Source organism: Pelodiscus sinensis, chromosome 8 (genome assembly GCF_052426305.1).
Source record: "Pelodiscus sinensis isolate ZL-2025 chromosome 8, ASM5242630v1, whole genome shotgun sequence".
Classification (NCBI taxonomy): Eukaryota; Metazoa; Chordata; order Testudines; family Trionychidae; genus Pelodiscus; species Pelodiscus sinensis.
Window position 1 is genome coordinate 50,851,741 of NC_143059.1, and position 951,402 is coordinate 51,803,142.

Below are 951,402 nucleotides of genomic sequence, written 5' to 3' on the forward strand. Positions count from 1 at the left end.
GTGACCCAATTTCTTTTTTTACATTATTATATTTGCATAGAATAGATTTGGAGCTTGATGCTAGGCTCTGTAGCACTGGTTTTAGGTCAATACAAAAACTGCTGTCACAAATAACATAATCAGACTCAGGCCCTCTGTTTCCAGCATATGACTTGATTTGTTGTACATGCTGGGGGTGAGAGTCACTTTTTATTTGTTATATTAAACTAGATTGTTTTTGGAAGGTCAGAGATTTCAAATGCAGGTCTCAGAAAAACAGCTTTATAAACATTCTAACATAGGAGTTCCCCTAACAACAATTGAGTCCATTTCCCTTTAGTAGTTTTGCTTACCTTAGTCATTCCCAAAAGCTGTAAGAGGCATTGCAACTGTCCATTTGTGTCTTTAATGAGGCAGCAAGTAAAATATAAAATTACACTAGGGTCACCAGTGTAAAAAGTCGGTATATACCAAGTTTCTGATACATTATTTTTGTAAATGTTGGTAGATCCTGATTTTTAATGGTAACCAATATATGAGTCTTGTATAGTCCTAATGAGGATGACTATATTTTTCTCTTCATGTTTTGTATAATGCATAATTCTTGTGTGAGTCAGAAGGAAATAAGACTATTGAAATGCAACATCTAAAATATAGTAAAGGTGTACTGTTGAAGGGGAAGATTCCAATATCCTTACTCCCAGGCCTGGTCTACATGAAAGGGGAAAGTTGACTTAAGGTACGCAACTCCAGCTATGTTAATTATGTAGCTGGAGTCAAAGTATCTTAAATAATGTTTTCAAGCTGTCCACACAGTGGGAGGTTGATTGGAGCAACCGCTTCTGTCAGCTTGCCTTACTGCTAGTGAGCAGCAGGGTTATTGGTGCCGACAGTGGCACCCTCTCATTTCAAATTAGTGGGACTTTACTAGACCCACTAGTTCAAACCCCTGAAGATTGACTTTGGCAGCGTTGATCTTCTGCATAGTGTAGACATGGCCATAGAGAGTAGCATCTTACTCTTGGAATGATTCCATTAACTTCATTTTGACTGTTCAAGGAGCAAGATACAACTCAACACGAGTAAGAGTTGTGTGAAGAATATTAGCATCTATATCATTAATAATATAGACTGAAATTAGGCAAAACTCCCACTGACTTCAGTGGGGCTAGGGTTTCACCCATAACACATTGCCTATCCTCATAGCACACTAAAAAATTATAATATAGTAAGACAAGTGACGTCCATGTAATACATATCATCATACTTGGTAATACCTATTTGAACACGAAGTCTGCGTATCAGTGAAATAAATATTTTCCTAGTAGCCTTGAATCATGTCAAGTGTAATAGCCCTCAATCATACAGCCCTATACATACTACAGATCGCAATAGCTATAAATGCACTATGGGATTACTGCCAAGATATTCTAACCAGAAGAAAAGAGTCAAAATTAGGGTATATCCGAGCAAATATTCAGGTAAGTAAACACTGATAAAAAACCTGTTTTTCCTTTTATGGGGTTTAATCCCATATGGCAGTTGTCCATTGATCTATACTGAGTGGTAGAAAGAGATACAGTATTTGAAGAATGTGCTGTGAGATAACTTGTACCATGTAATACACTCGATTTAATTCTGACAACTTAGTGGAGATAAATGCAGGTCATTTCATAACTAAAGTGTATAAACAACAATTTAATTACTGATCAGGAGGAGTGATTTGCATGGTTTGAATACTGACAAATATAAACTGGCATAGCCTACTGCATACAAAAGAGCAAAATGCATGCAATTCCTAACTGTAGCTGAGAAATACCTTGCAGTACTATCACATGTTTCTTTTTGTGGCACTGAATAATGCACTGCGCAAGGATTTGACAATAGCACATCGTACAGCATCCTGAGCTCAAAGCCACAGCTTTGCAGCAAAAGTTAGAGAGAGAGAGAGAGAGAGAGAGATTGTTAAAAAAAACCAGAAACCCTGGCTGGAATTTTTTAAAAGTATGTAAGTCACTTGGGAACACAAATTCCATTGTCTTTCAGCTGGAATTGTGCTGTGCTGTCACTTGCATCTACAGTGGAAGAGACCCGTAGCAGTGCTGTGGCTGACCCAAGTCATCTGACTTAGAGACAGAGTATGGGACTAAAAACTGCTATGTAAGTGCCCAGGCTCTGGAACAGGGCTGCCTAGAGGAGAGGGTAAAGAGGGCAGCTGCCTCCAGGCCTGGTGATTTAAAAGGGCCTGGCACTCCAGCCTCTGCTGCTGTTGTGATAGTGGTGGGGATAGCCAGGAGCCCTGGACCTTTTAAATCATTGATGGAGCCTCATGCATCATGGGCCAGGTGACACTGAAAGGCTGGCTAGGGGAGGCTAGCTCCAAAGCCACTCCCCTTCTGCCCAAAGCCCCACCCTTTACGAGAGCCCTGGACTCCCATCCCCACTTTGCCTAGGGCCGTTGGCCACCTTGCTCTGGAATCCTCCCACCTTGCAGAGTCCCAGCCTGTGGCAGAATGTCTACATAGCTATTTTACAACCCCACAGCCTGAGGCCTGCGAGCCTGAGGCAGCACGTCTGGGCCAGCTGTAGGTTTTTAACTGCTGTGTAGAGATACCCTCGGGCACTTTGGGGTATCTCACCCACAGATGGCAAGAAACATACAGCAAAAATCAGTTACATTTGTGTGCATCCAGGCAGGGGCATCAGGTTTATATCATATTGGTGGTACCCAGATTGGATTCAAGTCCTGCCCCTTCCTACCTGCCTACGGGTCAGGAGGGAGGACAGGCATGGAAAGGGTGTGTGGGACATGGGATTTTGGGGTGCAACACGCAGGCTGCCCCAGAGCTGGAATGGGAGGCCTGAGAGGAGGATTCCTCACAGCTCTCTCTCCTCCAACAGCAGTGAGCTTAGGGGGAGGGTCCCCCTCTCCTCCATCTCTTCCTTTCCCCCAGCGCAACACTCACTCAAATCCCCAAGGCTGCTGCTCAGGATGTTCAAGATAAGCCCCCCTGCCTCGCTCCCCTCAGAGTTGACTCAGAGATGCCTGCTGGGGAACAAGTGGAGGGGGAGGAGGAGAGAGGGGGGAGAGAGGGGGAGGGGCTGCCATGCCACTCCTTCCTTCCTCCTTTTGCAGGCACAGCATTCACTTCATCCTGCCTCCCGCACTGTTCCTTTGTAGCCAGCAGTCGCTGGCAAGGGAGCACAAAAGAAAGCTACAGGGGGTCAGTTGCCCAGTGTCCAGAGCAGAAAAAGGACACTCAGGGGAGGCACACAGGGATGGCAGGAGGGGTTGGGGTAGAGACCTGGTCCTGAACATTAGTGAAACTGGGCCCCCTGTGTCCTGAATTTGCTGGAGCCCAGGCACCCATAGCCCATACGGGTCGCTACCCCGGCATTCAGGGATAGTGTGTATTCATCATGTCCATAGATACATAAAATGCTCAGGAATGAGTCTAGTAAATCATCTAAACAGATATAGTGTCAACAATACAACCCTGCCCCAATTTAAAAAAAAAATCCTCTCCCCATTTAACTGCACTCATTGGTATCCTGATTAGAAAAATAGGCCTGAGTAACACAAAGGGAACAGAACGAGGCAAAGAATTTGCTCATAATGAAGGACAAAATCTTCTTTGACTGGCTAAAATTTGCTTATCCCATAAGTATTTCCTTAGCCCAATTATACCCTTTCTGTCCACATGCGTCAGCTACACTTATGTTCCCTTGTTTAAGGTTGCTGATAGTAAACAAAAGGCTTTTCTTGCTGCAATTAGAACAATACTGTGTTCAGCAAACAGGAAGTGGCCATAATTATACTATATCATCACTTCAAGCCAATTTTTCCATGCTTTCGTCAGTGGATATTAGAATATCTACTGTGCACCAAATGCTTAATAAAATAAATAAGCAGCACTCTGTCACATAACCACAGGTGACCAAAGCTTGTGAGATCACATAAATGGTATTTTATGTACAGATTCCATCCTTCAGTTTATACTTTGGTTTATTAAGGAACAGCATGACCCTGAGCAGAGCAGCAGTGTCTACAGAGCTCTGGGAGAGAATGGAAAGAGGCAGGGGGTGCAGACCATGTTCACATTCATCCTGCTAGCTGAGGGAAAAGGTCAAAAAATTTTGTTTCAGAAAATGGTGAAAGTAAAAGAGGGAAAAGCCACTTTAGACTTGATTCTGACAAGCATAAAGGAATTGGTTGTGAATCTGAAGGTGTGAGGCAATTTGGGTGAAAGGGATCATGAAATGATAGATGTAATGATTGTAAGGAAAGCGTGAACACAGCAGAATAAAGGAAAGGACTTTGAAAAAGCAGACTTGAACAAACTCAGAGAACTGGTAGGTAAGGGCCTATGAGAAATTATCAAAGAAATAAAAAAAATCAGGAAAGTTGTCAATTTCTCAGTGAGACAATACTATAAGCATAACTGCAAACTATCCCAAAGCAAAGGAAAGATAAGAGGAATATCTTTCCAATAGGAGTGCTTTAATGACCTTAAAATAAAAAAAGGAGTCAGACAAAACTTGGAAATACAGATGAATTACTGAAGAGGAACAACAAAAAATAGCACCAAGCTTGAAGGGACAAAATCAGAAAGGCTAAGACAGAAAATCAGTTACATGATACCAAAGTACATGAAAGGTAATAAAAAGATGTTCTTTAAATACAGTAGGAAGTCAGCAACAAACAAAAAATGAAAGAAAGTGAAGGTCCTGTGTTTAGTCGGGAAGGAGCGCTAATAACGGGTGCTATTAAGACAGCTCAAATGTTTAATGCCTATTTTGCTTCAGTCTCCACTAAAAAGGTTAATGACGAGGAAATACTCTGTTATACTTAAACGAAGCACATGAGATCTTTTATAGGGGAAAAGGCAGTATGCTGCATTTATTGAGAATACAACAGTTGCATATGCTTTTCAATCGTTCACACACCAACACCATACATACACACAGTCCCGCCAGACGATGTTATAGTTACCAGTCCAGAGTCTGTATCAATCGAGTGGCCAGTTAGATTGATCACAGAGGGAGAGCAGGGCCTTTGTCAGTCATGTGATCCAATGCTCCTCTGGAGTTGGTGGCAAGATGAACCCAAAGTTCCATAGCAAAGCATCCTGCTTTTATAATCCTTTTCTCTGTTGAAGTCTATGGATTCTGCTGTGTCAGTCTGTGACCGGTGTGTTATCTTGTTGATGTCAATCATTCCCAAAATATTTCCAAAGCTCATCCTGTAATCAATCGTCTTTTAGGGGTGCTTGCTTCACTTTAAAGCTGTCAATCTGCCAACCCAATCACTCTTTGGCCAGGGGTACGCACTGGTGGTAACTGATGGTTCTTCTGGTCCCAATCAGTCTGTTTTCACCCATGCTCACCCCTCCTTCTTTGGCCAACTGGTTCTGAGCAAGAACCTTTGCACCTTTATCTAGACACATACATACCACTTCCACACATAAACAATCTTTACAAGACCTTTTGAAGAAAAGCATAACATTAGTATCTCATACTGGGCAAAGCAAGAGGCATTGTAAATCAAACAATTAAAACATCAGCCTTCAACATCTCTCTAGTCTCATTAACAGAGACCCAGTACCGAAACTCTATTTCCTTTGGGTATGTCTACACTACCACCCTAGTTAGAACTAGGGTGGTTAATATAGGCAACCGAAGTTGCAAATGAAGCCCAGGATTTAAATATACCAGGCTTCATTTGCATCTTACCGGGCGCCGCCATTTTTAAAGCCCCGGTAGTTTGGACTCCGTGCCCACGGCTACACGCGGCACGGAGTAGGTAGTTCGAATTAGGCTTTCCCCTGATAAGAATTCAAAATGACTTTGATAGATAGTCTGAAATCAACAAGATGAAATTTAATTAAAGACAAGTGCAAAGTATTTCACTTAGGAAGGAAAAATCAATAGCACAAAATGGAGAATAACTAGCTAAATGATAGTATTGCTAAAAAGGTTCTGGTTGTTATAGTTGATCATTACTGAATGAGAGTCAACAATATCACATGGTTGCAAAAAAGGCAAATATCTTTCGTGAGTTTATTAACAGGAATGTCATATATAAGATACCGCGAGTAAATGTCCCACTCTTCAAACCTGATGAAGCCTCAGATGGAGTACATTATCCAATTCTGGGTGTCACACTTTAGGAAAGATGCAGGTAAATTAGAGATAGTCTAGAGGAGAGCAACAAATATGATGACCTGACCTAGGAGAAAAGCTTTATAAAACTGACATATTTAGTTTTGAAAAACAAAAAACCTCAGGGGGACCTGGTAGTCCTCAAAAACGTTAAGGCCTTTTGTACAGAGGATAGTGATCCATTGTTCTTGTCCACTGGAAGAAGGACAAGAAGCAATGGGTGCAATCTGAAGTAAGGGGACTTAGATTAGCTATTTGGAAAACACTTTAAAACTATAAAGGTAGTTAAACTCCTGAACAAACATCCAAGGGAGGCTGTGGAATCTCCACCACTGAAAATTTTGAAGCACTTGCGAGCCAAATATCTGTGAGGGATGGTCTAGATTCACTTGGTTCTGCCTCAGTGCAAGGGGATGGAGTAGATAATTTCTTGAAATCACTTTGAACCTTACATGTCTGTGATTCTGTGATAACTATAGCATCTGTAATTCTGCTGTACATCTTAAGGGTGGCAGTCACAATCCAGTATTGTTCTGCAGACATTGGCCATAACATATTGTGATAGCTCACAGCTGGCGCATCTTTTGATGCCAAGAGATGAAATCCAGTCAATAATAAGCCATTGGATAGCTTGTCTCTTTGATTGACACATTGGTTCTCTGTGTTGTAGTGAATTCTAGCCAGTTCCAATTGCTGTCTAATTGTGTGAATGACTTAACACCCTAACTGACATGCTATGGTTCTAGCACAACAATAAATTTACCACATTTTGAATGTGAAAATGAATTTAAAACTGTGAAACATGAAATGGAAGTGGCATTTCACAGGGTACACTTTGCTAGGCATCGCTGAGCAGAAGAAAAGACGCTTGTGACTGTGCTGCTCCTATCATCCAGGAAGTTAACAAGCTTCACATTGCCAACAGAAAGGAATAATTTGCAGACCTGGCTAAAACTAAAAAGCAAAAAAGCAGCATAATGAAACACATCACTTGTCATAACACTGGGGAGCTGGAAGGAAGGCTGAATCTGAGGGACCCTTATAGGGAAGCTAGCTCTAGTAGGGCGACTATTTCAGCCTTGCCTCTAGCCTACAGAAAAATTATTTCAGGCAAAGGACAATTATTCATGTTCAGACATGCAGGGAGCATCCCTGCAAAGCTTCACACACCTTCAAACTGGGAATACTTGACAATCTGGGATTGGACCCAATTACACTGATGATGTGCCTATACATCTACCCACACTTGACAAAGGTGCCATAACTTTCACCATTTCCCGCATATGTTATTTATACATTAACACATTTAAGAATTTCATAATCTGAAAGAGGAGTGTACATTATTGGCTCATGTAGGTACCACAAATAAAGCATCTCCAGGATTTACATTCTAAGCTATTGGCACATGACTCAGGTACATTGCAAGTGAACCTTCAAGCAATCAAGTGCATTGTTGGAGTATGAAAACCCTGATTCAGAAAAGCATTTCTATTCAGGATTGCACTGACACGCATGCTATGGGGCTACTTAAGTCAATCAGAGTTAAACATTCATGTAAGGAGATCCCTTTAACCTTGTATAGACAGTATGCCCTCTCCAGCTGTGCCAGCTGGCACATGGGGGTCCCTGGTTCAAGGGCACTGCAGCATCCTAAGAAAACAAATACTAGTGAGATAGCAGAATTTTTATGTGTTTGGTATATTATATTGTCTCTGTCAGCAAAATATAGTTTATTCATCCTCACTTAAACCCACCATCTTATACTAAGACAAAAATATGCAATGCCTAAGAGTAATACATTAGACATCAACTCTAAATACAGTGAAGTATTTTGTCAGACCAATAAAAAGTGTACCTTTGAAACTTTTTTCTTTCTCAACACTATTTAAATGTGTAATTATACAACTCATCAATGATGCATCATATAAACACTTCACTATTAGAAATATTTTTCACAGTGAATCATGTAAGTGCTAGAGCCCACAGAAAGTTACATTTTGATTTACTTGATAATTCAGACTCTTAAAGAGTTGCATTGGCTTCTTTCTGCACTATGATTTTTATCGGTAGTTTATTATGCTAATGACAGCAGCTAATACACTCTCTCACATCTGTCTTGTTCTTTCCTGAGGTCAAAATGATATTTAGAGCTAAATGTGGCAAGAGACTTTTCCTTATTATGCTTACAGTATTTTACTATACTAAATTAACCATCTATATGCATGTCACAGGGTAGCTGGCCCGTTAAATGCAACCGGGCTCAGTTCCTAGTTCTATTCTAGGTGCACCTAGTAGGGCAAATAAAGTGGGTGGGCAGCAGTAGGGGTATAAGAGGCTTACTGCCTGGGAAAGTCAGAGCAGACTGAGTTGCTCAGGAGAAGGACAGGAAATGAGAGCTGCTGGATGCAGAAAGTGGATCCTTGAGAGGGAGAAGGTTGAAGGGAGGAGAGCAGAAGGAAGCATTTGCTGGCTGACACCCCCAAGCCAGAGAAACAGGATCTTAGCAGGGCTGAAGGCAGGAAGTGCCACCATGGCTGCTAGCTGTAGGTCAGAGCACCAGTGATAAGGGCCAGAGATGACTGAAGGGAGGGGAAAAGAGCAGAGGAGCTTATTTGCTGATGTACCCTGGATAGAGAATTGGACCCTGACTGAGGAACAGCCATGGGGATGAGGAGATGCTGTCACAGAAAGCATGTTCCCAGAAGAGAAGCTATAAGACCTGAAAGAGTAGAGTTACACGTCAGTTGGAGGGGCTGCTGTCCTGGCAGTGGGCCAGAGGTGTGGCAGAAGACTCCAGGATATGTGAGAATGAAGCTGGGTTTTAAAGATGATCTGCATGGAGGGGGAGTGATTTGGATTTTTATTATCGACTGTCTGCACTATTTTTTGTTAATAAACTATGTCACTAGATTAAAGGATGAGATGGCATGGAGTTAGTGGGGACCCAAGAGGGAAACAGGCTGATTGTAGGGCTGTCCTGAGGCCTTCATGGAGCACCTGCAAATGGTAGCAAATTAGGAAGTCTAAGCAGAAAAAAAAGCTTGTTTATTTAATACAGGCATGGTAATAACAAAACTCTGTATCAACATGTCATTACAATATCAAATTTTCAATCTTTCAGGTAAATAATGTGCCACTACATTAGGTAATCAAATTGCCTTTATGCCAATAACATCTGAAGAAAAAATTAATTTCACTAACTGTCATCTGACAGAATTCACTTGCTCACTTTTTATTGAATTAATTCTTTTCATTTAAACATAGTACTGAAAATCAGCCTCCTTGTGCCACAGCAGTGCTCAGCATAAAGATCTTTATTAGGGGACTGTATAGCACAAGGGCGGGGAACCTCTAGTCTGTGGCTGGATGTGGTTTGCCGGGGTGCCAGATGCTTTGTTTACCTGAGAGGGATGGCCACTCACAACTCTTGCTGGCCATGGTTCATCATTCCTGGCCAATGGGAGCTGTATAAAATGGTGGCCTGGTCCACACCTTGCTCCTTGACCACACCATCCAAACTGGGCAAACTGTGGCTCTGAGGGCGGGGGAGCAGAAAGGGAGGGCCAGATTATTGGCCGTCTCTGCTCACTGCACGTTCCTAGGAATAATTCCTCCCCTGCTCTGACCCAGCCAATGGGAGCTGCGCCTACTGTTGAGGGATTGGACAGACTCCTCTTAGCAACCCCTAAGGCTAGGAGCTTGCCATGTTGGCTTGGCTGCTTCCCCACAGGCTGCACAGCAGCTAGCAGGGAGCCTGCCAGCCCTACTGCTGCATTGTAAACCTGACATTCAACAGCTCACTCAGCAGTGCTGACTTGAGCCTCCAGGGTTCCTTTTGACCATATGTTCCAGTCCAAAACCAGAGACCTGGCTATCCTAATCCCTCCTTGTCTCACCCCCAGCTCCCTACTTCTTACTGCATCCCTCTCTTATCCCATCCTGTCCCCCATACATATCCGTCTGAACCAGGTACCCCTTTTAGCTCTCTCCCATCTATTCCCTCCATTTCCCAGAGCCACCATCCCCATGTGCGTCACCCCCACAGCCCTTGCACCCCATTCTCCTCCATACTGTACTCCCATTATGTCTCTATACCCCTTCACATCCTTGTGCACCTGTAACCTCTAATTTCCCCTGCCCTGCATCCGCATCCACTCCACATATTCCCTCATACTACCTCCTCTCTCCTTCCCTGCCCCTGCTGGTGCACATTCTGCTTACGTCCTTAGCCTCTTTCATTCTTCATCTTTTCACCCCTTCCCCTATCTTTTCCCCTACAGCCCACCCTCCTCTCAGCTGGGTGATTTAGGCAGCCCCTGGACAACTGTATGAAAGAGTGTCTCTGTGTGGGCAAGTGTGCATGCCTGCACTGTATGTGTGTAAGAGACTGTGTGCCTTAGAGTATGGAGGTCAGTATATTGCTGCTTGTGTAAATATCTGTGTGAATAAAATTTGAAGCCTAATGCTTTGACTTTTATTCCTTTTGCTGGCTTGTGCACAAAAAATGGATCACATAAAATATGTGTGTATTCCTCTCATACCACGAGGAGTAACGGTAGTTCGGAATAGGAAGCCTAGTCTGACCTACCTAGTCCGTGCCGCGTGTAGCCGCGGGGCACAGAGTCTGCACTAGCGGACATTTAAAAATGGCGGCGCCCGGCAACATGCAAATGAAGCCCGGGAAATTCAAATCCCGGGCTTCATTTGCAACTCTGGTTGCCTACATTACCACCCTAGTTTGAACTAGGTAGTGTAGACATACCCTGAGTTCCAAATGTTCACCTCATGCCATAAACCATAAATCTCAGAGGGTACGTCTACACTACAGCGCTAGTTCGAACTAACTTAGTTCGAATTAGTTAATTCGAACTAAGCTAGTTCGAACTAACGCATCTAGAACTAAAAACTAGTTCGAACTAGCGTTTTGCTAGTTCGAACTAGTAAGTCCACATTGAGTGGACTCTGAACAGGGCTTAAGGATGGCCGGAAGCAGTGCCGGCAGGGCATAAAAGGAGGACTTAGAGCATGGAGATACTGTCTCAGGCTAGCCGAGGGCTGCGCTTAAAGGGTCCCGACCCCCACCCCGGACACACAGTTCTAAGGGGTGCCCCGCTTGCAAAGAAGTTCTGGCTTGGAGTGCCCTGAGTGCCCACACTGGGCACATCACACCACTCGGCCATCAGCCCGGCTGCACTTGCCGCAGGCTGCCATCTGGGGAGAGGGAGTAATTGGGGGGCTGCAGGAGAGCTTCCACCCCCAGAAGCCCGCAGAGCCAGCCCAGTCCTCCCCATCGGGGGCTCGTACCCCATTCCTCCCTCACCTCCTTCCACTTGCCCTTCCCTAGCCCCCCTTCTTATTGATGTACAAAATAAAGATAACGTTTCTTCCAACATTGACTCTGTCTTTATTGAAAAAAACTGGGGGAGACTGGGAAAAGGAGGTGGGAGAGGGGAAGAGAAAGGCTGGGAGAGGGGAGGGCAACTAACATGATCAGGGGTTGGGAACAGGTCCCAGATGAAGAGAGGCTACAGAGACTGGGACTGTTCAGCTTAGAAAAGAGGAGACGGAGGGGGGACAGGATAGAGGTCTGTAAAAACAGGGGTTGGGTGGAGAGGGTGCATTCAGAAAAGTTCTTCCTGAGATCCCATAAAGAAGGACTAGAGGACACCAAAGGAAAGGACTGGGTAGCAGGCTTGAAACTAGTAAGAGAAAGTTGTTGTTGTTGACAAAGCAAATAGTTAACCTGTGGAACTCCTTGCTGCAGGAGGCTGTGAAGGCTACAACTAGAACAGAGTTTAAAGGGAAGTGAGATCAAGTCATGGAGGTTGGGTCCATGGAGTCCTATTAGCCAGAGGGTAGGAGTGGTGTCCCTGCCCAAAGTTTGTGGAAGGCTGGAGAGGGATGGCACGAGACAAATGGCTTGGTCATTGTCTTCGGTCCATCCCCTCCAGGGTCCCTAGGGTTGGCCGCTGTGGGCAGACAGGCTACTGGGCTAGATGGACCTTTGGTCTGACCCAGGACGGCCATTGTAAGCTCAGGGCTCAGTGTCGGGGGTCTCAGTGGACCCCCTTGATTTTCATGCACACCTGGTCCTGGGTGGCCAGGCTGGCAGCTCTCCTGCCCTAGACGGCCACTTTCCTGTGCCTAGTGCGGAGATCGTGGACAAGGTCCACGATGTCCGCACTAGCCCAGGAAGGTGCCCGCCTCTTGCGGTCCAGGGCAAGCTCCCGGGAGCCGCCAGCCTGGTCCCGGCAAGAGGGGGTGGGCTGGGGGGCATCGGGTGGGTGGCTCTGTGCCGTGCCAGGTGCAGGGTCTGCTAGCTGGGTGCTGGCAGGCTTGCACCTGGCACGGGCACCGTAGCCAGCCCGTGCCCCTTTAAGGGGTCCGGGGCCGGGAGGGGGGCATAGAGTTTCCCTGGTGTTGGCCAGAGTGGCCACCAGGGAAACCTGGGGAGGGCTAGCCTCCCACTAGTTCGAACTAAAGGGCTACACAGCCCTTAGTTCGAACTAGCTAGTTCGAACTAGGCGTTAGTCCTCGTAAAATGAGGTTTTCCTAGTTCGAACTAAGCGCTCCGCTAGTTCGATTCAAATTCGAACTAGCGGAGCGCTAGTGTAGCGCATAGGAAAGTTAGTTCGAACTAACGTCCGTTAGTTCGAACTAACTTTCTAGTGTAGACATACCCAGATTCTTGTAGCCTGCCCATACAAAATTAAAAAAAAAAACCCACAACAACCCATCAATCCTAGACTCTTCCACGTCACTTGTCAGAAAAATTAATCCGTTCTAGCATCTTCCCTCCTCCTTCCATAAACCCATCAATTCAATCTATTTATTCCCCCTCAGAATTTCTTACGCTTCTCCTGACTATTTCATTAATCCTTCTACCTCCAATCCAGATTCCACCAAGCTTTCCCCACCCTGCAGGTTTTCTAGTTATCTAACTTATCTGGCAGCTGTTCCTCACAAGAGAAATTATGGCAGAACGGGGGGCAATCGTTAGCCTCTACTGGCAGTGATGGTGGAAGCAGAATTGTCTTGTGGCTCCTAGCTGTGTAATTGCTAATCACATGAACCTCTACCATAAGCAGGTTGGGAAATGTGTCCTTTGGTTCTTGATGTGGCTAGATCTTGTCCAATAGTCTTTTATAGTTAGTGAAGAAGGGGAAAGGCCATACCTGGGTGTAGTAGATGGAGGGTACAAGGTGATCATAAACACTCAACTGGAGTTCAGCATGTAGACCTCAGCTATGGTACTTTGCAGTATATTAGCCTTATCTCCTTTGTAAAGCCTTCTCATATGCTGCTTGAGCAACCAGAGGGTAGAATTCATGGACTACATTATATATTTCCTTCAGTCCTTCCTACATTCCTATATGTGTCCAGTTCTGGGCACCACATTTTAAGGAAGATATGGAGAAATTAGAGAAGATCCAGAGAAGAGAAACAAAAATGATTAAAGGTCTAGAAAACATGAACTATGAGGGAAGACTGAAAGAATTGGGCTTGTTTAGTTTAGAAAAGAGGAGACTGAGAGAGGACATGATAGTTTTCAAGTATCTAAAAGGGTGTTACAAGGAGGAGGGAGAAAAATGGTTCTCATTGGCCTCTGGGGATAGGACAAGAAGCAATGGGCTTAAACTGAAGCAAGGGAGGTTAAGGTTCAACATTAGGAAAACTTCCTAACTATCAGGGGGTATGTCTACACTACCCTCCTAGTTCGAACTAGGAGGGTAATGTATGCATACCGCACTTGCTAATGAAGCCCGGGATTTGAATTTCCCGGGCTTCATTAGCATAAGCGGGGAGCCGCCATTTTTAAATCCCCGCTGCTTCGAACCCCGTGTAGCGCGGCTACACGGGGCTCGAACTAGGTAGTTCGGACTAGGGTGCCTATTCCGAACTACCGGTACACCTCGTTTCACGAGGAGTACCGGTAGTTCGGAATAGGACCCTAGTCCGAACTACCTAGTTCGAGCCCCGTGTAGCCGCGCTACACGGGGTTCGAAGCAGCGGGGATTTAAAAATGGCGGCTCCCCGCTTATGCTAATGAAGCCCGGGAAATTCAAATCCCGGGCTTCATTAGCAAGTGCGGTATGCATACATTACCCCGTAGTTCGAACTAGCGGGGTAGTGTAGACATACCCAGGGTGGTTAAACGCTGGAATAAATTGTCTACACTGGCCGCGAGTATTTGCACAAGAACACTGACATTGTAATGTACAAAATCAGTGCTTCTAGTGCAAATACTCTGACGTTCCCGCTCAAGGATAAGTCCTTTTGTGCAAATGTTCTTGCGCAAGAGGCCACTGTAGACAGGTAACATCAATTTCTTGCACAAGAAAGCCCAATGGCTAAAACGGCCATCAGAACTTTCTTGCGCAAGAGAGCGTCTACACTGGCATGGATGCTTTTGCACAAAAGCAAATCTTTTGCGCAAAGGCACATGCCAGTATAGACGCTCTCTTGCGCAAATACTTTTAACGGAAAAACTCTTCCATTAAAAGTATTTGTGCAAAATCATGCCAGTGTAGATGCAGCCCTAGAGTCCCCCATCCCTCAACTACCCCCCAGCATCAGCCACTGACCCCAGAGTCCCCTGCACCCAATCACCTCTAGTGCCAGTCTTTCACCTTCAGAGCCCCCCAGTGCCAGGCTCCCATTTTAAATGCCTCAATGCCAGCTCTCCACCCCTTATAGCACCCCACCACCGGACATCCCTTGTGCCAGCCTCCTGTTTCCAGAATCCCACTCAACCCCCCAGAGTCTCCCCTAGTGCCAGCTCTCCACCCTGGATGCCCCAGTGCCCCTTCCCAGTGTCATCCCCCTGCCTCTTATAGACCTCACTCCCAGAGCCCTCCAGCAATAGCCCTGCTCCTGGAGCCCCTGTGTCTGCTCCATCTCCCTCACCTAGCCCTGTACTGCCTCTCAGCCACCAGCTCAGTGCTGCTGCCTGAGTCACAGCTGCTCTAAGGCTGCCATGCCGGACTCGGCACGGCCTTCCTGCTGCACAGCAAAGCGCTCTTCCGCATCCAGAAAGAGATTCCCGACCCCCCCATCCAGCACTGGTTGGCTGAGAAGTGGGGCAGGGCGTGCCTATCCCAACAACCATGGCGGGAGGGAAGATGCTAGGTTGTGTATCCCAGCCTCAGCTTCCAGAGTTGCCATAGCCCAACTCAGCCAGAGGTCTGTGGCCTGGCAGTGGGCCACAGAATGGTGATTGGGAGCCACTGATCTAGACTGTGCTTGGTCCTGTCATGAGGCTAGGGGGCTGGACTTGATGATCTCTTGAGGTCCCTTCCAGTTCTAGTGTTCTATGATTCATACACCTCTGGCAGGACTGGTGACAATGCAGTAAACTTTGGTCTTGGTCTTAGTCTTTGTGGCTGAAGCAGTATCAGATCCTTCCTTCAGTTTTAACAAATTCCTGAGTGAGCAGCAGCCATCTTAGTTCCATCCTCAAAGGGGACTGAAAACAGTATCAAACAGTAATATTTTTCTATGGGCCTTTGAAACACTTCTCCTCACAAACATAATCTTGCTCTGTCCACATGACCACATGATTGTGCACAAGGCCAGCTTAGACATTCTGGAGACATTTAGTGAGAAGCGTTTTGGGGATACACTGCAAATCTAACTGACTCCTTCTGCATTCAAAGAGGCTGTGTCTAGACTGGCCAGTTTTTCCAGAAAAATCAGCCGCTTTTCCGGAAAAGCTTGCCAGCTGTCTACACTGGCCGCTTGATTTTCCACAAAAGCACTGACGATCTACTGTGCGAAATCAGCCACTTTTCCGGAAAAGCTTTGCCGCTCCCGTTCGGGCAAAAGTCCTTTTTGCGAAAAACTGTTGCGCAAAAAGGCCAGTGTAGACAGCTAGCTAATGCTTTTGCGCAAAAGCAGGCTAAATGGAAAAAAACGGTTTGGACGCCGGGAGACCCCTTAGGTGCCCCGGACTTCCTGGTAACCCGAGCTCTTAAAGCAGTCACAGGGCTGCTGAGTGCACGTGGCAGGAGCGTGCCTCAGACCTCCTGCCACGGCGCCCCTGCCCTGCCCAGCAGCCATCTGAGCCTGCCATGGCAGCTCCGGGTGCTGAGCCACCTGCACCCCCAGCGCAGGAGGCCCCCAGAGGCTGGAAACGATGGGCCCCCTCGTGGTCCCCCAGGGAGCTGGAGACCCTCCTGGACCTCTGACAAGAGGAGGAGGGCCTCCATGACACTAGGTTCCGGCGCCGCAATGCCGACATCTACGGCCGCATGGCCCAGGCACTAGCCCAGCACGGACATCCAGCCCGGAACCTCGAACAGGTCCGGGCTAAGGTCAAGGAGCTGCGCCTGGGTTACGTGCGGGTCAGCGAGGGCAGGGGGGCAGGACCAGACACCTACTCCCACTACGACCGGCTGCATGCCATCCTTGGCCAGCCAGCCTGGCAAGCCCCAGACGTGCCCGTAGACACCTGCGTGTGCCCCCCCGTCACCTGGACCACCGAGGCGGGGGAAGGAGACAGCAGTGCGTCGGAGGAGGAGGCCAGCATCACCACCCAGCAGGCCCCCTCCAGCAGACTCTCCGAGGCCTGGGAAGGATTCACCGGTGAGTCTTGCACTTTGCACTCACAAGGGTGGGGGGGGGAGGGGAGCCAGGTGCCCGGAGGGGGAGGGGGAGAGCATGTCACTCAGGCCACGTGAGCTGCACACTGTGTAGCATTAGGCAGCAAGCAGCACGTGCAACCACGTGCAGCCTTGTGACCGAGTGGCACGTGGCCGCGGCAGGCAGCTGCAGGGCACGCCTGGGACCATTCTGCTCACACATATTTCGGCGGGACAAGGGGGAAGGGTGGATGCCGGCTGGAACCGGCCAGGGCCCCAGGGACTCAGCCCAGAGCCCGCACCTCTGCCAAGGGTGCAGCACAGGGAACGGCACACTGTCCCATGCCTGGCTGTGAGGCACAGCCAGCTGCTCTTGGGTAAACCGCAGTGTCACAGTCCTGTGACCGTGGCCCCCACCGAGCCCATCGCCTGCTCCCGGTGCCTTGGCTGGCTCCCCGAGGGAAGTCCCCACTGCGGCCACACATGTCCCTGGGCTACATGTGTGAGGGATAGCGGGAGCGAGAAGGGGGGGAAGCGCTCGGGCCGCCCTTAGGGCCACCTGAGTTTTGCTGCAACGATGGGACACCCCCCCCCCCCCAGTCACTCTTCTGGTTCCGTCCAAGAGATATCCCATGCAATGGGGATCTGAGAGCCCAGACCACCTCCCCCAGATGTGCTCCCAGGAACTGTGTGGGGATTCATCTCGCTCCCTGTCAAACACCAGTGATTAGCCCAAAGCCTCACAGTCTCTACCGTCAGGGAGTTCCACAGGTTAACGCAACACAAGAGCCCTTCCGCCCTCCACGGGGCCAGGACACAGACCGGTAGTTACAATACACGGAGGAGGATCCTACTCCAGGGGTGGTCCTCCTTGCAAACATACAACACGGGGAGTCAGGGGGGGAACCGAGTGGGCCCAAGCCACACTACTGTGGGGTCACCTGGGCTCAGGGGTGGAGGGCATGAGGTGTGGGGACAGTGGCCGGCCTGCCTCACTGACCTATCCTTTCTTCTCTTCCCTGCAGCGGGACCAAGCACAAGCCGGGGACCCTCTAGTCCGGCAGCAGCGGCACCCACAGCTGCCCAACCACGCAGGCACAGGCTCCGCCACTGGGACCAGCTCCTTCACCGGCATGTGCAGGTGGTCGAGAGAATCGAGGCCTCGATTTGCGAGCGCGTCCAGGGAGACATGTAGTGGTGCCAGGAGGCCTGGGCCACCTTCCAGGCCCAGTGCATGAGCATGGCTGACTCCATCGCCACCCTCACTGAGCACATAGCGCATGCCATACATTATGGCATGGCCTTACCCCATGCCCCCGCCATCCCGCCCCTAGCACTGCCCATGCCCCCTCCTGCCCCTGCAATGCCCCCTCCTGCCCCTGCAATGCCCCCTCCTTCAATGCCCCTGAAATGCTCCCTCCTGCAATGCCCCCTCCTGCCCCTGAAATGCCCCCTCCTCCTGCCCACCTCCCCGTGCAGCCTGCCCCGATGCGGCCTGCCCCGCATGTGCAGGTCCGCCCTCATAGGAGCACTCACAGGGGCCACCCCTCCCAGGAGTAGCTCCTCCCCCTCCCCGTCCCAGTTGAAGGTCTCCTACTCCTCCCCGTCCCAGTTGAAGGTCTCCTCCTCCTCCCCATCCCAGTTGAAGGTCTCCTCCTCCTCCTCCTCCCCCTCCCCCTTGTAAATAAAAATAGACAATTTTTCAGTTGAAAACAAAACTGTGTTGGTTATTGTGTTACTCGAGGTAACTGTAATAAATGATTTGAGATGCCAATTAGCCAACTAAATTTAAGAGGATTACAAAATGCGGACACCAAATTCTGTATCTATCACCGATTGTCCCTTTAAGTGGTCATTGGTTTGTGGTGCATAAATAAATACTGACACTTTTAAGTAAAATTTAAACCACAACTATATTAATATAGATAACAAACAAGCAAGAAAGGTTAAAAGACGCACACAAAAGAATATGTAACATAGTCTAGACGCAGGGGACGATTGTAGTGTTGCTGGCAACCTCAATCCTTTGGTCCTTTCGGGCCTCGGGAGAGGAACAGCCAGGAGATCCCTCGATGGAAGACGACGGCGAAGCTGGCAACCTCAATCCTTTGGTCCTTCTGGGCCTCGGGAAAGGAACAGCCAGGAGATCCCTCGAAGATGACTGGAATCGGGTACACTGACTCGAGCCTTCCGCACGAACCACGAATCCTCTTCCTGTTCTTCGGGACAGCTCAGACAGGTGATGGTGGCCTAAACCCTAGCCTAAACTAAAACGAAAAACCCTAACTACGTCCGACATTCATGATGATGGCCGATGTGCTTGTAACCGACACTTTACAACTGAGGGGAGGTAAGGGGAGGCGGGGGGGAGGGGAAGGGGATGGGAGGGAGTCATATGGGGAGACCCAGGCGACCCTACTATGGGGCTTCTGCGAACAAGTCTGTCAGGGCCTCTCTGATGCACACCCCATCCTGGTGTGCCTGGCGGATGGCAGCTGTGTGGGGATGTTCAAACGTCTGTGCTTTGGCTGCCATCCATGCAGAGAGGAAGGCCTCCCCACTCCACTCCACAATGTTGTGGAGCATGCAGCATGCGGCCAGTACCTCCATTGCATTCTGCTCACCCATCTCGAGACGGGTGAGCAAACAACGGAAGCGGGCTTTTAAGTGGCCGAAGGCGAGCTCCACCTGATTTTGGGCCCAGTTGAGGTGGTCATTGAACCGGGCCCGCTTCTGGTCCGGCTTCCCCGTGTAGGGCCTCATTAGCCAGGGCAGCAGGGAGTAGGCCGCATCCCTGATGACGCAGATGGACATAGGCACATCCCCGACAGTCAACTCCTGCTGGGTGAAGTAGGTGCCCGCCTCCAGCCTGCGAAAGAGTCTGGAGTTGCGGAGGATGTGGGCCTTATGTGCCCTGCCAGACCAGCCCACATAGATGTCCAGGAAGTGGCCCCAGTGGTCCACAAGAGCCTGGAGAACAATCGAGCAGTACCCCTTCCTGTTCGTGAAATGGGCTACTCGATGCTCCGGGGCCCAGACTGGGATGTGGGTTACGTCCAGGGCTCCCCCACAGTTGGGGAACCCGAGGGCAGCAAAGCCAGCCAGCGTAGCATCCACGTCGCGCAGGCGGATGACTCTCAGTAGCAGGACATCATTGATGGCGTGGGCGACCTGCAGAAGGGTGCAGAGAAACACAAGGGAACACATCACATAAGGCAGGGGTGAGTGTGCGCTCCCTTGAGCCCCCCCCCCCGTGATTCCCTCTGTCCTCATGCACGCGCACACACACACACACACACACACACACACACACACCCCAGGACCCCCTCGCCCCACGGCCCCTCCCCCACCAGCAGGCCTGTGCAAGAGAGGGACGGCCCAAACCCCTGGGTGACCCAGCTTGGAGTCTTGGCTTCCCCGGTCATGGAGTGCAGCACCCTCCCCGCACCCCACTCTCCCTGGGACTTACCTCCATCATGATGACACCGACAGTGGGTCTTCCCACCCCGAATTGCTGTGCCACCGAGTGGTAGCTGTCCAGGGTGGCCAGCTTCCATAGCGCGATGGCGACCCTCTTGTCGACGGGGATGGGTGCCCGCAGCTGGGTGGGGGGGTCTCTGTAGCGTGGGGGTGAGCCAGGTGAACAGCTCCAGGAACGTCCGCTTTCGCATGCGGAAATTCCGGAGCCATTGCTGGTCGTCCCATTGCCCAAGGACCAGCCGGTCCCACCAGTCCGTGCTGGTGTCCAATCTCCAGAGTGGCCTCTCCACCCTGGGGTGCTGATGCCACAGGGATGCCATGGCCTCCCTGGTGAGGGAGTCGAAGGCGATCTCTACCTCCTGGTCCTGAAAGACAAGGGCACCGGCCTGGAGCACCAGCCGCAGGCACTTGAAAATGGCCGACAGGGGCCAAAGCAGGCACATGGCCACCCACAGCTCCATGGCAGACAAAGCAGGGCACAAGAAAGCAAAATCAGGAAAAAGCAGTAGGGGGCAAAAGAGTGGTGTCCCCAAAAGTCAGAGGGCAACCACCAAACCTGCTATGGCTGTCAGTCCCTGCCAGAGGTCCTAACGCATGGAGCAGGAGACAAACGGCTGTCCGGCGAGACCCCTTTAAGCACGTGTCTGAACAGAGCTCCAGCCCCACCCCTGGAAAGGTCTGGTGGCCTTTTGCCCTCTTCAAAATGGTTCCGGGCTTCTGCTTTTGCGCAAAAGCGCACCGCCAATCTAGATGCACTTTTCCACAAAAGCGCATCGTTATAACGATAACTCCCGGACCAATCTAGACGCTCTTTTCCAGAAATACTTTTAACAGAAAACCTTTTCCGTTAAAAGTATTTCCAGAAAATCATGCCAGTCTAGATGTAGCCAGACTGTGTCTGCAGGCAAGGGAAAGTGAGGAATAAGGACTTTGTGCTCCTCTCACCTGCAAAACTCCTGCTATAGAAATGGTAGCCAGCTGCTTGTTCCTTTCATATGTAGTGATCTATTATAGCAGCTTACATCAATATGTTTTCTGCTCTAACTTCTCAAAGAAAAAGATTAGAAAGGCTAGGAAAGAGGTCCCAGGCACACACAAGTGGTAGGGCTTAAAAAGTAGTCTTCCCTTTATGGCACACGTCAGAATGGCTCTTCATGTCCTCCTGGGGAAAACTTATATGTGGCAGCAGAACAGGCCTGCCGTTGTTAGGGAAGCCATAATGAAATGTTTGGTATATGACAACAGTGATACAGTGTCTGCACAATGTCCCTCTGTGAATGCACAGACTGACTTCCATGGACCAGAGGAGCCTGAGAAACCAGATATTTGTCCAGCATTCTTGAGATACTTTGACAAGGTGGGTACGGTAATATCCCTTACTGGACCAAATTTGTATATTCTTCTTCTGTGCTATGGTTCATAGACACTTACATATGATGTGCGATAACTATCTGATATGGATTTTTGTTTGAAAATCAAATCTATGAAATTGACTAGCTCTTTGAGGCAAACAACCATTTCCTAGCTGTGTATGTAGTACAAGTATAGTTGTGGTCTTAAAGTACTACTATAATATACATGTTGAGCAGTGCCAATAATTACACATGTAGGTGAGGAGTACTTCCACAGGCCATATTCCATGAGCATATTTGCAGATTGAGATTTACAAGAATTTAAAAACACTGCAGTATTTTAAAATTTTTGTAAATCTTAATCTGCAAATATCATTGCCATCATTATAAAAATCATTTTGAATCCAAGAAAATTAAATAGGACAGGGATTCTGGATACACTAGTTAAAGAGGGTAAATTTGAATTGGTACTGAGTTTTTAAAAGAGTGGATTATATCACCCAGCAAAGAAAAAAGAACAATAATATTTATTTAAAAGCTTTAAAAGCTTCATCATCATAGAATCTGAATGTTTTAGTAATGTATCATCCCCACACCCTAATTTAGGATTTAAATCTATGTTACTGTCCCCCTTTTAGAGGTGTGTAAACAGGCACACAAAGAAATTTAGTGATACTGCATGTCCAAAGCAAGATTAGAAGTCTGTGGCAGAGCTGAGAATAGAACTCACATCCACTGAATCCCAGTCCAGTGCTTTAACTTGGAAGATGACCCCTTCTTTTGCTTAGCACTTATGTATCACTTTTTGTCTTCAGAGTTCTGTAAAAATCAATTAATCCTGACACTGCAGTTTTGAGATAGCTGGATAAATTTAATTACTTATTTTACAGATGGAAAAACTGAGCAGAAGTGAAGGGACTTATCTGAGGCTACAGAAAGAGGCTGAAAGAGGATTGATCTCAGGCTTTCCTGACCCCCTCACCCATTGTACTCCAATCCCTAGATCACACCTCTCTTTCTCTGTCTCTCTCCAAATCTGGCTGTCCTCTCTCTCTCTCTCTCTCCCTCTCTCTCTCTCTCTCATTTTCTCATTTTTGCAACAATAACTAATAAACAAGCGCATTAAATGTTTTGTCACGGAGTAATGAAAAAATATTGATGTCAGTGTACTTTGTTGTTATAATTTAATAATGCTGCAGGCCAAAATTCCTGCATCCTTCATTACGGGTATTTGTGCATTGACAACATAGCCCTCTATATCACATTTTCAAGATAAGAAATCTCTTTATCAATTGGACTGTGACTGCATAGGCAAATGGAGAAAATATTAACATGCTTAGCAATATCACCACTACAGTCTTATTTTCTGACAGAGGTCACTATGGTTACTCTCTCTTCCTTCAAAAACAAAAATCCTACCTTTAAAGCATTGGAAGGATTTTAGCATTCATATAAAAGACAGCATCAGCAATGAGAGTTCTAGTGTGCACTGAATGCAAGATCAGACAACAGATGGCAGAGCCGCTTGTGTAATTCAGTTGGATACCCTGCATTTTTCATGCTTTATATGGCTCAGGCTTTGTATTGTCATGTAGGTGAATACTGGACAGGATGCACTTAAAAGTGATTTAGGCACTTTAGAGCCTAAATTCCATTGACTTTCAATGAGACATAAGTGCATAAGTGCTTAAGAGACTTTTGAAAGTGGAACTTAACCATCGAAGGCACTTAAACTAGATTTTTGTGATAAAGTTGCAAATGTCAATTTCACTGTACACACACACACACACAAACCAATGGAATAATATTTCTAATAGATCAGAATTTAAATTTAAAAGTAGGCAAAGTAAGAAAAATGCTGCATGAGAACTTTTTATGGTTTAAAGATACTTGCTTTGTATATTTTGATGTGATGTTGATAATTCGTGTTTTATTGGCTGTAAAGCTTTAACTTTTAGAATCTCGATGCTTCATGACATTAAATAATTATTGTTTAACCAACCTGCATAATTTCCCACAACCGTGAACATTTAAAGCAATAAAAATTGAAAAAATGATTAAACCCATAATTCTGCTCACAGTTGAACATTTAAACGTGAAAAAAAATTATTGGAAATAAACAGCAATATTAGCCATTAAAATTATATTAAAAAATCAAATTCTGACAACTCAGTTGCTAATACTGAGTAGGGAAACACCATTTAAAAATTGTGCATGTCTGGGAGTGTTTCTACACAACAAAGAAAAGTCTGCAGCTGGCCCATGCTAATCGACAGGGGCTGTTTCGTTGTGTAGACTTCTGGCTCAAGTTGGAGCCCAAGTTCTGGGACCCTCTCACTTCAAAAGATTCTACCCCGAGCCTAGAAATTTGCACAGCAATGAGACAACTCATTAGCCTGAACCCAAGTCAGCTGGTATGGGCCAGCTGCAGATTTTTATTGTTGTGTAGACATACCCTTCATGGCCTCTGGTGATACCTCATGCTTTAGAGATGCCCCAAAGCTGCTCTAAAGTACACGAGGTTCAATATAGCACTGTCCCTGGAATCAGGGAGCAGCAACCCATTATTTTGAACTCCCCCCATCCTCTGCCAACTGTACCCAGTAGGCAATGAGCACAGCTCAGCCGAGCATCTATGCTAAATATTTTCTTAACACAAAAACAATGATTAATGACAATGTTCCTTTTGTGACACGTCAGACAAATAAATACTGTTCCTAGTCTAATAACACCATTTCATTCTTCATAATGTTGGAAATGAGATTTGTGAAATGATCCATACATTGATTTATTAATAGATTTTTTTTGGAATTCAAAATACATCAGAACAAATATATTTTGCTACATTTTTATGCCAACATTCAGAGTTTGTTACATCACTTTTCAGAGGAAATGGCCACGAGGTAAAATTCACACAAATAATGTAACTCAACAGATGACCTTTCCAGCAGACAAAATCTACAATAGTCTGAGATCAAACATCTAACCAGTTACTTTACAGCAAAGAAAAAACAAAAATTAGACCATTGTTTATTACAGCACAAAAATAATAGCAGAAGCTAGATAAGCCTATTTGGAAGATATCATCAGATGTTTGTTGCCTACGTTAATTGATTAATTGAAGCAAAGGGAAGTGCACTGCTACAGTGACTTGAATGATTTCCCAGGACACTCCTCAAAATGAAATGACATCTCAAGAGATTACTTCCTGCTGAAGTCATTTTACATAACTATATCAAAAATAAATTAGAGATGAAACATTGGGCCTGATTCTTTTTTTCACTAATGGCCCTTTACACCTCTAGAGCAGTATAAAGATCCCTTAAATCACATTTTAAGAATCTCTTCATATTACCATAGTGGTGTAAAGTGGTCTTCATGTAAATGAGCAACAGGCCAATTAATGCTTTGCATTAATTATGAGGGTATCTTTTAGACCAAAGAACAGCATATAGGACATAATGCTGCCCTCCTAAAGATTAGTTGCATGTGTGCATTCAAAGCACAGTACTGTACTATTTTTGTGTTAATCAAGAGCAATCTGATTAAATCTGTAGTTTTATAACCCGGGAGAATTAACCAGCTGAAAACACATTTATTTCAATACAAAACTTTATGATATTGTAACTTTGAAAACAATGCCTTCACTGAACAATTTAATCTGCTTCACTTGGCTAGCGCTATTTGAAATAAACATCTGTTTACGTTATGAACATGCTGATACATTTGTCTGTTTTGGTTTTATCACAGCAATGCACTGCAAATTATTTTAAACAGTTAAATGTTAGATGCTAAAGTTGAGGATACTTTCTTGAGCAGTTATTTATGACTTTGCTCTTTGAAAGGAAGTTTTTTTAATTCCTGACCCAACTCCATTGCGAAAGGACCTTTTAATGAAAGACTTCTCCAGGAAAGGCTTTAGAAAAGTCAATTCTTCACTCCTGTCCAGCTTGGCTAAGCAGCTATTCAGCAGGATGAGACAGTAATCAGATTTCCTGGACAGCTGGCAATTCAAATAAAAAGGATTATTGCTCAGAAGATTAAAATAATATATATCACAGATCAGCAAAGCCAAAATTATGGATTTGCATATTTGCTGGGACTTTCCCACTGAGAAAAGCAAAGTTGAAAGATAAAAAAGTCATTTATGCTTAAAATGACAAGGATAACCATTATTTGCTTTGGATTAAAAGTATCCAAATCCAATGTATTTATCATCTTGTTGAAAATGCAAGTGGTGTTTTACCTGTATAAAAAAATCTGATATTTTTACAGTTATATTTATGATCTTGAAATGTGTTATTTTCAATGTGGATCTAATGATGTTGTCTGTTGTGGCAGGTGACAGTCACTTTCCTCTACAGCTCTGTACCCACTTATTATAAAATACAATTTTTATATTAATAATGTAACAGCAATTTCTCTATCATTGATGTGAAATTTCTTTACTTTAAAAGAATAATAGCACCAGAAATGGAAGATCTGTGATATACAGCAGCTTTTTGGGTTTCTTTTTCTCTATTACAGTTACAGTCATGGCTGTTTCTTCATACTGAAAAAATATTTTTGATTATTTGTGAGGTAGGGAGGAATTTAAGTAGATAAGTAGGTTTTTTTTCTCTCATACATACACACAGAGCTTTTACTATATCTTACATTATAACACTTTAAATGTATAATATACACACTAAAGGAGTCAAAATTAATCATAATTAGATATATTTTCTATCCTGTCATATAGTAATTATGTAAACCCTTTCATCCTACTACACTAGCAGTCAATTGGGGGTATATATTGTGCAATATGTATACCACATATGTCTATGTTTAAATATCTTCAAATGTTTCATTGAGAAGTCACTAAATATAAAGCAATAAGTTGCAAATCTAGCCCCACTAAAGTCAATAGCAAAACTTCTATGGAGTATTATTAGCAATCTGATACTAAAATACTTATAATACCATCTACTACTTAATAACTGCTCATTAACAGATCTCTTAATACCTTACCAAATGTTTGTATTATTATTATGATGCGCCTAAGGTCACCCAGCGAATCTGAGGCAAATTCCCAGTAACACATCCCATCTACTGCATCATATGATATCTCTGTTTATGGCTTTTTTACCAATGGAAATTCTCCATTATTATTTTAAAAATATTTAAGAGGTATAAAGCAAGCACACTTCACCTTGAGATTCTAGAGAGATAATTGCAACCGATACAAGGATTCGTGCTAATAGACAACATCATCATTCTGTTAATCTTATTGGAAAGTGAAAGGCATTAGGCCTATATTAAACAATAAAAAAGCATTTGCCATATTATACCATTGCCAATAATGAGAGCTGAAATGAAATATGGTTAGTCTGAAATAGAACTAATCTATATATTATCAAAGATGAAACATTATTAAACAGTTACATACATAAAACATACATATATATTAAATCAGAAGATTGGTTAATGAAGATTAATAGTAACTTCACATCAATATAAAAAGTATCAGCCACACCAGTAGATACTGTGTATGGTAGAAAGATTTCATTAATGAATAGCTGGTGATATAAAATACAAGCCTGAAAGGAAATGAAAAAGGAATTCCAATCAAGACTCCAAGAAATAATTTTCCTATTACAAAGAAATACAGCAAAGGACTCTAAATAAAACTACTTCCTTACATAGAAATTGAACGTTGTACTACTTAATTATCTTCCAAGCAAGATATAAACTTCAGAATATGTTTGCATAATCTTTCTACGTTACTTCATATAAAGTCTAATATTCTACTATGGTAATTTTCCCCATCCCAAACATCAGCTAGTGGTATACACTACTTTAAAATATCCTGTTTACTTCTACTATAAAGAGCTTAATTAAAATAAATAGATACTTAATATAGAAAAAATACTGTTCATTCTATAGCCTGATGATTTTTTCCCCATAGGTTGCTTTTTAGTAGTTATCCTTCTGTATACAAGTCTATTAAGAATGCCTAAAACAGAAGTTTACAAATAACAACTAACAACAACAGTGTGAAGTAAATAAGTCTTGTTATTTCTGTTGCACATATGGGAAGTTAATATAGGAAGATGAAATAGAGAAGAGGTCAGTGTCAGAGCTCAGTGCTTCCTATTCTTAGTCCCATGGCTGAACCACTGCATAAACTTCATCCCATGTTCAAAAGCATAAACGCTTCAACCCTAATATTCTTTTAGTAAGACTCCTGTCTACTTTGCTAGCAACTAAAATAAACATTCTTCATAACCAAAAACATTAGATAGTCATATTTAGTTGACACCTTTAATATAAAAACAAGTTTGATCAGATTAGTTTAAAAATAATCCAACTACATTGAACTAAAATATCTATTTAAAGTAGATGAATGTTCAAGGATTATAGCTTACCGTAGAAGGGACAGTAGGGTAACACCTCCACATGTGCATTGTTGAGATCCAAATAATTAAAATGAAGTTTAACCTGAACAGACTACAAGGAAAACTCAAATTAGTTTAATTTTAAGGTAAGCTTAATATACATTCATATACGCCAATACAAACTTTCCAAGTGCAATATCTTTACCTGATCATTTTTTTCTGTCAGCACTTATGTGCAATTATGCAGTTTTATTGCCAAATTTCTCACATTTCCTATCAGTTCTTCCTTAGATGACCATTTTATACCAAGAGTTCAGGAGTGGAAATGTCATTAAATTCTATTTCAACGTGAGTGACTGTTCCTTGGTTGGCCTTTTATTCTTTTTAAAGGAGAAAATGGCAAGAACACATACTCAGCTGCCATTATAAAACTACCAATTGACTTCATTAAAAGTGCTGGCATTAAAATGTCCTTCAAGTGAGTTTACATCCAGCCACTATTATAATGGCACAAATGGTAAAAGGTCTCAAGAGTCCACAAGCATTTATTTGAACAAGAGCTTCATCAATTACTATGGCAGTCTTCTGCATGTGTATGCACACCTAGTAGCATGCAAAAAGTAGTCAAAATGTATTTTCAGCTCCCAGTACCCCAAATCAGATTATAATTCACGGGATCAGGAACAATAAATATTTCCAAGGACTTTTCTTATCTAGGCAAAAATCTATTTAATGTCTGTCATTAACTTTATTTTTGTTGTATTTGGTACATCAAGCTGCCTTATTCAGCACTTATTACCAAACTAAGGGGATAGATAATATTGATAACACTGTTGAAATTAACTGACTTTCTTACAGCTACAAAAAGCTGCTGGGGGCCAATCTCTTTCTCAGGGTATGTCTACACTACAGAGTTTTGTTGGAAAAACAACAAAAGACTTCACTGGATCTATTGGGTCTCTAGTTTGGCCGTGTCCAGACTCAGGGGTTTTTTCGGGAAAAGTTTGAACAGATGTCACCTGAAATAAAAGTTCTCGGCCTTACAGTGAGTCATAGATGTGACAAAGGCTTCTTGGCCATCATTACTACATGGGAATCCAGGAGCAGACAAGAATCCATAATTTGCAAACACACTTGAAAGCTGAGCACAGCCTTTCAAATGAAGCAGCAGATAGAAACCTGTGGTGTAGCACAGGTTTCTCTCTACTTGCCAGTTATTCCTCTATTTTGTCCAAATTAAATTTCATTGAAATTGCCTTTGTCTGGGCACGTAGAAGTGTCGAGGAGAGTGAATAATTCAGTTGATAACTGTAATAATAGCTCTCAAAGAAATTTACAAAGCAGATGTGTCATTATTCCCATTTTACAGTTTGCGAAACAGAGGCATAAAGAAATAAAGGCACTTACCTAGTGTCCCTGGCTAGCCAGGGGAGTTAGTTGCCTAGGCACTTTTGAAAAGCCTAAGATCCCTATCTGCATTTGCAGATGCTTAAATGCTTTTAAAAATCTGGCCTATGGAGTTATTTTGTATCCCTGATTGGGTTTGCATAATTCCTAGAGTCAGGTTTCTGATGAAACTATTCATATTTGCACATTTAAAATGAGATTGCTTTGCACATTCCCAAAATTCACTTCAAATGCACCGATTTCACTGGACTGTTTGAGAGAGACAACGCAAAAGATGGGTAATAGCTAACAAAGTTGCATTCAATTTCTTTGAATGATACATGTAGGGATATCCCTCCTTAGTTATTCAGTTGGTTTTACTCATATGGGCACCAATGGCAATGTGGCTCAAAATGTAGTTCTCACACACAATTGAAAATGTGATTGGAGAGGGTGACTGAATGAGAGCCTGGGGAGAGGCATGGGGACAAAAAAACAGTTAAGAATTATGGTGAGATTGATTCAACCTACAATCCGTCAGAGCTGCAACATCATAAAGTTTACTGCAGTGGCCCTTTCAGACAAGGCCTGAAAACTTGCAATGACATTAAACATCCTGAGCATTTGTACTCTACGGAGTTTGCAAACAATACGGTCCCTATATGTGGGAAAGCGTCTGGGGAGGAGGGGGCAGAGGGGGTAGGGGAGGAGGGAGAGGGCATAGAGATGAGAATTCTGGATCCTGGACAGGCTGGAAAGATAGGACCCAGAGACGAACATATTTACAAATGAAGGAACTTTGTTACAGAGAAGTTGAGTGATTTTCAGTGTCCTGGACTGAAAATTTCCCCTCCCTTCCCTGTCATGAATTGTAGTACGCCTGATTACCCACTCAACTACTGCCCTCTATGGCAAGCCCTCCTGCAGTCTAGTGGTCTAAAGAGATGTTTGTAATTACTGGTCACAAAATGCCTAACATAACATCCTGCTGTGTAAACTACTTTGGGATCCTTCAGGACTAACATGGTGTAACCCAGTGCAGCTCTGGGAGGGGCTCCTCCCCTTCTGGGTCAATGGGTGGTCACTCTGACCCACTATATGGCTGCTTAATTTCTTTGGGGAATCTGCTGGGCTGGCCATTGGCCTTAATTCAGTCCGCAGTCACAGACAGCTGGCTCAGGCCCTGGTTCTGGGTGACGCAACAAACAACAGGCCCTGGTTCAGGACAGGCTGGCAATAACAGTTCTCAGGCCCAGGCCCTGGTTCAGGATGGGACAGCAATAAACAGATCTTAGTCCCAGGCTCTGGTTCAGAACAAGGCAGCAAACACAGTGACAAGTCCAACTGGAAACAAAAACAGTCGGATCCCCTTGCTCAGGCGGGGATCCAGCAAATGCAGGCTGTCGTTCTGGAACATCCAAGGGGGGAGACTGTCACCCTGAGAAGAGGTTGCAGGAGGGGATGCAGGCCTTCCCACTCCACTGTGACCTAGCCCAGGACCTTACAGCAGCAGAGCAGTCTGCTGCTGGGTTAGCAGGGATCCTCACTGCAACACGCTGACCCTGGATCAGGCCAGCTACTGGTGGCTATCCCTGGGCTACTTCCACTTCTCCCCCATAGCCCATACCTGGCTCCCGTGCAGGTCTGCTATGCTCTCCAGAGCTGGAACCTCTGGCCAGGTAAGCAGTTCCACCCAGCCATAGACTGGGCCAGTCCTCAGCTTCCCTCAGGTCCAGCGCCCCACATGGGAGTGTAGGGGAGGCCTCTGGTTCCTCTGGTGGCTGGAGGCTGACTGGCCTTTCAGGCTGGTCTTTATAGTCCTAGTTCTGCCTCCTGACTTCCAGTCAGGTGGTGCGCTGGGGCCAGCGCTGCCCACTGGGGCTCTGAGAGGGGCTCCTCCCCCTCTGTATCAGTGGGTGGCCTCTCTGACCCACAACATGGGGCGATGGGAATATTTAATGAAATTAACCTGATTTCAAAGCAGTAGCAATCCCCTCAGTTAAAAAGAGTGTTACATGAGCATTTGACTGCTTACATATTCAGAACTTACAGTATTATTCCTGGAGGAAATCCTTTCATTTTAATTGAACATCAAGTTCCAACAGGTACAGCATGCCCAACTCCACTAGATAACAAGATTTAGCTGGATATTTCTGTTACAGTCAAAAATCAGGTTAGTTTGGTTCTGCTTGAGTGAAATGTAGCATCCGTTTTCATCTTGTCCATACCGGTTAGCCCAATTTCAATGCACATTAACCTTCACAGCCTATTGTGTGGAGAAATAAGATGGAAGGATGGGATTGTGAGCTCACCTGTCTTCTGACTGCTTAACCACCTATGTCTATTTCTGCATATGAACACAGTGACATTTGTTATTGTTTTACTCTCTCACTGCCTTCTTTCTCACTCAGGAAGCTAAATTGCCAAATGGCTACTAAAGATCTTTTGTACAATGAAAGTGAGATGGGGCAAAGATTCTTGCAACATCATTATTCACAAATATTGCAGAACACAAAACTCAGCACCCTTTTGCTTGAAAAACTAACCAACCAACCAAAAAACAAACAAAAATTGTTTTTGGAAACCAGCAATATCTGGCCTCAAACGAGAACAGATTGAAGTTAGGAGTCTGAGTGCTAACATGTCTCATGCTCATGTTAATAAATGTTCACATTCAGGATATGTCTAGACTGCAAAGAAAAGTCAGAAAAAGATACGCAAATTTCAGTTTGCAATTTGTGAACCTTTTTCCGCTTTTTTTCCCCAGAAGAGGCTCTTTCAGAACATTCCTGAATACAGGGATGCTGAAAGAATGCATCCACTTTTTCAGAAACTGTTCCGAAAAAGAGGACACATTCCTTGGAAAAACTCTGCAGTGTTGAATTAGCCTCTGACAACATCAAATTGTTTTCCTTGCCTTTTCAAAGAGGTAGCCATGTTAGTCTGTTTCAGCAAAAACAAGGAATCTAGTGGTACTTTAAATTTATTAAGGTATTAGGACATAAGCGTCTATGAACTCACTTCCTCAGAGGCTGAAGAGGGGGAAAAAAAAGGATAGAGAGAAGGCAGTGGGACATCAGTGCTAATTAAATCAGAGTGGATGTGGCTCATCTTCAACAGTGAGGAGGAGAGTACCCGATTGAGAGAACCACTCAATGTGCCTATTTAAACCTTGGTTTAGGGTGTCAGATTTTAATTCCAGCTCAGCAGTTTCCTGTTGCAGTCTATTTTTGGCAGGGGTTTTGCCTGAGAATGGCAGCTTGCACATCCCAAAATGTGTATCCAGAGAGGTTGAAGTGCTCCCCACAGGTTTTTATATGTTGCCATTCTTAATGTCTGATTTGTGCCCATTTATTCTTTTACATAGAGATGTACATGGCAGAGGAGCATTGTTGGCCCGTGATGAGATATATCACATTAGTACATGGGTGGCAAGAATCCTAGGTAGGGGAAGGCACTGCCTTCCCAAACTGCCTCACCTGGTCCTGCCCATGCCCAACCTTGTGCCATGCCTCCTGACCAACTCTCCAGAGCCATGGTAGACTGGAGCCATGCTGCCTGCTGGATCTCTGAAGCACTGGGGCTGGGACCGTGCCACCCATGGTTTCCCCAGAGCTACAGGGCCAGCAGAGACTGTGGCTGCATTGCCTTCTGGCTCTCCAGAGCTCCAGGGCTGGGGGAAGCTGGGGAGCCATACTGCCCACTGGCTCCCCAGACCTTTGTGGCTGGAGCCACGCCACCTGCTGGCTCTCTGGAGCTCCGGGGGTAGAGGAGATTGGGAAGATGCTACCCTAGGGCAGGAGTCACATTGGGAGAATGGGAGGAGCAGGATGGGCAGGGACCAGCAGGCCACAGTGGGGTGGGGAGCATGTGCTCTGGTGGGTGGAACCAGGGGGGCTTGTCTCCCCAAGCCATGGGGTCACCCACTGCACATGCATTCGAAGACGTGCACACGAATGAGCATTTGATGATATAGCTGATGCAATTAGATCCTGTGATGGTGTCACTAGGGTACATGTGTGGACACAGCTGACAACAAGGCTTATTTCAGTTGTTACTTCTAATTTATGTCAGTGTCACTGAAACCAATACCTGGTCCAAGGAACTTGTACAGCTCTGATTCAGCACAGAAACTTTTGGATGCTGATCTAAATAGAATCCATATTCTTGAACTTTGCGATTTGTGCCTATGTTTGTATGTATTTTTCATGTTCTGAATATGTAGGGGCAGTTCATCACTTTGTGCACATTCAAATTTTTCCATTTATATTGTACGTCAGTAGCCAGTTTTAATTGTACAATAGTTCGTGTACACTCATGTTTATATCTGAGCAAACTTAGGATATTGCAACACAAGAACACAATTTCAACTCAATAATAATAGTTGGCAACATACTGTTTCTCTTATCCACTCCTTATATTATGTAAATGCTACAGTTAAAAAACCCACCTGTATTCCAGGTATGTAAAGGAAAATAAAAAGTACTCACATACACATACAAATACTCAGAACCACTGACTCATCAGTAACTCTAATCCTGCCCTTGAGAAAAGCAAGAGGATGTTATATCATTATTGATTTTGTCAATATATTCCAATGAATCTCAGCTACCTAATGGAAGGAGGCTGAGAATAAAATTTTTCAAGAGCATAAATGATTTTGAAATAGGTTAAGTATCTTTACTTCAATGGGAGGTACACTTTCAAAAATCTAAAGGCATAAACTTAATGTGACCTTAAATCCCTTTTAAAAATGGGAATTTGGCTCCTCTGTCACTTAGGCACTTTTGAAAATGTTACTTTTTATCCTGGGTCTGAAAATCTTAAGGTCACATAATTAAAGTCATGTTAAGGGGACATTGATACATGCTGGGAATTTTTGTTTTATTAATTATTTGTGTTTCAGTAGCATCTGGAAGCCTAAACTTAGATCAGGGCCTCATTGTGCCAGGTCCTGTATGGAGTAATAAACAATCCTTACTCTGAAGATCTTACTGGCTTGAGAGCTGGACTTGGATGTACACTGTAAGGCTTTCTCAGGGTTGTACCAATTATAAACTGAGAGGCTGTGTCTAGACTGTCATGATTTTCCGCAAATGCTTTTAACAGAAAAGTTTTCCATTAAAAGTATTTGAGGAAAAGAGTGTCTAGATTGGCACGGATGCTTTTCCGCAAAAGCACTTTTTGCGGAAAAGTGTCCGTGCCAATCTAGATGCGCTTTTCCATAAAAAAGCCCCGATTGCCATTTTTGCGATCGGGGCTTTTCTGTGGAAAACAAATCTGAGCTGTCTACACTGGCCCTGTTGTGCTAAAGTTTTGCACAAAAGGGACTTTTGCCCAAATGGGATCAGCATAGTATTTCCGCAAGAAGCACTGATTTCAGACAGTAAGAAGTCAGTGTTCTTGTGGAAATTCAAGTGGCCAGTGTAGACAGATGACAAGTTTTTCCACAAAAGCAGCTGATTTAGAGGAAAAACTTGCCAGTCTAGATGCAGCCAGATTGTTTTAGTTATTGGGAACTGATGAAAAATCTGGTAGGGGACTCCAAGTATTTTCTGTGGATTGAAAAGTTATAAAAACTATGGATTACTTTGAGGCAGATGGTTCACCCTGGCTCTGAATGTGAACCTTTCTCTTTTCCTGGAACTGAACATGATCATGCCTCTTTTTTCTGCCTCTCTTTATTTTCATTCTCTCAGTTATACTTTTAAGTGGCTTGATAACTGTCTGCATAACTTTATGCCACAATTTCTTGGATATCAATGACAGACAGCCTACGCTGTGGGTGTACCTCAAGAATGGCTCTCCTTCAGCTCAGCAAGGCACAAGATTGTCGTAAGCAAGAGAATCTCCTGGGATAGGGTAGTTTTGCTTACAGTGCTTACATACCTAGAATTTGCAGGGTGTGCCAATTGAACTGTAGCAGCACTCTGATTGGTTGCAGAGGCCGTGCATGGCTCTCAAGATGTTGTGTGCAATCAGCATGCACCTCTCTTCAGATGCCCTTGCTTTAAGTGAGTGTCACTTGTGTAGCATTGTCAGGAAAAGAACTATGCAGATGAAAACCAGCAAAATCTGGGAATCCTATGGGCCACATGCAAATCTTCACTGAGCTGCATGCAGCCCTGGGGCTGCAGATTGCCCACCATTGTCCTAGATTATCCTGGACACAGAGCAAGTCAGCTTCTCTGACATTTCCATCACTGCTCTCTGGCCTTGGGAACAGGCCAAGCACATTACTGGATTCATCTCCTAATCCAGCCTGACTTGAGATGGACCAAGGAACCCTGCTCATCCAATATGAAAGTCATTTTATGTACCTATAATGACAACAACAAAAACCTTCCCTATCTAATTGTCAAAGGAGCATTCTTTTGAATTCCTTTGGTTCTTTTGTGTGGGTTTGTCTAGATTTGATCTGGGACAATTGATTTAACAGAACTTTTAACTAAGTCTATGACTTTTACTATAATATCTCAGTTAATATTTCCCCCGTTTCCCAATCATACTGGTAAATTAAAACATTACAACTGGTTTTGTAACTTGTACACCAATGTTTTTAATATAAAAATTTTGAACATCCAGTACAACTGTTGAGGAATAAAACTAGAAATTGTCAAACACCTCTGTCGCACTCTGTGTAGTCCACAAAATGAACACCTATCAAATCAATAAACCATGGAACTTTGATGGCCTGTGTAGGGGAAAATAAAAAACCAATGTTTCCCCCCTCAAGGGTAGAATTGTTTTGCTCCTTGCTGTACAGTGACAACTGCATTAGAAACTTTGCCTGCTTGCTTTTAGGCATTTGGTAATCAGGAAACTGAAGAGGCAGGATTGTTTGCTTTAACCTCATAGCATAGTGCATAACAGAAACTAATCAAACTATTGCCGGTTGCAATTCTGATACCGACTCAGTGATGATGGAAATCCCAGGAAGAGACAAAGGCAGAAGAAAAACAGAATTGAGAAGGCATCAGTGGGTTTATTCCTCCCACCTGAGATTACTGAAGATTTGCTCAGCTTTTGCTATTAGCAGAGCCTGTCAACTAAGCGAGACAGACAATAAGGCAGATCTTTGCCAGAGTGTCACACAGGGGCTAGACAGTTACCATAAGCAGACCACTGAGGGCTTTTCTTGCCACGCTTCTGTATTTCATACAGCAGGTTAAGAGGTATGTTGTACAGCTAGAGTTAACTATGAGGCACCTCACTGGTTGGACATAACAAATATGTGCAAGCGTTGTGACTGCTCTGATTTGTTCTGGGGGGTGGGGCTGAACCAGTCCCTGGACTAGGATGGTAGAGAAGATGCAAAACTTAAGAATGCCAAGGATTAATCTCAATGAATACAAAATAATATAGAGAGAATTTATATTAGAAGATATTATATATGTGACACTATGGAGTTCTACACATCAAAATCAAATCCAGGTAGCCAATGTGTGCAGCTGTATTTAAAAAAGCATCTCTTACACTTCTGAAGTGTTTTTCCAGCACATTTTGTTCTGCTTCCATCGTTTGGCTGGGCAGCATGACCGAGAATCTGCCTCTTGTCTTAGAAAAAAGTTCCCTTTCCCCCTCCATCTCCTAGAGACTGCCCAGGGTAGCTTTTACTTTGATCTCCTCCCCTCCCCTCCCCCTCCCCAGGTATACAGAGGAGGCTATGACTGTGCCACATTAAGAACTGTGTTTCTGATTTGGATAAATGGCTTTCTGATCCAGTTTCTGCTTGTATCCTTTTTAAAAATGTAGCTACACAGTTGTTTTCTCCTAGTTCACATGCACATGTCCCCATCTGCAGAGTGTAGGTGTGCAGCTGGAAGAAATCCCATTTGGTATAATTAGCCTTCTTCCAACTACTCTAAAATGTTATACTAAAACCATTGCTTTAAAGATATGATTCCTATTTTTGAGTAATTCTACTGTAACATTATTTCCACTTTGTACCAAGTAGCATTATAGACATGTAAATGCTGATTGGATGCAAGCCCCTAAGTGAAACTTTAACATACAAAATGCACCAAAAAAAGAGGGGGGGAGAAAACAAATGAGGGTAGGAAATAAACCTCTGGTATTAAAAAAGCAGGAGCTGATAGCCCTCTTTCACACTTTGCAGTGCCGTGTGTGTGTCTCTGTGTTTTGTGTGGGCAGATTTCTAGGAGCCAGGAAGTGTGTAGCTGTAATAAACTAGCAAAACCAAATGATGTCAGAATGCCTATGGAATAGGATAGAAAAATAATACAGAAAAAATAAGTCTGTTTTTTAAAAAATGTTGCATACCATCATAACTACCCTGGTTTCAAAATGGGCACAACCCAGAATCTCAACTAGAGAGGTTAAGTGATGCTCAAGGTTTCATAGCAGATCAACTACTGGAAGTAGAATCAAAAGTTCTGGCTTCTATGCTGTTTCTAAGCACTTGTGTGCAATAAGACTCGTGCAGGTGCATGCCACTCTGTCATAGGAAGGTGGCTTAAAGCCACAATCTGTCCCATGATGCCAGAAATAGAAATTAAGTGAAAATCACATTTTGTGGCTTTTGTCTCTAAGAGTATGTCTACACTACCACCCTAGTTCGAACTAGGGTGGTAATGTAGGCAACCGGAGTTGCAAATGAAGCCTGGGATTTGAATTTCCCGGGCTTCATTTGCATATAGCCGGGCGCCGCCATTTTTAAATGTCCGCTAGTGCGGACTCCGTGCTGCGCGGCTACACACGGCACGGATTAGGTAGTTCGGACTAGGCTTCCTAGTCCGAACTACCGTTACTCCACTAGCGGACATTTAAAAATGGCGGTGCCCGGCTATATGCAAATGAAGCCCGGGAAATTCAAATCTCGGGCTTCATTTGCAACTCCGGTTGCCTACATTACCACCCTAGTTCGAACTAGGGTGGTAGTGTAGACATACCCAGGCTGATTTAAAAGGTGTCCTCATCAGCATCAGAGCCATGATACTATGTTATTAAAGTTGAAGTCATTATCTAGAATTATATTTTTTTTCCCCCATTATAGTTCAAGCATATAGGAACACCCTGGGCTCATATGGTGAATGTTTTCTCATGCAGTTCCGACAGCTGCATCACTTCTATCTTGCCATCATTCTGGACAGAGACTGCCAATTTTACCAAACTGTGCCTTGATTTTGAGCATAAACCTACAGACTATCATCATCACCTACTGAATTCAGTGTTTAGTACTGCACACCATCGGCCCCTCTGTGGAAGGCATAAAAGCCCATTGGGACCTCTGCTTAAATCACCTCATGCATATTTGTAGCTTAGCACACATGACAAGCATCACCTATTTTATGTAAGACATGGGTGGAAAATCATATTTATAAATAATCTTGATTTTTTTAATCGAGACCCAAGAAAATCTTCCAGAAAAGAATTTACACAGTGCCTAAGGAAAAAGTTAAACGTTGCTGGAGACAAATTTTGCATGCAAAACATCAAATGTGCAAATAATATGAGAACTAGAAAAAGACAGCAGAAAAAAAATTGCACAACAAACTTAGGAGGAGAGTTCAGTCACTTATCAGTTAACAGTTGCTATGCATATTTGACCACACCAACAAAAATTAGGCTTTCAGAATATTCTCAGATAAGTAACAACTTCCTAAAGGGTACAGCTAGACTACACGTTTTTGTCAGAAAAAGGTACGCAAAATGCACTCTGCATTTTGCGTACCTTTTTCTGATTCTTTTGTTAGAAGAGGCTTTTCCGACATTTGGCCCATCTAGATTGGGCCAAATGTTGGGGGAAAAACCCCTCTTTTGGAAGCCCCCTTCCTCCTCGTAGTATGAGGAATACAGGAGCTTCTGAAAGAGGGCATTTGCTCTTCCACCAAAAAAAGTGTTCCCTGGATGCGTTCCCTGGACCCGAGGTATCCTGAAAACCCCCAAAGTTGTACCCTTAGACTCTAAGGAAAGATGTTAGCATTATGCTAAAGACACCTGTAAAAGGTTAAATATAATTTCAGTTCAGATGGAAGAGCTCCCTCAACTGCAAAAATATGATAAATATTTAGTTTCTGATGGAGTAGCAAGGGTGAGTTCATACAAGGAAGAGAAAATGCAGCATAGCAATACCATAAAAATCAATGTTGTAGATAATGGCAAAGACAAAAGGAAATTGAAGAAACATGGGCTGGATTTAAGAAGAAGAGATCTCACTTTAAAGAAACTAACAGAAGCAAATATACATGGTCTACTGGAGCATAGCTTAGTTTAGGGAAAACTTTTGCCCATCCTGAGTCAAGATTTTTTATGAACACAGTCATGTGTATTGAACTATAGCTCAATTGCCCTGGTACAAATCCAGACAAATTTCTTTGACTTCAATAGATTTACACTAAGCTAACAGAAGAGAATTAGGCCTAGTATGTACAAGATATACCTTGTTCTTAACAGATGATTCAACTGTAATTTCTGTCTATCTCTATCCATTGTTATGTATAGTAAATATGTTCCAATTTATTAACATCTAGTCACATTTCAGCTTGTCAAGGTTTCTATGGGGCAGTAGGAGGATATAAAAGAAGAACAGCAGCTTGCTTAATCCCCACACTCTGACAGCTCTCCTGGGTAGGTGGACAGGTGACAGTGTGGGTTTTACATGTCAGAGAATGCAAAGACTAGAATTCTGACCTCCCCAGTGTGTGTGGCTGCTCTGACATCATGTGGCCACAATAGCAGGTAATTGGCAAAGGTACAGCCTGTTTCTTCTGGCTCCCATTTGACTTTTGAACAATGGATGTGAAAACCAAAAACTATGATCTATAGAAGATGTCTCCTCACACTGTACTCATTGTCATCAAGGGAGGCATTGTTCTCTCCTGGTCTTACTCCTTAATGACTGCTCAGCACTAGAACCATTCATCCCACCACTCATCTTCTGTGGTTGGGGAATTATTTTTCCTGCTGGGACATAGTTTCTCCTTTGAGTGCTGGGTCTCACTCTTGCTTCTTGGAGGAAGCATAGCTGTCTTGCTCTAATGCTCAGATGACTTCCACTGTAGCCCTCCCTTTCATTTAGAAGCCTCCAATGCAGTCCATTTTTCAACCCCTTACTCTGTGTAGACAGAGGCAATTTTCCAGTAGGGTTTTTAAAACCTTCTGTGGCCCTGTTCCAGCATCCTGTCTCTTTAATGACATGCTGATGGTGTTTGCCAAGGAAATAATCAGTGAGTGGGAATAGAGAGCTGAGTGGCTTTTAGAGATACAGGTAGTAGTGGTGATGGTTTTTCTAAGGCGTAAGTTAAGTCTTCTGGCTGAAGAGTAGTCAGATCCAAGAAAACTCACCTAGCATAAAACTACCAAAGTCCTTTACTCTTAAAGGGTATGTCTAGACTGCAGAGCTATTTTGGGATACTGGAAGTATCCTGAAATAGCAATGCCGCATCTGTAAACATGCCCGCAATTTTCCATAATAGCGGGTGCATTATTCCGGCGACCCTGTAACCCTCGTTCCATGAGGATTAAGGGATTTGTTGGAATGGTACCATATTTTGAAATTTGGCTCTATCTACACAACACCAAATTTCAAACTAAGTTCTTCCCACCTAGACTCGGAATAAGCTATACAATTTGCATAGTGCAAATTGCATAGCTTATTCCAACAGAAGGGTGCTGTCTAGACACACCCAATGGTACAAGTCTAGCCTAGTGTTACCTAACATTGTAAGGGCATGGAAAAGAAAGATGGGACGCCATTCAATCACTGTATTAGCTATTCAGTCAACCACCATGTTGGGAGACAACCAATCTACCAGAAATCTGCAGATCTTTGGCCATTGGGAGGATTACTTAGGGTATGTCTACACTACAGTGGCACAGTTATGGTGCTACAGCCATGCTGCTGTATTGCCATAGTGTGGCTGCTTCCTGCATCAATAATGTTTTTTTTTCCATTGATGTAGTTAACCAGCAGTCCACAAGGCAGTTGCTAGGTTGATGGAAGAATTTCATCCTATGCCAATGTCAACCTGACAACAGTGCTCAGAGTGCAAAATTTTTCATGGTATTGAGTGATGTAGGTAGGTCAGTTTTAAATCTAGACCAAGCCTTACAGACAGTATTTAAAACAGTCAGCAAAAGGAGGGACCTAGAGGATCAAGCCAAGAAGTTTACACTGAATATTTTTTAAACACTGGATGAGTGGGACTTTTTAAGTAGGAAGGGATGAGTTGCTGGTAATTTGGCATGCTTTTAATTAAAGCAGTGTATCTCAAAGTGAAATGCAGATTAGCAGGCCCATGAATTGTAGGTCCCCTCAAAGACCCAGAGAAAGCCACAGAGGAGTAGGCATGATATTGCAGGCAAGGCCATCTAAGCAGTATGTAAGCTGTATCTTGATGCCCTGAGTCTTTGCTAAATGATTAAACAGAAATTATTTGGACCATAAGTAAGTGAAGGTTCATGGCCTTGTAAATTTCTTTATTTGGGATGCAGTGGAATTCAGCCCTCCTATAGATTAGAGATTGATTAGGCTTTAATTAGGCCTGATAACCAGACAACCCAGATGTCCCATGCAAGAGGCAGACCTGCCTGCATAAGTGACTGGTAATATGGATTCTAGCAACCAGCACATCATTTGTGAGTGGGAAGGGAATTTGGGCAAGCCCCTTCTCCAAAACTCAACTTGCAAGGACTCATTTCTATTAGCCCTGGCCAGTATGTCCCTTTGATTAGCATTTATTTTCTGTCTACTGTGTCCACAGCCGATACGCTTGCACACTGCAACCTGCTCTAAGGGAAACCATCAAATCCTTTTACCTAGAAACGAGTGTCTTACTAAAAGACAGAAAACCTTGGGGATTCTTTAAAGTGGCCACTTAATCCTTGAGCAACTTTCACAGTGTGTATATGTGAATATTTTTATATTATCACTGGTAAAAAAAGATAAAATCCAGCCATTATTCTGCCTTACTACTGCATTCAGTCAGGAGACAGAAAGCCCATAAGTAGGAGGGAGAGGATGAGAGCAGGTAGCTCAATACCTACACAGCTCTAGTCATCTCTTATCAGATGGTACCCTTTGTTAAGTTGATGACTGACAGCAAGGAGCTTTACTACAATTCCAAATGTCAGCCCCAGATCATTATTTGATGACTATCATTGCTGGCAAAAGGTCCTCATGTAGAATAAAGCTAATGTTGCTGTCGTACAATTGAGTGCCCAGCCTGACATGCCTTTTGTCTGAATGTAAGCTGTTGAACCTGATTCCCCTCCATAAAATGGCTCATCGAAGAATATCACATGCCAAGGGACGTCAGCATTTTCAGCTTTCTCACTTAAAAGCTATCTAAGCCGAGTGGGTGCTATCATGTATCCTGCTGAAGTTAATGATGCTAATTTAGCACACTGACATAAGTGTGTCCTTAGGGTATTTCCTATGGGACCACTATTGTTTTGTCACTTACATTAGTATTTAATCTTCTTCTTCCATTGCCTTTTTGGCCTTCTCAGTTCTCATTTTAACTGTAAAGTCCCTATTCATTTGGCTGATGAGGACTAGACAGGATTCATTTTAGAGGCTATTAATGCCACTCTTTAATCAGTAAGATAACCAATAGTAAGAGGAAGACATTCTCCCTGTGGGTAGACTATTCGACAACTGCCTACAGCAGGGTTTCCTTTTTATATTCCACAGAGACAACTGGTACTGACCATTTTGAAGACAGGATAGTCAATAAGATTTATCAGAAACATAAAAACCCATAGGTTGAGGTCTGCAAGACCGTAGCTTAGTTATTGTAGGCCTTGGAGACAAGAAATGGTGACATAAGGGACCAAGAAATAACCCAATGTCCTAAGATTATGGAACAAGAAGTACCAACTGGCAAGATTGTGCTACCCAGATTAATATTAAATCATAAAATACTGTAAAAGCACGTCTTTCTCTGAGATATGGCTCACCCACAGAATACTGGGTGTGCATCAGTGCTAATGAGAAAAAGGGACCTTACCAAGCCTATAAACAATTTGGGTCCCTTAAGTTTCTGGGGTAAACAGACCAAAAAGAATAAAAAGAGTTGACACTTTTATAGATATGTACAGAATATATGTATGGACAGTATCACATTATAAAAAAGAGATGCCCATGATGGGAAAATTGAGCCCTCTATGGGAGACTCCAGCAGAAACCATCCCTCTGTGATGATCAAGCCATGAGACAGCCATCAGACCTTAACACTATTGTGAGTATAACTGTAGTTAAACTTGTGCAAAGGCCTGTATAGCATTTCTATATGCTTGGGTAATCATCTTTAATTGTAACTTGAAAAAAACTTGTAAAACAGTCTAGACCTTGTGAATGTATGTGTGAGTATATTGTCTTTGTGTGTTCCTAGAGACTCTGAAGCAAGCTCAGGCTGAACCTCTGTAAACTGGAACTCTCTGGCCCAGCAACATCCATGGTCTGGCACAACCATGGATGTTCCAGGACCAGAGAATCCCAGTGGAGCACTGGTGCCTAGGAGCCCTGCAGAGCCCTGCCTGGGAGCAGGGCCAGAAGCCTAGATCCCCACAGCTGAGAAGCTGGGCATGCCCCAGCACTACTGTGTGGATGGGTTGGGAGCCCGGCATGCTGCAGAGGGGCCGCTCAGTTAGGCTGCTCAGTGTGCCCCAGCTGGGCTGCCCTGAGGGGCTGGAAGCTGGGCATGCTGCAGAAAAGCTGCCTGGAAGAGCCAAGAGTAGCACTGGGCTGGGCTTCTCAGCAGGTTGGGAGCCTGGCGCGCTGCAAGCTGGGTTGCCTGGCATGGCAGGCAAGAGAGGGAGGGGGTAGACAGGCAGGGCAGCAGGGCCTGCAGCCAGTATAGGGCTGGGCGTGGGGGCAGTAGCAGGGGGCCAGATATCACCTCCCCTATTCTAGCAAAATCCTTCATCCGGAACCGGTCAGGTCACAAGGGTGCTAGACTAGGGAGGTCCAACCTGCAATAGAGGTGATTTTCACTCTGTTAAACTTGGAACTGTAGTCTCCAGAGCCAAACTCATGGTGGTGTAATACTACATTACACAATTCACTTTAAATAAATAAAAGGCTATGCTTCCTAGCAGTGCTCCTTCCCAGAACACCATGGTACAGAAATTCAAATCTCTCCTGTTGACAACCTCCATTCAGCCATGCATTCATCTCTAAGATGATTATGTCCCTGCATGGACCCTTACCTTCAACTTGGAGTTGGAAGATAGATGAGAACACAATCTGCACCCTTTTGATTCCCTCACACTTGTTCCCAGAGCCCTGAAGCCATTGGAATCCACTTAAGGTCCTAACTGGTAGTATCATTAGTGCCCGAGAGGATAAGCAGCATAGAGCAGTCAGTGGTCAGAGGGATGGATGAGCCTCAGCAACCTTTCTGTAACATCTTGGATGCAGGCTCCAGGCATGCAGCACACTTCCGGGGACATCATGTCACATTGGCAGATGGATGTTTCTGTCTCCCTCAGAAGGGTGTTTCAAACATAGCACTCTATGTCTCCTCCTTTTTGGTGTGATGGTTGTGAGCATCTCAGTCTTGGGAGTTGGTGGTTCCTTCTCCTCAGGTGTCAGGATCTGCTCCTAACATCTCCTCCTGCTAGAACTGCATGGAAATTGTTAACCTCAATAGTTGGAGGGCCTGGGTAAGGGCTGGATCATGGTCTACTTCCCAAAGTGATCAGCGGCCAGTTCACCTTCTTTAGCAATCATCAGTTCAAACCACCTCCCATCTCCATGTGCTTCCTGTTGATGAAGCCCATGTGTTGGTGCCGCCTCTCCTGCACCTCCCTTGCCTGCTTGGTGTTCTGCTACACATCTCACACTGGGTCTTTCACTTCATCTGCTTTCTTTGGAGGGCACATGTAAGCTGCATCCCCAGGAAGCCAAGACCAAAATCTGTTCAGAAGCTTCCTGGATTAGGATGCCTGTCTGGCCACGGCCAGGGCCTCTATAGGTTCAGGCAGATGAAGAAAAATGCACCAGTTTCCATTTCCATTTTTTCTTATTATGGATTTTTCCTTGTGTAGTGCTTGCAAGTCAAGGAAATCATGGTGGGGAATCTGTCTTCTCACCTTTCTCTGCTGGGAAACTCAGTTGGATAACTCCTTTAATCTCCCAGCATACCAAACACAGCAAACCAGCCCAGAGTCCTACCAAACTTCATGGCAAGTTCCTGGCATAGAAAAGTGCTTCTCTCTGCCCTCCCCCGCAATTAATTGATTGCAATAAGCCAGGCATGACCTAGAAATATGCACCAGATGGCTAAACCATCCATTTATCTTATGTAATATTATTAAAATTTATATTAAGAAGTGGATAATAATTGGGTCATCTATCTGTGGATATGGTGCACTAGGTACTAATTTGTTATATGCTTGTCTGTCTGTCTCATTTGGTTTAAAGATGCTGCCTTTCACTTATAATGTTATCTTAACTGCTTAAGCAGCATAGTTTAATGGAGGCATAGGCTTTGTCTCTCAGGCTACGTCTACACTGGCGGCTTCTTGCACAAGAACTCTTTTATGGAAGAGTTCTTATGCAAAAAATCTTCCACAAGAGCACGTCCACACTGACGTGCTTTTGCACAAGAGATGTGCTTTTGCGCAAGAGCATCCATGGCAGTGTGGATGCTCTCTTGTGCAAGAAAGCTTTGATGGCCAATTTAACCAGAGGGGCTTCTTGCGCAAGAAATTTATGTTGCCTGTCTTCACTGCCCTCTTGTGGAAGAGCTCTTGTGCAAGAGGGCTTATTCCTCATGGGGAGAGGAATAACTCTTCTGGAAGAAGCCCTGTTTTACAACGCTATACTGTAAATTTACTTGTGCAAGAACACTTGTGCAGTGTAGACTGCAGGCAAGTTTTTGTGCAAGAACAGCTGTTCTTGTGCAATAAGCTGCCAGTGTAGACATAGCCTCAGTGTTTGTCTAATCCTTTGAACCAGAGCACTCCTATATACTTGATTCACTACATTTCACCCATAAAATCACTCAAACCTCTGAGGGGAAAGTTCTGAGTGAGTTCACCAGATTGGCTCCCCCAATATCAACAAAAATAGGAAAGTATACTGTACTAGCAAGAAAGGAATATGGACAAAGATGAGCTCCTGGACCCTACTATCTCTGAAGACATTACTGTTGCCTGGGAAACCACTCCTTTTGTATACATAAGACCACTAAAATATATTCTATATGTTTATCTTTAGATATGAGTTTATCACCTTGCCTATATGCTGCGTCAGGAGAAAATCCTGACATTGGATCAAACTTAGATTGCAACCTGCTAAAACTGATTAACTCCTTTGTGGTGTTAGATGCTTAGTCCTAATGCAATGCAAACCATCCAGGCTCCAATATCAACAAATCTCATCTTCTACAGTAAAGGTGGGCTATTTTTGGAGCCCTTCACATTCCAGGTATAACTAGTGCCAGAAAAGAAAACAGCTCTTAAACCATCTGTTATATTAGTAGCAGTTCAGTGAGGTCTGTATCAGGTGGGGCAGATAAACTGTAATCAAAGGGAGACAGGGTTATTTGGGGCTTGGGATAATTTATTTAGCTTGGCTGGTTGTGAATGAAGAGTGGAATATTGTATGTTGTTGTTGTTTTTTTTTTTTTTTTTTTTTAAAGAACTACACAAGCCAGTTTTCATATGAGCCAAGTTAGCATCAGGAACCTATTAAAAAAAAGAAAAAGAAAAATGAGAAACCACCACTGCACAGTCAGGCCCTTTGCCTATATATCGTTTCCCAAAACAACAAGCACAAGAGTATTTGTACCTAACTGAAAATGTAGATCTCTGAAGCATAATCAGCTTGTTCTCATCTCCTGAGTCTTTCCATCACATCCATATCCCCATGACAATTCTAGAATAAAGGATCTCTAAACAGTTTAGAGCTAGGAGCAGCTGGCAGAGAATACTACTACTGGTCAGGTACAACTGTGAGATAGTAAGCCATAAGAAGTAAAGAAATAAAGTTAGATGGGGTTTTATTAAAATACAATGAGCCATATTCTGCCCTTGAACTTGTGTTTTCACATTCAATTGAATTCAGTGGGGATTGCACAAACTCACCCTTAGGCACATGTCAGCTCTTGGTTTTGTGTTTAAATACAAGGAGAATATGAGGGGCGGTTTAAAGAAGAAAGGAGAAGGAAATATAATAATGTGATGGTGGAAAACTTTATCTCTCTGGAGTTCTCAAATAAACATTGTGCTTTCAAATTTTCTCTGAGTGCTATATTAATTTCAATGGACTCAAAGAGTAAAAAGGTGTTAACAATGACCCTGTCACTGCCCAATATAAAATAATATTAAACAAAGCTTGGAGTTTTGCACATGGACACCTCGGCTTGCTGAATGCCTTGGCAAACATACCATTACATCTTTTTAACCATTTATTAAGGATACTGGAAAGAAAAGGAGGACATATTGAAGCATTTGAAATGAAAAATATTAAGACTTTCCTGTTAATGACTTCCCTTCTTCCATTTCCCTTTAGACGGAAAGAGTTTTTAGAAAGAACCCTCTTCTCCTCCTATACAACCCCATCTGACAGTCTCTTAGCTGGCATTAAAGATGGAATAACTGTCCTTTGAGGGGAAAAGAAAAGTTAGTTGAGCTGTGTTGGAGCAATTTTTGTTGCTGTTAATCCTATCTCCCAGGAAACAACACACACACACACACACACACACACACACACACACACACACACACAAAACAGCAACATAGAAACTGCACACACACACACACAGAGAGAACAAAACAGCAAACATAGAAACTGAAACTTCTTTCTCTGGTGTTGGCACTCTCCCTTATAAACTCACTACTGGAGAAACACAGGAACAGAACATGGCCTGACCCAGTATGGCCAGTCTGATGTTCCTTTTTATGTCTTATCCACCACTGAGAGCCCTGGCAAACGTCTATCAGCATCAAGTTGTTTGGATCATCGCATTTATCTGCCTCCCTGGTGATGAGCTTACAGCAAAGTTGAGTATTATACAGTCCTGGCTAACTAAATCAACTCTTATTAGTCAGAAGGAAAAAAGAATTTGACTGATGAGAAAGTGAAGAACCCATGGGAGGAGAGGGGAATTCAAACAAAGCAGGTGAAGGTGGTGATGTCACCTGGACCTTCTCTCTTGCCTGGTCTGGTCAGCATGATGAAGGCCTGCCATGACTGTAAAGCTCATACCTTCCATTTCTTCCCTCATAATTCACAGAAATGAGATAGAATCACTATCGTTCTTTTACTATTTTGTCCACCAATTAGGCCTAATTTCTGACACACCAATTTTGATTAATTTCTATTCCCACACTTCTCTTGTTTACCAGGCATGATCTTACCACTGTCTTTGAATTATACCAATTGAGTTTTTGTCTATACTAATACAATTTGTCTCCCTTTTGCATTTTCCCATCATTTATTATAAATTGTTTGCAGTTTAAGAACTTTAAACTTATTACACTTATTACAGTTCACAATTTGGGTAAATTGTAGTCCAGTTTTTACAACAGCATGATACAGCTCTTTAGCTGAAATGTGTCCTTTTATCATCTATAAGTTAAGTCACAAACTGGGATCCAAAAATAGGTCTTGTACAGGAAATGTTTTCTTTAGAACATCCATCTCCTTTAGCCAAGAAGTTAAGTAAGGGAAGAAGTAGTAGAGGGAGTAAAAACTGTGTTATTACGTCTTTCAAGAGTTCTGATTCTAATTGGCAGGGCTACTTTACTAGTGCAGCCAGCAAAGAACACGTGATAACCTTAGCTGAGAATACATTGCGCTCTCTAAGCACCTTAACTGTTGGATAAAAGAATACACATACCTTAGAGTTGTAAGCACTTTTTTTTCCTTTTATAAATAGGCTTAATATCAGTGTTAAAGGAATGGTTGGGATCATGCTGTTAGCACATATGGAAAAAGGTGTATATACAACTAACTTGGATATATATATGTTTTAAAAATTGAGGCACTTTGGTAAATGTTCCAGGGTTTCACCAGCAAAATCTACTGTTGCATCTGGCACGCAGCCTATAAGGTAATTTTCAGTATTTCAGATGTGGTTCAGTATATCATTAAAAATACATACCCTTTTAGCTTATCATTCATTGTAGTGTAAATTTCCAGCTTATCAATCCATGTGTAGTGTGAGTTTATTATGCTCACACTACATATAAACATAATTACTTTCCAGCAAGCTATAAGTTCCACCTATTGAAGTACATAATTAGTTTTCATTATATGTTTAGTATAGATTGTTCATCTACAACATAAATGTATAGCAATTCTTTATGAAAATATTATAAACAAATGGAGAGTTGGTCTTCCATTTTTAACACTGCCCTTTTATTGATAAAGGTAAACAAATACATTTAATTCAGGAAGAAAAGCATCTATATACTTTGAAGAATGTAGAATTCTAATATTTTTATTTGCTTTCTTCCTTAGGTCACAGTAAGCCAAATTCAGAGCTGGGGTAAGTGAAAGTCAGTTGTGTCTGTTGATACTAGCGTTACATGTGTCCCTATGATTCTGATCACGTGAACTTTTTAATCTTTCTTAAATGGTGCCTCTCAAAAGGGTCAGTGAGACTAAAGCATTAGGCACCATATATTAATTCAGGTTCTTCATATGTTACCTATGATTTTTACTCTGGTTTGATTTCAATGTGGCTTTAATTATTCTAAGGCTCAAGTCTGATGCTTAGAAATTCATTCTCAGATTAGTCACTTCAGGAATAAAATGTTATTTTATTTCAACTGACATCTGATGTTAGCATAAGACACGATGTCACGAGACCAAGCACATTGGCCCAATTGCAGTCAGGCTACCTCTTCCAGGATAAAAATAAATAGAAGTAAATTACATTTTCTTTAAAAAACAACTGGATTTTACATGAATTTCTAGTAATTTCAGTGCTCACAAAAGATGCCAGACAGACAGACCAGTCAGCAGAGACAAATGAAGTTGCCCCAATTTCCACCCCCTGCCTCAATCTTGGCTTGAAAGGATGACCTCTTGAGGTTGATAGGGTAATTCAATCTCCATGCTCAGTCAAATCTTTGGCCTTTCAGCAGAGACTGCCAATAATGCTGTCAAATTAGTGCTTAGTGAGGTGGTGTTTTTGTGATGTGGGCGCCTCTCCTGTAGGTCAGCAAACCTATTTCATGTAGGCTAGCAAAGAGCCACTATTGGCGTGGGCTGGATTCAAACTAGCCACCTTGAGGTGACTGAATCAATATCCAATTACCACTTGCTAGAGACAGTTTGTTACTCTGCTAAGTTTGTTTTAAGTAGGAACAAAATGCCAAGACATTGTTATGAGACAAGAATGCCATCATTCTTTCACAAGCTTTTATATTTTATATTGTTTTACCTCCTTTTAATAATTTCTAAACACCCTGCTACCACTGCTCACAGTCAAAATAACCAGCACTGGCGGAAGAAACAGAAAAGAAATTACAGTATTTCCAATGCTATTATAAAATACAGCAATAAGATTGTGACAGGGTGAAGTAGCCCTACCCGAGCTCTGGCAGACTAACTCCTTGCCTTGCTGTAACCCACACCACTGCTTTACGGCCATGCTCTTTTCAAAACTTCTTATTCGTGGCATCCAGGTGGGGATAGTAGTTGCATATGTGCAGTGCTGCCTAGGAGCATCCACTGTGCTTCCTGGCCTTGTGGGAGCTCCTGCACCTTCATGCAGACCTGGCTGAGAGTCTACTTGTGACTTTTGTTGGCCAGGCTGCTGGCAATCTGGCCATACACATCCACATTTTGCTATCTGGTGTGGAGATCCTGGAGGTTGGTCTCTCCCCCTCCCCCAAGACCTCGATGAGGTCCGGGATCTCTGCACCAGTTCAGGCCGGAGCTCTCCTGCATTCCTGGCCACTGGCAGCCATGGGTGGCTCTGAGGGAGCATTGGGGTCTGCCATGGCTCCCTGGGATGCTGCTGTGTGACACTGGACTGGCAAGCTCACCACGTGGCACAAGCCTTTCTCTTGTTGCCTATAGTGTTAAGCTCCATAGCAGAAGTGGAGCAGTGGAGATGGCAGGCGTGGCCAGAGCAATCAGAAATGCATCTATAAAAGGCCGCTGGAGGCCACTTATTTCAAATTAGCAGCAGCAGAGCATCCACACTAATGCTATTTTGAAATAACAATTTTGAAATAAGTGTTATCCCAGGAAAGCAGGAGTACAGATTTTGAAATACAGGTTGCATCTCTAAAATCCAGGGATTCTCTGGTCCAGTAACATCTGTGGTCTGACATGGCCATGGATGTTCCAGGCCCAGAGTGTCCTGGCATGCTGCAGGGAGGTGAGGGCCTGGGAGCTGGCCCACAGCTCAGCTGGACTGAGCGGGGGGGGGGGGGGGGAGGAGCTCAGCTGAGCTGTGAGGGGGGTTGGGAGCTGACACGCAGCTCAGTTGGGCTGCAAGGGTATGTCTACACTACAATGTTAGTTCGAACTAATGGACGTTAGTTCGAACTAACATTCATAGCCGCTACACTAGCGCTCCGCTAGTTCGAATTTGAATCGAACTAGCGGAGCGCTTAGTTCAAACTAGGAAAACCTCATTTTATGAGGATTAAGCCTAGTTCGAACTTACTAGTTCGAATTAAGGGATGTGTAACCCCTTAATTCGAACTAGTGGGAGGCTAGCCCTCCCCAGCTTTCCCTGGTGGCCACTCTGGCCAACACCAGGGAAACTCTATGCCCCCCTCCCGGCCCCGGACCTCTTAAAGGGGCACGGGCTGGCTACGGTGCCCGTGCCAGGTGCAAGCCTGACAGCACCCAGCCAGCAGACCCTGCACCTGGCACGGATCGAGCCACCCACCCGATGTCCCCCAGCCCTCCCCCTCTTCCCGGGACCAGGCTGGCGGCTCCCGGGAGCTTGCCCGGGACCGCAAGAGGCGGGCACCCGCCTGGGCTAGTGCGGACATCGTGGACCTCGTCCACGATCTCCGCACTAGGCACAGGAAGGTGGCCGTCTAGGGCAGGACAGCTGCCAGCCTGGCCACCCAGGAGCAGGAGTGCATGAAAATCAAGGTGGTCCACTGAGACCCCCGACCCTGAGCCCTGAGCTTACAATGTCCGTACTGTGTCAGACCAAAAGTCCATCTAGCTCAGTAGCCTGTCTGCCGACAGCGGCCAACCCTAGGGACCCTGGAAGGGATGGACCGAAGACAGTGACCAAGCCATTTGTGTCGTGCCATCCCTCTCCAGCCTTCCACAAACTTTGGGCAGGGACACCACTCCTACCCCCTGGCTAAGACTACTCTATGGACCCAACCTCCATGACTTGATCTCACTTCCCTTTAAACTCTGTTCTAGTTGTAGCCTTCACAGCCTCTTGCAGCAAGGAGTTCCACAGGTTAACTATTTGCTTTGTGAACAACAACTTTCTCTTACTAGTTTGAAGCCTGCTACCCATTCCTTTCCTTTGGTGTCCTCTAGTCCTTCTTTATGGGAACTCAGGAAGAACTTTTCTGAATGCACCCTCTCCACCCAACCCCTGCTTTTAGAGACCTCTATCCTGTCCCCGCTCCATCTCCTCTTTTCTAAGCTGAACAGTCCCAGTCTCTGTAGCCTCTCTACATCTGGGACCTGTTCCCAACCCCTGATCATGTTAGTTGCCCTCCCCTCTCCCAGCCTTTCTCTTCCCCTCTCCCACCTCCTTTTCCCAGTCTCCCCCAGTTTTGTTCAATAAAGACAGAGTCAATGTTGGAAGAAACGTTATCTTTATTTTGTACATCAATAAGAAGGGGGGCTAGGGAAGGGTAAGTGGAAGGAGGTGAGGGAGGAATGGGGTATGAGCCCCCGATGGGGAGGACTGGGCTGGCTCTGCGGGCTTCTGGGGGTGGAAGCTCTCCTGCAGCCCCCCGATTGCCCCCTCTCCCCAGATGGCAGCCTGCGGCAAGTGCAGCCGGGCTGATGGCCGAGTGGTGTGATGTGCCCAGTGTGGGTACTCCGGGCAATCCAAGCCAGGACTGCTTTGCAAGCGGGGCACCCCTTAGAACTGTCTGTCCGGGGTGGGGGTCGGAATCCTTTAAGCGCAGCCCTCGGCTAGCCTGAGACAGCATCTCCACACTCTAAGTCCTCCTCTGATGCCCTGCCGGCACTGCTTCCGGCCATCCTTAAGCCCTGTTCAGGGTCCACTCAATGTGGACTTGCTAGTTCGAATTAGCAGAACGCTAATTCGAACTAGTTTTTAGTTCTAGACGCGTTAGTTCGAATTAGCTTAGTTCGAATTAACTAATTCGAACTAAGTTAGTTCGAATTAACATTGTAGTGTAGACGTACCCCAAGGGAGGGAGAAGGGGAGGGACCTTGCATGCAGCTCAGCTTGGCTGCGGGCAGCAGGGGCAGGGGAAGCTTATGTGCAGCTCAGTTGGGCTGAAAGGGCTGCTGGGAGCTGGCGCATGGCTCAGTTGGGCTGCGGGGGAGAGGAAAGGGGCAGGAGTTGACACATGACCATGGATGTTCCAGGACCAGAATATCTTGATTCACTTCAGGGAGGTCGGGGCCTGGGAGCTGGTGCACAGCTCAGTGGGACTGTGGGGGGGAGGGGTGGGCAGGAGCTAGCGTGCAGCTCAGCTGAGCTGTGAGGGGGCTGGGAGCTGGCACGCAGCTCAGTTGGGCTGTGAGGGAGGGAGAAGGGGCAGGAGCTGGCGTGTGGCTCAGCTGGGCTGTGGGGGGAGCCAGGAAGCCCCTGTGGGAGAGAGCAGTGTGTGTGGGGTGGGGGGCAGTAGGGGTCTGAAATGACATCCCCTGGTCCAGAAAAAGCCCTCATTCAGGGCCAGTCAGGTCTCAAGGGTGCCGGACCAGGGAGGTCCAACATGTAGTGTGGACGCTTCACTTATTATGTCAAAATAAGGAAGGTTATTTTGAAATAACTCCCTAGTGTAGACCAGGGCTCAGTGACTAACATAAGTAAATCCTTTGGGAGTGGGGGGGATGTTTCTGCAGATGAAACATTACAACAGTGTAGATAAAGCCAATAATTCAAACTGCCCATTTATTTAGTATGAATACATGGATCTGAAACTTCTATGTCCTGTACAGGTTCTTCCCACTTAATGGGCTCCATCCTTCTTATTTTAACTCTAAAAGTTTCCCTTACCATACCCTCCTCCTCCTTTACTTGTGCTTTGGGAGCAACTTTGCCATATTACTCTCATATCTTCCCTTCTCCTCACCATCTCCGCCCTCCCCACCCCAGTTATATTTCTCCACCATCACCAAGATAACATTCAGTTTCACAACCATTAGGATAGGGTACAGTTCAAAACTTTCAGTTCCTTTCATTTGTAGCTCTCACTCTCCTTTTCTTATCCACTCAGTTGCTCAGTGGTGACAGCCGCCATCACAGCATCTTATCTCAGGATGTCACAAGTGTGTTCTTGTTAAGTATTTCATGGACTATTGAAAGGACAGGTGGTCTACGTACGAACCTCCACAAGTTCAGCTATGACAGAGATATGCAATTTCTATATGGATGGTGCTATATTGTTCTACTGCCACAATGCAGGACTAATAATTCGACTAGAACCTTTCAAATATTTGTGTTTAAACAAGTATCTTCGCATCTGAACTATTTCCTTGTTTTCTATATTCACCCCTTTGAATGCAATAAACATAACCAGTTCCATGGATAACTCCAGGATCAGTGAGGCAGACAAGGCAATTTAAAAGTAACAATTCTCTTCAATCAAATCAGGTTATTTTCATGGTATCAGAAGAAGCAGAGTTTATTGGACAATATATAGAAATCAACAGTTAAAATACATGTGTAGACATGCTTTTTCCTCATCTAACAGGCAAAATTACAAGTGCATAAGCATGTAAAATACAGTGGCTCTCAGCTGTGAAGTATGGTGTTGTTGTACAGGTATTTGTTGCAATATTGTTGCCCATTGATACTGTAAGGCCTGCAAGCAGGTCCATCTATCTAAGATCCTTATGTGATTTTCATTACTGTAGCTAAGTGCCTCACAGTCATAAATGTATTTCCTCACATTTAGGTGAAATAGGGAAGTGCTATTATCTTCATATTACAGATGGGGAACTGAGACAGAAAGACACTAAAAGCATGTCTACACTGTAATTACACATCCCTTGCTGGCTCCTAAGGAGTCAGGCACTTTAATTAAGGTATAAACATTCAAGTATGGTCTGAAACTTGGGCCCTAGGACTCCATGAAGGGCTAGAATCCCAGACCACAGATGTAGGCTCTACAGTCTGAGCCCAAACATCTACATCTCAGTTAAACATCTCCTTAGCTTGAGCCCTGCAAGCCTAAGTCAACTGGCACAGGCCATCTATGGGTGTTGAATTCTAATGTAGAAACACCTGAAGTTACTTGCCCAAGATCACACAGAAAATTCATAGAGCAGCAAATGGAGCTCAGGTGTCCAGAGTCCCAGGCTAATCACTGGACTAGACCCTTCTTCCTTTCACCTTTACTCACAGTTAGGGTGTGTGTATATTTTGGGACCCGGTCTTTTGTAAGGTCAATATGAAAATTCCTCTTGATTTCAATGGTGCAGAATACTTTAACTCTGGAAAAGTATGCAAATATTATTTATTCAGTATATAAACAAGAAATTACACATGCATATTTACTAACTGTGTTCAAAACTGTGTGCTAAATTATGCTAGGAATTTACAGGGCCAGCAGCTTGCCAGGCTGTGCCATTAAAACAATGCAAAGTACACTGAAAGCAAAATGAGAATAGTTCATGTATACTAATAATCCAGGAAGGCATGATCAGCATGGAGAATCTAATTAATGTCCTTGAATTTCCTAAGCGGGTTTAAGATATTGATAATGACAGCGCATACATAATCATTTGTTTTGATTTTCAGAAAGACATTAATAGACTGTTCCTCATGACAGGGTCTTGCGTAAGAAATGAGCTTAGGGGGTGCAGCTTGGAACTTCAAAACTGATCAAGAGCTAGTTCGTTACATAAAACAGATGTTATTTATCTATGTAAAGGACTAAGTGAAACTTGCCATGGAGCCAGATCAGAGGAACAGTAAATGTAAAGTGCGAATCAAGTGATATACCACAGGTTTCAGATCTCATTAATAAGTAGGATAAGTGGCCCATCTGGCATTAATAAATACAAAGCGCAGTGAAAGCAGAGTTTAAAGCTAATTACATGACATGCAAAATGAAGAAAACTGAAGTAAAACAAACCCCAAACTGATTTCTGGGCAAAACCCTCTCTGAAGAGTTGGACAGAATTCCTAATCAAATTCTAGCTGATTTTATGGACTTGCTGTATCATTGAATGCTTCAGTGTCAAAGATCTAGTCAAGCTCTTCCCCAGGGACGCTCACTAGTCTGCTGTGCAGGCATCAACGCAAAAACCAAGTGTGCTTTAGCCTCCAGCCTCTGAATAGAGTCCAGGCATTGCCCCTGGGCTGGGGTTCCTAGGTTCAGGGGTAGGTCACCTCTATCTACCACCCCTTCTGATAGCCATGAACCTGCAGCTCAGTTGCTGACCCCTTGGGCTGTCCACTCCATATAGCTTATTCACTGCCTTTTCCAGAACTCCGTCTTAGAAAGTTTACTTCTTCAGAGGCATGTGCTATAAAACACATAACACACACACACCCTACATGCACAGCTATTGCTAAGAATTCTAAAACACCATTGCTCTTTACTTAGCAAAATGAGAAATGCACACACTTTGACAAAAATAACAAACTCTGCATGTATTTCTCTGCCTCAGTTTCCTCACAACTCTGAAACATTTTTGGGGTAGGGTCACTTGGGAGCATCCAGCACCCTTCTCCTGCAGTGCATGGCTTATCTTCAGAATCACAGAGCCTCTCTCCAGCTTAGCTTGCTTTGATTCAGTGGTGGGCAACCTGTGGCTCCAAGGCCACGTGTGGCCCATCAAAGTTCTATATGAGGCCCACAAGACATTTTGTTTGCCATTGCCCCTGTGCAGGATTGCTAGATTCTGCTGGTTTCTGCCCATGTAGCTTTTTCCCACTGGCATTACTAAAGTGATATACACGTAAAGCAAGGGCACATGAAGTGAGATGTGTACTGACTTCACACAACATTGACTGTGAGAACCATGCACTCTCCCTGCATCCAGTCAAAGTGCTGCTACAGTTCAATCGGCACAGACTGAAAATTCTAAGTACACAAACACAGCTAGCAAAACTATGCTATCCCAGGAGAACGTCTTAGGTATGACAATCTAGTAGCTCAGTTAGATAAAGGAGGTGCCACTCATGTGGTCCACTCACTAGCCTCGGTTGCCCATTGCTGTTTCGACCTTTGTTGGTCCTGGAATTCATCTGTCCTAACACTCTCATACAAAAGTATGCCCATCTCTTGCTCTCTCCTGCACACGGTTTCTTGTATGATTCTGAAACTTTTCCTCTAGTTCTTTTTAAACAGCAATTTTGCAAGAACAACTTTATAGCATCAGCCAGAATGCATGAATTGTACAGACACAAATCATCACACTCAGTGTCTACTGCATCAACCATTTACTAAGGCCTGGACTACATTACAAAGTTAGGGTGATGTAAGTTGCCTTGTGTCAACTTATTTCACCTTCACCTACATTAAAATTTGTCTCCAGCAGGCCTAAGTGCCCAATGATGGAGATAAGATAAAACCACCTCTCTGAACAGTCTTGAGCATGGCTGACCTACAGAGGTCAATGCGGTGCAAGTTTAGAGATGGGTTGACTTGTGTTGACCCTAACAGTCTTTGGCAATTGCCCCACTATGCATCATTCCATGTATTTGTGACCATTCTATTCACAATTGTAAACGTCACTGCCTAGGAGTCATGGAAACTGGAAACTCTTTCCTGTTTAGCCACTCCTCTTTCCTGTTTTCTTTCAGCATATTGCCAAAATGTTTTTTCCTGATTGTCCACCTGATAGAACACCTAGCAGCTCTCCTTTGTTATGTGAAACTGCCCCACTGATCATTTGGGTTTCCAAGCACTAGATACAGTCCTACCTGGAGTAGACAGAAGGTTTCCTGGAGCTGTGGAAAGAAAAAGCTGTACAAGAAGATCTGTGGCCTAACCCTAGAAATGTGGGCATCTATGAAAAATTTTTATGGAGACAGGCAAATTGGTACAGCTGGGATAAGTAGCAATGCCACAGGAAGGAACTATAGCAGTCATACCATATGGCTAGGGAGGCCAACAGGGATGAGCCCATGCATAGGGCTATCCATTGCATCCGCCTGAAAGGTCCTGATGAAACTTTCATGGAGATACTCTGCAATCCTTTCCCAATTCTGTGACATTCTCCAGGGCTGCTAGGGATGGCTTCCTCATTTCTTCCTCTATGCCATTCCACAGTGAATGCTGCAGACTCTGTGTTAACCTACAAGTCCCAAAAAGCCAAATCTTGTCACCCTTTGCAGTCCTTTGAGAACTCTATGGAAGTAGCTTCTTATACCTCCTAAAATATCACATGGCATAAAGCACCACATCCTTAACCCAACTACTCACACCCAGCAAGGTTGCCGACTACAGCAAGGGAAACCACAGATTTACATACAGTGACCTGTTAGAACCAGAAGATGGTGTATGTGTAGGCACATCTGACTACATCTGTGCACTGAAATGGACAGAAATGTTTGCTGCCTTTCCAATTTCAAAGTCCCATTCCATTAATTCATGTTTCAAATTTGTATTGCATTGCCTGCTTTTTGGGGTTTTGCCACTCAATCTCTGGTTTTAGGAGAATAAAATTATCCATAGTAGTTACAAAGAAAATCTGTATTTATGTGCATGGAAACCTACATAATTTATCTTTACCCACTGATTTTATGCAATGAATCACACTACTAACAGAAGCACGTAGAGGATGATCTTCTAGTCATGGAAATGTGAAGAATCTGTTTTATCTTAGGCAATAGGGGAAATGTGTTGAGACATAATTGTTTTTTGGGTGATACACTCGGCAACCATGCAGTAATAACAAGATCAGCTGATTCAGGGCACGCAACTGATTCCTAATGATCTGTCCAACAAAGAGCAGCACAGAGCGTAATTATTTGGAGCAACATTAGGACTTAGAAGAGCATGTAGGCAAACATATAATGATCCAAAGTAAGATGGGCTCTGCATAGGGCTGGCTGAGGCAAAGGAGTAAGATGTCTTCCTGTCAAGCTACCTCATTGCAACATTTTAGTTCATTCATCCTTGAAGTGGACTGTTGGCCAGGTAAGCATTAGGAGGTAGAACATTTGGTTTGGTGAAACTCTGTCCAGTAATTATAGACTTGTCAGTCTGACATTGATCCTAGGCAAAATAATAAAAGAAAATGACATAGGACTCAATAAATAAACTAAGGGATGGCAATATCACTAATACCAATCAATCTGGATTTCTAGACAACAAATCACGTCTAAATTGATTTTTATCAGATTACAGATTTGGTTGATAAACAGTAATAATGTTGATGAATTAGATTTTCCTAATTACTAAATTAACATAGCATTAAATGTATTGAAAACTGGCTAGCTGATAGGGCTCAAAATGCAACTGTGAAAGGAGAATCATCATTGAGTTAATATATTTCTTGTGAGGAGACTCAAGAGATTGGTTTTTTTGCCCTATGGTATTCAACATTTCTATCAATGACCTCAAAAAGATCATTGTATCATCACTGAGAAAGTTTTCAGATGGTAGAAAGATTGGGGGAGTGATAAATAAAGAATTCAAGTGACTGATAGAGAGTGGCTCACATGATCAGCTGGATATAGGCAAAAACTATGTGATTTAATATAGTCGATTGTAACATTTTGCATCTAGGAACAAAGAATGTTTTTTCATAGTTACAAAATGGGGAACTGTATCCTTGGAAGCTGTGTCTGTGAAAAGGACTTAGGGGTTGTGGTGTATAATCAGCAAGACTACTAACAGATGAGGGGGAAAGAGATCAGCTGCTAAGGGCCCAGTGACTTAAAAGGGCCCAGGTCTATAATCTAGCACTGCTGGAGCCCCAAGCACTGTAAATTTTTGCTGGAGCCTTGCGCAGCATTGTCTAGGTGGTGCTGAGGGCTGGCTGGGGGATGTGCCATGAGGTCTGGGTGATGCTGAGAGCTGACTGCCCTGTTGCCGGCAAGAGTAAGTCTCAGGCCCGACACTGGACTCTCAAAGTACAAACAAACGCTGTACAGGTGTCTGTCAAACACAAGCAATTTATTTTCTGACAGCTGTCAGCTGTGCCCCTTAACTAAAAGAACAACATGGTAGGAAAAGCAGCATTCTTACATTGCTTCTGCTAGCTGGGGAACCCCATTTCGGCTGCGGATGAAGTGGGAGACTGTCTCAGCTTCTGAGGTGTCAGTACCCAAAGCCCATCAGTAAGGTCCAAATTTCTGTGCTCTGGTGCAACTTTAAATACTGTGTCTCTACCTTGTTTGTGGCTTGGAAATTTCCGGGGGTTACTCATCACTTGTTACAGTGTGGCTCAGCTGTACTGCTTGTCCTTTGACTTTGTTTACATGATCAGTACATTTAGGTAAACAAGATTGTTATGTTCCCACCCTTATCTACAATTCGTTCTTGCTACAATGGCGTATGTACAAAGGCTTGCTTCTGGCTCATCAGTAGTAGGCAAGGGGGGGGGGGAAATGGGGAGAATGCAGGCCTCCACACCCTTATACTTCACATATACAGAGTTCTTCCACAATTAACCCCTACATGCACCTACCTCACCCCTTCCACCTGAGGCTCCACCTCTTTCTGGGGCAAAGCTCCCACCACATTGCCCATGGCCCAGCAACATCCAGCCCTGTTAATCAGTTGAACATGAGCTCCAAGTGTTACACTGTGGCCAAAGTGGAAAATTTGATCCTGGCATAGATGAATAAGGGAATATCAAGTATAAATACGAAAGATATATCTCTCTGTAGATGTTACTGATGTGCTCACCGCTGAGATACTGTGTCTAGTTCCAGCTCAAGAAGGATACTGACAAATTGGAGAAGGATCAGACAAGAGCTTCAAGAATGATTAAAGGATTGGAAAACATGACTTCTAGAGAAAGACTTAAGGAGTGCAACCTGTTGATCTTAATAAAGAAAAGGATAAGGGATGACTTGATCAGAGTCTCTAAGTATCTGCATGAAGAACAAAAATTTGAAAATAAAAAGCTCACCTGTCTAGCAAAGACATAACAAAGATCCAGTGGCTGGAAGATGAAGTTAGACAAATCCAAACTGGAAATAAGCAGCAAATGTTTAACCCTGAGCGTACTTAACCCTTGAAACACCTATCAAGAGCTATGCTGGATTCTCTATCACTGGCAACTTTAAATTCAAGATTGGATAATTTCTGAAAAGACATGCTCTAGTTCGAACACAAATTAATTCCTATGCCTATGTTATACAGGAAGTCAAACTAGAGAGTCACAATGGCTCCTTCTGACAAAACAATCTATGAATCCCCATTAAAAAGAAATGAAATAGATTCTGTGTAGACAATGAGATGGGCTTTCTTCCTCCTACATCCTTAAAGATCTACTATTGATGCTCAATAAAATCTATTTTCTTCAGCATCTTCTCTGTACACAAAGAATGACATTTTCAAAAGTGCACAGCATTGGCCAATCTGCTCCCATTAAAGTCAATGATAAAACATACTTTCACTTCAATGGGAGCAGTTAATACAAAGTTAAGTGCTTTTGATAATGCCATCCAGAGGGTTCTTGGAAAAGCACAAATTCAACAAGATTAATAATATTTCACTGATGGATTGACTTTACTGAGGGACAGTCTATCCTCAATTCTCAATCCACATTCCTTGCTCTATTTATTTTACACAAGCTACTTCTAGCACAGCTTTTTCAAAGTGACGTACCGAAATATTTGGGTGCTAATCTGTTAATTTTATTAATTTTAATTTGGAATATTGTAGATTATACATGCTGTGCATTATGTGTCTTTTAAATCAAACTTTATGCTTTTGGATAATTTTAAGCATTATAGCCAGATGTACAGGTGCTCTTTCCTTAAGCTGTGTATTAGATCATGTTAACATTAGTTTTATGTAAAGTGTTCTTTTTTTAAGTCATTTGATCTATGCCACACAGTGTTAAGACATTGTTAAAATGGAGTCATCATATTTAGATCAACTGTTTTATATTAAGTGTATTTGGCATTTATAATGAATGTTAATGGCATTTATATCAGGGGGGATAGGCATATGCAGGTACATGTTTTAAATCACTTGCTTGTTTAATATAAAAGAAAAACAATAGGTACGTATATTACCTGGATATACATATGTATGTAACAGTTTTGTAAATTATATGAAATTATCTTTGCCTTTTGCTTTTCTTCATTATCTCTCTATGCCTATAACATCAGATGTCTACAACTTATACCATCTGGAGCACAGAAATGAGAGAGTTAAATTCAGTCTCAAGCACTTATCTAGTGGTTCTACTGAAATCACTAGAATTACTTGTATAAGTGTTATTCAGTATGAGCCAGGATTGCAGAACAGGGCTTAGGACAGATGATGATGTATAGTTTTGAGCTTCCTTACTTTAATTGATTTGTTGCAGCCTTATCGCTTTTTATCTAGATTTTAAGAAAATATGAACTGCACGTCAGTTGTCAAATTACACAGATGTGATATTTTTCAATCATCCTCAGGCTTTGTGGCTGAACTTCCAACCCTGACACTGGAATATGTCCAAGATTCTATTCCTAATGCCTTGTGCACACTAAGAAAACTCTTTCTGAACAGCTCTGTACTCTTGCCATGCAGCCCTGCCTCCATCTTCTCTTAACAGGATGACAGAGCTGGTGCTGTGGGAGCTGGAATTGTGCATGCTCCCATCAGCATATGCCCAGGATTTAGGAGACCTGGCATGGGTAGAGGCTTGCAAAGCCATCTATTTGGCAGCCTCCTTTGCCCGGATCAAGAACACTGGCCTATTTGTTAGAGATGAGTGGCCGGCGAGCTCCCTCCTACCCACATGCCGCCCTATTTGGTGGGGCACAGATCCACTGCTTTATCTGGGCATGTACCTTTCTGCCACCACCTCCTCCCGGTTGGAGAATTGGATTGATCTCCTACAGGCCAGGGTGGCTGCCCAGTTGGGGAAGTGGATGGGGCTGCTCTGGTGCCTTTTCTCTGCAGAGGAGGACACTAGCTAGTCTGGTCCATGCTCTGGCACCAGTTTAACACCCAGAGCCTGCTCCTATGGAGCCTGATCAAACTCCAGAAAAAGGTCCTGGAATTTTTATGGCTGAGACTGCACTGGGTGTCTGGATTAGTCTGAGGGTGTCCTGATCCCCCCCCGGTTTCTGTAGCCAGATCCATGCCTTCCACCTCCAGGCCCTGCCAGTGGCACTGGAACAGGCTTTGGAGTGGGGGTGCTGAGCTGCATCCCTCCTTATGTCTCTCTTTGTCCCTCACCATCCCTGAGAGCTGGGGCTGGCAGACAGAACCCCAGGGCTGGTGGCACCCCAGGTTGGTGGCCAAGTGGGATCCTAATGCCAGCAGTGGAGCCACCAGGGTCAGCAGCCAAGTGAGATCCTATTGCCAGTAGCAAAGCCCCCCAGGCATAGACTCCACAGTCGAGCAGGACCCAGGCCTGGCAGTGGAGCTTGCAGGCAGCCACAAGCCCAGTGACTGGCACCCTGGGCAACAGGGGTGCAGGGCCAGTGGTTTTGACCCTGGGCATCAGGGACACAGGGTTGGGACACCAAAACATGGGGGTGATGCAGCATTCCCAACCTCCAAATCCCTACCATATTTTCCGGCGTATAAGTTGACTTTTTATACTAAAAAACATCCCCCAAAAATCGGGGGTCATCTTATACACCGGGTATAAACATACTGTAGCTTCGGCTACATACAGAACGTCCCTGTGCTGATACTGTATGTACCGCGCTGAGCCAATCCCAGCAAGCGGTGTCATCTATTAATGCATACAAAGCCTGCTTGGATTGGCTGAGTCAGAGAGGCGGGCTATTACAACCTTTGCCAATCCGAGCAGACTTTGTATGCATTAATAGAATACACCGCTTGCCGGGATTGGCTCGGCGCTGTACATACAGTATCAGCACAGGGACGATCTGTATGTAGCCGAAGCTACAGTACTGTATTAGGGCACATCCAGCGGGCTGGTGTTATTAAATGGTGTTGCCTCAGAAGGGGGGGTAGTCTTATATGGTGAGTATAGGCCAAAACCTATGTTTTAACTGGAAAATTAGGGGGTCGTCTTATACTCCCAGTCCCCTTATACGCCGGAAAATACGGTACTTCCCACACCTATGAGCCCTGCAGAGACTTCTCTACAGTCCATCATGGAGTGTGTTGGCACATGGCTTCCTCCATGGATTCCAAGAGCATTATATCCACACACACGCAATCTCCCCTAAGACCTCTCTGGGCTGCAGGTCTTTCATGCTCAGGACCTGGAATCTAGATACAGTGGTGATATTCATAGTGCCCATTGAGGGGAAGAACCCCCCAGCAGAGTCTCTAGTGTGCAGTTAGTGTGCAGATGGTGTAGTTCTCTCTGGTGCACTGGAGATTGGTACTATCTTGGCTATTATCAGAGAGTCGTCTCACTTTCCTCAAGCAGATCCTGTAGAAGGGTGATCCTTGCTGTAATTCCTGCTCACTTCTCATCATCAGCCTGTGCCTTATGAGCCAACCCTGGCACTCAGAGAACATCTGTACATGCTTGTACTTCACATCATATATTGTGTTGCCCTTATGTCCTACCCCAGCACTAAGTGGTGGGAGCTCTTGTCATCAGAGGAGAGTGATGAACCCCAGTGAGCCAATCTGTGCTCCACTCTGGTTCCACAGCCCACCAGGAATATTAGTTGGGGGCTCCTCCATGGAGTCATGACCCTGAGCTTGTACCTGACAACAGGGCCGGATTAAGGGAGGGAGGGGGGCTAGCTGGGCAGCTACCCAGGGCACCAACCTATGGGGGGTGCCTGATGGCAGCTGTAAGGGGTGTCACACACCTGGCTGTGCAGCGCCCCTTAGAGCTGCCATCAGGCGTCGCGCACCCAATTGCAGCTGTAAGGTGCACTGCGCGCCGGGGGGGGGGGGGGCAGGGCCGCGCATGCGCTGTGCGCTCAGGGACGGAGCTGCGCATGCGTTGCGTGCCCGCTGCCCAGGGTGCAGGAATGGCTTGAGCGGCCCTGCCTGGCAAGGTTCATAATACCTGTCCCTTTTACAGCGAGAGTGAACCCCAGCACAAAGGTCTGCAAAGTGTGTCAGGTTGCAGCCCCTCTTCTGGCTCCTTTGGCACTTCTTACTGGGGTTCTCTCTGCACCTTCTCATGTCTGAGCATCTCATTGGTCCTACCATGAGGGCAGGGGACTGGACTCGATGACCTGTCGAGGTCCCTTCCAGTTCTAGAATTCTATGATTCTATGATTACTAGCCCCACAAAGACATTGGCACAGGCACCCAGAGGGTATGTCTAGACTACAGGGTTTTGTTGACAGAAGTTTTGTCGACAGATACTGTCGACAAAGCTTCTGTCGACAAAGAGCTTCTGTCGACAAAGAGCGTCTAGACTACATCCAGTTCTGTCGACAAAGCAAGCCGCTTTGTTGACATAACAGTGTGGACGCAAAGGACAGTGTAGATGCAATAAAGTCTTCTATCGACAGAACTCTGTCAACAAAAGGCATTATTCCTCGTAGAATGAGGTTTACATACGTCGACAAAACTGCTGAGTTTTGTCAACATTATGTCGACATAACTCAAAGGCATTGTGGACGCAGGTATAGTTTTGTCGACAAAAGTCCACTTTTATTGACAAAACCCTGTAGTCTAGACACACCCAGACAGGCCTTGCTGTCCGGCAGCTAGCCAGAGCACCCGTGCCAACCATGTCCCAGCCTCAAGGCCCCCCTGACCCTTCTCGGGACAGAGACAAGGACCCACCCAGGGGCACCAAAAGGCGGGCACCAGCCTGGTCAGGGCCAGAAATCAAAAACTTCCTGGAGCTCTGGTCCGAGAAAGAAGCTCTGCAGGCCCTGCAAACACGACACAGGAATGTGGACATCTACGAGCACCTGGCCCAGGGACTGGCCATGAAAAGGCATCACCTCCTCACCCTGGCACAAGTCAGGGCCAAGGTAAAGGAGCTGCATCAGGGATATGCCTGGGACCGGGACCAGAGCTCCCGGGACCAGAGCTCCCGCTCTGGGGCAGCCCCCAAGACCTGCCCTTACTACAAGGAGTTGGAGCAGATCCTGGGTGGTGGGGAAGCCCAGACTCCACTGCGTGTGCTGGAGTCTGGGTTACCCCACCACATCATGGACCAACCCCTCCTGAGGGTGGAAAACCAGGCAGGAGAGGCGGGAGAGCTGCACCAGGAGGAGGAGGAAGAGGAAGCAACAGGGACCAAAACCCCAGAGGCCTCCCAGGCATCCGTGGACATCGGGGAGGGAACTCCAGGTGAGTGCTTTGAGGGGTCACCATACACGGACAGGTTGGCAGTGTGGGGAGCCAGCTAGCCCCATTGCCACTGTGGGGCCCCTGTGAGGCTTTCAGGCTACTGCCCAACTCACACGCGGTGTCACGTGTAACACCTGAGTCTCCAAAGGAGAGCCCCTGACAGCCACGGCATGCCCTCGGGGGTGCACACAGACAGTGATTGTAATAAGCAAGTGATGAATATTATTATACTCACCCTTATTACTATTACACATTTTTTTATTAAATTAACACTTTTCTATGCTACAAACTTTTCGAATCAGCAGGTTACAGAGATTACAAGAAAAGTAACCCCGAAATATTTTTTACAGAGCCAGTGAGGGTAAGTAAAAGACACAACAAAGAAGAGCAGCTGCATGCTTATCTATCTTTCTAGGCTGCAAAAACGAAGGGAAAGAGCATATTTATACATCAGAAAGGTTAATACCTGCTTTGGCAGGACTCTTAATCTATCTTTTCAGACTCAGAATGCACAAGCTATGTCTAGACTACAGGGTTCTTTCGAAAAAACTTCACTTGTGTCTAGACTGCCCCCACACTCTTTGAAATGAAATAGAAAGAATGTGGCGGGTTTTCTTGACAATGGTAAACCTCATTTTACAAGGAAGAACACCTTTTTTTGAAAGAGTTCTTTCGAAAAAAGGCGTTCTTGAACACAAACAGGGCTTTTTTGAAAGAGCATCCAGATTGCCTGGGTGCTCTCTTTTGAAAAAGCAGATTGCTTTTTCAAAAAAAGTGATGGCTGTGTAGACGATCTCTTTTGAAAGAATCTTTTTCGAAAGATTATTTTGAAAAAACTTCTTTCTAAAGAAGCGTGTAATCCAGATGTACCCAAAGAGAAAAAAACATGTATAAAGGCAATGCCTATTGTGGCTGACCCCTAACCACTATTCCAGACCCCTATTAATTTTTACATATCCCAATAAAGTTATTCATGCCTATTGACCTATGAAAGTGAAAAAAATAATGTAACCAAATAAAAATAACTGGGGGGAGGGGAAAATCTGGGACTTTTTAAAATTTTATTCTCTAACTTAAAGTAGAGAATAACTTAAAGTAAAAAATATTTTAACCATTATATATCTTGATTCAGAATTTTTTTGCAACTAAAAAACCCCTCCTCTGACATTCAGCAGAGGGTAAAAACACAATTACAAGCTGCTAAAAGAAAATGTATCAGTGAACTGCAAGCTGATTATATGGTACCCAAGGGCAATATGACTGTCACAGAATTTCAAAACAAGATGTGAGAATCTAGGACAGTCTGATGGTTAACTTATCTTCTTAGTTATACTCTCTGGTTTTTAATTCAACATTGAGTTACAACATTTCTATCATCAACACACCCACTATTGCTAAAATGGTCTACAGTTCCTAATGCAGCACATAAGCTTTGACTAAGGATGAAAGGGAATGATGAGGATGAAATAGAAAAAGGAATAGTGGCATATATTGTTAGACACAGTCTCAGAATGAAAAGGATGGTATGTGTAATTATCTACACCCACTGCAACAACAGCACATTGCCTAACTGATGAAAATTCATAGGTTCATGAGATACCTATAGACTTCAAGATACTGATTCAACAGATACTCGCATATTTAGTAGAAATAATTCCATATTTCAATATAAAATTGACAGGTTGCAGATATGAAATGAAATTTAGTGATCTGGTACCACAAGCCTCAACAGAATCCTTTGTTGTTGTTGTTGTTGTTGTTAGTGAATGGGATCCCTGCATAATGCATTCAAGCAAGACTAGGGTGTACTTTCAGTAGTAATGCCACAACTGAAGTTAAGCAGATAGTAAAGTGTCGGTTAAAGGGTTACATACAGCACTTTAAGAGTTTTTTTAAAGTCAACTGTGCACAGTGAGCTTTCTGTGTCAGCAGAAATTCAGCTAATCCTATAGGAAAGAGGGTGATTTCAAAAGGTAATTGATGTCTTTTTAACCTAGAACTGTCAGACTGTGTTGAGAATAATGGCACCTAAAATGTTGAAAGTTAAAAGTGAAATTGTAAAATTGATCCACCTCAGGTTCTGAATTTTAACATATAAGTTAGCATTATACTTGTATTGGAATATTATTCGCCTTCAAAGCTTGGCGTTAAGTATGGTGGGAGTGTTTTCTGGTGGTTAGATCAGAGTTGGGGTGTCTAGACTTTTGTATTTTTCCTACAACGCTGCCAGAATGGCTGATTCCCATTTTGATTAACAGCTATAATACTGTTGATAAGAGTTTGATGCATTGGGAAGAGTTTGGTCATATACAATGATAATAATCTAATCCACTTAAAAGAAAATGCTTTTAAATCTAAAATACACTCACATTTTGCAGGCTTGTTGCTGTTACTGTGAGTCTTTGATCCCAATCAGAGAGGCAGAAGGGAAATCTATATGCAGAATTTGAAGAGCTTTTATGACTAAAAGTGATGAGAAAAGTCACAGAAAAAACTCAGTGAATTTGTACAGATTCTAGAGACCTTGCCAAGATCAAGGATTTGAATGCCCATTTTATGGAAACTCAAAATGCTTCCTTCAGTTATGTTATGAATTCTGCCTATAATGATACATAATCTGTTCTATCATAATATTGAGACCAAAGTCAGACCAAAGTAAGGAGCACAAGAGTTTACCATATTTCTTAGCAGTGTACACTAGATTCTTGCATCCTAAAGTTTCCCAGAGTTGTAGTTCTGCTGATGATAGCAACAATGGGAATTCTAGGGTAGGCAAGGCACCAGCAGGTCCCAGTGTTTTAGCCACTGTGCTATACATATCTGCTCAGAACAGATCTAGATCAAATGGCAGCTCAAACTGAGCTAAAAATTCTGATGATGCCTTATTTTCACCAACATTTCCACCACCAGCAACACTGCATGAGCGGTAGGGATAGTGATATATTTTAAGGAACAAATGCTAGCACACATGGGCTTCAAGAAACATTTGGCTGAGATGACTAATTCAGTTAGTAGGCTTTGAAGAGTTGTTATGGTCAATTTATGGTACAGAACTGCCATCAATTGAGGTTTATGCACTACATTCCTGGCATCTGTTTTCATCAGATTTTTATTCCCTTTATTGTGAAAAATTTAAGATAACAATTTCAAAAATAGGTGCTTGAGGTAGGTTCCTAAATCCATGTTTAGTTATCTAAATAGGCCCGAGTCTCAAAAACGCTGAATATTCTGCAGCTCCCATTAACATATAGCGTAAAAATGTGTCCTTTATACATAAAATGCTCAGACTTTATGCTTTGTCAAAAACCCATTCGCTTTACATAAACAAATATTGAAGAAAATTATGTAGCAAAAGGAGGACAAACAGCTAATTAAAGCAAAATGTAAGCATAACTGGTCAGTAAAACCCTATCTTCAGTGAGGCCGATGGCAAACTCTCATTGATTTCAATGAGGCCTTGATCTCATCCAAAGGTAGGCTCAGTTGTGTTCTGTTATATGAAACCTTGTGTGGTTCAAGGGCCAATTTTATGTATTTGGTTTTGGATGAAACTGGATTATGTGAAAGCGGCGAGGATTATGTGATATTATGTGGGATCTATACAACCACTATCTACGATAATGGATTATATGATGTCAGATGTGAATGTTTACATGCTAAGATCTGGATGCACATGCATCAGAGAAATCAGAAAACGATTAACTCTTTTCTATATTCTATCATTGTTTCAATGCCAAAATATTTGAACTTAATCATGCAACCCTTAGTCATACAGTAAACTTCCGATAATCCGGCACCTTTAGGACCCAGAGGGTGCCAGATTATTAGATATGCTGGACTATCGGAAGGGGGGGGCTATGAGGGGTCTGGGGTAGAGTGGGGGAAATGTGCCTCTTGGTGCTGCGGGACAAACCCGGCAGCACCCCAGCTGCTCTGCCCCAGACTTCCCCAAGTCAGCCGCTGCTGAAACTGACCAGCAGCTGACTCCGGGAAGCCTGGAGCAGATCAGGTAGGGTGCTGGTCAGTTTCAGTAGCGGCTGAATCGGGGAAGCCGGGGGCAGAGCAGCTCCAATTGTTCTGGGTTCCAAATGGTGCCGGACCATCAGGAGTGCCGGACCATTGGATGCCGGACCAGTGGAATCTTACTGTATAAATAATGCCACTGAAGACAATGGGACCACTCATGTCCCACCCTTTATATTCTCTGCTAGGAGAAAGAGGGATGTATTCTAGTAGTAGATTTTTGACAGCCATATGAGACATTCTGTAGTTGCAGTAGTTTATTTAGCTTTCATCTGGATGGATTCATTGAAACACTATACAAAAAATGCTAGTATATTAATCAAGAAAATTATTCCATCACACAAATAAAAACCATAAAATTTAGTATACATCGAAGTGATTTCAGAAACTTAAACATTACTATAATTTCCCCGCTTATACACAGAGCATGCCAAGTATCTAAGTATCAAGTATCTAAAAGGGTGTTACAAGGAAAAGGGAGAAAAATTGTTCTCGTTGGCCTCTGAGGATAGGACAAGGAGCAATGGGCTTAAACTGCAGCAAGGAAGGTTTAAGTTGGACATTAGGAAAAACTTCCTCACTGTCAGGGTGGTTAAACACTGGAATAAATTGCCTAGGGAGATTGTGGAATCTCCCTCACTAGAGATATTTAAGAACAGGTTAGACAGACACCTGTCAAGGATGAACTAGACAGTGCTTGGTCCTGCAGTGAGAGCAGGGGACTGGACTTCATGACCACTTGAGGTACCTTCCAGTTCTCTGATTCTATGTTTATAGTATTTTTCTCCTATAATTTAATCACCAACCATTAATTTCTTTATTTCATATTTACTTGCGGGTTACTGAGTGTATAAACCTTAATAAAGAGTACACTCAAAGATCAGTACCTGGAATAAAACACATTTACTGAATAGCAGACTTACAGCAAGAGTGCATGACCCTCTGAGATGGCCTGGAATTGAGAATTACTTCAAAGAAAAAACATATTTCTTAAAGAGTTTGTATATTTTGTGAACTAAATGTTACCCTGCTTTTTTTGGTTGATCAGTGCTTTTAAAATCAAGTCCTGTATTAAGATCCCTAAATAAAGATTTAGGAGTATAAAAGGCTATTAGAAACACCAGTAGCTTGCAGGAGCATACCTACTGGGAGCTTACATGATGGTTTTCTTAACGCTTTAGGAATAAAAGAAAGATCACATTAAGGGAACATATTTCCTGACTAAATCTTTTGTAATCCTAGATTTTGTTGTTTTCATAGTTATATATCTGTGTGACGGGCCGTCACTGACCCGGGGGGAGGCTGGTCAGAGCCACCCCCCACCGGGACCCGGCGGCCAGTCCCGAGCCCCTTGGCGTTACCCCGGTGTAAGCCAGAGGAGCCAGCAGGACCACTTGCTGCCGTGCCTGCGCCGGCAGGGGAGCGTTGGCCCCTCCCTCGAGGGCAGGGTGGAGCGAGGCGGGCGTGTGGTGGGGGCGGAGGCCGGCACGCGACCGGAAGGGGAGGGGCCCTGGACAGCGGCCGGCGCAGCGGGCCACTTTGAAAAGGCTCGCCACTGGCGTGGTTGGGGGTAGCCTCCCTGCAGCGGCAGAGGAGCGGCCCCCCACCGAGGACAGACCCCGAGCGCCACCCAGGCCTGCAGGCGGCCAGACCTTGGCCCTGGGGCCATAGGGACAGCCGTCACCACCCGCGGTCGGCCAGCCCCTTCCCCGTCAAGAGCCGAACCCCACCGCGCCGGACCCGGAGGGAACGGCCAAGCCGAGAGTGAACCCGGCCAAGGGAACTCTCCCCGGCGACTTCCCCCGGATGACCCAGGATCTGAGCAACCGAGCCAGGGTAAGTTCTGGGGGTTGGGGCGGCGCTGCCAAGAGCCGCCAGGAGGGAGGAAGGAGCCCGGGGCAGGACGCTTTTGGCATCCATGGGTGGACGGGTTACGGAGGGAGTGACCCCCCATCCACCGTGCCGGGGCGCGAGCAGGCCCCGACACTCAGGGTCCCGGGCTGGGACCTGGAGAGAGGGTGGGACCGGGTCCCCCTCCCTCTCCTAGAGGAGCATCCCGCTCCCAACGACCATAGCTATAGCGAAGTGCAAGTCGGGACCCCGCGAGGGGGGAGAACCCGGACTAGGGGCTTCGGCCCCATCCTGCAGGGATGGGTAACTATTTTAGGGTTCGCTGATCCCCCTTCCGTCCGGGAGAGGGTGATCGCACCCAAGGACTCGGGCCCCATAGCAGAGACCCGGGGTACAACGAAGGACCAAAAGAGGACAAGAGGGTCCGCAGACCCCCCCTCCTCGGGCTGAGAGGGGGTGATCGCACCGCTCACCCCTCACAATCTGTAATAGTTACCATTAAAAAGGTCAATTTTTACATTTAAAGATCATAATTGCAATTGCAATATTTCCAGAACTACTTTGGTATCTAATCCTAGAGATCTACCCCCTGCTCACTTTGCTCACCAACCCCCTATCATTCTGTCACGCAGCAGGAAAAACTTTTTTCTATATAGAGAGATATTACTGAGAGGTAAATATTGGCTTTTTAATGGTGGCCACTATCTGAAGATAATATGTATGAACTCATATCACTGATCATCAGGGAACTGCTACAGTGAAAATGGCAGTCACCTGAACCAGCAAGTTATTCATAAAGATGAAATCTTGGCCCTTTTTAGTCAATAATAAATCTCCTTTGATTTCAATAAAATGAGTTCACCCTCAAACATAAACACACACAAAGAGAATTACTTCAAAGAAAAGAACCATATTTCTATTTCTGGGCAGACACTGACTCTTCCAGAAAGAAACACTCTTTTAGTAAATGGTGGTTCCTTTCACAGGGTGTAAGATTCAGGTATCAGAAAAAAACATGCAAGAAAATAAACAGAGGCACTCTTAAGTGCTGCACCTCATGTGAAAATTTACCACATTGCAGAAGTCCCTTTTTGTGTGGCACAAGTATTGTCTCTTAAAATTTACTGCACTGATATATTACTCACCTTGTAGCAATTTTCTGACCTTTGTTCAGAAAAATAACTCCAAGTGTCTGAAGTATCACAATGTACTGATTAAATGATTCAGGTGGGGAAAAAAAGACTTTGAGGGGACATACTGCAAATAAATAAAATCTTAACCAGAGATATATAACAGATTTGTTTTCCCTACCAGAAAATAATTCATGTGGTCAGCAGAGATGGCTATAGTAATTCATTTTTCTTTTTCTCTTTTCTTTTCTTTTTTTTTCTTTTGCTACCTACTGTTACTTAACAGCCCCCTTATTTAGAATATACAGATGTCACAATATTTTACTGGGAGATGCAGAATGCTTTCATAATTTTCCAGGAAACAGAATGCTAACATGTGTTCTGTTTTGTTCTTAGCCAGTTCTGCTCTTGTCAGAAGGTGCCTTGGGCAGCTCCATCAGTCTCTTTTACAATGAAGGAGAGAAATCCAGGAGACATTTATTTTATAGCTCAAACACAGGTAAATTATCTAGAAATAGGTAAGCATGGTTTTCATCTCCCTAGTTTTTCTTACCATAGAAATAAAACAGAATGGATTTATTAGTTTTATAATAGTGAAAATGACTAATGCATTGTTTCCTCTTCTGTAAAATATAATTATTAATATTAGTTATTATATTTAGTATAGGTTTTGCTATTCTGTTTAAATCAAAAGCCTATGCAAGATATAGCTCAATGAGAAAAAAAAAGTAATTTTTTTGGGTGGGGGAGGTTAAAATGACGAACTTCTCCCTTCTAGATTTTTAGTTTAGAATGGGATGGAAATAAATTTGGTGGCCCACCGAACGACCAAATAATTCCCTCAGGCTGTGTTTGAATATGTTTCATCATATCAGGGAACAAGAACTATGGTCCAAATATGTCCAGTTTTGGGGAAAATTGTGGAAATTAATTAGTGTTACTTTGTACTTGTTCCTGAAATTAATCAAAATCTAAATGTAATCAAATTGTAATGAAAATTCAGGTTCTTACTCCTGCTGAAGAACTGTGTGAAACTATGACCCCTTCCCCCAAAAAACCTTGTAAGGTGGGACATTAGACTACCATCAGGTTCTCTGTGTTATCAGAGGCTTCATTTTCCACATATACTAATTGCTTAGTAAGGTCTAAGAAATCTAACAGGGCAGAGTAGAGGGCAGGGAAGTCTAGCTGATGTCCAACAGCACCTGAATTTCCACACTGGCTTAATGTGGTATTTGTCTGTCCTTTATTTCTTTGCAACCAAGTTAGCTTTGATTTCCAAACTTTGATTTCCAGGCAGATCTGGGCTTACTTCATGGTTGTTGCCTGAGAATCATACTCAAAAGCCTCCAAGAAGCCAATACACAGAGGGATCCCATAATTCATGCAACTAGACCATGAAGAAATGTTAAGTTGCTTCTAGATAGAAGCTAGATTCCAAGAGACAGAGTTTTTTTTTTTTTTTAAATGGGATGGATATAGGAAAGCCCATTAGGCCTTGCTCGACCACAAATGCAACAATCAGGCTTCCTTTTAAAACATAAGTAAAAAAAAATGTTTTTACAATAAGCTGACAGGGGAGGTGGACTGTCAGTCACTAAATGGGACATTCATAGGGATTGGAGAATTTTCTTTGTCCCCTGAAGATCTTTGTTGATAGAAAAGAGGGAATAACCCTTTAGTATCCATTCCCTGATGATACCTTCTCTCAATACAGTCTAATGACATGTCACATGTGGAACTTTAAGGGGGCTTGTGAACATCAGGGATGGTGCAAAGAGTCCAACTGAAAGGGCTGACCCAATTTTGGGACTTCACACACCTTTTTGCAAATCAGCCTGTTTATGAATGTAATGTTACTCTGGGGAAAATGTGAATGTATTTGCCTATAAAGTAATGGAAGTGTTGGTCTTCTTGCACAGATCTGGGGGCATATCTGACTCTGTCCCAACGCACCACAAAAGACCCTGGATACAGAGGAATCAGGGCAATTCTGCTGTGAGAGAGGTCATGATAAACGAAACACATGGACATCATTTTTTTAGGGATGCAAGGCAAGATAAACCTCTGCAGTTGCTGTGCAAGAATGGCTCATTAGAAGCTAAAATAATGAGCCGTGGAATAAATGCTTAGTTTAAATACATTATAGTAAATTGATTAAGCTTCCTTACTTTTTTGCACTATTGCTCACAACTTTCAAAATATTCCCCAGTATGCCCCACTCAGAGTGCGGACACAGCAATATACCATGAACCAGATACACTGGGAAGCTAGGATGCTGCCACAGTTGCCACGTAATTTGTCCTCTTCTGGATATTGGGTTGAAATAAGAAAAACCCATTATGCAGTTTGATGCAGTGGCCAATCTGGTGCTGAATGGATCCATATGATTGAACCATAGTAGGAAAGGCTGTATATCAGACCTTGTAAAATGTTCTAAGGTAACAAGCCATAACATTGCTATAGCATCACTGTAATATTTTAGACAATTACTGTAGAATATTACACCATTTTAATTTAATGGGAGGATAATGGCTTATTGGCAGAGCTGTGATTGAAAGCATGAAGAAAGCCAGCACACCGTCTACTTTGGGTACTTATATGGCCCCATCAACACACTGACTGAGCAACTCATAAGCTGTAAATATATTTATCCTCATAACATCCCTATAGTGTGTGGGAGTTCTACTATTCACAGTTTACAGATGAAGATCTGAGGCACGGAATGGATAAGTGGCCTTTCTCTCCCACAGCCAATACTTTTAAATCCTCAGGCATATGAGAAAAACTTCACGCAGCATTCTGCTGATTAAGTATGGTCCACTGCTAAATTAATGGCAATTCTATATTACTTTAATATGCTTATACAACATTTGTATATCGTACTGTAATTTGGTGGTTACAGTGCATTTGACAATGTACTGTTCTTTCACAGATTAGAGAAAGGGGGAGGAAGAGATGGGAAAAAAGTATCTTCAATAGAAAAAAAAATGTTAAAGGAAGAACTCCCACACAAGATTTTGTGGTCACTGGTCACTTCCAATTATATTGCTCCATCAGCTAATGTTTGTTGTCAGACAGAAACAAAGAACAATGAAGAAAAATAAGTTGGAAGCAGAGAAATTGTTTCTTCAGTACTACAACGGCCTACAGAAAAAGAAAACATTTCTGCTGAAGTTACATAATTATATGTTAGATAACCCTGTCAGAATCTCAGTGAAAGCATGGCAGTGTTGCTTTATTCCCATTAAAGATCAGTGCCCTACTGTCAATTACCTGCCAACTTGAGGTCACACTGCTCTGGGGATATACTTTTCCCATACTAAAATGGAGCAAACATTTATACTGTAGTTCCTTTAAAATAATACTCTATGACTACTGAATGCAGAAGATAAAATCATTTTAACTACATGTAATTGAACATAACCAAGATGCATAATGATTAGAAAGGCTCCACTATTTTTGCATCACAAATGCAGCCTGCATCTCAGGTTGACAATATTATCTTTTTGTAATTCTGATCACTCTAAATGCAGTGTTAAAGCCTACAAAACTCTTTGGAAATTGATTTAAAATAATTTGGTAAGGTTCTAAGCAAATGTCAAAATCATGCCATCAAGATTATAATAAATAGTGCATTCTGGGTATAGATTGCTTTTGACCTAACATCTGGCTCTAGCCTCGAAGTTCAGATACTGATCCAAACACATCTACAGGAATTTATTTTAATCCCTTATAGAGGAATCAGCCAGAAACAGCGCATTTAGATCAGAACTTACTTTGTCTCAGCTTTTGCGTTGGGCCCATTGTTACATAGCAAAATGTTCAAGATCAGCAGTGGGGAATCCTGCACTAGGGAATGGACCTGAGGCATCCTAACAATAATTACCTGAACCTGACCTTTCTCTCTCAGTGGCCTAGTCTACAAACTCTAAACTGCTGGAGGCGGGAAGAAAAAATGAAGTAAGGTTACAGCAAAGCAATGGTAGCACATTCTGTAACTTTCAAAAACTGACACAGTCTTTGGAGGCATATATGCCTGTGAGTGGGAAAGTCCTTGCTCCCAAAATGCAGCTGCGAGAATTTTAGTGGGACAGGCTAGCCTATGACATTGTGGGCTCCTGTTCAAAGGCACATGTGCAAAGTCCCATCCTCACCATACCTACCATACACTTTCACTCAACACAGGGCTGCCAAAAGTCTGCTGGTGTGTGTGTGTGCATTTTATATGAAATCCAGTAAGCATGCAAGGAAGATAAAGTGATGCAGATATAGAGAAAGCAGGACGTCTACTGGCAGTTATATTTATTGGAACTGTTGGCAGTGTGCAGGGTCCTGGCAACCAAACAGAAAACATAAGAATGTCAGGGTAGTTTATCCTTTTGGTCAATATTTTTATTCTCCTTTGTTGTGCTCTGTACACAACTTATGCAATATGTGGGTGTCACAGAGTGGGAAGTCCAGCTCCCTGGAAAGCCAGGCAAGAGGCCCTCTTGAGCCCCATCTGCTTGGCCTCAACCCATAATCAGCCCCCTATCCATAGCCTCTTGCAACAGGGCAGCACGGCTCAGTGGCCTAGTCTACAAGACAAGTCAGTAAGGCCCAGTGGCCAAATCTATAGTAACCCCAGTAAACAGAGCAGTGAGGCCCAGCGGCCTAGACTATAACCTCCAGTCTAGGCCAGTAAGACTCGGCAGACTAGTACATAGTAACGCCAGTTCATGGGACAATAAGGCCCAGTGGCCAAGTCAGTATTACAATAGGCACACCCCCTTTTGGGAGTCAATGGAGGGAGGTAGGGGGACCCAGCCCCTCCCTCTCCACTAGGCCCCAGCCCAGGGCCCTGTCAGTGGTGGGTGTATCCCACCACTGGCTCTGCAGGGAATACACCTAAAACATGCTGAGAAGCCTCCAGCTTCCCACCCTGAGCTAATTCCTACCCTGTCCGCTGGCTAGCGTCTTCCCCTCCTGCGTCCTCCTGGTTAGTTGTGCTTCCTGGAATCTGTTTACTGCGGTGGAAGTGGCTGCTGCTGCTGCTGCTGCTGCTGCTGAGGTGGCTGCTCTTATGTTTGGGCAGGAGCTCCTTCCCCTCCCATGATCAGCCCTGTCTGAACTACTCCCCAGGCTTTTATACTAGGCCCGCAGTTGGAGCATGCCCAGCAGGGCTGTGGGGGAGGGGCCTTCTCAGCCAAGCGGGCCTGGTTAATCCGTCATGGGCCAGTAAGGGGTCGATACACCCCATCACAGTGGGGAACCACATGAGCTGAGGAGAGTCCATAGAACCTTATTTACTTACTACAGACTGCAGAATGATGATGGCTTCTGAAACACAGATGACAATGAGGTCTACTTCATGGCTCCAAAACTATTTAACATGATACTACTCGATTTCTACACACTACATACGTCTCTACCTGCAGAGTGAAAAGATATTTAAACAAAATTAGACACACATTTCTATCATTAAAGCTATTTAAATGAATGTAATCCAATTCCTGTATATTACATCCTTTTCAAGTTTGTATGAAATCCTCCCTTCCCAAAGTTTCCTGCTAGCTCCTTTAATTATTAAGGATTTTTTTGAGAGCCTCTTACCGAAGGAGCAAATGTGAGCGTTCTTAAGAGTTTCCTGGGAGTAAAACGTGCTTACTTTAACCATCTCTCTGACTCTAACAAACTTTTCCCATGGTACGTATGTATATCATGCAGATGGTGTGTGCACGAGATAGACTTGCTGCTTTCTTTACCTTAGTGGTTGAATATTCTGGTAGATCATTGCTTCTCCTTCCTCCACCCCGAATCCTACTCAGAACAGACACACCTCCACATTTCTCCTAGTTAAAGAGTTGTTGTTACCTTAAAGAAGATACTGCAATTCCTCTCTTTGCTTTTGGTCCCAAAGGGCCAGGATTTATGAAGTGGATAGTCACCTTCTCTGAATGGGAATGTCTTAGACAGAGGTCAGCCCAGCTAATTTTATAAGTTGCAGGTGTGGCATTTTGCAGCTAACTGGAACAGTTGTATAACAAAACAAACTTTCTCTTTAGGAATCATTGCTGATTAGAGATTGAGAGAGGAAGATCCGGTTAAAGAAAGAGTCCAGGATCACCTCAAGGGGTACAAGATAGGGATGAAACATTATATAAAGAATCTGAAGTAGAAAAACCTCTGCTTTGTTAATAAACATTTCATTTGTTTGACTCAAAATGGAACCAGTCAGTTTTATGTGAGTGTATGCCTTTCTCTCAGACCAGCAAACTTAAGGTTACCAAAGCTAGTAGGCTTTTTTTGTGTCCACAAAGTGAAGGACTGCATCAACAACCCTATAGTCCTTTTCATAGAATCATAGAGCCGGAAGAGACCTCACAAGTCCAGCCCCCTGCCCAAAGCAGGACCAATCCCAACTAAATCAACCCAGCCAGAGCTTTGTCAAGCCGAGACTGAAAAACCTCTAGGGATGGAGATTCCACCACCTCCCTAGGTAACCCATTCCAGTGCTTCACCACTCTCCTACTGAAATAGTTTTTCCTAATATCCAACCTAGACCTCCTCTACTGTAACTTGAGACCATTGCTCCTTGTTCTGCATCTGTCACTAATGAGAACAGCCTCTCTCCATCCTCAAACATTTAGATCACAAATGTTACGAAGCTGATGAGGGCATTTGTTCTGCAGTGATTAACCCTCAACATATTTTTTTCTTCTAATCATGTGCTGGACACGGATAATAGCATAGCAGACATCTTGTCTCACTTTAATTCAATATAAGGATCCAGAGCGTGGGTCACCTAAACGGCCCAGTGTGGAAGGTGGTTGTTGTAGTTAAGGATAGCACAGCTGCTGGTGCCCTTTGATGATCCTGAAAGGGATAATGGACAAGGAACGCTTCACCAATTACTGCTGCTAGGCAGGATGCCATTGGGAGATGTCTGGGAACCCAACCGGATTAGGAGGGAGGCAGCCAAGCAAACCACTGGCGTTTCCTTGTGGCAGATGTCCAGTGTAGGTACACCATAGGGAAGGCATCCAGTGATCAGATAATGGCTTGGGAAAGGACTTAAAAGATTCTGGATAAAGGAACAAAATGAAGGAGGTGGGGTGGGTTGGCTCCCTTCCCTTCCAATCATTGGAGTCCCTCAAAGGAGGTTGGGGACTCCTATGATTGGGAGGGCAGGGAGCCAACCCACCCCACCTTCCCCATTCACATAGCCCACCTTTAGCCTCTTATGAGGATGGTGGATGGTAAGGTTCAAACCATGGGTCAGCTGGAAGGACCTGGATGTAAATGAAGAAGGGCTGGTGAAAGTCCTGAGTAATGATTCAAATAAACATGGATTTGCCTGTACTATACTTATTAACTGCTGGGTAGTTCCACACATTTACATTAGAAAGTTGAGGCCCGATTAAAATCCCTATCAAGTTTCTTCTGTCCTTCGTTCAGTATACCCAGACAATGCCCCTGGAAACCAAGTTGGTAACCATCTTGTTCACTACCATGGCAAATGAGATGAGAGAGATACTAGAAATTAATCTCCTGACAATAGTGGAACAAAGGAATTTGAACTCTTCCCTGAAAAAGAAATGAGGAGGAAAGAGATACATATCCATGTCCTGCAGTGTCTGCTTATTTAGGGCCAATTCAGCAGCCCTGAAGCAGACAAAACTCTTGCTGACTTTAAGCACTGCAGGACTAAACATTTTAACTGACATTTAAAAATAACTATGATTTAGAATGAAAATATATTCATATTTTAAAAGGCGTTCAAATTCTCATCTATTGGCCTTTGGAAAAGATCAACAAAAGCTGAAACAATCCTAAAATTCACTTTGGGAGCAAGAGTATACATAATATAGAATCAGAAAATAAGAACATTTTGTAACTTAACCATCTTATATATAAAAAGAAGTAATCTTGTTTGGCATCAGTCTTTGCCACTCTGCATTCATTATTGACTTTTAAGATAGACACAATTTGTACTAATTTTTTATGTCCTATTGTAATTTGCTCTAGGGTTTTCTTACTTGATAGATAAACAATAACATTTTATTTAAAATAAAGCCAGAATGAAGATAGCAGACACTATGTTGCAGATCTTGACATCAATGGCAATTATGTCTAAGACTTGAGTAAAGACTGCACGATTTGTCCTATGTTTTCTATAACTACTGAGCAGAATGGTGATTTATTTTAAAAAAATGGAAAGTAAACAATATTGTAAAACCATTTTTGACATGCCACAGCAGGAACAAAATAAGCTTTTATAGCAAGTGTTCTACTTCCTAATGTTACCGAAGTTTAGAATAGTAATCACATTCCCTACAGCAAAAGTGTTACATCTGTACTAGGAAAAATAATAATGCAGTGTAGATATTATGCGTGTAAGTACTATGGGCATAAACTCGGTAGTGGCCTTGCAATTTTATTATGCTGAAGAGGTTGTTACATAGTTTAATGGATACATATGCACCCAGTAAATCTTAAGGATAGGAAGCTGCACTCAACCTTTAGTTATACCTATGAATATTGACTTTGATGGCTTTGCACAGTTGTACTATAACTGAGGAAAGCCCATTGTGTTCTCTCTCTTCTTGCCCTTTAAAGATGAGTTACAAAGCTTGTGAGATGGAGACTACATTTGCCACCAAATAAAGCAAAGCTTCTAAATGTAAATTTTTTAAGAGAAATGGCCTATTTTAGGACAGGGGTTCTACTCTTCCCTGCTTTGCTCCCTCTTTTTTTAAGTTTGTTTAAAAAAACCCTCAGTATTCTGCACAGAAATCAAGCCAGGAAGGACAGAGATATAACCAGTTTTTCAAAGATAGCCAGTTTTCACCACCGTTCATTCCAGAATCCCCAGGCTACGTCTACACTGGCCCCTTTTTCGGAAGGGGCATGCTAATTTTGAAAGTGGGAATAGGGAAATCCGCGGGGGGAAAAGCCGGAAAAAAAGCGTCTAGACAGGCCCGATCCTCCAGAATAAAGCCCTATTCTGGAGGATCTCTTATTCCTACTTCAAAGTAGGAAAAAAAGCCGGAAAAAAAGCGGCGGCCATGTTTATTTAAATCCGTGGGGGATATTTAAATCCCCCGCAGATTTCCCTATTCCCACTTTCAAAATTAGCATGCCCCTTCCGAAAAAGGGGTCAGTGTAGACATAGCCCCACAGAATAGGTACTGCAAAAATGAAGTCTCCCCCCCCCCCATAGTGTTACTTTTTGACACAAGATTAAAAAATTGATTGGCTTTTTTGTCTAGTTAAAATTTTTGCTAATATACTTGACCTTTTGGGCTCGATAGGTCTCCTTGAGTGAGGAAGGATTTCAGTTCTAGGAATACCCAAATGAAAGCACTCAACAATCCTCCACAAATGTTCTCATCTCTGCAAGCATGATGAAGTTATTCATGAAAAGCACAAATTTGACATTTGGATCTCCTATTTACATTTTTTCTAGCTATTTTCCCTTAAAGATGGATTCATCAACAAGATACTGAAAGACACCACACTTGGATAGTACCACTTAGTAAAAATTTAAGAAAAGGCCATGAAGAACTATTCTAAGACCTTGTGAAAAACAAAAGATTCAACTAGGTCATAGATACACTTCAAAACAGACTGCTTTTCAATGCCAGTCTGTAGAGTATAGCTACTGAGGGTTTTTTCAAAATTATTTATAATTGTATTTCTTTATGTTATTATTGATATTTTGTTGATTTTTCCACATGTAGTTTTTGAGCACATGCATCAAAAAATAAGTATATATATAACTGAGGCCATGTCTCCACTTGCTGTGCTGGATATTGATCTTCTGACATTCGCTTTAGTGGGTCTAGTTAACACCTGTTAAATTGAACACCGAGGGTGGCGCCAGTAGGCACCAGTACTCCTTGCAGTCGTGAAGAGTAAGGGAAGCTGACAGGAGCATTCGCTCCCGTAGGTCTGCCACTGAGAAGTCAGCATCAAACTCAGCTTAATGTAAGCAGACTCCAGCTACGTATTTTATGTAGCCAGAGTTAAGCCGACCTTCTGAGTCCACTGTAGACCTGCCCTGAGAAACATGGCCTAGAAGTACCAGTGTATGAGGCAAGTGCAATAAGGCCAGACAAAGGGATCTGGGGCAAAGCTGTCAGGAATGGTACTTGGTCCTGCCTTGAGAGAGGGGACTGGACTCAATGACCTCTCAAGGTCTCTTTCAGTTCTATGAGATAGGTATATCTCCATATAAAAGCCGAAGATGGTTGTTATTCACAATTGCCAAAAACAATAGCAGGATCTTCCTTTGTTTGAGAACATAAAACCCCATTCATGGAATGTCACGGAAAAGCTGAGGCATTGGGAGCTTCACTGTAGTTGAGATACATCAACTCTCCCAAAAAAGCATGCTTATTTTGATAACAAGAAAGAAGAAACTGGGAATATTCAATAATGGGAGGATTAGAATGAATCCAACGTTTTCTGAAACTACACAAAAGACAACTGCCACTGTGTGGACCCTGGAATACAGAAATGATTGTGGACTGGAAGATTATGTATTTTGTACTAATTTTGAATGTTGCTTGAATATTTGTTTATTTCATTTGCAGTGTTTGCATTTTTGTTCACAGATGTTTTATGGAAGTCAGTATAGAATGAGAAAGCACTGTCAGGGGTTTATGAGCAGCGTATGTTGATGCATTGAGAAATCTGCCTGAAGCCCCACAGTGGGGAAGGATACAGCCTACAGGAAAGTCCATTAAAAAAAGCTTAGAATGAGAATAGTAAAAAAGTTATATGGCAAGAAAACAAAGCTTTATCACTGATTGTGTAACACCATTACATCAAAGGCAGAATATCACTGTCCAGTTCCCCCCAAAAGCATAACAAGTATATTTACCCTGAAATCAAGCCCTTCTCCAGACAACCTGCTTAGACTCCAACAGTTATGTAGGATAGCATACATGAATAAAAAAGTAGAAGTAGCTTGGCAAAACAGAGTTTTATGTAGTCCATGGCCAGGCCAGGTCCCACCGGGTGATCTTTTAATGACTAGAGCCTGAGGAACCCATGAGTTCATGCAAGTCCTTCAAAACCCTCTCTGACTAAATCAGAGGCAATTTCTTTAATTCAGCTTTTTTCATTGATTCTGGAGTTCAATATTATAGTATATGTATGCTATAATATGAAGAAAGTTACATTTTAGAAATTGGAAAAGAAATAATCTCTACAGAAAGCATTTCACTTTCTGATGGACATATCTCATTTACAGTAATTACTGAAGTCTGCAGTATATTCATGAGGAGTGTTTGGAAAACCAGGAAAGAATTAAAATCACAGTCAATGGTATTACTGCAAAATAGCTACTGTATTACTGCAGCTAGTTCCCTTTTACTAAGAGGTTATTTATTCCCCAGCCTCCATTCTTCAGCATCACCAGAAAAAATGGCAATTGTAAGCCTGAAATTAAGTTTAAATCCATGAAAAATACAAAACTGGAATGAAAGGAAATTGAAATGTCAGAGCAACTGGACCTCGCAGCTATAATGTACTATATTCATGCTGAAAGCCTGAAGATAAAGAAAAAAAACACACCTTAAAATAGGCTTTTCAACACACATACACATTCACATCTAGCAAGCTCTATGCGTATGTTCTCTATGGAGTACAATTTGTAGCACCTATCAGCAGAATATGGTCTGGATGTAAATTGAAAAAAATGCTTTAATTTTTTAAATTCTCTAAATACAGGACACTATCTTGTCCTAGCACAAAGTGGCCAGCAGCTCAGGGGCAAGAGAACCTTCCAAAGTCACAGTTTTGTCCTATGGCAATTAAATGTTAAAGTAAATTCTCCACTCTCCCTGTGAACTGAGAGTGGGATGGAGCCTCCTGTGAAGCCATCCCCTTCCTTCAGAGCTACCCGAGGAAGGTCCCACGCCCAAACTGATCCACAGAATGTGTGGTTGTTGTATTTATAACATGTACATGTGGCAGTTATACTTTTCATGGAATTTAAAAGTATAGAACAGATACATTATCAGAAGTGTATATCAAATGGCACAATAAAAATGGGTAAACTACATGAAAATAAAATTAATGTACAGGCAGTCCCCGGGTTACATGGATCCGACTTACATCGGATCCCTACTTACAAATGGGGTGAGGCAACCCCGCACTAGCTGCTTCCCCCCAGCAGACCAAGGAGACGCGAAGCTAGTGCCCCCGCTCCCCAGCAGACCAGGGAGACGCGGAGCGGCTTTTCTCAGCAGACACCTCAGCTTGAGAATAAAGGACTGAGGGAAATGAGGTGTGGGAGAATAAAAGTGAGCTCTGGAGAAATGTTTGGCTAGAGTTTTCCCTACAATATGTACCAGTTCCGACTTACATACAAATTCAACTTAAGAACAAACCTATAGTCCCTATCTTGTATGTAACCTGGGGACTGCCTGTAATATTTTGTAAATTGAGGGAATGGAGAATTTTACAAGAGAATAAAAAATAGCTCAAAATACAAAATTAAGGCAGAAGGATTTTCATCATGAACAAAGGGCAGGTGCAGTTTTTGTAACAGAGGAGGAAAGCCAAGGAGAATTTGTGATAGAGCAAATGCCTCTTCCTCCATATCTATAAAACCAATTAATTTTGGTAAGAGATTAACATTCCATGATCTCTCCCTGGAATTTTTTTTATTTTGTCTTGCTCAATAGCATCCAAAACTCTTGAGTTTAAGCACCATATCACTTGAAACATAATGGGATGACTCCCAGATTACCATAGGGCTATTAAAATGGTCTAAGCAGATTTAAATATTGAATTGTAATCTTTATAAAACCCTTATTTATAGTTATTTCATCTCATTGCATCAAATGCTTATATTAAAACTGACTTATGTCATTAAATTTGGTTAAAAGTAGCTCATCACGTAATAGCTTCCTTCAAAGTTGCACCAATTTTCTTGGGTAGTACAGTCCCACACTTAGCCATAAAATTCTTGGGAAACATAACTTGTATGAAGCAAAACATGGTGGACTCTTCCTTATCCTGATACTGAAATAAGTGAAGATGGAAAAACACCAATGAAAACCTATATTTTGGTTTCAATCCTATTGAAGGTAATCAGCATTTAACCATTACCTTTAATGGGAACATGATCAGGACCTTTACATTTCTCACCACTATTAAGAGGGCTGTCAGCTGGCCCAGTAGTTTTAGGATCATCTTGGTTTTATCATCGTGAGCTGACACCTTGCAATGAGAGTTTGAATGCAGCTCACAGATCCTGAAATCAATTCTGAAGCCTACAAAATGTCTTTCAGTTCTTGATACTAGAAAATGGCAATTTTTTTGTTAAAAATATAGTATTCTCGCATTTCATTTGGATGTTCTAATGCAACATCGCTAGAGTGTGAAGCAAGAGTTTATACTGCTGGGAAAATGGCAATCCTACCAGCATGATCAATGGGTAATGGGGTTGTTGTTGGATGAGTTCCTGAACTTGATGAAATGTAATTTATCAGCAATAATGTGGTGAGAAGAGGAATTCTTGATTGCTGAGTTTTGCATAAGTTACTAGAAACTTTTGGGTAATAAACACAGTGACTAATCGGGTTTCAAAAGCCTGATTTTCAAACTCCACCTATGTGTCTGCAAAGCTGTGGATACATATATAAATATATGTGCAAGTGTTAGAATTTGCACTAGTCATACTGCAAGAACCATGTATGACTGCAAATTTTACTTGTCCTAAATAGTCTTGCAGGACCAAATCCTAACATTTACACAAATATTAGAATTTGCAGATTGCAAGTACAAGTATTTGTTGCTGCAAAAAGTATACACAAGCACTTGTATGAAATTTCACGTGTGAACAAGTAGAGGCTGTGTAATAGGGATGTAATAGTGTAGACAAGTAACCAATAAGCAAAAGCTTTTTGGTTAATGCTCTCAACTACACACATCCCTCCTTTCCCCCCTCACAAAAGTTAATTTTTTAAAAGGCTGGCCAGCAGCATGACTCAGTCCTGGTTGGTGCTGGATCCCCGGAGCTACCCCCACTGTGGCTCTGCAGGGAAAGTAATTTAGGAGCAAGGTGGGCAGGCAACCCAGCTCAGTCCTGGCTCACACTGGGTCTTGGGAGCTACCACCAAATCCTGGCACCTAAATTAGTTTGCATGCAGAGCTGCAGCAGATGTAGCTCCCGGGACTTGGTGTGAGCGGACTGAGCTAGACTGCCTGCCTGCCTGGGTCCTAAATTACTTTCAGTGCAGAACCACAGAGGGGGGTAGTTGCTGGACATGGCATAAGCTGGGACTGAGTGATGTCCCTTATTGACTGATCACGTGCTCCACAAAATGTTTATGGACTACACTATTAGTGAATTACACACGTCTTAACATCCCTACTGTGTAAAGATCCAGATGAAAATTTGGCTCTCTGAGGCCAGCTCTTAACTGAAATTAAGTGGAATTAAAATGACCATAAAAATTACCATATGCAGTAACATTTAGGAGACTTCAGCACAGTTACTTAAAACCAGAGCAGGGACAAAACAAACAAACAAAAAAATCTGCAATTTAAATTTTACATTACCTAAACCAAACCAAACCAAACCAAACCAAACCTTTTCTGATTGACTATAGCAGGGGTGCCCAAACTTTTTTCAAAGAGGGCCAGATTTGATGAAGTGAACATGCGTGAGGGCCGACCATTTTGCCTGACATTCTTTGAACCATCAAAATTAAATGCAAATTAACTATTTTATGCAAAGTTTATTGCAAACGGCATACTTTTCATTTCGTCACATGGATGACAAATCTAAACAGGTGTTAAATCACTCTGCCTTTCATATCTGAAGGCCAGATGAAAAAAAATCCAGGAAGCTGAAATATATGTCAGGAACATTGTAAAGTACATTACATATTATTGGTAATAAAGGTTGTCTGTCAACTTTTAAGTTCAAAAAATATGAACAGGAACATAACGCCAAGTATACATGTTGTGTCCAAATATATTTATAACTGATTTAGACCAACTGACATTAACTGAGATTTTACAATGTATTCATCTCAATACATATGGATTCGTTGGGGGCCATAAAAGATAGATATTGCCAAATTACCTGTGGGGCCGTATTAAACCGGAACACGGGCCGCAATTGGCCCCCGGGCCGGACTTTGGACATGCCTGGACTATAGCCTGGAATCATTTCTGCTTCAATGCCTTGACTCAAACAACATATTAATTAAAAAAGTGAACTGGAATGTAAGGACAACTTGTAACTTGCATTATAGAAGTTTGGTTTAGTTGTACGGAGAAATTCTTTCTGTTGTAACAATAATGCTTGGTTATGATCCAAAACTACATGGTGCTTAAAGGCAAAATAATTTGCATATTTATCTGACCAGTTAAGCTGTTAGAGTGACAAGGACTATCTGCACAGTTAATGAATTTGTTGCTTTACTGCTCCATAAGTCATGCCTCTGCCTTTTATTTTTATCTGGTAGACACCAAGTAAGCATTAAAGTGCCATGTAAAACTAAGCTATTTTATGTGCTGTTTATACAACAATTGTATTAAAATTGAAATAGGCTGTCAACTGCAGTGTGAATGGCATATAAAAGATGCACCCTCAGTGTTGAAATTCATATTTATTTCAACACTATATAGAAACATCATGAACAAGTTATGTAACTATAAGATAATAAGAATAGGGATGTTGGATATATCAGAGGCAGTTACAAATTATTCTTGTTATAAATCTACTTTTCAGAAAATTAAAAGTACAGGCATTTATTAAAACAGCTCACAAAATTAATAACACTTCCATTGAAAGGATGATAAATATATAAAGTAATGCATTTAATTTTCTTAGTCAAATCTTTTTTTAAAATAATCCTTTATTTTTTGAGTCAGTGATGTAAAAATAATATAGTGTGAAGGCAATCAAAACATTGAGGAATAAAAAAAAGTTAGCTTCCTTTTGTCTTTCCTTATCATTGTCCAATATTTTCAGATGCCAATTTCTGAAAAAAAAGTTAGCTATTTATACATGTTCTGCAGTTAAAATTAAAAACATATAAGAATCATTTGCAGATACATTAAATTGTTATTACATGAAAAACAGGCAGCAAAAATTAAAAACATTCTAAGAACCATCATATATACAAACTTCTGTACAGAATGATGACACAGGGACAAAAAGATAACATTCAATTTGTCCTAATCCTCCTAAAATATTACACATTAAAAAAAGTTCTTCCTGGTCTTTTGTTCAACTGTTTAGTTTTAGAATCACATCGGGTCCCGTATTTGTTTACTTGGTTTCTTGTCCTATAAATTAGCGCCTGTTCAATTGCTAAAAAGTTATCTTATTTAAAATTGTATTAGACAGAAGGAGAATGGCCAGCCACTAATTAAAGTTTTTAAAAAAGCCTCATGAAAATATTATTTATAACACAGAGCAAAGTTTAAAAACTACAGGAATAATCAGGTTTCGGAATGTATGATATGCTGAACATGTTTATTTTTGAAGCTGTCATAATGCTACTTCTTAGTATTGTTATTAGGCCCAACCCCATGCCTACTGAAATCAATGTGAGTATTTGCACTGACTTCCACTGGTGTTGTGATCAGGCCCTTAGTGCCCAACTGTCATTTTACACACCAGTATAAATTTCTATTTTCTGTTAAGTAGTTTGAAATGACAAAGCAACATTTTCTGGACTAGGGAATAGTATATTGTCAGCTGACAAATATCCCCTTGCTTTGAAAATAGGTCACAGGCTCCTCCCAAGCAATAGATTACCATTATTTTGTGACAGCTTTAATTCCAGTGGTATGATTTGCTTAGAAAATTGATTTACTGTTACAAATGAGTTGTTTTCAGAATTATAATCATTGCACTAAATGTTAGACATAGCAGGCCTGAATGAGGTAACCATTATATACCTTAAAATACTTAGGAAAATGAAATATTACAGCTTTATCTTTGGAGAAATGCTTTCTTGTTCACTGGACAATCCCAGAGTCAACAGATGTTTGCTTTCGAGTCGTCTTTGGAGGAGGCGGTGGTGGAGTTTTGCTGGGTAATGGAGGAGGCAGGTGCTAGAAAAAAATGAATTTTGAATAGAACATGTTACTGATGAACTGATTTTGATAAACTGGTTGTTCATGTGACAAACGGAGGAATCAATCTTTATGTGAAGTCTTGAAAACTTCTAAAACTTTGCCATTATGAATATAGTTTTTCTTCTGGCTTTTCACTTACAACCTTTTTTTTTTTTTTTTTACTGCTGACAATAACAAGTCTCTCTATAGTTATTGATTAACTATCTCAACATTTCAGAAAAAGTCTACTGAAAGAATTTGTAAAATTTTATATCCCTATATTTTAATTCATATTAACTATCAGCGTGTACCAATTGCTCTTGCCAGTAAACACATGGTTTAAAAAGCACATCGAATTACAGATATATTTTTGTCTTTTCTTTTTTCTTTTCATATTTTACATATTTAGAAAAAGCACCATGCTTGCCATCAGATATTTGATAATCTTTATTATTCAAAATAATATTCGGAGTTGATGAAAAACTTTACAAAAATGTTGCTTGCTCTAAGATTGCTTATGAATTTTCAGGTACCATCTTTAGGATTGATAGGTCCTTTGTCCCAGGATCAGGCCCAGTATTCATTTATTCTATTATTGTGAACCCTGATGTGCACAGATGCAACACGCACATTATAGGAACTCTTATAATTTGCAAATATAGTTTATTAATACATTTAGCAGTCATAAACACCATCATAAATAGGGAATGTACATCTAAATTTTCATGCCATATACTCACACCATTCCTTCTAGAACGATTCGAGGTGTAAGCCATCATCTTCCTCATCTCCTGCACCTTCCCCATCATTGCCAGTGGCTATCATTCTGGCACCTCCCAAGGACTACATCTCCTTCTCCTACCACCCGTAGGCTGGAATGCCACTTTTATACTGTTATGCTGACATTGTTATGTTTGATGAATATTCAATAGGGGATGTTTCCTCTTCTCCTTATTTGTATTTTCTCACCTTACTAACAGTGAAGTGTTTTTTTCTAATAGGTCAGTATATCATTGATCGTAACATATTATCTAATGTGTCAATTCGTTACCATAGGCCTTTTGTGGTTGTCTATCATATTTATTATTTTTCTACTACCCGGTTATTTGGTCTGGTCCCAACTGATTATTTTGGGTTTTTCTAAGTAGTGATGTATCTGTTGAGGGTTGAGGGTATTCTTGGAAGCCCATACACCAAGGAATGTCACCCTGTCTTATCATCATCTATCTAAGTGAAAGGTCCTGAACATATGTGAGCGAACTGTGCTATCTGAGTGAAAAGTTTCAGAAAAAATACTAACTTTGTCTTAGCTCAACATACATGACATGGCCTGTAAGTCTCTTGTGTTACAGCCAAACTGCCAATATAAAACTAACATAAGGTATTATAATGAACATATAATCAAAACCATAAGGAATAATAAATTTATATAGCTATAGGCAAGCAAGCAGGTTAGCCCTATAGGGTACACAAATATTCCCCTAAATTATAAGAAATCATACAAGGTAACAGAACTGTTGATTTGCTTCACAAGCTAATTGAAGGGCAAATACAAGCAAATATTCTGTTGACCATCCAGTCAAATGATTTATTTTCATAAAATTGAAGCTACATGTACGATGACAAAAATCCGTACTGCTGAAAGAATACAAGACCACTCCAGGCTATCTTACACACTATTTACAGGTTACATTTTTAAAGCATGTTGACTATGAAATCATTGCAGCTTTTCAATCGCTGCAGTGGAATTTATTTTGCAGTATTACATCCACTAAATATTGTTTTTCAGTTCATAACATCCTTCCACTGCTGGCGAAGGTAACATCTGCCTTTCTTTTTGGTTTCTCAGTAATTTCATATCCCCTTTGCCATTGACACTAACTTTATGTGCCTCCTTTCCTTAATCCATTCTTGTTATACTATATTAGATTGCTATCGGATGCACTTCCAAACAAAATGTTAGCCACACACTAACTCTTTAAATTATAATACATGCTGTGAGTTTGCCAAGTTTCCTGATCACCGCCATGGGAACAATTCAACAGTCTGAAATAATTTAGCCTTTTATTGCACATTCTGTACATGGAATCTTGACATTGATGTTTCATTCCTACTTCACATGGCTCCATTTACAGATTGTTTACTTTACTAGACTTTATTGTAAATAACACCTTGTTTTTATTAGCATCTTGGAAGGCAGTCTATTATTTCTAAATCACATTCATGTTATTATGAAAACATTATGGATAGACCATGTGAAATTACATTACTTGAAAAGAAACCCTACGTTGTGATACAACAACCTAAAGCTTCTGGATCACTCTCTGACATTTTGAATAATTTTCTCCATTCATTTGGGCCAGAGTAAGCCCTAGAGCTATGCTTGATATGTTTGCTCATATTAAAACATTCCATTTATTTCTTGAGAGCCAGCAGAAATGTCAGAGAGTAGAGGAAAAGTATAAAAGTATTCATAGAAATCAAATGATCAATCATCATTAGAGTTGAAGACCTAACCGGGAAGAATATATATTGAAAACACAATGAGGATGGGCTAAATACACTAGCCATAAACAACATGCATATTATTTGGAAGTGCTCACATTCTGCAAGTAAATTAGCCAGAAAAGAAATAACAGAGGTAGTGGATAATTAATGTAATTGAATTTACAAATTCCATTATAATAGGGACTAAATTTAGCACTCCTTCATTTATATATGCAACCACTGAATATATTAGAAGAACATTTTACGATTCCAAAGCAGCACTATTGAGAAATCAGCTGGACAAAACTTAACAGCCAATGTGAATTGGTACAAAAACAAATTTGGTCACCACGCTAGGGCCTGGTCTATTCTAGACCAGGCAGGTCGGTTTAAGGTATGCAATTCCCGCAAAATGCTTACCATAAGCTGAGCTGTGGCAGCATCCACACAGCAGAAGGCCGACAGGAGCCCACACTCCTGTCTGTTTCCCTTCCTCCTGAGAGAATGAGAAGTTCTGGATACTGCTGGGGGCTGCCCTCAGCATTCAGTTTATGGGTCCACATTAGAACACAGAAGATTGACATGCCCTAAGAGCTTATCAGTCTTTTCTTTTTCTCAGCTATTTATTTAATGGCTACATCTAGACTGGCATGATTTTCCGCAAATGCTTTCAAAGGAAAAGCACTTTTTGCGGAAAAGCATCTGTGCCAATCTAGACACGCTTTTGCGCAAAAAAGCCCAGATCGCCATTTTAGACATCGGGGCTTTTTTGTGCAAAAAGGTACTGTGCTGTCTACACTGGCCCTCTTGCGCAAATGATTTGCCCAAATGGGAGCAGCATAGTATTTCTGCAAGAAGCACTGATTTCTTACAGTAGGAAGTCAGTGTTCTTGCGGAAATGCAAGTGGCCAGTGTAGACAGCTGGCAAGTTTTTCCGCAAAAGCAGCTGATTTTGCGGAAAAACTTGCCAGTCTAGACACAGCCAATATGAAATTAGGAAAACAATCATTAAACTCACAAAGCTGATATCAGAAGTACGTAAAACCATTCCACACAGAACATTTCTGAAATTAAAAAAAATAAAATTTCCCTTGCATTTATATTCATATTAAAGATGATCTGCAGAGTTCATGTTTATGTTTCAATAGTAATACTGAGTCCTTCAGTTTTTAGAGATTGCTTTTCTTTCTGAGATATAGTCTGCCAGTGCACATTAGAACCTATTTAAGGCAGATTCCCTGACACATGCGTACCTCAGGGGAAATGATAACCTTATAAAAAGGCACATCTGAAAAATACAAGCATTTTTTTCTTTCCATTTCAAATATTAAATTGCCCCCATTTGTTTGATTTTCCTCGGTAAAAAAAGAAGTTATCAAATTTAAAAATCTCTCCTTTCTTCTCACCCTTTTGTAGAAATAGAGCACAAAACATTGTACACACAAAATATAAGAATTAGAAACGACAAAAAATTCTTAATCTACAGAAAAGAAGAACATGATGGATAAAGAGTTTTTGTGAGTCAGAAAGCAGTACAAAACACACAAACTGAGTTCTACAATGAAACCTGGTGGCACTGCAAAGGAGATGACTTCCTGGCTGTGTGAAGACTGGCCAGCTTTCCGGAAAATCAGCCGCTTTTCCGGAAAAACTTGTCAGCTGTCTACACTGGCCACTTGAATTTCCGCAAAAGCACTGACTTCCTACTGTAAGAAATCAGTGTTTTTTGCGGAAATACTATGCTGCTCCCGTTCGGGCAAAAGTCCCTTTTGCGCAAAAGGGCCAGTGTAGATAGCTCAGATTTGTTTTCCGCAAAAAAGCCCTGATCGTGAAAATGGCGATGGGGGCTTTTTTGCGCAAAAGCGTGTCTAGATTGGCCACAGACGCTTTTCCGCAAAAAGTGCTTTTGCGGAAAAGCGTCCGTGACAATCTAGACACTCTGTTCCGAAAATGCTTTTAACGGAAAACTTTTCCGTTAAAAGCATTTCCGGAAAATCATTCCAGTCTAGACGTAGCCCCTGTGTTCCTATTTTATTGGAGCTCATCAGCAAGATATATGGTTAGCTTCAAAGATCTGATGCAGAATACATCACTTTTCAGAAGAAACTGATTTCACTTAATAAACCATAAATTATGCAATGAAAAGTAATCTGGCCACAAGCTACATTAGTGCTGTGCAACTATTTTCCAGCCCTGTTGTCCAAAATTCATTCTCTTGTTTTACTATTATTATTAAAGTGCCATTGAGTCACACAATCTATAAACAGCAGCATGTGTGTTATTTATCTATAGAGACTTACAGAAAAAAATCATCAGTATACAGTACTCACATAATAAAAATGTCACAGTGTGTCAAATGTTCAGCTGGTATAACTCTGTATAGCTCCACTGATTGCAATTCAGCTAGATCAATTTACACCAACTGAATATATGGCCCAACATTTGTAAATCTGTTCTGTTTAAAATACTGTATAGTGCTGATTTGGCCAGTGATGGTAGTATTCATGGCCAATAAGGGTAGTCACTAAGAAGATTATTTTGTCTCGGATAGGTAAGAACAAACAAAAAATGGCTACTTATCTATATAACTATTTTTGTTCTTAGAGATGCACATGTACATTGTAATGAAGGTGTACATGTACCCAATCATGTACAGGCAGTCCCCGAGTTACGCGGAGGCCCTTCCTCTCCCTGGTCTCCAGCAGACCAGGGAGAGGAAGCAAAGCGGCGGAACACGCGGGCAGCGGACAGGGCTGTCCGCTGCCCACGCGCTCCGCGGCTTGACTCTGCTTTGCCCCCCGTCTCCCTGGTCTGCAGACCAGGGGACCGGGGGGCAAAGCAGAGCAAAGCAGAGCCAAGCTGCGGAGCGCGCGGCCAGCTGACAGCCCAGACACGTCTGGGCTGTCAGCTGGCCGCGTGCTCCGCGGCTTGGCTCTGCTTTGCCCCCCCCTCTTCCTGGTCTGCGGACCAGGGGTATGGGGGGGGGGACAAAGCAGAGCAAAGCAGAGGCAAGCCGCGGAGCGCGCGGTCAGCTGACAGCCCAGACGTGTCTGGGCTGTCAGCTGGCCGCGTGCTCCACGGCTTAGCTGACCGCGCGCTCCGCGGCTTGGCTCTGCTTTGCTCTGCTTTGCCCCCCCCCCCCCCCGTCCCCCTGGTCTGCAAAGCAGAGCCAAGCAGAGCCAAGCCGCGGCGCGCGCGGTCAGCTGACAGCCCAGACGCGTCTGGGCTGTCAGCTGGCCGCGTGCTCCGCGGCTTGGCTCTGCTTTGCCCCCCGTTCCCCTGGTCTGCAGACCAGGGGGATGGGGGGGGCAAAGCAGAGCCAAGCCGCGGAGCACGCGGCCAGCGGACAGCCCAGACGTGTCTGGGCTGTCCGCTGCCCACGTGTTCCGCTGCTTTGCTCCCCGTCCTCCTGGTCTGCAGACCAGGGGGACGGGGAGCAAAGCAGAGCAAAGCCACGGAGCCCGAGGGCAGCAGGACAGCTACAGCGCGTCTGGGCTGTCCTGCTGCCCCCGTGCTCCGCGGCTTTGCTCCGGACACCTGTGGTACAGCAGCTGGGACGCTGCCAGTTGGTCCCGTAGCGCCGCTCTGGGAGCTACTGGACCAACCGGGCAGCACCCCAGCTGCTCTGCCCCAGGCGTCCTGATTCAGCCACTGCTGGTCAGTTTCAGCAGCGGCTGAATCAGGACGCCTGGGGCAGAGCAGCTTGGGTGCTGCTGGGTTGGTCCAGTAGCGCCGAGGAGCGGCGTCGCTACTGGAGCAACCCAGCAGCACCCCAGCTGCTCTGCCCCAGGCGTCCCCAAGTCAGCCGCTGCTGAAACTGACCAGTGGCTGACTACAGGAAGCCCCTGCCCCGGGCTTCCTGGAATCAGCCGCTGATCAGTTTCAGCAGCAGCTGACTTGGGGATGCCTGGGGTTCTTAAGTTGAATCTGTATGTAAGTCAGAACTGGCGTCCAGATTCAGCCGCTGTTGAAACTGATTAGTTTCAGCAGCGGCTGAATCTGGACGCCAGTTCCGACTTACATACAGATTCAACTTAAGAACAAACCTACAGTCCCTATCTTGTACATAACCCGGGGACTGCCTGTACTCTAGTTAGAGACTTTTGCCAGCATGTGCCTTCACTATCCTCGTGCATTGAGCCAAAAGTATAAAGAGTATGATTGTTGCTTTCCCCTCCATTCTTTTACTCCATCAGAAGCTTCATATTCTAAATAGTGGGGAAAGTAGGAGGGTCATAGAATATGCATAACACATCTTGAACAGTAGTTACTGTATTTGTGATGTTTTTTCCTTTCAGTGACTGTGCACAGATACATTCCACTTCAGGTGACTCACCAGCAATTTCCTAACAGATAGTGAGACTTTGACTTATATGGAGACGACAACACTGACTTGATGAAATTGGCATCATCTTGGGAAACTTTACTGAGAGCGTAGAGTCTGGAAAAGGCATGTACAGATGTCCATATTGTTTTGGAAATGTCCAATATATTTGAAAATGTCCAATACAGGCAGTCCCCGGGTTACGTACAAGATAGGGACTATAGGTTTGTTCTTAAGTTGAATTTGTATGTAAGTCGGAACTGGCTCCAGATTCAGCCGCTGCTGCTGAAACTGACCAGGGGCTGACTACAGGAAGCTGGAGGCAGAATTGCTCTGCCCCCAGCTTCCTGGAATCAGCCACTGATCAGTTTCAACAGCGGCTGAATCTCGAGCCTGGGACAGAACAGCTGGGCTGCCAGGTAGGTCCCTGCAGGCCCAACCCGGCAGCACCCCAGCTGCTCTACCCCAGGGTCCACAACAAAAGACTGGTCTGCTGGGGGGGGGGGGTGCACTAGCTGCGCCCCCCCCCCCAGCAGACCAGGGACACAGGGAGAAAAGCTGCAGCAGCGGCGGAGTGCTGCGCCTCTGAGGCTTTACTCTGGCAAAGCCTCAGAGGCGCGGGACCCGGTTGCCGCTGCGGCTTTGCTCCCCGTGTCCCTGGTCTGCTGGAGACAGTCCCCAGCAGACCAGGGGCACCCGGAGCAGCTTTTCTCGCCCCTGAGGTCGAGGTGGCGGGACCGCTGCGCTCTGGGCGGTCCCGCTGCCTGTGAGCTCCCGGGCGAGAAAGCCCCGTCCGTAAGTGCGGATCCGACATAAGTCGGATCTGCGTAACTCGGGGACTGCCTGTATATGAATGTGGCTCAGAAAAGCTGTGAAATGGATTGAACCCCAACACAGCCATTATCTTTGGTGGAGGAGAAACCTTAGCAAGACTGTAGCAAAGCTTGGGGAAGTGAAATATGCTGGGCTGTAATAGATTGAACCTTTCAGCTTAGATCACAAAGTCCAGGAGAGGATCTGTATGGTTCAGGTAAAATGCCAAAGACTTGTAAACATCAGGTTTAGAGGCTTTCCTTCAGCCCTGGAAGAGAATTCTGCGAGGACGAACTGTCTCATCAAGGGCACTGCTGATACCATTTTAGACATAAACTTAGGATGTGGTCTGAAACAGACCTTGTTTTTGTGAAAAAGTTAGCCGACCCGTCAGTCACAAAGTGCCTGAAGCTCTGAGACTTTCCTCACAGGGATAATCACAACTAAGAAAGTCATTTTAATTGACAATAGCAACAGAAATGATGTTTTCAAAGGTTTAAAAGGGAGAAGAGTACCACTGATTAAGCAGGGCAGTACTAAATTTAGGTCCCATTAAGGTACTGTACTGGACACAAGAGGGCACATGTTAATAAAGCCCTTAAAAAACCTGGAAACCAACAGATTAAAAAAGATAGAAAATTAATCCAATGAAGGTATATGGCAGAGAGGATTCTCAATGACCTGGCTGAGAGACCAGAGGATTTCATATACAGCAAGTTGTCTACTATATGTCTAATCACTGTATAATCTGCAGATAAATGATGAAACTCCATCCAGACTGAAAACCTTTTCTATTTCACTGCATATGTGGCTTTACAGGAATACTTTCTGTTGTTCATCAAAATGACCTGGGCACCTCGGAAGCTTCATTGCTCAAACAAGCGGGTGAGGTTTTTGGCTGTGAGGTGGAGAAACTGGGTTGCAATGTAGATATGCCTGGGTCTTGGGACAGAGTAGAATAATATGACCAAATGGAGAATTAATATAGGTCTATAACCCTAAACCTCTCTTGGCTAGACAGGCCTTACAAAAATTAAGCTTGTTTTGTCATTCATTCTCAGAATGAAAAGATTGGAAGGAATGCATACAGCAGATCTGTCCATCATGACATGAGAAAAGCATCTATCATGGAACCCAGACTGTGATCAGCCCTGGAGCAGAATCTCTTGCACTTATTGTTTACACTGGATACAGACAAGGTCTGTAACTAGGTATCCCCACAGTTGGAAGAACTGCTGCAGATTGTTTCTTCTTACTGACTCCTCAGAGAGTCTGTAAAGTTCCTGAGGAGGATTATCCACAATAGTGTTCCTCACTATTGGAAGTCAAAAAGCTTTTAGTGAAATATTATTCTTTATACAAAAGCTCAACAAATGAATCACTTGCTGACACAGCTGATATTATCTTATGCCTCCCTGCTTGTTCAGTTAAAACATAGCTATCGTATTGTCTGTGAGAACTTGAACCACTTGATCCCTGATGGCAGATCTCTAGACCCAACCAATACCTCAAAGCTCTAACACATTTATACAGAGTAAAATTGCCTGATGCTTAACAGTGAAGTTGACCCAGATAAACCACTACTCCCAGTCTTTAGTGGGCATGTCTGTTACAACAGTCACAGTTGTTTCCAGCCAAAAAGGAACCCACTTGCATTTGTGCAGAGGATCCAACCAACCCAGGGACTGAAGTATTTGTGGAAGTATGCAAATCAGCATGTCAGAAACCATGTTCTTGGAAGGTATACTGAGTGATGGCAGACCTACAGAAATCTGAGGTGAAACCTGGCATACTGTTATATATATATGCACTAAGTTGGTATAGCATATGGTGATCTCCTCCCACATTGAGATTCTGATGCAGATCTAGATGTTCTTAGCACAATCCAAAATGCTCATTAAGGCCCAGAGGCTATTCCTATCTTTGTACTTTTTATGGTTGAAGATGCTGTACTGGAGCCTCTTTGCAAGGATTCAGTCCTAGTTTCATGGTCTGCATATCTGTAGAGTGTAACCTTTTGGGAAAGCTGAAAGACCATGGAGGAAACATAGATCTGTCATGGTCAGAGTCTGATGAGGAGAAGATGTAGCTCTCCTAGGGCTTGTCTATACTACAAAGAAGATTGACGCTGCTGTAGTCAATCTTCTGGGGTTTGAATTAGTGGGTCTAATGAAGACCTGATAATTCAAACTGAGCGGGTGCTTCCATCGGTGCTGGTAGTCCTACTCTTCACAAGGAGTAAGGGAAGTCGACAGGAATGTGTGCCTCCCATGGACTGCCTGTTGTGTGGATGGCACCAAAACACGAGTGAAGTTACTTCGACTCCAATTTTGTAATTAATGTAGCAGAAGTTGCATATCTTATGTTGACTTTCCCCTTTAGAGTAGACCAGGCTCTAGTGAATAGAAGAGGAGCTCCAAATAGTGTTAGTGGAAGTTTTGGTACTGACAATACCGGTCAGATCTCTAAAGGTGGGAAGCAGACAAGGTGGTTGGAAGACAGAATGCAAGAGCTATTGTTGAGGGTTGCATGGAAGATGCAAGAAGAACCAAGGGATCAATGATAGTAGATGATGTTGTTGGCATCAATTCAGTGAAGGCTAATGCAGTCAGTGCCAGATATAAGAGATAGAAGAAAGTCTGCAGTATAAGAGAGTCTGGCAGAGAGAAATACAGAAGGCTCTTCACTACAAGGAAAACCTGTGCTATAGACAGCACTGAAATTGGAGGCAAGCATTCCTTTGCCATACACTAGGTAGGAGAACATGTGTGCTAGTTCGTCACTTTCCCCTAGTTCCTTTCAAAAGCAAGACAAACAGAACCTGAAAGTCAGCTATTCTGAGCTATTTCAGGCCAGGGAAGAACTCCAGAGTGATTATAGAGACTGCTCTCCCAGAAGCCCACTATGCTGAGAGAGATGTAGCATCAGATCATATGCAGTGAATCACAGAGAAAAAGAGAACCTTTCAGATAGGCCAGTGCAGGCTATTTAGAGTTCTGCATCAGATCCTTGGTTGATGTATATTGTCATAGTTTTATTGACTTTAGTGGAGCTATGGCAAAACTGCATCAACTGAGAATCTGCCCTTAATATTTAACTCAGCTTCCAGCTGAATCTCACCTGTTTTTCTGTGGCTAAATGAGGAAAACACACAGTGAAACCTTCTAATAATAATTTTCTGTCACAGAGAGACTTTAACCTCAGAGAAGCAAGATGATATGCAACATGCAATCTTCACTATATTCAAATTCTACTCTGAATGTTCCTCATGTACTAGACTCTCAAAAAGTCAAAATAAATATTACTATCATCTTCAACAAGTTTGTTTTCATTCTTTTATTATGCTCCTTCTTTGCCATACTCTTTATCAAGTTTTGTATCTGCTTCTGAATTTATGGAAAACTTCTCATTAAAACTATTATCCTGTGAATAGTAAGTATTATAGACAATATTTATAAATATAAGTGCTCCTTTGAGTGTCCTATTTGACTATGCATGCTAAGCAGGCAGTTGGTTTTGTATGCGAAGATGTACACGAGCCTGTGAAGGAGCACAACAGTCTAGAGGAATGCCTTGATGTAATAACAATCCTTTCAAGAGTCCTAGTATTCTTTTTCATGTTCACGTATGTTACTAAGAATTCTTTTAGTAGAACAAATCACACAATGCAAGAATGAATATCTACCCACATGGCTTTATTAGTTAATATTTTAAAAATGACAATGAACAAGATAAAAATCAAAACATTATAGTTGGAAGATTATTGGGATAAAAAGACTTAAGTCCATAAATAATTATTGATAGTTGTTAGACCTAAAGCACTCAAAATGATATGGCTATTTCTTGATACATTTGTCCATGTACCTTTTTCTGTTCACTGAAGCTTTTTTTACCTGTCTGACTTCAAGGCAAATAGTATTGAGCCAGTATTTCAGTCTAATACAGGGAGAGCTTTCCCATTCTGTAATGTCATTTTAAAGCAATCGGGATAAGATTATCTACAGAACTTTTCAATGGTTTGTTCTTATTGATGCTAAGAATACATAATTTAAAACTAGCAAATTTATTACAAAGCTAATCAAGAAAGTTAGTTGTTCCATTTATGAAATACCATAGACTGTAACCATACATTGTGGGGGTTCAGACATAAAAGTGCTAAGAGCATACCTGATTGATCTTTTTCATGCCCTGCACTAGTCTTCACATTATGCTTTTGATAATCTCACTGGGGTCCAAGTACAAAGTGAAATAAATGCAATCATTGCTATAAAATTGGAAGCCTTTCTAAATTCTATGAAATATAATCCCTCCATCTTTGTGTCAAATCTGTTTTCAGATCCACCTCACAGACGTTGTCACTATTCATAAACTCTTCAAGAGTAAAGAATCTGGTAAATGAAGTCTAGATAAAGAGCCAAATACTCATTGTATAACACTTCAAGAGCTTATTATCTAAGGATTTAGAACATATTTTTGATTAACTTTTCAGGTAGTGTTCAAATCCTCAGCTCCCTCAGAAATTGGTTGTTAGGGATCTGTACATTTTGGCAAAACACACTAAAATAAAGGGCTATAAAAATGTGTAAAACCTCAGACCGTCCCAATGAAGCATGGTATTACGATCCCCAATGCAAAGATGAAGAAACTGAGTCAAAAAAGTTAACTGAATTGTCCAAGATCACTAAGCAAGCCAGTGCAAAATTCTCACAATAGAACCCCTATCTTCTGAATCTGCACATGGACACATTTCTAAAAAAGTTAAACATTTAAAGCCCAAAATTGCTGAAGATTTTTTTTTGCAAATCATATTTTTATAGCTGTACTATAGTCTAGTGGTTTTGGGGAAATCTAAAAAATATGCTCATGATGAAAAATATTTCAGAGGCAACTGTGCTTGACTATATAGGAAATGACATAGAATTAAAAAATGTAAAGTTGTCAGAAAAACACTTTGTTTTCTCTCCTGAAATAGAATTGAAAGATTATAAAAAAACTAATTTGCTGCTGGAACTAGATCCTATCACTTTAACTCCCCTTGCTAAAAACTCTAACACGGTATTTTATTTTATATTTAGTTTTCTTGACTTAGAATGCATCTAACTTTACTTACATGTCATTTAGAATGAATCATAAAATGCCTCCATATCCTGATGAAGTCACTGTTCTGTAACTGTGGAAATCATTTGGATTGGCGTACATGTCTGTTACCAGCATAACACAGAACTTTACATTCTTGGCCAGCATAGTGTTGCAAATAAACTAGCAGAAAATCATTTGTACCTCTTAGACTTACCCTTTGATGTGTAGTGGGGGGTGTTGTAGGACTAATTAATTCTTGATTTTCCATGAGATTTCCATAATCTGCCATGCTACCTTTGAGAGGCAGAGGAGGAGGAATGTCTGCCATTTCCAAACTAGATACGCCATTCAGTTCCAGATCTGAAAAAAATTAACATTTCTTTAAGTCTTTGGATCACTTAAATCAAAGCTGAGATGCAGAATGCTTCTTTCCAGCATTAATGATGTGACAAAAATAGTACCCATGCATCTGTTTGCCCACTTTACATCTTGTAGACTGTATAATTATTTGGTGCTCATGGAACAATGGCTTTTAAATTTTTAAAAAAATCAACTGCTAGAATCATGAAAGTGAGGATCATTGTGTCAGGGTAGGTCAAGTTTTAAGTGTACAGTCTGTATCAACACTGACAAGGTCTCTAAGTGTTTAATAAAAAAGGAAACTGTAGAACATTATCATCTGTCTCAGATTTCACTCGCTGATATTCACAGATCATTTAAAACAAATAAAAATTTCTCAGCTGTAAGCTCTGCTTCTATGTGTTGTATCATACTGAACTGCGATGCTGCAAGTAATTTACCAAGAAACACACAGAATATAACATAGCAGAGCTTTATTTACTTTTCTGCTTTGAGAAATTTAGACTTTTAAAAATTAAATATACTGAAGAAATACGTAATTAACCATAAATATCTGTTGATATCTTTCCAAATCCAGAGCACATTATTATATTAAATGAGGAGTCATTAGGTGCTTAAATAGCTAATATTATAAACCAAGAGAATGTACAACAGACTTTTTTTTTTTAATTTACTCTCAGAAGGTAGGGAACAATCATTAACAGGGTGAAATTTATTCCTGTGAAGAAGACTAGAACTAGGTCTATGCAACATTTAATTTCCATTGAAGTCTTGTTTTGAAGGCCTAAGTGGCATATAAATTTGATGCTGGTCCTCGTAACGGATAAATTTCACTCTCATGAACTTATTTAGCTATTCTTCCACAGGCAAATCTTCCACTGATTTAAGCAAGAGCTTTTCCACAGGACTGAGCACTAGTAAGGCCCTTTTTAAATAATATGTCATTTTGTTTATAAATTGGGGAAACAATTTTCTCTTACAGGCTGATTTTTTTTTGTAGGTGGAGGGTTTACTTACACTGATTCTTTTTTAATGGAGAATATTTGACACTATCTTACATTGTGTATCTTTTCTGGTTTTTCTAAATGGCCCAACTTACTATTTTCTTCATTAGTACAACTTTAGCTTCAAGGCAGTTGCACTGATTTATCCCTGAAATCTTTTTGCCATTTCATCTCTATTTAGTCTATTCAGGATATATCAGCTAAAAGAATATATCTCATCCATCACTTTCAAATTCTTCCAATGGCATTCTCAACTTCTCCTTCAAGGACCTAAGCCATTCCATGGCTGCCTATTTCACTATTCTCATTTCTGTTTACCTCCTCCTCAATGAACCCTGCCTCACTTCTCCCATATTTCTTTTTCCCTCATTCTCATCCTTCCTTTCATTCTGTTCCCTACTTTCCTTTCCACGTTCTAAAGTAGCAGGCACTCCTCTTACAAATTCCTCAAACTCACTTTTACAAAGCCTACACACACTTAACACTTTATGAGAATATAGCATTACACGCTCATTAAAAAAAACAAAACAAAACAAACAAAAAACACCTCCAACAGGCTTCTCAGGTTGCTCAAGGTGCTTGGTCTTGTGTGTCTATTTAGAGATTTAAAGTCCTGATAAAAAAGACTGTCTCTTCATGATTAAAATCAAGATCCATAATGTTCATATTTAGTACGTCTTCTTAACAACATTTAATAAAATAAAATAGTAAATGAAATAAAATGATACACCCATAGCAATTTAATGGAACATTTGAAGAACATTGGCAGAAGATTTGCGTGCGTATACAATTTTGATAATTTTCGATTTTTTTCTTTGGTTGATGAGGGAAGACAGAAAATATGGGAGAATTTGCCTTTTTTGATAAACTTAAGAGTAACAAATCACCAGGACCAGATGGCATTCGCCCAAGAGTTCTGAAAGAACTCAAATGTGAAATTGTGGAACTATTAACTGTGATTTGTAACCTATCCTTTAAATCAACTTCTGTACCTAATGACTGCAAGATAGCTAATGTGATGCCAATATTTAAAAAGGGCTCTAGAGGTGATCCTAGCAATTGCAGGCCAGTAAGCCTAACATCAGTACCAGGCAAATTAGTTGAAACTATAATAAGTAATAGAATTGTCAGTCACATAGATGGACATAATTTTTTGGGGAAAAGTCAAATCATGCCTTACTAATCTACTAGAGTTCTTTGAGGTGGTCAACAAACATGTTGACAAGGAGGATCCAGTGGATATAGTGTACTTAGATTTTCAGAAAGCATTTGACATGCTCTCTCACCAAAGGCTCTTAAGTAAAGTAAGTTGTCACATGGGATAAGAAGGAAGGTTCTCTCATAGACTGATGACTGGTTAAAAGACAGGAAACAAAAAGTAGGAATAAATGACCGGTTTTCAGAGGTAAGTAGTGGTCTCCACCACAGGTTTGAACGGGGATCAATCCTATTCAACATATTTATAAATGACCTGGAGAAAGAGGTAAACAGTGAGGTGGGAAAATCTGCAGATGATACTAAACTGTTCAAGATAGGTAAGACCAAAGCAGACTTTGAAGAGCTTCAAAAGGATCTCACAAAATTGGGTGACTGGGGAACAAAATGGCAAATGAATTTTAATGCAGGTAAATGTAAAGTAATGTACACTGGTAAACCTAATCCCAAGTATACATACAAAATGATGGGGACTAATTTATCTATAACCACTCAAGAGAGAGATCTTGGAGTCATTGTGGATAGTTCTCTGAAAACATCCACACAGTGTGCAACAGCAATCAAAAAAGCAAACAGAATGTTTGGAATCATTAAAAAAGGGAGAGAGAATAAGACAGAGAATTCCTTATAGTCACTATATAAATCCCGCATCTTGAATACTGCGTACAGATGTGGTCGCCTCATCTCGAAAAATATATCCTGGCATTGGAAATGGTTCAGAAAAGGGCAACAAAAATGATGAGGGGTTTGGAATGGGTCTCATATGAAGAGAGATTAAAAACACTTGGACTTAGAAAAGAGCTTAGGTGAGTAAGAGGAGATATCCTAGAGGTCTATAAAATCATGACTGGTATGGAAAAAGTGAATAAGGAAAAGTTATTTAATTGTTCCCATAACATAGGAACTTGGGGGTGACCAAATGAAATGAATAGGTATCAGGTTTAAAACAAACAGAAGGAAATTTTTCTACATGCAGCACACAGTCAACCCATGGAATTGCTTTCCAGAGGATGTTGTGAAGATTAGGACTTTAACAGGGTTCAAAAAAGAACTAGATAAATTCATAGGGGTTAGATCCATCAATGCCTATTAGTCAGAATGTGTAAAGGAGTTGTCCCTGGCCTCAGTCTGTCAGAGGCTGGAAATGGATGACAGGAGAGGAGCACTTAATGATTACTTGTTCTGTTTGCTCCCTCTAGGGCATCTGGCATTGGCCACTGTTGAAAGAGAGAATACTGGACTAAATGGACCTTTGGTCTGGCCCAGTATGGCCGTTCTTATGTTCTTAAAAAGTCAGGACACTTCCAGTAGGGCTTAAGTATGGGACAGTCCCTTTAAAAATGAGATGTCTGGTCACCCTCCAGTATATTAAATGATAATATAGTACATATTAAATCCTTGTGTGCTATTATGGATAAACTACTGAAAGCTACAAGAAGATAAATAGTCAAAAAGCTGATGTCAGTTACAATGGTGAAATTCCAGTGACTGTAACAGAGCTCAGTTATTGTAACTGAGAACGGAATTTGACACATAAAATGAGTTTAATTCATTTGACTCGATGTGACTCATACACAATCTGAATCCCTGAGTTAAGGAGACAGAAATAAAATATTCCTACAATTTAAGTTTAAGAAACACTTTGCTGAATGAAGCACATACTTATTTTAACTTGGGGTGCATCTACACAGCACCCCAAACTCGAAATAAGGTATGCAATCTGTACTAAGCAAATTGTGTATCTTATTTTGATTGTATTTCAAAATAGTTTATTTTGAAATTTGGCACACCTACACAGTGCCAAATTTCGAAACAACATGCTATTTTGACACATCCCTTAATCCTCATGGAATGAAGGTTACAGGGATGCCAAAATAATGTGTGCGTTTAGAAGACGTGAGGTAGTTATTTTGAGATACCTCTGGTATCCTGAAATAGCCCTGCTGTCTAGATATACCCTTAGATTAACATAAAAATAGCATGGTTTATAATTTCAGTGATGTCATAGAAGACTAAAATCTTAGAGGTGAGGAAAATTTTTTCAATTCAATATCAAATTTACTTTGAGTAGAAAATGAAACTATTCTAGTAAATAAAGCACATATGTAATGATAATTAAACAGATGCCATTGATGTTAACATTTTTTAATAGCTATATGTATTCCGGAATTTCTGGGAAAGTATTTTAGTGTATTTGCCCAAAGTATGAGAAGACTTGCTCTGTTTCTTTAGGGCCAAATCTACTTCCCCATGTTAAGCCCATGCATTTCAGTGAGGCACTGGGGAGATCCATGGAAAATGTAGAAAAGGAATCTTTTTCCCAAATAAAGGAACGGCAGAAATGAAGACCAGTGGAGTCTACTTCATTTTAATAGATGGAATAACCTTGACAATTCCTAGTGGCCCTCAGCCACGGTTGGAACTTCACAATAGTTGATTTTCTCCTAGGCACATTCCTGTTCCACTTTCAGATAACTCTGCCATCCCCCTGTAGTTCCCAAGCTTCCACTGTGCATGGTGTATGAATCTCTTGCTGAGCCTCCCCAAAGTCAAAACCCAGATGCAAGATAACAATGCTCAATTATAGAGAAGAAGCAGGATATATTCCAAAGTGAAGGACTTTGATGTATGCAGTATTTGTAACACTCTCTCTTTTTCATTTAAAATCAAAGTTCATATTTAGCCATGGACCAAGTCCAGCACTTCACTTAGCAGACCATTAACACACTATAAAATAAGGATCTGGCCTGAATGGCCAGTCACAAATATGTCCAAAAGTCATATACTGCAGCAAAAAGTTATTTAAACAAAATGAAATAATTTCACTGATATCATTTAGGGAGGAACTGTATGCCCCAATATTGCATGTCTATTTGTGATATCCTGACAACAATGTACCCATACCAACTATTTCTCGGAACCCAAGAGCCTGAATCCATCTTGATTTCTGATCATTTAAGTGTAAATAAGTCTAATAATTTCTTTTGCAATAGTTGTGTAAGGCACTTTATCAGAGATGACAATCATCCAATGTTGTCTGTATATCCCTTAACTTTATTGACTATATGCCATTGGGAACAATTCTCAACTGGCAGGGATCAACAAGATGACTTAAGCCTTTTTCATTTCTACTTTCTTAGATTCTGTGGAGCAGATTATCAAATTGTACTTTACATTCTCCTAGACTGTCAAGAAACAAGCACTATTCTTATTGCTCAATATAAGATTAGCTCCTTTTAGACAGCTTGCTTCACAAAAAATATCTATTATCCCAGAATTCTTTAAAAATGTTAGAGCTAGAATTCTTTGAATAATTAAGGTCAAGGCTCTGTATACTCTAGCAAGCTGGTTCTAAATTATGCAGCAAGGCCCTAGAGTCTGCAGCAGACTGGAGAAAATTTTTTAAAAACTGTTATAGCTTCAGATAACTTTTTTTAAATGGAGGTTTTCATTAAATATGAAAATGAATATACAATTAGCACTATAGTCCTTATGACGTTTATTTTAGATTATGTTATGTTTCCAAATTTTCAGCTTCCAATATGCCTGACTGTCATTTTTGGATTTCAGAATCTAAAATTAATGGAGCAGTTTAAAGCTGTCAGAATTATTGTTGCAGGCCAGCTAGAAATTCAGGAAGGCCACTCTGCATTGATTTACACCTTGTTCACCTTTTTCAGGTTATCTTTCCAACCAGGAGGTCTAGAAACACTTAAAAAACCCCAAACAAAAAAACCTCCATCTGCCTCCCCCTCCTTCTCAATCTAAGATTCTACAACACACTTCTATTACACAGAGCGAATTCTGTTGATGTGGATATGTGGAATAAAGAAGTCTCTGATTATGGTTTATACATTTGTTGTGTGTCAACATTCTTTTCAATACGCTTTGCTTATCTAAAAATAAAGCACTTTAAATATCAAAAGAAAGAAAGAAAGCAAACATGGACTTGCCAGATCTGTAATACTTGCTAACTGTAATAGAAGTTAGGCATATTCATTTTAAAGGACTTAATTCTTAAATTTTGTTTCTTTACTAGTTTAGTGCCAAGTGAGATTTTTAGCTAAGTGTCTACAACTGGAAACTTTGCAAATCAATTTGTGAAAGCTAATTTTGTAAACAAAATGGGAGTTATACTCTATTCAGTTAAATAATATGAGTTCTTGAAGAGTGATGAAGCCAGTATATGAAAGTTTATAGAAGAATTCATTGAGAAATGCAGGGAAAACACAAGCCAATCTCTGGTGTATATCTACTTCACACAAAAGAAAAGTCCATATCATGCTCCACAACTTTTGCATTCTGCAGAAGCCAACACAGCATGAATCTTCAGGCACTTTAAAAAATATTTAAAAAAAACTTTTTAAAAAAGAGCAGAAAATTATTTCTTGAAGCAGTTTTTCTTGGTTTAGTAAAAAGTCAAAAATAGTTTTTGTCACTTGAGAAACACAAAAAGTGTACCACAGCACAAGCTAAAGGTTTATTTGCAAGCTACAACTTATGGTCAGTGCCAGTAAGACACGCAGAGAGAATTCAGAGCACACTGGTGAGAATCTTTGTCAAACTGTGTTGACGAAATATTTCACAGTAATAGTTACAAATCACCTGAAATGCTTTGCAGGATTAGGGTCTAAAGTGTCTTGTTAGGGGAAAAAAAGTGGTATTTTTCTCCTATGTACATAGAGGTAGAGAAGATGGTATTAAATGAAAGTAATCAAGAATTCAGTCAGTGAACTTAATACTCCAAATCATAAAGAGTATGTCTACACTACCACCCTAGTTCGAACTAGGGTGGTAATATAGACAACTGGAGTTGCAAATGAAGCCCGGGATTTGAATTTCCCGGGGCTTCATTTGCATATTGCCGGGCGCCGCCATTTTTAAATGTCCGCTAGTGTGGACTCCGTGCCGCGCGGCTACACACAGCACGAACTAGGTAGTTCGGATTAGGCTTCCTATTCCGAACTACCATTACACCTCGTGGAAATTCAAATCCCGGGCTTCATTTGCAACTCCGGTTGCCTACATTACCACCCTAGTTCGAACTAGGATGGTAGTGTAGACATACCCAGAGAGATTTGGGTGCACAAAGAGGTAGGAGCCTATCTTCATCAATGATTTAGATGATGGCATAGAAAGTATGATTATTAAGTATGCAGATGATACCAAGCTGGGAGAGGTTGCAGCTTTGGAGGATAGGGTCATAATTCAAAATGTTCTGGATGAACTAGAGAAATAGCCTGAGGTAAATAGGATGAAGCTTAATAAGGACGAATGCAAAGTACTCCACTTAGGAAGGAACAAACAATTTTACACATACAGAATGGGAAGCAACTGTCTAGGAAGGAGTATTGCAGAAAGGACTGTAGGGGTCATAGTGGACCACAAGGTAAACATGTGTCAACAGTGTAACACTGTTGCAAAAAACCCAAACATGATCCTGGGGTACATTAACAGGTGTGTGTTAGTGAAGAAATAGGCAACCCAGGAGTGGATGGGGTAGAGGGAACAGCTTTATTGCCCACGCACATTTATTTCAGACATTCAACACAACATCCGAGCGGCAACAAATTGGCAACAGTTATACCCTTTTATCTATTTTAGTATGCTAATTCACGTCTATCACTACTTTCCCTAACAAAATTGTTCTCCTTGGCCTCTGAGGATAGGACAAGAAGCAAGAGAGGTTTATGTTGGGCATTAGGAAAATCTTCCTAACTGTCAGAGTGGTTAAACACTGGAATAAATTGCCTAAGGAGGTTGTGTAATCCCTATCACTGGAGATATTTAAGAGCAGGTTGGATAGAAATCCATCAGGGATGATCTAGACCAGTGGTTCCCAAACTTTTTGGCATTATGCCCCCTTTTTGATTTTTGAGAAACCCTCACGCCGTCCCCCCATCTCCCTCCAAAAAAATAGCAGCAAAACTTGTCGAGAAAAAAAAGGAACTGACCAGACTCAAGCTGCGCATGTTTCAGCGGACGCCCGAGCCAGGAAAACACGTCTGGTATTTTCTGAATTTTTTTTACTGAACAGACCAGGCTCATTCTTGGTGGGGGAGGGGGAGGGTACATTTGGTTACCTTCCGCCCTCCCTGGAATTTCTTCATGCCCCCCCAGGGGCAGTGGCGGCCCATCAATATAGGCAAACTAGGCAGTCACATAGGGTACCAAGATAAACGGCTGTTGAGGGCTTTGGAGGCGGGGGCGCCGGTCGCGTGTTTCACCTAGGGCGCCAGTTGCCGGCAGCTCGTCTAAGGCTGCTCCTGCCCAGTGGGGCATGCCCCCCAGTCTGGTAACCTATGATCTAGACAGTGATTGGTCCCGCCGTGAGGGCAGGGGACTGGATTCAATGATCTCTTGAGGTCCCTTCCAGTTCTATGATTCTATGACATGTGACAAATATAGTCACGAGAGAGAGAGTCAGTTAACAATATTTCCATAATTTTAAATTAATTCTTATATTAAAATATGTATAACAAACATAAACATTACCAAGTAATCAGGTCATTGAAATTGTCTGTAATCATATAGCTTAAACAACCACATCTCTGTTAACTCCCAAAAATGCTCTTATGTCTCACAATGTGAATGTACAACTGGATTATCCTCTTGATGGTCTATATGGTTCAGTTGGTTCCGAAGCATTTCAGATTAATGGAGATGAAATGTAATTAATTCTAAACAAAACATTTTAGGAAAATAAAGTTTCATTAAAAAACTTACTAGACTGTAAACTGAAAGAAAGTTTGGTCCTTGGAGTGACTGGAGGTGGTGTTGACTGAGAAGCTGGAGGTGACGGGGAAACAGAAAAACGTCTTTCACTTGCAATGACACTGATAACTTGACTTTTTGGTCTTTGTGGCCTCAGTGGACTGATCTGCATTAGGACAAAAACATAAAATCATGATGGTTTTTCACCACGTGTCACACAGCCTTAGCAAAAAACATACATTATTAAAGTGGGTTACACTGTAAAAAAAAAAAGCACATTTTATTGAGCTTTTGACCTTGTGATAAGACATTTTCCTAGGTGTAGAATATAATATTGCAATGGTAAGATACATGATTCAGATTTAATGAGTATTATTCTAAGCAATATTGTGGATTTCTTCTTTCCTGCACAGGTTTTCATCAACTAGAGTATATAGTCTGGCAATTTTTTTTTCAGTGTTTGGAGTTATTCCTGGTCTTTTGTGACTGTACTCTGATATTCAACAACTTCCATCGTAGTAAAAATATCTGTTATAATTTAAAGAACATTTAAAAATTAAAAGTCTGTGCTGCAGAATAGGTTGTTAAATATGTTACTTCTTCCTCACTCCAGCAGTCACACATGTATTGTTTTATTTAATGTATACTTTTAAAATGAAATTACAAGAAAAATAACTTGAAGTCCTTGATGCTAGTAACAAATGCCCAGAGACAAACATCATGAAACATAGTTAAGTTCAGTTTCTTGCAAATACATTTTTCTTTGAAAATGTTTTTTTCTATCCATTCAAAGTTTAGATGTTAAATTAGTCCTCCCATAAGTCCTCAAAATCATTCTAAATTGAATAGGTGTTCAGAAATACACAGTAGCCCCAGATTGATACATTGGCATACTATCTTCAGTTCCATAACCTACAAATGTCTCCTCAAAACCTGCGTACTTCAGGATGTATCAATTCCCTCCAAGACCTTTTCTGCTCAGCTTATCCAGAACCCCATGTCCAGTTCTGAAAGCACAGTTCTCTGCGATGTAAAACACTTAGCTTGACTCCAGATTTTTCATTCAGGTTTCCTTTATTTGTCATATAGCAACACTAAGCTGAGTTGATTAGATTCAAAGACAGGGATGCAGGGTAAATCACAGCTCCAAAATTACACAGAAACCCTCTCCCTTTACATACATTTTCACATCTCATTGCATTTTTATTACATTATATCAAATATTTTTGGACTGCAGACACAAACACTCAACCAATGGGTGTTTGTAAGAGGTGGGTGCTTTTCCGTTATGCTCTTTCTAATTCTATCTTTCAAGCAATGAGGCCTTCTTTTAGGTGTTAATCATCCCAGGCAGGTCAGGCCTGAGCTGCAGAGGACTATCTTGTTTTTAGACTCAGAAGGGACCATCATGATCATCTAGTCCCGTGGTCCCCAACACGGTGCCCGCGGACACCATGGCGCCCATGGGGGCATTTCAATGCGCCCGCCAGGTGTTCGGGGCTGGCCTGGCCCCGGGCACATGGCACACGGGCGCTTGCGGGGGGAGAGCGCTTGGCGGGGGGAGCACCGGGCACGCGGCACTCGGAGGTAGGGGGTGGGGGGAGCGCCGGCCCCGGGCGCTCGGCGGGGGGAGCGCCGGCCCCGGGCGCTCGGCGGGGGGAGCGCCGGCCCCGGGCACGCGGCGGGGGGGGGGGAGCGCCAGCCCCGGGCACGCGGTGGGGGGGGGGGGGGGCCAGCCCCGGGCGTGCGGCACTCGGCGGGGGGGGGGCCCCGGGGGCGGCGGGGGGGAGGGGAGCGCTGGCCCCGGCCCCGGGCGCGCGGCACTCGGCGGAGGGGGGGAGTGCCAGCCCCGGGCACGCGGCCCTTGGAGGGGGCCCTGCCCCCTGGCGCGCAGCTATGGGGTCCCCCGCCCCCGGGCGCGCGGCTAGGCGGGGCCCCACCCCCCGGGCGCGCAAGTGTCCCCGCCCCCTGGCGCCCGGCGGGCAAACGGCCACGCCCCATGGCGCCCGACAACCTCAAAAGGTTGGGGACCACTGATCTAGTCTGACCTCCTCCCACAATTGCAGGCCACAGAACCTCATTCTTGTAATAGACCAATAATATCTGGATGAGCTACTGACATCCTCAAATCATGGTTAAAAGATTTCTTGCCAATAATTTCATCCATGTCTCCCTTATCCTGAACTGTTGTCTCAAACTTCATCTTGGTCTTTTTTGCCTATCTCAGCATCTAAGAACAGAACAATCACATGCACGAGTAATGTTATTCTTTTGAGCGATTAGCCTATGTCAATGTGAGAAAGTCATATAGGTTTAATTAAAGGCATGATTTAAACTGCTTTAGTTAAAATAGTGAGACTATTTTGTTGACACACTTATTTTACTATAACAGTGGCCATTTTTACATTATGACCTACTTACCCTCTTTCTCTGGCTGGACCTTGATGGTGGCCACTACCTATTTCCCCATGGTTTCAGGTATGTATCAGAGGAAAATCTTTCCTTCTTTTCTTGTTCAAGTGTTTTGTGATCCAAAGGCATGCACCTTTTCTTTGAGTGTGGATGAAATTTATGATGGACATGGGAAGCTTGACCTCCTTTATGCTAACTCATCCCTTTAACTCTTTCAAATTACAGTTGGAGTGTCAGAGAAAACCTCCAGTTCTGCCTCTTGGGAAGAATAGTTTCCAAGAGAAAAGGTGGAAGGAAGCAAGGTCCCAAACTCTGGGCCCTTTTCTCTGATGCTGTGAGAGTCTATGAGTTGGGAGCAATTGTGCCTTTCTTTGGCTCCTGGAAGGGTCTATTTATACATACAAAGGGTAATTCAATGGGTATGGTGCCAACCTGAGACTTAGGTGGCCAATATTCAACTTCCTGTTCTGCTACAAGCTTCCATTGTGGGATAGTCATTTAGTCCCTCCATGCCTCAGTTCCCTATCTGTAAAATGGTGACAAATACTACCTTACAGGATTGTTGGGAGGATATATATATTGAAGATGTGAGATACACAGATACTACCCTAATGAGAGTCATGTAAGTACCTAACATATCTTGCTCATCCGCTTTCTCCATTTGGCCTGCTCCTCCTGATAAGGGATGGAGAGAATCATTTTCCCTGAGGAGAGAGTGGGGAGAAGCTTTTCCCTAGCTTATCTCCCAAAATCAGCTTTAAAAGGTGTAGTTGCAGCTCTGCTTGTACCTCTGGAGACAGAGAAACTGGTACAAAAGACAGAAGAAATGTGTGTCAAGTGCAGCAGCCATTTGGACAAGTCTGATATACCTCAAACATTTCTCAATAGAGTAGCACAGCCCAATAGCTTCAGTGTGGAGGAGAGATCTGGATTCAGAAAGACTGACTAAGGCAGATAAACAACAGTGATAGCTATATTTGGCTATTTGCAAGTATCATTCAGTGTATACACTGGCTCAGCTCATTCTACAGCATGTGTTCCTGTACTGCCAAATGTGTCTGGAAAATATGATTTGACAAAGGAGAAACAATAAGTCCTTGCAAAATAACTGACCTTTTCTTTTAAGACACAGCAGGTTAATGTCATTTTAAATGAAAACTGATTTCCATTTCAAGGAAAGCAAATAAGGTGAAGTTAAGCCCACCCTTTCAGAAGATGGATAGGTTGATTCAATTAGCTAAATGAAGATCTGTTATCTGAAAACAGAAAATTCTACTTGGAAGGATCTTAATAACAAGGATGTAGTTGTCAGGGGTCCTAAATGGCAACACCAACTTTTACCTGTACCACTAAGTGAAGCTAAGCGAAGAATACTAGGATTTTGCTCAAGCTGCTGTGCTCACTTTGAGACACTTCTGGATATTTCTCTGCAAAGGTGTGCCAAGACCTAGACCATTTGTCCCAAATCATGTACCTTAAATTTAAAATTTAACTGTCTGTATTCTCATGCAAGACTATATAATATATAAAGTTTTCTTCCCCTCACATTTTTTATTCTTCTCATCTCTTTCCCTTTCTAATGTTTCTCCTCACCTAGTAAATACTTCTATTCTAAGTTTCTCTTTTACCTATTATGGCAAGGAGTTCTCTAATAGGTCCCTAAACTCTTTGCTTCATGTTGTATGCTAGCGTTTGTTTGGGCAACTGGCATGTCCCAGCAGAGCTGGTCTGCCCACTCCATAATCCTCTTTCAATTTTCTGTCAGAATCTCTTCAATGAGATATTCCTAATCAGACAGAAAAACAGTTAGCTTCCTTCAGTGTGCTCTCTTTGCTATCTTTAATTTTCAGATCTAATGTTTCTGCCTAATCCATTGTTAAAAATACTTACCACATACTAATCATAATGAAAAACAGAATTTTTACTCTCAGAAAATGGTACAACATGGAATAATGGCCTGAAGCTAAGAAAAGAAAAATGTAAGCAAGATACAATATAATGGGAAAATGGGGATTACTTGCCGGGAGTAATTCTTTGTTTTCTGCACTTTCAGGAATTGTGTACCTAGCCTTAAAATATTTTTAAACAGTAATGAGCACTTAGGCCTAGTCTACACTAGAAAATTAAGTCAACTTAACTCTATCACTCCAGGGTGTGAAAAATCCACACATCTTAGTGGCACAGTTAATCTGACCTAACCCCCCTCCTTCCCATGGTGCTACTATACATGGTCAACTCCCTGACTACTACACTGGACAACAGAGTCTAGGGGATGGGAGGGAGGACAGCAGCCCTCAGTAGTGAAAGAACAGGTTAAGGACTATTTAGAAAAGCTAGATAGGAACAAGTCCATGGAACCAGATCTAATACATCCACTGGTGCTGAGAAAGTTGGCTGATGTGATTGCAGAGCCATTGGCCATTATCTTTAAAAATTCATGGTAGTCAGGAGAGGTCACAGAAAACTGGAAAGAGGTGAAAGTACTGCCCGTCTTTAAAAAAGAGAAGGAGAATCTAGGGAACTACAGATCAGTCAGCCTCACCTCAGTCCCTTGAAAAATGATGGAGCAGGTCCTCAAGGAATCCATTTAGAAATACTTGGAGGATAGGAAGGTCGTCAGGAACAGTCAACATGGATTCACTGTGGGCAAGTCATGCCTGACCAACCTAGCTGCTTTCAGTGATGAGATAACTGTCTCATCGAAGATATGGGAAAAGTGGTGGATGTGATATACCTTAGAATCAGAATCATAGAATCTTAGGGCTGGAAGAGACCGTAGGAGGTTATCAAGTCCAGCCCCCTGCCCAAAGCTGAACCAATCCCAATTAAATCATCCCAGCCAGGGCTTTGTCAAGCCAAGATTTAAAACCTCTAGGGATAGAGATTCCAACACCTCCCTAGGTAACCCATTCCAGTGCTTCACCACCCTCCTAGTGAAACAGTTTTTCCTGCTATCCAATCTAGACTCTCTCACTGTACCTTGACTTTTGAAAAGCTTTTGATATGGTCCCACACCGTATTCTTGCTAGCATATTAAAGAAGTATGGCTTGGATGAACGGACTATAAGGTGGATAAAAAGGTGGCTAGCTAGTTGGACTCAATGGCCAGTGATCAACAGCTCGATGTTTAGTTGGTAGACAATATCAAGCAGAGTGTCCCAGAGGTTGATCTCAGCAAATTTACACATGACAATAAGCTGAAGGAAGAGCTAGATACACCTGAAGGTACGGACAGGGTCCAGAATGACCTAGACAAACGGGACCAAAAGAAATCTGATGAGGCTTTACAAGGATAAGTGCAGGGTTCTGCACTTAAGATAGATGAATCCCATGCATGGCTGCAGGCAGGGTGCCAATTGGCAATGTAGCAGCTCTGCAGAAAAGGACTTGGGGATTACAGTAGACAAGAAGCTGGATATGAATCAACAGTGTGCCCTTGTAGCCAAAAAGAGCTATATTAGTAGAAGCATTGGGCTATGGGTACATCTAGACTACATCCCTCTTTTGACATAGGGATATAAATTAGACACTTCAAAATTGCAAAACTGCTTCATTTGCATATTCGTGTCATGGCTCTCTTTTGAAAAAGCACTATTTCGAAAGTGAAACCGCAATCTAGACATAGTCAAATCCTGGCTTCATTTGCAATTTCCAAGTGTCTCATTTACATCCCTCTGTCAAAAGAGGGATATAGTCTAGACACACTTTATATTAGTAGGAGCACTGCCACCAGATTGAGGGAAGTGATTATTTGGCACTGGTGAGGCCGCATCTGGAGTATTGCATCCTGTTTTGGGCCCCCACTACAGAAATGATGTGGACAAATTGGAGAGAGTTCAATGGAGGGCAATGAAAATGATCAGGGGGCTGGGGCATATGATTCATGAAGGGAGGCAGAGGGAACTGGGATAATTTAGTCTGCAGAAATGAAGAATGAGTGGGATTTGATAGCAGTTTTCAACTACTTGAAGGGGGTTTCAAAGAGGCTGCAGCTAGACTATTTTCAGTGGTGGCAGATGACAGAACAAGAAGCAATGGTTTCAAGTTGCACGTGGAAGGTCTAGGCTGGATATTAGGAAAAACTATTTCACTAGGAGGTTGGTGAAGCACTGGAGTGGGTTCCATGGGGAGGTGGTGGAATATCCATACATAGAAGATTTTAAGGCCAGGCTTGATAAAGCTCTGGCTTTAATGATTTAGTTGGGGTTGGTTCTGCTTTGAGCAATACGTCCAACATAACTGGAATTACATATGAAACAAGGTGCCTGTCTCCAGCAAAAACCTTTTTTCAGTTTCAATCAGCAGCATAACACCTCCTACTGAAAGGCTTTCTGGAATCCAACAGGACTGCCTCGGTCTCTGTGAAGAAGTACAGGATATGTCCTAGATGAAGCACAGAGGCCATGCTGCCAGCTAAGGTTAGCTGCTGGTACTAGAGTTCTCAATGTGGGGTAGATATTCATAGATTAGAAGGCCAGGAGGGACCATACTGTTTGTCTAGTGTGATCTCTTGTAGTGTGTAGACTGACCACAGGACTTCTCTGAATTCATTTCTTTTTGAACAAAAGCTTATCTTTTGGTAAGACATCCAATCTTTAATGAAAAATATGGAGTGATGGTCCATCTAGATTTATGAAAAAGAGAAGAAGTTCTAATAATGAGAACTACAATATCTAGAGTACTGCAAACACAACCAACTTGGATCTGTCTCTCCAATATTTGGCAGTGCTCTTAGAATGAGAGGAGATGGAAGAAAGACATAAAAAAAATCAATTTCCCTCGTTAACTTAATAAATTTGCAGACTGCCCTTTAAACACATCCCTGTGTCTATCATTCACTTGTGTGTAAAGTTTCCTTTCCTTTCCTTGTAGGCATTTCTAAGGTACCCATCATTGAAACATCTGTTTTCACACTTCATTCCGACTTACCTTTCCCCTTTTAACTTTTCTTATCTCTTTTCAGCAGGATGCATAATGCCAGAGCCACTGGGTGCAGGCACTAGGAGAGCAGACTATCTCTGCAGCTGCCAGCACTGCTTCTCATGTGCAGATGTGAACAAATACACCCTCTGAACTACCAATCTGTGGGCGCAAGGTACAGACCAGCAGATTCTGAATGCTGGTGAATTCCAGTTCCAAAATATGTCAGATGTGTGTTGACACATTCTCTATCTTAACAGCTGAGACGAGACCATCAATATCTGATAGAGTTTTCAGTTCTGATCTGAACTCTTAAAGTCATGTATAAAGAATGAAAAAAGATTAATCCAGAATTTGAAGCAGTCACTTAATCCATGTTGTTGTCATCCAGAAAACAGCAAATCAAATTAAGTAAATTGCTATTATACCTTCACAAATAAGTACTTATATGGTGTTCACTGCTGTGCATCTCCAAAATCATATAATAAAGATCTTTGGTAAGAACTAGTTTAAAAATAAAAAAAAATCTACTCTAACGATCCCATTCTGATATCAGTAGCAACAGCTAAGATGAGTTGCTGATCCCAACAGCTAAGACAGTGCAATAGTAATATGAGTTATGTCAAACACATTGTTTAGATTCAGTCAAAACATGACTTCTAAGAGAGCCTGATATCCACACAGTTGACTGCACTGTGTCAAATAAGGCACATTGGATATTTATTCAAAATGTGCCTTCTAATTTCGAAGAGACTTCTAAAACTCCTCCAGGTTGCACTGGCAGAGAGAAGCTCCCTTTTTACAAACCCATAGGCTATGTCTACATTGGCAAGATTTTGCGCAAATACTTTTAACGCAAGAGTTTTTGTGTTAAAGTATTTGCGCAAGAGAGCGTATACACTGGCATGTGCTTTTGCGCAAAAGCATCCGTGCCAGTGTAGACGCTCTCTTGCAGAAGAAAGCTCCGATGGCCATTTTAGCCATTGGGCTTTCTTGTGCAAGAAATTAACGTTGCCTGTCTACACTGGCCTCTTACGCAAGAACAGTTGCGCAAGAGGGCTTTTTCCTGAGTGGGAGCATCATAGTTCTTGTGCAAGAAGCACTGATTTCACACATTAGAACATCAATGTTCTTGCGCAAGAACTCCCTGCCAGTGTAGACAGGCAGCATGTTTTTGCGCAAAAGCAGGTGCTTTTGCGCAAAATCATGCCAATGTAGACACAGCCATAGTATGACCAAAAACCAAATGAAGTAAATGGAAAAATGTTTACTATATTAGTCTCTGTGTCAATCCTAGGGAGAGCACAAGCATTCTAATTTAAGTATTTGCTGAGTTCTGATTCAAGGTACACAGCAGGCACCAGAGAGAGATTCTGCTAACAGGGAAGTTTTCTCCATTTGACACTAACACAGAGACCATTTTATGTATTCTTTGAGGACGTTTTAAAACAACAGCATCAAAATAGATGCTGCTTCTGAACTTCCAAGGCTATGGTTAGAAGTATACGTAATTACTATTCTGTCAAAAATGGATAAACTTCCAATATAAAAATGTTGGTATTTACCTAAACCAGTGAGGTGGACCTGGTAGACTGGAATATTTGCAAAGAAGGTGGGTTCAAAGGGGAGATACACTATGATTAATATCTTTACAAATAGCCACCAGTGGAATGATGAACATATATGCATGTTTCTGTTAAAAATGGCTTTCTAAGAATTAATCCTGGTGGAATTCTGTGACATTGCACAATGCAGAATTTTCACATAAATGTTCTGTGCAGAATCTACCCCCTCCCCCAAACATAGAAATGGGCTGCAGAGCTTTTGGTTGCCACTAGGAACTGCTGGACCTGGAATAGCCCAGTTTACAAACAGAAGATGCTGCCAGTGGCAGAGGGACAGAGTTGGAGGGCTCTGAGCAGCTGCAGTTCCCAGCATGACCCCCAAAAAGGAAGACACGTGCAGAAGGCTCCACATAAACCTGGACTTCAGCATCAGGCTGTTTCTCTGGGTGGATTCCTGGGCTCTTGCAGGGTTGGTGGGTGCATGTGTCTGTCTGAACTGCGGGTGACTCCACAGCTGGGGTGTGTAGGTATCAGGCTGGGGAGTATCCTACATCTGGGCTTTAGAGGTGAAAGGGTGTGGGTGTCTGGCCTGGGGGAGTGGTCGGGGTCTGGATGGAGGTGTGGGCGGCTGACCTCCTGGTTATGCTCTGGGGAAGAGAGGGCAGAGAAACAAGAACTGGATTGTTGTAGGGCAGTGGTCTCCAACCTTTTGAAGCATGAGATCACGTTTTGAATTTAAGTGCAATCTAGGATCTACCTCAAATCCAAACACCCAGGCTCCACCTCCTTCCTGATCCTTCTCCATGGCCTGGTCCCTATTCACTCCATCCTCCCTCCCTCCCTCTCTATCCTCACATTTTTCAGGCTGGGGACAGAGGGTTTGGGCATGGGGGAGGGGGATGCGGACACTGATCTTGTGCTACAGGATTTGGAGTGTGGGAGGGATTCAGAGTTGAGCTTTGGGCAGGGAGCTGAGGTGCAGGAAGGGGTTCAAGGTGCTGGCTCTGGGAGGGAGTTTGGGTGCAAGGGGACTCAGGGCTAGGACAGAGGTTTAAGGTGCAGGAGAGGTTCAGGACTGGGGCCGGCAGTCAGAATGCAGGCTCCAGCTGGGCACCGCTTACCACAGTTGGCTTCTGGATGGTGGTGCAGGTGGCTAAGGCAGGCTCACCCCTACTCTGGCCCTGCATCACTCACAAAAGCAGCCAGCAAACTCTTTCCATCCCTGTCCTCCCTCTACTCTGTGGAGATAGGGTATAGGGTGAGGGGAGGGGCACCCTGACATCAGCACCCCTCCTCTTCTTTCCATGCATTGCACAGCAATGAGGAGGTTCCTAGGGGTGGAGGCACCTCCAAGGCAGAGGGCACGAGCAGCACGGCAGTGCTGAGAGGGGCAGATGAAATGCCAGAACTTGATAGCCTCCTGGCCAAACCTGTCAGAATCACCTGTCAGAGGTTCCAAGATCTACCAGTAGATCCCAATCTACTGGTAGGTGACCACTGTTGTAGGGGTTTCTTTAACTCTACTTCTGAGGAAATTTTTGTGCATATATTTTTGTTACAAACACGGCTGCTAAGTATTTTGAAATAAATTTGCAAAGTAATTGAAACTGGGGTGATTATATAATGTTATTTTGAAAAATAAAATATTCAGAATTTTAAAAAATATTGCATATGGAATTTTTCATTTTTTTAGAGCCAAAGTCCCCCAGGAATAAAAAAATATGTAACTGCCGTATATAAAATGACTGCACAATATGTCCACCAATTATATCTTTCAGAAGATAACTAAAACTACATGGAAGAACTATCAGAATCTCACATGACTAGCAACTAGAAGAATCCATGCTATGAATGGTGTAATTGAATTTTCTAAAACCAAAATAAACTGACTGTAAAAATGACACTTCTAGAGTGAAAAATGTCAGTTATGCCAACAATTAAATAAAAACTCTTCTACATAAATAAAATTACCGTTTCTGAAAGGATCACCGCTTCAGACTGTTGCAGAGAAATATCAGTAGATTTAAACTCTTTATCAAATATTTCTTGGTGTTTGCTGTTCCTTTTTTCCTTCTTCTTTTCCTTCTTATCTTTATCTAGGTCATCCTTGTCCAACTTATCTTGAGACCTAGAATGCATCTTTTTTGGCAGAAGGGGTTCGAGCACAAACCTGAAGGAAAATTTGGTTTATTTAGACCAAACTGTCAAAACAACAAATTTTGTTTTTCCCAGTTCCAGCAACAGAATAATTTTAGTTGAGAGACCTTTTGTTAACCAAGTAATGCTCACTATACAATGACAGGAAAAGAAGACAATAAAAAAGTGTGATTGATGCTATAATTTAATGCAGAACTGTTAATGAATCAGTATTTCATATCTCCCAGTTCTGAGGTAGATTTACTGATAGATTTTACACACACATGAACATCCCTTTGTGTCAAGTATCAGAGGGGTAGCCGTGTTAGTCTGAATCTGCAAAAGCGACGAGGAGTCCTGTGGCACCTTATAGACTAAGTGCAGTGTAGGAACATAAGCTTTCGTGGGCAAAGACCCACTTCGTCAGATGCATGCAGTGGGTCTTTGCCCACGAAAGCTTATGCTCCTACACTTCAGTTAGTCTATAAGGTGCCACAGGACTCCTCGTCGCTTATCCCTTTGTGTGTTTATAAATCATCACATTTATAGATCACACCATCATCCACTACACATGTCCAGCCTGCCTCATCCACTGCAATTCTTAGCAATTTGCAAATGATCATAATGCAAACTGATGAAGTTCTACTTCATGAATATGTGTATGCCACAAATGTACACACAGGCAGTACTTGTGCATATATTTTACAGGCTCTCTCTCTCTCTCTCTCTGTCTCTCTCTCTCTCTCTCTCTCTCTCTCTCTCACACACACACACACAATCACAATACACATACGGCGTATACATGTATACAAAAAAAATAAATATTATCATTAAGGTTGCTAGGTCAAGCACTGAAAAGTCAGGAAATGCCAGAACTAGTGTTGCCTCAGCAACCATAATTCTGCACCCCTGTGCATATGCATGATGGTTGTGACTTTAATTACATAATCACACACTATTTTCTCCATCGGACTTCTGCCTGATTCACTACTCAGGACAAACTTGCTTTGGGTATGAACCATGGCTGCGCAGAGAAGTAGGCTGTTATCTGCTGGCCCTCTGCTTCATTTGTTCCAGAAGTTTAAAGGTGTATTGGTACTAGAGCTAACAGGACATTTTCCAGAGCAATGGTTTTCAGGTTTAACTAACAAGTTCCACGTCAGCTTGCCTTGAACCCAAAATGCTTGCTCTTAGTTCAGATGCTCAAACATGGACCCAGGACAATCCACAATAGGTCAGAGCTGCTGCAAATGCAAGGAAATTACTGCTCTGCCCAATTGCTCTGCAATTTTTCAAAGGTTAATAAATTGGCCAACTCGGGATGGGTGGATTTTCATAGGCACAGCAAAACAGTCACCTCGTTGCCAAATTTCAAGTATTGGCTGCAAAGAATAGATGCATCAGAGACTGTCAAAGAAAAGGTCTCCAGAATTTTTTTTAACATAGGCAACACATAACAATGTATTTTCCTCTAGTTCCATTCTCAGAAATCTGATCTGTTTCAGCTGAAATTTCCATAGAAAATTCAACCTGAGGCACACATCTGGCATGGAAAATTCAACCCACATGGGTTGAAGGTTGGCAAAGTTATAAGCAACTGAAGACACAGTTTATAATAGGAAGTGTCAGGCAATCTTAATAATAAACGATGCTACCAGCTCCATGCATAATAATACAATGCATAATATGTTAAATGTGATTAGCTAGAATTGTGTATATGTATGAGGTGTATGCATATATCTATAGATCATGATATATGTGTGTACAAAGTACTATGAAGATAACAGAGCAACACTAAGCTTTTGATGCTATAAAAAAGATCGAAGAATGACAAGTTAGTGAAAGTTTTTAGGTTAGGTTTTTATTGCCAATAACTAAGGGCAAGGTTGATTTCTGAATAGTAGATGAATTTTCATAACTGGAACGGTACAAACCTCAGGCATTTGGAAAACAGACATGTGCTTTGAGTGTGTGAAAATATGCAAGGCTGGTATCTGACTACCATAACCTCTCTTTGAAAAGATACAATTTTTACCCTTCACAGTTGACTATTTTTTGCTCCAAATGCACAGCAGAAGCCTTTAGGGTTTTAGTGAACTTTTAAAACATACTTTTAAAAGAAAACAGTAAACAGTTCAATATTTAAATTTGTTTTCTTAATTTTATTATGTAAATACACCAAGCAAAACTCCAAAGAATATGTGAATGATTTTTTTCTGTTTTGAGTCCATTGGCTTACATTTCCAGGATATTAAAGATCTAAACATATGATGACTCCTTTTGGGCTAGCTTTTCATTATTAACGTGTAACATAAAAGGTAAATTTTTCTACAAAATTGTCCTTAAAATAAATTTCAGACTAAAAATTATTTTGATATGTATTTGCTCTTACGAAAGTTGGAGAATGCAATCTAAAAATAAATTAAAATGATCACATCAGAAAGACAAACTGTGTAATATGAAGTCAATCATCATAAAAAAGGCTTCTTCATTGGAAAAAAATATATACAGTGAAAACTTTGTTATCTGGCACTCTATTAACTGGAAAATTTTGTTAACGGCATCGACTCCAGCTATAGTACAAGGCTGTGTCTACACTGGCATGAATTTCTGGAAATGCTTGAAACGGAATACTATTCCGTTTTCAGTTTTTCCGGAAAAGGAGCGTCTACATTGGCAGGCTGCTTTTCCGGAAAAGCCCTTTTCCGGAAAAGCGTCTGTGGCCAATGTAGACGCGCTTTTCCGGAAAAGAGCCTCGATCGCCATTTTCACTACCAGGGCTTTTTTCTGGAAAAGACTACTGGGCTGTCTACACTGGCCCTTTTCCAGAACAGTGTTCTGGAATAAGGACTTATGCCTGAGCGGGAGCAGAATAGTTTTTCCGGAATAGCGGCTGATTTTGTACAGTAGTGCATCGTTGCTTTTCCAGAAATTCAAGGGCCAGTGTAGACAGCTCGCAGCTTATTCCGGAAAAGCGGCTGATTTTCCGGAATAAGTGGCCCAATGTAGACACAGCCCAACAGTGTCTTCAGGTGCATGCACCTAACTCCTATCTGTCCAGCCAGCCATTAAGGTGTTTCTAACAGTTGGCACTGCCAAATGACATCACCAGTAGGCACCTCCTTCCCTCTCAGTCTGCCTCGAACTGCTGGGAGACAGAGCAATGAGCTTTGTTATCGGCACATTCAATTAATCAACAACCCCCATTCTCCATGAGTCCTGACATACAAAGCTTTCACTGTACTGCACTATAGAGTTGCTGTATATCGGTAGACTCTGTTCCTGTATTGTTATCCACTGAACTTGTAAAATTCAGAGGTATTTTCTAGGGTTCAAATGTTCAGGAATGTGTATTGGAGGCTTCCAGTGTAGAATCAGGAATTACATTTTCATAAAATATACAGTACATTGAAATATTTAAATATGGGTGACTGTGATGGGATGGTCCAAGACCGTTTGAGGCCTTTCAGAAGGCCCTGCAAACATAACCTGTCATAGAAAAAGGGAATAAAGTGGGATCCTCCAAGTTGCATAGAGAGGAGGTATCTTTTCTCCATAAAAATTCATTTAAATAGTGGTGGTGGGGAGGGGAGAGGAATGTTTTCCACCACACAAAAGACATTATATACGTATATAGTATAATTTTTAAACAAGTTATAATCAGAGAATTGTCTAGGGACCTGCTCAGAGCTCCCTGAGTTTCTCCCAAAGCAACTGTGTTGTTATCAGCTGCAGCCTCCTATCCCAAAATGGTGACCTTAGATATTCCCCAGGATATCCTTATTGCTAAATGATGAACTAGCATTCGGCTGGTGAACTGAGGAACTAACCCTCAAGGCTTTATTGATAATGTAACTTGATGTGCTATAAGGCAGTATCAAGGAAGCCAGGAGGAAGGAGACACCATAGAGACATGGCAGTAGTTGAAAACATGTCCCTGTTGAAACTGAACCTGGTTATGAACTGACTCCCTCCGCCTCATGGTGCATGCACGGCTGCACAGATGCTGACTTTGCAAAGTGCTGGGAGGTGCTCAATCCACAGCTCTGCCCCAGATCTACCTCACTTTCCCTGCTCCGCAAGTGCATTCTTGCTCCTTCGCCCACCCCCATGAGCCTCCTGAATCCTGCCAAACAGCAGATTGCTGCAAGTAGGAGGCGCAGAGAGAGATGGGGGAAAAGTGAGGATGGGGTATACAGCATCCTTCTGCCCTCCTCACAGCAATCAATTGTTCTGGGGAATACAGGAGACTCTGGGGAGGGAAGGGAAAGTTGCATGCTGAGTCTTCACTCTCTCCCTGCCAATGAGACTCCTGAATGCCAACAACATCTGATTTCTGTGAGTAGGAGGTGTGAGAAGGAGAGGGGAGTTGCTCATCTACAGGGCCTACCAGAGAATGGGAGGCCTGGGGGAAGATAAAGGAGGCCCACCCAGGTTCCAAGCTCCAACCTGCTAGCAGGATGACAAACAAGGTTATAAGCAGAATTGCACAACTTTAAATGAGTATGTTCTCTAATAGTTCAGTGATAGAATCATAGAATACTAGAAAAGGAAGAGATCTCGACAAATCATTAAGTCCAGTCCCTTGCCCTCATGGCAGGCCCAAGCATCATGTAGATCAACCCTATAGATGTCTGTCTAACCTGCTCTTAAATATGTCCAGTGATGGAGATTCCACAACCCTCCGTAGGCAGTTTATTCCAGTGTTTAACCACCCTGACAATTAGGAAATTTTTCCTAATGTCCAACCTAAACCTCCCCAGCTCCAGTTTAAGCCCATTGCTTCTTGTCCTATCCTCAGAGGCCAAGGAGAACAATTTTCCCCATCCTTCCTATGACACCCTTTCAGATACCTGAAAACCGCTATCATCTCCCCTCTTAGTCTTTCCTTTTCTAAACTAAACAAGCCAATTCCTTTAGCCTTACCTCATAGCCCATGTTTTCTAGGCCTTTAATCATTTTTGTTGCTCTTCTCTGGACCTTCTCCAATTTCTCCACATCTTCCTTGAAATGTGGCACCCAGAACTGGACACAGTACTTCAAATGAGGCCTAATCAGTGCAGAGTAGAGCGGAAGAATGACTTCTCAAGTCTTGCTCACAACACTCCTGTTAATGCATCCCAGAATCATATTTGCTTTTTTTGCAACAGTGTCACACTGTTGACTCATAATTAGCTTTTGGTCCACTATGACCCCTAAATCCCTTTCAGCAGTACTCCTTCCTAGACAGTCACTTCCCATTCTGTATGTGTAAAATTTATTGTTCCTTCCTAAGTGGAGTACTTTGCATTTGTCTTAATTAAACTTCATCCTATTTACCTCAGACCATTTCTCTAGTTTATCCAGATCATTTTGAACTATGACTCTATCCTCCAAAGTAGTTGCAACCTCTTCCAGCTTGGTATCATCTGCAAACTTAATAAGTGTACTCTCTAATGCCATCACCTAAATTGTTGCTGAAGGTACTGAACAGAACCGGTCCCAAATAGAACCCCCGTGGAATCCCACTTGTTATGCCCTTCCAGCATGACTGTGAACTGTTAATAACTACTCTCTGAGAACGGTTATCCAACCAGTTATGCACCCACCTTAAAGTAGCCCCATCTAAGTTGTATTTGCCTAGTTTATTGATAAGAAGGTCAGGCAAAACTGTATCAAATGCCTTAATAAAATCTAGGTATACGACATCCACCACTTCTCCCTTATCCACAAGACTTGATAACCTATCAAAGAAAGCTATCAGATTGGTTTGACATGATTTGTTCTTTACAAATCCATGATGGCTGTTACTTATCACTTTATTTTCTTCCAGATGTTTGCAGATGAATTCCTTAATTACCTGTTCCAGTATCTTTCCTGGCACAGAAGATAAACTGATTGGTCTGTAGTTTTCTGAGTTGTTCTTATTTCCCTTTTTATAGAAGGGCACTATATTTGCCCTTTTCTAGTCTTCTGGAATCTCTCCTGACTTTCATGATTTTTCAAAGATGATAGCTGAAGGCTCAGATACCTTCTCTATCAGCTTCTTGAGTATTCTAGGATGCATTTCACTGATGACTTAGAGACATCTAACTTTTCTAAGTAATTTGTAATTTGCTATTTTTTTATTTTAAATTCTAAACCTACCCCATTTCCACTAGCCTTCACTGTTTTAGGCATCCCTTCATCATCAAACTTATTGGTGAAGACCAAAACAAAGACGTCAATAAGCACCTCTGCCATTTCTAAGTTTCCTGTTATTGTTTTTTCCTCTTCACTAAGCAATGGGCCTACTCTGTCCTTAGTCTTCCTCTTGCTTCTAATATATTTATAGAATGTCTTCTTGTTACCCTTTATGTGTCTAGCTGAATTGAGCTTGTAACAATGATCAATGATGTAACAAGGAAACCCTGTTGAGCAGGACGGCGTTAAGAGAGGAGTTATTGTATTTGTTTCACATACAGACTATCACATAGCCACAAATTCATTGAAAATCCATCTGAAAAGAGAAGCTACGAATGGAGGACATTACGAAAACAGAGAGTACAGGCATGCACTTGGAGGTGAGTGGCCACACCTTTGGAGTTATAAAGATATATACAGTAAGCAGTACAGGCAGGATTACTCATACTTATTAGCAGGGCTCGACAAATAATGCAATCTACTCGCCTGTGGCGAGCAGACTGCGACCCGGAAGAGCTGGGTTCAGGCGATCTGCACACGCGCATATCGCCGGACAGCGCAGCTAGAGAGCGGGGCTCACCGCAGTTCGGCGAGCCCTGCTTATTAGTATTTCCAAAGAATGGGGAAACAGAAAACTAACAGAATAATATGTATTTATAAATCAGCTACTGCCCACTATTAAATATTCGGTATTGCAGAAAATGCATAGGAAATTTATGCAGGTAACTTTCATTTGCATTGAGGATAATAGACATCCCTTGCAGTTTATCTTCTTAAGAGCCTACTTCCAAAATTACTGGGTCCTGTTAATTAATTTTTGTTGTTTTGCTTTTATATTAATCTTTCAAGTACATTTGGCAATTCTGAAATCAGAGCTACTGATTTCATTGTCAATATGTAACTTTTATCAGCAACAGTGTGTATTTTTAAAAGGATATTTTAAATCTAAACTAACACTATAATGAACTTCCTTTAATATGTTAACCCATTCAAAACTCATATCAAACTTCTTACAGAAAAGGTGCTAAATAATTATGTAAAACAATGACCTGATTTTAAAAAAAGAACCAGAACTGGCTGGAAATCTTCAGATGTAATATTTTTCTATTGGAGAATACCAATTTTTTAACTTCAAAATATTCCATGGGAACGTGACGATTAAGATGAAATTCCAGTAGAAACCATGGACACCAGTTGCTAGCAGAAAAATCATTTCCTACCAGCTCAACTGAATACTTAGCAGCCCAATTGGAAGTCTGGGAAGCATGAGCTTCGAAGCTGCTGGCTCTCTGAAGGCCTGGGGTCTCAGGGCTTCCAGACTTCAAGATTGTTGGCAGCCCTGGCTCCCAGACAGACTACCAGTTTGACTGCTCCCGAGTCAGGGCTTCCAAGGCTGACCTGTCAGCTCCATATATGTTGGATTGCCACATCTCTGGGCATCTGTTGGAGCATGAGAATATTTTGAAAAGGTTGAAATAAAATGTTATTTTTTCAAAATGAATTCCTACCCTGTGGGAAATTTTGAAATTTCATTTTTTGTACCATGTGAGGATTTTTCATAAATTTCCTACAGAGCAGAAATTTCACTTTCTGGCCAGTCCCTCTTACAACTTAAATTCATTCAACAGACATCTGACAAAAGATATTAAAATCAGCACTTTGTAGAAGTAGGCCTGTGACAGGATGGATTAGGCCCTGAGGCCTCCTGATTAAAGCCTTGTAGCTCTGCCACATTCTGTCTCAGGCTATATCTTCTACACTATGGGGCTTTATCGGAAAAAGGTACGCAAATTGTGCTCTGCAATTTGCGTAGCTTTTTCCGATAGTTTTTTGGAAGAGGCTTTTCTGGAAATTTGGCCCATCTTCAGTGGGCCATATTTTAGAAAAAAAACGACTTTCAGAAGAGCTCTCCTTCCTTGTGGGAGGAGGAAGACAGGGCTTCCGAAAGAGCGTGTCTGCTCTTCCACAAAAAAAAAAAAAGCGGAAGAGCAGACACGAGGTATCCCAGAAAAAAAACATAGTTTAGACATAGCTTCAGAAAAGAGCAGCAGAAAGGTCATTGAAGCTGCCTAGAATGGGTGCGTGGGAAGCTGCCATTCACGGCCTACTAGGTTAGTATAAGAAGAGCTGAATGACCAGAACAAGTTCAGTTCCTTGATAGAGTTGGAAGAGTGTGGATGGTGTATGGATGGTGGAAAGAGCTGAAAGACCTTGTACGAGGTAGTGCTGCCAGAAGCCAGGGAGAGTCAGAACGAGCCTTAAACTGTTTTCAGGGACTGCATTAGGACAAGGACCTGAGATAAGGGTGATGATGGCATAGGGCTGTGGTGAAATGGCCTCATGAATCAGAGAAACATCAGAGTTTAAAGGGACACAGCAACAGCTGCTATCCACAGGGTCTGTGGCTGGGACATGGAGTAGTAGGTGTGACCGTGTCTCCCTCAACTGTCCATTAATCACTGGAGAAAATGGACTGGATACTGATGCACCCTAGTAGGGAGAACTAAACTCTTTTAGTGGCCTAGCTGAAGAGCAGAGGCCAGAAAGGTCTTGAGAAGGCAAAGACATTGCCTCCAGAGAAGTTCTGAGGTACCGCTCTATTTTGGAGATGGGACAAATTGAAAGGGAGAGAGTTCAGACATATGCACTGACACAAGGGGCCACCTCATGAGAGATGAGTGCACCGCTTATAGGACCCTTAGGGTGTATCTAGACTACATGGCTCCGTCAACGGAGCCATGTAGATAAGGCAGGACGACAAAGGGAAATGAAGTTGTGATTTAAATAATCGCCGCTTCATTTAAATCAAAATGGGCACCATACTGTGCCAATCAGCTGTTTGTCAGCACAGTACGGCAGTCTAGACGGGGATCTGCTGACCCCAGAACCCTTTGTCGTCAGATCCTGTAAACCTCATTTCATGTCGACGGAACCATGTAGTCGAGACACACTCTTACTAATTAACCTTATGAGTAGGAGCTGATGCACAAAATGGCTGCTGGGGTCGAGTGCTGAACCGGAATTGCATAGCATAGAGCCACTCAGTGCGTTCTTGTATATTGACTGGGAGTGTATCCAGACAAGGAGCTATGGTGTAGAGCATTTTTAAAGCTCTTAGAGTTACAGGACAAGAGGTGACACAACCTCTCACTGGTCTGAATTATAGCCCAGAATGTGATAGATGTACTTCTTAGTGAAAGTGAAACCAAGAGCTTTGTTAGTGCAAATAAAACTGCAAGCACTATTTGCCTGACACGAAGTCCATTCAAATACACTGAGAAACTCTCATTAATTTTAATGAGCCTTGGATCAGGCCCTATTTCACAATGAGCTTCAAAACTCAAATTTTTTTGTGGTGACGAAGTGTAACCAGTATGTTGTCATGATATTTATTATAGCTGCCTTGCTGCTTGCTTCACTGTTTCAGCTGAGCTGCAGAATGAGCCTGTTTTACTTTACTGTTCAGGCTTAATTGACTTCAGGGGAAGAGGGCAGACCAACCTACATGGCTATAAAAGCAAATTGACTAACTGTATTTCTTCGTAACAGCTCCATATGTAAAAAGCTTGCTCAAGGACTTGTGTTATAGTTTCGTTCTGCAAAATGGAACTAAAAAAGAAACAGATTGAAGGTGGAGGACAAAGGAAAACTGATTCCAGTGGAACAATCCCAGTCTGATTGGCCTCTACATGTGCTGCGCTCCCCCCCCCCCAGCCTGCCAACTAGTATGTACAATGGCAGAGCTGGGGTAGAGGAAAAAGACAAATATGAAGAAATGAAAAAAAGTAGCATAAGGAGTGAGAATGACACTCTGATGATGGCAGCACACACATATTTTCACATTAGCCTTGTATGAATATACAATTTTCTTTTAAGTCATTTTCTGCTGATGAAGAGCAATCCTACCAAAAAGCTTCACCTGTTGGCACCAGAAGTGAGAATGAACGATTAAAAAGTCAGCTAAACCCTGCATTACGCCAATCTGTACTTGCTCACCACCTCAAGGGTTACCCAATATGATTATATGGAAGGACCTCGCCAAATGTTTAGTGAAAGCCACTTGGAATAAACACATTCTTAATCCTCTCAAAGGATTACATTCACCTTAGGCTTTTTACAAGCTATAAAACATACATCATATTTATCTTGGTAACATGATATAAAAATCAAATAGTGTTTCTTGAAATTAGCATTAAACAAGATTCTTAAAAGAACAAAGTTATTTTAAGAAATGATGGTATTCGTTAAAAAACAATGCTTTTCTTCTGAGTGGTGGCCAGTGGTAGCAAGATGTAAGTATCACTGCTGGAGAGGAGGCAAAGAATTTTATAAAATATCTTCTAAGAAGACCTACATTTCCCCCACCTACATATCCAAAACTGATTTCAGTACTGAAACAGTTTGCTCAAAAGAAATTTACTTGAGCTTTATTTGCTCATATTGGTAACTTTATAAAACAAAGAATTAAGATAACAAATGCACTATAATAGACATTTGTAATTAAGGAGATTTTTAGGTGCTGAAGGCTTCTAACAATCCTGAAGGATTAAGGATTTGTATGCAGAATCTTTCTCCACAATCACAAGGTCATAATTATTATACTTTACTTACCCATCAGAGCCAGGTCTAGAAGGTGTACTGTCCGATGAGACAGAAGATACTGATGCAACAGATAAAGGTCTTGAAGATGAAGGCATTGTGAATGATCTAACCATAGATCTTGGCCGACTGCCTCGTCTATCATCCAAGCTTGAGGGCTAAAACAAAGAAAAATATGATTGTACTCCTTTTAGAACACAACCTGAAATTTGTGATTCATGTTCATATAATGCTGAATGATTAAATGCTTCCTGTCCACCTGGAATTTTATGCTATTTTAGTAACAAATCATCTATAATCACATAGAGATTTTGTTACTAAATTAGGTATATTTAAGAAGAAAATGCAAACAGGTCATGATTCAGGAAAATACTTAAGAATATGCTTAATTTTAAGCATGTGTATGGCTATAATTCCTAATAGCTCTCCCTCTCCTTATTGCACTTCTCTTTCTTTTGGTTACAGAAAAGGGGAAAGTCCCTGAACCAGAGCACTATTATGCCTGAAGAGCCCTGATTCTCAATTGGACTGACCCCTACGGACTGACACATTTACCATTTATTGCACAATTATTATTTGCAGTCATTCCCTTTTCTGCCAGTTCCAATAAAATAACCTTTCCCATAGTACTTACTGGGAATCACAAAGGCCACCAGCCCCTTATAAGGCCTACCTCTTGAAGCACCTACAGTTTCCTCCAAGATGTGGTGAACATGGCTCGCTACTGGTACCCTAGTGTGCTCTACCACTGAGCAACAGGAATTATGAGCCTAAGTTTTTAAAAACCAAGAATACGCTATTGCTGTTAACAGAGCCACTTTCACGGAGTGACATTTAGGTTGAGAAGAAAATATTTAAAAGTTGTTTTTATGCAGATGCTCTTTTATAGTTCTGAATATTTATATAAGCTTTGTTAATCATTAATAACTGATATATGCATAAAATAATTGAACTCTTTCAGACAAAAATAAGACTCTCATGCCATTTAGTCACAGGTAGCTTTTCCACTCTGTCAACTTCTGGCAAGCTGGTACTGTACAAGAAAGACAGAAGTGATAAAATTCCATCAATTCTTAGTAGCGGATCAGAGTGACACGGGCAAGATAACACCAACTAGGTCTGAATTTCCAGTCATCTCTTTGACGATGTAATGAATATGACTGAAGCAAGTGACACATAACTGTAGTCAATGTCAATATCTTGTTTCTCCTTGGGAATAAATTATTATTTAGAAGCACAGTGCATCAAATACATCAAGTAGGGATTTAAGGACTATAAAGTGAACAACATTTACAAGGATTCTATCAAGGCTGGTAAGCTTTAGATAGGATTTCTATCTTCTTTAAATATGTCATCATTACCTTAACATCACCACCACTGAAAAAACTGAAAATGAATTTCTGAAGTCTGGGTTATCAAAGTCAAATTCATTGGTTCATTTTGCTCCCATTGTGTATCTGGGGATTCCCTGGTGTACTGGCTCTCATGCCACCCATCCCACAGATTTCCAGAGTAGGCTGTTTAATCAGGTGGAGAGGTGGTATAGCTAATGTGTGCTATGTTCTTCCTATTTTCTCTGAGACTTGTTGGCACCTGGCCCAGGATGCTCTAAGCTTCACTGACACTGTAAAGAGAATTAGAGAGCTATAACTAGATCACTGTTGTCCCACTCTGCTGTGTCCAGTGGAAACCTGTCATAGCAAAGATTCTGACTTAGTGTGTTTAAAAATACACATTCTAAACCCTTTGGTCCTATAGCACCTTAAACACTTGTGTGATCCCCAGTAAGGGCATATCTAGACTACGTGGAATGGTCGAAAGAGGATATGCAAATTCTGCGTGAATTTGATATCTTCTTCAGATTGCACTTTCGAAAGTGGAACTTTTGAAAGGGAAAGTAATTAAGATGCGGCTTTTTCCGTGAACTGCCCCCTTCGTTAAAAAGCTGCTTTTCCTCAAAAAAGGAGGTTTATGCGGCTTTTCGACAAAGGGAATTTGCATATCTTCTTTTAACTGTTCCCTATAGTCCAGATGAGCCCTAATAATAAGAGAAATTCAGTTCCAGATCTTGATCCCAGTTACACAAGTTTCAGTTTGGAGTAACACAGTCACTGGACATAGAATGCAATAAATCCATCGTAATTGTGAACACAATTTGGTGCACTGAGTTTTGGATATAATGAATTACAGGGTTTTGTCTTTTTCTTACAAGAGATATAATGTCAGGCATAAACAATGAGAAGTCCTGTGGCACCTTATAGACTAACAGATTTATTGGAGCATAAGCTTTTGTGGGCAAAGACCCACTTTGTCTTTGCCCACGAAATGTTATGCTCCAATAAATTTGTTAATCTATAAGGGTATGCCTACACTACAAAGTTAATTCGAACTAACAGACGTTAGTTTGAATTAACTTTAATAGGGGCTACACATACAAACCGCTAGTTCGAATTTAAATTGAACTAGTGGAGCACTTAATTCGAACTAGATAAACCTCATTCTACGAGGACTAACGCCTAGTTCGAATTAAGTAGTTCCAATTAAGGGCTGTGTAGCCACTTAATTTGAACTAGTTGGAGGCTAGCCCTTCCTAGGTTGCCCTGGTGGCCATTCTGGGCCAAACCAGGGAAACTCTTCTGCCCCCCTCCCAGCCCCGGAGCCCTTAAAGGGGCACAGGCTGGCTATGGTGCCCGTGCCAGTTGCAAGCCTGCCAGCACCCAGCCAGCAGACCCTGCACCTGGCACAGCATGAACCAGCCACCCGCTGCCACCCAACCCGCCGCCTCTTCCGAGGACCAGGCTGGTGGCTCCCAGGAGCCTGCCCAGGGCCGGAAGAGGCGGGCGCCCGCCTGGTCTAGTGCGGAGATCGTGGACCTCATCGAGGTTTGGAGGGAGGCCTCCAACGTCCACGATCTCTACACTAGGCACAGGAATGCGGCTGTCTAGGGCAAGATAGCTTCCAGCCTGGCCACCAAAGGCCACATGCAAACCCAGGAGCAGGTCTGCATGAAAATCAAGTTGGTCCAGTGAGACCCACAACCCTGAGCCCTGAGCTTAGATCATAAGAACATAAGAATGGCCGTACTGGGTCAGACCAAAGGTCCATCTAGCCCAGTAGCCTGTCTGCCGGCAGCGGCCAGCATCAGGTACCCCAGAGGGGATGGACTGAAGACAATGACCAAGCGATTTGTCTCATGCCATCCATCGCCAGCCTTCCACAAACAGAGGCCAGGGACACCGTTCCTACACCCTGGCTAATAGCACTCCATGAACCCAACCTCCATGAATTTATCTAACTTCCCTTTAAACTCTGTTATTGTTCTATCCTTCACAGCCTCCTGTGGCAAGGAGTTCCACAGGTTGACTACGTGCTGTGTGAAGAAGAACTTTCACTTATTAGTTTTAAACCTGCTGCCCATTAATTTCATTTGGTGTCCTCTAGTCCTTCTATTATGGGAACTAATGAATAACTTTTCTTTATTCACCCTCTCCATACCACTCATGATTTTATAGACCTCTATCATATCCTCCCTCAGTCTCCTCTTTTCTAAGCTGAAAAGTCCCAGTCTCCTTAGCCTCTCTTCATATGGGACCTGTTCCAAACCCCTAATCATTTTAGTTGCCCTTTTCTGAACCCTTTCCAAGGCCAAAATATCTTTTTTGAGGTGAGGAGACCACATCTGTACATAGTAGTGAAGATATGGCGTACCATAGTTTTATACTTCCCCTCCTCCTTCTTCCCCTGGCTTCCCCCTTCCAGCTCCCTCCTCCCAGGTTTCCCCCTCTCCCACCCTCTCTCCCACCTCCTTTTCCCAGTCTCCCCAGAGGTTAATCCCCCCTCCCCCAGTTTTGTTAAATAAAGAGAGTTTCTATTTTTGAACACGTGTCCTTTATTTTGTACATCAGGAAGGGGGGGCTTAGGGAAGGGTTAATGGAATGAGGTGAGGGAAGAATGGGGCACAAGCCCCCGATGGGGAGGATTGGGGTGGCTCTGCGGGCTCCTCAGGGTAGAAGCTCTCCTGCAGGGCCTCCTGGATCCTGACAGGGCCTCCTGGATTGACCCCCCCCCCCAGATGGCAGCCTGTGGCAAGTGCAGCCGGGCAGATGGCCGAGTGCTGTGATGTGCTGAGTGTGGACACTCAGGGCACTCCAAGAAAGGACTGCTTTGCTGTCCCTCATCGAGTTAGACAAGCAAGCGGGGAACCCTGAGAACTGTCTGTCCGGAGTGGGGGTCGGGTCCCTTTAAGCACAGCCCTCGGCTAGCCTGAGGCAGCTGCTCAACACTCTAAGTCATAACCTGATGCCCTGCCGGCACTGGTTCCGGCCAGCCTTAACTTTGGTTCAGGGTCCACTCAATGTGGACATGCTATTTCGAATTAGCAAAACGCTAATTTGAATTAGTTTTTAGGTCTAGATGCACTAATTCGAATTAGCTTATTTCGAATTAAGTTAGTTCAAATTAGTGCTGTAGTGTAGACATACCCTGAGGGTATGTCTACACTTGCACCCTCTTTCAAGAGAGGGATGCAAATGAAGACATTTGAAATTGCAAATGAAGCCGGGATTTAAATTTCCCGTTTTGGCGCTATTTCAAAATAGCACTATTTTGAAATAACAGACGCTGTTAAGATGTGGTTAGTTCGAGAGAAAACCCTTCTCTCAAAATAACCCTTATTCCTCATACAATGTGGTTTACCAGTTATTTTGAGAGAAGGGTTTTCTTGCGAAATAACCATGTCTTAACAGCATCTGTTATTTCGAAATAGCGCTATTATGCAAATGAAGCAAGGATATTTAAAACCTGGCTTCATCTGCAATTTCAAATGTCTTCATTTGCATCCCTCTCTTGAAAAAGGGTCAAATGTAGATATACCCTAAGGTGCCACAGGACATTTCGTTGTTTATGCAGATTCAGACTAACACGGCTACCCCTCTGATAATATCAGGCAGCTCTTCCTACTATTGGAATCCATCCTAGAATTAATCTTAACAGACTTCTTTATCTTTTTACAAACTTTTCCTATTTGGATTTCAATTGTCATTCACTAAGGACTAGACTGTGGCTAGTCTTCTCATGGGTATGCAGTGAGGTGAGATTAATGAACCACATCTTCCATACTCTTGTGCTGCCTCTGGTAAAGGCTACCTAAAATCTCAGACCTGTTGGGAGCTCCTGCCCGATTAATCTTACCTTACAGGTCTACAGAAAGTTCATGAATGGAATAGAAGGGATCCTACTTATTCTGTGATTCTGCAGCTGTAAAATTCATCCAATATTGCAGAACAGTATTCCAAATTCTGGCTGCATCCTGAAGGGTGGCCAAAAGTGATTTGTTCATGCTGGGAGAGTGCAAATTAAAGTACTGAGGACCATCTATCCCTGCTCTCCTGAAATACAGTTTGTAGAGTTATAGTAGCAGGAGATTTACAAGTAAGGTCAAAGATGCAATTTGTACTTAAGAGTAGCAAGTCATTTCTGAGAATCTGTAGTTACAGGACCCTGACTTACTGAAAAAGCATTTAAAACAGCCCCAGAACTGGAATCTAGCTTTGGAAGCGATACTTCATGACATGAACCTCTGACTTCAAAGAATGAATGCTTCAATGATGTCAGAATTTGAGATTGTAATCTATGTTAAAGAGCCTTAAAATTAATGTTTTAAGGGACTATCTTGACTTCCAACAAGTTGATAGTATCAGAGGGGTAGCCGTGTTAGTCTGAATCTGCAAAAGTGGCGAGGAGTCCTGTGGCACCTTATAGACTAACTGAAGTGTAGGAGCATAAGCTTTTGTGGGAAAAGACCCACTTCGTCAGATGCATGTAGTGGAAATTTCCAGAGGCAAGTATAAACATGCAGACCAGAATCAGGCTGGAGATGACGACGTAGATCCAATCAAGGAGGATGAGGCCCACTTCTAGTAGCTGATCTGGAGGTGTGAATTCCAAGAGAGGAGAAGCTGCTTCTGTAGTTAGCAAGCCATTCGCCGCTTTAACAAGTTGATAAGGGATCTTGAATGTTTTTTAGGATATTTGGTGACTTCTCCTAGGCACTGACAATTTAAGTGATGTACATGTATGGGCCCCATGCTCTAAGCTATAATTGCCAGTTCAGAGGTAAATTAACCAAGTAGATCTATTCATCTATCATAGTTACAGAGGAAGATATCTGTTGAAGCCTTTGACATACATTTATGCTTAGAAGACAATCTTCTGATGGGACTATAGTACAGGACAAAAAACTGGAAACCAGAAAGATCTAGTCTAACCTCAGAAGAGATACTCATCTGATGTGCAACACAAGCAAGTTACTACACTTTCATGTGGCTACCCACGTGGACAATTTTAGGAATGTTAAGAAAAATAAACCACTATCTAAAAATGAGTTTAAATCTACCATCACCTCCACAACAACAAAACACAATGAAAAAAACCACTTACTCTCTGAAGATTCTTAATCAACTATCTATTAAAAGTGTTTTTTCTATATATTCATTTCATCTCTGAAATAAGAATTTCAACAATTCTAAAAACAAACTTTTAAAATTTCACGTTTAGAGACAACTTACAATTGTTCTTATACCATATTGCTTTTCCACTTTTTCTTTAAGCTGCTTAAAACAGGCTTCCATTCTCTCATGAAACGGCCTTAGTGCTTCAGTTACTTTCTCTCCATGAATTCGGATACCTTCTGACAGGAATGGAATCTAAATACAATTAGATGACAATGAATTTTCTGGTCTTCTCTCATGAAAGGGAGTAGAGCAAGGGGATCACTACATATACTGTAAGGCTTCTAAGAGTAATATGAGATTTCATGGCATAGCAATAGCATCTAAAGCAGAACATGGTAATTTTTTGTACTATATATGCTTTTATTTTCATTCTGAGATGCCCATAATAATTTAAAATTAATGTATGCATAATTCTGCCCAGCAACTGTGAAGTACAGCTAAATGTATCAGGTTGAACAAATATCCTTTACTTCATGCATAGCCCCCCTACCCCCCGCAAAAACGTATTATAATTTAAATTTGTGTCAAAAGCTAACCAGTGATACTCACACCTCATTGGTTCCAGATCCAAAATAGCGATCACTATTATCCAAGTGAGCCACACTAGTATGAATTCATTTTTCTTTTTATATTGTTTATATATATATATATATTAGAATGCATCTGTGAGTCCGTCTGCCAGTCGTTTGTTCAAGAACACCTCCTAAATGGCAAGAGCTAAGACCACCAAATTTGTTATGCAGCTTCTTCTTATCCTAACTTAAAGCACGGTCAGGGTTTGATTGTGCCAAGAAAATGAGAAGTGCATGAAATGGAACCGTTTTCCATGACATCAAAAGGGAGGGGGCTGATCAGAGTACAGCAATACTACAGAGTGACTAGTGGGGGCAGTAAGTGCAGAGGACAGATATATTGCAGAGTGACCAGAGGGGTGGATATACCAGCTGGACAATGGCCTGCTAGGGAAAGGACTCTGAACATTGCTGGCCACTGGTCCCGGTAAGCGCTGGACGAGAGCAGGAGAGAATTTTCCCACTGGTCCTGCGACAGTGGCCCTGGTGGGACCATCCCTGGAGCTGGGCAACACAGATTGGATCCCACCTAGGGAACCCAGGATGTGTGTGGGGATAGCTGGAGGCTAGGGCCAGACCACAGACCCTTGATCCCCACCGTACCAGCTGCGGGCGGGGGGAGGGGGAGCAGCTGTAGTGTTATCCCTTCCTCCAGACAAACTTTTCTCACTGCAGCAGCTTGGAGCCAGGTGAGAAGCGCCTCTCCATGATTGCTGCAGCTCCCGCAGGCAAAGCTAGGGGAGGGGGAGCATGGCTGGGGCAGGTCCAGGTTTGTCTGCTTCCTGTACTCTTTAGCAAATTGTGCACTTTTGCCTTGCTCCCTGACAAAGGGGAACAGATAACAACGTTCTTGTACAAGTAGAGGGGAGAGTTGCAGCCCCCCCCCACCTGTATGGTGGGACGTTTGGGGCTAGGGCACTCTGAACGGGGAGTGTCCCCAGCCAGCCCCTTTGACCTGCCTGGTGATTCTGTCTCTTTTCTGTATGGTTTTATGCATCTCTGTATAATCAAACCCTTGCCTTGCTCTAGATTATGATAAGAAGAAGCTGTATACTGAATTTAGTGATCCTAGCTCTTACTATTTAGGAGGAACTCTTGAACAAACAGACAGACTCACTCACTCACTCACTCACAAACTCTCTCAAATGTATAGTAGATTCTCACAGCAAAATGATTGGCCAAGTATTATTATATTATTAGTTACAGTCTGTTGATAATACAATAAAAGCATACTGACTGGTTAATAATTTAGGGCACATCTACACATCAGGGCTAAACTTGATATAAGCTACGGAACTTGAGCTATGCTAATTGTGTAGCTTAAATCGAAATAGCTTATTTTGACTTTTGGTGCTGACTACACAGCAGTTATTTCGAGACAGAGCACTCCGACTTCCCTTACTCCTCATACAATGAGGGTTACAGGAGTAGTAGTAAGCAGTCCTCCAGCTCGACAATATTTCAACATTATGTCAAAATAACTGCTTGTCTGTAGATGTGGACTATGTTATTTCAGAATAACATTAGTTATTCTGAAATAACGTTGCTGTGTAGACATAGACTTAGATAGTGTTTTAATATCATGTGCTGCAAAAAGCTCCGGGAGACATACTAAACAGCCACTTACGGCTCTTGAACCTGATTATGTTGGAACTAGACTATTAATATCAATCCTAACAGATTTCATGACAATAAACAGAAGAGAAAAACAACCTTCATAATCTGCTTCTGTTTAACAAATTCTACTTATGAAACCCTGTGTTATGAAAAAAATACCTTAGATACGATACACACCATATTTGTTAAGTAAACATACAGTTCTACACAGCAAAAGCTACAATATTTTTCATCACAAATTGATTTTGGATTTTTAATAGAGAGTGAGGTTGGGATAAGGTGGTAAGAATAAATTAATCCTCTCTTATAGCTGAAAATAATAATTTATCCAAAAGGCTGCAGTCACAAAATATCCACAAGGTTATATAATTAGTTCATAGTGTGGAGATGTAGCTGACCTTTTAAAATGTTTTGAGAGAGACATTTTCATTCCCACAGCTACACAGGCCTACTATCAGCTTCCTTTATCTCATGTTTAAGAAAAATATTTGCTCTTCCAGATCAGCTCCAGCCTACACAGTGCTCTGGTTCTGAGTCAGATATTCTTTGCAGCAATCAAGCTAAGAGGTTTGTCTTTAATAATTAATAATTAAACTGTAATACTGATTAAAACAGATTTTTCTAATATAACTGATCAGCAATCTAAATGGGCAGACTTATTACTAAGGAGGATAAGAAGTGCACAATTAAATTACATGTGAACAAATTTAAGAAATCTTATCAAGATGAATCCATGAATAAAATGCATTTTGTGCCATTTAACAGAACATGGCTGTTGCTTCTCTTGGCACTCTTAATAATATTTTTACTCTAGCTACTTTTATTCATAATCCATGTGGATTTGTACACAGTAGCAAAAATTAAACATTAGTTTGGTCTTCTTCCTGATTTTCTGTCAATAATAAATGAATCTCGGTTTCCATAGGTCTAAGTTCTGACCTTCTTGTGTGAGTAAGCAAGCAGAGCATTGGCTCCTTTGTTTTTCCTTGTTATAAAAGAATGAGAAGGCTTGGGCAACATATCTTATGGTTTATAAATCTATTTTTTGTAGGTTGGTTACTGCTGTTTGCAGGGGGTGAGGGCTACAGCAATGGTCTATTTCATTGATGTGTTTTGAAGGATTGTCAAGGAGCATCAGAAGCATGAGATGGGCACTTTTTTACTGTATGTATGTATAAAACAAAATAAATTAGATACATTAATGAGAACACTGCAGCAGCTTGACACTCCTGAGAACAATCAGAATGGCATACAGTGCCTCTGCAGCAGCTCTGCAGAGACACCCCTCTGGCACTAATGGGACCACTGTCTTGTGCTGATCCCTCCAATATCAAGAAACCAGCCAGCAATGCTATTTGACTTATCTGACTTCTTTACATTTGACTTGACCCCAGCCAAACCTCATAGCCCCATAAAGTTGAGGAAGCTCAGTAGGGCCTCCCTGGTGCCATCCCCAAGGGCCTGGAAGAACCATTTGTTTTTTTTCCCTTTTGACAATTGGACTGGGTCAGTTACAGCTCCTGAGTGGGTGCAGCTCATTTTCCTTCCTACTTTCATTTCCATGAATACAGAGGCAGGCTGAGCTCATAAATTCAGCTGGTTCTGTGGGGCATAACTAGGTAGGGCTGAATTCTCCCCTATTTGACAGAGGTGTTAATGAAATGCATGTTATGAATTAATGATAGAAATGCATGATATGAAGCTCTGCACAGAAAGTGAAACATAGGCCTGGCCCAATGGATCTCAATAGGACTGGCTATAGCAATGGCAGCTGGAATGGTCATTAAGAAGATTGCATGGGTTAAGCATTCTCTTTAGTCATAATGGAGACTAGCATATGAGCTGGCACTAGTACATTCAGTTAAACCTATGTGAAGTTCCTTGATGTTCAAAAGCAGCTGCACAAGGCAAATTAGTGGCCAAGCGTATCTGAACTAGTCCAGGTTAGTTGTGACAAAATGAGCAGTATGCACCCATAGTCTAATGATTTTGGATGAAAGGATTTGCTAAGCAAAATTGATAGGCACAGACCAGGGAGAAATGCTTGAGAGCTGTTTTTAAATGAATAGGGCTGAATTTAAGAACTTGGTGGTATCTTTAGTTTGTATTTCTGAAAGTGGAATTACTGTGTGACCATCTCTTTTCAAGGTAACGAGCACCCGTGTACATTTTGTGCATGCACAAACTATACAGAAAATACCTTCTGACTAACATCAGTTTCTCTTCCCAGGGAAACTGACCTACCGCAGAGTCCCAAATCCTTCACTGTATAGACCATCTTTTCTCTCATCCCCCACCCCTGCCAAAGGAGACAAGTAGGTCTGGTTAGCAGTGGTATAGAATTTTGATAATGGGGGTGTGAAAAAGAGAGAGAAAGAGTATGCGAAGGAGGGGCAAAGGGGTAGGAGTTAATTGAATGCTATGTTGTTGCCAAGTTATTTGACTTTGGAGTAATGATCCATTTGCTTATTTATTGATATATTTGAAAAGATTGGTAAGGGTTGCCAGAGCTTTAGATAGTGGTCTTATTGTAATCTAATAAATGATAAAATAAATGTATATTTGAAATTTAAAGAGGGTTTGGGAAAGAAGCAAAAACCAAACATAATACAGGTTGAACTTCTCTAGTTCAGCAACCTTGGGACCTGACCGGTGCTGAACCAGAGAATTTGCTGGACCACGGGAGGTCAATATTGTCTAGCAGCATTACCAAACACTTCCACTGCTTACTGGGCTCTTAGAAGACATTTAGAGGTAAATTACAGCTAAGTAACAGCACAGAACAATGAGACCCCCGGACTAGTGTCTATAAACAAACTTTATGGGACCGTGGGAAACTTGGCCACACCCCCATAAGTGGACATCCAGCTAACTACAATCTTGCTGGACCACAGATGCTGCTGGATCAGAGAGTGCTGGATTAGAGAGATTCAACCTGCATATTTTCCTTAGCCTTTATTTCAAGAAGTTTATCATGGCTCTAGTTGTCTTTATTTCTCAATATCACTCCATGATATACAATCAATAGGGATTCTGGGTTTTGGGTTAAATGGAAAACTACCAAAAAACCCCATGTCAATTCTATTTTTAAAGTAATTTAGCACCTATCAAATGGAAAATTTTACATGAAAGGGATTGTTTTTAAACTTTTCATGTTATATGCCATAATTTACTTTCACCATGATGGAAATGGTATAGAAATAATTCTTTGTGCTGTGTCCTAGTCTTGGTGTAGTCTAAGTATGATAGCTAGAAGTTGAGTAACTACTGCACTGACATGAATTTCATTATAGTCATGTGCTTATGAAACAGCCTATTTCAGATCAAAATGATATAGTCAAAACTACAGGATCTGATTTTTCTAGGATGTGAAAAGGCATAAAATTAAATAAAAATAAACACCAAAAATGAATAAATAGATATCAGAACTATTTACTAAATGTTGACCAGTGCAGTCATTTCCCGTGAAAGACATTTCATAGGATTTTCATGAATTTAAAACAATGTTCAAACCCCAAAGTTTGGATTTTTTTTAAATTTTGTTGTGACTGTTTTACACAGTAGTAATTTGGATTAGTAGCTTGAAGTACACATTAACAGAAGACATCAGATTAAATGAAAACACTGAAAAGTGAAGTTTTCGTCCAACATTTAAGTAAAGCATGGGATGCATCACTGAATTTTTCCACACATATTTTCATCTCTCTATATTTCCACCCTGTTCTGTAAAGTCTTCTTCAAAGAGTAGAGCCAATTTCAGACTCACCCTAGAAGGTGTTTAGGAATGAGGCCTTAATCTTTGCTCCCACCCAGAGCAAAAATTATCCTTCAACTAAAGAGTGTCCATTAAAAAAATTACTTTGTTTCCAGTGGAGCCTATTCATACAAATTACTTCAAATACAAATTACTTCAAAAGATAATCATCCTACTGCCAACACTTACATTTAAAAAAATAAATACTATACACATTTTTTAGTTTTCACTTTCCAAATGGAAGGCACCAACCCTCCCCTGAAGAGGTTAATTTCCAAAAGACAAATGAGACAAAGGGAAGGGGAAGGGATGTAACAATACATACAAAATGATCATGGAGGTAACTGGAAATATTCAGTACCATAATGTTTTAGTAACACAATCATCTACATCAAGATATCAGATTTCTAAGCATCTAAAATACACTCAACTGAGATACAGAAACCTATTTTTTAGGAATTGGACAGGGATTGCGAGCTTACTGTTTCATATTGGCCAACAGATACCGATTGCTGACTTGGAGATGAAGTCAAAGCAGTGACTTAGTGACAAAAGACTCTATGCCAATGGTGGGCATGTAGCCCATAGGAGTTCTATGTGTGGCCCACAAGACATTTTCTTCACCATCGTCCATGTGCAGGGTTACTAGATTCCACTAATTTCAGTCCCTGTAGTGGAAGAGCAAACGTGTTCCCTGGATGAGGTGGAGTTTTTTCGGGATACCTCTGGTATCCCGAACCCCCTCCCCCCCACAATCTAGCTGTACCCTTAGTATTTAAAAGTTTTCTTTAACTTGCCACATTTTCTATTAAGTTATGCTATTTGAAAATATTTTCAGAAGTGTTTTAGGTATCATGAACAATTTAATTTAATCTGGTAGTTTCAAAATTATTCCTTTAGCTTTTTGATTTGTATCACTTAATGGTAACAGCTTCAAAAATGTTTGTGTAATCTCTTGTCTTTAAGTTGCTTAACTTGCATTACACTTGTAACTAAATAATACAAAGAAGATTGTGAGTATTTTTAAACACATTGACAAAACAAAACTTGCATATTTTAATCCTGCATTTTCCAGTGCTTATTCTTATGTTAACTAGCCAATTAGCCCGTCATAAGACGGGATTTTCAGAGGTCTCCTCTACGTCGGTCTTCTCTTCTGAGCCTCCTGTCTCTCACTCCATCTCTCTCTCTCTCCTTCTCCTATTGCCTCCCCCTCTCTCTCTCTCAGCTCTCCTCCGTCTCCTGCCTCTCTCTCTCACTTCTCCTCCCCCGCTTGCCTCTCACCTGGGGGACCGTGGAGCCCAAACAAGTGTTTGGGCTCCACACTCCCCGTGCTGCATGGGGAGCGTGGAGCTCAAACTGTCGCTTTCGCCACTTGCTCCCACGCGGCAGCCTGAATGAGCGGTGCAGAAGTCAGCCGAGCACCACGGTGGGAGGCAAAGGGGGGCAGTGTGGTGATTTTCACGGCTAGAGGGCGGTGCCTGGAGCTGCTGTCACACCACACGTCACTGCCCCACCCCCTTTCGCCTCCCGCCGTGACGCTCGGCTGACTTCTGCGCCGCTCAGCTTGGCCGCTTTGGCCCCACACTCCCCATACAGCATGGGCTGCCCAGAGGGAACAGCCAGCATTTCAGGCAACAGTACCCCCCAGAGGGAATAGCCAGCATTTCAGGCAACAGCGCCCCCCATAGGGAACAGCCAGCATTTCAGGCAACAGTGCCGCCCAGAGGGAACAGCCAGCACGTCAGGCAATAACTCTGCCCAGAGGGAACAGCCAGCATTTCAGCGTTACAGACTCACAGACATTGGGCTACTATATATATATAATTGATATGCTATGTACTTGTTTCAGCAGGATGATCCTTGTTTGGAATAAAGTGTGTTCATGAGCACCAATAAAATTCATTTTTAATATAGTCATTAGGGGCAATGATAGTGTGGGAATGAAGTTACTCTCCTGGGATCAAATTATTTTCCTCTCTAGAGCCTGAACCCGCTAAAACCCAATCTGCTGTAAAACCTTAGGGTATGTCTAGACTGGTGTGCTATTCCAGCGTCCCTGTAACCCTCATTCTATGAGGGTTAAGGAATTTGTCAGAATAGTGCCAAATTTTAAAAATAGGCTCTTTTGACTTAGACTCCGAATAAGCTGTGCAATTTGCATAATGCAAATTGCGTAGTTTATTCTGACAGAAGGGTGCTGTCTAGACCAGGGGTGGGCAAAGCCACACTGTGGGCTGAATCTGGCCCACCTAGGGCTTTGATCTGACCCCTTAGCGCAGCGTTTCCTAAACTATGGTCTGCGCCGCAGAAAAAATATGCCTGGCCTCTGCGTGCCTGGTGGCTGCCGGCCCTTAGGCCGATTCGACCCATTCGGTTGAATCGGGGCCCACGCCCCTGCACCCGGAAGTGCCGGCGAGTTAAAAGCCGGGGTCCTGCTCCACCACTATGTGGAGCTGGGTCTCTCCCCGGCTCTGCCTGGAGCGGGCCCTGGATGCCCGCCCCCCCTGCCAACTCTCCCGCACGTCCTCCCACCCCGCCCCCAGAGCATTCCCCTCAGCCCTGGACGTCCCTGCTGCACGCAGCTCCTCCTCGCCGCCTGCCACCCATGCGCGGCGTTGCACGTGGGCGGGGAGGATGCCCGGGCATGACGTGACGTCATGGCCTGGGGTTTTGAAACCTGCGGGAGGCACGTTGCGGGGCCTGGATGGCTCTGGGTTCGGCCTCCGGGGCCTGAGTGTGGACTCTGGCCCCGCAACGTGGAAGAAGAAGACAGGGAACCGGCTCATGCGGCGGCGGAGGCGAGGAGAGGGAGAGGGAAAGGGAGGGGGGGGGAAGAGGTAGAAGGAGAAGATGCTTGGGTGGGTGCTTGGGGGAGTGAAAGGCACCAAAGGACAGAGGTGCAGGAGAGAGAGACAAATGCCAGGGGGCGAAGTGCAGACAATGAGGGAAAGGGCAGGAGGGGAGGTGTCAGTGGAAGGGGGGACAAGTGATGCTAGGAGAGGAGAGGAGAGGGGAAGGCCACCGGGGGCTGGAGGGGGAGGTGCTGGGAGAAGGCTTGAAAGAAGGGGTGGGCATAAGGAAGGTCAGGATGGAGCAAATCATGTGTGAGGGCACAGAGGGGCAGGAGGGGAATGGGGCAGAGACTGGTGAGGGTGTCGGTATTAGGGAAAAAGAGGGAAAAGGGAGGCACCTGGGGGGTGCAGGGCTAAGGAAAGGTGCAGGTGCCAGGGGATTCTGGGGTGAGGAGGAGGGGAGAGTTGGCCACCGGAAGCAGCACTGGATGGGGGAATCAGGGCAGGCTGGGGAGATTGGGGGACTGGTGGAAGCAGGGCTGCCAGGGGGTATGAGGGTGGGGGCAGGGAGCTGGCTGGGGAAGATGTGGGCGGGGTGGGAGAAGCGGCCGCTGGAAGGAGGGCTGGACGTAGGCAGCGGGGCTGGCCAAGGGAGATTGGGAGGAGAAGCGGGGGAGAACTGGCTGCCTGGGAGGGGGTTGGGGGAAGTGGGGCTGGCCAGAGGCGCAGCAAGGGGAGCAGGGGGGAGGAATGAATCGGCCTGTGGGGAGTGGCACTGACCCGACCCCGTTCCCCCCTCCCCTCCCATCCACAAAGCATGAGTTAGTCCGGCACAGGGATTCTGCTGCCCCCTCCCCCCCACAACCCTCGAGTAGTTGCGAACTGTCTGGCTGGTAGACACACTCATGCAGTCTGAGCACATTTACCAGCCAGGCAGTTCGAAACTACGAACTGATAAATCTAGTAATAATACAACTTACCTACTGAGAAAATACCAGACATGTTATATGTCTGGTATTTTCTCGGTTTGTTTTTCATGTGTTTATATTTTTTGGCTGCAAAAAGCAGAACTGAAAAAAAAGGGTTCCAATTAAAGTAAAAAGTTTGGGAAACCCTGGTCTAACCAGCTTTCTGTCTGTCATACAGCCTATTTATCCAATCCATATTCCTTAACTTGCTGGCAAGAATATTGCGGGTGACCATATCCAAAGCTTTGCTAAAGATGGCACTGGGAGATTTGGGAGGACCAGAAACAACTTATTTGAATATGCATCATTTGATTAATGAATATGCAAATATGCAAATGAACATTACTGGTTCTCCAAAAGTTCGTGAATGGATTTACTGGTCCCTGTGTCAAAAAGTTTGGGAACCCCCGCCTTAGTGCACTGTCTGGCAGCCGGAGCCGTGCGAGCCCTTTCAATTACTTCTATTTAAAGGGCTCATGCCTTTCAGTAAGAAGCCCCAGGGAAAGTGCAAGCCCATTACATAGAAGCAGTTGAAAGGACTCCCATGTCCTCAGTTCCAAGCAACCCACTAGCAGTGAGTCCTTTAAATAGCAGGAATTGAAAGGGCTTGCAGCTCCTGTCTCTGGCTAACGTGATGCCTGGGAGCTGCAGGGGATGTGCAAGTCCTTTCAACTCCTGCTATTTAAAGGCTCCACCCCTTCTGTCCGAGGCTCTGCCCTTTCCTTCCAAGGCCCTGCCCCTTCTGGGGCAGGCTGCAACCACTTCAAAAATTTCTGAAGTGGCCCCCGCACAAAAATTATTGCCCACCCCTGGTCTAGACACACTCTTAAAGGAGACACACAAAATCAATACAACTTTCCCAGACTAAACAAGTGTTTGTTCTGCAATAGTTTTCTGGCCTTCCAAGGATTCTGAATTTATATCTTTGGTTTCTACTACATCTAAAATTGAATCCTCTGGAAATTTAAACTATTCTATTTATAAGAAAGACAGAGCTGAATATAAAACACTATAATACACTTTATTCAGAGTGAAAACATCTTTAGTCACATCTCTGGATTTTTTTATCATAAAATTATTCTGAGGCCAATGAAAACTATCAGAGTATAGCCTTATAAAAAAACTAGACTTTGGCTTCCTATTTTTCCTGAAATTTATACTTTGGAATACATAAATTCAGCTCTTCATAGAGGTATAATGGTACTACATTTAATGCATAGGAATTAGATATGTGTGTCCTTTTCCTGGTTCATTATAGATATCTGTGTGACTTCTTAAGTTATTTAATTGTGTTTCTGCTATGAACAGTTATTGTAAAAATGGAATTGTGGAACTCTACCATATCTATATCTATCTATATATTATGATATACAATGTATCGTGGTAATGAGGCAAAGGCTTTACAGAAAGCATTGTCTCATGTATTATGCACTTTGTATATACATGACTTTAATTGACTGACATGCACAGTACTACAAGACACTACATAAGTACATCTCTGGTTGCAGAAAAATGATATGCTATATAAGTTATTATCTGACAAAACAATAAGTGATTATGTAAATAGATTACATTACAACATATCTGCCAAGGGGCCAGACTTGCATTTGAAAAAGTAACCTAGCCATTTAAATTCTGCATATTAAGCTGTTAGGCTTTCATACTCTCAGCTTAGTTTTTAATAGAATTTTTTATTAATTTAGCACCATATAGGAAAAATTAGAACTGACCAACACAGTCCTAAGTTACTGAGTCATTTGAAAATGAGGGTGTATTTGTAGCTGTAAATTGGTAAGAGGCGAGACTGTAATATAAAAAATGGGTTAATAATGTTAGTCACTTGTGGGATTATCAAATGACAAACTATGTCAGATTTCAAAAGATGAACTTTAGCTCATGTTCCAAGACAGTCTAAATGCCACAGATATGTATACACTAGGGTAAATGGTTTGATGTCTGAATTTTGTCAAAAGTGACAGCAGGCTGCCTTTGTATGCCACTTGGCCCAGGAATAATTTGAATTAGACAATATACCTGCCATGCTATGAGGTCCTTTAATTTTTCTATCTTTTCTTGATCTTCTGGATGATCATACATGTATTTTTCAGTAAAGAAAGCCTAATGAAGACAGAAAATTACCAGTTATTTCAGAAAATGATTGAACATTTACTGTCTAAAAAGGCTTTTAGTTATGGCAAAGGAAAATGAATCAAACCAAGATTTTGCTACAAAATATCAGTAATAACACATCTACAAATACATAATTAAAATAAATTAATGACAAAGAATTTAATAGTGCCTGAGATCATGACATCCATCCTTCGGAGGTAATAAAGTAAGGGAGGAATATTATTATATTTTGCTCAACATCAAACACTCTGGTCAAGCAAGAAGTACTGCTGAAGGCGCCTGCTTAGTTTTCTTCATCTAGACTTGTGGGTATTATGTCCAAGTGTGGCTTTTGGGGGTCTCCAGGAAGATTAGTTAAATCTTGAAGACTACGGACATATTGCAGCACTACATGATTTAGATTTCCCAATATTATACATCAGTGTCCAGTGGTTAAGTGTCTTATGTAAGTAAAGTAGAACAGAGATATTAGCATTTGGAAGAGTTTTTCCAATCATAGGTCAAAGAGTGCAAACCACATGCTCTCTGTTATCTTACATAAACTTTATTGCTTATGTACAGCAGTTTGTAATGAATAGGCACCAATACAGTTTTACATTTTCACCATTTTATGCTAAGCCGTTATGTGTATATCTTTATCACACTATGTCTGTGATAAGCACTTGAAGTCATTCAAATATATTTGGGATGGACTGTATATTTAATACATCATAATAATGCACTTCCACTAAATTAATCCCAATTACTTTTTTAATCATAGATTTTAAGGCAGGACGATCATCCAGTACTACCAGTTGTGAAACATAGGCCATGGGATTTCATTCAGTTATTCTTGCATCAGTTCCAATAAATCTCAATTGAACTATAGCATGCATTTTATAAAGTCATTAAATCTTCATTTAAATCTTTCCAATGATGGAATCCATCACAACCCTCAGAAAATTGTTTCAATGGTTAATAATCCTCACTGTTAAACCTTAGAGTTGTTTCTTGTTCTTCAACCCCCAGAATTCCTTCATAAATGTCACCCCTTCCTAACATACTCAAGACATGGAAAACTTTAGCTTTTCAAAAATAAATCTATAGCGTTTGAGTTTACACATGCATACCACATACACGTGATTAGATTCCATGACCAAACAGATATAGAAATCAAGAACACAGGTAATTTTGAACCTACCTTTTCATAGTTTGTGAACCCTCCCATGACAGCAGGATCCACAATGCCATTAAGTAGCATAGACAGGGGATTAATAGGGAGATCTGCATCATTCAAATGTTGTTGAACCATATTATTGATCTTATCATTTGTTAATTGCATGGTTTCTATTGCATTTTCCAGGGGACTGATTTCAACCTAAAAGAACAGCACAAAAATAAGTTTTAATTACTACTCCGATAGTCATGTAGCAGGTCCCACTTGTAAAGTTTGCTTCCCATCAAACTGTCCCAAAGATAGCCAATAGATTTTAGAGCACAGGCAAAATTTTAGACAATTGTTACAAAAAGGTACTCTTTATACTAAACAAGATACATAGTGCCAAAACTGCAGTAACTGATATGACATAAACAGATAAAACATTTACTATTTTTCACTGTTATAGCATAATTGCTGTATAGGCCAACGCTCTCAGAAAGATCAAGCAAGTTTAAAAATCCGGCATTGCTTTGATAGAGCCCATGTGAACTTCAAATGAGATACTAAGGAATATTATGCACATGAACAATTATGAACAAACAGCTCTTTGTGGAAAAACAAGAATGATCCAGTTAACGTTATGGTATAAACTTCTTGGATTGGATTGTTCTTTCATAGTGGACTTTGATGACATGCTCTTCAGAAATTCAAATATTATATGGGGAGAAGGCACTACTGCCTGGCTAATGCAGTAACTGTTTTGGTAGCCTCTCAGGAAGTTGTATTAAAATATGTTGTAGAAAAGCCATTTGTAGTACAGGCAGTCCCCGATTTACGCGGATCCGACATAAGTTACGAACGGAGCTTTTCTCACCCCGGAAAACTGGAGCGGCGGGATGCCCAGATGCGCTACAGTCCCACCGCCCCCGTCCTCCAGGGCGAGAAAAGCTGCTCCCTGTCTCTCTGGTCTGCAGGGAGACCGGGAGCAAAGCCACGGAGCACGCCTGCAGCGGGACAGCCCGGACGTGCCCGGGCTGTCCCACTGCGGGCGTGCTCCGCGGCTTTGCTCCCCGTCTCCCTGGTCAGCAGACAAGGGAGACGGAACAAAGCCATGGAGGACGCGGGCAGTCCCACCACCCGCATCTCCCTGGTCTGCTGGGAGGGGGGGGGGGAGTGCAGCTAGTGCCCCCCTCCACTCCCAGCAGACCAGGCTTTTCTTGCCTACACCTGGGGTAGAGCAGCTGGGGCGCTGCCGGGTTGGTCCCACAGCGCCGCTCCTCGGCGCTACTGTACCAACCCGGCAGCACCCCAGCTGCTCTGCCCCAGGCGTCCTGATTCAGCCGCTGCTGGTCAGTTTCAGCAGTGGCTGAATCAGGACGCCTGGGGCAGAGCAGCTGGGGTGCTGCTGGGTTGCTCCAGTATCGCCAAGGAGCGGCGCTACTGGAGCAACCCAGCAGCACCCCAGCTGCTCTGCCCCAGGCATCCCCAAGTCAGCCGCTGCTGAAACTGACCAGGGGCTGACTACAGGAAGCCCGAGGCAGAGTTGCTTTGCCCCGGGCTTCCTGGAATCAGCCGCTGATCAGTTTCAGCAGCAGCTGACTTGGGGATGCGTGGGTTTCTTAAGTTGAATCTGTATGTAAGTCAGAACTGGCGTCCAGATTCAGCCGCTGTTGAAACTGATCAGTTTCAGCAGCGGCTTACGCCAGTTCCGACTTACATACAGATTCAACTTAAGAACAAACCTACAGTCCCTATCTTGTACGTAACCCGGGGACTGCCTGTATCACATTAGTCCAGCAGGTAGCACGGTCTTCATCCTATCTTAGGTAATTAAATCAAAAGCATGCTTTCTTCCATGGTCCAAAGCTAGTGCATTTTTTAAAGCAGGGGTCCTTAATAATGTGAATCAGTTCTTAATATAGAGAGATTGCCTCCCACTGAAATCAACTCCCATCATTTGGGATCAGATACCATCCTTTTGGCAACTGCAGCAGTTACATATATAAGTAATATCTGGAAAATATTTAAAATGTAACTAAAATACATACTAATGTGATTTAATACAATTTCTAATGAAAGCAAGCTTTTTGCAGACCACCAGCAGGTCTTATGAGTACCCGAACTGATCCACTCACCACAACTTGGAAGTCTCTCAATTAAAGAGTGTTCCAAAAATATTGTGGTGGGAATGGAAAGGGTAGGGGGAGCTTAATTGGTACCTGTTAGGAAAATGCAAGAGTAGAGTTGATTACACTCTAATTTACATAAACTCTACATAAATGAAGCACTTCTAACTAGCTATCAGTTGCTTAAAATGCTTCTGAGAGCCACTTATAATCAAATTTCTTTAGTTGTCACTCTTACACCTGCTATTTGATTAAATCAAGTCTGTTTTAATTATTTTTAGAAGTGCGTTTTGAGCATTATTTTAGAATTCAAGATTTCATGACAAGTGACTCTATTTGTCTGCTACATTTGTGCACATAAACTTTTAAAATGAACTCTGAAGTTGTATTCAAACCCAAAACCTCATTTTCAAAGTTATGTTCATCCATCATTACTCAGAAACACCAGTATAGGATCTGAGATTCCAATTAGGATTTCAGAGAACAAATTCAAAATATTTAAATACAACAACCTGCTTGCAGATAATTTATGGACCAAAAAATACTAGTAAGAGTGAAGTAAATCATTTCAAATAACAAAGGAAATCATAAGCTGTTATTACTTTTTCACAAAAATAATACATAAATAAATGTATCTATTAAATCTCTCTAATTAATGGTATTTTTCTTGTTCTATCAACAACCTATAAAATGTTCATTGTGTTCTATAATATACCCCAGGAATTTATATCAGGAATTAAAATGTTGTGTTATGCAGTTGCAAAATTTGTAGTTATGATGCTAGAGTTTTACCTGATATGAATGTTTCTGAATAACTTATAACTGCTTTTATAGTAAATATATCCTACATAATAGGTCAAAAAGTCATCCTTTGCTCTCCTCTAACATTAAGTCTCAGAGGGATAGCTGTGTTAGTCTATAATTAAAAAAACTTAAAAAAAACAATGGTCCTATAGCACCAGGGGGTATGTCTACACTACAAAGTTAATTCGAACTAACGGACGTTAGTTCGAATTAACTTTGATAGGCTCTACACTAGCGCTCCGCTAGTTCGAACTTAATTCGAACTAGCGAAGCGCTTAGTTCGAACTAGATAACCTCACTTTACGAGGACTAAGCCTAGTTCGAACTTACTAGTTCAAATTAAGGGGTGTGTAGCCCCTTAATTCGAACTAGTGGGAGGCTAGCCCTCCCCAGGTTTCCCTGGTGGCCACTCTGGCCAACACCAGGGAAACTCGTCTGCCCCCCTCTCGGCCCCAGACCCCTTAAAGGGGATCGGGCTGGCTACGGTGCCCGTGCCAGGTGAAAGCCTGCCAGCACCCAGCCAGCAGACCCTGCTCCTGGCACGGCTCGAGCCAGCCACCTGATGCCCCCCAGCCCTCCCCCTCTTCCCGGGACCAGGCTGGTGGCTCCTGGGAGCTTGCCCAGGACTGCAAGAGGCGGGCACCTGCCTGGTCCAGTGCAGACATCGTGGACCTCGTCCATGACCTCCGCACTAGGCACAGGAAAGGGGCTGTTTAGGGCAGGAGAACTGCCAACCTGGCCACCCAGGAGCAGGTGTGCACGAAAATCAAGGTGGTCCAGAGACCCCCGACCCTGAGTCCTGAGCTTAGAATGGCCGTACTGGGTCAGACCAAAGGTCCATCTAGCCCAGTAGCCTGTCTGCCGACAGCAGCCAACCCTAGGGACCCTGGAGGGGATGGACCAAAGACAGTGACCAAGCCATTTGTCTCGTGCCATCCTTCTCCAGCCTTCCACAAACTTCGGGCAGGGACACCACTCCTACTCCCTGGCTAATACCACTCCATGGACCCAACCTCCATGAATTGATCTCACTTCTCTTTAAACTCTGTTCTAGTTCTAGCCTTCACAGCCTCCTGCAGCAAGGAGTTCCACAGGTTGACTATTTGCTTTGTGAAGAAGAACTTTCTGTTATTAGTTTGAAGCCTGCTACCCATTCCTTTTCTTTGGTATCCTCTAGTCCTTCTATTATGGGAACTAATGAAGAACTTTTCTTGATGCACCCTCTCCACCTCACTCGTGCTTTTATAGATCTCTATATCATATCCCCCCTCTATCTCCTCTTTTCTAAGCTGAAAAGTCCCAGTCTCTTTAGCCTCTCTTCATATGGGACCTGTTCCAAACCCCTCATCATTGTAGTTGCCCACCCTCTCCCACCCTCTCTCTTCCCCTCTCCCACCTCCCTTTTCCCAGTCTCCCCCAGTTTTATTCAATAAAGAGAGATTCTATTTTTGAACACAATTGTCCTTTATTTTGTACATCAGGAAGGGGGGCTAGGGAGGGGTAAGTGGAAGGAGGTGAGGGAGGAATGTGGTACGAGCCCCCGATGGGGAGGACTGGGCTGGCTCTGCGGGCTTCTGGGGGTGTAACCTCTCCTGCAGCCCCCCAATTGGCCCCTCTCCCCAGATGGCAGCCTGCGGCAAGTGCAGCCGGACTGATGGCCGAGTGCTGTGATGTGCCGAGTGTGAGCACTCCGGGCACTCCAAGCCAGGACTGCTTTGCAAGCGGGGCACCCCTGAGAACTGTCTGTCTGGGGTGGGGGTCGGGTCCCTTTAAGCACAGCCCTCGGCTAGCCTGAGACAGCAGCTCCACATTCTACATCCTCATCTGATGCCCTGCCGGCACTGCTTCTGGCCATCCTTAACCCCAGTTCAGGGTCCACTCTGTGTGGACATGCTAGTTCGAATTAGCAAAACGCTAATTCGAACTAGTTTTTTAGTCTGGATGCGTTAGTTCGAATTAGCTTAGTTCGAATTAACTAATTCGAACTAAGTTAGTTCGAATTAGCGCTGTAGTGTAGACATACCCTTAGAGACTAACAAAAGTATATAAATAGTATATATTTATTTATATGTATATACAAATCTATAAATAATATCATGACCTTTCGTGAACTTTGTGCCCACAAAAGCTCATGATACTATTGTCATATATATATTTTTATTGCTACAGGACCATTGTTGTTTATTAAGTTTTTTTATCCAACATTAAGTTAATTTTGTTTTTGCCTCCTTCATTCAATTGTGACTAATACTTGCTTACAAAAGGTTTATAGAAAGAGCTCCATTAGAAAGATGCAAGCACACTTCTCTCAGGTGCACAACACACGTTCAAAGTGGATGAAATGGCCTGCTGTCAGACTGTGTTCTTAACTCAGGAGGTGAAAGAAATTTCATCAGATATGCCAGGTTTTACAGACAACAATTTTTGCAACAGAGAAGGTAAATGCTATCATTTTATCAATACAAAATTCATAATAAAAATTCAAAATGGTTTATTCAGTTGCCTAATACTGTCAAACATCACATTCATATTCTGTTACTATAGATACCATAGTCATTTTCTCCATTACTTTTGTTCATCTAAATACAACTGTCCAACAGAATCTCAATGGAGCAATAAAATGGTTTTTAATTAATCATATGCAAATTGTTCTTTCCTGAAAAAAAAAAAAAGAAGCCTCACAAGGGAGATTTAAAAACTGCAGCAAGTAACTATGTTTTCATCGCAACTTAAAAATTACAGCTATCTAACAGTAATTTAGTATTTAAGGTATTTTATAGATATATTTTATATACATATTTTTAGGGCATGTCTTCACTATGGGCTTGATCGACAGAGCAGTGATCGATCCAGTGGGAGGGTCAATTTATCGTGACTAGTATAGATGTAATAAATTGACTGTCTATCGCTCTCCCATTAACTCTAGTATTTCACCAAAATGAGAAGTGTAAGGTGAGTAGATAGGAGAATTTTTTCTGTCAACCCAGCGTAGTATGGATCCCATGGTAAGTAAATCTAAGCAATCCTGATTTGAGTTACAATACTAATATAACTCAAATTGTGTAGCTGAGATCCACCTGTCTTGTAGTGTAGACCTGCCCTTAGGTATAAGCTAGAAAAAAAAAAAGAGGTACACTTTTTTTAAAATTTTTGGTGAAGATTTTAGGTCATAATTTAGCTATCTTTAATAAAATATATTCAGAGACAAAAAAAAAATTAATCACAAATAATATTTACAGAAGAAACTTAGCACAAATACTTTAAGTACAGGCAGTCCCCGGGTTACGTACAAGATAGGGACTGTAGGTTTGTTCTTAAGTTGAATCTGTATGTAAGTTGGAACTGGCGTCAGCCGCTGCTGAAACTGATCAGTTTCAACAGCGGCTGAATCTGGATGCCAGTTCTGACTTACATACGGATTCAACTTAAGAAACCCACGCGTCCCCAAGTCAGCTGCTGCTGAAACTGATCAGCAGCTGATTCCAGGAAGCCCGGGGCAAAGCAACTCTGCCTCGGGCTTCCTGTAGTCAGCCCCTGGTCAGTTTCAGCAGCGGCTGACTTGGGGACGCCTGGGGCAGAGCAACCCAGCAGCACCCCAGCTGCTCTGCCCCAGGCGTCCTGATTCAGCCACTGCTGAAACTGACCAGCAGCGGCTGAATCAGGACGCCTGGGGCAGAGCAGCTGGGGTGCTGCCGGGTTGGTACAGTAGCGCCGAGGAGCGGCGCTGCGGGACCAACCCGGCAGCGCCCCAGCTGCTCTACCCCAGGCGTAGGCAAGAAAAGCCTGGTCTGCTGGGGGTAGGGAAGGGGGGGCACTAGCTGCACTTCCCCCCCCCCCCAAGCAGACCAGGGAGACACGGGTGGCGGGACTGCCCGCGTCCTCCACGGCTTTGCTCCGTCTCTCTGGTCTGCTGACCAGGGAGACGGGGAGCAAAGCCTTGGAGCATGCCCACAGCGGGACAGCCCAGGCGCGCCCGGGCTGTCCCGCTGCGGGCGTGCTCCAAGGCTTTGCTCTGCGTCTCCCTGGTCTGCAGGGAGACGGGGAGCAAAGTCTTGGAGCACGCCCGCAGCGGGACAGCCCAGGTGCACCCGGGCTGTCCCGCTGCGGGCGTGCTCCGCGGCTTTGCTCCGCGTCTCCCTGGTCTGCTGGGGGGAGCTCCCCCCCAGCAGACCAGGGAGACGTGGAGCAGCTTTTCTCGCCCTGGAGGACGGGGGCGGCGGGACTGCAGTGCATCTGGGCGTCCCGCCACTCCAGTACTCCAGGGCGAGAAAAGCCCCGTTCGTAACTGCGGATCCGACATAAGTCGGATCCGCGTAACTCGGGGACTGCCTGTACATATCTTCCGTTAGATAAGTTACAGTTAATATATCCAATTCCTACTTTTAAAAAGCAATATTTTTGTGGTCTTTATAAATTAGGGTTCTCTACATAGACTTGACAGAATTTTCTCTTTTTTTCAATAATTACAACAGATAATATTTTTATTTTTAAAACTTTTTATCAGCATTTTTATAATTGTGCAAAATCCTTGGTTTTAAGCATTTATTGAAGTTTTACTCTTATTTAAATTTTCACAGTTGTGGGATGCTATGGAGAAGTCAGAGAACAGGACAGGTCAGATTGAAAAGCTTCGCAACTGTTAAAAAACAAATTATCAGCTTCATATCAACATATACAAAATAATACTCAAAAAAGTTCTCAAGTAGCATTTTTCTTACTTTACCTATGTGTAAATTATTATTATAGCTGGAAATAATTTTCACCTACTTGTGTGTTTATGGTGAAACTGACATTTAATGATAAAAATTTAATCTTTCCAAGCCTACTTACACTGCAGTGAACTTACAGTTCATTTTACCTGCTTATAGTTAAGTAAAATCAAAGAGACAATTTTGAAGAATTTTGCTGAATCAGGGCCTGGAGAGTTATACGATTCATCATTAATATTTTTGTGCTAGTGATGGTACTCTGGTACAGAAATATGACTACTTTTTCTGTCTGAGCATTCACCTTAGTCAAGAAACAATAGTATTCCTTGGTTAGAAGGGTTGTTATGTAAGTCCTCTTTGCTTTTGCAGATCACGTATGGTTCATATGATTAGACTCTGAGGATAAGCAGTTATATATACTCCATATAGTCAGCAAATCGGGGGAAATGTGGGGGGGGAGGGGAAATGGTTCTGATTAAGTAGTCTCAGTAAAGACATCCTGATTTCTCCTTACCATGAAAACTGATTTGACTTCAAACCATCTTAAAATCCCTGGTAATTTATATGCTGTCACATAGATGGTTCTCTCAATCCACATATTCTGCATAAAACATAAAAAGGTTAGAAATAGCATGTGAGCAAACTGATAGTCTTTATCCTAACCAAAGATTTATAAATTCGTTGTTTAAAAAAAAAAAAAAAAAGAACTGCAGCAGTACAGAGATTACAAAGATACAAAAAATCTGTGTGTTATTTCAGGGGCATCTCTGTGGTTAGATTAGTCTCAATATGTTAGCTGATGTGCTATTTAAAAGCCAAATGCCGATCTTTTTAACTAAAGGGTAACATTATGTAAAGGCTACACTAACTTCTGTTGAATGGTCATTTTCCAAATAATCTGTGTTTCATATGAAAAGCACATTAAACAAAAAGGGATCACAGCCTTCAGAAACCAACTTATCTCAACAGAAATCTACAGGAATAGAAACCCCAACTCCATTTTATGAGGGGCAACTTTAAATATAGCTGAAAACAATTTTCCCAGGTGTATGTTTTAGGATTCTCACATTAACACCTAAAAAGTGCTCTTACAGACTATATCGGTCATAAAAAAGTAAGTTTAAGGGCAAGACGCAGCCTAATCTTAAAATTTCTTCATCTTCCCTTTTAAAAGAAATTATTCCTCTTTCATGTCTGCACATTTTAAAGTTACAATGAGAATATTTCTTTATGAATGTTGTTTTATCTGGCCTTGTCTCTCCATTTTAAATGGGGAATATATTGGTATGGCTGTCTTTTTTTAGACCTTAACTCACTTTGAAGCTTGAGTTCCACTGAAAGTCAAGAGGACACAAGAGACCAGGATAGTGGGATTTTCAAAAGCAACCAGATGCCCATAGTTAGGCACCCAAGTGTTTTTGAAAATTGCATTAAGTGCCTCCATGCCTTTCAAAATCTGACCCAGGACTCCTAAGTGGTTTAATTCATTTTTTAATCAGAAATCAAGATGTACGATATATTTTAACACTTTTTCTCGTCAAACATCTTTGTAAGTTTTTGAACCAGAATCATTCATTGACGCAGAAAACGTTTTCTCCCATTTCATCTGGGATTACTTTGATTAGAAGACATATTTACTTTGGGAAGCAGAACACGCAGTTATGACCCACGGCATTTCAAGTTAATCAGGATAACCTGGCATGGTAGAGGGAAATCCTCAGTGAGTATCCTTTGATTGGAATACAGCAGGGAGTTTTGCAAAAGTCCAGACTCTCAAAGCATGGCAGATCACAGTTGGTTAGCTTGTATGGAGGTGTATAACTGCAGCTCTCTATTCAGAGCAAATGGTGAAGCAGACAATGAAAATGGGCAGGCTATTCACAGTTTTCTGCTCTAGTAAACCAATTCCTGCCTATTCAAAGGCACAAGGAACCTAGTATTCTAAAGAAAATTGAGATCTACAATTGACAAATCATATATAAGTACAAAGTACACCTCTTCTTATGCCATGAATAAGTTGGATGTGGGGAAAGAGAGGAAAAGAATTTTATTTTTTAACCAGCTTGGTGGACACATGCTGTGATAAGAGCATGACTGACCATATGATGAACCATATGGCTTAATAAAATATTTATTGCTGCATCCAAGACTGGGTTTAAAGGATGCTTGACTGGGATCCTTAAGGCAGCTTTCAGTAAAAGATGGTTACATTCTAAGGCCTGACATTGTTGTATTTCTCCTGCAAAGTGGTCAAGTGTTGAACAAACAAAAGACAGCTTTGCCCATTTTTCTTAGTGCTATAAAATAGTAGTTTTTATTGCATTCATAATAAATTTGGTCCTGTTTTGCTGGAGTTATAAAAATCAATCAATCACCAATTAAACAAAACATAACAGCTGTCTTCCACTCACAAAACAAAACAAAACAAAATTACCGCAAATTCATTATCTGGGTTTTTCTCTCCTTTTCGGACAGGCCGTGAATACTCAAATCGTTGGACCTCATTTACCCTATAGAAGCTAAATTAAAACAAACAAACAAACAAAACCAAAAACAGATTGCATAACTGCAAGCATTTTTTGTATTAATACATTTAGTGGTTAGAACATTAAATAAAATCTTGTGGAACCTCTCATTAAGAAGGAACAAGATTCAAAGTTTGCCGCATGGCTCAGAGTCTGCAAACATGTATGGATGCAATGTGGCTGTAGCCATGTTAGTCCCAGGATATTAAAGAGAGAAGATGGGTGAGGTACCAGGCCTGCACGCAGGAATTTCTGTGGGGGAATGTGAGCTGTGGGAAGGGCTAGTAGCTGCTCTCCCACCCCAACACCAATCCTCCTCCCCCACAAGAACTCAGCCCTGCCCTCAGCCTCACTCCTGGGTGAGGAAGGGGAGAATCAGCCCCAAGTCTTCCCTGGCTGGCTGCAGCATGGGGAAGGAAGGCTGGGGCATGTGCCTCCTTGCTTTTCCCCAGCCAGTCAAAGCATGGGGGAGGGAGACTGGAGTAATACATTGCCCCTGCCTTCCCTAGGTCAGCTGGAATTGGCTCCCTGGGGTAGTGTGTTCGCACCCTTCACACACACCATGCATATGGGCAAGGGTACTTTTATTGGACCAACTTGTGCTGGTGAGAGAGAGGAGAATTTTTCTGGTCTGGAAAAGAATCTCCCAGCACTACAGCAAAATGCAAGGTGGAACATTGTTTAGTATAAGTAGTTAGCACATATGTGTTAGCACGTAATGACCCATTAACACCTCTGCAATAACAGGACTAAAAGAGGAGGTTAGCAGCTTAGAGAATGTTGTAATGAGCCACAAATCCATAATGAAAGTATTTAGACAACAAAAGTCACTGACTCAAAAGAAGCACCGGATTTATTGTTTACTACAAAGATCTGGAACCCACTAACCTTCTCTTTTTCTCCCATAACTGCAGAGGGGCTAAATATAGGGTACGTCTAGACTACAGGGTTTTGTCGACGGAAGTTTTGTCGACAGATACTGTCGACAAAACTTCTGTTGACATAGAGCGTCTAGACACATTCAGTTCTGTTGACAAAGCAAGCTGCTTTGTCGACAAAACCCTATAGTCTAGACGCAACCCTACAGGCAATAACACCTTCTGTCGACAGAACTCTGTCGACAGAAGGTGTTATGCCTCGTAAAATGAGGTTTACCAGCGTCAACAAAACTGCTGAGTTCTGTCGACGTTATGTCGACAGAACTCAGCGGTAGTGTAGACGCAGGTATAGTTTTGTTGACAAAACTCGGTAGTCTAGACACACCCATAATCCGCAAAGATTAAGTAAAAGTCCTGGTAACTTTACAAATCTAGATGGAAGAACCATAAGTAGCCCAGGTAAAAAGGAAAATTCAGCATTATATAGTTTAAAATTAATACTTTACTTTTCTCCTTTTTGTTCCTGTCATGTCTGTAAATACAATGGCTAATTGGTTGCCCCTGTGCTACCATATCACATCATTCACGCTACCGTGATGTCACAACTAACATTGTCCTCTGAGACATGGAGTCATCCCAAAGGAGTAAAGGAACTATAGTAGAGCCTCAGAGTTACAAACACCAAAATTACAAACAGATCAGTTAACCAAACAACTCATTTGGAACCAGGAAGCAGCAGAGACACAAACATCAAACCAAAACAAAAATCAAATATAGTATAGTACTGTGTTAAAAGTAAACTGCTTAAAAATAAAAACAGCATTTTTCTTCCTAATAGTAAAGTTTCAAAAGGTGCATTAAGTCCATGTTTAGTTGGAAACTTATAGACACTTACTTTTAAATCATATAAACACTATAACAGCGAAGAAGCAATATTGCAATTTACAAGAGGTTATGTTAATTTAAATGTTCTATGCAGGCCATTCATTCAGATTGGTAAAAAGATAGAAATAAATGAAAACTCACCTCACAATTTGCTCCGATACAGGCTTGTGAAATTTAGGTGGTAAATCAAGCTTTGGTTTTACTGTAAAACACTGAATATCTGAATTGACATGTTAAGAATTGACAAGAGACAGAGTTTAAACTATGCAGCAGAGATGGTTCAACTGAGAAATGTCTTGAAGAATTTTCCATCAAAATTGGCATAAAGACAGTAATATATCAATAAAAACATAAAAAGTTCAGTGAACTTCTGTGCAATCTTAACAACAATAACAAATTGTCAGTCTGATTAGATTACATGAGCATATGCATATAGTAATTTCCAAGGATACACTGACCAGTGGAGTTTTTAATATCATCGCCTGGTGGAGATGTTGTCTTCATTTTTTCGGCATTTGGAAACTGGGTTAATAACCTTGCTTCAAAGTCTTCACGACGTTCATATTCCTTTCCTCGGTAAATGAACACTTTGTTCTGGAAACAAATTAAGCAGTGAAGTTCATATAGTAATATTCACAGTCAGTTCACTATAAAATAATATCCCAGTCCTCTGAAAGAGTATCTGCACGCTTTTTCAAATGCTGCTAGTAATGGTAGAAATATAAAACAGCCGATTTACAACAGAATGACATACAACAATTTACAGGTATTATGGTCAAAAATCAGCAAAGCACTGAGGCACTAATTAATCCTTTAAGCTTAAATAATCCACATTCTGTAAAGCCATTAGGCACATATTGAACTTCAAGCACAGGCTTAAATCCTATTGAAGTTAATGGGACTTTAGTATGTAGTTAAATAAGGACCAATGGCAAATAATTAAGGCCTCGATTCAAAAAAAATTGAGCATCTCTTAACTTTAAGTGCACAAGCAACCTTTCTGAATAGCTGAAAAAAATATTAGCCCAATTTATCCTCTTCATTGCACCCACAAATTGTCCTCTGAAGTTAATGGTGTTTGCATGGTGTATCAGAACAGATTTTAGCTATTATGGCTAAACATTTACAAAACCAATTCTGATGAAATGAGTATTCAAGCAGGATTAGAGGTTCCTACTACATCTAACAGGGCAGTTCCATAGAGACTGTAGTTATAAAATGACATCTCTTTGTATCATGTCTCAACTCTAGTGCACAGCACTTTGTATACATCCAAAGACAATATATCTAATTGAACTTTTCTAAAAAGAGTGAGAAGTGAATTTCATTTTAGTTTTCTTAAACATGTTTCCTTTCATATTTTACAGTTACCTGAAAAGAACAGATTCTATATTACTATTTTAATGCTACATCATTTCTATTTATTGCTTTGTGTCATTGACAGTGACACAAATTAAGATAAATTTAATTTTATCTGAGTTATGCATTTAACAAATCTTAATTCTAAAGATAAGTATATTCTATAATAGGAAGCACATAAATGTAGAGTGCTAAAGTGATTGTGACACATTAAAATTAATGTTTATATGAACGTACAATCCAATATGAATTTTTATCTTATTATTCATTTCAGAAGTAAAACTTGTTAAAAAATATAAACAACTTATTATAAAAATAATGATTTATGGAGTATAATGCTAATAATTTCTGTAATAGTCAATTAAGTTTGGTTCTGCAGTGCTGCTGCTTGAAACTGACAACAGCTGAAAAATATCTGTATTTGAGAATATTAATATGAAGATAGATACATTAAAAGTGAATCATTCATATAACTAAAGCAAAAACTGAAAGACAAGGGATATCTTGTCCTGAGAATCTTCTCTATCAGCAACACATTTAATAGACAAACATTATAGTTATATATATAAAAACTGACAAACTGACCCTTGACAAACAGTTTTTGAAGCATAATAAATATGCTGCACTATTCATTAGTGAAGAAAAAGAAGAAAAAGATCAGTCCAATATTAGTAAACCTGTTTAACTCTCTATTATTACTTTCCATTATATCCCTTTGCATACACAGATAACATGGCTTCAGGGGGTAGCCAAGTTAGTCTGTACAGGATAACCTTAAAAAGCAACAAATGGTCTGGTAGCACTTTATAGACTAACAAAACCGGTCCATCTGAAGAAGTGGGTGGTGCCCACGAAAGCTCATGATACCATCTACATGTTTTGTTAGTCTATAAAGTGCTACCACACCTTTTGTTATTTTTTAAGTTTACAGATAACATAGTGCTTCAACTGAAAAATTGTGCATACTATCTGCACATTTCCTGAATGCAAATTTATTAATGGCTCAGATGCTGGAACATGTGAATATATAGTGAAAGTTATGTTATCTGGTACTTTGTTAACTGGAAAACTTAGTTAACTGGCATTGTGACACTGCTGGCTGACGTCATCAACAAAAGCCATCTTCCCCCTCAGCCTTCCTCAAAATGCCTAACCCTTTTCTGGAGTGTCAGATATCAGGACTTTCACTGTACAGGCAGTCCCCGACTTACGCGGATCCGACTTATGTCGGATCTGCAGTTACGAACGGGGCTCGTCCCGGAGGACACGGACTGCGGGACCTCGCGGTCCTGCCGCCTGTGTACTCCGGGGCTTTCTCCGCGTCTCCCTGGTCTTTCCAAAGCCTCGGGGAAGCCAGCAGCGGGACAGCCCAGACGCCCCGCGGCTGTCCCGCTGCTGGTGTCCTCAGAGGCTTTGCTCCCCGTCTCCCTGGTCTGCTGGTCTCCAGCAGACCAGGGAGACGGGGAGCAAAGCCGCGGAGGACCCAGGCGGCGGGACCGCGGTGCGTCTCGGTCCGCCGCCCGCGTCTTCCTGGTCTGCTGGGGTGGGGGGGTGCAGCTAGTACGCCCCTGCCCCCCCCCCCCAGCAGACTAGGCTTTTCTCCGGACTCCTGGGGCAGAGCAGCTGGGGCGCTGCCGGTTGGTCCCGCAGCACTGCTCTGGGCGCTACTGGACCGACCCGGCAGCACCCCAGCTGCTCTGCCCGAGGTGTCCCCAAGTCAGCTGCTGCTGAAACTGACCAGCGCTGACTACAGGAAGCCCGAGGCAGAGTTGCTCTGTCCCGGGCTTCCTGGAATCAGCTGCTGATCAGTTTCAGCAGCAGCTGACTTGGGGATGCTTGGGGTTCTTAAGCTGATTCTGTATGTAAGTCGGAACTGGCAGTCAGTTTCAGCAGTGGCTGAATTTGGACGCCAGTTCCGACTTACATACAGATTCAACTTAAGAACAAACCTACAGTCCCTATCTTGTACGTAACCCGGGGACTGCATGTACTGCTATTGCACTCTGATATTCAAGAGAGCTTGCTGTCTCTCTTATGATCCCAGTAGAATTATTTGCAGAAAGTTGTATTTAGCATCTCTAAATCACTGACAGATAACTCATTCCATAGTAGGAAATGTATACTATATTGTACATTAATATACATGTGGAAAGACTCATAACAAGTCATAGACGTAATACTCTGTGTGAAGTTACCAGCAACTGTATGATATCTTCCAGTTTTGAAGATTACTGTTATTCTCCCCATTTTCTGTGTTCTGTTTTTCAGGAACTTTATAAAATGTTTATGCAATTATTTTCTGGGGAAGCAGTCAAATTTCAGATCATCTGATATCTCACAAGAACAGACTAATCAAAACTAGCATTTATAACTATGTAGACAAAACACTAGAAAATATATGATGAACACAAATCCTGCACTTACTAGCTATCAGGATTGTATGTACCAATCAGAGCTTTTCATTTACATATTTTATAGTTCTAACAATTGGAATAGGAAAAATCTGCTTCTTTTAATCCCTGGTTAGCTAAATATTATATTTACATAATCATTACAATGCAGCTATTTTCTATTCCTCAATCTTCTATGCAGTTTTTGTTAAGAAAATCTATGACAAAATGTAAGCAAATATCACAGTGTCACAATTAGAACATACTTATTATATATTTTTAAATGTAACTACAGTTCAGACAAAAATAGTGTATTAAATTTATCAGCCCTTCACAACCTTCTAATATGCTAGTGAAAAACTGTTCCGTCTGACAATCATTAGTTACACTGTTTTAAAGGAACAGTCAAAAGGAAGACAGTAATTTAGATTTAAAACAGATTATACATGTTCATTTCCAATTAAGATTGAGATTTATAAAAAACTGGATGTGCTGTAAAGAATATCTTCTTTCACTACAGTTTTACTATGTCATAAGTGCAAATAAAGTGATGACATCTGTTTCATGTAAGCAGAAAAAGATTTGTATGTATAAATCTCTCCAACATGAAAGGAGAATTTTTGCAAACAAAAGTGATCTACCCATAACTATTGAAAAAAACAAACACCTTAATATTTACCCGTAGAAAAGTAGGGAATCCTTGACCATAGTATCCAACAGCAAAGTAATCTGGTTTAGGTCTTATCACTTTCACAATGTTTTCATAGAACTGCGCTTGTTTTTTCTGTAAAGTAAATAGAACAACATTTAACTTAAAAGTTTCCTTCTAGATTTCACCTGGAGATAAGATTCCAAGATAAGATTCCAAAGTTTTTCTATTAAAACCATTCTCTCAAGTGTTTTTGTCTTTATTCATTTTTCTATCAGCTATCTATTCTATCTGAAAATGCCCATTATTTATCCTCCATATTCTTTCTGTTTTTGGTGAATGTTCATGTTAATGGACACAGGACATAAATAGAATAAACACATACTTCCCCAAAGGAATTTTTCAAAGCAGTTGAAGTCTGATGTGCTACAAACCTTGTTGTCCTACTCTCTGGACATGTCTCGAGTAAATATGACCAAGGGTGCCAAATTCCATATTGGACTCAGTGATATAAATCAAAAGCTTTGAAATTGAATCCTGCTGAAACTTGCTGGTCTTGTAGTACTGACTCACCTCATTTTTTTTGCAGCTACTAAATGGCATTAAAATATGCTAATGTGAACAACTGCTGTAGTAGCAACTGGAATCATTTGCAACTCTGAATGGGAGCGAAGGTGATCGTCAGGAATCTACTTTATGATGCCATCTATAAAACTGAAATGTTTGTGAACTCCCTGACATAGGCCAATGTATTGGGAACTATTAGGCCTCTCCATTGATCCATATTTGAACTCAGATTCTGCTTTCTTTTTCAAATCCATTTTAAATTATGAGAATGAGCTGTGAGATAAGAGAACAGAATTTGTAACTTTACAATATGTGTTCATTAACATAATTTCAGTCTACAACATTGGGCATGTGGATGTTGTGTGGTTCTGGGTAGCTTTATTACTGCAAGCATATGACAGAGAACAATTGGTTTCTAAGGCATCAACGTAACAAGTGCATCTTAATTCATCTTTGGAAAAGTGAATTTTCCAACTGGTAGTAAAAAAGATCATTTTGCTAATGTCTTAAAGTCCAACGTTTAGCATTTGAATAATAGCTTCTGTATAAAAAGTATTCAGAGGTGCGGTGAGATCCAGCTTTAAAAAGGCTCCCAGTAGACAAGCATTGTCGAGACTCTACATGCCTTTAATTATACATTAGGAATCTAAACCTCAGGACTGCTGAAGTCTGATTGCTGCACAACCAAACTATGCTCTGTGCAGGGGTAGGCAAAGTTGTTGTATGTTACCTGTATTCCTCTGTAAACCCTGCCTGAGGTAAAGCTGGTCTGGGAGCTGGGGATTGCTAAAGCACAGTAGGCATGCTCTGAGGGCTGTAGGGCTGGGTATATTGCCTCAGAGCCACTGGAGAAATCCTTAACTGGCCATATAGGCAACCCGTACCATTCCTTATATCTAAGGCATTTTGGTGATCCCCGTTACACCTTGCTATTTTAGCACCTCATAATCTTTTAGGCTATGTCTAGACTGCAGGCTTCTTTCAGAAGAAGCTTTTTTGGAAGAGATCTTTCAGAGAAACTTCTTTCGAAAGAGAGCGAATACACAGCAAAAGCACAACGAAAAAGCGATGTGCTTTTTCAAAAGATAGCATCCACATTCATTGGACACTATCTCGCATTTAAGTTCTGATGGCTGTGGACAGAGTGATCACCATGGCACCTGTGCTTTTCCTGGAGGCCTCTTCTTTCTAAAAAAACCCTCTTCCCCATCCACACATGCTTTTTTCCCGAAAGAGCTCTTTTGGAAAAAGGCTTCTTCCTCATAGAAAAAGGTTTACCGCTTTCAGAAAAACCCCTGTGTTTTTTCGTCTTTCTGTTGAAAGAACGCAATTGCAGTGTGAATGTAACTGTACTTTTTCTGGAAAAATGGCCATTTTTCCGGACAAACTCTACAGTAAAGATATAGTCTCAATTTATGTTTTCCCTCATGTACTGCTATGATGCAGGAAGTACTTTTATCCTTATTGTGGAGAGAAGAACTGAGGCAGTCCGTGGTGGAGCACAGATTTGAACCCAGGACTATCATAGGGTAGTATTATATGCACTGGATCGTACACCCTTTAATTCTGCTTTGCACCACCAAAGCATTGCAGAACAAACATAACAGGACTGAGAATTTAGCCCTAGAAGTTTACACAGATGGTCAGCTCCCACTAAAACCAATTTTAGAGAGTGTGAGCTGCACACCTGGATTGGTATAAACAAGAAAGACCAACTGAATCTAAACCTGCCTTGCCAAGAATAGAGTAAACATACATTAGCTATGAGGATTGGAGAGTAGAAGTAGGTAGCCAATGTTATGGGTACTCTTGTATTGAATGAGTTCTAAAATGCCTCCTACGGAAGAGAATTTGCCCATATCTCTCTGAAATCTAGAGATACAGCAGACAGCTTGCAGTGATTCACTGATTCAAATGATTTTATAATTTCTATATAGCTTCTATTTGACCTTTAAATTGAAGATGAAAATCTTATGTGTTCTTGATAAAGTTATGTACACATTTCTCTTTTGAACCATTTTTAGCTATGAATACTTATACATGCTAAACTATTATTTAAAAGTTATTCTCTGGGGGTATGTCTATACTACAGAGTTTTTTTTCAGAAAAACTCTGGAAGTCATGATCCAAGTTAAATTAGCCATCCATGGGATGACAGAATATATGCAGAATCATATAAAAGGAGGGCTGGGACAGACAGAGGTCATCTACTCCAACTTCTTGTGCTGAGGCAGGACCAAGTATGCCTGGACCATCCCTGACAAACTTACAAACCTACTCTTTCAAACTTTCACTATGGGGATTTCTTCACTTGGAAGACTTCTCCAGTGTTTAACTATAAGGATAGTTAGACAGTGTTTCCTAACGTCTAAAGTAAAGTCTCTCTTGCTGTAAATTAAAACCATTATTTCTTGTCCTTCCTTTGGTCGATGTGGAGAAAAATTGATCACCGTCCTTTTTATAAAACCGTTAAGTCCCCCATAGTCTTATTTTCTCAAGACAAAATGTGCCCAGATTACATAAATGGGGATCTCACCAATGCTGAGTGAAGCAGAACAGCTATTCTCATGTCTTAGAATGAGACTCCTGTCAACACTTCACAGAATATTAGGTTTTTTTGCAAATGCATCAAATTATTTTTTGATATTCAAATTGTGATCCATTATAACCTCAGATCCTTTTCAGCACTGCTACTGTTTATAGTGCATTTGATTTGCCCCCTTCCCCATTTTAAGCACAGTTCTTTGTCATTATCTTTAATCAAAGATGAAATTCACAGAATCACATAATCATAGAAGATTAGGGCTGGAAGAGACCTCAGGAGGTATTCAGGTTCAACCTCTTGCTCAAAGCAAGACTAACCCCAACTAAACATTAAAGCCAGTGCTTTGTCAAGCCTGGTCTTAAAAACTTTGCGTCATGGTAAATGTTCAGAATGGAGAGGAGTAACTAGTGGTGTTCCCCAAATGTTAGTCCTAGGACCAATCCTATTCAACTTACTCATAAATGATCTGAAGAAAGGGGTAAACAGTGAGGCTGGAAAGTTTGCAATTCATACTAAACTGCTCAAGATAGTTAAGACCAAAGCAGACTGTGAAGAACTTCAAAAAGATCTCACAAAACTAAGAGTACGTCTAGACTACATGCCTCCGTCGCCAGAGGCATGTAGATTAGGCTACCAGACAGAGGAAAATGAAGCGGCGATTTAAATAATCGCCGCTTCATTTAAATTTACATGGCTGCCGTGCTGAGCCAACAAACAGCTAATCAGCTGTTTGTCGGCTCAGCGCGATAGCCATGTAAATTTAAATGAAGCGGCGATTATTTAAATCGCCACTTCATTTTCCTATGTCTGGTAGCCTAATCTACATGCCTCTGGCGACAGAGGCATGTAGTCTAGACGTACCCTACGTGATTGGGCAACAAAATGTGTAGCCAGACAGAAACCCCCCTTGTAACATCCATTTTTGCTTGCCTAGAGCATACAGGGCACACAGAACAGAAGGCCCAGGCTGCTGTGACCATGAATGGCTGTAAACAGAGATATGCCAATTGCTGACCAAGAGGCTGCCAAAGAGTGCCTTTGACTCAAACCTATATTGATATGAACACACATCCATCCGCGGGGGGGGAGGAATCTCTCGCCCAGTAAAAAAAAATGTCTAGCACTCACAATTTAGTTATCTCTCTTGCAAGTGTAAATTCATTTGAAACTTGCTTGTAAGAACTAGCGCCACAAAACAGACCAGTAGAATTTGGCCTCTTAGATAAGAAAGAGGATATGGGCCCCCAGGGGTATATAGATAGGTCCAGCAGCACATTTTCTCTGAGTGTCAATCTACCATCTATCTGCTGGTCGGGTTAGGTGTTTGATCTCCCGAGGTTCCAGAGGAGACGCCCACCTCGTATTCGTCTTTCCTAGGAATTGAGAGACCGGCCCTGGCCTGACACGCTGGAGTTGAGAAGCACAGAAAGAGGTAAAAATTGTACCTAGATGTAGTCCTTTGCTTAAGTATATATATATACATAGTGTTAGAGCTCTTTAAAGATTAAGCTGTCATTTGGTACCATTATTTCTATTTTCTATCTTTACCTTTTTCCTGTGATCATTTTTAAGACCCCCCCCCCCTCTCTCTCTCTCTCTCTCTCTATATATATATATATATATATATATATATATATATATTTGTTAGCATTTAAGAAATAGAACAATAGCCATTGTAGCTTTTATAAGTCTTTTAATAAACCTGTAACTGTTTAAGCTTTAACCTGACTCCTCCAGTTGCTGTAACAGAACCAAGCACAATTTAAAAGAACTTCAGCCGGTCATAAAGGGACAGACATAGGGAGAGCTTAGGCATTTGGATCTGTGTCACTCCCAGGTGACAAGATCCGTTGGGGCACCTTTTCAGCCTTTCCTAGGCTGCCCGCTGCGAAGGAACCCCTGTGTTCTAGCAGCTAAAATCTAAAGTGTAATAAGCTCTTCCTATATAACGGGGCGTCTGTTGGCCTGCTGGCCACCCTCTGCGATGGGACCCCGGTCCTAGCAGTAAAGACACGGACGTTAAACCTTTTCTCGGAAACACACACACACACACACACACACACACACACACCCACACTGCCCTGACCGTCGGCTGACAAAATGGCAATTTAAATTTCATGTGGAGAAATATAAAGTAATGCACATTGGGAAAAAAACCCAACTATACATACAATATAATGAGGGCTAATTTAGCTATAGCTAATCAGGAAAGAGATCTTGGAGTCATAGTGTAGTTCTCTGAAGACATCCACGTTGTGTGCAGTGACAGTCAAAAAAGCAATGAATGTTAGGAATCATTTAAAAAGGGATAGAGAATAAAACAGATAATATCTTATTACCATTATATAAATCCAATGTATGCCCACATCTTGAATATTGCATACAGATGTGGTCTCCTCATCTCAAAAAAGATATACTGGCATTAGAAAAGGTTCAGAGAACCAACTAAAATGATTAGGGGTTTGGAATGGGTCCCATCTGAGGAGAGATTAAAGAGACTGGGACTTTTCAGCTTGGAAAAGAGGAGACTAAAGGGGGATATGAAAGAAGTATATAAAATCATGAGTGGTGTGGAGAAAGTGAATAAGGAAAAGTTATTTACTTGTTCCCATAATATAAGAACTAGGGGCTACCAAATGAAACTAATGGGCAGCAGGTTTAAAACAAATAAAAGGAAGTTCTTCTTCACACAGCACATAGTCAATCTGTGGAACTTCTTGCCTGAGAAGGATGTGAGAGCTACGACTATAACAGGGTTTAGAAGAGAACTAGATAAATTCATGAAGGTTAAGTCCATTAATGGCTATTAGCCAGGATGGTTAAGGAATGGTGTCTCTAGCCTCTGTTTGTCAGACGGTGGAGATGGATGGCAGGAGAGAGATCGCTTGATCATCACCTGTTTGGTTCACTCCCTCTGGGGCACCTGGCATTGGCCACTGTCGGCAGACAGGATACTGGGCTGTATGGATCTTTGGTCTGGCTCAGTATGGCCACTTTTATGTTCTTATGTTCTTAACTTCTGTATATGGAGATTTCACCACCTCCCCAGGGAACCCACTCCAGTGTTTCATCAGTCTCCTAGTGAAATCATTTGTCATAATATCCAACCTAGGCCTTCCCTACTGCAATTGGAACCATTGCTTCTTGTTCTGTCATTTGTCACCATGAAAACAGTCTAGCTCCATTCTCTGCTGACAGTGGCCAATGCCAGGTACCCCAGAGGGAGTGAACTGAACAGGTAATGATCAAGCGATCTCTCTCCTGCCATCCATCTCCACTGTCAGACAAACAGAGGCATTGCTGGTGGTATCTCTCTAGACTCTTGAGGAGTTGATAGGTCACACAAAGAACATTTTTTTTTAGATGGATAGCTGAAAAAAGGTGAAGAGATCCGGGCTGAGGAACTCATAGTTGTTTAAGGGAAGACTAAATGATTGGATGAAGAGAGCTCATTCCCTTTCTGCTTAGTATAAAGACTTACCTTGCTTGTTAGAGTTGATGGCTCTCTGTAATATGTTGCCCACCTCATGCAATCCCAGGATAGGTTAATATGGACCAGGAGGAGCCAATTACATTTACATGCTGCACTGGAGGACAGATAGGGCTTGATCAGGCCTAATTGCGGAGGAAGCCCAGCTGTGGAGGAGCAAGGGTTCCCCACTTTCTAATGGCAGAAAACTGAACCTATCCCAATACTGAGGCTCCCCCGCTACCCTGCCCCTTTTCAATGCCCTGCCCCTGCTCACTCCACTGTCCCTCTCTCCGTCACTCACTCTCCCCTACCCTCACTCACTTGGGGTGTGAGAGGGAGTTTAGCTGTAGCTGGGGATTCAGGCACTGGTATGGGTCTGGGGATGAAAGGTTTGGGGTACAGAAGAGGCTCTGGGATGTTGGTGAGGGGTTCAGAATGCAGAAGAGGGCTCAAGGCTGGGTCAGGGGAGAGGATGTGGAGTGTGGGCTCTGGGTGTAGGTGGGGACTCAGGGCTGGGACAGGAAGGTGGGATACGTGAGAGGGCTCAGGCGTGGGAGAGAGCTCAGAGATGGAGCAGGGTGCTGAGATGTATGAGGGGGTGAAGGCACTGACTGGTGGCGTAAATTCTAGGATGGAGCTGGAGATGATGGGTTTGGGGTGCTGGAGAAGGCTCAGGGATGGGGCAGAGTATTGGTGTACAGGTTGCAGATTAAATTAGGGTTAAAATTAGTAAAGGAGAGATGCAAAAAAGAGAAAATGAGAGAACTAAAATTTTTATTTGTAGGAAATCAAATTATAGCGGAGAGTTATTTCCTCAGCGGTTGACTTGGAAATGTATGACAAAACTAAGAGAAGGGAAAAAACCCACTATGACAAATGAAATTTCTGAAATTATTTATGAAAAGCAGATCCAGCTTTGCCAAGTCTATACAGACAGATCAGAAGACGACAGAAAAGGTTGAGTTTGAACAGTCTTCTGTGTTCCCAGACTTGGAATCCAGAAATTGAAAAGACTATTCAATTATGTGACCATTCTGATGATTGAACTAATAGGGAGATTGTTGGCAGAAACATGCATAAAAGATGTGTGTGCAACTGTAATTTTATCTGATTCCTTGTTAGGCATTATGGCAATCAAAACAGGGGCTTCAGAAAGCAGAAATGACCTAAAGTGAAAATAATGTTCCTAACCTAATGCAAGCAGGTATCTGTGTGACAATAGCATGGAATCTAGCAAATATCAGAATACCTGAAAAAGGGATTGTTAAAAAAACAGCAAATCAAGCTCTAAAAAGTTAGAAGGTGGATATTAAGATGCTCTTAGGTAGACAAGAATTTAAAAGGGTAGTCACAAAGGAGCTTAAGAAGAAATGGCAAGAACTATGGACTAAGGAAACAAAAAGACAAAGGTTTGACAATGTATGCCCACAAATCAAAGATAATACTATACTCAACAATTATGATAAAGTGAACTAGTCTTTTTCAGGAGAAAATTGTGGCCTAAATGGTAAGTTAAACTTACTAAAAATACATAAAAGTGGGCTGTGTAATGTATGCCAAACTGAAGAAACAGTTGATCCAACTTAATGGCATCATGGACAATAGTCCATACAAAGGTGGTTTTGTTACAAAAATGTAAGGGATATGGAATAGTGCAAAAAGTTTTGCTATGTTTCCTTAAGGATGCTAGACTGAGTCTAATAACGGTTTAAAAAAAACCTCAGGCTAAAATAACGAAGAATGTGGCAATCATAGCCCTATCTAATAAGGCTACTATGCCAAAAATAAAGACAAAAGAAGAGGCTGAAGGGAGGAAGTCTGCAGTCCTTAGAGGTAAAGAAGTTGGCTAGGGACTCGGAGGAGATTCAAGTGGAGAGTAAGGTTGTTAGTTATCTGGTAATTGAATAGTTGAGTAACCGCATGAATTTTTGACTATTTTATAGTCCCTATAAACAGTGCACTGGGAAGCCCCCTGCCACCCTGCTCTGCTGCTTCTTTATCAGAGGCAGCAGCCGGAGGTGCCAGGCAAGAGCTGGTCTGCGAGGGAAGGCAGTTTAAATACCACCTCCCTGCGCGGGGTGGGGGGGTGTCCATGGTGATCCTGGGCTTGCCATGGACAGAGACTGCTCCGGCAGCAGCCCCTGTTCACTGGGGAGTCTGAACTCCCCAAGCTCTGATACAGAGACAGCGGGGGGGGGGGTGGGAGCGGGGGGAAATGTGTGTAGTTGACAGGATTAACCGATAAGCCTAGCCTTAGACTACACGTCAACATCCCTAGTGGAGAGAGTAAGCCCTGGGATCTTGCGTTGGACTAGGGAGTCTGAGAAGAAGCCACAAGTGGTAAAGTAACCACACAGAGTGAAGGAAGTGCCATGGGTAAATCCAGACACAGAAATAGAGGTAGAGAGGTGGGATAGGAAGGAACAAGGGAATCAACAACAGAGACTGAGCAAACCTAGGTTGCTAGTCACAGGGTCCCTTTTCTGGAACTCAGAGTAGCTGGTGGGCCCAGGTTCCCACACCAGTCCTAGGGGAATTAGCACAGGACCTGGACCCCTGAAACAGGAGACCACCTGAAACAGTATTCCACTGAGGAGGCCCAAAGGTCTAGTTACAAAGACAGAATATTCCAAATCCCAAAGACAGAGGGGCCACTGAGCAAGCAAGAAGCACAAGGGGGTGCCAGATGGGCGAGAGTTAATTCTCAGACCTAGCCACAATTCTCCCCTGCAGTGAGTGAAACCTCTTCACATTCATAAAGACAAATGCTGCTCAACTGTCAGGCTAGACCAGAATTAGATTACTGGTAGAACCTGTTCTACACATAAATATAGTGGTAGTAGAAGTGTCCTTCATATAGCTCTTAAGTCTAGAGTATTTCAACAGAGCTTTATCACTTTATATGACTATTTCACTGGAGCCATATTACCATCTCCACATGCAACTTTTAACCACAGACCGATTTGCAAGTGTAGTGAGAACAGTTAAATGGACATCAGATGTACAAGTTGTCTTAACCAATGCTGAGTCATGGAATCAGCATATGAGAGAAAATCATCTATGGAATGATACCAAAAGCTATATATGCAAAGGATTACACATCACTTCAGTCATCCTCTATTCATAGCTGGATATGATGCACAGAAGGAACACTGATGGATCTGAAGCCAGAAGCAGGCCAAGGATATACTCTCAAGGCAAGCAACCAGGCCAAGAAACTGCATTCCGCAAGAAGAGAACATAACATCTGGATAGTTGCTTTTACACTGATCAGTCTCTTCACTGATATGAACTATTCCTGACGTCTGTACATGGTAGATTCAGGATGAGATTCCAAGAAGGAATCCCCAAGCTTTTGTTGGGATTAACAATGAGATCAAGAATTCAGAGCATGGTTACAGTCTGGAACTCATAATTATATCTCTTGCAGTTATTCCCACCGACCAGCCACTTTTTAGGAGAGGAAATTATTGTGATCCTCTGTTTCTATATTTCAAAGAATATTTTTTTTAAAAAGGGATTGATGACAAGCTCAATTGGAAAGTGCATATATGCAATCAAGATTTCCTGAGGCAGAATATAGATACTGCTATTGCAAAGGAGAAATCAATGTATACTGTTTAGAACAACAGTGATTCACAACTTTTTGTGATGTATCAGGCCCTGCCTTCTCTTCCCCAGTATCTTTTCAAGCCACACCTTACTGTGCCCAATAATAAGCCTAGCATTACACAGTCAATTCTGAAAGTAAAATAACACTTGGAGAGACTTTCTGAAGAGTAAATAGTAGGTCAGTGACAGAGATTAAAAGAATTCAATTTCCAGGTTTTCAGTTCCTATTCTCTGTTCAGTAACTCCATTGCTATTAATGAGCTACAAGCTCTGCAGTTGTAGGTAACGTTATTATACAGTTGCCCTTTGAAGTAAGTCTTTACATACAGTTTATTTTTTAAAATAAATCTATCAAAGTCTGAGCTCTCTCTATCTTTAAATTTTAATGACTGGAAATTTTCATGTACGCATCTTACTAAGATATAGCCCTCTGGTTTTTTAAATCTCTCACTTTCTTTTGACCATAAGCAAACTATATTCTGAATGTCTTCCCTCCAACATAAAAAAATAAACATTTTCCACTTCCAAAGATGATCATTTAATTAATCTGCCAGACAATGTCTGCCCAAGGAGGCCAAATAATCATTCTTCCCATTGGGCTAGTACTATATAAGCAAGGTAAAAGGAGTTTTCAACATTACTTTAAAAACTTTAGAAAGTGAAATTCCAGAAAAACTAGTTTATCATGTTTGTTAATTTAAACTGAATGGAAAAGAAACCTACCAGCAGTTCACTGAGTTGTTCATAATCAAACATTTCATTTTCATACTGTTCTGCCAGTTCTTTGCCCAAAGCAATGGCCTCTTCCCACATCTGTTAAAAAAAAACACAATTGAATTATATATCTTAGTCAAACAATGAAATTAGATTAAAATAAATTGTAACAAAACATAGCAAAATACATTCTATTATGCCTGAAAAGTACTGGGCATAAAATATGACAAAGTCAAATGTTTGTGGTAGCTTCTTTCAGGTGTCCATCCTTTTATTTACTGAAGATTTAATAAAAGTAAATCCTCTTTCTACTAACCGGGCCAGGTAACCCAACCTGTGAACAACGTTTACTATCTATTCGGGAATCCTAAAAATCAGAGCTTCTGATAAACACCAGAATCTATTTGTAATCTACAAATCTAAAGTAGATACAGGCAGGCTATACGTGAAAGGTACTTCTTTTGATTTGTGCACACATTCACTATATTTCTATTGTCTCATTTTTGTCTCCTTCAAGCATGAGATTCAAGAGCCTTCTGAACTGATACAAAATAATTTAACAATAACTAGCAATATCTTTCATCTATTCAGGATGCAGAGAATCCTGAAGAGTAATAGCAACAATGTTTTTAAATGTGTATTTTTCATTTTCACTAATGTACATGTGAAGAGTCATGTTTAAATTACCATACCAAGAAACCCAAGATCAAGCCTTACACTCTGTCTTTACAGGTGAAACTTGGCTGGAATTTCACTTAACAAAATCTAAGCATCAGAATGAATTTGATGCCAATTTTTTCCATATTGTGCTTTATCTTAAATTTGAAATTATAATTATATCCCTCCATGAGACACCTAATTTCCTTCTCAACAAAGTGCTACTCCTTGCCATGCTGTAAAACAGACACACAGCTACTGCTTCAAATGGAAGCAACATTAAAAAGGGGTGCAAGTGAAGGGGTAAGCACTTGCTTCCCTGTCACTCCTCAAAGATATCTGCCTTGCAGAGAAAGAGTTTGAGATGTAACTACACAAGCTTCCTAATGATGTTGAAACTGGCTGCAGAGAAGGTATAAGAAGAAAGTGCACTCATGACATTTGTGTAGCTGGTAAGTGTAGACAAGAAGCTGCTGTCAGATTTAAGAGAGATGGAATGGAGGAAACAATAACCAAGAATCCTCAAAGACTGCCACTGGATATGGTGGTGGGGAAAAGGATGATGGAATCTGAAGCCTTTAAAAGCAGTTGTGAGACATACAGAACAAAGGCTGCAGCTCCCCAGAGATAGGCCCTGGACATCAGGGAAGGAGCAGGGCCTTGGAACATCATTCTGACATTTTTTTGAGAAAGAGCTGAAATGATGTTCTGGCACTGTTTTGGGGGAGACACTTATGAGTTTCAACCTGCCTTTTTTCAGGACTCAAGCACTGGGAAGCAGTGGACTAGCACTATTATGTGGAACAGAGACTGTGTCACCAATCTAATGTCTGCTGTTCAGCTGCCTAGACTGGGACTAATGGGAGCCAGGAATTCATGAGGCCTAAAATTTGTTACACTCAGTCCCCTTTGTAATTGTAGGAGAAATCGCTTAACCTCGTTGCCAAAGTTTCTGCCTCTGAAAAATGGGGATACAACATACTCACCTATTACACAAGGATGGGATTAGTACTAGTTAATGTTTTTAAAGTGCTTTGAAGAGAGACAATTTCTCCTGCCATTAACAATTCCACATCAAACAGTTGTATATGAGACACATCCAGACCATTTAATTAGCCTTATTAACACAGATCTTACAACTGACAGGTACTTCTGCTGATATATTAGTTTCTGATATTTCCACTCCAATTCGTCTGATGAGGTGGGTTTTGCCCATGGAAGCTCATGATTCTATATATTTTGGTTAGTCTCTAAGGTGCCACAGGACCACACATTGTTTTTGAAAATGGACAATGCAATATAAATGCTTGCTACGCCCATTATAAGCATATAATGGAATTCAAAAAGGTTCAGACAAGGCAAAAAAGGGATGCAGCAAACAGAATGATTTGCAGATGATGACAGACTAAAAGATATGGGCTGTTCATCTTAGAAAAGGGATAACTAAAGGTGATATGACAGAGCTGCATTGAATCATCAATGGTGCAGAGAAAGGGAATAGAAAAGTGTTATTTACTCTTCACACAAAACAAAAACCAAGGGTCACCCAATGAAATTGACAGGAGCAAATAAGAGGAAGAAGTTTTCACCCAATGCACAATTAACCTCTGGGACTCTGCCTAGGCATGATGTGGTGGGTTAAAAAAAAACCCGGACAAGTTCATGAGAGACAGGACTAGGATGCCACTCCTTGCTTGAGCTGACTCTAAACCAGAGTACCAGACGACAGAAGGGGAAGATAGGATGGATCACTCCATCACTGACCTGTTCTGTATACTACCCTTGAAACTCTGGTATGAGTCACTGCTGGAGAGAGGATATTGGGCAAAATGGACCATGCTCTGTCTCAGTTTAATAGCTCTTCTATTTAATGGAATTATTAATTACTATTTTGAAAACGATGCCGCCAGGCCTGATGAAAATTATATAACAATTGCTAAAACAGGAAAGAGATTTTTTGCAAATGTAGGGCATTAATTTCTAGTACAAACTACATATATGAAAAAAACCCCCACCTTTAATCTAGACTGGGGAAAGAAAAATGTTTTAACTTTATATAAAGTGTAATATGGCTAAAATAACTGAGGAACAATTAGAAGAAATCTAATATACTCTTATAGCTATGATTTAGGCTAAATTTCTTCTGGCTCAAAGCAACAATATCCTGCAAATGTATATAAACCAAAACTAATATCTGCTTTGGTAAGTCAGCAAGTATAGAATTCTTCATAAAGCATTGAACCTTTCTTAATTTTTAATGCATCTTTATAACTTCAGTCATCCATAACATCTTTTATACAATTCTGCTCCAAAGAAAATATCTTTACTTTAATTTTCATCGCACTGGGTTTTGTGGGTTTTTTTGGGGTGAGGAGGGTTGATTTAGACTCAACTAGTCAATCTCAAAAATGGAGTAACACTAGCTTTCCTTGTGAAAATATTTTAGTGATAGATCTAAAATAACAGATGAACTGTATCACATAGTTTTAAAAAAACTTCTTGTTTAAAATAAATGTCACTCTAAATTTTGGAATCATACCATCACTGTAAACAAGCACATTTTATTGCATCAGTACAATTTTAGCAGCATATTCCCAGTCTACCTTTGGTAATTAAAAGAGTTGCTTTAGTATAAATGCATGATGTCACTTAATATAAACTCTTTGGGCCAGATCCTCAGCTGATGTAAACTGGTACAGCTCCTTTGAATGTGGTGCTTCTGTTGTCAATTCCTGGGATAAAACTCTCTACAACTGAAAACGAGTCATTCTCAGTAGAGGATCTTTGCCTGGAGAATTTACTCTCTCTCTCTCTGGCAGCTCACCAGAGCTAGACTTGGTGGCCTTTCGGGCGAAGAGATAGGCCTACTTAATTAACCAAGCTTTTGGAAAAATAATTACTTTACAATTATGAAGTGATCACTGACAGATGGATGTTTCTATTTAGACCAGACAGTAGCATTATATTTGATATTAGAGAATATCAAATATCATTATAAATACTGGATTTTAAGGATTTGATTAATCTAGATGTGATTACAATGGCCAACTTATACAAAAAAAAATAAAAATATGTAAAATAAATGTTTTTAAACACTCATCACTAGAGATACATGACAGAAAAATGAATTTCAAAAGATTTCAACTATGACAGAAAAATTAATTCTAAGGTTACTAAAGTTAGTCCTTTAGTATATTTTATATTGAAAAAATAAGGAATAAAAATGACATGAAAAAATAAGCAAATGTATTTTTCATGCAATAATGAAGATTTATTAAAAATCTCAAGCTTTAGTTTGGCAAATTATTTCTGGTGTAAGAGAGGGTAGTAACCAATTTCTGCTCCATCGTACATTACCATTTTATTATTGATACTAGATTTAGCATCATTGCTCTTTTTATTGTTATAATGCCTAGAAGCCTATCAAGATTGAGGTCCCACTGTAGGAGGCACTGTATAATATAAAAGCTGCAAAGAAAGAGGGGTGCTGAGATCGCAGCATCACACAGACAAATGGAGTAATTAATACTGAATATGCTATTTCAAGTAAATGTGAGACAGCATCATCTAGTGCTAGATGTCAGGAGAGTTTAGAGTCTTCTCTGCTACTGAGTCTCGTGTGTGTCTTTGGCCAGCTTACAGTTCCTTGTGCCTTTGTTAGTTGAGATGATAAACACTTCAGGGCAGGGACTCTCTTACAATGTGTTTGTGCAGTGTTTAGCACAATGAAGCCCCAAACTCAGTGGGGCCTGTAGAAGGCACTGTAATATAAATCATATCCATAATACAGTTTGAACCTCTGTGGTTCAGGAGTCTCTGATCAGGCAACATCTGTGGTGAGCCCTGGGGAGAGGAGCCTGGAGTCCGTTATTGGGGCTGGCAGCAGAAGCAGCATGGGGGCAGGGAGCCAGCAGCGCAGAGCCTGGTGGCCGGGGCTGGATCCAGCAGCAGATCCGGGCCAGGGGTTCAAAGCCCGCCCAGCAACTGGAGTCAGGAGTAGAGCCTGCCTGGGAGGGATAGCTGGGGCCAGGGTTGAACCTGTGCAGCCTAGCTGGGGGCACAGAGCCTGCCCGGTGGCCGAGGCCAGCAATACAGCCCAGCCGGGGGGCATGGAGCCCACCCAGCAGCTGAGGTGGGGAATGGCAGTGCAGTCTGGCCGGGAGTGCGGAGCTGGCAGCCAGCTGGGCTGAAGGCATGGAGACTGCCCAGTGGCCAGAGTTGACAGTGCAGACCAGTGGGGGGAGCAGGAAGGGAGCCCGGCAGCCAGGCCGGTGGCCCCAGGACAGAAGCTGGACTGGCTTCAGAGGAGGTTGGTAGGGGGTGGAGTAGAGGGGAGCCCGACTGTCTGCAGATGGACCCCAGGAGAACCCAGAGTCCATCAGCGGAAAGGCTGGAATTGACCTCCCTTAGTCCAGCAAAATCCCTCATTCAGGACCAGTCAGGGGTCCCAAGGGTGCTGGACCAGGAAGGTCCAACCTGTATTCTTTTATTAATAATAAGTTATTGTTACTTCATGGAAAGTTTAAACATGAGTCCCAAACTTCAATATGATATAGACTATAACAGAGACTCTCCTTTACATATGCAAACAACCTTAGCCTCCTTCCATTCGGTTGAAGAAACTATTCACTTAATTACAATTTTACCATAAGGGAGAAACAAAATCTCAGACACAAACTCATTCTCTGATTTGAAATGTTAAAACTACTTTAATAGCATCCTTAACTCCCCCTTCTCTCTGCCTTCACTAGAGAAGTGTTAATGGACCACTTCACCTTGAATATGTTACACCTTAAAATATGTTAACTACTTATACTGAACAATTTGTTTCACCTTGTACATTTCTCAGACCTGAACAAGAGCTCTCTATAAGCTTGAAAGCTTATCTCCAAATCTAACAGTAGTCCAATAAAAGATATTACCTCATCCTCCTTGTCTCTCTAAACATTCTCCTGTCATACTAAAAATAAGTTTTGCTAAGTTTTCTCATTAAAGCTGTGTAACAGTTGGACAAAATTCTTTTTACTTCCTTCCCATGTACACTAGGACCATCCCATGGAAGTAATTTGACGGAAAGGAAAGAACTTGCTGCTGGTCACTGGAACCTTTCTATAAATGCCAGTATACCACAACCAGGGCTGGCCTTACCATGAGGTGAATTGAGGCAGCCGCCTCAGGGGCCAGAGTGTGAGGGAGCGCCACTAGGACCCAGAGTGTAGAAAATTGTGTCTGCTGCTGGTGCATATGTTTTCTCCTTGCTCTAGATGCACAGAGATGGTGGAGTGCCATGAGAAGAGTAGAACAGGAAGAAGGCAGAATTGAGACCTTTCAAAGTTTTGGCCCAAGCGAAGGGGCATGGGGAAGGCATTTGAGCTCCCTGCCTCAGGTGCCAAAATGTTGTGGGCTGGCCCTGGCCTCAACATGCTCAAGTTTGACCTGATAAGAAAATCCAGTTGTCATAAGGTGAGGGTGTAAGAAAAGCTTTTAACTACAAGAATCAGTCTGTGTGTTGATGCATGTCCTCAATTGCTGTGCCCATAGTCAGTTAGCCTTTTCACCTCTGATTTCTCAAGAACAATTGAAAGATCTGCCATCATGGCAGGGAAAAGAAAATTAAAGCATAGAACTAATCCTTACCATTTTTCTAACACTGAGAGGGTATGGTATGTCTTCACTACCCTCCTAGTTCAAACTAGGAGGGTAATGTAGGCATACCACACTTGCAAATGAAGCCCGGGATTTGAATTTCCCGGGCTTCATTTGCATAAGCGGGGCTCCGCCATTTTTAAAACCCCGCTCGTTCGAACCCTGTGCCGCGCAGCTACATGGGGCACGAACTAGGTAGTTTGAACTAGACTTCATAGTTCGAACTACCGTTACTCCTCATTCCACAAGGAGTAACGGTAGTTCGAACTAGGAAGCCTAGTTCGAACTACCTAGTTCATGGCCCGTGTAGCCACGCGGCACAGGGTTCGAATGAGCGGGGTTTTAAAAATGGCGGAGCCCCGCTTACGCAAATGAAGCCCGGGAAATTCAAATCCCAGGCTTCATTTGCAAGTGCGGTATGCCTACATTACCCTGCTAGTTCGAACTAGCGGGGTAGTGTAGACATACCCTGAGTGCTTTAGATATCTATCTTCAAGTCAAGTGTGTACCTAAAATCCACTGTACACTCTCAAAAAAATTCCCTAACATATATAGCACGAGGGCAGTATGGGTGTGGCAAAGGATTCTGTTAACAGAAATTTATAAATATTCTTGAAGGTCAGTAATGCCCAATCTGCTGCTTCACAGACATCTTGCTTTGGAATTTTTCCCAGCTTTGTCTAGGACACGGAAAGTATTTTAGAGAAATGAGCTGCAATGGGAAAGAGAGCAAGTATATAGTACTTGTTTGATGCATGATTCCTTAATGCAAGAAACAAATGATCTGAATAGCATACAAGTGAGAATGGGTTGTGATTTTAAAGGGAAAATGCCTCTATTCTCTGAAAAAATGAGAAAAAAGTGAATTCAGTTGTGTGGGATACACAGGACTCTAACTGCATCCATTTATGAGAAAGCCTTTGAGAATCTGAAAGGATATTCTTTTTAGGGAACAGCCTATAAATTCAATTAATTTTGAAGCTCACGTGAAATAGTCACAGCCTGAAAAGAGTTATGAAGTCTGGTTTTATATACTTTAAAATAGTTCCTTAGCAATAGAAATGATAGAAATATCAGTTATGATATTATTTAACTTCTGGCTGAATTAACGATAAGTAAAAAATATAATGTTCCAAGATAGGAATTTTAGTTCACAATACTGCTAAATATTAGGAGAGTCCTAATGACCATATCTAAGCTCCAGGTTTTATTATAAAACTACTAAAAAGCCTTACATATGGGCTACGTCTAGACTGGCATGATTTTCCGCAAATGCTTTTAACGGAAAAGTTTTTCATTAAAAGCATTTGCGGAAAAGGGCGTCTAGATTGGCATGGATGCTTTTCCACAAAAGCACTTTTTGCAGAAAAGCGTCCATGCCAATCTAGACATGCTTTTGAGCAAAAAAGCCCTGATCGCCATTTTTGCGATCGGGCTTTTTTGCGCAAAACAAATCTGAGCTGTCTACACTGGCCCTTTTGCGCAAAAGCTTTGCGCAAAAGGGACTTTTGCCCGAACGGGAGCAGCATAGTATTTCCGCAAGAAGCACTGATTTCAGACAGTAGGAAGTCAGTGTTCTTGAGGCAATTCAAGCAGCCAGTGTAGACAGCTGGCAAGTTTTTCCGCAAAAGCAGCTGCTTTTGTGGAAAAACTTGCCAGTCTAGATACAGCCATGGAGTACAATGATAAAAGTACATTGTTTGTCAATTCTTAACACTGGATTTAATGTGTGTCAGAGACACTGATGGGAAGGTGTCTAAAAAGCCGCTAATAACCTGACAGATTCATTTTAGAAGAGTTTCAGCAACTGGTCTGACTCCATAGTCATTCTCCTCCTCAATCTGTTAAAATAGTCAATCACCCTTTCTCCTCATCTGCATGTTTCTCTCCCTGGGCTTTAGTGATTCTGATGCCCTCTTTCTTCTTCTACCCTCTACCTAATACTGTATTTCTTCTTCATTTTTTCTTTATTTATCCATTGGTATGCATAGTTCTGTCTTTAGACCCATCTGCTTCTACCCTATCCCAAGGAAAATTAATCTGCTCATGCTGAATCAATGACCAATCTCTGTAAAATTACAATTTAGCAGATTATATAAAGTACTATTTATTGTATTATTGTTAAAACATTTAATACATGTTACTTCAGTAGAGCACACAGGAATCTGCTATAGTCAGTAATTAGAGATTATCTCCTGCTCCTGTTACTCAACAGGAATTTAATTAGCTCTCCTATGAATGGCTATCTTGAACACTAAATATCTCTGTCTTCCCAAACTATCTTTGCACAGTGATAGAAATGTAGCTGAGTTAGTCTGGTGTAACTGAAACAAAATACAGGACTATGTAGCACTTTAAAGACTATGGTTGTGACAATTTTCTTCCACTATTTGATCTGAGGAAGTGGGTCTGGCCCACGAAAGCTCATCACCTAATAAACCATCTTGTTAGTCTTTAAAGTGCTACATACTCCTGTATCTTTGCACAGTGTTGGATTGCTTACTCCCCTTCTGTTGTTTTCTGGATTATTTTTCAACTATGACAACCTCAAAAGAGCAAAAATTGTACTTCTCCACTTTCCTTCAAAAGCTTTTTGCTCTTTTTTCCTTCTGCATAAATTTAGGGTATCGCAGGTTCTTTCTAAATACTGTTATTTTCTCCCCTACATCAACTCTGAAGTCCTTCTATTTTGGCACAGGAATATAGGGGTCTGGGATAGACAGGTAATGAGGGAAGTAAAAATCTAGTCTTGAAGAAATAAAAAACAGTGGGTTTGAGACAGTGAAAGGAGGATGTGTCCATCTAGTTATTGACAGAAAGCACATCTTTTCTGTTGCTTATGGTACAAAGATTATAAAATGTTTAGTGGGACAGACAGAAGTTGTGTTCCTAATATATTGTCATAAGCTAGAATTCATCCCTTGTAAAAGGCTAACATACGGGGTTTAGGCACCACTTAATCCCTATTTAAAACCTTAAGGCTACGTCTACACTACAGGCTTCTTGCACAAGAACTGTTTTGTGCAATTCTTCTTGTGCAAAAGATCTTGTGCAAGAGTGCGTCCATACTGCCATGTGCTTTTGCACAAGAGATATCTTTTTGCCCAAGAGCATCCATGGTAATGTGGACACTTTCTTGCGCAAGAAAGCTCTGATGGTCATTTTAGCCATCGGGATTTCTTGTGCAAGAAACCCCTGTTGCCCATCCACACTGCTTTCTTGCAAAAGATCTCTCGTGTGGAGAGGAATAACTCTTGCGCAAGAAGCCCTCTTTTCTGATGATTTACTGTAAATTTTCTTGAACGCGCGAGCAGTGTAGATGCTCAACAAGTTTTTGTGCAAGAACGGCCATTCTTGTGCAAAAAGCCTGCAGTGTAGACATAGCCTAAGTGTAACTGCATTGGCCTTGCACTGGCCATATACATAGGTATAAATTTCACAAAGAAAGGCAATTTCAGAGCTGCAACAGACATTTGAGCTTTTTGCCATCACAAGATATTATTCAATGCAAAATACCACTTATGCTTTAATTACTGTGAATCCAGCAAAAACTTGATTTTTTAAATCAAATCAATTATCAGTGTGAATTTATTTATTGCTCACTTCTGAGGCCCACAATTTAAATGTATGAAATAGTTGTGAAAAATGTTTATTGGTTTGTATACCAAGGTATTCAGCTATAACCTTACATAAAAACATAAGAACGGCCGAACTGGGTCAGACCAAAGGTCCTTCTAGCCCAGTATCCTGTCTGCCGACAGAGGCCAGCACCAGGTGCCCCAGAGAGGGTAGACCAAAGACAATGATCAAGCGATTTGTCTCCTGCCATCTCTCTCCAGCCTCTGACAAACAGAGGCCAAGGACACCATTTTATCCCCTGGCTAATAGCCTTTTATGGACCTAATCTCCATGAAATTATCTAGCTTCTCTTAAACTCTATTATAGTCCTAGCCTTCACAGCCTCCTCTGGCAAGGAGTTCCACAGGTTGACTACACGCTGTGTGAAGAAGAACTTTCTTTTATTAGTTTTAAACCTGCTACCCATTAATTTCATTTGGTGTCCTCTAGTTCTTCTATTTAGGGAACTAATAAATAACTTTTCTTTATTGGCCCTCTCCACACCACTCATGATTTTATAGACCTCTATCATATCCCCCCTCAATCTCCTCTTTTCTACACTGAAGAGTCCCAGTCGCTTTAACCTCTCCTTAAAACATGTTAAAGAACTTGTACATTTTACTAAAATGGAATGGGAATAGGTACTATTGAAAACAGTTGCAGAAACCACATAAATTGGGTTATAAAATATATATTATTTTTGCTAGTGTCTCTAGCCTGTTTCTTGGCTTCAGTAGGTTTTTAACACTGACTAATATCAACTTCTCCACATGGACTACATTTTTCTTTTATTACCACCATTCTATTTTCTACTCTCATCATGCTACACAGCAGCCTACATTTTCAGGAAAGTTCTTGGATTAACAGCTTTATGGAAAATTGCAAGACCTTAGTCAAACATTGTATGTCCAGACAATTCAGGGCAGATTCAGTGGATAGGTCAGACTGAAATGATAAAGCTGAACACAAGGACATTTGGGGGAAAAGCCAAAAGATGATAGCAAAAAGTACAAAACAGGTGAAAGGTAATTATCTAGGAGAGAAAGAAAAAGATATGAAGGCTCCTAGGAACCCTGCAGGAAATTGCATTTTACTTTGGAAAGGACAGATATTAGCAGAGTAATGGGAAGGTTAAGAAGAAGAAAAAACAACATAGAAAGAAGAGACACAGAGCAAAACACTATAATTATTTAGAAAAAAATCAGTAATAATTCTAAAGAATAAAGAACAACTATTCAGAAACAAGAAAATGTTCACAAAAGATGTCAAACAGAAGAAAAAAGCAAATCTATTGGTAACTTGAAAAAATAATTTCAGAAATGCTAATCTTGTCTCAAACTACAAAAATAAAGACATCCAAAGTTAAAGACGACATTCTGTTTTAACCTGCTATACTATGCTTAAGTAGCATAGCTAACATGGCATTTAGTGAAACCCTCCATAAGCAAGCAGACATTTGGCACTCTCTCACATCTGAGGCCATATCTTCACTTGCTGCCTTGGAGATCGATTTTCTGGTGTTTGATTTAGCGGGTCTAGTTAAGATCCACTAAATCGAACACTGAGGGTGGCTCTGCTTGGTGCCGGTACTCCTTGAAGTCGTAAGGAAAGACTCCTTCTGTGAAGACGGTGCCAAGTTCGGCTTAAAGTAAACCAACTCCAGCTATGTATTTTACATAGCTGGAGTTGCATAGCTTAACCTGACCTTACTGTACAATAGACAGTATAATATCTTCTAATTAAGTGTGGTTATTCTATCCAACAGTGTTCTCTCAAACTTTAGATGCCTGACCCTGAGTAATGCTGCACATAATGAACATTTGTAAACATCGGGTATTTTTGCCTGCTGTTCATAAACAGCTTATTAGTGATAAAACCAGAAATGGGCAAGTACAACTTTAAAGCAGCATGTCTGTTTCACATGTAGCTGAGGAGAAAGGACACTACATGTTTCTGGTTTCATTTAAAGTTAAAATCCACAGCTTGGTTTTTCAGAAGTACAGCTCTCTTTGAGCCTGGGGGGAATTGAAAGTATTCAATTATGGAGGAAATTAGGCCACTGGGGGGGGGGGGGGGGGAATTATTTAGGAACACAGGTGATATTAAAAAAAAAATCTTACTACTTGCTACAAAAAAAATGTATACTGCCAAGAAAATGAAAAAATATTTTTGATCATGCTTTGTATTAAAGTTCAATTTATTAATGGTTGATAAAGGGTTAATAACAATTTAATAGAAGATACAAAAATGTTACATGCATGAATAGTGTGCATTACAGATGGCTATAATCATACCTGGAGGCTTATATAACAATCTAGAAGGTTCATATTTTATTAGAATACCTATTATCAATTATTAACTATTTATAAGCCATTTATAAAGGTAACATTACTATAATGTGATTATATTTGGGTTTTTCAGTGCACAGAATATTGTTGAGTTTCATTGAAACCAATATGAAGCCATTTAAAAATACACCTGCATAGTGCTGAGCTGGATAGACAACAATGCATTCCTACAGACATTATTAATTATTTGTCACCATTTCTGTAACTGTGACAATATAGATCTATATCTGTAACATTCTGATGATGAGTCTGCCACCTCTATTGTACACCCTTTTAAACATTTTCTGCCAGAAAGGCTTAACCAATGGTGGGCCGCCAACTGTCTCTCTGCTCTGTCTTCCTCCTCTCCTCCACTAATCAAAATTCGGTACCTTGACCAAACTGACAGACAGACAGACAGACAGACAGACAGACAGACAGACACAAAACCTTGCCGATGTCAAATCCATATTCCTCCTAGCTAAAGTAGCAATTCCAAAGAAATATTCCCTTCTGGACCTCTCCCTTCTCCACCTCTTTCAAACACCAACTTGACATGCATCCATCCTTCTAGAAGATAATTAAGTTGATTGTTACAAAGGGGGAAAAACAAAGCTAAGGAACCCCCTCAAAATAAGGGGGTTAACTTTTCCCAATAGCATGTACATAATCATTTACCGTTTTCCTATTTACACTTAACATAGCATTTATAAAAGTACCATTGATTTTTTTAAAAGTATTATTATCTGTAAGTGCTAGCTGGCAGATTGTTTACATAAAACATTCCAAATTACAATTTATAACAAGTTTAAAGCTCCTTGAAGGTCACTTGATGCAAGTTTACTACTTGGCATTCACTTAGCAAGAGAGAGAGTGAGTGTAAGAGAGAAAAGCAGTGCAACGTCCTTTTTTATTTATTTTTTTTACCTTGCCCTTGTCAAAGTAATGGATAATTTCTTGATACAGCTGATCTTTAAGTTGTCCTTGAGTAGTTGCCTGGTATCCATCTCGCTGAGTAAGGTGTGCTGCACATGCCTCTTCTGACCACTAAACCAGATATGAAGAGTGAAAAAAATGAAGGCAATAAAAGGTGATGTCACGTATCAATGACATTGGGCTAATGCAAACATTCAATCTTGGTTTATTTTTAAAGTGCCATCAGGGCTGGCCTGACATCTAAAAGATTGTACATCACCTATGATGCTGTATTTTGATTTCCACGGCAGTGGAGTTACTTATCTGAATTATACTAATTAGAGGATGGTTTATATATCTAAGGGATAGGCCTTTGTAGTGGTTACCTTTCTCCTTGATCGAAGGAATTTGTTTGTTTATGTAACTGCTCCGGTTTGTTAATGTAAAGACTCTGCAGCCATGGAGTCTATATCACGTCACTTCTTGTGGCTCCCCTTGGCTGCAAATGGCAAACCACAGCCAAAGGGAGCCATGAGACACTGTGGCTGTACAGCCTTTAAGTAAACAAACAAGAGCAGCCCATTAGTAGCTTTCTAAAAGTGGGTCCACAGCCCACTTTGAGAAACACTGCACTATTAGATTAGAGAGGCCTTTGATACCTAGTGATTCTGCCCATGAAGATACTTATGCACTGTAATCAAGTCAACTTCCTATCTTCTGATAAATAAACAGATTTAGCTATTTAAGTGTGTCATTGCTCCTAGATTTATATCTTTGCATTTTGCTTTATTAAATCACATTTTGTTTGAATTGGCCCAGATTACCAATTGACCTGGAGCACTCTGTATGGCAATCTGTTTATCTGGGCTAGAACTATTTTAGTATATACTCAATAGAATGAGTTCAATCAGAAGTATGTTACATCTGGAAGGAAGACTAAATGTGTTCCTAAAGACCCTGTGATAATTTCAATTTCTAAATCTCAACTGCTCAGCTACAAGTAACCTATGTTTATGTAGCTGGGTTGCTAAATTACACCAATTCCAAAAAGGAGTTTAAAATGCAATTACATTTTTCCATACACAAGGTCTCCATGAGGGAGTAGTGTTTGTGTACACAGGGCCTTGAGTAATTCTAAGAACTAGACAGCTGTTCTCTCTGCACAGAGGCATAGTTCTAACAGATTTAAAGGTGGGATTTTCAAAAGCACTCAGTACCGACCTAAATCTCATCCCATTAATACCAATTTGTGTTTTATCATTGACTTCAATCTGAGGACATTTATTCAAGGGCTTAGTGCCATTGAAAATCCCATCTTCAAGGTCCAGTGGGGAAAAAAAGAGGCTTTGAAGTGTAAAGTTACATGCTCCTCAGTAATGAAGAGACAGAACATGAACAGAAAAAACAGTAAATAAAGTTTAGAAATTTTGACATAATCCAACCATTCACTGAAGGATTTAGAAGAAAACATTTCTCAGGGCAGGTTAGCCTATAAAACTTATTGATGGATTTCTTGAACCTTTTTCTGAAGTATTTGGTCTTGACTACTATTAGAGAGAAGCTAGCAGATTAGAGAGACCACTGGTCTCATCTAGTAAAGCTTTTCCTATGGGAAGTAATGTAGACTATTTACTCTTTACTAAGTGAAAAATCACAACATATCTGACTTATTTGGAAGATAAAACAAATGCTACTTTTATTTTTGCCATTTTTATTGTCTTACATTGTGCAAGCAGAAAACTGATTATATGATGGATATATCATTGCAAGTAATTAACAGCTGTAAATTAAAATATTATCTGGTATCTGAAAATATATTATAAGGGAGAATAATAATATACTTCAAAGTGTAGTTAATCGAAATAGTTCAAATTCTAAATTAAAGCCACATAAAAACATATTGATTAAAAACTGTAAAATCTAATGATTAAAAGACAGAATGAAATTATATTGCACTCTGAACTCCATCATCTTCTGGAAGATGCAGCACCTAAGTAGAGGGAAATGTTTTATCTGGTCTTCATATTTAGGTGTAGAATGTATGATCAAGCAAGTTATGACAATCTAGACATCATTTAATAACTCCAGTAAGAAAATATTATCTAGACTGTCAATCCCATTTAATTTCCTTGATGGGAATAACAGATTCTTGTTCACAAAATCACTTAGTTATTCTCTCAAAATTGAAATCAAAGCCCCCTGGAAAATTCAGTGTGACTGAAGGTGTCAGAGTCATCTTCTGAAATCTTTATCTTCATAAATTATGTCTCTGTATAGTATATTTCACAATGAAAGCAGTAACATACAAAAAACTCCATTTAATAAAACCACTTTAGCAATCGCTTTATCTTTTAAGTGCCAGCTGATTAACATTTACATTTTCATTTTTATATAATCACCAATCAGGTTTGAAGTCAAGTATATACTTTTGAAAATGTCTTCATACAATTCCACAAAAATGCTCTGAACTTACAGACCTTACAGCTACAACAATTTTGGCACAATTTATTCACAATCCTGAGGTAAAAAATAAGAAGGTATGCAGTGTAGCCTGTAAAGTGTCTTATTCAACACTTTCAATTGTCTCTCTCTAAATGTATGCATTTTTATTCTTTACTCCAAACATTTTTCTGTGTTCCCCAGATTAAGACTACTAAAACTACTTTGCTGCACATTATCAGTTAAAAATCCTTAAGACATCAGTAGTTGTTAGAAAGGCTGGCTTCTATCTTACAAAGGACCACCTGGCTTTCATATCTCTCTCATTGGTAGGTTTTTGTCCTTTGGCAAATAGCATTGACAAGGGATTTTTGCAGAACTTTCTACTACAGGATACTGCATTATACAATACACAATTGTAAAAGCTGTAATTTATACATCTGTTAAAATTACATGTTTTTAGCTCCTTAAATACACACACATACATATTTACATAAATGCATGCCCTCTAAATTGATGAATTATTGTGACATACAATTAAATATTATAGTGAAAAATTGCAAAAATTAAACTACTTTGTACTCACTGCTGTCTGCCTGAAATTGCAATTTTTACAAAGTTTGGATGCAAAACTTAAGCATCAAACTTACAAAATGTAATCTTTGGATACTTTGCATATCAGTCAATTCCTTGTGGAATTCAGGATTACCATTCTAATTCTCACATGGGAGTTCCCAAGACACTTTTAATTTCCATTTCTGAAAGCAGTGATTTCACTATACTTTCCTATTTTACTATAAACATTGTTTTTCATCAATTACCTATCCTCATTCTTTAAAAAACAAAACAAACAAACAAACAAACAAACAAAACCCTCAGGGCTGGGCTTGAATGAAAACTTTTTTCACTGTTGAAAATAGCATTTGTTCAAAACTGAAATTTCATGCTGGCATTTTGTATTTTTTGTGAAAATTTCCATTATATGTTTATTAGAATTTCTACCAAAACTGTAATTAAATATTTTTCAACATTGTTCTGGAAATAATTGTGCTTAGTATTATGAAAATAACTGCAGTGAAAGTTTTCATTAAAATATCATGAAAGATTCTACAGAAAATAGCAGATTTTGAAATTTACCTAAACAGAAATAAATTTCAAATTTTTTCACCAAATCATTTCCCTATTTTAAATGATTTAATTACCATAACAAATTTAAGTCTATAGTAGGATGTAATTCCCGGTACATACTTTGCACGAACACAAGCTCACTAAGGAAACTCTCATACACTGAAGGCCAAATTCTGCTCTCAATGAAGTATATGAAATTTCCACTACAGTCTATGGGAAGAATGATCAAAAGAATGAGTATCTTGACACATCTACCACACTGAAGTATATGAACTATCCAAAGTCAAGTTCCAAATTTAATTCTTTCTGCTACCTTTCTTTCTACATTGTTTGAGTCACTTTCAGTGACCAGAGCAGCCAACTGACTTCATCAGGCCCTGGGCAAGGTAACAGGAGGAGAGGACAGTTTTGGGCTCCCAGATGGGGAAGAGCTTCAGGTGGAAGAAGCACAGCTGGGGGCTAGTTTCTCTCAGCCAGTCTGTCAGTGCTGCCCGGTGTGCATTGCCCAAACCTCCATCAACAATTTAAAGGGGCAGGGCTCCATCCACTGTCATTGCCACCGTAGCAAATTCTACAAAATGCTAAATATATTTCAAGTACTTTACCTTAAGAAGCTTTGCATGAAGAAGTAATGTGTAGGCAGCTTCAGTGTAGTTATCACACTCTTTGTGCAGGTCACATAGTTTGTACAAATATCTATGGTAATAAAAAAGGAGAATCAGTACTTAAAATGTCACAAAATAATTTGTGTTGAAGACTAACAGCTAAATTTTATGTTCAAACTGTAAAACATATCTCAATTTTTAAAAACTCATATTTCACTACTTCAGACAAATTTTTAGGATACAGCATGCCAAGAAAATCAACGGCAACATCAACAAAATATATTAGTATGTTTTAGAATAGCTATAAAACTGTTACTTGTTTTGATGTCCTATTTTCTGGAGATGAGAGAAAAAAAGATAAGCAAATAATACATTATAAAAGTGCAATTCTCTTTAAAGAGGAACACTAGGAATGTCCAGTCCTCACTTTATTTTCTCAAACTGCTCACGTTGGATAAAAATTCAGATTAAAATACATGAAAATAAATACAAAACACTAATTATAGGATACAGAACAATAACTTTGCACTTCTATAATGCCTTTCTTCCAAGATCTGAAAATGCCATGCAAACTTTAAAGAATTTAACTTCACATCACACCTTTGTGGTGGGCGTTGTTATCCTAATCTTACCAGGGATGTAAACAAGCAGTCGACTAGTTGACTACCCAATAAGCCTAGGCTTATTGGGTAGTCAATTTGTCTTCTTGCATTTCCCCCCACTTGCTGCCACTGAATCAGAGGCAACGAGTAGTGGGGGAGGGAAGAGCAGGAGCCAGAGCTGGGAGAAGCTGGCTTAAAAGCCGGTTACTCACAGCACCGTCTTCACGGTGCTGCCTGCTCCCCGTCCCACTCCCCCCATGCTGCTGTAGAGAGGAGGATGCTGCGAACAAGTCTCTGCCTGTGGCAGGCCCAAGCTCACTCTGGGCAGAGACTGCTCTGGCAGCAGCCCTGTCTGCAGCCAGCCCAGGCCACCATGTCCCATCATGTCATGTCCGGTCCAAGACCTACTCCCACTGTGGCTCTTATCATTCTTAAATCTTACAGATAGGGAAACAGACACAAGAGAACAAAATAATGGGCTCAGCATCATATGGGATCACTGCGGGAGAGCCAGCAAATTAAAAAGTCATTCTAACTTCCTCTTTTGTCTGAACCTGCAGCTCGACCTACATCCTGAAATAATTCTATTTTCTTTTTTTTGCAGCTATTAACAAAAAATAGATTAATCATATATATTAAAAATTAAATTAAGTACAAGCTTCAGTGTCCATACTAAACTGATCCAGCAGTTTCTGCTTACAGAAACAGGGTTTGATCCTGTTCCCATTGACTTAAATGGGTTCTGTGCTGGTCTCGTACATATGTTGTATCAAACATACACACGAATAATGCTCTTGAATGCATTTTCATAGTCATCAATCCATCTGTCTGTTGCAAGAACTAAATTTAGCTTTACTATAAAGGCAGGTACACTGAAGAGAATTATGCTACTCTTTCTGCCAAGATGAGAATAAGTGGCTGAGAAGGAATGCATGAAGGATATGCAAATACTCATAATATAGCAATGAGAAAATCTATTTCTTCATTTTATCACAACAATACAACAGATGGAGGATCTCAAATTGATGTAAAAACATGGGAGTAGTAACACTGTAAGTTCCCTAGAAAGGCAATCAGAAGCCTTCTTATAATGTTACCATTTTGAAAGTTACAGAATAAAAGGAAAATTTTATATGGGCTCCTGAAAGCTTTACACTTAAAATAAACATTTGGCATATCTTCAATTAGTTCTTTGCTTTTCTTTGTCTTTATTGTCTTCTGTATGTCATAATAGTTTTAAGTATTTAAATATTTATAACAATGAAAGTGAAGGTGATACAGTAGGGTTACAAGAGTTTAGGCGTCTAATTCTAATGCCTATTAAACTCATTCTGCTTAAGTCTCAGTACAGGTATGTGTCTCTCATAATTGCCTTTGTTTCCCCTCTAAATCAGAAACTTAATAGACAAATCATTATCTCCAATTACAGCAAAGTGAGCAGGGAAAAATATGTCAAAGGGCATGCTTACACACCTTATGTACATTTCTTCTCTTTCAATTTCTTTGTAGAAATTCTGAAATATAAAATTATAATTAGGTTTTTAAGGACTTTAATTTCTGAGTGTGTGAAGTACACAGAATATATACCAAGTTAAAATTCATAATTGCACAACAGTAACTTCAAAAACTGCAAAAGGAAATCTGCCTCTGGTAGAGAAGCCTATAAGTTACTTTACTATAAAATCTAAAGCCAAGATGATGTTTTACTGTGTAACATTTTAGGGCAAACGTTCCACTGCAAAGGTTATGAATCAAAAGCACAGTACTGTTAGAAATACAGTTCTGGCAATTGCAAGTCACACACCATTAACTGCTTTCAGTTAAAAAGTGGTAATCTACAAAAACATATTTTTAAAATAACTGTTGATCTATGGTTTTTAAAATCTCAACCTTGAGTAATAAGCCAGTCATTCTTGAATTCTAATATTTTCTTTAAAAATATAAAGTTTAAATTATTCAATTTTTCAGTTTTTATACAACACATCTCATCTTACAGCAGCAAATTCCAGAAAACTACTGGCCTTAAGACAGAAAGAGATAAAGTATTGCAAATACTGGAAACATGTAGGGAAGATATTAAAGATGCTAAGATTTACCATTTTCCCTCCCTCAGCTGTCCCAGGAAGACACAGGTTCTTTAACAGGAAAAAGGCTAGTGCACCTGTGACTAATCAGTTGCTTCTTACCTGGGATTAAAGGAAGGCACCTTTGCCATATAAGTGGTAGAGGCTGAGAAGGAGTCATTAGAACAAGAACAGGTAAGGTAAGGGTTGCCTGGGAGTGCAGAATTGATAGGCACTGAATCATAGAATCATAGAGCTGGAAGAGACCTCAGAAGGTCATCAAGTCCAGCCCCCTGCTCTAGGCAGGACCAATCTCAACTATATCAACATGGCCAGGGCCTTTGTCAAGCCGACTTAAACACCTCTAGGGTTGGAGACTCCACTACTTCCCTAGGTAACCCGTTATAGTGCTTCACTTCCCTCCTAATGAAATAGTTTTTCCTAATATCCAACCTGGACCTCTCCCACCACAACTTGAGATCATTGCTCCTTGTTCTGCCATCTGTCACATCTGAGAACAGCCTCTCTCCATCCTCTTTGGAACCTCTCTTCAGGTAGTTGAAGGCTGCTATCAAATCCCCCCTCACTCTTCGCTTCTGCAGACTAAACAGACCCAACTCCCTCAGCCTCTCCTCATAAGTCATATGCTCCAGCCCCTAATCATTTTGGTTGACCTCCGCTGGACCCTCTCCAATGCGTCCACATCCTTTTTGTAGTGGGGGGGGGGGGGCCCAGAACTGGACACAATACTCCAGATGTGGTCTCACCAAAGCCGAATAAAGGGAATAATGACATCTCTGGATCTGCTGGCAATGCTCCTCTTAATGCAACCTAATATGCCATTAGCCTTCTTGGTTACAAGGGCACACTGTTGACTCATATCCAGCTTCTCATCCACTGTAACCCCCAGGTCCTTTTCTGCAGAACTACTACTTAAATGGTTGGTCCCCAGCTTGTAACTTTGCTTGGGATTCTTCCGTCCCAAGTGCAGGACTCTGCACCTGTCCTCGTTGAACCTCATCAGATTTCTTGTGGCCCAATCCTCCAATTTGTCTAAGTCACTCTGGACCCTATCTCTGCCCTTAAGCATATCCACCTCTCCCCCTAGCTTAGTGCCAGAGCTTAGAAGCTCCTTAACAGGAGATTCAGGTGGTTCCAGGGGGAAAGCTGGAAGAAGGGGAGGAGCAAGAGAGGTTTGCTGGCTGAAGGTGCAAAGTTTGAGAATGAAGACCAGAGAACTGGAGAAGGCTAAAGGTTAGAGAGTAGCAAAGGGATTTTCCTGCTGATTTTTCAGACAGAGAGCCATCGCAAAGAGTACTGACAGCAGGATTTTACCTACTTAACATCTCTAGACTAGATGGTTGAACACAAGGGAACATTGACAAGTACACCCCTGGTAAGCGCAAACTCCCTATAGAGCGGAGTTCATTTCAGCTGGAAGGGCTGGGGTGGCTGTTCTGATAAAGGTCAGTACTAGAAAGGACTGAAAAAGAGCACATGTGTGGTGGAAGTTGCCAGAGCATGCTATATGCTATGTCACGGACGGGCAAATACTGGTCTGCAAGCCGGATTTGGTCCACTAGTGGTAGCCCCTGGCAGGCTGCCACTGCTATATTTACCATTGCCTCCGCAGGTACAGGCAATCACAGCTCCTGATTGCTGCAGATCACTGCTCCCAGTCATTGGGGCTAATCCTGGTGAACCTCCACCATTTTCTTGCCCACCCCCATGCTATGTTGATGTATTAGATGATGTGGGAAGTACTTACTTTGTAATAAAATAGGTGCTACCCCAGAGCTGCAGGGGTTTGGAACTGTCATATCTAGAGCTGTTGAGGCTTAGCCCTGACTTAATTAAGCACTGAGGGTATGTCTACACTGCAGTGTTTTTCTGGAAAAACTATACTTACATCCACTCTGCTATTGCATTCTTTCAACAGAAAGTTGAAAGAATGGATAGGTTTTTTTGACGGGTAAACCTCTTTCTACAAGGAAGAAACCTTTATCTCAAAAAGCTTTTTTGGAAAAAGGCATGCGTGGATGCAGAAAAGGGAGTTCTTTCGAAAGAAGAGGCCTCTGGAAAATAACACAGGTGGCATGGTGGCCACTCTGTCCATACTAATCACAACTTAAATGCAAGATAGCGTCCAATCAATGTGGATGCTATCTTTCAGAAAAGCATATAGCTTTTTTTGTTGCACTTTTGCTGTGTGGACGCTCTCTTTCTAAATAAGCTTTTCTGGAAGATCTCTTCTGGAAAAGCTTCTTTCAAAAGAAACTTGCAGTCTAGACGTTGCCTGAATGTGGGATTTTAAGGACCATCACAACTGGATATGAGAATTGGACTATAGATGGGACTTTTGTTGTGCATTATTTGTGGCAAGAAACCTTGCGTAGAATTACAGGGAACTCTGAGGGAGTGAAAGAGTGGGAGGATTTCTGTTTCTGTTGCAGCCTGCCAATGGAGAGCACTGCAAGTGGAGCAGCACTATGGCCCCAATTTAATTTCATGTTTATATCTTTAAAAAGTTAAAATCTATCAAAAATCATAGAATCCTAGGGCTGGAAAAGACCTCAGTCATCGAGTCCAGCCCCTTGCCAAAGCAGGACCAATCCCAACTAAATCATCCCAGCCAGGGCTTTGTCAAGATTCTACCACCTCCATAGGTAACCCATTCCAGTACTTCAGTACCCTCTTTGTGAAATAGCTTTTCCTTATATCCAACCTAGACCTCCCTCACTGCAACTTGAGACCATTGCTCCTCATTCAGTCATCTCTCACTGCTGAGAACAGCCTCTCTCCATCCTCATTGGAACGCCCCTTCAGGTAGCTAAAGGCTGCTATCAAATCCACCTTCACTCTTCTCTTCTGTAGACTAAATAAGCCCAAATCCCTAAGCCTCTCCTCATAAGTCATGTACTCCAGCCCGCTAAACATTTTTGTTGCCTTCCACTGGACTTTCTTCAATAGGTCCACATACTTTCTGTAATGGGGGGGGGGGGGGGGGAGGGGAAATGGGATACAATACTGCAGATGTGGCCTCGCCAGTGATGAATAAAGGGGAATAATCACTTTTCTAGATCTGCTGGCAGTGTTCCTCCTAATGCACCCTAATATACTGTTAGTCTTCTTGGCTAAAAGGGCACACTGCTGACTCATATACAGCTTCTCCCAGGCCTTTTTTGGATGAACTGCTGTTTAGTCAGTTGGTGCCCAGCCTACATCAGTGCTTGGGATTCTTCCATCCCAAGTGCAAGACTCCCAAGAAAAGAGAACAGATAAAATTACCCATCACTATTTATGTTTTAGCATACACACGTACCGCAATCATAATAAGAAACACTGAGAAAAGCGAGTTGAGCATTAATGTCTCCACAGAGGCAACGCAGAAAAGCTGTGTTTGAAGCAAGCCTGAGATGGATTGGAAACTCCATGGTTTGCAGGATGGGTGGGTGATTGAGTGAAATTTTTCAGAGTCCATTTCCATGATCGTGTATCCCACATCTTTTGCTTTGAGTTCTGTATTCAAATAACACCCACAATTGGGTTCAAAAGCATATGAAAATTGCTGAGTTGCCACAGAAAATCATGTGCAGCCACCAAATCCAGCTGCTGCGAGCTTCTCTGCTCTTTACCCTTTCAGGGAGCTCAGAACTCACCAAAGTATTACATAATTGGCATATAGGACGTGTTTCCTAGCACTAGTCTGTACAAACAAAATACATCCTTGCAGGAAAGTGCAAGTGCAAGACCTATGTCCCATTTAAGCCCTACTTTGAGATTTTAAGAAGCAATTAAATGGTGAATTGACGTAAGGCTGGCCCTTTGCATAGGGATGAATTTTGCCCAGGGTGCCCTAAGAGGGATGAAAAGATTATGTTAAACCCAAAGGCTGAATACATCTTTAAAATGAAACCATGTCATAAAATATGATTCAAAAATCTATGAGTCAAATACTGCCTTAAGATTTTCTTGGTATCTCCCAGTGACTTCAATGGGAGTTTTGTGTGAGCATCTGAGGGCAACTTGGCTCAATGACAATAAATCCCCCACAAAAATTTACCATATGCAAATATTTGTAATATTGAGATCACATCCAGTATAAGAATCCGCAGGCACTATTACAAAAATTTGCCTCTCTATAGATGAATAAAGAAGAGTATATTAACTGAAAGATAAGATGTGGTTAGAGAGACTACCAAAGGCACATTTAGATGCCCATGTAGCGGATATGACAAGTTTTACCAAGAAGAATGTTCAGAGTTGATATTAAAGGAAAAACAACAAGCATAGGGTACGAAGAAAGGAAGGAAAAATAAATGTTTCTTTCCTACTAGATTATTCCAGTTCTATAAATTACTATAACTTGTTTCAGATTTCCTTGAAAGTCACTGCAAATGCCTCTGTTTTTTAATGTCTTTGTCAGTTACCAGCAGGCAGCCTCTTGTCACTCTAATTCTACTCAGAAGGGCATGCTGCCTCTTACACAAGCAATCTAAGAGTCATTCCTTGGATCACTGATCAATGGCAACTTCAAGAGTTCTCTACTCCTCAGATTATAAAGTGCTCACTCTCTGTTGTATAGACACTAGAAAGGCAAACCTTAATGTAATCCTCATTTCTAAATTGACAGATTTGTATGCTCCCCATTCTGTCACATGAGTGTGGCAAATGGACAAGTAATGCACTGTCTGTGCAGTCTTCCTAATACAAACAATAAAATTATTGCCTGTAGATTGGTTGCAGAATAAAGCTGGTAATTGGTTGAGTTATCTCTGATGTCACAATGGTTTAGAATTCTTTGCATGACATATTACACCTGACTTTGTGCAGGCATATACCACTCAATTTAATTCATACAGTCAAAATGGCTGGTAGCACCCTTATCATGAAACCCAGTGATGAATGAACGTGATGATATTCTGGATCAAAAAAGTACTCAACCATTCTTGTAGTTGATTCCATCACTTCACACTGACTCAAAAGACATTTTAGGCTTCAGAGAAACAAAGAGGTGACAAACCTGGTAACCAACTGCAGACATAATGATGAGTTGTATATAGTTTAGGATGACCACAATACTCCATTCCTAAATTCTTCCTTAAAGAATAAAAAAACTAAATGTGATAAGAAACGTTTTTCAAGAACTCCCTCTTTAAATCAGATTCATCAGCCTTATTTCTAACAGCTGGGTGAAAATCATACAATCTTTCATTTAGAACAAAGAGAAGCTTGCTTATAAATTAAAAACTCAGCACCCATTCTAAATTTGACCAACTCATTTCCTCTCACTCACCAGTACATTGACAGTGCAGCTCATACGATTTTCTTTGTTTTCATCGTGCATTATAGTTCTATAATCCAGCAGTCTTTCCATCAGACGCACAACAAGTTTGACAAAAGTTTCTCCACTTTTGGCAAGATATTTATGTTTTCTGCAGTGCTCCAAGAGACTGAAAAATGATTAGACACTTTGTTAATTGCACTCAAACAGAAGAATTTTAAGGTGTAATTTTAAATATTTGCATAATTAAGAGATTTAATTTTTTTCTGGGTTATAAAGTTTGTTTTTGTCCCAACTTATTCTGACATAAATCCCACTGCTGATCAACACTTACATTTTGTCAAATAACACTTTGTACTGTTCATCTCCTCTGCCTCCTTCCACTTCATGATCCAGTTTTGTGATGATCTCGTTTTCAAACTATAATAAACAGAGAAAGCATAAATAATCAGTATGGCAAATATTAATTTTATTGCTGTAGCACTAATGGCTCATAGATTGATTGGGTATCTCTACGAGATGTTTAACCACCATTTAAGCCTGACTGACTTTAAAATTGTGCAATCTCTGATATCCATTATGATCTGCTGCCCAACAAGGATTTTCATTTGACGAAACCATTGGCTAAGTTGTTAAATGAAGCTTAAATATATACAATAGTGAAATTTAAATAAAGTGGTTGCTGATGGGGCGTGGGGATGGAGGGGAGGAAGAACATACAGAGCAGGACACAAAATGTCCCCTACAGTGACTATAATAGCAACAAATATGAACATTTTAAAATCCCTGTTACTGATATAACACCTAAGGCTGTTCAGACAATTGGAACACTCAACTGGATGATCATCGTAACATCTCTTTTTGGCTCAAAATGTGACACACCTAATAGTTTCAATGTCATACCTGAGGGGAAGAGAATTCTTTTGAATGGTTTAAGATCAACATTTGTATTTAAGAAGTAATAAGTGTACACACTCAAAGGGGTATTAGCTACTTTAATAGTGGATTGGATCGTTTCATGGATTTTTAATGTTGTATGGAGCCTTTTGCCACCAGTTGCCAGGCCATTTTGAATCTGGCCCAGGTTGGCCATAGGATTTATGACTGGCAGCCAAACATACACAGAATGAGTGATGTTGTCTATAATATCTAGGGTACAAGTGTCCACATACAAATACATATTCTATTTAGTATCAATTGTCAGAGGGACCAATACCAAGAGCAGCCAGACCAGAATGGGCCAATAACACTGAACTGCCCTTTCACAATCAGAGGTGGCTCCATTAGGTCAGAGAGGGAGCTCTTTACTAGAGCAGTGTCTTGAGACTTTAACTTCCACTTGCCCATGCTGTACCTAGTCAGTGTTAAAATAGATTCCATTCTCCAAGACTCTCCATCTAACATATTTCACAAGAACTAAAATGTACTCGATTGTTTTAAATGTAGAGAGATGTATTTTCCCTCTACACTTTGTATCTCTTTAATAATAGAATACACAATAATATATTTTGGCGAAAAAGAATTATCTTCAGCCTGAAAGCCTTAGTCTAATTTAAGTAATCCACTCACCAATAGCTTAATTCTCAGTTAAACTATGGCTCATTTATGCCACTCCTATAGCAAAGAGGGGCCTTAAAGTAGAACTAAATTACATCTGCACCTACTTCAAGGCCTGTTTATACTTCCAGAACAGCATAAAGGGACCTTACTGCAACTGAAAATTCAGTCCTTAGACTCTACTATTACAGTGACATATAATAGATGCCTTTCAGATGCCTTTACTACTATGGACAATGGAAATGAGACAAAACCAAGCATGACTTTAAACAAGTGTAAAATAGATGCCACTTGCAAAAGATTTAGCTGAATTCTAACTTCTAGACAAATTTTCCTTGTCAAATGCCCAAAACCAAAATATAGTGAATCTGTCATGAAGAAAAATTCTTCCTAATCCCACATATAGCAATCACATAACTATGTGCCGAAGGACAAAGATCAACTCACACTGCAATCATTCAGTAATTTAACTTCAATATGCACATGACCTGTGGCACACCAAGACAGGGAGGGCCTACTGATATCAGCGCTTACCAGGGAAAAGCTACAGGAAGAGATGGTGAAATGATCTGTAGTGGCAAAAACAAACAAACAAACAAAAAAAAAGGATGTGTATGGCTGCTTTCCATTAGTAGTCTTTCATTCATGGCCCCTTACATACCTAAAGCAGCCTTAATCAAGAGTGGTTTGGAAACACAACAGTCTCGGGCCAGCAAAATTCAAATACAAATCCTGGCTGAACAGAATGTGTGGGAGCATGGCTATGGCTAGACTGCAAAACTTTTCCAGGAAGCTCTGCTGCATCCAAGGAACACGTTGGCTTTTCCAAAAAAAAGTCAGAAAAGTGGACACATTTTTTCGACATCCCTGTAAACCTCATTTTACGAGGAAGGAGGGATGTTCTGAAAGAGGGTTTTTTTCTGAAATTTGTCCCTGTGTAGACAGGCCAAATTTTGGAAAAGCTTCTTTTGGAAGTATCGCAAATTGCGTTTCTTTGTCCGATTTATCTTTGTGGTCTAGACATAGCCCATATGTCCTGCTCCTAGTTGGTCTACAGATGGCAGGTCTCTATTTCTGAATAGCTTAATAGCAACAAAGGAGGTCTAAACATCCCCTCTTTAGAGTCAAATTCCAGCAACATTTTTTACATAGCTGGAACTGCCCATCTTATGCTGACCTTCAGCTGAAAATATGAACCTGGCCTCAGAGCAGAAGAGAACCAATCTCCCTACTCTGAGTTCTGATGTCTGGTGCTGCAGAGTGGCGAGCAACAACCGTCAGAAACAGCAATTGCGTGAATCCCCCAATCCCCTTCTTTTCGTATATCATGAGAACCATGACAACTATATTTGCAAAAAACCAGGCAACAGTTATTTTGGACTAATTTTTACGTTTTGTAAAAAAATCTCTCTCTCTCTCAGCTTATTTTAGCTTTCTGTAAACCTTGCTGCATGAGGAATAAGGAAGGTGCTGGAATAGTGCTCTATTTCAAAATTTAAAACCGTGTAGGCAAGTGCCAAAATTTGAAATAGGTTATCTCGAAATAAGATGCGCAACTTGCGTAGCCTACATTGCATGGTTTATTTCTAGCTACACACAACTGTGTAGATGTACCATTTGTGAATATTTTAATTTTACCTATTATGGCTCTTCGTGGTTAAATGATCATTTATATTATTATAATCCCAAATCTAGATTTTAATAAGGGGAATTGGAACCAATATGGATGAAAAATGAGTCTTATCCAAACACCCATTAAATCTGGGGAATTCAGAGATGCAGTTAGAGCCCATCTGTAATTGTGATGAAATGAAAACTTCATTAGTTCCTTTATCCAAAAGAATACAGTAGTAGCAAAAAGTTGAGTTAATTATTAAAAATAAGGAGTGGTGGTGGTAATTTGAGTTTGATAACGTTCTTCCTGGCTCAAGCGAGGGGAAGAAGTAGTGTTGAAATATTACTCAGAAAGGATATTTTGCAGTATCTAGGGCCATCTTGGGATTAAAAAGCCTGTCTGAGATTTTTTCACATCATTTTTGTTGATGTTTTGCAGGTTCTATTCCTGCTGATTTAATTCACATGAATAGGGGCTGTAGGATTGGCCCCACAGTTTAGATAAACGTTTACATTTTGGGTGATATTCTGTTCTACTTGGAATTAAATTGAATATTTTGTGGCATGTCCAATGATATCATTATAATGCTCTGTTTTTAGGATCTGACTAAAGTTATTTAGGTGTTCAGAATGGAATAAAGTTCTGCTACCAAGTTTCTACCACAGAATCTTGTTCCAATATTTTTCATTATTTTGAAAACTTTACACTAATTTCTTGCTGGAACTTATATTGATTATCAAATCACTCTTTAACCTCTTAGCATTATCAAACTGTCCAAGTCAATTAAATGAAAAGGTGTTCCTTATATGCACTTGTGATTTATTGATGTGGTGCCCAGCAGTGAATCTAAGTTTAATATTTTACTTATGATTTTGTAAAATGCCTTGAGATATGGCTTCATGAAAGGTATACCCATTTTATACAACTGTGTTTTCTTACCTAGGCAGATCTGATTGTTAAAATGAAATTCAGATAACTTACTATTAAATATAAAATCTGATTTTATTCCTATTAAATCAGCAAGGCTCCTTGTGTGTTTATATGATTCTCTACCCCACACATTAGATAATTTATATAATCTTAAAATGGAAAGACAAACTAGCTTTACTATAACGCTATTATTTTCATGTCAAACTTTTAACATGAGCACAGGAATTGGAAAATTAATCATCATTAGCAGCGGGTGAACCACACAAGGTTCAGAATACTTGCTGAGGTCTGAATTGGAAATCTCATGATTGAACTTTTTCTACAGAATCCTTCATGGTGTAAACCTAGATGGAAAGTCCAGATACATCAATATATCATGTTTGTTTCTATTCTGGCCCATATCAGGAAGCACAGAAAGGTTGACTGACTGAAGTTCAATTTTATTGGAGTCTCACAATTTTTTCTCTTTTATTCAGTTCATATTTGGAATGAAGCTACAAGTCTGTTTTTATTTTAATCCAGGCTGGTTCATCTAGCATTAATTACACTACTTTAACCCTTAGAAACTAGCTAGCCCCTTAATGAAACAATTCTAGTTGGCTCTTTTCTCAATTGTTGGCAGGTTACACTGAGGGGCTTACATGCAGTAGGTCTGGATGTGATTTCTGCCTTCTAGGTGGTATCAGACTATTTCACCCCTTCGCTGATAGAAACTCTCACTGATCTTCAGAATGAATTCTCCAATGTTCCTTCTCCCACTTCTTATCCCCATTCCCAATAAGATTCTTTCTCAACTTCAGAGAGATAAGACGGGAGTTAGGGAAGGAAAATCAAGGAGATGAGCAGAAGTGAGGAGAGAGAGGAAAGCAATAGGATGTGTCCAGGGAATGAGAGCTAAAACTCTGTGTGCACACAGAGGGGCAAGAAAATTAATGGGAAGTGGGTCCAAAGAAGGCATCCAAAAGAGGAGAAAGAGGAATCAGATGGTACAGTTATAGATCAGGGGTGACTAAACTTTTCGTGCTATGGACCACCTTTCATAATATGGAGATCACATGGACTACCTTCTGTCCTGGTGCTACCACTTGTCCTGTCACCACTTCCTGACTGGGATTGGGACTCTGACAGTGAGGAGAATCACTTTAATTATCTTTCTCTGTCTCTGACATTCCTCTGGTTTTTGGACTGTGGAGTACAATGATGGAAGGGAGGCAGGGAAGGAGGAGAGAAAAGAAAGCAGCTTCTGTTATGGAGAAGCCTAGTGATAATTCCATGTTCCTTGTTCTGCAGTGTGTCCTAGCTGGAGCTAGAGAGGGGAAGTGGGCAGTAACGTTTGATTACCCAGATCTCCACATATAATAATTTGGCAACTCACAACCTAGTTCATTAAAGACATGGAGCAATTTTACTGATATTCTGTTTTTTCTCTAGGCTGTAAGTAAAGTAAGGATAAATACAGTTATGCTTTCTAAAACTGTTTTCACCAAGTAAGAAGAATAGATACTCAAATTAAAGTAGATTTGTTGAGGGCTGCCTGATGATAATATAGGCCACATGTTCTAGTATTACAGGTCTGTGAAAAAATCTATATTCTTCCCACATGTTATAGGTTTACACATCTGCTGGGGAAATGGAGCCAATTTAAACCCTTGCTGATGTGACTAATAAGGTTAGATAATTGGATTTCTGGCAGATTAGTTAAACAGCAGCCAACCATTCAATTCTAAGTTCTCTTTGCAAGCAAAGCAGGACAATACCTGGCAGTTGCAAGCACATAATATAATGCAGCACCCACACACAAAATAAGGATGAAAGCCTACCTAGATATTGCTAATGTTTTTGGAACAAAATATGAATACCTCTCTCATAATGCATACATTTTTTTTGTTATTTGGAGCAGGCCACTCACCATGAACAGTAAACAGCAAACCGGCAATGGCCTGCATGACAAGACAAGAAAACCTCAGTCTGCTCAGCATAAGAAAGCATCGGGGAGCTGAAGCTGGCTGCCTTGTTCTCCAGGCAAGAGTCAGCTCCAGCACTGACTAAAGGCTCTGAGTACATTCTGCAGTAGTGGAGTATTGCCAAGGCAGTGCAGAGCTCTGCAACACCTAGACAGCTTGCTGGAGAGGAAAAGAGGCAAAGGGTCTGGCTGCTGTGCAGCTGTACCAGTGAGAACATCTAGCTCAATGGAATTCTCTATTGGGCATATACAATCGTCTTTCTGCCTCTTTGGGGTGCAATCTAATTACAAGAGCAACCCTCTGAGTTGGGTGTTAAAAATGAAAGAATCTTTTTAGTGGGGTATAAGGTGGCACACATACTGTGAGAGTTGAAGTTACACCTGTGTATTTTAAAACACATTTTCACTATTTAAATGCTGCGGCTACATTGCATTCTATGCTAAGTCTTGCTCAATTGCTCGAGTTTAACCACAGATGTGAATATAGTGATGGGCCTTGCAAAGTACATCTCTCTTGCACTTATATGTGAAACTAAGAATGGACCGATTGGATATTCCCTTTTAGATATAAATATGCATTCCAAATGTATTGAATAAGGGGTTTAGGATAGTATATACAGAAGTACTAATGTTGCATTCATAATGAAGCAAGCTGTTGTGACATGAAGATATAAATATATAGAATATTTCTATGTAATGCAAAATATTTGTGATTTAAGCATAAAACATATTTCTTCTCAAAAAGGGAAGAAAGTTTACATTAAATATTTAAGTTGTTCATCTATTAAAATCACCAGACTATTCTATGCAAGGAAATATAGGGCCATAAATTAAACTGTAATACTATCCTTATATAGTTCATGATCCATATAGTTGCACAAATAACAAAAACATTCTCTGAGATGAGAATGTATAAATGGGACCCCATTGAGCACTTCTGGTTTTTATTCTGTTCCTTTTTATTACAGCAAAATTATATACAATGTTAACATACTACATCATAGATTACTTAGTACTGCAGTAACATCAGAGAAAAATCTAAAAACTGATTATTGAAATTGAATTGAATCAAAGTACTGATCAAAAGTTCCTCAGGTATTGCAATACAACAGAAAATTAATTCAGCAAGTCATGTTATATATGTTGAACTCATTCCTTGTAGACATTCATTTCTTTTGACTATAGACATGTTAGAAGCTTGTTATGAATACTAACTTATGAAAAATAAGCCCTACACAGAAACATAGAAGTTCCCATCCAAGAAACTTAAACCTCAATTTAAATGAACAAATGGTTAAAACAAATTTAAAGCTTCAGAACTAAAGCTGGACAAATAAAGGATTTTTTGATTTGCTGGAAATTCTAATAAATCAGGTTGAACCACAAATGCATTTTATATTTTTTGGAGAATTAGAAAGTTGAAAAAAATAGCATCAGGTCAAATAAAATGTTCTCAAAACGAAACATTTGGTTGGGATTTTGAGCATTGTAGGGTAAACTGAGGCAGCCCTAAATGTGCTAGTAGGCCTCTAAACAGCATAACTCCATTCTAAGATTAAGGCCTGGGAACACCACAGTCAGGATAAGAACTGCAGACAGTCAAAGACCCTGGGCACCATAGCAACCACGTTCTAAAACACTCGGACCGGGTCTCAGTTGGTAACGTAAGACATTTTGCTTGAGATAACATTCATAAAATTTGCTTAAACTGTCTTGCTTCACTCCTAGATAATAAGCCTGAGAACCAAGCGCTGCACCAACTCAAGGCCATACCCGCCTGCTATAGCAACATCATCATCTATGCAGACTAAAATGTTATTACTGTTTTGCTGACATGTTTTGGCATTTGAACAATAACCACCTGTATATTAATTAATGAGCTGTTACTTTGCAATGGGCGGAGATATTATGTAATCTTTAGTAGTTCTATTGGCTTATGTGCTCATTTCGTCTTGCTGCTAGACCTATCAAATCATTTTTCCTCTGTCCACCTGCTGACTACATAACCTATTGTATTGTGTTAATTAACCAGTGTTTACCAGGGTAACCCCTGCGTGTCACTCCATCAGCTGGTGTATAATAAATCCTCCACTTGTTTTCACCTGCATCCAGAGTGTCCTGGATTATTTCCAACAAGCATATTCGAGGATCACAGTAACTCCATTTCTCTGCTTTTTACTAAAGGGGATCAAGAGGTCATTGGATCATGCTGACAAACCTAAAATATGTGTAGCTATACAATGCTTACCATTTGGAAGCTTCTGGTAGAATGAAACTCGCACTGCATCATGTCAAAGAATATTGGGATCGTAGCTTTTCGAAGTTCAGTTTCAGGAATCAGTGTCATTTCTAACATAGGCCCAACCATTTCTGGGATAAATTTGATCTTATGTTGACCTTTTGGGGGAAAAATGTATTTAAAAATTAATGTACCTCCACTAACAGTGCTATAAGATTACCTTAAAAAGTTTTGCTTTGAATATCCAGAGCATAAGAATTCATTTCTTCATTTTGGGCTCAATTTCTTAATTGGAATTTATGTCCTAATGTAAGTCACTAATCCTCAAAAAGAGATGTGAACTCTCTTCTCAAGGTGAAGAATAAAACTATTAAAGAACAGCTCAAGATAAAACCAAACCAGAGCTTGCTATACATCCATAAACCAAATTTACACACATCCATGTAACATATTGAGTACTTGAGTTACATCATGCAAATAGGATGGAAGGGGGGGGGGGGGAATTTCTTTAAATTATTTAAAATTCCATACCTTTCTCAGTGTTACAAAATGTGACACTATCAAAATGTTATTATAACTGCATACTTACAGCCTCAAGATATGAAACTACATCTGAGGCAGATCTAGATTATGTCTTCTTTCTTCTAAAGTTGATTTGACTGGCTAATTTTATTTTACATTTTCATCCCAAATGGAAACTGTGCCTCCCCCAGTTTCTGGCCCTCGCAGATTCAATTTCTTAACAGCAAATTGAATATTTATAAAAATTAGACCATTTAACTAAAAACATCTACTGTAGTTACTGTAAGCAGCATTGGCCAACAGAAGAGATAATTTATTCAGTGAATGATCAATTCTGTAACATTAAGGAAGGAAGAATGAATATCATGTACAGAATATGAAATGTGTGACAGATTTGGGGACACTGATATATATACGTCTTAGAAACATGACTGTACTCCAATCTCAGCAATAGACTTCCTGGAGTGACTCTTGAAACAAAGCACAACCTCTCTAGGCCTTAGTTTCCACATCTGGGAACTGGGGTAAATAATGATTAACTAATTTAGAAGATTGCTGTGACATGTAATTTCTTAATATTTGTAATGTGCTCTGAGATCCTTGTACGGAAGTTGCTATAGAGACCCAGTATATTATAATACTGTACAATGCATGGAACATAATATATCCTCTTGATTTTTAAATTAAATGTAATATCTATATGCAAGAAATTTGCACAGTACAGCATGAATTCAATCATTTCTGAAACTTCACACACACATAACTGTGGAGCAGTATGTAACAGTATATTCATTAGCATGGCTGGCCTCATAAGACTACTGTAGGAATAGCTGAGATAGTATTTATATTTATTAGCAATTTTAGTTATGATTGCAATGAACATAAGATCATTTAATATACGAGGTGATCAAGAAGAAAGTCGTTATTAACAATATAGGAACATAATAATCATTTTATTTCTTTCAACAAATAATAAAATGTTAAGTTGCTTTATTTACTATCTTAACTGTGAATTTAAATAGAAAACAATGGCAGCAGCAATGGTAGATATATGCCTGGAGGATTAAGGGATGATTACTAGCAGCCAGCATGGATTTTCTTAAAAACAAATCATGCCAAACTATCTTGATTTACTTCTTTGATAAGGTAACTGGTTTGGTGGATATGGAGAATGTGGTGAATAAGATATCTGGACTTTAGCAAGGCATTTGATAAAGTCACACATGAAATTCTCTTTAAGCAAGCTGAAGAAATGTGGGCTCAGTAGAACTACCATAACCTGGATACATAATTGATTAAACAAATGCAAACAAAGAGGAACTATTAATGACATCAGACTGGAAGGAGGTCTCAAGTAAGGTTTTATAGGGATCTGTTCTGGGTCTGGTATTATTTAACATTTTTATTAATGAGCTGAATATAGGAAACTGATAGAAGTTTCAGAGGACACAGAGCTGGGGGAGGAGGGCTGCAAACACTCTGGATGACAGAGCCAAAATTGAAAGTGATCTTGATAATTTGGAGAACTGGCTATAGACATAAAAATGAAATTTAAGAAAGTCAAATGTAAAGAGAAATGCTTGAAGACGAACTAAATGCACAAAACCAAAAATGGGAGATAATCGGCTTAACAACAGCACTGCTGAGAAGGGTCTGGAAGTTGTGGTGGACCACAGTCTCATCAAGAGTGAAAAATGCAGTGCAACGTTGCAAAAAAAGGAAATGCAAGGGTGATAGGACCTCTCTACTCAGCACTGGGTAAGCTTCAACTTGAACTGTGGTGTCCAATAAGTTCTGAAGCAGTAGCTACTACAATGGCAACTGCTATAGACTCATAGGGCTGGAACAGACCTCAGGAGGCCATTGAGCTCAGCCCCCTGCCCAAAGCAGGACCAACTTTAACTAAATCATCCCAGCCAGTAGCGAACTAGCCACACTCCACCGGTCAAAGAGCCACATATGGCTAGTGGCGAATGTGTTGGACATCACAGAACTAGAGTAACGTGTCCAATTTTGGTCATCACTATACAGAAAGTATGAAGAGAAACTGGAAAGGATCTAGAGGCAAGCCACAAAGATAGTCAAAGGGATGGAATGCAAGCCATATGAACAAAGGCTGCAGGAACTGGGTATGTTTAGAGTGGAAAAGAGAAGATTAAGAAGGGACATGTTAGCAGTCTTCAAATACTTGCAAAGTTGCCATAAAAAGACGGAGAAAAATTGTTCTCTCTTGCTAAAGAGGGCAGGACAAGAGGCAATGGGTTCAAATTATGACATAGTAGATTCAGATTAAAGCTTATAAAAACTTTCTAACCGTGATAACAGTTAAAACTAGGGAAGTCATGCAAGCTCCAAGGTTTTCAAAAAGAGGCTGGATAGCCATTTGTCTTGACATGGTGACAGGGGGTTAGACTAGATGACTTTCACAATCCCTTCTAACTCTATGGTTCTACGCATCTTAATAGAATGTTAGTTTGATCCTGCCATATGATCCTGCCAATGTTAAATGTTTTTGAGGACCATACAAGTAACAGCTCTAAAGCTTTCTTTTCTTTTCATGTTATATCCTTCAACCTCTCAGGTGACAGTTTTCTTGTATCATTCCTGAAAAGTGTCAGAGCTAATATTTCAGAGAACAAATGATAGTGTCACAAAGTTATTCATCAGGCGCAACATCAATGTCATGAAGTTCTCTATCTGTCACAATGAGTTTTTCATTGTTCCAAGATTAAGGATCTATAGCAAAGAATAACTAGTATCCTTTGAGGTCTAGATGTGATAACTAGCAAAATTAATAAATAATGGATTTCAACTCTTTGATTTCTCTTCTTTTCTTATAACAGAATATATTGCTTCTGCCCAAACAGAAAGGTACATAACATCTCAGCTGAGTGACAAACAGCTACATATCTTGACTATGGAGCTACGAGTCCAATGTTATGAGGTGCTGAGCATCTCATACAAATTGGTGAGCATCTCATACAAAGTGCTGACATTTATGGGAGCAGTGGGCACTGTCAGAACTTGCTCCATACCTCATATGTTCAGTTCCTTTACAGGTATCAGCAAAATGTAGGAAAATTGCTGTTGTAAGTTTTGCTATTCAGAGTGTATTACATTCCCAGCAATCCTCTCTCACAGGTAATGATTAATGGAGTTTTTAAATCAATGAGGACAAAGGAAGGTTTTCAGCAAGTGAAATACAAAAGAAGAACATGGGGGAGAAAGAGTGTAGAAGAGACTAGACAAATATTAAAATTATTTGTAAACTTTGGTATAATTTCTTCTGAAATTTGAAGCCCATTTAGCTCTTCATCTCATCTGCAGAAAATGTAGGCGACTCCCACCAGAATTTAAACTCTATGCTGCATAGAAAAACAAGTAAAATAATCAGCAAGAACTCTGGAGTCAGCATTCTCTCTGTTTTGGATGCTAAGCATATTTTTGTCTCATGAATCAGATCTACTGTACCCACCTGAGATTTAAGATACAATGTGGATTTTCATATAGGAAGTTGAAGAGGACTACAAGATATCAGGGTAGAGCAAATGAAAATGTTAAATAATCTTCATCATTATCCCAAATTTACATTACACAAGGGCTGTGTCTAGACTGGCAAGTTTTTCCGCAAAAGCAACTGCTTTTGTGGAAAAACTTGCCAGCTGTCTACACTGGCCGCTTGAATTTCCGCAAGAACACTGACTTCCTACTGTCTGAAATCAGTGCTTCTTGCGGAAATACTATTCTGCTCCCGTTCAGGCAAAAGTCCCTTTTGTGCAAAGCTTTTGCGCAAAAGGGCCAGTGTAGACAGCTCAGATTTGTTTTGCGCAAAAAAGCCCCGATCGCAAAAATGGTGATCGGGGCCTTTTTGCGGGAAAGCGTGTCTAGTTTGGCACGGACGCTTTTCCACAAAAAGTGCTTTTGTGGAAAAGCGTCCGTGCCAAACTAGATGCTCTTTTCCACAAATGCTTTTAACAGAAAACTTTTCCGTTAAAAGAATTTGCAGAAAATCATGCCAGTCTAGACGCAGCCAAGGAGAAAGAGATATTTGGCTCATCCAGCAAGATGATGTGAGCAAACTGTTCAAATGGAAGCTCATATAAGCACTAATATATTCTTAACCAAAGCTAATTTAATATACTATATGATGTATTTCAGTATGTCAGCAATGTACAGAAACACACATGTGTATTTGCCACGATAACATGATCCAATGTAATGTTGTGCCATGACATAAAATCTTACAGAGAAAATACAGAAGGAAATTATTTTATTCTGGAACCAACAGCATCTACTTCTGCTGTCTGTCACATACAAAGCATAACCTGAGATAGACAAGTGAACGATGAATTCACAGGTTTTTTTCCCCCTGGAGCGTGAGAGCTCCCATGCATGGATTCAAAATGTGACAGGTTGGAAGAAAATGTAGGACTCTGTCTTTGTCAAGGTGGCAAGGTAATATAATGTTAAGCTGCTTTAAAACTATAGGTAAAAAACTATAGCATTTGTTTAATCAGCCTGCAAATTCTTGCTTTATTTTGGCCACTTCTTTCTGTTGTGTACACTGCCTCTTTTAGAGTGCTTTCATCATAGTGCCATATGATAGATAATAAAATAATAGTACCAAAAATAAAATATAGAAGATATTAGATAGTTATGTGTTTTTCCTCACTTGTATGATTATCAAATAATCAATTAGAATATAAATATTATACTTATAGTACACTTTAAGTATATAATATATAAAGGAGTATAAACAAGTTATTGTATGAAATGTTAGTTTATATTGACTTTGCTAGTGCTTTTTATGTAGACTATTATAAAGTGGCGAATATCTAGAAGAGTTGATGTAATCTAGAAATACAGGAGCTGACTCCGTGGATGCTCCAGGCCTGGAGCAGCCACACAAAAATGTTGGCAGATTCTTAGCAGCTAATCCTACACCCAGTACTGCCTGCCCACCAGCAGTCAAACATATCAATTCCTCCTTTTCCTCCCAGCAACTCCTTCCTGCTGCAAATCAATTGAAAAGGTAAGATGGGGGAGAGGGCTTGGAGGAAAGGGTGGAATGGGGCAGAGGCAAGGGGCTGAGCAGAGCTTGAGAACTTCTGGGGAAGAGCAAAGCCAGTGCCTATATCTAGAAGATCTCTGCACGCCCCCGGTTGAGAACCATTGCTCTAACATTAAATATTGAAAATAACATCAATTATCCTGCATGAGGGGAGAGCAATATGGAGAAAACCTTTGCAATCATGTAATTAAAGACTATTAAATTAAGCTTGAATGGGGAACTTTAATTCTGACATTGGCTGAATTCTGAGTGCTTGACTTTGTAACTATTCCATTATTTTAGGAATGTTACTCTTAAAAGTACTACATAGGTTTTAATGAATATACACACAAAAAGAGTGGTCAAAAGAAGAAATGTACTCACCTAGGTTATACCACATATCTCTGATCTCAAAACCAATTTGCCTCCTCATGTCACCATACCTAAAAAGGAACACATTTCCTTATAAACGGTAGCAGGCAAAATGAATTTGATCAACAATTTGAGTATCATTGAATGATTCTACTTGAACTTTTAAGAAATATGCTGTGTTTAATGACTTGTCCAAGCCACCCAGAAGATGCATGGTAGCAGTCAGGAACTCTGGCTCCCAAGACTGTGTTCTAATCTCCACACTATTCATTCTACCCTGAAGGAAATATATTGCAATTTCTACAAGAGAGAGCACACACACAAGTCACCTGTGGGAATCTCTCTTTTGCCACATCTGCATATTACATAACTATCCGTTGGGAACATGGGGGTGGTTGTGTAGATTAATGAGAGTATTTTCAGTTTTTCATTTTCTAGTGATAAAAGAAAGCACACTGAACAGCTTTACAGCCTAAAGGATATTTTATTTTTATACATATTCTTAGTATACATACATTGTCTTGGAAAAATAAAATGAAAAACGCCTCACAAAATCTTATACGTTACAGTTGCCAGCACAAAGTCAAAATGAAATCAGATTTTTGAATCGGAAGTTTATGCTGGGATGCAGTGATGCCCTGAAATGGGGCTGATGGCACTAATGCTTCACACAAATAGCAAACTGTCATGGATCCTCTGTACAGCAGTACAGATCTGGATCTAATCCAGCTCCTAGAAATCCACATAAAGCTTCCCCCCAGACTTTGACTGGAGCTAGATCAGAGCCTTAGTGAGTTCCTAGAACATATTTGCTTGAAGGAGTATAATTTTTTTTTACAAATCATCGCTTTTCTTATATTGGCAAAATCACAACATTTGATAATTGGCAAAAGGTCGCCCTGATATTAGTGTGGATTAAAGAGATCCTACTGTATTTTTAAAACATCTGTTGCTATTTAACACGAACATAAAACACCAGATAAATAAAAGTGATATTTGTTATACAACTAAATAAAATCTTATGCTTCAAAACCCATGACTTTATTGGTTGCCAAGCAATTTCCTTTCTCATTTTATTGCCTAGAAAAATATAATTATATTAAAATTATAATTTGTAAAGCTATTATCACAGTTTTACAAATCAGCAAATGTTAAGTCTGTCTAAGACCTGGTCTATTTACCCTTTTTATCAGACTTGAAGAAAAGGGTGAAAGTCTGTTGATCTCTTACATTTCTTCCATAGTGCAATGAATAGAACAGTTTTATGCCCAGGTTGATAAAAAAAGAAGCCCTTACAAGGTTCTCATAATCTCCATCATAATCTCTTCCGTGACCCCCCCTTTGTCAAAAAAGCCGCGTAAACCTCATTTATGTGGCTTTTTGATGGGAGGTACGGGGGGATTTCACTGAAAAAGCCGCGTCTAAACTACTTTTACTTTCGAAAGCTGCACTTTCAAAAGTGCAATTGGAAGAAGATATGCAAATTCCTGCAGAAGTTGAATATCCTCTTTCGACTGTTCCTGATAGTCTAAATAAGCCCTAAGGTACCACAGGATTGCTTATATTATACATATCATACACTTTTTATATACACACACAGAAAAATATATCTCTATACACACACACACACACACACACACACACACACACACACATACATACACATGCATACATTCAAACAGACACACAAATATATAACACTGATGTGATATCTGTATAACTTGGAAAGATATGTGAAATTGCATGGGCATGTGAGAATTAAACATAACTTACTATATGTTAATGACAACATTGTTTACCTACTAATCCAGTGTTTCCCAAATGGTGCTCCGCGGAACCCTGGGGTTCCGCGAAGTGAACGTAAGGGTTCCGCGAGGACCTGAACATTCCCCTCCCCCCGCCCATAAAGAGACAGATGAGCCCGGTGCGCAAAGACGCTGGCTCCTTCCCCACTGCCCTTTCAGACATCTCCCGTCCCCCGCTGCTGCTCTGCTTTTACCCCGGGACCTAGCAGCAGCAACAGCTGCTTGTCCCGCTTCTGCCCCAAAGATCCCTCTCCCGCGTCCCCCGCTGCCGCTCTGCTTTTGACCTGCTAGGTCCCGGGGTAAAAGCAGAGCAGCAGCGGGGGACGCGGGAGAGGGATCTTTGGGGCAGAAGCGGGACAAGCAGCTGTTGCTGCTGCTAGGTCCCGGGGTAAAAGCAGAGCGGCAGCGGGGGACCCGGGAGAGGGATCTTTGGTTAATGGGGCAGAAGCGGAACAAGCAGCTGTTGCTGCTGCTAGGTCCCTTGGTAAAGGCAGCATGTGTGTGGGGGGGGGGAGGAGTACTATCAGTGAGTGGAACACCGGAACTCCTACTCACTGTGAGGATCGGAACAAATCCCCATACATGCTGTGAGGACACGTGGCTCCTGTGTGTGACTTTAAGTTTAAGAATTCAATCTAATATCAAAATTCCCTATGGATCGTTGGTTAAAAGACGGAACTTTAAAGAGAAAAGTGAGTACTTCAAACTCCAATATTTTTACTGAAACCAGCAAGGAAAATACTGAGGCAGCTCAAGTTAATTATGAAAAATTTCAGCTGACTAATAAGAAATGCAGGTATTGTGAGGACTATTTGGCATTTGGATTCACAAGCAATGGAAATGAAGATGCTCCAGGTGCCCAGTGTGTAGTGTGCAACAAAATATTATCTAATAGTTGTTTAGTACCTGCTAAATTGCGAAGACATTTTGAAACAAATCATCCAGAATACAAAGATAAAGACATTAGTTTTTTTAAGCAAAAGCTTGAATCGCTTGAAAAAAGTAAACTCTTCATGTCAAAAACTGCCAAATCTGATAATGAAAATGCAACAGAGGTGTCTTACAAGGTAAGCTATCGTATATCGCTCGCCGGAGAAGCACATACTATTGGGGAATCACTCATAAAACCATTTCCAAAAGATATTGTAATGTGTATGTTGGATCAGGATTCTAGTAAAAAAGTTGAGGCTGTGCCACTATCCAACAATACTGTTACACGTCGTATTGACGATCTTGCTGCTGACATCGAGAAGGAGCTTATTTTTCGGCTGCATTTATGTGATGCATATGCATTACAATTAGACGAGTCCACTGACGTTGCAGGTCTTGCAGTTCTGCTTGTATTTGTCCGTTATGATTTTAATAGTTCTATTGAAGAAGACTTACTTTTATGTGAATTTTTGCAAACCAATACAACTGGTGAGAATATATTCAATTGTCTCAATAACTTTATGAAAATACATCAAATAAGCTGGGAAAAATGTGTTGATGTGTGCAGTGATGGTGCCAAAGCAATGGTAGGAACAGTGGCTGGTGCTGTAACACGAATAAAAAATGTAGCACCAAACTGCACCAGCAGTCACTGCATTCTCCACAGACACGCTCTGGTAGTTAAGAATATTTCTCCCTCTCTTAAAAATGTGTTGGACGAAGCAGTACAGATTATTAATTATATAAAAACTCGACCATTACAATCAAGACTGTTCAAAATTATGTGTGAAGATATGGGTAGTCAGCACACAGCCCTGCTTCTACGTACAGAAGTCAGGTGGCTATCACGAGGAAAAGGGCTGGTTAGATTATTTGAGTTGTGTCATGAGCTCTCCGCATATCTGATGGATCATAAATTCCAACTGTCTGATCATTTAACAGACTTTTTGTGGTTATCGAGAGTTGCGTATCTTGCAGACATCTTTACAAAACTAAATGAAGTAAATCTGTCGCTGCAAGGAAAGAATGTAAATATTTTTAATGTGAAAGACAAAATTTTGTCATTGTCACGGAAGCTACAGTTCTGGATCTCATCTGTAGGATGAAATGATTTGGATTGTTTACCAACTCTGAATGATTTCCTTGAAGAAAATGGATACAAACTTGATGAAGATATTCGCAGTGACATTGCAGATCATCTCTGCGATTTATACATGAACATCATTAAGTATTTTCCAAACATCAATGACAACAATAACTGGATTCGAAATCCATTAAGTTTAACAGAAAAGCCAGTCAGTTTTTCTACACAAGATTATGAAAACCTAATTGAAATCGCTTCAGATGGCCAATTAATACAAAAATTTAAAGAAGTTTCTCTGATTACATTTTGGAGCGATTTATGTCAAAGTCAAGAATATTCATCTTTATCAAGACGCGCAGTTTGTCAGCTGTTACCCTTTGCCAGTACATACTTGTGCGAAACTAGGTTCTTGAACTATGCAGCAACGAAAATGAAATACAGAAATTGTCTGAATGCTGCACCAGATATGCAAATCCAATTTTCTAGTATTAAACCAAATATAAAAAGAATTTGCCAAGAAAAGAAGAAAAACCACTGTTCGCATTGAAAACTATGAATATAATTAATATTATTTGATAGTTTTATTTATTGTACATATTTAATATGATTTTTGCTGAATATAAATGAATGGTGTTATATTCAATATGTTGAATTTAAATGAATGGTGATCTCATGACCGTATTTATCATCTTATTACTATCAATTGTGGTGTACTGGCTCTGTGTGTGTTTGGGCTTTTTTTTTTGCTCGACAAACTTAATCCCTGGCTAGGGGGTTCCTTGAAATGTTTCTGAGTTTGAAAGGGTTCCGTGGTCAAAAAAAATTGGGAAACACTGTACTAATCCATCTGAGACTTATTCTAACATTCAACCCTCACTCTCTCAAACAGCTTTAGACTGGTACATTAAAAATCAAAATAAAAAATACAAATACAAAATCCTCAGCCCTCCAAAGAAGCATTTACTCCGCCTCTTTCTTCTCCTTCCGAAAGTTACCCTTGCCTGAGGCTTGGGATGTGTAATATTCAGTCCTACGCCAGTAATTACCCTTTCAATACATAAAAATGTCATGATTTTGAAATTTCCTATCTTACAGCCCTGCGGGGCTAGTCACAGGAAGGCACCCAGCCTCCTCCATGGGGTCCAACTCCCCTATATAGCTCTGGATAGGTGTAAGAGTATGGATTTTAAGGCTGTAACATTTTCAGATTTTTAAAAAATCTCTTGTACTTTTTAGTGATTTTATAGCCCCCTGTATAGTTGGACTTTGGGTTAATAATCTAGCTTTCCTAACACAGAGATATGACAAACAGTCCCAATAAAAACAAATTAAAACTCCGAGTTTGCTACATCTGTAACATATGTGACACACAGAGAATACACAATAATGTGGCATGAAGGTTTTATCAATGTGAACTTTGAGAGCCCAGTGTCGGACCTGAGACTTACTCTTGCCGACTACAGTGGTGATCTACATAATTCAGCTGTGACTCCATCTTTCATAAGTAATATCAGCACTCCAAACTCATTATCACCACATCTTATATTTTTTCTCTAGTATGTGTGGGTATACAGAATTATACACACACACTATGGCTCAGATTTCAAAGCTATCACATAGGGCTTTGCATGTCCAATTTCCACTGGTTTTTACTTCAAACTGTGTGTCCAAATCCCTTGGGAACCTTTGGAAGCCTCAGCCTATATGAATATGTAAGCTACTCAGATTCTTTCAGACTGCAGTAAGGCAAATCATGGGACATGTCTATCTCAGCATAATTATCACGAGTCTTAAAATAAATAATGCTGAAATGGTGCTGGTGGCATAACAGACCTCTCTCCACCTGAAGATGCAGCACTCTTCTGTTGTGATATGCTTGCCTATGCAACAACTGCCAATCCCATTGTGTTCTTTAATTGCTTTGTGAACTCTGTGGCTGTGTCTACATTGGCACCCTTTTCCGTAAAAGGGATGCTAATGAGACACTTCGGAATTGCAAATGCCGCGGGGGATTTAAATATCCCCCACGGCATTTGCATGAACATGGCTGCCGCTTTTTTCCGGCTCGGGTTTTTGCCGGAGAAAAGCGTCAGTCTAGACGGGATCTTGTGGAAAATAAAGCCTTTTCCGGAAGATCCCTTATTCCTACTTAAAATCCCCCAGTGGGTTGCTGGGGGATTTTATTTGTCTTTTACTAGGGTGGGTAGGTGGCTTTTGTAGCATTGTCTGGACATCATTATTTAGATATCTAATTGCTACAGATACATTCTTTCAGGGCCTACATAGTTTTCATGCCCCAGTCCAAAACTGTATAATATTCAGAAAACATGCCTCATTTGAGAGAACAGGCTTTACTGTATTATGACACAAAGAATGTACCTCTGAAAGTGGCCTCAAACATCTATCATATATGCAGCTTGCAGTATTTAGTCAATGTACTCAATTAATGTTACCCTGTGGTCTTAGCAGAGATCCTCTAAAGAGGAAATGTTTTTATAGCATTCAGGAGATGGTTATCACTCTAAAACCAGGTTTGAACTAAAAGACTTTTTCCTGATCCGCTACAGCGGGGACAAAAGGGAGACAGGGAATAGAGAGGGGAAATCAAATCAGTATCTTAGATGTCTTTTTATACAAAGGATTACTAGTGGTTTGGAGACAGGCATGAAATTTAAAATAAATGTAAACAAACTGCAAAAATGCTCTGAAGTAAATAGGATGAAAATCAATAAGCAACAATGCAAAATCCTCCACTTAGGAAGGAACAATCTGTGAAAGTAAGCAATTTGCCCAGTGTGGCATACTGGAAAGAGAGTGGCCAGCTGGCATTGGGGCTGTACATGTTGCTGGCCATCATACACAGGTAAGGTTCCCATGTTGCTGCTGGGCATCGTTGGCTCACTTCTTCCATTCCGTCCCCCATCCTCCGCAGCCAGAGTCCAAACCACTCCCTCCTGCATGGCACTCTGTCTCAGTGCTGGACATGTGAGGATTGGGAAGGTAGGCCTCACCCCTGGAGGGCCCAAGCCAGCACTCACAGCTCCTGGGTGGCCATAGAGCACCCAGGCTGCAGCCCTGAAGCTCAGGCGACTGAGCAACATGTTCGCTGTCCTAGCCCCAAGTATCCAGCAGCCAGGCAATACGGCTGCTGTCCCAGCCAGCCTCAGGTATCCAGCAGCCAGGCCAGCTGCCTAGGCCAGCCCTGAGGATCTGGCAGTCAGGCAGCGTGGTAATCACACTTCCAGCTCTGAGCCCCACCCCCATTACCTTGCCCTGAGTCCCCCACACACCCAACCTCCTGCCATGACTCCGGCACCCTCCCCATCTCCTCACTGAGCTCTCCACACGCTACTCTGATTCCTGCACCCTCACAAACCTGTCCTGAGTGCCCCCCTACCCCACACCTCTCTCCTGCTGCCCTGACTCCTGCACCCCCCATATCTCCATCTCTTGCCTGAATTCCCACACTCACTGCAACACCATCCTCAGAGCCCCCAGCACTGCAACTCATACTTAATCACAACCTCCTCCCCTCCTGCTCTGAGGGCCCTCCAAATGGTGTGGGGGAGGAGAGGAGTTTCACAATAAGAAAGTGCTTGTAAGAAATTTAAGTCACTTTCACCCCTGGTTGCACACATACAAAATGGGAAATGACTGCCTAGGAAGGAGTACTGCAGAAAGGAATCTGGGTGTCACAGTGGACCACAATCTAAATATGAATCAACAGTGTAAAATTATTGGAAAAAAAAGAACATCATTTTGGGCTATATTAGCAGGAATGTTTTAAGCAAGACATGAGATATACTTCTGCTTAGCACAGATTTGGCCTCAACTGTAGTATTGTGTCTAGTTCTGGGGGCCACTTTTCAGGAAAGAAGTGGACAAATTGAAGAAAGTCCACAGAATAACAAGAAAAATAATTAAAAGTTAAGAAAACATGACCCCTCCGAGGCACAATTGAAAAAAAATGGGTTTATTTAGCTTAAAAAAGAGAAGACAGAGGGGACATGATAACCATTCTTAATAAAAGGATGTTACAAGGAGAAGGGGGGGAAATTGTTCTCCTTAAATGCTGAGAATAGGACAAAAAGTAATGGGCTTACATTGCAGCAACACAGGTTTACATTGGACATTAGGAAAAATTTCCTCTCATGGTAGTTAAGCACGAGAATAAATTGCCAGGGGAGATGGTGGAATATCCATCACTGGAGATTTTTAATAGCAGATTAGACACCTTTCAGTGTGGTCCAGATAATGCTTAGTCCTACAACGAGTGCAGGGAACTGAAGTAAATGACTTCTTGAAGTCCCTTCCAGTCCCATGATTCTATGATTGTTTAAAAGCACTAAATTGATTTTTATTATCTCTAGCTTATTCACTCAATGAAGGGCACACTACATCTGAATTAAAAAAAAATGGAGGCAGAAATAGAGCGGACAAATCCTCTGTGTTCCCAAATATTTGTGTCTTCTCCTTTTGACAGGTTTTATTTGCTGTGAAAGTTAAAACTTAATCCAGACCTTTCAAATTCCCTGTCCAGAGGTAGGCAATGTAATCCCCTTTAACCAGGAAACCATACAAATCTGCAGCTATGCAACAAAACATTCTTCTGGGATATCACAGTGGCACTGACTGTAGTTATGAAGTTTTACTGTAAAAGGCCTTTAGGAATTAAGCAATAAAGAGTACAAGTGAAATGAGATTAGAAAAAGCAAAACCTAAAGAGGCTTTAAAAATCTACTTTTAGAATTTGTGCATACTTTTGAACACGATAAGCCAATTCAGGTCTTGATTCAACAGTAAGACTATATACAGTAAAACTCCACTGGTCCGGCATCCAATGGTCCAGCACTCCTGATGGGCCGGCACCATCTGGAACCCAGAAGTGCTCCGGGCAGCCGGACAATTGGAGCTGCTCTGCCCCCGGCTTCCCTGAGTCAGCCGCTGGTCAGCTTCAGCAGCGGCTGACTTGGGGAAGTCTGGTGCAGAGCAGCTGGGGTGCTGCCGGGTTGGTCCCGCAGCGCCGAGGGGCGCATCCCCCCGATTCCACCCCAGATCCCTCATAGCCCCCCCTTCCGATAGTCCGACGTATCTGATAATCCAGCACCCCCTGGGTCCTAAAGGTGCCAGATTATCGGAAGTTTACTGTACTACATTGATTCTCAATTTTAAAACAACATTTCATTACATTATGATTACATCTAAATGTGCAATGGATTTGTCTATGGGACTAAAATAAAAGTATGTTAATAGTTCAAGTTCTTGCCACAATTTTATATTGGGAATAGGACTTACTTGTTAAGTATTTTGGCTCTTTTAGCACTTGAAAAATTCTCCAGTTGCAAAGATTCTTGTGTAAGAAAAGCAACAGCCAGGTGGAAGTAGTTGTTCCAAAGCTGAAAATCAGATAGATGAGAAGAATAAATAATATTGAATCTTTGAAGTGTTCTTCTGCACATCCACAGAACATCTTAAAATACAGTTTATGTGCATTTTAATAGAAAAAAGCAATGGACATCCTCTTCTTGAAGAGCTCTTAGACCATCTACATATTGTTTATATTTTTAACAAAATTGACTGTTTACACAAAATCAAAGGTATTTTGATTATTCAAACACAATGAAATATGAATGCATGAGTCTCTGTGAGTGTGTGTGTGTATATATATATATAGAGAGAGAGCGAGAGCGAGAGTCATATATATAGATATAGATGTATATAGTCATATATATAGTGATATATATTTAAACATCAATAATGGGGATGTTAATTTGGATTAATCAACTAATTGAGCAGTCGATGGAATTTCCATTGTCTACTCAATTTGTCGATGGGGGGGGGGGAGCGCTCCCTATGCTGCTGTGCTTCTCCCTTTGAATTGTACAAGAACCACCTGCAGCTTTTGTACCTTTCAAAGGAAAAGGCAGCAAGACTGCTTAGGTGATGGGGGGAGCCAGCTTTTAAGCTGGCTCCCCCCAGCACCATCTCCTGCTCCCCCCCTTGCTGCCTCTCTCTAACAGAGGCAGCGCAAGGGGTGTGTGTGAAGCGACTAGTTGAGTGACTACTCGACTATCTGATAAGCTCATGCTTATTGGTTAGTCAACTAGTCGCTTACATTCCTAATCCATAATTTCATTTATATATGAATGAGTGTGTGTGTGTGTGTGTGTGTGTGTGCGCGTGCATGAGAGAGTGACAGAGATTTAAGTTTACTGAATGTCCATATAAAAGCTTGTTGAGGGACAGATAGGGCTGCCTGTTCCATATACAGTTATTTTTGGATATACTTTTAGGAACATAAGTCTGGAAGTGACCTCTGAGTCATTGAGTCCAGTCCCTTGCTATCGTATCATGTTTCTCTTGAGGTGGGTGACAGGGAAGGGATCACGTGAGGATTACCTGTTGTGATCCTTTCCTCTGGGGCATCTGGTATTGGCCACTGTCGGCAGACAGGATACTGGGCTAGATGGACCCAGTATGGCCGTTCTTATGTTCTTATAGGCAATCTCATTCCCTCATCTCATTCATAAACGTGTCACACTATCTCAGAACTAATTAGGTTGTTTGCTCCCATTGCTATTGGAAAGTAACATGTTCCAGAACCTCACTTCTTTAATGGTCAGTTTATACCCATTTGTTCTTGTATCAACTTTTTTTTTATTTTAAATAATTCTTCTCTCTTTTTCTGGTGTCCTCTCCTGCTCTTCATATACTTATTCAGAGCAATCATCTCCCCTCTCACCCTTCATTTTACTAGGCTAAGCAATCCAAGCTCTTTTAGTTCTTGTCCTAAAACAGGCTCTCCCTCTATTCACCTGTTCATCCTAATAGCCCTTCTCTGCTACTGTTCCAGTTTGAAGTAATCTTTCTTGAATGTGGGTGACTAGAACAGTACACAATACTCCAGATGCCTTGTATTATAGCAGTACCATTCCCTTATCTCTAATGGAAATACCCTGCCTCATGCATCCTAAGATCCCAATTGACTTTTTATGGCTGCATCACATTAGTAGTTCACAGTTACCTCATGATCAACAAATACACCCAGATTCTAATCCTGCTCTGTTGTTTGTAATTGATGAGCCTGGAGTTTATAGCAGAATTTCTTGTTATTAGTCCGTAAACTCATGAACTTGCACTTTGTACTTTTAAATATATTCCCATTTCTCTTACTCCAATCTTGTAAAGCAGACAGTTCTTCCTGTGAAATATTCCTGTCCTTCCCTCTATTGATGATGCCTCCCAACTTCATGATGTCAGGAAGTATCATTAACACGTCTTCTTTTTGTGCCAAGGCCATTAATGGAAGTATTAAATGTAATCAATTCCAAAACTGATTCTTGAGGAACTCCGCTGGAAACTATCAAAGGAAGTTTCCTATAATGAATCTAAACAAATTACAACACTGTGATAATGTTAACAGTCTCCAACCCACATTCCACTATATGGCTACCTCAGAATTCGGATTCATAAGAGCATTGCTAGTGTTCTCTCCTATTGCTACAATATCCTCTGTAGACCTCAATGCATTTCCAATATATTTTCTGAAGCACTCTGCATACTTACAGTGAAAGAAAGAAAGAAAGAGTGTTTCTGATTAAAAATTACATTTATATGTAAATTAGGTACAACCCTCAAGCTCTTGGGAAGTTGTCAACAGGTCTTCCAGGGCTGCAAAGGTTGTACAAGATCAATGTATTTATTTTTTTGCAGTGACAGACATAACGCACAGCTTACTTATTGGAAATATAATTTTTCAATACTCTATAAAATATTTAATCATATTTTAAAAGTCTACTACCCTAAAGAAATCCCTAGGTGACACAAACAAAATCCATTAATATATGAGATACTAGACTAAACTGTATCCTAAACTAGAGCAACATGCAGAGCAAGAGAGAGGTGGAAAGCAGTCCAGTTATGGCTTAGTGATTCTCTGAGCTAGCTCCAGATCTAACATGACATTCAGCAGCAACTAGCATAGGATTTTGAATGGGTCCTTTGCTAGTGGAGGATAAGCATAAATGAACTCTGCTGTGTCACACCATCAACTTTTCCCCCAGACCAAGAAGGGAAAGTGCTACAGGTGGAGGACCTAGTCGAGACATGTCTGTGCCAGCCAGGAGCTCCCTGAAAGCACAGGGCTGCACATTAGTCACCAGATTATGGACTTAATGCCCTGTAGTTTAAAAAGAATCTGGGCCACCATGTTATTGAGGCTTTGTTGACTCAACAGTAAAAATGACTGCTGCACTGAGAAATCCCTGAAATGAAACTTCATACGTTTAAATCTGGCAGAGCTAGCTGGTCAATTGTCAAGCCAGAACAAAAACAGAAGAGCAGTCTTTAAGATAGCCAGTCCCAAGATCAATGCAGAGCTCTACATATCAACAGTTATATACTTAATTGAGCTTGGAAAGAGTGTACTCAATACTCAACACTAACTCCCATGTGTGAACACTTTTACTGTGTACAGAAAGTTCCATTGTGCACATTTGCTTAATAGACTTCGGAAATGTGCTAAATTACATCACCTGAGGGCACCTTCTGTGCATTATAAGGGTATGTCTACACTGCCACCCTAGTTAGAACTAGGGTGGCTAATTTAGTCATTCGAACTTGCAAATGAAGCCTGGGATTTAAATATCCTGGGCTTTATTTGCATGTTCCCGGGCGCCGCCATTTTTAAATGCCCCGTAGTTCGAACTACCTACCCGCGGCTACATGCAGCACAGACTACATAGTTTGAATTAAAGCTCCTAATTTGAACTACCGTTAAACCTCTTGCAGGAGGAATAACAGTAGTTTTAATTAGGAACTTTAATTCGAACTACCTAGTCCGTGCCACATGTAGCCACAGGCAGGTAATTCAAACTACGGGGCATTTAAAAATGGCAGCGCCTGGGAACATGCAAATAAAGGCTGGGATATTTAAATCCTGGGCTTCATTTGCAAGTTCGAGTGCCTACATTAGCCACCCTAGTTCGAACTAGGGTGGCAGCGTAGACATACCCATAGGCTGTGTCTACATTGGCACCCTTTTCCGGAAAAGGGATGCTAATGAGACACTTCGGAATTGCAAATGCCACGGGGGATTTAAATATCCCCCGTGGCATTTGCATGATCATGGCTGCCGCTTTTTTCCGGCTCGGGGTTTTGCCGGAGAAAAGCGCCAGTCTAGACGGGATCTTGCGTAAAATAAAGCCTTTTCCGGAAGATCCCTTATTCCTACTTGAAAAGGCTTCCGGAAAAGGCTTTATTTTCCGCAAGATCCCGTCTAGACTGGCGCTTTTCTCTGGCAAAACCCCGAGCCGGAAAAAAGCGACAGCCATGTTCATGCAAATGCCGCGGGGGATATTTAAATCCCCCGCGGCATTTGCAATTCCGACTGGTGTCATTAGCATCCCTTTTCCGGAAAGGGGTGCCAATGTAGACACAGCCTTAGAGTGTCCACAGAGGGAGTTACTGCTGTATAGCTAGTGCACTTTAAATTCACACCCCAGGTTACTGAACACTAACTTACTCAATGCTTAAGTGAGTAGATTTCACTTCAAGTTCTTTAAATAGCTCTGGAAATCCCATAGGTCATAAGAACATAAGGATGGCCGTACTGGGTCAGGCCAAAGATCCATCTAGCCCAGTAGCCTGTTTGCTGACAGTGGCCAGCACCAGGTGCCGCAGTTGGGGTGGACCGAAGACAATGATCAAGCGATTTGTCTCGTGCCATCCATCTCCAGCCTCTGACAAACAGAGGCCAGGGACACCATTTCTATCCTCTGGCTAACAGCCTTTTATGGACCTAACCTCCATGAAATTATCTAGCTTCTCTTTAAACTCTGTTACAGTCCTAGCCTTCACATCCTTCTCTGTCAGATTCACTAAAACACCATGGTGAAGTTGTATCTTCTCTCATGCCCCACAAATGTAGGACAGCGAACCACACAAACAGTGAATTTGGTCCATACATAAGTATGAGTCACAAAGCAGGCAGAAGTCTCAGAGGGGTAGCCGTGTTACTCTGTAGCTTAAAAAAGCCCCTAAAAATCCCAACGAGTATTCCTGTAGCACCTTAAAAACTAACAAAAGAATATAGATAGTATCACAAGCTTTTGTGAGCACAACCCACTTCTTCAGATGTGAAGAAGTAGGTTGTGCCCAAAAAAACTCATGATACTATCTATATACTTTTGTTAGTCTCTAAGGTGCTAAAGTAGGTAGAAAACTGTTCAGAGCTAAAACACTTAACTCTGAATTCAAGTGCAGACAACCTAGATTCACCTTGCTGTTTATTAGCCAGAACTGTTCCACTGAGACCTTTTAGAAGCTAGGGTGGGAAAGAGCGATTTTGTCTTCATCAACATTATGCTAATGGCATAAGAATATAATGCAGTAAGTTAATATGGATGTGTTTACACAGAATCATTAGCTTGAAATAAACTATGCAATTTGCAAATTGCATAACTTATTATAAGTGTACTTCAAAATAGCTTATTTTGTAATTTGGCATTGTCTACACAGCGCCAAATTTCAAAATAACTCACTATTCTTAAATGCCCCATAACCCTTGTGGAATGAGGGTTACCGGAAAGTTGGAATAAGCTGCCCGTTATTTCAAAATCTATTTCGAAATAACAGGCTACTTCAATAGACAGAGAAGAGCTATTTGGGGATACTTCCAGTATCCTGAAATAGCTCCAGATTGCAGACGTACCAATACCGAGTGCAATTTCAGACTTGTATAAGAGTGCAATTTCCACTATAGACATTTTGCTTTTCCCCTTTCACTTTCATCTGTTGCAATGCTATTTGTGAATTATCTCATTGCAACTTACCCTACCAAAATTAACCTAATGAAAATGTCAAAAATGGCATTTCCAACACAGCACAAGATTTTTCCTGTTACTCAAAACAAGAAGCACTCTTTCTGTTATACTGGTTTAAGTTCTCACAACAATTTTCCAGGCAAAAATAAAGGCAGCAGAGTGAAACTGACTGGGACCACCTGGAAGAACTGATGATGCGTGAATTCAACACAGTTAGTGCTAAGAAGAAAGGGAGTGGGAAACACTCAGGCCTTTAAGGCTTTGTGATGAATTTCAGGAATAAAATATAGTGAACTCTTCTGAGGCCTTTCACTCTGAGAAAACCCCCTACTATTTTAGCATTTGAGACATTTATTATTATGGGGATGAGTAGACCACTGAAAAGGGAACTGGCAGAACAGATTTAACAAGCCAAAAACTAAGAAAAGAATAAAAAGGATTATAAAGAAACATCAAAGGTGAACGTGTGTGCGCGCATATACTGTATTCATATAAGAAAGAGACAGGAGAGAACCTAAGGCAAGAATAAGATAGCGGAGATCAAGAAAACAAAGTGTGTTTTAATATGGTGAAATATAAAGTCATAAATCTAGGATCAAGAAGATAGGCCATATTTACGCGATGGGAAAATCTACCCTGGGAAGCAGTGACTATGAAACAGACTTAGGGGTCATGGTAGATAATCAGCTGAACATGAGCTCCCAGTGCAATACTGTAGCCAAAAAGAGCTAATGCAATCTTTGGACATGTAAAAGAATAATAAAATCAAGAAGAAGTTGAAAGGTTATATATTACCTATGTTTTTGGCACTGGGGAAACCACTAATGGAACACTGTTTCCTATTCTGGTGTCCGTGATTCAAGAAGGATGTCAATAAATTGGAAACTGTTCAAAGAAGAACTATGAGAACAATAACTTTATTTAAAATCCGGTCTTTTAATGACTGAAGTCTTTTGATTAAATTTATTTTAACAAAGAGAAAGTTAAGTGTTGGTACAGTGGAGAAGTACCTTTATGGGGAACAACAATTTGATAATAGACTCTTCAGTTTAGCAGACAAAAGTACAAGATCTATTTGTAGGAAGCTGAAGCTAGAAAAATCCAGATTAGAAATAAAGAGCAAATTTTTTAAGTCAGAGTAATTAACCATTGGAACGCTTTACCAAGAAGAGTGGTAGATTTTCCATCACTGGTATTTTAAAATCATGATGGTTTGTTTTTCTAAAAAGATTTGTTCCAGTACAAACACAAAATAGTTTAATTAATGAATTAATTCATTCATTCAATTAAGGCCTATGGCTTAGGTTGTAGAGGAGAAAGGACCAGATGATCACAATGATTTCAAGAAATTTATGAATGATGTATGACACCATTTTTAAATCAGTCATTGTTTCCAAAACCAGATATCTAACATGAAAAGTAAGTGGCAGCCTAGTGCCCAAGTCAGACAGCCACCTAAATCAAATTTTGCTGTCCTTAGATGACATTTTTGGAGACCCCATAGGACACCTCTAAATCAGAATATAGCCTACAATTCCTAACCTACAATGCTTCCATTCTTAAAGGAGGAGTTCAAATAGGGTATATCTACACTAGCCACTCTAGTTCGAACTAGGGTGGCTAATGTAGTCATTCGAACTTGCAACTGAAGCCTGGGATTAAAATATCCCAGGCTTTATTTGCATGTTCCTGGGCGCTGCCATTTTTAAATGCCCGGTAGTTCGGACTCCATGCCTGCGGCGACATGCGGCACAGGCTAGGTAGTTCGAATTAAAGCCCCTAATTCTGACTACCGTTACTTCTCATTGCAGAAGGAGTAATGGTAGTCCGAATTAGGGGCTTTAGTTCGAACTACCTGGCCCATGCCACGTGTAGCTGCGGGTAGGGAGTCTGAACTACTCGGCATTTAAAAATGGCGGCGCCCAGGAACATGCAAATAAAGCCCAGGATATTTTAATCCCGGGCTTCATTTGCAAGTTCAAATGACTACATTAGCCACCCTAGTTCGAACTAGGGTGGCTAGTGTAGACATACCCATACATTACGAGTTTGTATGCTCCATGCTATTCACACTAATCTGATAGTTTGATTCATTAAATAATTTTAAAATCTTCTCAAACATTGAATTATTTTTAAATGTGATCTCACAGCAGAGATCCTGTTGTAGTTCAGATTTCAGAGGGGCCTGAGTTGCAAAGTTTGCATCTGGTCGTTTAAACATTCTTCTATAAGGCTAGTGGTTATTATGATAAATGCATTATAGACTCCTTGAATCATATAATTAGCTAAAAATCACAGCTTTTATTTTTGCAAGTAAGTTTCTTATCTTCATGGATGGGAAGAAAAACTTGAAATTTGTGTACAGCGGGTAACTGATGCAAACATATACATCTGAGTCTGCAGACAGCCTGAAACAAGGTCTCTAAAACAGGGAATTAATTCCATGAATTTCAATGAAATGTTAACTCCAAAACTGAGTGCTCTGGGGAACCTCACCAACATAACATAAGGAGAGAATTAAGTACACGATAGGAGGGAAGGGAGTGCAATGGCTTGGCCCAGCTGCCCAAGCAGATATACCTCAGCTGCTGAGGTAAATAGCAAAAAACCCTATGTGCTGCCAGGAATGAGAGGAATCCTGCTGCCACCCATGTTTCTTTTGAAGGGAGAGGGGCCTCCCTTGTTTCTGCTGCTAGAGCCCTGGAATTCCAGTATCCTCAAAATATGGAGGTGTCTGGGCTATATATTTGGTTTAGCATGACAAAAAACATACTATATAAATTCAGTATTCACATTCTTGGGAAGAGCTGTGCAGTAACAAATACATATATAAACACACACCACTGGCCATCATCTACAGTCCTCAGCTAAAACCTTACCAACGCATCATCAGTGATCTACAACTCATCCTGGACAATGATCCCTCACTTTCACAGGCCTTGGGAGGCAGGCCAGTCCTTTCCCACAGACAACCCGCCAACTTGAAGCATATTCTCACCAGCAACTATACACCGCACAACAGTAACTCTAACTCAGGAACCAATCCCTGCAACAAACCTCGGTGCCAACTCTGCCCACATATCCATACCAGCGACACCATCACAGGACCTAACCAGATCAGCCACACCATCAGGAGAAGCTGTTCTGGATTTGGTTTTAACAAATAGGGAGGAACTAGTTGAGAACTTGAAAGTGGAAGACAGTATAGGGGACAGTGATCATGAAATAATAGAGTTCATGATCTTAAGGAAAGGTAGAAGGGAGACCAGCACAATTGAGGTAATGGATTTCAGGAAGGCAGATTTTGATAAGCTCAGAGAACTTGTAGGTAAGGTCCCATGGGAAGCAAGACTGAAGGGAAAAACAACTGAGGAGAGTTGGAAGTATTTCAAAGGGACGTTGTTAAGGGCCCAAAAGCAAACAATTCCACTGTGTAGGAAAGATAGAAAATATGGCAAAAGACCAGCTTGGCTTAACAAGGAGATCTTGCATGATCTCAAAATAAAAAAGGAGTCCTATAAAAAATGGAAACTAGGACAAATAACAAAGGATGAATATAGGCAAGCAACACGGGAATGCAGGGGCAAGATTAGAAAGGCAAAGGCACAAAATGAGATCAAACTAGCTACAGGCATAAAGGGAAACAAGAAGACCTTTTATAAATACATTAGAAGCAAAAGGAAGACCAAGGACAGGGTAGGCCCACTGCTCAGTGAGGAGGGAGAAGCAGTAACAGGAAACTTGGAAATGGCAGAGATGCTCAATGACTTCTTTGTTTCGGTCTTCACTAAGAAGTCTGGAGGTGTGCCTAACGTAGTGAATACAAGCAGAGAGAGGGTAAGTTTAGAAGATAGGATACACAAAGAACAAGTTAAAAATCACGTAGAAAAGTTAGATGTCAGCAAGTCACCAGGTCCTGATGAAATGCATCCCAGGATACTCAAGGAGCTGATAGAGGAGGTATCTGAGCCTTTAGCTATGATTTTTGAAAAATCATGGCAGACAGGGGAGATTCCAGAACACTGGAAAAGAGCAAATATTGTGCCCATCTATAAAAAGGGGAATAAGAACAACCCAGGAAACTACAGACCGGTCAGTTTAACATCTGTCCCAGGTAAGATAATGAGCAGGTAATTAAGGAAATCATATGCAAACACTTGGAAGGTAATAAAGTGATAGGGAATAGCCAGCATGGGTTTGTGAAGAACAAGTCATGCCAAACTAATCTGATAGCTTTCTTTGATAGGATAACGAGTCTTGTGGATAAGGGAGAAGCGGTGAATGCCATATACCTAGACTTTAGTAAGGCATTTGATACGGTCTCGCAAGATATTCTTAACTAGGCAAATATAACTTAGATAGGGCCACGATAAGGTGGGTGCATAATTGGCTGGATAACCGTAGTCAGAGAGTTGTTGTTAACGGTGCTAAATCCTGCTGGAAAGGGATAACAAGTGAAGTTCTGCAAGGGTCTGTTTTGGGACCCGTACTGTTCAATATCTTCATCAATGATGTAGATATTGGGATAGAGAGTACGCTTATTAAGTTTGCAGATGATACCAAACTGGGTGGGGTTGCAACTTCTTTGGAGGATAGGGACATAATTCAAAATGACCTTAGCAAGTTAGAGAAATGGTCAGAGGTAAACAGGATGAGGTTTAATAAAGAGAAATGCAAAGTGCTCCACTTAGGAAGGAACAATCAGTTCCATACATACAAGATGGGAAGCGACTGTCTAGGAAGGAGCATGGCGGAAAGGGATCCAGGGGTCATAGTGGACCACAAGTTGAATATGAGTCAACAGTGTGATGCTGTTGCAAAAAAAGCAAATATGATTCTAGGTTGTATCAACAGGTGTGTTGTAAGCAAAACTCGTGAATTCATTCTGCCGCTCTACTCTGCACTAGTTAGGCCTCAGCTGGAGTACTTTGTCCAGTTCTGGGCGCCACATTTGAAGAAAGATGTGGAGAAATTGGAAAGGGTACAGAGAAGAGCGACAAGAATGATTAAAGGTTTAGAGAACATGACCTATGAAGCCAGGCTTCATGAACTGGGCTTGTTTAGTTTGGAAAAAAGAAGATTAAGGAGGGACATGATAGCGGTTTTCAAATATCTAAAAGGGTGTCACAAGGAGGAAGGAGAAAATTTGTTCCTCTTGGTTTCTGAGGACAGGACAAGGAGTAATGGGCTTAAAGTGCAGCAAGGGAGGTTTAGATTGGACATTAGGAAAAAATTCCTAACTGTCAGGGTGGTCAAATATTGGAATAAATTGCCAAGAGAGGTGGTGGAATCTCCCTCTCTGGAGATATTTAAGAACAGGTTAGATAGACATCTGTCAGGGATGGTGTAGATGGAGCTTGGTCCTGCCTTGAGGGCGGGGGGCTGGACTCGATGACCTCTCAAGGTCCCTTCCAGTCCTATTATTCTATGATTCTATCACTGGCTCATTCACCTACACATCTACCATTGTAATATACGCCATCATGTGCCAGCAATGCACCTCCTCTGTATACATTGGCCAAACTGGACAGTCCCTATGCAAAATAATAAATGGACACAAATCAGATATTAGGAATGGCAATATACAAAAACCTGTAGGAGAACACTTCAGTCTCGCTGGATTCATACAATAGCAGATTTAAAGGTAGCCATCCTGCAGCAAAAAAACTTCAGGACCAGACTTCAGAGAGAAACTGCTGAGCTGCAGTTCATCTGCAAATTTGACACCATCAGCACAGGATTAAACAAAGACTGTGAATGGCTAGCCAATTACAAAAGCACTTTCTCCTCTCCTGGTGGTCACACCTCCAGATCAGCTGCTAGAAGTGGGACTCATCCTCCCTGATTTAATTTACCTCGTTATCTCTAGCCTGATTCTTGCCTGCATATTTACACCTGCCTCTGGAAATTTCCACTACATGCATCTGATGAAGTTGGTCTTTGTCCATGAAAGCTTATGCTCCAATAGATGTGTTAGTCTATAAGGTGCTACAGGACTCCTTGTCGCTTTTGCAAATAAATATATGGAAACTACTGTTCTGTACTTGAAATTTAAGAAAACATTAACATTACTACCAAAAAGACAGTTTATAACTTCTCTTACCTGTAACTCGAAGTTGGCTTGGTCAAGAAATTTTTTGTTTAGCATATCTGCGTACTGATTAATTGCTCGCAGGAAGACTCTGAAAGATCAAGAGAAAATTACATAATTACACACTTGTACTTTGGCACCTTTGTAAGTGTGGCATCTCAATTAGATACAAAACTGAGACTATCTGGAAAGTGATAGCTGTAGCAGTTATTTGAAAAGCAGTGTGATCTCACCCCTGTTAAGCATACCGAATTATATGCAGATGTTCTCAAAATTAATCAAGTAAATTAGCATATGCAGAATAAAGAAATAGAATCAATGTTTTGGATAAAATCACTTCTCTTTAAAATACAAGATAATCAAGTGAACATTAAAAATTCATTTATAAAAAGTGCAAATTCATTACTTTTTAAAATCCAAGTGTTTTAATGTTACATATTTAGAATTAAACTGTATCTTAACTATTAGCTCACATGACACATTTTAAACTAATTATTAACCATTCACTATCTTAGGGTGTGTCTGGACTACAAGGTTTTTTCGAAAAAAGTAGCCTTTTTTCGAAAAAACTTCACCTGTGGCTAGACTGCAGCTGCGTTCTTTCGAAAGTAAATCGAAAGAACACAGTGATTTTTTCGATCGTGGTAAACCTCAATTTACGAGGAATAACGCCTTTTCTCGAAAATACTCTTTTGAAAAAAGGCACTATTGAATGCAAACTGTGCTTTTTCGAAAGAAAGCATCTAGACTCTCTTTCAAAAAATCTGCTTGTAGTCTAGATGATCTTTCGAAAGAAGCTTTTTTGAAAGATTCTTTCGAAAAAGCCTCTTTCGAAAGAGGCTTGTAGTCTAGACGTGGCCTTACTGATGGCACAATGGCCCAACGTACATATCTGGAGCTTGAGAAAAATATTTTCAGGCTGTCTTGTCCAATGCTGTACTTTAAAATGAGAAACTTCTTAAATAGTGGTAGGTTTTGCTTTGAGAAGCTTTAAAAATAAAAACTTTTAAGTAGGATAAGTAGATCTCTACATATTCATAATGTGAAAGAATAAACACATTATTCTTTAGCCTCTTCGTTTTTATTTTTGAGGCAAGCATTACATTCCAGGTGTAAATTTATTCTAGCTGTAAATTGCTTAATTGATGCTATTAGACTGTCAAACTAAAGCCTGGGTAAAGGAACATGTCCTTTGAGCAGACTGTACATACTGCAGATTTTATTACTTTTCAAAGCACGTGCAATAAAAAAGGCAAGTTACAATGCATTGATCTAAGGGCCTCTCTCTTTTAGCACAATAACAATCTGTCAAGGAGAATCCACATTAGGATACTGATGATAAACTTAATTATTCTTTCTATATTTCAACAGCAAGCAAGAGAAAATTTAAGAAAGTTAGGGAGGGACTCATGATATACTGACATCTGGACATTTCTTTCATGGGAATTAAGAGCCTTACCAACATCTGAATAAAATGAAAGACCCACTCTCTTTGCCACATCTCTCTCACAATTAAAGGAAATTACTCCCCAAGTGGCACATACATAGCAAGACAGGAAAGAATATACAGATTACTTGCTTGGATTTACTTAATTTCTTAAGACTTTCTGATACCATTCTGATGAGCATGATACAAATACCTGTATATATGATAGACAGATCAGATACCTGATGTAATATTATTATTTAAAAATTAAATATATTGTAATATATATGACAGTTCATGGGAAAGATTCTTATGACAGACAATTATGCCTAAAAACTACAGTGATATTCCATTTGCCTACTAATCTTTAATAGTAGAATAAAGTTCAAAATTACTTTAATGTTATTTTTCTTTGGTCTTACACTAAACTCTTTTTCTCCACTTTTCATATGTGCAAATTTTGCACCAGCACTTTTCAAAAAAACACAGAAGTATATGCACGTGCATTCCCGCTATGAAAATATACATGGGAATATTTGCACGAACATGTATGTCTGCATTAGATATAATATTTTGGGACAAATTTATGTAATGGATTTTATAAGTGGGATGAATTTAGTGCAGACTGAAAATAAAACTGGAGAAATATATGTAGATTGTACAATGATTCAATTACTGTTCTGGGATATATACAAAGACTGATTATCTTTCCAAATAATTTAATTATGCTGTCTCAAGATATCCCATAGCCATCTGTTGGGTAAGATGAATTGGGGCAACTAGTCTGGGCCCCTTGTTGTAGGGGGCCCTTCAGGCCAGTGCAACTGGCCATCATGTTCAGTCTTGGAAGATGAATCTGACACTTCTGCAGGGCCCACCATCTTTTTGGCACTTAGCAGAGACAGTGTCCAACTTGGCTGCCCACACTTTAGTGCTGCAAGTCCCCTGACCTTTGAACTGAGAAAAAAATGGAAGCTTTTAAAAATTAGGAGCAAATGAAAATACTGGTTGAACTTCTGCGGTCCAGGACTCTCTGGTCTGGTATCATGACCGCAGATGTTGTGGGTCTAGAGGCTCCCAGCAGCAGAGGTTGCCAGTGGCTAGGAGTGGAGCCAGCCGGTGGGGCCAGTGGAGCCTGCGGGGCAGAGAAGCTATCGAAGGAGCTGGCGGGGCTGCTGCTAGGTCAGCTGGGCTGCTGGAAGCTTCCGTGGTGCTTCCACAGCTTGTGAAGTTGGGAGCACTGGCAGAGCTGCTGCAGCTTGCTGGGCCGGGAGGCTGGAGAGAGGAGTCCAGTGGGGAGGCTGGTACCCTCCCCCCTCCAAGACATCCTTTTGTCCAGAAAACTCCCTTGTCCAGGACCAGACAGATCTCAAACGCGCCAGACCGTGGAGGTCCAACCTGTAGTGGCTATAATGAAGTCAAGTTGCAAACTTAATCATATTGTTTGTTCCAGCCTGTTTCTCAGATACCACTCTGCTTTTTGGTAAAACTGTAACTAAGTTTGCTTTTGTTTGTGGACATTTTTGTACACAAACACAAAAATGACTGTCAGTAAACAAAAATGTTATGTTTTAGGCTAAAAATAGGAAACTTAAGGTTAGTTTTCCCATTAAGGTAGCAAATTTAAAATAAGAGGCATATAATGTGAAAGTTATGTATGTATCTTTATCAAATGTGGGTATAGAGAGACTTTATACATATTTAAAATCTTGGTCAAAATACCAGACAACAGAGAGGGAGGGAAGGAAGGAGGGAAGAGTAAATTTAGACGTGGTCTACCCAGAGATTTACACAAGTGCAATTTTTAATCAATTTAGTTCAATTGGTACAACTCTGTATATAGACAAATAAAATATTATTTAAACTTGGTTTATATTGATGTAGGTTGCTGTAGGGACAACCACTGATATAACAATAACAGTGTCCATAAAAGGGCTTTGTACTTCAACTGGAACAAGTTGCATATAAGTAAGCACATCACTGAGACCTACTGCCCTTATATCTGGCCTTTTGTTTTGTGTCCCATCTCCTGACCCCGAGTATTGACCAGTTCAAAACAGAATAGTCTTCTTGCAGCCGTGTCTCAATTTTACTATTTTAGTGCTTGAGTCTATTACCATCTCAGTGCCTCTCTTCACAGCTGTCCCCTTACTTATTAAAATGTTGCCATTTTCTGCTATCCCACCACCCTTTTTGGAAGTAGAATTTCTTCAGCTGATGTAACTGGCACTTAGCTTCATGGTCAGACAAAGCCCAGGGATGTTAGGATGGCTGCCATGGAGCTGCTGAAGAAAGCTGCAGCAGCAATTATTTAAGGACTAAAGCTGTCTGGAAAATGACAATTCCATTTCAAGGCAACTTTCAAGATTTCAAAATCTGTTTTTGTTCCATATTGGAACAACACCAAAACTTTTAGAGCATTCATTCATTAAATGGAATTGTGTCAAAATGTCTGTGTTTGGATCGAAACTGGAGCTTTTCGATTCAACACTGGAATAGTGACAGAACTTTTACTGTGGCATTGTGGAAGGATGATGATGTCAGATATTTAGCATAAAACTATTCCAGAATACAAAAGTACTGCATAATGAAAAGCAATATCTGCAGTGCAATAAAAGTAACATCCTCCCTGAATAATTATGAGTTAATTGAGGAAAGAGGAAGTTAGAAAGGGGAATAATCAGAAACCAATTTAACTGCTATTGCCTCCTGGCACAGTTAAAGTTACTAAAATGACATTTGTTATGATCAAGCCCACAGCACTTTCTAGCATATCTGTTACCAACTGTTTGGTGCCAATAAAACACAATTTTTGATGATACATGATCCTATAAGAAGCAGAAAAGATCTAACTTTGAGTAGAAATGCTAAAGCCAAATTTTGTTTTTTATTAAGCTTTGGGACAGAGGATAGTTGAATTCTGCCAAGTATTTCCAGGTGTATTTTGGCTGACTGTAAAATGTACGCCTGAAGCAAATTCTCACATATATGTGTGTTTTTCACAAATATTCATCAACGTATGTCTTATTTGCAAGAATGCTCACAGAAAGTGGAAGTGTTCACATCACAAGTGGTGTTCTGCATAGGGTGGAATACCAGTTGGTATGGCAGGATCACTGGGGACTTGATTCACCACTGCATTACTTCCGTTTTACCAAAGTGTAAATTAATTTTGCAATAGATTTATATAAACAGAAATCATAAAACTGGAGGGATGCAATGATAAATGAATACCGTGTTTTTCAAAACCCCCAAACAACAGCCATAGTAGAGAGGCAAACATACCTGGCTAGGATCTGAGCAGAAACTTCACAGCTAGTACCATGAACATATACACAATTATTTTGTGTAAATGTGATATGGAAAATTAACTTCCAATACTGTACCAAGTCAATGCTTTTTTTTTTTTAAACAATAACGTAGTTCTTCTAATACTAATGTCTGATAAGAGTCCATAAGCTAGAAAGGAAAAAGTTTATAGTTTTCTTTAAAAAAAAAAAAATGCCTAAACCAGCTTGTCTGTTCTCTTTTCCATGAGCTGCTACCGGTCCTTGGCAGTTTTAAAACTTTACTGTCTTCTTCAAGACCTTCTCCTGGTTTTAAGAGTTATATTCATCCAATAAGGAATTAGAAACTATACAAATAAATATGTGATTTATGGGACCAATTTCAACTAACAACTTGAATTTTGAATATTGAGCTCTGAACACATACAAACTGTTTGCAATCAATCTGTTATTAAAAAGTGCTGTCACCATGGACAGTTCTCAGAAAATATCTGCTGTCAAAAAGGATAAGTTATTTTAGGAACTATTAGGAAAGGGCTAAAAAATAAGACAGAAATATTGTATCACTATAAGAATCCATGATGTACCCATACCTTGGATACTGTGTACAGTTCTGGCCGTCCCATCTCAGAAAGGATAAATTGGAACTAGAAAAGCTTCAGAGAAGGGTATAGAACAGCTCCCATATGAGGACAGACTAAAAAGGAGGATTCTTCAGCTTAGAGAAGAGATTAAACAGAGGATCTGATAGGGCTCTACAAAATCATCGATGATGTGGATGAAGTAAAGCGTTAACTACCCTTTCACATCATACAAAAACCAGGAGTCACCCAATCAAATTAATAGGCAGCAGATTAAATATAAACAAGAGCAAGAACTTTTTCATGCAACAAAGCACAACTCACCTCTGGAACTCACTGACAAGGGCTGTTGTAACGGGCAAAAGTATACTTGGGTTAAAAATAACTGACTAAGATTATGGTGCATAGATCCCATCAGTGGTTGGTACCCAAGGTGGCCAGGGACACAAACCTAAATCTTTAGCAACCAGAAGCCTGAGTAGATCACTCTATAATTGCCATGTTCTGTATACTCTCCTTGAAGCTCTGATATAGGACACTGTCAGACATAGGATACACAATCAGACACCATAGGTTTTAAAAAGTCCTTGTGCTCTGTCTTCCCTTCACTCAGTCATTTTTGTTCCCAGGGGGGTTTGCACAACTGTTTTTGCGCAAAAACCTTGCAGTGTAGACATAGCCAGAGTGTCACAACTAAATACAATGTGGAGTTTATTGTTTAGCATAAATGGTAAATATATTGTAAAAGACCATTCGAGGTGAAGTGACTCATTACTGGGTTACAGATTGTTATAATAAACCATGAATCCATTAAATTTTTACTTACGGTCTTTTGCGAAGTTGGAATCCTACTTTTATATTAGGATTATACCCTGTCTTTAATCTTTGTGCAAACCTGCCATTGTTGTCAGTGGAAAATGGATTGTTCTGGATAATACTGCCAAGAACAACTCTTAGCCATCATGAGCGAAGCCCACAAACACATCATTTTGATTTAAAAATCATGAGTTTTAAATACACTTTAAAATGCTTTCTGTTTGCCAGCTGGTTTTCCATGCTTTTCTGCATAACTATAAGGACTAGAAACTTAAATAGAAACAAACAAACAAAAATCTTACCTAATCTCATATGTACAGGAAATCAAATGTTAAGTGAAACACCAAATATCACAAGAGTTGGCAGCACTCTAGTATATGGATCTATCTAACTTTTTATTCCTGCCCCACAAACCCCAAATACAAATGCAATTTGACCCTGTCCATAGACTATGTTTTACATTCCTGAAATAGCAGGAGCAAAGTATGAATATTAAATATTTTCCTGCTCCCAAACAACTTTGCCAGTTTTAAACCCCCTCCCCCAGCAATCTTCATTAAAATCCTCTACTGTAGGATAAACTATGAAAGGCCTGTGCTCAGATGCATATGCTCTCCACCTTACCTTAGTCGTATTTAGACTTTTGAACATTTTTCTCCAAATAAGTCTTTTAAAACCACCTTTTGTCCAAGCCACATTGCAGCAGCAGAGCCACTCAGTAGCTGTCACTCCAATCACAGGACTTGTATAGCCTCACCAACCCTTAGGCCTCTTCTGCTGGGATCCACTGGCCCCTTGCACCATCTCTCACAGGTTTTGTCTACACTGCGGGATTTTTGCACAAGAAGCTTTTTGTGGAAAAGAGCTTCCGCAAAAACTTCTTATGCAAAAGCGCGTCCGCACCACAAAAGCAATGTGCTTTTGCTCAAGAGAGCGTCCACACAGCATGGATGCTCTTGCGCAAGAAAGTTCTGATTGCCATTCACAGAATGGCCATCTGAGCACCTATGCTTTTTATTATAGACTCTTTTTGCACAAGAAACCCCTGTTGAGCGTATACAAACACCTTTTTGCGCAAGAACTCTTGCGCAAAAAGGAGTTATTTCTTGTAGAAAGAGGTATACTTACACCACAAAAAAACCCTCTGTTCTGCCATTTTACTGTAAATTTTCTTGCACAAAACTACGCTTGAGGTGTGGATGCTCCACGGGTTTTCATACAAAAATGGCTGTTTTTGTGCAAAAACACTGCAGTGTAGACATAGCCCAAAGAGTAGCAATATACAAGTGCAGAGATAGCCCTAATAATTCTTTCATTTGCAAACAGCAGGGCTGTGTCTAGACTGGCCAGTTTTTCCGGAAAATCAGCCGCTTGATTTTCCGCAAAAGCACTGACTTCCTACTGTAAGAAGTCAGTGCTTCTTGCAGAAATACTATTCTGCTCCTGTTCAGGCAAAAGTCCCTTTTGCACAAAGCTTTTGTGCAAAAGGGCCAGTGTAGACAGCTCATATTTGTTTTCCGCAAAAAAGCCCCGATCGCGAAAATGGTGATTGGGGCTTTTTAGTGAAAAAGCGCGTCTAGATTGGCATGGACGCTTTTCCGCAAAAGTGCTTTTGCAGAAAAGCGTCCGTGCCAATCTAGACGCTCAGTTCTGAAAATGCTTTTAACGGAAAACTTGTTCTGTTCTCATGTGGGACTCACAGTTTAGACTGTCAGTCCTGGAGGCAGAGAGTGATCCCACTGCTGCCTCCCAGTGAGGGATGGCATAAAGGAGAGGAGAGGAAAGGGCTTGAACTTCCCTCTCCCCCCAGCCCCATGTCTGACTGGGAGGCAGCAGCAGGACTCCAAGTTCTGGACATTAGCCAATGAAAGTAACTACCTGGATATAAGCACTACGTCTCTCTCATGAAGGTGGAGTTATGATGTTGAGGTAAGGGGCACTCAGGCTGTATCTACACAATACACCTTACAGCTGTGCCACTACAGCCAGGTCACTGTAAGGAATGCTGTGTAGCTGCTCTTTGTCAGCAGGAGGGAGCTCTCCTTTCAACAAAATAAAACCACCTCCAACGAGGGGCAGTAGATTTGTAGGCAAAAGACGCTCTCTCACTGACGAAGCACTATCCCCACTGGCACTGAATATCTGTAAAACGTTTGTCAGTCAGGGATGTGTTTTTTCACACCCCTAAAAGTTTTCCCCAAAAAAGTGCTGTGTAGACATAGATTTATTTTGGCAGAAGTAGCACTGTAGTGTAGACACTGACATAATTAGGTCAACATAAGCTGCCTTATGTCAACCTAACCCTGTAGTGTATACCAAGCCTTGATATTAGCAAAGATACAGAACTTAGCAGCAATTTATTAACCATTTGCGATTACACTGTACCCAATTTTTATATAAACACAGATACTACAAGAAAAAAAGAAAAAGAAAATTAAATGATGTTCTGGCACACAAAACAAAAATTGCACCACCAATCCCTTCTGTCTCAGCGGTTTAATTTACATTTCATTACTAGTTAGTAAAATGTATCAACACAAAATAGGGAAATGTAGAAAATTCAGTTCAGCTGTTTTATCTTTCATAACAACAGAGTAAAATAAAAGTAAGAAAAAGATTGACAATGTGACGATCTCTATCAAAATGCAAAAGTCTGTTGTATATTCATGTAACTGTATCTGAAGAAGGTACTAAGAGTTGCTGGGCTTGTGTTCTATAACACTAGCTAGAAATTACCAGTGCACTACTTGGAAAGGAAACTAAGTTCTAAAAATAAATGTCATTGAAAAAAATTAATAGATTTGTGCATACTTTAGGAATATGAGTTGTAGGCAAATTTCTCAACAGTATATCAGCATTGTAACTACACACGTAGCAAAAAATTTACAAATATGTTTCTGTACCTCACAGACTATATCTTTGAATTTTTGCTGACAGCACAGGGTTTTGTAAATTTAAAACTTCTAACAGTATATCAGCTTGAATACATGTAAAACTTACTTAAGATAATTATAGATAAAAACAACCTATTTAATGAAGTCAGTTCTCCATGTCCCAAATTATTTGATAGTTCCAACAATGTTACAATCAATTGTTAAGGCAATTGTGGATAACTGAATAAAACATGTAATATAATTAGAAAAAAACCATCCTTTACCCTTTCAAGCATTCAAATACCTTGTCAAATGTCCATCATAAAGTGCTAATAAGGTGTAACAGAATAATCTGCAGATGAAGGAGGCATCAAAAGGTCAGTTTAACACTTCTTCAGTGTTGTTAGGTATAAATTAGGCATGCTTCAGCAGCAATTTAATTCTCTGGAAAGGTCTCTTTCTCTCTCAGTTACCAAGACCGCAAAGCTAATCATGAAGACTGAAAGAATTGGGCTTGTTTAGTTAAAAGAGAGGGCTTAGAAGAGACTGATAGCAGTTTTCAAGTATCTAAAATGTCGTTATAAGGAGGAGAGAGAAAAATTGTTTTCCTTGGCCTCTGAGGATAGAACAAGAAGCAATGAGCTTAAATTGCAGCAAGGGATGTTTAGATTGGACATTAGGAAAAACTTTCTATCAGGATGGTTACACACTGGAATACATTGCCTAGGGAGGTTGTGGAATCTCCATCACTGGAGATATTTAAGAGCAGGTTGTACAGACATCTATCAGGGATGATCTAGAGTAGATAGTGCTTGGTCCTGCTGTGAGGACTCAATGACCTCTCGAGGTCCCTTCCAATTCTAGGAAGTCAGATGGGCAAAACGTTTTGCAGAGAAAATAAGCTAAAAAGAATTTTGTTCTCAGCCCTAGATTTTTGATGTAAGCAGCAGGGATATGAGGACAGACCATTTATTAAAAAAAAAAAAAAACCACAGAGGAAGAGAGCTACCTGCCCATCATCCAGACTCTCCTATACCAGGTATTTAAGGGGCTCCAGTGACAGGGTCCAGGGCTCTAACCGGACAACACATAATGTGGGGTAGGCTCTCCTCAGCCTACTCCTAGCACTCAGGCTGGAGGAGTGGAACAGAGGGTACACAAAAATAGGACCCTCCACAGTGTTCCCTCTAACCTGTGTGGCAGCACAGCTTCACAGGGGATTAATCAGCCCCACCCAGCCAGAGGCTCAGGGCTCCGTACAGGGAGCTGACTGACTGGGCAGGGCTGAGTAATCACCCGTGAAGCTGTGCTGCCATGCAGCTTAGAGGGAACACTGACCCTCGGCCTACAAGGTCTCACTCTATCCCATAAGCCCAACACCCACCAGCAAAATCCCAGGTTTTTGCCGCTGGCTTCCATTCATTTTATATTTTTAACCACACTAGAAACCAGCCACAGGGGGCGCTAGCTTGGTCACACCCCAATGAGCAATGCTGCCTGGTATTACAACTCCTCCCCATTCATTCCTTCACATTCCATAGCCGTACTTCAGTGCCTCCGTCTGACATAGACAATCATCCCTGAAAAATTCAGGCCAATTGTGACAGAGAAAGAGACACCTACATAGATAAAGAATGCCCCAAGTGGTATGAAAATTCAACCGCCAATGTAATGGAAGAGAATGATACAACTGTTCTGTTGGCTGAGAATGTTTGTGCTTTGAATAGATCACTAATGCCGGTAAAGTGACAAACCTTACTGCAGCTTTAGATAAGCTTGATTTGAATGGCCAGTAGTCATATTTTAATATGAAACATTATATTTTTAAAAGGCACTGGTGTGTGTAGAAAGAGGTAGGAGAGACCAGGAAGAAGGAATACTGGTTAGCATGCAGAGAACATTGGTAGTACATGGATTAATTTGAATGGTTAACCCTTGGTTGACACCAGTTTCAGCTCTTATGTGTTGGTGCTAGCCTGTAGCAAAGAGGCAGGATAGCCTATGTTTCTTGGCAAGAATAAATGCCAGCTTGTCCTCTAGTGCAATGGGAGGGCTAGAGAAACCCAGAGTCTGGATTGCATACATGACTATCTTGGTTAATGTACTGCATAAACTGATCTAATTAGTTTTTGAACCCAGTTACATTTTTAGCCTTCACAACATTCTATGGCAATAAATTCCACAGATTGACTGTGTAGTCTATGAAAAAGTATTTCCTTATATTTGTTTTAAACCTGTTGCCTATTATTTTCATCAAATGACCTCTGGTTCTTGTTTGATGTTGTGACAGGGCACTGGGCTCCAATCCCTCGGAGCCCCACATTTCGCTGCTGCTGGGGGAAGCGCTCATCGGCGAGCACGCCATGGGGAGCACCGCGGTGGAGGCGCCGAACCCTGAGGCAGCCGGATGCCCGGCCCCCTGCGCTACCTGCCGGCGGTCTTGCCCACAATGCTCCGGGGCTGTCACAGACCCGGCGGGAACAGGAAGGGGAGAGACGTTAGCTGACGTCATCAGGAAGTGCCAGGGGCAGAGCCATGGGGAGCTGAGCGGGGCCGCATTTGGCAGTGATTTAAATGGCGCCCCAGACCCGCTGAAGGGGAACGGAGTGAAAGGTGGCCGGGGGAAAAGGAAAAGCTGACTCAGGAGGAGTCCCGGAGATGGAACCGGTGAGGACTCTGCACTGATCTGCTCCAAACCAGCTACCACAGAAGAGAAGAGGAAGTGGCCCAGGACAAGGGCGGGAGGAGGAGACTTCACCCCCCGAAGGTTGGTGAGTTACAGGGAAATTCCCCACCAACCAGACAGCGAAACCAGTTCACTGCCTTTAGGGTCCTGGGCTGGGACCTGGAGTGGGGGCGGGCCTGGGTTCCTCTCCTTCTCCGCTAAACTCCGGGCAAGCGATTCTCACTGAGCCAGGGAGGACTCATGGGGACTAACAGTAGACTGTTAGCAGAAGGGATTTGAAGAGGGAGAGCACTGGGTTTTGAGCGAAGAGGGAGCGAATGTTTGCAGGTAACCCCGATGATGATAGGGCTGTAAGCCTGAGGAGGAACCCGCTGTGTAACAGATGTGAAGTAGTAAATAACATTTCCTTCTCCACGCCATTCATGATTTCATAGCCCTCTGTCATATCTCCCCAAGTCATCTTTTCCAAGCTCAACAGTTCCAATCTTTAATCTCTCCTCATGTGAAAGCTGTTCTGTAACCATAATAATTTTTGTTGCCCATCTGTATTTTTCCAGTTTCAATATATCTTTTTTGAGAAGAAACCATCAAAATGTATTCAGTATTCAAGGTGCATCAGGCATTATATTTTCTTCTTTATTATCTATCCCTTTCCTAATAGTTCCTCACATTCTGTTAGCTTTTTTTGACTATCACTGCACACTAAGCAGATGTTTTCAGAGAACTATCCAAGATGACTTCAAGATCTCTTTCTTGAGAGTAACAGCTAATTTACATCCCATCTCTTTTATATGTATAGCTAGAATTATGTTTTCAGATGTGCACTACTTTACATTTATAAATAATGAATTGTGCTTGTCATCTTCATGTCCAGTAACCTAGTTTTGGAAGATCCCTTTGTAACTTTTCATTCAGTTTTGGACTTAATTACCTTGAGAAATTTAACATCATCTGCAAACTTTGCTTCTTTACTGTTTATTCCTTTTTCCAGATCATTTATGGATGTGTTGAACAGCACTGGGCCTGGTATAGATCCTTGGGGGAAAAGGACATCATACTATAGGTGTTAGATGGCTAGGTAAACGAAAGGACCTGTCACATGGGCATGAAATAATTGTAGTTACAATAAGGAGAAAGAAGTGTTTGAGCAGGGAGAATTGGGGAGCTCATAATGCCTTTGAGAGTGGGGGTAATTTAAGATAGGAGAGGGCTGAAAAACTGAGAAGCATTCACCAGCTGTCCACAATGCTAAAGATTCTTAAGCCATACCCTTTCAGAAATGTACAAATTGTTATGAATCTACATTTGGGTGTTTTTTCTACAAGTAAAATCATTCCCAATGCATTTTTCTTTTAAAAATAAGTTTGTAATGAGCATAAAGGCTAAATAAATGTTAATATTGCAATTTAAAGAACAGATTTTTTTTTAAAAAAAGTGTTTGGTTTTATTATCATATTAACAATAATAATTTAAATATTTCACCATGGAGTAAACAGAATGAAGCTGTATGCCAAAGAAAAGAAACACCTGTTACTAATTTTGTTTGTAGCATAATCCAATTTGTGTTCAGTGATTATTGTTTGTCTTTGCTGGATATGAACCTCTGAATAGAATATAAAAATATCTTATTGGAAAAAATAATCTCAAGGTTCCATTCTAATTATGGGTCTGATCCTACAAATACATGCCATTACCCGTGCTTGTTTACAATTATGAGTACTTTAATATCTACTATATGTTTAAGTTTGTGTGTCTATCTGTCTATCCATCTGTGAGTGTGTTTGTTCAAGAACTCCTCCTAAATGGTAAGAGCTAGGATCACCAAATTTGGTATGCAGCTTCCTCTTATCATAACTTAAAGTAAGTTAAGGATTTGGTTGAGCCAGGACAATAGGATGTGCCTGGAATTGGATTGTTTCTCATAAAATAGAAAGGAAGTGGTCTGGTAGAAGGGACAGTTATACTGTAGAATTACCACAGCGGGGCAGCAATTTTGCATATTTGGATCCTATGGATCTGTCTAAGTTGCAATGAAAGATCCATGGCTGCCCCATATGGCAGGGCTATAAAACTGTAGTGCAGAGGTTAAGCCTTGTACTGGCTCCCCTTGTACTGATCCTCCCCTTTTTTGGGGTCACAGAACCCAGAGGCCAACCTGAGCCCAAACCTTTTCACTGCAATATTATCGCCTTACAGCTAAAATCTTGTGAGCCCAAGACAGCTGACCTACACCAGGCACTGGTATTTCATTGCAGGATACATGTAACCTAAGACTGCCCAATGCAATTATGACATTTTGATAAAAAAATCTATATTTAAGCAGGTGTTTGCCAGTTGAGCTCATGCCACATACCATGTGATAAAATGATAGCTGAAGTCTTGATATTTGGGGAAAAAATCATCTCTTCCCACAAAGAAATGAAGACAGGCTCCAGATTTTTTACCTGCTGCTGTAAGTTTTGAAGTGCTACAACGAAGTTCTTCCTCTTACATTTTCTCCTACTATCTCAAATACGCCAAGTAATTTTGTTACTCCTCCCTTTATTTGAGAGAGTTCCAGAAAAGAAATTGTCATTACTTTGATAGGCAGATTCCTTGAGCAATCATTTAATTGCTGATATTTGTTTTAGTTTGGTTTAGCAAGGCTAAATTATGTTCCAGATAAAAATTATGTCTTCTAATTATAAAAGAGTGTAATGAAATTGATTAAGTGAAAACACATGTTTGCTATTTCAGAGACCATTCTATATTTAAATAGAATTCCCAAAGGTATAGACATGTTTGTAAGGCTTTAGATTTAGAAAGAACATTTTCCCTATGAAAAATGGCGTGTTCATAAATTAGATAACCCAAGGTAAAATCCTAAGTAGTCTGTAGTTTTAATAGTAGGCTGAGTTAAAGACTATAGGGGAGCTAAGCATTTATCTTTCACGCATGTGAAATCTATGAACTGGCTTGTTTTCACTAGGATTTTACCTCATGCTAGTTACCACATATTAGCTAATTTGAATTATCAACATGCCTTTGTTCTAAGTGAAGACAAGCCATTTGGGGTGATGTAATATATTTTGAAAGGGAAATAATAGACAGGGAATTTAGATATCACTATTTAGTGTCCCCAATAGTGTTGTGAAAGTTGATTATGGGTATGTCACATCTGACTTTTGGTTAAGAGGTTTAAATTAATTTTCTAGGCATTTATGCTGGAAGATATTAAATTCCATTCTCTTTCCAGATTTTGACTGTCATATCTGAAAATGTATACAGCACATAAGAACTGTTCTACAAAAGAACAAACACATGCAAAAAAGATTTATTCCCAAAGCTTTCTAATCTCTCACCAGAGCCTTCTGAAGTATAAAGCTGCAAAGTGCCAGCAGGAAATACAGTCATTTTCTAGTGGACTGCAAGTTGCTTTGCTAAGTTAGAAAATATTGTTTCTAATTGGATGTGATGGGCAATTTTTCTAAGCAAATTAATTGAACTGATACATTTTACTGCTTGATCCTATAGCATGAAACCTGGTTCTGAAAGATCTCGCATGCATACACAGCAATCTTAAAATCTCTCCTTTTATTATTTAAGGAAGATTTTGCGGTCATCAAAATATAAAATGAATTGATAAAAACACACATTAGAAATTATCTTGCTTCTGCAGTGTAGATGTGATTACAAGGAACCATTTCTTGGAACACCTTGAGCTTGAAATTATGCTCCAAATAGCTGAGTTTGCAAGACTGTTATAAATCTTTGCAAATGGTGGCTGCAGCATCTGGGAGCAAGTCTTTACCTTAGGCCCTGCTGAACCAGCACTATCTACATTGTTTTTGGTTAAATGCGGACATGAGGAAGCAACATGTCAGCAGCACTGGTCCTCCTAAAGCAGCGATGGACAACCTAGGTTAGTGAGTGGGCCACAAGATAGTCATAACCAAGATGGCCTCCTAGGATAGGGTAGTTTTGCTAACTGCACTTGAGGTGTCCCAACTGAAGCATAGAAACACTTTGATTGCAGGTAGAGGGAGCATACAGCTCTCACGATCAATGTTGTGTGCAATTCACCATGCATCTCACTTCACGTGCATGTCACGTTAGTAATGCTGTTAGGGGGAAAAAAAACTACATCGATGGAAACCAGCAGAATCTGACAACTCTGCATGTGGGCAATAGTAAACAAAATATCTCATGGGCCACATGTAGACACCTGATGGGCCCCGAGGGACCTTAGGCTGCAGATTGTCCACCACTATCCTAAAATCATCCACCATGCATTACCCTGACTCTAATAATGCTAGGAACTGTAGGATTAAAATGTCTTAAATCCCACAATGCACTGGCACATATATTGAAAGACACAGTAAGAGGACATGCCAAAAATGTTGTATCAGAAACAATGCTCCTCTGTTATGTACTAAACCATTGCAAGGACAACTGAAACAGCTAATCATTTCATGTAATCAATTAATCAATGGCATTGTATTTGCTTAGGATGACATTCACCCTGGGAAAAGGGACTGCACAAAGAGCAAGGCCATTGCCAAGGGATTGAGGGGACAGCTCACAGAGAAATCCATTTCCCTGCCTGCCTCCTCACCTTCCACCCACTTGCCATTTGCCTCCTCACCCTGCTTGCCCACCTGACGATTTTATCGAAGAGCATGGGCCCCCCAAAGCACAGAGCACTAGGTGGTTTTCCTGATTTGCCATACCTAAGGGATAGCTCTGACAAAGAGTATGGCTTTGAGATACAGAATGTACCACTGAAGTCCCATGTAAGCCCTATGTGACCTGAATTTCACCCCAATGGCTATATCTAGACATTTGGTTTATAATGCCAAGTTACATTCTAGGTAGCTTCTCTATGAATATCTGTAGTAATTTTATGAGCCCATAATATAAACATTTATGTAATTTCCATATGTCTGAACCATCTGGTATCTGGAAGAAAAAAAGAATCCACACTGCTTATTTATATTATCTGCAAGGGATGTTCCAACCCTAAGAACCATAGCACGGAAAGCAAACCAATCACTTAATCTACAGTAAAACCATCCTAGGCTTGCCAGATTCAAACGTTTATTGAAAATTGGGATAGAAAACTAGCAAATCAGGAAAATAGATCTGCTCTGTGGTAATAATGGACTGTATGATTGATCCAGAAGAGAGCTGAGGTTGTCTATCCAAGGACACTCTTGCTAAACCCTGCTAGGACTCATAGGGTATGTCTAGACTACATGCCTCTGCTGACAGAGGCCTGTAAAATAGGCTACCCGACATAGTCAATGAAGTGGGGATTAAAATATCCCCGGCTTCATTAAAATAAAAACGGCCATCGCGCTGTACCGGCTGACGATCAGCTGAGCTGGCACAGTGCAGCGGCTATTTTTATTTTAATGAAGCCGGGGATATTAATCCCCACTTCATTGACTACGTCGGGTAGCCTATTTTACAAGCCTCTGTCAGCAGAGGCATGTAGTCTAGACATACCCTATGGGCTCGTCTACATTGGCCCCTTTTCCGGAAGGGGCATGTTAATTTCACGAGTCGTAATAGGGAAATCCGCAGGGGATTTAAATATCCCCCGCGGCATTTAAATAAAAATGTCCGCCGCTTTTTTCCGGCTTTTAGAAAAGCCGGAAAAGAGCGTCTACACTGGCCCCGATCCTCCGGAAAAAGCGCCCTTTTCCGGAGGATCTTATTCCTACTTTGAAGTACTTTGAAGTAGGAATAAGATCCTCCGGAAAAGGGCGCTTTTTCCGGAGGATTGGGGCCAGTGTAGACGCTCTTTTCCGGCTTTTCTAAAAGCCGGAAAAAAGCGGCGGACATTTTTATTTAAATGCCACGGGGGATATTTAAATCCCCCACGGATTTCCCTATTACGACTCATGAAATTAACATGCCCCTTCCGGAAAAGGGGCCAATGTAGACGTAGCCCCCGAGTCCTAGCAGGGTTTAGCAAGAGTGTCCTTGGATAGACAACCTCAACTCTCTTCTGGATCAATCATACAGTCCATTATTACCACAGAGCAGATCTATTTTCCTGATTTGCTAGTTTTCTATTCCAATTTTCAATAAAGGTTTGAATCTTCCCCTCTTCATTGACTATGTCGGGTAGTCTATTTTACATGCCACTGTTGACAGAGGCATGTAGTCTAGACATACCCATAGGGTGTGTCTACAGTGCATCTGGGAATGAACCTTCCAGTCTTCGTTGACATACTTGTGTTATCCACATAGACATAACTTTTGTGTGGCAGCTCAGACTGGAATTTAGACACTGGAGATGGAAAAGTGGAGACTTGGCAACTGCTACTCATCTATTTTTATATCACAGTGATGTGAGTCTTTGGACCTGGATCAGGAGACCTATCCCAGAGGAGGTGTAGACATCCCAATAAGACCATAAGGGATCACTTGAAAAGAGGCTAATTTTAGACTCCAAGGGAATGAGAAATGATGTTATGGAAGGTATGATGAAAATAAGAGACTCCAGTGAGTACTACAATGCAATGTCAGACTCTGAGGCTTTCTGTAAGCTAGATGACAACATTTTTGGTGTCACTAGGTACAAAATTAGCAAATAAAAAGTTATAAATAGAATAGCATATGTAGAACATTTTAAATAATGTTTCAGTTTTTCTGTTTTTAAATAAGCTTTGTAAAAGGTTGCACTGAATGTCACAATGGGTTTTGGGGTACCAAAATTGAGTACATGTACTGTTTTAATATCTTGACAATGTCCCTGTCTAAAGGGGAAATTAATGCTTTTAAGAACAGTTTTAAAATGTTTTTGATACTTCCATTATTTTTACAATTCATAATAGTGCTATCTTCACAAACATCTCAACTTGAAGATAAACATTTCTTCAAACTTTTAGGATCTTTTCCTATGTTCTAGTTCTATTTTAAAAAGTAACACACACATTGTTATTTAGGTCAGTTAATTTAAATTTTACCTTTTAAAAAAATCTACCTATCTTAACACTTAATCTGCTACATTGCAACTGTGAAGTTAACAATTAAAGTCTATATATTTTTTCCTTATGCTCCAAACATAGTAAGTTAAGGTGACAATGAACCTAAGAGGTTATAAAGTGATTCAATTAATAATCACTCTTAAACAGCAATGACTCCACTTTAATATAACTCCTGTAATTGGTGTATATCTACATTAATGTACCATTTCTTCAGATATATATGTGATTATAAACAAATCATAAGAGCTGATTAAATAAAAAATTAAGTACTCAGGACTCCCTCACATATCACAAAAAGATGACAAAGGCTTCAACAGAGGCCTCAAGTAATTACCAGAAAATGTTCCTCTACATGGAAAATTTCAGTTACATCTCCCATAACACTCCATGGTTTCCTCTCTAGGGCCATGTCTATACTAGGAAACTATTTCGAAAACAGTAATTTTGACTTAACTCTTGATTTAACAAATTTTAACAAGTGTGTCCAAACTATGAGGAAACCTCAAATTTAGTCTGAGACAGGCTCCATTAATGCTGGCTGTGCTACTTTGGACTTAAAGCCCTGGGAAGTAATTAGTTTGGATTACTCTGGGTAGTAATTATTTTGTAATAGTAGCACCAGCGCATTCACACTACCATTATTTCAAAATTACTATTTCAGAATTGGTGTTATTCCTGAAGAAAAGCAGGAATACAGATTTCAAATTCCACAGCCCATTATTTTGAAATAATGGCTTGATTGTGTGGACACTCTGCATATAAATTCGACCTTGGGGTGGGGCTATTTCAAAATAAAGTCCTAGTGAAGATCAGGGTTTGGTGATGGGTTACAATGAATTATGGAATACTTAGATGCAATACTCTCGGAATGGAGACAAGAAGCTACTCTAGTGAGGAGCCCAGAGTGGCATACCAAAAATCAACACAGTTTTCACACAAAACTAACAAAAAAATTGGCGGTTTGGGTTCTCAGTTTTTTGATTAAGAAACAAAAAATTATCCACAGAAAGCAAATACTCACAAAAATAGTTTAGTTGAAAACTCAATAATCCACTGAAAAATAGTTTTGAGGGATAATTTATAACCAGTCCTTATAGACACCATGTAAAAGGATATTTTGATAGTTTACTTTAAGTCCAGGTTTTTTTTTATTAGACAGTTTTTTACTCTATTCAGAAAAGGAGGGCAGGACTGGTGGGCTTACCAGTTAATGCTTATTCTGAAAATGTATTAATAAGAAATCCTCTATTCACATGCAAAATCCTATTGACATCAATGGGGATGCTAGCACACTGCAGGATAGTGGACTTTTAAAACAGATTACAATATGAACATTAAAAGAATCAGACTAGGTCAAACCAAATGTCCAGTTAGCCCATTATCCTATCTTACAATAGCGGCCAGTGTCAAGTGCCCGAGAGGGAATGAAAAAAAAAAGTCCAGGTAATCATCGTGTGATCCATTCCATGTCGCTCATTCCTAACTTCTGGCAAACAGAGGCTAAGGACGTAATCCCCAACTATCCTGGCTAATAGCCATTGATGGACCTATCCTCCATGAATTTATCTAGCTCTTATCCTCTTGACCTTCACAAAATCCTCTGGCAAAAAGTTGCACAGGTTTTGTGCTGTGTAAAGAAATACTTCCTTTTATTAGTTTTAAACCTGCTGCCTATTAATTTCATTTGGTTCTTCTGTTATGAGAAGTGGTAAATATCACTTCCTTATTTACTTTCTCTACATCCATCATGTTTTTATAGTAGACCTCAATCATATCTCTTCCAGGTCATCTCTTTTCCACGTTGAAAAATCCCAGTCTTATTAACCTCTCCTCATACAGAAGCTCTTCCATATTCCTAATAGTTTTTGTGGCCCTTTTCTGAATCTTTTCCAATTCCAATATATCTGAGTTGAGATGGAGGAATTACATCTGCATGTAGTATTCAACACGCAGGCATACCATGGATTTATATAGAGGCAATACAATATTTTATGTCTTCTTAGTGATCTCTACCTTAATGATTCCCAACATTCTGTTCATTTTTTTGACTGCCACCATACACCATACACCAAGTGGATGTTTTCGGAGAACTATCCACAATGACTCCAGGATCCCTTTCTTATCTTAAGATGCCAAATTGTACTGGTCCGTTTTGTGGTGCCAGTTCTTACAAAGGAGTTTCAAATAATTTACACTTGTAAGAGAGGAAGATAGCTAAATTAGGAGTGCCGGATATATTTTTACTGGGAGAGAGATTCGTCCCCCCGCGGATGGCTGTGTGTTTGTATCAATATGGGTTTCACTCAAGGGCACCCCTCGGCAGCCTCTTGGTCAGCAATTGGCGTATCTCTGTTTACAGCCATTCAGGGTCGCACAGCAGCCTGCATATCCAGGCAAGCAAAAATTGATGTTACAGGGGGGTTCCTGTCTGGCTACAGGACTCAGATCCTTTCGCTGCTCCATTCACCAGAGTAGTATAGAAACCAGGAAAGTTCCCCACAACAGTGGGGCCCCCTCCACTTACACACAGAATGCTTACAGATTTTTTATAAGAAAGAGTAAGGATGCAAATTATAGTGCCTAAAGTAATAGCACGTGTGGCACCTAAGGGAACAAAACAGGACATACGATACATGAAGAGTAAGACACGTATAAATTTTAGCATAACATATTATACATAGAATCAATACACACATTTGTACAAGTCTGGGAGTGATGTACAGGGAGTTGCATGCCAGTGGTACCCATAAAACGCAAAATAAATTTCTAAGGTGTGTATGTGTGTGTGGGTATGTGTATTCCAAATATCTGCATAGCATAAATACTGACTATTCCTATAACAATGTCCAAGATCTGCTGGGGTACTATTTCCATTCCATTAAAAACATTAAGTGACAACCCAATACAAAGTCAATTTATTGTGCAGAATTATGCTTTCACATCACAAAAGGGTAATTTAATGGAATAAAACAGAACAAAAAACCTGGGTCCAAACCAAACCTGCACATATCACCTCTCTAATAAAGCATCATGAGTGCAATAAGCATTTATATGGGAACATAGAACTTTATTGTTAATTTGTATGCAAGTACAGTAAACTTCCGATAATACGGCACCTTTAGGACCCAGGGGGTGCCGGATGATCAGATATGCCGGACTATCAGAAGGGTCTATGAGGGGTCTGGAGTGGGGTGGGAGGGGATGCCACCCCAGCCCCCTCATAGCCCCCCCTTACGATAGTCTGGCTCTGCCCCAGGCGTCCCTGATTCAGCTGCTGCTGGTCAGTTTCAGCAGCAGCTGAATCGGGGATGCCTGCAATAGAGCAGCTGCGGTGCGGCCGGGTTGGTCCCGCAGCGCCGAGGGGCGGCGCTACGGCACCAACCCAGCAGCACTCCAGCTGCTCTTGGGGATGCCTGGGACAGAGCAGCTGGGGTACTGCCCGGTTGGTCCCGTAGCGCTGCCCCTCGGGGCTGCGGGACCAACCCAGCAGCACCCCAGCTGCTCTTGGGCAGAGCAGCTGGAGTGCTGCCGGGTTGGTCCCACAGCGCCAAAGGACGGCGCTGCGGGACCAACCTGGCAGGACCCCAGCTGCTCTGCCCCAGGGGTACCCGATTCAGCCGCTGCTGAAACAGATCAGCGGCTGATTCCAGGAAGCCCGGGGCAAAGCAGCTGGGGTCCTGCCGGGTTGGTCCCACAGCCCCAAGGGGCAGCGCTACAAGACCAACCCAGCAGCACCCCAGCTGCTCTGCTCCCGGCTTCCCCGATTCAGCTGCTGGTCAGTTTCAGCAGCAGCTGAATGGGGGAAGCCTGTCCGGCTGCCCCAGCACTTCCGGGTTCCTGATGGTGCCGGACCATCAGGAGTCCCGGAGCATTGGATGCCGGACTAATGGAGTTTTACTGTACTTTGCTGTTAGTTTGTATGCAAAATAGTAAATCTCTTAAATTAGTGAAAAAGTGATTATTCTGTGACAAGTTACTTCTGGAAGATCATTTAACTGTATAAATACATTTATTAATTTCTAATTTGTTTTCTCTTGTGATAAATGTAGGGTGTGTCTAGACTACCTAGTTTTGTCGACAAAAGTGGACTTTTGTCGACAAAACTATACCAGCGTCTACACTACCGCTGAGTTCTGTCGACATAACGTCGACAGAACTCAGCAGTTTTGTCAACGCTGGTATACCTCATTTTACGAGGCATAACACCTTCTGTCGACAGAACTCTGCTTGCTTTGTCGACAGAACTCAATGTGTCTGGACGCTCTTTGTCGACGGAAGTTTTGTCGACAGTATCTGTCGACAAAATTTCCGTCGACAAAACGCGGTAGTCTAGACGTACCCATAGTTGTGAGTTCATGTTCAGCAAAACGCTGTATTGCACCACACAGTTGATAGGACTTCAATTTGCTTAATTCATCTTTACTTATATAGACTCGTGTACATTCAAGAAAGTGTAACCCTCTTTCATCGACAAAGACTTTGAATGTGGCCTGCTGAATTCTGTGTAAGAAATCTTACAGCTAGATTATACTTGGCTCTTTCCTGAGAGAAATGATGGTTATGGAGGCTTTCATGTGTCCCATAAGGAGGGCCCAGTAGGGCTGCCAGATGGTTTCAACAAAAATACCGGACACACTTCACATTACATTACAATCTATATTACATCTTATTTAGAAAATACCGGACATTTATATTTTCTCATTTTGTTTCCCAAACAGAAAGCTTAAATACTGGACTATCTGGTTCAAAACTGGACACCTGTTTTAAAGAGAAGCTGGATAAATTCACGGAGGTTAGGTCCATAAAAGGCTATTAGCCAGGGGATAAAATGGTGTCCTTGGCCTCTGTTTGTCAGAGGCTGGAGAGGGATGGCAGGAGACAAATCGCTTGATCATTGTCTTTGGTCCACCCTCTCTGGGGCACCTGGTGTTGGCCACTGTCGGTAGACAAGATACTGGGCTAGATGGACCTTTGGTCTGACCCAGGACGGCCGTTCTTACGTTCTTAACCCTAAGGGCCAGCTAAAAGGGGGAAGGATACTTCAGTGGTTTGAACATTGGCCTGCTAAACCCACGGTTGTGAGTTCAATCCTTGAGGGGCCCATTTAGGGATCTGGGGCAAATCTGTCATGGGTTGGTCCCATGAGGACAGGGACTGGACTCAATGACCTCTCAAGGTCACTTCCAGTTCTGCGAGATAGGTATATTTTTATTTTATATTTTACAATTAATTTCACACTCTGTGTTCAAAGCATTATATGTCTGCAGCCTCCATGTGCCTCTAGGGAACACAGTGTCATCAAAGGTGGAGGGTTGGGAGGGAAAGAGGCATGGCCAGATCCAACCTTCAAAAACGAAGGTACAGCCAAGCCTTCTTATATACCAGAGATTTTAAAGACACAAACACCCTTTCTGAATTTTCTCAAGCAGTGCAGCACAGTATTGTCCCAAACCAAGGTGCCACCTTAAGGCATAGACTAATCCAAATGAGTATACAAGGGCAGATGAGATGAATGTAGCCAGAAGTGGAAAAACAAACAGAAAGATAAAGACAGTCACTCTTACTTTGATATATACATTCTTCCAGGTCTTCATGTAAATTACATTAATGTCCCTTCCTTGGATTTGCTACTGAGGTGTGAGGGAGCATATATAAGACTAAGGAAGCCTAAGTTATACCACCAAAAAATGACATTATGATTGGTAAGCTCACCTCCAGATATATTACTGTTATTTCCCTTTAATACCATCAATGCATAAATAATGTGCAACAAGATCACACTGTGTACACAGTATGGCTGCCTCTATACTGGCAAGTTTTTCCCCAAAAGTAATTGCTTTTTTGCGGAAAAACTTGCCAGCTGTCTACACTGGCCGCTTGAATTTGCGCAAGAACACTGACGATCTAATGTAAGATTGTCAGTGTTCTTGTGCAAATACTATGCTGCTCCCGTTTGGGAAAAAGCCCTCTTGCACAAATGTATTTGCACAAGAGGGCCAGTGTAGACAGCTAAAACGTGTTTTGCGCAAAAAAGCCCCGATGGCGAAAATGGCGATTGAGGTTTTCTTGCACAAAACCACGTCTAGATTGGCACAGATGCTTTTCCACAAAAAGTGCTTTTGCACAAAAGCATCCATACCAATCTAGATGCTCTTTTCTGCAAATGCTTTTAATGGAGAACTTTTCCGTTAAAAGCATTTGCAGAAAATCATGCCAGTCTAGATGTAGCCTATATGTCTGCTCCAGCTATGCATATAAATTAAAAGTCTCATAATTAGTATATGTGTATTCTTGAACTCTATTTGCTTGCTTCAGTTTGTTTGTAAAGAGAAATATTACATCAGAAAATATTTTTTAAAATTTATCAGCATTAACAAGTCTAAAAAATAGTAATTTACATACTTTGCCCTTTGCATTGCAAAGCTGAACTATAAATAGATGTCATTGCTATGATAACATCAAGACATTTGGGAGTTTCATGTCAAACTGTCTTTTCGACCCACTGAAAAAAACAGGTGTTTACAGAAACCATTTCAGTTATGGGGAAAGTTTTGCAATAAAAATATTAGGTCCTAATTCTGTGCAGGTGCACAGCTTTGTCCTACCACATTGCAATTCAGAATCTAGCCTTAAATAGGTGAGAAATGGTGATCTGTGGTAATAGCAACACCATGCTGCATTTCTTAGCTCCAATATACATTGTATCAGAGAGACCGTTTGCTCATCAGAGACCCAGCTGAGACCCAAATTACTTTCCATCTTAAAGAGACCAGAGTTCTCCGCTATATGAGTCAAAAGTTTGGCTTCACTACTTGATAAAGACATTCTGCTCTGAAGTGAAACTTGTAGATAACAGAAACAGAAACCTACAAACAACCATGGCATAAATTCATTCAGTACATATGAAATACTATAATGCACACCTGAGAGAAAAAATGTTTAAGATTTTTATCCTTGCCTATTAATAGAGAACACATGATAATCTTCCTTTAGCCACAGCTAATTGAAAATCTAATCTTTGGTACTATCACTGAAAATACTACAGGTCTATTTGTATTTGAACAAGTTCTGCCCCCAAAACATGGGAATCTGTTTGAACAATTAAGCAAAGCTGTCTCTTCATGTATCTTCACCCTCAGTTGAACTTAGTGTTTTCTTGGAGTTTATGGGTAATGAATAATACATTCAGAATGCTCAAATCTTGCAGAGTCAAGGCAGTACAGATGTAGAGTACAACTCCTGCCTTTCAGGTGGTTCCTGATAGTTTTTAAATTGAGGCTTAGCAAAAAATACCAACAAGACAAAAAAGATTAAAAACAACTTTTTCCAAGGAATGTGTGTGCATGGTCCCAATATATTAAGCTGATCTTTGCACACACAGTTTTAACAGAAATTAGTATCTCAAAGTAAACTCTAAATTCCCCCATGTCTTTACCTTGACCTGTTAATGGAAAAACCAAACAAACAAACAAACAAAAAAAAACACCACCACACCAAGAGAGTGCCTTGTCTACAGTAGGGTTTTACTTTGTGTTATGTCCAGGTCAAGGCACATCTTTCTTCCTAGTGAAGACTCCCCCTCTAAGGACAAAGCACTTCTGCTGGCAGAAATATTGACTCAAAATTGTTGAACACAGACCGATTGGCTGCAAATAACCTTCAGACAGCAGCTGTTGGAAAAGTGGTCTACAATTTACACTTTTGCTGTACACTGGAACTATCTGCAAAGCATATGAGAATGATGATTCTAGAGAAATAATAGTTAAATTGGAGTATGTAAACTCTATTTCATAACATACTGAAATTCCTTCAAATAAAAACATATTGATCCATATGCTGCTGAACAATTGCTGCTTCTAAACATTTTTTTTTAAAGAAACAGAATTAGCATCTACCTTTCTTCCTTAAAATATTCTTTTAGGAGCCCATGTGAATGCAATCTACTGGAATAAAAATACACACCTGAGAGAAAAACCCACATGATGAGATATCGTAAATAGAACATGACAGCTTGAGAGCTATCCCTTTCCTTGCCAACTACTCCTCTGTAACACAGTATTCATAACAGGGAAAGAGTCAGATAAAAAGTGGCATTTATTGTGACACAGTAAATGATGTGTTTATTTGTTCTAGATTCTAAATGTGTGAAGCAATGTCATCAGAGTTCCATCTCTCCTGAATAGATAATTTTATATAATCTCTATATACCAGTTTATGTGTATATTATATCTAAGGCTAAAAAATGGAATTGGATACAAGAATATAAGATACTTGACCTATATTTTATTTCAAATTAACATCCAGCTACAGTAATTCTTACTTTCCCCTGCTCTGAATAACATCTAATAGGTGATAAATTAGTTTCCTAGTTTTGGACATTATGAGATTGTAGTTAAATGTTCTGTTAATTCACTGGAGTTTATATCATTCTGTTTCACAACAACTGGGGCATTAAATAGTCTTAAATCAAAAGTCAGTGCTTTTTTTTCTGCTCTGTGGCCACTCCTGTGGCTTTGAAAATTCAGTATGAAAAATCATTCTTCATAGCAACCTTTGTAGCTCCAAGCAAAGCAATTTAGAGAACATTTTTACGAGAGCAGTTTTCTACATACTGCTTCTGTTATAAATTACTTTGCTTTGACAACAGTTACAAAATATGCTGTTTAAGTAATACAAATGGGTTATCAAATTACCATGATGTAAACAGATAGAAACGTTGTTTCCTATCATCAAATCCATTATAAACTAGCAACATAACAGGAGTATTTACTCACCATCTATTCATTCCTGCTAATTTAATGCGACATTATTAGAGATTAAACTTTAAATGCAATTCACTCAAATCTTTCAGAGTAATTTGCTAATGGTGTTCGTGTTGTCTAATCTATCTTTTTCTATTAAAAAGGTGGGACAAACATCTTTGCTAAGATCAAAAATCATTATTCAATTCCAATCACAATATTTATAATTATTACTAGGGCTGTCAATTAACTGCAATTAACTCATGCGATTAACTAAAAAATTAATCGTGATTAAATGAGCTGTAAAAAATAGAATACCAGCTGAACTTCATTAAAATTTTTGGTTGTGTATCTACATTTTCAAATACATTTATTTCTTTTATAGCAGAGAATATAAACCGTACAGTGCTCACTTTATATTATTTTGATTACAAATATTTGCACTTTAAAAATAAAAAAATAGTGTTTCAATTCATTCATTTCATACAACTACTGTAGTGCAATCTCTTTATCATAAAGTGTAATTAACAAATGTAGATTTTTTTTTTGTTACATAACTACACTCCAAAATAGAACAACATAAAACTTCAGAACCTTCAAGTCCATTCAGTCTTACTTCCTGGTCCTGATACTGCTGCCTAAAAGTGAGAACAGGCATTTGGAAGCACTTTTGTAGCTGGAGTTGCAAGGTTTTTACATGCCAGATAGGCTAAACATCATTATTCCCCTTCATGCTTCAGCCACCACTCCAGAGAACATGCTTCCATGCTGATCATGCTCATTAAAAAACAACATGTTAATTAAATTAATGACTGAAATCCTTCGGGGGCGGGAGGAGGGAGGGAGAATTGTATGTCTCCAATACATCCTGTTCTACTCACATTCTGCCACATTGCATGATATAGCAGTAATGAATGATGATCCATCATGTGTTCATTTAGGGCACGTCTAAACTACATTCCTCTTCCAAAAGAGGAATGTAAATGAGCCCGATCGAAAATGCACATGAAGCACGGATTTACAAATCTCGCACTTCATTAGCATAATCACATGAAAGTGCTTTTTCGAAAAGGGTTTTTCTAAAAAGAAACCATAGTCTAGTTGGGGTTCTTTCGCAAAAATCCCCCTTTTTCAAAAGAACCCATAAACCTATTTTTTTCAGGAGTACGGGTTCTTTTGAAAAAGAGGTTTTTTTCTGAAAGAACACGGTCTAGACTGCGGTTTCTTTTTTTAAAAAGTGCTCTCACGTGATTATGCAAATGAAGTGCGAGATTTTTGATCGGGCTCATTTACATTCCTCTTTCGGAAGAGGAATGTAGTTTAGACATAGCCTTAAAGAATACTTTCACAGCAGATTTGACAAAACACAAACAAGGTACCAATGTAAGATTTCTAAAAATAGCTACAGTACTCAGGTCAAGGTTTAAAAGTCTGAAGAGTTATCCAAACTCTGAGAGGTAAAATGTGACCATGCTTTCAGAAGTCTTGAAACAGCAACACTCGGATGTGAAAACTATAGATCCTAAATTACCAAAATAAGAAAATCACTTTTCTGCTAGTGTCATCCAGCTCAGATGTTGAAAATCAACATGATTCAATCTGCTCTGCTTTGAATCTTTATCAAGCAGAACCATCATCAGCATAGCCACATGTCCTATGGAATGGAGGTTGAGGCATGAAGGGGCACATGAACCTTTAACGTACCTGACACAAAAATAACTTGTGACACTGGCTACATTTCCATGTGAACACCTCTTCTCACTTTCAGGTGACATTGTAAACAAGAAGCTGGCAGCATTATCACATGCAAATACAATCAAACTTCAGCAATTGGCTGAACAAGTAGAACTGAGTAGACTTGAATATTCTAAAATTTTACATTGTTTTAAAACTTTCTCCAGTTATTTTTAATATAATTCTAACACTGTAAATTCAACTTTCATGATAAAGAGATTGTATTATAGTACTTCTGTGAGATGAACTTTTTTTAATAGTGTAAGTATTTGCAATAAAAAAATATAAAGTGAGCACTGTACACTTCACAGTCTGTGCTGTAACTGAAATCAATATATTTGAAAGTGTAGAAAATACCCAAAAATATTTAAAGAAATGGTATTCTATTGTTTAATTTTTATCACATGATTAATTTAAATTTTTTACTAATTATTACTAATAGAAGTTGGAATAAACTTGACATTTAAGATGTTTTTGGCACATTATGCACTATGTCTACACTCCATGCTCTAAAAGCTCTAAGCTGTTAAAATGCTATTAATACTTCATTTAATTGCACTTAAGAGACCCTATATACCTATACATTTAACATAATTATAACATTTTCATACAAATTATAATTTTCATAACAGCCAAGATTTTAAAACTGAGCTGAATAAAACAAAATTTCAAACTAAAAGTAAACTATTTCACTACCTGATAGCCATTTTTTTGCTAACCTTGAATAATTTCTCCAGTTATTCAGTGAAAATAAGATGCATGTTCTTTTCAACTAAAACTGCTAAGGCCTGTTATTCACATGCATAACAAATATACAGGGAAGTGACACTGATGACAGAAGAAAACAATAAACCTGAGTTCTAGTCGAGACTGCCTCACACTGTGAACATAAGGAAATAACTTTACTTCCTTGTGCTCAGTTTCTTCATTTGCCACGCATCTTCTTAAAATGCTCTGAAATTTGTGGATGACAGATTAAGTACAAAGTTGTAGGGGTCAATTGCGGAAGAACTCTATACGTGTGAAGTATAGGGGTGGTGAGGCCTGCATCCTCCCCCCCCCTTTTCCATTCCCCCTACCCCTACTACTGATGATCCAGAAACAAGCCTCTAGGACAGTGGTCCCCGCCATGGCGCCCGCGTGGGCATTTGTGTGCACCTGCCAAGTGCTTGGGGCTGGCCTGGCCCCGGGTACGTGGCGCACGGTGAGTGCCGGCCCCGGGAGCGCCGTGGATTGGCCGCCCACACTCTGGGCGCGCGGCGCATGGGGGGAGCACTGGCCCCAAGCGCGCGGCGCTTGGGGGAGGCGCCGGCCCCGAGCGCGCGGCTATTGGGGGGGCCCCGCCCTCTGGTGCCCGGTGGGTGAATGGCCATGCCCCCTGGCATCCAGCAACCTTAAATAGTTGGGGACCACTGCTCTAGTAACATACGCCATTGTAGCAAGAATGAACTGTAGATAAGGGCGGGAACATAACAATCTTGTTTACCTAAATGATCATGTAAACAAAGTTAAAGGACAAGCAGTACAGCTGAGCCATACTGTAACAAGCAATGAGTAACCCCCAGAAATGTCCAAACTGCCACAAACAAGGCAGAGACGTATTTAAAGCTGCACCAGAGCACAGCAATTTGGACCTCTCTGATACGCTTTGGGTACCGGCCCCTTGGAAGCCGAGACAGTCTCCCACTTCATCTACAGCCAAAACAGGTTCCCTGGCTAGCCAAAAGGATGTAAGAAATGCTGCTTTTCCTATCATGTTGTTCTTTTAGTTAAGGAGCACAGCTGATAGCTGTCAGGAAATAAACTACTTGTGTTTGACAGACACCTGTGTAGCATCCATTGTACTTTAAGAACCTAGTGTCGGACCTGAGACTCACTCTTGCCGGCAATAAAAGTATTGTTGTTATTATTCTTATTATATCTTAAAGTTCCTGTAAAGTCCATTTTCAGCCTGCACAAATCTAATAAAATTATGGCCCTTTTAATAACAGCAGCATTTTAACAACAGATCACTTGCACCCACCACTAACACCAATTGTCAACAATGGAAAAATTCCCCTCCTGGAAATATTCACAGGAGAGATCTGAATATGTTTTGTACATCACTATGATTGATCATAAAAACATATACCCCATTATTACTACTTAATGTACTTGAGAATTATTTTCCTATATCAGGAAAATTATGCAAATATTACCTTATACTTTCCATACAGAAGTTATTTGATTCCTTTTCTTGAAAGCAAATAAAGGAAACTAAATATAGCTATACCAAGGTGACTAAACCAGAAGCAAAATAATTTACAGAATCAAATAAATTCAAAGTTAAGTTTGATTCTCTGGCTTTAGGTCGATTCTCTGGCTTTAGGTCAACAGATTTGCATGTGGGAAATGAAAGATGGAAAGTATATTTTAATTTTTAATGTATTAGATTAGCATTTTTTTTATGAAAACTTAATGTTTAAGGACTTATTACAGTGGTGCCCAAACCTTTGGGGCTGCTGGGCACCTGGGGGCAGGGCTACTCACGCACCCGGGAGCAGGGCCGTGCACATACCTGGGGGCGGGGTCACCCATAAGGCATGCGCCCGGTGCTGGCGCCACCCATGTGCCACATTCCTGGGGCTGGCACCAGTGCCCATCCTGTGCTATGCGCCCAGGGGTGGGGCTGCCCATACGCTGTGCGCCAGGGCTGGAACAGCCCATGCGGCGCACGCCCGGGGGCGGGGCCGCCATCGCCCATGTGCTGCATGCCCGGGGCTGGCGCTGCTCCTTTGCTGCACGCCCGCAGCCGGGGCCGCCCCTGTGCCATGTGCCAGGGGCCAGCAACGCCCATGTGCCACGTGCCCGGGGCTGGCACAGCCCTTGCTCTGCACAGCCGGGGGCAGGGCCACCCAAACACTGCGCATCCGGGGGCGGGTTCGCTTATGTGCTGCATGCTCGGGGCCGACACTGCCCATACGCCATGTGCCCAGGAGGCTGGCACCGCCCATGCACCATGTGCCTGGTGGCGGGGCCAGCCCCGTTCACTCAGCGGGCGCACAGAAATATATGCTATAAATTACTCCCAACATGAAAGTGACAGGTTATGGAAAACTGATCTTCCTGTTGCTACTCTTTTACCCACTCTTCTGCATAACAATACTACATCTACAAACTAAAAGATCTGATTCTCATTTACACAAGGGCCAATTCACATGATTCTCAGAGTGTAAAAGAGACTTTACAGTGAGCATAAAACCTTGGAATAATGTAAAATGACATTACTGTAAATGAAAATCAGGACTCAGAGAATTTACTGAAAATCAAAATTTAGCATCTGTGATGCTACAATTTAATTTGTGAAGACTATATAATGAACTAAAATTCAATATGGTTTTGTGGTTTTGAAACAAATTGCAGTTTAATACATTACAAAATTCACTGCTGTTATTTAACTGAAAAAAACTGAAGTGATCATAAACATGTTAAGAAAAAAATTTCCAGTCTTCTTACAGAGCAAAACCTTTCAAAGTATCCTATAACCGCCCCCCCCCCTCCATTTGATGTATCATACAATATATAAAATAGTTCATGTACTCTGAAAACTCTATGCTGCAACCTCTCTGATTTGGACAGGATTTCTACCACCTGACTTCTACCTCTACCGCCTTCTTTTCTCCCAAATGATCAGTCATAGGATCAACCAGAGTGACCTGTGAGGAGGAAGCTAAGGTAAAGGACATGCATAAGCTGTTGTATCAATCATCAAGGATAGCAAAATACTGACAACCCTCAGTGTTGCAGGGTGCAAAAAATGCCGGAGCACAGTAATTATGCGCTTTTGAGAGTAAGGCTTTAATTCTGTCACTTGGTTGGAGGTTTGGATTTATTATTATCATTATTATTATTATTATTTGCTTTTTAAAATACATGAACTATCCTAGATAAAGTATAAATAAAATACCAATATTTTCCCTTTAAGTCAATGGACAACATTTTCAATGACTCTTCATACAATTTAACAATGTTCAGCTTTGAGGCAGACCATCAACCTTTACATATCCTGGTCCTAGACAGACATCTACCAGACAATTTATTTTTCCAGTGGAAAAAGGAAAGGCTTAAGGGAACTGCTTTATAGGTTGACAATGGTCAAAGCAATTGCTTGGTGCAGCCAAGGAGAACTGAAGGATACCACAATACATTTAGAAACCAAGGGAAACTCATTAATTGAATTACAAACTGAATCATATAAAAAAATTGTAATTTTAATAAACATGAGATTTTTACAAACCGGTGGATGCACAGATACTGATCAGAGTCCTTAACAAATTAACATTTGACTTTTCAGCGAGTAATCTACTAACCAAGAGATTAAAAAAAACAGATTTTTAATTTTTAACTCTCAATATTAGATTTTTGTATTTATAAATCTGGGAAAATCAGTGCATACTTTAATTAATATTACTATGAATACACAAAAGATTAAGAATGCTGAATAACTAGTAATATGCTCAGGTATTCTAAAATGTATAGTGCTTTGAAACTGTTAAAAAAGAAATTACACTACTATTCATAATGGGTGTAAAGCCTGCTTTTACTGAAGTAAATTTTGCACTTTGCTTTAGTCTACAGAGGAAGCAGAACCATGCCTACCATGTTATATTCAAATCAGTGATTTCCTAATAGTTAAAACTTTACACTACAGGTAAGGCACATATCAGTGATATGCTTAGAGGGATGTTTCCTCTGATATTTCTTTTTTCCTTATGCCAATACCCCAGACTGCCTCAGTGGCAAAATCTGTACAGAGGGTGCAGATATTATTCAATAATTTGATGCTGCTTAGTTTGCTTTTATAAGCCACTAAACTAGATTGTAGTTTCAATGTCATGCATCATAATAAACAGTGGCTTACAACACACTATGAAACAAACTTGTGTACACAAATTGTATACATTTTCGGCTGTAGATGTGAATTTCAATGCAATAGGTTTTTTTTTTTTCATATTAAAACCTCAAGTGTCCAGTTAGTGCACTATTTACTAACAGAAGCTTCAGGGGATAGCCAAGTTAGTCTGTACAGGATAAACTTGAAAGGCAACAAATGGTCTGGTAGCACTTTATAGACACGTAGATGGTATCATGAGCTGTCGTGGGCACTTCGTCAGATGACCGGAGTTTTGCGTTTAGGATGTGCAGACCCAAAATAAATAGGGAAGAAGGAGAGAGGGGAAGGAAAGAAAAGAAAGGGGACAGGGAACAAAGAAAGTATGAAAATATCAAAGGGAAGAACAAGTAGGCAGAACTGGTAACCTATAAGCACCTAAAGATTGGGTAGTTAAAAGAAGCAGATGAGGATCATAGGATAGCAATTAGACAGGAAAGGTACTAACACAAGAATCTACAGACAAAAAGCTGTTGGCACCTTCACTGAATGTTTGGCTGATAATGTCCCAGCCATCCGTTATCTCGATTGAGGAGGTTATCAGTGTGAGAATTGAAATTCCAACATCTTTCTGTGGGTATGTCTACACTAGCCCCCTAGATTGATCTAGGGAGGCTAATGAGGGCAATCATCTAGAGACCAGACCCTACCTTATTTTCTAATGTCTTAGCATTATACACAATCTATAACCCATCTTGGAATATGATCCCTCACTCTCAGAGGCCTTGCGGGAAAAGCCTATTATCACTTTCAGAAAACCCTCCCAACCTGAAACAATTTCTTTCCGGTCACCACGTTACACAACCACATCATAAACATCCAGGAACCCAGCCCTGCAATCAGCTGTTGTGCCAACTCTGCCCACATATCTATACAAGCGAATTCATCAGTGGAGCCAACAACATAAGCTACCATATCAAAGGCTCATTTAACTGCACATCCAGTGATTTGATCTATGCCATCAAATGCCAGTAATGCCCCACTGCTATATATATTGGACAAAATGGACAGTCCCTATGGGAAAGAATCAATGGGAATAAATCAGATATACATAAAGGGAACATACAGAAACCTGTTGGAGAATACTTCAGTCTACCTAATCACTCTTTAAAAGATCTCCAGGTGGCTGTCTTGTCACAAACCAATTCTACAAGCCAAATATACAGAGTACGTCTACACTAGCCCCCCCAGATTGATCTAGGGAGGCTAATGAGGGTGACCGGAATTGCAAATAAAGCCCGGGATTTAAATATCCCGTGCTTGATTTGCATGTTCCTGGCCGGTCGCCATTTTAGAAATTGACTAGCCCGAAGTAATTGCCCACGTCTACATGCGGCAGTGAAATGGGATTCCGGAATAAAGCCCTAAATCGAATTAGGTGGTATTCCTCATGGAATGAGGCAACCAGCCAACAGGGGAAGCCTTTGTCGACCGCTCCCTTATGCCTCGTGAAACAAGGTTTACAGGAGCGGTCGACAAAGGCTTCCCCTGTTGACTCATCCGCGTCTTGACTGCCATGCTGTGCCAACAATCAGCTGAGCCAGCACAGCATGGTGGCCATTTTTATTTTAATGAAGCTGTGGATATTTAAATCCCCACTTCATTGACTATGTCAGGTAGCCTATTTTACATGCCTCTGCCGACAGAGGCATGTAGTCTAGACATACCCTTAAAGTCCTGTATTGTTTTCTTGCTCACTGAATCTTTCATCAGAGATCAAGGTCTGAGACACAAGGGCTGAATATCAATTACATGTGTATCTCTTTGCATTGTATTGTTCAAGGCAGGGGTGGCCAACCTGTGGCTCCAGAGCCACATGTGGCTCTTCAGAAGTAAATATGCGGCTCCTCGCATAGCCAAATCCAGGACTGGAGCTACAGGTGCCAACTTTCCACTAGGCCGGAGGGTGCTCACTGTTCAACTCCCAAGCTCTGTTCCCTCTCCCCTTTCCCCCCTAGGATCTTGCTACTTCCTACCCTCTCCACTGAGTCTGTGACACCCTTGCTTCCCCTCTCTAGTGTGTCTCACTGAGAAAGAGCTGATCACAATGGGCAGGAGGAAAAGGAGAAGGAGGCACTGACTAGTGGGGCTGCCAGTGGGTGGAATGTGCTGAGAGTGGTGGTGGGGAGATAATCAGGGCTGGTGACATAAAACTGTGGCTCTTTGGCAATGTAAATTCTATTTCCTTCTCAGGTTTAGGTTGGCCACTCCTGGTTCAAGGCATACTGGAGGTTCACTCTTTCCTCCTAAGAAACATGGTTCCATGTGATATAAAAACTCCACTTATGTTTCTGTGATACATTCGTTTTCCTGAGGACTGGATACAGAACGATTTGGTAGAAATGTGTCGCTGGTGGCATTTTAGTTTTCTGCTACAGATGTAACTATCTGTCTCTGGTTAATGCCTATTTCAACAAGGCATTAAAAGTCTCCTGAGATGGGCTGAGTACCCTAAACTGCCATTCATGTTATTGTGAATTAAAAGTGTAGCACTTTGCAGGCTTTTAACCTACTGTCCAATGTTCACATTAACCTGCATAACCAAGAGTCCTGCTTTTTCTTTTCTAACAGTTCATATTACCAGCTTTGAATCTGAAAAGTTAGAATTTTATTTTCCAATTGGATGAGTTAATCACTCATGATAGTACAAATCCTTCATGGGTACAGCCTCATTTCACATTATTCATTGTCTTTTTCACAGGGACTAATATAGGAGGACACCAAAAATCTGGATCTAATTTTAAAAAATCTGTCAACATTACTTAGACAAGCAGATATGATGTGTGATCATCACTCGCAGGCATGTATAGTCATACAAAGAAATATGTAAGAATGCTTTTGTAAATAAGGATACTTCAAAATTCATAATGACCGCTGTGAATTGCCAGTTACCAATATTCTTTTTTTTACACTTTGAGCATTGTTCTTTCCAACACTCATTTTCATCTTGTGATTCCTTTAGGTCTTCATATTCTATATATATCTGTTTATAAACTCAGATGTGTTTACAGACCATGCTTTGTTTCATTTCTGCACAGAATGGGAAATACTTGAGTTTTTCACTCTCTTAAATTTATCTAGTAAATAAGTTATAGTACTGGAAAAAGGGAAATGCTTCTTTTAATGTAGTGACAGATGACAGAACAAAGAACAATGGTCTCAAGTTACAGTGGGGGTGGTCTAGGTTAGATATTAGGAATATCTATTTTACTAGGAGGGAAGGGAAGCACTGGAATGGGTTACCTAGGGAGGTAGTAGAATCTCCATCCCTAGAGGTTTTTAAGTCCTGGCTTGACGAATCCCTGGCTGGGATGATTTAGTTGAGGTTGGTCCTGCTTTGCGCAGGGAGTTGGACTTGATGCTCTCCTGAGGTCTCTTCCAACCCTATGATTCTATTAACATAAAGAACCAATCTGAAATTCTGCCTTACATTGAAATCAAATCATTTAAGTAAGAGATACCTTCTTGCTCCACCCACAAATGAACCAGGCTTAATTTTCTTTCCCAGGAGCCTCACTGCCAATCCTAAAACTCCCCCTCTTTCAATTTGCTAACTATTCTCTTTCCCAGCAGAGTCCTAATTGCTATCATCCAGCCAAGATACTCTTGCCGCTTATTGCCACACCTTTGAAGATCCATTTGCTACTTCTACTCTTTAAGGGAAAGGGCTATGACTAACAGAGTCAGGAGGAGAGGTCAGTGAAAATGAAGACTGAGTAGAAGCCTTAAGAAAATGGTCATTAGAAACTCTGGTGATAAAACTTTCAATGGAATGGAGAGTGTACAAAAAAAACCTAAAGGGGATCTATGACAGAGTCAGAGAAACCTGACACAACAAATGTGAACAGTGTATCCAGTAAGGCTAGAGATGAAAGGAAGATGAGAAACGGTGGGAGGGAAACAGCAAATTGAATCAATGGTTGATTTTTTGTGTGTGGAAAGAGACCAGAGCATGCTTTCATTTTGAGGGAGAATTGCCTGGACAGTGTGACTAAATCCCTGACCCTGATACTAAGGATTTTGTAAAAACGAATCTGACCATTTTGAGATATGACATTTCATTTTTATTTAGTTGCTTTTTTACTATCCTAAATTCATCCATAGCATATTGGGGCTCTCACAAGCCTAGAAAAATCAGACAGAGAGCCATGGAAAATGGGAAAGAGTCATGCTATCTTAATTTCCCTGGCATTGATATGAAAAAGCCTAACTGAAGCAACTTTGGTTGAGTAGAAAAGGCTGATTTGCAACCCAAAAGAGACATTACATTAGTGATGAGAACAAGAGTTTTCATTTAAACTAGAGGTTTCATTTAAACCATAATAAAAACTATTTTTTGGAGGGGGAGAATCAGCAATGCATTTTGTTCTGCGTCACCTCATATTCAGAGGTGTCAAATCTGTAACAATCAAATCTAGTCTAAGAGTGAGCAGAAAACTTGGAGGCAATAATCCCTCACTGTAGAGCTCTGATGAGACTGCACCTGAATGATGGCATTCAGTCCTGAGCACTGTTGGAACAGAAATATATGGATAAACTGGAAAAAAATCTATGGAATAGTTTCCTAAACAAACCAGTGGGTGCTGCAGACAAACTAGACCTTGCAAACACTAGAAAAAGGTATTGTACAGAAGAGAATCTTTTTCTGGCAAAGGTTAGCCAGAGTGTCCAAGAATGCCTTTCCCATCACTGATTCCTTTGATTATGTATGGGAAAGTAAAACACCATCATACAGTCGCAGTGGTGAAAGAGTATAGCATCTGTTATGCACCACCAATGTGCTGGATTCTGTACAAAGCGAAGAGGACAAATGAGTCCCCCAGAACTTGTATTCCAAATCATGGATGCAATACTCTAGATGAGGAAATAGAGGTCAAATCTCAAAGTGATATAGATTCCCCATTAAAATGTCTCTTTTCTGGAGGAGTATCATTGAAGGGGGCTGTGGAAGAACGATACAGTGTGATTTGACTGAAGAGTGAGTCATGTTTTATAGGCAAGGAGGAATGATGTCAAACATTTCTGCGGATTTGGATACTCTTCATTTTTTTCCTCTTTTTGTTTTTGTTTAAATGTGATTCTGCCTCATTGATGCTGTCTCTGGCTGACAAACTACAAGGAAATCCAACAGAGATCATGTGGGAAAAGCAATGACAAGAGGGTTATTTGTAAGAATGAAGCACTTCTTTTATGTGTCCATGAGAAGAATATTTATTAGTGATTTGTTATTTCTATGTGTAAAATAATCCAACAATGCTTATCTTTTTTATTTATAAACCCTTTATTTATAAACAAAGGGTTGGCACACCATTCACTACTTCTCCTCATCAGGCTTCCAAATAATATTATTAATACTTTTTGTATGCTTAACACATTATGGACACCATGGGAATACAAATAACAATAAAAAAAAACCAATTGTAGTTCTTTTGATCACTGGAACATGATGTGGGGAGACATACTACTGACAAGATACCTGACTGACTGTAGGGGTACTTTGAGTCTGACAGGAAATAAATAATACCACACAGAAATTGTTTTTATTTTCTGCTGCTAACACCAGACCCACCTGCCACTACCAAAGAGGTATCCTGGAATGACCTCAGTGAGAACAGAATTGCCTGTCATGTGAGACAGCAGGTGAAGTAGTTTAGCTGTAGGGATAATGTAGGAAGCCTTTTAATACTTACAAAAACAGTCACAAAGAGACAGACACACACAACCAGGTGGGAATGGAGACAAAGGGGGCAGATAAGTAAAGAGAAGGGAGTGTAGGTAGAATTGTTATAGCCTCTCCCATTTCATCTTGTGAGCACTACTCCATTTAATCTACATTTAATTCATCTTTGCAAGTGAAGAGTCTGATAGGCATTCATCACTATGCATAACACCATCTGGTGGACTAAATTCCAAATGTTTTTGAGAATAAGTTAACTTGCAGCATGCTGCAATGCATGCTAATGTATAAGCATTAACAAGACACTTTTCAATGCCCTATATGTTCTCTTGTATCTATAACTGTACCTTGACTCCAAGTCTCTCAATGGAATTAAATTGGTTAGTAGTTTAAATTGTTTTAAAAAGTGCTTTACAGCAATGTTAAGGATTTGATCAGAATCTATAAGAGCAAGAAACTAAAGTCACAAATCTGGACTCAGAGGTATGCACTTGCCTGGAGCCCCTTGATGCATATTCGGGGCTAACCAGCTGTCTGTGCTACCCAGACAACACTGCTGTTTCAGGGCATTAGCCTGAGCAGAAAAAGCACACACATAGTGTGTAGATGCACAGAGTTCATCTACAATGATGTAGGAGTGTGTGATTCTTACCTTGTGTAGATGTATGCTGTGCATATAAAAACTGCTGTCTCAGAACATGATGTGTCCCCCATATGTATTGCAAATCATACTGAAGTACAATGTCACAATTTTAAAAAGGGTCAAGAGTCCAGATTTTCAGTTTGGCTTTCTATTCTAGTCTATGTTGTTTCTTACCTCACTCTCCTCATTGTAGTGGATGAGCACCTACTGTGGACTGTCATTGTTCTTATTAGCTTAAAGAAGTACTTCATTTTAGGATGACAGCATTAAGTCTGAGAGGAAGCAAGAAAGACACTTCCTACCATAAGTTTCCTGAGCTCACAGGCTCCCAAACTCAGAAGCTAATGCTTCACCTGTGTGAGCTAGAGGAGCTAAATCTTTTTGAGCAGTGTAAAAACAAAGCTTGATAGTGCCTCTTTAGATCGGGGTTCTTACAAAAAAATTCTGGGTGGACTCAACGTGAAAGGCATGAAGTGGAGCCTGAAGTCTCACAGCCAAGACCAGAGCTTGACACCTTGTCACCCTGTAGCCAGGGCCAGAGCCCAAAGCCTCCCCAGCCTATAGTTGGAGCTTAAAGTCTCACCGGTCCGAGGCCAGAGCCTGGGACCAGAGCCCAAGCCCCACCATCCCCAGGATGGTTGGTCAGGAACTCATTAGCTGCCTGTTAGAGATGTTAAATTTAGATTAATTAACTAATCGAATAGTTAGTGAGATTTTCATCAAAAATTCAATTAGTCTATAAGGGCGCCTTCGCCTTTGAACCGTAGAGCTCTTGCAAAAGCAGAAGCAGCGCAGGGAGTGTGGGACCAGCCCCCTGTGCCACCTAAGCCTTTGAAATGTACAAGACCCCTGGTGGGAATCTTCTATGTTTCAAAAGGAAGCCCTGCCGGGAGCACGGGGCCAGTGAGGGAGTCCCTGATCTCACCGTTTACGCTGTGCCTTTTAAGCTGGCTCCCCCCAGCACCGGTTCCTGATCCCCCCTGTTGCTGCCTCTCAATGATAGAGGCAGCAAGCAGGGCGGAAGCGACTAATTGCATCACTAGTTGACTAGTCTCTTACATCCCTACTGCCTGCTCGTCTGGCTGTGTCTATGTGTCTCTATAGGCAACTCTGCAGTCAACCCCAGCAACCAACACCAATGCGGTACATCCAGGATCAACAGGGAGGGAAGAGACTGTTGCTACTCCCACCGCCAGCACCACCCACGAGGCTATCGTGCCTGCAAGAAAAGCCACTAATGGCTGCATGCAGTCAGAGTGGACACATTTGAGAAACACAGCTTGAGATCACTGTTTCCTTGCCTTTTTGAGCAATCACTTATTTAACTGCATTGCAAAAGGTTACTGAAATTTTGAACAATCAAGACATAACACCCACACAGGATGGATTCTAATACTACCCCACAACTAACAGTCTTGAAAAGATGCAAAGTGCTGACAGACAAACAGTGATACAGTAGGGTCAGAAAAGGTAACTGTAAATATGTTTGTAAAGGCTACTACTTTCAAGATACATCTAGACTGCAAGCCTCTTTCAAAAGAGAGCATCCAGACTGCAACCACTTCTTTCGTAAAAGCAAGCCGCTTTTTCAAAAGAGAGCACCCAGGCAGTCTGGATGCTCTCTTTCGAAAAAGCCCTGTTTACGTTCAATAGCACTTTTTCGAAAGAGGACTTTCGAAAAAAGGTGTTATTCCTCATAAAATGAAGTTTTCCACAGTCAAAAAAACTTCTTTCGATTTAATTTTGAAAGAACGTGGCAGCAGTCTAGACGCAGGTGAAGTTTTTTCTAAAAAAAGCCACTTTTTCGAAAAAACCCTGTAGTCTAGACACACCCTCAGCGGTCAAAACAGCTGTCACTAGCTTAATCAGTGCCAGGTTGTTGTGATTTACAGATAGCCCAAGGGTACGTCTAGACTACAGGGTTTTGTCGACAGAAGTTTTGTCGACAGATACTGTCGACAAAGCTTCTGTCGACAAAGAGCGTCTAGACTACATTCAGTTCTGTCGACAAAGCAAGCTGCTTTGTCGACAAAACCCTGTAGTCTAGACACAACCCTACATGCAATAACACCTTCTGTCAACAGAACTCTGTCGACAGAAGGCGTTATGCCTCGTAAAATGAGGTTTACCAGCATCGACAAAACTGCTGAGTTCTGTCGACATTATGTCGACAGAACTCAGCGGTAGTGTAGACGCAGGTATAGTTTTGTCGACAAAAGTCCACTTTTGTCGACAAAACTCTGTAGTCTTGACACACCCCAATAGAGGTAGCCTTCACACAGGGCTATGGTGCTAGCTTTTTACAGTTTGATGAGATGTTCTTGCCAGATATAAGGCACTGCATGAGAGAAAGTATAAAGGGGTTTGTAGCAAAAATGGACAAGTGGATGATCGAATCTAGTCCAGAAGCGTGAAGGTGGTGGTCTTTATATTGTGGACACATATCCTTTAGAACACATATCATTATCATTTGTACAAGAGCCTGGAGGGCCAGATCACACTTTACTATACAAACAATGAAGTTATATCATAAAGGAAAACAATGGTATTTTATCATGGTGCATATAAATGACTACAAATTCAGAGAAAATTAATGTCCAATTCCCTCAAGGCCCACATCCACCAACTTCAGTGGGAGCTGTGGAAGTATGTGAGGGCTCCTTATGAATATCTGACAATATTAAAAATGATAATACAAATATGTTCCTATAATTTTTATAAGCATAATTTTAAAATGTCTGTTCCAATATTTACCTGGCAAAATGGAGTTATCTACTTACTGGATTATTAAAATGATCTCACTACTATCCATCATTGCAGATTTGGAGCTATTAAATCTGCTGATGTAACACTGTAAATATCAACTTCTACAAATGTCAATGGTGACAGCAATTTAAATGCTATGTTTTTTAAAATGTAATATTCTATAATGATTTAGGGCAAAATAATAGAAGAGCTGATACAGGTCTTGATTAATCAAGATTAAAGAGCTGGTAATATAATTAACATCAGTCAATATGTGTTTCAACAACATGTCTTTTTATGCAAACTTGATACTTTTGATAAGATGTCAAGTTGGGTTGACAAAGGTAGCAGCGTTGATGAAATATACTTTGACTTCTGTAAGGCATCTAACTTAGTATTGCATGACATCTTGATTAATAAACTAGAATGATAGGAAATCAACATAGCACTCATTAAATGGATTTAAAACTAGTTAAATGATATGTCTCAAAATGTAATTATAAATGGAGAATTGTTAAGGGCCTGTGATTCTAGCAGGGTCTCACAGGAATCACTTCTTAGCCCTGAACTATTTAGCATTTTTATTAATAACTTGGCAAAATATGAAAATCATTACTGATAAGGTTTGACAAGAACACAAAGATTGAGAGAGTGGTAAATAGTGATGAGAACAGGTCACTGATACACAGTTATCTGGATCACTGAATAACACAGTTTCATACAGTCAAGTATAAGGTCATACATCTAGGAACAAAGAATTTAAGTCACACTTAAAATGGAGAACTCTATCCTGGGAAGCACTGACTCTGAAAAAGATTTGGGCTCAAGGTAGACAATTGGGTAAATGTGAGCTCCCAGTGAGATGCTGTAGTCAAAAGAGCTGTAGGAGGATGGTCCCTTCTCAAATTCCCTTCTGTGCACACCTGATGACAACCAGTCTCATCCATAAAAAGGACAATTTCAGTGTCCAATACAAAGTCCCCCCATTGGGCATAATTTATTCATATAAACCACTGGAGTAATTCCTCAAAAAACTTTTGTAGAAATCCATTCTCAAGTTGTCACAGTAATACAAATGATATACAGCCAGTCCCCGGGTTACGTACAAGATAGGGACTGTAGGTTTGTTCTTAAGTTGAATTTGTATGTAAGTCGGAACTGGTACATATTGTAGGGGAAACTCTAGCCAAACATTTCTCCAGAGCTCAGTTTTATTCTCCCACACCTCACTTCCCTCAGTCCTTTATTCTCAAGCTGAGGTGTCTGCTGAGAAAAGCCGCTCCGCGTCTCCCTGGTCTGCTAGGGGGAAGCAGCTAGTGCGGGGTTGCCTCACCCCGTTTGTAAGTAGGGATCTGATGTAAGTCGGATCCATGTAACCCGGGGACTGCCTGTAGTGGTTTTCCATTCTTCTCTTCAGGGACTGCATTTCCTTTTTTACCCTGACAGAGTTCACCAACACTGCCCCCTCTTCCAGGGCTGACTCTCCAGGTCTCCATCTGACAGTGAACAGTCTTATGACTCCTCTATCATAGGTCCCAAGTCAAGTCTTCCAAAAGAGAGCACCCCACTGTGTTCCATTACCCAGGTCTTCCTGCCTCTGAGTCCAACCCCTGCTCAAGCAATGTCTCTTCAGGACCAACCCCTTGTTCCTGGCTCTACTGCAGCCCTGATATTGCCCAGAGGGCTTCACTTTCTGCAGGGTCCCACACCCCAAGCCTCTTCTTGCCTGAGAGATCTACATCTGTAGGTCTACATCTTCTAACAATATGCAACACAGAGGTATGAATTCCTTTATCTCTCCTGCATTACCAGACTTACTGCCAAAAAACCTTTTGGCAATGAGAGTCGTAGAACCTGGATCAACTGACTCTGGTTCATGGGACTTGCACTATAGGGCAAGGTTGAAGTGTGACTGCTCTTGTGGATCTGGATTTAAGGCTCATAGTTAATTGCAGATCAGGCTTCACATATACATCGACATTTGCCAATGTACTACAACAACTTTCTTTCGAATAAAAAGCTAACCTTAGGGGAAACTAACCTTAGGGGCTTTTTGTTTGAGTTCACTGCTGTGCATTTTGTGAGGTTTTTGAGAGAGAAGGATGTTCTAGGATATTTCGTCACAGAGCAGAACTCAGATATGTAAAACTCTTCTTTTTAGGGCTCTTTCATTCAAGTGTCTTAAATGAGTCCCACCAAATAACAATACTTTCCTCTTATCTGAAATTCAGCAATGCCTAACGTAGAAGCTTTCTTTTCAAGCAGAGAGGCAGAAATATAGCCCACAGACAATATTGTGTGCAGAAACAGTAAGTAAAATGTTTCCACAGAAAAAAAATCTCCATTGTTAACAAATATAATATCCTCTGTTCAAAAATAATTATCACACGACATAACAGCTTTTTATGTCAATAAAAAGAATATGCTAAAGTATTCTTTTTAATTTAACACCTCTGACTTTTTTAATTACCTACTTCACACTCTTGCTTTTATAAGGAACAAATATCCACACATTCTTGTTCCTAACACATCGCTCTGTGAAAGAGAAAAATAGTGAAACTTGGTATTTTGATATATGATACATCTCATTGGATTGCTTTAAATAAAGAGCCTAATTCTGCAAGTCTTATTCTTGCAAGTTGCAAAATGGAACAAGTCACCTGAGGTTTTCCAGGATGGGGCATCAAAGTTGTAATCATTACATGATATGATAGATTTGTGGAGGGCAGGGTATTTTTCCTCCAATCACTTTGTTTTACAATGTCGCTTGGCACAGTTATAATGCCAGCTTTCTGTGTAACATACATATTTTCTGAAACAAAGTTTTATGCAAAACATTTTCTTATCAATATTTATTTGGAGCTAGATTTTGGTGTGTAGCTAGTCCTTAGAAGTGAGCCCTGCTAAGTTGCACAACCCTAGAAGATCTGTGGGACTGATTTTGCTTCAGGATGCAAAATACCTCCTGATGCAGGGAACACAAAGCTACCTCCTCTCTGCCCTATATCAGCAAGGTGAATCGGTGAGGACGGGACTGAGCAAAGTGCTTGGCTCCATCCAAGCCATTTGGAGAGATCTGCATTGTAAGAAGTGCATAGAGGGACAAGTCCCTGCTCCCTAGCAAGCATTGGGATTTTAATTACTCTTGGCTTTTGTGTGAGGTGGAGAACAGCCTCTATGAAAGAATGCTCATAATAAGAATTTTAAAAACAACAAATAGTCTTGCAGCACCTTAAAGACTAACAAAACATGTAGATGATATCATGGTATCATGAGCTTTCATGGGCACAACCCACTTCTTCAGATGACTGGAGTATTAGAAGGTGGGGGAAAAGGACAGTGGAAAAGAAGAGAAAAAAATAAGTGAATTAGATTGTTTAAATCACCTCTGTAGCCTAATACTTTACCTACATTTACATTTGTTATTGTTACTGCAAGGATCCTAGATCACGCTGCATCACAAAATTATTTTATCTGCAGAAATGTAAGAGTAAAGAGTCAGAACAGTTAAAATTAAATATAAACAAAGAAGGGGATATAATTACATAGAGCAACAATCATCATTTAGAGAGTCCCAGTGTTTCCACAGTGAACTCCTTTCTACTCTTGTGATTTTTTTAAAGCCATCAGGTGAAACTTGTGTGACAGTGGTTAACCTGAAGGTTGGGACAGATTTGATTCCCACCCCAACAGAATTGTCAGCTGTCCCATTCAGATAACTTCCCAATGCCTTCACTCAGAAGTGAGTGATGGCCTGGGTCTGGCCTCTTACTTGTAAGATTAATGACAGTACCCAATAAGTTCATAGGACACAGAAAGTGGATTTCTCTCATCTAAAGGAAAACACAGACCTACAAGTGAGAGATGTGAGCTTGCTAAGAATAGTTGTTGTTGGATCCAAGTGATACCGAAGTCCAGGGCTTTGTCTTTGTTAATTGTTTTTTTTTTCCTATTGCTTGTCCGTAGTTATTTCTGTATATAATTTTGAACTGCCACATAAAACACTGTCAAAAAAGGTTAAGCTCATTACCATTCTATGCCTTCTGGCACAAACCCTTAACAGTAAGGAAATTAACAGTTAAAAGTACCTCAAGATAAGAGATCTGCACACACTAGGGATATAAGCGACTAGTCGATTATCTGATAGCAAATACTTATCGGACAGTTGACTAGTGACTCAACTAGTCTCTTTGCCCCCTCCCCTGCAGGGGGACAGAGAGAGAGGCAGCAAGGGAAGGTAATAGGATCCAGTGCTGGGGGGAGCTAGCTTAAAAGCCAGTTCTCCCCAGCACCATCTCGATGAGGAGAACAGGTAGGGATGCAGCGGGGAAGTGACAGTGCTTCCGCCTTTGAAACGTATTTCAAAAGCAGAAGATTGTGGGGAGCCTGGGGCGAGCTGGGGACTCAAACAGCCCCCCGCTGGCCCCAAGCTCCATACGTTTGAAATGTACAAGAGCCCTCCCGGGGCTCTTGTAACATTTCAAAGGTGGAGGAGCCCTTATCAACTAATCTAATATTAGATGCAAATTACATTGATTATTCAATTAGTTGATTAATCTAAGTTTAACATCCTTACCACACAAAGAACTGCTCTAGTACTGCCAACCTCAAGCTTTCAAAAATCATGAGTTACCCCCGTCCCCCAACATCATGAGATTTTAAAAAGTAATCGATTTTGGGTACTTTTTCTTTTACTTCTCATTTTTTATCTTTTAGGGAGGGCTCAGGTCACATTTTCAAGCTTTTCTCTACAATGACAAGGCCTAGAAACTTCCTTTTTAAAAATAAAAACAGAGAAATTCAAACAGAATCACATAACTCTAACAGCTGAGTTTTTTTAAAACACCAGATATTATGAGACTTCTGATAAGTTGGCATACTATAAAAATCAACTCTTTAGCTACTATTCAACACACATTAGTCACCTTCAGCTTATTTCACAACAAAGAATGTTAGCTACCACCATCATATTTGTGTTCCTTCCACCTACAAACACCAACTTTCTTAGCATTAATATTTTCTCATGTTCACTTGTGAAATATTTATAGTAGAGAGATAGGAGGGAGACACACATATGGGGCAACAAATACAGGATCTCAGAGCTGATCAAGAAATGGTCTGACTACATTTGCCTATCTGGAAGGAGGAAAGACTCATTGTTTCAGCAACTTGTGAGCGAAGTTTTGCAATGTTTTGCTAATTTATCATATGAGTGAAGAGCACAGGAACAGCCTCAGGGACTCCTAACACCTGCACAAAAGGCAACCTGCAAAGGGTGAAGAGTTCAAGTGAAGCCCCAGAGACTACTCTACAGTGTCCTTCACAATGCAATACACCCTGAGCTCAGGGCATTCAAGTTTCTGTTTAAACAAAGGGGATACGTCTAAACTACATGGCTCCGTCGACGGGAAATGAAGCCGCGATTTAAATAATTGCGGCTTCATTTAAATTTAAATGGCTGCCGCGCTGAGCCGACGAACAGCTGATCAGCTGTTTGTCGGCTCAGCGCGCTAGTCTGGATGCGCCCCTGCCGACATGAAAGCCCTTTATCGACCTCCCCGGTAAACCTCATCCTACAAGGTTTTCTGTTTGTTTTTAAGGGAATTAAACAGGCTAGATAGAGAGGTCACTGGGGATTATTTGAACGAATTGGGGGAAAATAAGATGCGAGTTCAGGGTTTTTTTTTTTTGGGGGGGGGGGGAGAGAAGAACATGAGGCCAGTAGAAAGTGTTAATGAGCATGAAGGTTGTATAATTACACACCGAGAATCTGAAATTAGAGTGTTTAAAGTGGATCTAACCAATTTTGCACATAGTTACAATTAAGCCACTACATGACTAACTATTACTTTCCTTTTTCCATATAGCAAGATTGCTTTTTATGCAAGGTCCTGCTTGCCAAGCAATTAACACAAAAAGGCCCAATTCTATGTAGGTCTTCGGGCACTCCCGTTATTCACAACCCTAACTCTCCCTTTTCCCGACTTATGAACCTTCTCTTATTGTCTCAGGTCTTTTTTAAAAAACAAAACAAACAAACAAAAAAGACCCCAATAAAACCCCATGGAGTATCTGTACATTCCAAATTATTATTTTTTATTAGTGATAGACTAAATGGACTGAGATTTCAGTGGCAGATGATTTAAGAGCATGAAAACCTCCTTCATCTGAAAGAATTTATGAAATTCATATTCATTTGTAATTACCTAAAATGCTTTCTAAGAAAGGGCTAGAGCTCACTAAAACACTACATAGTGGAAACAAGGAACTCTTGGGTTTACTCCAACAAGGTCACAAGAAAGTGAACAAGTTTTAAAAGGGTATTCTGGAGAGACATAGATCTGATGTGAAAAAAGTGTAAAAGAAAGACCTGTTAAAATACTCTGGAGAAGAGTTCTGTGTATAGTAGTATAGGCATCATTTATTTTTCTGATTAAATTTATGAAATTGGCTTTGTACTCGTTACATATATACATCTTTCATTATTACCGCCTACTCTGACATTGAGTGTAGTATAAACAGACAAGCACGCATACTGCTAATTTGGGAATCCTTCAAAACTTAAGACAGTAATCTCTGAAAGCACAGCCTGCCAATTCTGGTGAAGACTGTATTATTAGTCAGTTTCATTTGCTAGCAGCATAGTAGGGAGCTCTCTGTTCTTAAGTGTAATACAGTTGCTTCATCCATTTCAGCAGATGCTGGAAGAGTGTGAAAGCCCTTCAGGGCAGTCTTAGGGAATGTGGTAGTCCAGGCAGATCAACTGGTCTGGCACAAAACTCAGATATAAAGAGCCAAGCAAAGTTAAATTAAGCAATAAGGCATAACAAGGTATATGTCACAGCAGGATATGACCACACCTTGGGTGCATTATGGAACATGACTGCCATGAAGCTTCCAGAGATATGACAGCATCACATGGCTGACATGTGCCCTGAAGGGCCTTAATGAAATGAAAATGAAATCTACACATGTTGTTCGTCTCAAACACGCATACTGTTAAAATATGCATTCGCATTTTATAGTTTGGGCCTGTCTCTATTTTGTATACAGCTAGGAAACTTAAAATTTTAACAAGAAATGGTAGACCCCGACAGGCTACATCTAGACTGCACTGTTAAATCGGAAAATTGCGTATCTTTTTCCAATTTACTTTCAAAAGAGGCTCTACACAGCACCATACTGCAAAAGAAAGTGCTCTTTCGAGCCATCTCTTATTCCTCGTAGAACAAGGTTTAAAGGGATGGTGAAAGAGCACGTCTGCTTATTCAACATTTTTTCTGAAAAAGCGGACATGTTCCTTGGATGCGGAGTTGCTTTTGCAATGCAGTCTAGGCGTAGCAACATGTGTGTGTGAATAAAACTGAAATCACATGTACCTAACTCAGCAGGTGGATTACTCACAGCTAATAGTCAAATCACAGGAAGTGAGACTTGAGCCTCAGGATCCTCTGGTATTCTGTTATGCAACATCTAAAATAATATTAGGACTGTATAATCTACTTCTGAATCTAGAAAAAAAGGGAGCTCTGAGTATTAGAAAACTTAAAAGTTGGAAGTAAATCTTCCACTGAAACATCCATTTTTACTTAAATGCCATATGTTAAGTGTTCCTATCACCTATAATGATATTAATTATATCTAGTGTGATTCATAGAGGAAGAAAAATAAGGAAGAAAATATTTCAATCCTCCTACTCAATCTAGAATATTTGAGGTCCTTTTTCGATTGGGCCATTCATCAACCAAAAAAAAAAAAAAAAAAAACCCATAAAGTAAACTACTAACAAATGTGTTGCTTAGTCTTTGTACTACTTCTGGTGCAACTAGTCACATAATATTTTAATATCAGTGTTTAGCTACTGGGAAAACCCTCCAAAATATCCAATAAAAAACTAATTTATATTAAATTTTTCACGGATCATTCAGATGTCACCTACTTAGTTTTACCCCTGTAACAAAAAAGCACATAGAAAACTTACTAGATACTCAAATAACATTATTTGAAAGATACATACCTGAATTTTCTTTCTAAAATTAGTTATGTTCTCAACTGAATGCAGGGAGGGTGGAACAATTTTTATAGTGAGGATTCTGCTGATAGAAACTATGTATTTAGTGTTTTACATTACTATTTTAAGTGAAGGGGTGCAGCAGCACTCCATACACCCTTAGTTTTAGTACCACTGTATATATGGAAGTTTGAAAAAATACAGGGAGAAATATACAAAATACTGTATTTAGTTTTATTCCACTTGGGATCCTGTTAAAAGAATCAGGATCATAAGACTCTTTGGATGATGACTCAGAAAGTCATCTTGCAGCAGAATACAGAGTAAAAATAACAGACTTCTACAATAATGACACCTAATCTTACCTTTGCTGAATATTTCCGTATTGAGTAAAGTTGGTATGTATTTTTAAGTTGACTCGGCATAACCAGCATATCAAATTTTTCTCTTAAAAATAATTCCTGAACTACAAAAGAATGGAAGGAAAATATTTCTTTGACGATTTTTCTTGCTCTTCAATTTACAGCTGGCTCTTACTTTGTTCATTACCATTTTGGCAGAATGAGGCATTACAGAGCCAGTAAAATGTATTCAAGAAGGCAAACAGCAGCACAAACTGTTAGCACTGCAGCTCTCCCAGCAGTGAAATCACAAGAACTACCATATGAATTAAGAAAGGAAGGGGTTTCATGGGAAGTTCACTGGACTAAATAATACTATAATCTTATAAATCTCTTTACAATTGTCATGCTTCATAGGATGCATTTAGTATTAAAAATGTCTTGAAGAGATTAGATCTTCCATCACTCTTGGAGGAAGATAACAAGGATATTTACAGCTTCAACTCTCAGGCTGCCCTTGTTAGGTAATGCTTTGCAAGAAAGTAAAAGCAGCAGCTTATGTAGATTAAAAATACAATCTGATTTTATTTATTTATTTATTTATTTCATATTATTTACTTGCTTTTGAAAATGGGGAAAACTTTTTCAAAAGATAGCAGGTTGGATCCTTTCTATGGCTTTTCTCATAGGTGCTGGTATAAAGAGTACTAGGGACACTGTCAACCTTCTGACAAAGTGATTTCCATCATAGGTAGGGTTCACAGTTGGGTTCAGTGAGGGTGTGTCTAGACTACAGGGTTTTTTTTTTAAAAAAAAAGTGGCCTTTTTTTGAAAAAAAAAATTCCCCTGCGTCTAGACTGCTGCCACTTTCTTTCAAAAGTAAATCAAAAGAACGTGGCAGTTTTTTCGACCATGGAAACCCTCGTTTTATGAGGAAGAACGCCTTTTTTTGAAAGTGTATGCAATGCAAACTGTGCTTTTTCGAAAGAGAAAATCCAGACTGCGTGGGTGCTCTCTTTCAAAAAAGCGGCTTGCTTTTTCGAAAGTACTGGTTGTAGTATAGATGATCTTTTTCGAAATCCTATGACATAGAATAGGTTGAAATAGCTAAAAGCTCATTCAGAAAGCATTAATTGCTAATGAATGGTGAAACTCTGCATATTTGCCTAATAATGATCTGATATTTTTGAGGCACACATTACATTTCTGAGATCTTGCTTTCTACATTAGGCAGGCATCAATGGGCCCAGATCTCCATGTGTCCCCAAGCTCCTGCCATTAACTCCACCCCCAAGCATCCAAAATATATTGTGGCACCAGCATTGTCAAATTTAATTTTTGTTGTACAACTGAAAATCGTACAAAATCAGTTACTTTTATGTTTATCCACTGGAAGCAATGAATCAAGAAACGAAATAAGATGGTCAGGATTAATCAGTAAAGCAACAGTACTCTTTAAAAAAAATCTAATCTGTACTGGCAAACTTAACTTAATTGATTCAAGGGATTGTTGTAAAATTTCAGTACTTCCTTAGTAAATCAGAGATCAAGGAAAGTGATACGATGGAAAACTGATCTATTACACGTAATGGTTTTCTATGGTTCCAAGAAAAACAAATATCCCTAAATATTCACATGCACTATCATTATCAATATGATGCCAATGTCAAGCACAAAACAGCTCTTCTCCAGAATGGCTCAGCTAAAATAACCCACAGAGCAACTGTTTCTCCTTTACTATGGAAATACATCCAACTGAAAAGAGCATTCTGTCAAAGAACTGTCCTGTGTACAGAGTAAGAAAAAAATAATTGTATTTTAAAACTGATATGTTCTATTTAATTTAAGTTCTAGTTAATAAGACAGGTACTATATTAAGTAAAAACATCCTGCAAGGCCTTTGTTGAAAAGGTCAAAGCACTATGCAACTACCTTCAAAGGACACCAGAACTCCCTTCTATTTGCAGAAAAGTAGCCCTGTGATACATTAATGTAGCTAATCAATATCCACTTCATGCTTTGTATTATAAGTGAAGATTAAGGTTCTATGTGCCTACGTCATTTTTGAAAAGTGGCTATCAACTCACTTACACACTTTTGAAAATTATATCATGATCTGTAAATAATTAGACTTTCCCTCTGTGTATATAGGAAAAAAATAGTATTCAGGAAAACATGGAATGGCTAACATCAATAAGTAATATCTCATTCTCACCTCAAAATGATCCCATTCTTCTCAGTAGGCAGTCCCTTAACAGGACAGCAAAAGAAAAGGGGTAAAAGAAGTATGCTGCAAGAAATATAACAGGCCACCATTACTGATGTCACTTCCTTCTAGCTGAAGGCCTCTTTACTGTCCAGACTCAAAACTAATCTAATACATTTGTTGCATATAATACATGTCTATATATTGCAATTTCTTGTTTAGACATGTGAAAGTGTTACTGCTTAACATCAACAAGTAGATTGTATCTTGTGAACGAACTGTACCCGTTATCCCAGCTGTGTCCTTGAATAGAACATTACCAAATTTATTTGGTAAAGTGGCTCTTAACAGTGAAGTTCCTCCTTTTTATAAAATAAATAAATTAGAAATTACTTGTTGCCTTTGAATTTCTGGCAGTTTCCTTTCAAAAAATGTCTGCATCCCCTGCATGATTTTCCACTATTCAGACTACTGATCCATCAATAACCAATTAATGACTCAGACATTAATTCTCTAATTCTACCTATTACAGGATAGGATAGCTCAGATCTAGATACCTTTCTGAAACAGACAAAGTAGATCTCCCAAAAGATGAGCAATAGAATGAGTGTTCTCTCTAAGATTTTCCACCTGTGAATGGAATGAGTTTTGTCTTGTGCACCAATACTGATGTCATGTGTGCTTATTTGGACATGTGCCACTATGGCACCCACTGGTTACTAACACATTTTGTGTGTGTGTGTGTGTGTGTGTGTGTGTGTGTGTGTGTGTATTATGGAAGAAAAAATGTGTGTGACTTATGGAAGATAAAAATACTAAAACAGCCCTTTTCCAGTCACCAGAAATAAAAAGAGCTATGAAATCAGAACTTTCAGCTAAGCATCCTTATTATTACGGCTGACCTTAAGAGTCAATGTATTGTATCATGCCATCAGTTACAGATAAGGTCAAAAGATATTACTCCCTCCACCACCACCACAGTTTGAACAACACCTGCAAAGTTTGAACAATAAACTGTTTTTCTTAAAGACCTGTGCTGCATTGAAAACTTGCATTGTTACCTCCTAGAGCCTAATACTCTAACTCTTGTGAGGGGCTTAATTTCCTGCAAGTGATTGAATTTTCATACCATTGTATTTCTTGCAAATAAAAATTCCAGTTTCAAGTTTTTCAATTATTGCTCCTAATGCCTGCTAGTCTCCGATTATGACAGTTACAAATCAAGCAGCCACCGTCCCCAGCCCCGGGGCTCCAGCCCTGGCGACTCAGCAGCCACTACCCCCCCAGCCACAGAGCCAACCTAGCAGCTGGGTTGCGTCCCACCATCCATAGCTGGAACTGGGGCCAGTGAGACTGGGACAGCCTCACCTCACATGCTCCACTGGAGGAAAGCAGAGCTGCATGTGGCCTGTTCAGGTGCGGCTATCCCAGCTGGTCACCCCCCCCCCACCTCACACCCTACTTCCCTGCTCTCTCAGCCACTTGAGCTGCCACCTCCACGACCTCTCAGACCTCCCACCTCCCCCCCCACAGAAAGGGCAGCTGCACAATGCTGATGCCAACGCCAACGCCACTCACCTTCTGTTCAAGCAGGAAGACGAGCGGTGAGATTTACTGTGGGGCTCTGAAAATTAAGGGGGCAGACCTAAAATTTTAAGTGCATAGCTGCACAGGCACACAGCTTAGAGTGAACCCTGGTTAGAACTGAACTTTACACTGAAAGTCAATTTGATTCACTATATTTGAATTTGCAACTATTTTGTAATTTCAAAAGGTGGTTTTCATTCATTTATAGAAAACAGATGTGTTCAATAGATTGTGGAGCAAATGTCTACCAACAGAACACATGTTTAATATTTTAAAAGTCATTTTCATTTGGCTTTGAGTTGCCAACAGGTATAATTCTCTAAAGCAATTTAAGTGAGTATTGTATTATAAATTTTAAGATTGAGATCAGCTTGTTTTGTTCAGAATGAGACATTGTGTTGCGACGTTTCCAAAATGGTGACAGACACACAGTAGACACAGCTCTCGAATTACATTACCGTTTGACATATGCTGATATGACAACAGTGTAGTAACACACCCCCTTTAGTTCACGGACAGTTTCAAACAACCAAAATAAAGCAGTATGTACAAACTATGCCGGTTAAAACAAAATACCAGAAAACAAAATGAATTTCTGAAATATGTGCATTTTCTGATGGTACATTATTGTCACAATGTATTTTTCAAAGGTATTTCTTTATCCAGTTTGATTTCTTTTAGATAAGTGAGAGGGGAAGACGATAGGAGGAAAATAGGACAAAATGCAGAAGAGACCTTGACAATGACCTCAAAAGTAATTTATTTATCCAGTTTTGTAGAATGTTTATAAATGTTGATATTGTGTGTAAAATATAGAGGATATTTAATTACATTTCTCATACAAATTACATACCACTTAACAACAAAATGAAGTATTAGTTAGTTGAATGTTCCCAAAGATACTCCTCAAGCTCAAGAGTGCTCTCTTTTGTTTTTATAAGATTTTTTTTTTAACAGAAACAAAAATTTCATGAAAGTGCTGGACTGTCAGCAATGGAAAAATGAACAACTCAATTTGTCTGCAGAACAGATATATATCTGGTAGTAGCAGGGTAAAATTCCACACATTGTCTTGCTGATGTGACCTCACCTATGGGGGCAATATTTAAGCATGAGAAGCTTCAGTCTCCCTATCTACTTATGTCTTTTGTCTCAGTGACAAGACTGCCAAGATGATTCCAACTGTGGAGGAAATATTTTATGATGTGGACATCTGCCAATGAGAAGTAGGACTCATACCACCAAACTTATTTTACATAGGCAACTAAACATCCGTGACTATTGATGTGGACCAAATTATTGGTAGAGATTAATATATCTCAAGATCTGCTATCACAACTAAGTGCTACTGCTGCCAACAGAAAATCTGAGGATTAAATGAGTATGGAGATTGAACTGTCCTTTCATCTACAGACATGATCCCTCAAGGTCAGAGTTGTGACTTGTGTGTAGAATCATGTGGAGAAACTTGCATTAGAGAAGACTGTCTCATTTTGTGGAAAATATACTTCATTTTCTAGTGCTATCAATTGTGCACTAATCACAAGCACTGGGGAAGAAATCACTAACCTCTGACTTCTAGAGAGAAAAATTCATGTTAAAATCTGTCCAGATTGCCAGTGCCTTTGATGATAAAGGAAGAAAAGGAAATGTAATAGGCAGCACTTCTTTAAAACAAACAAAAGGAACCACTTTATATAATACACAGTCTACCTGATACTTATTGCCAGTGGATGTTGTGAAGCCAAAACTAAAACTGAGTTTAAAAAAAATTAGGTACATTCATGGAGAACAGGCTCATCAAAGCCAATTAGTAAAAAATGGTCAGTGATACAATCCCATGCACTATGGCTGTGTCTAGACTGGCAAGTTTTTCCGCCAAAGCAGATGCTTTGGCGGAAAAACTTGCCAGCAGTCTACACTGGCTGCTTAAATTTCCGCAAGAACACTGACTTCCTGCTGTCTGAAATCAGTGCTTCTTGCGGAAATACTATGCTGCTCCCATTCGGGCAAAAGTCCCTTTTGCGCAAAGCTTTTGCGCAAAAGGGCCAGTGTAGACAGCTCAGATTTGTTTTGCGCAAAAAAGCCCCGATCACGAAAATGGCGATCAGGGCTTTTTTGCGCAAAAGCACGTCTAGATTGGCACGGACGCTTTTCCGCAAAAAGTGCTTTTGCGGAAAAGCGTCCATGCCAAACTAGACGCTCTTTTCCGCAAATGCTTTTAACGGAAAACTTTTCTGTTAAAAGCATTTGCGGAAAATCATGCCAGTTTAGACGTAGCCTAGGTGTTCTAAGGCTCTCACTGCCAGAGAGGATGATAGAGGATGGTTCACTAGATAATTGCCCTGTTTATTCACTTCCTCTGCAGCACCACACAATGGTGTTGCCAGAGAGTGATCGTTGGTCTGTCCCTCTATAGCCACTCTCATGTTCTTATTGCCTAGTCCTCAAACTCAATTTTAAGAGTTTGAAAGGTTGGCCCATACTACCAGATCACAACAGTATTATAACAAACAAATGAATGAAATAGTACATATTTTTAAAGTAGTGGTGTAGTACTGTGTATTCAGATTCAGTTTCTACTGAAGGCAGAAGCTGTTTCTGCCAGACAGATTTACTACTTGTTACCAGATGTTTTATGAATCTTTTCCATTAATAGGTTGAAAACAAGCTAAACAGAAGAAGAAATGTTCAAAATATAGTTTTCTGTTTTTGGAAGCCACAAGCTACTTTAGACGTGATGGAGTTCAAACCATTTCAGAATGTCAATATAAACAAGCTTGTGGTTACAACATTATTTTACAGGCTACCATCCTCAAATACTGTCTCTAAAAGTATGGAGGTGATAGCACAGAAGACGCTAACATTGTAACAATATAGCTAGCTTTTCTGTGTTGTCAGGAAGCAATGTCTAGTATAGGAAAATACATGTAAGCTTCACTTTGTGGATAGGGTTGCCAGATGGTTTCAACAAAAATACCAGACATACTTGACATTACATCACATTCTACACTACATCTTATTTAAAAAATACCAGACATTTATATTTTCTCATTTTGTTTCCTGAACAGAAAGCTCAAATACTGGACTGTTCGGTTCAAAAGTGGACACCTGGCAATCCTATTTGTGGATACCAGAAGATCAGGTAAGAATCAAAATACATCACTCATCTGCACACCTCTGCACAGATGTTTTCAAAGCTATTCTAGTTCAGACACTATTTTCATCACATATCTACATTAAGATGTTGCAGACGTTTATTCAATTTATTGTATCAGGTTACCTTCCATAATCCTGAGATCAAAATACTAGGCTTGAAAATTCTCCTAAATTTACTGTACCAGGAACTGTGTTTAAACCCCCATCTTCCTAAAAAAGTAACTTTTTTGCTAGTATATATTCAAATTGGTATCATTAAAACAAACAAAAAATTCTATCAAACAATAAAAAACTACAAACATTTACAAGGCATTTGGGCCAGCCATTTGAGAAATGTGGGGGTTAATTCCAGGACAAGTATTTCATTCTTAGCAGCGGCTGAATCCTGGGGAAGCATCACACTCATAATTGTCAAGTCTGGGGGAAACAAACATATCAAAATCTCTTAACAATAACTGCTGTTTGACTTGTAATTGGGGCCAACAGGCTGTAAACAGAACCCTTTCCAGAGCTGTCCAAATACTTCTGAAAATAATGGTGCTCAGAGTAAAACAGAAAAAAGTAGAGGGGGGAGAGAAATTTTGGATATAGGATAACATATGCTGCAAAAGTTCTCTCAGTGATCTCGGCATATTATAAATTTGCAGTAAAAAACTCAAAATAGCTGGAGTATATGAAAAAGGGCCCTATTTAAGACCTCAAAAAATCCAGTATGTTTTAAATCCACATTAACAACTAATTTTAAAAAGATCTTTATTCAAATGCAGTGTTTTTTGAGTTGTTGAAGAATAAATGTGCTTGATCATAGCCACTATACATAAAATTCATGAATGGTTGAATTCATTTTAATGAATAAACATAGTAAAATTCATTCTTGAAAGGAGTTCTCATATGCCAACATTCAAGTTACAGTCGATTTTTTATGGCAAAAGTATAACCCCCTATTTATGGGTTAATAGTGTAAAAACTGACAACTTTATATACATGATTGCTAGCAGCAAGCACAAAATATTTTTCCAAGCAACATGGAGACAAGATGCTTTTTAAAAAAATCACATCAAACTGCACAAAAATGTGTAGAAGATGTATATTAAAATGGTAAATGCAAAATATTGCACTGAAACCTTTTAAATAATAATTAAATAATAAAACAGAGAAACAATGACAAAGCAAAAAACATTGTTTGAAAGATTTCTGGCCCGTCACTTCATTATCAAGTTGATGGGAACTGTTTTAAAATCACTGCCCTTTTAATCAGGATGTAGGAAAATGCATTATCTACATGTTAACAACATCAAAATAATCTCTTGGCAGATGCTGAACCCTGCACAGTAGCTATTTATTTCTGAAAAATGTGATGTAGAAACACATTTATTCAGATTGGAATAAAATTGGAAATTCAATTAACTAAATTAATAACAACAACAACAACCATAATAAAATGTTGGTTTAATTTTCTTCCTCCACAATCTGCGCTAAAATTGTTGATCTACATTTCTTAAAAATGCCACTTTCCCTTGATTTGTGATGGTCCTGAAGAGCAATGCTTTACTGCTTCTGTTTCAATAACAGGTCTACAGCAATCTCTAGAGCCAATTTTTCAAATAATTATTTGCATTACAGAAAAAAAATCTGTCTGCTGCATTGTGTGTATGATTGTTTCTAAGCAACACAGCTGTTTCAGATCAAACATGAAATAGTCATCTCAGTAAAGGTTCAGTGCTTTTTCTCTGTACTTACTTATTCTGCATCATGTTCATTATAACCCAGTCGAAGGGATAGACATTCTTCCCAATGAGATTCTTGAACATGATGAATGTTTCCATCAGAAAGTCCTAAAATAAGAGGGAAAACATTTGAAAAGGCCACTCTTTCTGATAAAAAATGATACCATGTGGATGATGAAAACTCACTTGATTAATGACTAAATTCAAAAAGGTATCTCTTGTTTTATTGAATGAAAAAAAGTACAAACTACTGTTAAGGTAAACAGTACATTAATTCTGTGATATTGATATTATTTATTCCTTTCACAAAATCTACATAAGAAGTATTTATTTTTATTTTTTAAACTAAATAGTTAAGCAGTGTAATCAATCAATTCATTATATTATTCTGTGAAAGAGTACAGAAGATAAAATTCATCAAATTTAATTTTTTGCCAAAGGGGATCGAGCTCTCATTAATAAATATGTGGTTACGGATAAGCATGAAATCTTACAAAATGGACTTCATAGTACATACAATATAACACACCAATCAAAGAAGAATATAGGTATAGAATTGAGATCTGCCAAACATGTTTTGAAGATAAATGTTAAAACAAATTATTTGTATATGTAAAAAGGGAGAGGAAGAAAGCTTTAAAAATATTTCGTAAGTTAAAGTAATAATGCTTATTAACATTAGTCCTGGGGGAATTCTACAACTGTTAATGTGAAGCCATAGTAAAATTGCAGAAATCCCCTAAGACTGTAACATGTAATACTTTACAGAGCAGCAAAACTGCAAAAAGAGTCAGAAAGGGCTTATGCAACAGTTCCTCATCCCATAGAAGGTGCCATCTAGTCCAACTGAACTATTTATAGACTTTGTAGAATTGTCTGTTATTCTAGACTAAGGCTATTTCCTTTGCTGGAGTTTATATGGAATCTTGCCCAATGCCATCTCTTCAAAATTTCACATTTCTCCAACATAGAAAAAAATGATAGCCCTCTGTCTTTTCAGGCAAGACGGGGGTCTCCCATTCATCTGTCCATCCAACGTCTTAATGGACCTCCATCCTTATCTGAGTTGATCTTTCTTGCTCATTGTCCTGCTCATGAGTCCTGGTCCTGCATATATTATGGGAACGTTATTGCTTTCCCTAGAACTCTAGAATAGGTACATGTTCCCAGGATATACAGCTCTCCCTTGTTAATATTAAAGAATACTGCCACTGACCAGCCAGGGAATTTCTCACCTCCAAGAGCTCAAGGAGCTCCTAGGGATTCAGCTCATCAGAAAGGATGATTGCTTTCTTTCGAATGTCTAGTACAGGTTTCAGAAACAACCAGAGAAGGAAATATTTCACTTTTTTTTTAAATCTGATTAATCATAATTTGGTGCAGTGGCTATACAGACAAAGAGGCTCACAAAACATCAAATGGCACAGAATATATGTTTTACAGAAACATCAATAGGTGAGTAAAACAGATAATAGTAAAATCACTCTCCATAGCACATCAGTAATAGAAGCCTTTCTGACATTAAAAGAATTGACTTCCCAGACATTCAGACTTAGCAACTGCTTATAGTTAATATGAGATGCTACTGTTGCATAAAGCAAAATTAATTCTGGACAAAAACTTTACTAGTTCAGTAAATGTGTCCTCAGTTTAGTGATCAAACTGAATATTCACTGCTTGTTTTTCATATATAAGTTACACATTTTTAATGATCATACTGCATATTTTGCTGACTGGAATCATGCAGTATTTCTCTCATTAAACTGCATGTTTTTACTACATGAAATGGTTGATTTCCTTGTTGATCCTGTTTCATAGCTTAGTAACTGAGACTTCAGTGGGAGTTGTACTCATGTGAATGAGGGCAAATTTGAGCTCACTGAGTTTATCTTTTTGAATATTTTATGAGTGAAATACATACTTTCCTGGTTTCTAATAGCAGATTACATTTTGTATTTTATTAGTTCTGCTGGATGCTTCAGCTGTGGAGTTTTTGCACACTTTGCTGATCAAACTGCATGTGGCGGCAGATAAATTTTCAGGCATTTTGCTGATCAACTTGCACACTTTACTGACCATGAAGATGGTGTGATATCTGATTGTGCTAATTTGCCACACATTTAATCTATTGACATTTACATTTAATAATCCAGTTTTCACAGAAATACTTTAATTATCAACACACGTAGTTTATGGAATAGAATTTATGCCCTCTGAAGTTTACTTATTCATTATGAATTTATATCACTACTTTCTGGACAGTTTAGATTTTATACTTCTGATACAAAAAGTGTCAGGGGGTAACCGTGTTAATCTGTAACTTTAAAAATAACAAGCAGTCTTGTGGCACCTTATAGACTAACAAATATATAGTAGCGTGAGCTTTTGTGGGTAAAACCCACTTGATCAGATACAAAAAGTAGTTGATTTTGAATCTTAATGGTATGCATTATGAGCTCAAATCTGGATTTTATTTTTAATCACCAGCTCATGCTATTTTTCCTCAGAGACTTTTAAGGTAAGAAACTTTCAGTGATATTTTGAACCAGTACAAACTACTCCAATTATAAAAAAAGGCTAGAGAATCAAATTGTAGGAGCAAACCATGCATCTCTTCCTTTCATTCTAGCACAGCCTCTGGCCTCTGCCCTCCTGCGAAGCCTACTGGATATGCCACTGGGGACAAGAAAAGGCTGAAGTCCTCCTGGTTGCTGACCCAGTAAGCTTTTCACTGACTGGGGCGGGGGGGGGGGGGGGGGGGGAGAAAGGGGGAAGAAATCAGCTGAGCTCCCAGATGGATGGATCCATTTGCAATCTTTCTATTCCTTTTAGCTAAGGGAAAGGGCAAATGGACAGTGTGTAGACAGACAAATAGGACATAAAAAAGATCAAGGTGAGGAAAGGGAATGAAGAGCAATTGAGTTCTCTGTCTTTTAAACACAGTGTTTAGCTGGGATTGGTGTGAAAAAAAAAATGAAGAGGCAATTTTCCTTGGTTCACCTAACTCTCCAGAAAGCCCAATAACCAAAGACCACTAGACGGTGGATTGCAGGATTTCAGAGTGACAGTTTCTGAACACAGAAAGAACAAAGGATACAGGAGAGGGAAGAGAACACTGACATTGCATGTCTGCTGTGTGATGGCCTCTTTCACTGCCTCACCTGACTACTTCTATCAGTCAAACTATGTTTTTTCAGGGACACTTGAAGAGAGGGGACTGGGGCTGCTCTGTGGTATTCTCACTTTGTCCTAATAAATCTGAAACTCTGAAGTCAGGCAAAGAACAGAGAAGAGAATCCCCCTTTGCATCCCTCAGGCCTCCAACCATCACACACCATGTTGCACAAGCTTCTCCAGTAAATCCCCATGCTTAGCCAGATCATTTGTCACTCTCTAGTGAGCACATAAACATGGGAACTCAACATAAAGGGGATGCAGGGATGTTTTCATATAGTATGCAAGATTTTTTTTTAAAGAGTAAAATCTTCAAACTCCATTGGCTTTTCTGAGATAGGAAGCAAAGTGGCGGTCAAAGAAAGCCAAAGAGCAATTGCTTTAAACCATAAAGCAGCTATGAAAGTAATCTTTCACTCTCCCAATAGTGTTAGTTCAAAATCTGATTTTAGATGAAATACTTAAATCAGTTAGTAGATAATTAAACTTCCTGAAACTGAACCAGCAAACATACTTTGTGTTCTCCAGACATGGTCTATATGAATCTTCACATTTAATATCCCCACATCCCCCCTCATAAAATGGAGGGATGCAATTAGCATCTACGTGTCTCACGAGACATTTTGTTTACCATTGTCCACACACAGAGTTGCCAGATTCCGCTGACTTCCATGCATGTAGGTTTTTTCCTACCAGCATTATTAAAGTGACATGTATGTAAAGCAAGGGCATGTGAAGTGAGGTGTGTGCTGATTGCAAATATTGACTGTTAAGAGCCATGTCCATCCTCTGCATCCAATCAAAGTGCTGCCATGGTTCATAAGCACTCCCCACAAATTCTAGGCAGTCATGCGCAGTTAGCAAAACTACCATAACCCAGAAGACAACCTTGGCTACAACAATCTTGCAACCCACTGAGATGAAGAAGGGACACTCATGCAGCCCATTCACTAGCCTAGATTGCCCATTGCTGTCCTAACCCTTTCAACCGGGGTTCTCAAACAGAGACAGAAACTGAGGGAAGCAGCGGAGCACCTAAAGGACACAAATCAAGTGGCTGACTGAAGGAAGAGGCTTTCAGTGAATATGCATGTCAAAAGTATACTGCCTCTTCACAAATAAGGTGACAGCTACATAGTTTTTATTTAATGTTTGTACATAAGTGTGCACTGTGTTATCATATAACCCCTACATTCTTATAAGCCATATTTATAGGCACTTCTAGTTACATAGCATTGTATGTATATTTATTATTTTTTCATGCACAAGTCTTTTCTTATGTTGTATCAAATGTACACTATAGCGATATCAGGTGTCTGAGGCTCGGGTTCTAGGAAGTCAGGCCTGGTGGTTGGAGTAGTGGCCAAAGCCAGATGTACAGTAGGTCCTGGGCTCAGGACAGTGCTGAACTTGGGATTTGGGACAGGCAATGGGTCCAAACCAAGGTCAGTCAGTAGACAAGATAAATAAGTATCACAGATGGAGTCCAGATGCAGGCCAACCATCAAATAAGATGGCCAGAGTCCACAGAAAAGCCAAATGAATCCAGATATAGGCCCAAAGTTGAAACTGGGTTGGAGTGAGTCAGTGTCTGGAGGTGAGAATGTAATACAGGGCTGGCACAGGTCACTAAGGGTATGTCTACACTACCACCCTAGTTCGAACTAGAGTGGTTAATGTAGGCAACCGAAGTTGCAAATGAAGCCCAGGATTTGAATTTCCTGGGCTTCATTTGCATCTTGCTGGGCGCCGCCATTTTTAAATGTCCGCTAGTTCAGACTCCGTGCCTGCAGCTACACGCGGCACGGACTAGGTAGTTCGGATTAGGCTTCCTATTCCGAACTACCGGTACACCTCGTTCCACAAGGAGTAATAGTAGTTCGGAATAGGAAGCCTAATCCGAACTACCTAGTCCGTGCCGCGTGTAGCCGCGGGCACGGAGTCCAAACTAGCGGACATTTAAAAATGGCGGCGCCCGGCAAGATGCAAATGAAGCCCGGGAAATGAAGCCTCTGCCCTGCACCCCTGGCAGGAAAGTCTACCCCTTGCTCTCTGAGGGTATGTCTACACTACAAAGTTAATTCGAACTAACGGACGTTAGTTCGAATTAACTTTGATAGGCACTACACAAGTGCTCCGCTAGTTCGAACTTAATTCGAACTAACGGAGCACTTAGTTCGAACTAGGTAAACCTCATTCTACGAGGACTAAGCCTAGTTTGAACTTACTAGTTCGAATTAAGGGGTGTGTAGCCCCTTAATTCGAACTAGTGGGAGGCTAGCCCTCCCGAGCTTTCCCTGGTGGCCACTCTAGCCAACACCAGGGAAACTCTATTGCCCCCCTCCTGGCCCTGGACCACTTAAAGGAGCACGGGCTGGCTACGGTGCCCGTGCCAGGTGCAAGCCTGCCAGCACCCAGCCTGCAGACCCTGCACCTGGCACGGATCGAGCCACCCACCCAATGCCCCCCAGCCCTCCCCCTCTTCCCCGGACCTGGCTGGTGGCTCCCAGGAGCTTGCCCGGGACCGCAAGAGGCGGGCACCCGCCTGGTCTAGTGCGGACATCGTGGACCTCATCCACGATCTCCGCACTAGGCGCAGGAAAGTGGCCGTCTAGGGCAGGAGAGCTGCCAGCCTGGCCACCCAGGAGCAGGTGTGCATGAAAATCAAGGTGGTCCACTGAGACCCCCGACCCTGAGCCCTGAGCTTACAATGGCCATACTGGGTCAGACCAAAGGTCCATCTAGCCCAGTAGCCTGTCTGCCGACAGCGGCCAACTCTAGGGACCCTGGAGGGGATGGACTGAAGACAGTGACCAAGCCATTTGTCTCGTGCCATCCCTCTCCAGCCTTCCACAAACTTTGGGCAGGGACACCACTCCTACCTCCTGGCTAATACCACGCCATGGACCCAACCTCCATCACTTTATCTAACTTCTCTTTAAACTCTGTTCTAGTTCTAGCCTTCACAGCCTCCTGCACCAAGGAGTTCCACAGGTTGACTCTTTGCTTTGTGAAGAACAACTTTCTGTTATTAGTTTGAAGCCTGCTACCCATTCCTTTCCTTTGGAGTCCTCTAGTCCTTCTATTATGGGAACTAATGAAGAACTTTTCTTGATGCACCCTCTCCACCCCACTCGTGCTTTTATAGACCTCTATCGTATCCCCCCTCCATCTCCTCTTTTCTAAGCTGAAAAGTCCCAGTCTCTTTAGCCTCTCTTCATATGGGACCTGTTCCAAACCCCTCATCATTGTAGTTGCCCTCCCCTCTCCCACCCTCTCTCTTCCCCTCTCCCACCTCCTTTTCCCAGTCTCACCAGTTTTGTTCAATAAAGAGAGATTCTATTTTTGAACACAATTGTCCTTTATTTTGTACATCAGGAAGGGGGGCTAGGGAAGGGTAAGTGGAAGGAGGTGAGGGAGGAATGGGGTACGAGCCCCCGATGGGGAGGACTGAGGTGGTTCTGTGGGCTTCTTGGGGTTGAAGCTCTCCTGAAGCCCCTTGATTAACCCCCCCCCCCCCTCGGATGGCAGCCTGCGGCAAGTGCAGCCGGGCTGATGACCGAGTGCTGTGATGTGCCGAGTGTGGGCACTCAGGGCACTCCAAGCCAGGACTGCTTTGCAAGCGGGGAACCCCTGAGAACTGTTTATCCGGGATGGGGGTCGGGTCCCTTTAAGCACAGCCCTCGGCTAGCCTGAGGCAGCAGCTCCACACTCTAAGTCCTAATCTGATGCCCTGCCGGCACTGCTTCCGGCCATCCTTAACCTCAGTTCAGGGTCCACTCAGTGTGGACATGCTAGTTCGAATTAGCAAAATGCTAATTCGAACTAATTTTTTAGTCTAGATGCACTAGTTCGAATTAGCTTAGTTCGAATTAACTAATTCAAATTAAGTTAGTTCGAATTAGCGCTGTAGTGTAGACATACCTTGAGAGATTGTGGAGCGCACAGCAGGCCATAGGGGATGTTGTACTTGATCATGTCCAAGTGGGTGATGAGACTCTGGAATCTCCCCTTTAGGTGGCCAAAGGCACATTTCACAACCATGCAGCACCTGCTCAGCCTAGTGTTGAAGTTCTCCTTAGTGGGGTCCAGACTGCCTGAGTAAAGCTTCATCAATCAGGAGAGCAAAGGGTAGGCTGTGTCGCTCAGGATGCAGACTGGCATGTCCACATCCCCAACCCTGATAGTGTGGTGGAGGAAAAGAGTGCCAGTGTATAACAGGCAGGAGTTCAGGAAGATGCGGGTATTGTGTGCCTTCCCCAACCAGCCAACATTAATGTCCATGAACCATCCCTTGTGGTCCACTAGGGACTGTGGCACCATAGAGAAGAACCCCTTTCTGTTTATATAATCTGAGGCACGGTGATCGGGATTCAGGATGGGGATGTGAGTGCTGCCTATGGCCCTCCTGCAGTTGGGGAAGCCCATAGTGGCAAAGCCATCCACGATGTTGACGTTTCCCAGAGCGATGATCCTCCACAGCAAGATGTTATTAATGGCCTTGACTACCTGCAGGACCACGGCCCCGACTGTGGATTTCCTCATGCAGAAATGGTTCCCCATAGAGCAGTAGATGTCCCGTGTGGCAAACTTCCACAAGGCGATGGCAATGAGCTTCTATAGGGGGATGGCGTGTCTGTTGCGGGTGTCCTGTCACCTGAGGGCTGGGGAGAGCCACTCGCAGAGCTCCAGGAAGGTGGCCTTCTGCATGCAGAAGTTCTGGACCCACTGCTGGTCGTCCCACCAGGGTCCCATCTGTTGGAACTGGTCTCTCTCCACCAGAAGTGGAATTCCATCATGTGCAGGGGATTCAGGGTCATTTGCAGAAGCAGAAGTGCCAGAACCTGAGTGAAGAGGTCCTCCAGTTTGGGTTGCTTGTCACTTAGCAGCATGTGGGCAATGTGGATGAATTGTGCCACGAAGCACAGCACAAGGCCCATGAGCCTGGCACTGCTTTGCAGTAGCTCTGGTTCCAAACTGTGAATGCTGCAGTGTCCGCAAGGGCAACCAGAGCACACTGCACAAGTCTGGTGTCCCATGAAGGCAGTGGAGGAGTGGTGTGAGGACGCGGCTATAAAAAGGAGCCCCTATGAGCATGTCTCAGCTAGCCTAAACAAACAGCTATAGGAAGTGTCCACCCACCAGGTATCCTCCCTAGAATGCTTCTGGGAGCTTTAAATCCTATGCACGCTCCAATCAGTGTGGATGTGCTATTTCAAAATAATTCTGAGCTATCTCGATGCTGCCTTATAGTATGAATGCTCTATTTCAAAATTATTATTTTGGGAGTTATTATTTTGAAATAAGTTATTTCAAAATCATTTCCTAGTGCAGACTCACCCGTACTGATCTTACTTTCTTTCTCTATCTAATACCTTCCATGCTCTCCTTCCCTTTCTTCATCTAACTGTAGATTCCTTCTCTTTTGCCCCCATTCAACATCCAGTGCTCCTGCCTCTCTCTCCCCTTGCTACTTCCATCTGTCTGCTTTTAACTGAGCTGTACCTGGAATTCAGAGGAGAAGCTGCTGCTGGGCATACACATTCAGCTGTTTGGCTGTTACAGGAATACAAAGAACAAATAGCTAAGCACACACCACCTATATACAGCTGAGCAGAGCAGGGTTGACAGCAGCAGCAGCAGCAGCAGCAGCAGCAGCAGCTTCTCTTTGAAGGCTTGCTATAAGATAGCAAAAGGTAGGCAGAGGAGAAGGGGGAAAGGTGAAGAAACTGGATGGTAATGGATTTTATTTATATGTTTGCTTGATACACAAACATAATACACTTAACACTGAAAAATGTATATGACACTGTAGTGAGCAGGGGTAGCCACTCACTGACCTTGAGGGGGAAGAACCCCTCTCTGAGCCTGAGTGGGCTGACCTGGGTCCTGTCCCGTTAACTCCACAGAGGCCAAAGAACAGGGCAGACAGCATAAAAGCCCAGCCCAGGAGCTTAGGAAGGCCCCTGCCACCCTGCCTAGGGAACTGTGTTTGTCTGCCTGCCTGCCTGCCTGCACTGCCCTGCCCTGCCCTGAACCAGGGCCTGAGCCTTAATAACTGGAACTGTGTTTGTTTGCTGACCCGCTCTGAACCAGGGCCTGGGCCGTATTAACTTTGGGACTGTGTTTGTTTGCCTGCCACACCCTGAAACAGGGCCTAGGTGTTAATAACTAGAACTGTGCTAGTTTGATGGCCTGCTCTGGACCAGGGCTGGGCCGTACTGACTATGGAACTGCATTTGCTTTGTTGCCCTTCCCTGCCCCAAGGCCTGGGGCCTTATTGACTGGGGGTCTGTGTTAGCATTGCTGCCTGCCCTGCCCTCAGGCCCCGTGGTTTGAAAGGAGCTACTGGACCTTTACTTACAGGCCTGAGCCTGTCAGTGGCCCAGACTAAGCCAGGTCAGGGCCCAGGTCAGGGGCCCAGGACTAAGCCAGCCAGTTTACAGACACTAATAACAGAAATCAGCCTTTTTAAACTTTCTCCAAGGCATCCAGAATTTTACAGAAATTATAGCTCTAGCTGTATCACATCAAGTGAACACCTCACCATGGAGCTACTCTCTTTATTGGATTAATACTTAATACACTGTTTAAAAAAAATCCATAAAAAAGCAAAATATAAGGTCAATAATGTACTCCAGGCTGCGTATCAGTCAGACAAAATATGTACAACTTGACTATGTAAAGGAAACACATCCATTGCCCTTGTTTACCTAGCAATGCATGACCACCTAGAATTATGAGCCAGCGTGCTTGGCCTATTGATGACTGTTTAAATCGTTAAGTTCTCTTGGGTGAAGTGAAAGGATATTTGAAAATGGCATCTCTCATAGCTAAATACTAACATGGAAACTTTTGCTAGCCTGAAAAAATACAGGTGAGATCCCCACCTCATTTAGAGTCTCACCACTGACAGCTACTATTTTCAGGTGGCGAGTTATGTGTGTCCTTGGTGCCCAGGCACCAGGAATATTTCTGGACCAGGGGCCCTGTTCCACCAAAGTTCAGAGCTGAGTCTCTCCCCCAGCCCTGCCTGCTGTCTCTACATGCTCCTGCTCTGCATACCCCCTCCCCCATCCTTGCCTCCTGCTCCCAGGCAATTTGAAATTGCTTGGTTCATTCTCCCACCGCCCCCACAGGCAGTGCAGCAGAGTTCAGACAAACATGCAGGTAGCAGTGCGGAGCCAGTGACCAGAAGCTGCTCTAAACCCACTGCTGGGGTGGGGGCAAGGCAAGAGCAGCGCCCTCCTCGCCTCCCCCCTCCAAACCATTCCATGCACTCCACTTCCTCCCAGAGCCTACAATCTCATCCCCAACCCCTTCCCCTCCCAAACTCCCTCACAGAACCTACACTTCTCACCCCACCCAACATCCTCACTCCCTAATCCAGGCCTGTACCTAGCACCCAGATTCCATCCCAGAACCTGAACCCTCACCCCTCCTACATCCAAACTCCCTCCCAGAGCTTGGATTCCCTCCTGCACCTCAATTTTCTGCCCCAGCCCATAACCTGCACCCAGTACCGAAACTCCATCCCAGAGATTACTCTACCATTCTCTGTATTGACACATACTATTAGAAATTATCTCTGTATGCAGATAAACTGTGATCAAGTCACCTCTTCATCTTTTGTAATCCCAACACTCCAAAGCATGAGGCTAAGGGCCCTGACAGAAAAACTGCCAAAGCCTTGAGCTAGAAGGGGGGGAAAGAACCAGGAGTTCTAAGAACTTGGAACATGGGAAAGGCAAAAAGGGCACCCAGCACCAGGGTTCCCTCCATGGTGCAAGCCGGAGCCAGAGCCATGTAGAGGGTGGCTGCTCCTCCAGAGGCCCCAGCTAGGGCCAGAGCCCAAGTCGCATGTGTAGCTGTGTGGCAGGGGACAGCTGCTCCAGGGGCCTTGGCTGGAGTGGGAGTTAATCATTGGAGGTTGGAGCATCTCTGCCTGTGGCATGCCAGGCCCCACAGAGCGGAACAGATTTTAAGTAAGAAAATTTTATTTTATTTTAATTTTATTTTATTTTATAGGAATACCTATAATTGTTTTAAAATGTTTATTTTAATGATAACATTTATTGTTTTAGTTGCTTTATTGTTGACAAATAGGGTTGCCAGATGGTTTAACCAAAAATACTGAACACTGCACCCAAAAAAACTCAGCACACTGGGAAAAAAATTCTGTTGAGGGGGGGAAAGGAGGAGAGAGGGAGAGACCAAAGTTGTTGAGTGCAAAAAAAAAGAGGGGGGGACCCCCTGACAGAAGTTAAGCAACAACAACAACAACAACAACAAAATTAAAAATTAAAAAATCAGCATGGCCCCTTTATGAAGAGGCTTTCTTGCCAGCGGCCATTTTGTTTTCTGTTTCAGCCACAAACCCAAGGTTGTGAGTTCAATCCTTGACGGGGCCATTTAGGGAGCTGGGGAAAATCAGGGATGGTACTTGGTCCTGCTGTAAGGGCAGGAGACTGGACTCGATGACCTCTTAAGGTCCCTTCCAGTTCTATGAGATGGTATATCTCCATATATTATATATTATTATTATTAAGTCAAGCCCCTGCAGAATCAGGTAAGCAGGGGGCATAGAGAGGGGGAAGGGGTGTCCGGTATTTTCTGAATTTTTTTTACTGGGCAGGAAGCAAAAATACCAGACTGTCCGGGTCAATATCAGACACCTGGCAACACTACTGAGAAAGGGATTTAGGGTGTTTATTTTGGGTTTCTCTTTTTATTTTCACTTATTTTATGTTTAATATTAATCATTTAAGGGGAAAAAAAGTAACCTTTGTGAAAGCATCAGGACACTTGAAGAGTTAACTAACAGTGTTAAGGCTGTCCATAAATGCTTGCTGCCAGATAAAGAGTAGCTGTCAGTTTTGCAACCTTGAATAAAATATTTTAATGGGTTTTTAGAGGAATTTTTAAAAAGATGATTTATTATATATATATATATATATATATATATATATATATATATATATATATATATATATGGATTTTTTTTGAAAATTTGAGGTTACTATGTTTATTACAAGAAACTAAATATTTTAAACTTTCTTGACTTACCTTTTACTAACTGAAGTTTTAAACTTTTTTATTTTTAAAATGATTTTAGACTTTCAAAGAGTTTTAGGAGGCACGTGTGTAAATTGTAAGTTATGAACAAATGACTCATTTAAGTTGCTTACATTTTTAAACTGCTATTCATTTTTATATTTAAGCTTTGACCAAGGTGTTTTCCCCTCTAGCAGAGATCTTTTGGCCTGGGCTTTGATAACTTCTGTATTTTAGCAATCTTTAGTTCCATCTTTCCCTTCCTGTTTCAGCCATCTGATCTTAACTAAATGTTGTATAGTTAAACCTGCTACAATCATCACAATTAATTATTTAGAGGCTCATTTGTTAGGAAGCACCCAATTCCTTCAGAATGACTGTAAGGCCTCCCGTGTTGTGTGTGGTGACAAATCACATAGTGTAGGGGTGGTCAATAGGCAGACTGCAGGACAAAGAGCCAAGAAGTACATTGGCACTTAGGGTCAGCCACCATAGTAAAGATGTGTGGGTGGAAGCGCTGATTTAACAGCTCATTTTATTCTTTGTGACTGGGAAAGGGCTGTTTTAGTATTCTTTCTTCCATAACATGATAGATAGATAGATAGATAGATAGATAGATAGATAGATAGATAGATAGATAGATAGATAGACAGACAGACAGACAGACAGACAGACAGACTGATTTTTGGTGGGTGCCACAGTGGCATATATCCGAACTAGCGCATATGACCTCAATATTGGTACACAAGACAAAACTCAGTCCGCTTGTGGACAGAAAATCTTAGAGGGAACACTGCTCAGCACTTATGATGCCATGGTATGCATTTCTCTTTATATGAAATCTAAGCTTTGCTATTGTGTGTTCTATCTTAAAATTTGTTTTAAAAGAATAAAAGATATCTGAGTTAGATGTAAAGAAGTTCTCAAGAGTTCATTCTGAACATAACCAATACAAATACCATTTTTAATTATAGGAACATGATTTTTCCCTCTCACTAGCAAGCAACTTGAATGTTTTCCTTTGAACAGAAAATGACACAATTTAAATAATGAAATACTACTAGCCATGTAAAAAACGAAAAAGCACTCATTTATTATTGCACTTTGAGTTACGTACTGTAATTTCATGCTAGTATTTTGAACTGATAACTCTATTAGGTACTGTGCACATTAAAATACTAATCAGTTTATTCATTGTCATTACCATGCCATTAATTTGCTATTTTCTCTTTTCACCAGAGGAATTATGATCCATTACTACTACACATTCAATTGTATAATTTAATGTTAATTTAACTTCTAATTATTTACCATTAACATATTACAAATTTAACATGTTACTATATTATCATACATATTACTCCCTAGCAGCATAAATAATCATTTACAGATCAACAGTTGTATCACATTCTTAAGAAGTTACATTTTAGTTCAAGGCAAAACAAAGTATGTCAAAACTCACAGAAACATGTGTATTAGCATTTTTGCTAGTTTATAAGAAATTTTGGAAATCTATAATGGTGGGAGAAAGCTGAATGAAGTTTTCTTAAAAAATAATCTAAGATAAAAAATTTAGAGCAGAGTAAATTCTGATATAAAATCTAAGATCATATTCACCAGAACTATGTATGAGGTCAAGACACAAGAGAGAATATGGGAAAAGAAGGGGATTGCTGAGTGAATGACATAACAGTGGCAAAAGCAAGAGAGCTTGCTAATTCTTCTAACTAGTGATTACAATTTGATGTTGCATTGTAAAGCCAGTCTTCTTGCATTTAACACCTCTTTTTTACATCAAAACCTGAGTATGCAACAAGTCCAGCCCACTTAATTAACCTCATTAGCACTGATCCTACAATTGAGAAGTATCTTCTCCCCCACTTCTTTTTCGTTCTTTTCCCCTTTCTTCTTTATATTTCTTTTCAGAATATAAATTCTGGGTTTCTGTTATCCCTCCCCAGCTCATCTGAGGGAGTGGTTTTCGCCCAGGAATGCTCATGATACTATATACACACACACAGGGATCGACAAATTATGGAAAACCCTACTCGCCAGACAAAAAAGGGACTCGCCACCCTCCCCCACAAAAAGTGTTTTTTTAATGGCATAAATTCCTAATAAGAATAAGAACAGTAATTACTAATAAGTTATTAATAAATATCACCCAGATTATTAATAAATATCTTATAAACCTCTACCTTTTCTCTCTGCTGCCATGTCTCCTCCCCTTGCTCCATCAGCTCCCCTGGTGCCTGCTGCCCCCCAACCCCTCACCCTCCTCTGCTGTCCTGACTCCTGCCCTTCTCACTGCCCTCAGCCTTCCTGAGACCTGCCCCCCTCCACCAGCCCTTCTCTCCCCACTGTGCCCACTCCTCCAGTAGCCCCACTCTGATCATGTGAGCTACCCCTCCTCATCCCCTCTCCTAAAACCTCCCTCTCACACCTGCCCTGCCTCTCTCCTCTGGTGCTGGTCCCTCTCCTGCAGGTGTCTGCCCTTCTGCTTCACCCCCAGAATCCCTTGGCACCTGCACTCTCCTAGTGCCTCCCCCTTCCCTCACTGCCCCTGCCCCCTTTGCCCTCTTTTTCCCTGATATCCACCCCCTCACCACCCTCTGCCCCCATTCCCCTCATGCCCCTGTGCTCTCACACATGCCTTGCTCCATCCCCACCTTCCTCATGCCCACCTCTTCTTTCAAGCCTTCTCCCAGCTCTCCAGGCTCCGAGCTGTCCAAGGAACAAAGTGTTGAGGAAAAAAACGAAGGTGGAAACAACTCTCCATAGGTTCAAATGGGGTTTCCTTAGAGCACTGAGAACTTAGCTGAGGTCCACAGAGGAGCTGGCTCTCAGACAGGCAGGAAAAGACTGAAAAAGCCCTTGATATAGATCTTGTGTTAGTGGAGTGGGTGAAACCTGAAAACCCTTTGCTTAAGAATGCAAAATGTTTAGGAACTTGAGTAACAGAAGCACTGGAAGTACGACACATAGCCAGATAGTGACTAGGGCACCTGCAGTCAAGTAGTGCCCTCACCAGCCTTTGAACAGAAATATTTACACTTTACATTGGAAAGCATTGTAATGAGATCTATCCCCAGATTACTCCATCTATCAGAATACCTCATTGTTCAGTTCCCCATTCATGTCTGATGATGAAATTTCTGCTGAGGGAGTTCACCACACTGTTCTGTAGAAATGCAGATAAGCCACAGAAGTGTATATGTGATGTAATATGCAACTACTACACAATTTTATGGATTCAGTGCATAAGGACTGGGATCTTCCACCTTTTTGTCAGTGGTTCTAATAAATTGCTGCCTTGTTGACCAGAATTTATTCTGATTGGGTCCTTGATATGGAGCGGAACATGTAGGCAAGTATAAGCAACCACTCTACTCACCATTTTTTTAATATGGAGGGTTACCACAAGAAGGGTTCATTCACCCTGAGCTGTGAGGTTCTGGGAGTATGTACCTTAACTTATCAAGGAAGCATCTGTAGTGATAATCCTCATTGGAGGAAGCTGTAGAAACAGAATTCCCACACCCAACTTTTGTGGGGCCTTCCATCAACATAGAGAAATAAGGACATTGGATACTATGTTTGCTCACGAGGGACACAGTTCTCAACTAGGCCTAAAGACACCGAGCATATCTTACTAATGGAGGAATAAATATAGAGGCTACCATATGACCCAGAAGTTGTAAGCATTCTGTGGATTACAGGCTCTGCTGAATTGTTGAAATAAATCTGGTCAATATGGGAAATCCGTCCTTGGATAGATATGCTCTGCAAGAAGAAGACTCTATAGTGACCCTGATTAAATCTCTATGTTGAATGGGCATGAGGGTAGACTTTTCCACATTGAGGCAGACATCCATTAAATGAAATGGAGATAGGACTTTTCTTGTTTTTGTCTGTCAGCAACATTTCAGAAGCCAGTCATCCAGGTAGAGGAAAACAATTGTACCCATATGGTGAAGATAGGCTGCTGAGGGACAAAGATATGCGAAGAATAGTAACTCTTCCCAACAAAGTCTAGTGGAACATGTTTGATTGCTCCCAGAGCTAAGAGGGACTTTCTCTGCTAACTTAAGAGGTCTTAATGAGAAAGGTTCCTTAAGAGGGACAGGTAGGGGAAGTAGTAAGAAGCTGAATTGGATGGAGTAGATTGTAGAAGAGCATCTGTATGAGGCTGTGTTCCAGAAAGGTGAAAAAGGGTGGAGACAATCCCCATAAGGTTGGAAGGGTAGGGTAACAGCTGCAGCTATGCCAGCAGCATTGAGTAGAGAGATACCTTGGCAACAGTCTAGTCTTCCGTAAGGAAGTTTTGAAATTTTTCTCTCTAATGCAGAAGCAGGCATTCAATAAATGATGAGAATTTTGAACACGCTGTAAAATCATATTTTGCCACCAGTACTTGAGAATTGGCTACTGCAAGAAGTCCAAGGAGTAGCTCTTGTAATCCCAAAGGTCCAGTAGTTTTGGCTCCCTGTTAGGTGGTGTCGACACAGATATTGCATGTTCTATTCTTAATAGCCAAACCACCACAGAGTTGGGAACAGGATAGGAGAAAAATGCTCCAAATCTCTGGGGGAATGTAGTATTCTGTTGTTGTTTTTGTTGGCTCATTTACATGTGGATGGGTTAATAGCTGGAGTTTGCCACACTGCATACTTGCACTGAGAAGGTATATGAAGAAATGTTGGGGATCCTCCAACAGGATTTGTAAGGAAATTGCTACCCTTTTTATAAGATCTTGAAGGCCCTTAAAGTCATCAGAGGTAAGATGGTGGGGAGAGGCATGTCAGTCTCATTCAGTAAGGAGAAGGACTTCTAGGAGGGTAGTGTTTCTTCTGCTGGTTCCTACTCTGAGGCTACGTCTACACTACAGGGATTTTGCACAAAAACCTGCGGAGTGTCCACACCCCAAGCGCATTTTAGCGCAAGTAAATGAACAGTAAATCAAAAGAACAGAGAGGTTTTTGTGGTGTCGGTATTCCTCTTGCTACAAGGAATGACTCCTTTTTGTGCAAGAGTTCTTACAAGAAAGGTGTGTGTGGATGGGCAACAGGGATTTTTTGCGCAAAAAGAGCCAATCAACAAAAGCACAAGTGCTCTGGTGGCTATTCTGTGAAGAGCAATCAGAGCTTTCTTTCGAGAGAGCATTCATGCTATCTGGATGCTCTCTTGCGCAAAAGCGCATCACTTTTGTAATGTGCTTTTATAGTGTGGACGCGCTCTTGTGCAAGAAGTTTTTGTGGAAGATCTCTTCCGCAAAAAGCTTCTTGCACAATAAGCCTGAAGTGTAGACATAGCCTGAGAGATGTATCTGCGGAACTGGGACGGAGTGGATCAGTTAATGCTCTTGGTGAATCCTCTTTTGAAAAAGTTACCCTTTAGAAAGGATTCCAATAAACTCACCATGGTGGATCAAATGGGCAAGGAGCAGGGCAGCAAAACTGTCCTTGTGAGTATAGCTAGGCGCGTTTCCTGGTAGCAATCTCCCTTTCAATATGAACCTCCATGGAGGTAGACTGGAAGGAGAATTAATCTTGTACATATACCTCAAAGTGGGATGATGCATCATCCCCTGTATCCATGGGGGGCAAAGATATAAGGTCTGAGACCTAGATCATGGAGGTGACTGTGATGCGTCTCCCCCAGTGCCAGCTGGAATTGAGGTATAGATGAGCCCCCCTCTCTCATTAATCTGGCTTCACTCTTGCACAGTGATGCAAAGCTGTAAAACCCTCCACACTTGCACTCACACCAGCATCCACAGGGAGGGACCCATATCTAGCAGTGCCGGGAGTGGCCACATGGGAGTCTGTCATTAAACAGTGCCCCTGCCAATATTAAATTACACAATGTTGAAGTTGTCATACATCAAGAAATCTGTTTCTTCTGTATTGTTTCTAACTCACTACAGTGAATGAAGAGACAAGGTGCGTGAGGTAATATTTTTCAATGGACCAACTTCTGTTGGTAAGAGACAAACTTTGGAGTCATACAGAGCTGTGACAGTTAATCCCTATATCAGCAAGATGAAGATGGAACAGATTGTATAGCATAAGTAATGAGCACAAACTGTAAGGTATCGTTCAAGGTAAAGTGGCCTGTTAACATCTCTGCAGCCACTGCATTCTGTAAGTAAAGGCTGTTCTGAAATTAAATACATCTAAAAACTACTTAAAATCTATAACATGGGAATCTACATTGCCTAGGTAACAGAATTTGCAATATAACAGAAAATCAGGTCTCAGCTTATCTGCTGCTTGATGGATCTCAGCCAACAAGTTTGGTTGCTACTCTGTCTTATGCACTTGCCATATGGCAACGATAGTTCCAGGTCATTAGAGTTATCTGTTCAGCAATAAAGCCCTTTCTGTTATGCTCTTTCTAATTAAGTTGTATCATAGTTGGCGTTAAAGAATGATTACGAAAAAATTGATGAGCTTCAATCATTATTGTTGATTATAAAATGAGTACATCTTTACACTTAAATGTTCTGGATAAAGCTTAAGAATGGCAGTTGTATAAATAAAATTAAAGTCAATGTATAAAGTTGGGACATTTAGGCAATAAAACTATTTATAATCAGAAGTGTAAAATATTTATTTGTTAAGGAAATATCCTACCATAGAATAGGTCTTTAGGAAAACCATGGTAGTGTTATAGCCTAAGATTTAATTTGTGTTACTTGGCCTTAATCCATATTTTAGAGGCACGTTCATCAAAATTAAATTTTAAAGATAGCTTGAAAGTTCAGTTACTTCATCATTTGCTATAATAATATTAAAGTTTCATATGGCCTTTCTGGATTCAGAGGGTGGGTAATGTTGCTTCATTGATCCTTTTTTATGTCAGGACATAGGAATCAAATACTATTTTTTTTCAAATCTGTAACTGCATTTATCATATTCTAACAGAAACTAGGACAAATGTTACACGGGATAAAGATGTTAAAGTTAAACTTACCACAACATCTGACCTCATCTTTCCAAAGGTCTTGATTAAATGAGCATAATGATAGTCTTCCATTTGCCTTAAAATGGCTGTCATACTTGCAACGAAGTTCCCCTATTAAAATAATAATAATAATAATAATAATAATTTAGTAGATTGAACTAAGCATGCCTGATATCAAAACACTGTGTCACTGGGCTCCAACGATTTCTTTTGGTGTGTCAATGAAATAGATAAGTCAAAGTAAAACTTTATCATTTATGGAAATCCATGCACAATATGCTGAACAGGCACTGAAACATACCTAATATAAAATGTAAAACAAATATTTATTTGTTTCATACTTTATCAGACATTTCAGTCTTGATTTTGGACTATTTTTGATACAAAAACTATTTGGAGATATCACCCTTTTATGCATTACAGACTCTAAATTCTAACAAATACATTACAATTTCGGTATCCAGATCTGTGCAAATAGAGTATGCAATGAAAACATCTCTTTAATAATCATTAAAATGGATATTGTTAGAATGACCAAATTTATGAAAAAAGCACTCTCGTATAATCAGAAAAATCTAACACATCATATCTTTAAACTCATGAAAAAAGTTCTGCAAGCCTTTCGGCTAAGAAAAAAGCCCTATTGAAACTAGAAAATCTAGGGTATTGTCAATGACAGTTCTTGTTTAATACACTTAGTCTACTATCCCTTGTTTAAAATATGTTAAGTGGACTGGTTGTTATCAAATAGAACATAAACCTTTGCAGTGATTCTCAATAAATCAACAAATAAGTCTAATATTTAGGAAAGTTTCAAAATTCAAAGGCAAGCTAGAGAATAAGCAGATAATGATCTGATTTCCATACTGTCTTACACAAAATTTCAAATTAATCTTTTATTTTGCTAGTTTGAAGATTATTCTATTCCATGCATAGTGTGATATAAATTCAATTTGAGTAGTAACAGAGCACTTGAGAAAGTAGTTTTTGATCAAACACTGTTTCCTTCTAAGCAGGATGTTGATTTAAGGCCTTCAATACTGATCACTTCAATCTGCATTGCTACAGAAAGCTCATGTAATTGAGGTCAAATTTCAGACCATGGAAGAGGTTTGGCCTTTTCATCTGTGTAATTGTCAATGCACCACCCACTCACCCTGTCCCCAAACTTCCTAACATGGAACTGGCAGATTCTTGCACTGCAGTTCTGCATACCCTTCCTTCTGGGTAGCAGGCTTTGTCTGTGCTAGAAGGCATTCCTTTTCCCTTATTAGTTTTTCTATACTACACAAATACAGATCAGAAATATTAAGAGATGCAAACAGTGGAAAAAAAAGAAAAGGAAGCAACTAGCTAACTGGGTGATTGCTATGTCAAAGACCTTTATAGTTACTATTTCTTTTCAATAGGAAGAGATGGGGATTTAAAATGATGTTAGCTAAAAGGAAATTTATATAATAGGGGACCCACTCACTGGAAACAGGAAAGAAAAAATATTAATGGTCAAAAGAGAATGTATAATAAATATGTACATAAAGAAAGACATAAAAAGGGTTGGAAGCCAAACCTAATAAATATTGAGCCTATCTCCATTAAGGATCCAATGTTATAATCAGTGGAGTGTTCTGAGCCATAAAGGCCAGAGTTGCGGAGTAGGAGAGAAGGGAGTTTGGCGGGTGAAAGGGTGTTGTTGTCTTAAACTGGCCAGTTAGGGCTACATTCAAAATATAACATCAGGCCTTACCTCCCCCATAAATTCCTGGTTCATATAAATTCAGAAAAGGTGAAGAAGAGAAAGGAGATTAGATAGGCTTTCTTAAATCTAATTTCTGTATTTGGTGATTTAAATAGCTAATCTTAACTCCACTCTTTTTGGTCTTAGTCCTTCAAACATTTATTTACATGATTAATTTTATTCATGTAATTAAAGTTAGGTATGTGTATTATTTCTCTATTGAATCAGGACCTTAATAGGGTTGCCAGGTGTCTGGTTTTTACCCAGACAGTCCGGTAATCGCATCTTCCATCCGGTAAAAAAAAAAAAAAACAGATTCCCCTCACCATCTAAAAATCTGTTAATTAATAAAGAACATTTGTAGGGCACAAACTAGATGCTTATAAAATGAACTCAAGTGACAGTAATGAAATTATCTGAATGACAGCCGTTGAGTCATATCAGCTGACCAGGATGTGTTTTCATTACAACACTTTCTCCTGAATGCAGAGTAAAAAAAGAGTTAACCTTTATCCTCATTCAGAGGGTGTAGGGTTGTGAGAGGGAGGGCCAAAGGAGGAAAGGGCCTTTGCAAAAGTATTTCATCTTCAGACTGTTAATACCATATTGAACTATAAGGAAGAAAACCATACAAAAGTTAAAATTAAACTATAAAGCTGTATCTATTTCCATTTACTTTTCAACTTAAGGACCATGTATATTCCAACTATAATTTTCTATGCAGTTTTAATTTAAATAGCCATTCCTATAAATGCTTCAGATTGAAAATATATCATTAAACTTATTTTTTCTTTACATATCTTTAGATTTAGTAATTTAAGATTTTCTTTCATTCACAGCCTACACAGTATGCTCTCCTTTACAAAACTGTCTAAAATTGTAATGTTATAACTGAGACATAAGGTGAGTGAGGTAATATCTTTTATTGGATTAAAGTGTAACTTTAATATCCTAGGACCAACATGGCTACAACAATGCTACAAACATAATTTTTAAGCCTATTTCATATGGCCTATTATCTATTTAGCAATCGCTAGGAATATTAAACACTTGTCTTACGCTACATTTTAATGTTTAATTAGATTCAGAAAAAATATTATCATCTCATATATCAGATGACTCCAGGCAATACAAATAAAAAAATCTAATTTTCTAGAAAATCAATTTCAATTTTACTGTAGGAGTAATTGCAGACCTATATTTATGTAACAAGTACAGCATAGGGCAACATATTGGACATACTGGTGCCCTTTACAATTATTAGCTATTCATTCAGTGTCAAGGTTTTCACTGCAAGTGCTTCACATACTTCCACAGTTACAAAGCAAGAAAACAACACTATAAATGAAATACCGTATTTTCCGGCGTATAAGACGACTCTTTATACTAAAAAACATCCCCCAAAAATCGGGGGTTGTCTTATACGCCGGGTATAAACATACAGGCAGTCCCCGACTTGCAGGTACGAATGGGGCTTTTCTCGCCCCGGACGACACGGACTGCAGGACCTTGCGGTCCTGCCGCCCGTGTACTCCGGGGCGAGAAAAGCTGCTCCGCGTCTCTCTGGTCTGCAGACCAGGAAGACGCGGAGCCCCTCCGCGGCTTTGCAAAGCCTCGGGGGAAGCCGGCAGCAGGACAGCCCAGACGCGCCGCGGCTGTCCCGCTGCCGGCGTCCTCAGAGGCTTTGCTCCCGGTGTCCCTGGTCTGCTGGAGATGGTCCCCAGCAGACCACGGGCACCGGGAGCAAAGCCGGGGAGGCGGGACTGGGGCACCGGGAGCAAAGCCGCAGTGGCGGCGGGGTCCCGCGCCTCTGAGGCTTTGCCAGAGCAAAGCCTCAGAGGCGCGGCACCCTGCTGCTGCTGCGGCTTTGCTCCCCGTGTCCCTGGTCTGCTGGGGGGGGGGGCGCAGCTACCTCCCCCCCCAGCAGACCAGGCTTTTGTTGTGGACCCTGGGGCAGAGGAGCTGGGGCACTGCCGGTTAGCCTCTTAAGGGGGAGTAGTCTTATACGGCGTGTATAGGCGAAAACCTATGTTTTAACTAGAAAATTTGGGGGTCGTCTTATACGCCCAGTCGCCTTATATGCCGGAAAATACGGTACTCATAAGTGACTAATGTAATCACTATATACAATATAAGTAAAGTGCACTTCATGTATTTTTGTATCAGCTTCTTAATATAATTAATTTCTTTCCGCCACAAAATCATGGGCCAGCAGAAAAGCTGCTAACTTAATAAACCAGGTACACTGAGGCAACAGAGAGCTTATGATTAACAGAACAGTATTAGGAATGTTAGATCGTGCATAATTGAATAGTCATGTAACCACATGAAATTTTAGTGGTTATGCAACTATTCAATAGTCCCTGGAGGCAGGGCAGCAGGCAGTGTGCTCCCAGCCCCACTCCTGGGGTGCCCCCTGCTACTCTGCGCTGCTGCCTCCCTATCAGAGGCAGCAGCATGGGTTGGCAGGCAGGAGCCAGTCCGCGAGACAAGACAGTTTAAAAACCGGCTTCCCGCACAAACCGGCTCCCGTCTGCCACCTTGCATTGCTGTCTCTCGTAAAAAGGAAGCAGCACGGTGTGCAGCAGCCCCTTTCCTTGGTGTGTGTATGTGTGTGTGTGTGTGTGTGTGTGTATCCGAGTTTCCCACAGACAGAGGCTACTTTGTGGTAGCAGCCCTGGCTGCAGAGAGTTCAGAGACCTTGCGGACATGGACTGCTGCCATGGGTGCAGCTTCTGTCCGTGGTGGGCCTAGGCTCACTGGGGACAGGGGAGGCTGCTTTGGCAACCCACAGAGCAGCATCTCTCTATGGGCAAAAAAAAGTGGAAATTGCATATGGGTTTTAATGAAGTAACAGAATGCAGCAAATACTACATTTCTTTAGAACTCAATGTCCAAATTATTGCTAAAAGTGTTAATTCAAATTTAATTAAACAAAACTTGCCTGTTCACCTGTATCTCTAGAAGATTGCAACATGAAAGTAACATTAAGAGTTTTCTTTACCTAAAGGATCAGGAAAAACATACAAAGTGGGGATACAAGTAGGCCATTATGTATTGCACCTGAAAACTGGCCTTTCACATGTAATTTATCCATCAATTCAGAGCAGTTACCAAATCAGCTACTAAATAAAGTCCCACCTACAAAAAGAGAAGCAGCATTTTTTTTTAATTATTTTCTTGTGTCAAAACACTCTGCTTTAAATAGCCTCTAGTGATTCCCAGAGAAAAACTGAAGCTGGAATCATTAAACTATTTATCTACAATGAGAATACTTATTTGAAAGTAATGGAACAGAATGGAGGGCTGCTCCATTATTATTACATATGAATTTATTATAATAATTAGATTGTAATTATTATAACAATTATTACAACTTGTATTACAATAGTGACCAAAGGCCCCAACTAGGATCAGTTTTTAAAACACCTGAGTTTTGTTAGATTCTCCCAAAAATTTACCACTGGTCTCAAACCTCTATAAGTGTCTCTGTAAGCTAGCATCTATGCAGAAATTTACAAACAAATGAAAACATGAAACTAGAAATAAAGGGACATTTCAGTTTTAATTATAGTGTTGCTACAGTGATACTATTTTCTAATTGATGTCTTTATCTACATCTGTGCAAAATGAGTGAAAAGTAGATATAAGATGATTCTAAATAATAAATCCATGTATTTGAAAGCAATGACTCTGCTTTCCAAAAGTAAAGCTGTCTAGACTGCTGAGCTTTTCTGGGATACCGGAAAAGCTGTGCCACGTCCAAGGAACGCGTCTGCTTTTTCAAAACAATTTCCGAAAAAGCAGACGTGTTCTTTCACCATCCCTGTAATTCTCATTCTACGAGGAAGAAGCAATGTGCCAAAAGAGAAGGTTTTACTGAAATTTGGCGCCATGTAGATGGGCCAAATTTCGGAAAAGCCTCTTTCGAAAGAAAAGCATAAAAAGATATGCAAGCTGAGGATCACAAGTTGTGTATCTTTTTCCGACTTTTCTTTGCAGTGTAGACCTAGCCTAAGTAGTGAAATTGCCTCTCAGTTTTTGGTATCATAGCTGAGATACCTGAAAGAGGACTGAATTGCATGCACTGTAAATTCCCTTTAAAGTTCAGTATTAAAGTATCACATTCAGCATCCAATAATCATTAGCTGCTTTTGAAAACCTGGCCAGTACGTAAACTTGAACTGAAAGACAAGCTTTCTGTAGACGCTGTCAAATAAGTTAACACATCATTTTACTTAAGCAAACAAAGTGGCAATCTAATATGGATGAAAGCAGAGGATCTCTGGCATTTTGCATACTTTCATAGCACCCTAAATTCAAAATAAGCTACACAATTTGTGCTGTGTAAATTGTGTATCTTATTTTGATTCTATTTCGAAACAGCTTATTTTGAAATTTGGCATGTCTACGCAGCACCAAATTTCAAAACAACAAGCTATATTGACACATCCCTTGGAACAAGGGCTATAGGGTTGGCGAAATAGCGTGCCTGTTATTTTGAAAAATATTTCAAAATAATGGACGGCTTGTTAAGATGTGGGGCAGCAATTTTGGGATAACTCTGGTATCCCAAAACAGCGGTGCTGTGTAGACGTACTTAGAGAAAGACCCTTTCATCTTCCTGTCTGGAACCTCTCTCCTGCTTCGCTTCAGAATGCTTCATTTTGCAGTTTCTTAGAAAGGGGTCCAAGTAACCACTCTTTAAGAACCATTAGTACAAAGTATGTGCTGAAACACACACAAAGAAATAGCATGCTGTTTTTGCAAGACAAATAATGCCATTTTGGTTACACACAATATTCTCGTTAATCTAATAAACACATATATGCTATTTATCACTAACTCGTGGAAAAAAAACATTAGTGTGGACTTCAAGTAATAATAGATTCCTGTAATCTATCAAAATATGTTGCAAAGGTTAAGACAAAACTGCAAAATATGGCAAAAAGCAGGGACTCAAATCATTCTGTATGCACGTAATTCAGGTCCCGAGAAGCATAAAAACTCATTTCTGCTAACAGGCTTTTCATAGCGTTTGAGAGAACATTATGCTCAAGTACTCTCCACTGGTCAGTGCACAGTAGATTAGAATCAATGCTATTATTTTGTCATATTAGTGCCTGTGCAGCATTTAAAATGTTTTTGACAGAACTTTCCTCAGCTTCCAGTAGCAAGACATCAAAATGTATTATAATATAAAGGGGAACTGAGGTAAAAATACATATATGTTCTCAGTATTAAAAGATAGATAGTGATTCCCCAAATATAAAATCTGAGAGTAAACTGAATAGCATCTTCAGAAGAGAAAGTAGTTTGGAGACACGGGAGCATGCTTTAAACAAGAATAAACTGTTAATATTTGTCATCTCTTTACTGGTAATATACTGCTCAGATATTTTGGGGGCCCATTCCTGCCATCCTCAATAAAAAACAAATAGAACCAATACCACATTTGAGCATATCACTATGAAATAAAGGTAGCAGCACTTATAATAATTCAAATGATAAATATTTGGTCTTGATGTGGCTGGAAACATAATTACAACACTTCCTCCCCTCAGACAATTGCTTATCCAGATCCAGTAATGGTAGGTGTTCCAAAAGTTTGACTCTGTGTATCATTCTCCTTTACAAGTTACCTGAACAATATATGCTTTTTTCTTTTCTATACTAACCTGAAGCAAATGTCTCACCATTGGTTCTCAGTTAACAACCCTGCCTGCCTCAATTATAAAAAGCATATGAAACAGTCAGGTTTCTAAAGACTGGTGAGAAAAGAATTTATAGATGATTAATTCATTCAGTGATATATACACTCCTTTTTGCAAAGATGATTCACAAATCCACATTTGGTCTGTGAATGCTGAATCTCTGAGCTAGCAAAAATATATTTAGAAAGCTCCTTATATACCCTGGTCTTCATACAATTAGCCCTATCCTCTGACCAGTAGACATCACTGCAGTATTTAACACTTTTGTCAGCTGGTTATTAAAGACAAAAATAATATCTGACATAGCAATAAATAAAAGTCATTTCCACATATTTTCATTTCCACATATTTGTGCTGTAGAAGAATGAGACTATATTTATGGGCTTGGTGTCTACAGTGATATTTATATCCTCAAATCACATTTACACCAATGTTAAAATTAAATGTATTGTTCACATTTAAAATGGAAGGTATACTTTCACATTGGACCTTTTTGGGGAACTTTTCACTGTGATTCTTAAATTGACAGCAGTGCAAATCTGGAAAGACCTACCCCAAATGAACAAAAGAATCTAAAATACTAATATGCTGCACCTATGGTAAACTGAAGGATCGCTAATAACAGAACATACATGGATGCAAACCAAAGAAACATGGTTGCAAACACATATCACATATATGTTTCTCAGTTTCCTAATCTCTATTGCATGCATATTGGTCCTCATCCTCTGTTGTAGAAAGTTTTGAACTCCACTAATAAAAGTTATACGCAGGCGTTAAGCGCTACTATTAAGAAAAAATTTGAATCCATACGTGGGAAATATTTTAATGAACCATACATGTTTTCTTTCAAGGTATGTCCAGGCCAACATATTTTCAAACTAGTTTGCATGAAAACATGGCATTGTTATGAAATATTATTATTACTGATATAACTAAGTTCCATCTTAATGTTTGTCACAGAGTCATAGTTTATAAAGCTAAAAGATATACCATCTAATAGAACTGGAAGGGACCTTGAGAGGTCATCAAGTCCAGTCCTCTGCCCTTACAGCAGGACTAAGTACCATCCTGACAGATTTACCCCTGATCCCTAAATGGCCCCCTCAAGGGCTGAATTCACAACCCTAAGTTTAGCAGACCAATGCTCAAACCACTGAACTATCCCTCCCATCATGGTGGACTTCTAGTCTGACTTCCCCTATGATATGTCATTGGACTTCCAATAATTCCTATTTGAACAGAAGCATATCTTTAAAAGAATTAAAGCCATGATTTAAAAATTGCCAGAGATAGTTTCCACCACAAACCTTGTCAATTGTTCCAATAGTTTGTTACTCTGTTAAAAATTTGCCCTTTTATTTCTAAACTTACTGGACATATGTACCCTGGAACTGAGAGTGCGCCTGCCAGCTGGATAGGCAGACACAATAATGGCTCTGCTGAAGCTAGCATGGAAAAGCTAGCAGTGCAGTTTGGGTTTACATGGGGCTTAACACGTGGCCCACGGGTGGAAGCCAAAATAAAAAAATAGTCAATATAATGGTCTTCTGTTGATATGTGTTTTAGTAGTTACATTCCTGGGCTGTCATTGTTCATTAAAAGTGCTGTCATATGGGTGGAAGTCAGGTAGATGTTGCATTTTATTAATATCAGCAGAACTGACTTAAATGGAGCCTGCGTGTTGTGTAGTCTTGCCTTAATCTTTGTATTCATGCCCTTGAAAGAGGCTATTTGCATATATTTGCACGTATATGCAACCACACTTAAATTGCTGTCTTCAGCATGTGCTGTGAGTATCATTGTGGCCCCCGGGGCTTCCAAAGTTGAGTAGCCCTGTTATAGACTGTAATCAAATGCACGCTTAACATGCTCTTGGTTAAACTAAACAGATTGAGTATCAGGAGTCTATCACTATAAAGCATGTTTTCCAATTCTTAAATCATTTTTGAAGCTTATCTGTGAACCATTCCAAATGTATCAACATACTTCTTGAATTGTAAACCTCAGAATAGGAAGATAGTATTTCAGTATTGTTCACACCACTGCCAAATACAGAGGGAGCCTTCTTACTACTACTCAAAATTTTCCCATTTATACATCCAATAATTGTAGCCTTTTGGTCACAGATTTGCACTAGAAGCTCATTTTCCGGTGATTATCCAGCCCAAATCTCTCCCCCCCATCTTGTAAATATAGTATACTTTCTTTGTTACTTATTGAATGACTTTACATTTGGCCTTATTAAAATGCATACTTAAACCCAGTTTGCTTAAACCCAGTTTGCAAAGCAATTTTAACTGCTTTGTACCTGAATGAGCAACATGTCCTCTTTATTGTTTACCACTGTCCCAATTTCTGTGTCATCTGCATACTTTACTGGTAATGATGTTAAGTATTAACTGATGAAAATGTGAAATAGCACATGGCCAAGAACCAATCCTTCTGATACCCGACTAGAATTAAAATGGTTCTCCAGGATTCCCATTTGCAGTTACATTTTGAAACCAATTAGTTAGGCAGTTTCGAATCGTGTGTGCGTGCATGCGCTCACACAAAATCCCATTTAATCCATTAGCAGGTTAACTGCTTAAATAGGAGAGGGTGGGGGCCTGCTCTGGCCAAGCCTGCCTCGGGCAGAGGGCTATTCTAGCAGGGCTGGAGTGCCCTAGTCAGTGATGCATTGGCCTGGGTCCACCATGGGTAGGGACTGCTCTGTCCAGGCAGAAGCACCTTCCAGCTGCAGTGGGCCCTGTGGCAGGCAGAAGGCTGCTCCAGTCTCTGCCAGTTAACTATAACTGGTAAGCATTGCCCAGTAAGGGTGATGCTTACCGGTTAACCATTCACGTCCATAGTTTTTAACCTCCTGTAACAGCTGTTCCACTGTATTGCCAGGGATCAATGTCAAAGGTGTTTAATTTATTTCTTGTTAAAATACATTCCTAACCAACTTTATTTATAGCAGACCCAGAATAAAGCTTCATTTGTCTATTATGATCTCACAGTTGCTCTGTTCATGCATGAACTGAGTGTTAGCTGCCCATACAACTGGAGCAGTTGCAACACATATACTGATTCCAAGGTTTGTGATATGGCTGTTTCAGTAACCAAATCTACCACTTTTACTTGCACAAAGATAGGCATATCCAAGACATGAGAAAGGGCTGTTTATATTTTTTAGAGTCATCATGATATAAGAATAGTGTTAAATTTTTGTATATTGTTATTAGTTGAAAGAATTATTTTACAAAAGTAATTTACAAAGGGAAGATAATACTCGGGAGTTTTAACTGCTAATGTACTGATAATCTGAATAAAAGCATGTAGCCTAACAAAAGAAAAAGCAGATTGTGCTGTATTTTATAGAAGACGACTTACCATTCAGAGGTCATTTCTGCTTGCAAAGAACCAAGATCTATGACCACTTTCCACCTCATTTCACTGACAGTCTGTTCCCATTTAGTCTGTCTGGGGAAAGACAAACTGACAGATTCCAATCCCTCCCCAACAAGTCACAAAGGTAAGGATACTCAACCAGCTCTACTCTCATATGTCTACTAATATAAAAGATCCGTGACTGACTCTGATCCCTCCCCTTTACCCACAGAGACTACCTTTCCAGAATAAGCTTCAGGCACAAATCCACCTTCTTTGACTGCAAGTAACAATCTTTATTTTCCCTTGTAAGAGACAGAGTTATTCTAAACTGACAAGTATAAGTGGGGTAGCTGTGTTAATCTGTATCTGCAAAAACAACGATGAGTCCAATTCACCTTAACATTGGTTTCCTTTTCACAGGGAACAGAATGGAATAATTTTACATTTTTGTGATATTTTTATTGTTATTTGTGATGAAATCACTACTTACACTGACCAAAACCCACTGCTCTCAACGAAAACAGCATTTTTGAAGACTAAAGTTTTGCTAACAGTGCTAATGATTGTGAATGATATGCTGGACTACCATTTCTGATTTGGGGACAATTTACTATAGTGGCAATGTTATGGGTACCCTCATGACTCCACAATATACCCACATTTTTATGGCTTTCCTCAGATCCCATCCCCTAAAACTGCTCCTCGAAGGAGGCCCTTGAAGAATTGCACTGGGATTTCAATAATTTTCATCCCACCATCAACTTTAGCCTGGGAAAATCCACACAAGAGATCCACTTCCTGGACACTACAGTACCAAAAAATGATGGTCACATAAACACTACCCTATACTGGAAATCTACTGACCCCTATTCTTACCTATATGCCTCTAGTTTTCATCCAAGACACATCACACAATCCATTGTCTACACACAAACCCTAAAATACAATCATTTCTGCTCCTATCCCTCAGACAGAGACAAACACCTACAGGAACTTTATCAAGCTAATGAAGGCCACTGACAGTATGCAAAGAATGTAATGTCCCAGTACTCATGACAATAATCTGTGATTAATCTTGGTTTTCCTGTAAAACTAGACTATAGTTGGTCCTGCCAAGGCAAACTGTCGGGACACCTGATGTTAGAACCCATTTTGGATGCGGTACTTTTCCGCTGGGGCATGAAAGAGTTGAAACTGAACACAGAGGATCCCCAATTTGGGCAAAATATATTTATATAGGCAGGAAACCACAGGGACAGTTTCCAGATACCAAGACACCCCTGTTTACCACCCAGATGAGTACTGGAAACATCTAAGACTGAACGGTGGAGGCTAGAACTCAAGCTAGGAGGCTGCCTAGCTTGAGAGTAAAGATAATCAAAGCTACTATCAGGGTAAGAAATTGCATGTAACAAGTTTCATGGAGTATTTAGCTCTAACTTATTTTGAGCTGTCTGTTATCACTTGCAACCACTTAAATCTTATTTTTTATATTTAATAAAAATCATTGTTTATTATTAACCGCAGTATAAGTAATTGTTACTGGGGAGGGAAGAGAAAACAACAGCTGTTCATATCTCTCATTGATAAAGGGAGCAAACAACTCGTGAGCTTGTTTTGTATACAACTTTTAAGAAACTAAGAAAGATTTATCTGGGGTTCTTGTCCCAGTGGGGGCTGTGCACTGTCCTATGACTGAGTCTTCCCAGACCTGAGTGATTCTTAGTATATGCATGTTGCTCTGCTGTGGGCTGTGACCCCCTAAGTCTGCGCCTTTGCTGAGGGAACCTGAGGTTCCGGCTCAGCAGGACAGGATGGTGGGGAGCTCCAGAGGACACCTAGATGGGTTCAGTGGTATGAGCAGTCCATCAAGGGGATATCTGGGACCCAACCCATCACACATACCATTCAGTCTCATATCAGGAGATGCAGCGAGACATGGTCAAAGCGACAGAACAGCAGATATCATTTGTTTTCTACAAGTCGCAGAAAGGGTCCACACAAAAACATGTAGGAGAAGGAGGAACCTTTGATTATAGCTTGATCGATACATGCTCATAGGAGAACCACACACACAGAATAGTTTTCATTGCAGGAAAAGAGAGGCAACTAAAACAACTACTTCTTCCTGTTTATGCTTTGATACAAGAAAGAGAAAAAATTTCTTTGGAATGTTCCAAAAAATTGTATTAATTACACCTCCATTAAAATATATTGTATCTCTTACAGTCAAACTAGGATTCAATCCGGAGCATGATCAAAAGCCCATCGTCAACAAGAAGTGTCTATTGCATTGATTTCAATGACTATGAATCAAGCCCTCAGATCAGCTGCTAAATCTGAAATGTATTATGGAAAAAAACCCCTACTGTGTGTAAGCCACTTGCTAAAATTCTGACCAAATTACCTTTATTTCTAATACTATGTGCATCAGATTAAAGAGCAGCTATTTCAACCTGTCATCAATTGCTTTTAACAATTTCACTTTGCTAAAAGATAGTAAATATACATTAGAAACTACTACAAAAAAGATTGCAAATAATTAAAATCACTCCCATTAAAGTTTCAAACTGAAATTCACATAAATCCTTGAAAATAGAAACACAACTGCTACAAATTTTATTACAGGATTGAAAACAAGGAACTATAAAAAAGATTATTTCACAGCCTACAAAACTTACATATAAAAATGAATGAGCTGTACATAAAAACACAGTGTTAGGTATTTGGAAAAGACACAGCATTTTTGTCCTCTGGGGTTGCTATTGTGCTCTCTGTGATTTTTCTTTTCTTGCTTTAAATGAAGATTAAAAATAATAATGACAGTTATGTTTATGTCAGTGAAAAGTATTTTCGCAGTTGAGATAGATAAAAGATACTGACTATAGTAAAACTGAGAGTATGCACACAATTCTTTTCAGATCATTAGTGACTTCTAGTCCTCTAAAATATAAAATATGATTACTAAAATGGGCTGATACTTTTCACTCTTATACAACTTATGATATGTACCCCACAACCCTGCATATGTAGTTTAACAGCTTGGATTTTTCTCGTGCAAATTACAAATTACATCTAAAAAGTAATGTTGATATGAAAACTGTTTTACTGATGGCACATCCATTAAACTAACATAGCCAGTTTGCAAAATATAAGTTATAATAGCACTTTCCTAAAACAAAGTCTGTATAATGTTTAAAATAATTTTGTTTGTATTTTATAGTATATAGAATAGTTCCATTATAGTAATTTTCCTCTCAGAAAGCTGAACAATTTTATTTGAAGATGGCAATATATCTTTTCTCAAATAGTTACAGTTAATCTTTTTGGGCCTAATTCTGTAAAGCTCTGAGGCTGTCTACAAAGTTTTTGTGGCAGAGAGTATGCTAATGACGGACTCATTCACACGAGTCGCGATGTCATTAGCATATTTTCTGCTGATGCTTTTTGTGTAAGGGATTTTTGCGCAAAAAGAAGCAGTGTAGCCACTTGTTTTGTGCAAAAAAACCCTTTTGTGCCAGATCCTTATGCCGGAGAGGATAAAGGGTGGTGTATCGCTAGTTTTGCCAGCTCTGCATCCCCTGAAGTATCCTGCCAGGGAATCCTCAACTGCCACTACAGGTCAGTTTACTACTTACATTGCATTGCTAAGGCAACACAAATCTAGAGGAGTTCAGGGATGACAATCTGATCCTAGATTTGTTGCTACACTCTAATGCTGGCAATGCTTAGCAAACAGTAACAAAACTCACATGAACTGAGACTTGGGTTGATCTTTCAAAGTTTTACTAAGGCAGTTACTTTTTCTAGAAAACTTTGCATAAAAAAATTATCTCCATCCCACAGATTGCCTGCCATTTGTAGTCCACTCTATATTAATGGTGGAAGTTCTTATATAAATTCTCTTTAGAATTCTTCTATGTGATATATTTTCAATCACATGAACAGTAGGATAGGTAAACAGAAGATGTTGGATTTGGGTACAAAGAAATAAACAGGATGGGGACCGAGACATGTTGGTCTGAGTACAAGACTTGGAGCCAGACTTGGAGCTAAGGACTTGAAGCCAGAAACAACTAAATTCTAATCCTATGATATGACTTTCGTGGATCTGGCAAAGTCCCTTGCCCTCTTTGCCTTGGATTCTCTGTTGTTAAATTCAGATGACAACACCAACCTCACATTATAAGAATTGATTAATTATAATTGATATGTATCTGAAGTGCTTTGAATGAATTGAATGAAAAACACATTGGACAGAGCATACAGAACCCCCTGAGCAACAACATGGAATTTACAAAGATACTGAAAATACATCTATACAGAACAAAATGTGGAATACAGATGAGGGAGAGTCACATACATAAATATTACAGTCAAGTGTCCTCTCTTAACATTGCTTTTCACTAATGCATGTACTGGATGTTCTTATTGTGTATTTAAAAATACCTGCTAATAATTCATCGTTATTGCTGGAACATCATTTGAGACTTTAACAAGCAGGAGAATCTGTTTGAACTAAGTGGCATAGTAGGTTCTATTTTTTAATTCTCTCTCTGTCACTTACACTGAAGTGCTGGTAAACTTGCCAATGGTTTTGAAAAAAGTAAACTAGATTTAGCAATAATTTTGTTTTCCTTTGAGTGTATGATTTGTTGCATGATTATCACAAAAGAAAAACAATACAAAAAAACAGAAACACGTTAAGATCTCAGAGGTAGATCTTTCCACTTCCAGAAGACAGCTTTTTCAGTGATACAAGTATCAGCATGAAAGCAGAAAGTACAATAGCATAATAGCATATTTTGGGGGTGTTTGAAGCAAACGTCAGTCTCAGGCTTCACACTTATTTGAGACTTGCTGCAATTTTACAAAAAAGATACTTCTACTGCACTAATGGATTGTCAAACTATGTACACAAACCTAGCATCATGATTAAGTAATGACAATCAATGTCTGTAAGCAAAACAGAAAGTGAAACCTCTGTGGTCTAATCTTACATGGCAAAATTTTACCTGTGGCTTAACACACTTGTGAATAGCAGTGTTAGCTGACATAATTCTCGACACAGTTTAGCAAATAATGTAGCTCAGTGATGAACACTGTGTCAATTAACTGTGATTAAACTCTTCTCAACCCAGATAAAGAATATGCCTACATCTAAAACTTACAGAACACTAAACACACCAAGACAAAATTACGTACTGTACACAAAATTAGCAAGGGTTTGATGGGTGGCAACTATATTAAAAAGGATTACACTCCAGTAATTCCAATATTTGTGATGGCCTTCACATGTTACAAGTACTGTTTCCATAGCGAAACATATTATAACATGCTGCAGTAAAATATCAGCATAATAAGTCAGAGGGATGTTATTTTTAAAAAAAAATTAACTGCACCTTCCGTTGAAACACGAATATTCTTCTTAATAAAGATCAAATAATTATGTTTGGAAATATTTGCTTTTCAGTAAAATGCTGTCCAAATAGTAATTGATCAGAGGTACTACAAAGGCATATGAAAACAAATGTTAACACTCCAAATATTATTACATTTACACCTTTCAAAAGTGATCTTGCCAGTATTTCAGATAAGGAAATATGTCGAGAATTAAGTATTTGAAAACTAGAAATATAAAGCAGAATCTTTTTCTCTGGGATGAAAAAGAAAATTATGTTTATAATCTAGCATTTCTAGAATTGGAATACATTTCACAAACATACAGCATGCAGAGTATACAAAAAACTTCTCCAGCTTCAGGAATGAAATGTGTTAATGGATTTTAGTAATTAGTTACAGAATACCATACAACTAAAATAAACCTTGCAAGGGCTTTAATCTGCTCATATTATGAAATTTTATACCATCAACAGCTTATCAGATACCATAGCAAAATTCATGCAACTATTCATTTGTATAGTATTTCAAAATACAGGTTTGCAATACTATTCTGCATTACATATGATTGTAACATTATGTACCTCAAAGCCAAGGGTGTTCCAGGATATTATTCCTCAGGAATATATAGGAGGGCATGAAGGAGAAAAGGAATGTGGTGAGTAGGCCATTTAGCCCTTGTCAACCCTAGGGCTTTATTTTGAAAACCCCTCCTTAGGTTGAATTTATAAGCGGAGCATCCATACTATCTAGCCCATTATTTCAAAATAACGAGCTGCTTATTTAGCAACTTGTACTCTCCTTTTCTCAAGGAATAGTGCTAATTTCAAAACAGTTATTTCAAAATAATGGTAGTGTGGATACTCTGGTGCCTCTATTTCAAAATAACTACTCCCCAGAGTCATTCAAGTAATTACACTCCAGTACTTCCTGGGCTCTGAGTAGAGGTAGCATGTCCACATTAACTGAGCCTGCCTCAGACTAATTTTCAGACTTCCCATGTTATTTTGATGTTGTATAATCGGGAGGAATTAAGTCTGATTTAGTTATTTCAAAATAGTTTCCTACTGTAGACATGATCTTAGTGATAGGAAAATGGCCAGTGGATGCAAAAGCCACAGAACATATGCATGGCGAGGAAAGTGCAAGTATCCCCTGTCCTAACTGAAATTTGGCAGCTGAAATAAGTATGGGTTTACACACCTTCAGGGCATGCTGTTAGTACCGTCTTTAGGTTTCTCCGGAGAAACCTGAAGTGATGTGTTATGTAAGAGAAGTTAGTCTCTGGAAGGGAAAGTTCTTTTACATTCTAGGCTGAAGTTCAGTTTTGTTAAGGGTTGGTTGCTAGTTACAACTTGGATTACATTTTCAAAATTCTGTAAAAGGTTCCTACAATAAAACAAAGAGGAGCTATTTCATATGTTTATATAATATCAAAATAAAAATGAAGAGTACTCTGGAATCCCATTATAGATAATCAATTTTTTTTTCAAATCAATGTGTAAGAAAATTAATCCAATACAAAATTCAGACATAATAGAAAGCACTTTGTTCATTGGTTTTGACTTGTTTAATTTAGTTTTAATTTACTATTATAATATTTCACAGTATGTTAGCAAATGAACTTTATTTATACAGAGCTGCAGCTGATCATGGTAGTAAAAAGATCCTATTCCCCAGTTTCATTACAGATCCTTATTTTCACTACAGAGCCTTATTTTCCATAATAAAGGATGGCAAAAAAGACAGTAAAAAGAGAGCAGTATTAGTGACTAGTAGATTTCACAAGAGGATCTGAAAGAAGAGCAGCATTCATGTGGAAGCTTTTATTCTCCTTTTCCCATCAATTTCTTAGCACCATACTGTATTTCATCTCCCATGTGATCATTATGTTCAGGCTATGTCTACACTGGGGAGGTTTGGCAACAAAAGAGCGGTTAACATGCAAAAGTCACCAAAAGTGAAAACTGGTCAAACAGTTTTTCTGCCTCCCTTTGTCTGCATTTCCTGGCCATATTGCTAGCACCCTGTCAGCAGATAGAGCAAAGCAATGTGATTAAGCATCCCACAGTGCAGTGTTGTGGGAAGGCAGAGCTGATTGCTGCATTTCTTGGGATTCCCTTGTAGCTCTGTGAGCTCTCCATGCTGAGGAATGTCAAGCAGCACAGCAGTCTGTCAAGCCTTCCTCCTGCAGCAGAAGTCTGCTTGCTTTCATGTTCTTGCAGGGCATAACAGAAGCATTCCAATGTTTTGCTTTTCTTTTTTGGGCGGGGGGAGGAGTTGTTGTTCCCCAAATGGAGCAGCTCAGAAGGCTGTCAGGTATTTCCCAGAGTTTTGAAAGGGGAGGAACTCATGCCTACAGGGCAGCAGCAATCACAAAACACTGAGCACAGCCATCAGGGCAGGCATTGTGGGGTACTGGTGGAAGCCAGTTCTCTCGACAAAACATACAGCAGAGTCCACACTGGCTCTTTGTCAACAATAAAAAGAAGGGAAAGAAGTCTCTGAGAGGGATGGAAGTTTTTTGTAACCAAAATGGTAACCAAAAGTCACATTGCTCTGTAAACACTTTCACTGTTTTGTCACTAAAAGGCAGTTTTCAGCAACAAAACATGCCATTGTAGACAAGCCCTCAGATATTCATCAGGACATATCTAGAACTGATGGTTGGAGGAGGCTAGTATTAATAACAACACTTCTCTAGCAATTTTCATCAACGATTACAAAGTACTTTACAAACATCAGTAGATAAACCTAATCTCCATTTCAGCAAAAGGGAAACAGAGGTACAGAGAAAGAAAAGAGCTTACAGAAGGTCACACAGTAAGTCAGTCAGGTATGTCTACGCTATGTCCAAGGGGCCATTTTTCAAGAAAACCTTCAATTATATCCACACTGCAATCGTGTTCTTCCGAAAGAAAATCGAAAGAACAGAGGGTTTTTTCCAACATTGGTAATCCTTATTCTTTGACGAAGAAGCCTTTTTCCGAAAGAGGTCTTTCGGAAAAAGGCGTGTGTGGACGGGGAAGAGGCAGTTCTTTCAAAAGAAGGGGAAAGAGGAAAACACACGGGTGCCCTTAGCAATAGCTTACATGCAAAACAGTGTTCATTCAGTGTGGACACTATCTTTCGAAAAAGCAGATTGCTTTTTCAATGCGCTTTTGCTGTGTAGACGCTCTTTTGGAAGAAGTTTTTTCATAAGATCTCTTCCGGAAAAGTTTCTTCTGAAAGAAGCCTGCAGTCTAGACATAGCCTCAGTCACAGAGTTGGGATCAGAACCATATCTCCTGTCTCATGCCCTATGTGCTACACAATACTGACTGCATGAACTGAACCAGAATAACCAAAGAACAAAAAAAGGACATAGATCATATTGATGTTTGTAGCAGTGAGGAGAGCGGAGAGCTCATAGACTCTCTGAGGGGAATTTTGAGCTGACAATGATATTAGTATTTGCTTTTGTATTTGTCACAAGGTCTGAATTTTTATATACTGAATATACAGCATGGTTTACTTTCCAAAAAGAGAAGCATGTGGCTGAATTTGGGGCAGAATAGGTCTTGCAAATAGAATAATTCAAAATTTCCATTTTGACAATTAACACCACAATGTTCCTCCTTAATTGCTTGCCTTAGGACAGTGCTAGAAATTATTTTATTTTATTTTAAGCCATTCTCTGTCTATAGTTATACCGGACCAAATAATTGGACTTCTGATTTAACTAAATGGAATGTGTCCTCGAGAGTAGCAATGTATTAAATAAGCTCATTGCAGTTGAAACCAGGATAGATTTGGCCCCATTATTTATCTGTAGTGACATTTGGTGGTTTCTGCAAAAATGATATATGCTCCTTTCCTATAACAGTATCAATTACATTTGAATTTTATTTCTTATTAAACAGAACTACTCAGAATACTAATAGGGATTATTTTAAATAGCCTATTATTGAACAAAGGATAGTTACAGGAAGAACTTCAAAAGCTTACAGTGCATTTCAATTAAAAGAATATGAGGTAAATCTACAGTAACAAATATGGATAAAATAGCTAAACATTTATACACTGAAAAAATAACTTCATTAAACCTTTTCCAAGTAGGTTAAGAAATCAGATGATAAAATATTTCAATACAGTATTTCCAACCAAACTCTTATAGGTGAAGTAATTTCTTTAAAAGTTTCCACATTCCAGACTAAAGAAAACAGATAGTGTAAGTGGACTTGGCAGAGGTAAGGTGTGGCTTAATTAAAAGAGGTAATTACTCCCCAAAGGACTAAGAGTGAGTTAGACCAATAAGTGGTCAGCTGAGAATTTTTGCTGAATTTGAACCTTGTGCGCCATACAATGGTATCTTTGAAATAGTGACTTAGAAAGCAAAGCCTAAGGAAAAGCAAAACACACTAGAGGGCTGTGATTTGTAGAGCACTCTGGGGATACATCCACATAGCAGGGTTATTTCCGAATAACTGATGTTATTCCAAAATAACATAGTGAGCATCTACACGACAAGCCTTTATTTAGAAATAATGTCAAGCTGGAAAACTTCTTACTCAGACTCCTGTAACCCTCATTTTATGAGGAGTAAGGGAAGTCAAAGGAAGAGTGTTCTTTCTGGGTATGTCTACACTACAGCACTAATTCGAACTAACTTAATTCAAATTAGTTAATTCGAACTAAGCTCATTTGAATTAGTGCATCTAGACTTAAAAACTAATTCGAATTAGCGTTTTCCTAATTCAAAATAGCATGTCCACATTGAGTGGACCCTGATCCGAAGTTAAGGCTGGCCGGAACCAGGACTTAAGAGTATGGAGCTGCTGCCTCAGGCTAGCCGAGGGCTGTGCTTAAAGGGACCCGACCTCCCACCCCGGACAGACAGTTCTCAGGGTTCCCCGCTTACTGGTCTACCTCGATGAGGGACAGCAAAAGCATTTGTGTCTCGGAGTGCTCTGCTTGCCCTCACTTGGGGCACCACGGCACTCTGCAACATGGAACCAGACCTGCCCCTGGAGATTCTGCTGCGTCTCGTGGACAAGTTGCCGGCAGCCTGGCTGCCCTTTCTGCAGGCTGCCATTCGGGAGGACCATTGAGGGGATGTAAGGATCCAGGGGGCCCTGCAGGAGAGCTTCCGCCCTGAGGAGCGCTAACAGTCTCCCCCAGTCTGCCCCACCAGGGGCTTGTGCCCCATTCCTCCCTCTCCTCCTTCCACTTCCCTAGCTCCCCCTTCCGGATGTCAAATAAAAGACACATATTTTCAAACATAGAAACTCTGTTTATTCAACACAACTGGGGAGGGGGAATGAAACTGTGGGGAGACGGGGGAAAGGAGGCGGGAGAGGGCAGGAGAGAGGGTGGGAGAGGGGAGGGGGAAAACTGGGAGGGGGGAGCTGGAAGAGGGAAGCAAGGGGAAGGAGGGGGAGGGGAAACTCAGGGATCGGGGTGGGGGTCTCGCCGGGCCAACCGCCTCCCAGCACGGCAAGGGAGGGGGCCTCGGCATCCCCGGGGGGATGGGGTGGAGGGTGCGGAGGTTGGGGGAGGTGTATGTGGACGTTGAGGAGGAGGGTGTGGGGGTTGAGAAAGAGGTGGGCAGGAGTGGGAGGAGGGACAGTTGTTGCGGGGGGCAGCAGGTGCAGGACAGGCACGGGCCACCATGCTCTGCAGAGTAGCGTTTCCGGCTTGTTCCTCAGCCAACTGCTCCTGGAGGAGTTGCAGGTCTGCCCGCATCCAGGCCTCCATGGTGCAGTTCAGGGCCCGCAGGGACCCCAGGTGCTGGTCCCAGTAATCCTGCTCCGTGGTGGTGGTCCCGAGCAGGCCGCGGGTGCGGGAGCATGTCCCGGGCAGGGTGGTGCGCCCTGCACGAGCAGCTGGTGCAACTGTAGAGAAAGAAGAGAAGTGGTCAGTTCTCCCTGGGGACACAGTGGATGATGCCCAGGCCCCCCCCCCCCCGCGATGTGAGGGCGACCATGCCCTGCACCGTCAGAGCCGTTGTGTTTGTACAGAGGCCATGGTCAAGATGTCTGGCTCTCTCTGGGACTGGGAACTGCCCCAAGACCACACCCATGTTCCTGTGCCGTGTATAGTGTGGCTGGGGTAGGGGGGAGATGTCCCCTGCCTCTGTGTAGAGGGGGTGTGTGAAGGGAGAGCATCCTGCTGGGTCCCACCCCGAGGTTGGGAGCGTGTCAGGTCTTTTCACACACGCAAGTGCCTATGGGGCCATGGCCCGAGTGTCACGCAGCTGAATCCACCTGCCCAAGGGTGGCATGGCATGTGCTCACACATTCACAGGTGGCTGCATGATCCATGGGAGGCATGGCCCACGTGTGTGGCCCTTGGTCTCCCTCCCCACCTCCCCCCCCGGGCAGGGGACAGTGCTGGCACTTACCCGGTATGGCCTCCCTGGACGACCCTGCCAACTCCGGTGCTGGAACTGCTGGCGGTGGCCCCTCCGGTGCGCCCGGGTCAGGGCCCTCTGGTCCCGGCTTGCTGTCTCCTGAGCTGGCACGGACCGCCCCACCACCCAAGAGTCGGTCGAGGAAGTAGGGGCACCACCCCCGGTGGCCCTGGCTTACGCCTGCTGCAGATGTTTTACTTTCAGGCACACCTGCTCTTGGGTGCGCCTCTGTCACTTTTGGGCCATGGCGGCTGCTATGCGGCCATAATCGGCCGCATTCCTCCACCTAGTGCGGAGATCATGGAGGCTGGGGGCATGCCCCCAAACCTCAATGAGGTCCCTGACCTCCGCACTAGTCCACGAGGGCGTGCGCGTCTACGGCCCCTGGCTGGCCCCTGAGTGCTAGGGGACTGAGCGGGGGATGGCTGGCTGTCACTGGCTCCCTGGCTCATCGTGGGGCCACTGGGTCAGGGGCAGAGACTGCTGGCAGGGCTGTCTCTGGCAAGTGACGTCTGGCCAGAGTCTACCCCTTTAAGGGCCCCGGGGCTGGGGGAGAGGAGAGTTTTCCTGGTTTGGCCCAGAATAGCCACCAGGGGGAACCTGGGAAGGGCTAGCCTCCAACTAGTTCGAATTAAGTGGCTACACAGCCCTTAATTTGAACTACTTGATTCGAACTAGGTGTTAGTCCTCATAGAATGAGATTTACCTAGTTCGAATTAAGCACTCCGCTAGTTCGAATTAAGTTCGAACTAGTGGTTTGCATGTATAGACGCTATGAAAGTTGATGCTATAGTGTAGACATACCCTCTTTGACTTCCTGCTGTATAGACAGCACCAAAAGCCCAATTAAGCTATTTCAACTTCAGCTACACCATTGACGTAGCTGAAATTACAGTTTAATTCGACTTTAGCTCTGCTGTGTAGATGTGCCCTAACTGTCCCATGCAGACCCTACTAGAATGAACCTGGTATCTTTTTAGTTCACGTCATCAGGGTCCACACAGGGAGGTTTGAGTGAATCATACCCTCCACTGCACTTTGCGTTTGCCATGTAGACAAGCCCTGGCAACGTAAACTTCCCAAAAAATTGCACTGCTCAGAAAATAGCAATTCACATTTTCACTGTTGCTGGACTACAAAGTTAAGAGAGAATGGCTCATCTTAGTTAGGAGGAGAATGTGGGAAGTAATGACAAGCAGCATGATCCTGTAATCTGACGCTTACTCTGTAAACTGACAAAAAATAATGCACACATAAGAATATACCATACTGGGTTAGATCAAAGGTCCATATAACCCAGTATTCTGTCTTTCAACAGTGGCCAATGTCAGGTGCCCCCGAGGGAATGAACAAAACAGGTAATCATAGACTCATAGACTTTAAGGTCAGAAGGGACCATTATGATCATCTAGTCTGACCCCCTGCACAGTGCAGGCCACAGAATCTCACCCACCCCTCTTAGAATAATCCTCTCACCTATGTCTCAGATATTGAAGCCTTCAAATACTTTGAAGGCCCCAAGATGCAGAGAATCCTCCAGCTGTGATCTGTGCCCCATGCTACAGAGGAAGGCAAAAAACCTCCAGGGTCTCTGCCAATCTACCCTGAAGGAAAATTCCTTCCCGACCCCAAATATGGTGATCAGCTAAACCCTGAGCATGTGGGCAAGACTCACCAGCCAGACACCCAGAAAGTTCTCTATAGTAACTCCATTGAACTATTTCCCACTGATAATGAATGGTCAATTAGTTACCAAGATCATGTTCTCAAACCATCCCCTTATCATAGAACTGGAAGGGACCTCAGAAGGTCATCAAGTCCAGCCCCCTGCTCTAGGCAGGACCAATCCCATCTAAATCAACCCGGCCAGGGCTTTGTCAAGCCGGGACTTAAACACCTTTAGGGATGGAGACTCCACTACTTCCCTAGGTAACCCATTCCAGTGCTTCACCACCCTGCTAGTGAAATAGTTTTTCCTAATATCCAACCTGGACCTCTCCCACCACAACTTGAGACCATTGCTTCATGTTCTGCCATCTGTCACTACTGAGAACAGCCTCTCTCCATCCTCTTTGGAACCTCCCTTCAGGAAGTTGAAGGCTGCTATCATATCCCCCCTCACTCTTTGCTTCTGCAGACTAAACAGACCCAACTCCCTCAGCCTCTCCTCATAAGTCATGCGCTCCAGCCCCCTAATCATTTTGGTTGCCCTCCGCTGGACCCTCTCCAATGCGTCCACATCCTTTTTGTAGTGGGGGGCCCAGAACTGGACACAATACTCCAGATGTGGCCTCACCAATGCCGAATAAAGGGGAATAATGACATCTCTGGATCTGCTGGCAATGCTCCTCTTAATGCAACCTAATAGGCCATTAGCCTTCTTAGCTACAAGGGCACACTGTTGACTCATATCCAGCTTCTCATCCACTGTAACCCCCAGGTCCTTTTCTGCAGAACTACTACTTAGCTGGTTGGTCCCCAGCTTGTAACTATGCTTGGGATTCTTCCGTCCCAAGTGCAGAACTCTACACTTGTCCTTGTTGGACCTCATCAGATATCTTGTGGCCCAATCTTCCAATTTGTCTAAGTCACTCTGGACCCTATCTCTGCCCTTAAGCGTATCTACCTCTCCCCCCAGCTGTGTGTCATCCGCAAACTTGCTGAGGGTGCAATCCATCCCCTCATCCAGATCATTAATAAAGATATTGAACAAAACCGGTCCTAGAACCGAACCTTGGGGCACTCCACTAGAAACCAACCACCATCCTGACATCGAGCCATTGATCACTACCCTTTGGGCCCGGCCTTCTAGCCATCTTTCTATCCATCTTACTGTCCATTTATCCAATCCACATTCCCTTCACTTGCTGGCAAGTATATTGTGGGAGACCGTATCAAAAGCCTTGCTAAAGTCAAGGTATATAACATCCACTGACTTCCCCATGTCCACCAAGCCAGTTACCTCATCATAGAAGCTAATCAGATTGGTCAGGCACGACTTTCCCTTTGTGAATCCATGCTGACTATTCCTAATCACTTTCCTCTCATCCAAGTGCCTTAGAATGGATTCCTTAAGAATCCCTTCCATGATTTTTCCAGGAACAGAGGTAAGACTGACTGGCCTATAGTTCCCTGGATCATCCTTCTTCCCTTTTTTGAAGATGGGCACTACATTTGCCTTTTCCCAATCATCCGGGATTTCTCCCGATCTCCATGACTTTTCAAAGATAATAGCCAAAGGCTCCTCAATGACATTTGCCAACTCCCTCAGTACCCTCGGGTGCACTAAGTCCGGACCCATGGATTTATGTACATTTAGCTTTTCTAAATAGTTCCTAACCTGTTCTTTACCCACCACGGGCTGTCCATCTTCATCCCAACTTGCGGCACTTAGCGCAGAAGTCCAGGAGCCCACCTTGTCCGTGAATACAGAGGCAAAGAAAGCATTGAGTACTTTCCCCACATCATCTGTCACTAGGTTACCTCCTTCATCCATTAGGGGCTGCACACCCTCTCTGATCACCTTCTTCTTGTTAACATGCCTGAAAAACCTTTCTTTTTATCCTTCACACCCTTAGCCAGTCGCAATTCCATTTGCGCTTTCGCCTTCCTGATAACCCCCCGGCATTCTCGAGCTATACCTTTAAACTCTTCCACTTTTTGTAAGCTTCCTTTTTGTGCTTAAGTTCACCAAGGGTTTTCCCTGTAAGCCAGTCCGGTCTCGTACCATGTTTGCCTCTCTTGCTACGTGTCGGGATGGTTTCTTTCTGTGCCTTCAAAAAGGCTTCTTTAAAATACTGCCAGCTGTCTTGGACTCCTTTCCCCTTCATGTTAGCATCCCATGGGATTCTGCCTATCAGATCTCTGAGGGAGTCAAAATCTGCTTTTCTGAAATCCAAGATGTGTATTTTACTACTCTCTTTTCTTCCTTTGGTCAGGATCCTGAAATCTACCATCTCATGATCACTGCTTCCCAGGTTGTCACCCACCTCTACTTCCCCTATTAGTTCCTCCCTGTTTGGAAGCAGAAGGTCAAGCTGAGCACGGCCTCTGGTCGGATCCTTCAGCACTTGTGTCAAGAAGTTATCCCCAACATTCTCCAAAAACTTCCTGGATTGCCTGTGTACTGCCATATTGGTTTCCCAACAGATATCATCAAGTGATCCACTCCCTGTTGGCAAGTCTCATCTTCTGATTGTTCTCATCTTCTGACAAACAAAGGCTAGGGACACCTAGGGATGTAAGCGAGCAGTCAAATACTCAACTACTCAGTAAGTCTAAGCTTATTGGGTAATCGAGTTGAGTGCTCGACTACTTGCTCACCTCCCACTTGCTGCCTCTGCATGAGAGGCAGGAAGGGAAGGGGGGAAAGGAGCTGGTGCTGGGGAGAGCTGGCTTAAAAGTATCTATTAGAGGTAGAAGCAGTATTGGGGGATAGATAGGGGAGGCAGCAGTAGTCCCAGCTCTGTCTTGGCTCCCGCAGGTCTGGAACCTACCCCTGCTGTGGCTCTGCAGCTTATATGTAGTAGGAGCTGAACTGCCAGCGCCCCTGGCTCCTACTACATTTAAACTGCAGAGCTGCAGCAGGGGTAGCTCCCGGACCGGCACAGGCTAGGACAGAGCACCATCCTTTATCGATTAATCACGTAATCAATACAAATCGTATAGACTATACAAGGAGTGGGGAACCTCAGGCCTGGGGGCCAGATGCAGCCCACAGCTTGCCTGGATCTGGCTCAGGAGGCTCAGTCCCCCCACTCCCAGCATTGGGGAGCCCATGCCTACTGCAGAACTGGAGCACACAAAATCTACTAGCCTGGGCCCCACTAGGTTCTGGTATGCAAGGGTAATATGGGGAGTGTCTTTCTCCTCAGGGGCCACGTCAGTGGAGGGGTTTTTTTGCTTCTCACTTGTGTGCGACCTCCGACTGATTTTTCTGTGGGTCACAAGCCCCCAGCACAAAAAAGGTTCTCTACCCCTGGACTATACAGTTAGTCAATTATCCACCTCTTAACATCCTTAGGGACACCATTCCTGCCCATTCTGGCTAAGAACCATTGATGGACTTACCCTCCATGAATTTATTTAGCTCATTTTTTGAACTCTAGTCTTCACAACATCCTCTAGCAAGGAGTTCCAAAGGTTGACTGTGGATTGTGTGTAGAAGTACTTCCTTTTATTTGATTTAAACCTGCTACTTATTAATTACATATGGTGACTCTAGTTCTTCTGTTAGAAGAGTAAGTAAATAACACTCCCTTATTTACTTTCTCCACACTAGTCATGATTTTATAAATGTCTAGCATATCCCCCCCTTAGTCCTCTCTTTTCCAAGCTAAAGTCCCAGTCTTATTAATCTCTCCTCATGTGTCAGTCATTCCATACACCTAATCATTTTTGCTGCCCTTTTCTGATTTTTTTCCAGTATCACAGTATCTGAGATAAGATAATCCACATGTGCACATAGTGGATCTATCTAGAGGCAATAACATATTCTTTGTCTTATTCTCTATCTCTTGCTTAATGATTCCTAACATTAGGGATGTTTGAGTGTAAATGACTAACTGGTGTTGGTTACACTCAGCTAAGCCTCCTCCCTAGGAATCTGGTAGGCAAGGGCTGCCTGCTCTTCTCTGGAGCTGCCAGCTCCACTCCAGTGGACGAGGCTTCATTGCCACAGTGAAGCCACCTTTCTGGGAATGCAGCCAGGCAGAGGCTTCGTGGCCTACGTAATGTTCCGTTTGCTTTTTTGACTGCTGCTGCACTTGGAGTTGATGTTTTCAGAGAACTGTCCACAATGACTCCAAGATCTCTCTCGTGTGGTAACAGCTAATTTAGTACCCATCATTTACTAAATATAGTTGGGATTATGTTTTCCAATATACACTACTATGCATTTATCAACATTAAAATTCATCTGTCATTTTGTTGCCTAGTCACTTAGGCTATGTCTAGACTGCAGGCCTCTTTCGAAAGATCGCGTCTAGACAGCAGGCGGATCTTTCGATAGAGGAAATCCGCTTTTTCGAAAGAGAGCACCCAGCGAGTCTGGATGCTCTCTTTCGAAGACGGCCTCTTTACATTGAAGAACGCCTTCCTTCGAAAGAGGAACTTTCGAAGGAAGGCGTTCTTCCTCGTGAAACGAGGTTTACCGCCATCGAAAGAAAAGCCGCGTTCTTTCGAAATAATTTCGAAAGAACGCGGCTTGAGTCTGGACGCAGGGGAAGTTTTTTCGGGAAAAGGCTACTTTTCCCGAAAAAACCCCTGAGTCTGGACACGGCCCTAGTTTTGTGAGATTCTTCTGAGGCTCTTCACAGTCTGCTTTAGCTTAACTATCTTGCTCAGATCTGTAACATCTGTAAATTTTGCCACCTCATTGGTTACCCCTTTCTAGATCCCAGTACAGACCCATTAGTTGCCTCTCTCTTCATTCTGAAAACTGGTCATTTATTCTTACCCATTGTTTCCTATCTTTTAAACAGCTATCAATCCATGGGAAGACCTTCCAGCTTATCCCATGACAACTTATTTTGCTTAAGAGCCTTTGGTGAGGGACCTTGTCAAAGGCTTTCTGGAAACCTAAGTACATTATATCCACTGGATGCTTGTTGACCCCTTTTAAAGAAGTCTAGCAGATTGGTGAGGCATGATTTTTTTTCACAGAAACCATGCTGACCCAACAAATTATGTTCATCTATGTGTCTGACAATTCTGTTCTTTATGATAGTTTCGACAAATTGCTTCAACAATTAGGTCATGGTTTCTTCATGTCTTTTTCATAGCTTTTAATAAAAGAACACATAGCAAGTGAGGGTGCAGTCAGTGCAGCATGGTAGAAAATAGCTGTGTGGGCTAGGAAGCGTGCAGCAGAAAGGGTAAGAAACATGCAAAAGGATGTCATATATTTCTGGTGACTCCCTGGACTCAGCGCCACTTGCAGGCCACACATTCTATCTCCTATCCCCTTTCATATGACTTGCCTAGAAAAGGGATGACTGTGTTTTATATGCATATTTTATTCTGCTGCAAAATACAAGCATATTACTATTATTATTAGATATTATTTTAAGAAGCCTGCCACTTTCTATTAGAAGCTTGTATGATTTATTTTATGCATTTCTATGTGTTAAGAATTATGTTCTTTATATTGTATATGCAGATTTTTCATAATATTTCTTTTTAATATGATAGCAATAGTACACATAAAATAAGACCCACAAAGACAATCTTATGGTTTTAAATGGCCAATATAACTTTAGGGTATGTTCTGTGCCCATCAGGGCAGAGACATTATTAAAGTAACTTGTTATTCTCAAATCCAGTAAAACAATTGTTTGTACTGAGGTCTCTCATCACGTAGTCCTGCCTCAAGGAAAAAGAAAGGAATTGGGCTTGTAGGTTCCACTACTTAGTGTCCTAAGGGGCTCTGATTCACCACACGGAGAGGTTTTTGTAACATTCCTTACATTAAAATGTATTCCCCGCCTGTATTTAAAAAAGAAAACAAAAAACATGCTGACATACAGTTTGTCTGGAATGAGTTTTCATATAGGAGTATAGTTGTTGTTCTTTCTGCTGGCAAGTCACACATTTGTGTAATCTAATTTTCACAGTAACCCACATATTTACCTACATGAAATCTTTTCACCAGGTGTTAAGATGACAACAAAGACGAGAACAGATACAAATTAAACTTAAATTCATTTTGTTTAATGACCTGTACATTTTCATAGCCCAACTGATGTTTATGGAGCAATGATAATTTACACCAGCTGAGAATATATTTCTCTCAGGACATGTGGAATGAAAGAAGTGGTGGAAATTCTATTCTTGGACTAGTGTTATTTTATAGCTCAGATTGTTTTCTTCTCAAATATACCATGAGATTGCATTGCAAATGGTGGAACTGATTCCCCTCTCTCAAACCTGTGTAACTCTACTGGGCTTCAACAGAGCTACTCCTAATTTACAAATACACAAGTGTGGAGTGAATAAGGCCCAGTGTTTTTAGCTATTGATCCCCCAGAGGAAAAACTAAAGCATCAGTACAGAGAATAAGTAGAATTGAAGACAGATTAGATATGAAAGGACTATTAAAATTTTTCATTGTTGTCTTAGCAGGGAGAGACGCAACGTTCATTTTGAGAATCAAATGGAAAAAATAGTCGAGAAAAATAAATGGTATGTAGTGTCACCTGATCTATCCCTCACAAGTATGAGCATGTAGAGAAGACTTGTTATACTAAAAATGCTCTGTTCTGAAATCATAACAGAGATGCTTATTTTATATCCAGCCAAACCTTTGGTTATTTAGAAAAGGTTTAATCATTTTATTTTTTAGATAATGCAAAGAATATTCTTGAAACAATTTCACACACCTCTCTAAGGAGACCAAACTAGAAAATTCAAATGAGTATAAAAAAGTATTTTTGTTGCTGTTTGTTTGTTTGTCCAGATTTTTAATCATAAGTTGAGTTCCATACATTATGCATCTGAACTAAGAAAAAAAGATACAGAAGGATAGAGAAAATAATATTTATTTTCTCAGTCATCTGATATAGTATTTAAAATATTTTAAAAAAATCTGAAATCATTAAAACAATAAACCTCCACTTTCTCTTCCTTTAACTGCCCCCTGAAAACAAAGGCCACAGTTCAAGAGGATTTATCAAGCCTTTCTCATGTATCCAATTTCTTCTAGGTATGAACATTTCCATTTTTACCAACAGGGGAGTTAACAAAATGTAGGTTTATTAATAATAATAATAATAATAATAATATCTTGCTCTTATCCAGCATTTTTCATCAATACATCTCAAAAAAATTTACAATAAGAATCTGTATTATAACACCCATTTTACAGACGGAGAAATTGAGGCACAGAGCGGTGACACACTTTGCCCACAGTCACCTGCCAGAACTCATGTCCTGAGTTCAGTTTAGCGCACTACACACTGGGCCACATCACACCCATGCTTTCACCTTCCTAAAAAAATTAAAATGAGTCGTTGACAGTGTACAATATTCTCAAAAAATACCTATGCAATAATAATACCATGGAGAAACAAAATTGCAAAATACTTGATTCCTATATAAAACCATGCAGGCATACCTAGAATACAGGGCATTTGAAGATTGAACATTAGAGAAAGTAAAGTAACCACCAATGAAAAGAGCAAGGAAGCATTTCAAATGCACTCTTGTTATGAGTATTACAAAGATACAGTCAAGATTTAAAAAAAAAAAAAACCTGCTGATTTTAAGAACCTCTCATTAGTTTGAAAATATTTTCCCTTATTATCCAGCTATACACCAACCCAAAAGTAGCCCCCTGATGGAGGAAATTTTTTGGAGAGGTGGCTGGGAAGAAAGGGGTACACTTAGGGCAAGTCTACACTAGGAAATCATACTGAAATAATAACCCCTAAAATAACTATTTTGAAATAGCATGTCCACACTACAGGGAAGCTTTGAAATTAGCCCGAGGCAGGCTCCCTTTATGTGGTCATGCTACCTCGACTTAGAGCCCCAGGAAGCACTGGAAAGTAATTACTTTGAATGACTCTGAGAATAGTTATTAAGAAATAGCAGCAGTGGAGCATCTATACTACCGCTGTTTCAAAATAACCATTTTTAAATAAGCGTTATTCCTCGTGGAAAGCAAGAGTTATTATTTTGAAATAACTAGACCCTTATTTTGAAATAACGGGATTGGTAGTGTGACTGCTCCACTAGTTATTTGAAATAAGGGGAGTTATTTCAAAATAACTCCCTAGTGTAGACCAGGGATTAGAGTACTCTCCAGCTGTTGCCAGCTAACAAAACTGAGTCCTGAACATGTTCTAAATTACACTCCAATCCAAACTGTTATTCCAGTTAAGGAGCTGAGGAGTTTAAAGCCACCTTTTCCTTTTGCTCCCCTCCCATGAACACCACAAAACCTGAGAAGAAAACAGATTGCCCAGATCCAAAGATTGGGACCTCAATCTCTGCATACAGGAAAATTAAAAACTTGATCCTCAGAATGCTGACAGTCCCTTAACTTAATAGCCAATACATTATTCTGTATACATAGGCTGAGAGTCACCTATTGAGCAAATAAATTCAAAGGTAATTTCTTAAAATAATGCCTCAGAAAACACTACTTAGGTAAAGATATAAAGTTGCTTTCAGTGTTAGAGAAACAAATAAATCTACCACCTCTTAATTATCTTTCCCTTGATAAATAATTGTCAAGAATATGGACAATTTCTGCACAAAGACAGCTGAAGTATTACACACCAAGCCATTAACTTGTCAGAGGGAATTAATACTTTTACAATTCAAGCAAACTGGTATAAATATGTACAAATAAAAGCAAAAAAGTTATTGCATCTACCTGAATTATTAAAACATTTCAGTTCACTATTACACAGGAAAATTAATGTGCCCAATTACCCTCTTTCCTTCCCATCATTTTCTAGCCAGCAATCCTCACCCAATATTTGCCAGACACATCTACAATTAAGAGTTTTGTTCTGCATTCCATTATTTTCAATTATAAAAAATATATTTTTTCTCTCTACTAATGGTTTAGGGCCAAACTGCCCCTTCCTGGAGGTAAGAGAGGATCAGGGGTTAAATGGGAAAAAACTATGTGCAGTTCTCATCACAAAGATTAGCACCGGGGTCTTCAGCCTTGCTGGGCCCATGGGCAAGAGAGGGGGTGGGTCCCTGCTCCCAGAATGGGCAGGATCTTGGGGACAGAAGGAGTAGGGCTGGGGGCAGCCAGCCCTCAGTACTACTGAGAGTGCACCACACTGCACCTCCCCCCTAGACCTCTGAGCCTCCCAGAGCACACTGCCTGATTGCTCCAGAATTGCCACGTCCGAGGGCAACTGCCCTCTTTGCCCCCTCTCTTCTGCCCTGATTGGTGGGCCTGGATTAAAACAATTGTTCTGTCAGAGGGAGGCATGCAGAGCTCTCTCCTCAAAGCAGAACCTAGTTACAAGACAAGAGAACCTCCTTGGAGAGGAGCCAGGCATGTCTATGAAAAGGCTCTGTGGCTTCACAGCATCTCTGTGTCTGCTCCTGGCTGAATGGCTCCACTGGCTACTCCCTGACCCCCAAGGCGGATAGGAGCAAGGTTGCCATTGGGTACACATTTAGCCTCATGCACAGTTGACCAAGAGAGTGTGGAGAATGAAAAATACTGAGATGGAATTACCTCTACTAAGCAGGAGGGAATGACTAATGTGGGGGTGGTTCCTGCCCATGCGTTGATCATGGGAACACAATCAAGTCCCTGTTTTTTTATTCACTTGTTTTAAAGCATATTTTACACCCATAAGGCAATATTTTACACCATATTTCACACGAAAAGGCAATCCGTTGACTTGCTGATAGCCATAAAAACTAAGTCCTCAGCTGACTGACAGAGCAGGTATACAGCAGTTTCCTCTGAAGAGTTTCCCTGTACTTCGCAGACTACACGCATATCTCTGTTAACAGAGGTGAGCAAAATACAGCCTGAAGGGTGAATCTGGCCCATCCAACATTTCTGTCCAGCCTGCAATGACTCCCAGCAATTGAGGAAACTACTAGAACTGGAGTCTGCATCCTGCAGCTTTGGAACCACATTCAGCTCATTGGCTACCCCCTCATGATTTGTGGCTGCCAGAAGTCCCACGGCAGAGGGGGTGTTCAGGCAAGTTGCCCACTTGCTGTTGTATGCAGCTTCCTCTTAACCTAACAAAGCAAGTCAGGATTTGATTGTGCCAGGACAATGAGATGTACTTGGAATTTGACTTGTTTTCTACAAAATGGAAAGGGGGAGGGTCTATTAAGATGTACAGTTATATTGTAAAATGATCACAGGGAGGTAACAAGGGGCCAGAGATGGGGACCAGGGCAGCTGTCTACTATATATTTCAGAGAGTTTGTGTATCTGTTTGTGTGTCTGTCCCTCAGCCAGGGGACATGAACCCTCCCCTGGTTGTGCCTGCTGTAGCTGCAGTGGCCATGAACAGGTGCTTCTCATCTGGCCCCAAGCTTCTGGGGTGAGAAAGGGCTGGGGTTGTCCTCTCTCCCCAGGGCAGCCTGCATACTGAACCCCTCATCCCCAGTCAAACCCCAGAACAATTATTTAAATGAAGAAAAATAAAATTTATTTAAGGACCTGAGCAATGACGAGTAAATCTTCTAATCCATCATATTCACAGATGACTAAGGAAAACAAAACCTGACTATATACAACAAAATTTCTCTTCCTTACCTCTACATTCTTGCACCCAACTGTGGCACTAAGTATTTTTGGATGCATTACGGAATATATGAGACTTGACTTCATCCACTGATCACACAGACTTAAAATTAAAGAAGCCTTTTTTACCATATCTAGAACACTCGGAAATAGATTTTAAAAGTTATTTTAAGGGACTTGTCATTGATCTGTATTATGTTGTAGAATTATTAGTAATATGACAAAAAAGTACAATTTTTTTGATCAACATTACTAGAAATAGAGTTTACCACCAGCTTTGGGCTGCATTCCCAAGCAACCCGACTCCAAGAGGTTTTAGGTCTTATTCAAAGAGAAGGTTATCCAATGTAGTCTGCACCTCTTTCAAGAATTCCGAGAAGTAAAGCCACGATGCCTGCCTCATCACCACAGCAGTGCAGATAGCCCTGGCAGCTGTGTCAATGGCATAAAGAGTTGAAGACTATGATGTTTTTGCCATCAGGTGCCCTCCTACATGATGGCTTTGAAGAAATCCCAAGAGCTTTCTGCAATTTTATGAGTGAAATCATTCACTGAAGTCATATTGTAATTTTTGTAGTCATATTTTGATGTGAATGCCTAGTAGCTGCCAATTCAAAAAACTGTAAGATGGGTGAGGACTGTGCTTCCGGTCTCTATTATATGGTATTGTCCTGGAGTGATGCTGTTGGCCATGAGAGTTCATAACATCCACCACATTGGAACTGTGTAGTGGATGGATGAATACGAAGTCTTATTCCTTCATGGGAACATTATATTTTTTGTCCATCCACTTACATGTTGATGCTTGTATCCAAAGTCCATGGGCCTATCAACAGTACTAAATGTTAACAGTCACCAGGAGGCATAAGTGCCAGATGACCTCAGTGCCAGTGGCGCAGAGAATACTGAATGAAATGGTGTTCATTTTTGACTATCCCTGGACTTATTGAGGGGATTTCCGGTTCTCTTTTATAACTTGTAAGAAAAAACTTCTAGCGGTTTCTTTGACCCACTATTCTTTGAAGTCAAAGTTTGAGGGGAAGACTCATGCCCACCAGCTAAAATTTAACCAATAAAAGGGTGAGTTAATGATGTGCTAATGGACAACTAAAAGTTTTGTCTCTAGTCATGAGCAGGTGAGAAGGAACTAAGGACAGTTAGCCCTTGCACGCTGGCTAGCCTCATGGTGCAGCATGAGCAGAGACTGTGCATGTGAAGGCCCAACAGACACCTACTGTAGAGCACTCATCAGGACTCTATTTGAAGAAGGTTAGGCTCCTAAACAGAACTGTTCTGATTTTTAAGTTGTTGCACATTCCACCGATTGAGTACAAGGTGGGGTTGCTCAGCATTTCTGAAAATCAGGCCAGTTCCTTTTATGTGCTTATATATGATTTTGGAATCTAAGCACAGGTACACAAGTCTGAGAATATTGGCCAAATATCATGCTTAATTATGATTTTTTTACCTTGTTCAAAATCAACATGTTGACAGAAATAAATTTACATATTTGATTGACCTGTCACTCTTTATATTGTTTAATTTTACTGTATTGTTCATCTCACAAAACTACATATTCTATTCATCTTAGATTGGTCTAATTCACTTCACTTTTGGTTTGTTTTTTCCTTTCAGGATCTTCTGCATTAGCATCAGGCTGCTGTGTGGGTTTTCAGCATTCTATAGGAATAAGTAAAAATATGAAGACTCACTATTCTTATATAATAGTTAAATTAAAATAATCTATATAGTAGAATCTGAAATAATCCAAATATTGTATTAAATAAACGCTAAATTGGGACTATGAAGAGTGTATGAACTGCTTTATAAAGTTCAATAATTCCCTACTTAAATAGAAAGCTCATATCATTTTATCTGTCCAATTAAATCTATATTTTATGAAGGTGCGGTTCCCAGCCAAAGAAAAAAATGTGACAAGTGAAAATATGCATATTACTGACAAACAAAATATGAAAAGTTACCAATAGTTTGGAATGCTAAGATGGCAATGGAAACTCATTCCAACTTTCACATACTGTATGAATCACAAACTATTTGTCTACGAGCAGTCAGAACCATAATCAGAGATTTTCTTAAAATACACTTTTTCTTCCTTCACCCTTAGAATAGCTTCAGATATGTTCCTATGATTCTAAAGGATGACAAAATAGGCCAGACTCCCCCCCCAAAAAACCCCAATATTCATATGCCATAGCCCTAAAAAGTAAATTTTACAATACTTACACGTTTTCAAGATATCTTAAAAAAGTATCTTTTACATTTGCTCATACTGAAAAAAAATTGAGTAAGGTATTTTATTATTCAGATGGACACAAAAGATTTCTGAAGTGCAAAGAGAAGATCTATAAAAGGTACAAATCATTGGTAATGATGACAAGTTATACCGCCTTTCAAATATGAACAAATGCAAGCATTTAGGGTATCATATATTATGGTCTTACAGACCCTCATTTATTTTCTAACCATAAAGACTGCCTGATAATTTAAATGGTGCTGTATTTCACATGTGTTAAGAATCTCTTTATTAGGTAAGTGTTTCTTCAACTTGTAAACAGAATAGAGGATTCTTTCAGGAATTCAGCCATTTGAAATTGAAATGAATAAATCTGTGTATATAAACCTTTTCAATCAAGAGGATTATTTCCTTCACAACCACATTTGCACATTTAAAATTGGTTTTTGCAGCCTTGGCGCCACATAGAAAACTAGTGATAATATGAAAAAACCTGCCCTTCACACCTGGAAGATTATAAGAATTCCTCAATCCATATCAGTAACAAAAGCATTAACATTTACAGTGGTTTGGATTCCTAATGTGATAGTATGCAGCGGAACACAATCAGTTTTAGCTGGTGGGATTTGTTGTTTTATTGTGCTTTCAATGGTCTGTGCAAAGTAAAATTAACATTAAGAACCAAATTCTACCCTGTAACACCAGTAAAAATATCTATTGGAATTAATGGAGTTACTCCATGCTTACACTGTCAAAACCCAGTAGAATTTGGTGATAAAAACTGATAGCCTTAACTAAGCTATTTAATTTTCATATTTTATTGAATATTTTATTTACTATATTTTTCAGTTATCATTACATTCTTGAATCTTAATTCTTAACCATATGACATATGTTAAATCAATTTAATTCCGACCCTGCAAATAAGATGTGAAGTGCAGATTTCAATTGAGCCACTGCAACTCTATGTGGATCATATGATCTTCACCAGGACATCTGCTTCAGAAATGGGAGGTTAGTGAGAATAGCTATAGTACATTAAGATACTAAAGCATGTGCTTATATTGAAGTATATATTTATCTGTGGTACCTACCTAGCCTGTAGCATGACCAAGTGTCCTGATTTTATAGAGACAGTCCCAATGTTCAGGGCCTTTTCTTTCAAAGGCACCTATTACCCCCACACACTCTGTCCTAAGTGTTCATACTTACTATCGGGTCACCCTCATAGCCTCCCAATACTACAGAATCTGACTCGCAATTATATTTTCACAATATACCTGTAAGGGAAGTGCCATTGTCCCTGTTTTAGAGATGGGGAATTGAAGCCTGGAGAGAGTAAACGACTTGTACCATAAAAGAAGTGTGGGGTAGAACAGAGAACTGAACCCAACTTTCTCAAATGCCAAATCAGCACCCTAACCACTAGACCACCCTTTCTCTTTATTGAGGTTGATGGGACTCCACATGTTTCTTGAAACAACTACCTTATAGAATCATGGCTGATACAAAAAGCAATCAATAGTTAGATTCACCTTAGCTAATCAAAACATATGACAAAATTGAAGAACTGCATGTGTAATATTTCTTCTTCTCAATTCCATTGATAGGTAAATAGAGCAAATTTAGAATGCAAAGCTAAGCAACTATCACAGTGCAGGAACTAAAGTAATGACCTATTTAATTTCAGTGAAGATTCAGCAATATGAAAATAATTGCTTTTAGCAGAACATCTAATGATGGTGTTGGTCCCAAATGATTACATAAATGAACAGCTCACAATCCACATCTGCATGTTTCAAATGAAACAAAACTAACTCTCTTTTCAATTGAATAAGGAGAAAGCAGCTAAAATTCTGATATAAAATCAGGCTAGTCTTAAACAATTATGTAGTCACCATAATCCAGATTGCACATTTAATGCTAGCAATTAAATTTGCTTAATAAAAATATTTAAATTGTATCAAAAGGCAAGTATACAATTTCAAAGATTAGAAAAAGAACCACTAAGTTTTATTAACTCATTAGAAATGAAGGGTAAGTCCTCTGCAAATTGTTATTTGATATATTTCAATTTAATTGAGATATAAATTGGAACACAACACTAGGCATTTCAATCATAAACACAAGGCAAGTATGACAAATGTTTAAGGCGTAAACCATGACAAGAACACATATTTGACAAACTGAACAAATATAGACTTGTGAAATTAATTTTTGATGTCTCTACAATTTGCATTATGAGGAGAGCTTGACACACGCTTCATAAAATTTTTTGACAAAATTTGACAAATTTCCCCTCTCACAAACTGTTCAGGAGCTTTGATTTATATCAACTTGAAATTTTGTTTTCAGTGTAATTTTGAAAGGACTTTGAATTATGCAGGAACTAAGTTTACTCTATACATTTGCTATTTATTACACCCACTCTGACTGATCACCACAGTCACAAAGTATTTTTGATTGATGAATATGTAATGTAATCAAATAGCTGAAAATTAGATTCTCTCAGAGAGGAGGTAGGCCCATTTTTTGAATTATACTTAGCTATGCTACCAGGATTAAAGAATCAGAACATAATAAATCTTCTTCCTTTGGGTCCACTGGCGTTAAGTCTTATCACAAATATCGCACCCCCCAAAATCTGTCTATTATAACATTATTGGTTGAATTAGGTAAAAGCAGTTTTCTTTTAATAGTCATAATATAATTGCATGTGAGATATGTGTGATGGTCTAAGCTTTGATAGGTGCTGCCCAATCATTTACATACATCTCAGGCAAACATTAACAGAGTTATAGGTTAATGCTGTATGTTTCAGGAGCAGCAGGCAGGTCATGATCTTTGGTATAAAGACCTGCACAGGGTCAATATAATTTTTGAGCTGTCTACATGGAGAATCTATATCAATGAGTAAGTTTTTTCTGGGAGCAAGATTTCCTGCTTTGTTTGAGAATTTCCTGAACTTGTAGGAAACAGCCTCACTCTGTATTGCATAGTTAGCCAACATCCAAATCTTCAGAGGCAATTACCTTAGTTCTGAGATGTTATATCCAGGCAAGTCACAACATGTATGGGCGGATGTGTGTAACAAGTCTAACATCAAAAACTGGCCATATAATCATAAAAGTCATGTCCCCTCTGATCTTCTATATTATTCTGTGGATTACGGGATTCAGTAGGAAAGCATATAGGAGCCTGCAAGACCACCAAATGAGAAAGCCATCTGACAGGGAACTCAAGCTCATGCTACCCTAGCACAGACATTCAAACATTTCACATTGTTGTCATCTGCAACAAACAAGTATACGACAAGAATACTGCCACTAACAGAATATTCTAAAAGTTGATGTTTCAGACTCATGGCTTGTATGTTCTAGTTTAGAAGAACAAATATACCAAGCATCTACTCAGACTATACAATTCTCTAAGACCAAAGAGACACTTGTGTCCATCCTTCAAGGGGACTACAGGATGAGTACGATTAACATCTGGTAAGTAAGAATCCCTGTTCAGGGAATCTATATGGGGGTGGGGTATACGGGGAAGCTCTAACAAATAGAATTCAGTCCTGATGGGTTGGATTAATTTGTGGTGGTTGAATAGAATAGTTAAGAAAGTTGTTCTGGAGACTTTGGAATGTTTCAAAAAAGTTAGTTTAGCAAAAACACATACTTTGTGCCCTAATTTAAGATCATAAAGAGATACAGAACCCCTTTATAACCGCAAAGATTACTGCTATGCTATTAAAAAAAACCCTATGGTCTTGTGCTCAAAGCATGTGGACATTCAGACTTAACTGTAACTCAAAGAAGACATACTCAAAGAATAAAGGAAAATTCACATGCAAAAAGTTTTGTTAACATTGATTTAAGATAGCAGGCACTTACCAGTATTCTGTGCTACTATTACATTCCCAAACTTGAGTTCAATTTAAAAAAAAAAAAAACCTATCAAATCATGAAATGCTGATTTGAAATTTCCTTATAAGAACATTAGTATTGCAGATAACCCACCACAATACAACATAACACAAACATTAGAAAATCAGGAAATGGGGAGTTACGATGATACAATCCTCACACCACCACCACCTAAACTGTACCCTGGAAGGGATGCCAAGAAAAATAGAGAACATTACAGCTGGAAACTTTGGTTTGGCAGGTATATATACACACATAAAAAGATGGGTGATTTACATTACTATGGGGAGGACCAATGCTAACAAGGTCAATTTCGTCAGTGTGAATATATCCCATTAAAAGCTCTTAAAACACTAAATTGCAGTAAAAGTCCAAACAAAAAACTGTTTCAAATAAAAAAAAAAACATAGCTGTTTGTTTCTGGTATTCCCAACTAAAATAATTCAGCAAATTTGACCAATGAGCCTAAATCTGCCAAAAACGCAAACCCCAAAAGAACTTTTGCACAAAAAAATTCATTAATCTCTTATGGGAAAAAAAAAGTGCTAAATAAAGGGTATGGCTCTTTGAATTTCCTGTGAGACTGCTCAGAGAAGAGTCAAGGTTGTGTGATCTTTTCACACATAGGGAATCTCTAGACTACATTGTTTTTTCAAAAAAACTGCCCTTTTTCGAAAAAAACTTCACCTGCGTCCACACTGCAATCGCATTCTTTCTAAATTAAATCGAAAGAACGCAGGGGTTTTTCCAACTTTGGTAAACCTTAAATTACAAGGAAGAACGCCTTTTTCAAAAGAGTTCTTTTGAAAAAAGGTGTGTGTGGACGCAGAACAGGGACATCTTCTTAAAGACAAGGCAACTGAAAAAAGCACAGGTGCCCTGGTCGCCATTCTGTGAATAGCAATCAGGACTTTCTTTCGAGAGTGTGTCCATGCAGTCCAGATGCTCTCTTCCGAAAAAGCAGATTGCTTTTTTATCTGGTTTTGCGGTGTGGCTGCTCTCTTTCGAAAGAAGCTTTTTTCGAAAGATCTCTTTCAAAAAAGCTTCTTTTGAAAGAAACTTGCAGTCTAAAAGTACCCATAGTTTCACTGTTAATTTGTTCTATCTGCTTTCCAAGTTATTATCAGAATGATTGTATTTCTCTCTCACATATCACTGTAATTTTTGTTGCATATTAACACAGTGGTTGCACTCATTAACGTCTCTCTTAGGACAAAGTATTTGTGAATGGGATAATAAGAGTGTCCACATTTATTTTAACATGTATTTGTGGCAATGAGAATAGCTACTTATTGTCATTTACTTGTGTTGTCACTTACACTCATGCAGAGAAAGGTTAAAATGCTCCTATTTTTATTTAGTAGAATTTTATACCCACTATGGACTGGGGTTAATGACTGCACAATGTGAAGGATAACCGAGAAACTGGTCCATGATCTATAGTGGGTAACCTCTTCTTATTCCCACAAACTTCTGTAAAAAAGGGTATTTCCTCCACAGGCTAGTGGTGCTTCTTAAGAGTACTTAGCACTGGGGGAACAGCCAATAACTGACTGAGAGAAAGACAAGTATGCTGTTCCAACTGCTACTTTTGTCAGAGGGATCTATAATTTAATCTGTGGGCTTCAAGTTATATGGCAAAAATATTTTCCTTTAGCACCAAATATTACATTTTTGCTATGATGTTTGTGCAATTCACATCTTATATGTGAGAAGAGGGATTTGCTTCTGTTATTGTTGATGCAGCTGCTGCTATCACAAAGTTCTATAATTTAATTCGTGGGCTTTAACTTTATATATAAAGATTTGATTGTCATATTATGTAATGTTGCCAGTGCCTATGTGTCAAGTACAGCTGGACACAACTTTGCTTTGGTACAAACAGAAACACAATGTGGGATAGGGAAACACAATGAGGGGTAGGGAAACACTGTCATTACTGAAAAAGAAAAATTTGAGGATATTTTGGACAGTGGAAATTTTTCCCATCCATTTCTTTGGAACTTACACTGTGAAAAACACTGTTAGACCACAAGCTTTCTTAGTGTTGCTAGACCTTAAATAATCAAGGTACAATTCCAGCCACAGTTTTGGTACAACAAAGTTACATGCACCCAATCAGGAGAGAGTTTTCTACTATGGCTGAATTGTTCTGAAAAACCTATCAAAAAGGTTTCTCAACTTTAACCAGGAATCCGCTTACATTTAATTTAAGGACCAATAGTTTAATGGTGTTTAATTATTTTTTGGTGCAGCAGAAGGTGTGAAGGAAGGTGAGGGAATGAGCCAGAGATATCAAAAAGCAAGACAATGCAATATCACAGAGGAAGTGGGAAATCATACAGGCAGGCTCCAGCTGTGGGACTGTAACGGGATACCCTTACCCTGCACTTTCCGCTCCGCCATACCGGCCCTGTCTGGGATGCCACGAGCAGGACCACGTGCATGCGCTGCGTGCTCGGCGTCTGCAGCCCAGCTGAAGGGGGAGGTTGACGGGAAGAGAGTGAGGGAAGGCAGGCCAGATGGGCATGCATGCGCAGAGGCTCAAAGAGCCGCTGATCAGTTGAGAGGGGAAGGCAGACCAGATAGGCACGCATGTGCAGAGGCGTAAAGAAACACCGGTCAGTTGGGAGGGCAGGTGATAAAAGGCACAGGCGCGGCGTGAGTAGGGGGAGGAATGGCTGGAGAAAAGGCGGGAGTTTCAAAGCAGAGGCTGGCAAGTAAATGGTACAGACGGGGAGAGGAAGCAGTCCAGGGCAGGGCAATTTGGAAGCCCGCGGGCTGGTGAGTTTCAGCGGGACTCCCCATCAGCCAGCAGAAGGTCTGTGTCCTTAGGGCCCTGGGCTGGCATCCGTGAGTGAGGGCGGGTTCGGATTCCCCCCCTCCCCTGCAACCTCTGTAACCAACGGTAGGAGTGATTCTGTTTTATTAAAGAAGATGTAAGCCATTGGCTTGGAACTAGAGTAAACAAAGACTCAGAAACTCAGGACAGAGATTGGTGGGAGTGGGATACAGGCTGGCTCACCAGGCGAGCCCCCAGTAAAGAGGTCACAGGGATAATAAGCGGGTAAATACCTCATTGTGGAGAAGATATGTTCTAAAATAGGAGACTATAAAGACAGTGCTTAAAGTGTGCTTCACTAGAACAAGCCACAGACCCAAGAAATACCATTTTTAAAAAGCAATAGAGGTTGCCGAGAGAGCCATAATTTTAGTATTCCCTAGGGAACTCTACCTTGCATTGGCTGTTTTCCCCACTTACCTGCATCCTGAAAAAGAGCGGCCAATCCAAGTTACTGCAAGAAAGAGACATAGCTCTTCCTCTCTCCTGCCCCCTACCATTCTCATAGGGTGTGTCTAGACTACATGCCTCCTTCGACGGAGGCATGTAGATTAGCCAGATCGGAAGAGGGAAATGAAGCCGCGATTAAAATAATCGCGGCTTCATTTAAATTTAAATGGCTGCCCCGATCTGCCGATCAGCTGTTTGTCGGCAGATCGGGGGAGTCTGGACGCGATGCCCCGACAAAGAAGCCTTTCTTCATCGACACAGGTAAGCCTGGTTTCACGAGGCTTACCTGTGTCGATGAAGAAAGGCTTCTTTGTCGGGGCATCGCGTCCAGACTCCCCCGATCTGCCGACAAACAGCTGATCGGCAGATCGGGGCAGCCATTTAAATTTAAATGAAGCCGCGATTATTTTAATCGCGGCTTCATTTCCCTCTTCCGATCTGGCTAATCTACATGCCTCCGTCGAAGGAGGCATGTAGTCTAGACACACCCATAGGAGGAGAGCAGGGAAGCAGAAGCAGCCCAGAATTTCAGGGCAGCTTCACTAGTGGATCCTTCTGCTCCTCTCCCTCCCATCCAACCCGGGAAGTGGAATAAGGAGACCTCACTGAAACTGCCCCTCTTCCTTGGAAGAACAGAATGAGAGCTCAAGAGGTGTAGTGGAGGTTGGAGGAGGCAGAACAAGTGAGAGAGCGGAACTGACTAGGTTCTGAGAGCAGAATTAATTACAGTAAAACTCCGGTGGTCCGGCATCCAGTGGTCCGGTACGCCTGATGGTCCGGCACCAACTGCAACCCGGAAGTGCTCCGGCAGCTGCTTCAAGCTGTTAGAGAAATTGATTAACTGCGGCTGGATCCACAGCAGACACACAGTTAATGTAACTTTCCTCTCTACTGCCGGGAGGGGGGGGGGGCAGGGGAAGGTAGGGGTCGGTGGGAGAGGGGGAGGGGGAGGAGGAGGGTGCGAGGGTGTGCCAAAGCAGCCGCATTCAGGACGTTCTGGTCAGTTACAGTCACTCCGGCTAGATCCACAGCCAACACGCAATTAATGTAACTTTCCTCTCTATTGCCGGGGGGAGGGGGGAGGGGGCAGGGGAAGGTAGGGGTCGGTGGGAGAGGGGGAGGGAGAGGAGGAGGGGGCGAGGGTGTGCCAAAGCAGCCGCATTCAGGACGTTCTGGTCAGTTACAGTCACTCCGGTTGGATCCACAGCCGACACGCAGTTAATGTACTTTAACTCACCCCCTCCTGGATTAACTGGGGAGAGCACATGACTCAAATGGATATCACTGCATGCATATGTTTTAACAAACCCCTGCCCCCTCCCCATCCGGAGAGGTGAAGAGGACCCACCAGCACCCAGAGGTCCTTCCACTGTTGGCTACCACCCGCCGGCTGCTGCCGCTGCAACACCTGTGCCCCATTGAGGAGGAGCAAGAGGAGGCCCACCAGTTGGACTGTGGAAGGAGTTTGTTTTCTGGAACTGAGACTTTTAATACCTCTGCTCCAGGAGTAGTTGTAAATTGAGAAATTGCAAGGTGGGCTGAGGGAGAAGCACAGAGCTCTCCCTCCAGTCCAACTCCTCTCCCCTTTTCTACTGCCATACCCCCCCCCCTTGTACCACCAGGACCGTCTCCTAGCCCCTTGGCGAGGCTAGCTGCCCTTGTTTCCACCTTGGGACTGTTTGCGCAGCAGTGGGTGAGAGACTGAGCCTTACAAGCACTTGTGGGCACATCCTCCCCTTCTTGGACTTAGCCCACTCCCTCAGCTACATTTTTCTGGGGGCCTCCTCCCACCCCTTGTCTTGCCCTCCTCCCCCATTTCCCCACCCAGAAGCTTGCCTCCCTGCCTTGCCCAAGCAGCTCAGTTTGTTTCTCCTTCCTTCCTGCTACAGCCCTCCCTGAGACTCAGTTTGTTGCCTGCCCGATTCCACGCAGTTCCCTGGTCTGCTGCTCTTCCCCCACCACTGGTCAGTTTGCTGTGTTTGCCCTGTCCTCTGAGCCTCCGCCCTCCTCAGTGCCCCATCAATCCCAGCCCCTCATTGCTCCTGCTTGCTCCCTCCCCACAGCCTCCCATTAGTTCCCCGTCCTGGCTGCCTCCCCGAGCGCTCGTGCTCCTTCCTTTCTCATTTTGTTAGTGCCCCCTGTTCACTATACCCACCTTACATGTTGCCATAGACAACCCCCCGTTCCCAGTACAGCCGGAGGAGCCACCCCCACCCTCCCGTCCAGCACCTGCAATCACATCCCCTGTCCCATCCTGCCAGCGCCCTCCTCATCTGCCTCCAACCTTGCAGGGAGGACCCCACTCCCGCGTCCATGCCCCCTTCTCTCGTGCCCTTCCCCTCTGCCTCCTGCCTCACAGGGAGGAGTGGCCACCTGCTCCCCTTTCCTCAGTTTCCCATCAGCGCCCTTCCCCCGCTAGCGCCCTCCCTCCATACAACACTCCACCAGGAGGGAGTGGTTGCTTTCCCCATCCCCCCTCCCCATCGTGAACCCCCTCTTCCCAGCCCCCTTGCGTTCCTCCCCACTTCCCAGCGCTCTCCTTCTCTGTCTTGCTCAACAGGGAGGAGGGGAGCCCTTCCCTCGGCTGTCCCTGTCCTCCTCAACCTCTTGTTTAGCAGGGAGGAGTGGTTGCCTGCTCCCCTTGATTCCTAGTTCCCCCCCCCCGATTCAGTACCCTCCTCCTGAACTTCCACTGTCATAGGGAAGAATGGTCAACCCATCTCCCTCTTCCCCCACCTCCTTCCCCCATTGACGCCCTCCTCCCCTACCTGCTGTTTGGTGGGGAGAAGTGGTTCCTTCCTTGCCTCCCAGTTCCTACCCTCGCCCTTCCCCCCGAACACCACCTGCGCTCCCTGGCCCTGCCCCTGCTGACCAGCTGTCCACTTCCACCTCGGAGGCCTGGACTCTCATTCAGGGGAAGTACAGAGTCTGCGGTTCATGGGCTCAATCTCCCCCCTCTGATGAGGAGGGTGGAAAGGTTCCCTGCAAGGTACCATGGGGGGGTCACTGCTGCTGACATCACCCTCGACAAGGAGGTGCTGGCTGAGAAAGTCATGGCAATGGAGGGGGACAGTCCCATCCCTCTCGTGGAGCCTATCCCAGAAGAGGCCTAGGATGGAGCTACCCTGGCCCCTTTACCATCCGTAGCCCCCATCATCACTGCCAGGGCAACTGTTGCTTCAGCAGCCAGCGGGGAGGACTCTGGGGCCATGGGGATGGACTTCAGATCCATCTTCGAGGAGATTGAGGCCCTGGGTCTGACCGCAGTAGTTCAGAAGGAGGACCTGTTGCTAGTGGGCCTCAGTCTGGGCAGCAACTCAGTTGCACCGCTCTCTCCTCCTCCTCCCTCTCCCATGCCTCAGGCCTCCACTCTCATCCTCGGGGTGCCCCTAATATTCCCTGCTAGCCCGGCCGCTATAGGCACTGCATCTGAGGCTGCTGAGCCCTTAAGGGAGATGTAGGGTTCCAAGCGGCTGGGCCTCTGGACTTGTGGGCACCACCTCTACCTCTGAGGTGGAGCAGTCACCCTTTCTCCCTGTTGGGGGCTCAGCAATCATCCTAACAAAAGTTCCATCCAAGCATCGGAGCCCGGCGTCGGCATAATCCCCCTTTCCACCTCCATCCCCTCGGTCCCCAACCCCATTCTGGAGGCACCGCAGCCTGGTGGCCCAGACCTGAGGGACTGTCCCCTTGTCCCTTTGTAAGCCTTGGCCCTTCTCCCTGTCCTGATCCCTCCCTTATTCCCATCTAAACCCCCGGTCCTGATCCCACCCCTATTCATGGTTCCGGCCCCAGTTCTGCCCCCATTCCTAGTCCTGCCCCCACCACCACCCAGATCCTCATTCCTGCTCCCAGCCTGACATCCGTTCCCGGTACCGACCCTATTCCCCCTTTCGCGACACCCATTCCCCCTCTAGCGCCTCCCATCCCACTATCCCACTGCTATTGCCACCCCTGGGGGGGCCATCTTCTTCCCACTATGTGCGAGCAGCCCTCAGGCGGTGGTCTTTGTGTACCCCATTCCCAGTTCAATAAGGGCTGCCCTGTTCCCTCACTAGAGAGGGGGACAGATAGCATGGTGCCACAGCTTTTGGTGCTGCGCCGAGATCAGAGCCCTGCTTGCCCGTCTCCGTGGCCCATCTGGAGGAAAACCCCTCTGCTCTAACCCCCTCATCGCTGAGGGCTGACCTGTGCCAGTTCCTCATGGACACCCGCGGGGCTAAAGGCAAGGTGCAGTGCTCCCTGCAGGGATGGGGGGACTTTCACTCTTGTGGTCCTCCGAACCACAAGAGCCCTCTTGCAGGAGGGAAAAAGGATCAAAAGGCAGGACATTGCAGCCTACCACTGGATCTGAAAATTTTGCAACGCTCTCCTGGCCTTTAGGTCAGGGAGCGGTTTGTTGCGGGTCCTTCGGGAGGCTGACGATCAGCCTGCACGCAAGGATGCACCCCAGCCCTCACTATGAGGTACACAACCATCACGACGAGGTACACAACCATCACGACAAATGTCTGAGGCTGTAGGGCAAGTCTCTGCAGGATCCAGGTGCTCTCCTTCAGAAGGTGGGGTACTTGGTGGTTTTCCTGCAGAAGACACACACAACTCCAACCACTGAGGCTGGCTGGTGGCTGGCGTGGGGAAACGGTGTGTACTCCAGCCACCTCAGCACTCATGTGGCTGGAGTGGTCAAAGTATCCTCCCACCCTACGGAGGTGCTGGGGTTTGCCAAGTTTGTCCCAGGCTGCCTGCTGCATATCCGGGCCCGCGGAGGGGCTGAGATTGAATTTGTGAACGTCTATGTCCTGAACGTGGGCCCAGAAAGGGTAACCTTTTATCAGCAGGCAGCTACTGTCATTGGCACCCTGGATCCTCACGAGTATTTGGTCCTGAGCGGGACTTCAACACCACCTTTGAGGACCGGGACTGCTCAGGACTTGAGAACTGCCAGGCTATGGCCGACATCCTCACGGAAATAATAGATCACCACTCCCTGGTGGCCATCTGGTGCTACCACCACCTGGACAACACCACCACCTTCACCTATGTCTGGGTGGGGGACAATTGGTTGCACCACTCCGAGCTGGACCGCATTTATCTATCTTGATTCCACCTAGCATGAGCCCACTGCTCTAGCGTCCGGCCGGCCCCATTCACGGACCACCATTTGGTGGCCGTGAAGGCCTCTCTTAGCCAGGAGAGGCTAGGGCTGGCCTATTGGCATTTTAACAATAGCCTGCTGGAGGATGAGAGCTTCCAGGAGTTCTGGCTCATCTGGCCGGGACAGCGATCTGCCTTTCCCTTGGCGCAGCAATGGTGGGATGTGGGGACGGTGCGCGCCCGGCTCTTCTGCCGTGACTACTCCCAGGGCACCAGCCAGCAGAGGGATGCGGCGATAGAGCAGCTGGAGTGGGAGGTTTTGAAGCTTGAGAGGTGCCTGGCATCTGACCCCGAGGATCCACCCCTCCACGAGGCATGCCAGGAGAAGCGGGAGGAACTCCGGGCCCTCAAAGACCATCGGGCCCTGGGATCCTTTGTTTGATCCCGCATCCATTTCCTTCGGGAGATGGATTGCAGCTCCCGCTTCTTCTATGCCCTGGAGAAAAGGAGGGGGACCAAAAAGCACATCACCTGCCTTGTGGCAGAGGACAGCTCCCCCCTCACAGATCTGGAAGAGATGCGTGGAAGGGCCAGGGCCTTCTACACTAGTTAATTCTCCCCAGATCCGACCGAAGCGGACGCCTGCAGTGCGCTCTGGACCGAGCTCCTGATGGTAGCGCGGTCGACTGAGACCAGCTAGTGCTGCCCATCGATAACTTTGAGGAGCAGTGGGTGCTGGCCGGGGTTCTCTGTGCAGTGTCCCCATCTGGCTCCCTCATTTTAAACCACTGACCCACACCCCCTGACCGTGTTTTTCATTATTTGTCCCCTGGAATCATTTGATCCCCAGATCCAGTCGTCCCTCCTCCAAGGCTGGGGGGGGGGGGGGCTTTTTGTCCCCCTAAGGTTTCCAATAGTGCCCCACTACACTGCCCCACAGAGTACCACCAGTCCAGACTTCACCTCCAGGGGCAAGGAGGCCTGGGTTCAAAGTTATTGGTATTAGCTGCATGGGAGGGACAGTGGGTCAAGACACCACACTCAGAGCTTCCAGCCCCAAAGGGCTTGTTTGAGCTTTTAGCCTGGTGGAGCTGAGGGAGGAGTGGCCCAGAGCTTCTAGCTCCATGGGGCTTCTGCCTCTGCTGGGTGGGGAAGGGGGAGGGTTGGGGCTCTAGTCTTTAGCCTATCTGGGTAGGGAGGCTGGGGGGGGGGGGGGGGGAGAGCACCAACCTTTAGCAGTGGGGTACCAGCATTGGAGGACTCTGCTTTGCAAACCCTGACACTGCTCACAGCCCGCCCCCCTTCAGAACAGCTGTGTTACACTATACTTGTGTACATGTTCACACACACAAGCCCAAAAGATGCTAATTCCACTCAACACACTGGTACAGTCTCGGGTTTAGCTCCGGTGCAGCTTTGTTTACACTCAAATCGAGACAGGCTCCTGGCAATAAAGCAAATGCGCGTAAAATTCCAAAACGTTGGGAGAATTCTTCCCTCGCTGAGACTCCCCCTCGTGTGAATTACAAGCCAGCACCACGGCTCCTCCCCGCTCCTCCGTCACTGGACCCACGATATCAACCATTATTTTAAGATCTGCACGTTAAACTCAACAAGTTCCCTGTCACAGCCCGTCCAGATCAGAGTGAGTGAACACGAGAACTCTCCCTAGTGGAGAGCCGGCGCCAGTGGCTGCTTGCTGCCTGCCTCCCACAGCCTGCCTGCGAGACACACACACGGAGCTCTCGTCCTAGCGCCACAGCACACGCCACGCTCTCCATCGCTCATGCATTTCCAAAAGTAGCAGGGAATTCAGCTTCATCAAAGCATCTGCCTGCGAGACAGGAACACTACAGAGACTGCTTCGTCCTGACCAGCTTGGAAACGGTGGCTGCTGAAGCGACCCCCTCCCTTTCTACCCCCTCCCCCTTCTCCCTTGGATTCGAGATCTCAGTGAAGACAATTGCAGTAAATGAGGACATTTCAGGAGTGCGTGGCTGCCGCCGCCGCCGCTGCCTCTAGCAAACGCTCTCTTGGTCACAGCTGAATAAATGTCTCAGTGTGATAGCTAAAGGGGTGGTGGTGATCAAGTCTCCGGAAAGCAAAAGAAAATTCCCAGCCGGTGTATCTTGCAGCAGATGCTCTACACCAGTGGATCGTTTCACTGCAAGCTTGCAGAAGTGAGCGGAGAGAAATGCATCACAAAGGAATTGCACAGACTTTTAGTTATTTTTAAGGCAGCCTAAGGTAAGCTTTCCACTGCAAATAGACATGTTACCCTAAACTGTAATGCTCCTTACAGAGCCAGAGGGATCAGAATCATAGAGTCTGCTTTGCTACCTCCCTGAGAGAGGATTCATGCAAATAGTGAGTTTCCAGGTTTTCATAATTAAAACTTCATGGTGAAAAGTGTAAAGCTGCTAAGCTAAAATGTTTGGGGAGGGACTGTTATGCAATAGTATGTGGCTGCCTGGGAATAGGTACTGTGTCCTATAACTTTCATGACAGATAAGGGAAGAAAAGGATTGAGGAAATATCACTATGTATGTCCAAACCATGTCTTTGTTCTAGAAAAAATACCATAGCTTCAGCTAATAAAACACCTTGCCAGGGGATTAGCAGTTAAAGAATTTTCGGAAGATGCATAAGGTGCTTCAGCCTTATAGGATTGATTACAACTACCATGGCTTATTAACTTTTCTATTATAAAGCACAAATATAGTCCCAACAAAGAGACTGTAATTATACCTACCTATAAAAACATGGTAATGAAATTATTACCAAGCAGATTTCCCTCCCAGTAACTTGCTGTAAAGTAGTGGGGGCAAGGGAACACACACCTTGCTCCAGCTTTGAAGCTCCTAGCATTTTGTCAACTGTTATTATAGTTGGAAAACAGTGGCTCTCACCATTTAATATCCCAAACCAATACACATTTCAGCTGGAGACAGCATGAAAATTAACAGACAAATGGGACAAAGAATAGTACACATCAAACACCAAAGTCAAAGAGATAGCCTGGGACCTTGCATCTTGCTGCTTCATGCAGAGGGGTTTCCGTCTTGCGTCGGTATCACTCAAAAATCCTCTCCTGTGACCTCAGTGTCTCTATTTAATATAATGCTACAGAGAGCTCCAACAATAAAGGGAAACTCAGATTGTGATTAGACTTGGATTTGTGGGGAGTGGAGAACCATGACAAAATAGGGCATCTTTGCATTCTGCAAAGCAAGAAACAAATTCTCAGCTTGTGTCAATGTCTCCCAAGAGGTCTGTCCCAGAGGAACTGCAGCTCCTCTCTCTGCCAGAGGAGCCAGAATAGGCAGTGAAGCAGTTTAATTCGACCTTGTATGTCTAAACAGCTTAAATTCTGCGTAAGCATCACAGAGAGAAATTTAACTCATTAGACTCTGGGATGTGGAAGTTTGAAAAGATCCATTTTTTAAAATCTTTCCATGATTATATTATTTTACTTGAAGGCAGCAACAGTAAAGGAGCACATTAGTATTAGAGATTTATTTCCTCTGTTTAAGTGTTTCATTGTGGTTACCTTTCATATTTACTATCAGTGTCAGGGATGCTGTGCTTATGAAGGTTAAAATCAAGATGCTGAGGGAAAACCTAACCATTAAATCAAATACCATGACCATTCTAATTTTTATGTACATTTTTTAAATTAATACAATATTAATTTCAAACTACAAAAGATATGTCTGTTAAAATTCTCAGCTTGAAGAATCACAAGCCTTATTCTTACTCTTGGTGTTATATAGATTGTATTCCAACAATTTGCTAATGTTTCACTATCTTCACTACAACAATATTATTCTCTGGCCAGATGGGCAATTACAATTTGAAATTAAAATTTGGTGTTTATTTTAGTATATCTTTTATAAATATATTCAAGCGGCTCAAATAATGGTAACACTGTCATCTGAATTTTAACTAGATATTATTAATTTAGCATCAGGGGTTTACAGATTATAGATAACATTTTTACTTATGCTGCTTCTATTAAAAGCAGATTATGAACATTTCTAATGAAACTATTCACACTAAACAGCTTCTTAAATATAATTACCAGATATAGTTTTACTTCACTTCTGCATTTTAAGCATATTAAATCTTGTAATGAGGTCAAGGCTGCTAAAGCTTAGAATACAGAGAAATTTTTTTATTGTAGTAATCACATCATTACGTCCAGGATGGGAAAAAAAATGTGTTCCAAAAAGCCATGTTCTCACTGTTTTTAATGTTAACATGATTAACAAAACAATTCTAACATTTAATAAAACAGAAACCCTCCTCTTCAACACATAGAAGAGAAGTCAGATGGGCAACAAGCTACCTGATAAAGAAAGTATTAGTTACTCATCTATGGGAACATTTAAACTGTTCAACAATTGACATTCAATTCACAGGTCTGCTCGTTAAGTATCTACTTCACAGAATCATTTTTGTGGTTTACAATTAACTATTTCACTGACAGAGGCAGCTTTCATAACAGAATAACATAATATCTAACAAATTTGGAGAAAATAAGTCAATTAATTTGCACTGAAAATATTATATATAATGAAAACATGAGCATGAGAACCACAAACACAGGAGACTGATCACAAAGTGTGTATACTCCTCCTAACCTCTTAACACACACCACAGTGGACAAAATAGTATTGCTCTCTAAAACACATTGTGATGTCAATTGAAAATCCAAACTCGGCAACAGACTGTATGCATTATTAGAATATTAGACTAAGACTAGAGCAAAGTTATGCAATAATATCATAAAACAATAGCTATGATACTGCCCCTATACTGATCACTGTGGTAATGAATGTCAACGAAATCGATTAGCTTGCCAAAAATCCATGATAAAACATAAGCAGAGCCCCGCAAAGCAATAGAGCTGTGAAATCTCAAGGCAATTCCTTGATAGGGACTAGTTAGCTTGGGTAATCATACACATTGTACAGACCTTAAGAAAATCACAGTAAACCTTAAAAAAAAAAAAAAAAAGAACAAAGACTCCCCAGACAAAACTTGCTTAATTATTTGTTAAGACTGCGTTATTTCATGCCTTTTGATAACCACAGTTTAGTTAACCAGCTGAAATCCCACTGAGACATTAAACAAAAACATGGACGCAACAAAGCTGCTTTACAGCACATAAGTCCTTTATATTTCACCTTTCATGGAGTACAGTAATTTGTTCTGAAGCAGTGGTGGGGAACCTGAGGCCCCCATCTTGCCTGAATATGTCCCCTGAGGCTCAGGACTCCCCTCCCCCAGCATTGGAGAGCCTGGGCTGGCACTCAAGCCCCCCCACCGTCTCCCCATGGGGCTGGAGCACTCAGAATCTACCAGGATTGCCCCCTTCCCCCCCACTGCTCTGGTGCATGAGAGGAATGTGGGGAGTGTCTTTCTCCTCAGTCAGGGGCCACATCAGTGAGGGTTAGGGGCTTTGGGGGGGCACTTCTCACTTATGTGTGGCTCATGGCTAATTTTTCTGTAGGTCAGTAGCCCTCAACCAAAAAAGGTTCCACACCCCTATTTTAGAGAATGAGATCACACATATTTTAGGGTGACATCCTGAAGTCGTGAATTCAATGGAAGTTGAAGATACGAATCTGTCAGGAATTGGTTCTTCAATTTTTTTTTGGGGGGGGGGGGTCATTGGATAAACACAGGACAACATGGCAACACAGAAAACAAGAACTAATCTGGTATACAAATACACATGTGTGAATTCTTTAGATTCATTATTAATTAAGGAATATGGTCAGACGCTTTTTTATTAGAGTGGAACATCTCTACTTTGAAGTCTATTTACTGCATTTTACTACATACAGAAAGAGAATGGAATCTCTACTGATCCCTTAATGCTTTCAGAAAGTATTACTACTTTTTTCGCGTATGCACAGCATAAAGTCATGGGCTTTGGCTTAAAATCAGCTGCTTTTCAGTTTTACATTGAGCACAAATCTCACAGGCAAAGAAAACTGGTTGTAAAAAAATTACAAAGACCTACAAGCTCATTTTGATCTCCTTTCTAGAGCTACAGAGAGATATTAGGCCTGATTTTGCATTCTTGCCAATTTTACAACATGCCCACAGACTTCAATACAATTAGTTCTTATTTACACTCAGTGCAAAATAAAAAGGGGGCAGGATCATTTCACAAGTGAAAGATGGACAGAGCCAAAACCTCAGGTCTGAATATTCCCATGTTTTGGAAAATTTAGATCTCAAATTTGTGGCTTGGGTCCTTTCTAATTATAATGGACTTTGTTATAATTGTTAAGAGTGAGCAGAGGAAGTAGGACAGGAACGTGTGTTCTCATTGGGAAATGTTAAACTATTAAATACAATACTAAATCTTAATTTCAAGCTACAGTATATGCCAATTCCAGTGGTATCCTACATCAAACGGTCTCCAAACCCACCTTAATTGAGACAAAAAACTACATAATGTCTCATCAGTGCTGTGAATATATGTGCAAGTACAATTTACTATTAAGAAGAATTTGCTGAATCAGGACCTTTATCAGTAGTGCAGTTGAAGTTACCGAAACATAGTAAAGAATTACAGAGCCAGGCTCTAATGTACTCTCTGAAATAATATGGTAATTAATTTTCAATGTATTTACTTGCGTGGCTGAAAGCAGATATACTTTTATAAGGAAGTCTCTATGGAAAAACTGATAGACTCTTAAATCCTTTACTCCTAAGCTTAAATGCATTAAACCAAGGATGTATTTGGTAAAATAAATAACCTATGAGGTGGCCAAGAAATAAACATCAACCAAAAATATTCACCCATCTTTTTGCATGTACTTCCTGCCTAAGAGAGCTGCCATTCCAGTCACACGTCATAACTAATAAAATGTCTACACAACTTTACCACGAGGTAAGAAAAAGTCCACATAACCTGTGCAGTGTAAAGAAAAAAAAAACCTTTCTGGAGTTTGATATTATTTACAAAACAACATAAAGACCAATTCAAGGCTTCTTCACAAGCACGGCACTCCCTACAGTTTCTCCCTGATATAGTTGTTTGACCCCTGAGTCTTCTGTGTCAGGCCACTGATTCTTCTTCTCAGGGGAGCACTTGCTCTGAGGTTTACACTTCCTCCCTTTTTAATTCCCTTCCAGCAGGATAGTCTTTTCTTTAGGCTTGATCTTGATGGTTAGCGTTACAGGATGGGGACAACTTCAGTCCATCAATCCCTTCTGCCATGGTCCATCCTATCACAAGATGGCTTGTCTGTCTCTAATTCTTCATGTACTTTAATTTTTTCTTTATCCAGTTTTTCTTTACTTTTACACCCATTATTATAATTTATTTATATTGTGGTAGCACTTAGAGAACCCCAATCCTATCTCTGTTATTATATTAGTTTCCGCATCTATAAAACGGGGATTGTGGTATGTACCTACTTCGGTAAAGCTTTTTGAGATCTGCCAATGAAAAGAGCTAGGCATTTTTATTATTATTGTTGTTGTTTGGAAAGGGGAAAACTGATTTTGATATTTTGTCTTCTCCATGACCAGTACAGAGTATTTATAAATATCAGAGTGTATCTACACAGCAAAGTTATTTCGGAATAATGGCTGTTATTCTGAAATAACTATGCAAACGTCTACACAGCAATACTGTTATTTTGAAATAATTTCGAAATAACAGATGGTTTATTCTGACTTCTATAAACCTCATTCTACAAAGAATAATGCCTATTCCGAAATAGCAATTTCAAAATAAGGCGTGTGTAGATGCCCCACTGCTGCTATTTTCAAAATAGCACCTCATAAGTTATTCCTCGTAGGGCTTTAAATCAAGATAGCACGTCTACATTAGAGAAGCCTGTCTCAGACTAATTTTGAGACTTCCCTTTTGTGTAGACTTGCTATTTTGAAATAAGCTATTTTGGAATAGCTTATTCTGGAATAACTGTGCAGTGAAGATATAACTTCAGTGATCAAGTTTCAAAAACAGATCCTAAAATCTAATTTTGTAAAATTAGCCTAAGAGAGATCCACTGTCATGGTTTAAAAGATACAGGGAGAGGGGAGATATCAAAAAAGAAAGGATGTGAGCTATCCAAATTTCAAGATTATTCTTTCACCTCCCTATCCTCCCACATTTATGACAATTGTTAAGAGTACCAATTTGTAGAACTCTTTCAGAAAGTCATGGATCTTTGAACAAACAGTTGACATCATGCATAGAGGACTGCTTGTATTGTATCTTCTCCTCTTCTTTTCATTTTCTTATAACTCTCAGGAAGCCAACAGAGTTTATAAATAACAAACAAAAAAAAGTATGACCAAAGATTCAAAACAGCCATAGCTTATATATAAAACAGTGAAGGATTTAAGCAAGCACATAGAAAATAAAATGCTACTTTTACAAAATGGGTATATAAAAATTAATATTCAAAGATGTAACGACGCATTATTTCCATGTCTCAAATACTTCTAAGTGTGTCTCAAGCATATTTCAGTCTGATGACAAATGGATCATTTTAAATAAGAACAAACTTTTTAATTTCTGAATAAAGATAAATATCAAGGAGGTAATGACATCTGCATAGGTTGCACTCAACAGGTTGGCACTTCTGATGTTAAAAGTATTTGATAACAAGCTTCAAAATCAAAACAACTAATCAGTAGTTCAATCATGTGAGACATCTGCCTTGAAACAAATCCTAATTGTATATTTTAAAGAAATAAAACTTTTTGCTAATAAAAAAAAAAAAAGCTATTGTTTTGGTCTCACACACACACACACACACACACACACACACACACACACACACACACAGAGAGAGAGAGAGAGAGAGAGAGAGAGAGAGAGAGAGAGAGAGAGAGACCTTTATGAAAGCAGTGTAGAATTTCAGATCCAATTATTGTGATTGACTCCTAACAGTAAATTAGATTACACCAAAAATCACTGATTCTCAACCAACCCCAACTTTGGAGCAGTATCAATCAATCTAGAGGTAAATACTCATTCAACGCCATCTCTCAAAAATCCCCATCAACATCTAGACCAGACAATATATTTAAACAAAAAAGCATGCTCTAGAAATAGTTCTGCAAACTATATGATTAATACAACATTTAGCTTTAACATCTCTAAGATAGAGAACTGCAGAAGCAAACGAGATGCTGGCCAAACATAGATCCATCTCTATTTAGCCATTGCATAGAAATGTGCTTATTTTATTTAATTCCATGAAAATCACTTACGGTGATTCTCAATACCACTAGGCCCTGTCTGCACTGAGACCCATGTTAACATACAGTGGAAACAGAATTCATATTGAACCACTTTCTAACACGGCTTGATTAGGCAGCATGGGAAAGGCCAAAAACTTTAAGAAAAACCTATTTGGAATTAGGTTCTCAGCTAGTCTGGAGCATTTAAAAAAATCTTTTATTATGGTTTGGCTCATTTTAGAATGGCTGGATTATTAATATTTATATTAATCACCCCACAGGTCTTAATCAAGATTGAACCTCCATTATGATGGCATGATACAAATATACTGGCCCAAATTTTTAGAGGTTGTTAGTCATTGCTCTCTGCTCTTTTGAAATTGGGAGTAGACCTTGCGATCCTAACTGAAGCAGTTATTCAATATCTAAGGAGAGGGAGACAGAAGTAAATTAATCCAATATCTACATTTTCAATTTCTGTTTCCTTCATTGGTTATTTTCTTCATGACATTCATTCCACCACATATGAGTGAAGAGAATATGTGCAAAAGAGACTAGTGCTCTTATGAATCAAGACATTTTCTGTGCATAAAGGCCAGCATCAAAAAAGTACAAAGATATTTCTGTGAGAAGCTGACAACTGGACAGACAAGACTGGAATTGCTGGAATCAAAATACATAAGACAGAAGATCAACAAGAACTCAATATGGTTAACTGCTCAATATGCTGCTCCATTCTGAGTGTAGACTAGGGCTGAGTTCCCTGAATTTTAAATGAAAGCTGTAAACTTTAAATAGCTTGTTATAATGTCACAACTCAAGTTACAAACCTGAGTTCAAGACTTTTGTCACATTGCTAGGTTCATATCTACCAGTGCTGTTTAAGCACAAAAAGCCACATTAAAAATAACACAGACTGCCTACCTAAAGTCTGACCTTGATGGCTTTAATATTCAGGCCACTGCTATTAATGCATGTGGGAGTTCTCAGCTAAAATCCTATACAGGTAGATAAGCAGAGCTTATCATTCAAGCCAACAAAGGGAGGAAATTGAGAGTTCTAAGGAACATACACTTGCTCATTCATTTCAACATTTGACATTATTTTCCATGTCCATAAACTCTGCAGGCAATTTCCAATATCAGTTCACCTCAACACTTTACCTGATAGTTTAACACTGGCTGCTTCTTTTACTCTGCACACAATCCTTCCCAATGTTAGTGAGAGAACCTTCTCCTCTGCAAATCATGTTAGCTGCAACAAATCTTCCTGTATCTGTGTCCCCCATTTACTGTCCATCTTATTTCAAATTTGATATGACAATATCTGATTCCCTTTGTCTATATCCATGAGTTTGCTTTACTATTAACCTAAAAAGTATCTGGAAATGCAGTTTTTATCAAAGATACTTCACTGCATAGAGATATCCTGTAACATATTCTTGTATTGTAATACCTTTTAGCTGTTGTACCAAAGTGTATTTTCACTACCCATTTTGTTCTTTTCCATTTAGCTAACATTGATTTTTGTACTGTCTTTGCAGTGTGTTGTAGAAGCCAGTTTTGCTTACTTGTCTTTTTTTTGCAGTAGCATCACTAAGCAAGAATATGCACAGGACTTACAATACTTTTTGCTAGTTAACAGTTACTGCAGAGCCAGCACAGGAAGCAACTGAGGACAGAAATTGCTTACATATAAGAGAGAGAGAGAGAGAAAGACACTATTGCTTTTATTTTCTGGTGATTGGTAAAATTCTGGGTGCAGACAGAGATATCTTGAAGTAATTCATCAAGTAATATTCTATTAAAAACATGTAAGATGTCAGATTACCTGACTGCATTCTTTTGCTCTTCGCATTCTTATCTCATCATCTTATTATTACAAGTGGCTTTTGACTAGCATCATATCATACAATACATAATGATAACCGTTATCCAAACAGAACGAGGAGATGATATTTGGATGCCTTAACTCTGATACTGACCTCAGGATAGTCATTGATGCTTTTGTCACCTCCTAGCTACAGTGGACACTAAAGAAGGCTACCCTTGAAGATCTGTTTGAAGCGTCAGTAGAATGAGATCTGCTTGTTTAGTGCAAAAGGTTAGCTTTAGAGCACAACATATGTGTTCAGTGTATTGCAAGGGCTTCCCCCTATCAACTCCAAGATGAAATTCAAGGTTTTGGTTTTCGTTTGTGTATGTTAGGACCCTGGTAATCTTTCTGACTCTACATAAAACAGGTAAGATCAATCATCATAACTGCTAAAATCAAACATCTGAGGAGTAATTCTTGCTGACAGATGCTATATGTTCACCCTCAATAGAAGGTCCCCATCTTGCTCTTTCTGGGGGGTTGTCAAACTGGGAGTTCACTGGCCTTCAGTATCTGGTATGGAATCATATTTACCAATAAGCTTTTTCTATTTCTAAACAAATGCACTGTCTTTTGGTAGTACTTGATGTTATCATCATGGATACTGATACTGAGTTAGTATTGCTGGCTACTGTAAACAATTTAAAATTCATAGTAAATAACAACACAACTTGCAGAAGAGGAACTGACATAATTCAATTTTTATAATTTACTATTTGAATTTTAACATGCAGCCAAATAATAAAAATGAAAACCCAATCCAGTTACTGTACACTCAAATTTGAGGTTCTTTTGATCCAAATATAAATGGAGCCATTTGCATTTGTAATGGCAATCAGAATTTTTATAATATGAGTATTAGATATAACCTTGACAGATGGAATAACTACACAGATCACATTGCAGAAAATTCTGGTACATTTTTACTGATAACATTTCCATGTTACCAATATGGCACATTGCACAGTAGAAAAATAAGCAAAATTTCTAAACCTGAGCAATGTTGGAGAGTGTAACAACTCCGTGAATAATATAAATTGACATGGAACTTTCTTTGACATTTTATTTGTCCAGTGTCAAGTAAATATTTATTAATTTGAATCTCAGGTATCTATTCACCTCTTGATGCAAATACCTAACTCCTAGTCTTAACATGGTTATACAACCCTTAAGGGAACATAAACCCCTACTATACAGAATTTGACCAAGATAAATAGGCTTATATTCAGTCTTGTGCATATAATGCAATATATAGGAGGTAATAAAGCAGAAATATCACAAAAGACTGTGGCAGCATCTCTTTCAATCTTACAGAAGATAAGTTTAACAAAATGTTTATTCAGGGAATATTTTAAGGAATATTTGCAAATTTTATTTTTCAACATACTGCTGATTTGCCCCAGGACTGCTCTATCAATGTATGTACATCTCATGAATTTTGTTTTTGTAAATTCATCCTTAGATCTAATCATATCTACAAAACCACGTTTAAATAAGAGAGACTTTCACAGTGGTAACACATGTTCTTTTTTTCTGTGTGATGCAATTATTGTAAATGCATTCCTACTCTACCTATAAAAAGAGAAGATAACCAGAAGCCACAACATCCTTTCGTTATTCACAAGGAAACCTTCACATTTTTAAGGCAATGAAGAAGCAGTCAAGTGAGTTGTCATCGGTTATCATAGTAACTGTGGTGCTGCTGTGTCTGAAATTTAAACGCATCACATTTACTGATTTTACTCATAATCACAATAGTGATGGCTCTATAATAGTTTAAAGCACATTCAAAATAATACATGCTGCAGCGATTGTCTAAAGCAACTTCAAAAATGAAGAATCACTCTGGGCTCACTATGAGATTGCTCTGATTTCTTGCCATGATACACAGGTATCGAGAGAGGGGAGGTACATGGCTAGAGAAGTTTGTACTTTCAGTGGTGAAAAAAGGGATCCATAAAAGAATAACTTTGATAAAAGATGAAAAATGATGTCTGATATACAAAGTAGGAGTCATTAAGCAAATGCATAGGTCTCCAAAACAGATTTCTTAAAAAGTTTAATTTGGCAATTACTGTCATTGTTGCTCCATTATTCTAGGTGGGAAATATAGTAAAAAGTTAAGAGACTGGGGTATAAAACTGACAATTTTCAACTATGTATAATATCAGCTAAATGTACTCCTTTTCTTAATAATACCACTTTGAGCTTTTTAACCACAAAAACTAAACATCTAAAAGCATCTGATTATGATTTGAAATCAAACTATAGCAGTGTGCCTGTATTTTAAAACTCAATTAAAAATGTGTATTACACAGGAAAAGTTTCTGCAAATAATTGGCACAGAAAATTAGTATCAGCAAGGAAAATTCTCCAGAACAGTTTTGTTTGCATGTGAGTAATCCTCAGTTCCATATTCAAGAGATGAGTCTCCTGATTTGTAAAGTTTTTTTTCATAGTAATATAGACTTAACTATAAGAGAGGTGGAGGAGTGGGATCTCCAGTGAACTCGATTGCACCACACTAAAAAAATTCCTAACTATGTCTACTGGAAGACCATAATGCATGAAATTGGAAGAAAAAGACATAGTATTTTGTAAACAATGTAAACAGAAATTCAAGGCACTTTTAGAAGAATACTAGCCATATGGTACTTAGAGTGAGGTGGTGATTTGCCATCAATGAGTTGATTAGTCAATAAGCAGGGAGCCACAGCTGATGGACTCTTAATCCATTTAAAAGGCTGGTGCTCAGCAGGGGGGACCCACCGCAAGCCAGGAATCAGTTGTCCCGGCTTAAGATGGGTCCCCCTGCTGAGCTTTAGTCTTTTAAATGTAATAAGAGTTGGCTCTTAATACATTTAAAAAGCAGAGGTGTGTCTGGGACTAGGAGTGAGCGAGGAATGAGCTGATTCCCTGCTTGCACCCGGTCCCCACTACCCCTCTGCCTGCCCTGCCCTCCCGCAGAGATGGTGCTGGGGGAATCTGCTTTCAAGCCAGCTCCCCCCAGCACTGGCTCCTGCTCCTCTACCCCCTTGTGCCTCTTATAGAGGCAGCCGGGGGGAGAGTGGGGGAGTAACTAGTGGAGGGCCTAGTTAACTATCCAATAAGCAAAAGCTTATTGGATAGTCAATTAGTCACATCTCTAGGTGAAAGTAAGTCCTGTGCACATTGGTGAATTTCACTCTAGGCTATGAAATATAATCAGAATCCTTGGTTGTGTGCATATAACCTTAGAGAGGTTATTCATGCAGTCTTTCAATTGTGTGTGAAAATATACCATCTGTAAATTTACATCTTAAACTGTCATAAAAAAATAAGTTAAAAATATATTTTATTAAACCCACTTTTTGTAAGAAGATTTTATGTATACGTGTTTCTACACAGCAAACAATATAATTCAATTTTAAATTTGAATTTAGTATTTCTTTCAGACTATGAGGCTATTTTTTCCTCCCCATTCACAAACCAATGTACTGTATATTTCAGAGTTTGTGCATCACTCTCTCTATCTGTGTATGTCTGTTTGTTCAAGAACTCCTAAATGGTAAGAGCTAGGACCACCAAATTTGCTATGCAGCTTCCTCTTATCATAACTTACAACAAGGTAAGAGTCAGGACAATGGGATGTGCCTGTAATTAGATTGTTTCTCATTAAAAAGGAAAGGGTTGGGTCTGATACAAGTGGTTGTTATACTATAGCATGACCAGAGTGGGTATAAAAGACCAGAGATAGGGACTGGGAAAAGCTCTAACCCCAGCCTAACAAAGAGTAGGGGTGGAGAAAGGGAAAGCTATCTACTACTTACTTCAGAGAGTTTTGTTTGCTGGTGCACCTGCTGTTCCCCAGCTGGAGGCACATGCACCCTTCCCTCAGATATGCCCACTACAACTGTGACAGCCATGTACAGGCATTTCTCACTGGCCCCAAATTGCTGCAGTGAGAGAGTGCTGATGCAGCCTGCATACTGAACCCCTCATCAAGAGCCCCACCTCAGAATAATGGTTTAAATGAAAAATAACAACACTTGAGTTAAGGACCTGAGCAATGCCAAGTGAATCTTCTAGTAATTTATAAAACCGCAGTAATATAATTTATATTGCAAATAGGTGAGTGACTTCACTGAGCTTTGACTCAAGACCCTGATCCTAAAAAGGCTTATACATATTTAACTTTACATATTGACATTAACAGGACTAATTAATATGCATACATCTTTGCAGAACTGGGGCTCAAATAATATCGGATAGGATCCTTTGCGGGATTTTCAAATGCCAGTGCTGAAAACTAGATGTTGACAAATCTGGATTGTCATCAGAGGATTAAGAATTATAGGGACAGCATTATCCAGTTTAATATGCTACAGAACACTTAAAAAGCTACTGTGACTTCCCATGAAGACGGTCTCTTTCAGTACTTTTGACATCACATTCTGATACAGTTTAATAAACTACTTCAATATTCAGACAGAAAGTGAAGTCTTTTTCTCATGAGCTATCTTCAATAAAAAACAAAGAAATCAAGGATTAGGATTTAGCTTCTAGAAGAATAAACTCTGTGATCTCTTTAATATTTAACTTGGCAAATCATGACATTCAATCAGTTAATCTCTCTAAATGTTGTAGCTACCGCACAAGACGCTATAATGCAGTATCTAATATGGACACCAGCAAACTATGAACTTCTGCAGTATTTATGCATATTGTGATCTCAGTAGTTATGGAAATTTCTGAACAAGGGCTCATGCGCACACATTTTATATAATTTAATGTTTATTTCACCCTTTGTCTTGTATACCAAAAACTCTACAGAGTAAGTAATGGCAGCAGAATTACAGAGAAATAACAACAAGGGAAGAAGGACGATCCAGGGAACTATAGGCTGGTCAGTCTTACCTCGGTTCCTGGAAAAATCATGGAAGGGATCCTTAAGGAATCCATTTTAAGGCACTTGGATGAGAGGAAAGTGATTAGGAATAGTCAGCATGGATTCACAAAGGGCAAGTCGTGCCTGACCAATCTGATTAGCTTCTATGATGAGGTAACTGGCTCGGTGGACATGGGAAAGTCAGTGGATGTTATATACCTTGACTTTAGCAAGGCTTTTGATACGGTCTCCCACAGTATTCTTGCCAGCAAGTTAAGGGAATGTGGATTGGATAAATGGATGGTAAGATGGCTAGAAAGATGGCTAGAAGGCCGGGCCCAGCGGGTAGTGATCAATGGCTCAAAGTCAGGATGGCGGTCGGTTTCTAGTGGAGTGCCCCAAGGTTCCGTTCTAGGACCGGTTTTGTTCAATATCTTTATTAATGACCTGGATGAGAGGATGGATTGCACCCTCAGCAAGTTTGCGGATGACACTAAGCTAGGGGGAGAGGTAGATACGCTTGAGGGCAGAGATAGGGTCCAGAGTGACTTAGACAAATTGGAGGATTGGGCCACAAGAAATCTGATGAGGTTCAACAAGTCCTGCACTTGGGATGGAAGAATCCCAAGCATAGTCACAAGCTGGGGACCAACCAGCTAAGTAGTAGTTCTGCAGAAGAGGATCTGGGGGTTACAGTGGATGAGAAGCTGGATATGAGTCAATAGTGTGCCCATGTAGCCAAGAAGGCTAATGGCATAATAGGTTGCATTAAGAGGAGCATTGCCAGCAGATCCAGAGATGTCATTATTCCCCTTTATTCGGCTTTGGTGAGACCACATCTGGAGTAGTGTGTCCAGTTCTGGGCCCCCCACTACAAAAAGGATGTGGACGCATTAGAGAGGGTCCAGCGGAGGGCAACCAAAATGATTAGGGGGCTGGAGCATAGGACTTGTGAGGAGAGGCTGAGGGAGTTGGGTCTGTTTAGTCTGCAGAAGCGAAGAGTGAGGGGAGATTTGATAGCAGCCTTCAACTTCCTGAAGGGAGGTTCCAAAGAGGATGGAGAGAGGCTGTTCTCAGTAGTGACAGATGGCAGAACAAGGAACAATGGTCTCAAGTTGTGGATGGAGAGGTCAAGGTTGGATATTAGGATAAACTATTTCACTAGGAGGGTGGTGAAGCACTGGAATGGGTTACCTAGGGAAGTAGTGGAGTCTCCATCCCTGAAGGTGTTTAAGTTCCGGCTTGACAAAGCCCTGGCCGGGTTGATTTAGTTGGGATTGGTCCTGCCTAGAGCAGGGGGCTGGACTTGATGACCTTCTGAGGTCTCTTCCAGTTATATGAGTCTATGAATGGGAAGGGAGATTATGTTATATTACAGTTTCTCATCCTCTGTTGTCCAGTGGCACAGATTAAGAGCTGCAATCTGGCAAAAAACCTGCTACTGCTCCCAGTGAAATCAATGTGAGTTTTGGCTTTAACTTATGTGAGAATGGAGCAGGCCTGTGAGCTTCCATATCCTTTGATCTCACTCTAATAATAAGGAAAGTCTTCTGCAAAATTGCTCATTCAGGTTTCCAAATACAAGTGAACTATTTATCCCTAACTCTTGATCAGGCTTTAGTCTGGACAGTAGTGTCTGGCTAAATATAGCATATGTTTCCAGTCTCTCGCTGAAAACAATTCACATTCAAAAAAACAAAACAAGAACCAAAACTCCACTCAATCATATGGCACCTTAGGCCACAACTCCAGCTACGCTGATTGACTGTGGCAACTATAGTGTAGACAAGCCCTTAGAGACTAACAAATTTATTGGAGCATAAGCTTTAGTTGGTAAAACCTATTTCATCATTTGAATTAGAGTGGGGTTTACAGAGACATGGGTTTATATATAAGGACAGAAGAAAGAGAAAACTTGTGTAAATGAGGCTAACCAAGTCAGGGTGGAAATGGCTAGTTCACAGCAGTTGATGTGGCAATGTAGATATCAAGAGAGAGAGGAAACTGCCTTTGTAATGCGTTAACCAGTTAAGATCCTTATTCAATCCTAAAATGATAGTGTTGAATTCCAGTTCACCTGTCTACCTTTGTAATCAGGTGTTGAAATTCGTTCATAGAAGGATGGCTAGTTTTAAATCGATTACTGAATGTACAGAGAGATTTAAAATGTTCCCGAACAGGTTTATGTGTTACTATTCCTGATGTCTGAATTGTGTCCATTTGTCCTTTGGTGTAGAGACTGTCCAGTTTGGCCAACATACATGATAGAGGAGCATTGCTGGCACATGATGACATATATCACGTTGGTGGATATGCAGGTAGATGAGACCTTGATGGTGTGGCTTTTGTAATTAGTTGTAGATTGTCAATGATGCATTGCGAGTTTTAGCTGGGGTCTGTAGGGGTACGTCTAAACTAAATGGCTCCGTCGACGGAGCCATGTAGATTTGTTGTTTTGGCAAAGGCAAATGAAGCCGCGATTTAAATGATCACGGCTTCATTTAAATTTTCATGGCTGCCGCGCTGAGCCGACAAACAGCTGATCAGCTGTTTGTCCGCTCAGCGCGCTAGTCTGGACGCTCCCCTGCCGACATCAAAGCCCTTTGTCGGCAGCCCCAGTAAACCTCATCCCACGAGGAATAACGGGGCTGCCGACAAAGGGCTTTGATGTCGGCAGGTGAGCGTCCAGACTAGCTCGCTAAGCAGACAAACAGCTGATCAGCTTTTTGTCAGCTCAGCGCGGCAGCCATGTAAATTTAAATGAAGCCGCGATCATTTAAATCGCGGCTTCATTTGACTTTGCCTATGTGTCTAATCTACATGCCTCTGATGACAGAGGCATGTAGTCTAGACACAGCCTAGGTGACAACCTGTGGTGTTCTGATATTTTCCTTTTGGGCCTGTCCTGAAGTAGGTAATTTCTGGGTACTCATCTGGCTCCGTCAATCTGTCTGAAGTCACCTACTTTGTTGTCCTTATATATACCCATGCCTCTGTAAATTCCATTCCAATTCATCTGATGAAGTGGGTTTTATCCATAAAAGCTTATACCCCAATAAATCTGTTAGTCTCTAAAGTGCCGAAGGACTCAGATTCAGATTAACCCTCTGAGTTTTGCAGATTCAGACTAACCCTCTGAGACTTATTAGATAAAAAATAAAAGTTTAAACACTTAAAAAGTTTTACAATACGTCAACTGTTGGGCATTTTGTTGGCAGATATGCATTTGCAATGCTCACTAAATAGAAATCAAAGTAAGGCTAAGAATTTACAGTTATCCTTTTTGGTTGCAATTACCCCTAATCACAGATATCTAGAAAATTATTAGTTCAAGCTGCTACTGGAAATAAAAGTCTCTCTAACTGAATTGCTCAGGCAAATGCAATTGGGAAAGGGAAATAGCCATTTTTGAAGTATCAATTTACTCACTAGTAAAGCCACATTAAAATTAACTGCATCACAAAATATACTACATCATTTATCTAATTCCTATTTCATAGAATATTATCAGATTCCTGGATACTACTGTATTATGAACAATTTAAATTTTGTTGATTACCTCATTCCAAAATAACCTAATGTACAGACATTCTTGAAGCATATGGAACAAAGCAGTGGGAAAATTAATCTGGAAATTGAACAAAACCTCACACACCAATTCTTTTGAATCTATCGCTTGCTAGCAGACTCTAATGCTAAATAGCAAAATCACTGAAACACTCAGCGTGCATATACTTAACGTTACTAGTAACTATTATAATAAGTTTTCATTATGAGTCTTTCAGGGCTGGACTTTGAACACAAAGTTTTGTTTTGGGGATTTTTTTTAATTGTTTAAAGTGCCCCTTAAGGCATACTTATTCAATGTTCGACAATTTAATAAATGTAGCATATTCAGTTTCATAGTTCGGTTTTTATCCAGTGGTGCAGTAGGTTACCGAATTGATAATCCACAGACAAAGTATTTATTTCATAACTGTATTCACTTACATTTCCTGGTGGGTCATTGATTTAAGAGATTGCAATGGAAAACTTGGTTTCTCGTAATTTTGCAAATGAATAACTGGCTACCTGACAGGTTTCAAAAAGTAATCATAAATGGGGAATCATCATCAAACAAGCACATTTCTAGTGGAGCCCCCCAGGGAAAAGTTCTTGGCCTACAAAATTTAACATTTTTAATTCATGACTGAAAGAAAACATCATTACTGATAAAGTTTTCAGATGACTGGAGGAATAGCAAATAGCTAAGAGCACGGGTCACTGATACGGAGCATTCTGGATCACTTGATAAGCTGGATGCAAACAAACATGTGTTTCAGTACAGCCAGACAAAAAGTTGTATCTACAAATAAAGCAGCACTGGGAGAAGCAGTTGGGGGTCATGGTAAATAATCAGCTTAACATAAGCTCCCAGTGAGACACTAGGACCAGAACGGCTGATGTTGTGCTCAGATATATAAATAGGGGAATCTCAAGTGGACTAGGGAATGTGTATTATCTTTGCGTATGTCTAGACTACATGCCTCTGCCGACAGAGGCATGTAAAATAGGCTACCCGACATAGTCAATGAAGTGGGGATTTAAATATCCCCGGCTTCATTAAAATAAAAATGGCTGCTGTGCTGTGCTGGCTCAGCTGATCGTTGGCACAGCGCGTGAGTCAAGATGCAGATCGGCCAACAGAGGCATGTAGTCTAGACATACCCTTTATGTTTGGCTCTGTTGTGACCACTTCAGGTATACTATATCCAGTTTTGGTTTTCCCAATTCAAAAAGAATAAATTGGAGAGGACTCAGACAAGAGTTTCTAGAGCGATTAAAAGAATTGAAAAACATGTCTCATAGCAATAAAGGACTTCAGTCTACTTGGCTTAAAGAGAAACTTTGGGGTGCCTTAATAAAGGCTTCAAAGTACATGAGGTAAAAAATATGATACTGGCTCTTCAACCTATAAGACAAACGAGCTGACAAGATCCAAAGGCTGGAAGTTAAAGCTAGACACATTTACACTGTAAATAGGGCATACATTTTAATACTGAAGGTAATAAACTATTGGAACAATTTATCAACTATTATGCTGGATTTTCTATCACTGGCAATTTTAGAATCAGGATTGGATGTTTTTATAAAAAGATATGCTCTAGTTCAAATAGGAATTAACTCAGGGAATTTCTATTGTTTTTGTTACACAGGTGGGTCAGAGGGGATAATCACAATGGTCCCTCTTGGTTTGATAATCTATAAATAAATGATAGGAGGATAAAAATGCAATTGAGTGTACTACTATGTTTTTTACCTACTTCAATGAAATCTACTTCTGCTCTCTCCAAGTTGGCTTGTTTCCATATTGTATTTTACCAAGCTTTACATAACTTAACTACCAGCTTTCTGAAAACCCATCTTTAGCTCAAGTTTTTTTATTTTTGGGAGCTATGAAACAGATGGCATTTAGTATACAGAATCCATGTAACAGAAATAGACACCAATCCAATGAAGCAGATATGGATGAATATGAGTTAAAATAAAACTGGAACTAGCAAGCACAGTATACTAATATTTTGTTCCATAACAAACATGGTCAACATTTTTGTGGCTCATTAAACTATTTGCCATAAGTCCCTATCTGGTTCTCAAAGAATGCTCAAGATGAAATCAATGGGAGTTTTTCCCATTGACTTTTTCAGAGAGGTGAGATTTTCCCAGAATCCCTGAGTTAGACTCAAACTTTAAAGCCAGAAAGGTCCACCATGATAATTCAGTCTGACCTCATGTATGTTGCAGGCTACAGAACCTCACTGACCCAACTCCAATAATAGCCCTATAACCTCTGGATGAGTTACTAAAGTCCTCAAATCATTATTTAAAGCAAGTTACAGAGAATCCACCATTTACAGTGGTTTAAATCTGCAAAAGCCTGTGCTTCACGGTGGAATAGAAGGCAAAAACCCCCAAGGTCTCTGCCAAGCTGATGTGCTGAAGAATTACGTCCCAAATCCAAATTTGATAGTCAACTAGATTTTGATCACAGGATAAGGGCTGATGCTAGCATTTTCTTCCAGGACTTCCTCTATCCTAGCTCCCTGTTACCACTGCATAGAGGAGTACTGGCATCTTTATATATTCAGGGTTGAGTTAAGAAACTACACTTTCCACAATGAATCAGCAGAATTTCAGCAGCTTTATGCAGCATGCCAACATCTTTGAAACAGGTGTGTCAATAGATGAGCCTCTTACTATTTTAATTGCATGTCAAGGCCTTATAATATTGAGCCTAGAAATCTAGTACAGGGCAGCAAAATCTGTGATCATCTGAATGCTTTGACTCTGCTTCTCTGTCTCTCCCCCACACTCAGGGTGTGTCTAGACTACAGAGTTTTGTCGACAAAAGTGGACTTTTGTCGACAAAACTATACCTGCGTCTACACTACCGCTGTGTTCTGTCGACATAACGTCGGCAGAACTCAGCAGTTTTGTCGACGCTGGTAAACCTCATTTTACGAGGCATAACACCTTTAGTCGACAGAGTTCTGTTGACAGAAGGTGTTATTGCATCTAGGGTTGTGTCTAGACTACAGGGTTTTGTCAACAAAGCAGCTTGCTTTGTCGACAGAACTGAATGTAGTCTAGACGCTCTTTGTCGACAGAAGCTTTGTCGACAGTATCTGTCGACAAAACTTCTGTCGACAAAAGCCTGTAGTCTAGACGTACTGTCAGTTTGAACATTTCCCTTGCAGACTCTTGCAGAAATTTCTCTTTCTACAGTGACTCTATTTCACCCACAGCCAGCTTGAGGTAATGGTGATAAATATAGATTTAGACTAGACAGAATATGCTTTGGCTTCTAGAAAGTCTTACTTTAGGTGATTGCTAATAGTTGATCAGATCTACAGAATTTAGGGATACAGTTCATTACAATTAATGGGAGCTGTGCATGAGATTTTCAGATGCAGTAAAGTGGTAAGAAGCACAAGTTATTGAATGTTAATGCTCCTAAACCAGTTTGCTATCTCTGAAAATTCCACCCTATATCTAAATATCCTCAGTGGCTCTGAAAACGTCATCTATAAAATGATATTCAAATATACTATTGCATTTCTGCACATCTCTCATTGAACTATTAAATTTTGCTGCTTCTAGACGTCAGGCTTTACCCCATACAAAGCACCAGAGAGAGAGAGAGAGAGAGAGAGAGAGAGAGAGAGTATGATTTAGGGCAGTGGTTCTCAAACTTTAGCAACTTGAGGCAGGGCCGACTTATCCAATAGGCACAGTGCCTAGGGCCCACGATACTTTTAGGGGCCCACGAAAATGTTTTAATTTATTTTAAAATCAGAAGAAAAAAAATGAAATTTTAGGGTCAAAGAAAATGTTTTAATTTTTTCTCACATCAGAAAAAAATGAATCTTTTAGGGCCCACGAAAATCTATTAAATTTTGCCTAAAACAGAAAAAAAATAAAATGTTGAAGTACTTAAAGTTATATCAAAAATAATTTTTAATATTGATATTATTATGGTAGAAGGGGCCCACAAAGGCAAAAGTGCCTAGGGCCCACAAAAGTCATAATGTGGCCCTGACTTGAGGATTCCCATTTTGTTTTTTGCAAATCTCCCCTCCCCACTGGCTTCTAATTTCGACTGGGGGAGGGGCCTCAGCCCCTGCTCAGCCTAAGGCCCTACTCCCACTCCACACCATCCCAAGGCCCCATCCCATCTTTTTTCCCACCTCCGCTTCAGCCCTTCTCAAGGTCCCACCACTATTCCATCCTGCCCTCCTTCTTCCCTGCCTCTTTCCACCTCCTACTGCAAGTGCTTTCTGTTCCCACTCCTACCCCTTCCTCCCAAAACTTACTTCATGCCGCTGAACATATTCTGCAGCATGCAGGAGGCACTGGGAGGGGAAGGAGGAGGAGGAATTGATCAGCAGGACCAGTGACCTCAGACATGACTTACAGTTTAAAACCACTGATTTAGGGCTCTTGTAAACAACAAATGAAGTGTGACTGAAGCACCCAGGGAGAGACATTTGCACTAGTTTCAATCTAGTTAACATGGGCATCAACAGTAGTGAAGATATGGCAACAAATTTCAGCATGGGCTCACTGCAGCAGTACAAGCCCACTGGTACGGACTCTGGTGCCACCACATCTTCACTGCTATTGTTACAGTGGCTAGCTAAATTAAAGGTTCTGTAGGCATGCCCACCGGAGCTGCAATCAGACCTTCATTCTGCTGTGAAGAGCAGAATGGGGATCAGTATTCTGCCCTGTTCATAGGCAGCAGCTGACTTACATGACTTCAAAGTGGTAAGGGGTGAAGAGGAGTGATCCAACAATTAACACAAGAAAAAAAAAAGCAACAAACAAACAGAGAGGGCATGGGGCTGGCAGTGCCTAATATACCGACACATGAGTGCAGCCTCAAGGGGGAAACGCAGCCGGCCCCATGGACACTGCTAAGACAAAAATCTCCAATGACACGTTGGCACATGCAAACCTATAATGGAATTGATATGAGCAAATAAATGAAGAATATAAAGTTTTAGTCTGATTATTTTCTTTACATCTTATCCTAATTATATATAGATATATGTGAAACACTTTCATAATGATGAATTAGTACCATCACAATCATGTAATAACGAAATTTCTAATGGTTTGAGCAGGGGGATGGGAGTAAGAACTACTGGGTACAATTCCAGCCTGCTATAAGGACTCTCAGATTCTCTTCTCAATTGTGTCATTGGCTTGCTTTGTGACCTTGAGGAAGTCACTACCTCTCTGCCTGTGCTTCCCCTTCTATACAATGGGAATAATAACAATTTATCTTCTTAGGAACATAAGGAGGCTTTAATGATGTTTGTAAAGCACGTTGAGATATACAGATTTCACTATAAGTAGAAGTCTTTCCATGGCAACAGACTGGTATTCAGGATTATGACTTCATTTCAGGATCAAGCAGAAAAGATTGTGTGGGATAGAAATCTCATTCCAATATAAATGCTTAAAAATTGGAGGAAATACAATGAAAAGGGATTAGTTATGTAAACAGCTTTTTAAAGAAAACACTATTTTCCACACATTTGTCCCCTGTGAAATTCTTGCTGCCAATACATATATTTATTATTATTATTATTTTATTATTATTATTGTATTTATTAGGCTCAAATGCATGTTCTTACTTCAGCAATCATGTAAACTTTCCCATGCACATAAAACTGCTGTGAAACAGCATAATAAGTTAAGGTGTTACCTCAGTGGCATTCCTACTGTGGAATAATCAGCCACTTGTATCATAGCTACACTTAATTCACCATATAACAAAAACTGAATGCTCAAAACAGCTCCATGTTTTACTATTTCTTTAAGGCAGAATTTCCTGTTTTAATAGCTATTTAAAAAACAGGCTATCTGAATAAAAAATTACAACTCTGGTTTTCTGTCTTTCAGATATAAAAAGTTCTGATGAATCCATTCAGGCCGTATTTTCACTATGGGGAAGATCGACACTGTCGCAATCTATCTTCCAGAGTTAGATTTAGTGGATCTAGTAAACTGAACATTGAGGGAGCCCCCCATCGGGGCTTTTACTCCTGCTCCTTGTGAGGAATAAGAGAAGCCAACATTTGCTCCCATTGGCCTCCCACTGTGGAGACTGTGCTGAAACTCAAATTAAGGTATATCAACTCCAGCTATGTAATTAATATAGCTGGAGTTGCGTATCGTAATTCAACCTTTCCCTTTAGTGTAGACCTTATCTCAGAGAAGCAGTAATGAGAATGCCCTCCAACATACTCATTGTACTTGCTTGCAAAAGGCTATGAATATGTTTTTAAAATCTGGATGTCTTCTCAAGCAGAGCAACACGTTCCAAATATTTAATCTGTCAATATGATCTAATATACAAACAAAACCTATTAAGCTCTATACCAACTGCACAAATTACTAATCCTTTCAAATGTTCTGATCTTAGATACATGCATACACTTCTACCCTTGAACTACAAAAGCTGGATTATATAGCCAGGGGATTTAAAGACAATTGTTCTTTAAATCTAATCAGAAATTAATTAGGCAATGTTTAAAAAAATTAGTAGAGCCAAAAATTAACTCAATGATAATAATGGGGGGGACTATGAAGCATTCATAGAACTTAAATTTCATGATTCTTGCAAGAACGGGGCATCGTTCATGAAAACCCAGCAATGTTCATTGGCAGTCACCCTGCCTATAAGTATTTTCAAATTTTGGATTCTGAGAAATGTTGATTATAATAAAACATTCAGCAGAGCAATACACAATTTTCCCTAGGGCAAATGAAATAAAACTATTTCAAGTTATCACGAGGCTCTAGTTTTTCCTCAGACAGCCTGTTTTCCCCCAAACATAAAAGGAAACTACTTGAAAATATTTTCTACAAGTTTATAGTATTTGAATTGAAAAAAACATTTCTGTGTTAATAAAAGACTTCTTAACCTGTTTTTAAATACAGGCATCATGGTGAGTAAGGAATCCAGCAAATGCTTACTCACAACCACTGAAAGTGAAGTTGAGCCAGCAGCTTCACTTGCTTTGGAGATGAAATATGCATTGGATCCCAACCGACAGATTAAGAAAAGAAACAAAGCCCTTCAGGTGAGATTTAAAGATATCTGCGAGGCCCAGAATGAACAAAGGGAGAAACAACTATCTACAATACAGCATGCAGACAAAAAAGAAACAAAACCCATCTCTTATAAAGCAGCTTATCGTAAATATATGACGGTCCCTGCACGAAGGTCAATACCTAATGTCACTAAGAGCACAGGAGTTCAGACCTCACCAGATCTTAAAAAGTGTTACCAGACATTTCCTTTGGATCGCAAAAAAGGGAATATTATTAAAAGCATCTCAGCTGTTGACACCTTTAAGAGTGAAAACAATGGATTTTTAATAGATATTAAGGATAAAGATAATAAAAACTCAGGGGAGGCTGCTCATAGTAGCAAAATCAGTGACCTAAAGACAGCAGAGTTTATTTCCCATACTAATGAACGCATGAATGCAGTAGAACAGCCTTCTAGTGACAACTGTTCAGAGGCATGTAGAAGCACTGATTTGCACAGCTGTACTAAAGAACCTCCTTCTCTTCAAAACTCAGCAGACTCTACTTCAGAAGAGCCTGATTACCAGCTGCATGATAACGCAAAACATGATACAGGACCACTGGATATTGAGGAATCTAATCAATCAGCACATGGGAAAGTGTTTAAGACGGAAGTAGCTACAATTTATTTACCTGCTTCCAGTTCACATGCCACACAGCCTGACCTGCAAAACTCTGCAGCAGAGACTGAGTGGTCACTCTGCCCAGCAATAGAGGAGGAAAAAAGGAGAACTGTGCATCTTAATGGTCTGCAATCCCAATCAGTGAATGCTCAGGCCTACTCAACACAGGCACAGTGCCCATCAGCCGAATGTAATGAACAGACCCTTCAGATAAATGTTTCACCTATGGAAGAAAACCAGCCTTGTCAGACAGCAGTTGCTGTGAGTGAAGAATGCCAACAAATTGTGCCTCGTACAGAAGTGGTAGACTTGAAAGCACAGCTTCAGATGATGGAGAATTTGATCAGCTCAAGCCAGGAAACCATAAAAGTGCTGTTGGGTGTCATTCAGGAGCTAGAAAAAGGAGAAGCTCATAGAGAAGGGTAAGTATAAACTAAAATATTTTAAAAAGATTTCTTAATATGTACTGTCATTTAAATTTGTTAATTTAATCTACACAAGGAGCATAAACCTTAAGTAGATTCCAGTACTGAACCAGTTTCATATTGCTAACATATACTGAATGTTTTTGCTTTGGAAATATGTCCTAGATTAACTTCTTAAAATATAAGTTATTTAAATTCCGTAGGCTGAATATTTACTTGATTCATATATGTATATGTATATGTATTTTTGTGAAGGAATTGAATCTATTAGTGTGAGGATTAGTGCCTGAAATGACACGGAAGCTATTTCACTTTTCCAAATATGCACATAACAAAATACCTTTTAGAATATGAATTATTCAGTATGCTTTTTATATCAACAACTTGTATGAACAATAATTCTCTGTTTGGCATTAAAATTAGAAGAAAGACCTCATTCTATAATAGATTTATCTTTTAAGAGTAAGGGATATTAATACAACTGAACAATCTCATTAACTTTACAATCTTGATTGTTTTATTCTTTAAACTTAAGAGTTTTTAATACTATATATATTACTTCAGATATTTAATATAAATTAAATATTTGAATAGCCAGTCTTCTGCACAATGCTGTTACTGTCCAAAATATGCAAAAAATGTCATTACGACCAAAAGGAAAATAATTTGTACTTATTTATGTTTTCTTCCAGAAACTTACAAATTTTCTAAAAGAAGTACTGCATGAATGGTACAGGTGTTAGTTATTTAACCAAATGCAGATAATTTAGTCTTTATCTGATCATTGCAATCCTGATGTGCTTTTGGCCTCCCATATACATTATCTTCAACACTATAAGGATTCATGGTCATTTGCTAGTTTCTACTCAATGACTGCATTTTAGAAACATTTTTCTAACAATTGCTCACTCATTTTTAACACTATTATAATATATAAAGTTTGGAGTACATTGTATTTTTCCTCATCAGCAAAACAGGAACAAGACACTTTAATTTGTTCATTCTAAAGAATGTTCAGTCCTTAAATCTCGAAATAGAATGTTTATAAATAATTTACATGTCAAGTCATGTATTGGGGAAAACTGGCTTTATTTTAATTTGTACTTACAGATTAACGTTATAGTACATTCAGGATAGACTAGTAGTGTTTAGTCTTTCAGACCAAGCATTTACTCTCTCAAGCAACAGCTGAAATAACGAACTCAAAGATACACTTTTTATTTAAAGGGCAACTCCTCTGACCACCTACAATTCTGCCCTATATTCCTCCTCAAACTGATGATTCCATTCAATACACCCAGTATTAAGATTCCATCCATTCCAACAGCACTGATGAATTGCCTTCCCAAAACCACAACTCCTATTATAATCAGTAAATGATCCGTTATAAAGTTTTGCAACATGACAAAGTCCTTATCCTGCTTTTCCTCTCATTGATAACAATGAAAGTCTTCTTTCAAAATAATAACAAATCCTAACAATATTAGCATTGAAAGATACAAGATGGATGAAGATGGATATTTTGTTGAGCAACTTCTGGTGGTGTAAGAGACAAGCTTTCGAGATAAACAGAGCTCTGTGTAGCTCAAATGTTTATCTCTTCCACCAACCAAAGATGGTCCCATACAATATATTACCTCACCCACCTTGTTTCTCTTGTATCCTAGAATCCATACACATACAATAAGATTCCAAATAATATTAGTATTGGCTGTTACTCCCATCTTCCCCATACCTTGCAAACTGATCAAGAGAGTAAGGCCTTTTTTCATTCTGATCACTAATATACGAGATATTAGAATTCCATTTTCTACTGTGTTTTTTTCCCCCCTGACATACCCTACCACTTCCAGCACCCCTTATCTGGGCTCAAATTGTTTAAAATAGGTGAACTGCAACAGGTTCAAACAGTATGCACTTGCAAGCCAGGAATAATGTAATACTTCTGGACAATTGAACCACTTGATACCTGGACTATTGTGAAAGTTCCATTAGCAATTACATTTTAAACCCCCTTGGTATGGGCTTTTATGCTGGCCATAACATATGAATATAAGATCACATACATCTTGTCAGTCTGAATTCACTCCCTTTTGTTGATCAATAATTGATATTTTACTATCAATTATAAGATACAAAATGGTCTTCATTTTTAAAGATTGGGGTTTCTTAATCTAACATGAGGACTGTTAACTAATGATGTTTGTCATTATTTATAATAGCTGAAGAGTTTAGTTTTGAAAAAAGGCCTGCTGTGTTTATATTCTTTCCTAATATAATGGTATATTAAGGAGTTATAAAACAAATCTGTTGCAGTATAAAATATAACTAGACACAGACCACAGAATGTGGCATCTTTATGGTAAGATTACCTCTTCAGTGTAATATTTATTAGGATGGCAAGATGGAATGTAGGGCTGCTTTAAGCTACACCAGATGGCAATAGACTTTGTGTGCACCAGGCACACATTCTCTTGGCATATCTTGATGGATTTGGGGTGCCCAGGACACTCAGTCACCTTGTTACCCCCCCTCCCCCGCCTCAGCAAGAGAGTGACTCGTGTGGGCTTAACTGGAAGTCACCTCTAAGATGACTAGATAGTGGGGGTTGGGGATAATAGGCACTCACATAAGACGAAGCCCCACATATTGGGACCGTCCTTATAAAAATCACTCTGCTCAGCTCCCTGATATCACCGGTTTGTTACTTTACCACACAGGTAACAATAAGTATACTCTAGCCCTAGAGTGTCTCTGACCATATCTCCTATAATTGTTGGTTGTCTCTTGGGAGCCAAGGAAGACATGTTGTGCATTTCATTTGTGGAAACGCATGTGGATCCGGAGCCCAAAGGTCAAAGCATACAGATAGGGCATGGGACGCCGGTTGTCAGGACAGGAGAGAATGCAGCTCTATGTCATCTTCCACGGGCCGCTGCGAGGCGTGGGTGGCGATCATCCTCAAACTTTGTCACTGCTTTCCTTGTAAGGGAACGCCTATTAGTCCTGTCTGCAGCAGCTATTTCAAATTGTGAAGGCTGAAGGCCTGTCCACTGTGAGTTGGTCTTCAGGTTATCCTTATATCTCTTCCTCCGGCGTCACTGTTTGCGACTACCACATACCAGCTCCTCGTAGAACAGCTGCCTTGGGATCCTGCTTTCATCCATGCGGAGAACATGGCCAGACCATCGAAGCTGGGTCTGGAGGATCTTGGCTTCGATGCTTGTGGAACTAGCTCTATCAAGCACTTCTTGGTTAGTAATTCGGTCCTGCCAGCGTACTTGCATGATTGATTGTAGGGAACGCATGTGAAACTGCTCCATCCGCTTGATGTGCCTATGATACAGGCCATGTTTCACAGCCATACAGGAGAGAGGTGAGGACCATGGTATTATATATACACTTTGAGTTTAGTTGAAAGGCGAATATCTTTATGATGGAGAACTTTAATACGCAATCTCCCAAGTGCCCGACTGGCTTTCTGGATCCTCACTGTAATCTCTTTGTCAATGGACCCATCACTTGTTATCGTGCTGTCCAGGTACATTAAGCTGTCCGCTATCTTCACTTGTGTGCCATCGACAGTGATGCATGGCTGTGGAGGAGAACTATTTGGTGCAGTTCTGGAAGAGGACTTCTGTCTTTCCGAGGCTAATTGCAAGACCAAATAGTTTGGATGCTTCAGAGAACCTGTCAGTGATGGTCTGCAGGTGGTTCTCTTGGTGTGTCATAAGGGCGCAGTCATCAGCAAACAGTGCTTCGGTGATAAGCCTCTCCAATGTCTTGGTCTTTGCAGTAAGGCGTCTCAAATCAAACAGTGAACCATCCAAACGGCATCTGACTGTCCTTATAAAAATCACCCTGCTCAGCTCCCTGATATCACCAGTTTGTTACTTTGCCACACAGGTAACAATAAATGTACTCTAGCCCCAGAGTGTTTCTGACCATATCTCCTGTAGTATCCAGCTACTATCACTAGACACTGACAGAAGTTACCATGTTTGCTGTCCCTAAGGGAATAGCTTATCTACATCCTGTCTGAAACATTTCAGAGTCAGCACCTTTATAACATTATAGCCTTGAGATAAGTATTTAAGAAATACTAAGTAAGGAAAATAGAAACATGAATGATCACATATAAAACAAATGCTTCTTAAGAGTCCGAACTTAACTTTAACAGACTCTCACCTGAAACAATTTCCCAGCGTCCACCTTTCATGAATGCAAAAAGTGCTATCCATTTTGCTCCCTTGGTGATAGATAAAAATGTCCTTTTTGCCTTCATATAATTTTTCATTGTTTTGCCTGCAGAGTTGAAATATCCCTTGTGATTTAGTCTCCGGTGTCCTCCCTATGCCGTTTTCTCCATATGCAGATTAGCCTTCATTGTGTTGACTCACAATGCTTAATTTACATATCCAGTAGTGAGACAACTTCCTTTGTCTAACTCAAAGCCTGTTTGTCAGCCCTGCCTTTATTTAGATATCTATTTAGTACATATACACAGCTTCTTAAATATCATCTATACATACATCACACAATGGTTATGAAGATCAGTATGGTCCTGGATTAATTTAAAATCCCAGATGACATTCTTTATAAATAGTATGTCAGCAATATGTTTGGTGTCATGAGTTTATATGGTGTTTCAGGGGAGACTGTTACAGAACCATGAACCCTCTCCCAGTTAGTATAAGTAGTTTTTAGGGTCCCATCCTTGCCTACTTAAAAGTCAGGGTGTTATGCAAAAGCTGGAATCATTACCTGACTGCCTATGCCAAGGAAATTCTCAGAATGCTAGCTCTTGCTGCTTGCCAAACCAATTGCATTAAATGAGCTACACAAAGAGACTAAAAAAGAATCTGACCCTATGCTTGGAGTGTGTCCATGCTCCATTGATCAGATCCCATAGGACTGGCTGAAAGAGCATTCAGTTCGTTTAGAAAATGTCTACCTCATGATGTTCATCTGTATCTTAATAACACTTTTCCCCCAAAAGAGACAAATCTCAAATATGTTAATTCCTTGCACTGTTCTAGGAGTTTTCTTCCAGAACTTATTCATTTCCACAACATTTTTTTTCTACGGTGACTCCAAGTCAGGGGTCCTAAGTATTGTGGAAGTGTTCAGTGGAATAATGTTCACAGGTCTTGAACTGCTATGATGTGCCACTCATTACTAAATGTATCTGTGCCAGCAACAGCTATATCAACATCTCCAGAGCTAGTGGCATCAGCCTCTGGGTGACAAGCATCCGTGTTTACTTTTTAAGACTGTCATTTTTACATTTTCTCTACTCATATTTGTTGATACAGTAACAACACGCAGCAATACTTGACTACATGGAAAATGAATTCTGAACAAGTGCTACAAAGAGTGCAGCTGTAATACTTGATAGCAAGTAGAGGGCTCTCTTTGGCTCTTTCTGGTTTACATGCAGAAACTGTACATTGGTCACATTTCCTTCTCCCAGAGTCAGAGAAATGCAATCTGATGTCTCTCTTGCCTTTAGCCTGGTTTCAGATCCTTGTATGCTTTTCACACATTAAAATTGGACCATGAAGAAACACTACTGTCCATGCTGAATGTTTGAGGTTTTATTTTTTAAAAAAACACATTAAATAAAGTTAAGAGAGTAAATGTCTGAACATTTTGTAGGATTTTCCCAGAGAAACTAAAATTTGGTATGACAACTATAGTCAAATTTCAAAGAGGGCACTGTTAACAAGAAAAAGTAAAGGGGGGGGAGGTGGTGGGTTGAACATTCTAGGCAGCCTTTAGAAAATTAAAGCTTACAAGTGACATATGTAAAATACCAATTATATAATCATTGTTTAAAATTTGGTTAGCAATTCATTTTAGAGAAAAATTGTAACTTTTTTGTAGTACAGCAAGCCACTACAAAAGTGATATAGGAAAAACAGGATTGTGCAAAAGGACATTTAAAATATGTACATATTTAGGTTATGGAACATGGTGATGGATTTAGACTTACACTGTTAGTGAAACCTGACAGTGTATAAGATACTGAGTAATCTCTCTCGAAATTAAAGACACAAGATGTGGCTCCAAAAAACACCCCACAAGCTCCCTACTGGCAACTCTGGGCAGATATCTGGAATACCTCTTAGTGAGCTGTCATCATCATGTAGTCTGCAATGGATACACATTTGTTGAGCCAAATTCTCCTGTTCCATCTGTGCAAACTTAGTTATGCCAGTGAGGATGCACAGAAGCCACTGAAAGCAGAATTTGAAGCAATTTTTGCCTTAAAAATGTTAACCGTGGTACTGTGCATTAGGAGGATTTGCAACATACTTAAGTGATTTGTTAAATTGTGGAACACTGGTCAGTCCTTTGAAACTTGTAAATATGACTAATGGCTATGAGCTAAGCCCTTTCTACTATATAGTCAAGTAGACTGAAATTCTGTAGATAGGATCTCTGATTTATGTTGCCGAGCTGTATGGGATTATATGGCTGTATGGGATTATATGGCTATTTCCTCAAACATTTCTTTTACTTATAGAGCCCTTTTCACTGTCTCTCATATCTTTCCATCAAACATTTTTTCTTATCCTCTGTGACACAGCCATGCTACTACTAGTAGCAGTTGTGTTTTTAATTTTCTAGGTTATCTAAAAGAAACGCAGCATCTCTGTCTTTACTCCCCTTACCCTCTACACACACCCTCTTTTGGGAACATCCAACATATAAAGTTCATTCAACTCTGATTCTAAAAATTAATAGTCTGTGTCTGAACTGTCAGACTACTTCTCTCATTTCTTAAAGCAGTAGTAATCTTGGTCCAAACATTGTTTGCCTTCTTGCATAGGGTCACATTCTGACATATAACACATCCGCTTTACTCTACTATAGCACTTCTGTGGCTAATGCTTTTGTGGGAACAGCAAGGGAGAGAGAAGGTCCACTTCTTTCTCATCTGTGCTATCCTGTTGTTCTAATTCTAGCTTCATATCTATCACCTCCAGCCAGAACATTAAATGTTCATATAGATGCCTTTTGGTAGGTGCTATGTACGTAGCTACCACACCTTTCCCCTTGCATCTCTTCCATAATAAAACATAGTGGGCACAGAGCACAAGTGCTACATACTGGTGATTGGGCAATCTTAGGATATACTACATGCTTGGGATACAGACCTTGTGACCTCCCCCCATACTGGTTGTGATGGCAGAGACATCTATTTCAAACATTTATTGCTTCCAAATCACACCCAGGGTCACACACCTTCCTAAAATACTACTTGAAAATTCTGTGCAAGAGGAATTGGTAGGCCCCAAACTGAAGATCTTGCAAATAAATTCAAGATTGGTGCTGGATCTGTTGATGGCCTTTCAAGTTTAAATCACAGACTAACTCACACTTCTGGTTTGCATCTCAACCACCAGGCAGTTTGGACTAGACATGTGAGGACACAGCTAAATCTAGATGGTTCTACTGTGTTCTTACTAGCAGTCAGATTTTTCAACCGACTTCAAATACTAGTAAGATATTATCCATGCAGGGGGAGCAGAAAGTAGCGCTGAAGGACCAGTATCTGTAAAGTTGATTTCTATAAGATGTGAACTGAATTCACATCTTATGACTTTCAGATCATGATGCAAGACTTCTATTTTTGGGGAGGTATTTTCATGGCAATTGGATGTAATTGTTGTATTCCTCTTGGATTAAATGTCTAGAGACAGGAGACAAGGAAGGACAGTCTTTCTCCATTCATAGGATAGGCTTAAAACACCTTTTCAGAGGACCCAGATATTGTGACAGTATTACAGAAATACAGTAATTTGCCCTGCCATGTGTCTAATCAGAAAAATCAAAAGGCAATCTGAAAAATAAAATAAGACAATTAATACAGAATGAGGAGGTTGTTCAAGTGATTAGGTCATACAAAACCACTGAAAAAGGAAACTTAAGACAGAGAAAATAGAGTAGGAAAAATTTCAATAACTGAGTGAGTTTCAGAATCTTAATACCTTTTTCCTCAAAAAAATACATCAGAACAGTTAGTATCTCAGGAAACACATCTCATTTTACTAATTCATTCTTAGCTTGGCTGCACATACTGCACAAACACAATTAGAATATTTTCTGTCAAAAATAGCCATTAAATTGGAATCAAACTTTCTATCTGGCCTGCCAGATGAGCCAACATGTGAGGCATTCAGAGAAGAGTGTCATGTACTTCTAGCAGCTGTTTAATGTGACTGATTGTAAATACAAATTCAAGTCTCATATTTTACCTTTCCTTCAGGAAGAACTCTGAAATGTGTCTAAGAATAAGGTCCCTCAGCATGATGAGACTTTGAAGTTAGGAAGACAGTAGAGGTATAAAAGTAATTGTAATCTGGGTTCTTTGCGATTAACGACTAACACTTGCAGAGTATTAGTTCTCAAAATTTCCCACTTTCCTTTGTACTGTGGTAAAATGTTAACTAGCTTTCCTGGAATATCTACTCATATTAGTTGTGATACAATTCCAGATGTTGACCCTCCATTCCTCATACGATCCTCCAAAATATGTACTAGCAAGGACAACTTTTCTACTTATCATTTAAAACAGATACAATTTAGGCAGTAAATTATAATTTTCACTTTAAATGAGTAGAGTAATCCTGTAATAAATTCATTTTGACTGTCAGTGGTGAGAGAAGCCAGAGAGCCAGGGCAGAAAGCCAGGTATCTATCCAAATGCTAAAATGAGATGCACACAGCTTTAAAAGATATCCACATTTGAACTAGTATTGTTCTCAGAAATATCAATCTATCACATATGATAACCAGGAGCACTCACCTCCCAAAACTTTGAATTACACAGAAATACATTCAAACCTTTTACGCAGATCAGAAAAACAACAACAAACAAAAGACAATACCAGATTTCAAGAATGTGGGCTATTATTGTGAAAAGGTTAGACTGAAAGGGGTCAGTTTTGCTCTGAAATTGCTAAGAGCTCATGATCACACATTCTGGAGCAAGTTCTAGATTGTGGGAGGTCACTTGAAGTGGTTCTTAATAAAATCAGTTTAGTTCTATGGAGAGCTTTGAAGATGAAGGCCAAAACCTTTACTCTGACCTGTTATTCAATGAAATCCTAATAAGGAGAAGAAAGCTTGGTTAAGATGCTCTAAGTGCTTTATTTTGCTTAGCAGACTGGCTGCTCTGTTCTGAACTATTCAATTTCAGCAGCTTATCAAGGTCCAGAGAATCATCATCAAATGTGTGGAACACAATGCAGTCTACTTATATGATACAGATAGAAGCAACAAGGAATTGAATTGGGCAAAAGGTCTTTGCACACTTTAAGCAATCTGATTTCAGGCATGTATGTAATCAATAGTGTATTGTATGTGTCTGTCTCTCCCTCCTCCCCCACTACCATTACAGTATCATTCTGTCTTTTCGAGATTCAGTTTTAAAGCCAACCTCACTAACTAGTTGCTGATCTTGGTCAGGCACCTTGATAGGTGGGAGATGGTGCTATTTGTCTTTGATATAAGAGCTGGGTTTCATTTGTAATTTGCTGATCTAATCAATATTGTTGCATAATTTCCTTTAGTAGCTTCCTAATGGATCTCTGTAGAACTCTACCAATAAGAACTTTTTGAGGTGGAGGAGCCAATGGCTATGGTCAACTACATCAAAACTGACAAACCAGTCCAACATGGCTATAGCAGTGTTCTGTGTTAGCTGAGCACTTAGACGGACACCCAAGAGACATTCAGGTGCAGGCAAACTGATTAGCAAAGTGCCGACAGCCGGCAGCAAGTGTTTCTACTGGTGGTGCAAATCTGCACATGCTTCAGTGCACATAACAAAATGTATTCTAAATATGAATTGGAAAAGTGAAAGTGAACATTGCCATACAAACCTTGTCCATAACCAAAACATTCCTCATTGCCACCAGCACCATGTCTGCTTCATATCTGAATGAAAACTGATTGGAAGAGGTCCAGGGTATTGGAATATTAAAACAAGATGAAGCTCACCAAGGGCTGCCTCCCTATTTCTAAGCAAACTACTTAAGAGCTTACACACTGAGTGGTAAAGAGAACAGTTGCCTGAAGCAATGGTTTAAGTGCTGGTTGGATTAGGGTTACTGTAGGATGATAGAATTTCTTCTCAAGAGAAAATGGCACTAGTCTCATCTAATAGGTCTCATACACTTGGCTTGTGAAAGAGAATCAGCAGAGTCAGGGATCAAAGTAATAGATGAGGGCTACATTTTCTGTAGTGCCTCTTGTTGTGCTAGGTTGATAACACTTTGCTTCAAAGGTGGGGAACATATCAAGCGTGGGGGCCAAATGTGGCCCCCAGCTAGCCTGGATCCAGCCCGAGGCTCAGGGCTCCCCCCAGCATTGGGGAGCTTAAGTTGGCACTCCAGCCCCTTGCCACTCCATCATAGGGCTGGAGCACACAAAATCTACTAGCCTGGGGCATGTGGGGAGTGTCTCCTTCTCTGTCAGAGGGAATGTCAATGAAAGGTTGGAGGTTTGGGGTTGGGTTGCCTTTTTTTTTTTTTTTTTTTTGGCCTCTCGCTTGCTTGTGGTCCCTGACTGATTTTTCTGTGGGTCAGTGGCCCCTGACCAAAAAAGCATTTCCCACCCCTGCTTTACGTGATGTTTATATGTCTGTTGGTTCCTAACATTCTGAAAGGATATCTCGGATTTTCCACAAAAAGTGGCTAATTCTTTAATGCAAGATTCTTAGAAATGTGTGGCAATATAACAAGGCAATTCACATTCCAAAATAGATCTGCATGGTATGATTCAGCAGCTACAGTAGACTTCCGATAATCCGGAACCTATGGAACCTAGGTGGTGCCGGATTATCAGATATGCCGGACTATCAGGAGGTACTATAAGCTGGTTATATATATACTGTATACATTATATACTATATATAAAGTGTTCTTAACCCTTTTTATTGTACATACTGTATACAGTATACTGTAATGTTTTAGTTTTTTAAGCATTTTTTACCCTTTTTGCTCAGTTCGGCTGCTGCCGCTGTTACTTTGTGACTCATTTTTTGCCGAAGCTCACTCACTAGGCTCTTGCCATTTTGATGCCGGACTATCAGGAGTGCCAGATTATTGGATTCTGGACTATTGGAGTTTTACTGTACTTTGGTGGAAGAGATGCCATCAGTCACCATCATCATCAGATAAATCTCAGAATAATTCCTTGGGCAAGAACTTATCTATAACTGATTGTCCTTTCTACCAAGACTCAAAGTTTTCTTCCTTTCTCTTTATCTAGCTCAAATCAGCAGAGAACCAGAACACATTACAGTAAGGTCTCACAAACACTGCCATAAACTGGGTTTACAAAAATGGGAAAACAAAATGATTAAGACCTGAGAAGAGGTATTCAAGTTTAACACATCTGCAGATGCTAATAAAAATGTCCACCTTTTGGGATGGCATGGTTTTTTAATTGCTTGTTTCCTTCCATAGATTTTTTTCCCTAATTATATAGTTAGTAATATTTAGTATTTAAGATCTGAAACTAGGTTGTTGTGGAGGAGATGGGTTGCATAGTGATTGCTCAGCCATACAATACTTTAATATTGTAAGCCAACATTATTATGTATGAATCTTGCACACAAAGAAAAGGAAAAATTGAATGTTTCAGAATAAAGTACATCTGACTGAAAATATTATACAGTATATAAACGTTGACAATTTCACTCTTGTTTTGAGGGTTTTATCTTTTTCCTTGCCAGATGTCAGAGTAAGAATTTAAAGATGTATAAGTATTGATAATACACCGAAAATGGAACCATCTTAGCCATTCAGATTCCAAGAGTTTCTATATAGTTACTGACCCATAAATATATGGTTAGTCCTCAATTATGAAATTCACTATAGTCTGATTGGTTGAGAGATTTTAATTTGCATGATAACTATAGTTATAAATCCTGGTACTCTGACTGACTAAGGGCTATTAGCCACAATGCAAAGAGCTGAATAATCACTGTACAGTTGAGAAACAATTCAATTGGGGGTCATAAGTGATGGGGAGTTATGAAGGCAATAGTCCACAAGGGTGAATTTGCATAATGCTTGTATCTAACATGTGACCTCAGCTAATCCCAGATATTACATAGAAAAGAGATTAATTTAAAATTTAATTAGGTGGGGTTATGCTAGGGATTGAAGAAACTAGGAAAAAGGATGATACAAATATTCCCATGTGGCAAGGGCCAGCAGCATGGGGACACAGAAATATTAAAGAACAGGTTAGTAAGGGAGATGGGTTAGAAGTCCAGTGCTGGTTGGGAGTATATGTAGTGATGATGAGGTTCAGCGGCAAATCAGAGAAGAGAGTGATTTATAATAGATTGCAGGGTCTAAAAAGACATTTTATTTTTGTAACAGCTTTGAGTATATTCCCCAATAACATGATTATAAGTGCTCTGCCGCTCCCCCATGTATTAGTGCAGGATACAGTTACTACATCATGTTCTAGTAAAACAGTCTTCCTCAGCTACAATTTAAATATTTATGACAATACCTGGCACTTTTATTACCTTCCTTAAACATACTTTCAAAAAAATCAAGACACAAAGTGATTTGCTATATATCATATGGTTCTTCACAGTATAGATTCTATGACCCTTCAGTCAGGGTTACAACTCAACCCCTCCTGGTCTCTCATCATGAGGTATGCTTCCTTTAAATTTAAGTTGCTGCCTAATTTCAAAGTAAAATACAAAATACAGTTACAATGGGAAAAATAAAATTGAAATTGCTGTCCTATAGTTATTCCATACAAATACAAATCTCAAAAAGAAGATTAGTCATCCAGTTATAATTGTCAAAATGAAGTTTAAATTCCACCACAGGCTTCTGTCCTGGGAACACTTTAGAAAATGCTCATCATTGGCCCATCACAATATTCAATATTTTGGGGCCCACTCTTCTTCATGAGCCAAATAAACAATTTTAAGGTTGAAATCAAAGTAGTATAAAGTTGATTCTGAAGGCCTCCCCATAAGTAAGAGTACAAAATACTGGGCATTTTCATCATTCTTAAACTGTTTTGGAAAAATGTGACATTTCTGCAGCTTTCAGTTAAAACAAATACATTGCTAAAAACTAATCCCTTTTAAAATGTTACTTTTTACTATCATGTTGCTGCTACTATTGATCAAACCAGTTGTGTACAGGATTTGCTACTTCAGCACTTTTCCCCATCCCTTTTAGTGCCTGGCAAATGAAAACTGCCATAGTCCCAGTCAAGTGGCAACCCCCAACTCCTCTGCCAACAACACAGCAACAAACTTGGTCAGGATGAGGACTGCCTTTCACCTCTATTACACCTTTTGCCCATCACTTTTACCCTGAAGAAAAAAGAAGAGATGTTAGGTCACCTTGAAGTCAGCAAACGAGAGAAGTACTATGCTATAGTCTACATGACAGACTGGTTCAAAGGTGCTTAGCTGTAATTATTAGCTTCATGCATGCCAAAGCTAGTTCTGCACACAGATCTTTCACACATGTTCATTGTATTTGCTGGTATATCCAATATTCACAATAGCTCTACATTTGTTAATTAAAATTATTTCTGGGCATGCATTACGTTATATAATTGTTGGTACTAATTGTTCCAGTCAAACTTACGCAATGTTGATGCTAAGGATATTAAGGATTAGTCGATTCCCCCCCCCCCCCCGCTGCCTGTAGCAGATAGAGGCAGCAAGGGGGAGGGGAGGATAGAGAAGGGGTACTTCAAAGCGGCAGCACTGCACAGCTGAGCCGGGGATCAGCTGTGTGGCACTGCCGCTTTGAAACCCCAAGACGGCATTTAAAACGCCGAAGCGCCATGGAGCCCAGGGTCAGCTGAGGACTCCCCAGCTAACCCCAGGTTCTGGGGAAATGCTGCATGGAACCTGGGGTCAGCTGGGGATTCCCCTGCTGACCCCGGGCTCCATGGCTTTGAAATGCACAAGAGCCCATGCTGAGGACGCGTGTACATTTCAAAGCAGGCATGTCTGCATGCAGCCTGGAGTCAGTGGGACTTCCTGCTGGCTCTGGGCTGCACCCGGAGTTCCGCATTCCTCCTTTGCTGGGGCTCTTGTACATTTCAAAGGAGGAATATGGAAGTGCCTATCGACTACTCGACTAGTCAATTAACCGCAATTTAACATCCTTAGTTGATGCATCAGCCCAAAGTTCTCGAAGTCCTCTATGATCTGTTCTTTGCAACCGTTATAAATTTAGGTTCATCAGATACTTCAGGAATCAATATACTAAAAACACTGGCCACAAAGAAAGCACTGGAAGCATGTGACTCTGCCTACCAACGTATATTGGGAAGTGGATTCTGATTGTACTGACTCACTGAAACGTGATATCTAAGGACATTCTGGGGTCTCCAAGGCATTCCTGTTGGCACACACACAGCTTGTGCTTAATATATTTTAGCCTCATTTGGAGTCAAGCCCAGATAAACAGCTCCAAATTTTACCTTGACCTTCAAATGATAGTGTTGTGTTTGGACACAGGTATTTAAGAGTCACACCAGAGATTAACCACTGGTCTTGAGCATGAACTAAAACTTTAATCTAAGGCCAGAAAAATACTATGGGCAAAGATTGATTTAAGATACACAATTCCAGCTACATAAAAAAATGTAGCTGGAGTCGACATACCTTAAGCTGGCACCATCCTCACGACTAGAAGGACATGGGGCTGTGCACAGCTTGACGTTCTGCTGACAAACAGGAAGGAACTAATAGGGGAAGTGGAGATGGGTGACAACCTGGGAAGCAGTGATCATGAGATGGTAGATTTCAGGATCCTGACCAAAGAAAGAAAAGAGAGTAGTAAAATACACACCTTGGACTTCAAAAAAGCAGATTTTGACTCCCTCAGAGACCTGATGGGCAGAATCCCCTGGGATGCTAACATGAAGGGGAAAGGAGTCCAGGACAGCTGGCAGTATTTTAAAGAAGCCTTACTGAAGGCACAGAAAGAAACCGTCCTGACGCGTAGCAAGAGAGGCAAACATGGTAGAAGACCGGATTGGCTTACAGGGGAAATCCTTGGTGAACTTAAGCACAAAAAGGAAGCCTACAAAAAGTGGAAACTTGGACAAATGACAAGGGAGGGGTTTAAATGTATAGCTCAAGAATGCCAGGGGGTTATCAGGAAGGCGAAGGCGCAAATGGAATTGCGACTGGCTAAAGATGTGAAGGATAACAAGAAAGGTTTCTACAGGCATGTTAACAAGAATAAGGTGATCAGAGAGGCTGTGCGGCCCCTACTGGATGAAGGAGGTAACCTAGTGACAGATGATGTGGGGAAAGCTGACGTACTCAATGCTTTCTTTGCCTCTGTATTCACGGACAAGGTGGGCTCCCGGACTAATGCACTAAGTGATGCATGATGGGATGAAGACGGACAGCCCATGGTGGGTAAAGAACAGGTTAGGAGCTATTTAGAAAAGCTAAACATACACAAATCCATGGGTCCGGACTTAATGCATCCGAGGGTACTGAGGGAGTTGGCAAATGTCATTGAGGAGCCTTTGGCCATTATCTTTGAAAAGTTGTGGAGATCAGGAGAAATCCTGGTTGATTGGAAAAAGGCAAATGTAGTGCCCATCTTCAAAAAAGGGAAAAAGGACGATCCAGGGAACTAGAGGCCGATCAGTCTTACCTCGGTTCCTGGAAAAATCATGGAAGGGATCCTTAAGGAATCCATTTTGAGGCACTTGGAAGAGAGGAAAGTGATTAGGAATAGTCAGCATGGATTCACAAAGGGCAAGTCGTGCCTGACCAATCTGATTAGCTTCTATGATGAGGTAATTGGCTCTGTGGACATGGGAAAGTCAGTGGATGTGATATACCTTGACTTTAGCAAGGCTTTTGATACGGTCTCCCACAATATTCTTGCCAGCAAGTGAAGGGAATGTGGATTGGATAAATGGATGGTAAGATGGCTAGAAAGATGGCTAGAAGGCCGGGCCCAGCGGGTAGTGATCAACGGCTCGATGTCAGGATGGTGGTCGGTTTCTAGCGGAGTGCCCCAAGGTTCGGTTTTAGGACCAGTTTTGTTCAATATCTTTATTAATGACCTGGATGAGGGGATGGATTGCACCCTCAGCAAGTTTGCGGATGACACTAAGCTAGGGGGAGAGGTAGATATGCTTGAGGGTAGAGATGGGGTCCAGAGTGATTTAGACAAATTGGAGGATTGGGCCACAAGAAATCTGATGAGGTTCAACAAAGACAAGTGTAGAGTCCTGCACTTGGGACGGAAGAATCCCAAGCATAGTTACAAGCTGGGGACCAACCAGCTAAGTAGTAGTTCTGCAGAAAAGGGCCTGGGGGTTACAGTGGATGAGAAGCTGGATATGAGTCAACAGGGTGCCCTTGTAGCCAAGAAGGCTAATGGCATATTAGGTTGCATTAAGAGGAGTATTGCCAGCAGATCCAGAGATGTCATTATTCCCCTTTATTTGGCTTTGGTGAGACCACATCTGGAGTAGTGTGTCCAGTTCTGGCCCCCCCCCCCCCACTATAAAAAGGATGTGGACACATTGGAGAGGGTCCAGTGGAGGGCAACCAAAATGATTAGAGGGCTGGAGCATATGACTTATGAGGAGAAGCTGAGGGAGTCGGGTCTGTTTAGTCTGCAGAAGCGACGAGTGAGGGGGGATTTGATAGCAGCCTTCAACTTCCTGAAGGGAGGTTCTAAAGAGGATAGAGAGAGGCTATTCTCAGTAGTGACAGATGGCAGAACAAGGAGCAATGGTCTCAAGTTGTGGAGGGAGAGGTCCAGGTTGGATATTAGGAAAAGCTATTTCACTAGGAGGGTAGTGAAGCACTGGAATCGGTTACTTAGGGAAGTAGTGGAGTCTCCATCCCTAGAGGTGTTTAAGTCTTGGCTTGACAAAGCCCTGGCCGAGTTGATTTAGTTGGGATTGGTCCTGCCAAGAGCAGGGTGCTGGACTTGATGACCTTCTGAGGTCTCTTCCAGCTCTATGGTTCTATGATTCTAAGTCAACAGTAGACAGGCTTCCATTGACTTCCCTTACTCCTTGCGAGGAGTAGGAGTATCGGCGCCAACAGGGGCACCTTCAGTGTTTGATTTAGTGAGTCTTTACTGGACCTGCTAAATTGAATGCTGGAAAATCAGCCTCCATAGTGTCAATCTTCCCACTAATGGAGACGTGGCCTAAGCAAGGATGCGCTTTTCCTGGGCTGACACCTCCATATCACCTGGTCAGATTACAGCTGGGGGAAAATGTTCCAAATATTAAAAATTCTGCACAATATTCTAAAATTCTGTACATTTTATTTGTCAAAATAATATAATCATACTAGTTTCAATTAAGGTACTTTTATTTCAAAATATCTGTTGGCAAGATGCGGACAACAAAAAAGATTCTCCTGGGAGTAGAGCATTGAAAGAAACCCCTATAAAAGCCCAGTTCTTGTTTTTATGTTATGCTTTGTTCGGTGCCTCAGTCAGTTGCTCACATGTGCCAGCTAAATAAATTTTGGGGGAGGGGGAAATCTCAGACATCCACAACTCCTCCCCCCTAAAGCTGAGCCACAGAGCATCCAATGGCCCACAAATCTGCAATCCTCCCCCACAGAGCCCAACCTCAGGGAGTCACCAGGCCCAAAACTAGAGGTCACCAAATTAAATTAATAGGTAGCAGGTTTAAAACAAACATAAGGAAGTTTTTCTTCATGCAGCGCACAGTCAACCTGTGGAACGCCTTAGCAGAGGATGTTGTAAAGACCAAGAAATAAATAGGGTTCAAAAAAGAACTAAATACATTCATGGAAGGTAGGTCCATCACTACTTATTAGCCAGAATGGGTAGGAATTGTGTCCCTAGCTTCTGTTTATCAGGGGCTGGAAATGGATGACAGGAGGGATCACTTGATGACTACCTGTTCTGTTCACTCACTCTGGAGCATCTGGCATCGGCTGCTGTCGAAAAACAGGGGCTAGATGGGCTTTTGGTCTGACAGTATGTCTGTTCTTGCGTAACTTCCAGCTCAGACAACTCACCTCCAGCCATGGGGTGTGCCTCAGCTCAAACACCTTCAGAGCTCAATGATCCAGAAAGAGAAACAGCCTGCATGCTGCCTTCCTTCTTTCAGGACATGCTAGGAGATGCAGCTACCCAGACTCCTCTCCCTGCCCCCTTCAGTGTCCTATATTTGCGACTAGTGACAGCCAGCAGTAATGCAGCACTAAATTTGCAGGGAGAATGAAATTCTGTGCAAATTCTGCACTGCACAATGGCACAGAATTACCCACAATTCTGGACCTCACAAATACTGCAGACTAATCGCCTATGGAATTTCTCCCATGGGGGGAAAAAAACTGAGGTAGAAACAAATGTTGTAAAGCAGGAAAACAATTTCAATTTTATGTTCGGGTGAAGACCTTGAACACCAAAATCTCAAGAGTATTTTTAGTATAAAATTATAGTGCATGACAAAATGGTTAACAATATGTTCTCAATTATCACTGTACTAGCACAACAATGCACATTAGTGCCTGGAAATAAAAACCCTGTGCTTGTACTTATGAATATAACACAAGCACAGCACCATTAAGGCTAGGTCTTCACAAGAACCTTTTGTCAGTCAGTTAAAATCTGATTTTTGACACTTTTTTAATTCAAAAGCACTAGCACAGCTGTGATTATATGCCAACAAAAGCACTTTTTTTTGCTTGTAGCTTATTTCATTCAGGGAACTTGTCTAGACTACACCACCATCAAATATTTCATGACTCTCTGTCTTAAGCTCAGTAACAACCAGTATGTCATGGTTATCCATACATACTCTTCCACACTTGATGATAAAGGAAAAAAAAACAAGGAACAGATTTACAATTCTCTTGACTCAATCTTAACTCCCACAGCCAAAAAAGACCAGCTTATCCTCATGGATGACTTCAGTGAAAGAGTTGTGGGACACCTCAAACTATGGAGAGTTACCACTGGGAAAGACAGGGTGAGGGAAGACAAGTCTAATGACATGCTTATCAACAAATGTGTGGAGCATGATTCAGTTTTCACAAATACCATTTTTAGACAGAGACAAGTATTAAGACCACTTGGAAACACCCACATTCCAGACACTGATATCTTCCTAAATAGGACATCATCAGAGACCATGATCATACTGATGTCAATAATGACAGATATAGATGACTGCTGGACAGACCATAAATTTGTTCAAGTCAGTCATGCACATATGTGTTGCACCAAAACACTATAAACAACCTAAAGGAATATGAGAGATTTAATGTCAAGGCTTCAAAACCATGCTAATCAACGTGAAGGAAGTACCAAGGCGTTGCTTTTCTCCTTTGCCTTTTTCTTGTTTTCCTTGCATGACAGATTCAAGAGAAGTGTAGAGAACAACACCAACCATGGTTTATGGCATTTATTGACCTAACCTAAGGCCTTTGATTCCATCATCATGCAGCATTATGGAAGATGCTGTCTAGTTTCAGTTTTCCATTTAAATTAATGTGTGTTCTCAGGCTATTTCATGATGGGATGGACCACCATACCTGTGATGGGTTGGAGACAGACTCATTGACCATCTGTATTGGTGTTAAAGCAGAGTGTGTAAGTGCCCCAGCCATTTGTTCCATCTAATTTTTCCTGTGATCTTGATTCTCTTTCTTTGCCCCCCCCCCCCTTTCTTCTGGAATTGGGATTGCATATTGCATGGACAGCCAACTTTCTAACCTGTAGCATTTACATTCTAAAACTAAGGTCAGCAGGACTGTTATTACCAACCTTCAGTGAATGTGATATTGTCAAGTACAGTAAGGTTAATTAACAATCCACACTAGATCTTTTCTTAGGCACCTATGATAGCCTGAGTCTTCCCGTCCACACTGGGAGGACTAATGTGCTCTGCCAGTTATTCCTGACACTGGCTGTATCCTGTTTTCCCACTAATTGTCATTGGTGGTAACCTTCTGGAAAACACTGAGAATTTCCCATGTCTTGGTAGCCACCTCTCCTAGGCAGCCAATCTTGATGTGGTGATCAGATATGGGATCCATTGTGCCAGTGCATCCTTTGGAAAGTTGTTTCATCGTGTCTTTATTGACAGAGATCTGCAAGTAGAAACTAAGATCCTGGTTTACAATGAAGTAGTCATCCCCACTCTTTTCTACAGATGCAAGACCTGAGTGAGATACAAGATCCTATTTTCCCACTAGGAAAATGGAGGCTAAAAAGGAAAATAAATGGGGATGGAAGGAGAGAGGAGAATAAGAAAAAAAAAATTAACACCTTTTGGTTGTCAAAGCCAGATTTTTCTTAATCAAATTAGGATAATTTCGGTACAAAAACTCCATTCCATTTTTCCAATCATAAAAAGATTTCTGAATTCTAATAAGTAGTAATCTATAATAAAAAGCAAACCATCCAAACCTCAAACTACCTAGCATGTTTATTGTCCAAGTGCAAGTGTGCAGTACAGCAGAATTTGAATGAAGTATACTTAAACCATCCTCCAAGATGATTTTGAAAAGTGAAAGGCTCTGACAAAAAGCAGAAAAGGAAAAATATAAGTAAGGCTGCAACAATGACTAAATCAAAGACATTTGGAAATGTCTTAAGTCCTTAAAATGGAGATATGTTCACCTCAATCAACACTATCCTATAATCAAATATTGTTTTAATTTAGAAATAGCTACATGTGTTCTGCTGTCGAGATAAGATGGCTGATTTCCTTACCAAAGGATATAATGTAGATGGGAGGAAAAAAGATCTATAGTGTAGGCTGAGGAACTCTGAAAAGAGAACCTAGGTGCAGCTAATTCAAAGGTGAGGGACCTCAACTAAACTTTAACTCCTGATGATCCCATTTCTTCATGACTTTTGAACAAAATGTGTTTTCCATTGAAAAATCACTGCAACAGAAAATTTCTAATCAGCTCTATTAATCAGTGAAGAATGGATGCTAGTAGGTTTATAACCAGCACTCTTGTGAATTTGGGTCTAGATAGCTCAAGCAATGTTTCCCCCATCAAAAAAAGATTGCCTTTAATAGATCTTTCTTAACAGGTGTGTATTTTTAAAGGACTTCACTGCATATGATATTACAAGGAAATTGTCAGTTACACAAATCATCTTTTCTAGCCTTAAGGAGAAAAGTAACAAGATGAATTCCATGCAATTTTCTGTTAAGTAGATGATTATATGAAAATGAGGAAGGGTGATCCTAATGCCTCAGGTGAATAAGATAGCTATCCCTTGACAAAGTATTTAACATAGAAGAAAGAATTGGACTTACATTGTGTCATCCATTCCAGAATACTGTCTTAGCCAGCTAAACTACCTTAGAAATACTTAGGTCACTCCAATTTAAGAAAATGCATGTGAATTTTAGCATCCTGCTGTTGTTATGAATCAAATGGCACTTCCATCCTAAGTCTGTATTTTCCACAGCTTATGAAAAATAAATTCTTTAAGTTTAATTTAACAGTTCAATTTTTTCACTAATTCGATCCTTATTAAATTGGTTGGCAAATAAAGTTAGTTATAAAGAAAATAATCAACTGTGTAGATAATGTTTTCCACATAGATTTGAGTGCACAGAGTGTAATTGATAGATTCCAAGGTAAGCACAGGCTATTATGAGTATCTAGTCCAACATCTTGTATAACACACGACACAGAATTTTCTCCAAAACTATTCCTGATGTACCTTTTAGAAAACGTGCAGTCTTGATATAAAAATAGTCCATGAAGAAGAATCTATCACAAATTCAGGAAGTTGTTCCAATGGTTAAAGTATTCTCTGTTAAAATTTTACACCTTTATTCGCACCTGACCTTTGTGCAGATTCAACCTCCAGCCACAGCTTTCAGTGTGAAACTGAAGAGCCCAATATTAAATGTGTTCCCCATGCATACAAGTATTTAAAGAGTATTTCTATATAGCAAAAAGAAAAGAAAACCTTGTGACTGGCCTGTGCAAGCTAGACTCCTGCTCACAGGGCTCAGGGCTATGGGACTGCTTCATTGCCGGGACTTCCAGATATGGGCTAGAACCAGGGCTCAAGGATCCTGTGAGGTGGGAGAGTCGCATTGCTGAGGCCCAAGCCCAGAGATCTACACAGCAATAACATCTCTGCAGCTCAAGCTCCTGGCATAGATCAGCCACATTTTTTCTGTTTAAATAGAATGTGATACGTGCCTATCACTAGAAGGCATGTGTTTCTAATCCATGACACTTTCTGCTTCAGTAGCAGAGTGTCGAGGTGAACTTGTCAGCCATTGGGGACTCCCTGCAGCTCCCAACTATACTTGATAGGAAGGGCCCCTCAAAACTCCCACATTAGTGGGCGCTGGGGCTTTCTTTCTCCCTATTTTGTCAGGTATTTTTTAGTAAAAATGAGGGACAGGTCACACAGACTTCCATGAGTTTCTTTATTGCCCATGATCTGTTCATGACTATCACTAAAAATGATGATGACAAATTCTTAACCTTAATGACAGTGCAGTAGAAAGTGTTATGATATATGATTACATCTGTTTTTTCCCATATACTATACACACAAAAAAGAGAGAGAGAGAGAGAACATTTAATGACCACTTCTGCCTTTTCTGCATTACTACTAATTCTACCATTTCCATTTAATAATGGACCAAAACTGGTGGTTAGGATTCTTTTTCTTCATAAGACATTTTTTTTTAATTCCTTCATATTGTCCTTAACTCTGCTGGCCAGAGTACTTCATATGCCTTTTGCTTCCCTTATCAAATTTTCTACAATTCTTAGCTTCTGATTTATATTTATCATCATCATCCCCCTTTCTCCATTTATATTTACTTTTGATAACCGACTTCATGTCCCCTCCAAACCAGGTCGTCTTTTTAACCAATACAGTCTTCTTCAGGTGTGGCTTTTTTGGTAATTTGCTAAAGAGATCTTAAATTCCTAACTCTCAATCAAATGTTTTCTTTTCAAATTCTTTCTCCCAACTCATAAATTGTTTAAGCTGTGTGAAAGTGGCCTTTTAAGTACCTATATCAGTGACCTAAACTTCATTCGATTTGCATATCATAAATGAGTTTTAGGTACAAATGGTTATGACTTAGTTACCTTTAACTTTTATTTCTGTGATAAGTTTATCTTAAACTGTCAAGGTGAAATATGATACAAAAATTTTCCAGGTTGGATGCAGCACACTTGAGTCAGGAATTTGTCATCTATAGTAGCTAGAAATTCCAAGAATGTTTTAGTTCAGACATCAAGGCACCTCCATAATGTCATTCCAAATGAAGGTCCCCATGATAATGTAGTTTTTCAACCCATTATGAACATGGAGGAGGATTAGTGGGTCCTTGTGTGCCCAATGTGATTTGGTGGTCAGTATCAGACACCTGCTGATTTCCCCATCTTGTGTTTTACCTGTTAGGACATTGACTCAAGCATTCAAAATAATTTTCTTCTGAGTTATCAATGACTCTGAAACACATAAAGCTCCTCCCCCCTCTTTTTTTTTTAAACAGAGTGCCACTCCCCCTCTCCTAAATGTGTAACTATTATTGTAACATTAAAATCATCCCACAAGGTTTTAGTAATACAAGTCAGAACAAATATTTCCTCAAAAATGAGCAATTCTAATTCCTCTTGTTCATTATTCAGGCTCCCAGTATCAGTATATAAGTGATTAAAGAGTTTCTTCTCTTCATATTCTTTGATTAGTTGATTAATTTTGTTCTCTGTTTTGACTCAGTGCTGCTATCTTTCCTCTTTTTTACCATCATCAACTTTTATTATTTAACCAAACGCCTCCTGTCTATTTATATGGGACAGACTGGCTGAGGATCCATCCCATACTACTGGTTGTAGGGGAGCAGCTTATCTGCCTCACTTTAATAAGTATATATTCAAATACTAAAAGTTTCCTTGAATGTTTAATCCCATATGACTTCTCCTTGAAATGCTTCAGAGTTTGGTTCTAGAAAATTTCTTTGAATGTGTTATCATTAGAAACCAAATTAATATTGCATACTTGTCTTCCGGGTTCTAAACTGAAGGGCAGAAACTACATGTATTCTGTTCCATTACCTCCCTTCAATATAAGCACCAATTCTCTTCATGATCCTTTTCTCTCTCTCCCAGCTAAATCCCTCCTGCTTTCCCAGGGCCCCTATTGAGTGCTGAAAACCTTCCTTATCTCAGACAACAGACTCATTCTTCCAAGTTGACAGTAAAGTGAATACACACCCTCACCATCCTAGAGCAGACTGGAAAACTTCAACAAAATTCATGAAAAATTGAAATGGAGTTTAATGAATCTTTGGGGAATTTTTTTGTGTAGTCTGACTTAGTAGTAGTTACAAAATGATTAAATAATCGGCACAGATTCCTCCTAGTTAGCTGACAGCCTCAGAAACTAAGGGTGGGAGAAAGTGGAATCTCTCAGAGTGGAATCTTTATTTTTAAAAAAAAAGACCATTTGAGATCCACTATAGGCAAGTGGCCTCACCTCTGCTTCTTTCCCACAGTACAGACAAATCTTTCTTCCTTCTGACACAAAACTCTTCAAGGAAGAGGCCAGTCCCTAAACCAATCCCTGGAAATTAGCAAATATTTTAAAGAATTGTATAATTCTACTAGAATTCTTTGAAGGGTTTAACAATCACATGGGCAAGAAAGATTCAGTGGACATAATGAACTTTCCAGAAAGCTTTTGAGGAGGTACCTCACCAAAGGCTTTTAAGTGAAGGCTTTTAAGCCTCACCAAAGGCTTTTAAGTGAAGCCATTATGGGATAAGAAAGAAGATCCTCTCATATACTGATTACTGATTAGAAGATAGGAAACAACGGGTAGGATTAAAAGGTCAGTTTTCAGAATGGAGAGAGATAACTAGTGATGTCCCATGGGACTAATCTTATTCAACATATTCATAAATGATCTGGAGAAAGGGGTAAACAAGTGAGTTGGCAAAAACTGTAGATACAAAACTGCTCAAGATAGTTAAGATCAAATCAGACTGTGAAGAGCATCAAAAGAATCTTACGAAACTAGGTGACTAGGCAACAAAATGACAGATTAATTTTAATGTTGATAAATGCAAAGTAATGCATATAGGAAAACATTATCTCAATTATACATATAATACGACGAAGAGTAAAATAGCCGTTACCACCAAAGATCGAGGAGTCACTGTGGATAGTTCTGTGAATACATCCACTCAATGTGCACCAGCAGTCAAAAAAGGAGAAGGCTACAAATTTATTACAAAAGGTATAGAGAATAATACAGTGAATAACGAATTGCTTCTCTCTAAATCCATGACATGCCCACATTTTGAATAATATATGCAATGTGATTGCTGCATCTCAAAAAAAAAGATATATTAGCACTTGAAAAAGTTCAGCAAAGGCCAACAAAAATGATTAGGAGTGGCTGCCATATGAGGGGAGATTAAGAAGACTGGGACTTTTCACTTTGGTAAAGAGATGACTAAGAGGGTATATGATAGAAGAAAAGTTATTTACTTCCCGCAACACAAGAATTAGAAGTCGCCAAATGAAATTAACAGGTAGCAGGTTTAAAACAAACAAAAGGAAGAATTTCTTCACACAATGCAGAGTCATCCTATGGAAGTCTTTGCCCCAGGATGTTGTAAAGACCAGAATTTTAACATTATTCAAACAAGAGCTAGATAAATTCATGGGGAACAGGCTCATCAATGGCTTTTAGCCAGATGGTGTCCTTAACCTCTGTTTGTCAGAAGCTGGGAATGGGTGACAGGAGGTGCATCCCTTGATTATTAGTTCTGTTCACTACCTCTGGCATTGCCCACTGTTGGAATACAGGATTCTTGGCTAGATGGACCTTTGGTTTTACCCAATATAGCTTTTTTATATTGTGTTCCTATGTACATACGTGAATCGCCTACCCCCCCCCAAAAAAACCCAGAAAATTAAATACAAAGCTACAAAAAATTGTAAAAGTTAGATTTTAGTTGTTCAATAGTGCCAATTAATTCAATATTATGTTTGCCAGAGCAACTAAGTCAGTTAGCTTTTATTTTTTCAGTAGTGATGCATGAGTGATTTTCTTAAGTTTTCAGAGGTATGAAGAAAATGCTAATGAGCTTTTAGCCTGGATTTCTAGTGACTCTACCTAGAAATCTACTTGCAGTAGACAGGGAATATTGCCTACCAAATATGGTATCAGAAACAACTGAATTTTGGAAAGTGACTGATCTAAATATATAGCAATTCACTAAAGGCTCTCCTTCACAAGAAATGCTGTACAGCAAAAAAGCATAACAATTGTTCTTCAGCATCCTATAAGTAAAAATGTATCCAAAACATGGAACTAATTTTGGCCAGGTATTTGGCAGTTTGAAGCAGATTTCCATTATATGCCACTCTTCCTTGCCCTTTTGGCCCACAGCAAATCCTTAATCCCTAGACCAGAAATAGTGCATGCTATGCCTATGAAAATTATTCTTTGATTTTTGTAGTTAATCCATAATCCAACACTGAGAGCAAATAGCTGAAGCTCAAGATAGACAGATGTTTTGGTTGTCCTCATTTAGAATTCTTTTCTTAAGTTGCACACAGATGGGAGCACTTGTAGTTTACACTCAGGTCATATATTAAGATGGTAGCTTGTATGTTCAGAATGTGGAATAACAAGCGGATTAATGTACATGCTCAGATAAAATATTAGCATTTTATTGTAAATGCTCTGTCTCCCATTTAGATCCACATTCAGACAGCAATGCCACATGCCTTTTGAACTACATTACAACAGCTGGCACTTATGTGCTATAGCCTTTATGGCCTTTATTGATTCATCAGTACATATTTTTAAATGTCAAATCTATAATAAGAATGTTAAATAGGTAATCCCTAGTGTAGCAGATTAAATTAGAATTCTTCAGTAATGCTGGAAAGATCCTGTTTCATATAGACCTTTAAGTGTTATGGGACTATTTGAAAGTTAGTGGCTTCTAAAAATCTCTTTGAAAGGAAAATGTACATGTCATAAGAGAAAGATATGAGGCAATCACACTTGACAGTCAACAAGACAGAACACAAGCAATTAATAAAACACAGTGGTTCCTGGGAAAGTAATCTTGGCATAGTACATACAATTATCACCTGCAGAAAAGAGAATTTTATAAAATGCGTGATTTTAAACCTTATGCATTAAAAGTTAACTTTAAGAGGTTCTTACAAGTATTACTAATGCCTAGTTAACACTTAAGATACTTCTTTTTATTCACAGATTTCAAAAGTCCTTCAGAAAGGAGAATGTGTTAATACCAGTAGCTCCCAGTTTACATATGAAGAAACTGAACCACAAAGAGGTTTCAACTTGCCATATTATTATAACTTGTAATGCTACAGTGCCTAGGAATCTTGTTCATGGACCAGAACCCCATTGTGATAGGTGCTGTGTAACCATAGAACAAAAAATCATCTCCTGAACCAAAAAATTAATTCTAAATAGTCCTACCTTGATAAAGAGAATACAGGTTTCCTGATTCTCAGTTCTAGTCTCTACCTTCTGGTTCACACTGATGAGACAAAAAAAATTCTTCTGGACTGGAAAACTTGTATTTTAAGTACTTCAGTCAATCCAGTGGTTAAGCCCAGAGGCTATAGAGAAATAGGGGAGTAGTGACACATTGGATAAGCTATCTCAAGGATGACTTCTGAAGGAATGGAACAGTTAAACAACCTCACAGAGGAGAAAGCAAATGTCCACTTTCAGACCACATTCTGTCTGAATATCTCCTGAGAAGCACCATGAATTCTCCAAGGGTCATTAAGAGTTATGAATTCCTTAATTAACATTTATTCTTCATGTTAGAATTAGAGCTGTAGAATAGATTGAGTGATATGGCTACAGGTGAGTATTTAATATCCTATGGATTTGCTTTTTAAAAACCTATTTGACATTTAAGCTCTAGTTTAAGAAAACCAAAAGTGATTTCTATAATGATGGGGAATGGTTTTTGGGGAAGGGATTTTTTTCATTTGCCAGGTAAGTAGAGGGAAGGAGGTCTCTGTTCACAAAGGGTGTAATTGGAATCTTGCAAGGTGCAAAGAGGTTGTACAAGAATAAAGTTTCACACTACAATAATTTAACAGTTCCATTAATATTGGTCTTTGATAACCATTTTTGGAAGGATGGAGGCCACATAATTCAACTCTCAAAATGACACCATTCTTTTAAATAATTTCTAAGTACATTAGATGATTACCTATAAGAAAAACTCATTCATTCACTGACCCATTTAATGTAACCAGATAGAAATTTTGCAGGGAAACAGGCTGTGTATTACATTGCATTTTTTAAAGTCAGATTGCCTGTTTTAATAATCAATGGTTTCTCTTTGTAAAAGTTTTGTAGGATGACTTCCATTTCAACTAATACTTTATCATTCCTAGTACTACTGAGTAAAGGGACCAAAAGATAATTTTTATGGTGAAAAGAAAATAGAATTTGAAAAGCAACAATCAAGTGCCAGTGTGATCTACCAAAAATATTTCCTAGTATTTTATTTCATTTTCTAGATATAAAAATAAAACTTATAGTTTTTCACTATACATAAATAGGAACTGAATAAATTTTTTTTTCCCCATTCAAAAATCCATTATACATGAAAATTTCCCATAAAGCGGAAGTCAATTATTAGAAACAAACAAAAATTAACAGTTATTCTACTTTTTCCATAGATTTAATACATCCTCCCATAATAAGCTTGCTACCTGGTGTTAAAGGGACATTCTGAGAAGTTTCCCGTGTTTTTCACAGCCATATTAGTTAGAAGCTAGGCACAGGGCAGATGAGTAAAGGAAGTACTATGAAAGATACCTTTGCTTTCAAGATCATCACTGAAACAAACCTTCAACACCATTCGCAAAGAAAATACTACCATCAAAATAGTACAAATTTATAGCTTACACAAATATAAGAGATTATACATGCAGAGTGCTTGCTAGTAAAACCTCCGTGGTTTACTGAAATTTCTAAGGTGGCTATACAGAGAAGAGGCAAAAACACTATTGCTATGTCTTGTAATTGTACTATGACAATTGAAAACGGCAAGTCAGCATTTTGGGTGCACAATTAAAGTAACCAAAGATGAATTTTATATAATTTGGCTTGCTCAGAGTTTTCTATAAGAAATATTCACAGAAGAGTAGCTGAACTCAATCATTACATCCATCCCTTAAAGATTAAATAAACTTGTTCATAACTTCAAACTCCCTCATCTTCATGTTGCAAACTTCAAGTTCAAAAGTTAAAAAAAACCTAATTTTGAACAGTGTTATTTCCTATAAACAAATATTTATAATCAACATTAAAATGAAAACACACAAAATTAAGCTTTGGTTACAATGAACAGCAATGATAGAGGGCAAAAAAAAGGGAAAACAACCGCTTGTAATCATGTCATGTTCTTATCTTTGTAGGCTTTCATATCGGACTGGTCAAGACACAGCTAATTGTGACACATGCAGGAACAGTGCATGTATTATCTATAGGTAGGTTAAACATTCTAATATTCCCACTTTTTATTGAGTGAAAGAAATGATTTTATTCACCAATGCAAGATCAAAGGTTAGTCACTATCATAAACTGGTATTTCACTGAGAAGGAAGGAGAAATAAAAGACCAGGAAATTAATCTGTATTTTACTATAAAATTCAATGAATAAAATATTTTAATATTAATACTAACATACAGGACATGCTTATAAGTCCAGGAATTAAGCAGGTTCTTTTGCCTCTGCTTTGCAAGTTTAACTAGCTGTTTTTAGCTACACACTGTGACCTGAAGGGTTTTAGCTTAATCTTATGCAATTTTACAGCATTACTCTTGTTCAGGAAAAATATCCAAAAATCCTACGGTATATCTACACAGCAGTGTTATTTTGGAAAACTGCTGGTATTCCAAAATAACAAAGTATATCTACACTATAAGCCTTTATTTTGAAATAATGTCAAGCTGGAGAACTTCTTACTCTGACTCAGGGTAACCATCGTTTCACGAAGAGTAAGAGAAGTCAAAGGAAGAGTGTTCTTCCTTCAACTTCCTGCTGCGTAGATAGCTTAATTTGGCTTTTGGTGCTATTTTGAAATAAGTTACGAAATAAATATAGCTGAAGTTGTGTAGTTTAATTCAATTTTAGCCCTGCTGTGTAGATGTACGCCTAAAGAAGACACTGAATGTAGTGGAACAGGTGCAACTGCAGTGCACTTGAGGAAACAGGCTGGGTTTCTAATACCTATGTACCACACAGCTAATCTTCGTGGGAGGTGTCTCTGAAGCGGCCATAGAAAGAGCTTTGGCAGTCATTGAATATGCATGTACCTATATTAGTAACTATTACATCTCTAGAGTAGAGAAGGGAAGCTGTATGCAATGGCTGTGGAGCAGCTCTGTATGCCTCATTTACATTGGTTGTAATGCTACCCTTTACCTACAAAAATACTTCAGATTTTAAAATCAAACCAGTACAATAAGAGAGGAGTTTTCACTACTCCCAGCTCTCAAACTAAATATCACCTAAAATTAGACGAAGCAAACAAACTTTGCCTAGTACTAGAAATCACTTGAAATATTTTTTCCAAACAAAAACCCTTCATGAATTAATGCAAACATCATACTATTTATCAGGATTGCTATCACCAAAGGGTAACGGTTAATGTTCCATGGAGACGATTAAGAAGCAAACTTTCTGCCAAGAGTGATATATGAAAGTCTACAAGTTTCTGCACAAAATCCATTAAATTTGCATTGCAATGTATGTTTTATGTAAAGTTTTTCAGAAAAAAAACCCTGTACTTCTAGTGGTTGCCACTTCAGATTAACTTCTAAAATGAATTATTCTATATTTAATGCATCATTTATGAACCTTTTGTGTAAGTGTTAAGATCATTCTTAACCATCATAAGATTCATCATTTATTTCCCAGTTTTATGATATACAAGTAAAATTGGATTAACAGTGTACTCCCCTGATGTCAACCTCTACCAAGCATTAATACTGGTGGGTTTCACTTCAATATTGCTGGGGGTATATAGAATTCTCTGTACTATGGATTCAGCAAATATTTCAGAAAAGCTATTCATAGCAATCATGCATTAGGATAGAGCAAGTAGTCCTAGACAGACCTTATAGCACAGATCATAATACAATAGACATGCACTAGTTATAAAAAAATGACATTTCTACACCAAGCACACTGTACTACAGATCAAATACACAGAAGTCCAGATTAAAGCATATCTTTCTATCCTAACTTGAATAGCACAACTAACTTCATTAGGATAAACTTCTGCATGTGCTTGTAGATGGTTAACAGTGGTGCCACTCACATGCTTCACATTAAATATTTGGTTGTTTACAAAATCACAGCCTATTTGAATAAAATAAGCAGAATTTTCTGGCATCAGAGCAACTGATGGACAGACACAAAATTGGCTATGAAATTTACAACTTTCTTTACCAGAACCTTTAACATGAGATGTGAATTTTGTAACGGCAAAGAAGGTTCTAAGTTTATTGTAACACTGGATTTTTTTTAGTCGCTAGAGAGAAATCAGTGTGCACAATTTGTAAACATGCATTTCATATTATACCTCCAAGACAAGCTAAATGTAAAATTGTGGAAGATAGGTACGCAGTAAATTCAGACTAGCTCAAATTCCGCAGGCTATCATATTGCTTTGCTGAACAGCTAAAGCCAGTCTACTCTATAATGAAGTGCTCCAACAATCAATGAGTGTGACGGAGCTACGTCATGACTTTTAAAAGTTGTTTTATAGTGCCAATCCAGTTGTTGTCATTTCACTGCAGTGAAGGTGACATGAAACCATTGGCTGTTTTTATGTATTGCAAATAAAATGAAAAATCAGTATGTTTCAGAATTAAATGTATCATCTGATCAAGAATTTTTCTGGCCCCTAGTCAGGAGATGCTTATGAAAATTATTTCAGGGATCTATGTTCAAATGAAAATATGCAACAAGTCTATTATGAGACTGACCGCTTTTTACACTCCTTCAGCCATGCTGGCAAATATCAACCTCATTTCTCTATGTAGTCCTGCTCAGATTTTGACAAAATGGAGGAGCTGGAACTATTTACTTAGTACTCACTCCCTCCAAATAAGTGACTGGGCAGAGAGCCACAGTCCCCAACTCCCCCTTCTCTACTCATCAGCTACCTGAAATCATACACTGGCCCCTTCTCCAGAAGAGGCATGCTAATTTAGAACTTTGGAATAGGGAAATCCACGGAGGATTTAAATATCCCCCGCGGGATTTAAATAAACATGGCCGCCGCTTTTTTTCCGGCTTGGGGAAAAGCCGGAAAAAAGCGTCTAGACTGGCGCGATCCTCCGGAATAAAGCCCTTTTCCAGAGGATCTCTTATTCCTACTTGCAAGGAAAAGGGCTTTATTCCGGAGGATCGCGCCAGTCTAGACGCTTTTTTCCGGCTTTTCCCCAAGCCGGGAAAAAAGCGGCGGCCATGTTTATTTAAATCCCGCAGGGGATATTTAAATCCCCCATGGATTTCCCTATTCCAAAGTTCTAAATTAGCATGCCTCTTCCGGAGAAGGGGCCAGTGTAGACGTAGCCTTGGTGAAAGGAGGGTGGCAAGGAAGCTGCTATATGAAGTAGAGCAAATTATGTATTCCTCCTTTCTGCAAGGGGGGAAAGGAGGAAAAAGGTGCAACCAATTCAACCACAATTTGCCCTCAGCTCTGGAGGCTGGGCAGCTATGCACCATCCCCTTCTCAAAGCTGACTATAAAATTACATTCCAGCCTTAAATGATTCAGATATCTGATTTCATTTTACCTGTTACAAAAATAAGAAAAATTAAGACAGCACATACAATGTTTATTTCCAAGACAGTTCCAACCACTTAGTAACTCAGTTTCATGTGCAACTAAGAACCATGAGCACATACATAATACTGTAGTGCAATATAACAATAAGTAGTACTGCACATTATAGTCAGTGTACATCTACTTGAATTAACAATTATGCTTCCAACTCTGTGGACAGACAGGCTGTAGAAGAGGCATCTCAGATCCAAGAAATTTAGCAGATTACAATGTTTATGGAGCAAAGGTTTGAAGAACAAAATGGCAGGTTCTGTAAGTAGACTCCGCTTGTCAGGGCATGTCCAGCTCCCATTAAAATCAATAGATGTCATCCTACCAGCTTCAATGGGAACTGGATCAGGACTAGATTGTACACGTTCATTCTTCTACATTGTACAATCTAGTTCAGGTGTAGCAGAAGTTAGCAGAATGACATCCATTGAAGTTAGCTCACACAGATACTCTCTTTCACATTACATCCATTATATTATAACTACATGAAATTAATATAGAAATGTATTTTAAAATGTTTCATTACAGGTGGTTCTGGTAACTTTCTAAAGTGGCTTGAAGCTTCCTATGATAAGAACCTGCTTTCAGTTGCTTGTAACTCTGCCTAATTTTGATCATTTGAGCTGAAATTTTCAATGACCGGCAACTGTCAGACTAAAGTTTCAATAAAAATTCTTCACCTGTTTCAGAGAACACAATTAGGGGAAAATCTGCAGGCTGTGCAAGAAAACTGAGAGGGGAGGACTGAGATCACATGAGTAGCCCAGAAGGAAAGGGGGAAGCAGAGTGGCTGAACAAGACTGAGATTTGGATCTGTTAAGAGGAGGGGGGAAACATGCACTTAGCCAAAGAGCTGGGAGAGGGGATGGAAGAAGCACTGATTAGAGATAGGATACAGAGGAATAGGAAAGACAGGGTCAGGACTGAGTTGAGAAAAAAGGAGGAGGAGAGTCTATGACCACTGGAGAACACTTGGCCTGCCAGAACCTGAAATGGAAGCCAGTATTCATGTCAACATTCCTCTGTCAGCAAATATCTGTGAAAGCTATTAGCAAAATGTGTCTCGTCCCCTCTAGTGCTGGTCCACAGAAAAGATGAAAACCTACTATTGTGATCACTTACTCAGCTAACTCAAGTGGTGGAGTTTGTGTGGTGGATCTAAAGTTTCCAACTCTGCTTGTGAACCTCCTGCAGTGGCAATATGATTCCAGCTAATGAGTTTGTTTTTTAAATCTACAATATTATACATAAAAATGTATGTTAAAAGAATATTAAGGTTGCACACAAGGTAAAGCCAGATTCAGAAGACAGGAAATAGCAGAATAAAATGGGTGTTTAATGTCCATTTGCCCCCTTTCAGTGACTGCATTATGAAACAGTCTCTAATTACATGAACACATCCCCCATCACCTCTTGTCTCGTTCAGTTAACAGTATGTGTTGGGGATGGATTCTGTAGTGAAGGGGTCTTGTCTTTGGGGCATCAGTCTCATCTGTTATAGAAGTTTGAAGTGTAGTGACTGAAATGGAACTACACCAAGGAAAAAAAAGATTAAAACAGCTGATTTGAGAACTGGATTATTCTTGACCATCCACAGAGTTTGAGTGTCACTGGAACAAAATTTCCAAACATTTCACAGGTGGTCACTAATTGAGTGTTCCTCATTTTCTTGGTGCCTGACTTGAGCCCCTGGGATCTAATTTATAGAGTGCTGAACAGTCACAGCTTCAAATGAAGTAAATGAAAGCTGTGCTTTGAACATGGAAAAAATGCTAAGTACTCTGAAAAATCAGGCCCTGAGTGTCTCAAATTGGGCACCCAAAATTCATGTACAATTTTCACCATAATTTTTTCTGCTTCCCCCAGCTGTAAAATGGGGATAATACTCCCTCATTTTAGAAGATGTTGTGAAAATAAATTCATTTATGAAGTACTCAGACGTTATCTTGATAAGTGCCTTAAAAAAGCCCATGATTTTTTTAATAATTTTGTCTTCAGAGAAGGATCTGCATAGTGTGCAGTAAGGGTAAGCATGGGTCTTCATATAGAATAATGGAGATAAAACAAAGTATTAAAATGCACTCATGCACTGAGTATCCATACATCCAGTGTACTGAACTGGAAAAATAGCATATGATTAAAGACAACCTCATAATGCACATGTATTAGGGGGCAAATTACTGTTGCACAGAGAACCTTAAATCTGGCAGTTCCTGAGTACACGACTTGACAATCTTGATGTTTTTTGACATAGTTTCTGTGTATATTATAAGAGCATGTTCAACTTTAATCAGATTAATAGTAGAAAATGTGTGAGTTTCTCAAATAAGTGATCCCCTCTTTATTTATAAACTGGTTTAACTGAAACAGAACAGCACTTTTACAGCAATGAATCAATTGCCCTGCAATTATCCAACTGCATCCACTAATGTCAAGTGCAGTATAACTAAGAAACTGGAATGTCGACATGATTAATGTAATTAACTTTTTTCTGAACATGACATTTTAAAAATATTAATATGACAGCACAATAGCTGAAGCCAAAGTAAAGATCAAAATTTAAAATGATTCACTTGATCTTCTTGTTGAATTTGTAGATTTTATGTCAAAATATACTGAGTACTTTAGAAAACATTTCAAGTGTGCATTACTAATCCAATATTTGCCAATGTGGAGTTTACATTTTCTATGGGGATTGCTATCATTTTATAATTTTTTAGATTTTTTTTCACTCTGTAAGAATAAATCGCTAATATATTTGAAGAGAAAAAAGGAAACGGTAAAAAGTCTTAACTTTGTCACTTTTCCCACTTTTTAAAACAAATGGATAACTGAACTCAAATTAAGACACACTATTTTATTTTAATCTTTTTAATAAGGATAACAGCAGGGTTTTTTTTTTAAATTCTAATGTTATAATGTGGAGTTAGATCAATTTTTTTTATATCAAAGTTTAACTGACAACATTTAGATATGTCGTATTTTTGTACATATATGTTTTTATTGTAAGCATAAGCTTTAAGTTGAAAGTCAAACTTCCATTAACAGACAGCTCTATCACCAGAACCCTTAAAGAATCAGTATGAAGCCCTTACGACATAGCAAGAGACTAATATTTATTTAATATAAAAATATTCAGCATTTTAGTCTAGACCACATATAGATAACGAGAGTCAAAAATCCTAATTTTAAATAGTAAACTTAAAGTGCTCATTTTGCTTTATTAAATGTTGTAATACAGAAATTCTCTTCCATTAGTATTAAAATCACAAAATATGAGATCACAAATACAGCCTTTCAGAATTGGCTATCTTTTACAAATGGAGGTATACCACTGAATTAGATTATAAAAACAAGAAGAAATTATATAGTGACCTATCAAGACAACTCAAATAATAAAGTCAATGAAGTCTTATTGTTAAGGGAGGTAAATGTATTGGTATGCAGAAATTGTGCCAATTCAATCATGTCCAATACCCACTTGGAATAAAAGCTTTGCAGTCTGTGTTATTCTGTGATTATCTTTTAGTGGAAGTGCCCTTTCCCTTCCTGCTTAAATTACTATCACTTGTGAATTTAAATTCTTTAACAACATGAATCAATGTGGGGTAAATTAGCCTTTTGATTAATATTTTGTGCATTACTCTTAGGCATTTATCATGAATAATATAAAACTGGGAACATCCTAAAGAATTCACAATAGATTTCACATTGGTCAGAAAGGTCAAAAGTACTCTATATATCCCATTCAAGATTATTTTAGCTTCTGGAAAGATTCTTTTATTAACCAGATTAGTAGTCAATTTCTGTAAAGGAAAAAAAACTTATTAAACCAGACTATAGAACTGCAGTTATTAAGAAATATTACCATAAGCCACATCAACCACTAATTCAGACATTTTCTACTCCAATGAAATTTTAAAATTGTATTTGCTATTTTGACCTTGGTATTATAGTTCTTATGACGTTGAGTTCTGACAACTGAATTGAAAATAGATTACAGCCACTCATCGAGTTACGACCACCTCCACTTACGACCATCCGCACTTACGACCAAAGTGGTAGTAAATGCAGATCCAAGTTACGAACGGCGATCTGTGCTTACGAACAGCGGGGTCACCATGTAACTCTATGGGATCCGAGTTACGAACACGTCGAGTTACAGACCAAGTGTTGGTCTGTAACTTGTTTGTGACTCGGGGAGCAGCTATATTCAACTCTATGAAATTTAATCCTCTCAATACAACAGCAGCAAATGAAACAAGTTAATAGGTTAAAATTCACATTTGTCAGATGAAAGTTAATTAGATCTGTGAGGATTTTCTGCTAAATTTCACTTACCTATCAATGTCAGAAGTCTATGAAAAAGGTCTATTAAATTACAGTCCGTATGATAGACTGGAAAGTTACTAATAAATGTACATAACCAATCCAAATAACTTCATGTGCATCACTTATTTGTGATGTATCAAACATGCTTGTGGTTTCTCAACAACAGTAATGTAATATTTAATATAAAATTGTGAAATTTTAAAATGTGGATATAAATCTGTCAGCCTATATTTTCAAAAGCAACTAGTGACTTTGGCCCCAAAGCTTCAAGGAACTTAAACATGACTAGTCCTGTTAATTAAAAATATATTTCTAATAAGTTAGAAATAAGGAGTGAAGAGATATAATGGTATTTCAGATAATCTTTGCTTCCTAGTCCAATGGGACTACTTGAGCACTTTAGGGATGTAAATAGTATAGTCTATTAACCAATAAGCAAAAGCTTATAGATTAATGCTATAGAATACACACATTTCCCTCCCCCCACCCTTGTCTGTAAATTTTTTAGCAGGCTGGCCAGCCGCCCAGCTCAGTTCTGGCTCGCACCGGGTCCAGAACCTACTTCTTCTGTGGCTCTGCATTTAAATGTATTAGGAGTCAGGCAGACAATCAGCCTGGCTCAGGCTAAGTCCAGGAACTCAGGCCCACCTTAGACAGGGGCTGCTGCCACCCTGTTCTGCTGCCTCCTTATCAGAGGCAGCAGCTCTGGGCAACAGGCAGCCATTCCCACAAAAGGAGCTGGTTTTTAAACCATCTCCCCTTGTGGACCAGCTCCTGCCTGACACCCTGTACTGCTGCCTCTGATACGGCGGCTGCCAGCCCCACCCATGAGGATTATAGAATAGTCAACTAACCGATAAGAATTCATGAGGATACTCAACTATTCAATTAACCTATATTTTACATGCTCAGTTCACATCAGTTAAGCACACATGTAAGTATTTGCAGGATCCAGACCTTAATGTGTACTCATGATACATATTAGGTAATAAAATGAAAGCAGAAAAGGGCATAACTTTTGGCCTTAAATATATTAGGAACTAACTGAAGCCAAGTCACAGAATCATAGGACACTAGAACTGGAAGGGACCTCAAGAGGTCATCGAGTCCAGTTGCCTGCCCTCATGGCAGGACCCAATACCATCTAGAGCATCCCTGATAGATGTTTATCTAACCTCCTCTTAAATATCTCCAGAGATGGGGATTCTACAACCTCCCTAAGCAATTTATTCCAGTGTTTAATCAGCCAGAGCAGGAGTAGGTTCTGGACCTGGTGTGAGCCAGAACTGAAGTATTCTCAGCAAATGTTTCAGTAATTGCAAATATACATACTGTCCTATTACATGCTCCTGTTTACATACACACTTCCATGTTTTCACTTTGCTAAGTATCTATGTTTAAATTCATATAGCTGATTTAGTATGGTCTCCTAGACAGAGTTAGGAACAAAAATACAGTGTTGACCATGCAGATGGATCATGACTGCACTGAAGTCCTGGCTGTCCTAGTTAGGTCCTACTCTTACACCAACTACAGAACTACAGGCCAAGTTATGTAGTGATGTTATTAAACATGTAAGACACTGCCAGACTTCTTAATATATACACCTCCTACTTTCATCCTCCAAACTGTCATCTAAAGCTTCTAAACGGTTACAAGACACACAAATATTTGACACCCAGTGCCAATCATTGGAATGATCCACCGGTTCTAAAGTTTTTATTTTTTTAATTGTCAAATAGATGAAATTAAGAGCTAACCATTCTAATAATTCAACTCTGGTTTTAAGACACCAGAAACAAGAAATACTTGAGATAAATGTTGACAATTGTGACTATAATGTGTTCTACGCTTTCCAGATCAGTGCATAAACATTGTTATCTTAAAGGGTAAAGTAGGAAAGGAAAGCATTCCTCTTCAGGAGAGTGGATAAACATGTGCTTAATTTTAAGTAAGAGTAAGGGCTTTTTTTTTTTTTTTTTTTTTTTAAACTGGAGCTACAGCAATGCTAAATTATTTTGGTGAATTTATATTCGGCTATGTCTACACTTCGCAGCTTTTAGCGACAAGACTGTGTCAACACAGCCCTGTAGCTAAAATTCTACATATGTGATTGCTGTTTTTCAGCACATTTACTAACAAAATACTTCTAGCCCCCATTCCTGGGTTTTGTTTTGCTGGCAGGAGAGAACTCCTGCAGATAATGGAATGTTTACATTTTCACTTACTGTAGCAAAACTTTTGTCATTTGGGACAGAGAGGAGTTTAAGCACCTTGAACAACAAAGCAATCAATTGCAAATGTAGATAAAGCCTTAATGCCTTTCCAATTTTAGTTTTGAGGTTTTCTTCAAAACACATAGACACACACACACACACACACACAAAGATAAAGATATAGAACATTGCCATGTATTTTATATTCTGATTTGTAGTAAACTTAAGCACTTTGCTCTCCTACTGAAAGTTGTCAACAGAGGCTAATCACTTCAAAAAACATAGGATACATCATATTTACTTCCAGGGATAAAGCAAACTCTCTTGGAAGTATGAACCAAAAGGAGACATAACCAAAAACAGCAGAAAAACTGCTAAGGAAATGACATAAGAAAGCAAATTTCAAATGCCTGTCAATCTGGCTATGGGAGCATTCAAAACATTGTTAAGGTTACCGAAGTTCAGTAATTTGTTACACAATTTACCTCTGAGGTGTAGTTTTGATCTGAGAAGAAGCCATTTGAAAGTGACATCTTCTTACTTAATAGAGCTCATTCATACACTTAAATGAGAAAAGTACATTTTTACTAGTGTTACCTATCAGTCCTGCAGAGCTAGTATAGCTGTGGGGGAGAGAGCTGTATTCTAATTCTACACTGGCAGAATAAACCCACTTACAGAGCCACTTACACCTGTGCAACCCCACCTACAACACTGGGATGCACCAGTTGTAATTAAATGCTGTAGAACCTAGATCTACAGTGAGGTCCTAGAAAGAAACAAATGTAGTTGGTTTCCTGATCCTACATTTTCAGAATTGTTAGAACTATTTTTAAAAATTATATTTTTGCTGTAATTTTTGCAGGTTACTGGGAAACAAACATGGATATTCACACTAAAAATAAATTATTTATTTAAACTTTTTATAGCAGCCATCCCCCACACTAGACACCCTTATAATACTTTTAGAATGAGTAATACTAAAATATGTAAAAATATACTCACAATTCTAGAATAGTTGCCCTTGATAACAATCACACATCCAACTTCTCATGATTGTCATCATGTCCACAGACTAAGAAATCTGGGTTCTGGGGAACCAAGGAAGGGAGAAGATCCAGAATCGAAAGCGCCTCATAAAAATACGTTCCATATTTAAACAGAAATGCTGCTAAATTGGGTATGTCTGCAGAATGTAATTCCTATGGTACTGTACCAAAGAAGAGAGAGAATCTCCAGGATACATAGGGTCCATAAGCTCTAACCAGAAATTAACAACCAGTGCAGACAATGGAGCAATGAATACATGAAGCTATAAAGTAAGGAAGGTTAGCAATTTTTTTTTCCAATTTTGATGTCTATTACCAATATATATTTTAACCATTTTTTCTATTTTTGGTTATTTAAGTTTTCACAGTTGTGAAAAATTATGGGAATGGTCAGATATAAATTATTTAATGACTGCAGACACAGATTCAAAACGTTTAAACGTTATAACAAATAACACAAATTTCCAACGCAGTATTTTAAAATATGCAAATTGAATAGCCATAACAACAAGTTCTCAGGAAGCATTTTTTTCCTTTATCAATCTACAAATTTAAATCAACATCAGTGGAAATATTTTTTCCATCTGCTTATGGATGTATGGTGATAATGATATTTATTGACACTTTCTAAAAAAAAATCTAATGTTTCCAAGCCTAATCTTGATTCCAATCTCACTTATATTAATTTTAGAAACACAAGAAGGATACATGCATAACCTTTGTTAATGCATCAAGTATGCCAGGAAATGAAGTCATAGGATTAACTATCTGCTGAACAACAAGGACACTGTCAATCATGTCTCTCCATTAACCCTTTTAATGGCCTTACATACACATGGAACATGAGGGATGAGAAACCAGAACTGTATGGTACCCCACTCTGAAAAAGTCATCACCCAAAGCAATCATCTGGGACCTCTCACAAATTACCAATGATACCCTTTGTTTCTTCAAAATGCTACCTCATAGATATTATCACAGAGACCAGAAGGATCTGTTGGCATAGCAATTTTAATAAATCTGAATGTTAATGAGGATTTTGAAAAATGTAATATTATTTTGGTTTTAGACATAATTTCTCAATTGTTATCTTATAAACAACCAACATGTTTTAGTCTGTTACTATTTTTTCTTAGAGGAATGTGTATTAATTATGCAAGAATCATAGATAAGGAGTAAATCCAACAGAATTTCTAAATTTGCTGCTAGATATCCTCCCACATACCATATGTTTGAAATTAAGTGTTAATGACTCAGCAGACTCTGTGCTCAAAACCACAAACAATATTAACAGAGTAATTTTAAAGCTAGTTATGTTCCCAGTATTTTAAAATATATTCACTCATGAAAAAAATTATAGTATTCTACTGTAATAATCCAAAAGACTACAGTTTCTAACAGCTGATCTTGCAATGTTTGGGGTTATTACTGTTGAATACTTATTTGTTGTTTTAATAAAGGATTGCTACAATCATGTTATCTTAAAAAGCTTAATGAAATTAGCAAAAGGAAACAAAAGGAAGAAAAAAGATTAGTAAAGTAAAAAGATTCAGCTATGCTTTAGGTAACATATTGGTTTCATGCTACTGCCGATCTGTGTAAAAATGAGTTTATATAATCATCCACAGTTTCTTTTAAAAGTTAAAGATTCTTATTACGTTGTTGGAACTCTAGCAGAAACAAGGTAAGAACATTACCTGACAAGAGTGAGGGGGAGGAAGGGGCAAGGAGAAAAAAGGATCAGCAAGGAGTAAAACTAATTTGACATGGAATGGTACATGAAAGGTTAGGTTGGAGGCACCTTCTAGAGTAACCGTGTTGGGGAGTCACTAATAGTGATGTTATACCAGTGATTGGTTCACTGAAATTTTGACATAAATATATCTATACATCTGATGTTAAAGATAAATATTATGGGTTAAAAAGACTGCTGGCCTTAAGTTTTGTATGCAGTTCTGTTGGCATGGGTAGAAATTTACAAGAGATCAAGACAGGCTCCTTGCCTAAAGAGTTTCCAATTTAAATTAGATATGACATGATACAAGGGTGAAAACATGTCAAAGAAGAGGGAAGAAGGCTAATAACACAAAATATCATTATGGCAGATATATGCTTTCACAAAGTATGCATTATATTATGCCACGTGTGCACACGCAAAGTAAAAGGACATGGTTGGTCTTACAGTTTCCCATCTGAGCTAGACTTTTAACCTTAAATAATGGTTTTTAATATTTTTGGATATGGGGGTTGTATGAAATCATAATATAAATTATCAAAGCAACCACTTATCGTAGTGCTAACATCTGTGGAATCTTCATTTGGTCCCCAGCATATGCATTATGAAACCATCTCTAATTCTATGAAGAAACCATCTCTAATTCTATGATCATACATTTTTTTCCACAGGGCATTTGCCTCATTCAGTGCACTGTATTGATTATTCAAATCTTATCCTCACTATTCAGTGTATGCCCCCATCTCTTTTTTACTGCACACTCTTCAAACCCTGATCTGAAGATAGTATTATGAATTTCCTCATGGGCTTTTCTTTGACGATCATCACTATATAATCTCAGTGCTTCATAACAATTGATCTTCACAAAAGATTTGTGAGAAGAGTGAGTTTTATCCCCATTTTACAGATGAGGAAGGAAGCCACGACAGATTATGCTGATTCCTTCTTGTCCTAACTTCACTGGACTTTCCTAAAGTCTGATTGCCCATAACTGGCCACAGTAGCCTAAGTAGGGCCCCACCAATGCCGAGAAGAGTGAGACAATTATTTTCCAAGTTTTCCATAAAAGACACCTGGTTAATAAGACTTTTCAGCAACTACATGTTGCTGACTAGATGTGTGATCCATTATAATCCCCAGATCCTTTTTTGCCATACTACTACCTCGCCAGTCATTCCTCATTTTGTAGCTGGTCATTTGATTTTATTCTTAAGTGTAACACTTTGTACTTGTCTATAGTGAAAACCATCTTACTGATTTCAGACCAGTTCTCCAATTTGTCACAGATATATTGAATACTTTCAGTCCTCTCCTCTAAAGTTCTTGCAATCATTCCATGCTGGTCTTCCAGTTTTTAGAAGCAGTCTCTTTGTTTAGCCACATCATAAATGAAAACATTAAATAGTACTGGACTCAGGATTGACCCTGCAAGACTCCTCCAGACATATCTAACCAATTTGACAGCAAACCACTAAGAACTGTTCTTTCAGCATGGTTTTTCAAAATTACAACCTAAAGATTTCATCCAGACCTTACTTCCCAAGTTTGTGATGGGGCATTCCATGTGGAACTCTGTCAAAAGTCTTCCTAAAAATCAAGATATTTTAAGTCTACTGCTTCCCACTACCCATAGGACACTAATCCTGGCACAGAAAGAAATTAGTTGGTTCTTGGCAAACTGGCATTTTTCTTGACAAATCCATGCTGGCTATTATTTTATAACAGTATTGTCCTCTGGGTGCTTATAACTGGACTTCTTAATAATCTGTCCCAGTATGTTTCCAGATATAAACATTAGGCTGACTGATCTATAATTCCTCGGGTCCTTTTTTTGCTCTTTTTTAAAGGGAGATGCTATGTCTGTCCTTCTCCAGTCCTCAGAGACCTTACCTATCTATATGATTTTTTAAGATAATCAGATAGTGATTCTGAGATATATGAACTCTCACTTTAATACATCCAACATTTTAACCTATTCTTTCCCTATTCTGGCTTGCAATACTTCCCTTGTGTTGTTCTTATTAATTATAATTACTTACGTTAAGCATCTGACAATTTACCTTGTTAGGGTAAACAAGCAAAATAGGCATTAAGCACATCAGTCTTCTTGGTGTTATTAGTTATCTGTCTCTTCCTGCTTCCCTTTCACATGTTCAGTAATACCTCATTCAGAGAAACTCTATGGATGCCAGCAGTAAAATGTACAAGGGTGATGTAACCATCAGTTTTATTAAGTTTGTATGGGTCATTGTGGGAAAGGCTGAGGACAAAGTGGGGAAGTTATGAAAGTGAAGGAGACTGTGTGGCTGACAGGATCAAGGGAGGAAAGAGGAAGGATACAAATAGACAAGATTATAAGTCCAAGCAGAAGAGTGATACATCTAAGCAAAATCAAAGACCTGCAATTCTCTGAAAACAAGGGCAAGGCATTTCAAGTTTATATTGCTGAAGATGAGGAAAGTAAAGGGCTTCAAGAGTGGGGATAACAGTCAGAGTAGAAAACAATGACTTTTTCAATTGTCTTTGGATACTGCAGAAGGAGGCAATAAGGGAATCAGGTAGATCTAAAAGAAGTTAGAAGTAGTCCAGGCAAGAGATAAATGTTTGGAAGTAGGGATGGATAAAGGAGGAGGGATACATTTGGGATATACCGTAAAGTAAGAAATGACCATTTTTTTTAGCAATAGCGAAGATGTACTAAAACCAATCCAGCCCAGAGTTTTAAAAGGCAAAGCAGGAGAAAACTACAAATAATGGAATGGTCCACTATATTTAACATGATGGACAGGTCACAGAAAAATGAAGATTAAGAAAAAGCTGTGGGAGTTGGCCAGAAAGATGAGATAAGTAAGTGCAGGCTCAGTTGAGTGAGAGGCTAAGTCAGACTAAGAGTCATGGAAAGAGTTAGCTGCAGAAGTCAAGGCAATGGGAGAGACAAAAACAAAGTATATGGTATTACTGTTAATAAGCTTTCCCAAACATTATGTATTTATTTTATACTAATACTTTATACATACAATATGATGAAGACTAATTTAGCTACAACTACTCAAGAGAGAGATATTAAGAGTCATTGTGGACAGTTTTCAGAAAACATCCACTCAGTGTGCAGCGGCAGTCAAAAAATCAATGTTAGGAGTCATTTAAAAAGGGATAGAGAATAAGACAGAGAATATCTTATTGCTGCTATATAAAGCCATGGTAGGCCCACACCTTGAATACTGCGTACAGATGCAGGCATCTCATCTCAAAAAACATATATTGGCACTGGAAGAAGTTCAGAAAAGGGCAACAAAAATGATTAGGGGTTTGGAATGGGTCCCATATGAAGAGAGATTTAAAAGACTTGGACTTTTCAGCTTACAGGAGACTACAGGGGGATATGATAGAGGTCTATAAAATTGTGACTGTTGTGGAAAAAGTGAACAAGGAAAAGTTATTAACTTATTCCTACAATATAAGAACTAGGGGTCATCAAACGAAATTAATAATCAAATTAATAGTCAGTAGGTTTAAAACACACAAAATGAAATTTTTCTTCACTCAGCACACAGGCAACCTGTGGAACTCCTGCCAGAGAATGTTGTGAAGACTAGGACTTTAACAGGGTTAAAAAATGAGCTAGATAGATTCATGGAGGTTAGGTCCATCAATGGTTATTAGACAGGAATTAGTAGGAATAGTGTCCCTAGCCTCTGTTTGTCTGGAAATGGATAACAGGGGAAGGATCACGTGAGGATTACCTGTTGTGTTCCCTCCCTCTCAGGATCTGGTATTGGTCACTGTCAGAAGACAGGATACTGGGCTAGATGGACCTTTGGTCTGACCTAGTATGGGTGTTCTTATATTCTTATACACAGCCAAACATTTAGAGGTCACATGTAAACAGAGATTATATTTTAGTACGGCTTTTTTTAAAAAGTGCACAGGAAGATCTGTATCAGCAGCTTATTGTTAGTGACAACTGAGCAAACTGAACAGCATATACTATAAGTAAACCTCAGTATTTAGACCAGCTCCTGTTAAAATGTAAATGATACTTTTTAGACTAATTCAGAAATATTCAGTTAAAATAATTTATAGAAAATACTTTATGTAAGCCATGGCATTCAAATTCTCATTTTTCGATCTCCTAAGAACAGCATCCTAAGTCTATGATCACCAAAATATATATTATATAAAAATACTGCTGGTCATAAAAGTGTGTTTGTAATGATCTATAGTTATATAATATGTGACCAGCTACATTTTACTGTATTGTAAGAGAAAAACTTTGGCTATTTTATTGTTGTAAATCAAAAACAAATATGCATTAAGCCATTAGGTTGCCATCAAACAAATTATTTATATAGAAGGGACAGGAATATAAGAAAATTCCAATTTAAATGCATTTATCTTCTAAGCCAACAAGCAATTCTCCTGTTAAACCTATACAGTTATAAAAGGTGACAGGATATAAGTGTTAGTATTCTCTCACTCTCTTCCAAGTAACACATTGTTATTTTGATGCCAACTGATAAAAACAGTCTGAGATTCAGTACAGATGGTTTTATGCAGTACAGAATAACAATAGTTTCTAACCCAAATATGCTTTTCCTCACAGGAATTAAAACTGCATAAGCTTTTCTCTTGCAGTCAGTAAACATTTTGTAATAAAAATGATTATAAAAAATTGCTTAACAAGGTTATAAATGATTTTAATAATTATCTTTGAAATCTAAAATAGATGTTAATTTAAAATAGCTTTACATTTGTGAATATCACAAAAAAATAATAAAAACATATTGGACTAGATGAAAGCAAATGCTTTTTTCCCCCAGCAGCTGGAGCTGAACTTCATATTTTATACATTTAATTCAGGTTAACAAGCTGATGCTAACATTGCAAGGCAAATTCTGCCCAGGTTTAAACCTCACAACAATGAACAGATATATAAATCAAAGTCTGTCCATTTTTATGTAAGATATCTTTAATTGCCATGCTGATTTTTTCCAGTTTTATTTCTGGAAATATACACACAGCATGCGCACACACACACTAATGGCATCCCAACCTTTCATCAAACAATAGCTTTCTTACTAGCTTTCTTTTGCTAGCAGTGCAGCTAAACTGCAAATAACAATTTGTCATCCACATATTCATGCCATTTTGTTAGCAAGGAGCTGGATTAGATTACTCTGTAATTACATGGTTCTGCAGTGAGATTAATTGCTTAATAACAAGATACCCAATATAGCTACTTAATAGAAATTCAATATTCACAGGTAAAATACCAAATACGCACTATAACATAAAACTATAATCGTCACCCTGAAGTAGCACAGAAAAAAATTACAATTTTTAATATCTTTCTTACTGTTAACATAATATTCAACATCCATTTTGAAGAGTCTTTAGTCTTAGACATTTATTTATTTTTCTCTTTTACTGGCAATCAGAAAGGCTATGTAAAGATTTCAAACTGACAAGAATGTCAATACTGATCTTGAAGCCTAGAACACATTTAGTCACAAGCCACAATTCAACAAACTAGGCCCTACTCCCAGATTTATGATTCACATAAATGGCTCCTCACCACCAGTTCCTCTTAGATAAGTCACTTAACCTCTCAGGCTTTCTTTTCCCATCTGTAAAATGAGGATAACATTTAGCTACCTCACTGGACTATAGTGAGAAGCACTCAATATTTGCAACTTGCTACTTCGGAGCTAAAATACACCAAAGCATGCCCTGGCTGGAGACATAATGGCTCCCAAACTCCCAGCATACCTAAAAAATTTCCCTTTGAAACGCTAAAATGTAATGTTAGGTATGAAGCAACAAGGCTTCAATTCTCCTGCAGCTAGAGGCTGGCAAAGGAGGAATCAAAGGTCTCCATTTTAGAATACAGGCAGCTAGTTAATTTGATGATGGCTTAAGGAATCTCTCCCCTAACCTACACAAAAATCATTTAGGTTAGCCGTTTGCATGGAGTTAGTTAGCTACACTGGGAATAGGAGGATCTCACCTTGAAATGCTAATCCTTTTGGACCCAGATGTCAGAAAAAACTCAAACCAAAACTATAAAAAAGCCCCACAAACACCTAGAAAACAAAGGGGAAAATTATTCTATATTAATGTTGCACAGTTAAGTGCTGAAAAGCCAGGAAATACCAAAAGTTAGGCTTGAATGGACATGCTTATCTCTGCCTTATGAGCATGTACATTATGATACACAATTTTTTTAATATATTAATCAAATATTATAAAGTGGCAGGTAGCAAACCAGCTGACGAAGTGGGCCAGTTGACTTCTCCCAAACTGTCAGTAGGCCCTTGCTATCTTTCAAATTCCTCCCTGAGCCTGAACTTGCCCCATTCCCTAATCCTGCTGTGCTCCTTAACATACATGGTGTGGGAAGTAGGCCCACTGTCAGCGGTGGGTAACTTGTGGCCCCTGGGCTGCACGCAACTTGTCTGAATAAGCTGCTGGACAGTTTTCCATAGGTACGACTGCCTGTAGCGCCCATTGTTGCCAGCCAATCAGACCTGCAGGAAGTGGCATAGGCTAAAGGGACTCTTCCATTGGCCAGGAACAGTGAATCACAGCCTGTGGGACCTACAGGCAGTGGTACCTGCAGATACAAGGTAAACAACGTCTGTGGTGGCCCACCAGCAGCTTACATTGATGAGCCATATGTGGGCCACAGCCTGACCACCAGTGAGCTATACCACATCCATTGGAATATTTCTACTTCATCAGGTGCTTTTGTGGCCCTTATTTGGCTTGCATTACTGTGCTGAATTCCCATTTTTATTCACCCTTTTGCTGCAACTTGAGCTTGCATTTCCTTGTTTTTACAAACTAAATTTGAAACATACATTAGCACCTTATGTTGATCCTAGGGGTATACATTCATCTGCAACTTTTTTCTTATCTACAGGGCAGCCTGAAAGGTTTTCCACTCCATAAACTATTTACAATTTAGGATGCATATTTTATGAGTTTAAGTTTACTTTTATGCATTAGTTTTAGATTATCGAACAAGTAACAAATTTTATTATAAATTTTACTATAATATGAGGCTATCAGAAAGTACACCTTCTATCCTACTGAAAAACTTTTCATTTTTTAACAAAGAATGTGGTTCTACAACAGATGATTTTTTTTGCAATCAAAATTAAGATTCAGGCAGTGTCCTTTAGATCATGCTGCCAGAAATATGGCCAAGTTCAGAGGCAATTAGTGTATGCTAGGGAGCTTGAGTATCAAGGTGCCTTAAGTCACTGTAATGGGCGCACAGATAACATGAACATGACGTAAGTTAATGAAAGAAGACTGACATGACCTAACAGCCCCTTGTTAGTAGTTTTTCCTGCTATGTTCCTCTCTTCCAGCCTCTGGGCCAGATTCAGAAGTGAGAGATAAAGGGGTTGCAATGCATCACTAAGTATATGTAAACTGAAGGGAGTCTAATTTGGTGTAGTATAAATGAATCTCCTGGTGGTCCAAGGGCAACATATCCCCCACACCCAAATCCCACAGTTAAAATAATAAAGAAGAGTCAAAGATCTCCTTGTATATGCACCCCATGTCATTTTGTTTGGACCAACGTATTTTACCTACCTGTGGAAAAAGATGTGAGGACCTGCTCCCAAAACCCCTACAAATCCCAATAAATCTATATGAATCCCCACATTTTGAAGAGGAAATATGTCTCTCTCCATCAGCTTTGGCCCCACTAGAACCATGCTAACAAGAAGCTGTGCCCTACTGATCGCTGATTTGATGATCCTTAGGAAAGTAAATGCCACAGGACTCAGTATTAGAGGGCAGGGCATAACTCTTCCTCACTATGGATCCACACCCATAGAGAAGAGTTTCCAGACCCCAAAGATGAAATTACCTAAGGAGGTTGTGGAATCTCTATCACTACAGATATTCAAAAGGAGGTTAGACAGACACCTATCAGGGATGGTCCAGATAACACTTAGTCCTGCCATGAGTGCAGAGAACTGGACTGGATGAACTCTCAAGGTCCCTTCCAGTCCTATATTCTATGATCTGCCACATAGCAAGTTATTATGGAATCATCACTGAATATGTGGTACAAGGAATGCTTTTTTTTTTTTTTTTTTCCAAATTTACGTTTGTTGCTGTTGAGTTCTAGGTTAACTTTGTTTTTGTATATCTTTTTAATATGTTAGCACTTGGATATCTATGTTAGATGTTTTAAATGAAATGTTTACATCATAATACTTTAGCATTTAATTGTTCTTGTTTTTTTAAAGCGTGGAGCTGGATTTTAAACAGCAGGAAGACAAACTACAGCCGGTACTGAAAAAACTTCACCCTATTGAGGAAACTCAGGTTGCACCTTTGCCTTATTCTCAGGAGAGCTACTCCTCAACTCCCAAACAAAAATCCAAAACTGATTCAAAAAAACATGGAAGATGGAAACTCTGGTTTCTTTAACATAGTCCATTAGCTATGTATGGAGTTTAAGGCCTTCTTTGAAACATATTTGGAATTCAATTAATCAACTAAAAAGGGTTCTTGGTAAATGAATCAGTGTTATTAGCCACAGTTACTCCGGTTATTATGGATAGCATTCAGTTCTCACCATGTGTACCAAAAAGGCCTTTGTACCTATAAACTGATGTTCATGAGCAAGGCGTTAAATCATACCTTGCCAACTTTTACTTGCAGTTCACCAATGTGGGATGTAAAATCCGAATTGAAAATTGTATAGACAAAGATAACCAGTAAAATTATTCCCCCCCTTAGATCTAGAAGTATCACATTTCAATCTAGAAAATGCCATCACTATTTTCAAGCCTTTTTATGTTCTGTTTTAAACATTAATAAGGAAAAAAGCAAGCCTTATGTTTGCAAAGATCTTCAATTTTACATTTAATTTTGCAAATAAGTGGGGGTCATGAGAAGTGCAATTTTTAGCACATAATATCCTGGAGAAAGCACAATTTTTCAAATGGTACAAGACCATGAATAATCTCTATGATGTGACTATGTGTGTGTATTTGCCTTCATGTGCTGTAAAGTTAAATGATGTTATTACATCTCAGCTTCTTACTGACACCTCTGATTTAGTGTCATCTTTATCAGACTTATGACATATTTACTGCTCTTTTCCAAAGGACGAGCAGCCAGAAACCACCTGAAGTCAGGACACGCCTTTAATCACTAAAAGTTGACAGGGTCAAAGCACTAAGCTTTCTTAGATTTCACTTGTATCTTTTGGTACCCGAAAGCCAAAATGTTATGTTCTGGCACAGAATATGAAAAAAAAAAATGGATAATAATAAAATGGCAGATTGTTGGCAGTTGTAACAATTTAAAACCTTTTTGTAGTTTAATCTTGAGAAAAACTGTACACCACTGTAGAGGGTGCTAGATATTTCATAATATGCATTATGCTTTTATTACAAGAGTTCAGAGGGGACTGGCAACTTTAATAGTTATTTATTTAGCAGAGCTTCTAAGATCAATTTCCAGACCAACATAATATATCATTTGTATTAAAATAATATATCAACTGTACTAATCAATCACACTTCAGGGGGAAAGCTGTCAATCAAATTTCTTCTGAGAGTTTTAAAAACAGTAACACTTTAAATCCACTGTAATCTTTTCCCTTTGCATATTAAGCACTGTCATTAAAAACTCTAATTTAGGTGACCGTCTGGAAAACTCTTGTAATGATAGGGACTGGGAATCTTGTTTCTTTTTGTTAAATAATTTGAATAGTGTACACTCATTTGACAGAAACTGGGATACAAGATACTGGTTCTGCGATTTCATATCCCAAGGCATCATTAAGATGTGGATTTTTCAGTCTTTAGATGCAGCAAAAAAACTGGAAGAAGTGAATTTCTAACAGAAGAGTTTGCACCTACTAAATAAACCTGGAGATGTTTATGTTGAACTCTTTCCCCTATTACCTCAACATCAAATTCATTTTTAAATATTAATTCTACAAGGATCCTGAAGAAAGCAATGTGGGTCTTTGTCTTGAAAGTAATTAGAAAGTATATGTGATTACATAGATTATATGTGATACTGTTTATGTCCACTTCAAAACTATTTCAACTGGATGCTTTAATGAAAAACTCACCTTTGTAGTAAATGTCAAGAGGGCTACAAATCCTTGTACATAAGTAAACAGTATTCTAAAATATTTTTGTGAGAGATAAAGGAACAGAAAAGGTGTGCCATGAAGGAAGTGCAATTGTTTCATGTGGAAAAAAATTGTTTCATGTATTTTATACTGTTTTTAATTAAAGTTATAAAACCATTTACAAGATATCCCATCTTGTTTTAAAAATCCCAACTATTTCAAAGCATTAAACAGGACAAAATCTCAAATATGGGTATAGCTAGGAAAAAATATACACAGTGAATATTTTAAAACTGTGCTATACTTCAAAATATAAAGTCATATATACAAAGAAATCATCATACATATCAAGTATATTTTTTAAAACATTAAGTCAAACATCTCTAAATCAGGATTCTTTACAGATGGTTAATGCTAACTAAAGTCAAATTTCCTAAAAATCCATTCTAAATATTCTTGTGTACAGGGACTGATGCAAAGCTCTATAAATGTTTCATTCTTGGATATTGAGTCATACTTAAAACTAGTATTACACAGGCATTCAGAATAAAAAAGGATTCATTGGTGAAATATATAATAACTAAAAATGAAAGATATCACTGAGTGTTCTCTACGTTTCCAGACTATTTTCTTAAACAAAGTTGCAGATTTTTAATTTTTTACTTTTTTTAAAAAGAAAATGCTAACTGCATAGTATTGCTGAAAAATACATATCGTGTTATACCATACCATACTTTGTAATTTGAAATAAGATGTTTTTGCAAGTGTGTTGAATGCATCATAGTGCATTACATTTAGGATCACAGAGGTTAAATTTAGATTTTGAGAGACATATTTAATTCTTTAAAAAAACTTTTAGCTACATATGGTATGTGACTGACATAGAACTATTTTCACCCTAATGTAATACATGTTATAAAAAGCAGGAGCAACATTATGATGAAGGAAACATCACCACCATTAGTGTAGCATATTATGTAATTTTGAAGCTCAATTCATTGGCAATATCATGCATTCTCAGACACTACATTTACTATATGCATTGCTCCTATGACATGCTTTAATTACTTTCTAATCAATAAATACTGCAGTAATTTTGCATTAACTACTGTTTTAATACTACATGGACAATGTTTTTTAAGTCTTCAAAATTCCCATTCCTATGTTCTGAAATTATTATTAGGAAACAATTAGTGTAAGTAACACATGTTTTCTTAAAATTAATATCACTGTAAAAATACTTTATAATCAGGGTAAAATGAAAAAAAAATCATGATTAAAATGGAAGAAATCCACTATAAGTACTAAGTGTTTGGTTTTTCTTGTTTGAGATAAGATGTTACGCAATTAACAAATAATGACTGACTATGCATTCCTTACTTTCACTCAATGTTTTAATGGTACATTAGATTTTAAAAACCTAATTGATTAATTTTTCATAAGCATTTTGAAACAAGCAGTTAAAATGGCATTAGTCTAAACATCTGTGTAATAGCACACAGTAAGTATTTCTATTTTAATTTGTTGGCTATGATTGCCATTAGTAATATGGCGGCAGTATGTTTACAGCTCTGCTGTATGAGGTCAAAACCCAAGACCTGAAATATCTCTTAGCATTATTTCAGTAAATACAACTGTAGCTGCTGGAAATATGCTGCCAATTTATTTAACTGAATGCAGTCTCTCGAGGTAAATATTCGTATATTATATGTATATTTCCATGCTCGTTTGCTCTAGTCATGATAATATTCAATTCATACTTAGTGCACAAAAAGCAAGATAATAGGGACCATAATATTAATTTCTGCAATAGCTTGTAATAAGTATTCAGAAATGTGTGTATTAGAAAAAAGTTGCATTGTGCCACAAGTACTGTAAATGCTATTTATTTATTTATTATTCATTTTTACTTTGCAACAGTCAATGAAGAAAATAATACTGCAAACTTTCTTTCTAAGACTATGGCACTCACTGTTCCACACAATTCAGAGTCTGAGACCAGAAAGGCCTATTAGATTATTTAAGATTATCTCCTCTGTAACACTGGTCATTGAATTTCATTCAGTCAACCCTGTTCTGAGCCCAATAACCTGTGTTTCATTAAAGCACATCTTCCAAAAAGGCCTCAGTCTTGATATGAAAACACCACATCCCTTGTTCAAGTGGTTAACTGCCCTCATGTTAAAAATGTGTGCTTATCTCTAATTCAAATTTCTCTGGATTTAACTTCCACCAATTGGTTCTTGTTATGTCTTTCCCCTATAGATTAAAAAAGCTCTCTAATGTCTGATATTTTTCTCCCCATGAAAACACTTCTACACAATCATCTAATCACCTCTTGTTCTTTTTGGTAAAGAGATCAAGCTCCTCAAAGCACTCACTGAAAGGCATTTTCTTGGGCCCTTATATCATTTTTATGGCATCCTCTACAATAGGAGTGGGCAATAATTTTCACAGACGAGCCATTCCACATATTTTGGTAACTTGTCAGGGGTTGGCTTTGGGCCCCGAGAAAGAGTGTGGCCTTGGGCAGAAGACGCAGAGTTAGAGGCTAAAGAGAGCTAATGAGAGAGAAACTTTGTGGGAGGCTGACACACACTGTGTGTGGCTGCTGCTGGGTCAGTTTCTGACAGACAGCATGCATTGTCCTTTTACAGGGAAAGCTGTTCTGCTCTGTTGTCTCCTCCCTCTCCCTCTATGCAGAAATGGCATACCTGGGGTAGGGGGGAAAGTCCGTGTGAGAAGAGAGCTGGCTGCTGGAGAAATTTTAGAAAAAGTGCACCTGCCTATTAAGACATCTCTGTCATTCACCATACTTCTGATTGGAGCAGCTCCTGGGTGTCTCCCTCATCCTGAGCTCTGATCTTTAGAGATGGGGTATAGGAGCAGACACCCTGACTTTTCTGCACTCCCCTCTTTTTCCTTTTCCTCCTCCACCCCACCCTACCTTACCCTATACAGCTAGCTAGAGTGTTCTGTGAACAGCTCAGCTGCAGGATGGAGCAAGGTGGTGGGAAGGACAGCTAAACACATGCTGCCTGCATGCTCTGCTAATCAGTTGATAGCATCAGTGGATAAAAATGCTGAGCAGGCCAGATCTGGTCTGCAAGCAGTATTTTGCCCACCCTCTGTTCTACATTTTTTTCCATAAAACTTTAAAAATGCAGATGCCAGAACTGGATGGAATAGTCCATAAGTGCCATAAGCAAAATTAAAATCACCTCCCTATTCTTATTGTCTCTTAATACATTCAACAATCAGATTAGCCCTTTTAACCACATCTTGCTGGGAGCTATGTTCAGTTGTTTGTCTCCTGCAACCAATAAATCTTTTTTTTCAAGAGTCCTAATTTTCAGGTCTCAGAGGGCTAGCCATATTAGTCTGGATGTGCAAAAACAACAAGTAGTCCTATGGCACCTTAGGCTCCTGCCATTATGATTATGTAGCTATGAGCCCGTTGCTAACTGTGACACCTTACATTTTATTTAACAAAATATTTTTTGAATGGTCCCAGATTATTTAGAGTTCAAATTGATCTGTATGATTTTTTTTACATTGGCAATTTTTGTCAGCAATCAATTTAAATTACTTCCTCAAATTTCACAAGTAAAGATCCAAACTGGCCAAAATTGGTTGACCTTTAACAAATACTGAAAAGAACATCTATTTTCATAGTTCTGTTTGTAGGGAGGACATACTATTTTGGGTGTTTCTGAGTAACGAGGGTGTCTTCATTCTGTATGGTCTGTTTTGATTATTTCCGTGAGGATAGGTACTGTAGTAGGTATATTCATTTTACTGACTGTTATAACTCTTAACAAAAGTGCCTAGAAGAGTGCAGTGGAACTTCTAAAATTTGTTTACCAGACAGACACTCACAGTACTTTCCATTTGTCAATTTTTAAAGCAACCCATTTTTCAGCACCAGAGAAGCTTAAAAGCCCTGCTTCTGTCAACGTGAAATCTTGCTGGAGCTGCATGCCTGACACCTTTACTAGGCCTTCCAGAACCAATAAACAATCCAGTGTGGACAGAGTGACTATAGGTAGCGAACAAACCAAAAGAGAAAGTGAGAGGAGACTTGTAGAATACAGACATAAGAAGCCTATAAAATGTACAGAGTCACTTGTGAAGATAAAATAGGCTGTGCTAATCCTGCAAAAAATCATGGTCCACATCATAGTCTAGTAACTACTCATGATTCTCTTTACCTATGAGTATCAAGGAGACAAAATTATACAAATTATTATTAGTTTTACCAACTTTGCAAACAACATGCCCATTTCAGTGCACCAATGCTTAGCAAATGCCTTAAAATATTGTGTACAAAGATTTAATTTCAAAGGGACAATATCGAAAAGCTAGCGGTATCAAAATGGTGAAAGTAACTCCCTTCCTGTAAATTACAAACCATATTTGGCATAACAGACTCAGAATTTATGCTCAGAATATATAATGTCACAACTCCCAATGAAAAGAACTGATTAAATGAACCTACTGTGTTTAAATCCAAACTAATAGAGGCCATATTAACATATTCTTCTGCATATTAAACAACATGTCAGATTCTTATAACTCATACATGATAGCACTATATTTTATTGTAACATTAATAATGACTTGGACAGAAATAACTACTGTAAACCTATCTATCGCTTCTATTTGTTGTTTGTTTGGTTTTTGCTTTTTAAAGCTAAATTTTCCCAGAAACTTATTTGAAGAGAATTTTGTCTTTTAGGAATGAAAAGTATTTTTATCTAATATACAACACTTATGTTCTTAACCTTACATAACAGAGTATTCAAACAAACTGCAGAGATTTTAAATATATAAGCAGCATCTTTGACCGAGGTAACTCTTTACACCTATTAAAATACTAGGAGAAGACGAACTCCTCATATAATTCAACAAGTTACCTTCTAGCTAATTAAAGGGGACACTTTACAGGCATTAGCTAGAAGGCTGGCAATGGTGGTGACACATGACCTCGCACAATATGAAGAATCCTTTGAATTTCCTGAAGCCAATAGTTTCCTTTCTTATAGCCAAGAGTGGTGAAGGATTGCTGACGTTCTCATGAGGTCACTGTCTGTTCACTGGCAAGGAAGCATCTTGTCTTTCATACTAGCAGCTGGCTAGAGAGTTGCATTCTCTCATTACCAGGTGTCTAAAGGTTTTCAAACCCTGTTGAAGGCTGGTCGGGATAAAAACTCAAGATAAAACTAAGTGATCAAAACAGATTTAGCTTTTATAGCAAAGATGCATTTAGGAATAAAATGGTAAAACAATTTTGAAGGGAGTGTTTGGGGGATTCCTGAGGTTTTCAGGAATTATTGCGAATTTTAAATTTAACAAGAAAAAAATAAAAAATGTTCTGACCTCTAAAATGTGTTACTGTGATCAGATGTGGAATGTAAGTTCACGACATACAGTAAGTGACAGTATATTCCCTGTGAGACGTAAGTATCAGGCCTATTATGTACAACAGAATCATCAATTGTCAATATTTTTGTTGAATTAATATAACAACTGTCATAACAGTAATAAAGATTTTAAATCACATCCATAAATGATAAGACAGAGAAAATAAGTCTTTTTGAACAGTCACAAATTCTCAAAAAAAAAAAAAAGCTGAAAGCAAAGCTTAGTATTAAATTATTTATAGCTTCTTAACTAGATTCTTGAATTATATATCTTCTTGAAACAGTGAAAATTTTGCATGTTTAAATACTGCTTATCTACTGATTTCCAGTCCTACTGATGCTCTTTGCCGTGTAGTCAGAAAACTTACTGTATTTTAAAAAATATCACCATCTATATTCTTTTACTCCCTGTGTTTTAAGGCAACTCTGTTCTAGCTTGAACAGCTGAACTCTGTTAAAATCCACCACTGACACAAAATGCTAGGTTCTCAAGCACAGGTACACACGCACACAGGGGCACGCTGCATACTCATGCACAGTTCAGAACTTGGAAATATATGTCAAGAAAATTATCCATGCCAAAGGTGGGCAATAAGCGGCCTGAGGGCTGGGTGTGGTTCACCAGGTTTATCCCGACAGTTGCCTTATTTACTTGCATGTCCGCCAATACAGCTGCTCACAGCTCCTGTTGGCCACGGTTCACTGATTCTGGCCAATGTGAACTGCATGAAGCAGCATGGCCAATAAACCAATGGTATTTTGCTAACTTTTGTCATATTGGGCCCAAGCCTGCAAACCTTTGTTCATACATTTAATTCCATTGTATTCAATGAGGTTATTCAAGACACACCATTCAGTAATGAATATCTGCAGAATCAAGACACAAATTTCTATCATAATGAACATACTGCCTTTTTTAAAAGAAGCAAGCATCATCAAAACTCTTCCAATAGCTTTAATATTATTACCAGTGCAATAAATTTTAAATAAGTGAAACATATAGCCATTTTTCAAATTGAAAAAATAATTTAGATTCAACCACAGTTGCACCTGTATTTTACATAAAAAATGAATGATATATGATTTATGATACATTGCTTTTAAAAATGTCATCAGCTAAACTGTTCCTCTTTATGATTTTTTGTCTGGAAACTCTTATTTCTTCTATTTGTTCTACTATGATCTATTCTCTAATCTAAATTCTAGGGGCAACTTTCAAGAAAAAAATTAATGCATAAATCTCAGTCTGATGCTGATCCAAGAAGAGTAAGGTTATGCATACTAAGTAATGGTTGCATTTCCATCTTACTTCTTTATTGACACCACAAAAGTGAATCATTATTGGTTGATTACAGAGAGATGCTTTTAGAAATGCCCTGAATTTTAAATAGTAAGTGCCCTCTTAAAACTTCCTGATGCTGTCAGCATTCATTAAATAATTATAGTGTGTTCAGATGTAATGCTTTCAGGCTATATTCACGTTCACGGTGTGCATTTTTAATACAATTGCGCTTAGTTAAAAATATAGATATGTAAGACAAACTTGTAAATAAATTTTATTAATTACTAACTAAACTAACTATGGGTCTACGAACTTAATGCTTCAGAATATATACTGTTCTAGTTTTGTATCATTTTAAATATACAAATACAGACACACCTTTTGATAGATACATCCACTAAATTTCTACAAATAATTTAACATACAGAAACAATAACAATATTTTGTCTGCATTTTACTGTTTGTCTATATATTTTGTCATATATAAAACACACACACACACACACACACACACACACACACACACAGACACACAGACACACAGACACACACACACAGAATTCAAGCGTAATTACTTGCATCTGTTTTCTCAATATTAAGTTTTTCATCTGTAATAATCAGAGCTATTTTACTTACTCAAGCATTAATCATTGTCATTTTGGGAGCTGAATGGGTACAAAATCATTAATGGACAGCATGTTGTTGAAAGTTGAAAGCAAGTGACAAGATGATAGCTGGGGAGACACTTAGGAGTAAGAGAAGGTTTTCATCATTCTTAGGGATACAAACACCATTATAGACAATGATGAAGAGTAAAGGACAGAGAGTAAGAGAATGATATCCAGGGGAGTAGCTAGAAGGATGAAAAGAAGTATCACAGTGAGAGACTAGGGTAAAGGAATAATGTGCAGTTTGAGGAAGAGAGTTATTTCATAACATTATCGCTTCTAATATTTTTAAATGATATAATACAGTATGTAGAAGAAAGAGGTAAGGGAAGAAGTTTTAAGAATGAAGTCAAGTGTTTCATTTACACAACATTTTTAGCCTGTTAAAATCTTGTAATCGCAAAAAAAAATTAGTTTTGGTTAAACATGCCTGATTAAATTCATCATATGATTACTGTCAATTTTTAAAGGACTTTTTTCCTCCTATTATAAGCCACGCAAAAATTATAAATCAAAACTTTACAATTTACAGAACATACAAGAGAATTACAGGAGGGTTTGATTGCTTTTTCATCACCAGGAATTTAAAAACTATAATATGCAAGAACTTGTGAGAAAAATACATTTAAGTTTACATTAAGAGGCACTTACAATGAGCTCTGAATCACGTCCCATGGAAATGACTGTTCTGTTTACTGTCCTCAGTAGCTTTTCCATGATTATCTGGACATGTCGCTGTGTTGGTCCCTGAAGAGAAGAAGATAATCTAATGGAAATTATCACCAAAAGACAATCAATACAAGTCAAATATTGATGCTTGCTGTTAAATCCATCTCTCCTTTTGAAACCAAATCAATTATAACTCCTCTCAATTACTGCTCAACAAGATGAAAAACGAAGACTGCACACAAAAAAATATACTTTTAATGTATTCCCTACTGCTGAAAGTCAATTACATAATTAGAGCAATTTAAATAAAATGCAAATCCTTGTAGAAAAAATACAATGTTTGTGTCATTTGTTTAGTTCACAATTTGGTGTTCCAAAGACATTTTTTCACCATTTAAAATCAAATGCCTCTGACTAAGGTAATCATGCCATATTTAATAACAGTGTATCAGATATCTTAAACAACTTAACTAAGGACTTTCAAATTGATTCCCAATTGTTCCAAATATATTCTAGTTTTAGAGCTCATCTGCTAAAAAATTTTAAAAGAATTAAAAAGTGTTGTGTTGACTATGAACGTCTTTGTGAACAAATTAAGGAGACATGTCCCAACCTTTTAAGAGGAGGGAGTCCCACAAAGGCTGGGGGTAGGGAAGAATCATACTAAGATAGAGGACTTTCTTCCCCTACTCCCCCAGTGTAAAAGTGCTCCTTAAATGTTACTTGCCTTCCCCTTGCCCTAATGCAAGCTTCTTTAGTGACCACTCTACAATTGTCAACATTTGAAATGTTGTGCCAGACCATTCTCTAAATAAGATGTGTTTTGAAGGCACTTGCTGGACAGCTGTGCAAACCTTCTATCGATTTTATTTTTAAATGAGTGGGGGAAATAATCTAATGCTCACCAGATAGCATTTAATCTCTAGACCAGAAGCTCCCACTGCATATGTGAAAAAGTATCCCTCATCTCCAGTACATGTATGTGTAGCTACTGTTCTTCAGCACCCAAGCTCCTTAATGGTGACAAGTTAAGACTTTTCTTCTCTGTGTCCCAGCTCACTTTCGGGGATTGCTTCCTTTCCCCACAGCTCCTCCACTCCCTCTTCTGCCTGCATACCTGTTTCAACCATCTGCCAACTCAGCAGCCCTCTGTCATCCAACTGTTATTTGTCTCAGAAACAGACGCCAGTTCCTAATTCTGCCTCTGCCCCTCATATAGACCCTCTCAACTGCATTCAGCTCAGCAGGTGGTGGGACTGAAAGACCAGGGCTGTGTCTACATTGGCACCCCTTTCCGGAAAAGGGATGCTAATGAGACACTTTGGAATTGCAAATCCGCGGGGGATTTAAACATCCCCCGCGGCATTTGCATTTACATGGCTGCCGCTTTTTTCTGGCTTGGGGTTTTTGCCGGAGAAAAGCGCCAGTCTAGACGCGATTTTCCGGAAAATAAGCCCTTTCCCGGAGGATCCCTTGAAAGTAGGAATAAGGGATCCTCCGGAAAAGGGCTTATTTTCCGGAAAATCGCGTCTAGACTGGCGCTTTTCTCCGGCAAAAACCCCGAGCCGGAAAAAAGCGGCAGCCATGTAAATGCAAATGTCGCGGGGGATGTTTAAATCCCCTGTGGATTTGCAATTCCGAAGTGTCTCATTAGCATCCCTTTTCCGGAAAGGGGTGCCAATGTAGACACAGCCCATAAGTATAGATTGATAAGAGAGGTAGACAGCAAAAAATGGGGAGGGCCTGGTGTGCTGTAAGGACATAAACTCTTTTTTAAAAAATATAATATGCTTCCTGATGCCACAGAATCTGGAACCACTGGGAGAAAGCAGTTAACAAGGACAGTTTTCAAAGAGTTGCAACTGCCCTGGCCAAAGTATAGGTATTCACATACAAGGAAGCAGAAACCCACTGGTCCAGAAATCTTTATTATTGGTAAATAGCCAGAATGGGTTACAGCTCTCATCAAAGGAGAGCTATTTGTATAGTCACTGTCCAGTCAATAAAAAATTAGGATCATGTAAATGACATATATGCAATTGAGCACAAGGCACTGCATAACTGAGAAAAAAGGTTACACAGTTTTGCATCTATAAGCATACATCATCTTCACACTCTGAATGTACAGATCTGTTTGCCTTCCCAATAATACTCAGACAGAAGAAAGTACTTTCAAGTTATTTAGTTGTATCTTGAGATAAATGGCTAGAGGGGGATTGCCTTGTTGTACTGAGCTGTCTGAAGAGTAGCCTACTTCCTGCAGATTGTATTTAAATGTCATAGAACACATAGGGATATTTCTGTACATTTTAAATTATTGATAAACTGTTCGTTCATGCCATCAAAGCAGCAGTTTGGATTTTCCTCATAACTTGAACAAGTCCTGTCGCTAAGAAACTAATTTAAGGCTACTCTTTTACAGTGAAAGACTATTTTTCCTGTAGCGTAATTTTCTTCTACAAACTTCAAAACAGTATACTCAGTGTTTATCCTCTTTAGTTGATGAAATCACCAAAGGATTAAAAGCTGGCCCAGCAAACCTGCAGCGCCAATGCCATGAAAAGGTTGAAGAGTTCAAATTTCAAGCTCATTCAATACTCAACTCCCGTATTTTACCAATACCTGGAGTGGTGTTATTGGAAGAGATCCAGAGGGAACCATAGTCTATTTCTTCTTGGACACATTAAAGATTGTTACAAGAGAGACACCCTGGGATCAGATAATTACATGGTAAAAAAGTAAACTTCAGGCATTACCTCCTCACCTCTGATCACCACAAAAGAGAAATGGAAGGGGGGGGGGGGAACCTCAGGGAAAAAAATGACAAAGTTAAGTCACTGCCAGCTTTACTTCAAGATTACTCCTATCATTCACAAGACATAGTATTCTTACAGGCTAATTGGTATGAGCATCGGTTACTAACCACATCTTTCCTGTAAAGGACTTCCAGGATGTTACTAAGCAGCTGGCAGCAAGCCTCCAAGTCTTCCTGCCTTTCCAAATGATATTTCAACTGATCTGTCATCATTGGCAGCAAGATCTCCCTGCAGTCTGCATAGAAAGATACAGTATTACAAGAATGTCTTACATAATTTCATTATACACACATATCATATTGCAAACAGATCTAATATTTTAAGCAAAACTTTCAGGGGAAAAAAGTTAACTTTTTGGAAGACAGAACGTCAGAGCAAGCTATGGGTAAAAGTTTAAAAGCCAAAAAAACAGTCAGAACCAAATGCAAAAAGTGGCCTATTTATAATGAGATGCAAAGTTCTACTACATAGCAAAAAAGTCTCTGGAGCAGTGAGCTTCAGAGCATTGATCAACTGAGTCAGTTGGCTCAGGCTTTGAGACTTGCTGCCGCATGTCTTTTACTGCAGAGGAGACATTCCTTTGGATAACCCCGTTTGTCTCCAGGCTCTAATTCAGTAAGGCACTAAAGCATACTAACATCTTTAAACACATGAGTGCTCCTAATTATGGTAACTACATGTACTTAAGCTTTATGATCATGCAAATGACACACCCACAAATGAGCATAAAGCACTATATAACTGAGAAAAAAGTTATACGGTTTTGCATGTTTAATTATACAGCATCTTTACATTCTGAATGGGTAAGATGGATCAACTTCTCTATAATATTCAAGCGGAAGGAAGCACCATAAAGTTAGCACTGACACAATCCAGTGAGCATGTGCCCTGTAAATTAGGCTGCAAAGAATGGGAGAGAGGGTTTGTTTGTTTGTTTGTTTGTTTTTTTCTCATTATGCTATCGCTTTAAGAGAAAAGGAACTGTCCTGTCTTGTCACAGAAGCCTGAATTATGAGTTGGAGCAATGCAGTGATTTTTGTGAGGGATGATAGTGGAGAGAAACAATTCCTTCTTCTCTAAAAGTTGCAAAGCTAAATGTTTCTTGTCAGAGCTGAAAGAGCAACATGGTACCTTCAGATATTCAACTGTGGACAAGGAAAAAACAGATAAACAGGATGCCACTTTCCTGAAGAAGAATGCTACTTCCTACTAATTGATTGTCACTTTTTCTGAATTTCTTTCCAGGAATAGTAATGACACTGATCATACAGAATGATATCACCACAACCCAAGGCAACATCAAGTTCTAATGTATCACAACATCACTCAACCATGTAATGACACATGCAAGTAGCCTGGTACTGAAATTCATGGGATTTTTTTCCAAACACTTCCCCCACAATAATTATGGCATTTTCCCACATCCCTCGATGTGTGAAAATCCAGATAGTTCAGTGAAGCATATTACTCTCCTTTAGTTATACACACACTTTCCAATGATCTCTTCCCAAAGTCCTGCATACACCCAAAGTTTACGTAATATTACATCTACTACCCTTCTGTCTAAACAGAGGAAGAGGGGTAGGCAAAAGGGCCTCCATGGGCCGGATCCGGCCCACCAAGCGGGTGGATCTGGCCCATGGAGGCCCTGCTGCTCTCCTGCCCCCAGGCCAGTTAAGGCCTGGGGGTGGGGGAGCACGCAAAACCTTCTCCACTATGCCCCTGCAGGCTGGGGGGAGAGTGGAGGAGGCTTCATGCACTCCCCCACCCCCAGGCCAATCAAGGCCTAGGGAGCTGTGTGAAGCTTCCTTCGCCCTGCCCCGACCCTGTGAGGAGCCCGCGGCACTTCAAAGTGCCACATGCTCCTCGCAGGGTTTGAGGGGGAGCGTGCCAAGCCTCTTCCAGGGCATAGGTGCCTAGTGGGAAGGGGGGGCAAAAGGACTACTCCACCCCCAGACCAATCGTGGTCTGGGGGTGGGGCACCCCTTCCCATTTAGCCCGTCCCTTCCAGGGTGTGCCAGGGCTCCTTCAAAAAAAAATTTAAGTGGCCCCCAGGCAAAAATTATTGCCCACTCTTGCAGTGGAGAGATCTCTCTTCTGAGCACATTTGTATCACACCTTAGTCATTCCAAGGGACTACCCATGAACAAAAACATAAGCCTTGCCTGAATGCTTGAACCCAATTCCTCTATGTTACACAAAGGACTAAATTATAAAAAATGATAGGCAGCATATTTTTGGAAATATGAAGACTGAAATGCAGAATTCACATCAAGAAGGGAATGTAATATGCTTATGTTTTATTGCTGGAAAACGATGGCATAGCTAATAATTTAGTCTGAGATAGCATACTCATTATTAGAAAGTACTTTCAATCAGCTTCAGACTTTTTTTGTTTCTAGCAAAGGAATAATATTCATCTTCCCGGAGCTAATAGCAGAGTCCCTTGAATGCAGTATTTCTGTTTATATGATCCTTGGTCATTTAGCCTGTGACATAAGTCTCCCAGGGAGCAGAATCACAGACTGAAAGTTGAAACATCTGCCTCAAGGCACAACTATTAGGCCTGCATTGCATGTACTTGAGGGGTATGTATATCCATGACTCCATCACATCACCACATGTTCATTTTCTATTTAAGACCTCCCTCTAGGCAGCTGACAAAACTAGATTCCAAAAGAAGTTAATGAATGCATATCCATAGATAAATATTGTCATTACAGAGTTCTATGTACCTTACAGGTAAGTATTATCTATAGATTCACAATCTTTAGAAACTAGAAAGATATGTGATGGTCTTTACTTGAAACATTCATCGTCATAGCTAAATTTCTCAACAGCATGAAATATCCACATCCTCTGAGAGACGTAGCTATGCTAACCTAATCCCTGGTACTGAAAGCATTAGGTCAACAAAAGAATTCTGTCAATGTAGCTGCCACTGTTCAGGGCAGTGAAAAGAGAACCTCTCCTGTTGCTGTAGTGAGCATCTACACTGAAGCTCTACAGTGGCACAGTTGCAGCTGTTCTACAGACACATTTTAAATGTAGGCATAGCCTAAAAAGTTAACAGTGTAACTGAGGCCAAAACTTCATTTCAGTCTTTAAATGTACAAATAAAAACTTATGGGTCTATAATAAATTGATAAAATTCTGTGTTACATAACCAAGAAGAAAATGTATACATGTATAACAATAAAATAGCATGTTGACAGAATCTTTTATTATATCTGAAAGTACTTTATGTATCATGAAGTCTGACAACTATCCTGCCTAGAAGGTAATGAATAATAAGTATTTAACATAATAATCTGCTGTGTGAGTTTTTAAGATACACAATCATAAAACACATTCACTATGGCAATGAAAAAATGGGGATATGGGACACAGAATATCTTGCCATCAGCTAATCAAGGAGAGTATTCGAAATGTTGCTAAGAAACAGTCTTATGAACATTAATAAAAACTTTCATTTGTCACTGGAGCTGTTTTGAGGTAATACTTTGCAGATGTTTGGAATATCTATCACACAGTACAGCCCTTCAAATCTGTTATGGAGGAGGTTAGACATACTGTCATAGCTCTGACTAAGCATGCTTTAATATGTTTAACTCCTAATAAGAAGCAAAACAAATGGCTTCTTGAATACTAGCTGCTGTAAAGTGTTCATAATTCAATAAGATTAAATTATGAGGGACATCATTTACCCCAGACTTAAAATAGGCATTTTTTTTTAAATAACCAGTTTGTGTTCTACAGCTTTTAATGAAATGGGTAAAAGGGGTATTCTGACATATTGTTGTCAGGCCCTATGGAGATATAACTACTAACTTGCAGAGCTGGTGCTAACTGAGCTGGTGCAGACTGCACAATTGCTTTAGGGCTCCAAGCAACTCAAGGGGGCCCCGTATTCATTATTAGTATGTGCTAGGGGCAATATTCCTGCTTAGAGTCCGGAACAAGGTAACACTGTCTCTGCTAGCTTCTTGTTGTGAAACTTCTCAGTGCATGAATCAGTACCATCACAAAAGCTCTTAATTAGAGATCGCACTGTTTCATGCCCCTTTTAAATCCTACTCCTAGAAAATAGTCACAGATCAATGTTGTATCTGCAAAGCATGTGGAAAGCTAAAAACTGCAGTTACATCAGCTTTGAGTGGGTTGCCAGGAGCTGAGAGTGATCAATAGAGAAGGAAAGCAAGCTGCTTTTGAGAGACAAGGAAAACCACCTAATTGATTTGTCATATTACTTCCATTTGAAATTATAACCGTCTATACAGAGGGCTGACTACTTTCAAGTAGCAATGAGGACTTGACAAAATTTTTCAGTGGAACTTTGCTTTCCTATGAGCCAAGCTGTGAATAAATGAATGGTGTAGTTTGTAAATCTTACAGGTTATAGAACATGAAGATAAATTAAGGAGTCAAGAATGTCTCAGATGTACCACCAATCAATATCAGTCACACACAACACATACACACACAAGTTTGCAGAGATGAGGACTCTGCAATTGGGTGTGGCCTCAGTTTATATTTAAAGACTTTAACCGGTAAAATTATTCATTCCTACACTTGTACTTGTTTGGAACAGTAACATTAGTTGATTATAATTATACTACTTGGAGATTTCCTACCCAGACATGATAGCTTTTGTAGGCAAACAACAAAGTACAATCACAATCATCACCATGAGATCTTTCTGGGACCTGTTGTGTACACTCTACCTAATTATAGGGGGAAATACTACACAGAAATAACCCTTATAGTTTGAAGCTTATCTTCTAGCAGTCAGAAAACTAATACATACTGGTTGAACCTCTCTACTCTGGTACTCTCTGGTTCAGCATAATTTTAGTTAGCTGGATGACCACTTATCATGGGTGTGGCCAAGTTCCCATGGTCCAAGTTTGCTTACAGCCAATAGACCTGGCTCTCAGTGTTCAGTAATGATATTTATTTCTAATTTACCCCTCAATGTTTTCTAAAGAGCCAGTAAGCAGCAGAAGTGTTTGTAATGCTGATAAGACAATATTGATCTCCCCTGCTTTGGCAATTTCTGCTTTAACACCACTCTGGTCCCAAGGGTACGGGACTAGAAGTTCAATCTGTATTATGAAGTAAAAAAATGGAAATTGTGGTCATGATTAAGGATGTTAAGAACTGGTCGACTATCCAATAAGCAAAGGCAGCAAAGAGGGGAAAGAAGGGTACTTCAAAATGGCAGTGCCACATGGAGCACGGGGTATGGGCTCTGTGCGGCACTACAGCTTTGAAACGCCATGGAGGCATCGCACAGCCTCCCCAGCTGACCCCCCAAATGATCCCGGGGGTTCCCAGCTGACCCAGGGCTCTGCATGGCTTTTCCATGGAACCTGGGATTAGCAAGGGACTCCCTAGCTAACTCCGGATTCCACAGAAATGCTGTGCGAAGCCCAGGGTCAGCTGCAGAGTCCCCAGATTACCCCTGGTTCCACGGAAATGCCGAGCGGAGCCCTGGGTCAGCTGGGGAGTCCCCAGTTGATCCCGGGCTCCGTGTGGCGCTGTCCCCCAGATGACTCCAGGTTCCTCTTGGCATTTCAAAACAGCAGTGCGGCATGGAGCCCAGGGTCAGCAGGGGACTTTGGGAGGGGAGGGGTGCAGGCAGCTTCCGAGAAGCTGGCTTTTAAGCCAACTCCCTATGAGCACTGGCTGCTGCTAGAGGCAGAAGCATTGTGTGTGTGTGTGGGGGTGGGGGGAGGGCTCCACAGGAGCCACTGTACAAATGGAGCCAATTTAAAAGTCAGCTTCCCATGTGTACCGGATCTTGTAGAGCCGCCTGCCCCCACATGCTGCTGCTCCCCTCCTGCATGTAAATGCTGACAGTTTCAGCAGTTACACATTTACATAGGAAAACACTTTTTAACATCCCTGGTACAAAGCAGGTAATGCTTTAAATGCATCCTTCCTACCAGCCTGAACATTATTCACAATATTTCATCATCTATATTTAAATGATCAAAAATACGGAATACAAAAGGTTAATCTTTACCAAACTGCCTGTAACATGCACCTCCCAACATTTATTAATGAGCAATCTGGAGAAATCCATAGTCTATAACATTACTCTCCTGTTCAAAAGCCAGCTTTGAAGATAGCTCATAAGTATGATACACAATGATTACAGACTACAATAATTCGACATCTGTTCTTCCACAGGTCTAACCCACAATGATTAATGTCAGGGTAATATGCATTGAGAATAAAACATTAATCTTCCTAAGAGAACGCTCAACAGGCATTACCAGCCTCTGACTATCCAAGCACAAATGTTTCACCACAACAATGATATGAGAAGTATGAAACATCAAACCGTATATGTATATTAACAAATTTGTCAGTTTAAAGCATTTGTTTTTATGAACATTAAGTCTGGTGCTTTTTAATTTTTTGTTTTGGCCCATTAAACAAATAATCCATAAAGTGATGTTAAATAACTTTGCTTCCATTACATACCACTGAGATCAAGATTAACATTTTTTATTAAAATTAAACAGTAAGAGCTCACATAAATAGTGTATGTTTTCTATTAAACATTTATGGGCAAGCAATTTTCTAATAAAAAAAATCAGTTGATTTTTCAGCTAAGAACGCAGACTTCACAAAATTCAGTCAACACTTGGCTTTGTTTCACAGAGAAATAGCTGTAAAGAGTTATACCATGACAAAGCAGATAAATCATTTGTATAAAACCAAAGCTTGAAGTCTAAGTTGCATATTTTATTTTATTAACATTCATAAAAAATAAAATACATATGTGGTTTAAAACATCCATTGGTTATTGCAAACCCAGTGAACATGTGGCACCAGACCCTCCCAGATGCAATAGATTCAAATCCTAAGATTTATCACTACTCCTATGATGATCAGTTTTCCACAAAACATACCTTTTCCAGATTTGTGGTCCTGCACAGGCTATCACAATATGTGCTGTACTTCAACCCAGGCATCAAATGCCTCAACAATCACGTGGATGAAACAGGAAATGCACTATGCTCTTGTTTGAGCTCTCAGGCTATGTCAAGACTACAGAGTTTTTGCAGAAAAACGGCTGTTTTTCCGACAAAACTTGAGTTACGTCCACACTGTAAACGCATTCTTTCAACAGTAAACCGAAAGAACAGAGGGCTTTTTGCACAATTGGTAATCCTCATTCTACGAGGAAGAAGCCTTTTTGCAGAAGAGCTCTTTCGCAAAAATGTGGACGGGGAAGAGGGAGGTTTTTTGGAAGAAGAGAGAAGAGGAAAAAGCACATGTGCCCTCGTGACCATTCTGTCCATAGAAATCACTGTTTACATGCGAGGAAGCTTCCAGGAAGTCTGGACGCTATCTTTCGAAAAAGCACATCACTTTTTCAATGCACTTTTGCAGTGTGGACGCTCTCTTTTGCAAAAAGTTTTTTGGAAGATCTCTTCCGAAAAAAGCTTCTTCCGCAAGAAGTCTGTAGTCTAGACGTAGCCTCAGAGAAAAATGATAAGGACAAAAACATCCTATCACCTGTGGGGGAGCACTTTTGTCAGAATCACCATTCCATATCTGACCTCTCATTCCTCAGTCTCAAAGAAAACCTACACAATACTTTCAAAAGACAAGCATAGTAGCTTAAATGCAACTCTCTTCTGTACATTAATAACCATGGACTTATCAGATACACTGGTTTTATGGCTCATTACAACAATTTGTAAGAAACTCTGCTGCTGCTCCATTATCCTACAACTAAAGAGGTATTAATTGCACACTTCATTTTTAGTAGTCTCATACCATATGTATAAACCCCATATACTTAGCCATCTATAATGCCTTACAGTTAGCTTGGAAACCCTGGTTACCTTCCCCAGATCTGAGAAAGAGACATGAAAGCTTGTCCCTTCCACCAACAGAATATGGTCCAATAAAATAAATGTTCTCCTCTCCTTGTCTATTTCAGTGGTACTATGTGCATTCTTAAAGTTAGGTTTGTACCCAAGCACCCAGCTGAAATAGGATTTTAACATCTAAATATCAATACTCTCAGTACTGGGCAGAATTAGAATTCAAACTGCTTTACAAAGTAAGAAAGTATCATCCCAGTTCTTAGAGATGAGCGCTGAGATTTTCAAAGGGGTTTTGGCACTTAACCTGCTTAACAATTCACAGAGATGTTAATTACCTTAGTCAAGATACCGACTCCACATATCCTCATTCTCAGTCTCATGCTTCATTCCTATTGACCATGCTGCTGCCAATTTTAGTATATCTACAAATTACATAAACCAAAACAGAAATCCTCCAAAAAAACAAAGGGGGTGGAAGACTATCATTCTCTAGCTCTTGAATAAATCTTCCAAATCAAACAGGACATACTTGGGTCATATTTGCAATACAATTCCAAGCAATAATGTTTTGTCAAAGACTTGAACCTCTCTAATAACATAACTATGACCAAATGATCTTTTCAATGCCCTTACAGTGATTGTTCTGTCAAATCAGATTGAGGACAAATAAAGGTAGAAGTAATTTAAGTATGGTTCCATTGTGAGACTAGAGAAAAGTTTGAGTAGAGCTTTGTCCATGCCAAAGACCGATCAAGATTAATTAGTTGTTTGTTTCCCCCCAAGGAAAATCTAATTTATCTATCAAGTTTAAAAAATAAGTATATAAGTGAAGATATAAAACCAGCAGGACATCTAACAGATAAAGTAGATATATAACATAGCCTGTGGATGGAACTGAATGACTATGCCCATCACAAATTGATATAAATTAGTTTGGTTCTATGACTAAGGGTATGTCTACACTACCCCGCTAGTTCGAACTAGCGGGGTAATGTAGGCATACCGCACTTGCAAATGAAGCCCGGGATTTGAATTTCCCGGGCTTCATTTGCATAAGCGGGGCACCACCATTTTTAAATCCCCGCTCGTTCGAACCCTGTGCCGTGCGGCTACACGCAGCACGAACTAGGTAGTTCTAACTAGGCTTCCTAGTTCAAACTACCGTTACTCCTCATTCCACGAATTTCCATGAATTTCCCGGGCTTCATTTGCATAAGCGGGGCTCCGCCATTTTTAAATCCCCGCTCGTTCGAACCCTGTGCCGCGCGGCTACACGCGGCATGAACTAGGTAGTTCGAACTAGGCTTCCTAGTTCGAACTACCGTTACTCCTCGTGGAATGAGGAGTAACGGTAGTTCGAACTAGGAAGCCTAGTTCGAACTACCTAGTTCGTGCCGCGTGTAGCCGCGCGGCACAGGGTTCGAACGAGCGGGGATTTAAAAATGGCGGAGCCCCGCTTATGCAAATGAAGCCCGGGAAATTCATGGAAATTCATGGAATGAGGAGTAACGGTAGTTTGAACTAGGAAGCCTAGTTAGAACTACCTAGTTCGTGCTGCGTGTAGCCGCACGGCACAGGGTTCGAACGAGCGGGGATTTAAAAATGGTGGTGCCCCGTTTATGCAAATGAAGCCCGGGAAATTCAAATCCCGGGCTTCATTTGCAAGTGTGGTATGCCTACATTACCCTCCTAGTTCGAACTAGGAGGGTAGTGTAGACATACCCTAAGGGAATAATTTCCAGAAGAAACAAAAAACCTTTTTTCTTTAAACAGTAGTGGATATTCATTGTTTAAAGTTAGAAATGTGATGAACCCCAAAGCAGCAGCAGTCTGTATAGAGCTGTGTGTTACATTTGGTAGTTTATGCATAAAATTTGGAAATGGCAAGAGTCTTTGATCTTGAAAGTCAACTGGTAATTCCTCACCAAGGGTGCATCTACACAACAGGGCTTAACTCAAAATAGACTACGTAAATTGAGCAACATCAATTGAGTAGCTTATTTCAAAATTGGGAGCATCTACACAACATTTATTTTGGAGTTGAGCACTCTTCCTCTGACTTCCCTTACTCCTCGTACAATGAGGGCTACAGGAGTCAGAGTAAGAAATCCTCCAGCTTGACAGTATTTTGACATTATTTCGAAATAACTGCCTGCTATGTAGAGACGCAGACTAAATTATTTCTAAATAATGCTCGTTATTTCAAAATAATGTTGCTGTATAGCTATACCCCAACAAAATATTTCTGCTTGACTGATGGGTTAATTTTAAACACTAATCAAGTTCTCCATTTTAGTACAAGTTTTCCCATTTTGAACCACTGCAGAAACAGAACAAGCAACAAAATTCAAGTATTGTGAAGGAGTTTTCCTCCAGAGCAACAGGAATCCTCCTAAAAGTGATGCAGGTTCTACAAAGGAAAAGGAGTAATCTAGGGTTCTCAAAAGGAACAAAATTCATTATACGGAGACTCTGGCACAACAGAATATACAGTAAGCAAGTAAATTCATGGATCAAGCATGCCTTATATCAGTGTTTCTGAAAGTGCTCCACAAAACCACTTTGAGAAATACATTAACTGGCCTGGCCCACGCCACTTCCAGCGGCTCCCCTTGACTGCAAAGGACGAAACAGAGCCAATGGGAGCCACGAGGCTCCATGGTCACGGCACTAGTAAATAAACAGGAGAGGCTGGTTAATGTGTTTCTCAAAGTGGTTTTGTGGAGCACTTTCAGAAACACTGTCCTATATCACCTACTTTGAAATCACAGCAGCTACAATACAAAGCCAAAATACTATACCAGACTTGCATATGCAGTATCACTGTAATCATGCAGATGGACTTTCAGAGCACATATTTGTGTTATTGAGCAATCAGGTTGCCATACATAGCAAAGATCATTGGATATGGTCCAGTATACTTCCTCCAGCACTGTCAATAACTGATACTTCAGCTACTTGGGAGGAGGGGAGATGTGTGGAGAAAATATCCCAAGTCTTCTAAAATCCATATATTCCAGGCATTCTGATTTATGAAGTTAGCTGGAAATACCACAAGATATATCCCTGTTGTCCAGTGACGTGTATTTTGATAGCATATTTTTCCTAATGGTAAAATATTTGGGTGAAGTGCTTCTTGATTTTCTACACCTCTTCAAGCTTTTTATGTATTCCAATAGCCTGTACCACGTTTGGCTTTTTAGAAAATATATTTGTCTATTATGATACTGGGTTAGCACATAACAATATTGTCATATTAATAGCCCATCAGTTTTAAATTAGCGTCTCAAATAAATGAGAAGGGACTGGGACAGTGGAACTACGCTTCAGTAATAAGGACTCACTAATCATTCAAGGCAAGGGGGGTAAGGAAGAGAGGTAATTTGGCTTCAGAGAGAGCTATTGGCTGAATTTATTTTGAAACCAATGTTCCTATTTGTAAAAAAGTCTGCATGCCAGTCAGCGTTCTAGCTACAAAGCTGGTAGAGAACATAATGCTACAGTAAATACTTCAACTGTGATCTGGAGAACTGAGACTCCATTCCCATGCAGTGTTTGGCCTCAACTACTTAGATTTACAGTAAGTAGTGTTTTTGACATGGTGACCGATCTTCCAGAAAGAGGGGGGCTTACAGACTTGCCTGGACCCTGGCCAAGGTGGACAGCTCCACGCTCTTAGAAGGGGCAGGGTCTCAGGCAGAAGGAGTGGAGCTGGGGGCAGCCAGGACTCAGCACTTACTGGATTGCACACGCTGCAGCCAGCCCTGAGCACACTTCGCTGCACTTCAGTGGTGATTTCAAGGGCCTAGGGTTTCAGACACCACTGCTCCTGCCCTCACAGCAGCTAGGAGCCCCTGGCCCTTTTGTATCACCGGACTTCCAGGGCAACTACCCTCTTTGCTCTTTTCTCTCCCCCATCTGTGGGCCTGTACACGATCAGAGACTCATTTCTCTTATGCCCTCTGAAAGCCATTAAATGGTAACACAGTCACCAAAACCAAAACTAGGCTAGGTTCCATCAAACTACCTTATTGTTTATATTAAATTAGAATCCGAAATGTCCTAGGTGTTTTCCAAAAACGTATAAGAAAATAGTCCCTGCCCCCAAAAAGTCTACAGTTCAACAGCAGCCGTGACAAGTAAAGGCGTCTACATGTTGAGGGTAGAAGGCTGGGGAGAAAAGGAAGGGAAATTAGAAGATGAGAGTTATGGAAATAAGGTCATGCCATTATTTTGCAGTTAAACACATTTTATAACCAGACTTTAGGCATGTCTAAAGCTAACCATACAGGCACCAAAACCATTCAAATTGTCTTCTAGAGAGGAGTGCCCTCTTACTCATCTCTCCCATCACCACATCCTTCATCACTCAATCACTCCCCTCACATTTCATGTCCTGCTCCACCACCCAAATACCCTCTTGTCCTCAACTCTTCGCTGAAAAGTCAGAGTAAGTCTTGTGAATACTTTACAAAATCATAGAAAATTAGGATTGGAAGAGACCTCAGGAGATAATCTAGTTCAACCCCTTACTCTAAGCAAGACCAACCCCAACTAAATCAACCCACCCATGCTTTGTCAAACTGGGCTTAAAAACCTTGAGGGATGGAGATTCCACCACTTTCCTATGTTTCACCACCCTTCCATTGGAGCTGGAGACCATTGTTTCTTGTTCTATTATCTGCCCTCAATGAGAACAGCCTAGCTTGGTCCTCTTTAGACCCCCTTCAGGGTATTGAAGGCTGCTATCAAATCCCCCTTCGCTCTTCTCTTCTGCACATAAATAAGTCCAGTCCCTTTAGTCTCTCCTTATAAGTCATGTGTCCCATCCCTCTAATCATATTTGTTTTCCTCTGCTAGACTCTCTACAGTTTGTCCACACCTTTCTGTAGTGGGGAGGGGCCTAAAATGGGACACAGTACTTCATATATGGCCTCACCAATGGCCAATAGACAAATAACTGCTTCATATAATCTGTTGGCAGTGCTCCTACTAATAATGCAGCTTAATATGCTATTAGCCTTCTTGCCAATAAGGTCATATTGTTAACTCATATCCTGCTTCTTGTCCATTGAAAGCTGTTTCTACTTTGCACCATCTTCTACTGGCTAATGAGTCTGCTTTATTCCTCTTGCTATTAGCCACTAACATGAGGGGGTTATCGCAGATGACCAGCAACATAACAAGAAAATGTCAGGTTACAGTTATTACTTAGGGACCCAGAGAGCATGAAGATCCCATGGAACTGCTCTGCTCGTGCGACAACTAGGTCTTTTGCTGGTGTAGTTTCTGGCTTGTTCATGGTAGCATTCTTCCAACCTCATCTATTGAGATTACTAAGCATTTAATAGTATAGTCCCGGGTGTGTAAGTAGAATATGGCTCTGCTGGACCTCTCTCCATGCAGATCTGCCAGTTCAGCAGTTTTTGGCTAGTGTAGTTTCTGACTCTCATTATCAATTTCATTAACTATCCAGTCTCTTCGAAAGTGTGAGGCTTAAGTCAGTTCCTTGAACACAGATCATGGGTCCTAAATGATATAGCACACTTATTTCAGTTTTAGGGACACAGAAGTAAAATGTAAGAAATTGTATGTATATACTGTCATGCTTATTTTCTTTTAAAAAAATATTTTAGCCCACAAAGTAACCTTAGAGTAATTTTTACCCTTTAATTTCCTTTATATATGGCAGTATATTTATATTCAAGTTGTTCCGTTTGACCCTTCTTCAAGTTTCTAGACAGTTTCTTATCTCTACTATACCCATTCCTGCATTTACTTGCCCAAGTCACTTTAATATGAAAGATATATGTAATTTATTTTATTACCCATCTGTCAAATTTGCCTCCTAATACACTAAATGATCTGTGAACCATTGGGAGCCGTTACTCTCAGGCAGGCACTCTGCATGTGAAAGCATATATGAGTGCATGTGCTTACACTTGGTTTAACCAATCAATTTATTTATATAAAAATTCAAAACAGGAAAAGCATTTACTCCACACATTTAGAACTACATTTTCACAGTATGGGGCTATGAGGATATATATAATTCAGGTAACTACAGAACACTATAAATGCACAGGATACTTGTACATTTTAAGGAGCAGCACCTATTGAGCACCCCTTTCAAAATGTTGAGTCTTAGGGTACGTCTAAACTACATGGCTCCATCGATGGAGCCATGTAGATTTGATTGTTCAGCAAAGGGAAATGAAGCCGCGATTTAAATAATCGCGGCTTCATTTAAATTTAAATGGCTGCTCCGTTGAGTCAACAAACAGCTGATCAGCTGTTTGTCGGTTCAGCGGGGCAGCCATTTAAATTTAAATGAAGCCGCGATTATTTAAATCACGGCTTCATTTCCCTTTGCCGATCAGCCTAATGTACATGGCTCCATCGATGGAGCCATGTATTTTAGACACACACTTAAGGACTCTGCACACATTATTTTTTTAATCGGTTTTATATTAGTCCAAGAACTATTCCCCCCACATTTTTTTACTTTTCCCCTTATATTTTAGCCTCAAAATGAATTTTTCAGCATAATCACTAAATACTTGAGAACTATGGGTTAAGAATAGAAACGTAGAAGTATGATCTTAAATAAAAGTATCAATGCATCAACCTTTTCAGTAGGACACACTTTTAAATCAACTTTAATTGGTTTTTTTTGGAGTAGAGGAAGGAGGTTGCCTTGCACACCTTGCAGTACCGAGTAATCCTATTTATCAAAGTCCTATTACTATATGGTTCAATCCCTAAGTTCAGACTCCGTTTTTTCAATATGTCATCTCTACCTACAAGTAAAATCCACAGTAGATAAAAAGAACCATAGCCTTCTTGAAAGCTTCAAGTTCCTGTTACTAGTGACTTCTCTCACCTAAATGGCTTCTTTTTACAATATCAGACAAAGAAGGAATTATGTGTGATAAATCTGAAATGTTTTTGCTACCCAAAAACAGGATACATTAGAAGACATATAGTCAAGGAATTTAAAGAAAATTGAACTATCAATATTAAATTTCTTTAAATAAACGAGACTGACAATATTTTTAAAAATTACTTTTCTTCATCCATGCTGTGGTAGTTAGATATAAATTAGGCAGAGAAATTAGATAGCTCTTTTTTTACAGCCCTTTTTACTTTATGGCCCATATATATACTAGAGATATATAATTTTGTGTAATTGGCTAATCAATTAAGAGAGGGCTGCTCCAGTCCGGCTTGTCCTTATAGAACAGTGGTGGGAACCTTTTTTGGATCAGGGCTGCTAACCCATAGAAAAATCAGTCACAGGGAGGGCAGCGGGGGCTGGAGTGTCAACATGGGCTCACCAATGCTAGGGGGGTAGCCTTGAGCCCTGGAGTCTGGATTCAGACAATCCAGGGACCACATCTGCCCCTAGGCCTTAGGTTCCACATCCCTGTTACAGAGGAACAGATTTAATCAGTTACAAACTCCACCATCTCCAGCATTAAGGACACAACTGACACTGGTGGAGATCTAGAGACAATATCACGATACACAGAACTTTGCTTACCATGCTGTGTGAAGAGATCACTGTGAACGATTTCGATCAAACAGTACAGCTTCTGAATTGTAAGCCGGCCCATTGGAACATTTAGGATGAAATCTGTGAACAGCTTGCTATACACAAACAGGCAATTAAGAAAAGGAATATGTTAATTTCTCAAAAGTATTTGAAAGCAAATGTTTGTATCTAGAGAGGAAACCAATCAGTAAGTTCTGTAAATATTTGGGAGGAGCAGAAGAGGACCAAGACCTTTTCTCCACAGTGAGGAGTTATGGAAAGGCAATTCAGAGTTCAGAAGTTGTTTAAATTTTTTTGGTCATGATATTTATTCCTACTCCTCATTTTCCTCTCTCGCTCTACTACACATGAACAAGCATACACCTTCTCCATTTTTTCATCCAGCTTATATATTCCAAAGTTGAACTGTGGAACAGCAGCAATGCATATAGACAATTAAAACATGAATGTGAATCACTTTAACTGCAAAAGCTTGAAATTTAGGTAAGGGAAAGAAGCATAGGAGCAAGGATCCTTATTCAATTTGCTCTGCCTTCCTCCCTATTGGCAGATCTGAGACTGCAGCAGAAAAATTTGGGACCAGAAGGGACCATTAGAGTCATTGCTGACAACCTGCAAACAGAGGACATTGAACTTGGCCCAATAGTTTTTGCACCAAGGCCTGTAACTTGTGGTTGAACTAATCATACCTCTTGGAAAGATATTCAATCTTGTTAAAATCTTAAAGTGATGGAAAACTAACATCCTTTAGTCCAATGGCTAGTATTTCACTTCTGAACAAATTTTTTGATACTTTCTACCACTGCGCATTTGTCAAAAATGATTTAGTCTTGGACTTCTACACTCAGGGCTCTAGGAGAACTATTAGAAAACAATATATAGAGGTATGAATAGCAAGTAAATGAAAAGTTATATTCCAGCTTCTGAATACAATCAACACTTTAAGCAATAATTTTAATTTTTCTACAATGTATTTCCAAACTGAATTTTAGCTTTTGAATTATAGCCTTCTAATTTTCAAGTCTCCAAGCGTTTATTTTTTAAAAATTTACTGTGAACTTCCACATTTATTTTTTATTAACATTTGAATGTTCTCTTAACTACCTCAATGACAGAATATACAACTGCATACAACACAGTAGAGTCTGAGCAGCCAAAACATCTAAAAAAGATTACCACGTATCTTTTTTACATGTTAAAAGTAATACCAAGTCTTAGTAGTTTGATTTTATTTTAAACAAATTTTCTCCTTTACCTTTTTTGTTCAAGGAGGTCAATGAAGAGATGACTGTACTCTCCTACAATTTCCACACACATCTGGTGTGCACTGAACTATAGCAAAGCTATCATTATTAAAATCAATTCAGGTGCAAAGTGGTGTGTCAGACACATGAATTATAAGTAATATCACTCCCATGATTTATAGTTTTTATCATCTCATATTATCTTTACTAGATATGCTTGGAAATTTGTAAATAAAAATATAAACTTTCCTACTATACATTTTACTTTAGAATAAAAGCATTTATGTATACCCCTGAACATGGACAGAGCAAAGAATTGTGATCACCAATGGGCATTATCATAGATAACCACAATGTCTTGTCCTAGAGCAGGCACAGAGCACCTTTTTTATTCCTAGGCCATCGACCGGAGGGTGGGGTGATCATATATTCCAAAGTTGAATAAATAATTCAACTGTGGCACAGCAGCGATGCATATAGACACACTGATTATAGGTCACACAAAAGTAAAAAAACAATTGCATTTAGGTTTTTATTTTCTTTTATTAAGAGAAAGAAAAATATTTCATGTTCAACTCACCTACCTGGGGGCGGGGGGAGGGGGAAGTGAGGGAGGGACACTGAGACTCATGGCTTCTCACTCAAAGCAGGGTTAGTCAATACAGGGGAATGAAAGGGGCAAGACTTGGGGATTTCTGCCTATGGCAGGATGAGCCAGTGCTCACAGCTCTCAGCCCTGAGAGAAGGGCATTGAGATTTGCAATCTGAAATTAAGCAGTGGGCAGAGGTTCCCCAGCCCTGTTCTAGGGATTCAACTTACCATTATAGCAATAAAAATTAATGTAAGATATTATTCATTAAATAATTATACCCCAAGTTCAAATACAAAAATAGAGATCTAGACAAATGGACGTACACAGTACAGTACTTCATTATCGTTACTTACCTAAGTTCTTTTGGATCAAATACCAATTTCACATCATTGACAATAGTTGGCAAATATTTAAGTGCAGACCCCTGAAAATTAAAGACAGAGCAATTAACTTAGTGTGAACACCAGTTTGACAGTCACCACAACTTAAAGTTATGATACACAATTCACTGAAAGGGAGAGATTTAAAATAAGAGCATTGTACAACATTACAAGATGGGTCATTTAAACAAAAACTATTTGAATTAACAAGAGGCAAATTCCTCTTACTGCCATATGTTGTAATGTCCCCGTCCCCCCTCAAAAAAGGTAGCAATGGACGGAAATATTTGTCTGTGGAAAATAATTAAAAACATAGCAAAGCCACGTGAAGTCCATCAACCCTGCAGAAACCTAAAGGCATCATCAGACAAGTAAATTATATCAACTGAATCGCCCTTGTCCACATGCTTGTTGACACTGTCTAGATATACCGAATGAAGTACAGAAGAAACTCACAGATATTGAAATCAGATACAACTTTATTATTAGATATCTGGGCAAATCCATGTTCATTTGAATAACTAATGGAGGTTTCCACCAGGCATTCCACTTTCCATCCAGCTGCCCCATCCACCCATGGCTTGGACCTTACCATTCACCGTCCCTCACAGGAGATTTCATGCGGGATATGAGAGTTGGCTCCCTGCCACACCAATCATAGGAACTCTGAATCCTCCCAGCCCCAAGTATGTGGAGCAGGAGCTACTGAGAGAACCAGCCCTTTGCAAAGGGTTCTGCACTTACGTTCCCAAAGAATGAGTCAGAATTGTCCACATTGAATTCCATCCTTCCTTTTTGCAGAAACTTCCAACCTTCTTTTCACTCACCTATGAGGCACTGCTGCCCTTCCTCTAGAAAGCCCAAAGAAAGTCTCCCACCTTTTACAACCCTCATTTCAGGTGCGGTGCAGTCATCCTCAAATAATTTTAATATTGATGAGGCAGCATTTCCTGATACATATGCTATATTGACTCTTTCCCAACATATCATATTCATCTATGTGCCTGATATTCTACTCTGAATTACAGTTTAAACTAATCTGCCTGGTATTGAAGTTAGGCCTATCAGCCTGTAATTGCAAAGACCACCTCTGTTGTGTTTTTTTTAAACCTGATTATTTAGGATAAATAATAAGGAATATACTTATTTAATTTTAGATCTGTATATCTCTTTTGCTGACTAACATTAAAATACAGTGGGGTGGTTAGATATGTCTTTGCAGAGACTGTGTCACTTGATTACACAATCATATTTCCATGAAAGGTTAAACTACAAGCCATATAACAAAAGGAGGAGCTCTACGAAAGGACATTCCTAAACTACTGGGAAAACTTGAAGGATTCAGTACATAATCGACCTCCTTAACCCCTTTTCCTCCTATGCTTAGCCTCAGAACCTGTCTCACCACATCAATGTCAATAAAAATTTGTTATGCTAGTTTCCACAACCCTAAAGGTCAAAGAATGCTGTCAAAGATTTATCAGCAACTGTTACCCTCTCGTCTTTTCCTTTACAATAAAGTGATTGATGCACAAAGTCTCTCACTTTTCTAGTTCCTATCACATAATAAAGGTAGGTCTGAAATCTCTGGATAAACTATGAAAATTGTTTCTCTTGTAGAAACTGCCTTCCACCCACTAATTAAAGTTCTTGCTTCCTTCTCGTCCTCTGAGCTTTGAATACTGTTAATCATTTTAACATTCAACACCACATTATGAAATTACTAGTAATAGACATAAATATAAATAAATTATATACAGTACTTTCTTAGAGTACGTCTAGACTACATGCCTCTGTCGCCAGAGGCATGTAGATTAGGCTACCAGACATAGGAAAATGAAGCGGCGATTTAAATAATCGCCGCTTCATTTAAATTTACATGGCTGCTGTGCTGAGCTGACAAACAGCTGATCAGCTGTTTGTCGGCTCAGCGCGATAGTCTGGACACGCGGGTGGCAACATCAAAGGTATTTGTCGATCACCCAGGTATACCTCATCCCAGGAGGCATACCTGGGTGGTCGACAAATACCTTTGATGTGGACAGCCTCGCGTCCAGACTATCGCGCTGAGCCGACAAACAGCTGATCAGCTGTTTGTCGGCTCAGCGCGGCAGCCATGTAAATTTAAATGAAGCGGCGATTATTTAAATCGCCACTTCATTTTCCTATGTCTGGTAGCCTAATCTACATGCCTCTGGCGACAGAGGCATGTAGTCTAGACGTAGCCTTAGTTATTAATAATTTAATTATTTTTGGAATCTTTCTAGTTTTTCTTAGGTAACTTTCTCCCAAGATCAGCAGCCATTAATTTATTTACAAGGTTACATTTTTAATGTGCATTATTAATCATCTAAATCACATAATTAAAATGGGCATCGAACTATATTAGCATTACAATAAAAACGTTGTGCAACTGAATAGAAAACAATTATTTATCTTGTACATAAACAACACTTCATTGAGATGTTCCACTGTAGGGGCATGTGCGCTGCCACACCATCAATGAGAAAATTTCTATAGCAATCCCACATGCACATACGTGACTTCTCTGCAGCCATGAGGCCAGACAGTGTGTGGGGTTATTTTCTCCTCAATCCATTCTCTACCACAGAGTCAACAGTGGAACTCTGAAGTAGAAGGAAGAAGGGTGGGTTATGCAGCAGCAATAGGACACACATTTCAAACTACTGTTACTGCACAAGGTAACTTCTTTTCCAAGTACTGTCCCTGTGGGTGTGCCTCTGTAAGTGGCCCCTGAACAGTACACCCACCACTGGAGGCTGAACTTGAGCTTTTTCTGATATAGATGACAATACTGAGGCCCCGAAATTGGCATCCGAAGCCAAATCACTCAGGAGGGTGTATTAATCTGCAAAGCTGTATGCTGATGCCCATGTGGCTGCTCTGCCAGTCTCCGACAAGAGGAAGTCCTTGGAAAAGGTCATCGATGAGAAAACTGACCTCATGGCATGTATGAATATGGAGAGTTTAGGGGCAAGACCCCCAATCGATAGCGTTTGAGCACAGCCAAAGACTTCTGGAGAGTTGAGATTGCTGCACTTTCCAGCCATTCTGCAATGGGTAAGATGATTTTCTAAAGGCCTTTGTCTTGCCCCCAAAAAAGCCAAGGCTCTTCTTACATCTTGCATATGGAGGATGGCGCCTCTGTTATTCCTGTGAGGTTTCATAAAATGTTGGGAGCCGAAGCTGATTTATGTGTAATACAGAAGTCACTTTTGGAGTGAATTTAGCATGTGACCTTTTTAGGAAAGAATACTATAAATGGGGATGTGTCAGCACAGCCACGAATTGGACTGTATAAATGTCAGAGAGGTGGTCAATAAATGAATTTAAATAGTAGTATTTAGCCAACTAAGCCTGTTAATTTGCTGTCTTGATCTGATGAGGTGGCTGAAAAATAGGCTTTCCTGACAAACAGGTGGATTGAAGTTGGTACTGGTGACCCCTAGAATTAACCACATCCTTGATGATGGAATTTGGAGGTAGGTAGGGGGGAAAAAAAGTGTGTCCTTGGTGGGCACATAGTACTTTTTGTCTGCCTAGTTTGCATATTGCTGCAACAAATGGAGTATGACTCTAGTGATTCTAGGAAGGCCTCATTAATTGGGAGGGCAACTATGGTAGAGTTGGAAGAGCAGGAATGTCCATCAGTTTGCGATAAGGTTCAGAAACTTCATGCAACTGCACTTGCACCGTTTCAGCCACTTTCTGGGGTAGGTGTTTGAATAATTAAAGTCATCTACCATGGATAGCAAAGAAGGCATAATGTCTCAATCAGATGAGGATGATGAAAGACAGGCTGGAGGAACATTCTCTTTTTCTGATTCTGTTCCCATCCTTTCTCCCAATAGCTCAGGAGGCTCACACACTAGTGTTCCCTATAATTTGTGCGCTTGTGTAGTCACTCAGGAGAGATTTAAATGCTGCCAACTGATTAGCAGAGCATTCGCAGATAGGTTTTTTTTTGTTTGTTTCACATTCACACATAAAAAAATATATTCTGCACATGGATGGAAAAGATTGGAGGGAACACTGTCCAACACCTCTGAATCCACTGCTGAAAGAGGGTGCTTTCAATGCCTGCTGGTCCTTCATGCTAGGGATCTTTGAGTCTTGTTGCTCTGGGTTTGCCAGGGGCCTCAGTATGATCACTGCAGGTAGGAAGCTGGCAGTTGAAATTGTGGCTGCCCCGTGTTGTGGTTAGGACATGCGGTAGAAATCTGAGTCTGAAGAGGAGAAAGGTGGTGAAGGACATGAAGATGCCACTGTCCACTACTCCTGGCAAGCTCAGTACCAGAGCCCAGGTACCGAGAGGGGGTAAGTCTTGCGCATCAGCGAGCATCCAATGCATACCAATAGTCTGTTGTTGAGAGTGGTTCTCATACTGGTGCCGATAGCTGTTGGTGCTAAGAGGCTAGTACTAATACAGTCAGAGACATGGACCTGGTCATACAGTCTGTCGGTGCCACGTGCACCAGGAGTTATGCTGGGACTACTTATCTAGTTGACTTAGCCTTCCTCAGAGCAGAGCTTCTATGTTTATCATATCCCCATGGTCCTAGAACTACCTTGCCCGGGCCCATAGGGTCTTTGTTGGGTCTGACTAAAAGCAAATAAGTACTAAAAAGAAAGATAATTAAAGAGAAGGAAAAAGCTTCAAAACTAAAAGGTGCTAACAATCTCTGAATGGGCAGTTCTTAGCTCCTTCTCTGTCCTAGGGTGGCTGAGAAGGAACTGACGAGAGATACCCTCCCATGCCAACTAGCCTCCAATTGACAGCACAGGAATGCACAAAAACCTACAGTGGGGCAACATAGGGACATTACTTGAAGAAGGTGGTTAATTGACCTTATTTCCTTTATCCTTTTAGTCACTAAATCATTTAAAGTATTCAGCTTCCCTTTCTGCTTCATAATAAATGTAGCTAATACAGCCTCAAGTTAACGAATTATATTATGATTCACATCCTTTTCATGGCACAAAAACTGACAACCACTAATTCTACATAAATCTTAATTTAAAGTTATTGAAGATTCTGTTTTTTCCCCTTGGCCGTACACATACAGAGATTAAACATAGTATGGCATCAGATAAAGTGTCTTGTAATATTTATATACACATCATAGCACATAATACTGTGTACAAGTGACACTAGTTACACTGTCATTGCAAAATCTAATTATGACAAAAATACATTTTGCACAGTTCAAATAATAATTAAACATAACTGTTAAGTGAAACTAATTAGAAAAACACCAAAGCTCACTGAAAAAGTTAGGCTCAGATGAGCCAAGTTCTGCTGTGTGTCAAACAAAGATCTTTCTTCTCGTAAGACAAAGGGTCTCTTCCTCCTCCCCCCACATCTTTACTTTTAATTATCCCCTCTAACTTTTAAGATAGATTAATAACAAATATTTACAGAAGGAATGAAGAGAGGTTAGGTGAGTGCATAGTCAGGAACAGATATAGGAGTTCTTAGTCCCCTCTGCTGATATATTTTAAAGTGCCTGAAAAGATGACAAATGCCTCACAAAACAAGTATAGATATGGGTCCTTATACCAGAAAGTGTAAGAATTTAAATTCAACATAATGTAACAAATTGGGTATCAACCAGATAATGGGAATAGAGGGAGAAGGAAGCACATGAGTGAATTCTTCAAGTTACACTGCATCTCTAAAATAATATTCAACCCAAGTTATACTCAAGAGATATGAAATACCTGCATTATAAAGTAACAGAAACCGTTTTCTCAATTAGATTGTTAGATTGACTAACCCAACAGCTCATTTTTTTAATTTATCGAGTAGTGACATGTCAGTTTCCAAGATTTTCATGAGAGAAAGACACACAAAACTATAAGTACCTTAAGATTACAAAATCAAAAATTCAAGTCAGAAGATCCCAGTCTTAAGATTGCCTGTGGGATTTTAATACTGCCTCCTTGTGCCTATACACTATGAACGAGGGCCTTCATTCTCAGTTTTTTTAATTTTTGCCCCAAAATTTCCCAGATTTTAAAGAAGCCTTGATGTCGGTTTTACCATTTGTTGCCCTTATTTTTGAAAGTGCTAACATGTCCCAGACCCAGCTCTGCACTCAGGAAGTCAATAACGACTCTCTCTCCTTACTCATCAAGAAGCTGGTCTGGACTCTGGGGTGGTCACGCTCAATACAGTGGAACTTTCCAGAGTCCAGACTGCCATGCTGTTCTCTCCTCCCAGGGCAGAGAACAAGGTCAGAAATACTATAAGAAGTGGGCTGTGCCCATGAAAGCTCATGATACTATCTACATGTTTTGTTAGTCTTTAAAGTGCTACCAGGCTATTTGCTGTTTTTTAAGTTTATCCTGTACAGACTAACTCGGCTACCCCCCTGAAGCTTGTAATAAGTCAAACACTGGATTATGTCCTATTGTTGATTCTGAACCCACCACATACACATTAAAGGTGTAGAAAATGTGACATGAAAAGGAAAGACTGTAAAAACTGGTTTAATTCAATCTGGAGAAGAGAAGACCGAGTGGAGCCATAGTAACAGTCTTCAAGTATGTAAAAGGTTGCTATAAAGAAGAAGGTGATAAATTGTTGTCCTTATCCCCTGAGGACAGACAAAGAGTAATGGGTTTTAATTACAGCACAGGAGATTTGGCTATACATTAGGAAAAACTTTCTAACTATAACAGTAGTTAAGCACGGGAACAAAATACCTAGGGAGATTGTGGAATCCCTGTCATTGAATGTTTTAATAACAATTTAGACAAACACCTGTTAGGCATCGGCTAGTTAATCCTGTCTCAGTGAAGGGGACTGGAAAAGATGCCTTATTAAGGTACTTTCCAAGCTTAGATTTCTAAGAATCTATTATTACAGATCATGCACATCTTTACAGGTAATTCTCAGTATTACCAGCATTCAAAGCCAACAAAAGTGAATTACTTTTCATGCTAAAATGAGTTGAAATAAAAAAAAATACTGTATTCATCTACATTTCAGATCATCAGGGGTTTTGAAAGTTAAAAAATAGTGTATCAGCGAGATTTACCTTCAAAATTGCAACATTAGTTTTTCAGAAATTTTCACCCACTTTTAAATTTTTGTAATGAACACAGATAAATTACCAGAATTTTTTAAACAAAAATAAAACAGAAAACTAAGAGCCTTAATCATCAAAGTGTCTTTAATTACATGATCAATTTTTTTCCCCCCACAGGGCCCATTTTTCATTTGGTGCACAGGATGGACAGTATGAATGAATTAGGGAATGAATTAGGACAGTACAGTAAACTAGAAGCTTTACCCACTGGCGCTGCCCAGGACTGGCAGAGGACCATACAGGCCACCCTCCAGTGCTTTCTGGAGCTGACCCAGGGACAGCAGGGTTGCACAGTAGCCAGCAGCTATTCCCTGAGACAGACCGGGGTGTCAGCTGCTACTTTCCAATGGCTTCCCGCTGAGCATTTGCTGCTCCCTGTTGTCATTCCACAGCGTAACTCCCTCCCTACCAGACCCCTCACTTTCTATTTTATGAGAAATAATTGAATTCCAGGCACATCCTATTGTCCTGGCATAACCAAACCATTATCTTGCCTTAAGTTAGGATAAGAGGAAGCTGTATATCAAACTTGGTGGTCCTAGCTCTTATATTTAGGAGGAACAAACAGACTCATAGATGTACAGACAGCCAGATGCACATTTCTTAATTCTACAGATAGATAATATGTGCATATGCACAAAGGAGCAGAATGGAAGGGTAAACTTAATTGAGACCCAATGCTTGATGTAATCTTAATGCTTTTAAGATATATTTGGTCATAAGTGGTTTTGTATGTATACTAGGGTTGTAAGAATGTAACTGGTTAATAAACATCAGTTTATCATTTTCTGTTACTGTTAAACTCTGCCCTGCAGGTGCACACCAGCTCACAGCCCTGCTCCAGGGAAGTTGACTGAAGTCCTGTACTGCAGGCTCTGCAGTATTATATTGCACAGCTCGGTGAATGGGGCAGCAGCCAGCTTCTCAGGAGCAAGGCTGCCATACCAATCTTGGTGGTCCTAGCTCTGTCACCAATAGCTAGCTTTTATATCAGTGAGCCAATGTTTGCCAGGAGCCAGCTTATAAACATTCCACCATCCTTCCTTCCCTAGTTCAAATCCAGCCATAAAAACAGTTATTCATGTAACCACTAGGATTTTTAACAGTTACATGGTTGCTGTTTTTAAAACTTTTTTATATCCCTAATATGTACATATTCACGTTCACGTTAGGATTGTCATATTATCAATAACTCACATGAGGCAAGAACCAAGAGATTTCAACCCAATTATTTCAGAAACAATACTGTAATAGGAAAGCACATGGTATAAGCACATAATTGCAGAAGTTACATATAGAAGAAAAAAAACCATTATCTGAATGCATCGCTCTGCCAATGTAGGATTTAACTCTACAATGCATTTTCTAGCATTTTATTCTGTATATTTTCTGAGTCCCAATCAATGTGGCTTTCATTACCTCCACTGAGAAATTATTCCATATCTCACTAATAACTAGAATTGTCAATTATTAATTCATGATTAGTCTTAGTTACACCCTCATATACATAATACATAATTGTTTTTTCTTCTTCGGTTCTACACCATTCCAATATTTACAGAAGTGCTTCTAAGAAAGCAATACACGATTATTTTTTAATCTTTTTTAATAAGTCAACTTTGATAACCTTGGATCTCTTTTTGCTTTTCTCCAATATCCCCTCACATTGCCAGCATATTTCTAGCAATATAGTGCTCAGGAGGGAACATATATTCCAAATGCAGATGTACCACAGCCATTCAGAAAAGGAGAAGTATCTCCTTTTGTCCTGGGTCTTACAATATGAAAAAATATGTGCATTTCTGAATAACTTTAGCACCTTAAAAAATTTAAAAGGCCAAAAGAATCAGGTCCCTACATGAGGGCATCATTCTGAAAAATTATGAGCACCTGCAGCTTTCATTTAAGAAAGCAGCAGCTGCAGGTTCTCAAAATCAAATCAGAATAGGCCATAAATCACTACTCAGACAAGTCCTCATATTTATTTATGATCACAATGCTTTCCAATGCCAAGTGTCATGATGTCACAGATAAATTACACTACTAATATTCAATCCAAATCTTTAAACAAAAAAAGGGAAAAAATATTTTACTCGTTATCTAATATCAATCAAATATTGTAATTGTCTTTGTAGCTAGACATATGACTGCTGATGATGATTAATATGTACTATTTTAGGGTAAAGTTCAGGGTACATTATTCAGTATAATTATTTTAATTAAATCCATTAGCATATCTTTATATAAGATTAGAAGAGCTATCAGTGATACAAAATAAGCCTTTTCTTGAATAATGTATGAAGAAATTATTAATTTACATATTTCTTAAGAAAACGCATATTAAACTGATTTCAGTTAAATGGCAGAACCGGAAATATGCACAACTGAGAAAAACAACTTCAAACAGGAGATGTTCTTTTCTCCAAATAATTAAGAGCCATTCATTAAGATTGCTAGTTTTGTGGTCTTGGTGGCAGGACTAAACATGGCAAAATGGATCAAATTTAGGAATGCATTTTGGTCTCCCCTCCACCTCCACTCAAGAAATACTGCCATTGATGTCTAATGGCACATCCGTAGAGCCTTGTGTCAATACAAAATGTGTATCTACATCTTTATCCATAAAAATGAGCCGCGGTGGCAGAATTTTTCCAAAATAATGTGGAGTTTAGGCTGGCCATGCAGGTGGTAGGCCCCTTCTTCACAATGTCTCAATGATTTCAAAGCTCTTGAGGTTATCTGCATCATCTTACAGGTCATGTGGGAGTTCTAGAATGTTCTTCAGGGTATAGCAAAAATGGTCCTAGCCTTAAAAAATATTCCTGCACAGAGGTAGGGCTTGATCTGCCCACGGCATAGAGCCACAAGATTGTAAGGCATGCCTCTTCCTTAGTGAACTCATTTTTTCCTACTAGCTTTCTTCGTAGCCAGATAAAGAGGTGCCTCATAATTCCCAGTATCAGAATCATGGAACAGCAGGGATTCTTGACAACTACATGCTAAGAAAAGACGGTACTTACCTCTATACTGTTGTTCTTCGAGATGTGTTGCTTATGTCCATTCTGTCTAGATGTGTGCAAAAGTTCTGGAAGCTTTTTGCCCTTAGCAATACCCGTTGAGCCAGTACCCATTGAGCCACCAGGGAGCCCCCGGAGTGGCACCGGTATATCCATGCATATAATCACCTACTGGCCCTCCAGCCCCTCAGTTCCTTCTTACCGGAGATTCCGACGAAGGTTCGGAATGGACATAAGCAACACATCTCCAAGAACAACAGTTATGAGGTAAGTAACTGTCTTTTCTTCTTTCAGTGCTTGCTTATGTCCATTCCGTCTAGGTAATTCCAAGCAAACCTCCTAGGAAGCGGAGTCAGAACCTAGAGCGAAACTGACTGTAGCACTGCCTTACCCACTGCTGCATCCTGACTAGCCTGCTCCATGACGGCATAATGCTTGGCAAAGGTATGAACTGAGGACCAGGTGGCCTCCCTGCAGATGTCAACAATCAGCACCTGGGCTAAAAAGGCCACCAAAGAGGCTTGGGCCCTAGTAGAGTGGGCCATGAGGGGCCACTTTCCTTTTAGATCATAACAGGTCCTAATACAAGACATGATCCACAATGAAAGGCATTGAGCTGACACTGGAAAACCTTTCATCCTGTCTGCTATAAATACAAATAATTGGGTGGACTTACAAAATGCCCGTGTCCTGTCTAAATAAAAGGCTAGAGCCCTTCTGACATCCAACAAATAGAGCGTTCTTTCTCATCTGCATGTGGTTTCAGGTAAAACACTGGTAGGAAAATCTCCTGGGACACGTGGAATAGTGAGACCACCTTCAGGAAAAAAGCCGAGTGAGGGCCCATCGTCACCTTATCCCTAGAAATCACCGTGTACGGTGCTCTGAGGAGAGGGCCTGTAGCTGGGATACCTTTCTGGCTGAGATAATGCCTACTAGAAACACCACCTTCCAGGAGAGGTGGGAGAGGGAACACGTGGCCAGTGGCTTAAATGGCGGGCACGTGAGACGCCAGAGCACCAGGTTCAAATCCCACTGAGGTATAGGCTGTTTAACATGGGGGTACAACCTGTCCAACCCCTTCAGGAAGCACTTCACCATATTATGCGCAAAGACAGATTTCCTACCCTCTCCCTGATGGAAAGCTGCGATGGCTGCCAGGTGCACCCTAATCAATGAGGTAGATAGCCCCCAACTCCGGAGGTCAAGGAGGTAGTCCAAGATCAGGGGAATGGGGGCTTGCTCTGGGTCTCCCCATTTGTCTGACCCAAATTGAAAACCTCTTCCATTTAGCCAGATAGGATGACCTGGCAGAGGGTTTCCTACTTTCCATGAGCACACGCTTCATAGGGTCTGAGCAAAGGATCCCTGCAGCCTGCAGCCACTGATCATCCAGGCCCAGAGATGGAAGGATTGAAGGTTTTGGTGACACAACAGACCCTGGTTGAGTTACTGCATTAGGAGGTCTGGGACTATCGGGTGGGGGAACAGGTTCCTCCACCGACAGCAACACCAGAGTGGTGTACCAATGTTGTCAGGGCCAATCCAGGGCTATGAGAATAAGCTTTACCCCATACCTCTTGACTCTCATGATCACCTTGTGAATTAAGGGGAAGGGGGGAAAGGCATACAGAAGGGTCACCGGCCACCTTTCCACGAGGGCATCCCCCATGGAACCCCTACCCTGACCCCTGTACACAAAGAACCTGGGGCATTGCCCATTGGCCTGAGAAGCAAAAAGGTCTACTAAGGGAGTGCCCCACTTGTGGAAGAGAGAGTGTACCATGTCTGTCCTGACGAACCATTCACGAGCTGAAAAGGCCTGGCTGAGGCGGTCCGCAAGTATGTTGCAGGAATCCAGCAGGTAGGTGGCCTGCAGATATGTCCCCTGTGCAATACACAGATCCCAGAGCGCTAGCGCCTCCTGGCACAGGGGAGAAGAACAAACACCACTCTGACGGTTAATGTAATACATTGCTGTCGTGTTGTCTGAGAAACAAGACACACTTCCCTTTTAGTCGGGGCATAAATACCTGACAAGCTAGTCGAACTGCCCTCAGCTCCCTGACATTGATCTGCAGGTTTTTCTCCGACTCCAACCACATATCTTGTGAACGGAGATCTGCCAAGTGGGCACCCCATCCTGCGTTGGACGCATCGGTCACCAGCTGGCTCATGGGGGAGGGTTGTTGGAACAGGACCCCCCTCACACACTTCGGCTTTCCCAGCCACCAGTTCAGGGTGGACAGGATCGCTGGGGGATCATGCCCACCATATCGATATAGTTGTGGGCTGGCCTGTAAACAGTTGCCAGCCAGTTCTGGAGAGGTCTGAGGTGTAGCCATATGGCACCACGTATGTGCATGCTGCCAATATGACCTAACAGCCTCATGCAGTTTCGTGTCGTGGTCATGGGAACAGCATGGAGGCGTATGACGTCCCCCAGGGTCAGGAACCTTGGACGTGGAAGGGATGCCCTCCTGATCGTCGCATCCAAACGTGCTCCCACAAATTCTATCACTTGAGTGGGAGTAAGGGTAGACTTCTCTTCGTTCAATATCAGTCCCACCTCTGAGAACATCTCCCTGGTCAGTCTGATATGGGACAGTAGTTGGTCCATGGACTGGACCCTGAGCAGCCAGTCGTCAAGGTAGGGATAGACATGCAAACCTCTCTTTCGAAGGAATGCTGTCACTACCGCCATGCACTTGGTAAACACCCTGGGGGTTGTGGAGAGGCCAAACGGTAGTGCTGTAAACTGGTAGTGGTCCATCCCTACCGTGAACCAAAGATATTTCCTGTAGTGGGGGACGACTGAGATATGGAAGTACGCATCCTTCAAATCGAGGGTGGCGTACCAGTCTCCTAGATTGAGGGAGGGGATGATGGAGGCTAACGTCACCATCCTGAACTTTGACTTCCTTATGAAGGTGTTGAGCTCTCTGAAGTCTAGGATGGGACCAAGACCCCCTTCGGATTTCAGGATAAGGAAGTACTGGCAATAGATCCCCTTTCCCCTGAATGCCAGCGGGACCTCCTGTACTGCCCCCAGGGACAGCAGCGAGAAGACCTCCTTCCTGAGCAGGGTCTCGTGAGAGGGGTCCCTGAAGAGGGATGGGGAAGGGAGATGGGGGGGGCGGGAGGGTAAGGAATGGGATAGAATATCCCCTTTGTACCGTGTCTAGCACCCAATGGTCCATTGTAGAGGAGCACCAGGCACGGTAAAAAGGGGACAAAAGGGTCAACCTAGAGAAGCGGCTGGTATTCCGTCCTCGGATGTACCTTCAAAATCTTGGGGTGCTGGGACTTGCTGGGGGGTCCCTGGTTTTGCTCAGGGGGTCCTCGTGACCTCCTCCTAGCCCCCCTAGTGGTGGTAGCCCTAGACCTCCTACTGTCAAACCTCAGGCCTTGCTGATAACCCCTCTGTGGCCTTCGGTTGACGGGATGGCGCTGCGGGGCCAGTTTGTGGATACCGAGGGACTTTAACATTGCCCTGGAGTCTTTAAGACTATGCAGCTTGCCGTACATTTGCTCCAAGAATAGTCCGAAGCCCTCAAAGGGGAAGTCCTGCAGCGTCACCTGGACCTCCTGCAGGATGCCGGAGACCTGGAGCCTCGAGCACCTACTCATACCTCCCCATGGCCATGGATCTAGCCACCGAGTCTGCAGCATCCAGGGCGGCCTGCAGTGCCGTTCTGGAGACTCTCCCCCCCTCCTCCGTAAAAGCGGCAAATTCTTGATGGGAGGCCTGAGGAAGCTGTGCCTTGAATTTGTCTACTACCACCCAGGAGTTATACATGTATCTACTGAGCATCGCCTGCCGGTTTGCGATCCTCAGTTGCAGCCCCGACATAGCATAGGCTTTCCTCCCCCAAAAGATCTAGCTTCTTCAGCTCTTCACTCTTCAGAGAGGGTCCCCACTGCCCCTGCCTCTCTTTCTGACAGGCGGCCTGGACCACTGCCAAACCCAGGGCGAAGAGGTGCTCATGCCCAGACTGGGGCACAAACTGCCTCCTTACCACCCCCTCTTGAGTTGGAGGAATGGAGGCTGGTGTCTGCCACAAGGTCTTCCTTATCTTTGCCACCATTTTATTCAGGAGGGTATTTTTTAGCTGTGGTGTCAGCCATGAGGCTGTCCACCATCGGGTCGGCCTACTCCTTAACCCCCTCAGCCTGTATTCCTAAGTTTTGTGTGAGATGTTTGAGGAGCTTCTGATGGGCAAGGCCTTGTCCAGTTACGAGGACAAGGATTCTGGTAGTTGGGGCTGATCGTGATTGTGTTGATTGGCTCCACTCTGGCATCCAGGCTCTATGTAGGGCCTGCTGGCAGTGGTTGACGGGCTGGATAAGCAGAGTCTTCCCCCAACCAGGGGGGAATAGCACTGGTCTCTGAGCCCGGATCCCTGGTAAGGGGGGTGGCCAAAGGAACAGACCTGTGGCTGGAATGTATTTAAGACGCCACTGAACCCAGTCTTAATGGGTCAGGCCCCTGGGCCTGATGATAGGCCCAAGGTTTCCAGAAGGGCCACTGCATAGGTGGTTGCCACTGTGGGGGGCCACATCTGGGTCATAGATGGGCTATGCAGCCTTGCACACTGCCGAGATGGGGACCAGTGACCCGATCTGGAGTGGTGCCTATGTATTGATCTGTGGGAAGAGCGAGAGACCCTGGAAGTGACCGACTGCCAGAAAGAAGCCGCTGAGGCCAAGGACTCAATGTCAGATTCTGAGGAATATTCTGACGCAGACCATGGCAATGCTGAGGACACCTGCTCTCCCTGCTGTGCATGGTGAGCCACAGCCGCTGGTTTCACTCTATGGGCGGTACCGGCGGTGGTGGCATAGCGTGGGGTTCCAGTGCCGGGTGACACGGTGACAGCGAATGCGGTACTGGTTCCACAGGGGGAGTTGTCCTCCCTCATGTTGTCTCCTGCGCTGGAGGTGCTGGCGCCAGTGGTGCCATAACTAGTGGTGCAGCCGTGCCGGACTCTTGCCTGGGTGATGGACTCGGCGGTGCCAGCTGTGGTGCTAGGGCTGGCTTAGCCACCTGGCTCTCACGGCATGCGCGCTCCTCCATGCCATATGCTGCCAGGCCTGGGGAGGCCGTGAGCTCTATAAGCTCCTGGGCCACTGTGAATGTTTCAGTCATGGATGGCCTCTAGACCTCCTCCAAGGACAAGTCCTGACCCCCTGAGATCCTGATCTCCCCAGGCTCCTTCTGTGGCGCACTGGCTCCCACAGATGAGTGCCTCGGTTCCATTTTTCCAGAGACCTCCCGCCTCTTGCCCTCTTGGTGGTTGACAGCACTGGAGAGTAAGATCGGTGCCTTGGTGCCGATCGGTGTACCGCTGCCGCCACGTATTTAGGCACATGTTCCGCATCCCTCATCAACACCGGTACACTCCTTACCAACGGTGCCAACTCCAGCACCGGGGATTGAAGTGCCGACTCCATGAGAAGTAGTTTAAGTCTGGAGTCTGTCTCTCTTTCAGTGCGTGGTTTAAAGGACACGTCAGTTAAGTGGCATTCACCCAGGTACTTTAAACAGTCTTTGTGCGGATCCCCACAGGACATAGGTTTGGAGCACTGCCCTCAGGGTTTGAAACCCTGGGGCCCCTGGCACGCTCTCCTCAGGTGGGGAAGCAGGGGGGGGAGGGAAGGACAACCACTATTATACTCTTAACACTATCAACCTAACTATCAGCTTCTAACTACTTCTAATTAGTGAACTATTTACATAAGAGGCTAAAGGCCCACTTGCAAAGGCAAGCAGAGCTTTTCAGCAACCCTCAGGGGCAGAAAGAAAGAACTGAGGGAGTGGAGGGCCAGAAGGTGATTATATGCACAGGCCACTGCAGGGGCTCCCAGGCTGGCGCAATGGGTACTGGTAAGAGCAAAAAGCTTCCGGAACTTGTGCATGGGGCGCGCGCACACACCTAGACAGAATGGACATAAGCAAGCACTCAAAGAAGAATTCAAAATTTCCTCTTCCTCGGGGGCCAATTAGCAAGGAACTCCGGGCTAAGGTTTTCTGAACGTAACAGAACATCCTGTTTCCCAATAGGCTCTGGATATTTTGTGAAATTGTCAGAAAGTGTATGCTGCTTTATAGGTTAGAGTCAAAACCCTTCTTCTGCCATTCAGTTTTGATTGAAAAACTGATTCAGAGTCTCAGAGGGGAAAATGGAGAGTAGGGTAAAAAGATTTCAGATTAGGAGTTCTCTAAAACAATCCTATTTGATCCTTGAACTTCACCATCTCTCGGAAAACAGTCTCCTATGAGCTATCCAGGTGTGTGAAATAGGGAAAGTATTTTTTTGTAGTGGGAAAAAAATCATTCCAGATAAAAGAACAGGCATGTCAGTTCTGATACACAAATAAAGCTTAACTTTTCATAGCAGGTTGTCTAATGCGCTAATGAAGCAAGTGAGAACGGTATCACACTCAACCCTGAGTAAAGCTCCGGCCACAGAACAATCCCCAGGCTGCTCTGTTACATCTCAATCTACTGGACCCACGTGCTTAAAACTTCGCATGATCTGAGCAGGCATCAGCACAGTCTCTTTCCTTGGCCTCTCCAGAATATATCTAGGACACAGGCTATCAGTCCGTTACCTATTCCTAGAAATGGACCTATGTAACCGTGATGTCAAGACTCTAGAACCTGTACTAACCCCTCATGCTCTCCGGAAATTTAAATAAACCTTCCCCAAAAGTCCAACTCTGTGGGCACTCCAGGTTTAACAGTTCTGGGGCATGTGATACTGAAAACAGACAGACTTCATTAAAACTCTAAAGAAATTACTCTTTAGATGTGTGATGGGGTGTACCAACCCCACACCGGACTGGCAAGGGTTAACCAGGGCTATCTGGCTGACATAGCCCTGTCCCCTCAGCCCTGCTGGGCATACTCCAACCAGAGGACAGATATAAAGGCTAGTGGAACAGCTCAGTCTGGGCTGACTGCCACTGGGGGAGGAGCTGCTGCCAGAGCTCGGAAGAAGGGCTACAGACGGACCGAACCACAGAGGCCAGTCAGCAGGACTGAAGCTTCCAATCCAGAGGAAACTGGTGAGGTCTCCTTCAGTGAGTCTGGTAGAAAGTAGCCCAGGGCGGGGTGTTAATACCCTGAGAGCTCAGCGTGTTTCAGGAGGAATCCCCACTGAGCTAGTGGTGGGACATACTCGCCACTAACAGGGCCCTGGGCTGTGATCTGGTGGAGACGAGCTACAGCTGTGATACTGACTCTGGCTGGTAGGCCTCACTGCCCTTCAGGAAAGTCTGTGACCACCAGGCAAGACCACCTCAGCGGAGACAGGGTGTAGTGATTGTCCCTGAGCAAAAGGGGCAAATAAAAACGGGGTGGAACACTCTTTTGGAGGTCCTTGAGGCCCAGGGCCCTGTACCTGACAGGGCAGGGGACACCCTGTGACCACCACACAAGAATTACACAGATCATTACAAAATGAAATACACCTATACTTCTTGTTTCCCTGTCTCCATTTCCTCACCACTCTGGAGAGTGCTCTGGGTGGCTAGGACCCTTCTCCTGCAGCTCATGGCTTCTTCCCCTAATCATAGAGTATCTCTGCCTCTCTAGGACAGCTAGCTTCCTTCTTCCTCCACTGATCCTGGAGTTAAACAGGACGCCACACCACCAACATGAAAAAAACAACAGTTTCTTCTTTTCTCTAGCCCAAAGCATCCTTTGTATCTCTTGAATGTACATGTCCCACCAGTATTGCTAGGATTCTTCGCCCTGCAACTAGGAAATTTCCACTCTCCAAAACTAGCACCCTGCAGAGAAGCTATAGAAAACTGGCAGTGCTAGCTTCAATCCATCTGTTGTCTCAATTGATGCTTAAACTCACCATTAAGGGTTAACAATTAACCATTATCCATGGCCCAGTATGTATGTGACATATTTCCTGTGACCAAATGGAAGCTTCCAAATACAGAGGCATTCTAGGATTCCACAATTTACATGTGTCATGATTATGAGGGTTAGCCAGCAGTCTGGGGATTAAGGGGTTAACTACACCTAGCCAGGTGGAGTGACCAATAGGAATGTAGGTGAGACTTTCATACTGGGACAAAGGGATTTGGGGTTTTTTTTTCTCCCTTTTGTCTCTGGGAGAGAGTGCTCTGCAGTTACAGAGAGGGACAAGCATGTCTCTCTCTCTCTCCAAGACAGCATTCTTCATTTTCTGTAAGTAGGGTAAAGTTTAGGTAGTTTCGTTAGGTTTTATTGTTTTAAGGATTGGGTATGGGATCTGAGATATGGCACTGTTTAAAAGATGTTTGGCTTTTCTTTGTAACTAAGTTCTAGGCCCATGGAGTTTCTCCATGAGTATATTTTGTTACCTCCCTATCTAGTCATTATGGTTGCAACAGGAATATTGTTGTAATAATAAAAGTTCTTTCTTTTCTTTTTATTAACCTGGCAGTGGTTAATTGTGTGCCTTGATTTTTATTTTAGGGGTAAGATTTCCCAAATGATCTTTCCCCGGATTTCTTTATCAACATTTGGGTGGTGGCAGCGGAAGTTTTATTCCCAAGATCTAGGTTTTTAAGATTTGGGGAGAAGTTTTATACCAAAGCCTGGTAGATAAGGCTTTGGGGTACACTTGCTGGCCCCCACTTCTGCATTTATCATGCCAGAGTGGGGAAGGAGCCATGACAACATGAACCAAAATGTATAAGATTTACATAGCCAGATTCCCCAAATTATCAGACAGGTTTAAAAATAGTCTTAACATATCTATCTCAAATTAAAAAACAGATTTACAAGGTTACTATGGTATATAATTTTTTGCATATGCAGGAGTTACATAACATGTTACACAAATTTTTCAGAAGGGAAAGGAAAAAAATTCTCTCAATATCCCTTGGGCCCAATATATCTTGCTTATGGCTAGTTAGAGCTTTCTTGTCTTTAAGTCCATCAATTAGTCAAACCAAAATGGCTCCAAAGTAAGTTCCTTTTTGACTCATACATTTACTTATCTTGGAACTTCTGGGCTCTCAGGCAGAGGTTAGGTAGTGATCAAGTAACAATCTACATAATATAAAATACAAAATATAAAATTCTCCCCTTTAACAAAAATAGAAGTTATTTTCTAGGAGCGGGGAAAAGACATGTACGTGCCATCAGAATGCTTGACTATTCCATATAGTGATATTTCCACTAAAACAAATGGCTTAAGCACTATTGATAAAGATGTAGAAAAAAATTATAAAAATCCCTTCCAAAGAAAACTGAGAACTGAAAGTTCATGTAAAGACCATCAATACTGGCCTAACTACATACTGGCTGACCTAATGTCATCCTTGTAACATTGCATCAAGGCAGTAATTTTAAAAAGAGTACATAATGAGCATCAACTTGCTGCCTGGCACATTTTGATAGCTGTCACTACCCCGAAGCAAGCTACTATCAATGTTCCAAGCTTTAATTAAATAGACTTTAATTTGTTCCCTGGAAAACCAATGAAAAATGCACAAGGACAACTCTGAAACACAGGCCTGAGTTATTGTCTTAACATCAGAAGAAGCAAAAAAAGATTTAATGATTTTTCTCCTGGTGTTCTATCCATTACTGACACACACAAAAATCAAAGACCATGTAGAAACACAGGCTTGAAAATTAAACAACTAAGGGACAATGAGACTGAAATTTGAAAAATTCCAAAGCCATCTTTTACTGCATGTAAGACTTCATTCTTCACATAAACCTACATGAATAGATTAATCACTAGTGTTTATTGCACATAAGTTCTATAAACCAATGCAGAAGAGTCATTTTGGTACATGCACAGAAAATCTATGAGAGAGAAGACCTTTCTCAATTCTCAGCCTGCCATTATGCTTGCAGATTCTTAAAATACAGGCTGAACTTCCTTCGCAACTTGCAATCCTCATAATTTTTCATGCACTGGCTAGAAATCCCTTTATCACTTCCCCCAGTTTAGTCTTTATTCCTCAAGAGCTTTCAGGAGTCCTCTTCTGTAGGGAGAGAAGAACAACTGATGATGTCACTCCCTGCCTTATACAGCTTTAGTATATGGCAGGAACCCTTTGTTTTAAGCTTGGTTCCCAACCAGTTTGTAGGAAAATAGACATCCCAAAATAAAGTCCAGAGTCTTGTTGTCTGGTCACACACTCTTGCATAACTTGCTGAGTCAAAGTAGCCGTTACTTATAGGCTATCCAGAGCATTCTTAAGGAGGCTTATCAGGTAAAAGATAAGTTTCTCCTAAGGCAGGGCTGGGCAAAATATGGCCCGGGGGACAGATTTGGCCCACAGACCACCCTTCCGGGACCCTCAGGCACACAGCTGCTGCGGTTTAAAGCGCAGTCTGTACGGCTCTCTGCTCTGCAGGCAGTGGGAGGCTTTGTGTGATCTCCCCGCCCCCAGCCCAATCCTCTGCTCCTATCGGCTGGAAACAACCAGCCAATAGGAACTGATCCCAACCAATTTCTCAGCTCCTATTGGCTGAAACAACCAGCCAATAGTAGCTGAGATTGGCTGGGGCATAGAGGCAACACAAGCCTCTTCCTCCTCTCGAAGCTGAGATACACATGGAGGTAGCAGCCTGCAGTTTAAAGTGGTCTGGGGCTTCAGCAGGCAGGGAATCCAGCCGGCCTTAAGGGTGCTGCAGGGCTGCTGGCTAGGAGGCATTTAGGTAAGTGCCTCCCTCCTAAAGCCTGCCTCTGGCACCCCTGTCCCTCCTGTACCACAGCTCCCTCCCCCCAGGTCACCACCTAAACGTTCTGCACCCCTTTGCCCCAGGTCACAACTCCCTCCCAGATCTTGTACACCCTTCTATATCCCTCCCACAGGCCAAAATCCTCTCATGCACCCATACACCCTCCCAGACCCTGCACCCCATTCCTTGACCCACGTTACAACCTCCCTCCTTCACCCAAATTCCCCCTCAGACCTCACACCATATCCTGCACCCCAGTCCCTTACGCTGTGTGCCCTTCTGCACCCAACCACCATCCTAGACCTCGCATCTCATCCACAGAAAATCTTGGGAGTGGCTCCTCACCAAAAATTATTGCCCACCCCTGTCCTAAGACCTATTACTTTTCCTAATGGTCCATTGCCTGGAATAGGCATCTGTCTAAACTGGAAGCATTTGCTCTAGCAAGCGTCACTTAGGTGGAACCACATTTGAATTATAGAGCCAATATTCATAACTTTGGATACAAAAATGATACAAGCCTAGAAATCAGATAATTATATTCAGCAAATCATAACTTTTCATGTCGGATGCGGTCTTGTACAAAATCCATGATAATTATGCCATAATCACATAATAATATCACTATAAAGATCAGCTTATAGTGTATAAGGGATGCAGTGTCACAGTCCTCCTTTGCATTTATACCAATTTGAATTGGAGGACAGGGTCTCATTTTCTCAGTGGGAACCGGTGATGGGGCCCAAAATATTATTTTACACACAAGGCTGCATGCAAACCCAGGATGGTCACGTATGGCTAGTGCAACATTTTCACTGTGATTTCTATCAAATTTTTCTCATATGATGTTTTGAAATCAATTTGGGGAGGAGGGGGAGTAAGCTCACTTCCCAGCCCAATACTGTAAGTTCAAAAGGTAAGCACTATGCAGCATGAAAAAACTATAAAATGATTCTGAAAATAAGTTTTTATTGACAACTTATAGAACAGATTTCAAGTACACGTAGGAATGTACTCATGTGAGAAATTTTTATCGTCTGAAATTTCGGACTGCTGAGCTGTGTAAGAGTTGGCAGAGTTTCTCCTCCATTGGGCCAATTTATGATCAATTGTTTCAACTTTGTGCCATCAGTAGCAATGCATGGCTGCAAATGAGTATAGAAATGGCCTTAACAGTAGAAAACCAGCAGAAATCAAGAGGGAGCAGTATTGACAAAAAGGACAATTAATTTGAAAAGATATGAAATTTTGTGCATAGAGAAAGTCAAATAGAATGCACAAGAAGCTAATCTTAGAATCAAATCCATCATGCACTGTTCTGAAATGCAAATGCACAGTTTTATTTTACATTGAAATACACACACACAGAAATACATTAAAGAATCTTAAAATATTAAGACTGAAAAAATATTTTACACTAGTTAGGTAGAAAAGAGTTATAAAAAAATTCTCAATTTCAGCACCTGAACTAGAGCTGGGTAAATATTTCAAAACATTGGTACTAATAAAAAATAAGCATATGTTCAAATAAAATATTAAATCTGCTTTCATTGTGTGAATGTCATTTTTGTTTGCTTTCCATAAATAATCTGATGAATGAGTTTACTTGAAGGAACATTCATGGAAAGGGAGGATTTTAAGTGAATGATACACAAAGTGAGTTATCAATTCAAATACCAGCTTTGGCAGTAGAAAGCTGGTTCTAAGTGATATGCTAATCTTATAGAATATGACCCATTTGTACAGCCCACATGTAAAGTTAAAGAAACTTATAAAAGGAGTATTTGTATTTTGCATTAACAGGACTGTTGTTGTATTAGCAGGAATGTTTTATGTAAGACATTGAAGGTAACTGTCCGGCTATACTGGACTCATTTTTGGAGTACAAAGCCAAATTATGGACATCACTCTTTAGGAAAGAGAGAGAAACTAGGAAGAGTCCAGAAGAGAGCAAAAAAAACTGGTAAAAATTTTTTAGAAAACCTGACACATGAGGAAAGGTTTAGTCCTGGAAAAAGGAGATTGAGAGGGGACCTGACAGACTTCAAACATGTTAAGGGCTATTATAGAGGATGGTCATCAACTCTTTTTCATGTTCACTGAAGAGAGGACAACAACTAATGGGCTAAATATGCAGCAAGGGAGATTTAGGTTAGATATTAGGAAAAAACTTTCTACCTATAAGGGCAGCTAAGATCTGGAATAGGATTCCAAGGGAGGCTGTGGAATCCCTACCATTGACGGTTTCTAAGAACAAATTGGACAAACACCTATCAGTGATCATGTTGTAGATTTACTTGGTCCTGCAGGAAACAGGACTTGATGACCTAATGATACTATCTATATTTTTGTTCTTCTCTATGGCGCCACTGGACTACTCAATGTCTTTATAACAGTATAATGGAACAAAGATTCTATCTGCAAAAATACTAGTGTTACATTCAAGGTCTAAAAAACACTACAGTAGCTAATAGAAATAGAACCAAGACTGTAATCATAAATAGAAGAATTAACCATTATTAGTTATCCATTAATATATCACTGGAGTTTAAAACTAACCCACACAATGTAATTAGTAAATATTTTGACATTTCAGGATTAACATGTGGGTTATTAAATTTAGATGTTAAATATTTTGACAATCTCTAATATTCTCCCATTTAAATGACATACAAAATCTTTCAACAGCCTCTTAATCTGTTCTTCTGCAGATTTTTGTAGGATTAGTTTAAATCCTTTAACCAGTAATAATAGAGATCTTCAGTTTTGTTTTTTTAATATAAGCTCTTCAGAGAAGGGATTGTGTCTTTTTATTTGTAGTGTGACTTATGTATTACACTACCAGAAACAAATAATATTAAAAAATTAACAGTAAAGCAATGAATTCCAACTGAGACTGAGCATGAGGGATGATCATATCCTGCTATAATCCACTAGTATCAACAGCAATAATCCCTCAGGGAGTCTACAACATGATGCTGGTGTCCTGATGCGACTAACAATGTTTCATCTTTCTAGTTTATTGAAATATGTGAGTGGGTAGCATTGTAGGCATTGAGTAAGACTTTCACAAGTGCTTAAGTGATTTTGGGAGAGTAAATCTAATTTACTCTCACTGATACTTAACTCCTAAATCATATGGATGCTTTTGAAATTTTTCAGCAAGAGCTGACTCAAAATCTACATCATTACCAGCCAACTTCGTCTTCCCACTCTCATCCAAATGACAAGTTCCAATAGAGGTCAATAGATACGGAAACAGGAACTAACTGAATAAAGGAGCACGATTATTAGGAGTTAAACAGGGCCTGAAACAATATTTCCATTGATTTCAAGATTTCCAGTAGATTTAAGCATATGTTTAATGGAATTACTCATATGCTTACAAATTAAGCACCTATGTAGTATGAGAATTAAAACAATCTGATAATCAGATTTGATGGCTACTTCCAGATAAACCTACTTTAACCAATATTTTAATGCCTCAACAGAAAACAAAATTAACCAAACCAGCTTCACTAAATAAATTAAGATTTTCACTAAAATATTTACATTTAATTTTAAGAAAATTGCACAAAACAAAGTTGTAATATTGCAATTAATCCAAACGGATTCAGCTACAGTACCACAAATCTGAAAAGATCAAAAACCATGTCTCAGCTCATAAAAACTCATGAGATAAGCCCTAAAAACCCCATTTTCTTAAAAAGTCAAACTATGTTTTAGCTTCTCTTTGACTTTTTAACTCCCTCTAGTCATCTTGCAGTCTGTGTGTGATCATTTCAGATTGAAAAGTCAATCTTTAATACACACAGAAATTCACACCTCTCCATGGCTGCTCAGATGCCAACTTCATTTACCCTACTTCTTACCACTAAAACAGTGGTTCCCAACCACCAGGCCATGGACTAGCACCGGGCTGCGAAACCCTGCCTGCCGGGCCGCAGCATACTGCCAGGACATGTCTCCAACTGTGATCCACTAAACAGCATAGCAGTGTTCTCTCTAAGGTTTGTGCTGTGGGCGCAGAGCAGAATTTGAGGTCAGCCCAGCTGCTCTGGGGCTGGCTACATGGACACACATGCTCTGCCCCAGGAGCAGCAGGGCAGCTACCATGCAGCACTGGCCTTGAGCTTCAGCCCTTTCCCAGGGCTGGAGCTGCAGGCCATGTGTCAGGCAGCCAGTGGCTGCTCCGGCAGCCCTGGCCAGGGCGAGAGCCAGAGCTGTGGGGCGCGTAGTCAGAGCCAGAGCTGGGAGGAAGTGAGAAGGGCTATGCACAGGCAGCCCGAGTTTCATGTGCAGAGAGAGTTGCTGCAGGACGAACCTCCTGCACCAAAAAGGAGGCTGGAGCTGTATTGCTGGCTCCATACAAACTAAATGCAGAACCCAGCCCCACTAGGCTGCACTATGAAGGAGTGAGAGCAGTTCCTGCCTGCATCCTGCCCTGACCAGCAGAGGAGCCCAGGAAGCTGCCGGGTCCGACCCAGGCCTGGAGTCTCATGCAGCACTGCAGTCACGGGCCACAGCTGGGCAAATGCCGAGCCATTAATACCTTTGCAACTGCCCCCACATACTGGGACCTGCCATTTTTGGTATAAGTTCCCGCATGGAAAAATCCAAGCAGCCTCCTTCCCCTCTCCCAGCTCTCACTGCCCAGCTCTCTGGGCAATTTGTGGGTTGACTTAAGGGATGGGGGGCTCTAAGAGGTGGGGGGTTGACACTGGAGCACAGTGTGAATGGGTTTGTTGGTCTGCGGTTTAAAAAAGGTTGGGAACCACTACCCTAAAATACAGGAATTGTGTATTTCCTATTACTGTCTTGCCCCAGCTAGATTTCTTTGTATTTGGCTGCCTGGGACTTCTCTCCTTAGGCTCCAAAAGCACCATTCCCCTAGTTCCCCATTCCCCTGACTCTTGCTACCCTACCCTAGGGCTTCTCTTCTACCTCAGTCCCAACATCATCATTAACCCAATTCTCTCCTCTCCAGGACCATCTGTCTGTACTGAGACCATCCATGTCTCATGATCAATTTGTGAAAGCTGGCAAGACTACCTAACTCTGGCTGTTCAGGGGGCTCTTTTTCCCCATCACCACCTCCAATCTGAGGGAGCTACTCCCCATCGTTGCCCTCTGATTCCCTCCCCCCACACACAGACACACTCTTCTACTTGTCCCCATATATTCTTATATCTCATTCCTCTGCAATACATAAAGCTGCTTCTGGCTCCCCACCAAACCCCACTCCCCTTCATTCTCTCCTCTCCACCTTTCAGTGTCCCTGTCTCTTCTCTCAGTCCCCATGTCCTGGCCAGTACCAGAATAACAGAATCATTTTGCCTCTGCACATGGCTTCCGACTCATTGAGAACAATGAGAGGCGCTAGCCAACACTAGTCAAGCCGGCCTAATTTCCACAGATAGAGAGACTATAGGGAAATGGTAGCCACCTTGTTGGCTTCAGTCCTACTTACAGTAAAAGGAGATGGTGGCCATTTTAAATAAGGCAAAATTCATTAATTGGAAATTCTTCCTCACGTTTTCATGAGACAGGTAACAAATACCCCATAAATCACTAGTGCTTCAATAAAAATCTCAAATGTTGGCAGTATGTCAGTTATGTATCAAATCAAATTAAAAGAGATAATATGTTTAGACAACATTGCCACAGAAATGTGAATCTAAACTGGTTCAAGAAGAAAACCCACTTAAATTACAATGTCTGAATATTAACTTTTATAAAAGCTAAGCTGTAAACATAACTTTTACTCTGCTACAAAGATGCAGCCGAAAATAGATCCCTACATTACCAGAAACAATTTAGATTATTCCCAGATGCTGAAATAAAGAACACAGCAATATTAATTTAATAAAATGATAGTCTTCAGATATTGATATAACATCAGGAACAACCCCAAACAATTAAGCAGTTTATTAAAATTCTTAAAATTAACATTTTTAATTAGAATTGCCAACACACTTGTGCAGCATTGGAACAAGGTTCAGATCCCTGTTCTCACAATCACAAAATTACAAGTTTTAATTAGTATAAAGAAAAATGACCTATTGCCATATTAAAAAAACGTAAACACTTCTGAAAAAGAGCAGTAGGAAGCACAAAAGAGAAAGGATTCAATTCCAGAATTTTTAACAGGAATAGGATTTAACATAATCATGGCGTGATCTCATTTAGTAAGCACTGGGCCCTGGTCTACACTGGGGAGTTATTTCAAAATAATCTCCCTTATTTTGAAATAAGCAGCAGAACATCGATACTACCGCGCCCGTTATTTCGAAAAAACGGGCTGGTTATTTCAAAATAACAGGCTGATTATTTCAAAATATATACTCCTGCTTTCCTTGGGTAATAAGCTTATTTTGAATAATTATTTCAGGAGTTGTTATTTCAGATTTAGTATTTTTGAAGTAATTTCCCAGTGTAGACATGCCCTGGCATACAGAATTATGGGTCTCTGGTCTATTTGAACTATTACTGTATATCTATTTTAATTTGGGTAATTTCAATCAGCTGCATTGTAATACATGATTAGTTTATACTACGCAGGAAGTAGGTGAACAATTCATGAAGAACAAAGAAAGTCCTACTCTAAATTGCTTGCAAGCTAAATTTTCGACATAACACAACAGATGAGGGAGACAAACCAGAAGAAAGAGAATGATAAGAACAACATAAGTATGTTTATGTGGTTATTCAATTTAAAACATTTGTGCATCTTGGTAGTTCTGCAAAGCATATCACAGATATGAAATTTTCAAGGGGATGTGATTTAAGTGACTGATCAAAAGTCAATGACAAGAGGAATTGTGTCTTCTTAATGAACAATCTGATGGCATTACCTTGTTGAACCATTTCTAAATTATTAAAGAAGGCAATTAACTATGCTAGAAAATAAAGAGAAGAAAATGAAAATAATACAGTCCAAAAGACCAAGCTTTGTTTTAAACAGTTTAAATTAACCAGTAATTAATAGTCACAGTTCTTTGCACATCCAACACACAGGTTCAATTTCTTATATTACACTTGAATCTGTTTAATCCGGCAACCCTAGGAAATAGGATATGTTAGATTAAGGAATTTTTGCAAATAATGCACAACGCTGTGGTGGGGTATGGGCAGAAGGGAGGACATATGAGAGGAAGGGTGGTGGAGTCCTTACCTGGCACCCTGCTCCCAGGTACACATATGGCTCTGTTCTCTCCCCTCCCCTGACACTACAATGCACCCCCCGCCCACACCGCAGCTTTGGGACTGGTGGGGGAAAAGCTTCAGGAGAAGCACATCACTGTATTGCCATTCCCCTAGTTGAGGGGGGAGGGAAGGGCGGAGGAACAGCAAGGTGCAGAGCTGCTTCTTCCTCCTCTTGCCAGGGTCTGAACCAAGAGTGTTTCCAGATCAGGGACACAGAGTACAGAGGTTCAGGGATATAAAGTTGCATCTGGACATTGCAGGTTTTTTCTACAATCATTACAACATCTCTGTATGTCATCCATTCAGGTCTTTTAAGGAATTTAAAAATACAATAATTTGAATAACCATTATATCATTTCTCTAAACATTTTAAAAATTTACAAGATTTTTATATGCAGAACAGTTATTTCTGTGGTAGCCTATCTGAAATTATTAGTGGCAAAGACAGTCCTAGCTTCTTAATTTTTAAATTTCCATGCTGCCCTTTCCTACAGGCACTGCCTCCACAACTCCCATTGGCCGCAGTTCCTGGCCAATGGAAACTGCAGGGGCAGCACCTGAAAGCAGAGCAATAATCTTCCCTGATCGCCATGAGCTCACAGCATCTCTTGCAGCTCCAGGCCAAGGAGAAAGAGGGGACCAAGGCTTGTGGCTCCCAACCCATGGCACTAAGATTCAACGCAGGCCTGATGAAATGAAGGAGGGAGACAGAGGTTCCTCACTCCAATTTAAGCAACAGAGACATCAAGCAAGAAAGAAACAAAGGAAGCTCAAGCAGGTGGAAAACAACAGCAAGGAACATCCTTCCACACAGACTCTTTGTCGCCTAATTCCCAGCTGGAAATGTTTCAAGAAGGGGACTGGAAAACTATAGAGAGACGGGACAGAAATACCCCCTTGTCTCTTCTAACATGACACAGGAAAAAAAAGCCATGGAGCGAGAGCTAATCCTGACCTGAAGATTTTGGTCAGTGAACTTGCTGTAAGTATGTACTGAGAAAGTTTGGTTGAATTTAATACGGTTCAGTAGGCATTATTACGCAGTCTATCTTTCTAATTTTTTTTGTGGGCATTTCTGAATTTTATGACTCATTACCTGCACTCACTTAAAATCTCTTTTTGTAGTTAATAAATTTGTTTTACTGTTTTACCGAATCCAGCGTGTTTAAGATGAAGTGACTGGGTAACTCTATTCAAGATAATAAACTGGCATATTAATCTCTTAGAGGAATGACAGCCTTATTATTTCTATTCTGTCCAGGACTGGGCAGAGCAGTATGGAACATATATTCCTGGGGTAAGATCCTTGATTGGTGGTATGGTGCGGCACCTACACCACTACATATTACAAATTCTGATTTAGATGAAAACTTTCTGTATCTTGCTTCCTTGTATATTCAGCTCCTGAAAGACCTTGAATTTTTCCTTTCTCCTTGTGACAGTTTACTTTGTCACAACCAGCATTAATCCTTTGTATATATTCGATCATTGGTCCCCAAAGCAATCTAGACCACCTTGGTAAATGACCTTTTCAACATACTAGATCAGCAAATGTAACAAATAATGGAGTAAAAAACATTAAAAATATAGAGCAGTAGAACTGAAGCATATTTGTATATGCATAAGTGCAAAAATTATCTTTTTCTTTAAAATAAAATAATGAAACCTTGCTCTACTCACAAAATATATCATGAATTAATTGTAAACAAGTCACCTGATTTCCATGAGTTTGACAAGTCTAGAGTACTTATTTAGGTTCCCAAATTTGATGAAAATGTACATGATGAAGAGGAATTCACATTCCACTGTGAAAATGTTAAGCTGAAACCCCACAACTTAACAAACGAATAGTCTACCATATTAACATAAAGTTATACTAACGGATATGTAAATGTAAGAGCGTTACGTTGTATCATAGCATCCTTCTGCCTCTCGATATTAGACTAATACTAAACTGCAAAGCCATTGTCTATAATGCACAAGCATTTCTTTGTCATATTAGAGCAAATAGAAAATGAGATGGAATAGCTCTGCTAAGTGGTTTAAAACCACTTCTTGACAGCTTTTAAATAATGCAGTGCATGGAAGATGGGGATTTTATTTATTTATTTTATTTTTGCTCATAATGCAGATCTCTTGTGGAGACTGCACCGTCCTTTCAAAAATATAAAATGGGACTTACAAGTAAGAGTCAGTAGCAAACCACAGTAAACACAAAATAATAGTTCTATATGAACAAAATTTATCAACAGAAGAAAATTTTAATTTCCCACACATTCTTGTATATCAACAAATCACAGTAGATGAAAAAACCCCAAATACTTGTCAAAGCAGATGTTTTGAAAAGATTTATACGACTAATTCAACTACAGTATTCTACTTATTGTTCCAAACAAACAATATTTGCTGAAACATCAAACCAAGTATATTTTGCATAAACAGAAGCACAAAAACACAGTATAGATCTGTATAGATCAGTGGTCACCAACCAGTAGATAAGGATCTACTGGTAGATCTTGGAGCCTCTGACAGGAGATCTTAACTAGTTTGGCCAAGAGGCTATTATTGAGCGCAGCACTTCAGCTGCCCCTCCCCTCCCACTGCTGTACATTTCCTGCCTTTTCCCTTGAAACTGGCACCCTCTCTTCCCCCCCACGGGAGACTCCTGAATGCTGTGAATAACAGGAGAGGGAGAAGAAGGGTGTGCTAATGTCAAGGTTCGCACCTCCTGCCCTGTATTCTATCTCCACAGAACGGGGGCGGGGGAGGACAACCGGGTTTAGGATGGAGGGAGTTTGCTGGCTGCTTTTGAGAGTGGCATTCATCCAAGGGTTCTAAAAGAACTTAAATGGGAAATTGCTGAGCTATTATCTGTGGTTTGTAACCTATCCTTTAAATCGGCTTCCGTACCTAATGACTGAAAGGTAGCCAACGTGACACCAATATTAAAAAGGGCTCTAGAGGCGATCCTGGCAATTACAGACCGGTAAGTCTAACTTCAGTACCGGGCAAATTAGTCGAAACAATAGTAAAGAATAAAATTGTGAAGCATGTAGAAGAACATAATTTGTTGGACAAAAGTTAACATGGTTTCTGTAAAGGGAAATCCTGTCTTACTAATCTGTTAGAGTTCTTTGAAGGGGGTAACAAACATGCGGACAAGGGGGATCCAGTAGATATAGTATACTTGGATTTTCAGAAAACCTTTGACAAGGTCCCTCACCAAAGGCTCTTGTGTAAATTACATGGCCATGGGATAAGAGGGAAGGTCCTTTCTTGGATTGAGAACTGGTTAAAAGACAGGAAACAAAGGGTAGGAATAAATGGTAAATTTTCAGTTTGGAGAGGGGTAATTAGTGGTGTACCCCAAGGGTCAGTCCTGGGACCAATCCTTTTCAACTTATTCATAAATGATCTGGAGAAAGAGGTAAGCAGTGAGGTAGTAAAGTTTGCAGATGATACCAAACTGTTTAGGATAGTCAAGACAGAAGCAGACTGTGAGGGACTCCAAAAAGATACCACCAAACTGAGTGATTGGGCAACAAAATGGCAAATGAAATTTAAAGTGGATAAGTGTAAAGTAATGCACATCGGGAAAAATAACCCCAACTATACGGACAGTATGATGGGGGCTAATTTGGCTACGACAAATCAGGAAAGAGATCTTGGAGTTATCGTGGACAGTTCTCTGAAAACTTCCACACAGAGTGCAGCGGTGGTCAAAAAGGCAAATAGGATGCTAGGAATTATTAAGAAAGGGATAGAAAATAATACCCAGAATATCTTACTGCCCCTGTATAAAACTATGGTACGCCCACATCTTGAATACTGTGTACAGATGTGGTCTCCTTACCTCAAAAAAGATATTTTGGCCTTGGAAAGGGTTCAGAAAAGGGCAACTAAAGTGATTAGGGGTTTGGAACGGGTCCCATATGAGGAGAGGTTAAAGTGACTGGGACTTTTCAGTTTAGAAAAGAGGAGACTGAGGGGGGATATGATAGAGGTCTATAAAATCATGAGTGGTGTGGAGAGGGCTGATAAAGAAAAGTTATTTATTAGTTCCCATAATAGAAGAACTAGAGGACACCAAATGAAATTAATGGGTAGCAGGTTTAAAACTAATAAAAGAACGTTCTTCTTCACACAGCGTGTAGTCAACCTGTGGAACTCCTTGCCAGAGGAGGCTGTGAAGGCTAGGACTATAATAGAGTTTAAAGAGAAGCTGGATAAATTCATGGAGGTTAGGTCCATAAAAGGCTATCAGCCAGGGGATAAAATGGTGTCCTTGGCCTCTGTTTGTCAGAGGCTGGAGAGGGATGGCAGGTGGCAAATCACTTGATCATTGTCTTCGGTCCACCCTCTCTGGGGCACCTGGTGCTGGCCACTGTCGGTAGACAGGATACTGGGCAAGATGGACCTTTGGTCTGACCCACTACGGCTGTTCTTATGTTCTTATGGTGCAGGGCCAGCACAGGCGTGAGCCTGCCTTAGCCCCACTCCACCACCACCCAGGAGCCACATGAAGTAAGCAGTGTCCAGCAGGAGCCACCTCTGATCCTCTGCCCCAATCATGAACCTCCTCCTGCACCCCAAACCCGTGCCCTAATTCTGAGCCCCCTGGACCCAAACTCCCTTACACAGCCTGTACCCCCTTCTGCACCCCAGCTCCCTGCCCTAGGCTCAGCTCAGAGCCCCCTAATACTCCAAATCCATTAGCCCAAGACCAGAGCCAGTGCCCCAACCCTCTGCCCCTAGTTAGTACAGTAAAACTCCATTAGTCCGGCATCCAATGCTCCGGGACTCCTGATGGTCCGGCACCATCAGGAACCCGGAAGTGCTGGGGCAGCCGGACAGGCTTCCCCCATTCAGCTGCTGCTGAAACTGACCAGCAGCTGAATTGGGGAAGCCGGGAGCAGAGCAGCTGGGGTGCTGCTGGGTTGGTCTCGTAGTGCTGCCCCTCGGGGCTGCGGGATCAACCCGGCAGCACCCCAGCTACTCTTGGGGACGCCTGGGGCAGAGCAGCTGGAGTGCTGCCGGGTTGGTCCCGCAGCGCCAAAGGACGACGCTGCGGGACCAACCCGGCAGGACCCCAGCTTCTCTGCCCCAGAGGTCCCCGATTCAGCCACTGCTGAAACAGATCAGCGGCTGATTCCAGGAAGCCTGGGGTAGAGCTGCTCTGCCCGGGGCTTCCTGGAGTCAGCCGCTGATCTGTTTCAGCAGCGGCTGACTTGGGGACCCCTGAGGCAGTGCAGCTGGGGTGCTGCCGGGTTGGTCCCGCAGCACCGAGGGGCGGCGCTACGGGACCAACCCGGCAGCACCCCAGCTGCTTTGCCCCAGGCCACGGGATTCAGCCGCTGCTGAAACTGACCAGCAGCGTCAGTTTCAACAGCAGGCTGAATCCGGACGCCTGGGACAGAGCAGCTGGGGTGCTGCGGGGTTGGTCTCGTAGCGCCGCCCCTCGGCGCTGCGGGACCAACCCGGCTGGACCCCAGCTGCTGTGACCCAGGGGTCCCCAAGTCAGCCGCTGCTGAAACAGATCAGCGGCTGATTCCAGGAAGCCCCGGGCAGAGCAGCTCTACCCCAGGCTTCCTGGAATCAGCCGCTGATCTGTTTCAGCAGTGGCTGAATCGGGGACCTCTGGGGCAGAGCAGGTGGGGTCCTGCCGGGTTGGTCCTGCAGCGCCGTCCTTTGGCGCTGCGGGACCAACCCGGCAGCACTCCAGCTGCTCTGCCCCAGGCGTCCCCAAGAGCAGCTGGGGTGCTGCCAGGTTGGTCCCGCAGCTCCGAGGGGCAGCACTATGAGACCAACCCAGCAGCACCCCAGCTGCTCTGTCCCAGGCGTCCCCAAGAGTAGCTGGAGTGCTGCTGGGTTGGTGCCGTAGCGCCGCCCCTCGGCACTGTGGGACCAACCCGGCAGCACCCCAGCTGCTCTATTGCAGGCACCCCCAATTCAGCTGCTGCTGAAACTGACCAGCAGTGGCTGAATCAGGGACGCCTGGGGCAGAGCGAGACTATCGTAAGGGGGGGCTAGGAGAGGTCTGGGGTGGCATCACCAATAGGAAAATCGCTTTCACTTAGCTAGATACATGAGCAAAGTAGAAGGCTTCTTACTGCTGAGAAGGACTGGATGGATGTTCTCAGAGCAGGCCTGCTCAGTGGTGTTTAGCCATAGAGCCACTATGCTATGAGATGGAGAGAGTGCAGGTCCAAGTGGTGGAGGTAACAATGGACTTGTGTGATGAGATCCAGGAGTAGTGGGAGTGGAATTGGTAGTTGTACCAATAGTTCCAGGAAGGTAGGGTACCAGTGCTGAGAGGCCCTGGCTAGGATTATAAGGATAATGTTCACCCTGTCTCTGCAGAGCTTGAGGAGCAACTTATGGACCAGCAGGAAAGGGAGAAAAGTGTACAGCAGTTGGTAAACCACAGAATCAGGAATGTGCCTGCTACAGATCCCAGACCAAAGTCCTGGAACAAGCAGAACCACAGGCATTTCTGATTGCAACAGGCAGCGAAGACATCTAGCAGGGGAAAAGCCCACTTACAGAAAATGGTGTGGAGAACGTCCAGACAGACCAAACACTCGTGAGCAAGAAAATGGCAACTGAAGCAATCCGCCAAGTGGGTTTGAACCCATGGGAGTTACACGGCTTCGAAGTGAATAGAGTGGGCTATGCACAAGTCCCACAGACAAAGGGCTTCAGCACAAAGGGGAGATGACCAAGCTCCTTCTTGTATGTGGATATGATACATGGAGGTCATGTTGTCAGTCATCACCACCACACAGCATCCCCGAAGGTGAGGAGGAAAGGTGAGACACACAAGGCAGACTGATCAAAGCTCAGTTACATTGATATTAAGAGACATTTCCTCCTCTGAGCACATCGCTTGAGTGGTGAGCCCCTCAACCCAAAGAAGATACATCTATGACCAGAGACACTGTGGGCTGCTGAACATGAAAGGGAACACCAACCAGCACAGACTAGGGGATCTAGCCACCACCACAGGGCATGAGTGACAAGGCAGGGCACAGTGATTACCATGTCAGTGCTGTCCCGTCCCAAGCGTAACGTGAACACCAGCCATGACTAGAGGGGTTACAGGAAAATGGGACTACATACGTGCATGCCACCATATGACTTGAGGAGCTTGAGGGCCATGGTGACCAGAAAGAGACTTCAGAATCTTGGCCAATGCTGTGAATCAACAGACAGGTAAGAACACCTGGGCTCTGGTGGCATCAAGAACAGCCTTGATTAATTCAATCCTTTGCATGGGGATAAGAGTCGACTTTGCAGGATTGAGCAGCAAGCCCAGCCTGTTGAGAATGGCACTGGTAAAGGTGGCATGTGCCTCCACCTGTTGATAAGAATGGCCCCGCAGAAGCTGTTCATCCAGAAAAAGTGTAAACCTGCACTCCACAACACCTGAGTAAAGCTGCTACAACCATCATGCACCAGCTCCTGCTCCCTACCTTGCTGCCTTTCTCTGACAGAGGCAGCAACTAGTCAAGTCACTACTAGACTATTCAATAAGCATTTGCTTATCGTATAGTCAACTAGTCACTAACATCCCTACTCATATCTTAGGCTATTCTATAACAGCATAGTACCTAAGGTGCAAGTTCGCATTGCTTGTGCAAGATTAGGAAGAGTAAGTTAGGCACGTCTTCAGTACCTGTAAGAGAATATCTAGTTCTAATGACAAAACAAGCAAATGAAAAGGCTAAACTTTATTTGACTCTTATGTAAATGTACTTTCTAAAATAAAATTTCATTTGCAGTGATACAAGATACCTACACCAGATGTTTTAAAGTATCTGTAAACCTTTTACTAGAATGCATTAAGCATTAACTATGTTTGAAGTAAAATACGCTATTAGCACACTATACAACTTCAACTTGGATATTAGGAAAAACTATTTCACTAGGAGGATGGTAAAGTACTGGAATTGGTTACCTAGGGTATGTCGAAATAGGAGGGTAATGTAGGCATACCGCAATTGCAAATGAAGCCTGGGATTTGAATTTCCCGGGCTTCATTTGCATAAGCGGGGCGCCGCCATTTTTAAATCCCCGCTTGTTCGAACCCCGTGCAGCGTGGCTACACGCGGCACAAACTAGGTAGTTCGAACTAGGCACGGGGTTCGAACGAGCGGGGATTTAAAAATGGAGGTGCCCCGCTTATGCAAAGGAAGCCCGGGAAATTCAAATCCCGGGTTTCATTTGCAATTGCGGTATGCCTACATTACCCTCCTATTTCAAAATAGGAGGGTAGTGTAGACATACCCCTAGGGAGGTGGTAGAACCTCCATCCCTAGAGGTTTTTATGTCCCGGCTTGACAAAGCCCTGGCTGGGATGATTTAGTTAGGGCTGGTCCTGCTTTGGCAAGGGGACTGGACTCGATGACCTCCTGAGGTCTCTTCCAGCCCTAGGATTCTATGACTCATACTGCATCACATGCATAATTACTAATTCTCAGTGCAATGAAATGAATTCTTTATGTCATGCTATCATAATATACAAATGAATGCCAAGACATTTTTCTTTGAAACACCTACCTTCACTACCACAGTTTGGTCAGAGACGCTACTCATCATCTCGTTGATAGACTTAAAGAGCTGCAGCAATGATTCCATGAAGTCTGCTTCTCCTTTGTTTTCATAAAGTCTGAGAAATTTAAAATAAAAGGGCCTCTTAAATTCCTCAAGTTATATCATTCAAGCTTTTACATAGAAAACTGCTAACCAAGAAGAAATTCATTCAAGTCACAGACCTAAAATGAGTTAATACTATTTTAAAGCTTCCCTTGGTAAAACATCCAAAAGTTGAAGATTTAACACTAATCCTAAATCACTAAGACCTAGCCTACTCTAACCCCCGCCTTCAATCTAATCTGTATAGCTGAAGTTGACATACTTACCGCAGTATCCTCTGTGTGGTAAGGTTGGCAAGGGCTGCTCTCCCATAGACGCCGGCTACTCTTCTCATCCTGGTAGAGCACCAGAGCCGACGGGAGAGCACTCAGAGATCGATTTATCATGTCTAAGATGCAATAAATCGATGGCCAGTGGATTGATCACTGCAGTGGAGACAAGCCCTATGACCCAATCAATCCCTCTTATTATCATTCAGCTCCACAGAACTGCAAAATAACGGGCTAGATTCACTCCTTTGCTCAGAAGAGAAGTAAGCCAGGGAGTGGGAACAGCATGCCAGGAAGCCAGGTCCATCTGCCTGATTCTCAAGATCAGATCCAGCCTAACTTACAAGTGGTGCTAATCATCTTTAAATTCTGTGACTGTCTTAAGGCTTTTCATAAATGTTATGCCAGGAGAAGTGCTTTGGCAACCCCCTTTTCCACCACCAGAAAAACCCTGAGAGGGAAGAGGGGACATTTATTCCATCTCTATTAGTACATATAAGCTAAATATGTTAACGTCACTCAGTTACTGTCTCAAACTGAACAGTGTTAAACAAAATTTGGTATACACAATTTAACCTGCTTAGTACTATGGCAAATATACCATTAAATAGCCTTTTAACTTTTTATTAAAAATAAATAAAAAGAGTTACAATATTTGACACATAAGTATTAAATAAGGCACTTATTTTAACAACATTCCTAGTTTCTTTTCTTTTTTAGCTGATGGAGTTTTTAGAAAGAAAACCCTCTTGCCAACAGTCTTTTAGATGGTATTAAAGATTATGGTAATTGTTTTTTGGAGGAAAAAAGAAGTTAGAGGAGATGGACTGGAGCTGTTGTGCTTCTGTTAAAGTTTGATTTTATTTTATTTTAGGTGGTGTTTGGGATTGAGCAGAAGCTGACAGATGTTATTTGGGCATATCTCTCTCTTATCTGTACCCAGGTTGGTCAGGGTGTTTTTCAGAATTAGGAAAAGGAAGATCTAAGATCTTAGGAAATTGTAGGAATGGTAGCCAGAATTGGGAGGCTTAATCCAATAGCCCCCTATCTTGCTTTTATAAACAGGGGCTTTTTTAAAAGGACTTAAAAAGGAAGTGACGTGGTAATAGTTGATCTCTTTTTTACTTTGTCCATTAATTAAACTTAAAATCTGATACACTACTTTTGGTTTATTAATTTTGGGACTTGCTTTATGTTTATTCAGCATGATTTTAATGCAGTTTTTTAATTATGTATTAGGGTTTCTGGTTTGGACTATTTCAGAGGGGTTTGCTTTTTTTGTTTTCTTTAACACTGATTATTATAGATTTTGTTTCAGTTGATAAATGTCCATTTTATAGATGAGTATACAATTAGGGTAAATTTGTAGGCTTAACAAACTAATGCAAAGGGGGTATGATGCAGGGCAGATACATCAGCAGGGAGTTCCCCCCAATGCCAGCGGGTCTCTGTTGGTACTTGAGGCAAGGTCACAATGCCTTTGTGTCACTTCAGTGGTGCAAAAAGGATGTAAACCTGCTAGAGAATTTAGTCCAATTTCTAAATATGGCAAAAAGGTAACTCAAAATTTCAGAACCCTCTCTCTATCTTAAACGCAAGAAGGACTTTACTGAAAATGTAGGGGAAAGTACGAAGTCTTACAAAAGAGCTACACCATTCCAGCGAACAGATTTCCTGTAAAAACTTTAAACGTTTCTTCTGTGAGAATACACATAGCTGGGATGCATTCAACAGACTTCTGAGAGCTCTCTCCATTTAGTGAGCTTCAATTAAAGAACATATGCCTAGACAGGATTAATATTTGCCACAGAGGGAAACCATAGGTAAGGGTGCAAGGGATACAGAAGACAGAAGGGCAGAATGATAGGGACCCATGACTGCCATGTCAGATCTAAATTGTGTAACTTATAAAAGAGCACATGGAAAGCACCAGAAATATTTCTCATGCACTGTACATTCAGTTCTATGGGTCCACTTGAGACATTTAGTCTCTGCACTGTTTCTCCATCCTGTTTACACTAGTTGCTGAAATGCCCCTTTGTTGTGGGCCATCACAGCCTGTAACAGTAGCTATCAATATGTGTGCACATCCTTTTTACAACTGAGAGCATGTCTACACTAGGAAATTGTTTCAAAATAACTAAATTCAAAATAATAATTCCCAAAATAACAAAATTGAAATAGTGTGTTCCTCTATGGGGGAGCATCGAAATTAGTCCAGGCTAGCTCTGTTGTGTACACACTATCTCGACATAGAGCCCCAGGAACCACTGGAGAGTAATTACTTCAAATTACTCTGGGCATTAGTGATTTTGAAATAGTAGCAGCGGAGAGTCTACACTACTGCTATTTCAAAATAACTATTTCAAAATAAATGTTTTTCCCTGAGGAAAACAGGAGTACAGATTTCAAAATAACCTGCATGTTATTTCAGAATAATGGACTTGGTAGTATGGATGTTCTGCTTATTATTTCAAAATAAGGGGAATTATTTCAATATAACTCCCGAATGTAGACCAGGGTTGAGTCTAGTTTCAGCATATGGTTCTTCCTTTCTAGGGAAATGGGAGCATTATAAGTTAAGTTTTTTACATATTCCAACCTGATTTCAAGTCTGATTTCTTCATACCTGAAAAGATCAACTTTAAGATTCACTAAAACTGACTTTGGATAATCTATACTACAAATTACAAATGAGGAAGAGAGATAGACGTTTTAAAGTGATGTATGAAAAAAACAGGATGTTCTTACTGCACTAAAATTCATGTGTATTATTTCTATCACAAAATGCATATGGCAGGGAACCATAAATACAAAAAAGTTATTAAAGTAGTACACTAGAGGAAATGAAAAAGTAATTAAAATACCATTTTGCTATTAGAACTTTGCTTCCCAACTAGAACAGTAGGCCATGCAGCACAAATAAGTAAAATTATACTTTAGGAATGAATTAAGATATTGCAATTTTCACCTAATAAAAGGAACCATAAAAACTTGACAATCAGTATCTATCAAGACATTTTACAGATACATGAAACTGGTTAATACAAGAAAAACAAATCTTTGTGCTCTCAATAAGTCCTGAGCACCCAATAACTTCAGCTGGATCAGGGCCTAAACACTGATCTGAGGTTACAGCCAGCGTGGCATATGGAGAGGGTGTCCAAGTGTTTGTTATCCAGTACTAAATGCAGTCAGAATGTTCAATAATAAATTATTTAAAAGTTATGATTTGTAATACCAATGCCTTTTTAAAAGCTTTTTCTTTAGAACAGAAACTATTTGCTCGTTAAGTGTTCCACACTAAAACACTAGCACTCAGACCATTTATTTTAAGGACAGCCCCTTATGCCGTGGGTTTAATACTTGTAATCACCAGAGGGAGGGGCAACAGCTTCCCTGGGCCTCTGGGCATGAGGAGGAGCTGGCTCAGCATCCCCAGAAGGGCGGGGCCCTGGGTGGAAAGGGCAAGACTGGCTCTGCATCCGCAGATGGAGTGAGGCCTTAGGCAGAAGAGGCAGGGCTGGGACTAACCTTCCCACGCTGCAGCAGCCAGAAGCTCCAGGCACTTGTGAATTGCCAGGATAAAGGGCAGTTACTCTCATTTCCCCACTACCACCATCAATGAACCCGATAATCACCACCTATTAGACAGGGCTTCAGTTTTACAAACAGAGAACCAATTGTTATGTCATTCGAATTTAGTAGCTTCCATAATCATACTCTTATCATTCAGAGTTGTGATTTTCTAGTGCTAATGTACTTTGAATTAGTGCTTAGCACTAGGAAATCCAATGGCAAACACTAAGGGATCAATTTTTTTTTCTGAAATCTCAACTGCAATGAGAGAGAATTATTTTTTTCTTGTAAGAACAAGTGACAGTCAGTGCCGTATAAGTCTCACAGCAAGAATATTATTGAAAGAAATTACATTGCCTAATTTATAAAAAAAACTTGGTGATGTTATCTTCAGAACTCTACATAAATCCCTTGCAATAACCTTGTTATATCCTATAAGAAATAGCAAAAAGGTTACATTAAAGGTTAAATTAAGACAAATACAAAATGTACTTCCTTATTCATAGGTTTGTATATCTACTCTTGGTAATACTATGACGATTTTAATTTGCTGCAAAATGACTATTTATACTAAGCATTGTTGGGTGAATATTGACTTCAGGTAAGGCAACAAAGTTACCTATGCAAGTCATAGAAAATGTTTGTTGTCTTCCCTGTCTCTGTACCCTCCCGCACCGTGCAGGACTTGGAATGAATATAAAACTATCTATAGGATCCCAGAACGTCATACAGAGGCCCCAGAGTAGTATACGGATCCTTATGATCGCAAAGCGATTTTCTTCAAGATTCAAATCATGATTTAAATCCATTTTAATCATGATTTGAAATCCACAAATAGGTAATCTTGATTGGGTTTTTTGTCATTTTATGTTATTTTCCTAAATAAAGGTTCATTCTCATTGGTTGGTTTAATTTAGTACAACTTTTTGCTAGCCATGAAGATATACTATACAGGCAGTCCCCTGGTTACATGGATCCGACTTACATCGGATCCCTACTTACAAACAGGGTGAGGCAACCCTGCACTAGCAGCTTCCCCCCAGCAGACCAGGGAGACGCGAAGCTAGCGCCTCCCCCCCCCCCACCCCCCAGCAGACCAGGGAGACTCAGAGCGGCTTTTCTCAGCAGACACTTCAGCTTGAGAATAAAGGACTGAGGGAAGTGAGGTGTGGGAGAATAAAACTGAGCTCTGGAGAAATGTTTGGCTAGAGTTTCCCCTACAATATGTACCCGTTCCGACTTACATACAAATTCAACTTAAGAACAAACCTACAGTCCCTATCTTGTACGTAACCCGGGGACTGCTTGTATCTAGTACATTGATTCAGAGTCTCAATTTTTAATTTTTAATTATTCTAGAAATGGAAAATGGTACAATTTTAACTTACCAGATTACCTTTTTACTCATGATTTACTTATCAGGCGGCATTTCCTTATAAATTGGAATTTAATTAAAATGCCCAGAAACAGCCTCTTAAATTTTTTATTGCTTAAATAAAACTACCTTTAAAGTGCAAGATGCATGAGAAGAAAAGTTAATACAAACCAAGTTAACTTTTTAAACAAATCAAATATTATCTGTGCTAGGAAACAAGTGTGATGGCTTCAGGTCTCTGTGTCCTTTAAGGTTTTAGAACAAGTAGTTCTCAACTCCTCACACCTCATTTTCATTCATAGCTTGGAAGTAGAAATCAAGCTTTTCTGCTTTTTCAGCACCTAATCAATCAATCAAATTTCTCAACTTTGAATGAAGTACTCATTCAACTGAACTCACTGAACTGAAGAAAATTTTCTCCTTCCATCTGGAGGAAAAAGCCAGTGCTGTTACAGTGGCACATCAACTTACACTGGTTCAAGGTGATTAGCCTGTGATTCCGGTCATCTCAAGTAGTAGACTGTGCCCACGAAAGCTAACATATGATACCATCTCTATGTTTTGTTAGTCTATAAAGTGCTACCAGACCATTGTTGGTTTTTTGTAACTTATCCTGTACAGACTAATTCGGCTACCCCCTGAAGCTCCAGTTTATTAGTTCGTCATTCCTTAAAACTTAAGCAGTAAACATACTTCTTGAACCAGTTTAACCTCTCTAGTCCCTCACTCTCTTATCCAACATCATTCATGGCCCAGCATGACTTTAGTTAGCCAGATAACCATTTATCATGACCAAGTTTCCCGAAGTCCCATAAAGTTTGTTTACAGCCACCAGTCCTAGCTCTCAATGTTCTGTGCTGTAATTTAGCTCTAATTTACCCCTAAATAACTTCCAACAGCCCAATAAGCAGTGGAAGTGTTGATGCTACTAGATACTAATGGCCTCCTGTGATTTGGAAAATTCTCTGGCTCAGCAAGTGCCAGACTAGAGAGGTTCAACCTGTTTTTTTGTTTTAATTATTTTAAAAAGATTACAGTAAATTACAGAATTAACAGAAATTACCATACTTTCAAATAGGTGTTTTGAAAAGACAATATAGTTGTTTTAATTTTTAAAGCAATTTGTATCAATTTATTGACTTTAATCAACCTCAACAACTTGGCCCAGAGAAAAGTTTCCTTCTTCCTCCCCACAAAAGGTAAAATATCTTGCAATTAGATGAAAATATAATTTGACGTGAGGAACTAGCAAAAGTCAGCCCTGAATAAGTCATAGTAATTGAGCAGTGTCCCATTAGTAGCATTAATATTTGGATAATTATTATCTTGATCCCAAAGAGAGTTTCACAAATTTTCAATGGCCTGCATAGTATTTCTTTCAAGCTATTGGGTCACAAAATCATGACACTACTGCATATCACAGTGCTTCCTGAGGTGGTTGTTAGGCTTTCAAGCTAAATTAGGTATAACTTTCTTCTACCTTCCATTGTTGTAGGTTGACTAAAAACTAAGGAATCCTAGCCATGAGAACGAAATGATTTAAATAGCAATACATTTAAGACACTCAAAACATTTTTGAAATAGTGAATCTTGTAACATATGCAGAACTCATACTAATGTACTATGGTTTAAAATTAAACTGGAGTTGTTGAGATGCCTAGCATAAGTTATTAGTTTGCTACTTGTAAGTAATATAGCCCTTCCAAGCCCTTGCTAATGAAGTTGTTACACATCAATACAACATCAAATATTCTAATTAGACTAAGAACAACTGCCACGGTTAAGGCTGCCTTCCCAAGCTAACCTTCTGTTTTAAGTTCCTTGCAAAATTCAGAAAGCTGTAAGCAACAATGGAAGTACTTATGTACCCTTTCTAAACTGAGGCATCATTCCTACAGTGAGATCCATGCTTAAATATAACCACATATACTCATAGTTTACATGTGCAAGGCTTGGTAGAAGGCAACTGAGAGAAAGATGCTGAATTGGAACAGTTAGGGTTTGATAACTGGAACGGGATCATAGAATACTAGGACTGGAAGGGGCCTCGAGAGGTCATCGAGTCCAGTCCCCTGCTCTCATGGCAGGACCCAGTACTGTCTAGACCATCCCTGATGGACATTTATCTAACCTACTCTTAAATATCTCCAGAGATGGAGATTCCACAACCTCCCTGGGCAATTTATTCCAGTGTTTAACTACCCTGACAGTTAGGAACTTTTTCCCAATGTTCAACCTAAACCTCCCTTGCTATAAACCAGTAGCAGTGTGGGCATAAGCTAAACCAGGGGTGGGCAAAAACACCTCCACGGGCTGGATCCGGTCCGCCAAGCAGGTTGATCCAGCCCATGGAGGCCCTGCTGCTCCCCCGTCCCCAGGTCAATTAGGGCCTGGGGGTGGGGGAAGTGCACAAAATTTCCTCCACTCTGCGCTTAGAAGCACCATGTGATCCTGGCAGGGCAGAAGGAGACTTTGAATGCTCCCCCACCCTCAAGCCCTGATTGGCTTGGAGGCAGAAGAGGGAACGTGCAAAGTCTCCTCCCACTGCCAGGGACATGGGCGCCTAGGGGCAAACCTCTGGGGGGGAGGGGAAACAAAGACTTCATGTGCTCCCTCACCCCCAGACCAATTATGGTCTGTGGGTGGAGAAGCAGGGAAGTATCCTGGCCCCACCCCTTCTGGTACGGCCAAGGGCCACTTCAAACATTTCTGATGTGGCCCCAGCAAAAAATTATTGCCCACCCCTGAGCTAAACAGTAGCAATGTGTCCACTAAACATTCACACCTCACAAGGTCTTAGTACCCTCAATCTTATTCCTTCTGTCTAATGCCTAAGTTACATTTTCTTATACTTTGGGAATAAACCAAATTTGTGCAGAGCAAACAAGTGCTTTATAAAGAAAGAAATAATATTCCATTTACTGCATAGGACTTACCCTTAAATAGGTAGTGCCCTTACAAAAAAATGCTTTGTTTCATGCCATCTACTAGTAGGAAGAAAATTTACAATAAATAAAAAAAAAACTAGAACGCATCACAAATATCCATGGCGTCAATTGTCATTTTAAAAAACAGAAAAATCATATATAGGAAAGAAAAAAATATGGATCCAAGGCTAGTTTTTTTTTTTTAAATGTTAATACTTACTGATTGAACAATATTCTGGAACGCACTATAAATTTGAAGATATATTCCAGTGCTTTCATAGCTTTAAAAAGTTGATCAGTTACGCCAGGTTTTTCAGCATTATCCACATACGTTTTTAAAACTTTGGTCAGCTTGCTATTAAAAAATAATACAGGTTACTTGTATTTTTTCAGTTAAAAATTTTGATTCCTAAAGACTTTAACAAAAAGAAGTATTAGCCACAACTAGTTCACACAACATTAAAGCATTTTATTATTTCAGATTATTGAGTCTTCATTCAATTCTTGCCCTTGCCAGTGACTATGACTTTAGGGAATTCCATTAACCTCTCTGCTGAACACTTTACCTACATACAAAATGAGCTAAGCATCATGTATTTCATAGCTGTATTGGGAGCTTAATATTTACAAAGTCCTTTGAAGCTTCAGATGTTCAGGTCAAAGGTGCCATTGCAAGTGCAAAGGATTATCATAAATACTTGTGAGTAGATTTCCAAATTTAATTATATTGCTTAAATCAAGAGCCCCTTCTGGGTTGGATCTAGTATCCTTTCATAGGGCTTTACTTTGGAGAAGTGATAAAATAGATCCTGTAAAACTCACCTTTCCAAAATTATAGACAGTACCAGTTGACATTTAAAAATGGATTCACCTCCAACTCTGGGATTTATAAAATTTTGTTTCTATACACTAGCAAAATTACCACTTCTATAGCCTCGCTTTGCATGACTGGAAATCCCTGTTTAAACTGAAATATAGTCAACTCCCAGTTTAAAATCACTATCTTTAGTTTTATTTTAAACATGCAATGAGTGATATTTTAAGAAACATACAACCTATTGAAGATAAAAAGTGCTAAGGACCTCATTTTGTCCTTAACACTGAAGTGTGAAGGAGGATTTATTGACATGGTGTCCTCACAGGTCTCTGGATCTGTCAATGATGATACTCAGAAGGCTGCTTCCGTATGTGCTCAATGATGTGGGCCCAATGACCACCGCAGACCCCAAGAGGACCCCCAAAGACCATAAAACAGATAAAGATCCAAGGTGCCTGGCCAGGTTTATTGTTAAGTGAAGTACAGCAACAGTTGCCAATAGACTCCGCCAAATCACTGCACACATGTACTTATAACAATGGCCTCAGCACAACCAGGCTATGTCTAGACTACATGGCTCCGTCAACGGAGCCATGTAAACTAGTTTACCAGGCACAGGCAAAGAAGCGGGGATATAAATAATCCCCGCTTTATTAAAATAAACATGGCCACCACGCAGTGCGGACAATCAACTGATCCAGCACAGCGCAGCAGTCTAGATAAGGATCTGTCGTCTGGGGAAGTGTATGCCGACAGATCCTGTAAACCTTGTTTCACGAGGCATAAGGGATCAGTCAGCAAAGGCTTCCCCAGCCAACAGTGGCAGCCATGTTTATTTTAATGAAGCAGAAATTATTTAAATCCCCTCTTCTTTGCCCATGCCGGGTAAACTAGTTTACATGGCTCCGTCGACAGAGCCATGTAGTCTATACATACCCACAGTGGGAAACTCTCACTGCTCCCTGGCTGGACTAAGACTGTCCCCCCAGCAAGACACCACTTTATATACAGGTACAACAAGTTACACATCACTGCTGACGTTGTCAGGTTACCACCCTCTTATGCTACTTAGATACCATTCATCACCCTGTACCTCGTGGTTTGATTAGACCATCTCTATCTATCATCTGTCATTTTAGACCCTTTCCTGAACCTGAGTCTGTATCTGTGGGGAGTGCGTACCAAGGCCTTTTTTAATGAGCTGGTGGTACCGTGTGCTTTTAACTTATGACCCAGTACCAATTACTGTTGTACACCTGGGCCTACTACCAATTAGTGTTTTGCACTCTCAGCCCTGTTCATGCCAAGTTCTGTTAGCAGAGCTCTGCCTCTTGCTCTCAACTTAGTTTTGCTTTATGTTAGCCATGTTTTGTCTGTTTTTCGCTAGGCCTCAGACCAGGCCTGTGCTACATGGGCTTACGTTTTAGGCCTTCATCTTACTACAAAGTGAACACACTTCAATTTTTTCCCTTATCTAGTACATAAAAGTAAATTGGCTGCCAAATTCCATTCTGAAGAAGAAAAAGTTGCCAGCAAAACTCCATTACTGGTTTTGTATCCAACAGTCAAAAGCAGCAAATAGCAAAAGAAAGTTATGGGGATTTGTTTTTATTTTGCTGGGTTTTGGCTTTGCTTAAGGATGACAACGGTGGATAGATAATAGAAGATAAGCAGAACACCAATTTTACACCGTATGCAAGATGGATTTAAAATTTAATATTTATTATTCCTTGCACAAGTATAATTGGCAGTTGTCATGTTTTATTTATGATACTTTTCTCCGTAAACATGTCTGAAATAGTCAAATCACCAACTCATTAAAAAAGGAGGAGCTCTGGTCTCCATACCTTAGAACTGACAGCATAGTAATAGACTATTAATTCAAATTTGAAAAAAGAAAAGAAGGAATATCTTCTACTCAAAAAAACAAAAACAAAAAAAGACCACATGTTTTTTTCGTGGTTATAGGTAAACACCTATTTAAATTATGCAAAAGGAAATGTGAATGCCATCTAGACATATTCTGGACAAATATTTAGAAAAAATATTTTTAAAACTTACGTGTAGGCTAAAGTAGCACTGAAATGTTTCTTAATGTAGGTTTCCAAGACAGGATTAAAATGCTGAAATTTTCTGTCAGCAATCAGTCCAATGATAAATACCTGTTAAATTAGTATAATTATTCCATTATCCAAAAAATCTTGGAATTTCTATATTTTCAAGAACTAATCAGTTGAGTCATTCAAACAAGCAACACTAGTTACAGGACACACAGATAGACACTGACCTTAGTTAAAAATTCTCAGAGATGCTAGTCTAGAACTTTAAAGAAAATAAGTAGTCCTGTAGCACCTTAGAGACTAACAAAAATATATAGAATCCGATGAAATGAGTTTTACCCACGAACGCTCATGATTCTATATATTTTTGTTGGTCTCTAAGGTGCCACAGGACTGCTTGTTGTTTTCTTAGTTAAAAACAACAATCCTATTACTCTATTTTACTTTACCAGCTTTCTGTTCCTTACACAAGAATGATTCTCGCTCTGCCCCACCGCCTCTTTTACACCTTTACCTGAAGACTGGCATAGTAGCTGGACCACTATATGCTCTGACATTTATTCTGTCCCTGACACTGTCAGCAGAGTGCCCTCCTTACACTTCTCTTCAATCACTATGATGCAGTGTGTCAGAAACCTCAATCACTATGATGCAGTGTGTCAGAAACCTCCATCCACTTCAAATTAAAGCCCCAATGGATGTTTTAAAAACACTTCAAATAAGACAAATTTCAAAAGGTATGATTTGCAGGAGATAGGATGAAGATTATTTATGAAAAGACCATAGGGTTTCCCTAATTAAATCTGTAAGTCAGTAAAATTTACATTTTAGCCAAATAACTATACACAAAAATGTCAACTTACCAAAGCATCAAAGACCAGTGTGTCAAACGTCTCACTCTCTGAATTCTCCATCATTATGTTAAAAAGCGCATCCAGTGTATCTTGTAAAAACTGCAAATAAATATAGTCACTATATTTTACAAGAAATTTGAGATTAAAATTTCCCAAATTGATATTTTACAGGTATCTACAAAATAATTTTTATTTTCACATTATATTGACTATAAACATCAAACATCTAGTTTGAAAATAGAAAAATAATTCTTTCACATTTTGTTTTTCATTTGTCAGAAAATGCATCTCCTCCTCTCCCCAGTTATAAGAGCACTTAAAAGTACTTGAACAGAAACCTTTCCTTGTTATCGTGAATATACCAATAAAGTGTTTCAGGATTCAATATTAACACACTGTTATTAAAAATAAACATGCAATTTTTGAGAAATCATCATGTATCACAGTACAAAACACAAACAAGCAAGTCAGACTCATGCTAAATAAATCAGGTAGTACTCAGATGCTTTGAAATTATCTTGACATTAACAGAAAATACTACACAGATATTTAGGGTTCCACGAATTCACAGAACCACAATGATCAACCAATAGCACACATGCAGGCATGGGAAATGCCACACACAACCTTCTGCCTCCCTCAGCCCTCCCCCAAAAAAACCTACAAGCCTCTATCATTGTAACTGAAGAGGAATCTTCGCTAGACAGTTGGCGGGATACCCTGATCTGTACAACATGAAAGTAAAAACAGATTAGCAAAGGGGACTTGGTTTCAGCACAGTGGCAAAAAGTGCTCTAACACCATCTAATTTAATACTCCTTCCTTCTATGTGCTAGTAGCAAATAGGGATGAAGTTCTTCAGGTTGTAAGAAGCATTTAGTTTTCCCATCCAACAATTCTGTGTCCTGGCAATTTGTATTACTAGATGGGACAGAAAACCACACCATCTCCTCTGCTTGACTGACAAGTGCTCAGATTCAGATTTATGAGGAAATATAGTTTTATACAGCAAATGCCTTTTATTTCAGTTGAAACTAGTAGGCAGTTTTCTGCTGCAGTGGGATTCAAGTTTAGGGGTGGAGTATGCTGTTTGTTTTAACCAATAAATGTTATTGGGGAGGGGGACTTCCTGCAACAAGAGGAGTAGAGTAGATTCAATAAATCTATGTAACAGCCTGTGAGATCGCATTCAGGTAATGTCTTGGGTTCTTTAGCAGACTCATCAATGGTCAATCAGAGAGAATCACTGTTAATGATCACAAACTAACTTTAATTTAGTAACCCAATGAAATAATCTTTTTGCCATCAATTTCCATTCCAAGGAATCTGTAGACATAATATGATGCTACTAAGATCTGGAGGCAAAAAGCAGAGAAGAAGGAGAGCTTGCAACATCATTTCTGTATGGGCATGCAACTTGGGGCCAAAATCAGGTTTTGACTTCACATTTTGATTCTTAGTAGAACAATGCTGCACTCATATTCATTTAATTAGGGGGAAACAGCCTGGCAATTCACACTGGTCTACGTTTAAACATTTATTCTTCAGTGGGAGAGAGTTAAGTTTTCCCAAGCATATGATTTTTGAGAGCATGCCTAAAATCCATTAAAAAGAACACAGAGTAGTGAAAACGTGCCATGACTAGATATTTTTGCACACTTGGGCATCACATGTATTTGCTTTAATTTTTCTAGGCTATAAAGCAGTGGTTCCCAATCTTTTTGATACTGGGGACCAGTAAACCCATTCACAAGCTTTTGGAGGACAGGTAACATTTATTTTCACATTTACATATTCATTAAGCAAATGATGAATATGCAAATAAATTGTTTCTGGTTCTTCCAAAGCCCCCAGTGACTACTTTAGCAAAGGTTTTGATATGGTCTCCCACAGTATTCTTGCCAGCAAGTTAAGGAAGTATAGATTGGATAAATGGACTGTAAGATGGATAGAATGGTGGCTAGACTGTTTGGCCCAAGGTTTCCTAAACTTTATATAGTTGGAAACCTGTTTTTTTCAGTACCTTCTTTTGCGGCCCAAAAATATAAATGCATATAAACTGGTTTGAGACAGGATGTGCAGGCTCTGGGGTATGAATGAGGGATTTAGGTGTAGGAAAGAGTGAGAGGTGCAAGCTCTGGGAGGGAATTTGGATGCAGGAAAATGTGGCGAAGGGGATGCTGGCTTAGGGAGGGAGCTCCAGGCTGGGGAGTGCTGGGCTCAGATGGAGGGTTGGGGTGCTGAGCAAGACACAGGCTTGTGAGGGTGCAGGAGTTTGGGTTGGGGGTGTGAGGGGCTCAGGGCAGAGAGGTTGGGAATATGATGGGCTCAGGACACAGATTTGCAGTGTGTGGATGGTGCAAGAGTGTTGTGGCAGAAGATTGAGGATGAGGGGGTGTGAGAGGCTCAGAACAGGGGGTTCCAGTATATAATAGGCTCAGATTTGGAGTCGGGGCAGGAAGTACAGGAGTGTTATGATGCTGTGGCCAGATGATGACTTGCCCCAATTGGGGGTTTGTTGGCCAGGCTTCATTTTTAAATAAAATACTGTTGAACACAAAAGGTTTCGGCATCATCTTTACTTATAAGAAAGGCAAGTAACCTGTTTGAGTCAGGGGTCACTGGCCCACAGAAAATTCATTCAGGGCCACACAAGTGAGATACAAAAACACAACCCCTCCAAACTCCTCAAACCTCACTAATGTGACTTCAGCTGTGCTTGTGGGTGCTGGGACAGGGTTCTTGGGCAGGGTGCCAATGGGTGCTGGGGCAGAGGACAGGGTGCTGGTGGGTGCCGGGGCAGAGTATTTGTGGGAGTCTGGGTGGGGAGGAGGGGACAGGGACCGATACCTGGGGATCCTGCAGCTGCATGCCAAGGCCTAGAAAGTGCACGGACTGCTCCTCCGTCCCCCAAACAGTGTTGCGGTACCTGAAACACTGGTCCATCACACGCGTGATGCCTTCCTGTGCAGGGGGAAGAGGGAATCCCAGACCGTGCCAGCTCCAACTGCTGGGGCAGTACGCACCCCCACGGCAGCGTGTGCTACCCAAGGAGCCGGAGCCAGCGGAGTCCCGGATCCCCACCCCCTCTCCACTGCAGTTTTAGGTACCACGCCGACTGTTGGGGTGGGGGGAGAACAGCCTGTGCGCTTCTGGGACCTTGCGTGCAGCTTCAGAACTGGCCCCCGGCCCCGCGGAAAGCCTGCACAACCTCGGTGGTCCCTGGAGGTAGCATCAGCACAGCCGCCCCCCTCTTGGCCCCAATCCCACCTGCTTTATCGGCCGGTGCTGGCTCCCATTCTGTGTCAGTGCGCCCGGTCTTCTCCCTGGGTCCTAGCGCCCACAGGATCTAGCCCCGCTGCCCGGAAGAATGCCCGGCAGAGACACCGCGGGCAGCGGGCTCTCTCTCAAGAATCGTGCATGCAAATTTTTCTGAGGACAGTATTTTTTTTTCCTAAGGACTGGTACTGTGCCGTGGACCACACTTTGGGAAACGCTGCTATAAAGGGTAGAAGTACCACAAGCAAACTACTAATAGCATCTTGCTGCAGACTGTGGCAGGAATTTAGTGACTAGCATGAGGACACATTAAGCAGGGAGGCATGTCATGAATAAGGACTATTGTTCTGTACTGTTATGTCTGTAGAGCAAATATGAAGAACTCCATTAAAATCATAATCTCCATTGAAAGAAGATAACATTTGTTCTACTGGTACTACTGATGTATGATGAGAATCAAACATCTGACAAGTCTCTATTATGTTCACTATTGAGGTATGAACACTAGTACAGTATGTAAAGATATTTTGATAGATATTTGTAATCATCTATTATAATTTGAATATTCTTGATCAAGCAGACATAATTAAAATTGTGCTATGGAAAAATGGACATAGCTTAAAGGAAAACAAATGAGGAGGAACAGAAAGGAAAAGTTACAAACTACAAATAAAAAATAAATATTCAATATTATACAGACTAAACTACTAAGAATTAAGAATTTTCTCTCATACTTTAGAAATTGGTGCATGTCTCTATTAATGAAGGAAGCTTTTTGATGAACAGGCCAAGAATTTATTTTTTGTCTACAAAAGTGTGTGTGACTTTAACATCTGCAGGTGGAAGCTTGGTGCATGAGCCTCTACCACCAACGCTAAAAAGCCACCTGGCTCTCAGGGAAGGCTGTAGAACAAGCTCACTTTTTCTGTTTGTAAGTGGTCTAGGTGCCACTACATGGGTAGGTACACCACACCCAGCAGGTGTGTGGGTTACATGGAGAGGTGGGGGAACAGTCATGTGACAGGAGGAGGAAGATAGGTTCACTGCAATATTGTTTTAATTTTCAGTTGTTTTTCATTCTGTTAACCTTCTGTAATCACAGAGCACTGAAGTGTTTGCTTGCTGTGTACTCTCCAAAGTAATTTGGAGTACAATGAAAATCACCCATGATAACATTTGTTGGCAGTGAGAATCAGTAATAAGCTATAGCTATCAAGTAATATAAGCCAAAAATATAAAACAAGGCCAGTCTGCAAACTCCTATGTAAGAGGCTATTTTATCCTTACTCAGTAAAGAACAATGGCTGTTGTCTCAGCTGTGCAAAATTTCCTTAAGATGAAGCATACATTAGTGCTTTTTTATTTGATTTGAATTTTAATTTGGTTAATAGAAGCATAAAGGCTTTTATAGTTCATCTACTCCTGATATATTACTTCTGCTGACATTATTGGATTTGATTTAGTACAATGTATTCAATAAAGTCTAAGCCTACTGTTTTCCATAAATAAACCTGTCTTTATGTTGGTCTTTACAATCACTCAGTGCACTTATGGCCTTGGCAAATGTAAATTATTTGGCCGAGCTACATCTTCAGCAGGAAACATAATTAAAGAAAATATTAGCAACACTTGCTGAAATGTGATATTTGCACTCCACATTCAAACATAATAAAACATACTTAATATTTATTTAGAGAATTCAACTTTTGCTATGCATTTTATTACCTCACAATGATTGAGGCACTGTCCCTCAGCAGTAATTTCAAGAAATTTTGACTGTACTGTTTAAATACAAATCCCTTTTGGCATTTAAATGTGCCTATAAAAGCAAGCTTACTGCAGTATTCAAAATATCTATAGTTTAAAACCTTGTGCATTACACATCTGTATTTAAAAGTAGTTCCTTACTTGACAGCGGTGTTGTGAGGATAAATATATTAAAGACTGTGAAGCATTCATATGGGGGCCATATAAATACTTGATATAAAGGGACACAAGTATTAGAATATCAAAATCATTTTAAAATTTTAACTTGTTCATTACCTTAACCACTTCACCACCATCAACTTTCATCAACTGCCTCAAATTTTGCTGCAGCAAGTTTGTGTTAGATCGCCATTTCAAAAGCCCCAAGAGATCCACTAGAAGTGAGAAAAACATTCAATTATTATGTACTGCAGGGAGTTATGCTCTCATTCACATACCAAGACTGTATTAATAATAAATAAAAAATTCACTTCCATTTTCACTGGCTGTTTACATATTTCACCAAGGTATATCTGCAGTGCTGAAATATACTAGAACTATATTCCTAGTTCCAAGTTCATTTACTGTGAGAATGTCATCTATGAAAACTCAATGGTAATTATGGTAACAATACCTGGCACTATGCCATCCAGACTATATTACATCTGAAAAAGGCACTTTTAGAAAGAAGGCTGAGAAAGTGCTCTTCTCTTAATATCAACACTTTGGTCCATCCAGGAGCTATCAGACACTAATTCTTCTACACTGCACCCATTGCTCAAAATAGGCTATGCAATTTGAGTTATGCAAATTGCATAGCTTATTTTGAGTCAATTTCAAAATAGCTTATTTTGTAATTTGGTGCTGTCTACACAGCTCTTATTTTGAAATAAATCACTATTCTGAAATGCCCCTTATTTCTCGTGGAATGAGGTTTACAGGGACATCGGAACAGTGAGCCTATCATTTCGAAATAACAGGCTTGCTGTTAAGACATGGGAGAGCTATTTTGGGATACCTCTGATATCCCGAAATAGTGCTGCAGTGTAGACGTAGCCTTAGAGTGCAAGTCAGGTTTCCTTCTACAATCATTTCTACCAGTTTGAGGGTTCCCTCAGGCCCTCGGCCCATTATTGGGGCTTCACTGCCCTAGCCTTGTCTCCTTGATGTACCAAACATTTAGATTCCCCACCCCATTCCCAGCTTCTTTATGGGCCTTCCCCTTGGTCCACTTTCAACTCTAGTTTAACACAGAACTAGACTCTCTCTGAGTCACCTGCCCTGGACTCCTGTCATCTGCTACACAGCAATAACCTGAATGGAATGTTTGTCCCACTTTACGAGGTACCTCAGCTGCAGTGGGTAAGGTATAAGTGCTTTCTGCTTGGCCAATCTAGCAGTGAGACAAAATTCTTTTCCAGTCCCAATGAAGGTGACTAGTGCAATGCCTACAGTAGATTAAGAAAAACTCAAACCCAACTTAGTGCTATTCTAACCCAGCTGTGAGTTGGGGGTGCATATATATGGGGGTGCATATATTCTTGTGGTGGTGAACAACAGCCAGTGGATTATCTTAACCCTACTAGCCAGACCAAGTTACATGATGCTTCTCCCACTCCACAATGGCCCCATCCCTCTCTCAATCCCAAGAGAAAGGAAACCCCTTACATGAGCTACACCCTTCCCCTCATCCCCTCCAACAAATCCAGACATAGATATCATGCCTTTGAAGTTGCAGGGGGTTCGATCTTCTGAGACATAATAAAAAAACCCTGCAAAAACCAGCTGAAGAGGTGATCAAGAAATGTATTTTGAAAATACAGTGGATGTATTCTGAGACTGTAGAATATATAATTAAAAATACATAACTCAGTAAAGTACATAATAAACACATTAATGCTTTAAACAATACTACAGTATGGCAATTTACTCCTTTTAAAAAAGGGTTTCTTTAAGTAATATTGTTTCAAAGCACAAGGTCAAGCTCTTACTAGATAAGGTTTTGTTTGCAGAATACTTAAATAACCTCTAGCAAAATGTGAAATAGCATAATTTTTTGAGCATTAACACATATTTCAAGGCTATTACTGTCTCTAAAGTGAATACCATAACACTATGTAAAGAGATACATTGTTAAGTTGAAGGTGAAAGAGACACTCGCTTGGATGAAACAGATTAAAGTGAAGGAGAAGGAGAGGAAGGGGAAAAAATCCTTTCATCTGTCAAGTGCAAGCTAAAAAAAAAAAAAGACTGCCCCTTCTAAAGAGATATATTTCCCAAAGTAGGGCAGTAGTAAGTGAAAAATATTACTAATTCAATTGGCAATAAAATAGAAACTCAAAATAACCAAGAATGGGTTTTAAGAGATTTACTTTTAGCCACTAGTTATTAATTTTTTTTTCTGAAATAGACAAGTTTTATCTGACTAGCTAAGAGCAAATGTATAAGCTGTCTTTCATCCTTCTTCAGACTTAGGTAGTTTCAGCATCCAATGAACTCCCCCAAATGGTAATTTCTGCTCTGAGAAACGAACAAAATTCTTAATTTCAGTGCCCAATATTTGCTACTTAGGAATAATGACTAGCTGTTAATGGCATACATTCTAGAACTGATAGTCAGACAACACCTGAGAGGCACTGCCACTGAAGTAATGGAATTCCAAAAGATCATGTTGTCAAACAGGTATAATAAGCAGCCAATATGCAGTGTTGAATGTAAGGAAAACACAAAACCAGATGTATTATAACTGACATATGAGAAGTAAGAAAGCTGAATTTTAAAACTGCTAAAAGAGCCATAAAACTATTTAACATACTGTAAAATGGCTAATAAAAGGAATGCAGCAGAACATCAAAAAGAAAAAAACGAATCTTTAACCTCAACACTGCCATCTGAGGAAGTGGCTTGTGCCCACGAAAGCTCATGGTACCATCTACATGTTTTGTTACTCTTTAAGGTGCTACTAGATTATTTGTTGTTTTTTAAGTTTTTCTAGTTACAGACGAACTCGGCTACCCCTCTGAAATCATTCTCTAAGCCATTAAAAGAAGCAATTCTATGGATTTTATTTCCCAAGTATGTTAAAGGGATACCACAGAGTTGAAATATATTTTAACAAGTAAGTTAAAAGCAGTCTCAAGAAGTACATCTAACCATGAAGTCCCAGCCAATTGTGATTTTGCAATTATATTTTCTTATTTTAAAGCGTTTTTCTATTCCAATTGCTGTTTGTGCAGATGGTTAAACTGACTATACACAAAGGGCAATCAAATGCCCAAAGTAAGCAAATTGAAGAGATTTAAAAAATATTATAACAAGAAAATCAGAAAAATCAAAGGTATTATTTTTAGCAATAAGTTAAAACAATTGCAGGCAGAAGTGTAATTTCTAAGTTGACTACACCCCTTTAAAAACAGAACACCAATATTTAAATTAATAAAATGTTATTCCTTGATGACAATATATATTTTCTTTCTAACTTGTCTATAAGTGAATATACAAGGATTTTATTAACATCATAATATTATACAGTGCTTGTTTTGAATGAAGTTACAAGAACATAATTATCAGTAACATGAAATAAGGATGACAGCATTAATCAAAGTATAAAGCTATGTTTACCCCCATTAAAGCCCCATTAACTAATTGACCAAACTTCTGAATTCTAATAAAAATTAATAAACACATAAGAAACACTGTATCAATTAACATTATTAATCACAAACTAAAATAATGTAGTCAGCAATGCAAATGGATTGTGTGAGCTATACTTTCTGAATCTATAAAATTATTGTGTTAAGAAGATGTTATCATATATTTGGATTGCAATTTAAAAATTATTTCAGAATTATTGCTAAGTACCTCCTTATGCCATAAAATTGGTTGACTGCAGTGAATCTTATGTGCTCTGAATATAAAACAACAGGAATGTGTTTCAGAGATGTCACAAAGTACTGCAGTATAATTGTGAGGTGACTATGAAGTGGCATCAAACCTGTGATTTTTCTATTTGGATAGCAAACTAAATACAGAATAAGTTTACAGGACAATCTTATTGGTTATTGGCAGTAACACATCACTCAGTATTGTATACATTACACAGTATGTGTGTATTTATAATCACTTACGTAAAATACAAATGATCAGCACAATCATTCATGGTGATAAATGCATTGAAAATTCTAATTAACCTGTGTCAATTTGATATTGCAGTATTTCAAAATACTGCAAATATGAACTGTTGAGTAATTTAAGCTCTCTCAAAGGCACAGACAACCACATTTTTTTTTTTTTTTGAAAGAAAGGACAGAGAAATTACATACTGCAGAGAACTTGAGTTCTTTAGGTGATACCCCTTAGATTCCTTCTAGGTGCCCACATCTGGGCTCCCACCATACATCACCAAACTAGCCCGCCTCCAAGAACTACATGATCTCTCTCCCCAGTGACTCCCTTAATGTCTACCTCCTGTTCCAAGATGACTCCACCTCCCCCAGAAGACTTCTCCATCCTATATCCCGAATCTTATCCACCAGCCTAAAAGCAAGAAAGATAGCAAATAACTCCCTGGGAACAGAGTGAACATGAAAGAAGAGCTGGCTGGAGCAGAGGATAAGTTGCTTCAATGACTCTGAGCAGTACCAGTGACTACACTAGAGGCTGCCAAAGGAGCATGAAAAGCAGGGATCAAATAAGCAGGTAAGAGCTGAAGGGTGTATGGTACTCACATCCCTTATGCTGCATTCCTTATCTATAAACTCCAGCCATGGGACCCATTCTACAGTGAGGGTGAGGCTTCATAGAATCATAGAAATGGAAGGGACATTGAGAGGTCATCACGTCCAGTCCCCTGCCCTCACGGCAGGACCAAACACCATCTAGATCATCCCTGATAGATGTCTATCAAACCTGCTCTTAAATATCTCCAGGGATAGAAATTCTACAGCCTCCGTAGGCAATGCATGTTTAACCACCCTGTCAGTTAAGAAATTTTTCCTAATATCCAACCTAAACCTCCCTTGCTGCAGTTTAAGCCTGTTGCTTCTTGTCCTATCCTCAGAGGCCAAGGAGAACAATTTTTCTCCCTCCTTCTTATAACACTCTTTTAGGTACTTGAAAATTGCTATCATGTCCCCTCTCAGTCTTCTCCTTTCTGAACTAAACATGCCCAGTTTTTTCAGTCTTCCTTTATAGGTCATGCTCTCTAGACCTTTAATCACTCTTGTTGCTCTTCTCTAGACCTCCAATTTCTCCCCATCTTTCTAGAAATGAGGTGCCCAGAACTGGACACAATACTCCAAATGAGACCTAATCAGCGCTGAGTAGAGCAGGAGAATGACTTCTCCTGTCTTGCTCACAACACTCCTGCTAATGCATCCCAGAATCATGTTTGATTTTTTTGCAACAGCATCACACTCTTGACTTATGTTTAGCTTGTGGTCCACTATGACTCCTAGATCCTTTTCTGAAGTTCTCCTTCCTAGACAGTCGCTTCCCATTCTGTATGTGTGACATGGATTGTTCCTTCCTAAGTGGAGTACTCTGCATTTGTCCTTACTCAGACCATTTCTCCATTTTGTCCAGATCATTTGGAATTATGACCCTATCCTCTGAAGTAGTTGCAACTCCTCCTAGCTTCGTATCATCGGCAAACTTCATAAGCATACTCTCTATGCCATTATCTAAAATAGTTGATGAAGATATTGAATAGAACCGGTCCAAAAACAGATTCCCGCAGAACCCCACTTGTTAGGCCCTTCCAGCAGGATTATGAACCATTAATAACTACTCTTGGAGAATGGTTATCCAGCTAGTTATGCACCTATCTTATAGTAGTCCCATCTAAGTTGTATTTGCCTAGTTTATTGATGAGATCATGTGAGACCGTAACAAATGCCTTACTAAAGTCTAGGTATACCACATCTACTGCTTCTCTGTTATCCACAAGACTTGTTATCCTATCAAAGAAAGCTAAAAGATTGGTTTGACAGGATTTGTTCCTTACCACTCCCTGTTGGCTGTTACCTATCACCTACTTATTTTCTTCCAGATGTTTGCAGATGAATTCTTAATTACTTGCTCCATTATTTTTCCCAGCTCAAAAGTTAAACTGACTGGTCTGCAGTTTCCTGAGTTGTTCTTATTTCCCTTTTTATAGCTGGGCACTATATTTGCCCTTTTCCAGTCTTCTGGAATCTCTCCCGACTTCCATGATTTTTCAAAGATGATAGCTAAAGGCTCAGATACCTCCTCTATCAACTCTTTGATTTCCTAGGATGCATTTCATCAGGCCCTGGTGACTTGCAGACATCTAACTTTTCTAAGTAATTTTTAATTTATTCTTTTTTTATTTTATCTTCTAAACCTCCCCAGCTCTTGCTAGCATTCACTATGTTAGGCATCCCTTCATCATCAGACTTCTTGGTGAAGACTTCTTTGTTTCGGTCATTAAGAACCTCTGCCATTTCCAAGTTTCCAGTTATTGTTTCTCCCTCCTCACTGAGCAGTGGGCCTATCCTGTCCTTGGTCTTCCTCTTGCTTCTGATATAGCTATAGCTATAGTTATAGATACACACACACACACAGGGCTCGCCAAGCGGCAGCGAACGCCACTCGCCAGCCACGCGATTCTGTGCTCTACGCATGTGCAGATCGTTCTGCGCCGGCTCTTCCAGGTTGTAATCTACTTGCCACGTGCAAGTAGATTACATTATTTGTCGAGCCCGTGTGTGTGGGTGTGACTGTCGTTTTGTTTCCTTTTATGTCTCTAGCTAGTTTGAGCTCATTTTGTGCCTTTGCCTTTCTGATCTTACCCCTATGTACCTGTATTGTTTGCTTATATTCATCCTTTGTAATTTATCCTAGTTTCTACTTTTTATATGACTCCTTTTTGATTTTGAGATCATGGTCAATCTCCTAGTTAAGCCAAGGCGGTCTTTTGCCATACTTTCTATTTTTTCTATGCAGTACAATAGCTTGCTTTGGGGCTCTTAATTATGTCCCTTTAAAAAACTGCCAACTCTCTTCAGTTATTTTTCCTTAATCTTGCCTCCCATGGGACCTTACCTACCAGCTTTGTGAGTTTACCAAAATCTGCCTTCCTGAAATCCATTGTCTCTATTTTGCTGTTCTCCCTTCTACCATTCCTTAGAATCATGAACTCTATGATTTCATGATCACTTTCACCCAAGCTTCCTTCCACTTTCAAACTGTAAACCAGTTCCTCCCTATTTGTTAAAATCAAATCTAGAACAGCTTCTCCCCAGTAGCTTTTTCAGCCTTCTGAAATAAAAAATTGTCTTCAATGCAGTCCAAAAACTTATTGGATAATCCGTGCCATGCTGTGTTAGTTTCATAACATAGGTCTGGATAGTTGAAGTCCCCCATAGCCACCAAATCCTGCGCTTGGATGATTTTGTTAGTTGTTTAGAAAAAGCCTCATCAGCCTCATCTACCTGGCATAATATCACGCTTGGTTTTTTTACCCCATTTAATCTAACCCAGAAATTCTCAATGCTTCTGTCTTCTACACCCATCCAAGTGTATACATATTTAATATATAAGGCAATACCTCCTCCCTGTTTATACCGCCTATCCTTCCTGAGTAAGCTGTACCCTTCTGTACCAATATTCCAATTGTGTGTATTATCCCATCAAGTCTCTGTGATACCAACTATGTCATAGTTGTGTTTATTTATTAGGACTTCAAGTTCTTCCTGCTTATTCCCCATACTTCTTGCATTTGTATATAGGCATCTAAGATACTGATTTGATTTTGCCTCCCAATTCTGTCTAGTCCCTCCTTTTTCTCTGCTATTATAGCCCATGCTCCCTCCCATTTCCAACCCAACTCCCACGTCTCCACGTTCTTCACTTACCTGTGGGCTTTGGTCACCTGCCTCCATCAAACCTAGTTTAAAGCCCTCCTCATTAGGTTAGCCAGTCTGCATCCAAATATGGTCTTCCCCTTCCTCGAAAGGTGAACCCCATCCCTGCTTAGCAGTACTTCTTGGAATAGCATCCCGTGGTTGAGGAAACCAAAGCCCTCCTGGCCACACCAGGAGGAGGCTTGGCAGCTTTCTCCTCCCTTCCAGACCCTTCTATCTATCCCTGCTCTGGTCACTATGCCAGACATAAAAAGAGGGTAGAACTTATCACTTGGGGTATGTCTACACAGCAGGGCTAAAGCTGATTTAAGCTACGCAACTTAATCTATGCAATTGACGTAGCTCAAGTCAAAACAGCTTATTTTGGCTTTTGGTGCAGTATACACAGCAGGAAGTCCAAGAAAGAGCACTCTCTTCCTCTGACTTTCCTTACTCCTCATAAAATCATGCTTACAGGAGTCAAAGTAAGAAGTCCTCCAGCTCGACATTATTTCGACATTATGTCAAAATAACTGCTTGCAGTATAGATGCAGACTATGTTATTTCAGAATAACATCAGTTATTCTGAAATAACACTGCTGTGTAGACATATCCTTGGAGAACATCGCACAAAATTAATACAAGGCAGCCTATCGATGAGCACAACAGCAGCCTCTTAACCAGCTCTTCTATTCACAAAAGCGCTTTGAAAAAATGTGTTGAATGTGTCCCATCATCCTCTCCCACACACCAGTTTCCACCCATGCTAGAAACTGTAAAGTTTTAGAAAAATCCTATGGCGTCCTGTTTAGGGGGTGCTGGAGCTACACTCCACACTTCCCCCTTTCTGTGCCTCTCACTACTCCCTATAACTAGGGCTGGCCGCTGGGATCCTTCATGCTGGGCCAGCAGCTAGGACACTGGGCCAGCAGCTGAGCCCCTGGTTGAATGGGCTGGAGGCCAAATGGAGCCCAGAGAACACTCTATGCAGACCCATGGTAGAAACCCTAGGCTGGCAGTGGTACCAGCAGCTGGGAGCCCCGCACGTGAGGTGGGTGGTTAAGATTCTGGGGCCAGCAGCAGAGCTGTCCAGCAGTACACAGGGCAGGGAGCGAAGCCTCCAGGCAGCTAGGGGCAATGAGGGTGACAGATTCACCAGGCACCTTTGCAAGGCGGGAGGAGATTGGCTCCATGACCCCAGAAGGGGCAGGGTTGGGGGCTGCCAGCCCTCAGTGCTACCCAGACCTTGGCACACTCCCACCCCCAGCTCACAGCACTTCAGCAGCAATTTAAAGGACCTGGGCCCCAGATACAGCTACAGTCGTAGCAGTTGGGAGGCCTGGTCTCTTTTGTATTGGCAGGATGCAGGGCAGTTGCCCCCTTCTTTCCTACTGTGAGCCAGGTGGCCGCGACACTAGGAGCAATACCTAGGGGTGCTCCAGCATACACCCTCACCCTCCGCACTACTACTTTCTGTGCCTATAGCCATGTTTTACACCCTCATGAACCTTCACTTAAATCTGCTTGCAAATATTCTCTGATCCTTAGATAGGGAATGACTAAATCATATAGGCAGAGCAAGGTTTGGATGCTACACTGACACTTCTCACACTGCACTTGTGCTGTGTTTAGACAGTACTTAATTTGCCAGTGGTCAATCAAGACTCTTCACCAGCAGTATAAAACTTCCTTCATAAAAGAAAACAATAATACATTCCCTTCACACTGATAACCGTAGGCAACTTAAGGGGATACATGGGGTATAGAAACATTTCTTCTAACAACTCACCATTCTGAGTGAGTTTTGTTGAACAAACCAGAGTAGAAATCTGGAAAGAATCTTTGCTGATGGTACAGCTTCCAAGATTTTGCATGCTCTTCCCAGTTGTAGGGTGCCCCTTTTCCTCCAATTCTATTTTCGTGGATGGCAAGCTTAAGTATGTTGAGGCATCCTCCAACTTCTTTGCTTCAGCCTGAAAGATTTTTTTATTTAAAATGCAATACGAAAAACAATGTAAATAATAAAGGACAAAGTTATATAGTGTACCCTTCAACACGAATAAATGGATTTATCCTAAATCTCTTCATAACTATGGTCAATGTACTTAACATTTGTTCCTGTTTTAGAAAAATTTCAAGGTTAAAGTTTATTTGTTTTTTTACAGCATTAGCACTCATCTGGTTTGAAATTTACATGACCAAAGGCATGCTTTGTGCTTCCCAGGAAAATCCATCCATATGCAACCAAGTTACAAACCCTACAAAATCACCACTTCCACATGCACAGTACAACTTATTCAAGACTTTCCCCTCACTTTTCCGAGTATCCCAATTGTAAGACACATACTACTGGGTCCTGATGAGCCCTCAGGGCATCATTCTGAAGGAGTCTTACAGAAATCACCCAATCCTTCTTACATTTCCAGTGCTTGACTCTGCTAACAATGTTCTCTCAATGTAATTTTTGCATGTAATTATACCTAGACTTATATGTAATAGAGTCCATAAAGTGAAGCTTTCACAATAACCAAATCTGTGCAGACTGATGCAAATATCTTTAGAATTATACCTTGTACACTAAAAGATCATGCTCTCCATCCCTTAAAGTTGTTCCATCGTATCTCATCAGCTTCACAAATGCTAAAGCAAATATTTTCTCTGACTTATCTTTGGCTGTTAAAAAAATAAGACACATAGCATAGTTTAAGTAACAGATATTGACAGACACCCTTCTCCAATATCTCAAGGAAAAATCACTTAGAAAAGGTCTGGCAGTGATAAGTGTTCCCATATGCAGGAAAAGGGGTAAGAAATTGAGTAAGGACGCATACATAAGGCACAATCTAGCTAGTAAAATAAACACTCTCAAAAACCAGGTTCTTAAAACTGACCTCTTTGGGAGCTGCTCAGTGCTCAGTATTTCTAAAAGTCAGATTGCTTATGGATTTAAAAGGCTCAATTTAGGCACCAATGTTTTAAAATTTTGACCTACATTTTTATACAAATAAAACAACACGGTGATATTTTTTATAACTGGAATGAAAGTTTTTTTATATTTTTTATAACTGGAATGAAAGTTTTTCAGCTAGTTTATTAATACCACTTATTATTTGTATTACCATAGCACCCAGGAGCTCTACATATAGCTAAGGATTCATTATGCTAGTCACTATATCAATGCAAAACAAAAAAGTCAGCCTTTATCCCAAAGCAGCCCACACATAAGCATCCTTAATAAAAGCTTGGCACATAATTACATTGCAGTAGAGATGAGGAGCTTACTTACCTGTTACTGAAAGTTCTTCAATATGCGTGGTCCCTATTTGCATTCCCAATGCAAACTGCTGTAAGGTTTTCAGCAGCAGTGTTTGTTGACCCACGTATGAATCCTACATTGCCTTTGTGCTCTAGGAGAGGTTATAAGAGGTCATGCAGGCCAACACACCTTTAGTAACCCTCTTACTGCTGAACAGGGTTGTATGCAGCATAGCAAATGGTGAATGGGTATTGGAATACAAACCGAGACCACACATCTCTAAGAACCTCCAGTTGCCTTCTCTGAATGAAAGTTTCCAAATGTACTCCAAAAACAGGTGAGTATTAAGCTCGGATCAGCTTAGAGGTAGGTGCAAGGATGCAACAGGTATTGCCATCTTCAGGATGGCATGACCCACAGTCACGTCTTTGGTCTCCTTGGTTGATGGCACAACAGGTGGTGAAGTAATGTAGAGAGCACCCAGCTTGCTGTTCAGGAGATACTGTGCGATCAGGGAAGGAGAAAAGTTGTCTGTAGGGGGTCTGAGCTTGCCACACACAGAGGCTGCTCAACATCCCACAGAGCAGCCTCTGTCCATGGGGAGCTTGGGCCCACCGCAGACAGAGGCTGCTTCATGACAGCCTCCCCTACCATCCCCCACCCACGCTGCTATCTCTAATAGAGGCAGCAGTGCAGGGGAGGCAGGCGGCACCAGGGAGCTCCCCACAGCACCAGCTCCTGCCTGCCTCCATGCCTGAGTGTACTGGCTCCAGCCAGCCCCCTCACCCTCCACTCTGCTGCCTCTCTATCAGAGGCAGCAGCATGGGTGGGGGAGGCAGATCCAGTAGTTGTGGAGTGCGGACTTTTAAGCCAGCTCCTCACGGGCACCAGCTCCTGCTCCCCCTCTCCATGATACAGAGGTAGTGGGGGAGGGGGAAGAAATGCATGTAGTCAATAAAATTAACTGCTAAGCCCATGCTTATTGGTTAATTGCGTATTTGTTCAAGCCCATATAAACTAGAAATGTCAGCATGTAGATGCTGACCCTGTGCATGTCCAGAAGGGTGACTTCTGTTCCTTTTGAAGAGCCACCAGGGTGTACAACCTGAGAGACCAGAGAGTAGCTCTTAAGTCCTTTGTGAGTGATGGGACTCTTATGTCTTCACCAAGAACAACAAGTCTTTATCAAAGGGGTGGTCCTGGATGGTCATATGGACCTTTCTGGGGAAAGCTAGAGGAGTGCAGCCAGGCCTCTTTTCACATAGAATTATAGAATACTAGAACTGGAAAGGACCTTGAGAATTCATCAAGTCCAGAGTCCTGCACTCATGGCAGGTACCAAGCACAATCTAGACCATACCTGACAGGTGTTTGTCTAAACAGATCTTAAATAACTCCAGCGATGGAGATTCCACAACTTCTCTAGGTATTTAACCATCCTGATAGTTAGAAATTTTTTCCTAATGTCCAACCTAAACCTCCCTTGCTGCTATTTAAGCCCATTACTTCTCGTCCTATCATCCGAGATTAAGGAGAATATTTTTTCTCCCTCCTCCTTGTACCCCACTTTTAGGTACATGAAAGCAGCTATCATGTCCACTCTTTCTTCTCTTTTCCAAACTAAAGAAACACAATTCTTTCTGTCTTTCCTCATAGCTCATGTTTTCTAGACCTTTAATCATCAGTTTTTCCATATCTTTCCTGAAATGCAGCATCCAGAACAGGACACAATATTCCATTTGATGCTTAATCGGTGCAGAGTAGAGCAGAACAATTACTTCTCCTATTTTCCTTACAATACTCTTGTTAATGCATCCCAGAATTGTGTTTGCTTTTTTTTTTTTTTTTTTTTTTGCGCACCAGTGACACACTGTTGACTCTTATTAAGCTTGTGGTTCTGCAGTAACAATGAAGAAACATTCTGCCAGGAAGCAGAAGGATGTGTTTGCCATATCCACTGTCGCTTGCAAGCTAACCATCAGGACCTGGAAATGTTAATGATTGTCTTGTGGCAGATCCTCAAAGAACTCTTCTAGCTTGGTACAATAATTTAAATCATCCTTCACTAGTAGAGGCTGGTAGTGGATGTGAGGAATTGTAGGTTCACAGAGCAAGAAGTCTTGCGTCCCAGAAGACCAGGCATTTTGCCACACTCTTGGAAGGTGAGTGCTGCCTCGCCTGTTCTAATGCTGCTCGCATCACCAGCGAAATGGGGGATGGATGGGGAAAGAAAGGAAATCAGCCCACTGAATGGTACAAAATACCTGCCTTTTTAGGCATGGAGTACAAGACACTGGGTGTGCCAGGCTGCCTATGCAGGTTGATGTTTATCGGCAATGCAATGTGAGACAGTCCCAAGGCTAGAGAATGTGTAGTTGAAGAGTCCATTTTTGGGACAAGTGGGACCAGCTCCCACTCCGTCTCTATTTCCAGATCCAAGCAGGATGGTTCCAGTGCGGGGACCTGGAATAAAGGATACAAGGCCTGTGTGGGCAGTGGTACAGGCAGCCAGTGTGCCTACAAGGTCAGGTCCTGAGGATACTGTGGGCCCTAAGGAGGCGTATAGCAAGGCAGTGGTGCCAGAGCATACCATGACTGGTCTGGTGGACACACCTGGGAGTCCGAGGTGTGCCTGAGAGTCTAGGAGAATGGTGGATCTTCTGCTGAATAATGTCTGAAGAAACCTACGGTAGCAGCAGAGTTGTCAAAGGAGGTGGTCCCACAACCATTAGGCATCGCCTCTGGCACAAGAGGAGCAGTGCATCTGCCACTATAGAGGGCTACAGTGGCAGAGTGAAGGGTTGGGAGAATTGTGCAGTGAACAGATATCAGCTGCAATAAAGGGGCATAGTATCATAGAATCATAGAATACTAGGACTGGAAGGGACCTTGAGAGGTCATCGAGTCCAGTCCCCTGTCCTCATGGCAGGACCAAATACTGTCTAGACCATCCCTGATAGACATTTATCTAACCTACTCTTAAATATCTCCACAGATGGAGATTCCACAACCTCCCTGGGCAATTTATTCCAGTGTTTGACTACCCTGACAGTTAGGAACTTTTTCCTAATGTCCAACCTAAACCTCCCTTGCTGCAGTATAAGCCCATTGCTTCTCGTTCTATCCTCAAAGGCCAGAAAGAACAAGTTTTCTCCCTCCTCCTTATGACACCCTTTTAGATATCTGAAAACTGCTATCATGTCCCCCCCTCAATCTTCTCTTTTCTAAACTAAACAAACCCAATTCCTTCAGTCTTCCCTCATAGGTCATGTTCTCTAGACCTTTAAGCATTCTCGTTGCTCTTCTCTGGACCCTCTCCAATTTCTCCACATCATTCTAGAAATGCGGTGCCCAGACTGGACACAATACTCCAACTGAGGCCTAACCAGCGCAGAGTAGAGCAGAAGAATGACTTCTCATGTCTTGCTCACAACACACCCATTATTGCATCCCAGAATCATGTTTGCTTTCTTTGCAACAGCATCACGCTGCTGACTCATATTCAGCTTGTGGTCCACTATGACCCCTAGATTCCTTTCTGCCATACTCCTTCCCAGACAGTCGCTTCCCATTCTGTATGTATGAAACTGATTGTTCCTTCCTAAGTGGAGCACTTTGCATTTGTCTTTATTAAACTTCATCCTATTTACCTCAGACCATTTCTCCAATTTGTCCAGGTCATTTTGAATTATGATCCTATCCTCCAGATTAGTCGCAACCCTTCCCAGCTTGGTATCATCTGCGAACTTAATAAGCATACTTTCTATACTAATATCTAAATCGTTGATGAAGATATTGAACAGAGCCGGTCCCAGAACAGACCCCTGGGGAACCCCATTTGTTATGCCTTTCCAACAGGATTGTGAACCATTAATAACTACTCTCTGAGTACGGTTATCCAGCCAGTTAATCACCCACCTTATAGTAGCCCCATCTAAGTTGTATTTACCTAGTTTATTGATAAGAATATCATGGGAGACCGTATCAAACGCCTTACTAAAGTCTAAGTATACCACATCCACCGCTTCTCCCTTATCCACAAGACTCGTTATCCTATTAAAGAAAGCTATCAGATTGGTTTGACGTGATTTGTTCTTTACAAATCCATGCTGGCTGTTCCCTATCACCTTGCCACTTTCCAAGTGTTTACAGATGATTTCCTTAATTACTTGCTCCATTATCTTTCCTGGCACAGAAGTTAAACTAAATGGTTTGTAGTTTCCTGTGTTGTTCTTATTTCCCTTTTTATAGATGGGCACTATATTTGCCCTTTTCCAGTCCTCTGGAATCTTTCCTGTCTCCCATGATTTTCCAAAGAATGCCACGGAGGACTGTACCATGCTACAACCAGTGTGGTAGCCAGCAATACCAGTGCCTACTTTTTCTTTTCATTGCATCTGCATGAGGAAGCAAGGATCCATAGCCATGAGTGAATATAGAGGTAAAAGACAGATTAAACAGAAATCTCGATGGGAGATGCAACAAGAGGGCTACAGTCATATAGCTGGAGACCAAAGAACAAACAATAGCCCTGAACCCCAGCCTACAATGAATGAATAACGTGCAGCTTATTAAGTTTGGCCACCCCTGAACTACAGTAACATCGTATAAATGTGCCTTACTAAAGCAACTAGTAGTTCACAGTAATAACTATAACGGTAATTTTCTGCACATTATTTTCATTAGCAGAACTGTTAAATATTCTATTAAAATAACCAAGGTTTTTTTTATGACAATTTTTTACACCAAAATAACAGACTGTTCTTTATAATTCAACCATTATAGAGTAAATGTCTAGAATTACAACAAACTTCAAAATGCATCCAGTACAACTTATCTGATTAAAGATTTAGTACATAAAATAATACCATCACAAAATTTTACTGCAGATTTTGAAAATTAGACATACTATCCAAAAAAATCATGTATAATAGCTATACTGAGTAACTGCAATCTCAGCAATCGCTAAGACATGGAAAATGCTTAGTCACTAGGTATCATTTTGGAGCACTCAGAGTACCTCAACTGATAGTGATTTGCAGGCAGGCAAATAGCTTGCATACCCAACAATCTGGAAACAAAGAGCAGGCCAATATCAGAAGCAGGATTAGAACCCAGGTCTACACTGCCTTACATTCAAGACCACAGTGTCTCCCAACCCAGTCAAGAGGCTCACTACCTGGTTATCCAGCAGCCTCTTGCTTAAGGCAAAGCTGGCACTTGATTTATTTACTGGGTTTCTCACTTGGTGACTTGGGAAGGTATGCAGAAAAGAAGGAAGAGGGCACCAACGCTAACAGGAGAAGGAGAGGAAACAAAGGAAAATAGACAACTTGTATAGCACCTAGTAAAAGGGGGCTCCAATGTGCTGCAATATAAATAAATTAACAACAACAACAACAACAACAACTGGACTAGCAGTTATAGTAGAAACACCACCTCATCCCCACACCAAAGGAGAGCCTTTGATCAGTTCAAGGCCAGAAACAATCTATCATAAAAGGTTTAGGCATCAAGAACTGACCGGAGCAACAGGGGAATGACTGAAATACTCACAGTCCTGTGATGATCTGTGACGGAATGTAAACCTTAAATGACTGCGGTTCACATCTTCAATAGGAATTGCCACCTTCACAAATTAAAACAGAAGAGAAAAATAAGAACCACAACTTCAGACAGTACTTACCAATACCAGACGTTCACAGGGATTCTTCACATGTATTTTCTGCATTTTCAAGAAAGAGAGAGAGATAACGTACTTTTAGCTTGATTGCATTTCTAATAATTTGTTTTCTTCTTTCCAAACAGGCTATTTAAGGACGAGCATCACTTTTTCCATGAAAGATCTTTAAAGGTCTTAGCTCTCCTGGAAGAAATATCCCCTCCCTCAACCAGAAGCAGGGTGGGAGAAAGCCAAGCCTACCAAGATCACATGATCTTATGGGAGTAGTAGGCAAGCTACAAAAGAGACACCAAAAGCCATCAGCCCTCATTCCCACAAATACCCGAAGTAGCCCCGTTACACAGTTATACAGGGCACAGCCCTTGAAGAGTCCTTCATTCTATGGGCAGCAGCATGTCTTCACAGCGTCAAGAACGGACATAAGATTTTTTGTCCTTTGGATGTTGTCAGCTCCTCTCACCTCAACTAATAAGACTCCTGAGACTTACACTGTAACTACACAGCTCTCTAGACCAGTCTGTCTGTCTCACTCTCTCTCTCTGATCTAGGGGGATGCTATTGGTCTGTCAACAACTGTCAATTCACTCTATCTGCCTTGGTCTCACCATACTACCTGTACAGGTAGCCTTTTTTTTGAGCCATCCCGCTTACCACTCCCTTCACTCTCAATGTCGTCTGCTCTCCACTATCTAAAGACTGAGTGTATCCTAACCTGTTTATTATTGTTGTTGTTATTTACACAATCTCAACAATCTCCTTTGTACAGACACAAAGTTCTATCATTAAAAAACTTCAGCTTACTAATAATTCAAGTAAATCACATCAAGATACACAAAACTAGCCAACCATATTATATACCCTTACCCCATCCGTGCATTTTCCCAAAGGTCCCACACACATAGGTGATACATTAATAACTAATAATAATCTTTAAACAAAATTACAAATCTATTTCTCCCCTTCAGTAGATAATTAGAACAGTCCTGATTTCTTAAGCGTATTTAAATTTGGGCAACATGTTGATGATCTACAAGTCTGCAATTAATTCTGACCACAACAGATAGTTTTCTGGGGATATGTCTACACTGCAAAATAAACAAACAATACTGCGGTAATGAGTTTCATAGTCCAGGTCAACTGACCCTGGTTTGTAGGGCTCACAGTACAGAGCTAAAAATAGCTCCCAATGAGGCTGGATCCTGGTCTCTGAGACCCAACAAGGTGGGGAGCATCTCAGAGCCTTGCCTTCCACTCAAGCAAGAACATCTACACTGGTATTTTTATCCAACCCTAGGGTTGAGTTTAATTTCCACAAGCCCAAGTCATTTGATTCTGGCCTCTGAGAACTCGTTGCTTTAGGGTTTTTCCTCACTATAGCTGCACTGATAATTCCCACAGCAACTAACGCCTGGCTGCAAGTGCAATGAGAAAGAGCCTTCTTTTTTTGGAAAGAATATCAAGAATGAAAAAAAATATTAGCCAAGTCTCCTTTCAATTAACATTATTTTCAGCTGTAACAGTCTTTCAAAAGGCTACCCACGGCCTCATTTTTAATATTCACACTTTGGCACCAAGTTCAGAAAGTTGTTACTAAGGTGTTCATTTAACATCATTAGTATGATGCTTAAATAAATTCAGCATCCCAATATACTAATGATTAAGTCATTATAAGATATGATTACCATGATTTCTTTGTACTGTTGTTTACAGAAGAAAGTTATCTTAAACAGATGGTGAAATATCCCTGTCAAAATCTATTTTGACCAAAAGGATGGAGGATTAATTTACATTCTCTTCAATGCCAATGTTCCTTAGCAACCTTGAAAGGCTTTTGCTTAGCTGATCCTTTTATCCTTCCCACAACTGACCACATTAATTCCCTTAATTTTGTTTTTAAAGATTTGTTATTAAAACCTATTCCCATTTTATTTTGTAATTAACCCAGTATGAGGCAAATTATTTTATCATCATCTATACCTTGACAGTCTCAAACCAGCGAGGCTGTTTCACTTGGTAATATATCACTGACTTGTACTCCGAGATTGCTTCATCACCAGCACCAGGAAAAATCACACCCTTGAAAGAAAAGGAATAAAAACATGTAACCACAAACACATATCCATCTGAAATAGCACAAAATAATCAGCACTTTCAGTCAATTGTGAAAGAGAGGATCTGGTATGTAGGTTAGAATAAAAAAGGTCTCATGCACTAAGTTCATCACTTATTAATTTCAATCAAACCACATCACAATAAATACCTCAATATTTATTTATTTGTCACACATGGTGAGAGAACTTTGGCAAAGCATTCTTTAAATAAAATTTAAAAAGCCTTCCAAGATGATATTGGAAAGATTTGGGCAAATACACTGAAATATTTCCGAGATTACATTTTCTAATAGAAATACCTCCAATCTTTTGCCATCTTCATCATAAACTGATATTGTAACTTCAACATTCTTTGCTGTTGTTTTGCTGCCTTTGTCAAAATCACCTTGAACTAATGTTACATAGATGTCATTGCGAACGTCACCTGGCAGGAAAAAAAATTAAACTCACAATGTTCAAAGTAATTTTTTACAGTATGCATAAAATAATAAAACATAAAACCATAAGAAGAGATTCTAAAGAAAAATTTGTTAGGCAAAATAATCTACATCCTTACATTTTAAAAAACAGTATTGATAGACACCACTGACTACCATCTTGTAACGTATCTTCACCTGCAAAGCATGACCAGTGGTAACAATGACAGAATATGTATTTATAACTAGGTTAGGGTTGAGGCTGAGAAAACATACCCCCAAATCTCTGTAAGATTCCTAAACACCCTATCTACCACAACAATGGAGATGAGATCGATGCCAGAAAGTAAATGGAATGGAAAATATATCCAATAATTGCAGTCATGTAAGATGACAAATCATATTGTCAAATATTTCAACATGTTTTTATTTCCTTGGTTTTTCCTTTTTCAAACCTAATTTTAATTCAATGTGTGTAGACTAGAAAGGCAGAACTGCTGGTGACATGATAATATACTTTAATTTAAATTTTCCATAGCTGAAAGTGTTTTAAGCTACACTTGTCTTACAAATATTCTTATTTAAAAGGGATCATGAAAATGAAACAAGGGAAACATACATGCAAAAAGGCAGATAACTGGCTGAGTGCCTGAGATCTAGGGTCTCTGTCTCAATCACAATAGGAGTGATCAACTGGCACTTCATCTACATAGACCATATATGCAAACATCTGGTAGCTATTGACAGCTATTGACTCAAATGGAGGGCCCTGAACAATGAATTCTTTTTCAAGCTGTCCAGCAGAACCTAGAGCCTGTGGGTTTTAAGGGGGACAGCAGAGGCTAAATATTTTCCTCAATCATTTGCTTAAGAGGAGGCAAAGATAGTAATTTTTATTTTCGGGAGTGTTTTTTTTCTCTTCATAAACAAGCAACAAATAGCTGTTTTCACAATTTTCAACACATGTCCCAAGACACAGGAGAGGGCACCTTTTATAAAATAAAACAATAAAGTAATGCTTTTTCCCAAATTGGTCTTTTAATCGTAGTTCAAAACATCCAGATATACCAACACATTTAACCGGTGACTTAAGAAATAAAGCAAACATTCAGTACATGTAACAGTCACCTGAACCACATAAATATAATTACCCATGTAAATATAAATGTAAGTCACCTGAACCACGTAAATATACATTTTTGTAGGCAAGTGTATGAACTAAACATGTAAATTGTCCATTTATACATGAAGTTTAAGATGCCACTTTTGAAATTGTATACATTATTTCACAGATTCACTGCTAACTCAAAGTAAACATCACTCTCAGATGTATGTAATGCTCTACTACAGGGTTTAGTGTGCTGGGGGCACAAGAATGTGGTGGCAGGAGGGGTGAAGGAGGATGTGGGGATAGGATTGGAGGGGGCAGCAGTTACACTGAGGGAGATGGGGCGCTGCAGGGAATCAGGCTGGGGGAGATCATGGGGCTGAGGGGAGCAAGGCTGGAGCAGAGGGACGATGTGGGGGGGGGGGGAAAATACAATTTTACTTTGCAGAAGCTGCACTTTCCTCTACTCCCCGCTTCCTTGTCTCCTTCACCTTTTCTGCGTTACTGATTTTTCTGTGGGTTATAATCCTCAGCCTAAAAAAAGGTTCCTCACCTCTATCATAAATAAAGAAAAAATTGAAACCTTTTGTGTTGGACATAATGGTTTATTATATTTAGAATTAAGTTTGATAAACGAACCTGAGAAAGTTAAAATGCTTAATCTGTTTAATAATTTAAATTGCACCATTTTTCGCAGATGCGGCATTAGCAAAATGGCTAGGGTAAAATTTTGTAATTAATGGTGAGTTTCCATTAGCAACTGATAGTCTGTGGAAAGGTATGCATTGACCCAGAAGGTATGCATTGACCCAGTGGAGAGAGACCACCCTCCCGGTAGAGAAGCACAGCCCAGAGCAGGACGGTTAAACCTTGGCACGCAACTTCAGAAAGGTTTCTGACCCTTGCTCTACTATATGAAGAGCTAGTCCATAACGTCTATCACTTTTTGACTGAATTATTGATTTAAATTCTCTTGAAGCAGACAGTACCTAGTATAAATTGAAAAAATAATGAAATACCAAAATATTAGGTTTTATATTTGATTCCGACAGTTATATTCTATTATCTGTGATAATGTATTAATGTAGTGCCCTAAAAGGCATGGACTTTAGCAACATGCCCAATTTTGCTCCCGATTCATTTATTAACACCTACCAGGCATAATAATCTCAGGAAACCCCATTTTCCGAGCCACAGCTGTGGACCTATCAACCAAGTGAGGAAACTCTTTCCTAATCTGATGGATATCTCCTGGAAGAAGTTTCAGAGTCACCCATAAACCTGAAGCACAAAATGTAATTAGTAGACATATTTTTCAATTTTTGAAACAAAAGACAATATACATAAAAGTCATTAAGTCTTGCTCCAAAACATTTTGCAACACTGGACTAAAAATATTTTAAGCCTAATCCCCCTTTCATTTTTTCCTCCTAGTCAGCTCCTACCTACTGTGGAGTTGGCCAAAAACATAGCCAGATTAGGCAAGATGGGGTATCAGGAAATATTCCTTCCCAGCCGCCCAAGAAAGGAGGAACTTCCCTATCGAGCAGAGAAAATCATGACAAAACTCGGTATTTCAACAACATACAAGAAAGGAAGAGCAGGGTGCTGTTCAGCATGGTTCAGCTTTAAAACCCATCTTAAAAGGCTTTTATTGTAAATGTGGGCATACACAGCCTCACCCCCTCCCACACCGTGGTCACCTGGTGGGAAAAGTGGATCAGTGTCCCCACTCTAACCAAGCATGGAATTGCTTGCTGCTGTAACAAGTAACTTTGGCTCTTGAACCCTATAAGGGGCAACATGCTTCTTCCAACAAGCCAGACAAATTAAACCACTGTTTCATGTGCTGTGAGATCATTTTTGCATTTAATCTGTGGGGACAAACTCTGGAAGTAAAACTTGTACTGCACATACCATTCTGAAAACTTAAAAAATGCCTTTAAAAATATCATTTACCAACAGACACATGCAATTACTTCCTTTACTATGGCACAGAGGAAAACTGGAATCTCAAATACCAGTAAGTGGTCACTTGGTAAATTATGACACCTTAATAATGGTCATTTCAACAAAGAATAAGATTGAAATAAAAAGAAAGGCAATTTCAGAAGTGAAAGAAAATGCAGACATATAGTAAAGTGGTATATCAAGCAAATTTTATAAAAAAAATGAATGCATAATGTTTCTAAAAGGATAACATAATCGGCAACTTGTGCACTCACAGCAAGTACACTTCATAATTTTTTTATTTTTATATATAAAAAATCTGAAAGTAAATCTAGGAAAGCTGCAATTTAGTATCTTGTAATTATACACCTTCCTAAAATATTGACTAAAGTGGCACCTCACAATAGAAGAAAACTTCTTAAACAAAATATATTCTCCTCTTTTACATTGGTATTGTATAAAAAAGCTGCAATTCTGTTATCCATGCTTCTCTCATATTTAATTTCTTTGAGTAATCAAAGTATATTTTCTTTCTTTAAAGCTTTTACTCCAACACATTTTATAAATAAAACAAAAACAGTTCTGAGAGAGTTGGTAGATTGAGATTCTGCATTTACTTACACAATAATGTTTAATCTAAGACAAGAAAATCAAATGTACAGCAATAAGGCTGAAGTGCATTTAATTTTTTAAACTAGCATATAGCTTTTACATTTATATTCATGGCAGCAAAGGATACACAATTATAAACAGTGCTCTGTTCAACCCATAGTAATTAGCAGTGTTGTTTATTTTTTAGTCCTCCTTCACTAACTCAAAACAGGAGCCGGTATCAATTCTGAGGAGAGTAATGGGTTTGTCATATTGACAGCCGACCACCTGCTTTGAATATAGTTGCTAATAGGGAAAAATGGGAGGAGAGTAAATTGCTCTCTCCCCCCCCCCCCCCCCACGATGGATCCAGGCGAGCCAAAGTTCAATGGCATGAAGGCCAGTTCTTGAGTCATTGCTTTGAATACACAAACATATATGTGTGGATAAGGCAGAAGTACAGACTATGTAAAAATGGCCCAGCACTGCATAAGAAGGACAGAAGATCATTTGCAGAATAACAATATTCTCAAAAAAGGAAGCCGGAGAAAGGGGGAGAGGGAAAGAAAGAGTCCTGGGGAAGAGGGAGAACAGGACAAGTGTATTTTCTGGTACCAAATAATATCAAGCAAGCAAAGAAATGAATCCTCCAGTCCAAATTAATAGAGTCAGATGGTGCGAAGCAAAGATATATTTTGTATGCCAGTTTACATAAAGAACAGTACCTACCCTGACCCTTGTGGTTAACTTCTTTAGCAGCAATCACTTTGTTTATAACAGTCTGAAGGAAATCATTCTCCCCTGCCACCCTGGGTGAAAAACGGGATGATATGTTCAGCTGCTTGTGTCGAATGGCGTCATCCAATGCTAGCCTGGAGGATGCACATGACGACCAACACCAGGAAACAAAGGGTCACAGAAAACCAGAAGTCACAGTAACAAGGGAACACAAAAGATCATATAATAGTTGTGACGAAGAGTATTTATTAGTCAACGCAAGACAAAGGACAGGAAAGGTAACAAGAAAGATATAGGAAGATCATTAATCAGGAAAATGCTGGCCTAAGAAAGAGAAGTCAAGCAATCCTACGCTCCTCCTCCCAACAGGAGCATGCATTTATTAGGTCCCAATCCCACTTCCAATAAATAGCATGTACAATAGTAAAGAAGAACACTGAGCCCCTGAGAGACCCAGTTAAATACTGAAGTTTAACTGGGATGATTTTGCAAAAATGTACAGTATGTTAATTCTCTGCAACCTTCAGGATAGCTTCAACCATTGAATTTTAAGAGGTAGTGTATATGGTTTGACTGAATTTACAGAAGAAACAACTTTAAATTTTAACAGAAATGGCTTAGTATAAGAAAAGCAGATATTCAATAATTTTGTTATACTAGGTGAAGAAAGGAAAATGTGAAAAATTCTAAATAAAATTAAACGTTTACAAATGTCATTTAAGTACCGACACCAGTCTTGCCAAGTGCTTCTGACAGCTGTTGTGTTGGTGGCCAGTGAATGAATACAAACAAACATACATATGAAAACAGAACTGCATGTAGCACAACAAAAGCACAGCGTGAAATGAGTAAGAAAATATGCTTCTTATACACACAGTGTTTAAGTCAACATTAGAAATAATGACACAGCTATTCATCATATGTTTGCACATTACTCATACTCTTGGTGTAGACTTTGTCTGAGAAATATTTTAATTTACTGAAAAAAATGCAACAAAAACATATTGCACACCTTTCCAAAAGCAGGTTTATACACAAAGTGACTATAAGTCAGTTTTAATGAAGCAAAAAGCTAAACAGTCTATTAGCATACATTTTCTTTATCCAAAAAGATTAATTTTCTGTTCATACTTCCATACACAGTAAAATAAAAGCTTGTAATTGGTTTAAATACAATAAATAAATCTTACAAAAGGACTCTTCTTTAAAAGCTCCTTTCCTTGAACAATAGAATCGTGTTACTGTTCTACAGACTATTATGTATTTCACACCATTCCATTGCTATCATAATATACAAACATGAAGCAGGTCGACTAAAACCTTTAAGTATTTAGTGCTAGTCTGCTAGTCACCTGATTTCTTCCTACAGGTTCTGCAATCTAAAATTTTCTTTAAGCTCCCCAAACAACCTTGCTAATTCTTGTACTTTTTAAATAGGTCTCATTTCCAAACTGAAGTTTTTTTAGATTAAAATAATTTAATATATTTCTTTCTAGATTTAAAAAATCTCACCAAATTTAGGAGTACATTAAATCTTAAGGAAACTCGGTTATATAACAACTTTGGTGTCTACACTTCTTACAATAGTAAAGATGAGCCAAGACAGAGAGATATAGTAATAACTTTTATTGGATAAAATTTGTCTCTCTCACCAACAGAAAGTGATCCAATAAAAGATATCATCTCACCCACATTGTATCTCTAATATCCTGGGACCAACTCAACTATAACAATGCTTCATTCAACAGTGCTAAAGCTGAGCATTCATATTTTATTGGGGATGTACTTTATTTATCCTCACTACCCCTTCCTCATTTTATAATATTAAAGTTGGAATCTTTAAATTCCTCCCTGTTTTCTTAAGTCCTTTGTCAACAGTAAGCACACCGTTCTAAAAAATACTTTAAAAAGGCAGAAAACCAATACACACACATAAATACAAAAATACAAAACATTCAGAATCTGAATTATTTGACCAACAAAAACAGATTAAGAAATTCAAAGTAAAATGCACATCTGACCTTTGACAGTACACTGCAGTGCTTTTTATTAATTTTATAAATATCTTATAACACTGCATGAAGATTCACATGGCATAGTGCTTTCTTTTATTTTCTCCTTTAAAAAACTAGTGTTTTGTTTATAGATAATTTTATACTTATGAAAGCTGTCAAACTGAGGGTCTAGTACACCTTGATCCCCAAATATATGAGGAGTTATTTTAGTTCTTCTACCCATTCGTTCTTTGGTTTCTCTATCTTTAATTGTCTGCCAATTAGTGACAATTATGGTTGTGATTTAATAACATGCGCTGTCACCTGATACAAGTAACTCCTTTAATACAGGTCACTAAACGTAATAGCTTGTGGTCATTACCAACCTTGAGTAGACTGAAACCAGTAACCTATAAAGGAAAAAAGCTTAAAACATCTATTTAAAAAATTCTGGGCCATCTAGTTAGTTAGCTCCAGGCTTTTTCACACACACAAATGGAAAAGCTAAAAAAGCACTTAGAAATGTGTGAACTTTTTTTTTCTTTTGGCACCAGTACTCATTCCAAATGAATTAATGGAGAACTAAGAGGGAAAAACTGGTTTCAAGACCTTTTGTGTTAAAATTCCAATCTATAGCAAGTTTATAAACTCGAAAATGTCTCTCTAACATTAGCTGACTTACATTTAATTCTGCTTAAGTCAATTCTGATAATGCTTTACATTATTCTATACTTACGGTTGAAATGGTATAAAGTGTTGTTTATCCTCGTCATCAACTTTTCCACTGATTATGTCAGTTACATCCATTACTGAAATAAAAATAAAGCTACTGCATTAAATCACTCAACGGATGAGGATGGGGGACAAACTATGTACTCTACAGCCTCTTCATCTCTAATAAAAGAAATTAACAATGGCATAAAACCAGTATAGTTCTATAGCAAAACATCGAACTTTAAACAACTGCTTACATGAACAACCAAGAAGCTTATTGTTGCATGTGCCTCCAAGGATCCAAATCTAAATACAAGTCACCACTTTATTAGCATAGGGCCTGATGAAGAAAACTATTATTTAAGTTATTTCTTCATTTGGGGGAGGAGAAAGAGACAGACAGACAGAGAATATAAGTCTTCAGATCTACATTTAATTTTCAACAGCATGAGATGTAGCATAGTCAGTTGCAAGGATGAATGGAGGTAAGAAATATCATACACAGTCTTTGAAATAATTCATCTCTGGACCTTTTTATGATAGTCTTCAGATAAAATGTTGTGAATATATAGAAATAAATCATGTCAAAGCTCTAAAAATCATATCTGGAGAGAATGACATTAGGTTGGCTAGTAACAATGTCATGTACTGTACTCCGTGAATTGTATTGTTATCTTTCATCTGATAGCCCATCAAAGTTCCTCTTTGTTGTGTTAAACAAAAGTTACATAGCCTTTCTATCAATATTCTGTTTGGTTAATATAAGACTTAGGAGATCAGTGGCATAATACCAGTGAACAGAGCCAGGGCTGGTCCTACCATGAGGTGAACTAAGGCGGCCGCCTCTGGTGCCAGACTGTAGGGGTAGGGGGAAAGCTTCATTACTTTAAATGAGCATGAGGAAAAATTGTAGGTCTGAACATTTTTCTTAATTTGCTATAAACTGCTATACTGTATTTAAGAGTACAACAGGGCAAGGCAGAGATTATTTGAATTCCAACTGTATTCTAGATATGCTCAGATATTATTATCATAGATATTCTCAGCTTTTGGAAAATTCCCTTTACTGTAGGCAACAGGTAGGAAACATTAAGGAACATTTGGAGCTTGTCTACTTAAGGAAGAGGACCCCACCGGTTACTCTGGACTTGCTCTCTGTGGACATACTTTCTGTGAACTAACCTAAACAGTCCAAGGGCCCTTTTAAGACATCCCTAAGATACCTCTGCTACTGCACACAATGACACTTTTAATGAACAGAAAACATGTCCATACAGGGGGCTGGTGCAAAATGGCAAGGGTATGTGTACACTGCAAAATTAATATGAAATAACAGCCGTTATTTTGAATTAACTCTAATAGAGTCTATACATGAAAACCGCTATTTCGAAATTAATTCGAATTTGGTCAACCTCATTCTATGAGGAGTAATGCCAAATTCAAAATAGCTATTTCGAATTAAAGCTGTGTAGACACTTAATTTGAAATAGGGGGCCACCAGTCCTTCCCAGGGAGCCCTGGTGGCCACTCTGGGCACAACCAGGAAAACTTACTCTCCTCTTCCCCAGCCCAGAGCCATTAAAGGGATAGATTCTGGAGCTGACGCAGTGCCTGTGCCAGCTCCAAGCCTACCAGCCCAGAGCCAACAGTGGCCACCGGGGCCCCAAAACATGAGCCAGTAAGCCACTAGCAACCAGCCCTCCACCACTCCCCAGGAGCAGTCTGCCAGCTCCCAGGAGCCTGACAGGGGCTGGAGAAGGCAGGCGTGTTCCTGCTCCAGGGTGGAGATCATGGACCTTATTCAGGTTTGGGGGGATGCCCCCAATGTCCATGATCTCCGCACTAGATGGAGGAACGTGGCCATTTATGGCAGGATAGCTGCCAGCTTGGCCACCAAAGGCCACATGCGAACCCAGGAGCAGGTTCGCATGAAAATCAAGTTGGTCTGGCGAGACCCCCAACCCTGGGCCCTGAGCTTTCCCCTCTCAGGTTTCCCCCTCCCCTCTCTCTCCCTTTCTCCCACTTCCTTTTCCCAGTCTCCCCAGAGTTTCAACACCCCCCCTCAGTTTTGTTCAATAAACCCAGTTTCTGTTTTTGAACATACGTGTCTTTTGTTTGACATCAGGAAGGGGGGCTAGGGAGAGGTAAGTGGAAGGAAGTGAGGGAGGAATGGGGCACCAGCCCCTGGTGGGGAGGACCAGGGTGACTCTGAGGGCTCCTCAGGGTGGACGCTCTCCCACAGGGCCTCCTGGATCCTGACAACCCCCCAATAGACCCCCCCGGATGGTAGCCTGCAGCAAGTGCAGCCGGGCTGATGGCAATGACCCCACAAGACGCAACGGCATGTCCAGGGGCAGCTCTGGCTCCATGTGGCCGAGTGCTGTGGTGTTACAAGTGCGGGCACTCCAACACAGGACTGCTTTGCTGCCCCTCATCAAGGTAGACAAGCAAGTGGGGAACCCTGAGAACCGTCTTTCCAGGGTGGGGGTAGGGTCCCTTTAAGGACAGAACTCAGTTAGCCTCAGGCAGCAGCCCCACACACTAAGTCCTAACCTGATTCCCTGCCAGCACTGGTTCTGGCCAGCCTTAACTTTGGTTCAAGGTCTACTCAGTGTGGACGCGCTATTTCAAAATAGTTTTTGTGTATCGATGCGTTATTTCGAATTAGCTTAATTCGAATTAACTATTCTGAATTATGTTAACTCGAATTAACGCTGTAGTGTAGACATACCCCAAGTGTGCTTTAAATCAACACCCAAGCTCACTGTGCTCTAGCAACCCTGTGTAGCCAGGTCCTTAGTTATCAAAAGCCACTAGAATTTTTTTTAAAGGTGATCTACTTGTTAATGTTTTAATGTCGATAAGAGCCCATTAAAAAGAAAAACAAAATTAATCAAGCCTTAATACCTCTCATTGTGTAGGCAGTGTAAGCTAGAAGCCTACTTACTGCTTACATTTCAGAAAATATTATTTTAACATACATCATTCTTCCACAACTGTATGTGTTGTTAAAAATTCCTTTGTCTTGCCTGTGTTTCTAATAAGGACAAAGCAATTTGTTTATGCAACTCATGTGACTATGTAGTGAGCGATTACATTTATTTGTGTTTTCCACTTAATTTGAGCAATTTTATGTGATGTCTTTGACCTTTCATTTATCTGCACCTCATCCCTAATAATTCTGAATGTCTGCCTTTTAATCATAACCAGTGAAATCACTTAATCCTGAGTAACTTCAGATCTTCTAGAAGAGAAGATGTTCTGCTGTTTCAAATCTTTAAAAGATAATATATTTCACAGGAGGAGAATTAATCTAATTCAAATCGTAACTTATAGTATATTTGCATATTTTCATGTATATTTTGAAATACCTGATCCTATACACAAAATCCTAGCAAACATAAACTATCCTGGCAGGTGTTTATCCAACATATTCTTAAAAACTTCTGATGATGGGGATTCCATTGTAAACTTATTCCAGAATTTCTCTACACTTATTACAAGAAAACCTTTCAAACTATATCTAACTCAATTCTCTCTTGCTGCAGATTAAATGACTTCTTGTGAAACCTTCAGTAGGCATTAATAACAACTGATCGCTGTCCTCTTTCAAAGGGTACGTCTACACTACAGAAGAAGATTGAAGCTGCTGCTTTCGATCTTCCAGGATTCGAATTGGTGGTCTAGTTAAGACAGCCAATTCAAAAGGAGAGAGGCACTCTGGTCAATGTCAGTAACCCTGCTTTCACAAGGACTAAGGACAGTCAAACGAAGAGTGTTTTTCCCTCAACTTCCTACAGTGTAGACTGCGCCAAAAGTCAAGTTAAGGTACTTCGACTTCAGCTACGCAATTAACACAGCTGAAGTTGCATCTCTTAATTCAACTTTATCCTGTAGTGTAGACGTACCCAAACAGCACTTAACGTATTTGACTTATCAAGTCTTCCCTCAAGTCTTCTCTTCTCAAGACTAAACATATCAGTTTTTTTAAATCCTTCCCTTAAAGGCCAGGTTTTCTAAATCTTTTATCATTTTTGTAGCTCTCTTCTGTACTCTCCCAACTTGTCCACATCTTCCCTAAAGTGTGGTGCCCAGAACTGGACAAAATACTTCAGTGGAAGCTCACCATTGTCTTGAATATCACACTCCCATTTATACTGCCCAGAACGTTATCAGCCTTTTTTTCAAAACTGCATTACCTTGTTTACCCCTTTAATTTGTGATCCACCATAATATCCTGATCCTTTTCAATTGCAGTACCACCTAGCCAATTATTCCCCATTTTGTATTCATTCAATTTTTCCTTCCTAAATGAAATTACATCAAGTATAACACATAAATCTAACATGCACAAAAGATTTAGCAGATTGTAACCCACCTTTACCAAAAAGCTCACAAAAACGTGAAGCAATTATTCAATACCAAAAACAGCTCTTATTTACAGTGAATCTGACTATGTAAAAACTAAGAAGAATAGATTACCTGCTACTCCAAAAGGTCGTCTTAACCCAGCGGTTAGTTTTTTTGTGTTGTTGTCTCTTAGTTCCATTCTGCCTACTCTTACAATCTGACACACAAAACTGATTTTCTCTTTTTTCAGGTCTTTGCTGCCAAGGTCCTAAAAATATTAATTTTCATATATTAAATGAATCCTATTCATTTCAGGTGCAGCAGAAAGGCAAGTTGTTCAAAATTCAGTCTATTCAGATACCAACTTTTAACCTTAGAGTAAGTTATTCTCATGACAATAGAATTTTCATAACAATACTTAAGCATTAATTTACAGAGAAGTCAAGGAACCAAGTATTTCTGAGCAATTTAGATCTTTTTCAAAATTTTCAGTAGTTCAACTTGGCTTTTTACCCACATGAACCTCATTTGACTAAAATTGTATTAAAGTCACTAATAAAGAATGACTTACAAATTTCTCCAGGACTTAAATTCAAATCTACAGAGATAAGCTGCTACGCACTAAACTCTTTTTCAAGACAGGAAACAAAGCACTTTAAAACTCTGCACAAACGAAAGCACACTTACGGTGAACACAGCTCGAAGATTATGTAACCTGTCTATGTCTTTCGGCAGCCCAGAACTTGACCATCGAACTAGGTAGTTTTCGCTGTAAAAGTAAGGGTTTAAAAATACATTTTTAGATATATGTATGAGTTTATATTACAGGCAATCCCCGACTTACGCGGATCCAACTTATGTCGGATCCGCAGTTACGAACGGGGCTTTTCACGCCCCGGAGGACACGGACTGCGGGACCTCGCGGTCCCGCCGCCCGTGTACTCCGGGGCGAGAAAACCTGCTCCGCGTCTCCCTAGTCTGCAGACCAGGAAGACGCGGAGCAAAGCCGCGGAGGGGCTCGGGCAGCGGGGCAGCCCAGGCGCGCCCCGCTGCCGGCTTCCCCCGAGAAAGAGGGATTCCCTTTAGAAAGAGGGATATAGTCTAGATATAACCTAAGTGAGGTTCTGCTCAGTGAAGTGCTAAACAGCACCTTCTTACCCAACTGCTTGTTCCTTGTGTGTAAACATTGCCATTTCTGTCATTTTACCAACTAAACTATATTTGGTGTTTTCTTGTTATTTTAGTGGGAGGGAAAGGATGGGTTTAGTTTTGTTTCGGTTTTATGATTGTTTTTTAGTACACCTGTTAATATAAGAGTGACCATGCCCCTCTGGGACAGCACAACTCTGGATTCTTACTCAGCTCAAGAAGCAGTGGGATATTTAACTGAGCTCTGCTATGGTGATGTATGAGTCAAAAGAAACCAGTTTGATTTTCAGTTCTCAGTTTAAGTTTGCAGGGCAGGCAGTTTGAAAAACACTAACACACCATATGATTTCCAGATCTAATTTGCTGAGTGAGATAAAACTATGGAAACTCATAATGGCTTTTTTAAAGTCAGTTTCTGGAGCAGAATCACTGTTCAAAAATCTAAATTTAAAATGTATCAGCATTAAGATTCCTACAGGAATAATTTGCTAATTCATATACAGGCAGTCCCCGACTTACGTCGGATCCGCACTTACGAACAGGGCTTTTCTCGCCCCGGAGCTCACGGGGGGTGGGTCGCCACCCGTGTCCTCCGGTGCGAGAAAAGCTTCTCCCGGTCTCCCCGGTCTGCTGATCAGTTTCAGCAGCGGCTGATGCCAGTTCCGACTTACATACAGATTCAACTTAAGAACAAACCTACAGTCCCTATCTTGTACATAACCCGGGGACTGCCTGTAGTCATATATGGATACCCAAAAAACATCATCATGAGTATCAAAAAGTAATATACTTTTTTTGTCTCTTTAAACTTGATATCATGGTGTATTTTATTCATATTACAGTAACAGGAACATTTACTCGGTGGGAAGTGGCCATTGTGCTTTGTGTGTGTAGTGTGAATAAAAGAACAATTCTTCAGCCTAGTAGAATACAGTCTCTGTAAGGAAACAGGAGATCCAGAACACACAGAATCTGATGATTGCCAAAGCAGCTGAACAGAGAACGAGCCAAGTCTTGTTCATGTGCCAATTACCTCTACACAGGTGGTACTAAAAACACAATGTAATAAGGAATGTAACTGAACCTGTTGCTGTTTTGAATAAAGCATATTAAATGCTGTATAAACCATGGTTCACTGCTAACTTTCTGCTACAATTTATCCATTCAACTGACCTTCCAAAAGCCCTTTCCAATCTGCAGTTATAACCCACACAACTTTTGGGACAGTGCAGCACACTCATCTAGTGGCACCAAGACCACTTCAGAGAGAATAATGAGACAGCTCTATAACCTTAGCTTGGTTTATAGCTCATGCACTGAACTCCAGAGGTCCCAGGTTTGATTCTACTTCTTAATGTTACATAAAGACTCCCTCTCACCAAAATTCAGAGAGGCAAAAACAGGTATACATAGTGCAACAGACAGACAACACTAACCTGATAAACTTTGATTCCAGTGGGTCATACAGAGACATAAGGACTTCAGCATCTTCTCCTATTTTGCAGACTACATTTTTTAAATTTACAAATAAAGCAAATGAAGATGTGGCAGCAAACTTGGCTTGTCTGTTAATATCAATGTTCTGCTTTTGAGACTGTAATTTAAGATGGACAGAAGAGTCAAATTTCAACAGCACTAACTACTAAAAACACTCTTCAATCACACCTCTCCACTTTAAAATATTTCAGGTAAACACTTCAGTCAGGGCAAAAAAGAGTGCGTCTCCGCCAAGGGGAAGAAGACCAAGCCCTTGACCTTTTCTACACTGAAAATGGGAAGTGTGCTGAGATTTCTGGCAGGTTGCTCTCACTGGACCCTTCTTACAGCCGTAACAAGTGGGAAAGTGTTGGGAAAAGATGGATGGGGAGGAGTGGAGCAATGGTAGGCAGGAACGGAACAAGTGGCAGAGAAGGCGGGGCTGGTGCCCCCACACCCTACTTCCCAGGCTCCACATCACCAACATCTCTTTGGAGCTCTCTATTGTAATAGTCTCTAGCTACCAACGAAACAACAGAATGGAGCAAAGGATCAAGTTTCAAATTTGTAGGCTAGAACAGAGGCGTTATCCTTCGGTCTCCACTATTCTACTCATTCCCTGGCCTCCTATAGGCTGTAAGGCAGGAAGGAGGAGAAGACAGGATTGCTAATTTGCCTTTCCCCTAGTTCTTATTTTTTAGTTTTTCTTCACAATGGATGACTTTAAAGCCAGCCTCTACGGTTGCTGCTTCTAGCTTTCCCAACAGCAACTAGAAGATGACTCTAAACAGCTCCATAACCTATCCAGAGCCTTGTTAAATACGTTTTGCTTCTGTTTGGCCAACCAGTGAGCAGCAGCAGAGATGATGAAGCTGTTTACATGCAAGCTCAGGAAGAGCAGATTTCACTATTTGCATTTGGATGATTCTTTGGGAGAAATAACTTTTTGTAAGCAAAAGTTTAAATTCTGAAAATTTTTTACTTTGCATACAGTTCCGAAGGACTCTTTTTCCTTGCCACAGGTGACACAGTGCATTTTTTAAACTCGGCATACAGTTGCCATATGAAATCCTAATTAAAATATTAACCGATCTGAACCACAGCATAGTATCCTAACTTAAGCCTCAAGAAAAACACCATTAATATTCATGCCATCTTTGTAGTTCTCTCTCATAGTAATCCATCAATTAATTAATGTATTGGAATAATATTATATCAATGTTTACATTTCTGAAGTATAGGACGCATTTTCTAAAAAGATGGGTAAGTTATAAAGCCCAGATAAGATGAGTTACACAATATATTGCTGACACTTTTCAGAATTCCTCATGGACTAAAAAAAGAAGTCTAAGCCAAATTCCTGCATTAATTGTATTTAATCATTATTTTGGACATTAGTGTACATGATTTTTAATTTAAAAATGATAATAGATATAGTGTATCTCACCTTTTCCTCTAGTAGCCTTTCCTCAACTTGCTTGGAAGCTATTTCATGAGCTCTAAAAAGGCTGATTGTGCTAGTCTGTTCTGGATCTAAAATGTTGCCATCTTCATCCCTTACAACCAGATCCAAATCAAGAATCCTATGAAAAATATTACAGATAACTTATTATGCATAAAAGAGCTGCAAGAATTGCAAAATGTTGAATATTATCACAAGTACCCAATTTATACAGAAAGAAAAATCTTTTCCTGCTGTAGTGTTTGACGTTCTGGACAATCATACTAAGTGTAATTGTATACAAATTGGTTGTCAAATAAATGCATTCTAGCTTCTTTTTAAAAAGTCATCTTTGGCAAACAGTTCCATGTTCCTTCAGAAATCCACAAATCCATAGAAACAAATGCTATAATACCCAGCAAAGGAGATACTAGAATCACAGAATCCTAGGACTGGAAGGGACCTCGAGAGGTCATGGAGGCCAGTCCCCTGCCCTCATGGCAGGACCCAGTACTGTCTAGATTATCCCTGCTAGACATTTATCTAACCTACTCTTAAATATCTCCAGAGATGGAGATTCCACAACCTCCCTGGGCAACTTATTCCAGTGTTTAACTACCCTGACAGTTAGGAACTTTTTCCTAATGTCCAACCTAAACCTCCCTTGCTGCAGTTTAAGCCCATTGCTTCTTGTTCTATCCTCAGAGGCAAAGATGAACAGGTTTTCTCCCTCCTCCTTGTGACACCCTTTTAGATACCTGAAAACTGCTAACATGTCCCTCCTCAATCTTCTCTTTTCCAAACTAAACAAGCCCAATTCTTCCAGTCTTCCTTCATAGGTCATGTACTCTAGACTTTTAATCATTCTTGCTGCTCTTCTCTGAACCTTCTCTAATTTCTCCACATCTTTCTTGAAACGTGGTGCCCAGAACTGGACACAATACTCCAATTGAGGCCTAATCAGCGCAGAGTAGAGCAGAAGAATGACTTCTCATGTCTTGCTTACATCACACCTGTTAATGCATCGTAGAATCATGTAAAAAACTGTTGACTCTCATTTAGCTTGTGGTCCACTATAACCCCTAGATCTCCTTCTGCTGTACTCCCTCCTAGACAGTCGCTTCCCTTTCTGTATGTGTGAAATTGATTGTTCCTCCCTAAGTGGAGCACTTTGCATTTGTCTTTATTAAATTTCATCCTGTTTACCTCAGACCATTTCTCCAATTTGCCCAGATCATTTTGAATTATATATTTATGACCCTATCATCCAAAGCAGTTGCAACCCCTCCAAGCTTGGTATCATCTGCAAACTTAATAAGCGTACTCTCTATCTATGCTGATATCTAAATCGTTGATGAAGATCTTGAACAGAGCTGGTTCCAAAATGGACCCTTGTGGAACCCCACTTGTTACTCCTTTCCAGCAGGATTGTGAACTGTTAATAACTACTCTCTGGGAATGGTTATCCAGCCAGTTATGCGCCCACCTTATAGTAGCCCAATCTAAGTTGTATTTGCCTAGTTTTATTGATAAGAAGATCAAGAGAGACCGTATCCAATGCCTTACTAAAGACTACGTATACCACATACACCACTTCTTCCTTATCCACAAGATTTGTCATCCTATCAAAGAAAGCTATCAGATTGGTTTGACATGATTTGTTCTTTACAAATCCATGCTGGCTGTTCCCTATTACCTTATTATCTTCCAAGTGATTGGAGATTATTTCCTTAATTACTTGCTCCATTATCTTTCCTGGCACAGAAGTTAAACTGACTGGTCTGTAGTTTCCTGGGTTGTTTTTATTTCCCTTTTTACCGATTGACCTTTAAGACCTTTAATCTTTCCTTGAGGCAGAGTCCAAATTTTCTGACAGTGGGATCCAAGTATCAAAGGTTAGACTCTTCAGAAATATTTTTATATACACCCAGTCTATCTTTTCAGAAGCTCATTTGTTTTCCAGATCCAGAACTTTTCATAAAACCAAGGGGTAAAGAACATATAGTTTAGATCCCTTTAAGTCTCTCTAACAATCTTGGCCAAGGCCTTGAAGAAGAGAAAACATCTTAATCTTCCAAATCTCCTCAGAGAATTACTCTTTCCTTTTCTGTGGATTCTTGTTTTAGCTGTCCTTTCATCACAAAGTTATCGGCGGGGTTTTCTGGTCAACTGGGGAGGTTGAGCAGGATGTCACCAGACAAAAAGGGCTGATTAGCCTTTTGACTCCAGCTGTATTTCCAGAACCTCAGCATTCAGGGGCTGCGTAAAGTAGGAAGATCTCTCTGCTCTCCTGAGCCCAGAAGAACGGCCAAGAAAAGGGGATGTAACTTTTCTATACAGTAACTGCTGTTCTTTGAGATGTCTTGGCCCTATGGCACTTCAGATAAGTGCAAACTCACAGACTTTTGATCTGAGATTTTTGGTAACTGGGCATGCAAGATCTACATCAGTGCCCTATACATACTTGTGATCTGATTCAAGTTCATATAGGAGCGGGTGGACCTGTTGGCACTATGCTACCTTCTCAACTATGAAAGGCTATTAAGGCAAGGACTGAAAAGGAAGGAAGGAGAGCAGTTGGGGCACATTATTAGGGGCAGAACATCTCAGAACTGCAGTTACTGTACAGAAAAGTAATATCTCCCTCAAGTAGTTGTCTATATGGGTATTTCAGTTTATATAAGTCCTGAGCAGCATCCAAACTTCTAGAAGTGGGAGCTAGGATGACCGATCTAGAACAGATGCAAAGGCTGCATCTGTCCTGGAGACGTGCACAATAGTATGGCAGTGGGGAAATGTTTGTGCAGATGACTAAAAGAGCAAATGTGTTAGACTTGGATCTCTCCTGTGCGTAAAATGCATTGGAGATAATTCCACTGGAAGCCAGAAGCTTCCCACCTTTGCAATGCAACTCTGGAATATTTGTTCAAATATGAGGATGTCTAAAGGGTCAGCACTGAGTCCAGAAGAGCTAAGCAACAGGACAGCAGGTTCCAGCTCTGAGGATGAAATGCAGACAGCAGGTCTGACCCTAAGTACATGCCTATAGACCCAGAGATTAGCAGAGTCACTAGATTTCATCCAAGCATGAGAGGCTTAACCCTTCCCTGGATTCCAGTTAGATCTGTGACAGTGGGCTCTTTGAAATACTCTGTGACCTGGAGTGGATCAGGAGTGCTAAAGACAGTAGGATTGCAAGAGGACAGTACAGGAAACCTTGCAATATGCACTGACTGGCTTCAGCTCCTAAGAAGGGTACATGGTGAGGAGCTGGGCTCTCCATTTGAAGTCTGAGATAAAGAGCAAGCACAGCATCCTCATCTGCCATTGCTTCCACACCTATGGCCATGGCATCCTCTTCTGCCTGCCCTGAGAGGACAAAAACACTCCTAGACTAGGTCTGGAGACAGAACAAGAGGATATATAAACAACCATGGCTACGGAAGTCTGCCACTAGAGATATCTGGCTTACCTATCCAGCCAGTTATCTGACATGTAAGGAAACAAATACTTCTGCCTAGAGCTAAGGAAAGCACAGGAGCCATCCCATGTGTAGAAGAGCCTGATCACTAAGAACAAGAGTGGAAACCCATTGGCACAAACTATCAAATGAGGAGCTCATTTGACTTATCTTTTCATTTCTCTTTAATTTACAGATCACATTTGTAAAAAATCTTGATGACTAGGGAGTTGATCCCAAGTGTTTCATTTTGTTTACAATCAGCTTTTCAACCCAGAAAAGAAACATGTCCACTGAAACACACAATAAACTGATCCAGTCTCAATCTCATATCAACCAGTTTAAAAAAGCAAAATTCCATAAACCCACAATGAAAGTTGCTTGTTATCACAACTCAATAAGATTAAGATCCTATCTTCATTTAAGTCCATTCCTAATAGGGAAGTAAGTTAAATAGGTAACTGTGCAACTTCTAAAAATCTCGGTGAATACATGGTTACACGCTGTGGGTTCTAGATTATAAACCTTTAAATACTTACTAAGCTTTATATTGCAGAGCCCAAGCCTCCCGGGAAGCATAGCCACCAGCCCCTACTGACTCGGCTCCAAGGGAGGAGGCATCACTGCTTCAGTGAAACCCCGTTCCTAGGAGGTGAGTGGGCAGCCCTTGCCCAGCTGGCATGCAGGGAGGAGGCTTTGCTGCCCTGCTGCAGTGAAGCCACCTCCCCAGGAGCCACCTGAGTGTCACCGACATTGTTAACCGATATGAATCAGTTTCAGAGGGGTAGCCATGTTTAGTCTGTAACTGAAAAAACTTAAAAAAACAGCAAATAGTCCTGCAGCACCTTAGAGACTAACAAAAAATGTAGATGGTATCATGAGCGTTCATGGGCACAGCCCACTTCTTCAGATGAATGGAGTTAAGCGGTCCAGGGTACAAATAAATAGCAGAAAAAGAGAGGGGAAGGAGCGGGAAAGGAGGGGGGGGAATTATGCCAGTTAGTGTGTCCGTGCTAAATGAGACTAATAGACTGGGCTCTAAGTATTCTAAGTACCCAGTGCTTAGCTTTTTATGTCATTAGGGTCTGGAGTGTAGCAGCCCATCCAGTGAGGTCTTTGTTTAAACCTCTATTCAAGGTGTCAAACTTGTAAATGAAAACAAGTTCTACAGCTTCTCTCTCCAGCTTGCTTTTGAAATTGCTTTGAAATAGTATACAGTAAAACGCCGATGGTCAGGCACCATCAGGAACCCGGAAGTGCTCCGGGCAGCCGGACCATTGCAGCTGCTCTGCCCCAGCTTCCCCAATTCAGCTGCTGCTAAAACTGACCAGCGGCTGAATCGGAGAAGCCGGGGGCAGAGCAGCTGGAGTGCTGCTGGGTAGGTCCCGTAGCGCTGCCCCTTGGGGCTGCGGGACCAACCCAGCAGCACCCCAGCTGTCCCCGATTCAGCCGCTGCTGAAACTGACCAGCGGCTGACTCCTGGAATCAGCCTCTGGTCAGTTTCAGCAGCAGCTGACTTGGGTACACCTGGGACAGAGCAGCTGGGGTGCTACTGGGTTGGTTCAGTAGCGCAGCTCCTCGGCACTGTGGGACCAACCCGGCAGTCCCCCAGCTGCTCTGCCCCAGGCGTCCTGATTCAGCCGCTGCTGAAACTCATCAGCGGCTGACTCCAGGAAGCCCGGAGCAGAGCAGCTCTGCCTCGGGCTTCCTGGAGTCAGCCGCTGATCAGTTTCAGCAGCGGCTGACTTGGGGACACCTGGGGAAGAGCAGCTGGGGTGCTTCCAGGTTGGTCCAGTAGCACCGAGGAGCAGCGCTGCCGGACCAACCCGGCAGCACTCCAGCTGCTCTGCCCCAGGCGTCCCCAAGAGCAGCTAGGGTGCTGCCAGGTTGGTCTCGCCACACCAAAGGTCGGCGCTACCGTACGAACCCAGCAGCACTCCAGCTGCTCTGCTGCAGGCGTCCCCGATTCAGCCTCTGCTGAAACTGACCAGCAGCGGCTAAATCAGGGACCCCCGGGGCACAGCCGGACTATCAGAAGGGGAGGTTATGGGGGGCCTCGGGTGGCATGCCCCCCATCCCACACCCCTCATAGCCCCCCTTTCCGATAGTCCGGCATATCTGATAATCTGGCACCCCCTGGGTCCTAAAGGTGCCGGATTATCAGAAGTTTACTGTAGTCACTTTTACATCCATTAGTGAGCGCCTGGACAAGCTGAAATGTTCCCCAACAGGTTTCTGTGTGTTACCATTTTGAATATCTCATTTGTGTCCATTAATCCTTTGTCACAGAGACAGTTCAGTTTGGCCAATATACATAGCAAAGGAGCTTTGCTAGCGCCTGATGGCATAAATCACATTGGTGGATGTGAAGTTATATGAGCCTCTGATGTGACGGCTTATGTGGTTAGGTCCTGTGATGATGTCAGTTGTATAGATGGGTAGACAGAGTTGGCACTGGGGTTGATTGCAGGGGTGGGTTCCTGGATGAGTATGATGGAAGTTTGCTGCATGGTTCCTGGAAATAATTTGTTTGAGGTTAAGGGGTTGTCAATAGGCTTGTGAGAGTGAGGGGTCATTTTCCAGGATAGGTTGTAGATTGTTAATAATGCACTGGAGGGGTTTAAGTTGGGGGCTGTAGGTGATGACAAGTGGAGTTTTGTTGTCTTCTTTGTTGGGCCTGTCTTAAAGAAGCTGATATCTGGGTACTTGCCTGGCTCTGCCAATCTGTTTTTTCACTTCTCTGGATGCGTATTTAAGTTTTAAGAATGCTTGTTATAGATCCTGTAGGTGTTTCTCTCTGTCTGTGGGAGTGGAGCAAATCCAGTTGTACCTTAGGGGTTGGCTGTAAACAATTGATTGGGAAATGTATCTTGGATGAAACCTAGAGGTATGTAGGTAAGTGTAATGGTCAGTAGGTTTCCAGTGAAAGGTGTTAGAAATGTGGCCATCGTGTAATTGTGCTGTAGTGTCAAGGAAGTGGATTTCATGTGTGGACTGGTCTAGCTTATCAGTTAAATGGTTAGTCAGTTACAATCTGACATCCCTAATTCCTATGATTACTTTCAGGAAACAATGGGAAAAATAAGCACGTACCTAAAATCCAGAAATTGTATATTAAGAAAATACTCATCATACATTCATGTCTGGATATTTAAAATTGTCATTTTATTTCATTTTATGCAAAACACAATATATGGCTTCACTAAAAATATACTGCACCCTTTTAAATGTGCATATTTACTCAAAAGTTTAAATTGAATTCTCTCCTCGACTCTACAGGGAATGTTCTGATCACTTAATTAGTCCATCAGAACATGATGAATAAAAAGACACAGTACAAGATGTTCCATTGTGTTGAGCACTGAGCATCTGGACGTGATTCAGAGTAACTTTAACCAACTCCTTAGCCAGATGGTAAAATACAGTAGCCAAACAAATAATAGGAACAACATCTGGTTAACTAACTTGGGTACAGACTATATCGTGGATTATACATGCTAAATGTACTTACTGTATGAGGTTTTTTGATCTGAGGAAGTGGGTCTGGCCCACGAAAGCTCATCATCTAATAAACCATCTTGTTAGTCTTTAAAGTGCTACATAGACCTGTATTTTGTTTCAGCTACACCAGACTAACACGGCTACATTTCTACCACTATTCTGTATGAGGTTAGTGATTTTTAATCACTATTTTTGCTGATAAAGTACATGAGCACAAGAACTGAAGAACCTGCAATATCTAAGTAGTAGAAGAAACAAGGAAACTGCAGGATCTACATACACAAATAGCTGAATTTTTATGAGCTAATCATACTATACTGAAGTTAGGCTGTTTAGTCTTCCATCCCCACGAGTTCAATAATCTCATATTAACTTATCAGCTACTTTCCTCAGCTTCCTTTTTGCATAAGCAAGGCAAGATGCCTCATTTCCAATTAAAAACTAATGCCACAACTAAGTAGTAAGGCATTCCTCCTTACCATGGGATGATTTAATCTACAGTTGACCAGTTCAATTTTCAAACACAACATTCCCTTCATCCAAATAATTTTCAGGAGGTTTGGTCTTAAATCAAAATTCACTTCATCTAAGTTACTGACATATCTGATGCATGCCTCATTGCAACACTGGTCATTCATTGGATGCAATTTCTGGGTTTTATCATCTTCTAGTTGAATACAAATGCTTATGAAACATAATAACCTATTTATAGTATAGTACAAGCTAAGTACTACACAAGCAACAGCACAATGAGATACTCCACATTTCCCAGATAAATCCTCTAGCATGGTGTGAGAGCAAAAATAAGTTCAGAGTGTAAACTACTGCTGGTGTTAGAGAGGCAGCAACAGTTCATGCGGAACTGGTAAAGGGTTTTGAAAGACAGGAACATTTAGACCTTTGATCTAACCTCGGAAAAATCATAGCTTTAATCTGACATTAAACTGATGGTGTCCCAAAGTTTTATTAGTAACAGAAAGTTACTTAACAGATTCTAGTACACAAATTATAATTTGTATTATATTAAAATGCTGTTATAGTGCAATTTTTCCCACTTTGCTACTTAAAATACAACCACAAGTACTACTTTCTTTACAAAAATTCTTTCTTCCTATATATGTGATGCCTTTCAACTGCTATATAATACACATGACAAGGCTGATTTCCCCTCCCCCTTGCCCTCAACAAGCACATACTATGAAGTAGTCACCACAAACCTGTTTCCATAATCTATTTTGGCAGTCACTTTTTTCTTCAATTCCTTGAGCTCATCTTGAGGTAGAGTTCCAGAAAGTATCTGTGATCTCCATTCAATAAGATCATATATCATGTGCCGTACACTGTGGAACATGTCTCTGTTATCTTGCTGTTTGGGAAAAAATGGTTGAACAAGACTGTAAATGTTATTTTGAAAGCATACATAAAAAAAGCACATTTTAGAGGTTTTTTATGACAAAAGAAAAAAATGGGCCGTGAGATTCAAAACCAGATATTAAAGCAAGGCACCAAAATCCAAGCCAACAATGCTGAGCATGCAGCTGTCTCAACAGGAATTGTTGGGTTCCAAGCACTCTGGGACCAGTATATTTACTCAATATAGTGAATGCTTCAGGATTAAAACATCTTATTTGTTTTTATGGTGTCTTTCCACAGACCAGAAATCACACAGAATTCAAAAAGACAGACAGACAGTATAGACATTAGAGGAATAATTTGGGAAAGGACACCTTGGTATTAAAGAACATTATAACACAGGTTGGAACTCTTTGGTCCAGCACTAAGGATGTAAAGGACTAGTCAACTAGTTGATTATCCAATAAGCAAATGCTTATCAACAGGATAGTCAACAAATCACTTCCCCCCTTCCCTTGCTGGCTCTATCAGATAGAGGGGGTACTTAAAAATGGCAGCACCCCATGAAGCCTAGGGTCAGCTGCTCCATGCAGCGCTGCCGCTTTGAATGCCATGGGGAGCCCGGTGTCAGACTCCTCGCGGCATTTCAAAGTGGCAGCACAGAATGGAGCCAGGGATCAGCTGGGGACTTCCCAGCTAACCCCAGGTTCCATGTGACGCTACCGCTTTGAAATGCCAGGTAAAGCCCAGAATCAGGCAGAGCCGCTGGCAGCTGACTCTGAGCTCCACGCTGCATGCAAGCTTTGAAATGTACAAGGATTCCCAGCGGTAACGTTTCAAAGCAGAAGCACTCACATGGAGCCTGAGGCCAGCAGGGGATTGTTTGGGCTCTTGTACATTTCAAAAGCGGAACGCAGAAGTGCTTACTGACTAGTCGAGTAGTCAATGGAAATTCCATCGACTACTCAACTAGCAAATTAATCACTACTTAACATGCCTATCCGTAGCCTAGGGATCTGACCAGTCCTAAACGAGGGAATTTGCTGGACCATAGGAGGTCCTCTGCTCACCAGGCCACCTTCCTTCTCCAGCTGCAACAAAAGCTGTCCCCGCCTCCTGCCAGGCTGCTGCAGCCCCAGCATCCCGGACTATCCCAGTACCAGCCCCATTATCAAGGCTGCCGCTTCCCTGCCCCCATCTCCGCTACTGGAGCTGCTGAGACTGCGACGTCCCTGGCCCTGTTACTTGGGCTGCCATAGCCCCTGCTGCGCTACCAGGGCTCTGGCCCCAGTCCTAGCTTCAGCTCTGCTAGGCTCTGAACTTCCAGTCCTCTTGTCAGCCAGGGCTCCCTGGTCCAGGAACACCTGTGGTCTCCCAGACCACGGATGTTGCCAGATGAGGGAGTCCCAATTTTGTAAGGTCCAACCTGTAGGCTATGCCTAGACTGCCCCCTCTTGCGCAAAAATGGTGGCTCATTAAGTATGAAAATGAGGCGCAGAGATATTCACCGCTTCACCTCAATTGCATATTCTCTTGCACAAGAGGAGGCAGTCTAGACTTAGTACTGTATAATTCTCTAGGCTGAGAGGGATGGATTTGTTCTGCTATAGAAGAAAAGCTATAATAATATAGAATACCAGTATACAGTGCTCTAGGATCACAAGAGATCACTTCTTGAATCCGTCTACTTGAAAACTGAGTATAAGCTATCCAGTACCTCAGATCAGTGTAAATTTTTTGGGGAAGGGAAAAGGTAGAAAGCAGGGGACAGGGAAATGGAACTCCACATTTGAGAGAGAATTAACACTTTCTCTAATCTTTCTCTCTCTCGGCTCTCTCGACTCAAGTAAGATTTCCCCTTGGACACCTACAACTGAGGAGTGCAAAGATGAGAAATTAGGCCAATTCTATCAAGGAACACTCTCTGGCAGTGGCTGCACATGAAGTTTCTATTTCCATCGGCGCAGAGCTGGCATTTGGCAGAAAACAAGTATCAACCTACCCAGTCTTAGAAAAGAGAGCATGATATATTTAAAGAGAGGAGAAGTAGTCAGCACTAGAGGTGCCACCTGCCCAGGTTCTGAATTTAAGAGGCATGCAGTATGTTTAGTAGTTCAGATACTCGTTCTACAGACTGGTGGTTCACATGAAAGAGATGCTATACATTAAATATAAGAATTAGTTCTTCATATGTTAGGAGCCCTTCTTCAAAAGATTCACTGGCGTGAGAGAAGTATAAATGAGTAGGAAGGAGTTTCTGGTCTACTTCCTCCTCCTACGCCCCCACCTTGGCAACCACCTCATATGCCATGTTATCTGCAGCTCCATGTGTGTGCCAAAGTTGAAAAAGAATTCCCAATTTCCCTCTCCAGAGTGCTCCCAAGCAATGGAAACAGGGTTGAGGGAAACTCTAATCCTCACTTAATTTAGGTAGGAAATAGGGAAGCCACTGGGATCAGAGTATGGAATGAGCAGTTTTAGGGGTTCAAGGAGAGTCTGGAAAGTTACTGGGTATGAAGGAGACAGCCTGTAGGAGGTCCTAGGGTCATGTCACACTCTGTTCCCGCTAGTTGTTCTACCCAATTCTGCCCCTTTCACATTACATTCCTTTCATGTCCTGGCCCACACATCTTTCTCTCACATCAGAAAACATTTAGTATTGCATCAAATTTCCACTTGCATCTAAGATTTTTGCTCTCTTTTGCCCCAACTGCATCATATTACATCCTCTCATTCACTTCCAACATAATACTTTTTGTATCTCCTTCCCTCTCTTTTGTGGGCCTCATCCAAAACCCGTGGAAGTCAATCAGAACACTTCCACTAAATGCAGTGGATTTTGGATCAGATTCTATAATAGTCAATGTTTCCAGCTTCTTTAAAATGTCCTTTTATGTAAGATATGCCCATTACCGCACTCAAGTGGTCATTTGTCCTTATCCTTCATTTTTCCCATGTTCTCATCTCTCTGTGTTCTCAAAATCTTATTTTTGTTGAATACTCACTTTACTTTTGCCACAGAAACAGAAGTCACATAATATACATTTCATACATCTGTTCATGACACCCAGAAATTTTGCATCAAATTGTAAAGCACATATACTTTCAAATGGAAATTTCCCATTTTCTATAAAGAAGATGGGTTTGCTAATCTTACATTTGAAGTGACTTTAAACTAAAAGCATTGAGATGCTGTATCTCCACTAATGTGGCATTAGACTACAATAATATTGTTTACATTTCAGCCATATTTTTTTTTACCTGAATCAGACTATATGAAACTGCCTAGATCATCATAAAATATCCACAGCTAACTCCAAGCTTGTACTTTTTCAGTTAATTTGATGGACAATTAATGTTTACTGCTGAACATTGGTAAGATGCTACAGGCTGAACTTCTCTCAACTGGGACTCTCTGGTCCGGAAACACACACAGTCCAGGCTCAGGACCAGAGAGCCTCTGTGAAGGGCCAGGAGCCCGGCATGCTCCAGTTGGGCGGCCCAGCAAGCCTGCTGGGGCCAGCAGGGCAGCCGGAATAGCAGCAGACTTCAGATGGCAGCCAGGCCAGATCTGGGGGAGCTGTGGGAGGGGGGGCCAGAAATGACCTCCCTTGCTCCAGAAAAATCCCTCATCTGGGATTGTCAGATCCCGAGGATGCCAGACCAGGGAGGCCTAATATGTATTATGTAATAAGAAACAAGCAGGCACAAAACACAGCTGTGGAATTTAAAAAAATGTTGCCCATGTCAGTCAGAGAGAGAGATTAATATATTGGTTTATTAATGAGCATTAACTTTTCACTTAGAATTTAAGCATATGAATGGAACCCAGACTGAAAATTTTAAATCTGTGCTAATCAAACAAAGTAATTTAGTTTTGGCCATTGGTATTTTATATGCCAAAATGTTTCACACTGATGTATTTTAAGGATGCCTTAAGCAAAACCTTAACCCCCAGAAAAATTAATCTCAGTTATCTGAATTTCCCATTAGAATCTTAAATCTCTCTCCCTTAAACATGACTATTACAATAGTGATCTTTCATTACCTGACCACTCAAGTACGTAACAAACTTCTAGATCCTGTACAACTTTACAGTTCTATAGTCCCTTCATTGTGAAGACTGCAAACAATTTAACAATGGTTTAGCCTTGAAACATCCATTATGAGATGTCTAACTATTGCATCTATAACATAATAGAAAATAGTACTGTTTCTTTCCATTATTCTAGTGTCATGGTAACACCGTCCAGGATGAGGCAGCGATTATGTTAACTTTCAAAATATTATATTATATTATATTACTCTTACTGTTGCAAGTAGGGCTGTAAAGACATTAAAAATTACAATTAATTGTGCGATTACAAAAAGTAATCATGATTAATTGCACTGTTAAACAATTATAGACTGCCATTTATTTAAATATTTTGTAGGTCTTAACATTTTCAAATATACCGATTTCCATTACAACACAGAACATATTGTTTACTAGGTTTATTTTTTATTATAAATATTTGTGTTGTCGAAAAAATAGTATTTTTCAATTCGCCTAACACAAGTACTCTAGTTCAATCTTTTTTTCACAGAAGTTAAACTTAAAACATAGAATTATGTACAAAATAATGTTATTCAAAAATAAAACAATGTATAACTTAATAGACTACAAGTCCACTCGGCCCGACTTCTTGTTGAGTTAATTGCTCAAACAAACAAGTTTGTTTACCTCCACAGAAAATAATGTTGTCCATTTCTTGTTTACAATGCAACCTGAAAGTGAGAGTTGGAAAGTTATGTGCCACATGCACTAAAGATTCATATTTCCCTTGATGCTTCAACCACCATTCTAGAAGACACGTGTCCACACTGATGACAGGTTTTGCTCAATAATGATCCAAAGAACTGCAAACCGATGCATGTTGATCTTCATTCTCTAAAAAAGATACCTCCTGCAAATGGCTGATTTTCTTTTTTTGGTGGTTTGGGTGCTATAGTTTTCTCATCAGAGTGTTGCTCTTTTAGACTTCTGAAGTCTTTTAGACTTCTGAAAGCAGATTTTGGAAGACAATTCAGATTCTTATACCTTAGGTTGAGTACTATAGCTGTCTTTAGAAATCTCACATTGGTACCTTCTTTCTATTTTGTCAAATCTGCTGTGTAAGTGTTCTTAATATTAACAACATGCACTAGAACATGAAATATACATGTATTGCAGAATGCAGATACAAAAAAAAACAGAAGACATACTATTCTCCCCCCAAGAAATTCAGTAAAAAATTAATACATACATTATTTTTAATGATCTCATAAACATGGAAACATCTGGAATGATGGCCGAAGCATGAAGTGACATACTAATGTTTAGCATATCTGGCACATAAATACTTTGCAATGTTTGGCTACAAAAGTGCATGCAAATGCCTGTTCTCACTTTCAGGTGACACTGTAAATAAGAAGCCTGCAGGCACTATCTCCCATAAATGTAAACAAACACGTTCATCTCAGAGATTGGCTTGACAAGAAATAGGACTGAATGGACTTGTCTTGTTTTACACTGTTTTGGTTTTGAGTGTAGTTATGTAAAAAAAAGTAACATGTGTTAGTTGCACTTTCACAATAAAGAGATTGTATTATGGTACTTGTAAAGTGAACTGAAAAATACTATTTATTTTACCATTTTTACAGTGCTCAACCTGTAAAAATAAAAAATAACCTGCCGTGCTGTGCTGCAGGGGCTACCCCAACCATCCTAGGTCATGTGCCCGCCACCTGTGGCCTCAAAGCGCCATCCAGGACTCACCCCACCCCCACGCACAAAATGGTTCAGGCATCCGCCCTGCCCCCCGCGTCTACAGTTACTAGGTAGTCTTTAAAAAAAAAAAAAAAACGGCCATACTTGATGGGGGGGGGGGGGGAGGAACCGGCCGGGAGGGGAGGGAAGGAGAGGGGAGCGGGGCTGGCCAGGAGGAATTGGGAGGCTGGGAAGCAGAGCTGGTCGGGGGGGGGGGGGGGGGGAGGGTCAGGGCAGTGGGGCTGGCTGGGGGAGATCGGGGGAGGCACAGCCGGTGGGAAGCAGGGCTGGGGAGGGGGGGGGGTGTACGAATGGGCCAGCAAGGAGCAGGACCGAGCTACTCCGGGTAACTCCAGCTAGTTAAAAATAATATAAGGTAAGCACAGTACACCTTGTATTTGTGAGGCAATAGAAATCAATAGATTTGAAAATGAAGAGGAACATCCAAAAATATTTTATAAATTTAAATTAGTATTATATTGTTTAGCAATGTGATTAAAACTGCAATTAATCATGATTTTTTTTTAGTTAATTGCATAAGTTAACTGCAATTAATTGACAGTCCTACAATAAAGTTATCTGGGCCAAAACTGGAACACTCAACACAACCCATTTTTTAAGTTTAGGGGAAAACAGACTTCAAATTTGAATCCCTGATTCCAAATCTGTCCTTGTTTTTCAGGATCCAAGTCAGATCCCAGTCCAGAATGGAGACTATTTTCCGATTTCTTTTTGGACATCAAATGAAATTCCATCTGAAAATGGTGAAAATTCCAGGACAGTTATACCATTGCTGAAATCTTAGGAGATATAGTTTGGATATTTTAGTATGATCAAATCCTAACTAAAACTTTAGGTCTGAGTCATCTGCAAATTTAAAGAGCCTAATCTGAAGGAAGATCTAGTCAGTAAACACTATGCATCTGTATATAATAATATTATTATTATTATGAATTTATGTTAATTGGAACAGAATATCAATTAAAATTTTGATAGGCCCCAAAATTTCTCTGACTTTGAAAGCTAAAAATAAAAAAAAAAAATCTGATCCAGTCTACACAACTCTACAACATAGCTAAAAACCTGCTTTTATCACTACCCCTTAGTATGGGAACTGAAATTACAGGCAGGCATGTTACTAAATCATATTGCATCATTTTTCAGCTTTTATTGCATGTCATTGTCTTATAAGAACACAAGGCACTGGACACTGCTATACCAAGATCGGATCTCCAAATCCCTTATCCTGCATATCAAGCCCACAGCTTTCATAATTTGTCAGCATATGCAACTATATGCCAAACACCTGAATCTCAAGGTTCCTTTGTTACAGAAGCCCAAAAATTGCACTGAAAAATTTCAGAGCTACTTTGGGAGAAGAAGATTAACGAAAGAGTGACTTTGGTTAAATAGACTCACTATAACTTACATTCTACTATTCCTAATTTTTTAAGTATCTGGTATTTTCTTCTTCCATCCACCCAAGCTAAAAAGCCCAGAATACTGTAAATAAAGAAAAAATATTAGTGTTCTGTACTTACAACATATAGCTGCCGCCATATTCTGGACCATTCTCGTAGTGTTGTGGTAACTTCCTGAATCAGTGGGAGCTCACTGGGTATGACTGTTTCATGCTGTCTGAAGTTAAAATATTATTTCCACAAATAGTAACATTATTTCCACAAATAACATTCCACATGTGTTACACTATTTTCTTCTTAGTGTATTATATTTTATGGAAATTCACTGTGGGAAAGCAAGTTATGTGGTATGTATCAGATCGTGCTTTTATGATTGATACTTTAGTAAAATACTATTTTTACACAGGAAAAACCTGTTTTGCGGGTCTTAGTCATTGGTGCCTTTAAGTGACTTATTTTTAAATAGTGCATCATCTGAGAATGGAACAACAGTTAGCTCTCCTAGCATGTCAAAAGTGCAGCACTTAGAGGTAGTTTTGTAATCAACCTGGAAGATGCCATTATGCAGTAATCATATGATTAGTAGTTTTTTTCATTTACATATTTAAGAGAGCTAAAAAAAGATCAGGCAAAAAGGAGGAAATATTTTAATTCTTTGCATCCAAGTTCATATCTAGCTAGTCATTCATCATTTCCACTCATCATTAATTTTGTTTCATAAATACCTTTTCAAACAATCTTGTATACGTTATGAGCTTTAATAGATTCACCAATGGAGATGATAATCTTTCATAGAAATGCTTCTCGGCAAGGCAATAAACAACAGATTATGTACAATGAGGAGCTAAATTTACTTATCTTATTCAAGAAAAGGCCAATAACTGATTTCAACATCATCTACCAGTTCCTATAATGAGACTGCATATGATCTCCGAGTCATTTTTAGCCTACCAGATCAAGGCAAAGGATCCAATGGCAGGAAAATGAAGTCAGAAACAATGGAACTAGAAATGAGACTCAACTGCTGAAAAGTCATAGTAATTATTAAGCATGGAAGTGGATTATGAAAGAATGTGATAAACTCTCCATCACTTGGAGCATTTAAATCAAAACTAAAAGCTATCATGCTCAATTCACTAATCAATGGTTGAAATTCTATGGCCTATGATACACAGGAGATCAGGCATTTGCTCATAATAGTTCACTTTTCACTCTAAGATCCCATGAATCAATTCTGGGGTGTCCAGCACATCCTTTCATTAGCCAAAAAGAAATGAGGTATTAGCCTATTGCATAAAAGCACAGAAATTAAATTTCCACATATAAGCATTTTATTCCATTAAACTTCAAGTGTCAACTCACCCTTTCCCTTCAACTATTGCTTCTTTAAGCTGTATATAGGAAGCAGGAAATATGCCCTTTAGGGGGAAAAAATGGTTAGGTTTTTTTTAATGAGTAACCATACATTACAGAATAGTATCTAACGAACAGCCACACTCTGATCTGCATAGAATTTTTCATACTTTATTTAACAGCATCAAATAGAAAAGCTATTTTATGAATGTCCAAGACCTGGATTTGATTTTGCATGTATATTTTAAAACTTTTATTATGTTCCTAACTATATATTATCTTTACAAAACTACATTAAACAGCAGAGATAGCTCCTTGGTTAAAGTACAGAAGCCTGTAAGGAGATGCACGTCTGCTTGTGTATCTATTGCCTCAGGTTCCCTGCGGCTCACAGGCTAACTCACATCCCCTCTCTAGGTCTAGTTCATTAACAAAAATAGTTTAACTCAACTCAACACAAATCTTTGCTCAGTCCTGGTCTACATAAGGGAGTTATTTCATAATAACCTCCCCCCACTTTTTTCAAAATGAGAAAAACAAAGTCTACAATGCCAAGCCCGTTATTCCAAAATAACCAGCTGGTTATTTCGAAATCTGTACTCCAGTTTTCCTTGGGGAATAATGTTAATTTCAAAATAGCTATTTCAGGAGTTATTTCAAGTTTAGTTATTTTGAAATAATTTCCTAGTGTAGACATGCTTCACAGACCTCATGGTTCCTTCCCAAACCCAAGTCCTGCTACCTGTCCTATTTGTAAGTCTCTCCCAGCTGAGGATTCTACTTCTGCTCCCTAAAGTTATCTCCTGCTGACCTTGGTCTTCCCTGTCTGCCAGAATAGACTCCCTATTATAGGAACTACTATATTAGTGTTGAATGTGACTTTTGGTTACCTGACTTGGTCACCTTGCAAGAGGAAGCAGTAAACACATATACTCCACACTCAGCAGCCTATTCTATCCTTGCAAGGAATTCACATTTAAATGGGGGATATTTGGAAAGATTTCTGCTGGACGTTTGCTGCTAGCCTGAAACAAATACACCTTAAATGTGAATTGTTATTCCCTCCCCAACTACAGAGCTTAGAAGTAGGACATAACCATTTAAAATCTAATTTGAAAGTCAACAAATGCTCCCAAACCAGGATAAAATGATACATTTCCCATACCTCAACTTTTAAAAGTAGTGGTCAAATAGCTTGCCTTATCGTACAAAAACAAGTAGGCATTTTGAGATTATAAAACACACAAACTTCAAAGATACCTTTCAGATCTTACTCCATAGCAACACTAACAACAATGGACAGATTTTATTTAACTTAGCAAATTTTCCAGTTACCTAGAATAGCTCTCAAATACACAAATTGCATAGCTTACTTCAAGTCAATTTCAAAATAATTTATTTCATAATTTGGTGCTGTGTTTGAAATAACCTACTATTCCAAAATGTCCCTTAATCTTCATAGAACGAGGGTTACAAGAACATCAGAACAGCGAGTCTGATCTATTGTGAAATAACAGGCGAGCTGTTAAAACACAATATAGCTATTTCAGGATACCTCTGATATCCCAAATAGCACTACACTGCAGATGTATCCAAAGGTAAAGAAGCACAACTGAACTTAATTTTGTGTAAAAGCTATAAAATGCTATAACCACACACATACTAACATTACCTTTTAACAGGCTGGTGCCACTTTAACATAACCCCAACACAAGTTATTTTAACTGAGGAAGCCAAGTTACAGCCTTGAGTAGTTAACTTTCTCTTTAACCTCCATCTCAATCCTTTGAATACACAATACATTCAGTACACAAAAGGGATGGGAGAGAAGGAGTGATCAACAGTGTTGAAGAAACCACACAAAGCAGGAGAAAATGCCAAGTACCAGAGGAACAACCAAGAGACACTGGTCAGAGAAGAGTCTCAGGAGATGAAGGATGTTGTGTGCAAGCAAGAAAAGGTTCAGCTGCAAAATCTGGACACAAGCCAAGACAGGAAAGGAAGCAGAAAGACCAGGGGATTGTAATAGAAGTTCTCTCACTACTACTTAGCTCCAATCCTTATGAAAGCAGAGAGGTGGAAATGGAATGAGAAAGAAAATAAGAGTAAGAATACACAGTTATTAACATTTGTCAGCTTTGAGGAGCTTTTCTACATGGAGCAATACAATCAGTCAAGATGCATTAGATTCATTTAGGACAGGTGTGTTTCCACCACACCCAATTAAAAATAATTTTACAGGAATTCTCCATTTTAAATGTAGTGACACTCTCTCTCTCTCTCTCTCAAAGCAGTAAGATCTTTCAAAACAAAAGACACTTTTTAGGACTTGCTACATTTAGCAGTACGCAGATCAATATACTAGCACTTAGAATTAATTTCAGTCAACATAAATACACACCACTTAGAATTTAGTGACGTACATTCTTGAAGTTTTACTTCAAAAGAATTTAATGTATTACCCCAAAAGAAAAACAACAAAACGGAATAGAAAACCAAAAGGAGGATTGATTAGGAAATGAGAGAGGTCTACCACAGAATTCAATATGTAATTACTTTTGTTACTTTTAGACATGCAGAAGACTATGTAAATGAAAGCATCTCCAAAGTCATTTCTGTATGCAAATATGTATTTCTAAATACTTTTATTTTAAAAGGCCAAAATCAAAACAATAATCTTTAGTTCTGGTTAAGTATTATAAAATAACACTCACACCCCAAAAATTAAAATTCAACAATAAAGGCAATAGTTCATCTGTTTCCTTTTTTGTTTTGGAATGTCTCAACGGACATTTTATGCTGACTTCAAGCCAACAACAAGGCAAAATTGCTCTGCAGAAAGCAAGATTACTCCATTTTTCACAAAGAATGGCTGAAAATCACAATGCTATCACTTTGTAAGATGCAATTGTATTTTATGAGTAATTCAGTCTTTAACAGAACATGAATCTAACATCAGTATTTAACAGATCAACTAGATTTTAAGTTTTATTAAAGTTCTTGGTTGACTTTTTAATAAAGTTCCAGTATAAAAATGAATTTGACATAAATTTTTCTTATAAACATGTTACAAGAGAAAGTGAATTTGTAACTCTGGAATAGAACGCTTACCTTTTTAGATTTTTTTCTTAATGTATAACCTCTGTACCAGCCTAGAATAAAGTTATGAAAAGTTTATTAATTCTGCAACAGATTCGCCTTTAGAAATGGATAATATGTTAGCTTTTTTTCCTACAAAAAATTCTCACTGAATTTCTCACTGAATTTCAGTTTTCCATAAAATTGATAGCTTACTCAAATCAGTTTTCCTGAAAGTGGTAATTCCTAAAACAAGTTAATCCATTTTAAATGCATGTACATCAGAAGTTTTCAACAGTTTAACCAGTTTACTTTAAAATTGATTTAACTAAACCAACACTAATTCTTTGATGTAGATCAGCCCTTTGTCATCACATCAGGGAACAATACCATGCAATTTAGAATGCTATTCACACACCAGGAACAATAAACAGGCAAAAAAAAAAAAACAGATGAAGCAGATCGACTGGCAGAACAAACTACTGGCTGAAATATGTTTTCATAACGTATCAGAACAACTTCAAGTAAACAATTAGAAAAATCAAAGTCCATGAATTATCCATGAACAGAAAACCAGATCACATGTGTTACTTAAATTATTCACAAGGTGCCCCCGAGCAACATACCGGGGTATTAGTTCATCAGTGTGTCAAAAGGAAGAGTGTTACCTACTGCTAATTAAACCATGGAGTCAACAAGACAGAAACTACAGAGCAGTCCATGAAGAGTAACTGCTTAGGGGTCCAACAACAACAACAACAACAACCACAAAACCTGTGATGACATTCTGTAATGACTGAACAGATATTTAAATGGAGAAGCTTTTGGGGAATTTGTGTTTTGCCTTTGAAAAGTAAAATTTCTGTTGGTTCTCGAGAGTTCTCAATGTTAAGGGGCCTGAAGCCCCAGTTCAATGCCAACCAGCAAAGACACTGGCATTCCAGCTTTTCCCTGGACAATTCTATTGTAGTGCAATCATTCCAATCCAGCAAAGACATTTCTCACAATCAGAGAGGCAGGTGGCATGCCAGGAAAATATGGAGGTAATCTCTCATTTATTGTGCCCCCAGTTCACCACACATCTGCAAGCAATCAGCATTACAGCTTTTATTGTTTTGGAGATCATTCTGTTTCTTTGTCACTGTTTAATTAAAAAATCCCACAATACAGTCATTCACTCCCAAAGAAGGTGCTGTGCCAGGCAGATCAGCAAGCATCTCTCATGCACACTGTCCTCATTTCAGTACAACTTGGCTTGCAAACCTGCTTTATGACTATCCTGTATTTCAGTTTGTGTCCATCTTGGTTCTCTTGTACTCTGACTTCTGTCTTTGAGAACTCACAGTAAAATGGTGCTGCTTTCCACTGTTTTAGAAGGACAGCAAAAGATTTCCTTGGGGATTGGTACAAATCTACCTCACGAACTGTTGCAATAACGTCAAAGAGCTCATGCGGACAGACTGATGTGCAAGCAAGTACTACGTATAGCTGCCCAGCCTTAAACTTATCTTCCCCACAGTTCAACAAATGGAAAAGAGAAAAGTTAGCAGAGGGAAGGGGACAGAAGCAGAACAGCACCACCACCAGTCAATTCCCTTTTCTAGTCGCCAGGAGGCTAAGCATGGGAGAATGAAGGGAAGGAACAGATACTCTTTCGATCTTGCAGCAGAGATTCAGAGGGGCTTCAAAATGCAGAAATGTATTAATCTGGGGTAGACATTAAAATGAAACTCAGAAGCATGGCCCAGAAAGAGGATACTAGAAGGAAACTCACTGCCCTTCCCTTTCTCAACAGTTTGCGGGAGATTTTGACTTCTTACCCAAGCACTGTCTCCTACTCCTCTCTCTCAAGGTCTGTGACTAGGAATCATCACATTCTAGTTATCTGGGGCCTATAAGCATTTCCTAACCCTACGTATGGATGGGTTTGTGAAGGGAGGGGGGTGGAGCAGAAAGGGAAAGACAAATGAGATATACTAAAGAGCTAAGTATAGAACAGAGATGTACCACAGGTATCTTTCCACTCTGGCTAGTAGGCTTAGACTGCAGACTGCTCAGCATTGGAGGAAGAGTCCAGGACATGACTGACCAGTTTTGGTATGTAACTGTTAAAATGATTCGTACAACACAATATGATTCTGGTCCATGACTAGGGGTCCTCTGCTCAATGGTAATATAAATAATGATTACATTAAGTGTTGTTTACACAAGCACCTATGGAAAGATTAGTTCTATAATAGTAAATGTTGAAACAACACTCTTTGATATCACACTGATTTGATATGTATATTACATAAACACACTGCTCCTCCACCCCTTACATACCCTTTCCATTGGTAGAGAACTGTCTTAATGCACCAAGTGTGGTCTGGAAATCCTCAGGTGATGCAGAGATAACTTAGCATACCATTCCTTGCAAGCTGAAGCATTCTGTGATCTGGCAAATATGAATGGCTTCTAGAGCCTGCTAAAGTGGGCACAAGTTTGAACAGTCCTGATGCTATTCTAATTTCCATCAGGGCCAAAAACATTCCCAGCTGTTGAAGTGAGAGAAGAAGGTAACATGGTAGACGACCACTAAATATACCTACCCCTAGCTACAGAGAGTACAGATGAGTAACTGATCTGTAAACTTAATCATTCTATTACTACAACTAAAAAGGTAAAAACTGGTGGAAAATACATTAATTTTTCTGGGAAAATATTGTGATTTATTTTGGTGAACAGATGGACAGGTAAAAAAAGTAGTCAGTAGATTAATGCTGTCATGAATGGAATTCAACGTGGCTTGTTGCAGAATTAAAACAAAACTCAAAACACAATGCCATCTCTGAGTTAAAGAAAATAATATCTCTTTCATCCCCACATAAAATTTTTCATTTGAATAAATAATTTACTGTTGCATATTTAGAACGATACATTTATAAATATTTACATTTAATAACTGGGCCACACCATTTGTGGCACATAACACTCAAATTCATGGTTTTCTCCTGTTTTGCTTTTTAACTTTTGAATTCTTCCTTGTGTTCAGATTTTCATTTCCTTCCAATTTTAGCACCAGACATTTAAGCCAATATCTGCTAGCAGCTTGAAATGTGTATATGGTGGGCGTGAAATTCATCAATTCGTTCAGATGCGTGTGCACTTCAAAGCTTGCTTGTGTGCCCATTAGTTTATAGTGTGTATCTTCTAAACTAATACATTGCTTTATTTCAACAGTCAGCTTTGCATATGCACACCGACTAATGTATCATCACAATGCATGTCTCATGCAAGTTATTGTAATTCCTAATAAAACATTTAAATATATATTTGACTGATACAAAGCACAGGATTTTGGAGGGTGGGGTAGAGAATTGGTTGAAACTGAAAACGAAGGGACTTACTGATCTGTTAATTCTTCCAGGCCTTACTCGGGCAAAGAATTACTCCTAAACAACATGAATTGTTTATTACAGTTCACCATCTATTTGAAAATGATCAGTAGAAGGTGGCATAGTGTAGAGGTGAGTACAAAACAAGCAATATAATTCAAAGGGTGTATCCAAGTAGAACTAGTGTCACCAACTTTCCAGGATTGGTTTGGAGTCTCAGGAATTAAACATTAATTTTTAATTAAAGATTATACTATGTGGTGAAACCTCTGGAATACATCCAACCAAAACTGGCAACCCTAAGAAGAACGTAAGATACTCACGTTACCTGAAATGCACAGCACAATTGCTCCTTTTCCAAACAGAGCAGTGAGTGAGGTAGTTCCTTGGCCAGATCACCCTTTTATATGTATGCAGAATAATTTTGAATTACATGATCATACGCTGCTTATTTCCACAAAACCCAGGCCTCATTAAGTGCACAGAATGGACTTCCTCTAGGGGATGAATCCAGGTTGTGTAGTGAAGGAGACTGTTGTTTACAGACCCCAGCTTCGTTTGTAACAGAACTTTTAGGTCATGTAGTAAATGAGGCACAAGTCTACAGGATGAGAAAGAGTGGTCTCATCGATAGGGTGAACATGCCCTGGAAACTGAATTAATCTCTAATTCTACCACAGAGTTTTTACTTAATGCTGGGCAAATCACATAAACCAAACATTTCACAGATGAGTCACTAACAGGGTGCTCCTCGCTTTTTGATTTCTGAGTTTGGTACCCAAGGGTCTGATTTGCAAAACTGCTAAGCACTCACAGTTGTGAATGAAGTCAAAGGGAGCTCTGCTTTGAACACATATTCATGCCTACATCCTTACACACATGAACAAACGTACCCTGCACAGATGCCATTTATAGCATACTATATGTTAAACAAACAGAAAAATCAGACCCTATTCATCTCAAATTAAGCATCCCAAACAAGGATGCTTTTGACAATACTTTCTCTGTGTTTCAACTCCTGTTGTGTAAAATGGAGTTAATACTGATGCTATATAGTGATGAGCACCAGAAAAAAGTTAATAAGGAAAATTAGTAATCTGTCTTCAGAGCAGGACTTGATTAGTATAACGAATGGGGCCATATGCTGACTGATGGTTAAACAAAATCTTGAATGGCTGCCCACTACATGATTCTTGTCCGTCCTGTGTTCTGTATGAGATAAGCATTTTATAGAAAAAAAGCACATAATCATGTAATTAAAGACTAATAATATATATGCACAAGGGGGCCAGATTAAGCTTCTGCTTGCAACATTAATTCTGGAACTTCCTCATTTCTGAGTATTTGATTTTGCAACCTTGATAACATTTTTAATGTAGTTTACTTTGTGTGCAATTACTTTCAATTTAAGATGATGCTTTGCTCTTTTTAGAAACCTGGTTTGTTTTTTGTCTAAAACAATGATGGCAAACACATTTACACTCAAGTGGCTAAATGAAGACAATATAAGAGAAATTACAAAATTCCCTCGATGGACTCTTTTATTGACCGTTTGTTCTAGGCAAATATCAGTAATGGGAAAACTGACTCAAGCCTCAAATGATTTCTGAAATGACTAAGATTTTGAAAATGTTTAATTATGTTGCACACTACGCCTACACTTTTTTTAATGTCTCATGGCCAATGTTCTGAGATTTATTTTTAAGTCTGTATCCAAAAGAATCCCAAGTGAGAAAAATCTAGCATGCACTCACATTAGGTTTCATTTGCTCACTCTGCAGAACATTAAATGACATACAATCACAGTACTATACTCTGTCCTAAACAGTGCCATCTCTTTGTTACACAGTCACCTAAATCAACCAGGATACATATCCTCTAAACCAGTGATGGGCAACCTAGACTAGCAAGTGGGCCATACAAGTGGCCCTCCTTCTCAGTGGGCTTCAATATTGTTGTAACCAAGATGGTCTCCTGGGATAGGCTGGTTTGGCTAACTGAAATTGCAAGGTGAACTGACTGAACTGCAACAGCGCTTTTGGATACAGAGAGAGTGCACAGTCAGTTAGCATGCACCTCACTTCATGTGCTCTTGCTTTACATGCATGTCACGTTAGTAATATTGATAGGAAAAAACCTACACAGATGGAAACTAGCAGAATCCGAGAACCCTGCACATGAGCAACCGCAAAGAAAGCGTCTTGTGGACCACACATAGAACCTGATGGTCCACATGTGGCCCTGAGGTTGCAGGTTGCCCACCACTGCCCTAAACACTTCAAACAGCCATCATTATTACAAATGAACATGAAACAAGGCCACCAAATTACATTAAACTTATTAGGAGAGCCTTGTCTTGAAAAAGTGATCTGCCAGCTGAATTCTGATAAACAAAATGCAGGTACTGGAATGTGGGATTTGAGGAAATACTTCTAAAGCTGTAAGGAGATCTGAAAATATCCTCTATCTATTACTACAATATCCCTTTTACAGGGCTGCCTTTCAGAATTTTGCAATATATTTTTTCATTAAGTATCAGAAATAAATTCCTTGAAATAACTGTTCTTTTAATTCATTCCCACATCTAAATCAAATCTTTTAAATCCCTGAATGACTTTTGGAAAATATTAAGTCATAAAAGTTAAGGGATTTTTTACACCATTTCTATTCAATAGTCATTGAATTTAAAGGGTAGTTTCCACTGACTATTTGTTCGGTTTGTCCATTACCAAAGTGATATTACTTGAATAGGACTAGACACAGATAAAAAGATATAGATAAAAAAGTATGAGGTACTTTGTTCTAGGAAATCTTTCTTCAGAGTGCATCCCTTCTCTCTTGTACCAGGAAATATGTTTGAAATTGAATAGGTTTGCTTTTTTGTTATTCCATTAACACTCCAAATTACAAATGTGGGAGAGAATTTTCTAGTTGAAAAAGGTCTCTGTGATTCTGCCTACAAGAGAAAGCCATAAACTTGACTTTTGTAATTTGATAAGATTAATTATTTCCTTAGATTGCTTTTAAAATTTAGTCTAGTTAGTGTATTCATGAAGACCCTGGTTTCCTTGAAGGGAAGAAAAATTAACTACAATTTTGATGGTAAGTTTGTGTTTCATGCTCCAAACCACAGAGCTTCTCTAAAAATTATAGTAATATTTGCAGCAAACTTAATAGCTTTCAGAGGATGCACATAGAAAATTAAGTGTAGACTGACATGAAGACACATTTCTTTTGCATTCTAAGGAGCATTTATATCTTGCTATAAATTACTTACCCAAGAACTTAATTCATTTTAAGCAATAAAGAAAAAATCAAATATATTTAAAGCATAGGCAGAAAAAGTTGATAGCATGTTAAATACTGTACAGGAATTAAAAAAAAATGACCTTAGCAATCCATCCTAATGTAGCCTAGGAAACTGATATAAATTAGATATGTACAAAGGTTTTATCTGACAAGTGGCTAACATAAAATAGCATTCCTTAGTTCAATCCTTCAAGTTAAGCTTTCTATTTTATCTGAGTAGCATGTCCATTTTACCTTCCTTCCCTTCTCCCTTCCTCTAGAGTATTAAATGGAAAAGGCTGCAGAGATAAACCTTCAAAATAGATGAATGATCATCTAATTGAGGTAGAGAACACAGACAAAGATAAGTCAGTTTTACAGATACTCGTCCAAACCGCAGATTCAAAATTAGGATACTTGTAAATCTTTGCTGATGGCTGTTAAAATGAACTCTTCCTGGCAAGTTTACTTACTATAAAAATTAATTTTTCACAGTAGGAAGGATATACCGGTTGTATGCTTTTGTCAGCCCTGCTATGGAAAGGAAACAGAGAAAAATGTACCAAAGCAGGAAACAGTAGAAAGTAAGATGGTAACATTCACAACTTGTTTAACAATGCTAGATGTGTCTTCTTTGCTGTACTTTCTAGAAAACACGTGAGACAGAGGTAAAACCTTCTGTCCCATAGTTAATACCTACTGATCAGTGGTAATGAGTCATTGGTTAAATGAAGAAAGAGGCTGTTTTAACAGATCAGCAAAGAGCAAAGCAAGAGAGACTTCATCTTAATATAACAGTAAAATCCAGTCCTTAAATGGTTAATATATCTGATCATAAGAAAGATTTGCTTCCAAAGGAGCAAATAGGGCCATGGAGACCTTCTACCACTAAACTTTGTTTTAAAATGGAATCAATGTAACTCAAAATGATACAACTCAAAATAAAGCATATTAATGGTAGCTACAGTAAATGGGATTATAATTACTTGTGCCTGATTCAAATGCTTCATTTGGCTGTCCTTGGCACCTTCACCCATCATATCATTTAAGGACAAGAGGAAATATTGGACATGATTTTAAAACATGGTCTGTAAGCAACTGCATAACTACTTTGTGTGCAATTATTGATTTGTATACAAATGACCAATTCTTTTAGCATCCACAATTATCTGATTTGCATATCCCAGTCCAGTAACCCTGCATGACTAACGAACAAAGCTTCAGACCAACAGACTGTAAATCGTGTCCTGGCCCACATGATCAAAATATTTTACAGATTTAGGCAAATTCAGATGAGAGTGATCCTCCCATGGATGAGTGCAAAAGTGTCCTTATAGATGGTGTCAAGTATCAGAGGGGTAGCCATGTTAGTCTGAATCTGCAAACGTGATGAGGAGTCCTGTGGCACCTTAGGGTATGTCTACACTACCCTCCTAGTTTGAACTAGGAGGGTAATGTAGGCATACCGCACTTGCAAATGAAGCCCGGGATTTGAATTTCCCAGGCTTCATTTGCATAAGCCGGGCACCGCCATTTTTAAATCCCGGCTTGTTCGAACCCCGTACCGCGCGGCTACACGCCGCATGGACTAGGTAGTTCGGATTAGGCTTCCTAGTCCGAACTACCGTTACTCCTCGTGGAATGAGGAGTAACGGTAGTTCGGAGTAGGCTTCCAAAGGAGCAAAGGAAGCCTAGTCCGAACTACCTAGTCCGTGCCGCGGGTAGCCGCGCGGCACAGGGTTCGAACGAGCCGGGATTTAAAAATGGCGGCGCCCGGCTTATGCAAATGAAGCCCGGGAAATTCAAATCCCGGGCTTCATTTGCAAGTGCGGTATGCCTACATTACCCTCCTAGTTCGAACTAGGAGGGTAGTGTAGACATAACTTTATAGACTAACAGATTTATTGGAACATAAGCTTTCTGACGAAGTGGGTCTTTGCCTACAAAAGCTTATGCACTAATAAATCTGTTAATCTATAAGGCGCCACAGGACTTTTCGTCGCTATTATAGATGGTGCAACTGAACCTTTTTAATTATCTTTCCCTCCCCCGCTCTGGATCTGTATTTCTACATTGAAAAAGATCATGAAGATGGAAGCTGGAGAAAGAATACAAGCACACACATTAGAAAACAGAAAAATAAAACCCAAGCCTAACAATGCCCACGCTCAAGTGAAGCCTAAACACTCAAGTGCCTGGTACTTTATGAATGTGTATAGTATTTTATAATAAATTAGACATAAAGGGATTCATACAATAATGTTTATTAAGGGTACAAACTTCAAGATAATGACAGCAAGTTATAACAACCACATGTTCTAAAGGAGGTTGGGGGGGGAGGAAAGCATTGAGTACAAAAGATATAAATATCCTTAAGCATACAGTAGTATTACAGAATAGTGTAACTTAGTCTAGAGACTAGTTAAGAAAATCAAACAGAGATAGCAACCCACAAGACCTCTACCCTTACGTGTGCTATTTATTAAGCATTTAGGAGCATCTAGTGATAGACAAAAAATGCTGGCAAAGAAACAAAGGTCATTCCAGAATTCAAAAGTGCTAATATATAGAGGCATTCGTAGAACACTTCAACAGAATACCATTACTCTTGTGCAGCAGTGGACAATACATTTTAATGGGGCGGGACCACTCCAAGATTTTAGCAAGTGGTCAAGGGCCACATTGCTATCAAGGAGTTTTGAGGTCTGGGACAGAGATTGGGTACAGAAGGACGCTTGTGGTAGGATACTGGGTACAGGAAGGGGTGTGGAGTCTGAGAGGGAGTTTGGGTGAAGGAGGGGGTTGTGATCTGGGGAAGAGGCTTGGGGTACCGAGTCCAGGAGGGAATATGGGTGCAGGAGAAGTTTCTGGCCTGAAGGAGGGGCTCTAGGAGGAGGTGCAGGTCTGGGAGGGAGTTGTAACCTGGGTGAAGGGGATGCAGAAGGTTTGGGTGGTGGCCTGGGGCAGGCAGTTTGGGGTGAAGTGGGGGGTTGCCAGAGGCTGGCCAACATAAACCTAGGTAGCTCCCAGCCACCAGAAGCCCTGCAGGAACCCGAAAGCTGCAGTCGCAAGCTGCTCCACATTGTTCTGCTTTGGCAAGGTGAAGGCAGGGAGGGAGGGAGGAGGTTTCATTGGCTGCCCCTGCAGCCAGCAAAATCTCTCAGCTGCTACTGGTCAGAAACTGGCCAATGAGAGCTAAGAGATTTTGCTGAGGGGCGGGACAGAGCACAAAACCTCCCTCTTCTCTCCCAGAACAGAGCAGCCCCATTCAAAGCAGCTGCCGCTATGCTGTGCTTAAGGGTCCCAGTGAGGCAGCCACGGGCAGCCTCTTGTGCACCCCTGCTCTTGTTCAACTAACATCGATGTCTTTTTTTCTTTTAAAAGATTATGCGTTGTAGTGACAGTAAAAATAATTCTCAGGGAAAAAGTTAGGAAACCAAAACTTTTGCATTGTTTCTCTCTGCTCCTGACAGCACTAAATGCACTCAATTTGATGTTTTTATTTCTACTACCATAAATAAAATGTTTTTATTTCTACCACCATAATAAGGCAGTAAAGAAGTCTGAGATTAGGCAACAATTTAAGTTAAAAAAAATCACTAATTCGTTTAGTTAAGAATTTTGTGCATAATGCTGGAAAGCAAAACCTCAGCTCTTACGCCAACAAAAACCCACACAGACAAAGAATTTTTCTGACATTGTCCCATTATCACCACCTCACGTTCCATTTTACTGTGTCATGTTTGCAAAGAAACCAACAAGAGACAGGTTAATCATAGGATATTTGTGATTTAACAAGTTTCTGTTTAGAGCAGTGGTGGGCCAAATGCAGTTTGGCAGGGTTAGCCCTTGGCAGGGTTAGCCCTTGGCAGGCCACCACTGTATTTGTGCCCCCATAGGTAAAGGCACTTGCAGCTCTAGTTGGCTGTGGATCGCCATTCCTGGGCAATGGAAGCCATGGGAAGCAGTGTCCTGGTCCATGTCACTTCCTGCAGCTCCCATTGACCAGGAATGGCGATCCAAAGCCAACAGGAGCTTCAAGCACCCGTAGTCTCAGAGGGGCAGGTAAAGAGAGAGGCGGCAGCCCACCAGGGGCTAACCCAGGCAAACCACTTCTGTACTTATTGCCCACCCCTAGTTTAGGATATCTGGAAAACAAGACTAGTGCTGATGTACACTTCTAGAATTCCTCAACAATCTGCATACTGGTTTTAAAGACGTGGCTGCCAGATCAAACAGGTCAGAAAATACTGGCTGGTAGTGGCTGCTCCTGCTAAGGAAACAACTAGGGATTATACCCTTCTCTTTCCTAATATAGAAGATGAGTAATGATCAAGCACAGCAGGAAGCATATTCACTTTTGGAGGAACATTATTTTATTTGAATTTCCTTTAAAATAAACACAGCCAGCACTGTTTGCCTAATGAACATGAGATGTGCATGTGAAGATCATTCCATTATCTGGTCTGGGGGAAAGTGAATCATTTATATTGTCCCATTTCACTTGAAGCATGCAGGGGATTCAAAAAGTATACAGTTTTACATAGCTATGATGGAAGGGTGCTATCTGTGTCACAGGCAAGCTTCAAACATGCTTTCACAGCATTAATGCTGTTCACATATTAGGTAAATGCATCCATTATGTATAATTGTACAGCAGTCAAATATTCCTGTTTACATATGAATGTATGAAATGTATAATAAAATTGCAAATATTTAAAGTCCAGAGTATGCAAATTGTCAGTGGGCAGTTTCCCTCTCTGCAGCTGTGAGAGTATCACAGTCACTTACTGCTAGTGCAAACTGAAATTCATTAACGAATTGCTAGCTGATGAACAGATAGTATATTCATTTTATATGTTAACCAAATTAACATTAGTTGATCTTTTTACCAACTTTCCCATTTTACCAACCTTAAAATCAATTTTTAAAGCAAACTTACCACCAGATTTCTTCCCCTAACAGATTCTTTGGCAGTGACAAGCAAGCATTTTAAATCCATTTACACAGGCAAATGCCATATCCAAAATGCAGAACGCTATCCTATTACTGTGGTGATTTCTAATTTTTTAAACACAAAAGCCATCTAGGTCACTGTTTCTCTCCTAAGCCACATCATACAATTGGCTGATTGAATGAGAAGTCAAGGACATGTGACCTCCCCTCCAAAAAAAGAAAGGTTGCAATCAATCATTACCTTTTGATCATTCAACAGCAGCAAAACTAATGTAAGAATTATACCTCATTCTCAAATAAATAAAACATTTTTTCAAATTAAATTAATATTTTATGGGAATAGGGAGTAAAAATACTAATTAAAATTTATGGTGTATACAATACTTCTACTACCTTTTCTCATCAAAATAAAGCACAGTATATTACTTTTCAAAATGTTGACTAAGTAAATAACATAGTAGCAAATAGGGATGTTAGAATTTAAACAATTAACTGGTTAACCAATAAGCTAGTGCTTATCGGTTAATATTATCCATTAAACTCTGACCGGCTCCTGAGAGAGGCAGCTTCACTGACACAAAGAAGCCTCCTCCCTACAACTAGAGTCGGCAGCCCCTGCAGCTCTAGATTGCAGAGCCCGAAACACAGGTAACCACTAACATTTGCAGCCGTTACACAGTTACCGTTTTAACTAACTTTTGAGATCCCTAGTAGCAAACACATATATTTTACAAACAGATATGAATAATTTAGAGGGCAAATCCTTACTATACTTTAAAATAGTTTTTCCTGTGGGACGACAAAGTGACATCATCACATCACTCTGAGTCCCACAGGAACATGCCCCACTCACCCACAGGACCCATGTGGAAGGCTGGGGCTACCAACAGCCCCAACCCTCCCCTTCCCTTCCCAACAGTAGAGGCAAAGCCGGGCTTAGGGCAATGCTAGGGTTACCAGATGGTTTCAACAAAAATACTGGACACACTTGACATTACATCACAATCTACATTATATCTTATTTAGAAAATACCGGACATTTATATTTTCTCATTTATATTTTCTCAATTTGTTTCCTGAACAGAAAGCTCAAATACTGGACTGTCCGGTTCAAAACCGGACACCTGGCAACCCCAGGCAATGCGGCCTGGACCTACGCCTTCCCAGCACGTAGGGTGAAAGCCGAGCCCGGGAGCCTGGCCTGGCACGCAACACTGCCTGGTCACTGGAGTAAGTTAGGCTGTGGTGGGGAGGAAGGAGGGACTACGGGGCACCTGGCTTGCGTGGGGAAAAAAAGGAGAGACAAGGGAGCCCTGGCAGGTGGAGAAGGGGCCTGGGGCTGGTGTGGCCACAGCCCGACCCTTCCTGGTTGCTGGGGGAGGTGGGGGGAGAAGAGCCAAGGTTGGATTTGCTTGGGCTCGGATGGAGTACGTGGGAGCCACGCAACCTCTTGGGGGTGAGATGGACAGGGCACGTGGGAGCCGCAGAGCCTTGCGGGGCTTGGGTGGGGGAAGAGGGTGCACAGGACAAATGCGGCAACCCCAGGGGCATTAAGGGAGCACATGGGAACTGCATGGCCTTGCCCCTGGCCATGGGGAAGGGGGGGGAGGGGGGGGAAGGGGGAGAGAGCGGGCTAGAGCCACACTCTCTTCCCTCTCCCTGACAGAGGAAGAGGGCTGTGAACCACGTGCCCATCCTGACAGAAAGAGAGAGACAGGCCAGCCCAACACAATGCCCCGCCCCCCGCCAGCAGCCAGGCAGGAGCCGGTCCAGCTTTGGTCCATTCCAAGTCCCCCACAGTGGCCAGAGTGGGGAAAGCCAGGGCAGACCAGGACTGCTATGCTTTGACCTGGCCCTCCTCAGCAGCCACAGGGAAAGCTGGGGCTACATACCCCCAGAGAGGGGGGTTGGCGAGCGCAATGATCAGAGGCCACCACCCCCTAGTAACTTTTATATTTGAATTAACACCGTCTTGTGCATTATCTGAGGGCATCTAGAGAACATCTATCATTTTGCTAATCGCTCAACAGATAGGGGAGTAGCCATACCAGTCTGTATCTGCAAAAACAAAGCTGAGTCCTGCGGCACCTTACAAACTAACAGATGTGTTAGTCTGTAAGGTGCCACAGGACTCCTCATTGTTTTCACTCAACATATGTTACCATTGATCCATATATTTTAAAGGTGTGTTAGAATCATAGAATCATAGGACTGGAAGAGACCTCGAGAGGTCATCGAGTCCAGCCCCCCGCCCTCAAGGCAGGACCAAGCTCCACCTACACCATCCCTGACAGATGTCTATCTAACCTGTTCTTAAATATCTCCAGAGAGGGAGATTCCACCACCTCCCTTGGCAATTTATTCCAATATTTGACCACCCTGACAGTTAGGAATTTTTTCCTAATGTCCAATCTAAACCTCCCCTGCTGCACTTTAAGCCCATTACTCCTTGTCCTGTCCTCAGAACCAAGAGGAACAAATTTTCTCCTTCCTCCTCGTGACACCCTTTTAGATATTTGAAAACCGCTATCATGTCCCCCCTTAATCTTCTTTTTTCCAAACTTAGGGAGTTTTGTTTATGTATGGTGTAATTGTTCTACCTCACTAAAATGCAGTGTTATGACAGTGTCTAGGTCAGTAATTGGGGTGACCAAAATAGACTCTGTGACCCTTGACTTAGGAATCCATGTTGCAGGTCCTCAGGCGCTGGCCACTCAGAGACCAGTCTAAACCAATTTTCCTGCCAAACAGTCACGAGGGTTCTATTCTCCTCAGACTTTTCCCACCCGTTTGGCTTTTTAAGGACTGTGTTCCCTGAGCCTCAGTGCTGTCCGCCAGTGGCAGCAGTGGGCGGGTCCATCTGCTCTACCATCTAACAGTGAGGGACAACCCTGGCAACACCTGTAGTGGAGGGAGAAGGGGATTGTCATCCTCACCAACACACTACTTCCTTGTAATACCAACAGCCTGCGACTCCTCTTCACCCACCAGTCCAGGAGAGAACATAGTGGGACTCCCCAGTGGTCCTTCCCAAGGGCTCTACATCAACCTGAGGGTAGAAGGTCCTGCGCACACCCACCCATTGCCACTAAAAAGTCCTCAGGAGAAAAAGGTCATGGTACGTAGGGGCTTCTTACCATTTCAATCACTGAGCCAAAGGGTTTGCTTTAGTGGGTCTGGGCTTCAAGTCCCTGTTTGTTGCTGTCACTATCACCAGTTTTGTTTTATGTTTGTTATATCTGTGTCTGGTTATTTCCCCGTTTCTCCCACTTTTGTAATTAATCCCCAAATAACATTTTACCTTTTTGGCACCTGAGCATTTCCTCCTCTTTCTTTATTGCACTACACTGGAGTGAGGGGAGGAAGCAATCTACTTCAGTGCTTAATTCACAGATGACAGACCCTGATGGGGGGGGGGGGAGGGGAGTGATCCTGTACTTCTGACAAGGGCACCAAGCAGCATTTTTAACCTATTTGCTACCTACGTCCTTGGGGTAACAGGTGAGAGAATATTTATCTTGAATAGAAAAAGAAATTGTGCATTTAAAAAAAGGTTCTCATTAGGTATTTTATTACCTGCCTATTCATTTACATGTAGCATTTGTTAATTCTGTCCCCAAGACAACATTAGTCATGTAAATACAGTAGTTTACTATCTGCTAAAATATACTGATATGTTAAAATCACACAAACAAGAGCAGAGTAATGGTGTGAACAATGATTTTGAATCAAATATGTATCTGACTTACCTTCATATGTTTCTAATATATGCACGGTGTCACCTATTTGTAAGGAAAGTTCATCGCCACCCCTTGCATCATAATTATAGAAAGCTAAAAAGAGAAAGTACTGTTGTTAACACACTGAAAAAAGTATAAGTTTTACTTCTGCACATTTTAAAGTGACTTAACAGCATCCTGTTACCACATTCAGCCTCTTGACCCAATATTTTATATTATACGTATCGAAATTACTATTCTAACCCAGTTCTTCAAATCATAAGACAAACAAAAAAACCACGTCATCTTTTTAGAAATGCAACATTTCACTCAGTCTCTAACATCACAAATTAGGTAAAATATTTTTGCAATTATATCACAGATTTTTTACTTGAAACAATATATGATACTGTAAATACAATTTCGTATTTGCTTTTTTGTATAAAAAAATGCATCTTAGAAAACAAACCTAATGAAGTATGTACAAATATTGTGTGTTAACCTCATGAAGTTTTGTGATTACCTATATTATTTTGTCCTTCATTGTCACCTTCATAACAGTTTTATTTAAGTACACTTGTAAAATGTTTTGAAAGCTTGATTTATCAATTTTTAAAAAATCAAGCACCTTAATATTACTAAAATATTAAAGGACAATTTATGTCTGAGTCCATGCACTAACACATTATTCCTTCACTGCATCAATATTATACCCTAAAAACAAAACCCAGGATTAAATAATTGTATATACATATATGATTAGCGAGGACTAGTTAGGAAAAGCAGAGGCTATACATTAAATACCTTATATACCTTAACCTTTTATTTGTTTTATAAGAAAGGGCTTATATTTCTGATTCTATTTTATTTTATTTAGGTTCTTAAACTTCACCCACAGTCGCTGCTATCAGACTTCCAGCTAGAAGACTAATGTTGCTCTATAATTACCATTAATCCGGAAAATTTGTCAACAATAAAAACAAAACACTTGCCTACCATGAAATGTTGATTTAAAAAAAAAAAAAAATCTGCTCACAAAAGCACAACTTGTGAAAAAAATTACCATGAGTGTTTTCACACAAATTTCTAAAAGTCCCAGACAATTGTACCTAGCGTCGCAAATGACAAACAGCCAGAGTGCAATATCCAAATATTTACATGTTCTTTATGTTTAGCTGACAGAGTCTTTAGTTACACAATGCATCATCACGATGGCTATGTTATAGTCACTGGTATTTTTAGCAAAAAAACCCCAAAAAAATGGACAAACACAAGTTCACGGCCCCTGACCTGTCCACGACTTGCAAAATACCCTTAATTAAATCTTGGGAATGCTGCGGGTGTTTGTGAAGAAGGCATCATAGATGCTAGGAGGGGAATCATGGTTTCTCAGGGGTGGCCTGCAGGGCATTGCTAGTGCTGGGACTGAAGGTGTGAAGGGAGATGGCTGCAGTCACTGGGGAGGGTCAGTCAGGGGGGTTTTGTGAGCGCTGGAGGGTTGGCTTGGGGGTGGCACGAAGAGGGTTGGTGAGGTTGGCAGGCTACCTGGTTTCTCAGAAATGGAGACTTGTCCCTCCCTCATACGAATGTAAAAATCCCATTTCAAATGTTAACCAGCCCTACGTGTCATGCTGTGGTCAGGGGGGCCACGGGAGCAGACTCCCACCCGCAGCATGGTAGACACGGCCAGGCTGAAGCATCCCTCCACCCAGACCTGCTGTGCTGTGTGCTGCTCCAGTTGGGATGGGACTTGCTACCCAGAGGGCCATTCCAGCCAAGCCCACCACACCAGAGGCAGAGGCTGCTCTGGCAGGGCCAGGCCAGCTGCACCTCAGGCTTTGTCTTCACTATGAACTTTTTGCGGAAGAGGCAATGCAAATGAAGCGCTCATTATCATTTTCTCATGCTTCATTTGCATAATCTCTTCCGATCCTTTTTGCGCACAAGGTTGTTGCACAAAAACAAGCAGTGCGGACATGTCCGTGATCCTTGTGTAGGCATAAGGATCTTGCACAGAAAGGGGTTTTTTGCGCAAAACGGACATGTCCACACTGCTTGTTTTTGAGCAAAAACCTTGTGAGCAAAAAGGATCAGAAGAGATTATGCAAATGAAGCACAAGAAAACACTAATGAGCACTTCATTTGCATTAGCTCTTCTGCAAAAAAAGTAGTGTAGACATAGCCATCGTGTTCACATCTGGCTTTCAAACCTATGAATGCTAGCAGCACAGAAAGTAATGCCAAAAAATTGCAAGAGATAAATATGAAGTGATACAAATACAAAAAACATGTAATGATGTCAATGTCAATTAAGGTTAATTTATCATAACTTGTGAACACTAGCTAGTGGTTTACTGTAAAGTTGCAAAATACATGGGTGGGCTGTAGGCTGCTAAAGTCTCTGGACAATAAAATAACAATGAACCCTGCACCCACACAAGTGTATACCCAGATTTATCTTATATAAAAATAGTACAAGCTATGCACCTACAGTCCCTGATAAAAGATGACTGAAATGAACACTGGAAGTTAACTGCTGTAAATTGCTAAGGTTCCAGGGTACTGTTAAGCTTTGTACAACTGCATGCATACATTGTCCATTCTCTGTTGGGCCTCATTCCTGCTTGAGGAGTAATTTCAGAAAGATTAATTGTTTTGCACAGATGGACAGTGGCAAGATGTTCCAATGACAAATCAAAGAAAAATGCAGAAACAATTAAGTAAAGCATACAACTTTACATCAATTATTTAGAAACAATAGTAGGTCTGCTGAAGTGTTAGCTGACAAAAAGTCTTTGAAGATGTAATTTTCAAAAATAAGGTCATCCCCAAGGAAATATAAACTTGCTTTTTTTCCTAGCAAAACTTGAACCTTTGTTGTTTTAAGTCAAACTACGGATGCCAGCAAGAATACCTTTCAGATACCTTGTGTATCTGCCAATTCCACAGTAGTGTGATCTTGCAGAAAAATGCATCCCATACAACAAATATGTTTTCAAAAATTGTAGAGGGCCCAAGAACCACCAAACCAAATACAACAGGTTTGTCAAACACTATTTCTCAGCATGATAGTATTGCAACTGAGGATGTTTCAAGAACAATTGCTTTCAAAACTCTTATTAAAATTCCCTACTTAGCAATTCAAAATGATGAAGCAACCTACATCTTTGGTAACAAACAGAATCTAGGGCATAAGAATTATATAGCCAACAGTTCCCTTCAGGAATGCTTGCTATTTTGTAAAGCTGTACTAGGACAAACAATGGGGGAGAGCTCATTCAAGACATTTCAGGAGATCAATTTCTACGTGTTTTAGGATTATTTTAATGCAGTGGGTCCCAACCTTTTCAGGCATACGGACCCCTTTTCAATCTATTAAAATTTCACAGAACCCCCAAACAAGCCATTTTTGCTATCCCAACTAAACTCTTCCCACCACTCTAATAGCTTTTGAATGGCTAGAGAGAGGTGACATATTCAAAAGCAGGGTTGCCAGATGGTTTAACCAAAAATACCACACACACACACACACACACCCTCCCCGACACACACACACACACACACACACACACACACACACACACACACACACACACACACACACACACACACACACACCCTTCCCGACAACAGGGGAAAAAACAACCAGGGAAAACATTCAGATGAGGAAAAAAGAAGGGGGAGACCGAAGTTGTTGAGCAAAAAAATAAAAAAATGTTAAAGGACCAGCTTGGTCCCTTTAAGAAATGCTTTTGAGGCTTTTTGGCCCAAACAGACTGCCAGCAGCCATTCGCTATCTTGTCTCCCTGCTCTGGGCCAGACAGTTCCCCTGCGGAATCAGGTAAGCACCCTGTATTTTCACCTCCTGGTCAGGGGAAAAAAAAATCAGAAAATACTCAACATTTTAGGTGTCCGGTATTTTCTGAACTTTTTATACAGGACAGGTGGTGAAAATACAGGACTGTCCGGATCAATACCCGACACCTGGGAACCCTATTCAAAAGAGAAAAAAAATGGTAAAAAGTGACTGACCTGTACATAAGCTGACTCCAGAATACAGTCATAGCCTGTCAGCTTCAACACGGGCTAAGGGACATGCAGACTACAAGGTATGGAGCTTCTCAGGTCCCATTGGCTGCTGCTCGCCCATGCTGCTTCCTCACCCCCTGTCCCCTCCGTCCATTGCCCATCCACTGAGCAAGAGGGCTCTCTGCGCAAGGGAGCTCTGGAGCTGCCAACTCCTCAAGGGTGGAATTTCGGGAGGGTATTAGGCAAGGGCAGAACTTTGGGGGCATGGGAGGGCAGCAGCCGTGCTTTTCATCCTGTTCCCCTGGATGCTAAGGGAGCATGCCTCTCACACACCAGCATCCCATGCATGCCTCTCACACACCAGCCAGGCATAAGAGGCATGCATGGCATGCAAGCACTTTCCTCACACTCCCTTAGCTTCCGGAGAATGGGATTAAAAGCAAGCCATGTCTGGGTGCCCTCTAAACTGCGTAGCAGCACAGCTTCACAGGTGATTAATCAGCCTTGCCCAGTCAGAAGTTTAGGATTCCAAACATGGTGCTGACTAAATGGCCAGTGCTGATTAATCACCTGTGAAACTGCTGCAGCGCAGTGCAGCTTAGCAGTAACACTTCCTGGCGCACACGGCAGCTGTTCCCCCCATTCTGGGAGGAGGAGGAGGAGGAGAGAAAAAGAAAAGTAACTTTTAAAAACTTTCCATGGACCCCTAAGGATCTGCAGACCACAGGTTGGGAACCACTACTTTAAAGCAACCCCATAGATTGAACCATAGCGAAGACAGGTACAAATAGAGGCCTGGTCTCACAGATCCAAAACTTTGAACTTCATGCCTCAAGGCTTTGTTTCACATACTACCACGGTCATGCAGTTAAGAGAATTCCTGAAAATCTGTGCTGAGTCATTCAAGAAGCTGTTAAAATACAGAACTTTATTCAAGACCGAATGCTCAGTTTTTCTCATTGCTCCATGGTAATGAAGATGCCCTTCAGTAAAATAGCAAATTTAAGGAATTTGATGATGATGAAATGACAAAAGCCAGTCCTCATGTGTCCTCACGTATCTGAACTCTCAGCATGAACAGAGAGAGTGTGCTCCCCAAAGAGACAATGTCCTTAACCCTACCTTTTAACAGGCCATCAGAACTTGCCTGCATCACAAGGAAAGCTCTTAATCTGTTTTTTTAAACATGATTATCTCATGGCCATGAATCTGACTGCTAAGTCTGTTTTCCCTAATCATTTCTGAAAGAACCATATACAGTAGTCAGTGATAGAAATGTAGCCGTGTTAGTCTGGTGTAGCTGAAACAAAATACAGGACTATGTAGCACTTTAAAGACTAACAAGATGGTTTATTAGATGATGAGCTTTCGTGGGCCAGATGAAATCCTCCAGATCTGAGGAAGTGGGTCTGGCCCATGAAAGCTCATCATCTAATAAACCACCTTGTTAGTCTTTAAAGTGCTACATAGTCCTGTATTTTGTTTCATACAGTAGTCAGTCACTTATCTTCCTGCTAAGTTAGCTTCAGATATAAAATTTCAAGTTACAAGTCTCACTGTTGACAGTAAAGTTCTTAATTAAATACCCTTTAAGATTTTGGTATATTCCTTTTTTAAAAGTTTCACTTTAGCACATTCAGGAGTCCAATATGAGGTGCTTTTTCAACTGAATGAGTAACATAAAAAATAAAGCAAATAAGGAATATCAGAAATGACACCAACTAAGAGGACTTTTAAGGAATACAGGAGATTGTTTACGGTACCAAAATAAAATTTTCAATAGAACTGTCACAAAAATGAATTGCAGTCTTGTACTGGAAACTAAGCACTTCAGCAGTATTTACTGTAAACCTTAGGAAACAGTACAGTTTTACTAACATCAAAACCAGACAATTTAAGTAACCCTTAGATAATTTTTCCCTTTTTCATTAAAAATAGAAACTTCTCCTAAATATCTGTAGTGCAACATTTTAAAAACATAACTACTATTCAGCAAAAGCACTCCATGAAAACATTAATAAAAATTAGCATTTTGAACTCTTATGTACTCATTAACATTTCATTGTTCAGGTTTTGTTTCCTCAACAGCAGGACAAGGGACACTCTATTTGATTATGAACCATCAGAAATTTCCAGTTCTGTATTACCAGTTTTCTATAGCCTAATACCATATTTTTAAGGTTTGTGTGCCTAGCCATCTAAATTCATATATAAACTCTTGAATGAAAGTGGTCTGATTTTCAGATCTGCTGAACAAGTAACTCTGACTAAAATCAAAAGGATTTGTGGGTGCTCAGCATCTCTAAGATAAAAATGTCTTGATATTTTTCCTGTTGAACCTAAATAAGGATTACCTTAGACACCCAAATCTAACATCCATGGACAGGACATTTTCCTGTACCCATCTAAATTAGCGCCTCATCCTAACTATCCATTTCTCAGCCATCTGAACTAAATAACCTTAATATGACAAAACCCACATGTGAACTGCATCCTAGAATACTCAAGGAGCTGATAGAGGAGGTATCTGAACCTTTAGCTATCATCTTTGAAACATCATGGAAGATGAGAGAGATTCCAGAAGACTGGAAAGGGGCAAATATAGTGCCCATCTATAAAAAGGGAAATAAGAACAACCCAGGAAACTACAGATCAGTCAGTTTAACTTCTGTGCCTGGGAAGATAATGGAGCAGGTAATTAAGGAATTCATCTGCAAACACCTTGAAGATAATAGGTTTATAGGTAACAGCCAGCATGGATTTGTAGAGGACAAATCATGTCAAACCAATCTGATAGCTTTTTTTGATAGGATAACGAGTCTTGTGGATAAGGGAAAAGTGATGGACATGGTATACCTAGACTTAAGTAAGGCATTTGATACAGATTTGCACGATCATCTTCTCAATAAATTAGGCAAATACAACTTAGATGGGGCTACTATAAGGTGGGTGCATAACTGGCTGAATAACCATTCCCAGAGAGTAGTTATTAATGGTTCACAATCCTGCTGGAAGGGCATAACAAGTGGTGTTCTGCATGGGTCTGTTTTGGTACCAGTTCTGTTCAATATCTTCATCAACTATATAGATATTGGCATAGAGCAGTGGTCCCCAACACGGTGCCCATGGGTGCCATGGCGCCCGCCGGGCCATTTATGTGCGCCCACAGAGCAATCTGGGCTGGCCCCGCCCCCGGGTGTGCGGCAGGTGCCAGCCCCGGGTGCATAGGAGGCCTCTGCCCCGGGGTCGCTGCGCATGCCGGTGCTGGCCCCGTGCATGCGGCATCTGGGCGGCCTCTGCCCGGGGTCACCACACATGCCGGTGTCGGCCCCGGGCACGCGACAGCTGGGCGGCTGCTGCCCGGGGTCGCGGCACATGCCGGTGCCAGCCCCGGGCGTGCAGCGCATGCTTGGCCCCTTCCCCAGGCACGTGGCCCGTGAGCGACCCCGCCCCCGTATGCGTGGCGCGTGAGCGGCCCCGCCCCCAGGCGCCCGGCAGCCCCAAAACGTTGGGGACAACTGGCATAGAGAGTACACTCATTAAGTTTGCAGATGATACCAAGCTGGGAGGGGTTGCAAGTGATTTGGAGGATAGGGTCATAATTCAAAATGATCTGGACAAACTGGAGAAATGGTCGGAGGTAAATAGGATGAAGTTTAATAAGGACAAATGCAAAGTACTCCACTTAGGAAGGAACAATCCATTTCAAACATACAGAATGGGAAGCAACTGTCTAGGAAGGAGTACTGCAGAAAGGGATCTAGGGGTCATAGTGGACCACAAGGTAAATATGAGTCAACAGCGTGATGCCGTTGCAAAAAAAAGCAATCATGATTCTGGGATGCATTAACAGGAGTGTTGTGAACAAGACAACAAATCATTCTTCTGCTCTACTCTGCGCTGATTAGGCCTCAATTGGAGTATTGTGTCCAGTTCTGAGCACCACATTTCAAGAAAGATGTGGAGAAATTGGAGAAGGTCCAGAGAAGAGCAACAAGAATGATTAATGGTCTAGAAAACATTACCTCTAAAGAATTGGGCTTGTTTAGTTTGGATAGGAAAAGGCTGAGAGGGGACAGTTTTCAAGCATCTAAAAGGGTATCACAAGGAGGCGGGAGAAAAATTGTTCTCCTTGGCCTCTGATGATAGGAGAAGAAGCAATGGGCTTAATTTGCAGCAAGGGAGGTTTAGGATGGACATTAGGAAAAACTTCCTGACCATCAGGGTGGTTAAACACTGGAATAAATTGCCTATGGAGGTTGTGGAATCTCCATCTCTGGAAATATTTAAGAGCAGGTTAGATAGACATCTATCAGGGATGGTCTAGACGGTACCGGGTTCTGCCGAGATGTCAGGGGACTGGACTCGATGACTTCTTGAGGTCCCTTCCAGTTCTACTGTTCTATGATTCTATGTGAACAGGAATGAAAGACATTAAATTAATATCTTCTCTCTCATGCAAGTTAATTCTCGCTTGTGAAAAGCGTCAAATGGCAATCCTGAAAAATGAATTATTCTGTTCAGCTGCTGCTATTACAGAGTAATAAGAAGCAGTGAAATTTACCACACCCTTCCCTGACAATATGCCTCAACCTGACAGGACCACCTCCAGAACAGAGCACAGCTCTGCTTCCATTCTGCTTTAATTCTTAATTTCTCTGACACAAAGACTGAGAGTGCTAATTAGTGCTGACTGATTTGAACACTCACCTAATAGGAAATCTACTGTGATGACCAACTACTTTTATACAGGACACTGAAGAGTCATTTAGTAACTGTCTGTCACCTTATCACTGATGTAGGCTGAATAAGAAGCAATGACATAGGAGTACTGTGAAGAAATGATTACATTAAAATTCATTTAAAAAACATGTTTCAGTATTGCTAACAGGGAATAAGATAAACAGAGTGTGTCTGTGTGCAAATCCATTTGTTCAACGGTAAGAGCTAGGGCCACCAAATTTGGTATGCAGCTTCCTCTTTTCCTAACTTCAAGCAAGGTCAGGGCTTAGTTGTGGCAGGACAACTGAAAGCCCCAGAAAAAGAACAAAGTTTTCAAAGCGGCAGCGCCGCAAAGCTGAGTCCAGGATTAGCTGTGCAGCGCTGCCCCTTTGAAATGCTGAGGTGGCGTTTCAAAGCAGCAGTTGCCACGGGGAGCCCGGGGTCAGTTGGGAACTCCTCAGCTGATGCTGGGCTCTACGTGGCATTTCAAAGGAACCCGGGATCAGTTAGGGAGTCCCCAGCTGACCCCGGGTTGTAGGGAAATGCCATGCGGAACCTGCGGTCAGCTGGGGATTTCCCAGCTGATCCTGGGTTCCTCTGAAATGCCATGCAGAGCCTGGCATCAGCTGGGGAGTCCCCAGCTGACCCCAAGCTCCATGTGGCATTTCAAATAGGCAGCGCAACATGGAGTCCGCTGACCCAGGGCTCTATGAGGGCACTTCTGCTTTGAAATGTAGAAGAGCCCCTGCTGGAGACTCTTGTAAATTTCAAAGCTGACATGCCCACATGCAGCCTGGAGTCAGAGGGACTTCCTGCTGGCCCTGGGCTGCATGCAGAGTGCCACATTCCTCCTTTGAAATGAGCAAGAGGAATGCAAAGGAGGAATGCACAAGTGCCTATCAACTCGTCAAGTAGTCGATGGAAATTCCATCAACTACTCAACTAGTAAATTAACCGATATTTAACATTCTTAGTAGAGATTACAATGGTCAAGTTGGGGTAATTTATATGGTATATTATTGCTGAAAGGTATTATGGAAGAAATGTACAAGGGATCTGGCCAATTTTATGTTGCTTCCAGGGAAAGTCACCTTTTAAAACTTTTAAAATTCTGAACAATAGCTTCAGACTTTTTACTCAAAAAAAGCTTTTCTCTGTTTGTATGCAATGAACACAGAGAAAGATTTCTCTTTTTAAAATGTGGCCACCGAGCTCTAAAGATAGTAACTTTGTAATTTCATCCTTTGCTCAATCTGCAACTTTACAAGCTTTATGCAGTTTTGCAGTCCTTTGAACAGGAGTTAAAGAATGCCGATTCATGGATGGAGCCACTTCAGTAGATACTGGTAAATTCAAGACAGGAATCTTTGCTAAAATTAAATAGAAACTATAAAGTTTTAATGTAGGTGATGTGTCAGAAATGGAATACGTAGTTAACACGGTCTAAAACAGGATCTTGATGCTTTTGATTTGTAGGAAGATATTTTCTGTTCCAGAGGGACCTGAGCTTATGATACCCTGAAAAAAACAGCAAGACTCAAACATGGGCCTGTAGAGCTGCCTGGCAGTACTTTCACATGACCATCCAGCAGCAGCTGTAACCAACTTGCGCTATCCACGACCCACTGGAGACACAAGCCACATGAAGTCCCACCTCTATGGGTCTAACAAGCAGTAGTTTCACAGCTCCTGATTGGATCCCCATCCTGTATAAACTCAAGGAACATTCCAAGAAGTGTCCAAGCAACAGGCAGATCTCCTATAGCTGCCACAATCATTCTTCCTCGTGAATGCCTGTCTTCGACTTCACCTTGATTTGGACCTCTTCTGATCCAGACTCTGAAATCGGATACAAGCTTGATCCTTGGTATTGACCTCAACCTGGAACTTTACTACAAATTCCTCTGATACACTCAGCCTGAGGATTTACCCTATTCTGACCCGTGGTCCTGACTGCTCTATCAGGATATTGATAGCCTTTTTCCATTTAATATTGCTCATATAGTTTGCTTTAAAAAAAAAAAAACACATTTCTCTGTGCCTCTTTCAGCAGCAGATGCACAATGCAAGGAAGACTAAATATTCAGGCAAAAGTAATAAGAGAGGAACTGGAGCTCCAGGAGGAGCACACTTCCCTAGCTGATAAGCACAATATTCCTCCCCAGATATAGCAACCCTACAGCTAGTGGGGCAGGGTAGGATTGCACCAAGAACTTGCTGCCCAATAGATACCAACAGAGCCAATGCAGTTAGACCCAGATAGTCCTTGGCAGTGGAGGAAGCACCAAGTGCCATGTTCATTCAGTTCATTCATAGTTTCTCCGTGACCAGTCCAATATCTTGCAGCTTCTCTCGTGGTCTGGCTACCAACCCCTGAGCAGGAAAGCTTTTTTGAAAGGAACGCAAGCTGAATGCAGTACAGTTCCAGTCAGAGAGGACTATTAGACTTCATCTACATGACAAGACTGAGGAGAGACAATTATTATCTGAAGCCTGTGGCATGGGCTATAACTATCTAGAAGGCTAAATGAGTCTGAGCATCTTTTTTCTGATTGTGTCTATAAAGAAAATTAGCATTCAGAAAAGTACATCTCAAACACACATAACAGCACTTTATAACAACACAGAAATAAATGTAAAGCCTTATTTTCAATTGTATCGAGCACCCACTGTTCCTACTTACATCATCTGGAGTTGCAATGCTCAGCACCATTGCAAATAAGGCCTTTGCTTCCTAGAATGTCATTACAAATATTCTCAAATGCTGACTTGTTGCAAATAGACGATAGCCCATTTCCAGTGTGCTACTAAATGTAATCCACTGCTGAAACTGAACATGGCAAACCTTATCAATATAGGAACAGCACTTCATAATTTTAGAGGACACAATGATGAATAAGAAGAACTGCTACTGCTCTTGAGATCTGCATTCAACAAGAACAGTTCCAGATGGATTTAGTAATTTTCCATTACCTAGTTGATATGGATCTGCCTGCGGGCTGAAGACCACTCAGCGAATATGACAAACTACCCCAATGGATTTGAGAACTTCAGTTATACAATTTAATGGACCAAGCAACTATGGTGAGGGAACAGTAAACAAAATGAACTCAAGTCACAAGGACAGAGAATGCCCTACAAGCATCTTCTTTCATATTTGTGTGCGGGGACACTGACAGCCTTCGTAGAGGTGGGGCCTGCAACAGCCAGTGCAGAGCCCAAGCACACCTCTCTGTCCCAGAGGCCGCTTTCAGCGCTGTCCAGAGTGCAACGCACCCTCCTCTCCTCAGCCTGCAGAGCATTGGCGGTGATTTAAAGGGGCTGGAGTTCCAGACTCTACCATCACGGCCACAGTATCAGTAGCCAGGAGTCCCAGACTGCTTTGAATTGGCAGGCCTCGAGGCAACTGCCCCATTTACCACCACCACTCCCATTAGTGGGCCTGTTTGTGTATATATGGGTAAAATATATTATCCTTGTCTATAAAAAGGCATCTCAACAATAATGGCACTCCCTTCACTTCATCAGTGCCTGTTTTCAAAAATAATGATGTAGTGATTGACTCTTTTCCAGCAAACCCCACCTTTTCCCCCCACACATCGCCACAAGCCAGGATTGAATAAGTACTGAAGTGTCAGAAACAAAAGATTAGCACTGGCATAAAGAAACTATTTTCTCAACTCTAGGAGAAGAGAAAGGAATGAGCAATGAATTGGATGCTACTGTAATTACACACACACACAAAAATCATCAAGTCTTTGTAAAGAAAATCAACTATACAAATCACACCCATTAACCTGTGCACAACAGAAAAAAGGAGAAGTGCAACATGGAAGAATTGGAGCAAAGTGCATGTGGGGAAGAAAACAAAAAACAAAATGTAACGAGAGAGCATTTCACTATATGCTGAATGGACGTTTCTCCCAACGATTGAATGCAAAGGTATCTTACTGTACCACAAGTGCTATGATGTTGCAGATGTGAACTATATATTCCCATGCTAGCTTTAAACTTAAAAACAAATAGCTATTTGTTTTTTAGCTCCACAAAGACACAAAAATATTTCATCACCATTACTCTTCCTGCACGCTAATTAAGAAAAGGGCTGTAGGGGCTGCAACCCAGGGTTTCCCACACCCCACGGCTGCAGCCTGTAAAGTCACTGTGTTTCACATCAGCTCTTCCTGGCATGGGAGGGCAGCCCCATGCACTGCCATTCCTTTACCCCGGCTGGATCTGCATCATGCAAGCACCAAGCACCTCTTTCTCCACTCTGTTCTCCCCTAGGGGCTCCATCCTCTCAGCTCCTATTGACCAGTAATCACAGCCAACGGGAGCTGTGAGGGGCAGTGCCTGCAAGTGAGTGCAGGGCAACGCAGGCCATGTGAAACTACCTGGTTCCCACTACCACCAAACAGGAGCTCTCCAGGTAAGCACTCTATACCCCACCCCCCGACCGCAACCCTAAGCCCCCTCTGTCAACTAAGTCCCTAATTCCCTCCCAAACCCTGCAGGCCAGTACCTCATTCCCAAACCCCCGTCCTGCACCTTAACTCCCACCCCTGAGATCCCACAGCCCCTTCCAACTTCTTGCCCTGAGCCCACTCCTGCAATCCAAATCTCTTGACCCCAGGCTGGAGATCCCCCTGCACCTCAAATGCCTCATGCCCAGCCTCACCCCAGAGCCTGTACCCCAACCAGGGTCTTCATCCCACACAACGCAAATCCCTTGGTGCCAACCCCCGTCATGGCTCCTTCCCCACTCTGGCATGATAAATGCAGAAGTGGGGGCCAGCAGGTATACCTCAAAGCCTTATCTACCAGGCTTTGGTATAAAATGTCCCCCAAAATCTTAAAACCCTAGATTTTGGGAATAAAACTTCTGCTGCCACCACCCAAATATTAATAACGAGATTAGGAGAAAGATTATTTGGGAAATCTCACCCCTATTATAAAAATCAGGACACACAGTAACCAATGCCAGGTTAATAAAACGAAGGGAGAAAACTTTTATTATTACAACAATATTCCTGTTGCAAATGTAAGGATCAGATGGAAAGGTAACAAAATATACTCATGGAGGAATTACACCATGGGCTAGAACTTAGTTAAAAAGAAAAGCCAAACATCTCTTAAGCAGTGCCAGATATCAGATCCCATACCCAACCCTTAAAACAATAAAGCCTAACGAAACTACCTCAACTTTACCCAACTTACATAAAGTGAAGAATTGTTTCTTGGAGAAAGACATATGCTTGTCCCTCCCTGTAGCTGCAGAGGACTCACTCAGAGAGACAAAAGGGCTGTGTCCAGACTCAGGGGTTTTTTCGAAAAAAGTAGCCTTTTTTCGAAAAAACTTCACCTGCATCTAGACTGCAGCCGCGTTCTTTCGAAATTAAATCGAAAGAATGCGGCTTTTCTTTCGACGGTGGTAAACCTAATTCCACGAGGAAGAACGCCTTCTTTCGAAAGTGCTCTTTCGAAAGAAGGCGTTCTTGAAAGCAAACAGGCTTTTTAGAAAGAGAGCATCCAGACTCACTGGGTGCTTTCTTTCGAAAAAGCAGCTTGCTTTTTCAAAATTCCGCGTGCAGTCTAGACGCTCTCTTTCGAAAGAATCTTTCGAAAGAGCCTCTTTCGAAAGAGGCTTGCAGTCTAGACATAGCCAAGGAGAAAGGAAAAAAACCAAATTCCTTTGTCCCAGTTTGAAAGTCCCACCTACATTCCTACTGGTCACTTCACCTGGCTAGGTGTAGTTAACTCCTTAATCCCCAGGCTGCTGGCTAACCCTCATAATCATGACACCTCCCACCAGAGATCATCCACATCATCTCCATATGGGTGCACATAACAAAATTAATTCCACACAGGGACATAAAAAATTAGAGGGAATGCTGGTGGTCAACAAAGGTGCATAATGCACAATCTCCTGTATAAAAAGCTGCATCCAGGGATTTTCTTTTCTTTCTACACAATAAGATTCCAGTAGGGGATGTGGAAATCCCCATAAGATCATGTCTCCCAGGATCACTAAAGCCATGCCCTGAAAACCTGTCAGCAGCAAAGACCACTTCAACAACAGACTCAGCACATTCAGAATGATTGTAAAATGTGTATTTGGCAGATTAAAGAGTTGCTGGTGCTACCTTTTTGCCAGGTTACACATCAATGAAGAAAATATTCCCATGGTCATAGCTAAACATTTGTGAAATCAAAGGGAAAAGTTTTCCCAGAGATGGAGTGTTGCAATGGATCATCTGGTGATAATTTTGAGCAACCATACACCAGAGCTATTAGAAAAGCTCAGCAGGGTGCTATTCAAATCAGAAGGGCTTTGAAGCAACATTTTGACAATAAGCCATAGTAATACGTCTTTCTGTAATTAAATGAACCAAGAATTACTTATTTGCCTCCTTAAGTGGCAAGCAAATTTTTATTGAAACCACTCTTGACCACTTAAATATCCCGGGCTTCATTTGCATGTTCCCGGGCGGGCGCCATTTTTAAATGCCCATAGTTCGAACTCCCTGCCCGCGGCTACACGCGGCACAGACTAGGTAGTTCGAATTAAAGCTCCTAATTCAAACTACTGTTATTCCTCCTGCAAGGAGGTCTGCTGGCACTGGGAGGGAGCTGGAGGTTTCAGTGTGAGCTCCTGCAGTGAGAGTCAGTGGCACAGCCCTGGCCCCACGTTAGAGCCCTGTGCAGATACCATGTCTACTCGTGGACAGATATCAGTATCCACTGATGTGCAGGGCTCTGCTCTCACTGCAGCCAAACTAGAAGAACACAGTGCTGCCACTCTCAGGAGCTAGTGTCCTATGCTGGCACCTCCTCCCAGCCATGCGGCTGTACCACCCCCTGCCCGATGCTAGAAGGGAGGTATGACCCCAGAGGAGATGTTCAGGGCTCTACACAATGCTTCTGGAACGGGACAAGATGTCCCTGTGGCCCCATAGGTGAGCAGGGAGGCACATGGCTCCATATGTTACCCCTCTCTGCTGGCACTTCTCCTGTCAACTCCCAGTTTCGCATTCCAAGCCAATGGGAGCTGCAAGGGGTGGTGCTTGCAGGCAACAGCAGCGTGCCAAGACTCCTGCCCCTCTCGCCACACATACGGAGCTAGGGGGCATGTGCTGACTGCTCTTGGGAATGGATTAACAGCTTGGGCCCAGGCAGGCAGGAAACCTTCCACATGCCCATTGCATTCAACTGGAGACTCTCCAGGATTGACTAATCAGATCAAAATCAGTCAATTGTTGACCACTAATCTGCACTGACACTGAATTGCTCTACCTATGTCATTCATTGGCATAGCAGGAGAATTTAATTGGCAGGAGACAGATTGTTGTGTGCACACATCTACTGTTTTGTTGATGGAACCTGACTTTAATCGACAAAATTGTAGCATACATAAGGCGTATTTCATGAAATATTTCAACAAGGAATATCTCTTTTTTCATTACTTTCCAGAAGCACAAATTGTTGGGACAGAGAGGAGGCTAAATGAGGGAACGAAATCACACTAGTAAAGGATAGGGATGTAAACCAGTTACCTGGTTAACTGATTATGCAGTAAGCATTAGGCTTACCGAATAGGTAACTAGTGAACCTGGTGGCAGCCCTAACAGCCCCAGCCTCATTCCCCAGGCAGAGGCAGATGGACCCCAGCTGGTTGCTGCAGTGGCAGCCCCAGCCCTAGGTGGGGGCAGGAGGACCTCAGCCTGGCCACATGGCAGCCCAGCCCTAGGCAAGGACACCTGGCACATGGCAGCCCACCACATTCTAGGCAAGGGCAGGCAGGACCTTGGTCTGGCAGTGCAGAGCTGCTGCTCCAGTTCCAGCCTCCCTGGCAGCCCCAACCTCATGCCCTGGGTGGGGGCAGGAGAACCTTGGCCCTGCCACACTGGCAGCCTCAGCCTCTTATCCCAGCCTGTTGGCGTGGAGCCACAGCCCGGGCCTTGGCTGTGCCAGCAGCCCTAGCCTCACACCCTGGGCAGAGGCAGGAGGGACCCCAGCCAGCTGCTGCAGCAGCAGCCGCCCCAACCCAATGGCCCGGGTGGAAGCAGGAGGCACCCGGGCTTGGAAGCTCCTTCCATGAGACCACAGTTAACTGGTTAAACATTTCATTTAACCCATTAACTGTTTAACTGCTATTTTACATCCCTAATAAGGGATGAGAAAAAGCCTATGTATAAAGAAGGGATTGAGACAGGAGAGAGAGAAGCTGGAAAAGGAAGAGAAGTAGAACAAAGAGGATTGAAAATATTAGCATAAATACTTTTAAATTGCTAGTAAAGGCAAATTTAGAGACTGTAGTAATTAAAAGCAAACTCCTAGACCAAATAATTTATTTAATCATTACAATTAATATGGGACTAAATATATATTTGGGGATAATTCAGTTCCAATTATACACCATATCAAGATTGACAGACAGAATTCCCTGTACCTAAAGCTTGTAGAGTTCATCTAGCACAGTCATGGTAATTTTGAGATTAATTTTCAGAAGGCATACTCAGAGAAAGCCAATATAAAAGTTCAGTGCATTCCTGTTTTTATACCGAACCGAGAAAAGAGACACATAGCGGAGTACAAGGAAACAATGAGACCATACAGGTCAACATTAGATAACGGTCTCAAGAACACCAGTGGCAACTTACAAATGACCAACATCTCTTTGCCTGACAGAACCAAACTCTGCAGTCTGCATTGGCAAAGTTCAGACAAGATCACATGGAACAAATATGATGTATAATATGCTACCATTCTACTGGTAGCACAGTAGATCCTTAGAGTTTCAAACACTGTGGGAATAGAAGTTAGCCATAACTCTGAAATGTTCGTAACTCTGAACAAAATGCGATGATTGTTCTTTCAAAAGTTTGCAACTGAACACTGACTTCACACAGCTTTGAAACTTTATTATGCAAAAGACAAATGCAGCATTCCCTTTTTTTAGTAGTTTACATTTAACATAGTACTGTATTTGTTCTTGTTTTTTCATCTTTGCTGCTATCTATTTGTGTACTTCCGTTCCAAATAAAGTTGTGACTGACTACTCGGTTCGTAATTCTGAGATTCTACTGTCATAACAAACCAGCACCTCAAGAGACGAACTTTAAAACTCCATGCTGAAGCAGATGAAAAGGCTCAAAGTGCAAGAAACATGTGAGAAGAGTAAAAAATGAAATGAATCCACCTTGCTAAAGGGCTTCCCTCATCTAATGACCTCTAGCACTAAAATATGTGTTTACTTAACCCGTAAGTATTAGGTGCACAAAATAGTGGCTAAGGCCCAAAAATCAAAGGACTGAGGTAAGACAGTGAATGTGCCAAAACTCACTATCATACAAAGCACAACAAAGCTAAATAAAAGTTAGTTTGATTGATTGATTGATTGATTGATTGAAACACACTGTACACAGGTGACAGTACCACACCATACTACAGCCCTTTCATCTGCCGGTTCTCTCAAGCACTGTCTCCATGGTGGCAGAGGACGTGGGAGGTTTAGGGGAGGCTGCTCCAACGGCAACCCCTGTCCTTAGGAACCCAACCGGTTACAAGAGTTCCCATGCCAGAAGTCTGCCTCTTACCTTCTTGCAACATGATGGAGGCAGAACAGAGCCGTAAAGATAACTCAGCTCCATGACTGCAGATATGTTGGACATTAATCTCACAGAGGCTGGAAAGCCACAGTTTGAGAATGCATTATTCTGACAATACCTCAATGTATGTGATGGAAGGACTCAGGTAATTTTCTTAATTTCAATTTAGTAAAAGCATTCTTCTGAAAACTAGGCTAGAACAGAGCCAATTCTTGACACTCTAGCAACAGTTAGACTGTACAGACTGGTGCTGGACTGCAGCCTGATTTGGAGGGAAGGGGAATCAAACCACTAGCCAATTAGTTTAAAGTATCAATTGCTCCCCAAATATCCCCACACACAAACTGTGTTATTGTTGGGCCTTAGTCCCTCTTTGTGGGCCATTCCCAGGATTAAGTAATTGAAATCTTCCTCTGATGCAGGAGCTTGGCAAACTAGAAAGCTCTAGTTCTAACACCAGTACACTTTGCACAAAAATCAGTGCCAAGAAAATCTGGCTACATCTGTGTGAGGACTTTGTAAATCTCCTTTAGATATGGAGGATGTCAGATGCAAAATCCCTGGCTTCTGCAAAGTTTCTCTCTCTCTATTGCAATAGGTCTCTATTGCTGTGAATACAATTTTGCAAGAAGCATGGCTTTTGTCAAGTATTTCTATAGAAGAGCAATAGTCAGTTTAATGTGCGAGCTATGTTTTAAGAGTCATTTCAATTGACTATAAAAATACAGCTCTGCATAATAAAGCTGCTATTGCACCACTGCCGAAATACTTAGCAAAAAAAAATGGCCACTGCAAAATGTTATTCACTGCAATAGGACAGGGCAAAAAGCCCAGAGCAAGAGAGAAAAAAGTGGTGGTGGCAAGAAATGTGTGTTTTCTATTGTTCCTTCTGTCACAGGCTTTTTCCACCAGCAGAAAATCAACCAATTCCTATATTGATTTTTTTTCAGGAGACCATGGGGTATTTATTTTTGTTTAAGTTCTTCAGAGATCAAACCTTATTACATTTATCTTTACTTGCAATCACCTTACATACAGGCCCCAGTCCCTCAGGCTTCCAGTCTCCTGCAGTAAGCACTGCAGAGAAAGAGCAGAGATACATGCAGAAGTCAAACAGTCCCCCAGGAACTTACTTTCCTCTGTTAAGAGCAATTGCCAAAGAGAAAAATTACTGCAAACAACTGTAGCTTGTCCCACCGACACTTTCTCTCCTACACAATAGTCAGCCCCCTGCATAAATATGAAGTATGTAGTATGTGTCTCAGTTCTTTTTATAAACATAAATTAATATACGATTCAAATATGTTCGCAAGCCAAACAGTATTGCAGGCATAAACAAGAAAAACAGCATTTTGCAAAAAACAGGGAGGAAATTGTTTTACCCGAATCAATAAGAAGTCACATGACTTATGTAGCTTTCAGAATATCAAGAGAACAGACATGGCTTGGAAACAAACCTAAACAAAGAGCTATTGTATGCCTTACTGAAGGCATTAAAGCCCCACACTATGGTAATCAATCTTTTTTTTTCCTTGCAATAGGGTTTTCCCGTGATGGTCACAATTTTTCAGGGTCACAAAAACTTCCTCTTCCCCATTTAGGGAAGCCCTTTGAACCAATATAAAATGATACATCCATTCTGAAAAAAATGGAAGGGGAAATTTAACTGGCATGCTATGTTTAGAAACTCCAATATAATCAGTACATATTTTCACTTTCTTCAAATCCAAACTTGTACTAAACGCGTTAATACGATCGTGAGCCCTTTGGAAGTAGAGCAAAACTTTTTGAAGGGTCTGCTTACATGAGTCAAAATTCCAGCTTTGCCAACACTGAAGAACAAGCATAACGTACACTTACAGTTCCTGCCCACCATGAACTTAAAATATCACCGGGGGCTACGTCCCCTGCTTGCTATGCCTGTCTCCCTCCCTCACTCCCCCCCGCCTCTGGGGATAGGCAGCCCCAGCTCTCCCTCTCCGCCACCGGGGAGAGCCAGGTCAAGATGTGACAGCCCTGGCGTGTCCCCTCTCCACCACCGCCGGCAGGCTGCCGTCCCCTGGCCGTCGGGCAGAGCCAAGGCTGGGCCAACGCCAGCTCTCCCCCACCAGCAACCCCGAAGCTGAGCCAGCCCCAATCCCCTGCAGCCAAGCAGGGCCGAGGCCACACTAGCCACAGCTCTATTCCTTTCTCTCCCCCTCAAGAGATCATCAAGTTCAGCCCCCTGCCCTCATGGCAGGACCAAGCACCATCTAGATCATCTCTGATAGATGTTTATCCAGCCTGTTCTTAAATATCTGCAGTGATGGAGATTCCACAACTTCCCTAGGTAATTTATCTCAGTATTTTAGCACCTTGGCAGTTAGAAGTTTTTCCTAATATCCAACCTAAACCTCCTTTGCTGCAATTAAGCCCATTGCTTCTTGTCCTAATATCAGAGGCCAAGGAGAACAATTTTCCCCATCCTCCCTGTGACACCCTTTTAGATACAGTGGAGTCCGGATTAACCAACACGTGGAGTCCAGATTAACCAACACCAGGTAATCTGACACTCCGCTTTATCCGACCCTGCAGCTCCCGGGGACTTTGTCCCTGGGACGCTTCCAGGCAGGAGCGGCAGCAGCAGCAGCTTCTCCTAGAGAGCAAGGGAACAACTGATGCCGCTCCTGAGGGGGACGTCCCCCGCAGGAGCAGCATCAGTTGTTCCCTTGCTCTCTAGGGCTATGTCTACACTCACGGCTTCTTGCACAAGAACATCTTGCGCAAGGGTTCTTGTGTGTAGCCAGACACGAACCCCATCTTGGTTTCCGCCCCCCCCCCCCCAGAGAGCAAGAGAAAGGCAGTCAGCCTTTGATGCCCTGGGAACGCAGGTGTGCTGCCTGTCCCTGACTCTACCATAAACAGAAACCAGACAGTAAATGGGCTAGCTGACGACCCGGGGCCTCCCGTCGCCCTGATGGCTAGTACCAGTAATTGACACGCCTGCACTGTCCCAGGAGAGGAATCTTCGCCCATCACATACCAGAGGTGCCCACTGTCTGCATTTTCCCAGGTGTGAATTATGCTTTGCACCCTTCGTGGGAAACTTGGCATTCAAAGCCATTTTTCCTAATTGGCCACTTGAGACCAGGAAGAAGCCTACATGACCCAAGGGGTATAAAGAGGGGTATAATACCCCACCCCATTCGAGTTCCAATCATCTATACCTGCTGGCACGTATTGATTGTCTCCCGAGGTCTGTGGGACGCCCAACCTCACCCTACTTCTTCCCGAGGGATTGAGAGAAAGACGCTGGCCACGCCAAGTCTGGAACGCAGGGGTGAGAATTATACCTGCTATGTGTCTATTTTGCATGCGTTTAATAAGAGCTCAGAGAACCAAAGGGGTTTCATGGTACCTGTAAATGACTTAGTGTAATTTCTGTCCTGTCCTTTGTAGTGGCTGTGTTATCTGTAACACAGCAGTAGCATTTAACAACTAAGTTTACCCTGTAACAATAACACAGTAACTGTTTAAGCTTTAACCTGACTCCTTCAGTTGCTGTAACAGAACCAAGCACAATTTTAAAAGAACTTCAGCCGGTCATAAGGGACTCACTGCCCTGACCGTCAGCTGACATTGTGTAAGAAGTCTTGCACAAGAAAACATCCACACTACCATGTGCGAGCTGTGCTTTTGCACAAGAGCTCCCATGGCAGTGTGGACGCTCTCTTGTGCAAGAAAGCTCTGGTGGCCATTTTAGCCATAGGGCTTTCTTGCACAAGAAATCCCTGCCGAGCATCCACACTGCCCGCTTGCGCAAGAGCTCCTGCACAAGAGGGCTTACGCCTGTGCAAGAGCTACGCTCTTTTTTAACAAGGAGCCCTCTCTTACCACGCCGTACTGAAAATTTCCTTGCACAAGAGCAGGCAGGCAGTTTGGACGCTCTGCAGATTCTTGCGCAAGAATGGCTATACTTACACAAGAACCCACAAGTATAGACATAGCCCCTGAGAAGCTGTTGCTGCTGCCGCTCCTGCCTGGAAGCCTTTCTGGCAGCAGCAGCAGCAGCAGCAGCAGCAGCAGCAGCTTCTCCTAGAGAGCAACGGAACAGCTGATGCTGCTCTGCGGGGACTTCATCCCCGGCAGGAGCGGCATCAGCTGTTCCGTTGCTCTCTACAGTAGAGTCTGTATCATCTGACATATTCGGTAATCTGACCATGTGTCGGTCCCGTTTAGGTTGGATGATAGGGACTCTACTGTACCTGAAAACTGCTCATACCCCCTCTCAGTCTTCTCTTTTCTAAACTAAATAAGTCCAATTCCTTCAGCCTTACCTCATAGGTCATGTTTTCTAGACTTTGAAATCATTTTAGTTGCTCTTCTCTGGACCTTCTCCAGTTTCTCCACATCTTTCTTGAAATGTGGCACCCAGAACTGGACACAATACTTCAATTGAGGCCTAATCAGTGCAGAGTAAGGTGGAAGAATTACTTCTCATGTCTTGCTCACAACACTTCTGTTACTTCATCCCAGAATCATGTTTGCTTTTTTTGCAAGTGTCACACTGTTGACTCATATTTAGCTTGTGGTCCACTATGACTCCTAGATTCTTTTCTGCAAAACTCCTTCCTAGACAGTCACTTCCCATTCTGTATGTGTGAAACCGATTGTTCCTTCCTAAGTGGAGTACTTTGCATTTGTCCTTATTAAATTTCATCCTATTTACCTCAGTTTGTCCAGATCATTTTGAATTATGGCCCTGTGCTCCAAATCACTGGCAACCCCTCCCAGCTTGGCATCATCTGCAAACTTAATGGGCATACTCTCATGCCACCATCTAAATTATTGATGAAGATATTGAACAGAACTGGTCCCAGAACAGACCCCTGCAGAACCCCACTTCTTATGACCTTCCAGCATGACTGAAATCATTAATAACTATTCTCTGAGAATGGTTGTCCAGCCAGTAATGCACCCACCTTATAGTATGCTCATATGCCATTAGCTTTCCTGGCAACAAGGGCAGAATGTTGACTTATACCCAGCCTCTCGTCTACTGTAATATCCAAATTCTTTTCTGTAGAATCACTGCATAACCAGTCTGTCCCCAGCCAGTAGCACTGCGTGGGATTCCTCTGTTTTAAATGTAGGACTCTATCCTTGTCTTTGTTGAACCTCATCAGCTTCCTTTTGGCTCAATTCTCCAATTTGTCTAGGTCACTCTGGACTCTATACTTCTAGCACATCTACCTCTTTCCCCATCTTGATATCTCCCTCGAACTTGCTGAGGGTGCAATTCATCCCATTATCCAGATCATTAATAAAGGTGCTGGACAAAACCGGCCCAGGAATCAGCCCTGAGGACATGCTCCTTGTTATGGGCTGCCAACTAGACATTGAGCCATTGATCACTATCTGTTGAGCCCAACAACCTAGCCACCTTTCTATCCATCTAATCGTAGTCTATTCATCCAGCCATACTTCTTTAGTTTTCTGGCAAAAATACTGTGGGAAATTATACCAAAGCTTTGCTAAAGTTAAGGTGTATTCCACTGCTTTCCCCATATGCACAAACCCATATATCTGTGTGGACTGTTCCTGATCACCTTCCTCGCCTCCAAGTGTTTCAAAATGGATTCCTTGAGGACCTGCTCCATGATTTTTCCAGGGACTAAAGTGAGGCTGGTTGGTCTGTAGTTCTCAAGATTCTCCTCCTCCTTTCTCCCAATTGTCCAGGACCTCCAACAGATCACCATGAATTTTCAAAGATAGTGGCCAATGGTTCTGCAATCACATTAGCCAACACTCTTAGCACCCTCAAATACAATAGATCCAACCCCATGGGCATGTGCATGTACTTAATCTGTTCTGTCACTAATAAGGGCTGATTACTTCTGTGCAGCTGTCTGGGAGCTGACTTTGCCTCTGAAGATAGAGGCAAAAAAAACACGAAGCACTTCAGCTTTTTCCACATCATCTGTCTTCCCCATTCAGTAAGGGTCCCAGATCTTCCCTTACCTTCTTGTTGCTAACAAACCTGTAGAAACCCTTCTTGTTATCCTTCACATTCCTGGCTATCCTTCACAACCCTTGCTAACTATAACTCCCATTGCACTTTGGCCTTCCTAATTGCATCACTGCATGTTTGAGCAATGTTTTTATACTTCTTAGTCATCTGTCCAAGTGTCCACTTCTTGTAAGTTTCTTTTCTGTGTTTAAACCCATCAAAGATTTGTTAAGGCAAGCTAGTCACCTGCCGTATTTTCAATTCTTCCTTTAATCTGAACTTAGTACTTAGAAACACTCTTGAAGCTCATACATATTAACATGAATATATTTAAACTGTCACTACACAAACAGTAATTTGCTAACTACTTTCTTCCTTTACATAACAGATCAAATAGTATGTTAAGGAACGTGCTATTGGTACACTAGTAACTACATCTGTGCTGATAAAAAAAGGTTACCAAACTAACCAAACACAGAAGTGACATATTAATCCCAGAAATGAAGGGAAAAAAGGCTGGATGAGGAATTTCAGTAGCAAGATTTGGTACAACCTGATGCAAGCTGTTGGAATGTACTAGGTTGCTGTTCCAGGGACTCCATCTTTCATACTGGTGACTAGGAGGATTCTAATGTTCTCTCTCTATAGGTAATTCACAGTAGTGTATATTAGTGATGTTAAAATGCATGTAAATGGCTGTGTAACCGCTGAATATTTTAGTGGTTATACAGTTATATGCGAGGTGGAAACCAGCTCCCTGGGAGCCAGTGTGTGGTAGGAGCTGGTGCACACCAAGACAGAGCGTAAAAGCCAGCTCCTGGCACGCACTGGCTCCTGCCTGCCACTCGACTACTGTTCTTTATCGGAAGCAGAAGCGCAGGGTAACAGCCAGCTCCCTGGGAACCAGTGCACCGGGAGCAGGCTTTTAAGCCAGCTCCCCGCACATAGTGGCTCCCATCTGCTGCCCCACGTTGCTGCGTCTTTATCAGAGGCAGCAGAACAGAGTAGTGGGCTATTCCCCAGGAGCAGACCGGGAGCTACATGTAGCCATTTGATTCCAATAAGCTTATACTTATTAGTTACCCGTTTAAACTGTTACTCTTACTGACTAGTTTATATCACATCTCACTACATGGGCTACATCTACACAGCTTCCCTCTTCCGCAAAAGCCTATGCAAATGAAGCACAGATTAGCATATTGCTATGCTTCGTTTGCATAATTAATTAGGAGCCATTTTTGCACAAGAGGTTTTTGCGCAAAAAGGCACCACCTGCACAGCACCTTTTTGTGCAAAAACCCCCTCTTGCACAACAGCCATTCTTCCTGAAAAAATGCGTGCAAAAACGGCTCCTAATTAATCCACACTTCATTTGCATAGGCTTTTGCGGAAGAGAGAAACCGTGTAGATGTAGCCATGCACAGCAACTTTTCAAGTATCAGAGGGGTAGCCATGTTAGTCTGAATCTGCAAAAGCGGCGAGGAGTCCTGTGGCATCTTAGGGTACGTCTACACTACAGCGCTAATTCGAACTAAGCTAATTCGAACTAAGCTAATTCGAACTAACGCGTCTAGAACTAAAAACTAGTTCGAATTAGCGTTTTGCTAATTCGAACTAGCATGTCCACATTAAGTGGACCCTGAACCGGGCTTAAGGATGGCCGGAAACAGTGCCGGCAGGGCATCAGAGGAGGACTTAGAGCGTGGAGATGCTGTCTCAGGCTAGCCGAGGGCTGCGCTTAAAGGGACCCGACCCCCACCCCGGACAGACAGTTCTCAGGGGTGCCCTGCTTGCAAAGCAGTCCTGGCTTGGAGTGCCCGGACTACCCACACTGGGCACATCACACCACTCGGCCATCAGCCCGGCTGCACTTGCCGCAGGCTGCCATCTGGGCAGAGGGGGTAATTGGGGGGCTGCAGGAGAGCTTCCACCCCCAGAAGCCCGCAGAGCCAGCCCAGTCCTCCCCATCGGGGGCTGGTACACCATTCCTCCCTCACCTCCTTCCACTTACCCTTCCCTAGCCCCTTTTCTTGATGTACAAAATAAAGGACAATTGTGTTCCAAAATGGAATCTGTCTTTATTGAACAAAACTGGGGGAGACTGGGAAAAGGAGGTGGGAGAGGGGAAGAGAGAGGCTAGGAGAGGGGAGGGCAACTAAAATGATCAGGGGTTGGGAACAGGTCCCATATGAAGAGAGGCTAAAGAAACTGGGACTTTTCAGCTTAAAAAAGAGGAGATGGAGGGGGGACAAGATAGAGGTCTCTAAAAGCATGAGTGGGGTAGAGAGGGTGCATACAGAAAAGTTCTTCATTAGTTCCCATAAAGAAGGACTAGAGGACACCAAAGGAAAGGAATGGGTAGCAGGCTTCAAACTAGTAAGAGAAAGTTGTTCTTCACAAAGCAAAGAGTCAACCTGTGGAACTCCTTGCTGCAGGAGGCTGTGAAGGCTAGAACTAGAACAGAGTTTAAAGAGAAATGAGATAAAGTGATGGAGGTTGGGTCCATGGAGTGGTATTAGCCAGGGGGGAGGAGTGGTGTCCCTGCCCAAGGTTTGTGAAAGGCTGGAGAGGGATGGCACGAGACAAATGGCTTGGTCACTGTCTTCGGTCCATCCTCTCCAGGGTCCCTAGGGTTGGCCGCTGTCGGTAGACAGGCTACTGGGCTAGATGGACCTTTGGTCTGACCCAGGACGGCCATTGTAAACTCAGGGCTCAGGGTCGGGGGTCTCAGTGGACCCCCTTGATTCTCTTGCACACCTGCTCCTGGGTGGCCAGGCTGGCAGCTATCCTGCCCAAGCTGGCCACTTTCCTGTACCTAGTGCGGAGATCGTGGACGAGGTCCACAATGTCCACACTAGCCCAGGCAGGTGCCCGCCTCTTGCGGTCCCGGGCAAGCTCCCGGGAGCTGCCAGCCTGGTCCCGGGAAGAGGGGGAGGGCTGGGGGGCATCGGGTGGCTGGCTCGATCCGTGCCAGGTGCAGGGTCTGCTGGCTGGGTGCTGGCAGGCTTGAACCTGGCACAGGCACCGTAGCCAGCCCGTGCCCCTTTACGGGGTCCAGGACTGGGAGGGGGGCAGTAGAGTTTCCCTGGTGTTGGCCAGAGTGGCCACCAGGGAAACCTGGGGAGGGCTAGCCTCCCACTAGTTCGAATTAAGGGGCTACACACCCCTTAATTCGTACTAGCTAGTTCGAACTAGGCTTAATCCTCGTGGAATGAGGTTTACCTAGTTCGAACTAAGCACTCCGTTAGTTCGAATTAAATTCGAACTAACGGAGCGCTAGTGTAGCGCCTATGAAAGTTAGTTCGAACTAACGTCTGTTAGTTCGAACTAACTTTGTAGTGTAGACATACCCTGATAGACTAACAGAAGTGTTAGCGCATAAGCTTTTGTGACATGCATCTGATGAAGTGGGTCTTTGCCCACGAAAGCTTATGCTCCAACACTTCTGTTAGTCTATAAGGTGCCACAGGACTCCTCGCCACTTTAGCAACTTTTCAGCGAAGCTTAAACCTTTTCCCAGGCAATAAAAAGGGGCTGCACCAATTTAACCTCCCACCATTGCTAAATCTGTGCAAATATTCCCATGCAGACAAAGCCTAATATACCTGAAGCTCCACACCACCACTAGGAATGTTAAATTTAGATTAACTAATCAAACAGTCGACTATTCGATTAGTCTATAAGGCATCTCCACCTTTGAACTGAGAGCATGGGGGAGCACGGGGCTTCCTTTCAAAATGTCCCTGCTGGCCCCATGCTCCATTCAGTGCTTCATCCTTTGAAATGTACAGAACCCAGACAGGGCTCCTGTACATTTCAAAAGGGCGCCCCCCCAGGGAGCATCAGACCAAGGTGGGACTCCCGCTGGCCTTGTGCTCCCTGCAGCACCTGAGTCTTTGAAATGTACAAGAGCCCTGGCAGTTTTCTCTATTCTTTACCAGACTTAAACAGAATAGAACAAATCATGTGTTTTTGCATGTTCTCCTCCCTTTTTTTTTTTTTTTTTTTGGGCGCATCTTTTGCTTTTTTGGTTATTTTTTAAGACTCGGTAGCTTATAAGTCTGTTTCTGTGAAAAGTGGTATTTGCATTTTCTTAATAGCATCTTTCACAACAGAAGACATATTGGCTAGCGGGGAGGTTGTGAACACAAACACACACAGAAATATCACTTTTCTCAACACAGCCCTGACAAGCTGGAGGACCAATGAAGCCCAGGATGAAAAAGTATAGAGAGGCAGCTGGGGGTAAGGGGTGGGAGGAGGGGAGCCCTGCAGCAGTGCAACCAAAGACTGGGGCCAGAGGTTGCCATGGGGGCTGTAGCAATATGTGAAGGGAGCTTGGGCCTGGCATTCACTGCCACCCACTGGGGGCTAGAGCTGCATCATGCAGCCCCATGGCTCGAGTCCAAAACCCTGTAGCTGGGGATCAGAGCCCACTGCCACACTGCTGGAGCTCAAGTCCAGAGAACGCAGCAAGTGGTGAGGAAGGGTGAGCCAGGGACCAGGGCAATGGTCAGGGCTCAAAGCCCATAACCAGGGATGGAGCCTTCTACCACATAGCTGGAGCCTGCCACCCACCACCCCAGATCTGAAGCCCAAGCCCCACTGCCTGCTCCTCCCGCATTTGTGGCTCCAGAAGCGGACAAGGCCAATTCCTGGTGGCAGTCCTGGAGGAAGGGTCACTGTTATGCCCTCCACCCTCATCACCACCAAGCAGCCTGGGGCTGAACAAAATGCCCCTGGTGGCCACATGCAGACACGGTGGCTGCATTTGAGAGATGTTGCTCTAGTATTTCTGATACCCTTGTGTGGCAACTCTTAATAAATGCTGACTTTAAAAATAGTCATTGTGCCCCCTTCCCCCATTAATTTTCAAATCCAGCACAGAAAACTGAAAACATGCTTGAAGGAGAATGTTAAGCTTTTTCACTGGAACTATGAAAAATTCTTGTGCTGGACTAGCTCTACTAACTTCCACAAATTGCCCTTTCTTTTCAATTCTTTTCTGTATCAAGAAAACTTCACTCGTGTTCTAGGTCTATAAAACTTGACCTAGAAAAGTACTAAATTTATTAAGCACTCTTCATTCTTCATCTTCAATTTGTGAACTTCTATCTCAAGCCAAGAATATTAAGAAGTCAAAAAGCAATGATATGACAGACATCTACTGTTGATAATCCAAGTGTTTATGTCCTGAAAAAGCAACTTACTTTTAAATACATAAATCGGTGAGCTTATTTCTTGTAATGATTAATGATAAATCATTATTTAACTTCAGGGAACTCATTTTCCTTTTCATTCTGCCTTCAGTTTTATACTTTACATCCAGTGCTGAGAAAAATAAAATAACTGTGTTATCTTCAAACACAAAAAGGTGTTTTATAACTGTGTATATTTTAAATATTCAAAAACACTTATAAAGGCGCCTTAAAAGCCACAAAAGTGACTAGTAAGCAACTAAAATGTAAAAGTTTAAGAATCTTAGAAGTGCTACACTGTCCTTCTACAATGTTATGCTATGAGAGTGTGCCAGCTCATTTGTATTAAGGGGAAAAGACAGTACAACAAGGACCCCCATCATATCAGATATTCCATATAAAAATAGCAATAGAAAAAGTCCATACCCCAGGAAGTTTACAGTCTAAATAGAGCGAAGTAGAAATAGATGTAAACTAACAAAATATATCCAAGTATGAAGTACAATTCTTACTTTGGGATTTGTGTGTGTGTGTATGTGTATCTTAAAACCTAGCAAACCAATATCCTCCTTCCTATCTATATGATAATTAGCCCAAAATGACCTCCAATTACCCTGCCCACCCCAAATTCCAAGACTAAAAAAATAATGGTTACAGCAGTTAAAAAAAAATCAGATAATTCAGAAAATAGTTAGACAGCTAGAGACATCAAATTTAAAGGACCTGTATCTTCTATAAATAAAGTAACCTTAAGTTTGACTCTGCCACATCGCATATTGTCCACATGATGATAATTTTTCCATCATCTCTTCTTTACCTTCTATGTGCAAGATACAAAGTTGCATCCTCTCTACTTTGTTGTTGACAACCAGGCATTGTACTGCTATCTACCATTGTCCTGTGAGGTACATGTGGAAGTTTGTTAGTAAGTAAGTATTTTTCCTCTCACACACTTTGGGAAGAGTTCTATTGGCCTTTCTACTGTGACCAGAGCAGGGAAACATCTTTCTATTCTAGTTCTTCTGACTTGATGGCATCAAAGAGCAAGATAGTGGCTGCTGGGAAAACAACAAAGGTAATATGTGAGCAAATTATGATTTCTTACCAATAGTTAGAATGTCAGATGTATCAGGTACAGGTCTTTAGTTAGGACATAGCAAATAAACAGGATATTGATATAGCTGGCTCATAAAGACAATATCAAAGAATATGACCTCAATGTTATGAATTTTGCTTGCTCGTTAATGTGTCACATGTAGGATGGCATAGTTTGATACGGGATAATACAATTATAGAAACTATTCTGTGTACAGATGTAATATATGATGGGATAGTCAGGAATACAAAAGAAATAGAGCTAAGACTTCACAAACTTCCCCTAAATTTCAGTAAGTTATCTTCCAGTAACTAACTGATCAGTCGTAATGCTATTTTATTCTTTCAATCAGAGATTTAGCTCTTCCGAGTTTTACCCAAAGTTATTTTTATAATTTTGTTTTCTTATTCTTTGTCCAACTGTATAATGACAGCACCTGCAGGCCAGTGCCCCATTGTAGTAGACATAGTAAAATATGTAATAAGAAGCCTATTACCAAAACAGTTTATACCTTGATGTATAAACACTTTTTAAAGCCTTTGCATGCTGTTTGGGATCACACAAGAGCTGGACTCAAAGAGCTTATACCTTCCCATTACTGCCTCCAACCTTCTTTTATTTTGTGTGTGTTCTGGTGTTACTCATAAAAAATTATTGTTTGGTGTTCCTCGGTCTTAAAAAGTTTAAGAAACACTGCCTTAGATGTTTTCAGTCCTACCTAAAGTAAATGTAGAACTTCATATTTTCCATGTGTCTAATCCCGTTTTGAATTCTTCTAAATTTTTGGTGCCGATGACTTACAGTAAAACTCCAATAGTCCGGCACTCCTGATAGTCCGGCATCAAAATGGCAAGAGCCTAGTGAGTGAGTTTCAGCAAAAAATGAGTCACAAGGTAACAGCGGCAGCAGCTGAACTGAGCAAAAAGGGTAAAAAAGGCTTAAAAAACATAAAACATTACAGTATACTGTATACAGTATGTATAATAAAAAGGGTTCAGAATACTTTATATACAGTATATAATGTATACAGTATATATATATATATATATATATATATATATATATATATATATAACCAGCTTATAGTACCTCCTGATAGTCCGGCGTATTTGATAATCCGACACCACCTAGGTGCCATAGGTTCCGGATTATCGGAAGTCTACTGTATTATACTGACAACTTCACCTAAAGATAAACAGTTTATAATAATAAAAGTAAAAAGAAAAAGTCTTTGGCTCCATCAGAAGGTTTTGTTTGTTTCTTCACTCAGGCACTACATAAATGAGCACATCCTCAGTCTGCTGACAGTTTCTTTATACATTTTTGTATCTTTAAATCAAACTCTGGTAATTTCTCAAGCAATATTTTCCTACACCACCTAGCTGTACATTTTGATTATCATGGATTGAATTTTTTTCCCATTGGATTGTATGCGTATGGTGAAATTGACATTTATCTACATTTACTGTTACAAATCTAATTCTTTCAATCCTAATTACAAAAGGCACCTTTAATTACAGGATCATATACTGCTTATCAGATGCAATACACTGCTTTTCCCCTGTAACATTAGATACAGTGCCTGAAATATCCAGTGTGCAATTTAGTTGTGAACTCCAAGGAGCTGTGCATGCATACACATACACACAATAACATCTCCAATTATTTTGTGTTGCATGCTTAAGCCTGTAGTATGTAAGCACTGCTTCCTCTAGATTTTTATTGTGCATGGACTATCTGGCACACAGAGAACAGTCACATGAAACAAAATGCTCAGAAAATGTTATTCTAAAGCTGAAGAGTTTAACCAAGGTGTAATCCTTCATTAAGCTCTCTCTGCCATTGTGGGGACAGAGAAGCAGGTCACAACAGCCCCCATTTCCAGAGCCACCCTCCTTTGTTAAGGAGGTCACCAGTGCCTAATTCTCAGGGCTTCACTGAAGGAATATCTTTTATTCCACTTTCCACTGTTTCAAAATTCTACTCTTCACCTCCCCAGACCTCTGTTTCTGACCTGAAATGTGATCATCTAATTAAAAACTTCATTGTAATAAATACTCATAAGGAGGTACAATTTAAGGTTTCAACCTACATTACAATATGTCCTAGGGATGTGAACGACTAGTCAACATATTAGTCAACTAGTCACTTCCCCCCCCCCCCCCCGTCCCCTCTTGCTGCTTCTAACAGAAAGCAGCAGCAAGGGGGCTAAGGTGGGGGTGCTTCAAAGTGGCAGGGCCGCATGGAACCAGAGCCAGACCCTGGGCTCCACGCAGCACTACTGCTTTGAAATCCCGCATGCAGCCCAGGGCCAGCTGTCCCTGGGCTGCATGCGGCATTTCAAAGTGGCAGATCCGTGTGGAGCCTAGGGTCTGGGGCTTTGAAATACTGGCTGGCCCTGGGCTGCATGCGGCGTTTCTAAGCGGCATGGAGCCCAGGATCAGCAGGGAACTCCCCCACTGACCACAGACTCCAGGCAGCGCTGCCGCTTTAAAATGCCCCGTGGAGCCTGACGCCAGGCTTCCCAAGGCGTTTCAATGTGGCAGCGCCACATGGGACCCAGGATCGTCTGGGGATCAGAGTCCCCAACTGACTCTGGGCTCCATGCTGTGCTGAGGCTTTGAAATTCCACGGGAAGCATGGGGCCAGCAGGGAACTGCTTGAGTCCCCCACTGGTCCGTGCTCCCTGCAGCACTTTTGCCTTTGAAATGTAGCAACAGCCCTGAGGCGGAGGCACCCTTTTCGACTAATCGCATAGTCGATGCAATTTGCATCGTCTATTAGATTAGCCAATTAATCTAAATTTAACATCCTTAATATGTCCTAATTTATAGATGACTAACCACATAGTCTTATGTTCACCTAACAAATCAAACAATCTCTTGCTCTCTCTCTCATATATAATAGTAACGGGTTGACTCACTTTCAGCATGGCTTCTTCCCTCAGGGTGGGTTTTGGGGAAGTAGCTGGCTGCTCCGACACGCCCCCTTTGGGTGAGATGTTGTCTTCGGGGCACTGCCCTACAGCAGTGACCACTCCGATCTTGGTCTGTGCCCCCTTCCGAGGGGGGAGTCATTATTCTTCCTTCAGTCCAGGGTCCTCCCTATTCCCTAGGACCCCCAGTTCTTCTTCCTGGGAACACCCAGCTCTCTCCAGGAACACACAGTTCCTCAGCACCCTCCAGGTCTCAGTGGCCCACTGACAGTCCCTCTCTAGCCCTGTCTCAGGGAGGACTCTCTCCCAGCCATTCCTCCCTGTCCAAAGGCGAGCCTCTGCCTGCCCGGTTGCCTCCTGCAACCCTGCCTTGTGGTCTTCAGGCCTGGGGCTTCCCTGGCTCGAACTCCCCCAGCCTACTGCAGCTGCCTCCTTGTAGAACCGCAGCTGCCTCTTTGCAGCCCAGCCTTTTAGGGCTGCCTCCATGTGAGCCCCACCCTCCATGACTGCCTCCTTGCAGCCCTGGGCCTCAGGCCGGGTAGCCTGGGTTTGCTAGGCTGAAGCCTCTCTCATTGCAGGCAGGCAGGCATGTCCCTCTCCTCCTCCCAGGAGCTGCTCTTATAGTCTCCAGCTGGGCCTTCCTTATTTGCCTCAGCTGGTCTTCCCCCTGACTCCAGGTCTCAGCCCCTCAAAGGGCCAGTGCACCTGCCACTATATATATATATATGTATGAAAAATGTTCCTTCTGGAGGACAGAATGACATCATCACGTCATCGACCTAGCCTACCCCAGCCCTTGTTTACCTCCAGTCAGGGCTTCTCAGTAGCCACTCAAGACAGCTCTTCTGGCCCTTACCTCACTCCCTCACACCGAGGTCATCTTAGGGCACCCCAGCTCCTGCCCCCACACTCTGGCCCCAGCCCTTTTCTGCACTGACTGGCCTCTTCCCCTGCAGCTCTACCGGTTGCAGCCCCTTCTCACATAGCACCATGTTTTCATTGCCACCAGCCAACTAGGCCTGCCCCCAACCCCAGCCACTTTCCCACAATGACTAGACTCTTCCCTTGCAGCCCTACTGGCTGCAGCCTCTCCTGAAACAACACCATGGTTCCATCGCCGTCAGCCAGCCCAAGCCAAGACCCAGAATCCCCAATCCCCTCACTCATTGCCCTGCCGAGACCCAACATCCTGGCCCAGTCCCTGCAGTGCACCCCAAATGCTCCATCCACTGCTCCTCCCCATGCTTGGTTCCTGCGTACCCCCAACTTACTGTAGCCTTCTAGCCCCAACCTATGCCTGCAAGGTCCCTGCTACATTCCCCATGCCCTGCACTGCACCAGCCCCTTCCTGTGCCTGGCCCAGGCAGCACCCCACATCCTCTGTCCCCCCTTCCTCATTCCTGGCCTCTGCAGCACCCCACACTCACCATTCTCTGGCCATATTCTCTGTCAGACTCTTGCTACAATTCAAAAGCAGAAGCCCCGTGGGGAGCACAAGGCCAGCGGGGGACTGGCCCCGCATTCCCTGTGGTGCCTGAGCATTTGAAATGTACAAAGCTGAAATGTACATTTCAAAAGCAGAATCACAGCAGAAGCAGCGCAAGCAAGACTGCTCCAGTTCCTGCTTGTGCCATTTCCTGCTGTGCCTCTACTTCCCCTGCCCCCTGTGGAGACAGGTCTGGGGGAACCAGCTTTTAAGCCAGCCCCCGCCTCCCTCCTCCCACCTGCTGCCTCTGATAGAGACAGCAAGCCGGGGAGGTGGGGAGTGACCAGTCGCATCACCAGTCAACTATCCAATAAGCTTATACTTATCAGATAGTCGACTAGCTGCTTACATCCCTATGCCCTGCAGGTTATTTAAAAAAATACACACACTGATGCAACTAAACAATTCTTTAACTGATAATATACAACTCCAACACTGAACTTCAAGGCCAATGGACTCACTCCTTACTGTCAGCTTTTGGACTGATCATATGACCTCTATGTCACAGAGAAGCTCAAAGATGCAACTGAGTCTCACAGTCTCTACACTAGGAGATAGCTTATACCACAAGAGAGTAAAAACCTCACCGCCACCAGCCTAACCTGGATTCTGATCAAGCAGAACTTCAAAAATCAAAGTGTCTTTGGTTTGCATGCACAGTATAAAATTACAAAGTGGCTCAGCCAAAAATTTCAAGCTGATATGGCAGCAGATGTAGCGATATTTGATACAAACAGCCACAGAAAATTAGGCCACGCAGTGAAATCTCACCAATCCATGCATTTTGCATCTAACTTGTGCTAAAGTCATGTGCTAGTCAAGAATGATATAAAATGCTCCAGAAGTTTTCTGGGTTTTTTGCTACACTTTTATATCTGTAGCAACTGATCTATTTCTCGTGATCTTTTAATCATGGTTTTTATGACATATTTATGATTTTAGCTGATTTAACATCAACCTATTTAAAAAAAAACAATCCTCTTATACTACTTTTTAAAATAAAATAAAATAAAAAAATTAGTCAAAACACATTCTCAGTCATCTTTGCTGTTCCAGTGCCCTCTGGTCATATTAAACAATGCAAGCCTCTGGAAAACATAGTGTGAAAAAGTCCATGTTGTAACAATGTGACCAGTAGATTACAACAAAGCAGCAGAATATTGTACAGAAAAAATGCAAGTGTCACAGCTCATAATTATTTTGGTTGTTGAGCTGTTTGTTCTTTCATAGCTATAAATATGCAGATAGATTACTTATAATAGATCTCAACAGCAACATCTTGGTTTAGCTACAAAAATTCATAGTGGCTATGCACTTTGAGAGATATTTGAAGTTTTACTGCTAAAACTGAAATTCAGCAATTGATTCTTTTTATACTTCCCAAGTTCCTCCACTAAAACAAGTGTTTACTTGACGCTATAATTATATAAACATGGCAAAAATTATATTATTTCAAAGCAAAATATGAGATTTTGGTTTTATAACCCCAGTTTAAAAATTATTATTACAGGTTCGATTCGCCACATTTTGAACAAGCACTGATTCAGGTAGAACATATTTGAATGTATACATCACTCCAAGCCAATATGCTTCTAACATCTCTATACTTATTTTAGGCCTTCATTAGTCTTGTAAAAAGCAACTTTTTTGTTGAGATTATACAAAGATTATTTTTTTAAGTAACAGCAAAGAACTAGAGACAAAAAATATCTTCAAATTTTAAAAAAATCCTTAGTTTTTTATGCTGTAAACACTCATGGAATAAAGATGAGATAAAAGATACCTATTGGATTATCTAGTCCATCTTCCTGCCAAAGCAAGAGTATTTTGACAAACAGCGGCCCATAAATCTTATACAGACTATGACTAATTACCATTGAGCCTTGTACAAAGACTCAGCACTCTAACATGTAGAAGTAAATAGATAAAATGGATACAGATATTTAACATAGTAAAGCCTTTAAATGTGGATTACAACTATTTCCTTTTCCTCATTTCCATTCGCCATCTATCATTGATTCTTTAGATAAATTTAAACATATCTACAGGTATTTACAGAATCAATCAGGTAACAGAGTCATGTTATCATTAGGAAAAGTGCATCTAATGGTCCACAGCTGATATTGGACAAGGGGATCCATAAAACCCATTTACTTCAGCAAATTAATCTTACGGGGTTTGTCGCATTTAAGGTAGCAAGCAGAACAATAATCCTTCTTGAGAGAATACATTTATTTGACTTAGAATTGCACTCACTTCCCTTTTCCTTTTTCAACACACCAGAGCAGATGTTCCAGTGGCACAGTATTATACCATAAAATTGGGCATGCAGCATTCAGCAGGGAGACATACCACTATGCATCATTATTACATCAGCAGTTCTAAATTACGCAAGTTTGGGGCAAGATCGATAGCTGAATAGGGAAACTCCAAGATACTACAGTAAGTAGTGCTGGCCATTCAGCATGGCTCTTTGCTCCAAGTCAATACCAATTCAAAATCCTAACTATTTTGCTACAGATTTTGTGCAAGATGTAAATCTGAAATCCTGATCACTAAAGATGCATGGAACTTTTTGCTGGAGCAGCTGTGTCAAACCAAATAACCCGCTAAACTATTCTGAGAATTGTCAAATGCTGTTAAAAAGATGTTATCTTTTACTCCCATCAGCAGACTCATATAAATAGTAGATAAAGTGTTCCCATCTAGAAGATTTGTAAAGCTATATAGGATCCTTGGCGATTAAAGGCTTTACATAAAAATGTACAATACTGCCTAAAACTTTATAAGAACCTTTTAGGCTAAACTTAAATTTGAAATTCAGATAGAGAACAGAATCTCTGTTGCAGAATAACACAGCATATTCACAACACAATTATTAACATTTCAGGACAAACTCAATGAGATCTGCAATCATCATTAAAATGAAACTACACGTGCTATTATAGGAAGATCAAACAGTCCTCAATTAAATAACTCTACCATGAACTTAAAGTAATTTTAAATAAGTTGCAAATCTTATCAGAGGACTACACTGGGAATGAAGTTCTGTATTAATTCTGGCAAAAAGTTCAACCTAACATTACACAAGGTATTGCTGAAAAATTGCAAACTGTACAGACAGCATAACTAAAGATATAATTTAGGTGGGTAAAATTAATTTAGTTATCTTCTTCCATGTGGAAACCTAATGTCCATTAGTCTAGTACAGATGGGCTTTCTGTAGTTTAGAAAGGTAAGAGAAGGAAATCTGAAGCAAACTCTTTTCAGTCTACAAAATCCTTAAGGCCTTTGCCTTATTCATTCAGTTTAGGATCTACCTGTGCTGGAAGCACTTCTGACCAAGATGAAGTAAGAAAAGTCAGTCTTGGAGATGGAAAAGAACTTGACTGACGTGTTAATTTGTACCTGGTATAGTTTATGATTATTGCGCTAATGAACCCTCTTCTTCACTGGGATGGGGTAATGCAAATCCACCACTGTCTCCAGAAATTCTAGCATAATAAGGCCTTTTTTCCTTAGTTTCATCTTGAGAAGGTCCTGAGCTAGGGACTGCCATGAAGTAGTTCTGGCATTTTAAATATATAAGATCTGCCAACTCATCAACCTTTTCTTTTAGGCCTTGGTTGACAACTGAGAAAAAGGGTTGTACAGGCTGATCAGCTCTTCAAATGAGGAAGGCTGTTGGACTTCTCTACTCCTATAAGATCTTGATATTATATTATAAGGTCTAAACAGGAACCAAGAAAGCATTGAGGAGACTGATTTATATTCAAGGAAGTGTGAAGGACCCAGGATAACTTACAACCACCAGACCAAGGGCTGCTACGACTCCCACCCAACAATTTGAAAAGTGGTCAAGGACCCCAGAAGGGAGCTTGGGGCAAGGGATAGGGCGGCAGAAGAGGGCGTGGGTTCTCGACTCGATTTTGGGTGAAGGAGGGGATTGTCACCTGGGGCAGAGAATTGAAGTGCAGGGTCCAGAAGAGGTCTGGGTACAAGAGAGGATTCTGACCTAGAGGAAGGGTGTAAGAAGGAAAGCAGAATCTAAGGGGGAGCTGTGACATGGGACAGAGGTGCAGTGATTTGGGTTGTGACGTGAAGCAGGAGATTGGAGTGCAGGGTCTGGGAAAGGGTTTGGGTTTCATGGGGTAAGGGTGCATGGGGGCAGGGAAAGATTTGGAGAAAGGAAGGGGATGGAGTGCTAAAGACAGGCTCTGACAGGAAGGTGCTTACTAGGTGGCTCCCAGCCAGCAGACTAGCCAGTCCCCTTCCCGAAGCTCACAGCAGCGCTCAGAGAGGTACGTGGCCCTCGCAGCCTGATGCTCTGAGTGTCATGCAGGGATGGGGCAGGCAAGGAGCCTGCCGGATGCTCCCACTGGGCTGCGGGCTGGATCTGGTGTCTTGACAAGTCATATTTTGCCTGCCCCTGTATAGATGCTTGGAACTCACTGGCCATGCAGAATCTTTAATTGGTCCCACTTCAACTGGCAACAGTAATAAAGCAGAGAATTCCTAAGTTCCCTTGATATCCTATAGAATGACCCTCTTTGCTAGCAATACTGCCACTAAACTGGAGAAGAAAAAGCAAAAACATCTTTCTTGAAATTAGGATTCACAGAGAAAACCCTGAAAAAAGGGGGTTAAAAAAAAACACTATCTTGCACAGATGCAGATTACTGAGTTGCATGATAGCAGACAATCAACCTTTTAAAAATGTTGTCCAGAGAATTTCTCCCTCCTCTACCTGTGAGGCATGGAACAAAAGTTCTCTTCAACACCAAGCAGCACAGAGTTTTTTAAACCAAATTTAAAATCAGACTGAGGTTTTGTAACATTAATTTGAAAATATCTGCTGCTGCAACTTAAACCTAAAGTTTATAATTAATTAAATTACAAATACTGTTTTAAGTGCAACTACTGGTATTAGTACATCAGCTTTTACAAAACCACTATAGTAAAAAAAAAAAAAACCACCATTGAAAATTAAGGCCCTAATCCTGGAAACACACAAGCAGATCTGTGCTTACAGTTACATAACACATGGGCTAGAAGTGAAGCAAGCCCTACAGCATCAAGGACTAAAATGGTATTTTTTATTTGTTTAAGTCTTAGTCATTGTCTTCATAGAAAAGTAGTATTTTCTTAACTCAAAGTAAAATCCTAAAGACAAGAAGACAGTTTATAGTTTTCACAAATGTTGAAGAGTAAATCAACTTGCTAACTCACATGAGAATTAGAAATTGCTTTATTGTCTCTAGGTTTTTTACCTTGAGTTAGCTAACTCAGTTGAAAATACACATTTTCTCTTGGTGAACAAGCAGGCAATAAATTCAAGTCGCATTGACTGCAAACACCAATGAAAGAGGATAGCTTGGCTAAAGTATTTAATCTTTCTTGACTTGTAGAAGTTCAAATGTTGAAAACAGTATTGGTCACAAATATGGCACAGATTATTTGCTTTTCAGTGTTGTGTGTTTCAGATGTTAATGAGATCGTGGATTTGCTTTTTCCAACACAAATAAGAACTGTAAATGTGAAAAATTCTTGGTTAAAAAAAAGTAAAATCTGAAATTCTGCTAATTGGGAAGTTTAAAAGAAACAAGTATTAAACGTCCACTTCAACTATTTAAGACTAGAAAATGGGAAGGAAGTAAAGAACTAGCAAATGGAAATAAAAATATTTAAATAGGAAAAAATGTTCTTAAGTCATAATTTTTATCTACCTTTGTATGAAATACTTTACGTGTCAGATAATTTACACCAAGAAAATAAACCACACACCCTAAAAAGGATCAGATTTGACAGGGAGATGGTCAATATTGCAAGTTGCCTGCTTAGCACTATATTTCTTATATTCAGAGAAATCAGTTACCACTCTCTTCCTAAGACCAAACAGAACTCTTCATAGAATCCCAGGAAAGATACACCCAATGTAGTTCAACCACCAAGAAAGCATTTTATCCAGAGGCTAATTTAATAGATATTTTAAAACATTCCTGAAAACTCCCTCAAATGTATCAGGTCTAATCCCACCAAAAGACACTTGGGTAAATTTGCATACTGTAATAAAGGGGAGGACATACATAACTGACATGTTGGCACTGGAGAATCAGAAGCTATTGCCAATAAATATTCATGAAAAATGTATCAGTGTATTAACAACGGAAATTCCCCTCTTCTAGTGCTAAAAGAACAGCTCCATCAGGCACCAATCAAAATATCAGAAGAAATCAGATTGCTTCTTTAAGAATCATAGTCACATCTTTTATGAAACTAAGTCTAAGTACATTTGCCATTTTATTTGTTTTAATTGAAAGAGTGAATTATACTGTAACTACAAACCAAATCCTGAGAGAGGCTGAGCACCTAGGCTCCGTGTAAGCTGTGCGCCCATGCAGGCGCACAGGCCTTTTCTGAGCCCCATGCAAAGGTTCAGAGCTCCCCATGCAGGCAGGGAGCTCAGCTGATTGTCTGGAGCAGGGCACTGGACCTCTCTGAAGAGCAGAAGCAGCAGCAGCTGCCTGCTATAAATGGAGAAGCTGGTTCCAGCCTCTACTCCAGGGATGGGCAAAAGATGATCTGCAGGCCGGATTTGGGCGCGAGAGCCTCAGCTGGCTCCCTGCCTGCCCTGCACCCACTCAGCACTCAGGAAATCCGGGTGCAAGGCCACGTATGAGTTTCTGAAGGCTGAGAGCCTGGAGGGAAGGGGAGAGGCTTCTCATGCTGCCCCCACCCTCAGTAGCTCCCACTGGACAGTTTCAACCAACAGCAGCTGCCTCTTTGCAGGACAGGTATCATATGAAATGCTCCTCCTCCCTCTTCCCCCTGGCTCACAGAATTCAGTTCAGAGCAATAAACCTGGCTCCTGCAGCTCCCCTGTGCATGTACAGGGGCTGGAAGGCAGGGACCCTGGCTAAGGAACCTGCTGGGCTGCTGGCTGGGAGCCAGATAAGGTCTCACAATCAGAGCTTCTCTCTAGCACCCCAGCCCACCCCATGTAATCCAAACTTTTTGCATGCCTGCTCTAGTCCCTACCCCATGTAAATCCAAACTTTTTGCATGCCTGCTCTAGCCCCCATACACCTTCCCAGACACTGCAACCCCTCCTAACCCTTCCTCCGGTCACAAACCCCTCAGACCTTGCACCCCAACCTGCTATCCCTGGTTAAAGCCCAAATCCCTGCACCCCCCCCTGCACTCCTGTCCCAGGTCACAATGTTGTCCCAGGCCCTGCACCCCCCTCCGCTCCCAAGTCCGTTGCCCCAGGTCACAATCCTCTACTTCACCCAAACCCCCTCACAGATGCCACACCCCAATCTCTTACCCCAAGCTCCCTTCTGCACTCAGCCTCCATCCCAGACCCCTGGACCTCCTCCATTAATATAATGGAAGAGTGCAGCCCTCAACCACTTACCAAATTCTTGGAGTGGACCACCCATTAAACATTATTGCCCACCCCTGTGTTAGTGACTTAAAGTAAGAAAGAAAAAGATTCTATTAACCAAATTTTTTTGAGTGTTGCAGATATCTAAAACGCTGATCTTAATGGTTTTTTTAAAAATCCTGTGTTACTAATTAATACATGGTAAACTGTATTCCATTAAGGCCAGATCTTTGCTATCTGGTAGAGTTCTGGCTCTTATAAGTCAGAAGCAGCAAGTACTAGGTATGATGCCAGCTGTTTTGTAGAATGAAACCTTATTTGCAAGATCTTTGAAACATGCATCTGTCTGTTAGAAAAAATGATGATACATGTACTCCAAGGTCTCAGAGGGGTAACCGTGTTAGTGTGTAACTAAAAAACTTTAAAAAAACCACAATGGTTCTATAGTACTTTATATATTTTTGTTGGTCTAAAAAGCATCATGAGCTTTCTTGACCATAACCCAATTCTTCAGACAAGGGTAGTGTTAATTTTCTTTTTATTTGATTTCATATTAAATAATCATAAGCATTGTTCCTTGTTAATTATCCCTTGTTTTAATAAATTTTCTTCCTCACCTATGGACTATTTAAAATATATATTTATACTTAAGGTTTTTATTGGTACTGGTGGATGCACATCCACACACTACGTCAATATTGGTGTTGCACTTTAGAAATTTCAACCCACCCAAAAGAAAATTCAACCTTCCCAAGGTTGGAAAATCTTAGCGGGAGCAGTCCCCTTCAATGTGATTTTCGAGAGCTCAGCTCCTTTCATGACTTGTCCCAAGCAGAGGAAATTCTGAAATTTAACCATGATTACCTGTTCCATTAACACATATCAATCTTCACTGGCTTCAAGGGACTTGAAAGAGGCCTTATTTACTTGTTGAAATGTATTGCACAATTCTGCATAAAACTATCAAGAATTAAACTATCAGTACTTTTTCCTAATGTAATCTCACAAAATAATTACATATATGAAAGGACTTAAAAACAAGTATTTTATGATTATTTAAACTGATAAAGAGGTTTAGACATATCATAACCCATGTTTACAATAATTATTTTTAAAAGTTCTCTTTGGGAGCGCCTTGTACGATACACATTTTATTTTCATGAGAGTCCCAGGAGAACAGCAGTAATGCAATGTTGCTTTAGCACAGCACAAACAATAAAAAGCACGACACTCAAGATAATCTAACAGAGAGCATAGAGAGCAGCTGCAATTTTAATAAGCTATTTAAACCAGGAAACTCCAAATGAAGTCTGGCACAATGTCCTTGACTCACCTCAGACATTACTAGCATACACAGAAACAGTAGCATGAGAAGGAAAGTGTCAGTCTTACAATACCCAGGCCTCTATTGTATGACACTGAACATATCATATGTATTTTAATGTCGGTGTTGGCTTTTGGTCAAGTTCCCCATCCACAGAAGTTTAACTATCCTACATGACCTGTCAGAGAACTATCCTGAATTACTGGGAGGATGGGTTCACTGTAATACATCTATTCCTTCAGTTATGAACCTTTTCTTCTTGACATAATTCTGGGATCCCATGAATACAAAATCAACAGCTCTACAACTTGAAACTATGAGAAGAGTCCCATATACTGGCCTCAGGCCAGTCAAAGCCTTCCATATAGTGCCAAGCCTTATACAGATTGCACCTCTATAAACCGGGACACTCTGGTCTCGCAACACCCAGGGTTCAGCAGGACCACCGAGGTCCCAGGATCAGAGAGTGCCAGCATGCTGGTGGGGGGGCAGGAGCCCAGCATGCAGGAGGGGGCAGGAGTCCGGCACACATGGTCTGAGTGGAGAACAAGGGAGCCCTGCGCAGGGCTCAGCTGGGCTGGGAGGGAAGGGTCAGAAAGGACAGCAGCTGGCCCAGCTGGGCTGGAGGGGGAACAGAAAGCCCAGCTCATGACCCAGCTGGTTGACCCAGCTGGTCTGGTCTGCCAGGGGAGCTGGGAAGCCTGGTGGGGCAGCAGGGCAAGGGGTGGGGCCAGCAGTAAGGGGGTGAGAAGTGACCAGGTCCAGAAAAAACCCTTATCCATGGTGCTGGACCAGGAAGGTCTAACCTGTACTAACAATCTTTCTCCCTCTGTCTTTGATTGGAAGGCTTGACTCAGTGAGGGGAGCTGTACTACAGAGGCTCCCATGCTTTTGAGTCCCCTGCTTTGTCGGCACCCAGTTTCATGCCATATCCCTACACTATTTTGTAGAACTAATGCAATCATTCAACCATTCTCCCAGTTGCCAATATCCTCAGTCAGCTCGCTCCTTCTGTTATTAAAATGTTCCCACATACTCCCCCTGACACGAATCCGTGACTCAGTTAGCTGCTACTATATCCCATCCTGAAATCAGCCTGAAGCCCATATTGTCTTATTTCTTGCAGAGCCTTGTAAAACCTAAGGGCAGCCTCATCAGCAAGTTTAACAAGATGTCACCAGTGACAGGCAACTTAAAGAGGTTTGCAGTAAGTCACAGTTGTGCCTTTTATTGGATAAAATAAGATCTAATCATTTATGTGAACAACCTATGGCAACCTATGTATAAGATATAAGCCAGTACTCTGCTCAGAGCTAACAGTTAGTATCCCTTCCCTCGTGTAGAAGCAATACTTTGTGTTTAAAAGGCTAGAGGTAGAGTTCTTTTACCCATGTCACATAAACATACTATAGCAGAGTAGGGTAATGCTTGTACTCAAACCTGGCTACAAACTGCTAGATCAAAAATACTATGCCAAGAAAATGATTTAGCATCCTAGACCTGCAAGTACAGCGCTAATGGATGCCACTTGGTGAAACTACCTAGCTCTGTGCTCACATCAGAATATGGATTGTCATGTCAGAGAACCTTCCTTCACAATCTTCTTTCTCCTTGAATTTATTAAAATGGTCAGCTGATCCAAAGCCAAGAGCACAGTGGTAAGGATAAGATTTTATGGAACTGAAGCAGACAACAACTAGCAGAACTCTTCATGCCTTTAGACTGTAAGCCAGTCAGAGCAGAATGCCAAAGAACATGCAGAGGCATGAAAGTAGTACAGGTTGAAGGCATTACCACAGATTTGGGAGGTAGGTGGCCCACTCTGGACAAAGAGATTCACCAATGCACTTTCAACCCACCACCCTGCGGCTACTGAGTAGATGAACCTTCTTTAACCAGTCTTCTGAAATCAGGGTAGGGTATAAGGCATGAATGGCAGCAGAGAATACGAAGGGTACCATAAAACAATAGTGATATAGTGAGTCCATTTATAACAAGTGTCATTTGCTGGGAAAAATATTCTTGCTTAGCGATGATAGTAAAGTCCTGATCTCTGGAGCACCCTGGGATCATGTTCACATTAGTGCCCATGAATCTACACTTGTGGTCAACTAAGCCCTATATAATGATAGAGTCCTGGGCAAACTATTGGCATATGAGTCCCATCAATGGCCCTCGCCCAATCTGGAATTATTAAAATCAGGGATTATTTCAAGAACACATGAAATTAGGAACCCAGGAATTATTTCAAAGCCCACCACCTTTGAGTTCACAGAATCCTAATCATAAGTCCTTGACACAACAAGCCCCATAGCTGATTTGCCAACTCCAAACTAGTTAGACATGGACTTGCAGCAGATGGGGGTAGTCAGCCTCCATAATATATATAGTAGCCCAATGTCTGTGACTCTGTAATGCTGAAATGCTGGCTGTTCCCTCTGGGTGGCGCTGTTGCCTCTCACCATGGCATTCGGCTGACTTCTGCACAGCTGAACTGAGCCACCGTGGGGGAGGAAGTGGCACAAGCAGCCGTTTGGGCCCCGCGGTCCCCATGCAGCACATGATGCATGGGGAGCGCGGGGCCCAAATGGCCACTTGCACTGCTTGCTCCCCCGCAGCGGCCCGGCTGAATGGCACAGAAGTCTGCCGAGCATCACAGTGGGAGGAGAAGGGGGGTGGGGCTGCAATGTGCAGCGTGACAGCGGCTCCAAGCTCTGCTCCCTTGCCGTGAACGTCACCGCACCGCCCCCCTTCGCCTCCCGCAGTGATGCTCAGCTGACTTCTGCGCCGCTCAGCTGGGCCGCTGCATGGGAGCAAGTGGTGCAAGCGACCATTTGGGCTCCGTGCTCCCTATGCAGCATGGGAAGCACAGAGACCAAACGGTCATTTGGGCTCCGCAATCCTCTGAGTAAGAGGCAGGAGGGGGAGGAGAAGAGAAAGAGAGAGACAGAGAGGCAGGAGGCAGAAGAGAGCTGAGAGAGAGAGAGAGAGATGGAGGAAAAGACTGGAGGCTCAGGAGAGAAGACCAATGTGGAGGAGAGACCTAAAAATCCCATCTTATGACAGGCAAATTGGCTAGTATGGCTATAATGATCCAATTCTGGACTGGCATGGCCTCCTTCATACAGGTATCGTGGTACTGGAGGACAGGGGAAAGCTGATCACAAACCTCCAAGAACATCTCCTTCTTCAGGCAAAAGTTCATCTCAAGTTCACATTATGATATGAATCCATCAGCCCGGAGCTATTCTCCAGAAACATCAGTCTACATAGCGGGACTCTACTGTTCACACAATGCCCATGAGCAGCATCAACTCAGTTACTGCTGACATGTCAGTATGATTTGCTGAGAGGTGCCTTTAGCAAGTGACAAACTGCCACCAAAATGTCCACTAGCATCTTACAGATGCTCCACCTGATACCCAATATAGGATTGTCAGTGTGAAGTGCAAGTCTTCCACCAGGTTGAGAACCATGTTGATGGTTCCAGCTGCTGGGAGCATGTGGTTACAAAAAGTCTCAGCTGCATGTGATAAATTGGCTAAGACCATTCAAAATACTTCTTCTGGTCAACTCCAGCAGGAGACAGAAAAACAAGTTCCTCCACAACCCAGGGAATCAACACCACAGAAGCTATAGCAGATAAGGGCAGTAGGAACCCTGGAATAAGATATTATGCCCCCAAAGAAGATGAAGATCTGACTACGGTCTGCATAGTGCATCACGGATACACCAGCATGGTTGTGAGGCCTAGGTTTCAGCACAGCATGGATGCTGAAGTTCAGGCTTGGAAACAGTGAATCTACAGGCATGAGTCACACAGATTCAGATTTATCCTGCATCTTCTAAGACTGCTCACCACCACACTTAGCTCTTTTTCTTAGCATGCATGAGCTCAGACCAGGGCAAAAGAACCAAAATTACAGTGCCTACATCCAGCCCGAAGGCAAGTATATAGTGGGCTGTGTGGTGTGTTTCATGATCATTTGGGACAACACGATGGTGGATAAGCTAGACATGAAGTTCCTGGTAGGGATTAATTGAATACTTGACTAACCACATGAATTCTTAGCAGTTAGTGGGACTATTCCTCCCCTTGCTACCTCCGATATAGAGGCAGCAGGGGAGAGGGAAAGCAAGTAGCCGACTAGATTAACTGATAATCCTAGGCTTACTGGTTAATCGACTAGTTGGCTACTTGTTCACATCCCTATTTCCTGGCCCCCCTGTAAACCAATGGTGCGTGCAGAATGCTGTATATCCATCTGGCTGCCTGCCTACATGCCCCTCCTCTGGTCCCACAGAATTTACTGTATTTCAGAAGCACTGTATATATACATCTTTGTGCAACGATTTGAGATGAGATCCAAAATATAAAATTAAGATATTAGATGTGGGGTGAGAGTGAGGGAAGATAAGTAATCCTACAGTTAAATTAGGTTATCATACTACAGTAAACTTCTGATAATCCGGCACCTTTAGGACCCAGGGGGTGCCGGATTATCAGATATGCTGGACTATCAGAATGGGGGGCTATGAGGTGTCTGGGGTAGGGTGGGGGGATGCTACCCCAGACTCCCTCATAGCCCTCTCTTCTGATAGTCCAGCTCTGCCCTAGGAGTCCCTGATTCAGCCGCTGCTGGTCAGTTTCAGCAGCGGCTGAATCGGGGACGCCTGCAGCAGAGCAGCTAGAGTGATGCTGAGTTGGTCCGGTAGCGCCAACCCTTGGCCCCGTGAGACAAACCTGTCAGCACCCCAGCTGCTCTTGGGGACACCTGGGGCAAAGCAGCTGGGGTGCTGACGGGTTGGACCCGCAGCGCTGCTCCTCGGAGCTACTGGACCAACCCGGCAGCACCCCAGCTTCTCTGCCCCAGGTGTCCCCAAGTCAGCCGCTGCAGAAACTGATCAGCGGCTGATCCCGAAAGCCAGAGGCAGAGCTGCTCTGCCCCGGGCTTCCTGGAGTCAGCCCTGGTCAGTTTCAGCAGTGGCTGAATCGGGATGCCTGGGACAGAGCAGCTGGGGCGCTGCTGGGTTGGTCTGGTAGCGCCAAACCTCGACGCTGCGGGGACCAACCCAGCAGCACCCCAGCTGCTCTGTCCCAGGTGTACCCAAGTCAGCTGCTGCTGAAACTGACCAGCGGCTGATTCCAGGAAGCTAGGGCAGAGCAGCTCTGTCTCGGGCTTCCTGGAGTCAGCCGCTGGTCAATTTCAGCAATGGCTGAATCGGGGACAGCTGGGGTGCTGCCGGGTTGGTCCCGCAGCCCCCAGGGGCAGCGCTACTGGACCTACCCGGCAGCACTCCAGCTGTTCTGCCCCCTGCTTCCTGGATTCAGCGCTGGTCACTTTTAGCAGTGGCTGAATCGGGGAAGCTGGGGGCAGAGCAGCTCCAATGGTCCGGCTGCCTGGAGCACTTCCGGGTTCCTGATGGTGCCGGACCATCAGGAGTGCCGGACCGTCAGATGCCGGACCATCGGAGTTTTACTGTAGTAGTTTAAATTATGCTTTGTGTTTATCCAATAATGATGTTCAGCCTGCTAAGAGACAATACGCTCCTCCCCATGCCCATTGCAGGCCTGAGCTATTCCTGTAAGAAGTGCTATATTCCTGAAGGAAATGAAGCTGAGTCACACTTACAACTGCATTCTGTGATAATATTTATAAACTGCATTACAATGCCTTTCATATAGAGGCAGCAATTTTAGTTTGTACATGCACTGGATATTCAGAATTGTTTATAAATCCCACACCAAAAGATTAGTAGAGAGGAAACACCATTTCTGGGACATTATAGCCTACCACAATATCATACTGACACCACTACCCTTCAGTACACATACAGATAATAAATTATTGAGCTACATATCAATACAGTCAGTAAGTTTGTGGAACTTGATATATTAAAAACATGAGTCACGTACAGAAGCATACAGTTCAAAGGAAAGAAAATACTTTCCTGAGCCACCATAACTGCAACGGAAGTAATAAAAAACAACAAATAAATGAAAGGAGTGTTGTAAGTGATGGCTATTCCTTCTTACAGGTAGCACACTTATAATAAAAGGTGAAATGGCTAAACATTAAATTAATATGCAACACTAAAAGCCAAATGCAATTGGATTAAAAATCTCACTGAAGAAGTGATCAATGTTCCTGTTTTATTCTCAAACCATCGGATCATACTGTTCCACAGTCAATGTTATTAGCAGCATTTTCCAAGACAGCATGGCAAGTAGTTAGGCTGTTTAAAGGGATTTTTTACTTCTTTGATGGAAAGAGGCAACTGAATTAGAAAACTCAGAATAACTTCACTTCATCCATCATTTTCCACAATAATCCCATTAGCCTCTCCCTGATGTCAGAGGCTACACCATATGGGAAGAAATAAAGAACACAACTCAGATTAGAAAGGAAAAGAAGAGACAGAGTTAGGAGAGACGGAAAAGAGGAGAAAAAGCAAAGAGAAGTTGAGAGAAGAAAGAGGTTTCAAGACTCTTTTCACATCTGAGATTTTTAATGGATTCAAAGGCAGTCAGTCAAGTCACTTCCAACAAAGAAATTTCAGTGGGAACACTCTATTACCAACCTTTTAACTAGCTTTTACTCACACATAATTTTAGTACAAAATAAGATGCTTGTTCATGTTCATTTATCCATAAACAAATGCATTTTTAAATGGGAAGGTATTTTCTCTCTTTATGAAAATGTCCATTTTAATAGCTTACTTCCATGGATCAAAGTTATTTCTTCTGTTATAAAACTGATATGCACAAACAGTTTTTAAAACATTTCAGAAGTATTAAGTCTTCCCAAAAAAAACAAAATCTGGCAAGACACAGACATCTCCTAGTTTAATATACAAAGACATGAAAAACAGGCAACCAAATTGAAAATATTAATCATCCTTAGAAGGAAATTCAGTGATGCAGAAAAAAGGATATTCATCCTAAACCTGTTCTGAGAGCCAGATTTTAACAGTGCAGTGCAGGCAAATGAAAATGTCTATGTTCACTTAGCATCAAATCTAATTTTCCTTCATAGCAACAACACATCTATTCTCAACTCCCACACCCTTGAAATTCATTAGAGAAATTCCATAATGTAGCTAGTGATCATCATTCACAGCTAATGTGGAAAAAAACAGGAAGTTGTTACACCAAATAAAAGCATGAGATTTTTCTATGATCATTAGACTATGGACTAAACTTATATTTAGAATTAAGAAATATAAAGACACTGCACCATTCTGCTACAGACTCGGAAGTTATTCCTATTATAAAGAGATAAAACACTGATTTAACACTAATGTGTCAGGTATTTCCAAAATACTCCCTCTTTCATAAACATCAAAACCAGTATTTCCATTTCAATCAGTAAAGTCCAGATCTCTGAAACGTGATAGTTTCCCACAATGGATACCAGATTTACTTAAAAAATTAAATTATAACTACTAATCCTTACTCTCTACTCCAACATATCTCCAAAGAAACCAAAATACATCACTTTGGCTCCTGAACAGCAAGCTCTCCAAATTCCTCACCCAATTTTTAGCTTCCTAGCTTTTAGTTAACTGTATTGTACTATATATTAGAAACTGAATTAACTGTCCATGCTTTACCATTAAACTTCCAAAATGCACCTTGGTGGTACTGGAGAAGAGACAGCAAAACAGAATTACACACTGTTGTACTTGTGAAAGACCTTCTATAAAATCTACACTTGAATATAAATCAGTAGTTCTGTGGCACTGCCTTAATTCATCCCACCATGTTTAAATAATTCAGATGATACAGATGTGAATTTATATACCGTGTGATCTGAAATAAATACATGCATCCCGTAGCAGCTTTAATTTCTGAAATTCCTTTTTCATTTTCCTTGTTACTGAAGTTGGGTGTCTTGCACACAAGATACTGTTCTGTGTATTATCTGGGCAGAAAGGGTCTACTACTAAACTTGGGACACTCTAACCCAAAGACTTAACATCTGTGCACTACCCAACACAAACCTCTGAAGTTCACTATGCTCCTCCTGCCCAGTCCCAGAACTTCCTTTTCCATAACATACAGTGGTTCTTCAAAAAAAGTAAATAAATACAAAAAGGTTTAGACACATAAAGAACCAAACTAAAATTCATCTTCGTATTTGCAAGCAACGTTGCTAAGAGATCTACTAATTGTCCGGAAAAAAAACCTTTCAAATGAACATTTCCAAATGGAACTGCAGATTTTATATTTCCTTCCTCAAGAGAAACACTCGTATTTATGCAAGATATAATCTGCTCCCTTCTACTCATAGCATCTGCTTTTGAAATTCAGTACATTTCTAGTTATCTGAATATTCTTCCAAAATACTGACTTTAATGTGGAGACTTCTGAATTAAAAGCCAGATGTATTCTTCCCTCTCATTTCAGGGGGATAGAAGATGTGAAGATAGAAACTGAGAAATATCTAATTATTATTTTCTGCAGAACAGTGCGCCCTTTTCTCTCTCTACCCCCAAATCTTGCTTTTCTTAATGTGGAATAATGAAGACAGAGTGTGCTCAATGTTGTCAAAATATTCACTTGTGCATGATAAGCATTGTTTATACACCCTGCATTTATGAATACTTTCTGAGAGGAACTGACAAACACCCTTTAAAATGTTTGGGATCAGTTCTAGAATGTTACAGTTTATTCACCCATTAGTAGCAGAGCTCTCTCAAAAAATCAGATATAAGCTAACTGTATCCCATTCTACTCATCTAAAATGGAGCAAAAAAAGGGATAGGGCAATAACTCCTGGCAGCCTTGTTTTCCTGGTCACTGACATATACCCTCTCCGACGTTTTCAAAGTACGCATTTAGAAACTCAAAGCCGTAAATAAAGGGGGTAACAACCCTGTAATACACTGATGACAAAACCTGTGCTCACCGGGCAGGAGTCTAAGCCGCCTGCAATTAGGCTGCACAATGAACAGGGGGGAAGAGGAGGCGAATCATGTAGATAGCTCCTGCTAGTCAAGGCCGATAAAATCAAAACCAGGCTTGATGTGGGGAGGAGCGGGACTTGAGATATTTGTCAGGGGCAGGGTAATGCCCAACTAGAAAGTTCACAGCCCGGGTCCCACGTTGTACCCTGGGCAGCCTTAGGGAAGGGCGGCCCGCGGGACGTTACTTAGCAGCGAAGTGCCACGGAAGTGCCCGCCAATCCCGCGGAGGAAATGCGATTTCCAATGTGAGCTTCAGGGAAGCGGCAGCGGCTCCCCATTCCCACCCCCGCTACGCCAGGCCTGGCAGAGACGCGCCTGCCCGCCCTCTCCGCCCCAGCCCAGCGCACAGGGCTGCAGCCGCGAGCTCAGGCAGGGCAACCCCCCGGGCAGAGCTCGCCGCGGGCCGGGAGCAGATGCGGACAACAGGCAGAAGGGAAGGGAATAAAGGCGGCAGCCGGAGCAGGGCAGGGAGCGCCGACTCCGGGACTCCCCGCTGGAGAACAAACTTGTGCAAAGTTTGAGTCCAAGCAAACAAGCGGGACCCCGGGGGAGCTGAGGAGAGGGCCTCACCCACGCCGTATTTCTCCTCCCGCTTGGTGGGCACCCAGCGAGTCATGGCGCTGGGGAGGCGCCGAGCCGGGATGGGATGCGGGCACTCCGCTCCTAAGCCGCCATTTTCCAGCCTCGGGACGGGAAAAGTTTGCTCTTGCGGATGGAGAAGTCATGTGGTGCGGGCGGAGTCAGCTCAGGGAGTCCCAGCCCCTTGCAAGCCCGGCTGGAGGAGCCAAGCGTCCGCCGGGATTGCTGGCAGAGCTGGGAGCGGCTGTGCGGCGCCCCACAGGTCTGGCAGAATGATATTCCGGGCCAGCGCAAACCAGCCTCCCATTGCAGCCCCTGCCCAAGCAGACCTGCTCTCAGACAGACAGCCAGCCTGCCCCTGCTCAGGTGAACGTGCCCAAACCGCTGTTACCAAGAAGTCAGTACAAGAGAAGCTAAGATGTACAGTATGTGACTCTTGCCAATTGCCTCCCCCTCCCCCATTAGTACCATCACAGAGCCTAGCTACTGTAACAAAACAATGTGAATCCCTGTTTGACCTAGAGCATGAGCCTAGAGCACCACAGAAAATGTTGGTTCCAGACAGTTTTGTCCCACATTTCTCAAATAATCAGTCTACCCTCAGTTTGTCTATGCAGCTTGTCGGCTTGCTTCCAGTTGCAGTGCTATGCCCTCATCTTCCTGAGGTGATGTGGCTGTGTTATAACTCCGGTCATCTGAAGAAGTGGGCTGTGCCCACGAAAGCTTATGATAGAATCTACCTGTTTTGATTAGTCTATAAAGAGCTACCAGACCATTAGTCTGTACAGAAAAAAACAACAAACTGGACTACCCTCTGAAGCTTCTGTGTTATACAGTAAGCCTATTCCTATGATATCACAAATAATCAACCTGTTCGCTTCTCCTTCTGTATTCTAACCAACTAAACTCCAAGGCTACATCTAGACTGGCCACATAAGACGGAATAGGCATGCAAAGCAGGCAAGTCAGAATAGGGAAATCCGCGGGGGATTTAAATATCCCCGGGGATTTAAATAAACATGGCCGCCGCTTTTTTTCCGGCTTGGGGAAAAGCCGGAAAAGAGTGTCTAGACTGGCGCGATCCTCCGGAATAAAGCCCTTTTCCGGAGGATCTCTTATTCCTACTTGCAAGAAAAAAATGTGAAAAAGTAGTAGGAAAAGTTAAAGGGATAACATTTGGTAAAAAATAGGGGAGGGACAAAATTGCCATGGAAAATCTGAATGGCTGTATTCTGCTACAAAAACTTTGACTTTAGGACCCTGGTGCACTGATGCCACAGTCTCTTATGCTAATCAGTATATCATTATTTCCCTGTACTCCCCTGTCTATCCCCCTATCTACCTACTCTCTTTAGCCTTACATAGATTGTAAGATTCCCTGAGACAGGGAATGTTCTGTGTTTGTACAGCATTTAGCACAACAGAGTTCAGGTCCTAAGTGCTATGATAATGCAAATAGTAAATATTAAACTACACTATGGATAATTTAATCTAATATTCTAGGGTGAGACTTAATCCCTTGCAGGGGTCAGGTGGGAATATTTACATTCAGTGCACTTTGTGTGGAGTTATCTCCCAAAGCATTATTGCCTATACCAGTGGTTTTCAAACTTTTTTTTTCGTGACTTTGTTGAAGAAAATTGTTGATGCTTGCAAACCAACATAATTTGACTAAAGTGTGAGCTCCGGGGTGGGGCTGAGGATAGGAGCTTTGGACTGTAGGATGGGGCTCCAGCTTTGGGGGGAGGGTCGCAACTGTGGAAGGAGGGGCTTATCTCAAGTGGCTCCAGGTCAGCAGTACAGCAGGAGTGTTAAGGCAGCTTCCTGCCTGTTCTGGCACCACAGACCCATATTACACCACAGGAGCAGCTAGCAGCAGGTTCCCAGCCAATGGGAATGTGGAGCCTAGTACTCAGGGCAGGGGCAGTGTGCAGACCCCTGTGCAGTCTTCCTCCCTCATCCCGAAGAGCCGGGTCTGCTGCTGGCTGCTTCTGGGATGCAGCAAAATCTGCAGACAGGCAGGAAGCATTCCTTAGCACCCCACTGATCACCCTGTAGCAACGAGACCCAGTGCCTGACATTCTGCAACCCAGTACGCGATCACAATCCCTACTTTAAAAACGCTACTGGGGCATTGTTCCAGACATTATGGCTACGTCTAAACTACACCCCTCTGTCGGCAGAGGGATGTAAATTAGACGTTTCAAAAGTGCATATGAGGCAGGGTTTTAAATATCCCGTGCTTCATTTGCATAATCATGTCCTGGCGCTGTTTTGAACAAGCGCCATTTTGAAACTGAAACCGCGATTTAGACACAGTTTTTCCGACAACTGGGTGATTTTTCAAACGATCCTGTGCTCCTCATTGATTTTTCAAAAAATCACCACATTGTCGGAAAAACCACGTCTATATCGTGGTTTCAGTTTCGAAATGGCGCTTGTTCAAAACAGCGCCAGGATGCGATTATGCAAATGAAGCGTGGGATATTTAAATCCCCGCTTCATTTACACTTTCGATGTGTTTAATTAACATCCCTCTGCCAACAGGGGGTATACTTTAGACACACCCTATATCAGTATGTGACCCACACAGCAGTCCATTCCTATCTATTCTTTCCATATACCCTCACTCCCTCCTTGATGCCTTGCTTCTCCATTCAGACATATGCTGCACCATAATATAAATTCCACCACCTACAACATTGTCTGCCAAGGACTAGATCTGAGACCCTGAATCTTATTGCTCTTTTAACTAACACACACCTCTTGAATTCAAAGGCCATTGCAATGTGTTGAACCAGTGTACCCTTAGGCATTATTCCATGAGGTGAGAAGATCAAAAGTTTTTCAAAAGCAGTCTCTGCTCATTATCTTTATCTTACAGTATTGTGTAACTTTGATTTAAAGGGTTTATATTTTGTAAGATGAATCAAATCACACTGAAATACTGAAACAAGTGTTCCTGTTCCATTTAGTGCTTATCTTTGTTTTTCTATGCAAATGAAAGAACAAATAAAACAGAAATGCAGTACAATAACAGTATTCATATTTATGGATAAATAATTTTGCAATGCTATACAGTCTGTATTAGGGATGTGAATGGTTAATGGGTTAGCTGGTGGGAATTGGAATATATATATGACATTTATTGGTTCTTATTGAATACAAATACATAAGGCGGATGCTTGTTCTGTTTTGGTTAAATGTCACAATTTTGTAATCAACTATTTGTTTGTTTATGCCATAGGTGGATTCAGTGCTTGTAGACAGACTAAATATGAAATTACTACCTGTACCTGCATAGTGAAGTCCCCTTAAAGATATGCATTCCTGGAAGTGTCATGGAAGGCCAGTAGATTCCTAGTTTTGCAAAACTGTTTTGCTTTTTGCTTCTAATAAAGGTATCCTGTTAGAAATTATATTATTGCAAGACTAAATAAGAGCAATCAGTTTTTATTACTTGTAATGACTGACCTCTATGCTCACTAATTTTCTCTATTTCATCCTCTGATGAATGACTGCCTTTGCAACTAAGTTTGGCTACAGACATGGTAAGGGACAGTTATACTTGATTAACACACTTTTTTTCTTTTGTATCTTAGTTTTAAAATATTGTTGTCTTGATCCAAATGCAGGTATCAATAATATGAATATTCTGTTGCATTTAAGCCCAGTCTTGAAAACATTTATGCACATGTTTAATGATAAGTGTGTGAGCAGTCCCACTGAAGTTAGAAGTTGGGGACCAATGGCAGCTGAACATTTTAGAGAAGCCTATGATGTGTCTCCATCAAAGATGAACAGACAGAAGGATACACAAATGACCTCCCGACTTGGCTTCATAGTGCCTAAGCTTTGGCAAAGCATAGAATATAAACCTGCATCTGGGGCTGACTATATTTCATACCTTCTAAGCTATGTCTATCAATAAATTATATTCGTTTGAATAGTTTGTATTTCATCATATCTACATTCAATATTATTCAATATTCAATAATATTTTCTAAGTTGAAATTCTTCCTCTTTTATATTTGTAGAATAATTTTGTCTGTCAAATGAATGTATGTATGTGCTCTTTACCAGCAGAATGTTATTTGGCATCCTTGCCCATAACATGTACAAAAAGTACCCTCTCCCCTTTGGCAATAACAATATTTGGAGGAACTATCTGAATTTGGTAGAATCTCTTCTGTGAAGTTTGCTAGAGTGTAATGAGGTGTTTAATATCTTTTAAATAGGACCAAATATAGGAACGTTCCCTAGTAATTAGGGTTTCTGTAAGTTTCTAAATGGAGGTGTCTTTGGAAGTGTGTGCGCACCAAACCCATAGCCTAGATTACACAATGCTTGTGTCTTCTCATGTGTTCTAGATATAGGTTATTCCAGTGGACTTTTATAGTGTTATTTAGTGGCAGACAACAGTGAGAGTATTTTCATTTCTACATGTAGGTAGGGATGTGAAGGACTAGTCGACTATCCAATAAGGAAATGCTTACTGGATAGTTGAGAGGATGCTTACTGGATAGTTGACTAGTCACTCCCGCCTCCCCCTCACCCCCACCCACTTGCCGCCTCTATCCGAGAGAGGCAGCAAGGGAGGGGAGACAAGGGGGGTACTTAAAGTGCCAGTGCAGCACGAAGCCCAGGGTCAGCTGCTCCGTGTGGTGCTGCCACTTTGAATGCTGCAGGGTGCCCGGCGTCAGGCTCCTCACGGCATTTCAAAGCAGCAGTGCCGCATGGAACCCAGGATCAGCTGGGGACTCCACAGTTGACCCGGGGCTCCGTGCTGCACTGCTGCTTTGAAATGCCGCATGGAGCCCAGGATCAGCTGACTCAAGACTTCCCATGGCATTTCAAAGCAGTAGTGTGGTGTCGGGCTCCTTGCGGCATTTCAAAGCGGCAGCGCTGCACAGAGCCCAGGGTCAGCAAGGGAATCCCCAGCTGATCCTGGGCTTCAGCGCTGACCTGGTGCCCCCCGGCAGCCCTGCTTCCACCAGCCCCCCAATCTCTGCCAGCCAGCCCCAATGCCCCAGGCAAACCCTGCTTCCGGCAGCCACTTATCCCCTACTCCTCCTCCTGATCTCCCAGCCAGCCCTGCTTCTGCCGGCTGCCCTTCCACCCCAAATCTCCAAAGCCCGCCCTGATTCCCCCATCCAGTGCTGCTTCTGTGACCAGCTCTCCCCTCCTCCTTCTCCTCTCCTCTCCCCCCCCCCCCCCCCACCCCGGCCAACCTCTCCTAGCTATGCCTCTGCCAGGAGCTGGAACATCGGGCTGCAGGTAATGCCCAGGCCGGCCAAGGGCTTGGCAGATCCAGTGCCACATGGGCACTCCGGGAGCCTGGAACACCCTGGCAACCATGCTGAGGCCCAGTATCTTTTTCCTGCGGCCTGGTAGTGAGCCGCGGCCCATAGTTTGGGAAGCGTTGCTCTATACTTAACATCATAGAATCATAGAACACTAGAACTGGAAGGGACCTCGAGAGGTCATCAAGTCCAGTCCCCTGCCCTCACAGCAGGACCCAATACCATCTAGACCATCCCTGATAGATTCCTATCTAACTTGCTCTTAAATATCTCCAGAGATGGAGATTCCACAACCTCCCTAGGCAACTTATTCCAGTGTTATCCTTACTTGTGAGAGAGTTGTGCACTTGATCATGCCATAACTGGTATTACATTTTTCCAGTATTGTGACAGAATGCAGCAGTGAACGCATCCAAGGTGGCCCAGCGGGACAGTTTACCTTCTGAGATCAGAGGCATTTAGTCTAGTATGGCTGTGCATGGGGGAACAGATAAGCCTACACTTCAGTCACTTAGATGCTAAGTATTTATCCAGAGAAGCTAATTGGGGTTAGTTATCTAATCAGGCTGGTGGACTGGATGGGATAAAAAGCCAAATAGTCCACCCACCCAAGTTGATGATGAGGTACAGAAAGGAATTGCCAGGCCAAAGAGAAAGAAAGAACTGAGCAAGGGTAGCTGAGCCCAGTCACACAATGGCCTCAGAGAAGGAGATCTCTGTTCCCCTCAGGTCTTGAGAAAAGGGCTAAAAGCACTATGGATATTGTAAATAGACTGTTGTAGCTGGACTGTAGTGATATTTATGGAGTGAACATGAAATTAAAGGTCAGTAACTACACATCTGGTGGAGTTGGTGCAGTATCTGCGGGGAAGAAGACAGGGACAGAGCTATGTCCTGTAACAGATATATATGGAGAGTTTTACTGCTCCATAAAAGGGATGATGTTGGAGATTTTTTTCAAGTTTTTGTGTAGAATAACTGGGGTATTGACAAAAATAGGTAACTTTAGAAAGAACTGTTAATGATAACTCTAGCAAATATGTGTCATCAGAATGGTATGCATCTTTTTTTAATCATTAATAATTTTATCAAAGAGTGGAATGTTAAGTGGAAAATGGATTTACCTTAATGTCAAGTTTGCAGGAAAAAATGCTGAATTAGGCAGGATTATGGGAGCTGTGGTATCTAGGAAGTTACACTAACAATTTCTCATACTTGGGGGTACAAGTTAATAATTCACCAGATTCTTAATATTTCAGGCAGAGATGTTTACAGAATGTGAATAAAGTATTCTGGATTCCGAATCACAAGGAACTCAATTGTTCAGCACTTAGTCATATCACTTGGACTTCAACATTTTCTTGACATTAGTGGAACTATTCACATAAATAAGGATTCTACAGTCAGGCTCAAAACAGTTACATAACTTACTAGTGTATGTACTAGAAAAGGTAGAGTAACTCATCTTAAACACCAGTCTTTTAAATTCAGAGTCACAGCGGGGGTACTGACGGACCCAGCACGAACCAGGACCGAGCCGGTATGCTTGCACATCGGCTCTTGAGCACTTTAAATGCAGAGCCATAGTGGGTTTAGCTGTCAGACCTGGCACGAGCCTTGCCTGAGCCAGTGTGCTTGCAAGCCAGCTCCCAAAATACTTTAAATACAGAGGTGCAGGAGGGTGGGCGGGGGATTGCGTGTAGCCTATAGTGTTAACCTATAAGCATCAACTTATTGGTTAATCATTTAACCAGCTACACTATTACATCCCTAGTGAGTGTCTCTTTTTTTTTCTTCTGTTTCTCAGACCACATCAGAGAGGGGGTTTCATGTTCTCTTTCCTTGAGAGCCAGGTCAGTGAGGTTTTGCTTGTTACTTTGTTTTTGTTTCCCACCTATGTGTGGCCCCGATTGATTTTTCCAGTCCATCAGTGACCCACGACCCAGAAAAAGTACCCCAGCCCTGCATGTAAAAAGTTCTCTGGGGGCCTTTGCTTCTGCCTCTGAACAAATGCACTGCTGCTTTGCTCTAGGCTTTGGGATGCTTATCTTCTCCATAATCCCAACTATCTTGCTTGTAGGACTTGATCACTAGGTGTGCTTGGAATATACCTAACATTGCACAAAAAAGGCTTTAACCCAGTGATTAAGGTACTCAGGACCCTAGTTCAGTGCCTTCCTCCCTCTAATGAGAAGAAATCATTTGAACAGGGAGTTCCCACCTCTGTGGTGAGTGTCCTCATAAATAGAGTATGGGGTAGTTTTATGCGGGGCTCTCTCAATCTCACTTATAAAAGCTGTTCCGTTTTACTGGAATAATATTAATTGGAGCCAGAAAAATCATGAGTATCTCTTGTAATCTAATATTTAGAATATTCACCTGAGATCTACAGAACCGATGTTCAAATCCCTTCTCATCAAGCATGGGAAAAAGTGAACTAGGAGCCCCATACCTTAGCCACTAGACTACAGGGAGGATTTTCTCCACCAAATGACCATTTTGTGTGGAGCTAGAAAGACACCCAACTCATTCTGACAAGACCGTGCTTGGATAACTACCTAAAGTGCTTGACTCCAGACGAAAGAGTTCCCAGCTGTGGATCGCAAGCTGAGACAGAACATTCCTGCAGCCTGCACTAAGTGCCAATCTCCAGGGAAAATTTATACATGGATGTCAAATGAAACTTCCTCTTAGGGAGGCTAGTCTTCTATCTAGCTCTTCTGGACAAGGCTATCCCCATATGGATGCTTTCAGCCACTTCTCCAATCATGGCCTGGCCAGGATGGGGGAAGCTGAGAGTTCAGCCCTTCTTCCCATGCTCCAATAGGGGTAGGGGCTGAGAGCTCAGCCCTGACCAGGATCATGGTAGAGCTCTTGTCCTTGGCTTGTCCCTCCCACATTCTACCTCCTCTGCCCGTAACCGACACCATTCTACCTCTTTCCCATGGCCTTGCTCCCATTCCTCCTCCTCTCTACTTGTTTCCTCTCTCCTCCTGCCATTGTAGCCCTGAGACCAGAAAAGCTCCATGCCCCCACCACAGCCCCTGTGGGGATGAAGAGCAGCTTGGCTGTGCCCAAGGGAGATTTTTCTAGGGGCCCCAAATCTGTCACTGCCCCCTACCCAGCAAGGTGAGCTTTTTGGAGACTTAGTCTCCCGCAGCCTCCATTACATTCCATGGCTGTGTCTACACTGCACCCCTTTTCTGGAAAAGGGATGCAGATTAGACAAGTCGGAATTGCAAATGAAGCGGGGGATTTAAATATCCCCCGCTTCATTTGTATAAACATGGCTGCAGCTTTTTTCCGGCTTGAGGTTTTGCCGGAGAAAAGCGCCAGTCTAGACGGGATCTTTCGGAAAATAAAGCCTTTTCCGAAAGATCTCTTATTCCTGATTTTAAATCCCCCGCTTCATTTGCAATTCCGACTTGTCTAATCTGCATCCCTTTTCCAGAAAAGGGGTGCAGTGTAGACACAGAGCATGGGTTTAGGACACATCCCTCTTGGTATTTCCTATTAGCTAGCTTGAGTAGCTCCATGTCTGGTGTGCTGGCTTCTATGGATCCTGCTCTTGGCTGCCTGTCTACGTCTACCCTGGTGCATTCTCATGCAAAAACTCTTTTGTAGAAGAATACTTCTGCAAAAACTCTTCCAGAAGAGAGCACCTACACTGGCATGTGCTTTTGTGCAAGAGCATCCGTGCCAGTGTAGATGCTCTCTCACGCAAGAAAGCTCAGGTGGCCATTTTAACTATAGGGCTTTCTTGCACAAGAAATTCATGTTGCCTATCTACACTGGCCTTTTCTGGAAGAGCTCTTGCACAAGAGGGCTTATTCCTGAGCAGGAGCATCAGAGTTCTGGCACAAGGAGCCCTGATTTTATACATTAGAACATCAGTTTACTTGCGCAAGAACACACGGCCAGTGTAAACAGGCAGCAAGTTTTTGCACAAGAGCGGCTGCTTTTGCACAAGATTGCGCAGTGTAGACACAGCCCCTGTGTTTCCCCATTCATTGTATATGGAGTCTAGGCACCTAAAAGTCAGACATTGCAAAGTTCAGGCTACTCAAGCCTCTTCAATTAACTCTGCCAGTGCCATAATGAGCAGCTGCCAGCCTAAGGATGCTGGACTAATTGGGGTCAGGTGATAAACACCTGAGCCTCATCAAAGGGCAGAGGAGGAACAATAGAAAACTTGCTGGGATCTTGTAGAAGGCCTTGAATAAGTAGGTGTGATAGAAAAAGTAGAGGGACTGCAAGGTGACTTCAGGAAAGCAGACTGGGAGTTAGGGTTCTGTCCCAAAGGAGATACTTTCAAAGGTAGTCCAGAGGGTGAGTTAAAAAGGAACTGAAGTAAGGTAGAAGAACCTTTTTTCTGGACTTTTGTTACCTTCAAAGGAGACTGAACTGTGAGATCAAGCTTTGGGGCTGACCTATGTAAATGCCCTGGAGAGAGAGAGAGAACCCTGGGGTAAGGGAAGCAGTACCTGTAGTGTACTTGTCTGGAAGTAGGACATGCATGTGACAGCAGGCATACATAAATACTATTTTATTTAACTTTTCCTCAGTGTAGCTAGTGTTTCCTAGTCTAGCACAGCCCCCTCACCCTGCCAGACTTTCAGAATTTGAAGGCTGTATGTCATGAATCAGGTGAGTTATAGCTGTGACTTCTTCCCCCTCCCGCCTGCACCCCAGTTTCTGGAATGCTCTTTCAAAGCAACAGGTTTTTACTTGCATTGTCCCCAAGAGTTTTGGTTTTTCCCCACTTTAGACTGAGATGCTATACTGCAATACCTCTTGTCCCCTCCATGCTCTCATAGGATAAGTGGTGCTGAGACCCTGCTCCCACTCTCTCTCCCAGCCACACATTTGTAGGCCTTCTGTCACCTCTCAGTTGACAGGTTTTGATACTTTCATGCTTCTCTGGGGGTACCCTGTGGCTCTATCTTTCTCAGGGTAGATACCAGTCCCTTTATTTCCAAGGGTTAATATGGCAGCATCAGTTGTACTTGTAAGTATATGTAAAAAAAACTTCCTTCTGAAAGCAGAGAGAAAGATTAAGACACTCCGTATTAATCCAGTACTATCTGAACTTTATCCTTTCCTTGAAAGTTTTGATAGTTTCTAATTAGCTCAGCTTTCTCTGTCTCTGTGCTAGGAAGGACAGACTGTGCTCCTGTTTTTTCTCGTCGTGTCTCTGGCCCATCTCCAAGTAGCTGCTGTTCATTCACATTATTTTTCTCTCTGGATTGGTGTATTTCATTGTTTAGTGCCCATTTCATCCTAGTCTTGGGTCTTGATAAAACAAATAGCTTCCGCATTGTTTCCTTAAAAACCCTTGGTATTCTGTCTGTGGTACCTTGTCTTTTGTCATGGATTCATTTTCTGTTTCTCTGCACCAAATAGCATCTTTTGTTTTAATTCCATTCAGACATGAAGCACTATATCAGAAGGGTAAACTGAGGTACATATATTCATTTAAAATACAGATAGCACTCTCATTGTGCACAGTAATGTTCATATTCAAATATGGGAGTGATTAAATCATCCATATTTACAGTGGCTCCAAGATTAAAAAAAAAAAAGTTTGCCCCATGAAAAAAGAGAAAATGGTGTGGAAAGATGTCTTATTTTTTCGTTTTTCTAACATAGAAGAAACCATACAATTTCAAGAGCTGACTACATGGTACTATTTTAACTTTGATTGTGTCTCATTTCTTTTTGTGTGTGAGGTTTGTAATAACTCTGAAAGATTGCCAGAGAGTTAGCAATAAAGGTTATCTGTTAAGTGGGGAAAATAGGTGCTGAGCTCCTTGAATTTGGGGAAGGTGGTCTACTTCTAAAAACATCAGTGTTAGGCACATACGTAAAACATGTAGAGGGAAATAAAATAATCCAGAAAGATGTAGAGCACTGAAAGCAGCTGCATTCTCATTTTGGTGCACAGGGTTATGGATGCAGAATAAAAGTGGAGGACAGGGATCCATATGGCTGATGGAAGAATTTTGTGCATGTCCCAGGTCATATTTCACAACATTTTCCACAGTGAGTACAGAACTGGTTCCCATCTGTGTTGCTGTTAGCTGCCTGGCACTATGTACTGTGACCCATTTGATCAGAATAACAGATCGGATCTAATCCAGTTTGTAATAAAGTGAATTGAAAGGCTTTCATGGACTTCAATGGGAATTGAGTCAGACCCATAGCACAGTTATAGTTAGTCCTGAAAATAAAGCAGGATTAATAAATTCCTGGTTTGACAAGTAAGGAAGGGGGAACATATTGAATAAAGTGACTTCCCCAGCACTTTCTGTCCCAGGTTAATCCCCTTCTTTCTTTGCAGCCTATTGGTCATGTAGATTTGCTTTGAGAAGGAAAGCAGTAAGTGACTAAAGAAGTGGGAATTAGAACCACCTGTGTAACTGCTTCCTCCTGCCTGCCTTCCCTCCTCTAACAAGGGTGATCTCTATGCCCTGTTTTCTCATTGTTTTACTCCCCTGTGTACTGCACTGTGTGGGGAGCACAAGGGTCTTGGATATTGGCTTCTAGTTAGCTGGAATGCTTTTTAGTTGACTAATTCTGAAAAATAAAATCCCTCTGAGTATTCCTGCTGTCACACTGAAAAAAGGTCACTAGGTTTGATGTGTACATGTGTAGCTGTACACTTAACTTGTTCAACTAGATCTGGCCTGCTCATTATCTGCTTCCCTTGTTTACTGAGAGTACATCTGCACCTTTAGCTTGCCAAGTGGCTGTAAGTGCTTTGGGAGCTAAAGGTTGTGAATTGAATACCTCATACTGCAACTTCCACATGTTTTTGGCTGAAAATTATATATGTGAGGCCATGGGTTATTACCAAGGCCATATATTATGGAAATGTCCAAGTACCCAGATTCTAGATTTAAACAATGGGACTTTGCGTAAACAGTAGATGTTAATAGTTTCAGCTCTGTCATTGAGCAACTTTGCTTTTTACTTTTGGCTATTTTTGAACTGCTTCCTGAACTAAAAGGAGTCTGTGATATGTTCAGAAGTTCACCTGAAATCTACCTCCCATAACATGTGGAGTTGATACTTATTAAATTTGATTACTACATTCCTTCAGTAAGGTCTATTTGATTCTTTTGTTCTAAATCCATATATTGTGTGCAGGGTCTATTGGATTATTATGAAAATATCTTAGTTTTTTAGGCACAAAGTATGATAATTTGACATGTCTAGAAGCTTCCCTGTTGATACTATCTGATGCATGTGAAAAGTCTTGATCTCGGTCCATTGTATGGTGGATTATGAAAGTCACCATCTGAAATGGCAATATTGCTATGGATATTCTGAGGGCAGAGGCCAAGAATTTGGATGATCATGAAGACTCAACTATTTCAGCCTTTGTGTGACACTTTTTAGAAAAAGGTCAAGGCAGTTTTATTGTGTAGTAAGTCATACTGCTGTTGCCTGTGTTCAGTGAGCTTTGGGTCAAGGCCAAACTAAACAGAAGTCAGTAGAAAGACTGTCATTGACTTTAGTGTGCTTTGGATGAGACCCTGCATAAATCAGAGCACTGCAGGCTGTCTAATACCTTTCATAAGCACTGAACTCACTCTCTACAAATATTTCTAGGTGTTTGCCGTAGACTATGTTTGCAGTATAATGGCTGTAATGCAATGTTTTTATCCATTCTTGTTCTTCAATAAGTTGATTTTCCTTTTTCAACTTATGGATGTACCTTCTCAAACAGGCAGTTCTTAAAAGATGAAAAAGTTGCATGGTGCATCTAAGCTTGTTGTGCATCAGTACCATCACCGTCTCCCCCTTAGGATTTCTCTACTTTCCCTCATTCCTCACTTTCCAGCAAACTCTATCAGCCATTGAGGGTAGGACCCATCTCACTTTGAGCACCATCCCTTAATATTACCTAGATGAATCAACTTGGGTCAGTCTTGTCAGTTGATGGAGCGTCTTACCTCTGCTGAGCTGCCATGGCCTCCTGCAATAGGAGCAAAAGATCAAGTTCATGATGCAAACTCAGTTCTCCTGTACGTAGCCCAGATTAGATGCTGAGCTCGCTGCACTGAGACAAATATGAACACCTTGGATGGAATGGTGACAGAAGATGAATACTGTCAAGTTTTGACTCAGGTTTAAAATGAAAGATCATCTTTAAATTGGCTTTTCAAATCAAGGCTACTTGTGATCTGTAGTGACTTTAAATACCTGCTATGACAAGGTCTAATCATGCCTTAAAGGGCTTTATAGAGTTCCCCCAGCATATAGAGTACACCTTTAAGGGTAGTGGTGGGGAACTTTTTTGGGTTGGTGGGCTGCTGACCTACAGAGAAATCAGTCAGCAGCCATACACAAGTGAGAAGCAAACAAACAAAAAAATCCCAAACTGACGTGGCTCCTGACTGAGAAGAAATACACTCTGCACATTCCCCTCGCACATCAGCTCCTGAGGGCCCCAGGCTAGTATATTTTGTGTGCTCTAGCGGAGGGCTGAGTGGCTGGAGCACCAGCGAAGGCCCCCCAATGCTTCACTTGGGGGGGGGGGAGGGGGCGGGGAAGAGATCCAAGCCTCAGAGGCCAGATCCAGAGAAGCTGAGGAACACACCACCCTTGCTTAAGGGGATACCCAGCCAGCTCTGATGGTCATTCATAGAGGATAGAAGGATTTCCATAGCCCTGTTGCTTTCTCAGTTCTTCCTATCTGCTGACCACACAGTTAGTCAATGACAATATCAGTTTAAAATACAACTAATTAAATTTTAGAATTTGAGAGATCTATACTTTTGAGAGCAAGTTTATCGTTGTGATAGTTCTCTTTACTGTAAAAATGTAAATTTCAATTCAACCAAGTAAGAGGGGCTTTTTTGTTCCTAACGGCTGATAATGTATTTGTGTGTTATAGCTATCGGTCTTTGGGTTAGACAAGCAGACACAAGAATTGTCTTGTAAAATTGTAGTTTCTCTTTAACAAGCCACATTGACAGGCAATTATTCATGGAGGCTGTTCTGTGCTAAATGTTTTTCATGCTGTGCATCCCTGTCTCTTGATTGCAGGAATGTGCTCTTGTGAATTATAATTATAAGTAAATATGAACTGATATGTTTGAGATAACTTACTAGAACTTCTGCTTCTCTGTAATATTGCTTATATTCTCCTGTATCATACAGATATATGAGCTCGGAAAAGAATATTTAAATGAAATAAACTGTTTCATAAGAATTAATTGTAAACCATTTCATTATATTCCTTCACTAGTATAAATTGTTAATGCTTAACTTTCAGGATAAACTGAAGAGGCCAAATTCTTCATGAAAAGTCAGTGGCATTGCATAGATGTAAGAGTGAAAAGAGTCTAATTCTCCTTTGTCACTTAAGTCATAAGGTTCCACTGAGCTTCTGACACAATGAAATTCTGATTGTACTGAAGTTAATGAGTTTTGGATTGAAGTCCTGAGCCCACTATAGTCAAAGTGTTTTATCATTTACATTAAAATACTACCTTCTGAAGGAAAAAAGTTTGAGGGATGGCCTTGTTAATCTGTATCTTTAAAAATGAATAGTCCTGTGGCACCTTAGACTAACAGATGTATTAGATTATGAGCTTTTGGGTATCAGGGCTGGATTACCCAATAGGCAGACTAAGCACGTGCTTATGGCACCAGAAAAGCAGGGGCACAAATTTTTTTACAGTATAGTTTTGTTTTTATTTTGAATTTTATATGGGGGGCACCATAATCTTTTCAGTGCTTGGGGCCTCTAGAGGTCTTAATCTGGCCCTGGGTAAAATGAAAGGTGCCACAAGACTACTCATTGTGTTCTGAAGAGTTATGGTATGTCTGCTGTAAGTCAAGCTTGAAATTGTAAATTTCTAAATTTTGTTCTAAATTGTACCCACTGCCTATAGTTTTGGGACTATTCTAGTAACTGGGGATGTTCAGGATGCAAAGACATCCTATTCATTCAGTGGTGGTCTATAGTTACCTGTTTGAAGTACAAAAGTACCTCTCCTGTAAGCCAATACATAGATGCTGAAAGGATATTATGTGCATGCAAATGAGATGGGAAGAAGCTCACAAGATTTTTTTTTTTTTTTTTTTTTTTTGGTACACAGTATTAAAAACTTGGAGAACTTTTGCTCTGTAGAAAGCATTAGAAATACTTCAAATATTTAGGAAACTATACCTTTATCCTATTTGCCTAAGATAAAACTGACATAAAATAGTCTTCTGATAAATGTTGCGTGTAGTCCAGTACCTTAAAGGTCAAAAGGGACCATCATGATCTGACCTCCTGTACATTGCAGACTGCAGAACCTCATCCATGACCTGTAACAGATCCTTAATCTCTGGCTAAGTTACTGAATGTTTTAAGTGTGACTACTATACACTGACCACTGGTCAGTTTACAAGAACTATTTGCACATATGTAGCTATTTTTAGAGTGCTAATACTCATTGAACTGGTATTTGTATATAATTATGGCCTAAAACTGTAAGTTTAACTTGATCAGAATAGTTTACGTTAACATGCTCACCTTTGGTTGAATAAAGAAATATACATCATATGTCTAAAGTCCTTTTTTGGAAATGCAAGAGCATAAAGGATCAGGATATTCATATATGCTGCTGATTACATGGGTTTTTGTTTATTTTAAGGTCAGATTAACAAGCATTTTACATCAAAGATATCCCTTTCATGAATTGATGCTTCTAGTACCTCATTAGCATCACATTTTGGGTCCAGCTCAGTAAAATGTAAGATTAGGTTTTGTTTTGTTTTTTAAATCAAAGTAGGTTCCCTTTCTTGAATTGGGATGGTTTTGAAATGTGATCAAAGTGACACCTATGATTAACGAATTTTGTTGCATTAGTGCCTTTCTACTAAAGTTTGTAATGGCTCTCTTTTCAAGGGACTGAGGTATTTCATGAGGGGAAGTAGTAACTTTTTGTTTAAGTGAAATGCATAAACACCCTTTTGGGTAATTTCTTAATCGTTTGCCATAAATCATTTGAAATAAACACCAAATTTACACATTTCCAGTGAAAACAGTTATAAAACTGCTCAACTTAAATGTATACCCCAAACTAAAAAGCTGTAACAAGAGAACCAAAAAGTGTCACTGAGACAAAACAACAAAGAAGCAATAAGAGACAAAAAGATCCTCATCCTTTAAGAAGTGGAAGCTAATTTCTGGCAAATTAAATATAAAAATAGATTTTGCAGAACAGCTAGCCAAAGACTCAAAGTAGCAAAAGAAACAACTAAGTACATCAGAAACTGGAAGCCTGCTAAGAAAACAGTGGGGCCACTGACAATTGAGATGTTAAAGGAGAACTGGAGGACAATAAAGTAATTGAAGAGAAACTGAAAGGCTGCGTCTAGAATGGCATGATTTTGAGGAAATACTTTTAATGGAAAAGTTTTTCCGTTAAAAGTATTTCTGCAAAAGCGCGTCTAGATTTGCGCAAAAGCATCCGTGCCAAAAGTGCTTTTGCGCAAAAGCATCTGTGGCCAGTCTAGACATGATTTTGCGCAAGAAAGCCCCGATCACCATTTTAGCCATTGGGGCTTTTTTGGGCAAAACATTTCTTCCCTGTCTACACTGGCCCTCTTGCAAAGTATTCTTGCGCAAGAGGGCTTTTTCCCTGAGCGGGAGCATGGAAGTATTTGTGCAAGAAGCACTGATTTTGTACATTACGAAGTCAGTGCTCTTGCACAAATTCAAGTGGCCAGTGTAGACAGCTGGCAAGTTTTTGTGCAAAATCTTGCCAGTCTAGACGTACCCAAAGAATTTGCATTGGTCTTCATAGCTGAAAATGTGAGAGATTCCCAAACACGAACCAGTCTTTTGAGGAGACAAAATTGAAGAACTTCCCCAGACTGATGTCATTAGAGCAGGTTTTGGAAGAAATTGATAAAATAAAAAGTAATGTCACCAGGACAGGAGGGTATGCACCCAAGAGTTCTGATGGAACTCAAATGTGGAATTGCTGAATTACTAACTCAGACTCCAACTCATAGACTTTAAGGTCAGAAGGGACCATTATGATCATCTAGTCTTTCCCCTACACAATGCAGGCCACAGAATCTCACCTACCCCCTCCTAGAATAATCCTCTCACCTATATCTCAGATATTGAAGCCTTCAAATACTTTGAAGACCCCAAGATGCATAGAATCCTCCAGCTGTGATCTGTACCCCAAGCTATAGAGGAAGGCAAAAAACATCCAGGGCCTCTGTCAATCTACTCTGGAGGAAAATTCCTTCCTGACCCCAAATATGGCGATCAGCTAAACCCTGAGCATGTGGGCAAGACTCATCAGCCAGACACCCAGAAAGTTCTCTATAGTAACTCCTATCATCCCTCCATTGACCTATTTCCCACTGATAACATGATCTTGGTAACTAATTGACCATTATCTCATCAAACCATCCCCTTCATAAACCCATCTAGTTTAATCTTGAAGCCAGATAGATCTTTTGCCCCCACTACTTCCCTTGGAAGGCGGTTCCAGAACCTCACTCCTCTAATGGTTAGAAACCTTCGTCTAATCTCAAGTCTAAACTTCCTACTAGCCAGCTTATATCCATTTGTTCTTGTGTCCACATTGGTATTAAGCTTAAATAATGCCTCTCCTCCCTGGAATTTATCCCTCTAATATATTTAAAGAGTGCAATCATGTCCCCCCCCCCAGCCTTCTTTTGGTTAAGGTAAACAAGCCAAGCTCCTTGAGTCTCCTTTCATAAGACAGGTTTTCTATTCCTCGGGTCATCCTAGTGGCTCTTCTTTGTACCTGTTCCAGTTTGAATTCCTCCTTCTTAAACATGGGAGACCAGAACTGCACACAGTATTCCAAATGGGGTCTCACCAATACCTTGTATAATGGGACTAACACCTCCTTATCTCTACTGGAAATACCTCGCCTAATACATCCCAAGATCGTATTAGCCTTTTTCACGGCCATGTCACAATGGCGGCTCATAGTCATCCTATAATCAACCAGGACTCCGAGGTCCTTCTCCTCCTCCGTTACTTCCAACTGATGTGTCCCCAGCTTATAACTAAAATTCTTGTTATTAATCCCTAAATGCATAACCTTACACTTCTCACTGTTAAATTTCATCCTATTGCTATCACTCCAATTTACAAGATCATCCAGATCTTCCTGTATGATATCCCGATCCTTTTCTGAATTGGCAATAGCTCCCAACTTTGTGTCATCCGCAAATTTTATCGGGACACTTCCACTTTTGGTGCCAAGGTCAGCGATAAAAAGATTAAATAAAATTGGCCCCAAAACTGATCCCTGAGGAACTCCGCTAGTAACCTTCCTCCAACCTGACAGTTCACCTTTCAATATGACCCGCTGTAGTCTCCCCTTTAACCAGTTGCTTATCCACCTCTCAACTTTCATATTAATCCCTATTTTTTCCAATTGTACCAATAATTCCCCATGTGGTACTGTATCAAATGCCTTACTAAAGTCGAGGTAGATTAGATCCACTGCATTTCCTTTATCTAAAAAATCTGTTACTTTCTCAAAAAAGGAGATCAGGTTGGTTTGGCACGATCTACCTTTTGTAAAACCATGTTGTAATTTGTCCCAATTGCCATTAGCCTCAATGTCTCTAACTACTTTCTCCTTCAAAATTTTTTCCAAGATCTTGCATACTACAGATGTCAAACTTAGAGGCCTATAGTTACCCAGGTCACTTTTTTCCCTTTCTTAAAAATAGGAACTATATTAGCAATTCTCCAGTCAAATGGTACAATCCCTGAGTTTAGAGATTTATTATTTTTTGCTAATGGACTTGCAATTTCATGTGCCAGTTCCTTTAATATTCTTGGATGAAGATTATCTGGGCCCTCCGGTTTACTCTTATTAAGCTGTTCAAGTTTGGCTTTTACCTCGGATATGGTAATATCTACCTCCATATCCTTAGTCCCATTTATTATGTTTCCATTATCCCTAAGCTTTATTAGCCTCATTAAAGACTGAAGCAAAGTATTTGTTTAGATATTGGGCCATTCCTAGATTATCCTTAACCTCCACTCCATCCTTAGTAATTAGCAGTCCTACTTCTTTTTTTGTTTTTTTCCTATTTATATGGCTATAAAACCTTTTATTATTGGGTTTTAATTCCCTTTGCAAGGTCCAACTCTACCTGACTTTTAGCCTCTCTCACTTTGTCCCTACATGCTCTAACCTCAATAAGGTAGCTTTCTTTACTGATCCCTCCCATCTTCCACTCCTTATGCTTTCTGCTTTTTCTTAATCACCTCTCTGAGATGCTTGCTCATCCAGCTTGGTCTAACACCTCCCTATACGTTTTTTCCCTTTTCTTGGGATACAGGCTTCTGACAGCTTCTGCAACTTTAACTTAAAATAATCCCAGGCTTCCTCCACCTCAAGATCCATAATTTCTTTAGTCCAATCAACTTCCCTAACTAATTTCCTTAATTTAAGTTAGTCCTTTTGAAATAAAAAACCCTAGTCTCAGATTTATTTTTGTTTATCCTTCCATTTAATTTGAACTGAATTAGCTCATGATCACTCGAGCCAAGGTTGTCCCCTACAACCATTTCATCTATGAGGTCCTCGCTACTCACCAAAACCAAATCTAAAATAGCATCGTGAAATTCAAATCCCGGGCTTCATTTGCAAGTGCGGTATGCTTACATTACCCTCCTAGTTCGAACTAGGAGGGTAGTGTAGACATACCCTTAGATAGGATAGCACTCCTATCCTCTGTTTGACAGAGGCTGGGAGTGGACAGCAGTGGAGAATCATTTTGTGGTTGTTGCCTGTTCTGCTTCTGGTGCACCTGGCATTGGCAGCTGTTGGAAGATAGAATACTGGGCTAAATGAACCTCTGGTCTGACAATGGTTGTTCTTATGTTTCTTTTATATTTAAACATTGGTACTTGATACAGAGACAGAAGCTCGAACTGCAAAATTTAGAACTGGTTCTGGAAAACCAGAAATGTTTGGCTTTTCTGTAGAGATTTGATTTTGGCTCATTGTAACAGTATGTGACATTTGAGCCTGGGTTTGGATTTATAAATGTCGCCAAAGCTGAAGGACATTTGGATCTGGAATTTTATTTCTGATCCAGACTGATGCAGTGGTAGACAAAGTTATCTCTGTGTATGTATAGTAGGTTCTGTCTCAATTTAAAGAAACACCTTGGGATTCTTTCATAGAATCATAGACTATTAGGACTGGAAGGGACCTCGAAAGGTCATCAAGTCCAGTCCTCTGCCCCCATGGCAGAATCAGTCTAGTACTGTCTAGACCATCCCTGATAGACAATTCACTTACTCTTAAATATCTCCACAGATGGAGATTCCACAACATCCTGGGCAGTTTATTCCGGTGTTTAACCACTCTGACAGCTAGGAACTTTTTCCTAATATCAAACCTAAACCTCCGTTGCTGCAGTTTAAGTCCATTGCTTCTTGTTCTATCCTCAGAGGCCAGAAAGAACAAGTTTTCTCCCTCCTCCTTGTGACACCCTTTTAGATACCTGAAAACCGCTATAATGTCCCCTCTCAATCTTTTCTTTTCCAAACTAAACAAGCCCAATTCTTTGTCTTCTTTCATGTTCTTTAGACCTTTAATCATTCTTGCTGCCCTTCTCTGGACCTTCTCCAATTTCTCCACATCTTTCTTGAAATGTGGTGCCCAGAACTGGACACAATACTCCAACTGAGGTCTAAACAGCGCAGAGTAGAGCGGAAGAATGACTTCTCATGTCTTGCTCGCAACACACCTATTAATGCATCCCAGAATCATGTTTGCTTTTTTTGCAACAGCATCACACTGTTGACCACAAGCTAAATATGAGTCCACTATAATCCCTAGATCCTCTTCTGCCGTACTCTTTCCTAGACAGTCGCTTCCCATTCTCTATGTGTGAAATTGATTTTTCCTCCCTAAGTGGAGCGCTTTGCATTTGTCTGTCTTAAACTTCATCCTGTTTACCTCAGACCATTTCTCCAATTTGTCCAGATCATTTTGAATTATGACCCTGTCCTCCAAAGCAGTTGCAATCCCTCCAAGCTTGGTATCCTCTGCAAACTTAATAAATGTACTTTTGTAAGCAGGGCCAGCTAAAAGGAGGGGTGGGTGTGCCTGCTACAATTGTTTAGCTTTGCAAGTTAATTAACAGTTAACTGTTGATATGTAAATACAGCTCAGGAGAGAATCTGAGGTGTGGCTATGTAAATCCCATTCAGCCAGGGCTGATGGAGGGTCAGTGTTGGAATGGAATGTGGAGAATTGTAAATAATTTGGGACTGTTGTGGGGGTCACTAATCATGCTACCCCTAAATGTGGGAACTGTAAAACATGCCACCAGTGCTTGCAGGAGAGACAACACCATCATGGTAAGAGATCTCGGAGGAACAAGCCTTCCCCTTTCAGAGTTGAGTGAACTGAGTTGGGGGGAAGGGTTAAAGGGCTTGAGTCAGTCTGCTTCACACCTGCTAGGTGTGAGCTATAAGACTGGCCTAACCTGCCCCTTTTCCCCTTTGGTTTTAAGGACAGATCTAAAGCAGACTCCCTGGGGAGTCTTTTCTTTTGCTAGTCCAGTGGAAGCTAGATTCCTTTGCCAGTCCAGCTGGTGGCTAAAGAGTTGAAATCATGGAGAGCTGAAATCACTAGTATGGCTGAGAGCCAGACCCATTGCAGCCAGTGGAGTGATGGTGACCAGCAGAGTGACTGGTGGGACTCACTGGCTGGTGGCATAACGTGGCATGGAGCGGCAGCAGGCGAGGAGTGACGACCAGTGGCATGGAGTGGTGACCAGCAGCGTGGTGCGGAGAAGCAGCAGACGAGGAGTGGTGACCGGCGGCGGCAGCAGGCAAGGAGCGGCGGCAGGTGACCAGCGGAACGTCCGGTGGTGTGGACGAGACAGCTGGTGGAGCATGGTGGAGTGTCGTATAGTGCCCCCTATCTATCCCACCACCACCATTTCTACCCAGGTTGGGAGTGAAACCCTGCGGGTGAACTTTGGGACTCTGGTTGGCACGGACCAGTGACAGAGACTTTTGGGGTGTCAGACTCTTTGGACTTCAGGTGATTTTTGACTGGGGGGGGGGGCTTAGCTCATGTTTGGGTTATGAACTCTGTGGTGGTTCCCCCAAGTTAATGCCGTATGACTTCCCTCTCTGTTTCATTAAATGTTTCTTTCCTACACTCAGACTCAGTCCTTGCGAGTGGGGAAGCATAGCTTCTCAGAGGCACCCAGGGGAGTGTGAATTTCCCAGATTACTGGGTGGGGGCTCGAGCCGGTTCTCTGTGAGATGGACCCCAAGATACTGAATCCAGCCCTGGTTACTGCCAGGCCTACATGGCAGAAGGGTTACATTTCAATGCCAATATCTAAATCATTGATGAAGATATTGAACAGAGCCGGTCCCAAAACAGACCCCTGCAGAACCCCACTTGTTATACCTTTCCAGCAGGATTGAGAACCATTACTAACTACTCTCTGAGGGTATGTCTACACTACCCCGCTAGTTTGAACTAGCGGGGTAATGTATGCATACCGCACTTGCTAATGAAGCCCGGGATTTGAATTTCCCGGGCTTCATTAGCATAAGCGGGGAGCCGCCATTTTTAAATCCCCGCTGCTTCGAACCCCGTGCAGCGCGGCTACACGGGGCTCGAACTAGGTAGTTCGGACTAGGGTGCCTATTCTGAACTACCGGTACACCTCATTTCACGAGGAGTAACGGTAGTTCGGAATAGGAACCTACTCCGAACTACCTAGTTCGAGCCCCGTGTAGCCGCGCTGCACGGGGTTCGAAGCAGCGGGGATTTAAAAATGGCGGCTCCCCGCTTATACTAATGAAGCCCGGGAAATTCATATCCCGGGCTTCATTAGCAAGTGCGGTATGCATACATTACCCCGCTAGTTCGAACTAGCGGGGTAGTGTAGACATACCCTGAGTATGGTTATCCAGCAAGTTATGCACCCACCTTCTAGTAGCCCCATCTAAATTCTATTTGCCTAGTTGATTTATAAGAATATCATGCGAGACCATATCAAATGCCTTACTAAAGTCTAGGTATACCACATCCACCTCTTCTCACTTATCCACAAGAGTTGTTATCCTATCAAAGAAAGCTATCAAATTGGTTTGACATGATTCGTTCTTTACAAATCCATGCTGGCTGTTCCCTATCATCTTATCACCTTCCAAGTGTTTGCAGATGATTTCCTTAATTACTTGTTCCATTACTTGGCACAGAAGTTAAACTGGTCTGTAGCTTCCTGAGTTGTTCTTATTTCGCTTTTTATAGATCAGCACTATATTTGCCCTTTTCCAGTCTTCTGGAATCTCTCCTGTCTCCCATGATTTTCCAAAGATGATACCTCCTCTATCAGCTCCTTGGCCAGTTTTTCTGGAAAATCAGCCGCTTTTTCGGAAAAACTTGCCAGCTGTCAACACTGGCCGCTTGAATTTCCGCAAAAGCACTGACGATCTCATGTAAGATTTTCAGTGTTTTTGCAGAAATACTATGCTGCTCCCTTTCAGGCAAAAGTCCTTTTGCACAAAACTTGTGCACAAAAGGGCCAGTGTAGACAGCTCAGCTTTGTTTTCCGCAAAAAAGCCCCGATTGTGAAAATGTCGATCGGGGCTTTTTTGCGGAAAAGAGCGTCTAGATTGACACGGACGCTTTTCCGCAAAAGAACTTTTTGCGGAAAAGCGTCCGTGCCAATCTAGACGCACTTTTCCGAAAATGCTTTTAACGGAAAACTTTTCCGTTAAAAGCATTTCTGGAAAATCATGCCAGTCTAGATGTAGCCCTTGAGTATTCTAGGATGCATTTCATCAGGCCCTGGTGACTTGCAGGCATCTAACTTTTCTAAGTGATTTTTAACTCTTTTTTTTTTTTATTTGATCTTCTAAACCTACTCCCTTCCCACTAGCATTTTCTATATTAGGCATTCCTTCATCAGACTTCTTGGTGAAGACCAAAACAAAGAAGTCACTAAGCATCTCTGCCATTTCCAAGTTTCTTGTTACTGTTCCTCCCTCCTCACTGAGCAGTGGGCCTACTCTGTCCTTTGTCTTCCTCTTGCTTCTAATGTATTTATAAAAAGTCTTCTTGTTTCCTTTTATTCCTATAGCTAGTTTGAGCTCATTTTGTGCCTTTACCTTTCTAATCTTGCCCCTACATTCCTGTGTTGTTTGCCTTTATTCATCCTTTGTAATTTGTCCTAGTTCCCACTTTTTATAGGACTCCTTTTTTATTTGTAGATCATGCAAGATCTCCTTGTTAAGCCAAGCTGGTCTTTTGCCATATTTTCTCTTTCCTGCACAGCAGAATAGCTTGCTTTTGGGCCCTTAACTATGTCCCTTTGAAAAACTTCCAACTCTCCTCGGTTGTTTTTCCCCTCAGTCTTGATTCCCACGTGACCTTACATATCAGCTCTCTGTGCTTACTAAAATCCGCCTTCCTGAAATCCATTGTCTCTATTTTGCTGTTCTCCTTTCTACCCTTCCTTAGAATTGTGAACGCTATGATTTCATGATCACTTTCGCCCAAGCTGCTTTTCACTTTCAAATTCTCAACCAGTTCCTCTCTACTTGTTAAAATGAAATCTATAACAGCTGCCCCCCGGTAGCTTTTTCAACCTTCTGAAATAAAAAGTTGTCACCAATGCAGACCAAAAACTTATTGGATAGTCTGTGCCCTGCTGTTTTATTTTCCCAACATATATCTGGATAGTTGAAGTCCCTCATCACCACCAAATCTTGGGCTTTGGATGATTTTCTTAGTAGTTTAAAAAAAGCCTCATCCACCTCTTCCACCTGGGTAGGTAGCCTGTAGTAAACTCCTAACATGACATCACCCTTGTATTTTAGCCTAACCCAGAGGCTCTCAACACTTCCATCCCCTACGTCCATCTCCACCTCAGCCCAAGTGTGTACATTTTTAATATATAAGGCAACACCTCCTCCCTTCTTTCCCTGTCTATCCTTCCATCCCAACATTCCAATCGTGTATTATCCCACCAAGTTTCTGTGATGCCAACAATGTCATAGTTGTATTTATTTATTATCACTTCCAGTTCTTCCTGCTTATTACCCATATTTCTCGCATATATAGGCATTTAAGACACTGATTTGATCTTGCCTCCCAGTTTTGCCCTGACCCTCCTCTCTCTCTGCCATTAGAGCCCACACTCCTTCCCATTTTTGACCGGTCTCCATGTTTTTTCACTTCCCATGGGCTTTGCTCACCTGTCCCCGTTTAACCCTAGTTTAAAGCCCTTCTCGCTAGGTTAGCCAGTCTGTGTCCATGGGACACTTTCCCATGGGAAGGCTCTTTATGTAAACTACTGGCCCAGATTGATACCAGTGGGCTCAGGATGAAAACTGCTTCCGCATTTGCTCCTGATAACTGTCTCTGGCAGGAATTTACCCCTGAAATTAGGTCACTGCTCTCCCTTTTTGGTAGGCTTATCCAAGGAAAGGTGTGCTGAAGACATCTATGAGACTATAGAACCCTTGTCAGAGGAGAGGTTCTCTGGAGAAGTGCACATCTTTTGCATAACCAACCCCCACCTTTTTCTGGGTCAACCCTGCTCAGTTTGTGAGCTGCATCTGTCAGTTCTACCTTGTTAATTAAATTAAGGACAGATGTACATAGTGAAAGAGATGTACCATTTAAAAGAAATTCTTCCAAATCAGTGATAGACATCTGCTACGAATAGTGTGTATGTGACAAATAATTTTGAAATGTAGCAAACATTCATAGTATTAATTATGTTTAATTTAAGAAAATGTTTACTCATGGAGGAATACAACTGTTTTAGATCAGACTCTATTTGTTTCCATAATAAGGCATAAAATTAAACATTTTCACTTTACAGCCATATTAAATTTGGTTAACATAAAAAAAATGTAATTATGCTATTTTAGTGTTAGCTTACCCTCTCAAGTACAAAAACATTCTGCATGATAAAGAAGCACAAGGAAAGCATGACAGTAAAAATATTATAAAATGTTTCTTACTTGCCGGGAAGAAAGCAAAATACTAAAATGTAATGTTGCCTCTGTAATTATAGCTCTGTCAGGTCATATAACGGACAGAAGTGGCCAAAGGGGGTACATCTTAGAATTTTGTTTAATTTAAAAACTAATCTTATACTGATTTATAAAGAGAAAAATCGTACCAGACAAAATTATTTTTAAATGAATTATGCAATTAGTGTATGAAAGGAATGGACTACACATAACGTATCTACACTTCAGTAAAGCATTTGACATGCTGTTTCACGAAATCTTGCTTGACAAATGGCTTCAAAATTGATTGGATACGAACACTGTTACAAGGATTAGTAAATTATTGAAATAATGTAATAAGTACCAAGGGTGAAATCCTGGCCCATTGAAGAATTTTGCCCCTAAAAAGGAGTTGGGGTATGGTTTCTAGTAGGGTGTAAGAACAGTCAAACCTTTTTTTGATTATATGGGAAAATGGATAAAGAGCACATAGGCTATATTTCACCCAGGGTATGTCTGCACTACAAAGTTAATTCGAACTAACAGCCTTTATTTCGAATTAACTTTAATAGGGGCTACAAATGCAAACCACTAGTTTGAATTTAGATCAAACTAGCGGAGCGCTTAATTTGACCTAGGTAAACCTCATTCTACGAGGACTAACACCTAGTTCGAATTAATTCAAACTACTTAAGGGCTGTGTAGCCACTTAATTCGAACTAGTTGGAGGCTAGCCCTTCCCAGGTTGCCCTGGTGGCCACTCTGGGTCAAACCAGGGAAACTCTTCTGCCCCCCTCCCCCTCCCGGCCCCGGAGCCATTAAAGGCGGACGGTCTGGCTACAGTGCTTGTGCCACTTGCAAGCCTGCCTGCACCTGGCATAGCATGAGCCAGCCACCTGAAGAACTCTCATGATACCATCTATATGTTTTAGTCTTTGAAGTGCTACCAGACCATTTGTTGTTTTTTAAGTTTATCCTGTACTGACTAACTTGGCTACCCCTCTGAAGGTCTATTACTATGCTGTCTATATTTCCATAATTATTTCTAACTAATTCAGTTCTGTGGTAGGCATCATATATCATGACTCTGTTTCTGATCCTGCATGAACTTGTATTACTTTGATGTAATTTAATTCCACTCTTGATTTACATTGGTGTATAAAACATTGGACACAGACTTCCACATTTCTATCCTAAATAAGATTTTCTGTCTGCTCTCTTATCTTTTGAATGTCTTCAACATTTTCTGAAGTAAAAGCACTTCTCACACTTTCCTCACAACTGACTCCATGAAAACAGTGAGAATTAAAAAAATTATGGAGATGAAGGGCTGGCAGGAACCTTGAGATGTCCGTTCCAATTGCTTAGAGTACAGCACCGCAGAAGGGAGCAATTAGATGATCGAGGGCTCTAAACAAAATCTCAATGTGGCAGAAGTGATGGATCAGAAAAACGACAGTAACCTGGGCTGTAGACCCTACAAAAATGTGTGTTATACTAGAAGGTTTGAATGTTTGTCTCACTAGGACTTTATAAATAATATAATCCAGATAACCTGTAGTTGGAAAGATTAGGACTGTGGGACTCCACTTTGTCTGTTTCTGATGCTATTAAAGCAGATGTTAGGGTAGTTAGACACTTCTGGTAGACACTTCATTCAGGATGAATCAGCCATATAGGTAGCTAAGGGGCACATACCTTATTTTCTATCTGCAAACTCCCTCCCCTTATGCTTAGGTGTCTACGTAAATTTCAGATTCTCATGCTTCTGAAATCTTGTACTATGGAACTTGCATCCTCTCTGCATTCACACCTCTAGGGCTAGACTGTGGGCATCACTATGTGCCATTTGCAGCATGCTGGTGAAACAAAGGAGATAACCCTACCTAGGGAATCCCTTGAGTAGCATGAAACTGGCTCTACATCACCTGATCCTGTGGAGAGCATAGCAGAGAAGAGAGGGGGAGAAAGCGTGGCCAGAGCAGACAGCATACTAGCAGTTGTAGGCTTGAGGATTAATTTAGGGCAGGTGTGGGAACCTTTTTTGGGTTGGAGTGCTGCTAAACCACAGAAAAATCAGTTGGGGGCCACATACAAGAGAAAAACAAAAAAACCCAAACCCTCACTGACATGGCCCCCAACTGAGAAGAAGAGACACTCCTCACATTCCCATCACATATCAGAGCCTAAAGGGGCCCAGGCTAATAGATTTTGCCTCATGGGGGGACAATGAGAGCACCTGCACAGGCTTCCCAATGCTGCGGGGAAGCCCCGATTGTTGGGGACTGGGTCCAGGCAAGCTGGGGGCCACATCTGGTCCCTGGGTCTTAGGTTTCCCACCAGTGACTTAGGAGATCCACTGCTTTCTCAAATTTGAGCAGCTTTACACCTTATACTAATTACTCTGAAGTCCAAACTGGTCTTGTCTGCCCACAGGATGGGAGGCACCACTCAGCCAGATCCAAGAACGAGGTCCCCAGACTGATTAGTTTATATAATATCTCTTTTCAAGACCTAATGTATTTGCCTCAGTGTTTGATACTGAAGGGGTGCTCTTAGAGAGGTATATCTTTGGTTCTTAGTTTCTGAATGCAGGAATACCAATACTAAGCAATGCATTGTTTTGCTCATGGAGTTTGTGTTTGCTAAAAATTGTGCACCTCTTCTAAAGAAGTCCATGTTTCTCTTGAATCATTAAATACCATAATGAAAGTGTAAGGCAAAGGTACTTCTAGTGAAAGATACATTTTAACTTGTATTGAAATTCTTTGATGTTTGGTGCTTTATGCTCTTTTATGTATGGTATACGTGTAGTACACTAGAGAGAATTTCAAATGTGAATAGCAGAATTGCAGTCACAAAATAGGGAATGTAAACAGACTTAAATTGGGACTTGGGGAGTAGTTTTCAGTTAGTCCTTCAAGAGAAGGTCAGTTCTTAATCTGAGAAAAACAGAAAATATTTGAGATATTCCATTCAAATAGACAAAGTGTTTGGAATATAAAGAGCCTGTATTTGTCCAGGGTGTTACTCTTGGCTTTTGATGAGAAATTTCCTCATAGATAGAGCATGTTTTATAATTATGCATTGTGTGTTTGGAGTAGTATACATCTCGTCCTGCTGATTTAGAGCCTTCTCCTTTCTAGTTATTTACCTTTAGCCTTATTGATAAATTGGGCTCTGTAGAGGAGCCTTGTAGAGTTTATATATTGATTATGTTCATTTTAAAAACAATGTGGCATAATGGAAAAGTTAAATGTGCACCAATCACTTGGACTAACAGGAATCTGCAAATTATATACAGTGTTGGACTCTGGCATACACAATGAACTGAAAACACTTAACATGCACCAATTTGTTTTAAAATGCAGAGTTAGGCACTTGCATTCAATTGAATGGATGCAAAAGTTATTTCAGACTTATTTTCCATGCAAGTTTGAGAGCAGTCAGTCTGTCTTTCCCATCTATTTGTCCATCTATTCCTACTTTCACTAACACTGGTTTTATTATGGCGTACCTACTGAGTTTTCTAAATATTCTGTTCATTTATATTGGTGCAGAATGAGAGGAGCTTCATCCGGAAGAGTAACAAAGATACAGGCCCACATTCTTCCCTGTGAAGAAAGCATTGATTGTAGACATCTTGATTTAGAAGTTTTCTGCCATTCAGAGCAATCTAACAAGATGTCTGCTCTCTTTAATTAAATCTCCTTTGTCTAATTAAGTTTTTCTTTTTTAGCATCCACAGGGTTAAGATCAACAATTAATAATATGCACTTTAGTTAATAGATACGATTAACAGACTTTGTAAGAATTTAATCTTGCATTTAAATCTCTGTGGTCGTACAATAAATAATTAGGTATAAATGAGTCTGAAGCCTTAAGCATTCGAATGCATTATATTCTTATTTATACAATTACATAGGTGTGCATTGTACTACATGAGGGACTCGCAGTCTAAATTACTTAACACAGTGGTATCTTCATGGAGATCATATGAAAGAGGAGAAGGTATATAAGTGTGAGGGATATACAGTTAATGTCATTTCATAAATTATGCTCTTTGTTAGATTATTGTTTTATTAATACCTTTTTCATTTTTATTAACTATTTGGGACAGGGTCTAGAATGAAGGCTGGGGGAAGATCAGTGACGGAAAGTTATCCAAAAGATGTTTTGAACAGGATCTAAAAAAAAGGACATATGTGGTACACCGCTTTGAGGTGTGGACTTAAGTTTCAGTTCTGGATATTACCTCAAAATGCAATCAAGTTTTTCTTCCTACATTTATTAGTTTACCTTCCTCGAGGGTTTTCCATATGATGTCTAAACTTGAACAACAACTAATGGTCCCTACAGCACCTTACAGACTCAAAAAAAGATGTAGATGGTATCATGAACTTTTGTGGGCACAACCCACTTCTTCAGATGAATAGAGTAAGGAGTCCAGGGTACAAATAAATAGCAGAGAAAGAGAGGAGATGGGGAGGGAAAGCGAAAGAAAAAGAAAAAAATGAAAAAATTGTCAATTGGTGTGTACGTGTTAAATTAGACTAATAGAGTGGGCTGTAAGTACCAGTACTTAGCTATTTATGTCATTAAGTTGTGGAATGTTAGGTCTTTGTTCAAACCATGATTATAAGTGTAAAACTTGTAAATAGGTAACAAATTATCTTAAAAAAACTGATTTTATCCTTCAGCAAGAGGAGGTAGGTCTGTGCCGAAAACATAAGTCAGGGCGACCTGGTACTCAAGATAGCAGGGAGCTGTCCCAAACCAATTTCTGCCCCCCGTTCCCAATCTTCACCAAGCAAGAGATATTGTATATACTTATTCATATGACAAATTTGTTGATAAAAAAGTGACACATCAAAGTGCAGAGTCAACTTATCTATGGGTATATCTTGTCGTTGTAGATCGAGGTTGTCAAACTTCAGCCCATTAGGATAGGACACTGATGTACCAGGATATTTTGTATACCTGGAGTGTCCACAGACACAGAGCCCCTCAGCTCCCAGGGGCAGTGGTTCACCTTTCACACCCAATGGGAGTCTCAGGAAGTGGCAATCAGTATGTCCCTCAGTCTTCGCTGCTTCTTGCAGCATCTCTTGGCCAAGAATGGCAAATCACAGACCCTGGGAGCTAAGGGGGTCTGTGGACACTGCAAATACACAAAACATCCCGGCATGCCAGCAGCTTATCCTGGTGGTCTGGGAACTGAAGTTTCCTGACCCTGCTGTATTTTAAAAGATGGAGTCACAAGGAACACAAAGATTTTGTAGATTTATTTTAATGTAATCTAACAAATTATAATAACTGAACAAATTACTATATATAATTGAACAAAATATGTATTCCCATATGTTACCCAGTTCCCTGAGGTCACCCCGAGTTCGGGTGAGCCATCGTCCCACAAGGGGAGTACTTGCCTTGTGACTGGCCACCCGACCACGGTCTGAGGCCTATAGCTCCGGCGCACTCCGGACCCACACAGATCCGAGGGGCCGGGAAGGGGGCTCGGGCCCTCCCACACCCTGAGCCCCAACCCAGGGCCCTAAGACGGGGACGCCTGTCCCTTGTCAGTGGAGGGGGTCGAGTTCCCCAAACCCTCCACTCACAGGGTCCGCAGCCCCGCCCTGGGTCTCTTCTTCCCAGCTCAATCCCAGTAGGTTCCCCAGCAGGGGGATAGACTCACCCTGAGTCCCTTCCTCTGGCAGGGGTCCGAGCGCAGGGGTTCTCCCGTGCTGCGCTCTCCTGGCAGGGGGCTGGCCTTCTCCAACCTCCCGGAGCTCCCCCCTTGGTTGGGGCTCTCGCCCTTTTGAATCACCCGCCCCGCCACCTCCGGGGCTGGCGTCCTCCCGGCGCTTGGAGCCCCGCCCTTCTGGGCGTCCCACTTGTCGCCTCCCGTGACGTCATCCGGCCACGCCGGGCAGTCCTCTCGGCTGCCGGCCGTCTCTGCCCTTACTCCGGCTTCCGGGTTCCCCGCGGTCGGCCCTCTCTCGCCCACCCGCCTTCCCGGGGGACCGCTCTCTGCCCCGGTGCCCGTTTCAGTGCGGGGGAGCGCGGGCAGGGCGCCTGCCCCGTCACACCATACCTTCAAAATTATAGTCTGTTTTAAAGTCTCATATCATTCTAATACACTTATTTAAAAGTCTTAAAAGCCTTTAAAGTCTGAATCCATCTCCAATTCACCAGTTCATTAAACTCAGCTTCAGTCATTGCTGTTCCTTCATCACCAGTGTAGATATCAGCAGTATCGTTCTGAGATTCACTTATCAGCTTCATTATGTCATCGGCAAATATGGTGTCATCTTTTGACCCATTAAGCACATTGCTGATGCAGCATTTCTGAAATTATTTTTTCTGTCGTTTCCAAGAGAATGGACTCCCAAGCACCCTTGACCCTCTGGGTGGCCAGATTGATTCTGGGCTTCATAAGATTTCCACCTTTTGTCAACTTCACCATAACTGAGCACATCCATTCAGACCACATTTGGCTTCACCTGTCTTTAAAGGAAGAACTTAAACAACAAATAGCGTAGTAGCACTTTAGGCTACGTCTACACTACGAGTTTCCTAGGCAAAAACAAATATGTCAATAAAGGACTCATCTGCATGAGTTGTGATCTCATTTGCATATTTTCTGCCAATCTGTTTTTGTGCTAGGGGTTTTTGCGCAAAAACAAGCAGTATGGACATGTTCTTTTTTGCACAAAAACTCCTTTTTCTTTAAGATCGGTATACCTCCTTTATTGGGGCATACGGATCTTGCAGAAAAAGGGGGTTTTGCGCAAAAAGAAAACATCCACATGGCTCGTTTTTTGTGCAAAAACCCCAAGCGCAAAAACGGATCGGCAGAAAATATGCAAATGAGATCACGACTCATGCAAATGAGTCCCTCTAACATTTTTTGCCAAGAAAACTCATAGGGTGTGTCTAGACTACATGGCTCCGTCGACGGAGCCATGTAAATTAGTGTATTCAGCATAGTCAAAGAAACGAGGATTTAAATAATCCCTGCTTCATTAAAATAAACATGGCCGCTGCGCTGTGCTGATGATCAGCTGATCCAACACAGCGTGGCTGTCTAGACTCGGCTCTTTTGGCTGGAGAAGCCTTTGCTGATCGATCCTGTAAACCTCATTTCACGATCCTGTAAACCTCTTTGACTATGCCGAATACACTAATTTACATGGCTCCATTGATGGAGCCATGTAGTCTAGACACACCTGTAGTGTAGATGTAGCCTTAAAGATTTACAAAACATGTAGATGGTATCATGAGCTTTCTTGGGCAAAACCCACTTCAGATGAAGAAGGGTTGGTTCAGACAGACATCAGGTGGTTGTAAAACAAAAGTTAATCCTCCAGGTATTATAACTAAATTATTTTCCTTTTTTTGTTTTGTTTTTTTTTGTTTGGCCACATGTTTCACTTCATCCATCTAGTGTGCTCTGAACATGTCCCAAACAAGCATGGAAAGTTTCTTGAGACACGCTCCTGGTCTCTTATTGCACGCTTTTTCCAGCCATTCAATTGTCCCACTTTCACCCATCCATCCTTTTTCATGTGCATATACAAGGAAAGATTTTTTTCTTTTAAAAATAACAGGAGGGAGCTTTGATCCATTGGCCAAACAATGATAAAACCACTGTAAAAATGGATTTTTCATAGTCAGTGGTTTTAATTAAAACTGTTTTTTCACCAAAACCAGTTACCATTCTGTTGCTTGGGAGATGAAATGTCATTGGTGTTTCATCCATATTTACTGTGTCATATCACGAATGCATATTCCTTTCAATGTTTTATAATAAACCTTTGGAAAGATTCCAGTTTTTTTCTTCCAGGTTTCATGAAGCGAGTACTCCAACCTGCTGATGCCACAGATATTGATGACTTCACTGACTTGCATTTGTTATCTTTCAGCATTTGCAGAGCACACAAACTAATTCCAGTTCTTGTGACAAGGCACCCATTTTGTCAACACTCAGCAGCCCAATCATTGAAATCTTTGTCCAGCCCAGGAAATGAAGTGCACCTTGTTGGACATTTTTTCTTGCCTTGGCATGTCTTTTAGTGTTTTATTTTTTCGCTATTCTCTTACCTGCTTCTCATTGAAACAGAATTCACAAGTAGCAGCACAATTGTTTTCTTCTGCTTATTCAACAACTTTGTTTAAACATTGCATCATAAGTAGACCATTTTTTTAAATTTCACTATTCATTTTACGTACTAGTATGAAAATCTTAAATAGTTGAGTTATAGACTTTGTAGGACTTTATAGAGGAATGTCACTTTTAAAGAGGAATTTATCACTGTCAAATTATAATTGTTCTTTGTTTCAAAGAAGCTATGTGACCTCACATCTGTGGTGATAACAGGCTATTTAAATTTTATTACAGATTTCATAAATTCTGCACATTATATTTTCAGATTGACTAGAGACTTAGGAGGTCCGGTGGTTAGCAAGCATGAAGAGATTAAATTACACAGTAGCAGACCGAGACCAGTGCGATAGTACTATCATACACTGTATTTTTCTAAGTGACTTGTAAGAGCTAGCATTTTGTGAAATGGATGGGTCAAATTTCACACACATACAATTTAAATAAATAAAATTTGAGCACATTTTTAAAAAGAAGCGAGCCCAGAACTGACATTCCATCAGGTGAGCTACAGCACAGGTCAGCAAACTTTGGCTCCTGTCCCATCAGAGTAAGCCTATGGTGCACCAGGAGGTTTGTTTACCTGGAGCATCTTCAGGCATGGAGCCCCTCAACTCTCAGTGGCTGCTTCAATTCACCGTTATCACCCAATGGGAGCTGCAGGAAGTGGCATGGGCCAAGGGATGTGCTAACCACCACTGCCGACCACTCCTCTTTGCCAGGAATGGTGAATTGCAGACACTGGGATCTATCCCGATGTACTACCTGATGAGCGGGAACCGAAATATAGGGTCAATTTATGAATGCATTTTTCCATTTTTACCTATTCATCTTGGAGGGGAGGGTCAGCTTGTAAAAGAATGGGCTAATGAACAAGTATATATCATAATTTAATATGAAGTTACAATCTGAGAAACTGTCAATATCAAGAGATTTTTTTTTTAGGATGGATCAAATTGTTTCTTTAGAAGCAGCTGGTTTCAGTATCTCCCTGATTAGTCATTAGCCTAGAGGGTCATGAATCATTAGGCCTACTTTCATGCCAAAGCTCACTGTTTCAGTGACACCTAACGAATCACACTGGACACATTTGGAACATTCTTTTTGATTCTCTGGGGTTGGAGAAAGGTTGTATTATATTTTTTGTACCACAAATCATTCCCTCCCACCAGCACCCCCCCTTTTTTTGTGCCATAAAGCAGATTTTTGGGACTGGAGAGGACCTCAAGTGGTCTTCTATATCAGTGCCCTACACTTATGGCAGGATTAAATATCATCTAGAATAAAACATTCTCTTAAGATTTTTTATCATATAGACTTGACACCGTAAATAAGCTTCTTAGAAAAAAGAAAGGATTTAAATTTTATGATCAGAGGTAACTTTACTTTTTTGAAAAACTGATCAATCCCACTTAACCATGTCTAGTTAAATGAGGAACATGACAATTGGTGGGAGAAATTCTATTTTGTCACAGCTGGCATTTGTCTGGTCTTTGTGCTACCAAAATTTTCATGACAATTGATCACAATTAATAAATAAAAATTGTGCTAGTTCCATTATATGCCAGTTGCCATAGTATTATGGTTAATCAGTGTTATCTTATACTGCTCATTGCGAGGGCCAAGTCTTCAGATGGTGAAAACTGACACAGATCTACTGGCTCCATAAAGCTATGCCATTTTACACCAGGTAAGGCTATATCCCTGTCGTGGAATACTCCACACACACCTGTTCAGAGAATTAGCTTTCATCAAGGTCTAAAACTTCCCCTTGTTATGTCTCAACCATTGTCCTCTTTCCCGCTCTACAGCCTCTCTGTCACTTCAGGAGCTAATGCTTCCATTTTGTAACTTAGCCCTCCAGTGAGTCAGTCATGTCATGGTGTGGTTTCTTTTTCTGGGGTATACTGTCTCACTAGGCCCTCTGTCCAGACAATATAACACCATCAATAAATAGTAGAGAGGAACCCAGGCCCACCCACTACAGCAAGTTCTTATCTAGGGATCCTATAACACAGTCAAGGTCTGCTTTGTCCCAATCCTTGCTACTATCCCCTAGCCTGCTTCCTATTCCATCTCTCACAGGTCTTCTTCTCCACCTGGCTTTCTTCTGGGTGTACCCTTCCCTCAAGGTCAAGCTCCGAGCTGTTTTACTCTCTCCAAAGGTTCCCTACTGAGTCCTGGCACTCTGGTGTTGGCAACAAAGATGAAAGTAAGCCACTGCAGTGCACTGGTTAGAAAGTGGTCAGATTAGAGTGGGACTCTGGATGCTCTGGCAACTATACACAGGTAAAATCCCTGTGCCAGTGCTGGGCATGAGCAGCCCACCCCTTTCTCCTCCCCCACAGGAGCTCAAACCAACCCCCTGGAGGTTCACTCTATGCTCTTTTCTTTTTAGGATTCCCTTTTCTTTTTCTCCTTTCTTCAATACTTTACTTCATTCTTTCTTCTTTTCACATTTTACTTTGATATTTTTTTCTTCATGTTATTTCCTATGTCTCTTCAAATACCATTTCCTCTTCCTATTGAACATGTTTCACATGTATCTTTCTGCATTTTTATTTTACTTTTAACTTTCTGTAATTTTCATGGGTTTTTTCCCTTTTGTAATTATATGACTAAGTTGTCTTGAATTCTGTCAGCTATGTGATGATTTGAATGAATAGATCATCTTGGACAAATTTCTGACTCATAACAAAAAACAATGTTTTTAATTAAGTCATACAGCAATGTGTTCAGCACATATTCATGAGTATGCATGACAAATGTGTAAGTTGTTTCAGAGCCACTGTTAATCTAAATAAATTCCTAAATCTCCTAGAAAAATATGCCGTTTTTTCCTTTTCATATAAAAATTAAAGTAAAATTTTAGCCTTGATACTTTCAAAATGGCACCATGGGAAACCTGTATTTGGGAAACCTTTTGGAAGACTTGCAGACACTGCACAGCATTATTCTTTCCCTATTCAATCTATTTTTTGATGGGTTCTCTAATTATTTTCAGACTTAATGCTCTCGGAACCCTAGAGAAGACTCACTTCTACTAAATATCTCCAAAAATGCTCAATAAAGAGACTTTAGAATTCATTTGGAAATGCAAGAGTTCTAATGTCAGAATTCAAAGGGAACCTTTTTGTACAGTATTTCTTCTATACCCAGAAAGAATTGTAAGAATCACCAGAGTTGGTTCTTAAATACTTTTGACACCAGCAAATAGTGAGGTCTTCCATTTCAAAGTTGTTAAAAAACTGCTATATAGCTGTTTCTATTTAAAAATGAAAAAAATCTATTATTGGGAACTTATTCTCAAGTGCTGTCATTACTGAAATTGCTCAGAAATTACTCTTCTGATAAGATTTCACTGAGAACAAGATGGCAGAACTCTTTTCCACATAATCCTCACAAAAGAATAATGAGGCCCTTCTTTCTGATCATGGCAGGAGTTCCTAAATACAAAAAAATCAGCTGCAGGAATCATTATTGAAAAGTAGTATTTCATCTTCAAGACACACAAGTCAGTCAGAGGTCTACACATGGTCTCCAGGACTGTCTTGAAGTGCATAATTCACAAGCTTTTTTTTTAAAGTGAACAAGATGATGGGAGCAATGTGATTCTCTGCTGCTCTTTGCTAGATACTAAAATTCATGGACTGAATAGAGACACTGGATTTATGGTTTAACTAAACCTCCCTCAGCATTTTTTCCCTTCCTTTCCCATCTGTGACTGAAGAAATGGCAATATCACCTTGAATGGTCCCCTGAAATGTGTGTTAACTACTTATGCTAAACAATCTGTTCCACCATGTATATTTACATTGCAACTGACCACAGGCTCATGGGACTCAAGCTATGAGGACCAGTGTAGACATTTGGGCTTGAGCTGGCTGGAGTCTGAGCTCTGGAACCCTCCCCCTAAGAGCATGTCTACACAGCAGGGCTAAAGCTGAAAAAAGCTACGCAACTTGAACTACGTCAATTGCACAGCTTAAGTTGAAATATTTCAGCTTTGGCGCTGTCTACACAGCAGGAAGTCTAAGTTAGAGCACTCTTCTCTTACTCATATAATGAGAGTTACAGGAGTCCGAGTAAGAAGTCCACCAGCTCGACATTATTTCAACATAATGTCAAAATAACTGCTTGCTGTGTGGACATGGACTATGTTATTCAAAATATAGTCAGTTATTCCAAAATAACGCTGTGGTGTAGACATAGCCTCAAAGTATATTTCCTAGGCCTGAAGAAGAGGTCTCTATATTCTCAAAATCTTATTTCTCACCAGTAAAAGTTGGTCCAATATAAGATACTACTTCACCCACCTTGTCTTTTTGCTTCTCTGCCAGAAAAATTTCTCTGCTGAATATTTTTGAATGTTTTATAAAAGACCAAAATACAATATTTGATAAAGCATTGTAGAGTTACAGTTTCTTGGAAATATTTTTGTTTAACATGGGATCAGCTCAATATTTGTGCGTGCAATCACCCCATATAAATACATAGTTGCAGTATTTACGAATACAAAGCTGAGTGCAATTACACTTCAGGTTGCCTATTTAAGAACTGTTGTCCTTTCTGTTTGAATATAGCCTGTATCTAATAACCTTGATGTCTTTAAACTCCTTCAATGCTCAAACTGAGTGCAAGACAGCCTCAAGACAGCATGGTTTTGGGAGATGATCAGTGGGTATGAAAGACTCACTGTGCCTCTGGGCAAGACGGGGAGATGGGCCCAGCTCCATACTCCCAGAAGGGGCGAGGTCTTTGGTTGAAGGGGCAGGGCTGGGGCTAGCCTCCTTCAGGCAGCCTGCAGCACTTCCTGGAGTATGTCACATCTCTCTCAGGCAGGGCTTAGCCAGCCTGGAGTGTGCCATGTGAGGCTCTGGCAGCAATTTAAAGGGTCCGCAGCTCCTGGCTGCCATCGCTGCTGCTGCAGCGGCAGCTGGGAGTCCTGGGCCCTTTTGCATCACTGGGCCCTTCAGCAATTACCCTTTTTTATCCCCTTGTTGTTAGGCCTGGAGAGGTCCAATAATTCTTACATCTCTGATGGAGAATCTAGGCCAAAATCACATTACAGACTCAGCTTCCTCCAAGATATCAGGCTACGGCCCTCTCTCTGGGTCATCAGTCAGAGTTTATCCTGAAGACAACAGCATGTATAGCTCACCAATCAGCACGTTTGGACATTTCCTTCATCTGTTACTTAGGGGTTTGTCTACACTTACGGTACTGCTGTACCAGTGCAGCTGTAGCACTTAATGAAGATACTACTCATGCAATTGGGCGTGTTTCTCCCATCGCCATAGGTACAACACCTCCCCAAGTGATGGTGTGTTGTCATACAACTGTCTACCCCAGGGGTTAGGCCAGTACAGTTTGAACCTCTCTAGTCCAGCACCCTTTGGGACCTGACAGGTGCCGAACCAGAGAATTTGCTGAACCACAGGAGGTTAATATTGTAGTGAGTGGGTGTTTCTGTCTTTTTATTTTGCTGAGGAGAGTAAATGGATGAATGCTTGCAATGCAGCTTAATAATGTATGACTATACTGATACAACCTATATAAGCTTATGTCTAGCCAAGGCTTATCTGTTCTCTTCATAACAAAGTGTTAGTATTACACAATTTTATTGTGTCGGCACAAGGAAATAAGTAGATAAGCATAAAAAACATGCTTATGCTTTAGCAGCACTACCAACACCTCTATAGCTTGCTGGGCTCTTGGAACTCATTTAGGGTAAATTCCAGCTAAATAAAAGCACAGAACACGGAAAGCCAGGACTGGTGACTGAAAACAAACTTTATGGAGTTGCAGGAAACTTAGCCATCCCCGTGATTGGTGGACATCCTGCTAACTAAAATCATTCCAGACCATGGATGTTGCCAAACCAGAGAATGCCAGACTAGAAAGGTGCAACCTGTATAATGGTGTTGGTCAGGGGTGTGAATTTTTCCACCCCCCTGAGTGATTTAGTTTACTGACATAAGTTTGTAGCCTAGACCAGGGCTGAGAGGTCAATATACATTCCAAAGTTATCTCTCTACACTATATTTCATCATGTGCCTGATAACACAATTTCCTTCAGTAAATCTATGCCAGTAAGTGACCTGCATTCTTGCTATCTAAAGTGTGTCGGGGAAGCTCACATTAAGGAAAAGTACCAGATCTGCAAGGGCTAAAGACCACCCACTCAAAAAGACGGAGAAATTCTTCTGAAGGCTTTGCAACTGGGGGAAGCTCTCAAACTGTCCTCGGAGCCGAGTCACTCCAAATCAGTGCTAAGCACTTTGCCTTCCATGTGAAGTGCTCCACCGGCACCATGCTCTTTCTAGCACTGTTTTCCCTCCATGGTCTTGAGGAAGAAGCATAAGAAACAACGCGCTAAGAGAGAGGAATCTCCAGTGCCAAAGGGGGACAAATGGGAAGTGACCAATTCAGTGAAATCCATGCTGACTCACTTGTCCTCCCCGGAGCCTTTGTTGTTTTTAGTGACTCCACCTAGAACACTGAGTATCCCAAAATAGCTATCCTGTGTCTTCACAGCAAACCCGTTATTTTGGGCTCACTATTATGAGGTCCCCATAAGCCTCATTCTACAAGGAGTAAGGGACATTTCAGAATAGTGTAGACAGCTTATTTCATCATTTCGTGCTATTTCAAAATAGCAATGAAATAAGATATGCAATTTGCATCTTATTTCTAGTTACAATGCAGTGGAGATGCACCCTCGGGGACCTACCTCTGACTCCCAGGAGTGGTCATGGGATCTCACTCCTGTAGGCCCCAAAGGATCTAATGATCCTCCCGATCCCACTACTTCCAGGATTACCAGGGATAGAAGGGATCAAGCAATGGTGAGTTCCATCACTGCATTGACTGTCTCAGCAGTGTCCAGAGGAAAACCCTGCTTGGTCGCGTTGCAGTTGTCACCAACCCATCATAGGTCACCAATTCCTTAGCACTATCTGGAGGCAGAAGCAGGTACTATGCCACCATGGTCTCTGAAGGAACAATCCTCTCTGGAGCCTGAAAGGTTCACCATGCTGCAGACATACTGGTCCTGACTTATGCAGTGGACTTTGAAACTGACTCCACAGCCAACACCAGGCCATTGGCAAATGAATTTGCAGTACTGGAACCCCTGGGGGTTTCCCCTGCTACATACTTGGTGATGTCTGAGAGGTGAGCCACTGTTTCATCTCACCCAGTTCCAGACCCTTACTGCAGTACTGACCATGGTACCAAGTTCCTAGAAGGGGTCCCAATGAAATTAGTACAGTAGAGAAAGAAGAAACAGCCCCTCCTTGAATGCTAGCCTCTTCCTTGTCATCTCCAGACAATGCAATCAGAGGCCCTAGAAACCCACTCCTGCTGGTTCATTTCAGGCCCATCAAAAACCCCTAAAAGAGAGTAAACTTGATGCTGGACAATAAACAGCTAGAGGAGTCTGTGCACAGCTTAATTGATACACTAGCTGCATTGAATCTCTCCAGAGTGGCCCTGCCAGTTAATGAGCTGGTATTCAGAACTCTCAGGGTGCTTCACAGATCCCTTTCTCACTGCCCTCTATCTCAAAAATGGTGGAGAATAAGTTCTGTGTTCCGGGCAGTGGGTTTGAGTACCTACACCTGCATTCCCCCAAAGGGTCCCTGGTCAGCTGCAAACAAGTGGGACACATAGGCTGTGTCCAGACTCAGGGGTTTTTTCGGGAAAAGTAGCCTTTTTCCGAAAAAACTTCACCTGCGTCTAGACTGCAGCCGCGTTCTTTCGAATTTAAATCGAAAGAACGCGGCTTTTCTTTCGACGACGGTAAACCTCATTTCACGAGGAAGAACGCCTTCTTTCGAAAGTGCTTCTTTCGAAAGAAGGCGTTCTTGAATGTAAATAGGGCTTCTTCGAAAGAGAGCATCCAGACTCACTGGGTGCTTTCTTTCGAAAGAGGCTTGCAGTCTAGACATAGCCCTAGGGCCTCTTGAGTACTCTCCCCAAAGAATACAGAGGCGGCTAATAGCCCTATTTAGATGCAAGGCTTATTCAAAGGGCAGTCTACAGTTACATATCTGTAACTAGCAGGCTCTTCTGGGAAGGCATGATTTTAACCTCAGGGACTCAATGGCCAAATTTAAGGACTTCCAATCGAGGCAGGAGTTCATAGCCATCATGAAGGATGGTAAGACACTAACCAGGACTTCCCTCCAGGCAGCTCTGAATATGACAGACAGACTCAGCAGCTAGGACAATGGCATCAGCCATAACTATGAGGTATTATTTGTGGCTCCAGTCATCTGGTCTCTCTCACAAAGTGTGACAATCTGCTCAGGACCTCCTCTTCAAGGGTATCTCCCTGTTCTCTGAAGAGCTTGACTACAAACTTTACAGCCTCAAAGACTTGAGGGCCACACTTCACTCCCTTTACATGTTCCTGGCCTCCAGGAAGCATTTTAGGCCTCAACAGCCCCCCAGATTCTTCACATCAACATAAACAGGAGAACTCCAAGAGAAAGGGGCTAATGACATTTATAGCCCTATTTCCATCTTCTGCCTCTCAGTTCCAGTTGTTGGTCTCACATAGGCTTTGTCTACACAGCAGCGTTATTTTGGAATAACTGATGTTATTCTGAAATAACAAAGAGTGTATCTACACTGCAAGCCATTATTTTGAAATAATGTCAAGCTAGAGGACTTCTTACTCCAACTCCTGTAACCCTCATTTCACAAGGAGTAAGGGAAGTCAAAGGCAGAGTGTTCTTCCTTCGACTTCCTGCTGTATAGACAGTGCCAAAAGCTGAAATAAGCTATTTTGACTTGAGCTATGTCAACTGCATAGCTTAATTTGCGTAGCTTAATTCTACGTTAGCCCTGCTGTGTAGACGTACCCATAGATATGCTTGTGGGGCCAGATAGGCCTTTTCAAGGTATGACCAAGGACAGCTTAACAGTCTCGACTCCAGATCCATCCCTCTCTTATTTTTGGACTGCCCTTTTACCCAGTGTGGTTCTACATAATATTGGACCTTTTGAGTGCTCAGCATTGTAATACAGTAAAACTCCATTAGTCCGGCATCCAATGCTCCGGGACCATCAGGAACCCGGAAGTGCTGGGGCAGCCGGACAGGCTTCCCCCATTCAGCTGCTGCTGAAACTGACCAGCAGCTGAATGGGGAAGCCTGGAGCAGAGCAGCTGGGGTGCTGCCTGGTTGGTCTCGTAGTGCTGCACCTCGGGATTGCGGGACCAACCCGGCAGCACCCCAGCTGCTCTTGGGAACGCCTGGGGCAGAGCAGCTGGAGTGCTGCCGGGTTGGTCCCGCAGCGCCAAAGGACGGCGCTGCGGGACCAACCCAGCAGGACCCCACCTGCTCTGCCCCGGGGTCCCCGATTCAGCCACTGCTGAAACAGATCAGCGGCTGATTCCAGGAAGCCCGGGGCAGAGCAGAATGGATCTGTTAATAAACAAGCAAAAATCCATTGCTGAAGCTGATCTTGATGTCCAGAAAGTTCATGCTAGTGTGGGAGTGTCTGAAGGAGAGTTTAAAGGATGAATGCTTATTGAAGTTGTGTTGGAAATCTTAGGGAGTTTTTTAAATTGTCCGTCCAAAGGATGAAAATATTGAAACTCAGCTATATTATTTGATTACGCTTACTAAATTACTTGTGCTAAATGATCTTGTATTTAGCTATCCCTTTTTGTGTGTGTGTTTGTTTGTTTTGTTCCATGATCCTGCATGAGAACTGGTACAAATTTGGGAACCCTGGTTGTTCATAGATAGGAAGTAGTAGGATAGGCTACATTAGGGTGTATATCAAGATTCATCTCCGCAAGTAGCATAGAGTATTAACATTCGGTTTGTTATTAGTATGCCACCTAGCAGAGAAGTTGGAATTTAAACATAACTCTAGCCTCTCATTTTGTGAAAAACTATCAGAGGTTTTCAGGATCAGTAAGTTTTTTTTTTTTTAATATTCTTAGGGTAGCTTATATTTTGAGGCTGCAAACTTTGTTGTTATTAATCATGTATTTTATATTATAGTATACATCTTATTTCACGTTCAGAATTAAATTAGCAGCCAACATAACTTCACAAGTGTAAAAGATGGGCAAAAAATATAGAAAACTATTTGTGTGGGAAGTAGTAATTTTCAAATAAAAGCATGTGCTTTAACTATCAGTTCCTATCACACCAGTTGGTCTTTGCTTTGAAGGATCTATTTAATTATCTTCTTTGTTTAAACCCTGCAGGGTGTAAATTCAAGCATATTTTAGGGAAGAATGCTCACAGAAAATATAAACCTTTCTGGCAGAAAACCCATTCTGCTTTTATTTTTAATATATATTTGTGCTGTTTTCAGCACTATAGCTAAGGATCTGTGTCATTGTTCCCGCTAAAACATCCATCTTCATGGTTTATAGAGTGACTGTGAAAAATTTGCCCTATGGCAGTGTCATGCAAGTGGTGTTTGGATTGGAAACTCCTTGGAGTATGTTCTGTATGGTGCAAAGCACACTGTAGGCAGTCCACTAATAATAAAACTAACAAAATACAACCTTTTAAATAAGTCAATCTTTTTCAGTTCATTAAAAACATTTAAAGGAAGAGAGAAGTTACAGGTAATTGAAGCATAAGAAATTGAGACAATACAGTCAGCCTAATTGTACTGAATATATATTATACAAAAGGAACATTAACATAGTGAATTCATGAACACACATATAGGATCCAACCATCAGGCAAAGATTCCAGTTGACTTCAGTTTGACTCTTGAACAAAAGTACAAATACTGTATTTCTCATCTGTTGTCATATGACCTACTAACTAAGACATATACATGCAAGCAGTACTGTGTAATTCAGTAGGGATTTGTTGATGTCTTTTGATTCAGCCTGCAAAACAATTCTATAATTCTGTAATACAATTAAAAAGGATATGAGCCAATAATACATCCAGGTCCTAAGAACCCTCTCTTCCCCCAACAGTTTTACCAGAGCCTTGGTAGGGACAAAACCCACAAAGCAGTTTTCTTGGGAATATCTGGGAAAGCTGACAAGATCAGCAAAAATTCCATGGCCAGAGGTTGATTCAGTAGGGGCTCATTAAACTAGAAGACATTGTTCCAAGGAATAGGAAAGGAGCAATTGATGGAAATGGTGATCTTGGTCTTAATTTGAGGTGGGAGGAAGAGTGCAAGTACACTTAGGGTCATATTGTATTAATTTATTATTGCCTCAGCTGGGTCATAAATCCCTGGATTTCCTTAAACAGTTGTTCTTGCCTGCACAAAAAATTGTTTACTACAGTACTTAATTTGTGTACATATTTTTCTCTTCTTAATAGGGATATTTTTCTCCTGTATACTTGGAATGTTTTGGAACAAGTATAAGGTCCACTACTACTCTTATACAGATTAAGAGGTGTATGTATGTATATATATTTGCCAGGACTAAAACTGACTGGATATGTGTTTGGATGGGTTTTTTTCACTTAACTTATTCCATTATTTTCTCACCCACCCCATATTCACCCATCTCATGTAACTAGGGCAAGAAGTATGTAGTTGAGAGTGGAAGTGAATAATTCATCAATATAGTCATAATATAACTTCTCTTGTGAATTTCATGAATACTTTCAAATGAAATATTGAATTTTTGGGATCAATTTTCAGTTCCAGATAGATTTTTCTAATGTATAAATACAATTCTATTTTCAGCCACTGGCAGGCATCACGAAAGAATTATTTCTCCCCAGTGTATTGTGGGGTTATTTTTAATCTCCTGCCTCTGAAGCATCAGGATGGCCATGATTGGAGATGGGACACTAAACAGATTGCACCAAGGCTCTGATGTGGCACTGAGCATTCTCTCTTCCTTTCTCTCTCAGCAGTACTGGATGCAGGACAGATCCCTGTGGAATCCATTTGATACACCCCCCAGTTAGACAGATGGTGAACCACTGATAACTGCTCTTTGAATCAGTGTTTCAACAAGTTATGCATCCACTTTATAATAATTTCATTCAAATCACATTTGATGAGAACCATTGTGGGATGTTATCAGAAACCTTAACAAAATCATGATAAATCAGGTCTATAGCTACCTCATATACACAAGGCCAGTAACCATGTGAGAGAAGGAAATAAGTTTGGTTTGATATAAATTGTTCTTAAGTAATACCCAACATGGATTTGTTATCAACTTGTTATTCTCTGTGTGTTTAGAAATTTTGTTAATTTGTTCCAGTATCTTTCCAGGTATCTAAGTTAGACTGATTGATATATACTTACCTGGATCCCCTTTTCAAAGATAGCAATTGTTTGTCCTTCTTCAGTCTTTTGATGTCTCACACAGCCACCTTCTCGAAGATAATCACTACGGGTATGTCTACACTGCACACTTATTTTGGAATAAGCTATTTTGGAATAGAAACTCCAAAATGCCTTATTTCAAAATAGCACACCTACACAGCAAATGACCATCGAAATAGCACTGAGCTGTTTTGAAAAAGAGTGTCCACACTCATTGGACACTGAATTGCATTTAAGCCCCCATGGGGGGAGTGGCGGCGCAGGTGCAGTGCTGTAGACTGCTATGGCAGCAGGGTTGACAGATCTGGGTGCTGCTGTGTGGCATGGTGCAAGCAGAGCCTGATGTTTGCTACACGCTGTTTCCCCTGAGGTTGCATCTTTAAACCCTGCAGGGGAAGGGGAACTATAGAGTCCTGATGAGTGTGGCCAGCAGGGCACCTGTGGGATGTCCTGGAGGACACTTATTTCAAAATAACCACACCTGTGCTGTCTACATACACATGCCCAAAGTAACTATTTTGAAATGTGTTATTCCTTGTAAAATGAGGGTTGCTGTGTAGATGCTCATTTTGTTATTTCCAAATAAAGCTGCTGTGTAGACATGCCCTAACTGTTCAGAGAGATTCTCTAGTGAATTTTGTGAAGTCCTAGTGATTTGAATACATTTAATTTAACTAAATAGTCTTTAACCTTCTGTTTCCCTATTTTGTTTTGTGTTGCTTCCCCTTTGTTTGTGCTGATTGCATCCAATCACAAATGACTAGAGAATCTGAACGAAATTAATTATTACAAAATTTATTCTTTTTGGCTTCATCTGTTAGCTCTCATTCTTTGCTAAGTAATGGACCTACACTTCCCATTGTTTTTTCTCCTGAAGTATTTATAGAACCTCTTCTCATTGCCTTTTATAGTCTTTGCTAGATATAACTTATTTTGTGCCTCATTTTGTGTCTTTCTGGTTCTTTTTTCTTCACTTGCATGCGCTGTTCTCTTATACTCATCCTTAACTACTTGTCTATGATTACACTTTCTGTAGATTTCCTTTTTTATTTTCAAGTTAATAGAGTTTTTGATGTATCCATACTGGCCTCTTACTGTTCTTACATTTCCTTCATATTAAAATAGTTTGCTGTTTCACCTTTAATATTTCTTCTTTGAGAAACTGCCAGATCTCCTGGACTCCTTTTCCTCATGTATATTTCTTCCCATGGGATCTTACCTATCAGTTCTCTAAGCTTGTTGAAATCTGAACTCCATCATCCTTATTCTGCTGTTCTCAATGTTGGCTTTCCTTATAATCATACAGTTGTCATTTCATAATCACTTTGACTCAAGTTGCCTTAGGTTCACAACTAATCCATCGCTGATTGTCTGAATCAAGTCTAAAATATTTGCCACTTTGGTTACTCCCTTCACCATCGGAAAGAAGAACGTTTTTCCCAGTGCATGCCAAGGACTTATTGTACTTCTTGTGTTTTTGTCATATTTTTCCCAACAGATACCTGGGTAGTTAAATTATGCAGTTTGGATATGCATTTTTTCTAGCTTGTGAACTATAATCCAAATTTACAGCTCAGGGTATTTAACAGTAACTACTCTTTAATATTCTGGAACAAGCTGGATAGTTAGTTGTCTAGACCTGGTATTCTCTCTCTAATGGGATCCAATACCATTGAAGTCAGATGTTTCAATTAATGAAAACCTCTCTATTCAGGACAGCAGAAACTAATTATGCATCCTCAGTTTTGGAAAACATGGAAATACCTGCTTGTTCAGAAAGCACTTTAGCACATGTTTAACTATATGCATGTAGATCCTGCTGAATTCAAAGCAAAAATTTGAGTAAGGAGTATGGTTATGCATGCATTTAAGTACTTTTTGGAACTGGCTCCAAGCTCTACTAGGTGATACATTCCATTTCCTTAATTACATGGTTAACTTAACTATGTCCAAAACAACAGTGTCTAGCATTTCCCTTGGGAAACATCCTCATGAATCTCATTGTCAGGAAGCTTGTCCTGATATGCAGCCTAAATGTTCCCTTTCTTAATTAAATGCAATTATTCCTGATTACATCCCTTCTTGCTATCCTAAATAACTCACATTCTATAACTGAATCTAATTACAAATGCATAAATTAGCTTTCAACAATGTAGCTATAATGGTATTTGAAGAGCCATAAAGATATACCAAAATTCTTGGGAATTCCAAAGGACTGAGGAGTACAAATGAGGACACTTGTGCAGTTAGGTGGCCTTTCATTTTTTTCAAGGTGTATACGGGACCACTGGGTAGGATTGTAAACAATCACAGGCTCTGGTCTTTTCAGTATGACAGAGACTTCCATCTCTATTGCATTCTCATCCAACTCACTAACCACTGTCAACTCAAATAATCATCCATACACCTAACTGAGGTACATAATTTGAATATAGAAAGTACTGTAACCTGCTGATATAGGCTGTGCTATAGACAGGCTTTCTCAGGGAATGACAGAGGCCTGAGCCACTTTGAGTTTAGAGGCCCCAGCCCAGCCCTACCTCCAGGCCCACAATGTATCTAACTTCCAGGAGCGGCCCTAGATGAGCTGCCAGCGAATGGTGCCCGAGGTGAAACATGCGATTGGTGCCCCTGCCTCCAAAGCCCTCAACGGCCATTTATCTTGGTGCCTTAGGTGACCAGCTAGTTCACCTGTATTGGCGGGCTGCAACTGTTCTCATCCACAGAGTCATACTAAAACCAAAAGAATATATGAAAAATGAACACTTGAGACATTTATTTGTTAACAATTAAGTCATCATACCAATAGCATGTATATTAAAAATGTAACTTTAACTGTGAGTTTCAACTGCAAGCAAAACTCTTCATTTTAGAATGCTTTTCCAGCTTTGTTGTGTGCAAACTCATTTATAATTGAAAAAAAATCCAATTTACGTGCAATATCACTGTTAATGTTAAGCATTGTGAACCCTTTCAAATGTTCTTGTCCCATTATAGAATGATGATAGTTCTTTACTTGTTTTAACACGTTGACTGTGCATTCACCTGAAGCCACTGATGCAGGGAGACTGACAAAAATACATAATGCAATTGTGATATTAGGAAATACAGTTGACGGGCCGAGATCGAATATTTCTTGAAGCAGTTCTTTTGGCTTGCAATCTGATTTAAAGTTAGTGGAATGTATACATTTCAGGAAGACAATCTCGTCACAGAGATCTCTTGAAATTTCATTGTATCTTCATTGAAACTATTCAGCTGCTGAATATAGATCTTCATTACTTAGTTCTCTGAACTCCCCAAAAAATCCCAAAAGGGTGCTAATTTGTCATAGTGACTCAAATCGATATGTAAGCCCAGATTTGATGGAGTCAATAATAAGCAAAAAAAACCCAGCCCTTGACTCTATAGTGCCTTTCTACATCAGATTGAGATGTTAGGCTGCAATTGGTGGAAAACTCAGGTGAAATGTCAATACACTGCAACTGATTTGGATTCAGAAAGGATTGCATCCCATTGATCATGAATCTTTTGAGTATCTTTAAGAAGTCATTCAATGTCATCCCTCTCTACATCTAATGTAGCATTTCGTGTTTCAATTACAATATGGGCTCGTCTACACTGGCCCCTTTTCCGGAAGGGGCATGTAAATTTCATGAGTCGTAATAGGGAAATGCGCGGGGGATTTAAATATCCCCCGCGGCATTTAAATAAAAATGTCCGCCGCTTTTTTCCGGCTTTTAAAAAAGCCGGAAAAGAGCGTCTACACTGGCCCCGATCCTCCGGAAAAAGTGCCCTTTTCCGGAGGATCTTATTCCTACTTCAAAGTATTGATCGGGGCCAGTGTAGACGCTCTTTTCCGGCTTTTTTAAAAGCCGGAAAAAAGCGGCGGACATTTTTATTTAAATGCCGCGGGGGATATTTAAATCCCCCGCGCATTTCCCTACTACGACTCATGAAATTTACATGCCCCTTCCGGAAAAGGGGCCAGTGTAGACGTAGCCTATTAGTTTCATGTATAACCCTTAGCCCAGGTAGCACCAGCAGCAGCCAGGGTCGGGTTCAATATATAGAGGTTTCCCTACATCCGTCCATCCATCACAGAACTGGCTTGAGCCCCCATCCAGTAACCTGGGAAATACACACAACACCTTTGTTGCCCTCTGGGAGGCAAGGCTTCCCCATTTGCAAGCACAGAGTCTGAGTGTGGAAAAGAAACTTTTAATAAAAGGGGAAAGAAGTAACATAGTATTAATTTAGGAAGACAGTACAAAATTTATAACCAAAATCATGAATAAATGTCCCAGCTCAAGTAAGCTGGGCAATGTCCTTTTTCTCTTAGGTTCTCAAGTCCAGCAATGTAAATGCACCCCACTCACAGTCGCTGCCTTTGGTCAGGGCAGACCAAAGTTCAGAGGTGTATCCACAGCGTTCACCTCCCATCCTGAGTGGGGGGGCAGTAGGAGGTATCTCACCCACTCTACTGGTCACTTGCCATCCACCTGTTTGCTGCTATCTGCTCTCTGGCGCTGCTCTGCTGGCCATTCATCACCCCTCACTGCTGCCACTCTGCTGGCTGCTCCTCATGCCTCTCCATTGCCACCCTACTGGCTGCTCATCACATCTTCCACTGGCATGTGGTGGATTTGGCTCTGGGCCAAATCAAATTATTTCCGCTCTCAGTGATTTCAGCTCTTAGTCCAAATCACAGTCCAACCACAAAAGATTCCAGCATTCAGTGAAGTAAATGTATATACAAAAGAGACTCCTTATAGACTAGAGCCTTTCCTTAACTCTGTCACTGAAACAGTGGGGAGAAACAGGTTGAGCCAGTCTTACAGTTCACACCTGGAGGGCATGCAACCTGCTGACTCATCTCCCTCCCCAGCTTAATCTATAGGGCTACGTCTATACTGGCATCCCTTCTGGAAAAGGGATGCTAATGTAGCACATCGCAATTGCAAATTCCGCGGGGGATATTTAAATCCCCCGCGGGATTTGCATTTACATGGCTGCCGCTTTTTTCCGGCTTGGGGAAAAAATGGAGAAAAGCGCCAGTCTAGACGTTATTCTCCGGAAAATAAAGCCTTTTCTGGAGGATTTCTTATTCCTACTTGAAAGTAGGCTTTATTTTCCGGAGAATAATGTCTAGACTGGCGCTTTTCTCCGTTTTTTCCCCAAGCCGAAAAAAAGCGGCAGCCATGTAAATGCAAATCCCGCGGGGGATTTAAATATCCCCCGTGGAATTTGCAATTCCGATGTGCTACATTAGCATCCCTTTTCCAGAAGGGATGCCAGTATAGACACAGCCTAAGGGTCTAGAAGATGAGCCTTTGTCAATCCACGTGTATTTACATTGACAGCGTCTTTTCTTTTAAACACAGTTAAACACAGTCTGACTTTTCTGCATTCCCTCAATAACTGCAAGCATTGGTGATCAGATCTCACCATTTAGTGTTAACACAATTTGTAACCCACAACAGCCAAATTGGTTACAAGGGGCAAAACACCATTATAACAGTTGAATATCTAACACATCTAAGCAAAACAGGGGTAAACTGAATTTACATAAACATACCCAGGATTTCTCTCCCATTCCAGCTGACTGCAATGGAAGCATTGATTCAGACCATGCTTACATGGGGATCATTTTTAGCAGCTTCATCCACATGGACAACATTAAAATGCATTCAAATTTGGATGTGTATTTCTGAATTGACTTAAGCTCAGTGCGAGACTGTGATTTCAGAGTAAGAGATTCAAGCTCACTTAAAGTCTTTCTCACAGCATCCAAATGCTATTCAACTGGTTTAACACCATCAGTTCGTGTTGGCCATCTCATTGTTGACATGCTATGAAGGGAAACAGGCAGATCCTGCTTCAGAATTTCCCACTTTCGAGGACTTTAAATGAAGAAGTTGCACAATTGCTGGATTATTTCAAAATATGTGCTTGCTTGCATGATTCAGAACAATCTACACCAACAAGATTTGGTTGCCACAGCTGGAGAAGATACAGTTCAGATTTTGCTCAAGAAGGACTGCTTATACTCCGTTGTACTTCCCAGCCATATTGGATCCATTGTCGTAGGCTTAGCCAATGCAGACTAACTTGAAGATTTAACTTGAAGCCTTCCAGAATTTCTAATACATGAGCAGCAATTTCTTTCCCTTTTTTTCCATGAAATTATAGAACAAAATGAATCATTCTTCAGTTGAAACCTTTGGACTCCTGCAATTTTAACATATCGAACAACCAAGGTCATCTGTTCTTCATGAGAACAGTCTGGAGTTCCATCATTAATAATTGAAAAGTACTTTGCATGTTGTATCTCTTCAAGAATTGTTGTTTGCATAAATGTCCCACACAGCTCAATAAACTCGTTTTGTATTCTGGTAGACAGATATTGGACTTGCATGTGTTTTTCACTCTCCTGTGGTTCATAAACACGCTTAACATGGCCTGGTAAAAGAGGATCATACTTGCTAAGAAGCTCAAGCATACCAAGAAAGTTTCCATTTGTAGGGTCACCAATGCATTGACCAAAAAAGCCAATCTCCATTCAGAAAGAAAAAGAATGACATTCCATATGCACTGAAGGCATTTTTTTCAGTTATCAGTTTCTGTGTGTATTTCACTCAGGAGTAAATTTTCAATTGAACTATCAGCTAGTGCTCTGCTAGCTGATTTCCATGTAACATAGTTATCTTTATGCGATATTGAAGTTTCATGTGCTGGTTTTCAGTCATTCAACTTCCTCCAACCTCTACAGATGCTCCAACCAGATGGATCAGACAGTACTGATGCATTTGAAGTATTACTATTAAAAATAAAACAGGATATACAGTACAGAGCCTGCTTTTCCATGCTCCAGCAGAGCCAGTCTCTTGTGTAGATCTCTCAATTTTAAAGAGTTTTTGTCAGCAGATGAGTGTGAAAAGCATGATTTTCAGCAGCTTTTGGTATATTACTTGGAATCTGAAACAACTAACTTTGAGAAACAACTGCATTTAAGCAACATTGTTCTTATCAAGAAGTCCAATATCAGGTTCTGATGCCACTGTTTTTACACTGTGTCCTGTGCTAGTCATAAATTCTTGCTCTTACCGTGCAGCGTCTCCAAGGTCCTCATTTTATGAGTGCACAGCCTGTAATTTGAGCATAGATTTTGCATCTATTGCTACTATTGGCATTTCTGTGTTTGATTAATGACCTTCTCATTTTGAGGCAGTGGCATTGAATGTCATTTGGGGGTACAAAGTTTTCATCATCAGAACTGGAACCATCACTGTCAATATGGTAACTGTCTAATGGCTGAGGCATCTTTTCTACAAGAAATGATGTTATTCGCTTTAAACTCTTAACTACTGCTTCACGCTTTTGCCATCTCTTACTTGCACCACTTTCAAATCTTCACTTCATTTTATGAAAAGGTTCTTTTAAAACACAGTAACACAAAATAAATTAATTTGCTAAAGGCTATTGGTTATACAAAATTTTAATTGTATATACTTCACAATGATTACATAATAGTGGTTTGGGGATGTTATTTACTACAGCCCTGATAGCCTTATTTCAAAGTCTTGAAATTTCATCTGCTAAAATGTTCCTGTTATTAAATTCCGCTAATAACTGGTGCATTATTATGAATATGAACATAGGGTGATTGCCAGATTAGACATAAAGTGTATTAAACAACTAGAATGAAAAGTAGGTCACAAAAAACCTTTAAAGGTGACTCTAAATTGGACAAAGAGGTAGCTTACAGCTGAGCCTGATATGTTTGTTGTACATGAAGATACATAAGAAAAAACAGGAATATGGAAATCTCTGCAGGATTAAACATCTAATTTAAAGACCTCATACGAAGCAAAATCACTTTATAGGAACAGAATTAATTACGACTTTCAAAATGTTTAAACTGTGCAAAGACTGTAAACAGCGTTTCATAATGTAGAATCACTAATCACAGAAGCTACTCCAAGTCTCCAGTCAGGAAGATGAAAACTCAGATGTGACCAAAAAATTTGTGAATGCACGACGTCCCACAATAATTTAAATCAGTTTTGCATAGGTGTATATATAGTTTCTTTTGTTGCCTCTGTTATAACTGCAATGAATATAATAAATAGAAATTACTTGGTAGAAAAATGTCAAAATTTGAGGGCCCTTTGTCTCCTGAGGCCCAGGCCAAATGGCCCCCCTGTCTCCCTGCCACAGTAGGGCCTGGCTATAGACAAGAATATAAGCAAAAAAGCTGTGAGGTGAAGTTAAGTGACAACAGAGTTACTGCTAAAAAGTCAGAGATTCCTTGATGAGCCAACATTGGAGCTTGTTCAAGGTGCTCTAAAAAAGACTTAACAGAAATGATGAACTTTCTCAGCAGAAATAAATAATCCTCAGAAATATGAAAACCTAAAGCTCCCATTTAGAAAGAAGTGACACTTCACTGGCACAAAGCAGGTGAACTGGTGCTCACTTCCAATCTCTGTATACTGATGCCAACATTCTTCTTTAACCCTACTGCTTTGTGGTGTTGAGAATCCAGGCTCAGCAGTACCTCAGGTACAGACACAAACAGTCTGCCTAATGCAGCTTTACCAATGGCCTAAAAGACTGTTCTTCTCTGCTAACCAGAGAAGGGCGGCTGGCAGTTATAGTTACTTAACATTTATTCTCACATTACCCATTAAGCACATTATATAAAACATTATAAAACTCTGTTGTCAACAATCCTATTGAAATAATTGGGACTATACAGATCTGTAAGGTTATGCCTGTGTGTAAGTATGCTCCATTAGGCACTAAAGCAGCATCTTAGACTTATTTAAATATACTCATTAGCTGAAATATTGTTCACAAACTTCTGTCTAGTCCTTTTATTTTCTTCTACCATATGTTGCATTACTAAAATTCTCTGTTACTTGAGATCAAACATCTTATTCATTCTATTTTTCTGTTTAAGGAATGACATTTTCTTCTTAAATAGTTTTTGAAATCACTGGCAACAAAATTTCTCATTTACTTTAATATGATAAGGATTTTAATAGTTGTATACAAGACAGAAATATTATAGTGTATGTTTTCAATCAGGAATCTATGCCAAATGCCTGTTTTTTGGAGAGAAATTCCACCTATTATGTTTGTTTGTTTAACTCTTCTATGCTCCTGTTCTAAACTAAAATTATAGAAAGAACACAATTTTTAATTATTTAATAAATATTTTTTTATATAGAGCCCTGGATTTGTTCAGCAGGCCACTAATATGCTGCTGGTGGAGCTGAGGAGAATTCAGCTATGCCTCCAGAAAAACTGTCCAAGTATCCCTGCTCCCTATAGAATAGTGGTACGCAATAATTTTTGATGGGGGCCACTTCAAGAGTTTGCTAAGTGGTCAGTGGTAGGGGTACAGGGTCTGGGACAAGGTTGGGTGCAGAAAGGATCTCAGGGTAGGGGATTGAGATTCAGGAGAGGGTTGTAACCTGGGGTAGGTGCAGGGTCTAGAAGGGGGTATGGGTGCTGGAGAGGATTCTGGCCTGGGGGAGAGGTGTAAGAAGGGGGGCAGAGTCTGGGAGGGAGTTGTGACCTGAGGGGGCGGGGAGTGCAGAAGGTTTGAGTGGTGACCTGAGGCCATGGAGTTGGGTATTAGGAGGGGGTGAGGTACAAGATGCGGGCTCTGTCTGGGAGGCACTTATCTAGGAGCTCCCAGCTAGCCTCTCAGCAGAACCCTCAGATAGTCTCCTTGTCTGCTGCATGCCTCTTCGTGCTACACACCCGGGGTGGGGGGAACATTGCACATTGCCCCCACCGCCAGCACAATCACTGCAGCTTCATGGGAGCTGCAGTGATTATGCTGGGGGCAAGGGCAGCATGTGAAATCTCCCTACCACAAGAGGCATGCAATGTCTAGAGGCACATGGCTCTGGCAGTCAGCTGCTTTGAGCAGCACAGGGCTACAGTAGACAGGGAACCTGCCTGAGGGTCCCAGGGAACCTCAGGCTAAATCGAAAAGCTTGACGGGTTGGATCCAGCCCGTGGACCATATTTTGACCATCCTTGCTATAGAAGGTGTGGTTGTTTGACCGCTCCTCAGGCCGAGTATCTCTGATCAGTGCTGCTTGGACTCAACAACCCATTAGATCATGGCTCTGGTTTTAAAACACAATTAAGACTGGATACCCATGCACTTTTTAATGGCACAAAAATGTTTGCTAAATCAATCTGCAAAGCTCTATGAACTTCAATAGGAATTTGTCATGAGAAATAATAACAAATTATGGCTCACACGTGGAGGCAACCAAAATTACAATTTACATTTGAAAATCTTGAGTATGATGTGTGGTTTGTGGGGAACCATCAGCAGATATTCAAGGCCTGGTCTTGCTCTGTAGCATTTTGGAAATACCTACGGTTTTATCTGTTCAGTCAGGCATTCTGTGTTTCAAGTTCAGAAATAGAATAAATTCTATAATACTGTTATTCCATATGATTGGTTTGCTTATCTTTTAAAGAAGTTTGAAGTTTCATTTGCTGAAATCTAAACAAAATAATCCATGTGAGTGTTTCTCAAAGTAGTGAATAGATTTAAGAACTGTTCATTTTTACTTAAGAAAAAGAAAGGTACTTCAACTGGAAGCAATCTCAGGGAAATCTTAACAGAAAAATTTTGAATTATCTTGTTCTGTGTACTCTCTCTCTAATATATTGGATCTGACCTAAGAAGGGGCATGGAAAGAATCTTCAACTTAATACACTTTGAAATAATTAATCATGCCTTTATATAGGGCTGTGTTCAAGATACAGCAAATCATCTTTTATCCTTGAAAGGGTAACTTACATTTTGAGATCAGATACATCTAGGTCAAATGGCTAGATTTTCCTCTTGTTTTCCCAACACTTGTATAGATCAGAAACATGTTTGGAATGATGTAGAAAACCATCACAGGTTATTAAAAAATGAAGATGCTTTTGAGAATAAAGATATTTTTGATTGTTGAAACCAAAAGATCTACATAGTCCTTTCCCCTGCTCTCCAGCATTTACAGTCGGCTTGTCTGGATGTGATTCCTAAAATGTTTATAAACCCCTTCATGCTACATTTATTGGTCATTTGACTATATCAAACTTTATTTAGTTTATATTTAAGTTTGTCTGTTCAAGAATTCCTTCTACATGGCAAAAGCTAGGACCAACAAATTTGGTATACAGCTTCCTCTTATAATTTAAAGCAAGGAAAGCCTTTAGTTGTGCCAGGAAAATGAGATATGCCTGAAGTGGGATTGCTTCTCCTAAAAACATACAGAAAAGAGACAAAATCTCGAGGCAGGTGAAAGGAGTTATCTCGCGAGTGTGCCTACCAGCCCCAAACCTCCACTTCCCAGGCACATCCATTAGGAATGATGCAGGAGGAATGATGAAGCTCTCCCTCCCCACAATGTGTACAGGGACATTGCTGTTGGTTCCTCTTCATCAGGGATGAGGGAAAAGTGCACAGTTTGTTGTATTCCTCACTCTGGCTGGGGAGCGCAGGGGACAGACAAGCTGTGCATTTTGCTCTTGCTCCCTGATAGGGACAGGAAAGGGAAGAACAAGCAGCCCTGGTAAGAATCTGGGAAGTGGGGAGGGGACGTTGGCCCTCCAGCTTCCTCCTCATACACATATCTGTGCACAACCTCTCCTCTGCCCAGAACCTCTCCTCATCTCCTACCCTGACTCCTGCACCCCCACAAACTCAGCCTCCTGTCCTGAGCCCTGTCTTAAGGATTCGAACAATTCCAGGTAAATGTGCTTGTGCCACATATATTGATAACTTTGGTGAAAGGTTTCTCAGGGATGCCCTAGCTATTCATTATTCTGATATTCAAACTGTAATGATGTATTGTTCTTCTTCCTTGCAGTGGGGTTAAGTTTTGCTTTGATATTTGTATGAGCTCCATATATACTTGTGACCTAATCATAGTCTACTTGTCCATCAGATTTCTGTAAGAATGAACATGTTTTAGCTCCTGTAGTTCATACTCATAAGAATGAACCTTGTCAGCCCTCTTTTGTACTCACCTAACTTACCATTTGAAGGTTTCTTTATAACCAAGTCTACCAATAGTTATGAACAGTTTAACTATTTTATTTTTGTCTTTCTGATGTTTAGGGATCTTATGTCAGAAAGATGCTGCCCATAGAAAAGAATGCTGACAATTTTTAATATCCACATGGTGAGTTGCTAAGATCATTCTGGTTCCATCAGTTCACAAAGTCTAACAGAAGGGTCTTCAGGCTTTGATACTGGGAGAACAATGAAACAGGTATACTTTACTTAAGAGATGAGGCAGAGTTGAATAAGTCCCTGAGCTTGAGGTGGGAAAGGAAGTGATATTACTTCTATGATTTATTAGCCATCTTTTTTTTATTGCATTGTGACATTTAACTGTTCCATCTCCTACTGAGCAGTAAAACTGATTTCTATCCTGCATCATTGTTGCAAAAAAGTAGTTTTTCCTCTTAAAGTTAAGCAAACATGATGTGCAATGGCTTTAGTGTTAGCACCTCTTTTGTACAAGAATAATTGTAATGTCGATATAGAGTTGCTTAGAAAACAAAACTTCAAAAATATTTCCCCTGCTTTTTAAAAATGTAAATGTACAGTTTCTTATGTTGTAAGAACTTTCAGTCCACATTACCTACCTTAATACTTAAAAGGAGCACCTGAAATATAGTTAAATTGTCAAAATGTTTTTATTATTATTTATTATATATATATTTGTTAGTATCTCAGGTACTACAGGACTACTTGTTTTTTAAAGTTACAGACTAACATGGGTACCCCTCTGAGACTTCTAAAACAGTGGTCCCCAACCATTTGGGGTTGCCGGGCGCCCGGGGGGGCAAGGCGCCCCCATAGCCACATTCCGGGGCCGGCGCTCTCCCCTCAAGCGCCGCGTGCCTGGGGCCGGTGCTCTCCCCCCCCTCCCCCAAGCGCCGCGCGCCCGGGGCCGGCGCTCTCCCCTCCCTCCCCCAAGCGCCGCGCGCCCGGGGCCGGTGCTCTCTTCCCCAAGCGCCGCACGCCCGGGGCCGGCGCTAGCACTTTCTCCCCCCCATGCGCCGCGGGGGGTGAATCTGCGGCGCCCCCGGGGCCGGCGCTCACAGTGCGCCATGCGCCCGGGGCTGGCTCCGGCACCGCGCATGCACCATGTGCCCGGGGCCAGGCCAGCCCTGAGCACTTGGCGGGCACTGTGTTGGGGACCACGGTTCTAAAATGTCAAATGTATCTGGATGTTTTTCAAGATTTAAGGAATGGCAAGTTACTATTACAAATGTTACCAAATTGTTTCAGTTTAAGTTCAGACTCCTTTCTGCCACACCAGTCCGCCACATGAAGGACATGACATGCAGATATTGAAAACAGCCTAAGACAGCCCCCTCTGTTGCCCTCTGGAACCCCCTGAAATCAGAGATGATTGAATCAGACCCTGCAGTGGTGCTGTGGTAACTAATGGCAGAAAGCCATTGATTTGGTCCAATCAGAAAGGTTGTCAACTTAAGATTCCTTAAAAACAAAAACCAGCCCATAATCAGTGACCACTTTCCTTTAACTCCTGGCTTCCAGCTTCAGGAGAAAGACATTTAAATGATTTCATGGATGATATTGCAGCTACAAAATACAGAGAGATGGAATTAACAACACTTATGTTTATGTCACTACTGCATGCTTCTTTTGGCAGCATGTTGTGCACATACACAGGTAGCCAACCCCCATAGCATGGACATAACTAGAGACTAGCATGAGGACACATCTGAAGAGTGTGGGTGTGTATGCCAATGCATACCTGGCATGGCTTTCTACTCACCCAAGCTGTGCCTCCTCATCTATACTACAGAGGGTGTTCATACTTGCTCCCTCTGTCCACAGATCATGTCCAAACTGGGGGGGCACCATTATCAACAATGTGAGCAATGCATTGTGGGTATGTTTCCCACAGTGCTGTGTTGTGAGAAGACAGAGTTGATCCTTGCACATCTTGGGATTCCCTCCGAGTTCTCCCATAGCTTCCTCACCCCCTGGGGTCATTGAAAGAACCTTTGTGAGCTCTCCATGCTGAGGAATGTCAAAGCAGCATAGCAGCCTGTCTCCCAATCCGGCAGCTGCAGTCTGACTGCTGCTGTATTCCTAGTATAGGGCAGAACAGGAGCAGTCCAATGATTTGTTCTTTGTTCCCCAAATGGAGCAGCACACTCAGTCGTCAGATACTTCCCAGAATTTTAAAAGGGGATGGGCACATGCCCGGAGAGCAGCAGAGATCAAAGCACTGATCAGAGTGATCAGGGCAGGCATTGTGGGATACTGGCGGAAGCCAGTTCTACTGACAAAACCAACAGCAGAGTCTACATTGGCTCTTTATTGATAATAAAGGGAAGTGGAAAGAAAAACGTCTCTTGTAGGGGTAGAAGTATGTTGTCACTGACACTGGGTGTTATTCTCAACAAAAGTCTCATTGCAGTGTGTACACTTTCACTTTTTTTCCTAAAATGCAGTTTTTGGTAACAAAATTTAGTAGTGTAGACAAAGCCTTGATCTTCACTGAAGTATAAGAGATCTTACATGCGGAATGAGCTAGGTCACTTGCCCTTTTTCTTCAGGACAGGTGGTGCCAATTTATTGAGAGGGTCCTATTGATTAATCTGGATCCAGGAAATAAAAGAAAAGATAGCTAAAAGCTGCTAGGGTGGCAAGAGGCAATAATACAAAATTAGTCCAGCAATGAGTACATTATATTTACTTGTTTGACAATTTATCATTATTGCATGATAGGTTCTCTTCATGCAGACATTACTTTTGGAAAGAATCCATGAGTTTAACATACTGTTTCAATTATCCTATAACTGAGTCTGCAGAAATAGCAGAAATAGCCATTTCGGAACATGAAAATCATCTTTCCCATCAGTCAGCTAGGTAAGTGAAAGGATCTAGAAGAGTGTTTTTTGAATTTTACTGCAGTGTTTTCATGCTAAGCCACAGAAAAATAATTTGGCCTCCTCTTATAGGAATTTTTTTAAAGAAGCTGGTCGATTTTTAGGCTTTCTCCATCTTTTATTACCAGGGAAATAAATACTTGTCAATTAGTGATGAGATTTTTACGCCCTAAGTTATAAAGCCAGAAGGGACCATTGTGATCATTAGTCTTCCCCCCTATATAACACAGGCCATAAGGCTTCCCAGAATCAATTCCTGTTTGAGCTAGACAATGCAGGACCAGGCATGTACTGCTGGGTCTCAGCTGGAGTACAGATGTCAAGAGCAGGCTGACAGCCAAGTGCTTCTTGAGTCTGGCCCTGGAGAAATGGGAAGCAGAGGGGTTTTCCTATGCCAACTACTCTCTCCTGCCCCACTCATTCCCCCACTGTGGTGCTGATAGAGTTTTGATTTGGGGTTGGGTTCATCTGGTTTAGGAAACTGAGCCTTTTCTGCATCAAAAGGAATGTGAGAAACAACACGGCCATTTACATTTCTCATCAGAAAAAGAAGAAAAAGCTTGCAAAAATGCCTACTCCTTTTTGGATGTTTCATATTTCTTGAGGGAGGGGTGGTTTGAGTGCCCACCTTGTAACACCTTGAAGGGTCCCAATTCCCAAAGGGCAGATGGTAAGTGCCCTCTGCAAATCAAGTTATTTTATGGTATTTCAATTTGAGCACGCACATATCTTTAGCTATTTCTTAAAATCTTGGTCCAAAGGAGGGGTGGGCAAATACTGGCCTGTGGGGTGGATCCAGTCCACCAGTGTTAGCTGTTGGCAGGCTCCCACAGCTATATTTATCTGCACAGCTGCAGGTACCAGTGATTGAAGCTTCCTTTGGCTGTTCCCAGACAACGGGAGCTGTGGGAAGCAGTGTCTTGGTCCAAGCCTCTTCCTACTGCTCCCATTGGTTAGGAATGGTGATCCATGGCCAATGGGAGCTGCAATCGCTACGGCTATGTTGGTAAATATAGCAGTGGCGGCACACCAGGGGCTAACCCTGGCAAACCATTGCACTGTTATTGTCCACACCGGCCCAAAGTCATGCAGGAAGTCTGAGAGCTCAGAATTTAATGTCAATCTCCTCTGCCCCATTCTCATGCCTCAATCATGAAAACTTAATCTGTGAATTCATGGTTGGGAATATTTCTTTCCCAGTATGTTTTTCACTCTTGGAAAGAAGGGGTTAGTGTGGAGGGAAGTAGTGGGCCAGAGCCTAAGGTGCCTTACAGCCTCTCTGCACCTCCCAACTGACATGACATAAGCTGTAGGAGTATTACTGCAGTATATGAAAAACAACAGAATAGCATTCAGCCCACATAGTCACATCTATATCACCACCTTCCTTGCTACTGAGGGTATGTCTACACTACCCCGCTAGTTCGAACTAGCGGGGTAATGTATGCATACCGCACTTGCTAATGAAGCCCGGGATTTGAATTTCCCGGGCTTCATTAGCATAAGCGGGGAGCCGCCATTTTTAAATCCCCGCTGCTTCGAACCCCGTGTAGCGCGGCTACACGGGGCTCGAACTAGGTAGTTCGGACTAGGGTGCCTATTCCGAACTACCGGTACACCTCGTTTCACGAGGAGTACCGGTAGTTCGGAATAGGACCCTAGTCCGAACTACCTAGTTCGAGCCCCGTGTAGCCGCGCTACACGGGGTTCGAAGCAGCGGGGATTTAAAAATGGCGGCTCCCCGCTTATGCTAATGAAGCCCGGGAAATTCAAATCCCGGGCTTCATTAGCAAGTGCGGTATGCATACATTACCCCGCTAGTTCGAACTAGCGGGGTAGTGTAGACATACCCTAACATAGGTGGCTTGGTCAGAGCTAAGGGGAGGGAGTGGATCCTACACCACTAGTCAGCCAGAGCATGTAGTAGGCTGTCCTCTATGAACACATCCCCCAGTACTATGGTATGCCTCAGAAGCCACCCTACCTCACTTTTCCCCCTGAGTCTTCACCTCTAACTCACACAGCTTTCAGCACATTCAATCAGCAGCTTTTAGTTGCAACCGCCAACAAGAAAAACTGAACCTGTGGGGCTTAATGCATGAGCCTCTACAGCTTGAGCTATAAAGCCAGCTGGCTTTCAGTTTAGGCTGTAGAGCTCACTCATTCTTATCTCTTGCTGTAAGTGATCTAAGTGCCACTACATGGGAATATGAACCATACCCATTCAGGTGTATGGATTATATACTTCCCCTAGCTGAGGAAGCATGTCTTGAGCTTCAGAAACCCAATTAAAATCTCAGATAAGACCTCAAGTACTACTACATGGGACAATAAACCACACCCAGTAGGAGGGTGGGTTACACAGTGATTTAGGCCTCCAGTAGACCATGCACAATCCTCACATTCAAGCTCATTAGTGTCCAAATAAACACATACATTGCCACAGCTCCTTTCAGTTTCTCCCACTCTTTAATAGAACATTGGCTCTTACAGCTGTTCTGGAGTTCACCCCCAAGCTTGGTCCTCTCCCCTAACTCCAAGTGTGTCCATGAAAAGTTGGCTGAGTTTACCTTCCACTCAGTTAAGCTCTTCATGACTTTTTATAAGCACGGGTGCTTCTCAGCCTATAACCTGATTTGGTCACCAGATCCTTCAGCATCTCCTCTACCTGCTGGAAAGCTTATTAGGTCTGTTAGATGCAGCTAGGTCCAGGTGCTTCTTAAAATGGCCAGCTCACTTGTGACAGCTACCATAAGACTTCTCTGATTTCTTTCTGAGGTCTAGACTGGCAGTGACCCAGGCTCAGGTTCTGGGTAGTGTAAAAGTGAGCTGTCTCCCACCTTTAGCATCTTCTATATCCTCAGTTTCCTCAAGTACAGCTGGACCTAAAATCTCTTCCTAAATTTAGTCATCATTTGAACAAATAAATAGGGGCAGCCTGCTAATTTTTCTCACTCATTTTCACTTGTGGCCCAAAGGCCACATTTTACCTCTTTTGCATATACAGGCAGTCCCCGGGTTACGTACAAGATAGGGACTATAGGTTTGTTCTTAAGTTGAATTTGTATGTAAGTTGGAACTGGCTCCAGATTCAGCAGCTGCTTCTGAAACTGACCAGGGGCTGACTACAGGAAGCTGGAGGCAGAATTGCTCTGCCCCCAGCTTCCTGGAATCAGCCACTGATCAGTTTCAACAACGGCTGAATCTCGAGCCTGGGACAGAACAGCTGGGCTGCCAGGTAGGTCCCTGCGGGACCAATCCGGCAGCACCCCAGCTGCTCTACCCCAGGGTCCACAACAAAAGCCTGGTCTGCTGGGGGGGGGGGGTGCACTTGCTGTGCCCCCCCCCCAGCAGACCAGGGACACGGGGAGCAAAGCCGCAGCGGCGGCGGGGTGCCGCAGCTCTGATGCTTTGCCAGAGCAAAGCCTCAGAGGCGCGGGACCCCTCCGCCTCCCCGGCTTTGCTCCAGGTGTCCCTAGTCTGCTGGAGACGGTCCCCAGCAGACCAGGGACACCTGGAGCAAAGCCGGGGAGGTGGAGGGGTCCCACGCCTCTGAGGCTTTGCCTTGGCAAAGCCGGGGAGGCGCGGGAACCCGCCGCCGCTGCGGATTTGCTCCCGGTGCCTCTGGTCTGCTGGGGACCGTCTCCAGCAGACCAGGGACACCGGGAGCAAAGCCGCAGTGGTGGCGGAGTCCCGCGCCTCCCCGGCTTTGCCAGAGCAAAGCCTCAGAGGCGTGGGACCCTTCCGCCTCCTCGGCTTTGCTCTAGGTGTCCCTGGTCTGCTGGAGACAGTCCCCAGCAGACCAGGGGCACCCGGAGCAGCTTTTCTCGCCCCGGAGGTCGAGGTGGCGGGACAGCTGTGCTCTGGGCGGTCCCACTGCCTGCGAGCTCCGGGGCGAGAGAGCCCCGTTCGTAAGTGCGGATCCGACGTAAGTTGGATCTGCGTAAGTCGGGGACTGCCTGTATACAGCTTTTATAGGGGTTGCCCAAGCAACTCCTGGAGCTGAATTAGGCCTAGGAGAAGCAGAATCATGAATGTCCTGTCTAGAATAGATGGCTCAGTTTCTGAGGATTCTTTTGAGGAAAAGAAAAAAGATGGAACGAGGAAAAAATGTATTGGCTTTTTCATTTCTCCTGAGCTTCCTTGAGTCTTGAGAGAGAAGAGCTCTTCCAAACACACCACACTATATGAGGAAATTAGCTGTTATCTTGAAAAACATGGACAGTGCACTCACATTGGAAAACTCAGATGTGAAAGTTGCTAGGGGTATTTGGAAAAAAAGGGTCTTCCTTTCTTTGCTCTCTTTGGTATTTTGCATTGTGATATTTACATAGTGATGTTTATATAGCTGTCACAGGCTGTCCCATGCTATAGAAACTCCATGCAATAAACTGAGTATTTTTTCAGAGGTTCCCAGGCTACCTTCCTACTCTTGTAAAAGACAAGCAATTGTGCTACTCCATGCTTTCTTGGCTTCTCTTCTCTTTCTGAATACAAAGAAGAGCAAGCAGCAGTGTATTTGCGAAGTAACATAGTGGGCTCTACTGGAAAACTTGTTGCATTCATTAATATATAATCCATGATGATTTTGTATTTTCATAAGCTTCTTTTCTACTTCTTCTCAAGCTCTCAGGAGATGGCAGATGTTTCCAAGTATCACATTGTGAGCAATGTCTCTCTTTACTGTCAAGATATCTTCTCACTTGAAAGGATTAGAAGAGGAAGATCTTAGTTGTTTGTCAAATGCCTAGGTCATATCTATGCCTTAGCCAAATGCACCCAGCACACCTGAAATTTTTGCAGTGAAAGAACAATGTAGCACTTTTGCCCTTTGCCTGTAATCCACTCATTAAAACAGGCTATATGTAAGTTTAAACCCCTTACATTTTGAGGATATATAGCTGATATACAGTAAAGAATCAGGAACTGGAAAGTTGCAGAACATCTCTGGTTAGGGATTTCTTTAATTTATATATTTATTTTTAAACCAAATGATACAAAATATTTTGGTAAATCAGGTCTACACATTTATTTTCTAAAAATTTTTATCATGCAATGTCTCTAATGGGAGAAACATAAATGAATATAAAGAGTTACATCAATTTCTTCCTGAGTGAATCTCTTACATTTGCGGTAAAATACCATAATAGTTTCCCAGATCTGAGAGGAAGAAAAGAAAATAGGGAAACTAAAAACCTGCTTTTTCTACTACTGTATTAGGTTGTTATCTGTCAGTATTCAGACTCTAATCTGTGAGGTTTTTTTTTCTGTTGGTTGCATTGTTTCCATTTGCAGCAGAAATTGCTCTCTTCTTCATATTGCATAAGTACATGGCAAACACTTTTGTGTAGACAGCTTTTCTCACAAATTACAAAAATTAGCAGCAATAAAACCAACCTGGGGTAAAATAACGGATCTTAAAATGATCTAAATACAGAAAAATCTCTACCACCAGAGGGCACTAACATCTTAAGGAACAAAAATTTATGGGCAATTGGCACCATATAGTATGTTTTTAATGCAACTCTTGGGCAATGATATGTGTCAAGACACTTATGCTCTGTCATGAAGGCAATAGTCTGCTAAGTAAAATTCAGAACTGCTAGTCACTTTATTTTACAGGATTCTTCCTTGTTTTTCTGGACTTTTGTACCTCAAAAGAAGAAGGATAGGCCTAAAGCATAGTCATTCATCCATGGTAGATGAGCATATAAAGAGCAAATTTTTCCATGGTACATTCAACTCCTGTCTTAAAGATGCCTTATGAAATGGGGATCAATACTAGAATAATGTAGGCAATGCTTTACCTATTGGGCATAATTTGTGCTAAGTTGCTGATTAGCTACTAGTAAGCAGGACTGAAGGCCAGTTAATTTACAGAGACACTTTCATTCTTTGTTTATCTGTACTAGTGATCTGTGAAGGTAAAGCAGTGGTATAATTTCATTAGATTTAAATAATATAGAAGACCATTGAACAAGTGTTAATTGTACAGCAGTGTAGGTAAAAACAGATCTTGTTCATCTTGGCTTAAAATGTAACAAATTATTTTTTAAAAAAAAAGAACAACAAACATGAGCAGTTTCATAGGGTACGTCTACCCAGCAGCGTTATTTCAGAATAACTAATGTTCTTCTGAAATGAAATAGTCTGCATCTACACTTCAAGCAGTTATTTCAACATAATGTCAAAATAATGTTGAGCTGGAGGACTTCTTACTTGGGCTATGTCTAGACTGCAGAGCTTTTCTGGGATACCAGAGGTATCCCAGAAAGGTCTGCCATGTCCAAGGAACGCATCTGCTTTTTCAGAACAGTTTCCAAAAAGTGGACATGTTCTTGCAGCATCCCTGTATTCCTTTTGGTGAGAGGAATAAGGGATGTTCCAAAAGAGGAGTTTTTTCTGAAATTTGGCCCCGTGTAGACGGGCCAAATTTTGGAAAAGCCTCTTTCAGAAAAAAAGCAGAAAAAGATACGCAAATTGTGATTCACAATTTGCATATCTTTTTCTGACTTTTCTCTGCAGTGTAGACATAGCCAGAGTCAGATTCCTGTAACACTCATTTTACAATGAGTAAGGGAAGTCAGAAGAAGAGTGCTCTTTCTCGGACTTCTTGCTGTGTAGCCAGCTCCAAAAGCCGAAATAAGTTATTTCTAGTTAAGCTACACGTAGCTTATTTTGGCGTTATCCCTGCTGTGTAGATTTGCCCATAAAGTGCTATTGTTGTAGTCTGTTATGGAATTTAAGAATAGCCTCTGATTAGTGGTCTCTTTTACATGGAGTTTAAAGTGTCTGATAAACATCCTACCTTTTGACATCTAAAATTCCACCTTTTGACATCTAAAATGTCCAGCCTATCAGGGGTTTAAGACTGTCAGGGGTTTAAGAGGAGAAATGTATTACAGAATCAAGCCAGTTATCTTTAAGAGCTGGGTGTTAAGTAATTTGTACAAACAGAAAGAAATGGTTGTATAAAAAATGGAGAAAGAGAGGGACTACCATAAAAAGGAAGGTTGAATCAAGATACGCAACTCCAGCAATGTTATTTACATAGCTGGAGTTGATGTACCTTGTTTTGAGTTTCCCCACCATCCATCCCAATACTGGGAGGCTGATGGAAGCAAATACAAAAGTACTGGATGCCAATGGGGGAGCCCTCTAAGATTGATTTAGTGAGTCTTAACTAGACTCTCTAAATTGAACTCCAGAGGATTGATTGCAGCAGCGTTGATCTTTCATTTAGTGAAGACATGGCCTTAAATCGTGCCTCATAGGCAGTTCTGCATGTTGACTGTGCTGCAGAAAAGGATCGCTTCAGCGGTGTTCCATGGTGTCTGGCGTGCAGAGGAAAGGATACAGCAGCTGTGCCAAGCTTAAGAAAGTGCGATATGTGCTCCTGATCAGGGTGTGTCATAGCCCACTTCCTGTTGCATTCCATGAGGTGACTAGTAGCACTAGCTTCATGCAGTCCTTGCACTCAGAGGAACCCAAGAATTGTTAAAAATGGGGTTAACTCCTAGTGTATCCACATTAGTACAAGATGCAAATGAGCCTTAAAACTACAGAGATGTAATTATTTCTGGAGGTAAGCTATAGAAACAGGAGGACAGAAGTAGGTATCGCTATAGGAAAGGAAATATGGGGGGAATTTAATATTGGAAATAGGCTAAACCGAAAGTGGATATATTTAAGGTGAGACCTGAAGTAAGGAAGTGACTCAGTAGATCCAGAAATGCATGTATGATCCAGCTGAATTATTGAACACCACTAGCCCCAAATCTGTGTCTAGATCTAATTTATTTAGTTAAAGGTTTTTCTTTTTTTCTGAGATGAATATTCCAATATTGCAGAAACTCCTGCTATTTTAAAAATCACAGTTCAGTGAGGTGCCATGCCTATCATTTATTGTATAGTCCATAGCTTTTCACAAACTGTGCATAAGAAGAATAGTTGAAAAATAAACTATGTACTGTAGTATGAAATTAAACCAGGACAGCTGCAATGGATTTCACAGCTGGCATGAGAAGCTGCCACGGCACCCTTGAGAGAAGGTGAGGAACCTGAGTAATGCTACAGATCATTTGGCAATGGTTTTGTTTGCTGTTTCACAGAAGTGTTTAGATTTGTATGTATGTGAGTTGGGTACATTGTTACTGTGGATCTCCCACATGTGAGTAAGAAATTTAATTCTTACGCAGACATGTTTCAACAGTACACAAGTCTGAGGTACAGTGAACATGCAATTATATGTGAATTCATTTATGAGCTTTTGAAAACATCTTTTTTATTATGAAAAATATTTATATAATTTCTGTAGAACACACATTACACCTTTCTCTCCTTGTTTAAATTAAAAATACTACCTGGACAAAAATTCAGCTTGCCTTTGTCTCCCTTCACATGCACTACGTTGTAAATACAGAAGTGATATTTTGATTTCCATGTTGATTTTATGAAGTAAAGAAAAATTCTCAAGCAGTAGGTTCATCATTTTCTTCTCTGTCTCCATGGTACACTCTTTTGTAAGAACACATACTCATTCCATCATTTCATATCACCCCTGACACTTTCAAATCACACTTCACTCTGTGCATTTCAGCGTAACACACTCCCAAACTTATTTTGACAGCAATTTATTTCCTTCCATCTTTCAACAAACATTCAACATCAAACATTACAGCCTACAACAAATGCAAAAGTCACAATCACGTGAGTTCACATATTGTCATGGATTGGCAGACTTTGTCCTGTCACCCCACAAGTCTTGGAATGATTTAATAGCATAGTGTTTCAGTTTTTCAGCCTTCATCCAAATTTTGGGAAGATTTTTAGAAAGTAGTTTCATGAGGTGATAGTTTAACTTTTGCCAGCTCTAATTAAGCTAAAATTGAGTCAGAAGTTGTTTGCCACGTGGTCTTTAACACTAGACTAATTAATCAGTCGGTGGAGTCTGCTATTAGCTGACTGGAGCCAAGATTCAAACTGGGATGCTTGTCATTCATGGGTTCCAGCATTATCAGGTGAGCTGAAAATCAAAATTGGATCCAAGTTACAGTTCTTGACATGAATATCCCTAAACTTTGAAATGATCAAGATGCAGATTGAGTTCATAATTTTGCAAATGGTCATTGTCTTTGCAATTATTGACATTCTTCCTCCTTCTCTGATTGATCTGCAAAAAAAAAAAAAATCCCTCAGATAGATATATAGGCAAGCTGCAAATTTCTGACCAGGTTTAGATCCAGATTTCTCCAAAGTGTGAGTGGGTTTGAACTAGGTTCCAGTTTGGGCCAGCTCTACCAAATCCTAAAAATCACTTTCTCTTTAGAGTAATAAAATTATCTTTCTTTTCCCAAGCGTTATTGTTTTCTGTTTTCCCCCTTTTTAAAATATTGGTCCTACAAACTTCCTTATGTATAAATGTTACTTTATTAAATTAAGTCCATTATCTTGATTAAACACAGTTGTTACTGACATTCCTAGAATTTTTAGATGGTTCCAGAAAGGGAAGTTGACAAAAATTTTAAAGAAAGGAATGGAAGGATTAGATTTTTATTGGTAAATATCAATTTCAGCACACCCACCTACCCATGTATACACACACACACACACACACACACACACATAAAGCTCATGAAAAAAATATTTCCATTTATGATAATAGAAATTTACAGATAGATAAAGTATGAAAAATGCTGCATGAGAACTTAAGAATTCGATTTAAGAATACTTTGTATATATATCAACATGAGATGTTGAGTATTTGTGTTTTAATGCAATTACAACTTCTTCTGCACAAAAATGATGACATTTGGAGGTATTTCCTTTTAGAAATGAGAACCCACATAAGGAGCTCTATAAACTAGGATAATCTGCGATAATTAACTTTTATTAATACATTTCAAAGCACTTTGCAAAATATCATTAGACTCATTTTACTGGAAGAAATCTAAGATACAGAGAAGTGAAGTGATTACTCCAAGGTCAAGGGCAGCAGATGAAGTAATGACAGGCAAGTGACAAAGCCAGAATAGAAGTTAGGGGTGAAATCCTGGTCCCGCTGAAATCAGTGGAAGCATTTGCATTGACTTCAATGGAGCTAGTGTTTCACTTCAGTCCACTGCCCTATTCAGAAGAACATGCAATTTTCTCTACACATCAGTATGAATTAATGCACAAGATAACTTAGACAGTGTTTAGGGCCTCACAAAATGAGGGGCATATAAAAAAGGGGGAAAAGGGCTCTAATTCAGACTTCATAAAAATTGATTGATAAATGAGATATGAGAGATTCTCTCTAAATATAGACATTTTGTTCAAATATGACAAAAATATACACATCTGGCTACGCAAATATCCTTATTCTACCTACCCTTACTCTTCACTAAGTGTTCATTATTACCAGGCAGGATGCCATGGCTGAGAAAAAAATGCTGATTACACCTTTAAAATTAGTATTTGTAAAAGTAAGTCTGCTAGCCTAAGGCAGCATTTTGTTGGCCAGCTGTTACTGATAAAATTCTGTTCGTCGCATTATAACTTATTTAAATAAATAAATGATCTCACAGCTGATAAAGTGTAAAAAAACGTGAAGTTGGAGATGGCAGTGTTGTGAAGCACTCCTGCCAAGCCCAAAGTTCTATGAGACTAGTCCTAGGAGTGACATCATGTATAGCATCCCTCTTGGCTGGTAAAAGCTGGAAGGCTGCCATCTTTTGTTTACGGTCCAGCACGCTCAGTCATATAGAACCTTCATTCCTGTTTTTCTTCATTTTTGAAGTGTTAATGTGTTCTTTCTTCTTTTCATCTATAAATACATGTAATTGTATATTTTAGTGAACACATTGTTTTCTGCTTCATGCACTATCCCTGCTTCACATGCTTGAATTTGCAGGTGATCCTCTGATGGACTTAGGTCAAGTTGACCTTGAAGAGAATAAATTTGACAAATCATTGTTTAATAGTGAAAATTAAATCAGAATAAACATTTGTAAATATATTTGATATATCATCTGAAGAAATTTAATTCTATAACAATATTAATCAAATGTTTTTTTATTTATTCATATGAAAAGAATCATTTTTCTTTTTATATGTTCAATGTCCTTTCTGTGAAAATAATAAATTTATTTTTTATGGTATTGACTTCTAACACTTGTCATAGTTTAGGGCCTCTGAATCCAGCCCTGCTATACATAGTTGCAGTCCTAAATGTATCAGAGTGGCTGTGAATCTATTCCTTTTTGCAGATGTCAGGATTCTGATGTGCCGTATCAATTGCATTTCTACGGCTAAGACTTGGTGCTCTGGTACTTTTTGAATAATATCTTCTTGTATGAACATTCCACATTTTTTTTCACCTCTAACAATATTTTTATAGTAGATGAAAGCCTTCCCTGGCAAAAATTTAATGAGTGACTCTGATCATAAGTACAATTCACTCTGAATTAAGATTTTGAAGTCTCAGTCAACAGTTAGCAAAACATTTTCTTTATTTTCTTTGCATCCTTTAATCCTCATTAATATTCTTGTAGAAATAATTCAATCTTAATTTTTTTAAAAAAAATTAGACCTATTAACTGTTCAATTTTTAAAACGTTCACATTCACTTGGTTCTTATTTTCATTTGTGTGTTTCTTAATTCAATATGTTTTGTTTTCATATATTAAAAACATAATGGGGTAGATGAATAAACCTCTGTGTAGATATTTTGGCCAACTTTGCCACTGGCATAAGTAGGTGAAACTCCATTATAATGAATCTGCCTTCTGTTAGCATGAGGACAATGCCACCAGCACATGAAACGTTGTTTTTCTCATAATTTATTTTTAATGTTTTTAATAGCAACACAGGTGTGCATGCTGCTAAACTGGCAAATGCTTGTTCATTTATCTCATCTTCTGAAAATGTCCTCATCCAATGCTCTGAGAACATGTAAAATCATTATAAATATACAAATAACAAAAAGGATCCAGTTTCCCAAAAATCAAGACCATTGTCTGTTTCCATAATTTAAAATAAAGGAGACTCTTCAGAAACGGTGTCTTGACCTAACTCTGCTCCCACTGGAAACATCACTCTCTCTCACCATCCTGCTTATAAAATTGTTGCCCGGCATACAAAAACGTAGGAAAACGGATGCGTCTTGGAGTGTGACCTGAAAGTGAGACAGGTGAGTGTCTGGTAGCTAATGAGAGAAATGAAATCCACATTCCAAGACTTTTCACTGAAAACCACCTGCTGCCAGTCCCTTGTAATTAAATCAGGTGACTGTTAATTCAGATGCCTCACCTGATCGAAGTTACTGAAGTATTCCACAGGGAGAGATACAAGCTGTGGAATAATCAAGACTGAAATCCAAGTCCCTTAACCAAGAGCTGAAAAAGACTGAAAACACAGTGGAAGGCAAACAGACACAGAAAGTTGAGAGAAAAGCAATTGGATGTTTGAGGCACATTTTCCCACAGACAAAGCTACATTACAGATTTTTTTTCCTCTAGTTACTCATTAATTGTTATACATATTCACATAAATCTACTATCTATTTGAGAGAGTGTGTCACTCGGTTTGCTCAAGAACTCCTCCTAACTGATAAGACTTGGAACCACCAAATCCAGTATACAGCTTCCTCTTATAACTTAAAGCAAGATAAGGGTTTAACTGTGTTAGGAAAATAGGATGTGTCTGGAATGGGATTGCTAGAAAACCGTACAGAATCAACCAGGGAGGTGAAAAGGGTTGGCTGGGGGCACCCCCATCCAGGACTGCCCCAGCCCTGAGCCCACCCTCAGGAATTCCTATGGGAACATTGCTGGCTGTTCCTCTTTGTCAGGGAGTGAGGGGAAAGTACATAGTTTTCTGCATTCCTCGTGCTGGCCAGAAAGCACAAGGGGTCCCAGCTGCGGGACACACAGCGGGGAGGGGAGGGTGCATCTACTGGAGCTGCAGTGGCCACAGAGAGGTGCTTCTCACCTGGCCCCTCTCAAACTGCTGCACTGAGAGGGGGCAGGGATTGTCCTTTCTCCCTGGGGCAGCCTGCATACTGAATCCCTCATTCACACCCCCGACTCCAGAGCAAGGTTTAAATGAAGCATGTACATTTTCATTTTATTTTCCAAAACCCCAAAATTAATTAAGGGCTCAAACAACACCAGGTAAATCTTCTAATATATAAATAAGTGAAATATCTTGAAGTGAAAGACCAGCATTGGTAGTCTTTGTGGAAGGGAAGACTTTCAAGATGAGATTTGAATGAGCAGGTGATCTAGTCAGGGACTTCAGCTCATATAGGACGTGAGACAACTAAACCATAATTCCCACTAGGGACCATGGCAGCATTTGCAAATCAAAATATTTCGGTATTCAGTCAAAATACTTTGGCTGAAGGCATCTGATGTCTTTTGGAGTTTGGGTTTTTTTTTTAGTTTTGGACAACAACAGATGTTGTATTCATTTGTATCCAAAAATAGCTTTAAAAGAAAAATTTTGACCAGCCCTAATTACAAGTCTTCATAAATACTACTTAAGCCTTATTTTAGGTAGCATACAGTCCTCTTGATGATCTTCTGCATATGGGGAAATTTCCCTTTCAGAGCACTGGAATCCAGGCAGGAAATGCTAGAAGCTCAAAGGTAGTTAAGATTTAAAGAAAATAAATCCTATAAATCAGAATGTCAGATTAACCAGTAACACTGAAACTTTTAAACAAGTGGTTTGTTGTCTTAATAGTCTCAATAGAGGACATGTGGGAGCTGACTTTTAAGCTAAACAAGCTCATTTAATTAGTTATAGTAAACAACTGCATTTTGTGTGTGTGTGCATGTATGAGAGAGAGTAATATATGAGGCTTGTTGTTTTTTGGGGGCAGAGGATTGTGGTGATGTAGTGAGGAGGTAGATGGGGTGCAGTATTAGAATTGTTTTGCATAATCAGTAAGAGGTGCTTATGGTGTGAAAACTTAACCCATTGATCCTGTTTCTTCACTTACTTGTGCTGTCATTGTTTGCACCAGTGCAATCCATGTGCAACATAAGATGTCACCAAACCAGAATAGTGATATAAATGTAGCCGTGTTAGTCTGGGGTAGGTGAAGCAAAATGCAGGACAATGTAGCACTTTAAAGACTAACAAGATGGTTTATTAGATGATGAGCTTTCGTGGGCCATCCTTTTATATCTATTTTCCCCTTCCTTTGTCCAGGTGGAAATGGCTATGGAAAGTACAAGGCAATGGAGAATCAGGCATGAAGTCTTTATTTCTGTATTTAACTGTGAAGGGCTATAGGCCCATGAAGTATGTGAATACTTTTGAGAGAACAATAAAAAATGAAAAAATGAAAGATTGTATCCTAGTTTACTTTGGTAAAACACTTCTAAACCAACTGACTAAATTGTATTCCTTATAATAAGCACAAGCTCTTGATCTAAAACCTTCAGCCAGCTTTTAAAAATCCAGTTAATTATTAAACAATGTTGGCAAATTTTGGATGCATGACTGGCTTTTGAGCATTTATCTGATAAACCGTATTTCCTTTTTGAGTTTATGTACATAGCTTGAGCTTCTCTTCTTCTGAAGGAAAAGAGTCTATTTTGTTTTGGTGGACAAACGAGTCAGGAGGTCCATTTAATGTAAGATATACATTTAATGGACACTATGCAGAAATTAGACTGTTCTAAAAATGTTGAGAGAAGTGGAATAACCAGATTGTGGATAAAAGCCATTTTTTGGCACTCGAAGGTCACATGCAGTGATTGCTCTCAGAGGGTCTGAAGGAAGTAATGTAGGCAGAGGTAATTATTTTTCTTGTTCTACAGAAAAAAATAGATGTTTAATCATAGTCTTTCTGACTAAAACAAGCATGTTACAGTTAAGTAGAAATACTGATTGTGGTTATATCTACATTCCACCTTTCCAATGCAGCTTCAAGTAAATAGGACAAAAATGTCAATATTAAAGACATGCATATTTAAGGACTTCTGTTTTATAAGTTAGATCACATTTTGTTTTTAGATATGTGGTTTTGTTTTGTTTTGTTTTTGCATTTCACTTTTTAAAGAGAGTAAATATTCATCCCATTTCTTCTTAATCATTTTGACTGTGGAGTCTTACTAACATTTTCAGCTGTTCAGCATTGTTGTAATGTGTGGTGGTAGTGTGTATTTTCCCTGGCAGTGTCTAGCTTAATTTGGGAGTGCATGTAATTAAGTGTGTCAGTTTTTTATAATGTGCTTTTATGATTCCTTCCAGAGCATGGAAATACATTTTTAAAGTGTAAATGATTTATATCACAGATTCTCTTGGGAACTGATCACTAGTCTCACAGGGCTGCTTATACATGTGCAACATTTCTCTGGGTTTAAAGTACTCACTGACGATATCATTGGCCTCTCTTCTGCCCTTATATATGAGCTCTGCTGGAAGGCCTTCATTACCTAGCACTATTTGGTGATGAGGCCATGTAGCTGTGCTGTAGAAAAACAATGAATTTTGTATCAAAATGAAATCGGTGGACAATAATATATATAATGACAAGCCACTTGGGATCCCGGATAGTAGAAAATTGTCTGGCACTTGAAACACACCAGTGATAACGACCAGCACATGCTTATCTTCCCTGTTATTTTTCCTAAGACAAACTTAATTCCAGTTCTGCCTGAATTGAAGTCAATGGGGCTCCCTGCACATTCCAAGATCTGCCTGTGGGGATCCAGTTGCAGGACTGGAGCCTTACTACCGCACTGCCTTTCAAATATTTGTTATGCTCTGAAGAAGATTTTCAAAGACTCTAAAGGAGTCTTATGCCAATAGAAGTTAGGTGTCGAACTGTATGCAAATGGAAGGCAAGTGCCGTAGTGTAGCAAATAGGGTAATAAAGCACTTCTCAGGCTCAACTTGTAGCACGTTGTTCTATTTGTGTTTGTAATTTTGAAAGTAATACGCTGGTGACTTTTCTGATCTTTTTTTACCTTTACAGTAATTCAGGGTATGTTGACACTTCAGCTGGGATGATGATTCCCAGCAGGGATACAAACACAAACTAGTCCTGTTGAACCACTACAAATAACAACATAGCAGTGTGGCCTCTGCAACTCAGGCTAGCCACCTGCATACATACCCAGTCAGGCAAGGCTGGACTCCATCATCAAGCTCGAACCACTGCTCATGCACCACATGCTGTTTTTAGCATGCTAGCTGAGACAACTGCAGTGTAGACATACTGGAAGGGCAGTTCAATATACTGTATAGGACTGGAGTACTATCCCTTTAAATCACTTGCTCAATTTTTTCAGCCTACTGTAGTCCTTTCTAGGATTGCCAGATGGCTTAACTAAAAATATCAAACAACCACCCCCCCCCCCAAAAAACAGCAACACTGGGAAAAAATTCTGTTGGGGGAGGGGGGAAGAGGGAGACCAGAGTTGTTCAGGAAAAAAGAAAAAGTATCCTGAGAGTTATTAAACCAAAAACACCAGCATGCCCCTTTAAGAAAAGCCTTTGAGGCTTTTTTGCTGGCGGCCATCTTGTTTTCCTGATTGGAGCCAGAAGACAGCTCTCTTGCAGAATGAGGTAAGCAGGAGGTCCGGGGAGCCCGGGGAAGGGCCAGAGGCTGGGACCGGTTGTTGAGTGTGTGTAGGGTTGCCAGGTGTCCGGTATTTTTGCCTCCTGACAGGGGAAAAAAATCAGAAAATACCGGACATTTTAGGTGTCCGGTATTTTCTGAATTTTTTTTTACCAGACAGGAGGTGAAAATACTGGATAAGCAATTCTGGGTCAATTCTGGATAAGCAATTTTGTAAGCAAGTAGTTTTTAATTGAAAGAATTTTTTCAGGTGTCTGATTTGTCTTCCATCCCCCCTCACATTTCAACTCAATTAAAAACTACTTGCTTACAAAATCAAACATAAAAATATGTAAGTGTCAGAGTGTATTATTACTAAAAAAATGGTTTATGTTCTTATTTTTACCATATTATTATAAAATAAATCAATTGGAATATAAATATTATACTTATATTTCTCTGTATAGAGAAATCTAAACAAGTTATGGACTGTATGAAATTTGAATTTACTTTGTACTGACTTTGCTAGTGTTTTATGTAGCCTGTTGTAAAACTGGGCAAATATCTAGATGAATTGATGTTCCTCCCCTGAGACCACAGGGTTATGTATACTCCTGGTAGAGAACCCTTGCTTTAAATAGTTGAGTCAGCTAGCCATGTTCTCTGCGGCTATGTCTACACTATGGCATCTTTGCAGAAGAGGAAATGCAAATGAAGCTCTGATTTGCAAATCTCGCACTCTCATTTGCATATTCTCTTCCTTTTTGCGGAAGAGGTTTTTGTGAAAAAAACGACAGTGTAGATGGGGCTATTTTTTGCAAAAAAAAATCCCTTTTGCACAAGATCCTGTAAACCTCATTTTTTGAGGAATAAGGGAACTTGCGCAAAAGGGTGGATTTTTTTGTAAAAAATGGCCCTGTCTACACTGTGGGGTTTTTTTCGCAAAAACCTCTTCTGCAAAAAGGATTGGAAGAGAATAGGAAAATGAGAGCACGAGATTTGCAAATCAGTGCTTCATTTGAATTTCCTCTTCCACAAAAATGCCATAGTGTAGCCATAGCCTGTCTTTAGCTCACTGTTAGAACTCAACCAGAACAGCAGTGTTGTTTATATTCAGTAAACACAGTTATATGGACCTCAGAATGCCAATGTGCTTCCTTTATATTATTTTTATGTAAAGAGCAAAAGGCATAATAGATGATTAACTCCCCCTTGTGCCTTTTAAAATATCCCCCTATTTTTAATTATCTAGTATATAGCTAATCAAGGTGTAACCCCCTTTTTCCTCCCCGGGTTACTCGGGAGCAGGTTACACTCACAGGTGTGCCGGGGTGCCTGATGGTCTTGACATAAAAGGAGATCATGAGTATCCCAGTGGTGATGTTGTTTGGTTGGGGAAAACCTATCCACTCCCTTGCTGCAGTCCCTTACTCATAAATAATGTACAGTGGCAGGGCATTGGCTGGCCCTGTACACACTGTTGTGCCTTGGGAGCCTCCAGGAATAAACTTATTCCAGCAATAAACTGGATCTAACTCCAGAACAACAATTACAAATCATAAATAATATACATCTAATAGATTGCATTAGAATGAACAACCTTTACTTAAAGAAACAGGCTTTAACAAATTAACAGTGAATAACATCAATTAACAAAGTACACAAGTAAAAGGAACTTATCTAGCTGCTAATATTTATCCCACCCCAGTGTGCACACCCCTGGACTCAGAGTCCTGGACTTAGAGTCCCAGACACTTGCTTGCGTGGGCGCGCTTGAAGAACTTCAGCTGTAATGGAGATTCTCTGTAGGTAGGGTGTATGTGGGTCCAAGCTATGCAGAAGCTCTGTGTTACGGGGTCCACAGGCTCACCCCGCCCTGGGCAGCCCCGCTGCCCCGGTTGCCGTCCTGGATGGTCCCGGTCTCCGTGAAGCGGCGCCTGGCCACCCTCTCTTCAGCCGCCCAGACGATCCCTCAAGCGAGGAGGTGAGGGGGGTCCGGGCCCTCCCTCTCTCCACACCCCAGCCCAGGGCCCTAAGGCGGGGGAGACGCTCCTCTCTCCCCAAACCTGGCTGATGGGGCACGGAGCCGCAATGCATCAGCCCCCAGGCTCCAATACACCCGCCCTGGGCTGCTTCCTCATGCCCTTGCTCGTCCGCTCACCGGCCGGCTTGTCCCACTGCCTCCTCGTGACTCTCAGTCCCTTCCTCCGACGTCCTCCTCCTTGCCTCCCCCTCTTCCTCTGCCTCTGCTGGTTTTATACCTGGGGAGGATGACGCCCCCGCCCATCCAGAGCACCTGCACCTGCATTCACCCGCAGTTCCAGCTTCTCCTCCCCAGCTGTCTCTACTCACCCCCGGTGTCCTCCTTGCCTCCAGGAGCAGTGGGTAATGTGCTCGGGACCGCGTTCGTGGAGCCGCCTGCTGGGCGGTGCGTCCCGGCTACCCCGCCGACCGCATCCCCAGTGGTGGCGAGAAAAGCCGCGGTGCTCCTTTCTGCCCTGCTGGGGGGGGCACCCTCGGTGCGGGGTTGCCTCACCCCGTCACCCCCCCTGCTGCTCAGGGCTGTGCTGGCTAAACCGCCTGCCAAGCGGCGCGTCCCGGCTACTCCGCCGACCGCGTCCTCGGCAGCGGCGGGAAAAGCCATGCCGCTTTTCTCGGCCTCGCTGAGGGGGGCACCTTTAGTGCGGGGTTGCCTCACCCTGTCACACTCTGGTTCACTGGAATGGCCTCTCTGCCTCTCTTTGAACCCAGAGTTAGTCTGTATCTCTGAGGTCTGTCCCAGGCAGCATTTCCCCAAAGATGCCCAGTTACTCACAGTCCCTTCTGTGTGCTGGATGCAGAGTAGCTTCTAGACACAAGTACAGCCAAAGGACCTCCCCTCTAGGGCAATCAGAAGCAGCCTGCTAGATCCCAGTTCCAAAGGCTCGCTGTCCCAGTCTGTTAATGCCACATCATAGCTCCCAAACTGGATCAAACTCCTCCACAGCAGCCTAGCTCCCGTTCTGCTCCAAAAACAGAGGGATGAGTCCACAGACTGCTGAGTCTTCCTCCACACAGGTAGAGAGACTCAGATCTCCCACACAAGAGTCACTGCCTTCCTGTTTTTCCCAAGGGCTCATGGGAATTGTAGTCTTTAAGGCTGGATTGCAGCACACAGGGTCTTTCCAGAAAATAAGCAGTGGCACCTTTAGTAAGAGGTCTACAAAGGTATCAGCCTTAATCTAGATTTTAGAAAACAATGTACAATTTTTCAAAAGTTGTCAATATTTCTTTACAAACTCTCATTCTATATGTTGCCAGTAGATGAACAGATACATTTGTTCCCCCGTGTTTTTATTGTTTTGTCTGTTCTGACCATTCAATCCAGCCCTAAGTTAACATCTCTAATTATCTTCAAGATGCACTATTTTTCTTTTATTGTGTCAGAGGTGTAGCCTTGTTAGTCTGTCACACATGATCTAACCACATAAACAACCACATCAGAGGCTCATATAACTGCACATTCACCAATGTGATCTATGCCAACAAGTGCCAGCAATGCCTCTCTGCCATGTATATTAGCCAAACTGGGCAGTCTCTATGACAAAGGATTAATGAATTCAAATCAGATATTCGAAAAAGTAACAACCAGAAACCTGTGGGGGAACATTTTAACTTGCCAGGGCACTCATTAATGAATCTCAAAGTTACCATATTACAAGCCAATTAAACAAAACAGCTTGAAAGGGAAGCTGCGGAACTTAATTTCATTTACAAGTTTGATACCAGCAATAGGGGCTTAAACAAAGACAGTAACTGGATTGCTCGCTACATTCCATATCCTAATGACACAAAAAGCCAAACAATGGGTATTTAAGAGTACTTAGAACCCACTCTGTCAGCTTCATTTACCATGGACACTCTAATGGACCATTTTTTCCCCATTTTTTTCCTTCTCTGTCCATTCCTATCTCCTCTCTTTATCTGCTATTTATTTTGCAATCTAGATCCCTTAACTCCATTCATCTGACGAAGTGGGTTGTGCTTATGAAAGCTCATGATACCGTCTACATTTTTTGTTAGCCTTTAAGGTGCTGTTACCAAGACTCCTAAATTACTTAAAAAACAACAAATAGTCTGGTAGCACTTTAAAGACTAACAAAACATGTAGATGGTATCATAAGCTTTAGTGGGCACAGCTCACTTTTTCAGATGACTGGCTTTGGATCTGAGAGAGTTTCCACTCTATTCGGCTGAATGCAGACCTATCTGGCTTTAAGATTAAGCTAGATGGGTTTATGAAGGGGATGGTTTGATGGGATATCATGATCTTGGAAACTAATTGACCTTTCACTATCGGTGGTAAATAGGCCAATGGTGGGATGATAGGAGTTACTATAGAGAACTTTTCCTGGGTGTCTGGCTGGTGAATCTTGCCCCCATGCTCAGGGTTCAGCTGATTGCCATATTTGGGGTCGGGAAGGACTTTTCCTCCGGGGTAGATTGGCTGAGGCCCTGGAGGTTTTTTGCCTTCCTCTGTAGCATGGGGCATGGATCACTTGCTGGAGGATTCTCTGCATCTTGGGGTCTTTAAACCATCATCTGAGGAGTTCAATATCTGAGATATAGGTGAGAGGATTATTCCAGGAGTGGGTGGGTGAGATTCTGTGGCCTGCATTGTGCAGGGGGTCAGACTAGATGATCATAATGGTGCCTTCTGACCTTAAAGTCTATGAGTCTATAAGTTGTTTTTGACTGTTGAGCATAGTTCTATAGAAAATCGGAGTCTTACCTTTGTCAGGACTGCAGAATTGTGCCTATTATAGCATCACAGCTTGTTCAATCATCTCACTGTATATCAAACAATTCAATACATACTGAATGCTACGAAAAAATGATCATCCTGGGGGGGGAGGGCGGTCTGATACTGACCAATCACAGGGTTTGGTCCTGTGTGTAGCATCTGTTCATTTATGTACTGTTTTCTGGAGCTCAGTACGTTTGTCTCTTTGGGCCAGTATGCTGTAATTTAAAAATAACCCTTGGTACTACTCTTGCTTATACAGAGAAAAAAGATCCATTTTTCTGAGCCTTTAGTTAACGGTCCATACTAATGGCTTAATACTCAGGCTTCCTGCAATCCTCATTCTCCTTAATCAGGGTGTTAAACCTGAATATCTATTAGGAACATATGCAGCAGTGATGTAGCTGCGTTGATCCCAGGATATTAGAGACACAAGGTAGGTGAGGTAATGTATTTTATAGCACCAACTTCTGTCGGTGAGAGAGATGAGCTTTCTCTTTTACTAATAGAAGTTGGTTCAGTAAGAGAGATTACTTCACTCACCTTGTCTCTCTAATGGGAATATAGTCCCACAGTTTCCTGTAGCTCCATTTATCAACACTTCTGCCTTGTCAGTGATAATATGATATGGGCATTTAAAATGCTCCTAAACATCGCTCTTCCTTTAATTGTCCATTGATCCTATTGCCTAATTCTCCACCTGCTTCAGTGAAGTATGTGTTATTGTAAATCTATATTGCATATTTTTATTATCCCAAAAGAATTGCATAGCCCTTATTCTATTTAATTGATTACTGGTTTTGTTCTATCACTTTGTTACGTTAGAGCTCACAGTGGTTATCCAGCATATTTTACCTAATCTGTCACTGCATTATTATAAAGTACTTAATTATGTTCAGACAGCATCCCTATATTTATAATTTTGCATGTAGGGGTATGATGCATGAATGAGAATGAAAGCAGTGAGTATGATATTAAGGGTATGTCTACACAGCAGGGCTTAACTCAAAATAAGCTACATAAATTGAGCTACATCAATTGCATAGCTTATTTCGACTTTTGATGCTGTATACACAGCACTTATTTCAAAATAGAACACTCTTCTTCCTACTTCCCTTACTCCTCATTATATTGAAATAACTGCCTGCTGTGTAGACACAGACTGTGTTATTTCAAAATAACGTTAGTTAAGTATGTGCTTAAATACCTTGCCGAATTGAAGATTAAGTAAGTAGGAATGGAATTATATTAATTTGAATGCCCTTTATTTTAGTCCTCCCATTATTTTATTTCTTATTTAAGAGACCTTTGCTTTACATGATACAGTGATCAAAAGGAATACTTTTTTCTAATCAGTACAAATGCATTGTCATTCCGTACCAGTGGTGCACCTAGTCCAACAGCCTTTCTGACAGTGCAGGTACCAAGTGCTTCTGAAGGTGGTGCAGGAATCCCTAGTGTACACAATTATGGAGTATCTTGTTCTTTCTGATCCCTCCTCTTCTCAATTACTATTTGGTTGCATGAGGATTTATATTATATCCATAAGTTCCCCCCCCCCCCCATCTAATGTACTTTCTGATGTTCTTCTTATCCTTGTAAACATGTAATCATTTTTTTAAAAAGAGCCCTACAAAGCTCTGTGCTTCAAGATGATATTCTGTGGCAATGAATGCGACTGTTTTTAAAAACATGTTTAAAGTATTAGAAATGGGTTGAAAGGATGGTTAAGATAGATTTATAGAATTTTTGCCAGCTCAGAGGCAAGAGAAGAAAAAAGCAGAAATAGATACAGGGGCTGAACTTTAAATATATTAATTTTAAAACTGTTAAACATACGAATTGGATTCTGTCTTGGAGAATAAATGGGTGTAGTCTAATCTGTTCTTATTTCTTCAACCAGTTCACCCACCCACACACCCAACCCAAGTTTAAAAGATTTAAAAAATCTGACATGCAGTATATGAAATATTGTTGTACCAAATAAAAGCAAGCAGGATCTTATGAGGGGGATAAGGCAAAAAGCCACATTTATTGTAAAGATAATAATAAAAAATAAAGAGAAGATAGAAGCAAACAACGTTGTTTAACTACTTATTCCTATCACTACTTAACCCTTATACACTTGTGTATATATATATATATATAACCATTCATTCATACATCCATTCATTCAAGTTCTGTGTATAGTTACCAGCCTGGAAGTTGCTTGTGACAGAATACTGGCCAGGTACTCTGTACACAAGTGATGGTAGTGGGGAGCGAAGTCCTGATCAGCTGCGCATCTGAAGCTCCTGGTAGGCTGGCAGCAGAACCTTGGACTCTGATTCCATAGTTTTTTAGTCCAGTTCTTATAGGAATTTCTTCCTATGCCAGTCTATGGAAATTGCTGTATCATGCTGATGTCTCCAGGGTGGCTGCCAGGTGCTCATCAGTGATCTCATCGGGTGGACCTCCAGTTTCTCCACTTGACACCTTTTGGTTGCACTGGCACCTGACGCCTTCTTCAGCCCTTTGTTGCTGTATTCTCAGGCTGGCACCTCTCAGAGCCATTCATTCATCATCCAAGCACTCTCTCATACATTCATACAGTATTTTGTATAATAATAAAAGTTGTAGTTACAGAAAGTTTCTGGGTGGTATTGCTTAAAACATTCTCTGAGTGCTGAATAAAGTTACAATGTTTTAAAGAGAACAGGCTTCAATTAAGTAACAATGCCCTTAGTCAATTACAGGGCTTGGCTCCCATAGCAGAGTTAGTGGCTTGACAATGCATTGTTACAATGTATCTCTGCAATGTCAATTTCAAGCAGCCCCTTGCACAAGCTTGAGCATGCCCTGGAGCACAGAGGGGGGGAGGGGGCTGTTTCTGGCTACATAGGATTATATTCTTAACAGTTCTAAGTTACATGACCTAATACATTATATTCTAAAGGGACAATAATAATAATAAATGTAAACATTAACAATCTTAACAAATAATAATAATAAGAAGAATTAATAATAAATCTAAACACTAAGTTGTGGGGAACAAATTATGGGGAGTCACTTCCATTTGGAGGAATCATTTTCAATACATTAATATGTTATCCCTACAATATATGGTAAAATATATTATGCCATAAGCACCTCTTTGGCTGTGAGCTAATGATAATAGAAGGAGGCCAAGCAATGAATGAAATGACATTTTTAAAATGTTTGCAAGTGATCCACTCTCCAGACAATTGGAGATGGGCCCGAACTACTACAATGGTTCCAAATGCCCACCAGATTGGGGGGGGAAGGGTTGGAGGATTGGGAACTAGATAGCAAATGTATGACTTGGATCCATTTCTAGAGAGGCTACCTTCATTACTGGGCTCAAAGAGAAAAATCCCTTTCTGATCCTTTAAGTTAGTTGTGCTTCAGGACTTACCCCAGCTGCTAAATGTGTTTCCTAGTGTGTGGCATACTAATGTCCCAGTCCTGTAACTGAGAGTGTGTTGAGCAGACTGCTGCTCCTGTGGGGAACCACCCCGAGCTCAATGGGGTTCTGTGCAGGCTCAGCAGTCATCACATTATCCATCAAGTAAAGGATTGAGATCTAACCAGCTGCATCACACACAATGCTAATGTGAGCACAGTTAACATGCTTTGAACCTGCGTATCTCCAAAGTGCGGTGCGATGCCTATGGCATCACAAATGTGAACAGAAAGTGGGATTATTCACTGCCCATCAGTTGGGAAAAGCAGCTTGAATTTTGAACAAGTACCATATGTTCTGACTGGGTGAAGCATATTTACCTCAGGGTCATTGCTCTCTTATCTCTCTAAAGCATTCATGGCCAGTGCTTTATGTAATCAGCATTGATTTCTACAATATGTTCTTTAGTCACTGATTTCCCCCCCTATAACAACCCACTGTTGTAATACAATTTCCAGTCCAATTTCCAGCTACATTTGTGATGCTTTATTCTTTCAGCCTATAAGGTCCATGGAACTCCTCATGTTACTTAATCTGATTAATGGGCTCAAGTATCGCATTTATATTATCTTGTCTAACTCCTGATTTTCTTCTATCAATCGAGTAACTTGAAATGAGGTAGCCTAACATAATAACTTATCCCTCTCCGCATTATTTCCTTCTGTCATTTGTCATTCCTGCTCCTCTTCTCATCTTCTTTTCTTTTACAGATATATTGATATCCCAGTGTTTTAAAAACTATTTTAAACAAGGCATCAGCAGCATGCTTCATATATACATTTATAATAGCAGTAAGCTAGTTCTCCCATCCTTTGTGTCTTAGTAACCCTATGGGTACATCTAGACTACATCTGTTTGTCGGAAAAAGCTATATAAAATGCGCTCCGCATATTGTGTAGCTTTTTCCAATACTTTTGTTGGAAGAGGCTTTTCCAACATTTGGCCCATCTAGACTGAGGAATACACATAGAATGAGGAATACAGGGGCTTCTGAAAGAGTGTGTTTGCTCTTCTGCAAAGAAAAGCAGAAGAGCAAACGTGTTCCCTGGACAAGACAGAGCTTTTTCGGGATACCGGAGGTTTCCCCAACCTCCCTCCCCCCCGCAATCTAGCAGTACCCTATGTGTGCAAATGTAGTTGTTCCATGATGTACACTTAGGCCAACTACTTGTCCTATACTCCTAGGCTGTGTCTAGATTGGCAAGTTTTTCTGCAAAATCAGATGATTTTGCAGAAAAACTTGCCAGCTGTCTACACTGGCCGTTTGAATTTCCGGAAAAGCACTGACGATCTCATGTAAGATTCTCAGTGATTTTCCGGAAAAACTATGCTGTTCCCATTTGGGCAAAAGTCTTTTTCCGCAAAAATGGCGATCGGGGCTTTTTTGCGGAAAACCGCATCTAGATTGGCCACAGACGCTTTTCCGCAAAAAGTGCTTTGCGGAAAAGCATCCTGCCAATCTAGATGTGCTTTTCCGAAAATGCTTTTAACGGAAAACTTTTCCATTAAAAGCATTTTCGGAAATTCATGCCAGTCTAGACGTAGCCCTATAATATAGAACACAGAGAATTTATGTCTTGTCAATGGAGAATATAAAAGGTTTTTTGTAGAAGCATTTGTATTATTAGTAAAAACTGGGGACACACAAAACAAACTGGGTCTTGTATGACAATCATTAAAATATAACTTTAAATATTATCTTATGATAGTAAAATATATATATGGGAGATATCAAAGCAGGGTGCATGCTTTAATGTCTGCATGCTTCATTTTCTCATTATTTAAATATGCAATGTATTTTATATTCATGCACAACCACAAATACAAAAAAGTTTTAAATGTTGGTGCTTTATTTCATTGTTAAATGACAATGAAACTAAAATGGATTTAATATTCCCATCCAGCTTTATACTAAATAAAGTTGTCATGATTAATGTTACTACAAGAAATACCAAATTAATTTTTAATTAAATTGCTCTTGCAAGATCTAGTAAGCTAAATGTCTACAAGCAGTCCTGGCAGCCCTTCTAGTTCAATATGCCAATTAATAGTCCACCCAATATACAATCAAACAGATCTTTTACATTTAATATAGATAGCATCCTACCAAATTCATGGTATATTCTGCTTAATTTCATGGTCCTAGGATTTTAAAAATCAGAACTTTCATGATTTCAGTTATTTAAATCTAAAATGTCATGGTGTAATTGTAGAGTCCTGACCCAAAAAGGAGTTTTGGGAAGGTCTCATGATTATTGTAGAGGTGTTGCAGTACTGCTACCCTTTCTTCTGCACTGCTACTGGCAGCAACGCTGCCTTCAGAGCTGAACAGCTGGAGAGTGGCAACTGCTGATTTGGATCCCAGTCCTGAAGGCAGAGCCACCACCAGCAGCAGTGCAAAAATAAGGACATGGTACGGTATTGCCACCCTTACCTCTACACTGCAGCTGGCAGCAGTGTTGTCCTTTGGGTAAGGTGAATCGAGTTGAGTGCTCCAGGTCCTGTGCTTTAGGGGGCTGTGTGCTTCAGTGTGCATATGTCATGCAAGGCTTCGGCTCAGCCTCTGGCAGCGGCAGCCATAGATGCTGACTCCATGGTTGCGCCAGGCCTGGAGCACTGTTGGAAAAAAATGGTGGGTGATCAGCACCCATCAGGAAGACCCTGTCAATGCATCTCCCTCCCCCAAGTGTCTACTGCCATGGGCAGGCCTTGCAGATCAACACCTTTCCCTCCCTCTCTCCTTCCCTTCCTTCCTCCTGCTGCCTACCACTTACCATGGATCAGCTGTTTTGCAGCATCAGGAGGTGCTGGGGGGAGCAAGGGAGAGTGTGCTTGGGGGAGTGGTGTAACTGGATGGGAAGAAGCAAGGTAGGAGTGAGAAGAAGTGGGGACATTGGGCAGGGTCTGGGTGGATCCAGAAAGGCCCCCTCCCCCAGCCAATTGGAGACCCGGTTTCCCTCTCTCCCTAGAGACAGCTCTGGCTGGTGGGACATTGTCTTCAGAACTGGGCAGCAGCAGAGTGTCAGATGTTGGGTAAGTGCCCAGCTCTGAAGGCAGCACAGAAGTAAAAGTGACAATAATGTAAATCCTCTAAAATAATCTTTCAACCCCCTTGCAACTCCCTTTTGGATCAGAGCCCCCAATATAAGAATCTCCGGTCTCCTCCCAGAAACCTGTATAGTATAGGGTATAAGCACACAAAAGACCAGATTCATGGAGGAGACCCCATTTCACAGTCCATGATGCATTTTTCATAACTGTGAATTTGGTAGGGCCATAAATATAGATTATACCAGCCATTTTTCAGTAATACAGAACATTCTCCCTGTTCAGATACCTTCTTGGTATCGTGTTCCCTTTCCTTTCACAACAGTCTGGGACCAGTTCTCAGATTTCATCAATCTGTGCTTGGTGCAGGACCTGAGGAAGAGGAGGCATAGAGATGGTTTTGTGCCCCCTTACCATCTCATCCCCTCGATTCTGGGATTCGCTGCGGCCACCTGGGCTCCCTCCACAATTTAGAACAGTTTACAGTGTTTCTAAATGGCATCTCAACAGCACCAACAGGACATTCTGGCACCTTGGGAATAATTAGACTGCAAAGACCTCCCTGGTCTGGTACCCTTGGATCTGACCAGTCCCAGATGAGGAATTTTGATAGACCAGGGGAGGTCATTTCTGGTTTCCCTGCCCAACTGATGTGTAAAAGGGAAGTCAAATCCCCCGGAGCCATTGATTCCCCTATGAGGGGCACGTACAATATACATACATTGCTAATGCTTAGATATATTTGCTATTTGTATAGGAGTAAGACATGACAAAGGTCAAGGCCTGTCACAGGTAATAACTTATAATAAGGAGACGAGGGGAAGTGAAACCAGTCTTCTGTTAAGTAGAGATATGGATAGATTCCACATCCTTTAAACTTGTGACCGGCTCAAGCAGGAAAGGAAAAAGGGAAGTATGGCTTGCCCATTGTTCAGCAAGTAGGCACTGTATTTAACCTCATTTGGAAAATTAACCTGACCTATAGGAATGCTAAATGTCAAAGATGAAGTAACCTATCATGTTAAGGCACCTAAACCAGGAAAGATGTGAACCCTATAAAAACCCCTGCCTATGAGATGTTGGGGGTCGGCTCTGATTTGAACATTGAGTTCCTTAGCCGTACCTTGGTTGCAACCAATAAACTTGAGTTGGACCCAGCCTGAAAGTGTGACTCTCTTCTTGGGGTAAATCAGACTAGCCTCCAAGGGGACGAAACCAGCAATTTATGCAACACAACCATGGCCTGGATACCATCCTCTTGGTTGACTCTCATTGTTGCTGGCCCCTCTGTGTGCAGGACTCCCAGCCCCACCATGGCAACCCCTCTGCCTCTTGGTCCCACTGGGCAGTTGTGCTGCCAGGCGGTAGCCCTGGTGCCAGGCTCCTGATTTCATCACCACAGGGCAGCCCCACCACTGGGCTTCCAACTGCCAGCCTTCCATCTGTGGACCTATCAGACGATGGATGTTGCCAGACCAGAGAGTCCCAGTTTAGAGAGGTTCAACTTGTAGCTGTAGGTTCTAGTCGGACCCCTTTAACTGAAGCCATAGATAGTAATTTCTTTGAGGCAGGGCCCATCCTTTCATTGTGTGTAGATAGCACCTAGCACAATGGGGTCCTTCCTTTTTGGGGCAAACACAATAGACATAATAATTATGGCAATAATGTGCTAGAGATTAGGACGTAGAGTTGGTACAGAGCCAGTATACCTGGCTCAATGGACACTTGCCATTTTCCCTCATCAGGGCAATCAGTCGGTATTTAAATCAGCCTCTGGAACATACAGAGTGGCATAAGGGAGGTGGGTAATTACAGACCTGAGACTGAGGTCATCCATCGTGTGTTATTCTCTCTTTTTTTCCACTGTATTGTGTTTATGTAATGCATAAGATATAATGTATTATCCATTTTTTTATGTTTGTGTAGCCAGCGCTTAATGTATTTTTCTGATTAAATAGGGACTCTTTTTAACAGTTGTAACTCTTCATTTGAATCCTAAAAAAAAGAACACTTTTTTCCCTTGCCACTTTTTTTGCCTTTTAATGTTTAATGAATGTCATTGGACCAATGGAGAGTTTTACGTAAGAAAGTGACAGCTCATTGACTTCTCTGGGCCTGTTGTGAACTAAGCTGAAATCGGCAGGGCTGGCTTTGTTTAATGCTAGATTCTAGACGAGCTGAAGCTCTCAGCCAAAACATTTTTGGGTTGCGGTGTTTGAGACACAGGGTACGATAACATAGGGTACAAGATAAATACAGACCTGTAGAAGAGTTGTACCGAGTGTTTGTACAGAACTTGAAATCAGATAAAACTGTCATGAGCTGGTTTGTTGGTTTATGAACCTGAAACTCAGCCCAGTTTGCAATGTCCTATTTTATTACTACAGTACATTGAGGCATTTGTCATTTTTGGTGGTGGAAAAGAATCCTTAAGTCCAGTGATCTCACTCATGCACCCACTAAAAATATTTCCAAAAGGAGAAAAATGCACTCTTTATCCAGGACCTGCCTTATACCAGAAATAGATTAGGGTTAATGTACAGTCTCTCTTCCTCTTAGACAATATTGCTGATTACTTCCTATCCTGTTTTATTGTGCATTTGTTCAATGGCCTGCAGAGTAACATGCTCAAGTCATGCTGAAAGTGGCAGCTAAGTATGCAAACATATGCCCTATGGACCTGCTCCACAATGGCAACTCTGTCTTTGTCTCTGACTTTATTCTGCATTCTTCTTCTGTAACAAAAGCAGGGAGGCCAACAGAATTGCCAGGCCCCTGGGCAAAGTGAGTGGGGAATCTCTGTGCTCCTGGATGTAGCGGGGGAGGGCTCAGACAGAAGGTATTTCTACCCCCATCAGCCCTTGAGTGCCATCTGGAGCACACTGCCCTGGGCTCCAGGTAGGGCTGCCAGGTGTCCGGGTTTCGCTCAGACTGTCTGTTATTCAGGACCCCCGTCTGGTAAAAACAAACAAACAGAAAATACCAGACATGTGAAATGTCCAGTATTTCCTGTTTCCCTTGGACAGAAGCCCGGAGGGGACAATTTTCCCCTGCCGTGTCTGGCGGGGGCAGAGGAGTGAGGAGCGCAGGGACATTTAAAGACGAAGCGCCCCCTTTTTTCCCCTCAAGAACTTTGGTCTCTCCCCCCACCCTTTTTATTGCTCAACAGAATTTTTTCCCAGTGTTTTTTTTTGAGGGCGGGGGAGGGGATTAGGTATTTTTTGTTAAACCATCTGGCATCCCTAGCTCCAGGAGCAATTTAAAGGACCTCCCAGGACTCCCACTGCCATCACTGCTGTATTAGTGGCAGGAGCAGCTGGGAACCCCAGGCCCTTTTGAATTGCCTGGCCTAAAGGCAGTTCTCTTTGTTTCCCCCCTCTGTCCACAGTCTTGAGGGAGAGCTGTTATTTTATTTAATTACAGGATTATCAGCAATTGTTAACTTTTAATAACTATTCCTTGTTCCTGAGGTAGGCAAAATACATAACCCTCTTCCCTCTCACACAAATGGATGAAGAAGGCAGTATACTTTTACTGCAGACTGAGCAGCATATTTAAACTGGTGATGTGTGTGTGTGTGTGTGGGGGGGTGGAATCTAGCTTTTTGACTCTTGTTGGCTGGAACTTGTTAGTGCTGTGACATGTTATTAAGGCTCCTAGTGCTGCTTCTTCATGGATCTCTGGTGTTGGCTGCATGAGCCAAAGGGGTAGCATGCTGATTCAGCAGGCCTGGATGTTATTCATAAAGAAAAACCACAGGCTCAGTTTGGTAGCAAAGGCATTTGGACAGAGTGATTGTTGACAAAGCACAGTACTAGTGTTCCATCAGTTACAGGTGCTGTTGGGGGGCCCCCTCTTGTTTGGGGCTGCTGCCTCCGTCCGGGACATCATTCAGACCTATCAGGCCTAGTCCTCTTGTGTAACGTCCCTCTATTAGGGGAAATATGGCCCACTGGCCTAGTCTCAAGTATACTGCTCCTGTACTAGGGGAAATATGGCCTCCCAGCCCAGTCCTTAGCCGAGCCCCCACTCGCTGGGGTTCAGGGCAGCAGGGGTTGGGGGGCCCGGGCCCTCCCTCTCCACCGGTCCCCGACCCAGGGCCCTATCAGTGGCGGGCGGCTCCCACCACTGGCTCGGCGGGGTCTCCTCCCCGCCATGCGCCGAGCCCTCAGGGGCCGTTCCAGCTCCCTGCCCTGGGTCGCTTCCTCCCCTTCCCCCGTCCCGTCCCACTGTCGGCGCGAGTGGGGGGGCGGTAGCGGCACTTCCCACGTCAGCAGGGTCAGCGGTGGTCAGTCCAGTGCCGGGGTCGCCAGGGGCTGGCAGCTCCGCCGTTGGGGTCGAGCCTGGCTTGGGCCTGGCAGTAGCGTGTTCAGCAGGCCTGGCGACTCCCTCTCTGGAGGTCCGGTCAGTGCCCCCAGGCGGGTGAGTGCTAGTTCCAGCTCTGACTATGGTCTGCCCCTTCTGAGCAGGCCTGCAGCTTTTTGTACCTGGGCTCCCCTGGGAGCATGCCCAGTAGGGCTGTGTGGGTGGGGCCCTCTCTGCCCCCTGGGCCAGGTGGTTTCCCTGGGCTTGAGTACGGGGCTGGGCCACCTCGTCACAGGCACATTCACATGTACACTCTGGGGAAATAACTCTCTCTTGTGTGATTTGTGAGATCTAAGGTTTTGGTGGGTGAGAATGGCATAAGAAAAGAGTGGGTGTTGGGGAGAGGATGGCAGCAGGATTAAAAAGATAATGTAGCACTGGGTTCTAGTCTAATTCAAAATAATGTCAAGAGAATATATATAAAACAGAATAAACCACTTGCCCCCACATTTAAAATCATTGGTTTATTACAAAATTTATTACTTATTCTGTATTATTGTTTTATTACAATGCACAAATTGTTTCAGATTTGACTTTTTAAACACATAATTTAACATAAATCTTACACAAAAGAAATCTATGTAGGTGCAGTCTCATATACAGGGGCTAGCAGAAGACATAGGGAAACTACAGGGTTTAGGTAAGACTAAAATGGAGTCTACGACATGTACTAGCCCCATGCAGGAATGAATTTCACTCCACCTGCTGAAAATATTCATATTCTTCGAATTTCTTTTTAATTTTTTAATTGAGATGCACACTGTCAGTTACTGTACTCTACATAACTTTAATTATTTAAATTGAAGTGGGGAAAATATTTAACAGTGCTCTTTTAATTATCTGTATTTAACCTGATGTGACTTAGTGAGCTGCTAACACAAGTTTATTGGATTTGCAGTCTTTCACCTCTGTAGGTCAAAGGTTATTCTTTTTTCTATGTACACTTGTTGTCATCTGATAATTATTTGGTTTATGCGCAGACCACATACAGTTTCTATTGATCAGGTGTCCACACCACTAAAATTATCAGAGTAATTTGCACCCTTATTAGCAAAGAGGGTAAAGACTGTATGAATGATGACACTTGCACTCTGACATCCTCCGTAAAGTTAAGTGAATTAGGTTAAAACATTTAGGCAGGGTAATTCACATGAACAAATCCAATTGTTACTTGTTCTGTGAACTGACTTGACTTGAGTCTCCAAGGTTGCACAGTTTGGTACATTTCATGAGCATTAAATTCAATTTAAAATCAAGAAAAAATCACATTAATTCAGAGCAAGCTAATGTAAGTGGTAGAAGAAGGATCTGAATTTTTATACCCAGAATTTTCCCCAATGATCAAAAATTGAACAAAACCAACTCATGATATCACTGCCTCTTTTTTTTTGTAAACAGTAGTCCTCTACTAATTTCATTTGCATAGCTCTCCCTTACACTTCAACAAAGCTGTCCTTTGTTCACTGAATGCAAAACACAGTCACTGTTCATAGTAAGGTAAATAATAAACTGTAAATTCTTTTTTTTTAAGGATAAACTTTGTGAAGGGATCTAAAATGAGCAAGTCAGGCAAAACACTGATCAGGATTCCAGAAAAAAGTTTTCCATTACAAGAAGACAGAAAAGCTCTTAAATATGACGATTATTTTCACTAAATCACTTAAGAGCTAGAGATAGATAAAGAAGAGTGATGTTCCTTTTTTAAAAAAAATAGATAAGTAGCTTGAATGTTTACAACTGTTCTTCTCTGGAGAATACAATCCCCACATGTTTTATTCAAAGTGCCAAGGGCATCAAAAGTGTAGAAAGATTTGTTTCCTTAAAAGGAAAGTGCACACCAATAAACATAGAAATGGATCTCATTTTACAGTCATCATACACAATGATGTTCATACTTCTGCTCTCTGACAAGGACTCATTATTTACATGCTGCATGGGGATTTCACTCATGCATATGCCTCATCAGGTAAGGAAGAAATTCGTTATGTCCTCTGCCTGGATGTATTCTCTGTCTCCATATCAGTGACTGTAGTCTAGAGAAGTGGCATAAGGTATTCATATTGTGGCTATTTTAAATAACCTGAACTGCTCTCGACCTTATTATTTTTACCTGATGCAACACCAAACTAAGTATGATGGATGGAGACCGTGGGATAGTGGCTCAGTGTAAAGAGGACATTTGTTAGGATTCTTTTAATAAGGGCTCTTGTTTCAAGAAGGCAAGAACATGAATCCATTCCACTGAATAGTTAATGAAATGCCTAGAAGTAAAAAGTAACATATCATTCCCTCAAAAAGAAACTAAATTACCAATTCATGAATTCATGGTAATTTGTGTTTATTGCTACTTAATGGTTTATTGGCTCTGTGCAGTCCTCTGAAGATCAGTTCAGAAATGCTGCATAGCCTACATTGGAACATCTTTCATAGCTGTAAATGCTGATCTCATTAGAAAACATATTAAGAATTCACATACATTAATTTCTGGAATTCTATACCTGTGCTTTCTTTTCTTTTTGAAGAATTCATTTTTAAACTACTTCAATTCCTTTTGGATGATGCATATCCCATTTCATTACAAGCAAGGAAGAACAGATTTAATTCCATATATATTAAAATAGTCATTGGTAGATAAACAACATAAATGAACTCCAATGAGATACAACTGGTAGCACTGTTGTTCTTTTATGGTTAGTACTAAGGATTCAGTTTAGAAAAATTTAGGAGTAGAGTAATTTTGGTCTTGTGTAGATGCCAGAGTAAGGCTATGTCTACATTGCAATGCTATTTCAGAATACCAGAGTATCCTGAAATGGCAATCCCGCGTCTTCACAGCAAGCTAGTTATTTCGGGCTCACTATTCCACTGTCCCTGTAAACCTCATTCCACAAGGAGTAAGGGACATTTCAGAATAGCGGGTTATTTCAAAATTTGGTGTGGTGTAGACAGTGCCAAATTATGAAATGAGCTATTTTGAAATAAGATTGAAATAAGATATGCAATATACATACTCAAATTGCATATCTTCTTTTGAACTACAGTGCAGTGTAGATGTGGCCTAAGAGTTAGTATGAGTCTTCTCTACCACCTATATCTTTTTACAGTAGGCAGCAACAATGTAGTGAAGGAGTATAGTCATTGTACTAGTGTAAGCAGGGGCTGAACTGCTGCTTGCTATCAGCCAGCTAAAAGGAGGGGTGGGTGTGCCCGCTACAATTGTTTAGCTCTGCAAGGTAATTAACAGTTAACTGTTGATATGTAAATACAGCTCAGGAGAGAATCCGAGGTGTGGCTATGTAAATCCCATTCAGCCAGGGCTGATGGAGGGTCAGTGTTGGAATGGAATGTGGAGAATTGTAAATAACTTGGGACTGTTGTGGGGGTCACTAATTATGCTACCCCTAAATGTGGGAACTGTAAAACATGCCACCAGTGCTTGCAGGAGAGACACCATCATCATGGTAAGAGGTCTTGGAGGAACAAGCCTCCCCCCTTCCAGAGTTGCGTGAACTGAGCTGGGGGGAAGGGTTAAAGGGCTTGAGTCAGCCTGCTTCACACCTGCCAGGTGTGAGCTATAAGATTGGCCCAACATACCTCTTTGTTTTAAGGACAGACCTAAAGCAGACTCTCTGAGAAGTCTTTTCTTTTGCTAGTCCAGTGGAAGCTGGATTCCTTTGTCAGTCTAGCTGGTGGCTAAAGAATTTAAATCACTGAGAGCTGAAATCACTGGTTTGGCTGAGAGCAAGACCCATTGCGGCCAGTGAAGTGGTGGTGACCAGCAGAGTGGCTGGTGGCAGTCACTGGCTGGTGGCATAATGTGGCCAGTAGGAGCGGCGGCAGGCGAGGCGCAGCAAAGAGCAGTGTGGTGTGGAGCGGTGGCAGGTGAGGAGTGGTGACCAGCGGCGTGGTGCATAGCAGTGGCAGGCAAGGAGTGGTGATCAGCAGCGTGGCGTGGCGACCATCAGCGTGGTGTGGAGCAGTGGCAGGCGAGAAACGGAGGCAGGCGACCAACGGAGCGTCCAGTGGCGTGGGACGAGACAGCTGGTGGAGCGTGGTGGAGTGTTGTAAGGTGCCTCCTATCTATTCCCCCCCCATCTGCATTTCTACCCAGGTTGGGAGGTGAAACCCTGCGGGTGAACTTTGGGATGCTGGGTAGCACGGACCAGGGACAGAGACTTTTGGGGTGTTGGACTCTTTGGACTTCGGGTGATTCTTGGCTGGGGGGGGCTTAGCTCATGTTTGGGTTATGAACTCTGTGGTGTTTTCCCCAAGTTAATGCCTTATGACTTCTCTCTCTCTATTTCATTAAATGTTTCTTTTCTACACTCAGACTCAGTGCTTGTGAGTGGGGAAGCATTGCCTCTCAGAGGCACTCAGGGGTGTGTGAATTTCCCAGATTACTGGGTGGGAGCTCGAGCCGGTTTTGTGTGAGATGGACCCCAAGATATTGAACCCAGCCCTGGTTACTGCCAGGCCTACCCGGCAGAAGGGTTATACTAGTATCATTGGTAATAGCAGTCTCCCAAAATGAAAAGGATAGAAAAAAGGCTAAGACCTATTACTAGTGCCTTTTATACTTTACTTAGAGCCTGGTGAGCACAGAGATGAATGCACGCTATATCCAGGAAAAGGACAGCTGTGTTCCTGCTGACAGCATGGTCCTGCTGGGCTCCCAAAGGAATGCTGGTGGAGTCTGCTTCCTGGGGCTGACACTTGAACAGTGTCACCTCCTTGAAAGCCTTCTGGCACAGCACAGGGTCTGAAAGGCACAATCTGTTTGCTAGTGTAGGAAGTTGAAGAAATTCATATATTGACTTCTATACCTGGCTTTAATCCAGTTTTAAGACTTGACTGGTTTCTTTGGAGAATAGATAGAGGAGGACTCACCCAGGAAACACCTGATGAGCTGGTACCTAATCAGAGATGGGCAAATACTGTGTTTTCACTAGTTGCAATGTTGTGAAATATTTTTGAGGGTTTTTTGTGGTATTTTTGTCCAGAAATCTTGAACAAACCAAATGTAGAGGTCAGAGACTGCCTTGCTCTGTGCAAAACAGCTGGGGAAAGAGATGTCCATTATAGTCTTTAGCCCAATGGTTAGACTAGGATGTGGGAAGCCATTGATTCAAGTCACCTTCTCAGTATGAGAAGAAGGAAGTTGAACAGGAATCTGCTGTTGCATAAAGCCTCCGCCCGAGCTATCACTGGGTTTTACACATGGATTTTCTGGAAATATACTAGACTGTAAGGTCCTGCCAACACATAACTTAGAGACTGACAAAAACCTTCTGCTGATTGCATTGCTGGGGGGAGGGGCAGTTGTCTTTTAAATCATTTCATTACTGATGATTTGTAAATGATTCTCTGAAGCCTTGTAATTGTTTCAGCTGCATTGCCTTTTAAACTCTGCAACTCATTGTAATCTTTGTTAGACCTTGCAACTCTAATCTTTGTAAAACCTTGCAACTTGGTAACTTTTTGTAACTTTCATCCACTCCACTTGTAATTTGCTCTAAACTGCATTCTCCCCTGAGATATGAATGTGGGTGTGTGAGTGGAGACTATTGTGTGTTTGGGATTAGAAACATCAAGGCTGAGCATGTGGAGCCAGATGATGAATCAGACCAATCAAGGAGACATTGCTGCTCTGAGACCTGGATAAAGGGAAGTTTGGGCATGCTCCCTGGTGATGAATGTGGATGAGTCACAGGAGTTGTACAGAGGCAATAAAAGGAGAGCGGACATGACAGAAGCCCTCTTTCTGAGAAGGTCATCTTTCTGCATATTCACTACACCTGAATGGACTTTATATGTACTGGATGTTTCAGACAGCATAGCATGAAAAGAATTATATTGTGTGCAAATAAAAAGGATAAGAAAGTTTTAAAAATTAAAATGCCAGGGAGATAAACATATTACTCTGAAACATAGTTGTATTCTCTAGCTAGTTCAAATGCGCAGGCAGTTATCTTTCAAAAAGTAAACACGCGTGAAATCTGATCAGCTTTTTATTGTACATGGAATAAATTATGCAAGACATTGTAATAGACTCCAATATAGCTCATTTACACATCTTTTGATAAATGTAATATGCAGATAGATTCCCAGTACTTTGTGAGACATTAACCTTCTTGCATATTGATGCAGCTGTTCTGAAATCTGATGGGCATTCAAAGTGTTCTTTCTCTCTTTCTCTCTCTTTTTGGAAGAAAGCAAGTCTCCTACTCAGGAAGGACTTGCTTAGTATTCTTCGAATGTAGTTTCTTCAGTATCCAGTGTGTTATGTGAATTTTCATCTAAATATCAAAGGGTTAAGGAAATCAAATAATTGCTATTTTATAATAACACGGGGAAGAAGTGTTATTTACAATATTGCAATTTATTCAGTGCGGAAGATGGGCAATTGGAATACAACCAACTGATGCTTGATAGGAAGCTGCTACTTATTTGCCTCTAATTAATGGGAAACATTTACTAGTTCCTTTGGTGTTGCAAGAAAGATATAGTTAAGGGTGATGAAGCACTGGCATGGGTTACCTAGGGAGGTGGTGGAATCTCCATCCCTAGAGGTTTTTAAGACTTGGCTTGACAAAGCCCTGGCTGGAATGATTTATTTGGCATTAGTCCTGCTTTAGGCAGGAGGCTGGACTAAATGACCTCCTGAGGTTTCTTCTAGCCCTATGATTATATGATTAATAATATTTACCAATTGATTACATATTGTGTAAAATACCTAAAATGCCTTATTTCGAGTACATCCTGTTACTCAGTATGTTGCTGCTATGTGCATAGTTGACAGTTATATCGCTGTAGCTGTAATTTTTACTTATCAGAAACAGAAGTACTAGTACAAGGTTGCTTGTCATGTGTTCTTGACGTGGTCTTGCATACCATGCTTAATCTGCATTATTACTCAAAACATTCCTGCCTCTCACAGCTTCTCCCTTGACCTTGCCTGCGTGCTTACATGCACCAGACTTGAGACAGTCCTGGGTTTTGCTTTTTAGGGATCCGCACTGTGTCAAGGCAGACATCACCATTTATTGTCAAGGCAGGGCCATCCAGGCTCCCCTATATCCAGAAAAATCCCTCCTCCAGCATCAGTCAGGACTTGAGGGTGCCGGACTAGGGAAGTCCAACCCGTAGTGATTTTTGGATGCCTTATTTGAGATACCTTAAATGAGCCTGGCTTTTGAGAAAATGCTGCACCCACCCACAGATAATCTGTTCCCTTCAAGTGTCTCAAGTTGGGCACTCAAAAATTGAAACCAGCAAAATCAGTAGTTGCTCCTGAAGATCTTGGCAAAAGTGAGTGTTGCAAATGTATCCTGCAAGATTGTACATAACAATAGGTTGTTTCTTTTAAAATTCTTGATTTGATATATTAGAGGAAGGATGATTCTGTGCAGCTGTGGCTAGAAAACTTTGAGAAATGGTTACAGTAACCTTGCTGATAAATCACAGTGAGTTTCTACAGTATGTCTGATGGTCTGATTGTGGAAGTAAGTTTGCAAAAGTTGTTTTTCTTGCAAAGAGAAAAGACATCACAAGGAACTGCAACAAAGTGATGTTATAGGTGTTTTTTTATTCTGGTAAATTCAAAATCCTTACTGGAAAAATACTAAAAAAAAGGGGGGGGGGGCAAGAGATTCATATTTTAAAGCCTAGAGGCAGCTTGTACAGCTCAACAACAGAGGGACTAAATCTGTTAGTATAGTAGGAAAAAACGCTCACTTGTAATTGTAGCAGTATTTATTCTTTTTTCTGTTTTTCTCTTTTGTTTTTTCTTTTTCTTTGCTTTTCTTTTTTTCCATCTTCTTTTTCATATTCTTAGTGTAGCCAAAGGAAGCTTTTCTTGGGGATGAATATTAGAAGCTATCAGTCAGCTTTGTAATACAGGAAAAACATTAATTTATTGTGGGGTTCAAGTGATCACCCCAGAGCTTTTAGTCATTACATATCAGCTCACACAGTATCCCACAGGCCAGTAGAGTGCACAAAATGAATGTCACACAAAATAACATGGCTGTATTAGCTGCAGATCTTTGTGACTGGAGGTTTAACAAAGATTGAACTGGCTCTGCTGAGTTGCACAGTACAACGGAACAAGAGTAACCATTCAACTTGTTGGTGCTCCGTCTAACCCTGGGGATTAGGTTGGGTGTGGAATAACATATATGGTTGATATTGTGGTCCAGTTTATATAGTCTAATTAGCTAACATTGAAGGATGAATAAGAGATCCAGGTGTTTGTAAAATTATAAATTAAAATGAAGGACATGGGTGACGAGCCTAAGCCCTCTATTTAACCATGTAACTCCCAGTCACTTCAACCTTTAACATATTTTGAGCAAAGTTTAAGGCTGTAGGTTTATGGATGTAAATGGCAGTTGGGTTCCCTGAAGTACATAATTCTTCTGGGTATAAGACAGTTTGGAGTTTGCATTAGACTGCTCACCAGAGGGAGGATGGAGAGTCAAGCAAGAGAAGAAAGGAGATTACAAGCCTTTCCTAAGCTCACAATATTTTAACGGGGGTGGGATTTGAAGAGAAGCCTGAGCTTCCTGTTTTCTATTGGCTGAAAGGGCTCTTTGAGATGACAGAAGAGGAGTAAGTTCATTTGTAATATTTTACATTATTGAATATCTTGGTAACATTCATGAGATTCCAGAAACCTTTGCTCACAGCAGGAATTATTTAAAATGACCAAAAATTCATTTGTCCTTATTTTGTACTACAGCTCCAATGGAAAGTTGGGCATCATTATGAAACTGTGCTGAACCAATCCTCTATTGGTGACTGTCCAGAGCTATGTGATCTGGCAAGCACATGGCTGCAGGCCCAGGGACAAACATTGAGCCTCTCTTTCACTTGAAGTATAAAAGGCCATCCAAAAGTCATGGAATGAATGTGCTGCGAGACCAGATGGTTTTTCATCAGAGCTGCTCAAAGGTGCCTTCAACTAATGACTATCAGCCTGCATCATTTGTTCTTAAATGTGTGGGCACCAGGCAAAGCACAAGCAGAAAAGGAAAATGGCATCATAGTTTTTGTGTACAACATGCTGATCTCAAAGTTATTGATCCTTTGGAAAGTCTTGGCTCACATTCTGCTTGATGGGATATAGCTGCTCCTTAACAGACCATGAGGTCCATAGGAATCAGTTTTCATTTTTGGGTAGTACACAATGGATGCTATATTTAGCTTTCAGCATCTGCTTGGGCTGCTCCAAGAAGAAGTTGATGTATATCAGCTTCAAAGAAGTTTTTGATGTGGTTGACAGGTCTTCTCTTTGGGTTGCACTGAAAGTAGTCAGAATCTCAGAGGTTCTGCAAAATCTGTTGGGTGATCTTCACACTGGTAGAAGTGCAATAGTGTGCATTGGCTTCTGGTTTTTCATTTTGCTGTGTTTCCATGCAACCTCAAGTAGGCAGCAAGGATGCAGTCTAGCTTTGGTTCTATTCATTTAAGCTAATGTGTGGCTATCCACTTGCTGTTATGCATGTCAGAAACAAAGGTCACTCAATCTTTTGCTGACCAAAACTTTGCTGATGACAATGCTTTGCATATGGAGAAGTCAGAGAATTGCTGTAATACCTTTCAAGGTCCTCCAGACACTACCCACAATGGGGTTGAATGTCTCATGACAGAAGACCAAGGACCAGAACCTCAGAGTTGGGTCACCAAATCTACCAATGCAAATAGGGTTGAATACAGTGTAGCCGAGGTTGACAAATCTGTCAACTCTCCTCAAGCAGAATATTCTTTGAATAAAAAGTGCACACTGTTTCCTGCTTAAAGTTCATGTCTAGTTTGTGGGCACAGAAACATCTTCACACACACAAAGCTCAGGATTTGCCAAACCTGTGTATTACCTGTATTTCTACAAGTGTCAGAAACCTGTATTCTCTGAGAGGCAGTTTTGGAGCAGCTAGCGGCATTCTATGTGAACTCTGTGCCAAATCTTGAGCAAAAAATGGTTCAGCTTTGTGCAGAATACTATAATTCTTGCACATACTGGCCTTCCTTCAGTCACTCCTATCCAAAAGCAGCACTGCATGCTTTTCAGACATATCACCAGGATGAATGACAACATCTTAACAAACCCTGCTCTGAGATCATAGAATCATAGGACTGGAAGGGACCTCGAGAGGTCATCGAGTCCAGCCCCCCGCCCTAAAGGCAGGACCAAGCTCCGTCTACACCATCCCTGACAGATGTCTATCTAACCTGTTCTTAAATATCTCCAGAGGGGGAGATTCCACCACCTCCCTTGGCAATTTATTCCAATATTTGACCACCCTGACAGTTAGGAATTTTTTTCCTAATGTCCAATCTAAACCTCCCTTGCTGCACTTTAAGCCCATTACTCCTTGTCCTGTCTTCAGAAACCAAGAGGAACAAATTTTCTCCTTCCTCCTTGTGACACCCTTTTAGATACTTGAAAACCGCTATCATGTCCCCCCTTAATCTTCTTTTTTCCAAACTAAAACAAGCCCAGTTCATGAAGCCTGGCTTCATAGGTCATGTTCTCTAGACCTCTAATCATTCTTGTCGCTCTTCTCTGCACCCTTTCCAATTTCTCCACATCTTTCTTGAAATGTGGCACCCAGAACTGGACACAGTACTCCAGCTGAGGCCTAACTACTGCAGAGTAGAGCGGCAGAATGACTTCACGAGTTTTGCTTACAACACACCAGTTGATACAACCTAGAATCATATTTGCTTTTTTTGCAACAGCATCACATTGTCGACTCCTATTCAACTTTCTCTATTTCTCTAACTTGCTAAGGTCATTTTCAATTATGTCCCTATCCTCCAAAGAAGTTGCAACCCCACCCAGTTTGGTATCATCTGCAAACTTAAGCGTACTCTCTATCCCAATAGCTACATCATTGATGAAGATATTGAACAGTACGGGTCCCAAAACAGACCCTTGCGGAACTCCACTTGTTATCCCTTTCCAGCAGGATTTAGCACCATTAACAACAACTCTCTGACTATGGTTATCCAGCCAATTATGCACCCACCTTATCGTGGCCCTATCTAAGTTATATTTGCCTAGTTTATCAATAAGAATATAATGCGAGACCGTATCAAATGCCTTACTAAAGTCTAGGTATATGACATCCACCGCTTCTCCCTTATCCACAAGGCTCGTTATCCTATCAAAGAAAGCTATCAGATTAGTTTGGCATGACTTGTTCTTCACAAACCCATGCTGGCTATTCCCTATCACTTTATTACCTTCCAAGTGTTTGCATATGATTTCCTTAATTACCTGCTCCATTATCTTCCCTGGGACAGACGTTAAACTGACTGGTCTGTAGTTTCCTGGGTTGTTGTTCTTCCCCTTTTTATAGATATTTGCCCTTTTCCAGTCTTCTGGAATCTCCCCTGTCTTCCATGATTTTTCAAAGATCAAAGCTAAAGGCTCAGATACTCAAGGAGCTGATAGAGGAGGTATCCTGGGATGCATTTCATCAGGACCTGGTGACTTGCTGACATCTAACTTTCCTAAGTGATTTTTAACTTGTTCTTTGTGTATCCTGTCTTCTAAACTTACCCTCTCTCTGCTTGTATTCACTACGTTAGGCACACCTCCAGACTTCTCGGTGAAGACCGAAACAAAGAAGTCATTGAGCATCTCTGCCATTTCCAAGTTTCCTGTTACTGCTTCTCCCTCCTCACTGAGCAGTGGGCCTACCCTGTCCTTGGTCTTCCTCTTGTTTCTAATGTATCTATAAAAGGTCGTCTTGTTTCCCTTTATGCCTGTAGCTAGTTTGATCTCATTTTGTGCCTTTGCCTTTCTAATCTTGCCCCTGCATTCAGACATATCACCAGGATGAATGACATCTTAACAAACCCTGCTCTGAGATACTCCATTGATCCCCAAAGGACCTAACCTGACCCTTCCTGGCATTACCCTTAATGGGTAATTAATTACTCATTACCCAAGAGATTCATATATTGCAGGATTGAGCTTCACTACAGGATACCAGGTGTGACACCATCAACTGGGGTCATTCAGGCTGGTGCAATGATCCTCAGTATCTATGCATATTAGAGGATGACTGGGCTATGCAATGTACTCATACGGTCAGGCCTCTTGATAGGTAGAGGGTTAAAGGGGGCAGCTGCCCTGGGGCCTGGCAATTTAAAAGGGCTCAGGGCTCTTGGCTGCTGCTACTGTGGCAGTGATTGTGGACAGAACCCCAAACCCTTTAAATTGCCACCAGAGCCCAAGGTGGTGCACTTTGGGAGGTGCTGAAGGGTAGGCTGGGGGAGGCTAGCCCCTGCCCTGCCCCTTCTGCTGGAGGATCTGTGCCTTCTGAGGTGCAGAGCTGCCCAGCAAGTGTGTTGGTTGTTCGGCACAGAAGAGAAGGTCTCTACCAACAGGGATTTTACAGTCTATATACTTGAAATGTGAAGGTTTGAGGACTTGTGTATCATTTGTGAAAGAGAAAGCATCATTTTACCAGCCACTATTCCGATATGTTTTCCACCTGGTTACCTTTTGCTGGCTTCTTCAACAGGAAATATGTCTCAGTCCCACCTGTGAGACACCTAGCCCCCCTACCTAAGTGGAGAGAATTAATAATGTTTGTGGTGTGAATATTGTGGGACATGAGTGTCATGTTGCTAAATGAGGCCTCTGTGGATAAATAAGAAAGGCCAATGGAAAAGCCAGGGAAGGCCTGGCGTCCTTTTGAAAAGGAGACTCCAGGTAAGAATTTCTGGGAATTGCTGCTTGATAGGGAAGAGAAGGGTGACATGAGCAGTCCTAAACAAATACTGTCCTTAGTGCCTATGGTACACGCTCCTATGGACATGTTGGTACAGAAAGGCAGCAGAGGTGCTGAAGAATAGAACTAGTGAGCTGAATGAAAAGCCTCATCAGGGAATTGTGGATTTTTTTGAGTTCCAAAGGGAGGAGGGGAAGCAGCCCCCAAGATGTGTTCTGAAGGGCCACATGAAACCTTTTATGAGTTACTGAGGAGCCCAGGAGGGGAAACTGGAACAGCAAGAAGATAAATCTGCCTCTATCCAAACTGGGATAGAAATAATTCAGTGCATATGATTGCTGAAAGGTCTCGGAAGCTGCTGCCCACACACAATTCTTGTTCTCACTTCTCAGGCATATATGATGGCCAGTGATTGTGTGACAGGCATCAATCTGCTCTAGAGCATTGGATTAATGATGAAAGGTTGTTCTCTCACTCCCCGTATGTTTCAGTACAATTGTAGTTAGTGTATTGCATGCTAGTGTGCAGTCTCATAGAGTAACATTCAAGATGCGAGGTTTTTTTTAAATGGAAGTGTATTTGCCTTCTGGCTTGTGACCATGTACGGTAGATTTAGTTGACATTTTTTGACTTTTCCCCCCCAAACTTCAGAGGGTGAGGAACGTACTTTTAATTTTTTTTTTAAAATCCATAATCCTTTTTACCTCTCGGAAATACGTCTTTAAGAAAAAAACATAAATAAGTGAGATGTGGCAACACTTGTGTATTAGGGCTGCAAGATTGCAGCCAGTAGGTTTAATTCCTGGTGTCTGTCAATCTTTGAGAAATTTTTCCAAAAATTTCTCATCCCTGGGAGAAAGTGAGCCAAGAAGGGATCTAAGAGCAAAGAACAGTTAAATAGACTCACTGTTCTTCTGGCATTCTTGAACCAAATTTTAGACTAAGTAGTAAGATCATCCTGCTAACCCTTTTACTTGGTCAGACATTTGAAAACTAAATATTTTCAGTTACATTTATGGTTCATTTTATAAGTTTAGGACTTGTTTGAGAGGGAAAAATTGTTCATTATTGAAATTATTTGCTGGCTGCTGAGATAGGGAAACCAAGACATTCTTCTATTTTGGGCATGAGGCGTTAGCTTCCGAACCCTCAGTCTGTTTTAGGTACACATACAGTCCTGGTTATCTAATTATCTGAGAGCTTCATAATCAGTCTTGTGTGTTTATCCTTCTGTGAGTTAGGGAAGTGCTTTCAGTCCATTTTAGAGATGGGGAACTGAAGCACAGAAAGATTCTGGCTCAGAGTTTTAAAGGTTTTTCAGTGGGAATGAGGTGATTTTTAACTTCCTACCAAGTCTGTGGGAAACCTGTGGCAGAACAGGGAGCTGAATCCAGAACTGTAGAGTCCCATGGTAGTGCCTTAAACACTGAACCATCCTTCTGCTCCAGAATCTGAAATCGCCCACTGGTCAGAGGCTACTAATTTAACAAAATAAAGTTTAAAATAATTTCAAACAATATCAACATAGTGAAATAAAGAAGACAGCTCTTAAGTGGCAGCGCTCTCATAGGTTCTTCTGGGTCACCTGTCCAATTTGAGTTACAGGGATTTATTGCCTTATCCATGGCAGTTGTCTCTGTAACACCAGTCATGAAAACACCTTGAAGAACATGAACGTCAGCACTGGCTATCAGCATGTGAAAATCAGCCATGCAGTTAGTGGAACTGTGTATGTTGGCTTCACCCACAACATGAACGTTTTAAATGTTGTATAAAAGCAAATGTATTCCTTAAGCCAGCTTAGTGGTTTTTTTAAAATAACCAATCAACGCTGTATGAACAACTTAGTAGTTGAGAGAGGGAAAAAAATGAAGTCAGATCATGTACTTGCATAGCTCTATAAATGTGTGGCCTGCTTTGTCAGAAAATATTCAGTACTACAGTAATTGAGCAAACTAAGCTAAAGCAGACTGGGCTGTCAGTTTTCCACAATTTTTAATGGTGTCTCTAAATTTAGCCCTTGCCTCTAGCAGACTAAAATTATCCACACACATGGATTTATGAAAAAAATAGAATAAAATTGTCTGGGTTCTCATGAAAAATGTAAGACAGAACACTATGCAGAGTTAAACGGTAACACTAACCAATCTAGGTGTTCTAGGGAAGCAGGAAAGGGTCATTTACAACAGTAAGTTCTGGGGAGAAACAGATGGCCCCGAAGATAAGGAGAAGAAACAGGCCCTTGTTTCCTCTGTACAGTATGTCGGGATTGTCTGGACATGCGACGGGACTGAAAGCACGGAACAGTGTGCCTATTCCCCTATACAATAGGGAGCAGCTGAGCTCTAGTGGGTAGTGCCTAAGTGGCTCAGAACTGTATTGAAAAAGCCTCTTTGGGGGAAGGAAGCTCTTATCTTAGATAAACTGAGATGAAGTTTGTTTTCAGATCTCTTGTGATTTCAATAATCCATTTTTGAGAATGGAAAATTGTACTGAAATAGATCAATAGACGAATAAAAAATTATTATTATTGTGCCTTGGTCTAGGTTAACTCACATAGTACAACTATGGTTAAATGTTCCCCTGTGTTTATTATTACTATTGCATATAGAGAGCATCTTTGCACAGAATATACCTTGTGACATATCATTTGAAAATGAGTAAGCTGGTGGTCCATGATACCTTGTTTAAATGTGTTGTTGTGTGGTTCAGCTTTTGGATCTGAAAGAAGCCAGTAAAAACACCTCAGATAAACTCTTGTTAACTTTATTATGAACAGAATAGTAAAGGAAAGCAGTTCAAGGCTACACAGATTTGTTTCAAGACACAGGATAGTTAGCATAGATAATAATATAACACCTATACCTAGGGCAATACCCAAGATACTTGATTTTAAGGATAGAGATATACATGTACTTATTTCTATAAATGTGTCACAGTTCCTCCGCTAAGACCTTACGATTGTCAGATGACTGTCAGACGGGAGGTCATGGCCTCGCTGTTTCCCTACATATAGAGGCGTCCACAATGTGTCGGTCAGTAGGAACAGGCACTGCTTCTAGTTGCAGCGAGTAAGGTAGTGGGGACCCCTACCTAGTTCCTCTCACCAATTACCTTTTCTACACCTACTTTCATAGCAAAGTGAGACTTGACATGGTCGTTCTAGTAAAGTATACCAATTAATTATGTATTATATATGCCCCTCTTTTGGACACGTCCTGCTAATCAAACTACATTATACTTAATTGATAGTTTTATGGCCGCATCAGTGATTTTTGCTCATTAGCATTATTAATGTTATTAACCAGTACCAGGTTACTCACCATGTTCTTGGCATGGTTTCTCTATACCAATACTCTCAATGCACTATTAATTAAAGCACTCCTGGATTTCAAAGGTCAACCCTCGGCCTGGTCCATCTATGCTAGGCTTGAATCAGGCCTGGTTTGCTTTGTTAGGAGCCTCACTTTGGTCAAGGCAGCCATCGTTAGTCAAGTCAATGGAGGGCCGGACACCATAGATATTATTATTCTGGTCAAGATGGGGTTGTCCAGGCTCCCCTACATGTGTGTAGTAACATTATATGTAAAATTATGAACATGCACTGAAATGGACTGAAAATGTATTTACCAGATGAGTCTGGGAAGGGGGCAAAACGTGTCTCAAAGACACAGGACAAGCGGATGTTTCTTAGCCAGGGGCCCTTAAAGGTGACTGGCAATTACCAGTTAGATGGCAATTGTCTGACAACAAAGGGGGACAGAAACAAGATAAATCTGGAAGTTATAAGATAGGAAAGAACAAAAGGGTCAATCTAAGTTTTAACAAACAACGTAGACCCTTTTCCATCATGAGGCTCTTTGTCCACCCTCACATCAGGCAGGAACTTTACCTTAGGGTAACCCTGAGGAAAAGGCGTTTCACAGGATAAACTGACTATAAAAGAGAGGCCAAAACACCCCAGGTCCTCTCTCTCACATAGAACACAAGTTTTTTGAGGAAAATCTGAGACTTGGGGACAAGGTTCCCTCTAAACTGCATGGTAGCAGAGCTCCGCAGCTGCTTACTGAGCCCCACCTATGGGTTTAGGACTGCCCCACACAGAGCTGCTTGCTTGTGGGAGATACATTTCTCCCTCAGCTATAGCAGCAGCTCCCTGCTGAGGACAGAGCAGTCTCTCCCAGCCACTAGGGACACATCCCCTCGCTACTGGCTGGAAGAGACTTGCTGCTCTGTCCTCAGCAGGGTGCTGCTGCTGTAGCTCAGGGAGCAGTGTCCCTCTCCCGCCCAGGCAGCTCCATGCATGGCAGCCCTGAGCCTCTGGGTGGGGCTCATGAATCAGCTGTAGGGCCATGCTACCATCATGAATGGCCAGTAATGTAGGCAATGGAAGGCACAGACTTCCCAACACTGCCTACACACCAGACTGCTGAAGGATGGGTCTGCCAGGGGCTGCAGTGCAGCAGTCCAGCTTCCCTGGGTGCCAGGAAGGGCTGGGGCCATGGCACAGCAGCCCGACTTCCCCAGCCCTCCCTGTGGCCAGGAAGGATCAGGCTGGGGGTAGGTGGGGCTTGGCTCCAGGGGCAGGCCTGGGATGAAAGGGGCTGGGGCTGGCCTTCCCTACCTGGGCTTTCACTCACTGTCCATGATTACCACTCACCTTAGAAGGAGCCTTGCTTGGGGAGTGTGTTGAGGTTATTCTGCGATTGGCAGCTGAGGCTGATGGAAGCTGGAGTGTGACTGGAGTGTTGCTGGCAGGCTGAAGCTATTCTCAAGGTGCTGTTTGTGAGGGGTCCAAGTTGAGAGCTCCAGCAGCAAAGCATGGTGAGGCACCCAAGGTTTCAGGGCAGGTGTGGATGAAACTCCTCACTAGTCTGGATTGCATCCCAGTACAATGTGCTAACCTAGAGGACAAACATTGATTACAGTGTTATTCTTAGTTACCTCATGATTTACGTACACAAAAATAAGTACTTCATAGTGTAACGTACCTTCTCACCCATTCCTGAAGGTCTACTTACAAAATTAATGTGGTTATGCATGCAACATGTGCCATCTAGTACAGGGTTAGTTAACGTTGTAAGCCCCGGGGCCCACAGTGATTCTCACAGCACATGCCGAGGGCTGCAACTTAACTGTGGTTCCATATGCATGCAAATAGCTTCTTTCACACTGACGGGCATAAATACAAAGAGTAAGGCAAGACTATTCAAAACACTGGCCCCATTTAAGTCAGTTCTGCTGATACTAATAAAATGCAATATTTACTTGATTTCCATGCATATGACAGCACTTTTAATGAGCAATGACAGTCCAGGAATTTAACTACAAAAACGCATATCAACAGGAGACCATTATATTGACTAATTTTTTGTTTTGGCTCCTATCCGTGGGCCAAGTGTTGAGCCCCATATAAACCTAAACTGCACCATGGGCAGCAAACAAACAAGCTGCGGGCCGCACGGCCAAGTGTTGAGTAGCCCTGGTCTAGTAGATGGTCTGAAGTTAAAATTTCCTCTTGGAAATTGACTTGCATAGATCAGGAGGTGGTCTTAGTAGTGAAAACTTATGCGGAGGACGTGCCATGGTAATTAGGACAAAAAAATTCACAGAGAAAGGATAAAATAAAGACCAAGACCTATATTTACTAGTCCTGCCACACTGTTGTTTAGAAATCTGAAACAACCTAAACTGTAGCTTTTGATATACTAAACAATCTGAAAATCTTTCAAATAGCTCTTGAGCATTCAAGCACTTGAAGAGTGTGGAGCAGTATTTTAATCCGACCTTTATGACCCGTCAGAAACCAGAAAAATCAAAGATGAGAAGAGTTTTATTCTGTCTCTTCAGTTGGCACTTTAGGAAAAGAACAAAATCAATACAATGTAAAATCTAGATGGGATTTTGGATGAATAGCTTATAAAAATCCTACAAACCTTTCTGATAAGGTCAAAGGAAAAAAAGGCCTAAATAGCAAATTCATCAGTTTCGATACAAGAATGCCCTTCATATTTTTATATATTCTTGGTAATTGCTATATTGGCTAGGAATGCAGAAATTTCAGGTTGAGATCTGTCTATTCAGTACGCAAAGATTCAGGATGTTCTAGATAGTAGCACTTATCACATATGTAGCACTTCATTTTTTCCAAAATATTGTACAAAACTGAAGTTTTTCATACCAGTCTCCAGGAGAAAAGGGAACTAAATTTATTGTCACTTTGAGTGGAAAAGCTGTGACACTTGGAAGTAAGTTGGGATAGCTCTCACATTAGACTTTTTTATTGGCACTGAGAGAAAATTAAGTACACCTAGATGAGCTTATTTTTTACATGTTGTGGCAAGATCAGTCCCTCATCTGGGTCACAGACCTCTGTTCTGTCCACAGTTTAGGGGCCGCAATACAAGTCTCACTCGCCTTTTTCGGCATATGGCCTTCTGTTTCTCGGCAAAACAATGGAGTGTTGGGGCCAGTCGGGGCTGAGTTAACAATCCTCTTCTGGCCACTTGGGGGGAAGGGAGCCTCCAAATACTCCCTCTCAGAACCCCTCACTTCCCCCTGCAGCCTTTAGCTTTATCTGTTGTTTGTTGCTCTCCACCTCCACTCTCCAAACTCCTTTTCCACTCTACCCTACCCTCCGCCACAGGGAAGGTTTCTAAATAGGTCATGTGGCAGCCTGAATCAACTAGCCTGGCCCTTAATTGATTTATAGCAGCCCTGTCTCAGCTGCCTCTGATTAGCCAGGGCCATTGCTGTTTATTTTTAAGAGCTGCCTCTCTCCCCTTCTATCAAGTCCTTTTACCTGCCCTGTCACAATGTGTATGATAAGTATTTAATAAAACTGCCCTATATGCTAGAATACAGCCTCTCACATCTGTACTGTAAAATAATGCTCACAAAGTGCATTGCAAATAATTTCAAAGCACTTCATAGTCTCTGCATCAATATCACACTCACCCAGAACCAAATGTAGTCCTTTCCAAAGTGGAATAGAATAGTCCTTCTGCATCAGCAAACAGCAATTCTAAGAAGAATGGAGAAAGGAAGAATAATTTTCCTGAGTTGAAGCACAGCTCTAGTCTTGAGTAAGTAGAATATAACTGCCCAAGATGGGATTTGATCAGGATACCAGAGGAACCCAGTCCCATACTGGGATACAAAATCCCAAGCAGACCACCATGAATGCAGACTTTCATACGGCATTCAGATTGAGTTGTAGAGGGAGGACTGAAGAAAGCATTTCCTCAAAACGCACAGGGTTTAATAGAGCTGTCCTATCCATAGGATGGTTCAAAGCAGCCACCCCAATCTCTGAGCTTTGGGGGGCCCTGTGGCGACTGCCTCAACTGTCCTAAAGACGGGCCCCAAGGTATTACAGGGGCTTGGCATATGATGGCAGCAGAGATCATCCCCCACATACTGCACTCAACATGGTAGCAGCAGCCTGCTCTGCCCCACCCTCCTGTCCTGGTCCATTGCGCTTGACTTCTCCATGGCAGTGGGAAGCAGAGTGTTCAGGCAAGGAGTTGGGGGTGGTACGCGGTGCACTGGTTCAGCTGCTCCAGTGAGTGTGGGGGAAGGCAGGAAACCACTACTGCCACCCATACCAGGCCCCTGGTAATCCCCCATCTTGCATTGTGTGGGGTACAGGGATTAAGGCGGACTAGGGCCATGAAGGAGCATGTCAGGGACAGAGCAGGGGCAGGATTTGGAGGAAGGGGTAGAGCAGTGTGGGGAAGGAGCAGAGAGGGCCTGGGGCAGCAGAACATGAGCGCTCAATGCAAATGTAAACCTTAAATGAGGTAGGAGTAGAGAGTTTATTTTTATCTCTGTATTTGCCACTAGTGTGGCCAAAATGTTCTGTCCATTTGTGCTGTTCACAATTCAGGAAGGATGTTAAGAAACTGAAAAGGGTTCATAGAGGAGTGACAAGAAGATTAAAGGATTAACAAACACATTTTATGGTGATTAACTGAATAGCTACTTAAGACTAAGAGAAAGTTAAAGGGAGACTCGATTACAGCCTATGAGCACTTATTTGGGGAACAAATAATTAATAATGGTCTCACCAGTCTAGCAGAGGAAGATGTAACATTATCCAGTGGGTAGCAGTTGAAACTAGACAAATTAAGAATGGAAATAAGGCATAACTTTTACAAGTGAGAGTAATGAAACATCAGAATGATTTACCAAGAATCATGTTGGCTTCTCAATCACTGTCCATTTTTAAAGTGAACATTCAATGTTTTTTTTCTCAATGATATGCTCTGGGAATTATTTTGAGGAAGTTCTAAGATTCACTTTTTTCACTAGCTGACACTAATTTTCTCTCTCTCCAGTATTTGATTCAAAATTATAATGGATATTTATAGACTAGGGACAGTCTGAATTATGTTGATATAAATGTGGAGATATGCAGATGCTAATTACATGCACATTCTAGATGCATAAATATAGTAGCTGTGAAGTATTTAAAGCGTGGCTTAGGAAATACTCCCATTAGACAAAAGTCATAGCTAAAGTTAAGGTTCTGACCCAGGTACTTTTCTAAAAGTCAGGAACAGGTCATGGGGCAGTAAAGAAAAAATCATGAAAGGCCGTGGTCTGTCCCTGACTTTTAGTCCTCCTCCCCCCCAAGAATATTTTTACTATCCGTCAGGATACTGTGAGGCGCTGCCCCTCTATTGCTGCAGTTACTGGGGGCTGACCCAAGCCTAGCAGCTGCAGCAGGGATCCAGGGGCTGCAGCTCCAACAATGAGCCCACTGGCTAAGTCAGGGATGGGCAATAAGTGGCCCGTGGGTTGGATACAGTTCGCCAGGGTTAGCCCCTGGCAGTCTGCCAGATGCTTTGTTTACCTGTACATGCACGGGTACGGATGCTCACATCTCCTGCAGATAGGAGCTGCAGGAAGTGATTTCCCAGCCTGCGCCACTTCCCACAGCTCCCAGTGGCCAGGAACAGTGAATATGGCCAAAGGGAGCGGCAAGCAGCCATGCCTATGCATGTGCATGCAAATAAAGCATCCAGCAGCCTGCCGGGGACTAACCCTGGTGAACTACATCTGGCCTACTGGCCACTTATTGCCCACCTCTGGGCTAGCTGCTCTGATGGCCCTAGAGCTGAACCCCAGGGATGACAACTACTCTAGAAGCCCCAGAAGATGTCCCAGAAAGTACCAGAACCCATGACCTCTATGACAAAATCTTATCTTTAGTCACAGTGCTCTAGTGAATGAATACTTTCTGAACACTTCCATACTGTACTCAAAGTCATGGCAACCATAGCAGATCTGGATTTATTTCAGACTATTCAGAAACTCAACTGAAGAAAAGAAGGTAGTAGCAGGAAACAATTACTCTATACAGTGGTGGCTGTATTGGACAAAGAGCATTTTGGAGTGCTTACCACCCAGGTGAACTTTATATATTAGTTTCTATGAAAAAGAGAGTAAACACAATGCGAGATCCAGTAACACAACAAAACAGTCATGGATGGCCACAGATCATACTTGCAAAGCACAACCGTAGGTGTAGTTAATTGCCAAATCAGGCAATTACAAAAGATGAATTTTAATATATTTTTTAAAAATTTCACAAAAATATTTAAGGTACAATGTTTATTAACAGAATCCACGTGGATTGAAGACACATTGATTTGTAAGTTTTAAAACAAAATATTTAAAAATTGGGGCCACATTGACAAAGTTGGCTAGACCTAGCCCAGTGTTTCTCCATTTACCATTGAAGATGTTGCAAAGTCCTAAATTAGCATACAGAAGGCAGCTCTGTGCTCTGCTGTAGGTGTTGGTGATATTATCAAATTTGTAGGGCAAGTACAGAATTCTAAAGTCATATCAAAAAGATTTTTATTATGCCTTTTAAATTCCTAGATCCGGATACTTTTCTGGCCTAATTCTATGGAAGTCAATGGTGCTGGGCCAACAGAGAAATTAAGTATAAATAGAGCCATGAAATTCAGTCCACTGTAAAAGATCGCGTACAAATGGCTATGCAGTAAAATCCTATTTAAATAGCTTATGTGATCCTTAGGATGTCTACACAAGGTGAATTGTGTTCATAAGAGATGTTAAACAGTTGACAATTTGTTGTTATAAAAGCACTTACAGAATAATCATTTATTATAGGTGTCAATTTGGGATAGGTCCAGAGATGTCTGTGCACAACTAAGCCAATTCATCTCAGGCTAGGGCAACATTTTCGTAAGGCAAAATAAAAATGAGGCTTAGTTAGATTATAGAACCAGGGCATTTTTATTCATATCCAAACAAGGGAATAATCTACCATTTAAAATCAGACAAGGGATATTATCTGTGTAATAAAAGGCAATTGAGAATCTAAATGAAAAATCTAATGCTTTTTCATGCTGATTTATTTTAGATTAGAAAAAGTTAAACCAGCTGTAAACATGAATTGATGAAGCATGAAAAGAGAATCACTGTAGGGTGATAAATTTTTGTTTTATGTTAAAGGTTCAGACTTACATTAACCAAAATAAGTTGATCCATAAACTTCTCTAATACTTAATTACTAGTAAGGAAGAAAATGTAGATTAATTATCTACATGAGAGGTTGGCATAGATCAGTTTGATCTCTGTTAACCATTGATTTATGCTATCAACATAAGGTTAGAAAGACTGTTGTGAGGGAACAAACATTTCAGTTTTGTGCAGGCAGTCCACAAGGAGACCTCAGAATCATTTGCATGCATCTCTGAGTGTAACTAGAGTTGCCAATTTTGGTTCGATGTATTTCTGGTGCTTTGAGCACCTGACAATCTTGAATTAGAGATTGGTTTTTAATTTCCTGGAGACTCCAGGATAATCCTGGAGCTTTGGCAGCCCTGTAGTATGATAAATCGGTAAAAATTTACCCCTCAGATCTTACCCCCCATATAATGCAGGCAGTACATGCTTAAGGCCCACTTCTATCTTTATCTGCACATGCTTTCATATACTGTTGAGATGAATGAGAGACACACAAAAAAGTAATTGGATAAATAGTGTATTATTTTTATCTGCAATTTGGCAGCTAAGAAAAGGAAAAACCAACACACTATAACCAGCCATTTCTCTCTGGATAATTCTGTTAAACAGAATCCATACATAACATGAGATAACAGGGGAGTGAACCCCCAAGAATAATTTGAATCAACTGATGATACAATATTATTGTACTATAAAAGTGCATTAGTAAGGTTTTTAGTCATCAATATCATTGTGTGATTGATTGATTGATATATATAGAGCTAGTGAATAAAGTATTATGCATGTGTGCTGGAAATATGTTCCTAAAATACATTTTTGATGGCAGACCTGATAAACTTGTTTATCCTAGTCCAAGGTATGTGGTTCTTCCCAGTTCTCTGTGTCTCCAGTGTAAATGGAGCAAGTTGATGCCAGGGATATGAGTCAGCAGGGAGATGGAAAATAAGTAGAAAAAGACAGACGGGGAGGAAAAACTTTATCTGGGGATATATTTCAAAGGTTTTACTGGGCTTTTAAAATAAGAGAACTCCTCAGTTATTTGTTTCTTAAGGGTCAAAAAGAACAGCACCCAGCAATGCTGTGACTATTGAATCCTGCCAAAAGAGGCTGGAAATGCTTATAGCTTAATGTAAATGAAAAAGCTGTTTAGATTGTGGCTACGTCTACACTGTTTTTCCTCCCCGTCTGCATTATATGGGGGGGGGGGAGGGGTAACAACTATTTTTGTGCAAAAACTCACGGAGCTTTTGCAGGATGGACACATTTTTGAGCAACAAGTTTTTGCGGATCTCTTCCACAAAAATCTTGCGCAAGAAGCCTGCAGTGTAAATGTAGCCTAAGATTGTTGCTTGCTAACATTAAGTTGTGGCACTAGGAAGTGTGTTTTGTTCATAACCACCTGCTTCTGTTATCTCTGCTTAGTGTTACTTCAGTCTAATGGTCTTGTAATGAGGCAAAGGGACCTCTGCCTTGTTGAGGAGACAATGGCTCATAGTTCTGGCACCCTGTGGAGAGCATCACAATAATTGATAGTCTGCTGATTGCAGTGAACTTAGCCAAGTAGCAGACAATATTGTTAGAAAGTGACTCTTTTGCAGGATAAGAGAATATATTGTTACTATTTTGGGGATTACCAATTTGCAGTTTCTGTAAGAAATTTATTTAGGAATATAGTTGGTGAGGCAGGAAAAGTTGATTCCTCTCATCTGGTAGTGTCCTGGGGCAATGTATTTAAAATATTTAATGTAACTATTTTTAGTGATAATATATCTTTTAAATCAGATGTAGTGGCTAGAATATTGTGTATTTCACATTTGCGCAGCACAACTCACTCTGTCTTCACAGTGGGAGGAAAATAGGCAATTTTATATTTGGTCTATGTCTCGAGATGTACATCAAGTGCTAATCTCAAATGTGAATTACTTCCTATAGTTTAATATCAACTCACTTACATATATCACACACCATATGTAACAGGAAAAGAATGAAAGAGTTGTTCTTTAATGACCTATTGAATATCATCTTTAGTCATTAACTTAGTGTACATATTCATGGTGACATTGGGCTTGAAAATTTGTGGATCAAAAAATTTAAAATGTGATTGTGTATGAATTTCAAATATTGATCCAGAATTTAATTCTGCAGGTGGACAATAACTCTAAGGTGGATAAAATGCAAATGACAATAACTTTAAAGTGGATAAAATATTATTGTTCTATATTTGAATTTCATTTAATCTGAATAAGATATATAGACTTGACTTGGATGTCTAGGTTCTCACATTATGATCAGTGGACTGTTGGTTGTTCAGAAAGAGAGAGCTCATAACAGTGTTGGTTTTTCCTTCATGTAACTTACAAATTACAGTTAAAGTATACTATGTTCCTAATTACTTTTTCAAGTGAGCAATTGCTAGAGTTGCCAGAGCTCGTTAATGAGAGGGCAAGAAGTTGCCTCCTCCGGAATATGAGGGTAGGTGGTTCATGATTTCTCAGCTAATATGTGGTTTTGTTTTGTTTCTCAAAGTTTGAGAAACCTAATCCCAGAATAGCTGTCCAGCACGTTATACAGTAGGGTAGTGTAGCAAGAGATGATACATAGATGTCCATCCACATGACTCTTCTTCTAGAGGAGTTGTTAAGCCTTCCGTAACAACCCCAAAGCAGTTCAGCCTTGTTTACAATGACAGTGAGAGAGACTGAAGTTTGTTGTAGGAGTTTTGGCCCCATTCTAATGCTGATTGGCTAAATGGTGAAAAAATGTGGCCATGCAAGGGCTCAATCTCTTCCCAAGAACACTTTGTAAATGTCTGGAAGAAAAAAAAGCCTAGAGTGGATTTTAAATCTCTCCAGTTTAATTGTATTGCTTAAAACACTTTTGCATTTTATATTCCTAACCAGATAACCCTAGTTTTTTTTCCTAAAGGATTTCTTTGAAGATGTTCTTAATTAAGTAGAAAACAAAGTTGCATACAATTTGTATAAAAACACACAGCTAAGCAAATGTCCTGTGGTTTTAGACACCTGCTGATGTTAAATTTCTTGGAAGTGAATGGTTATGGAGTCACTAAATACAATTTGTCCTTTGATCAGATTTTCCAATGTAATTTCTAATTAGATAATAGGAAGATCATCATAAAATGATTTAATTAAATATTACTGAATTGATATAAATGACAGAAGGGAATTCAATCTCATCAGAGGTGTCTTATTAAATGTTAGTAGAGCCCCTAGCATAAGAAAACAATTCATGGCTGGGGTCCTCTAAGTGCTGTTGTTGTTATACAAATAATAAACTGAAGTCTGGTAACCATTGGGGGCTGCTTAAGTCAATAGTTCACTCTGACAAGTAGCCTGCAACCACCACCCACGGTGAACTAGATTCTAAATTAAACAGAACATCTTCTAAACAGCCAATAATGCCATCAACAAAAAAACAGGAATAACATGCCCCCACCTCACCAGTGTTGTTGCCTTCAGTGTTATATATGTACATACCATTAGTAACTTCATTATATCCTGTAGAAAACTAATACCAGAGACTTGAAATATATTTTTCTCTCCTCTATAACATAGCATAATTTTCATCAGAGGATATTTGTGTGTAGGTTAATCATGGCTTGTTATTTAGTCTTTGCTGTTCCTTTGAAGTTATCCATATCCCAGCTTCATTTTCTGTTAGAATTAGCTTGGGGGAAAAGAAGAAATATGAGTGTGATTCCACAACTAACTGACTCTTTGGAGTCCTTAATCAAGCAAAATTCCTAACCTTAGTCAGAAAATGCTGAAATGCTCGAAGATACTGTTTTTGCTTGTTTTCACACTGGTATTAATGATTTTAAAATTACAACTCTTGTAACACAAGAATGCAAGAGTGAGAGTTTTATTTTTATAGATCAGTTCAATAGTCTCATCTCAAAAAGATCACTCTCTATGGAGTAGAAATGAAAGTTTTTCTTATACATGTAAAGCAAACTGTTTCCAGGTGATATGGATTTTCTTTGGAGCATTTATTTACCATTTCTCTTGCTATTAATAATAATAAATTCTCTTTAAAGTACAGATTAGCTGCAAATATAAAAGTACAGAGCAATGAGAAGGGGAAGATGTGTGGCAGATTTGAAATTCTAAATAAAAACAACAGCTTTCAGAATAAAAGCCACTGTGAGGAAAAACAATGTGAAAGAAAGCTTGTTGATCCCCCATTACTGTATGTGACTTTTGGGGATTATGAGAAGATTTCTAATTAGGCTAGGTTTATACCAGACATATTGCAGTGTGCCATCTAGAATGATTAATGGAACTCACAACACATTTTTTTTCATGCCTGATGCATTTTAAATATAGATTAACCCCCCATTTATAAATAATGTTTAAAACAGTAACGGTATCGCTAATGTGTTCTCACTAAATTGCAACTGCACAAGTGAAAGTGTCAATGTAAATTGTTTGCAAATCAAGCTTTATTACTTTGTTGAGATCACTGCTGGGTGGGGTGGAGGGGCAAACTGGCTAATGTGTATTCACATATTGCTATTAGGTTAATGGAATGTTTCAGTTCAGAGACTACAGCAAGAATAAATACAAAAGAATACTTTAGGGCAGGAAAGTAGGATTTATTTAAAAACTAGTCCCAGTTTCATTTCCAATTCTCCTAAGTGCCTGATTGGTAGATGAGCTCAAAAAAAGGAATTTCTCTTTCATGCTTATAAATGATACCTATGATCAACTGGGGTGTGGGATCAAAGTTGGTATTAAAGATCAGACTTTTGAGCCCCATTCTGAGCTGAGAGTTTCTTACTGTGAGTGCTTGCTCATGTTGATTCCAAGTATGCACAGTCATTGCAAGGCTTTTCTCCTAGCAGTACCCATCAGTTTGGCTGGCCATCCCCCAAAACTGTACCTTCATGGCCCCACCTCTGTCCTCCCTCCCCCTGCTTTGCCTCACTCCCTCCCTTTTTCCAAGCCCTGCCACAGCTCCACCCCCTTCTTTCTGCCCCCTTCTCCCTTTTGTGTCTTTCTTCCAAAGCACCCTCTTCCAAGTGACACTACCCAGGAGATTGCTGGGGTATCTGGCCAGGGGCGGCAGCAGGGGTCAAGACCCTTTACACTCTCTGAAGTGGCGGGAGCTGCAGGAAGCGGACTGACTCAATAGCCTGCTCCTCTCCACTGCCATTTCCAGGGTGGTCACTCTCCTTCACCGCCATGGTGGGAAGTGGAGTGCCCTGACCCAACCCATACCCCTCCACTTCCTGAAGCTCTGCAGTGAAGCAGAGTGATTCAGCTGGGAGATTGGGACAGAGAGGAGCAGGCTGCTGGGTCGCTCCGCTTCCTGTGGCTCCAACCACTGCCAGCACCTACCCCTCTAGGTAATCCCCCAGGTCACTGTGGGCCGTGCTGTTAACATCAATATGGGGAATGATATCATGAGCTTTTGTGGGCACAACCCACTTCTTCAGCTAACTCCATATATCTAAAGAAGTGACTTGTGCCCACGAAAGCTCATGATACCATCTATGTGTTTTGTTAGTCTTTAAGATGCTGCAAGACTATTTGTTAAGTTTTCCCAGTTACAGACTAACTCAGCTTACCCCTCTGAAGCTTATCAATGTGGGGGACCATCTCATCCATAGGACACTTGAGGCAGCCACCATGGGGCCCTCCAAAGCATGGGTCCTCTGACAGTTGTCCAAAAACATTCTATAGATGGGACATCTCTGTACACAGGTCCCTGCTGACCTGTTGCCTCTTCAGTTCACTTGTACTGCGGGTGAGGGTCACTTGAGCTGCTCTCTTCTCTTGCTACAGCAAGCAATCCCCTAGTAGACTTTCCCTTGTTGTATCTATAAATAGTTAATTTAGGATTAGTTAGATTTTCATTATCTTGTAGTTAGACAAGTGTCAGGTGGGGGTTCTCACCACCACCACCATGTTCTTCCCCACTCCCTGGGACTGGAGCATGCCTCAGGCTCAGGATTTCAGACTCTGAGATTCTATCTGAAGACTATGCCACAGAGAGACTCACACAGCTACTGTTTGAAGTATTTGGGGGAAGCTCTTCAGACTGACGAGTAAAATCTACCAGTTGCCTGGAGGCGTGGCCCTCTTCATTATTGTCCGTAGCCTAGGAACCTCCGTGAGGCCACAAGATGGGTACCCAGGCCAGCACAAAGTCAACAGCAGGAACCAGAACTGAGGCCAGCAGAGATCCCTCAGAACAATGGGTCTTGAACATGGGAGAATTGGGATATTCTCTTCAGTTCTATTCCCCTGCCACCTATAGATGGACCCCATCTTTCCTTATCAGCTCTTCTTCCTGGAAAAGTTTCCTGTTGTCCTGGAAGCCAAAGCCTTCCTGGCAACACCATCTTCATAGTCAGGCATTCACCTTCAGGATTAATCTATCTCTGATCTTTCTGGTCAAGAGTAAGGGCTCAGGCAAAGAGCATGCCACCCACACTCTCAACTCCTTCACCTTTTCTCCCAGAGCCCTGTAGTTACTTATCTACTGAGATTCTTACCTCGCATTATCATTAGTGCTCCCTATGGACGGGTAGCATGGGGTAGTAGTCAGAGGACCAGATGATCCTTGACAATGTCTTGGATATGGGGCCTTGCCAGGCAGCATACCTCCTGGGCTGCCATATCAGGGTGACAGATAGGTGCCTCAATTCTACTCAGAACAGACACCAAACATCATGACCCTACATTTCCTCCTGGGAGAGGTGGCTGCAACCCTTTCAGTCTTGAGGGTACATGGCTTCTCCTCCTTCATCTTTTGGGGGTAAATCCTCATCATTCATTGTCAGGGCAAAGTAACAGTTCACCACCACCATGGTGAGTGGGTTGGGAGTAGGGGTGGAACACTGCTTGCAGCCCAGGGCTGGCCTTAAGGAAAATGTCACCCTGAGTAAACCTGTGTTTTGGCATCTCTGGCCCCCAAGAGTATAGCACCTCCCATTTCCCCTGGTATCCATGATCTTCCCAACCCTTGCATCCCCATCTAGTGCTCTGTCTGTCCTCATTTTTGCACAATGTCATCTTTACTCCTAACCTCTGCGTTTCCCTCTTGCCTGCATCTCCAACCCCAGCCTGCATGGCCAGCGTACAATGCCACACTGGCCCCCGTTCAGTGCTCCCATCTCTTATGCCCAGCAATCCCCACGTCCAGTGGCCCCTCACCCAGAGGTCTCTACCACAGATCCCTAAGCCCAGTGCCCACCCATCCATAGACTACCCCACTGCCTTCGGACAGGGACCTGGCAGTGAGATATTGTTGTATGCATGTCAAAAGGCCACAGGAAAGTTTTACATGATAGCTGGGATGGCAGCCATGTCTCCAAATCCACATGAATGACAAAAAAAGAAATAACATATATTTGTCATCTGAAGAAGTGGGTTGTTCCCATGAAAGCTCTTGATACTATTTATATTTTGGTTAGTCTCTAAGGTGCCACAGGACAATTATTGGTTTTTGCATTTTTTTTTAATTACAAACTAACATGGGTACCCCTCTGAGAAGTTTATTTGGGCATAAGCTTTCATGGGCTGGAGCCCACTTCATCAGATGCACCCTGCTGACTCACATGTGCCATGTCACACAGAGAGAAAGTTTCACTTCTGGCCCACCCCAGCCTCATGGGGCTCTGATTCTTCCAGATACCAAGTGATGCAGGCACTGAGTAACTCTGTTCCACTCCACGCAGCAGTGGCTTGGCCCACTGTGCCACCAGTGATGGTCCTTTTAGAGAAACATCCAGTCTTAACTGAAAACTTTCCATTGATGGAGGGGGGAGGTAAACGGGGCAATTGTCTGGACCCCTTTGAATTGCTGCTAGAGCACTGCTCTGACACTCTTTGCAGCTCTGAGAGCTGGGGGTACAGAGTGGGACCTCCCCACACACATCTTGCCCTGTCAGACCCACTGTTGAGAATGCATTGAAACCCTTGGTTAATTACTCTCCTGTTAGGTTCCACCCCCCCCCCCCCCCCCGCACCCTATATTGCTTATTCCCAGTGTCAATTTGTCAAGTTTCAACTTCCATCCATTGGATCATGTTATACCTTTCTCTGCTAGCCTGCAGAGACCACTATTAAATATTGATTCCCATGTAGGTACTTTAAGGATGTAATCAAATTACCCCTTAACTTCTTGATATGTTAAATAGCTTTTTCTCCTTGCATCTACCACTATCGGGCAAGTTTTCAAAGCCTTTACTCATTCTTGTGACTCTGAACCCTCTCCCATTTTTCAACAGCCTTCTTGAATTGTGGATACCAGAACTGGACAGCAGCAGTGGCTGGCACCAGTGCCAAATACTGAGGTAAAATAACCTCTCTATTACTACTCAACCATCCCCCTTTGATGCATCCAAGGATTATATTAGCAGCACCTTTTTAGCTGTTGCATCACAGTGGGAGCTCATGTTTATCCACTCTGCTCCCAATCTCTTTTGAAGTTATTGCTTCCCAAAATATTTTCCGCATCCTACAAGTATGGCCTACATTTTGTTCCTAGATGTATCTATTCACGTTTAGCCATATAAAAACTCATTGTTTGTTTGCATCCAGTTTACAAAGTAACACAGATTATTCTGTATCAGTGATCTCTTATCTTCATCATTTATCACTCCCCCAATCTTTCTGTGATCTGAAAACTTTCAGTATTATGTTACATAGAAACAACACTGTATTTTCCATACACTGTAGTTCATAGTGGTATACCAAAGAGAATAAGTACAAGGAACAATTCTGATCCTTTGGGGGGCTTTTTCTCAGTTCTTTGAGCCAATGCGGTATTGTAGGTCTTGGATTTGCAGGACTGAGGGCAGTAATTTTGAAGCTGAAATACATCTTCCTCTTTTAGACTACTCCCATGCACTACATTATGAATTACTCTTCCAAAGCAGTAAGATATCCTCGGAGAATTTTTTTTTTGTTTCTTTGCGAGTCATAAACTTTATGGAGACAGATTTGTCTGTTTGGTTAGAGTAGAAGTCTGAGAATTTGGGATCCTGGGATCTGTTCCCAGTTTTGCCATTAACCAAGTATCCCAGTTTCTGTGTGGCTCAGCTTACCCTTCTCTAGAATTTCCAGACTCTACAATGGCTTGCCAAGGGCTATTGAAAGTATTAGTGTATGTAAAGTGACTTGAAATCCTTGGATGGAAGGTGCCATTTAATTTTAAATATAATTCTGATATCTGTGTTTGAGCAATACAATTTCCCTAGGTTCCCCTATCTAGTTTAATACTGCATATATAAGAAGAATGCACTGGAAAAAATTATTTCTGGTGACTAAGCTTTAAAAGTAACTGAGTCATTCATACAAAAAAATTCAGGCAATTACTGTACATGAGTCATTACCAAATGCTGCTGTTTGCTGCTTGATTGCTTGTCTCAGTGATATGTTGTTAATACAGCACTGCATAGAAAGAGTATTTTTATGACACCCATGCCAAAATGATCATTTAACTTATTATTACTTTAAAATAAATAGAGTGTGGATTGAAACAACAATGACAAAAACGATATGTTAACATGCAGTGATAGCTGATAATTATTCATAAACTGTTTTTTTCTTAATAGAGTAACAATTACATATTATTATCCTAATACAAAAAGGAAAGCCCACCAAGAACAATATGACTAAAGCCACTGAACTGAATAGTCTGTTAGGTCAGCTGGAAATGTTTTTTCTCAAATGAAACTACTATATTAAAATATCCTTTCTGGCACAAGGACTTGTATATGTTCCCATTTCAGGATGGTTAATGCCTAGTAGCCACAGGTTCTCATTAGCCATTAATATCCCAATAATAATAATGAGCTACAGTTTTAGACCTATGAAAATGTGAAAAATCATTTTTGTGCTACAGTAAACTTCCGATAATCCAGCACCTTTAGGACCCAGGGGGTGCCGGATTATCAGATATGCCGGACTATCAGAAGGGGGGGCTATCAGGGGTCTGGAGTGGGGTGGGAGGGGATGCCACCCCAGACCTCTCATAGCCCCCCCTTACGATAGTCGGGCTCTGCCCCAGGCGTCCCTGATTCAGCTGCTGCTGGTCAGTTTCAGCAGCAGCTGAATCGGGGATGCCTGTAATAGAGCAGCTGGGGTGCTGCCGGGTTGGTCCCGCAGTGCCGAGGGGCGGCGCTATGGCACCAACCCAGCAGCACTCCAGCTGCTCTTGGGGAAGCCTGGGACAGAGAAGCTGGGGTACTGCCCGGTTGGTCCCGTAGCGCTGCCCCTCGGGACTGTGGGACCAACCCGGCAGCACCCCAGCTGCCGTTGGGGACACCTGGGGCAGAGCAGCTGGAGTGCTGCCGGGTTAGTCCCGCAGCACCAAACGACGGCGCTGCGGGACCAACCTGGCAGGACCCCAGCTGCTCTGCCCCAGGGGTCCCCGATTCAGCCGCTGCTGAAACAGATCAGCGGCTGATTCCAGGAAGCCCGGGGCAGAGCTGGTCTGCCCGGGGCTTCCTGGAATCAGCCGCTGATCTGTTTCAGCAGTGGCTGACTTGGGGACCCCTGGAGCAGAGCAGCTGGGGTCCAGCCGGGTTGGTCCCGCAGCGCCGAGGGGCAGCGCTACGAGACCAAGCCCGCAGCACCCCAGCTGCTCTGCCCCAGGTGTCGGGATTCAGCCTGCTGATGAAACTGACGCTGCTGGTCAGTTTCAGCAGCGACTGAATCCCGATGCCTGGGGCAAAGCAGCTGGGGTGCTGCAGGCTTGGTCTCGTAGCGCCGCCCCTCGGCACTGCGGGACCAACCCGGTTGGACCCCAGCTGCTCTGCTCCAGGGGTCCCCAAGTCAGCCGCTGCTGAAACAGATCAGGGACCCCAAGCAGACCAGGGAGACCCGGAGCAAAGCCTTGGAGGCGCGGGACCCCGCCGCCTCCGCGGCTTTGCTCCGGGTCTCCTTGGTCTGCTGGGCGGGGGCGCAGCTAGTGCGCCTCCCCCCAGCAGACCAGGCTTTTGTTGTGGATGCCTGGGGTAGAGCAGCTGGGGTGCTGCCGGGTTGGTCCTGGGGGGACCTACCCGGCAGCACCCCAGCTGTTCTGTCCCAGGCTCCAGATTCAGCCGCTGTTGAAACTGATCAGTGGCTGATTCCAGGAAGCTGGGGGCAGAGCAACTCTGCCTCGGGCTTCCCGTAGTCAGCCCCTGGTCAGTTTCAGCAGCAGCGGCTGAATCTGGAGCCAGTTCCGAGTTACGTACAAATTCAACTTAGGGACTATAGGTTTGTTCTTATCTTGTACGTAACCCGGGGACTGCCTGTATTTATATACAGCATCTTCAGCTATACTGATAAATAGTTCACTGTATTTGAATTTTCTGCCAAGACTTTATTTTTTAAACTATGGGTTGTTTGGGAGAAATCTTCATTTCAGACACAAAACAGATTTAAAACCAATTATTATTGTACTCACAGTAAGATGATAAATAAGCAGAGAGAGAGAAATTCCATCCAATAGAAATTCTGAAAGGAAGGCAGCAACGCAACTCACAACCAACAGATGCCAAAACTCACCAGCTTTTACTAGGTTGTACTCTGCTAAGTACGGTTTTGAAAAGGGATAGAAAATACTAGACTATTCCGAATGGCCATTTTCAACATCATAAAAATACTGTGCACTCTCAGGGTATGTCTACACTAGAAAGCTATTTCAAAATAACTAAATTCAAATACCAAAATCGAAATAGTGTGTCCCCATTATGGGGAAGCATGGAAATTAGTCCAAATTAATTCAAAATAGCATATCCATGCTGACTGAAACCTGCCTCGGATTTAGAGCACCCAGAAGCACTCTGGGAAGGGCATCAGGAAGGTGGACACTTCCTGTGGCTGCTTGGTCAGGCAAGCTGCGATGAATACTTTCAGGGGCTCCTCTATACGGCCATATCTCACATGCCTACACAGCCTCCCCCGTTGTGGGACACCAAATGGATGCAGTGTTCTCTGGTTGCATTAATGGACACCAAAGCACTCATAACATGGAGCTGGAGCTCCTGCAAAGCAATGCCAGGCTCACGGGTCTACTGCTGTGCCTCATGGCACAGTATTCCAAAATGCCCACATGCTACTCCAGCAGGACAAGAACCAGCACAGACCACAGGCCCTCATCACCCAGATCCTGGTGCTGCTCCTGCTGCGCATGCCCCTCAATCCACCGGACACCATGGAATGTTGCATCTGTTGGCAGGATACCCAGTTCAGACTAGTGGGACCACATTGTTCTGCAGCTGTGGGACAACCATCAGTGGCTGCAGAACTTCCATGTGTAGAAGGTCACCTTCCTCGAGCTCTGTGAGTGGCTCGCCCCTGCCCTTAGGTGACAGGACACTCCACTAAGACCTACCATCCCCATGCAGAAGTATGTTGCTATCTCACTCTGGAAGCTTGCCATGCCAGACAGCTACCACTCCATTGAGAACCTGTTCAGCATAGGGAAATCCACAGTTGTAGCCATGCTCATGCAGGTAGCTGAGGCCATCAACCAGGTGCTACTACAGAGGGTCATCATTCCAGAGACTGTGGACAGTATCGTGGATGGCTTTGACACGATGGGCTTCTCCAACTATGGGGGCCATAGACAGCATGCACATCCCCATCCTGAGCCCCAATCACTATGCCTCCGACTACATAACCAGAAAGCGGTACTTCTCCATGGTGCTGCAGACTCTCATGATCACAAGAGACACTTCACCAACATCAGTGTTGGGTGGTTGAGGGAACTGCACGATGCCCACATCTTCTGGAATGCCTGCCTGTTCCAAAAGATGTACACTGGCACTCTTTTCCCTGACTGCACCATCAGAGTGGGGGAGGTGGACATGTCCATCTGCATCCTGGGCGACGCAGCCTACCCCTTGCTCCCTTGACTCATGAAGCTCTAGACGGTCAGCCTGGACCCCTCCAAGGTGCACTTCAACACCAGGCTGAGCAGGGGCCACATGGTGGTGGAGTGTGCGTTCAGCTGTTTAAAGGGGAGGTTCTGGAGTCTCCTCACCCATCTGGACCTCAGTGAGTGCAACATCCCCTTTGTGGTGGCAGCCTGCTGTGTGCTTCCACAACCTTTGTGAGAGTAAGGGAGAGACTTTTTTTTCCAGGGTGGGGGGCAGAGGCTGAATGGCTGCCAGGGCAAATGAGCAGCTGTACACCAGTACCACATGGACAGCACATCAAGGGGCTGTGAGGGAGATTTTTGTACAAGGCCAGCTGTGAGACTCTTCCCCATGCCTCTCCATAAGTGGCTGCTGCATTCCCTCTGTGTGTCTTTCCTTCCACACACCTCTCTTCCCAGCTTCACCTCTCTCCTGCAGAGCAAATAAAGATGCCTTCTTTTGTGAAAAAACAGGACTGTTTATTGAGGGGGTGGGGATTTACAATGGAAGGGATTGGCAAAAAACCTGGAATGGGCAGGGGAGGAGGGCTTAGGGATGGGGCTGGGACTGGCACCTGCCTCTGGTTGTTCAGGAGGCTTCACCTGCCCAAGACGTTCCACCACTCTGTGTTCTGGGGTCCCGGTGACCCCTGAGGGGGTTAGGAAGGGAAGCTGTGGGGCAAAAGGGGGGGTGGCTGGTGGAGCGCATGGCCTTGTGCATGGAGCGGGCCATCACCAAAGTGAGGGAGGAGCACATTGCCTCATGCTGGCATGCCAGCTGGTCCCAGGTGGCCGCCTTCTGCTCTTCCTCGTGCCCCTGGACAAGGGACTGCAGGCAGGTCCCTGTAGCCGGTCCTCCCGTATTCTCTTCTGCCTGCAGATCCTGTGGAGTCAAGAAGATGGCACGGGAGATGTGGGATGCGCCAAGCTCACAGCTGGCCCAGCTGTGAAGAAAAGTTACTTTTTTTCTGCGTAATACTAGTCATGCAAGACAAGCTGGTTGGGGTCCACACACCAGATTTTTTTTTACTAGTTTTACATGTGTAACTTCCTCCTTTGAAATGCATTTGTCCCTCTCTTCTCCTCAGTTGCTTCTTTTTGGGCATGACTGCTCTTTTTATGGTAGGCCAGCCAAGCATATAATTGTACTTCAATAATTTCGTGTGGGTGAGCACTGAGTTTAAAAAAACAAAACAAAATAAACAAACCCCTAAGCATTCACCATGTAAGTGGAGTATGAATCAGCATTATCTAGGGCACTGGCTAGCGCAGAAGAGGGGACTTACGAAGTTCTCACAGAATCTGTTATGATCGCTAATAGGCATAGTCGCAGCTTTTGAGCTACCAGAACTATTATATTTGTATATATTTTAAATTGTTTGCATGCTACATCAAAAACACAGAATAATATCTGTGGCAGTAATACCCCTTCTAAATAATACATATACGTTGTTAAATTCAAAGAGAAGTTACTTTCCACACATTAATTTAAAGTGAAGGGGCATATGTCACAGATCTAAGCAATTACTAAATATGAAAGGTATGTTTGCCCTATCCTTGCAGACGACAACAGACTAGTTTAGCCTTTTCCTCAATTCCAAGGACAGTTAGACTTTCACATAAGAAGAATCAAGGTTAAAGGACTTCTGCTCAGGTGGCTGTCAGCTCAACCCACTTTCTCTAATTGGCAGAGCAGTCTAACAGGGCCGCCTGCAGCAGTTGCACCACTACAGTTCTGCTTATTGATCCTTGTGATTCAGTGTTTTTGCTCACAGGCATAAGTCAACACATTTAACAGATCAGCACAATGGTTCAAGATCAATCATTATTTCTCCCTCCTGAGCCATTTTAATTGTGATATCAAAGATGGAGTGATCCTTTCTTAGGTTAAAAGATGTATTTAAAGCCAGGACAAAATTATATTATAAAAGCAGTAAGACTCTGATATACAGAACAAAAGGAAAATCTGAACCTAACATCTGACCTGAAATTAAGTGGCCAGTGATACTGAGTGTAGTGTAAACTACCGCAGCAAGTAATTCAGTAAATACTTCACCTTTCACTTAGAACCATTTGAAAACTGAAGGCAACTATCTCTCCAGGACAATGTAACTCTAGGGAAATTATCAAGCTTAGACTCAAAGTCTTTGTTTTGACATTCAGCAGTGACCCAGTGTACTGATGGATTCTGGAACATGTTATTGTACATCTGATTTGAACATTAGCGTTTTTATGTTTAAAGTCCTTTTAGTATTCAACTGGAAAGTAATTCCAGGGACTCAAGACAATGAACATGTCATTACAAAACTGTGATACATCATTTGAGAGATGTAACAGAAATGGTAAAAAACAATTAAGCTGGCTTGTCAAAATGCCTGCCACTGTGGGCATTGTCCCGTGGCATGTTTTCTAGAGCTTTGTCCAGTCTAGTGTTAAATATTCAAGGCTATATAACTTACATGGCTTCCCATGGGAGAGTACTCCACATCCCTCAAAGTCTTGTTCTCAAATATTCCATAGAAGAGGCTGAGGTGGGGGGAGCAGAAAGCTCTGTGAGTATCCCTTCAGGAAGATTGACAGAGATGTCCACACTCTTGTCGGAGAAGTGAGATTTGTGCTCCCTGAAGAAAAGTATCTAAACCTAAATTTGACAAATATCCTGGGAGTCTCATGGATGCCCTGTAGCTCAACATCAGCCCTAGCTCCCTGAGAGCAAATTTCCTAATACCTCTCCTTCCCCTTTAAAGGGAAATCCACAGAAAAGATAATACCGTCCTAGGCAAGATGGTCTTTCCTGACTAATTTCTATGGGTCTGGAAGTAATTTCCTTGTGGCTAGAAATGAAGCAATTTGTGTCTCCCCCTCCCTCATGCCCCACCTGCCCATTCTTCAACCCCCATCCATAGAACTGATGCCAGACCTCACAATGAGGCCTTTGTTTAGGCTATTTATATTGTATTGCTGAGCTCCCTTTCCCAGCCGGGGGGGGGGGAGAGAGTCATAGGTGAAGAGGATCTACTTCATGCATGGATCTAAGGACAGCATCTGTTAATGACATATAATATTAATCCTATTACTTCTACTATATCTAATACCTGAGCCAGTCAAAATAATCAAATAGCTTCTTGGTTTGGCTGTGTCTGATTTTTTTCTGTGAGGTTTTCGTAAGGCATAGGCTCACATGACTCAATTTCATTAATTGCTTTGTTCTCTCAAGAGTTTTTTTCCTTCATAAATGCCAGGAATGGATAATTCTGTATTTAACTGAAATTGCAAACCTACCTCTGGCTATACAAAAAAGCATTAACGTACACAAATCAGGTAATATAGCTAACTACCCAACTGGTGTGCACAAATGGGCACTAAATGAAAAATCCAGACACACACATTTAAAGAGTTTGATCCTGGGAATCAGTGATAGAGTATCTTCATTAAGGTGGGGGTAGGGGAGAGTAGAAAGGAAACAGGCATTTAAAAAATAGGAAGAAAGTATTAGCATATAAGGCTGGAGAGGCAGAGAATAACAGAAGGAAAGGAAAATGCAGATTCAGAGGAATGGAAACACACATCAGGTGTTTGGACAACATGTAGGCAATATTAGATGATCTTGTGGCCAGCCAGTAGTGAAATGAGGTCATATCGCAGGCAGATGGAACCTAATACAAGGTTAGAGGCCCTGAAAAATTAAGATGTATAAAAAAGATAGAGTAGAGGTAGAGTTGATGTTAAAATGCAGAAACAATGGAGATGAGTGAATGGAAAAGGAGGATGAGGAAAAGGAGATGTATGTTTACACTCTAAAATTTATATTTTTAGATAACTTTTTAATAGTCAGATATGTTTGAGACTTTCCTAACTGGACAGGGAGCCCAAAGGCTAATATTGGATGAACATGGAGAAATTTGGGGATTTGACATAAACTTTATGGTTCAATCCCAACTCTGTAAAATGGAGCAATGGCAGGATCTGCCATCTTTCACTTTGGGAGAGTTCAGATCCTGCATTACTAATAACTTGTTTAGGTCTGCTCCAAATCGCCCCCTCAAAAAATAAAAAAAAATAAAAAAAAAAAAAACCCTCACAAAAACAAAAAACCAACCAGATCTGAACTTGGGTATCCAAAATCCTTATTTTGATCCCTGTCTTGTACTTCATGACTGTCTCTGCTCCTCACTTTAATAGAGAGGGGATAGCCACATCCCACAAATTTTAGAAGTCACAGGGTTTGACAATTTATGGATGACAGAGCTGTTTTCTTCCCTCGCTCCTTTCTCTGTAGGATGAGCTACAAGGCTCAATTCACTCTTTTTCCCACCTCAGAGGGGAGAACTTATGAGCCACTCTTCCTCATCTCCCCCCATACCCACCAGACAATACTATCTTCACCCCACTTATGTGTCCATTGTTAAATCTGTCTTTGTCCTTCCTCATGTTTATACCCCTTCTCTCCCCTTACGTTGCCTGTCTTTAATTGTCCCCCATTTGTTTCCTTTTCTGAGTTCTTCCTTTCTTTATGTCCTTTCTGTTTTGTTCCTTTGAGTGTGCCTTTTCCCTTTCTGGGTCTGCTTCCTTCTCTTCATTACAGTAGAGGGAAAAGGGAGCTGGTACTGACATGGCGCTGAGAAGGCTGAGAGCCAAATGCTCTTCTAATACTTGCTTGAAGCTTTGCTATCTGATGTCTCAGGACCCAGAGTGGCTGAGGTGGAAGAAACACTGATGTAGAATGTTTTGTTTCAATGTGCACAGCACCTTGTAAGGGCAGGGAAATATACCTAATTGCTGTGACAGCTACCTAGAATTGGACTGGGACTGAAGAGATTCTGGAGTGTATTTGAAAACTCTGGGCAGCCCAGGCCAAAATGAGGTCTGTAATAGCATGGGCGCAGGTGTGTTTTGTTTTAATGAAGGCTAGCGTTTCAGCATTTGCAGATGGAAAAGCAAGTTTGTAAAAGCACAGACACAGCCCCTACCTCCAAATACACAAGTATCCATTAATTGCTTTATCAAATACATTTGAATAAGAAATAACTAGGTGTAAATAGTGAGAACGTCTGGAAGCAGAAAGAGGCTGAATTCATTAAGAAAATTATTGACTATGACTTATTCATGCAGCAATATATGCTCTGTGGGAAATCCCGAGCAGTAATACTGGATAAAGATGGCCAGAGAACATAATGCAATGCAATAGCCCCGACTTTCATCAGAGGGACTTCCTGTGTGGTGCGGGAAGACTCTTTCAGCATAGCTGAAAAAATTTGGAATACAGCTATTAAAGAAGCAAAACTTCCTAATGACTGTTTAGGAAAATAACTGATTGTATTAAGAGGAAGTGAATTTAAATGAATCTACACAGGAAGGCTAGAGAGGGAAATTTCTAGTTTCTTCTTGTTTCATAAAAGCTCCCTCCACTAAAACTACTGTATCTGTTAAAGCATTATGTCATCAGAAGAAACTCATCATGGATCATCAGACCCTGTACACTAGCTACTATTGCTTAGATGGTGGAAGTTCTGACTCTAGTTTTATACAAATTACATTTTTATGGGTGTTATGAAGGTGGTATCTCCTGGGGGCGTGTATAAATAATTAAATTTAAGAGTGGTCCTGAGTCCATGTTTGGGGGGACATGAATTTTCCACAGTTAATTAGGCACAATGTGAATCAAAAAATGTTACTATCTGAAAGGCATCCATTGGAAATACACTCCATTTTCTCAGGGTAAATTTCCTGTTATAATAATCTCTGTAATCAAATTACAGTAGTTTAATTCTCAATCAATCCTGTTATAATTAAGCTCCATGTAACAATAGCTCATTTTAGTACTTAGAACATTGGGTCCCTGAGGATATTGGTGTAACAGAGTGCAACATGTCTTCCAGTTAAAAGAGAGCAGCAATTTATGGTCAGGTGAAAAAAGAACTCAAGATTTAAAAATGTCTGGTGGTACTTGAACAGCAGGAACAAATATGGAAGACTGATACTTCAAATGGAATGTTAGCAGCTTTGTTGGTTGGGCAGTTTTGTATCCCCTATCAGGGACTATAGTTGGCCTTTGCACATTCCCTAGCATATCGACTGTGATGGATTGAGGACTCTGTTGGAACTGCACATTATCACTTTAACAATGTGTGTTTTTGGAAGGAGTAAACAGAAGGTCCTGGTCCTGCTTGCAGCCTAGGGGACACTGAAGTGAAGTGTGTGATCAGCAATTAGTCTGGACTCAGGAAAGAATCAGCCGAGAAGATTCCTTAGGTTCGTCTATACAAGCTCTTGTTTCAAAATAAGCTATTTTAGAATAATAACTTCCGAAATAGCCCATCAAAATAGCACAGATTTATATCAAAATAGTGTGTCCACACTGATTGGAGGCTGAATTGCATTTAAAGCCCCCTCCCCCGCCGGAAGCACTCTGGGCAGGGCATCAGGATAGCACTCTCTTCCTGGAGCTGCTGCCTGAAGCTATCTGAGGCTCATGCTTAAAGGGATTGGCCATGTTTCAGGCTCTTCACATTTGCCTACCTCCTTGGGGGACAGTAAACTCATCTCCCTGTGTGCTCTGGTTGCCCTTGCTCACACCATAGCACTACAGCCATTTTGCTAGACCTGCTGTAAAACACTCACTGGCTCTTAGATTTGCTGCCGCACCTTCTGGTGCTGTTACTGCAGACTGCCCATGTGGCACTGCAGGACCAAGACCTGCAGCTCGCTGTGAGGCACCTCCTCACCTCTCTCCATATGCTGCTCATGCAGCACAACCCTTCCACCTTCCCCTGTGAACCATGCACTGCTGCTTCTGGTGCCAGGACACCAGTTCTGAGTGGTGAGACTGGATTGTTGTGGAGCACTGGGACAACCATCAGTAGCTCTAGAACTTTTGCATGCAGAAAGACACCTTCCTGGAGCTATGTGAGTAGCTCAACCCTGCCCTCAGGTGACGGGACACCCACATGCAACGTGCCATCGCCCTCCGGAAGCGGGTCACCATCGCTATTTGGAAGCTTGCCACACTGGACGGCTACTGCTCTGTCGGGAACCAGTTTGGTATGGGGAGATCAACCGCTGAGGCCATGCTCATGAAGGTATGACTCTCTTGCTATGGTCTGAGAAGGATGGTGAACCACTGGAATGGGGCTCCCTAGGGAAGTGGGGGGACTCTCTCTCCCAAAGGTTTTGCAATCCCACCTTCACAAAGTCCTTGACAGGGATGGGGTAAGTTAGGGTTGCTCCTGCTATGGGAAAGGGCTTGGGCTTTGGGAATTCTGGAGGGCTCTGGCCACTCTGTGAGTCTCTGTTTCTGTTCTTCTACAGTTGGTGAGGGCCATCAACACCATCTTGCTGTGCAGGGTCGTCATCCTGGGTGATGTGAACTCCATTGTTGCCAGCTTTGCTGCCATGGACTTCCCCAACTGCGAGGGGGCCATTGACGGCTCGCATATCTCTGGCCTTCATGTAGGCCTCCCTGATTTCTTTAACCTGCTCCTGGGTACATATGTGGCCCTTCTGGCCCAGGCTGTTGGCCATCCGGCCGTAGATGTCTGCATTCCTGTGCCTGGTGCAGAGATCCTGGAGGTTAGCCTCCTCTCCCCAGATCTCAGTGAAATCCAGGATCTCCACACCAGACCAGGAGAGTGATCTCCTCTTCTGCCCCTGGAAAGGGGTTTGGGAGCTGACTGCTTGCTCAGCTGCAGCTGTGGAGGGCTCACTGGAATCATAGGGCTCTGTCATGGCACCACAAATGGGTCTTGTTGCATGGCACAGGGCTGGTAGGGCCTTTCTTCTGCCATGAGCAGTTTCCCCTGTGGCTGCACCTTTAAAGCCTGCAGAGGAAGGGGAACTATAGCATTCTGATGGGTATGGACAGAGTGGCCACCAGGGCGGCTGTGAGAAGCACTAGAGGCCAATTATTTCGAAGTAACCACTGCTGTGTCATCTACATACATCCTATTTCAAAATAACTATTTTGAAATAGGCATTATTCCTCGTGAAATGAGGGTTATTATTCCAGAAGAAGATGCCTGTTATTTCAAAATAATGGGCTTTCTGTGTAGATGCTCACCTTGTTATTTCAAAATAAAATTAGTTATTTCAAAATAACACTGCAGTGTAGACTTGTCCTCAGAGAGCAGCCTGTTTTATGTCTTTCTGTTTTTGATTAGTGTGTATTAAGGTTCTAGAGTCTAAGAATAAAGTAGAGTTGTTCTGTAACCTTCCAGCAACGGTATTTGATTATTTTATCTAATTTTTCTCTATGTATGCTGTGGATATAATATTGACCCCTCTCCCCGCATACAAGAATCTACAAATATAATTTCTGATTAAAAATTATCTGCTGAAGGGCCTTATCCTATAAATGTTCACACCAGAGTTTAGTGCTTCCTATGTAATTACTTCTGGTAACAAACTGATACTCAGTAATAAGTCTTTGTAGGATTTGGCTTAAAAATAAGTGCTTTCTTTATAACTACAAAAGAAGCTTGATTTTATTAATGTGATCTAAAAATATTTTCATTTGCTTGTTGCTGGAGTTACACTGTTTTTCTCTTCCCAGTATGAGTAGGCAGACTTCTGGATATTACCTGTTTGCACCTTTTTTTTCTTGCCCATGTCAAAGGGAAAATATCTGCATTTCTAATCAAGTCTGAGGATATAAATGTCAGCCTAGAATTTGTTTTATATTGAAAAAGTTACCAACACAGCTTGAAAGAATTTAGTAAAGTTACCTGCCCTTCACTAAGTACATAGAGAGGATAATCAAAATTTTGTTTTGCATAATAAATAATCAGATTAGTTGTTATGCACAGATGTTGGAAAACGGTGGTGGTGAAAGACAATTAGTGTTATATACTAATGCAGTTTCCACAATTATACTTAACTTCCTCTAAGTACTTGTAGCTTTCATCAGAGAGGATCTCAGCACTTCACAAAGGGTACGTCTAGACTACATCCCTCTGTTGACAGAGGGATGTAAATGAGGCACTTTGAAATTGCAAATGAAGCTGGGATTTAAATTTCCTGCACTTCATTTGCATAATGATGGCTGCGGGTTTTTTTTTATGGGGCTTTTTGATAGAAAAACGGCAGTTTAGACAGCCGGACCATTGGAGCTGCTCTGACCCCAGCTTCCCCGATTCAGCCGCTGCTAAAACTGACCAGCGCTGAATCCGGGAAGCAGGGGGCAGAACAGCTGGAGTGCTGCTGGGTAGGTCCAGTAGCGCTGCCCCTCGGGGCTGCGGGACCAACCCAGCAGCACTCCAGCTGTCCCGGATTCAGCCGCTGCTGAAATTGACCAGCGGCTGACTCCAGGAAGCCCGAGACAGAGCTGCTCTGCCCCAGCTTCCTGGAATCAGCCGCTGGTCAGTTTCAGCAGAAGCTGACTTGGGTACACCTGGGACCGAGCAGCTGGGGTGCTGCTGGGTTGGTCCCCGCAGCGCCGAGGTTTGGCGCTACCAGACCAACCCAGCAGCACCCCAGCTGCTCTGTCCCAGGCATCCCGATTCAGCCGCTGCTGAAACTGACCAGGGCTGACTCCAGGAAGCCCGGGGCAGAGCAGCTCTGCCTCTGGCTTTCTGGAGTCAGCCGCTGATAAGTTTCAGCAGCAGCTGACTTGGGGACACCTGGGGCAGAGCAGCTGGGGTGCTGCTGGGTTGGTCCAGTAGCGCCGCTCCTCGGCGCTGTGGGACCAACCCAGCAGCCTTCCAGCTGCTCTGCCCCAGGCGTCCTGATTCAGCCACTGCTGAAACTGACCAGGGCTGACTCCAGAAAGCCCGGGGCAGAGCAGCTCTGCCTCTGGCTTTCTGGAGTCAGCCGCTGATCAGTATCAGCAGCGGCTGACTTGGGGACACCTAGGGCAGAGCAGCTGGGGTGCTGCTGGGTTGGTCCAGTAGCGTCGAGGAGCAGCGCTGTGGGACCAACCCGTGAGCACCACAGCTGCTCTGCCCCAGGCGTCCCCAAGGGCAGCTGGGGTGCTGACGGGTTGGTCTCGCAGTGCAAAGGGTCAGCACTACCGGACCAACCCAGCAGCACCCTAGCTGCTCTGCTGCAGGCGTCCCCGATTCAGCGGCTGCTGAAACTGACCAGCAGCGGCTGAATCGGGGACTCCCGGGGCAGAGCCAGACTATCAGAAGGGAGGGCTATGAGGGGGTCTGGGGTAGCATCCCCTCACCCCACCCCAGGCCCCTCAAAGCCCCCCCTTCTGATAGTCCGGCATATCTGATAATCCGGCACCCCCTGGGTCCTAAAGGTGCCGGATTATCGGAAGTTTACTGTACTTTCTTTCTTTCTAGCCTATGAGTGAAAATGCCTGATTAGTTGACAGTTTTCTGCATGGGTGTGTCGTCGTGTGAGTTTGACAAATTTACTGAGAGAAAGCTAAATCAAAGAGATGGGATTTGCATTAAATTATTAATGTGGTCAGGTCATTGATCATTCTGATCTGTTCCAGTGGTGAGTTCTGTTGTCTTAGTGCAGTTCCTGTGAGTGTGTGTCTCCTGTGTTCATACCCCTCTCTGTATTCCATATAACTCTTTCAAAGAAAAAGGCAGCACAAGTTAGCTAGTAAGATAAAACACCCCCTTTAAAGATGTGGCTCATATTTATTCTGTAATGATGAGAAAAAAGTACAGTAATTAATATTAACCATTGAAACAAGATTATAGCAAAAATCCCCTATTACCAGTTTTTCTAATCCACCTATAATTGTGTACCAAGCTCTCACTGAAGCACTTAAACCTTAAAAAGCTTTAGTAAGAACCAGAAGGCAATTGTCTGCTCCAGAATCTCAGAGGAATGGATATGGACATAATCCAACTACTGTCTCTTACTCTTTCCTTCCAGTATTCCTTCTATCCCTTGGACAGCGTGACAAACTTATAATTTTGGCTTCCAAAACATGATAGCTTGGATATCAACTAAGACTCATATATTGGACTGAATAGTTCTTATGGGAGCTCTTACAAGGAGACAGCTCATATTAGAATGTACTTGTACCTATGAAGCCAATTCGAGTTTTGCCCCGATGGGAACAGAATCAGACATAAATTAAGCAGGTGTGAATTTTTGCAGGCAAAAGCATATTCTCTGTTTGGTTTTAGTTATCTTACTAAGTATTTTAGAAATGAGCATCTGTGTCTCTCTCCATCTGTGAGTCCATGTGTTTTTAAGAACTCCTCCTAAATGGTAAGAGCTAGGACCACTACATTCGGTATGCAGCTTCCTCTTATCCTCATATGCAGCAAAAGTTTGGTTGTGGTTTTAAGGCAATTCCTTTGCAGTTTATCTTGAAGTTTAACCTTAAAACTTTCAGATGCTTTAGTTAAATATATTGAATGTTATAACTCTGATTTCCACTAGTTTGTATTACATTTTACTTAATATTGGAGACTGTGAAGCTGTGTAGTAAACTAATTAATTTCACTCAATTTTGACATACTGCTTAAATCAGCTTAGAAATGCCACAGCTGAATAAACCCATCTATGAGTTTATGATTGCTTCCTTTTGAAGGACCTGGTCACATGCCAACAGCAACTGACACAGCACACTGAAAGGAGACACTTAATTAAATAACTGTTATAAAAGCAGACAATGGTAAAATGTGTAACATTCCTGTTGATGTTTTTTAAAATGATAAAATGAAGGGAGGTTTTCTCTTCTATATTTTTAGGAGAGTGGCTGAGACTTACTAATTAAGGTTGTAAAACAAATTCTCTTTTATACCAGACTTGACCACACCTTTATCTGTTGCAACAATATCTGTTCATCCATAGTATTTACATAATCTAGCTCCCAATTTTGCAGTTAGCGATTCCCCATGTGTATAAACTTAATCATGTGTTTATCTGTTTACAAGATTTAGGGCCTTAGTCATGTTCCAATGGAAATTTGTTTTGATGATGGGATTAGGAAATCTCAGGTCAGCTAAGAAGGATGTTTTCAGATTGCTTGTGTTTAGAAAAAATGAAGGAGCCCAATTCTTTATCTTTCTTTGGTGTAAATCTAGAGTAACATCATTGAACATAATGCATTTATACTAGGACAAAAGTAATGTAAGAGAAGAATCAGGACTCAAGTTTTTAGCTTTTTGATAACTGTAGCAGGGTTTGGACTGTTAGGGTAGCCAGGCATCCAGTTTTCGATCAGAACACTTGCTCAAAAAGGGACTCAGGCTCTCAAAAGTCTGGTCAGTGGCTTAGCAGGGCTCAGGCAAGCTCCCTACCTTCCCTGACTCTGTGTGGCTCAGGGAAGTGGCTAGCAAGTCACTGAGTTTCTAGGCATATTGCGGGGGGGAGGGTGTCCAAAGAGGCTCCTCATGCTGCCCCCTCCCTGAGCACTAGTTTCACAGCTCCCATTGGTTGTGATTCACAGCCAGAGGGAGTTGTGGAAGCAGTGCCTGTGGGTGGGAGGCAGTTCCAGAAGGCACGGAGCCTCTATAGCTCCCCACCTAGAAGGCACAGGGGACCTGTTGGATGCTTCACAGGAGCCACCTTAGGCCAGACCCTTCACCCCTCATATTCCCCAATCCTCCTGTCTCAAGCCCAAATTCCTTTCTGCACCCTGAAGTCCTTGGCCCCAACCTGGAGCCCCTCCTGCACCCTTTGGACCCAGTCTAGCTGTCCAACATTCCACTCCAAACTCCTTATCCCTGGCCCCACCTCAGGGCCTTCACGCCGTGCATGTTAACCATCTGTCTCAGTCCTGACCATCCTCCCACACTCAAACTCCCTGAGAGTCCACATCCCTTCCCTTACTTCCAACCCCCTGACCAATCCCTGCAGCCAGTCTCATGATCTTCCAAGCCCTAAGTCTCCTTTCATACCTCAAATCCCTCATCTCCTCCTGTCTCCCAACACCCTGTCCCAGCCTGGTGAAAATGAAGGCTGGGGGAGCAGGGGATAGAGTAAGAGGGGTAGGGATTTGGGAAAGGGGCAGAGCAGGGGGCAATACAAGGATGTTTGGTTCTGTGCCATTAGAATGTTGGCAACCCTACCCATTGAGTGAGTGTAAGCGTGTGTGTGTGTGTGTGTGTGTGTGTGTGTGTGTCCCACCACACATCATGAAGAGATTGGTGTCTATGCCTAATTTTTTTCTTTTTGGAGTTCCTTGTTTGTTTGTTTGTTTTTTATTAGTTGCTTTCTTAATTTTCCACCAATATTTCTAGTCAGTGTTTGTGTAGAGCATTAGTTCTGTGTTTATTCCTGCTGATTTGCATGGATCACAAACGTGGGATTTATGATCTCTATACTAGCTATTGTAGAGTGTAATGACTGTTGACACAGATGCAGCCATTAGAAGTTACAGAGCTCCTAAATTCTGTATTCAGCACTATGATGTTATTAATCTCCAGCGCAGTGCAACAGAGCTTATAAACTTTGTAATGTAACCGCCAGTCTTCCAAGCTTAAGCATGATCACTCCTGAGCCACATGTTAATATTTCACACTATAAATAAACGTATATATCCACCTTCTCACAGGATTTTCTGACTTGTGCTCTGAACAGTTCAATCACACCCACAGAACTTCTTCTAATTTTCCTACATCCTCTTTAAGTCTGCCTTTCTACCCTCAACCACCTCTTCCCATTTTCTATAAACCACCTATCCCATAGGAAAAAAATGTTTCTTACTGCACCTATTACTTAGTGACTAGAAACCCTTTCACTCTTTACTCTCCTATTAATGGCAGCAGCTCACATCTTACACTTACCACATATGAGCCATTTTTCACTGTACCACTTATCATCCCAATATGAGGTAAGAGCCAAGTGTACTCCATTCACCGTCCCCATATTATTCAGGCAAAAGATTCACTTCTATCATCTACTTTTCTAACATGGGACAAAATTCTACTCTTGATCACACCTACTGAAATTGTAATATGCATTGGGTAATAGAGCTGCTTGATCTAACTATCTTTTGCACCTCTAATTTCTTTGGCATTGAAAAATATAGAGAGACATCCACATTATTTGCACATGCTTTATTTTTATTATGTGGAACCTCCCTCACCCGCCCCATGCAGACATCCAAATTAACCATACAAGAGTGGGGATAGTATTTGCATTATCCTCTAAATCACTGTTTTGTTTTCCTAATCTTAGCACATAATCCTGTCAGTCCACCTAATTGACCTGTTTTAGCGTTTACTTCAGACCTCATTCATTTGAACTCCCTATGAAGCCACATCCTGCCTAGCATCATTTGTAATATCAGATAAACCTTTATCTCTTAGTTGTGTTTGCCCTTTGAATTATTTGAAGTCAGTGGTTTCTCAGCAGACCAGGCAAAAGGGCTGTATTTTTTTAGTGAAGGATAATTGTTATAAGTTTGCATCAGGGTAAATAATATAATTAGTAGAGTTGGAAAAGAGGATCATGGCCAAAGGGAAACTGTGAAACTTCACACAGTGTATGATGGAGTTATTCCTTGTAGTCAGTTGTTCTTGGTCATCTAGCTTGTCATCTAGCTACGTTTCACTTTCCATCTAGCTACGTTTCACTTTCCATCTAGCTACATTTCACTTTCCATCTAGCTACGTTTCACTTGTAATAAAGCACAGTTTCAGCAAATGACAAAACACTCTCAATAAGCACTGATGAAATGTATAGTACTTTACATGGCAAAGCAAAGACAGGATGAGATACTGGTCCCATGGAAGTCTGTGGAAATTTTGCCATCGGTTTTAATGTGGTCAAAATTTCTTCCAGGGCCTTAAAGAGTCTATAATAAAAAATGATTGAGTGGGGGGGGGGGGGGGGGGGGGGGGAGGGAGGGAGTGCAACAGAGTAAGATACATGGAGGAAGGAAGTGTTTCTCAACCTGTGGCCCAATCAGCGCAGAACTGCATCTTACGTGACGTATTCTGGGCCATCCAGGTAGTACTGGATGTGGCCTACATAAAACATTGAGAGCCCCATATATAGCCCACAATTATAAATAGGTTGAGAATCACAGAGTAACATTATGGGGTTACTCAGGCACATCATGTTAATTCTCTGTGATTTCATTTTTTGTAGTTTAAATTTAACTAGAAGATCTAATAACTAACTAATTTAGTATAGTTAGAACTGAAAATGTGGAGGTTTTGCTATTTAGTTATCAAAAACAATTGAAAATTAATAATGCAGCCAAGGTACTACTCTATTGCTTGTTGCCATCTAGTTATTTGGCAAAAGTAATGGCAGACCGTCACAGACCGAGAAGCTGTATGTGTGTATATACATGGGTTTCTGAATGCAGGCCTGACAGTGTGTGTGTGTGTGTGCATGCATGCATGCAATGGGGACAACTGCCCCAGGACCTGGCAATTCAAAAGGGCCCAGGATTTCCGGCCACCATCGCTATTACTGTGACAGCGGCTGCGGCTGGAACCCTGGGCTCTTTCAATCAGCACCGGAGCGCCAGGCAACATGCTCCAGGCAGCACTGAAGGGCTAGCTGGCGAGGCTTGCCCACAGTCATGCCCCTTTGGCCCACTGCATGGCTCTGCCAGGAGTGCCGAATCAGCCCTCCTTACCTTGCCCAAGGGCATTACAATTCTAAATGAATGAGCTAGATTTAGTGGTCCTTGTGAGGAGACTGGTTTCCTTAGAATCAACTGGGAAATTTTATAAACATTTTAAGGACCTGATTCTGATCTGAAATGCACCCATTTCATTCTACTAATCCCAGTTACTCTTGGGTTATGTTGAGACGTGAGAGCTGAATCTAGTCCTAAAAATGTGGCATTGCATTTTAGTCATCTACTTTATTTGCACACATTCATTTTCTGAACTCTTTAACATATTTATTATAACATAACATAAAGCATATTTATTTCCTCAGATTTCTAAAATGTAACTGAGATGACTATCTTGTGCTCTGGGTGCTTAGCCTATAAACTAAATCACAAAAAGATAGTCCATCAACAATAGCCTTATAAAAGGATGGGTTGGGGGAAAATGGGCTTTTCAACATATCTATAAGGCATGATGGGCTCTGGCAGACCAGAGGCCTAACAGTGAGTAATAAAACTGAGGGCCTCTTTCAGTCTTCATTATGTTATGGAAAATTATATATTTACCATATATTTGAGAGAGTTTGTGCATTTGTCTGTCTGTGTGTACATTTGTTAAAAAACGCCTCATAAATAGTAAGAGCTAGGACCACCAAGATTAGTATGCAGCTTCCTCTTATCCTAACTTAAAGCAAGGCCAGAGTTTGGTTGTGCCAGGACAATGGGATGTGCCTTCTATTTGATTGTTTCTCATAAAATGGCAAAGGAAGGGTCTAGACAGTTATATTGTAGAATGACCACATGGGAGCAGCAAGGGAGCCACAGATGGACACAGGGACTGTTATAATCCCATTGGGCCAGCAGATAATGTAAGAACATAAGAACGGCCATACTGGGTCAGACCAAACATCCATCTAGCCCAGTATCCTGTCTGCCAACAGTGGCCAATGCCAGATACCCCAGAGTATACTATATTCACTGGATCCCTCTTGTTCACATGCTTGTTGACCCCCTCAGTGAACTCTAGTAGATTAGTAAGGTGTGATTTCCCTTTACAAAATCCACGTTGACTTTCTTCCAACTAATTTAGTTCATCTATATGTCTGATCATTCTATTCTTAACTATAGTTTCATCCAGTTTACCTAGTACTGGTATCCCGGAAAACCCCCGCAGTATAGACATACCCTAAAATGAAGCTCTAGTCCAAGTATTTGAAATAGATTATGAATGTCTCTTCTCTCTTTCACTCTCAGGGCTCGCCGAACCGCGGCGAGCCCCGCTCGTCAGCCGCACTGTCCAGTGATATGCGCATACGCAGATCGCCCGAACCTGGCTCTTCCAGATTGCAATCTACTCACCACGGGCGAGTAGATTGCATTATTTGTCGAGCCCTGTTCACTCTGATGTGTTGTTTACTCTGAAATATGCAGTAGATGTATTGGTTACACAGCATTCAAGGGGAGCATCCAAAATAGACAACTCTGGTTTGGACTGAAATAACGTCAAAGGTGTATTTGAAATGGATTTTAAAAGAAGAAACTGCATGTGTTTTAGCGCCGAATTATACACTATCCTTGTTACGCAGTGACAAGGAGATGACCTAGTACTCCAGAGCTAATTGGATTTATTGAACAGTGTAAGAGCACTACAGAAAGACTTGCTACCACTTGTGGTTCTGTGAAGTCTCTGGGATAGATTATTATTCTTTGTATTATAGTAATATTTAGATGTTTTGTTGTGCTATATAAGTCCATAAGAAAATGATGGTGCCTACCGAAAGAATTTACAGCCTAAATGAATGGTGTGACTATAACCATATGACAAGGAGAGCATAAGATGTCAATAAAACAACGATGATCAGTGTTTAACCCTGTACAGGAAGTCAGACTCACTAGATGATCACAATGGTGCCTTCTGACTTTATTGTTCGAGTGGGATATACAACAATCAAAGGATACTAGTTGTCTCACTACTGTCAAGTGTTTTTAGGAGTCATGGCAGAGGATAGGTTGCTTTGCCTAATAAAAAGCCCCCGGCAACCATAATGGCTGGCCTGGCACACAAAACAAAGGTGCTTGTAGAAAAATATGGGCAGTGAAGGCTGGCACTGTTGGCAGATTGGATGGAAGAATCAATACTTCAGTAGCAGATGAGAAATGATGGAAACAAACCATGAAGGGCCTTTACAGTGAAAACCAGTAATTTATGTTCAACACTGTGGAATAGGGAGAGCCAATGGAGAGGTGATGCGAAGGGACAGGAAAACAATCCCTTAGGAGCAAAGATATACCTGTAAATGGGGAAGGAGAGCTTTTTCAAGGTCAGAGAGGAGGAGGTTGCAATAGCCAAGATACAAGATGATGAGGGCCTGGTGAAAGTTTTAGCTCTGTGGATAGAGAGGAAAGATCAGAACATAGAGAACATGAGCAGGGAGAAGCAGCAAGATAAAGACTTGGACTAAATTCTTTGGAGCCACACCAAATTATGCTAGCTGATTATATGGCCCCACACTTGACAAACTCTGCTCTTGGTGCTACTGGGAATCAAGGTCCTTTGGCAAGCAATATATTAGGCATGCTCATTTATTAAAGAGATTGTACATTTATATCCATTTTCATATGTTCATTTACATGTTTAATATTCTATGGTGATATTCCTTTACATGTTTCCATTGCAGGTTGCACCTCTGAAATCTGTCACTTTCTGCTCTGGCAATATCTGTGGTCCAGAAGGACCATGGATGCTTTTGGACCAAAGACTCTGGGAGCTTAATGGCAGGAAGGCCAGCAGCCTGGCCAGGGCTGGGGGCAGCAGGGCTGGAGGAGCTGCACAGCATTGCAGGGACTGGGGTCGTAGAACCCTGGCAGCCCATGGCATTGCAGAGCCCGGGAACCTTGGCTGTCCACAGCAGCGTAAAGCCAGAGGCTGAAGAAGCCCAGCAGCATGCAGCTGTGGCCCATTGGGTGCAGGGCCAAAGAAGCCCATCCACCCGCAGCAGTGTAGAGCCAGGGACTGGAGAGTTTTAGCTGCCCACAGTAGTGCTGAACTGGGGAAACATGGCTGTCCATGACAGCGCAAGGCCAGTGCCAGTGCTGGAGAGCCCATGGCAACCCGGAGTCGGGGGGCAGCAGCAGCATGACGGACAGCCCAGCTGGGGAGGGAATAGAGGGGGCCAGTGGCAGGAGGCCAGCAGGCCCCAGGCAGGTGGCAGGGGACACCTCCCCTGGTCTGACAAATTCTCTGACTGGTCCTGAGAGTGCTGGACCAGGGAGGTCCAACCTGTAGAATGCAAACTGGAAAATTTAATGTGAGGGCAAACAACTATTGTTTGCTCTTAAACACAGGGAGGCTGTAAAGATCAACCTTTGTCCCATGTCCAGAGACTGTGGTATTTATAGCAGGTAGACAGTGCTGTCAGCTACCATATATATATTTATTTGAGTGCCATGAACATAATTAAAAACAAATATTTGCTAGGCAATAAAATCATGTTAAATGTTAGGCTCATGTTAAATTGTAGGGTCTTCAGGAGAGAATTAACTTAATAAATATAGTCTATTTCCAGTGCTTTGTCTGTATAGACAATAAATATTGACTCAGTTTATTTTTCCATTTATTACAAGAACTAAAATGAGGCAAAAAGCAAATCCTTCTCCTGTGTACAAATTACTCTTGAACATAATCATTAAGCAGTAGGCACGTCTGTTTATACAAAATAGTTACTCTGTGTAGTCCACACAAACACCTCTTAGTTCAGAGAACAATTCATAAATACTCTTTTCTGCTGAATTAAGGAGAAGAATTTACAGTCTGTATCTATTTCCTCAGAATTAGGAAGGATACAGTTTTTTGTAAATTTTATATATCCTTTGTACCCCAGGGCCTTGCCTGAATGAAAACATTCTCTGTAACACAACATTTATTGTAATTTTGATATAAATCTTCCATGGTGATTTTGTGTCTCTTTATGTCCCAGTCCTGCAATTGAAACAATGGAATGTTCCATGACGGTAAGGGATCTTTGTTAGTGAATCTGATTGCAAACTTTTAATATCAAATGCTGTGTTATAATGGCGCCATTCACGCTGCAGTGTACTTAGGGTTATATCACTTTCCCATGAAATCTTTCTGTCCACCAAGATTATTTATTTATATTAAGATAGTATCTAGAGACCTCATACAAGGGTCACTGCCCCATAATACTAGCTTTATGCTGAGGATACATGTAACAGAGACTCCATTCCTGCCCTAGAGCTCTCAGAATCTAAATGACAGACCGGATTAAATAAATGGATAAAACAAACAAACAAAAAGATTTGGAGTGAAATTCTGCCCTCAAGGAAATCAATGGCAAAATGCCCATTGACCTCAGTAGCGCCAGGCCTGGACAGAGAATGAAGTTGTTGCTTGGGGGAGGTGAGCTCCCTAGTCTGTGGCCCTGCCCATATGCCATTGCTCCTCTCCACTCTCTCCTTTCTCCCCTCCTCCAGTACATCCCCTTGTAGCCAAATCCCTGAACACAAATGAAGCAAATGACATTTGAAAAAAACAACTCTTCTATAATTTCTTTTTCTTTAAAAAAAAAAAATCAATTATGTTTTCCCCTGCATGCCAGATTGTGAGGACTGGACATACAGAAGGTACCTAATTAAAAGCTCTAAATCTGGGAATAAAAAAAATTCAGTTACAGGTTTTTTGATATATTCCTCTGCAGTTGATCAGAGATTTATTTGCAAAAACTTTGTATTAAAGTCAAGTCAGCTGTCCTGCTGAATACAGCAGTCTGGGCAAGTACTGGACAAACAACATTATAGGATCATTGCACAACTTTAAACGAGCATGAGCTTGAATAAATAAGCAACATAATAAAGGAACAAGCGTTAACTGGGACAAAGTTAAGCGAGAAGTTACCATATTATAATATACGTGGGTCGGCAGCAGCTTGTGTTTCATTGTGTCTGAAATAGGATTGCCAGATGGTTTCAACAAAAATACTGGACACACTTGACATTACATCACCATCTACAGTGCATCTTATTTAGAAAATACTGGACATTTATATTTTGTCATTTATATTTTCTCAATTTGTTTCCCGAACAGAAAGCTCAAATACTGGATTGTCAGGTTCAAAACTGGACACCTGGCAACCATAGCTGCATTGATGTTGAATAGTATCTGCATTAAGATATGGCCCCTATAGCCACTGCTGTGAAGACATCATCTTTTATTGCCACTAGTACTGTTGATCATTCAATAGCTAAGTCTTTGTATTGCAACTATTGTATTATTGTCGATACATTATTCATTCAGGCTGGTATTTCCCTACAAAATAAAAAAAACACCACACTGTGCAGTTCTGACACTTTACACAAGCAGAATTACGCAAGATATACACCTAAGGTATATTCACATAAATATTTATCATCCTATTAGAACTCAAATTAGCAAACTCAAGCTATGTATTTGCAGCAGCGATATTTCAGAATAACTTCAGTTATTCTGAAATAACAAAGTGCATCTACACAGCAAGTCATTATTTCAAAATAAGACGACTTCTTACTCCGACTCCTGTAACCCTCATTTTATGAGGAATAAGGGAAGTCGAAGGACGTGTGTTTTTCTTTCAACTTCCTGAAGTATAGACAGTGCCAAAAGCTGAATTACGCTATTTCGACTTAAACTACGGAATTGACATAGCTGAAGATGCGTAGCTTAATTCGAATTTTGCCCTGCTGTGTAGACGTGCCCTCAGGGAATTGATAGATAAGATCCCATGGGAAGCAAATGTAAGGGGGGAAAACAGTTCAAGACAGTTGGCGGTTTTTCAGAGAGACATTATCAAGGACATAAGAGCAAACTATTCCCTGTGTAAGAAAGATGGGATGTATGGCAAGTGACCAACCCGGCTTAGCCAGGAGTTCTTCAATGATCTGAACACAAAGAGGAGTCCTACAAAAAGTGGAAACTAGATCAAATTACAAAGGTTGAATATACATGAATAACACAAATATGTAGGGACAGAATTAAAGTAGGCCCATTGCTCATTGAGAAGTGAAAAACAGTAACAGCAAATGTGGAAATGGCAGAAGTGCCAGTGCTAATGACTTTTTTGTTTTAGTTTTCACCAAAAAGATTAGTAGCAATTGAGCATCTAACACAGTAAATCTACTGAAAATGAGATAGGATCAGAGTAGGGATGGTAGATAGTGTATAATTGAATAATTATGTAATCACATGTTGTCTTGTCTTTTACTCTGCTGAAAAAAACTCACATTCCCTGGAACCCAACCCTCCCTATTTATATTGTTTCACATAAAGTAGCATTTTTCAGGAACATCACTACAACGTTAAGTGAGGAGTTACTCTATGAGTGAAATAGTAATAGAGATGTAGCCGTGTTATTCTGGTCTAGCTGAAACAAAAGACAGGACTATGCAGCACTTCAAAGACTAACAAGATGGTTTATTAGGTGATGAGCTTTCATGGGCCAGACCCACTTCCTCCGATCAAATTATGGAAGAAAATTGGCATGACAATTGGTCATGCCAATTTTCTTCCACAATTTGATCTGAGGAAGTGGATCTGGCCCACGAAAGCTCATCACCTAATAAACCATCTTGTTAGTCTTTGAAGTGCTGCATAGTCTTGTCTATTGTTTCTATGAGTGAAGTAGATGGATTGCACTGCAATCTCCCTACTCAGTCTCTTGAACAGGATCCAGAGAGAAGGTGAGAAGTAACTTCTCTTGTTTTCTGGAATGATTGACATATGTCATTATTAGTTTTATTTTTAAATTGACATTTTAGATGAAAATGAAAATGAAAATGAAATTGTCCAACTGGAATAAATGACCTCCAAAATATCACTTTTTGAAAGCTGATATTTTTTTGTTTGCAATTTTTTCACTCCTTTCCACTGAGAACTGGAACATTTTTTTAAAAACAAGTGTTATGTAACAGACCAAGAGATCGTTAGAAAAACATGTGCAAGCATTATGCCTCTAGATCTGTTCTTAACTTTGCTCAGAAACAAAGAAGACCAGCTTAAATATTAAAGTCAAGAAAATGAAACATTCATGTGCTGCAGCCTGAAAGTGTTGCTGTAGCTGAAAGTAACCTGCCTGCCTGAATAAGCTTGGAAATCCACTGACAATTTATATGTTGTCAATAAAGCCTGCATTTAGAGCACAAATACTAACTAATCAGACTAAATAAATCAGCAGACCCAGGTTTTATCTTCACAGATAGCCCTCATTAATCCAGTGAGTCTTTTTCTGAAGACAAAAGAACAAATGAAACGCTTCATTTGGGTTGCTTGAATGGAATGCTAATGATGGGAGGTGAAAATACATTAATTATTCATGCCTGTCGACTTAGAAGGCAGATCCTGGCTTTTCCTGTTACCATTGCAACAAGTGGCTGCTGGCCTAGTCAGAACAAGGCCAGAAAACACTGCAACTCAAATAGACCAGAGATTACAAGTATGCCTTCTGGAGAAAAGAAACCCATGTTTCTGAACTGTACAGAACACATTCAGCTGGATTTCAAAGCTAAACCTTATGCAAAATGGACCCCGGAAACCAAGCCTTTTGTGTGTCAAATTTATTTCACCATAAACTACTCTTCTTGGGAGAAAGAATGTTGCTTGGGTAAGTTTGTACATGTTGAGCTTTTCCAAATTAATTGGAAACTGTTTTAGATTTCATGGCAAATCCAATGTGCAATAATTTTCTGTGTGTTGCAAAGGAATATTATATAGCTTGCCTTGTTTTTATTTTTTTTAATATATTTTTAAAAACATAAAAAGGATAACACTGGTGACCTACAATTCTGCACATTGTTTTAACCTTAAACAATATGAAACAGCAATTGTTTTTAAATCAAAACTTCTAAGAATTTCAGTGTTGTTAAAACCAATTTTCCCTGACTCTCAAATCCTAATTAGATTTAAACAAAAATAAATCTTTGATCAAATATTTGGTGTCTTCTAAGAGAAAGATAGATTAATATAACATAGTGGTGAGGCTAAAAGAAATCAGAATAGTATTCTGCATAAAATATTTCCATATTCTGCTATAAGTTGCATATCATATACACCTTGTATTATTGCTGGTGTTTTGTGCACTAAAACACATTTTTTATTCATATGGGAATAAAAATAGAGAACAGTATAACATTCCTATAGGTTACATATACTATACTGATGTACTACAAATTAGTTGAAAGGAAAGTTAGTAATTAATATTATTTTTCTAAAGAAAGAAATGACGTAGATGTAGTGCATGTAAAACACATAACAATGGGGAGGCAGTGTTTGGCATCTGATTTCATTAGAATAAGGAAGAAAAGCATCTGAAAAATTTCAATTGTTAGCCAATACCACTACAATAGTAACATTTTCCATAGTCTTGATTGAGTAAGGAAAAAAATCTCAGTATTTAAAATAGTAATCATATTATTCCGATAGAGCTCATAAGTCAATTCACTTAGTAGAATATTTCATAATAAAAGAAACTGGAAATAAATAGTGTCTAAAATGAAAGGCCAAAATGTGTTTAACTTTCTCTTGTGAAAATATTTTTTTGGGTTGTGTGCGTGTGCATAGTCTGCTTTTGATGTATTTTGCCATAACTGTCAAAGTGGAGAAAACCAACCCTTTTATTTCATATTCCAGAAGTATTAAATTTATAATAGTTGAAAAGAACAAATATTTGCATATATTAAGGCAACATAATAAAGTAATTTGGTAGGTAAATTTTAAACAAAAAATGGTGGAAATAAGGATATGTATGAAGAAAGAGCAACACTAATATGGAGTGTGTTCTTGCAACCCTTACAGGACTCTTCACATAAGTAGACCTATTGTTTACAACCAAATTACATCAGTTGGGATTGTAGAAGAGGCTATGTGTTTTTCCAGGAAATAACTGATTGTCTTATGTCACTGTTGTGCAATGTAATTTGAACAGTTTTTTTAGTGATGTGTTTTTAAATGCCTTAAAGTGTTGCAATTAAATTAGAGTTCACGGAATGTCTTTTTTGTTTTTAAAAGTACAAAAAAGAAAAATGGAACAATATATTAGATGTGTCAGTAACAAGGTACAAGAAACACATGATTTATTGTAGAGATGTGCTACCAGTGGAACAGCACTACTCACCTTAATTTATTTTATTTGTGGAATAGATTAATTTTCAGTACATGAAGCATGCAAACTTTGCCTTCCTTTACGCTGGTGAGGGTGCATCATTTAACACAGAGAACACCATGACACCATCTCGAGCAAACTATAAGCATTGGACTGTAGCACAGGAAGAACTGGTGTTTCTCCCCAGTGAAATATAATGACTCCATGCCTGCCAAGACTTCATAGTTATTGTCTGGCTATGCCAAAAGAAGGAGAGGAGACATTCAATATAGGTTTAATCAGGCTGCAAGTTTATTATTAGATGTCTAGGTCTATCCAGCAGAAAACATGTACAGTGCACTTAATCCTCCCTTGTTTTCTCCCATAATTAACCAGGTGGCAGTGCCTTTACTAGCGCCTCCCCCCGCCCCGCACTTTTCTACTGAGGGCCTTCCTACTGATCCATTGCCAGGACTCTAGAATTCCCAGGGAGGAGGGATTTCAACTAACTCCCCGTCCACCATTTCCGTACAGATCCCTCCCAGCAAATCCATTGCCTGGACCTTATTAATCACCTCCTCACTATAATGATAGGTGTTGACTCCATGTCATACCACTCATAGCTCGATCAATCACTGAATACCTCTCCTTAAATCATTTTTTCCAAGACATCTATCCATTATTGTTGCCTTCTTTTATGGAGTACCTGCATTAAACATCCACTATACATGTAAATAATGAGTTGCAACATGTAGCTTACCACCTGCTATGTTCTGCATGACCAGGGCCCACCTGAACCTGCTGTGAGGGAGATGAAAAAACCCCTGCACCAATATGGTGGAAAGGGAATTCTTTTCCAGCCTTCCTCAATGGGGTGGCTAGTATAATGCCCACAGCAGATATAATCAATAAACGAGTATATTTGCCACCAAAATAGGGAGGGAGGGTAGGTGCTGCCAACTCTGCTCTTTGAATGAGGGGAGGGTCCCAGCACAGGCTGGTGTTTTAAAACTCTTCGTTCCTGGGTGATGAGTAAGCCATCATGCTGGCCTCTTCTCCAACCATTTTATGTCTTTCCTTTCCATGCCCTAGCCATCAAGAATTGCTCTCTTCTTCTGGCCAGCCCAACAAACGACCCCCAGCTTAAGATGCAGGTGATTAGTGGAGATGGACCTCAGGACCTTCTACACCAGAAACACAGGTTCCAATCATTTGGGCTAAATGAAAGGGTCCATCGGGTAGGCTTAGATCACATTGTGGAATGGAGCTGTTGGCCAGCATTAGTGATGATGTGGAGTCACGTTGCCCCATGGGAAACTCAAGAAAAATGGTGCTGCGGGGGGAGTGGAGGGCAGCTGCTCACTGATCTCTCCAGAGTCCCAGAGACATTGCACCATCCCTCTGAAACAAACGTGCTTCATTATCCATGAGACAATACAGAGAGGAGTCCTATGGTGTAAAGCCATTTGTGGGGGCTTACAATCTCCACAATTGCACAGTGACTAAGGGTATAGTACTACTACAGTGGCATACCTGCAGCTGTGCTGCTGTTGTGTAGCAATCAGAGGGGATTTTCTTTCACTGTATTAAATCTACCCACTCAAGAAATGGCAGCTAGGTCAATAGAAGAATGCTTCTGTCAATGTAGCAGTGTCTACACCAGAGCTTAAATTTGAATAGGCATGTCTCATGGGTAATGAATTTTTCATATACCTGAGCATTGTAGCTAGGTCAACCTAAGTTTTAGGTGTAAACCTGGGATAAGATTGCATTGTCGCTCAGTCCCTTATGCACAAACAGACACAAATTTCCATAGTAACCTATCCCATAGTGTACAGGGGCTCAAATACCCTGCAGGTGGATAACTAGAGCTGATGTGATCACATGCACTTGAAGAGGGCAGGGGAACATATGAACCCTCTGTGCACTAACCAGTAAACATTACAATGGGAGATTGTGAAAATTCATCATTGAGAAACTCTGTATGATGATAACAATAAGAACAAACAGTCCTAGAGAACTCTTGGTACCCTCGACCTGAATGGTAGCTGTGATAATGGAGCTGTTGCTGTTGAAATGTAAACATACCAGTAGTTGCAGTGATAAAACGTTCACATTATGGAAACATTCTCCTGTGTACTTTGAGAGGACAAGAACAAAATGGAAGAGCAGTACTATAAATACCACTAAACAGTAGTGCTTTTCTAATTTTTAATCTATTACATGAAAATAATTCTGGTCACTCTTGGGTTAGTCCTGAGTTTTATTATATTATTTTTCACTCCTCATATGCATAATTGTTGCATCTTTGTCTTCTAGTGTTTCTCATTTCTATGTTGCTTCAATTTGTTTACAAATTGTAAAATAAAACAAATCAATAGTTTAATACCATTGCAATAACTGAACAAGAATGATGATGTGAGTAAAGATGATTCTGGGGGGATCGGATATGTAGTGTTTCCTTAATTACTATAGGGTTCAATCCTGTAGCTCTCTCTCAGGTGGTCAACAGAATAATGTGTAAAATCCACAGCCCTGACCCTGTAGATTCATACTATTTTTAGCTGAAATATAGAGATTTCATTCTGACCTTTGTCTAGTGCTCTCCTTCTGGTGGTGGCCATGCTGACTTCAGTAGGTATTTCAGTAGTCTTTGATATGGCTGAAAATGAGTTTTTATTTAAATGCCTATGGGAGCAGGTGAAAGAGAATGAGGCTGCTCTAGAATTTCTCTGCTCATTCAGAGACGTGCAATGGTAGTTGCTTATCTTGCATCAAGAACTCTGCTTATGGAGAGCTACGAAGTGTGGGTCACTTTTCCTTTTTAATTAGCATGTGAACATAGGGATGGCCATACTGGATCAGACCAAAGGTCCATCTAGCCCAGTATTCTGTCTTCCAACAGTGGTCAATGCCAGATGCCTCAGAGGGAGTGAACAGAACAGGGAATCATCAAGTGATCCCTCTCCTGTTACCCATTCTCCACCTCTGACAAACAGAGGCTAGGGACACCATTCCTACCCATCTTGGCTAATAAGTATTGATGGACCTAACCTCCATGAATTTATCTAGTTCTTTTTTGAACCCTGTTAAAGTCTTGGTCTTCACAACATCATCTGGTAAGGAGATCCACAGGTTGACTATGTGCTGCATAAAGAAAAACTTCTTTTTGCTTGTTTTGAACCTGTTACCTATTCGTTTCATTTGGTGACCTCCTAGTTCTTATGTTATGGGAACAAGTAAATAACTTTTCCTTATTCACTTTCTCCATGTCTGTCATGATTTTCTAGACCTCTATCATACCCTCACCCTCTTAGTCTCCTCTTCTAAGTTGAAAAGTCCCAGTCTTTTTAATCTCTCTTCATAGGGGACTCATTCCAAACCCCTAATCATTTTTGTTGCCCTTTTCTGAACCTTTTCCAATGCCAAGATATCTTTTTTGAGATGAGACAACTACATTTGTACACAGTATTCAAGATGTTAGTGTACCATGGATTTATATAGACTCAATAAGATATTCTGTCCTTTTTTTTAATGATTCCTAACATTCTGTTTGTTTGTTTTTTTACTGCTGCTGCACATTGAGTGTCTGTTTTCAGAGAACTATCCACAATGACTCCAAGATTTCTCTTTTGCATGGTTATAGCTAAATTAGTCCCCATCATTTTGTATGTATAGTTTGGATTATTTTTTCCAATGTGCAGTACTTTGCATTTATCAATATTAAAATTCATTTGCCACGTTGTTGCTCAATCATCTAGTTTTGTGAAATTCTTTTGAAGCTCTTCACAGTCTGCTTTGTTCTTAACTATCTTGAGCAGTTTAGTAACATCTTCAAATTTTGCCACTTTACTGTTTACCCTTTTCTCCAAATCATTTATAAATAAGTTGAATAGGATTGGTCCCAGTCTGGACCCTTTGGGGGACACCACTCTCCATTCTGAAAACTGACCATTTTTTCTTACCCTTTGTTTCCTGTCCTTTACCCAGTTATCAGTCTAAGAGAGGACTTTCCCTCTTATCCCATGAGAACTTACTTTACTTAAGAGCCTTTCATGAGGGACCTTGTCAAAGGCTTTCTAGAAATCTAAGTACACTGGATCCCATGGATCCCCTTGTCCACGTGCTTGTTGACTCCCTCAAAGAACTCTAGTAGATTCAAAGCTTCAGAGGGGTAGCCGAGTTAGTCTGTAACAGGAAAAACTTAAAAAACAACAAATAGTCTAGTAGCACCTTAAAGACTAACAAAACCTGTAGATGGTATCATGAGCTTCCATGGGCACAACCCACTTTTTCAGATGGTCTTGTTAGTCTTTAAGGTGCTACTAGACTATTCAGTAATCTGAAGAAGTGGGTTGTGCTCATGAAAGGTCATAACACCATATATATGTTTTGTTAGCCTTTAAGGAGCTACTAGACTATTTGTTGTTTAAGTTTTTCTACTAGTAGATTAGTAAGGCATAATTTCCCTTTACAGAATCCATGTTGACTTATCCCCAAAAAATTATGTTCATCTAGATGTCTGATAATTTAATTGAATTATGTCCAGTAGCTCAAACATCTCATAATATACTTATCATTAGCATGCTGATGATCATTCTCATCATAGTATATCCATTTCATGGAGGAGTCTTTAGTCTCCTTTACCTCCCTGGCCAAAACATGTCTTTGAATGAGAGATGTGAGCTTATACTTTATATTATCTGATATGTGTGTGTAATGCCATAGTGTATCTGATATGTTTCCTTGCTTTGGTCATGCATGGGACTATATGTTGTCAGCTAAAGGTAGGCAGAATTATATTGGTTTGCTCTTCATAGCAAGGATGTAAAATCCCATTTCATTGGCTAACAGATTAAACATGAAGTTTTAACTGGTTAACCATTTAAGGGGCTGGAGCCACCCTCTCTTTGTCCCACCATGGCTGGGCTGGAGTTATTCCTTGCTGCAGGCTGCTCCAGACCTCTGGAGCAACCCTTGCCTGTGACATGCTGGGGCCACCATGGACAGAGGCAGCTCTGGATTCCCGGAGCAGCCCTGTCTGCGATGTGCTGGGCCCGCTGCAGACAGGAGCTGCTCTGGGTGTCCAGAACTGCCCCTTGTCTATGGCTAGTGGAGAGCTGCTCCAGCCCTTACGGATTAACTGGAACTGATAAGCATCACCCATTAAGGACGATGCTTACTAGTTGACTGGTTAACCTTTCACATCCCTAGTTCATGGTGTTCAGCATTTATTGATTAGTTCTTATTCTTGTGGTGCACCCAGAAAACTGAGCACTTACAAGCACTATACAACAAATAAATTGTTAAGCAAATGTATTGGAGTATTGGCAAATGGTATTTGACCCACTACACTGCTAATTATTAACCTAATATAATATTTAAAATGTGCGCCAGAGAGCAGTCTGCTCTGAGAATACATAGCAAAAATTCACTGAAAACTGGAGAAAAAGTACAAGTTTCCTGAGTCCAAAAGTGTTTACGATTAAAAGTGAGGGAAACTGCTGGCAAGGCTCTCCTTCCAACAGTCAGAATTGAATCAGCAGACTGCAACATGAAATCCAGTAGTTAATTTGGTGGACTGTATGGCGGGAGTCTCTCTTATGTATCTACTTCCATATGAGATAAAATGGTGAGCGTGAGGCAGGGGAAAGCCAGGAAATCAGAAAAAAACTCTGTCCCAGAGTGGTTACATCATACTGCTGACTACTTCTCCAGTAGACTTAGGAGATTTGCTATGGTGTCTTTTATGAAACTCCTTCAATTAGAGAAATGCCTCCAGTTTCTGGCCTCCTGCAGACAATTTTACATATGTAGGTATATGGAAATATTTAAACTATACAGCAGAAGTTTGTGCATGTGAAGCTTATGTCAGGGCTGATCCCATAAGGTGCTGAGCACTCCTGCTAGGTGCTGCATGTCCTAAGTTTGATGCAGCCATCATCTTATTCTCCAAACCTTGCCTTAAAACTCAACTCTGATTATTACTCGGCAAGTGGTGAGCTGAGCTTACTGCTACGGACTGGTGAAGAGTTAAACCCACAGCTCCTCTGTGCTAAACTCCTATTGTTTTGGTATTGGGCCAAGTCTATGCTAAAGGGGGAGGGGGAATTAAGGTTCATGACTCCAGCAATATTGATTACACAGCCAGTGTTGACATACCGTCGTTCAGGTTTCTGCGCCATCTCCACTGCAAGAGGCGATGGGAGTAAATACTCTCGTTGGCTTCCCCATCTCTTTGTGAGGAGCAGGAGTACCAGTAGTGACAGGGGTGCCCTCTGAGTTCAACTGAGTGGGTCTTTACTAGATCTGCAAAATCAAATTCTGGAAGATCGATCGTGGCAGCATCAATCTTCCGCTTTGTGCAGACATGTCCTTGGTGTCCTCTTTAGATTTTGTTTGTCTCATCCACCTTTTGTTTCTTGTTTGTCCTATTAGCTGTGAGCTGTTTGTGGCAGGAACTTCTATTTATTATAAATGTGTACAGTGTTTAGAATGATGGGCCCTGGCCTGGCCTTGTCCTCTATCTACCACCACAGAAAGAATATTAAATAATTCATGCAATTTTCATTGGAGTCCACAGGAACTGAAGATACGCAGGATCAGGTCCATTTCTCCCATAGGCATGAGTGCACGAGGTGGAGATTATAGTTAGGGATCTAGGCATCAGGGCTAGATTACGTGAGATACATCTCGGAGTCAAAAGTTCAGACTCTGGCAGTATAAACAGCAGGTTATCTTCTCTCAAAAGGAAAGGGAAGTGCTGGATGAGACACTGGTCTATCAGATGAGACCTTTAATACAGAGATGGGCTCCAAACAGGAAATGTAATCTGAACCCAAACTCTCTCCTCAGCAGCTTTCTGCTTACAAACCAATCTGCCTGCAAGCAATGTGTTCGAACTATCCCAGAGGACTTCTTCTATGAACAGTGGCTTTTCTTGTTCTCCTAAATTGATACTCTCTTCCCCCCCCCCCTCACTTTCCATGTTCAAAACAGCTGGTTAGCTGTGTGGCTGCCTCCAGCCATCCCAAAGGAGGATGCACGTCAGAAGTGCTGCATGTGTACCGTTTGTAAATCACTTTGAAGCTTTGGAAAGAAAAGGCAAGAGCTATATACATACTTTAAAATGTTATTTATTGTCCTTCATGAAATTTACTGTAGGCAGTGCCACATGTTATTCGCAGCATAGTCATATTATCACTTATTTTATCAGAATCAAAATTGGTGTACAATTTGGTCCTGCCTAGAGCAGGGAGCTGGACTTAATGACCTTCTGAGGTCTCTTCCAGCTCTATGATTCTATGATTTTGTTAGTTAAATAAAATGCCATTTTGTGCCAGGATGAGTACAAATGAAAAAAAATATACTAGGAGAAATGGTCTCCTAGCATGGTGGGCTAAAGGTGCACTATTAATCAGGGAGGGGGCCATATAAACTTAATACAGTTACTCTTTTACTACTATGCCAGACCAAAAAAACAAAGCAGCCCACGGAGTAAACTGCAGTTAAAGTTGAGAGCATAAAAGCGATTTAAGGATAAAAAAAGTCATCATAATGTTTTAATTCAGAGGCCAGCAACCTATAGCACACGTGCCATAAGTGGCACACAAATCGATTTTGAGTGGCATGCAGTGGGAGCTCAGTCTCCCTTTGCCCCCCATGCAGTGGAGAGCCCTCCCCCTTCCCTGGCAGCAGGTTAGACTGCACTACGCCTGGTGGCGATGGGAGGAGGCAGTGCTGGGACTGAGGTGGTTGGGGCTGAGGCAACAGTTCCTCAAGACTCTGGGACTGGCCCGGGACCACGTGGCCGTAGCACCAGCACCTCCGGCCTGGGACTGTATGGCCATGAGACAGAGGCTTGTGTGCTACTTAAAGTTTCAAACTATGAGCCCGAGATTGGAGAACTCAGCAAGCGAAAGCAAAGCCAAAGATCACAATAGCGTAAGATTTTGCTGTTTATTATTTATTAATGAAGCTGCTAAAATGTAAGTAGGACTATTATTGGCTTTTAAAAGTACCAATGGCACGCAGACCTGTAAATAGAAGTGAATAAGTTGAATCTTGGCACACCACTTCTGAAAGGTTGCCACGCCCTGTTTTAATTATTTTAGCTAGAAGCATTTTTACAGCAGGTAATTCAAAGTTGAATTTCTTTTGAGTTTGAATGTAGCCATTTAAGTATATGAAAATACACAGGGCACCCAAATAAACTTAACTCCGCCATGTCGAAACACTGTGTGATCTTCTTGCTATATATTTTAGAAATGCGCGTCTGTCTGTCTGTCCATCTGTGAGTCTGTTCAAGAACTCCTAAATAGTAAGAGCTAGGGCCACCAAATTTGGTATGCAGCTTCCCCTTCCATAACTTAAACCAAAGTAAGGGGTTGGTTGTGCCAGGACAATAGGATGTGCTTGGAATGTGATTGTTTCTCATAAAATGGAAGGCAAGGGGTCTGGCAGGAGGGACAATTATACTGCAGAAGGACCAGAAGTGGACAGCAGGGGTCCAGAGATGGGGACTAGGATGGCTATAGCCCCACTGGGCCAGCAGGGATGGATAATGGGACAACTATTACTGTATATTTCAGAAAGTTTGTCTGTGTGTGTCTTTTTGTGTGTTTGTCCCCGACTATGCCTGCTGCAGCTACAGCAGCCACGGACAAGCAGTTTTCACCTGGCCCCAAGCTGCTGCAGTGAGAGAGGCCTAGGATTGTCCTCTTTCCCTGGGGAAGGCCAGCACACCGAACCCCTCATTCCCACTCCAAAACAATGATTTAAATGAAGAAAAACAAAACTTATTTGAGCTAAAGACCCAATCAGTGCCAGGTAAATCTTCTAGTAACTATATAAGTACAATAGTTTATTGATCCAGGTTAGGTTAATCTAATTAGATTAGTTGATTGTTTATTTCATGGCATCATTACAGGAGAGAGGTAAGATTATCTGGATGCCATAACTTGGTTTATTTTAAATTATTTTGGGTAGAAAAGGCCCTGAGAAGTGCTGCATTTCTTACAGGATCCATTTAAAATTCATTTAAACTCAGAAGCCGATTTACCTGTACTCTCTCAGAAAATTAATTCTCTACTCAAAGAGTAAGTCGTGGAACTTTGGAGAGAAGACACCATATTCTTCATCCATAATATAAAGAGGTTGAAATCTTGGTTCAAGGGCAAAACTCATCCTTCATATGGACTTATGACTGGTGCCTCTATAATTACATCATTTTATCAATACATAGTCACACCAGTACTAGCAACAGGATACCACAAAGGAAGATTTGATTATTATCACCCCTCTCCGTGCATCTGTTTCATTCTCCTTCTCATCTTCATATCAAGGAGGTCTCAGTAACTCCCATATCCTGTGGTCCTTTCCTTCATGTTATCTGATCTGCTTGGAATGATCCTGTGAGAGTACTCTTCTCTTTGTGACTGAGATTCTAGAATTTGTCTGAGTCTCGTTTTATTAGCAAGTCTACAATACAGAAATTACTCAGTGCCACAAGAAACTCTTCTTCAATAAATGTTTGTGCACGGAATATGTAGCCAGGTATTGTTTATGGAAAGAGTACTGTGAATGAAAAGCTTTTGGCACCTTTGTGGAAGTGAAGAATTATTTTGCTGCCTTATCCTAGCAGTTAAACCAGAGTAGGTCTCATTACTTGCAGCTCGGGGAGATTAAAATGGTAGGGAAGAAATCTCCAACTCTGAGAGAAGTAGGTAAGAGAGAACCAGAGTGATGAGCAGGATTTCCTGCAGGGAGAAACCCAGGGAATAACTAATTTGGGACAAAGTTCATGCTCCAGTCTAGGTTGAACTGTCTGTGAGTACAGTTCTGCCCCAGGGCTTTACTACTCAAGATTTGTCTCTATGGAAAAGGAGTGAGTTTGAAAATGCTTATCCTGTGTGCTGTGCTAGAAAAAAAGTGGGATCTTTGTTCAAGAGAGATTGCAGTTGAGCTTGGCAGGTTATCAACCATTGTAAAATTATTAAGCTTTCATCCTGGATGTTTTCTACCTGTCTGGATTGTGAATGTGCTGGCTTGCCTGCTAGTCACATTGGGTTCTGCCTTTTTTCCCCATATTTTTTCTTTTCTTTTCTCCCCTCCTGTTAGCTACTCCCTTTTGGATTGTTTTGGAATTCAAAAGTAATAAGTTATTTTATTTCTTTAATTTGCTGTTTGTTGCTTGTTGTTCTGGTGTTTGACATTTCCTAATCATACACAACTCTCAGTGGACTCAAGACTCCTTCTGCAGCAATACAGATTGCTTTAATCAGAGCCCCTGGAATTTTGTAATACTTCAGGCCAATTTCTACTGCAAATTTGAATACACTCAGCAAAAACTTCTGCAGCAGTGATCAAATATAATTGCCTACAATTTCACACACACACAGGGTACTTGGTTGAGTGTAAAATTCCCGGAACCTCAGCTTTTCACAATTTAATCACCATGGAATCACTCATTTGCTAAGTAATTCAAGACTTTTTAATACCACGAATATAAATTGTGGGATGAATTTTTCACACTGCATGAGACATTAACGATACAACACTCTGGTTACTGTTTAGTACAGTAACAGAAATGGATGGACCCCCCCCCCCCAAAAAGTGGTGATTTGCAAATCTCAAGAGGCTCAGAGGCCAAGTATGATTATAGACAATCATCCAGATATTCTGAATCTTACCTCCACCTCTGGATCATCAGAATTCAGCTGGAGTTCTTACAGTGACAGTGTTTCACATGAGACCTCTGCCACATGCACTTCTATTTGTGATTGGAATCCTAAATTCTCATGCTTCTTCCAACTCTACTATTGCTGTTAATAGAACTTATGAATCTAGTTTCTTGTCCAATACTTAGTATAGTAGGAAAAAGATTTGGGGAAATCCAAACGGCTTAAAATGATTATTAACTGTAGAAATGGAACAGAAGCCAAAGCTCAGATGTGGAGTTGGTTGTTTTCTTCAAATACATTATATACCACTGTTGTTCATAGGTATGGAGGAACTTCCGTACTGGATCAGAAAAGAAGAGAAATAACTGAATATGTGTAAGAAACATCCTGGGTTCTTGCCTCTATGCCTAGTTAAAATGAAACAAACTATAACTGTGGACTGTCTCCTTTAGCAAACTCAAGGAGAGTGAAATGGTGAGGAAATTAATGCAAAACAAAATGGATGCTTGAGATCAGAGCTGGGGAATGGGATAGTTCTACTGACACCTATTTCAAATTCTTGATGGAGAAGAAAATAATAAAACTGTTCCTTGATAGATGAATGTTGTCAAAACTTTGGGTGAAATATAGGTACTGTTGCCTTTGAAATCATTGGCAAAAATTTCCATTGTCTTCTCTGGGACCAACATGGTTTCTAATGATACAAAAAAATGAAACAAAACACTGAAAATACATACCCATGTGTCCAGTGGGATAGACTTAAACTGTGCGTGATTGAAAGACCATTGTTAATAGCACCAGATTCATAACCTGGTGCAGTTCTGCACAAGGCATCCAACTCTGCATTTGTTATGCTTTTACTGATTATGCAGAAGTATTGAAGGACTTATGAATTAACAGTAAAAACCATAGGAAACAGAGTGGCATCCAATGTAATTTGTTATCTGAAGTTTTTAGGTTCAGTTCTAAGCCCTATGAATTAGGCCAGCAGAGACCAGCCCAAACCAAAAGGAAATGTCAGAGAAGTTGTGAGTATAACTCTAATGAATGGAGAATAACTTCTATCAAAAGACAGAATATCTGAATATCTGAAGTCAACAAAAATATCCTTGCAGCATAATTTTGAGACTTTTAAAAGGCTATTCCCCCTTTATTTCCTATTCCTTTATTGATTTGGTTTTGTGTGTTGTCTTATGGCTCTGTCATGAGTCATCACACTTCCATTGGGGCCTGGTAGGTTTAGTTTGACTATTCAGAATCTTGGAGTTAAAGTCTTGGCTCTAGTTTGTGTGGGCTGCTAACGTCATTATTTTCCCTTTTTTCATAATTAATGAAGAACTTGAATTTCAGAGATGTGAAAGACTCACGGTTGTTTATTTATCAGGGCTTCAATTGCTTGTTGGACGAGGGATTTCTTCCCTTACTTCCTCCTCTCCATATTTTCAAATCTCTTTTTCATAATTTTTTGAGTCCAGACTTTGGGGATGAATAGAAAATGTTTAAGTTCTGTTTTTTCTTTATCCTTCCAAATTTCCCTTCCCCTGATTTTTATTTTATCTTTTCATGAGCCAATTCCCCTTCCTTCAAATTCTTGGCTACATACCTTTCTCTCCCTTTTCACCCTTCATCTGTCTCTTCCTCTCACCTGGCTATTTATTGTTTTTCCTTATTTGTATCTACTTACCGTTCTCCAAGTTTGTCTCTTTCCTCATCTGTATTTGTTTTTCCTCTTTGTCAGTCTGTCTTTCATTTCTGCAACTATCTTTTGCTTTTCACCCCCTCACTCACTGATGACTGTCCTCTGTTTATTTCTCTCTTTTAGCTCTTTGTTACTTCTTTTAACTTTGTCTTTGAACCAGCTGGCAGCTGCAACAGAATTCTATTAGTGCTGGGCTTCTAAGAACAAGTGCTTTCCCATCAGTGCCACCTGCAGAGTGAAACTGACTAGGAATCTGCTGGTGCCAGGAGTACAGTGGTAATAGAGTTCTTCTAGTCTAGCTGTGGGAGCTGGTAGTCCTGTGGACTTAAAAAGGTAGCACACTGTCAGTCAAGGTCTGTATTGATCTGGCAGACAGTGGCTTTGCTCACCCTATAAGTATGTGATTTTTTGTCATTCAAAAAGAGTTGGGTAATATGATCAGAGTATTATTTGTCATATGTAACTGTTTTGGGGAAACTTTGTTTTTATACCATAGTTGGTGGGTTACAGGGATCATCATCTTGGAAGGATAAGCAGCATTCAACTGTATCAAGTTAGCTTTACAAAGTAATTTGAAATATTTGACCTGACAGCAAGAGTCTCCTGGTTAGCAAGTGTCACAAATACTTTCCCTATGATTTACCAGAAAGGGCAATCCTGCAGTATTTGGAAACAAACACTTATTATATGGTTGAATCAATTCCCCTGCAAGTACAAGAAATGGTTCACCAAAGAATGATATTAAACAGATTATCAGTTGTGTTTGGTATTATTTTTTCTTAGGTAAGGCAGGCAGAGGAAGGATGATCAATAGTTAGGGTGCTCCCTGGAGCATAAAGAGACCTGGATTCAGTTTCCTCCTTTGTCACAGACTTCCCCTCTGACCTTTGGCAAGACATTAATTTTTTCTTTAACTGCACCAGAATGGCAGAGTAGCTAAGGTGTTGGACTTAAGAGCCACTGGACCTGTGCCTCTATGGGTTCAAACCCCACTCCTGGTAGCACCTGTTAAAATTTGATGGATGGGTTTGTGCCACTACTGTGGGAAAGAGCATGGTTGGGTTTCTTTCATGTTTCTTGCCAGATGACGTTGTGAAGACCAGGATTTTAACAGGATACAAAAAAGAACTAGACAAAGTCATGGAGGATAGTTCCATCAATGCTTATTAGTCAGAATGGGTAGAAATGGTATCCCTAGCCTCTGTTTGTCAGAGGCTGGGAATGGATAACAGGGGAGGGATCACTTGATGTTTAATTGTTCTGTTCACTCCCTCTGGGACACCTGGTATTGGCCACTGTCGGAAGACAGGATACTGGACTACATGGACCTTTGGTCTGAGCCAGTATGGCTGTTCTTATCTAGAGAACACATAACTTCCCTACCTCACTGGAGTGTTGTGAGAATAAATACATTAAAACCACAAGTTGCTCGGTTACTATGGTGATCAGTGGTACATTAAATAGTTTCAAGAGTAGTTACTTCAAGTTGGACTTCCAAATCCCAAAGTGTTAAGCACCCAAGCAACCACTGTCAGAAGACAGGATACTGGGCTGATGGACCTTTGGTCTGACCCAAAATAGCCGTTTTTATGTAAGCTGAACTGAAGTCAGTGGGAGCTTCAGCTGTTTATGCCTTTCTAGAGCACTGATTACTGAATCACGTTGGTGTCATACAAAACTGAAATGTATTTGTTACTCTTTAAAAGGCAAACATTTCCTTTATTTCTCCAGTTGTATCTAGTTTCCTTTACTGATCAGATGGCATTTAGAAGAATTTTTAAAACTTGTAGAATCAAATGTATGGAGAACATGTAACCTAATATGTCTTGCACATTTTCAGAATCACTCATTATTCAGGGCCTACCTAAGGCAAAATTCCTGCTTGGGTTACAGTTCTACTTCCTTCATTATTTTCTAAGAAAAATGGTGAGGCTGGATTCATATTTGGATTGGGAGACCACCACAAAACACTTGCTGGTAGCTGCTGCAGAACATGTTGCTGATGCTTCTTCCTCATAATCAAACCTGAGGCTATGTCTAGACTGCACTGTTAAATCAGAAAAAGATACGCAATTTGCAAAACACAAATTGCGTAACTTTTTTCGATTTACTTTCAAACGAGGTTCTTTCAAAATTTGTCGTGTCTACATGTCACCATATTGCAAAAGAAAGTGCAGTATTTAATCAATTCTATGAGGTTTCTACTGTTGATGCCTCTGTCATGATTGGGGCATGAAAGGTCATTTATGAACTCTGAATTGCTGGTTGTGTGACAGCAAAAAAAGAGGGCTGAAAGAAAGGTTAAATTAGAGAGGCAACTGGAAGTTATTGTTTTATAAAGAAGTACATTAGTTAAATTAATGACAGTAACCTCCAATTAGTTGAATTCTGATGCTGATTTACAAATGTACAAGGTAAAGATGTGCATTTTCCAGCAAAAGAATTAGATAGGGAAATGTCTATCCTGCACATTTAATAAATGGATTTAAGTAGTCACTTGTTATGTACCAGTGCATACTAATTTCATTGATATTATTCATTCACTTTATATTTACAACAAATCTCTCAGGATTTCTGACCACAGCACAAAAGCCATAATTTATGACCACATTTTCTAAAATGCCATCCCATAAATATAATGGCAGACAAAGGCATGGGAATAGGTTCAGTATCTCTTCACTTTACAGTATGCAGTGTACTTCTTATTTATACAACAGGGAACTCCTATTAGGCTCAATGTACCTGCATTTAGCTGATATTAAAAGAGTGGAATTTCCAAGCCAGTATCTGTTTCATAATTAATATGAATGTATTGAATGTTCACATTATAGTAAGTACAGACAAAAGAGAATAGCTATTATAAATTACATGAATCGTATCTTTTACAGGGTGTTGGAGAGAGAAAATAACTAAAATACGAAGTCTTAATTGTACAGCCTAATTGTTATATAGCTATACCGAGATAGGATAGGATTTTCCTACAAGGTGTCTTTCAGGGGATAATAGGTGTAAACTGCTTGGCATTCTAACAAGAACAAAGCTTTGTGATTCCTTACACAGTAAATATTTGCAATGTAATACTTGCCTCTGAAGAGGAATTTATTAGTGAATACAAGCTTTGCATAGTATCATTGACAGCAGCAGCTCAGTCAGTTAATATATAAATCTTTAGTGGCATACTTCATGTTGTGTTTTCATATTTTCTCTTCTTAGAAATCACAGCTCAAAGAAGATTTATACAATGGCAACAGTGTATATTTTGACAGAGAATGTGTTATTTTCTTACTACCCATATGGTATTTTCTAACTACCCACTTATCTTCAGGCTGTTACTGACAGACTTGAAATACTTGGGCATCTAGGCCCACGAATATTGCCTGCTTTCCTGAAATAAGTGAAAAGAAGAGAGTGTTATCTAAACAAAATAAGTGGTTCTAATTGTCTTTCTCTGCAAAAAGAGACTCATGGCTATTTCTTGTTGTAGCTAACAATGCATTTTTGTGGACAGATGTCCACGAAAATGGCTCATAGATTGGACTAGACAGTGTAGGGAACTAATGTGCAGAATAACTTAATTATATACATGTATAAATATAAATAGTTTAGTGAAAATTTCTGATAGAATTTCAGTTATCTATGTAAGAAAAGTAAAGTGATACCACTTTAACTGTGGTTGAGCTGTACATAGCAATTAATATAATGTGATGGTTCATTGGTTGGTTTGTACAATTGAGCAAGAATTTTGGGCCACATTTGGTCACCGTATTGGCAATATGTCATTAGTTATTGCAGAATTGGTTGTGAGTATATTGCAAAGGCTATAATATCAGTAGAAATTTATTTATGACTATAGGGTGAGTTTGACATCTTTTCACCAGCTCTAGCTAAAATATGGATTAGTCAGTTCACAATTTTACAGGCATTCACAAATATTTCACAAGTCTTTATGATAGATTAATATGTTAAATTGTCACAGGTGCAGATGAACTTTATTGTAAAACGTATTTGTTTCTCATATTTATGAGGTTTGGGTAACATCTTTGACCTTATTAACTTCTCAAGTAGAAAGAGAGAAATACCTGCATTTCAGGTTAATGCTAATTTCATTTCACATTAACCTAAATATGAGTTTGATGTAGTTTAATTCACTTCTTTTAAGCTGTAATGAAAATGTGTAAATTTAAACATGTCACCCTGATACTGTTTTTCTCTGAATTGTGTGTTGCTGTCAATGAAAATTGCTTTCTTTAGGTTTTGCTTTCAAAATCTGATCCATTTGGCCTACAAACTTTCACCATCAACCACAGGTCAAACTATCTGTTAAAAAATTAAGTGCAAATTAGAGAGACTGGATATGTGGTATTATTTCCCTCTTAAGCCATTTAGTGGGAAGATGCAATAATGTAAACAAGACAAATCACTGCTCAGAAGATCATTTATTTAGATTTTGTTGTCTCTAATACTGAAATATATGATTAAAGGAAATTCTCAGAACACTTTTAAAGATGCTGAAATATGGGAAGTACTTTCTGGAATTCAATGGCAAAATGTAGTGGCTCTGTAAGTTGAAAGAGGTGTTACACTGGTTTTTTTTAATCAATGCTATTTAAAGAGAAAAGTGCTACACTTTACATTATCTTTTGCTAAAAAATTAGCATTTGTTTTCTGTAAGATAATTAGTGTCTGCTATATCATCTGCACAAGCAGCAGTATATCCACTCTCTCATAAGATGAAAAATAATGGGACCTTTTGCATATTTGATTCATGAAAAATAATTTGTCTCAGAGAAACGTATTAATGTTTTTCAATAATTTCATAATCTGCCACTTGGCAGTAACAAACTTCACAGCAGCCATTTCCTTACTGTATTTTGATTCATTAATTTACTATTCCAGAAGCATAATGCACCTGGTTTAGGAAAAAGAAATATGTCTTGTATTTAAGATTTCTTTCACAATAGTTGTTACATCTTTTCAGATTTAATTATGTTTCAGTCATTTCCAAATCATGTAAGTTAAAGGTCCCATCTTACCTCTCTCTAAGGCATCATTACAAAATACTCCCAGATGGAGTCTGCTGTCTAACTGATGGTTTTAGAAGAGATTAGCCATTGATGAGGTTGCATTTTATGTGTTTCAGTGCTGAATTTGTAGCTGCCAAATTATTCATTAATCATTACTGTAATATATAGAATACTTCACCATAAAATGGACTGAATTTTACAAACGACATGCCCTTTCCGCCAGTCATTTGTGTTTTAAACCATAATTATTTCTGGTTCATATTTCCGCCAGATGAGTCTATTAATCGGCGTTATTGTATCAAATGAACAAGTATTATGTGGCTGGTAAAAATGACACAAATGAAGAATGGAGTGAGAGTAAGTTGAGATAGCAGTATTGTAAATATTTCTTGGTGACTCGAGCCTTTACTCGGGGTTAGGTGGCAACAGTAGGTTAGCTCTATTATCCTTAGCCCTGGCTTGAATATCATTCTGACTCTAATGGGCAATGACCTTCATCATGTCCTCTAAAATAAATGACTCTGCGGTTTCCTCTCCTGAAAGGAAAAGTATATTTTCAAGTCTTTAATTCATGAAAGTGACAGAAGTCTAGTCTAGTATTAGCGTCCCCTCTTCCTGCTAAGTCAGCTTTCTCAAGCACTAGGGAATGAATATCTAAAAAGGACCAACTAACTACATTTGTGATTTCAGTGCTGTACATGGTAGAAGTCAATAGTATAATGCTATTTTTTTCCTCATACAAAGAAATAGCCTTAACCATAAAACACTCTAGGCTGAATTATTGGAAGGTTGTTAAGTCAGGGAAATCAATTGTATTCTAACACTGCTTGATATTATGTAGGTTTCTTTGCCTTCCACCCACCTTCTTTCTCTAACTCCATCAGTACTTAGTCACACTGAAACTACCATAGAGGCTTGTGCTGCCACTCAGGTATCCCCTGTGGCCAAGGGTGGCTCTGCAGGACCCTGCCTCTTATATCCTAATGGAGTGATTGGTATATTATTGTTTTTTTTTGAGAGAGAGAGCAGTGGTGTCAGGGGGTTCAGCCATGAAGTCAGCTAAAGTAGTCTGATTATCATTAGAGTGAGAGACTTGATGAGCACAGAAGAAACAACTTAAAGTAATTAAACTTGAGTTTGTTCATACCTTTATTTTCCAAACAGCTGCTACCAAGAATTCTGTGGGTATGTCTTCACTGTGATGAACCACCCACCACATGCCTATGGCTGGCCTGGATCTGCTGACTCAGGCTCTCTGGTTTGGGCTGTGGGGCTCTGAATGTAACAATTAGGAGCTTCAGAGGGGTAGCTGCATTAGTCTGTAACTGGAAAAACTTAAAAAAACAATGCATAGTTTAGCAGCACCTTAAAGACTAACAAAACAAGTAGATGGTGGTATAAGCTTTTGTGGACATAACCCACTTCTTCAGATGTCTGGAATATTAAAAATCCAGATCCACAAATAAATAAGGGAAGGGTGTGGGAAGGAGGGAAAAAAAGAGAAAAAAAGACAGTGAATAGATTGTTCAATAGTTACAAGAGGCTGATAAGAACAATTAGCACCTCCATTGTTTGTTTAGTTGGTTAAGTCATTAGGATGTGGAAGATAGAGTGCGAGCTAGCAGATATCTCTGTTCATTCCATTCTGATAAGAATTAAACTTATAAATGAAGTTAAGTTCCAACCCTTCCCTATGTATATGGCTTGTGGATTTGGCCTGAAACAACACAGTGATTTGGAGATCCATTAATGAGTGTCCAGGGAGCTTACAGTGTTTTCCAACACATTTATTTGTGTTGCCTTTTTGGATATCTGATTGTGTCCATTAACTCTTTCCGATCGAGATTGTCCAGTTTGGCAAATATACACAGCAGTGGGACATTGCTGGCATTTGATGGCATAGATCACATTAATGGATGTGCAGTTTGGCTGGAGTCTGGGTTCTGGGACTCTGTGATGGGGAGGAACGCAGAGCCTGGGCTCCAAGCTAACCGTTTACACTGCAATTTTTAGCCCCAAAGCCTCAGCCTGGTTTGCTCTGAGGCGATGTCTACACAACTTCTGCTGCTGACACAGCTAGTACCTATTGCCAGGGCTCGACAAATAATGTAATCTACTCGCCCATGGTGAGTAGATTACAACCCGGAAGAGCCGGCGTAGATTGATCTGCGCATGAGCAGAATGATCTGTGCATGCGCAGAACGGCATGAAACTGCGCAGCTGGTGAGCAGGGCTCACCGCCGCTTGGCAAGCCCTGCCTATTGTGGAAGCAAGAGTCATTAAGCCGACGGGAGAGCTCTTTCCTGTCAGCTTATAGCTGCATCAATTCAGCTGCACCTCTGAAAATAAAGTCGAGTAGACACAGCCTATGACTTGGTGCCCACAGGTTTTTTTATCTGTGTAAACACATCCTATAATATAACAGATCAGAGAGAGATAGAACAACAAATCCAGCTCAAATACACTCATCATTCATGTCTTCTCATAGTGGAAACCCGGAATAGGGGGAATGGTCATCAACTGCATCAGTCTGGCATGCCACAGTGTGTCTCACATGACATGGAGGCCGGGTGACAGCTTTTATAATAAGTTATACTGCGTTCTCCTTTTGATACAGGCTTGTTCATCCTCTTTTCTTTCTGAGTTTCTGTACCCTACTAGTATTGGGGTGTTAGAAAAGAACACATGACCCAGAGGCAGTTGGAGTAAACAGGCTTCTTTATTGCAGTTATTCATTCTGCCACAGACCCTCCCGAACTTTGGAATCCGAGTGAGCAACAAATTAGCCACAGGTACACCTTTTTATCTTAGGGTATGTCTACACAGCAGTGTTATTTCGAAATACCTTATTTCAAAATAGTTATTTCGAAATAACGTGTTTACACACAAAATGCATTTCGAAATAGCATTTTGCTATTTCGAAATAGCGCATCCACACTGAGTGGACGCTGAATCACATTTAAGGCCAGCCGGAACCAGGTCCGGCAGGGCATCTGGTCAGGAGTTACTTTGTGTGGCTGCTGCCTGAGGCTATCTGAGGCCTATGCTTAAAGGGACCCCCCAGGCAGCCGGTTCTAAAGTTTCCCTGCTTGCTTGCCTACCTCAATGAGGGACAGCAAACCATTTTGTCTCTGTGTGCTCTGGTTGCCCTCACTTAGGACACCACAACACTCTGCAACATGGAGCCAGAGCTGCCCTTGGGCACTCTGGTGCTTCTTCGGGATGTGTTGCTGCAAGCCTGGCTGCACTTTCTGCAGACTGCCATCTGGGAGGTCCATCGGGGGGCTTTCAGTATCCAGGAGGCCTGCGGGAGAGCTTCCACCCTGGCACTAAGAGCCTCCCTGGTCTGCCACACTGGGGGCTTGAGCCTCATTCCTCCCTCATGTCCTTCCACTTACCCTCCCTAACCCCCCTTTCTCATGTCAAATAAAATATGTGTATTTTCATGAACACAAACTCTCTTTATTTAGCAAAACTGGGGGTGGAAATGAAACTCTGGTGAGACTGGGGAAAGGAGGAGGGAGAGGGGAGAAGAAAGGGTGGGAGAGGGGAGAAGAAAGGGTGGGAGAGGGGAGGGGGAAACCTGGGAGGAGGGATCTGGAAGGGGGAAGCAAGGGGAAGAAGAGAGAGGGGAAGCTCAGGGTTGGGGGGTCTCGCTGGACCAACTTGATTTTCATGCAAACCTGATCCTGGGTTCGCATGTGGCCTTTGGTGGCCAGGCTGGCAGCGATCCTGCCATAGATGGCCGCGTTCCTCCATCTAGTGCAGCGATCATGGATGTTGGGGGCATCCCCCCCCCCCCAATCTGAATAAGGTCCATGATTTCTACCCTGGACCAGGAAGGTGTCCGCCTTCTCCAGGCCCTGGCAGGCTCCTGGGAGCTGACAGACTGCTCATAGGGAGCAGTGGAGGGCTGGCTGCCAGTGGCTTGCTGGCTCATGTTTTGGGGTCACTGAGTCAGTGACTGCTGGCTCTGGGCTGGCAGGCTTGGAGTAGGCACAGGCACTGTAGCCAGAGTCAACCCCTTTAAGGGCTCCGGGGAGGGGGGAGGGAAAGGATTGTTCTTGGTTGAGGCTGGAGTGGCCACCAGGGCACCTTGGGAAGGCTGGAGGCCCCCTTTTTTGATGTAAGTATCTACACAACACTTATTTTGAAATAGCTATTTCAAATTTGGCTTTATTCCTCATAGAATGAGGTTTACCAAATTCAAAATAAGCACTCCGCTATTTTGAATTAATTTCAAAATAGCGGTTTGGCTGTGTAGATGCTAAGAAAGTTATTTCGAAATAACAGCTGGTATTTCAAAATAACTTTGCTGTGTAGACATACCCTTAGTTAATATGTAAATACACTTAACAATTACATCACCCTTTAAGCCCTAATTTAGTAATGTGAACACCCATAGAATGCATGATCATAACCATGTGATGAATATAATTATACCCACCCCGTTTATAGCTTTTTAGTTGAAGTAAGCAGTTCCCACATCATAAAACTCCTTAAATCAGCAGTTTACAAGGGGGAAGGAGTGAATGGGAACAGATAGGGAACTAGGGATATAATATTTGTTTAATACATAGAACATTCATTAAAAGTTACCTCTTTGGTACAGTTATATTCTTATCTATCCCAAGCAAGCAGGAAAGGAGGAAATCATGTCTGAAAATCAATAGGGAGAGTGCCTGCCCATGCTGTACCCCCATCACCATGGTAGCAATTACCCACACTCCTTATTTTACTCTTACATGCCCTAAAATGGATTTCCAATCTTCTGTATGCTACTTAATCTACTATATGTTTTTAAGAGTGTGTCTGTTTGATCAAGAATTCCTTCTAAACGGTAAGATTTAGGACCACCAAATGTAGTATACATCTTCCTCTTATAATATAATACAACATAATGGTTTGGTTGTGCCAGGAAAAAGGGGTGTGCTTGGAATAGGATTGTTTCTCAATAAACCTTATAGAAAAAAAGATAAAACAGAGAAATTTGTAGTTCTCTGTTGTGGCACAGCTAATTCAATACTTGAGGTCAGAAAAGTAGAAAATATTAGTAGAAACCAAATTAACTATAGCCCTTTTTTGTTAAAACATAGTGAATGTTAACAGCTTATATAGATGAAGAAAAAATACACTTATGGAATTCCCATTTAAAAAATTTACTGAAATAACTTCATAAAAATAACATTGTATTTTTGAAAAAACACAATAATTTCAATAAATCATGTACATTTTCCTTTTGTTTTAAAAAAATGAGTTTAGGACCCAAGCAACACCCAGTATATCTGATAGCCATTTATATTTTATTAAATAGCATATATGTGAATTGCTTGCTATGGCATTGCTGAGGTTAAATACCAACAAATTCAGCTTTCATTTCAGCATTTCTTAGAATTGCTCAAATATTGTGTTTGCTGACAGAAAGTGCATCAGCACTAACCTTCTAGTTTATTGTAGCATTTTATCTTGTGACACAGGATCGCTATTGATTAGTTCCTTATGTCAAGCAAAATCTAGGCCTTGGCATTGATAAGTTTGGATAAGTTAAGTATCTTTCAGGAATGAAGTCTGTTCCTCTACCTCCTAATCCTACAGAATAGCTAAAATGATATGGTTAGCTACCTTCTGTTTCCCCTCTTCAGAGCCCTTTAGAACTCCACACAGTCTTTCCAAATGCCTTTGCTGGGTAAATTTATTACAAGAGTGCCATGCAAGAAAATCATAACAAAAGTCCAAATACATAAGCCAGAAAGCCAGAATTCGCTAGCACAGTTCAAATGTTATATGAGTCCTCACACCAAGCAGAGTTCCGGCATCCCTCTCAAAGTCTTGACACTCCACTATGGCTCTGGTGTCTTGCACCATAACCCATCCACAGCCCTGGTAGCTGGGCAGCTTCTCTGCCCTGTTTTGTTTTTTGTTTTTAACATGTATAGTTCTACTTCAGCAACAGGCATCCTAGGCTAGTGAGTGGGCAGCAAGAGCAGCACTCCTTCATCTCAATGGGCCAGAAGACTGTTGTAACCAAGATGGTTTCTAGGATTCAGGTAGTTTTGCTAACTATGCTTGAGTATTTAGAATTTGCGGGGTTTGCCAATTGAACTGTAGCAGCGCTTTGATTGGATGCAGAGGGAAAACATGGCTCTCACAATCAATATTGTGTGTAATCAACATGCACCTCACTTCATGTGCATGTCACTTTAGAAATACCAGCATGAAAAAAACGACATGGCCGGAAGCCAGCGGAATCTGGTAATCCTGCACATGGACAACGGTAAACAAAACTTCTTGTGGGCCATACATAGAATCCTGATGGGCTGCAAGTTGCCCACCAATGTTCTAGCTCTTGTTTGGAGATATCAGCATCACTGCTCCATGATTTCCCTAGCCTACAGTCCTTTCTCGATCTCTGGTTCCAGGCCTTCAGCTTTCTCCAGCCTTTTCTAGCCATGGTTGTCTAGCCTGGGGAAGTTTGTAGAAGTCCATCACCTCCCAAATGCCTCTCATTCTTCACATTTCAGCAATCTGATCTGGCTCAATTTCTCACTACGGAATTCTTATGCCCCCTTTCTCTCACTGAAGAGTGTCCTCTCCATGAAGATCCCAGTTCAGCCTCTGCTCATTTTCTGAAGGCTCTTTACTTCTTGTGGGGCTTGGTGCTGATCTTCTGGCTTCTCTTGTTCAGAGTTTTGAACTCTCTTGCTTTTGTGCTGTTTCTCATTTATACATCTAAGGGGCAGCTTGGATCTTCTCATTAACCAACCCAGGTGCCCCTGGACTGGAACAGGAGACCTAGGTCTAATTTCATGTGAGGAAACAGCTACTTCATTCTCCTCAGCTTTGAAAGCAATCCATGGCCCTCAGCTAGTGGTCTCTAAACTATGACACCTAGGCCAGCCCCCAGTGGAGGATGGGAAGATAGTGCTACCCAGCTCTGTGTTGCTCGTGGCCCCAGCTTCCATCTGCAGCTTTAGCCCCATTTCCTTTCCTGCCTCTGCTCTCAGTTGCAGTTCACTTGCTGGCACTTGCTTCTGGTGCTGCTCTTGGCCTCTTGACCCCTGGCTCCCACTCCCAGCCACAGCTCAGCCCTCATGCTGGGCATCCAGCCGCAGCTGTGCTCCTGGTCCCCCACCTTGTCTGCAGCTCTCTGGCCTCCACTAAGGCTGCCAACTTTCTAATAGCACAAAACTGAACATCCCTTCCCTGAGGCCATGCCCTCTCTCTGTGGCCCCACCCCTTCTCACTCCATCTCCTCCCTCTGTGTCACTCACTCTCCCCAACCCTCACTTTCACCAGGCTGGGGCAGGGGATTGAGATGCAAGAGAGGGGTGAGGGCTCCGATTGGGGAGTGGATTCTGGTGTGGGGCCAGTGATGAGGGTGTTGGAATGTAGAAGGGGGATTAGGGTGAGAGGGTACAGAGTGTGGGCTCCAAGAGGGAGTTTGGGTGTGGGAGCAGACTCCAGGCCAGGGCAGGGAGAGTAGGATGCAGGGTCAGTCATCCCAGAAATGCTTACTGTGTCCAGGGAGGCTCCATGCACTGCCCTTGCTCCTTCAGGTCCCATTGGTTCCAGTTCCTAACCAATGAGAACTGAGGTTCTGAAGCTGGGAGCAGGGGCAGCCTGCAGAGCCTCCCTGTGCCCACAAGCCTCAGGGACCTGATGAGGGCCATGTGGAGCTAGGATAAGTGGGAATCTGCCTTAGTCTGGGCCTCCACTGTACCACCAACTGGACTTTTAATGGTTTAGTTGATGGTGATGACTAGAACAGCCAAAGGCCATTTTCGACTGAGTGTTCTGGTGAAAAAACAGAAGTCTAGCACGTCTAGCTTCAGTCCTAGCCCTGACTCTGGCCTAACTGCAAATCCACTCTCAGCCCACGCAGTGCAGACACATTCTATTGCTGGTAAGGTGAGGAGGGGGGTGAGAGAGGAAAAGTTTGGGTACCACTGCCCTCATCACCCTGTGGCATGCCTCCTTTGCAATTGCTGTGCCTCTAGAGTGCTACCCCTACACTATGGCCCTGACTCTGTGTCATCTTCCACATGGTTCCACCCTGTAGTTAGGAAATGTCTACATTGCACATTCCTTACGGCAGTGCACAGAGTACATAGGCTGCATGCCAATCCCAGCCTGGGTACAAACAGCAGTGTAGATAATGAGGCACTACCTAGGTAAGTAAAGATCTGTAGCATATGTACCCTATAAAACTCTCTACGTGCCCAAGTCTGATCTACATTGCTATTTTTTGTCAGTGCAGTGGCCTGCTGCCTGAGTCTTTCCCACCTGCAGGGAATGGCTCTCTGGAGGGAGGCAGCAAGGAAAGCCTCTGGCAGCTCCTCTCTCTTAGGGTATGTCTACACTAGCTTGTTAATTTGAGCTAGGTACGCAAATGAGGCGACCGGAGTTGCAAATGAAGCCCAGGATTTAAATATCCCGGGCTTTATTTGCATGTTCCCGTCCGGTTGCCATTTTAAATTTCACTAGCCCGAATTCACTGCCGCGCGGCTACACGTGGCAGTGAAACATTAATTTGAATTAAGTCCTTAGTTCGAATTAACTGTTATTCCTCATTCTATGTACCCGCACGGCAGTGAGTTCGGGCTAGTGAAATTTCAAAATGGCAACCGGATGGGAACATGCAAATAAAGCCCAGGATATTTAAATCCCGGGCTTCATTTGCAACTCCAGTCACCTCATTTGCCTACCTAGCTTGAATTAATGAGCTAGTGTAGACATACCCCTAGAGCCTTTCTCTGGCGCCCCATCCACACCTTTCCCCACCACATGTAGCTATGCACTATAGTGTAGCTGTAGCCTGATTTTCACTACAGTGTGTAGCCGACTGCCAGTGATGTACAGTATAGACATAGCCATACAGTAGTAATGGTATGGCAAGGGGAGTCTTCTACCTTCCCCAAGAGAACAAAGCAGAAGCATGGGATCCCTGTCCTTCTTCAAAACTGGCAGCCAGGGTCTCTCTCCTCTCCACCTCCCTACAGATGAAGAAAGGTGGGCCCTCGGTATTAGGTCTAGTAGCTAGGGTAAGACTGGACGGGTTTGCTGGATCCATTGACCTTGACTTTTCTTGTCACAGAATGGTTCTCTGCTTCACATGATACTGGCAAGATCCTCCAGAGAAGTGGGTCTTGGAGTTACTATTCCACTGATCTATCTGGGGAAATCCAGACATCTAAAGGCTGTTTTTTCAGTCTGTCTATAGGCTCATGCAGATGATACTATATCAGTTACACATAGGTCAACATTTCAAGATGTTCTCCCTAGCCATGAGGGCAGGAACTCGCTTTTCTTTTTAAAAAAGCTTAAATTCTGAAGTATTTATCTGGTTCAAGGAACTTGGACTGTAAGCATTTGCCTCTAGTATCTCTATCTTAATCCAGCCCTGTAAGTACGATACAATTTAATTCCCATTAATTTCAAAAGGGCCTCAGGAATATGGTAGGACACTTCAGGAGGAAACATGGCCTAGTAAGTAGAGCACTGAACTAGCCTTTAGGAGACCTGGAATTTACTCCCCACTCTGCACCTGGCCTATTGGATGACCTCTTCCCGTATCTCAGTTTCTCCATCTGAAAGTTAGGGATAATGATGCTGACTTCATTTGTAAAATGTCTTCAGCTCTACAGATGAGGGACAATCTATACAAAATAGATATTATTATTTAATTATATTGAGTCTTATCCTCAGCTGTTGAAATCAGTGTAGGTCTGTTGGAAGTTAATATACCTATACTGATTTACTGTAACTGAGGCAGGGCCATTATCTTCAAAGAAATGGCGTAATTAAAGAAGGCAGCGCTTTTTAAAATAAACTGTTAGTCTCAAAATCCCTGTAAACTAAAGCTCCTAAACTCACATCTTTGTCTACCAGGTCAAAAAAATGTGTACATACTCCCAAAGTTTAGCCATATCGGGTCCTCTGTCACCTATTTAAAAATGACATTGGTGCATAGATTATCCATATACACCAAATGAGGGGGATTAGTCTGTGTTTAGGTGCCTGTTCAACTTTAAAAATACTTGTCAAGTGTCTATACCAAACTTAGCATCACTAACACAATACTGTGATACTGAATTAATGTGGTAACAAGATCTGTAGATTTATACTGTTCCTCCAAAGAAGCTTTTATGTACTAAGTTGTCAACAAATTAACTTTTAAAATCAAAATGCTTAAGAATGCCTACATGACAGACATCTAATACCAAATTTTAAAATTGTTCAGCTACTTATTTACTTTAGTTTACATTTTCACTTATGTCATAGATATTTTAAAAGATCTAAAATAATTATTTTAATCCATAAAAACCTTATATTTTACCTCCTAAAAGACGTGACAACTTCCAGAAACCACGCAATTCCATTATGGCTAAGATACTGCACTTAATTTACCTTGTTATGTCTATTATTTGAGTTGTCTTTGAACAGAGTGTGACCTTACATAACATCAGTACGTGCTGCAAACACTGGAAACAGAACATAAACAATATTGTGCAATAAAGTAAGCTTTGAATTTTGTTGTATTGGTGGGTTTCTCAGACCCTGGACTTTATTTGAACTTGTCTTTGTGATTAAATTAAAGTTAAAGTAATGTGTAAACAGTAAGTTTATCGATTAAAGATTATTTTCATGAGTAAAATTCTAATTTATAATATATTCTACCACAGTAAAAGTTAACAGTATATTCTCAGCTCTTTAAGGTATCGCAGCAGCTTGTAACAAATCAGCCCCTGCATGGCTACGTCTACACTGTCCCCTTTTTCGGAAGGGGCATGCTAATTTTGAAAGTGGGAATAGGGAAATCCACGGGGGATTTAAATAAACATGTCCGCCGCTTTTTTTCCGGCTTGGGGAAAAGCCGGAAAAAAAGCGTCTAGACTGGCCCGATCCTCCGGAATAAAGCCCTACTTCAAAGTAGGAATAAGAGATCCTCTGGAATAGGGCTTTATTCCGGAGGATCGGGCCAGTCTAGATGCTTTTTTTCCGGCTTTTCCCCAAGCCGGAAAAAAGCGGCAGCCATGTTTATTTAAATCCGCGGGGGATATTTAAATCCCCCGTGGATTTCCCTATTCCCACTTTCAAAATTAGCATGCCCCTTCCGAAAAAGGGGACAGTGTAGACGTAGCCCATATGTATAGAAACCATCCTTCTTAGCCAGACTACAGATTTGGGGCATGGTGAAAAGAAATCAAGAAATTTGAACTCTAAAGGGGGGAAAAAAAACCCAGGCCTCTGCACATCACTTGGACCTAAAATAGAATCCTGGTTGGTTGTTACTTGATGTATTTTATCTTCTGTATGAGCTGGCCATCAGAGAGCACTCTGAATAGACTGATTCACACACGACACGCACAAAATGTAATGAATACATTCTACTTGTGTTCCATTTGTTAGAGATTTTCAATGTGGTACTCAGTGTGGTCGTTGAAAAAATATTGATATAGTTTTGTCTTTCAAATGCAGTTGACTCTCCATTTTAAAACTTTTTCTTCTTCTGATATGTTACTGAACTGCAGCAAGGTCCATTAGTCATTCAAGATTTTATTATATCCCAATCAAAATGCTTGATTAACCCAAGGATGGTGTTTAGTTTTCTAAATAATCTGATGTGCTGTGTAAAAGCACTCACAGTTAGTCCCAGTTAATTTGAGATTCTGTGCACTGCCTATAGGGTGATATTGACATGTAATATGTAGGCACTGGAGCTTAGCAAAGCACAGAATAATATCCCTTGCAAAATTATGATATTTTGACACATATTTTCATCCTGACAAAAGTCAAAATATTGAAATTTTCACAAAACACAAAGTTCAGAAGACGTTTTATTTGGAAATGTTGCAATACTTTTGTACTGACTTCTACAGCAAAACAAAATGTTTCGACATTTCCCATTTGAAATGATTCATTTCAACTTGACATTCATCTCTGTAGCGACTTCATGTACCATGGTGCTTGTATCTCAGGATGCAGCCTGGCAGCTCAGCCACAAGGAGAGAATGTGATGCATCATGGACACAGGGCTCATAGTGTAGCATAAAGGCATGAGTATGGTGACCATATTTTCTGAACCAAAATTATCCATGTCCCCTGATCCCCCATTAGCCATACCCTACCCCCATTAGCCACACTGCCTGCCTGCCACAAGACGTCCCACCCCTGGAGGTAGTATTCTGGGGTCAAGATGGCCTCCCCATGACTGGAAGTAAAGTGTGTCATGTGATCCCTCTAAGAACTCCTCCCACTGTCCCCTACCAATAGGGATGGGTTTGGGCCCCTAAGAACCCCGCCCCCATGCAACTATGCAGCAATTGCTTTAACACAACTTGCATTGCATTAGCTCAGGGGGCGAGGCCAGGAGGGCCTCTATTTCAGTGGTTCTCAAACTTTTTGGCCTGTGAAGCACCTGGCTCAATGTAAACCTTTCTGTGGACCTTCATTTGTTAATGGAAACTCACTGTTAATTACGCCTGAGCCATTTTCCTAGTACTACAGCTAGGGAGAATGGTTTAATTTAAATTATGAAACTAATTACGTGTTTTAACTTTCTCATGTTAGTTTATCAAACTTCATTTTAATTAAGTAAAATATTAATTTATGTCCAACACAAAAGGTTTCAATGTTTTCTTTATTTATGACAAGGGTAGGGAGCCTTTTTTGGGTTGGGGGCCACAGATCCACAGAAAAATCAGTTGGGGACCACATCAGTGAGAAACAAAAAAACTCCTCCAAAAAACCCCAACTCTCACTGATATGGCCGCCATCTGAGATACCTCACTACTCTAGTGCTCCAGTCCCATAGGGTGAGGGGAAGAGACAGGGAAGACAGAGATTCAGGGCTTCCCATAGGCCAGATTTACTTTTCTGGGGTTCCAGAGTTAGTGGATTTTATGGACCCCTTTAGACTCTGGGGTGGGGACAAAAATGAGGGGTTCAATGTGTGGGATGGGCTGCCAGTCTGTGGGATAGGGATGGGGTATAGGATCTGGGGTACATAAGAGGGAGAGGTTGCAAGGTCTGGGTGGGAGGTAGGGTGCAGAAGCAGGCTGGGGGTAGGGTTTCTGGCCAGGAGGGAGGGTGTCTGGTCAGGAGGGAAGGTGCAGGAGCAAGGGAGGGTGTTGGAGCAAGCTGGGGGTGCATGGTCTTGGTGTGGGCAGGAAAGTGAGTGAGGGGGATTAGGGTGTGAAAGTCTGGGCATGAGGGGGGATGCTTACCTGGCTTCACATACCTTGCAATGGGAAAAACCCCTGCACCACACGCTGCTGCGCCCCCAGCAGGGTAGGAAGCAGGAAGGGAGCTAAGTTCCCCCTCCCTTCCAGCGCAGCAGGGATCCTGGTAAAGCCATGAGGCTGCAATACCAGCTCCCCACTGTTCCCCCAGTGTGGTGGTAAGGAGGATGGAACTCAGCCCCCTCCCATGCAACAGTGATCAACACCAGCTCCTGGCTTGGAGAACATAGGGGGGTGTGAAGAAACCCCGACATTCCCCTCCAGACCAGACTTGTTGCAAGCATGGTGGGAAGAGGTAGGGGGAGAGAGAGCAGCAGTGCACGGAGTGCACGTGCTGAGCCTGAGTACATCCTGCCCTACAGCTCCCCAGCTAGGCTCCACACAGCTCCTGCCGGGGCTGAGGCAGCAGCTCCAAGGAACAGTGGTCTGGGAGTGGCGCTGCCAGGTTTTGCCTTGGACTCACCTGGCCCCCTGTCAGTGGCAGCAGAGGCCGCTGTAACAAAGAACAATAGGCCTGGAGGTGGCATGGCCAGACTGGGGACCCCGTGAGGCAGTGGCAGTTCCCTGGGGATGAGGGAGGGAGCCACACAGCACGCAATGGTGGGGTAGTGTGTGGCGTGGTGTCTGGAAACCACATGCCACAGGAAGCCAGCCCGGCTGCCTGCAGGGAAAGCTCCAATGGAACTTCCTATGCACTCTGCTGGGCAGGGAAAGGAGATTGCTGCGCTATGCAAGGAGCAATGACATGGAGCCGTTTCTTGGTCGCTTCTTCCCTGCAAGCCTGTGTCCCTGTCAAGTAGGTAAATGTCCCAGAAAGCCCTGCCAGACATTTCACATTTCATTACTTGATGGGGACACTGGGATAGAGTATTTAAATTCAGGACTGTCCTGGAAAATTTGGGACATATGGTCAGTGTAGGCATGAGGGACTGAGATCTACAACTCACATGAGGAAGCACAACAGCACAGGTAGCGGTGGGGATTAATGCCAAGCCAAATCAAAGTGATAGAAAATTGCACCAAAATCCAATTTTAGCTGTGAAAAGGGGGCTTATGTGAGATACAGTAGTGCGTAAAACTTGTGCTGGCTCGCTAAACAGGGAGAGCTTTTCCCCACAGTGCAAAATTCACAGGTTTTGACTTCAAACACATCAATATTATTTTGAAAAAAGGTAGGCAGAAGGAAGCCTTTTCTCTCTCTCCTCCTTTCTCTTTTTTTTATATGTATATACCTCAGAGAGGGTTCATATAGATGAGCAAGTCAATCAGCTAACCCTTTGGCTCATATGGGCCTGAAAACTTTCACCTTGTGGATATAGAATCTATATTCATCTTCTATAATTATTCCAGCCTAAGGCTGAGCTTAACTGCTGCAAAAGTCACTCCTGTACCAATACCCAAGGGCCTGATTCTCTAGCATATCTGCTAATGATTACAGTCCCCTGTAATCATTATATTGAACAATAAGATGTTCCAAGACTGGGTCATCAGCCTGCAATGGTTGTACCTCTGGATGACCTTTTAAATACCTCATATTGGCCTATAAGACTTACTATGGTTCTTAATCTGCGAGTTCACTGCCAGTTATTTCAGAAAACCACCCTAATGTCTTAAGAAATTTTCCCAGCAGAATCAGCAGGGTATATTTGTTTTGTTGTTATAACAAGTTATGTTATGCCTTGAGACTCCTGGCTAAATTCTGGTCCCACTGAAGCTACTGGCAAGCTGCCATTGAATCAAATGGGACCAGAATTTGACTTAGAGTGGAAGTTGGAAATGACAGAATACAAATCACTTTTCAAACTGTGATACACTTGGGTTCTAGTGAAACTTGCAAGCTTTGATTAATACAGGTACTCAAAATAGGAACTAGTGGGCTAAATGTACAATGACCACCCTTAATAACTGTCTGGTTTTGTCCTAGATATGGTACCTTAGCATTTACATGATTAACAGTATCTAAACTGTGCACTAGTTACTTTAGGAAATACTTAGAATAATGCAACCTGAGGTGAAATTATTTCATTCTCCAATGCATTGTAAAGAATGGCTGGCAACTTTTTAAAGGTGACTACTACAGTATTAAGTGATTGTAAACATAACTGCTGCATCTAGACTGGCATGATTTTGCGGAAATACTTTTAACGGAGAAGTTTTTCCGTTAAAAGTATTTCTGCAAAAGAGTGTCTAGATTGGCACGGATGCTTTTGCGCAAAAAGTGCTTTTGCGCAAAAGCATCCGTGCCCAGTATAGATGCGCTTTTGCGCAAGAAAGCTCCGATGGCCATTTTAGCCATCGGGCTTTATTGAGCAAAAAATTAAGGTGCCTGTTTACACTGGCCCTCTTGCGCAAGTATTCTTGCGCAAGAGGGCTTATCCCTGAGCGGGAGCATCAAAGTATTTGCGCAAGAAGCACTGAATTCTTACATTAGAACATCAGTGCTCTTGCGCAAATTCAAGCGGCCAGTGTAGACAGCTGGCAAGTTTTTGCCAGTCTAGATGCACCCAACATGTATTCAGCATAATTAATCAAAACAAAGGTAAAACAACACTGATAGCAAACTACTAGAGGGACACTGTTGAGTCAAAATTAAGTGCCTAGCTCCCCTTTGTGCCTTTGAAAATCTTAAAAGACATAGCAGCAATACAAATATTTCTGTGATTTTTTAAAGTCATTGGGTATGGATATTTTAAAACTATGCATTGCAACGTTTGCAGGCTGAGCATTATAATATTATTACATGAGAACATAAAGGTTGAAGAATAAGCTGACAAGAAAAAAAAATGTGCCTAAGCAAGAAAAAATGCAAAAAGCCAAGAGAGAAAGCATAGTGTGAATGGTAAATTAGATTTAAAAATTATTTCAGTTTGAATAGTGCATCAGTAATAAGGAAAAAAATCATGTTTTTTTTTTTTAAAATATACAGTGACCTTGAACATGAACATGACATTGAATGGGTTAACCAATTAAAGGGGGGTGCTGCAGCTGGGTTAGAATGGGCTCCTGCCGCAGGCGGTTGCAGACAGGGGCCTGTGACATGACCGGGCCTGCCATGGACAAGGGATGCTTTGGATGCCAAACATCCTGGATAGAAGCTATTTTGGACACCCATAGCAGCCCCTACTTGCAATGCACCCGAGCCACCATGGATAAGGGCCTACCTGCAATGCGTCTGGCTCTGCCATGGACGGGCTACTCTGATCAGACTCCCTGGGCCTGCGACAGACAGGGGCTACTCCAGACACTGGATACCATGGACAGGAGCTGATCCAGATACCCGTGCAACCCCTGCCTGCAGCCGCCTGGGTTCATTGCAGACCAGGACATCCAAAGCATCCAGGTTGCCATGGATGGGGGTTGCTCTGGTTGCCTGGAGCAGCCCCTGTCTGCAATGCACCATGATGTTTAGCTCCACAGTCATTCTTTAAGACCCTGTTATGAACATACTTATGTATGGGAATGACTTTGGGCCTATTGTTGTAAGTAAAGTTACTCACATATGAAAATGTTTGCAGTATTGGCCTTAAATCCATATGTTTTAAAGCTCATGACTAATTGTCACATTGCAGAATAGAAAAACCCGTTAGAAGAAAATAAGGGAAATCTCATTTTCTTTGCTGCTTTTTGCTGTTGAATGTGGCAATGTAGGATCTGAGGTTTTAGGTTTGCATGAGATTTTCATTTGTTGCTAGGCAACTAGCTTCTTGCTTCTTGAGAATGTTACAGAGCCATTGCCTCATATAAACTGTCCTGCTTAGATAGAGGTAACAGGTAGAACTGCTAATAATTTAAAAGTTTTACTCATTTTAATTCTGGTAACAGTTCCAAAATCAAATATAATTCTTTGATAACTCAAATGTCATTCTCTGCTATTACCTCTACTACTTGTGATTTTTAAAAATTAAATTCTACAGGATTTATTTAACTACTAATATGTACATCTACACAGTGCCGCTATTACTGGAAGTATCCCGAAATAGCTACCCTATGTCTTAACACGCCTCCTGTTATTTCAAAATATTTTTCAGAATAATGGGTATACTATTTCAGCATCTCTGTAACCCTTATTCCACAAGGGTTAAGGGATTTCTTGAAATAGTGTATTTTGAAATTTGGCACTGTGTAGATGCACCAAATTTCAAAATAAGCTATTTTGAAATAGAATCGAAATAAGATATGCAATTTGCATAGCACAAATTGAGTATCTTATTTTGAGTTAGGGTGCTGTGTAGACACACCCTAAAAGAACAGAAAGTTAAAGATCTGGGGCCTTCACATTTAAGCCATAATATTAAGGTTTTCTACAGTCTCCACTTTTAAATGTAAAGCTTCAGTGATTAAAAAAACCCAGTTACCAGCTATCTTTTGTTGAAGCTTGAGATAAGCACAAAATCCACTTACATTCTGTTTGATTTTTATTTGATTGCATTTTATTTTAATCTTGGAAATCATCTGTTTCCCCTAACTTACTGCAGTGGAATTGGGAAAATAGATTCCCAAGACCAAACAACTCAGTTGCATGTTACTCAGAGGGACTTTAAGCCCCTTGGCTCAGCAGAGAGTGTAGTGGGTATGATGTTTAATTCAGATGGTTGAGGATAGCACATTCCATTCTTCTAATTTCCCCTCACTGTTGCTGTAGGCTGGGTACAACTAAACTGATGGAAGGGAGAGGGTATATGGATGGTAATGGGGGGAAATCAGTGTTCTTGAACTAAAGAAAAACAGTAGGGTTGTAGTTGTGGAGCACTTCCACTTTATCTCAGCTCTCTGACAGCCACAGTCAGAAATGGATGTTTGTGACATAATCATCTTTTATCCCAACCCTACAATTCAAGCACTGAGGAAAAGTATCAATGGTGAATGAACTGAATATATAACACCATCCATACTGAACCTCCCACCCCTGCATGTCTCTCAGGTAATTTACTTTTAGGCTTAAATAAGCCTCCTCTACTAGCATTCATGACTGTAAATGAAGCATGTCAGAAAAGCTGCCAGAGGAAGTTGTGATAGACAATGTTATATGAGTTAAAAACGATATTTCCATGCCATGTAAACCTTGTTGTAATATCTTCTTTGCTTCCCTTGGTTGGAATCATTGTCCAGGATTATACTCTGAGAGTAGTTGGGCCTCAGCAGGTGAGGAGAGTTAGGCCAGATCTACACTGACCCTGAGATTGACAATCCAGAGATCAATCTTACGGGGTTTGATTTATCAGGTCTAGTTAGGACCTGCAAAATCAATTGCTGGTTGTTGCTCCCATTGACCCCAGAACTCAGGGTGACAAGGTAAAGTAAGGGAAGTCGACAGGAGAGTTTCTCCCATCAACCTCTTGGAGTGGGGACACTGCAGAAATTTGACTTAAACTACATTGACTTTAGCTACACTATTCTTGTAGTTGGAGTTGCGTATCTTAGGTAGACCTTCTTGCATAGTGTAGACCTGGCCTTAGTGATTACTTCAGGGAGCTGAGAAGATGTTAGCACAACTCGGTACTGTAAAGGAAAGTGCATACTTGGGTTCCTCCCTACACAAATGGATTTTTTTTTAAAAAGTGACTACCTTGTTAAAATTATTCTGGATGGCTGATAAGCTGCGGGTAATTCCATAAAGAGGGCACTTTATTTTGTTAAGTAAGGTTGCAAAATAATAACAATGTAGAATGAAAGCAGACTTCAAGATATAGGTCCTGTGCCAATGGCACTCTTGCTAGCCCCCTGATGAGAGCCTAGTTTCTAATGGTACATATAATGAGAGATTTACGACTTCTGGCTTTCTGATAGCAGACCAGAACTCATTCGTCCGTTTCATGGCAGATCCTGTAATCATCTCTGCAGGCAGGCCGTGACTGCTTCAAGATGTGCAAGCAGTGAAAGATAATTCAGTTAACAAATCTCATGATGCTCTTTGTAATAGAACCAGATTCATCCTGACATCTTAAGACAATATTTTCTCTACTTTGTTGAGACAAAGAATTGTGTTGCAGAGAGGACTGACTTCAGGTTGTTTTGTTTACTCTGTTTTAGAAAACTTCCCCAATGAAGCTTCATTAAAATGTGTGTGATACTTTAGCACAGACTTGAAGCACTTCATTTTTGTAGTGGTTGGGTTTCAGGTTCTATTTTAATGTCTTTTGTCTGCAAAGAGCGGGTCAGTTAGCAAAAAGGAATCAAAGGACGGAGACAACTGCCATTATATTCCCCAATTAAACCTATATTTCACTGACCCATGTAACAAAACTATTGTCTCTTGCTCTGTACAGAGATGCTAAAAGAGATAAAATAGCAGTGCTGATGTCTTCTCTCTCTCTGGCACTGTCTTGATGATTTTTTTCAATATTGTTAACTCAATTGAAAAGCCCTCATAATGCTTATGACTGACTGTGAAAAGTAGGTGGGGGTATTCTACTTGTCTAGGGGAGATATGGCACAGGTAGCTTTTATCTCAGTGTCACTGCTTGGGGTAAACCCAGGTAGGGAGTACAGAGTAGGGATGTAAATGGTTAACCCATTAACCTTAAGGGGTGAGGCTTTCTAGTTCCAGTTAACTTGGAGGGGCTGGTGGAGCTCCCTCCCCTCCCCAGGCAGGGAGCTAGCTGCTCCAGCCATTGCAACAGCCCCTGTCCATGGCGGGCCAGCCATAGGGAGGCTTCACTGCAGGCTCTGCAGTATAAAGCTTATTTAGACTTTATACTGTAGAGCCCACAGTGCATGTAACCACTATGATTTTTAGTGGTTACGTGATTACACTTTTAAATGAAGATTTACATCCCTAATATAGAGTTTAAATATGCAGGATGGGATTTTCAGAAATATTCAGCATTTGCCTATTTCTAATCCCATTGTAAATGTTGACCTCCATTTGATTGTACATTTTTGTTTTAATAAAGTTGGCCTGCAATTGAAGAAAATGCAATTTTAATTTATTTGCTTCTTAATGAAATATAAAGAAATCCAAAAAGTGTTGAGTAAGTTTGTTTGTCATTTATTCTTGTTTGGCTTTTTCCTTAGGGCTTATCTACATTAGAAAGAAAGTATTTGCTGAGATGGCCACACCAGCAAACTCTCACGAGTAAATATGCAGCTTATGTTGTCAAAAAAGTTCTTTTGCTGGTGTAGACTCCTAGGCCTGGTCTACACTAAAATGGAAGGTCAAATTAAGTAATGCAACTTCAGCTATATTTATTACGTAGCTGGAGTTGACGTATCTTAAATCACGTTTCCATGCCCTCCACACAGTGGGAGGTCAACAGGAGCAAACACTTCTGTCGGTTTCCCTCACTCCTCATGAGGAGCAGGAGTACTGGTGCCAACGGGGGTGCCTTCTGAATTCAATTTAGCAGGTATTCACTAGACCTGCTAAATCAAACCCCAGAAAATTCACTACAGCAGTATTGGTTTTCCACATAGTGAAGATGTGGTTCTAGAGTCATAGAGTTTAAGGTCACAAGAAACCACCAGAATATCTACCCTGACCTTCTATATATCACAGACCACCAATATCACCCAACAACCACGTACTAAACCCAACAACTGAAATTAGACAAAAGTATTACAGCCCATTGGAGACTAGACTACTGTGTGTCACAGGCAGAAAATAGAAGGGACTGAAAGCCATCAATGCTCACGGCTCCCGCAATGATTGGACAATTATTAAATGTGAGACTTCCAGAGCTTGTAAACATGAGCCAGTAAGCCAAGCTCTGGAGGGGCACTCCAGAGCCTGGGCCCATGACACCCAACAGTCTATCTCTAGCTCTGGGGATTAAAAAGCAAAACCAAACAAAATTGGAATACATTGTGGGGGAAAGGAGGAAGAGAATACCTTCCTGACTCCTGCAGGTGGTGGCTGGTATACTGTGACAGCGCGTTAGGGTCCCCTGTCTCCTGCACCCCGAAATGGCACAAACAGACTCCACCAGCCAGTAGAATGGAGGTAGTTTATTGCTTCTCCAGGATATAGCACAGCACAGATGTAATCTGGTTACAGGAACTGGGGCTAAGTTACAAGCATCTTCAAACATTAGTGTTAATTCCCACAAAAGTTTTGAGGACGGAATCCTAATGTATTTGTCCTAGTAACAAATAGTGTAAACATTCCAGTGTGTTAGGTGCAAGTTAGAACTTTGTGACACTCTTTAGCCACAGAAGCAGAAGGCTGGAAGCCTGACTTTTCCTCTGAGATAATTTTGGATCTTAAACTGTAACACTTACCAGCTGATAAAAGACCTTGTATGGTTTCTAAGTCTTTAGTTAAATATGATCAATGAAATCAATGAAGGTGAATTTTCTTTTTCAAATATTATTTATATAGTCCTAGAAATGTTCTAAGTGTTTTACAGACAGCCAAAGAAAAGTCCCTGTCCTTGAAAACTTACTATTTAAACAGACAATTTTGGAGATAATAGAATAAGTATTGAAGATCAACAAAAGCAGATGATTGAGTGGAGATGTTTAGCAGATTTCTTTTTAGCTCCGAAGTGTTTGTGCCAACATCTCTCTACTAAACCCTTATTTGGCAGAGAAATAGTGTTTAAAGAATGCTGAGAAGTTTGTTTCGAGGTGAGACTTGAAAGAAGGTAAGATGAGGGCAACAGAGGTTGGGTCAGAGCATAAAAGACATTTGATGGGCTGAATGCCCCCATCGTGAGCAAAGAAGGACTAAAAGACTGGTTAGTCAAATTCACTTGCTCATGGTGATAATTAGATAGCTACTTAGCTACGTCAGACAAGGCAGGACTAAAAAGATCAGGTAAAAATTCAGCAGACCCCTGGGACTTCTAAAAAGGCTGATAGTTCAGTTAAGAGGAAAGAAGCCATGGGGAGGAGGCAGAGTTGTTTGTTTACTCACTTGTTCTGTGAAGAGCTGAAATGCCAAAGCTAGAGAGCTCAGGAATGCTTAGTCTGTCTGGGACAGTGGCTAGTACCAGAGTCAGGAAAGGACACTAATTCCAATTCCAGGGGAGGATTAAGCCCAGAAACTAGGTTGATTCTCTGCGACTTCTGACTGCATTGAACATTTTGTTAGCTAACCACTTCTTAGCCCAAGGGCTCAGTGGCATGCAAAGGCAGACAATCTATAGCAAGAAGCTAGAGCAGTGGTCACCAACCAATAGATCTTGGAGCCTCTGACAGGTGATCCTGACAGGTTTGGCCAGGAAGCTATCGAGCACTAGCACTTTAGCTGCTCTTCCACCCACTGTCATGCTGCTCTTGCCCTCTGGTTTGGGCTGCCCCTTTGAGAGCCTCCTACCTGCAGTGTTCGGTGTGGCAGGAAGAAGAAGGGGGTATGCTGTCAGGGTGTCCCTCCTCCCCCAACTTCTGTACCTATCTCCACACAGAGAGAAGGGGATAAAGTGAGATTGGCAATGCAAATCTCTGTCACTCTCACACAGTGTGTGTGTCTCTGACATTCTCACAAACACCAACTGTCCTTCACTCATCTCCCAACCCCACACATACATGGAGATGGTTGTTACTTTTTTTTACTGCTTGCAAAGAATGTTAATTTTGGTTTTTGACTGTCCCCGCCTTGAAACTCCTCCTACACCCAACCTCCTTCCCCTGATGTGAGTCCTCCTGCACCCAAACTCCTTCCCACAGCTTGCACCCTGAAACCCTCCTGGACCCCAATCTCCCACCCTGGGCTAAGGCCGGAGCCCCTCCCACACTCTCAACCCCTTGGCCCAAGACCAGAGCTTTCACCCCAACCCTCTTCTCTAGCCTGGTGAAAGTGAATGAGGATGGGGGAGGAAGGAGGATGGAGTGAGCAGGATGAGGCCTCAGAGAAGGGATGGAGCAGAGGCAGGGCCTCAAAGAAGGGGTGGAAAGGAAGTGGGGCAAGGGAATTTGAGTTTGAGGTAGATCTTATATTGCACTTAAATTGAAAAAGTGATCTTGTGGTTAAAAAGGTTGGAGACCACTGAGCTAGAGAGTAAGAACCCATGCAATGAAGTGTCCAGACATGAAGAGATGCCCACAGCATGAGGGTGCATCATGACAGCATAGCATAAGTGAACGTTTGTAGGGAGAGGAAGAGTTCACAGGGTACTTGGGAAGTAAATTTGAAAGTTCTCAGCAAAGAGATGGCAACTGAATGAAGGTGACCAACTTGCACTAGAAATGGGGTACTAACTGCCTTTTGTTGCCCCTCCCTAATTTCTTCCAGTGATATACAGGCATTCACCCAGCTGTTGTGACTACACTTGCCCAAAGCAAGATGTATATTGCCAACTCTGTCACTCTAGGGCTGGAGCACCCATGGGAAAAATAGTAGGTGCTCAGCATCCACTGGTAGAGGAGCTCATCAGCAGGGCCCACATCCCTTCCCCAGTGCTCCCTGCCTGCCAGTGTTCAGTGGTGGGCAGCATGCACTGACGGGCTCAGGGAGGAGTGAAGGCAGAAAGATACTGAGTGAGGATGGGGCACAAGCAAGGGAGGGCACAGAGTGTGGGCAGGAAGAGGCAGAGCAAGGGTGGGGTGGGGCTTTGGGAGAAGAGTGGAGTAGAGGAAGGGCATGGGCAGGGGCGGATATAGGGCAGGGCGAACGGGGCGGCCGCCCCGGGCCCCGCACTTCAAAAAGCCTGCGCCGTGGCAAAGGCGGGGCCCCGCGGAATTATGCTGCCCGGGGCCCCGCAAAACGGTCATCTGCCCCAGGGCATGGGACAGAGTGGGGGTGGAGCACCCATGGGGAAAGGAGAAAGTCGGTGCCTATGCTCCCATGTCATCCTGCAGCATGCTTCTTTACTCAAGTATAGTGCCAGCCAAGACCAGAAGTTTTGATATAATAGTCCCCGTGGTGGCCTCTCTGGTTGAGTTTCTATCAAACTTTCTGCAGAATCCTTGCCTGTGCAAACTGTGCTGTGCACACTTTAGAATCATAATATCCTCTTTCTCACCACCATGTGCAATCTCTGCATTTTAACAAGCTGACTTCAGACATCACCCGGGTGTGCTGACAGTTGGCCCAAGGCAGATATTTAAGCACTTGTGAGTAGGCAATTCAGTTCCAAAAGCACTCCTGAATTACAAACACCATGGGCTGTGACCTGGCATGTAGATGCCAAGGTGTGTCAGGGAAATATTAAACTTTATATTTTGCTGAATTATAATTGTTATTAGCACAAAGCACTTTGTTAGCAACAACAGCCTGTATGGGTGCTCTGTGCCTGACATTTACTTCTAATCTAAGCTACTGTTAATTCATGCAGTGTCCTCATTTCAAATGTGGAGCTACAAGCTCTTTTCATAAGGTCAGTATTTGTATTTTTACCGTTCACCTGAATTAACTAACGTGTGGCTTCCAAGAATGTCTTTGCATAAAAGCAGAGAAGTTGGTGGAGTTTTTTTCACTACTTTTATTAATCCATTACAGCAACTGTTAAATTGTTTGCCAAAAAGTCTGAATGTCTGCCAATATTGGGATTCCTATGGTAGAATATGATTGTCATTACCAGGACACTATACAAAAAACAAACAAACTGAATGATTTAGCAGACAGGAGAAGCATTCACTTCCCCCCTCCTCTATTAACTTTCTACCATGACAATATGGCTAAATAAACCTACAACTAGGTTTGCCAACAGGAAGGCCAAATGGGGCAGTTGCCCTGGGGTAAGTGATTCAAAGGTGCCCAAGACTCCTAGCCGCCGTGGCCACCTCCACTAATGTAGGAACTGCAGCAGCTGTAGAGGCTGGATCCTCGAGCCCTTTAAATTGCTGTCAAAGCACCACTCTGCACAGAACTAAGGGGCAAAGGTGGCACTCCGGACAGTGCTGAGGGCTGACTGCTCTGGCCCCACCTCTTCCGCCTTAGGCCTCACTCCTTTCAGGAGCACAGAGCTATCTCCTACCTTGCCCAGGGGCCTGCAGAAGATGTCAGCACCCCTGCCTACACCAAGAATATTTGTGTTGAGTGGGGAGGTTGTATCTGTGGGCTGTAGCCAAAGTAGTCTATGATTTGCTGGGGGGGGAGAGGAGGTGTACTTAATTCAGATTAGATGACTCAACTTAAAATATCAGTGAACTTGAGTTAATTATGTTAAATTAAGCAAACAGGTGGTTTTTTTGGGGGAGGGGGGTTGTTTTTGTTTTTTTGTAGTAAAGATATATGCTTGGAGAGGTTACCTTGAGAGCAGTAATTTACACCTTTTATATTTCCCTGTGGACTTTGACATCTTATCCTTGTTTGACCTTGTAGCATTTCTTCTCTGTCTTGGACTTTGAATGCAAGTCATCTGAGAGAAATACTGGGAAAAAATCATCTGGTACAACATGCCTGCTCAGTTTTGATTTATCTTCCTTATACACTGTGATTAGTATTAAAAAGTCAGTATTTACCCACAGTTGCCCCTCAGAGAGATCTGAAAGAACTGCAGTTTCCCCCCTTTACTTACAATAGGAAACAATTGACAACTGTAGGTTAATGATGACTTTCCTTCAATTACTACCATTGTGTGTGACAAACCTCTTATTTTCTCCTGAACTCATTACTTTCATGATCTGCTTTAGCCACTTATTCCGCAGTTATTTATTAAAATTTAAAAATGCACAGAGGACAGGCACATTTCACAAATATTAAAAGTAAATCAACACATGCGGCGCTGTCACATCATCCAAATATCCACATTTAATTTACCATTATATTAGTGGACTGCAAGTACCCTATTCTGTGTACAAACACCAACACATTTCCTCTTTCCCAAACAATTGTGCACATCTGTAAGTTCTGCAGCTTTCTCTACAGGTCAACAGATTTGTTTGATCTATTTAAAAAAAAAAAAAGAGCGAGTTTCAAAGGTGAGTATGCCACATAGACTAAACAGTCCTAGATGTTTTAAACTGAAGAAGCAGCAGCTCAAGAGCATTAATTGGTGGAAGGAAAGCAGTTGTTGCTGTTTAAGGTAGCACCTGAGAAGACTTAATTTGTCTCCAGAAGTTTTGTGTTGCTAAGTAATTCTGAAAAAATCTTGTTCCAAACATCTCTACTTATTTATACCTTGCATCTTGCAATACAGTTCCTTCCTGTGTCAAAAGATTGTGTCAACTTTTTTAGCTCTCTCATTGAAAGCCTGAGCAATGGACCGTTGGTATTTATCCCCATAGTGCCTTGCGAAACTATCTATCACTAGGTACTTTGGAATCGCAGAACAAAGTGCAGAACACTTTAGGATAATGTAAAACGTCCCGTCAAATACCGCTCTGTTTCTCAGTGCACCAGGGGTTTCTCATTTCTTATCACAGCATTTTTCAAACAGCAGAGAATGGCAGTGCACTCCAGCATCTGCAGGGAGAAAGCATGGATCTCACGCTTCTCTCCTGTTCTCTATTCAGTGTCATGAGAACATCACACATTTCAGCTGACTTAATCTTGAAGTTACTGACAGAGGAAAAAGACTCACAGGCAGCCAACATTCTGCCTGAGATTGACAGCAGCAACTGGTCATTGGATTTGGCACTCACAGAGCAGCTCTGTTCAGGGCAGACTGTTGCTTTTGGGTGAGGGAAACCATCACTGAGTGATGGCATCACATTGCCGTACAGATGTCAGTCGAAGAGCAGAAGCTACAGCACTTTAAGATGTGTAAAGCAACCTTCCTGGTTGGTGTGCTGAGTGAGCCCCTGAACTGCAGCACAAGGACACCAGAATGAGAGCTGCCCTCTCAGTAAAGAAGTGTGTGGCAATTGCTGTCTGGAAGGTTGCAACTCCTGACTGCTACTGGTCTGTTGCAAATCACTCTTATAGCCTGGGCTCATGAAACCTCATGCATGGCACCTGGACAGCAATAAGGGATGTTTAACAACAGTCCGAGCCAGTGCCACATGATATAGTAAAACCTGTGTTATCCAGCATGTTCGGGGATTAGTGCTTTCCAGTTATCTAAAAAATCCAGTTATCAGAGGGTCCCATCAACCTAGGAAAAAACAATGGACAATAATAGCAAAACTCAAGTTTTTAATATCGGAAGTTTTGTAGTGTGAGGCATTTGGTCTCACATTTCTATTTTGAGTTAAAGATGATTAGTACTACTTACATAAAAAAATGTTAAGCCAATCATGGTAAACCAAGCCAGGCCTGTGTGCCTGAAGATTTGACAGTATTGTGGTTGGGGGCAATGTCGGTTAACAAAGTTTTCTGGTTAGCAGAGTGCTGGATAACAAAGGTTTTACTATAGTAGCATTTGCCTTTGCCAGATTGAAGGGGAGATGGAGGTGTCTCTATGGTAGACTAGACCATATAAAAGAGAATGTTCCCATAGTCATAGCCACATGCTATGCTTTGTGTAGTATCTGTCAGTCTAAAGGTGAAATGTTTGCTCGGGGTGGAGTACTGAGGCACGCCACTTGGCTGCAGAGTTTGAGCAGCCAGACAATAGGGCTCTCAGAGGAGCCCAGAGGCCTGGTACTAACATAAAGGAGGCTTTGAGGAACCACTTTGACAAAGAGGGCCACTGAAATCTATCTCTTTTGGGGTTGCTTCCCTGCTGCGACCCATTTAATATCAGCACGTAACACATCTATGCAAGAAAATGCTTGAGCAGCCTGTACCTGGGACCAAAGTGATTGCTGTGTGTTGTGGAACAGAAAATAAAATCAGTGCGCAATTAAATTTTTTTGCCTTTTTTGATCAAGACAATTTACAGTGAAACACACTAAAATACCTCTCTGTTTGCTGGCAAGAAGGGTCTTGGAAAGGGTAAAACCTCACCATTGTGAGTAGATCCACCTGTCATAGTCAAAATTGTATGAGAAGGTGGAGAGCGAGGGGAACTGGGGTTTCCTAGAGAATGAAAAGGAATGTGTGCCCTTAGAGGTACGTTGTTGGACAAAGAATTGTGTACATGCTACAGGGGCGGTCACAGCTGGATCTGCTCACTCTGCAGCTTGAGTACCTAAGGCTGCACTGCCTTGGACCTTTGAGAGAACGATTTACAAGCACCTCAGGCAAAGCTTCCAGAGGGTCTCTCTGTGGTAATCCAGTGAGATCTCATTGTGTATCAACACTATGCTTGGGCATAACAGCTAGCTATGCAGAACTGTGTGCAGCTCACAGAAACACTGCCAGACTCCCACTTTTGTGTGCCCCACACTCACCTCTGCACACCCCATGCCAGAGCCACTCATCCTGTGTCTCAGTGCTTGATTCCTGCTCCCTGTAGAGAAGTTGCTGAGACCAGCCATTCACCCCAGGAGTGGAGAATAGTTCCTGGCTGCCTGCCTCTCCCTACTGGGCAACCCTTTCCCCTGGGTGCCCCACATCCTCCTCTAGCTCTACGTTTTCATCTGTTACTTCATCCTCTGAGTTTGGTCTCCTTTTGCTGACTCTGTGATCTCCATAGTATCCACAGTGCTCTTAATGGTGGATGTGGGTCACCCCCCAGGATAGCATCCAGCTCCTTTATAAACCTGGAAGATCTTGGGTGCAGCATTAGATCGACTGTTTGTTTCCCTCAACTTCTGATACACCTGCCTCCACTCCTTTATCTTCACTCTGCACTGCAGTGTGTCCCACTCATAGCCCTTTTCACACAAGCTTCACAAAATATGTCCATACATGTCCCAATACCTATGGGTCACTCGCAGCTGGGACTGCATAGACTTCTTTCCCTACACACTGGTCAGATCCAAAAGCTCCATGGTGGTCCAAGCTGGAGAGCATTTGGAATGATCTGCTGGGAAGACACCATGAGACCACTCCGCACTAAGCCAGCCAGAAATGGAATTTAAAGATCCCAGGTCTTGCAAGGGGGTGAAGTGGATTGTTCTTTACCTGGCTACAGGGCAAAGTGCTGACCAGAGAGGCTGTTTGGAGCACTGTGGGAAACTTCCTGGAGGGCAATAAAGGCGCAAAAAAAAAAAAAAAAAAAAAAAAAGCTCATAGTGTCAACACTGCATGTTTGTTGACAGTAAAAGGAGAGGGAAAGAAAAAAGTCCCTCGTGGAGGCAGAATTCTTTTGTAGCCGAAACTGGCCATTTTTCACAACAAAAGTTGTGTTGCAGTGTGTATGTTATACCAGGTTTGTCACCAGAGGGCAGTCTTTGGCATCAAAACTTGTTAATGTAGACATAGACTTAGACCAAGGCTGGGCAAGATGTGGCCCGGGGGCCAGATGTGGCCTGCCAAACACTTTGATCCAGCTCGCGGACTGCAACTGGCCTCTTTCTATTTATCTCCTGCTTCCTGTGCCACCAAATTTCTTATTGGCTCAGGAAGGGATCAGAACCCAGAGCCCTTTAAATAGCAGAGCAACCCCAGGAGGCTGCCAGACAATGTGGTAGTGGTGGGGGCAGGAGCTACATGTCCTTTTCTGTGTTTTTTAATTCAAAACCTCCAGCCCCAGACAACTCTGGAGGTGGGGAGACTAATCCTCAGGCCACGCCCCTTCTGCCCCAGGCCCCGCCCCTTCTGGGGTGAAGCCATCCCGTGACCACAAAAATTAATTAAGTGGCCCCTCTGTGAAAGTTATTGCCCACCCCCTGCCTTAGACACTGTAGGCTGTAAAAGAGAGCCAATCCGTGAACATTAATCCACAACCCACTGGGAGGTAAATGGGAGATCTTCCATTGTTTTCAATGGACTTTTGATCAGGCCTCAATACAGCGTGAGTCTGTCCTGGAGCCAATCCTGGGAACAGCCTCACAATGTGGTTTAAAGGGCAACTACTGGAATCAGAGATGTGGGCTCTTGGATAAGTGGATACCAGAACATTTAGAATCAGTGTCAGTGATACCCTTTTGCCTTGTATTTCTACTCTGTTTTATTCCCCCATTTTAGCCATATTACTATGTAGTTGACAGTAATATTTCTACCTTTCCTCCCCTTCTAGGAATCAGAGAAAAACAGTGTGGTGCTAATAATTTAAAAGAGCTGAAAAGCCTTCAGTACAATAATGCTGCAGAGAGAGACTCAGACTCCACTAAGGTAAAATCAAAAAACCTCACAGTTCAGCAGAATTCATTCAAGTTTATAAATGATCACCCTGTCTCCATAGAGTGGGTTTAGAGTTGTTTTTGTTTAATTACAGTCAACTTCGGCAGCAGAAAAGTTAAATAAAGTGAAGGCTAAGTGATCACAACTCTGTTTGCAGTAGATGTAATTCATCTTATTATCTAGACTCATGCTGAAGAAAAAATGAAATGCACATTTTGGGGGAAAAGTAAGTTCTTGAGAAATACCCCAGGCAAGCTCAACCAATGATAGAAGTGAGCTGAGCAGTGTGTGGGATACTCATCCTCTGATCCCCTGAAAATAAAGCCATGGATTTGCAGTTCACCAGAATTCTCCTTCCGTATGCACTAAAAAGCTTGCAAATTCCCAAAAGAATGTTAGGTCAGCTCAGAGAGACTCATTGCTTCTCAAAACTTTTGGGAGGAGACATTATTTATGATTTATTTTTATAATGTAATCATTCAAAATACTGCCACGTGAGCTGAAACAAATCAGAAGTGTTTCTGACTTACATTTGGACTCTTCATGGGGTTTCCATCTGTTTTGTACGTAACAAAAGAAATTAAGTAATTTTTTATGGAGTACAAGAGACATACAAAATAATACATTTCAAATAACATTTATCCTCATTGAGCTTTAAAAACTGAAGGTAAATTGAGAAGATTGGAAGCTAGGCAAATGTCTTAAAAATGTAGGTTGAGGTACATATAGTACTATAAAATATATGAAGAAAATATAATTCAAGCCATAGAAAAAAAGTTAGGGAAAGGAAAAAATACATTCCTTGGGGCTGGAAAGATATTGGACTGTCAGAGTCACAAACAGTTTAGAAGACGGGGAAAATTCCCAGATTTGCTCTGCTGCTTAGGTCCCAAAAATCTGCCTTCCTGGAACTTTAATCTGAGGATTTTTTAAAAGACAGCATCCTGTGCTATTTTCCTATTCTGGCACTAACAGAGCATACAGGGTAATAGTTTGCCCACTGACTTACCACTCTGAACCTCCCATTTTAGATCACTGATAGCAGGTCAATGTTCTAGTATGAGGCTATGGAGATGGCCAAGAAGAGACCTGTAAGTGCTGCTGCAGTAGAAAAACATAATAATGTCAAAAGAAGGGGTTGAGAAGAGCGGAGGCAGAGAGAAAAGGGACTGAGAAGTCACATGGAAAATTTCAATAGACAGTAAAGCAAGTACAACTTGGCTCCAGGGCCAGAAACAATAGAAATAAACAAATTTCAGAAGTGAAAATAGTTCCTTGGATGGAATAGATTGTTGTCAGCCTTCAAGCAAAATATTAAACCCTAGGAGAATATTTTCTCCCTCTTGGGCTATATTTTACAGCTGTCCCTGTTCAAATTAGTCAATAATTGTATAATAGGATTGTTTTATTATTGCAGTTTAGGGTGCTCAGATACCATTGTGAAAGATATGGTATATGAATCTTTAGACAACAGAATAAAATATTGAATACCACGTAAACTCTTGCAAAACACACAGTCCTTCTTCAACAAAACATTCTTCCATCTTTCAGCATCCTCCTTATATTCATATTCTCCTCATCTACCTAACAAATTCCAAAGTTTTGCATAATTAACTGGAATCCAAACCGTGCTCTGTTTATTGTTATTTTCAGCTTGGTAATAGTGGTGGTGGTGGGGGCTGATTATATTTATAAGCAGGTGAATAAGCCACCCTTCCCCTTTCTTGTAATGGCCAATCTTATGAGGGCAAGTAGCCTCAGCAAAGACTTTAAGAAGACTATAAAATTCTGCCATAGCTCTGTCCCTACTTACAATTTATCAGAATCTCGTGATCTTGTGTGTGCAGCCAGTATTCATTGTAATCTGAGCACTTGGGTGGCCACCCAGGAGATATTTCAGTGCTGCTCAACTGCTTAGCAGCATGCCCACAGCACCCATAGCTGGCAACATGTGTTTCTAGTCATGGTGCACATGCCTTGGTGCACATAACACAATTTATTCCTCACATGGTTGAAAAAAATTAAAGGGAACATTGGTGTGTGCAATGTGTCGTCCAGTTCCTGGTACAATTACAAATACACAGAGATGGTTCTCACAAAGTGAGGGAAATTAGAGTAGCATTTTGTGGCTATGAAATCAAACTACACGTGTGTTTTATTATAAATAATATATGCATGAAATGACTGTATATTCTAATATATGAAGATGTTCTGTACCTTGCTCCAAGCAGTCATAATTGTGGTTATCTAAATTGAACTTTTTGGTGTATATATCTGAATATATATTTATGCATGTGCACATGTACATCCTGAATACTCTCATGCTCAATGCAAATAATGCAAGTACAGTATATCTCTAAACATACAACTACTAGAAAGCCCCAGAGTTATGAACACCTCAGGAATGCAGGCAGTTTATAACGCTGAAATGTTCACACTGAACAAAATGTTATGTTTGTTCTTTCAAAAGCTTACAACTGAACATTTACTTCTTTAAAATTGTATTGTGGGAAAAAATGCTGCTTTTAACCATCTTAATTTGAATGAAACCAGCACAGAAATAGTTTTGTCAAACTATGTCAAATCTTTTTTCTTAAACTTTCCCTTGATTTTTTTAGTAGTTAACCTTTAACACAGTACTGTACAGTATATGCCTTTTTTAAATCTCTACTGCTGCCTGATTGCATACCTCTAGCTCCAGATGAGGTGTATGATTGACCAGTCAGTTCACAAAACTCTGGTGTTTGTGACTTTGAGGTTCTACTGTCCACTTCTGGGAGATGGCTGAGGGTACGGCTATGCTGTGGGGAAGAGGGGGTGTTTCTAAGAAGGTATGCAAATTGTGCTTGCATTTGCACATCTTCTTCCGATTCTTTTTCCAAAAGAGGATTTTCCAATATTTTGCCCATCTACATGGGGCCAAATGTTCCATAAAACCCTCTTTCGGAAGCCCCCTGTATAGCTCATTTTACCTTCTTCTTCAGAAAAAAAACACAGTGTAGCTGTACCCTGAGTGAGAGGATTGAGTAATGGGCTAAGGAGCCTGTGACTTAATGGTCAGAGGATTGGATTCTAGCCATATTGGTAATATCAATGTTTTTGACCAGTCGTTTGGTGAGATGCATGAAATAGATTTCTATTTCAATTTAGTTCCTGGTAGATACATGTTTGGATCACACAGCCCATCACCTCAATTGGCTGCCTGGATGGCACATATTGCAGAAAAAGTACAAACAGAAGGGTATAAAGAAATCCTACTTATCCTAAAAGATTGTTTCTCAAGAAGAAGGGTGGAGGTGCACTGGTAAAACTATTATAGAGAAGTCTGGAGGCTCGCTGATTGTGCAGTATCACCTTCTGTTAAATTTCCAGGACTATGGATTTAACTAATTTAATGAGCTATTAAATACCTCCCATAAATCCCCTAAATAAAAAAAATGCATTATTCAGATGACAATTACCCATGGTCCCAAGTGTGTAGAATTTAATTTGTGACTCAATGGGAACTTTGACCAAGGAGAGAGAACTCTAAGATCTTAGGTCCAAATTTCTTGCTAGTGTAAACTGATGTAGCTAACATTTACCTCAGTGGAGATGTAACCACTTACAGCAGCAGAGAATTTGAGCCATATATGCTGCAGGAAATAAACATGATGTAACCAGTCATCTCTAAATAATAAATTGTAGGTGGAGTTAAACTTCATGCTTGTGCTCATGTGGTAAGTTTTAATAGAATGGCGTATTCTTTGTCACAGCCCATTAGGTACAGGTCCTGATTAAGGTGGGGGGGCTAGTCAGGCAGCTGCCCGGGGTGGCAACCTATGGGGGGCACCTGGCTGACGTGGTAAGGGGCGCTGCGCGCCCAGGGGTGGGGCCATGCATACACTGAGCAGCTGGGCGTATGGCTCCCCTTACCACTTCAATCAGGCGCCCCCCATAGGTTGGCACCTGGGGGCGGGGACGCGCATGCGCTGCATGCCCGGAGGCACTGCGCCCCTTACCATGTCAATGAGGTGCCGCGGGCTCAGGGGCGGAGCCGCACATGCACCACGTGCCCGCTGCCCAGGGAGCAAGTATGGCTCGGTCTGGCACTGATTAGGTACGTCATGTTAAGATAGATGGTGATTGTTGTTGGAAAAATGAGTCTGGACCGCTGTCAATCAATTTGGGTCATGTCTCCTGACTGTTATTTAGTGCATTCAGCAAATATTAAACTAGTGAATTAAAAGGTATCCAAAGCACTTACAAGAATTTGTGCATATCTTTTGTGGAAGAGAACAGGGAGAAGTTTTCCCCACAGTCATATTTGATGCTTTTTTTGCAACTGCACAGGCCAAACTCCCACATACACTCCACAGAAAATCACAGGTAAACCTACATTATTCATTTTGTACAGGCAGTAAGTGCTTAAAGCACTTTTAATATTTCAGTAGATCAGTCTGAAAGAGCAGGTAAATCTGAAATTGACAATCACCATTGATACATATATTGTTAGACAAACATAGGACCAGATATGCCAATAGAGAGAACCTGTTAATCATTCAAACTAATGGTTTTAGGATGTTTAATTTTTGCATAAAATGGATCCGATTTTTGCTGAACTCTTCTAGACAATTGTGAATGGATTTGGGGAACATGTCTTTGAAATGTCAGAAAGCAAACTGGTACAAAAAGAAATTTAACAAGAAATCTTGCACAAATCCTATTATAGACTCTGAAGGAGAAATAGTTACATGTATGACAATAGAATATTTCAATAATTTGGATCTTTTTCATTTACAGGAGTCTCTGGCATCACAAAATACAAAAATGATTCCATCCATAGTCATTTCACAGTTGATTGATGAGAATAAATCAAAAGAAAATGGGTCTGCTTTGCCGATGCAGTCTGTGATCACTCAGCCTAATGCTTATCATACGAAGCAATCTCTGCTTAATCATAGTTCAGTCAACATTAATAGAGCATTCACGTTACTTCCCAGCAGATTAGGAATTCAGGCATCTTTCGATGACAACATATCTAGAACAGACTCTCATAAAAAAGGATTTGCATCCATAACAGTTACTGCTAGACGGGTTGTTCCACCTTTTAACAACCCAGTGCAGGTAGCCGTTACTGATACTCTGTGTTTGAAATGCAGGGGAGATGATGTACTAATGAACACTACTGCTACTTCAAACAAGGCAATACGAGCTCAGCACTGCACACCTTTGCATAATCAAGAATCTTATATAAACCGATATGCCTCCAGATTAAAGGGTTATGATTCTCATTCACAACTGTGTCAAGGGCATGGAGACGGGATTTTTAACACTGAAAACAAAGAAAACAGAATGTTTCCTCCAGGCAACAATCACAGGAAAAAAGCACCTGTTTCATGCACTTCATCTGTTCACTTCAGAGTTTCCCAGCAGTGTGCAAATACGATCTATTACTTCAACAAGTCACTTTCTGTATGTATTGACCAACCTCAAATTAAAAGCCAAAAAATTCATAGATCAATATTGTCGTTCAATATAAATTGCAGTTCACCCACATTAACACCAGATGGAGCAGATAGCATAGCTAATGGAGAGTCAATAGATGAGATACTTAAAACAAAGCTCCCAGAAGAAATCAAGACTCCACTGAGAACAAATTCAAATGCATATTTAAACGAAAATAATGTAGATAAAAAAGAGACAGCAGAGAAGGAATATTTGAGTACTGCATGTCCTTGGAAAAGTACATCTCCCTCTCAATGTTCAGCATTTGTTGATACACCCAAAGGAACTAATAATGTAATAGTCGCAAAGCAAAAAGAAGATAATTCTGATGAACAGTGTACTAGCAATGACATCAAATTGTCCATTCACATGTCTAAGTGGAGTTATGAGGCAGGTGAGTAATTTGCATAACCTCGAGTCTATTTCAGAGATTCAGACTGGAACAGACCCATCATAGCATCATTATGCAAACAGGTAATAAATATCTTTGCTTCTTCAAAAATAAATACATGATGAGTCTGAGTGCAAACTAGACATTTTAAATCCTTGGACTGATGTGAGTATAATATTTACCATACTAATGATGGATTACATCTGCAATAATATAGGGTAAAGTGGCACCCATATTTTCAGCATACAGCCCCTATCTGTATGCATTTGTAACTCCAATATAAATATTTGTTCCAAACAACGTGTAAGCTCTTAGCCCAAAAGAGAATTTCAACAAAGTCTTTGTTCTGTAGGATTCACTTTTAAACTAGAAATTGTGGAAAATAAGAAATGAAAGGATTCAGAGTGGTTTTGCTCCTTGTGATTAAAAAAAAGGCTCCCTCCCCCCCACACACTTCCTCGCTTTAATGTAGAAAACCATAATAAAATAAGACCAGTCTTCTGGCAACTAAAACAGATGGCAATTTTCCATATGTAAAGGCTGTATCTTCATACCTAGCCATGTTTTGCCAGGCTTTAAAAATATTTCTTCCAAATATCTGAAAGCATTTGACAAATATAAAATTAATCCTCACAACATCTCTATGAGTAAGGTGAGAAATAGATGCTGTAGGGATTGCTTCAATCTGCGCTGAAGCATAGCCTTCACTGGTGTGGAACGCAGCAGCTGTTTTATAGTGCACAAGCAATAACCATGGATCTGTTTAGGGCAAGAAAAATGTTGACCATGCTAGGAGACAATGCAGATAGGCAAAATGTATTTAGATGAGTTGGAATTTGGCAAAGTCATGGAAACTAGTACATTTTCTCTTGTGAAAAATGCAATGGGATGTAGTAGTGATCATAGGTGGGAAGAACCTTGGATTACATAACATCTGAAGTGTTTTGCCTTTGATCACTGTATGAACATTAATTAATTAAACCTAACAACAACCATTTGTGCCTGAGTTTTTCCATTTTACAGATGAGGGGGAAAATGAGAGACAAAAGGATTTTGATATAAGTCATATGCTGACTCGGTGGCAGAGCAAGGCATAGAATTGTGATGGGCATGTTTCCTCAGAGCTTGGTGTTGCCACTAGACTCAATACCTCCCTGTCTCAGTAATGCATGATAGTAACCATTATTATTTTATTTTATTTGTATTTATTAAGATAAAATGATTACATTGTAGATATTCTGTTCAGAAAAGCTGCCGTTGCAGCGCAACTTACCACTGGGAACTTTCAGCAGGCTAGCCAATGTTTTCAAAATGAGACAAGGGTAGATTCCTAAATCTATATGTAGGCACTTACATTAGTAGCTGGATTTGCCAAGGTGCTAAGTTCCCAGTGTTTAACACAATTTGAATATGAATATTTATGAGATTCAAACCTCTTGCCATTGGAAGTCAAAAGGGAAATGGCAAACCATGGTAAGGAGGAGAAGGAAAATGGGGAGGAGCAGGTGCACTGACAGGAGGAGGGCAAAGAGAGCAACTGTCCTGAGTCTGGTGATTCAAAAGGGCCTGGGGGTTCCTGGCTGCCGTGGCAATGGCAGTTGCCGGAACCTGTGGGCCCTTTACATCACCACTGGAGTGCCATGCAGCACTCTCCAGGTGGCTCTGAGGACTGCCTGAAAGGAAGGCAACAGTGCAGCATTCTCTGGGCAACACAAAGGGCTGGTTGCCCCCAGGCTCGCCTCTTCTGCTCAAGGTCCTGCCCCTTCCTGGAGCACAGAGCCGGCTGCCTCCACCTTATCCAGGGGTCCAGCAAGTCTCTCAGCATCTCTGAGGAAGAGCAAGGAGAACAAGAGAGGGGCATCCTCTCTGACTGAGGCTATTGCTTTAACTCTTTCATGTCTCTGCTTAACCATGCTGCCTATACACGTGTGGCATTTGCAAGCTTGCTTCGAAGAACAAATGTTCTCTTGGTATTTTGAAAGGCAAGTGCTATGCATTCAAAGCTGTGCTGAACAGCTTTACTTTAGATGCTGCATGGGATTGATCATAGAAATGGTTATCCAGAATATTTTTTGAGACTTCTCAGGATTAAGAGATACAGCAGTTTCCATTATAAAAGTCTGAATTTGCCATCAATTATTATAAAATGATGTGTGAGATTACCACAATTTATCAAGGAAATAATTGTGGTAACCAGGTGGGAAGTGTTGTCTTATTAAATGGCTTAAACTATTTGTTCACATGATGTAGTATGCAAATGTGTATGTTTCTGTATTATTGATAAGCAAGGTGTTTTGTCACACTTTCCTATGTGAGTTTTATAAATATAACTTACATGACTCCACAGGGCATGGTCTTTCTTGTAGGATCCAAAAATTAATGAGCACTCTAATACTTGTCATGTGTTTACATGACCTTTCCATGTAACAAAACTGAGGAAATCTAATAAAATTCATGAGTCACGTACACTGCTCATTAAAATGAAAGGGAATTGGTTCGGTTTTTTCACCTGTGAGAAAACAAAAAAACAGGACTCTTTTTAGTTCATAGAATCATCACAAGGAAAGATGGAAAAGATCTATTAGGTTGACTAGTCCATTATACCTCAAGCGCAAACCTGGACAGTTTGTCTTGGCTATTGTCTGGACTAGTTTTAAATATCTCACATGATGAAACTATTGAGAGAGACTTACTTGCCCGCCTCATGATGTGACACCTGTGTGTCTGCAACTAAAATTGCAGGAGACTTTTTAGATGCCATATCACAGGGTAAGTAAAACTAATCAGTTGTCTGCTGTCACTTTTAAATATTTTTTACAATTACTGCTTTTTAAGGGTATGTCTACACAGCAGCGTTATTTTGAAATAACTAACGTTATTCCAAAATAACATAGTGCACATCCACACTATCAGCCTTTATTTAGAAATAATGTCGAGCTGGAGGACTTCTTACTCTGACTTATGGCAACCCTCATTTCACGAGGAGTAAGGGAAGTTGAAGGAAGAATGCTCTTCCTTCAACTTCCTGCTTTGTAGGAATTAAGCTATTTCGAATTCAGTTACATAATTGAAGTAGCTCAAGTTGCATAGCTTAATTGAACTTTAGCCCTGCTGTGTAGACACACCCCAAGTGTCTTTCCCCAAAAGTACTGGCTTGGATTTATCCAGGTTGGACTCTGAGTACTACTAGATGAATCTCCTAGATCCAGGTAGGTCCACTTACTTCCTTTCCTGCATGCTAATGCTAGCTAGAAGACTGTGCTTAGTCCCGCCAATGAAAACTAGCAATTGTGATTCAAACATTCTTTATCTCAGGCCTAGACTACTACAGGTTTCCTTACCTAAGGCCATCAGTCACGGCCAACAAAGAATCTAGGTGGTATACTATGTGGCAGCCTGCCTTTTGAGGATGACAAGCTGCAGGAAGCATAATATGCTGTTTTCTGTTGGCTCACCGTACTCTACTGGGTCCAAATCAGAAACCTGATTCTGGGCTCTACAACTTTTAATGATCTTGAACTGGGCTAACCTTAATGATAGCCTTTCTGTTCTTTATGCTCTGAGACCATTGGAGAGACAGAAACTATTTGGTCAGAACCTGGAGTGAAACTACTAAGAGACCTGGACTCAGTATTTCTCCAGTGTTGGGTCCTGGGCTATGTAACAAGCCTACTTACATTAGAGAAGCTGAGAATAATATAAAAGTATAAGGAAAATATGTAGAAAGAAGGAGGAACTAGAGAAGAGGAGAATGAAAATAAACAAAGAAAAGGAATGATGAAAAGGAAAAACAGTGATATTCCCAGTGTAAATGACTCAGCCTAAGAAATACCAAAGGAGATGCCTCATTTTATACTCTTATACCACTTTTATTCTACCATATGTAGTGCCTAGCTAGTGCAGTGACTGATGCACTATACTGTAGATGCATATCTATTTTTTTATGCCCTTTCTGATTAAAACAGAATATTTTTTAACTGCACCCACTAAAATACCTAAGTTAGAGAGTAAGAAAATTTCCAAGACCAACACTCATTTCCCTTGTCCCCTGTTATAATATTGACTAGTTTGGTTTGAAGCTGTCAGATTGCATTTCAGTCCACACTTCACTGGGAGTTAGGGCTGTGCAAGTAATGCCGGATGCAGGACCACACCATTTGACAAGCAGCCCATGCCAGCATACAGTGCAGTGTTACATTAGATGGCTTGTCAGCTGAGTTCCCAGCAACTTAAAAAGTTTGAATTTATATCAGTTTGGAGCACTAAATAGGTAGCTAACAGCTTCCTGGGAATGTAGGAAGGGAAGCAGATGGATAATATCCTCCCCAGGATAAGGAAAAACAAAGTCAATGGCTGAACTTTTATTTTGGCTTCTAACTGCTGGCATAGTCCTACAAATTCAGTTTTGATATGACCTTAGTGGGGATATTAGTCAAGCAATACTTAACAATCCTTAGCACTTTTCATATTCAAATTATTCTACAAACATAATCTAATTCAGGGGTTTTAAAATGTTTATATTAGGGTAGGCCTCTTCCCATTTGTATTCATGCATCACAGTCACCTATACAGTTCAACTACACTTGCTTACATGCCCCTCCCCCACAAAAATAGAAAACTATTTGATGTCCACTTAGCTGCCTTTTAGTGCATTTTGGCAGCCGTAAATCAGCAGGAGCATTGGAACCATATCACCAGACAGGTCTTCATGGACCACCAATGGTGCATGGACCAAAATTTCTATTGGGCGAGTGAATTATGCACCAGGAACATCCGTCTTGTGGAATAGGAAGGCAATTTCCTTTTCCATATGCAACTGGCCTGATCCTCCACTGTTCTGTGCCTTGTGTATTAAAATTTATAACAGTGCAAAGTGCATGAAGTGGGGTGAATCATTAACATTCTGAACTGGTAGTGGGTTACACTCACTTTGCAAATGCACTGGTAACTACAGAAGGCACAGAGCCACAGAAAGAATCTCTCCCAGTATTCATACAGCTCCATCTCATTCAGAGTTTTACATTTAAATTTTATTGTCAGGCTTCCTGACAGCAAACTGTGCATATTGCAAATAGAGTTTGACTTGGTTTCAGTGGGTGAGTTTAATAGTGGATGGCATCTAAAGAACTGTCAGCTAGCAATAGGCCTCTTTGCTTTTGATGTAAATATGAAATGACTTATCTCAATTTATCAAAATATCTTTGTGTATCGTACCACAAATGTATATTTTCTGTATTGTATTTTGGGGTGAAAAGCTGAAATGCTTATAGATACTAATTCTCCCTAGAAAATGAAAGCTCATTATCAGCTACTACATAAAATCATGGTTGTGACATTTGAAAGTCCTGGTTTAGATATTCTTTCACCTCACTTGACTGTTTTTTTTTTTTTAAATTACTGGCACTGTAAAATTTAAATAAATGAAAATGGTACGTAAAGGGACTTAGTCACTACTGAAGCTGCAGCGCCTGTGTCCATAAAAGCTGCATTGTAAGTGCCTCAGATCCATGTGTTACATGTGAAAACAAGCTACAACATCAGAGGTGGGATTTTTGAAGCTTCCTAAAGGCCTTTGGGCACCTAATTCTTATTAATTTTAATGAGAATTGGACATCTAAATCTCTTAGGCAGCTTTCAAAGTCTCAGCCTGTATGTGCATTTAATACAAAATAGTCTTCTTATTAAAATCAGTAGACTCAATCCCCATACATAAATTACAACACAACTAAGCCTAACTCACGCTACATAGACATCTCAGGTTCCTGATGATATCACAAACTATGTCAGTTTCATTCTTATAGTGATTATGTTGACATCAGGACCCTTTGAGATCATAATCTGTGCCACTCTCCCCACCTCTAATATCATCAATTCACAGACACTTACCTTCCTTCCTCCCCTCCCCTGCATCCCCCTCCTGTTCTGAAATGTGATTTGTCCTTTTCATATGTGTTCATTTTTTTTTAATTGTATCCTTTGGTATATATGGTTGTGACTATTTTCTTCCACTATTTGATCTGAGGAAGTGGGTCTGGCCCACGAAAGCTCATCATCTAATAAACCATCTTGTTAGTCTTTAAAGTGCTACATTGTCCTGCATTTGGCCCCTGGGCAGTTGCCTCCTTGGTCCTCCTCCATTCCCCCAGGCGCTTGTCCTGTGATAAGCTAGTTAATTTCAAAGTGAAATAGCTTTCTAGCAGAGAATATTGAAACTGTAAAAAGAGTCATTAAAGTGGTAATGAAGCCAATTCACTGGTATATGCAGTCGGTTTTGGAATTTACTGTGTTAATCTACAGGACTTATATTCAAAATTTGCTCTAAAAATATTAGTGTGTTGCTGAAGATTTTAAAACGATATTTCTTAAAATCATCCCTCCACGCTCCTTCCTGGGCTGCCATTGGGTATAGAGGCACCAGTTTAATAGAATTGTTTAGGGCCGCATGAAAGGACAGCATTGACAAGAAATTCCAGTAATCTGTATGTCTTTTGTGCCTTCTACCTCTCTGCGTTTATATTTCATATCACAGTTTATTCTCTGTATTTCTTTTCTACACCTCAGTTTCTGCCTGCTTCTGCTATGCTGGCCGTTGGTTTTACTTATGACACCAGCAGAAGGACTGGTGTGTGCTGTCTTAATAGTTGGACTGTTCTGTTCAAATTAACCCAGTTTAAATTATAGATATGATGATCAGAGGCTCACAATGTCACACTACAGAACAAAGTTAGAATATATCAGTATTAATAATCTGCTAACCTAATTTATTACTAAGGCATAGGAGTGGAAAATAGTGGTAGTATTGTACTTACTGAATACATTGGAAAGGTTACCATGGGGAAAAGAATGAGCTTCTGAAGTTTTTCTTGATCAGCTGCCCTTGAGGAAATCATCACACAAAGACCTGGAATTTAAGATTAGAAGAAAATGAGTTGGTATTCAAAATATTACAAGAGATCAGTTAATTACAATATGGACTTTATTGTATAGGAACAAGGCACTGCAGTTGGTGCCAATTTGTTCTCAAGTATTAGTATCCATGTAAAGGGAGAGGCAGAAAAGACAGAGCAGAATGTGAAGTATGATGCAGAAGATTCCACTTTAGTATACACTAGCTAAACGTGAGGGATCAGATCCCCAGATGTTGTAAACCAGGATATATGTGTAGACTTCAGTGAATCTATGCTGATTTACACTCACTTGGTTTCTGGCTCAAAATGTTCATAGTGTGTCTTTATAGAAGTAGTAGCTGGTGCTGATTTGTTCAGAGACGAGGATCATAGCCTAAAAGCACATCAAAAGGAGAACTTCGATGCTTTACTTCAGTTACTTAAGTTTTCTCTACCCCCAAGGCTACGTCTATACTGTGGAGCTATTTTGGGATACCAGAAGTATCCCAAAATAGCTTTCTGCATCTTTAAATGTGCAAGTTATTTCAAAATATATTTCAAAATATTGGGCGAGCTATTCCAGCATCCCTGTAATCATCATTCCATGAGGGCTAAGAGATTTGTCAAAATAGTGCTTTATTTCAAAATAACTTCAAAATAAGGTACTCAATTTGCATAGTGCAGATTGTGTAGCTTATTTCAAAGTAAGGGTGCTATGTAGAAACACCCAAGTGTTTTGTGTCATTGTGTATATTTCACATTAGGTAGTTCTAAATTTACCAATTTTAGGAAAATGTCTCAATCCTGAAAAGTACTGGGTAACTTTTGTAAGTATTAAGCACCTCAATTTCCATTGATTCCAGGAGTCACTCAGTACTTGTAAGATGGAGGCCTAGCTCTATAGCTTGTAGTCAGCAATGTCAAGAAATCCCTCATTCTCGGTTCCCTCTTCTCTCCTTTTATGCTTTTCAATATAAAATGTCCTCTAATCTCAGGGCAATCTTTTTACTTGCCTTAAATAGTGTATTAAACCCTATAGTTTTCCTGTTTCCTTTAAACTATGTTTGTCAATTTTCCTATCATCCCAGAATTCGATGGGCTGAAGTGAGGGGATGAGACTTGTCACATCTAACGGAAAAATGAGGCTGTTGCCTAAGGGTCTTTTTTAAAGAGAACTCACATGTATTTATTCTGATTATTTGTTTAGAGAAAATGTGGGGATCAAAGAACATCTTGTCTTCCCCCACCCCCACTCCATGTGGCTATATTGCTCCCATTAGAGATCATGGTAGATAAACATATACATGAAAGGGAAAATACACTCCAAACTGCATAAACCAAAGCAGTCCCTAGACCTGCTTTCAATTACATGGCTGGTATTTCAGCAGCTGGTCATTAGATACCTCTGTGACCTCCGCTGTAATCATAGCCATCATATTTTCACATGGAACTAATTGTTCTTGAACAATTTCTCCACTGTATATGACTACAAGGAGCCCCTCACATTAGCCATGAAGTTCTAATCCCACTCGTTTGAGGGGTTGATCCTGCAGTAATTTGTAAATTGACTGGGAATTACCTTGTACAGTCAAATGTTTATCCTGCAACAAACATTAGGCCAGTCCTACATACACTGGAATGAATGACAAAGCTCTCATTGACATGCATGGTGCAGGATCCATTATTTTCTCCTGATGATGAAAGGCAAATAACCTTCATTTGTGTCTGGCATTGCTTTCTATCCCTTTTATGCTATTCTATGCATTAATCCAGTATGAGATTGAAAATTCCAGGACCTCGGAATACAAAGGAGCCTCTTACAATTTATTTATAACTAATGGTGTTAATTGACCTTTTTTTTAAAAAAGGAGGGCTGCTTGTTTGATAGGGATAATAGTTAAAATATAGAGCTTTCTCGTTTGGGTATGGGAATATCTAGGGCCTGATTGTTACCTGTCTTACCACTTTTGCTCCTTCCTGCTTTTGCACCTCTTCCAGCCATTTGTACCTATTCAAAGTTAGTGAAAAATACTACCGTTCTGAGCTGCCTGTACATTGTACAGCTAAGAAGACTATGCAAAGCTGTGAATATTGTTAAAGTATTTGACACTTTCCAGACAAATAGTGGAGGGTAAGATAGCATTTTTAGGTAATCAAAAGAATGTTTTGAAGTGGGCTTACTTCAAATGTTGAAGAGAGAGCTACTGACTGTATTGCTCTCTCTGGCGGGATCAGCGGGCCTGACTCTCCTCTCACTTACATTAGTGTAAATCAATAGTAAGTACACTGAAGTCAATAGAGCTGTTACCTGAGGTTCTCTCAACCCAAAGCTTTTGATGACTCTAATCTTTGCAGGGTGGTGTGAGGAGATAAACCACTGGGAATATGGTCTACCTGTCCAATTAAAGATTGGCACAAACCCAAAGTGCTTTTTATCCAAATTTACTAGATCTCTAGCACAAACATATGCAAAAATGTTAGGACACTCTCAAGCAATAGTTATGAATGACCTGGAGGGGTCTTGAGTGGTCAAATGACAAGGTTCAAGTGGCCACAGATGCCTGTCTGATGATTCCAAGGGATGTCAAACCCAACTAAATTCCTCAGACCTGTCTACCTTTTTTATGTTAGTAACTGCTACAATTACATCAACATGTCAATCAAAAAGAGAAAAAAAAGAAACCCAATAAGCAAGTGGTTTTAAACTGTTAGTTCTGCAACTATATTTCCACACAACACTCCAAAGATGTAGCTAAACTTCCTGTTTTTGTTTTTTTCTAAGAGACAGACTTCAGCAAATTCAAGACAGCCTAACTAGCAAGGCATCAGGGTCATGCTTACTTCTCATAGTCATTCAAAATCCCTGTGGCTTGTTAAGCTTAGTTAAGGTAAGCCTGCTACAAAAGCCTACTGACTTAGATGCATTTGGCAGTAATTGTGATGATCAATAGTCCAGTATCGGCCAAGGCATTTTGCTAGACTGTAAAAATCTCCCCTAAGAGAGTCACACTATAAAAAATAAGATGAGAATCTAGCTCAGTCTGGCTATGGCAAATTACCAGAAATAGTTGAGTCAATAACTAGATACTCTTAATATGCTTTGATCAGAATACCATGGTGCCAATGTATCTCTCTTGTCACTTTAAAATCCCAAGACCTATTTCATGGTATTGAGTCACACTGAATATTTGTATAAAAATTAGCATAAAAATTCCTTCTCAGCCACTATGATATAGTGTAACATCTTCTATTGTGACATCATGGAAATGGCAGAGGTGCTTAATGACTTTATTTCAGTTTTCATCAAGAAGATGGATGGTGATGGGATGCCTAGTATAGTGATATCTGCAAGTCACCAGGGCCTGATTAAATGAATCCTAGTATACTCAAGGAGCTGATAGAGGAGGTGTCTGAGCCTTTAGCTATCATCTTTGAACACTCATGGAAGTCAGGAGAGATTGCAGAAGACTGGAAAAGGGCAAATATAGTGCCATTTATAAAAAGGGAAATAAGAACAACCCAGGAAATTACAGACCAGCCAGTTTGACATCAGTGCCAGGGAAGATAATGGAGCAAGTAATTAAGGAATTCATCTGCAAACATCTGGAAGAAATAAGGTGATAGGTAACAGCCAGCATGGATTTGAAAAGAACAAATCATTTCAAACCAATCTGATAGATTTCTTTGATAGGATAAGTCTTGTGGATAAGGGAGAAGCCGTGGATGTGGTATACCTAGACTTTAGTAAGGCATTTAACATGGTCTCGCATGACCTGCTTATCAATAAACTAAGGAAATACAACCTAGATGGGGCTACTGTAAGGTGGGTGCATAACTGGCTGGATAACCATTCTCAGAGAATAGTTATTAACAGTTCACAATCATGCTGGAAGGACATAACAAATTGGGTTCCGCAGGGATCTGTTTTGGGGCTGGTTCTGTTCAATTTCTTCATCAATGATTTAGATGAAGGCATAGAGAGTATGATTATTAAGTTTGCATATGATACCAACCTGGGAGGGGTTGCAAGTACTTTGGAGGATAGGGTCAAAATTCCTCCACTTAGGGAGGAACAATCAGTTTCACACATACAGAATGGGAAGTGATTGTCTACGAAGGAGTACCGCTGAAAGGGGTTTAGGAGTCATTGTGGATAAGTTAAACATGAGTCAAGAGTGTAACACTGTTGCAAAAAGAGCAAACATGATTCTGGGATGCATTAATACGAATGTTGTGAACAAGACATGAGAAGTCATTCTTCCGCTCTACTCTGTGCTGATTAGGCCTCAATTGGAGTATTGTCTCTAGTTCTGGGTACCACATTTCAAGAAAGATGTGGAGAAATTGGAGAAGGTCCAGAGAAGAGAAACAAAAATGATTAAAGGTCTAGAAAACATGAGCTATGAGGGAAGACTGAAAGAACTTGTTTAGTTTAGAAAAGAGAAGTCTGAGAAGGGATGTAGCAGCAGCTTTCAGGTACCTAAAAGAGTGTTAGGAGGAGGAGGGAGGAAAATTGTTCTCCTTGGCCTCTGAGGATAGGACAAGAAGCAATGGGCTTAAGTTGCAGCAAGGGAGGTTTAGGTTGGACATTAGGAAAAACTTCCTAACTGTCAGGGCGGTTAAACACTGGAATAAATTGCCAACAGGGGTTGTGGAATCTCCATCATTGGAGATATTTAAGAGCAGATTAGACAGACATGTCACAGGGATGATCTAGACAGTATTTGGTCCTGCTGTGAGGGCAGGGGACCAGACTCAATGACCTCTTGAGGTCCCTTCCAGTTCTAGTGTTCTATGATTCTATTATCATTATTATCATTGTGATGAGAATATGAACGTCTAATCTACAGCACATGTTAAAATATGTTATGAAAAAGCCTCACAAATGCATCAGCCAATTTTTGTAATTTTCCTAATAACCATTTTTGTAATTTTTCTTAAAAAATATCAACAGAGATCTACTTAGCCTAAGGACCAGCTACCTGCAAATGTTTGGTTTGTAAAATATATTGCTTTGCTACATGACCAAAAATACAGTTCGAGGTATGGATTTAGGATTAATTATGATGGAAAGAATTAACAAGGATTTAATTCAAGTCTTCAGAATTATAAAGGGGTTAATGAAAATTGAACAGTTCCTCCTTCAATCCTGCCCCAAATACAGGAAGAAGGGGAAGGAGACTCAAATTTACGACAGTAAATATAGATGCACTAAAAGAAAACTTTTTTATACAGTGTAGAATTAATCTGCAGAACTCAAAAGGTTCAATCAAATAATACTTGTGGATTACTTTGTAGTCCTCTAACATATTCTGTAGGTGTTCAACATAAGATACCTTATGGTCAAACCTAATGATCCAAGATATAAAATGGTCTCCTGCTGCTGTAGGTGTTAAGCAGAATTATTTTCCTTCATTCTGATGCAGTTGTTCCACACTGTGCTCTTATCCTAGCAAATATCTCAAGTGAAGCAGCATTGAACTAGATCAGTATACTATGTCTTCTCCTAAAGTGAAGGGCTGTTATATAATATTCATAGTATTACACTGGTATTCAGTATGATTCCTTTATCACAAATTAGTGCTGAGTGGTTTAATTAATTAATTGATTAAGTGCTTTGGAGATCTTAAATTGGAAATCATTATGGAGTGCTTATTACTGGGTGAAGTGTGAGTAGCCAGTTGATTAGATACATTGTGGGATTTTTTTTCACCCTCCTAGGAAATATCAGGTATCCGTTAAACCCCAAACTTGCTGTGAACTGTATGCAGGAGGAGACCTCTGCCTCTGCTGTGCACTGAAATCAATGGGGTTTCATCCTCTCAGATCCAATTTCAGGGCTGGAACCTCAAGGGATAATGCTTGTGTAAACCTTCATATGGATATTTCACAAATACAACTTTTCACAATCAAACGATAGTTTCCACAAAAACAAACCATTTTTGTAATAGAAATTGAAAAGATAAGAACAAAAGAACATTAGAAAGGCCAGAGCGGGTCAGACCAAAGGTGGATCTAGCCCAGTATCCTGTCTTCTGCAAGTGGCCAGTGCCAGGTGCCCCAGAGGGAATGAACAGAACAGGGAATCATCAAGTGATCCACTACCTGTTGCCAAGTCCCAGTTTCTGACAGAGGCTCCTTAGCGACACCATTCCTGCCCATCCTGGCTAATAGCCATTAATGGACCTAACCCCCATGAATTTATCTAGCTCTTCTTTGAACCCTGTTAAAGACCTGGCCTTCACAACATTCTCTTGCAAGGAGTTCCACAGGTTGACTGTGTGTTACAAGAAGAAACACTTCCTTTTGTTTGTTTTAAGCCACCTCCTCCTCATCATCATCAACAGCCATGGGCTCAACACCCATTGGTGTCCAATGCCTCCCTCAGTATTTCCTTCCATATTTTCCTGTCCAGTTTGGAGTGGCTTAGTTTCTATAGACTAGCTCTGTACCAATCTACTATATCATCTACCCATTCTCTGTGAGGTCTGCCTCTCCTATTCACACCATCCATTATGCCAAATATCAGGGTCTTAACTTCTCACTTATCATTCATTCTGTAGATATACCCAAATAGCTGTAACTTCTGTTGTATAACCTTCTGCAGTATGTTTTCTTTCGGCTGTATCTTCCTATATAATTCCTCATTGGTGACCTTCTGCATCCATCCTATTCTCAGGATCTTTCTATGACAACTCCTCTCAAACACCAATAGCCTTCTCTTCGAATCTTTTGTTACCACACATGTCTCACATCCGTACAACATGCTGCTAAGTACACACATTTCAAGATGCTCAGCTTCATGCCTAAGCTAATCGCTTTACTTTTCCAGATCTTATCCATTGCCTTCAAACTCTCTCTTGCTTTCACTATTCTAGTCACTATTTCCTTCTTACAATCTAGATCATATATCATGTTGCTTCCCAAATACGTAAACTTCTCTATATTTGCTAGTTCAATCCCATCTACACTGATCTTCCTTCCTATTTCCTTATCTCCAAATACCATTGTCTTTTGTTTTATTGATATTTATAATCAGTCCATACTTCTTCCCTTCTTAATTTAGCACCTTCACCGTTCTTGCTAGCTTCTCTTCATCTTCCTCTATGATAACTATATCATCTGCGAACCTCAAGTTGTTAATTCTCATTCCGTGCACCGATATCCCTTATATCTCTTCCTTGAACTTGTCCATCACTCTTTCTAGGTGCGTGATGAAGATACTCGGCAATATCGGATCTCCTTGTCTTGTACCTCTACTTGTTCTAAACCAACTTCCCAACTCTCCGCACGTTCTCACCGCTGCCTCCGCTTTATCATTGATATCCTTCAACAACCATATCAGTCCACTATCACTCCATATGACTCCAACACCACCCAAGTCACTTTCTGATCTATACTGTCAAATGCCTTCTGAAAATTGACGAAGCAATTGTGGATGTTCTTATTCTTTCTTCAAGCTTTCTCCACTATCAGTCTTAGGGTATGTCTACACTACAGTGCTATTTCAAATTAACTTAATTCGAAATCATTAATTCAAATTAAGCTAATTCGAAATAACGCATCTATACACAAAAACTATTTTGAAATAGTGTTTTGCTGTTTCAAAATAGCATGTCCACACTGAGTGGACCCTGAACTGAAGTTAAGGCTGGCCAGAACCAGTGCTGGCAGGGCATTAGGTTAGGATTAGTGTGTAGGGCTGCTGTCTGAGGCTAACTGAGTTCCGTGCTTAAAGGGGCCCTACCTACCCCCACCCCAGACAGACAGTTCTTGATGAGGGACAGCAAAGCAGTCCTGTCTTGGAGTGCCCTGAGTGCCCTCTCTCGGGAAACTACAGCACTCAGCCATCAGCCCGGCTGCACTTGCTGCAGGCTGCCATCTGGGGGGGGCGGGGTCTATTGGCGGTCTGTCAGGATCCAGGAGGCCCTGCAGGAGAGTGTCCACCCTGAGGAACCCTTAGAGCCACCCCGGTCCTCCCCCCCGGGGGTTCATGACCCATTCCTCCCTCATGTCCTTCCACTTACCCCTCCTTAGTCCCTCTTCCTGATGTAAAAAATAAAGGACAAGTTTTTAAAAAAATATAAACTCTCTTTTTATTTAACAAAACTGGGAGGGGAGAAGAAACTCTGGGGAGACTGAAGAAAGGAGGTGGGAGAGGGGAGGAGAGAAAGAGTGGGAGAAGGGAGGGGGCAACTGGGTGGAGGGAACTGGAAGGGGGAAGCAAGAGGAAGAAGGGGGAGAGGAAAATCAAAGGTGGGGGGTCTCTCCGGGCCACATGTCTCTCAGATCCATAGGTACGGGGGCCTCAGCGTCCCCGAGGGGATGGGGAGGAGGGTGTGGAGGTTGAGGTGGGGGTGTGGAGATAGAGGAGGAGGAGGAGGTTGAGGAGACAGAGATGGGAGGGAGAGAAGAAGTGGGATGAGGAGCAGGCACTTCAGCGGCATGGGCCAGCATACTCTGCACCAGAGTGCACAGATCTTCAAAGAGGGCATGACCCTGGGTAAGCAGCTCCTGGTAGATTTTCCTGTCATCTTGACCCCACTGCTCGAGGGTGCGGTGCATGGCTTGCAGGGCCTCCACGTGCTGTTCACGGTACCCCTGGTGTGTGGCGGTGGATCTGCTAAACCCTCTGGTGCGGGAGGAGGTTCCAGGCAGGGTGGTGCACCCTGCACCCACAGCTGGTGCAGCTGTGGAGAAAGAAGAGAAGTGGTCAGTTCTCCCTGGGGACAGAGTGGGTGAAGCCCAGCCCCTGTCTGAGAGGTGAGAATGACCGTTCCCTGCACCATCAGAGCCGACGTGCTTGCACAGAGGCTAGGGTCGGGATGTCTGGCTCTCCCCGGGAGTGGGAGCTGCCCCAGGACCCTACCCATGCCCCTGTGCCATGTATAGTGCGGCCAAGGCGGGGGGCAGATGTCCCCTGCCTCTGTATAGAGGGGGCGTATGAAGGGAGGGCGTCCTGCTGGGTCCCGCCCCGGGGTTGGGAGTGTGTCAGGTCTCTTCACATACAAATGTGGCTATCGGGCCATGGCCCCTGTGTGGCACGCAGCTGGAGCCACCTGCCCAAGGGTGAAATGGCTCGTGCTCGCATGTACACAGGTGGCTGCATGATCCGTCGGAGGCATGGACCACATGTGTGGTCCCTGGTTTCCCCCTCTCCCCCACCCCGGATAGGGGACAGTGATGGCACTTACCTGGTGTGGCCTCCCCTGAAGACCCTGCTGACTCCAGTGCCGGGAAAGCTTGGGGATCCTGGTGGCATGGCACCTTCCGTGCTGGCCCCTCTGGTTCTGGCTCATTGGCCCTCGGGGTGACGTGGACCGTCCCACCCCTCAGGATGCGATTGAGGGTGGGGAAGTAGGGGCAGGTGTCAGCTCCTGCTGCGGCACCGCCCCTGGTGGCCCTGGCGTACCCCTGCTGAAGTTCTTTTATTCTGAGGAGCACCTGCTGCTGCGTACGCCTGTGGCCCTTTGTGGCCATGGTGGCCGCTATGCAGTGATAGACAGCTGCGTTCCTCCGTGGACATTGGGGGCCTCCCCCCAAACCTCAATGAGGTCCATGATCTCCGCACCAGTCCAAGCAGGTGCGTGCCATCTAAGGCCCCTGGCTGGCCCCTCGGAGCTGGGGAACTGGGCAGGGGACACTGGGCAGGCATTGCCTGCGTGGCTCATGATGGGGCTGACAGTGCTGGCTCTCTACAGGCAGGCCTCTGGCTCGCACGTGCCCAGTAGCCTGACTCTACCCCTTTAAGGGCTCCGGAGCTGGGGGAGAGGAGAGTAAGTTTTCCTGGTTGTTCCCAGAGTGGCCACCAGGGCATCCTGGGAAGGGCTGGAGGCCAGCTAATTTGAATTAAGTGTCTACACAGCACTTAATTCAAATTAGCTAATTCAAATTTGGCGTTACTCCTTGTAGAATGAGGTTTACCGAATTTGAATTAAGCACCCCGCTATTTCGAATGTAATTAGAAATAGCAGTTTGCATGTATAGATGCTATTAAAGTTAATTTAAAATAACAGCTGTTATTTCAAATTAACTTTGTAGTGTAGACATATCCTAAGTGCCAATATCTGCTGTATGGTACTTCTATCTTTCCTGAATCCCGCTTGCTCATCCGCTAGATGTTCTTCTATCTGCGATCTCAATCTCTCTGTCAGTATCATCATCAGCACCATGCCTAGATGACTGGTTAAGGCAATCATTCTGTAGTTCTTGCACTTACCATAATACCTCTCTATATCATCACACTGCTCCTCTAACAACTTCGCCTTATCCATTCTGGCCACTTCCCTTACCTCATTGCATTTCACTCTATGTTGCTGTTCTGCCCTCTCGGAGACATCCCTTCTGATCTTCAGTACTCTCTTCTCTTGGACCAACTTCAGTGTCTCCTGTGTAATCCACTTCTTATTGATTTTCTCTTCTTCTGGAACCATCTGCTCAATTGCCTCTTCTATCACCATAGCTGTCTCTTTGACTCTCTTATCTAAGTCTATCTCTGTGCCCTCATTCCTGATCGTCTCTTCAAGCACCGCTCTGTATGCATTCCCTATTTCTTCCTTGTCTAGCTTCTCCACGTCTCTTTGTTTCTTAAACTGTGTCTTATGCTTTCTCTTAAGTTTAATCTTGATGTTCGCAATCACTAGACTGTGGTCTGAACTCCTTGGAAAGTTCGGCATTGCTGTACAGATGTTACTCATCTTTTTCTTACCAAGATCATAACTATCATATTCTCGGACTTCCCTTCATTCGATCGCCATGTCCACTTCCTACAGTCCTTTTGTTGGAATCTCATGTTGCAGATCACCATTTTATGTTTCATAGCAAACTCTAGTAGTTTCTCGCCTCGTTCATTTCTTTCTCCATATCCAAACCTTCCCATGACTCTCTCCCAACCTTCGTTATCTGTTCCAGCCTTCATGTTCCAGTCTCCTCTGACGATCAACACATCTCTCTTTGGTATCTCCTCCAGCATCTTTGTCAAATCTTTATAGAATAGCTTGATCTCTTCCTCCATGCTGTCTGATGTGGGTGCATACACCTGAACAACTGAGATGCTGAACGATTTCGCTTCGAATCTCGCTACCATCATTCTTGCACTCACCAGTTTGTATCGTAACAATGCTCCTCTAGCTCTTGTGCTAAGAAGGAATCTGACTCCTGCCTCATGTTTTGCTTCTTTCCCTGACCAAATGACTTCTCAACTGCACATCTCTCCCAATGCCGTCGAACACATCTCTGCCAGTCCAAGTATATCACATCGGTATCTCTCCATCTCCTTTTGAAGCAGCTGTAACTTTCCCATTGCCCACAGTATTTGGACATTCCATGTTCCGATTGATAGTATATGTGTTAATTGTAATTTCCTTTCAGTAGCCAACTTATCGACTCAATCCCGATCACTTGTTTATCTGGGAGACGTCCAAGCCGGCATCTTTTATCACTTAGTCGAACTGGCATCAGATTTCATTCATATTGTTGTTTTACAATCAGTGCATCGACACTCCTCTGACTAACTCTCCTTCTTTATCCAGGCTTGGGACTGGCATGAAACACCTAGAGGCTTCATGGCAGAGTTTGTTTTAAGCCTGCTACCTACTAATTTCATTTGGTGACCCCCTAGTATTTCTGTTGTGTGAGCAAGTAAATAACTTTTTCTTATTTACTTTATCCACACCAGTCATGATTTTATAGACAACTATCATATTCCCCCTTAATCTTCTCTTTTCTAATCTGAAAAGTCTCCATTTTATTAATTTCTTATTAATGGTAGCTGTTCTATACTACTAATAATTTTTGTTACCCTTTTCTGAACTTTTTCCTATGCCAAAGTATATTTTTTGAGATGAGATGGCACGCAGTATTCAAGATGTGGACATACCATGGATTTACATAGAGGCAATAAGATAGTCTCTATCCCTTTTTAATTGTTCCTAACATTCTGTTTGCTTTTTTGACTGCTGCTGCACGTTGAGTGGATATTTTCAGAGAACTGTCCACAATGACTCCAAGATCTCTCTCTTGAGAGGTAACAGCTAATTTAGTCCCCATCATTTTATACATATAGTTGGGATTGTTTTCCAATGTGCATTAATTTGCATTTATCAACATTAAAATTCATCTGCCATTTTGTTGACCAGTCACCTAGTTTTGTGAGATTATCGACTAATTGAATAGTCAATGGAAATTCCATCGACTACTCGATTAGCTGATTAATCAAAATGTAACATCCTAACCTTTTACCAGTCTGACTTGTTTCACTGGGGAGGGAGCAGCAGTGGTGGTTTTGCTATATTGGTACAAAGGACAGCTTTGCCAGTACACCTATATCCACACTAGGATCAGGTCTATAATATAAATGTACCTGGTATAACTGCATCATCAGGGATGTGAAACACCCTTGAGTAGGCAGCACTATGTTGACAGGAGAGCGTAACCCATTGACATAGCTACTGCCTCTCAAAGGTGGACTTGTCAGCAATCCTTCAAGATCAAGGATAATGTTTTTCACTGGTTTTATTTTTTATGACCCTGTAACATGGTGTTCACTGGTGCAGCACCTCCTGCTGGTCACTCAGGAATTAGCTCCATTCAGTCCTAGGGCGACCCCTTCCAGCCAGTGTCTCACTTACTGTTACCTGTCTGTGTTTAATGGTTCTGCCACCTTACATTAGGACCTGTCCCTCCCAGACTGCAGCGCTCTTCCTTCAGGGTACTTCCCTGCCACAGTATCTTCACTCTTCGGGGTCAGTGCCACACCTCTTGATATTTATCTTGAGGATGTTGTTAAAGTATTTTGCGGGGTTTCTCATTTCCGTTCTCCTTTGGGTGTACAGCAGTTGTTTTGGTAAGCATACATTAAGCATGCACACATAATGCCACTCCACTGCAGCTGGTGCTGGAAAATCATGACCTCAACAACAAAGATGATGGCCACAGTGATGAGACTGACAATAGTATAACAATTCTGCCACTTTATGTTGAAGATTTTCTGAAGAAAGCACTGATGCAGGCATTCCAGGTTTGTCTAGTATTTTCTATGGGTCACCCAAGTGTCTCAGCCTTAGAGAAAAGTTGAGATTTCCACCACTTTATAAACTAATGCTTTAGCATATGTTCTGATGTTGTGATTATTGAACTCCTGGTAAGACAGACTGCCAAAAACAAGCCTGGCACGGTGGATTCTGTGCTGAATCTTGACATCTATGTCTGCCTCCTGCGAAAGATGGCTGCTAAGGTAGGGAAAGCATTCTACATTTTCCAGCTCTTCTTTGTCAATGTAGATATTCCTTGCAGAGTCTGTTGACTGGGAAGACAGGTGGAAAACTTTTGTTTTGCTAATGTTCAGAGTTAGCCGTCAGCTTTTGTAAACTCCAGAGAAGCAAATAAGGGCCATTGCTAGCCCCTCCTTTGAGTGTACAACACCAGCGTAGTAATCTGCATACAGGAGTTTGGTTATTGTTGCTGATAATACTTCAATTCTGGCACAGAGACAAAGGTTGGAGAGGTTGCCGACAGTCCAATAGTGGATGCCAATGCTCTGTGGTAGATGGTCTTCAGTTAATGTTTTCGTAGCTGCTAAGAAAAGGAAGAAAATGATGGGTGCCAGTACACAGCCTTGTTTTATGCTAGTGGGATGACAAAGAGCTTAGAGGTAAAGACACTGCAATGGAGACAGTCATCTGGTCATGGAAGAGTCTTACAATGGTGATAAATTTGCTCAGGCAGCAAAATTTTGACATGATTTTCATAGAGTCTCACAGTTGACAGAGTTGAAGTCTTTGGTCGGATAGATAGAGGCCATATAGCACTCTTTGTGGTGTTCTTGACATTTTTGCTGGGTCTGCCTGGTTGAGAAAATCATGATGGTCTGAAACGACACTAGACTTTGGAACTATGTTCTCTGCAAACGGGAGCAGGCAATTAAGTAAGATTCTAGCAAGGATCTTCCCAGCCACAAAGGAAGAGGATGAACGGTGCTGACAAGAGGAGCTTTCCCGTTAGTGTAGTAGCACCCTCTCTGAAGTACTCCAGCAGCCCAACTGCAGCATTTTAAGTGTAGACTTGCCCTGTGAGAGATTTGCCTTTATAGTATATTAGTACTCCTATGCTTGTAAAGTGGGACAAACAATTGGAACCAGTAATATTTCTTAAAACATAAGTTATTAATTGCTACCCCCATGGTTCTGTTAGGGCTTGAGCTGCTGAGCACTATCAGTTCTCACTGCCTTGTAGGAGATGTTCAACCTAGCTGGGTTGAGCCATTATATAAAATGGCTGGTGGTCTAAAAAAGAGCATCTCTGTGGTGTGATTGTCTGATTTAATTGATGACACATACAGAAACAGGCTGTGCAGCTTTTACTCTGATCTTCACCTGTCAAGCTTGCTTGCTGATCATTGATAATTCATGGTTCTATACAGCTGTTTTGATCAATTTCAGAGAGTTATTTTGTCATGAATTGTAAAAATCCATGATGAAATAATACAAAGCGTCATAACAGCTTTCTTATAAAACAGTAAAGAAAGGAGGAATATTTAGAAAGGGTAGCAAAAGAAATATATTTTTGTATAGACTAGATTATATTTCTGGGATAGTTCAGTTTCATCTTAGTTGCATTTTAGTGCAAGACAAGGTTCATTACAAGCAAATAGTAAAAAAAATTAAAAATAAAAAAGCACATGTGACCATGAAAAATTTTAAAAAGCACATATGATTGTGAAAACCGAACATCAGTTTTACAGAACAGTTCTAACCTTTTCCCTTTTTTTGTTAAAAGGTTGTGTTTTGGAGTGGTACTTTCATCAAGTGCTTATTTGAAAAATGATCTATTATACTCTGCTTCTTGCATCAGGAGGCAGAAATAACTTTTTCTTTCAGTTTAATTAAGTGCTCTTGCTTTTTCTTTTTAGTTCAACTTTTTACAACTAGGATAAATATTTTTAGCAAATTTTATTAATGGTACTGATTCTGCTTTTTCTTTCTGTGGACTTTGTTCTCATGTGTTTCCTAAAGCATTACACTTTCATGTCTTTGTTCATTAGTTTTAAAGTCTTTCTTCAGCTGGATAATAGGAAAAACATCTCGGTCTACTCAGCCAGTGGCAATTCTAGCTGTTCTCAAAGGGGTATATTCAGCTCCAGTTTGTTGCTTAGGGAGTTAGATCTACAACTCCAGATAGTCTTAATGAGAGTTACATGCTTATTTCTTCATATAGTACATGGAAAATATACCCAGAATGTAAAGATTTAGACACTGTAATCTCAGCTTTAAGCATCTTTGCCTTTTTCTTTTTTTAATGCATTGTTTCATCTGAGTACTTTAGCTAAAGTAATTGACAGCTGGTTTCCATTTTTTCATCTTCTGAATCAGTGCCTGCTTTTTTTTTCATAAGGAAGGGCTGGGTTTGACTGCGTCTTTTGAACTGAAAGGCTAGCTAATCTATAAGATGCGAAGAGAGATTTGCCAGATCGGCTCTGTTCTTAAATTGATTACTTTACATGTTAGCCAAGAATAAGGTGTATTAAGGTCCATTGTCCTCAGTTACAAAAATGGCCACTGTGACTTTCATGGTGGGTTACCATATTTAGATATTTACACTTGTACAAATACTGAGAAACAAAATCTTTCCAGCAGAGATTGCAAGGGCCACATTATCTAGATTTCACATGGAATCTTATTTTATAAAAGGTATCTTCATTTTTGATACCTCCTTTGTCAGGCATCCTCTTTAAGATGCTAGTAAGCAGCAATCCTTGTCTAATATCAAACCACTGTTCTCTATGGCTCATGCTCTCATTTTCTCTTCTCTGCTTTGTCTTTGTAGAAGAACCCTGGGACCTCCAGGGCAAAATACCATTGCTAACATTTTCTGATTTTTAACATATGTTCTTATGATAATCCTTATGTAACTTTGTTCCCTCACTCTCGGTGTGTGTGTGTGCATGCATACACACAGACACACGTGTGCACACACACAAGCTGCAAGCACATCTAGTTACATCCTCACCATGGTGGCAGAAAAACTCCAGTTTGTGTGAGAAGGAGAAAAAATGTAAAAAGTAAAGCTGCGTATTTATGGTAGATGCAAGAAAACACATTCAACTTAATTTTCTCTCCAGCCACTCCCTCGTTCCCTTGTCCTGACTCCCTGCTAGGGCTTGTGGGGAAAAGAAACGCAATGTAATAAGTGTTCCTACATTGTGTAAATTCTCATGTGCCCATATTTGCTTGATTAATCACCACATTGTGCTGTGAGAGTTGCATCATGGGACTATAATTCTAATAGAGTTTGTTATCCTCTAGGTGTAAAGCCAGATAAAGTATAATGTCATAACATAATGTTGATTTGGCTGCATGGAGACATTTATTCCTCTCCTACTTTTTGGCTGGCCAGCAAACTTTCTTTGCTTTCCTGCATTTTTTGAGGTTTGGCTTCCATTTCTACCCTGGACTCCATTCTGAAAGTGAGGTGGGTTTGAGGCCAGAAGATTCCTTTACCAGAAGAACTATAGGTCCTCTATAATGTTCAGGTTCTCACTGTGGTTGCCAATTCCTTCCCCCTCCTCCAATCCTTCCTGACACACCTGATGCCTTTGTGTAGAGACTTCCACTCCTGCTTTATGCTGCTTGCAGCTTCTCTGTAAGGGTACATCTACATAGCAGGGCTAAATCTGAAATAAGCTACACAACTTGAACTATGTCAATTGCGTAGCTTAAGTCGAAATAGCTTATTTCAGCTTTGGGTGCTTTCTTCACAGCAGGAAGTCCAAGAAAGAACACTCTTCCTCTGACTTCCCTTAATCCTCATAAAATGAGGGTTACAGGAGTCTGCATAAGAACTCCTCCAGCTCGACATTATTTCGACATGTCAAAATAACTGCTTGTGTGGAGACGCGGACTATGTTAATAACTGACGTTATTCCGAAATAACCTGCTGTGTAGACATATCTCTACTGTCCTTTCCTCTTCTGCTCCTGCACTTCCTTTTCCTCCATCCCAGTTCATTCAATGGTGCACTTTTCTTGTCTTTCCCCACAGATGATCTCTGCTGCCCTTCACCTCTTAACCTCCCCATCAGTTCATCCCTGTACCCAAAAGTTTTCCTGGTGTGGAGACAGGATAACTGCCTGCAAATATTTGAAAGATGTAAACACCGCAGAGAATGATATATAGTTCAGAAAGGATGGTCTAGATGATGAAGGGCTTAGTCTGGAATTTGAGATAGGTTGGTTCAGTTCCTGCTCTAGCTTTGTGCAAATTACTTAATATTTCTATGTCTCCGTTCCCAATCTATAAAATGGAGATTTACCCAATAGGGGTGCTGTGAGGATGACTACATTCAAGACTGTGAAATTCTCAGATATTAAAATAGATTGGAAGGATGCAGAGACCTATCTATGATTAATGGGATGAAATGAAAACATCAATGCAAATTGAATATCAGGATAATCTTTTTTTAAAATTAGGTGTATGTGACTGAGGAATATTTCCAAGGGAAGTGATAGAAATCATGTGGCTTGGGACAAATAACTTGACTGAACAAAATACTCTCTGCATGGCAAGAGAAATGAATGGACTAGATAACTTACAAGATCTTTTCTACCCTTTTCCTACTTTGATTCTCCTGCATAAGTGAGATGACACATAAGAACATATGGACCAGTCAGGTAATTCTTAGAAAATCTACCTCCACATAGAATAAATAGATTTCTTTTTTAACCACTTAAGAAGAAAGATGGGAAAAGTGATTTGAAAACATAAGACTACTGTCTCAACTAGACCTTCACTTACCCATCATCTGTTGGAGGTGGGAGTGAACCCAATATGTCCCTGCACAGTCATTTCTTACTGAATGACAGATTTTATTCACAGATGGAATAAAACTGGTGTTTCTTCTTCAGGGAATGGTGTTTCTTCTTCAGGGAATTGGGGCTGGAAAGAGAGAGGGGTCATGTTGTCAGTGTTTCTAAATATAGTTTCTGCAACACATCAGTAGCTTGTTAAATGAACTTCTATATGGGTATGTCTACACTACAGAGTTAATTCGAAATAACATGTTATACAATGTTATACAAACCACTATTTTGAAATAAATTCAAAATAGCAGAGTCCTTATTTCGAATTAGGTAAACCTCATTCTACAATGAATAACACCTAATTCAAAATAGCTAATTCGAAATAAGTGCTGTGTAGACACTTATTTCGAATTAGGGAGCCTCCAGCCCTTCCCAGTTCCCCCTGGTGGCCACTCTGGGCCAAACCAGGAAAACTTGTCTGCTCCCCCAGAGCCCTTAAAGGGGCAGACTCTGGCCACGGTGCCTGTGCCAGTTGCCAGCCTGCCAGCACACAGCCAGCAGACCGTGCACCTGGTATACCATGAGCCAGCCACCCGCTGCCACCTAGCCCTTCACCATTCCCCAGGACCAGGCTGGCGGCTCCCAGGAGCCTGCCAGGGGCTGCAAAAGGCGGGCGCCTTCCTGGTCAAGTGCGGAGATCATGGGCCTCATTGAGATTTGGGGGGAGGCCTCCAATGCCCACGGTCTCCGCACTAGGTGCAGGAATGCATCTGTCTACAGCCGCATGGCTGCCAGCCTGGCCACCAGAGGCCACATGCGTAGCCAAGAGCAGATGCGCAGCAAAATTAAAGAACTGCGGCAGGCCTATACCAGGGCCTCCCAACCATGGGCTGACCCAGAGGCCTGCCCCTACTATGAAGCCCTGAACCACATGCTGGGGGGGCAGATGGTCCGTGTCCCCCTGGTCATCATCAATCCTGGGACAGAAGGCCCTGCACCTGACACAGGGGAACAGGAGGAGGAGGAGGACGACAGCAGCCAGGAGCCTGCAGAGAGCCTGCCCTGCACCCAGGACCCCCGAGCCATCCCAGAGAGCCCATCAGCAGCCTCATCTGAGGCCGGGGAGGCCTCCACATGTGAGTGACATCACGGTCCCCTTATGCGGGGTGCAGGGGAGGGGGAGCCCAGGGATCTTACCCTCCCTCCAGATGCCCCCTCTACACTGCCCTCCCTCCAGATGCCCCCTCTACACAGAGGCAGGGCACATCTCCCCTCCCCTCCCAACACCGCACTATAGGCAGCACAGGAGCTGGGGTGCAGTCCTGGGCCAGCTCACACTGCTGGGGATAGCAGGACGTGATGGTGCGGACACCTGCCGTCCTCGCCTTGCAGAGGGGGGCTGGGTTTCACCCACTGTGTCCCCAAGGAGAAATGACCACTTCTCTTGTTTCACCACAGCTGCAGCACCTGCGAGTGCAGGACGCACCACCCCGCCTGGACCATCTACCTGAACCCGGGCCAGCAGGCGCCCCTGCAGCCTGGAGGAGTTCCAGAGGCAGCAGCTGAGGTTGCAGGGATGGCAGGTCCACAGCCAGGAACAGTGGGTGCAAGAGGACCTGCAGCTGCAGCGGGAGAGCTTGAGGGAGCTCCGGGAGCAGGGCCGTGCCCTCTACAAGCACCTGAAGGCCCTGATGGACTGATTGCTGCCTCCTGCTGCTCCAGCCCCTGTGGCTGCCCCACCTATCACTCCTCCTCCCACCCTTGCTCCCCCTCCCACTTTCTCTGCCCTCCCGTCCCTCCTGCCCCATCCTCCACATCCACTCCCCCCAAAACCCTGCACCCACAGTGCTGCGAGACGGGACAGCCAGCGAGACCCCCAACCCTGAGCTTCCCTTCCTCCCCTTGCCTCCCCATTCCAGCTCCCTCCTCCCAGGTTTCCCCCTTCCCCTCTCGCACCCTCATTCCTCCCCCTCCCCCCACTGCAGTTATGTGAAATAAAGACTTTTTTTGTGGCAACACAGGTGTTTTTTTGTAGATCAGGAAGGGGGTTAGGGAGGGGAAAGGGGAAGTAGGTGAGGGAGGAATGTAAGGCCCCAGGCCCCAGTGGGGCACGCCAGGGGGACTTCAGTCCTCGTCCACCTGGAAGCTCTCCCTCAAGGCTTCGCGGATGCGGACAGCCCCCCGAAGGTCCTCCTGGCTGGCAGCTGTGTGGGGCTGTGCATACTGGCCAGCCAGGCGGTCAGCCTCTGCCATCCAGGCTGGCAGGAAAGCCTCCCCCTTCCTCTCACACAATTGTGGAGCACACAGCACACTGCCACCATGAGAGGTCGAGGCGGGTGAGGAGGCACCTAAACTGTGCTTTCAGTCAGCCGAAGACCCCCTCAACCACGATGCAGGCTCTCCTGAGCCTGGCATTGAAGGCCTGCTGGGAGGGGCTGAGGTGTTCTGTGTAGGGCTTCATGAGCCAGGGCTGTAGGGGGTAGGCTGCATCCTCCACCAGGCACACTGGCATGTCCACATTCCCAACTCTGATGTGGCTGTCAGGGGAAAAAGTCCTGGCGTGCAGCCTCCGGCACACGGAGGAGTTGCGGTACACCCGCACGTCATCTGCCTTGCCGGACCAGCCCACATTGATGTCCATGAACTGGCCCCGGTGGTCAGACACGGCCTGCAGGATCACTGAGAAGTACCCCTTCCTGTTGATGAAGAGGGAGGCCTGTTGGTCTGGGGCACAGATGGGGATGTGCATCCCATCGATTGACCCCCCCCCGCCGTTGAGAAAGCCGAGGCCACCGAACCCCTGGATGATCGCGTCCAGGTCAGTGAGGTGATGACTCTGTGGAGAGCATCCTGTTGATGACCTTCACCACCTGCAGAGAGGCACACAAAACCGAGGGTCACTGGGGTGCCCATTTGGCTGGGAGTGTTCTTTCCCCGCTACTTCCCTGTGCCCCACTCCCAGAAGCAACCCCCGCTGCTATCCTGGCCACCGCAGGTGGTCCGTAGCGTGGCCGGAACAGATCGACCCCTCCCAGGGTGAGCGCTTACACCACCTCCCCCCCGTTTTCCCTGGGGCAGCCCATGTCCTCCTTGCAGCCCCCCGTCCTGGCCCAGTGGCCAGTGAGTGCCGTACCTGCATGAGCACCGCTCCAATGGTAGATCTCCCCATGCCGAACTGGTTCCCGATGGATCGGTAGCTATCCGGTGTGGAGAGCTTCCAGAGGGCGATGGCCACCCTCATGCATGTGTCCCGTTGCTGAAGAGCAGGGACGGGCTACTCGCAGAGCTCCATAAAGGTGTCCTTCTTCATCCTGAAGTTCTGGGTCCACTGTTGGTCTTCCCAGCGCTCCAGGACGATGTAGTCCCACCTGTCGCTGCTGGTGTCCAGACACCAGATGCGGTGGAGCATGCTGGCATCCAGGCACTGCTCCATCAGGGCCCCCGGAGGTGCAGGGGGAGGGCCAGGGGGCTGGCCTCCAGCAGAAGGTGCCAGGCAGCCTCCAGCAATTGATGCCAGGCTTGCAGCAAGGCGTTCAACGTGAGCACCAGAGTGCCCAGGGATGGCTCTGGCTCCATGGTGCCAAGTGCTGCAGTGTCCCAAAGGAGAGCGACCAAAGCAGAAGGAGAGGAAAACACTTTGCTGTCCCTTGGCGAGGTAGGCAAGCAAGCGGGAAAGCTGAGAACTGGCTGTACAGGTGGGGGTCCCTTTAAGCACTAGCCTCAGATAGCAGCCAAAGCAACTACTGACCTGATGCCCTGCTGGAACCTGTTTCAGCTGCCCTTAAATGCGATCCAGCATCCAATCAGTGTGGACGCGCTATTTTGAAATAGAAAAACGCTATTTCAATTAGTATTATGGGTCTAGATGCGTTATTCCGTATTAGCTTAACAAATTCAAAATAAGTTAATTTGAAATAGCGCTGTAGTGTAGACATACCCTATGTTGCAGAGAGTAGGTAATAACATTCCTGTCTCTTATATTTGGTCTGGGTTAGGTTTTTCTCTTCCTTTCCTGCCCTCACAACGTCTGAGTATCCAATGTGCCTTTTCTGTTGGATATGTTCTCCCAGTACTAGATTAATTCAGGTCATTTTAAGTCCTTCTCCAGTTCCAGGCCAATTTCCTGTTATGGATCTCCAACAGGCACTGCAGGCAAGTCACTAGCAATACAAGGCCAGAACCTTGCTGCGATGGGGTGCATAGTCATGCAATTACATAGCTCACGGGAAATATAGGAATCAGTTCGTGGGGATTTAAAATAAATCTCACCTAACTCATCTTTCTTTCTCCCTCTCTCTCTCTCTCTCTCTCTCTCTCTCTCTCATCTTGATGCCATTTTTCTATGATACTCCCTTTGGAATTCCCATCTCTCCTCATTCAAATTCCTCCTCAGAATTCTCTTCCTGTGTGAGATTTATGCTGCTGCTCGTAAAGCATGTGTTTCCATTACACATATATTATTTGCCTGCTTAGACTGTAAGACCCTTAGGTCAGAGACCATTAACACAGAGCACATTGTCAGTAGTCAATAAGCAATAATGCTTTATTGATTCATGTTTCTACTGCTGCTGCAACAGAGTTCTGCTTCTGGAATGGCTGTGCTCCTGGAAGCAGCAGTTTGAGGCTGGAGGAGTCAAAAGGGAAAATGCACTATATGCAAGTTACATTCTTTGCTACTGGTCTCTGCTGCAGCTTTGTATGGTGATGGAACATGGCAATATTCCTTCAATTCTGAAACTTACAAAGTAATAACCCAGCTATATAGGGCAGTACTGAAGCAATTAAATCTCTGGTTCTCAGCCCTTAACTACGTAGGCTATAAAAACAATGAGGAATCCTGTGGCATCTTAGTAAATCTCAAAATAACTGTTTTGAAATGAGCTTATTCCTCTTCACAAGCAGGAGCTATTATTTCGAAATAGCAAGCCCATTATTACTAAATAACAGACTCGGTATGTGGATGCTCACCTCGTTATTTCACAATAAAGGGAGTAATTTCAAAATAACTCCCCAGTGTAGACATGCCCTCTGAAACTAACAGGCTATGCACATCACCATGGATCGCACATTTCATCTTCACCACCATTGCTGCTGTGGTCCTTACCATCACTGTGCATGCAACCATATCTCTAGACCAGTTCTACCAGCTCCAAAATACATTAGCGGTGAGAGAAAGAAGCAGGAGAAAGTCAAATAGCTCCGGTGTGTCTGGAGTGTCCTTAACACTGACCACCTTCCAAAATACCCCAGTAGAGCATATGTGTGATTTAGATCAACAGTTTATCTTTTATGGAGAATAGCCTTTGTAATAGTTTTTCTTGTCAGTTTTTTTAAGACACACAGATAACATTGCACTACCAACAAACTGCAGCCAAGGGACAATAATGCATTGGTATTTGTATGAGTTTAACTTTCTAATTTATAATTACAGGCAGTTTTATTGGAAATTAGGATGACATACTCAAAAGCAATTTATGGAACAGGGAAATGATCAAGCAAATGATCTACCACTGTGTTTTCTTATGACCACGGTATCTCATCCCTGTTTCAAAGTTGTATTGTGATATGAATTTATTCATAAATGTATTGAAAACTTTACTTGTGAAGTAGTAAACATCAAAAAAGAATCTTGCAAAAATATTGTTTTCAAAGCTGTCAGTTGTGAAAAGGGCTCATTTTTCCAGGTGCTTCTTTCATTTGTTTTTACTTTATTTTTTCTAGGAATGCAAACTTTTTCAGGAAGCTACTGGAAGCAGTACGCTAAAGACAAGTATAATGCAACTGCTCCTGCTTCCTTTGTGGAGCAAGCTCCCAAGAAAGAATTCAGTGCCAATGGTGGTGGCTCTTTAAAAGAGAGAGATCCATCCATAGGCACTTCAAACTCCAAAGGGATTCGAGTGCAATGCTTTCGGAAACCAAAAATCTCTATGTCTGATTGTGTATGTGATATAAAAGCCTTATCAAAACCTGCATTGGAAGAAAATGATGTCCACAGGAAAAGTCAGTTCCCAAAAGGTAAGCTGTAAATCCTGCCTCGGCTCTTGAGAATGTAGTTTCAGTGTTAAAATGAGGTCAGACTTAAAATGAAATAATAGAAAACCTATCTATAGTTGTCTAGTTTTCAGTACAGTATAAGAATTATTTGGTGACAGGTCACTTCACATAAAGTTAAGAAATGCTAGAATTCAGATTGCTCTTGCAATATTGATTTGGCCCACTTGTTTTTAATTACAATACTGCTTTTCCACTAGAGCCCTGCCTCATTCAGCATGCAGTCTCTGCATGGAAACACTGCACAGAAAATTTCAGTTCAAGTAGCTGATGTCTGGCAAAAGTATAAGCAACTGAAAATAGGGTTTTTTAATAGAAAATACTGGTCAATCTTAGCTATATGCAGGACTAACTACCCCACCTAAAATACTGCCATCTTTCTGTTTCTGTTTTTTGAAATGTGAACACATACTTTTCACGTTTGTGTTCACAAAGATTTTACCTCCATACACGTTCATATGTCTATAGTTTGATGACCCCAAGGGGCCAAAATCACCCTTGGAGAAATATGAGAGGTGAATTTGGCTCTAGTGTCTATGGCTTTTAAGAAATTACAGAAGGGATGATTTGGCCCAAGGCATTAGGAACAGATACACTGGTTTTACTATGATAGTAGCAATTCAGCCTATTTTTTACTTAAGACAAAAGGAAAACCAGCTTATGACTGAATCTAAACTATAGTAAATAACTCCTGTTTAAATGACAGACATAGTTTTCAAGTGCCTAAAGTTAAATCAATTTTAATCCACTGACTGAAAGTGACCTGATTCTGTAGATGTGCTGAAAATTCACAAACCCCAATGAAGTCTGCTGAAGCAATAGGTAATTATCATATTTGCAAATAAGACCACTATATTTAGGAACTTAACTTCAGGTAAACCAATTTCAAAATTTTTCCCACGAGAAATAAAGCGAACACCTGATATGGGAGAGAAGATGCATCTGAATTTTTTTTAAAGACGGTTGTGTTAAACTATTTAGATAATTTTCATTTTTTTAAAGTGCAGCATAATGTTTACAGTATGTCATGAGGGAAAATATTTTCAGTTTACTGCAACCAATCAATTAAAGCAAACAGCAATGGGCTTTATTCCCAGATATTAAATCCCAGAAATCATATTACTTGGCATAAGAGAATCAGTCAGTGTTGCTGTTTTAGAGCTGTGCATATGGGGATTGTTCAGTAGTTAATTTGTCATTCTGGATAAATTCTACATTTTAAATCAAAGGCTTGTCGACTATTTTAAAAGGTGTCTTTTGTGTTTTGGGCACAGGTCTTCCCTCGGATCTAAGTTATTCAGGAAATATAATAAAAGAGCAATAGAGTATGATCATAAAAGTGGAAAAAATGTGATTACAGTACCCATTGAATTAAGTACACTTATACTGAATTGCTATAAAGTGTTTTACCTATTCTTTATTAGCATCAAAATAAGCCTAATACATGCCCCGGATATATAGAAAGACGTAAAACCAATATATTAGGAAATGAAGAACAATACTAATTCTCACTAAAGCCTTGGTTTGGTCAAAGAGAAGTGATATGTGCTCATTTTCCACAGCAGTTTATTATTTTCCATTATCAGTACAATACTTTTAAATGGTCTCCAAGTCGGTGAATGCAGTGCAATAATATTGCTTTACGTAATATCAATGTCATGGAGATATCTTGCTCTTCAAGAAGCAAATACCAAATGGAGCTAAATATCAAAATGGTATATTTAGACTTAATTGTGAAGACTTGCTTAATGTGAAAGATACTTCTGTGTCACAGGACAGTGACTAGCACTTATGGTTAGGTCTGATCTATTCTGCTCAATGGGGCCTGTTATTAACACCTTGGCATTCTGAGTTCAGAAATTGCCCTCCGTGTCTAATGAGGTGCAGAACCCAATCAAAAATTAACCAGGCACCCTTAATGAACTTTTAAATCTCTCTAAGGTGATTACAAATTCTGTGGTTCAGTTGGCAAAATAAAGGATTGTAAGAAGAGTGACAAACAAGAGACTGCCAGCAGGGTAACAACATCCGCAGTTTACTCGCCAGATGTTACTCATGAGAAACAAGAAGCATTCACACAGACAGAAATCTACTCTGAGCCTGAGAAAATTCCATCCAGCCTATTGACTTTAAGGGTAACATATCAAATGTTTCTCTGCTGTTCATTCTGGGACTGAGTTTTCATGAATGCTGGTTCCTTCCTTGGGAACTCACCAAGGGCAGAAGTTCAAATTTTGTTTTGTGTTCTTTTTTCTCTTCAGCGTCTGTCACTTGCATCTGCTGTTGAATTATTCACGAGACCATCTTGTCTGACTGCAACTGTTGTATCTAGAACAAATGCCATTTCCACAGCTTCAGAAGCCATGGGAATTATGATGGGCTGGGAGCTCAGCATTCATAAAGACACAGTTTTGATATGCTCTAGAACTGATCACATTGCGCCTCAACCCTTCATGAACCTGGGGAAAATTTATGCAAATCCTAAAATGACACTAATTAAGCAGAACTCTTAGAAGTTGTTATTAGTACATGCTGGCTATAATGTAAATTCTTATTGACATTCGGGAAAATGCACTTTGTGGGCAGAGGTGCAAGCCATGGTAGGAGGGGTAACAGGAAGTGAACTCCTGCCCAGAGTCCCACCAGCCCCTGAAAACAGAGGGATTGCTACTGTCTCATCTGTTACAGTGAGATACGTGACTCACTTTGGTCAAACATGTCACTGACTGCAGTTTATTTTTTTTGTCTATCTTCACTGGATGAGTTTTCAAGATGATTTAACTATAAAGAAAGTTTGTGAGCTTCTAAAGACTTGTTGGTTTTTGAGCTGCTGGGGTTTTTGTTGTTGTTTGTTTTTACTTTGTTTTTGAGAAACATGGGGCACAATGACAACATTTTCTGTCAGGAGAAGTTTGTAAAATCTGAAACTCAAAGAGTAGTTTAATGAATTCACATCTGACTAGGAAGGAATATTTCAATTTGTCTTTTGTATAAATCTGGAAATATTCAACCCAAGTCAGTTTTCCAAGCTAAAATTAGAGAGGAGCCAATACAAGGCTAGAAGCTGGTTGTTACCTTAAATGTTGAGATATATTGGCTTCTCCATGATAGTGCTTTGCTAAACCAGATTTGATGGGCATCTCAATGTTTTGTCTTCCTTATTCTAAAATAAAAATGTTTTGACTTTTGTTTAGGAGGCCCTGGAAGTCCGTAAACCTCAGTTTATTTCTCGTTCACAAGAACGGTTGAAAAAACTTGAACAAATGGTACAAGGGAGGAAAACCCAGCTGAGTGACACTCCTGAAACACAAGAAGGAGCTTTTCCGCCTCACAAACTTTCCTCAGTGTCTATATCTAACAAAAAGAAGCAATATACTGTTCCCCACCCTCTTAGCGGTAAGATGAATTGTGATTCTTGCATCAACACCAGGTTTATAACTGGATTTGAAATCTTGGCACAAATGCAGTATTTCTGTATAAACTGTGGTCAGAATCTGATTCACTGTTGTTACATGATGGTCAACATGCCAACATCTTTACTAATGTTCTAAACTGATTGAAGTGGGAGAGAATGGTTATAGGGAGCACCTAACTCCCATTGGAATAATAAAAAACCCTTGGAAATTATGAAAAAGCCTTCTCAAAATCTTGGAAATTAACCAGTTATGATTCCATCAATACATCATGATGCTATTAAGATGCTACAGAGATGAGCACATGAGACACTAGTGAATTAATGCATCTTAAAACTGGCCACATTCCTAAGAATGAACTTGGATATGCAAGAGTATCAGAGAGATTATTAATTCTAATGACTGATATACTGAATTATTTTGGTATAAGCCTCATAGACTCATAGGCTCATAGACTTTAAGGTCAGAAGGGACCATTATGATCATCTAGTCTGACCCCCTGCACAATGCAGGCCACAGAATCTCATCCACCCACTCCTAGAATAATCCTCTCACCTATATCTCAGATATTGAAGCCTTCAAATAGTTTGAAGACCCCAAGATGCAGAGAATCCTCCAGCTGTGATCTGTACCCCATGCTACAGAGGAAGGCGAAAAACCTCCAGGGCCTCTGCCAATCTACCCTGGAGGAAAATTCCTTCCTGACCCCAAATATGGCGATCAGCTAAACCCTGAGCATGTGGGCAAGACTCACCAGCCAGACACCCAGTAAGTTCTCTATAGTAAGTCCTATCATCCCTCCATTAACCTATTTACCACTGACCTGCTTATTGCTCAGATCATAGATGTGTCCAGATAAATGGCACCAAATTACATTACTTAAAAAAATACTATTTTTGGACTTTCTTGGCTTTATCATATCATACACAAAAGAAAAGTGTGTGCTTAATTTTCAAATTTATTTGCTTGGCTAGCATTCCACTTTATTTTTAAGTTCAGTTAAATCCAAAGACTTTGAAACCACAGTTTTGTAGTAAAAAAACAAAACAATTAAAACAAATACACAATAAGAAGTTTGTCTTGCCATTCTGCTGACAAACCATTAAAAAGCAAAAATGCAGTTGTTTTCTTATATGTTAAATTAGCTAGTATATCATGTGCTCGATTGATCTCTTACTGTAGTATTCATGCCACTGCTTTGTAAGGGAATGTGTTTGCTGGTTAAAGTTGGACCAAGATGTTGGCAGCAGTGCTTTGTGCTGGGCCAACAGAGTCTAGTCCTCTGCTCCCCAGCTATTGAATACCAAACTCATTCCACAAATGACATGCTTGATATTCAAATGGTGCGACAAGCAGGAAGTTACATGTTTCCTCCCAATTGCTTCTGAAGGAGAGGCATTGGAAGAAATGGCAAGTTCTGGTTCTCTAACAAGAGGCAAAATCCCGCACTGAGAATTAACAAGAGATTGATTTAACCATTGTTTAATTCAAGTTTTGACGCAGTAGTAGGGAGATGGAAATCCCAGATAGGTGTAGGACGCTCACTTCTTCAGTTCCACTTTGGCAGAAGCCTTAGGGGACTTTGACTTTCATCTGCATATAGCTGCCATAGGACAAGAAGAAATTAGTAGACTTCCATGGCTCAGCTTCCTCTCCTCTTCCCCATCATCCGTTAGTAGATGAAGTATTGAACCTGTGCTCAGATGTCAGTAGCACATTGATAGAACTTTCAAACAAAATCTATACTTTTCAAGATGGTGTACATTTTATCGTCAACCTCAAGTAGAGACGTTGTTAGTCTGGGCCATCCTTACCCATACACAGAATGTGCAGCTACGTAGAGCATCCGAAAATCTGGGGCATCACTGGGTCTTAATGTCCAGCCGCTCACCTCTTCTTATCCCTGTTCTGTGGCTTCACTTCCTCTGGAGAAGATCTAGTTAACTTAAAAGTGAAAAACCATGCCAGACCTATTAACAGAACACTGAACTTTTGAAAGAGCCATTCAAATAGTTATGAAGCCATTTAACAGGCATTTGCCAACCCCAGATATATACATGCTGTTTCTGAATTTACTGTGTTAGTCTATAGGACCCTTAGTTTAAAATTTGCTTTAAAATATTTCATTAGTGCATTGCTGAAGATTATAAAATTACATCTCTAAAAAATCCACAGGCATAGAGTTAGCAGTTTAATAGTACTGCGTAGGGCCTCATAAATCCTAAGGGCAGCCCTGTTGTTAGTGCTAATACATTTTGGATCATTGTTTGGGGAATCCTAATTCCTGTTGTTATTTAACCTATCGCACAATACAGTCTATTCTATCTTGGCTGTAAAAGTGGTATGTAGATTAATGTTTTACAGTTCAATAGGTGCAAAAACAAAAACCAAAGAATATTTTAAAACGGTAACTAAAACTCATTTTCCCATCCATCTAATCAGGTTCATTTATTTACTTGTTAAGGAATTCTGTCCCCGTTGAAGTCAGTGGCCAGACTCTTAAGAATTCACTCTTAGGGTATGTCTACACTGCATTGTAACTCAAAATAAGATATGCAATTTGAGATATGCAAATTGTGTATCTTATTTCGATATTATTTCAAAATAGCTTATTTTGTCATTTGGCGCTGTCTACACAGTGCCAAATTTTGAAATAAAGCGCTATTCCAAAATGTCCCTTATAGACTTTTTCGCCTCACAAACTTTCCTCAGTGTCTATATCTAACAAAAAGAAGCAATATACTGTTCCCCACCCTCTTAGTGGTAAGATGAATTGTGATTCTTGCATCAACACCAGGTTTATAACTGGATTTGAAATCTTGGCACAAATGCAGTATTTCTGTATAAACTGTGGTCAGAATCCTCATAGAATGAGGTTTACATCGGAATAGCAAGCCCGAAATAATGGGCTTGCTATGGAGACATGGGATAGCTATTTCGGGATACTCCAGTATGCTGAAATAGAGTTGCAGTGTAGACGTACCCATAGAATTTGTGCTGTCATAATGCTAGTGGTTTTCCAGTCCAAAGAAAGCAGAGAGGCCAGACCTGGATTTCTAATGTAAAAAACAAGAAGGAAATACATGGTTAACCGGCTGCGTCTAGACTGGCAAGTTTTTCCGCAAAAGCAGTTGCGGAAAAACTTGCCAGCTGTCTACACTGGCCATTTGAATTTCCACAAGAACACTGATGATCTCATGTAAGATTGTAAGTGTTCTTGAAGAAATGCTATGCTGCTCCTGTTCAGACAAAAGCCCTCTTGCGCAAATGCTTTTGCACAAGAGGGCCAGTGTAGACAATGCGGTATTGTTTTGCGCAAAAAAAGCCCTGATAGTGAAAATGGCGATCGGGGCTTTCTTGAGGAAAACCGCATCTAGATTGGCACGGATGCTTTTCCACAAAAAGTGCTTTTGCAGAAAAGCGTCCGTGCCAATCTAGATGCTCTTTTCCGCAAATGCTTTTAACGGAAAAACTTTTCCGTTAAAAGCATTTGCGAAAAATCATGCCAGTCTAGACGTAGCCGTTGTGTCTGTATGGGGTCTAGGTTTGGTTTTGCTTACTTGGGGAGGGAAGATTTGGATGGAGACACACAAAAAAGATGCAAGTCAATGTTTTCCCCTATATTAGATCACATTCAAGCCAAGTCCAGCTATATAAAGATTTTCTGAAATGAAAATGAAAAATTAAACTTCTTTCTCCTTGAATGATTATTAAATATTAGTGTTCAATGAGAAAGAAAAACATAATATTGAAATGCTTTCATAAATGGCTCAAGAAAATGGCTGGTTTCATCTCTTAATGATTAGTTAAAGATAAATGTGCCTAAATGGGAGCTTCCCATTACTCATCTGCCACAACTTGTTGCTCATAGACAGTCATATGGAATTTTCTATTTGTGATATCCTAACCCTTTGTATAATGACAGAAACTGTCACATATATCCTATAATAAATTCACTTATGGATAAATAGCAACTTTTTTATGTCTGACTGAGCATAAATATTTGGGCTACAGTTAAGAAATAGATTACTAAATTAGTAATGACCAAGTAAAACTTTTTAAAAACAACTCTGTTTACTTATTCAGTTAAACAGAAATTGAGAAATATATAAACATATTGAGCATACTTAACTTGGGCCATGTCTACACTGCAGAGATATTTTGGGTTACCAGAATTATCCCAAAATAGCTATTCTGCATCTTTAAAGCAGCCAGTTATTTCATAATAGATTTAGAATGAACAGGCATGATATTCCAGAATCCCTTTAAGCCTCATTCTACAAGAGATAAGGGATGTTTTGGAATAGCACTTTATTTCAAAATTTGGCGGTTTCTAAATCAATTATTTCAAGGTAAGGGTACAGTATAGACATACCCTTGTATGGAGTAGTGACCTCGGGTATTTTGAACCTTCTACCAATGTTGGCTATTCTGTAAAGCCTACTATCATTAATTATATTAGCAGTGCAAGCTGAGGCCTCTCTAGCACAAGGCAAACTTTGCAGCTGTCTGGGGGTAGCAGATCTGTGGAAGAAGCAACACAGCAGACTGCTTTATGGGAGGAGACTGATTAGGGTGGCATGAACTGCAGAACCTGTTTTGCGTGGACCTGGCTGGCACTAACTGAAAGGTACCCATTGCCTGTGGATATAGTCCACAAAGCTACATCAATGCATGCTAGATATCTTTTAGTTCACTGCAGCAGGGTCCACGTAAGTCAATTAGGGTATGTCTACACTACTGTTATTTCGAAATATCTTATTTTCAAATAGTTAATTCAAAATAGCTTATTTCGAAATAACACATCTACACACAAAATACAGTTTGAAATAGTGTTTTGCTATTTTGAAATAGTGTATCCACACTGAGTGGACACTGAATTGCTTTGAAGGCTGGCCGGAACGAGGTCCAGCAGGGCATCAGGCCAGGAGTTTATTTGTATGGCTGCTGCCTGAGGCTATCTGAGGCTACCTTTGTGCTTAAAGTGACTTCCCACCCGGGGCAGCTGGTTCTCAGCTTTCCCTGCTTGCTTGCCTACCTTGATGAGGGACAGCAAAGCATTTGTGTCTCTGCGTGGTCTGGTTGCCCTCACTTGGGACACCACAGCACTCTGCAACATGGAGCCGGAGCTGCCCCTGGGCACTCTGGTGCTTCTCATGAACGCATTGAGGCATGGCTGGCTGCACTTTCTTCAAGCTGCCATCCAGGAGGTCCATCGGGGGGCTGTCAGTATCCAGGAGGCCCTCTGGGAAAGCTTCCACCCTGAGGAGCATTAAGAGCCTCCCTGGTCTGCCCCACTGGGGGCTTATGCCTCAATCCTCCCCCACATCATTCCACTTACCCTTCCAGCCCCCCTTCCTGATATCAAATAAAATACACATATTTTCATGAACACAAACTCTCTTTATTTAATAAAATGGGGGGGGGAATGAAACTGGTGAGACTGGAGAAAGGAGCTGGGAGAGGAGAGGCGGAAACCTAGGAGGAGGGAGGTGGAAGGGGGAAGCAAGGGGAAGAAGTGGGAGGGGAAACTTAGGGCTCAGGGTTGTGGATCTTGCCAGACCAACTTGATTTTCATGCGAACCTGCTCCTGGGTTCACATGTGACCTTTGGTGGCCAGGCTGGCAGCTATCCTGCCATAGATGGCCGCATTCCTCTGTCTTGTGTGGAGATCATGGACGTTGGGGGCATCTCCCCCAAACCTGAGTAAAGTCCACCCTGATCTCCACCCTGGACCAGGAAGGAGCCCACCTTCTCCAGGCCTGGCAGGCTCCTGGGAGCTAGCAGACTGCTCCTGGGGAGCAGTGGAGGGCTGGCTGCCAGTGGCTTGCTGGCTCATGTTTTGGGGCCACTGGGTCAGAGGCAGTGACTGCTGGCTCTGGGTCGGCAGGCTTGGAGCTGGCACAGGCAATGTGGCCAGAGTCAACCCCTTTAAGGGCTGCAGGGAGGGAGGGGAAGGAGAGGAGTGTTCTTGTTTGAGGCTGGAGTGGCCACCAGGGCACCCTGGGAAGGGCTGGAGGATCCCTATTTCAAAATAAGGGTATGTCTACACTACCCTCCTAGTTCGAACTAGGAGGGTAATGTAGGCATACCGCACTTGCAAATGAAGCCCGGGATTTGAATTTCCCGGGCTTCATTTGCATAAGCGGGGAGCCGCCGTTTTTAAAACCCCGCTGGTTCGAACCCCGTGCAGCGCGGCTACACGGGGCTCGAACTAGGTAGTTCGGACTAGGATTCCTATTCCGAACTACCGGTACACCTCGTGGAACCCCTTAGCTCAGTTGAGGCTCAACAGTTCGCTTCCTCAAATGCCGTTGCCTAGGCCCTAGGATAATAAAATTGAAATTGTAGCACCAAATCCATCCAAAGACAAATGCCCTGAGCAGTTAGTTGTGGTGGAGAGCTGCCTCCTATGTGGACTCATGGCCCCACAGATGTATATTAAAAATAAAATATTTTAATTTCTGGTGATTGTGACTGAGCACTGAATGCTGCATGAGACAGGGCCTGCCAGCAAGCCTGGGGAATCCCACCTCCATTTCCAGATTCCTCACCTGCCCCTTTCACCCTCCAGCTTCCCCATATTTCCCTTCCTTCCCCTGCCTCTATCTCTATCTCCATCTCCACTCCTTTGTGACCATTCCTGGCTCTCCAATTCATCCCAGCTGTCTGGTTCTGCCAGCTCCACAATAGGGAAAGGCCCTGCCCAGCACCTCATACCCCTTGGAATAAAAAATGCTGAAACGAGGGATGGTATTCGCAGCACACAAAGCCCAGGCTGCTGGAGGGTGCACTGTGGAACAAGCTGAGAGTTAAGGCTAAAATGTATTAGAGGCTGTGAGTGTGTGCCTGGCCAGTGTACTGAATGTTTGTCTGTCCCTGCCCTGAGCTGGTGACCAACTGAGCCTACTGAAGTGTGTGGCGGGGTCAAGTAAGGCATCTCCAGTACTCTGAAGCCAGAGACCAAGGGGAGTGCAGAATCCCGATGGATCGAGCATGCCATCTGGGGGTTTGGAAGGAAAGACCTAGGTCTGCCTATGGAAGGTGGGTGGTCAAGGAGTTGGGTGGAGGGGCTATGCATCTCAGTGCTGAATCCTGACCCCACTGAACCTAACTCTCCAGAGGACGAGAGCGTGAACCCCGCTGATGAACTGTTCCTCAGAACAGGCAGTAAAGGAGTCAACCTGGTTTAGAATCTTTAGTGCACTGCCATTTGGCAGAGCCCCCAAATTCCTATCTCTTCAACCTCCTACTCTGTCCTAGGTCCAGCCCTGGGCAGAGCTGAAAGCAGAGACAGCTGCCTCTTTGCTCCCCGCACAGGAGTGTGAGCCAGTTGTTCTAAGCAGGAGCAGCCTGCAGTGTGCATCCCTGCTGATAAATTATAGAGCAACTTGACTCTGAATTAAGTACACTCGTGCTGAAGGGCTAAGCCAGCTGTACACTCCAGAGCGTGGTAGCGGAACCCATCAGAGAAGTTACATTCATTACCAAGGGGGGACAGGCTTCACTGGTGACAAATGGCCCCAGATTCCAGCAGGCTGAGGGGGAGGAGAGGTCCATTCCACACTTCTATTCTCTGGCAGTGTTGCAATAAGATTTGCTCATCTGCAGTATGCAAAGGAGCAGCACACTGAAGTTTTGCATAGAGCAGTAGCTTGTCCTGAGTGGCCTGTGCGTGCAGGATCCTTATTTAGATGGTTGTGGAAGAACTTAGTCATAGTATAGAGAGTCTAGTAGATGTATTTGAAGGTTTAAAGTTTTGATTTTAAAAAAAATCTGAGGCTTTTCAAAGCATATTTAATACAACATTAAAGTAGAGTGGAAATGGATCTGCAGGCTGCAGGATTTGGACCAATTCACGTTCATGTTAGTGGGCAATGGAATCTATATTTCCTAGGGAGTTCAGAAATCTTAGCTGTAGATCAAAACATAGTTCTGTCATGCTGCTCATACACAGTGTGCTCAAGTGATCTCACTTTGCCACAGAATTCTAGGAACTCAGGCAGCCCAGAAAAGATGACATCATATGAGGAATACATAAAGGTAGTTTTGCCCAGTCTGCTTTATGTGTTCCTCAGCCTGAGGCCAACCCAGAATGAGAGCAGCTCACATAACAGTATGTCATAGTTACCTGTGTAAAGCATCATGCAGAAATCTAACCCTACATAAAGAACAACAGGAATACCCAATTGTGAACTTATATTTTGGCAGCCAAGTAAGGGAAGAAACATTTCCCAATTATTTTGTTTTAAAATGTAAGTGTGCTTGTTTCAGACTGCAAACTCATTTTTGGATTGTAAGCTCATTGGGGCAAGGACTATCACTTACTAAATCTTTTTATGGTACCCACTACCATAAGAACCTGCTTTGAGGCCTCTATGAATTATTATCATGTGAGTAATAATAATACTAAGTTGTTATTTATGGGCTGTGCTCTTTGAAAATCTGATTCTACTGTAGAATAGTGATAGAAATGTGGCTGTGTTAGTCTGAGGAAGTGGGTCTGGGCCACGAAAAGCTCATCATCTAATAAACCATCTTGTTAGTCTTTAAAGTGCTACATTGTCCTGCATTTTGATTCTACTGGAGAGCTTTTAAAAGGCAAAAAAGGACAATTACATACCTAAGGGTCATTACATGTTAATAGGAATTGTACACTTAAGTCATATTTTGATGTAAAAATTTCCTAATCTAATCCTATTTAGTCTGTTAAAAAGCTAGGACCTTAAAGAGTTTTTTGATGTACTTTTCTTTTTTGTACACATGCTCTGACTTTCCTTTTTAGTGTACAAGTATCCTTTGGACTGCTGCTCTGTTCTTTTATATTAACACTGGCTTCTCCTTGTAACCTCCCTTCCATTTGCCCTGCTGATCTAAAAGGAATACTACCTCCTTTAAGCTTCTTCTCCCCTATCATTGGAAGTGAGTGTCAATATCCTGCTACAAAAATCCCAGGCCTTGGTAGCTCTGAACTATGAAGCAGGTTAAATTAGTAACCATGCAAGTGTTCATTACCTGAAGTCCTTAGAGCACTTAACCAGGGTAGTGCCATTATCAGGACTATTGGAATAAAGAAAACAACATGGCAAGGATTAAACAGGGTTAATTCTTAACCTCTAAACTAGCATCTTCTGTGGGCATTTTCACAACAGCTGAGGGAAAACTGTAGGGACTCTGCCATCTGGCTTGTCTACACATTTTTTGGTCTCTGTGGAACAGTATGTTCTTTCCAAACAATAGAAAAGCAACCTTAGAAAAACAGAGAACCCTAGAGAGTAGAATGATGAGATGGAATCCAGGTTAAAACGTATACTGTATTTTTAATAGGGCCCATAGGCTTCAAAGTATGGTTTTTTGATTGCCTCTTTAGCCTGAGAATGATGATTTACACTCTTTTCCCCTTTCCTGGGGTCTTTGTAACCATGTCAAACATGTAGCTCCTTCTCAGAATATAATCAAAGGTAATTCATGCATTTGCCATCAATAGTTTTTATAAGGGCAACTTGATTGCAAGCATGACCCTGGGGATAGGTTCTGAAATTCTCCCTGGCTGTGCAGCGCAGCATCCTTATTATAGTTCTAGGCTACGTACAGTGAGTAAACTGGGGGTATGGAAAATTTCTACTCTAGTTCCTATTTTTTAGAAAGGGGGGACGTGATGTGAGAAACTACAGGTAATTGTATGCAAGGTCTTGGAACAAATTTTGAAAGAGAATGTAGTTAAGGACATAGAGGTAAATGGTAATCGTGATAAAATGCAAAATAGTTTTACAAGAGGTAGATGATAACAGACCAATCTGATCTCCTTCTTTGAGAAAATAACTGATTTTTTAGGCAAAAGGAAATGTAATAGGTCTAATCTATTTGGGTTTCAAGAATGTATTTGATACAGTTCTGCATAAAAAATTATTAGTTACATTAGAGAAGATGAGGATTAATCTAAGAATTAAAAGGTTGAATAAGGAACTGATTAAAGGGGAGACTATAACAGATCATACTGAAAAGTGAACTGTCACAATGTAGTGGAATTCTACAGGGATTGGTCTTGGGACCAAGCTTGTTTAATATTTTTATTAATGGCCTTGGGAATGTGCTCCCCTTCTCCTGCAGAGTTTAGAGCTGCAGGCAGAAGGGTAAAGGCTTGTGGCACCAGGTTGGCCTTGCTAACACCATGCCACACAGCCCTTCATAGGAGCCATGCCCGACCCCAGCGCTCCCTTTGCGCACATCCCCCTCCCCCAGTAGCTGGCAGCACTCCCATAGCACCTCTGATGCTCTTGGCCAGGGACAAAAGATGGCACCAGCCTAGACTGGTGCAGATATCCTGGACCTCCATGATGTGTGGGAGGAGAAGTTCAACCTCCAGGATCTCCGCACCAGAAGAAGAAATGCAGATGTATACGGCTGTATGGCTGCTTGGCTGGCTGAGAAGGGACACATGCAGACCCTCAATAATGTCTGCATGAAAACAAAGGAACTCCAGCAGCCCAACACTAAGGCCAGGGAGGAAAGTGGATACTCTGGGGTGGCTCCTCACACCTACTGTTACTATAAGCGGCTTGATGCCATCCTGGGAGGAGGACCGGTCACCTCCCCCCTGTTGTTGTTGACTCCAGCCACAACACGCCTGGCATCAGCCTCCATGAGGGCAGAGTCACGGAGGAGGAGGAGGAGGAGGAACAGGCCAACCAGGAGCTGATCCTCAGCCTGGAGATGGTCCCCCCACCTCCCAGGATGTCTCCCAGTGCTCTGACAATCCCAGCAAAGGCATTTCAGGTGAGTTCTATAACTTTCCCTATACATATGTGGGGGCAGGCATTGGGCTGCGAGGGGCTGGGCACTCCTCACTCTGCCTTCTCAGCCTGGGGAGTGCAAAACAGCCTGTGCACATGGTGCACCAGTCCAGAGCACTCAGCTCCATAAGGCTCTCACACAGAAACTTCTCACTTCTTCTCACAAGATTCCTGGAGAGGCCTGCCTTACTCTGGACTCCGTGGTGGGACACCTTCCCACGACAAGCCACCACTAATGAGTCATGGAACCACACAGCAGTGCCACACACGGCACAGGGTCATGCACGTACTCTTAGGTTGTATCTGCTCCCAGTCACACGTGCCAATGAAGCCAAGCCACCCCGACCCTCCATCTCACCCACAATCTCCTGGTCTGACCGGCACCTTCCCATGCCTGCTTGTCTCTGGGCCATGGGGGTAGCAATACTCCCCTGAAATGTCCATGGCCTTGCCGGAAAGTGCCCACTGTCTAGGCAACATATGGTCTTTCTTGAAGCACAATACCATCTTCTGAACTGAGACCTTCAGTGTCAGCTCAGAGATTAGGACTAGGCTTCATGCACAGTGACTCCTAGGATGATTGCCCTTGTAACTTTTTTTCACAGCTGATCCAGCTGCAAGCATGGCACGTCCACCACCTCCCATGCCATCTTCCTGGCTCCACAGGATCCCCTGCAGAAAGTGCACGAGGGAAGACCTGCTATGGGACCAGATGGCCTGCCTCCACTCCCTTGTCTGGAGGTTCGATGAGGAGCACTGGGAATGGTCTGCCAACCATGAGGAGCAGGAGAAGGCTACATGGGACCAGCTGGCATGCTAGCACAAGGCCATGTGCTTCTCCATAATGTCTGTCATTGAGTGTGTGGCTATGTGCATGGAGTGGGCCAACAGCCATCTCCCCTCCCACACCCCTCCAACTCCCTGCACCTGCTCCTGCACGCACAACTCCCTGCCCCCCTCGCTTCTTCTCCTAGCCTCCCTCCCCCAGGAGCCACTGAATACATGGCATTAGGACCTCTCATGCAGCTAAAGCCTCCTGAGCTACCCGAGGCAGGCACCAGTCTCAGCCCATATTCCTAAGCTCAGAGTTCCCTCCATGAAGCTGACTGACAGGGTGAGGCTGATTAATCACCTGTGAAGCTATGCCACCATGCAGCTTAGAGGATACACTGGCAGTCGGGGAAAAAAGTGCCAGCGTGAATCTTCTGGAACAGGCCCGAGTTCCGGAACATGCAGGCATCACGCACCTTCCCCAACCAGCCAACGTTAATGTCCGTGAACTGTCTCTTATGGTCCACCAGGGCCTGCAGCACCATAGAGAAGTACCCCTTTCTGTTTATGTAGTCCGAGGCACAGTGGTTGGAGGCCAGGATGGGGATATGCATGTCATCTATCAGCTGCAGCTGGAGAAGCCCATGGAAGCAAAGCCATTCATGATGGGATCTACATTCCCCAGAGTGACGACCCTCGGCAGCAGCACCGTATTGATGGCCTTGACTGCCTGCAGGACCACGGCCCCAACTGTGGATTTCCCCATGCCAAACTGGTTGCCCATGGAGCAGTAGCTTTCCAGCATGGCAAGCTGCCATAAGGCAATGGCAACATGCTTCTGTGGGGGATGGCAGGTCTCATGTAAGTGTCCTGTCACCCAAGGGCAGGGGCAAGCCATTTACAGAGCTCCAGAAAGGTGGCCTTCCGCATGTGGAAGTTCTGGAGTTATTGCTGGTCATCCCATTGCTGCAGGACAATGCAGTCTCACCAGTTGGAACTCGTCTCCCTCCACCAGAAGCGGCGTTCCACAGTGTGCAGGGGATTGAGGATCAATTTGCTGCAGCAGGAGTGCCAGGGTCTTTGGGATGGGGTAGTGTGGTTCAGGCTGGCTGTTGTTGTCCTGAAGCAGCACATGGGCAGTCTGGATGAACTGCACCATGAGGCATAGCACGAGGCCCGATTGCCTGGCACTGATTTGCAGCAGCTCCGGCTCCATATTGGAAGTGCTGTGGCATCTGCACGGGCCCCTGGGGCAGACAGTGTGAGTTTTTTGTTCCACGAAGGTGTAGGCAGTGGAGGAGTGGTGTTTGAAATGTGACTGTAGAGAGGATCCCCTTTATGTATGTGTCTCAGATGGCGTCAGTGAGTAGCTACAGGAAGTGTCTGCCCCCTGATACCCTCCCAAGAGTGCTTCCTATGGATTTAAATCCAATTCAGGCTTCAATCAGTGTGGACTCACTATTTTGAAATAATTCTGCGCTATTGTGATGGTGCCTTGTAGTGTGGATATGCTATTTCAAATTAGTTATTTCGGGAGTTATTTCAAAATAATGTCCTAGTGTAGACATGCCCTTAGAGACCTGTTGTTATAACTTTACTGTTTCTCATAAAGGAGAAAGATTATTGGTATCTAATAAAATTTCCATATAAATACTGACATCTGTGCAGCTTCCTTTTACTTGATTATCTTCTAAAACAAGTTTTGCCATTTGTAATTGTAATTCATGAACAGGATTTAACAAAATGTCCAAAACAACATTACGAAAATGTGAATGTTTATCCAGCAGAAGAGTCTAGCATCACTTCTGAGGCAAATAACCTACAAACTCTTTTACTAGCCTTCGTACTGACTGGGTAATGTGCACTGTTAAATTAGAGTGCTAATTATTCCAAGAAACGCTATTCTGCTGTTGACTATGTCAAACAAATTAGAGATCCCACTGTGATGAACTGAATAGAAACAATGTTCAAATAACTGGATTTAAATCTCAAAAACCATGATGTAATTACTTTAGTGACAAGACTACCAGCTGTTTATAGGCCTTTAAATCCTCCTAATGAACAGCCTTGTGATCTTAGTGTGCATACACACTTTTAAAGTTTTTTTTTAAATTCAGAAGAACATATTTTTATATCCTCTAATTTTCCTTCCCTTTTGGAAACAGCAATATAGGGAATCATAAAGTTACCATCCATCACCTTAATAGAGGTTTGCTGATTTCTCCTGATTTATATTACTATCTGGAAGTCAGTCTCAAATTCTCTGATTTTGAAAGTATTTTAGAAGCAAATGCATGGAACATCTCCTGAACTGTAGGAAACAGGCTTTCTCTGGGCTGTCCTGAGAAGAACTGTGTAGACCTGATTATTATTAGGGAATGTAGACAAGGGCAATTAGAGGATATAAACTAAAAAATACACAAAAACCAATGCCACTGCCACTATAATGCAGCCTGCCTGCCTTCAGGTGGCATTGGTGGTTGATTAAATCTTTGAAGCCACATTTCCATTTCAGGTTGTATATTACTCCCATTTTGCCAAGACTCTGATTCCTCCCACCCCTGTCATTATTCAGTGCTAGCAACAGCATCACTCATGCTGTTGGCACATTGCTAGTAGTTTGGGGCCAAAAGTAATGAATAGAAATTAGGATATGCTCAAGAAAATCTAATTGAGACCAGCAACCACCTGTTTTTGTTGTGATTTTATTATTAACCACATTTATAATGGTAGTGCCCTATGAGCCGAGCAAGAATAGCTCTTCATTGTGCTAGTCATTGAACAAACACAGTCCCCAAAAGGTAACAACCTAAATAGACAAGACAGACCCAGGGTGCAGGAAGGAGTAGAATTACACAAGTGGAATGAATAATGGAATGGTGACACACATGTTAGTTCTGCATGGGGGAGGGTGGAGAAGAGGACTGGGGATGTATTGAGCAGTGCATGTTTGCAACTGAAGCTTTAAAGAAAGTCAGACCACTGAATTGGTGGAAGTAACAGGCTAATTTGTCAATTGAGGCAGCTCACTGAGCTTTTGTTGAATGCCTGTTTTAGTTAAACAGGAGAGAAGCCCCTAAATATAACCACTTGCAAGGGCTTCACTTTTCAGTGACTGGCAATATACTATGCAGGGTCATGAACTGGGTGTGTACACATTTTTAGGGAAGCAGAAGGCACTTTCATGTACCAATAGGCAGAAACTGGCCAACAGTACATTTTCTCTCTCATTATTTCAGTAGCTCAGTGATTTATTTGTGCATGGAAAGCCACGGAACCTATTCAGTCTCTTCTCATTCTTAAGCTATCTGTCCTCTCGCTAAACATTTAAGAGGTCCCCAGACAGGAAATGTATTTTTCTTCTAATCCATCTCTGGGATTGGCATTAGCATTTGTTAAAAATATATTCATGATGATGAACTGTTTGCCTTGGTTAGCAACTTCCACACTTTGGTGTGGGTTCCTCACCCCATTAAGGGAGTGTCACAGATAAATCACTGTTAGGCATGCTATTGTAAACCAGAATCTCAGCAGTTCTACAGGATTTGAATAAAACGTGGATGGCGTGTCTCATAGCAACATTGTTTTTCTGTAGAATTTCTCAGCAAAAACTCTGAAAAGCTGTCAATCTTAGAACTCAGTACTTTTCCCTGCTTAGAATATTTTTCACACTAAAAATCAAAGCTATGAATTTGATGTTGAATTGTAATAATCTAACAAATGTAATTTAGAAGTCGGCTATTATCATCTTGGTGCATTGTCTGCCTTATGACTTAGTTTGATCTTTGCTCAATAGGGACGTTAATTCAGACCTTGATTATGCATTTGGTCAGATATTATAATTCTTAGCATAGTGGCCCTTTTGATGAGCCAGCATGGCAAACTTCCACTTCAAACTGTATTTTGCTGCCTGGATGTTAACCATAATTAAGTACCATGCACATATTATTTTACTCTATAATTTGTATTGGCTTTTCATTTCCTTTTTAAATTATTTTAAGTTTTTCTCCTGGTGCAATCCCCCACGGTTTAACCTTTTTGTAAAGCCATATTTTAAATTATTTCCCCGTTAAATATTGCCGTGAGAGTTAGCGGAGAGATTCTATATAACTGGGTATTGCATGTTTGCTTATGATGTTGCATTATAAAACTTATGACTCTTTTTTTATGCAGCAGATATTTTTATAAGCAAGCTAGAGGTTTTTTAATATCCAGGGAAGGTTTTTCAGGATTTCCACTATTTATTCTTCCTCTAAAAGCCATTCTCACAGCAACCTCTCTTTCCTGCCAAGGTGTACAGGCCATATCTTGTTCTAATGCCCTTTCAAGACAGTTTTTAGGTCAGTTTTCCCTCAGAATTATTTCAAAATAACTCCCCTCATTTCAAAATAACAAGTGGAGCACCCACACTACCAAAACCGTTATTTCAAAATAACAGGCTGGTTATTTCGAAATAATATCTCCTGCTTTCCATGAGGAATAATGCTTATTTATTTCAAAATAGCAGTAGTGTGGACTCTCCAGTGCTGCTATTTCAAAATAACTACTCCCAAGGTCATTCAAAGTAAGAACTCTCCAGTGCTTCTTGGGGCTCTAAGCCAAGGTAAGCACATCCACATTAAGGGAGACTGCCTCGGATGAATTTCGAGGCTTCCCTGTAGTGTGGATGCACTATTTTGAGAGTTATTATTCTGAAATAATTTCCTAGTGTAGACATGCCCTTGGAGATTATTGCTCTAGGGCGATGGGCACCAACCAGAAGATCAGGATCTGATGGTAGATCCTGAAGCTTCTGACAGGTAATCCTGCCTGTTTTGGCCGAAAGGCTATCTATCAAGTGCCAGTACTTCATCAGCCTCTCCCCACTCTTGTGCTTCTCCTGCCCTCTGCATTTGCACAGCAAGCAGGAAGCTCCAGGGAGCTACTCTGAGGCTGTGTCTACATTGGCACCCTTTTCCGGAAAAGGGATGCTAATGAGACAAGTTGGAATTGCAAATGCCGCGGGAGATTTAAATATCCCCCACGGCATTTGCATGGACATGGCTGCCGCTTTTTTCCGGCTCGGGGCTTTGCCGGAGAAAAGTGCCAGTCTAGACGGGATCTTTCAGAAAATAAAGCCTTTTCCGGAAGATCCCTTATTTCTCTTAAAATCAGGAATAAAGGATCTTCTGGAAAAGGCTTTATTTTCTGAAAGATCCTGTCTAGACTGGCACTTTTCTCCGGCAAAACCCCGAGCTGGAAAAAAGCAGCAGCCATGTTCATGCAAATGCCGCGGGGATATTTAAATCCCCCGCGGCATTTGCAATTCCAACTTGTCTCATTAGCATCCCTTTTCCGGAAAAGGGTGCCAATGTAGACACAACCTGAGTGTAAAGGTAAAATATGGGGATGCTGATGTCAAGGTGTCTCTCTCCTCCCAACACCTGCACCCCATCTCCAGAGAGGAGGGGACATGACAGGGCTCAAGATGGAGGGAGCTCACTGGCAACTGCTCCTACGTCTAAATGTGCTCAGCATACTTTAAGGGGCAATGTGAATCACTATCATTCTAATTTGCTGTGTGTCTCTGTCACTCTCCCATATGCATACTCTGTCTTTCCCACTCAGCTCCTGACACAAAACATACTTATATTGTTGTAGTTACTGCTTTTACTTCTTTCAAAGTGTGTTATTTCAGGTTTTTGATTGGTCAGTGCATTTCATAATTTTTATTTCTCTCTATGCTTAAATTTAATTCTTTGAGTAGTGAGTTCTAAAATGCCTACCTGGTATTGGCTGGAGTAATTATCCCTGTGGTAATTTTACATATATATATATATATATAAAAACTTGGTTTCTACTGGTGGTGCACATCTGCTCATTACCCCCATATTGGTGCACATAACAAAATTCATTCCCTCTAATTTTTTCCATTCGTGTGCAGAACACAGGCTGGGAATCTCCTGGAATTTGGGCTCAAATTCCTGGAGACTCTTGCAACCAAATAAGATTTGCCACTAACAGTCTGGCACTGCATCGGGGTTAACACAGAGTCTTGTAGCTGGCACGTCCCTGTGGCCCCTGTGGGAGGCAGAACAGGAGGTCTCCACACTCTGCCTTGCCTGCAGGCACTGCTCCTGCAGCTGCCTTTGGCCAGGAACAGGGGGTGTGGAGGTCGTGCTTGCAGATGGGGACAGCATGTGAAGCCACCTGGCCCTCTCTCCTGGAGCTGCTGCTGGACATGCCAGCCACTTTCAGGAGTGGTGTGGGGCCAGGGCAGGAGTGAACCTGCCTCAGTCTCACTGTGCTATCAGCTGGGAGCCACCTGTGGTAAGTGGTGCTCAGCCAGAGTCCATGTCCTAAATACCCCTTAGCCCCTTCTGCATCCAAACTCCACCAAGAGCCTGTATCCTGAACCTGTTCCTGTGCCACAACTCCCTCCCCCGCCTAATCCTGGAGCCCCTCCAACATGCTAAACCCTTCAGCCCAAGACCAGAGCCTGCACCCCTCTGAATCCACAGCTGCTTCCAGGAGCTGTGCAGAGTGAAGACAGGAAGGGAGCCTGTCTCAGCCCCCCTGTACCACCAATCAGCCTTCTAATGGACCTGTCAGCAATGCAACTAGAGCCACCAGGGTTCCTTTTCAACCAGGCATTCTGATACCCTCTCCTTGTTCCCAGCACTATGTGCTAAGGCACCTAGGAATTATTTATTCATCCCGTACATCTCACTCATCCTTTTACGCCTCCCCCTCTGCAAAAAGAGCTCCTGCCCTCAGTAGTTTCTGAAGATGAATCCTTAGTCTTCACTGATTGAGCAAGTGGGCTGGCGTGGTCTCCACGTCCATCTCTCCCCTGCTGGTGGCCCTGCTTCTCTGCAAAGAAGTGCTTGATGCTGGTCTGACCTCCCACTTCAAGCTGGAGCTCTTCTGCCCTTTCATAACCAGAGGGAATAACCTATAAATGGCATTTATGGAGAAACCTCATACAGGCTGGGGGAGATGTGTGGCTGGACTAGATATATAAACATGAGTCCTAGGCTTATCTCATCTCCAAGCTGCAGGGAGTTCTCCTTCCTCTTCTTACAACTACTGACCAACCACCCCTTGGAAATTAACCAGTCCTCAGGTGAAGCCTCACTGGAGATTAACTGCTTTCTGAAGAGATGAAGTCGGCTGCTGTTGTCTTCACTGCGCTCCAGGGTGGGGAGCCCAATGTTCCTGGCAGGAGCCTGGTTAGTCTGATGCCAACTGACATTTCTTCCCTGTGTTCCATGGGTGGGAACCTGGAGGGAAGCCTTTCCAGCTTGCTGGCTGGAGATGTCACTGACATAACTTTTTATTTAAAAAAAAAGTTCAAGACGGTATTTTTGTCCCAGCAGTGAGAGAACAACAGCTCTCCAGACTAAAAAAATTAGAGGCTTCTACAAATACTAATCTTGATGTATAGGGAGTTGTGAGCAATGCTCTGAGCATTCAGATGACATTATTCATCTGATCAGGCCAAATCCACTGCTTGCCCCAAGCCAAATTTGATGTAGTTCAGGAAGGCTCAGCATAGGATGAGTCTACTGGCTCAGCCTCACTCCTTCCCAGCTGGCTCCTGCTCTGCACAGGAATGTGGAGGGAACCCTCCTAGAGCTGGCTGTATGCTAGGCAGGGAGAGTAATCCTCTATATAGGATCCCCACATCTTAGTTCTGTGCACCCACACAGAGGAATTTGTCCTTTATTTTTAAATAATCAGCCAAATTCTTAGTTCTGCTTAGCTCCTTTGCACCTTTCACTGCAAAGGGGTCACAAAGAGCTCTTAAGGAGACTCCAGAGGATTAAGGTTAATGAGATCCCAGAGGATTAACATGTGACCGTCTTCATGTTAGGGGCTGTAGGGAAAGGAGAAAAGGCAGCTTTAGGCTGCCAAAATGGCCTCTTGTGACCTTTAGCAGCTGGATGCGTTTTAGAGCATCAATGAGGCAGCTGTATGGTACACAAGCAGCCAAAGTGACCCAGCTTAACTTCATAGACCCCATTCTGTGCTAAGCTTTGCTTGGTCATACCAGAGAATGTGTCCTCATAGGTTTGGGGGGCAGAGGGATATAGTTTGTTTGAAAAAATTTAATACACGATGATTAAAATTACTTAGAATTTATGTGGGTAATGTACAAGTTTTCTTGCCAGTTACAAAGCATTTGAGAAAGGGGCTAATCCTCAAGCCTCGAAGAGTTTCTTTTTGCATAACTTTCATTCTGAAAACTATATAAGCCCAGGACAGGTACTGCTGAACAGTACCTTCCATTTTAACTCAGATATGTGACTAACATTGCTCTTAAAGACAAGTTGATTATTTCCTGAGTAAACCGAATGTAATTGAGATGCTGGGTGTGGCCTCTTTAAATGGATGTAGGCTGCTTGGTTGCCAGGGCAACCTCTATAAATATCAGTGAAACATATGTGGTGTCTTAAAAAGCTAGGAACAGAATGCGAAGGGGGAAGGTCTGTACTCAGGGCAGTGGATGCAGGATCAGCTCTGGGCTAACCTATGTGTCCAGCAGTTCTGGAACTTAATATTTATTTCTTTAGCTTGAGTATTTACATTATCTTATTTGTAGTGAGATAGAAGAGAGGCACATTTGTTGTTCATTGTGAAATATACTCTTTTCTGAATTCCTTTGATATGCTGTGGTATTATGTAATGCACATTTGTTTATCATAAAGAATTAAATCTGATCTCAAAACACTAAGAACAAAGATGTCCTGGATCCCTATCACTCTAAGTATTCTAGTGACTCTAATTGGGCCACTAAATTTGCATTATTGAAATCACCCTGAGTTTACTAGTCATCCCAACCAATATACAAAATACACAGCTGCACAGAGCACCACAAAATTTGAGGCACCAAATTGCCCCAAATTTTGTGGTGACCTATGTAGCTGTGTGCTAAGTATGGGGTAGCAGAGGCTCTGGTGACCAGCCCCATCCACTAGGCAGCCTCCGTGTAGGCTGTACCCAGCAGTGCCATTCCAAGCAGGAGGCAGGGCCCAGGAAAAACCCCAGGGCTGCCCCATCCCATGCACACTCCACCCCTTCTGCCAGTCCTTGCCCCAGCTCCACTGGTAATAGGTGATGCTTACCTGGAAAGTGGTTAACCAGCAGCCCAGCCAGACTGAAGCAGCCCCCTCAACCACACTGGGGGGCCTGGTTGGAGAGTTAGCCAGTTAATTTTTTAAACAGAATTTTACATCCCTAATCCCTAGGTCCTTTTCTGCACAATTGTTGCTTAGTCAGTTTGTCTTCAGCCAGTAGCAGTGGATGAGATTGTTCTGTCCTAAGTGCAGGACTCTGCACTTGTCCTTGTTGAACCTCATCAGATTTATTTTGCCCCCAGCTTAGTGTCATGCATGACTTGCTAAGTGTGCAGTCCATCCCACTATCCACATTAATGAAGATGTGGAATGTCATCCAAGGCCCTGCTTCTTTAACTTTTTAGCAAGAATACTGTGGAAGACCACATCAAACCCTTTGCTAAAATCAAGGTATATCATGTCCACCACTTTCCTTATATTCACAAAGCCAACTGTCTCCATCATAGAAGGCAGCTAGGTTGCTCAGGCATGACTTGCCCTTGTTGAATCCATGTTGGCTGTTTCTGATTACCTTCTCCTCCAGATGTTTCAAAGTGGATTCCTTGAGAACCTGCTCCATAACTTTTACAGGGAATGAGGGGAGGCTGATAGGCAATCTGGGAAACTGTGGTCCAATGTAAAATAGGTGAAAAAACTCTGGGCCAAGTTTCTGTAAATGTAAATCAGTTAACACCACCAGAGGATCTGACCCACTTTGCAAAAATGTAATCTACTAAAGAAGATGCCAGGCAGTAGAGACTCAGTCACTTGTGCTTTCCAAAAGCAGGAAAAAATGACAGAAAAATAGGTTATCAGCAGGTACATGGCTTGAATTGGAGGAATGCACTGCTGCTTGTGACGGTGACAAAAGTGATATGCATTTAAAATAAATGAACCATGTAATGAGGTTGGTGGCAATAGGTTTTATCTATCCTTCCCCCTCTTAAGGGCAACTTAAGAGTCTGAGTCAACTCCAAATGAAATAATCAGGAATCTTTCCTTAGACTTCAATGCAAGCAATATGTCAGCAGTGATTTAATAAGAAATAACACCAAGTGAATGAATTTAGGGAAAGCAGTGCTGTTATTGTTTCATTAAAACATGCTAAATAAAGACTCCTCTGACTAATTATATTTTTATTTTCGTAGATAATCTGTTCAAACCAAAGGAAAGGTTCATTTCAGAAAAGGAGATGCACATGAGATCTAAAAGGTACAAACCAGTTTAGAATTCATTGTGATTCCCTGCAATCCAATGGCAAAACCCAGCACTGCCTAATTAGCATCATCATATTGGGTTTGTGGTATATCATGCCTTGTACAGTATGCACAAATATGGACATGGTCTTCCCCCTAAAATGGCTGGAACTCTACTGTAGATGAGAGGCTGCCCTAGTTACAGGATGGTGTGGAGTTATTCTGTCTTTGCAGAAGCAACAGCAGGCCACCTTCTACAGGGACAAACTGACTCTGGGGGTTCTCATGAGGAGGAAGAGAGAACACCCTCCCCCCACCACTATCACCCTATATGGAGTGCAGATTATATTGCTTTTGATGGACAGTTCTTCTGCTACATGCAGGGAAGCCAACAGACTTGCTGGGCCCCTGGGCAAAGTAGAGAGATCCAGCTCTGCACTCCTCGAAGGGACAGAAGGGGCAGAGCTGGGGGCAGCCAGCCTAGAGCACCACCCAGAGTGTACTGTTCCCCTTCTCTCCAGCCAGCCCTCAGAGCTTCCCAGAGCGCATCTCATGAGGCTCTGGTGGCAATTTCAAGGGACGGGGGCACCAGCTGTTACCACAGTAGCAGAATTAGGGGCACCCAGGAGTCCCAGGCCCCTTTTGAATCTCCTGGCCCTAGAACAGTTGCTCCCTTTGCCCCTGCCTCTCCTATTGGCAGGCCTAACTCAGTGCTTGTAGGTCTTGGTTCTGCCACCTCCCACCCCTTTTTGGGGTATCTAGTGCCTTGGTGTAATTGTTGGGAGCATTCCTGTACTCAGAAAGCATAGGGAGAGTGCAATTATGGCTGGTTTCTGTGGCAAGGTATAATTTGGGAGTCTTTATTTTGTGGCCCATGATGCACCATTTGCTCTCGCTTGTCTGATGGTCTTTAGTAATTTACTAAATGTTATTTATTCAAATATATTTATTAACGTTTACGAGATTTGCGCTTAATATTGTGCATATATTATAGCCCTGAAAAATATACCAGTAGTTTCAGTTTTGTAGTACAGAATTTCACTTTTTATGATCCCACCTGTGCAGATTGTCCAAAAGCACAGTGAAGTTTGTACTGCATCCTTCCAAATATTCCTTTGGGGGCTCTTATTCTGCAGGCTGCTTTCTCCATCTTCTGCCATATTTGTTATTATTCATCTACCATAAGCAATCCAGTGAAGTTTCTTGTTAACAGTGGGAGTTAGGCTACATGTAGACTGCAGGCTTCTTTTGGAAGAAGCTTTTCCAGAAGAGAGCTTCCGAAAAAACTTCTTCAGAAAGAGAGCGTCCATACTGCCAAAGCACATGCCTTTTTCCGAATGAGCTGTTTCAGAAAAAGGCTTCTTCCTTGTAAAAAGAGGTAACCCCCTCCTATTCTTTCAATTTTTTTTCGAAAGAACACAATTATAGTACGGACACGAGTGAAGGTTTTTTTTGAAAAACAGCCATTTTTCAAAAAAAATCTCTGTAGTGTAGACATACTCTTACTCTTAGTTAAGCATTAAATATGAATAAAGAATCTTCTCTCTAATACTAAGAGCTATCTCTCTGCAGAGGTGCATAGATCAAGATTTTTATTAGTGACTAGTAATTTTGGAGGCCCAACTTAAGGCATCTTAAAAGGACTGATTTTCACTTATTCAAGTACTCAGTCATCCTCTGAAAAATCAGGCCTATTTAAGGTATATGAAGTCATGCACCCCAAAACTAAACTCAGAAATAAATGTTGTTATTTTTTTTTAATCTTGACCACAGCACATATCCTAGTAAAAACTGCAATGTATTAGATATTTAGAATAGTGATAGAAATGTAGCCGTGTTAGTCTGGGGTAGTTGAAGCAAAATGCAGGACAATGTAGCACTTTAAAGACTAACAAGATGGTTTATTAGAAAGCTCATCATCTAATAAACCATCTTGTTAGTCTTTAAAGTGCTACATTGTCCTGCATTTTGCTTTAGATATTTAGGAATCTGAGCCTCCCTTGCCACCTTGCACCTTAGTCATTTATAACAACAAAAAATGCAAAGTGACATCTAGGAGTTTTTCTGAATTCGCAGAGATCAAACTATGTCCCACTGTCCTTAAAAATAAAACACTATTGATAATGTGCAAGCCAGAATTGGCTGCTGTATGGTCTCTGTACTGCGAAATAGTAAAGTTTAATAGTGCACTAAATTAGTGAAGTCTGAAAACTTATGATTTAGATCAGAATGGACCCAAAGAGTAGAATTGTTGAGTAAGATGATATTTGTTACATAAAGTCTAATCATTCTGTCACTTGTGTCATTGGCAATTTTGCTATTGACTACAGAGGAAAAAGAATGAGACCTAAAGTTACTTTTTTGAGTGTAAAAGGACTAAAGTTATATTAAGAATAGAGAAATTTGTCTTCTGGTGAAAGGGTCACAGTGATAGTGAAAAAATCGTACCAGTTAATATAATTATCATTTTGTTTTTTCTTTCACATTTTTGAGACTCATTGAAGATTATTGTTTGGAATTACTATTGTGATGTATCTCAAAAAAAAAAGTTTGGGTCAAATTCTTGTCTCAGTTACAATACAATAAATCTAGATCATTCCACTGAGCTCAGTGAAGTTACTCCAGAATTGCATTGATGTAACTAAGATAACCTGACCCTCTAGTTTCATTTAATAATTTCAGAATAAATACCATTTCTCAAGTTTCTGAGTTCAAAATCTTTCATTGTGATACCAGTGTCATGTATGAAATCTGATTCAGGTATTTACAAATGCATAATAAAACCAGTGATCACCTAGAAGAATTGTTTCCACTTTGAAAAATTAAGGTAGTTGTGACACTATAAATATTACATGTTAATATTCCACATTTATGCCAGGATTTATAATAACTTGCCTGAAGTGAAAAAGAAGCAAGAAGAAAAACAGAAACAGATAATTATACAAAGCAACAGACTGCGGGTTGAGGTCTTCAAAAAGGTAATGATTCCATTGTGAATATGTATAATTTGGGCTATAACTGTGTCCTACTGCATTAAAATCATACAACTCTGGTCACATAACCCCCAATAAATTCGCTTACCTATGTCTTGTGCATTTCTATAGCCCCTGCTATAGATTTGAGCACCTCACAATCTTTAATGTATTTATTTTCACAACACCTTTGTGAAATAGGGAAGTACGATTACTGTAGTCTACAGATAGAGAATGGAAGCACAGTGGGTGTGTATAACAAAATATACCTGGCTGGACTAGGTACTTGCCTCAGGCTTATGCAGCAAGGAGACATACCCTGAGAGACTAAGACCCAGATCTTCAAAGGAGAAATCAGTGGGGGTGCTGAGGTGCGACAGGTTCTCAGAGGCCACTTGGACTATGTACAGCATGGCCCATTGGCTTCAGACAATATAAATGTTCCTTTACTCTTGGTGTTATGGCCCAGTAGCCTTAATCAATAAGTCCACCCCTCTATGTGGGTTATCACAGCCCAGCATCCTCAGTCAATATACATGCCCCTGTATTTGGGGTTTTATAGCCCAGTGGCCTCAGTCTACATATACAAGTCCTCCTCTTCAGGCTAATACAGCCCAGTGGCCTTAGGCCCTGTATAAGCCCCTTTAGTCAGGATATTACAGCTCTGCAGCTTAACTCCATACAGCAGTCTCTCTAATCAGGGCATTATGGCCCAGCGGTCTTAGTCAATACAGCAGTAATAAAGTTCCCCTCACACGAGGGTATGTAAGGAGGGAATACGGGGACCTGGGCCCTCCCTCTTTACCAGGTCTCAGCTCAGGGCCCTGTTGGCAGTGGCACACTCCAGTGCTCATTCAGTGGGGAATTCTGACGTAACACACTGAGTGCTCGGGGAGAACTTCCCCACCCTGGCTACTTCCTACCAGTTACCTGGCAGATGTCTCCTCTGTAGGCTGACTCTTGTTCTGCTGCTTCTCTGGTATGAGCTGTCAGCCGGGCTGCACTTCCTCCCCTGGTGCTCCCTCAGCAATGTATCCCTCAGCAATCAGCCCTGACTGAGCTATTCCATAAACTTTTATAGTCAATCTCCAGTTGGAGCATGCCAGGTAGGGCTGTGGGGGTGGGTCTCTCTCTGTCAGGTGGGCCAAAGTGACTCCATCAGCTCCTGTGCCGGGCTGATACACCCCATCACAGGGGGTTATGAAAGTGATCTCCCAGCGCTCTATGTAAACCACCTCCACAAGGGGAGTAACTAACAGTGCTGGGAGCACAGCTCCCAGTACTGTAGCCTGGTTCACACTGACACTTTACAGCTCTGTAACTTGCTGAGCTCTGGGGGAAGGGGGTGTTTTTTCACACCCCAAGCCAGAAAGTTACAGCACTGTAAAGTGCCGGTGTAAACTTAGCCAGTGAAATCAAACTCATCACTAGTCAAAGGTAGCAAATTTCAATACCCCAAGCCTCCATGTCCAGAGTTGTTCTGGCAGCCATTCATGAGGAAAGTGGTGACTCTTTGCAATGCATTTGCAAAAGCAAAGATTTAACTTCATGGTTCATGTTGATGCCTCTTTCCTGCACAGAGATCAAATATGCAGTGGAATAAATTAAAAATAGCAGGTGAGAATAAAGGTTACATGCCATAGACATCCCAAACCTCTACTAGGGAGCTTTGCTAGGAATTGTGGGATAGAATGTTTTTGGATGCTGCCTAAAATGTTTTTGGATGCTGCTGCATGTGGACATAGTGCAATGGCAGAACCTGAGACAGGAAGGCTCGTGCTGAAGAAGTTCTCAGTTCACTACCCCCAGTTATTCTGATACTAGAATTTTTCAAACATGAGGAGTCACAATTTTTTTATTATAGGAAGGTATTGTATTTTCACAGTTGTTATAATCAAATATTAACAGTTTTGTACCCACAGAATGCCTCTTGAGGCGACACTAAGCCAGGAATATATCTGATTGAAGGTGAAAGTTTCAGCCAGTTTTGACTGACTGAAATCAGTAGGTTAAAATGGAAACTGTTAATGCAACCCTTAAATGATAATGATCACAGTGACTTCTGCTATATGTCCCAACCATGCATCTAAATTATGACCAAAGGGTTTGTTCTTATTTTTACCCTCTAGCAACTACTGGACCAGCTTCTTCAAAGAAATACGGAGTGACAAAGGAGACCACTGGATCTTGAATGTCTTTGACTATTAGATAAGACATAAAATTTAGCATTATCTTAACTACCTGGAGACATATTTCTTACCCTTAACATTCTATGTAAAAGGAAGATAATTTGTACTTCAGTAGGAATTTGAAAGAAAGAAACTTCCAAGTAACTAAGAAAGAACCTATACATGAGCAAACTTCTTTAGCAGTATCCTGTTCTGGTTGGCTTACCCAGAGAAAGTAATTTTAAGAAGCTTTTATGCAAATATTGGATTACAATGGTATTTATTTTCAGTTTTTTAAATATATATATATATATATATCTTTTTAGCAATATAACTAGGTTTACAAGACCTAGGAAACTTATTTTTCTAAAGTATGTTGCTCATTGATTTCCTGAGAGTAAAATTCTAGAAAAATGAATATCGTTATTTGTTATCTTTAGAAACCAGCTGAAATGGCATTACCACATAATCATATAAGCAGTCTTTTAAAATGAATGGTTAGCATTACCAAAAGGGACCAATATTTTAATGCTCTGAACAAGCCCATTCTGGTTTATGTAGTGAACCCAAATAGCAGGGTTAACTGGGAGAAAGCAAAATTTAGAACCTCAGTAATAATATTTTCTACATGTGTATCACAATACTGCTTGCTTCAGGGAGCATTAAGTATTTGTAGAAATGGCATTTTAAGAAGTGGAGTGGACCCAATGCATTGGTATCCACCAAGAAATATGTGGGTGTACAATTACATAATTAAAAACATCTGTAATGTATCCTCCAACAATATTTAAATCTTTATTTGTACATTTTGGAAATAAAATCAACCAGTGTTCATATTAAAAGGAATAAACAAATATAATAATCCAAATGCTATCACTTTATATTGTTAAATATGAAGCACTTATTTCAAAGCATTTACAAAGTTATGATTCAGTATTAATAAAGAGGTCTTCATTTTGTCATAAATCCTACCGTGAAAACATACTACATACTACAGTAGTTTCAGAGAGGTAGCTGTGTTAGTCTGTAAGGGTATGTCTACACTTGCACCCTCTTTCAATAGAGGGATGCAAATGAAGACAGTCAACATTTCAAATGAAGCCAGGATTTAAATAGTCCATGCTTCATTTGCATATTCGCGTTATAGCGCTATTTCAAAATAACAGACACTGTTAAGACAAGGTTATGTCAAGAGAAAACCCTTCTCCAGAAATAACTGGTAAACCTCATTGTATGAGGAATAAGGGTCATTTTGAGAGAAGGGTTTTCTCTCGAAATTACCACGTCTTAAGAGCGTCTGTTATTTCGAAATAGTGCCATAACACGACTATGTAAATGAAGTACAGGATATTTAAATCCCAGTTTTATTTGCAATTTCGAATGTCTTCAATTGCATCCCTCTATTGAAAGAGGGTGCAAGTGTAGACATATCCTAATAGAAAAATCTTAAAAAACAACAAATAGTCAAATAGCACTTTAGAGACAAACAAAAATGTAGATGGTATCATGAAAAATGTAGATGGTATCATGAGCTTTCGTGGGCACAACCCACTTCTTCAGATGAAGGAATACTATCCATATATTGGACAAATTTTTCATCTTAAGTACAGCAGTGTAAATCAGAAGTAAGTCCATTAAGTAAGTGGAGTGTACATAGCTGATTTGTATTCATGAGATCAGGATTTCAGCCTTTGCTTCTAAACTCCTAATTTAGATTGAGATTTAGGACCATATATTTTTAAAAAGAATTTTCCCTTTTCCCAAGAGCATTTATTTGTGTAAACCATTTAGATATCATCTAGCATTGCTCATGTGGAACAGTAATAACTTATTTCACAAGCGGTCTCATTCAAATCTCTGGAACTGACTAAGGTAAGTTACTGCTCATTGTGAGACAGGCAGGGTAAAGGAGTCCGGCCTATAAGGCACTCACATGCTTGATCTCCCACTGACTGAATCCACATCAAATATATTTTCAAACCGGGCTGCCGTAGTTCTCTTAGGACAGTTCCATTCAGGGAGATTCCACTGGTGAATTCCTAGCCATACTGAAGTCAATGGCAAAATTTCCATTCACTTGATAGGCTCAGAATTTCACACTAGATATTTCATTCTTGGGATCATAAAGTCTTAAAAACACTGGTCTCTGGTTTCTTGGTTTAACCTTTTGCCTTCTCGCATAGTGGAATTATATTTGCCAATTTTGCAACCCTCAAGAATCTTGCTCAAATTTAGTGTTTTTTCTAAAAAATATAAATGTTTTGCTTTAGAAATGTGCACACATTGTTTTGCTTCATGAAAGTCTCGATCCCCAAATGTTTTTATTTTCTCTATGAGTAATTTCCTAAATGAAAAGAATAAATATGTAGCAGTTTGCAATGAAAATTCTATCAGAGAAATGAGTTTTGGCGCACAGTTAATGAATAAGATGCCTAAAGCAAGTCATTGGCTGGTAATGTTTGATATGATATGAAGCTGTGCTTTAAAACAACAGAAATAATCTCTGTAGCAGGCCTAATCTCTCATTTTAGTCTTGTGAGAACCAAATATCCCACATTATATCCAAACAGTTCTGACACTCATTTCAGTTTATAGTCAGGTTATTATAGTAAGTCATAGGCCTTCAGGCAAAAAGGCTACTTCTTGATAACATTTCAAACCACCAATATAAGCCTTATATTTTTTGCAACCAAACAATAAAGTTTAGAATTACAGCCAAAGTTTGCACAATTCCACTTTAAATTTTGTACACACTTTACACAGAAGAGAAATTTTACCATTGTATATGATTCATATGGAGAAGTAACAGACCTGATTATATCAGTATATCCCACTGATTTGTACAGAATTAATCCAATCACACCTGTGCCTACGTCTGTATGTGCAAAGTCTTATAACCTAACAACACTCTAATTTTGTCACTTAATATTACAGGCAGTCCCCGGGTTACGTACAAGATAGGGACTGTAGGTTTGTTCTTAAGTTGAATTTGTATGTAAGTCGGAACTGGTACATATTGTAGGGGAAACTCTAGCCAAACATTTTTTTTAGTTTTGGATAGCATAGGGAAAGGTTAACTCCCCTCTAATGTTTGTTTTGCTGTCTGTTCCCCTGTTCAGAAGATTTCACATCTATTTCTGTCCCTGTGACAAACTCAGGACTAAAGGAGTAACTCATCAAATACCAAACAGCTCTGCACCATGCTTTGAGCTAATAGCTTTATTTCCACACACCACCCAGGGTTCTAGGAGGAGGGTCCTTTTTTTGCTAACACAATGAGGCCAGCACTTTGTTTGTTTTGGTGGAGTCTTTGTTTGCCCAGGGAGCCCAGCATGTATAGGGGGAGGAGGGGCGGAGAGGCTGCTTTTGTCTGCTGTTCGGCAGCCTGTTGCTCAGGGGAGGGGGCAGCCTGTTGCTGGCAGGGGGGAGGGGGGAGGCGTGCAGGATGCGAGGCCGCGGGGGGGGGGGGGGCAACGGGCGTGGGGAGGCACTTTTCCTCTGCCCGGCAGCTCTGTGGGATCCCTGTCCCTGTGGCCAGCTGCTGCAGGCAGAGGCCAGTTGGAGCCGGCCGAAGAGGAGGAGGAGGTGGATTCTAGGACCCAGGTGAGCGAGCCCCGGGGACGCTGCTGCGCTCCAGGAGCCCGGCATGTATAGAGGGGAGGAGGGGCAGAGAGGCTGCTTTTGTCTGTTCGGCAGCCTGTTGCTCAGGGGAGGGGGCAGCCTGTTGCTGGCAGGGGGGTGGGGGAGCAGCAGGCGTGGGGAGGCACTTTTCCTCTGCCCGGCAGCTCTGCGGGACCCCAGTCGGAGCCGGCCCGAGGAGCAGGAGGATCCTAGGACCCAGGTGAGCGAGCCCCGGGAATGCTGCTGCGCATGTGCGGGAGTTGCCTCACCCCGTTCGTATCTAGGGATCCGACGTAAGTCGGATCCACGTAAGTCGGGGACTGCCTGTATATATTCTGATGGGTTCCTCAGTTTTGAATGGGCCACCCCAATTTCTATTTATAGTTTAATCCATAATTTTTAGTCCTAATTTGTGAGCTCCAGCAGAACAGTATTGTGCCCTTTGCCAGTTGGCAACTACAAGTCCCTGGGTTCTAGTAAGTGCATTGGGTTTTCCAGGGATCCCCTGCATCTGATATCTACATAATAGTTCACCAAAGGGTGGCATGTGATATTTCTATCATGAACCAGTGATCCTCTGGTCATCATAATTTTCGCCAGATGTTAGTACAAAGCTAGTAGAAGATGTAGTTTGAGATATGTAAAATATTAGGTTCCAAAACTACTGAACTCAAGTTTATCACCTGAATTGAGGTAAGCCTCAGGGCTTACTTAATCCGCACACAGAACAATGGACATCCATGGAGACTGGCAGTGTCAGGTGTGGCCCTGAGGATTTAGAAAGACAAAGGAACCATAATATAAGTCTTTGAAGAAGGACAGAGACAATAGTATGGAACTGCATTTTTTTAAAAGAGGAAGGACAAGTTGTTATCCCTTCACCGAGGAAGCATGCTGACTACACATTTGTTTCAAGAAAAGAGGGTCACAGCCAGGGTGGCTGTAAAGCATTGGTGAACATGACTTTATTAGACATGAATATATCTTGTTAATAAAGTATAGACTCTAGAATGCATGTTCTAATTTTCTATGTAATTGTTTGCGTTACTTCTACTTACTATTATTTGAATTGCTATCCTTTGTTAAATAACCCTATATTTGAGTTCATTATATAAACATATTTAAGGATATGTCTACACTACAGCGCTATTTCGAATTAACTTAATTCGAAACAGTTATTTCAAATTAAGCTAATTTGAAATAGCACATCTACTCACAAAACCTATTTCGAAATACCGCTTTGCTATTTCGAAATAGCGTGTCCACACTGAGTGGACCCTGAACTGAAATTAAGGCTGGCTGGAACCAGTGCTGGCAGGACATTAGGTTAGGATTTAGTGTGTGGGGCTGCTGCCTGAGGCTAACTGAGCTCTGTGCTTAAAGGGACCCTACCCCCACCCCGGACAGACAGTTCTCAGGGTTCCCCGTTTGCTTGTCTACCTCAATAAGGGACAGCAAAGCAGTCCTGTCTTGGAGTGCCCTGAGTGCCTGCACTCGGGACACCACAGCACTCGGCCACATGGAGCCAGAACTGCCCCTGGGTATGCCGGTGCGTCTCATGGGGTTGTTGTCATCAGTCCGGCTGCACTTGCTGCAGGCTGCCATCTGGGGGGATCTATCGGGGGGCTGTCAGGATCCAGGAAGCCCTGCTAGAGAGTGTCCACCCCAAGGAGTCCTCAGAGCCACCCCAGTCCTCCCCACCAGGGGCTCTTGCCCCATTCCTCCCTCATGTCCTTCCACTTACCCCTCCCTAACCCAGCTTCCTGATGTCAAATAAAAGACATATGTTCAAAAATAGAAACTGGGTTTATTGAACAAAAGGGGGGGGGGAGGGGGATGAACCTCCGGGGAGACTGGGAAAATGAGGTGGGAGAAGGAGGAGAGAAGGTAGGAGAGAGGAGGGGGAAACCTGGGAGGAGGGACCTGGAAGGGGGAAGCAAGGGGAAGAAGAGGGAGGGGAAGCTCAGGGCCCAGGATTGGGGGTCTTGCCGGACCAACTTGATTTTCATGCAGACCTGCTCCTGGGTCCGCATGTGGCCTTTGGTGGCCAGGCTGGCAGTTATTCTGCCATAGATAGCTGCATTCCTCCATCTAGTATGGAGATCATGCACGTTGGGGGCATCCCCCCAATCTGAATAAGGTCCATGATCTCCACCCTGGACCAGGAAGGCACCCGCCTTCTCCAGCACCTGTCAGGCTCCAAGGAGCTGGCAGACTGCTCCTGGGGAGCGGTGGAGGGCTGGCTGCCAGTAGCTTGCTGGCTCATATTTTGAGGTCACTGGGTCAGGGGCCCCAGTGGCCACTATTGGGCTCTAGCTGACAGTCTTGGAGCTGGCACAGACACTGTGGCCAGGGTCTACCCCTTTAATAGCTGCAGGAGAGGAGAGTAAGTTTTCCTGGTTGTGCCCAGAGTGGCCACCAGGGCTCCCTGGAAAGGGCTGGAGGCCTCCTATTTCGAAATAAGTGTCTATACAGCACTTAATTCGAAATAGTTATTTCGAATTTGGCATTACTCCTCGTAGAATGAGGTTTACCAAATTCAAATTAAGCACTCCGCTATTTCGAATTAAGTTCAAAGTAACAGTTTACATGTATAGACGCTATTAAAGTTAATTCAAAATAATGGCTGTTATTTCGCATTAACTATGCAGTGTAGACATACCCTAAGTGTTGTGTGGTAACCAGAGTGGTAAGCTATATGATATACCCTTTCTTTGAAAACAGTGAATCTGTCAATATGGTGAGTGTCCAGTGGACCAGGGACTGGGCATCCCAGGGAGATCATCAGAGGGTTTGGGAGCTGGTGTGTCTATTGCTAACCTGTAAAGAGATAGTGATACCTGCATAGGCCTACAGCAGGGATGGGCAAATACTGGCCTACAGGCTAGATCTGGTTTGCCAGAGGTATCCCCTGGCAGGCCCCTGAACTGCCGCATTTATCTGCACCTCCGCAGGTATGGGGGATAGCAGCTCCCGCTGGCCATGGATTGCTGTCCCCAGCTAATGGGAGCTGTGATCATTTGTAAATATAGCAGCAGTGACCCACCAGGGGCTAACCCTGATGAACTGCCGCCATTTTATTGCCCACTCCTGGCCTAGAGGGAGGGGCTTTTGATGCTGATGGCTAGTGGAGTTGGGGAGCTGACCTCCAGCAGACTCCACAAGATGAGGCTTCCTCACACTCAGGACGGTGAGGTGCCTTGCAAGAATGGGCACCCTCAGGAAGTGTGACACTGGCACAGGAGCATTTAACCCCCATTTGCTGGTTAAACAAGGGTCACTTATTTCCCCAATGAGATCAATACAGGGAGAGTCCAAAGTGAGAAGGCTGCAAACAGGTAAAGAAAAATCATGATTTTTTATTTTCTGTTTATTTTGGGTAAGGGACATAGAACCAGGAAAAGACAGGATGAGTAAGCTGGAGAAATACACTAAATATACCAAATTGCATTTGGAAAAAAACTGTAGATTTTGGCTTGGAAACTATGGGAAAATGCGAGAGAGGATCAGAGCTTTACTCATGGTCTATGATGAGAGCATCAGGAAAAACTGTTTCATCCACTGAAAATACCTGAGGCCAAACAGGATGCAGGCTCAGGAAACTAGCCAGGTATAGATCCCAGAGTTGAAGCCATGCTGTTAGAGTTGGCCAGGATATAGCTCCAAAATCTGGAAACTGTGGAGAGAACTGGAGAGCTGGAAGCAGAAGAGAAAGCCCAGGAAAGGGAAATGCTAGCAGAGAAGAAAAAGTGAAAGGCAGAGCAAGCAATGCAAGAGGAGGCACACCAATGATTCCAAGAGCTGGAAGACTGAAAGTGCAAAGCCTGAAGGGGGAGAGGGAGAGAGAAGCTGGAATCAGAAGTGAAAGCAGACAGCACAAGCCCAGGAAAGAGAAATGACATCAATGAATATCTGACCACCTTCAAAAGAACATGCTGGAGATACAAACTCCCTGATGACCAAAGAATGACTGTCTTATTTCCAAACTGACTGGTAAAACTTTACAAGGATTTAGTGGTATGGATATAAATTATGCCATGTTTTGTGATCTGTTTAAGGGTCTATGTTAAAAAGATTTCACTTTACTTCAGAGGCATATTGCCTGAAGTTAGAAACCTCAAAAAGGTTGATTAATGACAGGAATCATGTTTATGAAATGGGGGGGATTATTTGAGAAAAATGGATAAAAAAATAAAGAATCAAAAACTTATGACAATTTGGTAAACCTGTTTTGCTCCAGAAGCACAAGAACTCCAGAAGCAGTTCTTTGATGTCTGTTCTGATGAGGTGAGAGCAACCATGTAGGAAAAATCCTCGCAATTGTGCAAGAGGCAGCTGATACCACTGACTTACACCTGCAAATAAGTCCAGATTTAAAGTGAAGAGAAAAAGTTTGGCAGAAAAGTGAGAAAAACAAGGAAGTGAGGGGACCAAGAGCACACCACCCCAATACCAATTCCTACTGGTAACCCTAATTCTCAGACGGTAACCCAAGAGGAGTGCCCCAATAGGTGCTTATTAGCACTTAGTAGGTTCCTTGAACACATGAAGAAACAATGTCCTGGGCTTGGGGTGTGCAAATACACTGCCCTATGCATTGGGGTTAATGTAGCTCACCTTTAGGCTACTTCTAGACTACAATGTTTTCTGGGAAAAAGGTACGCAAATTGCACTCTGCAATTTGCATACCTTTTTTCCAATAGTTTTGTCAGAAGAGGCTTTTTTAAAATTTGGCTGGTCTACACTGGGCCAAATTTCAGAAAAATCTCCTCTTTCAGAAGCGCCCTTCTTCCTCATGGAAGGAGGAAGAAAGAGCTTTTGAAAGAGCCCATCTGCTCTATTGCAAAAAAAGAGCAGACACGTTCCCTGGATGTGGTGGAGTTTTTCCAGGATACCTCTGGTATCCCGCAAAAAACCCATAGTCTAGACGTAGCCTGAGTCAGGGACTTCAGTGGTAGCAGAGAAGACTTTGTTGACCACCTAGAAATAGAATTTATCAAAGAGGCCAAGGTAAATGGTAAAGAGTCAGAGAGACACTAATGTGCAGGCTCTAGTCAAGAGCAAGAGAATTAAAGGGGTTGGTATGGTCCCAATGGAAAAGGTAAAATGCTTTGGCTTGGGGCAATTTTGAACCACAGTGCTCTAGGGTAGCAGTGAACTAGAGTGAGATGGTTTAAAGAGCACTTTGAATTTGGGGTTGTATTTCGATGGGAAATGACTTTGCTCCCCAGAGCTGTTAGCATTGTGATCAGGAGCTACAGGGAATATGTCCCAAACTTCCCAGAAATAAAGTTGGGGGATGAAGAGGCAGCAGAAGAGTCCTGTGCAACCTTATCAACAGAAAGCAGCAATAGGAGAGGAAGGAGCACAGACAGAGCTCTCTATGGAAGCAAAAGCCAAATGGAATTCACTTCAGAATGAATTGTAGACACCTCTTTGGAGAGCAGAAAGGAAGCTACCTCTGTAATGCCTTGCAAAAAGAGATCACAAGGGAAGGTTCTTGCCCAAACAGGGAAGGGTTTACACAGAGGTCCTGGTTGGGAAGGATAGAAGCTTCATGCTGAGCTCATGATGCTAACCCTTTTGCTTGGGAATGGAGAAGGCATGTGAAATTTTTCTGTTGCTCCAATATTCAGAATGAGATACAGAAATACTGCAAGCTTTGTGACTTACCGGTATGTCAAAAAAGCATATTGGTCTCTGTGAAGCTTCCTTTCATCGTTTACTGTTAGTCAAGGAAGCATTTCACAGGGTTGCTATGGATAACATAGGACGCTTACCCAGGCCAACTCATAGAGGGAAAAGATTTATATTAGAGACAGTGGATTTTGCCAACAGGTATCCAGAAGCAGTTGCTCTGTCAAAGATGCCAGCTGAAACAGTTGCTAAGGCACTGTTTTCTATATCCAGCAAAGTATGTTTTCCATAGAAGATCTCATCAGATCAGAGGTCAAATTTCATATCTCAGCTATGTGGTGAGTTATGGAGGATGTGGGGGTGGGAAACAGCTGAAATGTGCCCCCTATCACCCAGAAACAAATGGATTAGTTGAGTGGTTCAACTGGACCCTAACATTTCTGTTAAGAACGTATGCATGCAAGAGAGGATGTTTGCTTATTGGGAGGTGCCTGCAGAATCCATAGGTTTTGCCCCATTTGATGTCCCATGGGGGAAAAAGGACATTAGTCTCCTAGATTTCTTAAGGGATTTTTGGGAGGGTGGCACTAAGCAGAGGGGGAACTGGTGGCAGATTGCATGCAGGGGTTCAGGATTATTTGAATTCTATGTTAAGAATAGTGCAGCAAAACTTAACTAAAAGTCAGCAACTCAGACAGAATATGATCATACATGCAACTGATCACTGTGCAAAGGGGATGTGGTAATGAGGTTACTTCCTATAAAAAGTTACAAAATGGGGGGGAGGGCTTTTGAGGCGGTAGAAAGGATTAAGACTATATAAAGTTCTCCACATTTCAAACTGTCCCTATGAACAGGTTAAAAATTATTCTCTCTCTTTCTCTCTCTCTCTCTCAATCCCTCCCCTCCCTCCCCTCCCCCCTCCACTGTAAACATGGTATGCTGTGCACAGAAGGACTGTAAGGCTACATCTACACTGCATGATAATTTTAGAATAAACTATTCTGAAATAGCTTATTTTGAAATAGTGAGTCTACACTACAGGGAAGCCTGGAAATTAGTCCAAGGAAAGCTGCCCTTATGGGGATGTGCTACCTCAATTTAGAGCCCCAGGAAACACTGGGGCTCTAAATGTGCTACCTCGATTTAGAGCCCCAGGAAACACAACACACTTTTTAACTATCTAAAAACCAAAAGGGATACATACAGGAAATGAGAGTAGAAGCATGTCACCAAGGAAGTATATATGGGAATAGTGTGACCATAGAGGGACAAAAATCAAGAAAGCCAAAACAAAGAATGAATTACAGCTGACAAGAAATATTAAAGACAACATGAAGGGGTTCTTCAAATATAATAGGCAAGAAAGAAAGATCAAAGATGCTCTGAGTCTGCTGCTCAGTGAAGAAGGTGAGCCAGTAACAGAAGACAGGAAAGCTGAACTGCTCAATCCTACTTTGCTTCAGTCTACTCACAAAAATATATAAACAGATGACTAGCAAAGTTACCATAGACAATAAAGAGCAAGGGATGCAGATTGGGATAGTAAAAACTATGTCAGCGATCTTCTGAATAAGTGAATTAAATCAAGAACAAATCATGCCAAACCAGTTTGATTTTTTTCTTTGACTGGGTAACTGTTTTAGTGGACAGGGGAAATGCAGTAGATATAATATACTTGGACTTCAGCAAGGCTTTTGACACAGTCCCACATTTGCTGATAAATAAGCTGGGCTTAACAGAATTATTATTAAGCTAATAGGTAAGAGGTTACACATCTGTAAACAAGAGTAACTATTAGTGGAATGATGTCAGATTGGAGGGAAGTATCAAGTGGGGTTCCACAAGGATCTTTTCTGTGTCTGGTGTTGTTTAATATCTTTATTAATTACCTGGATATAGGCATACAGAGCATACTGATCAAGTCTGCAGATAATACAAGTTAGAATGGAGTTGCCAACACTTTGAAAAATAGAGCTAAAATTCAAAGGAATCTTGATAAATTGGATAACTGGAATATAGACAACAAAATGAAATTCAACAAAAAACAAATATAAGGAATGAAATTTAGGGAAGAAAACCCAAATGCACAAATATAAAATGGGGAGGGAAATGACTTGGCACTGCTGAGAAGGATCTGGGAGCTGTGGTGGACGACAGCCTGAGAAGGATCTGGGAACTGTGGTGGACCAGAGCCTGAATATGACTCAGCAATGCAATGTAATTGCAAAAAAAGCAAATATTTTTTTTCGTTTCATTAACAGAGGCATAGCATGCAAGCCATAGGAGGTGATAGTACTGCTCTAATCAGCACTAGTTAGGCCTCAGGTGGAGCACCATGTCAAGTTTTGGTCACCAATGTATAGAAAAGATGTAAAGAAACTGGAAAGGATCCAGAGTCGAGCAACCAAGACGATCAAAGAGATGGAATGCAAGCCATATGAGCAACGGCTGAAGGAACTGAATATGTTTAGTTTGGAAAAGAGGAAATTAGGGGGAGACATGATAGCAGTTTTCAAATACTTGAAAGGCTGCCATAAAAAAGGAGAAAAGTTATTTTTCTTTTGCCATAGAGAGAACAGGACAAGAGGCAATGGGTTCAAACTACAGCATAGCAGATTTAGATTAAAGTGAAGGAAAAAAATTCCTAACTGCTAGAACAGCAGGACAATGGAATAGACTATCTTGGGAGGTTATGGAAGCTTATTCACTGGAAATTTTCAAAAGGAGGCTGGATAGCCATCTGGAGCTTAGATACAACAAATCCTGCATCTTGGCAGGAGGATTCTTTCTCACCCCATGATTCTGTGTTTATATATAAGATCAGAATTTGGCCCCACAGGAATGTTTTCCTGATGGACAAGGGATTGTCATATTCCACTACTCCTGGTTACTATTAACAGGCCAAATTCTGCTTTCAGTGACATGTGAGGTGTTGCATCCATGTCCCAAAGAGTATTATTTATTCAGAGGGTGTCACCTATACAAATACCCAGGGCTCGACAAATAATGTAATTTACTTGCCCGTGGAGAGTAGATTACAAACCAGAAGAGCCGGCGCATGCACAGAACGCAGAACCGTGTGAAACTGCTCAGCTGGCGGGTGGGGTTTGCCACCACTTGGCGAGCCCTGCAAATACCCATCATATTGATGAGAGAATGGACATTTTTAAATATTGAAGTATTGCAAAGTATTTTTAGAGTGTTGTACATAAGGGAAGGATTTATCTTCATAACACAACATGGCCTTTTTATATAGCCTTGAAATTCTTTCTACAAGAGAGAAGCCTATTTTGGTTGTTTATCATAGCAGCACTATTAGGATACATCTACATTGCGGAGCTATTTCAGGATACCAGAAGTATCACAAAATAGCTATTCTGCATCTATTGAAGCAGCCTGTTATTTCAAAATAACAGGCAGCTTATTCTGATATCCTGGAAACCCTTGTTCCACGGGGATTAAGGGGCATTTTGGAATAGTGAGTTATTTCAAAATTTGGTGCTGTGTAGACAGCTCCAACGTACAAAATAAGCAATTTTGAAATACACTTGAAATAAGCTATGCAATTTGCCACACCCTTAGCTGGCAATGTACTAATACTTGATTCCACTTTGTAAGTGAAAATCCTTTACCAATCAAACCTATGGGAAGTGTTGCTATTTTTATGAGGTCATGACTCCAGCCTCCAGCCTATATTTGCTTGATTTTGACACAACTCTTGAAAGAAGTATATCAAGTGGAACCACCACGTGTTTTATATTGGAGGAAAAGCAAATCCTGTTTCTCAAGAATCTTTTTTCACTAGTTTTGTTTGGCTCTTTACCAAAGCTGTAGGAGGTAGAATTGTTCAATATCCATTTCAGATGTCCTATGATGAGATAATGATGAATATCGTCGGCCTATCAGATGAAGAATGACAAGAGAAGGAAATATACAGATGTGCTCATCATATAGACAATTACATAAAACAGTAAACAGAAGTGTTCTGAGGTATGTAAGGCTATGTATACACTACAGAGGGTTTTTTTTTGAAAAATGGCCGTTTTTCCAAAAAAAACTCACAGAGCATCCACAGCTCAAGTGCATTTTTGCACAAAAAAATCAAAAGAACAGAGGGATTTTTCTGGCATAGGTATTCCTCATTCTACGAGGAAGAATGCCTTTTGCAAAAGAGCTCTTTCACAAAAAGGTGTGTGTGGACAGGTAAGAGGGTTTTTTTGTGCATAAAGAGGAAAAAGAAAAAAGCACACGTGCCCTGCAGTCTAGACATAGCCTAAGTAGAAAAGCAGAATAAATTACTTGTTGATATCCCTATTTTCCTTATTGAACAATAAAAATTAATCCATTATAGAGGCTTTTTTTGGTTTATGAATAAAAAGACACATTTATATGAAAAACCTTAATCTTGTATATATTTTACAAGTCTTCTATCATCAACATTTTACAACAACTGGACAATAATATAAACTTATAAAATAATTCATGTGCAATCAGATATTACAGAGAAGCTAATAAATGGAACTGTATTTAATATAATTCACTTTGGAGAGCTCTAATACAAAATGGCAATGTATCTGTTGAATGAATTTTAGTTTTATATTCTTTTCTAGGCCATGTAATGTAGTAATGATATGTAAAGCATTTTAAGAGAAAAGCTCTAACAATTTATTTTTAAGTCCATACTTAAGAAAAAAAAACCCACACGAGCAAAGAATGGGAAGAAAGCTGAAATTTGATAGTTTTATTTTACATTTGGCTTCACTGTTCTTACCTTTTAGACTTTTTAGCGCACTGAAATAATTGAAAATTATATTTTGCCTGATATCATTAAAAATATATTACCCTTCCACTCATATTATCATTACAGGGTATTCTTACCTCACTCCCATTAATGTCACAAAGGTTTTGCAGCCTTCCAAAGATGTCAGCAAAAGGGAATTACCAACGTGTTCTCTGCTGACGATTTATAAAGAAATAAACCAGTACTTAAATATTATATCCACATCAGTTCCTCATGACTAATGTTATTACAATTCATACCAAAGGAATTAGTAATGAATACCCACTTAGTGTGAATTGTTGCCAACTACATACTTAACTTGTAATGCTACTGAGACACAGATATAATTTTTGTATTTGTTACTGTATACAATATAATTTGGAGGGCTAGCTGGTCTAAATTTAATTATATATGGCATATGTTAAAGGGCATGGAAGATATATAATTATGGGTTAAATGTTCTGTCAAATATTATCAGTTGATGTTACAAATACAACTTTTTACTTACCAGCTTTTAGTTTAGCATATTTCACTTGCAGTATCTATGGCCCAAAGGAACTGATAGAAATGTTTAATTGAGATTTGTAATAATCAGGAAACTGCTACTATCACCAATAATAAAAACAATGATGCCTTACTATTCATTTCATCCTAAAAGGAGATATAAGTATTTTTCATAACACTCACATCACATAGGCAACAATGCTATTTACAGAATAGTGCATGCATACTTCTTTTTCATCATAGTGACAAATTTCTCTAGAGGATTTAATAGTTTTAGAAAAAAAATGTTCATTGTCCCAATTTTTGGTGATGTTTTGTTGTTATATTGCTTTTTGATTGTGCACTGCAGAGAGTTAAATGGGCACAGTACAAAAAATTTGCTTTAATTATATCTCTGCCCTGTGTTAATACTACAGTCTCTCAACTGGGAAATCTTTTTTTTTTTAAGTATTTTTATTTACATCTTCCAAGAAACAGGAACATTTAAATTAGTGGAAGTAACAGTGAGTAAAAAATGAAGGAAATTTCAAAAACATTTTTAAAAGGTTTCTAATGAGACTTGCCTGCTGGTCCTAAAATATGTATTTGCAACTGAAATGTGTGAATAGAGGGCTCCTGGTGAAGAATGGCCTGCCTTTATATAGGTAGGCTTTTGTCAAGTGGATAGGGAAATTTAAAGTGCTTCTCCCCAATGCCCCCATATGCTCAAACTGTGCATTTGTTGCCCTGCCAATCTCTAATAAAAGTAGATAATAATTAATTCCTATAGCCATTTTCATCCCTAAATCCCAAAAGCACTTTACCAAGGAGACCAGCCTCATAATCCCTGTTTTACAGATGGGAAACTGTTGCACAGGGCAATGATGTGATTTGCATAAGATCTCCCAGGAATCCAATGACAGAGGTGGGAGTAGAACCCAGAACGCCTGAGTAACAGGCTAGTTCTTATCCACTAGATACTACTGTCCCAGTAGGGTATTCTGTGGTGAGTACAGTCTGTTCCTGACCAGTGGTAGCTCATAAGGCTTCTCTAGTAGGAGAGGAACACACTGGGAAGTAAAGGGAGAAGGCAGTGAAGAACCTAGGTCTAGATGGAGGCAATTCACTTGGGATCATGGTTTGAGGATAAATCTGAATTAGAAATATTTTTGCATGTTTTAAAATTCACATTAGTGTACTAGTGTGAAAACAGAGTAGAAAATAGAATGCAAACTGACAGGCCTGATCCATTCAGAGTCTAGCCTGTTTCTCCGCAGAAGCTTGGTATGGGGGAGTCACTACTGCCTTAGCGGTGGGAGTTTTGTACAAAACAGTGGAGGAGCTAATCTATCGCAGATGGGCAATAAGGCCAGACTTTGTGTGGCAGAGAAGATTGTGATCTGAGTTGGAGGGGAGCTGGGTTATTGCATAACCTCATCCTCTGCAACACAGCCTAGGCTTGAAACAGGGACACTTCAATTCTGTGTCCACCTTAATTTTCTGTCCTAACAACTAGTTTCATCTCCTCCAGCAAGCAAAGTAGAGTTCAAATTGTACTGTTCTCTGGGTCCCTTTTCACTGTACAAAGACACCTAGCAACTCCTCAGGTGGGTCTGATAGAGTATGTCTACACTACTCCCTTAGTTCGAACTAGGGGGGGTAATGTAGTCATACGGAGTTGCAAATGAAGCCCGGGATTTGAATTTCCCGGGCTTCATTTGCATAAAGCCGGCCGGCGCCATTTTTAAATGCCGGCTAGATCGGACCCCGTGCCACGTGGCTACACGCGGCACGGACTAGCTAGTTCGGATTAGGCTTCCTATCCAAACTAGCTGTACGCCTCGTGGAACGAGGTATACAGCTAGTTCGGATTAGGAAGCCTAATCCGAACTAGCTAGTCCGTGCCACGTGTAGCCGCACGGCACGGGGTCTGACCTAGCCGGCATTTAAAAATGGCGCCGGCCGGCTTTATGCAAATGAAGCCCAGGAAATTCAAATCCCGGGCTTCATTTACAACTCCGTATGACTACATTACCCCCCCTAGTTCGAACTAGGGGGGTAGTATAGACATACCCATAGGTAGGAGCTGCAGTGAAAAGAAAGAACAGGCAGGTGGGTTAAAAATAAAGATTTTCCTGGCCAAACCCTTTGGATTATTTTGAACCTCAAGTCTTGGGGCAGGTTGATGCACAAGGCATTCACAAAATGTTTGCCTTCTACAAGCCAGCCTTCCCTCAGCAGTAGAATAAAGAGACTACACTGAGAGAGTGTAGAGTTATACAAAGGAATGAACAATTTTCCAGAATACTGTGACAAATCTGATAAAGCAGAATTTACCCAATATCCTGTATAACATGTCATGGCTGCTGTGCTGAAAAGAGAACCCCATCAATTATTATAACAGATTTGATTAAGAAAATAGCAGCACAGGGACAAATAATGGGAATTTAGAGGCGCATATAAGTATTTTATTGAGGCAGCTTATAGGCTTTGAGAGACAAAAGATTTATGGAGATAAATACACAGATGTGTAGCAGGATATTAAAATAGAAGGCAGCATAGATGTTTTGAAACAAAACAAATCTGTTGCTTTTTCACAGGCAGCTGGAAAAGGAAGGGAAGTGACATTTCAAAGATTTTAATGCTGTGTACCTAATGAAATTGAGAGCTGTACTTGAAAGATCAGCTGTGTTTTAGGGTTTTAAAGGCCAGAAGTTGGAGATGCCCAGGTGAAACAGAGAAACAGAGACAGTGTGAGAAACTTGATGGGCATATGGCTCCAATATTCCAGGCTTACTCTGTAGGGAGCTAATAAACTTTCTAGAATAAAATACCTGACTCTTTGGAGTAAAGTGACATTGTCACCAGGATTACAAATGATCTTCAGATACCTCTGCCAAAGTACAGTGTAGTTACAATACACCCTTTCCCAAGAGTGCTCCTAGAAGAGACACTACTCATAACTCCGGTCATCTGAAGAAGTGGGCTGTGCCCAAAAAGCTTATGATACCATCTACATCTTTTGTTAGTCTATAAAGTGCTACCAGATCATTTGTTGTTTTTTTGTGTAACAGACTAACTCAGCTACCCCCTGAAGCTACTAAACCCTGGCTTTTTACATGGCTGGGGGAGGTCAGATTCCCACAAGGGATTTCAGTCCTCTCAAGGGAGGAAATCATAGTAGGAAAGTGATTAGGTGCAGCTGAAATTGTTATGTTTATACTTGCACATGGTGCACAAAACTTTTGTTGTTCACAGGTGCTTAATAAACCACCCCCCATGAAGGAGAAAGCTTTTGCTACAGCAAGTGAAAGTGTGAATGTTGCTTTGAGTGCTCTGCTACACAACAATCAAAACTCTTTATAGGGGGTGGAAGTATTTTGTTGACAAAAGTGCAGCCAGACAGCGTTCACAAATGCTGACTCTTAGTGAGAGGGTCGTCTCAACACTGCTTTGTCACTAAAAAGTGTGTAGTATAGACATATCCTAATTAGGCTCAAAATTGTCTAAGAGACTGGACTATTATAGTAGAGAAGAGAAAGGAGTTATGATAGACAATTTTAGAGGTAAAAGTGCTGATTTATTTATGTTTGTATTTGTTTATGAGTGAGGATTTATGAGTCAGAAAGGGGATGTGCTTAGCGACTGCAAGGTTTGGATTTATGTATAAATTATGTAAGAAATGGAATAATTATTGTTTTGAATAGCTTTGAAGTCCCAGCAAGGTGTGTTTGTTTGCATTTGTTACAATATAGTTCCCTGCAAACTCCTTCTTTAGCTTCTCAGATTCTGGTCCTGTTCCATTGATTCATAACGATGCTAACATAGCCTCTCTGTTATTGCCTCATAAGTAAAGGTGAGTTATTGGCTAAAATAATACTCCAAAGAAGAGGCAAGAAGTATCCAGCTCAACAATATTTTTTGGAGGCAGAGTGCGGAGTAGATTAAGAATTTATAAGAATTATACCTCACATCCTAGTTTTTTCAGATTTGAAATTGTGCTTGGTAGGAACTTATAAGTGCTGTTTAATGAAACGTGTTTATCCTTTCAGAATAAGCCTTAGTCTCAGTCAGGGCGCTGACAGAAGATTAAAATTGCTGCATCTCATTTTGTTATAAATGCATAAACAACTTCAAGATGGCTCTGTTTTATTTATATGTGAATATAATTGTACTGTACTTTATCATTTTAATAAGAAGCTGAAGCTGAGAATGCTGTTGTCTCCTCCAAAAAAAAAAAAGCAACAGAAAAACCCTCCAACCAAACATAAAAAGTACCCGTTTTTTAAAAAAATATTTAACAGTCCAGTCACTCCAATGTTGAGGATGTATGATGTCTAGTAGTGAATGGGAATTTGGCATAATAAATTCATTAGAGACTAGAAGAAAATATCAATCATATAGGAACTTTAAGTAGCAATGCTTTTTACAATAACTACAGACACATGCATAATTCATAGATCATAAGGCAAGAAGGGATCATTGAGATGCTGTAGTGTTATCCCTGTGTAAAGTTGGATTTAAGAGTTCCTTCTATTAATTCCTGTTAGACTGCAGTGATGTGGTAGCCCACTCCAGCAGGGAGAGCGTTATAAGCAGGCCAGAGGGGGGTTTGTGCAAACCTGGCCAATCAGGGCAGGAAGCAGTCAGACAGTACCAGTTTGGGCCCTATAAGAGGCTGCTGAGTTAAGGGGAGCTCACTCTTGCTCTATCCAGGAAGAACTGGCTCCTGATGGAGGGAGCAGCACCCAAGATAAGTAGCGCTGGGCAGGATATCAGCACAGCATGAGCACTAGGGTTTATTTTTCAAAAGATCTGCATCCCTTACCCAGGATCTTTCGACAAAGGGTTTATTTTTCAAAAGATCTGCATCTAGACTGCCAGTTGGGGTTTTTTTTTCCCGAAAAAGCTCCAGTTCCAATAGTCACAGCTGTTTCTTTTAAATATAGAAATTTCAAAATTGTTACATGGGCATATGCCTTTCAATTTGATATCCTGGTATGATAGGCAATGAAGAATGCTGTGACCAGTGTGGGGTGAGTGCAAGCAGCATTGGAACACAGGTTCAGTAAAGGGTAGGAGGATGTAATTCTATACTTGTTATACTAATCAAAAGCCAAACAACTTTGAAAAGTGAGCCTAGAGAGAGGAGAGTTTTCTACTGACATCTGTCCCCTAAACCTAGCATCCTGTTTGTCGATATTAGGGATATTAAATCTCGTTAAATTGCTCCCTCCATCTGCAGGCAGGGGCTGCTTTGGCATCCTGATGAGAGCAGCCTTTGCTTGTGGGGCTCCTGTGCCTGCTGTGGGCTGAGGCTGTGCTGGAGCGGCCCCCCTGCCTGTGGCAGGAGGGGAGTTGCTCCAGTCCCACTGGTTAACCTTAACTAGTAAGCCTCACCCATTCAGGGTGAACTTTACCAATTAACCCTTCACATCCCTAGTACATATATCAATACTATTCATGGAAACATAATTTCATTGTATTTATGCATAAAAAGTGTTTTGGGGGGGTGTATGGGGTTTAGCAAGTCTACTTAAGTACAGAGGGAATGTCCTACTTTTAATTTTTCAGATACTACATGCCCATCCTACTCTCAACCTTTTCTTTCTTTTTATTAATAAACCTTTAGATTTTATATTCTAAAGGACTGGCATAGCATGCCCTTTTGGGTAAGATCTAAGGTATAAATTGACCTGGGACTGTGGCCGGCCCTTTGGGGCTGGGAGAACGTGTTTGGAGTTGGTGAGATCGGTATAAGAATGCCCATTTTCATGACTGAAAATATACAATGTAATAATATTGATAATTGATATGATGATTAATAATAGCATAAATTAAACATTGTACTCACACACTTTACTTAATGGGACTTCTGCTGCTGCATCTTCTCACACATTTCTCTCAAGTTTACATAATAGCTGGTCAAATTCAGCTTCATGCATGCATTCAGGCTGTCTTCTGTCAATCTTGAGTGCAAAGTACCTTTGATGTGATTTAACTGAGAGCAAGCCTGCTCACACATATGGGTGGAGCCAAAAACTGAAAGTAAGGCCAAGCTGACATTCTGCATGGTGTTGTATGTAACAGGAAGTTCTTTCCAAGTTTGCAGAATTAGATTATCATCGCGCTTCAATTTCTTCACGTCAGTCCATTTGTGCAGTTTTGCCAATTCTGCACCTCATCGAGCAAGGCATTCTAAATCAGAATTTAACTTGATGAATTTTTCTACCCAGATATCTGATTCCTTGAAATCTGACATTTCCAAATCACTGACTGAGATACCTGGAATGACTGTCTAATCCAGTTAGTCAATGGACATTTTATATGGACGAATCATAAGTTTAAACAGAGCAATGTGTTTGTGAAAGTCAGCAAAACGAGACTTGAATGCCATCAGTTCAGAAACAAACCCAAAAAGCTGCTGCAAAACAAGGCTGTTATTTGGATTTTCTCTCTGATAGCAATCATGAAATTTTCATAATCTTTTGACATGTGCCAGTCTGCCCGTCTCGATACCTTGATGAAGATGGTCAATTCTGACTCAAATCCAAACACTACCTGCTGCAGAGTCAGGACTGTATTTCCTTGCCCTTGTAAATTAAGATTCAGCTCATTCAAATGACCAGTAATGTTAAGGAGATAGTAAAACTTGAGTAACCAGTCAGTCTGTAAGCTTGGGGGTGTTTGAGTCATTTTCGGGTATGAAAGGTGTCAATCTCATTAATGCAGGCAGCAAACCAAACCAAAACTTTGCTACGAGATAATTAGTGAACATCACTGTACATCAGTAGGTCGGAGTGTTTGGAATCTACTTTCTCAAGCAGTGCCTGAAATTGACGGTGATTAAGGGCTCAGGCAAGAATCCAATTGACAATGCAACCGACCAGTCCCGTTACATTTTCAAGTTCAGTTCCACAAGGTTGCACATGAAATGCCCCTTGATGCACAATGCAATGAAAGTTCAAAAGTGGGTGGTTCAGCTGTTCTGACAAGAGTAAAGAATCCCCTGTATTTGATGACCATGATAGATGCACTGTCCTTATACACAGACACAAGATTATCCAACAGTATTTCTTTCTCGTTTACAAAATCCATCATAGTTTTAAGGATGTCTTCGCCCTTTAATTTTTTTCATTGGTAATATCACAATCATTTCTTGGTGCACAGCATTTCCACAAATATATTGTCCCAGAATACACAACTTATTAATATCACATATATTGGTTGTCTCCTCCAAAGCAAACAAAAAATAAGTAGATATACTCGGCTTTTGCATTGTTCCTTCTCAATTTGATGGGCCATTTCCACAGCTGTCATGGACTGTTTTAGCTGATAATGTCATGTCTTGAATTTTCTGTAATATTTTGTCCTTGTTGTGAAACTCATCAAATAGTTCATGACCAATTTTTAGCATGCATCTCTTCACATAATCCCTGTCAGTGAAAGGCTTCCCTCTCGAATAATGCTGTAACAGTATGAGCATGCAAAAATTGTGGAGTTTAAACTTCTATCTTTTTTCAACCATGCCAACAGGCTATTTTGTCCAATGTTCATTTTTTGCTGCAGCTCCTTGAAAGCTTTTTTTCAGGCATCACTCTTGGGGTATTTTGAAGCAAATACTGCATGTTTCGTCATGAATTGCCAGTCTAAATTTTTGTTGTTGTTGTTTAAGCACAGTCTCTCACTACAAACGAGACAGTGTGGAGATCCAGACCTATCCACAAATGCATACACTCCTTTTGAAAATGTCGGTACTCATCTTCCCTGCTCTTCCTCTTCATCATTTTTACATATCTACATTGCAGAGAAGCCTCAAAATTAGTCTGAGGCAGGCTTCCCTAATGTAGATATGCTATCTCGATTTAGAGCCCCAGGAGGCACTGGGGAGGAATAACTTAGAATGGCCCTGGTGAGGGGCTATTTCGAAATAGCAGCAGTGGAGCGTCTACACACGCCTTATTTCGAAATAGCTATTTTGAAATAGGCAGTATTCCTCATAGAATGAGGTTTATAGATTTTGGAATAAGCCGTTCGTTATTTTGAAATTATTTTGAAATAATGGAATGGCTATGTAGACACTCGCATTGTTATTTCGAAATAACACTAGTTATCTCGAAATAACGGTGCAGTGTAGACACACCCTAAGGGACATGGATACGAGATTTAAGGTGACATGCAAAGCCAAGCGAAGGCCCAGCAGCCATGGAGGTTGCTGCCTCCCAGTGACCCCAGGGAGCTATTTAGCCGCCTGCCCCAGGGCAGCAGCTGCAGCCCAGATAGCGAAGAGCCCAAGCTCGCTCCCACCTAGGAAAAACCTGCATTCCCTCACCAGGTGCACACCTTTGCTGGGATGCTTTGTGACCAAACTATTGCTTTTGCTGTTCCAGCCCCACTCACTTTGTAGTGCTGTGCCCGGGGTGCCCCGAACCCCACAAAGTGCCTTTACCCAGCACTGTGGTGCAAAGGGAAATTGCCCCTCACTCTAATCCTGGCCTGAGGGAATCACTGAGGCCTCCAAGGGAGTAAGCGCACTGTGATGGGCAGATGGTAACATGCCTCCCCCCAGACAGTGGCTGTGGCAATGAGGGGCAAGCTTTCCAGAGAGCCCACAGTTAGCTACCTGCCAATGTGCTCTGAGCTGGGCTCTGCCTTTCTGGGGGCAAATACTGCTCTGAGAAGCTCCACACAGCAGCCAGCTTCAGCTCTGGTAGCTGCCCACCACGTGGTGGCTGCCAGACCTGGAGACCAGGCTGTGGTGCAGTGGCTCTGGGAGCTGAGGCCAGGGTGTACCCCAGCTCCAGTCCACAGAGCCACTGAGAACAGCTGGCTTCAGTTCTGGCAGCCACCCACCCCATCCCTGGGGTACACCCCTGCCCTGGTCCTGGAACAGCTGCACTGCAGCCGAGCTCCAGCAGCCGCCTGCCATGTAGCCCTGGTTCCCCCACCCCTAAGCTCACCAGCAGCAGCAGCTGCTTATCTTTCCGGTACAAGGAAGGTGAGTGCTGCTGTTGAGGAGGTGGGTGGAAGTACAATTAATTGTGCACGCCACACAGGCCCGCAACCTGCAGTGAATTACAAAAGAGCCACGGTGGCGTTTCAAAGGGGGTAGCGTCACACAGATCCCGGGATCAGCAGTTCAGCAGTGCCAAGAGGCAGTTCAGCGTTTCAAGAGGCAGCGCCACACATTAATCGCCGCCTGTGTTTAATGTGTGTTAATTTTTTTAACACATTAATTCTGCCCTGCATTAATCGCAGGCATTAATGTGCATTAATTGACAGCCCTAATTGAAATCAATATATTTGATGATGTAGAAAACATCCAAAAATATTTAAATAGATAGTATTCTTATTGTTTAACAGTGTGATTAATCATGATTAATTTTTTAATTGCGTGATTAATTGTGATTAATTTTTTTAATCACTTGACTACCCTACAAATAATATATGCAAACTTTTGGATAACTACTTGGATTCTGGTAACTGAAATTGACCTATCTTGACATGAAAAAAATTCCGACCAAGTGACCCTTGGACATACTTGTCTAGGCCTGACAGAGTGTCTACACCTGTGAATGACAGCATGAATGATGTTCTTGTGCCTTAGTTGTAATACTCACTGTAGGTAGAAACATTTCTTAACGTCTCAGGTTCTTCCTGATACAGCTCATGTGCTTTTTATTTTCCCACTTGGTTTTATTTTCAACTATTGGTGTATTATTCAGTCATAGGCTACGTCTAGACTACATTCCTCTTTCGATAGAGGAATGTAAATGGAGGACTTTGAAATTGCAAATAAAGCACCGATTTACACATTTTGCACTTCATTTGCATAATGGATTCCAATCGCTTTTTCGGGAAAAAAACGGTCTAGATGCAGCTCTTTTGAAAAAAAACCTTTTTTGAAAGAACCTGTAAATCTCATTTTTTCAGGCATTAGGGTTCTTTTGAAAAAGTTTTTTTTTTTTTTGAAAGAATTGCATTTAGACCCCCTTTTTTTTTTTCAAAAAAGCGATCGGAATCCATTATGCAAATGAAGCATTAAATTTGTAAGTCAGCACTTCATTTGATATTTTGAAATCCTTCATTTACATTCCTCGGTCAAAGGAGGAATGTAGTCTAGATTTAGCCATAGTGACGCAAAGATCTGCCACTGCACACCTTACTTAGTCCATGGATGGCAAATAACCTAATCCTGTACAAGTATCATTACTTTTCTTGAAGTACCGTTGAGATGTTAACTAATGAATTGTCTCATTCCTATGAGGAAGTATTTTTCTCAATTTACAGATTGTGGGGTTGGATACTGAGGTCAGGAGATGAAATGACTTGAAAAAAGCAGAGCCAGGATAAGCTCTCAAGAAGTGTTTGACTCTTAACCCTTTGCTGATTTTTTTTTCTTTCTTAATTTGGATCACAATGCCTCAGGTGAGTCAGAATGTCACACCAGTCTAGAAGATTCCATCCTAGCATGTCAATATAATGCCAGTGAGACAGGGCAGCTACCTGAGGCTTGGTGCCAAATGAGACTGAACTGTCAGTTCAATTGTGAACAAGTGATTGTGTTAATGCAGGATAGTGTCATGTTATCACACTCCATGAAGACGAGCCACCTACCTTAGATCTCCTCTTCTCTTTCTCCCTCCCCTATGTCACAGTATAAGAAAAATAATGGCCCAACTGTCACCAAGGAGCTGACAGAGCAGGAGTTGCCTGAAGAACTGCTACTGTCACAGGATGTCATGCTCCAGAAAGAAGAGGACATGGGTCCAAAACAGAAAAAGTATAAAAAAGTATAACTCCCGAAATAACTATTTTGGAATGAGCTTATTCCTCTTCAAAAGCAGAAGTTATTTCAAAATAGCAAGCCCATTATTTTGAAATAACAGGCTTGGTAGTCTGGATATTCACCTTGTTACTTCAAAATAAAGGGAGTAATTTCAAAATAGCTCCCTAGTGTAGATGAGGGATATTAAAAATCAGTTAATTGAATAGTCGAGTAACCTCACGAATTCTTATCGGTTACTTGACTATTCTATAGTACATGGGAGTGGGGCCAGCAGCCAGTGTGCTCCAGCTCTTCTCCGGAGGAGCCCCTTGCCACTTAGCACTGCTGCCTCTGTGCCAAGTTGGAGCTGGTCTGCAAGGGAGCCGTTTAAAAACCAGCGCCCCTTGCAGACTGGCTGTCTGTTGCCCCATGCTGCTACCTCTGACACAGAGCTCCAAGACCTAGTGCGAGCCAGAACTGAGCTGGGCTGCCTGCCCGCTTAGCCCCTAATACACATTAAATGCAGATTCGCAGCAGGGGTAGGTCCCGGACCCATCATGAGTCAGGACTGAGCCAGGCTGCTGGCCAGTCTGTTAAAAAAATTTACTAGACAAGGGATTGGGGGGAACGTGTGTAGTCTATAATATTAACCTATAAGCTTTTGCGTATTGGCTAATCAGCTAATCAACTACACTACTACATCCCTAGTAAGAAAAGGTACTTTATGTGAAACAAAGGGTGCCAAAACTGACAGGGGGGAAGAATAAGAGAATAAAATCAGTGTGAGAAGACATGACTGGAAAAAGAACCACAAAGAATTAAAAAACACAGATGCCTTTAAAA

The 951,402-nt window shown here is 41.3% G+C and overlaps 4 protein-coding genes and 3 long non-coding RNA genes across 10 annotated transcripts; 3 read left to right on the forward strand and 4 right to left on the reverse strand.

Moving 5' to 3' along the window:
- Window positions 1-25,024: 25,024 nt before the first annotated feature.
- On the reverse strand, window positions 25,025-28,038 carry NPS (neuropeptide S). The gene is made up of 2 exons (XM_089780348.1): window positions 27,963-28,038; window positions 25,025-25,588 (listed from the first exon to the last, which is right to left on the reverse strand). Exons 1-2 carry the CDS (start codon window positions 27,997-27,999, stop codon window positions 25,377-25,379), a joined length of 249 nt encoding a protein of 82 aa, XP_089636474.1. The 5' UTR covers window positions 28,000-28,038; the 3' UTR covers window positions 25,025-25,376.
- Window positions 28,039-72,105: 44,067 nt separating this feature from the next.
- On the forward strand, window positions 72,106-75,823 carry LOC142830429 (uncharacterized). 2 transcript variants are annotated; one of them, XR_012905660.2, is made up of 3 exons: window positions 72,106-72,618; window positions 74,160-74,281; window positions 75,686-75,823. It is a non-coding gene; the product is annotated as an uncharacterized LOC142830429 (long non-coding RNA). The 2 variants fall into 2 exon arrangements; XR_012905661.2 differs by having other exon boundaries at window positions 74,160-74,262; window positions 75,686-75,819.
- Window positions 75,824-88,490: 12,667 nt separating this feature from the next.
- On the reverse strand, window positions 88,491-656,115 carry DOCK1 (dedicator of cytokinesis 1). Of its 2 annotated transcripts, none has more exons than XM_075935276.2 (52): window positions 655,949-656,115; window positions 602,665-602,748; window positions 587,328-587,368; window positions 584,226-584,281; window positions 582,984-583,080; window positions 575,519-575,667; window positions 567,347-567,482; window positions 565,860-566,017; window positions 563,962-564,043; window positions 563,407-563,542; window positions 558,947-559,019; window positions 556,208-556,350; window positions 554,093-554,218; window positions 551,713-551,837; window positions 551,280-551,378; window positions 549,176-549,248; window positions 542,933-543,036; window positions 542,153-542,336; window positions 532,796-532,893; window positions 527,483-527,572; window positions 526,621-526,721; window positions 523,963-524,097; window positions 515,497-515,605; window positions 478,865-478,935; window positions 476,663-476,769; window positions 461,377-461,504; window positions 458,436-458,531; window positions 320,969-321,070; window positions 301,779-301,873; window positions 241,631-241,709; window positions 230,000-230,100; window positions 220,898-220,956; window positions 214,951-215,099; window positions 206,972-207,057; window positions 206,650-206,806; window positions 200,764-200,804; window positions 198,689-198,779; window positions 194,529-194,648; window positions 181,363-181,452; window positions 170,474-170,578; window positions 166,498-166,639; window positions 166,187-166,265; window positions 164,192-164,276; window positions 162,272-162,358; window positions 154,161-154,337; window positions 152,885-152,968; window positions 141,199-141,336; window positions 134,645-134,790; window positions 123,707-123,905; window positions 112,851-113,004; window positions 103,760-103,905; window positions 88,491-90,839 (listed from the first exon to the last, which is right to left on the reverse strand). In XM_075935276.2, the coding sequence occupies exons 1-52, from the start codon at window positions 655,992-655,994 to the stop codon at window positions 90,744-90,746; spliced, it is 5,655 nt and encodes a 1,884-aa protein (XP_075791391.2). In that variant the 5' UTR covers window positions 655,995-656,115; the 3' UTR covers window positions 88,491-90,743. The 2 variants fall into 2 exon arrangements, with proteins under 2 accessions (XP_075791391.2, XP_075791392.2); XM_075935277.2 differs by having other exon boundaries at window positions 88,492-90,839; window positions 556,208-556,287; window positions 655,949-656,113.
- Window positions 372,007-450,642, forward strand: INSYN2A (inhibitory synaptic factor 2A). Its single transcript, XM_006130182.5, has 4 exons — window positions 372,007-372,631; window positions 396,840-398,037; window positions 427,529-427,600; window positions 448,565-450,642. Exons 2-4 carry the CDS (start codon window positions 396,845-396,847, stop codon window positions 448,746-448,748), a joined length of 1,449 nt encoding a protein of 482 aa, XP_006130244.1. The 5' UTR covers window positions 372,007-372,631; window positions 396,840-396,844; the 3' UTR covers window positions 448,749-450,642.
- A 71,462-nt stretch (window positions 656,116-727,577) lies between the features above and the next one.
- LOC142830432 (uncharacterized) lies at window positions 727,578-732,224 on the reverse strand. Its single transcript, XR_012905665.2, has 2 exons — window positions 729,999-732,224; window positions 727,578-728,633 (listed from the first exon to the last, which is right to left on the reverse strand). It is a non-coding gene; the product is annotated as an uncharacterized LOC142830432 (long non-coding RNA).
- Window positions 732,225-808,964: 76,740 nt separating this feature from the next.
- Window positions 808,965-926,135, forward strand: C8H10orf90 (chromosome 8 C10orf90 homolog). 2 transcript variants are annotated; one of them, XM_075935279.2, is made up of 9 exons: window positions 808,965-809,191; window positions 858,143-858,237; window positions 863,029-864,127; window positions 894,527-894,820; window positions 896,798-896,991; window positions 898,051-898,252; window positions 920,080-920,143; window positions 923,006-923,105; window positions 925,229-926,135. In XM_075935279.2, the coding sequence occupies exons 1-9, from the start codon at window positions 809,026-809,028 to the stop codon at window positions 925,265-925,267; spliced, it is 2,253 nt and encodes a 750-aa protein (XP_075791394.2). In that variant the 5' UTR covers window positions 808,965-809,025; the 3' UTR covers window positions 925,268-926,135. The 2 variants fall into 2 exon arrangements, with proteins under 2 accessions (XP_075791394.2, XP_089636308.1); XM_089780182.1 differs by lacking the exon at window positions 808,965-809,191 and adding an exon at window positions 849,467-849,597.
- Window positions 864,108-941,415, reverse strand: LOC142830431 (uncharacterized). Its single transcript, XR_016350182.1, has 4 exons — window positions 939,407-941,415; window positions 888,801-888,941; window positions 870,934-871,025; window positions 864,108-866,633 (listed from the first exon to the last, which is right to left on the reverse strand). It is a non-coding gene; the product is annotated as an uncharacterized LOC142830431 (long non-coding RNA).
- Between the last annotated feature and the right edge of the window lie 9,987 nt (window positions 941,416-951,402).

Coding starts and splice junctions, on each gene's coding strand:
- NPS (XM_089780348.1), bottom strand. CDS start 27,999: ATGCACATGTGGAGGTGTTACCCTACTGTCCCTTCTA. Junction 25,589..27,962: donor TTACCCTACTGTCCCTTCTA/CGGTAAGCTATA, acceptor ATTTTAATCTTC/TGAGCAATAATCCTTTTTAT.
- INSYN2A (XM_006130182.5), top strand. CDS start 396,845: ATGGTGAGTAAGGAATCCAGCAAATGCTTACTCACAACCACTGAAAGT. Junction 398,038..427,528: donor GGAGAAGCTCATAGAGAAGG/GTAAGTATAAAC, acceptor TTATCTTTGTAG/GCTTTCATATCGGACTGGTC. Junction 427,601..448,564: donor AGTGCATGTATTATCTATAG/GTAGGTTAAACA, acceptor GTTTTTTTAAAG/CGTGGAGCTGGATTTTAAAC.
- DOCK1 (XM_075935276.2), bottom strand. CDS start 655,994: ATGACTCGCTGGGTGCCCACCAAGCGGGAGGAGAAATACGGCGTGG. Junction 602,749..655,948: donor GGAGGAGAAATACGGCGTGG/GTGAGGCCCTCT, acceptor TTCTCTTTTTAG/CTTTCTATAATTATGATGCA. Junction 559,020..563,406: donor ACGACCTTTTGGAGTAGCAG/GTAATCTATTCT, acceptor TTTTTATTTCAG/TAATGGATGTAACTGACATA.
- C8H10orf90 (XM_075935279.2), top strand. CDS start 809,026: ATGCCTTCTGGAGAAAAGAAACCCATGTTTCTGAACTGTACAGAACAC. Junction 864,128..894,526: donor TAAGTGGAGTTATGAGGCAG/GTGAGTAATTTG, acceptor TATTTTTTCTAG/GAATGCAAACTTTTTCAGGA. Junction 894,821..896,797: donor GAAAAGTCAGTTCCCAAAAG/GTAAGCTGTAAA, acceptor AATCTCTCTAAG/GTGATTACAAATTCTGTGGT.